At 40.1% G+C, this 1,153,433-nt stretch overlaps 6 protein-coding genes, 1 long non-coding RNA gene and 4 pseudogenes across 17 annotated transcripts in view; 8 read left to right on the forward strand and 3 right to left on the reverse strand.

Annotated features, from left to right (window-relative positions):
* Window positions 1-42,312: 42,312 nt before the first annotated feature.
* On the reverse strand, window positions 42,313-139,864 carry RALA (RAS like proto-oncogene A). Of its 2 annotated transcripts, none has more exons than XM_060686130.2 (5): window positions 139,776-139,864; window positions 47,514-47,656; window positions 46,149-46,357; window positions 45,534-45,708; window positions 42,313-44,049 (listed from the first exon to the last, which is right to left on the reverse strand). In XM_060686130.2, the coding sequence occupies exons 1-5, from the start codon at window positions 139,813-139,815 to the stop codon at window positions 43,927-43,929; spliced, it is 690 nt and encodes a 229-aa protein (XP_060542113.1). In that variant the 5' UTR covers window positions 139,816-139,864; the 3' UTR covers window positions 42,313-43,926. The 2 variants fall into 2 exon arrangements, with proteins under 2 accessions (XP_060542113.1, XP_034270796.1); XM_034414905.2 differs by lacking the exon at window positions 139,776-139,864 and adding an exon at window positions 49,578-49,875.
* Window positions 139,865-189,313: 49,449 nt separating this feature from the next.
* Window positions 189,314-282,631, forward strand: YAE1 (YAE1 maturation factor of ABCE1). Of its 5 annotated transcripts, XM_087892427.1 has the most exons (5): window positions 189,353-189,427; window positions 189,759-189,885; window positions 190,330-190,451; window positions 277,908-277,979; window positions 280,618-282,631. In XM_087892427.1, the coding sequence occupies exons 2-5, from the start codon at window positions 189,769-189,771 to the stop codon at window positions 280,655-280,657; spliced, it is 351 nt and encodes a 116-aa protein (XP_087748553.1). In that variant the 5' UTR covers window positions 189,353-189,427; window positions 189,759-189,768; the 3' UTR covers window positions 280,658-282,631. The 5 variants fall into 5 exon arrangements, with proteins under 5 accessions (XP_087748552.1, XP_034270253.1, XP_087748553.1 ...); XM_087892426.1 differs by lacking the exons at window positions 277,908-277,979; window positions 280,618-282,631 and adding an exon at window positions 190,791-194,061 and having other exon boundaries at window positions 189,314-189,367; XM_034414362.3 differs by lacking the exons at window positions 277,908-277,979; window positions 280,618-282,631 and adding an exon at window positions 190,791-194,061 and having other exon boundaries at window positions 189,351-189,427.
* Window positions 282,632-301,223: 18,592 nt separating this feature from the next.
* On the reverse strand, window positions 301,224-959,907 carry POU6F2 (POU class 6 homeobox 2). The gene is made up of 11 exons (XM_087892428.1): window positions 959,850-959,907; window positions 792,503-792,674; window positions 657,519-657,610; window positions 628,510-628,738; window positions 481,625-481,977; window positions 378,662-378,808; window positions 319,702-319,908; window positions 319,039-319,210; window positions 310,796-310,964; window positions 301,414-302,339; window positions 301,224-301,284 (listed from the first exon to the last, which is right to left on the reverse strand). Exons 2-10 carry the CDS (start codon window positions 792,666-792,668, stop codon window positions 301,835-301,837), a joined length of 2,040 nt encoding a protein of 679 aa, XP_087748554.1. The 5' UTR covers window positions 792,669-792,674; window positions 959,850-959,907; the 3' UTR covers window positions 301,224-301,284; window positions 301,414-301,834.
* LOC117663744 (uncharacterized) lies at window positions 310,128-350,648 on the forward strand. 2 transcript variants are annotated; one of them, XR_004590804.2, is made up of 7 exons: window positions 310,128-310,252; window positions 322,841-322,907; window positions 325,048-325,088; window positions 327,276-327,608; window positions 328,619-328,685; window positions 348,991-349,057; window positions 350,288-350,648. It is a non-coding gene; the product is annotated as an uncharacterized LOC117663744 (long non-coding RNA). The 2 variants fall into 2 exon arrangements; XR_015733907.1 differs by lacking the exon at window positions 310,128-310,252 and having other exon boundaries at window positions 319,975-322,907.
* Window positions 496,190-500,562, forward strand: LOC148114178 (E3 SUMO-protein ligase KIAA1586-like; annotated as a pseudogene).
* On the reverse strand, window positions 508,006-509,913 carry LOC148114179 (E3 SUMO-protein ligase KIAA1586-like; annotated as a pseudogene).
* LOC148114180 (uncharacterized) lies at window positions 712,261-713,940 on the forward strand. Its single transcript, XM_087891575.1, has 2 exons — window positions 712,261-712,295; window positions 713,202-713,940. The coding sequence occupies exons 1-2, from the start codon at window positions 712,261-712,263 to the stop codon at window positions 713,938-713,940; spliced, it is 774 nt and encodes a 257-aa protein (XP_087747701.1).
* Window positions 889,358-890,189, forward strand: LOC148114181 (uncharacterized; annotated as a pseudogene).
* A 32,288-nt stretch (window positions 959,908-992,195) lies between the features above and the next one.
* LOC148114182 (uncharacterized) lies at window positions 992,196-993,293 on the forward strand. The gene has a single exon (XM_087893668.1). It carries the CDS (start codon window positions 992,253-992,255, stop codon window positions 993,291-993,293), a length of 1,041 nt encoding a protein of 346 aa, XP_087749794.1. The 5' UTR covers window positions 992,196-992,252.
* Window positions 993,294-1,056,944: 63,651 nt separating this feature from the next.
* Window positions 1,056,945-1,059,864, forward strand: LOC148114183 (uncharacterized; annotated as a pseudogene).
* A 10,232-nt stretch (window positions 1,059,865-1,070,096) lies between these two features.
* The window catches only part of VPS41 (VPS41 subunit of HOPS complex), a 326,442-nt gene continuing 243,105 nt past the window's right edge, over window positions 1,070,097-1,153,433 (forward strand). For 2 of the 5 annotated variants that reach the window (XM_034413736.2, XM_087892430.1), the window contains exons 1-4: window positions 1,070,187-1,070,288; window positions 1,074,747-1,074,785; window positions 1,133,176-1,133,283; window positions 1,137,784-1,137,861. In XM_034413736.2, coding sequence (XP_034269627.1) covers window positions 1,070,214-1,070,288; window positions 1,074,747-1,074,785; window positions 1,133,176-1,133,283; window positions 1,137,784-1,137,861 — 300 coding nt within the window. In that variant the 5' untranslated portion in view covers window positions 1,070,187-1,070,213. Of the gene's footprint in view, window positions 1,070,289-1,074,746; window positions 1,074,786-1,133,175; window positions 1,133,284-1,137,783; window positions 1,137,862-1,153,433 lie in introns of all 5 variants that reach the window. The other 3 variants (XM_087892429.1, XM_087892431.1, XM_034413658.2) reach the window with 2 other exon arrangements.

Genomic DNA, 1,153,433 nt, shown 5'->3' on the forward strand with positions numbered 1-1,153,433 from the left:
ATACCTCAGATTCTACCTTAGTCCCTTCTAGCAAATGCCTCCACGTTTGCAAGGCCCATTTTATGGCATACGCCTCTTTTTCCCAAACCGTCCAATTTCGTTCTGTATCGGTTAGTTTTTGGGATGTGTAGGTGCATGGTTGAAGAACCCCATGTTCATTTCTTTGTAGGAGAACACCCCCTACTGCCACATCACTTGCATCCGCCTGTATTACAAAGGGTTTCGATGTGTTAGGATGTTTTAGTATGGGTTCATTAGCGAAGAGGGTTTTCAACGTATCAAATGCACGTTGACATGATATCGTCCAATTGATTTTTTTGTTGTGGGTTGCCTTTCCCGACTGCAATTTTTCTCGTCTTTAAGAGATCAGTCAACGGTAAAGCCACCTTAGCAAATGAGGGGATAAATCTCCTATAAAAATTTGCAAAGCCCAGAAAACTTTGTAACTGTTTTTGGGTCTTTGGAGCCTGCCATTCAACACTGTCTTAACCTTATTTGGGTCCATTTCAATCCCTTTTTCTGAAATCCTAAACCCCAAGTAATCTATCTCTGTCTTGTGAAATTCGCATTTCGATAGCTTTACATACAACTGAGCCTTCAATAACTTCAGTAATATTTGCCGTACCAGACGAACGTGTTCTTCTAGGGTATTGGAGTATATCAGAATATCATCTAGATATACGAGAACTCCGCGATACAGGTGGTCATAGAGTATACTATTGATAAACTGCATAAAAACTGCAGGGGCCCCCTGTATACCAAATGGCATGACCCGGAACTTATAGCTGCCCAAAGGGCAGTTAAATGTGGTCTTCCATTCATCACTTGCTTTTACCCGGACCCTGTAATACGCTTCTCGGAAGTCCAACTTAGTAAAGATCTTCCCTGTCATGAGAGTGGAAAGCAAATCCGTCATAAGGGGTAAGGGATAAAGGGGTTCCATACAGACAGATTCCATAATCCCCGAAAATCAACACACAATCTTAGCCCTCCATCTTTCTTCTCCTTAAACAGAACTGGCACTGCCATATGCGCACAACTGGGCGAGATAAAACCTCTGGCTAGGTTCTGATCTATATAATGCCGCAATTCCTCTAATTCAAGGGGAGTCATGGAATACATGCGGGGTTTAGGTAGACTAACACCTGGTTTCAACTCTATCGCACAGTCTATAGGATGGTGGGGTGGAAGGGCCTCACATTCCTTCTCGCTAAACACACGCCACAGAGCTCTGTATACGTGTGGGACTTTTTCTAGACAGGACATCTCCCTTCCAGTTGCTCCTACATCTCTACTGTCTTCAGGTGGATCAGGGCCTACTGCCAAGCGTAATTTGCGAAAAACCCCTTCCCACCAAATAGTAGGTTTCCACTTATCTAACCATGATAGGCCTAGAATGATGGGTTCAATCATTTTTTCTACAACCACAAATCATACTACTACCCGATGATTCCCGATCTCAAGTGTCACAGACTCTGTAACATGGGTAGCCGGTTGTCCTCCTAGCGTTGAACCATCCATTTGCTCAAAGTAAATAGGTTTCTGCAATCTCACTACACGGAGTCCAAGACTATCTGCTATCGCCCTTCGTAAAAGGCAACGGGTGCAACCGGTATCTACTAAGGCCCCTTGCTGTTCCAGTCTACCCGACCCAGGGTGTTTTAGTGTCACCTGGATAACGAAAGGTCGGACAGGATCACATACCATAGGTTCTGTGTGTTCCGTTTCCTCCTCAATGTTCCCCTCCTCCGTCGGCGTTCGGATGACGTCAGGAGAGCCACCATTGCCATCACGACCATTGGCCTCGCCATTCTTGTTTGAGCCGCGATACGAGAGCGCTCCGATAGTCTGGAACGGAAACCTGCCTGCCTACCAGAACCTGATGCCTGGATGTCTGGGGCCCGGAGAGGCGGGAGTGGGCAATCAAGCACTCTGTGGCCCTCCTGGTCACACCGGTAACATTGGAATGGTCTTTGTGAGGCAATACCACCTCTTACTCCTATAGGCATATATGTTCGAAAGTCAATCAATCAATAATCAAACAAGCAATAATAAATCAAACAATACAATATTCCACAGTACCCAATTTAAAGAGAATACCTGAAGCAGTCCAACAATTTTCTTTCTTATTCCCAGTTCTTGTTTTCAGACCTCAAGTCACTTCACTTTTTTGGCTGTTGTATTTCACAAAGCCATGATATCCATAGTCCAAAGTTTTCTTCAAAAAGATTGTTTTCTTTCTGATAAATTGTAATCCACAAAGACTCACCAAATCCCAAAATTGTTTCAAACAAGTTATAAATTACCAAAAAGGAGAGCTAAAAGATAAAAGTCTTCACTTGTTTATTAAACAACTTCTCTTATTTTCCAGTTTCAGATGCTCAGTTTATAAAATCCATATCCAGTCAGAGACCTACAGAGTTTAAAACTTACACTGTTTCCACTCTCTTTCTCTGCAGTTCCCTCTGTAAACAGTTCCCAGGTGCAGGCAGTTTATCTGAGTCTTGTAACAATGTTCTTTCAATAAACCAGCCAAGGTTAATTGTTAATCTCACTTTCTTTTCTTCACTTTCTCTATAACAGTTTTTTCCAGCCAGCAGGTGTCACAGCTGCTCATTTTCTCTCCTACTCCTCTCCTTTAACTTCCTTTAACATAAATCAAATCTTTTTTCTTTATGGGCTTCAGAGCCCACGTTTTATATTCCAAATAGTTAGTTCAATGAAATCCAATTAATATTATCCTTAGAATAACCAGTCTGAATTTCCTCTTTTAATACTTATTTCTCTCAAACAATTCAAATAATTCAAATTTCTTATCCAGATCTATTTCAGCCTTGTGCTTATTTGCCACTATTCGCAGGGGGTGGAAGATAGACAAATCCACCCCCTTCTTTTACAGTCCCACTGTCATTCAAGCCAGTTTTAAAAGGGGCAAATTCCTCAACAGAAGTTGGAAAATTCTCACCCAATTGCCACACTGTTCCTCCTTAATCTTCACTCATTCTTTTCCGGTTGTGCTGTCACAGCCTCGGTCAGTCACACAATGGCTATCTTTTTCTTCCTGTCAGATTGAGAAGTTTCCTCCAGATCAAATAAGGAGTGCAATTGCAATCTACGGAGTGTCCTCTCTTCTTCACCACCCCTCCAGGGTGGCTTAGGTCCCTGGGATCCTCTGGCAGAAGGAATTTGGCGAACTTCCATAAGAGCCCTATGGAAAGTACACCATATTGCCGCAATGTCAGCCCCGCCTCCTTGCTAACTAACATTTGTTGAAAGAGAATCTATCCTAAAAACAAGAGAAAATCTGGAGCAGGAAGGTTTTATATATCAATGGTTCACCTATGCTCAACTGTATGAAAGACAGTTATTTTACACATGAAAGAACTGATTTTGAAATGGATCTATGTACCAATGCTGAACATCTTATTGCTAAGATATATAAAACTCCTGACTGAAAATTAATACACATGAATATGTTAATGAATGTATAGTTAAAAGAGCAAAAAAATTGATGTAATAACTATGCTTGAAAAATGGAAAAATAAAAGTATAAATGGGACGACTTCCGGTTGGTGATTCGTGGCGATATGGCGTGGTAAGAGCGATTGCTTCTTCTACCACTTAACGCTGTGTTTTGGGGACCCTTCGTGGCGTGGAATCTTGGAGGGCTTTGCGGACAATACTGGGGCTCCGGTGAGTCGAGTGGTGGAGCGCAAACCCACCCAGCGGGACTGATATCCACTGTCAAACCAACGAGGCGCATCTGCCTGTTAATGGCGGACCCGAAGCCACGATAGCTAACGAGACGGGAAGCAAGAAATTCCGGTGAAAGAGTGACTGAGTGCACTCGCAACCACTTCTTCTGGAGCATGCTTGAGATCGGTACGAGTTTCGCCGGCTGGGTTGGATCGAAAGGTCTTATAGGAGGAAAAAGCGGCGATCGAAAGAAAGAGGAGGAATTGACATCTGAGAGGATCGCAGACAGGCCGGCAAGAAATAAGAAGGAGAGATTGGCAAGTGGAACAGCGGCGCTACCTGATATGGATGTAACTTGCTGTATGGATCGATCGAGAGAGCTCTGAGGACTTAGGGAAGAGACTTTGCTGATTGGAAAGGAGAACGACCGGAAATTAGGACCGGAAGTGCAACCATACTTGATACCAACTAGAAGAACAATGAAGAGCTAGAGAGGAAAGAAGGAGCACCAGGAAGAGATAAACGGAATAACTAAACTTATTTGCATAAGACTCTGAAGAAACGAGAAATAAAACTGGTGATATCAAATTATTATACTCTCTTGCATAGACTTTAATTAGTGTGGTTTCTGAAGGGACTAAGAAGAACTGAATAAAAATTTATACCTATATAGATTATTATTAGTCTAAATTTACAATATATTTATATTTATATTCTTTTCTTTATATATTTAAAGTATCAATATAACATAGTTAATTAACATATTTATAAAGTTGAATACAAATTTTATTGCATTAAATAATTAGTATATTATAAGGTTATATATTTGCATAATCATATTAGGATCTATTCTCTTTTCTTGTTTTTTTTCTTTTTGTATGTTATGTGCATAGATTGATTATATTGCCTAATATTTTTACGGATCAATATTTAAACAGTGATTTATCCTATAATATTAATTAATTAATTAATTACTGATTGGCTATTGAGCATTAACTTATTGGTTTCTTGCTGATTATATATATTTGTACTGAGAGTTTTTTTTATAAATTGAGAATTTAATTAATTGATAATTAGGATCTAAGCTAATTAAGAAATATTGTCTTTGAATACTGATTAGCCATCAAAAGCTAATTAGTTGGTAGCACGGTGGTGAAACTGATTGATTGTGCCATCTGATATTTGCCCTGCAAATTGGGAGTATTTCAAAATTATTTCTAGCCCTGTCAATCTAAGTAAAGGGAAAGATAATTAGTGGATGATTATTTGGAGGAACATAGAAAAGATAATCAGAGAACAGGCGAGAGTGCTGAGGGAGATGACAAGCCTTCTATCCAGTGTGGCAAAAACAGGAAAGAAAGTAACCTCTAACCTCTCAAACCCTACAATTACAATGTCGTCCCCTGCAACCCAAAAGTCGATAGAAGGGCTATCAAAAATTGAGAAATCATCAGTGATTCCAACCATGCAAGCGATGCAGTCATCATTAGCAACGATCCAAGAGACAATGCTCATGATGCAAGAGAAGATGTCTAGCAATCACCAAGAATTGAAAACAGACATTCAAGGCATTGACCAGAAAATGAGTGACATACAACAGGCTATACAAAAGAATGAACAGAAAATACAAAAAATGGAATCTAAAATTGAACAACAAGAGAAGAATCTGGAGACAGTAGATCAAAAATTAATGGCCCAGACTTCCGGTTTGCTGTTTGTCGCTGCCAGACGTTCCTTTGGGATCGTCAGCTTCCATCGCCTGTCAGAGCCGCCTTCACAACGGAATGGCGGCTCGAAAAAACTCCGTTTCCATGAGGAAACGGAGATAGAGCCGGCAGGGGTGGGTAGAACTCTCTGCGGAGTCCCAAAAGTTTTTCCTTTACTTTTGGGACGGAGCGGATGAGATGCCCCATATCCCCAGCTGCTGCTCCGGGCTTTGGGAGACCTCTGCTGATGCAGAGCCAGGCGTCAAAAGCAAGCCTGCAAATTTAACAGACTACCCAAAGAAAATGTGAGCTGGACCTGTAATACTGAACCGCAAGTATTTTACTGATTTTTTAAAAAATTACTTAAGAGAGAGGAGGAAAAGAAAGAGGAAAAAAAAGCCTTTTAAAATGGCGTCGGCTGGAGGAGAGGCTGAAAGGGAAAGTCCTTCCGTTTTCTATTACTACAATGTAGCGGAATAAATACCACTGGCTACATTTGTAGACAAAACTTCGCTCCTGTGTCTTTTTCTCTTTTTTTTCCCTTGGAGACTTGATATTGTTGTTGATTGGAAAGAAGTCTTTTTTTTTTCTTTCTTGCTTTTTTTTTTTAACAAAGCCTGCCTGGGCGGAAACATGGCACGGAGACTCATAAAGTCAGATAAATAAGAAGGGGGGGGGATTCCCCCACCAACAACTTAAAGGAACAAGTCTTAACTCTTCAGTCTCAGAAACCTGATTTTAATATAATAGAATTTTTTATAGATGAGATTGAAAGAAGGGAGGAGATTGTGAATCAGCAACTTGAAAAATTTAAGCAGGAAATTAAAGAATTGGTGAAATCTAAGTTTGATTTTTTGGAGAAAAAATTCTCAAAAGTGGCTAATGGTTTTACAGAATTTATGATACAGTTGGACACAAATACTAATGTACTAGAGTCTAAAATGGAAGAAATTCAAGATAAATTGGACAATAGAATTCAAAAAATTGAAAATGATTTGACAAACACTCAGGATAATAGCTTAGAAGAAAAACCTTAAATGGATGCTGATCAAAAGTATGGTAATGCAGAAAATCTGCAACAGAAGATTGAAAAAGAGATTTTAATGGTACAATATAATTTCACAGAATATGCGATAAGATTAAGAGGTTTGCAGGAAAATAATAGAGATGATTTAAGGAAAATATCTTCTGAATTTCTAGCTGGGATTCTAAAGGTTCAACCTGACGAAGTGTTTTGTAGGATTGACAGAGTTTATCGAATCAACTCCTGGATTGCCAAGCAAAGGCAATTGCCTAGAGATGTGGTGATTTATTTTACAGATAAAGAAATTAGGAATAATATCGTGCAAAATTCCTTCAATTCTAATTTGCAATTGTATGGAAGAAAGATTTGGATTTACAAGGAACTCCCACCTAAGATATTGATGGAAAGGAAGAAATTTGGTTTTCTGGTGAATGAGTTAAAAAAGAGAAATATCCCATTCAGGTGGGACGCCCCAGTTGGTATTATATTTAGATACCAAGGAGAAAGATATCAGCTAAATACTGTTGAAAGAGCGGAAGAATTTTATCAAAATAGGTTGAAAATGAACTTAACATCTTCAGGTATAATACAGGATAAGCAGAAGGAGCCGGAAATAAAGGTAAAATATCGAATTACAGAGACTGTACCAGATGAATTGCCTTTGGATTTATTGGATACCCCAGCTGGACTATCTACAAATTTGAGAGAAGTGGCATCTAACCTTAATGTGATGACTTATCAAGGCAAGGATAAGCATGGAAACCAATTAGGGGATATACAAGGGATAAAAAAGAAACATGAGATACAAAAACAAAACCAACAAGACCAATCTACAAAGCAGAATAAAAACCGACCAGATGATACACAATTTGTAGAAAGGAAACCAGGATGGAAACCAAACCCACAAAAAGAAAAGAACAAAAGAAATAGGTGGCATAAAAATAGAAATTTCTAAATCAGGCAACAGTGAAGCCAGTGACTTTAAAGTATGAATGATTATGTGTAAACACAGAAGAGGCGACGTATTGGTTAATATCATCCTGAGGATTGTGGCAGATCTCTGCATGGCCGTAATCTGGGGACGTGAAACGAGCCTTAAACTGATGGATTTGAATTATCCATTTTGGAATTTCTTTTTGTGTTGATAAACATATTATATTATCTTGAATCACAAGGCAAGAGAATTATGCTGGGGCATGCAGAAGATCGGGTTGTTACCCACTACGATGATGGGAATTAATAATCCTGATGAAACCCACAATTATTACTATATGGAATATAATTATAATGTCACTCGGGTGGTTGTTTTTACTTTTATACATATAAGAAGATATTTAGTACTGATGGGGGCAGATATGATTGAAGATCCTGAATAAACTGTTGCACCAGCAAGCTATGTTACTCGATTATGGATGTTGGTTCTACCAATCCAGTGGAAAGACCTCAAAGAAGATACTATATGGATTATAAATTTAAAGTCATTGTCTTTTCTTTTTTTTTATTTAGATATAATGGAAAATATAGACATATATTTTTAAGTAGTGTGGGCAGTGAATCAAAGATATTAAGAAATGTTGTGTATGGTAATTTTGCATGATAGTGGGTGAATAAGCTAGTTAGTAGATTGATTAGTCTAAGAAAAGGGATTTTTAAGTGATATATTTAGGGGAGTGGAGGAAATGGATAGAGTGGAATAAATGTTAAACTAGATTTTATGGGGAAGGCCGCTTTGAAATGTTATAGTAATATATATAGAAGATTAAATGTTAAAGTAGGACTTATCGTATAGTTTTAAAGTGGAGAAGTTATTCTATAATGTCATAGTATAATGTCTTTTTTTCCCCCTTTCTTTTCTCTTTTCTGAAATGTATGGATAAAGGGGGATGTTATAATATTAATAATATTTTTAGTAAGTAAAGGTCAATATCTAGAGGAGGGAGTAAGTAATCTGTTATGAATTAGGGTTTTTTTTTTGTTATGAAGAAGTCATAGGGGGGATGGGTGGGGAGGGGGGGTTAGGGAGGGGGAGGGAGAGGGGAAAAAAAGGGGGGGAAATTTGTATTTGAAAACTTTTTCAATAAAAAAAAAATTAATGGCCCAGAACAGGGAACTGGAAGATTTGATTACGCAGCTGGAAATGGATAGAGCTTCTTTCTATCTGCATTTCCAAAACATTGCAGAAGATAAGGACGAAAACTTAGGCCAAGTAATGGCAGAACTAATAGCGGAGGTTCTTCAACAAGATACAGACATAATAAAAGAATTGGACAAGGTGTACAGGGTACAGATGAACTACGCTAGACGGAACAAACTACCTAGAGAGGTCCACATAAGATTCGCGCGGAAGAAAGTTAAGGATATTTTTTATAAAATGGTAAAGGAAGAACCAATTAACTATAAGGGAAAAGAGGTGGTTGTCTTGAAGCAAGTGCCGAGGAGGGTGAGAGAACAACGAAGAGATTATAGATTCCTCGCTATCCAGCTGAATAAAAGGAACGTACTCTTCAGGTGGACCTTGCCAGAGGGTATGCTGGTTACATGGCAAGGGAGGAAAATTAAAATAAATAGCCTGGTAGAGGCTCAAGAATTCCTAGATCAACTGAGAGGGTTAGAAGATGAACAGAGCAGCAAGGAGGAATTGGAAACAGCTACCACAGAAGAGGAACTCACCCAAAGAAGATCCAAAGAAGGGACTCCGGAGGAGAAAGAGAGCCTAGAGGAGAAAGAGAAGGAAGAGAAGGAAAGTAGAGAAGCAGGGAAGAAACAAAGACCACAAAGAGCGGCCTGAACAATCACCAACCTTAAATTTAAGTAAAACAACACAAGGCAAAAAGGATGGATGATTGGAAAATTCTATCGATTAATGTAAATGGACTTAATGATTATAAAAAAAGAAAAATTTTCTTTAACAAATTAGTTACACAAAATGCAGACATAGTCTGCCTCCAGGAGGTACATATTAAACAAGAAGATAAAAAATACTTGGAATATAAAAAATTGGGAAATCTCCATACTTCCTTAGCCATGAAGAAGAAGAGAGGGGTGACATTATATATCAAAAAAGAAATAAAAACAGAATTGAAATATGCAGATCCAAAAGGCAGACTACTAGTAGTTGAAATTAAGAGAGGCAACTCTTCAATACTAATAGCAGTGATCTACGCTCCGAACAAAAATTTGAAAGACTTTTATAATAAAATGCGAGAAATAATAAGGAGAATGGATAATAATAACATTTGCATCATTGGGGACTTCAACGGAGTGGTAGACGTGAATAAGGATCATAAAAGACCCAGAGGCCAAAAGAAAAAAAGGAAAAACTTACCAAAAACCTTCTTCGACTTAGTGGATGAACTGAATCTCGTAGACATTTGGCGAACATTACACCCAAATAAAAGACAGTACACCTTCTATTCCAATCCTAATAAATCATGGTCCAGAATAGATATGATGTGGGTAAGCAGGAATATGGGAATGGACATTATATCAGCAGAGATCTTACCCAACATCTGGGCAGACCATAACCCACTGGAAATTAGATGGAAGAGTAGATACAAGAGAAAGAACACGAGATGGAGAATGAACACACAATTCCTGCGAGACAAAAAAAATATTGATAAAGTTAAAGAGGAGCTAACAAACTTTTTTGAAGAAAATGAAAAAGAACCAATGGACCGGGGAATAATCTGGGACACAATGAAGGCCTATTTAAGAGGCCTAATGATAGCATACGGAGCATATAGAAACAAAGAGAGGAGAGAAGCTCAAAGAACATTGCTAGAAGAACTGGCAAAGGCAGAGAAAGAGGCACAACAAAACCCTGATAATGAAATAATAAAAGAAAATTGGATGACCATTCGTCATAAATTAAACATAATTGACCAAGAAAAATTAGCGTATGAAATTAAGAGAACAAAACAATATTACTTCGAGAACGCTAATAAGCCAGGCAGATGGCTGTCCTATAGAATCAAAAAAGAGAAAGAGAAAGGAATTATTTTCCAATTAGAGGATCCGGAAGGCCGTATTGTAACTAAGGAGGAAGAAAAATTGGAAATAGTACGCGAATACTATGCGTCTTTATATAAAGAAGAAGATATTCCCAAAGAGAAAGTAAAACAATATTTATCGAAGGAGGGAATGCCACAGATTGGAGAGGAGGAAAAAGAGATGTTGAACAAAGAGATTACATTAACAGAGCTAAAGACAGCAATTGCCAAACTGAAAAAGAATAAATCTCCGGGCCCAGATGGATTCCCAGGGGAATTATATAAAAACTTAGAATTAGAAGACATTCTACTTCCAAGAATGCTAGAAATTTTTAATGAGGCCCTACTGAAAAATAAAATACCAGAATCCTTGAGAGAGGCTTATATTACACTCCTACCAAAAGAAGGAAGGGACGCCAAATTGATACAGAATTATAGGCCAATCTCTCTTCTCAATATTGACAACAAAATATACATGAGCATATTAGCGGAAAGACTGAAAAGAATCCTCAATAAGATAATACATAGTGACCAGAATGGATTCCTCCCAGGAAGGCAAATTAGGAATAACACGAGGACGATTCTGGATGTGATAGAATATTACGAGGAACACCCGGACAAAGAGGTGGCATTAATTTTTTTAGACGCCCAGAAGGCTTTTGACAATTTGAATTGGGAGTTTATAAAGCAACAAATTAATATAATGGGATTTGGACAAAATTTTGTAAACACAATAAATACGATTTACAAGAAGCAAAGGGCTAACATTCTAGTAAATGACGAACTTACTAAAACCTTTCAGATCAGTAAAGGAGTGAGACAGGGATGCCCAATGTCACCACTCTTATATATATTGGCACTAGAAGTCTTACTAAAGAAGATTAGAGAGAGTAACCAAATTAAAGGGTTGAAAATCAGAAAGGAAACATATAAAGTCCAAGCGTTCGCGGATGATGTTTTAATTATGGAAGAACCGGTGGAAACAGGTATACAAGCACTGGAAGTACTTGACAAGTATGGTGAAGTAGCGGGGCTCAAATTAAATAAATCTAAAACCAAAATGCTCACTAAAAATATGACGAAAGATCAGAAAGAAGCCCTGGAGGAATCCATGGGAATACAAATTGTGAAGCAAGTTAAATATCTGGGAGTGTGGATCTCAACAAAATATTCAGCCCTCAAAGAGGACAATTATGTCCCTTTGGTAAAAAGCATAAAACAAGACCTAGAGAAGTGGGAGAAGCTCCAGATATCCTTTTTAGGGAGGATAGCGACAATTAAAATGAGTGTTTTACCTAAATTGTTGTATCTGTTTCAAACGGCGCCAATTAAATTAGATAAAAAATTCTTCCGGGAATTTAATGCCATCATTAGGAAATTCATTTGGGGAGGGAAAAAGCCAAGAATAGCAATTAAGAGTTTACAAGATAAAAAAGACAGAGGAGGGCTTGGACTACCTATTTGGAAACCTATTATAAAGCAGCAATTCTAGTTTGGCTAAAAGATTGGGCGACTTTGGCGAACAAAAGAATTCTAATGTTAGAAGGGCACGATCTTCAGAAAGGTTGGCATGCCTTCCTCTGGGAAACGGAAAAAAACAAAAACCTACTTTAATAAACACAAATTAAGGGATATATTGAAGTCAACCTGGGAAGAAATAAGATGAAAACACTATACTAAAATCCCCAGTTGGCTCTCAACTATGGAGGCAATAATATACCCAAATGTTCTGGAACTCGGTAAAACGGTGAAATATAAAGAAATATTAGACGAGGCAGGAAATCTCAAAACAATAGAACAATTAAAAGAACAAGGCACTCACATAGAATGGTGGACATATGCACAAATTAAATCAAGGTATAAAAAAGACAAAGAACAATACGGCATAGAAACAGGTAGCAAAGATTTTGATAAGATTTGGATGGGCACAGACAATAAATTACTGGCTAAATTATACAACTATTTGGTAGAGTATGATTTGATGGAGGAGGTGGTTAAAGACCCAATGCTAGCATGGACTAAAAATATTGGGAAAAATATAAATTTGGAAGAATGGGACCAAATATGGAATAAGAACGTTAGATTCACCAAGGCAACCACCTACAAGGAGAACCAATATAAGATGATCTACAGGTGGCACCTAGCACCAGCTAGGATTGCCAAAATTTATCCCAATTTAAGCCCAAATTGCTGGAAGTGCGGGCAACAGCAAGGCACTTTCTACCACTGCTGGTGGACCTGCCCCCAAGCAAAAAAATATTGGAAGATGATTGGCAATTGGTTGTCAGAAATAATAGGTGAAACTTTTGAATTAGAACCTAAAATATTCCTCCTGGGGATCCTGAAGACGGAAATGACAAAAAAGAAGAAATACCTAGCAGTTCACGTAACAACAGCAGCAAGAATCTCTTTTGCTCAACAATGGAAAGAGAAAAAAATACCAACCAAGGAACAAGTGATTGGCAAAATAATGGAATGTGCCGAGATGAATAAATTAACGTTGGAAATCAATGACAGAGAAGATACTGATTATTACAGCGTGTGGGACAAGTGGTATGAGTGGTTAGATAAGAGGAAACTGAAATAAAAAATGAAAGAGACAAGATTGAGTATAAGAAACAGCTAAATGGTATAGTAAGATAAGATGCACTGCAGATTGTAGAAAGTAAAATGAAGTAAGGATAGGTTATATATGTAAATAAAGGATATGACTTATGTATCTACTGATTTACCTTTAAAGACTCATTATATATATATACATTAAGAATGATATAAGTAAATATTTATGTGTAGTATTTTTTAAATTAAGATAAATAGGACATGTAATTAAGTAGCAAAGATTATTTATATGTACATACATCTGTATTTTTTGTTTATTTTCTTTCTTACACCATGTAACCGGATGGACAAAAACTGTATTATTATAATTTCCTAACAATAAAAACTTTTTTAAAAAAAAGTATAAATGGATTGAAATTTTCATATTTAATCCCTGATAAACTGCCAGAAATGTATATTGGATGTTCAAACAAAAGTTGGAAATGTGGGGATACTTTTTATCATCTATAGTGAACTTATACAAGTGCTTAAAAAATACTTACCAACAAATACCAGATGTACAGTATTTGTTAATCCAGAAGATTCTTAAAGTTTGAAACCAGAAGTTTTCCTTTTAGGTTTGATGGATAAACAGACTGAAAGAAAGTAGGGGATTTTGTTTTTATCTATTATAACTGCCTTCAAGGCTTCTATATGCATGGATATGAAAGAATATTTGTTTATTTTATTTGTATCCCATGTTTGTTATTTTTTACAAATAACTCAAGGCAGAGAACATATCCAACACAACTTCCTCCTCCTATTTACCCCACAATAACAACTCTGTGAGATATTTTAGACCAACGGAATATACAAATTCCCATAATGGATGAATGGATTGTGAAGTTAATGTGATGCCAAAATTGACTGCCTTAATTAAAGATAATAGTTCAATTGCTTTTCTTTCTACTTAGAAATCACTTTTGGACTTTTTGCTTGGTTAAAAAATATTAAAATTTGCCCTTGGTTTTAATAATTAAATATGTTTTAATTTTAGAAATGTCCTGTACTATTGGAATTTAACAGGTATACATTTTTACCTTGGGTTTTTGTATAATTTGTTTAAATTTAAAATAGAAGATGTTATATTATGGATTTTGATTACAGAAATTAGAATTGGAATTGGAATTCTTTATTGGCGAAGTGTGATTAGACACACAAGGAATTTGTCTCTGGTACATAAGTTTTCAGTGTGCATGTAACAATAGTGATAGTTCATCATCATAGTCATTGTAAAAATACATTCATCATAAAACATAAGATAACAACACTTAGTGTTGCATCATGGATCATGGTGGTCATGGATGGTCATGGATACTAAATAAGCAATCAACAAAAATCATACTAGGATACTAAGTAAACAATATAAATGGTAAGATATAAGCAGCAAAGTTATAGTCATAAGAAGATGAGATAGGTAATAGGGAAGATGAGAATAATGATGGTAATACTGCCTTTCTAGATAGTTTGTCACTGCTATGGGAATTAGTTGTTTAGCAGAGTGATGGCATGGGGGGAAAACTGTCTTTGTGTCTAGTTATTCTGATGTGCAGTGCCCTATAGCATCATTTTGGGGGGAGAAGTTGAAACAGTTTATGTCCAGGATGTGAGGGGTCTGTAGATATTTTCACAGCCTTCTTTCTGGCTCATGCAATATACAGGTCCATGATGGAAGACAGATTGGAAGCAATTTTTTTTTTCTGCAGTTCTAATTAACCATTGAACTCTGTGTTTGTCTTGATTGGTTGCAGTGCCAGTTAATAGAGGTGGAGATGATAGACTCAATAATTTGTCTGTAGAACTGTATCTGCAACTCCTTGGGCAGCCTGAACTTTCTGAGTTGGCGCAGGTAGAACATTCTTTGTTGAACTTTTTTGATGATGTATTTAATGTTAGGTATCTATTTTAAGTCTTGAGATATTATAGAACCTAGAAACTTGAAGGTCTCTACTGTTCCTACTATGTTGTCTAGTATTGTAAGTGATGGTAGTATAGGAGGGCTTCTCCTAAAATCTACTACAATTTCTATAGTTTTAAGTGTGTTCAGTTCAAGACTGTACCGGCCACAACAGCCTCCCGTCTGTTGTATCATCTGCAAACTTTAGTACTTTAACAAAGGGATCCTTTGAGATGCAGTCATTGATATAGAGCAGGGGAATCAAAATCAAGGCCCAGGGGCTGGATCCAGCCCATGGCGTGCTTAGATCTGGCCCATGGGGCCACCCTGGAAACAGGAAAGAACCAGCCCGCAGTGCCTCTGCCAGCAAAAATGGACCATGTGCGGCCACCGAAGCTCTGTTTTCACTGGCAGAGAGCTGCAGGAGGCCATTGCAGCCAAAAACAGAACTCGGGAGCCTGTTTTTGCTGGCAGAGCACTCGGGCCACCACGAGCACCCCCGACATGAGTGACGTCAAGCTGACCATGCCCACCCTGACCATGCCCACTATGCCTCCCGAGGTCAAATACAACTCTGATGCACCCCTCAATGAAATCGAGTTTGACACCCCTGGTATATAGAGAGAAGTGAGGTGGAGACACACAGCCCTGGGGAGGTGGAGGGCTGTGCTAATTGTACAGGTAACTGATGATTTCTGGCTAGCTTCATCTGCTGCTTCCTATCTGTTAGAAAGCTTATGATCCACTTACAAGTGTGGTCAGGCACAGCTAACTGATTTAGTTTAGCCAGAAAAATACAGGTAATCCTTGAGTTATGAATGTAATAGAGACTACCCATTCCATTCGTAACCCAAGGATTCATGGGATTGAATCTCGTACCTTGAATGGGATCACTTCCTGCTTTTACCCATGCATTTGCCCACTCATTCTCCCTCCCCTGAGGTCCTCCACAATTGCTTCCCGCCCCCCCCCCATCTTGCCGTGCCAGGTGATTTACCTTATTGTTGTGGCTCCGTTGCCTGAGCCTGGGCTATCGACAGATGCAGACTCTGAGAGTGAGAGGGAGGAGTTGGCAAGGCCCCCCTCTCCAGGACCTTCCTCTCTGGCAATGTCTCCGGAGGACACCGAAGGCCAAACGATAGGCTCAGAGCCAAGCAAGTCCCCACAGCCACAGGTGGACAGCGACGAGGAAGATAAGTGCTGGCTGGACCCTCGACAGAGGCGCAGGGAGAAGCGTGCACAGCAGAGGGGAAGTCATGCCAGAGATTAGCTAAATCACTGGACCACACCCCACAGGGTATAAATGTGGGTGTGGTGGCCAGTTCAGTTTGTGACGAGCAAAAACTGGAAATACTCCATGATCTCTGGGTTACTGGACTTTGCCTGCTTTATCGGACTGCATTTGGACTAATCCTTGTATTATTGACACTCTGCCTGTTTTATCGGAATGCTGCAGTCTAATCTTTGTTTTGTGTGAGTAAAGTCTGAATTGGCAGCTAGCCACTGGGTTGCTGCCAGCTTTATCATCAAAGAGTTTTGTCGTGTGCCTTATTAACTCCGGGCTGTCTGTGGGGGTGTGTGCATGGTACGGGGACAGAACACTTATGAAGATCTGTCTCCTCTCCAGCCTGTTTCTTTGACAGCTTTCTCCTTTCTCATCAGCAAAGGGCTTGATAAGGCCTCCAGCGACGAAAAAGGAGGTCTGGAAAGCCACGGGCGGCCTTCCAGTCCTCCTTTCTCACTGGAGATCTGCTTGATGAGACCTCTAGTGACAAAAAAGGAGTCACGGAGGCCTGCACGTGGCCTTCTGGGCCTCCTTTCTCGCCAGAGATCTGCTTGATGAGGTCTTCAGCAACAAAAAAAGAAGCCCTGAGGCCCCCGCGCAGCCTTCCAGGCCTCCTTCCTCACTGGAGATCCACTTGATGAGGCCTCCAGCAATGAAAAGGAGGCCCATGCATGATCTTCCGATCTCTGGTGATAAGGGCGGCCCAGAAGGCCAGGCATGGGCCTCCAAGCCTTATTTCTTGTTAGCAAAGCACTTGAGGATTGCATCCTGTAGGCTTTAGCAGCCCTTTTCAAAAAGCCTCTGCCAATAGGAACAGAGCTTTGGAGGGAAGTGTCCACCCTCCCAAGCTCCACTGGTAACATGGCTTTTTGCAAAGGGCTACCAAAGGCTACAAGAACACAATCTCCCTGCAGGCTTCGGCAAGGAAATGGCAAATGGAGGGAAGGCCTGAAGGCCTGAAGCCTTCCCTCCATTTGCAAACGTCCAGGTCTCAATTCACAGAGAAGAGAGGCCTAAAGTGCAACATCACATGAGATCAGTAGCACAAGATCTTGCAGTACATTAGGCCTCTGTTCTCTGTGAATGCATTGAAAGCCTGAAGCAATGAAGCAGGCAAAGAAACCACGAAAGAGAGGAGATCTTCACAAGGTGAGTCTCCACAGGCAAAGTGCCTGTAAAGACCCAGCTGGGGGGGGGGGAAATGTTGCAGAGCCCTGTGGTCATTCATAAAAGGAAACAACTGCCATGATGCTACAATATTCATAATTTCAGGACTTGTTCGCAAATGCTAGGGGGAACTTATTGTGTAAGTTCGAACATTCGCTAAGGGAACATTTGTAATTTGATTACTGTATCTGGAATTATTGTATTGAATGCTGAGCTGAAGTCTACAGAAAGAACCCTTGCATAAGTCTTTAATATGTGTTAACATTTATTTAATAATATGTGTTCTAATGGAATTGATATTCCCGTATTTTTCCCAAAATAAGACCCAGCCTGAAAACAAGCCCTAGCCTGATTTTTTGGGGGTGGGCTTAATATAAACCCTATCCTGAAAATAAGCCCAGTGGGATGGGCATGACCAGCACAAGAGGCAGCGAGCTCGCGGGGGCCGACAGAGTCCAGCCACTGCCACAGCCTGCCAGCCCCTTGGCACAGCGCAAATACCAATAAGGCCGAGCATGGAGGCAGAGGGGAGAAGACAAGCAACCTGGATGTGCTGCGCAGCTGCCTGACTAACAGGAGGCTCATGGGAAGCTCTACCTGCTGGGAAGCTTTACCTTCCCAGCAGGTAGAGGCAGAGGCATGGGGGATGTGGGAGACAAGTGATTCTGATGCTCAACATGGGTGCTTGGCGCATCCACAGATAAGTCGAGAGACAGTGGGATGGAGTGGGCGGCGTGTTGGGATCGCCTCTGCCTCCGCCTGGTTCTGGTGCACAGGCGGAGGCAGAGGCGATCCCAACACGCCGCCCACTCCATCCCACTGTCTCTCGACTTATCTGTGGATGCCAAGAGGGAGACGTAGCTTTGTCTGCTTGCAAAGGAGAAGCTTTGAAACGGAGCTCCATTTCAAACTATCTCCTTTGCAAGCACACAAAGCTTTGAGTCTCTGTCATTTCTTCAGGCGAAAAGTGTTTGGTCGCCTATGGGGGTTTGGAGCAAATCGTTCCGTTCCCAAGTACTCCATAGGTGACCAAACACATTTTACCCAGATGGAGAAATGATGGAGACTCAGAGCTTGCAAAGGGGACGGTTTGAAATGGAGCGATTAGCTCCATTTTAAAGTGTCACCTTTGCAAGCAGACAAAGCTTTGTCTCCCTCTGGGCGAAAATAGTTTGGGAAGCTACCACTGGCACTGCCCTCTCCTTCCCACAGCCTCAATTAGGGCCAAACTCTCAGCACGCCCTGTCCCCACCCACCCTGCCAGGAGGGCAAAGAGCCCCTGTGAGGCTAGCATGAGCAGCACAGCACCCACAGTGGACAAGAAGTGTCTCAGCAGCAGCTGGGCCAGCAGGCAGGGCGGGTGGAGGCCAAGACATGCCAAGAGCTTTTGTCCGTTGCAGCCGCAGGCAAGCAGACAGTGGGGCAAGGGGGCAGGGCCAGTAGTAGCTATGCTCCCACTCCCATTGGCCCCTGCGCTCGCCACCTCCTGCACTTAAAAAAAATAAGTTTTCTCTGAAAGCCTGAGTGCCCAAAAGAAAATAAGACCAGGTCTTATTTTGGTGAAAACATGGTATGCATTTATAGTTTCAATGGTTTATTGTGATTAAGATATTGTGATATTATATATTTTTGCTCTTATCTGATTTTTTGATATGCATATCTTTATAACTTTAGTTTTGTATCTTTTTCCTTTTTTAAAATTAATACAATAGTTTATTTTGTTATATCTGTACTATCTGTATTGAAAGAGTTGGAAGTAATTTTAATATTATGTCACTTTGTAAATTTTCCCTAATGGTCCCCTTGCCCATCTTTCCCTTTTTGCTGTAATTTTGTATTTTAACTTTTTATTTTATTTTATTTCATTTTATGAAATTTAATAATTTTTTAAAAAAAATTAAATACCAAAGTACAATTTTATTTATTTATTAAGTGCATGGCAATGTTGCTATTCCAAGGCAGATTACAAATCTTAAGAACTAAAGGGGAAAAAAGGAAGCACATGATTAATAATGCTTGTTTATTCCATTTATATTAAAACATTAAAAACTTTCATTATAATTTATTTTTTTATTCCACACCCATTCTCTCTTTTCACCATTTGGCTGTTCATATAGTCACTGTTATATATATACATATATACATACATATATACATACATACATACATACATACATACATATATACCTATACCTATATTTCGTAAAACTCAAGGCAGCATACATAATGCCCCCATTTTCCAACAATAACAACCTTGTGAGCTGGTCAGGCCTGAGAAAGGAGATGAGAGCCAATTTGTTCTAATGGTTAAGGCAGCAGCTAGAAACTGGGAGATGGTAAATTTAAATCCTGCCTTAACGATGATAGGCACTGGGTGACCTTGAGCCAGTAACTCTCTCTCAGAGTGGTGGTTGTGGGTCAAATAGGAGGAAGGAGTATTAGATATGTTTGCCACTTTGAGTTATCTGTAAAAATAATAAAAGTGGAATAGAAATAAATAGATAATCCGAAGTTACCCATCCAGTTTTTACACTACATAATTTAGTTTCCACTCTAACATCTCATCCACTAAATCAAATAAGCTGTTGAGACATAAATCCCCCTCAGATTTTAAAAATGGTTGAAAATGCAAAAGATAATAGGCCTATTTCAGTTTTTGGGGACGGGACGTTATAAGCAGTTGCATACACATTTCTGAATTTTAATCATGGACACTTATTCAGTCTTTTCTGTTTATTAAGTTGTTTATTCTTTATTTCTCATACCCATCTAGTAACAAGCATTTTAATTTCAGTGAAAAATATATTCTATAGTTACTGCAAAATCTCTAGGTTACCTTGAGAGAATAGAATAACTTTTCCATTTGAAAAAGACTGAATACATACATCTTTCTCTTATTTAAATGTATTATTTTTGCCATTTTATTTGAATCAGTTTTTGAAAACAAATTCATTAATAATTTCCATATTTTCTATATAAGCTATTAACTTATTTGTCACACATGAACAGCTTCCATACAAATTGTTATCACAGATGTAATCACTCACCAATATCTAAATTTAATTATCTGTCTGGACAATTACAGTGGGGCACAGAATTATAGAGTTCAGTGAAACTTGCATGCTGTCAGATCCCTATCATGATACTGTCATTCAAGTGGGGAATGGACCCTGGATTCTTTTACTCACTTATTGCTCTCATCCTATTTTCCTATGCATTCTGTAATTCCTTAGTTTATAACTTTTACCTTTGCCAGGTGTCCACTATTTGAGCGGACAGTCCACTTTTTTCACATTATGTTCACTATTTTTTTTCACAAAATAGTGGACATTTTTTTATTCAAAAGCTTTATGATGAAATGGTACGTAATCTAAAGCTGTACAGTCTAAGAGAATAAGGATAGGAGAATCGCGTTTTGTCTTTTTTTTCATAAGTTAGAATGAGACAAAGATCGAATGCTCATTGCAATAATCACATTTTACACAATAGTGCAAAAAATGCATTAAAGCAGTTATCTTTTGATATCGAAAATGTAGTGCTGAAGGTTTTTGCCGAATTTTCGAATTCTGCGAAGAAACGAGAAGAGTTGAAATCATTTTTTGAGTTTTGCGAGTCAGAATTCCATGAAGTTTTGTGCCATGTTCCAACACCTTGGTTAAGTTTGTTTAAAGTGGTCAAAAGACTTCTTTTAAACTGGATACCTCTAAAATCGTATTTTATTTCTCTTGGATCTGATGAGTGCCATAAGGTTATCTGGAACCTTATTTCGGATCAGGAAAATGAACTCACAAAGGACAATGAACCAACAATTTCAGAATTGTATTTATATTTCACGCACTTCTTCATGTCAATAATGCAAGACACCCTACTGAAGCTGGAAAGCAAGAAAATTCTTGCATGTGATCTTCACATTATCATGTGTAAGCTGCGTGATTCTTTGCAAAAAAAATACGATGAGCAGTTTTTTGGAATGAAAGTTTTATTTGCCTTACGTAAAAAACATTTGCCTGAGAATGCCGTGCAAAAGTTCAAGAAAGAAGCCATCAACGTGTATCAAAGAGCCATTGCGTACCTAGAAAAGTGGTATAATTTCACCGATTCAGTATATGAGACGCTAAATTGTTTCAATCTAATTGATCGTAATAATCCTCCAACTTTAGAAGAAATGACGAACATCTGGTTATTATCACCATGGTGAGAAGAACTTCCACCCAACATTCTCTTCAATGAAATTTCTGCCTTAGAAGAAGTTTATGTTCATCTGCAGGGCGATTCATCCCTTGATAAGTGGACGTACTTTTTCAAGAAAGAGCCAGCTCCAAGTTTACTGAAACTGTTCCAGTATTGTGCATCAATTCCAGTATCAAATGCAAACGTTGAACAAATGTTCAGCATCATGGGAAATTTGTGGACTGACGAACGTAACCGACTGCTTGTACCATCAGTTCGAAGTGAACTTTGTATATTTTTTAATATTTCTCAAAGTTATACTGAAATTAAAGAATTATTCCTTAAACACAAAGAATTGATCAAAGCTGCGCAGTCAAATAAAAAATATACACGACAGCAAAGTAAAATGTAATTTAATATTTTACATATTATTATATTTGATGTTTTGAATTTTAAGTAAAGTTTTGAAGTGATTATTTTAATACGTGTTAAAATGTTTGTAAGAAAATATATAATTTAATTGTAATTTTTTTTAATTTTTTTACTATTTAACCTCCCCCCCCCCACTGCTTGTCCGCTATTTTTTGGAAGCAGACCTGGCAACCCTACCTGTCACCTATTCTGCTCTGTGCTTTGATTTATCTTGGGGGATGTACAAGGGGGTAGGGCCATCTGTTTTCTCTCAGTTTGGAAGCCTCAAAGAAGAAGTGCCTGGGAAGGACTCCTTATCTCATTCTCAGAATGACAGTTTCCACAACATCTTCAGACCTGTGGATTAGCTCATTCAAAATCAAACTGAGGGGTGGGATTTCTAACCACTTTATCCTAATGGAATTGCTTGGGGGGATCTCAGATCCTGCTTTGCATTGTCTTGCATTCGCTTCCTTCCTTTCTTTTTTTTTTTTTTTTTTTGTGAGTTAATTATTTTTTATTGGAAAACAAATATACAACTTGGAATGGATTTGAGGCAAGTTGTGCCATAAGCGGATTCTTTTTAAAATAAGTGGCTGAACAAACATTTTTAAAAGCATAGTATTTAAAAGCATTCACTTCCTTTCAGTAAAAGTTTCCTTTTGAAATGCTAAAGTTACATATGCATACATATGCAGAAATCTAGATAAATAGGCTCCTTTTAAACAATAGTTAATGCAAAATATGTTTGTCAAATCTATGCAGTTAGTTCAGCAAACCCATTTGCTTGATTAGCAACTATATGATCGCTAAATGTACTTTCATTTATAGAGATGCATAAATGTAATATATGAAGATTATTTGCATTATTGGAAAATGTTGAACAGTACTGTCCCTGCATAACATTGGAATCCATTTGTGTATCCTTATGTAGTAAAAGGGGATGTAATTATTGTTAACGTCTTGGAGTAATTATCTGAACCCTACCCAATAGTAGAAATTCCAGAATTAAGAATGTAACCTGGAGTGGAGGGATGGACTAACCGAGTGGAGGGATGGACTTAACTGTACATTGACCAATGTATGGGTGTTCTTCAATTTATGTCCTGTTGTTTTGACCATTCAGAATTTTGATGGCCTCACAACAAGTGCTTTATGACCAGTAAAGCAGTTCTGGCTGTTACAAAATGTTATAAATTGAGAACTATCAATGAACATTTCAATGAACATTTCATTGAACATTTCCTTTCTACCACTTTTAACCATCCCTTTTTTCCCCCAAGTTATCATCAAATATTTTTTAGAATTCTTCAGAAGTAAAATCTCTAAAAATAATCTCTTAAAGGAGTACAACAAATAGAATATTTTTTTATATGTTTTATATATATATAAAACAGTGACAATATGAGCAGCCAAATGGTGAAAACAGAGAATGGGTGTGGGATAAAAAATACACTATAATGAAGTTTTTTAATGTTTTTGTGGCAGATGGGCGGCTACTGGACACATACATTGCCTTCCTCCCAACTCCTGGGCATCTTGCTCTATTTAACATTTTCCATATCATATTAACTGTTTCTTAAGGTGTGGATAAGGAAAGCACTGTTGCCCAGCCTTTTTTCAGACATAACTTACACTCCCAAAAAGACAAGCTTAAAAACCTATATTATAGTGACAATGTACCGTATTTTTTGGACTATAAGATGCACCTTTTTCCCCAAAAAAAGAGGGTGGAAATCTGGGTGCATTTTATAATCCGAATGTAGCCCCCCCACCTGCCAGCCTCCACCCTTTGGACATTTTTGGCCTCCGTGCATCACATTTTTGGGCGGTTCCAGGCAGCGGGGATCTGGGTCGGGGCACAGCCTGAAGAATGAACCTCTTTGAGACAGTCTGGGTGGGGAATCTGCCCGGTGGCTTTGGTGAAAAAGGCAGGCCCCATGGTTCGCTCCTGCCCCCCCACCCTCTGGCCACCCAGCAGGCAGCTCAGGGCAGACAATGGCCATGATGACTTCACTCCCCAGAAATGTGAAGAGCTGCCATTGCCACCACTGCCTAAGCCCTCTCCATGCCCGGGAGCCCCTAAAGCAAAACATTCCTCCTTTCCAGCCACCGCCACCCATTGGCCTGATGCAATTCGCAGAGCTGCGTTTCAGGTGGCGGCCGGTTCCCCTGCAATGTGCTTCGGGGAGCCAGGGGGGGTTGATCGGTCGTTTGAAGGGGAGGGGGAAGATGCACACTCTTAACTCTGCATGCGCCATGGTCAGTGTAAGAGGAGCTGAGGGTGCTGATGCTCTGGCCCTCTGCCCCCCCTCAGGCTGCCCCTCCGACTTTCTCTCCCTGCAATGGCTGCTGCAGTAGCTGGATGAATCAACGCCCATCCCCAAAGCCATCAACAACACGACTTGTTTGTACTTCCACAGCAAGCTGCACCCAGATAAAATCTCCATAAAATCTCCACCGTCAAGCGGGTCTCGGAGGACATGGCTGACTACTTCTACTAGAGATACTGGGGAGGACCCAGACTGACAGATGGGGGTGAGGGGGGCTGGATGAGGCCAGCTTTGGCCCTGGCCTCCTTCTTGGTGTGATCCCCTCTGCTTTGGAGGGGGGGAAGGAGCAAGGAAGGAAAGGCAAAGGAATACCGGGCAGTTGGAACTGCTTACAGTATGATCTTGCAGAGAAGGGAAGGAGCCTTCCAGCTCTGCAGAAGGTGTGATCTCTCACACGGTTGCAAAGTTGGCATTGCATCTCACTGGTATGTTTGTCAGTTTGCCTCCATCCCCCCACCTCCACCCCGTCACACCTTCCCCAGCACTGTTTTCGGAGCTGCCTCTGGAGAGGTGAGGTGCGACCAAGGAATCCCCATTGGCAAAAGTGGCACCCACCCACAAAAGCTCAGGAAGATTGCTGGTGGTGGTGGTGGCTCCTCACATTCATTGCTGGGGAGTGAAGTCATCGTGGCCACTGTCTGCCCTGAGCTACCCGCTGGGCAGCCAAGGAGGGACCAGCTGCGAACCGTGGGGCCCACCTTGTTCGCCGAAGCCACCAGGCAGGTTCCCCACCCAGACCGTCCCGAAGAGGCTCATTCCTCAGGCTGTGCCCTGCCCTGCCCCCAAAGCATGTGAGGGCTCTCTTCGGAGAAAGCGAGTAGTTCCTGCGGATCGCAGGAGCACCCCAATAAGTTTTCCAGAAAAGAACTTCTCAGTAATCAACGCCCTCTTTCCCAGCCAAGTCTCTGAGGCACCTCTCGCTTGCAGGAGGAGGAGGACAGCGGCGTAAAGCAGTGCCACCTTAAATGCTGGTAGGCAGAGGCAGAATTCTTGTTTTCCTCCCCCAAAATTAAGGTGCGTCTTATACTCTGGTGCATCTTTTTTTTTTTATTAAAAAGTTTTATAAGAAATACAAACAAATTTTCTCCCCCCCACCCTTCCCCTTCCCCACATAAATTATACATTTTCTTATACATAAGAAATCCTCCATATATATGTTTCCCTTAAAGAAAGCATTAAAATAAAACATTTTAATTATATTCATATTCGGAGTTGCTCTTCTCCTTCTTCCCTCATTCCACAACAAACCTTCTTCTCCTCCTCCTTCCCTCCCTCCTCTTCCCTCCTACCTCTTCTCCCACCTCATCCTACTTCCTTTCCCTTTCCCCCACTTCTCTCTTCTTTTCCCCCTTCTCGCCTTCACTCCTACTCCTGTCCCCTTCCCTTCCCTTCCTCCTCTCCTCTCCCTCCCTCTCCTCTTCCTACCCCCTCCTCCTCTCTCCTTTCTAACTTCTTTGCTGTGAAATATTTTCCTCCTTTAGTATCTGAGCAACTCGTATATTCTAGAATACACTTTCTTCTGCTAAGACATTTCTCTAATCATCATTTCCCCCCACTCCCTTATCCCCCCCTCCCCACCCCACCCCTGACTTCCCAGAGCAAACACAGGGTATAGCATCTAACAAACATATGCTAAAATAAACTAACAAATTATAAAGTTCAAAGCTCCCACATGTTCTTTAACTCCCTTTGCTCCAATTCAACAACCTCCCTTTTATAAATTCTCAATACCAATTAAATTAAATTCATTCTTCCTACTTATATAGAAAAAAAAGAAAAAAAACCTTTTTCTTAATGCATAATCCGATACTTTAGCAGTCTTACAAACAATAAAAATCATGAATAAATTCCATTTCTATACCAGAAAAAAAATTTTCATCTTAAAATCTTGCACATTTTATCTCATATATCTTTTAAAATAATATAGTCTAATGTTAAGCATTTTAAAAATCTCTTAATACCTTTAAAACACTTATTTACCAAATATAAATTTCAGAATCTATAGGAGGGTATCTTTCAATTTTTTAATTAACCGTCTTAATACCTCTAACTTTTAAAAGAACAACCCTTAACTATCCAAAACTAATTATCAGTTTACAATAAAATTCTGAGTTTAACATTAATCCTCTTCGCTTCAAAGGGTTAGACATCCTAAAAGCTTATACAATTTATCTCATATATCTTGTAGAATAATATAACCTTATGTTAAACATTTTAAAAATCTTTTAATACCATTAAAACACATATTTGCCCGTTGCCAATTTCAAAATCCACAGGAGAATATCTCTCTTAATCTTCTGTTCTTCACTTCTTTTTGTATTTTTTCCAATCCTTTTTTTAAATAAATTCTTTCAACAATCCCCCCAGTTTTATTTTGGAAACTTTTAAAATAGTGATTTGAGGTTGATGTTTCTGAAATACTCGCTCTCTTCTTGAAGTCAGATTTTCTAACTTAAAATCCTCATCTCGTCTCTTCTGGTTTGTATAATCATTCAATCCATTTCTTTGTCCATATAGCCAAAATTTGTTGCCATAAAGATTGCCAGCTTGCAATAAAGAAACCATTTGTTGCTTTTCTGTCATTGGAATGGAAACGTCCACCAGATCCTTTGTTTCAGCTGTACCAGCCAATCTCTTAATCCTGTCCATCTCCTGATCTTCCAAAAACAAATTCTTCTGAATAATTTCCTGCTTATACTCCTTATCCTCCATTAGGAGGATAACGAGATAGCAAATACGGAAGAAGAGATATCCCAAGAGCAAATTACTAGGGAAGACATAGAAGAGGAGAAGAAAAAGGAGGATACTGAGGAAAGAGGGAAAAAATCAAGGCCAGTGAGAGCAGTAACTTTAAAAGGTAAATAAGAACAAGAGTCTAGAAACTAATTTCAGGAATGAACGATACCAAGATCATATCGGTAAATGTGAATGGATTAAACGATTACAAAAAAAAGAAGGATAATACTGTCGAAATTGGTGAAACAAAATCCCGATATTATCTGCATCCAAGAGGTCCATATAAAAAAAGATGAAGCCGAATATTTAAATTACTGTAAATTTGGTAAAGTATTTTCCTCACTAGCTGAGAAAAGGAAAAGGGGGGTTGCTATCTATGTTAAGAAAGGAATAACGGCAGAATGTAAATATAAAGATGAAAAAGGGAGAATACTCATAGTTGAAATAATGAGAGGTAACTCTAGACTGTTATTAGTAGGGGTTTATGCACCGAATAAAAAACAAGGGAAATTCTATAGGAAACTGCAGGAACAGTTGGCAAATTGGGCACATCTTGAAATATGTATGCTAGGGGATTTTAATGGAATTGTAGATCCAAAGCTTGATTATAAGTGCGATATAACCAAAAAGAATAAAAGACCTCCCTTACCAAAGATTTTCTTTGATTTGGTGGATGAGATAAATTTAATTGACATGTGGCGTACCTTACACCCCCAGGACAGACAATATACATTTTACTCCATCCCACAGAACTCCTGGTCCAGAATCGATATGGTTTGGGTTACTAGAAAATTGGCATTAGAAATCAAGAAAGTTAACATGGGCATCAATACTTGGGCAGATCATAAGCTCCTTGAAATCAGTTGGTCCCATGATACGAAGAAAATACAACAGAGATGGAGCTTAAGGACCAATCTCCTAAATGAAAAAGAGTTCACACTCAAATTGAATGAAGAAATCAAACGCTTCTTCTTAGAAAATGGAAATCGAGGGACAGCCAAAGAAATTGTGTGGGACACTATGAAGGCCTATGTCAGAGGAGTAGCCATCTCATATACTGCCTTTAAAAATAAGGAAAAAAGAAAGAATAGAGAAGAACTTACTCAAAAATTATTACAAACTGAGGCTGAATTACAGCAACGACCGGGAGATGAGGCAACGAAACAACAGTGGTTGATGATGAGACATAGACTGAATCTATTGGACCAGGAGGAGGTAGCTCAAAAAATAAGAAGATCTAAGCACTATTGTTTCGAGAACGCTAACAAGTCGGGGAGATGGCTGGCATATAAATTAAAAAAAGAGAAGGAAAAAAACCAAATACTAGCCTTAGAAGATCCACAGGGCATCCTGTTGACGAAGGAAGAAGACAAATTAGAAAGCATAAGAAAATTTTATGAATGTCTTTACAAAAATGAAGGAATTGAGTTAAACAAGGTAGAACAGTATTTGTTGGAAGCCAACCTTCCTCAAATTCCGGAAGAAGAAAAGGAAATGTTAAATGGGAAGATCACCATAGGGGAGTTAAAAATCGCCTTATCCAAAATAAAGAAGAATAAAACCCCAGGCCCTGATGGTCTCCCCGGAGAATTATATCAAAAATTTGATGACGCTCTGAAATTGGAATTGTTAGAAATTCTAAATGGTGTTATTGCTGGCATAACAATCCCAGACTCCTGGAGGGAAGCGTACCTGACGATCATTCTGAAAGAAGGTGCCGACCCGAAGCAGATTTCCAACTATAGACCTATCTCACTGCTTAACGCAGATTACAAATTATTTATGACTATAATAGCGGAGAGATTCAAGAAAATTTTAAATAGATGGATACATAAGGATCAAAATGGTTTTCTCCCAGGGAGACAGATTAGAGACAATTTGAGAACAGTTTTAAATACCATTGAATATTATGAACAATACCCTGGAAAACAGATGGCTTTAATGTTTGTTGATGCCCAAAAGGCATTCGACAATTTGAATTGGACCTTCATGATAAACCAAATAGATCTAATGGGATTCGGGACTAACTTTAGGAGGATGATAGAGAATATTTACCAAAACCAGAGGGCAAATATATTAGTTAACGGAGACAGAACCCAGACATTTCAGATCCAAAGAGGAGTCAGGCAGGGATGTCCCCTATCCCCCTTACTTTACATTCTAGCATTAGAGGTCTTACTTAGAAGGATTAGAACTAATGAAAATATCAAAGGCTTGAAGATTAGGAAGGAAATATTTAAAACACAGGCTTTTGCGGATGACGTTGCCTTCATATTAGAAGACCCATTAGACACCGGCCCAAAATTAATGCAGGAAGTTCAGAATTATGGAGAAGTCGCGGGCCTTAAACTTAATAAGAACAAAACCAAAATAATTGTGAAAAATATGACGAACCCACAAACGAAAGAATTAGAAGATTTATTAGGCCTCCAGGTAGTTAAGAAGATAAAATATCTGGGAATATGGATTACGGCGAGACTCTCTTCATTAAAAGATGATAACTATATCCCTTTATTGCAGAAAACTAATCAAGACCTTGATAGGTGGAGGAGGCTTAAATTGTCCCTGACTGGTAAAATTGCGGCGATCAAAATGAATATTTTACCGAAATTTCTATTTCTATTTCAAAATATACCGATATCACTAGATAAAAAAAAATTTTTGGATCTGAATAAACATATCAGGAATTTTTTGTGGGAGGGTAAGAAATCGAGGATTTCTTTCAAGACACTTCAAGGGAAAAGAAATTTGGGAGGGTTCGGGCTCCCTGACTGGGAATCATATCAAAAGGTGGCAAAAATAATTTGGATAAAGGAGTGGATCAAATTACAAGAAGGTAGAATCTTGACACTAGAAGGACACGATCTCCTTGAAGGATGGCACGCTTATCTCTGGGACATAAAGGATAGGAAGAAAACTCATTTCTATAAACATAAAATTAGAGAAACATTGATCCGTACGTGGCTGGAAATTAGACAGAAGATATATACCAAGGTTCCTAGCTGGTTGTCGATTATGGATGCTCTAGTGGCCCCAAATAGAAGAGAGAACTATAAAATGGGCACATATAAGGATATCTTGGATGAAGAAGGGAAGCTCAAGCCCTTGGAAGTGCTGAGGGACCAGGGGTTTATTCTGGATTGGTGGAAATATCTTCAGATCAAGTCTAGATTTCAAGAAGATAGAGATAAACGTGGTATTGAAATGAAATATGGATATTTTGACAAAATTATTTGGGGACCAGATAAGAAAATGCTATCGAAAATCTATAACTTTATATTAGATGAGGATAGAGCTGAGAAGATAGCTAAAAATCAGCTAAGCATTTGGGAGAAAAATTTAGGATATGGCCTTAATTTCAATGACTGGGAGATAGCTTGGAACAGAAATCTCAAAATAACGAAATCGGTAACATTCAGGGAAAATCACTACAAAATGCTGCATAGGTGGTACCTAGCCCCGGACAGGCTGGCCAAAATATTTCCAAATTCTTCTGCTTTATGTTGGAAATGTGGAAAGACGGTCGGCACCTTTTACCATCTGTGGTGGACTTGCCCTGAGACCAAAAAGTTTTGGTTAAAGATCCAACACTGGCTCTCAGAAATAATGGGACAAGAGATAGCCCTGGCCCCGGAATCCTTCCTCCTAGGTATGATTGAAGATGGCCTTGACAACAATAAAACCCAATTGGCAATTCAAATTATTACTGCGGCTAGATTAGCCTTTGCGAAACTCTGGAAATCCAACTCTACCCCCTCTGAAGAAGCATTAATAAATAAAATTCTAGAGTGCGCAGAGATGGCTAAATTGACGAGCGAGCTAAAAAATGAAGAGAACTTCAAGTACTATGAAATATGGGGAATTTGGTATAACTGGTTAAAGAATAGGATAAAAATATGATAATAGGCTATGATTTGTTAGACACCCGAAATGGACTTAATTGTATAGAAATGTAGAGAATTGTATAGAACTGTATATTGTATAGCTATGGATGAAATTCAGTTAATGTTTGATCTATGAAATGTGTAAACATTGCACCTCGGATCAAGATTGTGATTGTACATTGTCTTTTTAAAAAATTGGAAAATTCAATAAAGTATTTAAAAAAAAAAAAAATTCCTGCTTATAATTTCCCAAGCTATTTTTTGAAAAAGCCCTTTCGATTGTATTCAGCAGGGCTGAAGTAAAAAAGTCTAGAAGTTCTTGAAAAGCCTGGACAGTCACGGCTTGGGAATTTGCTGATTCACCAGCCCTGTTGTCAGCCATATTTCAGCTACTTTGTATTTATCCAGCTATCAGGACAACAATTCAACTTTTTTCCACACAGTATAAAGACCAGATTTTAGTTAAAATCAGAACCAAATTCTTTTCCTCAATACCAAATTCTTTCCATGGACGCTTCCCCTTTAAAACTTTCTCTTAGGGTGTAATCCAGTAGCTGTAAAGTGTTAACAAGCCTTAATGAGCGCTTCCCCTGGTAGTTTCTTCCTCCCGCCCTCAGGCGCCATTTTCTGCATATTAAAGCGGAGTTAAAGTGTTACTTGCAAATTTCCTTTTGTTTTCTCCTGATTTGCTCCGTCTGCGATTGAAGTAAAGATGTTAAAAATCCCCCCTGTTGATTTTTCTGCAGATTCTGGTTGCAGCTTCTAGCTCCGCTTCAGCGGAGTCGTTTCAGGTCCGGAGTGGCTTGACAGGCTTCAATAGGGAGCCCACACCCTTTGCGCCCCAGGATTTCTCCTAGCGCACTTGGGGGGGCTCTACCCCCGCCTGTCGACTCTTCTCTCTCCCCTTTGCCCGGGGAGAGGGTTCCAAACCTCCAGACAGCAGTTTTTCGGCTGTTCTGGGGCTTTTACGGAACCAGAGAACGGGCGCTCAAAAAAGAGCGTCTTCAAAGCTGCGGAGCCAGGCAGGAAGCCTACTCTGGTGCATCTTATACTCCAAAAAATACGGCATTTCTGAGAGTTGTCAGTTTGATTTCTGTCATTAATAAAGATCAAATCCGACTTCTGGTTTGGTTCCCGTCACCGCCAGACGGTCTTTTTTCGGACCGCCAGCCCCGTCGCCTGTAAAGAGCCGCTTTCAGAAAGGAGAAGCGGCTTGGATAACTCCGAATCCTTAAGGAATCGAGAGAAGAGCCGGCGAGACTAGGTAGAGCCCCTGCGAAGCCCCCAGACTGCTTTTTTTGCTTCTGGGGAGGAAACAGGTGAGGCTCCCTATCCAGCTCGCCGAGGCTCCAGACTTCGGAGGCAATTCTACACATCGTAGAACAAGACGGCGGGACCAGCCTTGCAAGCAAAAACAAAGAGTATTTTTCAAAAGAACAGGGTGAAATTGGGACTTGAACTTCAAAACAGCAAGTATTTGTGTTAGCCCTGTGATTAAATTTAAGTGAAAGATTGAAAGTTTCCTGAAAATGGCGCCCGGCTTCAGCTTTAGTGAAAGCTGAAAGCGAAAGTGGATTTGCATAGTCATTTTAATATGCTACAAAGTAATACTGTCTGCAACAAGTGAAGAGAAAGGGAAATTTTTTTTAAATAAGCCTGATTCTGACTTAACTTTATCTTCAACTTGACTAAACCTGGGGGAATTTTTTAGAGGATTCTGTGGAGGAAGAAAGGGAAAAAAGACTTCCTACTTTGAAAAAGTTAGACTACGTGGCAGAATGGCCTCAAAACAGACAAAGCAAGAAGTGAAGGCAGCAGGGGGGGGGAATCTCCCACGCACAAGCCGCAACAACAGCCTCCTAGTCAGCAGAGCCAGAGAAAGGAGATTGATCTTGAAAATTTAAAAGAGTTTATTGCTCAGGCTTTGATGAGGCAAGATGAAAATATGGATGAAAAATTTAAAAGATCTCAACAGGAAATTAAGCAGGAGATTAAAGAAATCAAAGGGATGGTTCAAGAAAAATATGATAAGGTGACTAAAAAGTTAATGACAGTGGTGACTGGCCTGTCAGATGCAGTTTTGCAAACTGATAAAAAAGTGGAGGAACTTAGATTGGAAGTAGATAGCAAAATGAAGGAGGCGGATCATAAAATCTTTAATGCTGATAATAAAATGCAAAGGATTGAAAATGAGATGACAATGATGCAATTTAGATCTATGGAATTTGCTATAAAACTTAGAGGCATAAGGGAGAATAGCAGAGAAGACCTGAGAAAGATCTGTGCTGATGCTTTAGCTGTGATGTTAAAGATCAGCCCTGAAGAGATTTTTTGCAAGATGGACAAAGTCTACAGAGTGAATTCTTGGGTGACTAAACAAAGACAATTGCCTAGAGATGTGGTGATATATTTTACAGATAGAAGAATAAGAAATGATATTTTGCAAAGGTCCTTTGTTTCTGCTGTGCAAGTGGATGGAAAGGAAATTGGAGTTTATAAAGAGTTGCCGCCTAAGATGTTAAAAGACAGAAAGGATTTTGGATTTTTGGTGACTGAGCTGAAGAAACAAAACATCCCATTCAGGTGGGATGCTCCAATTGGCATAATATTGAGGTTTGAAGGAGAAAGATATCGATTAAATACTGTTGAGAAAGCGGAAGAATTTTATTCTACAGTTTTTAAAACAGGTTCAACATCCCCACGTACATCTTCAGTGTTGGAGATAAAGGAGAGTGATAAGGAGAAGCAGTTTGAACAAGAGACTGAAGAGTAGTGTAAACAGATGGAGAGGGAGGCAATGGAATTGCAGGGAGCTACAGGGGGATTTCTTGATGAGCCCCTGTTAGATCTCCCTCTGGAAACTGTAACTGGACTACCCAAGAATACAAGAGAAGTGGCTTTGGACCTAGCCCGGATGTGTGAAGCTAAAGAGCAGTGTATAACTCGAGCAGCTTATAAGCAAATTAAAGAAAAACAACAACAGGGAAGGTCCAAGCCACAGCAAGACAAGAAGGGAGCTAAGGGCAATACACAAGCATGTGAAGCCATGGGAGGAGCTAAGCCGAAGACTATCAACCTGGAAGAAAGTCTTCAGCAGATGTTCTTATCGCTTCAAGAGGCTCCAGATGACAATTAAGTTTCTATCTTGGAATGTGAACGGATTAAATTCACCACAGAAAAGGAAGAAATTATTTAATTATTTGAGACAATTTAATAATGATATTATTTGTCTACAAGAAACTCATATTCGAATACAAGATCAAAAATACTTAGTAAACTCTAGATTAGGAACACAATTTATAGCTTCAAATTTGGAAAAAAAGAATGGCGTAGTGATTTACGTAAATAAAAGACTGTCAGCTAAAATTATAGAAGCAGATGATTGTGGGAGATTTATAGCAATTGAAATTTATACAGAAAATGGTCCAATTTTGGTGATTGGAATTTATGCTCCTAATCAACAAGAAAATTTTTATAAGACATTGCATTTTAAAATATTGCAATGGGATTATAGATCTATTCTAATCATGGGAGATTGTAATGGAGTAATTGATCCCAAAATAGATAAAAAGAGTTTGGCAAAGTCAAGGATCAGACTACCGCAGACTTTTTTTGATATGAAAGAAGATTTGGAATTAAAAGATATTTGGAGAATACATAACCCAAAAGATTTGGACTTTACTTTCTTTTCAGACAGGCACAGATCCTTCTCTAGGATTGATTTTATTTTATTATCATCTGATTTACTTGTTAAAAAAAAAAAAACAAAGATTTTTCCAAGGACTCTAACTGACCATAGCCCAGTATGGATAGAAATTGAAATGGGAAAGACTGAGAGAAGATCATGGAGAGTAAATGAAAACTTGTTTAGATATGAAAAGAATGTAAATGAACTTAAAAAGCAAATGAAAGAATTTTTTGAAATGAATTTGAATAAGGGTACCCCTATTGAAATTGTGTGGGATGCGAGTAAGGCATATATGAGAGGGGTACTCATTTATATGAACTCTAAACATAAATTAAATTGACAAAAGAAAAGACTTGAAATGGAAGCAGAGGTAAAGAAAAAAGAATAGTTACTTATAAAAAATCCAACAGATGAAAGAATACGAGGAGCTATAAAACTCTTGAAAGATCAATTTCATATGCTTATGGCGGAACAAACAGCAATTAACTTACAATTTGCAAAACATAATACATTTTGCAATGCTAATAAACCAGGCAGATGGTTGGCCTACACATTGAGGAAACAACAGAGTACACAGGTTATTGGTAGCATTGAGAGTGGAGGAAAGGAAATTTTTCAACAAAAATTAATTAAAGAAGCTTTCTTGGACTATTATACCAAATTATATGCTAAAGATGATATAAAAACTGGACTTATAGATAAATACTTAGAAGAAAGAAGAGTTATGAAAATATCTAGTGAACAAAAGGAAAGAATGAGTCAACCGATAACAGTTGAGGAGATTATTGCCGCAATTAAACAACTGAAAACAGCTAAAGCACCAGGGACGGATGGTTTAACTGCGGTGTATTATAAGACTTTACAAGCAGAAATGGTTGAATATCTCAAAGACTTATTTTGCAGTATACAACAAGGGGGTAAAATACCTCCCTCATGGAAAGCAGCTTATATTTCATTGATACCGAAAGAGCAAGCAGGTCCTAAAAAACCTGAGAATTTCAGACCAATATCTCTTCTGAATAATGACTACAAAATTTTTGCAAAAGTATTAGCCAACAGGTTAATGCCAGTTATTCAAGAGGTGATTCATCATGATCAAGCAGGATTTATAGAAGACAGATACATGAAGGATAATGTAAGGCAAATAATAGACTTATTGGAATATCTTGAGAAGAATAAACAGATCTCTGCAGTGCTGGTGTTTTTGGATGCGGAGAAGGCCTTTGATAGAGTGGATTGGAACTTTCTATTAAAGACTTTAAGAAAAATGGACTTGGGGATCAGTTTATACAGGCAGTTGCAGCAATTTATCAACAACAAATGGCACAAATTATTATTAATGGAAGTTTGACTACAAATTTTAGTATTGAAAAAGGAACAAGACAAGGTTGTCCGCTATCCCCATTGTTATTTATTTTAACACTAGAAGTCTTGTTGAATACAATACGGGACTCAAATTCTTTACACGGAATAGTTATTAGGCAAGAAGATTATAGGACTAGGGCATTTGCAGATGATCTGGTTGTTACCCTAACACAGCCGATGGAATCAATAATCCAGATGAAAGACATTATAGAAGAATATGGTATGGTATCAGGATTTAGACTGAATCAGAAAAAAACGAAGATGATAGTTAAAAATATGACACAAGTTCGAAAGCAGGAACTTGAAAGCAAGGCAGGCTTTGAAATAATATCAAAGGTTAAATATTTAGGAGTTCAAGTTGCAGATTCAAATTCAAAATTATTTCAAAATAATTATGAGGTGTTGTGGCGAGAAGTACAAAAGGATATGGAGACCTGGAAAAAACTGCAGCTGTCACTACTTGGAAGAATAGCAGCAGTTAAGATGAACGTTTTGCCTAGATTTCTTTTTTTGTTTCAAATGATTCCGGTGCTTAAAAGTGATAAACAACTGAGTGAATGGCAAAGAGGAGTGAATAAGTTTGTCTGGAATGAGAAAAAGCCGAGAGTTAAACTGAAAATTATGAAAGATGTCCCAGAAAGGGGAGGCCTTAAACTTCCAAACCTACAACTGTATTATGAAGCAGCGGCCTTGACGCAAGCAAGTGATTGGTTTGGAAGGATAAAGACTGGAATATTGAATATAGAAAGTCATGATCTTGAATTTGGTTGGCATGCATATTTATTCTACGAGAACAAAGTGGACAAAGTATTTAAAAGCCACATACTTAGGAACTCTTTGATGAGAGTCTGGAAGAAGCACCGACTCAAATGGGATTACAAAATACCGTTATGGCTCGATCTTGGTCATATTATGTGGAATACAAATATAATGTTACTCGGGGGGGTTTATACAAAGAAGTTCTTTTTATGGATGGGGGCAAATGGCAACTAAAGACATTAGAAACACTGTTGGAAGAAGGGATTAATTTAACTTGGCTACAGTATAATCAACTTCAATTGAGATGGAAAGAAGATCAAAAATTTGGTATAATGATGCATGAAGAAGAATTGGTTAGACATATAAAAGAGAAAGGTCTAATGCATATTAAGAGGGTTTATAATGTTTTGTTAGAAAGAGACTTGGAAAATGAACTGGTTAAAGATTGTATGATAAAGTTGGCACACAGTTTTGCAGAACCAGTGATGATGGAAACATGGGAAAAAATATGGGTCCAGAATGTTAAATTTACACAGTCGCAGAACTTGAAGGAAAATTTTTACAAAATGTTTTATAGGTAGCATTTAGATCCTAAGAAACTATTGTGTATGTATCCTAATGTTCAACCAAAATGCTGGAGATGTGATTGTTTAGATGCCACATATTATCATATATGGTGGACCTGTAAGAAAGCGAAGGCTTTTTGGATAAAAATTTGGTGGGTTATGCAAAATGTTTTGAAGAAAAAACTTCAGTTTTCTCCACAATTGTTTTTATTGGGTATAGTTAAGGGTTTTACATTGGGTGAAACAAAGCTGATATTGTATATGGTGACAGCAGCGAGATTATTGATAGGCCAATATTGGAAAAATGATGCCATGCCCACTATTGAAGAATGGACTTTGAAGATGGCCAGTTTTGCAGACATGACGAAGATTTCAGCATATTTAAAAGATCGAACTCAAGAGACTTATGTATGGGAGTGGAAAAAGTGGATAGATTATGTGCAGAATAAATATCAAACTAGGAAATATCAGATAGCTTTTAGCTGAATGTATTATGTAGGGATAGATTAACTGAGTTCTATGAAGATATAAATAGTTCACAGGGGGAGGAGGGGTTTAAGTTTCAAAAAATGTAATTTTGATTTGGATTTTATCTAGAGGAAGTCATGGGGGTGGGAAGGGTTAGGGAGGGTTTGTGGGGGGAATTGGGGAGAAAATGTATTTGTAAAACTTTTTAAATAAAAAATAAAATAAAAATAAAGATCAAATCCCATGATGACTGCATCTTTAAAAAGACAAACTGCTTGAACCAAATTGAAAAATTTTCCTCTTTATATTCATTACTCCCTCCCCCTAAAAAAGAAATACAAAAAGAATTTTGTTCTTCTCTGTTATTAGAAAAGTCATAGTGAGAAAAGGGCAGATTACTACTTTATATCACCTCAATTAACACATGACAAATTCATTTTTATTAAATTTAGATGTTTTGAGGTCATATATCACAATAAACTACAAACTGCAGTGACTAAGTTTATAAAACAAGTTAAGTCAAAATTAAGCAAACTAAATTACAGCTTTAATATATAATGTGCAAATTTTTTGTCTTTTATCTGACACAAGATTTAGTTTTCTTAATAACTAAATAAATAGCTATTTACAAATCTGGTTTTGAAAATAGTTCTTTATTAAATATTGTTTATTAATTTCAAAAATATCAAAGTTGTTTTCATCCTGATTACCAAAGTACAATAGTGTAAATAATAAATAACAATAATATTAAACTCAACAAAATTTAAGTTATTAAGAATGATAGAAACAATACTTGAAATGTTAGGACAAATCGACAGTGAAATCTGGCCAGATCTATCCGGCTCATGTGAACCAGTAGTGCTGGTAGCGGGAGGCTCTGCCCACCCACTGGAATGTCATTATGTCCCATTTTTTACCTTCTGCGCATGCGCAGAAGAAGCATGCGTAGTGTATGCTCGTTCCCACGTGCTCCCATTCCTGAACCAGTAGCAAAGGTAAGTGGATTTCACCACTGGGATAAATGCAATTTTATTTAGCATTGAAAACATTAAAATATTATTTTAATAATATTTAACCTTTATTATCTCTTATGCTTATGACTCTGAACAAATTGTAGATTATATGATTGCTAATGTTATATATATTTAACAATATATTCATGATTTCTTAGTTTTTAAACTATCATTCTAGATAACAATGGAGATGAGAGAGCACCAGGTGAGGTACATTCAAGAATTTAATAATAGCAATAGTAACTACCATAAAGTTACATAATTAATTCAGGCAATGAATATAAATTAATTCAGGCCATACCATATAGAATATGATTGGAGAAAAATATTTGTAGCTTTAATGTCAGGATAATAAAAACTCTACAGCATAGAGCATGACTAAAGAGGAAAACACCAGAATTATGAATAGCTTGACTCAGCTGCTAAGCATATAATTCAAGACTAAATTGAACATTGTGTTTATCCATAAATGTTTACAGCAATACAATTAAGCAACTGTTTTTTAAAAAAAACGATTAATTCATATTATTAATTAACTTGCTTTTTTCCTACTTAGATGCAATTTTTGCAAGGGCTATGAGGGATGAATGGACGAAGAAGTTAAGAGTTTGAAACATGATGTTGAAATAGGGCAGAGATGTCAAACTCCTAGGCTAGATGCTTCAACGCACTTGCCACGGCCATGCCCGGTTTAGTGAAGGGGGAAAAAGTCCCAATATGTCACGTGACACCGCCGTGACATGAGTTTGACGCCGGTGAAATAGGGAGTTAGGCACAGATTTATGTCAATGTTATTCATCAGAAATGTTACTAGCACATTTTCACACAAACATTACCTACATACATTGCAATTGAAAGCTTCTATTTGTAAGTTTCTGGCATTTCATCAGGTATTGTAAATAAGCATAAATAGTTTACTTATGGGGAAAATATTTTTTTTTCAGAATTAGATCATTTAGAACCTGAAATGAATAATTTCAAGTTGAGTACACAATAGCTCAGAAGATCTGAGCATCCATTTAAAATAACATTTTTGTTTCAGTATTAGATTCAGAACAATTTTATACTAATTCCATTTGTAAGTCTCCCTCAAGTTTCTCTAGAACAGCGGTTTTCAACCTGGGGGTCGCGACCCCTTTGGGGGTCAAACGGCCATTTCACGGGGGTCGCCAAAGCCCTCTCTCACCCCCCCCCATGCCTTCACTCACCCTCACCCTCTGCCTCTGCTGGATCACCCGGTCGCCGTTTGCTTACCCCGCCCACTCCCAATCTATTGCTGTCTCTGGAGTCCCAGCTAATGGCTAGAGGGGAAAAAAACTTTAAATTCTTGCCACCGGGCTTCAAAGACCCGCCCTACTCTCAGCTGTTTTGCGGAGGGCTCTGTTGCTAGCTAGCTGCAAAGAGGTAAATTCCTGGAGCAGATTTTTTTCCCCCTAGCTATGCTGAAAAAGCAAAGTTGAAAGTAAGCAGGGTCTTGGCTGCAACATGACAAAATGAGGCAGAGAGATTTCTTTTTCTTTTTCCTCACCAAAAAAGGTAGGTGCAAACTGCAAACAATGGGAAAATTAGGGCAAGAGGAGGTTCAAGATTTTAAAACACAGAAGAAAAAAAGCTCTATTTAACTAGGGAATTGTAATAATTGAGATACTATTAATTGCATATTGTGTTGAAAGCAGAAATGGTTAAGTTGTGGTTTGGAGGAATATATGGGGGAAATTATTTGGTTTATTATTATTGGTAAATATAATTAATTGATTTGTAAGAAATTGGATTGCATGGAAATAATTGGAATATTCATGTTCATATTGATTAATATACAAAAAAGGTAGTTATATAACTAATTGATTTATATTAAAATGTTGAATTTGTATTAAACAACTGTATTACATAATTAACCAATGTGAGGATGGATATAAAAATAGATGACAATGGGAAGGGGTATAATATAGAATAGAAGGGAAAAATTGAATTTGATTAAGATTAGAGATGAGGATGAAGGGTAATATTGTTCTTTTAAAAAAATAGATGAGGAATAAATATGGTAAAAAGGAAATATAAAAATTGTAAATTTAATTGAAATGACTAATACTGTGTTGGAAGAAATATCCTTCTGGGTTCTGCTCCAAGTGGGGAAAAAGACACTGGAAACATGGAGACTGCTTGGAAAGATGGTTTAATGGTGGACAGGATCACATGGCTTGATGGGGCCTATTGTGTTAGTTTCTGTTGCTATTGTGTTGCAAATGTCCTTTGACAAAGGATTGAGTTTCTGCCTCTGGCCCATTAACAAAGGGTGGGGGGCAGGAAGGTGGGAGTTGCTTTGTCTGTAAAATATGCTTCTCCATTTCTCATACAGGAAAATATAATATTCTGCCTTTTTAATATTTCCCAAAATATTTCATTCTTCTAGGAAAGGGGTGGGTGCTAACCTCCTACAACTGTTTAAATTTGTGAACCGGCCAAATACTCTGTTCAAAGAAAATACGTTGTATGTTTGTATGTGTGTTTCTAATTATTGCTATTTATTGCTATTTGTTCTCTTTTATTCTTTAAAGTTTAACAATTCATTCTTTATCTTAATATCTTAATATTTGTTTGGGGTTGGCTTTCTTCCCTTTCATCTTTTTTATTGTACAGCAATCTTTCTCCTCAAACCTACCACCTGTCTTTTCTTTCTTACTTACTTTCTCTTCCCCTTCTTCTTCTCCCTACTTCCTCTTTCTTTCTCCTTCTCCTCCTCTCTTCCTCCCTCTTACCTTCACTCCTACTCTAATTTCCCTTCCCTTCTTTATCCCTCTCTATTGCTGTATCCTTTTATGCATATGGACTACTCAGAGGGCTGAAAAAGTTATTTTTGACTGGTCCTCGCACTTTTGACCAGTCCTCGAACTTACGACTGTCCTCACATTTTACGTTTTTTGCCCTATCTTATACCATGTTGAAGAGAAGCAGTAGTGAAATGAGTGACATGGTTGTTAAGAATGCTGCACAGGCATAAATGTGAGGATGGTCATAAGTGTGAGGACCAGTCAAAAGTGCGAGGACCTGTCAGAAATGACTTTTTTCAGCCCTCTGAGTAGTCTCTATACACATAGCCATGGCCACCCAGTCACATGACCAGCTAGCCATGGCCACCCAGTCACATGACCTCCAAGCCACACCCACAAAATAAGCCACACCCACAGAACCGATAGTAAAAAAAATTAGAACCCACCCCTGGTTGGGGGTCACCACAACATGAGAAACTGTATTAAAGGGTCGTGGCATTAGGAAGGTTGAGAACCACTGCTCTAGAACATCCTTCTTGAGGATGGAAAGCTTTTAATTATCTTTACTAAATAATTGGGAACTAAAACCTTATTGTAAATTACTCGGAGATCTATTAGAAAAATCTTCGTACTGTCAGCGTTCCAGCGCTCCAACTCCCAGTAAAGACGCGGAAGCAGGCATTCTCCAAAGTTCTGACACGTACAATATCCCGTTTATAGACACGTTTATGGAAAATTTAATGATCATTATTCTGCAACGATGTTTTATAATCAACATTCTACAACAGGTTTTTTTTTTTTAAAAAAAAAACTTTATTCAATGGCTCAAATAGCAAATAAAAAGTTTGGTAAGGCATCCGCCTATGACAACTGTTATTATACATGTCCATTGGCATCAAAACACTTTGGTTCCCATTACACAAATAGAATGCTAGTGGTTGAACTCCCTTGGTTAGTCAGACTGAAAACAAATACACAATGAGGACCAAATCTGCTGTAGCAGCCACATCAAGAAGTAATTCTGCACATAACATCTACAGCAGGATGTACAAACAAAATTTCTTGATGAACAAATGTTCTCTAAACAGCAACATCAATAAAGCCGATTAGTTACCACATTATGTACATATGCTGTCTATTTTGTTCAGATGTAGGCTTACAGAGATATATTTAAAAAGCTTTTTGGAAGTCATATTTTATACTGAAACCCCAAATTCCTAAATGTCTCAGAGCTGGAGATTTATCTTTAGCTTAGTTATACATGTTAACAGTGTGGTAATATTCCTTACAATAAAGAATTGAAGACAATCTGTTTTTAATATTTTAATGACAATTTTGGAAAATTATCATCAGTATTTTGATATTGCAAAGGAAGACAGTTAGCCAACTGATATAAACCAGAAGAGTATGTTTCCATTAAAACAATATACAGTAGATGTTCTCAAACGTAGAAAAAAAAATAAACTAACAACTTACATATTTTTCAGAATGGAACCTTATTTGTGCTTTTGAAATCCATAGTGCTCCCCTACCTGAGGAAAATATCCTTCACAAATAGGAAAACAAAGTACTTACAAAAGTAAATGTCAGTATCTCTAAATTAAGGAGTAAGTAAACACTTCTAATTGAAATGCACTGCACCCACTTCATTTTTAAATTTAATATATCAGTTGACTTTTACTAAAGCAATTTTCACTAAAGCAAAGAAACACAGTATTCTGGATAATTCAAGATCCAGAGTATGGCACATTTTTCTGATCAACTGTACTGATCAACTGTTAGCTAGTAAAAATGCTCAAAAACTGCATTACAAGATATTATTTCACAATGATGCACACATACAATGTAGTGTGTTGCAAGGAAGATATAGTCTTAAATTAAGGCATATTCAAATATTGTCCTAAATTTATACCATTAATCTAGGTCCATGTATAAATGATTCCAATAGAAGCAGAGAAGATAGTCTCTCTTCTCTAATTTGCATAATTTTTAACAGCAAAAAGGAAAGCTTATTTACTATCTTTGTTTAGTTTTCATTACCACTGTAATTTTCAAGGCAGTAAGATATAAAGTAATCTGATTTAAAAGTATATGCTTTAAAGAAAAACAGAAAAAGTAATGCTTTTTCATTCACAGTTCAAGAAACTGCCCATGGAAGAAAAAAATCCTCTACATTCAGAAGAACCATGGCAAAAGAAAACAAGTTCTATGGATTAAATTCTGCTTTTCTTGAAACTATTTTTTTCCAATGAAGATTTTTAGTGTTGTCCCAACCATGCCTTAAGTGGTATATTAGAATTCCCCAACTATTAAGAGTGATTTCTGCCATAACAGCCTCCAAATAGCATGCTCTATGTTAATGGATTTTATTGTGGTTGAAATAGGAAAAGTTTGAAACTTTGATTATAAAATACAACATCTTTCTCTGATCCTCTTGGCTAGACTTTTCCTTTTCTTTTTTCCATTCTTTTCTTTGCTGTCTTCCATCTTTCTTGCTCTGATTTCTCTCATTAAGTCAAAAAATACCTAGGAGAAATACCAGTAACAATAAATTTGATTGAATGCTTAAATATAACCTGTACTTAATTTCATTTCATTTCATTTAGCTATTAATTAAGCCACGATGTATCTTTCATTCCAAATTATATGCCTAGAAAAATTTTTGCTATGTCTCAACGGCAAAAAAAAAAAAAAAAAAAATCTGTGTTAAAATTTAACACATGAAAAATACAACCAAAGACTACAGAACTAGTCTTTCAAGCTAACAGTCAATAAAGTTTCAAAAAACTCATTGGCCATCACATATACTTCAACCATTCTGTGGTGTACTTTATAGACTAAATTACATTTGCTGACTCAGACTCTAGTATCTGACTTTAACAGAATTCTTTGCTAGTCACGTTTTTATATAAGTCAGCACATTCTTGCTTGTAGAAACTATGCCCCTTTCTTCTTTTGTTCCTCCTTTTCCTAATTTTTTTCCTTGTATTAAAAAACTGCTAATGAGAAGAAAATCAGAAAATGGGCTACCACATCCTGCCAGAAAGAGAAAGGTCCATTCTTGACGATCTCCCACTTCTAATGTTCCCTTCTCTTTCATATGAGCATAGGACAGAAATTGTTTTGCAACTAACTGCAAAGGACAATGAAGAGCAGTGTGACTCAGAAAGTCAGATGTGGAAAAAAAAAAGAATGACCATCTGCACCATTGGTTTTATTCTCCTCCATGCCAAAGTTGCTGTTCTGACCCAGCTCCCCAAACATGACAAACCCTCTGATGTGAACTCAAAAGATTCTTTTATTAGGAATGCCAGCAGCCCCGGCAAAAAATTTATCTCGCAGGCTAACAAGTCTGGCTGTCCGGAAAATGAAGTTGTCTGCCACACCTATTCATCTCTGCCCCCTGCCTTTTATCCCCAGAGCTAGGTGGAGCCTCGTTAGCAGCGATGGCTCTTCCTTCCCCAGGATTGGCCCAGTTTTTCCACTGTTCTCCCCTTCTCTGCCCTCTGTGCAGCTATGCATCTGGCACTGGACCCAGCTGTTCTTCTTCTTCATCAACCATCTCCAGACCTGGGGGCTATTGACCCTCCATTTGAGGGATAACAGAGGGCGCAGGCTCCGCCCCTGTCTCTCTCTGCCAGCTCCATTCCCTCTTCCTCCTCGAAGCTCCCAGGTTGCCCTAATGCTGACCCTGACTCCCACATCTCCTCCTCAGATTTGATTGGAGAGGCTGGCGGCTGACAGGCCACAACAGGTGCTTTTTTATTTCCCAAACTCAGCTCTGGATGGAAACAATTGCAGCAGAAAAATAAAGCAAAATGTAATATTGAAAAGTGGAATTATAGATTTTCATTACTTCTACCCATTTTTTTTGACCCATCTTTCAGATTTAAAATTTTCTAAACTGTACTGGGATTTTTATAACTACTGTGGAAATACATTTACTAAAAATAATTATATTGGCAAATCTTATGTGAAGAGGATTACACAAAATGGGAAATAGCTTTTACCTTGTCAACATTAGCTCGTGTTTTAGCAGATGTTTCCACATAGTTAACATTCCACTGATCAGCTCTAGTTTTTGCTTCTTCTACAGAAACCTGTCTTCTATCTTCTAAATCAGATTTGTTGCCAACAAGCAAAAATGGCACATTTTCATCTTCCTTTACTCTTAAAATCTGCTCTCTGGAGAAGAAAAAATACCACATACTTTTGATCTATACACTCATGGAAAATACAATTATTTATCTGTGATATTTTGCACTGAATATACTGTTGTAAATGTAAATAAGCTGCCAAGGATGTAGATTATCAAAATGTGACCACAAGGGTGTGTATGCTACGTTTTGCCACAGCCAGAAAAGCTTTACATGTTGTAAAGCATCCTTTTTGAGGCTATCCTAATTCCAGATTGTTAAACAGTCATTTTTCCCCAGATCTGTGAAATGATATAGCATGTTACACATGGTTATCTGGAGCATTAATCAGACATTTCAGTTACATGCAGTTTTCTTGTACCATTTTATCAGTTGGTGGATGTTTATAGAATTACCATTATAAAAAGGCAAGGAACTTATAAAACAAAAATTACTATCATTCAAAATATTAAAACACTGATCCAATACCTGAAGTCAGCTGTAGCAGCAAAAGATTCAAGCTCTGTAATTGAAAATACACAGAGAAAACCTTCTCCGCTTCGAAAATAGTTATCACGAATTGCAGCATAATCTTCCTGTCCTGCTGTATCCAATATATCAATCTGAACTTCTTCTCCATCCAGGACCACTCTTTTTCTGTAGCTATCGGCTTTGGTAGGTTCATAATCTTCTACAAACTGTTAACAAAATAGTCAATTCCATTCTATACAACAAAATGTTAATAATGATTTCAAAAACTAATTTCTTGTTCAACCCTACACTAACACTGGTGGAAGTGGAAATATGGTATTTGTTTAATGAAGTGTATAAGGCCATTTATCTTATAGAAGTGACTCAGAAAGTATACAAGTATTAAAAAATTGTCAGCTGAAAATAACCCATCACATGAGAGGTAGTATGTTCCAGTTCTAATAATCCAAATCTCAACAGACCCAAACACCTAAGAAAGTAGCCAGTCTTATAAAAGACCAAAAGAGCCAAGGCAATCTGGGGGATGCTGTTCAACAAGGCAGGCAGTTACAGAAAAAGCAGGACTCCCAAGTCCAACAAAATGAGATTGTTTAATGGAAAAAAACCTGGAGCGTGCCTATTCTATAAGATCTGATAGGGCAAACAGAAACGATGGGAGAAAGGCATAAAAAACTTGGCCTACATGCAGGGCTTTAAGATAACAACCAGCACCTTGAATTTCATCCAGAAGCCTACAAGGAGCCAGTGCAGCCTGCAGAGCAGCTGTCTTATTAGGCTTAGTGAGAAGCAAAAAACTGCCTGCACCACTGTATTCTGGATCACTGGTAGCTTCCAAACACTCTTCAAAGGCAGCTCCAGAGTGCATTACAATAACCCAAATGGGAATTATGAGCCACAGTAGCAAGACCTCTCAGTCCAAAAACAGGCACAAGTAGTGCATAAGCTGGACTTGCAAAAAAGTTGTTAGCCACAGCTGCCACCTGTTCCTTAAGGGAAGAACTTAAAACCCTCAGCCAATCTTAAATCAAATCCTGTATACAATTGCCTTATGCAAAAAAAAAAAAAAGTTTTTAAAGTTTTTAAGTTTTAAAAGTTATTTTGTGTTTAAACCTGGCAGCCAGAAACAACAAAAATACCAGTTTTGTTTCAAATTTTGACTCTTCCAAATATAAGTAAAACACCCCCTCAGCTATTTTTAATTACTTAACAAGTAATTTTCTCAGATTGTATCTGAACTGCTTCAACCACTATGGGTGAAATGCAATAAGTACTGATTAATATACTATAATGTAATATTGTTTCAGTTGCTCTCATATTCCTTGAAAATACAGAAATTTAAAGAAAAACATTCTGAATTCTTACCTCATCATACATGAATTGTAAAGTCAATGCAGATTTTCCTACTCCTCCACTGCCTACCATAATTACTTTATGCAGAGCCAAAGAATTTTGATTTTTAGGTTTATTTGTTGCCATTTTTATCTGCAGATATTTCACACAAAGACCTAGAACAAAAGAAATTGTTTGCATTAATAGGATTTAAAATATTCAGGTTTTTTCTGTTCAACAACTCAGACTGACAGTCATAAAATAATTATATATGGACTTCCAAATTAGTAAATGATAAATGCTATATACACAAGCAAATTAAATATTTTCCTGAAGAATTGTTGCTTTTATTGGGTTTTAACTCCTAAATATAATGTATAAATAGTACAACTAAATAAACCTTAAAGGATTGAATAAGTAGAGAATATTTTTGTCACCCTTGTCACCTCACGGTTAGATTATTGCAACGCGCTCTACATGGGGCTACCCTTGAAGAGTGTTCAGAGACTACAGTTGGTCCAGAATGCAGCTGCGCGAGCTGTTGTGGGTGCACCTCGATACACCCAAATTACACCAATTCTCCGCGAGCTGCACTAGCTCCCTATTGGTCTCCAGGCACAATTCAAGGTGTTGGTTATTACCTTTAAAGCCCTACGTGGCTCAGGGCCAGGCTATCTTAGAGACCGTCTTCTACCACATAACTCCCAGCGACCGGTAAGATCCCACATAGTTGGTCGCCTCCGGGTCCTGTCAGCTAAACAATGCCAGCTGGTGGGCCCGCGGGGGAGGGCCTTCCCTGTGGCTGCCCCAGCTGTCTGGAACCAGTTACCTCCTGAGATCCGGACCACCCCCACCCTATTGGCCTTCCGGAAAGCGGTGAAGACCTGGCTTTTCCGGCAGGCCTGGGGCCGTTGATCTCGCTGTTGCAATCTTGAGAGATCTAGCCATAAATGGTGTGCATGGGCTTTTAATGTTTTTAAAAATGTTTTTTATAATGTTTTAAAATAATTTTTCTATGTTCATTGTTCACATTATTTTTGCTGTAAGCCGCCCAGAGTCCCTTGGGAGTGGGCGGCATAGAAATGCAATAAATTAAATTAAATTAATTTAATTAAATATTTGTGTGGATGTGTGCACTTTCAAGTAAATCATCTGGGTGAACACCTGAACAAGTCCCTACGATTTTCAGAAGTGATTTACCTTTGCTTTTTGACAAAGACTGACAGGGACTGGCTCAATCCCCAGCTGGCTTTGCATAAGACAGGAGTAACTCAGGGTCTCCCAGTTTCTAGCTTGGTGCCTTAGCAGCTATTCCACACTGGCTCTCAAGTGGTGAACAAGTCTGCCAGTGTGTATAAGCATCCATCATAACCAACAATAGAACCTTATTTAGAGGCAGCATATGTTACAGAAGAAAGCTGCTGACTTCAGAAATCTGGAGATAGTGTCCCAGAAGGATTTGCTTACTGCTTCACCTCAACAGAGGTGAGATAAGCTTTTTTTCTTTACTGGAATTGCTACCCCTTCCCAGCAAAAGTCAACCGCAGGTCTGTCTGGACTCAGGCAATATGAGGGAGTTCCAGGTAGGCCCAGCATATCTCGCTTTGAATAAGTTTAACACTGCAGGGGGGAAAAGAGCGCCTTACACGGAAAGACTTCCATCACTCTTTTCGGCGATACACTTACAGTATAATGAAGAGGAAAGCAGCCCTGACGCCGCCTTAACTAACCAACCAGCTACTCGCTCATACAAGCAGCGTGGCGTGCCCATTGCGTTCAAGACATGGGAAAAGGGAGCGCCACGGCGGCCCATTCAGGAGGGAAAAAGCGAGGACAAGCGATCAGGAAAGAAAGGCAAGAGCTCCGGAAAAGGGAAAGCTCTTCCTAAAGCAAGGGCTCCGCCGTCGGCCTCCAAAGGCACTCCACACCACACTTGCCTGCCCTAGGCAGGCCCCCTTCTTCCCCTAAAACTGCCCTGGGTTTAGAAGCGTCGTCCTCCCATTCCCTACACAGAAGCTGAAAGGCTCAGCAGGTCGCACCCGGCCAGTTCTAGGCAGCCTCCAACTGACCGAGGTGTGGAAGAGAGCACATACTTACCTGCAAGGGATGGGTCAGGCCCACCTAAGGTAGGAGAAGGGAGCACGGGGCTTGTAGAGGCTTGTCTCCGCTTCTCTCTTTAGCTCCAGACCCGCTAAGGGCGAGACCGGGACGGCTGGATTAAGGGCAACACTGACCACAACCGCTTGCTGGCAGACATCAGCCACTCGACTCCTCCTCCAGAGGAGAAAGATAAGGCGGAAGGGAGGTGGGCGGGGCCTGAAACGGGTTTCACGTGCTTCCCGAAGGGAGCGGAGGAGGATCAAGGGTGCGAATGTAGAAGGGCGTGGTGCTGCGCGAAGGCCACCAAGTGCTTTTTAAATTAAGAGGCCTCCATTGGTTATACATCCTGAGGACATGGTGATGTCATTCTTTCTCGCTCATCTCTATGGTGAATGCCTTATACTCAACAGCGCATGGGAAATTTCGGAACCGAGAATTCTTCGAAGTGATTGTTCTCACCTGGGAATGACCCTGAGACATTCAAAATAATTTCTAAATTAAGAAAGCGAGTAACCTCTCCCATTTTAAGAGAAAAACCACTAGCAGCTAGTTCTATTTAACATTCATAAAGATTTCACTATGCTCATTCTCGCAGCTAACCTCTTGTGCCCCTGGTGCGAAGACAACCAGTGCCAGAATGCACAGCCAAATGTCACTACTCATACCGTACAGCCACTCTCCCTGAACATTTTGCTGAGAGTTTCAGGAATACTATTTTACCAATTTTCTGTCACAGTTTGACTTCTGCTGAAATTATATCATGACTTTCCTGGACTACAAGGTACCAGTGGTGGTGCCTTTAATTGTTCTATCCCTGGGCTTTTAGATAACCTCCTTTCCCAATCCCAATCCATGCACTCATTCTAGTTTTATCTAGGAAAGAGCCAGGCTAAGGAATAATTTTTATAGAGGTCTAATTATTACTAGTATTTCTTTTTAAAAAAATTCAGCTTGACTTGTAGAAAACAAATTCCACAGAAACATAACTTTATTTCATTTCATTGATGCTGACAACTCATACTGCATTGCTTTTCCATAGAAAGTCAACCAGACAGTTACTATTCATTCCAGGACCATCTTTGTGCTACAGCATAGTTTAGAGCAGAGGTCAGCAATCTTATTCAAGTGTAGGGTTCACAGATATGCAGCTTCCATAGTGTTTTGAAAGGAAGAGAAAGGAAAATTCTCTTTGATGAATCAAAGTAAATCAGGAAGAAAGGAGGGATAATAGCTTCATGTGTTTTAGTTTTTAAAAGCTATATGGATTATAAGAAGAAATTTATAGGATTTAATTTGCCCCTCAACATGACACACAATGAATAAAATGGAAAAGAAAATAGAGCCTCCAAGGACTGGTATGGTCTATCTGAAAAAAAAAATCAAGCTATAGAAGCAGTTCAAGTATGGAATATGCATAGTTTTTCTTCTTCCCAGCTTTATAATTTTTAATTTTAGGAAGTTATTGGGGAATTTTTTGTAGTTGAATTATGTAATGTTGTCATTACTTAACCAGAGAATGCAATGAGGGCAATAATTCTAATGAGTTCAATGACCAGATACTGATTTTTAAAAATAGTTTAGGAGCCCTATGGTTAGGAAAAGCAGCTTTTACCTCACACCATGGTTTTTCAAGGTACAGCATTTTCCTTTGGTGGTGCAAAAGAAGGGGGTGGTATAAAACTGAAAAGATGTTTTCAGTGAAATAAAGGTTTCAGTGCAAAAAAAGGGTGGGGGTTTATACATTCTAAATTAAGGGAAACTTTTAGAACTAGCAACAGGAATCATACAGCATGAATATAAGTGGGATCTGTCATGGATTGACTCTAATAAAAAAAAGTGGCCTAAAGGATTTTGATCACAGCTGTTCAAAATATTGCTGATAGTTTACTATATATCACAACATACGGAAGAAATCAATGCAATCACAACTCCTCCAGTGGCTGCTGCTTAAGGATTAAAGTGTGCCATTAAGCAAGATAGCTATGTGTTTATCCTGCATTCACAGTTTAAGGAAACAGAGCAGGGCCATAATACACCAAGAAGTTGCTGGAGGAATTTAGTGTTTTCAGGATGGAGCATAACTATGATCACCATTTTAAACTTGGTATAGCATCCAATAGCTATAATGATGTCTATTTTAAATAAATATGTTAAAGTTAAATGATTGTAAATATACAATGTATTACTTGAAGACGTGAAATTCATGCAAGGAAAAATATAAAGGGATATTAAAATATGTCAGGGATAGAGTGTAGACCATGTTATTTTGAGGAATAACATATTTGATTTCTCCTTGATAAGAAAAGTCTAGAAGTTTACAAGTCATTTTGAGCTACTTCCTTGAGGGTTTTTTTTTTTTTTTACTCTTGCTTACTAAATAAAGGTGAGGGAATTCTCATGTAACTTCAAAGGTTTTCTTACTATGAAAGTCTCAGACTTTCGACTTCCGGCAGTGACGTCAGCGTGTTAGGGACGAAAGGAACGGATCTCCGTTCTCCAAGTCCCTAATATCTTCGATTTAGGAGCCGATTTAGGCACTATTGACCTCGGAGAGGTCAATAGAAAAAAGGGGAAACTCCGAGGACCTCGGGGAGGACAGCAATCCCCCTGAAGGTTCAGGAAACCCTCTTTAATCCTGATCGGGGAAGAACTAGCCACTCCGGCTGGCCAGAAACGTTGACAGCTGACTAAGAGGGAAGCGAAAATCAAATAAAGAAGACTTCGGTGGAAGGATCGGGAAGAAAAAGAGCTCAAAAGATATATTTACAATCCATAACGTGAGGATCGAAGACGGGAGAAGATAAAACTCCAACTAAGAAGCAAACCATAGCTAAACAAACGGCGACTGAGAAATAAGCGGAGACGGATTCCATCTTGACAGTGACAGCGCACAAATTAACAACCGGCGAAATCGGAGGAAATCCAGAGGAAACCCAGGAGGAGAAAGTGATCCCAGAGAAACTTGGACTTTGGATATTTCGCTACAGAGGAGAGACGGAATTTAAGGAGAGGAAGGGATAAATTTGACAGACTTTGCCCTTTGTAGAGGTTACAACGAGGCAATCAACAAGCAGCCGATACCGGAAGAGAGAGTGGCAGAAAAACTCCGTTTAAAGTGGAAGCTAGTGACTTTTGGAGCTAAATCAAACCAACCTAAGTGGAATATTTTCCTTTGGACTTTTGGAGATTTGGAGATTTGGACGAAATTTGGACAGCATTTAGATATTTGGACTTGGACTCTTTTTTTGAAAGGTGGACGCTTTGGAGTTTTGGTGGACACTGGACACTCAATTTAAAAGTATTGGGACATTAGACCTTGGAAGTAAATAGACAATAAATAAGAAGGATACAAATTTGGAAAAAAAAAAAGAAGAAGAAGAAGAGAGTGATCTAGAAGAAGAAGAATCAATTGTAAAGTATAATTAATTGTATTAAAAGCTGATAACAAATTAGTGATTAATAAGCATAAAAAGTATTAATATTAAATGTACTGTTCTTGAAATCTCATATATAACCTTATATACTACATATACAACTGTTAACTTAGTTTTATATTTATTTTAAATATATATATATACTTTAAATATATATTTATACTTATCTTAGTTTTATATTTTATCTTGGTAGTTAAATATCATATTGTTTTGCATGTTTAGTTTTGAAGAATTATATTAGACAGACTAAGTGAATCTAGGATTGTAATTAAGGGTAATTGATACCGATAAATAGTAATTAATAATAAATTTAAATAAAATAGTATGTAATTAATTATAAGGACAGTTAAACTGATGAATTGCTGAAGTATTAGACTTCTCCCTCACTCACTCCCTCTATATTTCATCCCCATGTTTAGAGAGTAATATAGGCTAAATAGCCATCAAGAATTGAAGAACTCTGTAAAACATTGAAAAGTGAAAGATAGAACTTATAGATAAATTTATATATAGATAGTGATTGTGTGACAAGGAAACTTATCCTACTTGTTTATCTCCCTGGGATTACTGAAAGCCATAAATTGAATATAAATACCAAAAGAAATATAACAGCCCAAATAGTAATCAGTATATGAAACTCTGGGAGAAGATAACAAAAAAATACTAATGGCAACTACAGGCTCAGCAACAATAACTAAGTCAAGTAAGAAAATACCATCAAACCAGATGATACTCACGGCCTCTCCAGCACAACAAAAACCAGTTGAAACTATGGAAAAAGATAAAGCAACCCCCACTCTTAGTATGCAAAACATTCACTGCGTATTAACGATGATCCAGGACGGAATGAATAGAATGCAAGAGACCATGGCCCACAATCATGAGGAGACAAGAAAAAATCACAAGGAACTTAGGACGGATGTGGGAGAAATAAAGGATAATATTAGGAACATGGATGAGAAGATAGGAAAGATACAACAGAAAATAGAGGAAAACGAACAGAGGATTCATAAGGTGGAGGAGAGAATAGAACATACGAATAAGAGAATGGAGAAGATGGAATATAACCAAGCAGCCACAAATAAGGACCTAGAGGACTCGTTATCATATCTCGAGATGGAGAAGGCATCCTTCTATTTAAGGTTTCAGAACATAGAAGAGCAAAAAGAGGAGGACTTAGGAGAAATCATGACTGAGATACTCTCAGAAGTGACCCAGAGGGACAAGGAAGAGATACGAAGTGGAATAGATGAAATCTATAGAGTTCACATGAACTACGCCCGGAGAAACAAGTTACCAAAAGAAATACACATTAGATTTACAAAAAAATCTTTAAAAGAAGATATCTACAGGAGGATGAGAGAGGATACAACTATGTATAGAGGAAAAGAAATTTTAACCCTCAAACAGTTACCAAAAAGGACAAGGGACCAAAGAAGGAACTACAACTTTCTAACGGCACAGTTGAATAAATTTAAAATAAAGTTCCGCTGGCTAATACCGGAGGGTCTACTAATCTCCTGGGAAGACAAAAAATATAGAATTGATAACTTAGAAAAAGCACAGGACTTTTTCGATCAACACTTAGTACTGGAGGAGGAGCAGGAGAGCAGAGAAGAAGAGGAACTTAAGAGGCAAGAGGAACAGCGGACAGAGAAAGAAGAAAGAGATCAAGAAGAGGGGAGAAGATTGGAAAGAGAATGGAGAGAGAGGGAGCGAGGGAAAAGACGCAAAGAATTACTAGAAACACAAAAAGACTGAAAACAATGAATAGATAAATAAAGAGAGATGGAAAGAGAGCTAAAACTTATTTCAATCAATATAAACGGACTTAATTCACCAGCCAAAAGAAAACAGACATTTACAAAACTTCAAAAGCTAGAAATAGATATCATAACACTCCAAGAAGTACATATCAAAAGACAGCATCAAAAATTATTGGACAATCAAAGATTAGGAAGACTATATGCATCTCTAGGAGACCAAAAAAAGAGAGGAGTCGTAATATATGTAAAGAAACATCTAAAAACAAAACAAATATATGCAGACACAGAAGGACGTTTCTTAATAATAGAAATACAAACAGGATCCAAAACAATATTATTAATATCTATATATGCACCCAACGGAAACCAAAATGACTTTTTAAAAAAGCTACATAATATAATCAAAGACCTGGAATACGAAACTATCTGCATGGTAGGAGACTTCAATGCAATCATGGACATAGAAAAAGACTATCGGAGTAACAAACAAAGTAAAACCAGAAAGAAAATTCTACCGGAACCTTTCAAAGACATGATCAACGAACTGCACCTACACGACGTATGGAGAGAGGCAAACACACAAACAAAACAGCGTACATATTACTTGAACCCACACCAGTCATGGTCTAGGATCGACATGGCCTGGATGACTTCGGACCTCAGAGAGGAAGTAAAAGATATCGAAATAGCAGCGAACACCTGGGCAGACCACAATCCCATTAAAATAGTATGGAAAGGACATCGAAAGCAAAGGAGGTGGATGATGGACACGGGAATAATAAAAGATAAGGAATACATACAGATGATTGAGAAAGAGGTTAAAATGTTCCTACAAATAAATACTAAAGAACAGACATCACTTCAAAACCTTTGGGACACAATTAAAGCATACATAAGAGGTCTTACAATTGCGTATATGGCAAAAAAAAATAAAGAGAAACAACAGTCAAGGAATAAGCTGTTAGAACAACTTAGAATATACGAACTAGAATTGCAGAAGGAACCCCACAACAAAACAATAAAAGAAAAATTAAATCTTACTAAACATAAAATCAATCTGATTACCCAGACAGAAATTGCACAGAAAATCAAGCTAGCAAAACAGAAACATTTTGAGCATGCAAACAAAACGGAGCGCTGGTTAGCGTATAAACTGAAAAAAGAAAAAGAAAAGAGAACAATATTTCAATTGCAGGATGAAACAGGACAAATATACCATACCAATCTAGACAAAAAACGTATAGTCAAAAGATTTTTTTCAAAGTCTCTACAAGAAAGAAGAGATCCGGGATGAAGACATTAAGGAGTACTTATGTAAAATAAACATTACAAAATTAGAGGAGTCCCATAGAGAAGCATTAAATAGACCAATTACGATGTTCGAGCTGGTGGAAGCAAGGAAAAAGCAGAAAAATAACAAGGTTCCAGGCCTGGACGGAATACCAACGGAGTTTTATAAAAACTGTCAAAATGCAATGGATGAACTGTTACTCCAAGTCCTCAATTATGCATTATTAGAAGCAGAAATTCCCAAATCCTGGACCGAAACCATTATTACACTCATCCCCAAAGAAGTTACGGATCCCACACAAGTTAAAAATTATAGGCCAATCTCATTGCTCAATGTAGACTACAAACTCTTCATGTTGGTTATAACGCAAAGACTGAAAATAATTATTTATAAATACATACATACAGATCAGAATGGTTTTGTCCCAAGAAGACAGATCAAAAACAACATAAGAACAATTATCAACATCCTGGAATATTATGAGAAAGAGTTGACAAACAAGTAGCCTTAATCTTTTTAGACGCACAAAAGGCATTTGACAATCTAAATTGGAATTTCCTCATATTGCAACTAGAAGCCATGGATTTCGGTGTCAAATGTTTACATATGATTAGAAAAGTATACTCCTTCCAAACGGCCAAAATTATGATTAATGGAGATATGACTGAAAATTTGGATATACAAAAGGGTGTGAGACAGGGTTGCCCTTTATCCCCACTACTGTTCATAATTTCATTGGAAATATTACTAAATGAAGTTAGGAAAGATGCGGAAATAAAAGGTTTGAGAACACGGAAAGAAGAGTACAAATTGCAAGCCTTTGCTGACGATGTGGTATTTATAATGGAGCAACCGGAAACAACAGGAACCAAACTTTTAGCGAAGATAGAGGAATATGGAAGAGTCGCAGGGCTTAAAATTAACAAACAAAAAACTAAAGCATTAACAAAGAATTTGACAAAGGTACAGGAGACAAAACTAGAAGACAAATTAGGAATACAAATTGTAAAGAGAATAAAATATTTAGGAATCTGGCTTACTGCTAAAGCAATAACAATTAGAGAAGACAATTATAACAAATTAATGAAACAAATTAGAAAAGATCTGGAAACATGGAACAAATTATAACTGTCATTTTTAGGGAAAATCGCATCCATAAAAATGAATATACTGCCTAGATTACTCTACCTCTTTCAAGTAACCCCAATCTGGCCAGGAAAGAACTTTTTTAAGGACCTTAATAAAATAATAACAAAATTTATTTGGAATGGGAAAAGGGCCAGAATCAAAATAAAGTGTATGCAAGATACTCGGGAAAAAGGAGGTTTAGGTCTACCGGACTGGGAGTTATATTACAAAGCAGCATTGCTAAACTGGATAAGGGATTGGATAGACCTCAAGAATAAAAGAATGCTACTACTAGAGGGCTTTGAATTACAACGCGGATGGCATGCCTTTTTGTGGGAGGGAAAGGACAAGCACCATGGATATTTCCAGCAACATATTATCAGAGAATCATTGTACAAAACATGGCAAGAGATTAGAAAGCACTATACCAAAATTCCACGATGGTTATTGACAATGGAAGCACTAATATATCCCAACGCCATGGATATAGAGAAAATGAGGAGTTATAAAGAACTACTGAACAGTGAAGGAGAATTACAAACAAGACAAGAATTACAAAATCAGGGTATAGACATTGATTGGTGGCCATACATGCAAATAGAATCAAGATACAAAACTGATCGGGCACAATTCGGATTCCAAAATGAACCAAATGAACTGGATAAAATATTAGAAAGTACAGATGAGAAAATGATTACCAAAATTTATAAGTACCTACTAAAATACAAATTAGAAGAGGAGGTTGTCAAAGAGAATATGATAACATGGGCCAAAAATATAGGATATACTATTGAATTGGATAAGTGGGAAAATTTGTGGAAGATAAATTATAAGATGACATTGTCTATACCCTATAAGGAAAACCTTTACAAAATGTTCTACCGATGGCACCTCCCACCAGCGCGCCTGGCCAAGATGTTCCCAAATACGTCTCCAATGTGCTGGAAATGTAAAGGGACATATTATCATCTCTGGTGGTCATGCTGAACGGCAAAACAATACTGGCAACAAATTAAAATAACGATTGAAGAAATCACAAAACAAAAACTGGAAATGAGTCCAGAAATCTTTTTATTGGGAATAATCACAGCACAATATACCAAAGAAATAAAATATCTGATCATCCATATCCTCACAGCAGCACGTATACTCTTTGCCCAACATTGGAAATCTGAACAGTTACCCACTGAGGACAAAATAATAGCTAAAATTACAGAATATGCAGAATTGGATAAGCTCACAAAAGAAATACAAGAGAAAGACGATACTGAGTACTATTTAGTATGGCAAAGATGGTACAGCTGGCTGGAGGCAAAAATAGGAATATAAAGATGATTTTCGACTATTCAATAGAAATGCACAGAAGTAAATAAGGAGTCAATTATATATATATACATATATAACCATGTAAATATGTGAATGTAGATATAGATACAAATAGAAATATGAAAATAACCCAGCATTGTAGTAACTTCTAAGAGTCAGTCATTGGACTGAATTGATGTTTGTCCGTTTTGTATGTTGTTTTAATGTATTTATGTTTGTTTGTTTTTTTATTATTAATAAAAATATTAAAAAAAAAAAAAGAACATCTCAGACTTTCAATTCCCTTACCAGAATTCTGTGCCACACAATCAGGATCAGATCTTGCAGTATCCTGATCACAATAGGGCCATGAAGTCATGGTGCCAGACCTTGATAAAGCTATTAGAATTGTTGTTTGTTGGGAGCTTCTGCATGGAACCTAGCAATGAGTACTGTGAGAACTGGCCACTCTTGTGGTCCCTCTACTGTCATTATGAAGAAGCTACTGGCAGCTTGAAAGAGATTATAGAAAGTTAGCACCCACACTTCTCCTAGAAGAATGAAATATACTAGGAAATATTAAAAAGGCAGAATATTATACCTCCTTGGATGAGAAAAGCATACATGCTCTTGGAAAGCAGCCCCCACCTTTCTTAATAGCTCCAGAAAGGCTGGGCCAACTTATCTACAACACAAAAGACCTCCACCCTTAGGACATAACAGGATTAGCCCTCTAATCCTTGTACCCAGCAAGATTCAACCAAGCCTGTGACTCAAGACAACCTACAAAATTACCCCTGCATGGCCCCATGGGAGTCTGACAGCCAATCAGAATACTTTTTTTTAATCCGAAAACTGCTGGTGCAGCGGTTGTCTCACTAGGAGACTCAGTTCGCCAGGACCCTGCAGAGCCAAATTGAATCCTGACATCAGAGGGGAAACATGGGATGCTCTAGCTCAAGGGTCATGGTAGGCTTCCCAATGAAAGATTTGCTTGACGCCTGGGGCGAAAAGAGGCAGTTGCCTGTCCAGGTGGGCATGACAAAGAAAAAAAGAAAAAGGTTGTGTAAGAAGTGGGCTTTGCTCAGGGATAAAGCTGGAAAACCAATTTGGCTAAATAAAAATACTTAAAAGAAAAGGGAAATATATAAATAGGAATGTTGGGTTTTTTGTTTGTTTGTTTCTCTCTCTTGCATGCAAGCACATGATATGTTTGTTAAAATCTGTGCCTTCCTTAATTTAAATGAAATTTATGGTGGGAATGACCTGTGTGTGTGTGTGTGTGTGTGTGTGTGTGTGTGTTGAACCTGAGAGTTCTGTTTTGCCTCTCATTTTCTCTTTGTTTTTGTTTATGTCTAAATCTTTGTGTGCCCTTGAGGTAAATGTAACTGTTAAATGTATCTGATCCCTAGGGACAAGAATTTTAAACTTTTTGACTTCCTGTCTGGCTTCTGTCGCCGCCAGACGGTCCTCCGTGACCGCCAGCCCCATTGCCTGTAAAGAGCCGCCTTTACATCTGAAAGGCGGCTCGAAAAACTCCATTTCCTGATGGAAATGTGAGTCAGAGCAGGCGAGGGTAGGTAGAGCCCTCTGCGAAGTCCCCAGAGTTTTTTTTTTGCTTTTGGGGACGAGCAGAGCGGGGCTCCCTATTTTCCCTCGCCGATGCTCCGGGCTTCGGGAGGACTCTGCTTTTTTTTGCAGAGCTAGGCGCCGGGACTGGATCAATTAATAAAATAACAGATGGTTTAATTGAAGAGAGCGAGATTTGTACCTGGGACCCTAATTGCAAGTATTTTTAATGATTCTACAAGTGTCTCTATTTGAATGGAAAAAATAAGTTTAAAATGGCGACTGCTGAGGATTGAGAAGAAAGCCGAAAGTAAAAGTCCTTCCGTAATAAGCTACACAGTAGCGAAATATACAGTGCCGGCTAGACTAGAAGGAAAATATCCATTTAAGTTTCTTTTTTCTTGGAGATCTGTATTTGATCTTGTTTGGGGAAAAGTTTTCTTTTTAAAAAAAGAGCTTTTTTGTGTGGCAGGATGGTGTTAAAGTTAATGAAGCCTGACAGACAAGCAGTGGGGGGGGGGTGCTCCCCCATCCACAATTATCTGAACAAGCTCTGAGCCTACAGACTTTGCAGAATGGTTTTAATTTAAAAGAATTTCTTCAGGAGGAAATGGCAAAATATCATGAGATTGTGAACCAGAAATTTGAAAAATTAAGGCAGGAAATTAAAGAAATGATACAACTAAAGTATGATAATCTGCAATGAAAGATTGTAACAGTGACTAATGCTTTTTCAGAAGTTGTTATAAAGATGGATACAAATATCAAATTATTAGAGTCTAAAATGGAGGAAGTTGATGATAAGATTTATAATTTGGACAATAAAATACAAAGAATTGAAAATGATTTAATAAATATTCAAGACAATAGTTTAGAAGTAAAGTCTAAAAAGGAAGCTGGTCACGAGACTTACAATGCAGAAGATATAAAGCAAGGGATTGAAAGAGAAGTTGTAATGATGCAATACAGGCTCACAGAATTTGCGGTCAGAATGAGAGGGTTACAGGAAAATAACAGAGATGATCTAAGGAAAATATCTGCTCAAGTTCTGGCTGGGATTTTAAAGGTTCATCCTGAGGAGGTATCTTGTAAAATTGACAAGGCCTATAGAGTAAATTCTTGGATTGCAAAGCAAAGGCAACTGCCTAGAGATGTGGTGATTTACTTTACAGATAAAGAAATAAGAAATGATATTGTGCAAAAATCCTTTAATTCTACTCCACAATTGTATGGGAGAAAAATCTGGATATATAAAGAACTGCCGCCTAAGATGTTAAAAGATAGAAAGAAATTTGGACTCTTGGTGACTGAACTAAAAAAACAAAATATTTTATTCAGGTGGGATGTTCCAGTGGGTATAATATTGAGATATCAAGGAGAAAGATATCAGTTAAATACTGTTGAAAAAGCGGAAGAATTTTACTACAAGGTCCTTAAAAAGCAAAATCAACAAGAGATAGAAATTCAAGAAAAGCAGAAGGAGATGGAAGTAATGAAGAAACAACAAGTTACAGAGGTCTCTACAGATGAGCCGCTTTTGGATTCTCTCTTAGAGGTCTCAGCTGGACTATTTAATACAAGAGAGGCGGTTCCGGATTCTAATGTAACGACTTATCAAGTCACAAACCAGCATGGAAATCAATCAGTTGATATACAATTTATAGAACCAGAAAGATTTAAGCCACAAAAGCAAAACCAACAAGATCAAGTTATAGATCAGCATGAAAACCAAATAGTCGATATACAATTTACAGAAAGGAATTCAGGATGGAGATCCAACCCACAAAAAGTCAAGAAAAGAAGAAGCAGGTCTCACAAAAACAAAAACTTTTAAACTAAACAACAGTGTAATGCCAGTTATTTAAGAGATGATTGAATATATGAAAAGATAATTGGCAAAGTATTGGTTTATTTTATCCTGAGGAGAGTGACAGACCTCTGCAGTGCTGTACTTTTGGGATGTGAAAAGGGCCTTAAATTGAATGGATTGGAACTATCTTTTTTTTTCCGGATTCTTTGATAAATATACTACGTTTATGCTGAGTTACAAGGCAAGAGAGTTATGGGATTGGGGCACGCCGAAGATCTGGTTGTTACCCTATTACGGTGGTTGGAATTAATAATTTGGATAAAAGACACCTCTACAGACACTATATGGAATACAAATATAAAGTCACTCGGGTGGGTTTTTTTTTTTTTTTTAATATGAAGATATTTGCTATTGATGGGGGCAGATGGTAATTGAAGATACCGAACATACTGTTGGAATTAGGATGTGATGTTACCCTAACATGGGTAATGGAGTTTACAATCCAGCTGAAAGACATTACAGAAGATATTATATGGATTACAAGCCTAAAGTCTTTTTAAGAGGATTTTATTTACATAAGGGAATAATTTTTTAGGGGAGTGGGCAGAAGAATAAAGATATTAAGATTTATTAAGTATGGTAGTCTTGTAGGAAAGTGGGTGGAGACAGGTTAGTTTATTGATTGTTTAGTTTAAGAAAAGGGATATTATGTTTAGATATGAATATATGTAAAAGATTTGAGTTAAGAGATATAACGATGAGGGTGAAGGAAATGGGTAGACTATGAACTGAATAAATGTTAAATTGGATTTATTATATAGTTTTATAGCAGAAGGTTGTTTTGAAATGTTAGATTAATATACATAAAAGATTTGATTTATTACTATGCTAAATTAGGAGTTATTATATAATGTTATAGTAGAATGTCATTTTGAAATGTATAGTATAAGGGGGATATGATAATTTTATTAGAAATAAAGGGTCAGTATATGGGGATGGAGTAAGGGGATGGTAAAGTATTATATAATCTGTTATGAATTTGGGTTTTATTATGAAGAAGTCACAGGGGGAGGGGAGGGGGGGGTTAGGGAGGAGGGGGGAAAAAGGGGAAAAATTTGTATTTGAAAAACTTTTTCAATAAAAAAAAGAATTTTAAATTTTTAGGGTGGTGGTGGTGGGAGAAGGTTGAAGCAAAAAGGGAGAGAGGGAGGGAAACGTTTTAAATTCATTTACAAGAAAATTTTCATTCTTGCATTTATAGTGTGTTTAAATGATTTCATCTGTCCATCCTTTTCCTGAAGCATGGGAATCCAGTTTTTCCCCCTCATCTGTGATGTCTCCATTTTGTTATAATTGCTTTATCTGTTTAATAACTGTAGTACTGATGTTTTTTTCCCCTCAAAGTCTACCCGCTAGCTATCTACCCCCCCTACACACACTCCATCCCGCCATCTCTAATCCTCTTACAATGCCTTTCCTGGGAGGAACACCCACAAAGGGGGGTGGGGAGGAGGTCTTGTTCTCATGTCTTTCAGCCCTGCACAATTACTCTGCAACCTGTGGAAGCTGACCCAGATGCTGCCTCCAGAGGAGACCTTCCATCCATTTGAGGAATTGGGTTTGGATCCAGCCCGCCACTAGAAAGTGACTGACCACCATTACCACCAAGCCAAGCTTAACAGACTTGAAAGAGATGACCCTGAGATGGATGAGTAGATACTAAAGACTCTTTTCAATCCCCAGAAGACAGCTGGAAAGACAATGTGGGAGGGTGGAAATTCATTGTAAGGTTTTCTTTCTTGTCTCATTTAAGTTGTAATCAGTTAAATGGATTCATGGAGAGATGGCATTTGGGAGTGGTTGACCTAACAAGTTCTGAACACCTCAGATTTCTATCTGGTGTGAGGGTTATTTGTCCAGAATGTCTGTATTGCCTGTATTTTAGAAGTAGCTGCATACACAAGCACATATACAGAAACACACCATTCAGAATTAGACTGAGTTTATCCCCTTCACCTACCTCCACACAAAACCTCTCCTAGGTTGATTTTTCCCCTGTGGTACTAAGGCCCAAGCAGTCATATCTCCCTGCTAATTCCATGGGGGAGGGGCATCCCCTCAGGCAATTCCCTCACTTGAAGAGATAGAGGAAAGGGATCTCCAAACCCCAAGCCCTGACTGTGACTCACAAATCATGCTGCCCCATTGCCCAGTAAAGCAGGATATGTTGCACTGGTGGTCTCATGAGTAGGTGTCCCAGGGCTCATTGTGTGTAATTTTAAAAATACTAATATACTAATGACCCTGGAAACTAAGAGCTAAGGCAGTTTAGTAACCATCCCTTGGTAATGGGCAGCCTGTAATATAAAGGAAAACCATGGCTGTGAAGAATTTTGGGACTTGTGCTTGCTTGAAACCTGACTGGAAACTCACAGAAAGTGATATCTGACCTCTGAAAATAATTGGCATAGAAAATTGGATACTGTAAATTTCTTTCTGGAACTTTTGCCCTGGCTGCCAGGCCTTAATGGTTGAAAGCACTCCTTTTGGGAGCCACTGAAGGAATCCTTTTCTGCTGCCTCTATCAATGCTTTCCCCTTTGCATCAGAAAAATTAATAGCACCCATCAAGTCTCCCTGATCTGATCAATTTTTAATCTTTTGCCAATAACATGTGTTCCACCCACATATTTTGGCAAAAATGTGGGATTGTAAAAAGTTAGCACCCACCCTTCTCCTAGAAGAATGAAATATTCTAGGAAATATTTAAAAAGCAGAATATTATACCTCTCTGAATGAGAGATACATGCTCTTGAAAAGCAGCCCCCACCTTTGTTAATAGACCCAGAAAAGCTGGGCCAGTTTATCTACAACACAAAATACCTTCACGCTCAGGACATAATAGGATTAGCCTTCTACCCATTTCACCACATGGCACCTGGGAAGATTACATCACCCAGCAAGATTCATTCAAGCCTGGGACTCAAGACAACCTACAAAGTTACCCCTGCATGACCCCATGGGAGTCTGACAACTAATCATAATACATTTCTTTCACAGGAACAGGAAGCTTTAAGGCAGGGCCCAAGAGAGGGTATAAATCAATCTCTCTCTCTCTCTCTCTCTCTCTCTCTCTCTCTCTCTCTCTCTCTCTCTCTTTCTCTCTCTCTCCCTCCCTCCCTCCCTCTCTCTCTCTCTCTCTCTCTCTCTCTCTCTCTCCCCCCCTCTCTTCTATGTGGTCAGCTACCCAGGAGTTCAAACCCATGTTCTGTTCTGTTCACCATTAAAACCATCTTTCCGAGCAGTCTCCATGTTTCCAGTGTCTTTCTCCCCACTTGGAACTGAACCCAGATGGACATTTCTTCCAACAAGATGTTGGGATATTATCTCGCTTGGTATATACAGTATGTTTTTTTTCTGTTATGCTTGAATTAATAATAAACCTTAATTCCTTTATTTAGTAGAGTGTTTCTGGATTCAAAGGAACCAATTGCTTCGGCATCTGATCATTGCCCTGACATTTGGCAGAACACACATTTATATAAATAGGAAAGGAATAATTCACTGTGATTAAATTTAGAGTTTCAGATATCCCTAACTATAAAGCATACCCCATAGCTCCTAACTCCGCAGTTGAATCACTGTCCATTCAAACCAGTCATAATCAACCTGTAGTGAACAGCTTGAACTACCGGGCACATGAAGAAGTGCTGATACTTTTGCCTAGCAAAGTAGACATACATTTCCATACCCCATAAAATTTGAAATATTACAGATGCTATCAAAGGTTAAGACTTATGAACTGATTTATCTTAAAAGCTCATTTTAAGTTTATGTACTTTGATTATTTCAGTGTTTGTTTTTTAAACTGTAGTCTTTTATAAGATATTAAAATGAAATTTCCATGGCAGAGAAACTAATATGTTCAGCATGCTACAATGTTCTTTTGTAGGATAAATCCCATTGACTTTCGTAAGGTTTATTTCTCAATAAACCGACAACCAGTGATTATGCTACTGGATTTTATAATTGATTTACATGATATATTTTGAATGTCTTTGTTTCCCATCTTACACCCCCACCTCTGCACAAACGTATGTGCAGACAGGAATAGGTGGGTTTTCAAACAGTGCAAAGAACACAAAGTGTACAATACTGGGAGTGTGTTGAGCTATCAGCCTGAATGGGTGTGCAAGCGAGCGGTCCGCGGAGCACAGCTGATTTCCAGCTGTCCGGTGGGCTTTTCGAAGCCGAAGCAACCTCAGAGGGGCAGCGGGAGAAGAAGGGGGATCTGTCGAGCGTATATGGGCAATGGTCCATGTCAGAAGATGGAGAAAGCCTTCATGAGAGCGGACAGGGAAGAAGACAGCTTGTAATGGCCGAACCATAGAGCTGACAGCTGGCTGATGTAAGCAGTGGCAAAGTGGAACAACGGTGGACCGGAACTGGACGAAATTCAGTTCTGAAAAGTGAGTGGAATGAAATGGAAGTGATTCTGAGTGAAGACTCTAGTGGATTTAAGAGAAGAAGAGGCTCCAGCCAGAAGGAGGGGTGGACGTTTCTCCCCCCCATTATAGAAGTGGCGAAGGAAATTGTGGAGTAACTTTAGGACCCATAAGGATAGAAGACCAAGGGAGAGACAAACTGACAAGGTGGATTTGGGCTGGAGATTTTTGTGGGACTGTATAAAAGAAGAACTGGATTGTGCTGGGGAAAACTAGACAAAACTAGAGACAAAACGTCTTTTTCCTTTCTCTTTGGACACTGACAGTGCACTTTTGGAGCTGAGACAAGACACTGGAGAGACATCTACTGGGCAAAGAGGAGATATATCTGTAAGACTAGAAGGCTGAAGAGAGAAAGTTCCTTTTTGTGATTTTAACTCTGTTTGCTGACTTCTGGATCTTTGGGATCTTTGATGGAGTGACAGCTCACAGCTTTGACCGGTGAATTGGGGTTATATACTGTAGCTGTACCTGATGAACTAAAAAGAGAGATTCTTTGTGGATAAACAAAACAGAACATTCAATGAAGCAGAGAGGCAAATTTGGAAAAGTTTTTGAACTAAATCACAACATACTCACAACATACTCGACACAAGATACTCGGCTGGTTGGAAGTCACTGGTGTCCCTATTAGTAGCTTTATTATTATTAGTACTAGAAGTATTGCCAATACTGTTATTGTATGATTGTGATTACTGTGACTATTATATCGTTATCATTGTTTATCATTGTTTAGATTAAGATTGTAATCTCAACACTGGTATCCCTCTTATTTTTACTATTATTATTGTTTTTTATCTTTATTGCTAACTTAACCAGTTAAGTATAGGTAGGTTAATATACATAACAAAAGAGGTGGTGTAAAGAGAAAGTTAAAACGAGATAAGCTTGACTTTTTGTGGTTACTATTGATAGCCTAAATTGTGTTTGAGTAGTGGAAGGTTATACTGGTATGAAAAGGAAGTGAGAGTGTTGGACAAAAAATAAGTTTGTGAAAAAAACTGTTAAATATGACAAGCATCACAAACTTAACAAAAATTGGGATAGGGGGGAGGCCAGCCACCCAGACATCATTGGCTACTTCCAGCCTGTCCAACCAGAGATCTATAGAAGATATGGTCCAAAGGAAAAGGTCAAACTCATTTAAAGATCTGCATGCTACAATTAATGCAGGAAGCTATGATGAGGAATCATGATGAAATGAAGAAAGAGATAGGAGAGGTAAGAAACGGCACGGGAGAACTTAAAGAAAAACTACAAAAGATGGACAAAAAATTGAAACTTTTCAACAACAGATTACTAAAAATGAACAGAAACTTCAGGAGATGGAAGAGAGAATGAAGAAAGAAGAAAAAATAGTGGAGGAAATAAGTGATAAATTAATTCAGGCAAATAAAGAATTAGAAACTACCGTTATCGACTTATGGCGATGATGCCATTGCAGAGCGGGCAAGGGAATGAAGCTTTGTACCTGAATCCTGAAAATTCTCCGCCAGGAGACCGTTAAGGGCAATACCAATCCCGGAGAGATTGGTAAACTAAAGTGGAAGCTCTGAAGATGCTGAGTGAAAAGCAATCACTTGAGCAGATAGGGACAATCCTCTTAAAGCTGGCAGAGAAGGAATCGGCCTTTAAGGCTGATCTGGAGCGATGACTGCTGCATGAGTAGGATGGAAAACGACAGCTTCGGTTGGCGGATGAGAAACCCCAGAATGAGGTGAGGATTACTTTGTGGAGTGAAGGCATGGAAAGAGTAAGGCTCTAAGGAGAAAGATGGAGCATCTCCGGAAAAGCGGCAATTATAATGGAGTAGAGCAGAGAGCGGAGTGACAGATTTGAGCGAGATTAGCACAAAGAAGTAAAGAGCCCAAACAGTGGATTTTACAAAACGCAAAGGATTAAAATTAATTTTGACAGGACTTAAAAGATTGCAAGAAGCGGGGATTGGAGAATACGAGGATTGACAGCTGGAGATAATGACTCTGAAAAATCTACTATAAGGATTAAAAATAGACTTGAGAAAAATGGAGAAATTTAATATAAGTTACTGAATCCTTTTCTAGCTGAATCCTTTGGAGACTGAACATTATTATAACTTTAACTGATATATATATGAACAGTATACTTCTGGAATACTACAAACGAGCATAGTAGAATATCGGAATATTGGACATATAGAGGTTAAAGAAAGAAAGAAGTTATCTTGTGGATTTGTGGTTTTGATTAAAGAACTGAGTGTAAAAAAAACAAATAAGACTGATGCAATATTGCAGCACATAGATAATACGCAGAGACTGAGGGTTAAGAAGAAGTGATCCGGGGGGAAAAAATGAGAACATTTATAAATATAAAATATAAAAATTGGAGAGATAGAAGGCAATGAATTAATATATCTGAATAATTATAATAATAAGGAATTGAATTGAGAAAGTAACTGTAGTAGAGTTGTGAAATATAGATGAAGTTGATTATTTAAATTTATTCATAAACGTATATATGGTCCGATATTGATTGAGATTTAGAGTGGTGATAAAACTTTGAGATCTAAGAATTGTATATTGTATATTGATATCTACTGTGGTCAGAATCAAAGTACTTTATATAAGATATCTTAAGAGCATTATTAATCATATTATATAACTTTAGAATAAGAAAAGATATAACTTTGTATACAGAATATATAGACTTGTAGGTGAATATTAGATATATAGAGAGCATATTTATAAAATAATTTTAGAGTGCATTGATTGAAAAATAATTTGAATTACAAAATATCTTGCTATTAATTGTTATATGTTATTGTGGAGGAATATTACCCATGCGATAAAAATGATGAGCACTGCAGCTATAACTAAAGCAGGGAAAAAATAGTTACAAATCCCACTCCCACAACAACGTCACCTTCAAATCAAAGAATGATAGAGACTATGCTGGGAAAAGGAAAATCAGAGTCAGAATTGAATTCTCAGAGTATGCAAGTTACGCTGCAAATGATCCAAGGAACAAGGATGAAGACGCAAGAGGCAATAGTGGGCAATCATGAAGAGAAGAAAACATATCATAGAGAAATTAAAAATGAAATTGGAGAAATGAAAGGTGATATTAAAAACATGAATGACAAAATAGGGATTATTCAACAAACAATAATAGAAAACATGCAGAAAATAAAAAAAGTGGAAACAAAAATGGACCAAGTTGACAGTAAAATGGAAATGATGGAACAAAAGACAATGCAAGTGAAAAGAGAGCTGGCCAAGTCAATCACATTCCTGGAGATGGAAAAAGCATTGTGTTATTTATGATTTCAAAATATTTTGGAAGAAAAAGAAGAGGACCCGGGACAAAAAATGGTGGAGATACTGAGGTATTGCAAAAGGATAAACAAGAAATAAGAAGATATATATTGAATGCATACAAATTATACATGAAGACACCGATTGACAAGAGAGGTCCACGTAAGGTTCACCAAACGGACAATAAGGGATGAAATATATAAAAGAGAAGAACCGATAATATATAAGGGTAAAGAAATTATAACACTGAAACAAATACCACACAGGATACAAAACCAGAGTTGACAGTATCAATTCTTAACAACCCAGTTAACAAGATATAAAGTTATGTTCAGGTAGTTGGTGCCGGAAGGCATACTAATAACTTGGCAGGAAAAATATATATAAGGTAGATATACTGGAGAAAGCGCAAGAGTTTTATGAACATCATTTTACAAAAGAAGAAGAACAAGAAAGCAGGGAAGAGTTGGAGAGTAGAAGTCAGGAAGAAAAAGAAGATAGAGAAAATAGAATGAGAAAGAGAAGCAAAAAAGACAAAAGAAAGAGAATGAGTAGAAAGAGAAGGCGCAAGAAGAAGGGTATTAGGAGAGACAAGAAACACAAAAAAGCAGCTTAAGTAAGAAATGGGAGAGGCAATCAAATTCTTTTCTGTAAATATAAATGCCCTAAATATACCAAGAAAAAGAACACAAACATTTGTTAAATTACAGAAATTGGAGGCAGATGTGATATACTTACAGGAAGTACATATTAAAAAGGAATACAGAAAACTGTTAGAGAATGCAAAAATAGGGACACTGTATACAACACTCACACAAAAAAAAAAAGAAAAGAAAAAAAAAGAAAAGAGGAATTGCTTTATATGTTAAAGAAAGAATAAAATCAAAATTAATATATTTGGATGAAGAGGATAGAATCTTAATGTTAGAATTAGAAGTGGAGCAAAAACAAACTTTACTTACAACAATATATGCATCAGAACTTAACCTTCAGGACGTATGACGAGAAACACATAGGGCAGATAACCAACACACATTTTACTTGCATCTGCATCAATCCTGGACCAGGATTGATATGGCCTGGATGACAGCAGAACTACGAAATGGGATAGATGAAGTAGAAATAGGAATCAATGTCTGGGCAAATCATAATCCAATCATAATCATAAAATGGAAAGGACAGAAACAGAAAAAGAGATGGACAATGAATCAAAATTGTGTAAAGATAAAGATAAACAATATAGACAGATGCTAGAAAAAGAATTGATACTATTTTTTATGGTAAATAAAAAAGAAGACACTTCAACACAAAATTTATGGGACACTACAAAAGCTTACATTCATGGATTGACGATAGCGTATAAAGCCAGGAAAAATAAGGAAAGGAAACATCAACAAGAAAGACTACAAGAACTTTAAAAAGTAGAATATGAACTACAGAAAGAGCCTTAAAATAATAAGATAAAAGAAAAATGGAATATTATAAAACATAAAATTAATTTGACAACACAAAAAGAAATGGCACAAAAAATTAAGATGGTGAAACAAAACTATTTTGAATACGTGAATAAAACTGGTTGATGGTTAGCATATAAACTAAAGAAGGAAAAAACAAAAAGAATAATACACCAACTACAAGATGATAGTGGGAGAGTACAATATAGAAGGGAAGAAAAAAAGAAAATGATACAAAAATTTTTCTCAAAGCTACATTCACAAGAGGATATAGCAGAAGATAAAGTCAAACAATATATAGAGGCAATATACGAGTAAAATTACTGAAGAGCAAAAGGAAATGTTAAATAAATCAATAACTTGCAACAGAATTTGAGGTTGCATTGAAAAAACAAAAAAAACAATAAATCACTAGGTCCAGATGGGCTCCCAGTTGAGCTATATAAAAACGCACAAGAGATATTGGAATGGATAATGCTGGAGATATTTAATGAGGCCCTTGAGGAGGCAAAGATACCGGTAACATGGACAGAAGCAATCATTACTCTTATTCTAAAAGAGGATATGGATCAGCAGCAAATTCAAAACTAGAAACCAATTTCATTATTAAATACAGATTATAAAATATTCGCATCAATAGTAGCAGAGAGAATTTAAAAAATTATGAATAAATATATCCATTCAGATCAAAGTGGATTTCTAACAAGACGACAGATAAAAAATAATATGAGGATTATAATGAACACTCTGGAATTCTATGAAGTACATCCTGACAAGCAAGCTACACTGGTTTTCCTTGATGCCCAAAAAGCATTCGATAATTTAAATTGGAAATTTATTACAATGCAATTGAAACTTATGGAATTTGGGACAAAATTTGAAAGGATGGTGGAGAAAATTTATACTAAACAAACAGCCAGGGTAATTATGAATGATGATATTACAGAAAAATTTGATATAACCAAAGGAGTAAGACAAGGGTGCCCACTCATTCCGCTTCTATTTATTCTAACGTTAGAAACAGTATTGATAAAAATTAGAGAAGATCAAGAAATAAAGGGTTTAAAAATCAAAAAAAAGAATATAAGGTCCAAGCATCTGTTGATGATTTGGTATTTATATTGGAAGACCCATTAGAAACTGGGCCTAAACTGATTCAAAAAATAGAAGAATTTGGTGAGGTAGCAGGACTTAAGATCAACAAAAATAAATCTAAATTAATAACCAAAAAACATTAACAAGAGACAAGAAATTGAACTGGAAGGGAAAATAAAAATACAAATAACTAAGAAAATAAAACATTTAGGAATTTGGCTTACAGCTAAGTGCTCCTCAATCAAGGAGGATAATTATGATAAAATATTACAGCAAATAAAAAAAGATCTAAAAAATTGGAAAACCTTACAGATTTCATACTTAGGGAGGATTGCTATGATCAAAATGAATATATTACCAAAAATATTATTTTTGTTTCAAGTTATTCCAATAAAATTAGGAGAAACATTTTTTGAAGCCTTAAACAAATTAATTACCAAATTTTATGGCAGGGGAAAAAATCCAGGATTAAATTAAAACTTTTACGACTTCCGGTTGGTGATCCGCGGCGACATGGCGTTGAGCGAGTGACTGCTGCTCCTCAATACCATCAGTCACCGTGTTTTGGGGACCCCTCGGGGACATGGAGCCCGGAGAGCCCCATGGACGAGAGAGCGAGCTGGGTGAGCGTAAAAGCGGAGCGCAAAACGCTGATCGCAAGACCGGGCGGCTCTGTCAACCCAGCACGCGTGAGTCGGCCGAATTAATGACCGATGTGAAGCCGCGATAACCAGCAACCAGATTGGAAGCAAGGGAGATCGGATGCTGCAGTGTTGACAGATACACACCTTCCCTGCGTAGAGGAAAGAGGACATCAGGAAGAGGGGTCAGTGAAGTCGGGTGGAAGAGTCTCACAGAGGAGAAAAGCGGCGATTGAAAGCTCCTGAGCAGTTTGACAGAGAGAGAGCCCGACAAGCCGGCATTGAAATAAGAAAGAAAGATTTGCATTGAAAGTGTGCGCGCAAAGAGAGGATCGGTGAGAAAATTTAAAAACAGTATTCCTTTTTGCTGTGTATAAAAGTAGATCCAGCGGAGGTTGAAATTGGGTGGATCAAGCTTGGCTTTTTTTTTAATGAACAGGAAGCTCAGCCATTAGAGTGACTTGACTGAGGAATAAACTGCATAGCTGGAAAGCCAATCTTGTGGACAGTCTAGCAGCAAGAAATACGATAGAATGCTGAACTTTGATGAATGGTCCTAAGCGCGCAGAAGAATAGGGACTGAGCAAAAAAGAACAGTGTATATCCCAAGAAGGAGGAAAAATTACAATAATTATCAACAACAGCATTTGAACTTCCAGACACTCTTCTCTCAGTATCCTGATTATCTAAACTATTACCACCAGCAAAAATTGTAAATCTCTCTATAAATTGATTTTTTTTTGATCTAGATATATATAATATATTTTCAAGCTATAGTATTTTAAACTTTTCTATATTTATTCCCTGTTTACAATAGTATTTATAGTATTTAAAATTATAATTGTATCTATAATCAAGTATTTAAAATTCCTATTTACAGTATTTATAGTATTTAAAGTATTTAAAAGTACACCTAGTTAAATTAATTGATATATTGATTGTTGATTGTTGATTAATTGATATATAGACTGTCTAGTACTGAACTGTCTAACCTATAACTGCTAAGCCAATTTAATACATATTAACTATACATTGAGTATAAGGTATTGTTGGGAAGAGACTTAGATTCCTGTACAGATATTGATATTGATTGTCTATTAGAAAATTAGTTTCATTTAAAGATTTAGAAGAAATAATTAGGCATAGGAATATATATATATATAAAATCAAGGAAAGATAACAGAGGCGCCAATTGGCGAATGAGAATTTGGAGCAATATCGAAAGAATAATTAGAGAGCAAAAAAAAATCTTGAAAGAAATGACAAGCATGTCATCAACAGTGGTGAAAACAGGAAAAAAGACTCCCTCTAATCCCACTATAGCAACAATTTCTCCGGCAACACAGAAATCAACAGAAGGTCTGGCAATGCAAACCCTGCAAGCATCACTAACCTTGATTCAAGAAACGATGATGGCAATGCAGGAAAAAATGTTAAATAACCATGTCGAATTAAAATCAGATATACATGCATTGGACCAGAAAATGAACGAAATCCAAACATCAATATTTAATAATGAGCAACGAATTCAAAAAGCCAAAACAAGAATCGACCAAACCAAAAAGAAACTGGATACTGTGGATCAAACATTGACAAGTCAAAATAAAGAGTTAGAGGATTCAATAACTCAATTAGAGATGGACCAGGCTTCCTTCTATTTGCGTTTTCAGAATGTTGTTGAGGATAAAGAGGAAGACCTAGGCGAGAAGATGGCGGAGTTGATAGCAGATGCACTTCAACAAGATAAACAGGCGATAATTAGAGAGCTGGACGACGTATATAGGGTCCAGACAAACTATGCAAGAAGGAACAAGCTGCCTAGGGAAGTACATGTCCGCTTTGTAAGGAAAATAGTAAAAGACATTCTATACAACATGGCAAGAGAGGAACAGATAACATATCGAGGAAAAGAAATAATAATCCTAAAACAGATACCAAGAAGAGTTCGGGAGATGAGAAAGGGATATAGATTTTTAGCCATACAGTTGAATAAAAGAAATATACTATTCAGGTGGCTTCTCCCAGAAGGGATGCTAATAACCTGGCAAGGAAGAAAAATTAAAATAGAGAGCCTGAGTACAGCACAAGATTTTCTTGACCAGTTGAGGGGTGTGGAAGAAGAGCAGGGTAGCAAGGAAGAATTAGAGACAGCAGCAGTGGAGGAGGAAGCCTTACACCAACAGAACATGAACGAAGCAAGTGCAGAGAAGAAGACAGAAGAAGAAGAAGAAGCCAAAGGGAAAAAAGTAAGACCAGTAAGGGCCGTACGAACAAACAAAAACCAATAACCAGACAAGGGTATAGAGATGAATGACTTGAAATTAATATCTGTAAATGTCAATGGCCTAAATGACTACAAAAAGAGAAAAAGAATATTAACAAAACTAGGTAAACAAAATGTTGATATAATGTGCCTACAAGACGTGCACATAAAAAAAGAAGAGGGAAAATGTCTAGAATATAAAAAAATTGGTCAAACATTTGTTTCGTTGGCAGAGAAAAAGAAGAGGGGGGTGGTAATCTATGTAAAAAAAGGAATTGAAGTAGAGCAAAAGTTTAAAGATACAAAGGGCAGAATTCTCATGATTGAAATTAAGAGAGGGAATTCCAAGGTATTATTAGTGGGCATATATGCTCCAAACAAAAAACGGAGAATTTTTCAAGAAACTTCATGAACAAATAGTAAAAATGGCATATAATGAAATCTGTATAATAGGGGATTTTAATGGCATTGTGGATTCGGAGAAGGACCACAAGAGTAATAAAGTAAAAAAAAAATAAAAGGACAAATTTACCGAGAGCTTTTTTTGATTTAGTTGATGAATTAGACCTAATCGATATTTGGTGTACCCTGCACCCAAACGATAGGCAATACACTTTCTTCTCAAATGCACAAAAGTCGTGGTCTAGAATTGACATGGCATGGGTCAACAGGAGTCTGGGGTTAGAAATTGGAACGGCTGTAATTAACCCGAATGACTGGGCAGACCACAACCCAATAGAAATTAGATGGAAGTCTGTACAGAGGAAGTACCAACGGAGGTGGAGGTTTAATGCTAAACTACTGGGCGATAGAGATTGTATACAAAAACTCAAAGAAGAAGTGAATTTCTTTTTCAAGGAAAATGAAAACAAGGGCACACCCCGCGCAATAGTATGGGAAACAATGAAGGCCTACTTGAGAGGAGTCGTGATTTCATATACCATACATAAAAATAAAGAAAAAAGGAAGACCTTGGAAGACTATTTAAATCATTTAGGAGAATCAGAAAGAAAACTCCAAGATAATCCAGAAGATGAAACAGCGAAAGAAAATTGGATGATGTGGAAGCACAAAGTAAATATCATGGAGCAAGAAGAGCTAGCGCAAAAAATGAAAAGGACGAAACAATATCTTTTTGAGAATACTAACAAATCGGGCAGGTGGTTGGCCTATAAATTAAAAAAGGAAAATGAAAAGGGGATAATTCACATCTTAGAAGACTCTAAGGGCAAGCCATTGACTAAAGAGGAAGAAAAATTGGATAGAGCGAGAGAATACTATGAATCTCTATATAAAGAAGAGGAGGTACCAGATGACAAAATAGAGCAATATATGACAAATGCAGAGCTCCCACAAATAACAGAAGAAGAGAGAGAAATGCTTAATAGGAAGATTACAATTGAAGAACTAAAAATAGCCCTCTCCAAACTGAAAAATAACAAAGCGCCAGGACCCGATGGATTCCCAGGGGAAATATATAAAAAATTAGAAGAAATACTACAACCGAAATTGGTAGAAATTTTTAATGATGCACTGACAGGCTATAAAATCCCAGAGTCATGGAAGGAAGCGCATGTCACACTTGTGCCGAAAGAAGGTGCCGACCTAAAACAAATTCAAAATTACAGACCAATTTCGCTCCTAAACACTGACTATAAGTTATTCATGGGCATAATGGCAGAAAGAATGAAAAAGATACTTAATAATTGGATATATAAAGATCAGAACGGATTCCTCCCGGGGAGGCAAATTAAAGACAATTTGAGAATTGTGCTAGACACCCTAGAGTACTATGAAGAACACCCCGGAAAACAGATGGCCCTAATCTTTGTTGATGCCCAAAAGGCATTCGACAATCTAAATTGGAAATTTATGACCAAACAAATTGAGATTATGAAATTTGGAACAAACTTTGAAATGATGATCAAATCTATTTATGATAATCAAAAGGTGAGTATTCTGGTGAATGGAGATAGGACTAAAACATTCCAAATTAGTAAGGGAGTAAGGCAAGGTTGCCCCCTATCTCCATTATTGTTTATTCTGGCCTTAGAAGTTCTTTTACGGAAAATTAGAATCAATGAAGAAATAAAAGGTCTGAAGATTAGGAAGGAGATTTACAAGACGCAAGCATTTGCAGACGATGTAGCCTTAATCCTTGAGGACCCCATAGAATCGGGACCAAAAGTGCTAGAGGAATTAAGCAAATACGGAGAGGTGGCAGGCTTCATACTGAACAAAACCAAAACCAAAGTATTGATTAAGAATACAACTGAGAGCCAGAAAAATGAGATAGAAGAAGTATTAGGACTACAGGTTGCCAAAAAAATTAAATACCTAGGAATTTGGATTACATCAAGATGTTCGACCTTAAAAGACGACAACTATACCCCCCTAATTAGAAAGATGAAACAAGACCTTGACAGATGGAAGAAAATAAGATTATCACTTTTGGGCAAGATAGCCGCAATTAAGATGAATATTCTTCCCAGAATATTATTCTTATTCCAAAACATACCGGTGAATTTAGATAAAAAGTTTTTTTTAGAATTAGATAAAATTATCAGAGAATTTATATGGGAGGGGAAGAAACCGAGGTTTTCTATTAAAATTTTAAGGGGCAAAAGAGATATAGGTGGATTTGGACTCCCCGATTGGGAAATATATTACAGGGCAGCTAAACTAATCTGGATAAGAGATTGGATTACCCTGGAAAACGAGAGAATCCTTACCCTAGAAGGCCACGATTTGCAAAAAGGGTGGCATGCCCACATTTGGGATGTAGAGAAGAAAAGGAAGACATATTTCCATAGACATAAAATTAGAGACTCATTGCCGATTAGGCAAAGATATTATAAAAAAATTCCAAGTTGGCTCTCAACGATGGAGGCCCTGATTCACCCCAATAGATGGGGAATGGAGAAAATGGGCAGGTACAAAGATATCTTAGACGAAGGAGGGAATCTTAAATCAAATGATACTTTACGAGAGCAAGGAATAACTCTAGATTGGTGGACCTATTCACAAATAAAATCTAGATATCAGAAAGACAAAGAACAATATGGTGTAGAATTTGGATCAAATGGATTGGATAAAGTCCTGACGGGAACAGGTAAAAAGATTCTGGCTAAACTATACAACTATTTATTAGGTGATGAGAGGTCCGAAGATATCACAAAGAATCAAATAAATGCATGGGAGAAAAATATTGGGCGAGATATAAATTTTGGGGAATGGGAGGAGGCATGAAATAGGAACCTTAAATTGACTAGAGCGGCGACATACAAGGAAAACCATTACAAAATGCTCCATAGATGGTATTTAGCCCCGGCCAGACTAGCAAAGATATACACTAATATACATCCCAACTGTTGGAAATGTGGCCACGGTCAAGGCACCTTCTTTCACATGTGGTGGACATGCCCGGAAGCGAAAGGATATTGGAATAAGATCAGGAGATGGTTATATGAAATAATTGGCGAAGATATTGAATTAACACCAGAGATATTTTTCCTGGGAATAGTAAAGAAGCCATATGGAAAGGAAAAGATTCATTTAATGATTCATATAATTACAGCCTCCAGATTGGCATACGCACAGTATTTGAAAGAGAAAACCCAACCACCAGAAGAGCTTACAATTAGGAAAATATTGGAGTGCGCAGAGATGACTAAATTAACTCATGAATTAAACGATGATGAGAAGTCAGATTATTATATTGTGTGGGAAAGGTGGTATAAGTGGATGTATGATAAAATGAAAGAAAGACCAAAAGGTCTTAAATAACGGTAAAAAGTGATTTGAAATATCACCAAGTATTATTTTTGTATATAGTTAAAACACTGCACATCCGATATTAATTGAAAATGTCAGTACATTTATGTTTTTTTTTCTTAAAAAATCTCAATAAAGTTTTTCTAAAAAAATAAATAAATTAAAACTTTTACAAGACACAAAAGACAAAGGAGGATTGGCACTTCCAGAGTGGGAAATATATTATCATGCATCTATCTTAACTTGGTTAAAAGACTGGATGGACTTAAGAAACAAAAGGATATTAACTATAGAGGGACATGATCTGTTAGTAGGATGGCACGCATTCCTATGGGATGAAAAGCATAAAATGCATAGCTATTTTCAAAGGCATACATTAAGGAATGCACTTTTAAAGATTTGGCAAAATAAAAAAAAAACAGCATTATATAAAAATTCCAACATGGTTATCCACAATGGAAGCATTGAAACATCCAAATTTAATCAATATAGATAAGGTAATTAGATATAATGATTTGTTAAATTAACAGGGAAATTTGAAAACAAAACAAGAATTAGAAATTAGGCAGGGAGATTGATTGGTGGACATATACACAAATTCAGTCTAAATACAAAGAGGACATAAAACTATATGAAATACAAACAGATCAGCAAGAATTGGACAAAATTATACAGGGAACAGTGGAAAAATTAATTAGTAAAATATATAAATACCTATTGAGATACAAGATAGAAGATGAGGTCATCAAGGAAACAATGATTAAATGGGCAGAAAAATTCAGATATAATATAGAATTGGAGAGATGGGGAAATGTGGCAAACAAATATAAAATTGGCTATGTCTGCAGCATTCAAGGAAAACCAGTTTAAGATGTTTTACATATGGCATCTCCCTCTGGCAAGGCTTGCCAAGATGTTTCTGAACAGTACACCAACATGTTGGAAATGTAAACAGGCTTAGGGAATGTATTACCATCTAGGGTGGACATGCCCTTCTGCAAAAAGTACTGGGCCAAAATCAGAAAATAGTTGGAAGAAATAATTGACCAACCCATAGATTGGAAACCGGAGACATTTCTCTTGGGAATATTTACTAGGAAATATATTAAAGAAATAATTTTACATATAATAATGGCTGCAAGAATATCATGCACAGAACTGGAAAAATGATAAGATACCAACTGAGGAAGAGCTGATAAGGAAAATTGTGGACTGTGCTGAGATGGACAAATTAATGAAGGGGATAAAAGAAAAAGAAGATACATTACTATGCAGTATGGAACAAATGGTATAATTGACTGGAGATTAGAAATAGTAAATAAGAATGAATGAGGAATGGTCACAAATGGATAAATGTTTGTAAAATAATTTATAATTATAGTATTATATGTGAAGGAATATATATAGAAATATGGGATAATGGAACAATAAGGAAAATATATTTAAAGAAGAGGTTTTTTTAAAAAAATTTAATTTATATGCCGCCCTTCTCCGAGACTCAGGGCGGCTTACAATTGGCTAAGCAATAGCCTTCATTCTTTTGTATATTTATACAAAGTCAGCTTATTGCCCCCACAACTGGGTCCTCAATTTACCTACCTTAGAAAGGATGGAAGGCTGAGTCAACCTTGAGCCTTGGCGAGATTCGAACCTGCAGTAATTGCAGGCAGCTGGTCTTAATAACCAGCTTAATAACAGGTGCCTTAGACCACTGTACTACCAAGGCTCTTGGTAGTACAGAGTAAGGGGAAAATATAAATAAGAGAAGACTACCGCTGCGAAATTGTTGTAAAAAGGGAATATATGTTTTGTGTTTGTGTATGTCATATCCTGTAGTTTAAAAAAAAGAAAAAGAAACTACCGTTATCTTTTTGGAATCTGAAAAAGCACATTATTTACAATTTCAGAAGATAAAAGAAGATAAAGGAGAAGATCTACCAGATATCATGGCAGAGTTCATAACAAAGGCATTAAGAACAGAGAAAGAGGAGATGCTGATAGAAATAAATGAGACCTACAGAAGTCACATGAATTATGCGAGGAGGCACAACCTTCCAAAGGAAGTACACGTCAGATTTGTGAAGAAATCGATCTGAGATGAATTGCTACATAGGACAAGAGACGAACCCATGGAATACAGAGTAAAGCAACTAGTAGTCCTCAAACAGGTCCCACAAAGAGTCAGGGAGCTGCAAAGGCCTTATCAATTTCTAACATCATTGTTGACCAAATATAACATCAACTTCAGATGGCTGACACTGGTCCAATATTGACATATTATGGATGTCAATGGAATTAAACTCTGAAGTGAATGAAGTAGAAATAGAAACAAATATCTGGGCAGACCATAACCCAATGAGCATCAGCTGGAAAGGACAAAAGAAAACTGCAAGATGGACACTAAATAGATTGATACTAAAGGAGGAAAAATTTAGACTGACAATGGAAAAACAAATGGGCTTTTTCTTCAAAGAAAACAAGAAAGAAGATACATCCTTGCAAAATCTATGGGATATTGTGAAAGCATACATGAGGGGAGTTGCTATAGCATACATGGCAAATAAAAACAAAAGGAAGAAACAAAGACAGAAATATCTAGTAGCGGAATATAGAAGACTGGAGGTAGAGTTACAAAAGGAACCTCAAAAAAGGAACCTAAAACAACAAATGGATTTAACTAAACATAAACTGAACATTCTTGAAAAGGAGGATTTGGCACAACACATAAAGAGAACTAACCAAAACTTCTTGAGAATGCAAATAAACCAGGGAGTTGGTTAGCTTATAAACTGAAGAAGCAAAAAGAGAAAAGGTGGATTAGTAAACTACAAAACAAAGATGGAAGTATATGTCATCAAAGTGAGGGGGAAAAGGACATAATCCAGGAATTCTATAAGAATCTTTATAGAGAGGAGGTGTGAACATAGTCGTGGAGGTACAACAGGTTCTTTGAGGTTCTTGAAGACCCATTGATAACTCTGCTGTCCTGTAGGGACAACAAACAAGAGGAGCACAAACTGGTCAGCACAGGGGGATTGCAAACTCCATGGCTGATCCAGAAGAAGCTCCTCAAACTGGACAGCAGAGAAAGCAACCATAGAAGTTGCTAGGAAGCTGGGGCAGCTGCAATGAAAGAGGAAGAAAGGAGACAACGTGTGACATCGAGGTGAGAGAGATTTTGATTTTTTACAAAAAGAGTTTCCCTTCAAATCCACCTGGGAAATAACTAAAGTGAAAAAGACTGGCTGAGAGTGAGGAGTGAGAGCAGGTATGTATTCGCTCTCACATCTGGTAATTTGGTGGCGAGAGAAGCGATAGTAAAAGCCTTTTTAAAAAAATTTTTTTGATTGAGAAAAGAAAAGTTGGGGAACCCTTTAAAAATAAGAATTTGGATTAATGAATTAATGAAACTATGAAGACTGAATCCCATTCTACTGAAATGTTGGAATGGTGGTAATTGATATGAGGAAACTTTGAATATTTTATTAAAGATTTCAAAGGATTGAAAGTACTGTGCTCTATTGAAAGTTAGTTTGCAGTGTGATCTAGGGGCAGAAGGGAAAAAATTTTTGACTTAGAAGAAATCTGATTATAGCTGACCTTGACATTCTGGCTGAGTGATAAAATAGATGTGCAAGAGAGAAGACTGGATTTTGAACTTTCTTTTTGGTTTTTTTTTTTTTTTTTAATTTGATTTATATGCCGCCCTTCTCCGGAGACTCAGGGCGGCTTACAATGCACTAAGCAATAGCCTTCATCCTTTTGTATATTTATACAAAGTCAGCTTATTGCCCCCACAAACTGGGTCCTCAATTTACCTACCTTAGAAAGGATGGAAGGCTGAGTCAACCTTGAGCCTGCTGAGATTTGAACTTGCAGTAATTGCAAGCAGCAGATGTTAATAACAGGGTGCTTTAGACCACTGTACTATCAAGGCTCCTTTTAATCTTTTATTATTATTATTATTATGGTTGTTAGTTTTTTTTATTTACCTACTTGTGAATGTTTTGAAGTACTTTGTTTTGAACTTTGCTGGTGGATAAGTGAAAGGCATTCTATTCTGTATTTTGTTTTTTCTATTTCTTTTATGGGGCTTTTTTTTAATATGCCTTTTTGTCACTTGACAAAAAGGAACTAGATTGACAAGAATTTGGATTAAGACTGGAAGATTCAAAAGAAATTTTTTTTTTGGCTGTTTGGATTCTTATTTTTCATTTTTTATCTTTTGCAGTTGAATTTTTTCTTTTTCTTCTTCTGTTGGGGTATTTGGCACTTTGATTTTTGAGGGAAGTGGTTGATTGGAATCTGTGTTCTTTAATTTTTATATCTTTTTTTTACTTTTTTTTTTTTTTGCTAATCCAACCATCAGGGAGGATTAGATACTTGGATTATAAATATACCATAAGTGGATTACAAATTTATTTTTTAAAAAAAGTGGAGATGAAGAAATTTACATCACATTTACATCCAACAGTAAATCCCTCATCGACAGAAACACAGAAAATCTTGGAGATGATGGAATTAAAAAATTTCATGCAATTGCTTCATGATGATTTGAAACAGGATTTAAAAGAAATGAAAGCTATGATTAGGAAAAATGAAGAGAGAATCCAGAAAGTAGAAGAAAAAGTGGAAATGACAGAAAAAAAAGTTGAGGAACTAGAAGAAAATCTTTTGTCAACTAATAAATTGCAAGAAAAAACAATTATCCTGTTGAAAATGGAGTGTTCTGATTTTTATCTAAGATTTCAAAATATAGAGGAAGAAAAAGGAGAAAATTTACCTGAGGTGATTGCTGAGATACTGACAGAAGTTTTGGAACAACCCAAGGAAAAGATCTTAAATGAGATTGACAAAGCCTTTAGAATATACACAAGATATGCAATGAGAAATAAATTACCAAGAGAAGTACATGTAAGATTTACAAAGAAGGCAGTGAAAACAGAGATACTGCAAGCAGCAAGAGATACAGCATTGAAACATAAAGATAAAGAAATTGTAGTATTGAGGCAAATACCCAGAAGAGTTAGAGATCTGAGGAGAGAATACCAGTTCCTAACAAAATTTTTAATATCCAAAGGAGTGCATTTCAGATGGTTAATACCTGAAGAAATTTTGATGACATGGCAAGAACAAAGACATAGACTTGACACTATTGAAAAAGCCAAACTATTTTATGAACGATTCTGTGGACCATTAGAAGAAGATTTAGGAGCAATAGGAGATGAAGAGAAAGATAAAGAAGAAAGAGCAGAAAAAGCATTAAGAGAAGGAGCAAGAGCAAAGGACCCAATGGAACAAAGAGAGACAAGGGCGATGAAATCAAAAACTAGTAACAAGTAAAACATGGAAGAAGAAATAAAAGCAATATCAATAAATGTAAATGGATTGAACTTGGTGATAAAAAGAAATAGAACTTTGAATAAATTAAATAGTTTGAAGATGGACATTATATGTTTACAAAAAGTACACATTAGAAAACAACATAAAATTATTAGAATACCCAAAATTAGGAGTTTTGTTTACCTAATTAATACAACAAAGCAAAAGAGGAATAGCTCTATATATTAATTAAAAATTAGAACCCAAACTACTCTTTGAGGATGAAGAAGGCAAGATTCTGATGGTGGAAATAAGAATGAATCGTAAACAAATACTTTTGATAGCGGTATATGCACCAAATGAAAAACAAGAAGAATTTTATGGGAGATTACACAGAAAAATTCTAGAATTGGACTATGAATACATTTGTATAATGGGTGATTTTAATGCTGTAATAGATGTGAATTTGGATTATAAAACAATGAAGATAAACAAAAAATCTAGAAAAATATTGCCAAAATCCTTTTTTACAATGATAGAAGAATTGAGTATTGAAGATATTTGAAGACAAAAACATTGAAAGAAAAACAATATACTTTTTATTCAAATAGACATTTATCATGGTCAATGATAGATATGATATAGATGTCAACAGAACTTATAGATAATATACAAGAAGTAAATTTTGGTTAAAACATTTGGATGGATCTTAACCCAATGACAATAATATGGAAAGGACAAAGAAAAAGACAAGATGGACTTTGAATGCCACAATACTAAATGAAAAGGACTTCCAACAGTTTATGGAAAAAGAATTAGAGTTTTTCTTCAAAATAAATAAAAATGGAGATACATCACTTCAGAATGTATGGGACACAATGAAAGCCTCTATTAGGGGTCTGGCAATAACATATTTGGGGAAAAAGAATAAAAGGAAAAGACAAAAACAGAAAGAATTGGAAGAGGACTATAAGAGTTTAGAGAAAGAGTTCCAAAAAGATATTCAAAATAAAACAATTAAGAAGCGAACGGAACTAAAAAAACATGAAATAAATTTAAATGAACAAGAAGGTTTAGCAAATAAATTAAGAGCATCTAAACAGAATTTCTTTGAAAATGCAAATAAACCGGGCAGATGATTAGCATATAAAATAAAAAAAAGAGAAGGAGAAGAAAATAATAAAACATTTACAAGATGAAGAAGGGAAATTACACTACAGAAATGAAGAAAAGAAGATAATAATTCAAAAATATTATGAAAAACTTCATTATCAAGAGGAAGTCTCAGAGGAAGAAATAACAAAATATCTAGAAAAATCAGATTTACTTAAAATAACTGAACAATGCAAATGAATTTTAGAAGAAAGAATAACAGTCATGGAATTAACTGAAGCGATCAAAGGACAAAAAATTGGGAAAGCACCAGGACCGGATGGCCTACTGGCGGAACTATACAAAACATTACAAGAAGTGATGAGTAATGTAATGCTGGAACTATTTAATGAACTTCTGAAGGCAAGAATGCCAGACTCATGGAGGGAGGCCTATGTAACACTCATACCTAAAGAAGATGTTGATTTACAATTGATAAAAAGTTATAGACCGATTTCGCTATTAAATGTGGACTATTAAGATTTTTGCTTCATTAATGGTGAATAGGCTAAAAAGGCTATTAAATGAATTTATCCATATGGACCAAAATGGTTTTTTACCTAAGAGACAAATCAGAGACAATATGAGGATAATTCTAAATACGTTGGAATTTTATGAGACACACTCAGAAAAACAAATGACGATGATGTTTTTAGACACCCAAATCACAACGTGAACTGGCAATTCATGATAGAACAATTGCAAATAATGGATTTTGGGGAGAGATTTGTAAATACTATAAAAACAATTTATGATAGACAATATGCTAAGATAATGATAAATGGAGAAATGACAGAAAACACCACTATTATGAAGGGTACAAGACAAGGATGTCCCTGGCTTCCGGTTTCCTCGTCTTCGGCGGCAGCGGTGCCTTTTGAAGCTCCGCCAGCCCCAAAAATCTTTAGGATTTTTGAAGAGAGATCGCAGGGCACAGGTTGAGCCCCTGCACCCCCCCAGGGAATAGTTTCTGGGGAGGGAACAGGAGCGGCTCCCATTCAACCTGCTGGAACTCCGGGCGGCGTGGGACAAGTCTGCTTCTGCAGAACAAGCCGGCTACAGGAAACTTTAAACTGAAAGAAAAGGAACCAGCCTTAATAAGCAGCATACTGTTACTTGAACCCTGAAACTCGGAATCGCAAGTATTAGAGTTTTCTTGGCTTTCTAATCTGAGTGAAAAAATGCGGATGAGTGAAAGTGAACTGTAAAAACATGGCGCTTAGCCTTAGAGTTAACGAGCTGGCGAGTGTGGATTGCTGAACTCATCTTGCTTTGTTACAAAGTTTCTAAACTGCTACGAAGTTGCTTCGCTTGCAACAAGAGAAATAAGAGAGAAATTTCTCCTTTTTCAATACTGGACTTTGCTTTACTTTGGTTCTTATTTGATTAAATCTGGGGGACTTTTTCAGAAGTCTTTGTGGAGGTGGGAGAGGAAGAAGAACTTCCCTTTTTAGTAAAACCAGCCTACGTGGCAGGATGGCCTCAAAGAAGCAGGAAGCGAAGGCAACAGGAGGTGGATCTCCCACACATAAAGCACAGCCTCCCCCAGCACAACAGATACAGACTCAGAAAAAAGATTTTGATGTGGGAGATTTAAAAGAATTTATTTCTAAAACTTTGGATGATAAATTTCAAAAATCTCAACAGGAGATAGATGATAAACTTCAAAAATCACATCAGGAATTTATGCAGGAAATTAATGAAGTTAAAGATATGGTGAAACAGAATCAAAACAAGGTGACCAAAAAAATATCAGAAGTGGCGTCTGGCCTGGCAGAATTTATTGTGAAAGTTGATTCTAAAGTTGAAGAACTTAAATCAGAAGTTAATGTTAAGATGAAAGACAATGATTATAAAATTGCTGATGTTGACAATAAAATGCAAAGAGTTGAAAATGAGATTGTGATGGTACAATTCAGGGCAATGGAGTTTGCTATACGGCTTCGAGGAATTTGAGAAGAGGAAAGACAGGATTTGAGACAGGTTTGTTCTGAGGCCCTGGCCAAGATTCTACAAGTTAATCCTGATGTGGTTTTTCACAAAATAGATAAAATTTACAGAGTGAATTCTTGGGTGGCCAGACAAAGACAATTGCCCAGAGATGTGGTCATATATTTTACAGATAGAGAAATAAGAAATGACATCCTGCAAAAATCCTTTTACACTTCTGTGCAAGTGGGGGGCTCACGAATTGGAATTTATAAAGAATTACCTCCTAAAATGCTGAAAACCAGAAAAGAATTTGGCTTTCTTGTTAAGGAATTGCAAAATCTACAGATACCATTTCGGTGGGACGCCCCAGTTGGTATAATTTTCAGATACAAGGGAGAAAGATATTGTTTGAATACCATGGAGAAGGCAGAGCACTTTTACACTACTATTCTTAAGGAAAGAACACCATCCCCACGTACATCTACAGTTTTGGAGATTAAGGAGAGTGATGAGAAGCAACCTCAACGAGAACTGCAAGAACAGTCTAAGCAGGAATTAGAGGAAATGCAAGGCGCAGAAGGAGGTTTTCTGGATGAGCCTTTGCTGGAATCTTCTCCAATCTTGGACCCGGTTCGGATGATCGAAGTTAAGGATCAACGTATAACTCGAGCTCAATCTAAGTTACTTAAACAAAAGCAACAACAACAACAGGAAAGACAAGACAAGAAGGCAGTTAAGAGTACTGCACAAGAGACTGGAGCCATGGGGGGAGCAAGATCGAAGCTTTCGGATGACATTCGATTATTCTGCTCTTTGCTCCAGAAAGATGAAGATGACGTTTAAGTGTTTATCTTGGAATGTTAATGGGTTGAATTCAGCACAGAAAAGGAAGAAATTATTTACATATTTGAAACAATTTAATAATGATATAATTTGTTTACAAGAAACGCATATCACAACTCAAGATCAAAAATATTTGATAAACTCCAAACTAGGAACACATTTTATATCTTCAACTTCACAAAAAAAGAATGGTGTGGTTATTTATGTAAATAAAAAGTTAACAGCTAAATATGTGTTCTGAACTATATGTTCAGAACAAATATCAAACTAGAAAGTATCAAATAGCTTTTATTTGAAAATAATGTATTAGAAATATTTTAACGTAATGAGGTAAAAAGAAAAATTATACAGGGGAGGGAGGGGTTCAAGTTTACACATAAGTGTCATATTAAGGGTTTTTTTGTGTGTGTTTTTTTTTACCAGTTATGAGTATATTATAGGGAAGTCTGGGGGGAGGGGAGGGTTAGGGAGGGTTAGGGAGGTTGGGAAGCTTGGGGGGGTGGGGGGGGGGAAAAGGGGTGAAAATGTAATTGTAAAACTTTTGCAATAAAAAAAAAAGACAAGGATGTCCCTTATTCCTGTTGTTTTGATTTATAAATCTTAAATAGAAATATTAGGCAAAATGAAGAGATAAAAGGGATGAATATTAAAAAAGAAGAGTACAAATTACAAGCTTTTGCTGATGATTTAGTATTCATTTTAGAAGAACCTCAAACAAGGCCCTAAATTATTAGAACAAATAGTGAATTGTGGGAATATCTCTGGTCTAAAAATAAAGAAAGAAAAAATGAAAATTTTGGTGAAAAATATTACAGAAAAACAAAAAAGAGAGATAAAAGACAAATTAGATATACAAGTTATGAAAAAAGTAAAATACTTGGGAGTATACTTAACGTCAAGATGTGCAACGATATAAGAGGATAATTATTATAAATTAAAAGAACAAATTGAGAAAGACTTGGAGAAATGGAAAAATCTTCAACTGTCATTTATGGGAAGAGTCGCAATAATAAAGATGAACATCTTACCAAGACGATTATTTATATTCCAGATAGTACCGATAAAAATTGAGAGACTTATTTTCAACATCTTAATAAAATAACAAGGACATTTATATGGCAAGGGAAAAAAGCAAGAATAAGTATAAAAATGTTACAGGATACAAGACTACGCGGAGGATTTGGACTACCGAATTGAGAATTATATTACCAGGCAGCAGCATTGACTTGGATGAAGGAATGGGTTGAATTAAGAAATATAAGACTATTAACATTGTAAGGTCACGATTTACAATTGGGATGGCATGCATTCCTGATACGATAGAAGCAAGATTCATATGTACGTTCATAGACATTATATAAGGAACGTGTTGTTATTGGCATGGGAGAAGGTTAGAGATAAATACTATGTGAAAATACATATGGTTATCAACAATGGAAGCTTTAATATACCCAAATATTTTTAATTTTAGAAATATTGTGAGATACAAAGAGTTATCTAACAATATCTTACCCAGCGACCAGTAAGATCCCACAGAGTCGGTCTCCTCCGGGTCCTGTCAGCTAACAGTGTTGGCTGGCGGGCCTGCGGGGGAGGGCCTTTTCTGTGGCTGCCCCGGCTCTCTGGAACCAATTACCTCCTGAGGTCCAGACTGCCCCCACCCTATCGGCCTTCCACAAAGAGGTGAAGACCTGGCTCTTCCGGCAGGCCTGGGGCCGTTGATCTTGTTATAATGATCTTGTGAGACCCGGCCACAAATTGGAGTGCATGTGTTTTAATATTTTTAAAGTTTTTAATGTTTTAATGTTTTTCTTTTTAACATTTTTTATGGGATTGTTCACATTGTTTTATTCTTTATTGTAAGCCGCCCAGAGTCCCTTGGGAATTGGGTGGCATAGAAATGCGACAAAATAAATAATAAATAAATAAATAAATTAACAGATAAGGGGAAATTGAAGGGGAAACGAGAACTGCAAGAACATGATATTGAGATGGATTGGTATATGTACATGCAAATACAAACAAGATATGAAAATGATGCTAAATTACATGGTTTTTACTTAGAAAAGATAGAGTTGGATAGGATACACAGGAACAGAGGACAAACTAATAAAAAATATATATTTATTTACTTGGTATTGAGTTAGAGGAAGAACAAGTAAAGGAAACAATGATAGCTTGGGCAAAGAATTTTTGATAGTCAATTGATTTAGACAAATGGCAACATTTATGAGAAAGGAATTACAAACTGACAATGTCCACTGCATATAAAGAAAATCAATATAAAATGTTTTACAGATGGCATATGCCTCCTGAGAAACTGGCAAAAATCTTTAAAGATATGTCAGATGTAAATGCCTTATTCTCCAATGTGTAAATAATGTATATATGGAACATCAGAGGTTAACTTATTCTTTGGACTTTAATGTATTCATAACTTACCACTCCCATTCCTAGCTCCACCCCTTGTATATATAAGGAGCCACCCTCACCATTCTCGTTGCTTCTACCTTGAATATTCAGTGAATATAGAATGCCTATCATAATTAAAAAGAAACATATTTAAAGCTTTAACTTCTATTATCTTTATTGAGTCTGATCCTGAAAATATTGCAACAAGCTGGTAGCAGAGGATGGTTAATTGACTCAATAAGTAATTAAAAATGTCCAAGAAAGATAGGCCCAACACCAGGGCCTACAGCAAAGAAATAGAAACTGATCAAGAGATGATCAACGAATCCACCAATGCGATTTCGAGAGAATCCGAAGAATACACCACTGAAGAAGAAGAACTAATGAGTGAAAATAATGACCAGAAAGAAATCGAAATAGAAAATAACGAACTCAGGTCAGAGATATTAAAGATACTAAAAAGCCAAAAGAATGATGAAAGTCTCATCGCGGACCTCCAGGAGATGCTGAAGAACAGCGGAGCAGCGAGAGAGAAAAACGTCATTAAAGAAAAACCCAAAGATCAAAAAATCGTAAGTGAGATGACTACTGAGAAAATAGTTGTTAAAAAGAAAAGATGTGATCCCGCGCGAAATTTTGAATGGCAGCCATCTTGGTTTCAACGAACTTCAAAAGAGAATGGAGCAGAGCCAATCAAAACGCTCAGTTCAAAATTTCTGGCGCGAAAAACACTATCAGACGAAGAAAGTGAGAAAGAAGTCTCAAACTCTTCAGATGATCCAAAATCAGAAAGTGAAGACGATTTAACAAAATATCAAGTAAAATCAGCAATGAAAACGCTTTTTGCTGCTTTTGGGCCAAGACTGAAAATTACCAAGACATCTACGAAGAAGCAAGAAATCAAACCGGCGACTCAAGACCTGCACGCTCCCATCCTGACTTCGAAAGCGACGACGCCCGAGCCCAGAGAGCCATGCCGATTTCGCCCTACACCACAGACAAAATCGAATACCAACGCACACAAAAAGAAGAAAAGAACCGTCACCACCACCAGAACCCCAAAAACCGAGCCAGAGACCGACTCATCTGAGGAGGAGCGGATCGAGAGAGCTGAAAGGGATAGAACCTTCCACGACGCCACCAAAGAAGAAATGAACAACGCGCATGTGCGAAACTACGTAGACGACCCAGAAGGACTTGAACTGGCCAGAGAACCGCGCAGACTCATTGCAAGCATCCCAATGCCGTTCTGTAATTTCCTGCACTTGAGAGATCACGGACTGCCCCAGGTTGTAAGTAATGGACAGAATAATGTAGGTAACTTACCCAGTGACTTCCCAAAACTTAGAATTGATGGCATTAATTTACAAGAGTGGTATCAACAGCTTCAGGTTATTTTCATGAAAGAAAATTTACTATTCTTTATAACTAGCCCTCCAAGAAGACCTTGGACTTTAAAAATAGATTGTTTACATCATAGAGCATTTTTCATAATAATATCTAGCGTGTCTCCTGCAATGTATCATAGCATCAAACCAAACCTAACTGTATCAGAAATAATTCAATGCATGTTTAATCTATTTCACAGCGATAGCGTAGCTACAACCACAAGAATGTCTAAGGATTTCTTTTCCTCTAGAGTAAAACCAGGGATTTCTATAAGTGAGCATTTGATAAATCTAAACAAAATAAGAGCTGAGCTACAATTGAGGGGGGAAGTGATTTCAGATCAAACAATGAAAAGTGTTATTATCAATTCACTTGATCCATCATGGGATAGCTTTATGTCACACTTAGATACCATTAATTTGGGATATTTATCCATAGAAAGTCTATCTAACAAATTGATAGCAGAAGACAATTCAAGAAAAAATCGATCCAGTAACCAAACAGACCACAAACCTTTTAGGAAAGTAGTCTTTCAAGATAAACATAATGAGGCCTTTAGATGCTACAATTGTGGATCCAGGGAACATAGTAGAAGAGACTGCCCCAAAGTCTCAAGAGAGAGACATAGACCAGAATATAGGAGCAAATATAATTACAGACAATCTTCCACAGATAGACACAAATATAGAAGCCCACCAAATTACAAAGAAGGTAGAGGGGGTAGAGAAAATTCAAAAGAGAGGAAATCTGGGTCACTGAATGGGCTAAATAAACAAGACAGCACCAGAACACAGCAGGATGAGAATAACAATTGGCTTATTGATTCTGGTGCAACAAATCACACCACCAACAACAAAAGTATATTATCTTCATTTATAGAAGATAAGTTTGTGATAAAGGTAGCTAATCAAGAAAAGGTTCAAGTACTAGGCAAAGGAAATGTGACCTTGCCTGGTCTAGGGAAAATAGAGGGGGTATTATTAATCCCAGAAATACCTCACAACATACTAAGTGCCATAAAATTAAGCAGAGAATCTGATATCAATATAGTTTTCTCAAAGGGGAAAGCAACTATAGAAAAGAACAAAACAAATGTAGGTACTGTAATGATAAAAGGAGGTCTACCCTATCTGATAACTAAAGAAAGATGTTTACATAACATTGATTCAAATATGGAAGATTGTATTGAAGCAGATGATGAAAATGTCAGTAACAGTGACAATGATGAGTGTAGAATAACTCATGATCACAAAAATACATACAAGGAAAAGAAACCAAAAATAGGTAAACCAATTCATGATGAGTGTGCTCACATCTTACACAGGAAGTTAGGACATGCAAGCTTTCCTGTAGTACAAAAAATGACTGAACACGCAGAAGGTGTCAAAATAAAAAATTGTGAAAATTATTTGGAATGCTCAGTATGTAAGTCCACCAAACTAAAAACCAGTCCCAGACCAAAAAAATCTAACAGATCAACTAACAATATTTTTGATTTGGTACATATGGACTTAGTTGGTCCATTAAGTCCCTCAATTACCTATAGAAAACGTTACTTCCTAACTATAGTGGATGACTACAGCCGATATGGTTTTGTTTACACATTAAAGCACAAGGATGAAACATTTCAGAAATTTAAGGAATTCTACAAACGTATAGAAACACAACATAATATCAGAATAAAGCAAATTATGACAGATAGGGGATGTGAGTTCATGTCTAAAGAATTCTCCCAATGGTTAAAGGATAGAGGAATGTTACATTTCACGTCCAATCCTTTTTCTGCATTTCAAAATGGAGTTGCAGAGAGGAAAAATTCCACACTACAAACCATGATTAGGTGCACATTAGAGGATGCTGGTTTAGGCAAACAATTTTGGTCAGAGGCATTACATTATTCGAATTACACTCAAAATAGAACCTGGTCCAGTATTGTGAATAAGACACCATATGAGGTGATGTACAATAGAAAACCCAAATTATCACACATGCACATATTTGGAGTCACTGCAGACGTACACATACCTAAACAATTGAGGAGAAAGGGAGAAAACGTATCCAGGAGATTAAGATTCATGGGATACGAAACTGGAACCAAAGGGTACAGATTTATTGATAGTAATAACAAATTTATAGTATCCAGAACAGCTGTGTTCCATGAACAGGCCAATTGGTCAAAATTGCACCTTAATGAAATATTTCCTAATAAATGTAAAGATACGATATCTTGCGAGGAAGGAACAACAGAAAATCAAAATATTAACAAAAGTAAGAACAAAACCAAAACTTGGACTAATAGTCAGCATAAAATAAAGACAGACACATTAACAAAAAAGGAAGCTAGATATTTGCATGATAACCATAGCAAGCCTGAAAGAACTATTAGAAACAATAGAAACCAAATACCAAATAAATACAAAGATTACATAATGCATATGAATGGAGAACAAATAACACCTAATACATATGAAGAAGTATTGAAACTTCCACATGAAGAAAGAGAAAAATGGGAACTAGCTATGGAAAAAGAGATGGAAAGTTTACAAGGATTAAATGTATTCACACCTGCGATCGCACCTAAGGATAAAACAATTATAGGTACCAGGTGGATTTATAAAATTAAGAACTTAGAAGGAGGCAATACCTTATACAAGGCTAGACTAGTTGCACAAGGCTATGCACAAAAATATCCAGAAGACTATACTGATACATATTCACCCACAGTGAGAACTGAGAGTGTCAAAACAGCCCTTGTAGTAGCATCTGCACTCAATCTGGACGTATTCCAATATGACATACAGACCGCATACTTACATGCAAAATTAGATAAGGAAATATATGTAAGAGCACCACACAGTCAATACACTAATAAGAACGAAATTTGGTTATTAAATAAGAGTCTGTACGGATTAAAGCAATCCGGCAAAAGATGGTACGATTGCTTGGTAAAAGTACTTAAGACCATGGATTTCAACGCCACCACTGCTGATAACTGTTTCTTTGTAAAAAAGAGTAATGATCATATTGAATTTGTATTAATTTACGTGGACGATATTTTATACATTGGAAAGCATAAAGAGAGCAGGGAAATCTTTGTAAATAAGTTAAATGAACACTTCTCACTGAAATCTCTGGGTAAAGTGAATAAATACCTTGGTGTGCAAATTAACAAAACTAAAAGGGGATTCAAACTTACACAGAAAGATAAAATCATCGAACTCCTAAACAAATGTAACTTAAATAATGCTAAAACCTGTGACACCCCTATGCAAACTGATTTTCTTAGAAACACTGATGAATCTTCCCCTGAGTTTAAAGACAACACATTTTACAGATCAGTTATAGGTTCACTCCTTTATATATCTAATTGGACTAGGCCAGATATTGCATTACCTCTCAATCTATTGTCAAGATATGTTAGTAAACCAACCTTGTATCATTGGGAAGCTGTCAAAAGAATTCTAAGATATCTGAAGGGTACATTAGATTTTTGTTTAATGTTGGAACCCAATAATGACAGAGAACCAAAAATTACTTGTTATGCTGATGCAGATTGGGCTGGTGATACATCATGCAGAAAGAGTACTTCTGGTTATGTTTTTCTATTGAATGATTGTCCAGTTTACTGGTATACTGGTAAACAAGAACTAGTAGCCACTTCTACTACAGAAGCGGAATATGTTTGTTTGTCCAAAGCTGCAAATAACCTTGTATGGTTCAATGATCTGATCACTGATGTTTGGAAGAAACCCACCTTACCATTTATTATGCATGAAGACAATAAAGCGGCCATTGAAATATCCAGATCCGATGCAATTGGACAAAGGTCCAGGCATATTGATATAAAGTTTAAGCATGTGAGACAACTGTCTCAAGACGGATTCATTAAAGCAATACATTGCGATACTTCTGAACAATTAGCTGACATATTAACAAAACCCTTACCTTCTAAACAACACAAATATTTAACTTCTAAATTATATGTATTATATTGTCCTGAATCAGAATGTAATTGGTGTTGTGTAACGAACCGGCATTTAGAGGGGGATTTGTCAGATGTAAATGCCTTATTCTCCAATGTGTAAATAATGTATATATGGAACATCAGAGGTTAACTTATTCTTTGGACTTTAATGTATTCATAACTTACCACTCCCATTCCTAGCTCCACCCCTTGTATATATAAGGAGCCACCCTCACCATTCTCGTTGCTTCTACCTTGAATATTCAGTGAATATAGAATGCCTATCATAATTAAAAAGAAACATATTTAAAGCTTTAACTTCTATTATCTTTATTGAGTCTGATCCTGAAAATATTGCAACAAGATAAATCAGCTAAATGTTGGAAATGCCACCAGCTACCAGGATCTTATTATTATATGTGGTGGACATGCCCAGAAGCTAAAACTATTGGAATAGAATTAAGACATGGTTGGAAGAAATGACACAACAATGTATTGATTTGAAACCAGAGCTGTTCTTACTGGGTATCCTTCCAGAGAAAATTAGTAAATAAAATACTTATTTGATTATACATGTAATAACAGCTGCAAGGATTGTTTTTGCACAAAATTGGAAAGCAGAGAAAATACCCATGGAAGGAGAAGTAATTAAAAAAATTTTAGACTGTGCAGAAATGAATAGATTAATTTTGATGATTAAAGAGAGGATTCAGAATACTTTAAGATATGGGATCAATTTTACCATTGGTTAGAAAAGAAATATAGACAAGCTAATAAATAGCTATGTAAGAAAATGGTATAATTAGAATAGTGTACTTTTAAAGAAATGTTGTAATAGATTTGATGAAAATGAAGACAGAAGAAACAACAAAAAAAGAAGTCATGGAGAAAACACTGAGATGTCATGCAGATGGGATGATTGATGTATTAAATGTTTGTTTGTGTATAAAATAAAATAAAAATTTACAAAAAAAAGAACCTATACAGTGACAATGATAGTTATATAGAAGAAAAAGCATTACAATGTTTTGAGAAAGCCGCCTTGCCCAAAGTTCCAGAAGAAATAAAAAGTACATTAAACAAAGAAATAAAGATGCCAGAATTAATAGAGGCAATAAAAAAACAAAAGAATAATAAAACACCAGGCCCTGATGGGTTACCAAGAGAAATATACAAAGAATTACAAGACACGCTAGGACAAATATTACTGGAGGTATATAAAGCAGTTTTAAGAGAAGCGAAGATACCAGCATCATGGGTGGAAGCTAATATCATGTTGAACCCGAAAGAGGACACTGATTTAACTTTAATTAAAAACTATAGACCTATTTCTTTGCTGAATATGGACTATAAAATATTTACATCAATAGCAGAATGATTGAAAAGGTTCCTGAATGAGTTTATACATGTGAATCAAAATGGTTTTCTGCCCAAAAGGCAAATAAGGAATAACATGAGAACAATATTAGATATACTAGAATATTATGAAAAACATAGTGAGAAGCAAGTGGTATTATTATTTCTAGATGCTCAAAAGGCATTTGATAATGTTAAATGGAAATTTATGTTACAACAATTAAGATATATGGATTTTGGCAATAAATTTATAAACAAGTTTATGGGCAATATATTCTAAGCAGGATGCTAGATTAATAGTGAAAGACAAAGTGACACAAAACTTTAGAATTCAGAAATGTACAAGACAAGGGTGTCCGCTATTGTTGTTATTGTTTATATTAACACTAGAAGTATTAACAAGGATTATTCGGAAGGATACACAAATCAAAGGACTGGAAATTAAAAGAGAAATTTATAAATTGCAAGCCTTCACAGAAGATTTAGTTTTCATCTTAGAGGAACCATTGCAATCGGGCCTGAGGCTTATGGAAGTATTAGAGCAATATGGAGAAGCAGCCGGATTAAAAGTGAATAAGGATAAAACTAAAATGATAGCTAAGAACATGACAAACAAACAGAAAGATGATTTGACTAAGGAAATAAGTATTTAGTTAGTGAAGAAAGTGAAATATCTACGCGTCTATTTAACTGCAAGATGCATAACGATTAAGGAGGATAACTATACCAAACTAACAAACCAAATAAAGGTAGACCTTGAGCAATGGAAGAACCTGCAATTTTCCTTTATGGGCAGAATAGCAGCAATAAAAATGAACATCCTGCCAAAGATACTTTTTTTATTTCAAAACATCCCTATAAAATTAGAGAAAGAATGTTTGGAAACATGAATAAGATAATGTCAAAATTTATATAGCAAGGAAAGAAACCAAGAATCAAAATGAAAATTACTGCAAGAATCAAAAGAAAGAGGAGGGTTTGGCTTGCTCGATTGGGTACTATACTATCAAGCTGCAATAATTACTTGGGTTAAAGGGTGGATAATATTACGGAATAAGAGATTATTAACACTAGAGGGCCATGATATTCAATTAGGGTGGTATGCATTTATATGGTATGGAAGACACATGGCACATCAATATTTCCAAAGGCACTATATACGACATGCTTTACTGATAGCATGGAACAAAATTAAAGAACAGAATTACATGGAAATACTGGTATAGCTCTCCACCTTAGAAGCGCTGGTACAAATCTCATCAATTTGGGAAAAATTGTCTCAAAGGATACACTAAACAAAAAAGGGGAACTGAAAACTAGACTAGAATTAAAAGGACAAGGGGTGGAATTGGAGTGGTGGTCATACCTACAAATTCAATCTTGTTATACGAAGGATGTGAACACATGGGGTATTAATAGAGAACTAATGACTCTAGATAAATTATTATTGGGGACGGATGAGAAATTGATAAAGGTAATTTACAAATATTTACTAGATTATAAAATGGAGGAAGAACAAGTCAAAGAGACAATGGTGGTATGGGTATAAAATTTTGGGGTATAGCATTGAATTGGAAAAGTGGCAAAAGAAATAGGAAATTAACACTGGCCACATCGTACAAGGAGAATTTATATAAAATGTTTTCTAGGTGGCACCTTCTGCCAGCAAGATTGGCTAAAATGTTTAGTAATGTATCCCCAAAATGCTGGAAATGCAATCAAGTACCAGGCACGTATTACCACATGTGGTGGACATGCAAAACAAAGAAAGAATTTTGCAGACAGATTCAGATGTGGTTAGAAAAACTGGTTGGATAAAGATTAGAATTTAAACCAGAATTATTTCTATTATAACAGAAGACTATAGTAAAAGGTCAACATATTTAATATTACACATCATAATAGCGAGAATGGTATACACCCAATAATGGAAAAATGAAAATATACCTTTAGAAAGGGAGATAATAAAGAAAATACTAGTTTGCGCACAAATGGATAAATTGACACTAGAATTAAAAAATAAAGGAGAGACAGAATATTATGATATATATGGAATAGATTTTACCAATAGTTGGAAATTAGAGGCTGGAGAAGAGAGAATAACCAGGATTTGTAGACCTAGAATGTGATGTAAAATATGTAAATATAAGTATATTGGGTAGAATAATTATATATAATTAGTAATGTATGAAGAGTATATATGTTATTTGTTTCATATTTTAGTGTGTATGGGGGAGATAATGCCAGAATGGTCACACTGTGTCCAATATTTTAATAAAAAATGAATAAATAAAATTTAAAAAAATATTGGGAGCATGTACAATACTTTGAGGACCAAGTTCCCATCACTGGAATGCACAAACAATTTCAAATCCCACCCTTGCCCCAGACAGGAAATGGCATGTGGTGTAATGGGTCATTCACTGCTAGGAAGAGCAGAGTCAGCAATCGGTAGTACAGATATGATATCTAGGAAAGTGTGTTGTCTCCAGGTGAAAAAATATGGCATACGATGCAAATGATGACCCATCTTATCAAACCTATCCCTTTCTTCTGCTCCATGTTGGAACAAATAATACTACCAAAGAAGTCTGGAAATATATTGAAAGACCATAGTGAGCAAAGCAGGAACACATTTCAGAGCATACGATAGTGCTTTTTTTCATACTTCCAACTGAAGGTTATATATGAGGGAGAAACAAAGGATTCTGGGGGTGAACTGTTGATTCAAATGGTGTTAAAAATGATTATAGGAAGAGTTCTACGGATAAAAATCCTAAAGGAAAAACAATTAAGAATATTGTTTTTATTTTATTTTATTTTATTTTATTTTTTTATTTTATTTTATTTTATTAAATTTCTATACCGCCCTTCTCCTGAAGGACTCAGGGCGGTGAACAGCCAGAAGATAAAACACAGAGATACAAAATTTAAAATAGATTAAAACAAATTAAATAATTTGGCTGAATTTTAAAATACCCCATAAATTAAAATTTGTATTTAAAAATTTAAAATTTAAATTTAAAAGAGGAGAAGATTTAGGTCAGGCCAGCTTGATGAAATAAAAACGTTTTAAGTGCGCGACGGAAGGTGCACATATCCGGGATCCTCCGTATCTCCGGGGGGAGCTCGTTCCAGATTGTAGGTGCCCCCACAGAGAAGGCTCTCCCCCTAGGGGCCGCCAGTCGACATTGTTTGGCTGACGGCACCCGGAGGAGCCCCTCTCTATGGGAGTGTACTGGCCGGTGGGAGGCTATTGGTGGTAGCAGACGGTCCTGTAGATAACCAGGTCCTAAGCCATGGAGCGCTTTAAAGGTGGTAACCAAAACCTTGAAGCGCACTCGGAAGACCACCGGGAGCCAGTGCAGCTCGCGCAGGAGAGGTGTTACATGGGAGCTCCATGTTGCTCCCATAACCACCTGTGCGGCCGCACTCTGCACCAGTTGGAGCCTCCAAGGGCACCTCAAGGGGAGCCCCATGTAGAGAGCGTTACAATAGTCCAGACAAGAGGTGACGAGGGCATAAGTGACTGTGTGTAGGGAGCCCCGATCTAGAAAGGGATGCAAAATCCTCCCGGTCACGGCCGTCAAGTGCTCTTCTAAAGACAGCCGTGAATCCAGGAGGACGCCCAAGTTGCGAGCCCTTTCCGTGGGGACCAATGATTCGCCCCCAATAGTCAGCGATGGCACCAGCTGACTATATTGGGACGTCGGAAACCACAGCCACTCAGTCTTGGATGGGTTGAGCCTGAGCCTGTTCCTCCCCATCCAGATCCGTACAGCCTCCAGGCACCGGGACATCACTTCAAGGGCATCGTTGGGGTGGTCTGGGGTGGAGATGTACAGCTGGGTGTTGTCAGCGTACTAATGGTACTTCACCCCGAAACCACGGATGATCTCGCCCATAAATGTTGAACAAAAGGGGCCTCGGGGTCGACCTCTGTCCCCCTGTCAACACAGACTGCGACTGGTCGGAGAGAAAGGAGGAGAACCACCGTGGTGCCTCCCACCCACAACTCTTCCAACCGGTGCAGCATGATACCATGGTCGATGGTATCAAAAGCCGCTGAGAGATCTAACAGGACCAAGACAGAGGAGCAACCCCTGTCCCGAGCCCTCCAGAGATCATTGACCAACGCGACCAATGCCGTTTCCGTGCTGTACCCAGGCCTGAAACCTGACTGGAACGGATCTAGATACGACGTTTCATCCAGGTACTGGGGAAGCTGTTGCACAACCACACTCTCAACAACCTTCGCAACAAAGCGAAGGTTGGAGACTGGACGATAATTAGCCAATACTGCCAGGTCCAGGGAAGGCTTCTTGAGGAGAGGCCTCACCACTGCCTCCTTCAAGGCGGCGGGGAAGGCACCCTCACCCAATGAAGCATTTATAATCCTCTGGAGCCAGCCTCGCGTCACCTCCCGGGAAGCCAGTACTAACCAGGAGGGACACGGGTCCAACAAACGTGGTCACGTTCAATCTACCCAGAATCCTGTCCATGTCATCTGGGGTCACAGGATCAAACTCATCCCAGATAACATTCTCAAGACCCGCCTCCATCACCCTCACTGGACCTACCCAGTCGGAGTCCAGACCTTCCCGAATCTGAGTGATTTTGTCATGCAGATATTGAACAAAGTCCTCGGCTCTTCCCTCCAAGGGGTCCTCCTGCGCTTCCTGGTGGAGCAGGGAGTGGGTCACCCTAAACAGGGCAGCCGGGCAATTATCTGATGACTCAATAAGAGCAGCAAAATGGGTACATTTTGCTGCTTTTATCGCCACTAGGTAATTCTTAATATGAGATCTTACCAGTGTCCGGTCCGATTCAGAAAGACTGGCCCTCCAACTACTCTCTAGGCGTCTTTTCTGGTGCTTCATCTCCCTCAGCTCCTCGGTAAACCAAGGAGCCAGGTGAGAACGGCGCCGGGTCAGAGGCCGCAAAGGCACGACTCAATCCAGAGCTCCAGCAGCCGCTCTATCCCAGGCAGCCACTAGGTCTCCAGTCGAGGCGTGTGCAAGATCCTCTGGGATTGGCCCAAGCTCCATCTGGAACCTATCAGGTTCCATCAGGCGCCTGAGGCGGTACCATCTTACCGGTTCCGCCTCCCTGCGGCGGGGTACCGCGGTTCGAAGGTCAAGGCGAAGGAGAGAGTGATCCGACCATGACAAGGGCTCAATGACTATGTCCCCTATCTCAAGATTACTCAACCACTGTCCAGAGACAAAAACCAGGTCCAGTGTGTTTCCCTCCCTGTGCGTAGGGCCATGAATTAGCTGGGTCAGGTCCATGGCCGTCCATGAACTCCTGAGCCACCTCAGATGCCTCACCTGCGGACGGCAGGTTAAAATCCCCCATGACCATAAGTCTGGGGGTATCAACCGCCACCGCGGCGATAACATTGAGTAGCTCAGGCAGGGCTGCAGCCATGTGGCAGGGAGCCAGGTACGTGATCAACAAGCCCATCTGAATCCCATGACCCCACTTCACAAGGAGGAACTCACAACCGGCCGTCTGAGGAACAGTGGTCTCCCTCGGCCTAAGGCCTTCTCTAATAATAACCGCTACTCCCCCGCCCCTCCCCTGAGGCCTCGGCTGATGGAATGCATGGAAGCCTGGTGGGCACATTTCTACCAGAGGGACCCTTCCCTCCGGGCCCAACCAGGTCTCCGTAATACCCGCCAGGTCCGCTCCTCCCTCCTGAATAAGATCACAAATGAGGGGGGCTTTATTTACTACAGACCTGGCATTGCACAACATCAGTCAAAGGCTCAGGCCCTGAGGGTCTGTGCAACCTGGAAAACGAGTAGAGCTTTGGGGGCCGACACTATAATAATGGCATGGGATCAGATTCAGAATAAGTTGAGACTTGCAACAAATGCCAAAAATAACACAAAATAGTTCTTCAGGTGTATGTGGAATAAGAAGAAAGTAAAGTAAAGAAAAGTTGGTAAAATGGTAACAGAAAATAGAAGACTAATTTTTTTATTTTCTATTTTTCAAAAATACACTAATAAAAAAAAGCAGGTCCAACCTGCCAGAAACTACACAGAAACAAATCCTGGAGAATTTGCAGAGATACATTACTACAATTGGGAAATAAAAGCTTACATCAGCATTGTTCACAGCATTAAAACTGTAATCTGCCAGATGACATCACAAACCCATTGAGCTATAAATCAGTACTATGTGCACTGTATAAGTGTAGATAGCTGCAGTTCAGTAGTCTGCTTAGCTTGATCAGTCAATAGTCATTTACATAATCTGTAACCTTCTCATGTTTTAAGGACCAGGAGGCCTATAGAAATTACCCTTGACCCTTGAACTACAAGCCAGGGTTTCAAAGAGGAAGCCTACAGAAAAGGTGATAGAATGCTGTACAATTAGGCCAGACAGCAAAAAGAATCTACTCTGAAAAGCTAAGGAATCAGTTCTCAACAAATGAACAAGCAAACATGAGGAAAACTCTTAAAAATATCACCAGTTACAGCAAACCTTCTTCCCAAGCTGAAAGAATCAGCAACTGGCAGATGTCCTGAATGTGTTTTACCGCAGATTTGAGAGAAAACTACTGCCACCCCCATCTCAGACACACCAACAACAGCTAAGCCTCCTACAACCTACCCTATCTCATTGGGCCCACCACCTCTGGTGATTACAGAGAATGAGGTGCAAAGCCTATTTCACAGACAAAAGCCAGGAAAAGCATCAGGTCCAGACAAGACAACTCCTTCTTGCTTAAAAACTTGTGCTGACCAACTGGCCCCCATCTTCACTCACATCTTTAATAAATCACTAGAGATGTGCTATGTTCCTTCTTGCTTCAAATGCTGTACTATCATTCCAGTGCCGAAGAAACCCTCCATTAAGGAACTGAATGACTTCAGACCAGTTGCTCTAACATCTGTAGTTAAGAAGACCTTTGAAAGACTAGTGCGCAGCCACCTGAGAACCATCACGGATCTGCTGTTAGACCCCTTGCAATTTGCCTACCAAGCAAATAGATCAACAGATGATGCTGTTAATATGACTCTGCACTACATCCTACAACATCTTGAATCTCCAAAGACCTATGCAAGGGTCCACTTTGTAGACTTCAGCTCAGCATTCAATACCATCATTCCAGATATTCTTCTAACTAAACTAAATCAGCTAGCTGTATCTGACCACACTTGTAAATGGATCATAAGCTTCCTAACAGACAGGAAGTAGCAGGTGAAGCTAGGCAAAATCGCATCAGATACCTGCACAATTAGCAAAGGAGCCCCCCAGGGCTGTGTGCTCTCTTCACTTTTCTCCTCTCTATACACACCAATGACTGCATCTCAAAAGATCCCTCTGTTAAAATACTGAAGTTTGCAGATGATACAACAGTGATTGGTCTCATTCAAGACAATGATGTATCTGCATATAGACGAGAGGTTGAACAACTAGCCTTGTGGTGCAACCAGAACAATCTTGAACTAAATACAAAATCATTGAAAAGGTGGTGGGTTTTAGAAGAAAACCTCCTCTACTACCACCTCTTACAATACTAGACAACACAGTATCAACAGTAGAGTCCTTCAAGTTTCTAGGCTCTATCATATCTCAAGACTTAAAATGGACACCTAACATCAAAAACGTCATCAAAAAAGCTCAACAAAGAATATTCTTTCTGCGCCAATTCAAAAAACTCAAACTGCTCAAAGAACTGCTGATCTAGTTCTACAGAGGAATTATTGAGTCTGTCATCTATACCTCCATAACTGTCTGGTTTGGCTCTGCAACCAAACAAGACAAACACAGACTTCAATGGATAATTAGAACTGTAGAAAAAACAATTGCTACCAATCTGCCTTCCATTGAGGAACTGTATATTGCCCAAGTCAAAAAGAGGGCTGTGAAAATATTTACAGACCCCTCACGTCCTGGACATAAATTGTTTCAACTTCTACCTTCAAAACGACGCTATAGGGCACTGCATATCAAAACAACTAGACACAAGGACAGTTTTTTCCCAAATGCCATCACTCTGCTTAACAACTAATTTCCACAACACTGTCAAATAATTTACTAAGACTGTATTACTATTATTCTTTTCTTCTTTACTAGTATCTATCTCTTCCCACTTATTACTATAACTATGTCGCTTATATCTTTCAATTTATATTGTTTTTATTTGTTTCTTACTATGATTTGATAGCTTATTAGTAACTTTGACTATCACTAAGTGTTGTATCTTTTTATTCTTGATGAATGTATTTTATTCTCCTTATGTACACTGAGAGCATATACAGTGAAGATAAATTCCTTGTGTGCCCAATCACACTTGGCCAATAAAGAATTCTATTCTATTCTATTCTATTCTATTCTATTCTATTCTATTCTATTCTATTCTATTCTATTCTATTCTATTCTATTCTATTCTTCTATTCTATTCTATTCTAATTAGCCCTTTGTTTCTAGGTCTCACAAAGCACAACAGCACACTGAGGAGGAAGCAAGGCAACTACTGTCCAACAGGGTTACCATGTGCCCCAACTGGAAAATAAACCACAACATCACTTTCACCTCATCAAATCACTGGCATACGTAAATCCTAGAAGTCATTTGGTGTATGAATTCCCAATCGCCAAAGCACCATTGGAGTGAATACTGTTACACTGACATGACTATGTTATGTGATAGAACACTTCATACAAAAGAGGCCACAGTGGTAAGTAATCATTAATTTTCTGAAAGGGACTCTCATACACTACAATGGACAGCACCTGGAAATCTGAAGTGAAGAATGGCATTTTGAGCAGAGATACTGAGCTAATAGTATAGTATAGCCTTTATTGCAGTGGTGGGATTCTGCCGGTTCTAGGCGGTTTGGCCGAACCGTTTGTTAAATTGCTGGCTCGCCCCACCCCTTGCCCCGCCCCTTCGCACCACTATTTATTGCCAATAAATAGTGGTGGGCAAGGGGTGGGCGAGCCAGCAATTTAACAAATGGTTTGGTGTTTTTTTGTAATTTTATTGGCCTGCGGAGCTTCAGCATAGGCTAATTAGCCCGTTGATTAGATCGGCCTCCCGACTCTCAGCTGATTTGCTCTCAGCTGTTTTGCGGAGGGCTCTGCTGCTTGCTTGCAAAGAATGCTGGAGCAATTTTTTCCCCCTAGCTAGGCTGAAAAACAAAACTGAAAGTAAAGCAGGCTGTTGGCTTTGCTGTTGCTGCAACGTTGGAAACTTAGGCAGGCAGATTTCTTTTCTTTTTCCTCACCAAAAAAGGTAGGTGCAAACAATGGGAAATTTAGAGAAAAAGAGGAGAGTTCAAGAATTTAAACACAAAAGAAAAAAATCTCTATTTAACTAGGGAATTGTAATAATTGAGATACTATTAATTGTATATTGTGTTGAAAGCAGAAATGGTTAAGTTGTGGTTTGGAGGAATATATGGGGGAAATTATTTGGTTTATTATTATTGGTAAATATAATTAATTGATTTGTAAGAAATTGGATTGCATGGAAATAATTGGAATATTCATGTTCAAATTGATTAATATACAAAAAAGATAGTTATATAACTAATTGATTTATATTAAAATGTTGAATTTATATTAAACAACTGTAATATTACATAATTAATCAATGTGAAGATGGATATAAAAATAAATGACAATGGGAAGGGGTATAATATAGAATAGAAGGGAAAAATTGAATTTGATTGTTATGGAAGAAGGAATTAAAGAGACATCCCTTCAGAGCAGACAAAAATCAGTTATTTATTATTGCAATAAGGATCAGATTGGTATTGTGACCACAAGATCTGAACAAAGTATAAAATGGAGACCTCAGTCTTTATACATCTTCTGCGCATGCCCCAAGATGGCGCTCTGGCGCTGAGTCTCGGCTTCTTGGGGGCGATGCCTCGGCTTGGGGGGGCTCAGGGGGGTCATTTCGAACATCTATGACCCCCCGCCCGGACGAAGCAGCATCTGAGGAGCCCGTTGGAAGCTTTGTCGGCTCCCCGGACCATCCCAGCGCTGAGGGGGATGATGTCAGGACGGCGGTGGGTGACGGCGGTCTGCGGCCTGCAGGGGAGCGGCACCGGCGGCGGCGGTCGCGGGCGGTCATGGCGGCGGCGGCGGCAGCTCCTGGACGACGTCGGCGTTGTGAGGCCCCTACGGAGGTTCCCCACGCCCCTGGATGCCTCGAGGTGGATCTTTGGAGGCAGGGGGCGGCTGGGGACGTCCGTGGGGGGGCCGATGGCGACGATGGCGATGGGGACTGCGGAGGCCGCGGCGGTGGTCGTGACGGGGGCGCCTAAGGTTGGGGCGGCTCCCAAGGGCCTAAAGACTTCCAAACAGACGGCCCAGGACTCTTCAGCAGCGGTTTTAGGTCTGATTTTGGGGTGACTGGAGAGTATATGACCCTTGAGGGAAGGGTTACCCCCAGGGAGACCCAGAGCCCCCCCCCCCAGGGTGAGCTGGATGGGGGGGGACGAAATTGGGGAGCTTTACCCTCGAGAATGGAAGGTTGAGGGTTATTGGGGCTGGAAAATGACTACAAACTTATGCGGTTTGAATCCCCCCCCTCCTTCCTTCAGACTGAGCTTTGGCCTATTGGCCTACTACGATCATAGCTTCCCATCCATCTTGGCCTGCTGAACTACTCCTAATTTTTTCCCATTTCCATCTGGCCTGTCTGGATTCCCTACCATGTAGAACTTTTCTGACGAACATTTACGAACTTAAACCTCCTTTGAGCTGGATATTGGATTCCCTGATGCTGCTAATCCCAGGAGGGATACTGGTTCTATGGACATGGGGCCGAGGAGGCGGAATATGGCTATCCTCACCCTTGAGCTTTCTATCAAAGTCCCCATGGATTGGCCTGGTGAGAGACGGCCACCCTGGAAACTTTCGGGGTCGAATGATATGCACCTCCTTAGCCACTGTCGTGAGAGGACAGTGGAGCTTGGCAGCCTGACCATGGACTGGAATTTTCCCTACGCTTATAACATCAGTGGTCCCCCACCCTTGGACTGTTTCCCCTTGATAGCTATATGTATTCGGTGTCGGAACTCCTCGCCCTGCGAGATTCTCCCCTCTCGCAGATTTGGCCCCCCACATTATCGAGGGCCTATCTCGATGACGGACTTTGGAGTCCGGAGAGATGGCATGGAGCAAGGAAGAATTTATGGGGCTTTTTAGGGAAATTTTTAAAGATTTTAAGGGGTTCTGGGGGAGGGGGTTGTAATTATTCTTTTAAAGATATTGGGAAGACAACTAAGGCGGATTGGGGGGGAAATCCACCAGGGTCAGAGCCGTGCCCGGCACAGGGTAACGATCCGGGGGGCACCGGACGAGGGATTGGGAAAGGGATGGGGGACGATATCTATGAGGGCTGTACCATCGGCACGGTGAATGGGAGGGGCAGATATGGCGGGAGCAGGGGACCACATCAGGTGCTGGGGGCTCGCACTTGCTGTCTGAGAGCAATTGCTTGCCCCGGTCCCCAAGGCTCTGCTCGGATACTAGGTGGCTTAGATACTCAGGAGCTGGGCCTTCGGCTGATGCTGTGCAATGCCAGGTCCGTGGTCAATAAGGCCCCCCTCATTCACGATCTTATACAAGAGGGAGGAGCGGACCTGGCGGGTATTACGGAGACCTGGTTGGGCCCGGAGGGTGGCGTCCCTCTGGTTGAAATGTGCCCACCAGGCTTCAGAGCATTCCATCAGCCGAGGGCTCAGGGGAGGGGCGGGGGGGTGGCGGTTATTATTAACGAGGATCTGGGTCCGAGGGAGACCACTGTGCCTCAGATAGCCGGATGTGAGTCCCTCCTTGTGAGGTGGGGCCGTGGGGTTCAGATGGGCTTGTTGCTTACGTACCTGGCTCCCTGCCGCGTGGCAACAGCCCTACCTGAGCTACTCGACGTGATAGCCACGGTGGCAGTAGATACACCCAGGCTTTTAGTCATGGGTGATTTCAACTTGCCATCCGTCGGTGAAACGTCTGAGGTGGCTCGGGAGTTCATGGCTTCCATGACGGCCATGGACCTGACCCAGTTAGTTCATGGCCCTACTCACAGGGGAGGTCACACTCTGGATCTGATTTTTGTCTCTGGCCAGTGGTTGAGTGGTCTTGTTATAGGGGATATAGACATGGAACCCTTGTCATGGTCTGACCACTCACTCCTTCGCCTAGATCTTCGAACCGCGACCCCTCGCCGCAGGGAGGTGGATCCAATTAGATGGATCCGCCCCAGGCGCCTGATGGATCCTGATAGGTTCCAGACGGAGCTTGGGCCATTTCCTGAGGATCTAGCACATGACTCGGCCGAGGACCTGGTAGCCGCCTGGGATCGGGCGGCTGGTGGGGCCTTGGACCGAGTTGTGCCTTTGCGGCCTCTGACCCGATGCCGATCCCGTGCGGCTCCTTGGTTTACTGAGGAGCTGAGGGAAATGAAGCGCCGGAAAAGACGCCTGGAGAGCGGTTGGAGGGCCAGTCTCGCTGAATCTGATCGAACACTGGTAAGGTCGCATATTAAGGCCTACCTAGTGGCGATAGAGACGGCAAAGTCTAACTACTCTTCCGCCTCTATTGCGTCATCAGGGAATCGTCCGGCTGCCCTGTTTAGGGTGACCCGCGCCCTGCTCCATCCAGGAGTGCGGGAGGATCCCTTAGAAGGCAGGGCGGAGGATTTCGGACAATACCTGTATGACAAAATCGCCCAGATCCGGGGGGATTTGGACTCTGACTGGGTAGATCAGGGCAGGGTGACGAGGAATAGTCTTGAGAATGTTATCTGGGAGGAGTTTGATGCTGTGACTCCTGATGATGTGGACAGGATTTTGGGGAGACTTAGTGCGGCCACATGTTTACTGGACCCGTGTCCCTCCTGGTTGGTACTGGCTTCCCGGGAGGTTACACGAGGCTGGCTCCAGGGTGTTATCAACGCTTCGTTGAGTGAGGGTTACTTCCCCACCGCCTTGAAAGAGGCGGTGGTGAGGCCTCTCCTCAAGAAGCCGTCCCTGGATCCGGCAATATTGGCCAACTATCGTCCTGTCTCCAACCTTCGCTTTATGGCGAAGGTTGTTGAGAGTGTGGTCGCACGACAGTTTCCGCAATTCCTGGAGGAAACATCTTATCTAGATCCGTTCCAGTCGGGTTTCAGGTCTGGGCACAGCACAGAAACGGCATTGGTCGCGTTGGTTGATGATCTCTGGAGGGCTCGGGACAGGGGTTGTTCCTCTGTTCTGGTCCTGTTAGACCTCTCAGCGGCTTTTGATACCATCGACCATGGTATCATGCTGCACCGGCTGGAAGAGTTGGGGGTGGGAGGCACCGTGTTGCGGTGGTTCTCCTCCTTTCTCTCCGACCGGTCGCAGTTTGTGTTGGCAGGGGGGCAGAGGTCGACCTCGAGGCCTCTCATTTGTGGAGTGCCGCAGGGATCGGTCCTCTCGCCCCTTCTGTTCAACATTTATGTGAAGCCGCTGGGTGAGATCATCCGTGGCTTTGGGGTGAGATACCACCAGTACGCTGATGACACCCAGCTGTACATCTCCACCCCAGGCCACCCCAACGATGCCCTTGAAGTGATGTCCCAGTGCCTGGAGGCTGTACGGGTCTGGATGGGGAGGAACAGGCTCAAGCTCAACCCTTCCAAGACTGAGTGGCTGTGGCTCCCGGCATCCCGATATAGTCAGTTGACTCCATCACTGACTATTGGGGGCGAGTCATTGGCCCCCACAGAGAGGGCTCGCAATCTGGGAGTCCTCCTGGATATGCAGCTGTCCTTGGAGGAACATCTGACGGCTGTAACCAGGGGGACCTTTTGTCAGGTTCGCCTGATTCGCCAGTTGCGGCCCTTTCTTGATCGGGATTCCCTGTGCACAGTCACTCATGCCCTCGTCACCTCTCGCCTTGACTACTGCAACGCTCTCTACATGGGGCTCCCCTTGAGGAGCACCCGGAGGCTCCAGCTGGTCCAGAACGCAGCAGCGCGGGTAGTGACGGGAGCAGCATGGCGCTCCCATGTAACACCGCTCCTGCGCGAGCTGCACTGGCTCCCAGTTGTCTTCCGGGTGCGCTTCAAGGTGTTGGTTATCACCTTTAAAGCGCTCCATGGCATAGGGCCTAGCTATCTGCGAGACCGCCTGCTGCTACCGACGACCTCCCAGCGACCCGTGCGCTCCCACAGAGAGGGCCTCCTCGGGGTGCCATCAGCCAAACAATGCAGGCTGGTGACCCCCAGGGGGAGGGCCTTCTCTGTGGGGGCACCTACCCTCTGGAATCAGCTCCCCCCAGAGATAAGGAGAATCCAAGACCTCAGTGCCTTCCGTCGCGCCCTTAAAACCCATTTATTTAAACAAGCCGGGCTGGCTTAAGATGAAATTTTTAACTGTTTTTAAATGTTTTAAACGTTTTTAATTGGTAAATGAGTTTTAATTGGGCCAAATTTATATATCTTTTAATTGTTTTTAATATTTGTTCTGCATGTTTTTTAATCTGGCTGTACACCGCCCTGAGTCCTTAGGGAGAAGGGCGGTATAGAAATCCAATATAAAATAAAATAAAATAAATAAATAAATTTTCAAACAAAGGATTCTGTTAACTCAGCAATTCATATGGTCATATACATTTGTTATTTTTAATTGACACTTTCATTTTATTCTTTGCCAACAGTCATAATTCTTTTAGCCAATTACTGAAGCATAGATTCAAATTATCTCTTGTTGATACAACAATATGGTCATCCTTTGACCTTCAAAGTGTAAATCACCAAAATGTCTTTATCTGTGACAACTGAGGGGCAACTGAGGGGCCTCTCCTCACTGGTTCTACATCAAAGAAGGAATGTGTCTGCCTTTTATTTCAACTGGATACATTTGCAAGCACAATTTCTCTTCTACAATACTATGAACAAAGAGGGCCCTTCAGTGATCATCTAGCTGGACCCACTTTTCCTACTTTATGATTAAGATTAGAGATGAGGATGAAGGGTAATATTGGTTTTTTAAAAAAATAGATAAGGAATAAATAGGGCAAAAAAGGAAATATAGAAATTGTAAATTTAATTGAAATGACTAAACACTGTTTAAATTTGTGAACCAGCCAAATATTCTGTTCAAAGAAAATACATTGTATGTTTGTATGTGTGTTTCTAATTATTGCTATTTATTCATATTTGTTCTCTTTTATTTTTTAAAGTTTAACAATTCATTCTTTATCTTAATATCTTTATATTTGTTTGGGGTTGCCTTTCTTCCATTTCATCTTTTTTACTGTACAGCAATCTTTCTCCTCAAACCTACCACCTCTCTCTTTTCTTTCCTTCTTACATTCTTTCCCCCTTCTTTTCCTCCCTACTTCCTCTTCCTTTCTCCTTCTCCTCCTCTCTTCCTTCCTCTCTTACCCTCACTCCTACTCTAATTTCCCTTCCTCCCTCCCTTTTCTTCCTTCCCTCTCTCTCCTTTTTTTTTTATTATTTGATTTATATGCCGCCCTTCTCCGGAGACTCAGGGCGGCTTACAATGCGTTAAGCAATAGCCTTCATACTTTTGTATATTTTTATACAAAGTCAGCTTATTGCCCCCACAAACTGGGTCCTTATTTAACCTACCTTAGAAAGGATGGAAGGCTGAGTCAACCTTGAGCCTGGTAAGATTCAAACCTGCAGTAATTGCAGGCAGCTGTGTTAATAACAGGGTGCTTTAAACCACTGTACTACCAAGGCTCTTTCTTCCATCTCTCTTCTCCTTCCTTCATCCCTCTCTATTGCTGTATCCTTTTGTGCATATGGGTTACTCAGACGGCTGAAAAAGTTATTTTTGACTGGTCCTCGCACTTTTGACCAATCCTCGCACTTACGACTGTACTCACATTTTACGTTTTTCGCCCTATCTTGTCACCATGGTGAAGAGAAGCAGTTGTGAAATGAGTGACACAATTGTTAAGAATGCTACAATGGGCATAAATGATGATCAGTCATAAGGGTGAGGACCGGTCAAAAGTGCGAAGACCTGTCAGAAATCACTTTTTTCAGCCCTCTGGGTAGTCCTTTTGGACTACTCAGAGGGTTGAAAAAGTTGTTTTTGACTGGTCCTCGCACTTTTGACCAGTCCTTGAACTTACGACTGTCCTCACATTTTACGTTTTACATTCTTGTCACCGTGGTGAAGAGAAGTAGTGGTGAAATGACTGATACGGTTGTTAAGAATGCTGCAACGGGCATAAATGTGAGGATGGTCATAAGTGCGAGGACCAGTCAGAAATGACTTTTTTCAGCCCTCTGAGTAGTCCCTATGCACATAGCCATGCCCACCCGGTCACATGACCAGCTAGCCATGCCCTCCCGGTCACATGACCACCAAACCACACCCCCAACTAAGCCACGCCCACAGAACTGGTTGTTAAAAAAATTGAATCCCACCACTGCTTTATTGTCATTGTACATTATATATGCAATGAAATTGGTTTAGCCTCTCTGGTGCAATCTATAACAGAAAATACAAAACAACATAAATAGTATAGAGAATAATCCCTATACAAGTAATTGGGGAAAAAAACTAGTCATATGTTTCCATATGTGTGTTGAGTGATTATGATTGTGTTTAAGAGTCTGACAGCCCATGGGTAGAAGCTGTTTTTAAACCTGTTTGTCTATGCTATGCTTCGATGTCTTCTGCCCGATGGCAAAATGAAAAGAGACACTGGCCAGGGTGTGAATCATCCCCAAGTATCTTCCTTACTCTGCTGAAACAGCGAGACCTGGCAATGTCACCTAGTGGTGTTAGAGGCAGTGGTGAAATCTAAAATTTGTTACTACCGGTTCTGTGGGCATGGTTTGGTGGTGGGGGGGGGTAATGTGACTGGGTGGGCATGGCCAATTTTTTTTTTAACTTTTAAAACCATTTAAGGCTCTGACAATCCCAGCTGAGTTGCCTGATCGTTAGAGGCATTTAAAAGAAAAAAAGTCTCTGCCGATCAGGCAACTCAGCTTGGATCGTCAGAGACATTTAAAAGAAAAAAGGGTTTTTTTCTTTTAAAAGCCTTTGATGATCCCAGCTGAGCCACGTGATCATCAAAGGCTTTTTTTTTTACTTTTAAAAGCATTTTTTCAGCCGAAGAGGTTGTAGAAAAAATGCTTTTAAAAGTTAAAAAAAAAGCCTCTGATGATTGTGCGCCTCAGCTGGGCATGGGGGTGGTGGGGCAGGGATTTTTTCTACTGGTTCTCCGAACCACCCGCCGCCATCGTTACCGGATCGGGCAATCCGGTCTGAACTGGGAGCATTTCACCCCTGGTTAGAGGGCAACCAATGGTTTCTTGTGCCAAATTGATCACTCTCTGTAGTGCCTTCCCTTTTTTTTTTAAACAAGTTTTATTGGTTCCCCCCCACACACACACATTTCCCCACATCTTTTTTGAACAGAGTATTGGCTGTTTCTTGTCTTATACAATTAATTAAATTCAAATATATTTTACTCAATTACAATTCTTGCCAAAATCTCCCCCCCCCTTTATCATATCTCACTATTTTTATGCTTACTTCCATACACAATATCTTCATTTGCCCTTAAATTCTAATTTTACTATTTATTCATATTTATTCCCTTTTATTCTTTAACAATTCATTCTTTATCTTAATATATTTGTGTTTATTCGGGTTGCCTTTCTTCCCTTTCATCTTTTTTATTGTACAGCAATCTTTCTTCTCCAACCTACCATCTCCCTCTTTTCTTTCTTTCCTACTTTCTCTTCCCCTCCTCTTCTTCTCTTATCTACTTCCCCTCCCCTTCTCCTTCTCCTCCTCTCTTCCCCCCTCTCTCCTATTCTAATTTTCCTTCCCTTCCTTCTTCCCTACTCTTCCTTCCCTCTCTCTCTTTCATCTTCCCTTCCACCTCTCTTCTCCTTCATCTCTCTCTATTGCTGTATTCATCTTCAATTTAATATTTTCCACTATGGAGTCCAGGCAACCCCAATCTTTCATTTATCAAGTATATTTCACAAAACTCCTCTTATCTTTTTAATTATAAACAGTATATTTCATCTTACTCCATTTTTCCCTTTAAATTTTTACCCAAACAATCTTCCAATCTTTTATCTTCTTTACTTTTAACAATATGTTTTTTTCTTTTTTACTTCTTGCAAGTATAACACTAAAATCGGTGGTGGGATTCAATATTTTTAACAACCGGTTCTGTGGGCATAGCTTAGTTGGGGGTGGGGGGTGGCTAGCTGGTCATGTGACCGGGTGGGCATGGCTAGCTGGTCATGTGACCGGGTGGGCGTGGCTATGTGCATAGGGACTACTCAGAGGGCTGAAAAAAGTCATTTCTGACTGGTCCTCGCACTTATGACCATCCTCACATTTATGCCCATTGCGGCATTCTTAACAACTGTGTCAGTCATTTCACCACTACTTGTCTTCACCACAGTGACAAGATAGGGTGCAAAACATAAAATGTGAGTACAGTTGTAAGTGCGAGGACTGGCCAAAAGTGCGAGGACCGGTCAAAAATAACTTTTTCAGCCTTCTGACTAGTCCATATGCACATAGGGACTATTCAGAGGGCTGAAAAAAGTCATTTCTGACTGGTCCTCACATTTTTGACCGGTCCTCGCACTTATGACCTTCCTCACATTTATGCCCATTGAGGCATTCTTAACAACTGTGTCAGTCATTTCACCACTACTTGTCTTCACCACAGTGACAAGATAGGGTGCAAAACATAAAATGTGAGTACAGTCGTAAGTGCGAGGACTGGCCAAAAGTGCGAGGACCGGTCAAAAATAACTTTTTCAGCCTTCTGACTAGTCCATATGCACATAGGGACTATTCAGAGGGCTGAAAAAAGTCATTTCTGACTGGTCCTCACATTTTTGACCGGTCCTCGCACTTATGACCTTCCTCACATTTATGCCCATTGAGGCATTCTTAACAACTGTGTCAGTCATTTCACCACTACTTGTCTTCACCACAGTGACAAGATAGGGTGCAAAACATAAAATGTGAGTACAGTCGTAAGTGCGAGGACTGGCCAAAAGTGCGAGGACCGGTCAAAAATAACTTTTTCAGCCTTCTGACTAGTCCATATGCACATAGGGACTATTCAGAGGGCTGAAAAAAGTCATTTCTGACTGGTCCTCACATTTTTGACCGGTCCTCGCACTTATGACCTTCCTCACATTTATGCCCATTGAGGCATTCTTAACAACTGTGTCAGTCATTTCACCACTACTTGTCTTCACCACAGTAACAAGATAGGGTGAAAAACATAAAATGTGAGTACAGTCGTAAGTGCGAGGATTGGTCAAAAGTGCGAGGACCGGTCAAAAATAACTTTTTCAGCCCTCTGAGTAATCCATATGCACAAAAGGATACAGCAATAGAGAGGGATAAAGGAAGGAGAAGAGAGATGGAAGAAAGAAGGAGAGACAGGGAAGGAAGAGAAGGGAGGAAGAGAAGGGAAATTAGAGTAGGAGAGAGGATAAGAGAGGGAGGAAGAGAGGAGGAGAAGAAGAGGGGGGGGGAAAGAGAAAGTAAGAAGGAAAGAAAAGAGAGAGGTGGTAGGTTTGAGGAGAAAGATTGCTGTACAGTAAAAAAGATGAAATGGAAGAAAGGCAACCCCAAACAAATATAAATATATTAAGATAAAGAATGAATTGTTAAACTTTAAAAGAGAATAAATATGAATAAATAGCAGTAATTAGAAACACATATACAAACATACAATGTATTTTCTTTGAACACAGTATTTGGCCAGTTCACATATTTAAACAGTGTTTAATCATTTCAATTAAATTTACAATTTCTATATTTCCTTTTTGCCATATTTATTCCTTATCTATTTTTTAAAAAAAGCCAATATTACCCTTCATTCTCATCTCTAATCTTAATCAAATTCAATTTTTCCCTTCTATTCTATATTATACCCCTTCTCATTGTCATTTATTTTTATATCCATCCTCACATTGGTTAATTATGTAATATTACAGTTGTTTAATATAAATTCAACATTTTAATATAAATCAATTAGTTATATAACTATCTTTTTTGTATATTAATCAATATGAATATGAATATTCCAATTATTTCTATGCAATCCAATTTCTTACAAATCAATTAATTATATTTACCAATAATAATAAACCAAATAATTTCCCCCATATATTCCTCCAAACCACAATTTAACCATTTCTGCTTTCAACACAATATACAATTAATAGAATCTCAATTATTACAATTCCCTATTTAAATAGAGCTTTTTTTCTTTTGTGTTTAAATTCTTGAACTCTCCTCTTTTTCCCTAAAGAGGAACTACCTTTTTAGGGAAAACTACCTTTCCACTAAAGGTAGTTTGCACCTACCTTTTTTGGTGAGGAAAAAGAATATAAATCTGCCTGCCTAATTTTCCAACATTGCAGGAACAGCAAAGCAGGCTTTTACTTTCAGTTTTGTTTTTCAGCATAGATAGGGGGGAAAAAATCTGCACTCTTTGCAAGCAAGCAGCAGAGCCCTGAGCAAAACAGCTGAGAGCAAATCAGCTGAGAGTCGGGAGGCCGATAGAATCAAGGGGCTAATTAGCCTATGCTGAAGCTCCGTGGGCCAATAAAATTACAAAAAAGCACCGAACCGTTTGTTAAATTGCTGGCTCGCCCGCCCCTTGCCCACCACTATTTCTTGGCAATAAATAGTGGTGCGGAGGGGCAGAGCAAGGGGCGGGGGGAGCCAGCAATTTAACAAAGGGTTCAGCTGAACCCCCTAGAACCGGCAGAATCCCACCACTGACTAAAATCATTTTTTAACATTTCAATTTCATTCAATTTTACATTCAGTTTTAAATTTCCATCATAATTTCAAATAATGCTTATGTTACTTATTTCTCTCAATTTAATGCTTTCTCCAAATTCAATCAATCTTTAACATTGCACCTACTGGTCTATTTCATTTTGTTATGGAATGAAGGGACGAAACAACATTCCTGGTCAGACAGAGACAGAATTTATTTGCAAAGGTTCAGTGCATTTTTGATTCTCGCAAAACTGAACAAAGGATGTTCTGATTCCATGGTTTTTATACATTTCTAAGACAAAGAATTCAGTGAGATCATACATTTTCCATATATGGTTAATCATGAGATCATACATCCGATTTTCCTTATATAGTTACATACACTAGATAATAAGTTCATCTAATTATTTAAAGCATTAATCTTAGTTTACAAAATTATCTTAGCCGCACAACTTTTCTTAAGTACTCGGAGTTGCTAATGGGAGAGTTACTACTGTCCTTGGGTAAGTTTATTGGATTAAGTAACTCTTTGTAACATACAGGTCTTTGTGTCATTCACAGTGAGGTCACTCAGATGTTTTTCCATATGGCAGTTCTTTCCATGACATCTAGGTCTCAGAAAATATATTACCACTTAAAGGGGTTTTACTGTTTGTTAATGTAATTTCCAACAAGCACTTTCCTCTCTTATAATAATGTGAATAGAGAGGGTCTCTCAGAGTTCATGTATCCAAGCACGTCTTCCCCTTATAATAATGTGAATAGAGAGGGTCCCCCAGAGCCCATATATCTGACTCCTATTTTGATATATATGATTCCTATTTTATTCACATTATTTCTTTTATCTACATTATTCTTTATTTGCTATATTTACCTCATTTCCCCCCTGTGGAAGTTTTTCTATGCATAAACTTCCATTTCTTCCTACACAACACTCTATGTCCCTTAATACACAAAGCCAACATATAATATCCCACAACATATGACTAATCTAGGCAAGAGATAGGTATTTCTTGATCTTCACCCTATTAATCCTTGGAGGTACTCCCTCCATTCTTTTCCCAGACCCTATTTTGACATATGTGTCTGTTTCAGAAATTTTTTTTTTCTTCAAGAAAGCGCTCTGTCAAAACTAATTCCTTCGCAGTCTGTATCTCTTTCATTGCTCTGATAGATAGCTGTTTCAGCACAGGGATTGCACATGGAATTAAAGCTAGGCCTGCAGAAGGAATAAAAGCTAGGCCTGCACAAGGAATAAAAGCTAGGCCTGCCACAGCCATATCAACAAGAATAACATTTGTTTAATCCAGCTGGATCCAGGCAACCAAGAAAACCACCTGTCAGTTGTTTGTAACCTCTGACTTATCTTGGATGCCCTATCCTGAAAATCCTTGGCAACTTCTCTGACCACACCTGATTTATTCATATAGAAACAACAATCTTCTCATACCTCCTCTCTCTGCGGCCAGGAGGTCTAAGGCACGTAGATTTTGTAGGACCACTGCTGCCAATGACTCTATCTGGTCTTGGACTTCCACCAGGGTTCCAGCAATTTGGTTCAGGCTTTCTTGGATTCCTCTGATAATTGCTGAAACTGTATTACTGAGTGTGTTACCCCACCTACACCTGTTCCACTGCAGTTCCTATCCCCATGATTACTAATAGTGGGACTAGGATTGGTACCCATTCTGAACATGTCCCATGAGAGGAACAGGGATGGTATGTTCTCCGCTGACAACATCTATTTTAGAAAAAAGGTGTACCAGTGTGCATGTTCCAGTCCAATTTGTTGGTAAACATAAATACGCATCTTTTCCACAGAAAAAGAAAACTCCCTTTTCCCCTACCCACATGCCTATGTTCATGGAGAAAGCATGGGTTCTATGGTTCTTTTCATTAGTCCAGACCCCCAACGTCCCTGCTACAAACATTCCAGCAAGCGGCTGTAATGGGACTTCTAGTGAAGGGTCCTTTTGCTTATCTCTGAGGATTGGACCCTCAAAAAGATACCGGGAGGTAGTATCCCAGGGGAAAGAAGACACATAAACCTGTGTTGGACCTAATGGAGAGCCAGATAGTGAAGTGAGGGGGCTGGAACAGACTAGTGCACCTTTCCTTGGATACCTTCCAGGACCTCTTCCATCCTCCCCATTTTGTGATGATGGCAGTTGGTGGTGATGAGAAAGTGAGTGGTGTGCAGAAGGAAAAAGATCTTTGGTTAGTTTTACATCCCTAAGGTTCATTCTAGGACCAAGGTACACTTCTGATGGACATTGTTTTTTTGTCAGGGATCCTATAGGCCTACCAGGTTTCTGATGTCTCTTTACACACAGGGAAGGTGACCCTATGATTTAACAAGGTTTCAACCCAATTCCAGTATCCCTGATATGCAATCTCCTCTTTTCAATTGTTGTAGGGGCCCTTTCTCCTTTTCTATTCCCCCCTGTACCGGGATTGTTAAACTCTTAACCTTAGGTCTAGGAGTTGGTTTAGGAATAAGGTACCCACTCCACCTTCTGATGCCATGTTGTTGGCGGGAGTGGACTTGACCCAAAGTGTCCCCATTCAGTGTCTTGATGCTGCTAGGTCCCCTGGGATTCTTGACATCTTCAAATCCTTCCGCAGAGACAAGGGGAATAACATCACCACAACATGGGGAACTACTGTTCAAGCTAGCATCACTCACTAGACCCTTGGTTAATAGTACCCAAAATCCCAAATAAATCATAGTGACTTTATTCCCACACCCACAAGGCCTTAAGAGCGAAAGACCCGTAGTTTACAAATTCACCATGTCAGGAAGAGGGTTAGGGATATGTGTAACTTGGGGGTAGGGCAATATCAATCGTATTAAAACAATACCAACAGAAGGGCTAAAGTAGCTGTTGCCCAGAGTCCCCACACCCAATCTTGCTCAACCATGAGAGTTTTTAATAATTGCTTGCTGGATATTATCACTGTTAATGGGTTTTACAATACAATTTACAATCGTGGAATGTTGTCTTTCTCCGTTTCAAGCTTCAGCCATGCGCAGGGAACCAGCTTCCGGGGTGGTTCGACAAGGCTGATGATCACCACCGTGCGTAGAGAGTCCATTGCCGGTAGAACTCAGCAGGGTGTATTCTTCTTGAACTTCAACACCAAGGGCCGGTCAGTTGTTGTCACCTGGTATGTGACTGGATCACTTTGGTCTGCGGGCTTCAGTCTCGTCCAGTGGATCCAGGACCGTCCTCCTAAGATCTTAAAAGCACAATTACAAAACCAATACATCTGGGAGAGCGCGCAAAGGAATCTGAGCAGTTGTAGTCCTCTTCAGTTGGGAAACAGCATAGGCAACCATTCAATCCTAAGAAAGAAAAAAATACAAAAATAGTCCCGATGATGAAGAACGCTATTCCCACTGGTTACTGCCCACCAGTCCCTTGGATCCTTTGGATCATCAACTTCAATGGATCTCCTTGGTGAGATTCCACCTTCCACTCCTTTGGGGCTGGCACGGGCCCTTTCACTTGGGGTTTAACTTCCTTCCAGCTCCGGATCAACATCCAATCATTGTGGTGGAATTTATGGACTGGAAACTTCAAAGGTGGTGTTTGGGCTAATAGTCCTTGTTTCCTAAAAACTTTAAAATATCTGGACAGTTTATACACATATTGTTTCAATACTTTGTCTCTGGTTTCCAGGGAATCAATGCATATGCTTCCTGTAGTGAAAACTACTCCAAACAACAGTTCATATGATGATAATCTTTCTAGGTTGGGTATAATAAAACTCTTGACACCACTCTTGACACCACTGTTGCTGTAGCATTACTGCAGAGAAAAGCTTCAACCCACCCTGTGAGGTGGTCCACTATGACCAATAAATAGTTTACTCTCCCCACTTTTGGTAATTCTGTAAAATCCACATGGATACATTGAAATGGTCTTAAAGCTAGTGGTCTCCCACCCATCTGTTGTTTCCTGACAGCTTGTTCATTCACCTTTTTACAAATCAAACATTTGTTTATAATTGATGTTACTAAAGGATATATCCCAATACAACCATAGCTTTTAAAAGTTCATCTACAATAGCTTGAATTCCCCAATGACTCCACCCATATTTTGCCAAATGAATGCACTATCCCAAATGCATACAGCATCCCCCCTTGTATGGCTCTCATTTACATGCCTTTACAAATATATTTTCATTTAACAAACTCAATAAGAACCTGGGTTCCCCAATGAGTTCCCTCATGCACACTCTCAATCACATTCCGCATAAATGTTTTATTAAACACTTGCACCTCTCCTTAATCATCCATTTACCATCCACTTTACGCACCCCATCATCTATCATTTGTCTTCATCATCCGTAAATACAGACTTTACCTCAAAGTCCAAAGCAGGGATCAAATCATTAATGCCTCTTCTGATTCAAAAAAATCTTTCAAAATCATTTCTTTTATATAGGTTGAATTAAGCATTTTAAACCTCAAAAATTTCCAGAAAAGAAAAAATAAAAATAAAATCAAACTTGTATTCAGAGCAGAAAAGAAAATTTATCTGCATAGCTTTACCAAAACAGTGAGAGGAAAAGCTGCATGATCAGGTCACCCAGTTCCCCCTCCTCTCTCAGGCAGGCTCAGCAGAAAGAGGAGGTAGGGTGGGGGGTGAGAAAGAGAGGAGAAAAAAATGGTTAAAAAGGGACAAAAGCCTGTGCCCCCCCTTTTCCTGTTTCTCTCCTCCAAGGGAGGGGGGTTACATTCTCACCTCCTTTCGCCTTTCAGCATCCTTAACACACAGGCATTCACAGATCTCAGTCCGGACATCTCACACACGCACATTCACATTTGTACTGCAATTTCTATAAACCAATCAACACATTTCCTCCTGCAGGTCTGGAAATGACTACACACACACACACACATGCACATACCATCAAACATTTCCAGACCTGTGGAGGTTGTTTATTTGTTTTGTTTTAATTTTTTTTCCTTGGGCAACCAATAGCTTATTCCTAAAGCAGCGGAAAAACTCAGGAAGCACTTTTAAATCACAAATGTGATTTTGGGCCCTAACCACTGCCCGTTTCCCACAGCTTCAAGCCCAAGCTTACTGAATTTGCTGGCCAGCCAAACATATCACAATCAATTCAATCCCATTCAATTCTGTTGGAAGAAAAAAAGAAGCCTTTCCCTTTAAGGATGGTGTTGAATGGCAGGGCTGGCTCCCCCTCCTCAATTCAAAAAAAACTCCAGGCGGGGAGATTACTTCAAAATGATTGGAGGTCAGCTGCTTAAGAGCAGAATCAGTTCATTGTTTATGGGAAGGCAGGCAAGAAAACAGATAGTGAGACGTTTTATTTTCTTTACAATAAATATGAGTCTAATTAGAAAATGCATCTTCGGGTTTATTTTTCAAAAATATACACAAGGAGAACACCAGGATCCGACATTAATTGAGGGCGATTACCCCAAGCAAGGTAACGGGTCTGATTGCTGCTCTGACATGTTCGTTCCCTATACTTATTCAGCTTGCTCTTTCTGTGTTTTCTCCTTGTTTCTCTTGTGTTAAAAGTTCAAATTACTTTAGTTTGATTTCTTTTCCTTCTTGGGTGTTTGTGTGTTTTTTTTTTCTGTGTCCCACATCTGTTTGGATGTTGTAGAACCCTGCAATTTTGTCCTTCCTTTGTTATGGAAAATAAGGTAGCTTCAGCGTCTTAATGGCTCGTTGGCAAAGGTGGGGGCTGAAACTCTGAGTTTCTGCTTATTTTCTTATTTCCCTGTTCTTTTAATATTAAGTTTCTCATATCTTCCAACAATTCTACCTACTATCATTATAGATGCACATCAAAAAAAATATTTTTTTTAACAGAAATCACATCAAGTTATTCAATTCAAATTATCTGCGTCTTCCCGTTTAGATAGGCTTTATGTTTTTATTACCTGCTAAACCCTAGGTGGGAAGAACAATAAACCACTTCTTCTTTCTTCTTTAGTTCTTTCAGAGTTCTCTGGTATTTTATTAGCTCCTTCTAGTTTCTGCAATTTTCTCCTGTTATCCATGGCACTTTGAGTGATAAACCATTCATTTAACGGGGATCTATTTGCTGGATCTTCAATGTTTATCCCAGTATGAACTTTGTAGGATTCTTATAGTGGCGGTTTTGGCATAATTAACAGGACCTTTTGCTGCCTCTCGTAAAACATTTATGCATAAGGGGCGGTAGGCATCAATTTCTGCAGCTGCGTCTGCTTTTTGCACTGCATTTCCATTTACTGAATAGATCCACTATTTCATTGGACTACTTGCTAAATGGGCCATATTGTAGTTTCCAATTCAGTAGATCTGTAGTTGTGAAATGATGATTATGGAACAAGGGACGAATGCTGGGCTGTCCCTGTTTAGATTCTTCTTTTGTTTCTTCTCCCCCTCACTCTTAACTTTCCGTTTGACTTGCAGTTGGCGTCTTCGATGTAGAATAGTTCTCGGCACCATACCCACTGGCAAGGGTGGATAGGGGTTTTGTTTTAGGGGTACGGGATGTGGTGCATATGGGGGAGGGCAACTAACTTCTTCCTCATCCTCCTGACTGAAAACTTTGTTTCTAACTGTCTTTCTGTTGGTTTTATTTTTTCTCTTTCATCAAACACACTCTCACACATTCCATCTGACATTTCTTAAGCCAAAGGGAAAAAGCCTTCTGATTGATCTGTCACTGATCTCACTAAAGGCACTCTTTTAACCTGAATTGTAACGGTGTCCTTAGGACACGATTATCTCCACCCATCCTAAAAAAACACTACGGCCGACTCAGGACACTGGAAAGTTCCAACAGCTATCTCTGAGAACTGCAACCGTTTAACCACCCGCACATTTCTACCAGGAGGCTTTAGGATGACACCTTGCCTCCCAGGAGGGTGATCAGCCCCCCTCTTTCACCGTAAAGTCGGTGAGCTACCCCTTTTACTTATTACTCACCTGCAGGCTTTCTTCCTTAATTCATGGCCACCTGTTGAGATTTCTGTGTCTGTTTGACCTTATGGATCCTTGACTGACCTGCTTCTCCAGCGGTTTTACGGCACCTCCTCACCGAAAGATTCTGTGGACTTCAATGGAGTCCTAATTGCCGGCCGGTGAACTTTCCTTGGGAAGGCGTCGATCCCCGCTGGGGCAGGCCGTCAGGCAGAACAATGGTCTCTGTTCTTTAGTCCCATCTGGGGTGCCATAAATGTTATGGAATGAAGGAATGAAACAACATTCCTGGTCAGACAGAGACAGAATTTATTTGCAAAGGTTCAGTGCATTTTTGATTCTCGCAAAACTGAACAAAGGATGTTCTGATTCCATGGTTTTTATACATTTCTAAGACAAAGGATTCAGTGAGATCATACATTTTCCATATATGGTTAATCATGAGATCATACATCCGATTTTCCTTATATGGTTACATACACTAGATAATAAGTTCATCTAATTATTTAAAGCATTAATCTTAGTTTACAAAATTATTTTAGCCGCACAACTTTTCTTAAGTACTCGGAGTTGCTAATGGGAGAGTTACTACTGTCCTTGGGTAAGTTTATTGGATTAAGTAACTCTTTGTAACATATAGGTCTTTGTGTCATTCACAGTGAGGTCACTCAGATGTTTTTCCATATGGCAGTTCTTTCCATGACATCTAGGTCTCAGAAGATATATTACCACTTAAAGGGGTTTTACTGTTTGTTAATGTAATTTCCAACAAGCACTTTCCTCACTTATAATAATGTGAATAGAGAGGGTCTCTCAGAGTTCATGTATCCAAGCACGTCTTCCCTTTATAATAATGTGAATAGAGAGGGTCCCCCAGAGCCCATATATCTGACTCTGTATGATTCCTATTTTATTCACATTATTTCTTTTATGTACATTATGCTTTATTTGCTATATTTACCACAATTTAACAACATTTTCACATATAATTTCTACCACTAACATCATTCTCTTTATTAACAAATTAACATTTTCACTGACTCTTTTTTTTTATTGCAAAAGTTTTACAATTACATTTTCACCCCTTTCCCCCCCCAAACTTCCCAACCTCCCTAACCCTCCCTAACCCTCCCCTCCCCCCAGACTTCCCTATAATGTACTCATAACTAGTAAAGAAAGATAAAAAAAAACACAAAAAAACCCCCTTAATATAACACTTATATAAAAACTTGAACCCCTCCCTCCCCTTTATAGTTTTTCTTTTTACCCTCATTACATTGAAATATTTCTAATACATTATTTTCAAATAAAAGCTATTTGATACTTTCTAGTTTGATATTTGTTCTGAACATATTCTATCCATCTTTTCCATTCCCATTCATAAGTCTCTTGTGAGCAATCTTTTAAGTATGCTGAAATCTTCGCCATCTCTGCAAAACTGGCCATCTTCAAAGTCCATTCCTCAATAGTGGGCAAAGCTTCATTTTTCCAATATTTACCTATCAACAATCTTGCTGCTGTTATCATATACAATATCAGTTTTGTTTCACCCAATGTAAAACCCTTAACTATACCCAATAAAAACAATTGTGGAGAGAATTGAATTTTTTTCTTCAAAACATTCTGCATGACCCACCAAATTTTTATCCAAAAAGCCTTAACTTTCCTACAGGTCCACCAAACATGATAATACGTAGCATCCAAACATTCACATCTCCAACATTTTGGCTGAACATTAGGGTACATACATGACAACTTTTTGGGATCTAAATGCCATCTATAAAACATTTTATAGAAATTTTCCCTCAGGTTCTGCGACTGTGTAAATTTAACATTCTGAACCCAATTTTTTTCCCATGTTTCCAACATCACTGGTTCTTCAAAATTTTGTGCCCACTTAATCATACAATCTTTAACTAATTCAGTTTCTGAATCCCTTTCTAGCAAAACATTATAAAGCCTTTTGATATGCATTGGACCTTTCTCTTTTATATGTCTAACCAATTCTTCCTCGTGCAACATAATACCAGTTTTTTGGTCCTCTTTCCATCTCAATTGTAATTGATTATATTGTAACCAAGTTAAATTAATCCCTTCGTCCAACAGTGTCTGCAATGTCTTCAGCTGCCATCTGTCCGCATCTGTAAAAAGAACCTCTTTGTATAAAACCCCCCTGAGTGACATTATATTTGTATTCCACAAAGTATGACCAAGATCCAGCCATAGCGGTATTTTATAATCCCATTTGAGTCGGTGCTTCTTCCAAACTCTCATCAAAGAGTCTCTAAGTATATGACTTTTAAATACTTTATCAACTTTGTCATCATAAAATAAGTAAGCATGCCATCCAAATTCGAGATCAAAACTTTCTGCATTCAATATTCCAGCCTTTTTCCTTCCAAACCAATCACTTGCCAAAGTTAAAGCTGCTGCATCATAATATAACTGTAGGTTTGGAAGTTTAAGGCCTCCTCTTTCTGGAACATCTTGCATAATTTTCAATTTCACTCTCGGCTTTTTCTCGTTCCAGACAAACTTATTGAGTCCAGTTTGCCAGACTTTCAGTTGTTTATCACTTTTAAGCACCGGGATCATTTGAAACAAAAAAAGAAATCTTGGCAAAATGTTCATCTTAACTGCTGCTATTCTTCCAAGTAGAGACAGCTGCAGTTTTTTCCAAGTCTCCATGTCTTTCTGCACCTCTCGCCACAACACCTCATAATTATTTTGAAACAATTTCATGTTTGATTCTGCAACCTGAACTCCTAGATATTTTACCTTAGGTACAGTCTCAAAACCTGCCCTCCTTTCAAGCTCATGTTTACGATCTTGTGTCATGTTTTTAGCTATCATTTTAGTCTTTTTTGGATTCAGTCTAAAACCTGAAACATTACCATAGTCTTGTATAATGTCCTTCATCAGGATTATTGATTCCATTGGTTGTGATAGGGTAACAACCAGATCATCTGCAAATGCCTTTATTCTGTAGTCCTCTTGCCTAATCATTATACCTTTCAAGATATTAGAATCCCGTATTGTATTTAGCAAGACTTCTAGTGTTAAAATAAATAAAAGTGGGGACAACGGACATCCCTGTCTTGTTCCTTTTTCAATTTTAAACTCTGTTGTCAAACTTCCATTAATAATGATCTGTGCCTTTTGCTCTTGGTAAATTGCTGAAATCGCCTGTATAAATTGATCCCCAAAATCCATCTTTTTTAAAGTCTTTAGTAGAAAATTCCAATCCACTCTATCAAAGGCCTTCTCTGCATCCAAAAAGACCAGCACTGCAGGAATCTGTTTATTCTTCTCAAGATATTCCAATAAATCTATTACTTGCCTTACATTATCCTTCATGTGTCTGCCCTCGATAAATCCCGCTTGATCATCATGAATCACCTTATGGATTACTGGCATCAACCTGTTGGCTAGTACTTTCGCATAGATTTTATAATCTGTATTCAAAAGAGATATTGGTCTGTAATTCTCTGGTTTTTTAGGACCAACTTGTTCTTTTGGTATCAAAGATATGTAAGCTGTTGTCCATGATGGGGGTATTTTACCCCCTTGTTGAATATTGCAAAATAAATCTCTGAGTTGTTCCACCATTTCAGCTTGCAAAGTTTTGTAATACACTGCGGTCAAACCATCCGTGCCAGGAGCTTTGGCTGTTTTTAGCTGTTTAATTGCTACTATTATCTCCTCCTCTGTTATAGGATAATTCATTCTTTCCTTTTGTTGATCAGTAATTTTTGTAACTCTTTTATCGTTTAAATATTTTTCTATAAGTCCATTCTGCACCTCCTCTTTGGCATATAGTTTGGTATAATAGTCCACAAAAGCTTCTTTAATTAATTTTTGTTGAAAAATTTCTTTTCCTCCAATATCAATACTATCAATAGTCCGTATACTTTGTTTTTTCCTCAATGTGTAAGCCAACCATCTGCCCGGTTTATTAGCATTACAAAATGTATTGTGCTTCACATATTGTAAGTTTGTTGCAACTTGTTCCGCCATAAGCATTTGGAATTGGTCTTTCAAAAGTTTTATAGCACCGCATATTCTTTCATCTGTTGGATTTTTAATAAGTAACTGTTCTTTATTCTTTATTTCTATTTCCAATTCAGATCTTTTCTTTTGTCGAAACAGTCTATGTTTAGAGTTCATGTAGATAAGTACCCCTCTCATATAAGCTTTGCTTGCGTCCCACACAATTTCTATTGGGGTACCTTTATTCAAATTTATTTCAAAAAATTCTTTAAAATGCTTTTTAAGTTCTGTTGTGTTTTTTTCATATCTAAACAAGTTCTCATTTAATCTCCAAGAACGTCTCTCAACCTTATCCATCTCAATTTCTATCCATACTGGGCTATGGTCAGTCAAAATTCTTGGAAAAATCTTTGTTCTTTTTGTCTTGACAAGTAAATCATCTGACAACAAAATAAAATCAATCCTAGAGAAGGATCTATGTCTATCTGAATAAAAAGTATAATCCAGTTCTTTTGGATTATGTATTCTCCAAATATCTTTTAGTTCCAAATCTTCTTTCATATCGAAAAAGGTCTGAGGTAACCTAATCCTAGATTTCGCTGAACTTCTTTTGTCTAATTTAGAGTCTATTACTCCATTCCAGTCTCCCATAATTAAAATAGATCTATAGTCCCATTGTAGTATTTTAGTATGTAACATTTTATAAAAATAATCCTGTTGTTGGTTGGGAGCATAAATTCCTATCAAAAGAATTTGGCCATATGTTGTAAGTAATTCAATTGCTACAAACCTACCATCTTCATCTGTTTCTATAACTTTAGCCGTAAATTTCTTATTTACATAGATAACCACACCATTCTTTTTTTGCAACATTGAAGATATAAAATGTATTCCTAATTTGGAGTTTATCAAGTATTTTTGATCTTGAACTGTAATATGCGTTTCTTGTAGACAAATTATATCATTATTAAATTGTTTCAAATATGTAAATAATTTCTTCCTTTTCTGTGCTGAATTCAACCCATTCACATTCCAAGATAAACACTTAAGCGTCATCTTCATCTTTCTGGAGCAAAGAGCAGAATAACCGAATATCATCCACGATCTTCGGAGTCGCTCCCCCCATGGCTCCAGTCTCTTGTGTAGTAGTCTTAGCTCCCTTCTTATCTTGTCTTTCCTGTTGTTGTTGTTGCTTTTGTTTAAGTAATTTAGATTGAGCTCGAGTTATACGTTGATCCTTAACTTCGATCATCCGAACCGGGTCCAAGATTGGAGAAGATTCCAGCAAAGGCTCATCCAAAAAACCTCCTTCTGCGCCTTGCATTTCCTCTGGTTCCTGCTTAGACTGTTCTTGCAATTCTCGTTGAGGTTGCTTCTCATCACTCTCCTTAATCTCCAAAACTGTAGATGTACGTGGGGATGGTGTTCTTTCCTTAAGAATAGTAGTGTAGAAGTGCTCTGCCTTCTCCACGGTGTTCAAACGATATCTTTCTCCCTTGTATCTCAAAATTATACCAACTAGGGCGTCCCACCAAAATGGTATCTGTTGATTTTGCAATTCTTTAACAAGAAAGCCGAATTCTTTTCTGGTTTTCAACATTTTAGGGGGTAGTTCTTTAAAAATTCCAATTCGTGAGCCCCCCACTTGCACAGAGGTGTAAAAGGAGTTTTGCAGGATGTCATTTCTTATTTCTCTGTCTGTAAAATATATGACCACATCTCTGGCCACCTTTGTCTGGCCATCCAAGAATTCACTCTATAAATTTTATCTATTTTGTGAAAAACCACATCGGGATTAACTTGTAAAATCTTGGCCAAAGCCTCAGAACAGACCTGTCTCAAATCCTGTCTATCCTCTTCTCGAATTCCTCGAAGCCGTATTGCAAACTCCATTGCCCTGAATTGTACCATCACAATTTCATTTTCAACTCTCTGCATTTTATTGTCAACATCAGCAATTTTATAATCATTGTCTTTCATCTTAACATTAACTTCTGATTTAAATTCTTCAACTTTAGAATTAACTTTAATAATAAATTCTGCCAGGCCAGACGCCACTTCTGATATTTTTTTGGTCACCTTATTTTGATTCTGTTTCACCATATCTTTAACTTCATTAATTTCCTGCATAAATTCCTGATGTGACTTTTGAAGTTTGTCATCTATCTCCCGTTGAGATTTTTGAAATTTATCATCCAGAATTTTAGAAATAAATTCTTTTAAATCTCCCACGTCAAAATCTTTTTTCTGAGTCTGTATCTGTTGTTCAGGGGGAGGCTGTGTTTTATGTGTGGGAGATCCACCTCCTGTTGCCTTCACTTCCTGCTTCTTTGAGGCCATCCTGTCACGTAAGCTAGTTTTACTAAAAAGGGAAGTTCTTCTTCCTCTTCTCCCACCTCCACAAAGACTTCTGAAAAAGTCCCCCAGATTTATTCAAATAAAAACTAAAGTAAAGCAAAGTCCAGTATTGAAAAGGGAGAAATTTCTCTCTTATTCTCTTGTTACAAGCGAAGCAACTTCGTAACAGTTTAGAAACTTTGTGACAAAGCAAGATGAGTTCAGCAATCCACACTCGCCAGCTCGTTAACTCTAAGGCTAAGCGCCATGTTTTTACAGTTCACTTTCACTCATCCGCATTTTTCGCTCAGATTAGAAAGCCAAGAAAACTCTAATACTTGCGATTCCGAGTTTCAGGGTTGAAGTAGAAATATGCTGCTTGTTAAGGCTAATTCCTTTCCTTTAAATTTGAAGTTTCCTGTAGCCGGCTTGTTCTGCAAAAGCAGACTTGTCCCACGCCGCCCGGAGTCCAGCAGGTTGAATGGGAGCCGCTCCTGTTCCCTCCCCTATTCCCTGGGGGGGTTGCAGGGGCTCAACCTGTGCCCTGCGATCTCTCTTCAAAGTTCCTAAGGATTTTGAAGTTTTCGAGCCGCTTCTTAGTTGCGAAGCGGCTCTACAAGCGGTGGGGCTGGCGGAGCTTCAAAAGGCACCGCCGCCGCCGAAGACGAGGAAACCAGAAGTGACATTTTCACTGACTCTTAACCATTTTCCCTTAATCTCTCCACAACTCCATTTCTTGGTATTTTCCTCCCTTTCTCCCATTCCCTTACCTTCCACTTTTTCCTTTTCTTGTATCTCCCCTTCAGCCTCTTTTCTTTAATTTTAACTCTATTAATTTTCTTTCTCAATCTTTCCCCATTTATTTCTCTTCTTTTCTTATTTGAGATGTATTTTCCCTTATCCATTCTTATTCTGTCACTGCTAAACCCAGTGTAATCATCTTTATCTTTACTTTCAATTATTTCTTCTCCAATATTATCTCTTTGTTTCTTTTGTTTCTCATTTTTCTGTTCTCTTTCTCTTTTTTTGCATTCTAACCAATCTTCTGCTTCTTTATTTCCCTTAAATGCTTCTCTTATTTTTTGAAACATCTCCCTCAATTCCTCCTCCCAATTCTCCATATTTTCAATTTCAAAGGCTGAGATTTTTAAATTTATTCTTTTCCTTTACATATATTTCAAATTTCCAAGTCCATATAGTGTTCTCCCCCCCTTTAAATAATGTCCAATTCAGATCTTCACTTGAGCCAGCACCGTTTCAGTCTTTGTCCTTTGTTCTCTTATCTTGGTAGAGCTGTATGAATTCTCTCACACCTCTTTCTCACGCTCTCCACCAACAGTTGTCTTTCTCTGATTCACAATCCTTTCCATAACAAAGTAGCCATCTTGTAATATACAAAAGCGTTCACTTTCTCTTTTCCACATTAAATTCTTCTGCTGTTTAAAATGTTTTTCTATCTTCTTTTCCTTGTCTTATTCTCCCCCCCCCCCAAATCCAGTTTTAAATCCGAATGGAAGATTTTTTCCAGGGCTTTAGGTTTGATTTTTAAAGTTCCGTTTTTTTTTCTTTCTCCACTTTAGTCCTTCTGTGCCAATTAGCCTCCAATCTTCCGCTACAATTTTTTCAAGCAGTCAAATATTTTTTTTCTTTTACCTGTGAGTTGGCCAATTACTCACCCGGTAACAATACTCTGTTCAATTACCGCTCCTACATTCCCTCTTTCTGATCGTGGCCATTCTGGCTTGTGACAGCTCCTTAATGGCTGCCTTCCTTCGCCGATGGGTCGAAGACTAATGCCATTTCAGAGAACTTGCTCATTCCCTATCCATGCCAGCCAGCGTCTTCTTTCTTCACTGTCTCCACAAGACAGCTATGATCCCTCGGGATCCCCAAAATCGGCTAGGATATCAGTGTTCTCCTGGAACTCCAGAATCCACACCGTATCGCCCGATGCCAGCCACGCCACCTCTCCTCTGTAGCGCCTTCCTGTCTGCAGCTGTTAGACCAGCATACCATACTGTTAAACAACAGTAGACCAATAGAAAGAAGTCATCAGCCATTGTTCCACCTGATTTTTCTGCAGGACTCTAAGGAAATGAAGTCTCTATTGAGCCTTACTAACCACCAGGGTCGTGTTGTTTTTCCAGGTGAGATCTTGACTAATGAACACTCCCAATAATTTAAAAGAGGAAACCCTCTAATATTCTATGTTGATACCAAGTGTCAAACATACTGTATAGATAAGTAAAAAATCAGATGCCTTCTACTCCATCAGGTACCAGCACCATATGACTATTGATATACGGTTGAGTGGATTTGACTTATGACTTTCTTCTCCACCCTGTTTTCTTTATATACACATAGAAAGAATAAAACAGAAATAACAAATGCCAGTTTTCTGCTAAAGCCTGGAGAAGAGTGCATTAAATTTGCTATTGCATATGTATTTATTTTCATATAATTCTATCTAGTTTAGTATCAGCATAAGATAGAGAAGTGATAAAAAAACTCAATGGCAATGTTAAATCATTATATAGCTACTATAAAAATACAAACTTTGATCATTATAAAAAGAACTACATAGACAAGAAAAAGCCCTGCAATATCATAAAGCTTTTATATAAATCTATAATTATCTGTACTTAAAATTTTTATATATGGTCAAATTACTACACATCAGAAATGATACTATGGATTTGAAAGAGGTGCATAAAAGGAAAGCTAAAATGATCTAAAGAATTGAGCAAATCACTCATTGGAAGAATTACCAAGATTCACATACTGTACTAAACCTTGGTGCCCAGTTAACATATTTGAATGACAAGACTATTTTAATCTTCTATTACCTGCAGACAATCTGCAGGATAACAAAAAATCCTGAAGATCCCAACCAATCCGCCAGGGTTATTGCAGGAAAAATGAGATTGGGAAGAATATATATGTCACTTAGAGATGGACAAAATAAAAGCAAGATATTAATTAACCAGTCATCTTGTTTAACATCCCAGCTACCTTTGTATTCAGATACCCTTTTTTCTAATGATGAAAAAAATACCCCAGGATTTGAAGAGAAGGAATATAAAAATGTAATTGTTACCAAAAGACAGATAGCAATACAGATGTTCTTAATTTGCTGCTAGGAAACAATAATCTATTGTTAAATAGATTCAGGGTTTTGGTTAGTTGTACTACCTTCTTGCTGGTGAAGGGAATAGGCCCATACATTGATACAAATACAACATGTTCAAGAGAACATTATTATTCCATTCTTCTATGCTAGCTGAATGTAGGAGAATTTTTTCATTTGTAAGCAAGAGGAAGCCATCTTAATGACAACACCAATTAATTAGTGATAGCAATAAATTTCTCCAGGCCTATTATGCAGTCATACTGATTTATAATAAGGAAGCTTACTGGATTTGGCATTTTTAATAAAACAAAACTAATCAAAACTTTATATTAATTTATAAATACAAATTAAGAAAGAAAAACAGAATTAATCCTTCATAAAGGACTGACTTCCAACAAATATTATGAATTAGACTGGGGTCCCTAACTCTCAGACCATGGCTCACTACTGGGCTGGGGTCCATTCAGAACTGGGCTGCAGAAATAGCAAGCGAGGTTGAGTGTGCGTGCAATAGGCGGGCAAGTGCACATGCAGCTCCATTTGTGTGAGCAGTGGGCACATGTGCCCACTGCTTGGACAAATGGAGCTGCATCTGTGTGCTCGCCCACCGTTCACTTAGAACTATCCCCTCTTCCCCCCTAGCCGGTTAAAGATCTCTGAATTAGACAGATAAAGTAGTATAATTTTACAAAGATCATTAGAGATACAGGACACTCATTTATAATAGTTTTACTATAGTCTTTGACTTACAACCATTTATTTAAAGATCAGTCAAAGTTACAACAGCATTGAAAAAAAGTGACATATCAGTTCTCACACTTAGGACCACTGCATATTACCACAGTGACATGATCAAATTTTGGGTGCTTGTCAGCCAATGAGTTTATGATGGCTGCAATGTTCTGGGGTCCTGGAATTGTAATTTGTAATCTTTCCAGGGAGCTTCTGAAAATCAATGGGGGAAGCTAGATTTGCTTAATGACCACGCTTAACTGAAGTGATCTATATGTCAAAAAGGTTGTAAAATGGGACACAACTCACTTAACCACTACCTTGCTTAGAGAAGGAAATTATGAGGTCAATTATGGTAATAAGCTGAGGACTACCAATATTCTGATCCACGGAGCTTATTTTCATGTAATTTTGGAGCATATAAGATTGCAGTCAAACATTGATGTGTAATCTTCTCCTCACACTTCTCATATTTTTACTAAAACTGTTTCCATTGAGTTTTTATATATATTGTTTCTATCATGTATTTGTTTGATTTGGCTTTTCCTAAAATGTTTGTACTTCACTTCCTATAGCCACAAACAGAAAGCTAGGTGTAAATAGCTGCTATTTTTCTTATTGCAGTGCACATAGTAAAGTTTAAGTAGCACATTCTAATTTTAAACCAATGATGAATTTTTAATGGCAACACTTTCACCTCCACAACAGAAGTGGTCCTTTAGGATTCTGAAGCAAGAATATAATTAACATTTTAATGAGGCTTGAACATAATACAATATTATATTCAGAAACAAATTTCACTAAGCCCAAAGGGACTTATTCTCAAATCAGTTTACATAAAATTGCATTCTAGATCACCTTAGAGTTCTGTTGCACTAATTAGATAGATACCTGACATTCAGAAAAAAATTGGGCTACAATATGAAGAAAATAAGTCCCATTTTTAAGTACTGGTACTGTTCTTTCACTCTAAGAAAATTAATACAAATTAATGAAAAGAGTTCAACAGTTATATCACATCTAGCAATACTTTTAATACTTTTTTGAGTTATCCACATTGCTGATGACTATGGCTCTGCTTTAGAAGGATCCCTAGTGTCACCATAAAATATAAATATATTGGCATTACACAGAATTTGAGGATTCTTTGATTCACATTTGGTCATATTTGTTTGTAGCTCTTTTTGTTGTTGTTGTTGCAAGTATTTGTGTTTTTGGTTTAAATCAAAATTCATTTATTTTAAATCATTTAAACCAGGACTCCCCAAAGATTTTCCTTCATTACTCAAAACCACTTATTAGAAAGTTCTTATTATCAAATCTGGATAAAACACTTAAGAAAATTGAAATGTCCCTGTTGTGGTTGGTAATGGCTTTGTATATTGTTACTCAAAGAAAAATCATCTTTACCCAATTACACAATTTTCCACATAAGACATGACTCTTAAACATCAAGTATTTGGTTAAAGCAGAAGAGCAGCCTACTGTAATATGTAGAAATGAAACAATATTTTTATATTTTCTGTTTATATTTTATAATTGCTGTTTTCACCCATCCTTTTGAATCCAAAGATATATAGCCATTCTCTTCATCACTGTGAAATGTAATGGTTTATCTTGCCTGGTAATTGTTGGTTCCTTCACCTGTTTCATTGGTTACATCTTCAATAATACAATTAAGTCATTCTTAATACCACGGAAAATTTGCTGCATAATAAATATATGCACACTCACACCCATATATCTTTATCCTAATTATCACCCACTCTGTTAATAACTCTATAAAATATATGTGATGCATTGGATTTGGATTCGAAGCAAGAAAGTTACTCTGAAATAGGCATAAGTATGATGGTCACATGTGTCATCACCTAATTGAAAAAGTTGCATCATTTCCTGGAATTGCACATCAATTACAATATCAGAAAATGCATCTTTTAAATAAAGAGAGGGCCACAGGATGCAACAAGCTGCTTCCAAAAGTGATGGGCACACTATTGTATTTTGCTTGTATTGGAACCCTCTATGTGTCAGCCCTCTATGTGATTCAAGCTAGGAACAAGAGTCCAGGGAAATCTAAAACTACTTTTATTAAAATGAACTATTGTAAAAGAATTTTGCAAATTTGATTATATCACACCTCCATTTTATATTCCTGTGAAACTAAAGATGTGTCTGTCTGAGTTAACAGATTAACAGAGTTGGAAAAGACCTTGGAGGTCTTCTAGTCCAATCCCTACTCAGGCAGGAGACTCTATTGTGGACAAATGGCTATCCAATCTCTTCTTAAAACAACAGTGATGGGGCACCCACAACTTCTGAAGGCAAGCAGTTCCACTGGTTAATTATTTCACTATCAGGAAATTTCTCTTTAGTTCTAGGTTGCTTCTCTCCTTGATTAGTTTCCATCTATTGTTTCTTGTTCTGCCTTCTGGTTCTTTGGTAAATAAATTGACCCCCTTCTTCTTTGTGGCAGCCCCTCAAATATTGAAGCACTGCTATCATATCACCCCAATCCTTTTTTTTCATTAGACTAGACATACCCAATTCCTGTAACCATTCTTTGTATGTCCACCCCCCCCCCTCAAATCATTTTTGTTACTCTTCTCTGCACTCTTTCCAGAGTCTCAACCAGAGGTGGGTTTCAGTTCTGGAGAACCAATAGTGGAAATTTTGAGTAGTTCAGAGAACCAGTAAATACCACCCCAGACTGCCCCACCCCCATCTATTCTCTGTCTACTGAGTCCCAGCTAATCAGGAGGAAATGGGGATTTTGCAGTAACCTTCCCCTGGAGTGGGGAGGGAATGGAGTTTTTACAGTATCCTTCCTCCCGCCACGCCCAGCAAGCCACGCCCAACAAGCCATGCCACACCCAAAAAGCCATACCCACAGAACCAGTAGTAAAAAATTTTGAAATCCACCACTGGTCTCAACAATATTTTTTATATTTTTTTTATATTGTGACAACCAAAACTGTATGCAATATTCGAAGAATGCATTATAAAGGCATATTGCCAAGGCATTATAAAACCATACTAACATATTAATGTGAACTTGATTCTATTCCTCTGTTAATGCAGCCTAGGATTGAATTGACTTTTTTTGGTGTTTTCAGCATACTGCTGGCTCATATTTAAATGACTGTCCACTAGGATTCCACCTATTCTATTCTTTTCTCACAATTCACTTTCTACCTATTCTATTCTTTTCTCACAATTCACTTTCATTTTGTTAGATAAGGCCCAGTGCTCAAGTCTGTCAAGATCCTTCTGGATCTTGAGCCTATCTTCTGGGGTGTTGGCTATTCGTGGCAGCTTTCTATTGTCTGCAAATTTGGTGAGTTCTCCTTCTATTCCCTCATCTAAATCATTTATGACAATATTGAAGAGTACTGGACCTAAGACAGAGCAGGGGGGTACCCCACTGCTTACTTCCCTCTAGGTAGATTAGATTACAGATTAACAGAGTTGGAAGGAACCTTGTAGGTCATCTAGTCCAACCCCCTGCCCAAGTTGAAGACCCTAGACCATTTCTGACAGATGGCAGTCCAGTCTCTTCTTGAAAGCTTCCAGTGATAAAGCTCTCACAACTTCTGGAGGCAAGCTGGTCCATTGGTTGATTGCTCTCTGTCAGAAAATTTCTCATTTCCAGGTTCAATCAGGTTCAGTTTCCATCTATTATTCCTTGTCTGGCCTTCAGGTGCTTTGGAAAATAGCTTGACCCCTCCTCTCTGTAGTATCACCTCACATATTGGAACACTGCTATCATGTGCCCCCTGGTTCTTCTCTTCATTAGACTAGCTATACCCAGTTCCTGCAACCGTTCATTGTATGTTTTAGCCTCCAATCTCTTAATATCTTCGTTGTTCTTTTCTGCACTCTTTCTAGAGTCCCAACATATTTTTTATACTGTGGTGACCAAAACTGGATGCAGTACTCTAGTTATGTTCTTACTCAGTGATGTGATTCCAGTAATTTAACAACTGGGTCTCCCTAATGACCAGCTGGGTAGGCGTGGCTGAGAGGGGTGTCATGTGACAGACATGTCATTTTTTGGCTGTTTTCAGGGCCATTTTTGGGGCATTTTTGGGCCATTTTCAGGCCATTTTCTGGGTAATTTTTGGGCCATTTTTGGCTAATTTCTGGGCTGTTTTTTGAGCATTTTCAGACCAGTTTTCAGGCTATTTGTTTGGCTGTTTTGGGGCCATTTTCGGCTGTTTTTGGGCCTGTTTCTGGGCCATTTTTTTAGCCATTTTCAGGCCACTTTTTAGGCTGTTTTCCAGGTCATTTTCCAGGCCATTTTGGGGGTATTTTCAGCCATTTTACGGGCCATTTTTTGGAGTGTTTTGGATGTTCAGTAATGATAAATAAATAGAGAGGGAAATTGTACCTTGTTGAGGTCTTTGACACAATTTCACTATTTATTTACTACTACTGAACATTCAAAATGGACCAAAAAACAGCCCAAAAATGGCTGAAAACAGGAAGGGTTGGGGCTAGCCAGTGGTGGGATTAGCCGGTTTGCTGAACTTGTCAGAATTTTAACAACTAGTTCGCCTGAACTGGTCTAGAAGCGCCCGTGTACTTGCCTTTGCACAGCAACAGCATTCCGCCTTCATTGGGATACATTTGAACTCAAGGCAGCCCGAGCCTCCCACCGCTTCAGGATTGGAGCTGTAAACCACGTCTGGGAAGCACTGCGGTGGAGAGAAGCGCCCAGGTCTGATTCTCTGGCGCCTCATATCTTGCTGGGTATTGCTGCCCCACAGTCAGGGTTTTTAAAAAGATTTCTGCATTTGCCGCCTCATGGCCTGCCTGCTGACCAAACCTGGCTGTGGCTGATGCCACTACTGTTGTCAGGGGTGAGTGGTGCAGGGTTGCATTGTGGCTCTGTGTCATAATGGGCTCCAGGAGGAGGGGACCCAGTCTCCCCCATTGTGAAGCACACTAAATTTCACTGTGCTGTGCAAGGCACTGAGGGAGCAATGGGCAGGCCACTTCAGCGATAAGGTAGCAACAGCAGCGGCAGCAACAGTGGTGCAGGTCGGGTCAGCAGGCAGGACATGAGTTGACGGCAGTGGCAAATGTGGTAGGCCAGTGTCTTAGGGCGGAGAGCAGGTCGCACATCTTCCCGAGTGACCGAGGCATGCCCAGCTGCACTAACAAAGGCCGGAAGTAGATGCCCGTTTCCTGCTGCAAAAATCTTTTTAAAAATCTAACTGTTGGGCAGCGAAACCCAGCAAGAGATGTGGTGCCAGAGAATCAGACTGGGCTGCTTCTCTCTGCCACAGTGCTTCCTGGATGTAGCTTACAGCTCCAAGTCCATAGTGGTGGGAGAAGAGGGCTGCCTTGAATGTAAATGTACTGTGACAAAGGCGGAATGCTGTTGCTGTGCAAAGTCAAGTACAGGGGCACTTCGCTCCTGCACTAAGGCTCTGGCCATCATCACTGCCACTTTGGCCTGTCTGCGCCACCCCACCTTGCCACAACAATGCGATTACCTCTCTCCAGCCGGCGAGGGCTACACTACTCCTTGCATTATTTCTTGTACCACCCTCTACAGTAGTGATTTCCAGCTCCACCTGGAGCGAGTTTTCCTCCCCTGCTGTTGCCCTTACCTTCTCAGGCCAGATAAGGAGTGACTGGGAGGGGAGAGGTGAGGGGTGGGGCCAGCCAGTGGCCAAACTGGTGCAAACCGGCTGGAAAGGCTTTATAGAGTGGTATTAGTACCTCACTTGATCTTGACTGTATCCCTCTGTTAATGCAATGATCTTTGAAAGGTATGATCATGTCTGCCAGCTCCTTTAGAACTCTGGGTGTGATCCATCCAGTGGTGAAATCCAATTTTTTACTACCAGTTTTGTGGGCATGGCTTGCTGGGTGTAGTGTGGCTTACTGGACATGGCAGGGGAGGGATACTGCACAATCCCCATTCCCACCCCACTCCAAGGGAAGGATATTGCAAAATCTCCATTCCCACCCCACTCTGGGGCCAGCCAGAGGTGGTATTCGCCGGTTCTCCGAACTATTCAAAATTTCTGCTACCAGTTCTCTGAACTGCTCAAAATTTCTGCTACTAGTTCTCCAGAACCTGTCACAACCTGCTGAATTTCACCCCTGGATCCATCTGGTCGTGGTGTTTGAACTTGTCTAGGGTGGACAGGTGTTCTTTTACTATTTTCTTGTCTATTTTAATTTGTATTTCTAGTCTGTCTTTTATGGTTCTGTTTTTGGTAGGTTGGGCTATTTTTTTCTTTTTGCATTAAGACTGATGCAAAGAATGAATTAAGCAGCTCTTCTTTCTCCTTGTTGCCCGTCACTTCCTTGCCTTCGTCTCTCATTGGTGGACCAATTGTTTCCTTGACTTTTTCCTTGTTTTTTACATTTGAAAGAATCTTTTTTTTATTATTATTTTTGACATTTGTTGCAAGTCTTAATTCATTCTGAGTCTTAGCTTTCCTGACTTCATCTTTGCAGATTCAGGCTATATGCTGGTATTCTGCCTTAATTATGTGTTCCTCTTTCCATTTTTTATACTTATCCTTTTTATCTTTCAGTTTATAAGAGAGTTTTTTATGTGACCATGTGTTTTTTTCTTGGAATTCTTATTTTTCTTTTTCAGTGGTATTCGGGTGGACTGGATTTTTTTATAATCACATTTTTCAGAGTTTCCCAAGCTTCTTGAGTTATTTTCTCCTTTAAGATTTTCATCTATGGAATCCTCCCCAAGCTCTTTCTAAGTTTGTCGAAATTAGCCCTTTTAAAGTATAAGACTCTGGTTGGATTATGGTGTATGGCTTATGTTTGCATTATATTGAATTCCAGTATGACTTGGTCACTCTCGCCCAAAATTCTGGTAACTTCAACTCCTTCTATCACTTCTTCTCTATTAGTAAGAATTAGATCCAGTCTTCCAAAAGTGCTTTTTTTATTTATTTAAAAAGTTTTAACAGTCATTACAACAATTTTCCCCAACACTTAGGTTGCGCACTTGGATACATACAAGCTAGCTTTTTAGGATCCAGATGCCATCTATAAAACATTTTATAAAAATTCTCTCTTAAATTTTGAGCTTGCGTGAATTTCACATTTCTAACCGATATTTTTTCCCATGTTTCCAAATTTTTTGCCCACTTTATCATACAGTCCTTAACTAATTCCGTTTCTGAATCTATTTCTAGCAACACATTATACAACCTTTTTATATGCATTTGACTTTGATCTCTAAACTGTTTTACCAAGTTCTCCTCATTTTGCAGAAAACCAATTTTCTGATCTCTCCATCTAGCTTGCAACTGTACATATTGAAACCATGTTCAAATTGTCCTTTTTTCTCTTAGTTGATTCAAAGATTTTAATTGTAGTATACCTCTTTCCTTGTTAAGAAGCTCTTTATATGTAATCACATCCTGCCTTTGCTCTACACTTATATTCTCTATTGCGTGTCTGGGTATTGCCCACAATGGTAACTTCTCGTTTAGTTTATACTTGTACTTTTTCCAGATACGCAATAGAGCATTCCTTAATATATGACTTTTAAAAGTCTTGTCCACTTTCTTATCGTATAATAAATAAGCATGCCACCCGTAAACCAAATCATATCCCTCAATATTCAAAATTCTTTCTTCTGTTAAATTCATCCAATCACTCATTGCTGATAGAACAGCTGCCTCATAATAAAGTCTTAAGTTAGGCATTTTGAGACCTCCTCTTTCACGTGTATCCTGCATTATTTTTTGTTTTATTCTTGGTCTCTTCCCTGCCCAAACAAAATTATTAATACCCTTCTGCCATATCTTCAAATTCTCATCTTTTTAAAGTATTGGTATCATTTGAAAAAGAAACAAAAACTTAGGCAAAACATTCATTTTTACTGCTGCTATTCTTCCTAGCAAGGATAATTGTAATTTTTTCCAGTTTTCCATCTCTTTTTGTATTTTTTGCCACAACGGATCATAATTATACTTAAATAATTTCGCATTTGATGTCATAATATAAACCCCTAAATACTTAACTTTTTTTACAATTTCAAATCCTGTTAGTCTTTCTAATTCTTCTTTTTGATTTATAGTCATATTTTTAGTTATTATCTTCGTTTTCCCTGCATTTATTTTAAATCCAGATACTTGTCCATATTGATTAATTATATCCATTAGACCTACAACCGACTGTAATGGTTGGGTTAAGGTAACAACCAAGTCATCTGCGAATGCTTGTAATCTATAGTCATACTGCCTAATCTTAATTCCACTAATTTTGTCCGACCCACGTATCTTATTATTTATTTTTTTATTTTATTTTATTGAATTTCTATACCGCCCTACTCCCGAAGGACTCAGGGCGGTGAACAGCCATAAAATAAAACACATACATATACAAAATTTAAAATAGAATAAAATGAATTAAATAAATTTGGCTGAATTAATACCCATAATTTAAAATACCCATATTTTAAAATACATTAAAATTTAAAATTTGCACTTAAAAGGGAGAAGATTTAGGCGAGGCCAGCTTGATGAAATAACAGAGTCTTCAGCCCGCGGCGGAAGGTGCGCAGATCCGGAATCCTCCGTATCTCTGGGGGGAGCTCGTTCCAGATCGTCAGTGCCCCCACAGAGAAGGCTCTTACTTAACAAAAATTCCAAAGTCAAAATGAACAATAATGGAGACAAAGAACATCCTTGTCTTGTTCCTTTTTCTATATTAAAAGTATCTGTTAAGCTACCATTAATTATTATTTGCACTGTTTGTTTCTGATATATTGCCTTAATAGATTTTGTGAAATGTTCCCCGAACTGCATCTTTTCTATTATTTTCAATAAAAATTGCCAATTCAATCGATCAAATGCTTTCTCTGCATCAAGAAATATCAGCACTGCAGGGATTTGGTTGTTCTTCCCCAAATACTCCAATAGGTTAACAACCTGCCTTACATTACTCTTCATTTGTCTGCCATTTATAAAACCAGTTTGATCATTATGAATCATTTGTTGCATGACTGTCATTAACCTATTTGCTAATATTTTAGCAAAAATCTTGTAATCTGTATTTAAAAGTGATATGGGCCTATAATGTTTTGGCTGGGTGTGGTCTTGTTCCTCCTTTGGAATCAAAGAAATATAAGCTGTCCTCCAAGATGGGGATACATCTCCTCCAGATTGTATATTAGTAAATAATTCTTTAAATGGACCCACCATTTCTAACTGCAAATGTTTATAATAAGCAGCTGTCAATCCATCCGTCCCAAGGAGCTTTACCCACTTTCAACTGCTTAATTGCAGACATAATCTCCTCAGTGGTTATTGGTTGATTTAAACCCTCCCTTTGCTCTTTTGTAATTGTAGGAATATTCTCTTTCTGTAGATATCTATCTATATCTGTACCTTGAATTTTATCACCAGTATATAACCTCGTATAAAATTCTAAAAATGCTTTTTTAATCATATTTTGCTGATAAATATTTTCTTTACCTTTATATTCTATTTTCTCTACGGTCCGTGACTTTTGTTTTTTCCTTAACAAATATGCTAACCACCTCCCTGGTTTATTAGCATTACAAAAAGTATTATGTTTAGCATATTGCAAATTAGTTGCAACCTGATCAACCATTAACGTTAAATTGCCCTCGCAATAAATTAATTGCCTCTTTTATTTTCTTATCTGCTGGATTCAATACCAAAGCTTGTTCTTTTTTTCTAATTTCCTCTTCTAAATCCTTCCTTTTTTTCCCCCCTGTTTGCGTCTATATTTATTATTCAAATATATCAAAATGCCTCTCATATATGCTTTGCTTGCATCCCAAACCATTTCCATAGATGTACCCTTATACATGTTTATAATAAAAAATTCTTTCATAAATTACATTCTTTTACATTTTCCTCATATTTAAACAGATTTTCATTTAACTTCCAAGACCTCTTAGATCCCCTTCCATACTCTAATTCCATCCAGACTGGACTACGGTCCGTTAAAACTCTTGGACAAATCTTCGTCTTCTTCACTCTGGAAAAGAAATCATTTGTAATTAGTATAAAATCAATCCTTGAGAAAGATTGATGTCTATCAGAAAAAAAGGTAAAGTCTTTTTCTTTGGGATATCTCTCGCCAGATATCTCTCAGTTCCATATCCTCCATCATTTCAAAAAACGATTTTGGCAATCTGGCATGCATTGAAATGTTCTGCAAGAGCCCCTTCTTATCTTTTTTAGTGTCCAAAACTCCATTCCAATCACCCAATAAAATACATGATTTATAATCCCATTGTAATAACTTGGAATATAAAAGCTTATAAAATTTTTCCTGTTGTTGGTTTGGTGCGTAGACTCCAATTAAAAGTATTTTTTCTCCTTTTATTAAAAGTTCAATTGCTATAAATCTTCCTTGATCATCTGCTTCAATTAATTTAGCAATTAAGTCTTTTTTTAGGTATATAACTATACCATTCTTCTTCTCAGGAGCAGATGCAACAAAATGTATACCTAACCTTGCATTTATTAAGTATTTTTGATCTTTACTTCTGATATGAGTGTCTTGTAAACAAATTATATCATTTTTAAACTGTTTCAAATAATGAAATATTTTTCTCCTCTTTTGTGGTGAATTTAGGCCATTGACATTCCAGGTCAAAAATCTAGTTGCCATTCTTGGCCCTCTGAAGCACTTGGAGCATCTGCTGGAAATCTCCATGCATTTTACTTTTTGGTCTTGCTCCTCCCACTGCTTCTGTTTTTGTAGTACCTTGAATCATTTGAAGGTGCTGCACTATTAATTCTTCTTGACGCTTGGCTGCTGCTCGGGTCTTTGATCCTTAGGTTCTTCTATCTCCAAAGCTTGAACAGTAGTCGAAAATTGTATTAATTCTTCTTGAATAATCAAATCACCCTTTTGGGACTGTGCCAACAATTCTTCTTTCTCCCCCTTTCTTGCCCCCTCTATTTCCGTCTTCCTTCTAGCTTCCTGGGGCCGAGGGCCTTTAATACATTGGTATAGAAATCTCTTGCCTTCCACACTGAATTGAGATGGTATCTTTTTCCTGAATAATTCACCACTAGACCAGCTGGAACTTTCCATCTATACTGTATCTGATGGTTTCTCAGTTCTTCCACCAGAAAGGCATAATCCTTTCTGGCTCTCAACATTTTGGGGGGAATTTCTTTCAGTGTTAAAACCTCCGGCCCTGCACTTGAAGTTTATTTTTAAAAGTGACTTGTAGGATTTCATTGCGTAATCTTCTTGTTGTAAAATAAACTACAATGTCTCTTGGTAGATGTTTCTGTCTGGCCACCCATGAATTGACATGACAAATTTTGTCAATTTGCCATTCAAAATTTGCTTTTTGATCTTCCATTATCTGTGCAAATGCTTCTGAAAAGATCTCTCTCAAATTCTCTTGCTTGTTTTCCTTGAGGCCTCTTATTCTCAAAGCAAATTCCATGTCTCTATATTGTATCATTATCACATCCGCCTCTGCTCTTTCCATCTTGTTCTGGACCTCCCCCATTTTATTTTCCAAGTTCTCATTAGACTGCTTAATTTCTTCCACTTTTTCATCTATTGCTTCAATGTGTCCTGCCAATCCTTGTACTGACATAATAATATCTTCTCTAATTTCTTGGTTTCATTTTTGAATAGTCTCTTTAACCTGAGCAATTTCATCAGCAACTTCTCGAGTTTGCTCCTGAAACATTGAAGCAATTTTTTTTTCTGTAACAGAGGCTTGTGTTCTGAGGGCTTCCTGCAACATTTCAAATGTTAATATTGTTGGTTCCGTTGAAACAGAGAGAGATTGCAATCTGGACGTTTGAGCTGGCGAAGTCCCAGCACTTTTGGGGACAATAGCCTTAATTTGTTTTGAAGCCATTTTTAGTTTCCAATTTAAATTTAATCAGCTGCCAGAACAATAAATCCACCAAATCCAGAAATCAGTCTTTAAATAATATCAATCCTTTTTTTAAAAAAAATCACTGCTGTTATCTTTAATCTTCTCCTTTTAAAAAAAAAAACACAAATCTCTAATTTTGAACAGGGGCTGCCAACACTAAAAGAAACTTTCCTTTTTAACTTTCACTTTCACGCCCCATTAAAGCTCAATCGCCATCTTGGTTTCACTTTCTCCCCTTAATAAGTTAGAAGGAAGTAATACACATTTGGAGTTAAAGTTCAGTACTTGCAGATCTAATCTCTCCTGAGTTTGCTCAGCCTGCTTCCAAATGATGTTTATTCAAGCATTGTTTGTAGGGGTGGTCGCGGCGTCTTCTTCTGCTTGAAGCAGAAACGTCCCGGATCTGGAGCTCTGTCGGGCTTCCAGGGAGCTCTTACCCTTCGAGCCCCAGAATTGTTCCTGAGGCTCCTTGGGGAGCTCTACCTACGCCCGTCTGCTCTCTTCCTCCCCTTTTCCCAGGAGAAAGTTTTCAAGCTGCTAGACGGCTGATTTGTGCTGTTCTAGTGGCTTTACGAGATCGCGGGGTGGTGCTCAAGAAAAGAGCGTCCTCGGCGCCTGCGGTGCCACCGGAAGTTCCCAAAAGTTCGTTTTCAAGAGGCAACTAGGCTTTCTGGTTTTTCTTTGAAGACATTCCACTTTTCATCCAAGAAGCTTCTTCAGTTTCTGGATGATTGAGAATTTCCATAGACAATTAGGTCAAGTGCAGCTTTTTATCTAGTTCCCTCTTGTACCTTTTGAATGACAAAGTTGTCAACTAGGCTTGTAAGGAACCTGTGTGATCTCCCACTTGATGCAGAGTTTGTTTTCCAGTTGATGTCAGGGTAATTAAAGTCCCCCATTACTACTGTGATGTTTCCTACATACATTAGTTAACTGATTAGCAAAAGGTTCAGTGGTGGGTTTCAATTTTTTTTACTACTAGTTCTGTGGGTGTGGCTTGTTTGGTGGGCATGGCTTGGTGGTCATGTGACTGGGTGGGCGGGGCCAAGTCAACATCACTGACTTCTTTGCCCTAATGCAGGGGTCAGCAACCTTAAATACTCAGAGCCATTTTTTTTAAGAAAAAAGTTTTTTATTTTATGAACAAACAAATATACAATATATAATCAATCATTCATTGTATCGTCTAAGTACATCTTTTCATTTCATTTAATGTAACATTTCCCTCACATTTACTTATCTGTTAATACATTTATTTGTCTCTCCGTTTATATCCTAACCCAACCTTCAACCCCCCTCCCCACCCCTCACCCCCGACTTCCCAGAGCAAAAACAGGGTATAACATTTAACAAACATATGCTAAAATATTCTAACTTACTGCAAGATTCAAAACTCCCTCACACACTTTAACTCCCTTTTTCCAAATTATTCATCAACCTTTCCTTTATAAATTCTGAAAATCAATTAAATTAAATTCTTTCTTCCTAAGTATAAAAGCCTTTTTCTTAGCATGTAATCCAATAACTTTTAGAGTTTTAGAAACATTAACAAACACTGATAAATTTCATTCAAACCCTCAAACACCATTCTATTTCAACATTTAAAATACTAAAATCTCATATTAAACGTTCTAAAAATCTCTTAATACATCAATAAAATATTCTTACTTCGTTTCTCAGAATATAAATTCACAACTTTCAGGAAACTATCCATTAAATTTTAATTAACCATTTTACTCTTCTTCCTTTCTTCCTCCTGCTTTTATTCTCAAGATTCAAACTTTTAAAATCTTAATACATCAATAAAACATTCTTCATTCCTTTCTTTCTATATTTTTTCCAGTCCTTCTTCTTCCCCTCTGCTTTTATTTTGGAGAGTTTTTGAATTTTAATTTGAGGTTGATGTATCTTTAAAATCTTTAAAACTCGTTCCCTTCTTAGATTTATTTCCTCTGGTTTGAAACCCCCATATCGACTCTTCTTGCTTGTATGGTCGATCAATCCATTCCTTTGTCTGTAGAACCAAAAATTATCACGATAAGATTTATCAGTTTGCAGTAAGGAGACTACTTGTTGCTTTTCAATTAGTTGTATGGAAACGTCTGCCAAGTCCTTTGTTTCGCCTATGTCAACCTCCATCTTAAGGTTCTTTGTCTTGACCACTTTTTTGTCATCCAAAATCACATTAGGCGGATAATTTCTGCCTCTTTCCCGACCAGCAAATCCCTGTTGTGCTGCAAATTATATTTTTGAAAGGTTCTATCAATTGATTCCAAAAGAGCAGAAGTAAAGAAGTTTAAAAGTTCTTGAAAGCCCTTTACAGTCACAGCTTGTGAGTTTGCTAACTCACCCAGCAGTAATCTTCCAGCCCTCGTCTCCATGCCCTCAGGCACCATTTCTTCTCCTTTTAAATGGAGTTTCAAAATACTTGCATTTTTTTGTTCTCCTGAGTTTGCTCTGCCAACATCCATGGTCAAAATTTTTGTAATCCTTAAAATTGCATTGCTGGTGTGGTCACGAATGCCTTGGACTGCATAAAGCAGACTTGTCCCGGATCCGGAGCAACTGAAGGGCTTTTAGGGAGCTCTCACCCTGTAAACTCTAGGCTTAAAAAGAAAAACCTGGGGGTCTAGGGGAGCTCTACTCAGACCCTTCTGCTCTTCTCTCTCCCTTCTTCCCCTGCTCGGGGGTCGGGTGAGTGCATTAATCTGGTGGGATTTCTGTCAATAGGCAAGTAGCAATAAGTATACAGTTCTTTAAAAAAAATTTTTTTTTATTAGATTACATTGTAATACAATACACAAAATATTGGTTTGACAGTGATAATATATATACAAATTGAATACATTCTTTTGTTATAGTGTCTCCTAACTTACTCACTTATTTTACTATTTATACTATCTCTTATCCCTTCTTTATTCGATCTTCCATCCATTTATACCAAAGTCCCCACACCGTATAGTATTCTGATTCCTCTTTTTTGTTAATCTCATATGTTAGTTTTCTCATCTCGACACATTCTAGGATTTTCCGAATTAAATGTTCTTCCAGTGGTATTCCCTTTTCTTTCCAATGCTGTGCATATGTTATTCTAGCTGCCGTAATGATATGTATAATTAAGTATCTTTTTTTTCTCTCGTACGTCCTCTTTAGTACTCCCAGGTGAAAGGTTTCAGGTGCCAAATTTATATTTTCCTCAATTATTTCTTGGATCCAATTTCGTATCCTTTTCCAATACTTCATCGCTTTGGGGCACTTCCACCACATATGAAAGAAGGTACCCTGGTGGTAGTTGCATTTCTAACAATTTGGGCTTGTGTTTGGGTAGATTTTGGCTAATCTTGTGGGGGCTAAGTGCCATCTATATAGCATTTTGTATTGATTTTCTTTAAATGCTACCGCTCTTGTCAATTTGTAGTTTCTATTCCAAATTATTTCCCAATCAGCCAAATTTATACTATACCCTATATTTTTTGCCCACACAATCATTTGTTCTTTTACCACCTCTTCTGCTCTGTCATATTCTAATAGGTAATTATATAATTTAGGTAGTATTTTTTCCCCGTGCCTATCAATAATTTATCAAATCTGTTTGGTCCCATCTCTATTCCGAATTCCTCCTTGTCTTTTTGGTGCCTAGATTTAATCTGCAGATGTGGCCACCAGTCAATGTGAATGCTCTGTTCTCTCAGTAATTCATTAGTTTTAAAGTTCCTGCAACTGTCTAAAATGTCCTTGTACATAAACATTTTATCAATTCCTAGCGCGTTAGGGTATATCATGGCTTCCATTGTTGAAAGCCAGTTTGGGACCTTCATATATTGTTTTTGCCCAATTTCCTTCCAGGTTTGTAATAAAGTGTCCCGTATCCTATGTCCGTGAAAGTATGTTTTTTTCTTCTTTTCCTTATCCCATAGATACGCGTGCCAACCTCTCTGTAGATCGTGCCCTTCCAGAGTTAAAATTCTTTATTTTTCTAGGGTAACCCATTCCCTTATCCACACTAAATTGGCCACTTTATGATAAATTTCCCATGCGGGGAGTCCAAAGCCTCCCCTACTTCTATTGTCCTGTAATGATCATAATGAGATTCTAGATTTTTTCCCTCCCCAAACAAATTTCCTTGTGATTTTGTTCAATTCTACAAAAAAATTTTTATCACGATTAACTGGCGTAGTTTGGAATAGATATAATAACATGGGCAGTGTGTTCATTTTTATTGCAGCTATCCGACCTAAAAGAGATAGTTGCAGGTTTCCCCATCTTTCTAAATCTTGTTTAATTTTTTTAATCAGGGGTATGTAATTATCCTCTTTCAGGGCTGAACATCTTGATGTTATCCAAATTCCTAGTTATTTAATTTTTTTTAACAATTTGTAGGTACATTGTCTTTTCTACTTCTTCCTTTTGCCTTTCTGTCAAATTCTTAACCAACATTTTAGTTTTGGCTTTGTTTAGTTTAAATCCGGACACTTCTCCATATCTACCTAATTCCTCCAAAATTCTTTGGCCCGATTCCAATGGTTCCTCCACAATCAACACTACATCATCGGCAAAGACCTGCATTTTATATTCCTCATTCCTAATCTTCAAATCTTTTATTTTGTTATTATTTCTAATCCTGTTTAACAATACTTCTAGGGCCATAATAAATAATAATGATGATAGGGGGCATCCTTGTCTTACCCCCTTCTTTATCTGAAATGATTTAGTCATATCTCCATTTAATATTATATTCGTCCTTTGTTTATTGTACATTGTCTTTATCATTGTCTCAAAGTTCGTTCCAAATTTCATCATTTTAATTTGTTCAATCATAAACTCCCAATTTAGGTTATTTAATGCTTTTTGGGCATCTAGAAAAACTAATGCCATTTGCTTTTCGGGGTGGGCCTTGTAATATTCTAGAGTATCAATGACTATTCTTATATTATTCCTTATTTGTCTGCTAGGGAGGAAGCCATTCTGGTCTGTATGTATCATAACATTTAATATTCTTTTCATTCTTTCAGCCATTATGCTCATAAAAATTTTATAATCCGGATTTAAAAGGGAAATTGGTCTATAATTTTTTTATTTGTTTTGGGTCGGTACCTTCTTTTGGTAGCAGTGTGATATATGCTTCTCTCCAGGAATCAGGAATTTTGGCATCCAATAGCACTTCATTGTAGATCTCCAATAATTTTGGTAATAATATATCCTCCAATTTTTTGTATAGTTGTCCTGGGAGACCGTCCGGACCTGGTGATTTATTATTCTTCAATCTGGAAATTGCCATCTTTAATTCCTCTATTGTAACTTCTCTATTCAACTCTTCCCTCTCATCTTCTCCTATCAATACAGGTTCATTTTCTGAAAGATACTGCACAATCCTTTCTCTAAGAACTTCTTACTCTTTGAAGAGTTCTATATAGTATTCCAGAGCAATTTCAAACTTATTTTCTTCTTTATTTTGTAGGTTTCCCTTCTTGCCTTCCAATTGATGAATACTCCGTTTTTCATTTTCTTTCTTTATTTTTTTTAAAAAAATTTATTGTTTAAAACAGAAAAACAGTAAGATGCAAACAAACATAGATACAATAAAACAATACGAAAAACAAACCAACATCAAAAAGAATATAAATTTGTTGCATCGGTGGGTTATTTTCCTGTTCCACCTGTTTTTCTCTATACATATCTATACATATCTATTTTATGTATTCGTTTATTTACATAGTTATACACAAATCAATTGTAATCTACGTCTTTCTTAGCTACCTGTGGCTCCTACTTAGACATTCAGGCTACATTATTTTCCTATATTTATCTTTCCCTCTAACCAGGAATACCATCTCTGCCAAACTAAATAGTATTCAGAATCATCTTTCTCTTGTAGTTGCTTTGTAAGTCTGTCCATTTCTGCACATTCTGTTATTTTGGCAACTAGTTTGTCTTCTGTTGGCAGTTCTTCAGATTTCCAATTTTGAGCATACAATATGTGTGCTGCTGTTACGATATGTATAGTGAGATATTTTATTTCCTTAGTAAATTGTGGGGTAATTATTCCAAGTAGAAAAAATTCCGGTCTCATTTCAACTGTTTCATTATTTCTTCAATCATTTTCTTGATTTCTTGCCAGTAGTGTTGCGCCTTTCTGCATGACCACCAGAGATGGTAGTATGATCCTTTCTGTGACTTGCATTTCCAACACATTGGTGACACATTTGGGAACATTTTAGCTAAACATGCCAGTGGTAGGTGCCATCTGTAGAACATCTTATAAAGGTTTTCTTTGTAAGGTATAGACATTGTCATTTTATAATTTTCTTTCCATAATTTATCCCACTTATCTAATTCAATAGTATATCCAATGTTTCTTGCCCAAGTTATCATATTCTCTTTCACAGTCTCCTCCTCTAATTTGTATTTTATCAGGTAATTGTAAATTTTGGTTATCATTTTCTCATCCGTACTTTTTAATATCTTGTCTAATTCATTGGTTCATTTTGAAATCCAAATTTTGCCCGATCTGCTTTGTATCTTGATTCTATTTGGAGATACGGCCATCAGTCAATGTCTATACCCCGGTTTTCAAGTTCCTGCCTCATATATAAATTCCCTTCTTTGCTCAGTAATTCTTGATAGCTCTTCATTTTTTCTATGTCCATTACATTTGGGTAGATCGATGCTTCCATGGTCAATAACCATCTTGGGATTTTAGTATAATGTTGCTTTCTAATTTCTTGCCAGGTTTTATACAGTGAGCCTCTAATAATATGCTGTTGGAAGTATCTTTGTTGCTTGTCAGCGCCCTCCCACAAAAAAGCGTGCCAGCCTCGGTTCAAATCAAATCCCTCCAGATATAGCATTCTCTTATTTTTTAATTCTATTCATTCTCTTATCCAATTAAGTGATGCTGCCTTATAGTATAGCTCCCAGTCTGGTAAACCAAGGCCTCCCTTTTCGCGGGTATCCTGTAAGCATTTTATTTTTATTCTGGCCTTCCTTCCTTGCCAAATATATTTTACTATTATTTTATTGAGCTCCTTAAAGAAGTTCTTTCCTGGGCCGACCGGTATCACTTGAAAGAGGTAAAGCAATCTAGGTAGTATATTCATTTTTGCTGATGCTATTTTACCTAAAAATGATAGTTGCAATTTATTCCATGTTTCCAGATCATTTTTAATTTGTTTCATCGATTTAATATAATTACCTTCTCTAGTCGTTGCTGCTTTTGCGGTAAGCCAGATTCCTAGGTATTTTACTTTCTTTACAATTTGTATTCCTAATTCTTCCTCTAATTGTGCCTCCTGTATCTTTGTCAAGTTTTTTGTTAAGACTTTAGTTTTTTGCCTATTAATTTTAAGCCCTGCCACTCTACCATATTCTTCTATCTTCGCTAATAGCTTAGTTCCTGTTATTTCCGGTTGTTCCACTATGAACATGATGTCGTCAGTGAAGGCTTGCAATTTATATTCCTCTTTTCATATCCTCAAGCCCTTTATTTCTTCTTCCTTCCGTATTTCGTTTAATAGGACTTTCAATGATATTATGAACAATAAAGGGGATAATGGACACCCTTGCCGTATGCCTTTTTGTATATCCAATTTTTCTGTCATGTCCCCATTAATTGTAATTCTTGCTATTTGGGATGAGTATACTTTCCTAATCATTTTTAGAAATTTATCGCCAAATTCCATGGCCTCTAATTGTAATACAAGAAAGTTCCAATTCAAATTGTCGAAGGCCTTCTGTGTGTCTAAAAAAAAAAATCAAAGCTACCTGTTTATCAATTCTTCGCTCATAGTATTCAAGGATATTTATGATTGTTCTCATATTGTTTTTAATCTGTCTCCTTGGGACAAAGCCGTTTTGATCAGAGTGTATGTACTTGTGAATGACTGCCTTCAATCTTTGTGCTATGATTGTCATGAACAGTTTGTAGTCCACATTTAGCAATGAGATCGGCCTGTATTTTTTAACTAGTGTTGGCTCAGTGTCTTCCTTATGAATGAGTGAAATAATAGTTTCCGTCCACGATTTAGGGGTTTCTGCTTCTAACAATGCATCATTAAAGACCTGGAGTAATAACTCGTCTATCGGACACTGGCAATTTATAAAATTCTGCTGGGATTCCATCTGGGCCTGGCACTTTGTTGTTCTTTTGCTTTTTCCGTGCTTCCATCAGCTCTCTGTGGGCTTCCTCTAATTTCGAGATATTTGTTTTGTTTAAGTATTCCTTAATATCTTGGTCCTGAATTTCCTCTTGAGTGTAAAGCTTTTCAAAGAAGTCCTTGACTATGCGTTTTTTATCTGAATTCACATGGTATGTTTGTCCTGTTTCGTCTTGTAATTGGTATATTGTTCTCCTCTCTTTTTCTTTTTTTAATCTATATGCTAACCAGCGTCCTGTTTTGTTTGCATGTTCAAAGTATTTCTGCTTTGCCAGTTTGATTTTGTGTACAATTTCTGCTTGCATAATTACATTCAGTTTATGTTTAGCCAAATTTAATTTTTGTTTTATTTCTTTATTATTGGGATATTTCTGCAACTGTAATTCATATGTTTTAAGTTCTTCCACTAGGTTGTTCCTTGTTTGTTGTTTGTGTCTATTTTTTTGGGCTGCATACGCTATGGTAAGTCCTCTTATGTAGGCTTTTGTTGTGTCCCACAGATTCTGTAACGATGTCTGTTCTTTTGTATTTATTTGAAGGAATATTTTTACTTCTTTCTCAATCATCTGTATATATTCTTTGTCCTTTATTATTCCTGTGTCCATCATCCATCTCTTTTGTTTTCTATACCCTTTCCATGTTATTTTTATGGGATTATGGTCGGCCCAAGTATTCGGTGTAATTTCAATCTCTTGTATTTCCTTCCTGAGATCTGGCGTCATCCAGGCCATGTCGATCCTAGACCATGACTGATGCGGGCTCGAGTAATATGTGTATTGTTTAACTTGTTTGTTTGCCTCCCTCCATACGTCATATAGGTGTAATTCCTCGACCATGTCCTTGAATGTATCTGGTAAAGTTTTCTTTCTGGTTTTGCTTCTTTTGTTACTTCGATAGTCATCTTGTATGTTTGTGATTGCGTTAAAATCCCCGACAATACAGATGTTTTCATACTCCAAATCTTTAATTGTATCATGCAATTTCTTAAAAAAGTCGCTTTGATTTCCATTGGGTGTGTATATGGATACTAGTAAGATTGTCTTCAATTCTGTTTGTATTTCTATTATTAAAATACGTCCTTCTGTATCTGTATATATTTGTTTCATTTTTGGATGTTTTTTAACATATATTGCAACTCCTCTCTTTTTATGGTCTCCTAGGGACATGTATAATCTTCCTAATTTTTGATTTTCCAACAATTTTTGTTGTTGTCTTTTGATATGAACTTCTTGTAGTGTTATAATGTCAATATCAAGTTTTTGCAGTTTTGTAAATATGTATTTTCTTTTGATTGGTGAATTGAGTCCGTTTATATTAATCAAAATGATTCTTAATTCTTCTTCCATCTCTATTGGTTTATCTGTTTGTTATTTTCAGTTTTGTTGTGTTTCTAATAACTCTTTGTGTCTTTTCCCTCGCTCCCTCTCTCTCCCTTTTTTCTCTCTCTGCTCTTCTTTTATCTTCTTGATCTTCTTCTTCTCTTTCTGTCCACTGTGCCTCATGTCTCCTGGATTCCGCTTTTTCTCCTCTTTCCTGCTCCTCTTCGCTGATGAAATGTTGTTCAAAAAAGTCTTGAGCTTTTTCTAAGCTATCAATCCTATACTTTCGTTCCTCCCAAGAGATAAGTAATCCTTCCAGTAGTAGCCAACGGAATTTTATTTTAAATTTGTTCAGCTGCGTAGTTAAGAAATTATAATTCCTTCTTTGGTCTCTTGTTCTTCTCAGTATTTGTTTGAGAGTTAGAATTTCTTTTCCTTTGTACATCGTTGTCTCTTCTCTCATTTTCCTGTAAATCTCTTCTTTTATCGATTTCTTCGTAAATCTAATATGTATTTCCTTTGGCAGTTTATTTCTTCTTACATAGATAGTGTGGACTCTATAAATTTTGTCTATTCTGTTTCTTAGCTCTTCCTTATCTCTTTGGGTTACCTTTGCCAATATCTCGATCATTATATCTCCTAGATCCTCATCCTTTTGTTCTTCCACATTTTGAAACCTTAAATAAAAGGATGCTTTTTCCATTTCAAGATAGGTTAATGAATCCTCCATTTCCTTATTAAATGCCCCTTGATCTTGTTCCATCCTCTCCATTCTCTTAGCCGTGTACTCAATTCTTTCTTCCGCTTTATGAATCCTCTGCTCATTTTCCATTATATTCTGTTGAATTTTTTTCTATTTTCTCATCCATATTCTTAATATTGTCTTTTATTTCACCCACATCCAACCTCAATTCTTCGTGATTTTTTCCTTCTCTCTTCATGATTGTGGGCCATCGTTTCTTGCATTCTGTTCATTCCTTCCTGGATCATTGCTAATGTGGCATGGATATTTTGCATGCTAAGAGCAGGGCTCGTCTTGTCCTTTTCCGTGGTTTCAGCTACCTTTTGTTGGGCCGGGGAAGCCATAAGTATCATCTGGCTTGTTTTCTTGCTTGTTTTAGTAGTTGTTACTGAGCTTGTAGTTGCCATTAGTATTCTTTGTTTTATTATTTCCCAAAGTTTCATATACTGATCACTGTTTCTAAATCTGTTTATCAAGTTTCCACCCAAATTTTCTCCTTCTTTTTTCAATATTCTTTCACTATTTTTCAGCAATATAGAATATCAATAAGGAAAATTAAAATGAGGGAGTGAGGGAAAAGTATAATATTCTAACAATTCATCAGTTAGTTATCGTTACTATTAAACATTTAATTACCTAATATATCTCCTATGTTATTAAATAAATATCAATTAGATAAATATCAAGTACTATTAATTTCTAATTCTTATAGTATAAATATATAGGTACAGTATATATAAATATAATAAATGTAGTGTAATTTAAATCCTTAAACTCTAAACATATGATAACAAGATAATAAACTAATAATTCACAGGATAAATATTAAATTAAACCATCCACTTTTAAGTAAAGGTTCAGGACAATATATATATTACTTCCTGATCACTGGTGTTAGACGATCTTGATTACTGATTTTTTACGCTATTGATTTTCCAATCAGCCAGTGTATTCTAGTTTAAGTGTCCTTCAGTCCAGTCCAGCTCTAAATATCCAAGTTTCCAATATTGAAGAATATTATTCAAGTATTCCAATGTCCAATCATTCAGAAAAACAAAATATTATAAGTCCAACGCTCGTCCTAATTCCAGATAAAGAAATCTTCTCCATCGCTCCTTCTTTGGGTATCCCGAATCCCAAAGTTCCTTACGTTAAATAGTCAATATCCAGTAAAGGTCCAATAAATATCCAGTCAATGTCCAAAGCAGTCTCCTCCCAAAGTAACAAAGTCTCCATATGTCCAAGTGTTATCCAAATGTTCCAAAATTCTTAGTCCAAATCTTCGAAAGAAAAATTAATTTTATAGGTCCAATGCTCACCCCGTTCGCTTAGTTCCAGCCAGATGAGGCTTCTCCATCATTCTTTCTTTATGCGTCCAATATACGTTAAACATCCACTACTGTTGCAATCTGAAAGCCGAGCTGTCAGAGAAACGAAAGTGTTTTAAATCCGATACTCACCGCGTTCACTCAGTTCCAGATAAGCTGGGTTTCTCTGTCTTTTCTTCTTTAAATATCCGATCCTCTGGATTTCTTCTGATTTCGCCTGCTGTCAAATTATGCGCTGTCACTTTCAAGATGGATTCTCCCTCCACTCACTTTCACTCGCCGCTTTTCACACTTGCTTGGAGATTCCTTCCGCCCGCTTTCTCCCCGCAGCTTGCAAATACAAATGTACCTTTTAAGACTCTACTTCTCTCTTTCGATCTCCACCAATGCTTTCTTTTATATGATTTTCGCTTCCCTCTAAACAGCTGTCACCTTTTCAGGCAAGCCGGAATGGCTGGTTCTTCCTCGATCCGAGTTAAGGGGGTTTTCCTGAACCTTCAGGGGGGTTGCTGCGCCCCGAGGTCCTCGGAAGTTCCCCTTTCTTCTATCGACCTCTCCAAGGTCGATAGTGCCTAAATCGGCTCCCAAATCCAGGATATTAGGGACTTCGAGAGTGGAGTGCCGTTCCCTTCGTCCCTAACCCGCTGACGTCACTGCTGGAAGTCCTTCATTTTCTTTCTTTAATTTGTAAGACAACCATCTACCTGGTTTGTTGGCGTTTTCAAAATAATATTGTTTCGATTGTTTTATTTTATAAGCCAATTCCTCCTGCTCTAGTATATTCAATTTATGTCTTAACATTGTCCAATTCTCTTTCGTCACCTTGTCTCCTGGATTTTGCTGCAACTTCTTTTCCACTTTCCCCAGTTCTTCCTTGAGGGCATTTTGCACCTTCCATTTTTTTTTGTTCTTATATGCATTGTATGATATTATTAACCCTCTTAAATATGCCTTCATTGTGTCCCATACATTTATTCGGGATGTTTCTTGATTCTCATTTTCTTTAAAGAATAGTTTTAGTTCTCCCCTAGTTTTTTCTATGTATACTTTATCTCTTAGGAGTTGTGTATTTAATCTCCATCTCCTCGTCTTTTTCCTCTGTGAGACCCTCCACTTAATTTCTAGGGGGGTTTGGTCTGCCCATATATTTGGTGTAATTTCTGCGGAATCGATTTCCAATCCCAATTTTTTGCTAACCCACATCATATCTATTCTAGACCATGATAGTTGAGGGTTCAAATAGAAAGTATATTGTCTCTCGTTTGGATGTAAGATCCTCCAGATATCTATTAAGTTCATTTACTCCGTTAGATCAAAAAAGGTTTTGGGTAGCTTATCTCTTCTTCTTTTTTTTTTGTCTTTGCCGCTCCTGTGATCTTTATCAGAGTCCGCTATCCCATTGAAATCGCCCACTATACAGATGTTGCTATATTCCATTTTACTTATTCGTTTGTGGAGTTTTTTATAGTATTTTCCCTGATTTTTGTTCGGGGTATATATAGCTACCAATAGCACTGATAAGTTCCCTCTTTTTATATCAATCATTAACGTCCTTCTTTTATTTATTTATTTTTTTAAAGGTTTTTATTAAGTTACATAATTATACAAGTCAACAAATTTTGTTTAAGCTGCGGTTTTTACATATACACAAATTTATATACATGGTGTCTCTTGAATTACTTGATTAATTTAATATTTACACTCTATCCTTTTACTTTTTGTGTCTACCTTCCAGTCACTTATACCACATTTCCCACACCATGTAAAATTCTGAATTCTCTTTCTCGTTTATCACATGGGTTAATTTACACATCTCTGCGCATTCAAATATTTTTCCAATTATATGCTCCTCCGCTGGCTGTCCTTTCTCTTTCCAGTACTTTGCATACATTCTTCTAGCTGCTGTGATAATGTGCATGATTAAATATTTCTTTTCCTTCTGATAGGTCCTTTTTGGTATTCCCAGGAGAAAAGTTTCTGGTTCCAAATCAACATTTTCTTCAATTATTTCTTGAGTCCATCTTCGTATCTTTCTCCAGTATTTCGTTACTTCAGGGCACGAAGCGGTAGAAGGAACCTTGGTAATGGCCACATTTCCATCACTTTGGACTCACATTTGGATAAATTTTTGCTATTCTGGTGGGGGCTAAATGCCATCTATATATCATCTTGTACTGATTCTCTTTATATGCTACCGCTTTTGTCAATTTAAGATTGTTTTTTGACTACCTCCTCTTCACTTTCATATTGGAGCAGATATGTGTATAGTTTGGCTAGTAATTTATTTTCTGTACCCATCCAAATCTTATCTAGTCCATTGGTTCCTAGTTCTATATCAAATTTCTTCTTATCTTTTTGGCATCTCGACTTAATTAGTAAATAAGGCCACCAATCGATATAAATACCTTGTTCCTTCAGGACTTCATTCATTTTAAGATTCCTGCCACTATCTAGGATGTCTTCATATCTAAACATTTTTTCCATTCCTAACATATTGGGATTGGCCATATCATGGCCTCCATTGTGGATTTCCATTTCGGGACTTTCGTGTAGTGCGCTTGTCTGATTTCCCTCCAGGTCTGCATTAGTGCATCTCTTATTTTATGCCTGTGGAAATATGTCCTTGTCCTTTGGCTTTTTTCCCATAGATGGGCATGCCAGCCTCTCTGCAGATCATATCCTTCTAGTCAGGATTCTTTTATTTTCTAAGATGGCCCATTCCCTTAACCACACCAAGTTTGCTGCTTTATGATATACTTCCCATGCTGGGAGTCCAAAGCTGCCCCTATTCCTTTTATCCTGTAATGTTCGTAAAGCAATCCTCGGTTTTTTCCCTCCCCAAATGAATTTCCTGGTGATGCTATTCAGTTCTAAGAAAAAAATTTTATCTAAGTAAACTGGTGTGGTTTGAAACAGATATAATAGCTTAGGCAGGACGCTCATCTTTATTGAGGCTATCCTGCCTAAGAGTGATAGTTGTAATTTCCTCCACCTTTCCAAGTCTTGTTTAATTTTTTTTATTAAGAACATGTAATTATCTTCTTTTAAAGATGAGCATCCAGACGCCTAGGTATTTTATTTTTTTTACTATTTGCAAGCCCAAGGTTTCTTCTAATATTTTCTTTTGGTCCTCTGACAAATTTTTGGTTAACATTTTAGTTTTGATTTTGTTCAATTTAAATCCAGATAACTCTCCATAACTATCCAATGTTTCCAAAATAATTTTCCCAGTCTCTAATGGTTCCTCCACAATTAAAGCGACATCATCGGTGAACGCCTGTATTTTGTAAGTCTCTTTCCTAATTTTTAATCCTTTTATTTCATTATTGTTCCTGATTCTTCTTAATAAACTTTCTAACGCCATTATAAACAATAACGGTGACAACGGGCAACCTTGCCTCACCCCCTTCCTAATTTGAAAGGTTTCTGTCATATCCCCGTTTAATAGGATATTTGCTCTTTGTTTATCATAGATTGTGGTTATTATTTTCTCAAAATTTTCTCCAAATTTCATCATTTTAATTCGCTGGATCATGAATTCCCAATTCAAATTGTCAAACGCTTTCTGAGCGTCCAAGAATACCAATGCCATTTGCTTCTCCAAGTGTGTTTCATAATATTCTAGGGCATTAATCACTATTCTTAAGTTATTCCTTATATGCCTTCCGGGAAGGAATCCATTTTGGTCTGTGTGTATTAAGTTGTTCAATATTTTTTTTAATCTTTCTGCTATTACACTCATAAAAATTTTGTAGTCCGTGTTTTTTATTTATTTATTTATTTGATTTATATGCCGCCCTTCTCCGGAGACTCAGGGTGGCTTACAATGTGCTAAGCAATAGCCTTCATCCTTTTGTATATTTATACAAAGTCAGCTTATTGCCCCCACAACTGGGTCCTCAATTTACCTACCTTAGAAAGGATGGAAGGCTGAGTCAACCTTGAGCCTGGCGAGATTCGAACCTGCAGTAATTGCAGGCAGCTGGTCTTAATAACAGGGTGCTTTAGATCACTGTACTACCAAGGCTCTAAGAGGGAAATTGGCCTATAGTTTTTTATTAATTTTACATCGGTACCTTCTTTCGGCAAAAGGGTGATATATGCTTCCCTCCACGAGTCTGGAATTCTGGATCCCATCAGAGCCTCATTACATATTTCTAGTAATTTTGGTAAAAGTATTTCCTCCAAATCCAAATTTTTGTACAGTTCTCCTAGGAAACCATCTGGGCCTGATGATTTATTATTTTTAAGTTTAGATATTGCTGTCTTTAATTCTCCTATTATAACTTCCCTGTTTAGCATTTCTTTCTCCTCCTCTCCTATCAGTGGGAGTTTTTCCTCTATCAGGTATTGTTCAATTTTCCCCTTCGAGGTTTCCTCTTCCTTGTACAATGTTGTGTAGTATTCCCAAGCTATTTCGCGTTTATCCTCCTCTTTGTTTAGTATGTTCCCGTTCTTATCTTCTAATAGGTAGATAATCCCTTTTTCATTCTCGTTTTTTAATTTATAAGATAGCCATCTGCCCGGTTTGTTTGTGTTTTCGAAATAATATTGTTTTGAGCGTTTTATCTTATAGGCCAATTCTTCTGAATGTTCAGTTTATGTCTGATTATCATCCAATTTTCTTTTGCTGCCTTGTCTCCTGGATTTTGCTGCAGAATCTTTTCTACTTCTCCCAGTCTCTCTACAAATTCTTTCTGTATCTTCCTTTTTTCCTTATTTTTATATATACTGTGAGATATTACCAGCCCTCTTAAATATGCCTTCATCGTATCCCATATAATTGTTTGGGGCATTTCTTGATTTTCATTTTCGTTGAAAAATAGTTTTAGATCTCCCTTTTTTTTGGTATATTTCTTATCCCTCAAAAATTGGGTGTTTAACCTCCATCTCTTCTGCTTTTTCCTCTGTAAATTTTTCCATCTTATCTCTAAAAGATTATGATCTGTCCATATATTCGGTGTTATTTCTACTGAGTTAATTTCCATCCCCAGGCTCCTACTGACCCACATCATATCTATTCTTGACCAAGATTTTTTGGGATTTGAATAGAAAGTATATTGTTTCTTATTCGGGTGTAGGGTCCGCCATATATCTACTAGATTTAGTTCATCCATTAGTTCAAAAAAGGTTCTTGGTAGTTTATCTCTCTTTTTCTTTTTGTCTTTGTTGCTCTTATAGTCTTTATCTGGATTCACAATTCCATTAAAGTCACCAATTATACAAATCTTGCTATGTTCCATTTTGCTTATTTTCTCACCCAATTTTTTATAGTATTGTCCCAGATTTTTGTTTGAGGCATAAATAGCTACTAATAGTATTGGTAAATTCCCCCTCTTAATCTCAACTGCTAGTGTTCTCCTCTTGGTGTCAGTATATTTTAACTTGGCTGCTATCGTTTTCTTAACATATAATACTACTCCCCTCTTTTATTTCCCTGCTAAGGATGTGAAGGTTTTTCCAAATTTATTGTAGTCTAAACATTTCCCATTCTCTTTTTTTATGTGGACCTCCTGAAGGCATATTATATCTGCATTTTGTTTTGTTAATTTTATAAACAGTTGTTTTCTCTATTATCGTTTAGTCCATTGACATTGACTGATAGTATTTTCCATCCCTCCATTTTTTAATTCTTATGCGCTACTTTAGTTCTTGTTTGCACGTGTAGTTCTTTGCGGTCTTTGTTTCTTCCCTTTTGTCTCTTTAAGATCCTTTTCTTCTGTCTCCTTTTCCTCCAGTGTTCCCTCTTTGGATATACATTGATATGTATTCTCTTCTTCTTGTACTATTACTTCCAACTCTTCCTTGCTACTTTGATCTTCCTCCGCTCCTCTCAATTGGTCCAGGAAGTCTTGTCCTGTAATAAGGCTATCTATTTTAATTTTTTTCCCTTGCCAGGTAATCAGCATACCTTTCGGCAAGATCAACCTAAAGAGGATGTTCCTCTTATTTAATTGTATCGCTAGGAACCTATAGTCCCTTCTCAGTTCCCTCACTCTCCTGGGAACCTGCTTTAAGATTATCACCTCCTTTCCTTTGTAGGTCACCGGTTCTTCTCTTACCATATTATAGAGTATATCCTTAACTTTCTTCCTCGCAAACCTAACGTGCACTTCTCTGGGTAATTTATTCCTCCTCGCATAGTTGATCTGGACTCTGTACACTTCATCTAGCTCTTTTATTATATCTTGTTTATCTTGTTGTAATATTTCTGCTATTAGCTCTGCCATCACTTGACCTAGATCTTCCTCCTTATCCTCCACTATATTCTGGAAGCGTAAATAAAAAGATGCTCTATCCATCTCCAACTGGATTATTGAATCTTCCAACTCTCTGTTTTGTGCCATCATCTTCTGGTTTATTGAATCTAGGTGTTTTTCATTTTGTTCCATCTGAGGCTCCACCTTTTTTATTTTTTGTTCATTGTTGTATATTGCCTCTTGAATCTCATTCATTTTTTGATCTATGGCTTGGATATCCATCTTCAGTTCTACATGATTGTTTGTCATCTTTTCTTGCATCCTTAGCTTGGTGTCTTGAATCACTGTTAGGGTCGATTGCATGGCTTGCATAGTCGGTCTCACAATAGATTTTTCTGTTTTCTTCCTTGCTGCTCTGTTCTTCCTCCATCCCTACCAGCTGATCAAGGAAGTCTTGTGCAGTTACTAGACTATCGATCTTGATTTTTTTCCCTAGCCATGTAATTAATATACCTTCCAGCAGGATCCATCTGAATAAAATATTTCTCTTATTTAATTGTATGACTAGGAAGCGATAGTCCCTTCTTAGTTCCCTTACCCTCCTGGGAACTTGCTTCAGCGTTGTCACTTCCTTCCCCTTGTATATCATCGGCTCCTCCCTCGTTATATTGTAGTATATCTCTGACTTTTTTCCTTGCGAACTTGACGTGGACCTCCCTTGGCAGCTTATTCCTTCTAGCGTAGTTGGTCTGTACCCAGTAAACTTCATCCAGCTCTTTTATTATTTGCTGTTTATCTTGTTGTAGGGCTTCCGCAATCAACTCTGCCATCACTTGCCCCAGATCTTCCTCTTTGCCTTCTGCTATATTTTGAAATCGCAAGTAAAAGGCCGCCCGGTCCATCTCTAACTGAATAATCTAATCCTCTGATTCTCTATTTTGCGCCATCCATATCTGGTCAACTGATTCGAGCTTTTTCTCATTTTGTTCCACCTTTGTTTCCACTTTCTTTATCTTTTGTTCATTATCATGGATCATTTCTTGTATTTTGTTCATCTTGCAGTCTAGAGCTTGGATATCAGTCTTCAACTCCTCGTGCTTGCTAGACATTTTCTACTGCATTTTCATCATTGTTTCTTGGATTAATGCCAGGGTGGATTGCATAGCCTGCATTGTTGGAATAACCACAGATTTTTCTGCTTTAGATAGTCTTTCCGTCGATCTTTGAGTTGCAGGCGAGGTCATAGTGATTGTGGGATTAGAGGTCATCTTCTTTCCTGTTTTTAATACCGTTGAGGCAAGGCTTGTCATTTCTTTCAAGATCTTCTTTTGGTCTCTCACTATCCTATCTATGTTCCTTCAAATTATCATCCGCTAGTATTACCTTTTCTACTTTTTCTTATTCTCCTTATCTATCATTGTTTTACTTCCTAATATTACTGGAGTTAGTCTTAGTCGTACCCAAAGAAAGTTTGTACCTATATTTTGTTTTCCCTACACAGAGATGAGCTCACTGTTGGAAGTCTGTCCAGTAGCCTTAAATTTCTATACAATAATGCCTTTTATCAATATATAATAAATATATAAGATATAAACCAGGGGTGAAATGCTCCTGGTTCGGACCAGCTCGGGCGAGTAGGTAGCGATGGCGGCAGGCAGTTCGGAGAACCGATAGCAAAAATCCCTGCCCCTGCCCCCATGTCCAGCTGAGCCGCGCGATCATCAGAGGCTTTTTTTTCTTTTAAATGCCTCTGACGAACCAAGCTCTGACGATCCAAACTCTGATGATCCCAGCTGAGTTGCCTGATCGGCAGAGGGTTTTTTAAAAACCCTCTGATGATCAGGCAATTTAGCTGGGATCGTCAGAGTCTTTTGAAAGCATTTTTTTACATGGTTGTACATGTAAAAAATGGTTTTAAAAGTAAAAAAAAATTGGCCACGCCCACCCAGTCACATTACCCTCCCCACCAAGCCATGCCCACAGAAGCGGTAGTAACAAATTTTAGATTTCACAACTGATATAAACTATATATTTTATCAAGAATATAATAAATCCACTAGTCAATCTATGTCAATTAATATCTAAATCTAAATATCCGATTTATCTGCTTAACTTATAATCAAGTTAATTGTAGTTATAATTATAATTAATTCATATAGTTAGTTAATTCAATTTGTTAAGATATACAATCGCTATTGATTTACTACTAATTAATTTCTAATTGGTTAATAATCAACTACTAATTTATATCACAGACATTTCCTATTTACTTGCTTAATACTAATTAATTAATACTCTATCAACAGATAGTAAAAAAGGAGGGAATGGGATCACAAACGATACAAAGGTAGAAGTAAGGTACTTTATCCTTAAGAGCTAGGTCCAATGTTCTTTTACAGTGCTTAATTAGCGGAAATCGCTGTTGTTTAAACTTTCAGAGCCCTCCTGCCCTCGGTCTTCTTTTCCGCTTTAAGAAGTCAATTTCTTCAGTTTATCAAAGTTAGTTAGATGTACACTAAATGCGACTTTTTCAGTTTTATTAATCTATTAGTCACGCTTCTGTTGCTACCACCGTCAGTTCCTTGTAATGGCTGCGCTTCCTGCCTCCTTCATCCTCGATCTCCACCTGGATCTCTGTCTGTCTAGCTCTCCATTAAGACTCCCTGTGACAGCAATGTGGTTTTTTTTTTTTGCTTTATTGTTACTTATGGCATCCCACCGATCTTTCTCTTTGCGCCGCAGCTCTGTTAAAACACTCCTCTTATTCTCCCGTGCCGACCTGTCAGTTCTCTCCACTTTTTCAATTGGTTCTCCTTTCTTCCAGTCACCGCTCGGTTCCCTTCTGCGAGTCCTTTCGCCCAACACAGTTGACTTCACTTCCCCTCCGATCTGAATCTCTACAGTCTCTATGGTGATCACTGAAAATAGCAATCTCCTTGTCTAGCATTGTCTACTCCAATCTTCTTCTTTGCTTTCCATCTCTTTGCTGGCTTATCATGGCCTCAGGTCCGCCATTGGGTGACAGATGCACTCATGTTGGGATCTACAGAGGCGTCCAGTCAAGCAAGGAGTGCTTGCCCTATGCTTTCCCACTCGCCTGACTCCCTCTTTTGTTTGCAAAGCTCTCCGGGCTTTGCGCCCCTCGGGGTCCCCAAAACACGGTGAAAAACGGGGTTGGGGAGCAGAGCTCACTCTCCTACCACCATGTCGCCACGAATCGCCAACTGGAAGTCAAATATACAGTTCTTATCAGCTCCTTCTGTTGTCCTGGTTTCTTGTGCCTGACAGAAAATCATTGACTGGTTAAGATTGTTTACTGGGAAAGCCTTAAGGTGAATACAGTTTGATCTCACTTAGCAACCATTGATTCAGTGATTATAAAAGTTATAATAGGTTTGAATATGGAGATTTATGACTAGCCCTCGAAATTGCTCTGCAGCACCTCCATAATCATGATTTTTGCAGCCTTCACTGCCAGCTTCTGATAAGCAAAGGCAATTGGCAGGAAATCTAAATTGTGATCATGTGACTTCATGCTTAACAACCATGAAGTTCACTTAATAACTGCAACCAGAACAAGGAAACTGCCTCGGTAAATCAGCATGGTCACAGGATTTTTTTGCTTTACAATCGTATTACCATACTTTTCGGAGTGTAAGACACACCTTTTTCCCCCTTAAAAGAGGGTGGAAATGTTGGTGCGTCTTATACATTTTTGACCTTCCAAAGCCCCGCACCATGCGTCCTGTTTTGCAAAAAATGGGCCCCGTTTTTCGCAAAAACGGGGTGCGCAGAGGTTTTGGGAGGCCTGCAGAGTACTCCTGTGGGCTGGGGAGGACAATAACTAATTCCTTGTGGGTCTAATCACACTTGGCCAATAAAGAATTATATTTTCTGTTAAGTGAGACAGTTATTAAGTGAGTTTTGCCTATTTTGTTACCTTTCTTGCCACAGCTATTAAGTGAATCACTGCAGTTATTAAGTTAGCCACATGGTTATTAAGTGAATCTGGCTTTCCCATTGACTTTTCTTGTCCGAAAGTGCAAAAGGTAATTACATGACCCAGGAGACTGCAGCCATCATAAAAATAAATTAGTTACCAAGTGTCTGAATTTTGATTGTGTGACAATGGGGATGCTGTGATAGTCATAAATGTGAAAATGAATCATAATTTGGGCTCAATTGTGGTTTTAAGTCAAGGACTATCTGTAAAGGCCAAAAAAAAAAAAAAAAAAATCTTCAGGAAGCCAAAATGTTTTCTACATTAAGAAAAAACAAAGTATATGCAACTTTATGTAAAAGTAATTATCCTGTTTGGTTTTTTTTAAAATGATATTTAATATGAACTATGTTGATTTTACTTACTGTAAAGTAAGCTCTGTTACTTTATAATTATAATACATTATAATATTAATGATGAAAGGTAACCCACTGCATGTTCGTTGGCTTACTTTATGAAATGAGTGAACCAAGCACCAAGCTTTCTTTGTACAACACTGAAAACAAGGGCCACAAAAGCCAGGTAAGGGTGGAAACATCTGGCCCATGATGCTGAAAACAAAAAAACAAACAAACAAACAAACCTAAGGAAAGTTACTAACTTGATGCTGACAAATTTACATTCCTACCTACGAGCGATTTTCATGAACCCCACCCACACCAAACTATAGTACTCCTGTTCAAGCCAAAATGTTCAATACAGTGGTGAAATGTAAAATTTGTTACTACCGGTTCTGTGGGCGTGGCTTGGGCATGGCTCAACTGAAGAGGTTGTAAAAAAATGCTTTTAAAAGCCTCTGATGATCAGGCAACTCAGCTGGGATTGTCAGAAGCTTTTAAAAGCATTTTTTTTCTACAACCTCTTCGGCTGAAGAGGTTGCAGGAAAAAATGCTTCTAAAAGCCTCTGACGATCAGGCAACTCAGCTGGGGCGTTAAATGCATTTTTTTTTCTACAACCTCTTCGGCCAAAGAGGTTGTAGAAAAAAAAATGCTTTTAAAAGCCTCTGATGATCCCAGCTGAGCCATGCAATCATCACAGGCTTTTTTTTTTTTTTTTACTTTTAAAAGCATTTTTTGGGCTGAAGAGGTTGTAGATAAAATGCTTTTAAAAGTAAAAAAAAACAGTCTCTGATGATCGGGCGGCTCAGCTGGGCATATTGTGTGTGTGTGTGTGTGTGTGTGTGTGCAGGGATATTTGCTACCGGTTCTCCGAACCACCCACCACCATCACTACCATATCTGGTGATCCGGTCTGAACCGGGAGCATTTCACCCCTGGTTCAATAGCACCATCTAATAGCAAACCCAATTTCCAATTCAAGATAAAAAAAGATTGAGTCAATGCACAGGCGCAACTTCCATGTCCCTGCCCTCCCGCCACAACTGCTCCAGAACTAAATCTTAAATTCCCTACTTCCACAATGTTCCTCCGCAATTGCTTTTTGGTCTGTCCGCCGAGAGAAAGAGCTTTGTAAAGATAACGGCGGGTTTGTGGTGGTATTGACAATGGTTGAGCAGGAGGAGATTAGCGACAGCGTTCATTCTTACTGAGAAGGCGGCTCCTTTTTTCTAAAAAAATAAAAATAAAATAAATACATACTAGACCTAGTCTCCTTGGCTCACAAGCGCCAGGAATTAATTTTTTGGAGCTTCCTTTCCCCACCTCCGATTTAGCAAACTTTTGGACATAATTTTTTTACAAAATATTTTCAATACATTTGTTCTTTCAAACTTCTTGAAGTTTATTTACTGAGGGTGAGTGGTGGATTTATTCCTTGTTCACTCCTAATCTTAGCAAAATAATAGGTTTTATGTGAGGTGGAAGATCCTAATATCATTTTGGGAGGTCAAGCAATTGCAAATTTTAAGAGCTGCTGAAACAAGGAACTGGAACACTGTGTACATGCTTATCAATAGAAAATTATTTGGGCATATATTTGTGACAATATTATTTCATGCCTATTGGACACTTATGCAATTTTTTAAGAAAAACGAATTGTCTTTTTAAAACTGTAATGCTCAAAAGACAGGTTGAGTGCAAGAGAGGAAACTTTTGCTACTGCGGCTCCTTCCAAAATTATTTTATACATTAAATTGTATAAAGGATACTGTAAAGGATATTGTATTGTATGATAGGATATTTGATCCTACAAGTTTGGAAAAATACATGTAATATTAATGATACAGTAATCTGAAATTCTATATTTCAGTAAATTTATTGCTGGGAATTCATAAAGGAAGACAGCTTAAACCAAATATCGGTTCATGAATTATATATATATATATATATATATATATATATATATATATATATATATATATATATATATATAATATTTCTGAATTATATATGATTTTTTGTACCCTTGAGTCTGTGTGGATTATTGGCAACTACCTGACTAGTCCCATTAGTTTAGTATTAGATTCTGACCTCTTCACATGACATGGCTCCAAACTGACTTATGTTCTGATCTGCTTATTATTGAATTATAAGATAAGAACATGATATACCAGTTGTGCTGGTTATGGCTTTTAAAGCTCATATCCAAGTGAATTGAATTACAATTCCCATAATTCTGAATCACCAGCCATGCTGGTGGGTTTTAATGGTGGTTTAAATCCAAACCACCTAATAAGCATATTTAAAAGTTTTTCACAGCAAGAATTATTAAATGGCTCTGCAGGGATTTATTTCATTCCAACTATTAAAAATCTGACTTCTAATCAGAGATGCTGCCCAAGACTGGTGGTTTTATTACTAACTTTTGGGAGATACTTTGAACTAAATCACATGGATATGGCCTATTCTTGTTTTATAGTATGAATTTATTAATACTGATCTAGCCAGATCTATAGTTATAGATCCATGCGCACATATGTAGATTTATTTATCAAATTTATATACCACCCATCTCACAAGAAATAACTCTGGAAGGCATACGGCAAAAAACGTAAAATGGATCAAAATGTTAAACACGGTCATATTTAAAAACAAAACAAAACACGAGGTTTTATTAGCAACACAGCGACCTCAAGATCTCACTGGCCCCTGAAACCTCCAGGCCTGATGACAAAGCCAGGGCTTGAGGGACTTCTGAAAAATAAAGGAGAGATGGAAGTGATACCACTTCAGGAAAGAGAATGTTCCAAAAGGTGGGTTCCATGGCAGAGAAGGCCTGCTTCCTTGGGCCTATTAAATCCCCATCCCTGAGGAATGGGATCCGTGGAATGCCTTTTTTTTTTTTTGCCAGATTTAATGAGACAAGCAGATGTAATTGGGAAGAGGTGGTCTCTGAAATAATCTGGCCCCATGCAATGAAGAGCTTTAAAGGTCAAAAACAGCAATTTGAACTGAATTCAGAAGCAGACTGGCAACCAGTGCAGTTCACATACTGGTAATTGAACCTCTGCATTTTGCAACAACTGAAGCTTTCAGATATCTTCAAGGGGAGCACATTATGATAATCCAGTCAGGGAGTGACTAGAGCATGAGTATGAAGGGAAACAATAATAAGGATATAATAAATAATGCTAGGATATGATATACTGGTATACTAGATTCTGTAACCATTAGGTTCTTGTAATACACATATGCCTTTGTATTTGTATCACATATATTATGCCTTTATATTTGTATCCCCTGTAACAAACATATTCTGTTATTAGGCCTGTAATGTATCTGGTATTTGTCAAACATATGTCCCTGCCATTTGACCTGAACCCATATTAATCTTCTCCCTGTTTTTTTCTTGTGCCATCTAAGAGCATGGTACTATCTCAGTCTTAATTTATGTTGATCTGGATAGACTCCTACTTTCCAGGGCCAGGGGGCCTAAGTGGCCAATTGAGTAAACAAAGAAATGCTCAAGATGACTAATTGGGAAGTTTCTATTCCCCCTTGCAGGGCAACAAGGAATGCACGGGCCTGGATTGGGAGCCCAGAGTTGGGTATTAAGCTGACGTCTCTGAGGGTATAAAAGGACGCCATACCTTCCCCAAGGTGTGGCTATCTCCTCGCATGCATTGTATCTGTATGTTCTGGATATAGTTCCACCCAGTTTTTTGTTTTTGGCCATAAATAAAATCTGTTTTTTTTGCAAGCCTCGTCTTGAGTCTCTCTCTTTGGCATTCTGGTGACTCAAGTGTATTTTGGGACCTTACATTTCTGGCACCCGAAGTGGGACTTGAAGGCAAAGTTTCTTCAAGGTGGCTGCATTCAGCTTCCCACAAACTGAGCCGCTTTGAGGCTTGGTGGCCTTCATTAAAGGCAGATGGAAGAAACCAGCTTGGACCAGTACCGAAGTCAAGAGCGCTCCTGGAAAAATTTATCCAATGATTTTGATCTGGTCATTTGCTGGCAGGCTCCGATCCTGCCTGTCCTGAACGCCTAACAAAGAGGCTTGCACTGTGGGGGGGGGGGGGTATGGAACTGAGCTCTTCTGGGTGAGTATATATATATTTTTTCTCTTGGGAAGGGGAGTATTGCTTTGTGAGTGTGTGAATGAGACGAGGGAAATTCCTCAGAGGTTTGCCCTCGAAGCGATGTGCGGAGACCCAATCTGCTTTTCTGATTATCCGAGAGGAGATCAGCCAGAGATGATCACTTTGAAAGGAGTGTGACTGTTGGAATAAGAATCTGTAGTGCAGGAGAGGGCTCTGACCAAACTTTGGACCCGCAGGGGAGGTCTGGGAAATCTCTTAGGGAAAAAGAGAGGGTTTGGTTAGGCTTCGCACCAACGGAAAGGTGTGGGAAATCTCCTCAGGAAGAAAGAGAGGCTAGTCAGGCTTCGAACTGACAGAAAGGAATCCCCTGGGAAAAATGGGCAACCATGCTGGTAGCCTGTTTGGAACAAATAACTAGTAACAAGAATTGGGCCATGTTCTCCATTTGGCTATGTTAGCCCACTGGAACACGTTACAAACAAGTTGTGAAAAAACAAAACAAAAAAAAAGAGTATAAAAAAATGAATGAAAAATGTTGTGGCAGTAAAAAAGAAAAATGAAGTTCAAACTTGCTCATTAGAGCCCTGGCTAAATGCAAACGATGTGTATACCTCTTATACATCTTGATCTTTAAAATGGGCCAGCGATTGCTGAGAGCTCCAGGTTAGAATGAGAACACACAGAACACCCCCAGGGCAGAGGCACGTAGTAACAATCTAGTGTCTAAAGAGAGATCTATGGGTGGCAAAGAAATATTGCAATGTTATAAAGATCTTGATAATTTACCATTCTCAAAAGAGCCAGAGAAGTCTGAAAGAACTAAGAATAAAGAAGAAATTGTTTATTGTTCTTCCCACCTGGGTTTTAGCAGGTAATAAAAATGTAAAACCTGCCTAAATGGGGAGACTCATATAATTTGACTTGATCAATCTAGTGTGATTTCTGTTACAAAATTCTTGGATATGCATCTATAATAATAGTATGTAGAATTGATTGTGATATGTCTGGCCAGCCTGCAAATTAAGTAAACATCTCGGCTTGGAGCTGTGGGAAATGGAAAGTAGTTAGGGCCCACAATCATATTTATGATTTAAACTGCTCTCTGAGTTTTCCTACTGCTTTAAGAATAAGCTATAGGTTGCCCAAGGAAATAAAATTAAAACAAAAAACAAAAAACAGCCTCCACAGGTCTGGAAATGTTTGATGGTATGTGTGTGTATGTGTATGTATGTAATCATTTCCAAACCTGCAGGAGACCCTCTAACAACAGTACACAAAAAGCTATTTAGAAAATGGAGCGCATTGGCTTGTGAAAAGCTCCCTGAAATAATTTGGTTTGCATGGAGGAAGCATTAAATGAAATTTTTGTATGTGAAATTGATGTATACAAAAAGTCTGATTGCAGTACAAATGTGAATGTGTGTGTTTGAGATGTCCCGAAGCTCATAAAGTAAAGTGATCCTGAGACCTGTGAATGCCTGTGTGTTGAGGTTACAGAGAAATGCAGAGGGTTGTTTTGTTGAAAGGATGCTGAGAGATGAAAGGAGGAGAGAAGCAGGAAAAAGGGGGGCTGCGGGCTGGTTCTCTGCTGAACCAGCCTGAAAAAGGCAGGATAAAGGGTGATATCTGATACCTGCCTTTGCAGTTTCACTGTTTTTGGCTCGGAATGCAATTTTGACAAGGTGCTCTATCCTATCCGTTTGTTTGTTTGTTTGTTTGCTTGCTTGCTTGTTTGTTTGTTAGCAGCACAAGTTGCTGCCATTTTAGGAATTGTTACAGAGATGAGTTAGAAATTACAATATGTAGTAAGAGAGAGTCAGTGGCATTTTTGTCTAAAATGTTAGATCCTGCCTGTTAAGGATTTCCAGTTTGTGTTCAAGCAGTGGCAGCTATGGCAGTGTTAATGAAGGAAAGCAGAAAGTTGACTTTTGGAAGAGCCCTAGTGCCCCTCCTCAAGTGAGGATGATCTTGATTGAGAATATGCTTGTTTTTGTTTGAATCCAGCTCAGTTTACAAGGAGATTTAGAAGGACGATCAGATATTGGTGCTGAGAAGGGGTTAATTTGTTTATAGATGGGAAGAGAAAGTGGTAGCAGGTAAGAGAAGACATTTAGGTAAGTTGGTTTGCACAGGCTTGTGAAATCAAGCTTTGAATTTCTTTGAAGCTTGAGGTGCTACTTGGAAGCCAGGATGGCAGCGGCAGAAAGAATTGAATGTTTAAGTGTTAGGTGAGAAGTACTAGTTAAAGAAAATGTGAGCAGTAGAAAGAGAAGGTAGGGCTACTTTAGTGTGAGACCATTTCAATGCATTTGAGTTGATTTCATTAGACTAACTTAAGTGGGGAGACTTAGATATTTATTGGTGATAGTGGGTCACTTGACTGGATGGGTTGAGGCTTATCCAGCCATGAGAGTCACTCAGCAGTAGTCACCAAAATTAACAGATAATACCTATATTATACCTATACCTATATATACCTATATAGTAGAAGTAGAAGCTATAGACAGCAACCAAGAGACTCATTTTATTGCAAAAGTGCTTCAATTAATAATGGAGGCAGTGGGAATGTCATGTTCCATGGAATGCAAAATCATCTCTGCTGTGAACCAAATCTTTACCCTTGCCTTGCCAAATGATGTTTGGATTACCACGTTTGGACAGAATGGGGGGAAATTCCACAATATGAAACTAAAGACATGTTTGTAAAGAACTGTATACGTGGCCTCTATTCTTCTTTATCTTACCTCAGAATCAAAGGACTCCTAGCTCAAACCCTACCTCTCGATTTTGCTGTTCATAAGTTCCAGCCTGGTGATTGGGTCCTGATAAAACCTGATGTGAGGACAAACTTAGCCAAGCCTGGGACAGGTCCTACCAAGTCCTGCTGACTACTGAAACAGCAGTCCAACCTAAAGACAAAGGGTGGACCGTGTAAAAGGACCAGTGGAAGAACTTAAAGAGTGGCAAGTGATTCCTGAAGAAGACCTGCTGAGAATAAACTTTTCCAAAAACTGGTGTGGTCATTGTGGTATGAATGGGTTTTGTTTGTGATTTTTCTTGTTGCAGGAGTAGCAACTTTTTGGACTTTCCAGCCTGAGTGGTGGCCTCTCTTATTCCGTCTGAAGATCCCAACAGCAGCTGTGCAACTTCACACTTTCCAGATTGTGTTGGTCCCATGATTGTAATTGTATCACTGAATGTTATTGTTACTCTTGTTATAATTGTGAACTTATACACACCTGTGGGGAATAATGGGACACTGTGCTTGTGTAAATGTGCAAGGGATTGCTCCCTATAGAAACTCTATTCCTATGTATATATCTATCCTACACTGGAGAATTGAGACATTGAATCAGGTCAATCTGACTTGAACACAGTAGTCCTAGGAGATAGTGATATCATGATCCCTGAAGATATAGATATCAATTCTATATTTGATTTAATGCAATGGTTCAATATTTGGGACTAATTTTCTTATGCATAGGACTAATATGAGGAGAATATAATGCAATGATCAGTGTGAAAAATCATTTTACACGTAAGGGTGTTTTCTTTGCTTATTGTTACTTTTCAGTCTGGAATTAACCTGACACAACCTAGTAACCCATTTGAAAATATACCTAGACTGAGTGGGTTATGGACGGATGTGATAACTCTTAATTGGCATGCTCCAGATGGCTTATATTGGATAAATGGAAAATTTGCCTATGTGCAATTGCCTAGCCAATGGTATGAAGCATGTGTATTAGGAACTGTGAAATCTATTTTTCTTCCTTTTTCTACTGACAATACAACAAGGTGAAAAACTGGGTATACCTATTTATGTGGATGTATGCCATAGAAAGATGAGTGGCCTCCAGAAATAATAGTTCAGGTATACAGACCAGCCATCTGGGCAAAAGATGGTACAGAACTCCCTTTATATGCTGAATAGAATTGTAAGGTTACAGCCAATAATTGCAATGATACCTAATACAACTGCTAGTGCTCTAAATTTCTTAGTTAAACAGCACTCTCTGTTTAAAACAACGCTCTCTGTTGAAAACAGCAATATCCCAGAATAGACTTGCTGTACACTATTTCTTAGCAAAAGTAGGTGTGTATGGAAAAATTATTTCCACAAATTTTGTTTGCAAAATTGATGATTGTTAACCCTTGGAGGTTTCCTTCTTCTCCCTTGTCTCATTCCTTTAATCCAAAGAATAGTCACATGATTCCCGCGATGGAAAGCATTCCATCATTTAAAAAGTGTGGAATGAAGGGAAACAATAATAAGGATATAATAAATAATGCTAGGATATGATATACTGGTATACTAGATTCTGTAACCATTAGGTTCTTGTAATACACATATGCCTTTGTATTTGTATCACATATATTATGCCTTTATATTTGTATCCCCTGTAACAAACATATTCTGTTATTAGGCCTGTAATGTATCTGGTATTTGTCAAACATATGTCCCTGCCATTTGACCTGAACCCATATTAATCTTCTCCCTGTTTTTTTCTTGTGCCATCTAAGAGCATGGTACGTATCTCCAAGGGATAATTTACACCTCAGTCTTAATTTATTTTGATCTGGATAGACTCCTACTTTCCAGGGCCAGGGGGCCAAAGTGGCCAATTGAGTAAACAAAGAAATGCTCAAGATGACTAATTGGGAAGTTTCTATTCCCCCTCGCAGGGCAACAAGGAATGCACGGGCCTGGATTGGGAGGCCAGAGTTGGGTATTAAGCTGACGTCTCTGAGGGTATAAAAGGACGCCATACCTTCCCCAAGGTGTGGCTATCTCCTCGCATGCATTGTATCTGTATGTTCTGGATATAGTTCCACCCAGTATTTTGTTTTTGGCCATAAATAAAATCTGTTTTTTTTGCAAGCCTTGTCTTGAGTCTCTCTCTTTGGCATTCTGGTGACTCAAGTGTATTTTGGGACCTACTCTGAGCAGATATAAAATTAAATATCTTGGATCCGCAGATTTTTATCTTGTTAACTTGCATTGTCATTTCATAATACATTTTCACAATATGGAAAATACTACAATGCCTAAGGAAACCTGATACGTTAATTAAATGATAAGTATTAATTAAAACCATGTTCTATAAATACTGTTTAAGATTTTGAAACAGAAAAAATATTTGTGCCAAATAATTTTGAATTATGCCTATTTAATAAGGTAACCAGATTTTAACATTGATAAAGAGGGACACCATTGTGGGCGTGGCTTATTTTGTGGGCGTGGCTTGGAGGTCATGTGACTGGGTGGGCGTGGCTAGCTGGTCATGTGACCAGGTGGCCATGGCTATGTGTGTAGGGACTACTCAGAGGCTGAAAAAAGTCATTTCTGACAGGTCCTCGCACTTTTGACTGGTCCTCACACTTATGACCATCCTCACATTTATGACCGTGCAGCATTTTTAACAACCATGTCACTCATTTCACAACTGCTTCTCTTCACCATGATGACAAGATTGGGCAAAAATGTAAAATGTGAGGACAGTCGTAAGTTCGAGGACAGGTCAAAAGTGTGAGGACCAGTCAAAAATAACTTTTTCAGCCCTCTGAGTAGTCCATATGCATAAAAGGATACAGCAATAGAGAGGGATGAAGGAAGGGAAGGGAAATTAGTGTAGGAGTGAGGGTAAGAGAGGGAGGAAGAGAGGAGGAGAAGGAGAAAGGAAGAGGAAGTAGGGAGGAGAAGAAGAGGGTGGCGGGAAGAGAAAGTAAGAAGGAAAGAAAAGAGAGAGGTGGTAGGTTTGAGAAGAAAGATTGCTGTACAATAAAAAAGATGAAAGGGAAGAAAGCCAACCCCAAACAAATATAAAGATATTAAGATAAAGAATGAATTGTTAAACTTTAAAGAATAAAAGAGAACAAATATGAATAAATAGCAAAAATTAGAAACACACATACAAACATACAATGTATTTTCTTTGAACAGAATATTTGGCTGGTTCACAAATTTAAACAGTGTTTAGTCATTTCAATTAAATTTACAATTTCTATATTTCCTTTTTCCCATATTTATTCCTCATCTATTTTTTTTAAAAAAACAATATTACCCTTTATCCTCATCTCTAATCTTAATCAAATTCAATTTTCCCGTTCTATTCTATATTATACCCCTTCCCATTGTCATCTATTTTTATATCCATCCTCACATTGGTTAATTATGTAATTATGTAATATAGTTGTTTAATACAAATTCAAATTTTAATATAAATCAATTAGTTATATAACTATCTTTTTTGTATATTAATCAATATGAACATGAATATTCCAATTATTTCCATGCAATCCAATTTCTTACAAATCAATTAATTATATTTACCAATAATAATAAACCAAATAATTTCCCCCATATATTCCTCCAAACCACAATTTAACCATTTCTGCTTTCAACACAATATACAATTAATAGTATCTCAATTATTACAATTCCCTAGTTAAATAGAGCTTTTTTTCTTTTGTGTTTTAAAATCTTGAACTCTCTTCTTTTGCCCTAAATTTCCCATTGTTTGCAGTTTTACACCTACTTTTTTTAGTGAGAAAAAAGGAAAAGAAATCTCTCTGCCTCATTTTATCACGTTGCAGCAAGGACCCTGCTTTCGCTTTCGCTTTTTCAGCATAGCTAGGGGAAAAAAAATCTGCTCCAGGAACTCTTTGCAAATAGCAACAGAACAAAGTCCTGCGCAAAACAGCTGAGAGCAAATCAGCTGAGGGTGGGGAAGCCGAGCTAATCAACTTGTGCTAATTAACCTATGCGGAAGCTGTAAGGGACTGTTTTTTCTATTTTTGCAGGCATCGGTCTACTCATTTGTTTTCTTTTAACACTGATCACCTGTAGGGCGGCCCTTTGGAGCCCCGCGGCAAGAGTTTAAACAGTTTTTTTCCCTCTAGCATCAGCTGGGGCTCAGGAGGCAGCCGGGACTCAGGAGTCAGAATGAAAAATCGGGACTTTTTAAAAACGCCGCGGGATGCAAGACAAATTGCTAAAAATTAGGACTGTCCCGCCAAAAGCGGGAAGTCTGGTCACCTTACTATTTAATCATATTTCAAGAATATCAAAATTAGAAATCCAAATTTAGAATATGAAAGTGATTGAAAACTGGAAAAAATTTTTTAAATGTTGTTGGCAAGTAAAGACTGTGACAGATTTGTAACAAATTGAATCCTGAAAACAATCCAATTCAAGGTTTGCTGCAAATTAATAAACTGTAAATGGTTTATGAGATATGTTTTTCAAAAGTATGATTTAATATTTAGTATATTTAGCAGAGGAATGTAAAAAGTAATACCTTCTGATTAATTTTAATTTTAACATCAGTTTTGGCAAAGGAATAGCTCAATGATTTAGCAAATTAATGGTCTACATCAGCAATTCTCAACCTGGGGGTCGCGACCCCTTTGGGGGTCGAACGGCCATTTCACAGGAGTTGCCAAAGCCCTCTCTCGCCCCCCCTGCCTTCACTCACCCTCATCCTCTGCCTCTGTTGGATCGCCGTTCGCCGTTCGCTTACCCCGCCCACTCCCAATCTATTGCTGCTTCCTGAGTCCCAGCTGATGACTAGAGGGAAACAAACCGTTTAAATTCTTGCTGCGGGGCTTCAAAGGGCCGCACTACAGCTGATCAGTGTTAAAAGAAAACAAATGAGAAGACCGGTGCCTGCAAAAATAGAAAAAAACAGCCCCTTTCAGCTTCAGCATAGGTTAATTATCATAAGTTGATTTGATCAGCCTCCGGACTCTCAGCTGATTTGCTCTCAGCTGTTTTGCGGAGGGCTCTGTCGCTAGCTGCAAAGAGAGGAGCAGATTTTTTTTTCTGAAAAAACGAACCTGAAAGTAAAGCAGGGTCTTTCCTGCAACGTGACAAAATGAGGCAGAGAGAGATTTCTTTTTCTTTTTCCTCACCAAAAAAGGTAGGTGCAAAACTGCAAACAATGGGAAATTTAGGACAAAAGAGGAGGTTCAAGATTTTAAAACACAAAAGAAATAAAGCTCTATTTAACTAGGGAATTATAATAATTGAGATACTATTAATTGTATATTGTGTTGAAAGCAGAAATGGTTAAGTTGTGGTTTGGAGGAATATATGGGGGAAATTATTTGGTTTATTATTATTGGTAAATATAATTAATTGATTTGTAAGAAATTGGATTGCATGGAAATTTATTTATTTTATTTTATTATTTTATTATTTTATTATTTTATTATTTTATTTTATTTTATTTTATTTTATTATTATTTTATTTTATTTTATTTTATTTTATTTTATTTTATTTTATTTTATTATTTTATTTTATTTTATTTTATTTTATTTTATTTTATTTTATTTTATTTTATTTTATTTGTATACCGCCCTTTTCCAACAGGACTCAGGGTGGTGAACAGCCATAGTAAAACAACATATCAAATTTAAAAGCAATTTAAAAACATTAAATAATTTGGCTATCCATTTAAAACAACCGGGCTTAAAACCTATTACAATATTGGTATATTGTAATTGCTATATTGGTAATTAGTATATTGGTATATTCCAATATTGAAATAATTGGAATATTCATGTTCATATTGATTGATATACAAAAAAGATAGTTATATAACTAATTGATTTATATTAAAATGTTGAATTTGTATTAAACAACTGTATTACATTGTAGGAAGTTAGCACCCACCCCTTTTCTAGAGGAATGAAATATTTTTAGGAAATATTAAAAAAGGCAGAATATTATGTTTCCCTGTATGAAAATGGAGAAGCATGTTTTACAGACACAGCAGCTCCCACCTTCCTGCCCCCCACCCTTTGTTAATGGGCCAGAGGCAGAAACCCAATCCTTTGTCAAAGGACATTTGCAACACAATAGCAACAGAAACTAACACAATGGGACCCATCTAGACAGAAACTCACCACATAGCACCTGGGAAGATTACATCAGCCAGCAAGGCTAGCTAAGACCCCCACCCCCTGGGAGTCTGACAACCAATCAGGATACTCTTTCTGGGCCCCAGGAAGTTCAAAACCAGAGAGAGCATAAAACCTGAAACACTCGCTCTTTCTGCCCTTTTCTGTTCAGGAACTCAAGTCATGTGATCCTGTCCACCATTAAACCATCTTTCCAAGCAGTCTCCATGTTTCCAGTGTCTTTTTCCCCACTTGGAGCAGAACCCAGAAGGATATTTCTTCCAACAACATAATTACATAACCAATGTGAGGATGGATATAAAAATAGATGACAATGGGAAGGGGTATAATATAGAATAGAAGGGAAAAATTGAATTTGATTAAGATTAGAGATGATGAAGGGTAATATTGGTTTTTTAAAAAAATAGATGAGGAATAAATATGGCAAAAAGAAAATATAGAAATTGTAAATTTTAATTGAAATGACTAAACACTGGTTAAATTTGTGAACCGGCCAAATACTCTGTTCAAAGAAAATACATTGTATGTTTGTATGTGTGTTTCTAATTTTTGCTATTTATTCATATTTGTTCTCTTTTATTCTTTAAAGTTTAACAATTCATTCTTTATCTTAATATCTTTATATTTGTTTGGGGTTGGTTTTCTTCCCTTTCATCTTTTTTATTGTACAGCAATCTTTCTCCTCAAACCTACCACCTCTGTCTTTTCTTTCCTTCTTACTTTCTCTTCCCCCACCTCTTCTTCTCCTTCCTACTTCCTCTTCCTTTCTCCTTCTCCTCCTCTCTTCCTCCCTCTCTTACCCTCACTCCTACTCTAATTTCCCTTCCCTTCCTTCATCCCTCTCTATTGCTGTATCCTTTTATGCATATGGACTACTCAGAGGGCTGAAAAAGTTATTTTTGACTGGTCCTCGCACTTTTGACCAGTCCTCGAACTTACGACTGTCCTCACATTTTACGTTTTTGCCCTATCTTGTCACCATGGTGAAGAGAAGCAGTTGTGAAATGAGTGACACGGTTTTTAAGAATGCTACAATGGGCATAATGACCAGTCATAAGTGCGAAGACCGGTCAAAAGTGCGAGGACCTGTCAGAAATCACTTTTTTCAGCCCTCTGGGTAGTCCTTTTGTGCACATGGACTACTCAGAGGGCTGAAAAGGTTATTTTTGACTGGTCCTCGCACTTTTGACCAGTCCTCGAATTTACAACTATCCTCACATTTTACCCTATCTTATCACCATGGTGAAGAGAAGCAGTTGTGAAATGAGTGACATGGTTTATTTTATTTATTTTATTTACTTTATTTTTAAATTTGTATACCGCCCTTCTTCCTGAGGACTCAGGGCGGTGAACAGCCAAGTAAAAGCATAAACTACAAACATTGAAATACAATTAAAAAGATATATATAAATTTGGCCGCATGATTAAAAACAATAACAAACAATTAAAAACATTTTAAAAAGTGTTAGGTCAGCCTGGCTTGCTGGAAAAAGAAGGTTTTAAGGGCACGGCGGAAGGCACCGAGGTCTTGATTCACCTTATCTCTGGGGGCAGCTGATTCCAGAGGGTAGGTGCCCCCACAGAGAAGGCCCTCCCCCTGGGGGTCACCAGCCTACATTGTTTGGCTGATGGCACCCCGAGGAGGCCCTCTCTGTGGGAGCACACAGGTCGATGGGAGGCCGTCAGTAGCAGTAGGCGGTCTTGAAGATAACTAGGTCCTATGCCATGGAGCGCTTTAAAGGTGATAACCAACACCTTGAAGCGCACCCAGAAGACCACTGGGAGCCAGTGCAGCTCACACAGGAGAGGTGTTATATGGGAGCGCCATGCGGCTCCCCTGACTACCCGCGCGGCCGCATTCTGAACCAGTTGGAGCCTCCGGGTGCTCTTCAAGGGGAGCCCCATGTAGAGAGCGTTGCAGTAGTCCAGGCAAGAGGTGACGAGGGCATGAGTGACTGTGCACAGGGAATCCCGATCAAGAAAGGGCCGCAACTGGCGAATCAGGCGAACCTGACAGAAGGTCCCCCTGGCTACAGCCGTCAGATGTTCCTCCAAGGACAGCTGCATATCCAGGAGGACTCCCAGATTGCGCGCTCTCTCCGCGGGGGCCAAAGACTCGCCCCCGATAGTCAGTGATGGAGTCAACTGACTATATCAAGATGCCGGGAACCACAGCCACTCAGTCTTGGAAGGGTTGAGCTTGAGCTGTTATTAAGAATGCTGCATGGGCATAAATGTGAGGATGGTCATAAGTGTGAGGACCAGTCAAAAGTGCAAGGATCTGTCAGAAATGACTTTTTTCAGCCCTCTGAATAGTCCCTATACACATAGCCATGGCCACCCGGTCACATGACCAGCTAGCCACGCCCACCCAGTCACATGACCTCCAAGCCACGCCCACAAAATAAGCCATGCCCACAGAACTGATAGTAAAAAAATTTAGAACCCACCCCTGGTTGGGGGTCACCACAACATGAGAAACTGTATTAATGGGTCGCGGCATTAGGAAGGTTGAGAACCACTGGTCTACATACTGCTGTACTATTTTTTTTAGAAATAAAACTTTTCCCTGCTCCAGTATCAACTATCATTTTATGATATCCCATATTAACTGGACCACAGAGAATACTGGATTTTGGAAATGGATTAAAAGTGTTATCATAAAAAGAAACTGGAATCAAAATATTTAAGAAAGCCACATTTCCATACTTCTTCCTATCAACAAGATCAACATGTTTTCACTTCTTTTTCCAAAAAGGAAAATTCAGCAATTGTGAGTAGCTTCTATGTATATGGATTTGTGCATGAGGACTTGTAACTGGCCTCCTCTTTGTATGGAGAAATTCTACTATAGGCAGTCCTTGCTTAATGACCGTTGGTGCTGAATGAAGGGATTTATAATTATAGCCTCTCCATAAAACATCAAAATTTGGGCACTTGACAGCCTGCCTCCACTTCCAATTTTCCACAGGGGCGTTATAACTCACTCCACCTCCAAGCATTGTTTAAGGCTGTGATGGCGAACCTATGGCACGTGTGCCACAGGTAGCACACGGAGCCATATCGGTGGGCCCGTGAGCATTGCTCTAGTTTAGCTCTGGCGCACCAGCTGCTTTTCGGGCCTTCCAGTCCCACCAGAAGTCGGCAAATGGACCGTTTCCAGCCTCCGGAGGACCTCCAGGAGTGTGGGGAAGGCCATTTTCGCCCTCCCGAAGCTACAGAGGTTTTCTTGGAGCCTGGGGAGGGCGAAAAACAGGCCTTCCGGGCCCACTGTGCTATTGTGTGCCAAAAGCGGAGGGGGGAGGGTATCGCGCGTGCATGTGTGGGAGGAGGGCACATTGAATTATGGGTGTGGGCAGCATGCGTGCAACCCCCTCATGCTCCCATGTTGTGGCCTGTACACGGCCTGTGCAGCTAGTAGCTGATTCAGATAGTTGACTCAGGCTTCCATCCTTTCGAGGTAGGTAAAATGAGGACCCGGATGTGGGGGCAATAAGCTGACTTTGTATAAAAAAGAACACTGCTTGGGGGGGCCGAAAGCCCTACTAAGCAGGTATATATAAAAGTTTGAAGGCTATTGCTTAACGCATTGTAAGCCGCCCTGAGTCTCCAGAGAAGGGCGGCATATAAATCGAACCAATAAATAATAAATAAATAGCGAGGAGGCTGGTGTCAGCCTGTGCAGCTGGCACTCGAGTTGGACAATGAGGAGACTGGAGAAGATGTGGTGCCAGAGGCGTGGATTCAGCAAGGACCTTCAGAACCTCCAGAAGTTCCCTTAAGAAGAGGACGAAGAGGAGAAGCCTCTTCTCGATGCACGGGCGCGCAGAGCTGCCAAAAGACAGGAGTGGCTCCTCAAGAGGAGGTCTACTTGAGAGTAAGGCTTGGGGCTCATTGGCCACTCCCTTAGCCTATTTAAGGAGGAACCCCGACTGAAGCAATTTGCAGGGAACAACTTCATTCACATACCTTCATGTCTTGTCTTGCTTATCTTATCAGCTTCCTGCAAATTGTTTCTGGGCATTCTGCCAACCACAGTAAGCTTTCAGTTATTATTCTTTGAATTCTTGGCGGCTGTTAATGCAGTTAATTAACAGCCGTTGTTGTAAAAGACTGATTTATTTAGTAAACCAAGGTTTGAACGGACTTTGTGTGTGCTGCGTTCTTTGGGGTCTGTAGCTGGGACAGAACACTCTACTTTTGGCACATGACAGCAAAAAGGTTAGCCATCACTGGTCTAAGGGCATTGTCTATACCCATTGGTGCTGGGGAAGTTCCAACGGCACAATGTGAATCAGCTACTAGCCCTTTCTATGAAGGGCTGAACAGCTAGGGGATTCCACAACAGCACAAAGTTGATGCCCTGTGAAAGTTCCACAAATCCAGGAAACTCCAAGGTCAACCACGCCAGCTGACCTTGATGTATGACCCTAACCAGTGGGTAGTAAAATCTGATGTATGACCTAGTGTAATATTTGAATTCAGTTATATATAAACACCAATAAGAAATCCTTAACCTTGTCAATATTATATGGCCATAAATTACTGGATGTTGGGCAAAGAACATGTCTCATTATCTAAACACTAGAATTTAAGTAGAGATGCCACTTGGGAATGAACATATCCGTCAATTTGGCCTACTGTGCTCTGGTTAGCAAACCAAAGATTTTTTAAAAATAATTTAGAACATAGCATATAAACCCCCTAAAAACCATTATTTTGGATTGACAACTATTTTATTTCTAAAGTCTTCTGATTTGGTCTGAAGTTCAGGATTAGCTGAAAAATAAGAATTCTAATCCTATTGATGGAATTCTAACTCAGTCCTATATTTTTATTAAAAAGTTACTTTTTCTAGATATATACTCACCAAGTCCATAAAATTTAGTAATTTACTAAACATCCATATGGTTGGACAGAAAGTCTTTGATTCCTAATTTTGAAATCAAAATTCTTTGTGAGAGATTTTGGATCACCAAATTTATTTTGCTCAAGTATTTGTAGATCTAGTTCAGGGATCTGCAGCCTTAAACACTCAAAGAGCCACTTGGACCTGTTTCCCACAGAAAACACCGGGAGCCAATAATTTAACCACCAGTGTGACTGTGGGGCATGGCCAACTCAATGTCACTCACTCCCACCCAGTCACATGACCCCCCCGCCACACCTACCCAGCTGGTCATTAGGGCAGAGAACTTGTTAAATTATTTGCCCCGCCTGTCCCTGCCTCACCCCTCCCTTCCCAGCCACCTCTTCCCACACTTGGCCTCCGGTGTGTTGTTCACCTTTCTCTCTCACTGTCTCTGTGTCACTATTGCTATCTGTTTCTCTCTTTCTCACTCTGTCTCTTTTTCTTTTTCTGTCTCTTTTTCTTTCTTTTCCTTTCTTTCTCTTTTTCTTTCTCTTTCTCTCTACCTCTCTGTGTCATTGTCTGTCTCTTTCTCTCTTTCTCTGTCCCTCTGGTTCTAATTCTCTGGTGCCTCACTTGCTGCCCAACAGACTGCAGCAGGAAATGGCGGTGGCTATTCTGGCCTTTGTTGGTGCCAGGAAGATGCACAACCTGCTCTCTGTCCCCGATGCTGCTGCTGTTGCCAGGGGCGAGTGAGGCAGGGTCGCATTGTGGTTCCACATCGTAATGGGCTCCAGGAGCAGGAGGAGATACTGTCTCCCCCATTGTGAAGAGCACTAAATTTCACTGCTGTGCAAGGGCTGGCTGAAGAGCAAGCACAAGCCGAAGTGGCTGCTTCCCCGAAGATGACTCTCCTCTTCCTCACATGACCCCCTGGCCGGCTGTGGTGGGGTGGGAGGGCGCGTACGAACAGGGAGACCCTCCTCAAGTGAACAGCTGGGTTCGGCCAAAGTGCAGTGAAGGCACATGGGGCGGGAGGGTTGACTAGCTGATGGGTGTCTTTCGTGAGGGCGCCCAGGCTTTTTCCAAGCCTGACTCCCGGAGTGGGCATGCGAGGTTTGGTGGGGCCAGCCCCCTTTTCTTGCTGCCCTGATCTTTACTCCTCCAGCAGAGTAGTCCTGCCAGCAGCATTGATTGAAAAGTATCCTCTGGGTGGTGAAAGGGTTAGGATTAGGTGCGGGTCCATCCCCATGAGACCCAGCAAGAGTATCAGTCCCAGCCACTTCTCTCCGCAGCAGAGGGATGAAAGAGCCATATGTGGCTCCGGAGCCACGGGTTGCCAAACCCTGGTCTACTTAATCTTTATATGTCACTTTTCATTCAGGAATTCAAGAAAGACAAGACAGCATTCTTGCCTGTCTTTCCTACAGCAATGCTTGGGTTTAAAAAGAATGACTGGAAATCACTGATATTTGTGACTGAATTTCTATTAAGCAACACCATTTCTAACCAAACATACATTCTTTCTCATACTCATCTAGACAACTTATCTCGATGAGTATGAGAAAGAAATAAAGGATAACTTTTAAAAATGTAAGTAAGTTGTTCCTCCGTAACTTTCTGAGCAATTTCAGAATACACACACACTGCAAGTGACACTTTTTTAGAGAATAACAATTTAATTGAAACATACGTTTTTCTGGAGAAGATAATAAATAAGATGCATTTACCCCACACAAGTGGAGTATACAGAGGAGAGACATAAACAATGTGATAAAAACAACAAATCTCATTAATTTGGGTCCATTCCCACTTCTACACGCCATCAACACACTTAACTATTTGTCGATTGAGAACGATACCACGTTCATTCTGCGAAAATCTTTACATGGTAGCTGGTCAAGGGTGGTATAACTATTGTCAACTTCAACTTTTGCAAATCCTGGAGAAAGGCAAACATCAAAGGGTTTCTCTGCTGTTTCCTAGAAAAGTACGTGGATATACTCATAATTAGCTGGCAACCCAGCTGGGAACCGAACTTGATCCCACAGAGTCTTTACGAGTACCATCGCATATTGATGGCAGTTGCGGCCTCCTCTTCAACATTTAACAGCTGAACGTTTGCTAGGCTGACACTGACAACTTCAGAGTTTTATCTACAGCTATTTCGGGAGTGGGCAATTTTCTTTTCCCCTGCTCACAACATCTATCAATCTGACAGCACCGTATTCCCGACCTTCGAACTCAAGGTGATGTAGTCAATGCGCAGGCGCAAACTTCCATTTCTGCTACGGATGTCTCTCTCGCGCCTCTCGCTGCTCCTTCTGTGACCCCGGAAGCAGTAAGGTCTTCGGGTTGTTGTCTGGCGAGAGGGCAAGGAGAGAGGAAGATTGATTAAGGGGTAGCGGTAGATTTGGCTCCGGGTCTGTCGGTGATTAAAGGGGAGGAGGGAAAAATGCGTTATATGTCATTTAGGGAGAAGTTCATCTTTTCTTTTCTTTTCTTTTTGTAGAACAAACACACCTCCGATTTGTTTTGCCTTCGTTCGCTTGTTGCTAGGAGAGAACTTAATATGGTTTTTTTTCTGATTCGACTTATTTTGTCGCAGAGTTTAATGTCTCCAATGCTTCTCAAATCATTCTTGATTCTTTTCAGGTTTAGTCCGTTCGCCCGGCTTTCCTACTGTGCTCGATTTCCTCTGCTTTGACTCTTAATCTCTTTTGGATCAGCAGCACAAGCAAAATGTCATGGATACAGTCTGCAGTTAATCAGTGCGGTGAAGATGTATTTGATGAAAATGCAGACGAGATGAACATAGCCCAGAAAGAATGGAAGAGTGCAATGGAGAAACGAGTCAAGGTAAAAGTAACCAGAGTACCTCTATAATATTGATTGATGTTATTACTTCTTCTCTGTCTCTTTTGTATTAACTTGAATGCAAATGGAATGCTGGCATAATTCTTGATAAGAATAAATCTTGTTCTCTGTTTAGAGGGATTCTTAAAAACTAGATGCCAGGTGGATAGAATTTACCTCAATTGAATTTTGGAAATGACCTTATAGAACAAAACTGATCTTTTAATTAGCAAGAATACTTATATGATACCACATGGTTGAGCCTTCTTTAAAATAAAGTGCTGTGAATCAGGCTCTGAAATTAAATTTCATTTGTTCTCTTCTTTTTGGTAATCATTTGGAAGGATACCTTTTTAAGCTTTTTTGTTTTACTTATTTTAGTTGGTGTTATATTTAAATATTACAGACAAATGCTAACAAATTGTACTTTATTTCTTTTGCTTAAAGGAAGGCTATAGGGAAGGTGTTGAAGCTGGGAAAGGGGTAACACTTCAACAAGGCTTCAATCAGGGTTACAAAGAAGCAATAAAGGTGATGTTTGAATGTAGCCAGCTCAAAGGAACCATAAGGTATGTTGTAAAAATAAAGATACCCCCCCTAGAGATCAATGGGTTTTATAAAATGTATAACTCATCTTTTTTATAGTCTGAATAACTTAGAACTAATCTTTGCCAACTCTGTAGTTTGCAAGGTAAGAGATGGAAAATATGATAAATTGGAACCACTGAATGACACGTAAGGATTTCCATGCCATAGTAAACACTTGGGCTTTTGTTCAAATCTCTCATTTTCTGGAAAGAATCCATTCTGAAATGTTTATTGATACAGTGGTGATTTCTAGATTCACAGTCTATTTTAGCATTTTAAAAGTAAACATTGTTTTGTTGTTTCAAATATTCACATTGTAGTGCTCTTCTGTCTTGGTATCATCACAATAAACACAGCCCTGTGACGCTGAATGAGATGACTGATCTGCTGAATCAATTAAGAATATACGAAGAAAATATGCTTAAGAATTTAAAATGTATAAACCCACAACTCAGTGTTGGAGATTTGTTACATACCCTTAATGACATGGATCTTGATCATGAATGCTGCGCTGTTGAACAACATAGTAGAACCTGTGCTGAGCTTACTAAAAACAGTTGCAGAAATAATGGAACAAATTCATTTCAAAATGAATATTGTGACAGGACAGAAGGTCACAAAGGTTCTAAAAGAGCAACCTTTTATTGGCTTAAAGAAAGAACTGCCAGTATCATGGAACAATTTGGTTTGTCTCCAGATACAGTTAAACATATTTAGCTCTTGGCGAAATAAATGTATTGCTTTAAATTATATTTATTTCTAATATTCTTTTTGACAATCACATGATCACAGGACACTGCAATGATCATAAATACAAGAATTGGACACAAAGTTGAGATTGTCTTAATACCAAGCTGTCACTGCACAATGCAGTTGGCAAGACTACTTGTATGGTTTCAACAGATGATGGTAATTATATTTCATCTTTATTATTTTTATAAATAATCCTGTGGCTGTCCTTCATGGTGCTAGAGACTGGGCACTGGATAGGGGACAACAGTCTTCAGCTGAACTCTGTTAAGGGGAGTGCCTGTGGAGTTTTATTTTTAGTTCTAGTTGGGGTTGCACTACTCCAGACAGACCCAATGCACAACTTGGGTGTTCTCTTAGATTTCAACTACAGCTCAAAGTGCAGGTGGCAGTCATGACTAGGAGAGCATTTTTGCAGCTTCATATTATACGCAAACTGTGATCTCTTCTGTATTATGAGGCCCTGCCCTCAGTCACTCATTCCCTGTCATCTCTTGTTTGGCTTATTGCATCACACTTGACATGGGGCTATTTTTGAAGAATATTTACAAGCTACAATTGGCCTAGAATGCATTGGCATGGGGAGGCCCCAGGGTGGCACATATAAAATCACTTATTAAAAATGCACTGGCTGCTAATCTGCTTCTGGGTCCAGTTCATGCTGTTGGTTATCATCTTTAAAGTTCCCAGGATATCTGAGGAGCTGCCTTGCTCCAATGGGACTGCCGTGCCCCATTTGCTCTGGCAGAAATGGCCTACTGCAGTCCCTGCTAGCCATAGGATTTTGCTGGTGGAGTCTAGGAAAAGAGCCTTTTCTGCCATGGCCCCTGCCATTGGAGCAACTTGCCACTGGAGGAGAGATCTGCCCCCACCCTACTGGAAACCAGACTCTGCTGGATGCCATGAAGCCCTGATGGAGAATCTGCAAGCTAAAGGCGGATGGTGCAGTGATAATGCACCATCCGCCTACTGTTATCTGAGCCAGTCTTTTAGTCTGTATTTAATCTTTCATAGTTTTAATTTGTTTTAAATTTAGAACTGTTTTGTATCCATATTTTTGTAAGCTGTCCAGAGTCACTTTGGACAGCAAGATGAGTGAAATACAAATTTAATAAATAAATTCAACAAATAACTCAAGGTAGTTGAGTTATATCTAATTGCCTTTCTCTTATTTACTTCCAACAACAATCCTGTGAGGTAAGTTGGGTCGAGAGACAGTGACTCTCAAGATCACCCAACTAACTTTCATGACTAAAGCATGACTGTAACTCACAATCTCCTAATTTCTAGCCTGGTGCCTTAAACACTAGATCAATTAGTGCTTTAACTACTAGACCAGTGATGGCTAACCTTTTCTCCATTGTGTGCCAGGAAGGTGGGGGAGGGGTTCTAGGAGTCTCTGAAGGCTGGGGACAGCAAAAAAGTCACTTCCTGTCCAACCGAAAGTTGGGAAACGGGCCATTTCTGGCCTCTGGAGGGCCTCCGAGGGGGTGGGAAAGGCTGTTTTTGCCCTCCCTAGACTCATAGAGAGGATCTGGAACCAGGTGAGAAAGAAAAATGGGCCTTCCCCCAAATGGCCCTCTGGAGGCAGGAAACAGCCTGTTTCCCTACTTCTGGTAGGCCCAGAAGGCCCGAAAATCAGCTGGCGCGCCGGAGCTGAGTTCACGTGCCCACTGATATGGCTAAGCGTGCCACCTGTGGCATGCGTCCCATAGGTTCACCATCATGGTAGTAGACTATTTAGAGCCCCCAACCCCCATATTTCTGATGTATCTCTTGAAAGGTTCAACAAATACAGCAATCGTGAAGACAGCATATTTATTTGTATCTATGGGAAGGAAAATGAAACAATAAATATAAAAAATACAGCATTAGCAGTTGTCTCAATATCATCCCATGTAGTGTCTTGATAGCTGAATTGGCAGGAAGTAGCAGTATACATTTCTCATATTTAATGAGTCCATGAGCATAATTCAGTTTTAAAATATATTAAATATTTTATCTGTATATAAGGCCTTATAATTCATATATCTACATATAAGGCCTTATAACTCATGAATTATTAAAATTTCTTCTTGAAATATTTGTCTAATTTACTTCTGTTTTGCTATGAATTCTTAATCTGTATGTCACTTTCAAGAGTTGTGGTTTGTAAAGAAGCTGTTGTATATTATAGATACAAGCTCAAAATTCTCTGTATCCTCTCAGGAGCTATGAAAGATCTTAGAAAGTCATTACTTTAAAAAAGCAAATCATTGCTGTTTTAGTCCATTGCTCCAATAAAAATGAACAGGTTTTCCCATGCATAAAAAACAATAAAAATAGAGTTAATTATTCTGAACTAGTTTATGTCTGCAATAACTGATTACCATAAGATTATAGTCTATACATCCTTGCAATAAGGACATATTATTTTCACTGTTACAAGAAATATATGCAGAAGCAATATCTAATTGTCATTTAAATTTCCTCCGATATGCATCCCATTGCTCTATATACATGTAATTTCTTTTGTGTCATCTAAATTTTAAGATTAGATACAGATTATTTTTTGACTTTTCTTCTAATAATATTTACAAGCAAATGAAAGATTGTTCTGCATTACTCAAGAGGTTTCTAACAAATCCTGCATATTTATAAAAATGATCATAATGTTATTCTCATCTTGTATGTCTTTAGCATTATTCAAAGAATATGTTTTCAATTGCTCCATTAACTTGTTTTGCTGCTTTTTTGCATATTGAAAATTGGCTGAGAGGGATAAGATATATAATTTACTAAAATGTACTTGTGATTTTGAGCATTTACTACCAATTTTAAATAAACTAAACTGATACTCAATGTGTCTGCATATGTGTATATATTCAAGCTATCCTCAAGATTCTGTGATGTGAAAGCAACATTTTGATTCCTATAACTTATAACACTTTCTTGTTTTACATTTTTTAGTGGAGAAAAGCGAAGATCAGCTTGTATGATGAAAATCCTACCCTAGTATGTTTCTTTCATTTTGCTTCGTAGTTCTTTCATTTTTTTTGCATCCCAGAGAAACATAAGAGAAAAATTATAGTGATTTGATTTCAGTGCCACCAGTGTCAGCATATGATTCTATAGTTGAATATAACTGAAACTTTAAAAATAGGTTTACTCTTTTGCATTTTGTTAAAGTGCAAAGTTTATCAAGTCCAGATATAAAAAGACATTTGGTAACAGTTTCATGCACAAACTTTTTCATTGTTCTAATATATTTATTGCAAGCAAGTCTGTGAAAAGATGTTCAGACTAAGAATATTTAGTTTTGAGAAAAAAAATATTGAGGGGATGAGGGAAAAACGATAGCATTCTTCAAATATCTGAAAGGATATGCAGTAAGAATCTTGTCTGTCATCCAGGAGTGCTTTATACGGTATCCCAGATTTACACTAGGAAAGCAGTTTCTAACTTAATGTTAAAAAAAAATTCCTAAAAGAAGGAGCAGTTTGACAGCAATTACTGTAATGAGCTTCCCTTTGCTAGATACCTTTTAGTGGATGCTTCAGCATCTGTCAGGGTTGTTTTAATTTTGATTTTGGCAAGGAGCAGTTCTTGAATTTGATACTCTTTCTAATACCTTTTCAAACTGTAACAACCAAAATCTATATATATAAAAGCGAAATACCACTCACGCATCATCACAAAATCTCCAGAACCGTAAAGCCTACAAACTTGAAATTTGCCACATATGTTATTCTTGGCTCCTAGGTGCTCACTAAGAAAGGATTTTTCGAAATGACCATCAGAACATTAGTATTTCCTATATTATTATTAACATGCTCTGATGCTAAGGAGTTCTACTCCCCCTCCCTACCTGAAAAGAAATCTGTTCCAAATGCAAAACACAAGCAGAGGAGGGGAGTTTCAGTTTCAGTTTTACTTTCATAGCAGCAAGCAGAGGATAGATTAGGGGAGGCTTCTATGAGGCAAGCCTGAGGGAGAGAAGGGGGATAGGATAGGGGAGGTTTCTGTTGGGCAAGGCTGAGGGAGAGAAGGGGGATAGGATAGGCTTCTGTGGGGCAAGGCTGAGGGAGAGACGGGGAGAGGAGAGGCCGATTGTAACTATTCATTAATTTTCAAGCTGTAAATTGATTTATATCAAGCCTGATCATATACCGTATTTTTCGGAGTACAAGAGACATCGGAGTATAAGATGCAGTTTAGTTTTTGGGGAGGAAAATAGGAAAAAAAATTCTGCCTACCAGGTATTCATAATGTCCTTAGTCTGGTCAGCTTCAGCACATTAGTTTGCTCGTTTTTATCCCCTGCTTGGGGATAAAAAACAGCTTTTAAACCAGAACTGATCTTTGGAGAGAGAAGCAATGGGAAAAGCAGGCAAACCTGCTGATGAATGATCGCTTCACTTGCTAGTGCCTCGTTAGGGCTGAAAAAAACCTTCACAGCTGAGAGTCGGAGGGAGCAGGCAAAGCGCTTCACTCGCTAATGCCTCGTTAGGATTGAAAAAAAGCTTCGAAAAAGCTACATTCGGAGTATAAGACGCACCCAAATTTTCAGCCTTTTTTAGGAGGGAAAAAAGTGTGTCTTATACTCCGAAAAATATGGTAGTTTTGTAGCAGAGCACACTAGCTAGTACACTAATATATTACAGTTGTGACTGAAATTTACAATATCAAGAAGATAGAAAGTAGAATAATTTCAATCTTCAGGCATGAAAAGGTCTAGGTTTGCTTGCAGAGTAATGTGAAAAGGTAGGTAATTGAAATATTTATCAGTTTCCAGAATAACATTATGTCTTTACAATCTATGGCAGTCAGGAGAGCTAAAGAATTGTTTGATATAATAACTTCATTTGCTTTAGAAGTTTATATTCCCTTTTCTTTCTAAGCAGTTCTGTAATTATCAATGGGGCTAATCTTTGCTCTCCTTGCGAAATTCCTATCCATTCAGTGTGTAGTTCTACATTCCATATCAAACTGGCTATATTATTGGTAAATTGAACTTAACTTACAGATGTCCTGCCATCATTCTGATTTTAAATATTTCAACTATTTATTGGCTCAGAGTAACTGGAGGAATTGGATCAGCATTAATTAAGTTGAATATGTGCCAGATGGTTTTAGAAAAATATTGCAGTGATTTTATCAGATAAATTAACAAACCATTTAATTCTTTTGGACCTGAAAGTTTTAGAATAGGAATGTGATCTTATATATTTGTAACATTCCACTATCTTCAAAGCCAATGGATTGGAACAGTCGTGGGTTCTAACCGGCTTTACTACCGGTTCTCTTTGTGCACGCGCTTTGCGCGCAATTGCCTCTTCGTGCATGCGCTTTGCGTGCGATCTCCGCGCAAGCACATTACGAATCTGCCCAGCTGAGGTGCGGCAATCCACTCTGCTGCACCAATTAGCTTGGCTAAAAAAGAAGAAATAAAAGGTAAGAATAACACGGTGGCGGGTGGGAGGGCCCAGATCTCAAACAAAGAGAACCAGTTCATATCGTCACCGCTACTGGCTCGGCCGAACTGGGCAGAACCAGGAGGAACCCACCACTGGATTGGAAAATAATAAACTGGTGATCACTATAGCCTCATGGAATAACCTCAATGTTTTCTTTTTTAATTTTTTTTAAAAAAATTATTTTAGTACAAATAATCCTTCTTCCATTAAACAGTGTGTTGTCTGGGTACCAATGTTTGTGCAATAAGAGTTAAAATTTACAATCATATTCATTATTTAATCTATTCTTAATATCAATATATTGAATATCTAATACTTTACATCCTCTTCTTTATTTGCTTAACTCTATTAACTATTTTCTATATTTTACTCATCTGCTTTTATTTCTAATTTTTATATTTGTCCTTTAACCAATAAAATGTTTCCCATATTGCATTATAACCAATTTGTCTCTTTAATTGCCAGTGTTAATCTATTCATTTCTGCACATTCTAATATTTTCCTTATCATATTCTCCTCTGTAGGAATCACTTTTCCATTTTTGTGCAAATACTGTACAATTCTAGCTGCAGTTATTGCATGAATAATCAAATATACATTTTCTTTACTATAAGTTTCTGGCAGTATCACCAACAAAAATATTTCAGGTTTCAAATCAATATGTTGTTGTATCATCTTTTCCAACCACGTACATATTTTTTGTCCAATATTTTTTAGCTTCTACACATGTCCACCACATATGACAATATGAGCCAGGTGTCTGATGACATTTCCAATGTTTAGCTGATTTATCTTTAAACATCTTCGCCAATCTTGCCAGTGGCAAATGCCATCTGTAAAACATCTTATACAAATTTCAAAGAAATGGTTGTCCAATCTTTTCTTAAAAACTTCCAATGCTGGAGCTCCTACAACTTCTGGAGGCAAGTCATTCCATTGATTAATTGTTTTAACTGTTTGGAAATTAGGTCTAGGTCGCTTCTCTCCTTGATTAGTTCCCATCTATTGCTTCTTATTCTGCCTTCAGGTGCTTTGGAAAATAGGTTGATTCCCTCTTTTTTGTAGCAACCCTCTTAGATATTAGGACACTGTTATCATGTTATTTCTAGTGGGTTTTTTTTTTTCTCATTAGGCTAGACCCAATTTCTGCAACTTTTCTTCATATTTTAGCCTGCAGCACCCTAATCATGTTAGTTACTGTTCTCTGTGCTGTTTCAAAAATCTCAACATCTTTTTTATATCGTGGCAACCAAAACTGAATGCAGTATTCCTAGTGTAGTCTTACCAAAGCATTATAAAATGGTATAACGCTATGTGGTCTTGATTCTATCCCTCTGTTAATGCAGCCTAGGATTGCATTGCTGGCTCATATTTAAATGATTGTCCACTAGTATTCCAAGGTCCCTCTCACAGTTACTACTATTGTGTCAGGTACCATACCTCTGTATTTTGTTTTTCTTGTCTAAATATAGAGTCTTATTTTTTTCACCATTGAATTTCATTTTGTTAGCTTGGGCCTAGGTTCAAATCTGTTAAGATCCTTCTGTATCTTCAGTCTATCTTCTGGGGTTTTGGCTATTCCTGACAGCTTGATGTTATCTGCAAATCTGATGAGTTCCCCTTCTATCTCCTAATCCAAATCATGATGATATTGAAGAGTCCTGGGCCCAAGACAGAGCATTGGGGTACCCCACTGAATACTTCTCTTTATGTAGATGCAGTTCCATTAAGGATAACTCATTGAGTGTGGTTGTTCAGCCAGTTACAAATCCATCTGGTAGTGATAGTGTGTTATCAAGTAGTAGGTTGTGGTCTACTTTATCAAATGCTTTACTGACATTCAAGTAAATTGTCTCTGGAGAATTTCTGCTTCTGCTTTTACCATAAAATAAATTTCTCATGGCAAATATTGGTGTACTAGAGAAATTGGGGGCCCAGTTGACTTTTAGCACTAAGGGGGAATGAGGAAGATCGTATTTTAAATTATTCACATGGTTATGATATTTATGACTTTACTTAATTGAGGCTAGTTATAGCAACTATCAATGAGACAACCTGCTGTTGAAAGAAACAAGAACAGCTAGCTGTATATCGCAGAGAGTGGTTAAAGTCAAGATTTCTTAGCTTTCTGTAGGGAAACAGAGTCACTGCTGGTGCTGCCTGCCTGCTTGTGCTGACAAAAGAGAAAAAGAGGAATGGATTATATGTAGAAAACATACAAAACATTTGCTAGACCAATTCTCGAATATAGCTCATCTATCTGGAACCCGCACTGCATATCAGACTTTAATACAATTGAATGTGTCCAGAAATATTTCACAAGAAGAGTCCTCCACTCCTCTGCTCGTAACAAAATATCTTATGCCACCAGACTTGAAATTCTGGGCTTAGAAAACTTAGAATTATGCTGCCTTCGGTATGACCTAAGCGTAGCTCATAAAATTATCTGCTACAGTGACTACTTCAGCTTCAACCACAACAATACACGAGCACACAACAGATACAAACTTAAAGTGAACCGCTCCAAACTTGATTGCAGAAAATATGACTTCAGCAACAGAGTGGTCAATGCCTGGAATGCACTACCTGACTGTGGTTTCATCCCCAAACCCCCAAAATTTTAATCTAAGACTGTCTACTGTTGACCTCACCCCATTCCTAAGAGGTCTGTAAGGGGTGTGCATAAGCACACCAGCATGCCTATCATCTCTGTCCTAATGTTTCCTCTATTTGTATCTATTTTATGTATCCAATCCATGCTTATACTTATATATATTGACAAATAAATGCAATAAATAAATAAACAAACTTTTCCAGTGTAGGTTTTGCTAAACAAAGCTTTCAGTGGCTGGATGCTTTTGAAATTTTGGTAGATCGGTGATTTTTAAAAAAATAGTATTACATGTTTTTAAAAACCCTAAATAATTTCCAATGGTTCCACTCACCGGTGAAATTCTTATATTGTACTAAGTCACTAAGCCATAAATTATAATTTATAAAATTACAGTACTTGGATTCACAGCCTTAATTCCAGGAATAAACACAGCTGCCTTTATATTGGGAGTTCCTGCTTTAATAATCCATGATAAACTTTTGTTAACATTGAGGAAGAGCTGAGTGGAATCAAGAGGTCTAAAGGTATTTTAGATTGCAACCAAGCAGAGATAGAAGGGTAGATACAGTACATGTTTGTATTTGGAATTTGGAATCCAATCTAAAAGATGTACATTAAACTAGACTGGTCATCTACAAAGCCAGAAAGGGATGGGAAACAGGAAGTAAGGCCTTCTACCAGATAGTTCTTCCTATCTGTTATCTTCCTACTGTATATATGGAAACTAACCAAGGAAAAACGCAATCTAGAACTAAGGAGAAATTTCCTAATGGTGAGAGCAATCAACCAATGGAACAACTTGCCTTCAGAAGTTGTGGGTGCTCCATTACGGGGGGCTTTCAGAAAGAGACTGGGCAATCATTTATCTGAAATAGTATAGAGTCAGATGTCTATATGTTGCAGGTAAAATCAAAAAACTTTCTTGCTGGCTTTTAACTTTCTAATAAGAAAAGATCTTGGTTGTGAACACCAGATGGTGCTGCAGGACCTTGACTATTTTACAGAGCTCATAATCCTATTAGCAAGTCCTTTCAATAACAGAAAATGAACAATCTTCATTTCAAGTACTGAAAAAAGTTTTGAATTTCTTGACCTGTTTCGCTCTATTTTAGTGAACTCCTATCCTCTATCAGAAACCAATTCTTTCAGTAATTCAGTTTATTTTGCAGACTATGCAGATAATCTTGGTTTGAACTCATGGTGCAAGTAGTATTTAAATTTCAAAGTGTATTATAACATTACGATTTGGGCAGTGACATCCACTGGGGGAGGGAGTCAAAATGGCAAGCACTATGTTACAATCAAAGCCCTTTTTTATGCACATGCAAAAAGGATGGGGCTTTGATTATACACTGTGCTTCCCATCTTGCAAAGGTTCACACCTACTGTGGATGCTACAATAAAGAACATGCTTATAATCGTTATTTGAAGAAGGCTTTTCTTCTAACGCCATTCTTGTGTTAGTGTGGTAGCTTAAATTAAGTTTTTTTTCTTTTGACAGCCTCTTATAACAGTGAATGTATGACTTTTTCATTTGTAAGAATTGGCAGGTAGTAATTGTTTTATGCAGTTCCCTGGGTGGGAGAAATATGGGATAATACTCCATGATTTTGAAGGCTTCAAGGTCTGTTTTGGTCCTGAAATTTCCTTTATCCCCACCACTGGATACCACAGGAGAAAAAAAGACCCTAAATCTATCCAAGACCTGGAGGGAAGGAAGTTGGAGGCAGGGCAGTGTTGATCTATTACGTTTGTGGAAGACATTGTCTTCCTGCTAAGATTAAGTACAGCTTTTGGATACCAAAAAGTTGGCAATCCTTGTAGTGGGTATTTTCATTAAATCATTCAATTTAATTTCAAATGCCATTAGAAAATCAGTGTTAGATTATGTTCTTGGATTCTGTCAATAACATCTTGACCATCATCACCAAGAGTAGCTTTTCATGTCTGTCATCTTAAACTGCTTTTTTTTTTGTCTGCAGACAATTTATAATAAATTGTCTATTATTCATTAATTATAATAAATTTACAATAACATGTTAAATCATTAAAAAAAAAACAAGAAAATGCCCCAAACAATTGCTTGTTCTCTTATTACAACGTAAGTTCCAATGAGAATGATATATGAGAGACAGGCTGGTTCCAGGGTTGGCCTTCTTCTTTATGTTTTGCTATTACTTGGCTTTGAGCTTGTAGGCGGCTTGGAAGTTGCCATCTTCAATTTCCTGTATAGTCTGGAGTTTAATAGTGCTCTCAGATATTTCCCCAAAATTAGTTCCCTAGCATGGTATTTTGCAATCTTGGCAACATTAAGATGTATGAACGTCAACTCCCAGAATTCCCCAGCCAACATTCTTATTTGAGGGTTGGAGGGTAGATGTTGAACAAATCCAATCATTTGGTCATTTTATGGTCCAATATATTATGTGAAGGCAACAAATTGATTAATTAATGATTAGACCTGCAATTAATATCCTATACAACTAATGATCCATCAAGAGGCCTAGTTATATATTGTGTTAATCAGATATTTTACAGTCACCTTGTTTTCCAAAGAAAAAAATCATGAACTTTATTAACATATGATTACTATCATTTGTCACAATTACTTTTCATATTGGAGAGGTTAATAGTGGGAAGCAATATAGTCAAGAGGCAACATCACCATAACTGTACTTTTTAAATTTAATTTGGAGGCAGGGTCAACAGTTATATACATAAATGCTTGAAAGAAGGGAGAAAAAATTATGTGTTGCTTTCCAGTTCCTCTTCATTTATTGCAACTTTAACATTCTTGCTGAAAGTTAAAGCTGCAGTAAAAACTTCAATGCCAAATATTAGGACTGGATAACTAACCCTTCCCTCCATCCCCCTCTCCATAGTCTTACATTTCAATTATTGGCAGTCTTCATTTTGCAATTGCCTCATTTAGTAACTATTTGCAGTTACAACTGTTATGTATGTATCTATTTTGTGCGGGAAATTCAAATGTACAGTGAATTCTGATTGGTTCTTGGTCGCCCCTGAAAAGTATATAAAGAGGGCTGTTGCCTGTGTTCCTTTGCTGAAGTCTCACCCTGAATTAAAGAGCTGTTGTTACTAGCCTGCTTGTGCCTCTCGTTATTCCCGCGCTACAACATTGGCGATGAAGGTGGGATAGAGGCCACAAGAGGCGATTCAAAAAAGAGCTTGGAGTTTCAGCCAGGGTGACTAGCGAACACGGAGACATGGCATGTCTGCCTACGTTCCGCCAAAACCCTTCGACCCGTCCCGAGAGAAGTGGGGATCGTATCTGACCAGGTTCGAGTGCTCCCTGGAAGCGAGCGAAATGCAAGGGCTCTCTGCGAACAGAAAAAGGGCTCTGTTCTTAAGCCACTGCGGGCCAGACGTATTCGAGATGGCCGAGTCCCTCTGCGAGCCAACCCAAGTTCAGACAGTTCCCTGGGACATCCTTCAGGCCAACCTGAGAGCCCACTACGGTCCAGTCCCGTCCAAATTTGTGCAGCGCTACGAACTCCGGCAACGAGTTCAAAAAGAAGGAGAGCCGGTCAGCGCTTATGTGGCCACACTTCGAAAAGCCACATCGCATTGTGACTACAGAGACTTAGATGACACGTTGCTTGAACAACTGATTTGCGGGGTTCGAGATACCCAGTTACAAAGGCGTCTTCTAGCCAAGCCAGACCTAACGCTAGCCAGCGTGCTAGACGAAGCCTGAGCACACGAGGCATCAACAAAAGCTTAGGAAGCTCTGCAGCGACCCAGCCCAAGCAAAGATGGGCCGAAAACAACCCCCGTCCACAGAGAAGAAGTGCGAACCAGCACAGAGGAAGAGTCGGATGAGGACGTCTTCCATACAGAAAAGAAATTGAGCGAACATAGCTGCCACCACGAGAACTGCCCTAGCTGTGGCGGGGATCACAAGAGACAATTGTGTAAATACAGAGAAGCCATTTGCAGGCGTTGCGACAGGAAAGGCCACCAGCACGAGTTTGCAGAGCTCAATTTCCGCGTAGTCGAAGGCCACGTGACTACCGCGACCAACCAGAATCGGCTCGTTCAAAACAGCCAATCAAAGATGATGGCGCGAGAAAACAGCGCGAACCTCAAAAGCGGGACACCTACAGCACGAGAATCGGCCAAGCCAGCACAACCGACGATGAGAAAGTCTACACAAAAGTAGAAATCGATGGCAAACCGTGCGAAATGGAAATCGACACCGGGTCTACGTTATCGATCATGTCCTGGTCAACACTCAAGACACTCCTGCCCAAGCTTCAGAAGAACCAGCTGTCCCGCCAGAAAATCCGCCTACTTGACTACCAGGGAAACCGAGTTCCCGTTGAAGGCGTGGGCACGTTCCGGGTCACCTACGGCGAGTTCCACAAAGAGCTGCCTCTGACCGTCGTTAGCAAGCCTCTACCAAGTTTACTGGGCATGAAATGGTTCCGGGCCCTCGGCATGGGCTTCACGGGCATTCACAGCATCAGCGGATCATCACTTAAAGAAACCCTGCTCCACGAGTTTTGGGACGTTTTCGAAGAAACTCTAGGCAAGTACGTGGGGACCCCTATATCATTTAATTTAGACCCCAACGTAGCACCAATCAGACTGAAAGCAAGACGAGTTCCTTTTGCTTTAAAGCCCAAAATTGATGCGGAGCTCGACAAGCTCATTAAGCAAGGGGTGTTAGTTCCCGTAGATCATGCTAAGTGGGAAACCCCAATAGTCATGCCAGTCAAATCGGATGGCTCAATCAGAATTTGCACCCACTATAAATGTTCGATTAACAAGGCATTGCAGCAGAGCACCTATCTGGTTCCGATAGTCCACCATCTACTACATTCCCTGGGGCCTGGCAAGCTATTTGCAAAACTAGACCTTGCGCAGGCGTACCAGCAACTGCCAGTAGATGATGCTACGGCAGAATCACAGACAATAGTAACTCACAGAGGTGCCTTTAAATGCACCAGGCTTCAGTTTGGGGCCAGCATCACCCCAGGACTCTTTCAAAGCACAATGGAGCGCCTCCTACAAGGCCTCCCAGGTGTCGTCCCGTATTTTGACGACGTTTTGATTAGTGGCCAAGACGAGACTCAGTTAGGCCAGAGGGTTAGACAAGTCCTAACGAGGTTCAGAGACGCGGGACTTAAACTCAAGCAAACAAAATGCAAGATAGCGGTTCCATCAGTAGAATTCTTAGGCTACAGAATCGGCGGCATGGGCATTCACCCCACAGAAAGCAAAGTTAGGGCCATCCAAAGCACGCCCACCCCCAAGTCAAAATCCGAACTGCAGGCTTTCCTGGGCCTTCTCAATTTCTATACGATGTTTTTGAAACACAAAGCCACCGTTGCGGAGCCTCTGCACAGGCTCCTTGGAAAAAACGTTCCATGGGTTTGGGGCAAGTGAGAAGCGGCCGCATTCAACACCGTAAAAAGACTTGACTGAGGACAGTTTCCTCATCCAATACAATTCCGAACTACCTCTAGTATTGGTCTATGACGCTTCCCCCTTTGGTGTAGGCGCGGTTTTAAGCCATAGATTGCCGAACGGGTTAGAGGTGCCCATCGCCTATTACTCTCGCACTTTGTCGAGTGCTGAAAGAAACTATAGCCAGTTAGATAGGGAGGCACTAGTGGCTGTAGCTGGGGTCAAAAAGTTTCACGAGTATTTGTTTGGCCGCACTTTTGAACTTATTATGGACCAGCAGTCTCTTTTGGGACTTTTGGCTGGAGATAAACTGACCCCAGCTGCTCTTTCCCCCCTGATGACCAGATGGTCCATTTTCTTAGCCGTGTACTCGTACAGACTGCTCCACCAGCCGGGCAAAACTTTAGGACATGCTGACGCCCTCAGCCGATGCCCCTTGCCCGAATTGTTGGACAATCCGACCCCGGAAGCCCCGGTTTTATTGCTTGACATTGTTTCCCCGGGCCCCATTTCTTCAAACGAGGTGGCGAGGGTTTCTGCCAGAGACTCTGTTTTGCGCACTGTAATGGGCTGGGTAACGAGGGGTTGGCCTACCAAGATGGACGGTGGTGACTTTCAATTGTACTTTAACAAAAAAATGAACTGTCAATGTTGGGGGGTTGCTTGTTGTGGGGAGACAGGGTGGTCATTCCTTCGCGGTTAAGGCACAGAGTTCTGGAAATGTTGCATGAGGGACACCCTGGTATTGTTCGCATGAAAGGCCTAGCTCGTAGTTATGTTTGGTGGCCACATCTCGACCAAGATGTCACTGAGTGGGTGGGGAAGTGCAGACCCTGCCAGGAGTCCCACCCAGATCCGCCCATAGCTCCTGTTCATGAATGGGAAAAACCAAAAGGGCCATGGGGGAGGATTCACATTGATTTCGCTGGCCCGTTTCACGGCCAGAACTTTCTTATTATTGTAGATGCATATTCGAAGTGGCTCGAAATTGCCCTAATGCCATCTACCACTTCTGAGGCCGTAATCAAAGTACTCAGAAAACTATTCGCAACACACGGGTTGCCGGACACCCTGGTATCTGACAATGGGCCCCAATTCATGGCAACTCAGTTTGAAGGCTACCTAGCCAGATTAGGCATAAGACATGCATTATTCGCTCCTTTTCATCCGGCTTCTAATGGCCTTGCAGAGAGATTTGTAAGAACGGCCAAAGAAGCTCTTTCCTGGCTTGATGCAGGGGACTGGCAGGCTAGAATAGATGAGTTCTTAGCGGTACAGCACGCCACCCCGTGCCCCACCTCGGGCCGTAGCCCAGCCCAGCTCTTAATGGGCCGAAAGCTAAGATGCGTTCTCGACCGACTGCATCCCAATTACTCCCCCGATAGCTTCAAGGGGGAAGGGGGAGGACTAAGACAGTTCCAAGTAGGAACACCAGTTTTTGCTAGAAGTTACACCAATGGGCCCTTATGGGTAGAGGGAACCATCGTAGGAATTACCGGCCCAAAGTCATATACAGTCGATATAGGGCATGGTAAAATCTGGAGGAGGCATATAGATCAATTGCGTAAACGTTTACAAAACGAAAACTCATGTCCTAACTTTCAAGGTCTTCCTGACACAGCTACCTCAAGCCCGAGTAAGCCGGAATACTTATCTGGCAACCCTGAGTTCCAGCGCCGCCCCAGCGAGCCGACACTCCCAGCCGGAGATAGCCACACCTCTGGAGAAATCCAGGAGGTTCCATTGGCGGAGCCGGGAGAGACGGGAGGTCCCTCCGACCGGCTTGACGCCTCGCCAACAACTGAACTGCGCAGGTCAACCAGCAATAAGACACGCCCTGGTCACCTGCGTGTATGTAAATATGTAAATAGATAGAATAAGTGCCTTCTGGGAGTGGAGGGGTGTTATGTATGTATCTATTTTGTGCGGGAAATTCAAATGTACAGTGAAGTCTGATTGGTTCTTGGTCGCCCCTGAAAAGTATATAAAGAGGGCTGTTGCCTGTGTTCCTTTGCTGAAGTCTCACCCTGAATTAAAGAGCTGTTGTTACTAGCCTGCTTGTGCCTCTCGTTATTCCTGCGCTACAACAACAACAGTGATGAAAAGTAGTTTTTTGACCAATCGTTGAATTTATGACCTTCACAGATCTGTAAAACAAAGGAAAGCTGAAATAAGATACCGTATTTTTTGGAGTATAAAACGCACTGGATTATAAAACGCACCTACCTTTTTTGGTGAGGAAAAGAAGAAAAAGAAATCTCCCTCTGCCTCTGAGCAATTTTGCCTCGTTGCAGCAAACAGCTTGCTTTACTTTCATTTTCGTTTTCAGCATAGTTTGATTAGCACAAGGGACAAAAAAAATCTGCTCCAGCAATTTTCTTCCTTGCAGCAAGCAGCAGAGACCTGCGCAAGACAGCTGAGAGCAAAACAGCTGAGAGTCGGGAGGCCGATCCAATCAACTTGTGCTAATTAGGTTGTGCTGAAGCTGAAAGGAGCTGTTCTTTCTTGCTGTTTGCTGCAAGGAGGTAACTTCTGGGAGGCAGAGGCCAAAGAGTGGGAGCCAGTGGGTGGGTGGGGCTACATTCAGTGTATAAGACGCACTTAAATTTTCACCCCCTTTTAGGGGGGAAAAAGGTGTGTCTTATACTCTGAAAAATACGGTAATAAGTAAAGCTTTTGTTTCACTTAGTTACTACTTTGCTTAACAATTAAGTTGCTGGTCCCAATTGGGGTTGCTAAATGAGAAATACCTATATATCTTCTATCAAGGATGATATACAGGTATTCTTCAACTTATAAATGCAATTGGGACCTGGTTTCTAGTGGTAAGATAGTTATACAACACTCATTTCACCAGACCTGATTTACAACAATTTTTGCAACAGTCATTGCAAACAGTCAGACTGTGCAAACAGTCACCATGATTTGCTTTAAGTGAATTCATGGTTGTTAAGCAAATGACATGATTGTAAATGTGAACCTATTTTTCTGAATGGGTGCTTTTTTCTGGAAATCAGTAAAAAAATGTTGGAAACTAGCAAAAAATGTTACACATTGCAGTCACATGACTATAAAGATGAGCTGGTTGCCAAATGCCTGAAATGTCATGTGACCATGGGGAGCACATTATTTTACAACTGCCAGAAGTGCTACAGGATCATACATCGAAAACTATCTGTATTTGTCATTTTTTAAAGCAAATTAAAGCATTCAGCCTAAACTTTCTAGCGAGCTTTATGACAAAACAAGGGTTTAAACCTAGTATAGGCCTCTAAGCCAGCGGTCCCCAATCGTTTGGGCACCAGGGACCAGCTTCCTGGGAAACAATTTTTCCATGGACTGGGGTGAGGTGTGGTTTTGCACACTACTTAGATCTTGCACATGCACAAATGAAGCTTCAGCTCACTTGTGTGGCCTAGTTCCTACTGGTCCATGGACTAATACTGCTCCATGGCCAGGGAATTGGGGACTCCTGCTCTAAGCAATGCTGCCCTCCAATTCTTCTCCAAGCATCTCTTTTTCTCTACTGTCTTTGCAGGAAACAATAGAACAACAGCTCACTTAGAAGCTATGGCTACTGCTGCCTGGTCTTTCTCTACCTGAGAAGCAATATTAGACATTTTCTGCCATAAGGTGGCAGTTCACCTTCTCAAACGTTGCTTCTCACCATCAAAGCTATTTGCTGACCAGAAACTTGTCTATTTTACATCTTGGTAACCCTCATTTTGTCACATGAAATCCAAAACAATTAAAATACAAAACTCTCATTATATGAATGAAACACTCATTTGGCAATGTGTTTATAATAGTACACTCTAAGCAAAAAATCCTAAGAAAGAGAATCAATATGATTTTTTTTCAAGTGATTAGGTCAAAATTGTCTGCCTCTTGTTCTTTTGCTGAGCTGTGAAGAGAACAACGAGATGGCTATTTTCCTAATCATCACTTCAGAATTGGTAAGTCATATTATTGGACAGATGAGAAGCCTGCAATCCTTTTTAGGCTAAACAGACTGCTTCATCTTCTTACTGACTAATTCAAAACTGCTGTCAAATTGGTATTGCAATAAATCTTTGTGTCTTCCTTTGTCCCAAGGACACATGCATAAATATTCTTAATAATATGTATACTCTGGTGCAGTCAGGTCTAGCCCTGCTTTTTCAAGTCATTTCTGCAAATGGCTGGAATAAATGGACATAAAATTTCTCTGCCTTCCTCTGAATCTTGCTTTCACAGGATAAGGCAAAAATTCTAGTTGCATAATCCTTTGACCAAGCAAAGGCACAAATCAATATCTATTTGTGCAACAGAATTTCTCTCTCAATTCCATTTTCACCTTTCCTTCTACTCTGGACTTAGTTATACCAGGATCTGTAACATTCAGAAGTCTGGGCCTGTAGCTAGCCTGGTCTTCTTTCAGCCAGCATATACTAGCACAAAATAGCTTTGGAAATTAATCAAATCTGGTAACATTGAAGGTTTTTTTCCCGAGACGTAAGATGTGAAGACAACCGTGGTAATATTATGTATATTATATATAAAGACTATTAATGCTGGGAATCAGTTGTCATTTAAGCTTCAGCCTCGGACTTCCGGCGGTGACGTCAGCGTGTTAGGGACGAAAGGAACGGACCTCCGTTCTCCAAGTCCCTAATATCTCCGATTTAGGAGCCGATTTAGGCACTATTGACCTCAGAGAGGTCAATAGAAAAAAGGGGAAACTCCGAGGACCTCGGGGAGGACAGCAATCCCCCCGAAGGTTCAGGAAATCCCCCTTAATCCTGATCGGGGAAAAACCAGCCACCCCGGCTAGCCAGAAACGTTGACAGCTGACTAAGAGGGAAGCGAAAATCAAATAAAGAAGACTTCGGTGGAAAGATCGGGAAGAAAAAGAGCTCAAAAGGTACATTTACAACCCACAACGTGAGAATCGAAGGCGGAAGAAGATAAAACTCCAACTAAGAAGCGAACCTTCGCTAGACAAGCGGCGACTGAGAAATAAGCGGAGACGGCTTCCATTTTGACAGTGACAGCGCATAAATTAGCAGCCGGCGAAAGCGGAGGAAATCCAGGGGAAACCCAGGAGGAGAAAGTGATCCCAGAGAAACTTGGATTTTGAATATTTTGCTACAGAGGAGAGACTGAACTTAAGGAGAGAAAGGGATTAATTTGATGGACTTTGCCCTTTGTGGAGGCGACAACGAGACAATTAACAAGCAGCTGATACCGGAAGAGAGAGCGGCAGAAAAACTCCGTTTAAAGTGGAAGTTAGTGACTTTTGGAGCTAAATCAAATCAACCTAAGCGGAATATTTTTCCTTGGACTCTTGGACTTTTGGATTTTGGGACTTTGGATATTTGGAGGTTTGGACTTAGACATTGGGACTTGGATTATTCTACCCTCTATTTTTGTTGTTGTTGTTGTTGTTGAAAGGTGGACACTCGGGAGTCTTGGAGCTTTGGTGGACATTGGACATTCAATCTAAAAGTATTGGGACACTAGACTCTGAACAATAAATAAGAAGGATACAAATTTGGAAAAAAAAAAAGAGAGAAGAGAGCGATCCAGACGAAGAAGAATCAACTGTAAAGTATAATTAATTGTATTAAAAGCTGATAACAAATTAGTGATTAAGAAGCATAAAAAGCATTAATATTAAATGTACTGTTTGTGAAATTTCATATATAATCCTATATACTATATATATAACTGTTAACTTAATTTCATATTTATTCTAAATATATATTTATACTTATCTTAGTGCTATATTTTACCTCGGTAGTTAAATATTATATTGTTTTGTATGTTTAGGTTTGAAAAATTATATTAGATAGATTAATTGAATCTAGGATAGAAATTAAGAGTAATTGATTTGATAAATAGTAATTAATAATAAATGCAAATTAGATAGTAAGTAATTAATTATAAGGATAGCTAACTGATGAACTGCTGAAGTATTAGACTTTTCCCTCACTCCCTCCCCTTATATTTCACCCCATGCTTAGAGAGTAATATAGGCCAGATAGCCATCATGAATTGAAAAACTCTGTAAAATATTGAAAAGTGAAAAATAGAATTTATAGATAAATTTATATATAGACAGTGATAGTGTGACAAAGGAACTCATTTTGGTTACTTATCTCCCTGGGATTACTGGGATTATTGGGATTACTGAAAGCCACCAATCAAACATAAATACTAAAAGAAATAGAACAGCCCAAATAGTAATCAGTATATGAAATTCTGGGAGAAGATAATAAAAGAAATACAAATGGCAACTACAAGTTCAACAACAATCTCTAAGTTAAGTAAGAAAATACCATCAAGCCAGATGATACTCATGGCCTCCCCAGCACAACAAAAAACAGTTGAAGCCACGGAAAAAGATAAAGCAACTCCCACCCTTAGTATGCAAAACATTCACTCCGTACTAACAATGATCCAGGAAGGAAGGAATAAAATGCAAGAGACCATGGTCTACAACCATGAGGAGACAAGGAAAAATCATGAGGAACTTAGGATGGATGTGGGAGAGATAAAGGATAATATTAGGAACATGGATGAGAAGATAGGAAAGATACAACATAAAATAGAGGAAAATGAACAGAGGATTTATAAGGTGGAGGAGAGAATAGAACATACAAATAAGAGAATGGAGAAGATGGAATACAACCAAGCGGCCACAAATAAGGATTTAGAGGACACGGTATCATATCTTGAGATGGAGAAGGCATCCTTCTACTTAAGGTTTCAGAACGTAGAAGAGCAAAAGGAGGAGGATCTAGGAGAAATCATGACCGAGATACTTTCAGAAGTGACCCAGAGGGACAAGGAAGAGATACGAAGTGGAATAGACGAAATCTATAGAGTTCACACGAACTACGCCCGGAGAAATAAGTTACCAAAAGAAATACACATCAGATTCACAAAAAAATCTTTAAAAGAAGAGATCTATAGGAAGATGAGAGAGGATACAGCTATGTATAAAGGAAAAGAAATCTTAACCCTCAAACAGATACCAAAAAGGACAAGGGACCAAAGAAGGAACTACAACTTTTTAACGGCACAGTTGAATAAATTTAAAATAAAGTTCCGCTGGCTAATACCGGAGGGTCTACTAATCTCCTGGGAAGACAAAAAATACAGAATCGATAGCGTAGGAAAAGCACAGGACTTCTTTGACCAACACTTGGTGCTGGAGGAGGAGCAGGAGAGCAGAAAAGAAGAGGAACTTAAGAGGCAAGAGGAACAGCGGACAGAGAAAGAAGAAAGAGACCAAGAAGAGGGGATAAGATTGGAAAGAGAAAGAATGGAGAGAGAGGGAGCGAGGGAAAAGACGCAAATGATCACTAGAAACACAAAAAGACTGCAAACAACGGATAGATAAATAAAGAGAGATGGAAAAAGAGCTAAAACTCATTTCAATCAATATAAACGGACTTAATTCACCAGCTAAAAGAAAACAGACATTTACAAAACTTCAAAAGCTAGAAACAGATATTATAACACTCCAAGAGGTACACATCAAAAGACAGCATCAAAAACTATTGGACAACCAAAGATTAGGAAGACTATATGCAGCTTTAGGAGACCAAAAAAAGAGAGGAGTCGTAATATATGTAAAGAAATACCTAAAAACAAAACAAATATATGGAGACACAGAAGGACGTTTCTTAATAATAGAAATACAAACAGGATCCAAAACAATATTATTAATATCCATATATGCACCCAACGGAAACCAAAATGATTTTTTTAAAAAGCTACATAATATAATTAAAGACCTGGAATACGAAACTATCTGTATGGTAGGAGATTTCAACGCAATCATGGACATAGAAAAAGACTATCGGAGTAATAAACAAAGTAAAACCAGAAAGAAAACTCTACCGGAACCTTTCAAAGATATGATCAACGAACTACACCTACATGATGTATGGAGAGAGGCAAACATGCAAACGAAACAGTATACATATTATTCGAACCCACACCAGTCATGGTCTAGGATCGACATGGCCTGGATGACTGCAGACCTCAGAGAGGAGGTAAAAAATATCGAAATAGCAGTGAATACCTGGGCAGACCATAACCCCATTGAAATAATATGGAAAGGACATCGAAAGCAAAGGAGGTGGATGATGGATACCGGAATAATAAAAGATAAGGAATATATACAGATGATTGAGAAAGAGGTTAAAATGTTCCTACAAATAAACACTAAAGAACAGACATCGCTTCAAAACCTTTGGGACACAATTAAAGCATATATAAGAGGTCTTACAATTGCGTATATGGCAAAAAAAAAATAAAGAAAAACGACAGTCAAGGAATAAGCTGTTAGAAGAACTTAGAATATATGAATTAGAATTGCAGAAGGAGCCCCATGACAAAACAATAAAAGAAAAATTAAACCTTACTAAACATAAAATCAATCTGATTACCCAGACAGAAATCGCACAGAAAATCAAATTAGCAAAACAGAAACATTTTGAGCATGCAAACAAAACGGGGCGCTGGTTAGCGTATAAATTGAAAAAAGAAAAAGAAAGGAGAACAATATTTCAATTGCAGGATGAAACAGGACAAATATACCATAACAACCTAGACAAAAAACGTATAGTCAAAGATTTTTTTCAAAACCTTTACAAGAAAGAAGAGATTCGGGATGAAGATATTAAGGAATACTTATGTAAAACAAACATTACAAAATTAGAGGAGTCCCACAGAGAAGCATTAAATAGACCAATTACGATGTCTGAGCTGGTGGAAGCAAGGAAAAAGCAAAAAAACAACAAGGTCCCAGGCCCGGATGGAATACCAACGGAGTTTTATAAAAACTGTCAAAACGCAATCGATGAACTGTTACTCCAAGTCCTCAATGATGCACTGTTAGAAGCAGAAATTCCCAAATCCTGGACTGAAACCATTATTACACTCATCCCTAAAGAAGACACAGACCCTACACAAGTTAAAAATTATAGGCCGATCTCACTGCTCAATGTAGATTATAAGCTCTTCATGTTGGTTATAACGCAAAGACTGAAAACAATTATTCATAAATACATACATACAGATCAGAACAGTTTTGTTCCAAGAAGACAGATCAAAAACAACATAAGAACAATTATCAACGTCTTGGAATATTACGAGAAAAGAATCGACAAACAAGTAGCCTTAATCTTCTTAGACGCACAAAAGGCCTTTGATAATCTAAATTGGAACTTCCTTATATTGCAACTAGAAACTATGGACTTTGGTGCTAAATTTTTACATATGATTAGAAGAGTATATTCCCTCCAAACGGCCAAAATTATGATTAATGGAGATATGACTGAAAATCTGGATATACAAAAGGGTGTGAGACAGGGCTGCCCTTTATCCCCACTATTGTTCATAATTTCATTGGAAATATTACTAAATGAAGTCAGGAAAGATGCTGAAATAAAAGGTTTGAGAACACAGAAAGAAGAGTACAAATTGCAAGCCTTCGCTGACGACGTGGTATTTATAATGGAGCAACCGGAAATAACAGGAACCAAACTTCTAGCGAAGATAGAGGAATATGGAAGAGTCGCAGGGCTTAAAATTAACAAACAAAAAACTAAAATATTAACAAAGAATTTGACAAAGGTACAAGAGACAATACTAGAAGACAAATTAGGAATACAAATTGTAAAGAGAATAAAATATCTAGGAATCTGGCTTACTGCTAAAGCAATAACAATTAGAGAAGACAATTATAATAAATTAATGAAACAAATTAGAAAAGACCTGGAAATGTGGAACAAATTACAACTGTCATTCCTAGGGAAAATTGCATCCATAAAAATGAATATACTGCCTAGATTACTCTACCTCTTTCAAGTAACCCCAATCTGGCCAGGAAAGAACTTTTTTAAGGACCTTAATAAAATAATAACAAAATTTATTTGGAATGGGAAAAGGGCTAGAATCAAAATAAAATGTATGCAAGATATTCGGGAAAAAGGAGGTTTAGGCCTACCGGACTGGGAGTTATACTATAAAGCAGCGTCGTTGAACTGGATAAGGGACTGGATAGACCTTAAGAATAAAAGAATGCTATCACTAGAGGGCTTTGAATTACAACGCGGATGGCACGCCTTTCTGTGGGAGGGAAAGGACAAGCATCACAGATACTTTCAGCAACACATTATCAGAGAATCATTGTACAAATCATGGCAAGAGATTAGGAAACATTATACTAAGATCCCACGATGGCTATCGACAATGGAAGCACTAATATATCCCAACGCCATGGATATAGAGAAAATGAGGACTTACAAAGAATTACTGAACAGTGAAGGAGAATTACAAACAAGACAAGAATTACAAAATCAGGGTATAGACATTGATTGGTGGCCATACATGCAAATAGAATCAAGATATAAAACTGATCGGGCACAATTCGGATTTCAAAATGAACCAAATGAATTGGATAAAATATTACAAAGTACAGATGAGAAAATGATTACCAAAATTTATAAGTACCTATTAAAATATAAATTAGAAGAGGAGGTTGTCAAAGAGAATATGATAATATGGGCCAAAAATATAGGACATACTATTGAATTGGATAAGTGGGAGAATCTGTGGAAGATAAATTACAAGATGACATTGTCTATACCCTACAAGGAAAACCTTTACAAAATGTTCTACCGATGGCACCTCCCACCGGCGCGCCTAGCCAAGATGTTCCCAAATACATCTCCGATGTGCTGGAAATGTAAATCACAGAAAGGGACATATTATCATCTCTGGTGGCTATGCTGAAGGGCAAAACAATACTGGCAACAAATTAAAACAATGATTGAAGAAATCACGAAACAAAAACTGGAAATGTGGCCGGAAACCTTTTTATTGGGAATAATCACAACACAATATACCAAAGAAGTAAAATATTTGATCATCCATATCCTCACAGCAGCACGTATACTCTTTGCCCAACATTGGAAATCTGAACAGTTACCCACAGAAGACAAAATAATAGCTAAAATTACAGAATGTGCAGAATTGGATAAGCTCACAAAAGAAATACAAGAGAAAGATGATACTGATTACTATTTAGTATGGCAAAGATGGTACAACTGGCTGGAGGCAAAAATAGGAATATAAAGATGATTTTCGAGTACTCAATAGAAATGCATAGAAGTAAATAAGGAGTCAATTATATATGTACATATATAACTAAGTAAATAGGTGACAGTAAATATTGATACAAATAGAAATATGAAAAATAACCCACCGTTGTAATATCTTCTAAGAGTCAGTCATTGGACTGAATTGATGTGTGTTCGTTTTGTATGTTGTTTCAATGTATCTATGTTGGTTTTGTTTTTTTCTTTTTATTATTAATAAAAACTATTAAAAAAAAAAAAAAAGCTTCAGCCTCTTCGGCAATAACCAAACAGAGATTCACACTATTTATTCTTGTTCTTTATTGCCATACCTTTTCTTTTGTTATGTATTATATTTGTATTTTGTTTGGATTTATTGTAAGCATTTTGGAATCAGGCAATATTCAAATTGAATAAATTAAATGTATTTATGGATTAATTTCTAATCAGAAATTAATGTTTCTAATGTGTTGGACTTCAATTACTATAATCTGTAATGATTAGAACAATGAAATTATGGAAACTGGAGTCCCAGAAATCTGAAAAGCAACTATTTGGGGCTCTTATGCAGACGTGGGTTGCTACTGGTTCGGACCAGTTTGGGAGAATCGTTAGTGGAAATTTGACATGGTTCCCCGAACCATTAGTAACCTTTGGCTGGCCACGCCCCTGAACCGGTCCCCGCTCGCTCACCCCACTCGCCCAATGCTTGCCTGCCCAACCCAGCCACTGCTTGCAGAATCTAGCCCCGTACTTCTGCTCACCGCTGCTGGCAAAAGTAAGGCCGAAGGGCATGGGCCGGCAGGTGGGCGGGGGAGGGAGAGCTGGTGGAGAGGTGATACCAGCAACAGGTGGTGGACCAATGCGCGTGGGGAGGGAGAGGAGCGCATGGGAGATCACAGCACCGTAGCTCTTTCCATGCATTTCCCCCAGCTGGCCTGGCCTGCGAGGGAAGCACACGGGAGATCCTAACTGCAGTGTACTCGTAAGCAACATTGGCCGGGAGAGGCAGGGAGAAAGGCCAATGGTGCTCACGAGTAAACTGAGGCTCCTAAGTAGGGGTCAAGCCTCCCCGCCCACAACATCTTCACCTGAGGGCATTGCTGGCAGCCACTTCCTGCACCTCCCATCCTGTGCTCTTCCCGCTGCTGCTCGGCCTCCTCAATGCACGGAGGCAGGAGGCGGTGGTTTCTTTTGCTGCCTGCGATCTGCTGCCTGCCTCTAATCTGCAGTTTACTCGTGAGCATGGTGCTCACAAGTAAACTGCAGTTTACAGGAAGCCAGCAGATCATTGGCTTACTCGTTCTGCTGCTCGCCTGGCAGAGCGCAGACTGGCAGCTCCAGGTTGTCTCTCAGCCATTGTGTGCAGGATAAAACCTTGCAAAGTAAAGAAAAACTTTTCCTGAGTGCAATAAGTTAGGTACCTTGCACTCCAACGGCTGAGAGATGACCCAGAGCTGCCACTTTCTGGTAAAATGTGCATCTTGCAGTAGGGCACAATTTGGGGTGGCAGGTGGGGCAGGGGATGGGGGGAGCTCGGCAAGCTTTACAGCTATGTGGCTTCAAAGGTTGCTGTGCCAGCTCCCTGCCAGCCAGCGCCTCCTGAAGTCACTGGCATTGCATGCATCTGCTGCACTGGGACTGATAGGGGCAGCAACAGCCCTCTCCTGTCTTTCTCCAGCTGGGTGGGAGACTTCACAAACAAAAGAGAATTCTCTCTTTTGGTACCAGAGCCAAAGCTAAAATAAACTGGTGGGGAGAAAAAAAGGGGGGGTGAGGAACAGGGGAAGGGCAATTTTTTCGTTGTTTTAACTCTGTAGCAACATCTTTCCCAGCTACTGCTTTCTCTGCTCAGCAGGAGAGCTTTTTTTTTTTTTTAAGGTTAGTCCCCTTCTTCCTGGGAGAGAAGAGCAGGGGCAGGGAGAGAAAAAGAAGGCGCCGTGGGATGGTGGGCGGTGGAAGTAGGGGGCATCTTAGTCCCGGCTGGTTGCTGCTTCCTTGGGTCCCCTCAACTTTTCAGTCCCAGAAAGCAGCTGAAAAATGTCCTCCTACATGCACCATTTTCTGTCCTTGCCTCCTTCCCATTTTTATTGGACTTTCCCTCCTACCCTGAAAGGAGTTTCAAGCAAAAGGAAGCGGAGTGGTGGTGGGGAGAAAGATCTGGGAGTGGGAAGGGATTGGGAAGAATGAGAATGAGGAGGGCTTCCCGGCTCAGGGAAGGCTCGGAGTCTGGAATCCAGGGCACGCTTTTCCCCTTTTCTCTTGCTGCGCTTTTATTTCCAAAGCCACCTCACTCCAGTCCACTCTCTTTCCCTAAAAATGGAGCTCTTGTTCCGAAGCGGGCATTGTGTAACGAAAACAAAATTTAAAGGAAAGTTGAGCTAGTTTGTAAGGAAAACAAGTACTGTCAAGGTTCAGTGCAAGCCATACTAGTATTCCAAACTAATGAGTCTTTTTTATTGAAAAAGTTTTACAAACATCAATTTCCCCCCATTTTTCCCCTCCCCTTCCCTCCCTTAACCCCCCAAACCCTCCCCACCCCCCATGACTTCCCCAAGGTTAAATCTATCCACATTTATTATATCAAAGTTTACCCCTCTATTCTCCCCCCGTGTACTATACAATTCTTCATGACAATAAGCTATTTTGCCCTCTATAAACTATACATTTCTACACAACATTTAGCTAAAGGCTATCTGGTACTTCCTAGTTTGGTATTTATTCTGCACGTAATCTATCCATTTCTTCCACTCCCATACATAGGTCTCTTGAGTCCGATCTTTTAAGTATGCTGATATCTTTGCCATTTCTGCAAAGCTGGCCATCTTCAAAGTCCATTCTTGAATTGTAGGCATATCATCCCTTTTCCAATATTGACCAATCAGTAACCTAGCTGCTGTCACCATATACAGTATCAATTTTGTTTCCCCCACTGAAAAACCCTCAACTATACCCAGTAAAAACAGTTGAGGAGAAAATTGAATTTTTTTCTTCAGAACATTTTGCATAACCCACCAATTTTTTATCCAAAAAGCCTTTGCCTTCTTGCATGTCTACCATATATGATAATATGTAGCATCTAAGCAATCACATCTCCAACATTTCGGTTGAACATTAGAGTACATGCATGACAGTTTCTTAGGATCTAAATGCCACCTATAAAACATTTTATAAAAATTTTCCCTCAAATTCTGCGACTGTGTAAATTTAACATTCTGAACCCATATTTTTTCCCAAGTTTCCATCATAACTGGTTCTCCGAAATTTTGTGCCCATTTTATCATACAATCTTTAACCAATTCATTTTCTGAATCTCTTTTTAACAAAACATTATAAACCCTCTTAATATGCATTGGGCCTTTCTCTTTTATCTGTCTAACCAATTCTTCTTCATGCAACATTAATCCAATTTTTTGATCTTCTCTCCATCTCAACAAGTCATATACCAGCAGTGGTGGGTTCCTCTCGGTTCTGCCCGGTTCTGCCGAGCCAGTAGCGATGATGATATGACATCATCGAACCGGTTCTAAATCCTAAAGAATTGTCACATGACCATCAAGCCATGCCCACAAAATAAGCCACGCCCACAGAAGCGGTAGTAAAATTTTTTAGACCCCACCCCTGTGTACGAGCTATACCAACCATGTACAGTACAGCAGTCCACTAAAGGCTCTGTCACCTTTCTGATTTTGATGTCTGTCTGGGACTGGAAAAATGATATTGTTGACTATTGTCTCCATTTTTCTTGTTTGGTTACCCTGCGCGTATCCAGCATAGATAAATAAGCAGAGTGCCACTGATTTCAGTAAGACTTAAATGCATTTAACTTCTAGATTACATTCCAGAGCTTTGGATAGTATAATTCTGTGACATTGCCTGAATTGCATTTATACAGTTATTGAACCTAATGAAGCTAAAAGAGGCTATTCGATGTTAAACATAAAATACCTTTCTTGATTTAGGATTCTACTAGGCAAAGGAAAGAACAATGATGTGGTAGTGAAATAAACTAGTTATCTTATGAAATAATTAGAATTACTGGGTCCTACCACTATCCACTGTGATTTTTAAAAATTACTTCTGCTTTGTGAGGTCAACAACAATATAATCAAAGTCATGCCAATACTGTCACAGTTTTACAAAGCAGTGAGTTAGTATTACAATATGCTGAGCTCTGTTAAGTGGGAATGTGCTGTGCATATGTTTATCAGTGGGCTCTACTCATTATATTTTTACCAAGAAAGAACAATAGAAGAACTCATATGATTGCAAATTGTTTCAAACCCATAATGGTCAGATCCACAGAGATCTTTTTGCACACACTGGAATAGTCAGTGCATCAGTTAATCTTGAGTTGTTTAACTTCACCTCTGGTGTCCGCTGCTCCCTCCTGTTATAATACAGGTAGACTGCTGTGACTCTATTAGTTGTTCTGCCTGGAATTTCACTACGAAATGATTGCTCAAACAAGGAATATGTGTTGTAGAAGATAAAGGGAGAATCCAATGTGAATGCTCATGCTGTGAAGATCTCATAAACTGCTCACAAAGAGCATTCTCAGAATTTATTTTTTCCTGTATTGCAACTATATAGTCTGGTTCAGATGTTCATAAATTCCAGACTGTAATGGTGAGAATAAAGCAAGAATTGAAAGATTCACAGAACAGGGGCAAGGTCTCAGAACTATTTCTATACTAAAAATTAATGGAAATCAAATTACCAGTAATCCTTATTATAGTGATAGACCAGCATAAGAAAATGGGATACAGTCATAAAAAAGAAGCATATAGTATCTCTAACTCTCTGTAGGTTATAAAAGTAAATGTCTAAATGGAGTTATAAAAAACTATAAAATACTAAAAATGTATATTTGTTGGAATTCAGGTATTAGCCACTGAGACTTGAATATTTCCAAAAACCGTATATTTTGTTCTCATATCCCAGTTACATTTTAATGTTCTATTTGTCAAGGAAAAATGTGTTTTCTCCATCCCCTGTATATATGATATTTTGTTATAGTTATGATTGCTGCATATATGGAGTTAGGAATTAAATAATTTCTCACAAAGCAGTTTGGCAGGTTTTTTTTTAATTCCTCATCCCTGCCTCAAATTCCTCTCTTCCTTTTGAGTCAGTTCTTATCTACGTTTTGATCTTTTGTGTGTCTACCATTACACTTTTACTGAATCACCAAAGAGTAAGGTGACCAGACGTCCCGCTTTTGGCGGGACAGTCCCACTTTTGAACAATTTGTCCCGCGTCCTGCGGCGTTTTAAAAAAGTCCCGATTTTTGGAAAGAATGCACGGCGCAGTAGTGGGTTGCTCCTGGCTGCCTCCTGAGTCCCTACAGCTGATCAGTGTTAAAAGAAAACAAATGAGTAGATCGATGCCTGCAAAAATAGAAAAAACAGCCCCTTAAAGCTTCAGCATAGGTTAATTAGCACAAGTTGATTACATCGGCTTCCCGACTCTCAGCTGATTTGCTCTCAGCTGTTTTGCTCAGGGCTCTGTAATTGCTAGCTGCAGAGTGCTGGAGATTTTTTTCCTCTAATTATGCTTTAAAAGCAAAACTGAACGTAAAGCAGGGTCTTTGCTCCAACGTGGCAAAATGAGGCAGAGAGAGATTTCTTTTTCTTTTTCCTCACCAAAAAAGGTAGGTGCAAAACTGCAAACAATGGGAAATTTAGGGCAAAAGAGGAGAGTTCAAGATTTTAAAACACAAAAGAAAAAAAGCTCTATTTAACTAGGGAATTGTAATAATTGAGATACTATTAATTGTATATTATGTTGAAAGCAGAAATGGTTAAGTTGGGGGAAACTTATTTGGTTTATTATTATTGGTAAATATAATTAATTGATTTGTAAGAAATTGGATTGCATGGAAATAATTGGAATATTCATGTTGATATTGATTAATATACAAAAAAAGATAGTTATATAACTAATTGATTTATATTAAAATGTTGAATTTGTATTAAACAACTGTATTACATAATTACATAATTAACCAATGTGAGGATGGATATAAAAATAGATGACAATGGGAAGGGGTATAATATAGAATAGAAGGGGAAAATTGAATTTGATTAAAATTAGAGATGAGGATGAAGGGTAATATTCGTTTTTTAAAAAAATAGATAAGGAATAAATATGGCAAAAAGGAAATATAGAAATTGTAAATTTAATTGAAATGACTAAACACTGTTTAAATTTGTGAACCAGCCAAATATTCTGTTCAAAGAAAATACATTGTATGTTTGTATGTGTGTTTCTAATTATTGCTATTTATTCATATTTGTTCTCTTCTATTCTTTAAAGTTTAACAATTCATTCTTTATCTTAATATTTTTATATTTGTTTGGGGTTGGCTTTCTTCCCTTTCATCTTTTTTTTTGTACAGCAATCTTTCTCCTCAAACCTACCACCTCTCTCTTTTCTTTCCTTCTTACTTTCTCTTCCCCCCCTCTTCTTCTCCTCTCTACTTCCTCTTACTTTCTCCTTCTCCTCCTCTCTTCCTCCCTCTCTTACCCTCCCTCCTACTCTAATTTCCCTTCCCTTCCTTCATCCCTCTCTATTGCTGTATCCTTTTATGCATATAGACTACTCAGAGGGCTGAAAAAGTTATTTTTCACTGGTCTGGTCCTCATACTTTTGACCAGTCCTCGAACTTATGACTGTCCTCACATTTTACATTTTTGCCCTATCTTGTCATCATGGTGAAGAGAAGCAGTTGTGAAATGAGTGACATGGTTGTTAAAAATGCTGCAGGGGCATAAATGTGAGGATGGTCATAAGTATGAGGACCAGTCAAAAGTGTGAGGACCTGTCAGAAATGACTTTTTTCAGCCCTCTGGTTAGTCCTTTTGTGCATATGGACTACTCAGAGGGCTGAAAAAGTTATTTTTGACTGGTCCTCGCACTTTTGACCAGTCCTCAAACTTACGACTGTCCTCACATTTTACGTTTTTTGCCCTATCTTATCACCATGGTGAAAAGAAGCAGTTGTGAAATGAGTGACATGGTTGTTAAGAATGCATAAATGTGAGGATGGTCATAAGTGTGAGGACCGAGACTTCCGGTTGGTGACTCGTGGTGTCATGGCGTGGTGAGAGTGATCGCTCTCTCCCACTGCCACTTAACGCAACGTTTTGGGGACCGTTCGAGGCGTGGAAGCCTGGAGGGCTTCGCGGACAATAGTGGGGCTTCGGTGAGTCGAGTGGTGGAGCGCAAACCCACCCGGCGTGACCGATTTCCACTGTCAAGCTAACGGGGCGCGTCTGCCTCTTAATGGCAGACCCGAAGCCACAATAGCCAACAAGAGGGGAAGCAAAGATTCCGGGAAAGAGAGGCGAGTGCACTCGTAACCATTCTCTTCAGAGCGCGCTTGAGATCGGCAAAAGCTTCGCTGGCTGGGTCGGAGTGGTAAGGCTCATAAGAGGAAAAAAGCGGCGATTGAAAGAGAGGAGGAGGATTGACAGCTAAAAAGATCGCAGACAGGCTGGCAAGAAAGGAGGAGGAAAGATCGGCAAGCGGAATAGCGGCACTACCTTTTTGGATTTAATTTGCTGTATAGATCGAGCTTTGAGGACGTGGGGAAGAGATTCTGCTGACTGGAGAGGAGAATGACCGGAAATTTAGGACCGGAAGTGCAACCATACTTGATACCAGCGAGAAGAACGAAGAGCTAGAGAGGAAGGAAGGAGCACCAGGAAGAGATCAATCAATCAATCAATCAAACTTATTTTTACAAGGTGCTGGAGATCTTGAAGAAACGAGAAGTAGAAGGGTGATAATAAATTAATGTACCTTTCTGCATAGACTCTAACAAGTGTGGTACCTGAAGGGACTAAGAAGAACTGAATTTAAATTTGTATTAATACATATTGTTATTAGTTTAAAAATAGTCTAAAATTATAATATATACATATCTATTCTTCTTTCTTTTTTATTTTTATACATTTAAAGTATTCAAAATATTTATATAAGTATTTAAAATATTTAAAGTACCTATATATTTAAAGTATTAAAAGTAGTAATACACCATAGCTAATTAATATATTTAAATATCTGTATAGACATATTAGAACCTACTCTCTTTTATTTATCTATCTATCTATCTATCTATCTATCTATTTATTTACATATCTACTTAACTATCTACCTATCTATATATCTATTACTTATTCATTAGATACTTTTTTGTCTTGTCTTTTCTTTTGTTTATTGCATAGAGTGGCTATTGACTGATTATTGTGTTTAATATTACTAAGGATTAATTTTTATAAAATAGTGATTTATTCTATAACACCAATTAATTAAGTGCTTATTGATTGGACATTGAGTATTAATTTACTGATTATATATACTTATATTGAAAGGATTTTTTTTTCTTTCTCCTTTTTAAGAATTGAGAATCTAATTAATTAATAATCAGGAGTTAAGCTAAATAAGAAACATAGTTTCCAAATATTGATTAGTCAACAAAGCTAAGTAGTGGGCAGCATAGTGGAGAAAAGGTTGACTGTACTATTACTACTTGTTTGGTAAATTGGGAATATTTCAAAAAAATTTCTTCCTCTTAATTCTGTTATAATAAGCAAGGGAAGTCAATTAGTGGATGACCGTTTGGAGAAACATAGAAAGGATAGTCAAAGAACAGGCGAAAGTGCTGAGGGAGATGACAAGTTTTGCATCTACTGTGGCAAAAACAGGAAAGAAAGTAACCCCCAGCGTATCAAGTCCCACAATTATAATGTCGTCCCCTGCAACCTAAAAATCGATAGAGGGGCTACCAAAAATCGAGAAATCATCAGTGATTCCAACAATGCAAGCGATGCAGTCGTCATTAGCAATGATTCAAGAGACAATGCTCTTAATGCAAGAGAAAATGTCTAATAACCATCAGGAAATGAAAACAGACATACAAGGCATTGACCAAAAAATGAGTGACATACAACAAGCCATACAAAAGAACGAACAGAGAATACAGAAAATAGAATCCAAGGTGGAACAACAAGAGAAAGATCTAGAGACAGTAGATCAAAAACTAATGGCCCAGAACAGAGATCTGGAGGATTCGATTACGCAGTTGGAAATGGATAGAGCCTCTTTCTATCTGCGTTTCCAAAACGTTACAGAAGACAAGGATGAAAATTTAGGCCAAGTAATGGCTGAATTAATAGCGGAGGTGCTCCAACAGGATATGGACGATATAATAAAAGAATTGGATGAGGTGTACAGAGTACAGACGAACTACGCTAGACGGAACAAACTACCCAGAGAGGTACATATAAGGTTCGCACGAAAGAAAGTTAAGGATATCTTTTATAAAATCGTAAAAGAAGAACCGATTAACTATAAGGAAAAGGAGGTGGTTGTCCTGAAGCAAGTGCCGAGGAGGGTGAGAGAACAACGAAGAGACTATAGATTCCTTGCAACACAGCTGAACAAAAGGAATATACTTTTCAGATGGACCTTGCCGGAGGGCATGCTGATCACCTGGCAAGGGAGGAGAATTAAAATAAATAGTTTGGTGGAGGCTCAAGAATTCCTTGACCAACTGAGAGGGTCAGAAGACGAACAAAGTAGCAAAGAGGAATTGGAAGCTGTTATCACAGAAGAAGAACTCACCCAAAGAAGATCCCAAGAAGAGGTCCCGACGGGGAAAGAGAGCTCAGAGGAGAAAGAAAAGGAAGAGAAAGAAAGTAGAGAAGCAGGGAAGAAACAGACCTCAAAGAGCAGTCCGAGCAAACACCAACCTCAAATTTAAGTAAATCAACACAAGGCAAAAAGGATGGACGATTGGAAAATCCTATCGATTAATGTTAATGGACTTAATGATCATAAAAAAAGAAAAACCTTCTTTAACAAATTAGTCACACAGAATGCAGACATAGTCTGTCTTCAGGAGGTACACATTAAACAAGAACACAAAAAATATTTGGAATACAAAAAATGGGGGAATCTTTACACCTCCCTAGCCATGAAGAAAAAGAGAGGGGTGGCACTATATATTAAAAAAGAAATGAAGACAGAACTGAAATATGTAGACCCCAAAGGTAGATTATTAATTGTTGAAATTGAGAGGGGCAACTCGGCAATATTAATAGCAGCGATCTATGCCCCAAATAAAAATCTGAAAGAGTTTTATAATAAAATACGAGAAATAATAAGAGGATTGGATAACAATAATATTTGCATCATTGGGGATTTCAACGGAGTGGTCGATGCGAACAAAGATCACAAAAGACCCAGAGGTCAGAAGAAAAAAAGGAAAAATTTACCAAAAACCTTCTTCGACTTAGTGGATGAACTAAACCTTGTAGATATTTGGCGAACACTACACCCTAACAAAAGACAATACACCTTTTATTCTAACCCCAATAAATCATGGTCTAGAATAGACATGATGTGGGTAAGCAGGAATTTGGGTATGGACATTGTTTTAGCAGAAATCTTACCCAATACCCGGGCAGACCACAATCCATTAGAAATCAGATGGAAAAGTAGATATAAGAGAAAGAACATAAGATGGAGAATGAATACACAATTTTTGAGAGACAAAAAAAATATTGACAAAGTCAGGGGGGAGTTAGCAATTTTTTTTGAAGAAAATGAAAAAGAACCAATGGACCGGGGAATAATCTGGGATACGATGAAGGCCTATTTAAGAGGTCTAATGATATCATATGGAGCATATAGAAATAAAGAGAGGAGAGAAGCTCAAAGAACACTGCTAGAAGAACTGGCAAAGGCAGAGAAAGAGGCGCAACAAAACCCTGACAATGAAATAACAAAAGAAAATTGGATGAACATCTGTCATAAATTAAATATAATAGATCAAGAAAAATTAGCATATAATATTAAGAGAACAAAACAATATTATTTCGAGAATGCCAATAAGCCAGGAAGGTGGTTATCCTACAGAATTAAAAAAGAGAGAGAGAAAGGAATTATTCTCCAATTAGAAGACACCGAAGGCCATATCACAACTAAGGAAGAAAAAAAACTGGAAATAGCACGCGAATTCTATGCGTCTTTATATAAAGAGGAAGATATACCCAAAGAGAAAGTAAAACAATATTTACTGGAGGAGGGAATGCCACAGATCGGAGAGGAGGAAAAACAGATGTTGAACAAAGAGATCACATTAACAGAGTTAAAGATTGCAATTGCCAAATTGAAAAAGAACAAATCTCCGGGCCCAGACGGATTCCCAGGGGAACTATACAAAAATTTAGAATTAGAAGACATTTTACTCCCAAGAATGCTTGAAATTTTTAATGAGGCCTTAATGAAAAACAAAATACCAGAATCTTGGAGAGAGGCCTATATCACACTCTTACCAAAAGAAGGATCGGATACCAAATTGATACAGAATTACAGGCCAATTTCCCTTCTCAATATTGACTATAAAATATACATGAACATATTAGCGGAAAGACTAAAAAGAATCCTTAATAAGATAATACATAGCGACCAGAATGGATTCCTCCCAGGGAGGCAAATTAGGAATAACACAAGGACGATTCTGGATGTGATAGAATATTATGAGGAACATCCGGGAAAAGAGGTGGCATTAGTTTTCTTAGACGCACAGAAGGCCTTCGACAATCTGAACTGGGAGTTTATAAAGCAACAACTGAATATAATGGGATTTGGACAAAATTTTACAAATACAATGAACACGATTTATGAGAAGCAAAGGGCCAATATTTTAGTAAACGGTGAACTTACCAAAACATTTCAGATCAGCAAAGGAGTAAGACAGGGATGCCCAATGTCACCACTTTTGTACATATTGGCGCTAGAAGTGCTTTTGAAGAAGATTAGAGAGAGTGACCAAATTAAAGGGCTTAAAATCAGGAAGGAAACATATAAAGTTCAAGCGTTCGCGGACGATGTCGTTTTAATTATGGAAGAACCGGTGGAAACAGGTATACAAATATTGGAAACACTTGATAAATATGGAGAAGTAGCGGGACTTAAATTAAATAAATCTAAAACCAAAATGCTCACCAAAAATATGACGAAAAATCAGAAAGAAGCCCTGGAGGAATCTATGGGAATCCAAATTGTGAAAAAAGTTAAATATTTATTTATTTATTTATTTATTTATTTATTTATTTATTTATTTATTTATTCATATTTATATACCGCCCTACTCCCGAAGGACTCAGGGCGGTGAACAGCCATAATAAATACAAATACATATAGAAGTTAAAAACTATTAAGAAGCAGATTAAGTAATTTAGGCTCAAAGATTAAAAACATCCAAATTTATCTAAAGAGGTTTAAAACCCAATTTAAAAGCCAGTTTAAAAGCCAATTAAAAAGGGAGAGTTAGGCCAGACCAGCTTGTTGGAATAGAAATGTTTTCAGGGCATGGCGGAATATGCGTAAGTCTTGGATGTTTCGTAACTCCACGGGAAGCCTGTTCCAGATGGTAGGTGCCCTCACAGAAAAGGCTCTCCCCCTGGGGGCCGTCAGTCGACATTGTTTGGCCGACGGCACCCTGAGGAGTCCCTCTCTATGGGAGCAAACTGGTCGGTGAGAGGCTATTGGTGGCAGGAGGCGGTCTTGTAAGTACCCTGGTCCTGAGCCATGGAGCGCTCTAAAGATAGTAACCAAAACCTTGAAGTGCACCCGGAAGACCACTGGGAGCCAGTGCAGCTCGCGCAGGAGGGGGGTACATGCGAGCACCACATTGCTCCCATTACCACCCGCGCGGCCGCATTCTGGACCAGTTGGAGCCTTCGGGTGCTTCTCAAGGGGAGCCCCATGTAGAGAGTATTACAATAATCCAGGCGTGAGGTGACAAGGGCGTGAGTGACCGTGCGTAACGAGTCCCGATCCAGAAAGGGATGCAACTGGCGAATCAGGCGAACCTGATAAAAAGTCCTCCTGGCTACGGCGTTCATATGCTCTTCAAAAGACAGCCGTGAGTCCAGGAGGATGCCCAAGTTGCGAACCCCATCTGTGGGGGCCAACGACTCGCCCCCAATAGTCAGAGATGGCGCCAACTGACTATATCGGGACGACAGAAACCACAGCCACTCGGTCTTGGATGGGTTGAGTCTGAGTTTGTTCCTCCCCATCCAGATCCGTACGGCCTCCAGGCACCGGGACATCACCTCGAGGGCATCATTGGGGTGGTCTGGGGTGGAGATGTACAGCTGGGTGTCATCAGCATACTGATGGTACTTCACTCCAAAACCACGGATGATCTCACCCAGCGGCTTTACATAAATGTTGAATAGAAGGGGTGAGAGGACCGATCCTTGTGGCACCCCACATATAAGGGGCCTCGGGGTCGACCTCTGCCCCCCTGTCAACACAGACTGCGACCGGTCAGAGAGAAAGGAGGAGAACCACTGTAGAACAGTGCCCCCCACCCCCAACCCTTCCAACTGGTGCAGCATGATATCATGATTGATGGTATCAAAAGCCACTGAGAGGTCTAGTAGGACCAGGACAGAGGAGCAACCCCTGTCCCGAGCCCTCCAGAGATCATCAACCAATGCGACCAATGCTGTCTCTGTGCTGTACCCGGGCCTGAAGCCCGACTGGAACGGATCTAGATAATTCGATTCATCCAGGTACTGAGGCAATTGTCGTGCAACCACACTCTCAACAACCTTTGCAACAAAGCGAAGGTTGGAGACAGGACGATAATTTGCTAATACAGCTGGATCCAGGGAGGGCTTCTTGAGGAGGGGCCTCACCACCGCCTCTTTCAAGATGGTGGGAAAGACACCCTCACTCAAAGAAGCATTTATAATCTCCTGGAGCCAGCCTCGTGTCACCTCCCGGGAGGCCAGTACCAACCAGGATGGACATGGGTCCAATAAACATGTGGTCGCATTTAGTCTGTTCAGTATCCTGTCCATGCGTTCGGGAGTCACAGGATCAAACTCTTCCCAAATAATATTCTCAGGACCTGCCCCTGTCATCTCCTCTGGATCAATACAGTCAGAGTCTAGCTGTTCACGAATCTGAGCAATTTTGTCATACAGATATTGTACAAAATCCTCAGCTCTACCCTCCAAGGGGTCTTCCCGCGTCTCTTGATGGAGCAGAGAGCGGGTCACCCTAAACAGGGTGGCTGGGCGATTATCTGATGATGCAATAAGAGTAGAAAAGTAGTTACTCTTCTCTACTCTTATCGCCATTAGGTAATTCTTAATATGAGATCTTACCAGTGTTCGGTTGGATTCAGAACGACTAGCCCTCCAACTGCTCTCTAGGTGTCTTTTCTGGTGCTTCATCTCCCTCAGCTCCTCAGTATACCAAGTAGCCAGGTGAGACCAGCGCCGGGTCAGAGGCCGCAAAGGCACGACTCGGTCTAAAGCATCAGCCGCCGCCCTATCCCAGGCGGCCACTAAGTCCTCAGCCGAGTCGTGTGCTAGAACCTCAGGAAATGGCTCAAGCTCCATCTGGAATCTCTCAGGATCCATCAGGCGCCTGGGGCGGAACCACCTGGTCGGTTCCGCCTCCCTGCGGCGGGGTGTGGCAGTTCGAAGGTCCAGGCGAAGGAGGGAGTGATCTGACCATGACAAGGGTTCAATCACTATATCCCCTATCTCGAGATCACTCAACCACTGTCCAGAGACAAAAACAAGGTCCAGTGTGTGTCCCCCCATGTGAGTAGAGCCATAAATTAACTGGGTCAGGTCCATAGCTGTCATGGAAGCCATGAACTCCCGAGCCACCTCAGATGTCTCGCCAACTGATGACAGGTTAAAATCCCCCATGACCATAAGCCTGAGGGTGTCAACAGCCACCGCGGCTATAACATCAAGCAGCTCAGGCAGGGCTGCTGCCACATGGCAGGGAGCCAGGTACGTGACTAGCAAGCCCAACTGCACCCTATGACCCCACTTCACAAGAAGGGACTCACATCCAGCCGTCTGAGGAACAGTGGCCTCCCTTGGTCCAAGACCTTCGTTAATAACAACCGCCACCCCTCCGCCCCTCCCCTGAGACCTTGGCTGATGGAAAGCACAGAAACCTAGTGGGCACATATCAACAAGGGGGGCTCCCCCTTCCTGGCCCAACCAGGTCTCCGTAATACCCGCCAGGTCCGCACCCCCCTCCTGAATAAGATCACAAATGAGGGGGGCTTTATTTACCACGGACCTGGCATTGCACAGCATCAGCCGAAGGCCTGGGGCCCGAGGTTCCGTACAACCTGGGGAACGAGAAGAGCTTTGAGGGTCGGAGCGCGCCACCACTTGTAAACAGCGAGGACGCACTCCCGTAGGATGATGTGGCCCCCTGCTCCCGCCATATCTGCCCCTCCCACCTACAGTATCGATGTTATGGGCATCTGTATCGTAAGATCTAATCATCTCCTTGACCCCAGAGTTCACACCTCCCATGCCACGCCCTACGGCTGGCCCAGATACCCTCCCCCGCGGGTCTTCCCCTGAACCCACGTAATCTACCCCCCTCCCAGAATCCCTTAAAATCTTATTAAGAAATTTCCCTAAAAAACCCCATAACCCTCTTTTTGCTGTATGCCATCTCTCCGGACTCCAAAGTCCGTCATCGAGATAGGCCCTCGATAAAGAAGAGGGCCAGACCTGCGAGAGGGGGGCATCTCGCAGTTTGAGGAGTTCTCCCAATGAGTACATTTTGTAGCTAGATAGTCTATAGCTGGTAGGCATGTCCTAGTTATCCAGGGTCCTGTGGAGAGAGTATCAATTAGAGGTACAAGTCATTTTAGTCCCGCTGAACTCTCATATCTGGGAGTATGGATCTCAACAAAGTACCTGGCCCTCAAAGAGGATAACTATGTCCCCTTGGTAAAAAGCATAAAACAAGATTTAGAGAAGTGGGGGAAGCTGCAAATTTCCTTCCTTGGGAGGATAGCGACAATTAAAATGAGCATCCTACCCAAATTGTTGTATTTGTTCCAAACAGCGCCAATTAAATTAGATAAATTTTTTTTTAGCGAATTGAATGCCACTATTAGGAAATTTATTTGGGGAGGAAAAAAACCAAGAATAGCAATTAGGAGTTTATAAGATAAAAAAAATAGAGGAGGGTTTGGATTACCTATATGGGAAACATATTATAAAGCAGCAATTCTTGTTTGACTAAAAGAATGGGCGACTTTAGCGAACAAAAGAATTCTAACGCTAGAAGGGCATGATCTCCAGATGGGTTGGCATGCCTACTTATGGGAAACGGGGAAAAAAACCAAAACACATTTCAATAAACATAAATTGAGGGATATATTGAAGTCAACGTGGGAAGAAATAAGGCGAAAACACTACACTAAAATTCCCAACTGGCTTTCAACCATGGAAGCGATAATTTACCCAAACGTTTTGGATCATGGTAAAACTGTAAAATATAAAGAAATTCTAGATGAGGCAGGGAATCTCAAAACAATAGAACAATTAAAAGAACAAGGCACTTTTGTTGAATGGTAGACATACGCACAGATAAAATCAAGATACAAAAAAGATAAAGAACAATATGGTATAGAAATGGGGAGCAAAGATTTTGACAAGATTTGGATGAATACAGATAATAAATTATTAGCTAAATTGTACAACTATTTAGTAGAATATGACCTGATGGAAGAAGTGGTTAAAGACCCAATGCTTGCATGGGCCAAAAATATTGGGAAAAATATAAATCTGGAAGAATGGGATCAAATATGGAACAACAATATAAGATTTACCAAGGCAACCACTTATAAGGAGAACCAGTACAAGATGATTTATAGGTGGCACCTAGCACCAGCTAGGATTGCCAAGATTTACCCCAACTCAAATCCAAAGTGCTGGAAGTGTGGACACCAGCAAGGTACTTTTTACCACTGCTGGTGGACCTGCTCTCAAGCAAAAAAATATTGGAAGATGATTTGCAATTGGCTTTCAGAAATAATAGGTGAAACCTTTGAATTAGATCCCAAAATACTTCTCCTGGGAATTCTCAAGACGGAAATGGCAAAAAAGAAGAAATACTTGGCGGTGCATATAATAACAGCAGCAAGAATCGCTTTTGCTCAACAATGGAAAGAGAAAAAAATACCAACTAAGGAACAAACAATTGGCAAAATAATGGAATGTGCCGAGATGAATAAATTAACATTAGAAATTAATGACAGAGAAGATTCTGATTATTACAGCGTATGGGACAAGTGGTACGGGTGGTTAGAGAAGAGGAAGTTGAAATAAAAAAAAAATAAAAAAGGAAAGAGACCAGAGCAAGTACAAGGAATAGTTAAATGAAATAGAAAGAGAAGACGTACTGTAGCTGGTAGGAAATTAATAAGGCAAGGAAAGGTTACATGGGTAAGCAAAAGACATGACTTATGTATTTACTAATTTATCGTTAAAGATTATTATATATATATACACTAAGAATGACATGAGAACACAATTTTTTATACCATGTAACTGGCCTGCAAAGATTATCTATATATGTACAACATGTAACTTGTATTTATTTCTTTTTCCATACTATGTAACCGGATGGACAAAAATTGTATTATTATAATTCCTTAATAATAAAACATTTAAAAAAAAAAAAAGTGTGAGGACCAGTCAAAAGTGCGAGGACCTGTCAGAAATGAGTTTTTTCTATACACATAGCCATGGCCACCCGGTCACATGACCAGCTAGCCACACCCACCCAGTCACATGACCTCCAAGCCACGCCCACAAAATGATGGGTGTCCCGCTTTACCAATGTTAAAATCTGGTCACCTTACCAAAGAGCCTCTTCTAACAAAATACCAAGTGCCTTTTGATCATTCCAGATACTTTCTCCATTGGCCATTCAGGCTTGTTAAACTGGGCCTTTACATGTCTGTCCTACTTCTGAATGTACTGTTCCTTAACATCTTTTAGCAGGAAGATCAGAATTCTATTTACCTGCAAATATTTCTGAGGAATGTGTTCTTGGACTGTTCTTGTAAACATTGATTTCCTGGGACTCCAGGTGTTCCTAGGATTTGCTTTCACAAGGAAAAGAAACAATTCCTGCTGTACTGTAAAAAGGATGTATACACCAATATTTCACCCAACCTAATATGATGTCTTTTTAAGTGAAATATTTTAAAATTGGGTCAAAAAAGCATATTTATATATCTTTTCTGATCCTGTTCCCCCTCAAACAGCTGATAACTGGCTCTGGCCAAGAAGCAGGTAGAGAGCCAAGGTAAAACAGACCTGTTGTAAAAAATGTAACATGGATGGATGGATTTCTGTCTAGATGTGCATTTTATGCCTAGATGTTATTCAAACATTTTTGAAGGAATACATATGTCTCTCTCATCTGGTCTAGCCAATCTGTACACCATATGTATAATTATACACCAATTATACACCATATGTATAATTATATTACTGAACAGGAATAGAAAATCTAAAAAACCCTGGAACATTAGGAATGAAACTATCATCAGAACACAGTAAGGCACAATATATCCCACTATTACTTGGTAATAGAAACATAAACCCAACCCATGTTGCAGTCAAAATGAAAGATAAAGGAAAATTTAATTTGCTTACACTAATATAATCAAACCCCCAAATCCCAAGACCGGGTCCATAATTATCCAAAATGAAGTCAAATATTTTTATATTGAATATAAAATTTAAGACTGCAAAGTTTCTTCTATGGAATGGGGGATTGGGAACAGCTGAAAATAAGTGTGAAAATTGAATGAAACTTCAATTATAAGAAATATATTTAATTAACTTTCCATGAACATTTTGCTCTCTTTCTGATAGTTATTTTTCATTATGAAGTAAGGTATCAGATAATGAGAGTAATGTGATTAGAATCATATTGAGGTAAATATAGCAAATAAAGAATAATGTAGATAAAAGAAATAATGTGAATAAAATAGGAATCATACAGAGTCAGTTATATGGGCTCTGGGGGACCCTATCTATTCATATTATTATAAGGGGAAGACGTGCTTGGATACATGAACTCTGAGAGACCCTCTCTATTCACATTATTATAAGAGAGGAAAGTGCTTGTTGGAAATTACATTAACAAACAGTTAAACCCCTTTAAATGGTAATATATCTTCTGAGACCTAGATGTCACGGAAAGGACTGCCATATGGAAAAACATCTGAGTGACCTCACTGTGAATGACACAAAGACCTATATGTTACAAAGAGTTACTTAATCCAATAAATTTACCCAAGGACAGTAGTAACTCTCCCATTAGCAACTCCGAGTACTTAAGAAAAGTTGTGTGGCTAAGATAATTTTGTAAACTAAGATTAATGCTTTAAGTAATTAGATGAACTTATTATCCAGTGTATGTAACCATATAAGGAAAATCGGATGTATGATCTCATGATTAACCATATATGGAAAATGTATGATCTCACTGAATCCTTTGTCTTAGAAATGTATAAAAACCATTGTATCAGAGTTCTTTGGTTGTTCAAAGCTTCAGGTAGAAATCTGGCTCTGAACCTTGCGCAATAAAGCTGTCTCTGACTGACCTGGGAATATTTTTTAGTCCTTCCATTCCACAACAATATAAAATGTTCAGAAAAATGAGTTACATTTTATGAGCTTTGGAGAAATAATTAGTATTTGGATATATCTTGCATTTCTGGAAGCATCTGAGAGCCCAATTCATGATTTTTCATCTAAATAGACAATTTAATAGATATAACTATTATGTTACAATTTTTCATTTTGCATATTTTTAAAACCTAGGCTTAAATAATTTAGCTATTATAGTGAGCAAGCAGAGATATTACCAGAATAATAAATTTTGTATTACAAATGGGGAAAAGTTGTTTAAAATAAGAATTCTGAGTATGAAATGTCCTGTGTCCTGCTTGAGATATATATATATATATATATATATATATATATATATATATATATATATATATAAAAGAAAATGAATGATCCAAGTATTTTTTTAAATAAAAACACCAGCTAATAATAGCACATTCTTCAAGACATCCCTAGAATTAAGTTTTTTTCCCAATTATTTAGTAAGTGCCTAATTTGCTACTGGAAAGAAAATGACATGGTTGCTTCTAAATTATTAAGCAATATTTTGAGGGCATTGACAGACTAAACAGAGAAGTATTGACCAGCGACATCACGCCATGGATAAATTCTTTGACCCTGTCCTTTTATGTGAAATTGGAGAAAAAAACAACTTATGAGCTAGCTACACACCATGGTTGAGAGATCCACAGAATATAAAAAGATAGAAATAAAAATGTCCCCATTTGTCCAAAGATATCAACACTTTACTTGAAAAACATGGGTGCAAAGACAGTTCGGATGAAAACAAATCCAGTAAATACATCATTTGTATTGGTGGATCTGTCCTTAAAATCCTGCAACAATTGTGCCATCATTCAGAAAAGCTGAAATACTTGTGTTTTCCCCTTAAAAGCATTTGGGAAGGATATACATCCACATTCACACTCACAGATTTGTAAGCCAAGGTATAGGCCAGCAGATATAGCATTACTTTAGATCATTAATATTGCAAGCCTTCTTTTATCCCTCCCCCCCCCGCCTCCCTGCAAATGCGTCCCTCTTTGGTTTTAAGATTTTTTTTTCCTGTATACTTTTTTCTGAGATTCAGAAAACACAAGAGAGTCAGGCCTTCCAGACAAATGCATTTACCTTGACTGAATGCATCTTAAGTTGTTTTATGACAATGGCCTAGAGAATACTTGCACTTCATATTGCAGTTATTTTTAATATATATTAATTATTGCTTGGGAAATTGACAAGCCTAATTTTTGATTACCACACCTATCTTTTCTATCTAGGGAGCAAGAGAATGAATGGGTCAATCACCTGACATATTTCCATCCAATTTCAAGAGTAAAATGTGTTCATTTTCTGACTAATGGCATGTCATTTTGCAAAAGCCTTTGCTTGCGAATTAATCCTGGAATCAAAACAGATTTTCCAGGGAGCAATCTTCCATCAAGTATTGATTTTTTTACACTCATAGAATCTGTACTCTCTAATTTAACTTGACAATGATTGTGCACAATGGTCTGGGAGCACCTTGGTAACTCACAGAAGGAACTTTTACCATCTGTTCTGTTTTTAACTTGGGAGGGAGGGGTAAAACAATAGGAAAAAACAGTATAGTTGCTCAGAGATGGGGGAAGCAGTTTTCAATTTCCTCCTACTGATGCTGATTAAAACTAGGGCTGTTCCATCAGTATAGTGAGTGGGAGGGGCAGATATGGCGGAAGCTGGGGACCACATCATGTTCAGAGAATGCGCACTCACTATCTTAGAGCGATTGCGCACTCCGGTCCCCAAGGCTTTTCTCGTTTCCCAGGCTGTCCAGATTCTCAGGGCCAGAGCCTTCAGCTGATGTTATGCAATGCCAGGTCCATTGTTAATAAAGCCCCCCTCATCCACGATCTTATTCAGGAGGGGGAAGTGGACCTAGCGGGCATTACAGAGACCTGGTTGGGCCAGGAGGGGGGAGTTCCCCTCGTGGATATATGCCCACCAGGCTTCCGTGCATTTCATCAGCCAAGGGCTCAGGGCAGGGGCGGGGGGTGGCGGTTATTATAAAGGAAGGTCTGGATCCAAGGGAGACTACTGTTCCACAGATAGCCGGAGGTGAGTCCCTTTTTGTGAAGTGGGGTCGTGGAGTACAGATGGGCTTGTTGATCACGTACCTGGCTCCCTGCCATGTGGCAACGGCCCTGCCTGAGCTGCTCAACGTCATAGCCGAGGTGGCTGTTGATACCCCCAGACTTGCTGTCATGGGGGATTTCAACCTGCCATCTATCGGTGAAACGTCTGAGATGGCTTGAGAGTTCATGGCTTCCATGACAGCCATGGACCTCAGTTAATTCATGACCCCACTCACACAGGTGGACACACTCTGGACTTAGTTTTTGTCTCTGGTCAGTGGTTGAATGGCCTTGATACAGGGGATATAGCCATCGAACCCTTGTCATGGTCTGACCACTCGCTCCTTTAACTGGACTTTCTAACCACTGCACCCCGCCGCAGGGAGGCGGGACTGACCAGGTGGTTCCACCCCAGGCGCCTGATGGATCCTGATAGGTTCCAGATGGAGCTTGGGCCATTCCCTGAGACTCTGGCTCATGACTCGGCTGAAGACCTAGTGGCCGCCTAGGATAGTGCGGCCGCTGGGGCCTTGGACCAGATTGTGTCTTTGCAGCCTCTGACCTGGCACCGAACTCACCTAGTTCCTTGGTTCTCTGAGGAGCTGAGGGAGATGAAGCACCGGAAAAGATGCCTGGAGAGTAGTTGGAGGACCAGCCGCTCCGAATCTGATCGAACACGGGTGAGGTCTCATATTAAGACCTACCTAGTGGCGATAAAAGCGGTGAAATCTAGCTATTTTGCCGCTCTTATCGCGTCATCAGATAATCGCCCAGGCGCCCTGTTTAGGGTGACCCGCTCCCTCCTCCATCTGGAAGTGCGGGATGACCCCTTGCAGGGTCAAGCTGAGGATTTTGTGCAGTATCTGTATGACAAAATCACTCAGATTCGGGAAGGGCTGGCCTCTGACTGGGTATGTCCGGACGGGATGACTGAGGCAGGTCTTGAGAGCGTTATCTGGGAGGAGTTCGATCCTGTGGCTCCTGAGGACATGGACAGGATCCTGGGACGGCTGAACACGATCACATGTTTATTGGACCCGTGTCCCTCCTGGTTGGTACTGGCTTCCCAGGAGGTTACACGAGGCTGGCTCCAGAGGATTGTTAACGCTTCTCTGAGTGAGGGGGTCCTGCTGGCCGCTTTGAAAGAAGTGGTGGTGAGGCCCCTCCTCAAGAAGCCCTCTCTGGATCTGGCTGTTTTGGCTAACTATCGTCCAGTTTCCAACCTTCACTTCGTTGCGAAGGTTGTTGAGAGTGTGGTGGCACAGCAGCTTCCCCAGTACCTGGATGAAGCTGTCTATCTAGACCCGCTCCAGTCCGGCTTCCGGCCTGGGCACAGCATGGAAATGGCATTGGTCGCATTGGTGGATGATCTCTGGAGGGCTCGGGATAGGGGTTGCTCCTCTATCCTGGTCCTGTTAGATCTCTCAGTGGCTTTTGATATCATCGACCATGGTATCATGTTGCACTGGTTGGAGGGGTTGGGGTGGGGGCCACCTTTCTATGGTGGTTCTCCTCCTACCTCTCTGACCGGTCGCAATCTGTGTTGACAGGGGGGCAGCGGTCGACCCCGAGGCACGTTGCTTGTGGGGTGTCACAAGGGTCGGTCCTCTCGCCCCTTCTGTTCAACATTTATGTAAAGCCGCTGGGTGAGATCATCCGTGGCTTCGGGGTGGAGTTCCATCAGTACGCTGACAACACCCAGCTGTACATCTCCACCCCAGGCCACCCTAACGATGCCCTTGAAGTGATGTCCCAGTGCCTGGAGGCCGTGTGGGCCTGGATGGGGAGAAACAGGCTCCGACTCAACCCTTCGAAGACCGAGTGGCTGTGGCTTCCGGCGTCCCGATATAGCCAGCTGGTGCCATCACTGGCTATTGGGGGCAAATCCCTCGCCCCCACAGAAAGGGCTCGCAACTTGGGCATCCTCCTGGATGCACGGCTGTCTTTAGAAGACCATTTGACGGCCGTGGCGAGGGGGGCTTTTTATCAGGTTCGTCTGATATGCCAGTTGCGCCCCTTTCTAGATCGGGACTCCCTACGCACGGTCATTCAGGCACTCGTCACCTCCTGCCTGGACTACTGCAACGCTCTCTACATGGGGCTCCCCCTGGGGTGCACCCGGAGGCTCCAGCTGGTCCAGAATGCGGCTGCGCGGGGGATTATGGGAGCGACGGGGCGCTCCCATGTGACACCTCTCCTGCGTGAGCTGCACTGGCTCCCGGTGGTCTTCCGGGTGCGCTTCAAGGTGTTGGTGACCATCTTTAAAGCGCTCCATGGCTTAGGGCCGGTGTATCTACGAGACCGCCTTCTGCCACCAATAGCCTCCCACCGGCCGGTACGCTCGCACAGAGTGGGCCTCCTCAGGGTGCTGTCCGCCAGACAGTGTCAGCTGGCGGCCCCCAGGGGGAGAGCCTTCTCTGTGGCGGCGCCTGTCCTCTGGAACAACCTCCCCCCAGAGATACGTATAATATCAGACCTCTGGATTTTTCGTCGGGCCCTGAAAACTTATTTATTTCAACTAGCCGGGCTGGCTTGATCCCACAGTTTTGGGTTAAATTTTAACTGATTTTAAATTGGGTTTGTTTTAAATTGCGGCCAAATATATTTAATTATTTTAAACTGTTTTTAAATTTTGTATGTTTTGTTTTTATTCTGGCTGTTCACCGCCCTGAGTCCTATTGGAGAAGGGCGGTATACAAATTGAAACAAACAAACAAATATATAAATAAATAAAACAGAGAGAAATAATAGATACCTGGTTTCATATATGTCTTTTCAGGGCTATTGTTTCAAATGGACGCCTAGCTTACTTGTGTGAATAAGCCAACAGAGTCCATTTGGATGTGTCTTTGTGCAAGGAATTGACACAATAGATAGAAAATAGATAGATGATAGATTAGATTAGATTAGATTAGATTAGATTAGATTAGATTAGATAGATAGATAGATAGATAGATAGATAGATAGATAGATAGATAATAGAGGATGGATGGATGGATGGATGGATGGATGGATGGATGGATGGATGGATGGATAGGCAGGCAGGCAGGCAGGCAGGCAGGCAGGCAGGCAGACAGACAGACAGACAGACAGACAGACAAATTTAGAAATTAGCTCTATTATATGAATTTCAGTTGATAGTGTTCTCTCCTTCATTTTATACTTTTGGCAAACATACTTATAATTGTATATAGAAGAGTGTTTGGATGACTCGGAGTAAACTTCAGTAAAACATGAGCTTAACCTGGGAAAACATGAAAGAATTAGAAAGATTTTTTTGGGGGGGGGCATATTGGAGAGACCCTTTGGACAGACAAGTTTTGCTGTTTTCATCTGGTGAGTTTACATCTCCTTAAAGATGATGGTGTAAATTTTATTTTAAAAGTTTACAAGATTTTTTTTGCACTATGCAGCAAAAGGATACTTAATATGGATATATTAATAATAACGTATATAATATGAATATAAAAATAAGAGATTAAGGGATGAAAAGAATGTGGAGTTACAGATCTGAATTATTTAGGAGATATTTTATCATGGGAAAATGGAGATTGCTTTTATTTTCTTTTATGATAAGGGAATTTTAAAGATTGGACACTAGAGCAAGAAGATAAAGGAAATGGAACAGAAATCCTTAGTGAAAATTTCTGAATATGTTTCAACCACGTCTATGGAAGTTCTCAGTCATCCGGTCACAGTTGCCTTTTGAAAAAGCACTTTTGGGATCTTTCAACCATGTTTGATCAAATATGGATCAAATGCTTGATAAAATTGAAAGAGCATGTTCTAATGAGGTTGTAAAACAAGAACGAACAGCAATGGATGTCTATGAAATTAATGTGAAGAGGGTTTTAAATGTAGCTACAAATAGATCTGATGGATATCTCATTCCCTAAGGAGATGAGCAGATATTAAACCAGGAAACTGATTTGGATGATTTTTTTCTTCTGGACAATAAAAGGAACTCTGCTAAGATTTGAAAAGTATTTTTAAACATGACAAATTGTGATAAATTTTAGCTATCAATACAAAAGAAACTGTTAAAGTTCTAAAGGATTTTTGCTTTGAAATATAGATGAATAGCAAACTACTCCTGAAACTTATTTGAAGGGATCAAAGAATAGTTTTTTAAAAAACAATCAGAGAAGGTAAGCTAAGATTGGCTTCTTTGAGCAGGGTTAAAAGAAGAAATTAGTTACATCGGTTTGCCCTTACTGGAGTTTGATTAATTGATTAGATTGATTGATGGATGTACCATTTGGATTTTCTGTTTCTTTTCTAAGAGATGAGCTCTGGAAGGGAGAATTTAATTTGTTTAGAAATTGTGATAAGATATTAAAATATTTTTACCTGTTTGAATGAAAGGGGAAATTACTTCTTTTTTCCTTCTCTTTCCTTTCTCTTTCCCTTCCTTCCTTCTTGGTAGTTTGTATTGATTTTTATTCTCTTTTTAATTCTTAATAAAATTATTTGAAAAAAACGAAGTGGGAGTAGTATCTGCATCATGTGCATCTGTATGTCTGAAAATGGTCAAGATGGCAATTGTGGCAGCAAAAATGAAACCCATCCTTTTAATATACGTGTCAACATTGCATGAACATACAAAATACAATGGTTTGCCATGATCTTTATCTTGATTGTTAGATTCTGCCTGAAGATGCTGCTGTTAAATAAAATTATTAACTTACCGGTAATTGTCCTTGGCAGTAGTCTGTTTTCCAAAAAGCTGCATGAGAAAACAGGAGCTGTTTTCATCATGACTACATTTACTTTGAGCCTGCTAAGAGCTTTGAAAGACCTTAGGAGCCTTCAAAAGAAAACTCAGCATTTCCAATATAGCCAAGCTGATTTCCCAGGATTTTTGCATGTGATTTCATATGAGGAATGCCTGACACAGGTATTAGAGTGTTAGAAGATTCCTGGTACATTACATAGATAAGAGAGTCATACAGATGATGGTAGGTAGCAACTGCAACAGATAGTATCTGCATTGTGTTTCTGACAACATAAGAGATACTTGGTTCAGCTACAGTCTTCTAGATGAACTGCCAGACATGTCAAAGTACACTAAAAAACATTCTACTCCATATAGTTTGGCTGTAATCCAACATGGAAGAAAGTATCAAAAATGCTTGACTAACTATACTAATAAGTAGAATGATGTCTCTTATTTTTCATAAGTAACCTCCAAGAAGGTACAAAAGGAAGGAAGGAGGGAGGGAGGGAGGGAGGGAGGGAGGGAGGGAAGGAAGGAAGGAAGGAAGGAAGGAAGGAATTGTGTGAGTACAAGTAACCAAGAATTAAAGAATTAAATGTACCTGTTGAGAAAGCATATACTGTAGTGTCCTGAAGTAGAATACTTTCCAGTTATGGTTTACATCCTACTATATTCCACCAGAACAGCCAAGAATAAATTAAATACAGCATATGCTCACAGAAATAAAGTAGTTATTATAAATGAAATAAAGGTTTAATTGAGATATTTCAATTGATGGAATTTAATATTCTTCTCTTTTATTTATTATTAGACATTGCACTCCATTGGGTCATAATTTCAGAAATATTTCTTTATCTAAACAGAGAATCAGAATGACTGGAAGTAGGGCAAAAAAGCAGTGGGAGCAGGGATGACTTCTGATTACCCCATTGAGTTTTCTTGTGGGAATTTGTTATGGAATAGTGGAAACCATCGTTCCCTTCTCTTCCCTTCCCTTCCCTTCCCTTCCCTTCCCTTCCCTTCCCAGCAGGCAGAGAATGTTGAAAATAAAGATCATATGACTGCAGTGGCCCCAACTTTCTCCAATTTCATTCCCTTGGGAATCATGGATCCTGAATTTTGAACTTGTTTTGTAAGTTAGCCCATTTGAATTAATTTGTTCAAAACCTGATGCCCTGTGATGTACTATTAGCCCATTTAAAGATCATAACAATGGCAGTTTTAGTAAGATATAAATACTTGATATTTAAATATTGTCTCAAACATCATATAACTTCAGTGATCCCAAAGGTGCTTTTTCAAGAGGCAACTGGACTTCCTTGTTTTTCTTTGAAGACGTTTTGCTTCTCATCCAAGAAGCTTCTTCAGTTCTGAGTGGATGAGTGGGGAAACAGCTGAAGAAGTTTCTTGCATGAGAAGATAAACATCTTCAAGCAAAAACAAAGTCCAGTTGCCTCTTGAAAAAGCACCTTGGGGGGGGGGGGGGTTCCGGAAGCGAGCGGCGCGACTGGTTGGGAAAATACCAGGCTCCAATGAGCCTGGCGAAACCCAGCCAGACGAACCATTGCCGGGGGGGTCTTCAGACCAGATCTGTCCTGTAGGGACAGTGAAGAAGGAGAGGCAGCTCAGTAGCTATAGAGGAATAGGCAAGTTCCTCGGAAAGCCTGAAAAAACTCTTCAATCCGGCAATGGGGGGTGGCGATCAGTGCGAATCGCCATGAAGCCGGACATCCGAAATAAGTGTTGTGCAGGAGTGAAGATTTGGACAGAGTACTGGTACTGGGTGAGTGATTGGCCAACTCACAGGTAATAAAAGAAAAATTGGAAAATTTTAGAATTATCCCAGTGTGGAAATAGCAGTTAAATAGTGACGGGGGGAGACAACTGATAGAGAAAAAATACGCAAGTGACAAGCGCTCTATAGGAGAGCCTGACTAAAGATTTAAAGTTGAATATGAATGAATGTTAAGTTGGAATTTAGACTTTTCAGATTTGGATTGGATTATAAACAGATTGGTTGGATATAAAAGTTAAAGAAGTGGGAAAACTTTCCTTTTCTCCTTTTTGAATTACAAACAAAATGGATATTTTTTAACTGGCTGAGTGGAATTGTGGATTGTAGAGAGACATCTCTAGGAGAAATGAGAGTATGACATTAAACTTTCTGTTTTGAGGGAAAACTTTGAAGCAGTGAGAGAATAAAAACCCTTGAACTTTTAAAATGATAAACTGTGAGAACTAAGGAGGATTTGTGTGTCTACAAGCAGTTAGACTTTGATGATTAAAAAAGGAGGATTATAATGTGGATTTAAATTGGAACAATATCAACCCAGAAAGAATAAAATGGCATAGGAATTTAAAGAAATGATAAAGATGATGTGCTTGGAAATAAAGGAAATGATTACAATCTTGCATGGAAAATCAAAACTTGATGAATCTAAGACTGAGCTAGAATACATGGAAGCTGAAAAGGAAATAACCAATGAAAAACAGGAAAGAGAGATTGACAATGAAGAAGAAGACAAATACAAAGAGACTGACTATAGAAAATTAAACAATGAAATAGGTTGTAATAATAAAAGGGGAAACCTTAAAGATTACAGTGGGACTAATAATGGGGAATATAGAAAAAAGAGAAAGAAATAAGGAAGGAAAAGAGGGTTGAATAGAAAAAATTTAAAAAGATTAAATGATTACACTGGGATTTACAGTGGAAGTACAAGAAAGAGGGAGAAGAGATGGAAAATAATGGGAAATAAAGTGCAAAACAAAAGATTTTATGATTTTAAAATACAAAACAAGTATACTGGGATTAATAATGGAAATATAAGAAAAAGGAAAGAGAGAGGAGAAATAATGGGAAATATAGGAAATTTCAGAATCTTAAAACACAAAAGAAAGGAAGAGAAAGGAAAAAAAATAGAAGGGGAGAAAGGGAGAAAGAAATGAAAGGAGGAATAAATTTAGAATTGTAAGATTTAACAGATAAGATGAATGTTAGAAAAAAAATAAAATAGTGATACCAATTAAGTGACTTAAAATGATGGGAAATTATAGAGATATATGAAGTAAATGAAATAAGATTTATGTTTGATGTTTTATGTTTTAAATATGCTCTATTGAAAATTTGAGAAATTGAAAGAATTGTCATATTTTTAAGTGCAGTGTTGGAGGTTTATAAAATGATAAATTGTAATAATATGAATAAATTTAATTGGGGAATTGTAATAAATTGGAATATTTTAAACTATATATTTGAAATGTAATCAGAAAAGGGAAAGAAGGCGAATTAAGATTAAAATAAGAACTAATTAGATTGTTCTTAGGCAATTAGAAATGATTAAGATGTGAATTATAAATATATATTGGTAACAATTAAAAAGATAAAAAGAATTTTGAGAAAGATATTTAATAAATGAAAGAAAGGTCGGGGTTGCCTGGACACCATAGTGAAACTATTAAATTGAAAATATATACAGCAATAGAGAGAAATGGAAGAAGAAGTAGAGAGATGGGAGAGAAGGGAAGGAGAGAGAGGGATAGAAGAGAGGGGAGGAAGGAAGAGGGGAAATCAGAGTAGGAGAGAGAATTAGTCAAGGAGGAAGAAAGGAGGAGAAGGAGAAAGGAAGGGGAAGTAGTAAGGAGCAGGAGAAGAGGGAAAGAAAGTAAGAAGGAAGGAAGAGAGGGAGAGGGAAGGGACTGAGAAGAAAGATTGCTGTATAACAAAAAAGAGGAAATGGAAGAAAGGCAACCCCGAACACACATATGAATATATGAAGATAAAGAAGAAATTGTTAAAAAATAAAAGAGAATAAATGTGAACAAACAGGAAAATTAGAATTTGAGAGTGAATGAAGATTTTATATAAAGATGTTTATATAAATAAATATAGAAATATTGAGATATGAATTAAAGAAAAATAGGGAAAAAAAGGAAGATTTTGGCAAAAATTGTAATTGAGTAAAATGTATTTGAACTTGAAAAGTTGTATAAGATAAGAAATGGCCAATACTCTGTTCAAAAAAAGATGTGGGTGAATGTGGGGGGAAAAATCAATAAAACTTGATTCAAAAAAGAAAAAAAGAAAAAGCACCTTTGGGAAACCATGACCTGGATGACTGAGAATCTCCATAGACATTTAACTTCAATGATATTCCATATCCTCCTGTGCTTTATTAACTCCAAAAATATTGTTTCTCATTTAACATTGATGAAATTAGTCTTCCAACCCGAATTCAGTAGGAGCTACTTGAACCTTGACACAGCACAGCTGGATGAGAATCATAATTGTGTAGAAGAATAAACTACTTAAAGCGAGTGCAGTTCCTTCTTTTATTGTAGATTAAATCCAGAGCTTTTTCTCTTCCAGTTTTCTCATGGTTTAACATACATTTTGCATTTATCAAACATGATAACAGCCCCAGTCCCAAACAGGAAATCAACTTCACAGGAAAACTAAAACTGTTTTTATTGAGAATGAAAATTATAATAGAATTTTGTAAACTGATTGTGGTCTCCCTCCTCTCCCTGCACTACCTCTCTCTCTGCACTACATCCTACAACATCTTGAATCTCCAAAGACCTACGCAAGGGTCCTTTTTGTAGACTTTAGTTCAGCATTCAATACCATCATTCCAGACATTCTTCTAACTAAGCTAAACCAGCTACTGGTACCTGAACAAACTTGTATGTGGATCATAAGCTTCCTAACAGACAGGAAGCAGCAGGTGAAGCTAAGCAGAATCACATCAGATACCTTACAATTAGCACAGGGACCGCTCAAGGCTGTGTGCTGTCTCCACTTCTCTCTATATAACAATGACTGCATCTCAAACGATCTATCTGTTAAACTACTGAAGTTCGCAGATGACACAACAGTGATTGGTTTCATTTGAGACAATGATGAATCCGCAGACAGATGGGAGGTTGAACAACTAACCTCGTGGTGCAAGCGGAACAATCTGGAACTAAATACACTCAAAACTGTAGAAATGGTGGTAGACTTTAGGAGAAACCCTCCCATACTACCACTTCTTACAACACAGTATCAACAGTAGAGACCTTCAAATTTCTAGGTTCTACTATATCTCAAAATCTAAAATGGACACCTAACATCAAAAACGTCATCAAAAAAAGCAGAACAAGGAATGTTCTTTCTGCATCAACTCAGAAATTTCAAACTGCCCAAGGAACTGCTGATCCAGTTCTACAGAGGAATTATTGAATCTGTCATCTGCACCTCTAACTGTCTGGTTTGGCTCTGCAACCCAACAAGACAAACACAGACTTCAGAAGATAATTAGAATTGCAGAAAAAAACATTACTACCAACCTGCCTTCCATTGAGGACCTGTATACTGCACAAGTCAAAAAGAGGGCTGTGAAAATATTTACAGACCCCTCATATCCTGGACATAAACTGTTTCAACTCCTATCCTCAAAACGACTCTATAGAGCACTGCACACCAGAACAACTAGAGCCAAGAACAGTTTTTTCCCCAACGCCATCACTCTGCTAATAATAATTCCCTCAACACTGTCAAACTATTTACTAAATCTGTACTACTATTAATCTTCTCATCGTTCCTATCACCCATCTCCTCCCACTTATGATTGTATGACTGTAATTTTGTTGCTTGTATCTTTACGATTTATATTGATATTGTTTCCTAATATTATTTGATTGCTTATTTGTATTCTATGACTATCATTAAGTGTTGTACCTTATGATTCTTGATGAATGTATCTTTTCTTTTATGTACACTGAGAGCAAATGCACCAAGACAAATTCCTTGTGTGTCCAGTCATACTTGGCCAATAAAGAATTCTATTCTATTCTATTCTATTCTATTCTATTCTATTCTATTCTATTCTATTCTATTCTATTCTATTCTATTCTATTCTATTCTATTCTATTCTATTCTATTCTATTCTTCTTATACTACTAAAAATAGTAATATATCTCCCTGAGGTTCATCTGTACATTTTCTCTCCATTATGCAGTTAGTATATTTCACTCTTTATCACTTTGGTAACAGATCTTACATATCTCCATCAAGGTAATCGTCCTTATTCTCTATGCAAGATGCTGAGTAGCAATTGGTTGGTCATGTAATCACCATTTCCATCCTAATAAATTCTACATGCAATTTTTATTTATTTATTTCACAACTTTATTATTTTTACAAATAACACAAGGTGGGGAACAAATCCAACACGCTTTCCTCCTCCTATTTTCCCACAACAACCACCCTGTGATATGAGTTGGACTGAGAGAGTGGCTGACCCAAGTTCATCTAAATGTATCTGTCACAGATGAAGGAAGTTCTTGCTAACAAAAGTCCATTCAATAATCAACATTTTGGTCTTTAAAATCTATCTTGGATTTTCAGAAGAGACAAATATGCTATATTATACCAACTGTTTACTGAAACTTCATTGTTTCAATGCCAAGGTAGCAGTAATGGAATAATCAAAAATACTGAAAAAATATAAAATCTAAATAGCAATAATACAGCCAACATATCAAAATTAAATCTAAGAAACAGAGAATCTGATGGACATTAACCACCCAGAAGCATGATTGAAAATAAATACTTCCTTGTGAACTAAAAAGAGATGAAGTTCAGCACTGTGACAGCATGCAGTAGCCCAGGGCTATCTGCCATCTTGTCATGTGAGCTTGCTAACATACTGGCTATTCGAAGTAGTTGATACCAGAATGGATATTAGGAAAGATGGCATACTTTTTCATAGACAGTAAGTTTCCCATAGGAGAAAAAAAAAAGTGTGTGTGTGTGTTATTTTTGCTGCACTGGCAAGAGAAGAAGAAAATTGGAGAGTGACTTCTGGAAAGAGGAAGAGGGAATGGTTGGTTGTCTGATAAATCAAAAATAGATTCTAGACAACATTAGCTGATGAAAATTTGTTGGTTCCAAGAGAAGCCTAAGGACAAAACTATTGCTGCAGAGCTGGTGGGGCCCAGAGGAGACCCACAGAAGAAAAGGAGGAACATGGGAAAATTCTACTTATCACAGATAACTTCAATGGGAAGCTAAAAAAAGAAGTTGGAGCACATATTATATCAGCCTAAGTGACAAAATGCCAGCCATACCTAATAATTGCATACACAAAATTTCCTTACTAAATCATACATTTTACAATAACATATAACACACATAAAAACAAAGAAAAACGGAAGGTACATTTTATATTTTTAATTGTACACCACTCCAAGTCACTTTATGGTCTTCAAATTGGATAAATAAATAAATAAATAAATAAATAAATAAATAAATAAATAAAATTAAATAAAAAAATAAAAATAAATAAAAATAAAGTAGGATCTGGAAATAAGAATATACACATTTAGACTTTGGATCATACATATCGAGTTGAGAGAGAGTTAAATTTAAAAATAACTTGACCAACTGTCCTTAAATCAAGCCTTTTGTTTACTGCTTTACTACTGCTTATCAAAAAGTCAGACGAAGAAGGCAGGAAAATAGAAGAAAATTAGGTATTCCTTACCTACTGTAATTAAATATGCCCAATATGCTTTCATATAGGAAAATTAAATTAAAAACTTGCCTTATTTTGCTAATAAAAAGGAAAAAAAAACATAAGAAGATATGCTGTTGCTGTGAATGGGTTCAAGTTCTATAAATCAATGTCACCCTTATGGCAAACATACTTCAAATGTTTTTATGACATTTTAAAGAATGTTTAAATTTATAGTTAAAAGAGAAAAAAACTACCTTGTTATAAGGGGAACAGCAATTCAGTAATGAATCAGATATAAGAGGTTATAGATCTCTACACAAAGGACTTCATATAATGGGGTCATTTTGAGTCCTTGAACAGCACCCATGAGGGATTTATTTCATGTACCAAAATGAATTTGGCTATAGTATATTTATCCTACTACAATTCTATATGATAGCTAGACCAAGGGTAGAGCTTCAAGACCAAAGAGAAGTTTTCAATAGATAGGGGGGAAAAGCAGTGAAGTAGAGAGCTCCTTTGCTCTGAAAATAAAGTTTATTTTTCAGAGGTAGAAAGATGTTGCGTATCCCTTTTTAATAGAGGACTTTAGTTGTCCTGCAAATATATGCCTTTTTAAATGAAATTTTGACTGCTTAATATTCAGGCATAGTCTATTTTCTTCAAGGCAGTCAAAAAGAAAAGGAAGATATCTAATGTTTTTAATCAAATGAACCTCCTCCTGGATTTAGCATAATGATACCTGAATAAATCCTTCGTTGGTGCAATTGTGCCCTGATAATATAAAGTCTTTGAACATGTATAAGCAATAGATTGCATACCATGATACAAGTGAAGATTCTCTGCCAGCAGATGAATTACAGGCATGAATGTCCTGAGGGTAGTGAAAATAGTTGTGAGAAAAAGATAAAAGAGGACAACTCATGTAGTAAGCATGCCTCTTATTTGAATACATGAATGCCCAAATACTTATATGCTAGAAATTGCTAGACTTCAACTCCAGATAAGTTGCTGCATTGATTGTTACAAAAACAATTAATAAAAAAGTAAAAATCCTGAATTGTCTTCAGGAGTAATGCTTCTATTGTAATAACAGACCATATAGCATAATATAGCATATAGCATACATAAAAAGTACAGATTTCTAAAGCAGAAAAACTCCATGTATTTTTTTCCTTTCAATGACAATGGTATGAATTATGGGAACAATTTGATTTATCTTCATAGTCCCTTTCCTGTGAGTTTACCTTCTGTAGAATATAGCACAATGAAAGTAAATGAATTCAATGGAATCTGGAAATAGTTCCTAATATATGTGTTTTCGGGAGGAAGGGGGATACCACCACCAGAAGAAGCTTTAAGATTTTGGAAGCAGGAATGATCCCGAGGGGTGGGGGAGCACCTGTTGATTGTTTGTATTGTGTATATTGTTATATATTATATATTATGATTTATGTATGTTAATAAAATCAATAAAAATATATATATATATATATATATATATATATATATATATATATATATATATATAAATAAAAGAATATAGCACACATTAAAGCTTATAACCAGGTAAGATCCATGAAAAATGGGATGCACCAGGATTAGATCTGTGGAGAAGCCCCACAGCTCTATGGCTCAAAGCTGGGAAAAGACAGTGTCTTGTTCCACCAAAGTTTATATCATAGTTTCAACATATCACCCAGAATTCTCCTAGTAGATCCTGTCTACCCAGTAGATCCTGTCTACCATAGAATTCCAGTTTCTGTGCAATTATTTTGTCAGTGTCAACACATTTAATTTGAAAGGGATGAGCAGGCAACAGATGTGTGATGCAATTTGTAACCCTCAATCTTCAAACCATAGCAGCTACCTGGGAACAAAAAACAATGTCATATTGCTATCTTTCTGATGGCACCATTGTTCTTCTGATAGAAAGCTCATGAAGGCTGCTGAGTAGGTTTATTCTTCTCTATCTTTCCTCTTCAGCTTCATCCAAAATGTTGCCACTAATAAGAAGAATCCTTGAGTGGGAAGTATAAAATAGTAGAGTATGCTTAAATTGTTACAAATTATTATAAAAATACTTCCAAGTATAAATGTTACAGCTTTAATCATGCATTGCCTGCAGCACTTCAAGACAGCTCTTCTTATTGTTAAATAACTGCTTTGTGTTATGTACGGATTGGCTAGAATCTACATAAGTTTTCATCCTCGCCACGGATTGGCTAGAATCTACATAAGGTTTCATGCTCACCGCTGATTGGCTGTCCGGACCATGGGAGATTTAACCTGCTGTCATTGTCCGGCTGGTCTGCCTGGAGCTCCTTAAAAAGGTGAGGTTCGGCAGCCCAGCCGGCAGAGCGCAGTCACATTTTGCTGGAAATAAAAAGGTGCTGAATTCACTAATGACTCTCGCCTGTTGCCTTGCGCCGATCTAACACTGATGACGAAGGACAAAAGGGAGCTGAGAACCTCCTTGTGAACCATGCAGCTGTCTTGAAACAAGGACCTCTGACCACCTGCACAAATGGCATCGCAAGTATCGCCGGCCCCAGCGATCTTCAACCTGCAGATGGAAGACTGGCACACATACATGGGCCGTTTCAGAATGTTCCTGGAGGCCAACGATTATCAGGACAGGCCGGACAACAGGAAGTGAGCATTATTCCTGACCTACTGCGACACCAAGATCTACAAAATGGCACAGATGCTGATCGCCCCAGCAGATGTGGAGACTGTCGCCTGGGCCACCCTGCAACGTGCCCTGGAAGACCACTACACACCATCCACCACCCCCATGGTCAGCTGAAATGAGTTTTACCACCGGCGCCAGCAGGAGGGAGAAACCGTCAATGATTTTGTGGCCAGCTTCTGGGAGATCACTACCAGGTGCGAGTTCATAAATCCCCAAAAAATGCTGAAGGACTGGATCATCCTGGGGATGAGGGACCTTGCTCTACAAAAGAAACTGTTGATAAGAGAGGAGTCTCAATCAAGGACGTTGTCGAGAAGGCCAAGGCTGCAGAATCATCAGGCAACTCGGCAAACGTAAGGAAGACCAGCAGGGTGCACCACACATACTGGGAGCCCAACTGGTCAACCGAAAGGTCTGAGTACGATGATGACTGGGATGACACAGACAACACCATCCATTGCGTGTACCCAGAAAAGCGGCAGAACCCCAGGGATGCAGAGAGCAGGCAGATACATTGTCCGGGCTGCATGGGTTTCCACACAAGGGCGGCTTGCTGTTTCCGGGACGCAACATGCCACTGATGCCAAAGAAAGAGCCACATTGCCAAAGTCTGCAAAGCGCCCCAACCCATTCCCTTTCAGCCAAAGCCTATAGCCCCGTCAGGAAGACCAGGGAACCCTAGAGCCGGCCAACAACAGAGCAGGTGAAGAGAGGACCAATACCAAGCTCCCAGAGAAATCCATCACACAACCGTGGGACACCCAGATGCATATGAGCAGGAGAAATACTATGCAGCCATGAACATTGAAGGGGAACCATGCAAAATGGAACTGGACACAGGGTCATATTTTACAATAGTATCCTGGCAAACAATCAAGAAGTTGAACCCAGCCACAAGCAGAAAGTTCCTGAAGCCACCAAATGTCCGCCTGAATGACTATCAAGGGAACCGGATAGAGGTACTAGGCAGAATGGAGGTCAAAGTAACGTTCCACGAGTTCCAGCACCGGCTGCCGCTCACGGTCGTTGGCAGCCACCAGCCATCACTGCTGGGAGTAGAATGGTTTGAACCCCTGGGCCTGGACATCACCGGATTGCACAGCTTAACCACCCATGAACTGGACCAGCTGTTAGCAGAGTTCGCGGATATCTTCGACAAGGGCCTAGAAGGCCACCATTGCTGAACCGCTCCAAAACCTCCTGGGGAAGATGACACCGTGGACCTGGGGATGGAGGGAAGACCAAGCTTTTGCAGCAGTGAAAGACCTCCTCTCGTCCGACAGCGTCCTGATCCAATATAACCACACGTTGCCAGTTCGGATCACCTGTGATGCCTTCCCTTTTGGAGTTGGGGTGGTCCTCAGCCACCGCCTACCAGACGGAATGGAAGCACCAATACATACTACTCCAAGACCCTGTCATCGGCCGAGCGCAACTACAGCCAAATTGATAAGGAGGCCTTGGCCGTGGTGACAGGGATCAAGCGGTTCCACGAGTATGTATACGGTAGGCATTTTGAGATTGTAACCGACCATAAGCCCCTATTAGGACTACTCACCAGTAACCAACAAACCCCACCATACATGTCCCCGAGGATGACCAGATGGGCCATTTTCTTCACGGCGTATGACTACGAGCTGATCCACCGCCCCAGCAAAGACATCAGCCACGCTGATGCTCTTAGCCACTGCCCACTGCCAGAATTGTGGAAGACCCTGCACCCACTACCCAAGTGCTGTTGATCGATATCGACCCGGCCAGCCCAGTGACCGCCAGAGACATCGCACACCCAAAAAGACAAAACGTTAAGAAAGTTCTGAACTGGGTGTTGAAGGGGTGGCCACAGGAGAACCTGGGGGAGGAGGGTCAAGAGTTACCACAGCAAGCAAACCGAACTGTCAACCATTAAGGGCTGTTTGCTGTGGGGAGAAAGGGTCATCATTCCCCAAAAGCTTCAGAGGCGCGCCATGGACGCCCTGCACGTGGGACACCCTGGGATCATGAGGATGAAGGCATTAGCCTGGAGCTACATCTGGTGGCTCCAGATGGACAAGAACATTACTGAGTGGGTGGCCACTGCAAACCCTGCCAGGGGACACGACCAGCACCACTACGGGCACCCATTCAGGAATGGGAAGTGGCCAAGGGGCCCTGGTCCCGCATACATATTGACTTTGCAGGGCCAGTAGAAGGACAGACGTTCCTGATTGTCGTGGACGCATACTCCAAGTGGCTAGAGGTGATCATCATGCAGACAACCACGACAAGCCACCATCCGAGCCCTCCGATGGCTGTTCGCCACCCACGGTTTACCCGATGTCCTAGTTTCCGATAACGGCCCACAACTGACAGCCAAGACCATGGAGACATTCCTTGCAGAGCAAGAGATCCGGCACATACTCATCTCTCCTTTCCACCCAGCAAGCAATGGGCAGGTCGAACGAATGGTGAGGCTAACCAAGGAAACCCTCACCGGAATGGGCCCAGGAAACTGGCAGTAAAAAGGCGACCAGTTCCTCCTCGCTCAACACATCACCCCCATGTGACCACCAACAAGAGCCCAGCGAAGTTGCTGATGGGAAGAAGGCTGAGGTCACAACTTGACTGATACCACCTGGACTACCTTCCTGAGACTCCCCTGGACTCTGCACGGCCCACGTGGGCATTCAATGTATAGGACCGGGTATTCGCACACAACTATGTGGGGTACCCGACCTGGCTGGCGGGCTGAGTCGTGGCTGTCACTGGCCCCAAGTCATACTGCCTTGAGCTGGAGGACGGGCGGATCTCGAGGAGGCATATTGACCAACTCAGACACTGCCTGGGGGACACGGAGCTGAGGAACCAGGGTGACTGGACCGCGACCGTAGGGCCAGAGCAGCAATCGCAGAACCTGAGGTCTCCACCCCGAGGAGCATGCTCAACTGCCAGCCAGGAAGCAGACGAGCAGGAACCAGGCCTACCCGGTGGCCCAACAGGGGGACTACTCACCAACCAGAGCTGCAACCATTCCTCTGGGATCGGGGGCGTCCAGCAGGAAGCGACGGTTTCAGCAGCTGAAGGAACCAGGCCGGAACTCGACTCGCGGGCTGAGGAATTCCAGAAGGTTCCTTCCCAGGCAGCAGGAGGAATACCAGACTCAACCACTGCAGCCAAGATCCTGGGGACAAGTGAACTGCGCAGGTCCAGTAGGAAGCCAGTGCGCCCCACCCACCTAGAGGACTAGGTCACATACATAGGCAGGGGATTGGACACTGTTCATTCTAGGAGGGGAGGGGTGTTATGTATGGATTGGCTAGAATCTACATAAGGTTTCATGCTCACCACTGATTGGCTGCCAGGACTGTGGGAGATTTAACCTGCTGTCATTGGCCAGCTGGTCTGCCTGGAACTCCTTAAAAAGGTGAGCTCTGGCAGCCCAGCCGGCAGAGCGAAGTCACATTTTGCTGGAAATAAAAAGGTGCTGAATTCACTAACGACTCTCGCCTGTTGCCTTGTGCCAATCTAACACTTTTCATCCTGAAATTCCCCCCCTTCCACCTCTCTTTCATTACATCTCCAAAAGATCTTTGAAAGGGGATTGCTACTATCTTTCCTCGTTTTATGCAAGAGCCTGGGAACATTAGCAAAGTGCTTTAATAACATACACCTTACAGAAGTCAAAAGTGCTCTATTATGTGTAAGTGCCACTGAAGTAAATAGTGCTTGTCTTAATAGTAAACTTCAAACTTTTGCAGCTGCCAGCATATCAAAGACAATACCAGGCATTTGTTGTCATGGAAGTGAAATGAGACAAGCTGCCCTGGCTCTTTGAAAATATTTCCAAATCAACTCTCTTTGATCTTAAAGGGTCTGTCAAATTATGAATGTTTTCCAAGGATTTCAAATGGTTAAAATACACACAATGGTAATGGAGCTGTGCATCAAAGAAATATCTGCCTGGTTCAACCAGTGAAACTATCAGAGGAGTCTTTGTTCCAAGCATCCATCAGCCAGGAACTGAGGACAGAAATCCCACAATTATTATTCCCCTTCCTAGAGATCATGAAGTTTTAGAACAAAAGAATACCGATTAACTGTGGGGGGGTCCCACAAGACATAGGGAGGCCAACACATCTGGTCAAGAGGTTATTGTATAAACACCACAAGGAACTTATTTGTTCAAGGTAGAGAAAGGAGTTTGAAAAGGTTTGTAAGCTGCCTTGAGTTGTCTCTCAATTAGATGAGTGGCATATAAATCTAATAAATGAATAGAATATTGTGTTTTTCTACCTTTTATGTAATCAGTTTGCTAAAGTGATCACGAGGAAGCTGGCACTTGAAGAATAAAAAATTACAGTAAATATTGCAGAAAAGAACATCAACAATCTTTGATATGCTGACAACATAATCAAACAAACCAAATGAGGCCTAAAACTCCTGGTTAAAAGGATTAAGGAAGAGAGCGAGAAATTTGGACTGTTCCTTAACATCAAAAAGACCAAGCTCATGACTACTGTAAGGAAATAAAAGATCAACATTACAGTTGTCAATGAAGAGATTAAAATGCATGCAAGAATTCATTTTCTTAAACTCACAGATTGATCAAAGCAGTGAATAAAATTTAGAAAAAAAAGTGTCAGATTGCACTGGATCACACAGCAATGATGAGCATGAATCAATTATGGAAAAGCAAGGTCCTCAGTCTGGCAACTAAATACAGTTTAGACTGCACTATTATAGTTGCCATTGTTATCCATGGTTGGAAAGCTGGACCATAAAAAAACAAGACAGGAGATTGACTCAACATTTGAGCTGTGGTATTGGAAAAGCATCCTGCAAATTCCTTGCATGGCAAACGTGACAAACCAGACATTTTACTACAAGGTAAAATTATAAAATCCCACTTTACATATTTTGGTCATATCATGAGACCAAACTCATTGGAAAAGGTGGCTATGCTTGAAGTGGTCAGCAAAAGAAATAGAGGTTGCCAAAAAAATCTGGTGGCTGAAGCAGGAGCAGAAAAGAAGCTGTACAAGATTGGAAAATGTGAAAAGAACTGTTTCATAGAATCATTAAGAATAGGACACAAATGAACAGATAGCATCATTATTACCAAATGCCAGCTGTATGGAAGGCCATTTTCCTGACAGAGAAAAAACTGTACTCAAGGTTATTTCTAACATTCCTTTATCTTGCCTTTTCTCCAAGGAATTGAAGGCAGCATGTAAGATCCCCCCCACTATTATCCATGAGAGCCTGAGAAGATGATTGCCAAAAACTGGGGTTATACAATATCATAGCTGAGAGGAGATTTGAACCCAGTTCTTTCATTCAATATGTCAACTGCTACACCATTCTGATGCTGATGGATCTCTAGGGTAAAGGAAAGCCACAACTATTACAGAGAAAGCAGACAATTGTTTGGAAAACATTAAACCTATGGGCACCCAAGGTACACAGGCATTACTTAAAAGGAGAAACATTTCCAATTGTTAATAATCTATGTGTCCTTAAAAATTACATACATTCATACATACATATTCAACATAGTAAAGTATATAGAACAGATTTTTAAAAGGTAATATTTTAAGAGGCTGTTAAAAAACTCTAAACAGATCTAAAAGTCTCTTAACTTTTCCTTATCAGAAGGATGGCAAGCAGTCTTTTTGATAATTTAGAATGGAATTCTTTATTGGCCAAGTGTGATTGGACACACAAGGAATTTGTCTCTGGTACATAAGCTCTTGTACATATAAGAAACAAAGTCCAGTAGAGTGGCGAGGTGAAGATTTACAGCTTCGTGAACACTATATAACAACATTTACATACTTATATTCATTCTTCCTCCTCCTCCTTTGAGCAATTGTGATTCTAACACTTGAACTTTGACTTTTAAAATTACTATTAATTACTATTACTACTAATAAGAACTGTCAAGAAATTGTTAAGAAATATAGAATATAGGAATATATAAATTAAGCATTGATTCTATCTAGTAGCTATTAGACATATTTACAAATAAGGACTTAGATTTGTATCTAACAAATTAATTTATTATATCTATATATATCTATCTAGTCATATTTATCTACTTTAGAATATTTATTCCTACGGGTAGTATTTATTAATCTACTTATATCAACGTTTCATATTAAGGCTTGAACTTAGATATATAAGAATTACAGAGAGAACTTATTAACTTATTAATTTACTTATATTAATATTTATATTAAGGTTGAACTTAGCTATATAAGAATCATATTATTTATAGGAGTATATAGGTATAAAAATCTTGCTTTGGTAATTATATGTGAGAATTAATTTGGAATTCCAAAACGTGATCTAACTCTTAAGTTTTAAATTATTAAGGAATTTTGAGAATCTTGGTGTGTTAGGAGGATCTGATTTAAGAAAGATATTTTGATAAATTGATTCCCTCCAGTTGAGACAGTAACCTAAGTAGTGGAACTAATAGAGGAACAGGGGCAAAGCCATTGAATGGTCATTTGGAAAAATATTGAGAAAATTATAAGAGAACAAAAGATAACCTTGAAAGAAATGGCAACGATGACATCGACAATCTTAAAATCTGGCAAAAAAGTCCCATCTAATCCTACACTAACAACACTATCTCCGGTAATCCAGAAACCCTTAGAAGGAATACAGAAGTTAGATAAGCCACCAACAACTCCAACTCTTCAAACAGTACAATCTTCTTTATTGCTGATCCAGGAGACCATGTTAGCAATGCAGGAGAAATTGTTAAACAGTCATTCTGAATTTAAAACAGACATCCACATTTTGGACGCAAAAATGACCGAGATTCAAGTCTCTATCGTGAATAATGAGAGAAGAATTCAAAATGTAGAACAAAGGATGGAACAAAGTGAGAAAAAACTAGATATGGTGGACCGGACATTCGCGATTCAGAACAAAGGAATCGAAGAGTCCCTGATACAATTGGAAATGGACAAGGCTTCATACTACCTTTGCCTTCAAAATATTTGCGAAGAGAAGGAAGAGGATTTAGGTGATAAAATAGCTGAGTTGATAGCAGATATCCTTCAACAGGATAAACAAGATATCATCAAAGAACTTGACGAGGTTTACAGGGTTCAAATGAACTATGTGAGAAGAAACAGACTCCCCAGGGAGGTCCATGTGAAGTTCGCCAGGAAGAAAGTGAGGGATATTCTAGTTAACATAGCGAGAGAAGAAAAGATTGTATTTAAAGGAAAGGAGGTGAATATCCTGAAACAGATACCTAGAAGGGTGAGGGAAGTGAGGAAAAACTACAGATTTCTGGCGAGCCAACTGAACAGAAGGAACATTATATTTCGATGGATCCTGCCAGAGGGGATGCTAGTATCATGGCAAGGAAGAAAAGTTAAAATTGATAGTTTAGCCGAAGCACAAGTTTTTTTAGATCAACTAAGAGGAGGGGAAGAAGAACAGATCAGCAAAGAAGAGATCGATACAGTAAACATGGAAGAAGAAACCTTACAGGAGCAAAGCACAAAGGAAGACATAGAGGAAGAGAAGAAAAAAGAAGAAGTGGAAGGACAAGGAAAGAAGGTTAGACCAGTAAGAGCAGTAACCCTAAAGACAAATAAGAACTAGAATTCGGACACAATATAAGAAATGGATGGCCTAAAAATTTTATCCTTAAACGTTAATGGCTTAAACGATCACAAAAAAAGAAAGATAATTTTATCAAAACTGGTAAAACAGAACCCAGACATAATTTGCTTACAGGAGGTTCATATAAAAAAAGATGAGGCAAATTGTTTAGAATTTATTAAATTTGGCAAATTATTCGTGTCACTAGCAGAGAAAAAGAAAAGGGGTGTGGCGATATATGTGAAAAAAGGAATCGAGGCAGAATTAAAGTACAAAGATACTAAAGGGAGAATTCTAATGGTAGAAATTAGGAGAGGTAATGCAAAAATGATGTTGGTGGGAGTATACGCCCCAAATGAGAAACAGGGACAATTTTACAAAAAATTACACGAATAATTAGGGAGTCGGGCCCATGCTGAAATATGTATGTTAGGCGATTTTAATGGAGTTGTTAACCCAGTGAAAGATTATAAAAGCGGGGAGAGAAAAAGAAATAAAAGATTACCTCTGCCAAAAAGCTTCTTTGATCTCGTGGACGAAATCAATCTAATTGATATATGGGGTACTTTACACCTGCACGATTCCCAATACACTTTTTTCTCAAATCCACAGAATTCTTGGTCCAGAATTGACATGGTATGGACTACTAGAAAATTAGGTCTAGAAATTAAGAAAGTGGATATAAGTATAAATACTTGGACAGATCATAAACTTCTCGAAGTAAATTGGCACTATATTAACAAGAGAAGACAACAAAGATGGAGTCTAAGGTCCAACCTCTTGAATGATAAAGAGTTTATAATAAAATTAAATGAAGAAATTAAGCGCTTCTTCATCGAGAATGGCAAGCAAGGTACGGTGAAGGAAATTGTATGGGATACCATGAAAGCGTATTTGAGAGGAGTAGCGATATCGTACACGGCATTCAAAAATAAGGAAGAAAGGAAAGTTAGAGAGGATTATAATAGGAAACTAGAAGAAGCGGATAGCAAGTTACAACAAAACCCGGGAGACGAGATGGCCAAACAAAAGTGGATGATGGCAAGGCATAATATTAACATTCTGGATCAGGAAGAGTTGGCGCGAAAAATCAAGAGAACAAAACACTACCACTTCGAGAACGCCAACAAGTCGGGAAGATGGCTGGCATACAGACTAAAAAAAGAACAGGAAAAAAATCAAATTCTTATACTAGAAGACTCCAACGGAGATATCTTGACAAAAGAAGTGGACAAGTTAGAAAGAGCGAGAGAATTTTACGAAGCTTTATATAAAGAGGAAGCGATTGATCCAGATAAAACTGTACAATACCTGGTGGTAGCTAACTTGCCACAGATAACGGAAGAAGAGAGAGAAATGCTAAATAACAAAATCACAGTGGAAGAACTCAAATTGGCTCTTGCCAAAATCAAGAAAAACAAAACACCAGGTCCAGATGGTCTCCCGGGGGAAATTTATGCAAAATTCGAGGAAGAAATACAATTAGAACTGTTAGATATATTTAATGAGGTATTAGTTGGTACAAGAATCCCAGACTCTTGGAAAGAAACTTATATTACACTCATATTGAAAGAAGGTGCTGATTCAAAACAGATAGCAAATTATAGGCCGATTTCTTTGTTAAATTCAGATTACAAATTATTCACAAGTATAATCGTGGAAAGATTAAAAAAAATTCTAAATGGCTGGATTCATAATGATCAGAAAGGATTCCTCCCAGGGAGGCAAATGAGGGATAACGTGAGGACGGTAATAAATGTCATAGAATATTATGAACAGCACCCGGAAAAACAGTTGGCGTTAGTGTTCCTGGACGCCCAAAAGCCGTTTGACAATTTAAATTGGAAATTCATGATCAACCAAATTGATTTAATGGGATTTGGGACAAATTTTAGAAAGATGATCGAAAATATTTATTATAAACAGAGGGCAAGCATTTTAATAAATGGGGACAAGTCACGGATATTTTGGATACAAAAGGGAGTTAGACAGGGATGCCCCCTGTCCCCTCTACTTTTTATAATGGCATTGGAAATCCTACTCAGAAAGATCAGAGATAACAAAGAAATCAAAGGACTACAAATTAAGAAAGAAATTTTTAAAACACAAGCCTTCGCAGATGACATGGCCCTAATAATGGAAGATCTCTTGAAATCTGGCCCCAAATTACTCCAGGAAGTACAACAGTATGGAGAAGTCGCTGGCTTTAAGCTTAATAAAACCAAAACTAAAATTTTAGTAAGAAATATGACAGAGACAAACAAGAAAGAGTTAGAAAAGTCCTTAGAACTTCAGATAGCAAAGAAAATAAAATATTTGGGAATATGGATTACTGCAAGATATTCCTCTTTAAAGAAGGATAACTACAGTCCACTACTACAAAAAATAAAGCAGGATATAGACAGATGGAAGAAGTTAAAACTGTCTTTTATAGGTAAGATCTCAGCAATTAAAATGAATACTCTCCCCAAGATTATATTTTTATTCCAAACTATCCCAGTGAATATTGATAAAAAATGCTTCCTAGATTTGGAAAAGAAGATGCGAGAATTTTTATGGGAAGGGAAGAAGGCAAGGATTGCATATTAAACACTGCAAGGGAAAAGAAGCATGGGTGGCTTCGGACTACCCGATTGGGAAGTATATCAGAAGGCGGCCAAATTAGTATGGCTCAAAGATTGGGTTTCACTACAGAACAAGAGAATTCTGACGTTAGAAGGCCACGATCTACAGGCAGGCTGGCACGCCTATTTATGGGGCCCAAAAACTAAAAAGAACTCACATTTCCACAAACACAAATTAAGGGAGACCCTGATTCAAACATGGGAAGAAATTAGACAAAGATTTTATATGAAAGTACCGATCTGGCTCTCAATTATGGAGGCTTTGACCTCTAATAAAAGGGATATCTTGAAATTCGGCATGTACAAAGATATATTAGATGAAAATGGTATTCTTAAATCATGAGAAATATTAAGTACTCAAGGTTTCAATTTAGATTGGTGGAGCTACCTGCAGATAAGCTCTAGATATCAAAAAGATAGGGATCAATTCGGCATAGAGACGAAGTATAACAATTTGGATAAAATTATGTTGCGGACTGAAAAGAAAATGCTAGCGAGATTCTATAACTTCTTATTAGGCGAGGAAAGAGCAGAAGGAATAGCTAGGAATCAGCTAAGCATTTGGGAAAAAAACATTGGCTATAGACTAAATTTAAGTGACTGAGAGGAGGCTTGGAACAGAAATTATAATCTTACCAAATCAGCAATTTACAGGAAGAATCATTATAAAATATTTCATAAATGGTATCTAGATCCAGCTAGACTAGCAAAAATATTCCCTAGTGCCTCAGCAATATGTTGGAAGTGTGGAAAGGAGGTTGGCACCTTCTTTCATATGTGGTGGTCCTGCCCGGAGACAAAAAAGTTTTGGACAAAAATACGAATTTGGCTACGAGAAATAGTGGAAGAAGACATAAAACTTTCCCCCGAAACCTTTTTATTAGGAATGATGGGAGATGGACTCTCTAAGGACAAGATACAATTAATTATACATGTTATAACAGCGGCCAGACTAACCTTTGCAAAATACTGGAAAGACAAACAAACCCCTCCAGAGATGACAATAATAAATAAAATCCTAGAATGCGCAGAAATGGCAAAATTAACAAGTGTTCTTAAAGACGATGAGAACTCAAAATTTAAGGCAGTATGGGAAAGGTGGTACAAATGGTGGAATAATAGAACGAGACTATAAGGATATGCCTATTTTTAATAATGATAGATTTGAAGATACTTGATATGTACATAATGTAAATATGTAATCGCATGACACCTCAGATGTTATTGGAGATTTGATGTTTTCTTTTTAAATTTTTTTTCTCTTTTTAAAATCAATAAAGTATTATATATATAAAAAAGAAACAAAGTGAGAAGTCATAGATCATAAATCACAAGATACTTTTCACATTTCTGCATCATTGTCTGGTGACGTTGCAGGAATATCAACCCACAAAATCTGGTTAGTGGGGACATGTGCACTGCCACTTTTTTTCCACCCCATTAACTAGGGCTCAGTTATCCTCTGAGCTTGATTAACATCATTCTACATTTCATAGTAACTGTAATTAGAAGCCTAGCCTTTTTTTACTGGGGGAAAAAGATGCCCTCTCATTAATCTTTGTGGCTTAACCTATTGTATCTCCAGTTAATGTTTCATGCTGAAGGCCTGGCCAGTATTTGGATACTATTCATAGTGAAAATGATCATGCTTTCTCAGTCATGCAATTAAAGCAAAGCTGTCATTATCTCATCAACAACTTGAATATCCTGAAAATGTTAACAAGCCAGGATGACACAAAAGGAAAGCATTTAAAATTTCAAATCACTCTGGAAAAAAATTCTTTCATCTAAAGTCCCTTAGTAAACTTGGTATTCAAAGGATAAGAGGATGTTTTCTTTAACCTTTTATCTTCTACAGTAAAAATATAGCCTTGAGATGACAACACACAGAAATCCGAGCCATCATGGCTAGCATTCTAGCATTTTTACTCTCAATACACATCTAGGGAGTACAGGCTTAATTAAGATATTCTTATCTTACTAATTGATGAAAGAACAAGAAACAGAGAGCAAAATAAATTGTGAATCATTATAAAGCAAATGAATAAAAGATTAGAATCTCAAATAGATCTGCTATGATTAAACAGAAGATTCAATATCTTCATAAATGACTTAGATGACTTAGAAGGGGCATTTACCAAATTTGCAGTTGATACTAAGCTGGCAGGAATAGCCAACACCCTAGATGATAGGCTCAAGATCCAGATGGTTCATGACAGGCTTCAACACTGGGCCCTATCTAACAAAATGAAATTCAATGCAGAGAAAAGTAAAGTCTTACACTTTGGTAAGAAAAACCTAAAATGCACATATAGATTGGGTGAAACCAGGCTTAATAGCAGTAACTGTGAGAGGGATCTTAGTGGACAACCAACTGAATATGAATCAACAATGTGTGGTGACAGCCAAAAAAGCCAATGCAATCCTAAATCACATTAACAAAGGGATTCAATCAAGATCAAGTGAGGTACTAATACTACTCTATAAAGCTTTAGTAAGACCACACCTAGAATACTGCATCCAGTTTTGGTCACCATACTATAAAAAAGATGTTGAGACTCTAGAAAAAGGGGAAAACCAGGGAAGACATGATAGCAGTATTCCAATATTTGAGGGACTGCCACAAAGAGGAAGGGGTCAAGCTATTTTCCAAAGCACCTGAAGGCCAGACAAGGAATAATGGATGGAAACTGATCAAGGAGAGATTCAACCTAGAAATAAGGAGAAATTTTCTGACAGTGAGAATAATCAAGCAGTGGAACAGCTTGCCTTCAGAGATTGTGAGAGCTTCATCACTGGAAGCTTTCAAGAAGAGACTGGACTGCCATTTATCAGAAATGGTGTAGGGTCTCCTACTTGGGCAGTGGGTTGGACTAGATGACCTACAAGGTCTCTTCCAACTCTGTTATTCTGTTATTCTGTTAAACTTTCTTATTGTAAGATAGAATGAATTCCTTCTTTTTTCTTATATTTATTGAGATCAGCTTGAAAATCAGAGCAATTACATATAAAATCATATAAAACTGAAAAGACTAATTACAATAATCCAGAGTTCTCAAAATTGGAAATCTTAGAAGAAGGATATCTGAAATGTCAACAGCATTTTAATATATTCAGACCTCATCCACATTGATGATAAGAATACAGGAGGAGGGAAAATATTGTGACAAATGTACTAGAAGTGGCAGCATTCTATTCCCTAAAACTACTTAAAACATTGTCTCCTTTGAGCTGACAATGGCAGTCAGAAAATAAAAGTTTTACTTAAATTTACTCTATACTTAACTCTGAAGTGGGATTTTGTTTGCTTTGTGTTCTTCTGAAGTTTTTGTTTCTGGAACCTGGAGGTGAAACTTGATTTGTATTAAGGATTTACTCTCCTAGTATTGGATGGATTGTTGTGAAAAGAGATAAAAGCCTTTAGGCTCTCATGAAGGATTCATTATTAGCTTACTGATGACAAAATGAGATGAATAACTTATGGGAAATATTACCCTCTTACTTATTTCTCATAGAATCCAGCAGAATCCAGCAGAAACCAATGGAAGTAAACTAGCCACATTGTGTGACTCTTTGGCACCTATCTAAAATGACTTCCAATCATGATTCTCATCAATTTTGTCAGAGATCGTTGCAAAAAATCAAATCCAGAAAGCACACACAGGTAACTGATGAAGTAGGATTCATTAACTTCTCTTTATATAAATAATAACACATACAATACCAACAGCGGATTCTTCCAACGTGAAGAGTTAGAGTTACATGCAAAACAACAACAACACAAGCAGAGGAGAGAACAGCAGAGATGAGTTTCAGTTTCAATTCTGCTGACAGACTAGACCAGACTTGTTTGCTAAGCCATGCCTGGGCTCCCTGCTGCCTCCAACAAATACTGTTTCAGTTTCCAAACAGTCCCCATTGGCTGACACAGTTGCTATGCCTATTCATTGGCTGACCTTGTTATCATGTCTCCATTCTGGTTCATGAATATTCTGACACTCTTCCCTTCATGACTGGAATAGACATAAATCCAATCAACTTAATATTCTTCCCATATCTGTATTTGAAGACCCAAATTCACAGTTCTCTTCAAATACCTAATAATTCCTTTTTATACCCATCCACCACAATTGGCTTAGTGAAGCAGTAAAGCGACTTAGAATGCTTACTGCACAAGCTATGTCTGGTCTGGACCACATTGTTGGGTAGTACTTTCCTTTTGTACATCCATTTGCATCTTATGGCTTTGCAACCCTGTGGCAAAATCATAAATGTGAACACTTTAAGTTCAGCCATGGATTTCATTTCCTTATCCATGGCTTCTTTCCACTTTATTTGTTCAAATTTAGGTAATGCCAATACTTCCTTATAGTTCCTTGGCTCATACCATACATCACACACTTTAACTTTACTAGCAGAATACCTGTCAGGTGAAATCCCCTTGTTCCATTGCTCTGACCTGCGTGTCATTGATTGCTCTTCTGTGTCAACCCTCTCTTGCTTCATATCTTTTTCAGCTTTTCCTCCCTGAATGCTGACACTATCACTAAGTGAGTTACCATCACTAAGTGGATCACCATCACTAACTGGATCATTCCATAAATTTGCATCAATTCTGTTCCAATTTTGCTCTGCAAAGCTAGCAGACCTGAAAATCACTTTTCTCTTGCTCCCATTGGTCCCAAAAGCAATAGGACCTTTATCTTTATGGACCTCATAGTCCATAAATCTGAGCTTTCTAGCTTTTGGTTGTCCTTTTCTTCTAATTGCTTTTGGAATATGCACCACACATTACTTCCAAACACCCTTAAATGTGCCAGAGATGGTTTTCTTCCATATAGCACTGCATATGGAGTATCATTAATGGATGAACTCCACACCCTATTGATTAAATAGTTAGCAGTCAACACAGCTTCACCCCAATATGACCTGCTCAGACCAGAGTCCTCTAGCAGTGAGTCCTTCATGGTTTGCAAGACTCCATTCTGCCTCTCAACTATACCATTCTCAGCTGCTGTGTATGGATTTGTGTGTCTATGTTTTATACCTAACTGTCCCAACCACTGTTGAAAACTTGCTGACATGAATTTTGAACCTCTGTCAGTTTCCAGCTGACATACCTGTTGTTTATATCTTCTTTCTACGAATCTTACCCATTGCTTAAATTTCTGTAGAACCTCTATTTTACTCTTTAGTAAATAGCAGAAACCAAACCTGCTGTAGTCATCTGCAATGACTATACATACTTTGCTCCTCCCAAACTGGCTTGCATTGGCCCAACCAAATCTGCATGTACCAGCTCTAGAGCTCTTGTTGTCTGCCTTGTGCTACTCTTGCTTACTGGGAATGCTTTGGACTTTGATGACTTACATACTGCACAGCCCAAGTAAAGCCTTACATCCCTTTAAATTTAATCCTTCTCCAAACTGTTGCATCTTTTGCAAAACTCTGAAGCTGGCATGGCCAATCTTCCTGTGCAAGAGATGAACACATGAATTGTGTTGTGACACATTTCCAAATGTTTGTGCACATTGAATCTTTTGTCCCTGCAACACATAAAGATTATCCTCTTTTGTGCCCTGTGCACATACATTCCCATTTCTCTTTATGAGATACCTCCCATTTGCAAATGTGGTCTCAAATCCTTGCTTGTCTAAACTAGAGACACTCAATAAATTGTGCTCCATTTCAGGCACACATAATATATCATTAAACCTCTTTTCCAGATATGGAATTTGCACACTGCCTCTTCCAATGACTTTAGCCTTCTGGCCATTTGCCAAGGGTACTGCATCTCCAGCAGCTGAATCCGTCGTTTAAAACAATTTAGAATTATTAACAATTATTTGACTTGCCCCACTGGCTATTAAGCATTTGTCTCTGCTAATCAATAGCTAACTTTTGCCACAGCAACCTATCCATCTGCTGATTTTCTTCCTTGCAAATAGGTTTTGTTTTGCAAATAATTTCTTCCTTGCAAACAGTTTTTCTTTGCAAACAGTGCCTCTTTAAATGTGTCTTTTCACCACAGATGAAGCACCACTTCTGTTGCTGGGCTGTAATCTGGTCTCTTCTGCTGCTACATTTCTCTTTGCAGACATCTTGTCTGTTGTTCTGCTCTCTGCAGATAGCCAGTCTGTTACATTTCTCTCTCTCCTCCTTGGGCCCCTACCTCAGGAATTTCTCCTTGTGGCTTTTTCTAAAATGGCACTTGTCCTCCTCAGCAATCAAACAAGCCTTTAAGGCCTCCAAACTCCTGCTCTGGTTTGCATTCAAATACTGTTGAAACTATATCCCATGTTTCATCCAGACTGTTTAACACCAACACATTTTTTGAGATTCAGGAAACTGCAATCCACGCTGTTCCAACTCAACAAATAAAGTTTGCATTTGAAAAAGATGCTGTTCCACAGATTCTCCTGGTTTCAAACGGGCTCTGTATAACTTTCTTGATAATTGCACAATATTGCATCCTGACACACTCACATGTACACTTTGTTTCAAGTAGGTTTAATCATAAGTAGAAGAAGATCCCCAACAAGCCATCATTACAGATATATACCTACGTATGACAGGAACCGGAAATACCTCACAGGCGCAGCTGAAGGCAGCTCCTTGAGAGTCAGGGAATACATCTCAAACTAATCATGCAGACATAACCCTTGTAACATCTTCCCTTTTTCATTAGGACAACTATTACATTTCAAAACATTAAAAAACCCCACTACTATAAGCATTACATATATACATTAAAACGATATAAAACACTGTATTACTAAAACACTATATTGTGAAACATACGAAGTTCTATGCAAGCGACTGTAACATCTTCCCTTCATATTAACACAATTATCACATATTAAAACATTATAAAACATTGTGAAATAGGCAGAGTTCTGATGCAAGCAACTGTATCATCTTCCCTTTTCATATTAATACAACTATCACATAATAAAACATTATAAAACATTGGAAAAGAGTTCAAATTGTAAAAGGGAACAATATCAACACTTTGTGTAAATTGAGTCTGTTAGATTGTAGAAAAAGAACAATATCAACACTTTCTACAAGTTGAGTCTGTCAGGTGGTCACGAACATCGGCCACTGCAAGTAACAACTGGCCCTCTTGCGCCAACTGGCTCTCTTTGCACTATGGACCTCATTGGAACCACTGGGCTCTTCTCGCCACTTATTGGAGTGGACACTGGACACTCCAGTGTCCGGCACTCAACTCGGGTATGCCCTCTTGCTCCGAGCTCTCATCAACATTAATCTGAGGCCCCATCCCTGTGCATTCCTCATTGTTCATGGGTAAATGCAGCGTGGTAACACCAGGTATGTCTGGCCTGTCCACAGGATATGTAAAGTCTGGCCACTCAGTTACATGCAAGTCTACCCGATTGTGACGATACAAAGTTCCTTCAATGTCCACTAAATAGGAACGTGTTGTAAGCAGCTACCCATTTTCCAGTGACCTGTTCGATCTCCAGGCAGCGGTCTCATCCGAATCCGTTCCCCGATCTTCAATTCTGACAAATCTCTAACTGAGTTGTCATATCTTGCCTTGACTGCTTGTCTCTTCAGCCGTAACTTTTCTGCAACCCCTTGTATCACCGAGGGCTCAAGCAGCCTGTCGGCCACTGGTAGTGATATCTTTAGTCTCCTTGCCATCAGTCTCTGTGCCAGACTACTGTCCATGCCCACAGATGGGGTATTTCTCCAATGTAGAATGGCTTTCCACGAGTCTTTACCTTCACTGTGAGCTTTCCTACATAGATTCTTAGCGATCTTCACAACTGATTCAGCTTTATGTTAGCTTGCGGATGACGCAGTGAAGAGGTCACATGCTCGAACTCCCACTCAGCGGCAAATTTCCTAAACTGTAAACTCGTAAACTGAGGACCATTATCTGAGATCACTTTATCTGGTTGGCCATAACGTGCAAACTGTGTCTTGCATCTTTAATGGTAGTCTCAGCTGAACAGTCCATAAGGAGTTCGATTTCCCAAAAGTCAGAATAATGATCAACTAATATTAGATATTCTTTTCCTGCATAGTTGAACAAATCCATACTAACCATCTGCCAAGGACGTGATGGTATCTTGTGTGACATCATGGTTTCTCTTTGTTGTGAATATGCATATTCATTGCAGGTAGAACAATTGCTAACAAAGACCTTGATTTCACCCTGCATATTGGGCCAGTAAAGCATGTCACAGGCTTGTCTATAGCATGCCTCTCCGCCAATATGGCTCAAGTGTATGCTATGACTCTTGGGCCCTTATACAAGATCCCAGTTTGTATGGCAATCTCATCTCTGAAAGACCAATATTCCCTCACTATTGCTGGAACTGCCTCCTTGTCATCTGGCCACCCACTCATAACGATAGCCTTCAGTGCCTGCAAAGCTACATCAGTACCTGTATGCTGCTTAAGCTGACATAGCCGGTGATTTGTGACATTTGTGACATTAAGATAGTCTGCTTGGTTAACTTCGGCAAAAAAAGTTTGTTCCTGTTTCAACCAGCAGACCGTCTGATGCTCATGTTCTCCTCCAAGTGTCACCTGATCTAATGTAGCCCTACTCAGGGTATCACTAAAATACATTTCACATCCTGGCTTGTAGACAACATTAAGGTTGTAATTCTGCATGCTCTGCAGAAGTTTGGGAGCATACAAAAGGGGCTTCTTAAATATGGCTATTAGTGGCTTGTGATCAGTTTCAGCTATGATTGTATCCTGGCCATAAAGATAATGATGGAAACGCTGGCAGGCAAATACAATACTTAAGCATTCCTTTTCAATTTGAGCATAGTTCAACTCGGCAGAAGAGAGGACTCTGGATGCGTATGTGATCGGCTGACCTTCTTGCATTAGGCAACATCCTAGGCCATTTTTGCTCAAGTCACTTTGGATGGTAGCAGTCTTTGTAATATCGTAATATTTTAACACTTGATCAATAGTGACCAAGTTTTATCTCCTGTACTGTCTGCTTGTGCTTGGGAAGCTAATGCCAAACTGCATCTTTGTCCAGAAGCCATCTCAATAGCTGCACCGATAGGTGCAGCAGAAATTTTGCTAAATAGATAACAAATCCGATAAATGTCTGCACTGATTTAACATCAGCAGGCAGTGGCATCTCCACAATGGCTCTAATCTTATCTGGATAAGCTTTTAAACCTCGTGAGGACAAAATATGCTCATGGAAGCGGACTTCGTGCACCTTAAATTGCAACTTCTTTACACTGAGTTTTAACCGCACCTGTCTATACCGATCTAATAGTGCTATTAACTCATCATGGTCATGCTCAGCTTCTTCGTCTGTTTCACCACAGCTAACTATAAGAATATAATCAGCTATTGGCTCAATTTCATCAAGCCTACTCAGTAATTCATGCTGCTTTCATTGATACACCTCTGGTGCTACCAAAACTCCAAAGGGTAATTTAAGCCATCTCTTTCTACCCCATGGGGTCCAGAATGTAGTCGTGTAGCTATTCATTTCATCCAGTTTGCACTGTAAGAAGGTGTCTCTAGCATCAACAAGTGTAAAAACCCATGCTTTGGGTAGCTTGTGCAAAACGTCATCAAGCGTTGGTATTAAATAATGTGACCGCTTCAGGGCCATATTCAGAAACTTGGGATCAATGTAAATTCTAATCTTCTCCAGCCTCCTAATAACAACCATGTTGCTTATCCAGTCAGTGAGCTCAGTTACTGACATAATATGTCCTTCCGCCTTGTATGTATCCAGTTGTGCTTTAACCTGCTGCTTAATAGTTATAGGCACATTGCGTGATGCACTTTGTACTGGGGAAAAAGCAGAGTCAAGTTCAAAATGAACCTCTCCTGGAACAAATACTATGTGGCCCTCAAACACTTCCTGGTATACGTGGAGGATTTGCTGTTTTGTCAATGGCCCCACCAGAGATTTAGGGGGGTAACTCACAACATTGTGTAACTTGGCCGGAATGGTAAACTGCATCAACCCCAAGCATTCACATGTTGATCCTGACAATAATGGTTTCTGATCAGCTTCCACAATCTCAAATTCAAGTTTATAAATATCCCCACCTATGCTGCATTCTGTTTGAAATAGGCCCAGTGAGTTCATTAATTCTCCTGAATATAACTTCAATTTAGTACTGCTAGGCTGAAGAAGTATCTCGGGTGCCAGTTTCATTTTGTCCTTTAAACTCATAACATCACAGGTTGCACTTGAGTCCAGCTGGTGCGGTTGAATTATGTTGTTATGAGATTCACAAACCATTTTTTGCCCTTGGAGTGTATTGTGCCGATACATTCTTTCCTATAAACTGCATCAGTGATAAACAAGGATGCATCCTCCTGAGATGCATTCTCTGAGTCTAACGTTTGCTCAATTGTATGCAGCTTCCTCACTTCCCTTTTCGGTGCCTGATACACTCCTGCAAAGTGATTTAGCCTCCCACATACTCTGCAGATCTTCCCATATGCTGGGCACTTCTCTCTCTCTTGTATAAGCATACTGCCGCAATATTTGCATGCTACTTGATTGTTTACAGATGAATTATAAAACTGCCTTTTATTCTGATATTTGTGTTGATAATTCATCATACTTGGCTGTTGTTTAGAGACTGTATTAACACAATCCTTACCCCACTCTAGGACTCTCAGCCATTTGTCAGTAAGTTCTATAATTTGAGACATCTCAATTACTGCTTGTAGGCTTAAATTATGCTCCCTCAAGAGACGGCGGCGTGTGCTTTCACTAGTAACTCCCAAAACTATTTTGTCCCGACTGAGTTCATCCCTTAAGGGGCCATAGTCACAACTAGCTGCTTTTTCCTTTAAGCATGTGACAAAATTATCTATTGTTTCACCTTCTTCTTGCTTGCAGCTGCCAAATATGTATCTTTCAAAAATAACATTTTTGAGAGGTCTGAAATGTCTCTAAAGCATCTAGAATAACATTGGTATCTCTTTCTTGCTCCACAGAAAGGGTTAAATTGTGTCTGTAGATATGGACACATTCACTGCCCATCAATCTCCTTAATGTGGCAGGTTAAACTGCTGCTGACTTATCTTCCAAGCCTGTAGCGAAGGCATAATCTTCGAACTCTGCCCTGAACTTATTCCAATTGCTGCCGCAGTCTCCACTCACCCTCATAGGCTCAGGTAGAGATATACTGTTAGCAGCTGCCATAATTCCACTGCTTAGCTTTCGGGAGTATGCTTCAAATGTATCCAGAAGACATGGATTCAGGCTTCTGACACCATGTTTCAAGTAGGTTTAATCATAAGTAGAAGAAGACCCCCCAACAAGCCATCATTACAGATATATATCTACATATGACAGGAACCAGAAATACCTCACAGACGCAGCTGAAGGCAGCTCCTCAAGAGTCAGGGAATACATCTCAAACTAATCCTGCCAAGACTGCAGACATAACCCTTGTAACACACTTCTCAACTTCAGCCAGACCTCCTTTGCAGTCTTTAAATCAGCTACATTGATAAATTGTTCATCTTGTAAACTCAAGATGATGTAGGCCATTGCTTTATCATGCTGCCTTTGCTCTGCAGCTGCTAATGGTGCTTGGGTTGGATTAACAACTATATCCCAGAGCTCCTTAACCTTCAGGAAATACTCTATCTTTGTAGCCCAAATTATATAGTTCTTCTGTCCCAATTGAGACAGAGAGGCAGCGGGCCACATAGGTCTCTATGTCCTTTTTTCAACGAGCACCACCAAAACTGCTGTTTAATCAGGTGTAAAGTTTTCATGAAGCCAAAGTGCCCAGCAGCTTTTGAATCATGGGCCTGTTGCAACACAGACCCCCTAAGACTGGTGAGAATGTGTAATTTAGCGCCAATCCATGCCAGACTACCCCACATGGTGCACTCATTTGAATGGGACAGGAAGCAGTCATCACTATTTAGCGTTCCTTTCAGCTCCTCACATAAATCACTAGGAAGGTCAAGGCTCTGGTAACCACCGGGACAGCTAGTTCCTTGGAAGGGATAACTGGACAGTTTACTTCTGACCGAGCACTATTGTATTAAGGCAATCTAGACAAAGCATCCACCATAAAGTTCTTTCCCCCAGGGATGTAGCACAAGGAAAAGTTAAAATAGTTTAAGTATTGCACCCAATGAATTTGCTTGGGTGACAGTTTTCAAGGAGTTTTAGGGCTTCCATGTTTTTATAGTCAGTCAACACTTCAAAAGGGTGCTTTGCCCCTTCTAGGAAATGCCTCCAAGTTAATAGGGCCCAATGGATAGCAAATGCTTCCTTCTCCCAAATTGCCCATCTCCTTACAGTTTCCGTTAATTTCCTGGAGGTATAAACTCAGGGTTGTAAGGCCCCAGTGGTGTTTGCCTGCAAGAGCACGGCCCCCACAGCCACATCACTGGTGTTAGCCTGGACTACAAAGGGGACATCTACGTTGGGATGTTTAAGGACAGGTTTGGCTGCAAATAGCTACTTAAGTTTCTCAAAGCTGCTTGGTATTCCATTATCCACTTAAATGGACAGCTAGATTTTGGTTTGGCGTCTCCCTTTGTCTTCAGATGGTTGGTAATGGGTAATGCAATTTTAGCAAACAAGGGAATGAATTGTCTGTAGAAGTTTGCAAAACCCAGGAAACTTTCCAACTGCTTGGAAAGCAGGAGGGGAACATCCACTCTATGACTGCATCTTCTCAGGGTCCATTTCTATCCCCTTATGTGATATACAGTAACCCAAATAGTCAATTTTATCCTGGTGAAATTTGCACTTTGACAATTTGGTATATAATTCAGCAGCTCTGAGTTTTTTCAAGACTGTGTGCACTAACTTCACATGTTTCTCCATAGTTTCGGTGTATATAAGGATGTCATCTAAGTTTCTCTACCACCTCGGGGCTAATTACAAATCTTGTGCACCTTGAGTCCCATCTTCCCCTGGGCGCCAGATGAAGGCACCCACAGCTCCACTGGAATGGTCATGGAGGCTACATCGTGACTTACCAGGGGGTCATCGTTGGAGTTGGTCTCACTCTCCTCCAGGGTGGTCAGAGTTCCCAGCTATTCCTAGCTAGGAGGGGCGAACTCAACGACCTCTTCCCCCTTCAGTGCTGTTTCTGTTGGTATATGAAAGTTCATGAATTCGAATGGTAACAGGTCTGCCAATGGGGACTGTTTGGTGACCCAGACGGCTCAGAGCCTGGGCATGACTTAGCTTGACTGATCTGTATATAAGAGTTGCTTTATATAACCTCTGCATTATATCTTGCTTCTGTGAATATTGCGTACAGAATCTATGATTCTGTACTTCTGTACTTCTGGATTCTGATTTCTGGTTCTGGCTTCTGCTGTATGGTATTGTATATATAGAAGTTTCTTATATAAATGAATCCTGCTGAATTATTTATATGTGTGCTGGTTGGATTGCTGCAAACTCTAACAGTTTCTTGGTGGTTTGCTGGCTGCTTCTCAGGCTTCCTGCCCCCAGCAGTTGTCGGCTTGGAGCTTGCCTTGGTGAGGAAATGAGCTGCTCAGTGCCCCTCCTTCCCACACTTGAAGCACACCGTGGACCTCGGTTGGCAGCTCTTGGGGCCTCTTTAGGGGCAGAGGGGGAAGGCTTGCTCCAGTTGTGGCTTCCATGATGCCGGTTTCTAGCCAGATCAATTTCCACCTTGGCTGCCAACACATACCAGCGCTAAAGGTCTCGAGCCCTCTCCCCCCCAGGAGATGCAGCTCTGATAGATTTCTTTGTTAAACCCATCTTTGTAGCACTCCATCAGGACTTCTGGGGGCCAGCCATGCATGTGGCAGGCCAACTCACGAAACTCCTGGGAATATTCTACTACTGACCTCCGCCCCTGGTTTTTGGTCTTCAACCTGGTCCTAGCATCCTAACTTGAATTGCTTCCCAGTCACACTTCTCCAGGTACAGACTGAACATCCTTGACTCCCATTAAAAGAATGTTGTTATGGCTATACATCTCACCCCCCTCCCATTTCCCACAGCATGCCCATCTACCAGGTGAAGATCTAAAGAAAAAGATTGCCTCCAGGGCTGACACCAGTGTGGCTGTGGGGAGGTTGACCCCAGGGCTCCGCAGTCTTCCTGGTCACTCCCATGGGTTGACATTATGTGCTCAGCCTCCTCTGTAAACAGGGTCTCTGGGTCTCTGGGTTGGCCAATAAAGCAGATTTTGCTTAATGTCAGGGCTGCCTCTGTTCAAAACCCAAGAAAGAAAACCTCTAATTCCAGATATCAAATATCAGGTACTACATGTTGTTTGTATAGGAATTTATTGGTGATATTTGTTTGAATCTTGTGCTTTGATATGGCCTATAGGCTAATCAATAATCTATCAGGTACTACATGTAAATAATAACTGAGATGCATTAGTGATTATATTTTTTAATAATGTAGCAAGGAAAAATGTGATCTGTTTATTTTATTTTCAGTGATGGTGACAGAGAAGCACATTTAAAAAATATCTAAACAAACTAGCTAATTTCTCTGGGATTCTGCAATTCTTTTATTTTATAGCTGGCTTTCCTATAGCCCAGTTTTTTTAGGAATGAAAATTTTATGAAGAAACAAAGTTCAAAATTCGAGTTTGAAATCAAAGTAAATAAAAGCCTATTATATAAGAATATAGCATGATAGAATATTAATTTGTCTATTTTGCACACACTGACATTTTTAATTTTTTTAAAAATAATATCCCCTATTTTACTTTAATTCTTACTTTTTCAGTACCAAAATTGTTTAGATCTGAGATAATGTAATATTATTTCAGATTGTCCAGCAGGTAGTCCCCCCACTTTTTTTATTGCTCTTTGATATATTTTTTTTCTAATCAAGAGAAACCTTTAAAAATCCTTTTTTTCAGGGTTACATTTTTTATAGGGCAACATATGTTTTGCAAGCACTGCATAATTTTGCTGCCTGGCAGCAGTTGCAGGTACATGTAAAGGTCCTGTGTCAGAAAGCATCTTGTGATGGACCACAGCAACATATCAAATCAAACAATTTTCTCATTACCCATACATACCTATCCTTAGGATTAACCAATATGAAACAGAGTACAGAAAAGAAATAATAGTAAGCCAAATAAATTAAAGGCATGTGTTATAAAATAAATGCAAACTGTCCTGGCATTTAAGAAAGTTGCTAAAACTTGGATGTTTTGGAAAGCTTTGGGGAGGGATTGGTATCATCATCATCATCATCATCATCATCATCATCATCATCATCATCATTTCTCATGCTGGATGATACTTTTTATGATACCACTTTTGCAGGTATGCTGGTAGCATTGTTAGCTGCTTGGACCTTTTTCTGGGGCTCATTGGCATATTGATTTCAGTAAATATGTAAGTAAATAAATCTCCATACTTTCTAATTTTGCAAATTATCTTTGCTTTAATTACATCCATATACATTACCCATCATCTCTTGTTCAAACATGTTTCTACTTTGCTCTTATTCCATGATTACAAAAAGACACTTTTCTATTATCCAAGTCAGTGGTGGGATGCTATCAGTTCTCCCTGGTTCTTGCAAACCGGTAGTGGAAATTTAGAGTAGTTTGGAGAACCAGTAAATACCACCTCTGCCTAGCCCCGCCCCCAATCTATTCGCTGCCTCCCGACTCCCAGCTAATCGGCTAGAACAGTGGTTCTCAACCTTCCTAATGCCGCGACCCATTAATACAGTTCCTCATGTTGTGGTGACCCCCAACCAGGGGTGGGTTCTAAATTTTTTTACTATCAGTTCTGTGGGCGTGGCTTATTTTGTGGGCGTGGCTTGGAGGTCATGTGACTGGGTGGGTGTGGCTAGCTGGTCATGTGACCGGGTGGCCATGGCTATGTGTATAGGGACTATTCAGAGGGCTGAAAAAAGTCATTTCTGACAGATCCTCGCACTTTTGACTGGTCCTCACACTTATGACCATCCTCACATTTATGCCCGTGCAGCATTCTTAACAACAGCTCAAGCTCAACCCTTCCAAGACTGAGTGGCTGTGGTTCCTGGCATCCCGATATAGTCAACTGACTCCATCACTGACTATCGGGGGCGAGTCTTTGGCCCCCGCGGAGAGGGCGCGTAATCTGGGAGTCCTCCTGGATACGCAGCTGTCCTTGGAGGAACATCTGACGGCTGTAGCCAGGGGGACCTTCTGTCAGGTTCCCCTGATTCGCCAGTTGTGGCCCTTTCTTGATCAGGATTCCCTGTGCACAGTCACTCATGCCCTCGTCACCTCTTGCCTGGACTACTGCAATGCTCTCTATATGGGGCTCCCCTTGAAGAGCACCCAGAGGCTCCAACTGGTCCAGAATGCGGCCACGCGGGTAGTCACAGGAGCCGCATGGCGCTCCCATATAACACCTCTCCTGTGTGAGCTACACTGGCTCCCAGTGGTCTTCCGGGTGCGCTTCAAGGTATTGGTTATCATCTTTAAAGCACTCCATGGCATAGGACCTAGTTATCTTCGAGACCGCCTGCTGCTACCGACGGCCTCCCATCGACCTGTGTGCTCCCACAGAGAGTGCCTCCTCGGGGTGCCATTAGCCAAACAATGGAGGCTGGTGACCCCCAAGGGGAGGGCCTTCTCTGTGAGGGCACCTACCCTCTGGAATCAGCTGCCCCCAGAGATAAGGAGAATCAAAACCTTGGTGCCTTCCGCCGTGCCCTTAAAACCTTCTTTTTCCAGCAAGCTGGGCTGGCCTAACACTTTTTAAAATGTTTTTAATTGTTTGTTATTGTTTTTAATCATGGGGCCAAATTTATATATATCTTTTTAATTGTATTTCAATGTTTGTAGTTTATGCTTTTACTTGGCTGTTCACCGCCCTGAGTCCTCAGGGAGAAGGGCGGTATACAAATTTAAAAATAAAATAAATAAAATAAATAAAATAAACCATGTCACTCATTTCACAACTGCTTCTCTTCACCATGGTGATAAGATAGGGTAAAATGTGAGGACAGTTGTAAATTCGAGGACTGGTCAAAAGTGCGAGGACCAGTCAAAAATAACTTTTTCAGCCCTCTGAGTAGTCCATATGCATAAAAGGATACAGCAATAGAGAGGGATGAAGGAAGGGAAGGGAAATTAGAGTAGGAGTGAGGGTAAGAGAGGGAGGAAGAGAGGAGGAGAAGGAGAAAGGAAGAGGAAGTAGGAAGGAGAAGAAGAGGTGGGGGAAGAGAAAGTAAGAAGGAAAGAAAAGAGAGAGGTGATAGGTTTGAGGAGAAAGATTGCTGTACAATAAAAAAGATGAAAGGGAAGAAAGCCAACCCCAAACAAATATAAAGATATTAAGATAAAGAATGAATTGTTAAACTTTAAAGAATAAAAGAGAACAAATATGAATAAATAGCAATAATTAGAAACACACTGTGAGAAAAATAGGAATTATTCCTGTAAAAGCATAACCTGAGTTACGCCATTTTGAAATCATGTTAAGGTTTTGTTTTACCTTGTATAACCTGATTATATAATTTAGTTGACATTTAAGAACATGAGAAAGGAAATGTGTAATTCCTGTTTTTGAGAAGATGTTTGTTTTGCAGGAAATACGTTCCTGGGTTAACTTGCCCTTATTAATTAAAGGAAGTACGCAATTGATGTTTTTGAGCGGTATTTCTGTTGGGAATTGGGGAATTTCCAGGGTGGAATTATGTACTGCATATGTTATATAAGATGTTATGTAAGATCTGGAACTGATTCCCAAGGTACTTTATTGACGTGTATTCTGAATGTCCTGAAGACTATAAAAACTTGTGTAAATTGTTTTATTTCCGTCTTTCTCTACTTTAGAGAGAAAGTCCCTTTGCAAAGAATAAACTCTGTTCCAGGATTATTTTGGTCTTTGTCTCTTTAAAATGATAATGGGATTTACCTGTCGACCACAATTGGCGCCCGAAGGGACTGAAAACATTCTGTCTGGAAGGGATTTCCCTGCGTGCGCACATAACACTGATTTCAGTGAGATGGGGTTATTTCCTTTCCAGCCGGACTTGCTTTTCTATGAACCTTGAGGCAGAGGCCTGAATGCCTGGACAGAGAGGAACGTTCCTGAAGACTTTGGTGCACCAGGAGTGAGTATATGTTTTCTTTTTGGTGGTTTGGATTTGTGTATGTTTGTGTGTGTGGCCTGTATGATTTGTGTGTATAATTAGTGTAATACAGGTTGGGGAAAGTATGGGGACTTTACCAGGGAAAAGTGCTGCTGAGACTGAAATATCCTCCATCCCCCATATCTCCATTAGTGGTTAGAGGATTGGTTGGAAGCTTGTACAAAGGTATTAGATAAGGTGACTATGATTAATTATTGTAAGGAGGTTTGGCTGACGTTTGTGTTGATACAGCCTAATTATAGGTGGAGTAAGTTTGGGGAGTCAGACCCATATTGGATCAATGCTTTGAAGAAAGTTTTGGTGAAAAAAGAAGTTGAAAGTTCAATTGTTATATGTTGAACCTCAGTTCCATGTTCAGTAGTTTAACTCCTCTTCCCCGAGAAGTTCTAGAGTTTTGTATGGGAAGGAAGAAGAAGAGGAAGGTTGGGATCCTTTAGCTTATGCTACATGCCCACCTCCCCCTCCTTCGTATAATCCAAGTTGTGGGTGAAATTGATGTTGTTGCTGGGAGCTGAAAGGAAGAGACTTCAGCAGGACAGTAATATAGGCAGCTGGAAAAGGAGTTGGGTGAATTGTTAGTAACTGTGAAACAGAATCCATCCACTTCTCCTCATGTTACATGTTCACAAACTAAAGGAATGTTTCCTTTAAGAGGAATGCTGAATGGTATTGCGGCTTTTGTGAATGAGTCTTTGACATCTTCTGATCTGGAAGATTATAAAAGAAATATGCCATCTTTCTAAGCGGATCTGATTAAGTTGTCTGAGTCATTGGATTTGTTCTTGAGACCCAATCTGTATACTTTTGCAGAGTTACAGTGTATATTGGGTTATTTGTTCTCCCCTGAGGAGAGGTCACAAATTCGAAAGGCAGCTATGGTTTTTTTTTTGGATTAAACCCAAGTGGGGGCTGTTCAGCCCGTTGCTGCAGATGTTAAGTCTCCATTAGTTGATCTTGGTTGGAATAATAATAATTTAGCTGATCGGGAACAAATGGAGGGAGTTAAGACAGCTGTACCTCAAGGAAGAAACAAAAGTTTTTGAGGTGGAACAGTTGTGGGAAGAAACACCGTCTGTGTTTCTGGAAAATATTAAGGACAATTTGAATAAGCACACTGGTCTTTCTCCTGAAACGCCGGCTTATGAGTCCTTAATGAAAATGAAATTTGTGACGAAATCATGGCCAGACATACAGAAGCTACTACTGATATTGCTGCTCTGTTGAAAGAAGCTTAAAAGGTCTATGTGAATTGGGATGAGGCCAAGACTAGAAGAGGAAAAGGTTTTGTGAAACTTTGGTTGCGATGTGGCGACAGTGTCCTGGAATTGGGAGAGGATTACACCAGTGGGAAAAAAGTCTAGTGTTGGTGGATTGGAAAGCAAAAAGTGTATTATACGTTTGGATGTGATATTTGTTCTAGAAGTAGGTCTTAATCTGCTTGGGAGAGATGCATTGTCTCTTCTGGGGTGTGAGCTTGGTATACAGATCTTTATTGTTCTTGGATGAGGCAGAAAACTCTGTAGGAATGTGATAAGGAAGGTTTATTGTTCTTCTTACCTGAGGTTGAATGCGAATATTTTGTCTTTGATTAATGTGATGTGATGGTGATATGTGTGTGCTGGCTAATTAAGTGACCTTCTTGGTTTAAGTCTGGAGCTGTGGAGGACAGGTGTGGTTAGGGCCCAAAATCAAGTTTTTGATTAAAAACCGCATCCTGAAGTTTTCCACTGCTTGAGGAATGGGCTACAAGATGTCAAGGATAAAACTGAAATGGGTATCTGAAGGGATGGAACCTTTCCAGGTTTTATTCCAGGTTTGCAAATGTTGTTAAATGGTATGTGTGTGTAATGAGAGTTGTTTAGGCAATAGAGCTCATTGTCTTGAAAAATAATAATAATGAGAATGATAATAAAGCTCCCTGAAGTATTTATGCTGACTAATTGGTAGGGAAAAGGCATGTGTGCGTTGGAATACACTAAAAGGTCTGATTGCAGAATAAATATGAGTGTATGTGGTAAGCCCTTAAATGGGGGTGGTAAAGTGATCCTGATATTTGTGAATGCCTGTGCGTTGAACCTCTGAGAAATTTCCTTTTGTATATTGAAATAGTGAGTGGCAAGAGTTTGTTGTTGTAGTTGTTGTTATGTTGTAATAGCAAGTGTGTGAATGAGCAAGTGAGAGATGAGAGAGATCCTATGGAGAAGTAGGATTAGGTAGAGGTATTTGCGATGTTAATTAGAGACAGGAGTAGTATTTTTCTTCTCTATATTTCCCCCGTCTTTTTGTTCTGAATAAGAGAAGTAAGAAAGGGGGGAGGGAAGGTGCGGTTTGTTTTCCCTTTTACACATTTTTTTTTCCTTTGTTGAGTTTGTCTGAGAGAAAGGAGGGGCGAATGGGTGATTTGATCCTGCATTGTTTCTGACTGCATTGGCAGCTATGCAGATGTATTTCCTGTTCTGCTTTAGAGAAGTGACATTGAAAGTTTGAAAAGTTTTTGGGAGTAGAGATCCGGAGTACCTCTATTAGGTGATTTTCTTTTGCTTTTTGAAGTTTTTTATTACCCTCTTTTATGTTTTTGTGTCTGTGTATTTTAAATGATTTTGAATGCTGAGAAGGAGATTTCTAGATACTAGATACTGGATAGTCTGGGGAATAGTTGATTATGTTATTTTAGCTTAGTGTTGTCTAGGTAAAGGATGTTTCCTTGAGGGAAAAATTACTGGTAAAAGGTAAAGATGACTTTTGGTCTGGTTAGCTAGGAAGTTACTTGTAAGTTAGTCTGTATAGACTTGTGAATTTAGATTAAGCTTTGCATTTCTTTGAAGCTTGTGGAAATAGTTTAGCTAATTTTTGATAGAAGTGTGGTGTGATTCCTCTGAAGTGGGGAGAGTTGAGTATTTATTGAGACTCTATTGATTTATTGATAGTTAATTCTAAACTAAGTTGTTTGGAAGAAAGGTTGAAGAGTTGAAGAAAGTAAAAATATAGTGTTGCTCCAGTGTTATGTTTGCCTGGTTTAAGGAAAAATTTCCACTTGTCTGTAGTAGTGGAAGATGGTATAGCCAAAGGAATGTTGGTTTGCATGTGAACTGGGAACTAAAAGGTGGTGCACAAATGCTAGGTTTTTAAAATTGTCTCAAGAGAGTTTGGTTCTCTTGACCAATAGGAGAGAGAGATGGGAAGATGTGGAATGTGATTGAATGAGTGCATGAGGGAACCTATTGGGGAACGCAAGCACTTATTGATTTTATTAAATGTATATGCATATATGTGTCTAGGGGTGTGTATACAATAGTTATACAAATGGTACGGAAATGAATACATTGTGTATGTAAAAAATATGTATGTAAAAATATGTAGAGATTTGACCATTTGGCCTTTTCAATGAATCTAAGTAGATTACATTGAAATGCTGGTGGTGTGACCATTGATATATGTAATAATAATAGTGGATTATTTTACTGGATAGGTTGAAGTCTTTCTTTGTGTAAAGATAGGTGCTCAGAAGATTGTTAAATCATATTAGAGCGAATAATACCCAAATATAGTGATAGGGGTATACATTTCATTGTCCAAGGTGATGAAGGTTATGGAACAATTAGGAATTGATTGGCAATTACATTTATTGTTTAAAAATTAATGTTAGAGTTTCAACTACTTTGAATGAAGTGTTTGCCTTTAGCTCTATTAAGAATAGGAACTAGTCCTAGGAAAGATCTGGGGATATCTATATATGAAATGATGTTTGGATGGCCATATGTGGGGAAAGTTGAGATGCCTAGGATAGAATTGAAGGATGTTTTTTCTGAAAATATATATACAGGGACTGTCCCAGTGTTTTTCTCATTTAAGGTAAAAAGGACAGAATCTACCTCTTGATTTCCAAGCACATGAATACAAAAGTGGAGACTGGGTCCGATAAAAGCCATTACTGAGAAGAAGTTGCAGCTGGTGTGGAAAGGACCGTTCCAAGTTTTGCTGACTACTGAATCGGCTGTAAGGACTAAGGAACAAATTTGGGTATGCTATTCCAGAGTCAAGGGATTGGTGGCTTTGCCTTATGGAAAGACAGTTGCTGCAAACCCTCTTAAATTGACTTTTTGATGACAAACCTTTAGATGATTGATGACCAATGGATGGAAGAAGAGTTTTATGAAGAGATTTGTATTTGGCTAGGAGTGGTAATAATTCTTGTTGTGTTTTTGATTGTATTGAGGAAAGATATTATTGATTGGTGTAAATCTATGTTTTGATATCCAGTGGATGTAAGTTCTCCTTGATTGATTGATGTTGGGGGAGCTAGTTCACTAGGAATAATGGGATTTTTTGTGGTAATGTTTGTTATTCTACAGGTGTGGATAGGAATGGGGATTTTGGCTGTGTTGCCTAGTTACCCTATAACATGGTAGCAGCTATGTTTCCATACTGAATTCGAGCACCGTTATTCTTTTATAGAAACACCACTAACCCTAATAGACACCACTGAGGAAGCTGAGATATGTATTAAGTCATCTTTTGAAGATGGTGTGTGCCAAGTGCAAATGTACATATGAGATAGTTCCTCAATACATTGGCCTTACAAATAGGATGGAATTTTTATATAAGCAATGCACTGAGCTATTTGGTAATTATATACCTTCATACAAGAAGTTTTGGATTTTGGAGGAAGGGTTACATTTTCTATGTCTAAGGATACAAGTTCCCTCCAAGTTAATGTTTTTATGTGGTAACATGGTATTGACCAAATTACCTATTGTATGGAGAGGAGTTTCTATACTGTTACAGGATATTCATAGTTTACAGAAATAAAAGATAATGAAGAGGAGAATTGGGGATTGTGAGAAAAATAGGAATTATTCCTGTAAAAGCATAACCTGAGTTACGCCATTTTGAAATCATGTTAAGGTTTTGTTTTACCTTGTATAACCTGATTATATAATTTAGTTGACATTTAAGAACATGAGAAAGGAAATGTGTAATTCCTGTTTTTGAGAAGATGTTTGTTTTGCAGGAAATACGTTCCTGGGTTAACTTGCCCTTATTAATTAAAGGAAGTACGCAATTGATGTTTTTGAGGGGTATTTCTGTTGGGAATTGGGGAATTTCCAGGGTGGAATTATGTACTGCATATGTTATATAAGATGTTATGTAAGATCTGGAACTGATTCCCAAGGTACTTTATTGACGTGTATTCTGAATGTCCTGAAGACTATAAAAACTTGTGTAAATTGTTTTATTTCCGTCTTTCTCTACTTTAGAGAGAAAGTCCCTTTGCAAAGAATAAACTCTGTTCCAGGATTATTTTGGTCTTTGTCTCTTTAAAACGATAATGGGATTTACCTGTCGACCACACACACATACAAACATACAATGTATTTTCTTTGAACAGAGTATTTGGCCGGTTCACAAATTTAACCAGTGTTTAATCATTTCAATTAAATTTACAATTTCTATATTTTCTTTTTGCCATATTTATTCCTCATCTATTTTTTAAAAAAACCAATATTACCCTTCATCATCTCTAATCTTAATCAAATTCAATTTTTCCCTTCTATTCTATATTATACCCCTTCCCATTGTCATCTATTTTTATATCCATCCTCACATTGGTTAATTATGTAATTATGTTGTTGGAAGAAATATCCTTCTGGGTTCTGCTCCAAGTGGGGAAAAAGACACTGGAAACATGGAGACTGCTTGGAAAGATGGTTTAATGGTGGACAGGATCACATGGCTTGAGTTCCTGAACAGAAAAGGGCAGATACAGCGAGTTTTTTGGGTTTTATGCTGTCTCTGGCTTTGAACTTCCTGGGGCCCAGAAAGAGTATCCTGATTGGTTGTCAGACTCCCAGGGGGTGGGGGTCTTAGCTAGCCTTGCTGGCTGATGTAATCTTCCCAGGTGCCATGTGGTGAGTTTCTGTCTAGATGGGTCCCATTGTGTTAGTTTCTGTTGCTATTGTGTTGCAAATGTCCTTTGACAAAGGATTGGGTTTCTGCCTCTGGCCCATTAACAAAGGGTGGGAGTTGCTGTGTCTGTAAAACATGCTTCTCCATTTTCATTCAGGGAAACATAATATTCTGCTTTTTAAATATTTCCTAAAAATATTTCATTCCTCTAGAAAAGGGGTGGGTGCTAACTTCCTACAATGTAATACAGTTGTTTAATACAAATTCAACATTTTAATATAAATCAATTAGTTATATAACTATCTTTTTTGTATATCAATCAATATGAACATGAATATTCCAATTATTTCAATATTGGAATATACCAATTACCAATATACCAATTACAATATACCAATATTGTAATTGGTTTTAACCCGGGTTGTTTAAAATGGATAGCCAAATTATTTAATGTTTTTAAATTGCTTTTAAATTTTATATGTTGTTTTACCATGGCTGTTCACCACCCTGAGTCCTGTTGGAGAAGGGTGGTATACAAATAAAATAAAATAAATAAATAAATAAATAAATTTCCATGCAATCCAATTTCTTACAAATCAATTAATTATATTTACCAATAATAATAAACCAAATAATTTCCCCCATATATTCCTCCAAACCACAACTTAACCATTTCTGCTTTCAACACAATATACAATTAATAGTATCTCAATTATTATTTATTTATTTATTTATTATATTTCTATACCGCCTTTCTCCCGTAGGACTCAAGGCGGTGTACAGTCAAGAAAAATATAGACACACAAACATCATAAAATTGCTAATTAAAATTGTTACTTAGTTTGGTCAATTAAATAAAACCCAGAATTAGATAACATTTAAAAAATCATTCGCATGTTTGTATGTTTAGCCCTGCCTGTTGGAACATCAGGGTCTTGAGGGCACGGCGGAAAGCACGGAGATCAGGGATATTCCGTATCTCCGGGGGCAGTTCATTCCAAAGGGTTGGAGCCCCCACAGAGAAGGCCCTCCCCCTGGGAGTCACCAGTCGACATAATTTGACTGACGGTACCCTGAGTAGTCCCTCCCTGTGAGAACGAACTGGTCGGTGGGAGGCTATTGGTGGCAAAAGACGGTCTCGTAGGTACCCAGGTCCTAAGCCATGGAGCGCTTTAAAGGTGATAACTAACACCTTGAATCGCACCCGGAAGACCACCGGGAGCCAGTGCAGCTCGCGTAGGAGAGGTGTTACATGGGCGTAACGAGCTGCGCCCATAATCACCCGCGCGGCTACGTTCTGGACCAGTTGGAGCCTCCGGGTGCTTTTCAAGGGGAGCCCCATGTAGAGAGCATTACAGTAGTCCATACGGGAGGTAACTAGGGCATGAGTGACCATGCGCAAGGCGTCCCGATCCAGAAAGGGACGCAACTGGCGGATCAGGCGAACCTGATAAAAGGCACCCCTGGCCACGGCCGTCAAATGATCTTCTAAAGATAACCGTGAATCCAGGAGGACACCCAAGTTGCGGGCCCTCTCGGTGGGGAGCAAGATCTCATTCCCTATTGTCAGTGATGGTACCAGCTGACTATACCGGGACGCCGGAAGCCACAGCCACTCGGTCTTGGAGGGGTTGAGTCTGAGCTTGTTTCTCCCCATCCAGATCCGCACGGCCTCCAGGCAACGGGACATCACAGCAAGGGCATCATTGGGGTGGTCTGGGGTGGAGATGTATAGCTGTGTGTCATCAGCATACTGATGAACACTCACCCCAAAACCACGGATGATCTCACCTAGCGGTTTTACATAAATGTTGAACAGAAGGGGTGAGAGGACTGACCCTTGCGGCACCCCACAAATAAGGTGCCTCGAGGTCGACCTCTGCCCCTCTGCCAACACAAACTGCGAGCGGTCAGAGAGGAAGGAGGAGAACCACCGAAGCACAGTGCCCCCTATTCCTAACCCCTCCAGCCGGTGCAGTAAGATACTATGGTCGATGGTATCAAAAGCCGCTGAGAGATCTAATAGGACCAGGATAGAGGAGCAACCTCTGTCCCGAGCCCTCCAGAGATCATCCACCAATGCGACCAATGCCGTTTCTGTGCTGTATCGTGACCTGAAGCCCGACTGGAACAGATCCAGATAGACAACTTCATCCAGGTATCGGGGTAGTTGTCGTGCCACCACACTCTCAACAACCTTCACAACAAAGTGAAGATTGGAGACTGGACGATAATTTGATAATACAGCCGGGTCCAGGGAAGGCTTCTTGAGGAGGGGCTTCACAACCGCCTCTTTCAAGGCGGCGGGAAAGACACCCTCACTCAGAGAAGCATTTATAATCCCCTGGAGCCAGCCTCGTGTAACCTCCCGGGAGACCAGTACCAACCAGGAGGGACACGGGTCCAATAAACATGTGGCAGCGTTAAGCTTGCCCAGAATCCTGTCCACCCTCCTCAGGAGCCACAGAGTCAAACTCTTCCCAGATAACGCTCTCAAGACCTGCCCCCGTCTCCTCCCCTGGATCTACCCAATCGGCGTCCAGGCCTTCCCAAATCTGAGCGACTTTATCATGCAGGAATTGTACAAAATCCTCATCTCGACCCTTTAAGCAATAGATTGGGAGTGGGCAGGGTAAGTGAACGGCGAACAGCGATCCAACAGAGGCAGAGGGTGAGGGTGAGGTGTGGGGGGGGGCGAGAGAGGGCTTTGGTGACCCCTGTGAAATGGCTGTTCGACCCCCAAAGGGGTCGTGACCCCCAGGTTGAGAACCGCTGGGCTAGAAGGAAAAAATCAGGGCTCACTTGACAAAGAAGAGAGAAAAAAACAAGACACCGTCGCTTTAAATTGAGAAGCCAACAAGCCTCCCAACTGATCGGCTAGAAGGAAAAAATCAGGACTTGCTTCTCAGCCAGGAAATCACTTGGCAAAGAAGAAGAAGAAGAAAAAAAAGACGCTGTCACTTTAAATTGACAAGCCAAGAAGCAGCTGCTGGAAGAAGGTTTTTGCTTGCAGAAGCGAAGTGACATTCAGCAGTTCGTTTCTGGGTCAGCTGAACAACAAACTGGATAAGAGGAGGGATTTTTATATGGTTCTATGTTTTTGAAGTTTTGAGGTTTGTGCAACATGGGCTTTGTGTTTCTAAAAAGGTTTGGGTGATTTCCATTGTGAAATATCCTGTCTTGAATGAGTTTTCTGCCTGCTTGTAAATGGAGCCAAACTTCCGGCTTCCACTTTCTATTATCTCTAAGCACTGGTAGCTTTTTTCTTCTTACAAAGTTTCCTTTATGCAGCTGGCAGGAATGTGGAATGAGTATCAGGCAGGTTCCTTGTTAGCAGCTGGATTTGTCATTGCTTTTCTGGGAGCCTTTTCTTATGAGTAATATTTTATTTGGGGAAATGAAGAGAGGGGAATTTGATTCCTTCCCAGAGCAGGTTAGTGGGGTGGGGATTTTGAAGTAACCTTCCCCTGGAGTGGGGAGGGAATGGGGATTTTGCAGTATCCCTCCCCTGTCATGCCCACCACGCCACGCCCACAGAGCCAGTAGTAAAAATTTTTGAAACCCACCACTGCATAAGTCCATCTTAATATGCTATTCCTGGTATGTGATGTTTTGTATATATACCAAGAAAGAAGCACTCTTGTAATCTTCGACTTTTAGGCTTGCTGTCAAACATCAGCCATAATACTAATGACTGTTTTGAACAATATGCAGGTTGTATTACACAAATGGCTATTTTATATGTGAAATTATGACTGAAATATTTCTGCATCTATATTGGTTCACTAAGTTTCTCCTTAGTTTTAGGTTGCTTCTCTCTTTGTTCAGTTTCCATCCATTGCTTCTTGTTTTGCCTTCTGGTGCTTTGGAAAATACATTGCCCCCACTTCTTTCTGGCAGCCCCTTAAAAACCTGTTGCTATCACACTCTTGGGCAAAGCATGTGAGCCATTTCCTCCTTTCAGTGGTCCATGAAAGTGCATCTATAGTATGTGGATAATAAAGTTGAAAAAAGGTGAGCAACATTTTTACAGAACTATAGATATGTTGAGGCTGGATGTGACAAGGAATGACTGGAAGGTGAGGGGCCAGGTGAGGCACCCCTTGATGTGAGTGATATTGAGTTGGCCACGCCTACCCAGTCACATGACCATCAAGCCATGCCCACAAAATAAGCCACGCCCACAGAATCAGTAGTAAAAAAATTTAGAACCCACCCCTGATCCAAGTTCATTTTTCTGATCATCAAAAGCAGGAAAATCCCTAGTGGTTATTCTTAAATTAATATGGTATCTCACAACAGTCAAACAAAGAAATCACTACAAAAATCAATAAAAGGTAAAAGGTAAAGATAAAAAGCATGTTGATACAAGGGAATCTCACTTACTCTTGTCAAAGTCCTGGGTGAAGATCTAAAACTTAATGGTTTTACTAAACTACAGCAGACTGCAGGTCATCCAGATGTTAGGGATAACCTATAGCGTGTATTGTAGGAACTTAATGGAGAGGTATACTTTATCTCCCACTTTGAAATCCTTTTGAGGGGTTCTCTTTTTATCAGCATATTTCTTGTATGCCTCCCTTGCCTCCTCTAGTATCTTACCAAAAACTGGCCAGGTGTTTGGCAAAGTTTTCACTGGCCAGCTAATGAGGCATGCTAGGGGTTATGTTGAGGGAGTTCTGGTTTAGGAACAAATTCCAGACTGGTAGCCACCTGGAATGGTGCAAACCCATGCTACTGTGGACTGAATTATTATATGCAACTTCTGCAAATGGCAAGAGATCCCCCCAGTCATTTTATTGGTAATTTATGTAGCAGTGGAGGTATTGCTCCTGCATACAATTCATACATTCACCAACTCCATTAGTTTGGGGTGATATAAGGAACGGAGCCCATGGGAGGTGCCCAACAGTTTTAGGAACTCCTGCAAGAATTTAGATGTAAACTGCACCTCCCAATTGGAAATTATTCACTCTGGGGCCCCAGGAAGCTTATACACGTGTTGCACAAAAAGCTTTGCCAGACTCCATGCAGACAAGCCACAGAGTGGGTTTGCTTGGAAAATGGGTCAGTTATAACCCAAATCACTGTAGTTTATGAACTTTTAGACAGTTCTATGATGAAGTCCATGGATATTTCTTTCATGGAGCAGTGGGACTAGCTACAGTTTGTAGCAACTCAGGGTTTTTTTAATATTTTTATATGAGCTGAACACATTTTTTGGAAATTTTGAGGCATCAAATATTACTGCTGTGAGGAAAACTGTGCCCCAACTTCATGAGCAAGTGTTTAGGTTTGATGTTAGCTCTGTCTGGAAGACATTGCAGAAAGTTAGCATTCAGAAAGCTGCAGGCCCAGATAATATCCCTGGGTGTATTCTTAGGGAGTGTGCAGATGAGTTGGCTTGTGTTCTTACAGACATTTTCAATCTTTCATTGTAGCAGGCACTGGTCCATCATGTTTTAAGACTGCCATTATTTTGCCACCACCAAAAATGTCTTTAATCATGAGTCTTAATAATTATTGTATGGTTACACTTACACCCAACATTATTAAATGTTTTGAAAGGCCGATAAAGGATTTTATTGTATCCAGTCTCCTTCCAGCATTTGACTCACTTCAGTTTGCTTATCATCCAAATCATTCCACAGAGGATGTTATTTCCTCTGTTCTCCATCTGAATTTGGTGCACTTAGAGGAAAGAAATATTTGTGTGTGAGTGTTTTTTGCTGACTTTAGTTCGGCATTTAATATAATAAATCCTCAGCATTTAGTAGAGAAAATGGGCATTTTAGGCTTCAACACTCCTTTGCATAGCTGGATTCTTGGTTTTCTTACTAATAGGCCTCAGTGTGTATCAGTTGAGACTAATATTTTTAACACCATTTTCTTGACTACAGGTTCTCCTCAGGGCTTTGTCTTAAGTTCGCTATTGTTCACTCTGTTGACCCATGACTGTTGTGCAAGGTTTATTGCCAACCATATTGTGAAGTATGCAGATGATACAACAGCAATGTGCTTTATTCAAGATGATAATGTGTGTGCAGCTGATGAGCAAGTTAACATGGTAGCTTAACCAGTGAGATACTGGTGAATTGGACACAACAGTGTCATTTTCTGCATCACATGAGAAGAGCACATCTTTCTTCCTCTGCCCTTACCACTTTCTATAGAAGGATGGTTAAAAGCATCCTGTCATATTATATTACTGTGTCAGTGGTGAAATTAAAAAAATTTTCCCTACCAGTTCTGTGGGCGTGGCTTGGTGGTCATGTGATTGGGTGGCTTGGTGGTCATGTGACTGGGATGGGTGTGGCTTGGTGGTCATGTGACTGGGAAAATCAACTATCACACGTTACACAAAAATAACACAACTGACTCACACACAATGCAAAAGGAGCTGAAATTCACACAAAATAGGCCCTGCAACAAGCAGAAACCTCAGAGTCACAGAGAGCTCAAAAACAAACTATCACACTTTACACAAAAATACCGGTTAGGGCAATAGGTAGTAAAAAAAATGCTTTAAAAAGTAAAAAACAAAAAAGTTCAGAGGATTGCACGGTACAGCTGATTGTCACAGCTGATTGTAGGAACTTTTTTTTACTTTTTAAAAGCATTTTTTTAACTACCTATTCACTGAACCAGTAGTAAAGAATAGTTTAAAAAAAGTTCCGAAGATCAGTTGTGCTGAGCGATTGTTGGAACTTTTTTTTTACTTTTTAAAGCATTTTTTTTACTACCAGTTCAGGTGAACCTGTAGCATTTAACCCCTGTACTGTGTGCTTTGGAAGTATTATTATTTTGGGCAGGAAGGCTATGCAGAGAATGATGAGGACAGCAGAAAAATTTATTGGATGTTCATTTCTTTCTATTCAGGACATGGCATATAAGTACTGCTTGGTCCAGGTATGTAGTATGTCAGGAATGCTACATATCCTTTCCATGACCTTTTTAAAAAATTAACTTCTGGGAGGAGGCTTCGTGATATCCAAAGCAGAACAACTAGATTCTATAATAGCTTTGTATCATATAGTATCAACCTTGTTAACTCTCAAGATTTTTCTTTTCTGCTATGTATTCAAAATGGACTGTCTATATATATATATATATATTGTATGTATATGTGTGTGTATATGTATACATATGTGTGTGTACGTATGTACTCTATCTATCTATCTATCTATCTATCTATCTATCTATCATCTATCTATCATCTACCTACCTACCTACCTACCTACCATCTATTTAATCTATATATCATATGTACCATACTTTTTGGTGTATAAGATGCACTCCCCCCTGGGAGTGGTGGAAATGTGTGTGTGTCTTATACAGTGAATGCTGCCGAAGCCCTGCCCATCTGCTGGCCCCCACCCGCCGGCCTCTGCCTCCCAGCAATTTGCCTCCTTGCAGCAAACAGCAAACAGCATGGTCAGCTTCAGCACAGCCTGATTTAGCACAAGCAGGTGATTGGCGGTTGGATCAGCCTTCCGGAATACCGCCTATCAGTTGTTTCAGGCTGCAGGGATTGCTGCCACCCATTGCCACTGTCGCCGCCTAATCGCGGTGCCGATTGCTGCCTCCGCGTGTCGTGTTTTTGACCTCCATATACACCGTTTTCAGCTTCCGAACATTGCATTTTCAGCCGATTCCCTGCCACCTGGAACTGGCTGATAATGCGATATGGAGAGGCCAAAAATGGGGCATGCAGAGGCCAAAAACGCGATGCACAGAAGCCAAAAATAAGATGCATGGAGGCGGCTAACAGCGGTGATGTGCTGCGATGATCCCTGCAACCTGGAACAGCTGATTTGTGGCATTCTGGGGGGCTGATACAACCACCAATCAGCTGCTCATGCTGAATCAGGTTGCAATAATATGCTGAGGCTGACCAGACTATTTACTGTTTGCTGCAAAGACACTAGTCAGATGAATACCGATGGATGCTGGAAGGCAGAATTTTTTTCTTGTTTTTCTCCCCAAAAAGTAATGTGTGTCTTATACTCTGGAGCGTCTTACACTCTGAAAAATATGGTATATGTGTGTGGTTGTATGTGTATATGTTTATTTTCTTTAGAGAGTAGGCATCAGAATTTCATTTTTAATGTATGCAAGTGTATTCACAGAAAAAAGTGACAATAAAGGCTATCCTAACTTATTTTATATGCCAAGAAATGACCACCCTTCAGAACTATTAGATTATACTGCTGTATTTGTATTATTGTTGTCTTTATTTGGCCAATTAGTTTTTACTGTTATTACTTTTTATATACTAATTTACACCACACTTTTTTTACTCTATAGCTTGTATAGATATAAGATAAACTTTAACTCTTGTGTTTCATAGAGATTTTAAGAAGTGTTTACAGTAATATACTGTATATTTTATAGTTTTGTGTTAGTAATTTTCATTATTTTTTCACAGCTTATAATATAACCTGTTCATACTGGAATAGTTGTACTTTTACAGTTCCAATGTTGCTTTTTGCTTAATTGATTGAAAGAAAGACTTGATTCCATCTGAGTATATACATTTTAGGATCATCCAAGTTCTGTCCAACCTCAGAAAGAGGAGGCCTGATGCATCCAAACAGAGAGAAATAACATTATTTAGGAGTGGTTCTACTCTTTTTTATGTTAATTATTTAAAACCTGAGGTAAATTCTGCAAATGTTTGGAGAACATTTAGAATAGTATAAATGCTAAATTCCATAGAAATAAGTTTTGAATGGTGTTGTACCTTTACAATGTGTTATTTTTAAAAGCACTCACTGGTTTAAGAGAGGATGTAATGAAATTCACAAGGAAAGTAAATCCTATAATGAATGAGGAGTATTTCAAGCAGATATACTGTTTTGATTGTTTTTTGTGCAAAAACGTATGGTAAGGATGATTATTATAACACCTTACAATTTCTGACACAGTGATTGCACTGTGATTTGAAGATAGATCTGTCAGTCATTGAATCAAATTCTGTTTCTTCTTACCATTAGTAAGGATCAAGGATAAGTCTGAATCTGCGTACATGTGTATATGTGCACATGCACACATGCATACACAAACAGATAAATAATTGAGTAATGATTCAAAATGCCTTCAAGAGTCAAGGCAGCCTTCAAGTCTGCCTAGACAAGTCCTTGTAGTTGTCTTGGCAAGATTCCAGAAGTGGTCCGTCATTGTCTAAGGCTGAGAGAATGACTGGTCCAAGGTCACCCAATTGGCTTAAGGAAGGAGTGAAACTCAGTCTCCCTGTTTCTAGCCTGGTGCCTTAACCAATACACCAAATTGGTTCTTCTTAATGTAACTATTTCCATTTCCAACAATGCAATTCCATTTCCAATCTTCAAAATAGATATAAAAAAATAAACATTCTTACAATAAAAGTAGCATCCAGTGGATGTATGGGAGTGATTTGAATATAATACAAAGATGCCCTAGTCTTTGGGAACATTTTGGTGACAACAATTGCTATTCAGCTTGTTATCTTGGAATGTTGCACAGAACATTAGACAGCCTATTAATGGTTGTCAATAAATGTATACTCAGTATTTGTCAATCACCCGCTTACGTAATGGTCCAATTGTCACTATTCAAGACTGCCAAATTTCATGAAATTTCCACACATTCAAACTAGATTCTTCTGAGATTGTAAACCCTGTACATATTTACAGGTAGTCCACACATTACAACAGTTCTTTTACTGACCATTCAAAAATACAACACTGAAAAAAATGACTTATGACCATTTTTCACACTTAGGACTGCTGCAGCATCCTCATGGTGACATGATCAAAATTCAGATGCTCGCAAATGACTCATGATGGTTGCAGTGTCCTGAAGTTATGTGATCTCCTTTACAATCATGTGATAAGCAAAATCAATGGGGAAGCCAGGTTTGCTTAACAACTGTGTTCCTATCTTAACAACAGAGGTTTCACTTAAGAATTCTGGCAAGAACTGGTCATAAAATGGAACAAAACGCACTTAACATCTATCTCACTTAACCACATAAATTTTTGGTTCAATTGTGGTTGTAAATCAAGGATTACTGCTACATATATATGTATGTTTATTTTAGGAAACTATCCCTGTACTATTCTTTAATTTTTTTAAAGCTACTGTCTCTTTTCATTCGATTTTTGCGTGTGGAAACCAGCTTTCAATTTCTTTCATACATTTTTAAAAGGTTTTTGTAGTGAACTGATGTAAAATAACATGAGGCTTTATTCTGTGAATAATTCAAGAGACTTAGGAACAAACTTATGATGGAATCTTATTTTTCATGTCAAACAATTCTTTATTTTTTTAATGGTATAAATTAAAAGTGACAGATCTGAAGCTATTAAGAAATACACAAAGTGCAGCTTTACTGACCATACAGATATTGCTCTAAAGTACAGTTTCTGTCAGTTCATTTTTTTTTTTTTAATGTTAAGCAATCTGTGCAGATAAATCAGCTTTGGTTTCAAAGTCAGAATAGATAAGGAGTTTGAAATAACCATTTGGCTTCTTGGTCACAAGTTCTCCATATTAATTTCTTTCTTTCTTTTTTCTTTAAAAACAAAAATGAAGAATCCAATACATTCCATCACAGTCTCTGCCATCTTTCCTGATGCATGTATTCTGAATGAAAAGCAGATCTCTTTTGCATGCTTCATAAGCGACCCTGGTGACCATCCAGTAGATTTTGGGAGCTATACTATATCATATTGCTACATGGCCTCCATTCTCTTCAAGGGAGCAGGCTCTGGAACCTTGCAGAAGTGCCATTAAAATTAAGGGAGGATATGCAGCAGTCATATTTCTGTACTGCACCCAGTAACATATAAGACCAATATATAAATATATAATATAAATTATAAGTTAATTTATACTATAGTTAAATGAAATTATTTCTTTTTTAACTTAAGGGAAGTAATTTGACAACAGTTTGGGATGCTTGTAAAGCTGTGGAACTTTAAATTAATTAAAGTTAAAAAAGAAACACTTTCTCAACAATAAATAAAACAATGTGCCCCATATAAGTTCAAACTGGAAACAAGCAAACTACATGACATAAAGCTTAATACAAAATGTTACTGAGACATTTTTTCTTACAGTTAAACATTTACATGGAAATTAGTTTCTATTTTTATTTTAAATTAATTCAGTGTTGCTCATGAACTGGGTACAAGTAGAGTGCTGAGGTAAAACATTGATGAACAGTTTTTTTTTTAAACAGTAACAGTTTAGTATTGCAAGATTGTCAGCAACATTTAGCCATATCTATACAATGTGCATATACCATACAATGGGCTTTGGTCCAGCTTTGAGAAGACGAGCAAAGGCATTATACATATTTCTTTTTGGTTATAGCTTGAGTACTTTGACATGCCTCTACTTATTCCTTCTTAGCTCCTTTTTCCTTTCTTTGTTTATTTACTTCTTTGTGTGATTATAAATTGCAAAGTTCTAAATGAATTTGATATTTTTCTGTTCATTTGAACCTGTACACTCAACATGTAAGCATTTTTGGCATGATACTGTCTCAAACACTGAAGCGATGCTGCTTATACAGTGATGCAATGCAGAAGTTTGTGACAAAGCTGTATATCTCGTTATGTAGTGCATCTCATGGATTTGCAGAGAAGGGAGAAAACTGTAGGATTAGACTTTTACTAGCAAAAGAGAAAATGACACATCCAGGAACAAAGCACAAAAATAATTTAACAACACGTGTTACAATTAATTAATTCCTGTTCATTATTCGAACTGAACTCAGAAAATTTATAATTGACAGATCACTAAGTATAATAGTAAAATCCAGATTAGTATTTTATGAATGAACTCCTCCCTGAATTCTTGACTGTTTAGCATAGTTATGAAAGAAGAGTTAAAAAACTTCAATTTCACTGTCATAACCACAGACTGCTGTGTCCATTTGAACTTGGGCAAATTATACAATAGTTTATTTTCACTCAATATTTTAGTAGAAACAAGTGAAGCTTAAATCAGAATTTTTGAAGCTGAAGCTTAATTGAATAATTAAGATTAATTGGAAAGCAGAAGTCAAACACTATGCTAAACTTGCTTTTTTAAAATGGAAGCTTCTGTTCTTCCTGTAGCTGTACCAGAGGAGGACAGGAAGAAGGATTGTACAAATATGAAGGAAGATTTATTTATACATTTATTTATACATACATACATATACATACATACATACATACATATATATATATATATATATATATATATATATATATATACACACACACACACATACATACACACACACACACACACATACATATACACACGCACATAGACGTAGATATATATTTATATGTATGTATATATATGTATGTATATACTGTATATATGTATATGTGTATATATATATGTGTGTATGTGTATATGTATGTATACACACACACAAACACCCTTTTAGCGCTACATAATTTTAATCAAACCCATCAATTATCTATAACTAAGGTACAACTTTGGGGAATATCTTTAACAAATTAATCAACAGCAACTGTTGCATTTATCTATTTTCATATCCAGGCATGGCTATCAAATCTGGAAATGGGATGGGCTTTTTGCTACTGAGGCTTTGTGTTTTATTAATTCCTGAAAATCTTTGATCTTGAAAAATGAGAAGAAACAGTATTACTGAATATGGAAGAACTGAAAACTTTGTCCTCTTTGTTTTATTAAGTTTGCTCAATACAGAAACGTTATAGTTCTTGCTAACTAAAGTATAATTTAAATAATTTAGATTGCATAAAAGAATGTTTTATTCTTTTTTTTTACTGAAGAGTCCTAAACATTTGCATTTTTTGTTTTCATGGCAGACTAAATTCATCTAAGTTTCAATAGGTCTAATCCCTAAGGAATAATCATTCCATTGAATCATAACTTTGAAAATAAGCAGAAATCTACTCTGACAAAGTGAATAAGCACAATCAATCTAAAACCTGATGAATGTAGACTTGCTATATTCCCACATTTAGTGATGCCTTGATGTTTATTTTATATACTGTATATTTAGGATGCTAAGGTAAATTAATCTGCTTCTGCTTATTGGGAATTCTTTCTCTTTTGTTCATGTAGTGTTATGTCCTTTACTACTATATGAAGAATAAGAGTGAATGGTTTTCATAAAGGTTCTACTTAACTATTTCTATTCCAACAATAGGATATTTATAAACACAATAATTTATTTGGCTCCTGTGAAATTTTAAGAAACACGAAGAATCTACCTTTTCCATTTCTATTAAATGCTTAGTGGTAAGTGGTCAACTGAAGCTCACATAGTGTCAGTATGTGATTATGGAGCTTATCCTTGGCACAAAACCAAACTTGATTGGAAGTGGTACATTAAGAGTTTCAAGTAATTTTAACATCTCAGGAATAATCTGTCAAAAGATTGTATTGTGCAAATTTATTTAAGCTGAAAAGTAGATTAGAACTCCAGTAAGAATATAAAATTAATTGCAATCAGAATAAATAAACTTCTAGAATGGAACAGTTTATCCTGCTGATTTGTGTAAGATTAGCTCTTCTTGTCTTCCAGGAAGACAGAAAAGAATTTGTGAAAATATGGAACCCTAAAAGGCTACAGTTTTTGTGGATGTTTTATACTCAGTTACAATGGAGTAGTTTTGCTAGAAGAGATAAAAGCTTTTGGATTTACATTAAGATCAACTAAGAATTATTTAGTTATATGGGCTCAAATTCAAATGTACTTAGAGAGTCTGGTATGGAATTAACATTAATGTATGAATGAGCAGAACTCTGACCCCGAGTTCCAACCACAAAGTTGGTTTGCATAGGATATCTCTGCTCCTTAATGCTTCTCCCCCCCCCAAATTAGGATAAATAAATCAATGCAAAATATTCATTTTGTACTAGTCATTTTGAGCAATCATAAAACCACTTCTGAGTTCATCCACAGTCTTGATGGTTGCAATAAATAAATAAATAAATAAATAAATAAATAAATAAATAAATAAATAAATAAAGCATTAACGACAAAAGAAATGCTTTAGTTAATAAAATCAAACCTAACTAATGTTCTACTTATTTTATCACTTTGCCAGTTGCTTATCTGTCATTAGAATCCCAAGAAATTTCTTTGGCTATCAGGCTTCAGAGAGAAATTGGTTGACATAGATTCATAAGCATTGATACTGTATTTTGGACCAAATGGTGTTGTTTATAATTATATTACAAAAGTAGCTTTGGTAACCTGTCCAATTTGTTGCCAAAGGACAGAGAAAGTAACAAATTGTTTACAGTAAATGAAAGTTCAAGTAACTTTATGTGTCCTTGAACTGAATATTACAACTTGTGTACTTTAAAAAAAAACCCACACCAATTGTATTTTAAATAAATTTCAGTGGTAGTAAGATGGAGGTGAGTTAAAATGAAAGATCACTCTAATTGCAAATAAAGTCTACAAATCCCAAAACCTATTGTTTAGGGAAACTGTCATTTTGGCACACAAACATTTGGAGATCACAAAACTGTATATGATCAACATGAGGGTTGAGCAATGTAGCTCAAACCAAGTGAAATTTACTCACGTGCTGGGTATGTGTGAGAAGGTGCAGGGGGAAAGAAAGTCCTTTAATTATTATTGTTTCCTTTCTGTAAACGACAAATGTAAAAATTGAAAACACAATGTAGCACTCCCAAAAGAGTTGACCAACAATCTAGTTTTAATGTCATATTTCTGACTTTGGTTAATAGTTTTCATTGTGAAGAAGCACTTGATACCTGAAAGACTACAATCACTCCTCCAGGTGGCAGGCGTGTACTCTCTTGCTTCCTAAGAACATTTAAATGTTTGCTGTCCTTGTCGTTGTTGTGTTCTTTTTCCACAAACAAAGTTCACATGTCCGTAATGTACAGAAAAGGTAATAGTTATTTGGTTTATTTCTAAGTCCATTAAGAAAAAAATTGGCTTATTGGAACTAGTTCTAACATACACACACACACGCACACACACCCTAAGTGCTGTGGGTTTTTTTTTCTCTAGGAAATCCCACAGATATTTATAAATCTTCAGTCCATCTTGTAGCTTTTTCAATCTTTTACTTACAAAGATGAGAAAAAGCATTTTTACAGATTTCCAATGTATATAATGATGTCCATTTTTTTTTTTGGTCTGGGGGTTTTCCCCTTTAAATCTATCCATTTAAGAGTCTTCTTTCAGAGAGTCTGTTAAGGGCTCCATTGGGGCTGCTGTCACAGGCTCATTCTGTTTTAGACGTTTAATTGTATTCTTCAGTGCTTGCCTTTTATTGCAGAACCATACCCTAACCACTTCCCGATCATAGTTCAGTTTCTGTGCAATTTCTGTCATTTCCTGCCCGGAGGGATGGGTGTTCTTCTCAAAATGGGCATTCAAGATTTCAAGAGCTTGTGGGGTGAAGGAAGTGCGCCTCTTGCGCTTTTTGGATGGTTCGCTTCCAATAAATTCAGTAAGGTTCTGCATACCTGCTCGATGGCGGGCCTCAGCCTCAGCCATCCATCGTTCAAGCACCGGCTTTATCTTCTGGGCACTTTTAGGGGTGATGTCCAGCTTTTCAAACCTGGCAGGATACAAAAGGCCAGGGTTCAGTTTGGCTGTCAGACTGCTAGCTATAGTGTTCTCTTGGGCTTCCTGTGGTAGGAAAAAGTGGCTTCTCAGGATGGTGTGTCTGAGGGGAAAATTGAAAAAGAAGAGTCTTTACACTGATGCTCTGCCAGGGTGGGACTTCCTGTCTGCCTGCCTAATTGACTGGCAGAGATAATTTACAATGGATTATGAAAAATTATCATGTCTACAATTATTGATATATTTCAGCAAGCAGACAGACAAATACAATCATACTGACAAAATGCTACTCCATCTAACTAGTTGCTTCAGTCTGGAGATTCATGTGAAATCAGAGGGTCATGTTTATCTTTGGTGCAAATGGACCTCTCAGTTCATTTCTGTGAAGCATATTGACCCCATGCCCTTCAGTCTATTTCTCTAGGTCAACCGGCTTCACTGAAATGGATGAAACTCCAGCCAGAAGAACTATGTGTTTGCATTGGAAGGGCACCGCTCTTCCTGGAAGGGACTGTTCTTAAAGATATACAGTATGTTTCAGATTTAAACATGTTCAAAACAATATATACTATGATCAAGCTGAACACAAATGGTAGAAATGGAAATGACAGCAATTGACTCTTTTTTTGTTTATTTTTTTCTGGGAATTACTTTCTTTCTAAAGTATACACTGCTATTTTAATTTTGCAGAGAGATTGTTATCCTCCTAAATTCAGGTTTTGTTTTCATTTTCATTTTTAAACAATTTTCACTGGTCAGAAGTTAACATCATGTCCCTTCAAAATCTCCAAAGCAGTTGCAATCTTCAGTTCAAACAGCTGGACACATTGTAATTATCATGAATATCCCCACAAGTAGTGTTATGAGAAACTCATGCCTTCCAGATAAAACCCAGCATAATAGTGAACTAATGTGCTTTGGCATCAAGCTGGGTTTATTGTGACATGTCTCCACACTGTGCCAAATGTTATCATTTCCTGTAAATGAGGTCCTCTAGGTCTCATTTTACCATCAAAACTCTTTTACTGGACCAGATTTTACAAGTCAGTTTGCAGTACCTGCAAAAACATTTCTAAACTAAGCTGAAGATTTTATTTCTCTTAAAATTAAGCCATTTTAAAGTCTTACATTATCCATTAGTTGTAACTTCAAAGATTATAACGTTTTACATTCATTCCCAGAAAAAGTCCAATTTAATCCTTGAGATGTCTTTGCAAAATGTGTAATGAGATTAAAAATAGGAATAGTCTATCAATCTCAAGTTCAACTGTCACAGAAAAGTGATTGCTCTCAGCTGGTGCTCCATCATTAATATACATATAAATAACAAAAAAAAATTGCTTGTAACTTTGTATCTCAATAATAATAACTTGAAAAAAACAGAATATCATCAAAAAGGACTTACTAAAATGGGATAAATTGCAATTATCATGAATGGGTAGAATTTTTGTAATTAAGACAAATGTTTTATTGCCAAAGATGCCTTTACTGTTTCAGACATTCCCAATATTTGCAACTGATACTGCATTTAAACAATAACAGATGGATATTTCTAAATGTATATGGTGAGTGAAAAAAACAAGAATTAGATACAAATTACTGCAAGATGCTGAGGAAAGAGGAAGTTTGGGTTTACCAGATTTAAAATCGTATTGTACTTTTTGTTCTGGCTAAAAGAGTAGGTTAATCTTCAGAATAAGAAGTTACTTGATTTAGAGTGCCATGAATTAAGATTTGAATGGCATGGCTATTTATGGTATGACAAGGTTAAAGTAAATGTCGAATTTAATAAGCATTTTGTTAGACATGCTATCCTAAGAGTTTGGAATAAATATATAGCAAGGTTTTCTGTGAAGATGCCTCTCTGGGTGTCTCCCCTGGAAGCTTTTTTCAGAAAAGAAATAGTGGCGAAACAAAACTGGTAGACTTATGGTCAAATAATATTTTTTAACTTTGGTGATCCTATCCTCAAATCTAAAGATGAATTAGACACAGAAGGACATGTCAGTCATTGGTTTACATATTTACTATTGAAAGAAAGATTTAAATAAAATAAAAGTAGTTATGGGTGATATTGTGAAAAATGAATTGGAAATCCTACTGCATGGTAGTGATGAACACATTATTGCTAAGGTCTATAAATAGTTATTGAATTTGAATTTGAATTTGGAGAATGAATATGTACAGCATTGCATAATTCAGTAGGAAAGAAATATATTTGAATGTAATATAATGCTTAAACAATGGGAAAATATATGGACAAACATTCTAAAATTTACACTAAATTATAATTTAAAAGAAAAATTTTATAAGATGATGGATCTTTGCTATTTAACATCAGATAAGTTGTCAAGAATGTATAAAGGCATTTCAAATGAATGTTGGAAATGTAAATGTAAAGAAGAGACCACATAGTGGACCTGTGATAAAGCAAAGAAATATTGGAATAGATTCACATCTTAATATAGAAGATTCTCAAAGTGAATATAAAGATAAAACCACAGAAATCTTTCTTCTGAGTTTAATGGAAAAAAGACTTGAAAAAAATTGGAACTTTGATATTATACAGTATATATTGATAATAGCAAGTTTACATAAGGTATAAATTAGAGGAGGAAACAGTGAAAGAAAACATGGTAAGCTGGGCAAGAAATATAGGTCACAATATAGAGTTGGACAGATGGGACAAGCTATGGGCAGAAAATTATAAGATGACACTGTCGATTCCATACAAAGAAAATTTATACAAGATATTTTATAGATGGCACCTCCCTCCGGCACGTTTGGCTAAAATGTTTCCAAACACATCACCAATGTGTTGGAAGTGCAAGACACAAATGGGGACATATTACCATCTCTGGTGGTCTTGCAGGAAGGCACAATGCTACTGGCAAGAGATTAAGAGAATAATTGAAGAAACAACGAGGCAAAGTGTAGAAATGAAACCAGAATTCTTTCTATTTGGAATGACTACACCACAGTGTACCAAGGAGATAAAATATCTTACCATCCACATATTGACAGCGGCACGTATAGTGTATGCTCAGAATTGGAAATCCGAGATAATACCAACAGAAGAAAAAATAATAACAAAAATAAATGAATGCGCAGAGATGGATAGGCTCACAAAAGAACTCCAAGATAAAGAGAACACTGACTTTTATTTAGTTTGGCAAAAATGGTACACATGGTTAGAAAGAAGGATAGGGCCAACAACATAGGACATTAGGAGAACATAACTCAAGAATTGTAGAAATAGATACATGAGATGAGCCGTAGGATTGTATAAATAAATGGTTAATACGTTTGTAGAAAGATACTGCTGAACTTCAATGAATATATTAAGGTATAAGCAAGTAAATTTGTAAATAGTATGATTAAGGAAAATTGGTTAAATGGACATTAACCACCGATGCGAAGGTTTTCTAGAAGTCAGTCGATTGACTCTTTGTTAATGTATAAGTGTTTACATGTATTTGTGTTTTACGTTTGTTTATGTTAATAAAATTTAATTAAAAAAAAAAGATAATAGCAAGTTTATTTTATGCACAAAAACGGAAGGACACTTTGATTCTTACAATGGATGAATGGTTGCAAAAGTTGATGAAGTTAGCAGAGATGGCCAAACTGACTGCTTTGGTCAAAGAAAATTACATTTGTTTCTACTTGGAAATCGCTTCTGGACTTCATGCTTGAGGTGGAAAAAAAATAAAACTTTGATTTTGGGTTTTGATTAAATAGGTTTGTTTTTATAGAAACGGCTAGTTTATATTATTATGTAAAAGTAAAAAATTGAAATTATTATTCTACTGCAACAAAGGGAATTGGAAGTCAACGCTTTTTCTTTCTTTTTCCCCTTTGCCCTATATTTTCCCCTTCCCTTTTCCTTCCATTATTTTCCTATTATTTGCTTTTGAATTTTTGTATTTTATATATATAAAGAAGCTAATGGTTTGGGAGTAAACCTCCTCCTAATGCTATGAAGTTCAAATAAGATCATCTCACATTCAATGCTAGGATAGTGGCGATACGGGCGGCAAAATGTTCGCATTTTTCCACACTTATTGCATCAGTGGATTCATGCCCAGCCACCCTATTCAGAGTGACTCGCTCCCTCCTTAATGTAGGGGGAGTGGAGGAGCCCTTGCAGGGTAGAGCTGAGGAGTTTGTGCAGTTTCTGTCGGATAAAGTTGCTCAGATTCAGATAGACCTGGACTCTGATTGGGCAATTCCGACCGAGATGATGGGGGCAGGTCTTAGTCCTATTGTGTGGGATGAGTTTGACCCTGTGACTCCTGAGGAAGTGGACAAGGTGGTAGGACCAATAAGTTCCTCCACTTGTTTGTTGGACCCGTGCCCCTCCTGGCTGGTTTTGGCCAGCAGGGAGGTGACATGAGGCTGACTCCAGGCTTTAGTTAATGCGTCCTTGAGGGAAGGGGCCTTCCTGCAACCATTAAAGGAGGCGGTTATAAGGCCCCTCCTCAAGAGGCCTTCCCTAGATCCAGCAGAATTAAAGAACTTTTGTCCAGTCTCCAACCTACCCTTTGTGGGAAAGGTTGTAGAGAAAGTGGTGGCACTTCAGTTCCTGCAGTCATTGGAGGAAACGGATTATCTAGATCCTTTTCAGTCTGGCTTTAGGTCTGGCTACAGCATGGAAACTGCTTTGGTCATGCTGATGGATGATTTCTGGCAAGCCCGAGATGAGGGTCATTCCTCCATCTTGATGCTACTTGACCTCTCAGCGGCTTTTGATACCATTGACCATGGTATCCTTCTGGGACGACTAAGGGAGCTGGGAGTGGGAGGCACCGTGTTACGGTGGTTCTCCTCCTATCTCTCTGGTTGATCACAGTCAGTGTTGGTAGGAGGACAGAGGTCGACCCCTAGGCCCCTCGTTTGTGGGGTGCCTCAGGGCTCGGTCCTCTCTCCCCTCCTATTTAACATCTACATGAAGCCACTGGGTGCGATTATCTGACGATACGAGGTGAGGTATCAGCAATACGCTGATGATACCCAGCTGTATATCTCTACCCCGCGTCAATTCAGTGATGCGGTGGATGTGATGTGCCAGTGCCTGGAGGCTGTGAGGGTCTGGATGGGAGTCAACAGGCTCAGACTTAACCCAGACAAGACCGAGTGGCTGTGGGTATTGCCTCCTAAAAACTATGTTGATTGTCTATCTTTGGTTCTGGGGGGAGGGGAGAAATTGTCCCCCTCAGAACAGGTTCACAATTTGGATATCCTCCTAGACTCACAGCTAAGATTGGAGCAACATCTGACAGCTGTGGCTAGGGGGACCTTTGCACAGGTTTGCCTGGTGCACCAATTGAGACCCTACTTGGACCCTACTCTCCTCACAGTCACTCATGCCCTTGTCTCCTCATGGTTAGATTATTGCAATGCGCTCTACATGGGGCTACCCTTGAAAAATGTTCAAAGACTATAGTTGGTCCAGAATGCAGCTGCGCGAGCTGTCGTGGGTGCACCTAGGTACACCCACATTACACCAATTCTCCGCAAGCTGCACTGGCTCCCTATTGGTCTCCGGTCACAATTCAAGGTGTTGGTTATTACCTTTAAAGCCCTACATGGCTCAGGGCCAGGGTATCTTCGAGACCGCCTTCTACCTCATAACTCCCAATGACTGGTAAGATCCCACAGAGTTGATCTCCTCTGGGTCCCATCAGCTAAACAATGCCGGCTGGTGGGCCCACGGGGGAGGCCCTTCTCTGTGGCTGCCCCAGCTCTCTGGAACCAGTTACCTCCTGAGGTCCGGACCATCCCTACCCTATTGGCCTTCCGAAAAGCGGTGAAGACCTGGCTTTTCCAGCAGGCCTGAGGCCGTTGATCTCGCTCTTGCGTTCTGACGAGATCCGGCCATGAATGGTGTGAATGAGTTTTAATATTTTTAATGTTTTTAATTTTAAAATGTTTTTATAATGATTTTAAAAGCATTGTGAGCCACCCTGAGTCTTCGGAGAGAGGTGGCATACAAATTGAATTAATAAATAATAATAAATAATAAATAAATAAAATGTGTCAGCTGAAATGTGTGTTGTAGAGTAAGAAGTAATGACTCTGTTATTTTGAGATGGAGACAGAGATGGAAAATGAAACTATGAATACAAAGACTACTTTCCTTTTTCAATAATAAATTATGTATTATGTTTGGACTGTTCAGGCTGTCACAAATATTTGAGAGAAAATTCACAATGTAGCTTTGAATCAAACCCAGGTCTCATTAACCCATCAATGACTGGTTTGAAATACAACGAAATAAATGATTTCCCTATTAAGGAAAACCTCTGAATCATAATTCTAGTGATGGCCTTAGAAGTTTTTTGCTTGGGCAAACATTAAATGTCAGTTTCATGTCTCTACTGGATTAAAAGATCTGGAGCTGAAAACACCATTAAGTTGATCCATTCAACTTAACTAATGCACTGATGATCCCCTCTTTCATGTTCCTCAGATCTGTCACACAACTTTGCCATGCTTATAGGTTCATAATGTTATGCCTTAGTCTTGATCTCAACCCTATTGGATTTTTTGCACAACTAATGAAAATTTTGCGCTTTGCATTAGGCTTGTCATTCTTCCTAAATAGCAGTAGCTCTTTTTTATAAGATGATTGAAGGACCCAAAGAGAGGAAAATCCTTTCTATCTGTAGTAGTTTTTGATTGCTTAATGATGGAGTGACTTCTGCCATTTTTCTCCATGTTGTTCTGAATACAGAAATCAGTTGTAAGTTGTTCATCTCTTTTACTATAGTTGCAACTTTCATAATAATTTTCTTACATGTTTCCTATCATATGTAACTGCAACCCTGTTATGGAATTGAATTAAGTGATATTTGCTGGTCATTAATAGTTTAAATTTAAATTACTATCAGCATCAGTAATAATTCAGGTTCACTGGACTTTAAACCACAGATTTCCAAGCTTCCTGAGTCTTTAGAAACTGCATTAGCCAGTAACCTTCCCCCCCCTCCTCCCAAAAAATCTCAGGTAAATCAAAATTAAAAAAACCTATGAAAGATTTGAAAATGTAATATTCTGTATTAAGATACAATATTATTATAAAGTAAGGCAATATAACAATACTGAACATATTGCTTTAAAAAACAAAACCTGCTAGTTCTCGTTTTATTTATCAACTAGCCATAGGAAAAATAAATTACATTACAATTAAATAATGACAAAACCAGATTCATATTAATGAAGTATCTTGTTATCATTTGTACTTCTGTATGTGATCTTTGGTATAACAATATCTAAGTCTTGAAACAAATTTCCTAGCAGTTGTATCCTTGTATATACTGGATAAAGGTTATTTTCTGCAGGGAGGTATCTTATAAGAAAAAACAGTAGGGGAGACCATAGAAGTGAGAGGGTCCTATGGAGCTTTTTGTATTTAACAACAATCAATGGGTTTTATGGAAAATCATTGAGCAAAATGTGAGCTGCAAGCTCACTACCCCATACTGATGTTATTTATAACCTTAGTCTTAAACTGCAGGAAAAGTACACTTCCATACTATGGGGAATACATTAGAAGTATAAAGAGCAGATAAAAAGAGCATTTCATGGATCACCAAGAACAAAATCCACTTAAATGAACTTAAGAGTTCATTTCTTGGCTCTCATTGATGGAGGAGAACTATAAGACTACATTGCCCAAGAGGAAAAATCTGTTACCTAAGTGGGTTTGTTACTTCATGCATAAACATAGGATTAGTAACATACATAGGTGCTTTGCTTTCAAGATACTTTTAACTCTATCAAGGCTACTGTATTTTCATGATTTTTCACTATGCTCTTGAATATTATTCTCCTTTTTCTAAATATATATTTTTCTTTTGAAATATTTTAGGAAGATACATAATTAATTCTAGAAATCCCAAGAAAAATATTTTCATTGGTTTGCCCTCTCCTCACCTCATCAGCATTATAAAAACCACCATGAACATCTTATGGGTAACATGGATTATGGCATTACAGGCTGAAATGTAGCAGGTAGGCATATGAAATAATTGTTCAGAATTCACACCAGTAAAAATGCACAGTTTGAAAGCATGCAAATACAGGTGATAAACAGGTACCACTTTGGTGGGAAGATAACAGTGTTCTGCGCGCTTTAGAGTATAGTCATGCCAGCCACATTGACCACAGAAATGTCTTTGGACAATACTGATTCCCTCAGCTAAGACACAGAGATGAGCACCGCCCCCTAAAATCGGACAGGGGAAACCTTTACCTTTAAGAAGCTTAACTGGTGTTTGATAGCAGCAGCCACAGGGTCTCCAACTCCATGCTGCCTTAAATTTTATGACCAGGAACATATTTAATGTTCCAAATTTGTTTTTGCATAAATAAATAAATTCTTGGGTGTGGGAAGATGAAAATTGTGTTAAAGCCAGGTGATAAAATATGTCAGTGTTTGTTCATATAAGGCTGCTCTGCTGGACATATAGATAAAATTATAATATAAAGGCAGTAAGCAATAAGCCTTAAGAGAACAAGATTGGAGAACTGAGCACAGACTATACATTTTGTTACCTGCAGATGGCAGACTGGCTGTAGGCTGGACCCTCTGTGGCACTTAGAGCTTGACCGACTTGTGTCTGAGTGAGACCAAGAGACAGGCGTCGGATTTTAAAAGCTTTGGCAAATTCTCGTATTTCTTCAAGATTCACCCCATCCACCTCACTAGAGGCTATTTGGGGATCTGTTGAAATAATAGAAAACAATTTGAATGTCTTCAGATCCTATACAATTAAATTAAGGGAATTATTTCCAATAAAGCAAGCTAAAGCTTCCTACATCCAAATAGTTTTGCAAGGCAAACAGCATACCTGAAAGGTAGAAAGGTAGATAAAGCGTGTTTTGGATTAATAACAAGTTTCCCATCTTCAGTTGAAAAAGAACAGAAAGAGGAACACTTTTAATAAAACAATGGATATTGTCAGGTTATTTTGCAACATATTGAGTTCTTGACTTGTAAACCTTCACTTTTTTCACAAACTGAATTTCAGGTAACATAAGCAGCTACTCAGAACTATAGATTGTTTTTCTAATAGCATTCAGTATGTCTTGTTTTGGAAAAAAGGAATTCCTAAATTTCAAATGGAAATTCTTTGTGTAGCATCTAAAGTACTTGCATTTTAAAGTTGTAAGGACATTTTAACTGAGAGATGTATGTATGTATGTTTGTTTGTATATTGGATTCAGTAAAATATTTTATTTCTATATCATCCCAGAGAATTTCCAGTTTGGGAACTAGGTATGTGCAAGTCCAGCCTTCCAATTGTAACACTGACCCCCATTTCATTTTTATTGGCCCCTCAGTAGATAATATTCATAGTGCTGAGAAAATAAATTGGACTTCTTTGACAACAGTTTTGTCCCAAAAGGGGATATAATAAAAGCTATCTACTAGAGGAAGACTCTTTTGATGCTAGAAGCATTATCAGTTTAGGATTTATTGAGGGAAATGATATAGCAGCTGGGAATGGCATCTCCTTCTCTTTCTGCAACTGATTCCTTGATAAATGAAGCATTCTCCAGACTGATAAAGGCAGCAGACAATAATCTGGTGGAAGATTTGAAAGTGTTATTCAGTTCTGCATGTACTGAAACTCTTGTTGTATATGATATATTTCATATCATTCTTAGAGATAGCAAAGATGCTCACATAATAACATATTTCTTTAAACGTATGTCATTAGGTGTTTATATTTAATCTGAATAAAGATCTCTACTCCAGGTGGGTGGTCTATAATTCTAATAAACAAACAAATAAACAAACACACACACACAAACAAACAAACAAACAAACAAACAAACAAACAAATACTGACTAATATTAGATGATGTCTACCAATGAGAATTTGGTCTTTGAATGTCTGTGATAGTCTGTGATAGACATCACTAGAGATATTGTAAAAATTCTACTCAACCTACCTGTCTCAATGGCATTATGAACAGATGAAACAAACAGAAATACATAAAATATCGTCTATCATATAATGAAACACATTTTATAGTTCTAGATAATTACCTTTCCTTTGTGGCTGATTCCCAAACAATTTCCCTGCTTTCACTAAATGCTACAGAATAGAATGAGTAGGTCAGAGACTCACAATTTGTTCAACCTAGACTAGTGATTGTAGAGAAGCTATTTTTGTTGACATATTATCAGCAATTATAAAAATCCATCTATAAATGCATTCTCATTTATACCAGCACTCATATCTGCTCTTGGTTCTGTCCCATCGTTTATGTTCATCAGCATGAATCTCTGCTATGCTGCTTTTAATAGTAAAAACAAATAAATAAAAATCTTACTAACCTATTCAGAACTTGTGAAGTACCAGTTGATCTTCCTTCCATTTAACAATTGTAGCAAAAGGGAAAAAATAATCTATTGGGCCTTCCTTATTTGTCAAGTCTACTTTCATGGTCATCTGTTGGAGTTTCCCTAGGGCATATAGGATATGCAGGGAGTATAGAGATTGCAGAATTTTATTATAATTTTATGTGTAGCATTCAGTATTACTGACTTTAGTGGTTTCTTACATTTTTGACAACAGTATGTATATGCTCATACAAAATAGCTCTTGGGAATCTTTTGTCCATTGTCAAAATGACTATTATGCCACACTTAGGTATCTGCTCTCCTTCCCTCCTCCTTATTCTTTAAGACCTTTTAATATTTAATTTAATTTAATTTAATTTCCAATTTATATACCGCCCTTCTCCCTGAGGACTCAGGGCGGTGTACAGCCAAGATAAAAAACATAGAATACAAATATTAAAACATTTAAAAATATATATAAATTTTGGCCCGAAAGTTAAGAATCACAGACTAATTAAAAGAATTTAAAAATTTTTAAAAATTTCTTCTTAAGCCAACCCGGCTTGCTGAAAAAGATAGGTTTTCAGGGAACGACGGAAGGCATTGAGGTCCTGGATTCTTCTTATCTCCGGGGGCAACTGATTCCAGAGGGTGGGAGCCCCCACAGAGAAGGCCCTCCCCCTGGGGGCCACCAGCCTACATTGTTTGGCTGATGGCACCCTGAGGAGGCCCTCTCTGTGGGAGCGCACGGGTCGATGGGAGGTCATCGGTAGCAGCAGGCGGTCTCGGAGATAGCTAGGCCCTATGCCATGGAGCGCTTTAAAGGTGATAACCAACACCTTGAAGCGCACCCGGAAGACCACCGGGAGCCAGTGCAGCTCACGCAGGAGCGGTGTTACATGGGAGCGCCATGTTGCTCCCATCACTACCCGCGCTGCTGCATTCTGGACCAGCTGGAGCCTCCGGGTGCTCTTCAAGGGGAGCCCCATGTAGAGAGCGTTGCAGTAGTCAAGGCGAGAGGTGACGAGGGCGTGAGTGACTGTGCACAAGGAATCCCGATCAAGAAAGGGCCGCAACTGGCGAATCAGGCGAACCTGATAAAAGGTCCCCCTGGTAACAGCTGTCAGATGTTCCTCCAAAGACAGCTGCCTATCCAGGAGGACTCCCAGATTGCAAGCCCTTTCAGTGGGGGCCAAAGACTCACCCCCAATAGTCAGTGATGGAGTCAACTGACTATATCGGGATGCCGGGAGCCACAGCCACTCAGTCTTGGAAGGGTTGAGCCTGAGCCTGTTCCTCCCCATCCAGATCCGCACAGCCTCCAGGCACTGGGACATCACTTCAAGGGCATCGTTGGGGTGGCCTGGGGTGGAGATGTACAGCTGGGTGTCATCAGCGTACTGGTGGTATCTCACCCCAAAGCCACGGATGATCTCGCCCAGCGGCTTCACATAAATGTTGAACAGAAGGGGCGAGAGGACCGATCCCTGCGGCACTCCACAAATGAGAGGCCTCGAGGTCGACCTCTGCCCCCCTGCCAACACGAACTGCGACCGGTCGGAGAGAAAGGAGGAGAACCACCGCAACACAGTGCCTCCCATCCCCAACTCTTCCAGCCGGTGCAGCATGATACCATGGTCGATGGTATCAAAAGCCGCTGAGAGATCTAATAGGACCAGAACAGAGGAATAACCCCTGTCCCGAGCCCTCCAGAGATCATCCACCAACGCGACCAATGCCGTTTCCGTGCTGTGCCCAGGCCTGAAACCCGACTGGAACGGATCTAGATAGGATGTTTCCTCCAGGAATTGTGGAAACTGTTGTGTGACCACACTCTCAACAACCTTCGCAATGAAGCGAAGGTTGGAGACAGGACGATAGTTAGCCAATATTGCTGGATCCACGGACGGCTTCTTGAGGAGAGGCCTCACCACCGCCTCTTTCAGGGCAGCGGGGAACTGACCCTCACTCAACGAAGCATTAATGACGCCCTGGAGCCAGCCTCATGTAACCTCCCGGGAAGCCAGTACCAACCAGGAGGGACACGGGTCCAGTAAACATGTGGCCGCACTAAGTCTCCCCAAAATCCTGTCCACATCATCGGGAGTCACAGCATCAAACTCCTCCCAGATAACATTCTCAAGACTTCCTCGTCACCCTGCCCTGATCTACCCAGTCAGAGTCCAAATCCCCCGGATCTGAGCGATTTTGTCATACAGGTATTGTCCGAAATCCTCCGCCCTGCCTTCTAAGGGATCCTCCCGCACTCCCAGATGGAGCAGGGCGCGGGTCACCCTAAACAGGGCGGCCGGATGATTCCCTGATGACGCAATAGAGGCGGAAAAGTAGTTAGACTTTGCCGTCTTTATCGCCACTAGGTAGGCCTTAATATGCGACCTTACCAGTGTTCGATCAGATTCAGCGAGACTGGCCCTCCAACCGCTCTCCAGGCGTCCAATATTCCTGCTTGCTTTTATTTTTTCTGAGCAGTAGGACTCACCTTTAAACTTATCACCAGGCTACTACAACTGGTCATCATTTTTATTTTTTGTGAGAGCTTATAGTCCCAAATGAGACAAGAGACACCATTGAAAATAAAGCTAAAGCTGAAGGCTGACACATGGCTTCACAGCATGGCACTTTCTCATCTTTATAGGTAAGAGATTAATTAGGGAAGAACCCTGATAAAGGAAAACTACCTCTGGACACACTGGTAGAGAAACACATATTTATATTAATAAGCAGCCACTAGCCAAGATTTCAGCAGAAGTCTTTTCTTGATCTAATTGCAGTAGCCAAATATTAAATATTTGCTGCATAAAAAGATTGATGACCTATACTGAGGTAGGCCTTTTTCCCCTCCGCTACAGGTATTTTTTTGCTTTGAAGATGAGGAAAAATGAATATATTCAGCCAGAATTTAGAATTAATATGTCTTTCAGTTGACCAACAAACTTTTTCATCAGTAAATATAATGAAATCTTTGCATTACTTGGATCAGTGGTGGGTTGTCCCCGGTTCTGTCCGGTTCTTGCGAACCAATAGTAAAAGCAGTGGGAGGTTCCGCCCATCCACCCAGATGTCATAATGGAGGATCTGCGCATGCGCAGAAGCTTCTGTGCTGCGCTCCCGTTGTGAACCAGTAGTAAAGGTAAATAGAACCCACCCCTGACTTGGATGTTATACTGCACAAAAGCACTTGAAGCAGTTTTTCCTGAAACTATAGATGTTGTGCCTGGCAGCACTTTTAATAAAAATTAGGCTGATAGTAACAAAAAATAGATCTAACCTTTTAGGTTCTTCTGGTGACTAAAAAGCCTCCAACAAGATAGATAAGCCTGACCTTGAGATACTGATACATTTGGTGTATCTTTTTCCAGCATGAAAACTTGGGATCCAAGCTATATTTTACATTTGTGTCTACAGTCCTCAAGGGCTGAAATCAGTGATGGAATTCAATTTTTTTTACTACCAGTTCTGTGGGCATGGCTTGGTGGGCATAGTTGGTGGGCGCAGCAGGGGAAGGATACTACAAAATCTCCATTCCCACCCCACTCCAGGGGAAGGATATTGCAAAATCTCCATTCCCACCCCACTCTGGGGCCAGCCAGAGGTGGTATTTGCCGGTTCTTTGAACTACTCAAAATTTCTGCTACTGGTTCTCCAAAACTTGTCAGAACCTGCTGATTAGCATCCCTGGCTGAAATCTCAGGAAGTTATTCAAAATCCTAAAACAGTGTTTGAGATCAGTGATGAACTACATGAAAGAAAGCAAATTGTATTTTAGTTTAGCTCAGATTAGACAATGGTATCCTCATTAATCAAATGATACATCAGAGAATTGCTGCAAACCAATGCAGCAATTTTGGGTATTGTTTTGAAGGGAATGTCAAAATCAAAAATAAAGACTCCTTTGTGTCGAACTTACGTTATATTTACCATACAGACTTATTGCCTTCTATTTTGGTTTATTTTTATTTTCCTGGGCTTGTTTAGTCTTCCCCAATTCAGGTTGAACCCTGTTTAGCTTTTTGAGATAATTTGCCACTGGCACTTGATGTGACAAATATTTAATAAAAAAATGCTTCCTCATTCAATGGCTTTTTACTCATTCAATGCCATTTGGTTCATCCTGCATTCTATTTCTCTAAGTAATACATAAGATACTGGTGCTTTAACAATGGAGTTCTTTACAACATCATAGAAAACACAGATTTCTTGGTTATCCCAAATCACCTCAGCACCCAGATGTAGTCTAAGAGAAAATAAGAGGTCCCATCTGGAAGAAAAGGGAAAAAATTATGCATTCTTGCTCAAATATATCAGAAACATGCATATACACTGAACAAAATTAACATAACAATACTGAATTTCTTTGCTGAACTGGCAAAAAATAACCCATATAATTTGCCACTTTTCAGCCACTATCCTGCTTTTTGCAATATTTATCTCAATACTGGACACTATATTTATGCTCAGGTTTCCCCCCTGCCCCTAAGAGTAAGAAGTAGTTTAAAAATATTTACAACCTCAATCTTTGTTCCTACTGATAGTGTTGGCATGGACATGGGGAAGGGGGAAGGGAAGGCAAGTTATGAAACATGCATTGTGGTGCAAACTCTTCCCCATATGTATTTGTGTGCCATGTTGCAGTGCACATATGAACAGACAGAACTTATGACATAATATCATGATACACATTTTGTCATTATTTTGTTTATTATTTCTGTAACCTATAAGGTTATAGGTAGGTAGGTAGACTTCTTTTTAAAATCTCTCTCAAAATTTTTTATTTCTTTTCCATGAGACAAGAATCACGTAAAAAGGAGGCATAAGAAGAAGAATCTTTTCCCATAAAATGTATGTGTTAATCATTGTTAATTATTAATATTCATTCCTTGACTAAAATCATTGAAAAGCAGGACTAGGACTTTAAGAAATCAAAGGGATAGAAAAGTGACTATAAATGTTTTTTAAATGTTATCTAATTCTGGGTTTTATTTAATTGACCAAACTAAGTAATAATTTTAATTAGCAATTTTATGATGTTTGTGTGTATATATTTTTCTTGACTGTACACTGCCTTGAGTCCTACGGGAGAAAGGCAGTATAGAAATATAATAAATAAATAAATAAATAAATAAATAAATAAATAAATAAATAAATAAATAAGTAAATAAATAAATAAATGTTTGCCTTAGCAGTTATAGTGTGGTTGATTGATTAATTCATCATGTGCTATGATGATATATTCTTAATCTGGTCTCTTTCCACAGGGTACCAATTACCACTATAATTGAGTCTATCCACCCTGCTGCAAGTTGTCCTCTTCTACATCTACATATACATTTATGTGTGACTGTGTGTACACACACACACACACACACACACACACAAACCCAATGGATCATTGAAATTAAAAATATGAATACACATTCGCACACACATACACCTACCTTCATATACATTTATGTATGTGTGTATGTGTATGTGTGTATTCATATTTTTTCATTTAATTTAAATCCAGGCATTATGGCTCTTATTTGTGTGGAGAACTACTACTTCCACATTCTCTTGCCTTGCATATGTCATGTTTGAAAAGTAAACAATAAAACAGTAGTTCAGTGTTTTTTTCACTCTCAGCAACTTTAAGATGCTTGGATTTCAACTCTTAGAATTGGAGAGTTAAGTCCACACATCTTAAAAATTGCTGAAGTTGAGAAACACTGCTTTAATTTTATACCACCTTTTTAAAAAAGCTGTTTTCTTGTCATGTGAGGCAAATTTGTAATGTGTGCTGGAAGTTGGGGAGGGTGTAGGATAGGGGAAGACTTGTAAGACTTCTTAATAAGTGGGAGCTCTTACAATAGGAATTCAGTTTGATATATTTCAGTTCCAAAATCAAAAATCTGCTGGATAGGAAAACAGTCCCTAAAAAATAAAAAGCAGTATTTCTTGATTCACTTATTTCTGATCACATACAGTATATAATATCATAAGAATTAATGCACACTGCATAAATATTTTCTAACTTGAATTTAGTCCAAAACATTTCATGCTTACACTTTCTCTGTGCCTCTTCTATTTGTATTACTTAGCAATTAATGATTGATTAGTTATTCTAATTATTTATTATAGAGATTTTTATGTTATTTCAATCTAGTCAATTTACAATAATCACATAACAACAATAAAATAACAAACCATGCTGCCCAATCAATATATCACCCCATTGCACTATATCTTACACAGAATAACGTAGTATTCTGATTGCATTCACTGTCCCAAAGGCTCTTTGAGACAGCATTTCATAAGTCATTGAAAAGTCATAGAGGATTGCCTCCCACAGATTCCCAATAATATAAAATCATATAAAAGCAAGACAAACAGTAAATCGAGAAACTAGTAGACAAATGAGAAAATAGGACAAGAGGGCAGTACTTACTGTTGACTAATTGGCCAACACTCAAAGCTGAAGAGGAGGAGGAAGAGGAGGAGGAGGAAGAGGAAGCCTGGCGCACTGGGCTTTGAGATATAGATGCTTGACTATGAGTCAGGTGTAGAAGACTGGTCTGTGAGGCTGCTTGCCCTACTTGTGCTTGAGAGGGCTGATGAAGCTACAGACAAAGACAAAGACATTTTCAGTAATAAAATGAAGATGTGACTAATACCCCTCACCTATCTCCACCATTCCCCCTCACTGGGTTCCTGCAGGCCTCCTCATCCTGTGTCACCTTTGTGACTTATCTTTCAAAGATCTCTGGAGTTTGAATTACGAATTGGGGGCAGGATGCTCCATTCCTTAGTGTGTGGCATGAACCAGAAGTATCCTCCACTTTTGGAGTGGCCACAATGCAATGCCATTCTGTAAATGGGATTGTTCCACACAGCCCAGGAACAAAGAGGCCACATTAGGGAAGCAGAGCAAACAACTTTGTCCTTAAACTTACTCCTGGAAGAGAACACCATTTTAGAGTGTGAATCCTGCATGCTCAGTGGGAAGCAGGCCCAAGCTAAGAAGTCTCAAGGGACGGGAATGGGATACTCTGCTTAATGACCCCTTTAATCTTTAATATTCAGCTTAATGGCTGCATTAATGCTCATTTACTTGTTGGCCTGGCTTGAGAGGTGACAATGTGATTCCTTGTGTGTTGATTACTGGCAATATCTGGTTTCCAATTACTGTTGCAATGATTTGACCTTGGGCATTGGTCAGTAACTGTGGTGTAATTGGCTGTACTTGAAGGCCCTGAGCTCCTCCTGCTGCTTGATTGGATGAGACTGGATTAGGCATTAGTGGAATGGTTCCAATAATCTGAAAGAAATAGAAAGCAGAAATTCTGTATATGATAAATATTTTGTTGTGAAAGTAATAAATCTAGGAACACAAGGTATTTTAACTGCCTTGAAACTCAGATTTTGTCCAACTAATTTATTAGTTATGACCATATATGGTAACTGATATACTATAAATTAGCAATATTTATCAAACTGTCTTCTTATATTCTAGTATATTTTGCTTGCCTTCTGCTATTCCTCCCTTGAAGTCTTGAATTCTAAAACAGCAAGAGACATGTTTTATAGCTAACAATTAGAGGAGATCAACTGATCAATTGGATATGCCTTTTCAACAAAGAAGTGGATAATTTTTTGGTGGCCCATAGCAATAGCTTGGGGAGACAAAGGCCACCGCGGGGGGGGGGGGGGGACAATGATGCAAGTAGATAGACTGATACCACAGAATAAACAGTTTTTTTCACATTTAACTGTTGTTGTTTTTTAAATTTCCACATTAACCGCATTTTTGAGATGATTGATTCCTTGTTAACCTGTGCTATGCCTGTTGAAGGGCCCCCTACACTGTAGTATGTTTTCCATCTAAAATAGCAAGAGTAATAGAACTTGGATTACCGCTTCATAGTGCTTTACAGCCCTATCTAAGTTAGCATATTGCCCCCAACAATCTGGGTCCACATTTTACTGATCTTGGAAAGATGGAAGGCTGAGTCAGCCTTGAGCTGGTGAGAATCAAACTTCTGGCAGTGGGCAGTGAGTTAGCCTGCAGTACTGTATTCTACCCCTTCATGGATTACTGCCTTGTCATGACGAAGGGTCTTCCATAGCTCAATGAAGTTATGAGCTATGCCATGCAGGGACATTCAAGATGGACAGGTCATAGCCGAGACCTCTGACAAAATGTGATCCACTGGAGAAGAAAATGGCAACCCACTCCAGTATCTTTGCCATGAAAACCTCATGGACAGTATCTAAAGGAAAAAAAATATGATGCCGGAAGATGAGCCCCTCAGGTCGGAAGGTGTCCAATATGCTACCCGGGAAGTAGCGCCAGAAAGAGTGAAGCGAATGGGCTAAAGCCAAAAGGACGCTCAGCTGTGGATGCATCTGGTGGTGAAAGGAAAGTCAGAAAGTCAATCTGTAAAGATCTATTCTCCATAGGAACCTGGAATGTAAGATCCATGAATCAAGGCAAGCTAGATGTGGTCAAACAAGAGATGACAAGACTGAACATCGACATTTTAGGAATCAGCGAACTAAAAAGGACAGGAATGGGTGAATTTAATTCAGATGATCATCAGGTATACTACTGTGGGCAAGAATCAGTCAGAAGAAATGGAGTAGCCTTTATAATCACTAAAAGAGTAGGAAAAGCAATACTGCGATACAATGCCCAAAATGACAGAATGATCTCAGTTTGAATCCAATGCAAACAGTAATACAAGTCTATGCCCCAATAACTGGTGCTGAAGAGGATGAAATTGAAGCCCTACAACACCTTATAGAATTAACACCAAAAAATGATGTCCTTATCATCATGGGGGTTTGGAATGCTAAAGTAGAAAGTCAAAAGATAACCAGAATAACAGGCAAGTTTGGCCTTGAAGTACAAAATGACGCAGGGCACAGGCTGATAGAATTTTGTCAAGAGAATACGATGGTCATAGCAAATACTCTTTTCCAACAACCCAAGAGATGACTCTACACATGGACATCACCAGACGGTCAACACAGAAATCAGATTGACTATGTGCTCTGCAGCCAAAGATAGAGAAGCTCTTTACAGTCAGTAAAAACAAGACCAGAAGCTGACTGTGATTCAGATCATGAGCTTCTCGTTGCAAAATTTAGACGTATATTGAAGAAAGTAGGGAAAAGCACTAGGCCACTCAGGAATGAACTAAATCATATCCCTGATGAATATAGAGTAGAGGTGACAAATAGATTTAAGGAATTAGATCTGATAGACAGATCTGCCTGAAGAACTATGGATGGAGGTTCACAACATTGTACAAGAGATAGCAACTAAAATCATCCCAAAGAAAAAGAAAGGCAAGAAAGCAAAATGGTTGTCTGAGGAAGCTTTACAAATAGCTGAAGAAAGAAGGGAAGCAAAAGGCACGGGAGAAAGAGAAAGATACACTAGAATTCCAGAGAATAGCTAGAAGAGATAAGAATGCCTTCTTAAATGAACAGTGCAAAGAAATAGAAGAAAACAATAGAATAGAGAGGACCAGAGATCTCTTCAAGAAAACTGGAGATATAAAGGGAACGTTTCATGCAAAGATGGGCATGATAAAGGACCAAAATGGCAGGGACCTAACAGAGGCAGAAGAGATTAAGAAGAGGTGGCAAAATTACACAGAAGAACGGTTATCCGGGATGCTTAACATCCCGGATAACCATGATGGGATGGTCACTGACCTCGAGCCAGACATCCTCGAATGTGAAGTCAAATGGGCCTTAGGAAATCTGAGCAACAACAAAGACGATGCAATAAAAGTACTACACTCAATTTGCCAGCAAATTTGGAAAACTCACAGGATTGGAAAAGGTCAGTTTACATTCCAATTCCAAAGAAAGGCAATGCCAAAGAATGTTCAAACTATCACACCATTGCACTCTTTTCACATGCTAGTAAGGTTATGCTTAAAATCCTACAGGCTAGTCTCCAGCAGTATGTGGATCGAGAATTACCAGAAGTACAGGCAGGATTTCAAAGAGGCAGAGGAACTAGATATCAAATTATCAACATACGCTGGATCATGGAGAAAGCTAGGGAATTCCAGAAAAACATCTACTTCTGCTTTATTGACTATGCTAAAGCCTTTGATTGTGTGTGTTAATGCTGGGTGGATCTAACCCAATAACTCACAGGAGACAATGGTATCTCTTCATTGATTCTTTATTCAATTCAGGGTAAAGGTCACTGACCTGTCTTGTCTTTGCAGGCACACATCTGGAACTGCTGGATGCCCACATGTAGGATCCTTTTATACACCAGGGGAGGAGTCTGAGGTAAGGGGATATGATGGGATATGGGGAGGTGCCAGCCCCTGCCTGGGAGAATTAGACATTTACCCTGACAAATCCCCCTCTAAATGTCTAATTAACGGCGGACATATGATATCTGTGAACATACATGTTAGGTACATAAAACACATGATCTACATATATACACATATTTTTGATGTGAGATATGCGTGTTGCTTTTGAGGTAGTGGCTTTGTAAGTATGTCTGCTGTTTGTTGTTCAGTGTCACAGTATATGGCTTTAATGAACTCCATTTCTGAGAATTGCCTAACGTGTTTATATTTTATGTCTATGTGCCTTTATGTCTATCTCTATCCCACAGCATCTGCTTTTGATATTTCTATAGCTGCCTTGTTGTCTTCATGTATGACTATGGGGTATGTTGGTTTGGCCCAGATGTCAGTAAGTAAATCATCAAACCACACTAGGTTATTTGCGGCTTTTGATAAGCAGACGAATTGGGCTTCGGTGGTAGAAGTGGCCACCAGCTTCTGTTTTCCCGTATACCAATGTATGGGGCAATTGTTTAAGAAGACTACGTACCCGGAAGTGCTTTTTCTGCTTTTGGTGTCCCTGGCCCAGTCAGCGTCTGCATAGCAGGTTAACTTGGGTTTCTCGGACAGGTCTGGTTCGAAGCACAGCTGGGCGTTGGCACTGTGTTTCAGGTACCTGAGCAGTCTTTTTATGGCATCCCAGTGCAGGACAATGGGCTTGCTCACATGTCTGGACAGTAGATTGACAGCCAGAGCGATGTCAGGCCTTGTCCAGTTGGTGATGTAGAGTAGCGAGCCTATTGTTGACTTGTATAGCTTGTTGTCAACGAAAGTTCAGCTTCATTGTACATGCTCCTTATGAAGTCCGGTTGCATGGGTGTCTCGCAGGGTTTTGCCCCTGACATGTTGCATTTGGATAACAGTTCCATGATTTTCTCTCTTTGTAAGATCCGGAAGCCCTTGTCAGTTTTAATCACTTGCACCCCTAGGTACTTGTTTATCTTCCCTAGTGACTTCAGAGAGAAATGATTTCCTAACTCGGTGGCAAATTTATCGCATTTGGCCCTTTGCTTCCCTATGTACAATATATCATCCACATACACAAGAACACCTTCAAATGCTCCTCCCTCTCTCTTTGTGAAAAAACATTTGTCTGCAGAGGTGGCTTTGAAGCCCATGGTGTTGAGAGCTTTGGCTAGACAGTCGTACCACCTCTTGCCAGACTGTTTGAGTCCATATAAACTTTTGTTCAGGAGCCATGTGTTGTCCTTTCCATCATTGTATCCTGGTGGGGCCTTAACATAGATCTCCTTATCCAATTCTGCGTGTAGATATGCGGTTTGCACGTTGAATTGGAATATTTCCAGCCCTAGGATGGTGGCAATCACTAGGGCGCTCTTGACACTCTCAGCCCTGATTGTGGGGGAGTAGGTATCCGTGTAATCTTCCAGGTACCTTTGGGCGAAGCCTTGTGCGACCAACCTCACTTTGTAGAGCATTTTGTTGTCTTCGAGTGTTTTGACTTTGAACACCCACTTGGTCCCAATTGGCTTTTTGTTCTCAGGTGCTTGAGCTGGCGAGTATACCTGTAGTTCTCGGAGGCTCTCAATCTCCTTTTCAATGGCTTGCTTCCACCTTTCCCTCTCTTCCTGGGGGAGGCTGAGTATCTCTTCATAGGAACTGCGTGTGAAATGCTCTGTGTGTATGGACATGACGTAGTCCTCTAGTCTCTTTGGTAACTTGTTCCTACTAGATCTAGTTGGTCTGTCTGGAGGCATATCTGCTTCATGCAGGCATTCGGCTTCTTTTTCGGTGAGGCTATCTAGGTTCAGTGTGGGGTGTCCTTCTTTCCATTCCTCGGCTTTCAGTTCTTGGTGTTTGGGTCTATCTGTTTCAGTTTCCTCTGGCCCCCTGGTGGACAGTTCTTTGTCACTTTAGTTATGTGGTTGCATGTCTCTGCCAAGGAAAATGTCATTGCAGTGGAGCTTTGACCAATTCGAGTGCTCATGGAATTCCGCAGACCTGGACACAATGAATTTGTTATTGCAGTCCACAAATCTGAACCCCTTTGTTCCAGGCTCATAGCCCATGAACCTTAGTCTTTTTGACACCTTTTCTCCCTTCTTCCTTAGCTGTCGGGGAATGTGGACGTCAGCTGGGGCACCAAATACGGGTAGGTCGGCTAGGTTGGGTTTTCTATTGTACATTAATTCGTATGGGGTTTTATTGATTGAGCTTGACCACAACCTGTTTAGTGTGTAATTTGAATAGTGTAATGCCTCTGGCCAGAATGATTGGCTCATTCCAGCGTCCTCCAAAACACACCTCATCATTGTTTGGAGCAATCCGTTTTTTCGTTCTGAGACCCTATTCTGGAAGGGGGAAAAAGGGGTGGAGCTAAAATGCAATATGCCCCTCTCCCTTAACCATTTTGCAAAGTCCTTGGGCATGAATTCTGTGCCCCGGTCAGTCATTATCTGTTTGATTTTCACCCCATGTTGTAGTTCCACCCTTTTATAAAAGTCTTTGAACCTTTGGAATGTCTCATTTTTATGCTTGAGAGAGTACACACAGCCATACCTGCTGTAGTTATCTACTATGGTTAAGAAAAACCTTTTCCTGTGTCCAATGGAAGGTCTCAGTGGTCCCACTAAATCCATGTGTGCTAGCTGAAATGGGTGGTCAGTTGTGCGCTCTGACCTTTTGGGCCTCGCTTTGACCTTAATTTTTGAAGATTTACACACTGAACACTCCAAATAATTTTTGCAGTCCTTTACTTTCAAACCCTCTGTACATCCTAGCATTTTTTCTACAACCGGGAAACTGATATGTCCTAGCCTTCTGTGAAGGAGGTGGGCACAATTGTCGTGGATGGGTCTTCCCACGGATACCTTGTTTTTGCCTGGTGACACAGTGTTTGTTTCCTCCTGGGGTCCCCCTCTAGTTTCAGTGTCTTCCCACTGGTCATGGGTGATGCTTGTGTTTATACTTCCCTCGCTGTTCTCACTGGGTGTAAAGTACAGTAATCCATCATGTGTGGTTACCTTGCCAACCCTTTTTCTTTGGTTGAGTATCTGTACCCTGCCTTCCTTGAATGTTACCTCTGTGTCTGTGTCTGTTGTGAGCTTTACGATGGCTAAGACATTGTGGGGTATTTCTGGCACGTACAGTACCCCCTCTATTTCCCCAGCCCCTGGTATATGTACATTCCCTCTCCCTATGACCTTGGCTGTGCTCTGGTTAGCCATTCTGATCTTGAAGTCTGTCTCTACAAGGGAGGTGAATAGATTGTGGTTGTGTGTTGTATGATTAATGGCTCCTGAATCCAGAAGCCACATGTTCTCATCTATCCCCTGCTTGGGGTCTGCTTTACCATGCCTGAACCTGTACATGATCCCTGGGTTGCTATCTCTGGAAACATCCCTGTGTTCACTGCTTTTTCTAGGGTTGGGTGACCACCCACATCCCCGTTCCATGAAATGTCTGCGGTCTGGTGACCGTCTCTCTCTATATCCCCTGTCCCTATCACCTCTGGGGCAATCCCTCCTTAAATGATTCCTGGACCCACAGGAAAAACACTCTGGGGCAACCTTTCCCCTGTCCTGGAACGCAACCCTTTTGGTGGGTCTGGGGTCCTTTCTTGACATGTGGCGGTCCCTCCTTAAATTATCCTCTGCAATAAGGTGGTTAGTGAGTGTGTCTAATGTTAAGTGTTCTAGACTGAGGCTGTCCAATTGCATCACAAAGTTGTACCAGCTACTGTCTAAAGAGTTTATGACTATACTCATCATACTCTCCTCAGTGATTGCTTCACCCCTATGCATTAATTCAGTCCTGGTTGTGTTAAGTTTTAACAGGTGTTCACTCATGGGGACCCCTGGTCTAAGTCTGGCAGAATGGAATTCTCTGGAAATCCTAGTTGTGGTTGCTCTACTTCTGCTGTAAAAAAGGTTATAAAGTTTTTGTGTCACTTCATGCACTGTCATGTGATTCCCTATGCTTGGGTACAAAGTTGGAGAAATACTGGTTAATAAAATACAAAAAGCCCTGTGGTGGTTACAGTCAATTTCAAAAGTCCAGGGTTTCTGGGGTGGATCTGATATTAGGAAAAGTAAGTTTTCTTTCATAAAAACTATCTGCAGCTGTTGACTCCACTCTAGAAGATTTTTTCCATCTATTTGCAGTTTGGGAAAGTTGACAGGTAAAGCCCCAGAATTGTTAGAATGGTTATTTACAGAGGGTAGCTGTCCATGGTTTTGTGAGTGAGGGAACTCACAATATGGCATGGGAATGGCTATTCTGTACTGACTTGTCTCTATGTTCTGACTTATCTCTGTGTTCCTCCCTTCTCTTCCTGCAGGTGGCATCTGAGTATGTGCTAGGCCCATTTCATGCTGGAGGCAGTCTGGAGGGGAGCTCATGGCTGCAGTTCTCAGGCCTAGGGCTAGGCCTGCTGGTGGAGCACTTGACTCACCCCTGGTGGGTCTGGATGCATCGTGGGACCCTGGAAGTCACTGCTGGGCTGTGTAGTCCCCAGCGAAGAATGGTTGGAGGCTCGGGATCGAAACGGTCGTAAGTCGAGGATTTTTGAGGATCAGTGGTGCGGCAGCAGCGGTGGTGGTGATGGCTGGTCCTGATCCGGATGTGCTGGCCCCTGGTCGGTTGGAGAAGCCTGGCAGAGGTCGCGGAGCAGGTAGGTAGCTGACGCGTCTTTCTTCTCTTGGATCCCTCGTAGTTAGTGAGGCGGGTGGTGAGTTCGAGTCCTGCCTTTGTTCTGCTCCATAGGCAGTCGGGGTTTCTTGTTCATCGTGGAAGCACGTTGCCCCCTTTTGTAGTGATAGAGTTGGTGTCTCGTAGCTGGTGGTCACTCTGGTGCCTTCTTGGCCCTCGAGATTTTCCTTGCGGCTTGCGGTTGGTGCGGGAGGCTTGAATGTGGAGCCAAAGGCTGCTGCTAGAGTCTCTATTGCTTTCTCTATCTCGAGCACGCTAGGCAAGTTCTGGTTTACTTGGACTTGTCTATTGCAGTTATTTTCGGGGTGCCCCTCATTCATTTCAGGGCCTTGGCTGGTTCCCACCATTGGATTCAAATCCTGGCTTCCCATTGGTTGCTGGCCATTCCAAGATGGCCACTGGGAAATTGGCGCAAAACTGAGCCCCTCTATGTCCAGGGCCTCTGCGAGGGAATCCCTTTCCCTTACCGGGCTGGCGTCTTCTTGGGCCTGTTCTTGGGTGCTCATCGCTGCTCCATGGGTTTCTAGGAGGCCTTGGATTTTTGTGATGAGCTCTCCATTGCTGATGGGCGCTTCCATCATTTTCAGCAGGGCCATTCTCAGTTCGTCTTCCTCTCGTGGCTCTTCTCTTTCATGGTCATCTGCTTCCTCCCGTGGTCTCTCTTTGTAGAGGAGTGGGCCCTGCTCGATGTCCTGTCCACTTCCAGTTGGGGTGGCTCTTGGCATGGCACTTTTGGGTGTCAGTTGAGCAGCCATCCTCTTGGTGAATGCCATGGTGTTTACTCTGCTCTTCTTATCAGAGTGAACGGCTTGTTCAGTCATTCTTTAGAGTTATGGGCAACCATCCTCTGCTGCCAATTTGTTAATGCTGGGTGGATCTAACCCAATAACTCACAGGAGACAATGGTATCTCTTCATTGATTCTTTATTCAATTCTGGGTAAAGGTCACTGACCTCTGTCTTGTCTTTGCAGACACACATCTGGAACTGCTGGATGCCCACGGGTAGGATCCTTTTATACACCAGGGGAGGAGTCTGAGGTAAGGGGGTATGATGGGATATGGGGAGGTGCCAGCCCCTGCCTGGGAGAATTAGACATTTACCCTGACAGTGTGGATCACAACAAATTGTGGCAAGTTCTTAAAGAGATGGGAGTACCAGACCATCTTATTTGTCTCTTGAGAAACGTATATGTGAGTCAAGAAGTAACAGTGAGAACTGGACACAGAACCACCGATTGGTTCAAAATTGGGAAAGGAGTCCGGCAAGTCTGTATACTGTTGCCCTGCCTATTTAATTTATTTGCAGAGCACATCATGAGAAAGGCGGGGCTAGATGAATCAAAAGTTGGAATTAAGATTGCTGGGAGAAATATCAACAACCTCAGATATGCAGATGATACCACTCTAATGGCAGAAAGTGAAGAGGAACTAAAGAGCCTCTTGGTGTGGGTGAAGAAGAAGAGTGCAAAAGTTGGCTTGAAACTCAACATTAAGAAAACTAAAATCATGGCATCTGGCCCTCTCAATTCCTGGCAAATAGATGCGGAAGAAATGGAGGTAGTGACAGATTTTATTTTCCTGGGCTCCAAGATCACCGCAGATGGGGACTGCAGTCAAGAAATTAAAAGACGCTTCATCCTGGGGAGGAAAGGTATGGCAAATCTAGACAGCGTACTAAAAAGCAGAGACATCACCCTGCCAACAAAAGTGTGTATAGTCAAGTGTGTACAGTTGCAATGTATGGCTGTGAAAATTGGACCATAAGGAAGGCTGAGCGCCAAAGAATTAAGGCATTTGAACTATAGTGCTGGAGAAGACTCCTACAAGTACCTTGGACTGCAAGGCGATCAAACCGGTCAGTCCTAGAGGAGATCAATCCTGACTGCTCTTTAGAAGGCCAGCTCCTGAAGATGAAACTCAAATACTTTGGCCACCTAATGAGAAGGAAGGAATCACTGGAGAAGAGCCTAATGCTGGGAAAGATTGAGGGCAAAAGAAGACAGCAGAGGGAACAGCAGAGAATGAGGTGGCTGAATGAAGTCACTGAAGCAGTAGGCGTGAGCTTACATGGACTCCAGAGGATGGTAGAGGACAGGAAGGCCTGGAGGAACGTTGTCTATGGGGTCATGATGGATTGGACACGACTTTGCAATTAACAACAACAACTGCATTCTAACAACTGCACCACCATGGGAAATTCTATCATCAACTTTCAGCAACCACTCAAACAAGCTTATGTGGGTCACATAAAGAGGTTCCAGAAGCTATCTGTAATCCTGAGGATACAGAGGATATAGTCCCAATTCCTCTTTTATCAAAAAAACTTCCATTCACTCTGAAGTTATTGTAGGTTGGAAAGCATTTCTTGAAAGTAGAGTTCTGAATAACTGCTGATCCAACTAATCATTTGGCCATTAAAAGCCAAATTGCCTGAATGAAAATCACAATTCTAATATCTCATACTCCTGTATCTATATCGAACTATATCAATCTTAGTAACATGTAGCATTTTAATTACAGATAATCCTAAAACCAATTTAGGATATTAAGAATATTTAATTTTCTTAAGTGAATAATAATTTTTCCAAACATATTTTTAATATTATTCATTAGTAGAGAATCCAGTATCACTGGATATTGGCAAGAACATATTTCAGCTTGCATTTTAAGATGTAAGATGTAAGATATGTGTTCAACTTTATAGTAAATGGGTAAAATATTTTAAAAGTTTTTTTAAAAAATAATTTTATTTTGCTCCACTGATATAGACAATTAAGCATTAAGAGTGTTGATGACATTTAAAAACTTATTTTTCTGTTTCCTTAATTTTCAACGTCAAATTTGCTTTGACACTATAAAGCTAATTAATTTTACAATGACTAGTTGGACTGTTACAGAAATATTTTAGTGTACATTCAGATTATGGGTTGCTTTATGATTTTGTAATAATGCCAAACTAAGCTACTGATTTCTATAATGGGTTGCAAAAAATGTTTCAAGTTTAAGGTAGCAGTGTACTGAGCTCAAAACAAAACTCATCTGTTATGTAAGCTTGGTTCAACACTTTCAGAGAGGGAGAAGGTTTTTTATACATATATAAACAGATATAAGGGATGCGGTGGCTCAGTGGCTAAGATGCTGAGCTTGTCAATCAGAAGTTCAGCAGTTTGAATCTCCAGCACCGCATAATGGAGTGAGCTCCTGTTACTTATCCCAGCTTCTGCCAACCTAGCAGTTTGAAAGCAAAATACAAGTAGAAGAATAGGAATCACTTTGGTGGGAAGGTAACAGCACTCAGTGTGCCTTCGGCGTTTAGTCATGCCAGCCACATGACCATGGAGACGTCTTCGGAGAGCACTGTCTCTTCGGCTTAGAAATGAAGATGAGCACCACCCCAGAGCTGGAAACGACTAGCACACATGTGCAGAGGACCTTCACCTTTACACAGATATTTGCAGTGTTTTAAAATATAAATAAAATCATGAAAACAATTAAGTGATATCCTGCATGTCAATATATTCTCAACCACATCTTCCAGATTAAATCCTTGTTAGGGGACTTACAATTGGAATAAATGAACAAGACTTTAGTTTTTAGAATTATTTTGGGTGGTTCTGCTGATGCAGAATTCAGGTCTGCAATGCTGTAAAATGTGGAATGAATATAGCCAGATGCATTCTATCTTTAAATGCTAACAAAGGAAAAGAATTATCATTCTTTTAATGGTATCAGCAGAAACCTTACCTCACAAAAGGGGTGTGTGTGTCACATATGACAAAGGACATAGTTTTGAACTGTCATTTTTGGGCCTATAACTAGGGTTGCCAGGTCTGCTTCCAAAAAATAGCGGACAAGTGGGAGGTGGGGGTGGGGGGTTAAGTAGTAAAAAATAAAAAAAATTACAATTAAATTATATATTTTCTTACAAACATTTTAACACGTTAAAATAATCACTTCAAAACTTTACTTAAAATTCAAAACATCAAATATATTATAATAATATGTAAAATATTAAATTACATTTTACTTTGCTGTTGTGTGTATTTTTTATTTGACTGCATAGCTTTGATCAATTCTTTGTGTTTAAGGAATAATTCTTTAATTTTAGTACAATGTTGAGAAATATTAAAAAATATACAAAGTTCACTTCGAACTGATGGTACAAGCAGTCGATTACGTTTGTCAGTCCACAAATTTCCCATGATGCTGAAAATTCGTTCAACGTTGCATTTGATACTGGAATTGATGTACAATACTGGAACAGTTTCAGTAAACTCGGAGCTGGCTCTTTCTTGAAAAAGTACGTCCACTTATCAAGGGATGAATCGCCTTGCAGATGAACATAAACTTCTTCTAAGGCAGAAATTTCATCGAAGAGAGTGTTGGGTGGAAGTTCTTCTCGCCATGGTGATAATAACCAGATGTTCGTCATTTCTTCTAAAGTTGGAGGATTATTGCGATCAATTAGATTGAAAAAACTTAGCATCTCATATATTGAATCGGTAAAATTATACCACTTTTCTAGGTATGCAATGGCTCTTTGATACACGTTGACAGCTTCTTTCTTGAACTTTTACACAGCATTCTCAGGCAAATGTTTTTTACGTAAGGCAAATAAAACTTTCATTCCAAAAAACTGTTCATCGTATTTTTTTTGCAGAGAATCACACAGCTTACACATGATAATGTGAAGATCACATGCAAGAATTTTCTTGCTTTCCAGATTCAGTAGGGTGTCTTGCATTATTGACATGAAGAAGTGCATGAAATATAAATACAATTCTGAAATTGTTGCTTCATCATCCTTTGCGAGTTCATTTTCTTGATCCGAAATAAGGTTCCAGATAACCTTATGGCACTCATCAGATCCAAGAGAAATAAAATATGATTTTAGAGATATCCAGTTTAAAAGAAGTCTTTCGACCTCTTTAAACAAACTTAACCAACATGTTGGAACATGGCGCAAAACTTCATGGAATTCTGACTCGCAAAACTCAAAAAATGATTTCAACTCTTCTCGTTTCTTCGCAGAATTCGAAAATTTGGCAAAAACCTTCAGCACTACATTTTCGATATCAAAAGATAACTGCTTTAATGCATTTTTTGCACTGTTGTGTAAAATGTGATTATTGCAATGAGCAGCTACAATATTGTCATTTTCCAGCAATAATTTTTGGTAAACAGATTTGTTCACTCCATAATTGACCGATGCATTATCTGCTGAGTAAAGCTTTTGAATAAAAAAAATGTCCACTATTTTGTGAAAAAAAATAGTGAACATAATGTGAAAAAAGTGGACTGTCCGCTCAAATAGTGGACACCTGGCAACCCTACTCAGAGAGCCTCCATTGCCCATAAGGCAAAATTTGCTGGGATAGTTTTATCGTGTAATACAAATATTTATTTGGATTTAAAATACTTTTCTTGGAGAACTCTTGGAGAATGATGCTGCTGAAGTGAACAATTTGCAAGGTCGGAAGAAGCAGGTGGCTTCTTCTTTCCAAGTGTGTTGCATTTTTCCGTGAATGAATTATTCTGTACATAATATACATGTTCAACAAAGCAATTCAGAGGGACCATAAGATGACAGCTTAAAAGTACCATGATGTATTTTTAACCAAATACCACTTCTCTCTCCTTCCTGTTTGATTGAAAGCAGTGAACAGTCTATCCCAACTTGGTGCCCATTAGATGCTTTGGATGTCAGTTCCCATAATAGAAGAGGACATCAGTTTAGGAAGACTGGCATAAATATTAATCCATCTTTTTGTCCATATGAAAATCCAATAACTAATTACTAATTCAAGGATAGTTGAAAATGAAATGTACAAATAGGTCTGTACTTGTATTTACACATACACACACAGATGCCCATCAGGCACATAAAGACTCCAAGAAACTACCTCCTGATGTGCTAGTTTTTATGGGTAGAAGAAAGAAGTCATAATATAGTTATTATAATCCTAACATATACATTTGATACATTTGTATCATACTCTACTAAACATTCAAATCTCAGCACTGAATCATAATATTGGTACAATGATAAATTTCTAATTGACAATGCAGGTGTGAAACTATCACCATGTGTTTTTCAACAGTGGAAGCATTTGTAATGCACATTTATTTTTTTGTTTGTATGGAAGCAACATGAAAAAGAAGCATTCTCATAACTAGAAGACACAGTTTTCTTAATTTAATTCAGTGTTTATTTAAAGCACAATAATTGAAATTTGCTTTACTTGAAATTTCTGAATGCACAAAGGAAGGATATATTTTATTATTAGTAAAGTTGCTTTTGGGCTCCTATTTGTTATTTCAATTATTTAAGCATATCTCAAAGGAAATACCGTTTGTACCTTGTTATTCCCTAAACTGTTTCTCAATGAAACTTTGAGCCGAGATTCTTATCTTTATATTTATCTCCTTAAAAATTCCCTTGATAGTGCGTGAAAAGTAAGGATAACATGGAAATGGGAACAGATCTGAGTAGAATATTGTTACACAGTTAACACTATATATAGATTTACAGCAACATTATAAAGCAAAATAATTAATAGTTTACACTAAGAGGTATTAACAACTACATTTCAAAATATTTTTCAACTGAGGTTCTTATATTTATAACATTTGAATATAACTTGAATGATTCTGTCCCATGGCCTATGAAATGATTATTTGCATTCTAGACATTCATAAATCCAAACTGTTATGTTTATAACAATAAGTCATTCTTTTAATACAATATGTTTTGTCAACACATTTCACCTAGCCAATTACAAATATGATATCACTGATGATTGATTTTTTTGTTCTTCAATTCATAGTTGCAGGAATTGAGAAATTTAAAAAAGAAGGACTTCGTAGGAATGAAATATACACTGTCTTGAATCACATATGATGGTTCCAAAATGGTTTGGGGAAAGACCATGCAATGTATTTGACAATGTAAAACAAACAAACAAAAACACACATAAACTGATAGTTGACTAAATAAGTATTATCTAATATAATTTTTACTTTGACTCTTGGTACTCATGGTAAATGGGAGGACAAGGTCACTACGTTGGACAAGATGACTATGTTTCTCTTGATTCTGATAGAAGTCTTGGCAATAGTTAGTATCTTTAGTTATGAAATTTTCCTACTTAATTTGAATTTGGACTGATCCTCTTTGACTGACATTATTATGATAATTGGCCGCACTGTCATCCAAGTGTTTAGACTGGGTTTGGCATTTTTGTCCATCTATGGAGTCGTATCCAAGATCAGATTGATACTGTTTAATAATATTAACAATATAAAAACTGAAGGTAATATTGTAAAGGTCAAGTGGCTGGATTGGGATTGTACCGAAGATACCTATTACTATTGATACTGTCTTTGCTTGGTTTTCTTATTTCTATATACTACCATATGTTGGTTAAAGATATTAATAGATGGAAATAAAAAATATAGACATTTATGCATCAATATTTGCTAAAAAGTTTTAAAGATCCTATCAAGGGACTACCAAGATAAGAGACCAAAATTGGTGTTTGCATTCTAATTAAAACACTGCAGTTTGACAGTACTTAAAACAAGACTGTTTTCAAATCACCAATCAAAATTTAAAGAACTAAAAGTATTAAACAGCTTGGATGGTTGAGATGGATAGTTTAAAAGGAGTTGTGATAACATTTGTTTACTGTATTCAACTCTTATGATTCAAAGCTAATTATTTTGTATTTTATCAAGAGACTATCCATTGTAGTGACAAAATTAAATGTATTTTGAGTCTTGCAGGTGATATTTATCTGCCTGCTCTATTAGAAAAACCGTGTCATATTCCATCTAACATATATTACTTTTTCAATTTCCTGTCTGTAATACTTTTTAAATATTTTTTTAGGCTGAGACTACAGTATATCTCCTTGCTCACAAGCTCTTAACTCATTATAATTATGCTAATGACCTTAACCCATAAAAATTATCACCTTTTCACAGATGAACAATAATTAATCAGTGACCATCGCTCTTGCTCCCCATCCCAGTGGATGTGTCTGTGTGTGTGTGTGTTATATAAAATGATGGGAGAAAACTGAAATTTAACACATCCTTTTCAATCATTCATGCTCTTCTGTTCTTTTTCTGCTAGTTCTTCAGTGGATAATGAAACACAAAAAAAAGCAGTTGCAAAGTAATAGCAATAGCAAAATAATTTATGTTTTGATTCTTACTTTTCGCAGCTGCAAAGATAAGAAAACAGCAAATCTATTGAAAGTGGTAATCTCCTGCTTCCTTTTGATGTTGGTTTCTTATTCTAATCTTTATCAAATTAAAAACTGAAAACAACTAGATTTTGCATACATATGCAAAATCTTGCTCCACCTAATCACGGTGTTTATTAATTTCAGTGAGAATTAAAGCCAATCATGTACTTAATTTGAACAAAATAGATTTAAACATGACCAAGATGAAAGAGATTTTTTTTTAATTTAAGAGATTTTTACTCCTTAAAAGAATAAAGAAGATTGATGCAGATTATTTTTTTTTTGCTGACTATGAAAAACTAATAATTAGGGCTTCCTGATAATCTATATAAGCCTCTTATATTGGCTCTTAACTTGAGTACAATTTCAGTAAAAGGGCAGCTATTTTCCCAGACTTCTAACATTGTAATGTGTTAAACTGACACTTAACATCATAAAATAAAGATGAAATAGCCTTAGGGATAACATTTTGTTTAGGTGTTTAATAAGACCTACTCTATTAATTTCAAAGGGCTTGACAAAGTTTGCTTTCCTTTTAGTTGATCAATTTTTAATTGGTTGATATTTGGGGTGCCATGATCCTGATAACAGTATATAGAAAATAACATCTGAAGAGGGTTATTTGATCCTGATAACAATATATAGAAAATAACATCTGAAGAGTGTTATTTTTTTCAAATGTCTTCTTGGTTACTGGAACACAGAATGTACGAAATGAAGAAATAATATCTATACTGAATCTTTATATTGAAGAGAAAAGAAATGAGGGGATCTGGTGCCAAATATCACATTTTCCTGGTAATCAAAAGTAATGCAATAGAGAATATGGAATGGACTAATGTGAATGAAGATTCCCAGAAAATAACTGGGAAATGACCTCAGACAGAAAACAGAATGATCAGTGTTGGTAGTGTAACAGAAAAGAATAAATGAGCATTGACAAGAAGTTGTCCTCACATGTTTCAGATTCCAGAGTTAGATTATGTGAATCCATTTCCATTGTTTTCTTATAATTTTTGGGCTATCTATCTATTCACTCTGACTTTATCACGATCTCTACTTCTATGTAGAACAGTGTTTCTTCAAACTTTAAGATGCGTGGGCTTCAACTCCCAGAATTGTCTACCCAGAAAATAAGAATTTTATTTGTTTGTTTGTTTGTTTAGTTATTTATTTCAATTTATAAGATGCCTAAAAGCTGTGGTAGCACAGTGGTTGGAATGCAGTGGAATTCTGTCAGCTTCCAGCACTTCGATTCTTACCAGATCAAGGCTGACTCAGCTTTCCATCCTTCCAAGGTTGGTAAAATGAGGACCCATATTGTTGGGGGCAATATTTAATATACTATAAACTGCTTAGAGAGTGCTGTAAAGCACTGTAATGTGGTATGTAAGTCTAAGGGCTATTGTTATTCAACCAACAATTCTAGGCAGGAGAACTTCTAGTTGATGTCGTGGCGAGAACAGTTTGGAAATTAGTGGGCTCCACTGAGCCTTGCAAAATCCAGCCAGTAACTGCTGTTGGGAGGCCCTACAGGGTTAAAGCCACCTTGTAGGGGTGGCAAAGAAAAGAGAGGCACTTTATGGACCTCTCCATAAAGGAGGCACTTTATGGAGCACTTTATGGAATTTGCAATTTCCTCATTAGGTCCGAAGCAAGCTCTCCCGAATGGCAGCAGGGATGACGGCCATTTCGGCAGTCACAAGCTGGGACAACCAGGACCATAAGGTTTATGCTGGAGTGGTCCGTGCACAGAACATTGAAGCTGGATGAGATATCTTCCAACTCTTACTCTAAAGATTTAATTTAAGTACAAGAATTTTAAAAGATAATCTCCAAGTTTAAGGAAGCGGCAATCAGACACACAGAGAAGATTAAAAACTAAAAATTAAGAAGCGAAAGAAATGCCCAAGGGAAGCTTTAAAATACAGAAAGCCTGGAAAAAAGCTTAAACAATTTGAAAGGTGATTTTTGGGAGAAACTGTCTTGCTTATTTGTATTTTTAAATCCCCTGGACTTATTGGATAATCAGCTGTTTTTGACATACTGTTTAATGTTGAATTTGGGAGCAGGAGAGCCATCTACTGGAAGAAGAGGAGCACTACAGCACTATAACATCAGTATTCTTAGTGAAAGTAAGGTCCAATACACATAAAGTCTAATACACAAAATAGAAGAAAGTAAATAACATCTGGAAGGCGGCCTGACCTTGATTTGGATATTTTGATTTGGATATTTTGAAATATACAATGAGTTGAATATTTTGGATATTTTGAAAATTCCTAATGAGTTTCTTTTTCCTCTTGAAGATTTCTAAGATGAATTAAATTGCAAATAACTAAACTTTATTGAATCTGGCTATTGGATTATGGATTTGAAAGATTGGAGGAACCTAATGGATTAATTTGGATTTGGATTATTAAGGCTATTTGACAGAGCATTTTACGAGGCAAAAGAAAGGTGATAGAAGAAAAGGGGAAAGAAGAAAAATTAAATAAAACTTTAAAATTTGGACAATTGGGAAGATATGTAATTGGAAAATCACAAGGCTGTAAATTACTAAAAAAGTTAAGATTATAAACATGGGATTTGGAGACATAACTACAGGATTGATTGAATTTTATTAAGTGGGAGTTTTTAAATATTGAGATGTTGGAACTAAAGAGGAATACTGAGTAATTTCTATTAAATTGTTACAAAATGGATTTACAGGGAAAAATAGAGGCAAATGAAGAAATAATTTTAATGCTCAAAACATCCATGAAACTATAAAGAACAATAAGCGGACAAGGGGATTGTCTAAAGATAAAGAAATGAGTGTAGAAGCTACTCAACAATTTGGGGGGGAAGACGAACATGATACTCAGGAAAGAGATGAGAAATTAGAAGAAGTGGAAGGGAAAAATCAAAATGATATGCAAGAAGATAAAGATAATAAAGAGAAAGGATTAATAAGTAGGAATCAATGAGATAATTCTTTAAAAACTTATAATAGAATAGAGAGAGAAAAAGAAAAATCAATTCAAAAAATTCTAGGCAGGTGATAATCGCTTTAAAAATCACTTTAAAATCAAGAATAAAGAGAAACAATTTAAAGTAATTCAGTGAGATATAACCAGGAATACTATGATGGGCAAACCCAAAATCCTTACTCAATGCCCAGGAAAAAAAGCAGTTTTGGTGTTTCAAAAAGCAGAAGGGTTAGGGCTATCCAAAATATCAGATTGTCATATGTTGTTTCATAGGGAAGGCACTGTAACAAAAAGGGCACACCCCTACATCTCTTTAGTTGCCATTGTTTCATTGAACATGTCAGAACTTTTAGGACAAACAGAAATGATTCGTAGAATATGGTCCCACAGAAAATCAAGCCCTGTGCCATGAAGAACTTTAATACTAAGACATTCCCATAACAGTTAGGAAATGATAAAAAAAGTGAATAGATATCCCTTTGAGAATTGGGTGCAATTGGTGTGCAAAACAGATCTGTGCAAAAGCATTTCTAACTATAGCTGCCATTTGTACCTGCATCCAGGAAATTATAAAATTTATAGTCCCTCATCCCCACTAGCGTTGAGCCAAAAAGGGATCTTAGAGGTCTTCTAGTCCAGGGATGTCAAACTCGATTTCATTGAGGGCCACATCAGGGTTGTGTTTGACCTTGGGGCTGGGATGGGCTGGGGTGTAGATGGGGGTGGGGATGGCCATAGTGGGCATGGCCATGATGGGCGTTTCACACAAAATGACTCAAGGTGCATTTTCCCCCTTTACATTCAAAACAGCTATTCCAGACAAAAGGAGATTTACTTTCTGGCACAAATAGTCTCAATTCTATAATGTAGAGATTAAAGACATGTAGTGTCCCCATCTGCTATGGAGCTTGACCCTTTTGTATAGGAGCAGAGCATAAATGAACTGACAATTTCTCCAGATGTCTTTAAAAACTGTGTCCAACTGTCTATCAATCTTTGTTACTCTGACACAGCCCTACAGGAGGACTTAATATTAGTAATAATTTACAAAATTGATATACTACCCAATTCCCAATGACCCTGGGTGGCTCACAACAATAAAAAAATTTACAATTAAATCAATCACAGGTAAAAGATTAAGATAAAAGATGACAAACTCAGTGATATGAGGGGGCTCACTCTCTCATCAAAGACCTGACTGAAGAGCCAGATGTTTTTGGCTCTTCTGAACAACAGATCTTGGAGGGTACCTAGTTTTAGTTGGCAGATGCTGCTAAAGAGAAGGTGAAGAAGATGCTGCCTCCTGCAGCACTCTCCCAGCCAAAATGGGCCATGGGGGATGGGGGCTCATGTGGGCCTGCCACATCCCATTTTTGGCCTGGACACACTCTGCTGGCCAAAATGGGTGATTCATCCAGCCTCGGTGATTTCCAAAACACCTTTGCAACATATTATTGGCTACTGATGGGGTATCAGATTGGGGGTTGAAGGGGAAAAGTTAGCCTAATGCTTTGTGCCTAAATTTCAGACTCTGCCTGACTTTTCTGCAATCACTATCTCTCAGTAAAAGTTTTGAAATGTAAACTGTTTCAAGAGTTTTACTTTTTTGGGAAGGTAGTTGAGGTAAGTCCTTACATTAGATGGAGCCTGCAAATTGGTTCACCCAGAGTGGCACCCACCCTACTGTGGGGACCGTGCAAATGATGTCAACTCAAGACAGCGATCAAGAAGAAACCAAATGCTGGGGTGAGGCTTTGGTCAAACTTCAGCTGGCCATAAGCTTCGATGGAGGGAGGAAGCTGTTAGCCTGGGAGACTCAGCCTAGATGGTCCATAGGCGTTGGGAAGAAGGACTGGGAAGGGAATACAAAAGGAGTCACCCTCACCAGAGGCAGTCATTGGAAAGGATGGAGAGAGGAGCTGGCAATGCTGGAGGACAAGGAGAATGAAGAGGATGAACCCAACTGTGCTGATCTCTTCAGGAGGCAAGCCATGCAATTCATGATGGATGCTTTTCAAAATCTGAAAGCAAGAGAGGCCCAGGCTCACATGTGAGAGAGCTTCATATGTTGGAACCAGCTGGAGGAACAGATAGAGAGCCCTCATCCCTGGATACCCTGGTGGCAGACACCCTGGCGGGGAGAGCAACAACAGCAGAGATCCCACAGATAGACACCGCAAGGGCAGAAAATGCCTTGAAGCTGGGAGATGCCATAGCTCCTCATGGAGAGAAGTCCCCTGCCCTTGGCATGAAATTCAACAGAGATTCCCAGCAGCTGGGATTTTTCCTAGCCCAAGTTCTAATCTATATGCAGGAATAAGGAAATAAAATCCCTACTGTGTGGGCTAAGGTCCAAATGATGACTTGTACAATGCATGCATTGCCAGCCCCCCCACCCCCATTTGTCTCTATGACTGGTGTGTGCTGGCTGAGGAGGTGGAGATTGATTAAAACCGAAACAAGTATCATGGTGTCAAGGCATGGAAAACATCCACCCTGCTTGAGAGAAAGAAAGAGATTGCTAGGAACCAAGCCCAGCCACAACATTCTTCAGTTTACTTCAAGTGTGGAAAAGAAGGCCATTGGGCAGCAGAGTGCCAAGCAAACTGTGCCATCAAGAAAGGGAAAGCAATTCAGAGAGGAAAAGCAGCAAGGACACAATCCCGGGCAAAGGAGAAGACTCTGAAAGGTTCAGAGGACATGGAGTTCATTGGCTCCCCCAACTGAGAGGAGAAAACTCTGACACCACCAGTGGCTGACTGACAGTGACTCAGATGATGACTCCTTGGTAAGTGGTCCCATTGCCCCTGTAACCATGCACATTGAATTAAAACTCTCTGGAACTGGACAGAAAGCCTCTCTAAAAGGCTTTCTGGAACTGGACAGAAAGCCTCTCTAAAAGGCTTTCTGGAACTGGACAGAAAGCCTCCCTTCTAGACTCTGGGTTCACTAGATGTCTTGTAAGTCTGGCTCTGGTAGAGAAACTGGGGATTCGCCTGAGGATGCTTAAAACTCCAATTGCATTTTGCCAGCTGGATGGCTCAGTTGTGTGGGGAATTCCTGCCACATTTGCTACTAAACCTTTGGAGTTGCAGATGGGGGCCCACTGAAAGACTCTAAGCTTTATAGTCACCCCAGGGATGGTTGTGAGACTGGCCTGGTTGAAATGATGGAAACCCCAAGTGGATTGAAGAAAGGACTGTTAAAATTCCCACCAGGCGAAAAATCCCAACGCAGCTGAAAACACCTAATTAAGGGACTTTTGCATCATGAGATGGGAGCCACAATGCAAGGGAGACCCCTACTGGCCATTCCAGAGGAGTATTGGGACCTGAGGGAAGTTTTCAGTGAAAAGAAGTTGGATGAGCTTTCCTCCCACCAAACCACAGACTGTGCCATTGAAATTATCCCAGGGGCTAAACTACCAAAACCAAAACTCTACTCAATGACTCCTAGAGAGCAAGATGAACTCCGCATGTCCATCGACAAGTACCTGGCTCAGGGTTTTATCCAACCAGCTAGATCTTGAGTGGCCACCCAGTTCTATTTAGATAAAAGAAAGATGGGTCTTTACATCTCTGCATAAATTACAGGTCTCTTAATACTATTTGCATGAAAAACATGTATTCCATTCCCCTCATGAAAGATATGCTAGCCCATCTGGTGAGGGGGAGGATTTTCACTAAGTTGGACTTTGGGAGTCTTACTATCATGTTATAGGATCCGAAAAGGAGATGAGCAAGGGGTGCCCACAATATTCATGCAACTGATCAATGAGGTCTTACATAAGCACCTATACAAAGGAGTTCTGGTGTATTTGGATGACATTTTAATCTACTCAGAAACAAAAACTGAAAATGTAAAACTTGTTAGAGTGGTCCTACAGAAGCTCTGTGCAGCTAATTTTATGCTAAACTGTCCAAATGTGAATTTCATCAGGACAAAATGGACTTTTGGGGCTACCAAATCTCCCATGAGGGAATTGAAATGGATCTAGAGAAAGTATGGGCTGTGTTAGAGTGGGCACCGCAGTTGCAGGGAATAACTGGAAATCCCATCATTATGATGATTTTTGAGAGGGCGTAAGTTGAGACAAAAGTCAATCATGCTGTGGTCACTGTTGGAGAATGGTTCTTTTATTTGTAGTCCATAAATTGAATTTAAACTATTGCAGAAGATGAGATCAAGGCAGTTGTTGAGTCTAGTGTTATTAGATACTAGTTGATCAAGTCCCAGATTAGTTACAGTATTGTACAGGGTTGCATATATAGGTTCAGTTGTACATTCATTTAGGGTCCAATTAATAAGTGGTAAGTTAAGATCATCAAGAAAGATTATTTGGTGTGGGCAGGAGGCTGCCCAGGTTAGTAGTGAAGTTAACTTGTTTGCATGTTCGATGTCATAATCTCTGTAACAAAATAAGAATCGAAATGTGGTATTTAAGGACAGGTCGCAGACGATGGTCTCAGGAAAAGCAAGTTCGCATGTAATTGTTGTGGCCCCGCCCTCTGAGCCTGTCCCATCGGAGGAAGAAAGCTCCGAGCATGAGGAAGAGGAGTCAGCCAGGCCTCCCTCTCCAGGCCCCTCCCCTCTGGCATTGTCTCAGGTGCCGGCCGAGGGAGAGGAGATTAGCAGGGAGACAGGTGGCTTGGATCAGAGTGACGGAGAAACATCATTCCTGGACGCACACCTCCGAAGGCGTGATAAACGATTGCAGCAGCTCAGGAGGCGTGCTATGGATTAGAACTGAGTCACTGGACCACACCCCAGAGACTATATAATAGAGGGTGGTGGTCAGTGATCCTTGTGACGAACAAAACTAACCTTGGATAGTCACTAAAGCCTCGTTCGGAACTGCTGAGAGAAATATTTGTTGTTGTTGGACATTTGGAAGCTGAGTATTTATCTTTCTGTTTTTCTGTGAAAATAAAGGCACTTGGCAGACGGTGTGTCTATTGCTGCCACGTTGGAGATAAAGAAACTGGGTGTGTTCCAAAGTGTTTCCTTAATCCTCGGCTGGCTGTGTTTGTGTGTGTGTGTGGACGGGGACAGATCAGTAACTTGAATATTTTTTAGATGTAGGGACTTTTTGTAGAAGATAGCAACACCACCTTCTCTACAGATTTCACGATTTAACTGATAAACATGATAGTCTCTTACTGTAGTAATAGAGTCAGGGAGGCATGTATTCAGTCAAGTTTCACAGACAAATATAATGTTGAATATAGCCATATTTAGTAAGAGGAGGAATTCAGGTATTTTATTTACAAAGCTTCTTGCATTAAGTAGCTTGCATTTAAGGTTGGTAGTAGTTGTTGTAGAGGAAGTTTGGGGCATGCATGCCTAGTTTTGGATGATGGGGGGTTGAATGGGGGAGGATTGGGTGTTAGGATGTGGGTTGTGGGACTTTCTTTTGATACAGTCAGCACGGTAGTCAATGTATAAGTCAGTATGTCCTTGGTCTTGACGTCTTTTAATTTCTGATCGGAGTTAATGGGAGCGGTTTCTTTGCAATATGGATAAGTCAGGATGTGAGCGAAGTTTGTTATGGCTTGTTGATTTTGGTGATTGAATTTATCGTTATGTATGAATATGCATTCGATGGACTCATTTTTGCAAATAACTCTGCAAAATCATGGAGCTACCGAGTCATCGGTATTTGAACTCAGGGCCATCTCTTGAAATTTTGATGATGTCATCAGGGGAGATGTTTATTGGAGTTTTTTATAATGTTGCGATCCTTTGTGATATCATGCTCCTCATTGTTTGGAATTGGAGATTTCTGGGCTTTGCTAGACTCTGCCACTATTGTCAAATTTAATTTTGATTCACTTTATTCATATCTGAACTTCTGTTAAAGGAGAATGTGAAGATTGCAGAGGAACTGAATAATCTTTTGTACTTGTCTTGGTAGTTCTGTACAGATAATATAGGCAGATCCCTGAGCTTTAAGTACATTGGATTTTGTTCTGTCCCCGTCTCACACACGCACACCAGATTTTTTATGAAGGAAAGAGGAAAAATTAAAGCTAATTAGAGTGACAATACAAACTATTCTTGGACATCTGAAAAGACAACACTAAAAAAACCTGAAGATCCTGACATCTTCTGAGTGGGCATGGGAATGTGGGCTCTGAATTCAATGGCATCTCTTTAAGAAGCTGCATTTTTTCCTGGGCTTATCTGGCAGCAAAGTGGTCTCAGAAAAAATCATGTTTGAGTTAGGGAGGAACCAACACTATACTAGTGGCTACTCCAAAGTATTTTGTTATGTACCACCAGTGCTTCTAAACTCACATATATTAATCTGAGGTTGCTCAGAAAAAAAAGAAGCTTCTTTAAAGATGCATCACCTCATGTAGGATATATGCTGTATCTGTTCCATAGCATGTTTTCAGTTTTCCAATGGCACAATACCTACTTATTAATATTGTACACATATTGTTGCAAATCATTTGGTAAAAATATGTTCTCTATAAATCTTCACTTATGCCAAAGGTAAACATTTAATATAAGAAAGCCAAATCAGTCATCATCATTATCTACTCTTCTGCTCTAACTATTTTGGGCAGATTACTGTGTAATCCTAACAATAAAAATCATGTAATCAATGAAAGAAAATGCAGCATAACATTCTTTTAGGAGCAATAAAATAATAAAGTAATCATCCAATACATAAAACAAATAACATTTATTTTTGTATTACCCAGTACATAAAAAATAACAATTATATCTACATAAATTTAAACTTGCTTATCTGCATCCACTCTTGAGATTAGTCCTTACATTATTGGCACTAGATGCCAGGAACAAATATCATTTATATATGTTGTTGTTGTTAGATGCGAAATCGTGTCTGACCCATCATGGCCCCATGGATAACCTTCCTCCAATAGTTACATTTTATCAGAATTTCAGTTAAATGAAAAACTAGTTCTTAGTAATTTAATAATGTATCAACAGTTAATAAAAAGGCATTTAGGGGAGCCTTAATTGAGCAATTACTTCTACCAAGACCAAAAGATTTTGCTTTTAAAATCAGATAGTGGCATAAATTTACATTAGTACAGTTAGAAAACAGAGATACAATCTAGATTTTATACTTCTGAGTAACCACTTGAATGGCAATTGGAAACACTGCTGAAAAATGTACGACATAAATAGTATTTGTGTGAAATTAATTTTAAAGAAGTACAAAAGCAATGCAAGCTGCATCATGCATATATTTTCTTTTGTACAAGCTCTTCTAAATTAACTTAAATCAGGAATCTCTTGAATTAGCCAGGATGTTCAGCGAGGAGGATTGCAACATGCTACCCCCCCCATTGCCCTACAGAATGCGTCATAGAAATTGTACCAGGAGCAAAACTACCAAAGCCCAAGATGTACTCCATGACCCCCAATGAGATGAGAGAACGGAGAGAGTACATCAACACCAATCTAGCCTGGGGATTTAGCTGACCAAGTCTAGAGTGGCCACTCCAGTCCTCTTTAAAGAGAAAAAGGGCAAGTCGATTAGGGTCTTTGATGATTTTAGGGGAATTAGCACTGTATGTTGGAGAACATGTACTCACTCCCCCTCATGAAAGACATGCCAGCACATCTAGCCAAGGGGAAGGTGTTCATCAAGCTATACCTACGAAAGACATACTACTGGGTGTGAATCAAGGAAGGAGATGAGTGGAAAACTGCTTTCAACTGTCCCTTAGGGAGCTTCCAATTCAAAGTAATACCCTTTGGGTTGCAGGGAGCCCCTGCAGTCTTCATGCAACGGATAAATGAAGTGCTACATGAGGACTCCTGCATAAAGGAGTCCTCATGTATCTGAATGACATTCTTATTTTCACAGAAACTCTAGAGGAGCATTTTAAATTGGTGCTCCAGGTGTTGAAAAACCTCCTCATGGCCAAACTATACCCGAAGCTGTCAAAATGCAAATTCCACAAGACTAGCTTAGACTATATGAGCTACGGAGTGTCAAGCGAGGGTACAGAAATGGATGCAGCTAAAGTTAAAGTGGTCTTAGATTGGCAATCCCCTCATAGTCCAAGCTGATATGATATGCTACCAGTGAGAGGAGTTGCTATCTGTAATCATCGTTTGATGGATCTGCTACCATCGTGGTTTGTGAACCAGAGTGAGTTTGTTATTCTAATCAACTACTGTTTGTTTGATAAGAAGATATCTGTAACTACTGGACTGATTTACTGGCAAAGACTTGGAATTTGTTTAGACTATGAGACTGTTTTTCTACTATAAAGTAAGCTTTTGATAAACCAGTTTGCATATCTCTTATTCATTGCTCTCAGCAACGTTTACTCTGCTGAAAGGAAATGCAGCATAACATTCTTTTAGGTGCAATAAAATAATAAAGTAATCATCCAATACATAAAACAAATAACATTTATTTTTGTATTACCCAGTACATAAAAAATAACAATTATATCTACATAAATTTAAGCTTGCTTATCTGAGATTAGTCCTTACATTATTGGCACTAGATGCCAGGAACAAATATCATTTATATATGTTGTTGTTGTTGTTAGATGCGAAATCATGTCTGACCCATCGCGGCCCCCATGGATAACCTTCCTCCAGGCCTTCCTCCAGGCCTTCCCAAGCTCACACCGACTGCTTCAATGACTCCATCCAGCCACCGCATTCTCTGTCATCCCGTTCTTCTTTTGCCCTCAATCTTTCCTAGCATTAGGCACTTCTCCAGTGAGTCCTTGCTTCTCATTAGGTGGCCAAAGTATTTAAGTTTCATCTTCAGGATCTGGCCTTCTAAAGAATAGTCAGGGTTGATCTCCTCTAGGACTGACCAGTTTGATTGCCTTGCAGTCCAAGGGACTTGCAGGAGTTTTCTTCACCACCTTTCCTCCCCAAGATCAAGCATCTTTTAATTTCTTGGCTGCAGTCCCCATCTCTGGTGATCTTGGAGCCCAGGAAAATAAAACCTGTCACCACCTCCATTTCTTCCCCATCTATTTGCCAGGAATTGAGGGGGGCGGATGCCATGATCTTAGTTTCCTTAATGTTGAGTTTCAAGCCAACTTTTGCATTCTCCTTCTTTACCCGCATCAAAAGGCTCTTTAGTTTCTCTTCACTTTCTGCCATTAGAGTGATATCATCTGCATATCTGAGGTTGTTGATATTTCTCCCAGCAATCTTAATTCCAAATTGTGATTCATCTAGCCCCGCCTTTCTCATGATGTGTTTTATTTAAGCTTTAAATTGAGTAATTTTTCATAACTCAATATAAAGTGTTAAGGATATTGCTGTTGTGGCCATCACAGCAGTTCTGCTACAGTGACTTGCAAACATGTGCATACACCTCCAAAAAATTGAAAAAGACTGAGAGGAGATGGGTGGTGTGGGAGAAGAAAGCCTATGTGGTCTGATGGACCTTACTGACCTGGAGACACTTTCTTGAGGGCAGCCTTGTGCTGTTCGAAGTGTGGACTGAACCCAAGAACCCAGAGGCACTCAAATGCTCATGAAAACTCTCCCCAAAGCAAGTTCATTGGGGGCAATATTTCAAATGGTTCAATTTTGAGCTAAAATACATCTTGGGGGGGGGACCTTCTGGTAGATGCTCTATCATGCAAGCCACAATACAATAGTAAATGTGAAGAGGTGATCCATGCTATGATCCCCCTCCCAACCTGCCTCGCAGGCCACAACTAGGTGACAGGTTAAATGAAGAAAAACCCCAGATGGGGGCGGGGGGAATGGCCCAAAAACTAAGGGACCAACTGCCAGCTGACCCATGGTACAGAGACAACAAATAAGCACTGACAAATTGTATGTGCCCAATAGCCTGCAACTCCAAGTACTCCAGAGAAGTCACAATTCCAAGCAAGCAGGGCACTTTGGCTATTTGAAAACCCTGCATCTGGCCAGAAGGCAATTTTGATGGCTGAAGATGAAAAAAGACATTGAGGATGATGTTAAAAGCTATGCCACTTGTGCAGCCATGAAGAAGATGTTAAATTGAGGGATCTAGCCCAATAACTCTCAATACAAAGTAATGGTTGTTGCAGCTTATTTATTTGTGAGCAAAAATATGGCATAGGCCTAAATATACATTTGTAACTGACCTTTGTCTTCTCTTCACAGGTATGTAGTTGGAACTGGCTTGGTCCCCATGTGGCCGGTCTTTTGTACCCAGGGGGAGGAGTTAAAGGTAAGGTGGGATTGTGGGAGTGATGGGTTGTGTAGTTGTGTTAACCCTTACTAGACCATAGAGAAATAGGAGCACATGTAAGTTAGACATTTTACGTGACAGAAGAGGCAAGGAAAACCACCAGGATTGCTTCAGCAACCTGGGAAGAAATTGCCATGGACTTTATTATCGAGCTCCCTGAGAGTGGGGAGAATATGGTCATTTGGACTGTGATAGATTTGTTCTCAAAGCAAGACCATTTCATAGCTTGCCCAGGGCTCCTGTCAGCAAAAAAGCTGGCCAAGTTATTTGTAAGACAGATTTATAGGATGCATGGCTATCCCAGCAGGATTATCTCTGATAGAGTGGTCCAATTCACTGCTAAATTCTGGAGGCTTAGCTCAGTGTTTCATCCAAGTACTAATAGGGCTGTGGAACACATGAACACCATGGTGGAGCAGTATTTTAGATGCTATGTCAACTATCAGCAGTCTAACTGGGTGGAGTTGCTGCCATTAGCTGAGGTGGCATACAATAATACGGTGCTCAGGCACTGGCATGAGCCCTTTTCAAGTCACCATGGCATGGAATTCATCCTGATGCCTGAGTTCCTCAGGGAGCCCCCCTCATCCATGTCACTAAATGAATGGATGGAGTCACTGAAAGACATGTGGGAAAATTCCAAACTGACTTTACACAAAGCAGCAAAAACCCATAAAACACAAGCCAGTATATGCCTCAGCTCCCAAGTGCCATTCCAAGTGGGGAGCAAAGTTTACTGCTCAACAAAGTACCTAAAGTTAAAACTCCCTTGCAAGAAAGTAGGATCATAATGGTCCTACAATGAAAGTAATCAACCCTGTTACAGTACAACTTAAACTTCCCTGCCTGTTAGGGAAACTGCATCCGGTCTTTCACAACAACTTGTTAAAGCTGTTGGTAGGCTCCCAGATCAGGCTGGTAGATCAGGCAGCCTCAAAACCAATAGTGGTGCAAGGGGAGATACATTACAAGGTAAATAAAATCCTAGATTCCAAATTGCACAGGGGGCGGTTGCAGTACCTAGTGCAATGGAAGGGGTACCCACTCTCTGAAGCTATTTGGGTCAAGAGCTGAGATGTGAAGGCAGATAGGTTGGTCAAACAGTTTCATGAGGAATACCCCCAGAAACCTAAGGGGGCCCCAGGGGGAGGAAGGGGAAGTTACCTCTTGCATAAGTAAGTAACCTCTTGCATTTTCTTTTCTTTGCAGGAAGTCATTTTCAGTTAAGGAGGATCACCTGTCAACCTTGAAGCTGATCTGACTGAGGCCATTTTGGGGTTTCAGTGTTGCCACACTGGAGCTTGGAGATAGGGAGGAGGAACAGAAATAGTTGGTGGTTGTAACCAAAACAAAATATTTTCTTCTGGGAACATTCCCACAGGTGGTTGGAGAAAGAGGAGTGATGTTACCAGGCAACCGGATGATACCTTGATTGAACCATGTGACTGATTGTTTGGGGAAGGGAGGAAACTTTTACTTTTAATTATGTGAAAGCCACGGGAACATTCAGAGTTGGTTTTCACCAGCCATACCAAAATGATATATCGAAATAAAATTATTCTTTGAGAAATCTACTTGCCTCAGAGTTATGTTTGCTAAGGCTGCATTACTTGGAATCCTGACACAATGCATCTTTCAGCACTTTCAGTACCAACCACCTATGAATGGAAATTGAAACTCATACATTTGAAGAGTCCTAGGACTATCTTAGAATTTATTTTTCAACCAGTATACTTTTGATCAATTGATATTTAAAAACCCCAAAGTCTGTAACTTACCCACAGGAAATATAATCCTATCATTGTTCACACCTGCTAGAATACCACAAAATGATGGTAGCCATGGTGAAAGCATGAAGTGAAATAAAGGGCTGAACACAGAGAGCCTAAGGCAGTAGGATGAAGTGGAACTAGGCTTCCTCAAAGGCTTCTCTGTGAGGCAATTTAGCCTCAGGTAAATATACTGACTGTAAGATTCTCTGAGGGGCACAAGAATTTGGACATATTTAAACTCCTCAGATTTACATAGCACACTTTTCATAGTCACAATATGTGATCCGGAAGATAGTAGAAAGTAAAGTAGGTTTAGGAAAATAAAGTAGGAAAATAAAGCACAGCTGCTGCTGCCTAGTTTGGGTATTGCAACTCTGCAAGAAAACAACCAAGTTCCAAGAGCACCAAGGACGCCTCAATAAACTACTTTTTTCCTACTTACATGACAACAAGTATGCTATAGTTTCAAAATTCACTACATTTGTGCTTTTGTTCATTCCTATAGTGAGTGAAAGAACCACATAATAAATATGCCTGTTAAACAGCACTACAAAAATACAAATAAATACAATCTATTAATCTGTCAGTGACTTTGGGTTGGCTGCTGTAACTATATTGATGCCAAAAATAATCTGTGTGATGATGTCATTTTGTGCATGTGGTAAGTTGCTAATTTTAGGTATTAGCATTACATAATTATGTATGTAAGTTCCATAATTTCCCTCTTTTTTTCCACCTCATGCTTGCCTGTGGCTAATAGTGCATTGACTTGCAAGGTAATCTCTAAATTAAAGAGCCTAACTTCATAGACATCATGAGCATGCCTGAGGTAAAATTTGCTTATGGCGTAAAATATGTCAAAATGGTTGGGTACTGTGTCCTTACCATTAACAGGCAATGCTGCATGGCTATGATAAAGATAATAATGAATAAGATTAAAAGCATGATGTGAAAGCTTCATTTAACCAAAGCTATGATAGGTAGTAGTCAACTATTGCTTACTCTCTCTCTTTTTTTTTATGATTTCCATAATGTTGCTCACAATGACAGGGAATAGTTGGATGGTATATAAGTATAAAGCCGATTTTTAACCACTGCCTTTTTCATTGTTATTCAGGAAAAAGCTGGAATAAGTAAAGCATTGTTTGCTGTCTGACTAAAAATAAACAGCAATAGAGTCATGCAAATTTCTCAGGAAGATATTCCAAATTCTGAGTGCCACCAAAAAAGGATATGTTGTAACCATCAGATCCCAGAGGAGAAGGATTTCAGAAATGGACACTGTGCTTGGAAAAGTTTATATGGGGGAAGCAGGATACAATGTACCCAAGCTTTGCAAGGGTTTAAATAGAAAAGTCTTAGTTTACATATACTGGTAGTTTGGAAATAAGCGGATAAACAATTGGGAGGTAGAAAGGAAGTCAGACCAATAAAATGCTTTAATTGCTCTGATTTTTCACTACAAATCAATCAATCAATCAATCAGAATAGAACTTGGATTATTTTGGATTATTTTAATATGTTTTAATTTTAGTATGTTTGGATTATTTTAATATGTTTTATTTTAATATAATTTGGATTATTTTAATATGTTTAATATGTATTTTAACATGTTTTATCTGGTTTGATTTTAATTGTTGTGAGCCGCCCTGAGTCCTATGGAGATAGGGCAGCATACAAATCAAATAAATAATAATAAAAATAAATAATAATAACTGGAAGGAACCTTGGAGGTCTTCTAGGCCAACCCCCTGCTCAAGCAGGAGACACTATACCATTCCAGGCAGGTGGCTCTTCAATCTTTTCTTAAAAACTCCAGTGATGAACCACCTACAACTTCTGAAGGCAAGCTGTTCCACTGATTAATTGTCATCACTGTTAGGAAGTTTCTCCTTAATTCCATGTTGCTTCTCTCTTTAGATTCCCATCTATTGTTTCCATCTATTGTTTCTTGTTTTGCCTTCTGGTGCTTTGGAAAATAAATTGACCCCCCTCTTTGTGGCAGCTTTGGAACACTGCTGTCATTCACCCCTAATTCTTCTTTTTCTCTAGACTGGCCACGCCCAATTCCTGCAACTGTTCTTATGTATTTGTCTCCAGGCCCTCCAGATTATCTTAGTTGTTCTTCTATGCACTTTTTCCCAAGTCTCAACATCTTTTTTGTAATGTGGTGAGCAAAACTGGATGCAGTATCCTGGTGTTGTCCTACTAAGGATTTATAAAGTGGTACTAATACTTCATGTGATTTTGATTCTATGCCTCTATTTATACAACTAAGAATTGTATTAGCTTTTTTGGCTGCTGCCGCACACTGCTGACTCATGTTTAAGTGATCGTCTATTGGGATTCAAAGGTCAATCTCACAGTTACTGTTTTTGAGCCAGGTTTCACCTAATCTGTACTTGTACCTTTGGTTTTTTCTGCTTAGGTGTAAAACCTTGCTTTTCTCCACATTAAATTTCATGTTGTTGGACCCATGATAGGACCCATTGTTCAAGTCTCTCAAGATTTATTATTATTTTTTTTTGAATCCTGTGCTTGTTTTCTGTGATGTTGGCTAATTTAAAAATTTCAAACAATTACTACCTATTTATTCAGCAGCAGTTTCTGTGACCTGAAGAGGAATTCATTGTTATTTTGTTTATTAATGGGACAAAATGAATGGGGTATTGAAGGAATGGGATATTTTGACTTAGTAAATTGTAATTTACGATAATATAATTTCCATTAGGAAATAATTTCAAACACCAAAATTTAAAAGTTGTGATTAAAATTATTAACAGTTTTTTAAACAGGAAACCTTACCTTCACAAAATGCCAGGCCAACTCTATCTATGAAGAAGCTGTCAATAAATTTTCTTTATCCTTTGGTGATAATCATCACAATGACAAAGTTCTGAGCTTTAATTGCTTTTTCTCATTATATGTATCAGTGTGAGAAAAATATTTTCTTCTATGATTTCTCTACCTTATTGCCACTTCTCACAAATTATGAATCTCTGTTATATCAATTATGCTAAGCTCTGGTTGTAATCAATGCGAAATCATGATTTCAAACAGCAATTTAGCATTTCAAAACTGATGATCCTGTCATCAAATTATGCTAAGCCAAAACCAGAAACCATATTATAATTTAACATTATATGTAAAGTCAATTAATTTATTTGACTGGTGGATTCAGCAAATAACTTCCCCTGGCATACTTTCCATTGATTATATGAGTTTCTTCTTTTGAACATCACTGTGCAACTTGTCCTTTTTCAGAAAAGTCCTTTTTCAGTTACAATGAAAATGATTTATGAGCAAATATTATCAGCATATTTCGGTTAAGTATTTAAGCAGAAAACATTTAAAATATTATAGTAGTTTGATCATTTATTGTGGTGTAGAATGTATAAATACTTTTATCCTGCTGCCATTCCTTTTTTCCATTTATCAGCTGGAATGAAACAAATTTTAGAACATAGGTCTGATATATAAATAGATAATATAAATATTAGATGAGTGCACACATAAAATACAAGCTCTACCTTTTGAAGTTTTCATTCAGTCTCATTGATTGTTCATTGAAGTTGCATTCTCCGTATTGCTTCACAGTACTTTCAAGAATTGGACATTCATTCATTCATTCATTCATTCATTCATTCATTCATTCATATTTTTTTGCATTTAGATACTGCCCATCTCACACACAAAATGATTCTGGCAGGTAAAAATACAAATACCTAAAATATATAAAAATACAAAAAAATTACAGATTAATTTTAATCTTTAATACAGATTAAAACCAAGAATAAAATAAATTAAGAGATGGGGGAAGGCCATCAACAAATCCCAGAGTTTCATGTTGCTAAGTCAGCCCCATGTGAGTTGGCAGAGCCAGTACTTCAGACTAGGGTTGCCAGGTCTGCTTCCAAAAAATAGCGGACAAGCGGGGGAGGGGGGGTGTTGAGTAGTAAAAAAATTAAAAATTTTTTTACAATTAAATTATATATTTTCTTACAAACATTTTAACACGTATTAAAATAATCACTTCAAAACTTTACTTAAAATTCAAAACATCAAATATATTATAATAATATGTAAAATATTAAATTACATTTTACTTTGCTGTCGTGTGTATTTTTTATTTGACTGCGCAGCTTTGATCAATTCTTTGTGTTTAAGGAATAATTCTTTAATTTCAGTACAACGTTGAGAAATATTAAAAAATATACAAAGTTCACTTCAAATTGATGGTACAAGCAGTCGGTTACGTTTGTCAGTCCACAAATTTCCCATGACACTGAAAATTCGTTCAATGTTTGCATTTGATACGGAATTGATGCACAGTACTGGAACAGTTTCAGTAAACTCAGAGCTGGCTCTTTCTTGAAAAAGTACGTCCACTTATCAAGGGATGAATCGCCCTGCAGATGAACATAAACTTCTTCTAAGGCAGAAATTTCATTGAAGAGAGTGTTGGGTGGAAGTTGTTCTCGCCATGGTGATAATAACCAGATGTTCGTCATTTCTTCTAAAGTTGGAGCATTATTGCAATCAATTAGATTGAAACAACTTAGCGTCTCATATACTGAATCGGTGAAATTATACCACTTTTCTAGGTATGCAATGGCTCTTTGATACACGTTGACAGCTTCTTTCTTGAACTTTGAGCAAATGTTTTTTACGTAAGGCAAATAAAACTTTCATTCCAAAAAACTGCTCATCGTATTTTTTTTTGCAAAGAATCATGCAGCTTACACATGATAATGTGAAGATCACATGCAAGAATTTTCTTGCTTTCCAGCTTCAGTAGGGTGTCTTGCATTATTGACATGAAGAAGTGCATGAAATATAAATACAATTCTGAAATTGTTGCTTCATCGTCCTTTGCGAGTTCATTTTCCTGATCTGAAATAAGGTTCCAGATAACCTTATGGCACTCATCAGATCCAAGAGAAATAAAATACGATGTTAGAGGTATCCAGTTTAAAAGAAGTCTTTCAACTGCTTTAAACAAACTTAACCAACGTGTTGGAACATGGTGCAAAACTTCATGGAATTCTGACTCGCAAAACTCAAAAAATGATTTCAACTCTTCTCGTTTCTTCGCAGAATTCAAAAATTCGGCAAAAACCTTCAGCACTACATTTTCGATATCAAAAGATAACTGCTTTAATGCATTTTTTGCGCTATTGTGTAAAATGTGATTATTGCAATGAGCAGCTACAATATTGTCATTTTCCAGCAATAATTTTTGGTAAACAGATTTGTTCACTCCATAATTGACCATTATCTGCTGAGTAAGCTGAAACATTATTTATTTCCAATTCTTTATTACTAAGAACTCGACACAGCTGATTTTTTATTGATGTATAATCTTTAAATGAATCCTCATAAAAGTCTAAAATTTTTACACACAGTCCTTCTTCACAAGTAAAATATTGTGCAACAATGGGATACATTTTGCGATTTTCCTTGTTTGATGCGTCAGTGGAGAGAGAAAATGGAATTCCAGTTTTAAGATCATTGAGAACCAACTCAATAGAAAAAAGATACAAAACCTTATTGACAACAGCTGATGATTTGGTTCTTCCACAAGATATCTTTTTTACAGTTTCTGAATCATCAAAAATTTGCTTCATTAACTTAATACCACAATCTTGAGCCAGGAAAGAAATATGGTGTTTGATCCCATGGTAAGTTTCAGCCATTTCAGCTACAGTCACTTTCTCACTGAAAGAGGAGTCTTTAATAATGAAAAACGAATTGATTTGCTTGTTGCTGGAAGCTATTTTCTCCTTATCTAAATAATTTTTTGTGCTTGCATGCTGTGTGACAGCTTTTATACCATTATATTCAATTGTGAACGATTTCTGACACAATTTACAGTAGGCCGTCGTATTTGTTCTGTCGGTTTCGTTGTTGGTAATCCATGCAAAAGTACCTTCCCAGTCTTTGGTGTATTTGCACACTCATCTCTTTCGTTTTAAAGAATTCAAAATCTCGCCGCTGTCACTCTCATCACTCGACGCCATTTTAGGTCAGTCGACACAAGCTACAATACATTTTAAAAATGTGAACTGTACATAATTTTATAATATATTTTTATTTTAATCTCATTAATTTTTTCGGAGAATCGAGTTCAATGGATATTCGATCTTTGTCTCATTCTAATTTATGAAAAAAAAGACAAAATGCGATTCTCCTATCCTTATTCTCTTAGACTGTACAGCTTTAGATTACGTACCATTTCATCATAAAGCTTTTGAATAAAAAAAATGTCCACTATTTTGTTAAAAAAAAATAGTGAACATAATGTGAAAAAAGCGGACTGTCTGCTCAAATAGTGGACACCTGGCAAGGGTACTTCAGACTCCTTTGAAAGGCCAGGACAATGGAGGCCCAGCTCACCTCTGGGGTAAGGATGTTTTCCAGAGTCAAACTTCTTAAACTGACAGGGTTTGTAAAATACCTTCTCTCCCTGCCCAGATGGGACAGGCTGGTTTTGTGGAAGCAGTACCCATATATTATTTGGGGTGAAGTATCATCAGTATGCTGATGATACTCAGCTATACATCTCCACCCCGGACCACCCCAATGATGCCCTTAAAGTGATGTCCCAGTGCCTGGAGGCTGTACAGATTTGGATGGGGAGGAACAGACTCAGGCTCAACCCATCCAAGACCGAGTGGCTGTGGTTTCCGACATCCCGATATAGTCAATTGGTGCCATCACTGATTATTGGGGATGAGTCATTGCCCCCCACGGAGAGGGTTCGCAACTTAGGCGTCCTCTTGGACTCACGGCTGTCTTTAGAAGAACACTTGACGGCTGTGGCCGGGAGGTCTTTTTATCAGGTTCGCCTGATTCGCCAGTTGCGTCCCTTTCTGGATCAGGACTCGTTAAAAACGGTCACTTACGCCCTCGTCACTTCACGCCTGGACTACTGTAATGCTCTCTACATGGGGCTCCCCTTGAGGAGCACCTGGAGGCTCCAGCTGGTCCAGAATGCGGCGCGCGGGTAGTTATGGGAGCAGCATGGTGCTCCCATGTGGCTCCCCTCCTGCGCGAGTTGCACTGGCTCCCTGTGGTCTTCCGGGTGCGCTTCAAGGTCTTAGTTACCACCTTTAGAGCACTCCATGGCTTAGGACCGGGGTACTTACGAGACCGCCTTCTGCCACCAATAGCCTCTCACCGCCCAGTACGCTCCCATAGAGAGGGGCTTCTCAGGGTGCCGTCAGCCAAACAATGTCGACTGGCGGCCCCCAGGGGGAGAGCCTTTTCTGTGAGGGCACCCACCATCTGGAACGAGCTCCCCCCAGAGATACAGAAGATTCCGGATCTGCGCACTTTCCGCCGTGCCCTCAAAACATTCCTGTTTCAGCAGGCCGGCCTGGCCTAACTTTCCCTTTATATTGCTTTTTGATTTTATTTTAAACTGGGATGTCTTGAATTATCTAGGACCAGAATGTTTAGTATATTTTAATTGGTTTTTTTATTATTAACGTTTGTATTACATGTATTTTTATCGTTCGCTGTTCACTGCCCTGAGTCCCTTAGGAATAGGGCGGTATATAAATTTAATAAATAAATAAATAAATAAATGAATAAATAAATAAATAAATATTAAAAAGTAGTCACTGGAGGCTTTTCAATGAGAATATACCTTTATAAATCTATCCATAAGGAAAGCCTTGTCTTATTTTGCAATTCTTTCCCATCATTTTAGTCCATGTGACATATCATTGCACAATGAAGTTTGTGACAAAATTTCCTTCATATTTAATTGTGATTCTTTCACTGGATTTAAAATGGGCTGGTTGATTTTATTTCCCTTAAAATATAAGAGTCTTTTGGCTGTTGAAGGATTTTGTTTAGCTAATTGAAAGTTGTTACTTACAAAAAATGATAAGGTGGAAGACAAATTTGCATATCACATGTATAGAAAATAAGAAAAATATTAGGAAGACCTGGGACAGAATAATACACGTTAATAAAGAGGGAGAGAACTGTAGTTTTTGCTGATGGTTGTGACTGGCTTGATGACCTGATTATGTCACTGAACGTCAGCAGCTGAGGCCCTACAAAAGGAAACTCATCCCATCAAATCTATCTCCATTGTAATCATTCTCCCTGCGGAGATGGCTTGTTAGAAAAGAGAATCCTCAGGCTTTATTAGCACCATTTACCATCAGGAGCCAATGGATGCCCTCCTATCAGAATAATGAGAACCCAAGAACATCCATTATCAAACTGCATCACCCACAGCACATTATCTGTTTAGTCTGTGAATTATTTGGGGATTAAACCTCTCTGAAGACTGTTAATTTTAATCAATTTATCGGGGCCATACTAGAGGCTGTCTCTTTTCCAAGTGCTACTTTCCCTCTCAATGAAGCAAGCATATGCTGGTTTACATATAAAGATCTTTGACATCTCTTGAGCTATATTCCTTCCTATTACTACACTCTAAAATTTAATTTTTGGACAAGATTCCAAGAACAGAATTTTCCTTCCCCCTTTCAATTGTAATATTTCTCAGAAGTTAGTGAAGTGAAACAATAAATGTTACTATTCTTTAGAAACTCTTATTAAATAAACAAGTTTCAGAACCTTGCCTGCAGCCTTTGGTTCAAACACATGAAATCAGTTTGATTGTTCAGGTGTAAGAAACGAAAGAATTGAGCTATATAATATAATGAAAATAGTTAGTGTGTCATTGTGACAATATTGCCAAGGAATTTTCATTATAGAGTTATAATAAAGAACTTCCCAACTTGTATTAGGAATATATATGTGATTGTCCCAAAATAATAGTTTTGTGATTATTCACACATAAACTGTATCATCCTATTTATGCAAACATTAGATATATAATTCAGCCCTAATGATATTTCTCAGAATGACTGTTGGTCTCTTATTTTTAAATCATTATGTTAGCAAAATTCAATGATTTATAGTATGCTGAAGCCAGCTTCCCATTTATTGTCAAAACAATTCATTAGCATAATTGTGATAAGGGCAATTCTGTTATTATTGAGAATGACCAACAATTAATTCTTTTGGAAGTCTCCCTTGTCCCAATATTAAATTAAGTCATAATTAATTGATGCAGTAGTTAGGCAAAACTTACTCATAAATGTGCAGCAGAAAGTATTGCTCATGCAGATTACTTATTCACATATTGCAGACTTTGGATTTGTCAGAATATTGCCTACATATGATGCACCAGAGACTAGAAGGGGTTAAGTCTTTACAGACATCACATGTGACTATATCAGCCAATGAACTCTTTTATTGGACTCTTACCCAGAAACCACTTGGACATCTTCCGTTTTTTCTCTCTCTCTCATCTATCTCTCAGCAAGACAACAAGTGAACTTATCTCTCTTCTCAATATCTGAGTCATACAGTTAGGGTAAAAGGTGCAACAGGACACCCTGTTCATTATTGTATGCATGTATATATTTTGTAAATAATAAAACAACTTTTTGAACCTGAAGCTGTATTGACCAAATAACTTCCTCATAGAACCAAATGAGCACGACCATCAATATATATCTGACAAATGGTAGCAGACGATGAAAAATTATTGCTCAGGTCTATGAATTTTTTTGTAAATTTTAAAATCATAGAATGATTTTTCCTAACATGGAATCCTTGAACCTGAACGAATTATCTTTACAAGAGATTGTTGCATTAACCGTATCCTTAACAAAACAGCACCAATCATTATCCAAAAGACTAAAAAAACTTTCTATTGAAGCTACGCAGCAAATACAAACCTCTTTACGAAAGGACCCAATTTTTTTTTCTCCTCTTCACCCGAACACCGAAAGAACAGAACCACGCTTACAACAACCTTGCTTCGATCTCAATTCTACTCCACCTCATGACTATCATCAAGGACTTCAACCTTCTGAATCCCTTGTCTGTTCCAACCCTGTAACTTCAGACCAACTTTTATTTTCTCAAGCTTCTCCAAAACAGCATTTATATAAAGCTTTACATGCGACAGGCCTGCTAAATGCAGGCTGGACTCCTCAAAGAACTCTTGAACTGTTGAACACTCTTTCAACCTCACCAGACCTGGTAAGCGACAATTTTTTGCTTCAACCCATAGATTCCCAGACTGACCTTTTAAACACCCATTTTATTAAAAATCCTCCCTCCCCACCTATTGACATTATTGCTCCCAATATGGCTTCCACCTTCCCCAAAAGCATGGCTTCAAAAATGGCTGACAAAATGGCCGCCCCCACACTCCACCATGCGGTCCACAAAATGGCCGACAATTTATATGACCACACTTTAAACAAAATGACACCTACCACTTCAGACCACAAGGTCTCATCCAACCCCTTTACCCCCATACATCCTACTACCCACCCCACATCTGGAGATATTCAGACTGATTCCCTACCTTCTTCATCCAGAGCACCGAGTTCGAATCCTCCCAATTTTTTTTAATTTTCAGAACTTTCTATTTTTGTCGCCGCTGCAGATCTCCCCATCTATACTGCTGCAGCTGCAGCAGCTGCACATATTTCTACTGATACCAATATTGTTTCCAATGTAAAAAGATCCTTTTCAGTCTTTGCAGCCACCGCCTCACTCCCCCCTTATCGCCGAAGATGCCGCTGCTGCTGCTGCCGCTGCCGCCTCCAACACTACAGTTGCCCCGTCCAAACAACAAATTCACATGATTTTTGCAGCCTTTGCATCAAAAGCCAATCTATCTTCTACAGCAGCTGACGCCGTTGCAGCAGTTCTTCCGAATCAAACTACAACCACCACCTCCATTATTCCTCCTATCGTTGAATCACCTGCAACATCTTCTCTCACACCAAACGACTCAAATCAATAATCCAACGTTCAATTACCTATCTCTGCTGACAGTAACTCATTTTAGCCTTCTATTACTGTAAACTGTAATGATTCAAATATTGAAACTAATCATTCTTTGTCTTTATCTACTAATGTAAATTTATCTTTAGAAATTGAAACTGTTTTGCAACATTTTAAACAACACGGCCCATTACCTTTATCACCAAACTTCAAAAAATTACAAACCTCAGGTAATAATTTCCCTACTTGGGAACAAGAAACTCATTTACATCTTTTAAGAGAAGGTACATTTCTTATAATTGAATCTCCCCCTACTAAACCTTGGTCATCTGACTTAATTTTTCTTCACAATAGTGTTTATGCCACTCTTATGTCAACTTTAGAAAGTGATATTGTTCATTCTATACCTACAGGTTTTACTGCACAAGAAGTATGGCAATACTTACAAAACCATTACAACAAACCCTCGCCTGTAACTATCGCTACTCTTGCCGGTGACTTTTACAGCACCATATATAAACCTGGCACATCTATGGCCAAACATCTTTTCCACCTTGAATCCATGTGAAAACAACTGATTCAACGCAATCATCCTGTACCTGAAATTGCCATGATTGGTATCATTTTCAATTCTATCAAACACATTCCTGGTTTGTCAGGATTCATTAATAGTCTCCACTCCTTACCCCCCCCCCCACATGTACACTGTCGTAGAAATCAAATCCAAATTAATAGACGAAGATAGAAGACTCTATCATACTGATACATACCCTACTTCTTTTGACCACCCTTTTTACCCTAAACATGATTCCCATCCTTCACATTCTTCACACAAACCATTCTACCAAAACTGGCAGAAACACCCCTCTCAATATCAAAATAATTTTAATTATTGTAACTATAGAGGACATCATCATACCTACAACTCTCATCCTCCACATGGTGACAACACCACCCACACTCATGATACAAGGGGATACACCCCTACAGACAAGACTAACAAAAGAAATCATACTATCAAAGGACATACTGAACCTAAAAGATCCATGGCCACTGAATTTTATATTAGAAAGGGTCCCACACACAAAAATTATAAAGACAGAAGGGGACAACATACTGAACAATCTATATATTCTAACTCCGATTCCCAAACATTCGGCATCTTTCCCAACACCCAACAATACCTGCGTGATACCACGCACCTATGGGTCATTGATTCTGGAAGTGTACACCATACCACCAATGACAAATCCATATTATATGATATTCACCCAACCAATATTTCAATTACAGCAGCAAATGGTACTTCCAATACAGTTAAATATGAAGGATCTATCTTTATACCCGGTATAGGGGAAATTAGTCAAGTGCTCTATACACCTACCTTTGGCCACAATATTTTGAGTACTTCAAAATTAGGTAAAATCGGTTTTAAAGTATCTCTTGATGATCAACACGGTTTTATAAAATCCAAACATGATAACACTATTATTGCTAATATTTCTGTCATTAATGATTTACCTTTTCTTATTCCAGATTCCTTTACATCATCCTCACCCACGATTCAACTACCTCAATCCTCATCGAGACCTGACCCTGACAATCATCCCGACCGTACCCCTGACACCCACCAAGAAGGTACCATACCTCACAATACCAATACACATGACACTTCCGAATCACATAACGACCAACACATCACACCACACCTCTCTCCAACTTCACCCACATCACAAAACCAACGAACCTCAAAAACAAAAATTCAAACTCATATAGGTGAACCTTTACACGATAATTGTGCCCATTTATTACACAGACATTTAGCACATGCCAATACTGTTGCTGTAGACAATACTCAATTTTTTTCCCAAGGCATATACACTAAGGATTGCCCTATCCAACTTGACTGTGAGATTTGTAAAGCTGCAAAATCAAAGGCAGCCCCAATTCCCCACACCAGCACCAGACGATCAAAACACATATACGAATTGGTACACGTTGACATTGTAGGCCCTTTTCCACTTTCTTTGGGCAAACACAAATATTTTTTGAACTTAGTCAATGATTTCAGTCATTTCGGACATATCTATACCCTTACTGAAAAATCTCAAGCATTCCAAAAAATAAAAAATTTTTACACTCTCATACAAAACCAACACAACATCAAATTAAAGAAAATTCAAACAGATTGTGGAGCCGAATTCACATCTCTACAATTTCAAAACTGGATTGACTCCAAAGGCATTATGCACTACAAAACATCTCCTTTTACCCCCCCAGCAGAATGGGATTTGTGAAAGAAAAAATGGAATATTACAGATCATGATGCGCAGCGTCATGTTAGATGCTGATGTAACTCCTAGCTATTGGGCAGAAGCCCTTGCATATGTCAATTACACTTTTAATCGCACATGGAATAAGGTTATTAACCAAACGCCCTACTTTCTTGTATATGGCATTCAACCACACCTCACACATCTTCGTGTTTTTGGCTGCTATGAATACGTCAATATCCCCAAACCACTCAGACGGAAGGGGAATGAGGTGTCCAAAAAATTACGTTTCGTAGGATATGCACCAGGTTCAAAAGCATATCGATTCATAAAAAACAACAACACAGTAATAATTTCCCATTCAGCCACATTCATAGAAAACCACAACTGGACCAAAATACACTCAAATGACTCATATGTATTAACCTAAGAAACAAATACATTAGATACACCACAGAGAATTCAACATGTACAAACAACAACACCAAAAGTTACACCACGAACAAACAACACAGATACATAACTATCAATCAGAAAATCCAAACGAATTACACAAGGCATCCCACCTAAAAGATTTGATGTGAACAATGTGACACAGACAAACCAAATACCCATCACTCCAAAAATTTTAAACACATGCTCCAATTACCGGAATCAGAACAATTAAAAGGGTGGGATGCTATGTCCAAAAAAATGGACTGTTTAATAAATTTAAAAGTATTCACAAAAACAACACCTCCACAGCACAAACACCCGATTGGCACTCGATGGGTTTACAAAATTAAAACACTCCCTGACAACACATATCTATACAAAGCACGCCTCGTAGCCCAAGGTTTTGCCCAACGCTTTCCTGAAGATTACGATGAAACTTATTCCCCCACAGTAAAACCAGAAAGCGTAAAAATGGCACTGACTTCAGCCATTGTCTCAAATCAAGAAGTCTACCAATTTGATGTCCAAATCGCATATCTCCATGCACCATTAGAGGAGGAAATTTATGTCAATGGGGCACCAGGATTCCAAGTTGAATTCGGCAAAACATTGAGGCTACACAAAGGATTATACGGCTTAAAACAATCAGGCAAACTCTGGTTTGACTGCCTTACCAAAATTTTAAAATCAATGGGATATAATCAAATTCAATCAGACCAGTGTGTAATGACAAAACCTTATGAAGGGGGAAAAGAAATTATTTTAATCTATGTTGATGATTTGATTTATATTGGGCCCAACATACAATCCAGCGAACAATTTGCAAACAAATTAAGAGAACATGTTAATTTAAAGACCTTAGGTCATATAGACCAATATCTGGGCGTACAGGTTTTTAAAACTGATAGAGGTTTTTGCTTCTCACAAAAGGATAAGATTGTAGACCTGTTACAAAGATGTGGCATGGAAGACTGCAATCCCACAGATACACCCATGCGCACTGACTATAATAAAATTGCTTATTTAGATGGTAACAAGCATCATGATAAAACTCAATATCAATCCATCATAGGATCACTCCTTTATATCAGCAGATGGAGTAGACCCGATATATCATTAAGTACAAATCTCTTCTCTAGACAAGTAGATGAGCCTAAAGAACAACATTGGGTTGCTATGAAAAGGTTACTCAGATATTTGCATAATAGAAAAGATATGGTCTTATTATTAGAACCTGATGAAGGAGTCACCCCAGAACTTATCTGTTATTCAGATGCAGGGGATGAAAAATCAAGAAAAAGCACATCAGGCTTTATATACTTCCTAAATGGTTGTCCCATAGACTGGCGCGTTTGTCGCCAAAACTTCATTGCTAATTCCACGGCCGAAGCTGAATATGCCAGTGCTTCTGACGCTTGCACATTTTTCACATGGATATACGAATTAGTTTCAGATATTTGGACACAACCTTCACTACCTATCACTCTCCATGAGGACAATGAGTCCGTCATAGCTTCTTTGGTCAGGGATGATGTCAGCTTCAGATCTCGCCATATTGATATACGTTATAAAAATGTGAGAGACCTAGTTAAAAAGGGTTTTGTTGAATTTGTTCATTGCGATACCAAGGACCAAATTGCCGATTTCTTAACTAAACCTGTACCTTGTGAAACACATTGGAACCACTGCAAATCAGTTGGACTGTACTTATAATTTATTTTTTCTTATACTTGTGTTTATTATTATATTTGAACACTGTTCCATCACAATTGGCAATAGAAGGGGTCTGTCAGAATATTGTCTACATATGATGCACCAGAGACTAGTAGGGGTTAAGTCTTTACAGACATCACATGTGACTATATCAGCCAATGAACTCTTTTATTGGACTCTTACCCAGAAACCACTTGGACATCTTCCCTGTTTTTTTTTCTCTCTCTCATCTATCTCTCAGCAAGACAACAAGTGAACTTATCTCTCCTCTCAACATCTGAGTCATACAGTTAGGGTAAAAGGTGCAAAAGGACACCCTGTTCATTATTGTATGCATGTATATATTTTGTAAATAATAAAACAACTTTTTGAACCTGAAGCTGTATTGACCAAATAACTTCCTCATAGAACCAAATGAGCATGACCATCAATATATATCTGACAGGATTTACTACATACTGATTGTTTTGGCATGTATAGCATTTATTTACTTAGATTTATTGATAACACAAAGGTTTCTTTTGCAGATTGTTTCAATCATCTTTTTTCTTATCTGAATATGTGATTTATTTTAATTTTTTACTTTGAAGAAATGTAATGCCAATATTATATTTCTAAAGAAATTCAGTTTACATTTTAATTCACTTTTACAGTAATTTCATTTTTTAAATATCTGTTTATGAACTTGCTCATGTTATTCTGATAAGAATTAATTGTAGAGTATCTAACAGACCTTTCCCCAGAAGGGAACTGTCTGTTGAAAAAAAACCCACCACTAATTCAACTCTTGCTTCTTGCTTCAATAAAGAGTAAAGTAGTGAACTGTGAATCTCACAATGGCTAAAAGATGTAGGATATTTTCTGGAATGCTCTGTACTGAGGAGCTCCCCAGAGAATATAGATACATTTCTTCTAGTAAACAAGTACAGATTGAGAAACACATATAAGTTTGAAATGCTATCACTCTGTATTTAATTTTCCTCAATAAAAGAGACAGAAGTAAGTTCTGTGTAAGCTCTTTGTGCAGAGATTATTGAACAAAGCTGGAGAAGGATCTTTTATATCTTTCCCATTATGGTTCCACTTCATCTTCCTTCTATAGACCACTTCCCAAGCAAATAACAGCAATGATGTAGGTCCTCTCTTCTCCAAGACATTTAGTTTAAATGTCCAGGTCCTCAGAATGACATAATTATAATGCGATAGAGGAATATAGAGAACCAATCATTTAAAACTCAACAGAACTGATAGATAGTAGGTCACGAATGCAATAAGTGGAAGCCTGACCACCATCCAACACTGCTACTTTATTTTGTGCATTTATATTAAAAAAGACAACCCTGAATGAAAGATGAAGGTAGAAAAATAATCCCCATTAAAATAAATTCTAGCTATCCTGGTCTACCGTATAAATATGTGTATGCACTCTCTCTCCCTCTCTCTCTCTCTGTAAGTAGGTAGGTACTATAGCCAGTAGTAACAATATTTATTGAATTCATAACTAATTAAAATTATTTAATTACAATTTAAAGTAGTCCCCTTGTCAAATTAGCCAATCCCCATCTGCATGTACCAATGTTTTCTCTGTCACACAGAAACCATTATCTCAAGCAAAACAAGTCCTCATTTATTCTCTCTTTTCATCTAGTCATTAGCAACAGTGGGTAAGAAGCATGGAAATGAGAAAAGGGGAAGCTATGATGAGAAGAAACAAAAGTAGATGGTGATGAGATGAGGAGAAGAGAAGAGATAACTGAGCAGGGAGGACCTGAAAAGTGTGTAAAGCCGTGCTTAGTCTGAGAATATGGTTTCTCCAGTCAAACAAGTCTCCCCAAGACACTGCCAATCTTCAAAAGTGTGCTCCCTATGGGGAATCTCTGCAGCTATTTGTGCCTCAAGATAATTCTTTTGTTTCAGTTGCTTCTTCTCCTAGGATAATATCATGTAAGTTCTCCCTTTCTCACAGAGAATTATGGAGAAAAGGATGTTTTCTACTGAGTAAATTCTGTATATAATTAAACTTATATTAATTGTAATGTCTATAAACATAAATAGGATAAGCAAAATCAGTTTTATGCATCTGTAAATTAGCTACAAATATTTTCAGGTATTAGAAGATAATGTCATTGTAGCTAGATGTAACCATAAAAACAACTTCTCTTTCAATATTTGTAGATGGTATAGATCAGTGGTCCCCAACCTTTTTATCGCCGCGGCCCGCTGAGCGCGCGCAGGGGTGGGGGTACGGCCCAGGAGCTTTTGCGCACGGCCCATTGCGCACGGCCCAGGAGCTTTTGCGCACGGCCCAGGAGCCTTTGCGCTGCAGCGTTCATGTCCCCCGGCCGCTGCGCAGCCCGGTGCCAGGTACTCCACGGCCCGGCACCGGTCCACGGACCGGGGGTTGGGGACCACTGGTATAGATAGATAGATGGATAGATGGATAGATGGATAGATGGTCGGTTGGTCGGATGGACGGAAGGACGGACAGACAAAGAGAAAGACTAACTGGATTTCAAGTATTTATGTTTGTTTGTGAATTCAAGTGGATTCAAATATATTCCACTGTTCTTGTTGGCAATCCGGATGGTCCTGGACTTACAATTCATTTAGTGACCATTTGAAGTTATAACGGCACTGAAAAAAGTGATTTATGACTGTTTTTCACACGTACGACCATTGCAGCAGGGTTCCAAGGTCATGTGATCACTTTTTGCAATCTTCTGACAAGCAAAGTCAAGGGAGAAGCTAGATTTAATTAACAACTGTGGCCAAAAAAGTCATAAAATGGGGCAAAACTCACTGAACAAATTTCTCACTTAGCAACATAAGTTCTGGGCTCAATTGTGGTTGTAAATCGAGGACTATCTGTAATACAAAAGTCCATGCTTATTTTCTTAACAGCCCCTCTAATCTTTTTAAATCAATTCCAAAATAATGTTTACTCCCTTCCCAATCCAAATCATTCTATATTTTCTCTTTTAATCTTAACTATTCTTTCTTGCAATATTCTTTGCAACTATCTTTATATGTACATCTATTTATATCCCAATCTTATTATTTTTATAAATAACTCAAGATGACAAACATATCTACTTAACTTTAGTTATGCATTTCTGCAGCCACTGCCTTTCACTATATCACTATCAACCACCTTTTTTTCATACTTTCCATTATCATAATTCCATACTCATGATTATATATATATATATATATACACACATATATAGTTCATTTTTTCATAGGTCTATATGTGCATTACTGTTTTAGCCAGGGTTCTTCTTACGTAAATCAAGATGTTCGTATAGCCATAGTTAAGTGACATCCCAAATCACTATTTTCTAGGCTTTATCAGACATTTAAGCAGCATTATGTTGTCTGCTGCAAGACTTAAGGGAGACTAGAATAGATCTATTTCTGCCTTATTTGGCTTCATCGGCTAGCCACACCCTCATTTTATGACTCCTCCCTGTAACGGTCAAATATTTGTTCATTTTTTCATAGGTCTATATGTGCATTACTGTTTTAGCCAGGGTTTTTCCTACGTAAATCAAGATGTTTGTATAGCCATAGTTAAGTGACTTAAGTTAACAACATAATGCTGCTTAAATGTCTGATAAAGCCTAGAAAATAGTGATTTGGGATGTCACTTAACTATGGCTATAGTTATATATATATATAAAGGTTGGATCCAGATTTAAAATTTCACATTATCCTGGTATTCTTTGTTAGTTCTATCGTTCATCATAAGCAGTTATATTCTTAGATTTATATCCATGTATTTAAACCAAGTATTCAAAACATTTTTTTCACAGATACTCACTGGTTATTATTCTATTTTGAATCTCTGCAGGCAGTGGTGAAATCCAATTTTTTTACTACTGGTTCTGTGGGCATGACATGGTGGGCATGGCAGGGGAAGGATACTGCAAAATGCCCATTCCCTCCCCACTCCAGGGGAAGGATACTGCAAAATGCCCATTCCCTCCCCACTCCAGGGGAAGGATACTGCAAAATCCCCATTGTCTCCCCACTCTTGGGGGAAGGATATTGCAAAATCTCCATTCCCATCCCACTCTGGGGCCAGCCAGAAGTGGTATTTGCCGGTTCTCCAAACTACTCAAATTTTCCGCTACCAGTTCTCCGAACTGCTCAAAATTTCCAGAACCTAACAGAACCTGCTGGATTTCACCCAGCAGGTCCACTTACTCTGTTTTATTGTCTCATCCCATTCCTACCAATTCATTCATGTCACGTAACAATATAGTCCTTTCTGTACATCATATTTGTTTAGAATGATGAACTTTTTTTCCAAACTCATATTTCGTTCTTCTTTATCATCATTCACTGGAATGTAAGATGCAACCATTACCGTTTAATGATTTCTACTTCCATATCCAGTCTAAATATACCTATTAGCTATTTCTGGACTTATCTATATGGACTTTACAGTTTTGCAAGAAAGAATCCTACCAACTCCTGCAAACTGTGGCAATACCAAATGTAGAGGGCAAAATACTGTAAACACACAACACAGCAAGCAGTGAAATCTTTTAAATTAAATATATATATATATATTGTTACTGCAAAAGACCCCTCACATAAGCCTGGCAGATGAGATTCTGTTGAAACGTCGCTTCTACCCTTTTAGGGATATGTTCACAATTACATGGGAAGAAACCCGAAATATTAATTAAACACACACACACACACACACATATATATACACAAGATCCTATAAATTTCCCAACAATTTATCAAAACATTCCAATTATTTGCCTTTCTCAGAGACTCTGAAAAGATTAGGGAACAAAGAGTGAGCATCCCCAACTGACAAACTATCATGGTTTTCTCTTGCAGAGCCTTTAAATATACATTTTGTGTTTCTGGTGACTCCAGTGAGAGTTGGGTTTTGCAATGTTTCTAAAACATAGATATAAACAAGCAAGCTTTCTAGATGGAACTGATCTGACTATGAATTATAGGCATTATAACCAACTTTTCTTCCATTCCAATACTCTTTCACTAAAAGAAAACTTAATAGGCTTTTGAGAGCCTCCATTTAAAGTCAGCTGTATAAAATGCTCCTTTGATGAAAAGAGATTGGAACAAAGGTTAAAGTAGACACTGAGAGGTTATTGTAGAGGGCACACTGGTCATGAAATCCTCCTTTAATATGTGTGGCATGCACCTGCAATAAGATGATTCATTAGATAAGGCTTCTCTTTGACAAGGTCCATCGTTCAACCGTCGGGGTAGTGATGGAACAATTCTGTACCCACCCAGCAAATATAACAAGGTCAGCATTTTTCCTTATGGGGTCTTACACAAGGCACATGGGCACCAGATGAATTTTTGTTTTATCTTAATCATGCTTAAATAACATTTGTTATTAATAAATATTTTTAGAAACATCAGGCAGAAGAAAATAAATTCCACTTTTAAGGAAAGTGGAATAATAACAATAGAATAGAAGAATTTGGTTTTTAATGATATGAAATGAATTGAATTGAGGGAACACCCATTTATAACCAATGGTTTCAAAAACAATACTATAATCTTGTCTTCATTGTATAGTTGTTCTTTTTTCCCAATATAAAATGTTTGGGAAGATCTTGAGACTCACCAAACATATTGAAATCTGGCTCTGGATCTACTCCTTTTTTTTTTTTTTTTTTATTGAAAAAGTTTTTCAAATACAAGTTTTTCCCCCTTTTCCTCCCTTCTTCCCCAACCCGCCCTCACCACCCATCCCCCCCTGTGACTTCTTCTTCACAACAATAAGCTAATTCATAATTAATTACATAATATTTTACCATGCCCTTACTCACTCCTCAAAGTACTGACCCTTAGCATAGTATTCTTATAACTCCGCTTTTCTCCGCTTTTCACAATCTACCCTTTTTCTCCTCCCCCAAACTTATAAAATATTATTATTATTACAACAACATAACTTTTACTTTTATATATATTAATTTAACATTTCAAAGCAGCCTTCTCCAAATTTATTCAGTTCTATCCAATTCTTCCACTCCCCAAGATATATGACTTAAAAATCCTTTTTCTTAAACTAATCAATCACTAAACTAGCCTATTTCAACCCAGTTTCCTGCAAGATTACCATGCACTACAATTCTAAATATAATCCACTGCCCACTCTGCTGAAATATACATATGTCTATATATACATTCCATTTTATAAAAAGAGAAAAGACAATAACTTTAAATTTATAATTCATTTAGTATCTTCTTTGATGTCTTTCCACTAGATTGTTAAATCCGTCATCCATAATAGGGTAACATAGCATCCTGGTGCAACAGTTTATTCAAAATCTTCAGTCATCTTCTGCCCCCATCAATAATGAATATCCTCATGTATATATAAAAGTAAAAACAACCACCCGAGTGACATTATAATTATATTCCATATAGTTGTAATTGTGGTTTTCATCAGGATTATAAATCCCCATCATCTTAGTGGGTAACAGCCAGATCTTCTGCATGCCCCAGCATGACTCTCTTGCCTTGTAACTCAAAATAGATATAATATATTTATCGGTAAAAGAAATCCAAAATAGATAGTTCAAATCCAACAATGTAAGGCTCTTTCCACATCCCAAAATCACGGCATTGCAGAGATCTGCCACTTTCCTCAAGATAGTATTAAATGATAATTCGCCTCCAATATCTTTTCACATATTCATTTATTTTTTTTAAAATCCCTGGCTTCACTGTTGCTTGGTTTAGAAACTACTATTTCTACGAGATCTGTTTCTTTTCTTTTTCTTTTGCAGGTTGCATTTCCATCCAGATTTCCTTCCTACAAGTTGTGTATCAGCTGATCGGTTGTCATTCTGCTTTGTAAATTGATCTTGTTGGTTTTGTTTTTTTATCTCATATGTCTTTTCCATCACTTGTATATCAACTGGGTGATTTACGCACTTGTCTGTAAGTTGATAGTTCATCACATTAGAATCAGATGACACTGCTCTCAAATTTATAGACAGTCCAGCTGGGGTATCCAAGGAGTCCAAAGACAGTTTATCTACCACAGCCTCTGTAATTTGATGTTTTCCCTTTATTTCCAACTCCTTTTGCTTGTCCTGTGTTATGCCTAAAGATGTTAGATTTATTTTTAAATTTTTTTGATAAAATTCTTCCGCTTTTTCGACAGTATTCAGTTGGTATCTTACTCCTTGGTGTCTCAATATTAAACCAACTGGGACGTCCCACCTAAATAGAATATTCCTTTTTTTTAACTCATTCACTAGAAAACCAAATTTCTTCCTCTCCATTAACATCTTGGGCGGGAGTTCCTTAAAAATCCAGATCTTCCTTCCACGAAATTGCAAAGCAGAATCATAAGAATTCTGGACAATATTATTTCTAATTTCTTTGTCTGTAAAATAAATCACCACATCTCTAGGCAATTGCCTTTGTTTTGCCAACCAGGAGTTTATTCTATAAATTCTGTCAATCCTGCAAAACACTTCATCAGGTTGAACCTTTAAAATCCCAGCCAGAATTTCAGAAGATATCTTCCTTAAATCTCTGTCATCTTCCTGCAAACCTCTCAGTCTAATTGCATATTCTGTAAAATTGTATTGGATCATTAAAACTTCTCTTTCAATCCTCTGTTGTACATTTTCTTCATTAACAGTCTTTTGATCAGCCTCCATTTTAAGTTTGTCTTCTGAACTATTATCCTGAATGTTTGCCAAATCCTTTTTAATTTTTTGGATCTTGTCATCCAAATTCTCCTCAGTTTCTTTCATTTTAGAGTTAGTATTTGCTTCCAACTGAGTCATAAAGTCTGCTAAGCCATTAGCTACTTTTAAAATCTTTCGATCCAAAAAGCCAAACTTAGATTTCACCAATTCACCAATTTCTTTGATTTCCAACTTAAATTTTTCAAGTTGCTGATTCACAATCTCATCCCTTCTTACAATCTCCTTAAGAAGAAATTCTATTATATTAAAGTCAGGTTTCTGAGACTGGAGAGTTAAAACTTGTTGATGTAATTTATTAATGGGGGAATCCCCCCCACTGCCTGTTTGTCTAATTTTATAAGTCTCAGTGCCATTTTTCCACGCAGACAAAATTTACTGGAAAAGAGAGAAAAAAAAAACTTTTTTTCCAACCAAGATCAATATCAGATCCTCAAAGAGAGAAAAAAAAAAAGAAAGAAAAAAAAAACAGAAGTGAGAGTGAGATTTTGCCTTCAGTTACAGCCAAAAGTATTCATTCCGCTACTTTGTAATTGAAAACGGAAGGAGTTTCCCTTTCAGCCTCTCTTCAAGCCGCAGCAGCAATCGCCATTTTAAAAAAAAAACTTTTTTCCCTTCACTTCACTTCTTAGGCAAAATAGAATAAAAAGAATACTTGCGCTTCAGGATCAGAGGTCCAGCTCATATCTTCTTTAATTAATTTATTTGACAGATTTACAGGCTTGCTTTTGCCCCCTAGCTCTGCGTGTAGCAGAGATTTCCCAGAGCCCGGAGCATCGGCTGGGGATACGGGGAGTCTCTTCCGCTCCCTCCCAAAAGTAAATAAAAAACCTTTGGGATTAGGCAGAGGACTCTACCCACCCCAGCCGGCTCTATCTCCGTTTCCTAATGGAAACGGAGTTTTTTCGAGCCGCCATTCCGCTGAAAAAGGCGGCTCTTACAGGCAGTGGGTTCGACGATCCCGGAGGAGCGTCCAGCGGGAACAAGCAGCAAACCGGAAGTGATCTACTCCTGACAATATTCATAAGCTGAGTTTATTATAGAAAGGACTCAAAATGTTTGGTCTAACTAAATGTGTTTCTTGAAAACAAGTAATCTACATATAATGAGAAACATAGTAGAATTGGTATCCAAGCATATGAATGGGACATCCTGTTTTATTTATCCTCTACATACAAATGCATATTAAATGCTATCTGCAATATCTATATACTAAAACTCTCAAGCTTGTTTATTTGTAATCTTCAGTTGGGTGAAATTGGAAGGTATAGGGGAACAGTTATTGAATCAAGTAACTCAAAAGACCTAATTTACAGAATGCCAGGACCTAGGAATTCCATGGGAATAAATTGGAAAGTTGTGGCTGCTTCAGTATTGCTTCTCTGTTACTGCTTAAATGCTGCTGCTGTGCTGCCATGGTCAGTTGTAGTCATATGATACTTATTTCCATGCTTGGGAAATAAAATTCCTGATAGCAATTCTGAAGTCAATGGGGAAGCTGACAAGAACTGTAAAATTGATTGTGATTGCCAATGCTCCCTGCCCCCTTCCTATTGGGGGAAGCTGCAGGGAGAAAGATGACGGGAAAACTGGCAGGGAACGTTTCAAGTTGCTCAGGTAAGTCTATCCCACCAGTTGCTCTGTACTCATGCTGCACAGGCCACTTGTGTACTTTTTCACTCCCTCCTGCACTCACCTGCCTCTGGGAAGGAGAGAGAAGAGGCAGCAGTCACTCACCTGCATCTGAGGGAGGGAGGGAGGGAGGGAGGGAGGGAGGGAAGGAAGGAAGGAAGGAAGGAAGGAAGGAAGGAAGGAAGGAAGGAAGGAAGGAAGGAAGGATAAAGGGATGAAGGCAGGGGAGGAGAAAGGAAGCGAGAGAGCAAGGGTGAGCAGGAAGCAAGCAATTAGGAGAAAGGAAGAGTTCAGATGCTGCCTGCCAGCTCACCACAAAGAGATTCAGTGGGAAAGCTAAGAGGTAGTCGGAAACAGACCCACTCCCACTGACTTTTTGGCTATCCATTGTCATTCTGTTTTTCTCTTTAGATAAGGAAAGATCTCTGAAATTATGAATTGTCTAGTAATTACTGTATTAGTATGCATTAAAATTTGGCACCATCATTATTTTTTTGATTCTGTGTTTCTGTAAGATAACAACCAAGTCTTTTATATATACAAATAGAAAATAGAAAATGGATTTCATTGAAAACAAAGCATCAGTAATGGATAAATGCTCTATAAATTTCCTTGGAACTAATCATGCTAAATCCAATTATGCTATGAATAACTGCAATTCAATATAAAATAAGCCATAGCAGAAAAGAGAAATATTTTATAACTGTATATGCATAGAAGTATTTATCTTACCTGGAAAATTTAGAACCTAACTCACTCCAACTCATGTCAGATAACAACAATTAAAATAACTAAAAATCTACAACACACACACTTTCAATTGCAATTATTTATCTAACACAAGTTACCTAATTAGAGCAAAGACAACAAATAGAATTCTTGCAAAAAAAAAAAAATCACTGTGGGGTGTACAATTACTAAGGAGGGTGCCAATATGGCTTCCTGTGATGAGGTGTTTAGGTGTGGCATTCAGTGAATATTGCAGGAATAGAATAGTATGAATATTTGTGCTGAATTCTGGAAAAGCTGCAGAAACAGTTTCAAAAAACGATTCAAAGGTACTTCCACATAGAGCAGTAATGGCTAACCTTTTCTGGACCAAGTGCCCAAAGCGCACACCCCAACCCCCAAAATGCAATGCGTGTGCAGCAGGGGTGGGTTCTACTTACCTTTACTATCGGTTTGCAATGGGGCCGCGCGTGTGCGCTCGCTTCACTCACACATGCACATGCTCTTCTGCGCAAGCACAGAACCATTTTCATGACATCAGGGTCAGTGGGTGGAGCCTCCCACCAGTTTTACTACCAATTCTATAGAACCGGTGCGAACCGAGGGCAACCCACCACTGGTGTGCAGCCCCTGTGTATGCGCCCCACCCTCTGTGCATGCAAGTACACTCCCCACCTGTGCCCTACTCCATGAGCATATGCCCGTACCCTCTGCCCATGACCCGCCCCCGTGTATGTGCATGCCCCCCCTGCAGTGTCCCCCCCCATGCATACATGGCAGAGACCTGACAACTAACTAGCTGGTGAGAGGTGCGTGCACATGCGTGGCAGAGCTGAACTGGGGCAACAGCTTGCGTGCCCACAGAGAGGACGCTGCGTGCCACCTGTGGCACATGTGCCAAAGGTTCACCATCATGGACATAGAGTATATTGCATTAATTTAAGCTAGACAAATGCACTTCTGATTGCAACTGTCATTTAACCTTCCAAGTGCAAAACTGAAACTAGAAACATTCCAGACTGTGAACCAATTTCTCCAGTGAATATTACCAGATCCAAAACAATTGAAATTCTACTCCTATCTACTTTTGCTTCTCAATTAGAAATATGTTAATTTATTACTCAGTCAACTTTTCTTATAGGTTCTGCAAGATACTGATTCAGAACATCAACAATTTTCCTGGTAGAAGATGCAAAAAAAAAATTGCAGCAGATGTCAACCATATATTAACAACAATGGGCCCAAACTTCCCTGATAAATCTTGCCAACCATATCCTTGACTTATGACCACAATTGAGGACAAAATTTATGTTGCTAAGTAAAACATTTTGTTAAGTGAATTTTGCTCCATTTTACAACATTTCTTGTAACAGTTGTTAAGTTAGTAACACAGTTGTTAAATGAATCTGGCTTCCCTATTGACTTTCTTGTCAGAAGGTCGTAAAAGATGATCTCATGATCTCGGGACACTGTAACCATCATAAATATGAATCAGTTGCTAAGTGCCTGAATTTTGATCATGTGACCAAGGAGATGCTACAATAGTCGTAAGTGTGAAAAACAGTCATAAGTCACTTTTTTCAATGCCATTATAATTTTGAATGGTTATTAAATGAACTGTTGTGAAGTCAAGCATTACCTGTAGTAACATTAAACTGTGAACATTGCTTTGATCATTTTCAATAGTATCACTCAGAGCTCATTATAAAAATGGAATTTAGTACAGTATGAAATATTAAACTTAAACATTGTTTTGTGGTAGCAATCTTTCCAACTGAATAAAGGAGACTGGTTAATTCTGTTGATATTAAATGATTAGTGTATAGAATAAGAACTGAACTGGAGAAATGCTCAAGATATAAGTTTGCAAACGTAGGTACAAGGCCAAAATCAAACAAATGGTCATTTTAATTATTATCATTTTAGAAATATTTATCTCATAGTTTTACGCTCTTAATGCTGTAAGTTGCCTGGAATCTCTTCAAAAGGAGATGGGCAGCAAATAAATTTAATAAATAAATAAAATAAAATAATTTTAAAATAATATTGGATTAGCACTAACACAGGGATTTAAATTCCAATGATTTTCAGGGTATAGCCCAGGCCGGGCTATCAACATAATAATTTTAAATTGGGGTATTTTAAATTTCTGGGATTTTAATTTGAGCCTAATCTATTTAATGATTTTAAATTTTAATCGTTGTTTTGTTTTGTGTTTTTAAATAAGCTGTACACCGCCCTGAGTCCTTCGAGAGAAGGGCGGTATAGAAATAAAAATATTATTATTATTTATTATTATTATATTTTAATATAACTTAGTCTCAATTCAAACCTTTATCTTATTGTTCTACTTCTTTAAAATTTTCTCTTGTATATCTATGCCCTTTCATATATGTACAGTCTCAGATTGTTAACATTGGAAATGCTCAATATGCCATGTGAATTCACTATTTCCATCCATCTTCCACTCACCTGTCCTTGTGAATTAGTGACTAGTTGACCTGTGACCCCCTGAAGACTGGAGAGTACATTGCCAAAAGCTTGTGAGTTAGCTATTGAGCCCATGGCGGCGGCTGCTGCTGCGGCTGTTGCTTGACTTGCCAGAGGATTATTAACCAGCTGAAAATGGGAATAAAAGAGGAAAGAATAAGGTTACTCACTGCAATTCAGTTCTATAGCTCGACATTATTAATAATCAGCTTGATGGGAAGGAACAGTTAATCTTAACATCTCAAAATGTGTTTGAGAGCTTTGATAATGTGAATATCAGGCAGTCCAATTCCAACACTTTATAAATTCTGTTGGAATAAGTGGAAATGATTTGACCTCAAGTGGATGGTAATGATAGTGAAATTTGGTGAAAGAGTCCTTTATATCAGTAGGGAGGTGTTTTTTTTTTAATACAAATGCAAGTTATTCAAATGGAATATGAGTTTTAAAAACATTATGTAAAACTATTTGATTAAAAGAGATTAATCAAAAGCAACTCTGAATTAGATACATATATTTGAGATGGGCAACTAAATAAATTTATTCAATAAATAAATACACTGTATATATCCTCCAATTATTCTCATTCAGCTGGGACAACCATAAGATGCAGAATTCCTCTCCCAGGAAAAATCTTGCAATCAAATTATCTATAATTTTATATAAATAGCCATATTTCATTCTTCTCTTTTTCTTCCGTCAAAACCTATATTAACTAAAATTAAAGGAAAATCCAGAAAATGTATATCTCACACAAATGTTTGAGTTACAGAATATAATGAAGTAAATTTATAGCAGTAATTAAGAAAACAATTTTTAAAATGGTAGGTGATGGGAAGAGAAGTCTTAAGTGTTCTATTAAATTTTTAAAATCCTATAAAAGGCAATTCAAAGTGTTTCAATTCACTATTAAAATTTCTGTTGTATTGTTCTAAAATAAAAAGTTAAAAGGAATATAGGAAATATTCTAAAAAATTGAATGTAGATGCTTAATTTACATTTGTGGCTGTCTCAATTATTATGGTCATTCACAGGTTATTTAATAGGGCTATAATTTTACGAATAATTTTTACGAAAATTATTCAGAACAAATGAAACCAAATGTGTAAGGACACAAGCAAAGCATATGTATAATTTCTCAGACTTCCTGTGAAATTAAAAAGATGTGATTAAATTAAAGTGCTGCATTAAAGAATAACTGTCTTAATAAGTTGACTTTTAAAACATCTTTTAGATTTTTTTTAAGGTGCAGGGAAGAGAAAAGGAATAAAGAGGAAAAAAAGGGGAAGTAGTAGCTCCTTAAAGAGGGGCTATATTTCTTTCAAGTGGCTCTTAGAGATCATTTTCAAAAGACACACTGTTCTATTATTTAATATATATTTTATATTGAAAGTAAATAAAATCTGAATGAATACTTGATTGTATTAAGATACCATGGTAGAAATATATATATGCCTGGTATAAAAACATATGAGCTTTCTGGGGACTTTAAAAAAGCTGATTTGCACCATTCATTATATAAATTTATTGTAGCTGAAAAATTTGCTGTCTAAATCTACTTAAAGTCAAACTTACTGTACTCAAGAATAACTACTGATAGGGATGTTGCTGATACAACCTGACTTGATTCAATATGAATTGACACAACCTAAGGTGACAGGAACAGCACACCACATCCTTCAACATACATCCTGCTTTCACTCATTACATGACATAAATTGTGGTATCTCAAGACATTTTTACTTCTAGCATGATTTGGTTGGAACAAATCCTAATTTTGTTTTCAATCCAAGATATTTAGCAGTAGTCTTAGCAACAACAACAACAACAACAAAATACATTTAAATAGCAAAAGTATTTTATTAAATCAGTCAGTTTGATTATACATATTCATCCACACTAGTATTTTGTGTTGTTAGGATAAAAAAATATTGGATAGAAATTAAGGAATACTGTTGGGACTCAGTTCAATCACATATTAAAAGGAAAGAGGGATATGATTGGGTTAGCTCAGGCTATATTTGCTAGCCAAATATATAAAATGATATATTATCAGAAAAATAAATCTGTAGGATCTGGATCAGTCACTGGGACCAGCGGTTTAGTCTTCCGAGCTTTTAGACTTATGCGGAAAAACATCCTCAGGGAACTTCTCTCTCCAGAATGTATGTTTTGGGCTAGGTGCCTGGTTGTGTGTGGCTTTTTATTTGTTGATTGGGATGTTGATGGTCAGCTATTAAGTTGTTGGCTGTTGTTTCGTTGTATTGCCAAATCCTCACTCCTAAGTACCTAGTCAGCTGGTGATAAATCAGCATTCCTGTTGACTTACAAAGGACCTGTTTCCCAGGCTTCAATCATTTCCCTGGCTATCTTTGTACCTGCTTGTCCAACAATCTTAGTTGCTGCAGAATTGAATGTATGTTCATTGCAATGTAAGGCGACCAATGAGTTTGGGTCTCCTTGTCTGACCACTCGCTTCTGTTCTTGCAATCTGGTGGTTAGTTTTTGCTGAACAAAAGTCCTTTGGTTGTTCAATCCTTAGCGCTTGTCAGAATTCTGTCATAAAATAAGTGCTTTTTTATGTGTCAGACTATAAGATAAGGAGAAGGCATCAGCTATGGAACAATTTATCTGTCTATTGGCTACATAATTCTATGCTTTGTAAAACCAATAGATTCTGATACAAACAACTGAATATTATTGGAATATGAATATGAATTCAGTAGCAATAAATGGATTCTCTAATTCAGGACTGCAGCTCACTACCAGTCTGCAGCCTGTTTGAAACCGGGCCACATGAGTGATGAGTTCAAGTACATGCACCACTCTGCTTGCACAAATGAAGTTGTGCAGTGTGTGTGCACCTGCTACTCACAGTCACACACACACACACACACACACACACACACATACACCAGTGACTGGCCAGGCCACCAAGGTGGAAAGGTTGGGTTGCTGCCCTAATTCCCTCCACTCCCACATGAATGTTGTTGAGAACTGGGTAATATACAAATATAATAAATAGATGTATTAATTAAACCTTGAGGGATTCTAGACAATGAACAGAATTAATATCATGATACAACATGATATAGCTAATCAAGTTATGCTGATAGAGGAAAAGAAAGAATATTAAGAAGTTTGAGAGTCTTGAAAAACTGGTTTTGGGAATAATAGTTATGGCATATTTTTAACATTGCAACAGCTGTAAAGAATAGCTTTCATAGAAACTTATCCTTTCCCTTCCTTTCTCCTACTCTTCCAGCACATATGATTCAGATTTTCAAGCTACTACTTAAAGTCTAATAACAGTTGTAGTTCTATTAAGGACCTATGAAAGATGTACACATAGTCTATGGATGCAATGGGGGGTTGAAGCAAATTCAATTTCAGTCCCTAATAAATAATTTTCATTGCCTGGAAATCTGCAGGATTTGATAGATGTATGACAGGAAGTTCAACATGATCAAGGAAACTAATTACAAATATCAGGAGATGCGGCTCTTATATAACAATACTGAATTATCATGATTGCTTGCTACAAGCATAAAAGCAAAGATTCTTGAATCAAATGTAGCCAGGAAGGTAGCCTAGCCTTTGTTAGAGAGGAAGTCGAGTGAATTGCAGGATTCAAAACTATGATATTTCTTCCCAATAACTGTGTGTGCATGTGCGCAGTGTTGATCTCTTTAAGTTTTCAATACTATTTCCTCCCCCCCCTAATCTCAGTTTTTCACTCTAAGCAACTTTTTTGTGATGACTTAATCTGGAACTATTTTGTTGCAAAATACATAATGTTGTTTTATATTTTGATCCCATGAATACATGACTTTCTTAATCTCACTTTTTTAGAACTTTTACCTTTTATGACATACAAAAAATAAATAAATTCTGGACTATGTAGTTGCTCTTGTGGTGTAGATTAGTCTAAAGTCAAAAGAGTGCTAAAGGAAGTGACTTATTCTCCATAATTTGATTTCTCCATCAGTGTTAGATGTAAGATACAGTTTTTTTAAAATTATAGATTGGTATTCCTACCTTTTAATGCCAAATGTAAAAAAAAAAAAGAGAGAGAGAGAGAGAGAGAGACGAAAATTCATGGAAAGACTTCAGTTATTCACAACTCTTAGTATTCTTATGATATTTAAAGTCAGGAAGAATAATTGTACTGAGTACAGCTTCAACAAGATCACAAACATGTCAAAATCATAAACATATAATTTGGAAAAAAGATAGATGACCACCCCAACAATGCCCTTGAAGTGATATCCCAGTGCCTGGAGGCCGTACGGATCTGGATGGGGAGAAACAGGCTCAGGCTCAACCCATCCAAGACCGAGTGGCTGTGGTTTCTGACATCCCAATATAGTCAGCTGGTGCCATCGCTGACTATTGGGGGCGAATAATTGGCCCCCACGGAAAGGGTTCGCAACTTGGGTGTCCTCCTGGATTCACAGCTGTCTTGAAGAGCACTTGACGGCCATGACCGAGAGGATTTTTCATCAGGTTCGCCTGATCCGCCAGTCTAGATCGGGACTCCCTACGCACGGTCACTCATGCCCTCATCACCTCCTGTCTAGACTATTGTAACGCTCTCTACATGGGGCTCCCCTTGAGGAGCACTCGGAGGCTCCAACTGGCGCAGAGTGCGGCTGCGCGGGTGGTAATGGGAGCGATGTGGCGCTCCCATGTAACACCTCTCCTGCGCGAGCTGCACTGGCTCCCGGTGGTCTTCCGGGTGCGCTTCAAGGTCTTGGTCATCACTTTTAGAGCGCTCCATGGCTTAGGACCTGGTTACTTACGGGACTGCCTGCTACCACCAATAGCCTCCCACCGACCAGTACACTCCCATAGAGAGGGGCTCCTCCGGGTGCCGTCGGCCAAACAATGTCGACTGGCCCCCAGGGGGAGAGCCTTCTCTGTGGGGGCACCTACTATCTGGAACGAGCTCTCCCCGGAGATACGGAGGATTCCGGATCTCTGTACCTTCCGTCGCACGCTCAAGATATTCTTATTTCATCAAGCTGGCCTGACCTAAGTTTTTCCCCTTTTTAAATGGAAATTTTAAATTTGGTTTTAAATTTTCAGCCAAATTATTTAATTCATTTTACTCTATTTTAAATTTTGTATTTATATGTTTTATTCTATAGCTGTTCACTGCCCTGAGTCCTTCAGGAGTAGGACGATATACAAATTAAATAAAATAAAAATAAAATAAATAAAATAAATAAAGATGGAAAATTTGATGGGAAGGGGACAACACAGCTTCCCTAATGGCAAGATGCCTAATGGTGAAGATGGCAATGTCTAATATTAGTGGCTCAATTTTGCAGGTCATACACATGTAAAGTTCTCAGTAAGAACTTCAGACAATTCTTTCCATGCATACATTTCTGAACTCTTTGTAGACAACAGCTTCTGATATAACAATAGCATAGATGTCATTGCAATGAAAAAAGTGGCTAAGTAAGAAGTATGACACCTAATGTAAGTATTCTGCCACTGGTACAGAAATCAAAATCACCAAATTAAAACTGTATACTGCCTTTTTCTCCAGTAAATTTGCTAACATATGAACAACCTGTAACTTTTTATTAAATCTCATATTGTCTATAGAATTGTATCATTCCAAAGGGCAATCTTGATAGATGAAACTCTTCATATAGCTGCCTCTCCTACTTTTCTCTATTGACTAACACAAAATATTTATGGATGCTATAGGCATGCTTAATGCCTATCAGTCAAAATCTGTGTGTGTCCGTGTGTATGGAGATAGCTAATAATATCACCATCATCTATTTTTTGTTCATGTATGATTATTATTTCTTGCAGGTGAGTGAAAACTCAAAGTAATAGCAAAATACCCAAAAATGTGTCTTTCAGTTATCAACCTTACTACAACAGACAATGTTTCCAGATACTGCCTAGCAGTGCTCACATGAGATGATGACTTGTGCTTAGAGCTCAGTTTTATAAAATGGATTCAATGTACATTTAGTTTGTCATGTTAGGATAGTTTTTACTTGATATAATTTTGTGCAGTAAGTTTTTTTTAACCTACACCCACCTAATACTCCCACCCTTATAATATTTAATGTTATGTCCTTATATGGGCACCCGCCGGGGATTGGCTAATCCTCCGGCGAGGAATTCAAATAGCTGTCACTGGGCGGCTGAGCCTGCCGGAGCGTATAAAAAGAGCCCTGGCAGCCCAGCCGCTCGTCTTTTTCTTGTGCTTTAGTAAAGTACTGAATTTGACCAGAGCTGGTCGCATCTTGCTTCCCTGCGCCAATCTAACACTGGCGACGAAGAACTAGAACCAAGCGACGAACCTCGTGGCGCGAAGCCAACCCCAAGAGCTAGTCACTAGCAGCTGAGTCACTTTTGTAGGAATTTCCAGAGGCATGGCATCAGCTGAAGTCACATTGCCAGCCCTTGCTCCTTTCCGCCCAGGGAAGGACAAGTGGAAATCCTACGTGATCAAATTCTGGCAATACCTGAGAGGCAACAACATCAGGGATGCCAACGATGACCACAAAAAGGGCATTTTTCTGGCCAACTGTGGCTCAGAGGTCCTCAACATGGCCATCGACCTGGTGGCTCCACGGGACATCGAGGAGGTGCCATGGACCGATCTGCTGCAGCTCCTGCAGGACCACTACGCCCCGACGGGAACACCAGTGGCAAACCGGTTCACCTTCCACCAGAGAGACCAGATGGAAGGGGAAACCATCAAGGAGTTCGTGGCCACCCTGCGCCAAATCGCAGCCAGCTGCGAGTTTGACCATGTGGACAACGCCATCGCTGACCGCGTGGTTTTCGGCATGAGGGACAGAGGCCTGCAGAAGAAGTTCCTGAGCCGAAAAAAGCTCGTGCTCAAGGATGTGGTGGAGGAAGCTACAGCAGCCGAAATTTTGGAGAAAGCAGCAGCCGCAGTGATCCGGGCCAAAGGAATCCATAAGATTCACAGAGCTGCCCAATCATCATCCGAGGGTTCCACAGCTGGATCGGAATCCGAGGAAGAGTCGGCCGTGCACAAGGTCTCCAGGCCTCCCAAGTGAGACACTGCTCGGAGAAGCGATCGGGGAGAGCGCTGCGCCAGCTGCAGAGGGGACCACACCAGAGCCAGCTGCAAATGAAGAGACACAACCTGCAGGCGTTGTAACAGAAGGGGGCACATCGCGGAGGCATGCAGAGCCGAGGAACCAGCCTCAGAGCCCTCCAGCCACCGCCCTTGCGAAAACCGGGAGGACAATGCGAGGGCATCCAAACGGTCCTCCTACCAATCCAGACGGGGCGAGAGCGATGGAAACCGGAGGAGAGCAGTGCACCAAACTACAATACACCTCTCCGACGACGACAACACCACCACCAAGTGCCACGTGACTGTGCTGCTGGAAGGAACCCCATGCTCCATGGAAGTAGATTCTGGCTCCATCTACTCCATCATGGACTGGAAAAACTTAAAGCGCATCAAGCCAGACGTCTGCAAGAAGGACCTGAAACCCCTGCGCTCCAGGCTGGTGGACTTCGGAGGGAACCACATTGGAGTCCTGGGAAGAGCCTCACTCCATGTGTCTTACCGAGAATTCCAAGGCGACCTCCCCATCACCATTGTTGAGCACAGCCGCCCGACCCTGCTAGGCATGGAGTGGTTCAAGCCACTAGGGCTCGGAATAGTAGGGGTTAACCAAATTCGTCAGGACGAACTCGACACCCTCCTCGAAGAGTTCAAGGAAGTCTTCGACGGTAAACTGGGGAAATTTGTGGGGAAGCCCATTTCCTTTAATCTTGATAAGACAATTACCCCCATTAGGCTTAAGCCCCGCAGAGTTCCGTTTGCCCTGAGGCCCAAAGTAGATGCTCAGCTAGATAAGCTGATAGCCCAGGGCGTGTTGGAACTGATCGATCATGCAGCATGGGAGACGCCCATTGTGACCCCCATGAAGCATGATGGATCTGTGCGCATCTGCGCCGACTATAAATGTTCGATCAATAAGGCCCTTTCGCAGAGCGCATACCCAGTTCCAGTGGTGCAACATCTGCTGCATTCACTTGGGAGTGGGGCAATATTTGCAAAACTGGACCTGGCCCAGGCTTACCAGCAATTGCCAGTGGATGAAAAAACTGCGGAGGCACAAACTATTGTCACCCATAGGGGCGCATTTAAGTGCAACCGCCTCCAATTTGGAGTCAGCGCAGCCCCAGGCATTTTTCAATCGATGATGGAACGCCTTCTCCAAGGCATTCCAGGGGTGGTGCCGTACTTTGATGATGTGTTGATCTCCGGGCACTCTAAAACCCAGCTGCTTGAGCGACTTAAACAAGTTTTGCAGCGCTTCAAGGAAAAGGGTTTGAGAGTTAGGAGGGACAAATGCATCATTGGGGTCCAGGAGGTCGAGTTCCTGGGCTATCTCATAGATGGCACCGGCATCCACCCCACCAAAGCTAAAGTCAGGGCAATCCACGAAGCTCCAGCCCCCAAAAACAAAGCCGAGCTTCAAGCATTTTTGGGATTGCTAAATTTTTATGCGGTGTTCCTTAAACAGAAGGCAACAGCCGCTGAGCCACTCCATCGATTGCTGGGGAAAGCGGTTCCGTGGAGATGGGGGACAGAAGAGGAAACCGCCTTCAAGACCATCAAGGGGCTCCTATCATCCGACAGCGTGCTGATCCAGTACCATGAGACGCTTCCCCTGCTGCTGACCTGCGACGCCTCACCATACGGGATTGGCGCAGTCCTCAGCCACCAGCTCCCCAACGGATCAGAGGCACCCATCGCCTACTTCTCTAAAACGATATCCAGCACCAAAAGGAATTACAGCCAGCTGGACAAGGAAGCCTTGGCCATTGTGGCTGGAGTCAAACGCTTCCATGAGTACCTATATGGCCGGAACTTCACGGTCATTACAGACCATAAGCCACTATTGGGACTGTTAGCGGGTGACAAGCCCACACCCGGTTATATGTCGCCCAGGATGACATGCTGGGCCATCTTCCTTGCCGGGTACTCGTACAGACTCATTCACAAGCCCGGCAAAACCATCGGGAACGCAGATGCCCTGAGCAGGTGCCCATGCAAGGAGCCAGTAGAAGACCCCGCACCCACCATAAGCCTCCTCCACATCGACGCCGACAGAGACTGCCCAGTGACGTCAGCAGATGTGGCCACCCATACCCAGAGGGACCCCATACTCAGGCAAGTGAGATCCTGGGTCCTGCGAGGCTGGCCAGCAGAGAAACCGGCAGAAAAATTCAGCCCTTTTGCACGGAAGCAGCAGGAGCTGTCCACCATGAAAGGCTGTATCCTATGGGGAGACCGGGTGCTGATTCCCAGCGCCTTACAGAAGAAGACGCTCGAAACGCTCCACAACGGACACCCTGGCATCGTAAGAATGAAAGGACTGGCACGGAGTTACGTCTGGTGGCCATCCCTGGACAAGGACATTGAAGAGTGGGTCGCCAGATGTGACCCATGCCAAGAGGTACGTCCCGCCCCCGCCCAAGCCCCAGTGTCAGAGTGGGAGACGCCCAGCAGCCCATGGGCACGGATCCACATTGACTTCGCGGGTCCGATGCAGGGGCACTACCTCTTAATTGTCGTGGACGCCTTCTCCAAGTGGCTAGAGGTCATCCCCATGGCATCTACCACTTCCGAAGCCACCATCAGGGCACTCAGGCGCCTATTCGCAACACACGGGCTGCCAGATGTCCTAGTCTCAGACAATGGCCCATGGCCATGGAAGAGTTCCTGGCGGGACAGGGCATCCGCCACGCCCTCACCACATTTTACAGGCCAGCCAGAAATGTCCAAGCGGAACGCATGGTGAGACTCACCAAGGAGACGCTCACCAAGATGGGTCCGGGCGACTGGCAAGAGAGGATCGACAACTTCCTCCTAACACAGCACATCACCCCGCATGCCACCACCAGGAAGAGTCCAGCTGAGCTACTGATGGGCAGACGCCTGAGGTCACCCCTGGACCGGCTGCACCCCCAGTACAACCCCGAGGTGACAGCAACGGCCAGCCTTTGCCATAGGAGACCCGGTGTTTGCACTGAACTTCAATGGCGCTCCGAAGTGGCTAAAGGGGAGAATAGAGAGCACAACCGGCCCGAAGTCCTACCGAGTCAAGCTGGAAGATGGACAGGTCTGTAGATGTCACATCGACCAGCTCCGGAAAAGGTGAAGGGGATCGGAAGGAAACCAGCCTGACGAGGTAGGCCTGCAACACCCCGACGAGGTAGGCCTGCAATACCCCGGCAAGGCAGGCCTACAACACTCCGGCGAGGTAGGCCTGTGACACCCCGACAAGGTGGGCCTACCACACCCAGGCGAAGCAGACCACCAACACCCCGACGAGGCCGGCCAAGCACATTACCATGCACTAACCCATTGGCGATCCAGAGCGGTAGACCGGGACCTGCAGCATGAGGGATGGCAACACCAACCTGGCGAGGTGGGCACCCGTCACCCCAGGGAGAGGGACCGCCACAACAGCCAAGGGATAGACCGGAACCTACCCAGGGAAGAAGAACTGCACCCCCCCAGCAAAGGCGACCAACGACAACCCTGCCAGGGAGACCTCCACTCCAGGCAAGTAGACCAGGGACAACCAAATGAGGGAGGCACACAACATGCAACCTGAGCCAGCCAGCGACCGACCGGCGAGGGAGACCCCAACCAGCATCCGGGCTGGGTCGACCAACACCCACCCTGCAAGGTCAGCCAGCACCACTCTGGCAGGGGAGGCGCGCACCACCCAGACCAGGTCGAACAGCACCACCCCGGCGAGGTCGGCCAGCACCAACCCTGCGAAGCCGACCGGCACCAACCCAGCCGCGGAGACGAACACCACCCCGGCGAGGTTGACCACACCAGACAGCGACAGCGACGGGAGCCACAGAAGCCCAAGGAAACACCAATGGACTTACCGGGTTTCGGACGGCACCCACCGGACAGCAGCGATGTCCAGCCGCGAGGTTCCAGAGATTCCGGGCAAGGGAAGGACCGGAGACTCCAGCACGAACTTCCAGACGTTGCGGCCGGAGGTGCTGGGACGGATCCCACACACTCGACGGCTGGGGCCCCGGCCACCCCTACCGGGGAGCCGGGAGAGACAGGAGCTTCGCCTGCACAGGCTGGCGGCGAAGCTCAGACTGAACTGCGCAGGTCATCCCAGGCAAGCAGGCTTCCTGCCTACTTGCGTGACTTCGTAATGTACATTAACTGTGATGGACATTTTTCGGACTAAGGGGGGAGGAGTGTTATGTCCTTATATGGGCACCCACCGGGGATTGGCTAATCCTCCGGCGGGGAATTCAAATAGCTGTCATTGGGCGGCTGAGCCTGCCGGAGCGTATAAAAAGAGCCCCGGCAGCCCAGCTGCTCGTCTTTTTCTTGTGCTTTAATAAAGTACTGAATTGGACCACAGCTGGTCGCGTCTTGCTTCCCTGCGCCAATCTAACATTTAATTTGTACATTTTTAGTATTTTCTGGATTTTTATAACTCCATTTAGATTTTTACTTTTGTAACCTATAGATAGTTAGAAATAGATACATTCTATGCTTTTTTTATGACTGTGCCCCACTTTCTTATGCTCGTCTACCACACAATTAGGATTAATTTGATTTGCATTATTTTATAGTATAGAAATAGTTCTGAGACCTTGCCCCTGTTCTGTGCCACACACTTTTTTATACCATTTAACTGATTCTAGAGCATATTTATTTGGGAATATGTCCCACTAACTTTTAGATATGCATAAAAGCCATTGTTAATTGCTATCACAAAGTCAGCATGGAACGGGTTTTCAATATCCATATTATTGTTTCACATGAAATGACTTTGATTTCCAAGATATTCTTTCATATTTGAAAAGAAATTTAAAAACTTTACATAATAATTGAGTTTAGGGAATTTTTTGGAGGGGAGAGGAAAAATCAAAATATATTGTTGGAAGAATGATAAGACCATGTTACAAAATCATGCATTCAGAGCAGATTCTATCCACAATTCTATCCACATATCGTATGTTCTCCCAGCCCCAACTGAATGCTGAAATGACATATATTTCAGAAAATACTTCATAATGGAACCAATTGCCCTTGGTTAAATAAAAAGCTATTCTAATTTGCTTCACCACAAAAGAACATAATCTAGCTCCACAAAACAAATTATTTTAAGAAAATGAAATGGTTGAAAATAGGATGCAGGTTTCTTTGATTTCTTTTCAGACGACATGGTATTAACTTTCTCTACCTTAATTTTGTCTGCTTTTAACTTTTGTTATTTCTGATTTAGAACTGGGTAGAAACTGTAAGAAAATATCAAAGTATTTCCTAGATTTATCATATTGTCATTTGCAGTAATTATAAGAAACTAGAAATGCTGAACATATGGAATTATTTCAGCTTCTGGAAGTTTTGATTTTAGATAGTCATTTCAAAAGCTGTGCAAATATATTTTCAAATACTATGCAAATATATAGTAAATAAACTAATTAATAAGACATGGCAAAATTATTTCAATGATTTCTCACAAAACAATTTTAAAAGAATTTGAAATACAGTACTCCAAATATTATCCAGTGCTTTTAAAACCCATTCACTTTTTCCTTTTCCTCACCTTTTCTTCTCCCTTCTTCTCTCTCTCATTCACTTGCAGTCATGTGCTTAATTTTGGGTGCTTCTAAGTGCTTAATATTGGTTTATTTGGATGCTTATAATTTGTTTCATGATATATTGGCTGGAAAAAATACATTGATTTTTTTTCTGTCATATTTTCTGTTTTCTGTCTGGTTCCATTATATTTTCTGTTTAGGAAAAAATGTATCCATCTTTCCCTTGTAAAGAATAGTAGAATGTTTATGTTATATTTCACACTGAGACCATTTGGTAATAATAACACTTCCCCTGAAATTTATAAAGATTTCTTCTAAAAAAATTATTCAAATCAAATGAATCTTAGGCTGATGAAGGAATCTGTTCCAATCACATGTTCCTACATTCCTGAAATTTTGTTTAATGTCTACATTCTGTCATTTTGGGGTGCTGCAAGGGTCGGTCCTCTCGCCTCTCCTGTTCAACATTTATGTGAAGCCACTGGGTGAGATCATCCGTGGATTTGGGGTGCGATGTCATCTGTACGCTGATGATACTCAGCTGTACATCTCCACCCCAAACCACCCCAACGATGCCCTTGAAGTGATGTCCCGGTGCCTGGAGGCTGTGGGGGTCTGGATGGGGAGGAACAGGCTTTGACTCAACCCTTCCAAGACCGAGTGGCTGTGGATGCCGGCATCCCGATATAGCCAGCTGGTGCCATCTCTGGCTATTGGGGGCGAGTCATTGGCCCCCATGGAGAGGGCTCGCAACTTGGGTGTCCTCCTGGATGCATGGCTGTCTTTAGAAGAGCATATGACGGCCATGGCCAGGGGGGCTTTCTATCAGGTTCGCCTGATACGCCTTTCTGGATCGGGACTCCCTATGCACGGTCACTCATGCCCTCGTCACCTCTCGCCTGGACTACTGCAATGCTCTCTACATGGGGCTCCCCTTGAGGAGCACTCGGAAGCTCCAGCTGGTCCAGAATGCGGCCGCGTGGGTAATTATGGGGGTGACATGGCGCTCCCATGTGACACCTTGCCTGCGCAAGCTGCACTGGCTTCCGGTGGTCTTCCGGGTGCGCTTCAAGGTATTGGTTCTCACCTTTAAAGTGCTCCATGGCTTAGGGCCCAGTTATTTACGAGACCACCTTCTGCCACCGATAACCTCCCACCGGCCAACTCGGTCCCACAGAGAGGGCCTCCTTAGGGTGCCGTCGATCAAGCAATGTTGACTGACGATCCCCAGGGGGAGAGCCTTCTCTGTGGGGGCACCCGCCCTCTGAAACGAGCTACCCCCAATAATACGACTAATCCCGGACCTCCGGACCTTCCATCGAGCTTTGAAGACGTTCCTATTTCAGCAAGCTGGGCTGGCTTAAAATTTTAATGGGTTATTTTAAGGGTAATGGTTTTTAATTTTTGGGAAGCCAATTCGATTTAATTCTGCTTTTAAATTATTTTAAATTTTATATTGTATGTATTTTAATTTTGGCTGTTCACCGCCCTGAGTCCTTCGGGAGAAGGGCGGTATACAAATTTAAATAATAAATAAATAAATAAATAAATAATTTTTCAAACTTCTATTCAACTAGCAATAAACCAAAATACCTGGTAAGCAGTTTTATTTCAATGTAGAAAAAAATCAGATGAAAGAAACATCTGAATAATTCTGATGGTTTTATTTCTCGGTTGTTGTTTTTTTTTTTGCTTTTCCTACAGGATTAAGGTCTGTAAACTCAATTTATTTTACTAAAAGTAAAATCAATAAAAGGTGGCCTGTGCTTTGTAGGATCAACCTTTTACCCAATATTAGACCTTTAAAATACCTCATTTAATGAATCACAAATTATCACTACCAGAAAGAAATAAAATCAACATTCAGTTAATCAAGTAAAAAGTTTGGTTTCATTATTATTTAGATCACTGGTTGAAGTATTGCACATTATAATAGGAACTGTTTATTGTGCGCTACTGAGAAGCCATTCATCAATATGAAAGGTAAGAAGATTACATCCTACTTTTGAAACATTTTAATATGAGAAATAATTAACAAATATAGCTTCAAGTAACATTTTATATGCCACATTTTTATTCTTTGAGTTTCATATCCAGATTTTCAAAAGATTTCCTATGTGACCTTGAAAAAAATAATCTTTTTTAAAAAAAAAAAATTATTTGAGTTCAGTTTAGATCCCCTACCTGGTAACTAAATGCTATAAACAGTAACCATTAAACACTTCGCCACATTGAAAATTATCAGTAGGGATTATGTATGAATCTCTTAAGTTTATATTGTCCGGTTTCATTCTAGTTACTTGAATATTCTATTGAATATTTAAATATTATAGTGAATGATTAAAGTGAATACTAAATGATTAAATAAAATGTCAATATTTTTAAAAAGCTACAATCAAAGGAAAACTGGCATTTCATCTGCTGAATATATTTAATTTTAAGGAACCTTTTATTGTTGAAGCCTGCATAACCTATAATACAACAGTTTAAGAGCAGACTATTAGTCATGCATTATGTTTGTATATACGTTATAACCATGTTGGACTGGTTATACAACTGATGCCAGAAACGTGTAATTTCATGTATCTGAAAAGAATGGTGGGTATACCACTGGGTGTTAAAACCACCCAAAACCTTACCCACCCAAAATTCTCAATGACTTAAGAAGGCTTCAGTTTCGTGAAGCACTTGCCTTAGAAATCCTTTCAAATGCAAAGAAATTTTGAAGAATTCTCTCAGAAAGAACATGTTTTGCTGTTTTGCTTTTGATTATTAGATGGCAAAATATATACAAGGGTGTTGTCTGTATTTCACTGTACTTGAGAAATATGCTGTCTTCCCTCACTGCCTTGTTTCTCATATTTCTATTCAAGACACTATGAAGAATCTTTTTCAATTAGTAGTCACACCTATAGAGGAGCCCTGCTTCTGTGAAACTATTGGTGAAATCCCCCCCGCCCCCCAGGAAAAGCCTACCCAATTTCTCTGCCCACAAAATTGATGGATTTGTGTTGTGCTTTAGTTTGAATAATATATCTTATTAATTTAGAGGTTTACATAATTTAGAGTATATTTAAACTGATTTCTAGCCCTACACTTTTTATTTTTAAGGAGGGGAATAGATGCTTTGAAATGCAAAATACCAGGCAACTGGCCAATCAGTGCCTATTATTTAATGCCAAAATGATTAACTTACTCTGTTTTCATAGAGCATAGTCCTGCCCATTAATAGGCATTAACAGGCATATTTCTCTGTCTTAAATATTAATTGAAGGAGCAAAACTGTACACTGTAATGCTGTGTGCTCCTGTGGTCACACACACCAGCATGATTGGGACGCTTATCTTTTAGCTAATTAGTATGCACATACAAATGACTATGAAACAAGTTTTTAAAAAATTCTCTCTGGCACTGAACTATACTAACCTCAGAATATGATCAATATTATTTGGAATTATGGAAAAGTAAATGAAGTATACCATCAATAACATTTCCTGGCTAAATACTGGCAAATACTATGTTAAGTGAGCAGAAAGAGCAGTTTATTACATATATATATGTAATATCCAGTTTATTATGTCTGGGACATAAGCATGGCTTGGGCTTGTGCACAATGAAATATTTATTTTATTTATTTAGAAAATTTATATTGCCACTTATTCACACATGGCGACTCAAGGCAGCTTACAAGTAATAAACCATTGGCTGTCAGGAAGCAAATATATTCCCTTGAAACCAAGTTAATTAATTAATGCTTTAATACCTAAACAGACACCCCAAAATATATTTTTGTTCCATTCTCTTTACTGTGAGGTAGAACAACTATCTTGAGGAAGGAGTGCATCATTTCAAGATAAGAAGATATTTCCACTGAAAGCATTCAATCCTTCTTTTCTTTCTACCAAGGATATTCTTAGCACTGAGGATGTTCCTTAGCGAGGTTGAAAATATTTTACTGGGTGTATAGATTATGTAATGATTTATCTGCCTGGTGTAAAGCTGCAAGATTCACTCTTGTCTAAATAAACTGCTAGATTATGCTAAGGAAGAATAGAGTAGAGCAGTAGAGTAGAGTAGGATAGAACAGAACAGAATAGGAATACTTTATTTGTCCAAGTATGATTAGCACATAAGGAATTTGTTTCCAGTGCAGAAGCTCTGAGTGTACATGCAAAACAACAGAGTAATCATCATCATGGGTAGTAAGGAAGATATTAATATTATTAATAAATAATTAATAATAATCCCCCAGTAAGGCACTACCTTCATGTGGTTGTGGGGCTTGTGTACTCTGAGGAAGATGAGAGCTATGCCAGAGGTTCAACCATACTGGACAGGTTTCATCAGAGGAGTCAGACAAAGAGTGTTTCTCCCATAAAGAAAATCACGAGACATAAATTTCAGAAAGCTGTACTGGCTTGGATGTCGCCCAGGTTAACAAGTCCACAACAAGTTAGATGTTGGAGTTTCTGGATATCTGATGAAAAATGGGATTTAGGATTGTTGGCTGAGCAACCAGGGCCAGCAGCTGCAAAACTACTGGAAGAAAAGGTGTTTAGCTATCACAAATATACAGTGATTGAAAACAAAGAAATAATGACATTTTATTACAAGTACAACAAAAAGAGGCTATTTGAAATGAATGCACCAGTTCTGGTAAAACAACACCTAGAATCGGAAATAATATAACAGAGGCTAGAAGATCAACATCAATTTATAATACAAAATAAAGTATTCACAATCACAGAATTGCCAGAAATAACTCAGAATGTAGAGTTATTTAGGAAGTTATTTAAACCAGGAAGAATTGGCAGAAAAGGAATCCAGCAGAGATATACAATTGTTTTCATTTAGAAATCAGGCATCCTATCCTCTGCCTCAAAAAGAACAAAGTCCTCTAACTAAAGAAGTAAAATAATTGAAATGTTGTGGCCTACCAGCGGCCAGCAGAGCTGGCAGCAGATTCAGACAGTGAGGAGTTTGGGGAGAAACGTGGGCCAGTCCTGGAGTCTGGGGAAGGCTCAGACGATGGCTCGGAGTCAGAGAAAGAGAGGGGGCTAAAGCCATCTGGTAGTTCTTTGCTGCCTCCGGAATCTCTGGAATCTGACATCAGTGAGGCAGAAGAACAGTGTGAGCCTGTTCCCAGTATGTGCATGCATAGAGCCCAGGAGACAGGAACAATTAAGGAAACAGGGTCAACTTGGGAGTAAGGCTTGGAGATGATTGGCCCCTCCCATAAGACATAAAAGAGAAGCGAATGGGATGTGAGCTTTTGCAGGAAGCAATTAGTTCATCTGGCTGATTCAAGATTTGAAATTTCTATTTGTGACTCTGTGCCATGTTTTAAATTCTGTGCCATGTTTTAAATTCTAAATTTTAAATTGGTTTTAAATTGGGTTGTTTTAATTTACGGCCAGAATATCTAATTATTTTAATACTGTTTTTTAAATTTTGTATGCTTTGTTTTTACTTAGGCTGTGCACCGCCCTGAGTCCTATTTGGAGAAGGGCAGTATAGAAATTTAAACAAATAAATAAATAAATAAATAAATAAATAAATAAATGTTTGGCCTTGCCCTGCATCTGGAAATTAGCTCTTTGGCAGCGTTCCACATGAGATAGGTGGGTGTTGATAACCTTCCTCGGAAAGACTGTTTATCAAGCCTTGTGGACTATAAATGAAAGTAATTTACAGCCGTATGAATTAAAGAGGTTTGCTGGGACTAAGTTTGTGCTGTTTAATTTCTAAGGAAGCGTAGTCAGAACATGAAACAAAGAATAACTGCAGATCTAGAACAGCACTGAAACATCAGAACAAGTTACATTGAAGCTTGTTCCAAAGGAAAAGCTAACAAAAGCGTTAAAAGATGAAAATACTGCAATATCAAATGTAAGCACCAACTCACTGCAAGAAACAAACCAACTAATGTACAGCATAGCTGCAGTTATAACTGAATATCTGGGATGCAAAATCAACAAAGAAAAAAAACCCCAAACAGTGCGCCACAAAAATGGAAGATTAGACTGGAAAATAAGATTGGCAAACTCAGATTGCCAGCAAGCTAGAACAGATGAAAGAAAGGAAGCTGAAGAGTAAAAAGACCAAAGAATACCTAATCAAGAAATACCACTTAAAAACAAGGAAGATCAAGGAAGCATTGCAAATAATAAAGCAGCAAATAACAGCTATAGCCAAGAATATCAGCAGATATGAATCTCGAATTGCAAATTATAAGCAGAACCTCCAATTTCAATCCAATCAGAAATGTTTCTACCAATCCAGAATCAATCCAAACCTCAATCAAGGTTGATTCAGCCTTCCATCCTTCCGAGATAGGTAAAATGAGGACCCAGTTTGTGGGGGCAATAAGCTGACTTTGTATAAAATAGAACACCGCTTAGGGGGGGCCAAAAGCCCTACTAAGCAGGTATATACAAAAAAAGTATGAAGGCTATTGCTTAAAAGCATTGTAAGCTGCCCTGAGTCTCCGGAGAAGGGCGGCATATAAAACAAACTAATAAATAAATAAATAAATAATCCATCAATGAAGAAACTGCAGTGAATCTGTCTGTAAAGTAAATAAAGTACCTGATAAGGAAGCAGTTCTGGGTGCAGATGTGGGATAACCCAAAGAAATACAAGAAGGATGCAGCTTGATTAAAAGAAGCTGAAACGAAAGAACTAGTAATAACAGCAAAAATGGTAGAGAAAAGAGCAAGGAAGATCAAGAATTGGTCAGCACTAGGTGAAGATGAACTGCATGGTTTTTGATTGAAATATCTAACTGGTCTCTACACACTCATTGCCAAGCAATTTAACAACATACTACAAGAAGGTGAAATTGAAGAGTGGCTAACATCTTGGGAGAAGCTATCTGATAATGAAAGATCCAGCAAAAGGAGGAAGCACCAGGCAGCTACAGGCCAATTACTTCCTTACTAACAACTTTTAAATTGCTAACTGATGTTGTAGCTGATGCAGTCCAACAGCATCTAATTGAAAACAATCTCTTTCCACCTGAGAAGAAAGGAAACCACCCCAATAGCAGAGGAACAAAAGATCAACTCCTAATTGACAAAATGATTTAGGAAAAGTGATAGAGAAGGAAAATTAACCTGAATATAGCATGGATTGACTACAAAAAAGGCATTTGATTTTCCGCCACATAATTGGATAACCAAGTGCCTAGAAATTACAGGGTATTTCCATTGTGTGCACAGAATCTAGTCAGCTAGGCTTTGCAGTGCACTGCTTGTGTAAGCCTGGGATTGTATATAAACCCCAACCAAGATGAAGGAGGAAAACTGTTGAGGAGCATAAAAGGGTCTGCAATTGATGAATAGTGTCTCTAATTCCACACTGCAAAATTATTTTAGTACTCTGACTTCCTTGTACCACCTGAAGCAATGTGCATGGTCCATGCTGACACTAATGGCATTGGGAAATATCCTTCATCTGTCCTGAAGATGATATCTAGGCTCTAAATCTAGACCTGCGCATGCGCAAGATGGCGATTCCCTGAAGTGTTGGCTGAGTTCGGGGGATGAAAGGATGAGCAACGGGAAACCGGGGGAGGCCGTTTTTCCATTCTTCGGCCCCCTGCCGAAGAGACGGCTCTCGGACGACCTGGGACTGGCGAGGAGAGGATTGCATCAGCTGGGCGCCGCTGGGAGGGTGGCATCGGCCTCTGCAATAGTGCCGCGGCCTTAAAGTTCCATCGGCCGGATCGGCGCTACCCAGACGCGGTTTGCTTTGCTCTCGGCGATCCTGATCGGGGGGTGGGGGCTGCTACAGGCGTTGTGGCTGCTGTAAAATCATCAGCCCCCCCCGGAGGATCTGCTGAGGCTAGAACAGCGGCATCATGGGCAGTATGGAGGCCTTGTCGATGGCGGAGAGTGCCATACTGAAGGTGCTGGGAATGACCCAGCAGACCATTCTGCTGGGATTACATCTAATTGCCCTTGAAGGGCATGAGGCCGGGAAGATCTGGGCTGTAATAGCCCTGTGAGGACAGGCTATGACTGCGGGGTGACTGGAGAAGATCTGGGGAGGTTGGGAGTTTGCCGGAGGGGAAGTGGTAATTTTACATCTTGCTCTTCCCTGTGGCCTCCCCCCCATTTTTGATGCCCCCCCTGGACTACTGCCTGGCTCGGTTTGGTCCACCCTGCCTATTCATCTTCAGCAGTTTGTTGGGACCTTTGTCATCCTCCTCCTTATTGATCTGCTATCTGATCCCTGGCTTTTCTCCCATTGCGATGTGTTACATCTCATACTTTTACTCCCTATTACTGCCTTTATTGGACTCGGCGTATTGGACAGAGATATGGAGCCTCAGGCTGAAGAGCCGTGAGTCCTGGTGGACTGCTGCTGCATTATGTTCCTAAGAATTGTTCTATGACTCCGCTGGCAGTTATTCTCCGCCTAGCTGCCATGAGAGGACGGTTGCGGCCGGTTCTGTTGGACCTTTTCATTGCAGCTTTTCGGACTCCTCCACCGCTGTGAGAGAGTGGTGGTTATACCAGCCTGGTTTACTCCTATCTTGGTATTATATCTGCCCCTCTTTTTACCATCTTGGTTCCCTGTCGCTGTCTTACACCCACCTCTTATGTTTATTCTGGCATACACTTCGGCGACCCTCCTCGCTCTGCGAGATGCCCCCCTCTCGCAGACATGGCCTTCGAATTTATCGAAGGCCTACCTCAAGGATGGGTTTTGGAACCCCGAGTGGTGGCATGCCTTGAAGCGTGGTCTGAGGGGTTTTTTAATTAAGGCTTTTAACCAAATTTTAAGGGGACCCGGGAGGCGGGTGGTGACCAAAGGGGATGGGGGGGGGAAAATCCATTAAGGTCGGAGCCGAGCCCGGCACAGGGTAACGGTTTGGAGGGTGTAGGACGAGGGATTGGGGAGGGGACGGAGGGCTATCCTAAAGAGGGATGTACCATCAGCACGGTCGATGGGAGGGGCAGATATGGCATGAGTAGGGGGCCATATCATGTGTCGGGGGTGCACACTCACTGTTTGAGAGCTATTGCACGCCCCGGTCCCCAAGGCTCCTCTCGGATGCTAGGTGGCACAGATACTCAGGATCTGGGCCTTCGGCTGATGCTATGCAATGCCAGGTCCATGGTAAATAAGGCCCCCCTCATCCACAATCTCATACATGAGAGGGGAGCGGACCTGGCGGGTATTACCGAGACCTGGTTAGGCCTGGAGGGAGGGGTCCCCCTGGTTGAGATGTGCCCACCAGGTTTCAGAGCGTTCCACCAACCGAGGGCCCAGGGGAGGGGAGGGGGGTTGGCAGTCATTATTAAAGAAGGTCTCGGTCCGAGGGAGACCACTGTGCCTCAGATTGCCGGATGTGAATCCCTCTTTGTGAGATGGGGTCATGGGTTTCAGATGGGCCTGTTGCTTACGTACCTGGCTCCCTGCCACATGGCAACGGCCCTACCCGAACTACTCGACGTGATAGCCATGGTGGCAGTTGATACACCCAGGTTTATGGTCATGGATGATTTCAACTTGCCGTCCGTTGGTGAAACGACTGAGTTGGCTCGGGAGTTCATGGCTTCCATGATGGCCATGGACCTAACCCAGTTAGTTCATGGCCCCACCCACAGGGGGGATCACACTCTGGACTTGATTTTTGTCTCTGGCCAGTGGTTGAGTGGTCTTGTTATAGGGGAATAGACATGGAACCCTTGTCATGGTCAGATCACTCGCTCCTTCGCCTGGACCTTCGAACCGCCATACCCTGCTGCAGGTAGGCGGAGCCAATAAGATGGGTCCACTCCAGGTGCCTTATGGATCCTGATAGGTTCCAGATGGAGCTTGGGCCACTTCCTGAGGATCTAGCGCTTGACTTGGCCGAGGACCTGGTGGCTGCCTGGGACCGGGCGGCTGGTGGAGCCTTGGATCGAGTTGTGCCTTTGCGGCCTCTGACCCGGTGCCGATCCCTCATGGCTCCTTGGTTCACCAAGGAGCTGAGGGAGATGAAATGCCAGAAAAGATGCCTAGAGAGCGGTTGGAGGGCCAGTCTCGCTGAATCTCATCGAACACTGGTAAGGTTGCATAATAAGACCTACCTAGTGGTGATAAAAGCGGCAAAGTTCAATTACTTTTCCGCTCTTATTGCATCATCAGAGAATTGTCTGGCTGCCCTGTTCAGGGTGACCCGCTCCCTTCTTCACCCGGGAGCACGGGAGGACCTCCTGGAGGGCAGGGCTGAGGATTTCGGATGATACCTGTATGACAAAATTGCTCAGATCCAGGGGGATTTGGACTCTGACTGGGTAGATTCGGGCAGGGTGATGAGGAACAGTCCTGAGAATGTTATCTGGGAAGAGTTTGACTCTGTGACTCCTGATAACATGGACAGGATTCTGGGGAGACTTAGTGCGGCCACATGTTTACTGGACCCGTGTCCCTCCTGGTTAGTACTGGCTTCCCGGAAGGTTACACGAGGCTGGCTCCAGGGAATTATCAACGCTTCGTTGAGTGAGGGTTACTTCCCCACTGCCTTGAAAGAGGCGGTGGTGAGGCCTCTCCTCAAGAAGCCTTCCCTGGACCCGGCAGTATTAGCTAACTACCGTCCTGTCTCCAACCTTCGCTTTATGGCGAAGGTTGTTGAGAGTGTGGTCACGCGACAGTTTCCACAATTCCTGGAGGAAACGTCTTATCTAGATCCGTTCCAGTTGGGTTTCAGGCCTGGGCACAGCACGGAAACGACATTGGTCGCGTTGGTAGATGATCTCTGAGGGCGCGGGACAAGGGTTGCTCCTCTCTCCTAGCCCTGTCAGATGTCTCAGCAGCTTTTGATACCATTGACCATGGTATCATGCTGCACCGGTTGGAAGAGTTGGGGATGGGGGCCTCCTCGGGGTGCTATCAGCCAAACAATGTAGGCTGGTGACCCCCAGGGGGAGGGCCTTCTCTGTGGGGGCACCTGCCCTCTGGAATCAGCTGCCCCCAGAGATAAGGAGAATCGAAGACCTCGGTGCCTTCCGCCGTGCCCTTAAAACTTTCTTTCTTCAGCAAGCCGGGCTGGCTTAACATATTTTTTAACATATTTTTTTTAAAATTTTTAATTGGTTTGTTATCTTAAATTGGGGCCAAATTAATATATATCCTTTTAATTGTTTTTAATGTTTGTATCGTATGTTTTTATATGGCTGTACACCGCCCTGAGTCCCTCGGGAGAAGGTGCGGTATATAAATTCAAAATAAGAAATAAATAAATAAATAAAATAAATCAGGGATCCTCAAACTTTTTAAACAGAGGGCCAATTCACAGTCCTTCAGACTGTTGAGGGGCTGAACCAGCTGGATGGTCATGGCTAGGTGGTCATGTGACTGGGTGGTCATGGCCAATTTAGCCAATTTAGCAGTCCATTAAACAATACACACAAATTAAACTTTAATTTGTTTTGCTCCTGGGGGTGTTTTATTTGCTTTTGTTTGCATGTTGCTCTTTTGGTTGACTTCTTTTTACCAGGTCGTTTTTAGGTAGTTTAGGAGTCTAGTGGTCCACTTCAGGAAACTCAGTTTTGCAGCAATTCTTCTCAGCCCCAAGAAACTTACAATCAAAAAGTCTCTCTCTCCCTCTCCTCTCCTTCTCCCTTCCTCCCTCCCTCCCTTCCTCTCTCTCCCCTTTCCACTATTTGAGCCCCTCTGAAGAAATTAAGATTTTAAGTACAACTAAAGTTGAAGAGCAAATGGGGATGGGAAAGAGAAACCAGGACATGGAATGCTTGATGGGTACAGAGATGAGACTGGCTCCTGGGGCATCTTCTGCAGGATCCCCTTAAATCCTGGCAGTGCCCTGGGATACCTGGTTGAATTCCATTCCATTCCATTCCATTCCATTCCATTCCATTCCATTCCATTCCCATTCCCATTCCTATTCCCATTCCCACTCCATCCTATTCCCATTCCCACTCCATCCTATTCCTATTTCATTTTCTCCTATTTCCATTCCATTCTATTCTATTCACATCGTGGCGGACTCAATCCACTTTTGGAATCTTGCTGGCTGCCCCAGAGCTTCCTCCACAGATGCCAAAGGCTTGCAACAGGCTCCAGCAAGGGCTCCGTGCGTCTGGCAGGCAGGATCAGACCGGGCAGGCATCTCCCAGAGCAGATCTGGCGAGGGAGCCCCATGGCAGAAGCCTTCTGCCATTTTTGGCCTCCTGGGGCCTCCGCGCGTCCCGTTTTTGTCCTTCCCAGCCCCCAGAAACCTTCTGCCGGCAAAAGACGGACCTGTTTTTGGTCTCCTCCCACTTCGAGTACCTCTTTGCCTTACCTTCCAGTTCCAGCTTGCGAAGGTAAGTCCTACGCTTGGCTGAAGGGTGGGGGCCAGCGGATGGCCAGAACAATGTGGGTGGGGAAGCCTCATGGTCCTGCACGGGCCAGATTAATGACTTCGGCAGGCTGTATCTGGCCCGCGGGCTGTAGTTTGAGGACCCGTGCTCTAAGTAGTAGATTAAGGTTTAGAACTGTCAAAGTGGTCTTAAAGGAGAAGAATTATTATATTAGACACTTTGGAATATTTGGGACAAGCCAAGGGTACAAGAGAAATGAAGTTCTCTAGAATGAAAACAAAATTTGGCAGCTAGCACATAACATCAGAATGGAGTATAGCTCCTAATACTGGGGGGAAAGTTGGAAAGTAGTGGGCAGTATCTAGTGTGAAAAGAATTAGATCTTTCACAATGCATTATAAGATATGGGTTCAGCATTGGAATTTGGTTAATAGATGGTCATTTAAGCAAGATACGGAAGCCTATGAAAAGTATGTATCTTGGACAAAGGTAGAAATCTCCAAGTCAAGATGAGGAGCACCAGACATGGCATTTGGCATTTTCCTGAGAGTCAAATGTAAAATTGATGATCTTGTATCAAAAGTATAACTCACATCAGCCTTAGTGCCAGAGGAATACAAAAGTCAACGTGAAATCAATTTTGGGAGATATCTGGGAAATTATAAACTAGTTAGTTTTAGGTCTGCTTTAGATCTGATTGAAATGATTATCAAAGAAAAAAACTAAATACAGCGGTTCTCAACCTGGGGGTCGTGACCCCTTTGGGGGTCGAACAGCCATTTCACAGGGGTCGCCAAAGCCCTCTCTTGCCCCCCCCACGCCTTCACTCACCCTCACCCTCTGCCTCTGTTGGATCGCCGGTCGCCGGTCGCTTATCCCGCCCACTCCCAATCTATTGCTGCCTCCTGAGTCCCAGCTGATGGCTAGAGGGAAACAAACCGTTTAAATTCTTGCCGTGGGGCTTCAAAGGGCCGCCCCACAGCTGATCAGTGTTAAAAGAAAACAAATGAGAAGACCGGTGCCTGCAAAAATAGAAAAAAAACAGCCCCTTTCAGCTTCAGCATAGGTTAATTACCATAAATTGATTTGATCAGCCTCCGGACTCTCAGCTGATTTGCTCTCAGCTGTTTTGCTCTGTCACTAGCTGCAAAGAGAGGAGCAGATTTTTTTTCCCCCTAGCTATGCTGAAAAAACAAACCTGAAAGTAAAGCAGGGTCTTTGTTGCAATGTGACAAAATGAGGCAGAGAGAGATTTCTTTTTCTTTTTCCTCACTAAAGAAGGTAGGTGCAAAACTGCAAACAATGGGAAATTTAGGGCAAAAGAAGAGAGTTCAAGATTTTAAAACACAAAAGAAAAAAAGCTCTATTTAACTAGGGAATTGTAATAATTGAGATACTATTAATTGTATATTGTGTTGAAAGCAGAAATGGTTAAGTTGTGGTTTGGAGGAATATATGGGGGAAATTATTTGGTTTATTATTATTGGTAAATATAATTAATTGATTTGTAAGAAATTGGATTGCATGGAAATAATTGGAATATTCATGTTCATTTTGATTGATGTACAAAAAAGATAGTTATATAACTAATTGATTTATATTAAAATGTTGAATTTGTATTAAACAACTGTATTACATAATTAAATAATTAACCAATGTGAGGATGGATATAAAAATAGATGACAATGGGAAGGGGTATAATATAGAATAGAAGGGAAAAATTGAATTTGATTAAGATTAGAGATGAGGATGAAGGGTAATATTGGTTTTTTAAAAAAATAGATGAGGAATAAATATGGCAAAAAGGAAATATAGAAATTGTAAATTTAATTGAAATGACTAAACATTGGTTAAATTTGTGAACCGGCAAAATACTCTGTTCAAAGAAAATACATTGTATGTTTGTATGTGTGTTTCTAATTATTGCTATTTATTCATATTTGTTCTCTTTTATTTTTTAAAGTTTAACAATTCATTCTTTATCTTAATATCTTTATATTTGTTTGGGGTTGGTTTTCTTCCCTTTCATCTTTTTTATTGTACAGCAATCTTTCCCCTCAAACCTACCACCTCTCTCTTTTCTTTCCTTCTTACTTTCTCTTCCCCCACCTCTTCTTCTCCTTCCTACTTCCTCTTCCTTTCTCCTTCTCCTCCTCTCTTCCTCCCTCTCTTACCCTCACTCCTACTCTAATTTCCCTTCCCTTCCTTCATCCCTCTCTATTGCTGTATCCTTTTATGCATATGGACTACTCAGAGGGATGAAACAGTTATTTTTGACCGGTCCTCGAACTTACGACTGTCCTCACATTTTACGTTTTTGCCCTATCTTGTCACCATGGTGAAGAAAAGCAATTGTGAAATGAGTGACATGGTTGTTAAGAATGCTGCACGGGAATAAATGTGAGGATGGTCGTAAGTGTGAGGACCAGTCAAAAGTGCGAGGATCTGTCAGAAATGACTTTTTTCAGCCCTCTGAGTAGTCCCTATACACATAGCCATGGCCACCCGGTCACATGACCAGCGAGCCACGCCCACCCGGTCACATGACCTCCAAGCCACGCCCACAAAATAAGCCATGCCCACAGAACTGATTGTAAAAAAATTTAGAACCCACCCCTGGTTGGGTGTCACCACAACATGAAGAACTGTATTAATGGGTTGCGGCATTAGGAAGGTTGAGAACCACTGACTAAATAGAAAGCAGAAAAGGTGTTGTTGAAAGAAAATCAGAATAGATTCTGCAAAGGAAAATGCTTTCTCTCAATTTTTAAGAATTTTTAAAGTTGGTAGCATGTACATAGATAGATGAGACCCTGTTATTATATTTTAGAATTTTTGAATAAACTTACTTATCAAAGATTTTTGAGTAAATTTAGTGGTTATGGAATTTGAGGATTTGAGTTTTTTTATGGACTGGTAACTAGTTAAGAAACAGAAAGCAAAGAATAGGAAAAAAATGGGCTAGGAGAGAAATATGAAATGGAATCTCTCAACAATTTGTGTTGGGACCTATACTTTTTATCTCATTCTGTCCATGATGGGCTAACATATGAATTTGTTGACAGTATAATAATAAAATTTGCATGGTTCCTGTTAAATTGGGTGAATGAGGACGCAGCAAGCCAGGCAGTGAGTGACAACAGCTCTTTATTGTAGGGTGAGAACCCAGCAACTGACCAGGCAAAACAGCTCCCTTTATATACCTTGCAGCTGTGGTGGTCAGCCAATCAGCTGACGGTCAGTTAATTCAAACTGCCTGCCCAAAATCTACATACATAACAGTTCCATTTAGATTCTTTGTGAGTGATGGGCAACTACCACTGAGTTTTATGTTATGGAGGTGAAAATGACATTTTATGTTACTATAAATCTTTTGAGTTCATTCAGTAACACAGCAATGCATAAAGCAATGTTTTTCATATCCAGTATTGTATACTAGAGCAATTGTACTGAAGCCTTTCTGTATACCACTATATACTGTATATTCCATATATACTGTTTGTTCTTGGTTTTCTCAAATTCGTAGAAACTCATTTTGGACAAAGCAAAAAAGTAACTGAAAATATTTATTCCCAGAAGTGAGTAATGGTATGTTCTTGTAATGGAAAAAACAAAATGCCATCTGTATGCTGCTGGTGGTAATTTGATAGTAAAAGGTTTAAATGGTAATACTTAATACTAAGGTTTAAATTAATATTATTTCCGAATGCACTTGCCAGGTTACAATAAGTGAGATACTACACACTCTATATAATCTTCTGAATGGAACAAAATTAGATTCACAGAGCCAAATTGATGCCTGCAACACAAGATGAAGTAATCAAACATATTCCTTCCCTCTGCCCCCACTCAAAGTCCAAATATTTGAGTTTTAAAGAGAAATCCCAGTCATTTCTTATTACTGTGAAGGTCAACCTAGCTAGGAAAATTGTTTCTGCTTTACAATTCCCCAAACTGTAGAAAGCAGTTCTGGACAAAAACTAATGTTGCATTCAAAAGGAAAAGTTGATATGGCATTGCTGAAGTAATAGGAGAATTTTTTTACACTTCCCACTTCCCAGTGAACCTAATCAACTGTGACATGAGAAAATACACTGGGCTCACTCAGCTATAGTCTGATTGCCATCTGAAAATATCCACAATGTTACACTGTTTGGAACTTTACAATGATCCTTCCGACATCAATTTTGTACATGTACATAAAAATGCCATTAGAAATGCTTACAAACACCTACTTACTCACAGGCCATACTCAATCGAAGCTCAGCTGTAAAATACTCCCCTGTGGTTGGTGAAAGGTTTCTTTCAATTACTCATGCAAAAGCATCTGGTTATGGAAAAGGCAACTTAAATGAACTTGAAAATGTAAGAATCTTTGCTTTGACTTCACTTGGTATCTCTCTTAAATGTCATTGGATGGAATAAATATTTAAAGAGCCTTGAAAATAAGACTTACACAATCTTAAATTGTTTTATTTTCATTGATACACAAATTATGTTAAAATTATGTTATATCCCCTAAATATAAATTCCCAATATACAATATATACCATAATATACTATACCAGCAATTCTCAACCTGTGGGTCATGACCCCTTTGGGGGTCGAATGACCCTTTCACAGGGGTCGCCTAAGACCATCGAAAAACACATATACCCGCCTTTTTGGGTGGCAGATCTAGCCAAGAAGAAAGAGAAAGTGAGTCTGCAGAGAAGGAGGAGAAGGGCATGCAGCTCTGCAATGTGCATTTCCAGGGAGAAAAGCATTTTGGGCGGCAGCACAGATTCGGGGAGAGGATCGCAGCGCTACCAGCCAAAAACGCTTGCCGAGATATAGGCAACAGTGTTTTTGTGTGGCAGTGCCTTGCCTTATGCCCCCCTGCGCAGCGCCCACTTCCCAACCTCCACACTTCCTCGGGTCGCTTCTGGAATCAGGCTCTGACTGAGACAGCAAAGCCGTAGGGGGCTTCCCGGGAAGCCCAGCACCCAGCAGGGAGGAGCCCAGGCAAGGGTTCGGGGTCGCAGCAGAACGAGCAGCCAAAGCCTGTCTCTGCTGGCGTGCCTGCCTCTCCCCCACTTTCTTGGAAGAACTGCTTGCCAGCCATGGGCGCCTGAGAGAAGCACCGGGGGGCTATTTTGAAAGAGGTGGGAGCGGTTTATGCAAGCCTGAGCCTCCTCGATCATGGTGCCTCCCTGGAAATCGCTGCCCAGCCTGGCCCGGGTGCTTGGAAAAACAGTACACTGCTGGAAGGGGAAGGGGAGAGGAGGAGGAGGAGGGGCATTACCCAGAGGCCAGCTGGCAGATAAAAGCTGCAAAGCTCTGCCGTAATTCTTTTGGGTGAGCTGTCCTTGCACGACTCTCAGCTCCCTACCCAAACTGGCCTGGAAGCGGTGTGTCATTCTCACACCTGCAAGTGAGGCAGTGGCTGCTCTCGCCAGTAACTGAGCCCTCTGCTCACATCAAGGAACTGGCGGCCGGTTGGGAGGAGGACAAGAACGGGCACAAGGTGATGTGCTGCTTTCAGACCAGTCCGGCCAGCGGGTGGGTGAGCAGGCAGCCCTCAGGGAAGAGCGCCACACTGGGTGACACATCTCCCAGTCATGGGCTGCATGCAGGGCCCTAGGTGGAGGGGAGAGCTTCCCCGGCTGGCACATGGCGTTGCCAAGATGGTGGGGCCGAGAGCGCTGCCGCCGGCTTGGGAACAGCTGTCTCCCATGGAGGCTGGCTCCAGGGGATTATAAATGCTTCGTTGGGTGAGGGTGACTTTCCCGCCTCTTGAAAGAGGCGGTGGTGAGGCCTCTCCTCAAGAAGCCTTCCATGGACCCAGCAATGTTGGTAAACTATCGTCTGGTCTCCAACCTTCGCTTTGTGGAGAAGGTTGTTGAGACTGTGGTTGCGCAACAGCTCCCCCAGCACCTGGATGAAGCAATGTATCTGGATCTGTTCCAGTCGGGCTTCAGGCCCGGGTACAGCACGGAAACGGCATTGGTCGCGTTGGTAGATGATCTCTGGAAGGCTCAGGACAGGGGGTGCTCCTCTGTCCTGGTCCTGGTAGATCTCTCAGCAGCTTTTGATACCATTGACCATAGTATCATGTTGCACCGGTTGGAAGAGTTAGGGGCGGGAGGCATTGTGTTGCAGTGGTTCTCCTCCTTTCCCTCTGACCGGTCGCAGTCTGTGTTGACGGGGGGGCAGAGGTTGACCCCAAGGCCCCTCATATGTGGGGTGCCGCAAGGGTCGGTCCTCTCGGCCCTCCTGTTCAACATTTATGTGAAGCCGCTGGGCGAGATCATCTGTGGTTTGGGGGTGAAGTACCACCAGTACGCTGATGACACCCAGCTGTACATCTCCACCCCAGACCACCCCAACGATGCCCTTGAAGTGATGTCCCAGTGCCTGGATGGGGAGGAATAGGCTCAGGCTCAACCCATCCAAGACCGAGTGGCTGTGGTTTCCGACATCCCGATATAGTCAGTTGGCGCCATCACTGACTATTGGGGGCGAATCATTGGCCCCCACGGAGAGGGTGCGCAACTTGGGCGTCCTCCTGGATTCACGGCTGTCTTTAGAAGAGCATTTGACGGCCGTGACCAGGAGGATTTTTCATCAGGTTCGCCTGATTCGCCAGTTGCGTCCCTTTCTGGATCGGGACTCCTTACGCACAGTTACTCATGCCCTCGTCACCTCCCACCTGGACTATTGTAACGCTCTCTACATGGGGCTCCCCTTGAGGTGCAGGCTCCAACGCGCAGAGTGCGGCTGCGCGGGTGGTAATGGGAGCGACATGGCGTTCCCATGTAACACCCCTCCTGCGCGAGCTGCACTGGCTCCCGGTGGTCTTCCGGGTGCGCTTCAAGGTTTTGGTTACCACCTTTAAAGCGCTCTATGGCTCAGGACTTGGGTACTTGTGGGACCGCCTACTACCACCAATAGCCTCCCACCGGCCGGTACGCTCTCATAGAGAGAGGCTCCTCTGGGTGCCGTCGGCCAAACAATGTCGACTGGTGGTGCCCAGGTGGAGAGCCTTCTTTGTGGGGGCACCTACTATCTGGAACAAGCTCCCCCTGGAGATATGGAGGATCCTGGATCTGCACACCTTCCGTCGCGCTTTAAAGACCTTTTTATTTCACCAGGCGGGCCTGGCCTAACTTTCTCCCTCTTTTTAAACATTTTTAATTTTTAATTTTTTAGTATTTTTAATATTCAAAGTTAAATTTGTTTTAAATTGATTGGGGTTTTAAATTTGTCTGGGTCAAATTATTTAATTCGATTTTATCTCTGCTTTTTAAATTTTGTATATATGTATTTTATTGTTGGCTGTTCACCGCCCTGAGTCCTTCGGGAGTAGGGTGGTATACAAATCAAATAAAATGAAAATGAAATGAAAAATGAAATATGGGCCAGTAACTGGTTGTCCCCTAGTAAGAGGTGCGCCAGCCCTCTTGGAAAAAGTGGGGGCGCATGCATAGAGAGTGCGCACATGTACAGTGCGGGTTGCATGTGCACATGCGCAGTGTGAGGCGCATGCATATTAGGAGCATGGGGGGTCATGCATGCATGCGCAAATGGGGGCGCCCATTGCATTATGGGTGCTGGCAAGCACGAGCACACAAGCGCTCGCACACTCGGACTTTTGGCATGCAACGCCAAAAAGGTTAACCATCACTGACATATACACACATAGCAACGAAAATAATTTTATGGTTGGGGTTCACCACAACATGAGGAACTGTATTAAAGGGTCGCGGCATTAGAAAGGTTGAGAACCACTGTACTATACAATAGACATGAGCAACTTCGTTGAGATACATGTATGGGTTATTGAAACACCTGCACAAAAAAAGAGCCTTGGTACTACAGTGGTTTAAAGCACCCTGTTATTAACACAGCTGCCTGCAATTTACTGCTGGTTCGAATCTCTCCAAGGCTCAAGGTTGACTCAGCCTTCCATCCTTTCTAAGGTAGGTTAAATGAGGACCCAGTTTGTGGGGGCAATAAGCTGACTTTGTATAAATATACAAAAGTATGAAGGCTATTGCTTAACGCACTGTAAGCCGCCCTGAGTCTCCGGAGAAGGGCGGCATATAAATCAAATTAAAAAAAAATAAAAATGTATTTTTAGCATTTAAAAGACACATGTATAAAGAAAACAGACTCTTTTGATAAATGTATGGCATTATAAATATAAATTATATTTTATATTATAAATTATAATTATATAATATATATATTATACATTATAAATTATAAATTATCTTAATAAAGCTTTTGATGACAGTTTTATTATGTTTTCAGTGATGAAAATGTGATCATTTCTAATGTAACTGCATATCATAATATTATGAACCACCTTGTGTTCTAATATTTACAGGAAATAGTACAAGTGTTTGACATATAAATGGGGTAATGGGCTGACTTTAATAACCATGTGATCAATATGAAGTGCTATTTTTATAGCTTACATTCAATATGTAAAAGGTCATAGAGGGAAAATCTTTAGCAAAGCAATAAAGCTAAAAAAATTTCAGTAGAATACCAGAATTTTTGAATGTTTAGTCGGAGGTCTAGAATTTTAGTAGTATTTAATTAAATGCATAACATAATATCATGAAGCATAATATCTAGATGTTTAAATAATTAATGATCTTTGTTCTGATGTTGGAGTTCTTCCTGTGTTTGCATCTCTATGCCGTGTCAATTTCCCTTGCAAGCAAAACAAGTGATGGATGTGTGTAAGAAAGTAATGGGAATCTTCGAATTCACAGTCCCTTTACCCCTTTTGCATTTTTTGTAATGTCAAGGTTTCCCCCCACCCCCATATTCAGAAAACTTTAGTAGAGATAGAGAAATATAGTATTGTACTCTCCCTGAAGCCAGAAACCTGAAGAATCTTATGGTCCTTGGAGTGTTTAGGTTCTGAAATGGTTTACCATATAGCAATGAAAGGAAGAAAAACATATGAAAGAATTGCAAATATAAAATTTGTAAATTGAATTCATTGTTCTTCATAGACTGTTCTTCATACATACACTGTTCTTCATACACTGTTAACATATTACATGCAACTTTTGCCTTAGTTGAGTTGCACTTTGCTATAGTAACTATTTTGATTAGATCTTTTGAATCCTCAAGGGGTATGACTGATGGCATAATGGAAAGAGTGAAGAATAAGATAAGATTTTGTTATTATAGTAAAAAAAGAATCCCAGTAATGAAAATAGCATGTTTACTAACTGATGTTGACCATATGATCTGCTAAAGGAAAGTGGTCTGGGTTTCCCAAATCAAAGATCAGGCAACTCATGGGCCTCAGTAATCCTCAGTAATCCTCCCTCCCTCCCTCCCTCCCTCCTTGCACACAGATTTCCAGAGACATTACTAAGATTCAGTGTAATTTATAACTGTGTTATGTATCCAATTCATTTAATTATGTGCCATATATTAAACTGCCATTTGTGATAGTTCTTCTGCAATGAAACTTCATTCATGAACTCATGAAGTGTTTGTTAGTTCATCTTGTGAATCAAAAGTAAATGGATTCATTGCTTTATAGAATAAATAAGAGCACCATGTTCAAAATAGTTTCATTTCCAGATATTACAGTTTTAGTTAGATTTAACATGCATATATAGACAGTAATGTGTAGCAACCTTGGTGAATATCATCCTACTCCCTCTACCCCAAGACTTAGTTCTTGGATGGAAGACTATCAGAAAAAATTGAGGAACAGCTAAACAAGCAATCAAAAACTTCAGCTTCTCAGAGAAGGATATTTTCTATTAATTATCCTGCTCCTAGAGGCCTTGGCCTTTTGCAAAGGGTCAAAACTTGGCTCTGCAGCCTTGCATGGGGGGCCCAAGGAACTTGCCTGTAATACCAAATGTTTTTGAAGTTTTGATGGTTATGTCATTATTATATAATTTTAATTTTTTTATTCTTAATTTAATGTTAATGTTAATTTTATAGTTCTTTCATTTATCAATTATATTATATTATATATTTCCCAGAGTTTCTCTTTAAGAGAGATGAGCAGTTTAGATATATGAAATATAAATAAATATTCATTCCTATGTTAATAGAAGATAGGTGATGATGCTGAAAATTCCAGATTTACTTTGTGATTTAAGCAAAGGTTCCTTTCATGTTCTTTAATTTTGTATTTTATGGAGAATTCAATTTCCTTCACATAATTTGATAACTGCAAAATTGTTACATGATTTTTGCCCTTCTTTGGTTCTTAGTATTGGATGTTCATCCTGATAAGATTTAGTAGTTGTTGTATATTGTCCTCCACCCTGAATCTTACACTTATAATTTTACTTCCATACTGTTGCCAAGCAAAGTAGATGCATCCAAGTAGTGGATACAAAATAAGAGTTTATATCAACATGTTATGTTTATAAAGGTAAAAGGTAAAGATTTATCTTGTTCAGTTATTTCCAACTCTGGAAGGCAGTGTTCGTATCAGTTTTAGCCAGAATTGTCCGAAGACATTTCCATGGTCATATGGCCAGCATAACTATAAACTGAGGGGCATGGAATGCTATTATCCTTTATGTTTATAGAATGCAACAATTATTTACATATATGGAAATAATTATTATTAAACTATTAAATAGTTATTTAAAAATAACTTTGCTTCAAAAATTAATTCTGAAATTATTTATTTAGAATTTTTTAAAAACCAACCTTGGCAGATTATGCATTCAATAGTACCCAATTCTCTTTCATTTCTCTTGTTCCATTATGAATCCATCAGTTATGGTATAGAAAATCAAGTGTTTTTAATTTCCACTCTTAGTGTATGAGGACATCCCTGAGTTTCTTGGGGGGCATTTACATTTTTGATGATTGCCATCTATGTCAATGCTGATCTTCTCTAACTGGTACCCAAAAATATATTAAAGAGCTGTCAGAATGATTGATGGTCATAATTAGAAATTATAATTGCCATATTTATGAAGGTCTATACACATAACATGAAGGGATGTTGTGGCTCAGTGGCTAAGACACTGAGCTTGTCGATAGAAAGGTTGGTAGTTCAGTGGTTCGACTCCCGCATAATGGGACGAACTCCAGTTACTTGTCCCAGCTTCTGCCAACCTAGCAGTTCGAAAGCATGTAAAAAATGCAAGTAGAAAAATAGGGACCACCTTTGGTGGAAATGTAACAGCATTCTGTGCGCCTTTGGCATTTAGTCATGCCGGCCACATGACCACAGAGACATCTTTGGACAGCGCTGGTTCTTCAGCTTTGAAGCAGAGATAAGCACCGCCCCCTAGAGTTGGGAATGACTAGCACGTATGTGCATGGGAAACCTTTACCTTATACATATAACATATGTTACTAATAAAGTAAATTGTTGTTCAAAGTTCATCATCAAGCTTGTTAACACTTGTAGGCTCTAATTTTCCTTGTTGTTAATTTGGTTTAGAAACTTTGGGAAGAAACTGAAAAACAGCACTAGATAACACACTGCCCACATATGGTACAGCCTAAGGGGGAAAATATAAACTAGATATATAGAAAACTATATTTTATTTTATGTAGTTTTCATATTTTCCCCCTTAGGCTGTACCGTACGTGGGCATTGTGTTATCCAGTGCTGTTTTTTAGCTTCTTCCCAAAGTCCAGTTACCAATGGTCCAGTTACCAATATGCTGCTCTAACAATACATACTTGGATAGTGCAAAATCTTGTAGTCAGAAAATAGATAAACCCATAGCTTTTTCCACACTTTTAAAAATAAAGCTGTTAACAGGCCTTGAAAAAGTACTGAACAGTTCAGTGCAAATATATCTTGCATGTAAAATATCATGTTGCATTTGAAATCTGATAAATATTTTTTATCAATGCTGTTTGCTTTTAATCTCTTCAGGATATCATTCCTCCAGCTTTTGACTCCTTAAACAAAAATGGCATTTACATTGCAATATTGCTTGCCAACAATCTCATTTTCTGGTTTAGTCAGCAGCCTTCATGCTTGATTAGTCTTTAATTATACAAATACCTACATATTAAAAAAAAAGTTTTATTTTTTCCCCATACTTTGAGCATGTAATTATTTCTTCTTGCATGCAATAACCTTTAATTTTAGGATTAAGCAACTGATATTTTTTTTAGTACGGATGGATTTTTTCAAGTGTTAAAGTAGATTTGTTTATTGTATTACAAGTGGAAAAATTAACTTTAGGATAGTCTTTCATTAGCACATTTGATAGCACAGTGAGTGATCAGTTCTGAGAAAATCTTCAAAAAAACAATGTCTGTAAAAACAAATTAGCATCTGATCTGTTTCCTTAGGGTAGCTTTCAGAGTTAAAATATTTCTAGGCTCCAACTGAAAATAACTCAAAAAGAGGTGTATAGAAACTACTAGATCCTAGAGTGTCTGGAATAGTTCAGTAGAGGCTGGGGTAATCTAGTATCTGAATCTAATCTGACCTTGTTCCTGGAAAAAGAGAGCTCTGGCTTCCTATCATTAGTACCAGAAAACCGGAATCGGCTGTAATTGTGTTTTTCATCATAAATCAATTAAATAAGGAAAGCAGATTTTGTGTCAACATAAGAACAGTTTGTGAGGAATAGTGACTACCCTTTCTGAAGATGGTAGAGTTAACAATTGTACAGGAGAATAGGCAAACATACAAGCGAAGCAAAGCAAAGCAAAGCAAAGCAAAGCAAACTCTTAAACTCTTGACAAAGTTAGCTGGCTCCTGCACCATAACACAAATGTGCAGTACTAGGGAATTGGAGTGGTAGAACTAAAGATTCTTTCTATGTTCAAATATTATGACTAAGATGATCAATAGTAGCCTGAAAGCAAGGATGAATCTGGTTTAAAAATAAACTCTACTCACACTGTTGCGCATATAATCCATTGTCCTTGGATTCAATCAGTAAGAAATATAAGAGAAAGTACTATCAAGTCCTTGTCCAAATACTCTACTAGCTCATGTTTCCATATGTTGAAACAAAAGTATTTTGTATTACACATACAAAATGTAACTGATTCATAGACTACACATGAAAGTATGGGGAAAAATCTAAAACATGGTTACTTGCAAATAATTTTTCAGACATTTGGCCCTGCTGAGCTCGGAAAAAACTTTCATGGATTAAACCTGATGAAAAATAAAGACATTTTCATGTAAATGAACTTGGTATTATGCTTCCAAAGCTACTAAGGAGTAGTGTAATTATTATCCCATGATCTAGTATTACTGTGATTAGTCATGGAAGCACAAAAAATTCTGTGTGGATTGTAGTGGGTTGGGCACATCAAATATAAAACAAATCTATCTGCTCATGAAACACCATGTTTCTCGTCAGTGTTCACCTGGCAAGATGCAAAGTTAAGTTAGTAGCAACTAGAGTTGTTTTTGTGCTTCCATGACTAATGAATAAATAATACTAAACTGATGATTTCACTAGTCAGCTTTTTTGGTAAATGCAAAAGCTCTTTGACTGAATTCAGTCACATTCTTATCCCATGGAACATTATTAGTGTTTTTGTCATCATTTGACTGTGCTGTAGATTGGACCTTTTCAGTGCCTCATACAATAGATCTCTGCTTACATGCACATATTGCTTCATTGAAGCAGTTGCCAGCCACATCATTAGTGATGAGTGACAGAGAGCTTCTGTTCCCACAGGTCTTCAGTGTTTCATAGATTGTAAAATGTTTTTGATTTTGGTCTGTGCTTTTCCAGAGTTTGAGAGCTTTCTCCTCCTATACTTCTCAAATGTGATGAAAACTGGCAAGAGGAACTCTGGTGTTTCATGAGCAGATAGATCTGTTTTATAGTTGATGTGCCAACTCACTACGATCCACACAGAATTGCATCAGTTCCCTAGGGCTTCAAAATATGCTTACTTCCCTTGGATTCCTCACCCCATATGTTTTAATGGTATATTCTTTTTAAAAGTTCTCTTTTCCCCAGTGCAATATTGCACATATTCTCTTGTTCCAATCCCTATTTTGTTTTGAAACAAAATGCAAAGACAACACCCACTCTCTTGCTGTAACAATTCTACACTAGTACCCAGAATCTTCTATTCATTAATACATTGTTACTATTTATATCATGCCTTCTTCTATTGTGTTTATTTATATGGAGGCAAGATGAAACAGGGCCTTTTTTCAAGCTCTTTGTCACTCCATCTGACCCAAAGGTAGTTAACTAGTCTTAGAATTTTGATCAAACGTCTTTTTAGTTTGTCACTTATCAGCTAACTCATTCATTTCTTTAGTTACTTGCTTAAGAAAATGGTTTAAAAAAGAAAAGAAAAGACAATGAAGGATAGTATATATGATGGAAAGAAGCTTTCTTTGGGTTTGGTGATGTTTGAGCAGGTAGAGTAGAACAGGTACCCAAACTGTGGCTATATTAGAAATACCTCTCATATTTATTCTGAATTTATGCTGAGCTCAAATACTTTCATAAACATCATAAACTCTTACACAGTTGAATGTAACAGAAATATGTTACAGAACAGAAATACCTTTGTGTTAGAAAAGTTCATTCATTCATTCATGTTTTTTTTCTCTACATTAAAAAAGGTGATGTAGCTTAAAAGGTCAAACTTTGATTTCAAATCTAATTTTAGCCTTGCAGGCATTATACGTCAACTTGGAAAAGTTGTACTTGCTTAGTGTGTAATATGGGGATAAAACTGTAAAGATGTTTTATGCATTAAGTGTAGAATATTAAAAAGTATAATTATTCATATAATGATAGAATATAATTATTCACATAATGATAGAATATAAATATAAACATGTAGAATATAAAAACAGAACATAATGCTACTGTTAAATATTCCATGTCTACAACATGGCTTTGAAACTGCTGTCTTATTTGTTTATTTTTGTATCCTGAAAAGGTAAGAACATATTCTTGAATTATCCTAATGCAATACAGAGTAATAATACATGAATATATTGCTCTCTGAATGTCCACAAATAGATAACAATATATGCATGGCAAATCTCTCTCTCTCTGTCTCTCCCTCTCTGTCTCTCCCTCCCCGCTCCCTCCCCCTCTCTGTGTGTTTGTGTGTCTGAGTGTGTTTGCAGCAAGGAGCAAACTATATGCTTCTCTACTGGCCTGCAAAGGTGCTGAATCAAATAATATTAAAAATAGTAGTAATGCTTATTATTATTTTAGTTTTCACTAGAATAAATAATTCCAGTTATTTTCTCATTTGGGCATTCAGTGGAATAGATAAACAAGATTTCTGACATATAGAATTTGGGTTGGACTTGCTGCATATCTAGGGTCATCTTAGGCTGTAACTTTGCAATCCTGAGAAAGATTCAGAAAAATCTAAAACTATGCTGCAAATTCGTATTTCTTCCATGATTGAGACATACATTGTTTCTCTCCCATGACAAGAAAAGTGCTCCAGAGCTGTTGCATTGCAAAGGGTTGGAAAAAGTTACCCCTAGAGATTTGCATCTGCCTGGTGCATGAGGCCTCCTGAAATATTGCAATGTGTGCCTAGAACAGCAACAATTCACCAACTGGGGTGGAACAGAGGTAACTCACTTAAATATCTTGAGTGATTCTCCACTTGCTGTACATCAATATTTACATTAATTTAATGAAAAAATTCAGACTGTCTCCTAGATTATTCATAGTCTTAATGATTTCCCTGGAGCTCTTCCATGTTCTTTCTAGCTATTTTATTCTAGGATAAAGTATATTCAATTGCTATGATTTCTAAATGAATCTTGAAGTCAACTCATCCAACTAGATTAGATGTCAGATCTAATTATTTACCTATTATCTGGCAGAGGATTCCTGGTTCCCATGTGTTCTTACTCACATGGGAACCAGGAATCCTCTGCCAGATAATAGGTAAATAATTAAAAAGAAAAAAGTAAAGAGTAACAGCCTTTTCAGAAATAATTAAAAGCGTTGTTTCCAAAATAAGTTTCTGAAAAGGCTGTTACTCTTTACTTTTTTCTTTATGTGACTGCTTTAGGAGTTCTGTCTATGTGTGGGTCTGGGTGTGCGTGGTATATAAGATCTTTGGAGAACATACAGTGCACGAGAAAAAAAGGAACAAATCCATACATTTCATAAGCACTGTGTGATCCCTGTGACAGAGGATATTTTCTTTATTTCATATTATTTTATTTATTTTGGCCTTATGTGTTTCTAGAGGCTGCACTGAGGTCAAACTAAGCCAAGAGAACGAATGGAATAAGAGTCCTGATGGGCTGCCTGAAGCTGGCTGGTGTTATGGATCAGCGTAACACCAGCTCTTTTTCCTATGCCTTGGCTGATGTAAGTCACTGGAGTGGCAAATTACATCAGACCTACAGCTGTAACCCGGCATTATGATTAATTTGATCAGTAATTTCTCCTGTTTTTCATTTTAATCGGTGTGACTATTCTGCTGTGGCAGGTCTTTCAGATCTAATTAAGATAAATTTTAGAGTAAAAGACTTGGCAGAATTTTCAAGTCAAATCCGAGCGTCAAGTATGAAAGACCTCAGCACTAGTCAATCAATCCCTAGTGAAAAGATGACAAGCTTTAACTCAGCAATCAACCCATTAATACTTAAACAAATTTCATAAACTCTAGGAGTCCTTAGTCATTCTCAAAACATTCTGGTTTAGAAAAAAAACCCCATTGTTATTTGTTTCTTTCCTTGCATCCATTAATCAAATCATTTCACAAGTGGTCAATATACAGTATATATAATACTGTGGTACAAAAATATGTTTTCAGCTTCATCATATTTGTGTGAAGAAATTTGGCATCTGAGAATTTCAAATTTAGGTGTATGATTCCTGCTGATATAGTCAAGGCTTAATCCCCAGCAGTTCAAGAAAAGTATGGGTATGAGCCTGTCTACACCCAAATATTAGTGAATGGCATCAATCGTATCTTTGACATTATGGCCATAGCAAATTGTTTCCTTATATGGATCAAGTACTGTTGAGAGTAGGTGGAGGGAATGAAGACAAATGGTCACTCACAACTACCTGATAAACATGGTTTGAGTTAATTCAGACAATGGTGAGACTCATTCAAAGGTCTTAGATTGTTAGCTCCTAATTTCCAAGGATTACCTGATTTAGTGGGAAACTGATAATTCATTGGATAGGATGACAACACAATTTATAATATTTCTCTTTTTTAAAGTGAAAATTACATTGGAAAATATGGAGCAACATTTGGCACAGGAACAGTGCTTGCAAAGTATTTCTTTAAAGAACAGAATTTAATAGGTACAAAAGACAAGAAGACAGAAAAAGATATACTGGATAAAGAATAAAGTATCAGAAATTGCTGATTCATAATTATCAACATTTGAAATTCAGCATTTCACCGACTCATTCATTCATTCAATATATGGTAGCAGTAGCAATATATAGTAGTTATAAAATAACTAAAGGCCTCTATTAAATTCTAAATAAGATATTCATAGATATCACCACTAATTACCATTGTTAATGCACATAATCATGTAAAGAAAGGTAAAAAATAAAAAGAGAAACATCAGTAAAATTACATTAATAAAGTACATAGTTCTAAATTCCCTCCCACTGTACTCAACTGATAACTGCTGTATATTCATAATCATTGAAATCGCCTCTATTTACTGTGTATCAATTTTGGTGAGTGGGCTTTCAGTCACTGTTACAAGATTTTGAAGATGGTTTGCCCTTGCCTTCTTCCTAGGGTTGAGAGTGAGTGACTGGCACAAGATTACCCAACTGGCTTTGTCTCCAATGTAGGATTAGAATTCATGGTCTCCCAGTTTCTAGTCTGGTTTCTTAACCATTACATCAAACTGGCTGTCCTATATAATTATTTCTCCCATAAAAACTGTACTGTTAACTGTAAACTGAGTTTGGCTTGTTGTGTGACATATATATATATATATATATATAATAAGCCATTCTTGCTTAAATTTAATCAAGCTTATGTTCTGGATGTATATTATTAATTTTGTTGTGGCTGCATATTCCCCAAATTTGGTTTCCTAGTCTATTATTGGCAAAATTTCCCTTTTCCACTGCTGAGCCAGATTTGTCCTTGTGACTGTAAGCATAAATCTGTTTTTTAATCTTTTACTCTGGAACAATTCAAAGTAGAAAAAAACCTAAGGTTTTAATTCAAATTTTGTTTTTACAATTATTTTTTGATAATGCTTTGCATTTCTTTTCAATACTTTGGCAATGCCAATGGTTTTGCTACAAAATTAATTTCTTCAACTTTAAACTTAATTCCAACTAATTCTCACTGAGCTTCTTCAAAAACAAATGCAATGAGAATATGTTTGGATAGATCAGGCAGACTGTCTTGGCACAGACCTTCTTTATAGAAAGAGAAAAGTCTCATATACCTTCCCTTCCTTAGACATCACTTTATTTTGTTAAATATATCTCTTGAAATCTTGCAGAAAGGTGATCAAACATTAATCAATCCGAATAGGAGAACTGGGAGAAACAGCTGTAAAATTAGTTAGTTTATTTATAAATTTAATTTATTTCTGGTTCTTATATGGAAGAAAGTCCATAATTCTGGTGCATAGGATAGCACTTTTGACTTTTCACTATTAAGAGTTTACATCTCAGGAATGTCAAAACAAGAATAGATATACACTATTAGTATAATTATCTTAGGAAAATAGGAGTATTATGTTCACAATGAATATTTTATTTCCTTTTATTGTTGCCTTTTGCCAATGAATTTTGTGTTGATCAAACCCACTGGCTAAATCTCAATTCAGTGTGCATCTAGACCTTAAAACATACACACACATACACACACCCAACTTGGTGGTTGACTCAGGAGAAAGTATGCTGCTAGATGTCAGCAATACTGTAAACTTTTTTTCATTGACCATCATTCACTGAGGTCGTTGTGAAAAGAAGCCTTAAAATTGATTGATTGATTTATCGATCAGTCAAACAATCTGCTGCTGAGTTAAAGTGCATAGTGAGTACAGTACTTCCTTTTCTAGTTACCCATATAGTTGACAACTGATTAATTCCCAATTTGATGGCTTTATCCTCGCTTCCAGCACAGATCCAAAGATCCACTGCTGACTGTGTTTCCATCCATCAAGAGAGACAGAATGAATAGGAAGGATTCCTTTTATATACAACAGCCAATTACTGTACAGGCTGCAAGTCAGAACATATTTAACAGAGCTGAAATTCTCCTGAAATTCTTTTTAGTATATTATGTTGCTCCCCTCTGGGAGAAGGTTTTGAAGTATTTCTAGCAGGACTACCAGGTTCTGTAACAGCTTTGTTCCCTATGCCATCTGTCTGGTAAACTCGCAAGATTCATTTTTCTCACCATGTACATCAGTGGTTCTCAACCTGTGGGTCGAGACCCCTTTGGGGGTCGAATGACCCTTTCACAGGGGTGGCCTAAGACCATTGGAAAACACATATTTTCAATGTTTTTAGGAATAATTTTATGGTTGGGGGTCACCACAACAGGAGGAACTGTATTAAAGGGTCGCAGCATTAGGAAGGTTGAGAACCACTGATGTACATGTATACATTCGGACTATGTTTATGTTTATGTTTATTAGATTTCTATACCGCCCTTCTCCCAAAGGACTCAGGGTGGTGTACAGCCATATTAAAACACATATAAATTTACAAAATTTAAAACAATTTAAAATTGAATATATAAAAATTTGGCCCATAGATTAAAACAAACATACACCCATTCTAAAATTCGTATTAGGCCAGGCCGGCTTGTTGGAACAAAAGGGTCTTCAAAGTGCGGCGAAAGGTGCGCAGGTCGGGGATGAGATGAATCTCAAGGGGCAGCTCATTCCAGAGGGCTGGTGCCCCCGCAGAGAAGGCTCTCCCTCTGTGTGTCGCCAGTCGGCATTGTTTGGCCGACGGCACCCTGAAGAGCCTCTCTCTGTGGGAGCGTATTGGCCGGTGGGAGGCTGTTGCTGGCAGAAGGTGGTCTCGTATATACCCCGGTCTTAAGCCATGGATTGCTTTAAAGGGGGCAACCAACACCTTGAATCGCACTCGGACTAGATTGTGTTGTTTCTCTGTGTCATATATTATATGTAGGTATATGCATATTTATTTATTTATTTATTTATTATTTTAGTCATGTTTATGTAGTGTACATTGGAGGTGATGACCTTTTGAAGCTGTATGCAATAATTTTAATGTATGCCGATTAGTGTATATTCAAAGTAACAATAAAGCTATTCTATTCTATTCTATTCTATTCTATTCTATTCTATTCTATTCTATTCTATTCTATTCTATTCTATTCTATTCTATTCTATTTTAAAGGCAATACTGATAAATCTAGTTGAAGGTTTTGCTTTCAAAGTAGGTAAGGCAATAGTCAAGGTAAGGCAAGATTTCCTACTAAATCTTCCAAAACACAGAAATGAACATGGGAAAGGGAAATGAAGTGATTCCAGTGACACTGCTTTCCCACCATATATCTAAGTTATTGTGGACTCTGGTTTTGTCAAGCAGAAAGATAATAAATGCTTTATCTACAATCTATCAGTGGCTCTATGGCTTTAGGTAACAGTATAACTGAGCTATGGCCGTCTTCCAAACAGGCAGCTTCTCAGCTAGCTGGAGAGCTCTATGTATGTAATTTTTTTAAAAGAGGGCGACAACTGCTGCATATGTTCGTAGTTGGTGCTTCAAAGTATTGTGCTGAGAAGGTTTTTGAAAATTTGGAATGTAGAGATTGGTATGTGGAAATGGAGGAGTGTGTAGAGAGAAAGGCAAGAAAGAGACAAGCTTGATAAACTAACTCAGAGGCTGGTATTTGTTGAAGAAATGGAGATGTGAAAAAACAGAAAGGCCGAGAGCTGAAAAAGTGGAGAGGTCGGAAAGTGGCAGTTGGAAGGTGAGATGAAGAGATGGAGCAGAAGAGGTAGATGATTTACGATTGTGTGACTTCCCTGATCTCCCGATGGACTCCCCCTGGATTTCCCTGATTGAAACTAAATCCTGGTCTGAGAACCCAAGAGTCAGCATCTGATGGACGCAGAGCTGACAGAAGAGACAAGCTTCACCGGCCTTTGTCAGCAGCTGGGCCTACTCGTGGTTAATAATGCTGTGGAGAATGGCAGGCTGTCGTTGGGATTTCCTGAGGTTAACTGGTGAGTGGGAGCTTGGAACTGTGAAGTTCATGAGACATTATAGGACTATACTGCTACTAAATTTCGAGTGCAGCATAGCACTGGCTATTTTTCTGGCTACTTTCTGCAATCTTGCTTTTGCGATCCTCTGACTGTTCTGTAACCAGGCCTGGGAAGGCTGCTTGGGGAATCCTGGAGCTGGAAGGGAAAGTTAAGTGAGAGGTGAGTGTATTGGTCCTTTTCCCCTGGGTGAGAGCTAGGGGCGGGGGGAGTGGCTCCCTGTTTGGTGGGTGAGAGTGACCGGGCAGGGTGCCGCTTGTGCATTGAGTGGATATATTCTGAATATGTTGGGAGATAAGGGGGCTGGATGTGACCCCTCTGTGGCAATGAGAAAGGAGTGGTGTGAGCTGAGAGCAAGTGCTATAGTGTCTGTAAGGCTCACCTTGCCCCGACAATGTGTCAGTGGGAGGAAGTTTTTCCCCTTTTTAAAGGAGGAGTGTTGGAATGAGGGATGGAATGGTTCTCAGGGAAGGCAGAGGAAGGCAACCTATTTCAGTGGTGTTGGATAATGGGAGATACAGGAGACGGGGGGAGCAGGCAGAGGGAACGCGACCTCGGTGTTTAGTACTGGTCTCATGTTCTGCCCCCTTGTACTCATCTCATTTACCTGGTCAGCAGATCTGTGGTAGCTGGTCATAGGCTGCTGCTTTTAAATGTCAGATCAGCTTGCAATAAGACTAACCTTATTGCCGATTTGAGCCTCAAAGAGAAGGCTGATTTGGCTTGTATAACCAAGAGCTGGCTGGGCCCAGAGGCGTTCCCCTCATAGAACTGTGCCCAGTGGATTATCAAGCACGGCACCAGTCTAGACCTCAGGGCCGGGCAGGAGGTGTGGCTGTTATTATCAGAGAATCTCTAGTAGCCTCCAGAGGTACTGCTCCACAAGTGCCCGACTGTGAGACCCTTTTTCTTAGGTTAGGATCAAGGGATCAGATGGTATTTCTGCTGCTGTACCAGTCTGCCTGCTTCATGGCACCTTTCCTACCTGGGGTCTGGACATCGCTGTGGGGCTGGTGGTGGATGTCCCCAGGCTTATAGTTCTGGGGGATTTCAACCTCCCATTCCTGGGGGGCGGGGTTGGAGGTAGCCCAAGATTTCATGAAAACTATGACTTCCATGAGCCTGACTAGTAATAATGGTCACACACCTGATTTTGTATTCTTGTCGGAACAGTGCCTATGTGACCTGGAATTGGTGGACCTGTCCTTGGTCCCCTTGTCATGGTCGGATGACAGTTTGGTGGCAATGAGTTTCTCAAGAGCTGTACCCCCCCACCCCCCCAAGCCCCCTGCAGGGAGGCAGGACCTATTAGATTGATCTGTCCCCATCAACTAATGGACCTGGATGGGTTCCAGAAGGAGCTCTGCAGATCTACTGTGCAGTCCAGCTGAGGTCTTAGTCACTGTTTGGAATAGGAAGGTGACTGAGGCTCTGGTTAGGATTGCACCCATGCAACCTCTCTTCACCCATAGACCTCTCTGTGCCCCATGGTATACAGAGGAACTGAGAGGGATGAAATGCATGAGGAGACTTCTAGAGCACCGCTGGCAGAAGACAGTAGATGAACTCGATCGAATACAGGTAAGAGCTGCTGTCAGGTACTAAGGCCTACTTTGTGGTGATTTGTGCAGCGAAGTGTAAATACTTCTCCACACTAATTGCGTCTGCAGATAATCACCCAGCAACCCTCTTTAAGGTGAGCCTACTCCTCTTGGGGGAGAAGATGATTGAGGTCCACCTGAAGGGGCGCGCTGAGGAATTTGCAGATTTTCTGGAAGACAAAATCGCTTGACTTTGTTCCCAGTTAGATGCTGGCATGGTTGCTAGTCCAGTGGAAGCCCCTGAGGCGGATTCTCACCCTGTTATCTGGGAGCAGTTTGACCCTGTTGCTCCCGAGGAAGTGGACAGGATCCTAGGGAGTATATTTGCTCCCCAGCACTTTAAGGAGGCTGTGGTCCTCCCTCTTCTTAAGAACCCATCGCTGGACTCCATCCAGTTGGATAATTTCCAACCTGACTCCAATTTTCCCTTTTTGGGGAAAGTTGTTGAGAAGGTGGTTGTGCGGCAGCTCCAGAGGTTTCTGGATTAAACAGATTATCTCGACCCCTACCAATCAGGATTCAGACCTGGATTTGGGATAGAAATGGCATTGGTCACCCTTTTGGATGATCTCTGACAGGAGCGGGATAGAGGTAGTGCATCCATTCTTGCTCTACTTGACCTCTCGGTGGCTTTCGATACCATAGACCATGGTATTCTCCTGGGGCGGCTTCAGGGGATGGGAATGGGAGACCTTGTGCTATCTTAGTTCACTTCCTTCCTCTGCAGCCTCTCTCAGTCAATGTTGATAGGAGGGGTGAGATCCAGCCCTCGCCACTGCTTTACGGGGTTCCACAGGGTTCGGTACTCTCTCTGCTCCTGTTCAACATTTATATGAAGCCACTGGGTGAGATCATCCATCACCATGAACTGAGGTATCAGCAATAAGCTGATGATACTCAGCTGTATGTCTCGGCCTGTGGTGGGTTAAGTGATGCCGTGTCCTCCCTCTCACAGTGCCTAGAGGCTGGCACTGGATAGGGACCAATGAGTTGAAACTAAACCCTTGCAAGACCGAGTGGCTCTGGGTTTGGGGTTCATTGGCTCAGGGAGAATTTGGTTCTTGGATGGGGTGGCACTATCCAAACAGACCCTGTGCGTAATCTAGAGTTTTTCCTGGACTCATGACTCCTGCTCAAAGAGCAAGTGGTGTTCATGGCCAGGAGGGCCTTTGTAAAACTGCGGGATGTGCACCAGTTATGCCCTTTCCTGGACCAACAATCCCTACTCACAGTCACTCATGCCCTAGTAACTTCCCGTCTTGACTATTGCAACCTGCTCTACATAGGGCTGTCTTGAGGAACATCCGGAAGCTCCAGTTGGTGCAAAATGCATTGACCCACATGGTTTTGTACAGACCCCCGGTGTGTACATGTATCACCTTTCCTGCAGGAGCTGCATTGATTGATGATTTGCTTCTGGGTGCAATTCAAGGTGCTGGTTGTCACCTTTAAAGCCCTTCATGGCTTGGGACCAGATTATCTGAGTGACCATCTCTTGCCGGTCATATCTACCTGACCATCAGAGCGGGGAGGCAGGGAATGTTGCAGGTCCCATCCCCTAAGGAGATACACCTGATGGCACCCAGAAGAAGGGCCTTCTCCGTGGTGGCTCCCTCTCTCTGGAACATCATTCCCCTAGATGTTAGAATGGCACCCACTCTAGCACTCTTCTGGAAGGTGCTGAAGACCTGGTTCTGTTAGTGGGTCTGGGGAACCCAAAGCAGGATGGAGCCTATTAAATGGCTCATGTGATCTGCTGTCGCTGGGGTGGGGGGTGGGAGGTGGGGGTGATTTTGTTATAGTGTACTATATTAATTTATTTTATTCTTTTTGTTAGTTTTTATTGTTTTAAATGTGGTTTTATATTCTGTAAGCCAATGTGTTGCCATGGGCGAATAAGCGGCAATATAAATTCAATAAATAAATGAATTAAAAAAATAAAAAAATAATTAATTAAAAAAAGTGAAAACCCTATTAATATTGCGGATATATACAGGTAGTCTTAGACTTACAATGGGCCCTCCCAAAAGCTACTTATGACACAGTTTTGAAGTTCTGATTGTCTGTGCCCCCCTCCCCCCTTGCATTTTGGGCACTGAACAAATGGCCAGATATACAGTGCCCCATGGTCAGGTGATTGTGATTTAGAACACAGTCAATTACTTGTGGTTTCTGGCAAAAATCACCCTATGGTGAACAATTGGTTCAATTAACTGTGCCATCTGCTTGTTTGCTTAACAACCACCACAAACAGGTTGTAAAATTGGGTGTAGTCATGTGGTAAGGCTCTTTACAACTGTCCTGACTGACAGCTGGACATTGTGGATTCATTTATGGTTGTAAGTCAAGGAGTACCTGTATTTCTCAATTGCAACTTTTGCTTTCACTCACTGTTTTTGTATTTATCTTGGTTTTATCTTGTACGTTAGAAAATGTCTTATTGCATATTTTCATTTATTGACTCTAATTGCACTTTTAATTGTAAAACATACCTCTCAATGAGAAGTGGTGTCAAAATATCTTAAATACTACAATTAAAAAGAGAAGGTATTAACTAAAGACTCTCTATAAATAAATTTAACCTATCTTTTTAAAGATTTATATCAATTTTTTTGCTTCTTCCATATCTAGATTTGTAATAAATTCCTGAAAGTGTCAATACATTGAGCATTATTTTTGTTTTTCAGTAAACGTATTGACTATAGTGCTTGCTGGCTATTATATTTTTACCTTAGTGGAACTGCATTGGGGTTCATACAGGTGTTCTTCCTCATTTAAGACTGTACTTTCTTATCTAACTTTTATTTTTAAAAAAATATCTAGCAGCCAAATATATTATTTAAGATTAGCATGAAAATTTAATCAAAAGGAAAATCTGTTTTGGCTATCTATGCTTTAATTTATTTATTTTGTTATTGTAGCTCTTGTTCTAATGTCTTTCATTTCTCTGTTTTTCCATCCAAACATACTTCTTTTTTATTCACCCATCACATTCCTGTATTGGTTTTATTTTGTGTCAGTTTCAACAACAAAAAGGTACTTTATAACTGAGTTCTAAGAATGTTCAGAATAATTCTACAGTCAAGGCATCCCTGGGGGAATCTCTTATTTTTCTTATGGGTTTTGCAGGTAACTGTTGGGTGTTTTTTCCCTCATATAACTATGGCACTTTCTTTTTGTTATTTTTTTCCAGATCTGTCTGATTCAGATATATGAATAGAACTCCATGGAATCAAACTGGGCATTGCACAAAAGCAAACATCTAACCATGTTTTTGGTTCACAAGTTTATTTATTTTGCTTTGTTAGTTTTCTAATGCATTATTGCATTTTTGGTGATTAACACTACATAGTAAAATTATATTGATGATATATTGGGCTATTGAATTTACTCCATAATTATCATGATTTTTTATGAAGGATCCTAGAAATGGAAGCATGAATTCAATGGCATTGAGTCTTCAGGACCTTTAGATGTACTAACCACTAGGGGGCAGTGAGCGTTAATAGAAAATTAAAACGAGGTAAAGAAGAAACAAAGTAAATCTTAATCCCCACTGCTTGCAGTTTGTCTAAGAGATTGCTAATCTCAAATAACTTTCTTTATTCCCAGCCAGAAAACTACAGATTTATGATTATTTCACTTCTTCCTGGTAGAATGTACTTAGCTGCTAGGCCTCCTCTATTTCTATAATGAATTTCTTACAGATAATTCCTTTCTGTCATAGTTACAAAAACGATTTCACTAATCACTGATCAATGCTTAGGTCAAATTCTCTCTCTCAAAAATGTTCACAGAGAACATTTTTACTTCAACTTCCAACAAGCTTTTCAGTTTCTAGTCATATAGATTTAATGGTGTTGTAGAAAATGAGGGAGATAATCCTGAGGGAATTTGACAAAAATGATTATATAAGCAAAGGGAGCTGAAATGTTCCTAAAACCCTGTAAAACAAGATAATATTCAGAAGAGACTCAGGCAGGTTCCTCCCTGATTCACTGAGATATTAAAGAGAGGGGAGGTAAAGTACAATCAGGCTTGTTAGATTCTGTTATTTTAGAATGAATAGAATGAATATAATTCATTTTAGAATGAATTATATTGTAGTTGTAGTATTTATGGAGCCTGTTTCTTGATCTGGTCCACCTCAAAATGATTGATAGGTGCCCAGGAGGAAGTCAGAATGATACAACAATTACAAAAGAACACAGTGGTATCACCACACAAATCTCACTTCTATGTACCTACAGTATATCTGACATCTGCAAGTAAGTTAGTCATCCAGGGGTGGGTTCCACTTACCTTTACTACTGGTTTGCAGCAGGAGCTCGAGCCTTCGGGAAGGCAAAAACGATCTCTCCTGGGTCCAGAGGCCCTCCAGAGACTGGAAAGGGACCCATTTCCAGACTTCCAGTACTTCCCGTAGGCCTATTTTTCGCCCTCCCCAAGCTCCGGAGGCTTTCCTCGAGCCTCTGGAAAGGCGAAAATGGCCTCCCACGGGCTCCGGAGGCCCATTTCTGGACTTATGGGAGGCCCATTTCCCCCTCCCCAGAGCCTCCGTGCGGGTGCTACCCTTACCTGGCATCCAAAACGGGCTGCATGGAGACTCCTGGGAGGGGCAAGGCGGGATGGGCAGGGTCAGCCAGTCCTTGCAACTACTGGTTTAGCGAACCAGATTAAAATTAACATCCGGTTCCCCCAAACCGGTCCTAACTGGCTGAATCCCACCCCTGCTTCTAGTGCCTCTATTCAAGTGATTGTTTACAGAATAACCATGTGCAGTAAATAAAGATTCTAAGGATATCACATTCAGCATTCTGGAAAAATTTGAAACAAAACCTCCCTTTAGATATTGCAAGCCCCTACCCAATGGCCTTCAAAAAACTTGTAAAGACATTTTCCTGCAATCCTTGGGTGATGTTGAGGCTTGAGCCCAGTGAAGTGCTACACTTGTGTATGTCTGTATTTGGGGCACTGGGTACATTTAATTATTGTTAGTTTTTGTGATGTATGTATGTATGTATGTATGTATGTATGTATGTTTTCTTTTCTTTTCTTTTCGTAGGCCTTTATGTGTATTTCTCTTTAGCCAGGTTCTTCCTACGTAAACCAAGATTTTTATGCAGCCCTAGTTCAATGAAATCACAATCCACTAGTTTCTAGGCTTTTTTCAGGCAGCCAGCAAGCACCCTGCTGCCCATTGGGAGACTAAAGAGTCTCCTTAGTCTCCCAATGGGCAGCAGGGTGCTTGCTGGTTGCCTGAAAAAAGCCTAGAAACTAGTGGATTGTAAGATTGAGAGTATCTTGGTGACGTTTTGACAAGGTCCCACTCGTCATCTTCAGGCTGGTGCCATCGGCTTCATGCCTGTGCGAGCAAAGCATGATCAGAGCTGCTGTCTCTCTATAAATACTGGTGGGGAGGTATGGGGTGCTGGCTTTGTTGCTGTGAGCGGGTTAGTTGCCTGTGTTGTTACATCTTGATTAGTTGATGGAGTTGATGCTTGCAGATTAGTCGGCTGTTTCGTAACATCCTGTGTGGGTGAGGTCCTTGATATGTGCCCATTAGTCTTTTGTGTTTTAACGACCTGGGTAATGGGCTGTATGTTAACATCCTGAGTTCTAGTGTTGTAATATCCTGAGTTTTTTGATGTAATGTCCTGAGCAGATGGCTGTGATGCCACATCCCGGGCTTTGGTTTGGCTCCGAGTTTGAGGTATTGCCATGTGTTCATGGAGTGTGTAAGTTTGCTTTGTGCGGGGATCGGAGGGCGGTACAGAAACTGGTGATGCCGCCGTGGTCTGGTTTCTGGATGGTGGTTGTATTTAGTGGCTGGGACTCTTCTGTTGACTAGGGCTAGTTTCCAGATGTCTGGTAGGCGGGAGGTATTGTCGTGTTTATTCATATTATGGGGGTGTTTCTCTATTTCGATGGCTTCCATGATTATTCTCTTGTTGAAGTGTTCAGTTTTGGAGATTAATTTGGTTCCTTCAAAATCAATTTCATGTCCTGTTGTTTTAAGGTGCTCGTTCGGCTCGCTCGGCTCCTGGGCGCAGAAGGCTTAGGTGGCAGCTCCTACATTGCAGGGAGTGAAGTCATTGCAGCTATTGCCTGCCCTAAGCTACCAGCTGCAAATCGTGGCACCCGCCTTGTTCCCCGAAGTTGCTGGGCAGATTCCCCCCCCGACTGTCCCGAAGAAGGTTGTTCCTCAGGCTGTGCCGCCCAGACCCAGATCCCTGCCACCTGGAACTGCCCGAAAATGGCCGAAGGGTGGGGGCCGGCAGGTGGGTGGGGCTATATTCAGCGTATAAGACGCAGCCAGATTTTCACCCCTGTTTTGGGGGTAAAAAGGTGCATCTTATACACCGAAAAATATGGTATATCACAAAAAAATATTATTGTTGTGAGCTGCCCAGGGATATGTTACACAAGATGGATAGCTATATGAATCTTTTAAATCAATAAATAAAGAAAATAAATAAATGTAAGAAACAGAAAAAAAGTAGAAGAAAAAATATTTTATCATGTTGGTGGATATGTAAAAAAAGTTAGAAATATTTGGATTCCAGTACACATAATGATTCAGAAGATTTTAATGATTAATACACAATTGAGACCAGATGTTTTTCCTTTTAGGATTGTGGACAAGAATAAGATAGTTGAAAAAAAGTTGTGGAATTTTATTACTGGACATGGATTAATGTATCCACAAAAATGGAAAGTTTGGGCATTACCCACAATAGTGGAATGACTGGTGAAGATCATGGTACTTGCTCAGGTGGCTAAATTGGCTTCTTTGATTAGAGAAATTATTCATTTTAGAATGAAACAAATCTTAACATTTGAATTCCTATTGTAACCTGCAATATTCTTATTGAACCATAACTGCCTTCAAAGAATGACAAAATATGCAAAGACATTTGAACTACAGGAAATAATTCATAGTTTAAAGGGCAAAGTTTATGCTTCAACTGTCAGGCACAAAGAGAAAACAAACTTGTACAAAGAAATAACCTAACAAAAGCAAATTAACTGCCATGAAGTCATGAAAGACTACATTATTCAGGAATTATGAAAATGAATTATGGAGGAGTTGATGAAGTAGATTATACAAGCTGATTGCCATTTTTCATAATAATGACTCTTATAGCTGCAAAAACACAAATCCTCCAGAAATGACAGGCAGGTGAATGTTTGGAATGGCCATTTGTTCATTATGAGAAAGTTTCTTGAACTGATAGCCAAGAAAAAGCTGAAGAAGGAAATCTAGCCATTCATAATTGTAAGGCATTTGTATTGCATCCCTGGTTGGCTGGATTTCTTTTTAGTACTTTCTTTCCATGAATAAAGAAAACTAAATATACAAAAGTATGAAGGCTATTGCTTAATGCATTGTAAGCCGCCCTGAGTCTCCGGAGAAGGGCGGCATATAAATCAAATTTTAAAAAAAATACCATTCACATATGAATGCATTACATATCACTCATGCTCTATAAAAAAAAGTTTCATGAAACATCATTATACATTTCACTGGGTGCATAGGTTGAATCTATTTTCTATCTGGAGATATCACAGCAGCTTTATATTTTAGATTTATATACTACTTTTCATTCAGAACAAGCATATTTTGTCCATAACTCTACATTTAAAAAACAAAACATGAAATTTCATCTAAAAATGGCTAAGACAGTGATTAACTAGTTAGTGTTTCTACATTCCTCATTTAAGAAGAAAATTGAATTAAACTCATGTGTTAACTAGTTTATAAGAAACTGCAAAATACATTTCTAAAAAGCTATAGCATTTCCGTCTTGAATATTTTTTTTCATGTAACTTTAGTATTTTTTTTGTCACCTGAAATTAGATGTTCATATTGATATATGACATTGCCTTTTTGGATATTTTATGCATTTTAGTTAGGGAAGAATTTATATCTGTAATACACCAAAGCATTAAAAAAAATCGGTACTTTGTTGCACTCTCTTGGATACACATCATTACAAGAATGTTATCTAGGTGGTTCAATCCAATTAAATGATAAGGGACGTTGGTCTTACCGTGATACATTCCTTCTTGTAGTGTAAAATGGGAGGTGCCAGGCTGGGTTCTCTATGCTTTAGCTCTAGATCTAGATCTGAGTTGAAAACTTCTGAAGATCCACCTCCCTGGTGACATTACTTCAGTTTTGCCAACTAAGATGAAGAGAATAGTAAGCCGTCTGAAAGACAGAAAGAGACATGCCCCACCAACGGGAGCCGGCCTAGACAGCCAAAGACAGGGTGGGGCTGGCACCTCCCATTTTACAAGAAAGAACGTATCACGGTAAGACCAACATCCCTTCTCCATAGTGTAGAAATGGGAGGTGCCAGGCTGGGACATACCAAAGAACGGTCAGCACTATGGGCGGGAGCTGTCCTGGGCTGATGACCCCGGATCTTCGTGGACCCTCTGCAACACTCTTCTCCCAAACGCCGCCTCCGCCAAAGTGAAGGAATCAAGTTTATAGTGACGGATGAAGGGAGAGGGAGAAGTCCACGTGGCTGCCCTATAGATGTCTTTGATGGAAGCCTGAGTAGCCCAGGCTGCCGTTGTGGCCGCGCTTCGGGTAGAGTGAGCCATTATCCCCTGAGGCACCAGGAGAGCCTGAAGCTCAGATGCAATACATGTCCTAAGCCAATGCCCTACCGTGGAAGAGGTCACTCTATGGCCAAGAGTTGATGGCTGAAAGGAGATAAAGAGCGTCTCCATCTTCCGGAAAGAAGAGGTCCGAGATATGTAAATACGGAGGGCCCTCCTAACATCCAACGTATGCCAGGTCTGCTCCAAGGCGTGCCGAGGCCTTGGACAGACGTCCAGCAGGACCAACTCCTGCGCTTCGTGAAACAAGGAGTTGACCTTAGGAAGGAAGGTAGGGTCCAACCATAGGACCACCCTGTTAGAGTGAAAAATACACAGGTCTTTCTGCACCGATAATGCTGCCAACTCCGATATCCATTGGACAGACGTGACGGCCACAAGAAAAGCAACCTTACATGATAGGAGACGAAGACTAGCCTCCCTCAATGGTTCAAAAGGTGCCTTGGTCAATGCCTATAAAACCTTAAATAGGTCCCAAGTGGGATAACGATGAAGCGGAGAAGGTCTTAAATTAGCCGCTCCACACAGAAAGGTCTTCACCCTCGGGTGGTTAGCGAGGGAGCCCCACTCCCCAAATGTCAAAACGGAGCCCAGCGCAGCCACCTGTCATCTCAGAGTATTAGTGGAAAGCCCCATTTCCAAGCCTTCCTGTAAAAACTCCAGCACCTCCATCACCGATGCTGAAGTAGGGCCCAATTGTCTCGAGGCACACCAACCAGCAAACTTGTTCCACGTAGCCTTGTATATGCACATGGTGGAAGGCTGCCTGGCCACCTGCATTGTCCAGATGACCCTGGCAGGGAAGTTCTCCCGACTCAAGAGCCCCCGCTCAACCTCCAAATGGCTAACTGCAGTCTCTGTGGGTCGGGATGCTGCACTGGCCCCTGGCTGAGGGAGACTCTGTCCGGGGGAATCCACCAGGGTCTGGCGACCGACAGATCGACCAGATCGGTGAACCATGTCCTCCTGGGCCAGTGCAGGGCCACCAATACTATCTCTGCCCCCTCCAACAACACCTTCTGGATGACAGCTGGGATGAAGGGTAGGGGAGGGAAGGCATATAGGCCACGGGATCCTCAGAGCGTCCACCCCCTCTGCTCCCAGGGCAGGAAACTGGGACAGGAAATGGGGAAGGTGGGTGTTCGTTGGAGAGGCAAAGCGGTCCATCACCGGGTGACTGAACCGGTCGACTATGTCCCAAACAGACTGGGATGGAGCCTTCACTCTGATGGATCCATGGTGGCCCGACTCAGCCAGTCGGCCTCGACGTTGTCCATCCCTATGATGGGGTCCGCTGTCAGGGACAAAAGGTGAGTCTCTGCCAGTGGCAAAGGGCCTCTGCCTCTAGCATTAGAGACCGTGAATGAGTTCCCCCTTGCCTGTTTATATGGGCCTTCGTAGTCATGTTGTCTGTGAGAAGGAGCACATGCTTCCCTCTCATCTATGGAAGAAATGCCTGAAGAGACAGACGGGCAGCTCGCAGCTCCAACTAATTGATCTGCTGGGAGAGTTCCCGCCGAGACCAGTGTCCTTGGGCCACCTGAGACCCGCAATGCCCCCCCCAGCCCAGCAAACTGGCATCTGATGTTACTACCATCCTGCAGGGCTCTCTGAAGTAACAACCCCTTTGGATGGCCTCTAAAGTCCACCAAGCCAGGGAGCGAAGCATCCGCGGCGGCACCTGAACCCTGATACTGGACAAGCTTGTGTCCACACTCTGGAACCGGAGCAAGAACCACTGTAGTGGCCTTGCATGATACTTGGCCCAGGGGACTATGTTCAGACAAGATATCATTTTCCCCAACAATTGGGACAATTGGGCCACTTGTGCCGTCTGGCACTCTCGAAGCAACTGAATCAATGCCCGTATACTCTCCTGCCAGTTGAGGGACAAGAATACCTGACCTGCCTGAGTATCTATCAGGGCCCCTAGGTGGACTAGTCTCATTGAAGGTAAAAGCTGGCAGTTGTCCAGATTCACAGATAATCCATGGTCCCTCAGCGCACCTCTTGTCGTAGCCAAATCCTGTTCCATCCACCGCTGTGATGACGCCTGTAGGAGCAGATCGTCCAGGTAGTACTGGATTCTGATGGGGATCAACCTGAGATATGCCACCAGGACAGAAAGGATTTTGGTAAATGTTCGGTGGGTGGAGGCCAGCCCGAACGGCAGGGCGAGATATTGGTAGTGGCGGCCTGAGTAACAAAACCTCAGGTACTGGCAATGCTCCGGCCAAATAGCGACATGGAGGTATGCTTCAGTCAAATCTATGGACGCTAAGAAGTCGCCCTCCCTGATTCCCGCTAAGATGGAATGCAGGGAGTGCATTTTGAACCTCCTGTAAAGGATGTAATAGTTGAGTCCCTTCAAATTTAGAATTGCCCTCCACCCCCACCCCCCCGAGGCCTTTGGGATGACAAAAAGGACGGAATAGAACCGCGCCCCTGTTGCCCCAGTGGAACCGGCTGAATGGCCCGAATATCCAGCAAATGCTGGATAGCCGCCTCCATGAGTCCCCACCTGGTCGGGTCTCCAGAAATGGGGCAATGGAGGAAACGCCTTGGAGGAGGGGAAAGGAATTCAAGGGAGAGCTACTGTCTACTGAATTACTGTCTCTCTCACCCAATGATCTGATGTCAGGTCGTCCCAGTGGTCTGCAAACAGGGCGAGCCTGCCCCCAATAGGTGCCTGAGGTGGGCTGTCACTTGGATCTCCTAGCCCTTGTGCCACCAGTGCCCCTGAAGGGCTTGCCGGGAGGCTGCTGCCGACCCCTGCCGATGATAGACCCCTGCCGACGGTAGACCTATCGGCTTGGAAACTTGGTCGAGTGTAATGGAAGGGCTGCTGCTGACGGGGAAAGCCTGCCCCAGCTCCTCCCTGGTGGCAGGAGGGCCGTCTGTAGTAGGATGAGGGATGGAAATCTGAACACCTATCCTGGGAAGGGAGTACCTTTCGCTTATCCCTCATCTTTATAAGCAAAGGGTCTAAGGCCTGGCCAAACAGGTGACCCCCTTCAAATGGAGCTGAAGCCAGCTTCCATTTGTTCTTCCCATCCATGCGCCAATGGCGCAGCCAAAGCATACATCTAGCAGATACGGACGAGGCCCTGGCCCTGGCTGAGAACCTGGCAGTCGCCAAGGTCGTATCTGTCATGTACTCTGCAGCTGCCAGAATTTTAGATAGATCCTGATGGGCCCAAACATCATCAGGGGCTAAGTGGCCTTGAAGATGGCGTAACCATTAAACTGATGCCCTGGTGCGGAAGGATGCTGCTGCTGATGCCCTCACAGCCCAAGCATCGGCCTGGTGAGCCCGACGAAGTGCCGTTTCCTCCTTCCTATCCTCCGCTGTTTACTACTGTAAACAGTTGATTGTCCAGACCAGAGGCCCTGGAAGCTACTGCTGGGGCAGCCCACTGTCTATGTATCATGTCCAGGAACATTTCCGGGATGGGAATGGTATCTGCCTCCACTGCCTGCTCCGTGAATAGGTAATCATCCTGGTCTCCACTACCCAAGTTGGCACCTGAGAGTGATGGGTCCAGACCCAAATGTGCCATAGCCCTAGCCTTGGTCAGCAATGGTTTCAGGAGGGCCAGATTGAACTTCCTTAAAGGAAGGCCTAGGGAGCAGTTCCTGGTCCAAATCAGGGAACCCCCCCTTCCCCCTGATAGTCCTCAGTGTAATAACTCAACTCTGATGGGATAGGGGACTCTGGGTCCTGGTACTCCGCAGGAACCGCCACACATCTCTGAGGCTCCACCTCCTGATGGAAGGTATACATTTGGGCATAAGTCTGGGACTGCAGATGCATACCCTCCGCAATGCCCTGTCTGATTGCCTGATCAATCCAGGACTTCATAAAGTTCGGGACATCCTGTTCCCCCACCTCTTGGTGGCGGAGCCCCGCCACAGTGCGGGTGAACGTGGCCTCAGGCACTCTACTTGGCGCTCCTGAAGGCCCTGGGAGAGGCTGAACCTGTGCATGAGGGACCATGGGATCTGGGGACCATGATCTGGAAGACCCTGCCATGGCAGGGGCGGGCAGGATCTGATGAGCAGCTACCTCAGCGTTCGGAACAGAAAGCTGTTGGTCAGACAGAGGGACAGGAGGAGGATCCAGAGACATAGCCCCAGCCGAGGCCTTTGCAAATTCTCTGTCCAGAACCCGCTGCCTACTTTTGGCCATCTTCTCCTCTGCCTTGGTGAGCCCTGAACAAGCCCTAGCTTTGGCTTTAATCTTAGAGGCTGCCACAATGCTGGCAGTTCGAGGCCTGACTGATGCCCTACTCTTGTCAGGCTGGGGCGACCAAGAGCCCTCAGCCGAAAAAGATGCTTGCCCCGTAGCATCCTCCATGTCTCAGGCAAAATCAGTCTCCCAGGGCAAGAAAAAGGAAATAAATGTTCCCTGAAGGGAAGGCAAAGTTCCAAAAACAGACCCAGAAGGGAGGAAAACAAATATACTGGCCTGAGGGAGAAGACAAAATGGCCTCCGAAGTCACAAATGGCTGCCGCAATCGTCCAAGTTCAAAGTTAAGGCACCTCTCAGGGCCACAGGTACAGGCAGGTCAGGCCGCCAAGCAAGCCCGCAGACTGTCCATGCTGGTTCACTAGTCCTGGGCTCCCATCCGCTCCTGCAGAGAGCCCCACCAGCTCTGTGCCAAAGGAAATGCTGGGGGAGCAAAGCCGCCCGGACTGATGGCCGCCACAAATTGCGCGGGAAGCAAGGCCGCCGTGACTTACAGTACTGACGATGGGCCCGCTCTGTAACAACCATATTGTAGCATGGCCCGGCGGCTGGCATGACTGCTGCAATCCTCAGAAATTGCCTCCTGACAATCAGGAACAAAGAGCTGGCGCCCAGGCTGCACGAGGCTGGTGCAGCCTCAGCGGTCCAAAAATGCGGCAAAAAAAAGAAGAAAAAAGCCGCCCCGCTGCACAGCTGACTGGCGGGGATCAAAGAAATGCCGCGCCAAAGCAATGAAGTGCAGGCGCGGCTTCGGTGGCTGCAAATGAGTCTCTCAGCTGCTTCCTGACTTTTCAAGGGGTGAAAGCCAGCTGACTAGCAGCCCAGAAGCATCCCCAAAGGGAAGGGGAATTGGGGGGGGGAAGGAGCCAAAAAGGCCATCCCCACAGCTCAATCCGCAAGCGGAGAGCCCTCCCCAGCAAAATGCCTGCAAGCACTCAGTAATACAGAACGAAAAAATAGAAGGAAAAATACACAGAACACCTCACACAAAAAATAAAAAAGGAAATAATCAAATAAAATAAACTAAAATCAAGGAAATTAAAAGCTAGCTCAACTCACAGCTCAGGAGCTGAAAAAGTTGCCTCCATGAGCATAGGCTGAGTTGAAAAAAACTGAAGGAACGTCACCAGGGAGGCGGATCTTCAGAAGTTTTCAACTCAGAGCATAGAGCTAGAGCATAGAGAACCCAGCCTGGCACCTCCCATTTCTACACTATGGAGAATATGTCAGTCAGTTGTCACCAAAAAATATTGTCCCTTTACTTGAAGGGACTGAAGCCTGAAGAAACTGGCTTAGCCAGATAGAGTAAAAAAAAAATGCAGAGAATGGCTTGCCTTGCTGCACAGAGAAAATCAGAGCCCTCACAATATGGCATTCCAGACTTTGAAGGCAGATAGCTTGACTGGGCAGAGCAGGAGAAAATGATGAGTTAATATTTTAATTCTGGGACTGAGGTTTAAATACCTAATTCAAAGCTGAATCTGGTTCTTTTGTAGCAAAACTTTATGTGCATTATTTGGGATAAACTTTTCTTCCATTTTTATATGTACATATACAATTTAGTTCAGCAGGTTTCTGAACAAAAAAACTGTATCATGTCAACAAGTTCAAAGAAGAAGTGTATGGAGTTTAGAATTTAAATCGATGCTTTGTAAATAGTAAAATCTTTTTTTTTTAATGAATTATTTGATAATCCATCATAAACAGCAATGTTAAAAAAAGAGGGCAGTTTTCATAAGGAAAATACATTCTTTCTAAGCACTCATATGTTTACCATCCACCTTCAACAAGGTTATCTTCTTATGTCTTCAGTTTTCAGAATAAACAATATAAATTTTCTAACCTTTGTCAAGAAATGCCAACCAACTCAAAGGGAATTCTTTATATGGAAGATGCTTTATGTCAGTCTTCTATTCCAAAGCCACTACATTATTCAAGGGTTTCAATTTAGCTTCAATTATATTGCATCATTTGGAGTAGATTCTTGATATTAAGGCAGTGGTGGGATTCAAGTAATTTAACAACCGGTTCTCTGCCCTAATGATTTCTTCCAAGAACCAGTTTGCCAAACTGCTCAGAAAGTTAACAACTGGTTCTCCTGAAGTGGTGCGAACTGGCTGAATCCCACCACTGTATTAAGGTGATGAACAAGGTCAATCAATCCTATTTGAAATTTAAGTGAAAAACCTTTTCTTATTGCCATTGTGGTGAAATAAGTGCTGTCTTACAAATAAGATAGCATTTTTTAAAGAAAGACTGATACATTTCTCTTATTAACTACTTTGTTATTTCATATTTTACAAGGTGGATAGATTATTGATAAGGCTAATTGATGCTAATTTAAAAATCATTGTGCTTTGTTACATGTCTGCGTAACATAGTAGGAACACACCAATTTTTTCATATCAACTTTTCATAGTAGGGAGTTCTGGTTTCAGATTGTATCATGTTTATGGAAGCTGTTGTGTGGGAAAATGGGAATGAACTATTGGCCTTAATGTCACAAGACATAAACCTGATGAACAGGGCGTTAGTATATTCTCCAAACATCCTGTCCAGGTGAACAAATCCAGAGGATTAGCTTTAACTCAAAGTAGTCCTGGAGCTGTGCAACATTAAATTAATTAACCCTGTCAGCTAAACTAATCCCCCTAGATTCCAGAGGTAATCTCCAGGTTATTAGGGAAGATATTGGGTGCCCCCTTCCCTTCAAAATGTTTCTACCATGTTTCCCCAAAATAAGATCCGGTCTTATTTTCTTTTGGGTCCCAAAATAAGCACCAGGTCTTATTTTCAGGAGATGTCTTACTGGCTTACCTTAGGACCACTGCAGCTAGGCCTCCCACACTCCAACACCTTTCGTGCCACTGCCCAACTTCTTCTGAGGCCACTTGTGCCAAGAGACTGTGTGGTTGTGCTATTGCTCACACAAGTGGTGGCACTGGTGCAACAAGCTGTGCAACATTTATTTATTTGTCAGATTTATATGCCACCCTTCTCCCGTAGGACTCGGGGCGGCTCACAACAATAAAACAAACCGACAATAGATAAAAATTAAATAATATTAAAAACCAATTAAAATCCCCAAATCCCAAATTAAAATCCATGGCAGATCAGGGAAGTTGCTGAAAGAGCCATGTCTTTAGGTCGGCGTGGAAGGTGCGGAGATCGGGGGTCATCTGGAGCCTGGTGGGCAACCCATTCCAGAGGGTCGGTGCAACCACAGAGAGCGCCCTCATCCTGGGGACCCTCATCCTGGGGACACTGTCTGGCCAAGGGGACCCGGAGGAGGGCAGCCCTATGTGAGCGCACTGGGCGGTGGGAGGCCGGTAGGAGGTGATCCTGCAAATACCCCGGGCCCATGCCACAACATTCTGCTGTGAGTAGTGGCACCACTACGATGCCTCATGTGGCTTCCTGCTGCAAGTGGCAGCACTGGCATGATGAGCCATGCATGGCAGCATGACAGATGTTGGGGGTGGGTGGAAGGCCTGGCTGTGGTAGTAAGCAGGTGCAGGGTGTATGGGGCAGCTCCACTCCTGCCCTAGCTTGACTTTTATGTCTGTGCCTAGCCTTGCCTCATACAGACGGTGGGCAGGGCTTAAATAGGGCTTATTTTTGGGGTAGGTTGTATTTTCGGAGAAACACAGTAGAAGCAGTCTCTATTTTCTTTTTATCTCCACCATGGCCGCATAGAAGTTTGAAAAAGAGGTAAAAAGATCTGCAAATTGGTAAAAATCTGATTCATGTAGTGGGGCATCCAGGGTCACTTACATGGAAAATCAAATATCAACATGGCAGTCATGATAAATGATTGAAATCCTGCCTATTTTTATGCACATGTGATCTATGCAATTGGGTTAGCTCTGCAAAGGCTGGGGAGACTTAAAAAATAATTGCTTCCCGGTTATTTTCACAGTGTAGTCATCTTCACAACATCACACTGCTAGATTTAGAATTCATTGCTTTCCAACTTTGCCTTGGAGTTTAAATTTGAACTACTTTGAAATTCCTTCATTCTTTTATGTTTTTATTTCTTTTTACCAAAGGTAAAGTAGGAAAAATAAACTCTTTCATCTCATGGATTATGAATCCCTGTTTAAATAATTTCAGAGCCCAAGAGTTGATCAAATTCTTTGGTGATTTTAAAGACACATGGATCATGGAGAATAAGCATCAAACTGTTTTAATTACTGCATTTATCAGCATTCTCAGCATAGCTGATACTCCAAAAGGAAGTCACTAGATTAGTATGCTGATGTTAACAGGGTCCACAAAAGGGAGAAATAATCAGAGCAGGCTGTTGGTAATTGTGGCAATGTCACACATGTAAAAAGGCAGATTCTACTGACCGATCTTTCAACAATTAGGGTACAATCTATTCTTTCAACACACTATTTGAAAACTATCCAGTTACACTAAATGCTTATATCCATTGAAACACAAATCCATTGATTAACATAATATTCTAAGGATATGCACAAAATTGAATTACATTTTTTTCTTATCAAGGGCTATTATCATTTGTATTTGTATGGAAAACCACATTGAGAACTGGAATAATAAATAATTTTCTGTTCAAGCCTGTGTTTTAAAAAGGATAGCTAGAATTATGGGGTTGTATTCCAGCAAAGAGTGCAACTTGGGGAAAGGTAGCGAAATAAATACATAAATTCAATCATTCACATACACACACACACATACACACACAAAACACATTAAAACTTCAGTTTGATAAATGTAGACATATAGTTAACAAGTAGCTTCAGAAAATGTAATTTATCTAATGTAATTTACCTGGCCACATGTTTCTATCACATGCATGTTGTATTCTTTTGGAATGACCTTTCAATATATGTTGCACATTAATTTTGCTGACCTAAAATCATCAATTATTTTCATAATCAGTGAGAAAAGTAACAACCAATTAGGCCAAAAAAGAAGAAAAATCTCCAGATCAATAATACTCTAATTATTCTGTGAGATACACATACTTGGCATAATAATAATAATAGTTATAATAACAACTAACTATCTGGAGAAGTAGCTGCCCCTGCTGAATTGTGTACATAGTCCTAATAAAATCACAATATGATTAATTATTGAGAAATCTGATAATCATTCTGAGAATTTTGTACCTTAGCTTTTAGTTCAACACAAATATTCATTCTAATCATCCAAAAAAGTTCAGATGCCTTATTCAGTGTAATATAACAATTCACTTTCATTATCATGGAAATATGATAGCACTGTATATTTTTAATTATAATTGTTGCTATATTTCGGACTCTCTTGAAATAAATGTAATCATCCTTTCATAATATTGGCATTTACAATTATCTTTCTCAGTAGCATTGTTCTAAGCCAATATCTCTTGGCTATCCCTCAATAATATAAGAAGTTAAACCCACATGAAAAATCAGGAATTCAGAAATGAAATTTAACCTGTCCAATTTTAACTTAGTTTATTTTTATTCCCTTAATATTCTTCAAGGCAATCATATTTGTTCCAGTTCATAAAGATTATTCACCTTGGAGGGTATTATTATCTAGAATTTAATTCCAAATCAATATTTAAGTTAAAGCAATGGGAAAAAACAATTCAAAAGGCAACATCGCTTAGAAATCATATAATAGAATGTAAAACGTTGCCAGGTATCTGCTGTATACTACTGTAAGAATCACATAATGTGTTGATTGGCAACATCTGGTGGATGAGGAATTCTGAGTTGTCAATCCAATACCAGTAATTTGGGGCTATAGTTTGGTTAACCATCCTTTAACCCACGGATGTCAAACTCAATTTCATGGAGGAGTGGATCAGCATTGTGGTTGTTCTCTGGAGGCTGGGAGGGAGGAGGGGCTTAGCCAGGGTGGTTGGAGAGTTATACCAGGGCTGGCAGCAGTACCAGTGGTGGGTTGCCCCCGGTTCACACCGGTTCTGTAGAACCGGTAGTAAAACCAGCAGGAGGCTCCGCCCACTGACCCTGACATCATGAAAATGCTTCTGCGCAGAAGAGTGCATGTGCGAGCGAAGCAAGCACACATGCGCGGCCCCATTGCAAACTGGTAGTAAAGATAAGTAGAACCCACCCCTAAGCAGTACGCTTCTCATTCAGCCACTTTCCCTCTTTCTTCTCCCTGCTCCTCCTCCTTCAGACAAAAGCTGCACTTTGTCTGTCCATTGCAGCGCAGAGCCTAGGATTTACTTTGACAGTAACAGGACTTGGGGGATGGTCAATCCCCATTCATGGTACGGTGGAGAAGGTGGAAGGCAATCCCCCCACCATATCATCAGCTTGGTGGTTGTGGGATGGGAAACCGAGTGGCATTGAAAGCAGCTCTCTCTCTTTCTCACACACACACACATAAGTTTGATCAGATCATTCTCTCGCTCTCTCACCCCACCTCATGGCAGCAGCCATGGTCTCTATGGTGGGTTGCACTGCTTCATCCTCCAGCCTTCCCACCGCCTTGCTTTGTTCATCTTCATTCTTCACCACTTCTTTTTTAAAAAAAATTATTTATAACACAACATAATATAACAAACACAAAACACATAATATAAATTCCTTTTTTTACAACTGTTTAGTAATGGTCTTCTTCTAGTATTTACATCTTCCCCTATTTCCCCTTATACTGTATTTTTCCTTCTTGTCCCTTTTTCTCTTATTTACATTATAATTCCTAACAATCATGATATTAGTTTTATACATTTTATACAGTGTCCTATAAACCTTTTACATTTATGATTTCTCCCCTTTCATTATTGTTCACTATTTCTAATCTCCAGCCAGTTTACCCTTGCCAGGTGTCCACTATTTGAGCGGACAGTCCGCTTTTTTCACATTATGTTCACTATTTTTTTTCACAAAATAGTGGACATTTTTTTTATTCAAAAGCTTTATGATGAAATGGTACGTAATCTAAAGCTGTACAGTCTAAGAGAATAAGGATAGGAGAATCGTGTTTTGTCTGTTTTTTTCATAAGTTAGAATGAGACAAAGATCGAATATCCATTGAACTCAATTCTCCAAAAAAATTAATGAGATTAAAATAAAAATATATTATAAAATTATGTACAGTTCACATTTTTAAAATGTATTGTAGCTTGTGTCAACTGACCTAAAATGGCGTCGAGTGATGAGAGTGACAGCGGCGAGATTTTGAATTCTTTAAAACGAAAGAGAGGAGTGTGCAAATACACCAAAGACTGGGAAGCTACTTTTACATGGATTACCAACAACGAAACCGACAGAACAAATACGACGGTCTACTGTAAATTGTGTCAGAAATCGTTCACAATTGAATATAATGGTATAAAAGCTGTCACACAGCATGCAAACACAAAAAATCATTTAGATAAGGAGAAAATAGCTTCCAGCAACAAGCGAATCAATTCATTTTTCATTGTTAAAGACTCCTCTTTCAGTGAGAAAGTGACTGTAGCTGAAATGGCTGAAACTTACCATGGGATCACACTTCCGGTTTGCTTCTCGTCGCCGCCAGACGATCCCTCAGGACCGCCAGCCCCATTGCCTGTAAAGAGCCGCCTTTACAATGGAAAGGCGGCTCGAAAAAACTCCATTTCCATGAGGAAATGGAGATAGAGCCAGCGAGGGCAGGTAGAGCTCTCTGCGTAGCCCCAAAAGTTTTTTTTTTACTTTTGGGGACGAGGCAGATGAGGCTCCCTATTTCCCCCGCCACTGCTCTGGGCTTTGGGAGACCTCTGCTTATGCAGAACTAGGCAACAAGAACAAGCCTACAAAATTAACAGATTAATTAAAGAGGATGTGAGCTGGACCTGTGACCCTGAATCGCAAGTATTTCATTTATTTTATAAAAGTTATTGAAGAAGGAAAAAAAGAATTTTTTAAAATGGTGACTGCCGAGGCTTGAGAAGGGGCTGAAAGGGAAAGTCCTTCCGCTTTCTATTAAGCTACAAAGTAGCGGAATAAATACTTCTGGCTACAATTGAAGATAAAGCTCCACTTTTTTGTTTTCTTTTTCCTGGAGATTTGATATTGATCTTGGTTGGAAAGAAGCTTTTTTTTTCTTTTCTTTTCTTTTCTTTTCTAAAAAAGTTTGTCTGCGTGGAAACATGGCATTAAAACTTACAAAGCTGGACAAACAAGCAGTGGGGGGGGGGGATTCCCCCATTAATAAATTACATGAACAAGTTCTAAATCTCCAGTCTCAGAAAACTGATTTTAACATAATTGAATTTCTCTTGGAGGAGATTGTAAGAAGGGATGAGATTGTGAATCAGAACTTTGAAAAATTTAAGCAGGAAATTAAAGAATTGGTGCAATGAAAGTTTGATACTTTGCAACGAAAGATTACAAAAATGGCTAATGGTTTTACAGAATTTATGATCAAGTTGGATGCAAATACTAATTTATTAGAGTCTAAAATGGAAGAAATTGAGGACAATTTGGACAATAGAATACAAAAAATTGAAAATGATTTGACAAACACTCAAGACAATAGCTTAGAAGAAAAACCTAAAATGGAGGCTGATCAAAAGACTTGTAATGCAGAAAACATACAACAACGGATTGAAAGAGAAGTTTTAATGATGCAATATAATTTTACTGAATATGCGATTAGACTGAGAGGATTGCAGGAAAATAACAGAGATGATTTAAGGAAAATATCTTCTGAAATTCTGGCTGGGATCTTAAAGGTTCAACCTGAGGAAGTATTTTGTAGGATCGATAGAATTTATAGAATAAATTCCTGGACTGCAAAGCAAAGGCAATTGCCTAGAGATGTGGTGATTTATTTTACAGATAAAGAAATAAGAAATAATATTGTGCAAAATTCTTTCAACTCTACTTTGCAATTGTTTGGAAGAAAGATTTGGATATACAAAGAGCTCCCGCCCAAGATGTTATTGGAAAGAAAGAAATTTGTTTTTTTGGTGACTGAGCTTAAAAATAGAAATATTCTATTCAGGTGGGATGCTCCAGTTGGTATAATATTGAGATATCAAGGAGAAAGATACCAATTAAATACCGTTGAAAAAGCGGAAGAATTTTATCAAAAAATTTTGAAAATGAACTCAACATCTTTATGCACAACACAGGATAAGCAGAAGGAGTTGGAAATAAAGGGAAAACATCGAATTATAGAGGCCTCCATAGACAAATTGCCTTTGGATTCTTTAGACACCTCAGCTGGATTATCTACAAATAAGAGAGAAGTGGCATCGGATTCTAACGTGATGATTCATCAAGTCACAGACAAGCATGGAAATCAATTAGCTGATACACAAGTGATAGAAAAGAAATATGAGTCACAAAAGCAAAGCCAACAAGATCAAGTCATAAAGCAGAATGAAAACCGATCAGTTGATATACAACTTGTAGAAAGGAAATTAGGATGGAGATCAAACCCACAAAAAGAAAAGAAAAAAAAGAAATAGGTCTCACAAAAATAAAAATTTCTAAATTAAGCAACAGTGAAGCCAGTTATTTTAAAAAAAATGAATGAATATATGAAAAGATAGTTGAGGCGAAGTATTGGTTAACATTATCCTGAGGAGAGTGACAGACTTCTGCAATGCCGTAATTTTGGGATGTGAAAAGAGCCTTAAATTGTTGGACTGGAATTATCTATTTCGGATTTCTTTTTTTATTGATAAATGTATTATATTTATGTTGAGCTATAAGGCAAGAGAGCTACACTGGGGCGCGCAGAAGATCTGGTTGTCACCCATTATGATGACGGGAATTAATAATCCTGAAGAAAGCCACAATTACAGATATTATATGGAATATAATTATAATGTCACTCGGGTGGTTGTTTTCCTTTTTTATATATATATGAGGATATTCATTACTGATGGGGGCAGATGATAACTGAGGATTTTGAATAATCTGTTGCAACCAGGATGCTATGTTACCCTAATATGGATGATGGACTCAACAATCCAGTGGAAAGACATCAAAGAAGACATTATATGGATTATAAATTTAAAGTCATTGATTTTTTTCTATATAACGGAATATTTTTTTTTAGTAGGGCGGGCAGTAGATTAAAGATATTAAGAATTGTTGTGTATGGCAATTTTGTAGGAAAGTGGGTGGAGATAGGTTAGTTTATTGATTGTTTAGTTTAAGAAAAGGGATGTTTAAGTGATATATTTAGGGGAGTGGAGGAAATGGATAGAGTTGAATAAATGTTAAATTAGGATTTATGGGGAAGGCTGCTTTGAAATGTTATATTAATATACACAAAAGATCAAATGTTAAAGTAGGATTTATTATATAGTTTTAAAGTGGAAGGTTGTTTTGAAATGTTGTATTAATATACAGATATAACTATGGGGGAGGAGAAAAAGGGCAGATTATTGCTATAATAAGTTATAATAATATTATTATGCTAAATTAGAAGTTATTATACAATGTTATAGTAGAATGTTATTTTGAAATGTATGGTAAAAGGGGGAAGTAATAATATTAATAATATTATTAGCAAGTAAGGGTCAGTATTTAGAGGAGGGAGTAAGGGGATGGTAAAATATTATATAATCTGTTATGAATTAGGTTTTTGTTGTGAAGAAGTCACAGGGGGGGATGGGTGGTGAGGGGGGTTAGGGAGGAGGGGGGGAGAAAAATGGGGGAAAAATTTGTATTTGAAAACTTTTTTTGAATTCTACGAAGAAACGAGAAGAGTTGAAATCATTTTTTGAGTTTTGCGAGTCAGAATTCCATAAAGTTTTGCGCCATGTTCCAACACGTTGGTTAAGTTTGTTTAAAGCGGTTGAAAGACTTCTTTTAAACTGGATACCTCTAAAATCGTATTTCTCTTGGATCTGATGAGTGCCATAAGGTTATCTGGAACCTTATTTCGGATCAGGAAAATGAACTCGCAAATGACGATGAAGCAACAATTTCAGAATTGTATTTATATTTCACGCACTTCTTCATGTCAATAATGCAAGAAACCCTACTGAAGCTGGAAAGCAAGAAAATTCTTGCATGTGATCTTCACATTATCATGTGTAAGCTGTGTGACTCTTTGCAAAAAAAATACGATGAGTTTTTTGGAATGAAAGTTTTATTTGCTTTACATAAAAAACATTTGCCTGAGAATGCCGTGCAAAAGTTCAAGAAAGAAGCCATCAACGTGTATCAAAGAGCCATTGCGTACCTAGAAAAGTGGTATAATTTCACCGATTCAGTATATGAGATGCTAAGTTGTTTCAATCTAATTGATTGCAATAATCTTTAGAAGAAATGATGAACATCTGGTCATTATCACCATGGCGAGAAGAACTTCCACCTAACACTCTCTTCGATGAAATTTCTGCCTTAGAAGAAGTTTATGTTCATCTGCAAGGCGGGATTCATCCCTTGATAAATGGATGCACTTTTTCAAGAAAGAGCCAGCTCCGAGTTTACTGAAACTGTTCCAGTATTGTGCATCAATTCCGGTATCAAATGCAAACGTTGAACGAATTTTCAGCGTCATGGGAAATTTGTGGACTGACGAACGTAACCGACTGCTTGTACCATCAGTTCAAAGTGAACTTTGTATATTTTTTAATATTTCTCAACGTTGTACTGAAATTAAAGAATTATTCCTTAAACACAAAGAATTGATCAAAGCTGCGCAGTTAAATAAAAAATACACATGACAGCAAAGTAAAATGTAATTTAATATTTTACATATTATTATAATATATTTGATGTTTTGAATTTTAAATAAAGTTTTGAAGTGATTATTTTAATACGTGTTAAAATGTTTGTAAGAAAATATATAATTTAATTGTAATTTTTAAAAATTTTTTTTACTACTTAACCCACCCACCCACCCCTGCTTGTCCGCTATTTTTTGGAAGCAGACCTGGCAACCCTAAGCCAGTTGTACCATTTGTTCCATATTACATAGTATTCCGTATCTTTTTCTTTAAGTTCTTTTGTTAATTTGTCCATCTCGGCACACTCTAAGATCTTTTTTTTAAATTCTTCCTCTGTTGGTGTATTTTAATTTTCCAATTTTGTGCAAATGATATTCGTGCGGCCGTTATAATATGCAAAATCAAGTATTTTATTTCTTTGGTATATTTTCTAGTGAATATTCCTAATAACAATGTCTCTGGTTTCCTATCAATTGCTTGATCTGTTATTTTTTCTAGCCATTTCTTGATTTTAGCCCAAAACCTTTTTGCAGCCGGGCAAGTACACCAAAGATGATAATATGTTCCATAGATCTTGTTGCATTTCAACATATTGGCGAGCTGTTCGGGAACATCTTAGCAAGCCTTGCGAGTGGGAGGTGCCATCTGTAGAACATCTTCAACTGGTTCTCCTTGAATGCCGCAGACAGAGTTAATTTTATATTTATTTGCCACATTTTCTCCCATCTCTCCAGTTCTATATTATAATTAAAATTTTTGGCCCATTTAATCATTGTTTCTTTAACTACCTCGTCTTCCATCTTGTACCACAGTAAAAATTTATAAATCCTATTAATTAATTTCTCCTCTGTCCCTTGTATAATTTTGTCTAGTTCATGTTGCTCATTTTGTATTTCATATAATTTTGTATCTTCTCAATGTTTAGACTGAATCTGCATATATGTCCATCAATCAATTTCCCTATTTAAATCCTGTTCTAATTCCTGTTTTGATTTCAAATTTTCTTGTTCTTTTAGCACATCCCTATATCTTATAATCTTATCCATCTCAATTAAATTTGGGTGTTTTAATGCTTCCATTGGTGAAATCCAGAATGGTATTTTTGTATAATGATGTTTTTTAAATTTTTATCCAGATTTGTAGCAATGCATTCCTTAACATGTGTCTTCTGAAATAACTATATGTTTTGTGTTTTTCATCCCAAAGGAATGCCATCCTACTTGTAAACCGTGTCCCTCTATTGCTAAGATTCTTTTATCTCTTAATTCTATTCACTCTTTTAGCCAGGTTAGGATAGAAGCTTGGTAATATAATTCCCATTCTGGAAGTGCTAATCCCTCTTTATCTTTTGTATTTTGTAAAAATTTGAGTCTAATTCTCGGTTTTTTCCCCTGCCATATGAATTTAGAAACTATTTTATTTAAAGCTTCAAAAAAATTTCTCTAATTTTTTTTATAAAATAGTTTTTATTGAATATAAATATTAAAAAAGACATACATAACATATACACAACAAACATTTATACAACATATACACAAAAAGAGTGTAATTTCTTCTTAAGCATTTTTTCAGAGTGACGTTCTACAATTCTACTTATAATATATTCCTTCACCTCTCTTTAATCTAATAATATTTTTTATTACATATATATGTATCAATCGGTAATATATCCCCTATATTTTTTGTATATTTCTATTTTTTACCCAATTATACCAATTATTCCATATTTTATAGTAGTCTGATTCTTCTTTTTCTTGTAATTCTTTGGTTAACCTATCCATTTCAGCGCATTCTAAAATTTTCCCTATTACTTCTGTTTCACTTGGTATTTTTTCTTGTTTCCAATTTCTTGCATAGGTTATTCTTGCAGCAGTTAATATATGGATTGTAAGATATTTGATATCCTTAGGGTATGATTTGTTAAATATTCCTAATAAAAATGTTTCTGGTTCTTTTTCAATCTGTGTTTTTGTTATTTGTTCCAACCATTTTTTGATGTTAGACCAAAATTTCTTTGCTGCCGGGCACGTCCACCATAAATGATAGAAAGTCCCTTGTGCCTTTTTGCACTTCCAACAAATTGGGCTATTTTTAAATTGTATTTTTGCCAATCTGGTTGGAGACATATGCCACCGATAAAACATTTTCAGTTGGTTTTCCTTGTACGCTGTTGCTTTCGTTAACTTTAGATTTACCTGCCAGAACTTTTCCCATTTTTCCAAAGGTATTGTGTGTTTGATATTTTGAGCCCACTTGATCATCGTTTCTTTGACTGTCTCTTCTTCCAATTTATAGGAGAAATTTATAAATTCTACTAATTAATTTATTTTCTGAATCTAATATAATTTTATCTATTTCTTGTTTTTGATTATAAATTTCATATGTTTTTATATGTTCTCTATATTTGGATTGTATTTGAGTGTAAGTCCACCAGTCTATTCCTCTGTGTAAATCTATCTCCAATTGTTGTTTTGTCTTTAGTTTGCCTTGATAGTCAATTATATCTTTATATCTAATTATTTTTGTCTTATCTGTTAAGTTTGGGTGCCTAATTGATTCAGCCGGTGCTAGCCAATTTGGTATCTTCATATAATGTTGTTTTTTAATTTTAAGCTAAATTTGTAATAGTGAGTTCCTTATTGTATGTGTTTTAAAATATGAATGTGTTTTGTATTTCTCATCCCACATAAAGGAGTGCCAGCCAGTTTGAAGTTCGTGTCCCTCAATTGTTAAAATTCTAGAGTCCTTTAATTCTATCCAATCTTTGACCCACGATAGTACTGCTGCTTGGTAGTATATCTCCCAGTCAGGGAGTGCAGCTCCTCCTCTATCTTTTGTATCCTGAAGCAGTTTAAATTTTATTCGTGGCCTTTTCCCTTGCCATATAAATTTAGATGTTATTTTATTCAGCTTTTCAAAAAACGGTTTATCTATTTTAATTGGGGTGACCTGAAACAAATATAAAAATTTAGGTAATATAGTCATTTTGATGGCCGAAATTCTTCCTAGTAATGAAATATGTAAATTTTCCCATTTTTCTAAGTCTTTCTTTGTTTGTTCTAGTAATTTATCATAATTGTTTTCTTTAATTGCTGATGTTCTTGTAGATAAGCAGATTCCTAGATATTTTATTTTTGTTGTTGTTTGAATTTGTATATTATCTGTCAAATCTTTTGTTTGGATTTCCGTAAGGTTTTTAACAATTAGCTTTGATTTACTTTTATTGATTTTTAGTCCAGCCACTTCTCCAAATTCTTCTATTTTTTGGAATAAATTAGATATAGATTCCATAGGATTTTCTGTCAAAAACACTAAGTCATCAGCAAAGGCTTGAACTTGGTATTCTTCTCTATTGATCCTTAAACCTTCAATTCCTTGGTCTTCTCTAATTTTTTTCAACAGGATTTCCAACGATGGAATATATAGTAAGCGGGAAAGTGGACAGCCTTGTCTGACTCCTTTTGTTATATTAAATTTGTCTGTTATGTCATCATTCATAATAATCCTTGCTGATTGCTTGGTATAGATTTCTGCTATAATTTTCCCAAATTTTTCCCCAGTTTGCATATTTTGTAGTTGTTCAATCATAAATTTCCAATTTTGGTTATCGAAGGCCTTTTGGGCGTCAAGAAAAACCAACACTGCCTGCTTCTCCGGGTGTGATTCATAATATTCTAAAGCATTAAGTATTATTCTCATGTTGTTCTTTATTTGGCGTCCCGGCAGAAATCCATTTTGGTCTGGGTGTATATATGTATTTAATACTAATTTAATCCTTTCTGCCAAGATTGCTGCAAATATTTTGTAGTCGGCATTCAATAATGAAATAGGTCTATAGTTTTGTATTAACTGGAGATCTGTGTCTTCTTTTGGAATGATTGTTATTATGGCTTCTGTCCATGAGTTTGGTATTTTGGCTTTCTCCATAGCTTCATTATATAATCGCAACATATTCTCTCCCAATACTTCTTGCATTGTTTTATATATTTCTACCGGTAGCCTGTCGGGTCCCGCTGTTTTATTGTTTTTTTGCTTTTTCAGTACTTCATCTAGTTCTAGTTTGGTTATTGGCCTATTGAGAGTGATTCTTTGTTCTTCTGTGATTTTTGGCATTCCTGATTTCCCTATGTACTGTTTTATTTTGTCTTCCTCTATTTTCCCCTGATTATATAGGTTCGCATAAAATTTCTTAATAATTTCTTTTTTGGCCTCTTTACTATGTTGAATTTCTCCTTTATCATCTTTCAATTGGTATATCATTCTTTTTTTCTGTTCTTTTTTCAGTTTATAGGCTAGCCATCTGCCCGTTTTATTTGCGTATTCGAAATAGTTTTGTTTCGCCATTTTTATTTTTTGGGCTAGTTCTATTTGGTTTATCAAATTCAATTTATGCTTAATCATTTCCCATTCTTCTCTTATTGTTTTGTTCTGGGGCTTTTCCTGGAGTTTTTGTTCTATTTGTTTTAGGTCTTTCTCTAAATTATCTAATTGTTTTTTCTTCTCTTTATTCTTTTTCCTCGTATATGCTATTACTAGGCCCCTTATATATGCTTTTAAAGTATCCCATGTGTTTTGTAAAGAGGTTTCCTCTATTTTATTTATCGGGAAGAATATTTTTACTTCCTTTTCTAACATCAAATTAAATTCTTTTTCTTTACATAATCTTTGGTTCATTGTCCATCTCTTACGTCTTCTTTCCCCTTTCCAATTTATAAATAGTGGATTGTGGTCTGCCCATTGGTTTGTGCCTATCTCAATTTTTTCTACTTCTATTTTGATATTTGGGGTCATCCATGCCATGTCCAGTCTTGACCAGGAGTTATGCGGATGGGAGTAAAAGGTGTATTGGGCCTCTTCTTCATGTGTTTCCCTCCATACGTCTGCCAAGTTTAGTTCTTCAGCCATAGTAAAGAATTCTTTTGGAAGTATTTTTTTTCTTTTGTTTTTTTCCCCCAGTTTTGTAGTCTTTCTTTGCATTTACTATTGCATTATAATCCCCTATTACACAAATATCGTCATATTCTAATTCTGCTAATTTTATATGTAGGTCTTTAAAAAAAACCTGTAGTTTTTGGTTAGGTGCATAAATCCCTACAATTAACACTTTCCTCTTTCCTCTTTCTAATTCAACCATCACCACTCTACCTTGCTCATCGGTATAGACTAGTTTAGATTGTATTTTTTCTTTTACGTAAATCACTACTCCTTTTTTCTTTTTTTGGGCCAGAGATAAATATAGTTTTCCTAATTTGGGGTTTTCTAGGATTTTTTGATAATCTTTTTGAATGTGTACTTCTTGCAGACATATCACATCTGCTTCTAATTTTCGTAATTTTGTGAAAATTTGATTCCTTTTCTTTGGGGCATTTAAGCCATTAATGTTTACCGAAAAGAGTTTGATCTGTTCATCCATTGCCTATTGTATCTGTTTTTTTGTGTTTCTTGTTTCCATCCGTTCCCTAGGTTTTGCACCTTCTCTCTGTTCTCTCTCTTTTTCTTGCCTCTGTCTTATTTCTTTTTCTTCATTTGTTTCTATTGGTTCTTCTTCTTGACTTTTACTATCTGTTTCCTCCTTGCTTTCCTGTTCTACTTCTAGTCTAAAATGTGTGTTATGAAATTCTCTTGCCTTTTCTAGAGTATCTATTTTATATTTTTTGTCTTCCCACGTAATTAAGATCCCCTCTATTGGCAGCCATCTATACATTATCTTATATTTGATCAATAGTTGTGTTAAAAACTGATATTGTTGTCGTAGATTTCTTACTCTTCGGGGTATCTGTTTTAAAATTATAATTTCTTTTTCATTATAGATCACCGTTTCTTCTCTAGATTTCGTATAGGCTTCATCTCGGATTGATTTTTTTAAAAATTTAACATGGACTTCTCTCGCCAATCTGTGTCTTCTTATATAATTTCTTTGTACACGATAAGTTTCTTCCAATTGTCCTTTTATTTCTTCTGGCTCTTTTTGTATCATTCCTGCAATAATCTCCACCATCTTTCCTTCTAAATCCTCATTTTTTTCTTCTGGAACATTTTGAAAACGCAAGAAGTATGAGGCCTTTTCCATTTTGAGCATGGCCAAGGAGTCTGACATTTCTTTGTTTAGTTGTAGGGTTTTTTGTTCCATTGCTTCTACTTTTAATTCCACGTGATCTATTTTTGTTTCCGTTTTCCTAATTCTCTGTTCATTTTCTGCTATAGAATTTTGAATGCCCCCAATTTTATCCTTCATAGTCTTGATATCTTCCTTGACTTCTCCTAATTCATTTCTAATCTCTGCATGGAACGTTCTCATTTCTTCCTGATTTTCAGCTATTTTTTCTTGTGTTTGGAGCAGTGTTTCCTGGATCTTTTGAAACATATCTTGTATTACATTAGGTGCCATTTCCAGTTTTTCTTTTTCTTTTTCTTTCCCCATCATGCTATCTATTGTTTTTTGTTGTGAGGAGGAAGGAGTCATTACTAACGTATTGGTTGTAGGTTTTTTTCCCTGTCTTTGTTATGGTGGATGTTGTAGACATTTTTAATATTCGTGTAAAGCTTTCCAACCTTAACATCAATTATTAAATTATTCCTTAATATCTCTTTTCCCCTCCAAATACTACTTATACACCGCACAACTTATATATAGTTATATTATATTATATTGCCAGTTATCCCAATTGAGCAATTAATTCTTATTCACAGTATAAATCTATTTACTTATCAATCAAGATTTTAATTTAATTTTCTTAATTTTCTAATTAGCAATCTTTCCAATTACCCCCTTTATCAATCAGTCTATCTCAGAGATACAGTCAACTCATCTGTTATTTTGTATAAAAATCAGTCTTTCACTTTAACAATAATTCCTTGTCTAACTACAATTTCACAATACAATTTATAGCTATAAAAATAATGTCAACTTATATATTTCTTTCAAATATTAAACTTATTAATTAATTAAACAGTTCAAAATTAATAATTCACTTAATTTTTATTTTCTTTAGTCCTTATTGTCTTCTTGCTTTACCTCTCTCAATCTGTTCTTTCACAGTCAAAGAAAAACGTGATCTGTGTCCATCTCAGTCAGTTTTTTTTTTAATTCTTCTCCCAGTAATCGGATCTCTGCATTCAGTTTTCAAATCTTTTTTCTTTTTTAAACTTAAGTTCTTATTGTCCAAAGTTATTTGTAAATCCAAAGTTCAAAATCCAGACAGGTCTTCTGTATCCGTGAAATTCACTACTTAGTCCTGTATTTCAGTCTCTGCCCTCAGTTTTCGATGTTTGGGTTTTGAATCAGTTATAATTCCCAGGTTCAAACGGCTTGTCTATATCCACAGAGTCCACAGGCTGCTCCCTTTGCTCAGCTGTAAAAGTCCGCACTCACACCTCTTCGAGCGCTATTTCTCCTTTTCTTATGTTTGCTTAGTCATTCTATGGGATTCTCTCTTCCACGCTGTAGTTGTTTCCCCTTTTTTCCTTCTCCTCTTGTATCGCCGCTGTTGTAACTCACTTGGCTTCTTCTGATTCGATCGCGCGTCCTGTTTGCCGCCTCTATTGTAGGTGATCTATCTGACAGTCACTCGGATTTGCTTCCACTTTTTGCTTCGATCTAGGCGGGCGCCATCACTCCTGTCCGCCGATAAGGCCGACTTCTTCTCCACCAATTTAAGAGGTTGATCGCTCGACCTCCCTGATGATAGTGCAACACCAGGGGGCTTCGCGAACTCCTCTTTCGTTTCCCGATCCCTCCAAGTTCGGGAATGCCCTTAAAGAGCAATTAATGAGGAAATTTGGGTTTCAGAGACGGAGTCTCCGTTTCCTCACCCATTCATGATGACGTCACCGCCGGAAGTCAATTTTCTCTAATTTTATTGGAATAATCTGAAATAAAAATTGTATTTTTGGCAATATGTTCATTTTGATTGTAGTGATCCTCCCCAATAATGAGATCTGTAAGTTTTTCCAGTTTTCTAAGTCTTTTTTAATTTGCTGTAGAATTTTATCATAATTGTCTTCTTTGACTGAGGAACATTTAACTGTAAGCCAAATCCCTAAATACTTTATTTTCTTGGTTGTTTGTATTTTTATACTACGTTCCAATTCTTTTTCTTGATTTTTATAAGATGTTTAGTTATTAATTTGGATTTATTTTTATTAACCTTGAGTCCCGCTACTTCACCAAATTCTTCTATTTTTTGTATCAATTTTGGTCCTGATTCTAATGGTTCCTCAAGTATAAACACCAAATCATCGGCAAAAGCCTGTACCTTATATTCGTCTTTCTTTATTCTTAGACCTTTTATTTCTTGGTTTTCCCTAATTTTCATCAAAAGCATTTCTAGGGTTAATATAAATAGAAGTGGAGAGAGTGGGCACCCTTGTCTCACCCCTTTTGTTATATCGAATTGTTCTGTAGTGTCCTCATTCATAATAACCCTTGCCGTTTGTTTGGTGTAAATTTTTTCAATCATCTTCTCAAATTTTGTCCCAAATTCCATAAATTCCAATTGCCTTATTATAGATTTCCAATTCAAATTATCAAATGCCTTTTGGGCATCAAGGAAAACCAGTGAAGCTTGTTTTTCAGGGTGTGTTTCATAAAATTCTAGAGTATTTATTATTGTTCTCATGTTATTTTTGGTTTGTCTTTCTGTCAAAAATTCATTTTGGTCCGGGTGTATATATTTGTTCAATATTTTTTTAATTCTTTTGGCTACTATACCTGGCTTTGTGGTGGCGGTTCCAGAAACTCTGTTCAGGACCCCGCATGGCCTACTTTTCCTTGTTCACCACCGCAACAGAGCAAGAGGTTGAGTGACGTATGTGGGGTCCTAGTAAGGGCTGCTAGAGCCATTGCAAGATGAGGCTGTTGTCAGCCTGTTGTCAGGCTGGCTGCAGGATGCTCAGGTAAGCCAGTACAGGGTGTGAGGGCAGCTCTTCACCCTTCACCTTGCTCTGTCCTCCACACCCCATCACCTCGCTTTGTGGCCACTGCACCAGTACGTTGCTCAGCTTCCTGCTCCATTACAGCATCAAGCAAGGAGAAGAAGTGATGAAGAATGAAGAAGAATGAAGTGAGATGGTGGGGGGCTGAAGGATGAAGCAAGGCAGGGTGTGTGGATCTGTCCCACTTGCCCCACACTGGCTTACCTGAGGGCCCTTCAGCCAGGCCACTCATGCCAAACCCTCACCCCCTTATCCAGGGTAGCCATATCCCTTCACTAACCTGCTTTCCAGCTCCGTTCACTGCCACTGTGTGCAGGGCAACCTAAGTAGTTTGTGAGAGTACGGTAAAAAGAATAGTTCAGATGTTCCAACTTCTCACATACACACACACAAAAATCTCACGAAGTTAGAAGGACTGAACTATTTTTTTTATCATAGTCCCACAGACTACTTTTGTTGCCTTCCACTCGGTGGTGGCAAACTTGGTCTATATGCGCATGCACATATGTCTCCTCCTGTGCATGCCTATGCCTGCTGTCTTGTGTGTGCACACGTCCGACAGGATGGTGTGGACTGGGCCGAAGCAACGTGGGCTGGCCCTTTACAGTTTCCAGGATGGCCACACAGGCTGGATCTGACCTCATTGTGGACTGGATTCGGCCCACAGGCCTTGAGTTTGACACCCCTGCTTTAACCCTTCAAAACTTTTATTTTCAAAAATTGTTGACTTACCCAATCCTATTTCATTTATTTGTTATGTTTATCCCAACATGGGATCTTCCTTCATTTTCCCTACATAGTAACTGTTTTGATTACTGAAAGAGACTAGGTGTCCTTATTCCTAGTCCAGCATCTGAACTGCTATAGCATATTGGCTTAGAGTCATTAGTCTTAGCAGTTGGCAAACCTGAGAAGCTAACCTGAGTTGAGTTCAGATATTCTTCAGTAGGAACTCTCTGACTACCAGAGCTGTCATCTGGACTGAGAAGTTGAAACAACATCATAGAAGCGTGTCTGTGTTGCTGCCAGGAAATCTAAATATGTCAATGAAATCTTCAGGAGTCAATATTGACTCGGAAGAGACTTTACCTATTAGAAGAACCCATGAACAAATTTCATCCTGGTTTTATAAAGGAGGTCCTGACAAGAATAACTATATAATGCTATATTTCAATAATATATTTAATTTTTAAAAAATGGATAATTAACAAAAATCTTAGCACTTATCTTTACAGTATATACTCAGCTTTCCAAGGGTACCAAGGGGATAAAATGTGACAGCAACATTTTTGGATCTATTTTTCATTAATAATCTGCCTATTAGAGTCTCTAAGCTACTTCTAATGCAAAGCTACTTCTAGTGAGTCATTTATCTTAACATTACATATTATTACTTCTAAAAAAAATGCTATTGAGATAAAAAGGATTGCAATTAAAGCCCTGCATGTTGTGTGAAAGTACATTAATAAGATATAAATTTTCTATGAAAAGTGGAAACAATCAGGGTTCCAGTATTGTTTGTGAAATTCCTAGACATTTTTCTTCAATTTGGCTATTATAATTAGCCTACATATTATAATTAACCTGAATTATGGTATGAACCAACATTGTTACCTAAATACTGGATTTGTCTAATTAAAACAATTGTGTTTCTTAGTTCCATTTCTTTATTGTCTTAAACTATAGATATTTACTAATATTATAAATGCAAAAATGTGAAATCTCTGATGCCAGTTTTTTAGCTGGTGTTGTCCTTTATATACTTTGAGTTCTTGGGAAGAACGTAGGAGGTCAAAATTTATCCATCTAGTATATATGCAGATCCAAACATTGTGTTCTTTTGCAATTATAATGGTTTGTCGCAGTCAGGTAGATGTTCAGACTGGATTTGGAACTTTTATCAACCTATTGACTCCTTCCCAAGGACCTGGGATAGACAGATCAATATGTTGTTTTATAGTCTTAGAGGTGTTGTTGCAGGATGTAAGCTTTCAAATAAAGCTGCCTTTTGCAATTGACTGATGGTGAATTTGTCAATGCTGATGGTGTTCAAGTGGTGCCCCAGTTATTTTGGGATTGCATCTAAGGGGCCTATTACTATTGGTACTACTTTTGCTTTCTTTTGCCACAATCGTTCTATTTCTATTTGCAGGTCTTTGTATTTTGTTATCTTCCTTAATTCTTTCTCCCCTGTTCTGCTGTCACCAGGTACTACCATGTCTACTATCCAGACTTTTTTGCCTTATTGACAATTGTTAAGTTTGGCATGTTATGTAGCAAAGGGCCTGTCTGTTTGAATTCAACATCCCAGAGGACTTTAGATTCTTCATTTTCTATTACTTTTTTTTAATTTAATGATCCACCAGTTCTTGATTGCAGGCAAATGATATTTCTTGCAGATCTTCCAAGCTGTCATTGCTATTACTTTGTCATACTGTTGTTTGTCTTCTTCTTGCAGCAGCTAACCCAGTGGTATAATGTTTCTTCAGCTTCTTTGCAGAGGTGGTCCTGGCTATCTGTTGCTATCTTCTCAATTCTGACTTGGTACATATTTGTTCTTAAAGCTTGATCTTGTGCAGTCAGAATTATCTCCTCTGTCTTTTTTGTCAACTTTCCTGCTCTTAGTCATATCCAGGACTTTTGTTATCTCCTTTGCGTGTTTTTTTTAATGTACTGGCCATTTAACACTTGATCTTGCCATCTCTATCGTCTATTCATTTGGTCTTTTTTATATATAAGTTTGGTCTACAAGTAAGCCTTTATATCAGCATATTAGCTTCAGTGTACCTTCTTCACTGTCCTTTGAATAGTCTCCCAATGTCATCCCCCCCCCGCCTTATTACTTTCTTTGTTGGTCTATTTCCAACATTCCACAACCACTTTCTTTGATAAGTAAAATCTGTCAACATCACTGTTTGGATGAAGGCATAATTAGGGCCGCAGTGGCACAGTGGTTAGAATACAGTACTGCAGGCTACAATCTGCTGACTGCCGGCTGCCTGCAATTTGGCAGATCGAGTCTCACCAGGCTCAAGATTGATTTAGTCTTCCATCCTTCTGAGGTGGGTAAAATGAGGACCCAGATTGTTGGGGGCAATATACTGACTCTCTAAACCACTTAGAGAGAGCTGTAAAAGCACACTGAAGCAGTATATAAGTCTAAGTGCTATTTGTCAGAGTATGAATATTCATAGCTGGAATAGACACGGCAACAGGTCAGCCAATGGGGACTCTTTGGAAACTGAAACATAGTATTTGTTTGTATGGGGCCATAAGAGACAGTTTGGAGTCTGGGCTTAGACTTGCTGAACTGTATATAAGAGTTGGTTTGGCTTCTGTAATGGGAGCCTCTGGACAATATATTAACCTCTGTATCTCTCTATTCTGCAATGACTTGCTTCTATTAATATTGCTTCTGTGTTCCTGATATTGTATGCTGAATTCTGCTGTTTGGTATTGTATATAACTTGAACCCTACTGAAGTTCATTTAATTGTGTGCTGCAACAAACTCTGACACTATTGCTATTAATTGTCATTATTTTTGTGGTCTTCTATTTTTAGTTCTTCCTGATTACAGTCCACACTTCAGCTATGTATCTAATTCTTTTATTTTAATTACTGTATTTTTCGGACTATGAGACACACTTCCCCTCCATAAAAGAGGATGAAAATTTGGATGTGTCTTATACACTGAATGTAGGCCCTCCCACCCACCAGCCCCCTGGAAAATGGGGCACGCGGAGGCAGCAATAAGCTATGGCAATCCCTGCAGCTTGAAACAGCTGATCTTCAGGAGGCTGATCCAACCAACAATCAGATGCTTGTGCTAATCAGGTTGTGCTGAAGCTGAAATTAAAACAGTCTGTTTGCTGCAAGGACGAAAATTCCTGGGAGGCAGAGGCAGATTTTTTTTCTTGTGCTAATCAGGCTATGCTGAAACTGAAACTGAAACAGGCTGTTTGCTGTTTGCTGCAAAGTGGCAAATTGCTGGGAAGCAGAGGCAGATTTCTTTTTCTTGTTTTCCTCCCCAAAAAAGGTAGGTGCGTCTTATAGTCCGAAGAGTTTTATAATCCAAAAAGTACGGTATTATTCTAATTTTATGTTATTCAGGGGAAATAGTCCATCTTATAGGAGAAATAGTCAGCATAACAATTGAATAAATAAATAAAATAAAAATAAATAAAAATAAAAATAAAAATAAAAATCTAATGACTGGAACTACCCAAGTGTTAATTGCCTTGATGATATTTCTTCCAATGAGTTTGGATTGTAAGATCTTCTTTAATCTCATAATGTATTCATTACTAATCTTGTTCTTGCCTTCAGTTTTTATTATTATGGTTTTAAGGGCATGTTAAATTTTTCAGCTTTCAATTTCCAAACATTACAAATGTTCAAATGTTGTGACATGCCTTGAGGATTGTAAGGATATTTTGGCTACTTTAATATAATTTAGATGTGCTTGGTAAATAACTACATAAACATCTTAACTTTTTAACATTTTGTTTGTTTCATTGGTTCATCACACAGTCAGCCAGATATTTAAACTTGATTTGGAATTTTTGTCCACCTATCAAATCCTTCCCAAATGTCTGGAATCAGAAAATGTTGTTTGAGGATGGTAAAGGTATTGTCATAGGATGTAATCTGTTCCAAGTAGAACTGTCTTTTGCAAAGAGGAACATATAACTAAGGCTGATTATCAGTAGATATGCAGAAGACGATTATCAGCAGATTATCCAGAACAAAGACAAAGTCAGGAAAGCAAAGGCTCAAAATAAACTAAGACTTGCTACAAAAGTCAAAGATAATAAAACAAGTATCTTCCAACATATTAATAACAAGAAAAAAGTCAAGGATACAGTAGGTCCATTAAAGAGAGAAGATGGCAAGGAAGTAACAAGAGGTAGGGAGAAAGTAGAGTTGCTTAACTTATTCTATGCATCAGTCTTCACGCAAAAAGAAATTATAGCCAATGTACCCAAAAAGCTACTCTAAAAGACAAACCAGAAACAAAAATTAAAACAAGCAAGGAAATGGTAAGAGAACACCTATCTGACCTTGATGAATATAAATCACCAGGATCTGACAGATTATATCCCAGAGTTCTGAAGGAGCTGGCAGATGTTATCTCAGAACCACTGTATCAAATCTTTCAAAAATTCTGGAGCACAGGGGAAGTACTTGAGAATTGGAAAAGGGTTGATGTGGTTCCCATCTTCAAGAAAGGAAAAAAAAAACCCGATCCAGGAAACTATAGACCAATCAGTCTAATATCAATACTTGGGAAGATCCTGTAAAAGATAATAAAAAATAGATCTGCGAACAACTAGAAGTAAATAAAGGTATAACCAGTACCCGACCCACGGGTTGGTTAAAAACAGATCATGCCAAACCAAGCTTATTTCATTTCAAAAGTCATTTCATAAAGTCATTAAATTAGTAGACCAGCGAAATGCTGTGGACATAGTATACTTAGATTTCAGTAAGGCATTTGACACAGTAGACCACAATCTACTTTTTGGTAAGCTAGAAAAATGTGGAATAGACAACATCACCACCTGGTGTTGTAACTGGCTGACAAACCATACTCAATAAGTAGTCCTTATACCCACATGGAAAGAAGTAAGTGGTGGGGTACCACAAGGCTCCATCTAGGGCCCAGTGCTCTTCAATTATAAATGACTTAGATGAGGGAATACAAGGGAACTCATCAAATTTTCAGATGATACTAAACTGGCAGGAATAGCCAACACCCCAGAAGACAAACTCAGGATCCAAAAAGATATTGACAAACTTGAACAATGGGCCCTATCCAACAAGATGAATTTTAATGTGTAGAAAAGGTTTAGCTTTAGGCAGAAAAAATATTTTTCAAAGCACCAGAGGGTAGGACAAGAAATAATGGTTGGAAACTGATCAAAGAGAGAAGCAACCTGGAAATAAGGAGAAACTTCCTAACAGTAGGGACAATTAACCAGTGGAACAGCTTGCCTGCAGAAATCGTGGGCGCTCCATCACTGGAGGTTTTTAAGAAGAGACTGGACAATCACTTGTCTGAGATTGTATAGGTTCTCCTGCTTGAACTGTGGGCTGGACTAGAAGACCTCCAAGGTCCCTTCCAGCTCCTGTCCTGTCCTGTCCTGTCCTGTCCTACCCTACCCTACCCTACCCTACTCCATTTTGTTAATGCTGATGGTTTCAAATAGTGCTCCAGTTGTTTTGGGATTGCACCCAAGGTGTCTGTTAGTATTAGTATTACTTTTGTTTTCTTTTGCCTCAGTAATTCTATTTCTGTTTTCAAGTCTTTATTATTTGTGAAATATCTGCAATTAGGTCAAAGTAAGACCAGTTGAAACCTAAAATCCAAGTCCTAATCAAAGAAGCATCTAAGAATATAGGAAAGTAGAGTGGTGAGTTTTTTTGTTTTTCTTTTGTAAAATTTGTGTTCTGGTCCAATAAATTTAAATATTTCCAGAGTTAATATTGTTTTGTTATTGTTATACTTTCAAGATAACGTTGAGACCTAGTGACTGCCAAGACTAATTTCTGTTTTCTCAGCAAGATTTTGGAAGTGGTTTGCCATTGGCTTCTTAATAGGATTTAGAGTGGCTGGGCCAAGGTTACCTTGTTGGCTTTATGCCTAAATCAGGGCTAAAACCCACAGTCTCCAGCAGGGGTGAAATGCTACCAGTTCAGGGCAGTTCACCCAAACCGGTAGTGAAAATGCTACTGTTTCACCTGAACCAGTAGTAAAAAAATGCTTTAAAAAGTTAAAAAAAAATTTCCAACGATTGTGTGGCACAGCTGATCGTAGGAACGTTTTTTTCCTTTTTCCTTTTTTACTTTTTAAAGCAATTTTTTTACTACCAGTTCAGGCAAATAGTAGTAAAAAAAATGCTTTAAAAAAGTAAAAAAAAAAAAGGTTCCGAAGATCAGCTGTGCCGCGCGATCGTCAGAACTTTCTTTTTACTTCTTAAAGCATTTTTTAACTACCTATTGCCCGGACCAGTATTTTTATGTAAAGTATGATAGTTTGTTTTTGAGATCTCTGTGACTCTGTGAGGTTCCTGCTTGTTGCAGGAGCCATTTTGTGTGAAGTCCAGCTGCTTTTGTATTGTGTGTGAGTCAGCTGTGTAGCTTTTGTGTTCTTTTTGTGATAGTTGATTTTCCCGGACATATGACACCAAGCCACACCCATTCAGTCACATGACCACCAAGCCACGCCCACCCAGTCACATGACCATCAAGCAATGCCCACCAAGCCATGCCACCAAGCCACACTCACAGAACCAGTAGGGAAAAAATTTGAATTTCACAACTGGTCTCCAGGTTATATTCTGATACCTTAAGCATACACTGGCTGTCATTACAAACACACACATACACACCTTTAATATATATGCTAGTCATTCGAGTTTGAATAAGACATACTTTTGTGTAGTTCATCTGCAGACAAAAAATATGTCTGCAGTTTCAGTCTAGAGATAGAGAATCTAGCACAACAAAGATACTGAAAGTCCATTAATGTAGTAACTGTGGATGTTGTTCTGCAGCATTGGTCACAAGTCTCCAGGTTACATCGTGGTGCCTTAAGTACTACAGCAAATTGGCTGTCATTATATACAAACAGACATGCTTGCATGCATATGATAAAGATAACATACAGCTAGGTGAACCCCAGCTATTGATGTTCTGCAAGAACAATTTTATGAGCAATTAAAAATAGTCTGCAGTAATGTTATCTGCATTATTGGGGGCAGTGGCAAGAAGAGCAATTTCATTAAGAGGATGATGGAACATTTTGTGATTTCTGTAATAATTATTCAGATCTAAATATACTACCATGCAAAAGGAAAGTGATTAATTCATAAAAAGTAGTCTTAGGAGTCCAAGGTCTAAAACTTTTCTCATCTAATGAGAAAATTATTGTTTTCTTTGGAAACAATTTTCCTTTCAAGCATAATAGGAGTTTACTTCTGCTAAAAACATCTGGAACCTATAGATTAATCAAAGTATTTACTTAGTGCCAAAGAATAATCAGTGAAATGATTAACACGTACACTAAATTCACAATACATACCACTAAACTAACTTTATATGCAGTTTAAACAATATATTTAATGAATGAGAGGCATCTGTGAGTATTTAATGCCCTGCAATCCAATAGTTTGGAATTCAGGAAATTGTAATCAAACATTTTTTGGAAGGTAAAAGCTATCCAGTCACAATTTCCCTTTTAGGTGTCCCTGTTTGGCTTTTTGAATATCATTCATTATATTGGATTTATTTGTTGAAAATATAAAAGAGATATTTGGGGTAGGATTTACTTAACTCATTTTTTGCGTCTGTCTTTACACAAAAGGAAAAAACAGTCCAACCTATCAAAAACAGCACCACAAAAAACAGATTAGGAACACAAGTTAAAATAGGAAGAAAATGGTAAGTGAACACCTGTTTACCCTAGACAAGTTCAAATCATCAGGACCAGATGGATTATACCCCAAGGTTCTGAATGAACTGGCACACGAGATCTCAGAACCACTGAACTATATCTTTCAAAGATCCTGGAGCACAGGGGAACTGCCAGAGGACTGGAAAAGAGCTGATGTAGTTCCTATCTTCAAAAAAGGAAGAAAAAAAAAAACAGATCCAGGAAATTACAGACCTATCGGCCTGACCTCAATACCAGGGAAGATTCTGGAAAAGATAATCAAGCAACGAATCACCGAATACCTAGAAGCAAACAAAGTAATAACCAAAAGCCAACATGGGTTTATCAAAAACAGATCATGCCAGACTAATCTTATTGCATTCTTTGACAAAATGACAAAATTAGTGGACCAGAGGAATACTGTCGATATAATTTACTTGGACTTTAGTAAAGCATTTGATAAAGTAGACCATAACCTACTACTAGGTAAAATAGAAAAATGTGGGTTAGACAGCATCACCACCAGATAGATTCGTAACTGGCTGACCAACCACACTCAACATGTAGTCTTCAATGGAACTGCATCTAAACGGAGGGAAGCAGTGATGGGATTCAGCCAGTTTGCACCACTTTAGGAGAACCGGTTGTTAACTTTCTGAACAGTTGGCCAACTGGTTGTTGGAAGAAATCATTAGGCCAGAGAGCTGGTTATTAAATTACCTGAATCCCACCACTGGAGGGAAGTATGCAGTGGAGTACCCCAAGGCTCTGTTTTAGGCCCAGTACTCTTCAACATCTTCATCAATGACTTGGACCAGGGGATAGATGGGAAACTCATCAAATTTGCAGATGACACCAAGCTGGCAGGAATAGCCAACACTTCAGAAGATAGGGTCAAGATACAGAAGGATCTTTTTTTTTTATTGAAAAGTTTTATAGGAAATACAAACATTTTCTCCCCCCCATCCTTCCCCCCTCAACCCCTCCCACCCCCTCCCTCCCATCCCCCCTTCCCCTCCTTCCCCCCCACCCCCCTCCCTAAACTTCCCAGAACAAGCACAGGGTATAGCATTCACAAACATAAAGCAAAAATTTGCTAACAAATTATAACATTCATATTCTCCCTGTCTTTAACTCCTTATAACCCAACAAACTATAAACATGAACTACTTAAAAATAATTCATTCATAAGCTATATGTATCTTCTTGTTCAGATACTTTTTTTGTATATAGTCAATCCATCTTCTCCATTCCGATATGTATCTTTCATTTGAATGGTCTTTAAGGTATGATGAAATTTTTGCCATCTCTGCCAAATGCACAACTTTTAGTGTCCATTCCTCAATAGTGGGTGGATCTTCCTTCTTCCAGTACTGTGCCACCAGTAACCTGGCAGCTGTTATTAAGTTCAAAACCAACTTAGTCTCTATTACAGTACAATCCGTAACTATTCCCAGCAGAAAAAACTGTGATGTAAATTTAATTTTTTTCCTTAAAATATTTTGAATAATCCACCATATTTTTATCCAAAACGCCTTAATTTTTTTACATGTCCACCATATATGAAAATATGTGGCATCTTCACACTCACATCACCAACACTTAGGTTGTAAATTTGGGTACATACAGGCTAGTTTTTTTGGGTCTAAATGCCATCTGTAAAACATTTTATAAAAGTTCTCTCTTAAATTTTGAGCTTGTGTAAATCTTACATTTCTAACCCATATCTTTTCCCATGTTTCCATCATTATTGGTTCACCTATGTTTTGTGCCCATTTTATCATACAATCCTTGACTAGCTCTGTTTCTGAATCTATTTCCACTAATACATTATACAACCTTTTTATATGCATTTGACCTTTATCTCTTATTTGCTTTATCAAATTCTCATCCTGCTGCAAAATACCAGTTTTTTGATCTTCATCTTGTCTGCAGCTGACCATACTGAAACCAAGTCTTAATAATTCCTTCTTCTCTTAATTGCTCCATAGATTTTAATTGTAGTCTGACTCCTTCCTTATAAAGGAGTTCCTTATATGTAATCTTATCTTGTTTTTGCTCCAAATTTATATTCTGTATCACATGTCTGGGTACTGTCCATATTGGTAACTTATCATTTAATTTATATTTATACTTTTTCCAGACATGCAATAGAGCATTTCTTAATATATGGCTTTTAAAAGTCTTATCTACTTTCTTGTCATACAATAGATAAGCATGCCAGCCATAGACCAGACCATATCCTTCAATATTCAATATCTTTTCCTCCGTTAAATTTATCCAATCTGTAATTGCTGAGAGGGCAGCGGCTTCATAATACAATCTTAAGTTAGGCATTTTAAGACCACCTCTGTCTCGGGTGTCTTGCATTATCTTTTGATTAACTCGTGGTTTCTCCCCTGCCCACACAAACTTGTTTATGCCCTTCTGCCATTCCTTCAAATTTTCATCTTTTTTAAGTATAGGTATCATTTGAAAAAGAAATAAAAATGTTGGTAAGATATTCATTTTTACAGCAGCTATCCTACCCAGCAAAGACAATTGTAATTTTTTCCAAGTTTCCATCTCTTTCTGTATTTTTTGCCATAACGGTTCATAATTATACTGATATAATTTCATATCTGCAGTCATAATATAAACCCCTAAATATTTAACCTTCTTAACTATTTCAAATCCTGTTAATCTTTCTATCTCTTCTTTCTGGCTTCTAACCATATTTTTAGCGATTATCTTTGTTTTAGCTGTATTTATTTTAAAACCAGATACTTGTCCATATGAACAGATTATATCCATCAAGGCTGTAATTGATTGTACCGGTTTGGCTAAGGTAACCACCAGGTCATCCGCAAATGCTCGTAGCTTATACTCATGCTGTCTAATTCTAATTCCCTTTATTATATCCGTCCCATGTATTTTACTTAATAAAATTTCCAGCGTCAAAATAAACAATAATGGAGACAAGGGACAACCTTGCCTTGTTCCTTTTTCTATATTAAAATTGTCTGTTAAACCACCATTGATTATTATTTGCGCTGTTTGTTTTTGATATATTGCCTTAATAGATTGTATAAAATGTTCTCCAAGTTGCATCCTTTCTATTAATTTTAATAAAAATTGCCAATTCAATCTATCAAAGGCTTTTTCGGCATCCAAAAAAACTAGCACCACGGGGACCTGGTTGTTCCTTCCCAAATACTCTAATAAATTAACAATTTGCCTTACATTACTTTTCATTTGTCTACCATTTATAAAACCAGTTTGATCATGATGAATCATTTGCTGCATAACTGTCATTAATCTATTTGCTAAAATTTTAGCAAAAATCTTATAGTCTGTATTTAAAAGTGAAATCGGCCTATAGTTTTTAGGATCTGTATGGTCTTGTCCATCTTTTGGGATCAGCGAAATAAATGCTGTCTTCCAAGTTGGAGGTACGTCTCCTCCCTGTTGTATATTGTTGAATAATTCCTTCAATGGTTCCATCATTTCGTCCTGTAAACTTTTATAATAAATAGCTGTCAAGCCATCCGTTCCAGGAGCTTTACCCATTTTCAACTGCTTAATTGCAAACAAAATTTCCTCGGAAGTTATCAATTGATTTAAGCTATCCCTCTGCTCTTTTGAAGTTATATAAATATTCTCTTTCTGCAGATATCTATCTATATCTGTATCTTGAATTTTATCACCAGAATATAGCCTTGAGTAAAACTCTAAAAAAGATTTTTTAATCAATTCTTGCTCATAAACCTCCTTACCTTTGTATTTTATTTTCTCTATTGTCCTTGCTTTCTGCTTTTTCCTTAACAAATATGCCAACCACCTACCTGGTTTATTAGCATTACAAAAAGTATTATGTTTTGCATATTGTAAGTTGGTTGCCACTTGATCTGCTATTAACATATTAAACTGACCCTTCAATAAATTGATTGCCTCTTTAATATTCTTATCTGTTGGGTTGGCTATTAAAGCCTGTTCCTGTTTATTAATCTCATCTTCTAATTCTTTTCTTTCCCCCCCCTGTTTCTTTCTATATTTATTATTCAAATATATCAAAATTCCTCGCATGTACGCTTTACTTGCATCCCATACCATTTCCATAGATGTACCCTTTTGCATATTCATAGCAAAAAATTCTTTCATAAATTTTTTTTACTCTTTTACATTTTCTTCATATCTAAACAAGTTATCATTTAACCTCCAGGACCTCCTAGGCCCTTTTCCATACTCCAATTCCAGCCAGACTGGACTATGGTCTGTCAATGTTCTTGAACAAATCTTCGTGTTCTTCACCCTAGATAAGAGATCATTAGTAATTAATATAAAATCAATCCTTGAAAAAGATTGGTGTCTATCCAAGAAAAAAGTAAAATCTTTTTCTTCTGGGTTTCTTTTACACCAAATATCCCTCAACTCCCAGTCATCCATCATCTCCCAAAACGGTTTGGGCAATTTTGCTCTTGTCAAAACACTTTGTTTGGGTCCCTTCTTGTCTTTTTTTACGTCCAAAACACCATTCCAATCCCCCAATAGGATACAAGTCTTATACCCCATTGTGTCAACTTTGAATGTAGTAAATTATAAAATTTTTCTTGTTGTTGGTTCGGGGCATATACTCCAATTACAAGTGTTTTTTCTCCTTTTATTAAAAGTTCAAACGCTAAAAATCTTCCTTGATCATCCGCTTCAACTAATTTTGCAATTAAGTCTCTTTTCAAATATATAACTATACCATTTTTCTTCTCTGATGCTGCTGCTACATAATGTGTACCTAATCTTGCATTTGTTAAATATTTTTGATCTTGTATCCTAATATGAGTCTCTTGTAAACAAATTACTTCGTTCTTAAATTGTTTAAGATAGTGAAATATTTTCCTTCTCTTCTGTGGAGAATTCAAAACATTGACATTCCAAGTCAGAAATCTAGTTCCCATCTCTGGGCCTCTGAAGCGTCTGGAGCAATTTCTGATGATCTTGCCACATTTGACTTTTAGGTCTTGCTCCTCCCACAGCTTCTATTTTGGTAGTTTCTTGGGTTGCCATCTTAAGTTGTTGTTGTTGTTGTTGCTGTCTTAATTCTTCCTTGTGCTTAGTTGTTGCTGCTCTGGTCTGTCTTTGATCCTTTGGTTCTTCAAATATATCAATTAAATCCACATCTTGAACAGCCATCTGAATTTGTAGAGGTTCTTCTTGACCAGTCAAAGCTCCCCCCTGAACTACTGTCAGTAGCTCTTCTCTCTCTCCTTCCATTACTTCCTTCTTTCTTTTTCCTTCTGGTGATTTGGGTGTCCCAGCCTTTAATACGTTGATGTAAAAATCTCTTGCTTTCCATATTGTGTTAAACCGATATCTCTCTCCCAAATAAGTCACGACAAGGCCGGCTGGCACCTCCCATCTATACTGTAATTGGTGTTTTTTCAGCTCATCCACCAGAAAAGCATACTCCCTTCTGGCTCTCAACATCTTAGGGGGGATTTCTTTCATTGTCATCACCTCCTGGCCTTCAACCTGAAGCTTGTTTTTAAAGGTAGCCTGTAAAATTTCGTTACGTAATCTCCTTGTAGTAAAATATATTACAATGTCTCTTGGTAAGTGTTTCTGTCTGGCAACCCAAGAGTTAACACGATATGCCTTGTCAATCTGCCAGCCCAGCTCAGTTTTCATCTCCCTCAGCAACTGTGCCAATGCCTCTGATATCATTTCTTTCAAGTTCTCTTGTTTATTCTCCTTCATCCCTCTGAATCTTAAAGCAAATTCCATATCTCTATATTGTAACATCGTTACATCAACTTCAGCCCTTTCAAGTCTGTTCTGAGTCTCTGCTAATTTATTATCCAAAATTTCCGTAGATTGCTTAATATCTTCAATTTTATCATCCATGATTTCAATATCACCTGCCAAACATTTAAATGCCAATAATATGTCTTCTTTAATTTGTCGATTCTGAGTTAAAATCTCCTCTAAAACAGCTTGTATTTTTTCATTAGTTTCATTAATTTTTTCATTAGTTTCATTAATTTTTTCATTAATCACAGTAGTAATTTTATTTTGTGTGGCTTGTAGGGCTTCTTGTATCATCTCAAACGTTAAAGTCTGTGGGTCTGTTGGGGGGGGGCAGAGGCTTGCAATCTAGGAGTATGAGCTGGGGAGCTTCCAGCGCTCCCAGTTCCTTTAATAGGAACGGTCTTTATAGATTTTGAGGCCATTTATAGTTTAAATTGGTCGTTGTATTTTAATCAGAAGCCAAAAGGAAAAGTTCCAAAATCAAAGGATTTCCCCAATCATAAATTAACGTTTAAAATCCTCCTTCTCTCAACACAAAAGTTCTTTCCAGGCAAGAGGCTACCAGCGAAATGAAACTTTCTGTAACTTTCACTTTCCCCACCCTTTCAAGCTTCAATCGCCATTTTGTTGCAAATTGCTAAATTGTTACTTCCGAAGGAGGCTATAAACCTTGGAGTTAAGTGTAAATACTTGCAGTCTGACTTCTCTTGGCTTGTTCTGCCTGCAGCAATTGAAGATGTTAAGAATCCCCTGACTTGTCAGCAGAATTGGACGCGGCTTCTAGCTCCGCTAAATAGCGGAGTTGTCTCAGGTCCGGAGCAGATTGACAGGCTTCTAGGGAGCTCTCACCCTTTGCGCCCCAAGATTATTCCTAGGGCGCTTGGGGGGCTCTACCTCCGCCTGTCAGCTCTTCTCTCTCCCCTTTGCCCATGGAGAAGGTTTTCAAGCCCCAGACAGCTATTTTTCGGCTGTTCTGGCGGCTTTTACGGTGCCGAGGATCAGGTGCCCACGGAGGAGCATCAACAAGGCTTGCGGAGCCAACCGGAAGTCCCGCGGAGCCAACTGGAAGTCCAAGATACAGAAGGATCTTGACAGACTTGAACATTGGGCACTATCTAACAAAATGAAATTCAACAGTGAAAAAAGTAAGGTTCTACATTTAGGCAAGAAAAACAAAATGCACAGGTACAGTATATAAAACTATAAAATAGTTCCTGCGCATGCCCCAAGATGGCGACGCCCGTCTAGATCGCGTCTAGAGATGGGCGGCTCGTGGACTGGCAGGGGTCTTCTGGGGCTGCCATGAACATCGGCAACCCCGTTTCCAGTTTGAGGACTTTCTCCCCAGCCTGATGAGGGCTTTTTCGCCCTCCGGAACCTCGTGGCTGGGGAGAAGTGAGCGGAAGACGGCGCGGGTGTAAGAACGCCGAGGCTGAACGCTGACAGCCCGGCTGCATTGGCTCCGCCGTTTCTCTCCCTGTTTGACCGAGGCGGCGGCTGCTAGAGCGGTGGTGGCGGCGGCGACGGTGGTGGTGCCCAGCGAGCTCCCCCCTGACCCTGGATGCCCCTGGGGGTTTCTTTTGGATGTTCCGGGGGCGCTGGGGAACGCTGGGAGCTCGGGTGTGGCCAACGCCAAGGACGACGCTGTGGTAATGGCGGCTGCTGCGTGGCAACCAGGTCGAGGGCGGAGGTGGTGCTGGAGAGCTGGAGAGTTGTTGGCGTTGGAGGAGAGGAGAGGAACATCAAGCCTCGACATTGAAATGGGGGAGTTGAACCCCATTGTGCTCAGGGGTTGAAGGATACATGGCTGACATTAAGGGTTTGTGTGGAAAGACCTGGGGTTGGAGAGGCTGGTGGACGGCTCAAGTATTGGGTCGCTATGGATGGCCTCCCCCCTCCCTTTTTAGGCCCTGTTATCGGCCTATCGGCCAATGTGGACTTTCTTCCCCAGAGCTTGGGACCTGGCTCTGTCTTTCGTCCTGTCTCCTGGCTGTATGGAGGACAAGGCAGTTACGGGAGGATGGATGGAGCCAGCTCCAGACTACGTTCGCCGTGGACGGGACTCATCTTTTCAGGGCCAGGAACGCCAAACCACCGTGAGAGGGTGGTTTTGGACTTTTTCTGACTTTTTCCATCTTGCCTGATTAGGATGGCCAACCACCGTGAGAGGGTGGTTGGATAGTTCCCCTCAGCTGGACTGAACGTGAGGACTCCTACCCATTACCGTGAGAGGGTAATGGTGACTCTTCCGATTATCTTAGTCTTGCTTCCTGGACATTTGAAACCATCATTATAGACCCCTAGGCCATGTCTAGGCCAAACTTGTACTATCACTCTAGTGTTAAAATGTATTCTAGGGCAAAGCTTCTTGTGCTGCGAGATTCCCCCCTCTCGCAGGCCTGGCCCTCTATGTTATCGAGGGCCCACCTTAATGACGGATCTTGGGACCCCGAGAGGTGGCATGTCGCAAAAAGGGGATTGAGGGTTTTTTTAAAGACTTTTTTAATTAGACTTTTAAGGGGTTCTGAGGGTGGGGGAGGTTATGTGGGTTTGGGGGAAAACCCACGGGGGTTGGAGACCAGTCCGGCTGCTACTAATGGTGCCGTAGGGGGTACGGACTCTGGGGGAAAGGGGACTGTTAGAATGCCCTCTAGTGAGGGCTTCTCTATTAGCATGCTGAGTGGGAGGGGCAGGTATGGCGGGAGCAGGGGGCCATATCATGTGGTGGGGGCACGTGCTCGCTATCTCCGAGCGATTGCGTGCCCCGGTCCCTTTAGTTCTTCCCGTTCCCCAGGCTGCTTAGAGTCTCAGCGCCCGAGTCTCCGACTGATGTTATGTAATGCCAGGTCCGTAGTAAATAAAGCCCCCCTCATTTGTGATCTTATTCAAGAGGGGGGAGCGGACCTGGCAGGTATCACGGAGACCTGGTTGGGCCATGAGGGGGGAGTTCCCCTCGTGGAGATGTGCCCATCAGGCTTCCGTGCATTTCATCAGCCGAGAGCTCAGGGCAGGGGTGGGGGGGTGGCGGTCATTTTAAAAGAAGGTCTTGATCCGAGGGAGACCACTGTACCTCAGATAGCCGGATGTGAGTCCCTTTTTGTGAAGTGGGGTCGTGGGGTGCAGATGGGTCTGTTGATCACGTACCTGGCTCCCTGCCACGTGGCAACGACCCTGCCCGAACTCCTCAATGTTATAGCCGAGGTGGCGGCTGATACCCCCAGACTTGTGGTCATGGGGGATTTCAACCTGCCATCCATCGGTGAGACATCTGAGGTAGCTCGGGAGTTCATGGCTTCCATGACGGCCATGGACCTGACCCAAGTAATTCACGGCCCTACTCATATGGGGGGACACACTCTGGACTTAGTTTTTATCTCTGGTCAGTGGTTGAGTGGCCTTGATATAGGGGATGTAGCTATTGAACCCTTGTCATGGTCTGACCACTCGCTCCTTCGACTTGACTTTCTGACCGCCGTACCCCGTCGCAGGGAGGCGGAACCGACCAGGTGGTTCCGCCCCAGGCGCCTGATGGACCCTGATAGGTTCCAGATGGAGCTTGGGCCATTTCCTGAGACTCTAGCTCATGACTCGGCTGACGACCTGGTGGCCGCCTGGGATAGGGCGGCTGCCGGGGCTTTGGACCGGGTCGTGCCTTTGCGGCCTCTGACCCGGCACCGAACTCACTTAGCTCCTTGGTTTTCCGAGGAGCTGAGGGTGATGAAGCGCCGGAAAAGACGCCTAGAGAGCGGTTGGAGGGCCAGTCGTTCCGAGTCTGACTTGACACTGGTAAGGTCTCATATTAAGACCTACCTAGTGGCGATAAAAGCGGCGAAATCTAGCTATTTTGCCGCTCTTATTGCGTCATCAGATAACCGCCCAGCCGCCCTGTTTAGGGTGACCCGCTCCCTCCTCCATCTGGGAGCGCGGGAGGACCCCTTGCAGGGCCGAGCTGAGGATTTTGTACAGTATCTGGATGATAAAATAACTCAGATTCGGGAAGACTTGGCCGCCGACTGGGTTAGTTCAGACGAGACGACTGAGGCAGGCCTTGAGAGTGTTATCTGGGAGGAGTTCGATCCTGTGGCTCCCGAGGACATGGACAGGATCTTGGGGCGGCTGAACGCAACCACATGTTTATTGGACCCGTGTCCCTCCTGGTTGGTGCTGGCTTCCCGGGAGGTTACACGAGGCTGGCTCCAGGGGATTATTAACGCTTCTTTGAGCGGGGGTGTCCTGCCGGCCGCCTTGAAAGAGGCGGTGGTGAGGCCTCTCCTCAAGAAGCCATCCCTGGACCCGGCTGTTTTGGCTAACTATCGTCCAGTCTCCAACCTTCGCTTTATTGCGAAGGTTGTTGAGAGTGTGGTGGCACGACAGCTTCCCCAGTACCTGGATGAAGCTGTCTATCTGGATCCGCTCCAGTCCGGCTTCAGACCTGGGTACAGCACGGAAACGGCATTGGTCGCGTTGGTGGATGATCTCTGGAGAGCCCGGGATAGGGGTTCTTCCTCTATCCTGGTCCTATTAGACCTCTCAGCGGCTTTTGATACCATCGACCATGGTATCATGTTGCGCCGGCTGGAGGGACTGGGAGTGGGGGGCACCGTTTTGCGGTGGTTCTCCTCCTATCTCTCCGACCGGTCGCAATCCGTGTTGACAGGGGGGCAGCGGTCGACCCCAAGGCGCCTTGTTTGTGGGGTGCCGCAAGGGTCGGTCCTCTCGCCCCTCCTGTTCAACATTTATGTGAAGCCGCTGGGTGAGATCATCCGTGGTTTTGGGGTGGAGTTCCATCAGTACGCTGATGATACTCAGCTGTACATTTCCACCCCAGACCATCCCAATGATGCCTTGGAAGTGATGTCCCAGTGCCTGGAGGCCGTGCAGGTCTGGATGGGGAGAAACAGGCTTCGACTCAACCCTTCCAAGACCGAGTGGCTGTGGCTGCCGGCGTCCCGGTATAGCCAGCTGACGCCATCGCTGGTTATTGGGGGCGAATCATTGGCCCCCCCGGAGAGGGCCCGCAACTTGGGTGTCCTCCTGGATGCGCGGCTGTCTTTAGAAGGGCATATGACAGCCGTGGCCAGGGGGGCTTTTTGTCAGGTTCGCCTGATACGCCAGTTGCGCCCCTTTCTGGACCGGGACTCCCTACGCACGGTCACTCAAGCACTCGTCACTTCTCGTCTGGACTATTGTAACGCTCTCTACATGGGGCTCCCCTTGGGGTACACCCGGAGGCTCCAACTGGTGCAGAATGCGGCTGCGCGGGGGATTATGGGAGCGACGGGGCGCTCCCATGTGACTCCTCTCCTGCGCGAGCTGCATTGGCTTCCGGTGGACTTCCGGGTGCGCTTCAAGGTGTTGGTGATCACCTTTAAAGCGCTCCATGGCTTAGGGCCAGGGTACTTATGGGACCGCCTTCTGCCACCAATAGCCTCCCACCGGCCGGTTCGCTCCCACAGAGAGGGCCTCCTCAGGGTGCCGTCGGCCAGACAATGCCGGCTGACGACCCCCAGGAGGAGAGCCTTCTCTGTGGTGGCACCTACCCTATGGAACAATCTACCCCCAGAGATACGAGTGATCTCCGACCTTCGGATTTTTCGTCGGGCCCTAAAAACTTATTTTTTCCAGTTAGCCGGTCTGTCTTGATTTTAGGGTTAGTTTTAAAATTTTAATATTGATTTTAAATTGACAAGTTTTAAATTATGGGCCAAATTTATAAATTATTTTAACTTTATTTTTTAACTGTGATGTTTTGTATAGATGTTTTTATCTTGGCTGTTCACCGCCCTGAGTCCGAAAGGAGAAGGGCGGTATAGAAATTTGAATAAAGTAAAGTAAAGTAAAGTAATATGTGGTACCTTGCTCAATAGTAGTAACTGTGAGAGGGATCTTGGAGTCCTAGTGGACAACCATTTAGATATGAGCCAGCAGTGTGCAGAAGCTGCCAAAAAAGCCAATACAGTTCTGGTCTGCATAAACAGAGGGATAGAATCAAGATCACGTGAAGTGTTAATACCACTTTATAATGCCTTGGTAAGGTCATATTTGGAATACTGCATTCAGTTTTGGTCACCACAATGTAAAAAAGATGTGGAGACTCTAGAAAGAGTGCAGAGAAGAGCAACGAAGATGATTAGGGGACTGGAGGTTAAAACATATGAAGAACAGTTGCAGGAACCAGGTATGCCTAGTTTAATGAAAAGAAGGACTAGGGGATACATGATAGCACTGTTCCAATATCTCAGGGGCTGCCACAAAGAAGAGGAAGTCAAACTAATCTCCAAAGCCCTTGAGGGTAGAACAAGAAGCAATAGGTAAAAACTAATCAAGGAGAGAAGCAACTTAGAACTAAGGAGAAATTTCCTGACAGTTAGAACAATTAATAAGTGGAACAACTTGCCTGCAGAAGTTGTGAATGCTCCTACACTTAAAACTCCAACAAGTTTTAAGAAGATGTTGGATAACCATTTGTCTGAAGTGGTGTAGGGTTTCCTGCCTGGGCAGGGTTGGACTAGAAGACCTCCAAGGTCCCTTCCAACTCTGTTATTCTATATTTTCCAGATGTTATTTACCCTCCTCATCTCCAGATAATGTTTCTGTTTTAAAAATATCAAAACTGCTAACTGTTACTGTTGTTTATGTTTAATCTGGAATACTTCTGTAGTTCTGAATGCTGATGCAATTGTTTTCTCCTTTAGTATGTTACTTCATTTTTCAAGCAAATATAAATAAGAATGTAGCACTTAAACCTCTGGAACAAATAAGAGATGAAGCAATTAATATAACTGATAAAGACCAATTTGTTGGAGAAAGAAAGGGTCTTCTTCCCTCCAATTTGCATTTGACCTCAAGGAAAATATAAATTCTTTAGATGGTGATGGGCACCAGAGTTTCTTAAAATTAAATAGAGCAAACTTGAAGAAAAATGATATTCATTAAGTTTTTATCAAACCTATTTCTACTATGTGCTTTTTAATTTATCACTTTATTTATTATAAAGTCCACATTAAGTCCATTATAAAGATAAAATTAGAATGGGAGGTGAAAGAAATTTCTACTCATGGCCCTCTGAAGGAAGGACAGTTTAACATGAAACAGATGAATGAAAACTAGTAGTTCCTAGGCTATTTCTTTCTCCAGTTCCACATTCTATCTGCAAGAGAGAAACAGTATCACCATCCCTACTTCAAATGTGAAATATACTGGGATGAAATATCAGAGTCCAAAGACCATTGTGAAGTCAAAATATAAGTGTATATATGTGTGCATGGGGGAGCATATAAACATCTTAAAAATATGGAAATGCTAAAGATGATAAAATAAGAGTCATGCCAGTTATTTAAGAAAAAAACAAGTGATCCAGAATTTTGGGCATAATATGCTGACCACAATACTTACATTATGCAAAAGAAAATCAGGCCACGCTGAAAAATGGTAGAAATTATTCACTACCACCATTGAAAAGTGGTAGAAACCATTCAAATAAAAGACAGATGAGATAAACAACGGTGAATAAAGTAAGAGATAACAAGCAGATCATCTAACACTTACCTGGAGGGGGTTTGAGGATGTGAGTGAAGAGGGAAGACCATGACCTGGAGGTAGGTTGGTCTTTATGGGGGAGCTTGAAGTTTGGTGAGCTGGAGCTGGTGGATTTTGATTCTGAGGCTGTTGCTGTGATAGTGGTAGTGGAGGTGGAGGATGCTGTTGCTGTTGAGGCAGTTGTGGCTGTGTTGGTTGCTGCTGGGATTGACTAGCTTGTCCCTGTGCTTGCTGGCTAATTTGGCTCTGCTGCTGCTGCTGTTGCTGCTGTTGTTGTTGTTGCTGCTGCTGCTGCTGCTGCTGCTGCTGGAATTGTTGAAGATGCTGGAGCTGCTGGAGTTGGGAATTCAGGGATGAGGTAGCTATAAGTGATTTTAAAAAAAATCAAGCTGGAGTTACAAATGATTCTTCACAAAGTTATAAATGACAATAGCTATTTATGGAACCTCTACAAATAAAATCTGAAATGGTCAAGGACAGGAAACACTGAAGTAAAGTGGAACAAAGATGAATGGATACTGGTTGAGACCAGATTCAAGAAAATGGTACAGTACTGCTTCAATTCTCAAATCTTCTAGTCAATGCAGCCAATGGTTTTGCTAGGACCTGAATAAGTGGTGGGATTCAAATAATTTAACAACCGGTTCTCTGCCCTAATGACTGGGTTGGTAGGCATGGCTGGGTGACTGGGTAGACATGGCCAACTCAACGTCACTCACGTCGAGGGGCGCCTCGCTTCATCTGGCCTCTCCTCACCATGCCTGCCCTCTCCACTCCCAGCCACTCCTTTTCATGCCCAGCCTCTCCTCTCCTTGCCCAGCCTTTCCTCACTAAGCGGCTCACCTCGCCTGGCCCCTCACCTTGCCTCTCAGCCGCTCGCCTCATCTAGGCAAGCCTCACTTGCTTGGAAACAAAACTCCTCCTTCCCCTTGTGGTAGAGTCAGTGTTAACATTATAAGGGCATTGTAAGTATCTCAAACCATTGCTTACTGACATTCTCCACTTCACATGTGGATGGTAGCAACAAGTTCAACCCCAACTTGCAGAGGATTGTGCAGAAACCATTACAGCCTTTATGACAGATGACCATACAATCTATATTCAAAAATTTCCAGTGAAGAAAAACTAGCACAATCTGTAACAGTTTATTCCACTAACCAACAGCTTGTAAATTGAGTCATCTGTAGCCTGAATATACTTCCTTATATCATTGATTCTGGTTCAGTCCACTGGGTCAATAGAAAATAAATCCTATGATGTCTTCCAAATGACAGTCCTTTACAGAGCTGAAAACTATTATCATATCTTTCTTTGGTATCTCTTCTATATGTTAAACATATCTATAAACTCCTTTTTATATTGCTTGGTTTTCAGATCAATCACCATTGTGATACTCCTCTTCTAAATTTGTTCCCATTTATAATTGCCCTTTTTATTTTTATTTATATCCCACCTTTATTATTTTTCCTAACACAAGGCAGTGTACATATCAAAAACACCCTTCTCTTCCTGTTTTCCCTACAACAACATCCCTATGAGGTGAGATGGGCTGAGAGAGAGTGACTGGCCCAAAGTCATCCAGCTGGCCTTCATGGCTAAGGCAAGACTTGAATTCACAGTGTCTTGTTTTTAACCTGGTGCCTTAACCACTAGACCGAACTGATTTGTAACCAGAACAGGACACCAAGTATTCCAAGTAGGATTTAATCAAGGAAGAGCAGAGTTGGGACAGTTACTCCCCATGATGTGGATATTAGGTCTTGCAAGTGTATTTTAAAGTGTCATTTGCCTTTGTAGCATCTATTTCACCCTAGTGGTACATATTGAATTTGTGATAAACAAGAATCAGATTCCTTTCACATGAATTGCTGCAAAGTCTCCCCATTTTATACTTCTGCCTATCCAGATGCAGAAGTTTATGTTTCTCAACTAACTTCCATCTTATTTTTTCAGCACACTCAAGATTGTCTAGGTTTTTTTGTTTTTAATTCCTTCTCTCCTCTTAAGTATTAACCATCTACCTTTTAGGTCTCCTAAGCATTGATTTATTTTCCTCATACAAATCACTGATAAAAATGTAAGCACAAGACAGAGCTCTGTGGAACCTCACAACTAAGTGGAACCATTACAATAATTCTTAGAGTGTGGTCATTTAGCCAACTGTAATTCTTTTAGCAATCGTGTCATCTAGCTCTTATTTTACTATTTTATGAAAGAGAGACAGACTGTTTGAAAGTCTTGCAACATACCAATCATCTATTGCACTAACAACTTTCTCAAAGGAAGAGATAAATTTAGTTTGAATGACATCAAAAAGAGAGTATTCTGGTTGAGTTCACAAAATACAGTGAACCACAGACAATTATTTTTTTAGCCTACTATAAGGTGGGAACCCAACCATAACCTTGTAACAGGTATTTTTTACATTCATGATCCCCCTCCCCCATGTTGGAGGTGATGAATGGCTTAGTTAAATACCTGCTCATCACTTGATGATTCAAAGTAGAGTTGATCTTTCCCGTATCTACTGTACTTCTAAACTTTTAACCCTAGCCCTAACCTTCTGCTATATAAATTCCATAATCTCCAATCAATGAACCAAAAAATGAATCAACTCACCAACCAACCCATCAACCAGTTCTGGCTTTGTGTGATGAATGATGCAGTTTAGCCAACTCAGTTAATTTAATGTAATATGATTTAGCTTAAAATGTATTTAGCAAATACTGCCATGGGTTAAATTATGCCTTGCAGTTCTCCTAGGCTAGTTGTCTACAGAGATTCTCAGTCATCCAGGTTGTCCCAAAGGTGCTTTTTCAAAAGGCAAATGGCCTTTGTTTCTCCTTGATGATGTTTTGCTTCTCATCCAAAAGCTTCTTCAGTTCTGACAAATGGTGGAGGATGGAAGGATTTATATTCCTTGCAGTCCTCTAGTTTAATAGGCGTTCCATACAGTGCTGCAGCCTCAGTATAACCTCCGTCACACCTAAAAGGCCCTATATTTTTACATACAAACTAAAACCCCTCGGAGTTCAGTTTCAAGGGAAACCTGTTCTTTAAAGATTAAAGTCTTTAAAAGCAATCCTGCACTGCTTTGCTAGAGGGATTGCCTTTCCTATGCTGAGGATCTGAATGAGCCCTGAAAGCCAAAGGGCGTTTCGGTCTCTTTTTAGGAGAAAAAGGACCAAAGGACGAGAGAGAGGAGCTGCTTTTAAGTGGCACGGCTTCTCTAGACCCTCCTTTGTATTTCAGAGTTTCCCCTACCCCCCGACAAAACCCAGCCTGGTGCTCACCTGACCCAGAGCCTAGCCACAACTGGAGTACCAGGCAGCAAGGACAGTTGCTTTAGTAGCTGAAAGCGGCGGGGGAAGCTCCAGGGGCTGCCTGCCATGGATTTTTATACCTGAAGGTCTTCGGGTGAGATGGATCACTTCCTCCAACAGCAGATAGTCCACTCCTTTGTTGATGCTGTGCTCTCCTGCACTCTCGCTCCTCCAGGTGAATGCTTGAAGGTGAACCCAGACAAGCCAAAGTCAAGGAAGATGGGGAGGGAACTATAGTGGTGGTGGGTTGGCCGTGACACTTTCACTTTCATCAGCTTCGCAACTGGAAGAACGAAGGCGGCAGCTAAGAGATCTGGGGCTTGTGGTCTTCCCCGTGCAGATGTGGCTAGCCCAGTCAGCTTTGCTGGGGGTGGGAGTGGGGTGGCAAAAACCTTCCTTATTTCTGGTGAAGAGACAATACTTGGTTGCTGTGGAGTAATATAGAGCTCTATCTATAGTTCCCCATGTGTATTGTCAATGAGACAGCTTATGTAGAAGGGATGGATGGTCACTTATTCTTCCTTCTCAGTGTGGATTCCCTTCCTTCCGACTACCAGAACAGAATTCCAGAAAATGTGGCATTGCTCAGGCGAGATTTGAATTGTGATCACTTGGAAAGTATCTCTCTTGACTGTTTTGCATGTTAACTCAAACCTAGAGCCCAGTCTAGTTTTTATATAGTAGCTGTTTGTGTTTTGCAACCTCATTAAAAATTAAAACAGGCAGGACAAATAGGACTATTTGCTTTTAAGTGAGGCATGTTATTCAGCCGGTTCGCTGAACTCCATAAAAAAAAAGCTACTGGTTCTATTGAACCCGTACGAACTGGCTGAATCCCACCATGTGCCATATGTTCAGTTTAGAAATAGACTATTGGTGTACAAAGGGACCCTAACTTTTACAGGAGGGGAGGGGTTGATGGTCACATTGAATGGTTTAAAATATTTTTGAGTGTAATTAGAATCTCTTTTAATCTAAATAGAATGGACTTTACCAAATTATTAACTATTGAATTCAGTCAGCTTATTCAAGAACAGTCTGCCAACAGTGTGAAATTGTGCTGTTTCTTAAATAACTTCAGATTGGTCCATAGTTCCAAACTGCTTGTTACTACATAATCTAAAATACAGTATTTTTTGGAATATAAGACACACCTTAGTTTTTGTGGAAGAAAATAGGGGAAAAAAATTCTGCCTCTGCCTACGAGGTATTCATCTGGCTAGCATCCTTAGCCTGGTCAGCTTCAGCACATTAATTTGCTGGTTGTGAGCACGCGCTCATTGGGGCTGATAAGCAGCTTCAAAAGCACAACTGATCGTCCGAGGGAGCTCCAGTGAATAAAGCAGGTGAAGTACGGAAGTGGTAAGACAAGCAGCAGCTGTTCCAGGTTGCCATTGTGGGCTCCATGCCTCGAGTTTTCAGCCTCCAAACACTCCATTTGAGAGCCGTTGAAAGCGGTGGGGATCACCAAAGCACATCACCACCAATCACCGCCTGAAAATGTGATGCACAGAGGCCAAAAAGGGGCGTGTGAAGTCCTATAACCGAATGCGCGGAGGCGGTGATCGGTGGTGATGTGCTTTGGCAATCCCCGCAGCCTTGAACAGCTCTCAAACAGAGCATTTGGACGCAAAAACGCAAAGTGCAGAGCTCACTAATGCAAGTCATTGTCTGTGGCAATCGCTGCAGCCAGGAAGAAGATGCGCAGAGGCCAAAGGGTGGGGGCCAGTGGGTGGGCGGGGCTACATTTGGAATATAAAATGCACCCAAATTTTCAGCCTATTTTAGGGGGGGAAAGTGCATCTTATACTCTGAAAAATACGGTACTTTGTGAGTATCTAAAAACTCTGTTTTACTTGTGTTACTTTGTTTTACATTTCATAACTAAAAATCATACATGAATACTATTAATATTGGACTGACTTTGGTGTAGACTTTATATCCCAGGATTTGGTGACAATTTGTTTTTCACTATTTCCCATTTTTACTTCCTTCAATAGAGGGTATTTTTTCAAATTGAAACATGCAGCTAATTTAAACTTCTAGCCCTATACTGGGATGAACACAGCCTGTTCCTCATATCTTTTTTTTAAAATATAAAAATATAAAAATTTTTTTTACATATAAATATATTGAATATAGTGAATACAGTGTAATTATCCTGGCATTCCACTTACCATGAAACAAAGGTAAAAACAAAATAACATATATACTATTTTAAACAGTGCTAGTGTTGTACAGTTATTTCTGACCATCATATTCTAGAATGTCAACTTATCTATCATTCTAATACGTACATTCTAATACATACATAGGATCTCTTTCCATGTCCACCTAACCTGATTCTTTCGCATTCCAACTTCTACCTCTTCTTTCTAACCATTGATAGAATCTATTCCATGTAGCATAGTATTCTGTATCTCCTTTATCTTTTATTTTTAGCGTTAGTTTGTCCGTTTCCGCACAGACTAATATCTTCCTTATTGTCTCCTCCTCTGAAGGGGTGTTTTCGCTCTTCCATTGCTGCGCATACACAATTCTTGCTGCGGTCAAGATGTATAATATTAGGTATATTGTTCCTTTATCATAACCATCTGATATAATGCCTAATAAAAATAATTCTGGCTTAAACTCTATATGTTGTTTGGTCTTTTTTAAAACCACATATAAATTTGTATCCAAAATTTCCTTGCCTTTATACAGGTCCACCACATGTGGTAATATGTGCCATGTATTAGTTTACATTTCCAACAGTTTGGGAACATATTGCTAAACATTTTGGCCAATCTTGGCAGGGGCAGATGCCATCTATAGAACATTTTATAGAGATTTTCCCTGTATGATGTCAGTTTCTGATTTCTCTTCCAAAGCTTTTGCCATTTATCCAAATCTATATTATATCCAAAAATTTTAGCCCATACTATCATCATCTCTTTAACTTGTTCTTCTTCTATTATAATTTAATAAATAATTGTATAGTATCCTTATCAATTTGTCATCAGTCCCCACTAATATCTTGTCCAATGTTGTTAGTTCTCTATAAAAAGCCCTATGTTTTCACATCTTTCACATAACACAATTGTATCTGCAGGTGTGACCACCACTCTAATTCCACCCCTTGGTCTTTTAGTTCTAATCTGGTTTTCAATTCACCATTCTCATTTAATATATCCTTATAAGAAACAATTTTTTCCCAAATTTATAAGATTTGGGGGTATCAATGCTTCTAAGGTGGAAAACCAGACTGGTATTTCCCTATAATTTTGTTGTTTAATTTTGTCCCACACTGATAACAATGTGTTTCTTACATAATCTTTGGAAATATCAATGTGCCATATTTCTCCCATACCAGAGAAACTCATGCCACCCTAGGTTAAGGTTGTGACCCTCCAATAATAATAGTCTTCCATGCCTCAAAATGAACTAATTGGGAGAATAAACATCCAGATAGCAAAAAAAAAAAGTGAGATATTTAGGGATTCAATTAACGGCAAGATGCGTCACACTCAAAGTGGATAATTATAATAAATTAGTCGATCAAATTAAGGTAGATTTAGACAGGTGGAAAAATTTGCAACTCTCCTTTATAGGAAGAATTGCAATAGTTAAGATGAACATATTACCAAAAATACTTTTTTTTATTCCAAAATATACTGATAAAATTAGAAAAGGAGTTCTTTGGAAATTTAAATAAAATTATATCTAAATTCATTTAGCAAGGGAAGAAACTGAGAATTAAGTTAAAATTATTACAAGATTCTAAGGAAAGAGGGGGATTTGGCCTTCCTGATTGGGAAAAATACTACCAAGCGGCAGCACTCACATGGGTAAGGGATTGGATAAATTTTAAAAATAGGAGGCTATTAACACGGGAAGGACACGACATGCAAATAGGGTGGCATGCTATCCTTTGGGATGGAAGACACAGGGCCCATCAGTATTTCCAGAAGCATCTCATCAGACAGGCTCTATTGGATGTTTGGTTAAAAATCAAACAACAAAATTACATGGAAATCCCAAACTGGTTATCAACATTGGAGAAGTTTGTACATCCAAATTTTATGAAATCAGGAAGTATAGTTACTTACAAGGATATACTAAACGAAAAAGGAGAATTAAAATCTAGGCAAGATCTATATGAGGAAGGAATAGAACTGGAATGATGGGCATATCTACAGTTTCAATCACAGTACACGAAAGACAAAAAAGAATGAGGTATAAAGACAGAACCCATGGAACTAGATAAAATCCTATTAGGAAGAGATGAGAAAATGATAAGGAAAATATACCAATACCTACTAGAATATACTATGGCGGAAGAACAGGTGAAAGAAACCATGCTAGCTTGGGGAAAAAAACTTCGGTTATAGTATTGATTTAGATAAATGGCAGGAATTATGGGAGAGGAATAGAAAATTAACTCTAGCCACTATATACAAAGAAAACTTATACAGGATGTTTTATAGGTGGTATCTACCACCCCCAGGATTAGCCAAAATTAACCTCTCACCAATGTGCTGAAAATGTAAGGTAGCACCAGGAACCTTCTACCATATGTGGTGGGTCTGCCCGAAAGCCAGGAACTTTTGGCACCAGATAAACAATGGCTAGAAGAGATGTTAAACCAAAACATAGATCCAAAGCCAGAACTGTTTCTGTTGGGTATTACTTAAATATAAATAAAGGAACAATATAAAGGATAAATATAATAAAGGAACAATTTACTTAATATTGCATATATTAATGGCAGCGAGATTGGTCTTCGCACAAAACTGGAAACATAAAGAAAACCCATCTGAAGAAGAGACAATAAATAAGATACTGACTTGTGCAGAAATGGACAGGCTGACTCTGGAACTCAAAGACAAGGGTGAAACGGAATATCATGAAATCTGGAATAAAATGTATCATTGGCTGGAGAGGAGGAGAAATGTCGGGATAGAGAAATATGGATAAATTGAAAGTTGGAAAATTATTTTGTTACTATTAGGGATACTGTAGGTAGAAATTATATTGGTATTTAATGTAATTACTACAAATGAGGAGATTCACGTAGCTGAATTTTGGTAGATGGTATAAAGGTATATATGCAAGATGAATTGTAGTTGTTATAAGGAAAATGTGATGGAAATTTTGGAACCAGAAAAGTCGCACTATGTCCAATGTTTTTAATTGTATATTTAATAAAAAACTTTTTATATAAAAAAATTAGTCTTCTATGCCTCAACATTATCCACTCTTTCACCCATGTGAGTGCAGCTGTTTGGTGGTACAATTCCCAGTCAGGCAGACCAAAACTTCCTTTCCCTTTTGATTCTTGTAGTAGTTTCAGTTTTATTCTCGGGTTTTTTCCTTGCCAAATGAATTTCAACATTATTTTATTCAATTCCTCAAAATATTTTTTCTCTAATTTTATTGGTATTGTTTGGAATAAAAAAAAGTATCTTTGGCAATATGTTCATCTTTATTGTGGCTATTCTACCCATCATGGAAAGTTGCAAGCTTTTCCATCTCTCCATATCCAGTTTAAATTAAAAAATTTAATTTTATCCTCTTTGATTGTTATACACCTTACTGTTAGATAGATTCCTAAGTATTTCACTTTTTCACTATCTGGATATTCATTTTCTTTATTAATTCATCCTGCTGTTTATTTGTAACATTTTTAACTAACATTTTGGTTCTTTCTTTCTTTCTTTCTTTCTTTCTTTCTTTCTTTCTTTCTTTCTTTTTTTCTTTCTTTCTTTCTTTCTTTCTTCTTTCTTTCTTTTTCAAAATTTATATGCCGCCCTTCTCCCGTAGGACTCGGAGCGGCTCACAAGATAAAAACAATACAACAATGCAATACTAAAATTAATCAATTTAAAATCCCCAAACAATTAAAAAGTCTCGCAATTTATTTTTACTCCATATTCCTCTAATTTCTCTGAGTCCTGGGCCTGATTCTAATGGTTCCTCTAAGATGAAAACTAAATTGTCTGCAAATGCTTGTAATTTGTACTTTTCTCTTTTGAATTCCATTCCTTTGATTTGCTCATCTTGCCTGGTTAGTACTTCCAGTGTTAAGATAAATAACAATGGAAATAATGGACAACCTTGCCTTGAATCTTTTTGAATTGAAAAATTTTCAGTCACCTCACCATTCATAATCACTTTGGCTTTCTGCTTTGTGTATATTGCCTTGAACATATTTATAAATTTATCTCCAAAATCCATATGTCTTAATTGTTGTAACATGAATTGCCAGTTCACATTATCAAACGCCTTTTGGGTGTCTAAAAACAACAATGCCAATTGCTTTTCACTATGCATTTCGTAGTATTCCAATGTATCTAATATTGTTCTCATATTATTTCTTATCTGCCTTTTGGGTAGGAAGCCATTTTGGTCAGAGTGTATGAACTCCTTGAAAAACTCTTCAGTCTTTCTGTTACTATTGAGGTGAATATTTTATAGTAGGGATATGGGTCTATAGTTTTTAATTTGCATTAAGTCCGAATCCTCTTTTGGTATCAAAGTAATGTTAGCTTCCACCCATGAAGCTATCTTCGCTTCAGATAGGACTGCATTGTATACCTCTAATAATGATTGGCCCAGAGTATCTTGTAGCTCTTTATATATTTCTGCCAGTAGCCCATCTGGGCCAGGTGTTTTGTTATATTTTTGTTTTTTAATCGCCTCTGCTAGTTCTGTCATTGTTATCCTCTCATTTAGCATAGATTTCATTGCTTCTGGAACTTTAGGCAAGTTAGGTTTTTCCAGGTATTGTAATATTTTTTCTTCCGGGTGTTGCTCATCATAATCATATAGTTTCCTGTAGAAGTCCTGAATAAAATTCTTCTTTTCCTCAATTTGATAACGTAAAGTTCCATTTTTGTCTTGCAATTTATTTATCCATTTTTTCTCTTTCTCCTTTTTCAATTTGTAAGCTAGCCATCTCCCTGGTTTGTTTGCATTCTCAAAAAAGTTTTGTTTCATTCTTTTTATATGTTGCGCCAAGTCTTCTTTTTCAAGGATATTCAATTTGTGTTTAGTTAGCTCCATTTGCCATTTTAAATTTAATTTTGTGGTTCCTTTTGTAACTCTGCTTCGAGTCTTCTATATTCTTCTTCTAACGTTCTTTGTTGTTGCTTCTTCCTTTTATTTTTCTTTGTTATAAATGTTATAGCAACTCCTCTCTTATATGCTTTTGCTGTGTCACATAGGTTTTGTAATGACGTATCTCCTATTTTATTTAAAGAAGAATCCCATTTGTTTTTCCAACATCTGCCTAAATTCTATATTATTTAATATCGATTGATTCAAAGTCCATTTGTACTTTTCTTTCGTCCTTTCCAGCTGATTCTTATTGAATTGTGATCTGCTCCAAGATTTGTATCTATTTCTACCTCAAATACATTAGTATTTAATTACATTGACATCCATACCATATCTATTCTGAACCAGGATTGCTGTCTGTTAGAATAAAATGTGTATTGGTTTTCCCCCTCTGGTTTCTCTCTCTCCATACATTTTGTATGTTTAACTCTTCTGTCATTTTAAAGAAGGTTCTAAGGAATCCTTCTTACTCCTTTCCTTGTTCTATTACTTTTATAGACAATTTTTTGTCTATTATTGCATTGGAGTCTCCTAGGAGATGAAGATTATCACACTCCTTATCACGTATAGTATTGTGTAGATTTTTATAAAATTGTTCTTGACCATTATTTGGTGCGTAGATTGCAAGTAGGAGTACCCTCTTTTGATTTAGTTTTACTTCCAGAATCAGGATCCTTCCCTCTTCATCATTATATATTTGAATTGTTTCTTTAACAAATAACACCACTCCCCTCTTCTTTTGTTGTGATAACGACACAAATAGTTTCCCCAATTTAGAATATTCCAGAGTTGTTTATGTTTTTCTTTTATATAGTTTTCTTGTAGTGATATTATGTTTAGATTCAAGCTTTGTAATTTATTGAAGGTTTGCTTCCTTTTCATGGATGAGTTCAATTGTTGATGTTTAATAATAGTAATTTAAGATCTTCTTGCATTGTTCTATCTATATCTGGGTCTTATATTCCTTATTGTTCATATTTCTCTCAGTTCCTTGGGTCTTACTCCATTGCTCTCTGTTCTGTCCCTTTTATCTTTTTCACTTTCCTTTTGCTGCGGTTTCTTTTCTTCTGTAGTAGGCATCCCTTGATCTCTATCTTCTATTGCTTCCCTCAATGGTGGGATTCAATTTTTTTAACAACCGGTTCTGTGGGCGTGGCTTAGTTGAGGGTGTGGCTTGGTGGTCATGTGACCGGGTGGGCGTGGCTAGCTGGTCATGTGACCGGGTGGGCGTGGCTAGCTGGTCATGTGACTGGTGGGCGTGGCTATCTGCATAGGGACTACAGAGGGCTGAAAAAAGTCATTTCTGACTGGTCCTTGCACTTTTGACCGGTCCACACACTTATGACCATCCTCACATTTCTGCCCGTTGCGGCATTCTTAACAACCATGTCACTCATTTCACAACTGCTTCTCTTCACCATGGTGAGTAAGAAGGAAAGAAAAGAGAGAGGTGGTAGGTTTGAGGAGAAAGATTGCTGTACAATAAAAAAGATGAAAGGGAAGAAAGCCAACCCCAAACAAATATAAAGATATTAAGATAAAGAATGAATTGTTAAACTTTAAAGAATAAAAGAGAACAAATATGAATAAATAACAATAATTAGAAACACACATACAAACATACAATGTATTTTCTTTGAACAGAGTATTTGGCCGGTTCATAAATTTAAACAGTGTTTAGTCATTTCAATTAAATTTACAATTTCTATATTTCCTTTTTGCCATATTTATTCCTCCTCTATTTTTGTAAAAAATCAATATTACCCTTCATCTTCATCTCTAATCTTAATTAAATTCAATTTTTCCCTTCTATTCTATATTATACCCCTTCCCATTGTCATATATTTTTATATCCATCCTCACATTGGTTAATTATGTAATATTACAGTTGTTTAATATAAATTCAACATTTTAATATAACTCAATTAGTTATATAACTACCTTTTTTATATATTAATCAATATGAACATGAATATTCCAATTATTTCCATGCAATCCAATTTCTTACAAATCAATTAATTATATTTACCAATAATAATAAACCAAATAATTTCCCCCATATATTCCTCCAAACCACAACTTAACCATTTCTGCTTTCAACACAATATACAATTAATAGTATCTCAATTATTACAATTCCCTAGTTAAATAGAGCTTTTCTTTTGTGTTTTAAAATCTTGAACTCTCCTCTTTTGCCCTAAATTTCCCATTGTTTGCACCTACCTTTTTTGGTGAGGAAAAAGAAAAGAAATCTGCCTGCCTAATTCTCCAACGTTGCAACAACGGCAAAGCCAACAGCCTGCTTTACTTTCTGTTTCGTTTTTCAGCATAGCTAGGGGGGGAAAAATCAGCACTCTTTGCAAGCAAGCAGCAGAGCCCTGAGCAAAACAGCTGAGAGTAAATCAGCTGAGAGTCGGGAGCCGATCTAAGCAAGGGCTAATTAGCCTATGCTGAAGCTCCGCGGGCCAATAAAATTACAAAAAAACACTGAACCCTTTGTTAAATTGCTGGCTCGCCCGCCCCTCGCCCACCACTATTTATTGGCAATAAATAGTGGTGTGGAGGGGCGGGGCAAGGGGCGGGGCAACCCAGCAATTTAACAAAGGGTTCGGCCGAACCCCCTAGAACCGGCAGAATCCCCCCACTGGCTTCCCTCTCCTCCAGTTTCTCTTTGGTACCGAAATGCTAATTGTAAAACTCCATCACTTTATCCAGCGAATCCACTCTATGTCTCTTTTCATGCCATGTGACCAGTATTCTTTCTGGAGTCAACCATCTGAAATTAATGTTATACTTAATCAACAACATATTTAAAAATTGGTATGGCTTCTGCAACTCTCTAACTGTTTTTGGGACCTGTTTTAGAACTACTAATTGTTTCTCTTTATACTGTATTGGCTCGTCTCTCATCTTAAGCACTTTGTCTCTCATCGATTTCTTCTCGAATGCACGTGAAGATGCACGAATCTTACGTGCACCTCCTTTGGTGGATTGTGCCTCCTTGCATAGTTCGTATGTATGCTATATGTTTCATCAATTTCTATCAGCATCTCTTCTTTCTCTGTCCCTAATACCTTGGCTAGTAACTCTGCCATAGCATCCGGTAGGTCTTCCCCTTTCTCCTCTTCCATATTCTGGAATCTCAGCTAATGTGCTGTTTTTTCTGACTCTAGCAGTATTACTGTGGTTTCTAACTCTTTAATTGCCTGGGTTGAATCCCACTTCAGTCCTCCCTTTAGACCATTCTTTTTGTAATCCACAATGTCTTATATGCAATTAGAAGATAATAATAATAATAATAATAATAATAATAATAATAATAATAATAAGTAGTAGTAGTAGTAGTAGTAGTAGTAGTAGTAGTAGTAGTAGTAGTAATGGGCCCAGAATAGGAAAAAGAAATTTGTAATCCAAAAGGGACCACTCTGCTTCTCTTTAGCATTCTGCTTTATCTGTCCAATAGTATTATGAGTTCATCAAGAGTATTTATAATCCACAGAGCCTGATAAATCACTTCAATGTCTCAGTATACCAAAGAAATGGAGCCAGGCAACATTTAGCCTGAATCCACGTTATTTGTAATCCACCACCAGTCAGCCAAAGTTATAGGTTATAAGATATCCAGGAACAGAGAGAGAGAAACAAAGATGGGGTATTCATTCACTTCCACCGTCCTTCAGTTATATATCTTTTTTGCCCATACTCCTCCTTGTTCCATACTTCTCTGCTTAGAGTGGTTTATATGTCAATGCAAGAAGGGAAAGCCATTTTATTTTCCCTATTTTAACCCACAGTCCAGGAAAGTGACTCAAATTATCTCTATCCAAATTAACTCTGTCCAAATCTTCCTTTCTAAACTCCAGTCCAGTTCAGTCTCTCTGCTTTTTTTTTTTACCACAACAACTCTCCCTTTACTCCTTCCTTATTATTATGGATCTCCATGTTTTTTCCTCACCGTCTAAGGTGGGGGGAGGGAGAAGAAAATCCCTTCCTTCCTTCTCACTGAAGTTCCCCTTTCTTAAACCAGCATAGGGAAATTCATTCACTTTGATGGAAATTAGAAAGAAACTTCATCCAGGTCCAATCCATTGCTTTCTTCCGCTTTCTCACAACTTGCTCCAACCAGCTGTCACCACTTTTGGTTCAGCCATTAATGGCTGAACCAAACTCCACCTTCTTCCAGGAAGGATTATTCCTGACCAGCAAAATGGACCCCTGCCCGTTTGTGATTGACGGAGAACACTTCTTCTCCCATCATCCCTATGGGGCATCTTTGGCTCCAAGGAGCCCCTCAATGGATAGAAATCTGCTGTGCTTCATGGGTAACCTGCTCACACACCCGTTTGCAATGACTCCAACTGACTCCTCCCCTCTTCCTTATATCTTGATTATATTGTAATGAGTTGGACTTCTTTTCTTTGAAGTACTGTTCTAGGGTCTCCTGAGTGCACAGAATATGTAAGTCTGCATTTTACATGCTTTCCATATTAGATAATAATTGTGTGGTCTACTAGCAAATACTAGTGTCTTACCTTCTCCAACCCCTACTCATTCAAATTTTGGGTGGCTGGTGGCTCAGCAGACTAAAAGCATTGTGATTAACACCAGCTGTCTGCAATTACTGTAAGTTCAAATCTCACAAGGCTCAAGGTTGACTCAGCCTTCCATCCTTTCTAAGGTAGGTAAAATGAGGACCCAGTTTGTGGGGGCAATAAGCTGACTTTGTATAAATATACAAAAGTATGAAGGCTATTGCTTAACACATTGTAAGCCACTCTGAGTCTCCGGAGAAGAGCGGCATATAAATCAAATTAAAAAAAAAATTGTGCTGAGAAATGAAAATTGCTCTTCATCTTTATAGGATGGAAGATAAAAGGGGATAGACAGACATGAAAATAGAATGGGACTTGACAGATCACTGGATTTATAAGAAGATACCACATGAAATTTATGTATGTCATTTGCAGGGTAAAAAGAGCACTAGTGACCCTGTCCCAGAGGTGGGATTCAGCCGGTTTGCACCGGTTCAGATGAACTAGTTGTTAACATTTTGCAAAGTTCAGAGAACTGGCTGATCCCACCACTGGCTGGCCCCGCCCCACCCTGCCCTGCCCCTCCCAGCCATTCCTTATCTTGTCTTGCCTGCCTTGGCTGGTGCCCAGAGTCACACCCGCAGCATAGCTGCTGCTGCTCTCTCGCTCCCTTTCTCGCTCCCTTGCCTCAACCACACGGTCCCCGCACATGGCCTACCTTTCTGCATCAGGTACCTGCATTTCCCGATCTCTGCACCTCGCCCAGCTACCTCCGACATACCCCGGTCTACCTTTCTGCTCATCTGCCTTCCTTCGCCTTCACCACTCACCTAATTTTTGGAAAATTGCTGTGACCTACTCATAATCTTAATTTATTTGGCATAGGTACCTTTTATAAGTGAACTTTTTTTTTAGTTCCCTTAACCTCTTTTTTTTTTTTTTGCTGATATCTATCTCTATTTTTAAAATATGTCTTAAGTTTGTATTCAACCCTTATAAAAGTTGGTCTAGTGATGGGCTCAGTGGATTGGGGTTCTTTCCTCTGCACGAACTGTTCCTGCATCTGAAAAGAAAAGGAATAAATAAAGCCATCCTATGGAATCATTACTTGTTTTTCAGAAAATATGCTACTTGTCTTGAGTATAAGCTGAGCCCAATATTGAACCCAATTCATATATTCCATTTTTTAAAACTTAGGAATAAATTTCAGAAAAAGAATTCAGTATTGCTTTGTGAATGTACCTATGAATTTCATTCTTCTTGATCTAACTTCTTAGATGATTTTGGACTATATCTTTTTTGTTTGTCCCCATTTTGTTGGACCCCAATCCCCCACAGTCTTAAAAAAATTACCACTCTAGTGAGGCCATTCTAGTTGCAAAGCAACCACTAAAGCATGCATTCATAAAGATAAAATAATGTGAATCCTAAGAAAATAAGCAGTTGCTGAAATAAAATGAACAGTGCCGCCTGGCAGGAATGCAAGGCTGTAAAAAGCTTCAGTACATTTTCAAGATGAAAAGTCTAAAAAGCTTAGGTGACTAAACATGGCTTCCCCTGGCTTCTCCCTCTCTGCTATAGAGAGACCACTCCATTAGGGACTGTTGGTCCTGGTAAGACCTGGGCTAATGTAAGGTAGTCTTAGTTAGGAAAGATTTTTGTGCCAATACTGGCACAAAATAACAAACTTCCTTGGTTTGTTAATTGTATTTCCATTTTAAGTGTTTATTTTTAATTATTAATTGTAATTATGAAAATATCAGCCATTCTTTAATATATATACAGTGTAACATCTTTTGCATGTCATTCTTTATAGACTGTCATTTTTAAATTCACTTTCAGCTCAGTCTCAGTCTTGTCTGGTGAAACTTGTTCCTCTTCCATAACAACTTTAAAACACTATCTATAGTGTCAGACACTCTTAAAAGTAACTAAATATCACTGATCTCCACTCCTTGCCCACTTTCCTTGCTCAGCAGCCTTCACTGCTCACCTAGTTTTTGGTAAGTTGCTCTATGTCACATGTATAGGGACTGCGTGACTCACCTTCCCACCCCATTGCATTGCCCATAGAAAAATATGCTCCAAACTAAATCGAGTCTAAACTAATTTTTAAAAAACTTTTTGCAGTAGCCCTTAACAGGATGAAAAGGCAACAGAGTTTGACAGTTTTTTTCAGTAAGAAACCAAAATTGGAATCAATTGTATCAGAATTGGCCTTGGATGATCCAATACAGTCACAAGCACAATCACCCTAACTTGGAGAAAGCAGCATGTCAATTACTGAGCTAAAAACCGATAACTCAATAATTGAAAATAATCTTCCTGACTGCTGGACAGTGCAACAATATAACAACTTTAAAGAAAAATATGAGGGACTGGTAATTTCTAACAAAAAGTTAAGTTGTGAATATTGTGAAAAATATGACTTCATAAAAGAGAAAAGTGTTCGTGTGTCAAAAGAATGGAAATATTTTCAGATTGAGGCATCGGGAAAAAATAAAGAGATACAACAAGCTTCTCTCTAAGGAAAAAAATGAAAGAACATTTTTCATCAAAAGCTGATAACATTTGTAAAGAGAACTTAAAACAATGTGAGCAGGATTCAATAACAAAAGGAATAGATAAAATGACTGAAAAATATGTAAGTACTACTTGTAGAGTATTTAATACAGTTTAAAGCCTGGCACAAGATGCAAACCATTTTTAGACATAGAAGATGAGATAGACATGCAAATTAAAAATGGATTAGCTATGGGAATAGGATTATATTTACATAAAACTGCAGTGGAAATAGTTGATTTCATTGCAAAAGAAATTTTAAAAAACCTATTTACTAAAATTATTGAAAATAATCTGAAAATATGTTTGATTATTGACAAAACCTAAATAATATCTTGCAAACCAATTGGTATGCTTTTCTTAAAAGCTGAGGATTCAGTTACCTCACCAACAATTTTCGTTGAGCTAATTGAATTGGAAAACAAGATGCAGAGACAATATATTCTTCAGTTATGGAAAGTTTAAATAATGTTGGGCTTACTAAGAATTACCTAGAAAAAAAATTTAATAGGATTTTGCTCCGATGGTGCCAGCATTATGCTTGGGAGAAAATCTGGAGTGAGCACTAGTATAGCAAATAATAATTTAATTGTAATTTTTTTTTTTACTACTTAACCCCCCCCCCCACTTGTCCGCTATTTTTTGGAAGCAGACCTGGCAACCCTACTTACATAACAGTTTTATTATTTTTTTGTCAGGTATTATCTAATAGTTTTTCATTAATATTTTAAAACTCTTTCTTGTAACAAAATTTAGTTTGATGTACCTCTTTTATTGTTCTTATATAAGTATTAAATGCATGAAATAATAAACTACCTTTTGGCATATCTTTTTTTATACTTAAAACAGACATTAGGGCAAAGAAGTGACATGCCCACCCAGGGCCGGATTTAGATGAAAAGAGGCCCTAGGCTATTCCACTTATGAGGCCCTTTCACCTATAGTGAAAGTGTAATTTTAATTTTGCTAACAATTTGAATGTAGGCCCCTCTTGATCTTGAGGCCCTAGGCTGAAGCCTAGTTAGCCTATAGGAAAATCCGGCCCTGTGCCCACCCACCCAAACCAACCCACCCATGCCCACTGAGCCAGTCATTAGGTGCATTTGTGTTCCCATCTTAATTACAAACAGTAATGAAAAATGTTGCATTTCCACAGAGGTTTTTATCCAAAATTTCAAATCCAGATTTTAACAGGATTTAATAGCATGGAATATCATCAAGCTCTTTGGCACCTGTTTAAAAATGAAAGTGATTCCTTTACAAACAACATATTCAGAGTTCTTTTCAGTTGATATTTTAAGATGAAAGGAATGGGCGGGGTGGGTGGGTGGGTTTACAAGGATTCCAGCCACTGAATTACTTTCCATTTAGGACACAATTTGGGCAAGAATTAGGGCTTTCCCCCTTATAGCTATTTGTCTCATGAAGGTAAATCAGCTGGAAATGAAGCTGCTTAGACTGCACTTAAGATTCTCTTGCTTGTTTCCCCTCCCAGTCTCATTCTCTCTCTCTTTCTCTCTCTCTCAAAAAAAAACCAAAACCATATTAGAATGACACTTTCGTACTTTTTAAAACAGGCTTCCTATTATCTGAAAATCTAATATTTTATCTCTACAATTGTGTCCAAATAGATTGCATGTTTAGATAACAAAACCTTTATCAATCTGATGATTCATACATATGGGTTATACAAGTGATTCTGCTTGCTATAGGTGGTTGCCCTTTATACATGGGTGGTGGGGTAGGAGGAGAAAAAGTACATTTATCTCCAATCCCCGTCTTTATATGTTAGGATTGCATATATTTATAGTCCTGAAGAGGGCAATGGTCATCTACACAAAATCAAACCATCATCAGAAGACAAGGAAGAATAAAAGCTTATTTATCTCACAATGTTCTTGTCATAGTAGATATATTGATTCTATCCTTAATTCAAGCATCCTGTTCTTTATTTGACAAAGCTGTAGCACTTTTGAAAAACTTGTCTTCATTTATGAGATACACACAACAGCTGCTTCTTATATAGCTCTTGCATCAATTTTCCAGATTGTATTAGTGCTTTTGTTTAAACCACTGTTTACCAAGTTCTGGAATGGTCATATCTTTCAAAGGTTATCTGCCTTCTGGCCTATTTCTAGGATTTGCTGCCAAAACTTATGACTCCTCTGATAGCAAGCATGATCCAACATTTTTATATGAATTAGCCTCAGAGCCAAAGTCTTCTCTCTGCTCTAATCACAATTAGATTATTTTGTTTGTGTAGACTATATGACTTAAATATTGAAGGTAATAAAGCAAAGTGATAAAGAAGAAACTATAATAATTTATCAGAATGAATCCATCAGGAATTCTTCTGTAGCATCCTAATATTGTGACACATGGGGCTATTTACTGGAGAAATGATTTGTTTCACTGTTCAGATTTTCATTGTACTTATTACAGTTTGTAATGTAGAAAACTAATAATTTTAAAATGTTCTAGTTAAGAAAACCAACACAAAAGCAGCAGCTACTCCCACCTCAAACTTATTTTTTTTCTTTTCTTTTTAGCTTATGACAGTGCTTTTGATTCAAGTTCCCTTTGTGCATCATAAAAACTATACTAACTTATTTTAAAACCTCCATATATAAGGAAACTGTTGAAGAAATTAGATTTTAAATACTGTTTGCTTCCTCTGTGAAAATGGGAATTAAAGGAGCATATTGCATAGAAGGCTGTAACATCATTCTCTATATTGGTTTGGTTCATAAAAAAAACCCTTTGATTTCTTTCTTTAAAGTTTAAAAACATCTCCATGTTATTTATTTTAGTGTATTCAAATGTATGAATCAATGCATTCAATGCATTGCATTCAATGCATTCAATGCAAAGAATATGTAATGGTTGTAATCTTCACTCTGACTTAATTTTAGCAAAGCTGCTGACAAATGGATCATTTTCTTCATGAATGAGTATACATATTAAGCTTTTCTGATGTAGTTCTTTGCCAGGAAGAGATGACCCATACAGTTAAGAAAGACAATCAATAGTGAAGTGGTGTATATCTAGGCTGATTCATTAATAAACTATAGTCCAGCTGTAGTCCACCTGTTTGTCCCATTACTGATTCTGGTTTCTTGCCCTATTTTGACATCTTGTGACCTATGTCACAAAATCAGTATGTTTAAATCTGCCAAGCCTTCATATATCAATTTTACTTATCCAGGGTCAGTGGTGGGATTCAAATAATTTAACAACCAGTTCTCTGCCCTAATGACTGGCTGGGTAGGCGTGGCCGGGTAGTCATGTGACTGAGTGGGCATGGCCAACTTGATGACACTCATCACACCCAGCCCTGCCTCCCAGCCACTCGCCTCAAAGGCAGAGGTGGGATTCAGCCAGTTCACATCGGTTTGGGCTAATCCCACCACTGGCTGGCCCTGCCCCACCCATTTTTCAGCCCACAAGTCCACAAGTTGCCAAGGTTGGATACCTCTGAGCTAGATGTTCTGATAGATCAGGGTTTTTCAAATTTGGCAACTTTTAAGATGTGTAGACTTCAACTTCCAGAATGCTGTCTGGGCAATTCTGGAAGTCCACACATTTTAGGATTGCAAGTTTGAAAAACTGTCAAAAATGGGCAAATTAAGATCCCTTTTAGGGATCTTTACTTTGGTTTCCTTTTTTTAAAAACACCCAACATATTACAGATTATTCTGAGCAGCATATTTATGAAGGAAGACTCTAATAGAAACATGCTTTATGCATAAAAATATAGAAAGGAATATAAGGATCACTAATCTCCCCACCTTCATGGACCATAATTTATGAGAAGAAGTTCGCAATGATCTCAACAGAAGTTTTCCTCAGCTCTGCTTTGCCTGAATATGCAATATCTATCCTCTGTCACTGAGCTGTGATCCTTCTGGCCCTAAAAATAGTTCTCTCAATCACAAGAGTTGTCCTCCATTCCCTTTATTTTATAGTATGGGACCCTAAAAATAGACACAAAGTTCTCCCAATCATAAAACTGTCCTCTTCTGTCTTTATTTATATTATGGAATAGTCAGATAATGAAGAAAAGCTGAGCAGGAGAGATACATGGACAGACATTATTATTGATCTGATTTATCCTAGAACTGTTATTATTGGAAAAAAGGGACTTTTACACTGATACTTAAGATTCCTTCTCTACCCCACCCCATTACTTTTTTGGGGGGGGGTTCTCTTGGTTTCCCTCCCTCCTTTCCTTGATTTCTTTCCAAAGAGTGCTTGTTGTCCAACTAAATATGCTACAGACAGATGTGTGTTTTAAAGCATAACCTGTTTTGCAAAGAGATGTACAGATATGAAGAAAAAGTCCAAGTGGGTAGCAGGATTTTTGACCCTCTTTCAAGCTTATTTTCTCAGAATTGGTTCTAAAACTGGACGTAGAGTTTATTAGTACAGAAATTGTAATTGGAGCAAAGAAGGAAGCAGGAGGCTTTAGGAAGACAACATTATGGCAATTCAAGTTTTTGATGAAGTTTTCTTGGGTAGGGGCGGGGCCAGCAGTGATGGTTTGCTGAGTGGTGGGCAGTATTTTAACAACCGGTTCGCCTGCACCAGTCCAAACCAGCAGAAGACCACCTCTGTCCATGGTAAAAATCACCAGCCAGCCTAACAATCTACCATTTCTGTTGTGTTCGGCGGCCCCGGCAACTGGGGACGCCACCCCGTGATTGGCCAAGAGGCGTGGCCTCCCTAAAGCGGGAGTATCTGTGGTTGCTGATTGGTTATCGTTTGACAAGCTAAGGAGTATAAATAGGCTGTCAGTTCTCCTCAGCCTTGTTCGTGTTTTCTCAATGCATGTTGCTGTTTAATAAAGTGTTCTGTTTAAACGCAACCTCGGCCTAATTCATGCCTGAACAAACTATTTAACAATTTCTAAATTCATTCCATTGCCAAATAAACTTTTTCATACATAGCATTACAAAAAGAGAGCTGTTTTACTTTTTTCTTCTATAAAACGATATATTTATACTTTGATTGTCTTAACTATTCTCTTTCTGCTATTCTGATGTTTTGTTTCTATATTATATACACATATACTTCATCCACAAGTATAAAATAAGGTGTATAAATATAAAGCAAACAAACTCTTGACTGATAAAATTATTCATCTCATCTTTCTTTTTGACTACTCCTTACATCTCTTTAGTGGATTCCTGTCCATTTCTGGATCAGGTTCTAGTTCATAGGGCTAAACGGGAGCTTGGAAGTCTTATACTAATTTTTCCTTTATTTCTCTTCTTACAGGAGATATTTCAAAGAGTTTTTACGGTTATTCTCCATATTCCCTGTTGAGCTATCTGGTCCATTTAGTGCATTTTAATAGTAACATTACTTCAGCATCTCACTTATTTCTGGGGAAAATGCATGACTAGTGATGTGTATTTGTATGTGCAGTGTAGAAAAATTTATGTGAGAGTAACAAATATTTGGTTCTTGAATATCAGTCATCATTACAAGTATTTTCATAAAAACACTTTGAAATAAATCATTATTCCCTTAACTAAAAATAAAATTAATGCAAGTGGGGTGCTAGATAAAAAATGATGAGAGAGAATGTTTAAAAGATTATCTCCAAACTCATCCCATCCCACAATCACCATTCCCAATACAAAACAAATTATCATAGTCCATCTTCTACCTACCCCTCTTTCAGGAAGGAGTGTAGCACAGTACATGACTATTTAGGTTGGTGAAACGTGTTTATTTCAGTGTCCTTGTTAGTTTGTGTATTTATCTTTTCTTAATATCATCCTGGTAAGTAATTGAATAAACTCAAGAGCCCGTTTATTTAAACATGTGGTGAGCATTTTTATTATAGTCTTTCCCCCTTTCATCTTGTGTGTTTTAAAATGACTTTGAAATAAGCGAAAAGCTCTTCAAACCAGGAAACATCTTATACCATTAGTTTGTAGAGAAAATAACACAATGGGAACCCTCACACCAGTGCCATATAAATTCCTAGCAGCAATAATATCTTAGGACTGAATCTCACACAATAGGCTGCCTAACATGACTAAAATCAAACTGTCAGACATAATGCCAACATATTGACATTGTTTTCGCCCTTCCCTTTGTTTCCTTTGAGAATGTATGAATATCTACAGTTGTGCCTGAATGTTGGGTGTTGGAAAGAGCTTGAGTGTTTGTCTATGCAGTCAGCAAAGTATCTAATTAAACACATCAGGGTACCACTTGTCTGACAAGTTATTTTCTGACACCTGCAGTTTGGGACCTTACCAAGGAATTCTGCAGCATTCGCAGATGAAACTCCTGACAGGTTAATCTAAAAGAGACTAGGACAAGAAACACATTAGTTTGCATAGACTATGAATCCCATTGCACACACTTAGGTTTTTATTTTTTAAGTGATGAATTTATGAACTGCCTGGGGATTAAAAATATTAATTTCTGTAGAACATTGGTACATCTTGCCAATGTTGTTCTTGATTATCACTGGACAGAACACCCTCTGACTTTTAAAGAGCTAATTTCAGCTAGATTGACAGCCTTAGTATACTATTACCAATATTTTCATTCTCTAGAGCTTTTGTGGGTTCTATATTTTATAGAAATAGGAAGAACAATAATGATAAAAAAGACAAGGTTAAAACTTCAAAACTCCCTGTTAACAAACTGTTATTGTGATCACCTCAGAGAAAATTTTCCATGGCATTTTAACATCCCCAAAATTAACAATAATTCCTCCTGAACCAAATTTTCTCTTTGTTTTTAGTTACATTTCTTATCAATTGTTCTGATTAAATATAATAAGTTCTCCAAAACAGAAAAATACTTTTTCTGACCCCATTGTCAAAGAAGGGAAAGAAAGGAAGAGGTGGTAGCAGTGGTGGGATTCTGGGGGTTCGGCCGAACCCTTTGTTAAATTGCTGGCTCGCCCCGCCTCTTGCCCCGCCCCTCCGCACTACTATTTATTCCCAATAAATGGGGTGAGTGAGCCAGCAATTTAACAAACGGTTTGGTGTTTTTTTGTAATTTATTGGCTCCGCAGCACACCGAACCATTTGTTAAATTGCTAGCTCGCCCGCCCCTCACCCTGCCCCGCCTCCCACCCGCGCGGCGCCAGCCTACTGTAGCCAGGGGTAGGCAATTGTGGCTCTTTTACAACCTGTGGACTTCAACTTCCAGAATTCCTGAGACAGCTTGGCTGTCTCAGGAATTCTGGGAGTTGAAGGCCACAGGTTGTAAAGAGCCACAATTGCCCACCCCTTCCCTAGCCTGAGTTCCGCTGCCTGGGATCCACATGGGCTGCCACGTGGTTCCCCACCGGCTCCGGACACAAGAGAGCAGGATGGAGAAAGCAGCTTCCATGCCTTCACTCACCCTCACTCTCTGCTCTGTTGGATCGCCGGCCGTTCGCTTACCCCGCCCACTCCCAATCTATTGCTGCCTCTGGAGTCCCAGCTGATGGCTAGAGGAAAAAAAAACTTCAAATTCTTGCCGCGGGGCTTCAAAGGGCCGCCCTATAGCCAGTGGTGCAGCCGAACCGTTTGTTAAATTGCTGGCTTGCCCCGCCCCTCCGCACCACTATTTATTGCCAATAAATAGTGCTGGGTGAGGGGCGGGCGAGCCAGCAATTTAACAAACGGTTCGGTGTTTTTTTGTAATTTTATTGGCCCATGGAGCTTCAGCATAGGCTAATTAGCCCCTTGATTCTATCGGCCTCCCGGCTCTCAGCTGATTTGTCTCAGCTGTTTTGCTCAGGGCTCTGCTGCTTCCTTGCAAAGAGTCCTGGAGCAGATTTTTTTCCCCCTTAGCTCTGCTGAAACACGAAACTGAAACTGCTTCAAAAAATGTCACTAAATACAAGTAATTGTTCTTCAGCTGCTTTCCATGGAACTACTACTTCTTCAATATTCCAGTAATCTGGCTCCAAAAAATTGAAAAATTGTAATTTATTCATGTCTTGAAATTGGCTGCAGCCTATTTTTAAATGTTCACAATCCATTAGTCTTTTATTCAAATTCATTACGATGCTTCCTAAAAAGCATCCCAAGGAAGCCCAACAAATCAATGATTTTCTACAAATTTTATATTTTCGAAGGTTTCTGAAATAATTAATTCATCAACTTTTTTTTACATGCATCCTTTTCCTTTCCAAGCATTTCAAATGCTTTAATAGATCTTATCACAAGTTTTTGAGCCTTTATTATGTCTACATTCTTGCTTGCAGTAGATTTGAAAGAAATTTTGTTTAGAATATTGATCACAATGTCAAATCAGTCAAGATTTTCAAGACAGGCAGCCATACCTAAGTATTTTTCATTTGGATGAAAATAGTGATGTAGCACTGGATAAGCACCCCACAGAGCTACGGCTGACTTTAAACTATAGGCAGCCCATCTTGATCCCAAAACTCTACCAATCTCTATAATTTCAATTCCAAGTTATTCGGATGTTGTGGTAAACTCAGTTTGGTTCTTATTGGATTGATGAAAAATAGTATATATCTTATCAATAAATATTTTAAAATTATTTACTTGCTTTATTTCCTTTATTGAATCATCTAAAACAAGTTGGAGGTGATAGTCCCATATTATTATGTTTGGAAACTCTTTTGCTATACTAGTGCTCACTCCAGATTTTCTCCCAAGCATAATGCTGGCACCATCGGAGCAAAATCCTATTAAATTTTTTTTCTAGGTAATTCTTAGTAAGCCCAACATTATTTAAACTTTCCATAACTGAAGAATATATTGTCTCTGCATCTTGTTTTCCAATTCAATTAGCTCAACGAAAATTGTTGGTGAGGTAACTGAATCCTCAGCTTTTAAGAAAAGCATACCAATTGGTTTGCAAGATATTATTTAGGTTTTGTCAATAATCAAACAGTTTTATGTAAATATAATCCTATTCCCATAGCTAATCCATTTTTAATTTGCATGTCTATCTCATCTTCTATGTCTAAAAATGGTTTGCATCTTGTGCCAGGCTTTAAACTGTATTAAATACTCTACAAGTAGTACTTACATATTTTTCAGTCATTTTATCTATTCCTTTTGTTATTGAATCCTGCTCACATTGTTTTAAGTTCTCTTTACAAATGTTATGAGCTTTTGATGAAAAATGTTCTTTCATTTTTTTCCTTAGAGAAGCTTGTTGTATCTCTTTATTTTTTCCCGATGCCTCAATCTGAAAATATTTCCATTCTTTTGACACACGAACACTTTTCTCTTTTGTGAAGTCATATTTTTCACAATATTCACAACTTAACTTTTTGTTAGAAATTACCAGTCCCACATATTTTTCTTTAAAGTTGTTATATTGTTGCACTGTCCAGCAGTCAGGAAGATTATTTTCAATTATTGAGTTATCGGTTTTTAGCTCAGTAATTGACATGCTGCTTTCTCCAAGTTAGGGTGATTGTGCTTGTGACTGTATTGGATCATCCAAGGCCAATTCTGATACAATTGATTCCAATTTTGGTTTCTTACTGAAAAAAACTGTCAAACTTTGTTGCCTTTTCATCCTGTTAAGGGCTACTGCAAAAAGTTTTTTAAAAATTAGTTTAGACTCGATTTAGTTTGGAGCATATTTTTCTATGGGCAATGCAATGGGGTGGGAAGGTGAGTCACGCAGTCCCTATACATGTGACATAGAGCAACTTACCAAAAACTAGGTGAGCAGTGAAGGCTGCTGAGCAAGGAAAGTGGGCAAGGAGTGGAGATCAGTGATATTTAGTTACTTTTAAGAGTATCTGACACTATAGATAGTGTTTTAAAGTTGTTATGGAAGAGGAACAAGTTTCACCAGACAAGACTGAGACTGAGCTGAAAGTGAATTTAAAAATGACAGTTTATAAAGAATGACATGCAAAAGATGTTACACTGTATATATATATAAAAGAATGGCTGATATTTTCATAATTACAATTAATAATTAAAAATAAACACTTAAAATGGAAATACAATTAACAAACCAAGGAAGTTTGTTATTTTGTGCCAGTATTGGCACAAAAATCTTTCCTAACTAAGACTACCTTACATTAGCCCAGGTCTTACCAGGACCAACAGTCCCTAATGGAGTGGTCTCTCTATAGCAGAGAGGGAGAAGCCAGGGGAAGCCATGTTTAGTCACCTAAGCTTTTTAGACTTTTCATCTTGAAAATGTACTGAAGCTTTTTACAGCCTTGCATTCCTGCCAGGCGGCACTGTTCATTTTATTTCAGCAACTGCTTATTTTCTTAGGATTCACATTATTTTATCTTTATGAATGCATGCTTTAGTGGTTGCTTTGCAACTAGAAGGGGCGTTGGTCCTACCTGATACACTCCTTCTCATTGGGTGGAGACAGCAGCCAGTATGGGTAATCCTCATTCAATCAGCCTGAAGGACTGGGTCTATCCAAAGCTTAAATCCCGCCCTTGTTGCCGGGTAGACCAGCTTTTGGCGAAGACTAAGGAAAGACTCGGTGTGTGATCCAGATAAGAGAAAGTTAGAGAAAGAAACACAAGACCAGCCTGACACAAAAAAACAGGAGGGCCTGGCTGCTGTCTCCACCCAACGAGAAGGAGCGTATCAGGTAGGACCAACGCCCCTTCTCCATTGTGGGTGGAGACAGCAGCCAGTATGGGACATACCCAAGTTCACTGTCCTGAGACCTGGGAGGGCCCAGGCTGGTCTGAAATAGCCTCCCCAACCCTCTGCAATACCTGCCGACCAAAAGCCGCCTCCACAGAGGCGAATGAGTCAATTTTATAGTGCTTAATAAAGGGGGCCGGTGAGGTCCACATGGCTGCACGACAAATCTTTAGCAATGGAGCCTGAGTAGCCCAGGCCGCCGACGTTGCTGCACTGTGCGTAGAATGAGCAGTCACATGCGAAGGTCATGGCAGAGAGTGGAAGTCGTAGGCTGAAGCAATGGTCTGTCGGATCCAGCGCCCGATAGTAGAAGAAGACACCTTACGACCCAAGGAGACAGGGAAGAAGTAAACAAACAAAGCCTCTGATTGTCTAAATGACGCTGTGCATTTGATATAGATGCGGAGGGCACGTCTGACATCCAAGGTGTGCCAACGGCGTTCGTGAGGATGAGAAGGACGTGGGCAGAAGTTCGGGAGAATGAGTTCTTGAGAGCGATGAAACACTGAGTTTATCTTCGGCACGAAGGTTGGATCCAGGCGGAGGATGACACAATCAGCGTGAAACACGCAAAGGTCCGCCCTGGTGGAAAGGGCCGCTACTTCCGAGATGCGCCGCGCCGAAGTGATAGCCACCAGGAAGGCGACTTTACATGACAACAAACGCAGAGAAGCTGTTTGTAGGGGTTCGTAGGGAGGCCCCATGGGAGACTCCAAAACTAAAGGTAGGTCCCAGGTGGGGTAACGGTGCAAAACGGGAGGGGACAGGTTAGTGGCCCCGCGTAGGAAGCGTCGAATTAGAGGATGCTGCGCCAACGATGAGAGGGATCCGCAGGTAAGGACCAAAAATATGGCCGCAACTTGGCGACGCAACGTATTTGGCAAAAGTCTGTCAGTGAATCCACGTTGTAGGAACACCAGGATGTCCACTATCGAAGGCTGTAGGATGGGCACGCCATTCCTGTCACACCAAGAACAGAAAGACCGCCAAGTGGCAGAATTAATCCTGTTAGTAGAAGGATGACGGGAGGCCTGGATTATATGAATAACATCGTCCGGAATATGAGCCGTGCTCAAAGAGAGCCGCTCAACCGCCAAACGGTCAGATTGAGCCACAGGAGGTCCAGGTGGTTCAAAGCCCCTTGAGTCAGAGTGTCCAGTGTAATCAGGATGCACCGGGGGGGCGACAGAAAGGGAAACCAAGTCCGCAAACTAAGCTCTGCGAGGCCAGTGAGGAGCCAGGAGAATCACCTCCGCATGTTCGTCCAAGAGCTTGCAGATCACTCTGGGGAGTAGCGACGTTGGTGGAAAGGCGTATAGCAGACCTCGTGGCCAAGGAACTCGGAGGGCGTCAACAGCCTCCGCCTGAGGTGATGGAAACCGGGCGAAAAAGTGGGACAGCTGAGCGTTTGCTGGAGTCGCGAAGAGGTCCACGACTGGAGTCCCGAACCGAAGGGCCAGGCTCTTGAAGATTTGGGGGTGGAGTCACCACTCCGCATTGTCCACCTGTTGTCGGCTCAGCCAATCTGCCTGAACGTTGTCGATGCCCGAGATGTGTTCTGCCCGAAGAGATCCGAGATGACGTTCTGCCCAGAGGCCGACTTTCAGAGCCACAGACAATAGGGCCCGTGACCTGGTGCCCCCCAATTTGTTCAAATGCGCCTTGGCTGTTATATTGTCCGTCAGGACAAGAACGTGGGCTCCAGCTAGTAGTTGACGGAACGCTCTGAGAGCCAGGAAGATGGCTTGTAACTCTAGCCAGTTGATCGGACGGCGCGCATCCATCTCGTTCCACACACCTTGGGCGAACTGGTCCTGACAATGAGCCCCCCAGCCGCGGAGGCTGGCATCCGTGGTTACCACCACTTTCTGGGGCTCGAGAAAGAGGGAACCTGCTGAAAGGGCCGGGGACCGCCACCACCGAAGGGATCTGCGAACAGCAGGAGGAAGCAGGATCTGACTGGATGATGTGCCTTTGCCCGCCTTCTGTAGAGGTAAAAGAAACCATTGGAGCTCCCGAGCGTGGAGCTGTGCCCAAGGGACAATGGCTATGGCTGAAATCATCTTCCCCAAGAGTTGGGAGAGAACATAAGGGGAGACCTTCCGAGATCCTTCAACTCTAACCACCAAATCTCGCAGGCTAACCTGACGTCTGGGGAAAGAAAAACTTTACCCTGTAGCAAATCAATCAGAGCCCCTAAATGAACTAGGGAAGTAGAAGGGACCAGATGGCTCTTTTCCAGATTAATGGAAAAACCATGGGCAGCTAATGTTCTAAGAGTGAATTGAATATCCCAGGTAGCTTGGAAAGTGGAAGACGACAATATTAAAATGTCATCTAAATAACAAAGGAGCCTGACTGACGAGAGTCTGAGGTAAGCGGCCAGTGCCGCCAACACCTTAGTAAAGGTGCGGGGGTGGACGAAAGTCCGAAGGGCAAAGCCCGATATTGATAATGAACTCCCCCATAACAGAACCGTAAATAGCATCTGTGAGAAGGTAGAATTGGGATGTGTAAATAGGCCTCCGTAAGGTCGATGGAAGAAAGGAGATCGCCCCTCCTAACGCCGTCAAGAATGGATTTAAGAGTCTGCATCTTAAATTTCCGGTACACCACGTACCGATTCAAACGTTTTAGGTCCAGAATGGGTCTCCACCCCCCCGAGGATTTAGGCACCAGAAAAACACAAGAATAGAACCCCGTACCAATTTTGTCCGCAGGGACCAGTTGGATAGCCTTGATCGAGAGGAGATGCTGAACAGCAGAGTCCATAAGGGCCCTCCTCTCGACGTTACGAGAAATCAGACAACAGACAAAGGTGCTCAGGGTGGGGGAAAAGAAATTCAATGGCCAACCCTGATCGTAAGGTGGCCAGGACCCATTTATCCAAAATAGACTTCTCCCAAATGGCAGCGAAGAGGGCCAATCTGCCGCCAATGGGAGGGTCAGAGATGCGACTAGTGACGGCGCCGGTAGGAATGACCCCCGCCCCCCCCGAAAGGGCCATTTGGATGCAAGGGGTTTACCCCGGGACAACCTATCTTGGGATCCCCGAGGCCGCCCGAAATTATTGAAGGGCTGTGACGGAGGGGAAAAGGAGGAGGAAGAGGAAGGACCCCCACCATCAGTAGCCCGGGAGTGAGGCCGAGTAGTGTAAGGTACATAACAGATTCCCCCCTGCGGAAAACAGGGGCCAAAATTTTCTTTTTGTCTCGAGTCTCGGTCAAAAAAGGTTTCAAGGCATCCCCAAACAACCGGTCTCCTCCAAATGGAATAGCAGCCAACCGCCACTTATGTCTAGCATCCGCCTGCCAGTGGCGAAGCCAGACCAGATGACGTGCAGCCACCGAAGACGTCAGCGATTTTGCCGCAAAACGAGCGGCGCTCAGAGTCGAGTCCGCTGAAAATTGAACCGCTGCAATAATCTTATTGAGGTCCTGCTTAATCCGCGCATCGTCCGGGGACAGCTTCTCCTGAAGTTGACGGAGCCACAGCAGGGTGGTGCGATTGAAAAAGGAAGCCGTCGAGGACGCCTTGATAGCCCATGCTGCCCCCTGATGAGCCCTCTGGAGAACCAGATCAGAACGACGCTCCTCAGGCCGCAATCCCTCATCTGGATCCCTGGGAGCATTAGCATTCGGTAGAAGAGAAGCCACAGGGGCATCCACTGACGGAAGTTTAAGTAGTAAGTCCAGGTCAGACGCAACATTAAAGTTCTTTCTGTCAATAGATGAGGGCAGGGGGGCAGAGCCTGGAGAAGCCCATTGTCGTTTAACTGCATCCAGGAACAGAGGTGGGGCAGGTATAGCAGTGACTTGTTTGGCCGGCTCCGTAAACATTGGGTCCAGGGCCCCAGGAGGAACTGGAGTAGAAGGCTGGTCAACTGGAGAAGACAGTTGGGCCGTGTTAATGGCCTTAAAAAGTAAGGATTTAAACAGAGCTTGTGGGAACAGGCCGGATACGACAGGTTGGTCCGGAGGCAAATCATCGTCATCAGATAAGCCAGAACCCTCAGCATCCTCCACATCAGACAAAGCAGAAGACTGGGCAACCTGCGAGACAGAGGGAGAAGAGGGTCGTCCAATGACATCCTGCTCTGTAGTATGATGACGCACAGGAGAGACCGATCTCATCGAAGTAGCCCTGCTAGGATGAAGGGACCTAGCGGCCAAGGATTTCTGCACCGCAGTTTCAATGAGCAGTTGTAAATGGTCATAGGTCAACAGGTCTGGAAAGGCCAGAGGAACAGGCCCTGTTGAGGGAGCAGGGATGGACGCTTCCTGCGCCATAACTGAAGTTGGAGCAACGGCTGGGGTAGATGGTCCAGGGCCCCACAGGTCAGAAGTGGAAATTGCCACAGGGCAATCTTGAAGAGACAGCTGGTCAGGAGTTGCAGGTCGAATATCCTGAGAAACCCCCACATCAGTCGCCGCCATTGGTGTCACACTTGCAGAAGGGTTCCGCTCAGTGCATGCCTTGTCGCAGAGCTTTGTAAGCACTTTATCATGGCGCTTTTCCACTTTCGAGGAAGTACCACCATGTTTGCTATGCCCCTTATGGTGCGAGTGCGGCCTTTGGGGCTGAGCTGGGGCCTCGCTAGGAGCCTGGGCAGAAATTGGAGGGATAGTAGACGGACCCTCTGAGTGGGCAACAGAAGAAGCTACGGCCTTGCTGCCGTGCTTTGTCTTAGCGACTGCTTTGGGCATGAGGACACTAAGCGAGGCAGACAGAGATGTGATCAAGGGGCAAAGGGGGAGCGCAGAAACTCCACAAGGACCCTCAAATGTCAATATCTTAGTTCAGCAATTAGAGGGGGGAGCGCGGAAACTCCACAAAATGGCTGCCGTATCCATCAGTAAGTGAAACAAAATGGCGGCCGTCAGTAACACGTGAATTAAAACAGTCCTATTAAAGCAGCCTGTCCAGTCACAGCAATTGGTGCTTCGAAGATCAAAGGCACTTGAAAGGAAGTTGAGGAGAGCAAATAGAAGTCCGTTTGAAGAAACTTGACTCCCAGATGAAAGGCAGCCAAATGAGGTCAGCCATGCAGCCGCACGATCGTGCAGGCTATGGGGGCAATCCAAGGGTCCCACTGGGAGCAGGCAGTTCCCTCCTCAGAAATCCAATGGCCAGGAGCAAGGGGAGAATGAAATCCAAGCCACAGTGAAGCAAACGGGCCTGAAATTAAAGCTGCACTGCAGTCCCGACAAAACAAAATGGCCACCACTCAAACGGCGCGAAAACGGCCGAAATGAAGGAATCAGGAGGCTGGGGCTATTTGGAACAGGCACAGGTCTGAGAAGTCCCCAACGATCTCCCCTCCAGACTAGAAATCGCCCCAGGCAGTAAGGCAGAAGAAATTGCCACAGGCAGCAAGGCAGAAGAAATCCTCCCTTTGCCTTCCCAAGGAAAACGCTGTTAGGCTAGGGGCAGCCCCAAGCAACCAAAGGGAAACTCACAGCACAGTCCAGAATCACCAAATCCGAAGGAAAATCCAGCAAGCGAAGTCCATACAACAGTCCAGAGTAAAATCACACTGAAGGAATCAAATAGGAAGCAGAATTTAGACAAATTAGAGACAGCTAAAGACCACACGCCAATCCTGACTGAAGGACTGAGTCAAAAGCTGGTCTACCCGGCAACAAGGGCGGGATTTAAGCTTTGGATAGACCCAGTCCTTCAGGCTGATTGGATGAAGATTACCCATACTGGCTGCTGTCTCCACCCACAATGGAGAATGGCCTCACTAGAGTGGTAATTTTTTTAAGACTGTGGGGGATTGGGGTCCAACAAAATGGGGACAAACAAAAAAGATATAGTCCAAAATCATCTAAGAAGTTAGATCAAGAAGAATGAAATTCATAGGTACATTCACAAAGCAATACTGAATTCTTTTTCTGAAATTTATTCCTAAGTTTTAAAAAATGGAATATATGAATTAGGTTCAATATTGGGCTCAGCTTATACTCAAGACAAGTAGCATATTTTCTGAAAAACAAGTAATGATTCCATAGGATGGCTTTATTTATTCCTTTTCTTTTCAGATGCAGGAACAGATCGTGCAGAGGAAAGAACCCCAATCCACTGAGCCCATCACTAGACCAACTTTTATAAGGGTTGAATACAAACTTAAGATATATTTTAAAAATAGAGATAGATATCAGCAAAAAAAAAAAAAAAAGAGGTTAAGGGAACTAAAAAAAAAGTTCATTTATAAAAGGTACCTATGCCAAATAAATTAAGATTATGAGTAGGTCACAGCAATTTTCCAAAAATTAGGTGAGTGGTGAAGGCGAAGGAAGGCAGATGAGCAGAAAGGTAGACCGGGGCATGTGGGAGGTAGCTGGGCGAGGTGCAGAGATCGGGAAATGCAGGTACCTGATGCAGAAAGGTAGGCCATGTGCGGGGACCGTGTGGTTGAGGCAAGGGAGCGAGCAAGGGAGCGAGAGAGCAGCAGCAGCTATGCTGCGGGTGTGACTCTGGGCACCAGCCAAGGCAGGCAAGACAAGATAAGGAATGGCTGGGAGGGGCAGGGCAGGGTGGGGCAGGGCCAGCCAGTGGTGGGATCAGCCAATTCTCTGAACTTTGCAAAACGTTAACAACTAGTTCATCTGAACCGGTGCAAACCAGCTGAATCCCACCTCTGGGACAGGGTCACTAGTGCTCTTTTTACCCTGCAAATGACACACATAAATTTCATGTAGTATCTTCTTATAAATCCAGTGATCTGTCAAGTCCCATTCTATTTTCATGTCTGTCTATCCCCTTTTATCTTCCATCCTATAAAGATGAAGAGCAATTTTCATTTCTCAGCACAATTTTTTTTTAAATTTGATTTATATGCCGCCCTTCTCCGGAGACTCAGGGTGGTTTACAATGTGTTAAGCAATAGCCTTCATACTTTTATATATTTATACAAAGTCAGCTTATTGCCCCCACAAACTGGGTCCTCATTTTACCTACCTTAGAAAGGATGGAAGGCTGAGTCAACCTTGAACCTTGTGAGATTTGAACTTACAGTAATTGCAGACAGCTGGTGTTAATCACAATGCTTTTAGTCTGCTGAGCCACCAGCCACCCAAAATTTGAATGAGTAGGGGTTGGAGAAGGTAAGACACTAGTATTTGCTAGTAGACCACACAATTATTATCTAATATGGAAAGCATGTAAAATGCAGACTTACATATTCTGTGCACTCAGGAGACCCTAGAACAGTACTTCAAAGAAAAGAAGTCCAACTCATTACAATATAATCAAGATATAAGGAAGAGGGGAGGAGTCAGCTGGAGTCATTGCAAACGGGTGTGTGAGCAGGTTACCCATGAAGCACAGCAGATTTCTATCCATTGAGGGGCTCCTTGGAGCCAAAGGTGCCCCGTAGGGATGATGGGAGAAGAAGTGTTCCCCGTCAATCACAAACGGGCAGGGGTCCATTTTGCTGGTCAGGAATAATCCTTCCTGGAAGAAGGTGGAGTTTGGTTCAGCCATTAATGGCTGAACCAAAAGTGGTGACAGCTGGTTGGAGCAAGTTGTGAGAAAGCGGAAGAAAGCAATGGATTGGACCTGGATGAAGTTTCTTTCTAATTTCCATCAAAGTGAATGAATTTCCCTATGCTGGTTTAAGAAAGGGGAAATCCAGTGAGAAGGAAGGAAGGGATTTTCTTCTCCCTCCCCCCATCTTAGACGGTGAGGAAAAAACATAGAGATCCATAATAATAAGGAAGGAGTAAAGGGAGAATTGTTGTGGTAAAAAAAAAAAAAGCAGAGAGACTGAACTGGACTGGAGTTTACAAAGGAAGATTTGGACAGAGTTAATTTGGGTAGAGATAATTTGAGTCACTTACCTGGACTGTGGGTTAAAATAGGGAAAATAAAATGGCTTTCCCTTCTTGCATTGACATATAAACCACTCTGAGCAGAGAAGTATGGAACAAGGAGGAGTATGGGCAAAAAAGATATATAACTGAAGGACGGTGGAAGTGATGAATACCCCATCTTTGTTTCTCTCTCTCTGTTCCTGGATATCTTATAACCTATAACTTTGGCTGACTGGTGGTGGATTACAAATAACGTGGATTCAGGCTAAATGTTGCCTGGCTCCATTTCTTTGGTATACTGAGACACTGAAGTGATTTATCAGGCTCTGTGGATTATAAATACTCTTGATGAACTCATAATACTATTGGACAGATAAAGCAGAATGCTAAAGAGAAGCAGAGTGGTCCCTTTTGGATTACAAATTTCTTTTTCCTATTCTGGGCCCATTACTGCTGCTGCTACTACTACTACTACTACTACTACTACTACTACTACTACTACTACTACTACTACTTATTATTATTATTATTATTATTATTATTATTATTATTATTATTATTATCTTCTAATTGCATATAAGACATTGTGGACTACAAAAAGAATTGTCTAAAGGGAGGACTGAAGTGGGATTCAACCCAGGCAATTAAAGAGTTAGAAACCACAGTAATACTGCTAGAGTCAGAAAAAGCAGCACATTAGCCGAGATTCCAGAATATGGAAGAGGAGAAAGGGGAAGACCTACCGGATGCTATGGCAGAGTTACTAGCCAAGGTATTAGGGACAGAGAAAGAAGAGATGCTGATAGAAATTGATGAAACATATAGCATACATACGAACTATGCAAGGAGGCACAATCCACCAAAGGAGGTGCACGTAAGATTCGTGCATCTTCACGTGCATTCGAGAAGAAATCGATGAGAGACAAAGTGCTTAAGATGAGAGACGAGCCAATACAGTATAAAGAGAAACAATCAGTAGTTCTAAAACAGGTCCCAAAAACAGTTAGAGAGTTGCAGAAGCCATACCAATTTTTAAATATGTTGTTGATTAAGTATAACATTAATTTCAGATGGTTGACTCCAGAAAGAATACTGGTCACATGGCATGAAAAGAGACATAGAGTGGATTCGCTGGATAAAGTGATGGAGTTTTACAATTAGCATTTCGGTACCAAAGAGAAACTGGAGGAGAGGGAAGCCAGTGGGGGGATTTTGCCGGTTCTAGGGGGTTCGGCCGAACCCTTTGTTAAATTGCTGGGTTGCCCCGCCCCTTGCCCCGCCCCTCCACACCACTATTTATTGCCAATAAATAGTGGTGGGCGAGGGGCGGGCGAGCCAGCAATTTAACAAAGGGTTCAGTGTTTTTTTGTAATTTTATTGGCCCGCGGAGCTTCAGCATAGGCTAATTAGCCCTTGCTTAGATTGGCTCCCGACTCTCAGCTGAATTACTCTCAGCTGTTTTGCTCAGGGCTCTGCTGCTTGCTTGCAAAGAGTGCTGATTTTTTTCCCCCCTAGCTATGCTGAAAAACGAAACAGAAAGTAAAGCAGGCTGTTGGCTTTGCTGTTGTTGCAACGTTGGAGAATTAGGCAGGCAGATTTCTTTTCTTTTTCCTCACCAAAAAAGGTAGGTGCAAACAATGGGAAATTTAGGGCAAAAGAGGAGAGTTCAAGATTTTAAAACACAAAAGAAAAAAAGCTCTATTTAACTAGGGAATTGTAATAATTGAGATACTATTAATTGTATATTGTGTTGAAAGCAGAAATGGTTAAGTTGTGGTTTGGAGGAATATATGGGGGAAATTATTTGGTTTATTATTATTGGTAAATATAATTAATTGATTTGTAAGAAATTGGATTGCATGGAAATAATTGGAATATTCATGTTCATATTGATTAATATACAAAAAAGGTAGTTATATAACTAACTGAGTTATATTAAAATGTTGAATTTATATTAAACAACTAATATTACATAATTAACCAATGTGAGGATGGATATAAAAATATATGACAATGGGAAGGGGTATAATATAGAATAGAAGGGAAAAATTGAATTTGATTAAGATTAGAGATGAGGATGAAGGGTAATATTGGTTTTTTACAAAAATAGATGAGGAATAAATATGGCAAAAAGGAAATATAGAAATTGTAAATTTAATTGAAATGACTAAACACTGTTTAAATTTGTGAACCGGCCAAATACTCTGTTCAAAGAAAATACATTGTATGTTTCTTTGTGTGTTTCTAATTATTGTTATTTATTCATATTTGTTCTCTTTTATTCTTTAAAGTTTAACAATTCATTCTTTTATCTTAATATCTTTATATTTGTTTGGGGTTGGCTTTCTTCCCTTTCATCTTTTTTATTGTACAGCAATCTTTCTCCTCAAACCTACCACCTCTCTCTTTTCTTTCCTTCTTACTTTCTCTTCCTCCCCCTCTTCTTCTCCTCCCTACTTCCTCTTCCTTTCTCCTTCTCCTCCTCTCTTCCTCCCTCTCTTACCCTCCCTCCTACTCTAATTTCCCTTCCCTTCCTTCATCCCTCTCTATTGCTGTATCCTTTTATGCATATGGTCTACTCAGAGGGCTGAAAAAGTTATTTCTGACTGGTCCTCGCACTTTTGACCAGTCCTCGAACTTACGACTGTCCTCACATTTTACATTTTTGCCCTATCTTGTCACCATGGTGAAGAGAAGCAGTTGTGAAATGAGTGACATGGTTGTTAAGAATGCTACAATGGGAAAAAAAAAAAGAATGCTACAATGGGCATAAATGATGACCAGTCATAAGTGCGAAGACCGGTCAAAAGTGCCAGGACCAGTCAGAAATCACTTTTTTCAGCCCTCTGGGTAGTCCTTTTGTGCATATGGACTACTCAGAGGGCTGAAAAAGTTATTTTTGACTGATCCTCGCACTTTTGACCAGTCCTCGAACTTACGACTGTCCTCACATTTTACGTTTTTGCCCTATCTTGTCACCATGGTGAAGAGAAGCAGTTGTGAAATGAGTGACATGGTTGTTAAGAAAGCTGCACGGGCATAAATGTGAGGATGGTCATAAGTGTGAGGACCGGTCAAAAGTGCGAGGCCCAGTCAGAAATGACTTTTTTCAGCCCTCTGAGTAGTCCCTATGCACATAGCCACGTCCACCTGGTCACATGACGAGCTAGCCATGCCTACACACTCTTGTCTGTGGGAGAACTTTTTCAATCTACGGCCCCGTGGGGTTCCGCTGTGAGAGGGCGGGCCGGAGGTCGCCCCCATTGGAGGAGATAATTTAGGACCCTCCTGCTGTTGTGGGAGGACAGTTGAGATACCAACAGCACATCGATGAACAATTGGCTGTGTTACATCTTTTGTGAAGTCCCCTGTCTGAGCTTTGGGCCTTCATCGCTGCATTTTGGAGATGTATACGACTGCAGATCTTCTTGCGCTGCGAGATTCCCCCTTCTCGCAGATGTGGCCCTCCTCGCTATCGAGGGCCCACCTCAAGGAAGGGTTTTGGGACCCAGAGAGGTGGCATGTGAAAACGAGGGGATTGAGGGGTTTTCTAACAAAATTTTTAGTCAAATTTTTAAGGGGTCCTAGGGAGGGGGAGGGTCAGATTGGAATTCGGGCTGTGGGTATGGGGGATAACCCACAAGGGGGAGGGTCGGGTCTGGCAGTGAAGCGTGGCATGTGGGATGGGGGACCCAGGATCGAGGGGGGGGTTAGAGCTTGTCCGGATAGTTTTTTGAACATCAGTACTGTAGGTGGGAGGGGTAGATATGGCGGGAGCAGGGGGCCATATCGTGTTAGGGGAGTGCACACTCGCTGTCTATGAGCGGTGGCGTGCTCCGGTCCCCAAGGCTCTACTCGCTCCTCAGGTTGCATAGACCCTCAGGACCCAGGCCTTCGGCTGATGCTGTGCAATGCCAGGTCCGTAGTAAATAAAGCCCCCCTCATCTGTGATCTTGTTCAGGAGGGGGGTGCGGACCTGGCAGGTATTACGGAGACCTGGTTGGGCCAGGACGGGGGGGTTCCCCTTGTTGAAATGTGCCCGCCAGGTTTCCAAGCATTCCATCAGCCGAGGTCACAGGGGAGGGGCGGGGGGTAGCGGTTATCATTAAAGAAGGTCTGAGACCGAGGGAGGCCACTGTTCCTCAGACGGCCGGCTGTGAATCCCTTTTTGTGAAATGGGGTCATGGGGTTCAGATGGGTTTGCTGATCACGTACCTGGCTCCCTGCCACGTGGCAACAGCCCTGCCCGAGCTACTCAACGTCATCGCCGCGGTGGTGGTTGATACCCCTAAGCTTATGGTCATGGGGGATTTCAACCTGCCGTCCATGGGCGAGACGTCAGAGATGGCTCAGGAGTTCATGGCTTCCATGACAGCTATGGACCTGACCCAGTTAATTCATGGCCCTACCCACACAGGGGGAAACACGCTGGATCTGGTTTTTGTCTCTGGACAGTGGTTGAGGGATCTTGATATAGGGGATATAGTTACTGAACCCTTGTCATGGTCAGATCACTCTCTCCTTCGTCTCGACTTTCGAACCGCTGCACCCCGCCGCAGGGAGGCGGAGCCGGTAAGATGGTTCCGCCCCAGGCGCCTGATGGAACCTGACAGATTCCAGACAGAGCTTGGGCCATTTCCTGAGGTTCTGGCACATGCCTCGACTGGAGACCTGGTGGCCGCCTGGGATAGGGCGGCTGCTGGTGCTCTGGATTGGGTCGTGCCTTTGCGGCCTCTGACCCGGCGCCGATCTCAATTGGCTCCGTGGTTTACCGAGGAGCTGAGGGAGTTGAAGCGCCAGAAAAGACGCCTAGAGAGTAGTTGGAGGGCCAGTCTTCTTGAATCTGACCGGACACTAGTAAGATCCCACATTAGGAATTACTTAGTGGCGATAAAAGCAGCGAAATGTAGTTATTTTGCTGCTCTTATTGCGTCATCAGATAATCGCCCGGCCGCCCTCTTTAGGGTGACCCGCTCCCTGCTCCACCAGGAAGCGCGGGAGGACCCCTTGGAGGGTAGAGCCGAGGATTTTGTTCAGTATCTGTATGACAAAATCACTCAGATTCGGGAAGATTTGGACTCCGACTGGGTAGTCTCAGGGGGAGAGACAGGGGCAGGTCTTGAGAATGTTATCTGGGATGAGTTTGATCCTGTGACCCCTGAGGATGTGGACAGGATTCTGGGTAGACTGAACGCGACCACTTGTTTATTGGACCCGTGTCCTTCCTGGTTAGTACTGGCTTCCCGGGAAGTGACACGAGGCTGGTTCCAGGGGATTATAAATGCTTCGTGGGGTGAGGGTGTCTTTCCTGCTGCCTTGAAAGAGGCGGTGGTGAGGCCTCTCCTCAAGAAGCCTCCCTGGACCCGGCAATGTTGGTAAATTATCGTCTGGTCTCCAATCTTCGCTTTGTTGCGAAGGTTGTTGAGAGTGTGGTCGCGCAACAGCTCCCCCAGCACCTGGATGAAACGACGTATCTGGATCCGTTCCAGTCGGGCTTCAGGCCCGGGTACAGCACGGAAACGGCATTGGTTGCGTTGGTTGATGATCTCTGGAGGACTCGGGACAGGGGGTGCTCCTCTGTCCTGGTCCTGTTAGATCTCTCAGCGGCTTTTGATACCATCGACCATGGTATCATGCTGCACCGGTTGGAAGAGTTGGGGGTGGGAGGCACTGTGTTGCGGTGGTTCTCCTCCTTTCTCTCTGACCGGTCGCAGTCTGTGTTGACAGGGGGACAGAGGTCGACCCTAAGGCCCCTCATATGTGGGGTGCCGCAAGGGTCGGTCCTCTCGCCTCTCCTGTTCAACATTTATGTGAAGCCGCTGGGTGAGATCATCCGTGGTTTCGGGGTGGAGTACCATCAGTACGCTGACGACACCCAGCTGTACATCTCCACCCCGGATCACCCCAACGATGCCCTTGAAGTGATGTCCCGGTGCCTGGAGGCCGTACGGATCTGGATGGGGAGGAACAGGCTCAGGCTCAACCCATCCAAGACTGAGTGGCTGTGGTTTCCGACGTCCCAATATAGTCAGTTGACGCCATTACTGACTATTGGGGGCGAATCATTGGCCCCCACGGAGAGGGCTCGCAACTTGGGCGTCCTCCTGGATTCACGGCTGTCTTTAGAAGAGCACTTGACGGCCGTGACCGGGAGGATTTTTCATCAGGTTCGCCTGATTCGCCAGTTGCGTCCCTTTCTGGATCGGGACTCTTTACGCATGGTCACTCATGCCCTTGTCACCTCCCGCCTGGACTATTGCAACACTCTCTACATGGGGCTCCCCTTGAGGAGCACCCGGAGGCTCCAACTGGCGCAGAGTGCGGCCGCGCGGGTGGTAACAGGAGCGACATGGCGTTCCCATGTAACACCTCTCCTGCGCGAGCTGCACTGGCTCCCGGTGGTCTTCCGGGTGTGCTTCAAGGTTTTGGTTACCACCTTTAAAGCGCTCCATGCTTAGGACCCGGGTACTTGCGGGACCACCTACTGCCACCAATAGCCTCCCACCGGCCGGTACGCTCCCATAGAGAGGAGCTCCTCCGGGTGCCGTCAGCCAAACAATGCCGACTGGCGGCCCCCAGTAGGAGAGCCTTCTCTGTGGGGGCACCTACTATCTGGAACGAGCTCCCCCCAGAGATACGGAGGATCCCGGATCTGCGCACCTTCCACCGCGCCTTAAAGACCTTACTATTTCACCAGGCCGGCCTGGCCTAATTTCCCCCCTCTTTTATAAAAGATTTTTACAATTTTAAATATCTTTTAGTATTTATATATTCAATTTTAAATTGGTTTTAAAAGTTTGGGGTTTTAAATTTGTCGGGGCCAAAATTATTTAATTTGATTTTATTCTATTTTTTAAATTTTGTATTGTATGTGTTTTTATTGTTTGGCTGTGCACCGCCCTGAGTCCTTCGGGAGTAGGGCGGTATAGAAATCTAATAAATAAATAAATAAATAAAATGTGACCAGCTAGCTATGCCCACCCAGTCACATGATTGCCAAGCCACACCCCCAACTAAGCCACACCCACAGAACCTGTTGTTAAAAAAATTGAATCCCACCACTGGGTGGTAGGTATCAAAAGACGTACCAAATAGTATACTGAGTCCAATGATCTGATAGCTAATGTACACATTACATCAAAAACTTTTCATAACAAAATGTAGAGGGCCTAGGCCTTGTATTTGAGACAATAGCAGTCAAATTTGCAAGCACATAATATTTTCAATTCTCACATCATGAAAATGGTAGATATTCATTGTTACCCAAAGCCAAGGTGAAAGGATTTATGGAGAAAATAAACACCTACTCTGCTTTGACTAATTTTAATAAATGTTGGAGTTATGCAGCATCTCTCAAACCATGGAAACCATGATGGTAATGTAGTCAGGGACAATTACAGTATGAATGCACTAAGGAATTTGAAACCACTAAAATTGGTTTCATTAAATAAATGAAAAACAATTTTCTTTAGGGTACACTGCCAAGCAATTTTTCTTTACTCTGTTGCTCTTTATGACCCGCTTGGACGCTTTGAAATAAACATTTCCTCATCAATTTTAAATCGCTTCCATTTAGCAATCATGGATTCCCCTTCCCCCACCCCAATTTACATGTTCCCAAGGAAGCTGAAATTAATTCAGCTTTTCTTGATATTTTTTTTTAAGATGATGGGGCTATTATTGTCTGAATAGTGTAAAATATAATTTCTTAATTAATCCTTTTTTAACATTTGGGAAAAAAATTCAAAGTATGTTTTACTATTTTTTAAAAATATAATTAAATGCAAAATGTTTTTATACAGGAATAATTGAAGAGCACTGAAATTTGGGCTTCCAATTCTACATATATACTTGTCATTGCAAACACAGAGGTTGTAGTATACTTGTCATATACTAATATAATCCACTCGTACTTGCAAAATGTTTGAGTCACTCAGCATTGCTGAGTTTCTTGAGATGAGTATTCATGAAGTGACAATTACCTATTGTGAAGTGGGAAGCCAAAACTCCAGTATCCTGAATTATAGTTACATTTAAAAAAATAAACAATTTTTTAATGGAAAACACACAATTACAGCATACTTTCTAAAATATATTAATATAATAGTAGGAAAATTTTGCTACGGTCTTGTTGTGCTGATTCTCTTGCACCAGGACAATATCTGGGAATAAAACTTCAACTGAGGAATTAATTTTGTTTTCCTTTAGAGGAGAACTCTGAAGTGCCCTGAGGGGTAGAGTGAAAGCTCAGTTCCTACTCAATTCTCCTGTGATGATTTTTAAAAACAGCAGAAAATGGATATTCTTTGATGATGTTCTGAAATATTTTCTACTAATTCTGATATATAAAAAAATCATTTGATGCTTCCCTTTCCCTTCAACCACTTAATGGTTTGCTGAGAATGTTTGTTGTTTGTTTTTTTTGTTTCCCATTCCCCACCTTTCAGCTATTGTGCATCAAGTTTCATGTAAGTGATCTGCTATTGTGAGGACATAGTAACACAAAGTATTCACTAATGCTGTGCAGAAGATTCTAACATTTATTTCTTTATCAGTTTTTGTTTAAAGCATAAATCCCTACACACAGTCACTCATGCCCTCGTCACTTCCCGCCTGGACTACTGCAATGGTCTCTACATGGGGCTCCCCTTGAGGAGCACCCGGAGGCTCCAACTGGCGCAGAGTGCGGCCACGCGGGTGGTTATGGGAGCAACATGGCGCTCCCGTGTAACACCTCTCCTGCGTGAGCTGCACTGGCTCCCGGTGGTCTTCCGGGTGTGCTTCAAGGTTCTGGTTGCCACCTTTAGAGTGCTCCATGGCTTAGGACCTGGTTATTTATGGGACCGCCTACTACCACAAGCAGCCTCCCACCGGCCGGTACGCTCTCATAGAGAGGGGCTCCTCCGGGTGCCGTCAGCTAAACAATGTCGACTGGTGGCCCCCGGGAGAGGGCCTTCTCTGTGGGGGCACCCACTATCTGGAACGAGCTCCCCCCAGAGATACGGAGGATCCCGGATCTACACTCTTTCCACCGTGCTCTTAAGATTCTTCTATTCCAGCAAGCCGGCCTGGCCTAATTTTCTCCCCTGTTTTAAAATTCTTTTACATCGAAATTTTAATTTGTTTTAAATTATTGGGATTTTTTAATTGTCTTGGGCTAAATTATTTAATCTGGTTTTAATTATATCTTTTAACTTTTGTATTTATGTATTTTATTTTGTGTCTGTTCACCGCCCTGAGTCCTTCGGGAGTAGGGCAGTTATAAATCTAATAAAAGAAAGAAAAGAAAAGAAATCCAATACTGATAGTCTTTCGCAGGAAAAGAAAATTTCTCATGAATAGAGGATTGAGTGTTTGCCCTAGTAAAGAGATGGTTCAAGAAGTATCTGTGAATCTCCTGCCTAATATAATGAATAGGAATAAGAATAGGAATAGGAATAGGAATAGGAATAGGAATAGGAATAGGAATAGGAATAGGATAGAACATATAATGCATAGAACCAGTTTGGTCTAGTGGTTAAGACACCAGGATAAAAAGCAGGAGACCCTGAGTTCAAGTCCTGCCTTAGCCATAAAAACTAGCTAGGTTACCTTGGACCAGTTACCCTCTCTTGGCCTAACCCACTTTAGAGGGTTATTGTTCTGGGGAAAATAGGAAGAGGAAGGTGCATTGGATATATTCACCATCTTGAGTTATTTGTAAAAATAATAAAGGCGGGACACAAAGAAATAAGTATTTTTTCAGTAGCCTGCAACCTCCGTTTTGTCACGTTTCAATTTAATCCCAAAGAACACAGGATTGGGGAGTTCTTTTCTTGGGGCTTTTCCAATAGCAGCAAACCAATAGCAGCAAACTGATAAAGGATATTCTAGCCCTTGGAGAAATGTTCTCATTGGAGAAATGTTTCTGCCCTTTGTCCTGAGAAATTTATGGAAACTGTTCACGATCTAAGCTCTGTTCTACTATTAAAACCTCAGCCTCCTAATTCAGCCTAAATATTACACAAAACTTAGGTTCTCAAGCAAACCTCAAAAAAACTTCTAAAGAATGTTTACAAAAGGTTTTATATTTAGAATATGTAATCACTTCAAAAATGTTCCATGTCAAAGCTGCACTATTATATATATATCCATATATATATCCAATATCTATTATATTTTAAGATTTAAAAAAAAGCTGATGGAAAATCCATTGCATAGTTCACACCTGTTTTGTATGTAACTTTCTCTTACATCCAAGTTTCACTTGTAACGATCTCTAATGTAAACTTTTAAAAAGATATAAATTCCTTTAATGCATGCTTTTTAGAAACACTTCCAATATACAATTTTTGTACATAATTTTCCTAAATAAGTACTCTTATTTTGAACATTGCTTTTTCAAATATACACTTTTTGCCAACACTTTTGAGCCGGTAACAACCAGGACTAGCAGGCTACATTCATTGCTGCTAGTCTATAGCACAACAGAGTCTGCTTTAGTGGATCATGACAATTTGCTCCCATGGAAACCAGTGCTAGAATTCTTTAACACTTTTATATTATAGAATAGAATTCATGTATGTGACTACAAAGATAATAACTTGAACACTCTCAATCATTACAAACCAATCTGATTTCCTCCATAAATGGAATATCTCAGAAGCAGCATATTTGTATGCTTTTTCTCCCATGGAAAACCAAGAGGGCCATTAAACATAACAATATATACTTCTGACAAAATATGCTTAAATAGTCATAAACCTACACTCCACAAATCCAAATTAAGACCTAGCAACAGAAATTTAATTCCAAAACTAATTGTGGCTCTTCTGTGCGATTCAGGTTAATTTAGGAAGATAATCTTAAAAGTTTTATAATATATGAATAAAAAATAAGCATATCCTCTTGAACAGGAATAAAATTTCAACTCTAATTCCACAATTTATAGGTAAATTCCAACATTGATCAAGGCAGACTTGTTCATCAATAGGTGAAAAATTACTTTACAGCTGACTCAATTATACATCTGTCACAATCAATAATACATTGGAAATAAATTTTGAAAAGCATAAAATTTCTCAGAATTTCATTAGGTATAAATAAAATATGGAAATGAGAGTGACAGTACAGGTTTATGAATATATGTCAGAAATATTATCTAGTTTACTTTACTTTACCTAACAATCTGGTCAATTGTTAACCAATATATAAAAAAGAACCATTTGGTTTCCAGATATTATGAATTAATATTATTTATATCATAGCTATCTAAGACAAAAGGGCTACATTATTATTAGAAAGAATGAAAGGTTGTTGAAGATTACTAAAAATCCTAATGTCTCCTATACTATATGTGTGCTTTGTACCATATCTCTTATACAACTGCCATTTTGTATGAAAAAAGTAAAACCAATGTACAACTGATCTACACCCTTTTCTATTGAGATACAGAATAATGTTTTCAGTGGATCATTTAGTATCTTCTGGTGATTCTAAATCTGCATCATGGGGTTGTGGCTCTAAGAAGTCTGGTCCAAATATGATTTTTTCATTTCTGCATTCAAAGGTGTATGCCTTCATTTCATGTAAACAGAACCAGGGATGGGTTCTAAAATTTTTTACTACTGGTTCTGTGGGCGTGGCTTATTTTGTGGGCGTGGCTTCGAGGTCATGTGACTGGGTGGGCGTGGCTAGCTGGTCATGTGACCGGGTGGCCATGGCTATGTGTATAGGGACTACTCGGAGGGCTGAAAAAAGTCATTTCTGACAGGTCCTCGCACTTTTGACTGGTCCTCTCACTTATGACCATCCTCACATTTATGCCCGTGCAGCATTCTTAGCAACCATGTCACTCATTTCACAACTGCTTCTCTTCACCATGGTGACAAGATAGGGCAAAAAACATAAAATGTGAGGACAGTCATAAGTTCGAGGAGTGGTCAAAAGTGTGAGGACCAGTCAAAAATAACTTTTTCAGTCCTCTGACTAGTCCATACGCACAAAAGGATACAGCAATAGAGAGGAATGAAGGAAGGAGAAGAGAGATGGAAGAAGGAAGGAGAGAGAGGGAAGGAAGAGAAAGAGGAAGGAAGGGAAGGGAAATTAAGAGTAGGAGTGAGGGTAAGAGAGGGAAGAAGAGGGGAGGAGAAGGAGAAAGGAAGAGGAAGTAGGGAGGAGAAGAAGAAGGGGGAGATAAAGTAAAAAGGAAAGAAAAGAGAGAGGTGGTACGTTTGAGGAGAAATATTGCTGTACAATAAAAAAGATGAAAGGGAAGAACGGCAACTACAAACAAATATAAAGATATTAAGATAAAAAATGAATTGTTAAACTTTAAAGAATAAAAGAGAACAAATATTAATAAATAGCAATAATTAGAAACACACAAACAAACATACAATGTATTTTCTTTGAACAGAGTATTTGGCCGGTTCACAAATTTAAACAGTGTTTAGTCATTTCAATTAAATTTACAATTTCTATATTTCCTTTTTGCCATATTTATTCCTCATCTATTTTTTTAAAAAACCAATATTACCCTTCATCCTCATCTCTAATCTTAATCAAATTCAATTTTTCCCTTCTATTCTATATTATACCCCTTCCCATTGTCATCTATTTTTATATCCATCCCCACATTGGTTAATTATGTAATATTACAGTTGTTTAATACAAATTCAACATTTTAATATAAATCAATTAGTTATATAACTATCTTTTTTGTATATTTTGTATATTAATCAATATGAATATTCCAATTATTTCCATGAAATCCAATTTCTTACAAATCAATTAATTATATTTACCAATAATAATAAACCAAATAACTTCCCCCATATATTCCTCCAAACCACAATTAACCATTTCTGCTTTCAACACAATATACAATTAATAGCATCTCAATTATTACAATTCCCTAGTTAAATAGAGCTTTTTTTCTTTTGTGTTTTAAAATCTTGAACTCTCCTCTTTTGCCCTAAATTTCCCATTGTTTGCACCTACCTTTTTTGGTGAGGAAAAAGAAAAGAAATCTGTCTCTGCCTAATTTTCCAAGGTAACAGCCAACACTCTGCTTTACTTTCAGTTTCGTTTTCAGCTTGATTTGCATAAGGAGAAAAAAAAAATCTGCTCCAGCAATATACAGGTGAAACTCGAAAAATTAGAATATTGTGCAAAAGTTCATTTATTTCAGTAATGCAACTTAAAAGGTGAAACTAATATATGAGATAGACTCATTACATGCAAAGCAAGATACTTCAAGCCTTGATTTGTCATACTTTTGATGATTATGGCTTACAGCTCATGAAAACTCCAAATTCACAATATCAGAAAATTAGAATATTACATGAAATCAATAAAATAAGGATTGTATATAGAACAACATTGGACTTCTGAAAAGTATAAGCATGCATATGTACCCAGTACTTGGTTTGGGCCCTTTTTGCATCAGTTACTGCCTCAGTGCGGCGTGGCATGGATGCTATCAGCCTGTGGCACTGCTGAGGTGTTATGGAAGACCAGGATGCTTCAATAGCGGCCTTCAGCTCTTCTGCATTGTTCAGTCTCATGTCTCTCATCTTTCTCTTGGCAATGCCGCATAGATTCTCTATGGGGTTCAGGTCAGGCGAGTTTGCTGGCCAATCAAGCACAGTAATCCCATGTTCATTGAACCAGGTTTTGGTACTTTTGGCAGTGTGGGCAGGTGCCAAGTCCTGCTGGAAAATGAAGTCAGCATCCCCATAAAGCTCGTCTGCAGAAGGAAGCATGAAGTGCTCCAAAATCTCCTGGTAGATGGCTGCATTGACCCTGGACTTAATGAAGCACAGTGGACCAACACCAGCAGATGACATGGCTCCCCAAATCAACACAGATTGTGGAAACTTCACATTGGACTTCAAGCATCTTGCAGTGTGTGCCTCTTCATTCTTCCTCCAGACTCTGGGCCCTTGGTTTCCAAATGAGATGCAAAAGTTGCTCTCATCAGAAAAGAGGACTTTGGACCACTGAGCAACAGACAAGTTCTTTTTTTCTTTAGCCCAGGTAAGATGCTTCTGACGTTGTTTGTTGTTCAGGGGCAGCTTGACGAAGAATATGACATTTGAAGCCCATGTCCAGGATCCGTCTGTGTGTGGTGGCTCTTGATACACTGACTCCAGCCTCAGTCCACTCCTTGTGAAAGTCCCCAACACTTTTGAATGGCCTTTTCCTGACAATTCTCTCCAGGCTGCAGTCATCCCTGCTGCTTGTGCACCTTTTTCTTCCACACTTTTCACTTCCACATAACTTTCTATTAATGTGCTTTGATACAGCACTTTGGGAACATCTAACTTCTTTTGCAATTACCTTTTGAGGCTTTCCCTCCTTATGAAGGGTGTCAATGATGGTTTTCTGCACAACTGTCAGGTCAGCAGTCTTTCCCATGATTGTGATTCCTACTGAACCAGACTGAGAGACTATTTAAAGGCTCAGGAACCCTTTGCAGGTGTTATGGCTTAATTAGCTGTTTAGAGTAGGATACTTTGAGCCTAGAATATTGAACCTTTTCACAATATTCTAATTTTCTGAGATTGTGAATTTGGGGTTTTCATGAACTCTAAGCCATAATCAACAAAAGTATGACAAATCAAGGCTTGAACTATCTCACTTTGCATGTAATGAGTCTATCTCATATATTAGTTTCACCTTTTAAATTGCATTACTGAAATAAATGAACTTTTGCACGATATTCTAATTTTTCGAGTTTCACCTGTAGCTCTTTTCAGCAAGCAGCCGAGCCCTGCACAAAACAGCTGAGAGCAAATCAGCTAAGAATTGGGAGGCAGATCTAATCAACGGGCTAATTAGGCTATGCTGAAGCTGAAAGGAGTTGTTTTTTCTTGCTGTTTGCTTGCAAGGAGGTAACTGCTGCGAGGCACAGGCCAAAGGGTGGGGGCCACCCTCCTTGCCACTTAGCACCCCGCTGTTGCCCCCTTTTTCCTCTAGCACCCCCCTGCCACTCCCCTTGCCTCTTACCACCCCCCTAAGGCATGGTACCGCCCACTTTGGGAACCACTGGCTTAACTACTTAACAACCGGTTCTACCAAAGTAGAATCCCACCACTGGGTCTACCCATTTATTTTTGCAGGCACTGGTCTACTCATTTGTTTTCTTTTAACACTGATCAGCTGTAGGGCGGCCCTTTGAAGCCCAGTGGCAAGAGTTTAAACAGTTTTTTCCCTCTAGCCATCAGCTGGGACTCAGGAGGCAGCAATAGATTGGGGGTGGGGCCAAATAAAAGATAAGAATAACGCGGGCGAGGGGTGGGGGGAGGGGAGGGGCAGGGGGCAGAACCGGTTCGGTGATGTTATCGTCACCATTACCGGCTTGGCCGAACCCGGCTGAACCGGAAGGAACCCATCACTGAACAATAATACAGAAATATATCATTTTCCTTTCTTCAACATTTGAAAGATGTTCATTAAATGTCTATGGAGATTCTCAGTCATCCAGGTCATGGTTGTTCCAAAGGTGCTTTTTCAAGAGGCAACTGGACTTTCTGTTTTTTCTTTAAAGATATTTCACTTCTCACCCAAGAAGCTTTTCAGCTCTGAGCTGAAAAAGCTTCTTGGATGAGAAGCAAAACATCTTCAAAAAAAAAAAAAGCAGAAAATCCAGTTGCCTCTTGAAAAATCACCTTTGGGATGTGTGCACTAAGTTTATAGGTCAAACTAGGAAGGGGGCAGCATAGACTCAAAACAAAACTCAAGACAAAACTCTACTCAAGACAAAAAAATCCTTAAAGATCTTAGTTTCTCTCATGCTATCCTACTTCAAAGGGTTAATAGATGGATTTAAACAAGATGGGTGACTACATTGTCTTATACTTTTCTAAAGAAAAGTAGGATATAAATGTCTGCTAATTGAGGGGCAGTCATCAAGATGAGAAAGTTGATTTATTCCTCAAAGCACCTAAGGGCAGGAGAAGAAATAATGGGTGCAAGTTTGTTAAAGAGAGATCCTACCTGGATACCATGTTAATGGCAGATACCACGTTAATGGCAGAAAGTGAAGAGGAACTAAAGAGCCTCTTGATGCAGGTGAAGAAGGAGAGTGCAAAAGTTGGCTTGAATCTCAACATTAAGAAAACTAAGATCATGACATTCGGCCCTCTCAATTCCTGGCAAATAGATGGGGAAAAAATGGAGGTAGTGACAGATTTTATTTTCCTGGGTTCCAAGATCACCGCAGATGGGGACTGCAGCCAAGAAATTGAAAGACGCTTGCTCCTGGGGAGGAAAGCTATGGCAAATCTAGACAGCATACTAAAAAGCAGAGACATCACCCTGCTAACAAAAGTGCGTATAGTCAAGGCTATGGTTTTCCCAGTTGCAATGTATGGCTGTGAAAGTTGGACCATAAGGAAGTCTGAGCACCAAAGAATTGAGGCCTTTGAACTATGGTGCTGGAGAAGACACCTGCGAGTCCCTTGGATTGCAAGGCGATCCAACCAGTCAGTTCTAGAGGAGATCAACCCTGAGTGCTCTTTAGAAGGCCAGCTCCTGAAGATGAAACTCAAATACTTTGGCCACCTAATGAGAAGGAAGGACTCATTGAAGAAGTGCCTAATGCTGGGAAAGATTGAGGGCAAAAAAAGAAGGGGTGACAGAGAACAAGGTGGCTGGATGGAGTCACTGAAGAAGTAGGCGTAAGCAGTAAGTTTACTACTTACTCCAGAGGATGGTAGAGGACAGGAAGGCCTGGAGGAACATTGTCCACAAGGTCGCGATAGGTCGGACATGACTTCGCAACTAACAACAACAACACCTGGAACTAAGGAGAAATTATCTGACACTGAGAATGATTAATCAATGGGACAGCTTGCCTCCAGGAGTTGTGGGTGTTCCAATGGTGGAGGCTTTCAAGAAAGGATTGGACATTCATTTGTCTGGATTGGTATAAGGATTCCAGCCTTGGGCAGGGGATTGGACTAGAAGATCTCCAAGGTCCTATGATTATGTGATCCTGTAATAATTCAACCCATTCTCTGAAACCAGGAACTCAAAGTTTGTCAAATATTTACAACGCAGACTTTGAATTATTTGTTGTTGTTTTTTGGTGTACTATTGTTGACTTTTTTCTGAATTGTTTGTTATAATCTTGCTAAATCATATTAAATTTAAAAACTATTGGCTTGAAGTAAACAGAAGTTGAAATCAATGTCAAATACTGAACTCAGCTCTATTATGCCCTGCTATTACAATCTCATAGAATACTTCAATTTCAGAAACTATCATGTTTTCCCGAAAATATGACCTATTCAGAAAGTAAGGCCTAGCCCAATTTTTTTGGAGTGGGACTAATATACGTTCTACCCCCCCAAAAAAAGCCCTAGTGAAGGGTGTGGGCATGGCCAGCATAGGAGGCAGTCCTTTTCTTCCCCAGTCACCTCATGGCAGCCCATTAACTGCAGCCCACAGATCAACTGATCCAGCAAGGCTGGAAGTTCTGTCTCTCCAGGTGCCTGGAGATATCCAATACATTCTTGCTAGACCCAGCCCTGCCCAGGCAACCTTGCAGCCAAGGGCCCCTCTGTTCTGCAGCTCACCTTGTGGCTATGGAGCAGGCAGCAACCACGGTTTGTGCTTCCCCAGGCCTGGAGCTCCGGTGTTGCTTAGGCTGCTGCTATGATGCAGCCCATCGGAATCGGCTCTACCCCCCAACTTCTATCTCACTGCTGCTGCTTGAGAAAAGGACATGCAATTGTGGAAGATTGTGGAAAGCACATGCTTATGATAGAAGGAAAGCCCAGCCTGTCCCTTTCAAGCAATCAAATGTCTGTGAGTGTGTGAAAGAGAATGAGAGAGAGAAAGAGAAATGACGGAGGGGAGTAACAAAAATTGCAGGCAATACTGTTTGAAAGGTTTCCTCTGCACCATTTCTCTTCTCTGCTCCACCCGCCTGTACCATCAGCCCCAAACCAAGTGGCGGGGAGGCTTCGGGATAGCGCCCTTCTAGCACCTGCTGCCCTGGCAAAGGTGAAGCTGAAGGAGGTGGCGGCTGCCTGGGACTCCTCTGATGGCCTCCCCACCCCTGCCCCACTCAGGGCAGCCCATACACAAGGTATGAGTACAGGTTGAATTTGGCATTTCACCTTCCTGCCTTTTGCAAACTTTTGTCTGCACACAAGGAAAATAGCAGAAGCAGTAGAAGTCTTTCTTTCTCTCCCCCAAATTCTGCCAGAAATGAGACTTTGTGAGACTCAACCTCTTGGAGCAGCACTCTGCAAGGCTTGTTGTGCAGTTGCATGCATGAACGGCAGCACCACCACGAGGTTCAACATACCGGCACAGCCACGAGTGGCAGGAGGCCAGCTGTGCCGGTGTGATGAGCAACACCAGAGCTCTAGGCCTGGCGGAGCTCAAATCATGCTCCCCACCTGCTCCATAGCCACAAGGTGAGCTGTAGAACAGAGGGGTCCTCGCTACAAGGTTGCCTGGCGCTGTGGGCTTGGCTGGGGCTAGCAAGAGTGGAAATATCTCCAGGCACCCGGAGAGACAGAACTCCTGGCCCTCGCTGAATCAGCTGATCCATGGTCTGTGGTTAAGGGGCCCAGCAGCCATGAGGTGACCATGCTGCCTCCTGCACCTCAAAAAAAATAAGACTTCCCTGAAAATAAGGCCAAACTTATTTTGAAGCCTAAAAGAAAATAAGACCAGGTCTTATTTTTGGGGAAACATGGTAGTAAACATTGCTATCTCAACCAAACTATTGAATATCTTTGACTCTGTTTCCCTCTCCTACACATACAGAAACATGCCCCACAAAGAAACAAAGAAATATTGTTTGTGCTATAGCAACCAGGACAAAATATCTAAAGATGACAACAGATAACAAAGAGGCAAAAACAAATTCAAGGCAGATAAGTATGAGCCCCTGGTGGGCTTATTATATCAACCAGCTGAAGGTAAGTAGATGCTTTTTGTGATGTGGTTCATAAATTTTATCATCTTGATAAGATTGTAAAGACCTCTGACCTCACTTCCTTCATTCATAAGGCTTTCCTGCTTAACTCTTCCCAAAGTTTTGTTGTTGATGTTGTTTTGAAAAATATATGCTTTATAAATGTCATATTCATAGCCATGAAATTCCACAAAATCAGATCACAAAAAATGAATTTTTTACTTCCTTTGGCATTTCCACATGTCCAAATATCACTGATGCCCAAGGCATATATCCCACCAAGATGACTTTTAGATTGCAACCTAAAGCAAAATTACCTGAAATAAGGATTTATAGTCACCTTGTAAATTGCTGGAGGACATCTTTTATAAAATGCCAATTTATGTGCATGATATGCTGATTTTCCACCCCTTGTCACTTCTATCCTATCCTATCCTACCCTACCCTACCCTACCCTATCCTATCATTATTCCCTTGCTTTTTTATATCAAAGAATTGCAAAGTTTGCATGATTTTCTGATAGTGATCTAGTATTTTAAATGTTTGTGCCAGTTATGTTTCACATTTATGGCTTCAATGCACCCAGAAAAAAGACTGAAATAGGCAGATGAAGCCCTGGCCTGCAGTTCTAATAGTGTTAAATGCAATTTCCATAATCTGCAGCCAGCAGGGTCAAAATGAGAAGATCATGGCCATCAGCACAAAGTCTGTGCAACGTACATCTTACAAGTTATCTTCCACTTCAAGAGTACTCTAAACCTTGCTTTTATCTAGCTTGTTAACACACAAGATTCATTCACCTTAATCTCAGCATGCAACAACCATTCAAATCTCCCATTTTTCTTTTATGGGGTGGGGATCACATCTCCTCTCCAGTGATCTGAGTTTTTTCACATAAGCTCAAACACACTCCTCTCTACAAAACACTGGTTTTGTAGAAACATTTCTAAACCTTTCCATTCAGCTGTTCTCCATGCCTTCCTTGATTTCTCTCCAATCCTTTTTGGTTGTTTTTAGCCTCTCACAGTGTTCTCTACAGCTTTGCCACTTCATTTCACTTTTTGCTTTTCCTTTTCTCTGTCCTTTGGGGTAACTTCTTTCAGGGTGAAGCTGAATTTTGTTTGTTTTATTTTTATTTATTTATTAAATTTATATGCTGTCCATGTCATCTAGAGTAGGTAACTACCTTTGCAATCCTTTTTCAAATTATTTTCATACTACCTATACCACCTCTGCCTTATTACAGCCACACCTGGACTGCAATAATTCAGATGACTACTAGATGGTTGCCCTGGATTAAATTACTATCATAAAATATTGTAGTTTATTTGGATTTGCAGTCCATACATAATAGCCCTGGCTTAATCCTGATTCCCAATTTTCTTTTTCTACTACAACAAGCAGGCCCACAAATACAGTAGTTGCATAGAATTTTGGTAGCCAGAGTTGATGATGATGATGATGATGATGATGATGATGATGATGATTTTTCATTACAGCTTTACATTTAAATTATGTAACTTCTCCAATTTTTCTGATTTAAATTTCAATATCCTCCTTTATAGGATCAGTTCTATTCTTTTCCAAGTGACCAGAAGTGTTTCAAAATGTTAGCTCCTAGATGTCCATCATTTATATTTCCACAGAGTATTTTTAGGTGAATATGATCCCTATAAGCATTTTGCAAAGAAAACAATGAAAGGGCACTTTTTATTTAGAAAAATTTACAGTCACATTAAAATTAGCAGACTTGTTTTGTTACAGTATGCTTTGATAGCACAAAAGCTACTTATGATTTTTATCTCCATATTTGTTAAATTTGCAAAGTGTGGTAAATTATCCAAAATAATTTATATTAAATCTTTCTGGCTCCAATATCATTTGGTCTAATAATTTTTTAAAGAGAAACAACAATTTGGTATTAATAGTAGGGCATTTTATACATACAAGGGAAAGTATTTATAACAGAAGTGGTATTTAGGAAAGTTTTCCAGTTTGATAATTTTGTGGTAAGAACACAGAAACCTTTCCTCATAGTGGTAGAAAAGACCATTGCCAGAAATCAATAAAAGTCAGAGTAAATAAATAATGTTGATATATGGGTGCCCTTGTTGTTTCTCAAACAACTAATCATTTGCTTTGTTCCTGGTGATAACTGGGAGTGTTTGGAGTTGCAAAGACTTAGTAGAAACAGCTTCTTACTAGAGAATATAAGAAATCTCTGGGCTAGACTATTTCCTCTCTTGATACAGTAGATTAATGTGGTCTTTCCCCTTTCTCTGGTTTCTTTTCCTCTTTGATTACAGAAAACACTCTACAATTGTATCATTAATAGCAAGAGATATGTCTTTACCCTTGTGAAATATGAAGGTTACTTGTACTTGGTGTGAAATATTTTTTCCTTTCCCTGATTATATGATGGTTACATTTCATAGGTGCATAAATTACTCTAAGGGGTGGCTGTAAAAACTCAAGGAATGCATACTGAAGGCAGTGATTTCTTTCTATCACTATCTAGATTCTATCCTTCTATCCATCATTTAATCTTAAAATTGCATAAAAGGTTTCTCTTTGTGCCCTAGTCAGTACATGAATGGTTGCAGATACTCAGGAAATATGCAAGTTGCTTACTCTGATATATTTCCCATCATTTTTGAATTGTACCTATAGTTATTTTATTATTGTTTTTCTATCATCTACTAAACACCTTTGCTCTGTGTCTTCCCTTGCCTAAGAGCCTCCTATCTTTTTTTTTTTTTGCTTACAATACTTAAAGCTCACATTTATCTTCTGGGCTATGAATTCACAAAGGAAAAAGATTTTTTTTAAAGGAATAGTAAAAATCTGGAGTCAAATGTGAGTGTCACAGCTATAATTCTTTATGAAGCAGCAGGTAAGATTGATTGTCAAGGGTCAAAAGGCTAGGTCAAACTCCACTCATTCGTCAGCTGAATGTCATTTTTGTTTTCCCTGTCACCAGATAGCTTAAAAAAATTGCAACTCCTTCCTCATTATCTGGGACTGGGCTCCTTCCCTGCCATCCAATATTAATGAAACTGTGTTTCAACCTGGACATCATTTCTGTGGCTCTCTTTCATGTAATTTCCTTCCCTTGGTATAAATACTTCAGAGAAAGGACTGTTTTATTTAGAATATAGTTTATTAAATAGTGAAATGGGAAAACTGCCGCTCTCCTGAGAACAATATAAATTTATACATGCATTAGAATCATTTAAATGAGCAAATATATAATTAAATCATAATTATTCCAAAACAACGTAAAGCAGAATCCACACATCTTAAACAATAAAATATCCCACCTCTACAAATTTGGAGATATGAAGGGAACTTTTCATGCAAAGATGGGCATAATAAAGGACCAAAATGGCAGGCAGCTAACAGAGACAGAAGATATTAAGAAGAGGTGGCAAAATTACAAAGAAGAACTATACAAGAAGGATCTTAACGTCCCTGATAACCACGATGGGATGGTCACTGACCTTGAGCCAGGCATCCTGGAATGTGAAGTCAAATGGGCCTTAGGAAGTCTGAGCAACAACAAAGCTAGTGGAGGTGACAGTATTCTAGCTGAGCTATTCAAAATCTTAAAAGACGATGCAGTAAAAGTACTACACTCAATTTGCCAGCAAATTTGGAAAACTCAGCAGTGGCCACAGGATTGAAAAAGGTCAGTTTACATTCCAATTCCAAAGAAGGGCAATGCCAAAGAACTACTGTACCACTGCACTAATTTCACATGCTAGCAAAGTTATGCTCAAAATCCTACAGCTAGGTTCCAGCAGTATATGGACCAAGAGCTATCAGAAGTACAGACAGGATTTTGAAGAGGCAGAGGAACTAGAGATCAAATTGCCAACATATGCTGGATCATGCAGAAAGCTAGGGAGTTCCAGAAAAACATCTACTTCTGCTTCATTGACTATGCTAAAGCCTTTGATTGTGTGGATCACAACAAATTGTGGCAAGTTCTTAAAAAGATGGGAGTACCAGACCATCTTATTTGTCTCTTGAGAAATCTATATATGGGTCAAGAAGCAACAGTGAGAACTGGACACAGAACCACTGATTGGTTCAAAATTGAGAAAGGAGTTAAGAAAGGCTGTATACTGTTGCCCTGCCTATTTAACTTATATGCAGAGCACATCATGAGAAAGGCAGAGCTAGATGAATCACAAGTTGGAATTAAGATTGCCAGGAGAAATATCAACAACCCCAGATATACAAATGATACCACTCTAATGGCAGACAGTGAAGAGGAACTAAAGAGCCTCTTGATGTGGGTGAAGGAGAGTGCAAAAGTTGGCTTGAAACTCAACATTAAGAAAACTAACATAATGGCATCTAGCCCTCTCAATTCCTGGCAAATAGATGGGGAAGAAATGGAGGCAGTAAAAGATTTTATTTTCCTGGGCTTCAAGATCACCACAGATGGGGACCACAGTCAAGAAATTAAAAGAGATTTACTCCTGGGGAGGAAAGCTATGGCAAATTCAGACAGCATACTAAAAAGCAAAGACATCACCCTGCCAGCAAAAGCATATAGTCAAGGCTATGGTTTTCCTAGTTGCTATGGTTGTGAAAGTTGGACCATAAGGAAGGCTGAGTGCCAAAGAATTGAGGCTTTGAACTATGGACTGCAAGGCGATCAAACTGGTCAGTCCTAGAGGAGATCAACCCTGACTGCTCTTTAGAAAGCCAGATACTGAAGATAAAATTCAAATACTTAGAAGGGACCCTCCTTAGTTTTCAGTAGAGTAAAGGCAAAAAAAGCAGGGGTGAAATCCAGCAGGTTCTGACAGGTTCTGGAGAACTGGTAGTGGAAATTTTGAGTAATTTGGAGAACTGGCAAGTACCACCTCTGGCTGGCCCCAGAGTGGGGTGGGAATGAAGATTTTGCAATATCATTCCCCCAGGGGTGGGGAGAGAATGGGGATTTTGCAGTATCCTTCCCCTGCCACGCCCACCAAGCCACGCCCACAGAACCGGTAGTAAAAAAAAATGGATTTCGCCACTGAAAAAAAGGGAGGGGTACTTTCAGAATTGCAAGATTCTGTTAATGAAACTTTACAATAAAGGACTATCTAGACTACTTCACAAACCTGACATCAATCTTGCATGTATCCCTCCCTTCCTTCATTCTTATGCTTCCCAAAACTAGGGAGAATTTCTTCTGAAACGCTTTCACCACATCTTCTCCTTCAGGTTTAAATTTTGTTTATTGTCTAGGCTGTGGCTCTTTTCCCTATCCTGTATGTCATTCCTACATACCAACAGTTAGCCACAAGAGTTTTGATAAGGTGTCCTTTGTTCCTTTGCTCCTTATCCCATTAAGTGGGAAATGATTAAAATATTTTCCTGAGAAAAACCATGAAAACTTTAGAAGGCTATAACCAGAGATTGTCCCAAGCAAATGTTGACTATCGTGGAAAAACAGAATTTATGTTTCTGGCAAACATGAAGGAGCTTACTGTTTTGGGATCGTGGCATTTATTTGACAATCTGAACTTGAACAAAGCATTTAGGAAAAATATTTTAAATTCTGAGTGATCTTTCAAATAACAAGGAATATGTGTGGGCCTCATTCTTCTTGGAAGGATAGGAAGATACTGCTTCTGCTAATAAAAAAGTAAATATTAGAAAAATAATATCAAACTATCTCAGTGGGGATGATGCCTAGGAAATGTATATGAGATTGTGGCTTTATATTTCAATGCATATGTTTCTAAATTTGAGTACCATAAATTTAGAACATTTTGAATGAAGTAATTACTCCAAATCTTATCTACTAGAAGGCACAAAAACTGAAAGGCACAAAATAGAGAAAAAGGTGTCATACCAAAAGGACATACCGGAGTATAAGACGGATTTCCCCCACCCCAAAAAGTGGGTGGAAATGTCTGTGCGCCTTATACAGTGAATATTGTGGCAGGGGGACTGGTGCAGCGCCGATCAGCTGTTCTAGAATGGGCCACGGCAGCAGTGGCAAATGGGCTGTGGCAAATGGGTGGCGGCGGCCAACAGGCGACAGCAAACGGCCAGATGACTATCAGATGGATGCTGGGAGGCAGAGGCAGGTTTTTTCCCCTTGTTTTCCTCTCCAAAAGCTAGATGCGTCTTATAGTCTTGAGTGTCTGATAGTCCGAAAAATATGGTAAATAAAACAAGCTAATTTGCTTATGCTACAGTTGCACTTAAACAGATTTACTTGAAATCAATATATCCATAATGTTTTTTCAGTGCTGCTACAATAAAAAGTACCTTTCTGAATATATTATATCTATATAGATTTATTTATTTGTATCCTGTCTTTATTATTTTTAATTTATATTTTATTTATTTCAAGGCAGCAAAAATATTCAACACATCTTCCTCCTCCTATTTTCCCCACATTACCTGTGTGGTGGGGTAGGATCAGAGTCACCCTAACCCTAACCCTAATCCAGTAGCTTTTATGGCTTTTTATATTTGCCATAGATGAAGCAACATATTCATTCGGCTTGATTGAGGTCCACTCAAACCTCCATGCTAAAAATATAGTTTGAGTGCATGGGGGAACAGTACATGCTTTTACAACAAGGTAAGACAAATTGCCACAATCTTCCTTAATATGATCCCATACCAGATGAGCTGAACAATGTGCAATGGGGAGAGGCAATGGTAAACTTGACTCTTTTCTGCCAAATAAGTGAGGTGGAAATGGAGGTCGGTGATTTTCTTGGTGATAGCGTTCTTCTTGTCAGAACAGAAGTGAAAAGGAGTTGAGCATTGCTCATAGCAAATGTACTGGGTAATTTTGTTAAGTATACGTTATTCACTGTAGTTTATAATATACAAAGAGAGAAGAAATAGAAAAAAATATCTTATTTGTTCCTCAAGAACTGGAAAAAATGAGAAAGATTTTAGAAGCAAAGCACAAACTTTTAAAATTTGTATCAAATTGAAGGGAAAATGTAAGGGTTCTTCTTGATCCATAAAGAACAAGCATTCACACTAAAACATTCTCAACTCAGTCTGTTTCAAATATCCCATCTCTGGAGATTCAGCTTTTATATAATCAAAATAAAGTGTTCTCAATCAACACAAAGTAGAGACAGACACCTTGATCAATTTAGAAGTCAAATACATAAAAAAGCAGACTTCAATTAATATAAGCATAACTTGATGGGGAAACATTTAACAAATGATACTTGCAGGTTTCAATCAGATATCTCAGAATGTTGCAATCTATGCAATTCAATTATCAGTTGTGAGCAGAAACTATAAAATGCTAGATTAATTAATCTGACTTCAAATCATTTTACTGCAGTTAATTTTATCACTCTTCTAATAAGTAATTCTGAAGGCAGAATTTTCCAAGAACAATTAAGGTTCATATTCCATGTATTCACAAATAATTTATGCATAATGGTCCTTATAGGCAAAATCTGTTACTATGCATATTCTTAACTAATTACTAATTCATGACTAAAACTGATTTAGTCTATTAAGTGGAATTATCTTAATTACTTATCAAATATACATACAATTTAAACAATTTTTTCTTCTGAACTATTTAAAGTGGATTATATAATGTTCAGTCTTCTGCCATCTAAACAAATGTGTCTTTGACACTAACACTATTTCTGCCAAGATAGATGTTGGGATCTAACCCAAATATAGGCAGTAATTAAGTATCTTTCTATTAGATACCTGATCAATCAGGGCCAAATCCCTTGAAGGTTACCTGCTATGCAACCATTCATTCTCATCTAAAGATGCTGATAAATCCTTAGGACCTGATCAAATGATAAAAAAAGAAAAAGTTAGGGCAATGTCTTTTTAAAATTGTCTCCTTTGAAGGATTGCTAGGATAGGCAATAACATTGGGCAAGGAAAGATAAAGGTAAGTTGCTTGCCTTCTAAGAACTTTGAACATGATGCATTTGACAGCTCTTTAAATACATTGTAATTATGAATTAATTATTCTTTTGTTGGTATTTACTAGTACAGCTCAATGTGATTTTTCTCAACTAAGGATTCAAGTTTGGTCTTCTACAAATTCCTACCATTATATTTTCTATTAATATGATTTATTGCTGGTGTCTTCAAGTAAGGGTTGATTCCTTGAGACTGTTTAGACTAGGTACTGTACTTTTATTCTGAATTAATGTGATAGATTCCTGCCAATCAACGAATTGTCTCAATGTTGCATTAATTTGGTCTTCTGAGCTGCTTCAAGGGTACACCAGAGTTTCATTTCTGTTCAGAATAGAAAGACTGCAGTTGACTTATTGATCAAATAAGCTTTCCCGATTCTGCTAGTGAAGAATGGAAGTTGGATTCATGCCCATGTCACTGCCTGATTTGCTTCACAGCCTGGATCCCCTGATCCAGAATAACTTCTATATCTCTTTAACTTTAAGATAGTCCATCTCAACTTGTTTCCAGGTCCGAAGCATGATTTAGATAAATCCAAATTCATTTGGAACTTGAAAAAAAAGCTTGGCTTTTTTCCCCAACATACATTAGGAATGTATTTCTTTCATCTTTCTCTTAACTATCTAAATGCCAGGGATTATCCACTATCATGCAACCAGCCTTCTTTCCCTTCCTCCTCAAGCATCCATCAATCAAAATTTCTCAACAGAAACTTGTACAGATAGATTTAGACTAAGATTATTAAAGTGTGTCCAGTACATCATACCATAGACCTAATAGCTTCAATTCTAAAGAGAAATTAGGCACACTAGTTGTTACCAAAATGAGTAATAGGACATTTAGATTTATAAACTAAGATTAATATTATTAATTTCACAGCCAGGTAATAAGTGTAGTAATTTCTTAAAAAGATTGGAAATCTTACTCTGAATCTGGTGTTAACATCATTATCTTATACTATACTGTTTTTGTTTTACATTCTGCCCATCACATCCCTTGATTAGACTACTTCCATCCTATTTCTACATTCCAATGGTCCTTTATGAGAGGAGTTTGATTGAGAATGGATTGAGAATCAACAATGCAGCAGGCTGTCTTGGTATTTCCAACTAAACATTCCTTATACTATTGGAGAGCACTGGTTCTATTCTATTATAATACACTGGTTCTATATTTCCAGCATGTCAATTGTCCCACTAGAGGCAAGAATAGTTTAGACCAGTGGTCCCCAACCTTTTTATCGCCGCGGCCCGCTGAGCGCGCGCAGGGGTGGGGGCACGGCCCAGGAGCTTTTGCGCACGGCCCATTGCGCACGGCCCAGGAGCTTTTGCGCACGGCCCAGGAGCCTTTGCGCTGCAGCGTTCATGTCCCCCGGCCGCTGCGCGGCCCGGTGCCAGGTACTCCACGGCCCGGCACCGGTCCGCGGACCGGGGGTTGGGGACCACTGGTTTAGACCATTGCTACACAACACTAAAAGATGCTTATCAGTCTTTACCACGAGCAGTTGTGGGGCACTCTGATCATTGCATGATTCACCTTGTATCTGCTTACAGACAAAGACTGTAACCCCTGGTGATCACAGAAAAGGAAGTGCAAGATTTATTTCACAGACAAAAGCCAGGAAAAGCACCAGGTTCAGACAAGATAACTCCTTTTTGCTTAAAAGTTTGTGCTGACCAATTGGTCCCCATCTTCACCTGAATCTTCAATAAATCACTAGAGATGTGCTATGTTCCTTTTTGTTTCAAATGCTCTACTATCATCTCATTGCCAAAGAAGCCCTCCATCAAGTAACTGAATGACTGCAGACCAGTTGCTCTAACATCTGTAGTTATGAAAACCTTTGAAAGGCTAGTGATGTCCCACCTGAAAACCATCATGGATCCGCTGTTAGTACACTGTGCAATTTGCACACTGAACCAATAGATCCACAGATGATGCTCTTAATATGGCTCTGCACTACATCCTACAACATCTTGAATGTCCAAAGACCTATGCAAGAGTCCTCTTTGTATGCTTTAATTCAGCATTCAATACAATCGTTCCAGACATTCTTCTAAACTAAACCAGCTAGTGGTAACTGAACACACTTGTAAATGGATCATAAGCTTCCTAACAGACAGGAAACAGCAGGTGAAGCTAAACAGAATCATATCAGATACCTGTACAATTAGCACAGCCCCCCCCCAAGGATGTGTGCTCTCTCTAATTGTCTTCTCTCTATATACCAATGACTGCATCTCAAATGATCCATCTGTTAAACTACTGAAGTTTGCAGATGATACAACAGTGATTGGTCTCATTCGAGACAACGATGAATCCGCAGATGGGAGGTTGAACAACTAGCCTCGTGGTGCGACCAGAACAATCTGGAAATGAACACACTCAAAACCGTAGAAGTGGTGGTAGACTTTAGGAGAAACCCTTCCATACTTCCACCTCTTACAATACTAGACAACACTGTATCAGCAGTAGAGACCTTCAGATTTCTAGGTTCTATCATATCTTAAGACCTAAAATGGACACCTAACATCAAAAACGTCCTCAAAAAAGCACAACAAAGAATGTTCTTTCTGTGCCAACTCAGGAAGCTCAAACTGCCCAAGGAGCTGCTGATACAGTTCTACAGAGGAATTATTGAGTCTGTCATCTGCACCTCTATAACAGTCCGGTTTGGTCTAGTATCCATTCAAAACCAAAGAATATACTAACTTCTTTCTTTAAGTGTGAACTATGCTGCTCTTAAATTGGACATCTATATTATTTCCTGAAAACCTACGTATCCTTTCTGAGGGACATAAATTTCTGTTTTACGACTATGACAATACAAAGCAATTTTAAATGCCTGGAGGACAGAACAAGAAATGAAAAATGGAAAGCAATTGGATGATTCATTAGTTTCTGAGTATGAGTGTAGAAGAATTCTATAATTTTGTACTGAGTATAGAAGAATTCTATAATTTTGTACTCCAGTGTAATTTAGATGGTTGTTCCTTTAATTATCTTTCTCTTTTCCTTCATGCTGCTTGCATAAAATATAGTTTCTGAGGATCATTCACATTAAAAAAATACAGTGTTATACTGTGAAGAATACATTTAGCTATACAATATTCTAGATATGATCATTCTATAGCCTCTGGCAGATTAGATAATTTCATTGAAGGCTTCAGATCACATGTCTGTAAAATTTGCAGCCCTTTTCTAGAAAATGGAAATAAAGTTCATCCTTTTTATATACTATTGTGGAATTAGAGTTCTTTGTGCTTAAATTTCTACTGAATGCATACCAATACAGTAAAAACGTGCAAATTTTAGTCAAGATCAGAAGTCCTGCCCAATTAAGGTTGCACTCTAAAGCCCAAAGATAGGTAAGTTATAACCAAAGGCCAAGTTTAAATCTTCACAGTCTCTAATATCACACACTTAGAAACTCTTCCTTATTTGCTACCAAAATGCAGCACCATAAATTGGATTAGAAATAAAAAAGCTAGAGAAAATGGCATGCTTTGTCCTCTGTAGGAAGAACAAAAAAATTAAAATAATGTATTTGATAACTTTCATACCTTTCTTCCAGACAAAGTATCTGCCTGTTATTGAAAGGAGAATATTTTAGTCATTCAAGTATGTAAAATATTAAACATTCAGTCATTCATATCCACACTTTTCCTGTCTTCCTATTTTTCCCTTCCAACCCTGTTCACTTTTCCTTGTTTTTGGTAGAATTCTCAGCAATCTATGAAAGTCTGAATGTACTTTTGGCCTAGAAAAAGATTGCCTACCCTGCAGATTTACCTAGCAGCAAACACTAGTGAATTAAATAGAACTTATTTCTGAGTAGATATACTTAGGTTTACTTTTTAAAATTACTGAAATGCATAATTCATGCTTGGAAAGCCAATATTACCAACCCAATTGGCTCTATTTTAGTTCCAAGAATACATATGAATTCAACATATACCCCAGAGATATTATTAGAAAATAAAGTCAGTGGCTGGAACGTAGAATTTTTTTGGAAATTATATCCATGCCTCACCCCCCCCATACATGTGCTAATGAACATGGGAGTAAAAAGAATTGCAGAAACAATTTGACCAATTTGTCGTTCTGTAAATGTGTGTAATGGTGATCACACCCTCCAAAGTAACATATTCTTACTATGCCCATACAGTGATTACAGTATTACAAATGTTTCTTCAAGCCTGTAAAGTTTAGACACCCCTCTTCTGTGTAACTAGGAAAATGTTTACATTAAAGGAAACCAAAAGCATCCTATAACCCTAGTCACATCTATTTAAATGGGAGTCCTACTACAGAATTCTGTTGCATACAATGTCATCAGAATTAAATTATTTTAACCTATTGCTTTCATTGCATAATTTTGGTAATTGTTAAGACTCACTCTTTAGAATCGGCCAGATGTGCAACATATCCTTCAGTATTAGATGGAAAAAGTGTTTCTCTTTCAAATAGAGTTACTCCTTACAAAGTAGATTTGAAGATTGCAGCATATTTATTTGTTTGTTTGTTTGTTTGTTTGTTTGTTTATTTATTTTTGCTGTTGGGCTTGCCTAGGGGTCAGATAAATTTATTTATATGTAATATTTGTTACAGCTTACAGATTTATTTTATTAAATTTATATTAAATCTTTCTATCTATCAGTAAATCAAGACAGTTCCCTCATAAATTATGACATCCAACAAACTTAGAAAGGGTCACAATTTATACACTTGAACAGAAATCATCATAGCCATGGTGGCACAGTGGTTAGAATGTAGTACTGCAGGCTACTTCTGCTGATTGCTGGCTGCCAGCAGTTTGGCAGTTCGATTCTCAACTGCTCAAAGTTGACTCAGCCTTCCATCCTTCTGAGGTTGGTAAAATGAGGATCCAGATTGTTGGGGGCAATATGTTGACTGTAAACCACTTAGAGAGGGCTGTAAAGCACTGTGAAATGGTATATAAGTCTAAGTGCTATTGCTATAGCTAGCATTGCAAATCTAGTGATAACTACAGGTCAAGAAGCAACATTAACTTGATCGTACTAGATCAGACCAACTCCATCCAAACAGATTTCCAACGATTATTGACTTTGTTAAACACCTATTTCAATCCATAAAAGACTATAGAATCGAATCACAATTTACAAGTTAAACCAATTAAGTCCCGTTTATTTCAGTGATGAACTCTGAATTCAGCCTATTTTGTTGTTTTGATAACCAGCTTACAATTTATTATTTATTCATTTATTTATTAGTTTGATTTATATGCCGCCCTTCTCCGGAGACTCAGGGCGGCTTACAATGCTTTTAAGCAATAGCCTTCATACTTTTGTATATAACTGCTTAGTAGGGCTTTTGACTCCCCCTAAGTAGTGTTCTATTTTATACAAAGTCAGCTTATTGCCCCCACAATCTGGGTCCTCATTTTACCTACCTCGGAAGGATGGAAGACTGAGTCAACCTTGAGCCTGGTGAGAATTGAATTCGCAGTAATTGCAGGCAGCTGGCAGCTAAATACTACTTTAACAGTAGTTTAGTCCACTGCACCACCAGGCTCCTTGACAAATATCAACATTTTCTTGATGCTAATCTGTAAGTTAGCAACTCTTCTTCCTCTTGTTGTAGTTCCTTGATAATATAGACTCACATACAGCCTCTCTAAACCTCTGTCTCACAAATGTTACTGTGCTTATTGTTCTTCTGGAAAAAGCTCATTTTCGGAACATAGTATTCCCTGAAACAGCTTTGCTTTTAAATAGAGATTTTTTGTGCTATGCTTTGAACTTGAAATAATAATAATAATAATAATTATAATAATTATAATAATAACAACAACAACAACTTCAGCCAAGTACATTCGGCGAATTCGTAAGATATTAATGTCCAAATTGAGTGGAGGAAACATCATAAAAGCCATAAATACCTGGGCTATACCTGTGATTAGATACTCTGCAGGAATAAGTGACTGGACCCAGATGGAGTTAGACAATTTGGACAGAAAAACAAGGAAGCTTATGACAATGAATCATGCCTTGCACCCTAAAAGTGATGTTGACCGATTATATTTACCAAGAGCAGAGGGTGGTCGAGGACTCCTACAAGTAAAGCAGACTGTGGAAGAAGAAAAATGCAGCTTGAATGATTACATCCAGAAAAGTGAAGAACCAATGATTAAGGAAGTAAATAAAGGAGGCCTTTTAAAGACAACTAAAACAAAAGCAGAATATAAGAAAGAAGTAATTGAGCAGCGAGCTGAAAATTGGAAACACAAACCTCTGCATGGCCAATACTTGAAAAGTATTGAAGGCAAAGCTGACCAGAAACTAACTTGGAACTGGTTAAGATCAGGAGTACTGAAAAAAGAAACTGAAAGCTTTATTTTGGCAGCTCAAGAACAAGCCCTAGCCACAAACTGTATGAAGGCAAAAATTCAACATGTTACCACCAACAGCAAATGCCGCCTCTGCAATGAGAAAGATGAGACAGTTGACCAACTGATCAGTGGGTGCAGCAAAATTTCACAAACTGACTACCTACAACGCCATGACCGTGTTGCTAAAATCATTCACTGGAAATTGTGCCAGAAGTTTGGATTTGAGTACAGCAAAAACCACTGGGAACATCAGGCTGAGAAAGTTTTAGAGAATGAGAAACTCAAGACCTTGTGGGACTTTAGGATTCAGACTGACAGGCACTTGGTCCACAACACACCTGACATAACAATAGTTGAAAAGAAAAAAGTATGGTTCATTGACATTGCAATACCTGGTGATGCACGAATTGAAGATAAGCAGCAAGAAAAAATCACAAAGTACCGGGACTTACAAATTGAAGTTGAGCGACTGTGGAAAAAGAAATCGTGTATTGTCCCGATTGTAATTGGAGCCCTCGGAGCAATACCCAAAGGGTTACCCCGCTATTTAGAAATTCTAAATTTGCCGGACTTGAACATTTTGACTCTACAAAAAACCACCTTACTCGGAACAGCTTACATCCTCCGACGATACCTTAACAGTTCCTAGGTCCTTGGTTAGGACTCGAGCTGCTGAGCTATTAACCAGCCTCAAAGGCTGTGAATCTCACTAAAGATTAACCAATAAATAATAATAATAATAATAATCTACTTGGAACATCATACATCTTAAGAAGGTACTTGGTTGATACCTAGGATGTTGGCAGCAACCCGTATCAACCATTAGCACCAGTCAAGGGTATTTGTGATGCATTTTTGAATGTTCAGTTGACTGAGTTTCATATTTAATGAATAAAGATAATAATAATAATAATAATAATAATAATAATAATAATAAGAAGAAGAAGAAGAAGAAGAAGAAGAAGAAGAAGAAGAAGAAGAAGAAGAAGAAAGCTTTATTTTGGCAGCTCAAGAACAAGCCCTAGCCGCAAACTGCATGAAGGCAAAAATTCAACATGTTACCACCAACAGCAAATGCCGCCTCTGCAATGAGAAAGATGAGACAGTCGACCACCTGATCAGTGGGTGCAGCAAAATTTCACAAACTGACTATCTCCAATGCCATGACCGCGTTGCTAAGATCATTCACTGGAAATTGTGCCAGAAGTTTGGATTTGAGTACAGCAAAAACCACTGGGAACATCAGGTTGAGAAAGTTCTAGAGAATGAGAAACTCAAGACCTTGTGGGACTTCAGGATTCAGACTGACAGGCACTTGGTCCACAACACACCTGGCTTAACAATAGTTGAAAAGAAAAAAGTATGGTTCATTGACATTGCAATACCTGGTGATGCACGGATTGAAGATAAGCAGCAAGAAAAAATCACAAAGTACCGGGACTTGCAAATTGAAGTTGAGCGACTGTGGAAAAAGAAATCGTGTGTTGTCCCGATTATAATTGGAGCCCTTGGAGCAATACCCAAAGGACTACCCCGCTATTTAGAAATTCTAAATTTACCAGACTTGAATATTTTGACGCTACAAAAAACCACCTTACTCGGAACAGCTTACATCCTCCAATGATACCTTAACAATTCCTAGGTCCTTGGTTAGGATTCAAGCTGCTGAACTATTAACCAGCCTCAAAGGCTATGAATCTCACCAAAGATTAAATAATAATAATAATAATAATAATAATAATAATAATAATAATATTTCACAAGTGTTTTCAATAAAGAAAAGCAATATCTAAAAAGTAACCATGCTGTGATCATATAGTGTAATTGTAGTAAAATAAAGGAAAATAAAAGAAATAAGCACACAGACATGCAATTTACCACTTTAGAACATGTACATGTGGAGCACACCCATAATCTCTGATTCACGTGGAATTAATATTCATTATTTACCCGTTATATTTACCTACATATGAAGATTGCTACAATATGGTTTAGGATATCTTTGCCTATTTGAAATATGTCTTCAGCTACAGTAGATGGTGATTATGATAGAAAAATATGTTTAGCAAAATGAAAAATAAATTCATGTAATTATTCATTCTAGTGGTTTTTTCTTCTTCTGATTATTATTTAAAGCAAAATGGCTTTCACCTTTTTACTGACTAAAACTGAATTAATGGGCATGGGTTTACTTACAATATATGTTCTTTCAAGTGAATTCAATTTAATTTGAAAAAGTTTCAGTCCATGATATTACAAACAGCAGTAATTAATGTTCTTGAAACAGTTGTTAGTGCACTGGTGCAATTCTTACTGGAAACTATGGTGTTTGTATTACTTAGACTCCTTTCTTGATCCAGTGACATGATCTTAAAATCGGATGAGTGGATTCTGAAATGGAATACTTAAACAATGAATTCAAGGAATGAAAGTCAAGGAATATTAACAAGAAGAGAAAATCACTAAGGATCAAAAATGGAATGAACAGGACATTGCTTTTAGGATGTGATTTCACTTCTCTTGCCTGTCTATCATGGGGCAGAATAAGGATTTAAAAAGAAAAGAGGAAAAGAAAAGAAAGCAAAAAGCACAGATACTAGAAATTATCAAACCCACAGTGCACTACTTACAGTAGTCTCCAGGGTTGACTTAAACGATATGGCAATAGGCCAAAAAGCAGAGCAGCACATGCACATAAACTGGAAAAAATAATAAAATAAGAAATAGAGAAAGAGTTGTGGCTTTGATACATCTTGGGTAGCAAAATCTTGCCTGTGCAATAAACAGATTTTCATCTGCAGTGGATTCTGACATGTATGTGAGGCGGGGAAGGTGGGATAAATACTCCCTCCCTCACCACAATAATACATACAATTTCACAATATACATTCATATATTTTCCCTTGAAAGGGGGCTAGAGAGATAGATGGAAACTCTACATGAGTGCCTGCTGCCAAGATGGAAATATCTGTTTTCTATCATGCCAGAGAGGCACAACCTCAGCTTTTGTCCTTCAAAGCTGCAAACGCTCATGCTTTAATGCCTGCAGGTTGATCGTGCATTGTTATTATCCAGTCTTCGTGTTCACATCATGTGTCATCTGACCAAAGGAGAGACTACAAAGTGAAAGCCTCATGCAAAATTTATGCTTATATGGCTGCTTCAGTCAGTGGAAAAATCAATACTGCAGGCTTGATGCACTGAAATGACGGAGTGCTCTCTGACTGACACTAAAAGCACTGGGAGATTGAGGGGCTGCATTTCCCATTCCAAGGAATTGAGTGTATTAAAGCTCTCATAATAGTCTGCTCACCTTATATTAGCCTTTCCTTGGGATTATTTTTTGATAACAATTATGATTGTGGGGTTTAAGGCAATTACACCATTACAAAGAAAAAGCTGCTTCTTCTGCCCTGTAAAGCTGTCATATATTTCACACTACAACTGCCTTCCAATTATTTTTGCTGCAGAGCACTTCAGAAGCAAACTCCTAACTGATATATATTAGTCCTTTATGTTTTATAAATAAAAATCAAAGTCATAATGTAAGCCCTCAAAAGAAGCATCTCACTTGCTCGGATGTGATTTTTAAAAGAGTAAAAACAACCCATTCTACCATTCAAAAAAAGTGTATATCTGTGACTCCTCCGTGTGCTAGTAGCATATAGAAAGGAGACTTAAAATTTGATGACAGCATAACAGTGAAACCTGCATTTTAAAAAAAATTAAGAAATTTAATTAAAAAGAAATAATAAAGTATAATTAATTTAAATAATTTAGAGCCTTGGTAGTACAGTGGTTTAATGCACCCTGTAATTAACACAGCTGCCTGCAATTTCTGCAGGTTCGAATCTTACCAGGCTCAAGGTTGACTCAGCCTTCCATCCTTTCTAAGGTAGGTTAAATGAGGACCCAGTTTGTGGGGGCAATAAGCTGACTTTGTATAAATATACAAAAGTATGAAGGCTATTGCTTAACGCATTGTAAGCCGCCCTGAGTCTCCGGAGAAGGGCGGCATATAAATCTGTTACGAGGATTGATGGATCAGGCCCAATGAAGAGACTTGAGTCATCAGGTTAATTATATCTCTTTTATTTACAGGTTCTGCACATCATCACTGGTTACATCTGGAACTGAACAACATGGAGGATTGTGCCCACCTTTTATACCTGTGGGCGGGGATTCAGGTAAGGAGGGGTCTATGGGAGGAGCTGACCAGGTGGGTGTCTGGGTTAACCCCTGCACTACTGAACTGTAGCTGACCGTAGGCACGGGTAGGGCATTTATACCTGACAAATCCCCCTCTAAATGCCTGACCTGTGTCTGTAATCCTGACTGACTGTGTGGTACCTTGAGGCGAATGTTGAGCTTGGAAACTAAGTGTGAGTGTTGTTTGCCTTGTAGAGGTTTTGTGAGTATGTCTGCGGTCTGTTCTTCTGTGTCGCAGTGTATGGCCTTTATGAAACCGATTCTGGAGAGCTGTCTCACATGTTTATACTTTATGTCTATGTGCCTTGACCTTTGCCCTACAGCGTCGGACATTGATATTTCTATGGCGGCCTTGTTATCCTCATAGATATTTATTGGGTAAGCTGGTTCTCTCCACACGCTGGCGAGTAGGTCGTCGAACCAGATGAGATTGTTGGCGGCTTTGGAGAGGCATATGTACTCGGCTTCAGTGGTCGAGGTTGCCACCAAGATCTGTTTACCTGTGTACCAATGCACCGGACTGTTATTTAAGTAGAATATGTACCCAGACGTGCTTTTCCGGCCTTTGGCGTCTCCGGCCCAGTCAGCATCAGCGTAACATGAGAGGATGGGTTCGTCGGAGTTTTCAGGCTCTAGGGTCAAGCATGCATTGGCACTTTGTTTCAGGTATCTTAGCACCCTTTTCACCGCATCCCAGTGGTATGTGGTGGGTTTGCTCACGTGCCTGGAGAGTAAATTAATGGATAGAGCAATGTCTGGCCTTGTCCAGTTAGCGATATACAGGAGGGAGCCTATGACTGACCTGTACAGCGTGTTGTCTCCAAATTCGGGTGATTCATCATGCATGTTTTTTAGGAAGTCCGTCTGCATGGGTGAATCACACCCCTTGGCGTCTGCCATGTTGCACTTGTGGAGTAACTCTTCTATTTTCTCTTTCTGTGACAGTTGGAAACCTTTTGGTGTTTGGTTGACTTGCACCCCCAGGTACCGGTTTATCCTTCCAAGGTATTTTAGGGTGAAATGCTCGCTCAGCCTGCTGGCGAAGGTGTTGCGGTTTCCTTCGTGCTTGCTGATGTATAGAATGTCATCCACGTAAACTAGGATGTATTCTGGCGAGTTCCCCTCTTTCCTGGTGAAGAAACAGTTGTCGGCTATGGTCGCTGTGAATCCCATAGACTTCAAGGCCTCTACCAGGCATTCGTACCAGCGTTTGCCTGATTGCTTTAGCCCGTACAGGCTCTTGTGAAGTAACCAGGTGTCCCCTCTGTTGGTTTCTTTGCTGTGGGGAGCTCTGATGTATATCTCTTTGTCTAGTTTGGCGTGCAGGTAGGCGGTCTGCACGTCGAATTGGTGCACCTCCAGCCCTAGCAGGGATGCGATGACCAAGGCGCTTTTGACGCTCTCTGTTCTTACGGTGGGTGAATAGGTGTCTGTGTAGTCCTCCGGAAACCTTTGAGCAAACCCCTGGGCAACTAATCTTGCTTTGTATAGGCTTTGGCCACCCTCTAAGTTCTTGACCTTGAAGATCCATCGGGTGCCTAATGTGTTCTTGCCCTCTGGGACTTTGGTGGGGGTGTATACCTCTAGCTTCCTCAGGCTGTCCAGTTCTTTGGCCATGGCTAACTCCCACTTCGCCCTCTCTCCCTGGGGTAGTCTCAGTACCTCTTCGTAGGAGTTTGGCGTAATGTGGTTCGTGTGCACGTGCATCACATAATCATTTAACCTTCTTGGCAGTTGGTTTCTGGTTGACCTGACCGGTCTGGTTACTGTCTGCTCAGTGTCATGCAGATGTCTGGCCTCTCTTTGTGTCAGTGATTCGACACTTATCTTGGGATGGTTCTCTTTCCATCCCTCAACCTTGATGCCTTGGAGATTGGGCTTGGGCCTGCCCCCTTCCTGTTTACCCACTGTCTCATTTTTGTTTTGAGCCTGCTCGATTGGACTATCCTCTCGCTTGGTGGGTACCTCGTTTAAGTGTATTCTGGACCAGTTGGCTTGTTCATGGAATGCTGCTGTCCTAGATACCACGAATCTATTATTGCTGTCCACAAACCTGAAGCCCTTGGTTCCTGGCTCGTATCCCATAAACCTCAGTCTTCTGGATACCTTATCCCCTTTTTTGCGCAACTGTTTGGGTATGTGTACATCTGCAGTTACGCCGAATACATGTAAGTGTGCTATCTGAGGCTTCTTGCCATACATGAGTTCGTATGGTGTTTTGTCTATCACACTGGACCATGTTCTGTTAAGTGTGTAGTTGGAGTAGACCAGGGCTTCAGACCAGAAGTGTCGGCCAATGCCCGCGTCCTCTAATGTACACCTGACCATTGTTTGGAGCGTGGAGTTCCGTCGTTCTGCGACCCCGTTCTGAAAGGCAGAAAACGGGGATGACGTAAAGTGAATCACGCCTTTGGACCTGAGCCAATGGGAGAAGTCCTTAGATAGAAACTCAGATCCTCTGTCGGTCGTGATTTGTTTGATCCGGGTGTTGTTTTGAGTTTCTACTCTTTTGTAAAACTCCTGAAATTTTTGGAAGGCCTCATCCTTTTTTCTTAAGGTATAGACGAAGCCATATCGGCTGTAGTCATCCACTATAGTGAGGAAGTACCTTTTCTTATAATTTACGGATGGCCTTAGGGGCCCTACCAGGTCCATGTGTACTAAGTTGAATATTTGTTTGGCAGCACGTAACGACTTCTTGGGTCTGGGTTTTACCTTTAATTTAGAACACTTGCACACTGAGCACTCAAGGTAATTTTCACAGTTTTTTATTTTGGTACCCTCGGTACAGTTGGCCATTTTCTGGACCACGGGAAAACTGGCGTGCCCTAGCTTCCGGTGTAGCAGGTGAGCACAGTCATCATGTATGGGTTTGCCTATTGATGGGCCCCTCTGTGTGTGTCTGTTGTGTTGTGTTCCTTGTGTCGTGTTACTATCGTTATCTACCTCTCTCCTGTCTACCTGTTCCCCCTCAGTCCTGTCCTGGTCAGTGTCTTCTGTGATCTCTGAGCTGTTATATACGCTGTGGGTGTCTTTCTTGTAGAAAGTTATGTAAGGTAATCCTTGGTTGACGGTTACTCTCCCTATATCTTCCCCTTCCTTGCTAACTTTGACATTACCTTTGGTAAAAGTCACCTCAACCCCTGATTCCTTGCTGAGCTTTACTGCGGCTAGGATGTTGTGGGGTATCTCCGGGACTAGCAGTACCCCCTCTACTTCCCCTATGCCTGGCAAAGTGACTGTCCCCTTGCCCGTCACTCTAACCTGGTTTTGGTCCACAACTTTGATTGAAAAATCCTCCCTCTTAAATGATGAGAGTAGTTTCTGATTGTAGGTGGTGTGGTTGGAGGCTCCAGAGTCTAGGAGCCATGAGCTGGTGTCTATGCCTTGATGTGTGGTGTGTGCGTGCTCCCCTATCCCGTATAAGGATCCTGTCCTACTGTCGCACGAGCTATCTCTGTTCCCTCTCCTGTCCCTGGGATTGGGTGAGTCCCTGCGCCTATATCTTTCTTCAGATGTGTGTCTTTCCGTTTGTCTGTACCTATGCTCTGGCCTGCCCCTCTCCCTATAGTTCTTGGGGCAGTCCCTTTTGATGTGCCCCATTGACCCGCAGATGTAGCATTCTGGCGTGTTGTGCTGTTTCTCTTGAAAGGCTACTCTCTTCTCACTCTTATGTTCTCTGGGAGGGCCGGGGCGGCTTCTCCTCAGGTTATCCTCCGCGATCAGCTTGTTGGATAGCTTCTCCACGGATAGCATTCCCAGACTAACGGTGTCTAAGTGTGTTAGAAAGTTATTCCATGAGTGATCTAAAGAGTTAATTATTACGCTCTTCATGATCTGGTCGGAAATAACTTCTCCCCTAAGGTGTAGTTCTGCTCTGGTACCGCTTAAGGACACTAGGTGCTCACTCATGGGGGTCCCTGGCTTAAGTCTGGCGGAGAAGAAGTCTTTGGAAATTTGTGTGGTGGTGGACACACTCTCACTATAGAACAACCCAAACATTTTCCCTATAATTTCTGATACAGTGAGGTTATGGCCAATACAGTGGTAAATTGTGGGGGATATGCTGGCAATTAAAAGATAGAATGCCTTATGGTGCATGCAATCCAGCTCTAAAGTCCATGGTTTCTCTGGGGGGTCATTAATAAAATGAGACATGTTTTCTTTCAGGAACACCACCTGGAGCTGCTGTGACCACTCTAGGATATTGCCCCCATCCATCCTCAACTTGGGAACGTCTACTGGTAAGTTCCCAGCACTATTTGTAAAGTTACTTACTGCTGGCTGCTGTCCATGGTTCCTTATGTGCCTATAGCAGCAGTAAGGCATGGGAACGCTTGCCGGTAGTTTAAAAGTCCCGCTTTGTAATTTTTTTCTCTTTTCTTCTTCTAGGCGGAAGAGCGCATGCGCGAAGTCCATTTCAGCTCCGCCGTCGCCGAGGAAGGACCTGTTCATTGCGGCTCCGCTGTAGAGGCCTCTATCGGTCGGGTAGGCCTCGGCTTCGGTCTTGGGGGTCCAGGTGTGCTCCGGGAGGCGTCGTCCAGCAGCTGCTTCTCCGGAATGAAGATCCAGGCGGCGTTGAGGCTCCGGCGATGGCTGTAAGTAGCTGCCCCAGTCCATGCAGTCCGGGGTGTGCGGCCTGGGCGATCGGAGGCGCGGTGTCCCTGGGGTGCGTAGGTGGGCTGGCGGGCTGGCACGGGTGTCGGTGGCTCTCGGGTGGGTGCTTCGTTGTCCCTCTCCTCGCCTTCCTTTCTGTTTTGGCCTCTCCGGTTTCTCTTTTGTGATTTTGAGGCCTGGGCCGAAGGCGGCGGCAAGGGTCTTCATGGCCCTATCGACTTGCCGCTCGCTGGGGGTGTACCAGGGGTCCGAGTCTGATTCTGTCCCCTCCCCCCAGTCACTTTCTTCATGGTTTATGGTCCGGCATTTTTCGCGCGCCGGCCATTTTGAATTCTGGCTGCTGATTGGTTGGGGGTCGGCCATCTTGTCCAACCACGTGGACAAAGATGGCCGCCGTTTCAAATTTTGAGCGGGGCTTCGGGGCTCGGTGGCCGTTGGGGGTGCCCTTTTGGGCGATCCACTCACCGAGTCCAGCTCCTTGAGTTCGGAGTCCGATTCTCCTTCGCTCCTTGCCACCTCATGGTCGATTATGAAGCTCCGCAGGTCAGCAAGGAGGTTCTTGTCGCCAGCTCGCTCCTCCAACAGCTGCAGGACGTCGAGTCTCAGCTTTTCTTCTTCTTGGTCGTCGTGGTGAGTCCTTTTCCCTTTCTTGATCTCCCCCTTTTCTTCCATCGCGGTGGTTTTGGGGGTGGTTGGGGTTCCTGCCTTCCCTGGCGAGTCCGATGGGTTGCTTTCCTGTTGCTTCGGAGGTGTCGCCATTCCGCAGGTAGGTATGGGTCCTTGTCTTGTGGTTTGGTGTCTCTGGGTCTTACCAACCATCCTCTGCTACCATTTTGTTACGAGGATTGATGGATCAGGCCCAATGAAGAGACTTGAGTCATCAGGTTAATTATATCTCTTTTATTTACAGGTTCTGCACATCATCACTGGTTACATCTGGAACTGAACAACCTGGAGGATTGTGCCCACCTTTTATACCTGTGGGCGGGGATTCAGGTAAGGAGGGGTCTATGGGAGGAGCTGACCAGGTGGGTGTCTGGGTTAACCCCTGCACTACTGAACTGTAGCTGACCCTAGGCACGGGTAGGGCATTTATACCTGACAAAATCAAATTAAAAATAAATAAATAAATATAAATTATGATTGGTATCCAACATTGTAAATAAAGCAAGAGTAAATCTGTACACTTTCAATAAGTATCTTAAATGATTTCTTGATCAGTGTCAAATTTGGTCTTGCAAATATGTGGTGCTAATGCTTGAAAGCTAACATAGATACACTAAGATTTAGAAAATAGTTCTGCATTAAAGCAATAAGACTATGATAGCTATTCAGTGATTAATATTTTTACTTTAATAGTAAACATTTTAATAGGACATCAAAAATATGCCTTACAATCTGCTCTTCTCAGGCTCTTGTTATTTCACTTATTATATTAAAAAAAAAAAACTTTCTACCCAATCCCACATTTTCAAGGCGCTATCACACATTATTTGCCAGCAGACCCAACTATGTTATTGATAGTTCACCTGAATCCTGACTTGGTATATCTCTTCTTTGGAAAATATTGATTTAATAAAAGACCACAACTTTGTTGAAACATATTGAAATCTGCTATGACAAATAAATTTTATCGTACCACCTGAATTCCACTTTAATAGTACAGTTTTCTTAATGCTCATCCATGTTTTCTTTTTGCGTGCCTATTTTAAAGGTTTTTGACAGTTCCTCTTGCTCTCAATTTGATTGCTAGCTTTGTTTCTTCAAGATCTTAACCCTTACTACTAATGTATGGAATTGGGAACAAATAATAACCAAATTTCTGTACCCAGGATCACATGTATGCTGCTGAGTCTGGCAATGTGATTACCTATCATATGGATCAGTTTAAGTTGCCTATGTTGCTCTATTCCATCTACAGAAATCAAAAAGATTGAGACCTGATTTTATTTTGACTTTGATCATGAGACATCATTCTAGAAAAAACAAGCTCTGCCCTTTAATCTTCTTTATTGAATAGGATCTGTTGGTGCTTTCTTAACACACAATATGGCATCTGTGCTTGATTCAACTTCCCAATGTTATATTCTAATCTAGTCCTCTGAGGCACTGAATAATCTATCCATACATCTATCCATCCATCCATCTATCCATCTACCCATCCATCCAGGGGTGGGTTCTACTTACCTTTACTACCGGTTTGCAACAGGGCCGCATGTGCTCGCTTCGCTCGTGTACACACATGCTCTTCTGCGCATGCACAGAAGCTTCTGCACATGCACAGAAGCATTTTGATGACGTTGGGGTCAGTGGGCGGAGCCTCCCACCAGTTTTACTACCGGTTCTATAGAACCAGTGTGAACTGGGGGCAAACCACCACTGCAACCACCCATCCATCATCAAATGTCCCAAAAGAATTATACAAGAAAACTTAAAAAGAAAAGGAAAAAAACATAACACACATACAAACATAAATGTAGAAATATTTAAAGATCTAGACAGATCCTTTAAAAATCAGCTACTGGTACTGTAAAAGGCACTTTGTTCCTTACCAACAGCATAGGCTAATTAGCCCTTGCTTAGATCAGCTCCCGAGTCTCAGCTGATTTGTCTCAGCTGTTTTGCTCAGGGCTCTGCTGCTTGCTGAAGCAATTTTTTTTCCCCTGGCTATCCTGAAAAACGAAACTGAAACTGCTTTGCTGTTGCTGCAACGTTGGATAATTAGGCAGGCAGATTTCTTTTCTTTTTCCTCACCAAAAAAGGTAGGTGCAAACAATGGGAAATTTAGGGAAAAAGAGGAGAGTTCAAGATTTTAAAACACAAAAGAAAAAAAGCTCTATTTAACTAGGGAATTGTAATAATTGAGATACTATTAATTGTATATTTCTGAAAGCAGAAATGGTTAAGTTGTGGTTTGGAGGAATATATGGGGGAAATTATTTGGTTTATTATTATTGGTAAATATAATTAATTGATTTGTAAGAAATTGGATTGCATGGAAATAATTGGAATATTCATGTTCATATTGATTAATATACAAAAAAGGTAGTTATATAACTAATTGATTTATATTAAAATGTTGAATTTATATTAAACAACCAATGTGAGGATGGATATAAAAATATATGACAATGGGAAGGGGTATAATATAGAATAGAAGGGAAAAATTGAATTTGATTAAGATTAGAGATGAGGATGAAGGGTAATATTGGTTTTTTACAAAAATAGATGAGGAATAAATATGGCAAAAAGGAAATATAGAAATTGTAAATTTAATTGAAATGACTAAACACTGTTTAAATTTGTGAACCGGCCAAATACTCTGTTCAAAGAAAATACATTGTATGTTTGTATGTGTGTTTCTAATTATTGTTATTTATTCATATTTGTTCTCTTTTATTCTTTAAAGTTTAACAATTCATTCTTTTATCTTAATATCTTTATATTTGTTTGGGGTTGGCTTTCTTCCCTTTCATCTTTTTTATTGTACAGCAATCTTTCTCCTCAAACCTACCACCTCTCTCTTTTCTTTCCTTCTTACTTTCTCTTCCTCCCCCTCTTCTTCTCCTCCCTACTTCCTCTTCCTTTCTCCTTCTCCTCCTCTCTTCCTCCCTCTCTTACCCTCCCTCCTACTCTAATTTCCCTTCCCTTCCTTCATCCCTCTCTATTGCTGTATCCTTTTATGCATATGGACTACTCAGAGGGCTGAAAAAGTTATTTCTGACTGGTCCTCGCACTTTTGACCAGTCCTTGAACTTTGACTGTCCTCACATTTTACGTTTTTGCCCTATCTTGTCACCATGGTGAAGAGAAGCAGTTGTGAAATGAGTGACATGGTTGTTAAGAATGCTACAATGGGCATAAATGATGACCAGTCATAAGTGCGAAGACCGGTCAAAAGTGCGAGGACCTGTCAGAAATCACTTTTTTCAGCCCTTTGGGTAGTCCTTTTGTGCATATGGACTACTCAGAGGGCTGAAAAAGTTATTTTTGACTGGTCCTCACACTTTTGACCAGTCCTCGAACTTACGACTATCCTCACATTTTACGTTTTTGCCTTATTTTGTCACCATGGTGAAGAGAAGCAGTTGTGAAATGAGTGACATGGTTGTTAAGAATGCTGCACGGGCATAAATGTGAGGATGGTCATAAGTGTGAGGACCAGTCAAAAGTATGAGGCCCAGTCAGAAATGACTTTTTTTCAGCCCTCTGAGTAGTCCCTATGCACATAGCCATGCCCACCCGGTCACATGACCAGCTAGCCATGCCTACACAGTCACGTGACCAGCTAGCCATGCCCACCCAGTCACATGATTGCCAATGATTCAACTTCCCAATGTTATATTCTAATCTAGTCCTCTGAGGCACTGAATAATCTATCCATACATCTATCCATCCATCCATCTACCCATCCATCCAGGGGTGGGTTCTACTTACCTTTACTACCGGTTTGCAACAGGGCCGCGTGTGCTCGCTTCGCTTGTGTACACACATGCTCTTCTGCGCATGCACAGAAGCTTCTGCACATGCACAGAAGCTTCTGCACATGCACAGAAGCATTTTGATGACGTTGGGGTCAGTGGGCGGAGTCTCCCACCAGTTTTACTACTGGTTCTATAGAACCAGTGTGAACTGGGGGCAAACCACCACTGCATCCACCCATCCATCATCAAATGTCCCAAAAGAATTATACAAGAAAACTTAAAAAGAAAAGGAAAAAAACATAACACAGATACAAACATAAATGTAGAAATATTTAAAGATCTAGACAGATCCTTTCAAAATCAGCTACTGGTACTGTAAAAGGCACTTTGTTCCTTACCAACAGGCATTCTTACTGCAAGAGATGAAAATTGCATAAAGGGAACTGGAGGAGTAATATCCATTAGTTCCATCTTCAATTGATTCCCAGCCATCCTATTTAGTTAGAGAAGCCCAAATCAGATTGCAAACTTTCATTTGAGTCTGCACAAATATTGGTTTATGCAGTAGTAGTTCAACAAAAATACCATATTAATATATTTGTATTTTTCACACAATTAATATATTGTGTTTTAATTCTAGCAATTACTTATTCAGACCATTTATGCAACGTTCCGAAAGTTGTTAGACTGAAAGAGTACATTCCAGAGCAAAGTAAATTCTCTCAACTTCTGAAAAATAAAGGCATTTTAAGAGGGCCTTTGCTGCTGATTTCAGTGCCAAGACAGATTTATAATAATTGTAGTTTATAACAATTGCAAATTCTCAAACTATATAGTGCTTTAAAATTTAAAACTAATATTTTGTACATGAAAAATAATTGGTGATCATTTAAGTCTTTCAGCCCAGCTATAATACGTTTCTGTTATGATATATCCATTAGCAGTCTGAGTGCAATATTTTCTACCAAAGGGTAGCTTTCAGATTCTCCTTCAAAGATTACCTACCATGTAAGGTACTGTGTACCTACCAAAAATAAGACCATGTCTTATTTTATTTTATTTTTTTGCCACCAAAAAAGGAACCAGGTCTTAAATTTTTTGGGGGGGAATGTCATCCACTGACTCACCTCACTTGCGCGCATGGCCCCCAGCCTCTTTTTCACTATCAGAGGCCTTTAGGAACTTCTTCATCCAGCAAGGCTTTCCTGAAGGCCTCTATAGCCGATAACAGCTCTGGATCGATCTGGAGCTCTATTAGCAGCTAGAGAGGCCTTCAGGAAAGCCTTGTCAGCAGCAAAAGAAATGGGCTGAGGTGTGCGAGGCCTGGCTGCAATTATCTGAAGATAAGTAGTAGGGCAGCTCCACCCCCACCATCCCAACCCTAGCTTAATTTTTATCTGTGCACCCTGGAGTAGGTGGGGTCTTAATTAGGGATTTTTTGTGGGGTAGGGCTTATTATGGGTGATATTGGTATATACTGAATATACCGATAGAAGAAAATATATATTTTCAGGATTGAACTATGGGGTGCTCTCTGAGGTTGTTTTCTTGGAGATATTTGTTTACCAAATTATTGTAGCTAACAGCATAAGTGCTAGAAGAGAGTAGGATACAAACACATTAGAAACAATTTTTCAAATTATATAAATGTATATACGTTTATAAATTATATTATATTTATTATCATTATACTATATATGATAATTATATAAAATTATATATAAAATAGCCTGACATCAATACCTGAGAACATCCTGGAAAAGATAATCAAGCAACAGATTTGCAAACACCTAGAAGCAAGCAAAGTTATAACCAGAAACCAATGTGGATTTGTCAAAAACAGATCATTGCAAACAAATCTTATTGAATTTTTTGAAAAAAATGACTTAATTAGTGGACAAGTGAACTACTGTGGATATAGTATACTTGGACTTCAATAATGCATTTGACAAAGTAGACCACAATCTGCTTCTTGGTTAAGATAAAAAAAAATGGAATAGGCAGCATCACCATCATATGGATTTGTAACTAGCTGACAAACTACACTCAGATTACTGAAGTAGTCTTCAATAAAACTACTTTCCCACCAGTGGTGAAATTCAGCTGGCTCTATCTGGATTGCACGATCCAGTAGCGCCAGCAGCAGGAGGCACCGACCACCCACCAGGACATCATCATGTTCCATTTTTGACTCTCTGAGCATGAGCAGAAGGCTCTGCACATGCGTGGAGGAGGCATACATGCTCACATTTGTGAACCAGTAAGTAAATACCACTCCTGTTTCCCACCTATTGCTAATTATTGTAACATAGATGGTTAGGGAGCTGGTGGCTAAATCATATGAAGAATGGTTGGGTATGTGTAATCTATTGAAAAGAAGTATTGGAATGACATGATAGCAGTGTTCCAATATTTGAGGGGCTGCCAAAATGAAGAGGGGTCAACCTATTCTACAAAACACTGAAGGCAGGACAAGAAGCAATGAATGGAAATTAATCAAGGAGAGAATCAACTCAGAACTAAGGAGAAATTCCTGATAGCAAGAACAATTAACCAGTGGAACAGCTTGCCTCTAGAAGTAGAGGGTGCTGGAGATTTTTAATAAGAGACTGGACAGCCATTTGTCTGAAATAGTATAGGGTTTCCTGCTTGAGCAGAAGGTTGAACTTTAAGACCTTCAAGGCAGTGGTGGGATTCTGCCGGTTCTAGGGGGTTCGGCCGAACCCTTTGTTAAATTGCTGGCTTGCCCCGCCCCTTGCCCCGCCCCTCCGCACTACTATTTATTGCCAATAAATGGAGCGAGCGAGCCAGCAATTTAACAAACGGTTCAGTGTTTTTTTGTAATTTATTGGCCCCACAACACACCGAACCGTTTGTTAAATTGCTGGCTCGCCCGCCCCTTGCCCCGCCCCGCCTCCCACCCGCGCGGCGCCAGCCTACTGTAGCCAGGGGTAGGCAATTGTGGCTCTTTTACAACCTGTGGACTTCAACTTCCAGAATTCCTGAGACAGCTTGGCTATCTCAGGAATTCTGGGAGTTGAAGGCCACAGGTTGTAAAAGAGCCACAATTGCCCACCCCTTCCCTAGCCTGAGTTCCGCTGCCTGGGATCCACGTGGGCTGCCACGTGGTTCCCCACCGGCTCCGGACGCAAGAGAGCAGGATGGAGAAAGCAGCTTCCATGCCTTCACTCACCCTCACTCTCTGCTCTGTTGGATCGTCGGCCGTTCGCTTACCCCGCCCACTCCCAATCTATTGCTGCCTCCTGAGTCCCAACTGATGGCTAGAGGTAAAAAAACTGTTCAAATTCTTGCCGCGGGGCTTCAAAGGGCCGCACTATAGCCAGTGGTGGGATTCTGCTGGTTCTAGGAGCCGAACCGTTTGTTAAATTGCTGGCTTGCCCCGCCCCTCTGCACCACTATTTATTGCCAATAAATAGTGGTGGGCGAGGGGTGGGCGAGCCAGCAATTTAACAAATGGTTCGGTGTTTTTTTGTAATTTTATTGGCCCACGGAGCTTCAGCATAGGCTAATTAGCCCTTGCTTAGATCAGCTCCCGAGTCTCAGCTGATTTGTCTCAGCTGTTTTGCTCAGGGCTCTGCTGCTTGCTGAAGCAATTTTTTTCCCCCTAGCTATCCTGAAAAATGAAACTGAAACTGCTTTGCTGTTGCTGCAACGTTGGATAATTAGGCAGGCAGATTTCTTTTCTTTTTCCTCACCAAAAAAGGTAGGTGCAAACAATGGGAAATTTAGGGAAAAAGAGGAGAGTTCAAGATTTTAAAACACAAAAGAAAAAAAGCTCTATTTAACTAGGGAATTGTAATAATTGAGATACTATTAATTGTATATTTCTGAAAGCAGAAATGGTTAAGTTGTGGTTTGGAGGAATATATGGGGGAAATTATTTGGTTTATTATTATTGGTAAATATAATTAATTGATTTGTAAGAAATTGGATTGCATGGAAATAATTGGAATATTCATGTTCATATTGATTAATATACAAAAAAGGTAGTTATATAACTAATTGATTTATATTAAAATGTTGAATTTATATTAAACAACCAATGTGAGGATGGATATAAAAATATATGACAATGGGAAGGGGTATAATATAGAATAGAAGGGAAAAATTGAATTTGATTAAGATTAGAGATGAGGATGAAGGGTAATATTGGTTTTTTACAAAAATAGATGAGGAATAAATATGGCAAAAAGGAAATATAGAAATTGTAAATTTAATTGAAATGACTAAACACTGTTTAAATTTGTGAACCGGCCAAATACTCTGTTCAAAGAAAATACATTGTATGTTTGTATGTGTGTTTCTAATTATTGTTATTTATTCATATTTGTTCTCTTTTATTCTTTAAAGTTTAACAATTCATTCTTTTATCTTAATATCTTTATGTTTGTTTGGGGTTGGCTTTCTTCCCTTTCATCTTTTTTATTGTACAGCAATCTTTCTCCTCAAACCTACCACCTCTCTCTTTTCTTTCCTTCTTACTTTCTCTTCCTCCCCCTCTTCTTCTCCTCCCTACTTCCTCTTCCTTTCTCCTTCTCCTCCTCTCTTCCTCCCTCTCTTACCCTCCCTCCTACTCTAATTTCCCTTCCCTTCCTTCATCCCTCTCTATTGCTGTATCCTTTTATGCATATGGACTACTCAGAGGGCTGAAAAAGTTATTTCTGACTGGTCCTCCCACTTTTGACCAGTCCTTGAACTTTGACTGTCCTCACATTTTACGTTTTTGCCCTATCTTGTCACCATGGTGAAGAGAAGCAGTTGTGAAATGAGTGACATGGTTGTTAAGAATGCTACAATGGGCATAAATGATGACCAGTCATAAGTGCGAAGACCGGTCAAAAGTGCGAGGACCTGTCAGAAATCACTTTTTTCAGCCCTCTGGGTAGTCCTTTTGTGCATATGGACTACTCAGAGGGCTGAAAAAGTTATTTTTGACTGGTCCTCACACTTTTGACCAGTCCTCGAACTTACGACTGTCCTCACATTTTACGTTTTTGCCCTATCTTGTCACCATGGTGAAGAGAAGCAGTTGTGAAATGAGTGACATGGTTGTTAAGAATGCTGCACGGGCATAAATGTGAGGATGGTCATAAGTGTGAGGACCAGTCAAAAGTGCGAGGCCCAGTCAGAAATGACTTTTTTTCAGCCCTCTGAGTAGTCCCTATGCACATAGCCACGCCCACCCGGTCACATGACCAGCTAGCCATGCCTACACAGTCACGTGACCAGCTAGCCATGCCCACCCAGTCACATGATTGCCAAGCCACACCCCCAACTAAGCCACGCCCACAGAACCTGTTGTTTAAAAAATTGAATCCCACCACTGCTTCAAGGTGCCCTCCACCTCTGTTATTATTTTATTCTATTAAATATATTCTTTTTTTCTTTTTTTTTATTGAAAAAGTTTTTCAAATACAGATTTCCCCCCCACTTTTTCCCCCCTCCCTAACCCTCCCTCCCCCTCCCCTCCCCCTGTGGCTTCTCCAGAATAAAACCCAAATTAATAACAGATTATATAATACTTTACCATCCTTTTTGCTCCACCCCCCCATATACTGACCCTTTCTTTCTAACAATATTATTATATCCCCCTTATACTATACATTCCAAAGCAACATTCAGGTGTAAAATTATATAACAAATCCTAATTTGGCAATTTCAGCTCATACTCTCTCCATTTCCTCCTCCCCTATGCATATATCTCTTAATTCAAATCTTTTATGTATATTAATATAGCATAACATCCCTTTTCGTAAACTAAACAATCAGTAAACTAACCTATCTCCACCCTTCTAACAATATCATTATATCCCCCTTATACTATACATTTCAAAGCAACATTCAGCTGTAAAATTATATAATAAATCCTAATTTAACAATTTCAACTCATAATCTATCCATTTCCTCCTCCCCCATGCATATATCTCTTGATTCAAATCTTTTACGTATATTAATATAACATAAAATCCCTTTACCTAAACTAAACAATCAGTAAGCTAACCTATCTCCACCCACTTTCCTACAGGTCTACCATACATAATATTTTCGATATCTTTGTTCTTCTGCCCACACCACTAAAAAAATATTTCCATATATAAATAAAATTCTCAAATGACTTTAAGCTTGTAATCCATATAATATCTTCTGTGATGTTTCTCAACTGGATTGTTAATTTCATCACCCATGTTAGGGTAACATCAAATTCTAGTTCCAACAGTATGTTCAGTATCTTCAATTACCATCTGCCCCCATCAATAGTAAGTATTTTCGTATAACAAACAACCACCCGAGTGACTTTATATTTGTATTCCATATAGTGTCTTTTGTAATATCTTTCATCTAGATTATTCATTCCAACCACCATGTTAGGGAAACAACCAGATCTTCTGCATGCCCCAATCCCATAATTCTCTTGCCTTGTAGCTCAGCATAAACGTAATCCATTTGTCAAAAAGTCCAAAATAGAAAGTTCCAATCCACTCAATTTAAGGCCATCTTCCACATCCCAAAAGTACAGCACTGCAGAGATCTGTCCCTCTCCTCAAGATAATATAAACCAATACTTTGCCTCAACTATATTTTCATATATTCAATCGTCTCTTAAGTAACTGGCATTACACTGTTGTTTAGTCTAAAAAATTTTATTTTTGTAGGACCTGCTTCTTCTTTTCTTAACTTTTTGTGGCTTAGATCTCCATCCTAGTTTCCTTTCTATGAGTTGTATATCAACTGTTTGATTTCCATGTTGGTCTGTAGCTTGATAAGTCATCACATTAGAATCCAAAGCCGCCTCTCTTGTATTTATAGGTAATCCAGCTATAACCTCTGAAGGAGAATCCAGAAGCAGCTCATCCACAAAGGCCTCTGTAGCTTGTTGTTTTTCCATTACCTCCACCACCATCTACTTAGCCTGAATTTCAATCTCTTGTTGATTTTGCTTTTCTTTATTCCCCTCGTGTGTTATACATGGAGATGTTGAACCCATTTTAAAAACCTTATAGTAAAATTCTTCTGCTTTTTCAACAGTATTTAGTTGATATCTTTCTCCTTGATATCTCAATATTATACCAACTGGAACATCCCACCTAAATGGGATGTTTTGTTTCTTTAGCTCAGTCACCAAAAATCCAAAATCCTTTCTATCTTTTAACATCTTGGGCGGTAGCTCTTTAAATATCCAAATCTTCCTTTCATGCATTTCAAGGGTGGAGTTAAACTATTAAATATATTCTTAGCCACCATTACTAACTGTGATTCCTGAAGGCTCAGAAGACAAACCTCTTTTGCAGGAAGAGTACAAACCCAACCAATAAAAGCTGAGCCATAACTCAACAGCTAAAAGTTGAAGAATATCTCTCAGTGTCACTTGCTGACAAGAAAGGCAAAAATGACTGTAAAACAGGCTCCAAAAGATATGGTGACCAGTCATCAAGAGGTCCATGAAAACATGATCTCTTTATCCATTTCTCAATATAGAACACTCATAAAGTGAAGAACCTGTCTATATACCAACTGAAAACCCAGTTGAAAAGAGTTTCAAATAATAATCTTTCTTTCTTTCTTTCTTTTTCTTTCTTTCTTTCTTTCTTTCTTTCTTTCTTTCTTTCTTTCTGTCTCTATCTCTTTCTCTATCTATCTCTCTCACACACATACACACACACACAAGCACACACACACACACACACTAGCACACACACAAGCACACACATTTATATTTATTTATTTATTGGTATGGCTTTTCAGAAATACTTTGCCATTGCCTCCTTCCTAGTGTTGAGAGAAAGTGATAGGTCCAGGGTCATCCATCTGGTTTTGTGCTCTTGGGCCTAGAATTTATGGTTCTAGCCTGATACTTTAATGACTACACCAAACTGGCTCTCAACCTATATAAGGCCTGTATTAAATGTTTCAAGAGTGGCTTCACACTTTATTGTGAAGGAATAAAAATTAATTCAATTGTGACATTTTCAAATAGAACAATCCAAACCATATCCCTCTTTTGAAATATGGCATGTGATACATTTCATCAACCACAACTATAAAAAATAAGTGCCTGCTTGTTACATATATATAGGTATAAAAAATAAATGTTACAGACACAAAATACTGTAAAGTTAGAATATAATATTTATAAATCAGATTTTCACATGGATGAAATTAAAATGTTTGAATGTTATCCTGTTTTTATAGATTCATAAAATATGTTTTATATACAAACTAATTTCTCCTGTTGTGATTATTCCTTTGTATCCTACTCTTATGAGAAGTTATTTTCAGATTATTATGAACAATTCAATGTATAAAATTAAATTATTCTGAGTAATATTGTCTGAATATATGCAGAAATGTGACAGGTCAACAATGAAATTTTTCTCATGTTTTAATTTTAAAAACAGAATGAAATTGAGGACAAAATATGTGTGAGTTTGTGCAACAGAGTAAGTTTTTTAAAAAGTAACAGAATTTTTACATAGCCAGATGTAGTCTTTTGTAAAAAAAAAATAAAAAGATAGATATACATAAAAATACAAGAATGTGGACAATTACAAAAAGTGATATTGTTGATTATAACAAAAATTAAAATAGTTGAAGATTAAATGCATTTCCTTTCTTTCCACCAACATAAGTACAAAAATTTATGAATTATTTTAGTTTCAATTGAATTAGGCATTTTGTTGTCAGTTTGTATAAAAAATAATATTTTAATCTATAATAATCTGTACTATATCATATAACCAATATTGAATGCACAAAGAATGTAATCTGCCATTGTAGGATATATCACATTTGTGCTTTATTTCAAAATCTAATTTATCTATTTATAAACCTAGTATTTTTACATCACACAATTCTGTTTTATCCTCAGTCACAAAACCAACATAATTTTCATTTGTGTTTAATAGCATGCAGTTACCAAAGCTATAAAATAAAATAAAATAATAAACCGTGAGTAATTTTTATTACAATGATATTCTTATTTATTATAAATGGATACTGTATTTGTAGAACCCTTCCTATTCCAAGCTGATTTCTACAATGCAGAATGCAGAATTATATATAAGATATTTGAGTGTCTAAAATGATGTATGATAAATGAAGTACCATGCCACTTATATGCTTATCATATCCCTGACTAGCAACAGGTTCAGCAAAGGGCACAGCCAGTAAATGAAATTTTCCACCAGGATAATATATCATCACAAGAATGTACGCACTGGAAACTTACAAGCTTGCTCGAGATGTGGACAAGGTGTGAAATGGTATAAAATGAAAAGAAGAAACACCATGCACTAAATTTCAAATTCAGTTGAATTTCCATATTGGCTGAAGCTGTCTTTTTAACTATTTAAAGTCATGTTTCTATGCAAATGTAAACTATAGGTGCATTGAACATGCATATAGTGTTTAACCTCTTAGCTGAAGTGATCTTAAATTTAGATGGAATAATATAGTGTATATGGTGTGTGCCTGTGTGTGTGTGTGTATAGATATACAACATATACCAATTGTTACTGATCCAGAACACTTAATGAAGCAGACTATACTGTACATATAAATAATCAAACAAACGAATCAATAAATCATAGTAATAGTAAACCATAGTGGTTGAAAAGTACCTTAAAAACTTACATGCAAAAAAATTCAGATGACTGAAAAGAATTTTTCTCAAATCTTTTACTTTTAATTCAATTTTTATTCAGAGGTCAGCTGCAGATTGATTCTGCAAAAGTATTAACGAGCAGTCCAATTATTTTCTCACATTCAAAATATCTTTCATTAAATATACCCAACATATAATATCAAAATATAACTATAAAGTTTATATAACTATAAACTATAGCTAAAAATGATATATTAAAAAAAAACCTTTTCCTTAAAATTGGTGACATGAAGGAGGAAAAGAAATAAAATTTCTGGGTATAATGGCAGAATAAAATGATCACTAGATCATTTTGCCATACAGTGTTTCTGAAATTTCATAATAAATATTCATATTTATACTTACATTAATATTTTTAAATGTCCTATAACCATAGCTTTTTCTCAGTGTTGGAAGCTTGATGTTATTCCATAAAATTAATAATACAAATAAGATTTAAGTTGTTTTGAAGTTAAATCAGTGCAATGTTCATATTAAGTAATCCCTTAAGTAAACCTCCACAAATATATGTACACACATACTGGATGTATCTTTATAATTCTTTATGAATCTTCATGTGGTATTTGTACATTATATTTGTACAAATGTGTACATTATATCAATGTGAAGAAGGGTAGATTGGCAGCTTTGCTTATCTGTATAAATATGGATCACTATAAATTCATCTTTTTATTACTAGATTAAGCCTCTTTCCAAGGAAGCAATTTCTTTTTAAGTTTTAGAAGGAGTGATTGTGGTCTTCCAGGTGCTAAGGTAATAGAATTTCCAGCATCTATTAGTTCAAGCTCTGGGTTGTAGTTCAGCACATCTGCAATGTAGAGGTTCTTCACTCTGTTAGATGACATGTCATCCAATCCTGAGTAAAGTAAGGGAGGAAGAGAGGAGAAGGAGAAAGGAAGAGGAAGTAGGAAGGAGAAGAAGAGGGGGGGAAGAGAAAGTAAGAAGGAAAGAAAAGAGAGAGGTGGTAGGTTTGAGGAGAAAGATTGCTGTACAATAAAAAAGATGAAAGGGAAGAAAGCCAACCCCAAACAAATATAAAGATATTAAGATAAAAGAATGAATTGTTAAACTTTAAAGAATAAAAGAGAACAAATATGAATAAATAACAATAATTAGAAACACACATACAAACATACAATGTATTTTCTTTGAACAGAGTATTTGGCCGGTTCACAAATTTAAACAGTGTTTAGTCATTTCAATTAAATTTACAATTTCTATATTTCCTTTTTGCCATATTTATTCCTCATCTATTTTTGTAAAAAACCAATATTACTCTTCATCCTCATCTCTAATCTTAATCAAATTCAATTTTTCCCTTCTATTCTATATTATACCCCTTCCCATTGTTACCTATTTTATATCCATCCTCACATTGGTTAATTATGTAATTATGTAATACAGTTGTTTAATACAAATTCAACATTTTAATATAAATCAATTAGTTATATAACTATTTTTTTTGTATATCAATCAATATGAACATGAATATTCCAATTATTTCCACGCAATCCAATTTCTTACAAATCAATTAATTATATTTACCAATAATAATAAACCAAATAATTTCCCCCATATATTCCTCCAAAGCACAACTTAACCATTTCTGCTTTCAACCAATATACTATTAATAGTATCTCAATTATTACAATTCCCTAGTTAAATAGAGCTTTTTTTCTTTTGTGTTTTAAAATCTTGAACTCTCCTCTTTTGCCCTAAATTTCCCATTGTTTGCACCTACCTTTTTTGGTGAGGAAAAAGAAAAGAAATCTCTCTCTGCCTCATTTTGCCACGTTGCAGCAAAGACCCTGATTTACTTTCAGTTTCGTTTTTTCAGCATAGCTAGGAGAAAAAAAAATCTGTTCCTCTCTTTGCAGCTAGCAAGAGCCCTCCGCAAAACAGCTGAGAGTAAATCAGCTAAGAATCCAGAGGCTGATCAAATCAACTTATGGTAATTAACCTATGCTGAAGCTGAAAGGGGCTGTTTTTTTTCTATTTTTGCAGGCACTGTCTTCTCATTTGTTTTCTTTTAACACTGATCAGCTGTAGGGCGGCCTTTGAAGCCCCGCGGCAAGAATTTAAACCATTTGTTTCCCTCTAGCCATCAGCCGGGACTCAGGAGACAGCAATAGATTGGGAGTGGGTGGGGTAAACGAACGGCGAACAGTGATCCAACAGAGGCAGAGGGTGAGGGTGAGTGAAGGCGTGGGGGGGGGCAAGAGAAGGCTTTGGCGACCCCTGTGAAATGGCCATTCAACCCCCAAAGGGGTCGCGACCCCCAGGTTGAGAACCGCTGGTCTAATCCAAAACTCTATTTGATGAGGAAGAGAATGGGGAGAAGGAAAAGGAGAAGGAGAAATAAATTTGTATCATGACAAAAAAAAGTTGGTGTATGTAAAGTATTGAGCTTTTAAGTGAAGCTGTTCTTTCCAGTCAATGTGAGACAGATGTAATAGATCTTTTCACTCAGTATCACCTAACCATGATCCACAATTTTGTGGTCTATAAATTATCTGATCCCAGAGTGCTGTTCCTGTGGCTTAGTGAAAGTAGGCTTTAAATCTTTAAATATGGCCCCTAAGGACCTTTTATCTTTTTGACATATTTGGCAATGCTACTAAAAACACACACAACAGAACACTAGTCATTAACTCACACATGAGCACAGGTCAAAGTCTGGACTACACAGCTATTAATTAGGATAATTATTCCCCAGACTACAATTACAAACCACGAGATCCACTTAGCAGCTACTCTCAGATTTTCCCTTCCTGCTCTTCTAATACTTTTGAAAGGTTCATTTACCACCATTTACCAAATGCATTCACTATAGTCTGCTGTTTCAGATGAACAGGATGGAAAACCAATACTTAATACTGACCTTTACAATATAGGGTAATTAAAAAGATTGCTCCCCCATCATTAGCTATATATGTTTACTGAAAAAATCACATGTGATATTTCCTTCTTTTAGATCTGTAAATCTGTAGACAAAGTAAAACATGATAAGAAAAACTCAAATAGGTTTAAGGACATTATTAAATTACAAGCCTGCAGGAATTATTTTATTTTCAAATTATGTACAATGATCACTACTTCTTAAGATTTCCAGAAGGAGGAAATGCCATTTCAATTCCCCAAATTATTAATACTATGATGAATCTGTTCTATGTTTTACAGAATTCAAGTCCAATCTAAAAATGAGATATTTCCCTCAATTCAAGCCTGTTACTTAATTCAAACCCTTGTTATTTGTCATTGCCATCATCTCACTTTCAGTGAAGAAAACAAATCTTGGGTATCAAACAAAAAATGGCAATACAATCTTACATTTGCATTATATGGATGATCTGATGCTTTAAGGGAAACCATAAAGTATCAAGATATGAAATGGTATAATAGAGTAGCAACAATGGTGCATTGGAATATCTTCCAGAAATATTATTTGCCTGCAAGCAAGAACTGGTATCATCACAAATTAGACAAAGTAATAGAAGCTAAAATGCTCTCAGATTTTAGAATTCAAACAGATATAAACACCTGCCACATAATATCCTAGACTTAATGATTGGATAACAAAGACAAAAAAGTTTGGATAGTGCACATTGCAATACCTGGAGAAAGCACAATAGAAGAGAAAGAATAGGAGAAAATAGCAAAATATGAAAACTTGCAAAACAAAGTAGAATGACTGTGGCAACTCCCCCCCCAAAAAAATAGTACCAATAGCACTAGGCACCTTGGGTGTAACCCAGGTTTTTGGGAAGGACTCAATAGTCCCAAAATGCTAAATCCAGTCTGAATATCTGACTCTGTAAGCAATCATATTATTTAAAAAATTACATTTATATGTTGCCCGACTTCCAGCAACTTTGGATGGTTTACAATTATTAAAACATCTAAAAAAAAACACCAACTTCAGTTGCAGCCCAATTCATGTCTTGAAATGCTTTGCTCATGATACTGGAGCAACATCCCTAAAGGGAATGGATTCCCTCACATAACTGGACAGGTTAAGTGATACCTATTCATGTAGCGATGGAAGCAGGTTAAAAAAAGGCTTATTACCATATAGCACAACATCAGCAATTGATTTATATGTCTTGCTTGCTGTTTCTTGGGAAGAAGGCTCAACTAGACATATAGAAGCTGAATTGAGTTGAACAAGCTGGGCCAAGACAGAATTAAAGTGATAAGGCAGATATTTGCTTCTTCCATATACAGTATACTGTATCCATACTGTTTATTATGGACAGTCTTATGCAGACTCCTGCCTAATGAATTCATGCCAAGGTGTATATTAATACCAGACAAATACACAGGAGAGAAGACATTTGAACAATTATCCAAAAATATAGCTATAGATGTGGTAGCAAGTATGTTGAACATATCTCAGTAGCAAATAAGAAGCCAGTTCAGCTCCTACAAAACAAGCTAAAGTAATCCTTGGTAATCTGCTTGTTTAGCTGCAACTCAGCTGTTATGTTTTGTAGAAGCCAGTGGCAGAGTATAAAGTTGGAAATGTTCACAAAGCAAGAGGAACATTCTGCTTGGAACTAACACCACTATGTAGGTTAGTTCCAATTTTGTATTTTCTGTCTCTCTCTTTGGGATACTGTCAGCTCTCCCACGTAAACCAGACAGGAAAGACTAGATAAGTTAATTCTGTTTTATTGTCAGGGCCATCTTAACAGAATATGAAGTCTAAAGGTACAAATTTCTATTTTTAAGGGTCTGGCCAATTAGGACAGATCCTTTGTGATTTTTTTCTCTCTGATTATTAAGTTATTGGGTCTCTCTTATCTGATTGTTTCCTAGCAACATCTCTTGTCATTCCATAAGGCCATTCACTCATTCCATTACAGATGTGGGCATTTGACACATATGGATGTTTCATGTAAGCCAATTCTTTTCCTTCTAATATTGTTGTAATGGAAAAATATAAGAATGCTTTTAATTCATTTAACTATGAATGCTAATTTTTGCCCTGGTAAGTAGGATACCAGTCTTACAATTCTGTAAATGTCTATTTAGAACTGAGTTCTAGACCGCAATGGGTTATGTTTTCAATAAATGGTCACTAATTTGTGTATCATTCTCCTCTCATAATTCTTAGTCAAATATCAAATTATGGGAATTAAAAACCACATTGGAAGAGAGCTGGAGTGAGAAATTGTGAACTATAGATTGGCAATTATGACAGTTGAAGAGTTTCCAAACCATCCCAAACACTGTACTTCTTGTCCAACCAATTCCATTGCAAGTCACTTGTGGCTGCTGTTATTACTATTACAAATAATATGTATGAGGTTTACAGAGAATAAAAAAATAGGTCACTTCCCTAAAAAAATTACATTTTGAAAAATGGCAGAGGAGACATGGCAACTGAAAGAAGAAAAAAGCAGCTGCAGGAATCAACAGCCTGAGAAGCAATATGTAAATTATGCTGCATATATGAATTGGGCATTACATATAATGCACAATTTTTTTTTTCTTATGGAAACATTTCATTCTGTCCTCTTTTCTATTTATCATTCATCATTTCTTAAGGTACTGAGAGAGTTTTCTGAAGAGTAGCCTACTTATTCTGTCCTGGGTTAAGTTAATGAGCAACATATTTGAAAGCAGAGAAAAATTCACAGACAGAGGAATGGTTTTCTTATGGTTATTTTCTGTATCAATCTAGGAACATACAATATAAGATGGTTATTGTTCTTGCTTGCAATGAAACTCATTTATCCCAATCAACACTTTTAGAACAGCCATAACAATTACAAAGATAGCCACACATATCCTATTGCAATGTACATATTGGTTAACAAAAATGTTTCTTCCCATGAGCTTGACCCAACCATTGTTCCATGCACTATGAAAGTGACCATATCAGACAGAGTAACTTCATAAGCAAATTGGTCCATGGGAGTTAAATCCTTTATGCTTATTGAGGCACACACTCTAGAGATGGCCTTTACTAAGTGTTCCTCAAAGCTCATGCAGATGATTTTTTTTAAAAAAAGCACATTAAATTGTATTTGTGAGCATTTTATGTTCTTCAATAATTTCAGGAATAAGGATGAATCATTTCAACAAAATAGCTAAAAATGTGATGACTCATATTATAAGAAAATGAAGAGAAAGATACAGGACTCTCCACTGAACACAATCCTATACTGTAGGCAATCTTTGATAACACCCTTTCATTTCAGCTCAGCCCCATAAAATTACCATGAGCATTACAACTCATGCAGAACATAGATAAATGTAAAAATGTCACCAAATTCTTCCAGATGGGACTTTTAGTTCCACTAGATCACCATCTACTTTTTTACTTGTCTAATATTTCATTACAACCTTCCATAAGTTAATTTTCTTTCCACTGACCATGTAAATCACAAATCAATTCTCATTTAAAATGCCTGACTACAGATTGCTCCTGAAAGCTCAAGGCATATGCTTCACTGAACTCCCCAACATTCTTAATGCATATTAGGAAAAAAATGTTGTAGGAGCTTTTTGGTTAAAAAAAGTCTTTTTAAGGGAATTAATTTTACATTAAAAACATGAGATTTTGAGGGCCTTGTTCCTTGTTCAATCTTCTTTTCCATTAAATGCAATTGCTCTTGAAAATATAACAACACACACACACAATTTTATGCAACAAAATCAGAATCATAGGAATAAATTATTGTTCTGATTATGCTATAATTATATATGTACAGTATATAGTCATTATCAGACATAACTGCAGATACGTTGGATCTCAACTCCTATAATTTCTATTCCAGATAGATGCATATTCACAGATTCTGTAATTGAAACAAATAGAGGACACAAGGCTGGGAAAGAAGTGCTCTATGATAATTTCTGCAGTTGCTTTAATATATATATACAAACACCCATGAAAACCTCATAAAACATATATATATATTTGCTCCTGGAAGCACGAAGCCGAGAACACCAGCCTGAAGATGACGAATGAGACTTCGTCGAAACGTCGCCAAGACACTTCCAATTTTACGTGGGAGAAGACCCGAATAACCAAAGACATATATATATGTCTTCGGCTTCGTGCTTCTAGGAGCAATGTGTGATCGCAGCTGTTTCTTCCTTTTAACTGCCAGTGGAGGTGTGAACTGATTGGGTGGGAGCTTGGCTGTGTTCTGATTGAGTGAAAGTGTGCTCTGATTGGTTGGGGGCTTGGCTGTGCTCTGATTGGATGGGGGGCTGTGCTTTGATTGGATGGGGTTGTGGCCAAGTTGTCGAGACCAAAGAGTTATACCAACATGTTTTATAGTTAAATTCCACCCTATGTCTGCTTCTATTAAACATATTTTACGAAGAACAGAAATGGCATTATTGAGAAATGAACTCCATAACAAAAGGTTCTTATTAGATAAAACAAACAAGGATTTATTAACTCTGCATTTGAAAATAAGTAATACGGTTCACCCTATTCTGTGGGACAAAATAAAACTTCTGGCCATTTGGAGGACTGAAACTGAGACCTTTTACAAAAGTAATAGACATCAAAAGAAATTTGAAAACTTAAAAAATCAAGGGAGACCCCCTAGAGTAGCACAGCACCATCTGAAAAAGGTAGTTTACAATGTTTCTAACAGAGAGCTGTCTACAGTAGAAACAAGCGTCTTAATAAAAGGCTTTAATTTTGCAGTAACACCCAAGAGAATTCCTATAGAAAAATAATATGTGAAGTGGAAGCCAGCTTAACAAAACTTAATGTTGAGGATGCTGATAAAATTAGGCATGAGGTTACTAACATTATCTGCACTAGTAAACCCCCAAAAAGTAATCTGCCCAGAGAAGAATGTAGAGCATTGCAGGAAGTAAGAAAGGATGACAGCATAATCATGGTAATCCACCGACAAAAAGTTGCTCGAGCTCCTCCAAGATGTTACATATAAACCCTTAAGTACTGACCCAACCACATATTTAGTAAAAACTACCAAAACCAAGATAAAGGCCAGTCCCATAGATAAAGAAGTTCAACAAACAATCATCCCTAGAGAGAAGTCATCGAAAACTCCAAAACTATATGGCCTCCCAAAAATACATAAAGAGGGCATACCTCTCAGACCCATAGTTAGCTCTATAGACTCTCCGCTACAAAACTTGGCTAAGTATTTAGCCAAACAACTACAACCGTTTGCGGAATCGATTACTTCTTATGTGCAGAACTCATATCATCTCATAGAAATTCTGAGAAACCAACGCATAGAGCAGGGTGACCTACTTGTAAGCTTTGATGTGGTCTCATTATTCACCCAAGTACCCATTATAGAAGCTCTAGCAACGATCAAAAATAAATACCACCCACCAAACCACATCATAAAATTGGCAGAGCATTGCCTATCTAACACCTATTTCATGTACAAAGGGCAAAGATATAAACAAATGCAAGGGGCACCAATGGGATCACCGCTCTCCCCAGTTATTGCCAATCTGTTCATGGAGGGATTAGAAATTAAGGCGCTGGAAGAAACTACTTATAAACTAAAATTATGGCTCAGATATGTAGATGATACATTTGTGATCTGGCCCCATGGAAAAGACAAGCTATACAATTTTCTAGCACATTTGAATGACATGCATCCAAAGATACAGTTCACTATGGAAATGGAGATTGAAAATCAACTCCCATTCTTAGATGTGTTAATATATAAGAGAGCTGATGGCACCCTAGGACATAGTGTCTACCAAAAGAAGACACACACAAATAGATACCTAAACGCACACTCACACCATCATCCCTCACAAATAAATTCAGTAGCAAAAACTTTAATCACTAGAACTAAACGTCTAGCAGATGAGGCACATGTACAAACAGAGCTTCAGACTCTCACAAAGGTATTAATAGCAAATGGGTTCCATGAAAATAAAATTAAAAGTATAATTCGACAAGGGACATCAGGACAGAGAGAAACCCAAGAAGAAGAACAAAAGATGGGAAAAGCCATCCTGCCCTATATAAAAGGAACCACCAATAAAATTAGCAAGATACTACAGAAACAAAAAATAAAAACAGTGATCCGCACAGATAGAAAAATATCAATGATGTTGAGAAACCCCAAGGATAAAATTGAGCTGGAAAATCAAGGAATATACGAAATACCATGTACCTCCTGTCAGTCATCTTATATTGGACAGACGAATAGACGAATAAGTGTGCATTTAGAAGAACATAAAAATGCAGTGAAAAAGGAAGTGCAAACTTCTTCTTTGGTACACATGAAGGCCACGGGACATAATATAGATTTCAATAAGGCTAGAACAGTGGTAAAAGAGGAACATCTTAATAAGAAAATAATTAGGGAGGCTATCGAAATTGAAAAGAGACCGCACAATATGAATAGACGAGATGACGCCTCTCGGTTATCAAGTATTTGGAAACCTGCACTGACGGAAACTCAAATTTTAACATCAAAGGATAGGCAGAGATCTCAACAGGCAACCAGTGGTGTTGTAATGCATACAAGAACCCTTTCCTCTTTGCAGTTGATAGCTAGCAATAGGGAGAGAGAGAGAACCAAGCCAGAAGATATGCTAAGATCTCAACAGGCAACCAGTGGTGCTGTGATGCCTACTAGAATTCTTACCTCTTGGACCTCCGGTGGCTCCGCGATCCCCGATGGACGCTCCTTTAGGAACTCCATCCCCGCGATTCCGTTTGCCGCTAGAACAGCGAAAATCAGCTGTCTAATGGCTCGAAACTCTCCCCCAGGAAAAAGGGGGAAAGAAGAGCAGAAGGATCTGGGTAGAGCTCCCCTAGACCCCCAGGTGTTTTTTTTTTAGCCTGGGGTTTGCAGGGTGAGAGCTCCCTGAAAGCCCTTCAGTGCTCCGGATCCGGGACGAGTCTGCTTTATGCAGAACAAGGGGTCGCGACCACACCAGCAATGCAATTTTAAGGATTATGAGAAATTTTGACCCTGGATGCTGGCAGAGCAAAATCAGGAGAACAAAAAATGCAAGTACTGAACTTTAATTCCGTTTAAAAGGGAAAAAAAAGATGGTGCTTAAGGGCATGAAAAACGAAACTTATTGTTAGTGAAAGTGCTTGTTAACACTGCAACATTGTTAAAGCTACTGGATTACGCAGCAAGAAAAAGATTTAAAGTGCTAGTGGAATGGAAAAGACTATGGTATTGACCTCAACTAATTTATACTTCTAAATTGTGTGGAAAATAATTGGACTTATTGACCTGATAGCTGAATAAATTTAAAGTGAAAAATATGGCTGACACCAAGGATGGAGGATCATTATTATATGAGCCAGCAAATTCACAAGTTGTGACTAAAGGTTTTACAAGAAGTCTTAAATTTTCATACTTCTGTTATATTAGAATCAATTAAAAGGACTGTTCAAAATTATAATCTGAAGAACAACAATGATTTGCTGGCTGGAAAAGAGGAAGAAATTAACCAAGCTAATGTGACTTTGGAGGAGGGAAAAGAGGCTGTCAGGATTAAGAAGGAAGTTAGCACACTGGAAACAGAGGTTTTGGCAGAGGCTTCTATGCAATTAATTGAAAAGCAGCAAATAGACTCTTTCCTGCAGACTGATAAACTTTACTGTGACAAACTTTGGCTTTACACACAGAATCAATCTTTAAGGAATGAAGTGACTGATTATACAAGCAGGAAGAGTCGAAATGGAGGTTTCAAATTAAAGGAGATAATTCTAAGAAGAGAACGAATTCCAAAGATACATCAGCCTCAAATCCATATTCAAAATTTTTTGAAAATAAAAGCAGGGGGAGGAGCAATGTTGAAGAAGAAAGTATTATTGAAGAAGAAGGACTGGAAAAAATATAGAAAGAAAGGAAGAATGGAACATTAATCTCTTTTGGGGAGAATCTTAATAATAAATCTGAAAAGCTTACTGAAATTAGTATTTTATAAGTTTAAGTAGAAATGTTTAACTAAAAATGGATAGCTTTTTAGAAGTTATTGAGGTACTAAAATGGTTAACTTTAAAGCTAATGGATAGCTTCCTGAAAGTTTTGAAATTGATATTTTGAAGAATGAATTCAAGAGTTAGATATAATTTAACCCAATGGATTAATAGAATTTTTAAGGTTATACTCAGAAGAATGTTTTATTGAAGTCTTTTTTAAAAAACTTACTGAAGTATTAAAATGGTCAATTTAAAATTGAATGGATAGCCTTTTGAAAAAAAAAAGAAAAAGAAACTTATATATTGAAGAATGTTTTATTGAGATATTAAGAGATTTTAAAAGGTTTAATTTAAAATAATATTTTTTTTAAAAAAAGATATGTTTTAAAGAAAGTTTTAAAATGTTTAATTTAGAATTTTAAAAGGGGAGGATGATGAATAACTTTTAAAAGAGGAGTTAAAGAATGTGAGGGAATTTTGAATCTTGTAGTAAGTTAGTATATTTTAGCTTATGCTTGTTTAATGTTATACCCTGTTTTTGCTCTGGGAAGTCGGGGTGGTGGTCAGGAGGGGAGGGTTGAAGGTTGTGTGGGGATAAAATTGTTGTCTAATTTTTAATAAAATTAAAAGATAGATAAATGTATTAATAGAGAAGTAAGAAATGTGGGAGAAATGTTATAATAAAGGAAATGATAATATTAAGATATGATAAATATTGGAGGAGTAAAAAGAAGACACAAAAGATGTATTCAGGAGATATACTGAATGATTGATTATGTATTGTTTGTTTGTTTATAAAAAATAAAAACTTTTTGAATAGAATTCTTACCTCTTTGCAGTTGACAGTTGGTAATAGGGAGCCAGAGAAAACTGGACCATTAACACGCATTCAGGCTGCAGCTAATATAATGAAGCATGACCCACAGCTTCTAAACTGATAATAAAGGCCCGAAGATGACAAGGTAGAGAGCTTGTCGAAACATTGCCTAACCTTAAAGTGTTGGTTAGGATTTCAGCCAGAGTTTTTGAAAGACTTTAAAAAGGGTTTTGTTTGGGAATTTAGAGGATTCTGAGCTGGGATCTTAGCCAGGATTTTAAACATTTTAAGTAACAAACTTATAATGACGTGGGAAAACACCCGAGATTTTAACTTTTTACATATGTATATATGTATGTATGTATGTATGTATGTATGTATGTATGTATGTATGTTTTGGTAGATTTTCATGGGTACAGGTATGCAAGTCTTGGCATATTCGGGTCTTTTCCCATGTAAGATTGAGCGTATCTTGGAGACGTTTCGATGAGGTCCCACTCGTCATCTTCAGGCTGGTGCCTTCGGCTTCGTGCCTGTGCAAGCAAAGCATGATCGGAGCTGCCGTCTGTCTATAAATACTCTCTATAAATACTGGTGGGGAGGTGTTGGGTGCTGGCTTTGTTGCTGTGAGTGGGTTGGTTGCCTGTGTTTTTACATCTTGATTAGTTGATGGAGTTGATGTTTGCAGATTAGTTGGCTGTTTCGTAACATCCTGTGTGGGTGAGGTCCTTGATGTGTGCCCATTATTTATTTATTTATTTATTACATGTATTTATATGCCGCCATTCTCCCGAAGGACTCAGGGCAGCGAACACAAGTTAAGAAACAAGTACAATAAAATCATAATTTAATCCAAATAATTAAATAATAGTAAATAATAAAGCCCGGAATCAGTTTCAGCCTATTTGTTTGAAAAGCCAAGTCTTCAAGTCCCGATGGAAGGAGCGGAGATCAGGAGCTGTCCAGAGCTCAGTAGGTAATTCATTCCAGAGGGTGGGAGCACCCACAGAGAACGCCCTACCCCTAGGATAGTCTTTTGTGTTTTAACAATCTGGGTAATGGGCTGTGCATTAACATTCTGAGTTCTAGTGTTGTGATATCCTGAGTTTTTTGATGTAATGTCCTGAGAAGATGGCTGTGATGCCACATCCCGGGCTTTGGTTTGGCTCCGAGTTTGTGGTCTTGCCATGTGTTCATGGCGTGTGTCAGTTTGCTTTGTGTGGGGATCGGAGAGGTGTGCAGCAGCTGGTGATGCCGCCATGGTCTGACTTCTGGATGGTGGTTGTATTTCATCTATGGGATGTGTTTGGGTTTGAATCTGGTAAGGATGATTGGTGGTGGTGTCATGTGTTATCTTGGGTCAGGTGTTAATCTTCGTGACTGGGACTCTTCTGTTGACTAGGACTAGTTTCCACATGTCCAGTAGGCGGGAGGTATTATATATTATATAATATATATATAATATATATTATATATTACAGCTTTGTTGCTGTAAGTGGGTTGGTTGGCTGTGTTGTTACATATTGATTAGTTGATGGAGTTGATGTTTGCAGATTAGTCGGCTGTTTCGTAATATCCTGTATGGGTGAGGTCCTAGCTGTGTGCCCATTAGGCTTTTGTGTTGTAACAACCTGGGTAATGGGCCGTGTGGCAGCATCCTGAGCGCCAGTGTTGTGACATCCTGAGTCCTGAGCTGCAACATCCTGGGCAGCCGGCTGTGTTATAACATCCTGAGCCTCAGTGTTGCAACATCCTGAGTTCTGTGATGCATCGTCTTGAGCAGATGGCTGTGATGCAACCTCCCAGGCTTTGGTTTGGCTCCGAGTCTGGGGTCTTGTCATGGCGTGTGTTAGTTTGCTTTGTGTGGGGATCAGAGGGGGGCGCAGCAGCAGTCCTGCCCCTGGACGGTAGCTGCATTTCGTCTATGGGATGGGATTGGGTTTGAATCTGGTGAGGATGATTGGTGGTGGCATCATGTGTCATCTTGGATCTGGTGTCAATGTTTGTGGCTGGGGCTCATTTGTTGACTAGGGCTAGTTTCCAGATGTCTGGCAGGCAGGAGGTATCATCATGTTTATTCATGTTATGGGGGTGTTTCTCTATTTCGATGACTTCCATAATTATTTTCTTGTTGAAGTGTTCAGTTTTGGAAATTAATTTGGTTCCTTCAAAATCAATTTCATGTCCTGTTGTTTTAAGGTGCTGGAAAAGGGAGGAAGTTTTTTCTTCTTTTCTGACTGTGTTCTTGTGTTCTGTGATGCGTGCATTTATTCTCCTATTGGTTTGTCCAATGTATGTGGCTGGGCAGATTTTGCATGTTATTTCATAGACTCCTTGGTTTTCTTGGTGGATCTTGTCTTTGGGGTTTAAGATGTTGGCTATCTTTTGGTCAGGTCAGATGTTGTGTTTGTGGAGAATTTTGCTGATTTTATCTGTGGTGCCTTTGATGTAAGGGAGGAGGACGATGCCGTTGTCCTGTTCTGTGTCTCGGTTCTTGGGGGATGTCTCCCTTTGGATTAGGTTGGTAATTGTGTTTCTTTGGAATCCATGGGAGAGTGTGTAATTCAGTTTTCAGGTGGTCTTTGTTGGCTAGCCGTTTGGTTCTGGAAATGAGAGTCTTGGCTACGGAGTTGATCTGTGCAGAGTGGTGATGTGATTAAGCATTTAAGTAGCAGTTTGTGTGTGTGTTTTTTCCAGTAGATGGTGTGTCCTAGGGAGCTGTTGGGTTTTCTGTAGACTAGGATGTCCAGAAAGGGAAGTTGATTGTTAGCTTCTATTTCCATAGTAAATTGTATTTTGGGGTGTAGGTTGTTGAGATGTGTGAGGAAGTTGTCAAATTTTTTCTTTCCGTGTGGCCAAATTATGAAAGTGTCATCTACATATCTGAGCCAGAGTTTGGGTTTGTGTTCAGATTTATCTAAAGTGTTGGTTTCAAAGTGAGAGGGGTGATTCCATAGGTGCTCCTTCTATCTGTTTGTATCTTTGTCCATTGTGGATGAAGTATGTATTGGTTAGGCAGTGGTTGGTCAGATCTAGGATGTGCTTAGGGGGGTTGTATTTGTTTTGGATAGCTGTCAAGTCTTCTTTAATAGGTATTTGGGTGAAGATATTTGTCTCTGGTCAGTGGATGAATGGCTTTGAGATAGGGGATATAGCAATTGAGCCCTTGTCATGGTCAGATCATTCCCTTCTTGGGCTTGACTTTCTAACCGCCACACCCCACCGCAGGGAGGAGGAACAGACTAGGTGGTTCCGCCCCAGGCACCTGATGGATCCTGATAGGTTCCAGACGGAGCTTGGGCCATTTCCTGAGGCTCTGACTCACGGCTCGGCTGAAGAGCTGGTGGCCGCCTGGGACAGGGTGGCCGCCGGCACTTTGGACCGAGTTGTGCCTTTGCGGCCTCTGACCCATCGCCGAGTTTACTTGGCTCGTTGGTTTTCCAAGGAGTTGAGGGAGATGAAGCGCCGGAAAAGATGCCTGGAGAGCGGTTGGAGGACCAGCCGTTCCGAATCTGACCGAACACTGGTGAGGTCTCACATTAAGACCTACCTAGTGGCAATAAAAGCGGCAAAATGTAATTATTTTTCTGCCCTTATCGCATCCGCCCAGCTGCCCTGTTTAGGGTGACCCACTCCCTTCTCCATCTGGGAGTGTGGGAGGATACCTTGCAGGGTTGGGCTGAGGATTTTGTGCAGTATCTGCACGATAAAATCGCCCAAATTCATGAAGGCTTAGTCTCTGACTGGGTAGGTTCAGGTGGGATGATGGAGGCAGGTCTTGAGAATGTTATTTGGGAGGAGTTTGACCCTGTGGCTGCCAAAGATGTGGACAGGATTCTGGGATGGCTGAATGCAACCACATGTTTATTGGACCCGTGTCCCTCCTGGTTGGTGCTGGCCTCTCGGGAGGTTACGCGAGGCTGGCTCCAGGGGATTATTAACGCTTCTTTGAGTGAACGCTTCTGCCTTGAAAGAGGCAGTGGTGAGGCCCCTCCTCAAGAAGCCCTCTCTGGATCCGGCTGTTTTGGCTAACTACCGTCCAGTCTCCAACCTTCGCTTTGTGGTGAAGGTTGTTGAGAGTGTGGTGACATGACAGCTTCCTCAGTACCTGGATGAAGCTGTCTATCTGGATCCGTTCCAGTCCAGCTTCAGGCCTGGGCACAGCATGGAAACTGTGGTGTGCCCATTGGTCGCATTGGTGGATGATCTCTGGAGGGCTCGGGATAAGGGTTGTTCCTCTATCCTAGTCCTGTTAGATGACTCAGCGGCTTTTGATACTATCGACCATAGTATCATGCTGCGCTGGTTGGAGGGGTTGGGGGTGGGGGGCACTGTTTTACGGTGGTTCTCCTCCTATCTTTCTGACTGGTCGCAGTCAGTGTTGGCAGAGGGGCAGAGGTCGACTCCGAGGTGCCTTGTTTGTGGGGTGCCTCAGGGGTTGGTCCTCTTACCCCTCCTGTTCAATATTTATGTGAAGTCGCTGGGCGAGATCATCTGTGGTTTTGGGGTGGAGTTCCATCAGTACGCTGATGATACTCAGCTATACATCTCCACCCCAGGACATCCCAATGATGCCCTTGAAGTGATGTCCCGGTGTCTAGAGGCCGTGCGGGGTCTGGATGGGGAGAAACAGGCTCCGACTCAACCCTTTCAAGACCGAGTGGCTGTGGTTTCCGGCGTCCCAATATAGCCAGCTGGTGCCATTGCTGGCTATTGGGGGCGAGTTACTGGCCCCCATGGAGAGGGCTTGCAACTTGGGCATCCTCCTGGCTTTCTTTAGAAGAGCATATGACTGCCGTGGCCAGGGGGGCTTTTTATTAGGTCCGCCTGATTCGCCAGTTGTGTCCCTTTCTGGATTGGGACTCCTTACCCACAGTCACTCAGGCACTCGTCACCTCCCACCTGGACTACTGTAATGCTCTCTACATGGGGCTCCCCTTGAGGAGCACCCAGAGGCTCCAACTGGTACAGAATGTGGCCGCATGGGGGATTATGGGAGTGATGGGGCGCTCCCATGTGACACCCCTTCTGCGCGAGCTGCACTGGCTCCCAGTGGTCTTCTGGGTGCGCTTCAAGGTGTTGGTTACCACCTTTAAAGCGCTCCATGGCTTAGGGCCTGGGTACTTACGGGACCGTCTTCTGCCACCGAGAGCCTCCCACTGGCCAGTATGCTCCCACAGAGAGGGACTGCTCAGGGTGCCGTCGTCCAGACAATGTCAGCTGGTGACCCCCAGGGGGAGGGCCTTCTCTGTGGCAGCACCTGTCCTCTGGAACGACCTGCCCCCGGAGATACGTAGGATCCCAGATCTCCGTGCTTTTCGCCGTGCCCTTAAAACTTTTTTATTTCATCAAGCCAGGCTGGCTTAACCCCTCCCCCACCCTTAGATATTTTTAATTGTTAATTGATTTTAGTTGGGGTGTTTTAAATTTATTGGGCCAAAATTTGTTTAATTCTTTTAAAAAAAAATATTAAATTTTGTATGTGATGTTTTTATTCTTAGCTTTTCACCACCCTGAGTCCAGTGGGAGAAGGGTGGTATAAAAATCTAAATAAATAAATAAATAAATAAAAATAAGAGGAATATGACATCGAAGCTCATGAGTAGGTCACTGGGTTGTAGGTTTTATTTCTTTATTGTTTCAAAGGCACCACAGATAAAATCAGCAAAATTCTCCAAAAACACAATATCATGACAGCCCTATCTGCTTGCTGGCTGCCTGAAAAAAGCCTAGAAACTAGTGGATTGTGATTTCACTGAACTAGGGCTGCATAAAAATCTTGGTTTATGTAGGAAGAACCTGGCTAAAGAGAAATACACATAAAGGCCTACGAAAAGAAAACAAAACAAATACTGTACCTTTACAGCAGCGGTTCTCAACCTGGGGGTCGCGACCCCTTTGGGGGTCGAAGGGCCATTTCACAGGGGTCGCCAAAGCCCTCTCTTGCCCCACCCCCACCCCTTCACTCACCCTCACCCTCTGCCTCTGTTGGATCGCTGGTCGCCGTTCGCTTACCCCACCCACTCCCAATCTATTGCTGCCTCCAGAGTCCCAGCTGATGGCTAGAGGGAAACAAACCGTTTAAATTCTTGCCGCAGGGCTTCAAAGGGCCACCCCACAGCTGATCAGTGTTAAAAGAAAACAAATGAATAGACTGGCGCCTGCAAAAATAGAAAAAACAGCCCCTTTCAGCTTCAGCATAGGTTAATTACCATAAATTGATTTGATCAGCCTCCGGACTCTCAGCTGATTTGCTCTCAGCTGTTTTGCGGAGGGCTCTGTTGCTAGCTAGCTGCAAAGAGGTAAATTCCTGGAGCAGATTTTTTTTCCCCTAGCTATGCTGAAAAAGCGAAATTGAAAGTAAAGCAGGGTCTTTGCTGCAACGTGACAAAATGAGGCAGAGAGAGATTTCTTTTCCTTTTTCCTCACCAAAAAAGGTAGGTGCAAAACTGCAAACAATGGGAAATTTAGGGCAAAAGAGGAGGTTCAAGATTTTAAAACACAAAAGAAAAAAAGCTCTATTTAACTAGGGAATTGTAATAATTGAGATTAATTATTATTAATTAATCTCAATTATTAATCTTAATTATTATTGGTATATTGTGTTGAAAGCAGAAATGGTTAAGTTGTGGTTTGGAGGAATATATGGGGGAAATTATTTGGTTTATTATTATTGGTAAATATAATTGATTTGTAAGAAATTGGATTGCATGGAAATAATTGGAATATTTATGTTCATATTGATTAATATACAAAAAAGATAGTTATATAACTAACGTATATTAAAATGTTGAATTTGTATTAAACAACTGTATTACATAATTACATAATTAACCAATGTGAGGATGGATATAAAAATAGATGACAATGCAAAGGGGTATAATATAGAATAGAAGGGAAAAATTGAATTTGATTAAGATTAGAGATGAGGATGAAGGGTAATATTGGTTTTTTACAAAAATAGATGAGGAATAAATATGGTAAAAAGGAAATATAGAAATTGTAAATTTAATTGAAATTGAGAAGCAACTTGCGCATGCCAAAGATGGCGGCGCCCGCTGGGACCGCGATTTGAGGATGGGGCGCCGACCTACCTTTTGGGTCCTTTGGGGTCGTTTGGAAGAGCTATGACCCCCAGGACTGGCCGGGGGAGCTCTCTGCCAGCACGGAGAGGGTTTTTTCTCCTCCGTGGCTGAGCAGAGCAGAGAGGACGGCGCGATGTCGGGAGCCGATGCCGGGCCGATCAGCTGGGCGTCGGCGGCGTTTTCCGAGGCCGGAGGCCGTCCAGGCGCCGGGGCGCCGCTGCGCAGTGGGTTTTTAAGCCTGGGGGGGTTGCCCGAAGAGTTACAAGACGTGCCGGGCACCCCCGAAGATCTCTGGGATGCCGCCAGACTTTTTAGTCTGGCGACGATGACGCAGCGGCGATGGCGATGGCGGTGGAGGCAGCCGGCGGTCGGAGGGCGTTGGCGACCTCCCCCCCCTTGGAGCTGGAGTCGGAGTTTAGGAGTTGGGGGGTCAACGAACCAACGAGAATTAAATAAGACCGGGAGACCTGCAACCATGGCTGGGGCGAAAAGGACCTGGTCTGACTTTTTTTCCCAGGCCTTAGGCGGCCTCAAACTGTGGTTGTGCGGGGGGTTGGGGACTTGAAACAACTGCCCCACTTCCGCCTCATTTGTTTCTCCCCAGCTCTCCCTTTTAAGACCGGGCCCACTGGGACCAACTTTAGCCTGTGGGACTCACTTCCGCTATGTTCTCACTACCAGCTGAACCCCCTGACTGTGGAGAGGGTTATGGAAAATTGGAGGTCGGTTCATAGCTGCATCCCTTCGGCTAAGGGGGCTGGACACCAGCTGGCCACCGTGAGAGGGTGGCCTGGTGTTGGGGCCTCCTGAGGGCTGAATCGGGATGTATTCACACATAAGCACTTTACCAGCGGTGGGGACCCGACCATCGGACCAACTGCCGTGAGAGGGCGGTTTTTTGGACCTGATCCCTGGACACTGGATGTACTGACTCTATTGCTGCCACTTCACCACAAATGGGGGCGGACCAGCTGACCTAATCACCGTGAGAGGATGGTTGGATCGATTTTCCCCCTTGGATTGTGGTCGTTCTGGATTGTGACTGTGTCCTCTGTTGTGAGGGGACAGTGGACTTGGTCCTGTGAATTATGTGTGAGATTCCCCACTTCCCTACCTTCTTCCCTGTCCTTTTAGGACCCTTAGGATATGGTCATGGCGAGCCACTATGACTAAACTGTACTCAGCAGCGGAGCTTCTTGGTCTGCGAGACTCCCCCCTCTCGCAGGCTTGGCCCTCCACTCTATCGAGGGCCTACCTCGATGACGGGCTTTGGAACCCCGAGAGGTGGCATGTCGCAAAGAGGGGGTTGCGGGGTTTTTTAAAATTGTCTATGTCTAACCTTTTAAGGGGTTTGGGGAGGGGGGAGGGGGGTGGTATTGGAATTAGGGGCGTGGGTTTGGGGGATAACCCACCAAGGGGAGGGTCGGGCCCGGCCACGACGCGCGGTGGGGCGGGTGGGGGACCCGGGGGCAATGGAGGGGGTCGAGCTTGTTCGGACTGTGTTTTTACCATCAGTACTGTGAGTGGGAGGGGTAGATATGGCGGGAGCAGGGGGCCATATCATGTTAAGGGAGCATGCACCCGCTGTCTCCAAGCGGTAGGGTGCTCCGGCCCCCAAGGCTCTACCCGTTTGCCAGGTTGCACAGATCCTCACGGCCCGGGCCTTCGTCTGATGTTGTGCAACGCCAGGTCTGTAGTAAATAAAGCCCCCCTCATCTGTGATCTTGTTCAGGAGGGGGGAGCGGACCTGGCGGGTATTACGGAGACCTGGTTGGGCCCGGAGGGAGGGGTCCCTCTGGTAGAAATGTGCCCACCAGGCTTCCGCGCATTCCATCAGCCGAGGTCACAAGGGAGGGGCGGGGGAGTAGCAGTTATTATTAGAGAAGGCCTTAGGCCCAGGGAGACCACTGTACCTCAGACAGCTGGTTGTGAGTCCCTCCTTGTGAAGTGGGGCCATGGGGTTCAGATGGGTTTGCTGATCACGTACCTGGCTCCCTGCCGCGTGGCAGCAACCCTGCCTGAGCTACTCAACGTTATTGCTGCGGTGGCGGTTGATACCCCCAGACTTATGGTCATGGGGGATTTCAACCTGCCGTCTGTGGGTGAGACGTCTGAGGTGGCTCGGGAGTTCATGGCTTCCATGACGGCCATGGATCTGACCCAACTAATTCATGGCCCTACGCACACTGGGGGAAACACACTGGACTTGCTTTTTGTCTCTGGACAGTGGTTGAGTGATCTTGAGATAGGGGATGTAGTCATCGAGCCCTTGTCATGGTCAGATCACTCTCTCCTTCGCCTTGACCTTCGTACCGCGGCACCCCGCTGCAGGGAGGCGGAACCGATAAGATGGTACCGCCCCAGGCGCCTGATGGAACCCGATAGGTTCCAGACGGAGCTTGGGCCAATTCCTGAGGTTCTGGCTCACGCCTCGACTGGAGACCTAGTGGCTGCCTGGGATAGGGCGGCCGCTGGGGCCCTGGATCGAGTCGTGCCTTTGCGGCCTCTGACCCGGTGCGGATCTCGCCTGGCTCCTTGGTTTACCGAGGAGCTGAGGGAGATGAAGTGCTGGAAAAGACGCCTAGAGAGTAGTTGGGGAGCTAGTCTTTCTGAATCGGACCGGACACTGGTTAGATCCCATATTAGGACTTACCTAGTGGCGATAAAAGCAGCAAAATGCATACATTTTGCTGCTCTTATTGCGTCATCAGATAATCGCCCGGCCGCCCTGTTTAGGGTGACCCGCTCCCTGCTCCACCAGGAAGCATGGGAGGACCCCTTGGAGGGAAGAGCCGAGGACTTTGTTCAGTATCTGTATGACAAAATCACTCAGATTCGGGAAGGTCTGGACTCTGACTGGGTAGATCCAGCGAGAGTGACGGAGGCAGGTCTTGAGACTGTTATCTGGGATGAGTTTGATCCTGTGACCCCAGATGACGTGGACAGGATTCTGGGTAGATTGAACGCGACCACATGTTTGTTGGACCCGTGTCCCTCCTGGTTAGTGCTGGCTTCCCGGGAGGTGACGCGAGGCTGGCTCCAGGGGATTATAAATGCTTCATTGGGTGAGGGTGTCTTCCCCGCCGCCCTTAAGGAGGCGGTGGTGAGGCCCCTCCTCAAGAAGCCTTCCCTGGACCCGGCAATATTGGCTAATTATCGTCCAGTCTCCAACCTTCGTTTTGTGGCGAAGGTTGTTGAGAGTGTGGTTGCGGGACAGCTTCCCCAGTACCTGGATGAAGCGTCGTATCTGGATCCGTTCCAGTCGGGTTTCAGGCCTGGATACAGCATGGAAACGGCATTGGTCGCGTTGGTTGATGATCTCTGGAGGGCTCGGGACAGGGGCTGCTCCTCTGTCCTGGTCCTGTTAGATCTCTCAGCGGCTTTTGATACCATCGACCATGGTATCATGCTGCACCGGTTGGAAGAGTTGGGGGTGGGAGGCACCGTACTAAGGTGGTTCTCCTCCTTTCTCTCCGACCGGTCGCAGTCTGTGTTGACAGGGGGGCAGAGGTCGACCCCGAGGCCCCTCATATGTGGGGTGCCGCAGGGATCGATCCTCTTGCCCCTTTTGTTCAACATTTATGTAAAGCCGCTGGGCGAGATCATCCGTGGTTTTGGGGTGAAGTACCATCAGTACGCGGATGACACCCAGCTGTACATCTCCATCCCGGACCACCCCAACGATGCCCTTGAAGTGATGTCCCAGTGCCTGGAGGCCGTACGGATCTGGATGGGGAGGAACAGGCTCAGGCTCAACCCATCCAAGACCGAGTGGCTGTGGTTTCCGATGTCCCGATATAGTCAGCTAATGCCATCGCTGACTATTGGGGGCGAATCATTGGCCCCCACGGATAGGGCTCGCAACTTGGGTGTCCTCCTGGATTCACGGCTGTCGTTAGAAGAGCATGTGACGGCCGTGTCCGGGAGGATTTTTCATCAGGTTCGCCTGATCCACCAGTTGCGTCCCTATCTAGATCGGGACTCCCTACACACAGTCACTCATGCCCTCGTTACTTCTCGTCTGGATTACTGCAACGCTCTCTACATGGGGCTCCCCTTGAGGTGCACTCGGAGGCTCCAACTGGCGCAGAGTGCGGCCGCGTGGGTGGTGATGGGAGCGACATGGAGTTCCCATGTGACACCTCTCCTGCGCGAGCTGCACTGGCTCCTGGTGGTCTTCCGAGTGTGCTTCAAGGTTCTGGTTATCACCTTCAAAGCGCTCCATGGCTTAGGACCTGGTTATTTACGGGACCGCCTGCTACCACCAATAGCCTCCCACCGGCCAGTACGCTCCCATAGAGAGGGGCTCCTCTGGGTGCCGTCGGCCAAACAATGTCGGCTGTCGGCCCCTAGGGGGAGAGCCTTCTCTGTGGGGGCACCTACGATTTGGAACGAGCTCCCCCCGGAGATACGTAGGATCCCGGATCTGCGCACCTTCCGCCGCGCGCTTAAGACTTTTCTATTTTATCAAGCTGGCCTGGCCTAAATCTTCCCCCTTTTTAAATGTGGAAATTTTAAATTTTTAAATTTTAAATTCGTCTTTTTATAGGGGTATGGGTAAGGCATTTTAAATTGGGGAGCCATTTTAGATTTAATTCTGTTTTAAAGGTATTTTAATTGTTTATATTGTATGTTTTTAACTTTGGCTGTTCACCGCCCCGAGTCCTTCGGGAGAGGGGGCGGTATAAAAATCTAATAAATAAATAAATAAAATAAATAAATAAATAAATGACTAAACACTGTGTTGGAAGCAATATCCTTCTGGGTTCTGCTCCCAGTGGGGAAAAAGACACTGGAAACATGGAGACTGCTTGGAAAGATGGTTTAATGGTGGACAGGATCACATGGCTTGAGTTCCTGAACAGAAAAGGGACAGATACAGTAAATCCTCGGGTTTTTATGTTCTCTCTGGCTTTGCATTTCTTGGGGCCCCGGAAGAGTATCCAGGATTGGTTGTCCCAGGGGTGGGGGTCTTAGCTAGCCTTGCTGGCTGATGGTCACATGTGCTTCCCAGGTCACATGCTTCCCAGGTCACGTGTGGTGAGTTTCGATTGCTAGATGGGGCCCATTGTGTTAGTTTCAGTTGCTATTGTGTTGCAAATGTCCTTTGACAAAGGATTGACTTTCTGCCTCTGGCCCATTAACAAAGGGTGGGGGGCAGGAAGGTGGGAGCTGCTTTGTCTGTAAAATATTCTTCTCCAATTCTCATCTAGGGAAATATAATATTCTGCCTTTTTAATATTTCCCAAAATATTTCATTCTTCTAGGAAAGGGGTGGGTGCTAACCTCCTACAACTGTTTAAATTTGTGAACCGGCCAAATACTCTGTTCAAAGAAAATACATTGTATGTTTGTATGTGTGTTTCTAATTATTGCTATTTATTCATATTTGTTCTCTTTTATTCTTTAAAGTTTAACAATTCATTCTTTATCTTAATATCTTTATATTTGTTTGGGGTTGGCTTTCTTCCCTTTCATCTTTTTTATTGTACAGCAATCTTTCTCCTCAAACCTACCACCTCTCTCTTTTCTTTCCTTCTTCCCCCTCTTCTTCTCCTCCCTACTTCCTCTTCCTTTCTCCTTCTCCTCCTCTCTTCCTCCCTCTCTTACCCTCACTCCTACTCTAACTTCCCTTCCCTTCCTTCATCCCTCTCTATTGCTGTATCCTTTTATGCATATGGACTATTCAGAGGGCTGAAAAAGTTAGTTTTGACTGGTTCTCGCACTTTTGACCAGTCCTCGAACTTACGACTGTCCTCACAATTTACATTTTTGCCCTATCTTGTCACCATGGTGAAGAGAAGCAGTTGTGAAATGAGTGACACAGTTGTTAAGAATGCTACAATGGGCAAATGATGACCAGTCATAACTGCGAAGACCGGTGAAAAGTGTGAGGACCTGTCAGAAATCACTTTTTTCAGCCCTCTGGGTAGTCCTTTTGTGCACAGGGACTACTCAGAGGGCTGAAAAAGTTATTTTTGACTGGTCCTCGCACTTTTGACCAGTTCTTGAATTTACGACTGTCCTCACATTTTACGTTTTTTGCCCTATCTTATCACCATGTTGAAGAGAAGCAGTTGTGAAATGAGTGACATGGTTGTTAAGAATGCTGCACAGGCATAAATGTGAGGATGGTCATAAGTGTGAGGACCAATCAAAAGTGTGAGGACCTGTCAGAAATGACTTTTTTCTATACACATAGCCATGGCCACCCGGTCACATGACCAGTTAGCCACGCCCACCCAGTTACATGACCTCCAAGCCACGCCCACAAAATAAGCCATGCCCACAGAACCAGTAGTAAAAAAATTTAGAACCCACCCCTGGTTGGGGGTCACCACAACATGAGGAACTGTATTAAAGGGTCGCGGCATTAGGAAGGTTGAGAACCACTGCTTTACAGGGAGGATACATGGGATGAGGGTGTGGCTAACTGATGAGGACTAATAAGTCTAAAATAGATCTTTCTTAGTCTCCTTAGTCTCCCAATGGGCAGCAGGGTGCTTGCTGCCTGCCTGAAAAAAGCCTAGAAACTAGTGGATTATGATTTCACTGAACTAGGGCTGCATAAAAATCTTGGTTAATGTAGGAAGAATCTGGCTAAAGAGAAATACACATAAAGGCCTACGAAAAGAAAAGAAAACAAATATCTATCTATCTATCTATCTATCTATCTATCTATCTATCTATCTATCTATCTATCTATCTATTTCTCTTTAGCCAGGTTCTTCCTACGTAAACCAAGATTTTAAAGGCCTACGAAAAGAAAAGAATATATATGTATATGTATATGTATACGTATATGTATATGTATATGTATATGTATATGTATACAGTAGATTAAAAAGTTGGCTCAGTCAACCAAGTATTTCTGTGAAACAGTAATCAATTATTTTTTTTTATTAAAAAGTTTTACAAAAAAAAAAAGGATTCCCCCCCCCAATATTTTCCTTCCCCTCATCCCCTCTCCCCCACAGACTTCCCAGAGCAAAATACAAGGTATTTCAGTTAATAATCATAAATTAACCTATCTATCCTCAGACTACTAAATCCCCCCCTGAAACCTTAACTCCACTATAGATAACATAATACTTCTAATACTTAACCATTCATAAGCTATTTGATATTTTCTTGTCTGATACTTATTTTGAATATAATCAATCCATCTTTTCCATTCCAATACGTATCTTTCTTGTGTATAGTCCTTCAAATACGCTGAGATTTTCGCCATTTCTGCTAAGTTCGTTACTTTCAGTATCCACTCTTCAATAGTAGGCAAAAAGTCCTTCTTCCAGTATTGCGCTACCAACAGCCTAGCTGCTGATATTAAGTTCAAAATCAATTTAGTCTCTAATACTGTACAATCCGTCATTATACCCAGTAGAAACAATTGAGGAGTAAATTTCAACCTTTTTTTCAGAATGTTCTGCATCACCCACCAAATTTTTATCCAAAATGCCTTGATTTTCTTACAGGTCCACCATATATGATAATAGGTTGCATCATCACATTCACATCTCCAACATTTAGCTTGCAAATTCGAGTATATACATGATAATTTTTTAGTATCTAAGTGCCATCTATAAAACATTTTGTAAAAATTCTCTCTCAAATTTTGTGCTTGCGTAAATTTAACATTTCTGACCCAAATCTTTTCCCATGTTTCCATCATAACTGGTTCCTGAAAGTTTTGTGCCCATTTTATCACACAATCCTTAACCAATTCCGTTTCTGAATTTATTTCCAATAGAGCATTATACAACCTTTTAATATGCATCTGACTTTGATCTCTAATCTGTTTCACCAGATTTTCCTCATTTTGCATAACACCAATTTTTTGATCTTCCCTCCATCTAGCTTGAAGCTGACCGTACTGAAACCAAGTATAAATTATTCCTTCTTCTTTTAATACATCTAAAGATTTCAATTGCAGCTTACCCCTTTCCAAAGGAAGAAGCTCTTTATAAGTAATCACCTCTGTTTTTGCTCTATACTTATATTTTCTATTGCATGTCTAGGATTTGCCCATATGGGTATTTTATAATTTAACTTATACTGATACTTTTTCCAAACCCTCAACAACGCATTTCTAAGTATATGACCCTTAAACACTTTATCCACTTTTTTTTCATATAACAGATAAGCATGCCATCCATATAACAAATCATAGCCTTCTATGTTTAACATTCTTTCTTCAGTTAAGTTAAACCAGTCGCTAATTTGTGATAAAACAGCTGCTTCATAGTACAATCTTAAGTTAGGCATTTTAAGACCTCCTCTCTCACGTACATCCTGTATAATTTTCAGTTTCACTCTTGGTTTCTTCCCACCCCAGATAAAAATATTAACCCCTTTCTGCCATTCCATCAAATTTCCATCTTTCTTAAGCACTGGTATCATTTGAAACAAAAATAAAAACCTAGGTAATACATTCATTTTTATTGCTGCTATCCTTCCCAGTAACGATAGTTGTAGCTTTTTCCAGTTTTCCATTTCTTTCTGTACTTTTTGCCAAAGAACTTCATAATTGTTTTTAAACAATTTCATGTCTGAGGCTGCAATATATACTCCTAAATACTTAATCTTTTTAACTATTTCAAACCCCGTTATTCTCCCTAAATCTTCTCTTTGAGATATGGACATATTTTTAATTATCATCTTTGTCTTATGTTGATTTACTTTAAATCCAGATACCTTACGGTATTGACCTATTATGTCCAACATATATGGAACCACTTCTATAGGTTGAGATAAAGTAACAACCAGGTCATCTGCAAGTGCTCTTAATCTATAATCCTGCTGTCTAATTACAATTCCTTTTATTCTATCAGAGTCACGTAACTTATTCAACAAAACTTCTAAAATTAAAATAAACAACAATGGCGACAAGGGACAACCCTGCCTTGTACCTTTCTCAATTTTAAAAACTTCTGTTAGACCTCCATTAACTATTATTTGTGCTGTTTGTTCCTGATATATTACTCTAATTGAGTATATAAAATACTCCCCAAAATGCATTTTTTCTATTATCTTAAACAAAAATTGCCAATTCAATCGATCAAATGCTTTCTCTGCATCCAAAAATTTGAACGCTGCAGGGACCTGGTTGTTTTTTTCCAAATATTCCAATAAATTTATAATTTGTCTAACATTATATTTCATTTGCCTCCCTTTTATAAAACCTGATTGATCATTATGAATTGTTTGTTGCTAACTGGCATTAATCTGTTCGCTAATATCTTAGCAAAAACTTTATAATCAGTGTTCAAAAGTGAAATTGGCCTAAAATTTTCAGGTTTGGTACAATTTTGATCTTCCTTCGGGATTAGTGAAACAAAAGCTGTTCTCCAAGAGGGTGGAACTCCTCCCCCTAATTGAATTTTACAAAATAAAGCTCTAAGCGGTTCTACCATTTCAAACTGTAAATTCTTATAATAAACAGCTGTTAATCCATCTGTTCCCGGAGCTTTCCCTGTTTTTAACTGCTTAATTGCAGCAATGATCTCTTCAGAAGTTATTGGTTGATTCAATCCTTCCCTCTGTTCCAACATTAATTCAGGAATATTCCCTTCCTTTAAGTATCTATCTATATCTATACCTTGTATTGAGTCACTAGCATATAACTTTGTATAAAATTCTAAAAAAGCCTTTTTGATCATATTCTGTTGGTAAACTTCCTTACCTTTAAATTCTATCTTACTAATGACTCGTGATATCTGTTTTTTCCTTAACATGTAGGCCAACCACCTACCTGGTTTATTGGCATTACAAAATGTATTATGTTTAGCATATTGTAAGCTAGTTGCCACCTGATCATCCATTAACATATTAAATTGCCCTTGTAATATATTTATTGTTTCTTTTACCTTCTTATCTCCTGGATTAAGTATAAGTAATTGTTCTTTCTTTTTTATTTCTTCCTCTATCTCTTTCCGCTTCTTTTGTTGTTTTAGTCTATGTTTATTATTCATATGTATTAACGTACCCCTCATATAAGCCTTACTAGCATCCCAGACCATTTCCATAGAGGTATCTTTGTTCATATTGATAGCAAAAAATTCTTTCATTTGTTTTTTAAGCTCTTTTACATTTTCTTCATATCTAAATAAATTTTCATTTAACCTCCAAGACCTCCTTTCTCCCCTCTCCTGTTCAAATTCCACCCAAACCGGACTATGATCCGTTAAAATTCTTCGACATATCTTCGTCTTCTTCACCCTGGAAATAAAATCATTTGTGGTTAGTATAAAATCAATCCTGGAGAAGGATTGATGTCTATCAGAAAAAAAAGTGAAGTCTCTTTCCTCCACATTGCGTTCTCTCCAAATATCTCTCAGTTCTATATCTTCCATCATATCAAAAAAAGATTTAGGTAATTTTGCATGTGTTGAAATCTTTGATAAGCTTTTTTTAATCTTTCTGTGTGTCTATTACTCCATTCCAGTCACCCATTAATATAAAAGATTTATAATCCCATTGTATTATTTTAGTATGTAAAAATTTATAAAACTTGTTTTGTTGCTGATTAGGGGCATATATTCCAATTAAAAGCATTTTTCCAGTCTGTGTTAATAATTCAATTGCAATATATCTTCCTTGATCATCTGCCTCAATTAAATTAGCTGATAATCCTTTCTTTACATATATAACCAACCCATTTTTCTTCTCTGGCGCTGATGCCACAAAGTGTATACCTAATCTTGAATTTATCAAATATTTTTGGTCTAATAACCTAATATGTGTTTCTTGCAGACAAATAACATCATTGTTAAATTGTTTCAAGTAATGAAATACTTTCTTTCTTTTTTGTGGTGAATTTAGGCCATTAACATTCCAAGATAGAAATTTAGTTGCCATCTTTAGTCTTTTGAAGCCGCATGAGCATCAGCTGAAGATCCTCCTCCACCTTACTCTTCGGCCTAGCCCCCCCCCACTGCTTCTGTTTTTTGAACTTCTTGAGATAGTTCTTGAGATTGTTGCATTTTTAACTGTTGTTCTTGAAGTTTATAAGTTGATCGGGTCAGTCGTTGTACTTTTGGTTCTCCCTTCTTAGATGGGTCCAGAGTTGGGGGTAAGCCCCCAAGATCCAAATCTTCTTCCATGATGATTCCTCCAGCTGCAACTTCAGCATAAGTTTGTATCTGCTTTCCATCTTTTTCTTGTTGTATCATCTCCATTTTCTTTCTACCCCCCCCCCCCCGGTGAGGGTGGGTATCCAGCCTTTAAAACATTGACATAGAAATCTTTTGCCTTCCAGACTGTGTTTAACCGGTATCTTTCTGCACCATAAGTCACTATTAGACCAGTTGGAACGTCCCATCTGTATGCCACTTGTTGATTTCTCAGCTCATTTACCAAAAAGCCAAAGTCCTTTCTACTTCTCAACCTCTTTGGAGGGATCTCTTTCAAAACCACCACTTCTTGCCCAGCCACCTGAACCTTATTCTTGTAGGAAGCTTGTAAAATATCATTTCTGATCCTCCTGGTTGTAAAATAAATCACCACATCTCTTGGCAGCTGTCTTTGTCTTGCCAGCCAGGAGTTAACCCTATAGATTTTATCAATTGGGCTTGCCACATCTTCTGGTCTTTCTTTAATTATCTCTGCAATAGCATCAGCACAAATATCCTTTAAATTTTCTTTGCTGTTTTCTTTCAGGCCTCTCAATCTCAAAGCAAATTCCGTGGACCTGTATTGTAACATTACCAATTCATCATTCACTCTCTCTGTTTTGGTCATGACATCTCCCATTTTGCTTTCCAAATTTAAATTGGCTTCATTCATTTCCTCCACTTTCTCATCCAGCTGGATAACAAGTTTTCACAATCCTGATACTGCATAAACAATATCATCTCTTATTTCATCCTGCTTTGTTGCAACTACTTCTTTAATTGACTTTATATCTTCCTCAACTTTCTTTAATTTCCCTTCAACAAGTACTGTTAAGTTATTCATTGCTGTAGCTTGATTATTCATGGCTTCTTTTATTGATGTAGCTTGATTATTCATGGCTTCTTTCATAAATTCTTTGAAATCATTAAGAGCAGCCTCCTGACTCTGTGAATCAGCCGGAAGTTGTGCTTTCTGTGTCACCACTGACACAACTGGAGAACCTCCCCCTCCTTTAACAACTCCTGGCTTAACTTGTTTAGAAGCCATTTTTTTAAAAAAAAGATCTTTTTTCCTTTCAAAGCCACAGAGTTCCTTGAACAATTTTAAAAAGTTTGTAATTTATAGTCTCTAATTTATCAGACAAAATAGTCTTTTCTCCACAAGCTCTCAATTCCAGCAGCTTTAATCCACTTTCACAGGAAGTTCTCAATAAGCACTTTCGCTACTGACTTTCACTCTCACACCCATGACAAAGGCGCCATCTTCAGCCTCCAGCTCAAAGAAATTCAATTTGAAACAATGTAAGTCCGGAGTTAAGCTTTGTTACTTTACAGCTTGTTCTCCTGTTTCCGCTCTGCCTGCGCTTGTAATCAATCAAACTCACGGTGACAGAGGATTGGTCACAGCTTCTAGCTCTGTTTGCACAGAGTTGTCCCAGATTCGGAGCTTCTTGGCGGGCTGACTGGGGAGCTCTCACCCTCCAAGCCTCTGGAATTATTCCAGAGGACTTTTGGGGAGCTCTACTCTCGCCCACCGGCTCTCCTCTCTTTCTTCTCCCGAAGGGGAGGTTTTTCAGCCACCAGACAGCCGATTTGCGCTGTCAAAGTGGCTTTTACGAAGTCACGGGGCTGGCGATCTAAGGAGACCGTCCACAAAGCCTGCGATGCCAACCGGAAGTCAGTAATCAATTATTTAAATGCATAGTAACTGTAAGAAAGGGAAATTCTTAGCATTAATGTCACCTAGAACTCTCCAGAGACAAATACTGTCCAGAAACTTTTAGAGCTAAATTACATGGAGAGACCTCCTTCCCATATCTATGCTATAGAAGCAATGATAATTAGTTCTGTGCTGAAATTCATTTGCATTTTTCATAACTGTTTTCCTTGTATTTGATAGAGGGAGGCTGATTTTAATTTTTTCTCAAAGACGGAGAGAGACAGAGACAAAGAAAGAGAGATCCATACACTCTCATAGGTGACACTTATTTTAATTATAAAGTGGATAAGGATAGTATATGGATATTCTCTCATTTACTGTACTATCGTTTCACTAGCCTCTCATGACTCAGCTTCTGATCCTTCAATTACATCATGAGGAAACCTTTCTTCTGTGCATTTTTAGTCAAAAATGTTGAGCAACAAGGAAAGTATAGAATGAAAATCTATAACCACAAGCTCTTTCTGCTGCAATGAAATAAATCTAATGAAATTACCCAAAGAAATTAAATGATTAAATTTTAAAAAAATAATCATCATCCCCATGATATGCAATATTCTAACTCCTTTATTAAACTAAAAATAGCAAAAACTCGGTATTGAGAAACAAGCTATTGGCAGATTCAGAGAACCAAAAACATGCAGATGTAGGAAGAGCTTATGCAGGAAAATAACATAAGAATGACATCTCTTCTCCCCACCAATGAAAGCCAGGATTGGTGGATTGGAAAGTTTAAAGAATGCTGAATGACGGTTGTAAGGAACACAGAAAAATGCCATCCATGATAGTTACAATACAAAACAGAAATGATTTACACAATGAAAATATGTGGTTAAAAGAATTGAAATTTGTATTTTGTTATGATCTCAAAGAGAATTCTTATAACATGATGTATCTTTGGTACATGATTCAAGAGAAATTATCTAGTGTATAAAGGCATTTCAAATGTATGTTGGAAATGTGAATACTGGTAATATAAATTTTATCATGCTTATCAAGTGGACATATAAAAAGCTAAAAATTGGATTCAAATACATGCTTTGATACATAGGATTTTAAAGATTAATATTCAATTGAAATCATAACTTTTCCTTTTGGGATTAATGGACAAGCAGTTAGAAAAAAATCATAGAATATTATTTCAGTATATGATTACAGCAGTGAGATTATTGTATGTACAGAGATGGAAAGATTGAAGATTGACATGGAGGAATGGTTGGTGAAGTTGACAGATTTTGCTAAATTCTAAAATAAATTCACTTCTTTGATTAGAAAAATCCCTATCTAGATTTATTATCGACTGGATGTCCCTTATGGACTTTTTGTGTAAAAATAAAGAAAGAACTTGTGACTTATGACAATTAGACAGGATATATTATAGAATGAAGAGTAATATAATGTAACTTTAGAGACAGAGACATTTGTAATTATAATTGCTGTGAAGAATATCAGAAACCACTTTATATTTTTTCTTTTCCATTTTTTAAACTTTTCTTTTCTTACATTTTTTGTTTTTCCTTTGATTTATTTTTCTTGTACCATGCTTATTACCTATTAGTTTGTGTTTAGTTTTATCTACCTGTTTAAAAGTATTAATAAAAGTTATTAATAAAAGTTATTAAAAAGAACAATTTAACTGCAATATTTGATAGTATTTGAATGAAAAGATATAGGTCAGTTGGGAATATATTGATTCACCAACTTCTCAATTTTAAATTTCATGTGCCTGAAAAGGAACGAAGACACCAAGTCAAAAAATCTTTACAGATATTTTTGCAGTAGGAAAATCAAGGTTTCCTCTCACATTTGGATTGTGTAGTGAAAAATTTTTTAGAGGCAAAGCTACATTTAAAAAGCCAGTAGTTGTAGTGTCAGAGAAAAGATTTACAGCAGACTGCAGTGTACCCTAAAGGCTTGGAATCAGAAGGTACATAAAAACAAGGTGATGTTATTTTTAAGCCTGTTATACTGTAGGAATGGTTGACTTATGATGTCTGAACACTTGTGGTTGGCAATTGCATGCATTCCTATTCCTGCTTTGGAACCCATGGCATGAGAAATGCCAGTCAGGAAAAAAAAAGACTATGATACTTCACAAGAATAGCCATCAATTACTGGGCTAAAAAAATATACAAGTGCCCTTTGAGATGATATTATAGCTCCGATTTTCATCTGCCACCCTACCTGAAGTGAGCAAGAACTATAGGGTCAAGGGACTCATCTCCACCCACTGGCATACTTCCACATAAAATCAGTCATAAGCAAAGGATTTATTATGCACTTCAGGCCTCTAAATGCTGACAAAGGCCTATTTAATCCTTGTTGTCCCTGATGAAGCATCACTCACTGGTCATCACTCCTGGGTGTAAGCCAATTCAGATTCTGTTCCTATCATTGCTAATGCTACAGGGGAGATGTTTTGAAAAGCCTTGGCTTATGTTTCTGCTTCCCCAGAGGAAAACATCTGAATTATATATTGGTGGGGAAAGCATAGTTGGGTTCAAATCTATGCTAGAAGCCTTTAAAACCTGTCTTTAAACCTGTGGTTATCAATTGCTCAACAATGGCACACATTTCTCACTTCCTTCTCACCTTTCTTGTAAATTTATTTGGAATTCTACAACACGAAAGTCAATATATCATCCAAAGTAGTGCAATCCAAAGAATTTAGGATATCATAGGAAGTGCTGCAATTTATAGCTGGTTCTACACCAACTCATTCATCCCAGTGGGTTCCAGATACCAATGTGCAAACCCAACTTATCTGAGGACTGTTAGAGATGAGATGGCTTCAGGCAAAATGAGAAGTGTCCTTTTTCCACCTTTGTCAAATTTCCTCTTCCAAAAGTGCTAGTCCCTAAACTGCTGCACACCAGAGTAGATCAGAAGCAGCCATTTATTTTAATTAAATAAATTTACTGCCAGAATGCATGTATAAAATCTTTCATAGGACCCAACAACTTCTTCAAAAGAGATGCTATGAAGATTTTTATTTTCCTCTCTTTATTAAACTCAAAAATATCCCTGCAAGTATAAGTTTCAATGTATTTCTGATACTACATAGGTATATCACTAAATTAAGAACATAATAGCTAGCACTTACACTTATATACTGCTCTATAGTGTTTTACAGCACTCAGCAGTTTACAATGTAGCATATTGCCCCCAACAATCTGAATCCTCAATTTACTGACCTTAAAAGGGTGGAAGGCTGAGTCAATCTCGAGTCTGTCTGAATCAAATTCCAAGCTGTGGACAGAGTTTACCTGCAATACTGCATTCCAATCACTGCTCCACTCATCTCTGTGACAGCATGATTCAGAAGTTTATTGCTTAAAGATGCTAATTACTTATCCATTTTTAGGCTATCTGCAGAACATAGTACTTTAAAAAAACAACAATGATAGAAATGAGATTCATATGCATGACCGTGCATAGAAAGAATTTTCCAAAATTGGAGTGTTACATTTAGAAGGCTTTCAAGAAAAAAAGGGTATGTTAACAATGCTATTAATATAGCAGCAAAATAAAAGTTCAGTATTCAGTAATATTGTAGTATGATGCTGTGGCAGTACAGAAGATGTTAGAATATGAACACAAAAGAATATTTTCAAGCTTGAAATCCTGTTATAGGTTTCCCTTAAAGTTTTTTTCCTCCTTTTTTGAGTCATTCCTGGACAAATCCCTACAATTTTCATGACAAGATTTTGGGAGTGGTTTGCGTCCTCCTATGGCTAAGAGAACTCACTTTGTGCCTAAAGGGGAACTAGAAGTCATTATTTCCCAGTTTATAGCCTAATGCCAGACTATTAGACCAATCACTGGCTCTTTCCTAAAATTATCACCGACTTTTAGAAACACAGAATTGGGTTAAAATGGAAGCTTTTGGACTAGAACTAGGTTTTCCACACAGTCTTTTATAACATTTTCCCTTGTTTCAATAGCTATGAGTCAAATTCAGTATTTTGTTCTGATTTTTTTTTCTGTACTCAAATTATATGTATCATAGATTTAAATGTGAATCTACAAAAGAAAATCTAAGCCATGCAAGTTTAACCCAGTAATTTTGAATGGACAGATTTGTTCAATCTTGCAATATCAAGCTTCAATTTTCTGGATCTACTATGTCCAATTTCTTGACTGCTGTTTATCTTTTAGGTAACCGTCATGTCTCCCTACTGCTGTGCTGTAGAAAATGTTGTATCTGCTCAAAGTCTAATCCAAACAAAGGACTATGTTGAAGCAGTAAACTCCTAGTAAACTATTCATAGAATGGCACAAATGGGTATTCCAGAGGGATTCACTCACCCTCTAAACTAGAAATAAGTACTTGATAAGCAGCAGTCTGTAAAAGGGGATTTTTAAAAAAGAGAAAGAGAAAGCCAGGGGGAAAGATTAAGATAATTTTGCTTTTGACAGTATATCTGTCATAAATTCAATGTCAAACTATACTCCATTGTTCAAGTATCTGATATAAACTTCTATTTTGCTCTTCTCCATGCAAGCACTTCTTTTATTTGAAAAGTTGCCTATCTTTCATAGTTTTATATTAAACTGCAAGTGAGTAACAGTACAATATCAAAGGAAATAAAACTCCAGTTGCAATTGCTGCTGGGGTTGCCTTCTGAATGTAACTTCTACAATATTTCATATGTTCTGACACCTTTCACTCTCAATTATTTGGCTGCTGTCAAAATGAATCAATCAAATTACAGCACAGTATGTCTTCATGTTACCAGTCTATTATATGTTGGTTGCATTATCTTTGAAATATATGGGAGTATACATTTTTATTTCTTATTATTTATTTAATACAACTTCCCACCCCACTTTTGGATATAAGTTCACAAGCACAGAAAACTTAAATTAGCTCAGATCAGGTCAGATGCTTAATACACATATCTATGTAAGAGGTATACAAATGAAGGACTGTTGAGATACTTTAAAATATTAATAAAATATCATTATTGCTCTGAAAACAACAGATAAGTTGATGTGCCTAAATTACCTACAAGCAGATAAATAATGCAATACAATATTACATAAACTAATAAGAAAGAGACTAAGTAAATATAATTAGAAATTGCTGATAACTATCATTTAGATTTCAGAGATCAAAAACAAAGTAAATAGTGCCATTTTTATTAATAATAAGTACAAATGTAAAAAAGAATAATTCAAAGCTTTACTATCAGTAATGCTAACAGATCATTTTGGTAAACTGGTATCAGAAAACAGAATTCCTAAAGGCATTCTAACTGCTATAATAGACATAATTTAGTACTCCGCCACTACAAATTCATATTTATGTATGTATCTGTGTTTTATTCCAGTTTAGCTAGTATGGTTTCTCTTTAATGATCTATCCATGGGAATGCAGCTTTGTGATGATACTGGCGCTTTTCATTCAAATATTGCCTAGATAAGGAAATTGGCCTAAAAGCAGTTGTTTATCAATTGTCAGAACAGTATGCATACTTTAGTACCCTTAATTAAACAGTATCATCTTATGGGTCCCAGGAACCTATTGAGGCAATTTCCTTATGAAACAACATAGCTTCTGAAATTGTGATGGCTCTTGGTTCTTCCCCTAGGAACAGGAAATTAATCTCGGTACTTTTAATCTGGTGTATTTTGTATTTTGATTTGTTTTTAATAACCTACTCACAGATGAAGATGAGTGCAAAGCATATAAAATGAATGAATGAATGTGACATATATTTAAAACACCATATTATCTATCTATCTATCTATCTATCTATCTATCTATCTATCTATCATCTATCTATCTATCTATCTATCTATCTATCTATCTATCTATCATCTATCTATCTTTCTGTTATTATCATCTTGGACTTCCTTTCTATCTTGCAGTTGATTATCCACTAACTTGACAATTAAGGAATACAGAATGTATGATCAATATCTGTATATTTTTGCGATAAAGTCTCATATTCTAAACTTGATTTTGCTTGTGTACCAACTCTGAAAATTTATTCACCCAGTTTTATTCCATTTATCCATTAGGCTTTAAATTCTACATACGTTTACTTAAAATATGTAAGCAAGGCTATATGTAGCAAAAAGTGATTTTCATGTTTTATTCAATATCTCTTTTCATTTTGTAACTTTAAAATAGTGCAAAAAGTGGAAATTCAAGGATCTTGTACCATTTTTTGATTCTCTATAGGAGTGCACTGTTTGGATTTAAAAGTACATCTCATCAAAAAGAGGAAACATTGTTTATGTTCAATGCCAAATATAACTATTATTATTTTTAGACTGATCTCAAACATTTTATGCCATAATCTTGTAGGACAGAAAGAGCTGTAATTTAAATACATCCTTATTTTTAAAGACAAGTGCTGATGAATGGATGAGTTTTGGATATATTTTTATTGGGTTTATAAGCATTCCTTTGAGTCAAGTTTATCTTTTCTCAACTAGGGAGTCTGATTAGATGAGTTATCTCCAGAGCAGATTGCCTATATATTTTTCCTCTAAAACTATAGGAAGAGCATAGCCTAAACTTTATATTAGCTAGTATAGCTTTAATAAAGTTTGCACGTGCATTTTATTGTGTGTGTCAACATTCCACAAATGTTTATAGGATTCATACATAATTCTTAAGCTTTCTAAGCAGGGGTGAAATTCACTTACTTCGCTACTGGTTCGCAAATGTGAATGCATGCGCCTCCTTCACGCATGTGCAGAGCCTTCTGCGCATGTGCAGAGGGTAAAAAATTGGACGTGATGACGTCCGGGTGAGTGGACAGAGTCTCCCACCACCGGTGCTACCAGTTTGCCCGAGCCGGATAGAACTGGCTGAATTTCACCACAGTTTCTAAGTGTCTAAGCACATATTGTTCCTCAGCATATGTTCTTGGATCCTAAACTATAGTCTTCCTGTTCAAGTCTGTATTTGTATTTGATGGACGTTAGGAAAACCTGTTTAAATTAATGTTTACAATAAATTTTCTTATTATAGAGAATACTTTTATATTATCAAAATAATATACAAACTGTTCCCAAAGCCCATAGGTGACTTAGGAATATTAAATATTATACAACATCCTGATAAAAGAAATAAGTTAAGAAATCCAATTTGAGAGGTCCAGTTGAATTAAATTAATTCTATGAGCATAAAGAGCTTTTGATATTTTTTTCCTGAGCCGTATCCTTTAATATCAGTCCTGATGGATAGTATATAAATTTCTAAGAATTGCATTATACAGCATAGAGTTCAGCTTTTCAAAGAAAAATGTTATGTGAACTAATAAAGTACCATCCCATCTTAGTAGACTTTGGATCTCTAATTAAATATGTCAAGGTCTGGAATGTCATGGCAATTCAGTAGGCTGGAGCCTTACTGAAGGCAGAATACAAATGTTTAAATAAATAAAATATTTGGTTTAATACAGATATTGACACTTAATATTGTGATAATTAAATGTAAGCATTTTTTAACTTCTAAACATATACAGACAAAATGGTGTGTATCATGTCTTGATGGATAAAATGTAAAAACATTTTTCTGTGACAGACTTCACCCTATGCAACAGTTCTCACCCCAAGATTTGGCTGGAACCTCTCATGACACATTTTCAGAAGGTTGTCAAAGCATATTTTTTGTTTTTTGTATAGCTTTGTATAATTGTTATTAAAATTCAACTTAGTACCAACGTTTGACTATTTTTAATTGCTTTAAAATTTATATTTTTGGGTATTTATTTTTATTGCAATCCACTGCATGTTGAATCTTGGTTATGATACTGGGAATATAATTTAATCAATTAAACTCCTCCAACAAAGAGAAATGTTAACATTGTAGTTTCTTAGAGCAAATTTACCTTTTAACATTTAATTTCCATATCTAATATCCTGAACCTGCCACTTAAGACTTATGTCATATAGTGCTATCAGAATATTTTAGTGGGAAAATATACTATTTTTCGCTAAAATATAATCATCTTCCCATTGCTTTCATCTATGATATCAATGTGGTATAGAGACCAAGCTATTGAGATAGGAGAAGGGAAGGGTGCAGCGGTGAAATGCACTTACCTTTGCTACCAGTTCAGGAGTGTGAGCATGCGTGCCTCTTCTGCACATGCTCAGAGGGTCAAAAACGGGACATAATGACATCTTGGCAGGTGGGTGGAGCCTCCCACTGCCGGTGCTCCCAGTTTGTGCGAGCCAGATAGAACTGGGCAGATTTCACTGCTGGAAGGGTGCAATTCAAATCAAGCCATTGAAGTTTACTAAGGATTCTCTGTCTTTCAACCTTTACTGAGATCTTATTCAAGAAGGGTTTATATACTGCTTTGAGCTCCTGAGCAAATAATGGGATACAGGGTATAAAATGCATGTATATATTTATATGTGTAAGTATATGAAATGAAGTAAAGTAACTTGTTAGATTAAATCTTTTTATTTTTCTGGTCCAAATTCTAAATGTTTGAATAATCTGTATTGGGCTACTTCTAGCTATTGACTTTATATTACATTTTTAGTTATATAATTAAATGCATGAAAAGTGATGCAGTATTTAGTTATATCCATAGAAATCTAAATCAGAAACATTACTGAGTAGCCTATTGTCTACAGACAATTTACTATTGTCATTATTGTTCTTGTTCCTGTTTGATAATACTAGTACATGCAAAAGTACCTGAAAATAAACTATTCCTTTAAGTAAAATATCATTTTGATTATTACTGACATTGGTGCTCATTAAAAAACAGTTTTTCTGTAGGGCCTGAAAGCTACTTCATGTAAATGGACAGTAAATATAAATGAATAGGACTGCATAACTTTAGTTAAAAAGTGGGTTTCGAGGGGAGAACTCTGGGTTTTAGATCAGTAAGCCATTGTGGTAGAACTTGTTTTATTATTTTCTCTTTTTACATATCAAGTCTACAAAAAGAATGAAAGCATCTCATATAGCTTTTAGGTATCTTTTCCAATTAGGATTGCATGAGGTTTATCAATTGCATTAAATTTATTTTGTTTTGCTTATTTATAAAGAGGCCAATTATATGGATAAGTATCAGTCTGAAGATTATAATACTCATCTTCCAGCTCCTATTTCTCATAACAGTAAATGCATTACATTAATTCACACAGACACATATAGGCATAAAACAAACATCTTTTCAGGAAAATAAACTTCAAATTTTTCTTCCAGCACTGTGCATTTCTCTAATGATGAGAAAAGATATCTGATTCCTACTGACTTCAGGAACCAAAGATACATAAATGTATTGGTGTCAAAAAACATTCAGTGTTGGAATAGGGACCCCCCACTTCTCATATTTAAACTTTTAGATGATAGAAAATTTCTCCTAAAACTTACTACTTTAGAAGTAGAAATATCACTTAAGCTGTTTTACATCTCTAGTAATGCCTCAAAATTTGCTGGCTTAAGTCTGACATAATAGACTTCAAATATCTTAATAATATAAAATTATTATCAATTCCTTTTCTTCCATTCAATTAATCAATTAAACCAGAGAATAAGCATGCAGATGCTATATGGAAGGCTTTCTATGATATGTCTTATATATCTGCCATAGTAGTGAGACCCAATCTGGTATAGTAGTTAGGGTGCTAGTCTAGGAACCAGGAGACTCTGAGTTCCAATCTCCCAGATAGGCATGCAAGCTGGCTGGGTGACTTTGGGCCAATCAACTTTCTCAGCCCAACCCATCTAACAGGGTTGTTTTTGTGGGAAAAATAGAAGAAGGAAGGAATATTAGATATGATCACTGCCTTGAGTTACTTATAAAATAACAAAGGCAGGATAAAAATCTAAAAAATAAAATAAAATCGTAGTGGCTTGATTGTTGATGTGCAACTTCTCACCATCCTGTTTTCCAGTGCAAACTAGTTTTATTTGGCAGGAGTATAAATAATTTAACATGGGAGAAACACTGAAAAGCCCATTTCCATGGATACAGCAAAACTGTACATGTGTGAATCCCTCCAGTGAGCTGGAACCTGTACCCTATAAATATAATGCTTAAATAGACCTTGTTTATGGTGACATTTAGAATATGGGGGGAGGGGTCCGGCCCAGCTGTTAGTGGGGCCACGGAGGGTGTGGATTCCGGGGGTAAGGGGGACATTAGAGTCCATTCTGTCGAGGGCTTTTCTATCAATGTGTTGAGTGGGAGGGGCAGATATGGCGGGAGCAGGGGGCCGCATCATGTGGTGGGGGTGCGCACTTGCTATCATCGAGCGGTGGTGCGCCCCGGTCCCCATAGCCCTTCTCGTATCCCAGGCTGTTCAGACTCTCAGGGCCCAAGCCTTCGGCTGCTGTTGTGCAATGCCAGGTCCGTGGTAAATAAAGCTCCCCTCATTTGCGATCTTATTCAGGAGGGGGGAGTGGACCTGGCAGGTATTACGGAGACCTGGTTGGGCCATGGGGGGGGTTCCCCTCGTGGATATGTGCCCACCAGGTTTCCGAGCATTCCATCAACCGAGAGCTCAGGGCAGGGGTGGGGGGGGGGGTGGCGGTTATTATAAAGGAAAGTCTTGATCCGAGGGAGACCACTGTTCCACAGATAGCCGGATGTGAGTCCCTTTTTGTGAGGTGGGGTCGTGGAGTACAGATGGGCTTGTTGATCACATACCTGGCTCCCTGCCACGTGGCAACGGCCCTGCTTGAGCTGCTCAACGTCATAGCTGAAGTGGCAGTTGGCACCCCCAGACTTCTAGTCATGGGGGATTTCAACCTGCCATCTGTCGGCGAAATCTCTGAGGTGGCTCGGGAGTTCATGGCTTCCATGACGGCCATGGACCTTACTCAGTTAATTCATGACCCCACTCACACGGGTGGACACACTCTGGACTTAGTTTTTGTCTCTGGTCAGTGGTCGAGTAGCCTTGATACAGGGGATATAGTCATCGAACCCTTGTCATGGTCTGACCACTCGCTCCTTCGACTGGACTTTCTAACCGCTGCACCCCGCTGCAGGGAGGCGGGACCGACCAGGTGGTTCCGCCCCAGGCGCCTGATGGACCCTGATAGGTTCCAGATGGAGCATGGGCCATTTCCTGAGACTCTGGCTCATGACTCGGCTGAGGACCTGGTGGCCGCCTGGGATAGTGCGGCTGCCGGGGCCTTGGACTGTGTCGTGCCTTTGCGGCCTCTGACCCGGCACCGAACTCACCTAGCTCCTTGGTTCTCCGAGGAGCTTAGGGAGATGAAGCGCCGGAAAAGACGCCTGGAGAGTAGTTGGAGGACCAGCCGCTCCGAATCCGACCGAACACTGGTGAGGTCTCATATTAAGACCTACCTAGTGGCGATAAAAGCGGCGAAATCTAGCTATTTTGCCGCTCTTATCGCGTCATCAGATAATCACCCAGCCGCCCTGTTTAGGGTGACCCGCTCCCTCCTCCATCTGGAAGCGCGGGATGACCCCTTGCAGGGCCGAGCTGAGGACTTTGTGCAGTATCTGTATGACAAAATCGCTCAGATTCGGGAAGGGCTGGCCTCTGACTGGGTATGTCCGGACGGGATGACTGAGGCAGGTCTTGAGAGTGTTATCTGGGAGGAGTTCGATCCTGTGGCTCCCGAGGACATGGACAGGGTCCTGGGATGGCTGAACGCGACCACATGTTTATTGGACCCGTGTCCCTCCTGGTTGGTACTGGCTTCCCGGGAGGTGACAGGAGGCTGGTCCAGAAGATTGTTAACGCTTCTTTGAGTGAGGGGGTCCTGCCGGCCGCTTTGAAAGAAGCGGTTGTGAGGCCCCTCCTCAAGAAGCCCTCTCTGGATCCGGCTGTTTTGGCTAACTATCGTCCAGTCTCCAACCTTCGCTTCGTTGCAAAGGTTGTTGAGAGTGTGGTAGCGCAACAGCTTCCACGGTACCTGGATGAAACTGTCTATCTAGACCTGCTCCAGTCCGGCTTCCGGCCTGGGCACAGCACGGAAACGGCATTGGTCGTGTTGGTGGACGATCTCTGGAGGGCTCGGGATAGGAGTTGCTCCTCTATCCTGGTCCTGTTAGACCTCTCAGCGGCTTTTGATACCGTCGACCATGGTATCATGTTGCACCGGTTGGCGGGGTTGGGGGTGGGGGGCACCGTTCTGCGGTGGTTCTCCTCCTACCTCTCTGACCGGTCGCAATCTGTGTTGATGGGGGGGCAGCGGTCGACCCCGAGGCACCTTGCTTGTGGGGTGCCACAAGGGTTGGTCCTCTCGCCCCTTCTGTTCAACATTTATGTAAAGCCGCTGGGTGAGATCATCCGTGGCTTCGGGGTGGAGTTCCATCAGTACGCTGATGACACCCAGCTGTACATCTCCACCCCAGGCCACCCCAACGATGCCCTTGAAGTGATGTCCCAGTGCCTGGAGGCCGTGCGGGCCTGGATGGGGAGAAACAGGCTCCGACTCAACCCCTCCAAGACCGAGTGGCTGTGGCTTCCAGCGTCCCGATATAGCCAGCTGACACCATCGCTGGCTATTGGGGGTGAATCACTCGCCCCCACGGAGAGGGCTCGCAACTTGGACGTCCTCCTGGACGCACGGCTGTCTCTAGAAGATCATTTGACGGCCGTGGCCAGGGGGGCTTTTTATCAGGTTCGCCTGATACGCCAGTTGCACCCCTTTCTAGATCGGGACTCCCTACGCACAGTCACTCAGGCACTCGTCACTTCCCGCCTGGACTACTGCAACGCTCTCTACATGGGGCTCCCCTGGGGTGCACCCGGAGGCTCCAGCTGGTCCAGAATGCGGCCGCGTGGGGGATTATGGGGGCAACGAGGCGCTCCCATGTGACACCTCTCCTGCGCGAGCTGCACTGGCTCCTGGTGGTCTTCCGGGTGCGCTTCAAGGTGTTGGTGACCACCTTTAAAGCGCTCCATGGCTTAGGGCCGGGTACTTACGAGACCGCCTTCTGCCACCAATAGCCTCCCACCGGCCAGTACGCTCACACAGAGTGGGCCTCCTCAGGGTGCTGTCCGCCAGACAATGTCGGCTGGCGACCCCCAGGGGGAGAGCCTTCTCTGTGACGGCGCCCACCCTCTGGAACAACCTTCCCCCAGAGTTACGTATAATAACAGACCTCCGGATTTTTCGTCGGGCCCTGAAAACCTATTTATTTCAACTAGCTGGGCCGGCTTGAGCTAAATTTTAAATTGATTTTAAATTGGGTTGTTTTAAATTACGGCCAAAATATTTAATTATTTTAATACTGTTTTTTAAATTTTGTATGCTTTGTTTTTACTTAGGCTGTGCACCGCCCTGAGGGCGGTATAGAAATTTAATTAATAAATAAATAATAAATAAATAAATATATTACTCAGTGATTTATGAAGATTCTAATCTTTGTTTCTTTGATATATTTCATGTAAGATGCAGATTTAATGGCACGTTTCTGGTCCGGACAATGGATGGCAATAAAAGGAAAATCAAGATAGGGTTCACTTTGTCCCTATAATTAAAAAAATGTGATTTGGAGGGAGGTCACAGAGTTGTGGACTTGACAGGAGCTCTTTTATAACACATTTTTAAAAATAGGAGAGGAGAGGAGAGGAGAGGAGAGGAGAGGAGAGGAGAGGAGAGGAGAGAAGAGAAGAGAAGAGAAGAGAAGAGAAGAGAAGAGAAGAGAAGAGAAGAGAAGAGAAGAGAAGAGAAGAGAAGCGAAGCGAAGCTGGAAGGTACCTTGGAGTTCTTCTAGTGTAGCCCCCTGCTCAAGCCATTTCAAATAAGTGACTGTCTAGTCTCTTCTTAAAAGCCTCCAGTGATGGAGCGCCCACGATTTTTGAAGGCTACTGTTAGGAGGTTTCTCCTTAATTCCAGGTTGCTTCTCTCTTTGATTAGTTTCCAACCATTGTTTCTTGTCCTGCCCTTTGGTGCTTTGGAAAATAATTTGAACTTCTCTTCTTTGGTAGAGAGGCAGCCTCTCAAATACTGGAATATTGCTATCATGTCACCCCTTATTCTTCTTTTCTTTAGAATAGCCAGACCCAAAACCTGTAGCCATTCTTCATATGGTTTAGTCTCCAGGCCTTTGATCATCTTAGTTTTTCTTCTCTGAACTTTTTCCAAAGTCTCATCATCTTTTCGTAGTATGGTGACCAATATTGGTATTCCAGGTATGTTCTTCTCTGATCAGTGGTTGAATGATCTTGGTAGAGGGGACCTAGACATTAAACCCTTGTCATGGACAGATCATTCGCTCCTTCACTTGGACTTTCCAGCTGCTTCCCCCCACCACAGGGAGACAGAACCGACCAGATGGTTCCATCCCAGGCACTTGATGGACCCTGAAAGGTTCCTGACAGAGCTTGGGCCATTTCCTGAGACTCTGACACACAACTCGACCAAAGAACTGGTGGCCGCCTGGGAGAGTGTGGCTGCTGGGGCTTTGGACCGCGTCGTGCCTTTGCGGCCTCTAACCCGATGCCGATCTCAATTGGCTCCTCGGTTCTCCGAGGAGCTGAGAGAGATGACGCGTCGGAAAAGATGCCTAGAGAGCATTTGGAGGACTAGTCAATCCGATTCTGACCGGACACAGGTGAGGTCTTATATCAAGACCTACATAGTGGCGATAAAAGTGGCAAAATCTAACCATTTTTCCAGTCTTATCGCATCTGCAGAGAACTGCCCAGCCACTCTGTTTAGGGTGACCCACTCCCTTCTTGGGGGGGGGGTGCGGGAAGATCCCTTGCAGGGTTGATCTGAGGATTTTATGCAATTCCTGCATGATAAAGTCACTCAGATTCGGGAAGGCTTGGACTCCGACTGGATGAGTCCGGGGGAGGAGATGAGGGTAGGTCTTGAGAATGCTATCTGGGAGGAGTTTGATCCTGTGGATCCCAAGGATGTGGACAGGGTTCTGGGTAAGATTAGTGCTGCCACGTGTTTATTGGACCCGTGTCCCTCCTGGTTGGTACTGGCCTCCTGGGAGGTTACACGAGGCTGGCTCCAGGGGATTATAAGTGCTTCCTTGAGTGAGGGTGGCTTTCCCGCCACCTTGAAAGAGGCGGTGGTGAGGCCTCTCCTCAAGAAGCCTTCCCTGGACCCGGCTGAATTAGCTAACTACCATCCAGTCTCCAACCTTCGTTTTGTGGCAAAGGTTGTTGAGAGTGTGGTGGCACGACAGCTTCCCCGGCACCTGGATGAAGCTATCTATCTGGACCCATACCAGTCGGGTTTCAGGCAGGGGTACAGCACAGAAACGGCATTGGTCGTGTTGGTGGATGATCTCTGGAGGGCTCGGGACAGGGGTTGCTCCTCTGTCCTGGTCCTATTAGGTTTCTCAGCGGCTTTTGATACCATCGACTATGGTATCATGCTGCAACGGTTAAGGGGGTTAGGAATAGGGGGCACCGTACTACGGTGGTTCTCCTCCTTCCTCTCCGACCGTTCACAGTTTGTGTTGGCAGGGGGGCAGAAGTCGACCTCGAGGCGCCTCGCATGGGGAGTGCCGCAAGGGTCCATTCTCTCGCCCCTTCTGTTCAACATTTATGTGAAGCCACTGGGTGAGATCATCCATGGTTTTGGGGTGAGAGTCCATCAGTACACTGATGACACTCAGCTGTACATCTCTACCCCAGACTACCCCAACGATGCCCTTGATGTGATGTCTTGCTGCCTGGAGGCCGTGCGGGTCTAGATGGGGAGAAATAGGCTCAGACTCAACCCTTCCAAGACCGAGTGGCTGTGGCTGCCGGCGTCCCGATATAGTCAGCTGGTGCCATCGCTGACTATTGGGGGTGAATCTTTGCCCCCCACAGAGAGGACTCGCAATCTGGATGTCCCCCTGGATGCACGGCTGTCTTTAGAAGAGCATATGATGGCCGTGGTCAGGGGGGCTTTTTATCACGTTCGTCTGATTCGTCAGTTGCAGCCCTTTCTGGACCGGGATGCCTTGCGCACGGTCACTCACGCCCTTGTCACCTCCCGGCTGGACTATTGTAATGCTCTCTACATGGGGCTCCCCTTGAAGAGCACTCGGAGGCTCCAGCTGGTCCAGAATGCAGCTGCGCGGGTGGTTATGGGCACAACCCGTTGTGCCCACGTGACACCCCTCCTGCGCAAGCTGCACTGGCTCCCAGTGGTTTTCTGGGTGCGATTCAAGGTGTTGGTCATCACCTTTAAAGTGCTCCATGGCATAGGACCCGGGTACCTTCGAGACCGACTTCTGCCACAAACAGCCTCCCACCAGCCAGTTCGTTCCCACAGAGAGAACTCAGGGTCCATCTGCCAAGTTACGTTGGCTGGCGACACTCAGGGGGAGGGCCTTCTCTGTGGGAGCCCCTGCCCTGTGGAATGAACTGCCCCCGGAAATGCGTAGGATCTCCGACCTCCGTGTATTTCGCTGTGCCCTCAAGACCCTGCTGTTCTGCCAAGCCAAGCTATCAATTGAATGATTTTTAAATTGAGTTTTAAATTTTGGGGGTTTTAAATTTCAGCCGAATTATGTAATAATTTTAATTATTTTTAACTGATGTTTGTCTTTGTGTTTTTTAATAGGCTGTACACCACCCTGAGTCCTTCGGGAGAAGGGCGGTATAGAAATAAAATTATTTATTTATTTTATTTATTCTTATTAGGATTTTGTAAAGCAACACTAATACTTCACATGATCTTGATTATATACCTCTGTTTATGCAACCCAGGATTGTATTAGCTTTTTTGGTTGCTGCTACACACTACTGGCTCATATTCAAGTGATCATCCACTACGACTCCAAGGTTCCTCTCACAGTTACTGTTTTTGAGCCAGGTTTCACCTAATCTGTACTTATACAGTTGATTTTTCTTGCCTAAACATAAAGCTTTGCTTTTCTCCACATTAAATTTCATTTTGTTGGATGGGGCCCATTGTTTAAGTTTGTCAAGATCTTTTTGGATCCTGAGTTTGTCTTTGGGGTGTTGGCTATTCCTGCCAGTTTAGTATCATCTGCAAATTTGATGAGTTCTCCTTCTATTCCTTCATCTAAGTCATTTATAAAGATATTGAAGAGTGCTGGGCCTAAAGCAGAGCCTTGTGGTACCCCACTCTTCTCTCCATATGGACTCCATGCGGACTACATTAAGTACTATTCATTGTATATTGTTTGTCAACCAGCTACAAATCCATCTGGTGGTGATATTGTCTATTCCATATTTTTCTAGCTTACCAAGAAATAGATTGTGGTCTATTTTGTCAAATGCCTTACTGAAATCTAAGTATATCATGTCCACAGCATTTCAACTGGAAATACGGCAGTGTTTTTATCTTCCAGGATGAAAACCATGCTTCAAAAAATATTCCCAGAGGAAACAACAGAAAAGAAGCTATGGGAAGGGGGAAAATACCTTTTGGAATCAGATGGTGAGAAACAGGGGCTTACTACTGGGTCTGAGAGACTGTTGACCTTCTAAAATGAGTGTTGCCAAACTTTTTTGATTATTTCCATATGTATCTCAAGTATATCTTGCCTTTCTATTCTAGTGACTACTGAAGAAATTATCGTAGATAATCTGCCTTCATCGATTATTCTCCATTTGTAATTATTATTTATTTTATTTGTCAAACACATATAAGATAACAGATATAAGTATAAACATGATTATAAATATAGGATAAGGATACGAATAAATCGGGACAGTAGGACAGGGACAGTAGGCACACTGGTGCACTTATGCACGCCCCTTACAGACCTATTAGCAATGGGGTGAGGTCAACAGTAGACAGTCTAAGGTTAAAGTTATGGGGGTTTGGGGAAGTAACCACAGAATCAGGTAGTGCATTCTGGGCATTGACCACTCTGTTGCTGAAGTTGTATTTTCTGCAATCGAGTTTGGAGCGGTTTACCTTAAGTTTGTATCTATTGTGTGCTCATGTATTATTGTGGTTGAAGCTGAAGTAGTCATTGACCGTTAGAACATTGTAGCAGATAATTTTATATACTACGCTTAGGTCAGGCCGAAGGTGGCATAGTTCTAAATTGTCTAATCCCAAAATTTCAAGCCTGGTGGCATAAGGTATTCTGTTGTGAGCAGAGGAGTGGAGTATTCTTCTCGTGAAATACCTCTGGACTCACTCAGTTGTATTAATGTCCGATATACAGTGCAAGTTTCAGGCAGATGAGCTGTATTCAAGAATTGGTCTAGCAAAGGTTTTGTATGTCCTAGTTTGCAGTACAATATTTCCAGAGAAAAAGCTTCACAAGATTAGGTTAACAACTCTTAATGCCTTTTTGGCAATGTTGTTGCAGTGAGCTCTGGCACTTAGATCATTTGAGATGAGTACTCCAAGTTTCTTGACAGAATGAGGGTCATCTACGAGGTCATATCTGTCCAGCTTGTATTTGATGTTCTGTTTTTGTTTTTTGCCAATGTGTAAGACAGAGCATTTTTTGGTTGATATTTGGAGTTTCCAATTGTTTGACCATTCTGATGCATAGTCAAGGTCTCTTTGTAGAGTAGCAGCATTGCGGTGGTGTTGAATAGTTTTACATCATCAGTGAACAGAACGCACTTGCTTATAATATGATTGCAAAGGTCATTTATGTAAAGTATAAAGAGTGTTGGTCCTATAACACTGCCTTGGGGAACACCGCTGTTAAGAGGTACAGGGTTTGATAGGGCGCTCGCTATTTTGACTACTTGTTGCCTGTTTGAAAGGAATGCAGCTATCCACTTATGCAGGGATCTGGAAATGCCACAAGATTTGAATTTTAAAAGTAGTTTGTTGTGTACCACTAAATCAAAGGCTTTGGTCTATGTAAAGTCTATGTAAAGTCTATGTAAATTGCGTCTATTGCTTTACCCTGGTTGAGTTGTGTAGTCCATATGTTTTTGCAATGTAAGAATTGCAGATTACAGGACAAATTTTTCCTAAAACCAAATTGCTTGTTAGAGAGTAGGTTGTTTGTCTCTAAGTGGAGGGTAATTAAATGGAAGATGATGATCCCTCCACCCAAACATAACATGAACTTCACTTCCTTATTAGTTATAGTAGATGAAAAGATTTTAAAAGACTGCTCCATTTTTATTTCCCCCATCAACCAAAGTAGGCAGGCAGTGTTCATACCTCCTGACTTGGAACATACACCAGCACTTAGAGAATATTTTGCCATGTTCCTGCTTTATCATTCCCTTGATACAAAGAGATATTTCAACTTTCTAGAAAAAGTATAAGATCATAGTGTATATTGTAGAGTCAATGTAATTTGGAGAAAAATTCTTATTCTTACTATGAATACATTTGAAATGGTTTTCCATTATGGACATTTCCATTAATCATAGTATTTGACATTCAGGAATTTATTCCATTGATTCCTAAATTACCATGGAGTGGCTGAACAAATCTTACTTACTTCATTGTTAATAATAATAACATGGGCCTCCCCTGCAACACTTCCCTAAATGAAGATTGCCCAGAAGCACCATTTGGTTCCAAATACTTTTTTTTTAGCCAAAATGTTGCACAGGCAAAGAATCCAATTAAGTAAAGTAGAATGAATTCATGATGAAAATATATATAATCTTATGTATATTTATAATATAATACCTGCAGTAAATACAAGCTGGAACATAAAGAAATCAAGAGTTGTACTTTTAAAATGCCTATGTGCTCATTAAGATTTCATCATCCACCTACACTAAAAAGCCTCTTCCATTTTCTTTCATCATGACCCTTTTCCTCCATTCTTTTTTTAATCTGCAATTCCCTACTTTACATGCACTCTCAAATTTTAAACAAGCAAAATTTGTGCATTAGTATGTCTTTTTCATTTATGATTTATGAATGACAGGTTTTTCTGTGCAGCGTAATGGTATGAGAGGAAGACATTATTTTAAACATTAAACATTTGCAACTATGATAAGAAAGGTCTATTGACATTAAAGTTTAAAATCTGCCCAAGGTAGAGGCGAACTAACAGGTGAGGGCATCATGCATGCAATTGGTAGACAGTTCAGAACATTACTTGTCTTCCTTTCTCAATCTTTGGCAACCGTTTAGTTTTGATGCATCAAACAATCCATCAAATTATCAAAGCAACTGCAATTTAATGAGTTAAAAAGTATTTAGATTGCTAGTCAGAGCAGTCACTTAATAAAAGTCCCACTTGATTTGTGAGAAAGTTTTGCCTGTTTTTAAGTCAGCAAAATATGCAAATACAAAAAATACAAAATGGAAAGTTTCAAGGTGGATCTAATTCTTTCACACATGCTTCAACATTTTTCCATTACATATTCTTCTAGATTGTGTTTTGGAATACATAGCTATAGAGCATGCATTAGGAAATAGAAAATATGAAGTTGAATAATAACTGAAAATGTGTCAAAATGAATCTTATGTCCTGTATTATAGTATAGATTGGTAATTACAATTCCTGTTCTTATTTCCTCAGTGGTAAAAAGAATATGCCAAGAAAGAAGACTAAGGAGGAAAGTTTCCTCTTAATGACTTTTATGCCAAAAATAATACAATAATCAACATCTGTTTTTTCTTTATAAGAGTCATTTTTTAAATACTGAATTTTCACATTTCAATGATGCATCATTGAAAGGACTTGTTATAACAGTTTTATATTTATGGTGTAATATCTATCACCTGTCTATTACATTTATAAGCAGCTCAACTCAGGGTACAAAATTAAAAGCAGAATACCTAAAAGATAGAACAACAAGGAGGCAGTAAACTGGTATGTAAGAAGTTTGAGAGTAAAAAAATCCTCCAAGGCTTATATTTTTAACCCAGTCAGAATTAATTGGCCCATTTGGAAGATGGAGGGATAGTATTCAATATATTCAAGAGAATACTATTTTTAGTAAAAACAAAGAAAACAAGAGAAGGAAGAGGAAGAGAAAGGAAAAGAATGAACACAAGAAATTTATCTGGGAATGACATAAAACATGTTTGTTGCAGCTTCTAACCAAGGCTTTATTTTTCCAATGCAAGAAACCTTCATGGTAAAGAGAAAGGCAAACTGACTTGAAGAAAAGAGGTAATTTAAAGTCAAAATTCAGAGTTTCATGCTCTGCAGATTATCCCCACAGTATCCTGGATGGTTACTAATTCTAACTGTAGAATTCTTATCATATTTGGTTTCATTATATTACTGTCACTATCCTCAATATCTAACCCAACATTGTTTCCAGGAATAGCTTACAGATATTGATGGGAGCTCATAGACAGGAGAACATGAAGATGTTGCCTTCCCATTATCTCTATCTTTTGATACCTAAGAAATATAATTTCTCTAACAAATGCTTCTCTGTTGGAAGTATCTTCTATGTTTTTAAATTCTACTTAAAATTCTGCTATAAGATTACTTAAACCAGTAGACATTATATGGCAATTCATTATAATTATATAAATCAATTGCATATTATTCCTATTGTCTTTTATCAGCCTTAATCAATTTCAGTGGAAGGCTAATGAAATCTTAAGTGTCACTTGATGACCCATTGGTGGTCCTGACTGCAACAATTACATTGTTTATGGGTGTAATGACAGAAAAGCGACTGGGGATTGCTTTTCTAACAAAAATATTTTGATCTAAACTCTGCCTGTACTTTACACAACAGTTATAATAAGCATTACCATTTTATAAATTTTTAACAGACTCTTATTTTCAAATTCATCTGTTTGAAGACAGATCATTTCTTGCATTATTAACATGACAGAATCATTATGGATTTAGAAATAGAGTATAAATGCATATTGTACTATATGAGCCATACATAATAATATTGAATCATCACTGAATATTCCTGCTGTATGTTATACTTCTTCATTAAGTGTAATATGCATTAGAAGAAATTTGCATGTCTAAATTAACCAATCATAGTGCCTTGATACCAATCATTGTATTATATTTATTAACTTTTAAAAATCTGCACCACAATTTCCTTGCATCATCATCTGATTATAAAATAAATTTATAACAAATAACATCATTCCACAGATTAATGCAGTATCTCTTCAATCTACCCTGAACATTTTCACCAATGTCAGCCTTCGTTGGTGTGCTTCCAGTTGCAACTACCAGTATCCATATCTATAACGATGCTATATTTGACCCTAACCCTAATCCAGGGGTGGGTTCTACTTACCTTTACTACCAGTTTGTAATGGGATCGCGCGTGAGCGATCGGTTCGCTCACACAAGCACCTTGCTTCTGCGCATGCACAGAAACTTCTGTGCATGCGCAGATCGCTGATGATGACATCTGGGGAGGTGGGCGGGGCCTCCCGCTGGTTTTACTACCGGTTCTTGCGAACCGGTCCGAACCGGGGGCAACTCATCACTGCCCTAACCTCAATATCAGGTTGAGAAGTCTGTACTATTACAAGTATTACATGTATCTTCAAACACAGAAAAAATGAAACCATGGATAGAGGAAAATACGAGAGAAGGAATCAGAAAACTGAAAGTGCTGGCAATTTTCTTTGTAATAACCCTCGTTGTGGAATATTGTCTCTCCTTGCTGTAATTCCATAAAGAAATCAAAGTTTTTTCCCCCCAAATATACTTCAGATTTGAGACTAGGCCATAAACCTAGCTTGTTGGCAGAACTAGAAAATTATAGCTATAGGCAGATAGCATAATGATGCTGGCTGTCTAGAAGGAGAAAGGAAATCTGGCAAGGGCATATCATCCACAGGAGATAGAATTGCTGCCATAATGGGCAAACAATCAGACAAAAGCCTATTCCTGGCTTAGTTCTTGCATGACACATTCCTTGAATCTACACAATGAAATATTAAACTTTCCTAATAAAATAAAAAGCATTTGGAAGAAAGCCTGATTGTGGATATTTCTACATAAGTAGACAAGGGAATCTACTGAGAACTTGCACAGGTTAGCACATTATGTAGCACATGCTTTCTTCAAACTAGATTTCATATTTCCATAATTCTGGCTATTTCAGTCATTGCAAAAGATGACAAAGGTTGAAGTTCATACATAAGTATATACAGAAGAACCAAATCAGGCATGAATTTTACCATCAAGGTTTTTAAAAGTATAAACTATATCAAAGAGATAACCATTAAGGAACAAGCATGTGAATCTGCATCAAGGAATGTAACTTTTCAAAATATGGTTTTGCATTTACAGATGTTGTTATATAGTAATAAATCAATATGATGAAGATCCAATAATTTTTTACCTTGTAGATTTTGCAGTGGCAATGTCATGATGCCTCCTGCTGCAGCTGCTGCTACAAGCCCTTGAATGTTGGTGAGGTTAGCAGTAGGTAAAGTCAGGACAAGACCTTGCTGACCACCCAACTGTCCAGCCATGTTGAAGGGTATCAGAATAGGTTGATTCAGTGCTGGAGGGGCTCCTGGCATCACTCCAGTTACAGCTGAGGCTAACTGCTGAGCTGTCAACAATGGCTGCAACAAAACATAGTGGTCACAGATTATCATATAACAAAATAGACATATAGCAAGTGGGAAGCAATTATTTCACTGGACTCACAGATTCTTCCAATGCGTTTGATCTTGTGACTCATTTAAGATACCCTGTCCAAAGATGAGACATAACATTAAACTAATCAATATTTTTAAAAGTGTAACTGTTTCAAAAATTGTCCCCAATTAACCAGGCTGGTTATCAAGACTGCTGAAATACAAATGGAAAAAGGCATCTTAAAGGGTTAAATTCTATTCATTATGTTAAAAAAAATTAAATATACTTCTTGATTAATTAATTATGCAACTTGGTGGAAATGTAACTGATAAAACATAATTTAAAAGTTTAAAATGTATAAAAATATAAATTATTATTTAATTATGTTGCAACCTTAGTTGGAGCCATGGCAGCACAGTGGTTAGAATGCAGTATTGCAGGCTAATTCTGCTTACTGTCAGGAATTCAATACTGATTGGCTCAAGTTTGACTCAGCCTTCATCCTTCCAAGGTTGGTAAAATGAGAACCCAGATTGTTGGAAGAAATGTGCTGACTCTGTAAACCACTTAGAGAGAGCTGAAAATCACTGTGAAGCAGTATATAGGTCTTAAGTGCTATTGTAAGGTGACCAGATTTTAACATTGGTAAAGCGGGACACCCACCATTTTGTGGGCGTGGCTTGGAGGTCATGTGACCGGGTGGCCATGGCTATGTGTATAGAAAAAAGTCATTTCTGACAGGTCCTCGCACTTTTGACTGGTCCTCACACTTATGACCATCCTCACATTTATGCCCGTGCAGCATTCTTAACAACCATGTCACTCATTTCACAACTGCTTCTCTTCACCATGGTGATAAGATAGGGCAAAAAATGTAAAATGTGAGGACAGTCGTAAGTTTGAGGACTGGTCAAAAGTGCGAGGACCAGTCAAAAATAACTTTTTCAGCCCTCTGAGTAGTCCATATGCATAAAAGGATACAGCAATAGAGAGGGATGAAGGAAGGGAAGGGAAATTAGAGTAGGAGTGAGGGTAAGAGAGGGAGGAAGAGAGGAGGAGAAGGAGAAAGGAAGAGGAAGAGAGGGAGGAGAAGAAGGGGGGAAGAGAAAGTAAGAAGGAAAGAAAAGAGAGAGGTGGTAGGTTTGAGGAGAAAGATTGCTGTACAAAAAAAAAAAGATGAAAGGGAAGAAAGCCAACCCCAAACAAATATAAAGATATTAAGATAAAGAATGAATTGTTAAACTTTAAAGAATAAAAGAGAACAAATATGAATAAATAACAATAATTAGAAACACACATACAAACATACAATGTATTTTCTTTGAACAGAATATTTGGCTGGTTCACAAATTTAAACAGTGTTTAGTTATTTCAATTAAATTTACAATTTCTATATTTCCTTTTTGCCATATTTATTCCTCATCTATTTTTTTTTAAAAAAAACAATATTACCCTTCATCCTCATCTCTAATCTTAATCAAATTCAATTTTTCCCTTCTATTCTATATTATACCCCTTCGCATTGTCATCTATTTTTATATCCATCCTCACATTGGTTAATTATGTAATTATGTAATACAGTTGTTTAAAGAAATTCAACATTTTAATATAAATCAATTAGTTATATAACTATCTTTTTTGTATATTAATCAATATGAACATGAATATTCCAATTATTTCCATGCAATCCAATTTCTTACAAATCAATTAATTATATTTACCAATAATAATAAACCAAATAACTTCCCCCATATATTCCTCCAAACCACAACTTAACCATTCCTGCTTTCAACACAATATACAATTAATAGTATCTCAATTATTACAATTCCCTAGTTAAATAGAGCTTTTTTTCTTTTGTGTTTTAAAATCTTGAACTCTCCTCTTTTGCCCTAAATTTCCCATTGTTTGCAGTTTTGTACCTACCTTTTTTGGTGAGGAAAAAGAAAAAGAAATCTCTCTCTGCCTCATTTTGCCATGTTGCAGCAAAGACCCTTCTTTACTTTCAGTTTCGCTTTTTCAGCATAGTTAGGGGGAAAAAAATCTCCAGCACTCTGCAGCTAGCAACTACAGAGCCCTGAGCAAAACAGCTGAGAGCAAATCAGCTGAGAGTGGGGAAGCCGATCTAATCAACTTGTGCTAATTAACCTATGCTGAAGCTTTAAGGGGCTGTTTTTTCTATTTTTGCAGGCATCAGTCTACTCATTTGTTTTCTTTTAACACTGATCAGTTGTAGGGTGGCCCTTTGAAGCCCCGTGGCAAGAGTTTAAACAGTTTTTTTCCCTCTAGCCATCAGCTGGGACTCAGGAGGCAGCCGGGAGCAACCCACCACTGCGGCGTGCATTCTTTCCAAAAATCGGGACTTTTTTAAAACGCCGCGGGACGCGGGACAAATTGTTCAAAAGCAGGACTGTCCCACCAAAAGCGGGACATCTGGTCACTTTATGCTATTGCAATTGCTATTAAATTCAGCAATGTTTATAGGAGCACCCATCACCCCTCCAAGCAATCAGATTTATCCAGTGGTGAGATTCAGCTGGTTCGGGAGAACCGGTAGTTAAATTGCTGGCTGGCTCCAACCCTCCCCGCCCTGCCCCTTTCAGGAGTCCCCACGCGCCCCATTTTGGCTCCCAGGTAAGTGCAGGGAGGCCTCCTAGGCCCAAAATGGGGCACGAGGAGAATATGGTGTGTCCCCGGTGGCCCGTTTTCACTCCCAGTAGGTTTCAAGGAGGCCTCTTAGGCCCCAAATGAGGTGCCGGGAATGCAGCGTACCCCCTATTGCCCATTTTCGTTCCTAGTAGGCTTCAGGGAGGCCTACTAAACCCAAAATGGGGCACTGGGGGTGCAGTGTGCCCCCTCGCGGCCTGTTTTCATTTCAGGAGGCTGCAGGGAGGGCTAATAGGCCCAAAACGGGGCGCTGGAGGCAGCATATCCCCCCATGGCCCATTTTTGCTCGGGGGTATGTGTGCAGGAGGCTGAGTGCTGCCTGTCACATCCCCTGTCCACGCCCACCATGTCCACGGCCACCCAGCCGGTCATTAGGGCAGATAACCGGTTGTTAAATTATATGAATCCCACCACTGAATTTTTCCATACAATGTATATTTATGTGTAGTTATGTTAGGGCTAGCTGGATGCAAGGACAGTAATTGTACCAAAGGGTTTAAATAGAATTAAATGCAAAAATTGGAAACTCTTAAACACATTCTTCACTTTCTGGAATGCTTTTCCAATTCACTACCTTTCCAGAAACCCCACGTGAAAGAAGAAAAATAAAATCCTCTGTTAATACAGTTAGTCCTCAACTTACATTTGTGTTGCTAAGCAAGGTAGTTGTTAAGTGAGTTTTATCCCATTTTACAACCTTTCTGTTCAGTGAATCATTGCACTTGTTAAATTAGTAACACAGTTGTTAAGTTGATTGTTTCCCCACTGACTTTGCTTATTAAAAAGTCACAAAAGCTGATCACATGACCCTGGGACACTGCAACCATCAAAAATATGAGTCAGTTGCCAAGCATCTGAATGTTGATCAACTGACCATGGGGATGTTCTACGGCTCTGAAAAACAATCATAAGTCACTTTTTTCAGGCTGTTGTAACTTTGAATGGTCACTAAATGAACTGTTGTAAGTTGAGGAATACCTTGTATTTGCAAATGCAACCATTGTTAAGCTTACAGCTAACAGTGCATTAAACAACTCTCCTTTTGATTACAAAATACCAAATCAATTAGGAAAAATGAAACACTGGCATATTTATTCATTAATAGAAGAAACAAACCAAAAGCTAATCTGGAAAATTCTGTCTTATTCATAGATCAATACTGGTGTTAAAGACTGGGAATGTAATTGCTGGATAATCTTTTTCAATTGGGTGTAGCATAACTATGCATTCCATCAAAAATTAACAGCTACTTTTCATACATAACTCCTTAGTTTTTCTACATTTATTTCATTTTTATTTGTATACATTTATTTCATTTAAGTATTTTTCATATGAACGACACAACATAAAATATATTGACTTTTTGAACATGATGGTTAACTAAGCACAAATGTTAATTGCAATGTTTGTTCACAGGAAAAACATGATAACTTCTGTTTGGAAACACTAATGCAAACACTTTCCCCTAATTGATAGCAGGGAAAGAAATTAAAAATCATAATTAAGCAGATGAAACCAATTTCTACTTTGGCTTTAAAAGCTGCACTCAACTTTTCTTTGAGATGAATAATTTACAGCAGACAATGTATTTTCTAAATTCAAAATAATGCTTTATTGTTGTTTTCTGAAATCTTACCATCTTCTACCATATCTTATTATGATTATACCAACTCAAACTGACCCAATAAACTGATCACAATATTCCCAATATTTCCTGAACAGTGTTTGTCTCCCCATTTTTTTCTTGAGATAAAACTAGGTGACATACAATATCTAATTATTTTCTTAAAAATAAAGTTGAGTCCCCAACCAATAAACATTTCTACACTATAAAGATTTAACTTCCCAGTCTACAAAAAATCCTATTACTAACTATTCAATTGATTAAAAAAAAGAATAATACAAACATCAGTAATTGAATATGGATTTTTTTCTATGTATAGTATACATCAGGGATGTCAAACTTGATTTCATTGAGGGTCACATAAGGGTTGTGGTTGACCTCGGTGGGCCGGGTGAGCATGGGTGGGGTGGGGTGGCCAGTTTGAAGTCTCTTGGAACTGGGGGCACCTATGATGGCCCAGGTGGGGATGGGGTGATCCATTGTCTCCAGTGGAAGATAATGAGACCAGGACAAATGCCAAATCCTTGTCTATCAAGCCACGCAGAGCCCCACACCCCAGATGACAGCTCAGGCTCCCTGGGCAGTAGAGGGCAAGTGCCCAGCCCAGCCCAGGTTTCTCCAAGGGGCTGCCCAGCTTCTCTGACCTCTTACTCAAGCTGTGCTCACTCTACTTGGCCACTTACTGCCGCTGTGTTCACTCTACTTGGCCAGTTGCTCATGGTGTATGCAAGAGGGCAAAGTGTGTGGATAACCCATTCTCCATTGTTGGTGGAGACAGCAGCCAGTGTGGGTAGCACTCGCCCAATCAGCTGAAGGACTGAGTCAGCCAATAATGTTAAAGCCCGCCCTTGTTGCCGGGCAGGTCCAGCTTTTGACTCAGTCCCTTCAGTTGATCGGGCGTGTGGGTTATTGGCTCTGTCTTTCTATATCTGTTTCTATTGCCTAAATTCGGATTTGTTTACTGGTTTTGAACTCGGACTGCTTGACTACATTTTCTCTTTGGTGTGCCGGCCTTTGTTAGACGTTGGATCGATTGACTACGTTTTTTTTTCTCTTGCCCCTTTCTGGACTGACTGAAATGGCCCATTTTGGATGTTGTGAGTGGTTTCTGCTCTGTTGCTGGACTCTGTTTGGTGAAGGATCGTTCCGGTTCCTGGCTATCCCCTCGGGGGGGGGGGTTTCCCCTGCGATCGGCTCATGGGGAGGCTGCTAAAACGATCCCTCTCTGCCATTTTGTCCTTCAGCTTAAAAGCTTCCCTCGGCGTGGCTGTGGCGGTCTTTTGGGTCAGTTTTTTGCCGCTCCCATCTCTGCATTAATTAAAGGCTTCCCCTTTTTCGCCGATTGCTGCCCTTTGCCTCCTGCTGTTAAATCACCAGCCGAGGGTGTCGTTTGGGGCTAGGAGGCTCCTTTCTCCGCATTGAGCTCTCCCTCCTGTCAGCGGTGGTCATTTGTTCCTTGACCGGGAAACAGCTGCACTTGCCTGCCTGCTCGCCCAGCTTCTGTCCATCAGCCTCATCGCCTTTGTTCTTGCAGTGTGTGGAGGCTCCTGTCACCTGGAATTTGCTCTCCTGACAGACCAACCTCTCACTATCTGAAGCGGCTTGCCTGGAACATTGGTAGGAGTGATTGGACCGCCATTTTGCCACCTGATTGTTGCGGTGGCGGCCATTTTGTCTGATTATTTATTGGCCCTCAAGTTTCAATCTGTGGAGTTGCCTTTTGAAAACTGACTTTCTGGACAATATTGTGGAGCGTTTGCGCCCCCTCTCCTCTACCTCTACAGTATCCTGGTGGAGTTTACGCTCCCTGGTTGTTTTTCTACTTCCAGTTTAGAGGGGCCTCTTGCGCCCCCACTGACTATTCCAACTTGATAACCACATTGCTGTGCTGCCAAGGGCTAATTGGTGGAGTTCTCACGCCCCCCCTTGTGCATAATTAAGGCCTTTTTTTCATCGCAGCTATGCCTAAAGCCCTGGCAAAATCTAAACATGGCTGTTCGGCCAGTACTGCTGCTCATGCCAGGTCTCATTCTGGCTCTCATGATAGGCCTGAGGAAACAGTGGCTGCCGCAGACTCATTACCATCGGCTGATTCTTCGGGGCCTCGCCAAAAAAGCCACAAGCACAGCGTGACTTCGAAATCTGAGAAGCGAAGAGACAAAGTCTTAACAAAGCTCTGCAAAAAGCGAGCGCTGATAGGGCTTCAAAGAGTGTGGTATCCACTCCTGTGGCTGACAACCCGCCTCTGGAGTCTCTTCCCAGACCAGATATGCTGGATCAGTTGTCCTTACGGGATTGTCCGATGACTATTTCGGCTTCTGCTTTATGGGGTTCTTCTGATCCTCCTCCTCCACCTGAGGCTTTGGTGCCGGAAGTTCTGCAACCAACCGTTTCAGTTCCTGCCACAGCGTCTCCTGCAGCGGCTGTCTCTTGTCAATTGCTCCCTGAGCAAGTTCAACTCCTTATTGAGAACGCAGTGCAGAAGTCCTTGGCCGCGCGGGAGCATTCCTGTAGCCGCCCTGAATCAGTACAGTCGGTTTCTTCTGTTTCCCCTGAACGAAGGGCTGTTGAGGATCCCCAGTCCAGGGCTCCGGATTCTCCTACGTGTTCTCACTCGAGTCAACCTTCCGTTTTGACGGATGTGGACTATGCTGACTCAGCTTTATCCGACAATGAGAACTTGCCTCTGGAACAACCGGCCTTCACTGGACTCTTTCCACAAGCCTTGTTCAAGTCTTTATTATTTAAGGCCATGAACGCTGCTTGCTTGTCTTCTCCTGCTGTAGAGCCACTCCCTGATTCCGGTACATTGGATCCCATGTTCGCCGAGCCTGCTAGGCCTATCACTTCTATCCTGACTCCTCCTCTATTTGTTGATGTGGTGAAACGGCAGTGGTCTTCCCCTGGTATGGCTCCTTCTCCATCGACGAATGATCGTAAGAACTTCCATGTTGCTGATGAACTGGATTCCCTTATTCAGGTGACATCGATCAACGCCCCTATTGCTCCCCTTTTACCCAACGCTAACGTTCCAGGTGATCCTGATGAGGGCCTTCGCCCGGATGAGCGTCATTTGGACTTGGTTCTCCAGCGGGCACATCAAAGTTCCGCCTGGGCCATCAAGGCGGTGACTACGGCATCGTTTTTTAATTGCACCACCTTGCTTTGGCTGTGCCAGCTCCAGGAGAAACTTCGTCCGGAAGACACCCGAGTCAGGCAGGACTTGAGCAAAATTGTCACAGCCTTGCAATTTTCGGCGGACTCCACTCTGAATGCCACTCACTTTGCTTCCAAGGTGCTTGCTTCCACGGTTGCTGCCCGCCGCCTAGTCTGGCTCCGCCACTGGCAGGCTGACGCTCACCATAAGTGGCGCCTGGCCTCGGTCCCTTTCGGGGGGGTCCCATCTCTTCGGTGAAGCCCTGGAGCCATTTCTCACCGAAACCAGAGACAAGAAGAAGATCCTGGCTCCTGTATATTGTAGGGGAGACTCCCGATTTGCTCCGTATTCCTCTCGTTCTCATTTCCAAGGTGCTGATGGCGCAGGGTCGGCTTCCTTCTCTTCCCCAGGCCATACAGTAGGTTCAACAGGCAGCGGGGCTCACAAGATAGGTCCTTGCAAGGAAAACCCTTTGTGTCTAGGTGGCCCTTTCGAGGGGGAGAAGGTCGTTCCTACCAGCGCCATCACTGATTGCATTGCGACTCCTCCCGTTGGTGGCAGATTAGCTCTCTTTGTCGCCGCTTGGGAGAAGTCTACTTCTGATAAGTGGGTCCTGGCTACATTAAGATCAGGGTTGGCCATTGAATTTCTTTCCCCTCCCCCGAGCACCTTTGTTTGTTGTCCAATTTCTCGTAATCCTGAGAAGAGAGCATGTATAGACGCAGCGGTACAGCATCTTCTTTACATCAGGGCTATCCAACCTGTTCTGCCCGAACAAATTGGGTTGGGTTTCTATTCCCGGGTTTTTCTAGTCCCTAAGTCCTCGGGCAGGTGGAGACCCATTCTGGACCTAAAACGGTTAAATTGGTATGTTGTATACCGTAAATTTAAGATGCAATCGTTGAAATCCATCCTTGACGGTGTTAGGAGGGGCGATCTCCTGTCTTCTATTGATCTAACTGAGGCTTACTTGCATATCCCCATTCTCCCTTCCCATAGAAGGTATCTGAGGTTTTGTTATGGGGGGGTTCATTATCAGTATAGGGTGTTACCCTTTGGGCTCTCGTCCGCCCCTCGTACCTTTACCAAGGTGTTGGCGGCTTTGGCTGCTTCCTTTAGGGTTCAGTCAATTAGACTTCTTTGTTACTTGGACGACATTCTGGTGTTGTCCTCTTCTAGTCACCAAGCTATTTTAGATATTAGACTCACTCTGGAGACGTTAGCTTCCCATGGTTTTTCGGTGAATCTGGAGAAGAGCAATCTCATTCCCTCCACCTCCCTGGTTCATTTAGGGGCCCTAATTGATTCTGTCCAGGGTAGAGTGTTCCTTTCTCCTGACCGCCAAGATAGTCTGCAGGAATTGGTGTCACGGATTGAGGGGTGTCGGTCCAGTTCTCCTTATATTCTTTCTCAGTTATTGGGGAAGATGATTTCGGCCATTGCCATTGTTCCCTGGGCTCAGCTCCACGCCCGGGAGCTTCAATGGTTTCTCTTACCTTTACAGAAGTCGGGCAGAGGCACGTCAACCAGGCTGATCCCTGTTCCCTTCTCAGATCCCTACGGTGGTGGCGGTCCCTGGCGATATCAGCGGGCTGTCTTTTCCTAGAACCCTGGCAGGTGGTGGTAACTTCTGACGCCAGCCTCTGAGGGTGGGGTGCCCATTGCCAAGGTCAACTGGCCCAGGGGACGTGGAGCGCAGCGGACTCTCTTCGTCCAATCAACTGGCTGGAGTTGCAAGCCGTCTTCCTAGCTCTCAGAGCCTTTCGCCATCTGGTCTCCAGGACTCATGTCCTTGTGCTGACGGACAATGTGACGGCCAAGGCGCATCTCAACAAGTTAGACGGCACCAGGTCCAAGTCCCTGTTGTCCCTGGCCATAAAACTCTGGCTCTGGGCAGAACGTCATCTCGAATCTCTCCGGGCGGAGCACATTTCCGGAGTCGCCAATGCCCAAGCAGATTGGCTGAGCCGTCAAGCGGTGGACAATGCGGAGTGGCGTCTTCATCCCAAGATTTTCAGAGACCTGGTCCATCGGTTTGGCACTCCGATTGTGGACCTGTTTGCAACGCAGATCAATGCCCAACTGCCCCGCTTCTTTGCCAGATTCCCAGATCCTCAGGCAGAAGCCATCGACGCACTTTGGGTTCCATGGCCGGAGGGTCTGTTGTACGCCTTCCCCCCGACATCCCTGCTGCCCAGGGTCATCCACAAGATTCTGGATGAATGGGCAGAGGTGATCCTCGTGGCGCCTCATTAGCCACGCAGAGCATGGTTTGCGGACTTGGTCTCCCTCTCTGTCGCTCCCTCCTGGCGCATTCCTCTCGATGCGGATGTGCTGATGCAGGGGACACTGAGCCATCTGGACCTTTCTTGGCTCAGTCTGACCGCCTGGAGATTGAGCGGCTCACCCTGATGAGTGCTCATGTCCCGAGGGATGTGATTAAAACGATCCAGGCATCGAGGCATCCCTCCATGGACCGGATCTACTCTGCAACTTGGCAGTCCTTCTACTCATGGTGTGACCGGGTGGGTGTGAATGTTTTCCAACCTTCTATTGTGGACATACTTGTCTTTCTGCAGAGGGGTCTCGCCGACGGTCTTGCACCCAACACGTTGCATTGCCAGGTGGCCACCATTTCCTCTGTCTTCTCTGGCTCAACATCCTCTGATTAGACGCTTTCTTCGGGGCGCCACGAACCTGTCACCTCCGGTTCTGCATCGTTACCCTACCTGGGACCTGCCGTTGGTTCTCGAATCCCTCACGGGCCCTCCGTATGAACCACTAAGGATGACCTCTCTTCGGTTGCTGTTGTGTAAGGTCACCTTTTTGGTGGCTGTGACCTCGGCTCACCGCATTTCGGAGGTGACGGCCTTGTCCATCCGAGCCGATCTCTGTGTGTTTCACCCAGACCGTGTTGTCCTCCGCTTGGATCCTACCTTCGTGCCGAAGGTCAACTCTGTTTTCCATCGGTCACAGGAACTTATTCTACCAAATTTCTGTCCGCGCCCATCTCATCCTCGTGAGCACCGTTGGCACACTCTGGACGTCAGGCGAGCGTTACGGATTTACATCAGGCGGACAGCGGATATCCGTAGGTCGGAAGCGTTATTTGTCTCCTTCCTTCCTGTCTCATTGGGTCTAAAGATGTCTTCTTTTACTATCGGCTGCTGGATTCGACAGACCATCGCTTCAGCTTATGACTTCCATTCTCTGCCGCGACCTTCCCACGTGACAGGCCATTCCACACGCAGCGCGGCCACGTCGGCGGCCTGGGCTACTCAAGCTCCCTTGTTGGAGATTTGCAGAGCGGCTACCTGGACCTCGCCTGCGCCGTTCATCCGGCACTATAAACTGGACAAGTTTGCTTCGGCTGAAGCCGCGTTTGGTCGTCAAGTGTTACAACGGGTTGTGGCCAATGAAGTGGTTTTGGACCAGCCTGGCCCCTCCCAGACTTTGGGACAGTGAACTGGGGTATGTCCCACACTGGCTGCTGTCTCCACACAATGAGAAGGAGCATCTCAGGTAGGACCAACGCCCCTTCCCTCTCCATTTGAGGAGACCTGGTTTTGTAACTAAAGCATCCTCAGAGATAGGTTAGAAGATCATCAGGAGAGGTCAAGAGGAGGGGACAATGGGATGGCGAAAGGGCAGCAGGCTGCTGATAGCCAAGTGCTAAGGCAGGATTTTCCTCAGACCCCCCACCTTCTCATTATAATCTCCCTCCTTCCTTCTGAAATGTAGTGGGTTCCAATGAGCCAGGCAACTCCAAGTGACTTCAGCATCTCTTTATTACATGATAAAAGCAAGTAGTAAAAGGCTAGAACAAGCTTGCTTAACCAGAAACAGACCAAGAATATATACTGTTAAGGCTGCTGCTACAGGCTGGCCACTGGGTGGAGTAATTGACCAGCAAAGCTGATTGGACCTAAAACCCCGGCCAGCTGTTGGTAGAACAAATAACCACAGGGCGGGGCCGTTGCAACCCGGAAGCACAGGCAAGCCAATCCCAAGACACAACACTCCTCCCCTCTAAGTGCTAATTGCCCCGCAGACATAGTTCTTAAGGTGTGTGGGCAACCGCCGTTCTCGGCACGACCTACGTGGCAAGATCTTTTCTGGTTGGAAAACCCAATCCAATCAATAAGTTCTTGGCCGCCCGGAACGCTGCTTCCTGCTGCGGGCCCCAAGTCCACTTGGCCTGCTTGTCCAGGAGTCTATGGAGGGGTTCCGCGACCGCCGCCTTGTGAGGTAGAAAAGCATGATAAAAGTTTAAAAGGCCAAGGAATGCTTGCAATTCTGCCTTACTCGTGGGGGCAGGTGCGTCGCAGATTGCCCGTACCTTCTCCGGTGCCGGGTGGATACCACTGGCATCAACTGTAAACCCCAGAAAGTCCACTCGCTCCACCCCCAAAAGGCATTTTTCTCGTTTAACTTTCAGCCCTGCCGCCTGAAACCTTTGCAACACAGCTCGTAGTCGGGCGACGAATTCTGACGACGTCAGGGCGGAGATTAGCACATTGTCGAAAAAGGGCATTACTCCCAGCAACCCTTTCAAAAGTGAGTCCATTAAGTTCTGAAAAATCCCTCCAGAGGAGGAGACGGAAGTGTTGGAGCATCCGCATCTCCCAGAGCCACAGCGGGAACTTACCCTACCCAGCCCTGTAGGGCTGGAGCAAGAACCAGCAAGGTTGGAGATCCCCGCTAATTGGGAGGCCAGTCGATCTCAGCCGGAGACGGGGCCGGTGGATGTGATCGTGGAACCCCTAGTGGCTAAAACTCCAACTCCTACTGGGGAGGGGGCCGCCTCCCCAGAAAAGATCTTGCCACATAGGTTGTGCCGAGAACGGTGGTTGCCCACACACCTTAAAGACTATGTCTGCGGGGCAATTCGCACTTAGAGGGGAGGAGTGTTGTGTCTTGGGATCGGCTTGCCTGTGCTTCCGGGTTGCAACGGCCCCGCCCTGTGGTTATTTGTTCTACCAACAGCTGGCCGGGGTTTTAGGTCCAATCAGCTTTGCTGGTCAATTACTCCACCCAGTGGCCAGCCTGTAGCAGCAGCCTTAACAGTATATATTCTTGGTCTGTTTCTGGTTAAGCAAGCTTGTTCTAGCCTTTTACTACTTGCTTTTATCATGTAATAAAGAGATGCTGAAGTCACTTGGAGTTGCCTGGCTCATTAGTGAAATGTGACTACATTTCACTGGTGACGAGGATGGGATGTTGAAGGAAGCGGCTTCTTCAGCGTTGCACGGCATCGCAGCTCGGCATGAGACCACGCTGCACCAGCCCACGCATCCAGCAATTCAGAGCCGGTGGTTGCTCCAGGCTGAAGGCTGAGTGTCGGAGGCCATTGGACATCAGTATGGCAGCTGTGGTGGGGATCATCTATGGAGGACGTGCCGGTTCCGGGACACTAAGTGTTGGTGATGCGGGAAGTTGGGACACATCGCCCGCACATGTCAAGCTAAGTGGGGTCGAGAGGAGCCGGAGCCCACGACGGAGACAGACGGCGAACGTCGAAGTGGACGCGGCCCGGCCTCAGTATGATCTCTTGCAAGTTTACAGCCTTAGCTCAGAAGCCCTGAGTTCCATCAGGGTAATAGTTAACATTGAGGGCACAGCGTGTCCCATGTTCTTGGACACGGGATCCCCCGTGTCCATTATTTTGGCTAAAACACTCCGGAGTATCTGCCCCCCCATTCAAGTTAAGAGACTTCCAGAAACATCCCATCCTCATCGCCAGTGAAATGTAGTGGGTTCCAATGAGCCAGGCAACTCCAAGTGACTTCAGCATCTCTTTATTACATGATAAAAGCAAGTAGTAAAAGGCTAGAACAAGCTTGCTTAACCAGAAACAGACCAAGAATATATACTGTTAAGGCTGCTGCTACAGGCTGGCCACTGGATGGAGTAATTGACCAGCAAAGCTGATCGGACCTAAAACCCCGGCCAGCTGTTGGTAGAACAAATAACCACAGGGTGGGGCCGTTGCAACCCGGAAGCACAGGCAAGCCGATCCCAAGACACAATACCTTCCTTCCTTCCTTCCTTCCTTCCTTCCTTCCTTCCTTCCTTCCTTCCTTCCTTCCTTCCTGTCTTCTTTTTCCTTCTATCTTCCTTCTCCTTTCTTTCTTCTTCCCCTCTTTCCTTCTATTTCCTTCTTTGCTCTCTTCCCCTTGTTCCTTTTCCGCTTTCCTCTTTCTCCTTTCTGTCCCTTCTTGGATACTCAAATGCAAAAGGGAAAAAAATACCTTGATGCCTCCTCACCTTGTAATCAAATGCCACTATTGTTAGTAGTTTGAGGGCACTTAAAAGACTGAGAACAAGCCAGACTCAGTTTATCCCATGCTTGAATTTTGTGGGGATATCCACAGACAACAGTACAGCAAAACTGTCAAAATGGTGGTTGTGATAGTTGATAAAAGCTCCTCTGTTTTTTATGTGCAACAGCTTTAGCATTTAGGAACAAAGCTAAGTTAGTTACTTTTCTATTAATACATAATCCTTAAAAAGCTCTCTTATAGGGACCATGCATGGACTAATTCAGACTGGAAATATAGCAAGGAAAATATTCTTCCCCACTCTGCTTTGTCTTGTTTTTCCCACTGGAAATGGCTGTTTGCAATACACAAGGAAGGGATACTTTCCTAGGAGCTCACAATTCAAGAATATCAATGTTAACTTGGATAGCCAACAAAGTCCTGTCTGACAAAACAGAACATAAAATTTACTTTGTTGTGGGACAGATGGTCGGACAAACAGACGAGGCAGAGATTTGGTAACCAGCTAACATTTATTCGCTAAAAACATCTAACCAGACCAGCGGTAGAATGGCAACAACAACCTTCTGCCTGACAGCTCCTTTTATACCGAGCTGTCAGACGGTCCAACCAATCAGCTTTTTCCCACTCGAACTGCACAGACTGGCAGGTAGCCTGAAGACACTACTCCTTCTCACCTAGATGGCACATGCATAATTGGCAAGGTAGGCTGGATGGTGCTGGCTACGCCCTGATCTACACAATTCGGCAGGGGCTGCTGGAAGAGTTCCTGGAACTCCTGGAGACGCTACGGCTATTTCGGTTGGAGGTTCCTGAGGAGGAATCAGATCCGGCTCCACAGGTATGTCAGTCTCTCGGTCGGAGCTAGCTGGAAACTCGTTGCTTGGTTGGTTTTCCTCCAGGTCGCCCACCGGGGTCATGTTTGACTGTGTTGCTTGCATGGCCTCATTGGTTACCGAAAGGGCGGTGTCAAATAGTCTCCCTCTTAATTGATCAATGTGATGACTCCATATTATTCTGTCATCGTCTAACTCCACTACATATGATTTTGGACCAGTTACCCCTACTACCCTTCCTGGCTACCTGGGGTTGCCCCTGTAATTTTGGGCATAGACTTCATCCCTGTTCTTAAACTCCCTAGTTTTCCCAGTGAAATCTAATGGCTTCTTGGGGGAGTAGCTAGGATGCAACCTATCCAGAGTGGTTTGTAAGTGGAGTCTCATCAACAGTTCAGCCGGGCTTCTATTTGTACTCAGGCATGGGGTGGTATGCTGGATTAACAGGTATTTAGCTACCTTAGCCTGCCAGTTCCCTGGTTCCATTTTTCCCAAGGCCTCCTTAACCAAACACACTGTCCTTTTGGCCTGTCCATTACTGGACGGATGGAAAGGAGCCACCAGAGCATGGCGGATTCCCTGTCTCACCAGGAATACTCTGAAGGGGGCTGAGGTTGGCTGAGAACCATTATCAGACACTAAGAGATCCGGCAACCCATGGGTGGCAAAAATCTTTTATAAAGCCCTAATGATGGCCTTGGTGGTCGTGGATGCCATTAATACCAACTCTACCCATTTTGAGTAGGCATCTACCACAATCATAAAGGTCTGCCCCATGAAAGGTCCAGCAAAATCGATGTGTAGCCTGGACCATGGGGCCCTTGGGGTTTCCCATTCCCAAACCGGTGTGGCAGGTGGCGCTGGTCTGGACTGCTGGCAACTTGGGCACCTGGTGACCCAGTTAGCAGTGGCCTGGTCAAACTTAGGCCACCAAATGTAACTCTGGCCCAGGGCTTTCATCCGGACAACGCCTCGGTACCCTTCATGTAAAGTCTGCAAGATTCGTGTTTGTAATTCTGTGGGAAATACCACTCTATTTCCCCATAGGAGACACCCCCTCTGGACAGACAATTCGTGTTGCCTAGTCCTGTAGGGCTGGAACTCATCAGCTCCCTGATCCTGAGGCCACTCCCTGTGCACCCAGTCCAACACCTGATTGAGTACCTTATCTTTAGCAGTTAGTCTAGCAATGTCAGATGTGGTCAAGGGAAGTTGGAGGGTCTCTATCAGGAGAACGGAGGTCGCCGGGGCAGGGTCTTCAACCATCCGTGGAAGTAGGCAGTGGCTGAGGCATCCATATGCCCAATGGTCTTTCCCGGCGGGTAGGTTAGCGTGTAATTGTATGCTGCAAGGAAGACAGCCAACCTTGCAGGGCCCTGTTTAGTGTGCACTTAAAGTCGGTGCAATCCTGACAGAGCCATTGGATTTAAGGGGAACACGATGGGGGTTTCCCATTTTGAATGATCCACAGGCTCGAGCACCCCTTGTGCCAGTAGTTTGTCCAGTTCAAGGTCCACCTTGGGTTGGAGAGTGAAAGGCACTCTTCTCAGTTTCAGTCGTATTGGGGGTCTTGGGGGTTCAAATTGAAGTTTATTGGTATGCCCATGTATTTGTCAAGTGTGCCATCAAAAATGTCAGCAAATTCAGTGATTAGCACCTCCCAGTCACCACAGATATTTGCATGGATGCCGCTGATGCCCAGCCCTAACAACTGGAACCAGTCAAGACCCAGTAAACTGGGGAGCACCCCTTGTGCCAGTAGTTTGTCCAGTTCAAGGTCCACCTTGGGTTGGGGAGGGAGCCCTTGACTACAACTAAATTTAGTGAGCCAGAGAATTGTTTGCACGCAAACTGGAACCGACCACTTCCTAAGATCAGAATTTGGTTCCCTTGATAGTTACGTAGTTGTAGAAAACATGGGTTCAGACATGATCTAGTCTTCGTTGGCAGCAATTTTTTGAGGTTTTGCCAGGACACAAGGGACATGAGGGACATGGAGGAACCCATGTCGATTTCCATGAAGAAAGTAACTCCCTCGATCAAAACAGTCAAATAGATCTTTTCCTTCAAACTGAGGCTGGTTTGGTCAATGGCTGTTTCTGCAGGTTATTGCTTGCGTGAGATGGCGAAACAGTCTTCCCTGCTGTCAGATCTCTTCTGAGGTGTTCTTCTATTAAAACACTGAAATCCTGGCCTCCCTTGGTGATCTTTTGATGGTTGGGGTGCTTGGCAGACCTGAGCCAAATGCCCTTTCTTTGCACAAAGATGACAATCTGTATTCTTGAACTTGCAAACGGCATGGAGGTGATTTCCCCCACAGCCTTTGCAAATCAATGGGGAGGTTTTCCTGTCAGATGGCCAGCTCTTTCCTTTCGCCTCTTTAAAGCAGTTAACCTCCTCCTCTTCTGTATCTGTCTCATCATCTGGATCAATGTCATCGTGATGGACAATGGGGTTCTTTGGGACCCCGATGGGCTTTTGGTCTTTTGAATTTGGTTGGCTGACTGCGTTGACATTTCCACAACGTGGGCCTCATCAAGTGCCATCTGGAGGGTCAAATCTGATTTGGCTAAGAGGCACCTCTGTAAATGGATATTCCTCACTCTGCTAACTAGGCGGTCGAGCAGCACATCATCCAAATCCCTGAAGTGGCAATACAGAGCAGCTATCCTCAAGGCTGCCATGTAATCATTCACCATCTCACCTTCTGCCTGGTTCCTACAGTGGAAAGCATGGCACCTGGCACTTCGGGAAGGCATGGGTGTGTAATGGCTCTTTAAGGTGGATAATAGAGCCTCTGAGGGCACTTCTGCAAGTCGTAGGGGGGACAAAAGAGCCCATGCTATCTCAAACATTGCAGTTCCACACAAATTCAGGAAACACACCCATTTCCGATTGTTGGAGAGCCCCATGAAATCAGTTGCTTCTAGGTAGCATTCAAAATGCTCTATATATGAGTCCCAGGTCTCAGTTGCCGAGTTGAATGGAGTGAAAGCTTTTATAGCTGTCATCCTGTCAGATCTTGAGATCTTGTTATTGAGTATGGGGAATGGTCAATGTCTCATCAGCCATGACATAGCCCTTAATTAGTGACCATCCCAGATGGTGCTTCAGCTGAGGCTACCATACTCGCTCTACCTTGCCATCTCAGTCACCATCCTATCTTTGTCACCAATATTTTGTCATGGGACAGACGATTGGACAAACTGAGATGAGGCAGAGACTTGGTAACCGGCTAACATTTATTTGCTAACAACAACATCTAACCAGAACAGCTGTAGAACGGCAACATCAACTTCCACCTGACAGCTCCTTTTATACCGAGCTGTCAGATGGTTCAACCAATTGGCTTTTTCCCGCTCGAACTGCACTGGCTGGCGTGTAGCCTGAAGATGCTACAAAATTGTTTTCCCCTTTGAGCTTGAGTCTCAATGGATCCAGGATTGATGCAGAACTTCCTTCCTTCCTTCCTTCCTTCCTTCCTTCCTTCCTTCCTTCCATCCATCCATCCATCCATCCATCCATCCATCCATCCGGACATTTCTCCTTAGTTCTATGTTGGTTCTCTCCTTGATTACTTGCTATATATTGCTTCTTGTCCTACCTTCAGATGGTTTGGGGAATAGGTTGACCCCCTCTTCTTTGGGGCAGCCCCTCAAATATTGGAAGATCAACATCTTTATTATATCATGGTGACCTTAACAAGATACAATATTCCAAGTGTGGTTTGGAATATAGTGGCACTATAAACACCCTAGCATTTATTTATTTTTTTTGCTCCAAGAAGGCAGACACAATACATGCCAGCCACTCTGTCCTCATGTTGCAAGAGCAGGCAAGGGTATCTTTTTGGAGAGGAGGGAAATGATCTCTGCCTTGGTTCCCTCGAGCACCACCACAAACGACAGATTGTAGACAGAGGTGGGTTGCTACCGGTTCGTACCAGTTCTCCCGAACCAGATGTTAATTTTCTGAGCAGTTCAGAGAACCAGTGGTTGGAAAAAAAATATTTTCCCACTTTACAGGGCTAATCCTGCAAGGGAGGCAGGAAGGAAACATTCTGGTATTCCTATAAGTAAAGGTAAAGGTTCCCCTCACACATATGTGCTAGTCGTTCCCGACTCTAGGGAGCAGTGCTCATCTCCGTTTCAAAGCCGAAGAGCCAGTGCTGTCCAAAGACATCTCCATGGTCATGTTGCTGGCATAACTAAATGCCAAAGGCACATGGAACGCTGTTACCTTCCCACCAAAGATGATCCCTATTTTTCTACTTGCATTTTTTATGTGCTTTCGAACTGCTAGGTTGGCAGAAGCTGGGAAAAGTAACAGGAGCTCACCCCGTTATGCAGCCATAGGGATTCAAACTGCTGATCAGCTGACCTCTCGATCAACAAGCTCAGTGTCTTAGCCACTGAGCCAACACGTCCCTGCCTATATTTCTAGCCTAATCTTTATCTTAATTGCCCTGCTGCTTTAAGTGTTTTCAGAAACTGCCTCTGGGTTCAGCTTGTTACATAGTAAGCCTTAACAGGAAGCCCAGACTTTCTGTCTGTAGACTGAGCTTCTCTGGAGTCCCCTGTCCCCGGAGTTTTTTGTGGTAACCAAAGGTGTAGCCCAGTTTCTTCAGTCAACATTACTAAAAACGTCCCAGTTTGCATTTCCACTATTCTGCCCATCCTGCAACCCCGGACTTGACAAATTTATTGTTTTGCTTGAACTAGTGGACACTTTGGAAGCGCGTCTAGCATCCCTTGAAGAAAAGGACAAAATCTGAAAGTGAAGCACCAGTATCCAAGAATCACAACACAGCTCAACAACCCAAGCCACAGGAGATCACTAATCTTGCTAATAACATCTCCATCCTTGTCAAAGACTCAACTGAACTGAACAGAAGCGTCCCAACGCTATCTTATTTGGACTTGATGACACTAACAAATTCTACGACATCACAAAGGTTCACACCATCATCAACAACTTCCAGGCATCAACCATCACTCCCGATTAAATTATCGATGTTTCCCATGATGGCCCCAAGTTCAAGAACAATGATGGCTCAGTGGCCCCATGCTTCTTCAAAGTCTTTTGCAAGAGTGAAACTAGCAAACGTAAATTCATTTCCACAATAAATTCACTCGCCAAAAGCTGCACAAACCATAGGAAACTTCATTCACGGCCCGACCTGTCCATACTGCAATGTGCCCATGCCCATGAGCTCTGCTCGGAGCTTAAAAGATGCCAGGACCAAGGAGAGACTGACTGTACATAGACTACCGTGCTGACTGTATGAAACACAAGATCAGTGGCCCATGTCCCAACAACCGCTGCTCCCCCTTCAAACAAAACTAGGCATGCACACCCCCAACTTCCTCCAGGTCCACCCCTACCAGCCCAAAATGCAAACTACTTAATGCAAGAAGCCTCACAAACAAAATGCCTGAATTCCTCTTGCTTCTAAGTGTGCCCCTATTCAACCTTATTTTTGTCTGCGAGACATGGTTGAATGTATCCTTTTCAGACTCCATTATTACAGTAAGTGATTATCATGTTTTCCGGTCTGAACATGATAATCGTAGAAGGGGTGATGTTGCTATCTTCTATAAAAAGTCCCTAGGTCTGAAAAAGACAAATGTTACACAGGAGCTTGCTCTTCCTGAGACCATTGTCTGCGAACTGTCCCTAAATACAGGTTGGTCCCTGTTCCAACCTAGACTTCCTTAGAAATTAAACAGCACAAACTTAGTCCTGGCAAACCTCTTTAATTCATATGGCTGTAAATTACTTTCATTTATAGTCCACAAGGCTTGACAAACAGTCTTTCAGAGAAAGATTATCAACATCCATTTATCTCACGTGGAATGCTGCTAAAGAGCTAATTTCCAGATGCAGAGCAAGGCCAAACATGGCACAGAATCACAAACAGAATTTTCAAATCTTGAATCAGCCAGATGAACTAATTGCTTCCTGCAAAAGCTCACGTCCCGTTCATTTCTCTTTTATGTCTTATGGGAGGGGCCAATCATCTCCAAGACTTACTCCCATGTCAACCCTTTTTCCTTAATTGTTCCTGTCTCCTGGCAGATCTGCGCACACTGGGAACAGGCTCATGCTGTTCTTCTGCCTCGCTGATGCCAGACTCCGGAGACTTCATCCAGAGCCATCGTCCAAGCCTTCCCCAGCCTCCAGGACTGGCCCACGTTCCTCCCCAAAGTCCTCACTGTCCGAATCTTCTGCCAGCTCTGTTGGTCACTGGCAGGCCACAATACCACAGTTTGTTTCTTACTATGTTATAGAGCCCCCGATTACGACCTTGGTCATGCGAATAAGCTAACTGCACTACTAACATAGGCAGCTTCCTGCCCGCATCACCTATCTTTCTTGGTGATCTCAATTTGCTGCTTATTAATTGGACTCTAAATGAACACACAACTGAACCTGTACAATGCTGTTATGACTCTGGGGCTGGAGCAGTTAGTAACGAACAACACTAGGCTCAACAATTGCTTAGATCTCATCTTCTGCAATAGCTTAAATTCAATTCATGGCCTACAAGTTAAAGAACCTTTTTCCAACAGTGATCACAGCATGATTGATTTTTGTCTCAATTTGTATTCTTGCAAAGAGGATCATAATGATGGGACTCCAATTATAACTTTTAAAAAGCCAACTATTATCTCATAACTATGATCTCTTGATTGGCACCTTCTGTTCACAGGTTGTATAACTGCAGAAGACTATTATAACACCTTTTTTCTCCAAATCAATTGAGCCATTAATCTATATGTACCTAAAATAACCTCCAAAGCCAAAAAAAAAAAATATATCCATAACAATAAGAAAGTTATAATCCGAGAAAAAATCTCTTTGGCAAGAAAACAAAACTGGCTACCTAGCCAACTTTAAAAACCACTACAAAGCCTTATGCAGCCAGATAAAGGCCGAATCACCATTGCAAACAGGAGGAAGATCTGCTAAACTCGAACTCCTCCTGAGCCTTCTATAATTTTGTAAATGCCAAACTTAAAAAGACTTGAAAACTATCCCACCCCTAATGGGGAAGACTGTAACGATGAAGCTACTAAGGCCAACCTCTTCAATACGTTCTTCAGTTCAGTCTTTGTTGACAGCAATGGCTGCTGCCCCCCATTTCCTAGTTGTACCATAACAAATTTTAAATTGTATTATAGTAGATAATATTGAAATGGCACTATGTAACCTAAAGCCATCTCTATCTACTGGCCCTGATGGATTATGTGCCTACTGAACCTCTATGCACTGCCCTAGCTGAACCTCTATGCACAATCTATGAGGTATCCTTGTCCAACCTATGGTCATTAGCCACGATTACACCTATCTTTAAAAGGGGAGACCCTAGTCTAGTAGATAATTACAGACCAAACTCATTGTGTTGCATCATCTGTAAAATTATGGAATCAATTATAAGCCAATCCATCACCCTCCACCTAAAGACAAACAACCTACTATCTAACAAGCAGTTTGGTTTTAGAAAAAAAATTTCCTGTAATCTGCAACTCCTACATTGTACAAACATTTGGACCACACATCTTAACCAGGGTAAAGCAATAGATGCAATTTACATAGACCTTTGTAAAGCGTTTGACTCACTGGTGCACAACAAACTACTGTTGAAACTATGTTCAGGGATCTGGCATCTCCAGATCCCTGCACAAGTGGATAGCCACGTTCCTGTCTAATTGGCAACAAATAGTCAAAATAGGGTGGGCCCAATCGAATCCGGCACCTGTTAACAGCGGTGTCCCCCAAGGCAGTGTTTTAGGACCAATGGTGAAATTCAGCCAGTTCTATCTGGCTCGAATGAACCGGTAGCGCTGGCAGCAGGAGGCTTTGCCCACCCACCCAGACATCATCACGTCCTGTTTTTGACCCTCTGCGCATGTGCAGAAGGCTCTGCACATGCATGGAGGAGGCACACGCGTTCACATTTACGAACCGGTAGCAAAGATAAGTGAATTTTACCCCTGTTTAGGACCCACACTCTTTCTGCTTTACATCAATGACCTGTGTGATCATATTAAAAGCAGCTGTGTCCTCTTTGCTGATGATGTAAAATTATTTAACATCATTGAGAATGCTGCTGCTCACATTGACTATGTGTCAGAATGGTCGCACATTTGGCAACTCCAAATCTCAACTAATAAATGCTCTGTCCTGCACATTGGCAAAAAAAAAAAAAAAAAAAGCAGAACAAATACAAATACAAATTGGGTGGAAATGATCTCATAGACCAGCGGTTCTCAACCTGGGGGTCGCGACCCCTTTGGGGGTCGAAGGGCCATTTCACAGGGGTCACCAAAGCCCTCTCTTGCCCCACCCCCACCCCTTCACTCACCCTCACCCTCTGCCTCTGTTGGATCGCTGGTCGCCGTTCGCTTACCCCGCCCACTCCCAATCTATTGCTGCCTCCGGAGTCCCAGATGATGGCTAGAGGGAAACAAACCATTTAAATTCTTGCCGCAGGGCTTCAAAGGGCCGCCCCACAGCTGATCAGTGTTAAAAGAAAACAAATGAATAGACTGGCGCCTGCAAAAATAGAAAAAACAGCCCCTTTCAGCTTCAGCATAGGTTAATTACCATAAATTGATTTGATCAGCCTCCGGACTCTCAGCTGATTTGCTCTCAGCTGTTTTGCGGAGGGCTCTGTTGCTAGCTAGCTGCAAAGAGGTAAATTCCTGGAGCAGATTTTTTTTCCCCTAGCTATGCTGAAAAAGCGAAATTGAAAGTAAAGCAGGGTCTTTGCTGCAACGTGACAAAATGAGGCAGAGAGAGATTTCTTTTCCTTTTTCCTCACCAAAAAAGGTAGGTGCAAAACTGCAAACAATGGGAAATTTAGGGCAAAAGAGGAGGTTCAAGATTTTAAAACACAAAAGAAAAAAAGCTCTATTTAACTAGGGAATTGTAATAATTGAGATTAATTATTATTAATTAATCTCAATTATTAATCTTAATTATTATTGGTATATTGTGTTGAAAGCAGAAATGGTTAAGTTGTGGTTTGGAGGAATATATGGGGGAAATTATTTGGTTTATTATTATTGGTAAATATAATTGATTTGTAAGAAATTGGATTGCATGGAAATAATTGGAATATTTATGTTCATATTGATTAATATACAAAAAAGATAGTTATATAACTAACGTATATTAAAATGTTGAATTTGTATTAAACAACTGTATTACATAATTACATAATTAACCAATGTGAGGATGGATATAAAAATAGATGACAATGCAAAGGGGTATAATATAGAATAGAAGGGAAAAATTGAATTTGATTAAGATTAGAGATGAGGATGAAGGGTAATATTGGTTTTTTACAAAAATAGATGAGGAATAAATATGGTAAAAAGGAAATATAGAAATTGTAAATTTAATTGAAATTGAGAAGCAACTTGCGCATGCCAAAGATGGCGGCGCCCGCTGGGACCGCGATTTGAGGATGGGGCGCCGACCTACCTTTTGGGTCCTTTGGGGTCGTTTGGAAGAGCTATGACCCCCAGGACTGGCCGGGGGAGCTCTCTGCCAGCACGGAGAGGGTTTTTTCTCCTCCGTGGCTGAGCAGAGCAGAGAGGACGGCGCGATGTCGGGAGCCGATGCCGGGCCGATCAGCTGGGCGTCGGCGGCGTTTTCCGAGGCCGGAGGCCGTCCAGGCGCCGGGGCGCCGCTGCGCAGTGGGTTTTTAAGCCTGGGGGGGTTGCCCGAAGAGTTACAAGACGTGCCGGGCACCCCCGAAGATCTCTGGGATGCCGCCAGACTTTTTAGTCTGGCGACGATGACGCAGCGGCGATGGCGATGGCGGTGGAGGCAGCCGGCGGTCGGAGGGCGTTGGCGACCTCCCCCCCCTTGGAGCTGGAGTCGGAGTTTAGGAGTTGGGGGGTCAACGAACCAACGAGAATTAAATAAGACCGGGAGACCTGCAACCATGGCTGGGGCGAAAAGGACCTGGTCTGACTTTTTTTCCCAGGCCTTAGGCGGCCTCAAACTGTGGTTGTGCGGGGGGTTGGGGACTTGAAACAACTGCCCCACTTCCGCCTCATTTGTTTCTCCCCAGCTCTCCCTTTTAAGACCGGGCCCACTGGGACCAACTTTAGCCTGTGGGACTCACTTCCGCTATGTTCTCACTACCAGCTGAACCCCCTGACTGTGGAGAGGGTTATGGAAAATTGGAGGTCGGTTCATAGCTGCATCCCTTCGGCTAAGGGGGCTGGACACCAGCTGGCCACCGTGAGAGGGTGGCCTGGTGTTGGGGCCTCCTGAGGGCTGAATCGGGATGTATTCACACATAAGCACTTTACCAGCGGTGGGGACCCGACCATCGGACCAACTGCCGTGAGAGGGCGGTTTTTTGGACCTGATCCCTGGACACTGGATGTACTGACTCTATTGCTGCCACTTCACCACAAATGGGGGCGGACCAGCTGACCTAATCACCGTGAGAGGGTGGTTGGATCGATTTTCCCCCTTGGATTGTGGTCGTTCTGGATTGTGACTGTGTCCTCTGTTGTGAGGGGACAGTGGACTTGGTCCTGTGAATTATGTGTGAGATTCCCCACTTCCCTACCTTCTTCCCTGTCCTTTTAGGACCCTTAGGATATGGTCATGGCGAGCCACTATGACTAAACTGTACTCAGCAGCGGAGCTTCTTGGTCTGCGAGACTCCCCCCTCTCGCAGGCTTGGCCCTCCACTCTATCGAGGGCCTACCTCGATGACGGGCTTTGGAACCCCGAGAGGTGGCATGTCGCAAAGAGGGGGTTGCGGGGTTTTTTAAAATTGTCTATGTCTAACCTTTTAAGGGGTTTGGGGAGGGGGGAGGGGGGTGGTATTGGAATTAGGGGCGTGGGTTTGGGGGATAACCCACCAAGGGGAGGGTCGGGCCCGGCCACGACGCGCGGTGGGGCGGGTGGGGGACCCGGGGGCAATGGAGGGGGTCGAGCTTGTTCGGACTGTGTTTTTACCATCAGTACTGTGAGTGGGAGGGGTAGATATGGCGGGAGCAGGGGGCCATATCATGTTAAGGGAGCATGCACCCGCTGTCTCCAAGCGGTAGGGTGCTCCGGCCCCCAAGGCTCTACCCGTTTGCCAGGTTGCACAGATCCTCACGGCCCGGGCCTTCATCTGATGTTGTGCAATGCCAGGTCCGTAGTAAATAAAAAAAGTTATTTTTGACTGGTCCTCGCACTTTTGACCAGTTCTCGAATTTACGACTGTCCTCACATTTTACGTTTTTTGCCCTATCTTATCACCATGTTGAAGAGAAGCAGTTGTGAAATGAGTGACATGGTTGTTAAGAATGCTGCACAGGCATAAATGTGAGGATGGTCATAAGTGTGAGGACCAGTCAAAAGTGCGAGGATCTGTCAGAAATGACTTTTTTCTATACACATAGCCATGGCCACCTGGTCACATGACCAGCTAGCCATGCCCACCCAGTCACATGACCTCCAAGCCACGCCCACAGAACCGGTAGTAAAAAAATTTAGAACCCACCCCTGGTTGGGGGTCACCACAGCATGAGGAACTATATTAAAGGGTCGCGGCATTAGGAAGGTTGAGAACCACTGTCATAGACGATCCTCACTTTGTCAAAGATCTAGGAGTACTCATCTCAAACGATCTAAGCCCCAGAGCTCACTGTAACAGCATTGTCAAAAAGGCATTAAGAATTATTAACCTAATCTTGCGAAGCTTCTTCTCCGGTAACATTGTATTGCTAACTAGGGCATACAAAACCTTTGCCAGACCACTTCTTGAATACAGCTCATCTGCCTGGAATCCACACTGTATATTGGACATTAACACGATTGAGTGGATACAAAGGTATTTCACGAGAAGAGTACTCCACTCCTCTACTCACAATAGAATCCCTTATGCCACTAGTCTTAAAATTCTGGGTTTGGACTATCTGGAACTGCACCGCCTGCAGTCCGATCTAAGCATAGTACAAAAAATTGTCTGCTACAACGTCTTACCTCAACGACTTCTTCAGCTTCAACCACAATAATACATGGACAAACAATTGATACAAACTCAAGGTAAATCACTCCAAACTCGATTGCAGAAAATACGACTTCAGCAACAGAGTAGTCAACGCCTGGAATGCTCTACCTGACTCTGTTTTTACAGCCTCAAACCCTCACAGCTTCAACCTCAAGCTGTCTACCGTGGACCTCACCCCATTCCTATAAGGTCCATAAAGGGGGCGTGCATAAGCATGCCTACCATCCCTGTCATACTTCCTTTGTTTATGTTTATGTTTATACCTATGTCTGCTATCTTGTACATGTTTGACAAATAAATAAATAAATACTTTTATTCCTGAGGTTTGACTCTCTTAAACATTGTTAAAGGGTTGTTTTAAGCTTTTTGAAGTATACTTCCAACATGGCTGGAACAGCTATTTACTGAAGGGTTGGCATAGCCATGAAAGAAATGGCTGAGAGGCAGGATGCAAGCTTGGCATTCTGTCTGATTTTTTTACTGCCTTTCTGGGGGGCATGTGATCTTTCCTTAAATCTGGATGATTACCTAAGGATTACCTAAGGACCAACTGGTATCTTTAAGTGGTGCAAATGGATCTAATGATTACTTCTCCTGGGTGGAAAACTCTGCTTTGTCAGCTCGCTGAGCACAGAAGTCTCTTGTCTATGGGGATTCTTCAGTCATTCAGGTCATGATTGTCCCAAAGTTTCTTTTTCAAGAGGCAACTGGACTTTCTGGAAACCAAGAGTCTCTTGCATTGCTTCGGAGTGGGAAAGGCACATGATTGCTCACTGATAATAAGTGAATCCTCTTTCCAATTTGTTTTAGTTTTCTCTCATGATAACATGGCACCAATTGTAGAAAGTTAGCACCATCCCTCTCCTAGAAGAATGAAATATTTTGAGAAATATTAAAAAGGAAGAATATATTTCCCTGAATTAGAAATGGAGAAACATGTTTTCTTAGAGGGAGAAAGCAGCCCCCACCTTCCTCAATAGCCACAGAAGATGTCAGCACTTAAAAGATAAAGAGATAGGTAGCTACAGTATATTCATAGGCAAAAATTTCCTGCAGCAAAGTCTGAACAAAGGTAGAATGTGATTAGCCATCACTCAAGATGTTGATTTGTTAATTTGTTTCTTTAGCTCAGCATTTTGTAGCCCAAATATACCCACCCACTTTCTGGAGAGATTAAATGATCTCTCTGCTAAAGGATTTCACTTTATGAGCTAGAGTAACTTGGCTGCTAATAGTTATCCTTGTATTTTAACTATTTTAATTCATCAATGTGCTCTGGCACCCTGCCTGATTTGTAACTCTGGGTTGCAGGTATTGCTGAAGAAAAGGAAAGTATTCAGACAGAATGGCTTAGGTTTCCATGATGGCTGTGACTTATTGATCTTCAGTGTGTATTCCCTCATTTCTAATCTAATGATTGGTATTTAGGGCAGTTTTTTGCAAGCAAAAAAACTTTTTGTATTTTTGTACAGGTAATCCTTAACTTACAACAGTTCATTTAGTGACCATTCAAAATGCACTGAAAGTGACAAAGTGACATTCAATGGCACTGAAAAAAGTGACTTTTGACTGTTTTTCATTTTAAGACCGTTGCAGCATCCCCACAGTCATGAGAGGGCAGGCAAGGCAAAGCGCCCCTCGACATAAGTGACATCGAGTTGGCTATGCCCACCCAGCTCACCCATCTAGTCATTAGGGCAGAGAACCGGTTGTTAAAAAAATTGCAGCCCACCATTGATTGTAGATCAGCACCCTGCAGGCTTGGGCCAGGCCAAGATGCTATGGGCCAGTCCTTCGCTATTTCCAGGGCAGCTCCACAGGTCACATCTAACCACATCGCAATCCAGATCTGGCCTTCAGGCCTTGAGTTTGACACAAAATTTAACAGGCAAAATTATTTAACCCAAAGTGAAGCAAAAATTTAAATTTTCCTTGAAAAGTACAGAAATTCATACCTTATTTTTGTAAAAGAATGAGAAACTTCCCCCCATACATACACAAGCCTGTATTCTTGTAGTAAAACAAACAAACAAAACCCCTGAATTGTTGTGTATTAAACTTCTACAAACCTTTGGAACTGAAGCATGCAAACATTTTTATATGGTTCTTGTTGTTGGTATGAAAACTGCCTTAAGAAAAGCTTAGATTCAATGAGAGAAACATACCTGGGATACAACAGGGAATGTTGTATGGGATTTACTGGATTGGTGCTGGTCAGAAATATTTGTATCGCACAGCACTGTATTTCTTCTGGCTCCTGGAATTCAAATAAAAAATTCTATCTTAATTTCTAGCTCGAGGACCAGCATATTACATTTTATTGTGATGTCACATAGTATCATACTAAAAATAATATGTCAAAGCAGTTTATCAATTCACTTATCAGATGCATAAATTATCCAACATTCATTCTGTCAAGGCCCATAGAGATTTAGATTTAGATTTATTGAACTTCTATACCACCCTTCTCCCAAAGGACTCAGGGCGGTGTACAGCCATATTAAAATACATATAAACCACAAAATTTTAGAACAATTTAAAAACAAATATATAAAATTTGGCCCACGAAATTAAAAACTAACAAACACCTAATTTAAAAATTCCTATTAGGCCAGCCCGGCTTGGTGGAATAAAAGAGTCTTCAGGGCGCGGCGAAAGGTACGCAAGTCGGGGATCATACGAACCTCTAGGGGCAGCTCATTCCAGAGGGCTGGTGCCCCCACAGAGAAGGCTCTCCCCCCTGGGTGTCGTCAGTTGACATTGTTTGGCCGACGGCATCCTGAGGAACCCCTCTCTGTGCGAGCGTATTGGCCAGTGGGAGGCTATCGGTCCTAAGCCATGGAGCACTTTAAAGGTGGTAACCAACACCTTGAATCGCACCCAGAAGACCACCAGGAACCAGTGCAGCTCCCACAGGAGAGGTATTACATGAATTTAATAGAGAAATCTCAAAACAGTGAAACTGCAGCTATCATCACTATTAATGTGGCTTGTACAACCAGTTAGAGCTGGTTTGTACAACCACTTATAGGAAAGCTTTCTTCATAAGAGGAAATTTTTCCAGAATCTTAAAAAGCAAGTAAAAGCTATGTTAATTTCACTGAAGAAAAGAGTCTGTGCCAAAGTCAAGTCATATCTATTTACCTTCCTAGTAATAAAACACATTAGATATACAATATGAGTCCTCCTGTAATATATGGTTGCAATTTCCCATAGACACAAAGGGTATGATTGCATAAAAGTGCTACCAGGTGCATAGAATAAGAAATGAATGTGTCAATATTTTAGACTGTATCCTTTCAAACCAAAGGAGGAGCGTCATAATTTTGCATGGTCCTCCATAAAACACAAAAAGTGGACATTACAGATATGAAAGCAAATATGTTGGACCTTTTTTTTCTGTTGTGCTATTTGATTGTATTTCAAATTAGATGCTCAAGATGACGCAATGTCATCCAAAATCCCATCACCTCAAACTGACCAAAGAAAGGAATATAGGTAGTCCTCAAATTATGATCATAATGGAATCTGCTCATCACAGTTGTAACATCTGACAGTCATAAACGACTTATGATCAACCTGATTTTATAATTTTTGTGATAGTTAATAAGAAAATGCTGTGGTCATTAAGCAAATCAATGGTTCACAATGGACTGGTTTTGCTGAAAACTGGCATTAAATGCCAGTTTTCAGCAAAAATATCATAAAAGATGTCACGTGGACAATTCAGTTGCATGATAATACAAACAGACATAAATGTGGTCCAGTTGCCGAACTCCCAAAGTGTAGTTATGTGACTGTGAGAGTTATTGGAACTTAAAATATGAATTGTAATTGTCTTCAGGGAAGTCAGTTGTAATTTTGTAAGTTAACGAGTCTGCACAGGCCAAATGGGGCATATGAATGCTAGGGTGGATCATAAATAAGGCATGGGTCTTGTAGGAGTATGTGAGAGGAGCTGCGCTGATTGGAGATGGCCTGTGGGAAGAGTGGGCATGAATCGGGAAGGGCACCTGGGGGTGAGTAAGAGATGCTGTACAGGTCAGGAATGGCATGGGGGGGAGGCAGGCTAGGAAGGATGTGTGAGTATGCCCAAGAGGTGTTGCATGGATTGAGGAAGATGTATGGAACATGGGTGCTGGCTTTTGAACACAGTGTGTAAATTAGCTCATTTCAGGTAACTTGGTTCAAAAATTGTCCCTATGATTTCACCACTTAAAGGTCATAAAAATGAGTTTTAGTAGTGTATAAATTAAGTAAAAACTTTGCTGTTTCATTTCCTTCATTGAACAAACTTGTAAGGAATAAGAACAAGCAGTAACTATTTGATAGCCTTACTATCAGGGGTGAAATCCAGCAGGTTCTGGAGAACCGGTATTGGAAGTTTTGAGTAGTTCGGAGAACCGGTAGCGGAAATTTTGAGTAGTTAGAGAACCGGCAAATATCACCTCTGGCTGGCCCCAGAGTGGGGTGGGAATGGAGATTTTGCAATATCCTTCCCCAAGGAGTGGGGAGGGAATGGGGATTTTGCAGTATCCTTCCCCTGGAGTGGGATGGGAATGGAGATTTTGCAGTATCCTTCCCCTGCCATGCCCACCAAACCATGCCCACCAAGCCACACCATGCCCACCAAGCCACACCCACAGAACCGATAGTAAAAAAAATTGAATTTCACCACTGCTTACTATCGCATTTCTACTTCACTAGAATTAAGTGTTTTTATGTTCACTATCTTTATGGATATCTTTAAATCTAAACTGCAGGTCCACCTGTGTTTAACCTTTTATGATCAGTTAGGTGCTGCCATCTAGCTGGGCATGCAGTTATATAGGTTATTCTAAGCACAGAAAGATAGTGATTATGAAAACACTGGATGACAGCTTCTCATAGTATCCCACAGAACATTTGACAACCCTGGCCAGGCCACTAAGTATCAAAACAGAATGCAGTGTTTCTTTTTACTGATTTTCAATGGGATGCATAGCATGAAAATAAGATATAAACTAAATTTAGACTAAGAAGAAAGAAGGCTGAGAAAATCAAAATGGAAAGAGTTATCCATCCCTAGTGGCTGATTATAAAACAGCATTACCATCTCCCTCTGAGAAAGATTTTGTTATATTGTACTATATTAATTTATTTGATTCTTTTTGTTAGTTTTTATTGTTTTCAATGTGGTTTTATATTCTGTAACCTGCCTTGAGTCACCATGGGACAATAGGCGGAAATAAATAAATAAATAAATAAATAAATAAATAAATAAATAAATAAATAAATAAATAAGCATAGTGAACGTCTACACGTCTGCTTTCACTTCTGTATGTTTATTAGGTAGATTAAAGTGCCTGAGTTATTCTTTCAAGCAGGATATTGGTAATAAATAAAGCTGCAGCAAGATTGTATCCATTTCCTGCTTCTGTATAAGAATGAAAGTCAATCTCAAATAAGCAAAAGGCATATGTATGGCTGAAGAATGACATAACAGTGACATTTTTTAGAATTTTTCCCAGATGGTTTAATTGAGAAGTATAGAAATGAATGTCTAACACATTTTCACAAAAGTCTTTTCTCCTTAATGTGTGTCCTTTGAATAAGAAGCATATTTTTATTGCCACATCATAACCACCCAGAAAAAAGTGATTCTGATTCTGCCATACTTATAAATTTTAAAGAAGGTATTATCTGCTCATTTAAAACAAATTCTTCTATATATTCTCCAAGGGGACATACTTCTAAATAATGGAAATGTGAATAAAAACCCTCACCATATTAAGGTACAAATAAAATAAATTACTACTGTACATATTATTCAATTGACTTTTATCTCTATAGTGATGTGTCAATCTTAACAATATTTTACGAAGAGATTAAACAGTACATGGGAAGAATCATTGAGCAGAAACTACTGCATCTGACTAATTTGTAATTAAAAGAAAAAAAAGAAAATAAGAGATGTACCTTGTATTGGGACTACCATAAGTTTCCCTGAAATTTCTACCCTGACTTGATTCAAATTCACTGCTTTTCTTATAAAATTAATTATTCCAGGTGCGCTTCAAGGTATTGGTTCTCATCTTTAAAGCACTCCATGGCTTAGGGCCTGGGTATCTACGAGACCACCTTCTGCCATCGATAACTTCCCACCGGCCAATATGCTCCCACAGAGAGGGTCTCCTCAGGGTGCCGTCGGTCAAACAATGTCAACCGGCGGCCCCCAGGGGGAGAGCCTTCTCTGTGGGGGCACCTGCCCTTTGGAAATGAGCTATCCCCAGGGATACGACTGATCCCAGATCTCTGTACTTTCCGCCGGGCCCTGAAGACTTTTCTATTTCAGCAAGCCAGGCTGGCTTAAAATTTTTAACTGGTTAATTTTATGGGTAAAGGGTTTTAAATTGGGGAAGCCAAATTGATTTAATTATGTTTTAACTTATTTTAATTTTCATATTGTATGTATTTTAATCTTGGCTGTTCACCACCCTGAGTCCTTCGGGAGGAGGGTGGTATAAAAATTTAATTAATTAATTAATTAATAATAATAATAATAACAACTACTGAGCCAAGTGCAGCAAAAACAAAATTATATAATTTGTAAGTTTATGTATTTATTAATTCAATAAAATTCTATGTCAATTGCTTTCAAATCAATTCTGAAATGTGGTTTCTAACAAAATATTGTAATAATAATAATTAAAATACTGTAATAAAAATTAGAAAATTGAAGGAAGGAGAGACAAAACAAAAAACAATTCCTCCAACATTCATACAAAGAAAGCCAGGGTGAAGAGAGTAGTCTTCAACTGATACCTAAGAGATATTGTAATAGGCATCATATTTGCAGCACATGCAAATAAGATGTGTGTCTTGGTATACACAGAAGGACCTTCTCTGATAATATTAGCAAAAATCTAAATAAAGACGCTGTGCTAGAAATCTGTGGTGGAATCTGTAGCTAGAGTTGGGGGAGGAGTGAAAAGATTGGCAAGTGGGAGTCCTTGCAGGGAAGGAAGCAACAGAATTTCCACAGACCATTCATGAAATTCTTTTGCATTTAGCATTCTTTCTGTCACCTATTGCCTACTAATATTTGAAGCATTTGATCAACTAATTTTCAAAAAATAAAACCAGGTTGTGTCTGACACAGCTTTCAGACAGGGAATTAGATATTAATACATAGTTTATTTATGATATGATAATTAAAGGAACTTATCCAATTTACTAATCTACCAGAATAAACGCTAATGTAACTCAGTGCCTAAGAAACTTAAGTTACAAGATATTTTATGGATGAATTTACCTCTGATAAGAACTTCTTCTAATACTTTTCATGCAATCTGCATATGAAAATGCAAAGGGATGGGGAACAGAACTTTTGTGGTTTAATACTACCATATTTAGCCACATCATTATTTGAAACCAGATGCTATTCCTGGGGGATTTAAAGAAGCTTTAAGGAGAATTGTAATGGAGTGGAGCTGGTATCATCTCTCACTGTTCCTGTCACAAACTTAATGGCACTCCCACAACATGATATGGCCTCCTGCTCCCGCCATATCTGCCCCTCCCACCCACAGTACTGATGTAATGCCCATCATCGGCACAAGCTCTAACCCGCTCCTTGACCCCAAGTCCCACACCTCCCATGCCGTGCCCCTCAGCCGGACCAGTCCCTCTCCTCAGTGGGTTGTCCCCCATATCCACAACCCTAGTTCTAATCCAACCCTCCTCCCCCCGCAGGTTATTCCCCGAACCCATACAACCCACCCCCCTCCCAGAACCCTTTAAAATCTTATCTAAAAACTTCCCCCAAAAACCCCACAACCCCCTCCTCATAGCATACCACCTCTCGGGATTCCAAAATCCGTCATCAAGGTAGGCTCTCGATAATGAAGAGGGCTAAGCCTGCAAGAGGGGGGAGTCTCGCAGCGCAAGAAGGTTAGCAGCCGTAAACATCACAAAAAACAGAGGTGGAAGGTAAACAGGTCAGGGCTTCACCAGATAGTCCAATAGTACTGGGTCAAGAGTAGATCTTCATACCAGGAGCTGGGCTTCACAGCAGTGGGAGGGGCCAGTGTCATCCCACTGCATTAGGAGGGTAATTATCCCAGTCACCCTCTCACAGTGACTGGCCCAGATGACACTGACAATAAAGTCAGAATAGTCCATCCTTTCATTCAGTGGATGACAACAGCCCCCTCAGCACCTGCATACCAATTTGCCCAGTTCTCTTCCAGTTAGGGGTCCGATAAAAGGCCAGCAGTTCATAGAGATGTTAATAGCAATGGTAATAGTCCCACGGGCACAAGATCTTCCCCGAGGCGAGAGTAGGAATAGCGAAACAGTGGAACCCAATCCAAGGGTGGATGGCCATCAAAGGCCAACACCCACCCATACCTGGGGGAAGGGGGGAAGGAGAGGCCACCCGAGGCGACCAACAAAGCCAAACCATGATCAGCCTCCCGCCTCTCTAACCCCGAGATCTCCACATACCCCCAGTCACCGCTCTAATCTCCAACCCCCTATTACAGTAGGGTTCTCAGTCATTAAAGGCCAGATGGTAGTCCTAAAGGTGAAGGCTGTCCGCCTCTCCCCCATCAAGCTGCTGTCAGGCCATTTCCCTGGCCAGCCGGTCTGGTCCGTGGCAGCCGTTGCCTCCGCCGCCATCACCGCCGTCATCGCCAGCCCGCAACCAGGCACCCTAGGCTCCCCAGGCACCCCAGGGCCCCCCGAAATCACCCGGAAAGAGCGTCCCAGAGTTCCCAGAGGGGCGAGGGGGCGAGGGGCCACATCCAAGCTGCCGCCGCCACACAACCACCGACCGCTACCGGACGCTTTGGCGCCCACTTCCTCTGATGCTGGAAAAAGCCAGAAACAGCTACCGCAGTCAGGCCGTCACCCCATCTCCCACGGTGCCATCAAACAACGGGTCCAGCCCTAACCAGACATTCCGGAGGGCGAAAAAGCCCTCAACAGGCAGGGCGGACGTTCCCCTCACTGGGGTTGGAGTCAGAGGTGGTCAAAGCGGCTCCTGAAGACCCCGGCGACCAGCAATTATCCCATCCCTGAAACGGAGCTCATTCGGTCACCACCATCTTGGGGCATGCACAATTTGCAGTTCTGTGGGCGTGGCTTATTTTGTGGGCATGGCTTGATGGTCATGTGACAATTCTTTAGGATTTAGCAGAGGTACTGGTCTACCAGGCTTTTAACTGCTTGCAGAGCTGTACCGGTCTACTCATTTGTTTTTGGAGGCACCGATCTACCCATTTATTTTTGCAAGCACTGGTCTACTCATTTATTTTTGCAGGCACTGGTCTACTCATTTGTTTTTGCAGGCACGGGTCTACTCATTTGTTTTTGGAGGCACTGATCTACCCATTTATTTTTGCAGGCACCAGTCTACTCATTTGTTTTTGGAGGCACCGGTCTATCACCAGACTGCCTTTTAACACCGATCAGCTGTAGGGCTGCCCTTTGAAGCCCTGCGGCAAGAATTTTAACAGTTTTTTTCTTTCTAGCCGATCAGCTGGGACTCAGGAGGCAGCAATAGATTGGGGGTGGGGCCAAATAAAAGGTAAGAATAATGCAGGGGCGGGTGGGGTGGGTGGGGATGGGCTGGGGTGGGGGCAGAACCAGTTCAGTGACATCATATCATCACTGCTACCGGCTCAGCAGAACCGGGCCGAATCAGGAGGAACTCACCACTGATTTGGATTGTCTAAGCATAATGTCCTTTGTTTGACAAAGATTTATCAAAGTTTATATTCATCTTCACATGATCCCATCCTCTCAGTTTTAATTGAATTCGGTTTTAATTGGGTTGTTTTAAATCTTGGGCCGAAATTATTTAATTGTTTTTTAAACTGTTTTTAAATTTTATATGCAATGTTTTATCTCGGCTGTACACCGCCCTGAGTCCCGCAGGAGAAGGGCGGTATAGAAATAAAATAAAATAAAATAAATAAAATAAATAAATAAATAAATATGCTTTATATCTGCTTGTTTGTAAGTATGCATTTAAAAACTCAACATCTGAAAGTTAAAATAGAATAAGTAATAAATTTCCAATGTTACTTTCAAATTGCTAACCTTCCTGTGGAATAAATACATGATTACATAAACTATTCTTGCTGAGAAACAAAGCAGGGTTTCCAGTAAAAGTACCACATTCTTTTACAGTTGTCTGAAATCTTTCTTAGAAGCTGAGTTTGCTAAACTTGTGCTCATGCAAGACAACAAAATTTTTCTATTTCCTACATAACTTGGATTTAAAAGGCATCAGCAATATTCCCATAATCTACTTTATATATCAAACTGATGATTTACATGTTATGGTTGGCAGCAAAGTCAGCCAAATAAATTAGACTGGATTTGGCATTTTTTCCCCATCTACTGAATTTTCCCCAAAGACCTGGGATAAGGTAGATGTTTGATAGTGTTAAAGATTTTGCGGGATATAGGCTGTTCCAAGTAAGCTGTCTTTTGCAATTGACTGATGGTGATTTTCATTTTCATTATTATTAACTCTTTTATTCATTAAACATGAAACTCAGTCAACTGAATATTTAAAAATGTGCCACAAATATGATTGATGGTACTAACGGTTGATACGGGTTGCTGCCAGCGTCCTAGGTGGCTAACCAACTATCTTCTTAAAATAAATGTTGTTCTAAGTAGCGCAGCTTTTTGCAGTTCCACTGGTGTTATTGCAGGAAGCTGCAATTTCTTGATGTGTTTTGTAAAATTCTTGGACATGATATCAAATGCTCTGGTAACAATGGGTATCACTGTTACATGTTTCATCCATAACCGTATAGTTTCGATGGCCAGGTCGTGATATTTCATGATTTTTTTCCAGTTCGTTTTCTTTGATTGGTGTCTCCTGGTACAGTGATGTCAATAAATTGTACACTTTGGCCCTCGACAACCGTGGTATCTGACATGTTATGTTTCAAATGACAATCCGTCTGAATTCAAAAGTCCCACAAGATCTTCACTGTCTCATTTTTGATAACTTTTTCCACTTTGTGCTCCCATGACTTTTCGGATACAGCAACTCAATCATGTCTAGCTTTGTAATCAGTTTGCACAAATTTGCTGCCCTCACATATTAAGTGTAAAACGGTTTTAACTTTGTCGTTGCAAAACCAGCAGTTTGGATGGGTTCACATAGTCATTCAAACTTCATTTTTCTTCTTCTACAGTTTGATGGATTTGCAATAGCCCTCTTCCCCCTATTCTTCTTGGCAGGAAAACCTGTCGATGTCATTTCATGGGTGTAAAGCATGGTACATATCAATAGTTTACATGTTTTCCGGTCCAAGCTTTCCAGTTCAGCCACAGTCCAGATGAAGATTTCAGCTGAGTAGCATATAACTGGAACTGCCCATGTATGACTTTAATTATGTTTCCAGCATTCAGTTTTGATTTTAATATTTTGCAGACCCTCCTGATGTATTCCTTTTGTGTTGACTTTTTGACTTTTCCATTCAAGATGTTATCTGCTTCCAATATGCCTAGGTATTTGTAACCGTCATCCTTTGCTAATGCTTTCACAATGCTTCCATTTCCCAGTTCTATTCTTTCTATTTTTTCCATTTTTTCTTGCTGCACGGATAATATAGCACATTTTTAAAGTCCAAAATTCATTCTGATGTCATTGCTGAACAATTAAACTGTGTTGAGTATTGACTTAAGTTCAGTGGGGCTTTTTGCATCCAGTTTTAAGTCGTCCATGTACACTAGATGGTTTATCTTGTCATGCTAGCTTGAGATTTGGTATCCTAGTTTTGTGTTTCATAGGATTATTAGTGGAATTAATGTGATGTTATTAATAATAATAATAATAATAATAATTTAATATCATCCATGTGTTTATAATTTGGTAAGGTATTGCTTAATGAAGAAATCCGAAAATCCCAAAACTTTAACATATATATTATAGTCTTATACATTGAAGGCCTAAAATTGGGAAATGTTCTTTCTTCCTATTCTTTTTCCTCCTGTAAAGTAGATTTTTTGCAACACGATGAAGAGAATTCTGAAAGTATGATAGTAGCAGCAATGAGTGCACCATTGGGAGACTTGAAATAATAGGCTAGAGATTGATCATCATGGAGAAAATATAGGTGGATGTTCCTCCAAAATCAATGAAAAAACAAGAAGAAAACTGGCTGGAGAGGCTGCCAAGAAGACTAAATCAACATTAAAGGAGCTGCAGGAATTTCTGACAAATACTGGTTGTGTATTACATATGACAACAATCTCTTGAATTGTTCATATGTCTGGGCTGTGGGATAGGGTAGCAAGATGGAAGCCTTTAAAAAAATCCAAGTCCAGCTACATTTACAAAAATCTACATCAGGTCTAACAAAATCATTTGGGAAAATACTCTGATGAGACTAAGACTGATCTTTTTGACCATAGTTCCAAAAAATGTGTTTGGCACACTGTGCATCACAAAAAGTATACCATACCCATGTTGGTGGCAGCATTATGGCTTGGGGCTGCTTTTCTTTAGCTGGAAGTGGTCTTGGTTAATGCAGAGGGAATTATGAACAATTCCAAATATCAGTCAATTTGGACACATAACCTTCACCTCTGCTAAAATGATGAAGATGAGGAGCATTTCCACACAACAAGGACCCAAAGTATACCTCCAAAAGAAAAAAAGAATGGCTTCACCGGAAGAAAATCAAAGTTTTGGACTGGCCCATCCAGAGCCCAGATCAGAATCCAATAAAAAATCGGTAGGATGACTTGAAGGCTTTACACAGGAGATGCCCTGGCATGCTGACAGATTTGGAACACTTTTGCTAGGAAGAGTGGACAAAGTTTTCCAAGGCAAGATGTGCCATGCTGATAGGTTGCTACTCCAAAAGACTGAATGCTACGACAAAATCAAAATATGGTTCAATAAAATATTAGTTTAAGGGTGAACTTATGCAATCATTCTATTGTAAGTTTTTTTATTTTAATTTCCCTCCTAAACGATTTAAGTTTGTTTTTCAATTGAATTGTACAACTTATATTAAAGGTGAAAAAAATTCTGAATTGATTTATCTTGATCTGATTTTTTTACATCTAAAAAATCTGGCATTTTAGCAGGGGTGCATTTACTTTTTAAATCCATTGTACATAGCTTTGTTTCAGTATTAGAAGATGTCTTTTTTTCATAGGCTATTCATTGTTACATCCAAATGTTTGTCTTTTGCAAACATTTTAAGTAATTCAGGATTAAATGTCTAATTTATAAGTAGCACCTAACTTGTCCATATTTTTTCAATTGTTTATCAATGCTTGTGAAATGACACACAATTTTATGTGTATGAATACTGTGGCTTTATACCATCTTTATATGTGATTATTCATGTTGTTTTTTTCAGGATTAAAGAGGAATGTATCATTTATTTCCCTCTTGTCCTTTCTGTAGCCTTGTAGCTTTTTTCTCAATCTAGCTACTGTATAGGGATTGCTCCAGGAAAAAAATAGATAAAGGGGAGTGAGTTGAAAGCCAGAAAGGAAACTGGTAGATTGTAAACTAAAAACGAAATAAAGCAGCAATTTCAAGCTGGTTCAACCATTGCACTCCACAGTCCAGTTGAATTTATTCTTTGATTTCTAGTACTGTCACTGAAAGCATAGGTGAAAATAGTACATTCAGAAAACATTCAAAGGAAAACATTTGTTGTTCCTTTACAATGTTTTTAACAAACTAATGGATGCAATGGGGTGTAGGGAAACAATAATATAGAATATAAAATACTGATATACTAGATTTAGTAAAAGCTTGTTATTCTGTAATCATTAGGTTCCTGTAACATATATATTGTGCTTTTGTATCACATATATTATTCCTTTCTATTTGTATCTCCTGTTACAAACATATTGTCATTAGGCCTCTGAAATGTATCTGGTATTTGTCAAACATATGTCCCTGCCATTTGACCTGCTCATATCAATCTCTTTCTGTGCCACCTAAAAACATGGTACGTATCTGTTGGAACTCCAGCCATCAACAAAGGGGTAATTTACATCTCAATCCTAATTTATGTCTGATCTGGGTAAGATCTGGTCTTCAGGAGCCAGGCGCTAAGTGGCCAATTAAGTAAACAAAGATAAGACTAATTGGAAGTTTAGATTCCTTTGCAAGGCAACAAAGAATACACAAACATAAATTAAGGGGCCAGAATTGGGGATCTAACTGATGCTTTAAAGGTATAAAACGTGGTTACATCTTCTCTGAAGATGTGAACCCTCCCATATACATATCTCTTTGTATGTGTTTGGAATGGTTTTACCCAGCCTTTTGTCTTTGATCAAAGATTAAATGTTGATTCTTATTCAAGCCTCCGTTTAAGTCTTTCTTTTTGGTTCACTGAGAGCTTAAGCGTATAGCCGGACCTTACAGGGGCTATTCTGGTTACAACAGTAGTAATAATTTTAAATATTATTTTTAAGGTCCCTAAATAACACAGCAATTAAAGGTAAAGTTTTCCCCTGTCTAGTCGTGTCTGAGTTTAGGGGGCAGTGCTCATCTGTTTCTTAACTGAAGGAGCCAATGTTGACATATCTGTGGTCATATGACTTCATGCTGAGGTGCAGGGTATGCTGTTATCTTCCCACCAAAGTGATACTTACTTATCTACTCGCATTTTCATGCCTTTGAACTGACTGGTGGCCAGGAACTGCAGCAAGTAATGGAAGCTCACCCATTGTGCAATGCTTCAGTCTCAAACCTGGACTATTAGATTTCCAGCTGACAAATTCAGCTTCTTTAATCTCTGAGACATCAATCCCCAGTAACATAGCAATTAATTAACAATAAAAATTACTATAGAAATTGGGAGGAATCTTAGGCCTCAACACACCCACCTATGTTTGTACTGTACCATATTTAAATTTAAAAATGTGTTATTGAGTGTGTTGAGGACAGCTTTTTAAATGAGTACCGTATTTTTCGGAGTATAAGACACTCTGGAATATAAGATGCACATTAGCTTTTTGGGGGGAAAACAAGAAAAAAAATTCTGCCACCTGGAACCAGCCACCTGGAACTGGCCAAAAATGTGATGCGCAGAGGCCAAAAACAGGGCATGTGGAGGCAAAAAACGTGATGCACAGAGGCCAAAATGTGATGCACGGAGGCAGTGATCGCCGGCAATGTACTGTGGCAATCCCCGCAGCCTGGAATGGGTCTAAAACGGAGTTTGCAAAGGCCAAAAATGGCTGAAGGGTGGGGGCCAGCAGGTGGCTGGGGCTTTGGCAACATTTGGTGTATAAGACGCACCACAATTCTCACCCACTTTTGGGTGTGTATCTTATATTCTGAAAAGTATGGTGATCCTATTTTAAAGGAGCCACTTGTTTACAATTTCCCTTGAGGCCCTTCATTTTGATTATAGAAAAAGTTAACAATTTACATAATTATATAACTTCCATATTGTAACATTCACAAAACCCTTAACAATGTATAAACTCTCAAGCAGCTTGGGTTGGCTGAATTTTTTCCAACCCAAGCTGCTTGAGAGTTTATATACATGTAATCCCCAAATTTTATACCTCAGTATACTCTAATGGGTTAGTACCATTAATCTCTACTGCACTCAAGATATGGCTATTAAGTTTGGATCCAGACTAGTTTTTTTATTTATTTATTTTATTTATTTATTTAAATTTCTATACCGCCCTACTCCCGAAGGACTCAGGGCGGTGAACAGCCACAGAATAAAACACATAAATACAAAAATTTAAAATAGAATAAAAACGAATTAAATAATTTGGCTGAACAAATTTAAAATACCCCATAATTTAAAAATGAATTAAAATTTGCATTTAAAAAGGGGAGAAGATTTAGGCCAGGCCAGCTTGATTAAATTAAAAAGTCTTAAACGCGTGACGGAAGGTGCGCAGATCCGGGATCCTCTGTATCTCCGAGGGGAGCTCGTTCCAGATTGTAGGTGCCCCCACAGAGAAGGCTCTCCCCCTAGGGGCCACCAGTCGACATTGTTTGGCCGACGGCACCCAGAGGAGCCCCTCTCTATGGGAGCGTACTGGCCGGTGGGAGGCTATTGGTGGTAGCAGGCGGTCCCGTAGATAACCAGGTCCTAAGCCATGGAGCGCTTTAAAGGTGATAACCAGAACCTTGAAAGGCACTCGGAAGACCACCGGGAGCCAGTGCAGCTTGCGCAGGAGAGGTGTTACATGGGAACTCCACGTCACTCCCATAACCACCCGCGCGGCCGCACTCTGTGCCAGTTGGAGCCTCCAAGTGCACCTCAAGGGGAGCCCCATGTAGAGAGTGTTACAATAGTCCAGACGAGAGGTGACAAGGGCATCAGTGAACCTGATGAAAAATCCTCCTGGTCACGGCCATCAAGTGCTCTTCTAAAGACAGACGTGAATCCAGGAGGACGCCCAAGTTGCGAGCCCTTTCCGTGGGGGCCAATGATTCACCCCCAATGGTCAGCGATGGCACCAGCTGACTATATTGGGACGTCGGAAACCACAGCCACTCGGTCTTGGATGGGTTGAGCCTGAGCCTGTTTCTCCCCATCCAGATCCATACGGCCTCCAAGCACCGGGACATCACTTCAAGGGCATCGTTGGGGTGGTCCGGGGTGGAGATGTACAGCTGGATGTCGTCAGCGTACTGATGGTACTTCACCCTGAAACCACGGATGATCTAGCCCAGCGGCTTTACATAAATGTTGAACAAAAGGGGCGAGAGGACCGATCCCTGCAGCACCCCACATATGAGGGGCCTTGGGGTCGACCTCTGCCCCCCTGTCAACACAGAGTGCCACCGGTTGGAGAGAAAGGAAGAGAGCCACCATAGTACGGTGCCTCCCACCCCCAACTCTTCCAACCGGTGCAGCATGATACCATGGTCAATGGTATCAAAAGCCGCTGAGAGATCTAACAGGACCAGGACAGAGGAGCAACCCCTGTCCCGAGCCCTCCAGAGATCATCAGCCAACGCGACCAATGCCGTTTCCGTGCTGTACCCAGGCCTGAAACCCGACTGGAACAGATCCAGATACGACGATTCATCCAGGTACTGGGGAAGCTGTCGCGCAATCACACTCTCAACAAAGCGAAGGTTGGAGACTGGACGATAATTAGCCAATACTGTCTGATCCAGGGAGGGCTTCTTGAGGAGAGGCCTCACCACCACCTCCTTCAAGGCAGTGGGGAAGGCACCCTCACCCAATGAAGCATTTATAATCCCCTGGAGCCAGCCTCGCGTCACCTCCCGGGAAGCCAGCACTAACCAGGAGGGACACGGGTCCAACAAACGTGGTCATGTTCAATCTACCCAGAATCCTGTCCACGTCATCTGGGGTCACAGGATCAAACTCATCCCAGATAACATTCTCAAGACCTGCCTCCGTCATCTTCGCTGGACCTACCCAGTCAGAGTCCAGACCTTCCTAAATCTGAGTGATTTTGTCATGCAGATACTGAACAAAATCCTCGGCTCTTCCCTCCAAGGGGTCCTCCCATGCTTCCTGGTGGAGCAGGGAGCGGGTCACCCTAAACAGGGCGGCCGGGTGATTATCTGATGATGCAATAAGAGCAGCAAAATGAGTACATTTTGCTGCTTTTATCACCACTAGGTAATTCTTAATATGAGATCTTACCAGTGTCCGGTCCGATTCAGAAAGACTAGCCCTCCAACTACTCTCTAGGTGTCTTTTCTGGGGCTTCATCTCCCTCAGCTCCTCGGTGAACCAAGGAGCCAGGTGAGATCAGCGCCGGGTCAGAGGCCGCAAAGGCACGACTTGATCCAGAGCTCTAGTGGCTGCCTATCCCAGGCGGCCACTAGGTCTCCAGTTGAGGTGTGAGCCAGAACCTCGGGGATTGGCCCAAGCTCCATCTGGAACCTATCAGGTTCCATCAGGCGCCTGGGGTGGTACCATTTTATCGGTTCCGCCTCCCTGGGGCAGGGTACCACGGTTTGAAGGTCAAGGCGAAGGAGAGAGTGATCCGACCATGACAAGGGCTTGATGACTATGTCCCCTATCTCGAGATCACTCAACCACTGTCCAGAGACAAAAACCAAGTCCAGTGTGTTTCCCCCCATGTGCGTAGGGTCATGAATTAGCTGGGTCAGGTCCATGGCCGTCATGGAAGCCATGAACTCCCGAGCCACCTCAGACGCCTCACCCACGGACGGCAGGTTAAAATCCCCCATGACCATAAGTCTGGGGGTATCAACCGCCACCGCGGCAATAACGTTGAGTAGCTTGGGCAGGGCTGCAACCACATGGCAGGGAGCCAGGTACATGATCAGCAAACCCATCTGAACCCCATGTCCCCACTTCACAAGGAGGGACTCACATCCGGCCATCTGAGGAACAGTGGTCTCCCTCAGCCTAAGGCCTTCTCTAATAATAACCGCTACTCCCGCTCCCCTCCCCTGTGGCCTCAGCTGATAGAATGCGTGGAAACCTGGTGGGCACATTTCTACCAGAGGGACCCCTCTCTCCTGGCCCAACCAGGTCTCCGTAATACCCGCCAGGTCTGCTCCCCCTTCCTGAACAAGATCAGAAATGAGGGGGGCTTTATTTACTACAGAGCTGGCGTTGCACAACATCAGTCAAAGGCCCAGGCCCTGAGGGTCTGTGCAACCTGGAAAACGAGTGGAGCTTTGGGGACCGGAGCGCCCTACCACTCGAAGACAGCGGGTGCATGCTCCCTTAACATGATATGGCCCCCTGCTCCCGCCATATCTACTCCTCCCACTCACAGTACCGATGGTGAAAACACAGTCTGGACAAGCTCAACCCCCCCATTACCTCCGGTTCCCCCCCACCCCCCACCGCACATCATAGCCAGGCCCGACCCTCCCCTTGGTGGGTTATCCCCCAAACCCACAACCCTAGTTCCCATCCAACCCCCCTCCCCCCTCCCCAGACCCCTTAAAAGATTAAACAAAGACAATTTTAAAAAACCCCGCAGCCCCCTCTTTGCAGCATGCCACCTCTCGAGGTTCCAAAACCCATCATTGAGGTAGGCCCTCGATAGAGTGGAGGGCCAAGCCTGCAAGAGGGGGGAGTCTCACAGACCAAGAAGCTCCGCTACTGAGTACATCTTGACCATAACGGGTAAACATGACCATATCCTAAGGGTCCATAGAAAAGGGACCAGGGGAGAAGACAAGAAATGGGGGGTCTCAAAGACATGTTCACAGGACCAAGTCCACTGTCCCCTCACAACAGGGGACCAGGTCTGGATCCAAGATGACCACAATCCAAGGGGGGCAATAGATCCCACCAACCTCTCACGGTGGTTAGGTCAGCTGGTCAGCCCCCTTTAGTGGTGAGATGGCAGCAATGAACCGATGCAAACAGACAGCATCCGGGGGTCAGGTCCAAAAACCGCTCTCTCACGGCAGTTGGTCCGATGGTCAAATCCCCTCCGCTGACAAAGTGCATATATGTAAAACCATCCCGGTTCAGCCCCCAGGGGCCCCGACATCCAGGCCACCCTTTCACGTTGGTCAAACTAATGTCCAGCCCCCCTCAGCCGATGGGATGCAGCAATGTACCAACCTCCAATTCAGGTGGAAATAGCCCTCTCCACAGTCAGGGGGGTTCAGATAGCAATAAGCATAGCGACATGTGAATCCTACAGGCTAACAGCTGGTACAAATGGGCCTGGTCTTAAAGGGGAATTTTTGCTTCTTTCTCTTTTAGATTTGAATTAGTTATAATTCTTCTATCATTTTAGAAAACAGATACATGTAGGCATATTGGAGCTGTGGTGTGCCATTATTTTATTTCTTGTCTTTTCCAACTAAATGAGGGTTGAGTAGCAAAGCCATTACATGAAAAAGTTTCATGTAAAAACATGCTTTTTATTAAAAACAACCTACCCCCACTTGTCCCTTCCAAGTAGTGCACAGATACCTCTAGTAATGGAGCATGCATCTTTTATGAACTGGGCCCTTCTCATTGTAAGTTCTGGTTTCTTTTCTGCTGAATGCATTAGCACACATATAATCACATTGAGGTCACAAAGACCTTATCAATTTTCTGTGAGTTCATACAATATTTCATTTGCTGTTAGCATAGCTGAATGAAGTGGTGATAAAGGTTGCCTGTTAGAAGATGGGCAGTTGAATGCATTATTATTTTATGTTGGGCAACTGATCCTCACTAAACAGACCAGATGATTCTCTAAATTAGACTTCCTTTCCTTCTATTTTGCAAGCTTGCTAAATGCCAAAGGCAGAGCATACTAAAAGAATTTCTATTATTTTGAACCATTGCTACTGTTTGATTTTTCTTTAAAAAGAAAAACTATTTATTGCAGTAGTATCTTGTGATATTTTTTTCACTTTATTTATATATGGTGAGTTTTCTCTATTTGGAAAATGAAACAATTTTATCTGCAACACAGCATCCAAAATTTTGACTATTCCCAAGAAACTGATGTTGATTTATGACCATAACAGAGATTTTGATTTGACACATGTACTTGATAGACATAATTGTGTTACTTGGTTTAATCTGCACTTGAATTTAATTATTAGAGAATATGTAGAAAAATTATTAGAAAATTAATGTGATGACTCTAATTGGCAAACACCATCTATAAAATTACACCACTGCTAATTAGAAACCAAAAGAATCTGTACTTAGAATATTTTTTTATTTAAAAAAAATTACGGTATTTTATATTGCTGTAAAATATAACAAATTATTTTCTGCTAAAAATCTGCAAGAAATGTAAAAATAAATAAAAGGTTTATGTGGAGAGCGAGGTTAAAAAAAAAAGAATATTTTTTCCTAACATATGGAGGGAGGTTGGAAGTTCCCAAAGAAAAAGCTGCAAACAAATCAAGCTTAACAGCCATATTATTAGAGCAAAAAGATATTCTGTTGTCCTCTAGATATTAAAGTAATATAATTCTTATCTTTTCTCCCCACTGGCCTTATTGGCTAGGTAAAACATGAACTAAGAGCTCAATAATATTTTTTAAAAAGTAGCTTGGAAACATAGTGAATCTCTTGAACTGTTCAGCATCTTATTTTCAGGGCTTAATTGTAGTTGGGAAATGAAAAACTACAGTACTATTTATTCATTTCATTCACTTTTCATCCTTAAAAGTTATTGCCAGAGCAGGTAACAATTTGGGTATTTGCTGATTTTGCTCTTTCTTTTTTTTCTCCCCTACTTTCTCATTTTTAAAATTTTTATTTGTATTTTATATTTTCATAAACTAATAAAATTGATAAAGATGAAGAGATAATATAGTTAATACGTTAATATAACCTTCTTTGGGATTAAGTAGAAGTATTAAAAACAGGAGTATCTTTTCTTTCTTTTTTATTTGTATCCAACCAGAATTTTATCCAGCCAGAAAGTACAGGATAATGGAGAGCCAGTTTGATTTAGTAGTTAAGGTGCTGGCCAAGAAACTAGGCGAATGTAACCCTGCCTTTAGGCAGGAAAGCCACATGCGTGACTTTGAGCCAGTCACCTTTTCAGCCCAATCCACCTTACAGGATTGTTTTTTTATTTTTTAAACAAAAACAACATAAAACCATCATTCTTCCAAACAATTACAGACAGTGTTTCGATCGGTTAGAATCATTTCGTGCTCTTAAAAATTTTTCACAATCTCATTATATGACAAATGTTCTTTCCTCTAAAAAAACAAATATTTAAACATTTTATCCAAATTTCATTTCATATATAATATTTCATCTCCATGCTTTATTATCTATCCATTGATAAAATAGCTCCCATATCAAATAATATTTTTTATCTTCCTGTTCTCTTATTTCAAATGTCAGTCTACTCATTTCAGCACAATCCAACATTTTCTTAATAATTTCTTCATCAGTAATTATCTTCTCTCCTTTCCAATTTTTTTGCAAATACAATTCTAGCCGCTGTTAAAATATTCACAATTAAGTATTGCAATTCTTTATTAAATGTCTCTGGTAAGATCCCTAATAAAAATATCTCTGGTTTAAAGTCAATATGTCATTTTTTCCAACTGTGTGTGTATCTTAGTCCAAAATCTCCTTATGTCTACGCATGTCCACCACATATGGTAATAAGATCCTGGGGTCTGATGACACTTCCAACACTTCTCCAGATTGTGTTGTGGATTGTTGTTGTGGTGATAATAGGAGGAGAAAGCTGTATGTTTCTCACCTTCAGTTATTTATAAAAATAATAATGGCAGGATAAAAAAAATAATTAAGTGAATTTTTAAATTGTTCTGGAGTACTGAAAAATATGAAACTTCTTAAAACAAGGAACCAAAATATGACAGGCACTGATGATTTGGATCACAAAATGTAAAATATACATTCTGGGCAGTATGTAAATGGGCAATACATAAAACTAATAATTACATGCATTTCTAGGATAATTTCCTAAAAATGCTTTGTTATCAAATCTGAGATGTTTTGAGATTACATCCAAAATGGCTATTACTATTGGTACTATCATTGTTTTCTTTTGCCTTAGTAATTCTATTTTTATTTGCACATCTTTGTATTTTGTGATTTTTCTCCAATTCTTTTTGTTCTGTTGTGGTGTCTCCAGGCACTACAATTCTTTTATCCAAACTTTTTTGGCATTCTTATGCACAATTATTAAGTCTGGGGTATTATGTGGTATTATTTTGCATAATCTTTTAAACAAGCCATTTTAAAACATTAATCAGAACTGTTGCCTTGAAAACTAATTACTGAAATAAGGTTTATTATTTAATCTCACAATAGGCTGCATTTATTGCATAATATTTTCAACAAATGCATTCATCAACCTGTGATCACAACTGAAGGGGATTTTATGTATGTAGTAATCAGGGGTGAAATTCACTTACTTTCCCTACCGGTTCGCAAATGTGTGTGCGCCGCACATGCGCAAAGCCTTCTACGCATGCGCAGAGGCTGAAATCATCACAAAAAAGGGATGTCATGATGTCCGCATGAGTGGGCGGAGCCTCCTGTAGCTGCTGCTACCAGTTCGGCCAAGCCGGATAGAACTGGCTGAATTTCACCCCTGGTAATATATAGACCAGTGATGGCTAACCTTTTTGCCTTCGCGTGCCAAAAGCGGGGGGAGTGTGGGGGGTCATGCACGCGCATGCCCACACCCCTAATTCAATTCCTCCCCGTGCCCCGCCCCCCCTGCGCATGCACGCGTGACCCACTCCCCCCACTTTTGGCACATGACAGCAAAAAGGTTACCGGTGGGCCCGGTAGGCCTGTTTTTCACCCTCCCCAGGCTCCAGAGGCTTTCTTGGAGCCTGGGGAGGGCGAAAATGGCCTTCCCCACCCCACCGGAGGCCGGAAACAGCCCGTTTCCTGACTTCTGGTGGGCCTGGAAGTCCCAAAAACCAGCTGGCTGGCGCACGCACGCGTGCTGGAGCTGAGCTAGGGCAACGCTCGTGTGCCCACAGATATGGCTCCGCGTGCCACCTGTGGCACCCGTGCCATAGGTTTGCCATCACGGATATAGACTCTAGAATAAATCCTGTATATATAGACACTTGGAAAAATCCTGAATAATATTAACTCGTTATACATGGAATACATAATCACCATAGAACAACTTTTTCAAAATCATATATTTTGATGCACTGTATTATAATATCCATCATCTCAAGCAGCAAAATGATTAGTCATTATGCTAAGTAATAATTCTTATACACCTGGCTCTTATTTATCATGCAGTTCTACAGGGTGGAGGTAAGTAAGGACCAGTTCTTCTTAAAGATTGGCAGGATGAAGCCAGCTGAATTTTGAGAGAGTAGGAGGTTGTTCCATAGGATAGAAACTGAAAGGGTAAAGGGAAGGTGTCTGGCTTCCATCAGATGACCCTATTTAAATCATAGGACCTAAAGCATACCAACTCTGTTGTAAATTCTTTAATTGCTGTGATGCGAGCTGCATTGGCTGCCGAATTGAGCCCTGCTTCTGGGTTCAATTCAAAGTATTGGTCATTACCTTTAAAGCCCTCTAAGGCACAGATTCAGGATATTTGAGGAGCATCCTTCCCCAGTGGGTGTAAGGTCCTGCCTCTCCCTCCTGGTCAAGAAAGCATGAACTCTTGAAACTACCATTTCAAAAAGAAACTTTTATTGAAAGGAAGTGAATGCAAAACAATGCAAAGCAGGGTCTGAGTTCTCCCCAGGCAATTCCGTTAGGATAAGTGGTTAGAAACCCCTTCTCTCAGTTTGATGTTGAATGAACCAATCCACAGGTGTGAAGACGTTGTGGAAACGGTCGCCCTGAGAAAGAGATAAGGAGTCATTCCCATGCATTTCTTCTGTGAGGCTTCCAAACTGAGAGAAAACAGATGGCTCTCCCCCCTTGTACATCCCCCCAAGATAAATCAAAGCATAGGGCAGAATAGGTGACAGGGTAAAAGTTAGAAACTAGGGAAATACAGGATACATAGGAAAACAGGATGAGAGCAATAAGTGAGTAAAGAATCCAGAGGTCTCCCCCCCCACCTCACTTGAATGGCAGTATCACAATAGGGATCTGACAGTGGGATTGGCTTGCTGTATTCATGATGGCAGAAGCGACCTACTGTGGACTCTATCAGCCAAGGAACTGCAGTTGGTGCGCTCTAGGAGAAGACACCTTTTCTGCCCTTGCTCTTTGGAACATCATGCTGCAGGTAAGATCTAACCCATTTTCTGGTCTTTAAGAAATGCCTTAAAACTTGGCTATGTTGGCATGAGGTCTGAAAGAGAAGCTGTTGGCTGATGGTGGCTAGTGTAATAACAGAGAAACTCCCACTACTTCTTCAGTCAAACTGTGATTTTTTAAAATTTGTTTCAATCTTTTGTAATTTTAATGTTTCTTATATGTATAATTGTTTTATATGTTTTATTGTAAGCTGTTCAGAGTCACTTCGAACTGCAAGATAAGGAGCGTATAAGTTTAAATAATAAATAAATAACAAAATAAATAAATAACAAAATAAGTAGAGATAATTGGAGACAGATGGTCCCTCAAATATCTAGGGCCTGTGCAGATATAGGACTTTGTAGATGACCACTCATAATTTGAATTGATAACTCACAACCAATACACTTCAGCAGTGGTATTTTATAGATACACCTACTTCAGAGCCATTGTTAAGGGATTATATGGGTGTTGATTATAGTAGCCAATGCAAGTAACTTTTGGGTGGAAAAATATCAGACATCAGTCCTATCACATGATCAACAAGTGCTTTTCCATAAAGCAGCCCCTAGTACATTCAATACATTGTGCAACTAGTCTAGTTTAATTTGTTTGATGATTTTCTATTGAAAGGGGTGGGTTGCGGGGAAGGAATATGAAATAGGGCAAAATAGAGATCCTTTTGCCAAGGATTTATACCATGTTTCCCCAAAAATAAGACAGGATTTTATTTTCTTTTGAACCTCGAAATAAGGGCTTGGCCTTATTATTGGGGGGTCTGGCAGAAAGAGGCTCCCTCTGTGCACCATCAAGCCTTGCCCCTCCTGCGGGGTGAGAATGCGAGCAGCCTGAAGGCACCAAGCCACAGGAGTGCCTGTTCCCTCCCCTGCTTGCATGCTTCCCAGGCCTCACCATGTTGATGTGGGTGAAGCCAGTGAGCACCTGGCTGGAAGCCGCTGGAAACAGAGAAGATGCCGGTCAGGCCAGCCGCCTGCTGCCAAGTCTTCCGGGAGCCAGGGCAGAGAGTCTTCCAGCAGCCGGGGCAAAGAGGCAGCAAAGGGCGAAGAGAGCTTCAGTCCCGCATGGGGAGACCGTGCTGCTGCCACCACCATCCAAGCACTAAGGATGGCTTCCTCTGCGGCTTCCAAACCCTGGTTGGAAGCCACTGGAAGTGGAGAAGAAACTGATCGGGCCAGCCTGCTGTTGAGTCTTCCGGGAGCCAGGGCAGCTACATGGAGTTGGAACCATAGAGCAGGAAGTGCATTCCCAGAGCGACTGCAAGACTGCATTTTCAAAAAAATTTTGCTCTGATGATTTTATTTTCCTTGCCAGGTCTTCATTTTCTATTAAGTTCAATTTATGTTTTTTTCAAGTCTTTCAGGTTTTTGATTTTTTTTTGTCTTGTGGATTTTTTTGCAATTCTTTCTCTAATTTCTTATATTCCTCCTCCAACTTCTTTTGTGTTTGTCTGTTCTGTTTCTTTCTTTTCCCTGCATAGGTCATTGCCAAGTCCCTTATATATGCTTTACTAGTGTTCCATACGTTTTGCAATGATATATCTTTTTTTCTATTTTCTTTAAAGAAAAAAAGTCAATTCTTTTTCCATATATTGTATAAAGTCTTTCTCATTTAATAAGCTTTGATTTAATGTCCATCTCATTCTTTTCCTTTGTCCTTTCCATATCATCATTATTGGATTGTGATCCGCCCATATGTTTGCTTCTATATCAATCTTATCTATCTTGGATATTAAATCTGTTGACATCCACATCATATCTATTCTTGACCATGACATATGCCTATTTGAATAAAATGTGTATTGTTTTTCCTTTAGATTACTTTTTTTCCAAGCATCTTGTAAACTTAGTTCATCTACTGTGTGAAATATTTTTGGAAGTGTCTTTCTTGGTTTTTTATTCACTTTTGTAGATTTATAGTCTAGCTCATTATCAACAATCTCCTATTATGCAAATATCTTCATATTCATATTCTAATATTTTCCTTTGTAATTTTGCATAAAATTCTTCTCAAAGTAATATTTTTTTGTAGTTCATTACAATTTCTACCATTAATACTCTTCCTTCCTCATCCTCAAATATTTGTTTGGATTGAATTGTCTGTTTGATGTCTGTTTGACAAGCCAGTGTTTTATATAATGTCCCCAGTTTTATTTGCTCCAAAAGTTTTTATGTTGCTTTCTAATATGAACTTCTTGTAAGCATATAATTTCTAATTTTAACTTCTCTAATTTATTAAATATTTTCCTTCTTTTTATTGCCGAGTTTAGTCCATATATGTTCAAAGATATTATTTTAATTTCTTCTTCCATTTCTTATTTATTTACTTGCTTTGTCGATCTAGTCATTCTTATCTCCTTTTGTTCTTTAACTTCTTTTGCTCTTGCTCCTTCTCTTAACACTCTCTCTTCTTGTTCTCTCGTTGTCTCTCTTGGCTGTTCTTTCTTCTCCTCCTGTTGTCCATCCCACTTTTCATTTCTCAATCTTTCTTCCTCTTGAACATCTATGTGTTGTTTATAAAATAACTTTGCTTTCTCTATTGAGTCTAATCTGTATCTTTGCTCTTGCCAGTTCACCAATATTCCTTCTGCAATCAACCATCTAAAATTTATTCCTCTCTTTATCAAACATTTCATGAGAAATTGATATTCTTTTCTCAGGTCTCTCACTCTTCTTGGAATATGTTACAGTGCCACTACTACTCTCCCTTTGTGCTTTTTCGTCGTGTTTCTCATCAATTGCAATATCTCTGTTCTCAGTGTTTTCTTGGTAAATCTGATGTAAATTTCTCTAGGCAGATTATTTCTCATCATGCTATGCAATACTTGTAGTCTTCCAAATAGAACCAAGGAGATCCATGATACGGTATCACTCTATCGCATAGTTCATTGGCAAAGCCACTATCTACTTTTAATTAGACATTTATTTTTATTCACAAAACATTCTTGTTTGCCTGTTTTATCTCAAAATGATCTTTCATTTTGGCAGTTTTCTGTTGTATAAATCTTAGTGACAGATCATTTTGGATGGATAGCAAATGTTAGTTTTAATATTTTTTTCAGTAGAAGGCAAACTTTATTGACTTACATATTGTTTTCACAACTAGAAAAGAGTTAAACAATATTTACCAAATTCATTTTAGAAAACAGAAACATGCCACAGCATGTAATACAGGCAGAGAATGTATTTGAAATATTATTTAAATAAAGAGGGTTAACATTGCATTCTATACACCCCTGTTCAAAAATAAACTCTACTGAGTTCATCATGAATGGCAATAATTTAACAGTTGCAGTCACTGTTCTTCAACTATCATTCTTTACCCTTTTAACTGGAAATAATTTTCATTGAACTTAAAGGAAATCAGCTTATATGGATGCATAGGACTGCACTAACCACACATACTTAAGAGCATGTGATAAAATATCCCTTACAGGATTTACGGCCATTTCTTTGGCTGCTACCAAACAATCTACAACGGGAAGACCTAAGGGTGGCTTAGCTTGCTTGGTCTCTACCTCTTTAAAAGTGGAGACACTGGAGCTGCCCCCCTGTGGCTCCTTAGCTATGGCACTCCTAATTAAGAGTGGTTGCAGCAAAATGTTAGTGTTCCATGTCTACCTTCCCCCAACGGTGAGGCAAGCCGACACTAAGGCTCAATGGGGCGAACTGGAGAGTTATATTACTTGTATTGAAACCAAATTTCCAGCACTACACATCTTTATAGGGGGTGACTTTAATGCCCAATTGGGAGGCCAAGTTCCCCCATCGATTGAGGCACTCTACTCCCAGGAAATCTGCCAGGACATAGGACACCAGATTTCAGCCAGGCATTCTAAGGATGAATTAACAAATTTTGCCAGCGTTCAGCTAGCCCTTTTAGCATCCCAACATAATAAGATAATCCTTAATGGGAGTATCCCAGGTGATCTAGTGGGTGAATTTACTTTCAGTTCCTCATGGGGGAGTAGTGTTATCGATTTTGTGCTGGTTTCCCAGCTACTAAGACAGGCAGTCCATGTCTTTTTTGTGGACTGCCTCATGGAGAGCAACCACTACCCCCTGGTACAATCATTGGGCTCTTTTCAAATATACATCTGCCTAGGGGCTCCCAAATATTGGATCCCTATGTGGCCTCGTATGCGAGGAGGATCAAATGGTCTTCCAAGACTGAAAGAAAGTTCCATTCTCTATTATCATCTCCGGAGTGTCTTAGCCTAAACAATCAGACCCTAACATGCAGTGACTCAGAGGCAATCTCGTCCTTCGAAACACTAATTAATAGTGTCCAAAGGGAGCTAGGAGCTGACCGTAGGCCAAGTGGCCCATATCATCCAAGAAGAAATCCCTGGTTTGATGAAGAATGTCTGCTGCTTAGGAATAAGATTAGGCAGGTTTACCTGCTTTATCGTAATCGAAGGGATAAACGCCCACCTGAGGACTATTATCGCCTGAAGCAGGAGTATAAAGGATTAATTGTTAAGAAAAAGAGGGCTAAAAAAATGAGAAGTGGGATCTACTTCTCCTCTCCATCCAACAGAAGAACACTCGACTATTTTGGCAAATTGTTGCCAGCTCATTGCCTGATCATCAAGAACTCCCTCTCTGTTGTATCTCCAACAAAGATTGGGGAAAGCATTTTGGGTAAATCTTCCAGGCTTCAATAGTCATGAATGGACTTGGACCACAACTGCCCCCTGCAATTCCGGACTGGCATCCCGTGATTCACGCTGAGATTAATGAGTTTATCTCTGAACTCAACTCAGGCAAAGCCCCTGGCCCTGATACTATACCCCCTGATTTGTTAAAATCTAATCCCAAGTGATGGATTCCTCTTTTAGCAACACTCTTCACCTATATTAATACCTCTGGCAGGATCCCTACCTCCTGGAGTCTAGCAATCATTGTTCCTGCTTTTAAATGAGGAAATAGGAACAACCCAACCGATTATCATCCTATAAGTCTGCTCTCCACCATTGGAAAATTGTATGCTAAATATCTCCAACGCAGACTCCTCACCTGGGTCGAGGAATCCAACACAATTGGTGCTGAACAGATTGGGTTTAAAGCAGGCTGTGCCACATTGGACCACTGCTTTGTCCTAGCGCACCTGGTTGATAAATACGCCATCATACCAGGTGGTAAACTTTTTACTGCTTTTATTGATCTAAAGGCAGCGTTTGATTCAATCTCAAGGGAATTGTTGTGGTCAAAATTGCTCAAAAGTTCCATTGATAGACGTCTTCTATTCTTAATTAGATCCCTACATAATCAGACTTTTAGTCAGGTCAGGTGCAGTTTGCAGGGAGAACTCTCAAATCCTATCCCGATAAAGAGCGAAATAAGGCAGGGCTGTGTCCTGGCTCCTCTTCTGTTTAACTTATTCTTATCTGACTTGGCCTCTTACATTGGACATATTGAGTCCCATGCCCCAAAGTTGTCAACTACGAAGATCCCGCTTCTCCTTTATGCTGACGATGTGGTCCTCCTATCACTGTCAAGGCTTGGTCTGAAAAAGCTACTTTCTGCATTTGGGTCCTACTTCGCTGAGAACCACTTGTCCATTAATTATGACAAATCAAAAGTATTGGTGTTCTCTAGAGCCCGGAAGCTATACAACTGGGCTGTTAAGCAGGTTTTCCATTTTAAGTATTTAGGTATCCATTTTCAGAACATCGGTACTTGGACTAGACATTGAACTCAGGTGCTGAATTTAGCCTCCTGTAGCCATCAGCAGATTCTAAGATTTTTCTATACCCAAGGAGGCTGGTTTATTCCTTCTGCTCTGCGTATTTACAAAGCCAAAACCCTGGCCCAAACCCTTTATGGAATTCCTATATGTATATGGGTCTTCAAGGAGTGTATTGAAAGAACTCAGGCTGTTTTTTTAAGGAAACTTTTGGGTCTCCCTCCCTGTGTTGGCTTTGCTTCAATGTACCTGGAATTGGGCATTCAATCAGTTGAAAGCACGGCATGGATTAACATCTTTAAATGGTGGTTTCGGTTGCTCTTTTTGGCAGTCCCTGGTAGCTACCTCTCCCTGGTGTTAGCTGACTCCTATACTTCTCAATGGGAGAGGGAGCTGACAAAGAAACGCCACCTGCTAGGTTTTTTGGGGGATGCCTTGGGAGACTATGGCCTGAAGGATGCCCAATCCAGAGTAGTCCAACGGCTTGTGGACATAGACCTGCAATATAGCTAGAGCTAATAAAACCTGCTCCCCTCTGATCTTCAGCCAATTTAACAATTATGGACTGAGGATGGCCTCATATTTTTACACTTTAACCATCCCTAAGTATAGAAGAGTCTTCTCCCTTGCTCGTTTCAACGTCTTGCCCTCAGCATTGCTGGACGGACGATTTAAGAGGCTCCCGATAAGTGAGCAGTTATGCCCCTGTGATAGAGCTGAGGTTGAAACTGTGGAGCATATTCTTTTATACTGCTCTATGTATAACGCAGGCAGGACTAAATTACTGTCTCTCCTAGAAACAGATCTAATTTTAAAAAAATTAAAAAAACAGTTTAAAAGAGAGGTTAGGCCAGGCCAGCCTGCTGAAAAAGAAATGTTTTGATGGCACGTCGGAAAGCGTGCAGGTCCGTGATCCTCCGGGGGGGAGCTCATTCCAGATGGCGGGTGCCCCCACAGAGAAGGCTCTCCCCCTGGGGGCCGCTAGTTGACATTGTTTGGCCGACAGCACTCTGAGGAGCCCCTCTCTATGGGAGCGTACTGGTCGGTGAGAGGCTACTGGTGGCAGAAGGCGGTCTCGTAGATACCCCGGTCCTAAGCCATGAGCGCTCTAAAGGTGGTAACCAAAACCTTGAAGCGCACCCAGAAGACCACCGGGAGCCAGTGCAGCTCGTGCAGGAGGGGGGTCACATGGAAGCGCCCCATCGCTCCTATAACCACCCACGCGGCCGCATTCAGGACCACTTGGAGCCTCCGGGTGCTCCTCAAGGGGAGCCCCATGTAGAGAGCATTGCAGTAGTCCAGGCGGGAAGTGACGAGGGCATGAGTGACCGTATTTAACGAGTCCCGATCCAGAAAGGGATGCAACTGGCGAATCAGGCGAACCTGATAAAACGCCCTCCTGGCCACAGCCGTCAAGTGCTCTTCTAAAGACAGCTGTGAGTGCAGGAGGACCCCCAGGTTGCGAGCCCTCTCCGTGGGGGCCAACGACTCGCCCCCAATAGTCAGTGATGGCACCAACTGACTATATCAGGATGTTGGAAACCACAGCCACTCGGTCTTGGATGGGTTGAGCCTGAGCCTCCAGGCACCAGGACATCACTTCAAGGGCATCATTGGGGTGGTCCAGGGTGGAGATGTACAGCTGCGTGTCATCAGCGTACTGGTGGTACTTCACCCCGAAACCACGGATGATCTCACCCAGCTTCACATAAATGTTGAACAGAAGGGGAAAGAGGACCGACCCTTGTGGCACCCCACATACAAGGGGCCTCGGGGTCGACCTCTGCCCCCCTGCCAACACTGACTGCAACGGTCGGAGAGGAAGGAGGAGAACCACCACAACATGGTGCCTCCCACCCCTAACTCTTCCAGCCGGTGCAGCATGATACCATGGTTGGTGGTATCAAAAGCCACTGAGAGGTCTAATAGGACCAGGACAGAGGAGCAACCCCTGTCCTGAGCCCTCCAGAGATCATCAACCAATGCGACCAATGCCGTTTCCGTGCTGTACCCAGGCCTGAAACCCGACTGGACTGGATCCAGATAAGCCGATTCATCCAGGTACTGAGGGAGCTGTCATGCTACCTCACTCTCAACAACCTTCGCCACAAAGTGAAGGTTGGAGACTGGATGGTAATTTGCCAATACTGCTGGGTCCAGGGAAGGTTTCTTGAGGAGAGGTCTCACCACCGCCTCTTTCAAGGCGGCGGAAAAGACACCCTCACTCAGAGAAGCATTTATAATCCCCTGGAGCCAGCCTCGTGTAACCTCCTGAGAGGCCAGCACCAACCAGGAGGGACACGGGTCCAATAAACATGTGGCAGCATTCAGTCTACTCAGTATCCTGTCCACGTCTTTGGGAGTCACAGAATCAAACTCTTCCCAGATAATATTCTCAAGACCTGCCTCCATCCTCCCCCCTGAATCTACCCCATCAGAGTCCAGATGTTCCCGAATCTGAGTGATTTTATCATACAGATACTGTACAAAGTCCTCAGCTCTACTCTCCAAGGGTTCCTCCTGCGCTTCCTGAAGGAGCAGGGAGCAGGTCACCCTAAACAGGGCGGCCGGGCGGTTATCTGATGATGCAATAAGAGCGGAAAAATAGTTACATTTTGCAGCTTTTATCGCAACAAGGTAAGTCTTAATATGAGACCTTACCAGTGTTCCGTCAGATTCAGACAGGCTGGCCCTCCAACCGCTCTCCAGGCATCTTTTCCGGCGCTTCATCTCCCTCAGCTCCTCGGTGAACCAAAGAGCCAAGCGAGATCGGCGCCGAGTCAGAGGCCGCAAAGGCACGACCCAATCCAAAGCTCCAGCGGCCGCCCTATCCCAAACGGCCACCAGGTCTTCGGTCGAGCCGTGAGCCAGAGCCTCAGAAAACGGCCCAAACTCCGTCTGGAACTGATCCAGGTCCATCAGGCACCTGGGGCGGAACCACCTCATCGGTTCCGCCTCCCTGCGGCGGGGTGTAGCGGTTCGAAGGTCAAGGCGAAGGAGGGCATAATCCGACCATGACAAGGGATCAGTCACTATATCCCCAATATTGAGATCATTCAACCACTGACCAGAGACAAAAACCAAGTCCAGAGTGTTTCCCCCCATGTGAGTAGGGCCATGCACTAATTGGGTCAGGTCCATAGCTGTCATGGAAGCCATGAACTCCCGCGCTGCCTCAGATGCTTCACCGATGGATGGCAGGTTAAAATCCTCCATGACCATAAGCCTCGGGGTATCAACTGCCACCCTGGCTATAATGTTGAGCAGTTCGGGCAGGGCTCCTGCCACGTGATCAGCAAGCCCACCTGTACCCTATGACCCCACTTCACCAGGAGGGGCTCACAACTGGCAATCTGAGGAACAGTGGCCTCCCTCGGACCAAGACCTTCTTTTATAACAACTGCCACTCTCCTGCCCCTACCCTGTGACCTCGGTTGATGAAATGCGTGGAAACCAGGAGGGCACATTTCAATGAGGGGGACCCACCCCCTTGGCCCAATCAGGTCTCCATGATTCCTGCCAGATCCGCTCCCCCCTCCTGAACTAGATCACAAATGAGGGGGGCTTTATTTACCATGGACCTGGCATTGCATAGCATCAGCCAAAGGCCCAGGGCCTGAGGGTCTGTGCAACCTGGGGAACGAGAGGAGCATTGGAGGCCGGAGCATGCCACCGCTCGAAGACAGCGAGCGCGCACTCCCATAATATGATATGGCCTCCTGCTCCCGCCATATCTGCCCCTCCCACCCACAGTACTGATATAATATCCATCAACAGCACAAGCTCTAACCCCCTCCTTGACCCCGAGTCCCGCACCTCCCATACTGCGCTCTTCAGCCAGACCAGGCCTCCTCCCCCACGGGTTCTCCCCCAAACCCACACAACCCACCCCCCTCCCAGAGCCCTTTAAAATCCTATCTAAAAACTTCCCCAAAAAACCCCACAACCCCCTCTTCGCACCATGCCACCTCTCGGGATTCCAAAATCTGTCATCAAGGTAGGGCCTCGATAGTGAGGAGGGCCAAACCTGCGAGAGGGGGGAGTCTCACAGCGCAAGAAGGTCAGCAGCCGTAAACATCACAAAAAACAGAGGTGGAAAGTAAACTGGTCAGGGCTTCACCAGATAGTCCAATAGTACTGGGTCAAGAGTAGATCTTCGTACCAGGAGCTGGGCTTCACTGCTCCCTCACAGCAATGGAAGAGGCCAGTGTCATCCCACCGCATTCGGAGGATAATTATCCCAGTCACCCTCTCACAGTGACCAGGCCAGATGACACCGACAATAAAGTCAGAATAGTCCATCCTTTCGTTCAGTGGATAACAACAGCCCCCTCAGCACCTGCATACCATTTTGCCCAGTTCTCTTCCAGTTAGTCGAATAAAAGGCCAGCAGTTCGTAAAGATGTTAATAGCGATGGTAATAGTCCCACGGGCACAAGATCTTCCCTGAGGTGAGAGTAGGAATAACAAGGAATAACAAAACAGCAAGACCCAATCCAAGGGTGGATGGCTATCAAAGGCCAACACCCACCCATACCTGGGGGAAAGGGGGGGAAGGGGCCACCCAAGGCGACCAAACCAAACCATGGTCAGCCTCCCACCTCTCCTACCCCCAAATCTCCACAAACCCCCAGTCACAGCTCTGATCTCACAACCCCCGATCACAGTAGGGGTCTCAGTCAATAGAGACCAGATGGTAATCCTGAGGGTAAAGGCTGTCCGTGTCTCCCCCATCTACCTACTGCAGGCTGTTTCCCTGGCCAGCCGGTCCGTGGCCGGCATTGCCTCCACAGCTGCCACCGCCATCATCGCCAGCCTGCAACCAGCACCCTAGGCTCTCCAAGCACCCCAGGGCCCCCTGAAAACGTCCAAAAAGAGCATCCAGAGGTCCCAGAGGGGCGAGGGGGCGAGGGGCCTCTTCCAAGCCGCCGCCGCTGCACAACCGCCAAGTGCTACTGAGTGCTTCAGCCTCCACTTCCTCTGGTGCTGAAAAAGCCGGAAACAGCTGGCGCAGCAAGGCCATCACCCCATCTCCCGTGGCGCCGCCAAACAACGAGTCCAGTCCTACCCTGGTGTTCTGGAGGGCGAAAAAGCCCTCAACCGGCAGGGCAGACATTCCCCTCACTGGGGCTGGAACCGGAGGTGGTCAAAACAGCTCCCGAAGACCCCAACGCCAGCAACTACTCCATCCCCCTAAACAGAGCTCAATCAGCCACCGCCATCTTGAGGCATGCGCAGAATATTGTTTAGGGGATGGTTCCTCATACATTACTTTTCAGCTCTTTCTTTTTAAGAGCTGTAACTATAAGGAGACTGCTGTAATTCCTCTCAGCCAAAGCTCCTGGTAGCCAACTGTTTATGATGTTGCTTTTCCCACGTTCTTTTGCAATTATGCTTGTGTTTTGGTTTGTGACTGCAAATAAAAGTTATTATTATTATACATACTTAAGAGAGAATTAAGGTTTGAATAAACATTTATTTATTTATTTATTTATTTATTTATTTTAAATTTATATACCGCCCTTCTCCCTGAGGACTCAGGGCAGTGTACAGCCAGAATTAAAAAACATAAAATACAAATATTAAAAAACAATTAAAATATATATAAATTTGGCCCAAAATTAAAAATACAAACCAATTAAAACATTTAAAATTTCTTCTTAAGCCAGCCTGGCTTGCTGGAAAAAGTGGGTTTTAAGGGCACGGCGGAAGGCACTAAGGTCTTGGATTCTCCTTATCTCTGGGGGCAACATGCAGAAAGATATGTTATCATGAAGGATAACATATCAGTACAATTACAATATATAATTGTAGAACAGCTTGATAACCAAAAGTACCATTGCTTTTTTATTGCATATTCTATAAGCACCCGGCTTTTTATATATAATTTTATTTCCCAAGAACGTAGGATATCTCAATATATCAAAATAGCATGTGTGACAATTCAAGCAATGTGAAGTTTTGTAATTGATGGATGAAAATTTTGTCAATGCACAAAATTTCTAAGTGCCAATCAAGTTTTCTTATATGGCACCCATTATGTATTGTATTGTATTTGTTTATTGAATAGCCCGAAGGCCTTTTCAAACAAAACAGAAAAGAAAAAGGGAAAAAGACAAAACAGTTACAAAAATAACAATCTAAAAATATATGATATATAACATTAAAATTTTACAATATCAGATTTCAATAGCTAAGTTGCCAAGACTAGATAACCCAAATAAGATAGCTCCTCTCTAACTCAGCTCATCTTTCTTATAATCAATGAAATTTTTTTCGATATAACTGGCTTGTATTGCTGTCATCCTTTTAAGATAGCGAGTGATAGCTCTTACCAGGGGAGGAGAGTCAGCCTTCAACAGAAATGCTAATTTATGCCTTATATTCCAGTGGGGAAATTTATTTATAATTGGGGACAGATATTGTTTTCTTACTTCCTCATACAGCCTACATTCGAATATTATATGCGCCGTGTCCTCCACGACGTTTACCCCACATATGCATGTTCTTTTGTCATACGGGGTTTTCCGGTAACGGCCGAATCTAACGTTGGGATCTAGAAGTTCGAATCTAAACTTAACAAATAACTGTCTCTCCACTGATGGCATTTCTAGATGTAAATACTTTTCCAGGGTGAAAGTTGTTTTAACTGCTGTCAGCAGTTTAAGGAAATGATTAGTTGAAAGGGTTGCCATGTCCATTTGCCCATGTATATCTTTAATCCGTTGTTTAACTTGCTTCAGTGTGTCACACAACGGGAACCCTACGCCATATCGGTTCAATATTTCTGACAGCCGGGTTAGCCAGGAATACCTTTGAGGATTTGAAATCTGCTGTTCCTCTAGGCAGATTTTGGGGAGTCTGCTGGCTTCCATCTGAGTCATTTTCAGCCAGTAGGCTACCGCCCTAGTGATTGTATAGGTGTACAGTGAGAAATGTCCCAATTCAGCTCTGATGGCTGCAGCTGAATAAATAAATAAATAAATAAATAATTTTATTTCTATACCGCCCTTCTCCCGAAGGACTCAGGGCGGTGTACAGCCAATTTAAAAACACAACACACAGCAATAATTAAAAATTAAAATAATTACATAGATTTGGCCGATTTAAAACCCCAAACATCTAAAATACCCCAATTAAAATTATTAAGTTGATAGCCCTGCCTGAAGTGGAATTGTTTACCCTGAGCATCCTCCTTAACAAATTATTTTGAGTTCTCTCCAATATGGGGGCCTCTGTAAGACCCCAAATTTCAGCACCATAGAGCATGATCGGAACAAGTTTAGCCTGAAAGACTTTATGAAGAGGTAAAATGGAGGTTGGTTGGATACATTTACTTAATTTGGATACAAGGCTTGCTCCTGCTCTGACCTTTTGAGAAAGGTATTGATGGTGCGGAGTCCAACCTCCTGCACTGGAAAAAACAATTCCAAGTTAAGTATATTGGGTAACTTGCTCAATCTTTGTGTCATTAATCTGCCAATTGTGCTTTTTATTCTTATTGCCAAAGACTAAAACTTTTGATTTAGCTACATTTATAGTCAAGTGGTTTATAATACAATAATATGTGAGCTTGTCAAGAAGTCTCCTCATTCCTATTTGGGTTCTAGAAAACAGCACTAAGTCATTGGCGTACATTAATATGTTAATAAATCTAGAGCCTATTTGGGGGCTGTGCGTCAGAAGATCTTCCAGCTGCGCTGGAATATCATTTATATAAAGGTTAAAAAGAGTAGGGCCCAGCAGGCAGCCCTGCCTCACTCCTCTAGTTGTCGGTATGCTGTTTGTTGAGGCCCCATTTGCTGCATATCTAACTCTAATTGCTGTATTAGTATAGAGAGTCCTGATCAACAAAATAAGCCTGGGGTCCATCCCCATAACTTGTAGTTTCCTCCACAAATGGTTCCTATCTATAGAATCAAAAGCAGCAGTAAGGTCAATAAAGGCGGTATACAGCTTTTTCCCCTGGGTCTTGTATTTATTAATTAAGTGGGAAAGGACAAAACAATTGTCAATGGTAGAACTACCCGATCTAAAACCTGCCTGCTCATTTGCTAGAATTTCCTTATCCAAGCACCAGTCCTCTATTTTATTTAGCAGATGTTTCGTATACATTTTTGAAATTATATTAAGAAGACTGATGGGTCCGTAGTTGGATGGGGCGGCTCTGTCACCTTTCTTGAAAATTGGAAAAACTATAGCTAACCTCCACCCTTCAGGGATTATCCCTACTTTATCGATATAAGTAAACAGTGCTACCAGCACCGGTACCCAAAAGTCAATGTTGGACCTAAAGAGTTCAGGAGGCAGCAAGTCCTCTCCAGGGGCCTTCCTGGCCTTTAAGGATTGAATTATATGTTTAACTTCGGTAGGGGTAACTGGTGTCCATTTCGGACATTTCCTTAATTTCTGCTGGAGAATATCCAGTTGCAAGACATTTGTTGTATTATTACCATCAAATAAAGCAAGATAGTGCTTCTCCCATTTTACTGCTGGTATATCAGTGTCCATAAATGGAGAACGTTGTTTTAATATACTGGCTATCTTATGCCAAAAGATCGTAGGGAATTGGGATTTCGCTGCCATTTCTACCTCTTTCCACATCCTGGTATTATAGCTACTTTTCTTGTTTTTCAGGAGGGATTTGTATGCTCTCCTGAGTTGAGCCATATTTGAATAATCACCATCCTATCTGGATCAGTTAACTTTCCTAACTGCGGCTCTTAGATTTGACCTCAAGCTATGGCAATCGTCATCAAACCACTTTCTAGAGATCCCATCTACTTTTCTATCATTCTGGATCATTAAGTTCTTAAGAATAGAAGTTAGCTCTATATAAGCTGGCATTGGGGTGTTGTCTCCGGACTTAGATTGGGAGATTTCCCTTGCTAGGTGTCTGGCTTCGTCTGAGCCCAAATAAGTGGTCACAGATTTGACATCAAGTCTGTGCCAATATAACCTTTTGTAGTTATAAACCCGGGCGTTTACTAAGGTGTCAATTTCCTCTCTTGAATGAGGCCTAACTTCTGAAGAGAGTGAAACCAGAGCCGTGATGGGAAAGTGGTCACTTTCCTCTCTAAATATAGCTCTTACATCTGAAAAATGGTGTACTAAACTAGAGGAAGTGCAGATATAATCGATAGAGGTTGATGTTTTGTTGGACGAGAAAGTATAGGGATATATATACCCATCACTCAAGCCACTAAGTACTTGCATATCATTCATAAACAGCAGGGAAATTAACCTCTGGGCATATTTATTGGTCCTCTTATCCATTGAGGACCAGGTGAACTCATTATAAAAGTATCCAGTTGGTACCAGGCCTCGGTTAGCATAGCTCTTCATTGAGGGGCCTAGTCTTGCATTAGTATCTCCAGCTAATATAATTTTTGCTTGGGGAAAGTGTCCCTTTAAGGTAGCTAATACTGAATCTAATTCGTCCCACAAATCCCTTCCTAGAAGGTGGAATAAAAAAGGAGTGATATATACATTAATTAAGATTAAGTCCATCCCCCTGAACGAAAATCTAATAGGCAGAATATATTGGAATTGAGGGTCTAAAGAAATTTCTTCACCCTTCCATCCCGTATCCCTTTTGACCATCGTGGTTAAGCCCCCAATTGCCCTCCCTCTTAAATTGACTTTGCCTGCCGGTTTATGCCATGAGGCAAAGCCCGGTAAGCTGATCTGTGGATCATTAGTAGTCAGCCAGGTTTCTCGAAGGAGGATGAGATGATGTGTTGAGATCAGTTTTATAAAATCTGTCTGGTTTGCAATGCCTTTCCAGCCCGCTATATTCCAGGACAGGAGGGAAAGGCTAGGGATATAAGATACCCTAGTTATTGGCCATTTGTTGTCTAGTCAATCACCCCGAGGCACTACTCCTTGTGTCTCTTCCTCCACCCTTCTGGTGGAGGGGTCCAGAATTACTACCACCGCCTTCTCTGGAGTGCCAAAGGAGTCAAAAGTGGCCTCTGATTGTTGCGGAAGTGCCTCCCCCGTTCTTAAGGGAGATGAGACAGGTGAGGGCAGTTGCACAGTTGGGGGAGGGTGAACTTCTGCCGCTACATTCATGGTCTTTGTTTCTTTGAAAAGTCTTTTGCCTTCCTTTCTATCCTGCTGGACGGACTTAACAACTTTAGGCCTTGTCTGAGCATGCTTTCCCCGTTCTTCCAACTTGGATAGCCTTCTCGTTGAACTGCAGGCTTCTGCTAGCGAAGATCTTAATAAGTCAAATTCAATTAACATCGACCTTTGCTCCTTTGGAGACAAGGAGACAAATTCGCTGAATATAACATCCTCTGGCTTGTCGGTGCTTGCCTTCATATGTGGGACCTCCCTGGTCTGGCCTGCCTCCATAGCTTCTCCGGATTCTAGAGGAAAGACCCTGGAGGTAGCAGAGTGGTTCCTAGGTACCATTTTTGATGTTTGGTTAAGTCCTTGTAAAAGCGGTTTAATAGGCCCACTCGAGAAGACTCTTGTAGGAATGACTTCAAATCTGAGCAGGGATCCTTTTCTTTTCATTACAGCATTCGGAATAGTATTGCTGTCAAAATGCAGTATTAGTCGAACACAATTGCTATGCTGGGGAAGTTTTTCATATCTGAGTAGATCTATTAATAAAGGATCAGATTTCAATAGCTGTGCAAGTGAGAGGATTATTCTTTCCTTTGAAGTCCATCGTCCTCTATTGCATGGGATTTTCCTTATCCTTAAAGCAATTTGTTTCTTTAACAACCTTCTTCCTTGATGAGGGTTAGCATCAGTACTTGCAATGCGAGTTTAAATCTGAAATCCGGGAAGAAAGCTCCCTTTCTGTATCTCCCTCTCCCAATGATAGTCGACAGAGACAAAATTCGAAGTTCAGATTGGGGTTCTGGATTACACCTCTCCATAAAATCATCCAATTTAAGCTGTTTAAGAGGCTTGGAGTAATTAAGTTCTGTCATAGATTTTGGGGAGAGAGAGTAAGCTCTCTGCCTCTTACTTTTCTTTACCATTCTGGTAGATAGTTGATCCAGTATCTCCCAGCGAAATTAAATATCGCAACAATTTATTCTCCCTCGGCAATTATAGTTAAGGTAGGCTTAATGATGGTCTCAGCCGAGGCACCACAGAGGTAAAAAACAATCTCCTTTCCAGACAACGGCTTGTCTTTTACTCCCACTTCTTTGCTATCATCTATTTTCAGAATTGTTTAAATTGTTTAAATTATTTCACAGGGGAAATATGTGGGAGAAAGAGACTAAAAAGCTGATAGAGTTTCATTAAAAGCAGGCCTACCGGGAGCGTCTGCAGCCAGCCAGTTCCTTACTGTACTCGTTCCAAAAACAAACAGCTCAAAATCCCCTCCGAGGTTAGGGGCCTCCACTGAGGTTTGTCAACAAGTCCGGTAATCCGAATTTCAGGCCTTGCAAGGAGAAGTCACAGGAGTAGCCTAAGCCAGGAATGCAGATTGTAGTATTGTTAAAATATATCTAAAACAAACAGTAGCCACACTATATGTGCTTTGTAAAAGTCCAGTATAAATTAAAAATGGATTAAAAATGAATTAAAAATATAAAAATACTTTAAAAACGTTAAAAAAGGAAAACCTAATTTGCTTTTGGGAGAGCTCCTTACAGCCGTTGCTCACCTCCAACTAGCTCCTCCCACCCATTATGTGGATAGCCACTGAGACCACCAAAGCTGCCATAATCTTTCAATTTCAGTTTTCAGATCTTAATATTTTGCAGTATTCTCCAAGTTATTAACACTACTTATTATTAATAATTATATTAATAAATTACATAGTTATATTATGCTTTGAAGAGGATCTGTTGACATAACTCACCAAATAATAGCAATGAATAAATATCAGCTTGAGAAATGCAAGTCTACATTACTTATGAAGCTACTCTTACTTATAAAGCTGCAATTTTCCTGTATATAACCCAGTTGTTAAAATGATATATACTGCTCAAAAAAATAAAGGGAACACAAGCAGAAGACATCCGAGATCTGAATGAATGAAATAGCCTTATTAAATACTTTGTTCATTACATACAGTAGTTTATACACTGCTCAAACAACTAAAGGGAACACAAAACTACTGTATGTAACGAACAAAGTATTTAATAAGGCTATTTCATTCATTCAGATCTCGGATGTCTTCTGCTTGTGTTCCCTTTATTTTTTTGAGCAGTATATATTGATGTAATTGAATCTTCCTTATGCAAATAAATAAGACTTTATTGCAATGTCAGAAGCTGGCAGACAATAAAATCAACAACTCACTTTTTCTTGCCTACATATCTACCTTTAATTTTTTTATATCTTCTATTTTTGTTACACATTAGCAAAGTGCATGTAGTGTTTATATTCACATTTATTAAATTGCACTAAAAGACAAGTTTAAAAAGAACTTCCTCATCAATTCAATAGATGCTTTATTTATTATGTTATTTTATCCAAATGTTTAATATGAATGTCTACATGAAGCTCTAACTAAATTAGAACCTTGTTGATATTTTTAATTAAAAGTGCTCTGGGCTTATGTTACATTGTCCCATAATACCTGACAAAAGAACATTTTCATATTGTAAGATAGTGTTTTTATTCCTACATAGTATTGACATTTCTTATTGTAAAATACATTTTTTTAATGTTCTATTAATTTTTTTGCGATTCTTAAAAAGTCTTGAAAGGTAAGTAGTTTGTCTTCATTCAAGTGTTCTGTTACTAGAACTATCAATTGTTGTTGAACTACCAATTATTGTAAATTGTTGTTTTTAATTTATAAATCATATTTATATAGCAATCCTTCTTGTAGAACATTTTACAAAATTTACATACACTAGTATGTACATACACCAGATCTTTAGTAGCCCCGGATTCCAGCTTTTGGATGCCAGATCTTTTTGTAGAAAGGCTGCCTCATCTATATCATGGGTGAAGGACTGACCTGGCATCTCTTACCAAAATCCAGTTGGGATGGTAGTGAGAATTCCCCACTTGAAAATGTGCCCAGCTACGTTTTGGATTTTGCATCAGTTGAAAGCCCATGGAAAAGGAAGTGGCTGTTTTCATCCATGAATTATTATAGGCTTTCAGGTTCTCTGGTTGAAGTTGGCCCAAGAGAACTGTTAAGGTTACAGTTAGGGTTGCTGATGGACTGTCCTTCCTGCTATGGAGTGGCATCCCTATGTAGGTATTGGATTTCTTTTTTGCATTCACAATAGAGTACCTAAGGCTATTGATGCTTGGGGGTATGTATTTGCCACCTGGTGATGTTTAATCTGGGGCAACTCAGAAGATTGTGTGGTCTTTATGGCAATGATGACCTGCCCAGTTGTTTACAGAATACTAGCAGCCATGTTGAATCTGTTTTTGACTTGGGGTAGTTGAGGTGTAACGTCATGCCATGGATTGACCACTCTGTGGTGACCTTCTGACCCCTGCATTACCTCTCCCTCTAGGAAGACATACCTATTTGATTGGTCTGAGCCAAATGATTGATGGACCCAATGGAGTTCCATTTAGACTTTGGGGTTTTTCTTGAGGATCTAGTGGGCAATTTGACTGAAGCATAGTCACTGCCCAGAAGAAACAGGTAGCTGGGGCCATGGATTTTATTGCTACTAATTCTGGTACACTTTGGTAGCAAAAAAGATGCCTGGAATGTCTTTGAAGAAAAATTCAAAGCGAACATAATTAGACATGGGTAAAATTATTTATTTATTTATTTATTTTAATTTGATTTATATGCTGCCCTTCTCCGGAGACTCAGGGCGGCTTACAATGCGTTAAGCAATAGCCTTCATTCTTTTGTATATTTTTTATACAAAGTCAGCTTATTGCCCCCACAAACTGGGTCCTCATTTCACCTATCTTAGAAAGGATGGAAGGCTGAGTTAACCTTGAGCCTTGGAGAGATTTGAACCAGCAGAAATTGCAGGCAGCTGTGTTAATAACAGGGTGCACTAAACCACTGTACTATCAAGGCTCAAAATTATGCATTATCTTGTGGTAATAAAGATAGAGAAACATCAACATATTCTTTATTATGTGTTTGTATAGCTGCCCAGACAGGAAATGACTGGATGACCTACTTTATTATAAAGCTATTCTTAATAGAAGCTTGCAGGTCTGATAATACAAATCTCCCATCATTTCTTTTACAGCCTGAGAAGTTAGGGAGGGTTCCTTCTGAATCTCTTTCTGTGTCCATTATACAACTTTGGGCTTGGCTGGCTCTCATATCATACCCATTACATATCATTACATCTTATTTAAGATGCCCAACTGCAGCTGTGAGGATTACTCAAGTTATTTGGCAGATAAAATTGCTCAGATTCACTATGACCTAGATTCTTGATTGGTCAGGGAAGACCAAGATGATTAGGTCACAGTTTCATGACATATAAAGTAGTCCTCATAAAGGAGATAAGGGAAAAAATAGACTTGCAACATTGCTATTGGCCTGCAGAACAAACTAGATAGGCAACACAACCAGATTAGCTAACTGCATTTAATGGTAAAACAATATTGCCACAATCTTGAAAGTCTGAAAGTACATTTCTTCCCTAACTCCTTTTGAGCCTCTTGCCCTGCCCACAATCCGGCTGTCTCTTACCTGACCATTTAGAAGCACCACTTTGCCCAGTCTCCCAAAGTCATTCTTACACATCATTGCAAGCTAGGTGTTCTGGCCCCGTCCCACACACACACACCCACAGACGGCCCAGAGTTAATAAGCCACACGACAAAGTCTTTGAAGATAAAGCTGGCAGCAACCCAGTGGCTAGCTGCCAATTCAGACTTTACTCACACAAAACAAAGATTAGACTGCAAGCATTCCGATAAAGCAGGCAAAGTTTCAGCAATACAAGGATTAGTCCAAATGCAGTCCGACAAGGCAGGCAGAAGTCCAGTAATGCAGAGATCATGGATTATTTCTAGTTTTTACTCGTCATAAACTGAACCGGCCACCACACCCACATTTATACCCTGTGGGGTGTGGTCCAGTGACTCAGCTAATCTCTGGCATGCCTTCCCCTCTGCTGTGCACGCTCCTCCCTGCGCCGCTGTCGAGGATCCAGCCAGCACTTATCTCCTTCGTCGCTATCCACCTGTGGCTGCGGGGACGTGCTTGGCTCTGGGCCTATCTCTTGGCCTTTGGTGTCCTCTGGAGGCATTGCCAGAGAGGAGGGTCCTGGAGAGGGAGGCCTTGCCAACTCCTCTCCCTCACTCTCAGAGTCTGCATCTGTCGATAGCCCAGGCTCAGGCAATGGAGTCACAACACTAGGTAGTGGTCTGAGAAGAGAAATTTGAGTCTGACAGGAATGGATGAATACAGTATCTCAGAATGTAAAGAGAGTAGAGGGGGAAAAGCACTACCAGATTTGTAAAATTATGTTACTGTAACCTTATAATAAAGATACGATTAGTATTTTTGGTTTTGGTTTACTGGCACAGACAATCTTGAAGGGCTGACAAATCGGCAGCAGTAGCTAGGAAGGTCTTGGCATGAGTCCATCCACTGCACCTGTTGTGCCCTTTCTTAGAGCAGGGGATCCTAGAGAGAGGTCACTTTGTAGCTTAACTACTGTAATGTCCTATAGTGTGGCTGCCCTTGAAAACCATCCTGAAGCTTCAACTGGTCTAGGATACAGCTACTGGAATATCGGTATGCCCATGTAACAACTCTGCTTTATAAGCTGCACTGGTTGCTATTTTATTTGCAGATGCAATTAATTTAATCGGTCTGTTTTCAGTTGTATGATTTTTTACATTGGACTAGAATAGATTTGATGTTATATAATATATAATATAATATAATATATAATATAAGAAATAATATAAATTATTTCTATAATTTATAGAAAATATGTCAGCTATAAAGATAGTCCTTGCCTATCAACTGATCATTCTGTGAAAACTGGAAGTTACAATGATGCTGGAAAAGGAAATTTATAACCAGCCCTCAAACCTGCAGCTGTCAACACTTGTCATCCAGTGCACCTTTATGAGGATCAAGCATCTTGGAGTTACATGATCACTTGTGATTTTTACAGCTGCTTTCAATAGGCAAAGACAATGTGGAAGCTGGTAAGAAATTGAAAGTTGTGGTCATATGATATCACACTTATGGTTGAGTCACTTCATATCTGGATCTAGAAGTGACATTTTTAAGTTGAATGTGATCAAATGTTTCACTTTGTGATTGCAATGCCTACCCTATTTTCCCCAAAATAAGATACCCCTGATAATAAGCCCAATCGGGCCTTTGAGTGCATGGCAATAAGGCCAAGGGCTTATTTCAGGGTTCAAAAAAATATAAGACAGGGTCTTTTTTTCAGGGAAACACGGTAGCAACAGAGAAGCTGGTTCCAACTATGGTCAATAATTGAGGACTACCTGTATTATTGGGACTGTTAATATGATCATTTGTTTATCTATGTTGGCACAACTGCTTCTTTTTTAGTATTAATAATTTTAAGTTTTGCACATTTGAGTGGTTGATGCACTATAAGAACTGTCACTTACATGAACATGTTCACATGTCACTCTTGGAGATCTTTTTCACATATGCACTCACACATTCCCCTAGCAGAAGTGAGCAAGGTTGGTAATGAGGACTGTCTTGCTTAAAATTGGAAGTATTAGATTTTGGCATAGCCATTGTAAAACATAATCATGTCACCATGGAACACTGCAAAAAGCTGTAAATGCAGCAATGTTGCTGAGCACCCAAAATTCAGTCACATGACTGCAAAGGAGTCCCAACCATCAGAATGTCAAATCTGGGTCATGAGTCTCCTTTTTTGGGTCAGTCATAAGTTTGAATGGTCACTAAGCAACTAATGGTACATCAAGAGCCTCTTGTAAATAATCTGAGTCACTTGAACAACTTGTACATTTTTAAAAAATAAACATACTTTCATACTCCATTTTTTCAAAAGCAAGGCATTACATATCTATTCTATGGACAAGCAATAGGAATGATTGTTTATCACATGTGATGCAGTCCAGATAGCCTACCTCAAGATTCTTTTATAGATAGCATTAAGCATGTACTGCCAATCTTTAGAAAAGTCTTTTTTTCTAAAGATTTTTCTTTAAAAAAACTTTTTTCCCTGTTTACTGAAGTATAGAACTATTTTTAAAAGAATTAAATTTCTATAGATGAAAAGATACATTTAATTTTTTTAACCCCAAATGACAAATGTAATTCCCATGGATAAACCCAAGCATATTTTGCATACTTTCCCAAATATGAAAGACAACCAAAGTCTACTGAGAGTAATGGGATGGAATATGAAACTCAACACACCTAACTTTAATGGAACTTTACTACCTGGTAAATATGTATAAGGCTGTATTCATAGTTACATATAATGTAGCCCTCAAGATGATTTTAGTGACACATATATGTTTGTATGATTGTAGCCTATGTTACACATAGGTTTTGGCATGATTTTGGTCCTCTCCTTTTTTCTTTGTTCTTCTGCAATATCTCTCTATTGTCATGGGTACAGCAATTTCTTTTGAATATCTATTGCTTTTCCTTGGGTATGGCATGTGGAATTCCAGACATTTGAAAGAATAATTCAGCAGTCATTCAAGTGATTTGCCAGGGGATTAAAATGCATTGTTTGGCAACAAAAGAACAAAGTTGTGAAAACTTTTCATCTACAAATTAATTGTACCTTTAAATTAATTTCTGTAATCACTGGTCATTAATATTTAATATATTCTTATCAAGGAATATATTGCTTCAATTCCCCAAGCATCCAACATTTAATAATGTGAAAATAGTTCATTGTCTTACCATCCCTAGGACTGGATTTGCAATAACAAGTAATGTTAAATGTTATTTTTTTATTTTAAAAAATCAATAATAAATAAATACATAAGCACTTCCCAGCAGATTGCTTCTGATGCTATTTACAAAATTAAAAAACAACAAGGGAGCAACTGGGGATTTTATAACCATTTCATTACTACCTCTTTAATTGTATATGGTGGAACTGCATAATCTGTTTATTGAAAATGAAATCTTTGAAACTGATTCTCCCTATAGGCATTTGCTATAAGCATCCGGTGCAATAGCACAGCATGTAACGTAATATTAACATTATATGCATCAAGCTCTAAACATCCCTGTGGCTTCCCTGCTGGAACCAAACATTTACTAAACCTCTTGTGTTCAGCTACTGCATTAAATTCCATATCTAATTTACAGACTGTAAAATACAATATTCACAGATAACAATAAATAAAGGAAGAGACTTTCTGAAAACACAAACACAATTGGTACTAGAACAAGCAAGACAATACCTAATAAAATGGAAATAAATCAGACTCTTTCAGGAAATATGAATGAATATGAGGCTTCGCTGGATAGAGAATTGGTTATTTTCTGCTCAACTTTACAAGCCTTAGTCAACAAACAGAAGTTATATACTAACCAAAGTTACCAAACTATAGTGCTGAATATTTTATAATTGTTATATTATTTGGTAAAACCCAGGTGCTTTATATCTGTGGCGAATAAATTAAACAGAATTAAATAAATTCTACTTCTTATAAAATATACTGGAATCTTGAGAAAAACTATTAAAGGAGGTTGGATTTCTTCTGGGAACACTATCTAAGTAAAAGTATTGATGTGTTTGCTTGTAGAATCTATCTCAATAAGTTTAATCAAAAGTAAGAAAAGCTCACTTGAAGAACCGTTAACTAATTCTTACTGACTTTAAACATAACCCATAAACAAACAAACAAACAAACAAACAAACAAACAAACAAATAAATACCAGTTCATTTAAAGTAGATCAGTAGTGTCTGTTCTTTTGTTGTAGTGCCATTACCACAATAAAGTTTTTAAAACCTCTTAGAACCTGCCATACACAGACAGTAAGACGAGTTGATAATTTTGTTCCATCAAATATTGCTTCCAAACCAAAGGCTTCAATATGGTCTATAATGCAGGATGTTGTCTGTTAATATTGTACTGAGTCTAATCTGTATTTCATTTTGATTTTGTTTTGTTTTCTGTTCCCTTGGTTGCCTTTACTCTTCTACCCTTCCTTGCAGCATCATTTTTAGATTAGAAGTTAACATTACTACCTAAATAAAGATTTTTGATATTCTTGGAGCTATCTTGTAATACATTCAAGATTTTAGCGTAAGGCGGCACAGTACTGGAAGAAGGAAGATTTACTTACTATTCAAGAATGGACATTAAAAGTAGTAAATTTAGCAGAAATGGCGAAAATTTCAGCATATCTAAAGGACCATTCAAATGAAAAATATATGTTAGAATGGAAAAGATGGATTGATTATATTCAAGGCAAATATCGGACTAAAATTTTTTAAATAGCTTATGAATGACTAGAGAGATTTTATAAAGTACTTAAATTTAGTTTAGTAAAAGGGAAGTTAAAAGTTCAAGAGGATAGGAGGCTATAGATAATTAGCTTATGTTAGTTTATGATTGTCAAATGTTATACCCTGTATTTTGCTTTGGGAAGTGGGGGGGGGGAGGGGAGGAGGGAGGGAGAAGGGGAAATATCTGTAAAACTTTTTAAAACTTTTCAATAAAAAAAAAAGATTTTAGCGTAAGGCTTTTACACAATGCCAGGTTGCTTATCACGAGGATGGCCTGGCAACTATTACCAGATAACAGGAGTGGATTTCACTTGTACTCATTCTTCATCTATTGCAAAGTATCCTCTAGGCCCACTTTTTTTACTCTGCTTTCCAATGTCATCTTCCTGCTCCTGGCCTTAAATTCCATTTAATTTGTAAAGGTAAATGGGAATGACCTTGGGAAATAGGATTACACATTGGTCAGATCAGAGACAGCTGGCCTTGCAGAAGCAATGGTGGTGTGACAAAAATCTCAGAATGGACCCTCCCTAGTTTGGACTATAAAGCCAAGGGGGAAGAGTTGTACCTTTAGACTTGCAAGAATTTGTTAATATAACCTTACAATAAGCTAAAGCTAATATTCCTAAGTGTGATTCTTGTCTGGATTACCTCAAAAGGGTGATATTAACTGTGATATTAGTTTTTTAAAAAACCAATGCCTAGATTTTGACTGCCTACTTTGCAGAGTAGCAATGCCTCAACAATTAAGCCAGCAATTTCCATAATCTCTAATATTTTCTACTTTCTTTAATTCTTCAGTATATCTAGAATTTTTTTGGTCTGAAACCTTAAAAATGGCTTTACTCTTTTATTCAAGAAAAGGGTAACTTTAATTTACTTTATGACATAGTTGAAGCAATGGAGCATTGGGCTTCTTTTTAAAAAAGTAGAAATATCAAAAGCTCAAGGAAAAAACAACAACAAAAAAACCAATAAAAAAGCTTCTGCCCACCTCTGAACTAAGAATATTCTGTATGTTAAAACAGTGTTATATTCACCTTGCTATTGCAGGACTATTGGCAACGGTAGTTTTAGAAGACTTTAGAGAGTGGTAAGAAATCAAATTCATTTTAAAGCTTCTTGTTGAACCTGCAAGTTTTGACATTTAAAGGTTTAACTCTGTAAAATATATAAAATTAATTTGACTTTGTAAATTTGTTACACACACACACACACACGTGCGCGCGCGCACACACACACACACACCTGTCTACAAAAAAAAGTGTATGGCAACTGCTTTTTGGGCAGGGGCAGGATGGGGGGGAGAGATCAGCCATTGTCCCCAGTGGAAGGATTTGGTAGTTACAGTCGGACCGAATAGCCTGCAATCTGTTACCAAAGCATCACAGTCCAAACAGGATTTTTTTCAGCTATCTTAAAATCAAATGATATGAATGGATTACAGGAGCAGTTTAAGTATGCAGTTCAGATATGCTTATATGGTATTTGTCTTCGAACGACTATGTTTTTTTTTCTAAAGATGTATTACAAAGAATTTCTTTGAATTTTGAGAATGAAACTTGGAATAATTTATGTGAAAGTTCCTTTAAATGAGTATTGTAAAAAATCAATCCGGCATTCTTGCAATCTTCTAAAAATGTCCTCTATCAGAGAATCATCTAAGAAAAGAAAAAAGGTAGCTAAGGAATCCCCAAATGGAGAAAAGCCAAAATTAGATTTTATTTCATGACCACATTGCATTGAAAGAGACTTCAAAACTACAATCCTAAACAAAAACCTATAAACAATGGATAAATTCATGACATTTTCTGATAAAGTTTCACTGATAAGTACTACAGTGCCTGGAAACTTATGACACATTTAATTGCTTTCCAACTGTGTTCTTTATAAATCAATTGCCAAGGGGGTTAAAATCAATTTATACAGCTTTAATCACCACCATATATTTAACACTGTCTAATAAAACTGTCTGAATCCAACTGAATTCCAACTATCATATATAAACTAAAATATGAAATAATTAACTAGTGACTTTCCCCTTATTTTTTGTCAATTTTAGGGGAGGGGAAAACTATCTTTTTCCATACTTTTGTCCAGAAATATTTCAATAGTGTGGGCATAATAATATTTATCCCATCTTTCAAAATATTTATTTAGCAAGCATTAATTTGCATTTTTACCATTCATTTTAAAAAACCCATTTCATATACACTCATGGATAAGGTGACTATATCTAGACAAATCTGTTTGTTTCCAATCTCCATGCTCTACGCAAATTTAACAAAATCAAAGTGTAAATATTTGTTCATCACCTTTTCTGTATTCCTAGCAGTCTGATCTGCTAAACATATTTAAGACTTTCTTACTTAATCAAAAACCAAACTAAGAAATAATATTTACTTCTTATTTGATTTATAAATTGATTTCTAAACTGCCTTTTTACAATTTAAAACCCTCTATTGGTGATAAAAAATATGAACAATGGCAATTTCTCTTTTTGCCTTACCACATAATAGTATAACAAAATGAAATTGCTGATTGTTTCAGAATTTTAGTTCTTTATACCAGCGGTCACCAACTGGTGGTCCACGGACCACTGGTGGTCCATGAGAAAATTTTGGTGGTCCGCAGAGAAATTGTTGCATTTCTCTCAGGGAGCCCAGCCAAGGTTTCCTGTACTGCTCGTGCTTCAGCGCTTTGACTCCCAGAGACAGGATGGGATCCTTCAGGCAGTTAGCTTGGCGACCTGTTAGCAGAGAGAAGCAGCCTGAGTCAACCCTGGCTTTGCTGTCCATTGCAGATGCTAGATCAGCCCCTGCAAACTCTTGTCTCTCAAGGAGCACTCGCTGAAAAGGCACGGGAAACTTCAGCCGGGCTCCTCGAGAGATGAGAGTTTGAAAGGGGATGATCTAGCGCAGTGGTTCTCAACCTTCCTAATGCCGCGACCCTTTAATACAGTTCCTCATGTTGTGGTGACCCCCAACCAGGGGTGGGTTCTAAATTTTTTTACTACCGGTTCTGTGGGCGTGGCTAGCTGATCATGTGTGGCTTGTTTTGTGGGCATGGCTTGGAGGTCATGTGACTGGGTGGGCGTGGCTAGCTGGTCATGTGACCAGGTGGCCATGGCTATGTGTATAGGGACTACCCAGAGGGCTGAAAAAAGTCATTTCTGACTGGTCCTCGCACTTTTGACCGGTCTTCGCACCTATGACTGGTCATCATTTATGCCCATTGTAGCATTCTTAACAACCATGTCACTCATTTCACAACTGCTTCTCTTTTCCATGGTGACAAGATAGGACAAAAACGTAAAATGTGAGTACAGTCGTAAGTTCGAGGACTGGTCAAAAGTGCGAGGCCCTGTCAAAAATAACTTTTTCAGCCCTCTGAGTAGTCCATATGCATAAAGGGATATAGCAATAGGATGAAGGAAGAGAAGGGAAATTAGAGTAGGAGTGAGGGTAAGAGAGGGAGGAAAAGAGGAGGAGAAGGAGAAAGGAAGAGGAAGTAGGGAGGAGAAGAAGAGGGGGAGGAAGAGAAAGTAAGAAGGAAAGAAAAGAGAGAGGTGGTAGGTTTGAGGAGAAAGATTGCTGTACAATAAAAAAGATGAATGGGAAGAAAGCCAACCCCAAACAAATATAAAGATATTAAGATAAAGAATGAATTGTTAAACTTTAAAGAATAAAAGAGAACAAATATGAATAAATAACAATAGTTAGAAACACACATACAAACATACAATGTATTTTCTTTAAACAGTGTTTAGTCATTTCAATTAAATTTACAATTTCTATATTTCCTTTTTGCCATATTTATTCCTCATCTATTTTTTTAAAAAACCAATATTACCCTTCATCGTCATCTCTAATCTTAATCAAATTCAATTTTTCCCTTCTATTCTATGTTATACCCCTTCCCATTGTCATCTATTTTTATATCCATCCTCACATTGTTTAATTATGTAATTATGTAATACAGTTGTTTAATACAAATTCAACATTTTAATATAGATCAATTAGTTACATAACTATCTTTTTTGTATATTAATCAATATGAACTGAATATTCCAATTATTTCCATGCAATCCAATTAATTATATTTACCAATAATAATAAACCAAATAATTTCCCCCATATATTCCTCCAAACCACAACTTAACCATTTCTGCTTTCAACACAATATACAATTAATAGTATCTCAATTATTACAATTCCCTAGTTAAATAGAGCTTTTTTTCTTTTGTGTTTTAAAATCTTGAACTCTCCTCTTTTGCCCTAAATTTCCCATTGTTTGCACATACCTTTTTTGGTGAGGAGAAAGAAAAAGAAAAAGAAATCTCTCTCCCTGCCTCATTTTGTCATGTTGCAGCACAGCCTGCTTTACTTTCAGTTTCCTTTTAGCTAGGGAAAAAAAAAATCTGCTCCAGCACTCTTTGCAGCAAGCAAAGAGCTTGCAAAACAAGAGCTTGCAAACGAGCCTGCAAAACAGCTGAGAGTGAATCAGCTGGGAGTCGGAGGCCGATCTAATCATGCTAATTAACCTATGCTGAAGCTGAAAGAGGCTGTTTTTTTCTTGCTGTTTGCTTGCAAGAAGGTAAGTGCTGCGAGGCACAGGTCAAAGGGGGGGGGCACCGTCCTTGCCACTTAGCCCCCCTGTCGCCCCCCTTTGCCTCTAGCGTCCCTCTGCCACCCCCCTTGCCACTTACCGCCCCCCTAAGGCATCCCACCGCCCCCCAGGAGGTGGTACTGCCCACTTTGGCAACCACTGGCTTAACTATTTAACAACCGGTTCTACCAAAGTAGAATCCCACCACTGGGTCTACCCATTTATATTTGCAGGCACCGATCTACTCATTTGTTTTCTTTTAACACTGATCAGCTGTAGGACAGCCCTTTGAAGCCCTGCGGCAAGAATTTAATCAGTTTTTTTCCCTTTAGCCATCAGAGGGACTCCGGAGGCAGCAATAGATTGGGAGTGGGCGGGGTAAGCGAACGGCTGGCAATCCAACAGAGCAGAGAGTGAGGGTGAGTGAAGGCATGGGGGGGCAAGAGAGGGCTCTGACGACCCCTGTGAAATGGCCGTTCGACCCCCCAAAGGGGTCGCGACCCCCAGGTTGAGAACCGCTGATCTAGCGTCTGCAATGGACAGCAAAGCCAGGGTTGACTCTGGCTGCTTCCCTCTGCTTAGTGCTTCCTGGACTGCTCTGAGCCTCAAATGCCCCCTCATCAGTCCCACACAGCAGCTCCCCTCCAGCCGGCAGGTCGAGCCCAGTGCCGGCTCTCGTATGCCAAGCCGAGCCCTTGGTCTACTTCAAGCAATCCCCCATCAGGGGGCCCTCACAAAGCCCTCATCACCCCTTCCATCCTTCTGCCCCCAGCCTTTTGGATTAGGTGGAAATCCTGGATCTTCAGAGGTTGGCTACGGCCGGGAAGAAAAAGAAGAAAAGCAGCAGCGGTTCCAGGAGGAGGAGGAGGAACCCTCCCCCTCCCCCTCCTCCTGGAGATATCTTTGAGGTATCTTTGCCTGACTTTTCTGTACAAAGCCAACTGGCTCTTTCCCCTTCTTTCCCTGTTGCTCTTTATTGAAAAAAAAAAAGACCCTTCCTCTTTTTGTATTCAGCTGGTACTTTCCAAAGCTGGCTTTTCCAGTGTTAGCTGCCCAAATCCCCTTTGATTGTGATTTTTAAAAATTATTATTTACATTGGCCATCCCTTTCCGGACATCACCGGGCTTTAAAGACTACTCTTTGTATTAGATTGGTGGATAAATCCCAGGCATGAATATGCCTATGTATTTAAAATGGGAATGAGCAGAAATTCTTAAAAGAAATTTAGCATGAAGCAGGGGAACTGAGATTTGTTAGCTTTGCTTTCTTTGCTGCATTGCCTTGATTATGTTGTACAAAAAATAATAATGGTGCACCGGTTAAGATTCTAAGTTGATGCTGATTAAATTTAAAATAGGACAGTTATGAACAGTGTACTGTAATGTAGGAAAGAAATGATAAAATGGAAAAAAGCTGTAGTGCTTCCTGGATGCGGTTTACCATTCTGAGCCCCAAACGGCAGGAGACAAGGGCTGCCTTGGTGCCACCAGCTGGCACAAATATACCATTGTGAAGGCGGAATGCTGATGTCATGCAAATGCAAGTAGCACTTCACTCCTGCACTTCACTCCTGCACCTTCCAGCCATCGCCACCACTACTTCAGCCCACTTGGGCCACCCCCCCCTCTGTAACAGCACAATTATTTCATTCAGGCCAGCAAGGGCTGTGCTCCTTTTCGCATGTTGCACCACATACAAAATTACACATTGCACATGCCACCCCCTATGGCAGAGATTTCCAGCCCCACGATGGCCTGGTCCCATATTCCAGAGCTGTGGTAGTCACAGGACTGGCCCTTTGGTCATCCTGGAGCAGCTCCTCCACCCGGGTGCATTGGCCTGCCAGGGAGCAGGCAGTTCCTCTGCAGGCCGGTGCACCCGGGTGGAGGAGCTGCTCTGGGATGACCAAAGGGCCAGTCCTGTGACTACCACAGCTCTGGAATATGGGATTGACTTTCCCACCAATGTCAGCAAGCCACCGTCAGTCTGCCTGTCTTCGTTTTCCTTCACTCAGATTGACCAAGCTTCTTGAGAGAAGGAACACAAAAGAGGTTTCCAGGCTGTGTGCCAGGACCAGGTAGTTTCTCTCGGGCCTCCCACCTGAAGGCCTCGCAGAAGCAGACCAGTAGGCCCGAAAGGCGGCTGAACCTCCCCCCGCCAGTGGTCCACGAGATTTAAAATTATGAGTTTGGTGGTCCCTGAGGTCCAAAAGGTTGAAGACCCTGCTTTATACAATACCCAATGTAATGACTGCTACCTCAAAACTGATGGCTGCTTAATCTATGCACCTGTCTTCTATGTTAACTAAATGTTATTTCTATGTTATATTTCAGGCTGCTGATTTAAGAATCAAAGAATAGGGTTATTCATCAGATTCTTATCTGTATTCTGAGCCCACTGATGTAAACAAAGTATTGAAAGGGGCAGACAACTGGCAGAATCTATAAGAAGTTTAGTGAATATTATCAATGGTGCCTGAACAGTTGTCTGTTGTCACAATAGACCACAAGTTTTGATTTTGATAAAGTACACCATAACCTGCTTCTTGGCTAGATGGTAAAATGTGGGATAGAGAGCACCACCACTAGGTGGGTTTGTAACTGGATGATAAATTCTACTCAACAGAAATACATCCACATGGAGGGAAGTAAGCAGTGGGGTACCCCAAGGTTCTGTTTTAAGCACACTACTATTCAAAATTTTCATAAATGATCTAGACCAGGGAATTGAAGGGAACCTCATAAAATTTGCAGATGATACTAAGCTGTCAGGAATAGCCAACACTCCAGAAGAAAGGCTCAAAATACAAAAGGATCAAGACAGATTTGAACACTGGGCCCCATCTAACAAATTCTATGGTGAGAAAAGTAAGGTTCTACATTTAGGCAAGAAAATTCAACTGTAAAGGTATAGAATGGATGATACCTGGGGATCTTGGACTCCTAGTGGACAATCACTTAAATATGAGTCAGCAGTGTGCTGCTCCTGTCAAAAAAGCCAACGCAGTTGTGGGCTGCACTAACACAGAGATAGAATCAAGATCATGTGAAGTGTTATTACCACTTTATAATGCCTTGATAAAACTGCACTTGGAATACTGTATCTAGTTTTGGTCATCATGATATAAAAGAGATGTTGAGATTCTAGAAAGAGTACAGAGAAGAACAACAAAGATTATTAGGGGACTGGAGGCTAAAACATACGACAAACGATTGCAGGAATTGGGTATGTCTAGTGTAATGTATCCAATTTTGGAGGGAATTTTAGGAGGGAAAACATATGATGTTGATTGGCTAGCCCCCTGGCCAAGACACTATATAAAGGCAGCTGTCTTGTTGCACTTTTGCTGGATTTGTCACTGTGAAATAAAGAGCTGTTGTTTACATAGACCTGGCTCCTGGCTCCTCACTCGCCCAACTTAACACTGGTGATGAGGATGGGATCAAGGTAGACAGGTAGCACCAGAAAGAACTGACAACCCAAAATCCAGCCAGGTGGAAAGTCTGCCGCATCGAGCACGACAACCACAATGTCTGCCTTTGCTCTGCCACCCCCTTCGATCCAGCGAAGGAGAAGTGGGAATCATACATGACCAGATTCGAGTGTTTCCTTGACCTACAAGGGCTTTCCGATAATCGGAAGAGAGCCCTCTTCCTGAGCCATTGTGGGCCAGAAGTCTTCGATATGGCAGAGTTGCTTTCTGAAACGACCCCGGTTCAATCGGTACCATGGCAGGTCTTACAGACCACGCTGAAGTCACATTATGCCCCAGTACCATTTAAATTTGTGCAACGGTATGAGTTCCGGCAGAGACTACAACGAGAGGGAGAGCCAATCAGTGCTTACATGGCTGCCCTGTGGAATGCCACAATGCACTGCGAATACCGAGACCTCGATGATGCGCTCCTAGAGCAACTCATCTGCGGCATTAGAGATATTCGCCTACAGAGACAACTGCTAGCCAAAACCAATCTGACCCTGCACATTGCATTAGACGAGGCTAAAGTTCACGAGTCGTCCAATAAAGCCGCCGAGACCCTGCAGCGGCCAGCACAGCCCAAGGCAACCACAAAATTGTTCCCGGTGCACCGAGAGGCGGCCCAGACTGACAGTGAAGATGAGATAGACAAAGACGTCTTCAAAACCGAGAAACAGAAGCGCGATGAGGGTGACCAAAAAGACACTTGCGCTAGTTGTGGGGGACCCCACCAGCAACAAACATTTCATTTCTGAGAAACTATTTGCCGGCACTGCGGCCACAAAGGACATTTGGCATGGGTGTGCAGGGCAACCCAACCATCCAGCCAAAAAAGAGCTGTCATTAACCCTGCCAACCACCAGCAGCCTTCAGAAGAGACCAGAGCAGCCAGCCCAAGAAAGGCGCGTATTTCAAAACTCTGGAGGCTTTTCAAACACGCATTAGCCAAGAATCACCTCACCAGAAAAGAAGCTGCACATCACCATCAAGATCGAGGGCATTCCATGCAAGATGGAGAGTGACACAGGCTCGTCCATAATGATCATGTCATGGGCCGAACTCTACACAGCCCTTCCCAACTTTAAACAACACCAATTGAAGCACCAGTGCCTGAAACTACAAGACTATCAGGGAAATCGCATCCCTGTAGAAGGCTATGGCATATTCCAGGTCAAGTTCGGCCAGTATGATAAAAGACTGCCTCTCACAGTAGTCAGCAGAAGCCTCCCAAGCCTCCTCGGCCTAGATTGGTTTAAGGCTTTGGGAATGGGGGTCACCGGAATCAATGCTACCCAAAGCAACCTACAGGACGGCCTGCTACAAGAATTCCAGGACGTGTTCTCCGATCATCTGGGCAAGTATGTGGGGACCCCTATCTCCTTTAACCTGGACCCAAATGTAGCCCCCATCAGGCTTAAGGTTAGGAGAGTGCCCTTTGCGCTGAAACCAAAAATTGATCAAGAGCTAGACAAGCTCATAAAACAGGGGGTTTTAATTCCTGTAGACCATGCGAAATGGGAGACCCCAATAGTCACCCCAATTAAATCTGATGAATCAGTGCGCATCTGTGCTGATTATAAATGCACAATCAATAAGGCTCTCCAACAAAGTGCCTCTCCGGGCCCCATTGCTCCATTCCCTAGGCCCAGGAAAGATTTTTACTAAACTCGATCTTGCGTACCAGCAACTGCTGGTAGATGGTGCTTCCGCTGAGGCACAGACTATTGTAACTCATAGAGGTGCCTTCAAGTGTACAAGATTGCAGTTCGGAGTCAGCGTAGCCCCCGGACTATTTCAGAGCGTGATGGAGCATCTGCTGCAAGGACTACCAGGGGTAGTCCCCTATTTTGATGATGTCTTTGTTATTGCAACAGACGAACAACAACTCGGGGACCAGTTACGTGGGGTGCTAGAAAGGTTTAGAAATACAGGACTGCGAGTAAAGCAAAACAAATGTAAGATAGCAGTGCCTGCTGTTGAATTATTGGGGTACAAAGTAAATGGAACTGGCATACACCCCACCGAAAGCAAGATATTAAGAATGTGCCAACCCTTAAAAACAAGGCAAAACTACAAGCATTTCTAGGACTTTTGAACTTTTACTCAATTTTCCTGAGAGACAAAGCGATGGTAGCTGAGCCCCTCCACCAATTGCTTGTCAAGAAATCCCTGTGAGTCTGGGGCAAGGCTGAGGCTGAAGCATTTGCTGCTGTGAAAAAACTTCTGTCTGCTGATAGCCTTCTAATTCAGTACAACGGAACACTTCCCCTTGTGTTAGTCTGTGACGCGTCCCCCTTTGGTGTCAGGGCCGTCTTGAGCCACAGACTACTGAATGGGCTAGAGGCGCCCATTGCTTACTTTTCCCACACCCTGTCCAGCACTGAGCGGAACTACAGCCAACTGGACAGGGAGGCCCTGGCAGCCATATCGGGAGTAAAAAAGTTTCACGAATACTTGTTTTGGTGGACATTCAAACTAGTTATGGACCATTGACCTCTCCTGAGTCTCTTGGCAGTGGATCGGGCCACCCCTACAGCCTTGTACCCTCGCATGACTAGATGGGCTATTTTCCTGGCTACCTACTCCTACCGCCTTGCCCACCACCCCGGCCGGAACCTCGGGCATACCGATGCCCTCAGCAGATGCTCGCTACCAGAACTTTTAGAAGATCCAACCCCAGGAGTTCCTGTCTTGCTCATCGATGTGTTGGACTCAGGGCCTCTCACTTCCACTGAAGTGGCGAGAGCCTCTGCTAAAGACAAAGTGTTGAGAACTGTGATTGGTTGGGTGAACAGGGGGTGGCCAGGTGAATCTGTAAGCGGGGAATTTAAACCTTTTGTAACCTAACAAACTGAATTGACTATGGAAGGGTGTTGCCTATTGTGATCGAATCGTTGTACCTCTATGCTTACGGAAAAAAGTATTGAATGTCTTGCATGTGGGGCACCCAGGGATCATGAAGATGAAGGGGTTGGCAAGGAGCTATGTGTGGTGGCCTAAAATGGATGATGATATCATTAAGTGGGTAGGCAAGTGTCACCCCTGCAAGGAGTCAAAGCCTGCTCCCCCCACAGCCCCTGTCAGGGAATGGGAACGACCCCAGGGCCCCTGGTCACGAATTCATATTGACTTCGCAGGCCCATTTCATGGGCAAACCTTTCTGATAATTGTCAATGCCTATTCAAAATGGCTAGAAATTGTATTAATGCGTTCAATCACTGCAGAAGCTGTAATCAAGACACTGAGGAAAGTCTTTGCCATGCATGGGCTACCGGACACACTGGTGTCTGACAATGGGCCTCAGTTCACGGCCACACAGTTCGAAGGATACTTAGCAGAAATAGGGGTCAGACATGCACTCACCACACTTTTTCATTCAGCTGGTAATGGACAAGCTGAGAGATTTGTAAGAACTGCCAAAGAGGCATTATCAAGACTAGGCCCGGGGGATTGACAGGCCAGAATTGATACATTCCTAGCTGCCCAACATATCACCCCATGCATGGCCACAGGGTGAAGTCCAGCCGGTCTGTTAATGGACTGAAAACTTCGCTGTATTTTGGATCGCTTACACCCCAAATAGTCTCCTGATGGGTACAGGGAGATCGATAGGAAAACGAGGAAGTTCTTAATAGGGTTGCCGGTGTTCAAAAGAAACTATGCAAATGGGCCCCTATGGTTAGCTGGGAAAATCTCTGAAGTCACTGGTCCCAAATCATATACCGTAGATATGGGAGACGGAAAAATCTGGCACAGACACATAGGCCAACTTAGAAAATGAATAACAGACGAGCCAGAATACCAATCCACAATAGCAGTCCCTGACTCACAAAACCTTCCCTCGACAGCTAACTCAACCCCGAAGTGGCTGGAGGACTTATCTGAAGACTTCTCGAGAAGCCAGTCCCAACCAAAGAAAACAACGCCCTGAAAATAATCCAGGAAGTTCCATTGGCTGGGCTGGGAGAAACAAAGAGTCCCTCCGACTAGCCCAACTCCCTGCCTCAGACTGAACTGTGCACGTCAACTAGGATCAGGGAACGCCCTAGTCACCTCCGTGATTATATATGTAAATAGTTACCTAAGTGTCTTCTGGGGATGGAAGGGTGTAATGTATCCAATTTTGGAGGGAATTTTAGGAGGGAAAACACACGATGTTGATTGGCTAGCCCCTGGCCAAGACACTATATAAAGGGAGCTGTCTTGTTGCACTTTTGCTGGATTTGTCACTGTGAAATAAAGACCTGTTGTTTACACAGACCTGTCTCCTGTCTCCTCACTTGCCCAATTTAACATCTAGTTTAAATGAAAAGAAGGATTTAGGGGTGACATGATAACAGAGTTCCAATATTCGAGGGACTGCCACAAGAAAGAAGGGGGTCAATCTATTCTCCAAAGTACCTGAAGGCAAGACAAGAAGCAATGGAGGGAAACTAATAAAGGAAAGAACTAATCTAAATCTAAGGAGAAATTTATTGACAGAACAATTAATCAGTGCAACAATTAGCCTCCAGAAGTTGTGAATGCTCCAACACTGGAGATTTTAAAGAACAGATTGGATAACCATTTGATTGAAATGGTATAGGGAAGTGATGGCAAACCTTTTAGAGACCAAGTGCCCAAACTGCAACCCAAAACCCACTTATTTATCGCAAAGTGCCAACATGGCAATTTAACCTGAATACTGATGTTTTACTACCTAAAATAATGATAAACAAGGCAGATTGTTCTAAGAAAAATGTGATAAATGCACTTTTATGCCCTTCATTTTTTTTCTGCTTTTGAAATATTATGTTTAGCACCAATAAAAAAGAAAAACTTTTGTAATGTAATTTCTTAGTTTTTCTCTTCATGTTCTTATCTCAATATTCTCTGTATATTTTTTACTTTTTTCTATTATTGAAAAAGACATCACCTTCCTCATAATCAAATACCCATCAATTATTTATCTGGAAGAAAACTGTACCACCATAAAATGTCCTGTCTAGGTCAGAAGAAGGGACAGTCTGAGCCTAGATGCCTTTGGTTACAAGCCAAAAAATGCAATTACCTTTGGACAGGAAATTCAAAACAAGAAAGGGGAGAGAGCAAAGCTATTGGTACATGGTCTGTATCTTGCAGGAAAAGACAAGGTTAGAGATGCTTTGAATCCACTGTATGGAGACCAGATAGCTTTTTTTGTTCTGCTTCTTTGTCTGAGGAGTGGTTCCAATAAAGAAATGTGTTTATTCCACCATCCACTCCCGCAAAACCTTTCTCTCAAGGATTCTGCAAATACTATAATTATCTAGGGCTGAAAAGTACAACATGGGTAGTTACCAATTTATACTCTTCGCTTCTCCGCCCTATGCTCCGCCGCCACCACCACCATGGCTGCTGCTTGTTTAGCAGGGGTAGCCTTGGCTATAGCGGGTGGCTTCATTGTTTTCTTGTCCCCTGCGATCCATGAGGGAAAGAAAGGCAGAGGAAAGGCCATGTATGGCTGGGTGCACTTGGTGGTAGGAGGAGGCATGGCAGGACGGGGCTGTTTTCCTTGCCATTGATGGAGCCACTGACTGACTGACCAACCCAATCAAAGCTGAGTCCAATGTAGGGGAGACTGTGGGACTAGCCAGGCAAATTACCACCCCACTATCAAAGTGGATCCTGGGCGCTGCGCTGCAATGTAGAACAGGAAATGAAGTGGCCAGCATGAGGGGGGAGGAGGAGGAGCAGGGAGAAAAGAGGGAAAGCAGCCTCCTCCTTACCTCATATTAGCTGCTCCGTTGCCCATTTCACCATTGCAGCCGCAGAGCTTGCCCCACCCACCACCACCACCCAGATGCCCTTGCTTTGCCCAATCATTTCTTTGCTTACCTGATTTCCAGCTCCATTGAGTTTCTCTGTCACGTTTCTCTCCATCGTGTGCAGGGAAACAAAAGTTGTGGGACTAAAAAAAAAGTTCAATCAATTCCAACTTCACAAGATGTTTTTCTTTTGCGAGAAGTTGGAATTGATTGAGTGATTTTTTTTTTAGTCCCACAAACTTTTGTTTCCCTGCAAACAACAGTGAGAAATGCGACGGAGAAACGCAAAGGAGCTGGGCTGGGAAAATGGTGCGCATGCCCACAGAGAGGGCTCTGAGTGCCACCTCTGGCATGAGTGCCATAGGTTTGCCAGCACTGGTATAGGGTTTCAGGTCTGAGAAGAGGGTTGGACTTGAAGACCTCCAAGACCCGTTCCAACTTTGTTATTCTGTTATTCTATTTTAAGTTCATATTATTCTACGAGATTTCTGGTCAATGACTGAGGTAAAATTATCCTATGTTAATCCTATGTTAATCATTATTTAATGATTTTAAATTTTAAATTGTTGTCGTGTTTTTTGTGTTTTTAAATAGGCTGTACACCGCCCTGAGTCCTTCGGGAGAAGGGCGGTATAGAAATAAAATTATTATTATTATTATTATTATTATTATTATTATTATTATTATTATTATTATTATTATTATTATTATTATTATTATTATTATTATTATGTCCAACAGACATAACCACAGCAATGTACAATTTAAAGAGATGACCATGGTTTTCCTGCCACTAAGGTAATATGTATATATCAGACTTCATTGGGCTATTACAATGAAGTCTGTATATCAACATGGAAAGAAGGCCAATAATGGCTAAAATATAAATTTTCAGTTTTACTCCTTTTTTTCTGCTTCAGGGCTGCATTGATGTAGTTCCATTAAAATCCAATCCTGATCACTGGGATGTTAAAATGTATCTGCCAGTCCATTCAGCAGAACAGTAGATATATTCTATACTGAACCACGTCTGCAATTTTCTACCTAAGTTTTTATTTGATATTTATCATGCATGTTAGTGTTCAGCAGCAGCAAGGAGACAGACCATAACAAAAATGTTACTTTAAAAATAGTTTTAATTTAATGCATCAAAGGAAAGCTAGCATTTGTAACACCTAACACAGAAATGAAAGTATGGAAGGAGGAATACCTCACACATTCAGGCTGAGGAATTATTTTCAACAAAGATTTCTTTCACCTCCTACACAGAAGAAAATTACCATAATATATGGCAATAAAAATGATAAATATAACATCGCACGTAAAGTTAATTTTTACCAGTTTGAAAGATCTAAAAGTGTGTCATAGTTCTAATACCCAATAATATTAAAATTATGCTGTTATTTTTAATGGTTAATGCTTAACAATGTGATAGGGTTCTTTCAAAAGTTAAACTCTTTTAACATAAAAATCTAATGCTGAACATTTAAAATTATTTAAACTAATTACAGTGTTAGAACTTTTTTTTTTTAGAGAGAAAAAGGGATTTGGATATTAAACATTTGGACATTAAAAAAAATTGGATTTAGCCAAATATTACACCTATTCCTCTGATACCTAAATGCTGATTTCTAGCACATTATTTCATAAAGTTCTAAAAGAGTTAGAACATGCATGTATATGTATCAGTTAGGTAATCATGCATGTATATGTATCAGTAGCTTTGCTACTCTGCAGCGGAATACTGTGCACCTGTATGGATAAACAGCTCATATACAGGACTTATTGATGTTCAACTTAACCATACGATGAGGCTAATTACTGGGTGCATAAAACCTACACCTAGTTACTGGTTACCAGTTCTTAGTCACATACTCCCCCCGCACTTACGACGACAAGAAGCTCTCATTCAGGAGTATAGTAAGATCCTATTAAATTCCTCTCTACCCATACATGGATACATTCCTGATCTCTTAAGATGCCGATTAAAGTCAAGAAATCCACCAATCTTGACAGAGCGTAAATTGATGGCCGATCATCAGAACACCACACAAAAGTGGATGGAGGCGTGGAATAGCTGTTCCCCCCAAGATGTCTCCGAGCATATCAGTCCTAGTAGTATACCTCCAGGATTTAGCCTACCCCGACACATATGGGTGACATATAATAGAATTAGAACAACTCATGGGGTGTGTGCTGACTCCCTGTATAAATGAGGAAAGACATCTTCAGCACAATGTGATTGCGGGGCCCCTCGACAGACTATCCAGCATATAGTGAGGGAATGCCCTAACAGAAGGTATCCAGGAGATTCTAGGGACTTCCTCTGCATAACAACGGCAGCTACTGACTGGATCTCCAAACTCGACATTAAACTTTGAAATGTTATTTCTGTTTTCTTTTTAGGTTTTCTTACTGTTTTTTTATTGTTTTAATTGTTTTTAACCTGTAAAAATGAAGTGTTTTAATACTGTGTGTGACCAACCATACGCTAAATAAATAGTTAGGTAATGTTATTCTTCCTTCAACAACTGCCAACATAATAAATCTGCCTTTTCTAATAAATGGAAATTAGGCACAGTATTAATGTATCAATGATATTTTAAAGTGTTCTATGGAAACATGCAAACTATATTTTTCTTCTAACACTAATCCTAACCCATATCTGTCAGCTACAGCCAAATTAAATTCAGCAGCACAATATTTTGCACTGTACTGTATCTTACTTTAAAATGTGCCATGCTTTACATTGGTTTCTCTTATGCTAGTGAGCAAATTGGGCATGTAGACAGACAAAAATCTGTGGGATGCTGATGCAAATTATATTGACATGGAATAATATACAAAATTTTTCTCAGTTTACAAATTACAGTATTTCATGGCAGTTGCTGCTCACAATGATGAGCCTAAAGATAAGGTGACCAGATTTTAACATTGGTAAAGAGGGACATTGTGGGCGTGGCTTATTTTGTGGGCGTGGCTAGCTGGTCATGTGACCGGGTGGCCATGGCTATGTGTATAGGGTAAGGTGAACAGATTTTAACATTGGTAAGAAGGACACCATTGTGGGCGTGACTTATTGTGTGGGCGTGGCTTGGAGGCCATGTGACTGGGTGGGCGTGGCTAGCTGGTCATGTGACCGGGTGGCCATGGCTATGTGTATAGGGACTACTCAGAGGGCTGAAAAGTCATTTCTGACAGGTCCTCACACTTTTGACTGGTCCTCACACTTACGACCATCCTCACATTTATGCCCGTGCAGTATTCTTAACAACCATGTCACTCATTTCACAACTGCTTCTCTTCACCATGGTGACAAGATAGGGCAAAAACGTAAAATGTGAGGACAGTCGTAAGTTCGAGGACTGGTCAAAAGTGTGAGGACCAGTCAAAAATAACTTTTTCAGCCCTCTGAGTAGTCCATATGCACAAAAGGACTAACCAGAGGGCTGAAAAAATCATTTCTGACAGGTCCTCGCACTTTTGACTGGTCCTCACACTTATGACCATCCTCACATTTATGCCCGTGCAGCATTCTTAACAACCATGTCACTCATTTCACAACTGCTTCTCTTCACCATGATGACAAGATAGGGCAAAAATGTATAATGTGAGGACAGTCGTAAGTTTGAGGACTGGACAAAAGTGCGAGGATCAATCAAAAATAACTTTTTCAGCCCTCTGAGTAGTCCATATGCACAAAAGGACTAACCAGAGGGCTGAAAAAAGTCATTTCTGACAGGTCCTCGCACTTTTGACTGGTCCTCAAACTTATGACCATCCTCACATTTATGCCCATGCAGCATCCTTAACAACCATGTCACTCATTTCACAACTGCTTCTCTTCACCATGGTGATAAGATAGGGCAAAAAACATAAAATGTGAAGACAGTCGTAAGTTCGATGACTGGTCAAAAGTGCGAGGACCAGTCAAAAATAACTTTTTCAGCCCTCTGAGTAGTCCATATGCATAAAAGGATACAGCAATAGAGAGGGATGAAGGAAGGGAAGGGAAATTAGAGTAGGAGTGAGGGTAAGAGGGGGAGGAAGAGAGGAGAAGGAGAAAGGAAGAGGAAGTAGGGAGGAGAAGAAGAGGGGGGGAAGAGAAAGTAAGAAGGAAAGAAAAGAGAGAGGTGGTAGGTTTGAGGAGAAAGATTGCTGTACAATAAAAAAGATGAAAGGGAAGAAAGCCAACCCCAAACAAATATAAAGATATTAAGATAAAGAATGAATGGTTAAACTTTAAAGAATAAAAGAGAACAAATATGAATAAATAGCAGTAATTAGAAACACACATACAAACATACAATTTATTTTCTTTGAACAGAGTATTTGGCCGGTTCACAAATTTAAACAGTGTTTAGTCACTTCAATTAAATTTACAATTTCTATATTTCCTTTTTGCCATATTTATTCCTCATCTATTTTTTTTAAAAAACCAATATTACCCTTCATCCTCATCTCTAATCTTAATCAAATTCAATTTTTCCCTTCTATTCTATATTATACCCCTTTCCATTGTCATCTATTTTTATATCCATCTCACATTGTTTAATTATGTAATTATGTAATACAGTTGTTTAATACAAATTCAACATTTTAATATAAATCAATTAGTTATAAAACTATCTTTTTTGTATATTAATCAATATGAACATGAATATTCCAATTATTTCCATGCAATCCAATTTCTTACAAATCAATTAATTATATTTACCAATAATAATAAACCAAATAATTTCCCCCATATATTCCTCTGAACCACAACTTAAACATTTCTGCTTTCAACACAATATACAATTAATAGTATCTCAATTCAATTATTACAATTCCCTAGTTAAATAGAGCTTTTTTTCTTTTGTGTTTTAAAATCTTGAACTCTCCTCCTAAATTTCCCATTGTTTGCAGTTTTTCACCTACCTTTTTTGGGGAGGAAAAATAAAAATAAAAATAAATCTCTCTCTGCCTCATTTTGTCACGTTCCACCAAAGATCCTGGTTTCGGTTTCGTTTCTGCAGCTTAGCTAGGGGAAAAAAAAACTGCTTCAGGAACTCTTTACACTGATTGCCTGTAGGGTGGCCCTTTGAAGCCCCGGGCAAGAGTTTAAACAGTTTTTTTTTCTTCTAGCCATCAGCTGGGGCTCAAGAGGCAGCGGGACTGAGGAGGCAGAATGAAAAATCGGGACTTTTTTGAAACGCCGCAGGACGCGGGACAAATTGCTAAAAAGCGGGACTGTCCCGCCAAAAGCGGGACGTCTGGTCACCTTACCTAAGGATATATTTCTAATTTTGATTGCACAGTTTTTTAAAAAAATGTTTTAAAAGCTATTGTTGTTGTTGTTGTTGTTGTTGTTGTTGTTATTATTATTTAATCTTTAGTAAGATTCACAGCCTTTGAGGCTGGTTAATAGCTCAGCAGCTCAAGTCCTAACCAAGGATCTAGGAACTGTTAAGGTATCATTGGAGGATGTAAGCTGTTCCGAGTAAGGTGGTTTTTTGTAGAGTCAAAATGTTCAAGTCCTGCAAATTTAGAATTTCTAAATAGCAGGGTAGCCCTTTGGGTATTGCTCCAAGGGCTCCAATTACAATCGGGACAACACACGATTTCTTTTTCCACAGTCGCTCAACTTCAATTTGCAAGTCCCGGTACTTTGTGATTTTTTCTTGCTGCTTATCTTCAATCCGTGCATCACCAGGTATTGCAATGTCAATGAACCATACTTTTTTCTTTTCAACTATTGTTATGTCAGATGTGTTGTGGACCAAGTGCCTGTCGGTCTGAATCCTAAAGTCCCACAAGATCTTCAGTTTTTCATTTTCTAAAATTTTCTCAACCTGATGTTCCCAGTGGTTTTTGTTGTACTCAAATCCGAACTTCTGGCACAATTTCCAGTGAATGATCTTAGCAACACTGTCATGGCGTTGTAAGTAGTCAGTTTGTGAAATTTTGTTGCACCCACTGATCAGGTGGTCAACTGTCTCATCTTTCTCATTGCAGAGGCGGCATTTGCTGTTGGTGGTAACATGTTGAATTTTTGCCTTCATGCGGTTTGTGGCTAGGGATTGTTCTTGAGCTGCCAAAATAAAGCTTTCTGTTTCTTTTTTCAGGACTCCTGATCTTAATCAATTCCAAGTTAGTTTCTGGTCAGCTTTGCCTTCAATACTTTTCAAGTATTGGCCATGCAGAGGCCAAATTGCTTTTCCAATTTTCAGCTCGCTGCTCAATTACTTCTTTCTTATATTCTGCTTTTGTTTTAGTTGTCTTTAAAAGGCCTCCTTTATTTACTTCCTTAATCATTGGTTCTTCACTTTTCTGGATGTAATCATTCAAACTGCGTTTTTCTTCTTCCACAGTCTGCTTTACTTGTAGGAGTCCTCGACCACCCTCTGCTCTGCTCTTGGTAAATATAATCGGTTTTATTATTTATTATAACCGATTATTATTATTATTATTATTATTATTATTATTATTATTATTATTGTTATTATTTAGACTTCTATACTGCTTCATAGTGCTTTACAGCCCTCTCTAAGCAGTTTACAAAGTTAGCATATAGCATATTGCATATTAGCATATTGCATTAGCATTAGTATATTGCCCCCTAACAATCTGGGTCCTCATTTTACCCACCTCGGAAGGATGGAAGGCTGAGTCAACCTTGAGCAGGTGAGATTTGATCTGCTGATCTGCTGAAGTAGCTGCAGTACTGCACTCTAACCACTGCGCCATCTCGGCTCTTAAATGCACTTAATCAAAACAGAGTTCAGAAAACACACCTCAAAAGATACATATCCTAATCCTGCAGAGTAAAAGCTGAATTTCTTTTTTTAATTCTTTTATTTTATGAGTGTTTGTGCATATGTGAGAGAGAACCCCACCAAAAAAATCTTACACAAAATTAGTTTTACATACATGATTGTGTTATATGATATTAATCTTTTAAATAGGCTCATCTAACAATTAGAGGGGGGGGGGACAAAGACCAAATTTTTAAACAAATCATCATACTGCAATTCTTCAATATAAAAGAATAGATGTAGTTCAAGATTGAACAGTGAGGACCTTAGTGCTCTCTCATGCTTATCTTTTTTATTGTCTGTATTGAATGGTACATAAATACAGTTTTTTAAAAACATGTCTATTAATGTACCCAGGAAGGAAACAAAAAGATCAGAATATATCTTCTCCAACAGCCAAAACCCAAGATAATCAGGGATTAATATCAGGCAGTCAAGCAGAAAAACAATATCCTAATCAAGGAACTACCAAAGAGAAAACCATACCCCCACTAACATCTGTAGGGTAACTGTTGTCTATAATGGAGCACCCCACATTCGCTCACACTGATGAAATTATCTAATTGGGAAATGAAACACTTGCAAGCAAACAACCAAACTCAGAGAGCATCAAGGAATCAGTCAGATTTCTTATGGTAACAAACTTATTTAGCTTATTTAGCAGAAGGAGAGGGCTATTGTAGCATCAGAAGGGAATGGATATTTTCTAGTCTTATCATAATATGCTTTTTATTTTTGTAACCTCCCAAAACATACAATTTCCTTTTTTCATTGTTCTCCTAATATATTCTTATGATTTGGAAACTGATTCAAAATAATAACATTAATATATAACTTGCATCCAAAAAAAAAAGGACAAGTCTAGCATTTAATATTACCGTACTATATGAACTCATGCTGCCTTATAAGCACTATGTTTCCAACAATATGCTAACTAACTCATATCTTCTTCATAAGCATTACTTGTTCTAAACTGGGATCAAACATCCCTTCTGGCATGAAGCTAGTAAGATAGCAGACTAATCACAATCTATAACCATCTCAAGACTGTTTTACAAGGCTTTTTTAAAAAAAATAATGAACTGAGAAAGGCCATATATAATATTTTCAGTTCCTTAGAAGCCAAAATAACAAAAAAAGAATTTCCATATTTTAAAATTATCTTTGTAAAGCAACTACAAGATCAATACAGGGATCAGTTCTCACAAAATCAAAAGAAAACAGACTGAAATCAGACTACTCCATTACAATTACAAGAGAGCTGGATCGAAAAGAGAATAATTTCAAGGCGTTTTAAATTGGGGAGCCATTTTAGATTTAATTCTGTTTTAAACGTATTTTAATTGTTTATATTGTATGTTTTTTAATTTTGGCTGTTCACCGCCCCGAGTCCTTCGGGAGAGGGGGCGGTATAAAAATCTAATAAATAAATAAATAAATAAGTCCCTTACATCACACCGACAGGAGAATTTATACAAGAATTTAGAGCCTGATTTCACTATAAATAGAGCTTGAATGTGATATCTAGCACTTGCTGGAATTTTTATAATAGTTTAATTAGTATCTCTACAACAGGCCTAATTAGTGAAGTATCATTGAATATTTGCCTTGCCTCCTCTAGTGTTGCTAGTGTTGCTGACAGAAGCCTAAGAGTCGGAATAGTTGGTAAGAAGTTGTAAAGGATATAATATGTCTGTCCGAACTGTAATGGAATGGGAAACGAAGTAACGGACAGTAGAGATAAAACAGAATTCTTAATTCATTCTTTGCATTGGAAAAATGTCTGTCTGGAAAAAAAACATTACTCAAGTTACCAAAAACAGAACCATATATGACAGGTGAGGAATGCAAATTAAATTATGCAAAAATAAGGTAAGGGAACACCTGTCAGATATAGATGGATTGAAATTACTGGTTTGTGGTGGACTATATCCCAGAGTTCTGAAACAACCAGCAGATGTAATTTTAGAACCATTGAAACATATATTTCAAAGTTCTTGGAGCACTGGGGAACTCAGTCATCCAGGTCATGGTTATCCCAAAGGTGCTTTTTTCAATTTATACTCTTTACAGACAGCTGGTCTGATTATCAGGTTCGCCTGATACGCTTTTTATCAGGTTCGCCTGATACGCCAGTTGCGCCCCTTTCTGAGTCGGGATTCCTTATGCACAGTCACTCATGCTCTCGTCACTTCTCGCCTGGACTACGCCAACGCTCTCTACATGGGGCTCCCCTTGAGGAGCACCCAGGGGCTCCAACTGGTCCAGAATGCGGCCGCACGGGTGATTACAGGAGCGACATGGCGCTCCCATATAACACCTCTCCTGCGCGAGCTGCACTGGCTCCCGGTGGTCTTCCGGGTGCGCTTCAAGGTGTTGGTTCTCACCTTTAAAGCGCTCCATGGCTTAGGGCCAGGGTATTTATGAGACCACCTTCTGCTACCGATAACCTCCCACCAGTGAATACGCTCTCACAGAGAGGGCCTCCTCAGGGTGCCGTCGGTCAAGCAATGTCGGCTGGTGGCCCCCAGGGGGAGAGCCTTCTCTGTGGGAGCACCAGCCCTCTGGAACGAGCTATCTCCCGGAATATGGCTGATTCTGGATCTCCGCACTTTCCGTAAGGCCCTGAAGACGTTTTTATTTCAGCAAGCCGGCCTGGCCTGAATAGGTTTTATGGGTTAGTTTTTTAATTATATAGCTAGAGGTTTTAAATTGGGGAGGCCATTTAATTTAATTTATTTTTAATTATCTTAACTTTTATATTGTATGTTATTTTAATTCTCAGCTGTTCACCGCCCTGAGTCCCTTCGGGGAGAAGGGTGGGATATAAATTTAATAATAAATAAATAAAATAAATTTACTAAAAGAATGCAAATGACCAGCTGTCTGCAAGGAGTATAAATCCTTCCATTCCCCACCATCCAGTCAGAGTTGAAGAAGCTTCTTGGATGAGATGAGAAGTAAAACATCTTCAAAGAAAAACAAGAAAGTCCAGTTTCCTCTTGAAAAAACATACCTTTGGGATTACCTAAAGACTGGAAAAGAGCTATTATGATCCCCATCTTCAGAAGAAGGAAAAAACAGATCCAGGAAATCACAAACCCAACTGCCTGACATCAGTATCTGGAAAGATCTTGGAAAAACTACTCAAGCAACAAATCTGTGAACATCTAGAAGCAAACAAGGTTATACTCAGAAGCCAACATGGTTTCATCAAAAACTGATCATGCCAAACAAATCTTTTTTCCCATTCTTCAACAAAGTAATCAAATTAGTAGTTCAGCAAAATGCTGTGGAAATAGTATATTTAGATTTCAGTAAAGCCTGTGATAAAATAGACCATAACCTATTTCTTGGCAAGCTACTGTGTTTCTCTAAAAATATGACCTAACCTGAAAATAAGCCATAGCCTGATTTTTGGGGGTGGCCTAATAAAAGCCCTACCCGAAAAATAAGCCCTAGTGAAGGGGTGGGCATGGCCAGCACAAGAGGCAGCTCTTCCCTTCTCCAGTCACCTCATGGAGGCTCGGCCCCTTCATTGCGGCCTGTGGATCAGCTGAGCCAGCGAACCACCAGCCTGCCAGGGCCCCTTCGCCAGTAGTCACACTGCCCTGCATGAGCTCCATGGCAGCCCTGCAGCTGGAGGGAGTGGGACATCACCCCGCCTCCTTTGTAACCCAAACCCCATCTACCATGGCCACCGAGCCCCCTGCCTGCACTCCTCTCACTGGAGCAAGATGTGCAATTCAATACCAGTATTACCTGTGGAGGTCTCCCAGTGAAACGCTCTGCCGTAGCTTAGGAGCAAACCTCCTCCTTCCCTGCATAGGATTGCAGAGGAAAATTCCCCCCCTCTTTTCCTACTAATCATTCTTTATTTGGGATTGCAGGACTCTCTCTCTCTCTCCCACCCTCCTCTCTCTCATACACACACACAAACACACACACACACACAAACAGAGGTCACACACAACCCCACCTCCCCAAGGCAGCCACATCCCTTCACTAACCTGCTCTCCACTCTGTTCTCCACTGAGCCTGCAGGGCAAGAAGTCTGTAGACTATGGTAACTAACTATGGTTAGTTGAGACCTTTGCAAGATTTTTTTTTCCCATGAGAAATTGGAAAGTCTGAACTATGGTATTTTTTTTACTGTAGTTCCACAGACATCTTGCCCTGCATGCACAGCAGAGAATGGAGCTAGAAAACAGGTTAGTGAAGGGATGTTGCTGCCTTGGAGGGGGTGGTGGTGTGTGAGGGACCTCTGTTTGTGTGTGTGTTTGTATGTGTGCGTGTGCGTGTGAGAGAGCGAGAGAGAGAGAGATCCAATCCAACCTCGGAGGGCTGGCAGCAATGTGCTCTCTCTCTCCTGAATGTTGACCATGTGACACCCTGGCAATGTTTCCATGAGCATCTGGGTGAAAAACGGGCATACGTCACTTTTGTTTCAGTGGGATATTTGGAAAGAGGAGGTTGTAAATATCCCAGCCAAAAGCACGGAATCCAAAACCTCCTGCAATGAGGGACCTTGTCTGCAAAGAAAAGGCAGCTCTTCTTTGCTGCACCAGGCCACATAGGTTGGGACAAAATAAACACCATTTAAAAAATTGTGGATGGCTTGTACGAACATTGGTTCAGGCAGCATGAAGCGTGTGGGGCGGGTCACTCAACCTTCCACTCTTTGCAGCCACAAAAGAAGCTTGACTTAATGCCAATAACTCTGAGAGAGATCTTGGAATCCTGGTGGACAATCACTTAAATATGAATCAATAGTGTGTGGCAGCAGCCAAAAAAGTCAATGCAATCCTAGGCTGCATGAATAGAGGGGCAGAATCAAGATCACATAAAGTTCTACCTCTTTACAAAGCCTTAGTAAGACCACACTTGGAATACTGCATCCAATTCTGGGCACCACAAAATAAAAAAGATGTTGAGTCACTGGAAAGAGCAACAAAAATTATTAGGGATGGAGGCTAAAATTTACAAAGAACAATTGCTGGAATCAGATACAGAGAGCCTAGAGAAAAGAAGAACTAGGGATGGGACATAATAGCAATATTCCAATATTTATTTATCTATCTATCTATCTAGCTATCTATCTAGCTATCTAGCTATCTATTATATTTCTATACCGCCTTTCTCCCGTAGGACTCAAGGTGGTGTACAGTCAAGAAAAATATAGACACACAAACATCATAAAATTGCTAATTAAAATTATTACTTAGTTTGGTCAATTAAATAAAACCCAGAATTAGATAACATTTAAAAAATCATTCACATGTTCGTATGTTTAGCCCTGCCTGTTCGAACATCAGGGTCTTGAGGGCATGGCGGAAAGCACGGAGATCAGGGATATTCCGTATCTCCGGGGGCAGTTCATTCCAAAGGGTTGGAGCCCCCACAGAGAAGGCCCTTCCCCTGGGAGTCGCCAGTCGACATAATTTGACTGACAGTACCCTGAGTAGTCCCTCCCTGTGAGAACGAACTGGTCGGTGGGAGGCTATTGGTGGCAAAAGACGGCCTCGTAGGTACCCAGGTCCTAAGCCATGGAGCGCTTTAAAGGTGATAACTAACACCTTGAATTGCACCCGGAAGATCACTGGGAGCCAGTGCAGCTCGCGTAGGAGAGGTGTTACATGGGCGTAACGAGGGGCTGCCACAAAGAAGAGGAGCACCAGAAGCCCAAAGAAGAAACAATGGCTAGAAACTAAACAAGGAGAGACGCAATCTAGAACTAAAAATTTTCCCAACAGTGAGAACAATTAAACAGTGGAACAACTTGTCTCCAGAAGTTGTGAGTGCTCCATCACTGGATATTTTTAAGAAGAGATTGGATAACCATTAGTCTGAAATGATATAGGATCTCCTGCTTGAGCAGGAGGTTGGTCTAGAAGACCTCCGATAAGTTTCTTCCAACTTATTATTCTACATTCTATGTGAAATGGATGAGGGTCATGTTCCACATGTGAGCAGGGCTGTGATTATCTACTGAGGAGGAAGAGGAGGACAAGGAGGACAAGAGGAGGAGGATGACCACTGCAGCCAAAGTGACTTCTGGGGCCATAAGAAAGGGGGATGGAGGCTGGCCTCTGATTGTTATATCATTATTGTGTCAGTTACATATCAGTTAATCAGATGTTCTAGATTGAAATTGGTGGAGCTGGAGAATCCATATGCCAATTTAACAAAGCTTGGGAGTTTTTGAAACACATCCATGCCATGTTATAGATAGGAATATTAGATCTCATTGAGAACTACAAGATTCCTTTAAAATATATGTAAGCATGTACATGGGTTTGTGTGATGATAGTTTGATAGCTAGAGAAACTAAGATACAGACAAAGAAACAGAGACAGCAAAACTGAATTATAAATCCCAGCCAATATTGGGTATGCTGAAGTTGCTGGGAGTTGCAGCCTTTCAGCCACTTCTTCTTTAACAAAACATTCTCTGCCAATATCTTCAATGTTAAATTAGATTATCAAAGTATTGCCCTGTATATTGTAATTGACAATGAAAATAACTTTTTATTCTGGAATAATCATATTGTATTTTTCCTCATTCATTTTGCTGTTTTTTCCTGTTTCATTTACTTATTTGTTATTCAATATATATGTATTCCACTGCAATAAAATAATTAATAATATGAAACATATGGTGCTGGTGATGAAATTATGTTGTATTATTCTTGAAAATGTATTTATAATTTACATTATATTATGTTATCATTTTACTAAAACTTACGGTCACAAAAAATTAGCCACAGGATGTAGATTTCTTCTAATGTTCTGACCTTTAGATAAAATTAAATGTTCCTGAGCCATACTGACTCTGACACAGAGGATAAACTTCTGCCTTTTTTCCAGAAAAAATATATTCTTTCTACTATTTATTTATGTTTAATATATGTTCACTTCAGGTGGAAGTCATAACTTTAGCAGCATTTCTTGCATAAATGCAGAGACTAAAAGCTTCAGGCAATTCTTACCCCCAGACTTGGCTTTTGTCAAATCAATGACATGTCACGTTAACAACGGTGTTTAATTCTATCAATATGTGACCAATTGTGTTAGATTGTTTGGTTATTGATTTTACTTAGTGCTGTCTTTGAGCTCTGAAATCACCCCTCACCTGGTGATAGGTGCTTGAACAAGCTTTTATTGCACAAGCACATGTGATATGCACTTTTTTAGGTAATAATTTGTATATCTGATAGATGCAACTCAAAGTTAATGCATTTCTGAAGTCATCAGGTTGTTGCATGCCATTATCATCTGAATCTTAAAGAAAAAAAAATCCTAACTATGGCACTTGAGTTTTTTCTAATCACAGATGCAATATTTAATATGAGTTGGTATTTTGAGTCAATTATCTAAAAGGGAGCTAAATATAGCTAACCCGGGGCTTAGCTTTGAAGTTGTAATGAGGATTGATGCTATTTACAATAGTTTTCTGGCTGGCTTCCAACAAGTAGTACATTATGAGAATTTGTCCATGTGTGGCCATATTACTTTTTTTTTTAAAGAAAAGACTAAATTGATCAGATAGAATGTACAAATGAATTCAGCTTGAATATTTACAGTAGATTATATTCATATAATCTTAAAGCTAAGTCTTAGAGGTTATAAATTAAAAATGCTAATTGTAAAGGAAATACAATAATCAACAACAATATATTTATTAAAGCTCCAGCAGCTTAAAATAAAATATCTAGAACATATTAAAAATACTCACTAGTATAAATTGAGGTGTTTGGGTCTTTCTCTTTTCTTTCTGATATTTTGATTAGCTGGGGAATGATATATACAGTATTTTAGTTAGGCTGGAGTTCAATTTTGTATTGTGTACTCGGTTACAAATATTTAAATTCAAATTCCATTAACTTCTTAGACAGAAAAAATAATTTATTTTGATTTTTTTGTGACATGAATTTAGCATTCAGATTGCCTATATTGCTTGTGACAAATGTGAAATGTTTTCACAGACTTCAGTAAAACTACATTTTGATTACAGACTAGAAGATTAAAAATTTAAATGTGAGTTTGTTTGTAACTTTAAACAGTTTTTTTTTTTTTTTGGTAGGATAAGCATGTAATTCATTTAAGTTACTTTTTTTCCTTTAGGAAATATTTTATATCTGTTTAATGTTGTATAATAATGTCATGCTATTTCAAGTGTAATGTTTTTTCAAGGGCCCAAGCTTGTTTCCAATATGTTCAAACAATAATTATGAATTTGTCAGTAAAAAACAAATGTTGGCACTGAGTTCAATAGGGCTTGTTGCTCTGCAATTCTGTCTATATTCAACCTACTGTTCTTCTGAAGTTTCTTTTATGAACACACATTTTACAGCTAACTGGTTTGGATTTCCCAGTTATTAGGCCAAGTGAATTCTTCCCTCTTTCCGTCTTATTTGAATAACACTTTTGTCTCTCTTGATAGTCTTGAAAGTAGACATTGATGCATAGATAACTATTTTTTAGTCAGTCAAATGCATCTACATTGTTTCTTTCCCTAAGACATTGGTAAGTAAACTCTTGAGGAAAATAGGCAAATTTGGAATGTTTTGAGCATGCTTTCTAACAGGTCTTGTAGCTCACATTTGGTAGGCCCAGCCAATCACAAAAGACTCGTTTACAAAATAGTTTCTAATCCAAAATGATAATGCCATATTGAAAGTTATATAAGTACACAGAATCATCAGTGACTTATATACTGCTGAATCCAGATTTACTTATACTTAATGTCACCCAGATGCTTAAAATGGGTGGCCTATACATCTTTTAAATAAATAAATAATCCAATTGGGATGAGTGGAACCATATGTTAGCAGGATTAACAATTGTTTTCACTAGGGTCTAGCTTAACTTTGGCTATATTATCACACTATACTGTTTTTCACAGTGTAACAACACTTTGTTGTAAGGATCCTCTATGCTGTGGTTTCTTTATTTGCAATTGAGAGGCTATTTGTTTTCCAGAGTTGCCTAGTATAATTCTTGACAAGAAAGTTATTGTTATTCCTCTGTTTTCCAATCTTTGTGGAACATTATATTATAAATCAGGGAATGACAATCTTTTCTAGAGAAAGGGTCATTGTGCAGTTTCAGATGGTGATAATTTAAGACTATTGTGAAATTATTTGGGGTTTCCTTTCAAATAAACAAAGTTCATTTGCACACAACAAACAGAATTTGCTTCTCTCATGTACTTATTCATTAGACAACTAAATAGAAACATATATAGTACATTGCCTTCCAGCATCTAAAACACCAGTGGGATTAGTAGGTAAATTCAGTTATAAAAGATATGCAACATAATCTTGTCAAATATGTACATATTTAATTCAGGCACAAAAAAAATCAAATCTACACGTGAAGGTTCAATTTAACCAATTAATTGCTAATCTTTTCAGATAATAGTCAGCACTTGATTAGAGTTAGATAAGGGTCAATAGCAATCTACAGGGATTGGACTTAGTTTGTTTATGGCTATATAATGATTCTAAGTTAATTCCCCTTTTCACCCCTCGCTCTGACTCTGATAGTCTTTCTACAATAGTTGTCATTGTTAAAAATGTATCATTATGTGAAGATCTCCTGACTACTTCCTGCTCACTTCCAAAAAGTCAATAGGGAAGCCAGCAGGAAGTTGCAAGTTCTAGATGGATTGTAAGCAGCCTATGGGCAGGTAGGCAGTTACTGAAGCACCATGTGAGCATCGCTGAACCAGGGATATCAACTGCAGAGTATGGGAGATTCTGCTGGCTGCTACTGGTTGGCAGGTACGTGCTACATACAGAGCTTCATACTTTATGTATTCCATAGCTTGGCTCCTTGAGAAAAATGCAGTGGGATTGGAGTAATTTACTGAAGTGAACTGCAATCTTCTCTAGCAGCTTTCCACATTGACTTTGATTGTGGGAAGCCAGCAAGTAAGTTTGCAAATGGCAATCATGTGACTGCAGGGATATTGAGAGAGCCAGAACTTCAGGGATCAGGAAAGACCACTCATTTAATGCCATCACAACTCTAAATAGTTGCCACACAAGTGGTCATTAATTGAGGACTATCTATATATAATTCATTTTGGGGCCATTACCCTGTATTTTTAGTTATAATGAATATTATGGTCAATGGACAGTCCATAATACATGTTACATAGATGACAATAATTTAGTTATGTGGTTTTTTTTGCTTACTATTATTTTTGCTGACCATCAACTACTCCCCCAGATTTAATCAAGCGCTTTTGAACCCCATGAAGATGAACCCACAGCGGACTTAGAAGAAGCTATTCTGCTTATGTCACAGAGTAGGCAATATGAAAAGAACACTAGCAGGAATTTATTGGGTAGCAATTCAAAAGGTCAAGTATTTGAATAATAAGCAAGAAAGATCAAAGTAAAAGAGGGAAAGCAATGAATTCAGTTGGCATATGAAAACAATAGTTTTCAGTCTATTCAAATCTACACAGTTGTGGATTCAGTTGAAACAAACTTCTATGCCAAGATCGGCATTTCTTTTACAAATTTCAAGAAACATGAAGTTCAAAAAAGTATATAAAATGTATACATACCCCACATTACACTTACTTTTAATGAAAAGCTAATTTGATTTTTAAATAAATCCATATAAATCTTTGACATAATTTTAAAGAATAGCAACATGTAATTAAAAATAAATAATAGCAAGTTTTTTTAAAAGAAACTCAGAAGAAGAAAGTGAACTTCAGAAAGAGTTGTAGTGAATACAGAGAATATCCTTGAAGGACGGAGGGATGATTCATTACTTAAACAATAATCAGATAAAAGAAGCTTGAACTTTGGCAAAGAAAGTGATTTACAAAAACATTCTAGATACCATCATTACCACAGCAATTCTCCTGAAGATAAAAAGAGAAAGTGGGAAGCACATTCAGACTTACATGATTTTCTTATTGAGCTTCCAGTAAGGAAAGCTTCTTCTCTGGTAACATTATACTGCAAACCAGGACATACAAAACTTTTGCCAGACCAATTCTCGAATACAGCTCATCTGCCTGGAATCCATACTATGTAACGGACATTAATACAATTGAGCGAGCCCAGAGGTATTTCACAAGAAGAGTACTCCATTCCTCTGCTCACATAGAATACCTTATGCCACCAGGCTTGAAATTTTGGACCTGGACAACCTAGAACTACATGGTCTATGGTCTGACCTAAGCTTAGTACATAAAATTGTCTGCTACAACATCCTACCTGTCAATGACTACTTCAGCTTCAACTGCAATAATATACGGGCAAACAATAGATACAAACTCAAAGTAAACCGCTCCAAACTCGATTGCAGAAAATACGACTTCAGCAACAGAGTGGTCAATGCTTGGAATGCACTACCTAATTCTGTTGTTACATCTTCAAACCTCCTAAAACTTTAACCTTAAACTGTCTACCGTGGACCTCACCCCATTCCTAAGAGGTCCCTAAAGGGGCGTGCATAAGCACACCAGTGTGCCTACTGTCTCTGTCCTACTGTTCCCATTTATTCATACTCATTTCTTATGTATATACTTATACCTGTTTATACTTATATGTTTATATGTTATGTTCATACTTATATTTGTTTTCTCATACATGCTTGACAAACTAAACAAACAAACAAACAAACAAACAAACAAATAAATAAAATTGGCAGACTGATGCTCTTTAGGCATAGAGAGCCACAGCGGTTGAGTAAATGCCAGCTGAGGAGTGAGGGTGCATTTTGGACAGCACAATCTTCTGAATGAAAATAAGATCTAAAAAGAAATCACATGTGCTCTAGACAGTGTCCTTATAAACTAGTTGAAGAAACTGAAAGGTGTTTTTAAGCTGGCTCAGGAGTTTAACTGCTGAAAGATCTAGACTTTCTTCTATGCGCTTAACTGTGGTGGAACCAAATGGGCAATATAGTCTTGCTTCCCCCACCCCCCGTTCTTAATCATTTTGGGAAGTAATTAATTAAAGATGAAGAAAGATTTCTTGTGTAACAATGACTCCTTGCATTTCATTATGCCTTCTCTTGAGAATATAAAAATAACACATGAGAGACTTTGAACTAAAGATTTAAGAATTACCAGTATTTGCAAACTATCTTCTCAACTAGAAAGGATACACTAAAAAAGCAGACAAAGAGGAAAATCTCCTCCCCCCCATTTTTGTATTTCTATTTTTGTTTTACTTTTGGCAAAAGTCCTTTGCTATGATTTTTTTTTAATTAATCCAGAGAAGCCTGGCATGGGAATGTTACTTGAAGAGTCTATGATTGGTGGAATTTGTATCATAAAAGATGCAACCGGAATTGAAGGATGATACTAAATTAGGAGCTGTATGTATGGATTTTCTATATTCAAGACCTGAGTTTGGGACTTCTGGTTGACGTCGCGGCAAGACAGTCAGGGAAATAGTGGGCTCTGATGAGTCCTGCGAAAACCCTGGCTGCAGAACCGCCGCCGATGGGTCTTCGGACCGAACCTGTCCTGTAGGGATGGGGGAAGAAGAGGGGTGCCTCGGAAGACCAAGAGGAACAGGCATGTTCCTCACAGGTCAGAGGGAACCCTCTGTGAGTCGGTGGTGGGGGGTGGCAACCATGGCGGCTGCCACGAAGCTGTGACAACTGGGCAAGAAAAGCGCTGGAGGAAAGCGAAGTAAAACAGAGTCTTTTGAAGCCGGGTGAGTGACAACAGCCCAGGCTTGCAACAACATTTGGAGCTACATTAGTAACTAGAATTAGTAACTAATTCTAATTAGTAATTAGATTAGTAACTAGAAGACCCCTAGCCTAAAACAGCGGCTAAGTAACAAAGGGGCTTTGGATTTTTTTTTAAACTGTAACTTTAAAGAACAAAGACCCAAGAAACAACTAATTTTGGAACAAGAACTAAGAGACTTAATTTAGAGTTATGGTAAAAGGACTAAACACTTTAAAAATCTGAATTGGACTAAGGGGAAAAAAAGATGATTTGATACTTTTTTAACTAAAAGAAGAAAATAAAGTGAATGGTTATATAATAAGAAATAAAATGGAGTCTTGCATGACTAATGGGAAATGTGGATTGCAGAGAAACACCATCTGGCGTAAAGAGGAACTTTGTAACCTCCCTTTGTTATGAGAACTTTGAGCTCTACCAAAAAAAAAATAAAAAAAAAATTGCTGAACTGTGGAGGAGGATTTTTCTTTCCTGACTGCAAACAGCTGGACTTTGGTGAAGAAAAGGAATTTACAATGGAATTCCTACAGTTGAACAAATAATAATTTGAATGTTGGCGCAGGAATAGAAGTCAAGAAATAGAAATGATTGGTTTAACATCAAAGATAATAAAAAGAGGTGGGATAACTAAAATGAGGAGGTGTATGTTGAAAGTGATAGTTAAGATAAAACGCATAAGTTAGGTTTAATAATAATTAAATAGTTAATGAATGTTTAATTTGTCTAATATAATTGTAACACTTATAGTTAAAATATCCAACTAAACAAATGAAAGAGAAAAATGAATTGATAACTGGTTAGGATTTAAGATTTAAGTAACGGGTTTTTTGGGGATAATGGCATAGTTATATAGATAGATATGAGGGAAATATTTGTTTAAAATATTGAGTTGTGTTAATTGAAAATAAGATTTGTTAATGATTTGTTTTAATTTGTGACCAGAGCAAAAGCTTCGTTTTGAAAAGATGTGGGGTTTTTTTGTTTTAAAAAAATAAATAAAAATAATTTATCCAAGAAAAGGACCTGAGTTTGAATTACAAATGTTTAACATGGAATATAAATGGAGCAAATGCTCCTCAGAAGAGGACAAAGGTATTTCATTGTTTGAAAAAAATAAATAAAGCAATATATTATTTGCCTACAACAGATTATTATCATGAAACAAAATGTAAAACATTTGATTTATGAAACTTTGGGTGAAGAATACTGAGCAGATACTATGTAAAGAAATAGGGGTTAATATATTAACATTAATTAATTAATATGTTACATTAATCCTCAACTAAACCCAGAACTTGTTTAAACTGATGAACATGGTATGTTTGTTGAAGTAGGAGTTATACTATATGGTCTTAAAATATGGTTTTGGGAGTTTATGCCCCAAATTAAATTAAAATAATGTTTTATAAACAATTTACAGACAGGGACTAATGGTTTTTTTTCTTCTAGTGTTTGGTGGTAGATAGGAATGCACTTGTTTTATCCTAAATGGAGAAGACTTCTAAGAAAAATACTTAACATATTCAAGGCAAATTACCAAACTTTTTTTAATTCGACAAACAGTTTAAATTTAAGTGATATATGGAGGGAGGAGTATGGTAATTTAAGAGAATATACTTATTCTTATATATTTTCAAATATATATAAGATCTGGACTTTGCTACTAAAATTTCAAAGAAAATGATTTTACCAAAAATTTGTAATCCTATGATTTTGGTTTTAGATGGAGATTAAATGAAATGCTGTTAAAGAAAGATGAAACTCTTGAAGATTTTTAAAGGAATAAGTTTTTAATTCAAATAAAAGGCCTGTCATGAGACTAGTTTGGGATGAAGCAAAGACTTTGTTAAAGAGTACTTGATACAATACAAGAAGATGATCAAGAGAAAATACAAAATATTCTGGGTGAGATTAAAAGAAAAGAAGAGGAATTAAAGATATTATCAGGGAATATAAATATATATATTAAGAAATTAAAATTTTACAATAAGAGTTATCCATATTATCAGTAAGAGAAATGGAAATAAAATTGAATTATCTATGGTAAAGAAATTTTGACTTTGCAAATAAACCAGGGAAATTATTTGCAGATAAACTACAAAAGAAAAAGAAAAGACAATGATATAGAAACTAGAAGAGACAGATATTGTATTAACAAATCTTCAGTGAAGTGTTGCATTTCATGGTCTTGCTTACTGTAAGAAGTTTCAACCAACTGAATGTAGTTTGGTGTTCTGTATTTGTCAAGAAACTTCTTAATGACATCCTTAAACATTTTTCAGGCAATTTTCTCTGGCCCCACTAACAGATCTTTAAACTTGTCACGGATGATTTGTCTGATCTGTAGTCCAACAAAAATGCCATCTTTAATCTTGGCATCAGATCTGTCTCAAATAATAAATCCCTTTATCTTCCTTGTTCATTGCTTTCACAATTTTTTTAATCAGTCCAAATTTTATGTTAAGTGGATGCCATAATATATTATCAGGTCATGTGCTATGTTTTTCTGTGCTGGAACCAAACTCTTTGAGTGGCCATTTCTTTTTAATGTAATGTGCAGCTCTTGCATGGCTGTCCAATTTGCAATATGTAACAATAATATGGCATATCTGAGCTGCATTTCAAGATCTCCACAGATACCTCAGTTATACTTGGTGTAGTGGATGTGCCTCAACACCAGTTCTCTGTTTTCATATGTTTTTTTCATGTGTGCAGCATCGCCAACAGATATTGAAGGAATAAGTCGATTGTACTGGCAGACTGATATTGGTAAGCATTACTTGATATATCCTGAGTCTAGAAGCCTAACTGCCAACAGTTTGGACTAGAGAAAATAAAGTCAGAATGCTCACTGGAAGCACATGAAAGAGACGTTCTATTTTGGACACATTGTGAAAGCTATGCATCTACAAAAAAGGCAATAGTGCTGGGCAAGATGGATGGAAATAGGAGAGATCAACATAAATGGGTTGGTTAGAAGTCATAGTTGGTACTGGAAGTCATAGAAATATACTTGCAAAAATTCATAAAGCAGCTTGAAACAAAACAGTTTGGACAGCGCTATGGAATAACTAGGAACTAGCTATAACTTGGTGTGTAGCACAACAGTGTTGTAGCATAGGGGAAAAGGAGCCATTAGCATCATATGCAACTGGAATCATACGTGTTTGAGACATGGTTCCTTGTATCTCCAGTTAGACTCCTCCAATCAGGCTGCAAAAATTGTCTCTCTTAAGATCTGGACAGGCCCTGTCAATTGGAGTAGAAAATAATGAGGTAGATTAATCTGCCTCATTATAAAGGAGTTTCACATTATGATTTGAATGCTGAGCTTCAGTCAATTTCAGTTAGTAATTCTTTTTAATATTTTTTCCTGTACAGTTGTCCTTCACAATAAATAAATAACTGAGTCTGACACATTTTGTCTCCACTGACATTAGTAGCAACAGTTAGTATAATTTAATCTACTTAATTCTACTTACAAGAGTGAAAAGCATATCAAAAAGCCAGAAAAAAGATGGAATCCATTGCTTCTTTCAAGGAAGGCACCATAAAATTCATTGCCATCATAAAATGCATTGCTTTGCTATGCTTGATTTACAGTTCTATTCCCTTAGGCAACTTGTAAGACAACAAGAGGTGGCTGCATGCCACTCTTAGTTAAGATGGTCAGAGGTGTGCATACATTAGGAGATCTTACTCACTAGCTGCTGCAGGCAGTTGCCTAAACTCTCTAGTCCACTATAGAAACCTGTTTATAACACTTGGTTTATCAATTTACTTGCAAATGGCTCTCTGAAGTATTAACTCAGGTTAATTATTCGTCAAATATGATTATGCAGTGGTAATGTAAAAAAATCAGAAATGTAGGATGGAATTTTTCACTCCAGCAGTTTGGCAATTGTGGCAGCTGGTGGAGTCTCTGTAGTAATTACTAGCCCATTCCAGCCAGTGGATCGGCCTGGTTCAGAAAGGAAGGGGAGGGAGTGGTGGGGAGAGAGCAAAAGGAGAGAGAAGGAAAAAGCAATAAACTAAGGAAGCAAGAATATGAGCTGTGCCAATTGACGTGGGGAAAAAATCCACAGCTGCTGGTAGTGATAAATGAGAGACGGTGGCCCTACTTCTAATCAATACATGTAAATGCTACTCATTACAGCTTTTATACACACTTCTCAATTAGCCTTTCCTCCCACTGGTAACAAGGAATGTCATGCTTTCTGGACTGTGAAAGTGGTTGAGCACTAAGTTCACCTGCATCTGTAAAGACAAAGTAACAATGCTCCAGGCTCAGCTTGGCAGCAGGTGGTAGCAGTAGAAGTCTAAATTCCTTCTGTAATGCAAACGAAATAAAATCCCCAAAGCTTCATTTAATTAAATGGGATATTTTGTGTTTTTAAATAGTGCTTGCTTTCTATGTCTTTCTCACAGTGGATCAAGATAGAAGCAGGATCGATTGTTCACTTTTCATTGAGAAAACACACACATACAAAGAAAGGATAGAAACTCAAGCCATTTTGGACCCTATCTACCAATCTACCAGTACAAGAAAGCCTCATAAATAAAACTAAGCAAAAATAGACATTGCATCTAAAAATCTTATTTGTTTTAATGCAGAGACCAAAGACTTTCTACTTCTGCACTATAAAAATATTATTTTAAATCAAGGTTTAGAGGGCAGAGTTTCCATAACTATCTCTATGTATTTGATCTAAAATGTTTTAATATGCACACTGCAACAACAACTAAAGAAGATAAATTTTTCAATTTATCTATGAAATTGAAAAGGTGTTGAATGCATAGTTTTTTCTTCCCTCCTTCCTTTCTTTTTTATGATGATGATGGCTCTCTACACGAAAGAGAAATTCATACAGGCATCAAGGGACAGATTGTGACCTTCTAAGGAACAAAGGAAGAGAGCTGATCACCTGAGACAATGAGATTGCAAGTCTGGTGAGTAATTGCTCAATAGTGGGAGAAATAGGCTGGTGATCCAGACTTAAAAGAGCTGTGTAACCTGGGCTTGCTGAAAACCAGTCTTTCCTGAACAATAGACTCTCCAAACTCCCATTGAGAAGTATATTTTTTTCCATCAGCAGAAAAAAATGGCCTTATTCTCTCAGGTCACTTCTCTCTTTTCTAATCTGACATACTCTATTTTGCTCAATTAGGGAACCATTCTTCATTAACTCCTTTATTACATTTTAAAAATATAATATTTTACTATTATTATAATAATAATATATTATATTATAATAATATTTTATTATTATAATATAATAAAAATTTACTTTTATTTTAGGATTACATACAAAAACATAGCTCCTTGCCAAAAATAGTACCCTTATAACTTTTCTGCACTTTATTTCAACTAATAATTTAGTATCTTTTTGTAAACAGGAATTGCTATTGCATGCACAGCATATCCACATGTATATATCTAAGTATAACATTTTTAAAATTAAGCTTCATAAAATCTAATTCAGAAAGCACATTGTGAATATTTAAACTAATTTGCTTTAAATATAAATGGAAATCCTTTCATCTGTGATAGAGTCTTACCTGATTTTGTGAGTGATGTCCTGTGTCATATGCACGGCACACTGAGAAACTACGAGGGCAAATGTTTCTCTGGAATTTAGTTATAATCTGCTATAAGTGGTCTATATCATCTATAAACAGCATCCCTGAGGTGAAACTACAGAGCACTCCCAATATGTCAATCATAATGTCTCAACCTGCAGATCTGCTGTGTGGGGCACACATACTGTACTTGGCTCTTTCTCAGTCTTTTGTTTTACAGCACTAATTCATGTTGTTTAATAAAACACACACGTTGCATTCTATTAACATTTTTGTCAGCAAAAAAAAAAGATTTAGTAAAAATAATATTACACGTGGAAGAACAACTTGTAAGACAACTGCAGATTGGCAGCCTTTCTTAATAGGAGAGGGGAAATATTTTAGGCTTTAGTTATAAACTATTCCATTCCAAAGTGTGACTAACAGTGTTAATACAACTCCACTTAGACATAAAAAATGACCAACAAAAATAGAAAACTGAAAAACACAAACAGCACGAACCCATAAATTCCATGTTTAGTTATAGCAATCCTTCTCTGCCAGATAAAACAGGTAGGTGTTCATTGTTTCCTTAAAGCTAAAGAAGAATGAAACTGACTGAATTTATGCTAGAAGACAGTTACAAAGGGTGTGGGAGAGGTATTGAAAATACTAACTTCTACTTACAAAAAAGTGTCAAAGTGGAGGACAGTCTAATTTAGGAAGGGATGATATTCCAAAGGGAGGCAACCACCACCAATGCAGTTCCTGCAGGAGAGGTAGTACATATGCACATTGAAATCTGAACAAAACCAGTGGACCACTGCATTATGAACCAACTCCAGATGCTTTTTAAAGGCAGCCCTATGTAGAACACATTATAATAGTCAAGACAGGAGGTGACTAGGGCATAAGTGACGCACAACCCACAGTTGCACAAAGGAATCATGAGTCCAGGAGAATCCCCAGATTACATACTGAATCTGTTTGGGGCAGTGCCATCCAAGACCAAAAGTGGCAATTCTCCATGGACAAAAGAACCTAGAGCCACTCCCAAACCTAGAGCCACTCAGTCTTGCCAGGGTTCGGTTTCAGCCCCTGAGTGGTGGGTTGCCCCTGGTTTGCACTGGTTCTATAGAACCGGTAGTAAAACCGGCGGGAGGCTCCGCTCACTGATCCCAACGTCATCAAAATGTTTCTGTGCATGCGCAGAAGAGCACGCGAGCGAGCGAGCGGAGCGAGAGAGAGCACATGGCCCCATTGCAAACTGGTAGTAAAGGTAAGTAAAACCCACCCCTGGTTTCAGCCCATTGCTCCCCATCCACCCCTAAGAGCCTCCAGGTACTGCAAGAGGGAGGTCATGGCATTACTTAACTCACCATGGGATAAGACATACAGCTGAGTATCATCAGTATATTGATGATATTTCAGTTCATGGTGATGGATGATCTCACCCATCCAATTTATAAATAATTTGGTCCTTAAAAGGACTGCACTGAGCTTTTTAATTTATTTTTTTACAGTCTAGAAGAATTGGAAGTGAGCGAAGATATGGTCATGTTTTCTGCTAATGCAAAGTTATTTGAAATGTTTTGAACTGGCGTGTCCAACCTTTTGGTTTACCTGAGCCGCATTAAGTGCAGAAAAAATGGCTTGGGCTGCATATAGAATAAATAATATACCGTAGTTAATGTATATAAATGCACATAATAATGGCAAAAGTTTAAAATCTTGTGGGCCTGCATTACTAGCTGTCTAGACCCACATTTGACTCTTGGCCAAACCTGCTTTAAAACAAAATATAAATAATATTAATAATAATATTAATAATAACAACAACAACATCTGCAAACTGGGAGTAGAGACATTAAAATGAAAAGATGATTTCCACAGATAGGGGTCTGAAGTTAAAGGTTTCCTCCCCAATTATGATGAAATGGTGGACATTTCCAATGATTCTGGGAGACCACTGTTCCTCAGATAGCCGGATGTGAGTCCCTCTTTGTGAAGTGGGGCCGTGGGGTGCAGATGGGTTTGCTGACTGCGTACCTGGCTCCCTGCCACGTGGCAGCGACCCTGCCCGAGCTACTCAACGTCATTGCCGGGGTGGCAGTTGACACCCCCAGACTTATTGTCATGGGGGATTTCAACCTTCCGTCTGCGGTGAGGCGTCAGAGGCAGCTCAGGAGTTCATGGCTTCCATGACGGCCATGGACCTGACCCAGTTAGTTCAAGGCCCAACTCACATAGGGGGACACACTCTGGACCTGATTTTTGTCTCTGGTCAGTGGTTGAATGATCTTGGTAGAGGGGACCTAGACATCAAACCCTTGTCATGGACAGATCATTCGCTCCTTCACTTAGACTTTCCTACCACTTTCCCCCACCGCAGGGAGACGGACCCGACCAAATGGTTCCATCCCAGGCGCCTGATGGACCCCGAAAGGTTCCTGACGGAGCTTGGGCCGTTTCCTGAGACTCTGGCATATGACTTGACTGAAGAGCTGGTGGCCGCCTGGGAGAGTGCGGCCGCCGGAGCTTTGGACCGCGTCGTGCCTTTGCGGCCTCTGACCCGATGCCGATCTCAATTGGCTCCTTGGTTCTCTGAGGAGCTGAGAGAGATGAAGCGTCGGAAAAGATGCCTAGAGAGCATTTGGAGGACTAGTCAATCCGATTCCGACCGGACACAGGTGAGGTCTTATATCAAGACCTACCTAGTGGCGATAAAAGCGGCGAAATCTAACCATTTCTCCACTCTTATCGCATCTGCAGGGAACCGCCCAGCCGCCCTGTTTAGGGTGACCCACTCCCTTCTTCGGGGGGGGGGGAGTGCGGGAAGATCCCTTGCAGGGCCGCACTGAGGATTTTGTGCAATTCCTGCATGATAAAGTCGCTCGGATTCGGGATGGCTTGGACTCCGATTGGATGAGTCCAGGGGAGGAGACAGGGGCAGGTCTTGAGAATATTATCTGGGAGGAGTTTGATCCTGTGGCTCCCGAGGATGTGGACAGGGTTCTGGGTAGGGTTAGTGCCGCCACATGTTTATTGGACCCGTGTCCCTCCTGGTTGGTACTGGCCTCCCGGGAGGTTACACGAGGCTCCAGGGGATTATAACTGCTTCTCTGAGTGAGGGTGCCTTTCCCGCCGCCTTGAAAGAGGCGGTGGTGAGGCCCCTCCTCAAGAAGCCTTCCCTGGACCCGGCTGAATTAGCTAACTACCGTCCGGTCTCCAACCTTCGTTTTGTGGCGAAGGTTGTTGAGAGTGTGGTGGCACAACAACTGCCCGGGCACCTGGATGAAGCTATCTATCTAGACCCGTGCCAGTCGGGCTTCAGGCAGGGGCGCAGCACAGAAACGGCATTGGTCGCATTGGTGGATGATCTCTGGAGGGCTCGGGACAGGGGTTGCTCCTCTGTCCTAGTTCTATTAGATCTCTCAGCGGCTTTTGATACCATCGACCATGGTATCATGCTGCGGCGGTTGAGAGGGTTAGGAATAGGGGGCACCGTTCTGCAGTGGTTCTTTTCCTTCCTCTCCGACCGCTCGCAGTTCGTGTTGGCAGGGGGGCAGAGGTCGACCTCGAGGCATCTCGCATGGGGAGTGCCACAAGGGTCAGTCCTCTCGCCCCTTCTGTTCAACATTTATGTGAAGCCGCTGGGTGAGATCATCCATGGTTTTGGGGTGAAGTGTCATCTGTACGCTGATGATACTCAGCTGTACATCTCCACCACAGACCACCCCAACGATGCCCTTGATGTGATGTCTCGCTGCCTGGAGGCCGTGCGGGTCTGGATGGGGAGGAACAGGCTCAGACTCAACCCGTCCAAGACCGAGTGGCTGTGGCTGCCGGCGTCCCGATATAGTCAGCAGGTGCCATCGCTGACTATTGGGGGTGAATCTTTGCCCCCCACAGAGAGGGCTCACAATCTGGGTGTCCTCCTGGACGCACGGCTGTGTTTAGAAGAGCATATGATGGCCGTGGCCAAGGGGGCCTTTTATCAGGTTCGCCTGATCCGCCAGTTGCAGCCCTTTCTGGACTGGGACGCCTTGCGCATAGTCACTCATGCCCTTGTCACCTCCCGGCTGGACTATTGTAATGCTCTCTACATGGGGCTCCCCTTGAAGAGCACTCGGAGGCTCCAACTGGTCCAGAATGCGGCCGCGCGGGTGGTTATGGGCGCAACTTGTTGTGCCCACGTGACACCCCTCCTGCGCGAGCTGCATTGGCTCCCAGTGGTCTTCCGGGTGCGATTCAAGGTGTTGGTTACCACCTTTAAAGCGCTCCATGGCATAGGACCCGGGTACCTTCGAGACCGTCTTCTGCCACCAATAGCCTCCCACCGACCAGTCTGCTCACACAGAGAGGGTCTCCTCAGGGTGCTATCAGCCAAGTTATGTTGGCTGGCGACACCCAGGCGGTGGGCCTTCTCTGTGGGAGCCCCAGCCCTGTGGAGTGAACTGCCCCTGGAAATACGTAAGATCTCCGACCTCCGGGTGTTTCGCTGCGCATTGAAGACCCTGTTGTTCTGCCAGGCCGGGCTATCAACATAATAATTTTAAATTGGGGTATTTTAAATTTTTGGGGTTTTAAATCGGCCAAATCTATTTAATTATTTTAATTTTTAATCATTGTTGTGTCTTGTGTTTTTAAATTGGCTGTACACCGCCCTGAGTCCTTCGGGAGAAGGGCGGTATAGAAATAAAATTATTATTATTATTATTATTATTATTATTATTATTATTATTATTATTATTATTATTATTAGCAATGCTTGATTTAACACAAATGAAAAAGTGTTTTTCTTTGTGAAGTTCATAATTAGAGGAAGGAATTCATCATGACATCTAGCAATAAACATCTTTAAAAAGTAATCAAATGGATTTGACAAATTGAGTGTCAATGTCCAATGATCCAGCTGCTGTAAACTGCCATCCAACAGATGGGCTATTAATCTGAATCAGCATATTATTATAGTTTTAATAATAAATTATGTAGAATACATTTATTCAAGAAATTTAGAGATGGTGTTTTGTTTATTCATTACTTGAAATAATTTTAATCAAAGAATTCTTGGGGAAATGCATAATGAATATTATGACACGATACCTATAAGCATGAAATCTTGTTAGAGTTGACAATCTGTCTTTTATTATTTTCCTTCTCTTTAAAACAGTAATTTCTGAAACTAAAAATAATTATCTTTAGAAAAATAATTAATACATGGGAAAGAACACAGTAGTATAGTATAAGTTTGGAAGAAAGACAATTCCAGATTCAGTTTTTGATATCTCTAGTTACAGAAGTCAAATATTAAGAATCCTTAAATTCCCAGAAAAATGGTTCAATCTATGAAGAGTAAGTAGTCTGATGTAGAATAAAAGAACTTCCTATAGGCAAGTAGTAGGAGTAATAAAAAGTTAAAAAAGAATCCCTCTCTCTCCATATTCTCCTAGATATGAACATTCATGTACATTTAGAGAATATGAAACTGTAAATTAAATCTAATATAATACTTTTCTAGGAATAATACTAGCAATATCTACCACTGAGCTGACCATTGCTAGGTTATCTTAATATATCAACTTGCTTGAGATTTATAGAAAATCTCTCTCGCTCTCTAATTCCCTTAAATCTTCCCATCTTGCCTTATCTAGTCCATCCACAAAATTAGGTCTTACAACTTCTTACATTTGTGCCTCCAATTTTTTTTTTTTTGTTCATTACTAAAAACCACTTATCAGCAAGTTCTTTTTATCCTGTGTAACAAAACACTTTGTTATTTTAAATATTTTTCTTGTGCTTGGGTAATTGGTTCATGTATCAATACACAAAGAAGAAACACATCTACATTATTTTGGGTAATTTATCCAGGTTGGGAAGTACTGTCTTAAACTGCAAATAAAAACAGTCTGCTGGCCCAAAGTTTCTCCTATTATATTTTAGAAGGTTTGGGATAATGGTTATGTTTCCCAAGAGGCATTAAGAAATAAAACAAGTCTAGATCTTATCTAGGTAACTTATCAGCTGCATTAATTATGCATGAAGTTATATTATTTTGTACCTTATCCAAAGGAAGAATGCCACCAATCTCTATAGATGAATTATGGAAATTAAAGCATAAAAGAGAGAACTAGTAGCTGTTATTTTTGACTAAAAGCTGTTAATGAGAGGTAATGAAATAGTAGGGGTCAAGTTGCATCATATCACGTTGGACAATCTATACACAACAGCTTGCAGTGGCAATCGGCCCCATTTCAGTTATTCAGTGCTAGAGAATGACAGACCATTCAGTGGGTCAGCCTTGTTTGAGCATTGATCCATCTATATGCATTATGCATTTAAAGCAAGCAATAAATAAATGAATTAATGAGGTAATGTACAAAAGTGTTTATGCTGTTCCAGATTGTTTTAAAGAATCCTTGACTGAGAATCCTTAAGAAAGGAGAAGCTTTCCCTCCCTCCCTCTCCCTTCCCTTCCCCCTCTCCCCTCTCCCTCCAATAGGTTTCTGAATATTTACTTAAATTTTTCTTTTTTCAAAAGTGAATAAATCAGATATAAGGACATAGGGTTACAGATTAGTCCTGGTCATTACTGGATTAAAAAAAGGATAGAAGGGAATATAACTTGGAATTCAGAACATAATTACAATAGTATACAAATCTAATTTTCAGCTTTCAAAAACAAAACATCTTTAGAAAACACAAGCTTTCTAAAGATTTACACATATCTACCCAATAATGATAGAAATTGAAAATCACACCCAAATGACCTATTCTCTATCACAAAAGATGTAAAAGATATAGACAGGCATCTTATTACATGATCAATATATAAAAAACTAGCAGATAAGGCAGATAACAATAAAACCTAGGGATGAAAGTTGAAGAAAGAGACAGAGGAGCTATTTCTGGCCGCACAAGATCAAGCCCTAAAAATAAACGCATATATCCAGAATTGAGAAGAAAGCAAATGTCATCTCTGCAAAGAAGCTGAAAAAATAATGAACCACTTTGTTAGCTGCTACAAGATTACCCAGATCCACCATAGACAATGACATGACAAAGTAGCAACAATGGTGTGTTGAAATATCTGCAAGAAATATTATTTTTCTACAAGCAAGAACTAGTGGGGCCACTAAATAGACAAAGTAATAGAAAATGAAGAAGCTAAGACACTCTGGAACTTTAGAATTCAGACAAGCATCTGCCACAAAATTTATAGGGAATTCAAAGAAATTATATTGAATCCACTTTTTTAATGAGACACATGCAAAATCTGGGAGCAGCCTATTAAAGGTATTAGATTAGTTTTGAGTGTCAGGCCAATTATAAAGGATACACACAACTGTCCTGTGCTTTCCATCCAAGAACATCCATAGCAGTGGTGGGTTCCTCCCAGTTCGGTTCGGTTCGGCCAAGCTGGTAGCCGTGACGATATGATGTCACCAAACCGGTTCTCCCCCCCGCCCTCCCACCCCCCACCCCCCACGTTATTCTTACCTTTTATTTGGTCCCACCCCCAATCTATTGCTGCCTCCTGAGTCCCAGCTGATGACTAGAGGGAAAAAAACTGTTTTAACTCTTGCCACGGGGCTTCAAAGGGCCATCCTACAGCTGATCAGTGTTAAAAGCAAACAAATGAGTCAGGTCGTAAGTGCGAGGACCTTCCAGAAATGACTCTGACCAGCTAGCCACGCCCACCTAGTCACATGACCTCCAAGCCACACCCACAAAATAAGCCATGCCCACCAAACCGGTAGTAAAAAAATTTAGAACCCACCCCTGATCCATAGTCATTCTTGCTATTGATTGTTGAATCAAACCTCCATTTTGTTTGGTGTTAAGCCATAAAAGTTCAGAAGTAAATATTCCTTGGTGGGGGGAAGCTTTTTATACAGAGAAAGTTATAAAAATGTTTAAGGATGCATGCATAATTAGATTTATTTTTCATTTTTGTATGCTCTCTTTCCTCCCATTTGTCACAATAGAAACCATATGAAGTTGCCTAGTGAGCTTCCATGTCTGAAGACTTAGATCTTTCCATTCCTAGTCTATACTTTTTGGACCATAACATTAGAAAACTTTTAAAATACAGTTGGAGTTTGTTTGGCAGTGATAATGACATTTTTGATCAGTTAAATCAAAAGTTCTCTATCTGACTTCCAATGTGTTTTTTTTATGGGCCAATGTAAGAAACATATGAAAGAGCATTAGTTGTTAGTTAAAACAGAAGCTATTCTCTTCTTCTAAGAAGAGGTATATTAGATAAACCATGCCAGAGGCTCAATTCCAGATGTTACTTTCAACCACTGTTTCAATTGACAAGAGTTTCATATATTTTTTTTGAACAAGTTTTATTAAATTTTTCTTTTACATACCTATTTTATGAACAGAGTATTGACCGGGTCACATCTTATACAACTTATAATATAATTATATATTAATTTTTATAATCTATTCCAATCTTCCTTTTTGTTTTTTCCAAATACAATTTACATTATTTCAATTTCTGCCATGATATTCTTTTCCCCTACTTTTTTATCTTATCTTAATCTCTTCTTAATAAACAATATCACTAGCCGCCCTTCAAATCCTAATTTCTTAGTATTACTTCAATTAATTATCTTATTTCTCCATTATAAAGTATATTTCTCAAAATCCCCATCACATTTTTAACTATAAACAATGTACTTTATCTTATTCAATTTTTACATTGAAACCCTTTAATTTAATTGACCTTCCACATCTTATCTTAATCTCTTCTAAGTACATAATAAGCAATATCACTATCTGCCCTTAATTCCTAATTTCTTATTATAGCATCAATTAATTATTTTATTTCATCATTTACAACACATTATTTCAAAGTCCCTATCACACTTTTTTACATTTCAATTTTATCTCTTGATTTCAGTTATTTTCATAATTGAACCAAATTACTATTTCATATTTCATCTGCTGTTCATTTTACAATACACAATATACATCATCATATTTACTTTTTACATTCACAATTACTAATGTTAATACAGTTCCCTTAGATCTACTAATATATACCTTATTTTCCTTCCTCCTTTCCACTATTCTTTCCCTTTTAACCATTTTCTCTTGGTCTCTCCAGAATTCCACTTCTTAATAATTTTTTCCCTTCATGCCATTCTCTGGTCTTCTTCTTTTTATTTTATTTTTATATTTATTATATCTTTTCTCCTGAATCCTTTCTCTAACTTTTGAATCTATTACTCACATAATTCACTTCCAGCTTTTACCTAATATTTTCCTATTTCCTTCTCTTCCCTTTGATTGATTCTTTTTTGGAAAATATTCCCCCCATCCATTTTTTTTTTGCCACTGTAAATCCCAGTGTAATCATCTAATATCTTACCTTCAATTCCTTTACCTTCAATATTATTTTCTTGCTTCTCATTTATATTCTTTTTTCTGTTTAGTGTGTTCTAATGAAGTTTCTAACTTTTTATTGCCCTTTATTGATTCACACACATTTTTAAGCATCTCAATTAATTCCTCACATATCCAAGACTCCATATTGTCAATTTAAAAAAATATTGATATTTTAACTTATGTTTAATTTATTTTAATTTATTCTTTAAAGAAAATAAAAAAGAGGATACATCATTACAAAATGTGTGGGATAGGAGCAAGCATATATTAGAGGACTGACAATGACTTATTTAGGAAAACAGAACAAACAGAATAGACAAATACAAAAGAAACTGGAGGAAGAGTATAAGAAGTTAGAGATGGAACTACAGAAAAATCCACATGATTAAGAATTTGATGGACTTGCAAAAACATAAAATGAATTTAATGGAAAATGAAGATTTGGCGAATAAAATAAAATCAACAAAGCAAAACTTTTTTGAAAATGCAAATAAACCAGGGTGATGGTTGACATATAAAATGAAAAAAGAGAAAGAAAAGAAGTTAATAAACCAATTAGTAGATCAAGATGGGAATATATGCTACCAAAATGAGGAAAATAAAAAAGTAATTGAGAAATATTACAAACAACTATACCAGCAAGAGACAGTTGCAGAGGGAAATATAGAACAATATCTAGGAAAAGCTGGAATACCAAAGATTTCAGAAAAATTTTGAAGAAAGAATATAAATGATGAAATTAAGAGAGGGAATTAAGAGACAAAAGAATGGGAAAACACCAGGACCGGATGGATCACCAGCAGAGTTATACAAAATGTTGCAAGATGTATTAAGTAACGTAATGTTGCAGGTATTTAATGACTTATTACTAGAAGCTAAGATCGTGAACTCATGGATGGAGGCATACATAACTCTTATACCGAAAAAAGAAACAGATCTTCAACAAATAAAGAATTATAGACCAATTTCCCTATTAAATGCGGATTACAAAATTTTTGCATCAATCATGGCTGAAAGACTGAAGAGAGTTACTGGAACAAATAGAGGAATATGGAGCAGTAGTGGGACTGAAAATTAATAAAGGTAAGACAAAAATTTTAGTTAAAAATATGATAGAAAAACAAAAAAGGAAATAATGGAGAAACTAAACATTCAAATAGTGAAGAAGGTGAAATATTTGGGCACTCAGCTAACTTCAAGATGTGTAACCATCAAAGAAGATAACTATTATAAATTGAGAAATTAAATTGAAAAGACTTGGAGAAATGGAGAAATTTGCAGTTATCATTAATGGGAAGGATAGTGTTAATTAATATAAACATATTACCAAGAATCTTATTTCTCTTTCAAACAATACCAATAAAGATTGAGAAAAAGTACTTTGAGAATTTGAATAGTACAATGTGGAAATATATATGGCAAGGGGAAAAAGCAAAAATTAATATAAAAATGTTACATACAAGATTCTAGAATTAGAGGCGGGTTTGTACTTCCAAACTGGGAACTGTATTACCAAGTGACAGTGCTAACGTGGATTAAAGAATGGATCTTATTGAGAAATACAAGACTATTGACTTTGCAGGGACATGAAAGGTTGGCATGCTTTCTTATGGTATGGGAAAAACAGGATACATGGATACTTCCAGAGATATTTTGTAAGAAATGGTTTATTAACAGTGTGGGAGCGAGTGGAAGAAAAACATTACATGGAAATACCAATGTGGCTTTTGACAATGGAAGCTTTGACACATCCAAATATCATTAATATGAAAAATATTGTTAAATATAAAGATATTTTAACAGAAAAGGGAGAACTAAAACAAAAACAAGAGTTGGAAAAGCAAGGAATTCAGACAGATTGATTTACACGATTGCAAATGCAATCAAGATACGAAAAAGATCTTAACCAGTATGGTTTTAATATGGGGAAATCAGAATTGGATGAGATATTGATGGGAACAGATGAAAAAATGATTAAGAAATTATATAATTATCTACTGCAAATTGGATTAGAAGATGAAGAAATAAAAGAAATAATGATAGTGTGGGCAAAAAAAAATTGGCTATACGATTGAATTAGAGAAATGGCAACAACTATGGGAAAGGAATTATAAATTAACAATGGCAACAGCATATAAATTTTTTTTATATAAAATGTTTTATAGATGGCATATGCTACCAGAAAGGTTAGCAAAAATGTTTAAAGACAAATCAGCTAAATGTTGGAAATGTCATCAGTCGCCGGGATCGTATTATCATATGTGATGGTCATGTGGATTCCGTTGACAGTTGCAAAACAAAATGGCAGCTCAGAGCTGAAACTCCAAGGCTAGGAGGGAGATGTTTCAACATTTTCAAGAGTGTGGGGGTCAATTAACCATCCACAGACCCCCCTCCCAGCAAGCTGAGGTATTTTCGGCTCAATAGAGCTGTGGATGGAGCCCAAAGATAAAATCCAAGCTGAACCCGAAGATCAGCTGTTTGTCAGTAAAAAGACTGAGGGCGGTGGGGAGGATGTCAACATCAAAACTTGGCTGTCATGACCGGGTCAACCACTGAGTCTAATACAGCTGATGAAATGGTTGGCGAGACGGTGGCAACAGCGACTCCGGATAGGGTGTTGATAATGATGCCTGGGCTAATAGGCACTGCATGTAGCAACACAGCGGCGATGATGTCTATGGCAAGGAGGGTTACCACAATGGCGAGGGGAATGGCACTAATGGCAGCGACGGCGACGGCAACACCAGGAGGCTGCAAGGAAGCCCTCGTTGTTAATAGAGGAGAGGGCAATGCTGCAAAGGCTATAAATGTTAGGATCCCTTCAACCTCTAGGGATCTGTTGCACTCCTCTTTCTTGAAACTCTGAGGACTTATTAAACTAATTGAACTAAGTAGCCTGAGCAAGGTGATGGATAGGGACTGAGGATTACAAACTGGAGATGACGACTTACTCTCCCCCCTCAACTATCCCTCTCTCCTTTATCAGATCTAGATCTATTACGACCACTCAGCATTAACTTACAATCTTAAATCGATCTGCAGCTTTATTTACCACCTATTCCCCCAAGATTACCCTGATTATTTAACCCTAAATACTTTGTCCAGTGGCTCTGCCTTACTTTTTTGATCTAATCCTCGGCCATCGCTGGTATCAGGACTGGAGATACAGACATCGAGAGTCTTGGATTATGGGGAGATAGACCACCTTCTCTTTGTTTGTTTCAAATGGTTTGGTTGCTGTGAGAGGACGACCCTTTGAGACCTCTACCCCCACCTCCTTTGGATGGACTTACTACAACCACAAGACTTCCCATTGTCATGAGAGGGCGATGATGTTCCGATGTATTGACATTTGTAACATACTGGTCTCCCTTTTACATCTATTTCCTCCCTTATTTTAAATTACCTGTCTTAACCATCTCTAACACTCTTAGAAGAAAATGATTCTTCATCTCCTTCAACTCGCTCCTATCTTTGATGTATTCAACTGCGGAGCTCCTTGCACTGCGAGATTCCCCCCTCTCGCATGTCTGGCCCTCTCAGTTATCAAGGGCCGCCCTTGAGGACGGGTTTTGGAACTCTGAGAGGTGGTTTGCCAAAAAACGACGGCTTTGGGGGTTTTTAGATAAATCTTTAAGTTCTATTTTAAGGGGTTCTGGGAGGGATTGTGGGAATGGATCTGGGGGGATCCATAAATCCACTGAAAGGGGTAATAGGTCTGATAATCATGGTGGGGAGGATGGGGACAGAAATCTGACAAGGATGCAGGGGGATGAAGCGATGGGCATTAGTATAGTAAGTGGGAGGGGCAAATATGACGGCTGCAAGGGGCCATATTATGTTTCGGGAGTGCGCACTTGATGTTTACGAGCGATTGCCCACTCCGACCCCCAAAGCACTGCTCGTTTCCCGGGTTGTTCAGAGTCTCAGACCCTGGGTCTACGGCTGATGTTATGTAATGCCAGGTCAGTGGTAAATAAAGCCCCCCTCATTCATGATCTTATTTCAGAGGGGGGTGCTGACCTGGCAGGGATTACGGAGACCTGGTTAGGCCAGGAGGGAGGAGTTCCCCTTGTGGAAATGTGCCCGCCAGGTTTCCGTGCATTCCATCAGCCAAGGGCTCAGGGAAGGGGTGGGGGAGTGGCAGCAATCATTAGAGAAAGTCTTTGCCCGAGGGAGGCCACTGTTCCTCAGATAGCCGGATGTGAGTCCCTCCTTGTGAAGTGGGGTCAGGGGATTCAGATGGGCCTACTGATTGCGTACTTGGCTCCCTGCCACGTAACAGTGGTCCTGCCTGAGCTGCTCGACATTATAGCCGGGGTGGCGGTGGAAACCCCCAGACTTATTGTTATGGGGGATTTTAACCTGCCATCTGCTGGTGAGATGTCGGAGATGGCTCGGGAGTTCATGGCTTCCATGACGGCCATGGGCCTGACCCAGGTAGTTCAAGGCCCCACCCACTTGGGGAATCACACTCTGGACTTGATTTTTGTCTCTGATCAGTGGCTGAATGATCTAAGAATAGGGGATATAGACATCAAGCCCTTGTCATGGTCTGATCATTCTCTCCTTCACATAGACTTTCAAGTCACTTCCACCCACCGCAGGGAGACGGAACCAACCAAATGGTTCTGTCCCAGGCGCCTGATGGACCCCGAAAGGTTCCTGATGGAGCTTGGGCCATTTCCTGAGACTCTGACTCACGACTCGACTGAGGACCTGGTGGTCGCCTGGGACAGGGCGGCTACTGGGGCCTTGGACCGCGTCGTGCCTTTGCGGCCTCTGACCCGATGCCGATCTCGTCTAGCTCCTTGGTTTTCCGAGGAGCTGAGAGAGATGAAGCGTCGGAAAAGACACCTGGAGAGTGATTGGAGGACAAGCCGATCTGAATCTGACCGAACACAGGTGAGATCTTATATTAAGACCTACCTAGTGGCGATAATAGCGGCGAAGTCTAGCTACTTCTCCGCTCTTATTGCATCTGCAGAGAACCGCCCAGCTGCACTGTTTAGGGTGACCCGCTCCCTACTTCAGGTGGGGGTACGGGAATATCCCTTAAAGGGTCGAGCTGAGGATTTTGTACAATTCCTGCATGATAAAGTCGCTCAGATTCGGGAAGGCCTGGACTCTGATTGGGTAGATCCAGGGGAGGAGACGGGGGCAGGTCTTGAGAGCGTTATCTGGGAAGAGTTTGACTCTGTGGCTCCTGAGGATGTGGACAGGATTCTGGGCAAGCTTAACGCTGCCACATGTTTATTGGACCCGTGTCCCTCCTGGTTGGTACTGGCCTCCCGGGAGGTTACACGAGGCTGGCTCCAGGGGATTATAAATGCTTCTCTGAGTGAGGGTGTCTTTCCTGCCGCCTTGAAAGAGGCGGTTGTGAAGCCCCTCCTCAAGAAGCCTTCCCTGGACCTGGCTATATTATCAAATTATCGTCCAGTCTCCAATCTTCGCTTTGTTGTGAAGGTTGTTGAGAGTGTGGTGGCACGACAACTACCCCGATACCTGGATGAAGTTGTCTATCTGGATCCATTCCAGTCGGGCTTCAGGTCACGATACAGCACAGAAACGGCATTGGTCGCATTGGTCTGGAGGGCTCGGGACAGAGGTTGCTCCTCTATCCTGGTCCTATTAGATCTCTCAGCGGCTTTTGATACCATCGACCATGGTATCTTACTGCACCGGCTGGAGGGGTTAGGAATAGGGGGCACCGTGCTTCGGTGGTTCTCCTCCTTCCTCTCTGACCATTTGCAGTTTGTGTTGGCAGGGGGGCAGAGGTCGACCTCGAGGCACCTTATATGTGGGGTGCCACAAGGGTCAGTCCTCTCACCCCTTCTATTCAACATTTATGTAAAACCGCTAGGTGAGATCATCTGTGGTTTTGGGGTGAGTGTTCATCAGTATGCTGATGACACACAGCTATACATCTCCACCCCAGACCACCCCAATGATGCCCTTGCTGTGATGTCCCGTTGCCTGGAGGCCGTGCGGATCTGGATGGGGAGAAACAAGCTCAGACTCAACCCCTCCAAGACCAAGTGGCTGTGGCTCCCGGCGTCCCGGTATAGTCAGCTGGTACCATCACTGACAATAGGGGATGAGATCTTGCTCCCCACAGAGAGGGCCCGCAACTTGGGTGTCCTCCTGGATTCACGGTTATCTTTAGAAGATCATTTGACGGCCGTGGCCAGGGGTGCCTTTTATCAGGTTCGCCTGATCCACCAGTTGCATCCCTTTCTGGATCGGGACGCCTTGCGCACGGTCACTCATGCCCTAGTTACCTCCCGTATGGACTACTGTAATGCTCTCTACATGGGGCTCCCCTTGAAAAGCACCCGGAGGCTCCAACTGGTCCAGAACATAGCCGCGCAGGTGATTATGGGCGCAGCTCATTACGCCCATGTAACACCTCTCCTACGCGAGCTGCACTGGCTCCCAGTGGTCTTCCGGGTGCGATTCAAGGTGTTAGTTATCACTTTTAAAGCGCTCCATGGCTTAGGACCTGGGTACCTACGAGACCGTCTTTTGCCACCAATAGCCTCCCACCGACCAGTTCATTCTCACAGGGAGGGACTACTCAGGGTACCGTCAGTCAAATTATGTTGACTGGCGACTCCCAGGGGGAGGGCCTTCTCTGTGGGGGCTCCAACCCTTTGGAATGAACTTCCCCCGGAGATACGGAATATCCCTGATCTCCGTGCTTTCCGCCGTGCCCTCAAGACCCTGATGTTCCAACAGGCAGGGCTAAGCATACAAACATGCAAATGATTTTTTAAATGTTATCTAATTCTAGGTTTTATTTAATTGATCAAACTAAGTAACAATTTTAATTAGCAATTTTATGATGTTTGTGTGTCTATATTTTTCTTGACTGTACACCGCCTTGAGTCCTACGGGAGAAAGGCGGTATAGAAATATAATAAATAAATAAATAAATAAATAAATAAATAAATAAATAAATAAATAAATAAATGTAAGGAAGCAAAGAATTATTGGGTTAAAATACAAACATGATTAGAAGGAATGCTACACCAGGATATAGAGTTAAGACCAGAGACATTTTTATTGGGAGTTTTACCAGAGAAATATGGTAAAGAAGATACGTATTTGATTATACATATAATAACAGCAGTATTTGCATAAAACTGGAAAGCAGAAAAAATCCCATTAGAAGGCGAGGTAATAAAGAAAATTTTAGAATGTGCATAAATGAACAGATTAACATTAAGAATAAAAGATAAAGAGGAATCGGTGTATTTCAAGACATGGAGACGTTTTTATGATTGGCTAGAAAAGGAATATGAATAAGAATAAATGAGAGAAAAGACCAAAAAAATAGAAATCCAGATGACACCTGAGTAAATGAAAAAGGGTGAAGGAGGGGGGAAATGAAAAAAGGTACTATATAAATGTACATTAAGGATGATATATGTATAACTAGCAAAATAGAAAAGAAATTGAAAGGAAAATGTGGGTAAACATAAGATCAGGGTTGCTCGAATACCATCTTGATAAAATATTGAATTGAAAATGGACACAACAACAGAGAGGGAAGGGAGAGAGGAGTAGAGGGACAGAGAGAAGAGAGGAAAAGAGAGAGAGAGAGAAGAAAGGAAGGGGAAATAAGAGTAGGAGAGAGAGTTAGAAAGAGAGGAAGAGGGGAGGAATGGGGGAAAGGAAGGGGAAGGAGAGAAGGGGAAGGAGAGGAGGAAAGAAGAAAGTTGAAAAGAATAGAAGAAGGGTAAAAGGGGAGAAGGAGAGGAAGTTGTGGAAGAAGCGAGATATAGAATGGTAGAAGAGCAACCCCGAATGTATTTTAAAGTTTTAGGATGAAGAATGAACCAATATGAAAACCAAAAGATAATATGTATGATAAGAATGGTTAAAGAGATTGTACATTTATATATGTTTTATGAGAATTAAAAAATATTTTTAAAAATATTTTAAAAAAGAAAATTAAAAAAAAGAAAATACTTTCAAATTTCTTTTCCTTTTATTGTTTTTAATTTCTCCAAATTCAGTTTTAAATCCAGTTGCAAAATTTCCTTTCTTGGGCTTTAATATTTTAACTCCTCTTTGTTCTTCCTTCAAATTTCAAAACTATCAAAATTATTTCAAATCCTCATTAAAAAAATACTTTCCCTCAGGTTTCTTTTTCTTGTATTAGTTTTAATTTCTCCACATCCAATTTTAAATCCAAATATAAAGTTTTCTTTTCTGGACTTTAGAACTTTCACTTCCTCTTTGTTCTTCTCCCTCCATTAAAATTCCAAGTGCCAATTAGTCACTCATTTCCTTGCCAGGGCACCTTTTAAAGTTTTTTTTATTTCCCTTTTTTACCTGTGAGTTGGCCAATCACTCACCCAGTACCAGTACTCTGTTCAAATACTGCTCCTGCACAAAACCTTATTCTGGTTGCCCCAGCTTCAAAGCAGTCATTTTTAATGGTCTCTACCTCCACCGCCAATTCGAAGAGCTGGCTCCGACCTTCGAGGAATTTGCCTGTTCCTCTTGGTCATCCGAGGCGCCTCTCCTTCTTCACCGTCCTTACAGGATGGTTCTGGTCCGAAGACCGCCCCAAAAGTGGTTTATCTGGCTGGATTTTCATGAAGCTCGTCAGAGCCAGCTATTTTCCAGCCAGACTCGCTACAACACTTCCGGTTTCCTCACCAATTGACAGAGTTTCATATGGGCATATACAGATGTAGTTGGGTTATGATATGAGAAATGCCTTTGCAACCGAATGGAGAATACTGAACATAAGAATTTAGACTGGATTCTAAACTATTTACAATTTATTCTTATAAATGCAAAATTATTATACATAGTTTTCCTATGTAGCTATATGTAAGTGAATAAATATTCATGTATGCAAAACAATTACCTTGTTTATTCATTTGGTCATTTAAAGAAATGATACAGATTAAAATATATGAGAAAGGCAGGCTAGGGACAAAGACCTGGTATTCATATTCATACAAGCACTCAAGAAGAACAGACCAGGGAACAAGTAAAGAAGGAATCAATGTTATGAAACATATAAAGAAATCCAAAAACATATGTAACCGTAATGAACTGTTAAATCAATCTATAAAGAAATATATATTTGTAACCATCTATTTCACAGGATTTAACATTTTATTTATAACATCATCCTACACCTTATTTACTCTTCCAATACAATATTCAAATCAGAGTATAAGATGATTAATTTCTTAATACATGTTTTTTATGTCAAAATATCTGACAATTGAATAAGATTAAAATGCATCATAACAAGAAATAATATTATTTGAAATATTTTAATCTAGCATTGGATGTGCAATTTATCAGATAAAAGAAATCATATTCAACAGAAGATTTCATTCTTTGAACATATCCAACAGAAGATTTCATTCTTTGAACATATCCAACAGAAGATTTCATTCTTTGACAGCAGCATGTTGCTAAAATACACCATTAAATATTATTATAGATATAGATGTATTATGTACTGTATATACTTATTTAAAATTTGAAATTGTTTGAAATTCTTATTTCTTATTTTAATTCTTTCTTATTTCAAAATTTGACTTTGACAAGAACTTAGCAGGTAGTCCTCCCTACACACTAGGGGTGAAATTCAGCCAGTTCTATCTGGATTGCGTGATACAGTAGGGCTGACTGCGTGAAGCCCTGCCCACCTGCAAGGACATCATGACTTCCCTTTTTTGTGACGATTTTCAGCCTCTGTGCATGCGGCGCATATATTTGTGAACCAGTAGAGAAGATAAGTGAATTTCACCCCTGCTACACACACCATTACTTCTTAGACCTTCATCATGGAAAGGATAATTATGGCTTTACAAGACTATTAAAAATATGAATAGGAGCATACATTTAAAACCAATCACTTTTGGTTGTAGCAAAGAAATATAAGGAAATTAATTCACTTACCAGAAATGGATGGGAATTAGTTCAGCAGTAGTAGCATTCCTGCTGTCAGGTTAACAAATTATACAGATCACATAATAAGCTATTATTATTAGTTTTCAGAAACCAGCAATGGCAGGAAGGAGCTGTATCAGTCAATCAAAATATATTAAGTTACAGAACTAAACAACATGAATATTAGTTTGATCTATTGGTGCTATCAGTACAAAAGGCAGTTTTGGGTTGGAAAAAAGCTAAAAGGTTATATAATTTCAAGAACAGTTTTGGACTTCTCCTTGAAATTTATTACAATTTCTGTAGAATGCCACTATTTTTCTCTCTTTCTAACTGAAAACATTGAAAGATACCACTAGAGTAATACACTTAGATTAATTCAGATCAGAGTGGCTGAACCACTTCTTAATTGATCAAGGCATCTTAGAAGTATGAAAAAGAAAATAACTTTATATGTGTTCCAGCTTCTCATTTTTCTCAGTGCAAAGGTTATCTGCATCTAAAATGTATTTTTCACTTTCTCATATTTGCTCAATGACTTTCAAAGCACAATATAAATTCCATTGTCAAGATGAACAATTATTTTTACTAATCTGCTGAGAATGCCACAGGCCAGAAACATTTTAACACTATGTCCCAAAAGTGCTTTTTTTCAAGAGACAACTGGACTATCTGGTTTTTCTTTGAAGTCGTTTTGCTTCTCATCCAAGAAGCTTCCTCAGTTCTGACTGGATGGTGGAGAATGGAAGGATTTATAATCCTTGCAGACAGCTGGTCATTTGCATTCTTTTAGTGAGTCACTAAGGTCACCTTGAGGTTTTTCATATCATCAGGGTCACCTGAGTGGTGCAAATGGGTGTGGAGCCTTCTTGGAACTGTTGAAAGGACTGCATTGTAGATTAGAGATAAATGATGTTGTATCAGTGGTGGGCTGCTTCCAGTTTGCCCCGGATCGGGCGAACTGGTAGCAGAGGTGGGAGGTTCCACCCACCCACCTGGATGCTCCTGTGTGCATGTGCAGAAGCATCATGCACAGAAGCGTCATATGCAGAAGTGTCACGCGCACGCACGAGCATGCACAAGCAAACCAATAGCAAACTAAATTGAAACCCACTACTGTGTTGTATCCCTCCCTCTCTGTTGAAAGAAGACTGTTCAGTTTTGGCATAGATGGCCTCTTTAACCCCTCTTTCAAACCAGCGGTCCTCTCTGTCCAAAATGTGGACTTTGCTGTCTTTAAAAGAGTGCCCTGTGTCTTTTAAATGCAGATGGACTGCTGAATCTAGTCCTGATATGTTTGTTCTGCTATCTTGTGCCATGTGCTTAACAAGTGGTTGTTTTGTTTCCCCAATGTACAGATCTGCACATGGCTCACTGCATTGTACTGCATATACCACGTTGCTCAGTTTATGTCTGGTGTTTTATCCTTTGGGTGGACAAGCTTCTGCCTTAGTGTATTCTTGGGTTTGAAGTGTGCACATATGTTATGTTGGCTGAAGGTCCTTCTGAGTTTTTCTGATATTTCTGAATGACAACTTGCTTCATTTATTGTTCTCATCATTGTCCGCTACGGAGGACCTCCTGTAGGGTCTTTTTTGAGATTTGATGAAGGCCGACTTGGGATAATCACATATTCTGAGGGCTTCCTTGATGTGTTGTTGTTCTTTTTCTTTTCCATCTTTGCTGGTAGGCAGGTCTTCAATTCAGTGATGTAGGGTTCTGATGATTCCCATTTTGTGCTCCAATGGCTGGTAGGAATCAAAATGTAAATATTGATTTGTGTGAGTACGTTTTCTATAAACTTCATAGCCAGGAAGACTATTTTCCTTAACATCTTCTGGTGTGAATTTGATGTATCTGTCCACAAGAGTTGATACGTTTGATGAATGCTTCCAATTCTTGTCTTTTGATCTTGACTCAAGTTTCATCCACATACCTATACGGTGGATGGAATTCCTGTGAAGGAGTTTAGGACTTTGGTTTCTACCTCTTCCATGTAGAGATGGGCTACAATAGGGACACAGGTTTACCCATGGCAACATGGCACAGCCGTGTTTTTGTCTGTAGAAACCTTTCGTTATATTTAAAATAGGTAATGATCAAGCAGAGGTCCAGCATGGCACATATGTAGTCTGAGCTGAGGTTGGTTCTGTCACCTAAGGTAGGTTACAGAATGCAGGTGAAGAAAGAGGTCACATTATAGGAAACCCTGGTCTCATCTGCGTCTGGTTTTAATTTCCAAACTTTGCTGGTGAACTCCTGTGAATTCTTGATGTGATGGGTGGTGATGGCAACTAGTGGAGCTAATACAGTAGTGGCCAAAATTGTAGAAACCTTTTGGGAAAAGTGTATTTTTGAGGTTTGATGACTAATAATACCACTTTATTGATCTTGGTCTCATCACTCCAAGTAACACTGTCCCATTGTTCCTCTATCTAGGTAACATGGGTTTTAGCCCAGTTTAGTCTTTTCAACCTTAGTTTGAGAGATAAAATTGGCTTTTTCATGGAATTCTAGATTTAGGCCAAATTCCTGCAGTCTGCTCTGAACAGTCCTTGCTCTCAACTTCATATTGCATTGTGCCATTTCATCATGTATACACTCAGTTGATTTTCTTCTGTCATGTAGGCACAGTCTCTTAATTCTTCTAGCATCATTTGCTGTTGTGCACCTTTTCCTGCCTTTACTAGTGTGGTTTTGTAGTGACTGAGTCGCCTTATACTTCTTCAAAAACTTAGAAATGCCATCTTTGGTTAAGTTTCCACTAATTTTTCTTTTAATTTCTTTATAACTGTAGCCTTGTTCACTTAATAATATTATTTTACATCACTTTCTGAGCGACCAGTCAATTCTTTGCACCATTACTTTAATTTTATTACATTTTACAAGCTAACTAAATGAAAGAACATAAAAAACCCCAATCAACTTGATAGTGATCACATAACAGACTGACAAATATCCTCCTCTCAGCTTCAATACATGACATCAATAATTGAATCCTACTGTGATCTGATTGGCTCATTGCCAAAACAAGATGACACTTGATTGGCTTTCTAAACACTCATGCTCATTGGTTACAATCAGATGAAGGAAAGCTACCTGATATCAACCTAACCAAGTTGTGCTTCCTTTTTCTGGTTATTTGGCTATTACTTTTCATAAAATACAGATAATTGAACAAACTTTGTTGCATTACATTCTTGATTAAATTATCTTTCCATTGATATATAATTTTATAGTAGTACTCCAAAAAAAGATGATGTTATTAGTCATCAAACCTCAAAGATACACTTTTCCCAAAAGGTTTCCACAATTTTGGCCACTACTGTAAGGTGGTTAGATGTTTTGCAATGTTGTAGGTGACAGAGTTGATGTTGCTGACAATTGGTCTAAGTGGAGCTCCCTCTTTGTGGATTTTGGGGAATCCATATATGCATGAGGTAGCTTCCCCAGGGTAAAGATGGTAATTCCCTAAACCATTGTAGCCAATCTCTACATGGGAAGATATTAAGGAAAATAATCTAGCCTTCATGAACTGTGCAGAAAAGCCACACACACAGATCAATATTTACATTTTGATTCCCACCACCCACTGGAGCACAAAACCAGCTCATAGTTCTATTAGGGTAGGATCAACTTAAAAACTAGAAATGGGATGTAGGTTATTGACCATTCTGCTTTAAAAAGCAGTAATCCTAATATTCATTTGCAAAATAAGTAATACAAAGCAAAACAACAACAGTTGATAAGCTAAAATTTCTAATATCTTCCTATATGTAGCTATATATTGATATTCCTGTTGAGTATCAAAGAGAAGAGTTCACAAAACTTTAATATTTGTGCAGTTTAGGGTAGAAATACCACAATAAACATATTGCCAAGTTCAATTTATATCAAAATGAATTAGAAGGGTTTTCTAACCTTTGTTTATTCATTTTTACTTTATTTCTTTATCCCTTTTTCTTATTTTTCTATATGTTCTTTAAAACGGCAAAAGCAAACAGCAGTGGCGATCCCTGCCACCTAGAACAGCTGATTGGTGGTATTCTGGGAGGCCGATCCAACCACCAATCAGCTGCTTGGCAGCGAAGGCTCCAGTGTTCCCTGGCAATGGTGAACGGTGGCAGCAGTGACAGGTGATGGAGATCCAACTGGCACCAACCCCCCTCCCACCACTACAATATTCACTCTATAAGACGCATAGACAGTTCCACCCATTTTTGGGGGGTGCATCTTATAGTGCAAAAAATATGGTACACAAAGAAAGATACAAGTTACCAGAAATCAGTATGGATTATGCCAGAAAGACTAAATCACAAAGTGAATTAAGACTTGTGAGAAATGTCCAACAAAAAGGTGTAAGTGATATGTCAGAAAGCAAATTAAAAACGTAACAAATGGATAAAATTATAATAAGTGATGGCAAAAAGAGACTATACATTCACTCATTTTTATATCTGTTTTCTAGTAGAAGTGATACCATTGGCAAAAGGTTTGGACTGCAGCTAAAAAATGCTAATGAGAGAATAAAATTACATTTAGTTTATTTAAACAAAGTTAAACTCCATGGCCAGATGCACTACTGTATTGAATTATTTAAGATTTTGAAGGAACTAGCAAAGGTGTAATTTTCTCTTTAAGCATTCTTAGAGATATGGAAGTCTGGTGAGGTTCCAAAAGGCTGGCAAATTTCATTTCTGTATACAAAAAAAAAAACAAAAAAATAAAAAAAATAAAGATAAAGAAGACCTGAAAAATTACAATCTTGTCACCTTAAAAATTAACAAGTAATGCCAAGCTAATCTCATTTTTGTCTTCAATAGAATGACTAGCTTAATAGAGCAGAGAAATGTGTAGACACAGCATATCTTGACTTCAGCAAAGCATTCAGTGAAATCTATCATGCTATCTTCATTAATAAAATGGATAAAAATAGACCAGATTATAAATACGTTAGATTTATAATTGGTTGAATGATCACAGGTAATGAGTGCTTGTTAATGTCTCCACATCTGCAAGAGTACTGCAAAGTGGAATGCCACATAATTCAGTTCTGTCACCAGTATTATTTAACAAATTTTTAATGGCCTGGATGAGGACATTAAGGGGATGATTTTCAAATTGACATATAACACAAATTTGTAAGACATGATTAAAACTTTAGAAAATTTAGATTGGTTTGAGCATGGACCCAAAACAAGCAGGATGATACTTAATAAGAAGAAATATAACATCCTCCATCTAGTGAGAGAAAAAGAAGAAATATAGGATAGCAGAGATCTTGTTTCATCATAATTCATGTGGAAAGGGTTAAAGTATTGCAGCAGATAACAAGCTAAACATTAAGCAACAGCAGCTAAAATTTTTAGATGATACTTTGGGATATATTAAAAGAAACGCCCAAATAAGGACAAATAATTTCTTTCTCTATATTTTTTTCTTAGTTTACTTGAACTCTATTTTGGCATCACAGTCTATGAAAAAAAAAAAAGAATTGACAAACCAGAGTGAGCTCAGAAGAAAATTACCAAGATGTGGAGGGGAGAGGAAACAAATATTTAAATATCTCAAAGTTGCTCTTTCAAAGGGTAGCTGGACTGTTTTTTCCTTGAGGAAGAAGAACAAAATATTTAACTTCTCATTCAAGAAGCTTCTTCAGTTGTGATGGCGGGGGAGGGAGGGAATGAAAGGATAAGTACTGACAGTTGAGACTGGGTGGTGGAGATAAATCATAAAAGAAGCCATTTATGTTAACATTGAGCAGCCCTCTCTCAACAGGAGGGATAAGATACCACCTATCTCCAGTCTAAAATGCAGTTATTGCACAGTTGCAAGAAGATTCCACAACCAATTGCATACAGATTTAGGTGAGGGCAAAGATAAACCACAAGTGGTCTCAAGAGCTCTCAGGGAGAGTGCTAACAACCAAATGACTGCAAAGTCTTTTTTTTTTAAATTTGATTTATATGCCGCCCTTCTCCGGAGACTCAGGGTGGCTTACAATGTGCTCAGCACATTGCTCCAACCGCCACTATCTAGTCAGAATCTATCCTTCCATTCCCTGACCATCCAGTCTCAACTGCCAGTACCTATCATTCCATTCCCCACCACCACCACATCACAACTGGTGAAGTTTCTTGAATGAGAAGTGAAACACATTGTTCTTCTTCCACAAGGAAAAAACAGTCCAGTTGCCTTTTGAAAAAGGTCTTATCAGTTCCATATTAAAATGAGGACACTTTTGTATTTTTGATATTTGTACAGAATGATATCATTTCTTCTCTATGAAAATTACATCCAACCTTCAAGCAAACACAGTTCTGGGGATCCTTTCCAGGACCATGACAGTGGTAGTTGCATAGCCAATAATATCCAAATCCATCATGATGCTGTCATTGGTGATACTGCATTGCACTTGGTAGGATGCTTAAAGCAGCAGTTTTCCAATTTCTACCCTTACTCCAAGATGTTATAATCTTCCTGCCCAAACATAATAGATCTAAGTAAACCTTCAGAGTTCTGTGTAGAATCTGTAGTATTTAACTATGTTTGCCAATTTACATGACACATATAATGGCTGCAATCATCTACACAGTGAACTCCCATATTAACTATCTCTTTTATTCCACAAAATGTTGCCCATAATAGCAGAACTGTTTTGATTTTTCTAATATCCTGCCAAATCCTTTGAGTTTTATGAATTAACATCTCAAACAATTTATGTAATTCAAGAATTGACTTTGGAGTTATTGCCTTTCAGACAAACACAAGAAAGATGCAGAAATCATATGCATATCTAATATGCTTTGTCCTTTGGAAATAGAAATTTCCTAGGTGAAATATCTTACTTTCTAGTTTCTCTAACAGAGAGATGGTATGGGTCTGGTTGAGTAGGTGGATAGCAAACGGAGTCTCTTTATTATAGGCAGACTTAGTTTCTATTTATATAATATCAACCCATTAGGTAGGGTCAAAGCCAAGTTCAAAAGAGTGTCCTGCAACAAATACAAATACTTATAAGTTTTACAAATATTTTTCATACATTAGGTAAAGGTAAAGGTTCTCCTCGCACATATGTGCTAGTCGTTCCTGACTCTAGGGGGCAGTGCTCATCTCCGTTTCAAAGCCGAAGAGCCAGCACTGTCCGAAGACGTCTCGGTGGTCATGTGGCCAGCATAACTAAACACCAAAGGTGCACGGAACGCTGTTACTTTCCCATCAAAGGTGGTCCCTATTTTTCTACTTGCATTTTTATGTGTTTTTGAACGCCAGGTTGGCAGAAGTTGGGACAAGTAAAGGGAGCTCACCCTGTTATGCAGCACTAGGGATCCAAACTGCTGAACTGCCGACCTTTCGATCGACAAGCTCAGTGTCTTAACCACTGAGCCACCGCATCCCAAATGCTTAGCCACTTAGCCACCGTATCCCAAGTTTCATACATTACATTAATATAAATGACACTAGAGACATTACATTGCATTAATACATGTCTTCTTCACATTTCCAAATCTTTGCTCAAAGCTAAATTTTCTATACGTCTTGCATGATGACCAACACATGATGTTAGGCTAACTTAAATGCATGACTCATCACCATAATATAATATTGTGCAAAATCTAAAGCAAGAACAAACAAATCAAGGCTAGATATGGGACTTGGACTTATTAAAAAAAATAGTAACTGGGAAGAGGATTGCTAAGATTTTTATATTTTCTATTAAAGAATAAAGTCTACATTAATATTTGTAGCACAAATGAAGTAAGATTCAGACTTAAATTGTGAATCAACATTAAGAAATGTGATTTTTTAAAAATCAAGAATATATTTCCAAAGCAAATTATATTATAAATGCTTTCTCCTTCCAAGGCTTTCACTAATCAATTATAATCCCAATTTAATTAATTAGCTTTTAACTAGCATTAACAAATTGCTCAATCACATTTGTATGTTTCTGTGATATATGATGTGACATTACAATATAATCAACATTTAAACATTTAATTTGTTTAATTATTGTGATAAAAGTGATATAAGGTTATGATAATTCAGATTGTGAATGTAAAGTTAATGAAAAAGTAAATGAGCATAATATTGGATACTTCTTTCTCTTATTTAAATATAGTTTGGGGATTGCTTCATACACTACAGATAATCCAGAGACATAAATAATGCTTAAACCCAGTTGAAATAATTAGTATTAATATTGATTAATCTCTCTGAACTGATACTTTAGACTCTAAATTTAGTATGTACCCAGACAATATCACATAGCATCAGCTCATGGAAGTTATTGGTAAATCTTACTTTACTATTTGCTAAGCGTCAATCCACTTTTTCCCATGAAAGAAGTGGTACAATTGGTGCATAAGATGTGCAAAGTCCTTTCTGGCCACAGCTGCCATGTGCTCTTTTGAGCAATAGCAGTGAATCCAGGAAGATGGCCTACTGTTTCCAGAGGGTCTGCATGCCATAGCTGTACTTCATTGTCCAGCTGCATGAGATAGTTCTAATGGTAACTATTCTGCCCTGGAAATTGTATTTTCCTTGTTAAACTGTATGTTGAAGAAAGGACACACTGATATGCATGGAGAAATAGCCTGAATTGACTTGGTTTGTATCAGCAAACGTGTGGCTTCAGTCAGTTCTGCTGATTTGCTGTAGGAACATCCTTTTCCACATGGTCCCTAACCTACTTTCTTGCTTCCCCTCTCCCTTTTGGACTGATCAACCAGTTGACCAAATAAAATTGCCTTGCCTGGATTAATCCACAAAATTGGATATCATTGAAAAAACTTACCTCTTGTACTTTTGTAGCCTGGCAAGAAATTCCCTTCTTCGTGCCTCTCATATAATGTTCTTAGGGTAGTTTACAGCTCCCATGTCTATCCCTACAGCTTAAATCTTTTTTCAAATTCCTGCTCTTTAATACTTACCTAAGGGCTGCACAAATTCAAACCACCACTGAATAACTACCAAGACACTAAACATAAATGTGTTTATAATATAATCATACATGTATGCCTTAGCCTATATACAAAACATTTAATGAAGTGTTTCTATATTTTTTCAGCACTAGTTTATTTAAGACCTAATCTGGAAAAGAGGGCACTATAATCAAAAGTCTAATTGGGTATTTTTCTGAATGATCCATTTTTATCTAATTAAATAATAAGATACTTTTATGAAATTACACCTTTATCTTATTTAAAGAGACAAATATACATTTGCAAAGGAATGAGTCACATCAACTTTAATAGCAGTATTGCTAGGGTAACAAAGAGACAAATGTTATTAACATAATATATACATTTGCCCTCTTCCTGCTCTATTTGACGAACTGTATAGCGAATTGTATGCATGAATTCTTCTTGTTGGAGCAGGTCAATAACTGTGTTTTAAATTCCTAACTCTAGAAGAAAGAGGTAATGGCCTTGAAGGATAAGAGGTAGAGCAACTACCAAGTCAATCAGAAAAAAGAGGTTTAAGCCTAGGCCAAGAAAACAATGTGAGAACACAACTCAGACAGGATTGTATCTAGTTCATTTGTACAAAGATAAAGTGAAGGATATGAAGCACATTCACACTTGAAAGATTATGTTTTTATTTATTTGTATCCTGCTTTCATTATTTCACAAATAACTCAAGGCAGTGAACATATTCAACACACCTTTCTCCTTCTCTTTTACCCACAACAGCAACCCTGTGAGATAAGTTTGTCTAAGAGAATGGCTGGCTCAAAGTTACCCAGCTGGTTTTCATAGCTAAGACGGGACTTGAATTCAAGTCTCCTACTTTCTAGCCTGGTAGCTTAATCACTAGACCAAACTAACTCTCTAAAAAAGAAAAACAAACAAACAAAAGTTACCATAGATGTTACAATAAAAGCATTCCTAACCTATGTGAATTTGATTTCTTAGTCTGGTCTACCTTAGCGGACTGATACTAAATTAAACTATTCTGTCATGACATGTGAGTTATGCACTCACTACATAAAGTACATTCAGACAAGGGCGCTGCTGTAAAAAATTACACATATAGAACTGAAGCCATTTTTAAAATATAATTCAACCCAAATTCCTTTAGATTTTGGGACATTAATTCTTATATATTATTTCTTTTTGGTCCTAATGGTTATTTAATCATTTATTATAATAAATATTGCTTCACAGCTTTTTTAATATATTTAAAATGGTTTATTTCTGTTCTATATAAATCAGTGCTAGTTTTGCAGTTCTATTTAGTCATGGCTGATCTGCATATTAAATTAAGGTTTTAGAAGAAATATACTTTGCCTATGTGACACTTTTAGGCTAAGCATTATAATGTTGCATTAGTAATACCAGAGTATTAATTGAGTCTGTACACAGAGTAAATATTTGTGTTAAGGTTGTAGAACGCTTTTTCTTATGAAACTTTTACAGTCTGTAATACCTTCAATTTCTGGGCATTTGCCTCTTCAAAGAAACAAATTCCTTTTTTAATTTTAAACAACACATTACTTGCTAGAGGAAAAAATCCCAATTAGTTGGCAAAATTTCTTTGAAAAGGAACAGAGAGATGTCATTTTAATGTTTTCTAATCATACAAATCGATACCCAAGATTTTTGTACTTGCACATGACCTTCCTCAAATTATTCCTCTGTTTTGGCTGTTTCAGAATGAGTACTGGCTATTTGATAAAAAAAAATACTAAGTGTATGGAATGAGGGGCCCTCATCACTTCTGCCAGACTCCTCTTGACAGCGTGATGATAGAAGCATCACAGCCCTGGAAGAGTAAATGCAAACTGACAAGAGATGAGCCTTTAGATGTTGAATATAATCTTGAATTGTGCTTGAAGTGTCTTATTATCTTGTCTTTTGATGTCTGAAGGGTGTCTCATTGTTAGAAAAAGGAAAAACCCTTGCACATCTTTTGCCATCTTTAAAAATTGTTTGGCCTTTAACAACTGCTTTTCCAACTAATGTCCATTTTTCTTGACAATAAATATGGCAGGTCGTCAGCAAAGTGACAAACAATTTACTTTACACGCTAGGCTTTTATGGGTTTTGAGAGCTCATGTGGAAGCATATTTTAAAAAGCACTTGGAAATTAGCACCATTACAAATGTTAAGACAACTGAGATTTCAGTATGTGTATATATTGTGACTAAGGGTTATGTGATCATTCTTTACTCCCATATTTCCTGCTGTTTCCCCTACATCACCATCAACTTACTACTCAAGTTCTTTATTTCTACTCTTTTTAATATAAGAAAGAAAACAGCAACAAAATGTTCCTCTCTTTAAAAAGGTCATTTGCTGGAATACATATTGTATGCATAAAATTCCTATTATTAATCATAACAAATCAATATTTGTGTTAATGGGCATTGGGGCATAGTCCTATGTGCATTCCAAGCCTCAATCATGTATACTTTTCCAACAACGTGCTTAATGTCCCTCCACCTTTAATTTAAGTTTAATGATAAATCAGATCAATATGTTTTCTTAGCAATGCAGTCATAGGCAGGCTAGTTCTGTCACGGAATCCATTTTGCTACACAGTCAACTACTGTTTCCCAGGTTCCTGTGACTCTGAGGATCTATAAGAATACTCAAATGAATCATAAATTGTTACAAGGTTCAGGTTATTGTATCATTATAAAGAAACATATTGATGCACTGCAGATCACAAGATATCCCAGGTTCTGCAATTGTTTATTACAACTACCAAATGAATGTATATAAAAAAATCAAAGATAAACATAATATAAAACAGCAGGAAGCTGTCTTTTAAAGAAGATTCTTTTATATCAACCTCAAACCTGCTTTGAACAGGACCAACAAAAAAGCCTGTAAGATGAATAAAAGCTGGAATGAAGGAAATATTACATATACAAATATCAGTTAAGCAGCATTATATTGGATTAATGTATATTGCTGTATTTTGTTCACTTTTTAAATCAAAACACAGTGTTTGATTCTGTTCAAATTTGTCATTCAATGCAATTTTAAAAAGAAAGTTTCATGTTCTACAAAAGGAATGTAGTTAAATCCTAGAGTTAAGGATATATTTACTCAGTTTCACTGTATTTAAAGCATAATCCCATAAATCCCAGAAACTGAATTCATTTCAATTGTATTTTGTATGTCCTAAAATACAATTGCATTAAATTTGAAAACTAAGATGTGTAGAAAGTTAGCACCCACCCTTCTCCTAGAAAAATGAAATATTCTAGGAAACATTAAAAAGGCAGAATATTATATTTCCCTGGATGAGAAACAGAGAAATGTGGTTTTTTTAAAAGGCAGGAAGCAGACCCACTCTTAATAGCCCTCATCCTCCTCAATAGCCACAGCTCCAACCGGCGCAACAGGATACCATGGTCGATGGTATCAAAAGCCGCTGAGAGATCTAACAGAACCAGGATAGAGGAGCAACCCCTATCCCGAGCCCCCCAGAGATCATCCACCAATGCGACCAATGCCGTTTCCGTGCTGTGTCCAGGCCTGAAGCCAGACTGGAGCGGATCCAGATAAACAGCTTCATCCAGGTACCCAGGAAGCTGTTGCGCCATCACACTCTCAACAAACTTCGCCAAGAAGGGAAGGTTGGAGACCAGGCGGTAGTTAGCCAAAACAGCTGGATCCAGAGCAGGCTTCTTGAGGAGGGGCCTCACCACCACCTCTTTCAAAGCGGATGGCAAGACACCCTCACTCAAGGAAGTGTTGATAATCCCCTGGAGCCAGCCTCGCATAACCTCCCAGGAGGCCAGCACCAACCAGGAGGGACACGGGTCCAATAAACATGTGGTCACGTTCAGCTGCCCCAGTATCCTGTCCACGTGATTTACATTCCAATACTTGACAACTGGTTCATTTTCATGATAACTGCAGTGCTCCAGGGTCATGTGATCACCTTTTGTGATCTTCTGACAAGCAAAGTCAATGAGGAAACCAGATTCAGTTAACAACCATGTTCCTAATTTAACAAATGTTTTTTGCCCCAGTTGTTAAATGAATCATTGTGGTTGTTAAATTAGGGTTTAGCACTGTTAAGTAAATCTAGCCTAGGTTGATAATAGTTACCTCTTAAATTCAAGTTAATAGTAATTAGTTTGGGAATATCAACAGTACTCTGCATGTTATTTGGCATAAATAACAGCCAGGGGCAGGGGTGAAATGTAAAAATGTTTGCTACCAGTTCTGTGGGCGTGGCTTGATGGTCATGTGACCAGGTGGGCATGGGCAACTTGACATCACTCACTGTTAGAACCAGGAGCTGTACATTTTGAAGCACATTCTGCCCCTTCTGAAGCCCCCAACACTTTGAGTTTCTTTCCGCCACCCAAGCGAACATCGGAGGCTTCTCTTGCCCTGCCTTCCATCCCGGAGGGCCGCACATTCCCCCCCCCCAATCCTCCATACAAACCCAGTGGTGAAATCCAAAAATTCTTTCCTCTTTCTTTCTTTCTCTTTCTCTCTTTATTTCTCTCTCTCTCTCTCTTCCTCCCTCCCTCTCCCTCACTCCCCACCCCCCACACCCAGGGAATAACTGTAAGGAAATTCGACCACGTTCTTTCTGTCTCTGGAAAGATATTAAAATAAACCTTGCATTACAAAAAGAGTGACTGTCAGGCTGTTTCAGCACAGAGCCACGAGGTTGCCTCAAGGAGAGCAGATGAAACTGAATCTCTCTCTCACTCACACACACAATCTCTCTCTCGCTGCCTGACTGCAGCAGGAAAAGGCAGGCAGCCATCTCTGTCTCTCATCTCTCTCTTTCTTCCTCTCTCGTTCGTGTGTGTGTGTGTGTGTGCGTGCGTACCTGTGTGTGTGTTCCCTCTTGAACCATTTCCAAAAACAGGCAAGGGTTGAGTTTGTTTGGGTTTTTTTTTTGCTGATATTGTTTTTTCTTCTTTGGGTGTTTTTTACCATATGATTTAAATCAAGAGTCATTTCAGGTTCCCAGATAAATGAAGCTCTTTCATCCCCCTGCTGTGGTCCCCTGTTGGCTGGCTGCCCCCCTCGCCCTTCCCTCCCCCTCACTTCTCACCTGTTCTGAAAAGAGAATGGTGATGATGGCAGATGGAGACTCACTCCATATTCCAGAGTGGAAGCGAAGCACCCCTCTACTTGCCTCTTTTTCCAGCCCTTGTTGGGAGATGCGCACCTTTTCTCTGTGCCTAAACACTGGCTGGGCTGCCCGGCTGCAGCCAATGCTCTGCATTGTCATGGGCTCCAGGAGGAGGAGGGGATGCCATCTCCCCCATTGTGCAGTGTGCTAGGTTTAAGTGCAAAAGCAGCAAGCAGCCACGGAGGCGGCGAGAGGAATATGGGGAGACGCGCCCCAGCCAGTGTCTCAGGATGGAGAAAATCCCTGAGAAAAATGCTTTTAAAAGGTTAAAAAAAGGCTCTGACCGACAGCTGTGACGGGTGATCGTCAGAGCCTTTTTTTTTTAACTTTTAAAAGCATTTTTTTATAACCTATTTGGGCGAATAGGTTGTAAAAATGCTTTTAAAAAGTTAAAAAAGGCTCTGACCAACAGCTGTGGCACGCGATCGTCAGAGCCTTTTTTACCTTTTAAAAGCAGGAAGTAACAAAACCCGGGTGGGTGGATGGAGTCTCATGTCACCATTGCTATCAGTTCTCTGAACCACCTGCCACAATCGCTATCAGATCACCTGATCCGGTCCAAATCGGGATCATTTCACCCCTGGCCAGGGGGGAAACATTCTGCTGGTTATCATTATTGCATTTTCTATCAACATTAATTGCAGCACATAGTATGGATATAACTTGTCCATACTTTTTACATCTTATTGAACAATTTCTTGTTTGTAATGAGATAAATGATGCAAGAATTGCAATTGGCATTGGACTCCTGTTAGGTATTCTCATTCTCTCTTCCACCCCCTCTCTCCTTCTCCCTCTCTCCCTCCCCCCCCTCTCTCACACACACAAAACACACATACAGTATGTATATACTATTAAAACTCTATGTTTATTTGATTGTTTGTAACAGTGGTGGGTTGCTACCGGTTTGCCCTGGATCGGGTGAACTGGTAGCAGTGGCGGCAGGAGGCTCTGCCCACCCACCCGGACGCTTCTGTGCATGCAGAAGTGTCACATGTGTCTGCAAGCGCTCATGTGCCCATGAGCAAACTGGTAGCGACAGGTTTTGAAACCCATCCCTGGTTTGTAACCTTCAATTTGGCAAAATGGTGCATCATAGGGCAACAATTGTTGAATCAATTTACTTTAGATTATAGAATGTGTCCAAAATCTGCGACCCGTGACTCCCATGGAAGTGAAATTTTGCAAACATCATTACCAATGTTCCCTGCCAGTTTCCTACAAGGAAAATCAGGGAAGCTTGCAGGAAGTTGGAGATTGTTTTCATTCCTATTGCCTTTTTGCCATGATCATTCTGTTCTGTTTAGGTAATATTTGTGAAATGATGACCATGGATCATGGCTTGTCTAGTAGTAAGATAAAACTCACAGGGCCATTTAGAAATCCATATTGGACAAGGAAAGTAGCAATTAGCTAAGCATAAGTTTATTTCAAAGTCATGCTTTAAATATCAGTCTAATCATCAATCTCTATGGGAAATAAACAGATTATTTATGATGAAGGATTGAGAAAATCAGTAAAGGACATAAAGATGATGAGAGTTTCCAATGAGGCACAGAGCATTTTTGGCAATGTCAAAAATTGATCTCGACAAAAATGAACCTGAAATGAAAAGTAAAAGAAGTAAAAGAAACAAGAATGAAAGTAAAACAGCTGCAGAAAGAGAAAGTATAAATATTCAAAGATAAATAATTTTCTCAATCAAAGAAAACTAAAGTGGATATAAGGATATAAGATGGAATAGAATGCAAATAGTTATGTTAAAGAGAGCCACAGAATTTATACTGATTGGCAGTATGAAAAAAGTTGTAATATTATCATCATATGGAATGATGGTAAATGAAAGTTAGAAAAAATCGATATAACAAAACAATTGCTTCAAAGTGAGGCAATGAAGGCACTGTTAATATGTAACACATATGTAAAGAAAAAACAAGTCTAATAAAATGTAGACAAAAAGAGAAAAATATTGCTAAGATTGAAGGAAGAGAAAGTGTAGTAGAGCTATTTCGATTGAAATAAAATATTTTTTTTGAAAATGGTGTAGCAACAGCCAGCAGAGTGAAAGTGAAAGTAAATTTCAGGCATATAAATATGCATATTAGTCGGAAAATTAATTTTATTATGGTTTATTACTGTCATATATACTTAGAGTGGCATGGTGGCATAGTGGTGAAGATACTTACATCCCACTTGGAAGGTTGAGACTTCAGTCCTAGGTAGTACAGATGTTTCTCTCTTAACGAGAGAAAAAATATCTGTTTCAAAATCATATAGGCATCAGGAAGGGCATCCAGCCAGTAAATGCTCAACTCCATCTAGTCACCCCGACTCTATCATGAATTAAGGGACTATAGGATCATAAAAAGGGAAAATACTGTCGTTGGGGAATCCTCACTAACTTATCATCAAGTAGGAGTAGCTGTATGGAAAAGTGGCAATCGTGAATACAAAAAGTACAGGAAAATTAGTTTAATTAGTGTACCGTCATCTTTCAGTTCAAGAGCAATAGTCATCTCTTGTATTCTTTTACATTTGAAAAATTCAGTGTGCTTTACAGCAGATCAGATTTTGGCTTTTCAACAGAGCATTTAAAAATGTACAAAATTAAGAAATTTATGCTTATGTCTTATTGTGAACAATTTTAGATAGATTGTCTGATTCTTAAATTAATAATTATATAGTGGTAGTTAACAGCAAATATTTGTTTGATTTATATCCTCACTTTTCATTTAGAAGCTCAGGGTAACATTCCCTCGCCTTATTTTCCGTTATAACAAGAAGGATCCTGTGAGATAAATCTATTTATTATTGGTTTATTAAGAAAATTTGGCAAGTCAAACAGCATAAAAAAAAACAATAAAAGAAATCCACCACAAGCCATATAACATTTAAACATATAAATTATAAAAATACAAAATACAAAATGATGACTAAGAACTGTAATAGAACTCTATTTTGATTCAGATGCTCTAAATCTGCAACTCTGAAAGAGGAGGAATAATTATATGGTAATGGAGGTATTTTTCCACATAATGAACAATTAACAAAATCTCAATTGCTAATGGCATCAGATTATTAATAAAGAATAAAGTAGATAACTCAATTTAATACTGTAAATCAGACTATATTCCATAGAGATTTGCTCATATGAATGAGTTACTCGATTATTACTGAATTCAAATGCTGGATAAAATTCTTCTACAAAAGATCACCTGCATTAACAGTGTGATAATGTCCACAAAATGTCAGAATCATAAAATAAATGTTGTTTATTTAATACCAATACTTTAACTTCAAAATGAGATACTTGACTGAATTACATACTTACATTCTGTAGTGCATTTTGCACATTATATGATGTGAACTAATATTTATACCAGGCTAGGTGAAAGAAAAAGAATATTGTTTCCACTACATAACAGTTCATTTGATTCTAGCATGTTGTATTAAGTTACATATACTGATTTAGTTACTACAAGCAGTAGTTCCATTAGGTGGAGGGAAGCAATCATTTTAGGCAACAGTGTTTAGGTATTCAAAAAGGTTGATGTTGTGCATAAAATAAAATGCATTATGACCAGAATTGATAATATCTTCTACACAACCTGAGCATGGTTGACCCCAACGGCTGGATATCAGTGTGGAATTATATTCCAAAGCCCTTTATGGCATGGGTCCAGGGTATCTGAGGAGTCATCTCGCTCCAATAGAATTAGTTCAGCCCACTCTCTTCATCAGAAAAGTCAGCCACCCAGTGAAGTAGTTATGCAGTCCTTCCATAGTTGTAAGGGTAAACACACACCTAGCATCTGAATTTTGATCACGTGGCCATACTGGCATTGCAGCAGTTGGCACTTTGAGCAGGAATAATATGTCCCTTCATTCAGCACCATCTTAATTTCAAAAGGTCACTGAATGAACAATTGTAAGACAGTGACTATCTGTAGTTTCCTAAATGGTAGCTAATGGTTACAGAGTAGTGATTTTTTAGGATGAGAACCTAAAATCATTTATCTCTTATACTGCACTTCTAGTTCACACTAATATTGTTTTTAAAAATCTGAATATTTCCTAATGGGTTTTCCCCCGCCAGGGCAAATATTAAATAATATTGACAGATCTTAGCCATCTGTCTTTTCTACATAAACAACTAATTTCAGTATAATAAAGTAGGCAGAAGCCCACTCTTATATGTATCCTTTTTCAATTTTGACTACTCTTTCCTTGCTACAGATCACATACTATCTACTACTTTTTTACCAGCATTTGTACTGTTAGTAATTTCCATGTTCATTTTCCTATTTTTAATATTTTTTTTACTAAAGTACATTAATTCATTTATTTCTTATAAACTTCTTGTCATGCATATAAAACTTGCAACTCAAGCCTATTTATCTTATTATATACTTATCCTAAATCTTTAGCACTAAGCAACCATTTCAATTCCACTACTCATTTTAATTCCACCACTCATCATAAAATGTTCATACAAATCTCTAAAATATTTTTTCCATCATTGCTCCTTTTTAGCTTCACCAAAATCATTTTATAACATTTATTTTAATTCCAGTCATTCTGCTGGAGGGTTTTGCTTAATTCTACTTACCAAAGAATTACCAAAGTTATTACCAAGTTACTGTATTACCAAAACTCGTTTCTTATTCTTCCACTGTCACTGTTTACTGAAAAACAACTAACAGTTGCCACTAGTTCATGAAATTCTTTTTTTTTCATATATAGCTGCAGGAACGAAGATGATATTCAAAGATTTTCACCCTACCATTCAAAATTAAATTTACACCTTTACTTCATAGCACATATTCATCAAAATCACTCCAGAGCATCAGATCACTTTAATCCTCAATTAGGACATTTTCCTTTATCTTAATTTCATAAGTATGTATTATTTACCACTATTTTCCTTTGCTAATTCATGCTCTTCATTATTTACTCCTCTTACATTTTAATTCCCAACCTTTCTTATCAGATGGTTCTGACCAGACACATTAATTGATATTGACATCTTATTCTTCTTATCCATATATTAATCAATGTAATAATGTTTTTCTTACTAAGATAAAGAAGATTTAGATTAGTTTATCAATGATAGTGGCACACACAGATGCACTTGGAGCATTTTCTTCTAACAGTAAGGCCATGAATGGCCAATTCTGATGCATTTTTGCCAATATGCTACAATATAATAAAACCCAATTTTAATCTAAGTATGCACCACATCCAGTGCAAGTTACCATGTTTCAATAGTAGTTTTCTGAATAACCTAGAGACTATATGAATCAGAAGGTATAATGCAGGATGAAATAACTTCAATAGTTATGGTTCGTCACATAGTCAGCCAGATGTTCAGACTAGATTTGGCATTTTTGTCTGTCTATCAAGTCCTTCCCCAGGACTTGGAACAGACAGATATCGATGCTTGATAGTGTTGCATATCTTGTCATTGAATGTAAGCTATCTTGAGTAAATATTTTGCAAGTGATGGTGAATTTGCCAATGCAAAGGTGTTCAAGTGGAGTTCCAGTTATTTTGAGATTGCATCCAAAGATGCTTATTACTGTTGGTACTACTTTTGTATAATTTACATAATTATATTACTATTATAATCATTAAAATAAAATAATGTAAATGTTATTTTAATAGAAGATAACATATGTAACTCAGGGTTTAATGGTGAATTACTTGATGTTCTCTGAGTTTGGTTGGTTGTTTGCAGAAATTTCATTATCAATTGTAATTTCTGTTGTCATTCCTACTTAAAATTATTTTTCAGATCTGGAATAGATTTAACAAGTTGACAAACATAACATTCAGTTTTATTGTTTAATTAATTGTTGCTTTAATTGATTGATATAACTAAACTAATAAATGGCACAATCCTAGCTATATTTATTTATCAGAAAATCCCATGGAACTTAATTGGATTCATTAATATGTTATATATGTGCAACTTAAAACTGGCAACCTAATAAAAATATTAAAGCTTACAACAACTAAAGGCAATAGAAATTCTTCCAACATGCTTCATGAGAGAAAAGACTCATGGTACAAAACATTTTTATCAATTTCAAAATAAAAACTGTCAATAAACTAGGAGCTAATAGCTTTATATTCAAGAAATAAGATAACATTTTAAGGCTACTATTAGATTAAATTTCTAACATGCTTGAAAAGCAAATATATTTTCATCTTAAGAGCTTTAAGGATGGGCTCTGGACTTCATTGGAATACAGTGTTATTCTTCTTTTTATGATCTTTGCTTTCAGACTAAATGTGTTTTGTCCCAGGTCTAGCAGTGTCAAAACTATAAAAACATAACAAAGCAGATGTCAAATTGTCATAACACAAATATGTTTTTGTTACCTAAAGTTTTACAGTTTGATTTTTTTCAGTAAAATACAAATTCAGATAGGAGCATTTTAAAAACAATCTTTTAAACTAAGTTTTCAAGATTAGTACTTACAGCACGTTATATTTGAAATATGTTTTTTTTTAAAGGAATTATTCTACTAATGAAAACACAATAAAAAAGAAAATGCATGTAGCATAATAGGGAGGGGGAGAGAAACGTAGGCAGTTTGCCTTAATCTGTTATTTATATCAGGCTGTACATTTACATATTAAACTGATACTATTATGACCCCTCTAAAGCAGCCTTAGTATTCTTCTCAGATAGTTTCAATTAAATAGGTCTTAATTATTTCAGAGGAATTATGTATACATTAAGATAATTTTTTTTATACCTAAGTTCCTTGAAAGCAATAAATCTTATTGCAAAAGTTTTTTTAAAAAAGAGGTGAGGAATTGCTTGGAAATGCTAGTTTTCTATTAGTATAGAAAATGTTCATTTCTGTAGATTGCAAGACCTGACTGATCCAGCCTGGCCTTGTACAGTCAGTCCTAACTAATTGGGCTGGTCTAGATGGTAGATCTCTAGCGAATGCTAACTATAAATAGAGTGGGAAGTGAAAAGAAAATCCCAAAAGGCAATAGTAGACCACTCCTATATTGTTGCCCAAAAAAACCCCACTTTTCACAAAATAATCAGGAGCCTAGTTCAACTTCAAGACCTAATCCAGATAGAAGGTATTTAAGTGATTTTTTTTAAAATAAAAGGACCTCCAAGTATTCCTAAATGTTTTTAATAGGAAACTTCTCATAAGAAAGATTTTAAATACTAAAATGACAATGGTGTCGTAAAAGAACAAAACTTAATAATGAAAAAAAAAGAGTTGTACAGGAAAGAATAAAAATGTTATATGAGAGAAGATACCAAGTGATGCAAAATAAGGTCTTTTGTCTGATCTCTGTATACTCAGGAAAAGTCTGAATAAATATCACAATCTCTACTCCTTCACAGCCATATCCTTTTAACGTTTGATGTATTATTAATTTTAAATATACTCCTATTTTTCCATTTTAAAAAAATCTCAAAGATTTTTTGCTATTTGTGTGCAAATAGAGCAATCTGTGCAAAGATTGTGTGCTATTTGCTAAAACTAAGAAAATGTATGCTCTAATTTTGAAGGACTAGATATATTGAAGGTAAATATTTTTCCCCCCTCAACAAAAGGTAAATTTAAAAGATGGTCTTAATTAATCCACTAAAACAGTAGGGAAAAAAATTACATTTGGTTTGGTATCATCTCAATTAATAAAAATGATTCATTCATTTTAAAGTTTAAAATATTTACGGCAAGATTTGTTAGAGAATGCGTATATGACTTTTCTCATATTTAATTAAGCTACTCAAAGAGAGTAACTTAGTTTAAAAATATGCTTTAAAGGGAAGCAAATAAAACATGAAGTTTCACTTTTCCCTGAAATTTGTAATTGCTTGGTTAACTATACATATGTATAATGCATAACAAAATCTAACATTTTATGACTTTGATAGTAGATTAATTTATGATAGATGGTCTAATTGCATTAATTGCAAGATCTAATTGCATTAATTAGAATATCAATATAGTCAAACCTGGTCCAACGTAATTTGTTGGTCCAAATAATTCGCCATCTGTTGATTATAACATTGCCATCATTGTTTTTGGCAGCAATCATTATATGTGCTGTAGCATCTAAGAAAGGTTGATATCAAAAGGTGTAATCTAAGTACCAAACTATCTTTCAATACAAGTTTTCTCTGAAAATTGTCTTCACAAACTATTTATTTAGGTCAGTCTCCCACATTGCTATGTTTGAAGATGATTGTAAATTTATATCTGAGAATTAAAAACTGTAATAATTCTGATAATTGTTTAACATAAAATTTTATGTATTGTTTATTTATTTGTTCTGCATTCTCTTAAGAACTTAGAATATCTGTTTCGACATTAATGTGGCTTGGCATACAAAAAAGAAGAAGATAGAAATTAGTGTCTGATTTATACCTATAAACAAAATAATGAGGTTGTAATTTTCCACTTGGATACACTCATTGACATTATGTGGATATCAGTGAGATATAAGAGCACATAACTGCTGCCTGAAATGTCACAGACTTGCATCTGATAGGAGCAAAAGCAGGTGTCACCTTATAATGAAATATAAATACAAAGATATAGATATTTCATAATGTTTTCATACAATTTTTTTAGTCAAAGAACAAATATGCTAAATGCTTGAGCTCAGAAAAACTATGTATAGACTAAGAGATTTCTCATAAGTTTTCATCTAAGTTGTTTTTTTGATCAGAGTAGCAAACAGCAGCTTAATTCTCAGATGGTTAGAGAACATTGTACATATTTGTAGGTAATTATATATTCTGTATTGTTTTTGGTGTTTATTTGTTTATTGCTGAATTAATGTAGCAGCCTTCTAGCAAGTGTTCTTTTTAAAGTTTGTTTCACTGTACATTTCAGTGCCCTATATCTTGCAATATTTTCTCACTGAAAGTCAAACATTCATATGCAGATACTGAATTTATTAGATAATTATACACATAAAGATTCAGACATCAAAAGCTACAGTATTTCACTCAAAATAACAAGTACACATCAGGAAATTCAAGAAACTTTATTTCACAAATGGGATATACAGGAGTAATTATAAACAGAATTTTCTTTCTCAGAGCAACCCTACACAAATGTTGCTTCTGATTCATTTTTATTTTAAAAAGAAAGTGTCCATTCAATCTTGGGTCCTCATAGTTCCATATCTATTTATGATTCTATCAAACTAATTTTGATAACAGTAAAACAATTGCTTAGTTTAACTAAAAACAATTGGACTGTTTTTGTTGTTGTTGATGATGATGATGATTTACTTATATCATAATCACGATAAGGTCAGTAAAATAATATAATTAGTTTTTCATTTATTTATTATTAAATAATACAAAATTGCCAAAGAAAACTACATACCGATACTAATTTATTTTTTTAAAAAAATTAAGTCATTGAAAACAAACTAATTGGTAGGAATTACACAATTCCTCACTTCTAGAGTGTAAATACTATTTATACAATATTATAAAATATTGTTTGCCCCCAACATCCTTGTGTGTTCTAGCCATATTTATAACATTTAGTCATGTGTCCAGTGAAAGAGGTAACATTTAAAAATTATAATCTATATCAAGCCAGGTAAATATATTAATTCCCATTTATTGTAGTGGAAGCTAATTTTCTGTTTTAGATTCTTCTAGTAAATAAATAAGTGTAACAGTTGAGTGCATCATTCTCCTGCTCAGTTACACGATTACAATCTAAACAAGATATTAAGAGATTCATGGTCATATTGCTGATTTTGATTCATTGTTACTTCATTTATTGCGAAGGGTCTGCATTTATGAAATTATTTATTTCATTATGAAACATTTAATTTTTTTTTTCCCACTGTGTTATTTTCCAAACCAAATTCATTTCCCACAGCTGTTCTGCATGGTGAAACTTAGAGCTCCTTCAGGGAAAGGTGATTTATATTGAACATACTTTAAAGGTTCCTTCAGTACCAGTCACCTATTATAAGCTGCTGATTGGCAGAAAAAGAACTAAAACATCCTACAAGAGGCACCTTTTGCCTAATTTCTTTAGATCGAAATTCATCAGAAGGGATTTAATTTTATATTTACATGGAATCATTTTACTAGTTCATGTTCTGTTTCAAAAAATAAACACTGGATTTGGTTGATCAATTTTTTCCATTTTAACTCAGCAAACTTATTTGCTATTGTTGAGAACTCTACTGCTCTGAGAAATATAATGGCCATTCGGAGCCTTTTAACAACTCAGAAATGAGAAAAGATAACTGCAAGGGTATTTTTTCCCTTCTTCCTTAGTTTTCATATTTTTTAAATTAATTATTTCTCCTTCATTAAAAGCCATAGAAATAAAGAAATATGCTGTATTTCCAAGGTGGGACAAGATTAAATACTAATTTGGAACCATTTGGAACTTGGATCCAAAGCATGTACCTTTCTCAGCATGTACCTAGTCAGCTTCCACCAAGCTCTTGGCCAGCTTTCAGCATACTTCTTTCATTTCCTTTTATTTTTTCCCCCCTCTTTTTTGATATTGGGATTCTGTTTTCTCACAAGGCGATAAAGGTTTCTTAGAATATACAATAAGAGATAATACACTTGTACACTATGCCTGGAAAAATACACATTCTCCATATAGGTCCAAGTGGGATTGAGTCACAGCAAATATATTTACCATAACTATTTCTGCCTCAGTTACAGTTAAAAACATTAATTGTGAACACAGATTAAAAGTTACAAACTAATTTTATTTACGGAAATACGTAAGATCTCCGACCTCCGGGTGTTCCGCTGCGCACTGAAGACCCTGTTGTTCCGCCAGGCAGGGCTGTCAATATAATAATTTTAAATTGGGGTATTTTAATTTTTAGGGTTTTAAATCGGCCAAATCTATTTAATTATTTTAATTTTTAATTATTGTTGTGTCTTGTGTTTTTAAATTGGCTGTACACCGCCCTGAGTCCTTCGGGAGAAGGGCGGTATAGAAATAAAATTATTATTATTATTATTATTATTATTATTATTATTATTATTATTATTATTATTTCATTTTAATAGATATGGTACAGTAATATGCTGTAATTGGAAAGTGTGAATTAAGTGAATCAGCCTTAAACTATGAATAAATTCCTTTGCCATCTCTAATCAATATTATCAATACAAAGATAAAAGACTTGTAATAACTAAAAGAAACATTCTAGAAACAGGAGGAACAAAAATGTCCCTGGCACCAAATGCCAAACCTAAAATTCGACTCCTCTTAATTTCGTGGTAACTTTAATTTAGCATGTAAGTATGCAACCCACCCCCAAAGATTAAACGAAGAGCTACACATCTTGAAACTTAATTATTTTTCATATAAAACATTCTAGTATGTAAATGTCTAAAGCATTAATAATTCTTTATTAACTTAGTTTAAATCATATGTCTTCTCTGTTCACCAAATTCAGTCTAACGGATTACAGTTTGGATCAGTGTCATAAATTGGAACCATGCTATTGCAATGAACTTGCTCTCTCTTTCCAAATAGGAGCAAGTCCATAAATTCATTATATAGCAAACTTCTGAAGTGGTTGTTAATTGGAGACAACTTTCTGCTAGTGTTAGAATAAAATAAATAAATAAAAATTACTTTAATAAAACACTGTAAGAAAAATTGCATGGCTGACATAATGCATTAGAGAACATAAAAATCCTTTAGAAGCAATACTCACTGTCCCATTTTTCCAATTTCAAATGGGAATTAGTAATCACACAAAGTTTTGTTATTTAAACATGAAAGAAGGAACTTTGAAAATGTAATATGGTATATGTGACCAGGACACTAAAATATGGGAAATATAAATAGCTTAAAACTATTTAATTATAGTTATACTATAGTATATAGTTATACTATAGTTATAATTTAGTTATACTTTAATTAAGGATATCTAACAAAGTTCCTCACATATTTGAAAGCTGAATAAACTCAGACATTAGATATTATTGAAACTCAAGAGTCCTCTGGAATTGGTGGTAAAATAAACATTTTGGTGGCTTAATAAAACTGTGCAGTAATACTTTCGAAAGTCCCCCAAAGGATGAGGTGGTAGAGGAGGAAATTACTCTGAGGACAAAAAATGTTGCCAATTAAGAGACTTTAAATATAATATACACACATGTGTGAAATGGTATCTAAACAGTCCTAATCAAATCAGTTGGAGTTGTCAATTCAATCCAGTGATTAAAAAAGAAAAAAATACTGTTTTAGTGCAAAAAACTAATTCAGTTCAGAGAATCATTGTAGAGAATTTTATTCCTGAATATCTGTCCTTTAGAACCAGTGCTATTGGAAAAAAACAAAGGACTTTACTTATGTTCTGTCCATGAAACATTACAGCTATGGGGAAAAGTGAGATATTCTAACAGTAGATATTTTTTTATTGGCTGTTGATAGCCTCTGTCATAACTCTATTTCCTTATCTTTCCTATCAAGACTGATTAACATTTAGACCTCAATTTAATAACAAAAATGATTCATGACAAAACTACAAAGTATTTTAATACCAAAAAAAAGCTATCAAATATTTTAAAAGCAATTAACAAAATATTCACATATTTAACACTAAGAACTGTATTAAATTCTTAAACAATAGTTAACGCTACTTTCAAAGAAGGGAACAGTTACTTTAGAGAATAAAAATTAAATCAGAATATGTTTAATTAAACACATAAAAGGTAACTTATATTGCATATATGTTTCCAACAATTTTCTTTCCCTTCTATAGCTGTCCTTTTTTCTTTACAACTTCTTTCCTTAAAGCCTAACTTCTGTGAAATATTCAATACGTATAAATGGGCTACGACCTCATACTGAAATTCACAGGAGTAAATAGGCCCTTTCCATGAAATCAATGGAATGAGTCTCCATTAAAAGTACTTGCTAGACATGTTTATCAAAATCATCCCAATGCCCTTCATGACATTTTTGAGTACATGTCATTATTGAGTCAAATAAAGTACTCTCCAGCCAAAATTAATATTTTGTTTCCATTTAATAGAAACTGTAGAGAATTAAGCTTTACCTGAGAATGACATTTGATTGAGTTATTCTTTTTGAAGTCAATGTGGCTTATTACTAACATTCATTGGATTATACTGTTAAGGACATGCTAGCCATTGAAATCATGTATAAATATGTTGTAAGGTCTTGCAGTTGTTAATACTAAATATAACATTTTTATTAAAAGTACATTCTTTTATCTTTACATCATAAATTTACCTAATTCTAGGAATACTTTAAATAATTAAAAAAACAGTTCTCTATCATTTTAATACTTATACAGAAATTTTCTATTAAAATAAGTAGCAGCCAAATGATAATCAGGAAAACATTTTTCTTTTGGGAAGAAAAGTATGAATAAATATATTCTGAAGCAGAAAAATACTTTTATTTATCTCTTCCCTTCCAAACATATGTACATTTTTTAAAAAATTACATATTTATATATGTTTATGTTTATACATGTTTATACATTTGAAATATTACTTTGTAATCTTTAGAAGAATCAAAATGTATTTTCTGCATTAAAATGTTGGACATTCTTATGTGAAAGAAAATTATTTTTTAAACCTCTTTTTATACAAAAACAGAAATGATGGCTTATACAAAGAATTATATATTTCAGCTGCAATGATGTAATTTTCTTGTTATAGATAATTACCTGATTCTTGTGCCTATCTGTCTTTCTGAGAAAAACATAATACGGCATATATTCTTATAAATATTGCATGGACTTTTTTCTTGCAAAAATTATTTTGTAGTTTCATGCTCTCATAAAATTACAGACTTTGTATCCTCAGTTTTATTGGAGATAAAGAAACAACATAATTTTGATTGTTGTCTAAAGGTATATTCCTCCCTCAAACCTGACACTTTTATAAGATGCAAACTATACATGCTTTAGCATGCTCTTCTTGAAATTTTGTACATGGTAATCATTAAAAAGAACTCCCTGAGAAGCAATGGCTATAGAATTGAAATGACACATTGGCTCCAGCTCAGACATGTATCAACATCTATCACTCAAGCACACCCCCGAACATGCTTTATTCCCTTTTCTGATTAGCGATTACAGTTGCTTGAGTTGTCTTACAGAGTGTCATTGGTTTGAATGACAGATGCCCAGGCTAGACTGCTACCCTTCTTATTTTCATTTAGATATCAAACCAATATTGCTGAAAAGCTATTATGTCACAAGCTATTTGTCCAGTTGTTTAAAACATACTTATATTCATGCATCCTCAGAAACAGGGATAATTTTCAGCTGAAATGAAAATACCTTCTAAGAAGCCATAAAAAGTATTCTTGATTTCCTTCCTCATTAAAATATGTAAGATTGATTTCTTAGATTACCCCAAATTATCTAAACCACTTTTCCAGAATGTGATAATAATATCTAAGAAAGAAGCATTATATCTATTCCCATTTAAAAAGAGATTCCTATAAAAAGGAGAAAAACCTCTTGGAAATACTTAAGAAAAGTTTACTACACCCACAGCTTCCTGACAGGTCATTTTCATGGCATAATACAAAGAAAACATAATCCTTTGGTTACATATTTGTACATTTCAATTGTTTCCCAATTTCTTAACAAAATTGATACATGATTGGTCAATTCTAAAAAAAAAAACCAAGCAGTTATATCTGTATCTCAAAGCAAAAGATAGTATTCAACAAACCATTTGCATGGAGAACAGTCTTGCTGCTGTCCCACCGATTTCTATGGGAATTTCAGCAAAAATCAATGAGGGCATGCTATTCCTCAGGCCAAACTCTTATCAGTTAGCAGGCACATACTCTCAAGCAGGGCAGAGAAAGCTTGTGCCCACTCTCCTTTCCCCAGAAGTTAGTTCTTCCAATTATGAAAGCTTTATCTGCTTTCTCTCCTCTTCTAGCATCGAGGCAGAGGCAACTACAGCAACCAAACACGAAATACCTAGGCAGACTTACCGAAGAGCTTGCTGGGAGTGTCCTCGTTGTCATTTGATTCCACAGGCTCAAGCAGGGACTTATCCAGCTCGTCGTCTGAAGCAGCTGCCTTGTCCTCACCTCTCAACTCTGCATTCATTTCACTCTGCACTGACAACAAGAGCTTACTGACTTGTCCAGTTATCATTGGATCCTAGAATGGGGGAAAAAGAGGGGGAAAAAAGTGGTAGCTTTGATGTGCGGATTCTCTCTCTCTCTCTCTCTCTCTCTCTCTCTCTCTCTCTCTCTTATCTCTTGCTGCTCCTGCTGTTATTGCTGGCTGCAGTCAAGTGAAGAGCTATTACAGATCCAATGAGTTTTCCATTACTCCCCACCCTATTAAAGCTCAACTAGCATGTGAAAGATTCCGGATGCTTTGGAGAAAAACTTCAGTGAAAGCTACATAGCCAACACAGCTTTAATTGTGAGATGCACTTCTGAATGTTTTTTTACACTTCACTCTTTAATGTAATGTGGTAAGAGAGGGGGAAAATGCAAGCACTATGGTCGAGCAGTGCAATAAAAAAAAAATGGTAATACAGAAATGTCCTAGAACTCTTTCTCAAAAAATTCACTTCTATAACATTAATCAAATCAGAAGAAAAAACTACACAGTATAAATAACATTTCCAGAACATCCCATACCAACATTTTTTTAAAAAACCAGAAATCTTTCATTTTATCACATATAACAAAGCAAGAAGAAACATCCATGCATTATGTTTTGGGATTATTAGGCTTCAAAAGTCCCTAATCACACACATATGGAACAGATATATATAAATAAAACAAGTACATTCACATTCTTAAAAAAGAAAAACACTTGCAATGGATACTTACTAAAGATTTGTAATCATTCTTGTTTAGGACATTATAATTACATCAAGCCTACACACACACACACACACACACACACACACACACACACACACACACACACCCCTGAGAGAGAGAGAAAGAGAGAGGGAGGGAGGGAGAGAGAGAGATACACAGTGTGGCAATACATGTATGTCGTCTTTAGATATTTCTTGATTATCAGGATATATAGAATCCTCTCAGAAGAATGAGGAGAGGGGAGGAGCAATTTTAAGTTCCCTAACATTTATCATTGGTTTTGCAATTAAATCAACCTGGGTGGGCAAGTAACTATCTCATGCAATTTCCCAACTATTTATTTTTAAATTCATGCCTAACTGGTTCTTATACACAGAACAGGTGACCAGCATGCAAGTAGGTTGGTTAGTAGGTTTCATCTGTCCATTCGCACATTGGTCAGTGGTTGCCTGTGGGTTTTTAATGTATTCATGTTTGAAAAGTAAATTTGATATGACACATGATAATCTATGAAAATGTTAATCAATACAAATAGTTTAAGATGTCATCAAATGCACTTCTTTGGTCAATACTCATATTGCCAAAAACAATGTCACTGTCACTAGGGTTTAATTTGCACAGCCTTAAGTATTGGACTCTGTGCATCAATGCACTCTTCTTCAAATATTGTAGGTAAACACATTTTCTCCCTATTTAAAGCTAAAGCACTCAATGTGCATTTAGTTCAAGCTGAATCCTCCCTTTTGAATACGTTGATAGGTCCACTGGAGGGCAAAATTAATACTTAATTGAATCTCACAGTCATCAAAATAATCAATACTTTTTTATTATTTATTCTTTACAGTCTGTTGACTGTTTCAAATCTCAAAGGAAATGGGGTGGTAGGGAAGGATTCATAGCTTTGAAACACTGTCATTTAACAAGGTAATTTTCAGTGGGACATTAGGAGTTGTGAAACATATAATAAAAAAAATGGTGGCTTATAATAGAAAGAAAGAAAAGAATTATATTTCTGCCATCTAACAAAACAGGATAAATAAAAAAGAAGCAAGTGCTTGGAGAGAGAAAGGGAGGAGGGGAGGGAGGAGAGAGACTGGCTTTTGAAGGGTTTTATCATATCAAGAGCAGAGCTGAGCTTTCATAATGCTGACATTTCTCATCCTGACAATCCTAAACAAGTGGAAAGGATGAGATCGGAGATATCATCTTTCATCACATTCCCCAGCTTAAGAACCAACATGACAGCTCCTCTCCCCTTTACACTGTTAATTACTAAATAAAATACTACTCTCTGTCAGCATTAGATTATTGCAGATAGAAACCACTAACATTACTCCATGTTTGTTTTTCATATGACTATTGTTTGGGGCTTGCTTATTTGTTTTTCTTTTAACTCCAATGATACTTACCCTCAATTTTCCAGGAAATAAATTAATCTACTTTTGACTTAAAATGTACTTAAATGTAACTTGTTCAATCATGGGAAAATCTGCAACATTTCTGGTTGAAACGGCTAACTCATCCAGATGCATAAATTAGTTTGAATTTGGCAGATATTTTAAGGAAACTTGGATGAGTGTATAACTGGGCTTAACTTATTTTTTAGTAACAGTATCTGCTACATTGAATACATATATAGCTTATTATTCAAATAATTTATATTTTAGCGTTCCTCTATGAAAATTGACATTTGTGTTTCTTTTACCCTGCTTCGGTTTATTACCGTCAAAGACCAGTATAAGCAATTAACAAATCACCAACAATTTAAGACAGGGATAAAGTACATTTATAGAATGAGCTACCTGACATCTAATGAATAAGATATAGGATACAGTCTATATTAGATCATAATATACACACAGTATAATTACATTAAAAATTACAGCAAAATATCTAAAACTATTAATATCAATGAAGTTATATCTAAAATATAGATAAATTATAATTACAAGAAATGTATTATGGGATTCTGGCCCATCAGGGTTTGATGGATCCTGTTCTGCTGCACAAAACCTAGTTATATGTGCTGTAATAAGACATATATGACCAACATCTGGGCATAAACTGAATCTAGATGAACAGGATATCAGCTATTCAGAGAAACTTTGAATCTAGTTCTGATGCCTCTCAAGGACAGAATAATAAAATTGAAAGGAACCTTGGAGGTCTTCTATTCCAGCTCCATTCTCAAGCAGAAGAGCCCATACTATTTCAGACAATGTCCAATCTTTTCTTAAAAACCTCCAATGATGGAGCACCCACAACTTCTGAGAGCAAGCCATTCCACTGATTAATTGTTCTGTCAGGAAATTTCTCCTTATTGCTAAGTTATTTCTTTGATTAGTTTCCATCCATTGCTTCTTGTTGTGCTTTAGGTACTTTGGAGAATGGATTGGCTCCCTCTTCTTTATGGCAGCCTCTTAGATATTGAAAGTCACTCATAGTCCTTCTTTTCGTTAAATTGGACATATCCAATTCCTGTAATCATGCTTCACATATTTTAGCCTTTAGCCCCTAATCATTTTTATTGCTCTTCTCTGCACTCTGCACTCTTCTAGAATCTTTTTATATTGTAGTGACCAAATCTGGATGCAATCTTCCAAGTTGCATACCAAGGCAATATCAAGAGGTACTAACACTAAAATTTCATGCCATCTTGATCTATCCCTCTGTTAATGCCCCCTAGAACTGTGTTAGCTTTTTTGGCAGCTGCTGCACACTGCTGGCTCATATTTAAGTGATTGTCCACTAGGATTGTCCACTAAGATCCCACTCACAATTACTACTATTGAGCCATGGTCTGTAGTTTCTACCTCTTCGGAATCACAGGGGCAAAGCCTTTCAGCCAATGAAACTGCAGAGGGGAGCACATGGCATCAGGCAAAACAGAAACCTTTCTGATGACTGTTTCTAGTTATATAAAGATAGCTGACAGCAGTGATGATACATCTGCTATGTACTGGTGACAAGAAGGTTGGGACTTTCTCTAGATCTGCTACCGGTATTCTTTTTTTTTTTTAATTGAAAAAGTTTTTCAAATACAAATTCCCCCCCTCCCCCCCCCTCCCTAACCCCCCCTCACCGTCCCCTCCCCCCTGTGGCTTCTTCATAATAAAACCCAAATTCATAACAGATTATATAATACTTTACCATCCCCTTACTCCATCCCCATATACTGACCCTTTCTTTCTAATATTATTATATCCCCCTTATACTATACATTTCAAAATGACATTCTACTATAACATTATATAATAACTCCTAATTTAGCATAATAATATTATTATATCTCCCAGTTTAGCGATTTCTGCTCATAATCTACCCTTTTTCTACCTCCCATACATATATCTCTTAAATCAAATCTTTTATGTATATTAATATAACATTTCAAAGCAACCTTCTGCTATAAAATTATATAATAAATCCTAATTTAACATTTATTCAATTCATAGTCTACCCATTTCCTTCACCCCCATTGATATATCTCTTAACTCAAATCTTTTACATATATTCATATCTAAACATAATATCCCTTTTCTTAAACTAAACAATCAATAAACTAACCTGTCTCCACCCACTTTCCTACAAGACTACCATACTTGATAATTTGTAATATCTTTATTCTTCTGCCCACACCACTAAAAAAATATTCCCTTATGTAAATAAAATCCTCTTAAAAAAGACTTTAAGCTTGTAATCCATATGATATCTTCTGTAATGTCTTTCAACTGGATTGTTAACTCCATCACCGATGTTAGGGTAACATCACATCCTAATTCCAACAATATGTTCGGTATCTTCAATTACCATCTGCCCCCATCAATAGCGAATATCTTCAAAAAAAAAAAAAAAACCCAACAACCACCCGAGTGACTTTATATTTGTATTCCATATAATGTCTATAGAGGTGTCTTTTATCCAAATAATTAATTCCAACCACTGTAATAGGGTAACAGCCAGATCATCTGCGTGCCCCAATTCCATAGCTCTCTCGCCTTGTAGCTCAGCATAAACGTAGTATATTTATCCAAAAAGAAAAAAAAAGAAAGATAGTTCCAATCATTTCAGTTTAAGGCCCTTTTCACATCCCAAAAGTACAGCACTGCAGAAGTCTGTCACTCTCCTCAGGATAATATAAACCAATACTTTGCCTCAGCTATCTTTTCATGTATTCAATCATCTCTTAAATAACTGGCATTACACTGTTGTTTAGTTTAAAAAATTTTGTTTTTGTGTGACCTGCTTCTTCTTTTCTTGACTTTTTGTGGGTTAGATCTCCATCCTGATTTCCTTTCTATAAATTATATATCAACTGTTTGATTTTCATACTGATCTATAACTTGATCTTGTTGGTTTTGCTTTTGTGGCTTAAATCTCCATTCTGGTTCTGTGAGTTTTATATCAACTGATTGATTTCCGTGCTGGTCTGTAACTTGATAAGTCATCACTTTAGAATCCAGAGCCGCCTCTCTTGTATTTATAAATGGTCCAGCTGAGACCTCTAAAGGAGAATCCAGAAGTGGCTCATCTACAAGAACCTCTGTAACTTGTTGTTTTTCCATTACTTCCACCTCCTTTTGCTTATCTTGAGTTTCTATCTCTTGTTGGTTTTGCTTTTGGAGAACCTTGTAGTAAAATTCTTCCGCTTTTTCAACAGTATTTAGCTGATATGTTTCTCCTTGATATCTCAATATTATACCAACTGGAACGTCCCACCTGAATGAGATATTTTGTTTCTTTAGCTCAGTCACCAAAAGTCCAAATTTCTTTCTATCTTTTAGAATCTTAGGCGGCAACTCTTTATATATCCAGATCTTTCTTCCATACAGTTGTAGAGTAGAATTAAAAGATTTTTGCACAATATCATTTCTTATTTCTTTATCTGTGAAATAAATCACCACATCTCTAGGCAATTGCCTTTGCTTTGCAATTCAAGAATTTACTCTATAAGCCTTGTCAATCTTACAAGATACCTCCTCAGGATGAACCTTTAAAATCCCGGCCAGAACTTGAGCAGATATTTTTCTTAAATCATCTCTATTATTTTCCTGTAACCCTCTCATTCTGACCGCAAATTCCGTGAGCCTGTATTGCATCATTGTAATTTCTTTTTCAATTCCTTGCTTTATATCTTCTGCATTGTAAGTCTCGTGACCAGCTTCCTTTTTAGACTTTACTTCTAAACTATTGTCTTGAATATTTATCAAATCATTTTCAATTATTTGTATTTTATTGTCCAAATTATAAATCTTATTATCAACTTCCTCCATTTTAGACTCTAATAACTTGATATTTGTATCCATCTTTATAACAATTTCTGAAAAAGCATTAGTCACTGTTACAATCTTTCATTGCAAATTATCATACTTTAGTTGTATCATTTCTTTAATTTCTTGCCTAAATTTTTCAAGTTTCTGGTTCACAGTCTCGTGATATCTTGCCATTTCCTCCTGGAGAAATTCTTTTAAATTAAAGCCATCCTGCTGAGTCTGTAAGCTCAGAGCTTGTTCACATAATTTCAAATGGGGGAACACCCCCCCCCCGCTGCTTGTTTGTCAGGCTTTATTAGTTTTAACGCCATCCTGCCTCACGAACTCTTTTTAAAGAAAGAAAACTTTTCCCCAAACAAGATCAAGTACAAATCTCCAAGAAAAAAGAAACTTAAAATAGATATTTTTCTTCCAGATTCTAACCAGCACTGTTTATTCCGCTACTTTGTAGCTTGTTATGGAAGGACTCTCACTTTCGGCTTTCTTCTTCTTCCCAAGCCTCAGCAGTCGCCATTTTAAAGTTTTTTTTTCCTTCACTCTAAAATGCTTGTAAAATCATTAAAAATACTTGCGATTTAGGGTCCCAAGTCCAAATCTCATCTTTTTTAATTAATCCATCTGTTAGTTTCATTAATTGGTCCAGTTCCAGCGCCTAGCTCTGCAAAAAGGCAGAGTTCTCCCGAAGCCTGGAGCAGCGGCGAACGGGAATAGGGAGCCACAACCTGCTCGTCCCCAAGAGTAAAAAAAAAACTCTGGGGACTTCGCAGAGGGCTCTACCTGCCCTCGCCTGCTCTGACTCACATTTCCTTCAGGAAATGGAGTTTTTCAAGCCGCCTTTCAGGTGTAAAGGTGGCTCTTTACAGGCATAGGGGCTGGCGGTCTCAGAGGACTGTATGGCGGCGGCGGAAACCAGACCGGAAGCCCTGCTCCCGGTATTCTTTATTCTTTGCTTTAGGGTTTGTTTCACCTGATCATGTTCCATCTTAAGAACTGGAGGAAAGAAAGAGAGTAGCCTATCTATAAAAAATTGAATTCAACAGCCTTGATCCATGTGGATTGAAATTTGTCCTGAATGATTAATAATTAATAATTTTGAGGGAAAATATTGAGCTTTTACCAAAGATTTATAGAAACTAGACACACTCTTGACTAGACATGCCTGACTAGGTGGTTCAGTGACTAAGACATTGAGCTTGTCGATCAGAAAGGTCGGCAGTTCAGCAGTTTGAATACCTAGTACAGATCTCCTACATGAGCAGGAGGTTGGACCTCCAAGGTCCAGCGGTGAAATCCAGCAGGTTCTGACAGGTTCTGGAGAACTGGAATTTTGAGCAGTTCGGAGAACAGGTAGCGGAAATTTTGAGTAGTTCAGAGAACCGGCAAATACCATCTCTGGCTGGCCCCAGGAGTGGGGAGGGAATGGGGATTTTGCAGTATCCTTCCCCTGCCATGCCCACCAAGCCATGCCCACAGAACCGGTAGTAAAAAAAATTTAGATTTCAACACTGCCAAGATCCCTTCCAACTCTGTTACTGTTACTTCAACTTTTATTATACTATAACTGTGTAATCATAGATATGAGTTAAAACACAGCATGGAATCTGGAAAACTGCTCTGCTAAATTTGGCCAGTAACCTTTCCAAATGAGTGAAACACAAAGCTGGCGATTAAGCAAACTCTCACTAAGAACCTGGGCCAATGACTAAGCCTGAAAGAGTTTAAATGAGGCTAGAACATAATTGTCCCCCCCTTGGACTGGAAAAATCTAAGGATGGCATTGAGAAATCTTTGTCCATTAGCAGCAGCATATTCACAGTGGACTTTACTTGAGTCAGTGGTAAAAACATGAAGCTACACACTTCTTCCATTTTATGTCATTTATGTTCCACGAACAGAGTTTCAGCCTTTTGGTAAAAGCCATAATCTTGGTTTATTTTCAGGTTATCCATGTTGCAGTATTGGATCAAAGTTCTCAGAGCTCTTTTGAAACCTATTGGTGTTCTGGAGAGAACTATAGCATTGTCAGCATAGGTCAACAGGGCAATCCTGTGATACCTTAATTTAGGAGTATGGAAGTGTTGATTGTTTAGACATCTCACCTTATCACTGATATAAAGATTGAAAAGCATCCCTATTTTACCTCCTTTTGGATTGTAACTTACTTTGAGAGAAACTCTTGCATATTGCACCTGACCTTAAGAGTACCATTAGTGTGTGGGGTACAAAATAAATAGAGAAGCTTTTGATGGATTGATGCAGCTCCCAGCTTCTCCCATAATTTGGCTGTGGATTCAAAATCAAAAGTTGTCTTAAGATCTGTGAAGACAGCATACAATATTGTTGGTTGAATATCTGATCAATTGATCAATAGTCAACTTCATTAAAACCAGCCTGCTCTTCCACAATCAAATTTCCCTGATCCAGTCAGTACTTAAGTTTATTGTGGAGGTGCTTAACATAAATTTGCTAAACAGGCTAATTGGCCTGAGGTTAGCAGGGTCATATGTCTTGTCCTTCTTAAAGATTGGGGCTATGGTTGCCAGGCCACAGTTATCAGGAACAATTTTTATTCTATTTTACTTTTACTACCAACTTCTAATGTAGTTTAGACTGAAAAATAGCAAACCACATGACTAGGGGATCTAAATACAAATTTTCCTGGACCATGGAATACACTTATGCCCTAACTTCATTAATTTCAGTTTTTTTAGCAATTATTTCTGTCTCAAAACTGCCTATTATATGAATACTTTAGACACAAATTCATAGGGGCATTCCCTGTACCTTGAAGGGATGAGAAAGACCTGTTCCAATCAATCAGAAACTAAGATCACAAATCTAGTTTTCATGAATTGCAAATACTATGGTAATCAGTCACTATCTGGATCAGTGAGCAAAGGAATTTGGCATGTTAGGGTGTTCATGTGCAAAGCTCCATTCATATGAATGGATCTTCGCACATGAGTACTTTCCACTTGCACAAGGGGAGCTTGCAAGTATGTGTCCTCCACTCAAGTACCCTCCACGTGCATGAGTGGAGCTTCATGCACGAGTGTAAGTGCCCTCCATTCACACACAAAGCTCCATTCACATGAGTGGGGATGCGTGCTCCGGCCGCTCACACTAATGGAATTGTGCACACATGCACCTGCCACTCACATGGCCCCCCTGCACCGGGCTGGGCTGCCAAGATGGAAAGATTGGGGGCCACTGATTTAATCCACATGTTCTTAATATGTAGAATAGGGAATAAAAAATAAATTGAGATAAAATTCTCTTAATAATTGATAGTTAGAAGAAAAAGAAAAAGACTCTTTTTCTAAAAATGGAGAGATTGGAGGCCAAGTGTAGCATTTCTTGGCCTGGTAGTGATAGTACTAAAATAAAGCCCTCTCCTATATGCCAAATAAATGAGCCTCTGAAATTTAGGGCATCTTCAAAAAGGCCGGTCCTGCAGATCTGTAGGGCCAAACAGATTCATAACACGACCCCTAATCATCCCTCAGCAATTGTCAAGACAAAAGACATTAAGGAATTTAAAGGTTAATATAATTTACTTAACTATGTTTGGTAAGTATAGATGGTACAGTTTATCTTTCTTACCTTAAATCAGGGGTGTCAAACTCAAAGCCCACAGACCGGATATGGCTCATAGGGTGCTTAGATCTGGCCCGCAGAGCCACCCTGGAAATATCAAAGGACTGGTCCATGGTGCCTCTGCTGGCCAAAATGGGGCATGGGGGTGCATGTGGCTCTCCCAGAGCCCATTTTTTTGCCTCCATGGTCTCCTGCAGCACTCTGCTGACTTAAAATGGGCTGTGGGGTGGCCTCGGGCAGCAGAGTGCTGCAGGAGGCCCATTTTTGGGTGGCAGAGTGCTGCAGGAGGCCCATTTTTGGGTGGCAGAGTGCTGCAGGAGGCCATGGAGGCCAAAAATGGGCCGAGGGGGGGTGTGAGGCACCCCATGGCCCATTTTGGCCAGCAGAGCCACCACAGGCCCATGCTTTGATATTTCCAGGCCAGCCCTGTGAGCAGAAGGCAGAATGCTGCAGGAGGCAGAGGCACCCCACAACTTGTTTTGGTCAGCAGAGTGCTGCAGGAGGTCGTCCAGGCAAAAAATGAGGTGTGGGGGGCCATGTGAGGCATCCCCACACCCTGTTTTTGCTGGGAGAGTGCTGCAGGAGCAGCACCTTCTTCACTTTCTCTTTAGCAGCATCTGCCAATTAGAACTAGGTACCCTCCAAGATCTGGATGGCTGTTGTTCAAAAGAGCCAAAAACATCTAGCTCTTCACCCAGATCTTTGATGAGAGAGAGTGAGCCTCCTCATATCACTGAGTTTGTCATCTTTTATCTTAATCTTTTACCTATGATTGATATAATTGTAATTTTTTTATTGTTGTGAGCCACCCAAGGTCACTGAGAATTTGGTAGTATATCAATTATTACTAATATTAAGTCCTCCTCTAGGGCTGTGTCAGAGGTAATAACAAAGATTGATAGACTGTTGGACAGACAGTTTTTAGAGACATCTGGAGAAATTGTCAGTTAATTTATGCTCTGCTCCTATACAAAAGAGTCAAGCCTCATAGCAGCTGGGGTCTCTACATGTTTTTAATCTCTACATTATGGAATTGAGACTATTTGTGCCAGAAAGTAAATCTCCCTTTGTCTGGAATAGCTGTTTTGAATGCAAAAGAGAAAAAATGCATCTTGACCCTATGTCAAACGCCCACCATGGCCCTGGCCACCCCCAGCCATGCCCACTCCTGGCCCTCCAAGGTTAAACACAATTCTGATGTGGCCCTCAATGAAATCGAGTTTGACACCCCTGACTTAAATGAACTCCTAAAGTAAGTAGGACATAGTCTGTTTACTACTGAATAGAACCCCTGACAGGCAATTCCTGTCAGTAAGGTAGACTCAAAAGAAAAAGAACAGATAATGAAAGATCACCTTCATGTTGTTATTAAGAAAATTACATGAATGTGTTCATGAAGTTACCAAGAGTCAATCTTGACTGAAAAACACTTATTCTAAGCACATAGCAAATGAAGATCTCTCAATACAGGCTTCCTATGAGCCCTCTATTACATTGAGCAGCATTTACCAGCTTACCTGGCACTTGCATGTTGCACTAATTGCAACTTCTGCACAATGTATCCTTTAGAAAGTATATTCCAATATTAACAATATGTAACCAAGCCTTGGATAACTATTGCCAAAACAGGAATTGGCACAGCTGGCATGCTAACTGTAACTCTGAAAATCTGCTTCTCAACCAAGTGTCACCCAAATCCAGTGGCATTTGCTGATCAAAATATACCCACACCTGCAGACCATATCTTTAAAGAGCCCAAGCAAATCTGGAAAAGACTGAACTTCAATTCCTGAGATAACTTTTCTTTTAATCACCAAGATGTCCCTTTTCTGGATTTAATTCCAGCTTGATTTCTCTCATATCCAATAAATTTTCAAGCACCATTCAAGGATAATAATTAGAATTAGAAGTAAAGCCGGGTGTCATACTTTCATTAATGGTACTTTAATCCAAAGATTTGAAAGATCTGAACACCATCAAGGAAAGATGGAAAGCCATATTATATAATAGATTATTGGTTGAACTGTCAAACAGTAGTTCCCAGAAGAAAACAAAACTACTGTAAAACTCTCTCTGTCATCTAATTCAGATGTCATCTAATTAACATACTATTAAGAGTATTCTTTTATTAAACAATAACAAAACTTTTCTTTGTTACGGAAAGTATCTGTAATCATTAAGAGATTCATTGGATGTACTAGTACTAGGCTTTTGAACTAGAACTAAATTTCAGAAAATATTCATTAATCACTATTTTAATTGAGCATTATCAGAATCTAAGTGAAAAAGATATTAACTTCATGCTGAAGCACACGGAGAAAACAAAACCTCAAATTTAAGAATCTTTCCTAAGGTACTATTTCTTCTCTCAACAACAGTCTATAGAATGTTGCCTCTTCACTCACTTTCATGGCACCTGATGACTTTTATTCTGGTGTTTCTCTGGTATAAAACCGCTGATGTTTGGTTTTTTTAAAAAAAACCTTCACTTGAACTAATCTCTATCAATCTGCCATATTCTCCTTCAGTAGATCTTATGCCAGGATCTGGTGTCTCCAACATTTTTCTTTTTCCAAACAGCCCCTTGATAGTTTTGCTGAACGATTTATTTCATCATAGTTTCGTAACTATGAATTAGCATTTGTCACTTATTGTCTAGAGAAATTTGTTCATAATTCTGCTACACTTATATTGAAAACAGATCCAAACTTAAAAAAATGTATTTGTCATGATTTTTGGAGTGTATATGGAATTTTGCACAGGCATATTTTCTTAATTTCAAGCCACTGAATAGTAACTCCCTAACTGATCCTAAACAAATATTTAAAACAACTTCAGATGACACATTAAGAACTCAAGTTGAACAGAAATAAATCATAATTCCTATAGAAGAAGGTATGCTAGAGCAGTGATTCAATGTACTGTAACTAACATAACGTTGATCTACATAACTATTTATGTAACTAACTAGGGTTCCAGGCTTTTTCTACCTTGATTTGATACGGCAATGAATCAGTTCAATAGTAAATAACCTCATGTTCAACTTTTGGCCAATACAAATCCCTAACCCTGTCTTTTGAGGTTCAAACTCTCTTAAGTATCATTCCATTCATGCATGATGGTAGCTGCTTCTTTTTAAGAACTGTTTGGGTATTAATAAACTAACGTATTTCTCCATGTTGCTATGATTAATTAATTGATAATATGATGTATGATATAATTAATTGGGGTGTATGGGGTGTTCAGGGAGGGGTAGCACCTCTGGTGTAGGGGCTTGTCCTGTCCTTTCAGGGCAGCTCATCCACCTTTGGTCCCCACCTGTCACTGGGCTCTCACCTGTGGCTCCTATTAGCTGTAGCATGCGCAGTGGCCACACCCCAGGCAACAGCTTTGATAGGTTAGCCAAACCAGGTTGAGAGTAGCCATCGGGTCATAGACCTTCGGTGAGATAGGAATTTGTCTATCCCAAGCATATGAAGACAGACTCCAGTGGATTGAGTGGGTGAGACCTACCAGAATAGGACAACAGTCATGAAGGCAGTCTCTGCAAGTCACATGGTATGCTAAGAGCATGGCAAGGCACGAAAGATGCCCATGTCAACCACTGTGCCCAGCCCATCTCTAACTGTCTCTACTCTTGTCCTGCCATTGGAGCAAATGGAATCTGGGAAGGAGGAGCACCTCTCCCTCACTTTAATCCAAATCAAACACAAGCCTTGACATCCCCCAACTCCCGTAAAACATCAAAGTCCTGTGTTGATGGGCAAGCGATGAAGCAGCAGGTATGGATACACTGGGAGCTGCACCCAGGTGGCTTAAGTCTAATGGTTATCTTCTTGCTGCCTGAAGCAACAGCTAGATTCGGCATCTACCTGAGTGACTGAGCAGCCCTCTTTAGGGCTGCACTGCTCACCTCCGTAGTAAGAGGAAGGGGCTAGAAAAGGGGATCCCATTTCATGCGGTTGAACAACAATGCTTCAAACAAAATGCAAGGTGACACCACTCATTATTGGCACATGGAACGTATGCAAGCTTCAAGACAACCCCTCAGCAGATAGACCAGAAAGAAGAACAGCCCTGGTTACCAGAGAGCTTGCAAGATTTAACATCGATATTGCAACCCTGTGTGTAACTAATGAAGCCAATGAAGGCCAGCTCACAGAAACAGGAGGTGGTTACACATTTTTTGGTTGTGGACGCAGCAGCGATGAACATTGTGAATCTGGAGTTGGTTTTGTGGTTAAGAACCATCTTGTCCACAAACTTGCCAGTCTTCCCAAGGGCATGAATGACCAACTCATGACACTGCATTTCCCACTACCAAGAGGAAAGCAAGCCACACTAATCAGTGCCTACACACCCACAATGACAAATCCATACAAAGTAAAGGACAAGTTCTATGAAGATCTTGATGCCCTACTCTCATCCATGAAGTGCACTGACAGGCTGATTCTACGTGGCGATTTCAACGCAAGAGTAGAATTTGATCACTCTGCCTGGGATGGTGTCATTGGAAAAAATGGATTCAGCAAATGTAACAGCAATGGACTATTACTACTGAAGACATATGAAGCTCATGATCTGATCATCACCAATACCATCTTCCATCTGCCCACTTGCAAAAAGATGTCTTGGATGCACCCATGCTCCAAACACTGGGATCTTATTATGTCATCATGCAGAGGAAAGACAGACAGGATGTAAGGGTGACCAAGGCCATGCTGAATGCTGGCTGTTGGACTGACCACAGACTCATCATCTCTAAATTAAGCTTTCACATTAAGCCAAAGAGACGTCTGCAGGGGAAAAAAGCTGTGATGAAAAAGATCAACATCAGTAAACTGAGGAACCCCAACATAGCAACTTCACTAGCAGAAGATCTTGCCAATCAACTCTCAGAGCTGCAATTAGAGGGAAATGCTGAGAAGGACTGGGAATGTTTCCAGGATATTGTGCACTCTTCTGCATTAAAGGTTCTTGGACCCTCACACAGGAAACAGCACAATTGGTTTGACAAAAATGATGAAGAGATCAAGACCCTACTTGCTGAAAAGCACTGCTTTCACCATGTTCACCAACAGCTAAGAAAAATGCCTTTAATAACACTTGCGGGACTGTACAGAGCAAGCTTTGCAAGACTCTTGGTTGAGTGCCAAAGCAGATGAAATTCAGAGGTTAATAATAAATGATGCTAAACAGTTCTACTAAGCCCTCAGATCCTTGTACAGACCTCAGACCTCAGGGAGTTCCCTTTTACTGAACTCAGATGGTGTAACTCTCATTACTGAGAAGACTCTGATTCTACAGCATTGGGCTGAACATTTCCAATCCATACTGAACCACCCATCTTCCATCAATAACAAGGCGATTGACAGAATGCCTCAGGCAGATATTAACCACAGTCTGGATGTCCCACCATCAAAGACTGAAACTCTACAGGCCATCAGCCAGTTGTCCAGTGGCAAGGCCCCAGAGCTGATGCGATCCCAATGGAAGTATTCAAGGATGGTGGTGCAGTGCTTGTTGATAAATTCACTCAGCTGTTCCAATCCATCTGGAATCAAGGATACATTCCTCAGGAACTTAAAGACATGTCCATCATACAGCTCTACAAGTGGAAAGGGAATCAACAAATCTGCGATAATCACAGAGGAATATCACTGCTCTCCTTCACAGGCAAGTTCCTTGCACAAATGTTGCTGAACTGCCTGATTGACCACTAAACAGGGTTTATTACCCAAGACACAGTGCAGTTTCCACAAAGAGTGTGGCACTGTGGACATGATCTTTGCAGCCTGACAACTCCAGAGACGGGTCAAGAGCAGAATCGCAAATTGTACACCACCTTTGTGGATCTCACCAAGGCTTTTGACACTGTCAATCATGAAGGTCTGTGGCGCATCATGTCGAAGTTTGGGTGCCCTGATAGATTTATCCTGATGGTACATCAGTTCCAGTGGTGGGTTTCAAAATTTTTTACTACTGGTTCTGTGGGTGTGGCTTTGTGAGCATGGCATGGGTTTGTGGGCGTGGCTTGGTGGGTGTGGCAGGGGAAGGATACTGTAAAATCTCCATTCCCTCCCCAATCCAGGGGAAGGTTACTGCAAAATCCCCATTTCCTCCCGATCAGCTGGGACTTGGGAGCAGAGAATAGATGGGGGTGGGGCCAATCAGAATTTTTACTACCGGTTCTCTGAACTATTCAAAATTTCCACTCCAGTTCTCCAGAACTGGTCAGAACCTGCTGAAACCTGTGGCATGTTTCCAAGGATCTTACCCAATAGCTCCAACATGAAATCTTCTTGAATCAGAGTCCTTTATTAATCAGTTATTTCTATTACAGGTGAATGTCTGGAAGTGGATCTAGATCCCTGGACCACACCTTATATACCTGGGAGGCGGAGCTAAGGTAAGGAGGGATCAGGGGAAGGGCCAGGTGGGTGAATGGGGTTAACCCTTACTCTGCCATGGGGAAGTAATGTTAGGCATTTATATGTAACAAAACCCACCTCTGATCAGTTCCATGATGACATGACAGCTCATGTTCTGGATGACAAAGAAGCTTCAGATGCCTTTCCTGTCACAATGGTGTCAAGCAAGGGTGTGTGTTGGTACAGACCCTGTTCAATATAATGTTTTCAGCCATGCTGTCAGATGCCTTCCAGAATAGTTCCTTGGGATTTAGCCTGAGATACATGACCAATAAGAAACTGTTTAACTTGCAAAGACTCCAGGCTGTCACTAAGATAAAGGAGACTGTGCTATGAGACCTTCTTTTTGCTGATGACTGTGACCTGAGTGCTGGATCAGAGCAGGAAATGCAAGCAAGTGTGGTCAAATTTGCAGCAGCATGTGACAACTTCGGCTTCCTCATCAACACAAAGAAAACCAAAGTGATACACCAACCAGCTCCAAAAACCCAACACCAAGAGCCCACCATCACAGTGAAGGGACAAAAGCTGCAAGTAGTGAACCAATTTACATATCTTGGCATCACCCTCTCCTGCACAGTGACATTTGACATCGAGGTCAACTTCAGAATTGCCAAGGCAAGCTCTGCATTCGGTGGACTACTGACCAATGTGTGGGACCACCATGGAATAAGCCTTGCTACAAAGTTTAAAGTCTACCGAGCAGTAGTGCTAATTACCCTGATGTTTGCCAATGAGACTTGGACTGTATACAGGAGGCACGCCAGGCAACTGAACCACTTTCACATGACCTGCCTCTGCAGACTTCTGAGGATCCTGTGGCAGGACAAGGTGCCAGACACAGAAGTCCTCTCCAGAGCAGGCCCACCATTAGTCTACACCCTGCTGATGAAAGCCCAGACATGCTGGGCAGGCCATGTTGTAAGCATGCCAGACCATAGCATCCCCAAACAGCTCCTCTATGGCGAGATGTCTCAAGGAAAATGATTGCATGGGGGCCAAAGGAAGCAATATAAAGACACGCCGAAAGCCTCTCTCAAATCCTTGAATATTGACACCACCTCCTGGGTAATCCTGGCACAAGATCGATCAACATGGCACACATTGATCCATCAAGGCTGCCAGACATTTGAAGACAGAAGGACAACCATAGCACAAGAAAAGCGCACACTTCGCAAAGCCAGAGCTGCAAATCCCCACACGTCTGCCCGACATGCGGCAAAACATTCCGTTTATTGGCCTTACCAGCCACTTGCAGACACACCATGGACAGTCCTTTACCGGCTAGATGTCAAGGTCCTCTTCAAAAATGATGGACAAACATCATCATTATTAATTATTATTTCTTATCTAAGAAATTTAAGATATACAGTATATATCACATATAATTAAAAATATCTCTTCTTTGCACAAGTTCTTCTTCGTTTGTTCAGGTCTCTAAGGCTGGTACTTTTAATATTTTCTTTTAAAATAATCTTAACAATCTGTTTCTAAAGAAAAAAGTCTGGGCAATTTAAATCTTAATGCACATTCCCCAATACGGTAGTATATAATAGGCAAAACAAATGATTTCAATTCTTTGGATTTGCTGTTCTCCTACTTGTACCAGATGGCAGAAAAAACACTATTGCACCTGGAAGGGAATAGGCTTCTTCCTCTGCCTCTCCTCTTATACCCCATTCTGTCACAAGCCAACTACACTAAATTTTAAAAATGTATAGCAGTGTTTACAAAAGAATTGAGTCTCATTATCGTCATGACATCATCATCCAAATCAATCCAGAATTCTCTTTATTATTATTATTTTTTATTATACATTCTTTTATTATACATCACATTTCCATTTCTGCAATGATAATGTACTGTCCATATCAAATCTCTATTGAATATACGTAATATTATACATCTTAATTATAGCCATTGTTTTCATTGTATATACAATATGATCTTCACTCCTGGTCATTTCATACAATTTAATCTGTAATCAAATACAATCCAATAATAATAATAGTAATAATAATAATATTGCTTATAATGTTATGCTTATATATGTTTATATATATACATTTAACTCGATTCCATTAATCATTCTTAATTATAAATTTATTAACTGTCGAGCGTCAAGAAGCACTCGACATCGTGTCCATGCACCAGCAGAACATGGATACCTGGCTGGAAGGGGGGGGGCTGAGCCACATGGGTGATGGTGGTGGAATAGGCTTCCGAGTAGGTGTTTATGTGCACGGGTGCCTTAAGGGATCGCGTGGGATTAGTTTACCACTCTGAGAACGCTCTAGAAAAATGACGACATCCCAGTAAGCCCGGAGGAAATGAGGACGTATGAGACCTCCCAGCTGAGTGTAATCGGGAAGGCGCTATATAAGAACTCGATTGCAAGGGCGTGACAGCTGCGTCTTTGTTTTGCTATGTTTTGCATTCTGGTTTCTGTAAGAGCTGTTTGCCACGATTAAACGAAGATATACCAGCTTGGCTTTAAGCGTATTCTTTGGATGTGGACACAGTCCTAGGGGAGCTGAGAGGAAGATGCAGCTCTCCCTTTTCCCAAGCCGTTTGGAGCCGCCCTGTGAGGGAACGGGATGGCGGAGGGAGTAGCAGGCGACGCGCTGCCGGAGGATACAGCAGAAACCGTGGGCGAGGCAGAGGAGGAGGTCGACGCCGGGATGGATGGGGCGGGCAGCCCGCCGGTGGTGCGGCCGAAACAGCATGAGCCCGGGGTCGACGGCACCCCCAGTGAATGGAAGGAACGCGAACGCAACGCCCAGGAGATGCCCGGCCCAGAGATAGGTGGGATGCGTCTTCAAACCCCGCCCTATGCCGGTTCCCAGTTCCAGAACTGGAGAGAACGGCGGTGGCTGGAAGACGAGGAAGGGGACTGGAGCCACTTCACTGGCCTGGGGGCTTCCACCCTAGAGATCCTGCGTGACCGTTTTGGCAAGGTGAGCTTCCGCGACGTGCCCTCCTGGCAGCCATGGGCGCCTATCATGGAGGCAGCCACCTCCTGGTCAGGAGGCAGTACGGCGGGTGGGAGTTCTGACAGCAAATTCCGCCTTGCCAGCCCAAAGCTGAAGTTGGAGGGGCATGAACAATGCTGGGTGAGTGGAGAGCGGAGACAGGCTGTACATTCATACGGTGGGGGCGAGGGCAGCCGTGTGAATCCCGGTGCCGCTACGCAACCCGGGAGAGAGAGGAGAGAAGACCCCGTGAGAGACGCCCCTCGACAGCTACCCGGCACAGAGAGTAGGCCATCGCAACAGCGTTACGGAGACCCGCTGCCGGCATGGGCCACAGTCCCTGGGCACCCCCCTCCAGCAACATCCCTGGGGATTACCGCCTGTGCAGGCTGCATTCGATGGAACTGCAGGAAAGGTGGCACTGTTCTTGAGTCAGGTAATAAGCCATATGGACCTTTATGGCAGATTATATCCTTCGCAGTGGTCCATGGTCGTTGCGGTCACAGCAGTGCTAACGGGGGAGGCAGCCAAATAGGTCGCCGATTTACATAGTGAACACGCCCACGAGTTAACGGATCTGGGCCTGTTCCTTGAAGCGTTACGCAATAGGTTTGAGGATGAAACTCGGACCCAGGTCATCGAAGGTGAATTAGTCAACCTACGACAGCGTGGTCGCCCTGCCAAGGATTATGTCAAGGAGTTCCGTAACCTGGCAGGGAAACTCCATTCGTGGCCAGAGCGCTTACTTATCCACCAATTCCAGGCAGGGTTGGATAGAGAAATAAAGCAGGCCTGTGTCTACCGGGGTCTAGGCCCACGATTGTCCGAATGGTACAAGGCAGAGGTTAGCCTAGACGTTGGCTTACGGGAATTCAGGCCTTGGAACACACCACAGCTCCAGTCCCGTCATGGTCCAGGTGGCAGATCTAGTGACCGCGGGGTGTTTAGAGGAACCCCGGCATTCGAGCCGGCCGCTACTGAAGTGAACAGACGCCCGTTCCGGTGCTTTTGGTGCAACCAGGAGGGTCATAGAGCTGCGGACTGCCCCGTCGCAGCCCCGCGACTGTCAACTCCCCGGCCACCCATCCCGACTACCACACCACGTGACCGAACCCTACGAACACCAGAACACTCCAGGGTGGCCACGCAGATGCCCTTGTTAGAACTGACAACCAGTTCCAGAAATAGCAGGCCAGGTACGGCTCGTGTCCCCAATGCATCTGAAGAAAGCGACAATGGAGACGAGCTATAGGATCCTATGGTAAGTGACCCTGTACACCCCTTCCTGATACCGGTGACCCTTAGACATCCTGTCACTAAGAAGGAGTGTGAACAAAAAGCCTTAATTGACACAGGCTGTACTCAGTGCCTTATACGGCGCTCGGTAGCTGAGGGCTTGGGCCTTCGGATCCTGACTCTTCGTACCCCCATTAAATTCGAGCAGATGGATGGGTCCATCCTGGGAGGCACACCTACCGCCAGTGTTACAGAACCCGTTTTCCTGCAAATAGGAGCCCATCAGGAAATGATCCGGTTCATAGTAGTAACCCAGATGATCGAACCCATCATTCTTGGGCTTGTGGGATTAGACAGGTGGGAACCACACATTTGGTGGGAGGGGGGTTATCGTAGGCTCAGACTTCCATGTACAAAAGAGAGGGTGGCTCTCCAGCAAGAGGCAACAAGGCAAGGCACATACCCCCAAGCCTATAACGACCTCGCCCGAGTATTCAGCGAAGAAGAATGTGACATCCTGCCCCCCCATTGGGACACGGATTGTGGTATCGAAATACTCCCCGGAGCCCAGTTGCCAAAACCCTGTATGTACTCGATGACACCACAGGAACTGAAGGAATTGAGAACGTATATAGATAAAAACCTGGCCCGGGGATTTATTCATCCCAGTTGTTCGCATTTAGCGGCACCCGTCCTCTTTCGGGGTAAGAAGGATGGGGGCTTATGTTTATGTGTTGACTACTGGGGATTGAATGCTGTCTGCGTAAAACCGTTGTACCCCCTGCCGCTGATGACTGATTTGTTGGCTACCCTGGCGTCAGGGAAAATCTTCATGAAATTGGACCTCCGTGAAGCCTATTATCGGGTACGGATACGTCAGGGAGACGAGTGGAAAACCACATTTAACACTCCCCTCGGCAGCTACCAGTTCCTGGTGATGCCCTTCGGTCTACAAGGGGCACCAGCGGTGTTTATGCAGCTTATAAACGGTATTTTACATGAACACCTATATCGGGGCATACTAGTCTATCTGGACGACATTTTGATTTACTCTGATACAATGGACGAACACGTCCAGCTGGTTAGACAAGTCCTGACCAAGTTGCTGGACGCACATCTTTTTGTAAAACTCTCAAAATGTGAGTTCCACCGGGAGGAGATCGATTATCTAGGTTTTCGAATTAGTTGTACTGGTATCCAGATGGACCCAAAGAAAGTAGCAGCAGTTTTAGAGTGGAAAGCTCCGCAAACCCGTAGACAATTGCAGAGTTTTTTGGGTTTTGCAAACTTTTATCGACATTTTATTCCGTCCTTTGCAACAACAGCATTACCATTAACGGAGCTATTACGAACAAAAGGTGTGGTGGCCCCTGGGAAAAAACCTAGGCCGGGATACAAACTACAATGGTCATCTGAATGCCAACGAGCCTTTGAAAACCTTAAACGGGCTTTTGCCACTGAACCCGTATTGATACACCTTAACACGTCACAACCGTTCGTAATACAAGCAGATGCTAGTGACATGGCAGTAGGAGCTATTCTAATGCAGAAAGATGGAAACGGTATGCTAAGGCCTTGTGCATACACCTCCCGAAAGTTTACAACCACAGAAAGGAACTGGGCAGTGTGGGAGAAAGAGGCCTATGCCGTAAGATGGGCGTTACAAACATGGCAGCACCTACTGGAGGGTAATCCCATGCCGTTCGAGGTTTGGACGGATCACAAGAATCTACAGGCCCTCCAAACGCCTCGAAAACTATCCCCAAAACAGGTGAGGTGGGCACAATATTTCCAGCGGTTCCATTTTGCCCTTGTATATAAGCCAGCTAGAGGAATGTTTTTAGCGAATGCGTTGTCAAGGATGCCGCAATATCATAGTAAACGAGATGAGGGTTTACAAGCAGTGATCTCACCCCTGAAAGCGTACGTATTGACAGCCCCGCAGACCGAGGATTGGCTGACGATCTTACAGAAAGCCATTCGGATGGATGCATGGGCACAAAACAATGCGGCGTCCCTAACCCATCGTGATGGCCTAGCATGGTGGGGAGATAAACTGTATATTCCAGCAACATTGAAACAGCGAGTGTTACTCCAGTGCCATGATAGAAAAACCGCCAGACACTTCGGGTTCCTCAAAACCCTACATCTGACGCACAGACAATTCTGTTGGCCTAAAATGAGGAAAGACATCGACCAATACGTCTGGGGATGCCACACGTGCGCGGTATCCAAACCACAACCAGGGAAGCCACTGGGCTTATTACAAACCGTAGCCGAACCAAACAGACCATGGGAGGAAATAGCCATGGATTTCATTGTAGACCTTCCCAGTAGCAGAGGTTATACCGTTATTTGGACAGTAGTCGATCTTTTCTCAAAGCAAGCCCACTTTATTCCATGTAAAGGTTTACCTTCTGCCCGACACCTGGTACGTTTATTCCTACAACATATTTACCATTTGCATGGAGTGCCTAAAAGGATAATATCAGACAGAGGGGTACAGTTCACCGCCCGATTCTGGAGAGGTTTCCTTCGTGATATAGGGTCAACCCAGGGCCTTAGTTCAGCTTATCACCCTAGTACGAATGGTGTTGCTGAACGCACGAATGCCATGGTAGAACGATACTTACGTTCCTACGTTACCTACCAACAAAACGATTGGGTTGATTACCTTCGATTTGCTGAAACGGCATACAATAACGCAGTACATCGGAGTACGGGATTTACGCCGTTCCGGGTAGTCATGGGGAGGGAATTCCCTGCTATCCGGAATTAGACCTTTCCCTCCCAAAACCTATGACTCCCAATGACTGGTCTACTAACGTGAATGCTGTGTGGCCTCATGTGAAAACTGCTTTGACACAGGCAGCCGATGAATACAAGCTCCAGGCAGACAAAAGGAGGGCTACATGTCCACCTTTTCAGATCGGAGACCTGGTTTATTTGTCGACAAAATACTTAAAGCTACGATTACCAAGTAAAAAGCTAGGACCCAAATATATAGGCCCATTTCCTATCATTAGAGTAATTAACCCCGTAACATTCATGCTAAAACTACCCCCCTTATTGGGAAAGACCCATCCGGTATTCCACTCTAGTTTGTTAAAACCGGCCACTACACCCATTACAACACCAAAACCACCTCCTGGCCCGGTAACCGGTGCCCACTATGAAATACAAGACATCATCGATTCCAAACTACGTAGAGGCCAGTTATACTATTTAGTTCGCTGGACAGGGTATCCTGATAGTGAAGCATCCTAGGTACCTGTAAAAGATATAAACGCCCCAAGATTACTGAGAAAGTTCCACAAAGCAAACCCCCAGAAACCACATCCAGTACCTGACCATTAATATTATCCCTTTTTGTCTCCTCCTCTTAGACGGACGCCTGGTAGGGGGAGCCGCCTGTCGAGCATCAAGAAGCACTCGACATCGTGTCCATGCACCAGCAGAACATGGATACCCGGCTGGAAGGGGGGGCTGAGCCACATGGGTGATGGTGGTGGAATAGGCTTCCGAGTAGGCGTTTATGTGCACGGGTGCCTTAAGGGATCGCGTGGGATTAGTTTACCACTCTAGAAGAATGACGACATCCCAGTAAGCCCGGAGGAAATGAGGACGTACGAGACCTCCCAGCTGAGTGTAATCGGGAAGGCGCTATATAAGAACTCGATTGCAAGGCGTGACAGCTGCGCCTTTGTTTTGCTATGTTTTGCATTCCGGTTTCTGTAAGAGCTGTTTGCCACGATTAAACGAAGATACACCAGCTTGGCTTTAAGTGTATTCTTTGGACGTGGACACAGTCCTAGGGGAGCCGAGATTAACTTCTGCTCCTACTGTATTTTCTAGCCATTTATAAAATAGCCATGTTAAATAATACTCTGATTCCTTAATTCTCATTGTTAACCTGTCCATTTTGGCGCAATCTAGTATTTTATTACATTTTCATCTATAGGTACGTTTTCGCTATTCCAGTTTTGTGCATACATAATTCTTGCTGCTCTTATTACATGTAATATTAAATATATGCTTCTTTTGTTGTATTTCCCCAGTAATATACCTAGTAGGAACAATTCTGGTTTTAAATCTATTTGTTGTGTTATCATTTCTTTAACCACCTTTTTATCTTTAACCAATATTTTTTTGCCATTGGACAAGTCCACTATATGTTGTAATAGGACTCCAGTACCTGCTTACATTTCCAGCACTCTGGCAATATGTTTTGGAACATTTTTGCCATTCTTGCTGGTGTCAAATGCCATCTGTAGAATATTTTATAAAGATTTTCTTTGTATGATGTTGACATCATTAATTTGTAATTTCTTTCCCAAAGATTTTGCCAATTGTCTAATTCTATATTGTATCCAAAGTTTTTGGCCCATAGTATCATAGTTTCTTTTACATGTTCTTCTTCCATTTTAAAGTTCAATAAATAATTTTAAATTTTGTTTATTAATTTATCATCTGTCCCTAGGAATATCTGAACTAATTCTAGGGGTTCTTTGTAAAATCCATATATTTCTGCATCTTTCTTGTGTCTTGTTTGTATTTGAATATGTGGCCACCAGTCCAGATCAATTCCTTGTTTTTTTTAGTTCCTGTTTTGATTTTAAATCCCCTTGTTCATTTAAGATGTCTTTGTACTTTACAATTTTTTCCAGTTCTAGAACATTAGGATGTATTAGCACTTCCATCGTAGATAGCCAGACCGGTATTTTGATATAATTTCATTTTTTTTTCATTTTTTTCATTTTATTAAATTTGTATACCGCCCTACTCCCGAAGGACTCAGGGCGGTGAACAGGCACAAAATAAAACACATAAATACAAAAGTTAAAACATGATTAAAACCCAATTAAATAATTTTTACCCGAGACAATTTAAAACTCCCAATAATTTAAAACGAATTAAAATTTCAGTTTAAAAATTTAAAAGAAGGGGAGAAAATTAGGCCAGGCCGGCCTGCTGGAATAGGAGTGTCTTCAAAGCACGGTGGAAAGTGCGCAGATCTGGGATCCTCCGTATCTCCGGGGGGAGCTCGTTCCAGATAGTAGGTGCCCCCACAGAGAAGGCCCTCCCCCTAGGGGCCGCCAGTCGACATTGTTTGGCTGACAACACCTGGAGGAGCCCATCTCTATGAGAGCGTACCGGCCAGTGGGAGGCTGTTTGTGGTAGTAGGTGGTCCCGTAAGTAGCCAGGTCCTAAGCCATGGAGCGCTCTAAAGGTGGTAACCAAAACCTTGAAGCGCACCCGGAAGACCACCGGGAGCCAGTGCAGCTCGCGCAGGAGAGGTGTCACACGGGAGCGCCATGTTGCTCCCATAACCACCAGTGTGGCCTCACTCTGCACCAGTTGGAGCCGCCGGGTGCTCCTCAAGGGGAGTCCCATGTAGAGAGCGTTACAATAGTCCAGGCAGGAGGTACTGAGGGCATGAGTGACTGTGTGTAGGGAGTCCCGATCCAGAAAGGGACGCAACTGGCGAATCAGGCGAACCTGATGAAAGATCCTCCCAGTCACGGCCATCAAGTGCCCTTCTAAAGACAGCTGTGAGTCCAGGAGGATGCCCAAGTTGCGAGCCCTCTCCGTGGGGGCCAGCGATTTGCCCCCAATAGTCAGCGATGGCATCAACTGACTATATCAGGACGTCGGAAACCACAGCCACTCGGTCTTGGATGGGTTGAGCCTGAGCCTGTTCCTCCCCATCCAGATCCGCATGGCCTCCAGACACCGAGACATCACTTCAAGGGCATCGTTGGGGTGGTCCGGGGTGGAGATGTACAGCTGGGTGTCATCAGCGTACTGGTGGTACTTTACCCCAAAACCACGGATGATCTCGCCCAGCGGCTTTACATAAATGTTGAACAAAAGGGGCGAGACGACCGACCCTTGTGGCACCCCACATATGAGGGGCCTCGGGGTTGACCTCTGCTCCCCTGCCAACACAGATTGCAACCGGCCGGAGAGAAAGGAGGAGAACCACTGTAGTACAGTGCCTCCCACCCCTAACTCTTCCAACCGGTGCAGCATGATACCATGGTTGATGGTATCAAAAGCCACTGAGAGGTCTAACAGGACCAGGACAGAGGAGCACCCCGTGTCCCGAGCTCTCCAGAGATCATCAACCAACGCGACCAATGCCGTTTCCGTGCTGTACCCAGTCTGAAACCCGACTGGAACGGATCCAGATACGTCGTCTCATCCAGGTGCTGGGGAAGATGTTGCACAACCACACTCTCGACAACCTTCGCCACAAAATGAAGGTTGGAGACTGGACGATAATTAACCAACATTGCCGGTCCAGGGAAGGCTTCTTGAGGAGAGGCCTCACCACCGCCTCTTTCAAGGCGGCGGGGAAGTCACCCTCACCCAATGAAGCATTTATAATCCCCTGGAGCCAGCCTCGCGTCACCTCCCGGGAAGCCAGCACTAACCAGGAGGGACACGGATCCAATAAACAAGTGGTCGCCCAGAATCCTGTCCATGTCCTCAGGGGTCACAGGATCAAACTCATCCCAGATAACATTCTCAAGACCTGCCCCAGTCCCTCCCCCGGAGACTACCCAGTCAGAGTCCAGATCTTCCCGGATCTGAGTGATTTTGTCATACAGATACTGCACAAAATCCTCGGCTCTACCCTCCAAGGGGTCCTCCCGCGCTTCCTGATGGAGCAGGGAGCGGGTCACCCTAAACAGGGTGGCCGGGCGGTTATCTGATGACACAATAAGAGCAGCAAAATAACTACATTTCGCTGCTTTTATCACCACTAGGTAATTCCTAATATGGGATCTTACCAGTGTCCGGTCTGATTCAGAAAGACTGGCCCTCCAACTACTCTCTAGGTGTCTTTTCCGGCGCTTCAACTCCCTCAGCTCCTCAGTGAACCAAGGAGCCAAATGAGATCGGCGCCGGGTCAGAGGCCGCAAAGGCACGACCCGATCCAGAGCTCCAGCGGCCGCCCTATCCCAGGCGGCCACTAGGTCTCCAGTCGAGGCGTGTGCCAGAGCCTCGGGAAATGGCCCAAGCTCCATCTGGAATCTATCAGGTTCCATCAGGTGCCTGGGGTGGAACCATCTTACCGGCTCCGGCTCCCTGTGGTGGGGTGCAGCGGTTTGAAGGTCGAGATGAAGGAGAGAGTGATCTGACCATGACAAGGGCTCGGTAACTATATCCCCTATCTCAAGATCACTCAGCCACTGTCCAGAGACAAAAACCAGATCCAGCGTGTTTCCCCCTGTGTGGGTAGGGCCATGAATTAACTGGGTCAGGTCCATGGCTGTCATGGAAGCCATGAACTCCCGAGCCACCTCAGACGCCTCACCCACGGATGGCAGGTTGAAATCCCCCATGACCATAAACCTGGGGGTATCAACTGCCACCGCGGCGATGACGTTGAGTAGCTCGGGCAGGGCTGTTGCCACGTGGCAGGGAGCCAGGTACATGATTAGCAAACCCATCTGAACCCCATGACCCCACTTCACAAGGAGGGACTCACAGCCGGCCGTCTGAGGAACCGTGGCCTCCCTCGGTCTCAGACCTTCTTTAATAATAACCGCTACTCCCCCACCCCTGCCCTGTAACCTCGGCCAATGGAATGCGAGGAAACCTGGTGGGTACATCTCAACGAGGGGGACCCCCCCTCCTGGCCCAACCAGGTCTCCGTAATACCCGCCAGGTCTGCTCTCCCCTCACAAATAAGATCACAAATGATATAATGATATAATGATTCTTTTTGACTTTTTCTCATACTGAAATCAGCGCATTCCTGATATAATGCCTTTGGAAGTATCTGTGTATTTTACTTTTTCCATACCATACAAATGCATGCCACCCCAATTTTAAGATGTGTCCTTCTAACGTCAATATTCTTTTCTTCCTCAGATTTATCCACTCCTTCACCCAAGTGAGCACAAAGGCCTTGTAGTACAGCTCTCAGTCCAGTAGCCCAATCCTCCCTTATTTTTGGTGTCTTGTAGCATTTTCAATTTGATTCTTGGTTTTTTTGTTTTTTGTTTTTTGCCTTGCCAGATGAACTTTAGAATCAATTTGTTTAAATCCTCAAAGAACTTTTTCCCTAGTTTTTTCAGGGTGGCTTGGAATAAAAATAAGTTTCGGTAGGATATTCGTTTTTGTTGTGGCTATCCTTCTGACTAATGACAACTGTAAATTTCTCTATTTTTCCAAATCTATCTTTATTTGTTGTAATAATTTAATGTAGTTGTCTTCTTTGATCATTATGAATCTTGCTGTTAACCAGATTCCCAAGTATTTATCTTTTTTAGTTATCTGCATTAGTTGTATCATGGCATCCTGTAAGATGATCATTTGTGCATCTACTTGCTGTTGGTGTTGTAACAATGTGGCTGTCAGATGCTCAGTGGTTAGAAGTGTTTCCTGTTTGGTTTACCCAGGAGTGCTGACATCAATCTTGTAAGTATGCTACTCTCTTCCAAAAAGAGGGATGAAGGGATACTTTTCGGTTTAAATTTCAACAGAAAACATAATTATATGAATTAGTTATACTTTATTGATGAGCCATAGTGGCACAGTGGTTAGAGTGTAGTACTACAGGCTACCTCTGCTGATTGCCAACTGCCTGCAATTTGGCAGTTCAAATCTCACTAGGCTCAAGACTGAGCCTTCCATCCTTCCAAGGTGGGCAAAATGAGGACCCAAATTGTTGGAGGCAATATGTTGACTCTGAAAACTGCTTAGAGAGGGCTGTGTTATAAAGTATTATATAAGTCTAAGTGCTATTGCTATTGCTATTTATTGTATGGCTAAATTAACAGAATCTTGGAAGTCCAAACGCACAAACTTCCCACCATTTTCAACTGTTTGAACTATTAGCTCTAAGTATTAAACCACTAAGGGTTTCTGCTGTCTTGTCTGATTGTTTCCTAGTCAGCTCTTTCCTCCCTTTCCTCAAGGTCATTCATATATTCCACTACAGTACCTCAGTCTTTTCAGAAATAGCTTCAAACTTGTTCCTCAGTCACCAAACATCATAAAGAAACAGATATAAGACCATCAAAATAATGATTTCTATATTTTTGTCAGAATTTGAAAGCTGTTAGGCTGAAATCTTTTGTTCTCTATAACCACTATTCAACCATTTACCTGATTATTCATATTCCCAGAACATTATTTCCAAGATAACAATTTCTGAGAATACTGTCATAACTAAATTAGATTAATTATTTTGAATCTACTTTAATTTTTTTTAATGTATGTATTTTTACATGCCATGCTTTGGGGTGAAAATCCAAAAAATGGTTGAAGAAATCAAAGAACTATGTACAAGGAATGAAAAGACAACACTGTTATGAATATACATTAGGTTGTTCTATATGTAGCACGTATCATATTATTGGTAATTCTTGGACATTCAATTAATGATTATTTTAGTGTTAATTACATGTTAATATTTTTAATTAAATAGAAGTGATTATCTTATTCGGAAAGCAAAAGGGTAGGAAGGACAAGCTCTAGTTTTCCATCTTTAAATCATTTTTACTGTTTTATAAAAATATGTATATACAATATTTTGATGAGAAAATAATTTGGTGAATTAATCAAAACAAAAACATGTAACTTCCTTTTTCCCCACTGTTGTTTCATTCTGCAAAAAACTGCAGTTGCATAAACTGTTCAACTTTATGATTCAGAAATAACAAGGGCAACTTTCTTGGATGACACAAGAAAAGGACTTCTTTGGTTTTCATTAAAAAAGTAAACAATACTGTCAATTAATGTGGATTGTTTTGATAATGTCATATTTTGATTTTAAAAGGGTGAAGAGAAGCACTCTCATATTTGTTTTCACAAATCAATCATTTACCTATCAATGTCAACTAAGCAGATCTGACCTATGTCTAGGCATTTAATTTATCTACAGTGCAGAAAAACCATTTGGAAGAATGATTCTAATCTTCCTGCTACTAAAGCATGTAACAGCATTGTTTCTGTGTAAAAAGTGCAGAGTTATTACCAGCATTGAGCACTGTTTTTGTTGTTTTAATATAGGTTTCCATCAAATTCCATAAAAGCAAACATCCGATATACAGAGATCTAAGCATCCCATCATTACCAAATATACAATATGCAACTTGCACTATACCCAGTAATAGCCTTTCATTCAAAGAAGGAAAGTTCCATCAAGCACTTTTATCAAAAGAACAGAAGTCACTTTTCTTTTGTTGTTCATTGGTTCACCCACTAATTGGCTGCTAGGCACTACTCATATCATTTACATTGTATACAGGACTCAAGCATCTGCAAAATGGGTTGTAGAAGATATGTATAATTTGATTTTAAAAAACAAAAAATGGAACCTTCCCTTAAAATTCCTGCAAAAACCAGAAAGCATCATTCAGGATCACATTTGACACTGGATAACTTCTACTGTATTCTTTCTTACACAGGACATTCCCCATTTTACAAAAAAGAAAAGAAAAGAAATCCAGCATTAAACCATCAATTAGATTTTTAGATTGCAATCCTGAATACATTAACTTTGGGGGAATATTTTGTTGATCTCAGTGAAGTATAGTTTTGGAAGATCTATAATGATAATGCTCAAGTTTACATTTCCATACCTGGTGACCTGAGTTATGCTGTTGCTATCCTCTCATGGTGCCTGGAAACTATTGGAGCCTGGATGGAGGAGAACAGGCTATGATTGAACCCTAGCAGGACTGAGTAAGTTTTGGGTACATGGAGCTTCAAAATTTGGGTCTCTGACATTTTTAATTCTGGATGGGGGTTGCACTATCCTGTTTAAACCCAGTTCACAACTTAGGGGTTCTTTGAACTCATGACTCCTGCTCAAAGAGCAGGTGGCAGGCAGGGATTAAATTCAGCAGGTTCTGGAGAACTGGTAATGGAAATTTTGAGTAGTTCAGAGAACTGGTAGCGGAAATTTTGAGTAGTTCAGAGAACTGGCAAATATCATCTCTGGCTGGCCCCAGAGTGGGGTGGGAATGGGGATTTTGCAGTATTCTTCCCCTGCCACACTTACCAAGCCACACCCACCAAGCCACACCACACCCACCAAGCCATGCCCACAGAACCGGTGGTAAAAAAAATTGGATTTCACCACTGGTGGCAAGTGGTGCCTTTGCACAACTTAGATTTGTGCACCAGTTGCAGCCTTTTCTGGAACAGGACTCTCTGTGTTCAGTCACTCAAGCACTAGTCATCTGGATTACTGCAACATACTCTATACCAGGCTACCTCTAGAATGCATTTGGAAGCTTCAGCTAGTGCAGGGTGCAGCAGCATGAACAGTCTTTGGGGCCACTAGGATGGGCCATGTTACACTTCTACTCTGCAAGTTACCAATTTGTTTCTGGGTGCAGTTCAAATGGTTGGTGAATCAGCAGCAATGGTAGAGTTATTGCCTACAATAAATATAAATCAGTAATTGGTAAATTAAATGCTGCATAGGTTGTCTCCTTAAACTCCAATATTAATAGCCCTAGTGATATAGGCAGTCCTCACTTGCTGACCACAATAGGAAGCAGCAACCCCTTGACTAAGCTGTACAGTCATTAAGGGCACATCTCACAACTACTAACTTTCCCATTGACTTTGCTCATCTGAAGTCAATTGTAACTATCACAAATGATGATCACACAACTATGGTATACTTCAACCATTATAATTGGAAGCCAGTTGCCAAATATCCAAATTGGAATCATGCAATTACAGGGACACTGCAACAGTTACAGTGAGGGCTAGTTGTAAGTCTTGTTTTTCAGAATTGTCAACCAATTTCAAACGATTAGTAAAGAAGTGGTCAGTAAGCAAAGACTACCTGTAGTTTGAATGTCCTGAAAACATTTTGGATGATATGATAAATTGGGTGCCAGATATGTACTGGGTCAGAGGGATGTACATGTAATTTACTCTTAAAAAAGGATGGACTCTAAGCCTTCCCATAATGGATTTATGATTTTTTTTCAGTAATTCCTCAAGCACTGAAGATAGGGAAAAGACATTCAAAACAGATTAATTTTTAATAACCCTATGATTAACTGGTCATCAGCTGCATATGGAACTGCTAATCATATTTTGTTATTGCAGTCAGCATTTGCAGTTCCAACTTTTACAGTAAACACAGACACATTTGACAATCACTGAGTAGTTTAAAATTTATTATATACATTTTTTTTCTCTCTCTAAAATATAAACACCATTGTGTTTTTTGTTTTTCCATTTGGAATTTACAAATGTTGCAAACATTTTTATTTATTTATTTATTTATTAGATTTATATAGTCATCCATCTTATGTGACATGACCTGTGTGGCTCATGAAAAAAATTAAATACAATTTAAAAAATTAAAAGAAATTAAAAGAACAAACACTGATATTTCTGTATAACAAGCACACCATATTTAAAGCTCTTTAAGATTGTCCAAAAGATGCACATAAAATAGCTATTATACACATTTTTCCAAACCTATGATTCATGGGTCATTAGTTTGCCCTCATATGATTGGTCCTGAACACTAGGTTACAGGCCTAGCAATGCAAAAAATGTCATATAGGCTGAGTTCCACTACAGTGCTGCAATATCATGAGTACTGGCCAGGCAAATCCTTCAAAATAAATGCTTCAGAATCTCCAAAGTCCAACACATTAGGAAATACCTAGTCTGCATGTCATTATTATGGTTTGTCGCACAGTCAGTCAGATGTTTAGATTGGATTTTGAACTTTTTTTTAAATCAGGTTCTTCTCAAGGACCTGGGATGATGATGATGATGATGATGATGATGATGATGATGTTTTGTTGTTGACAAGTACTTTTATTAGCAAATACTGTATCTTTCTAAAATTTTCTACAAATAGAATATATTGGGTGCTCAATTGGGATTCTGGTTTCTCAGAATCCTTCATTTTCTATATAAACTTTTCCATCATAACTAACTACAGGTTGCTACTAGAGCCAGAAAATACTCTAGAGAGATGGAAGAAGACACATTTTGGATGAGAATTATCAATCAAAATCTTCTATTGCATTAGAACTACTCTTGGAACAGATCAATAAATGTTACTTGTTGATCTATAGCAATGGGGATGGGGGGCACCATGTTACGGTGGTTCTCCCCCTTTCTCTCAGACCGGTTCCAGTTCGTGTTGGCAGGGGGGCAGAGGTCGACCTCGAGGCCTCTCATTTGTGGAGTGCCTCAGGGGTTGATCCTTTCGCCACTTTTGTTCAACATTTATGTGAAGCCGCTGGGTGAGATCATCTGTGGCTTTGGGGTGAAGTACCACCAGTACGCTGATGACACCCAGCTGTACATCTCCACCCCAAGCCACCCCAACGATGCCCTTGAAGTGATGTCCCAGTGCCTGGTGGCTGTGCGGGTCTAGATGGGGAGGAACAGGCTCAAGCTCAACTCTTCCAAGACTGAGTGGCTGTCCCGGCATCCCGATATAGTCAGTTGACTCTATCACTGACTATTGGGGGCGAGTCTTTGGCCCCCGCGGAGAGTCCTCCTGGATACGCAGCTGTCCTTGGAGGAACATCTGATGGCTGTAGCCAGGGGGACCTCTTGTCAGGTTCGCCTGATCCACTAGTTGTGGCCCTTTCTTGATCGGGATTCCCTGTGCACAGTCACTCACGCCCTCGTCACCTCTTGCCTGGACTAATGTAATGCTCTCTAAATGGGGCTCCCCTTGAAGAGCACCTGGAGGCTCCAACTGGTCCAGAATGCGGCCACGCAGGTAGTTACGGGAGCAACATGGCGCTCCCACATAACACCTCTCCTGCGTGAGCTGCACTGGCTCCCAGTGGTCTTCCGGGTGCACTTCAAGGTTTTGGTTACCACCTTTAAAGCGCTCCATGGCACAGGACCTAGTCATCTTCGAGACCGCCTGCTGCTATCGATGACCTCCCAACGACCTGTGCGCTCCCACAGAGAGGGCCTCCTTGGGGTGTCATCAGCCAAACAATGTAGGCTGGTGACCCCCAGGGAGAGGGACTTCTCTGTGGGGGCACCTACCCTCTGGAATCAGCTGTCCCCAGAGATAAGGAGAATCCAAGACCTCGGTGCCTTCCGCCATGCCCTTAAAACTTTCCTTTTTCAGCAAGTCGGGCTGGCTTAAAAATTTTTTAAATGTTTTTAATTGGTTTGTCACTTTTTAAATTATGGGGCCAAATAGATATATATTCTTTTAATTGTTTTTAATGTTTATATTTTATGTTTCTTATTTGTGGCTGTACACCGCCCTGAGTCCTCCGGGAGAAGGGCGGTATATAAATTTGAAATAAATAAATAAATAAATAATAAATGGACACACACACTCACACACACATACACACACACACACACACACTACAAAGAAAAGCCAGTGTATTGTTATCTTTAGCTAACAAAAAAAAAATGGAAAACCAGAGTAAATTCCAAACTGATATAAATTACAATAAATTATAATTTATGACATAAATTATAGCAACTATATAATCTTATTCTTACTTACCTTTTCATTAAGGATAAATATCTATTAATGCAAAATACTTATGAATGAATAGCAAGATCATGCTATAACAAATCGCTGTTATCTCTATTTATATGCTTAAAAGATTCTGAAAGGGTGCTAGTTAAAAAGGATGAGAAGACATCTCACGGTCTGACAAACATATTGACTGCGAACATAAACAGTAGAGAAAATGAAAGAAAATGGAAACAGGAAGGCACAAGAGTATTATTTGTATGTTAAAAAGAACTTTCGAGATGGACAATAATTTATTCTAAAATTCAACAAATAAGAAAGCTTTCAGAATCCTGAAAGGACATGGAAATAGGGAAAAATAAGGAATGCTGAATATTCTGTTCTGGGAACAGAGGGTGGAAAAACTGAGGCGAGACAGAATTAATGTAAAGCTAACAGTTTATTAGTTCAAGATAGCTAACAAGTGGACTGCTCAGTTTACAGCAATGGCTGATTCTCTGTCTGACAGCTCCTTTTATACTCAGCTATCAGATGGGCAGCCAATCAGATTGAAGCTTAGCATCCTCTAGGGAAGCAGACTGGAGTGAAGACTTCAGACACAACATTCCTTCCCACCTAGAGAGCGCATGTGTAATCCTGCAAGTAAGCAGGGCAGCGCCTGGTCTGCCCTGATTGGTGCAGTTCAGTTTTGGTGGCTGGACCAGGTGAATGGCTTGCTGTACCTCTCAGAATGACTGGAGACTGTATCACAACTTCAGCTGGAGTCGACTCCGATGGAAGCAGGCCCGGTTCCAAAGGTGAGTCCGCTTCTCAGTCGGTGCCATTTAGTTCAAAGTCTGTTGGTGGGTTTGAGTTTGTGTCCTATGTTGGCATCATGGTTGGAGGTGTTGGTGAAGCATGGTGCTCCTGCATTCCCGCAACTGGTCAATGTGGTGCGTCCACATTCTGCCATTCTCCAATTTCACCCTATAGGAACAGGGTCCGGTTATTTTGACTACTTTGCCAGGCAGCCACAGGGGGTTTCCCGCGTAATTCCTTGCATAGACTAAGTCTCCCTTTTTAAATGACCATATTTTTCCAGTCAAGTCCAGGGACTTCTCTGGAGAATAGCTGGGGTGTAGCCTGTCGAGGTTGGTCCTCAACCGTCAGCCCATTAAGAGCTTGGCTGGACTGTGATTTTGAGCTATCTTCACTTGCCAGTCCCCTCGGCCCATTTTAGCTAGTGCCTCTTTAGTGGAGCGCACCATTCACTCTACCTGCCCATTGCTAGAGGGGTGGAATGGAGCTATCAGGGCATGATGGATCCCAGGCTCAGCCAGGAACATTTCGAATGGTGTTGACATTAACTGTGGCCCATTGTCGGACACCACAATGTCTGGCAGCCCATGGGTAGCCAATAAATTCCAAAGGGCCCTAATTATAGCCTCAGAGGTGATAGACACCATAAACACTATTTCAAGCCATTTTGAATACATGTCTGCAACCACCAGGAAGGTTTGCCCCTGGAATGGGCCAGCGAAATCTGGGACCAGGGCACCTTGGGAGTTTCCCACTTGCGTGCTGAGGCCATGGGTGCCTTGACTCTTGGCACTGTTTGCACCTAGAGACTCATTTAATTATGGCTTGGTCCATATTGGGCCACCACACATAGCTGCGGCCTAATGCTTTCATCCTAACAATGCCTAGGTGCTCTTCATGTAAGTCTCCCAGGACTGGCTGCTGCAGTGGAGGGTCTACTACTCTGTTGCCCCATAGTAAACAGCCCTGCTGAGCAGATAGCTCATGCTGCCAGGCTTTAAATGGCCAGAACTCTGAGTTAAGTGGCCCCTGTGGCCACCCCTTCATATCCAGTCAAGTACTTGGGCTATTACCTTGTCCTTTTTGGAATGTTTGGCAATGTCGGCAGCTGTTATGGGGAACTGGAGGTCTTTGATCAGGAGAACTGAGTTTGCTGGGTCTGGGTCTTTGATGCTGGTTGGAAGCGGGCAGCGGCTCAGGGCATCAGCATGGTTCCGTTTTTTTCTGGGGCAGTGTGACAGTAAGTAGGTATAGGCCACTAGAAAGACTGTCCATTGAGACATGTGGGAAGGTAGTACTTGAGGCGTTTGGTGATCATCAGCAAGTAGTCCCAAAAGAGGTTTATGGTCTGTTACTAGTTCGAAATGACAGCCGTAGATGTATTCTTGGAAGCGTTTGATGCCGGCCACAACTGCCAAGGCTTCCTTATCTATTTGGCTGTAGTTGCGCTCTGCTGACGATAGAGTTCTGGAGAAGAATGCAATTGGGGCTTCAGAGCCATTTGGCATTTTGTGGCTTAGGACAGCTCCGACCCCATATGGGGACATGTCACAGGCTAGCACCAATGGAAGGTGTTCGCTGTATTGGAAAAAACATGCTGTTGGATGTTAGTAGGCTTTTGACAGCTCTAAACACGGTAGCTTCTTTATTACCCCATGGTCATGGTATTTTCTTGTCCAGGAGTTGATACAGGGGTTTGGCTGCTGATGCTATGTGGGGTAGGAAAATACTATAGAAGTTCAAAAGTCCCCCAAAGGCTTGCAGCTTCGTTTTGTTGGTAGGGTTTGGCGCCTTTTGGATGGCCTGGACTTTGGCTGTGGTTGGGCATATCCTGGAAACATCTACTAGGTAGCCCAGGAACTCTACGTGTGGTACTGCAAGCTGGCATTTTTCTTTCTTTAATTTAAGTCCTACTTTTTGGAAATGGTGCAGCACTGTTTGTAGGTGATTCAGGAGGTCAGCGTGGTTGGCCACTGAGATGAGGACATCATCAAAATATGGGACAATGCCTGGGACGCCCTGTAACAGTCATTCAATCAAGCTCTGGAAGATGCCAGATGCCATGCTGACCCCAAACTGTAGGGAGTGATACTTGAATGCTTCCCAGTGTGTCACTATCATCTGTGCCTCTGCAGTGGCATCATCTATGGGGAGCTGCTGGTATGCCTGGGCCAGGTCCAGCTTGGCAAAGACCTTTCCTTCACCCAAGGAGTGCAGAAAGTGCTGCACCAGTGGTACCGGGTAGGTGCTTTCTTGTAGGGCCTGGTTCAGGGTGCATTTGTAATCTGCACAAATGTGAATGGATCTGCCAAGCTTGATGGGGGTGACGATCGGTGTCTCCCACTTCACATGATCTACTGGTTCAAGGATCCCCTGCACTAGGAGCTTGTCCAGTTCAGCATCTACCTTCAGGCAAAGTGCGAATGGCACCCGTCACAGCTTCAGGCGTCTGGGGATCTGGGTTGAACAAGATTGGCATTTCGATGTATTTGCCTAAGCCTCCTTCGAATACGCTGGTGAACTCTTTGGACAAGGTCTCTATTTTGGGGAAGTTGATGGTGTTAGTTGTAACTGCCCAACGAATTGCTTGAATTCTACCTGGAATTTGTCGCTACCTAGGATCAGGATGTTCTTCCCCTGGTAGTCTCTGAGTTTCAGGTAGAAGCTACGTCTTCATGATTTTGGGCACCAGCCTCTTGATAGTGCTCCAAGAGACCAGGGACATGGACGACCTGGTGTCCACTTCCATGCAGCAGGGGGGGGCCCTTCTAGCTTGACTGTGAGGTGAATTTTCTTCTTAAGGGCAAGGCTGGCCTGTCCGATGACCGTCTCTGCTTGGCGGCTGTTCTTATTATGGAAAAACAGTCTTCTCCCTGCCTTGGCTGTTTGTGTGGAGGTCTTGGCATATGGTTGTCCTGCCGGCAGGACTGCTGCTGGCTGGGCTGCCCGGCAAACTCTAGCCAAGTGTCTCTTTTTTCCACAACATTGGCAATTGACATTTTTGAATCTGCAGGTTGCTTGTGGGTGATTCCCATCACAGCCCACACAAACTGCTTGTGGTGGTTTCTTCTCACTGGCCCAGCCTTTCCCTTGTGCAGCCTTGAGGCAGTGGATGTCATTGTCATCGTCCATCAAATCTTTGGGGTCTATTTCGTCGTGATAGACAGTGGCAGATTTTCTCACTGTGATCGGACTATTTGCCCTCTGAATCTCTGCTGTCAACTGATTTGATATCTTAGCAGTGCAGGCTTTGTCTAGCACAGTTTGAAGGGTTAGATCAGTCTTGGCCAGTAGTCAGTGCTGCAGCCTGAGGTCTCTCACTCCACCTACCACTCAATTGAGGAGGACATCGTCCACGTCCCTGAACTCACAGTATAGGGCCACCATCCTCAGGGCTGCCATAAATTGATTAATGGACTCACCCTCTGCTTGGTTCCAGTGGTGAAATGCATGATGGTGGGTGATTTCTGAGGGCCTGGGCGCATAATGGTTCCTCAGTTTGGCTAGCAATGTCTCCCAGGGCACCGATTGTACCGTCTAGGGGGTGAGGAGCCCTCATGGTTTCAAACATTTTGGCCCCACAGAAGCTTAAGAAGTAGGCTCTTTTCCAGTTGCTGGAGAGTCCTATGTAGTCGTTTGCTTCAAGAAAACACTTGAAGCTCACGATATAGGAATCCTACATTTCTGAGGCTGAATTGAAGGACGTGAAAGTGGTTCACATAGCCATTCCTGTCAGACCATGGTGACTTGGTGAATGTGTCTGTGGAATTCAGCTTGTAGCACAATCTCTCGTCATCTGTGCTTTCAGCTCAGGCAGTTAGTAAGCAGCTCTTATAGTGCCTTCAGTTCTCAATTTTTTGTGACTAGCTCCCTCTGTTGCTTCAGTCTTGTAATCCCATCCTCATCACCAGTATTCTGTTCTGGGAACAGAGGGTGGAAAAAATGAGGTGAGACAGAATTAACATAAAGCTAACAGTTTATTAGTTCAAGATAGCTAACTAATGACTGCTCAGCTAACAGCAACAGCTGATTCTCTTCTGACAGCTCCTTTTATACTCAGCTATCAGATGGGTAGCCAATTAGGTTGAAGCTTAGCGCCCTCTAGGGAAGCAGACTGGAGTGAAGACTTCGGACACAACACTGAAAATTACAAAAATTCAAACACTTGTTTAAAGAGAAGGTGGAAACTGCAAACTGAGTTTGCAGTACAAAATAAGGACAATGGCACACAGATACAATTTCTGAATGTCTTTTACTTAACTTAAATTCGTAAGTTCCTACCAGGCAGAGAGCAAACTGTTAGGAAAGCTGAAGATTAATTTTTGAAGCTATACTAGCTATTGCCCAACAATGGATTACTTTAAGTTTTTTTATCTTGGTTATTTGGTTTGATCATACCAGGGCATAACAATTGTGTCCCTTTACTTTTTGTTCTTAGCTTCTTTCCTTGCATGCCTTACCACCCAGTTTATAAGTCCCAACTACCACAAACACACACACATTGCAGTCTCATGATTGTATTCTGGTGCTTACAACTGGCTTGCATTTATGGCCATTTGCAGCATTCTGCATCATATGACTACAATTTCGGGTGTTTTGGCCAGTTTTTGGCATTTATTACTGGTTTGTGACAAAAGATACTCATTGGATTCACTTAATAACCAGACATTTGCTTAACAACTGCCTCCCAAAAGGCTGTAAATTGGCAGAGTTACATGGTGACTGCTTAACTAGCACCACAAACTTACAACCACAATTCTAGGCTCAATTTGGATCTTAAGTCAAAGATTATCTATATGTTGCATCCATTGCAATTGAATTATTTCTGCACTGGATATTATTAGGGCTGGAAGAAATTGTGGAGGAGAGATTTGTAGAAAGTGCAAGAACTCACTACTTTATCTTCAGGGCCCTAATGAGGTTCTCAAAAATGAAATGTTACATAAGTAAAATGTTATCTTTCAGGAAAGTGTCTATGTAATTAAGCTAATGAAGATCCATGCTACTTAAAATTGTTTCCTTGTTTACAAATACTGCACAAAAAACTCTAATTTCATGTAGATTTTTCAAGATTTCATATTAGGAAAAAAGCAGAAACCACCATTAAGAACTGACATACAGACTAATTAAGGTAAAGGTAACGGTTCCCCTTGCTCATATGTGCTAGTCGTTCCCGACTCTAGGGGGCGGTGCTCATCTCCATTTGAAAGCTGAAGAGCCAGCACTGTCCAAAGACATCTCCATGGTCATGTGACCGGCATGACTAAATGCCAAAGGCGCACGGAACACTGTTACCATCCCACCAAAGGTGGTCCCTATTTTTCTACTTGCATTTTTTACGTGGTTTCGAACTGCTAGGTTGGCAGAAGCTGGGAGCTCACCCCGTTATGAGGCACTAGGGATTTGAATCACTGAACTGCCAACCTTTCAATCGACAAGCTCAGCATCTTAGCCACTGAGCGACCACATCCCTTACATGGAAAAAATTATTAAATCAACTTGTAATTAAAAAACAGACTAATTACAAGTTGATTTAATAATTTTTTTCCATGAAGAATGTTTGAAAAGGTCATCCATATGTCAATCTAATTTTTATAGTTTGAGTTCTGGTCTATACTAAGAAAAGGTATTATGTAGATGGGTGGGAAATCAAGAGCATTTGATTCCATCTCCCTTTTTCCTTAACACCTACATAAAACTGGAAAACCTCATCCTACAGTTTGGAATATAATGACATTACTAAGGGAATCATACTATATATTCTACTAGTGACTGAATAGAAGATATGCTAAAAGTTTTAACCCATAACTTAGAGACTGGAAGGATATTAATGGAGAAAAACCAACTGAGACCCAAGCAAAAGTTAGAAAAATGTGTTATTTCAAAGAATATTTGGTGACTGAAATATATCTGATTTATTTAGGATGACTGAAAGCTTCAGTTATGTTGTGATTACTGGATTTGGTATATTATGAGTGTTTAATATTGTAAAAACACTGTATCTGGTTTATTATTATATCATTATGTAGTATTATTGTATTTTTGTAGTGAGTCCTTTTGACTTATGATTGAAGCAGCATAAAACTGTAATAAATAAAATGCATCTTTAGTTGTGCATGTTATTTAGTCATTATTATACAATACAGATTTTCCATAGAGTCATAAATTAAGTTGTCATAATATACTATATGCGGCAGGGGTGGGTTTCACTTACCTTTGCTACTGGTTCACGCGTGCACCACTTCTGCGCATGCACAGATTGTATTTGATGATGTCCAGGCAGGTGGGCGGAGCCTCCCACCGCTGCTACCGGTACACCCGAACTGGGGCAAACTAGTAGCAACCCACCACTGATGTGTGGAAACATTACCATATATAACTTTTATCAGCAAAATCTGAACGTATTTTTGTGCAGAAAGGTAAAAATTACTTCACATAAGAGCCACACATTCTAATAGAATGTAATGTTACCCACTAAAACAATTAATTATCTAATTACACGATATTTAGGATAAAGCTTAAGGTTTCAGAAAAAGGAATACTCATTTTTTTAAAAAAGCTCTCATAAGGTTTGTTAACCGATACCCACATATCCCAACAAAATTTTCTCCTAGGATGGTCAGATGCTTTAAATTATATCAGTCAGTCCAGATTGGTTATAATTTACCCTCTATTTACTTTCATATTTTGACAGACTTATCTTCAGCCATATTTGGGTTGGTGGAGGGTTGATTTGCTTTTGTTCTCTTCTCTTACTTTCTCATGGAAAGGGATTTATATGTTATGAGTATCATATCTAAATGCAGAACTTCAGATATTCTTTTACTAAAAGCACAGAACTGCAGAAGTTTCAGTAGCCATGAGACTTATGCTGCGCAATGGTAACCTCTGTAAAAATGGGGGAGGGGGGAATCACACATTTATTTATGTTATGGTAGGAAGGGTAATAGATTTATGTATATGTTAGAATATTGTGTTTGGAGGGGAAAAATCTGTGCCTGTCAGAAAAAGTATAGTATTTACTTCAATTGTCCATAAAAGGAAGAGACATTACAGCATTTTGTTAAGGAAATGGACAGCCGTTTTCCTAGTGACTGCACTGATTAGTTAGCTTAAATACAATCCCAAAATATCCATTTAATTCAAAATGGTCAAAAGAATACACATTCATAAGCACATCACTGTAATATGAATTTTACCAGCAAAGCAAAAGAATGCCATATGGATTGCTCAAAGCGTATGATTGGCCCAAGGTCACCCCAACGGGTTTCATGTTGAGGTAGGACTAGAACTCATAGTCTCCTGGTTTCTAAACTGGTGCCTTAAACCACTAGATCAATGTATGAGATATTTGCAAATAATCTAGTCAGCAACAAAAAGAATAAAAGCTTGGGCTTAAAAGAAGTGTAAAATATGCAGAGCAATTTTTATAGAAATGAAGAATTACCTTGAAAATGGGTGAAGAAGCTAAATAAGAAGTCTACAGTAGAATGTACATACTTAAAAATAAAAATGATCAAATAATTTGGGATGACACTGAAGTCAGGGAATACTGTAAGGAGTGTTTAAAAGGTTTGTCCACAGCAGTATTTATAGTGACCTGCCAAAAACTGGAATTGAAATAGATGCTATTAATATTAGTGTCATTATAAAAGAAAGAAAATTATAAATTCTGCAAGAGTGTTGAAAAATAATTAGATTCAAATGGTATAACTGGAGAATTGTTAGAATGTGAATGTGGATGTGCTTGTTTCTGGACTGATTGTGACTTCTATAATATGGTTATGAAGACTGCATCTATACCTCACAAATGGAAAAAAAATGTGGTTATGTTGCTCTCTACAAGCAAGTTCCCTTTCTAGCTTGAGTGAAAAACTAAATGGAAATTAATTTGTTAAATGTGCCCGGGTACATGTGATGGCAGAATTCTGATCAAAATGATACAAGAGCAAAATTTGAGATGCATGAAATAGCTTTGTGCTATGCAGGAATGCAAAACCAGATTTTTGTTATTTAATTGGGGAAATGTTGATTAACACTTCAAACATTTCACACTCAAAAATGGTTTATAACTTACTGAGTTAGGCAATCCATTTATAATTCACATTCTACTCTTATTCTTCAAGAACAGATAAAAATATTAAATTAAACTTAATTCTCTCTCCAGATGTTTTAGCTGCAAAACTGCAAAATCAGCCATACAGTATATGTTAAGGTAAGTGCATAACTTTTAGGAAAACTCAAGTGTACTTTTAAATTGTAGTACTATAAAGTGAAGTCTTCCTTACATAAGTAAAAATACAAATAAATAATTTGAAATGCTCTAGTAACAATAATTATGTTGGTATAATTTACTGCTTCTCAATCATGGTTAAGAATATTTTTTATAGTTTTATATAAACTATGTTGTTTGAAATACATTGCCTTCTAGTTTATTTTTAGTTATATTTCTATAGGCTACTGCTGTATCCAACCAATGTTTTCCAGTAGTGGAACAGGTCATATTTTTTTTCATATATTTCAACTGCCACATATTTAGTCCTCTTAAATTTAGAAGCCATGACTTTCCATTGTTGCCTGCAACTTGCAAAAGGGAAGAGTGTTAATATTTTTGAGTATATATGCAATGCCTGTCTTTATTACTATTATAATTCATAGAGATTTAATAAATAATACACAAACATGTTAAATTCCACTTGCTAGAAACAAATTCTATTTTTTTTAAAAAATAATTCTAAGTTTAATCATCCCATAAATCATAAAAACTTAACGTTTTTGGTGGATTCATTTGTCTTCCAGCATTATGATCAAGCAACTCAGTTTAAGCAAGTGATTCTCAAATTTTGCAGTACTCCTACCTCTGCATGATTTGCCCATGAGTTCATTCATGAATTTATGATTCAAATGATTTCATTGCTAACAGAGATCAGTGACAAATAAAAATGCCACTCAGTTTAAAATTTAGTTACTTTTAATAATTACTTTTCAATCCATATATCTGAAAATTTTTCAGACTTTGTAGCAAGCTTTTAGGCAAAGCAGGTACCAAAGCCCAACAGCAAATTTTGACAGGCTTTCTCTTTGCCTGCACAAACATTTACAAGTTTTACAGTCCCTCTATGAGATGGGAAGTTAAGAGGTTTGCTCGCGCTCTCTCTCTCTCTCTCTCTCTCTCTCTCTCTCTCTCTCTCTCTCTCTCTCTCTCTCTATATATATATATATATATATATATATATATATATATATATATATATATATATATGTAGGTCTTTGGTTATTCGGGTCTTCTCCCACGTAAAATTGGAAGTGTCTTGGCGACGTTTCGATGAAGTCTCATTCGTCATCTTCAGGCTGGTGTTCTCGGCTTCGTGCTTCCAGGAGCAATGTATATATTTTTCTTCTAGCCAGGTTTTCCCTACGTAGCCAAGGTTTTTTTGTAGCTCCAGCTCAGTAGAATCACATCTACTCGGTTCTGGGCTTTTTTCCTTTCTAACACCTAGCAAGCTCTAAGGAAAAAAGCCCAGAACCGAGTAGATGTGATTCTACTGAGCTGGAGCTACAAAAAAACCTTGGCTACGTAGGGAAAACCTGGCTAGAAGAAAAACAGTAAGTAAGAATATATATATATATATATATATTGCAACAAGTTTAAGACCTCTGTTTAAGATCGTTCAAAGAACTGGCAATGCTCTGTGTGGTGAACAAGGCTGCAATTTTTGCATAAGGAGATTCAGCCTAACCTTATGGCCTTTTTTTTTTATTATCAGAAATAAGCCCTGCTGAATTCAGTGGCCCTCCTCAGAATGACTGGTTTCATCTATCATGCCAGGCCATAATATGAGTTGTTTGACTTTGCTTTGTCTGATGTGTTCAAGAACCTAAGGCATGAATAGATTTGAAGCCCAACTCTTATATTTCAGTGGTTGCCACAGAGCATAGCATGATAATTCCGATTGCATTCATTCTGGTCGGCACCGCAGGCTCCGTGGATGGTCTTTTAAGACCACCAGCCCTGTGTCTTCGTAAAAGCCATTTTGACAGCGCAAACCAGCTGTCTGGCGGCTGAAAAACCTCCCCTTCGGGAAAAGAAGGAGAGGAGAGCCGGTGGGCGAGAGTAGAGCTCCCCGAAAGCCCTCTGGAATATTTCCAGAGGCTTGGAGGGTGAGAGCTCCCCAGCTAGCCCGCCAAGAAGCTCCGAAGCCAGGACAACTCTGTGAAAGCAGAGCGAGAAGCCGCGATCCGATCCTGCTTTTAAAAGTGAGTTTGATTACAAGCGCAGGCAGAGCGGAAAACAGGAGAACAAGCCTTAAAAGTACAGAGCTTAACTCCGAAGTTACTTTGTTTCAAACTGAATCTCATTGAGCTGGAGGCTGAAGATGATGTCTTTGTTATGGTTTTGAAAGTGAAAGCCAGAAATGAAAGTGCTTGAGAACTTTGCGCTGGGAGAGTGGATTAGCTGCTTATTAACTGCTGGGAAGTGAGAGCTTGTGGGGGAAAAAATTATCCTGCCTGATAAATTAGAGACTATAAATTACAAACATTTTAAAGTTGTTTAAAAGACTTTGTGGCTTTGGGAAAAAAAAGAAGAAGATCTCTTTAAAAGAGGGGGGGGAATGGCTTCTAGACAAGTGAAACCAGGAGTTGTTAAAGGAGGGGGAGGTTCTCCAGTTGTGTCAGTGGTGACACAGAAAGCACAACTTCTGGCTGATTCACAGAGTCAGAGTCAGAGTCAGGATGTAGCACTTAATGATTTTAAAGAATTTATGAAAGAAGCCATGAATAATCAAGCAACAGCAATGAAAGAAGCTATGAATAACTTAACATTACTTGTGGAAGGGAAATTAAAGAAAGTTCAGGAGGATATAAGTTCAATTAAGGAAGTGGTTGCAGAGAAACACGATGAGATAAGAGAGGATATTGTTTATGCTGTATCAGGATTGTCAAACCTTGTTATCCAGCTTGATGGGAAAGTTGAAGAAATTAATCAAGCCAATTTAAATTTGGAAAGCAAAATGGGAGATGTTATGACCAGAACAGAGAAAGTGGATGATGAATTGGTAATGTTACAATACAGGTCCATAGAGTTTGCTCTGAGATTGAGAGGCCTGAAAGAAAATAGTAAAGAAAATCTAAAAGATATTTGTGCTGATGCTATTGCAGAGATAAAGAAAAAGAAAACATTTTTAATAGGAGTATTGAACACACATAGGACTTTTCAACATCCAAACATTTCAAATGTATGCATTTGGCTGTAATCATTAAAATAGTCCTGGGGTGTCTACACTTCATTTAAAATGCTGTTTTAAACATAATACCTGATTTTTATTTGGTTCCATATCAACCTTCATCAGTGAAAGCAAAACAACAACAACCCATAATTCTAATCTCAATTAAAAACTCAATTTGCAATTGGGATGGATCATAATACTATTTTTAATTCTGATTATTTCCCATTTATATTAGTAAGTTTATATTAGTAGTAAATTTAAATGAGTCATTTGACTGGGTCAAACTGAATTTCATGCAGTGAAATTTCTTTATATGGTAGATATTGAAATTGTTCTAAAGTGTTCTTTAATTCTTCATTCGTTCAATACATTTTAATAAATCCAGATAGAATAGAATAGAATAGAATAGAATAGAATAGAATAGAATAGAATAGAATAGAATAGAATAGAATAGAATAGAATAGAATAGAATTTTTTATTGGCCAAGTGCGTTTGGACACACAAGGAATTTGTCTTTGGTGCATTTGCAAGGTTATGTACACTTTGGTGTACATAAAAAGAAAAAAATACATTCATCAAGAATCATAAGATTCAACATTTAGTGATAGTCATAGGTTACTAATAAGCAATCAAAACATACTAGGAAACAAATAAAACAATAGAAATTGTAAACACACAAGCAACATGGTTATAGTCATAAGTGGGAGGAGATAGGTAATAGGAAGGATGAGAAGAATAATAGTAATACAGTCTTAGTAAATAGTTTGACAGTGTTGTGGGAATTAGTTGTTTTAGTAGAGTGATGGCATTCGGGGAAAAAACTATCCTTATGTCTAGTTGTTCTGGTATGCAGTGCCCTATAGCATCGTTTTAAGGCAGAAGTTGAAACAACTTATGTCCAGGATGTGAGGGGTCTGTAGATATTTTTACAGCCCATTTTTTGACTCGTGCAGTATACAGGTTCTCCATGGATGGCAGGTTGGTAGCAATTGCTTTTTCTGCAGTTCTAATTATCCGTTGAAGTCTGTGTCTGTCTTGCTTAGTTGCAGAGCCAAACCAGACAGTTATAGAGCTTCTATGTAGTATCCATAATGCTATGTAGTATTGTCAAAAAGATCATGTGTTATGTATGCAAATACGCAGTTGGGAGTTTTTACTCCGGTCCACGATTTAAGTGGGAAAATAACTTAAACTGATTGATCAACAGCTGACAGCTCTCTATAAAAGGAGCGTTGCCAGCCAGCATCTTTTGCTATGTTCCAGGCTATGAGATGAATAAAGATAACTGATTCATTCCTGGGTCTTCGGACCCCGAGAGGTGGCACAAGGATTCTAAGGATTTTAAAGATTTTAAGGGACATAGATTGAGAGGTTTTTTAACAAATTTTTTAACAAAAATTTTAAGGGGACCCGGGAGGGGGGGAGGGGATTGTAGAGGTGGACCTGGGTGGGCCCATATAGCCACTGAAGGGGTTGATGGGTCGGATGGGCGCAGCGGAGGGGACGGGGATGGGGTGCCAGGGTGGTGAGATGAAGGGCAGCTCAATTGAAATGGTGAGTGGGAGGGGCAGGTATGGCGGACACAGGGGGCCATATCATGTTTGGGGGGTACGCATGCGCTGTTTGTGAGCGATTGCGTACTCTGGCCCCCAATGCGTGTCTCGTTTCCCGGGTTGCACAGAATCTCAGGCCCTGGGTCCTCGGCTGATGTTGTGTAATGCCAGGTTGGTGGTTAATAAAGCCCCCCTCATTTGTGACCTTTTATTGGAGGGGGCTGCAGACCTGGAAGGGATTACAGAGACCTGGTTGGGCTAGGAGGGGGGGAGTCCTCGTAGAAATGTGTCCACCGTATTTCCATGCATTTCATCAGCCGAGGGCCCAGGGGAGGGGCAGGGGTGTGGCGGCGATTATTAGGGAAAGTCTTTGCCTGAGGGAGGCCACTGTTCCTCAGATAGCCGGATGTGAGTCCCTCTTTGTGAAGTGGGGTCGTGGGGTGCAGATGGGTTTACTGACTATGTACCTAGATCCCTGCCACATGGCAGCAGCCCTACCTGAGCTGCTCGACATTATTGCCGGGGTGGTGGTGGATACCCCCAGACTTGTTGTCATGGGGGATTTCAACCTGCCATCTGTCGGTGAGACATCTGAGGCAGCTAGGGAGTTCATGGCTTCCATGACAGCCATGGATCTGACCCAGTTAGTTCAAGGCCCCACTCACACAGGAGGACACACTCTGGATTTGATTTTTGTCTCTGGTCAGTGGTTGATAACACTCAACTGTACATCTCTACCCCAGGCCACCCCAATGATGCCCTTGACGTGATGTCCCGCTGCCTGGAGACCGTACGGGTCTGGATGGTGAGAAATAGGCTCAGACTCAACCCTTCCAAGACCGAATGGCTGTGGCTACCCGTGTCCCGGTATACTCAGCTGATGCCATCGCTGTCTATAGGGGGTGAATCTCTATCCCCCACAGAGAGGGCTCACAATCTGGGCATCCTCCTGGATGCACGGCTGTCTTTAGAAGAGCATATGACGGCCGTGGCCAGGGGGGCTTTTTATCAGGTCTGCCTGATTCGCCAGTTGCAGCCCTTTCTGGATCGGGACACCTTGCGCACAGTCACTCACGCCCTTGTTACCTCCCGGTTGGACTACTGTAATGGTCTCTACATGGGGCTCCCCTTGAAGAGCACTCAGAGGCTCCAACTGGTCCAGAATGCGGCCGCGCGGGTAATTATGGGTGCAACTCATTGCGCCCATGTAACACCTTTCCTGCGCAAGCTGCACTGGCTCCCAGTGGTCTTCCGGGTGCGATTCAAGGTGTTGGTTACCACCTTTAAAGCGCTCCATGGCTCAGGACCTGGGTACCTACGAGACCGCCCTCTGTCACCGATAGCGTCCCACCGACCAGTTTGCTCCCACAGAGGGGAACTCCTCAGGGTGCCGTTGGTCAAATTATGTCGGCTGGCGACACCCAGGGGGAGAGCCTTCTCTGTGGGAGCCCCTGCCCTTTGGAATGAACTGCCCCCAGACATAAGCAAGATCTCTGACCTCCGAGTTTTCCGCTGTGCTCTTAAGACCCTGTTCTTCCGACAGGCAGGCCTTATGGAGTGTCATTCCGTATTTTGATGATGTGTTGGTGTCAGCGGCCAATAAATCAGAACTTCTCAACCAACTGTGAACAGTACTACAAAGATTTCAGGAAGTGGGGTTGAAGGTGAAGAAAGAGAAGTGCAGGATCACAATCACCCAGGTCGAGTTCCTCAGATACCTCATTGATGCGTTGGGATTACACCCCACAAAAGCAAAGATTCAAGCAATCCAAGAAGCCCCAACACCTAGAAACAAGATGGAGCTCCAGGCATTCCTGGGACTTCTCAATTTCTACAGTATATTCTTGCAGCACAAAGCATCAGTCACAGAACCACTGCACCATTAGATAAGAAAGTGGCGTGGTCCTGGGGCCAGAAGGAAGCCACAGCATTCAACGGGGTGAAGAACTTGATTTCCTCAGACAACATCTTAGTACAATATAACGCTGGTCCTTACCTGCAACATGTCACCATTTGGGGTCAGAGCCGTTTTAAGCCACCACTTCCCAGACAAACAAGGGGCTCCAACTGCCTTTTTCTCAAGGACACTATTCTCAGTGGAGTGGAACTATGGCCAACTGGATAAGGAAGTGTTGGTTGCAGTCGCAGGGATCAAGAGGTTCCATGAATACGTATATGGGAGGTCATTCAATTTGGTGACAGATCACAAGCCACTTCTGGGCTTGGTCACCGGGGATCAGCAAATGCTGCAGGTACTGTCACCCCAAATGATGCGCTGGACCATCTTCCCTACAGCAAACAACTATCAACTCATACAAGGCCGGGCAACTATCAACTCATACATGGCCAGGCAAGTCGCTGAGCCACGCTGACACTCTCAGTGGATGCCCACTCCCACTCACAGTAGAAGACCCGGCCCCCACATCATCAGTATTACTGATTGAAACTTTACCTGCTGGGCCCATCACAGAGGATGAAATCGCCAAGCACACTCACAAAGTCCAAATACTCACACAGGTACTCGACTGGGTATGGAGGGGGTGGCTTAAGAAACCAGTTGATACAGAATTCAGGCCATTTTACACACGGCAACATGAACTAGCTGCACAACAGGGCTGTTTACTGTGGGGAAACTGAATAGTAGTTCCCCAGAAGCTAAGCAACCAATCCTGGAAGTACTACATGAAGGCCATCCCAGAATTGTAAGGATGAAGGTGCTGGCCTGCAGCTATGTATGGTGGCCCAACCTGGACAGCACCATTACAGAATGGGACACATCTTGCCAGTCTTGCGAAGAATCAAGGCCAGCACCACCATCAGCACTAGCATGGGAGTGGGAAACATCCAAGACACTGTGATCAAGGGTACACATTGATTTTGCAGGACCATTCCACAGACAGACATTGCTAATCGTGGTCGATGCATACTCAAAGTGATTCGAGCTGGTGCTGATGAAGTCAACCACATCAGACACCATAATCAGAAAGCTACAAAAGATGTTTGAGACCCACAGCCTACCCGATGTCTTAGTATCAGACAACGGACCACAGTTCACAGCAACCCAGTTCAAACTGTTTCTGGCAAGCCATGGGATCCACCATGCACTAATTGCACCATTCCACCCCGCTAGCAATGGCCAAGCAGAGAGGATGGTGCAAACAACAAAAGAGGCACTGGCATGAATGGGACCAGGGGACTGGCAGATACAAATAACAAAATTACTGTTAGTTCAACACATCACACACAGTGCCATGACAGACTGGAGCCCAGCAGAACTACTAATGGGCCACTGACTAAGGACTAATCTGGACAGATTGCATTCTGACTACTCAGCAGAGGTCCCCACAGATTCAACTATGTCTGAGCATTTGTCAGGGACAACAGAGTATATGCCCACAACTACAAGGGCTGGCCCATTTGAATGCCAACCCAAGTCATGGAAACAACTGGGCCACAGTCCTACCAAGTAGAGTTAGAAGATGGCAAGGTGTGGCGCTACCACACTGATCAGTTACGGAGCTGTTTTGAGCCCTCTGCCCACTGACAATCAGAAGGGACAATCATAAACGGAAACCAAAGGGTTGGGACAGCCCAACCACCCAGCAGAATGGAACAGCCGATGGTGGACGAAGTACCTGTGGAACTGACTTCACCCGCACTCGAAGCACCTGCCGCTGAGGCTCCACCACCGCCACAAACAATTCCAGAGGAGGACTCTGCTCAACAACCAGACACAGCTGCCAACTCTTCAGAGAGGATGGGAGAACCAAGCAGGCCAGGTCGGACCTGCCACAAACCTGCGTATGAAAAGACCCCACAGTCGCCGCAAGTGAGTCCTGGGGAAGACTCCATTCAGCCAACTGCTCCACACACCGACTCTTCAGGAATGAGAGGAAAACCACACAGAATACACAGAAAACAACAAAGCACAGTAGAAAGATTCTTTCAAAATCTTTCTTTAAAATGATAGAGGAAATAAATTTAAAAGATGCATGGAAAGAAAGAAATGCAAAAAATAGACAATATACTTTTTATTCATATAGACACTCATCATGGTCTAGAATAGACATGATATGGACGACAATGGAATTGACTTCTAACATAGAAGAAATTGACATAGAAGCAAACATCTGGCCAGATCATAACCCAATGACAATGAAATGGAAAGGACAAAGGAGAAGATTTAGATGGACCTTAAATAATACAGTACTAAAAGAAAAGGAATTTGTACAGAAAATGGAGAAAAAATTGGCTTTCTTCTTTAAAAAAAATAGAAAAGAGGACACATCAATGCAAAATCTTTGGGATACAATGAAGTCCTATGCTAGAGGTTTGATAATAGACTATACAAGGAAAAGAAATACCAAGAAAAGACAAGCTTATAAAACATTAGAGGATGACTACAAGAAACTCAAGAATTACAGAAATTTCCACAAAAAAAAAAATACACTAAAATAAAAATGGACACAATTAAACATAAAATGGGATTAATAGAAAAAGAGGATTTAGCACAAAAAATTAGAAGTGCCAAACTGAACTATTTTGAAGACACAAATAAACCAGGTAGATGGTTAGCATACAAACTGAAAAAGAGAGAATCAAGAAAAATAATACAACTAGTAGATGATCAAGGGTAAATTAGATATGGGAATAAAGAGAAGAAAAAAATTCTACAAGATTATTATAGAAAACTGTATGAGCAAAAGAATATTGAAGAGGAAAGTGTTAAACAATACCTGCAGAAAGCAAATCTACCCCAGATTTCTAAAGACACTGAAATGATGTTAGAAGGAAATATAACAATGATGGAATTAACTGAAGCACTTAAAAAACAAAAGAATGGGAAGGCACCAGGCCCGGATGGACTGGCAGCGGAATATTACAAGACACTATAGGAATTGTTGAACCTCCCATTGTTAGAAGTCATGAATGAAGTCATGTCAAAGATGAAACTACCCAAGTCATGGTCAGAAGCATATATTACACTTGTTCCAAAGGAGGATACTGACCCACAACAAATCAAGAATTATAGGCCGATATCCCTGCTAAATTCAGACTATTAAATTTTCGCTTCAATACTGGCAAAAAGACTTAAAATATATCTAAATAATTTCATACATTCTGATCAAAATGGGTTTCTTCCAAAAAGACAGATTAAAGATAATGTGAGGATAATTCTGGACACTGGAATATTATGAGGCACATCCTGAAAAACAAATGGCTTTGATATTTTTAGATGCACAGAAAGCCTTCGATAATGTAATTGTTATTACAGCTGGAGCAGATGGGCTTTGGTAGAAAATTTATTCAAGCCATAGAAGCCATATATCACAAACAAACAGCAAAAGTAATGATAAATGAAGAATTGACAGAGTTTATTGAAATAAAAAAGGAACAAGTTGTCCACTGTCACCTTTGTTGTTTGTGTTAACATTAGAATGCTAAACAGAAATATTAGAGAAGTTAAAGATATAAAGGGAATGAAGATTCAAAAGGAAGAATACAAACTGCAAGCATTTGCAGATGACCTTTTATTCTTGAAGATCCATTAGAAACAGCAATTAAATAGGAGAATATGGAAAAGTAGCAGTTTGAAAATAAATAAAGACAAAACGAAGATTTTGACAAAAAATATGTTATCAAAACCAAAAGAAAAACTGGCGGAAGTATTGAAGATACAGGTCACAAATAAGGTTCAGTACTTGGGGATATACATGACAGCAAGATATAGTACACTCAAAGAGAATAATTATAATAAACTCAAACAACAGATAGTGACAGACTTGGCAAAGTGGGAAAATTTACAATTATCATTAATAGGGAGAATATCAACAATTAAAATGAATATGCTACCTAGAATTTTATACTTGTTCCAGACAATCTCAATTAGGTTGGGGAAAGATTATTTTAAAGATTTAGATAAAATTGTGTTGAAATATATTTGGCAGGGGAAAAAAGCGAGGATAAAACTAAAATTGTTGCAAGATGCTAGAATAAGAGGAGGATTTGGCTTGCCTAATTGGGAATTATACTATCAAGCGACAAATTTGATGTGGATCAAGGAATGGATAATGTTAAGAAATACTAGATTATTGACTCTAGAAGGACATGACTTCTTGTTGGGCTGGCACGCTTTTTTATGGAATAAGGGAACAAAACACAAGGGTATTTTAGAAGACATTTTATACGAGAGGCTTTGCTATTAAACTGGGAGAAGATTAAAAGACAACCTTATTTAAAAATTCCAGTCTGGTTGACTATTGAAGCATTCTCATATTCTATAACATTTAGAAAAGAACAAATTGTTAGATATAGTGAATTATTGAATGAAAAGGGTGAACTGAAATCTATGCAAGAATTAGAAGAACAAGTTATAAAGATGAATTGGTTTTCCTATTTGCAAATACATTCTAGATACGATAAAGATTTTAAGACAGAAGGTTTTTATGATAATTTGACTAATTTAGATAAAATTTTAACAGGTACTGATGAAAACATAATTAAAAAAATATACGGATATTTATTAGAAGTTAAATTGGAAGAAGAATAAGTTAAAGAAACAATGATTGCTTGGGGGAAAAATTTTGGACATGGGATTGATTTAGAGAAATGGCAAAAATTGTGGTTGCTAAATTATAAAATGACAATGTCAACTGCATATAAAGAAAATTTTTATAAGATGATTTACATACAGGTGGCATTTACCCCCAACGAGAATAGCCAGAATGTTCAAGAATAAATCTGAAAAATGTTGGAAATGTCATCAGATACTGGGTTCATATTACCATATGTGGTGGACGTGTGCAGAAGCCAAAAGATACTGAACTAAAATCCACACATGGTTGGAAAAAATGACAAAAAACCACATAGATTTTAAACCAGAGATTTTTTTATTGGGGATTGTACCTGAAATATATAATAGAGAATTGAGATATCTGATTGTGAATGTATTAATAGCGGCTAGAATTGTGTTTGGTAAAAATTGGAAAAATGAGAAAATACCAATGCAAGATGAAGTTATTAAGAAAATAATGGAATGACTTCTGGTCCGGCACTGCAGTGCTACAGTCGGGGAAATAGTGGGCCCTAACGAGCCCGCGAAAACCCCGACTGACAAACCACTGTCTGATCAGTCTTTGGACTGACCCTGTCTTGTAGGGATGGGGGGGAGAAGAGGAACTCGGTGGGCCAAGAGGAACAGGCAAGTTCCTCAGAGGCCAGAGGGAATCGTCAAAGCCGCTGCGGACCGGGAAAAAGATCACGCAGGAGGGAAGAAGAAAGAGCGAGTTTCTCAAAGCCGGGTGAGTGACACCAACCCAGGCAAGAAACAACACAATTATATGGATTTTAACAAATAAGACCCCAAACTTTAAGTAGCGGCTACAGATTCTTGGGGCTTGAAGATTAGGAAAAAAAACCAGTAATTGGAAATAAAGACCCATGACAGATCTTGTCTTAGTAAATTTGACTTGGAAGAATTGGCTTTTAACAACTTAGAAAATTGAATTTCTCTTTTAATTGGAATGGATTGGAGAAATGTCTCTTTGGGAGTTTACACTTTTGAAAAGTTAATGAAGCTAATGAAGAAAGACAGATGGATGGTTACATAATTGCCATGGAGTCTGTGGTGACTAAGCAGGAGAGTGGATTGAAGAGTTCTTCCTTTTGTTTGGAAAAGAAACATTTTAAATGGCTTTTTACCTTGAATTACTTTGAAATTAACATTAGATCTATGGATTTTGGAGATTTCTATTCTGTCCTTGGGTGATTTTATAAAGAAAAAAGGAACAGTTTGGACATTTTACAATGGAAACTAACAAGCCTAGCAAAAAAAAGGTGTGGCGTAGGAACAAAAGAGAGGAAGTTGATACATTATACATGGAACAGACATTATAAAAGCATTAAAGTGACATACAGAATTTTTTAATTTGAACAGATGGACTTTGAAGTGGAACATTTATGGACAGATAGGAAAAGGAAGAAAGAAAGCAGATAAAATTAAATGTAACTAAATTAAAATGTAATGTAATGTTTAAAAGCCTAAAGGTATAAATGATTTTTGGATAAAAACAGGAAGGTTTTTGGAGTAATAAAGATAGAAAATAAGAGATGGTAATTAAAATAGAGGACTGATGTATAGGTGGTTAAGAATAATAAAGAAGAGTATATACTAATGTGAGACAACTTTTAAAAAAATTATTGCTTGATGTAATATGTCTTAATTTTAATTTGTAAACAAATGTTAGATTGGTGAATATGATTGATTAACGTTTTATTGAATGAAACCATAAGATACACAGACTTTAGCAACAAACTGTGATTTAATTTAATATATGCTGGAAATGATGATTATTATGAAATATATTGAGAATCAATTTGAAAGAGTATGTTGGGAAAGTGACATGAAATAGATAATTATATTGCAAGGGAAAGTTAAAATAAGAGGTGATGGGCACCAACTAGATAAGAGTTTGAAACTCGGAGGAAATATGTTGGAAACTAATTAAAATGCTGGAAATCAGCCAAACAAGAGTGGGAGCTTTGGAGGAGATTATGCTGGAAATCAGCCAAATATAATATGCTGGAAATCAGCCAATAAAATGCTGGAAATCAGCCAAGTAATAGGAGGAGAGTTGGAGGAGATTATGCTGGAAATCAGCCAAACAATGGTGGGAGTTTTGGAGGAGATTATGCTGGAAATCAGCCAAACATAATATGCCGGAAATCAGCCAATAACGGTGGGAGGTTCGGAGGAGATTATGCTGGAAATTAGCCTAAATAAAGCATGTTTTTGTGATAAACCTGTGTAACATGAAATGTGTAATAGATGATAAGCGGGACAAAATCAAAGACAAATTGATAAAGTTTAAGATATTAAGATTTGAGGAAAAGGGTCAAGAGACTAAGAAATATAGATAGAATTTTGCTTTATAAAGAGTAATAAAAATGGAGTTGTATTGAATTTGAAATTAAGATTTGTGGTGATAAAATTGTAAGGTAAATAAGTAGAATAAGAGGTTAGAATATTGTTAAAAATTATTTTGACACTGATGGTAAAAGATATAATAAAGACAATGTGGAGAAGAACCAGATATAATCAGGATTGATACATAGATATAAAAATGAGCTAAATTTAAAACTAAAATTGTATTGATATAATGGACTTGTTTAGATGAAGATGCTAGAATCTATGTTAAAATTTGTTCTTTTTATGTTTTGAATTTTTACTTTTAAAAGATGTAATGGGAAATTGTGAATGTAGCTTGTTAAAGGAATGTAAGCATGGTAACCATCTATGACCGGATCGAGACTCTGTTCTTGAAAGTTATATTTTATGTTTATGTTTGAAAAAAATAAAAAAAAATATTTACAAAAAGAAAGAAAGAAAGAAAATAATGGAATGTGCTGAAATGAGCAAACTGACATTTGAAATTAGAGAACAAGAAGATAAACAATATTATAAGATATGGGACTTATTTTATCAATGGTTAGATAAAAAAATATGGAAATGAACATATTGTAAGAGACAATTTGCTTAAAATATGGAATGAAATCAGAAAACATCACTATGATAGGATTCCTAGATGGACTTCCATAATGGAAGCACATATTTATCCAACTACAATAGATACAAATAAATTAAAAACATATAAGGACATCTTAAATGAAGAAGGAAAACTAAAAACAAGAGAAGAATTGAGAATGCAAAATGTGGAAATAGAGTGGTGGTCATATTTGCAATTATAATCCAGATATAAATCTGATAAGGAAAAAACTGGAATTCAAATGGAACCAAATCAGTTGGATAAAATTTTATTAGGCCCCACTGAGAAATTAATAACCAAAATTTATAATTTTCTATTGGAATATAAACTAGCAGAGGAAGTAGTTAAAGAGAATATGATCACATGGGCGACAAATTTTGGGTATGCAATAGAATTAAATAAGTGGGGAAAATTGTGGAAAAGTATTAATAAATTAACATTATCTGTACCATACAAAGAAAATGCTTATAAATTGTTCTATAGGTGGCATCTACCACCGGCGCGAATTTCTAAAATGTTTCCCAGTACATCTCCACTCTGTTGGAAATGTAAAGCGCATAAAGGGACATACTATCATATATGGTGGTCATGTCCCAAAGCTAAAAAATTCTGGAACAATATAAAAATGCAACTGGAACAAATAATAACTCAAAAGGTACCATTAAAACCAGAAACTTACTTATTAGGAATACCTACAAGCAAATATGAAAAAGAAATAATATATTTAATAACACACATTTTGACTGCAGCAAGAATCATATACGCACAAAATTGGAAACAAGAAGAGGTCCCGACTCAAGAGAAATTAATATCCAAAATTATGGAATGCGCTGAGATGGATAGACTCACCAAGGAGATCCAAGGAAAGGAAGAATCTGAATATTATCTGGTCTGGCAAAAGTGGTATAAATGGTTAGAGGGAAGTGAAAAAAAAAGAGAAAAAGAAAGAAAGAAAAATTAAGTAAAAGAAAAGATATCAATAGAGTAAAATAAATTTTTACATCAAATGAAATTTAAGAAAGAGACACCAGATATCAATAAAATAATATCATTATATAAGATGAGAGAAATAATGTATATTGAAGAATATAGGATATTGATATCGTAACAATTCAGATATTATAGGTAGATATCATTGGGATGATGCTTGTTGTAAATTGTTTTACTTGCATTTATAAATGTATTATGTGGTTTCTTAAATTAATAAAAGTTTAAAAATTAAAAAAAAATTCAGTTTATAAATTTAGCATTGGCTATTTGGCATTTTTCTCATATGCCTTTTAATGTCAGAGCTAAAATAACACCTTGAAAATAAAGGAATTGTTTTTTAAAAAATATGGAAATGAAAGAAGATAGATTTTTATAATACAAGAATTGTAGTATTATATAAAATATAACATAAAGATGTATTATTATTGGATTGATTTAGTGATGAAATGAATGTTATAATATAAATTAACTCAAATCTTAGAATATTTTGTACAAAATGAGGGAAGAATAGCTATAGTCAAATAAATGATCAATGAGGACAATAATACATAGATATATATTAGATCGATAAAATAAGAATTTAGGTAAACTGTAAACTATGAATATGATGAAGATGCACAAAAGACTTGTAACCAACCGACACACAGTGTATAATTGAAGATGTTTTTATGTATGTTTGTTTAAAATAAAAAAAAAATCTTCAAAAAAAAAAGGAATGAGAGGAGAACCACGCAGGTCAGAATGAATGCACTGCAGACCTGCGTACTTACAGAACAATGCTTGTAGCATAAGGACTGTAGACAGAAGGCTCTAGCTAGGTGGGGAGGGGTATGCAAATATGCAGTTGGGAGTTTTCAGTCCAGTCCACAATTTAAGCGGGAAAATACCTTAAGCTGATTGATCAACGGCTGACAGCTCTCTATAAAAGGAGCGCTACCAGCCAGCATCTTTTGCTATGTTCCAGCCTGAATAAAGGTAACTGATTCATTCCTGTGGCTTTTCCTCCATTCTTGCCCACAATCTAACATCAAGTTATTTTCAAATTAATTATTTATTTTTAAGAAGTGATAGTACGACAAGCAAGACATTCTAGAGATGCAAGTTATTAAAAACTTTATTTTAAAATATTATTTTTAATACTGAAGTTTGTTCTAAACTCTACTACGGCCCTATTTTAACTATACCTATAATAATAAGCATGCTAAAGAAATTCAAAAGGAAATAACTTGTGAAGCTATAGGAGATTGAGAAATCATGAAGAACACTATTTCCCCCCCAAAAAATTATACTCTCTCAGTAGTATTTTGAAATGTTATCTCTTTGTCCAGCCATTTAGCAAATGATTATGGTAATGAATATCCAGGATAGCTGTGTGGATTATCATTTACTTTGTTTTAGCTGCTCAGCTCAGCTTCAAACTATACAAAGTTGTGTGGTACAGCTATATCACCAGTATAATGAGTCCTAGTTATTAAGAGGAAAAAGAACATGTACACCAGTGATGGGTTCCTCCTGGTTCCTCCCGGTTCCGCTGAGCTGGTAGCGGTAACAATATGATGTCACCGAACCGGTTCTGCCCCCCCACCCCCCCTGCATTATTCTTACCTTTTATTTGGCCCCATCCCCAATCTATTGCTGCTTCCTGAGTCCCAGCTGATCAGCTAGAGGGGAAAAACTGTTTAAACTCCTGCCGAGGGCTTCAAAGGGCCACCCTACAACTGATCAGTATTAAAAGAAAACAGATGAGTAGACCGGTGCCTGCAAAAATAAATGAGTAGACTGGTGCCTCCAAAAACAAATGAGTAGACCGGTACAGCTCTGCAAGCAGTTAAAAGCCTGGTAGACCAGTACCTCTGCTAAATCCTAAAGAATTGTCACATGACCATCAAGCCATGCCCACAAAATAAGCCACGCCCACAGAACCAGTAGTAAAAAATTTTAGAACCCACCCCTGATGTACACAGTGCCTTCTGTGCTTAGCCTACTTGAACTGTGAAAATCTGGACTTGAAGCACTGAGACTCACACCCATTTAATTTTTTTTAAAAATCTCACTGATATAGAGGATACTTTGCTTCTTTCTTCTTTTGGTCCTTCGTGACCTTTGCAACAAACCCAATCTTGTATATGGGTCGGTGAATGTATATGTGTACACACACACACAAAGATAGAGAGAGAACAGGAGACTGATGGGCAGAGGGGAGATACTTACAAGCCTATTGTATCTGAAGGTATGTAATAAAGTATTCTGGAACAACTCCTGCATAAAGTGCTTCATATCCTTAGTATTTCCTTTTGCTTAGAATATTTCTCTTCCCCACAAGACGTAAAATTCTTCCCTTAACTGTTTATGGATCCCACCCCCAATTTTCTCTCCCTTTCTTTCCCTCCCTCTGTCCATTTCTGTCTTTGTATGGTGGACAGCTCAAATGAGCAACTTCAGACTTTGACTAATATTCACATAAGTCTTGGTAAACAACATTCTTCACACAGATCTATAACTAATAATAATGCCCTTTATTAAGCTTTCCTGTGAAACAATATGTCTAATAAAAGCTGCTCTCTGTGCTGTTTTAATTATAATAAATCACCTTCATTATGATGCATACTTCAATATCATATGCCTCATGTTTTAGCTAGCTAGGATATAACTATAATGAGGACAGAGATCAGATACATCACAAAGTTATTTATACACACTCATTTGGACAAGTGTGTACACAGAAAAATGCTGCCATCCTCTCCTGCTTTGCAACATGAATTTCAATAACTTTTATCTTATCTTTCTGTTCATAATATTACTGCTGAAAAAAGGGAGCAGGGATCCCTAAAAATATTGAATATAATAATAATTGTGCCTTGAGTGCCGTTTGATAGCATAGAAAAATAAGTCCTTGCAGTGCAATTATTTCTCGATAACCAGAAAAAAGTACCACCCTGTACAACGAATCAGTCAGGAGACTATAGGCTGTTGTGCATCAGTACCTGGGGATTTCTTGTCAAAGTCAACTTTCTTGGTATTCCCATTAGAACTGCATTGTGCAAAGGTGTGAAAATCTGATTTTCTAAAATGGATCAGTAATTCTCTATGAAAGGGGAAAGGATCAATAAATCTTTGCTAAGTAGATTGTAAAGGAAAAATTATTCTTTCAGTGACAATACATTAGGATTTTCCAGTCCCAATAAACTAAAGACACAGCATTTCTCCACCAGCTATTTTTGACTTCTGATATATTTTTGTAATTTTGGATCATTCTGCAATGCACATATATTTATATTTCCTAAGCAATGTTCCATGTTGAGGTTGATTTATGAGGAGATGCCATTGTAATGCTAAAGTAGAAAAAAGAAAACTCTTAGCAGTTTCTAAGCTGATAGATGCAATACAAATAAATGGCATTAAAGCCTTGCATATTTATATGTTTTCTACCATTCCACTCTTCCTTTATAACTATTCTGTATGTATCCTGCAGTTTGGATCTATTCAAAGATAAAAATATCTGTTAAGCATTTTAGGCATAAAGTATAATAAGAAACGTTCAAAGATTCCCAGATTGGTAAATTAAAAGGAATCCCTAACAATGTTTTTTTTTAAATAAAGTGATACAACAAATATAAGGATTCAACTTATATCAAAATGTTTGATTTATATTAATAGGTCCAAGATATCGTACTACACCATTGTTTACTGAGTGAAAAATAAATCTCAGTAAGCTTTAGTCTTAATATGTATTTTCTTCCCACCCGCACTGGACATAATGAACACTTTGTTTTCTTGAAAAAGATATTTAAGAATGTTACCTCTCAGTTTGTCTAGGATAATTTAAAACAAAAGAAAACACTTCTAAATTTATTCTACATGCTTGGAATTTCCTAGACGTCTCCTATCCCAGTGCTAACAGATTTAACCTTTTGCATCAACAAGGTAGTGCTGCCATATACTGAAGCCAATGACCATTGCATTCTAAATCAACTGCATCAGGAAAGGCAGATATGCTACATGTTAATCAAATGAGATGCTAATGAGATGGGATGTTAATGAGATGACAGAGGCAACCTCAAAAGGGATACAAAAATCTGAAGAAAATCAGGTAGTGTGGTTTGTACCTATAGGGGTTTATCACAACTATAATGAAAATGTTTTAAGCATTTGCTTTCTAATTGGTATTTCTATACTAACATTACATCTCATATTACATTCTAGTCAGTGGTGGGATTCATCCAGTTCTCACCGGTTCGGTAGAACCTAATTTTTTGCTGAGTTAGAAAATCTGTGTTTTCTGGAACACGTCTGGTTTACGTTCAACTTCCTTCCAGGCAGGGGAAAAAAACCCTCCCAAAAGTCCAAGGGAGGAGTGACAGAAACCTTCAATCACGTCACTCAGGCAAAAATTGTCTCAGGCCTGCTCATAAAGCGGCAGCCCAGGGCCAAAGGGGGCCGGGGAGGGTGCTGAAGTGAGCAGGTATCCTGCCTGCAGTGCCCATGCTGGCTGCCCCTTCCCAGCCAGAGCTGGAATGCTGCCGCATTTAAGTGCCAGTAGATGCCAACTTTCCTCTGGTGGCCTGGGCAACTGCTGGAGAGAGATAGGTCCATTTCAGCACCTGGCACCCAGTTGCCCTCACTTCCCTCAAGCATTTCTTTGCCTACCTCATTTCCAGCTCTGTCGCGTTTCTCTGTTGCATTTCTTGCCATCATGTGCAGGGAAACAAGTTTGTGGGACTAAAAAAAAAGTTCAATTAATCAATTCCAACTTTTCATGAAAAAGAAAGATCTCGTAAGTTGGAACTGATTGATTGAACTTTTTTTTTAGTCCCACAAACTTATTTCCCTGTACATAATGGCGAGAAACATGATAGAGAAATGCAACAGAGCTGGAAATGAGGCAGGCAAAGAAATGCTTGGGGGAAGCTAGGGCATCTGGGTGGTGGTGGGTGGAGCAAGCTGCAATGGAGAAATGGGCAACTAAGCAGCCAGCGCAAGGGAAGGAGGAAGCCACTTTCCCTCTTTCTTCTCCATGCTCCTCCTCCTTCCCTTGCCCATGAAGATCCAGAACTGATGGAGAAGGGGCTCCTGGCTCAGTCAAGGCAGTGAGTGACCCTTTCCGGCTTTTCTCATTGTTTCTGTCTTTCGCCAAGCGGAGAGAAAGAGCAGATAGCGCCACACTGGAGAGGCTGTGGTGGACAAAGAGCAGTGGGGAGCTCGGAGGGAACAGCTGTCTGTAGATCTCACTGAGCAGGTAGGAATCTTTTTGATCCTCCCTCCCTCCATCCTGTCCTCACAACTCTTTTCCTTGCTTTTACCTGCTATTCCACTTCCTCCTGCTTGGATGGATTAGCTCCTTCCTCTCACCTCCTGATAACTTTTCCTTCCCATCTTGCTTTGCCTCTCTCGGGTCTCTGTTGTCCCCCACTTTTTAAAGAAACTTGTCTAACTCCAATAATTGTGCCTCCTCTAATAAAGCACATTACTTCTTTTCCCCCCCTTTTATCGCTACCTTCCCTTTCTCACCTGCACTTCCTTATCTGTTTCAGTCCCTCTCATGGTTGCTGTTTTAGGTTTTTTTTTTACTCCCCTTTTTATTCCTTCTTTATATAGTAGTGTATCCTCTCAGTATCTTTTTCCTTCTGCGTTAAAAGGACACAGTTGATCCACTTTTGATAGCGGGGGGAATAATTTAACAACTGGTTTGCCCAGGGTCAGATTGGCCATCGCAGGAGGCTCGTCCCACATTGTGGCAGAGCTGGAGGACGGGGATGGGCCACACCTCCCATGATGGCCAACCTGGCCCTGGACAAACCAGTTGTTAAATTATTTGAACCCTACCACTGATTCTACTCCACTTCCTTACCACCAATGTATTGGTCTTCTTTCAAATATTTCAATCACATTTATATCATATTTACTGTTTCTGTTAATGAAAGACTATCGTGAACTACACTATATGATATTAGATCTGTTTAAATATGCAAATGTTGGTCCTTCTCCAGTTCTGTGGGAGGATATTGCAGATTTGGGGCACATGAGAAGGAGGGAAAAAAGGGTGGGGGGGAGATATAGGGTTGGTAAAAGTGGATTTTTCTTAGAAATGAGTCAACCATAATTCCATGCTCCCCCTGTTCCTGCAGAAATTGCTACTTCTGAACCAATCTGATGTAACTTGGAAAGGATGTTAATATATAAAAGATGAAAGCAAATGGAAGAAAAAGAAAAAAGAAAGAAAAAGAAAAAAGAAAAAGTAAAGTGACAACACATATTTTTACAGAAGGCTGCAAAATTATAACAGAATGTATAGGGAAAATGTCTACCACTTACCTTCCTCTAAATGTAACCTTATGTATGTCGGGCTTTTTCTGCTTGCTTAGAAATGGAGGCAGAAAAATATTTTAAGTGTTATTTCTTAAGAGATATAGACCCTGAGGAATCAATCAGAATAAAATAGTAAACCTACCATATTTTTCGGAGTATAAGATGCACCGGAGTATAAAATGCAACTTAGTTTTGGGCGAGGAAAATAAGAATTAAAAAATCTGCCTACCAGGTATTCACCTGACTAGCGTCCTTAGTCTGGTCAGCTTCAGCATATTAGTTTGCTGGTTTTGAGAGCATGCATGTGCTTGGGGATGAAAAACAGCTTCTAAAGCACAGTTGAGAGGGAGCAGCAATGAGAAAAGCAGGCAAAGCATGGAGATCGCTTCACTCACTAGCACTTGTTAGAGCTGAAAAAAAGCTTCTAAAGCACACCTGAGAGTTGGAGGGAGTAGGCAAAGCACAGAGATCACTTCATTTGCTAGTGCCTTGTTAGGGCTGAATAAAAGCTTCTAAAGCACAGCTGAGAGTCGGAGGGAGCAGGCAAAGCACGGAGATCGCTTCACTCACTAGTGCCTTGTTAGGGCTGAATAAAAGCTTCTAAAGCACAGCTGGGAGTCGGAGAGGGCAGGCAAAGCATGGAGATCGCTTCACTCACTAGTACCTTGTTAGGGCTGAAAAAAAGCTTTGAAAAAGATACATTCGGTGTCAGGGTGGCAATTAATCCCATTCTGCTTTTGGGTAATTGCACTTTGATTAGAGAATGGATCGTGACCTTTCCTTGAAGTATACTTTAAGAAAATAAAAGCGAGATATATTCTAATAAACACATTTTATTATAAAGAAGTAAAAACATCTTACTAGCTAATTAATTACATCTTGGCAGTGTTCCTGCCGGCCCTGTCTTGGCCGGAGAACAAAGAAAGATAGAAGAAAGAAGTGAAAGAATGTAGACATGCGCAGTAGTTACTGATAAGAACTTGGCAAGCTACGGTCAGTCTGAAAGTTCAAAAATAAGAGCTCATCTGGTAAATACAAAAACGCAGTGACATTCGGAGTATAAAATGCACCCAAATTTTCAGCCTCTTTTAGGGGGGAGGTGTCTTATACTCCAAAAAATACAGTAAATTATATTAAATGCTTATTTAATATTATAACAGTACTGATATACAGGGAATGTAATATTTTCCTTTAGCAAAAAGTCATGACTGCTTTTATTTTTCTGGTCATGCATTAGATTGAATGTATATCTGAAGACTACTAAAGGTTATATTAAAAATATTTTAGGTAGCAATGAAACAACACATGGTTCTATTTTTAAAAAAAACTGGAACAAAAGATTCATATGAAGAGCATCCATGACAAAGGACATAGCATCATAATGATATATATTATGCAAGAGGTCGTGACTGCATGGCATAGCTTTAAAAGTGTTGTTTGGGCTAAGATTGCATGCTGTTCTTCTATTAACATTAATGGATCTTTTATACAAAGAACAAGAATGATATACACTGTTCAATACTTTTGCTAAGTTTTGTCTTGCTTTTGTTTTTTACAAGGGAAAGATTTCAGTAAATTTATTTAACCCATCAGCCAAGCAGACTCCATCATTAGCTGCATAATACTGCTTGGTCAAGCTTGGTCAAGCCTAAAACCTTTAAGCTTAAGTAAGCCTTGAACAGTGCAGGTAAGGAAGCTGAAAACTGTCAACAACATAAAGAATATAAACTGGAAATTGCCTTGACAAATAGAAGATCAGTACATCCCCTCCTAAGAATTTTGAGCACAGAAGCACAATTAAGAGTTTTGAACATGTAGAGTACAAATATCATTTACTGAATATCATGATGCTTCATTACATACTCCAAATTTTACAGAAAACAAGCTGACAAGCCTAAAAGAACTTGTCTACATATCAAAAGATAAAGAGGGTTTTTGAGTTGTAAATAAAAAAACCACTTGAATACATAGTTTTCTCCAATATTTCACACAAGTAAGAGGGAGACAATTTGGATACAGGAAAATGGGATGGCAGAGGATGAGCTGTTGCAGGATCCAATCTGGGTCCGTCACCAGGACCAGAGGTTGTGTCTTCTGAGCTTTCGGACTCATGCTGGAACCCATTTACAGGTAACTTCTCTCTAGCTAGACTAGATGGGCTGCAGCATGAGTCTGAAAGTTCGGACGACAAAATCTCTGGTCCTGGTGATCAAACAGACTGGATCCTGCAACATTATCCTGGGACATGTATATTCTCCTTCATTCATGAGGATGACATGGTTAGTGTCATTGATGCAATAAATGTGAATCTGGGCAAACTCTGGGACTGTGGAAGACAGGGGTCATGAAGACACAACTTAGTTGTTGAATAATAGCAATAATAAAAGTCCAGAGTGTACCAATGGTGTAAATGCTAATGATGGACAATGTACAGCTAGAAATGGCTAGCTGTACAGCTAGAAATGTACATAACTAGAAATAGTTTTTCTATTTACAAATAGAAAAAAATAATTTAAAAAATAAGTAAGAACATAAAATTGTGGGACACAATATAGCTAATATTAGCACTAAATGTATGAGAGGGGGTTCTGTAAGTAATAAGCACTAAGAAGAATCTAGTTTGAAAATAGAGGTTAATATTTATAACTTAAAATTTAAAGTCAAAAAATTGGAGAACTGGAGTAGCTGTTTCAAATTATCCTACAGTACTTAAAATATTCATAAACCGGGACATGGACATACAAGTCTAATGTCAGCACTCCAAGCTGCATTTACTCTAGTGCTGACATAAGAAGGAGAGGCGGAGGTGTCTGGAAAGGGAGGGTTTTGGGTCTGTAAGTCAGCGTTGGCTTCGATGGAGTCAGGTTTAAAAATGTCATGCTTAATAAATAGGAGCAAATAAATAGAAGTCTTTTCCTTCAAAGACTTTGTTTGAAATGCAATTTATTTGAGATGACCTCGAAGTCTGACAGAAAGCCAACACTCCTTTCCAAGCCAAACTGGCTGACCTCCAGATCTCCAGCTCCCTGCCAGATGTATAGAGTGAGTGGAGAAGAAGTCCGGACATCATGGTGGAAAGCAAACTGTCCGAAGAGAGTTTAATTCAGGCCATCCTGGAAAAATGAAGGGAGAGGGGCCGGATGTCAGCACTTCAAGCTGCATTTACTCTAGTGCTGACATAAGAAGGAGAGGCGGAGGCGTCTGGAAAGGGAGGGTTTTGGGTCTGGAAGTCAGTGTTGGCTTCAATGGAGTCGGGTTTAGAAATGTCATGCTCAATAAATAGGAGATTTCCTTCAAAGACCTTGTTTGAAATGCAATTTATCTGAGACGACCTCGAAGCCTGACAGCTAACACCAGAAGGGTAGTTATGTATGCATACATGCACATAGAACATTCAATCTAGGCCCTGATTAGGTACAGTATGTGAAGCTGTTAAGCCTAGATTCTCTCAGTAACCTGAAATTAGCACAGACTTGCTATCGTCTTCATATATGCAGATAACGGTGTATTTGAGAGACAGTCTATCATTGTTTTCTTCAGTTCACAGCAATTTATTAACATTTTGCAGCAAATACAAACCTCTCCAAAGCCAATTTTGGGAATTGATCAGAATATAAAGGTTAATTTGCTAGAAAAATGATATATTTCTCAATTCAGGAAAGACTTCACCATAATGAGAGAACTACAGTTTAAGACTGACAACTGTAATTTCTAGCCACAATAATAGTTTATCAGGGCTCTCTAATCCCTAATGTAATGTGGAGGGGTCTGGAGGTCAAGGTAAACTTCTGGTGTATTCTGGAGTTCATGTTGCTTCTTTTCAGGGAGAAAAATGTTAGGGAAATTTTACTGCTGTCTATAGTATCTAAAAAATTTGTGCATGTTACTAGTGTCCATCCTGCATCCTATTATCTTGAACTATTAATGTAATTGACCATATAATGAAATCAATGAGATAACTCAGGTAACTCAGATTATATAAACCCAATCAGATATTAGCAAAAAGTTTTTGCATCTCTCCCTCAATCTGATGCCATGCAAATATGATGAAATTACAGCTCTGAAGGTTGCTTTTGACCTTGGTTTATTTGATATCTATCTTGTGAAATTTGGATTCCAGTCCCTCATAAAAGTTTGAGTATACCCTGTTTGTTTTTCTCCTTTGTCAGGGCTTCATATGTATAAATTCTGCAGAAATGGAATTCTTGATTAGAGGAAGCAAGCATAAGTAGCCTTTCACCTGGAGACTCAGACAATTCTTATAAGTGAGTTCAATGTTGATTGAATATGTACATTAATTAATTCTCCTTTTTTAAAAAATACCAAAGGACAAAAATTTCACTTACTCTAAATACATGTTTTATCTATAAAAACAAGAAAAGCATTTCTCCCACATCCTGTATATCTTTGGGCTTGTTTCAAGAATATACCTAAAGTCGAGTATTTGTTTCGCTATTTCCAGCTGGAACAACACAAGAAACTTCTCTGTATGAAATAATAGAAGAAAGGACAGTGACTGCACCCAAGAGAGTTAATTTCTTCAGAGACTGAGTTTTTCAAATTAAAAGCCTGACAAAACTCCAACTAACAATAGAGGGCAAGAAATTATTCATATCCAAAGAAGATTCAGAAGGAATTGAACATATAATAGGAGAAAGAAAATCCATGACAGTTTTCTTGTTCATTCAATCTTTTATTGTATCCAACAAACACTGTGTCCTCATGTCTGACTTTTTATAAAGCAATATCTTAAAAAAGTAGCTTTGCTAGTATTACATTTCTCTCACAGTCCTCAAGATATGGTGCCTGCCCATTACAGTCGCATGTTGTGATGGTCATTAAACAAAACAGTCTTACTTAATGACCTCATCCCTGGTTTTCCTGATGCAGCCATTAATGACCAGCCACTGGTCGTTAAGCAGAGCATAAGGTACCTCAGGGTTGGGGAAGCTCAGGACTGGTCCAGGTCTTCCTGGCCCAGCTTTCTAAGGCCTCTCCCATATCCTGAGATAACCGATGCTCTACTTCCCACCCTTGAGTCCCCACTGGCATTTCCCCCTCCCCTGCATCAGATTACCAATGGTTTCCCACTGGAGTTAGGCCTGATTCCCACCCCACCAGGCCCCATACTTGTCCTCACTTCCATAGTATTGAAATGTCACTCAGCCACATGATGCAATTCTAGGGTTGCCAGAATTGAGCGGACAGACCACTTTTTTCACATTATGTTCACTATTTTTTTTCACAAAATAGTGGACATTTTTTTTATTCAAAAGCTTTATGATGAAATGGTAAAGCTGTACAGTCTAAGAGAATAAGGATAGGAGAATCGTGTTTTGTCTTTTTTTTTCATAAGTTAGAATGAGACAAAGATTGAATGCTCATTGCAATAATCACATTTTACACAACAGTGCAAAAAATGCATTAAAGCATTATCTTTTGATATCGAAAATGTAGTGCTGAAGGTTTTTGCCGAATTTTCGAATTCTGTGAAGAAACGAGAAGAGTTTAAATCATTTTTTGAGTTTTGCGAGTCAGAATTCCATGAAGTTTTGCGCCATGTTCCAACACGTTGGTTAAGTTTGTTTAAAGTGGTCGAAAGACTTCTTTTAAACTGGATACCTCTAAAATCTCTTTTTATTTCTCTTGGATCTGATGAGTGCCATAAGGTTATCTGGAACCTTATTTCAGATTAGGAAAATGAACTCGCAAAGGACGATGAAGCAACAATTTCAGAATTGTATTTATATTTCACGCACTTCTTCATGTCAATAATGCAAGACACCCTACTGAAGCTGGAAAGCAAGAAAATTCTTGCATGTGATCTTCACATTATCATGTGTAAACTGCGTGATTCTTTGCAAAAAAAATACGATGAGCAGTTTTTTGGAATGAAAGTTTTATTTGCCTTACGTAAAAAACATTTGCCTGAGAATGCCGTGCAAAAGTTCAAGAAAGAAGCCATCAACGTGTATCAAGGAGCCATTGCGTACCTAGAAAAGTGGTATAATTTCACCGATTCAGTATATGAGACGCTAAGTTGTTTCAATCTAATTGATTGCAATAATCCTCCAACTTTAGAAGAAATGATGAACATCTGGTTATTATCACCATGGCGAGAACTTCCACCCAACACTCTCTTCGATGAAATTTCTGCCTTAGAAGAAGTTTATGTTCATCTGCAGGGCGATTCATCCCTTGATAAGTGGACGTACTTTTCAAGAAAGAGCCAGCTCTGAGTTTACTGAAACTGTTCCAGTATTGTGCATCAATTCCGGTATCAAATGCAAACGTTGAACGAATTTTCAGCGTCATGGGAAATTTGTGGACTGACAAACGTAACCGATTGCTTGTATCAGTTCGAAGTGAACTTTGTATATTTTTTAATATTTCTCAACGTTGTACTGAAATTAAAGAATTATTCCTTAAACACAAAGAATTGATCAAAGCTGCGCAGTCAAATAAAAAATACACATGACAGCAAAGTAAAATGTAATTTAATATTTTACATATTATTATAATATATTTGATGTTTTGAATTTTAAGTAAATGATGATTGAAGTGATTATTTTAATACGTGTTAAAATGTTTGTAAGAAAATATATAATTTAATTGTAAATTTTTAAAAAAATTTTTTACTACTTAACCCCCTCCCCCCCCCCCCCGCTTGTCCGTTATTTTTTGGAAGCAGACCTGGCAACCCTATGCAATTCCAAAATTACACCATGCAGGTGAGGAATAAAAAACTTCATTTTACTGCCTTAATTCAGTCTCCATGGCACTGCAGAAAGCTCCAGGCCTTTGGAAAGATGTTTAGATCCTGTTCAGAAAGCAAAATGTATGAGTTTGTCCCAGATCAGTATGGCAGCCTTGTGGAAGTAGTCATCCTTTTGGATGGTGCTCCCAGGTAACTGCCACATAGGCAATGGACAATCCACTCCATCTTATTGCCTTAACATAGTCCCCACAGCATTGCAGAAAAAGCCAAATCTTCAGAAAGCTGTGCATTAGCTATCTGTGGAAACTGCATTAGGCACCTAGTGAGGTGAATGGGGAGAAGTTAGGCAGGAGGCACTGCAGCATCCCTTCAATTGGTCAAAGAGCAAAGAAAAGCAGGGCCACTGCAACATTAAATTATTACTATTTTTAGTTGACATTATCAATTTTACACTTACCCTCCTCATTCTTGAAGTTCTGCAGTTTCTCAAGACTTAACAGGACAGAGGATCACCTTTGAATTATTAATCTGATGATTTTTTAAAAAATTATTTATCTAATTTATCCTGTTCCATGATCTCAATTCTGAGAATTGAGTTTCTGGTTGCTAATACTAATGTATAGCACATATGAAAAATGTAATACACAAACATTAATAAATTCACCTAATATATATTGTGGTGAGATACAGTCCCATAAATCTTACAATAGCCATAAATGATTGTACTGTCATGCTGTATATACACCAACCCTTCCAAAAAGCCAGGTTTCAATGAGTTTCAAAAAGCCATGGGGAAAGAGGGTATTCTTTTTAAGCTATTTGTCAGCCTAGCAAGGTAATGTAGACAAAAAGCATGTACAGATGAAGTAATTGCAGTTTACTGTAAGATTACATTAGCAGACTCTTGCAAAAAAAGTAATCCCCCCCCCCATCATCTTTATAGCCCAAGAAACATGACAGGTCTTCTGAGACATTTGCCACATCCACATGCCTACTGTGGGCTAAACTGCCTCTTATCTGACAGTTCCCCTGTCTGCAGCTCTTCTCCCTGTCTCCCAAGTCATTCCCTCATGCTATTATACTATTCCACAGTACAGAAGTTTCCTCAGAGAATTTCTGCTTGCACGCCCCATATCAGACATCCCCAAAATTGGAGACCTTCACCAGTGGTGGGTTGCTACCAGTTTGCCCCACATTGGGCGAACTGGTAGCGGCAGCGGCGAGAGGCTCCACCCACCCGGCTGGACACTTCTGCGCATGCGCAGAAGCATCGCATGCAAGCACCCACGAGCGATCCGATAGCAACGGGTTTTGAAAGCCACTCCTGACCTTCACTGGGCATTGTCTCTTAATGCATTTTGGGCATGCAAGTGCTAATAGAAATAAGTGGTTTCTAAAATACCCAGCCCCGAACCATATGTGCCTTTATTGGTAACCATTATCTTATACTGTTTTCAGAAACAACCCTGTAGCCAATGCAGCTCCCTTAGCAGCAATGTAACATACCAATAATGGAACACAGGAGCAGATACATCTCATTCCTGGATGAAGCTATCTATCTAGACCCGTACCAGTCGGGCTTCAGGCAGGGGTACAGCACTGAAACGGCATTGGTCGCGTTGGTGGATGATCTCTGGAGGGCTCGGGACAGGGGTTGCTCCTCTGTCCTAGTCCTATTAGACCTCTCGGCGGCTTTTGATACCATCGACCATGGTATCATGCTGCAGCGGTTGAGGGGGTTAGGAATAGGGGGCACCGCTTTGCGGTGGTTCTCCTCCTTCCTCTCCGACCGCTCGCAGTTTGTGTTGGCAGGGGGACAGAGGTCGACCTCGAGGCATCTCGCATGGGGAGTGCCGCAAGGGTCGGTCCTCTCGCCTCTCCTGTTCAACATTTATGTGAAGCCGCTGGGTGAGATCATCCGTGGTTTTGGGGTGAAGTGTCATCTGTACGCTGATGATACTCAGCTGTACATCTCCACCCCAGACCACCCCAACGATGCCCTTGATGTGATGTCCCGCTGCCTGGAGGCCGTGCGGGCCTGGATGGGGAGGAACAGGCTCAGACTCAACCCCTCCAAGACCGAGTGGCTGTGGCTTCCGGCGCCCCGATATAGTCAGCAGGTGCCATCGCTGACTATTGGGGGTGAATCTTTGCCCCCCACAGAGAGGGCTCGCAATCTGGGTGTCCTCCTGGACGCACGGCTGTCTTTAGAAGAGCACATGACGGCCGTGGCCAGGGGGGCCTTTTATCAGGTTCGCCTGATTCGCCAGTTGCAGCCCTTTCTGGATCGGGACGCCTTGCGCACGGTCACTCACGCCCTTGTCACCTCCCGGTTGGACTATTGTAATGCTCTCTACATGGGGCTCCCCTTGAAGAGCACTCGGAGGCTCCAACTGGTCCAGAATGCGGCCGCGCGGGTGGTTATGGGTGCAACCCGTTGCGCCCACGTGACACCCCTCCTGCGCGAGCTGCACTGGCTCCCAGTGGTCTTCCGGGTGCGATTCAAGGTGTTGGTTACCACCTTTAAAGCGCTCCATGGCATAGGACCCGGGTACCTTCGAGACCGTCTTCTGCCACCAATAGCCTCCCACCGACCAGTCCGCTCCCACAGAGAGGGTCTCCTCCGGGTGCCATCAGCCAAGTTATGTCGGCTGGCGACATCCAGGGGGAGGGCCTTCTCTGTGGGAGCTCCAGCCCTGTGGAATGAACTGCCCCCCGAAATACGAAAGATTTCCGACCTCCGGGTGTTTCGCTGCGCTCTGAAGACCCTGTTGTTCCGCCAGGCAGGGTTACTAACATAACGTTTTAAATTGGGGTATTTTAAATTTCTGGGATTTTAATTGGAGCCTAATTATTTAATGATTTTAAATTTTAAATTGTTGTTGTGTTTTTTGTGTTTTTAAATAGGCTGTACACCGCCCTGAGTCCTTCGGGAGAAGGGCGGTATAGAAATAAAATTATTATTATTATTATTATTATTATTATTATTATTATTATTATTATTATTATTATTATTATTATTATTATTCCATCTTAAATTTCCAAACTACCTTCCAGATGAGCTCCATTTACAGTGAATTACAGCTATCCAATTTACAGGTGGCAGTGACTCCAGTTAATCCTATTCTAGGAATGGTCTGATTGGCTAACCAGATGGGCAACTGAAAGATTGATTTCCCACTCAGAGAGTCTTCTTTATATAGCCAGCATCTTTATAATGTTTGTTGATAAATAAGTAATGCTATTTGATTGCTGTTACTCTTCTTGCATTATTTCTTTACCTTAAATGTTTATAGTATATATTTATATTATGTCAGACACATTCCTTTAGGTTTATAATGTGACTTTTGTGTAAATATTATTTTTTGTGTAAATATTATCTTGTCCTTAATTGAATTAGTAGTATCCATCTATTTCTTCTATGGCATAACATAATTATGTTGCAGTCCCAATATATAAATTAATCAACCATCTGTAGATTAATTAATCAAACAAGAAAAGTCAGTACTGGTTGATGGAAATGACACTAAATAATAACTGCACATATGCTTTATGAACTCGTCCAGCGATGTTTCTAAACAAAACCAAGCCAAAACCTCATGTTCATTTTGCCTCGACCATGTTTTTATAATAACTTCAGTGCAAATGCCATCTAAATGATTATACTGTAACCTTGGCCCAACTCATCCCAGATATTAGAGAAACCTTAGATGTTCAAAGAAAGCAAGATGGGTTGCAGCTGGTGTTTTCTCTCTGCAGTTTAAAAGATAATTGTGATACTGACTGCTGGCAGTGAAAAAGCCTCCTAGGGGTCTGCCATTCTTATAGAATGAATAAATATTAATTTGGATATAGGTAGCTATTTGGCTATGCCTTCTTTTCTACTTGAACTCAAACTGTGGGAGAATCAAGCCAATTATTTCCAGATAATGCAACAAAAGCAAGGAAGAAATGACCTTCAACAAAATTAACTCTTCATCATTTTTTGCTGATGATCATTTCCCTTAATAAAAAAAAAAAAAAAAACCAACAAAATATAGTGGGAGACGGGTGAAATAAAGCTTCTGGGTTTTTATTCACACCCAGGGGAAAATAACTATTACTACTTTGTTTCTTCTACTCAAAATGAAACAGTTCTGGACTAGTCAATACAAACTGGCTCAGGCTGACAAAATGCTTCACCTCAGAATCAACAGCTCAGAAAAATATATTTCTTTACTCCAAACAAAACTTTGGAGTCCAAAGCTTCGAAGGAAGCTTTCTCTTATAGAAAGAAAACCTTGTGTATTACATAAATGTAAAATAACAATCTCAGCTCTCCAGAGACATGCTGAAATATTTCAGAAATCAAACTCAGAAAATTTTTAAATGTTTTCAACACATCAGCATGAAGCATCGACCTAGTCGGAATCACTTAGATCTAAAGCAAATGCACTGATTGTTTTCACAGCATGGTTTTCTTCTTCAAGCTGCAACAGGCAGGCTGGCAACTGCTGTTCAGAAAGGTTTTCCGCCCCCTGCCTTGGACTGCTGTAGCCCGTGACACAATCAATAGTGGGGTTAGAAGGCAGAGAAAGCTAAGGAAAGATTATGAAGATGAGGTGAGTGACAGAATTACCTTACAGGATTTGTTCTCTCTCACTCACCTTGAATTTCATCTATCTCAGACAAAGACAGGAAATCATCTGAGCACAAAACCACACATAAAAGAAATCAGCTTTGTGGAACGTTGTTCATACTTTGAAACAGCATAGTAAAATAGGCATTTACAGAAGAGAAGTCATCATATTCAAAAACATATTATTGCTTGGCCGAATGGCTGTTGCCCAATTGTTTGTTAATTAATCCTGCATTAAACTGACTTTCAGGAAAGATAATGGTTTTGTGGATGGGACTTTCTTTGCTTTCAGCTAACACAGATACTTGTCACAATAGATGGTCTCTTTGAGGAGGCACTTCTGGGTAACCCAAATACACTTTTTCTGCTTTTAGAAATGATTATATTTAGGCGAAACATACTGGCCCAGACTGAATTAAGTAATAACTTAAAAATAAATGGAAGCAACAATAAGGCATTATCTCATCTTGCATATAAAAAGCCTCAAATGCAATAATTAGATATGTTCGCCATAAAAACAGCAATTTTATCATGGTGGCAGTTGTTAGAGCTAACATAAACTCTCTTTATTCTGTAGTACACAGTTCTGTTCCTATAAAGATATAAAATCCCTAGGGGAAAAAATCTAGGGATTACACAAAGTATTCTTCAGGCCTTCAATTTCTCCATAAAGCTTTATTGTGACTTGAATTAAAATCTCATTTGAATTGCAGGTAAACTGGCCACCTGACATAATTTATTCCACAGTTAAACTTAGTTGTACCCACTCAGTTCAAGTACACATAGCAATAGACTAGAGAAAAGGTGTCTTTGCCTGCAGGAATGATGAAGAATCATTCATCTGCCATAAGATCCAACTATTTGGGAATATATGATATTTCTTAATAGACACAAAACCATTATCTTAGTAGACACAGCAAAGGGTTTGTGTTTCAATACCACAATGCTGATTTCATCAATCTGACTCCCCTTGCATCTTCCTTCAATAGGTATTAGCCACTACAGAGATAAAGCAATGTTTTTAATCTTGATTTATAAGCTGATGAATGTTGCATTCATCCTGGCGGGCTTCCCATGAGAGGTCCAGATTAGAGATGACACAGGGCAAGTGTTTCTCGGGATGAGAGAGCAGCGAACAAAAGCCTGCCATCTCTTTTATTAGTTATCAAAATACAGCGTCATCAGAAGGCATTATTATGGCTACATATCTCATATTACATACATGAAAAAAGGAAAGCATCCATATAGGTTTCACATTCTACAATTTACAGTAAATCACGTGAATTCTAGGAAAGCAAAAGTTAAGGAAAAACGAAACTCAATTCTCCCAGCATCTTCTTCTACTAGCTGAGAGGCCCACCTCTCCGTTATCAGAGATTACCTCAATCCTCAGGAATGTTATACAAGGAGATGTCTCTGCCTTGCAAGTCTCTGCCTTGCAAACACAGCCTATGTTATGAACAAAGAGAGAGTGAATAGGGCCCTTCAGAGATAATCTAGCTGAACCCACTTTTCATAGTCACCTGATTCCCACATCTCCTCTGTTTTTGTTTTTTGCAACAGGATTCAGCTGTGTTGTTATTATGATGTTCTCTTTACATTTGGCAAATATGTTTGTCATCATAGCAAACAAAGCAGGAATACATTGGATACTACAACATACAGAAATAAGCAAAGCAATGATCATGAGTACAGTAGACAATATGTTCTTCAGCCATCCGGTTTCTGCAAATGTTTGTAGCTCACCCATCCTTTTATTACAGTGAACAAAGTTAGTGGAAAAGTGGCCAGGAGATGTCAAGCGAGGTAGGCCATCAAGTTTCTGAGTTGTATTCCAGTTATATATTTCCACAAACCGCTCACACAAATTGTAAATTCATTCGGATCTAGGCACCCAAAAAAACCACATGTCAGGAGTTTATTCTGGAAGCCCTGTCTTGCAAGTCCCGAGCACCTTCTCTGACCACACCTGATTTGTTCCTCCAGTTCCAGAAGGGCTTTGGTTTCACTTATCAGTACGTCCTTCCTATTGGAGGGAATAAAACCTTTGCACATTTGCAGAAGGGAGGGGAGACATTGGATACAGCAACAAAGCAAAACAAGCAGTACGATTATAGATATAATATACATAGGTACAACAATGTAATAATAATAATAATAATAATTTTATTTCTATACCACCCTTCTCCCGAAGGACTCAGGGTGGTGTACAGCCTATTTAAAAACACAGAACAAAACAACGATTAAAATTTAAAATCATTAAATAATTAGGCTCCAATTAAAATCCCAAAAATTTAAAATACCCCAATTTAAAATCGTTATGTTGATAGCCCGGCCTGGTGGAACAACAGGGTCTTCAGTGTGCAGCGAAACACCCAGAAGTCGGAGATCTTACGTATTTCCGGGGGCAGTTCATTCCACAGGGCTGGGGGTCCCACAGAGAAGGCCTTCCCCCTGGGTGTCGCCAGCTGACGTAACTTGGCCGATGGCACCCTGAGGAGACCCTCTCTGTGGGAGCGGACTGGTCAGTGGGAGGCTATTGGTGGCAGAAGTCGGTCTCGAAGGTACCCGGGTCCTATGCCATGGAGCGCTTTAAAGGTGGTAACCAACACCTTGAATCGCACCCAGAGCCAGTGCAGCTCGCACAGGAGGGGTGTCACGTGGGCGCAATGAGTTGCACCCATAACCACCCGCGTGGCCGCATTCTGGACCAGTTGGAGCCTCCGAGTGCTCTTCAAGGGGAGCCCCATGTAGAGAGCATTACAATAGTCCAGCCGGGAGGTGACAAGGGCATGAGTGACCGTGCGCAGGGCGTCCCGATCCAGAAAGGGCTGCAACTGGCGGATCAGGCGAACCTGATAAAAGGCCCCCCTGGCCACGGCCGTCATATGCTCTTCTAAAGACAGCCGTGTGTCCAGGAGGACACCCAGATTGCGAGCCCTCTCTGTGGGGGGGCAAAGATTCACCCCCAGTAGTCAGCGATGGCACCTGCTGACTATATCGGGGCACCGGAAGCCACAGCCACTCAGTCTTAGAGGGGTTGAGTCTGAACCTGTTCCTCCCCATCCAGGCCCGCACGGCCTCCAGGCAGCGGGACATCACATCAAGGACATCGTTGGGGTGGTCTGGGGTGGAGATGTACAGCTGAGTATCATCAGCGTACAGATGACACTTCACCCCAAAACCACGGATGATCTCACCCAGCGGCTTCACATAAATGTTGAACAGGAGGGGTGAGAGGACCGACCCTTGCGGCACTCCCCATGCGAGATGCCTCAAGGTTGACCTCTGTCCCCCTGCCAACACAAACTGCGAGCGGTTGGAGAGGAAGGAGGAGAACCACCGCAGAACGGTGCCCCCTATTCCTAACCCCCTCAACCGTTGCAGCATGATACCATGGTCGATGGTATCAAAAGCCACTGAGAGGTCTAATAGGACTAGGACAGAGGAGCAACCCCTGCCCCGAGCCCTCCAGAGATCATCCACCAATGCGACCAATGCCGTTTCTGTGCTGTACCCCTGCCTGAAGCCCGACTGGCACGGGTCTAGATAGATAGCTTCATCCAGGTGCCGGGGAAGCTGTCGTGCCACCACGCTCTCAACAACCTTCGCCACAAAACGGAGGTTGGAGACTGGACGATAGTTGGCTAATTCAGCCGGGTCCAGGGAAGGCTTCTTGAGGAGGGGCCTCACTACCGCCTCTTTCAAGGTGGCAGGAAAGGCACCCTCACTCAGAGAAGCACTTATAATCCCCTGGAGCCAGCCTCGTGTAACCTCCCGGGAGGCCAGCACCAACCAGGAGCGACACGGGTCCAATAAACATGTGGCGGCACTAATCTTACCCAGAACCCTGTCCACATCCTCGGGAGTCACAGGATCAAACTCCTCCCAGATAACATTCTCAAGACCTGCCCTCGTCTCCTCCCGTGGACTCATCCAGTCGGAGTCCAAGCCATCCCGAATCTGAGCGACTTTATCATGCAGGAATTGCACAAAATCCTCAGCACGACCCTGCAAGGGATCTTCCCGCACTCCCCCCCAAAGAAGGGAGTGGGTCACCCTAAACAAGGCGGCTGGGCGGTTCTCTGCAGATGCGATAAGAGCAGAAAAATGGTTAGATTTTGCTGCTTTTATCGCCACTAGGTAGGTCTTGATATAAGACCTCACCTGTGTCCGGTCGGAATCGGATTGACTAGTCCTCCAAATGCTCTCTAGGCGTCTTTTCCGACGCTTCATCTCTCTCAGCTCCTCAGAGAACCAAGGAGCCAATTGAGATCAGCATCGGGTCAGAGGCCGCAAAGGCACGATGCGGTCCAAAGCTCCAGTGGCTGCCCTTTCCCAGGCGGCCACCAGCTCTTCAGTCGAGTCATGTGTTAGAGTCTCAGGGAACGGCCCAAGCTCCGTCAGGAACCTTTCGGGGTCCATCAGGCACCTGGGACGGAACCATCTGGTCGGTTCCGTCTCCCTGCGGCGGGGGAAGGCGGTAGGAAAGTCTAATTGGAGGAGCGAATGATCTGTCCATGACAAGGGTTTAATATCTAGGTCCCCTCTACCAAGATCATTCAACCACTGACCAGAGACAAAAATCAAGTCCAGAGTGTGTCCCCCTATGTGAGTGGGGCCTTGAATTAACTGGGTCAGGTCCATGGCCGTCATGGAAGCCATGAACTCCCGAGCCACCTCTGACGCCTCACCCGTGGATGGAAGGTTGAAATCCCCCATGACAATAAGTCTGGGGGTATCAACCACCACCCTGGCAATGACGTCGAGTAGCTCGGGCAGGATCGCTGCCATGTGGCAGGGAGCCAGGTACATAGTCAGCAAACCCATCTGCACCCCACGGCCCCACTTCACACAAAGGGACTCACATCCGGCTATCTGAGGAACAGTGGTCTCCCTCGGACAAAGACTTTCCCTAATAATCACCGCCACTCCCCCACCCCTCCCCTGGGCCCTTGGCTGATGAAATGCACGGAAACCTGGCGGACACATCTCGACAAGGGGGACCCCCCCCTCCTGGCCCAACCAGGTCTCCATAATACCTGCCAGGTCCGCACCCCCCTCCAAAATAAGATCACAAATGAGGGGGGCGCTATTAACCACCGACCTGGCATTACACAACATCAGCCGCGGACCCTGGGTGAGTGTATGAGGGCACAAACGCCTCCTTTAGCTACTAGCATAATATCTAAGGCATATCGGTTTTGTAAGACCACCTCCCTGATTTCAGCCAGTTCTTTGTTCATCAGCTTCAGCACCTTGATAATCTCGTTGAACATATGTACTGTCCAGTTATTTAATAAATGAAGATCCCGATAGTTCATTGCCACCCAAGATTGGGCAAGATGCCTCTGGATATCTGAGTTTTTAATGAGCCACCTGGTGTCAGTGGTGGGTGTGGTTTGGGAAATAGGAGTAGTGGAGTTTGTCTGATTAGCAGTTATTTGAATGTCTTTTATTACTGTCCCATCATGATTAAATGTAGAGGCTGCTGACATGAAGGATCATGAGATGTAGGGGCAATAGATGCAAGATCGTGACTTAATTCCAGAATCTGTGATATATAGTCTCCTCTATGCAATTGTTGCAGAGGCCCATTGTCCTTATTCATTCCCCCCTCAACTGGAAATGTCAATATGGGAATCTTAGGTGGTGGAGTAGACTTAGGTAGAAAGTAAGGACCTTGTGCATAGACAATGTGTTTGTGGCGGGAGCCTACTTGACTTAAAGTGTATGTATGTGGGGATTTGATATTACTTACATGGGCACTTGAGAGTCCCAAAGCTAACAATGTCCAAGGCCATAAACAAATCATAGTCACTTATACGTGTGAAACAAAATTACTAGCAAAATTAGAAAAACAATTACCCACTAAACTCACTCCCAAACTTCTACTAACATTAGTATGTGTAAGAAAGTGTTATATTAAGGCTAATAAAATGTATATGTACAATGTGAAGGTAGTTTCCTCCTGATGAATCTTCCGCTGTGCGCAGGGGACTAGCTTCCGGTGTAGTCCTGCAAAGCTGATGGTCACCACCGTGCGTTAAGAGTCTGTTGCCGGGAGGACTCAGCAAGGTGTTTTCTTCTTAAATCTCAGCACAAGGGGTTTCTCCTTTTTGTTGTAAGTGAAATGGTCTTATGTGTCTTCCAGGGATCCAAATGATGCGATCATTATACTGGACAGCAGCGTATCCACGGCCCCAGGTAATAAAGTCAGCGGACCCTCTCCATGCAGGATCAGGTAGTTGGCGGAAATAGATCTTCAGTTTTGGGGTAGCTGATGGAGAAGCAGAAAAATGACGGGTCACAGCCGATGTGGGAGGCTGTCCAGTCAGGTTAAGGAAGTTCGAAGTATATAAGCAAAGATTGAGTTTGTTTTGCATGGCTGGGAGGCCGAGGCATTTTTCCTCTTTCAATTTATAAGCCAAATTTGTGTGTGATGGACCACTTGTTACAAAAGTCTGCAAAGGCAGTACTGGTGTACGCAGGTCCATTGTCAGTTTTAAGTTCAATTGGGTGTCCCATCAATGCAGAAGTCAGAATACAATGATTTATAACATGTTTGGTTGCTTCTCCCCTTTGTGGGTATGCTTTGATGAATCCTGAATAAGTATCCATGGAAACATGCAAATATTTCCATGGGGCAAAGGATGGATATTGAGTCACATCCATTTGCCAGATTTCACAAGCTTTGAGTCCTCTAGGGTTTACACCCATAGGGATAGAATGAGCCTGTTGACTACAGGTAGGACATTGTTGTATGATGGCAGTCGCTTCGGCTGCTGTGAGACCAAATTGTTTCGCTAATGCTTTTTTATTTTGATAGAAATCTCTGTCTCCGCCACCCACAATATCTATAACCTTCCAATAAACAAATCTCCTTATAACACTAAAGATTCAAGTCCTTCTCCCATTGCCATTCTGACTTCCAAGCCAGCTCAAGTCTGTGCAAACCAACGTACCTAAATGTCCTTATATGTGTACTACTTTCTCTTCCCATCTATAAACAATTCAACCCCTTCTCAGCACCAATATCTGATACTTCCAAAAGTCAACTTTCTGCTTTCCTTCACTAACTCTCTCTTCCCTCCCCACTTCTGGGTTAAAACCCTCAAAGCCATTCCCTGTAACACTGGGTTCTTTGCATACCAGTCTTCATTCAAAATAGCACAATTATCTATTCACAGCCTATGATATCCAGTCAATCCTAAAAATTTCCTCAACTCTTCAGGTGTTATCTTCTTTCATTAATTAAATATCCTAAGTATTTTATCTCTCTGTCTACATATTGTAATTTCTAACTCATCTCTGTGACAATTCCTAAAAAGGCAGCAGCTTATGCTGCTGACAAACAAACAAACAAATAAACAACAAACAAACATACAAACGAACAAACGTGCCATCTGTTAAGTATGCAGAATGCACGCAGACATAAAAACTTTAAGGAGTAAGAAAAACAGCTTCAAAAATAAAACAAACAATCTAAATGAGGTATTTTGAGTCAATACTCTAAAATATAATTGGGTATGAAAGTATTTGAAATGTCAAAAATTTCCAGAAGGAAAAAGAAAGTCAAGATTGCATTCTGAGCCAAGACAGTGCTGTGCAAAGGCAGGTATCAGATATCACCCTTTACCCCGCCTTTCTCAGGCTGGTTCAGTAGAGAGAAAAAAATGGTGCCCATAGCCCCCCTCTTCGTGCCTCTCACCTCCCAAGGAAAAAAGGAGGGGGGAAGAGAAGGGAGAAAAAAAAGTTAAAAGGAACTGTTTCTCTCCAAAGGAAAAAAGGAGGGGGGAAGAGGGAAAATATGTTTTACAGCACGCAACCAAGCCTCGCTTCCCTCCTCCATTCAGCATACTTACAACAAAGCAACACGTTCAGTATTTCTCTAATTTCTCACCTTATCAACACACAGGCATTCACATTTGTACTGCAATCAGACCTTTCGTATAAACCACTTTCACATAAAAAATTTCATTTAATGCGTCCTCCATGCAAATCAGTCATTAAAATTATTTCAAGGAACTAGCTTATTCCCAATAAATACTCAAGATGTTATTAATTTTCTCAACTGTAGCAAACACTAGAGATGAACTATAATTAAATCTCCTGGCTTTTTTCCTTTAGTCAATAACTCAAATAATGGACTAAGTAAATGCGTAGGTAAAGAAAAATATGAGCGGACCCAATTAATAGTACCCAGTAATTGTTGCAAATTTACTAATGAAATAACTTTTGGTAACTTTATACAAGGAATAGCCGGAGCAGAAAGAAATTGCAATAGTTTATGCCCTAAATACAGATAAGAAGCGTACAGCTGTATTTTTTCTGGGGCAATGTGCAATTCATTTACACATAAATCATTTTGTATTTCAAAAAGCCAATTAGGTTGTATTTTTTGTGCTCCAATTAAAATGTCATCTATACGATGATTTACCAGGGTTTTGAGGGCGAGATGTTACAGACATGCCCCCACTTTTTTGGATTTTTACACTTTCTTTTAAAATAACCAGGTTTTTTGCTGCCTGGTGATAAAGCAGTGCTAACAAATTGGTTTTGTACGATGTTCCTATATCCTGACACACTTTAAACATATCTGCCAAATTAAGATCTTTTCCCAGCCCAACAATTGCTTTTAAGTGGTGTTTTCTTTAGCTTTTTTTTCTTATGTTAGAGAAGGCTTGTTGACGCCTGCCAGAAACAGGCACCGGTAGACAGACAGGAAGCATTTCAGGAATTTCTTCTATATTCCACCCCTTTTTTTTGTCTAACTGTTTCTTTAAATTCTGCTTAATGGGGGTGTTACCAGCTCGTTCAGAAGGAACTGATGATTCAATTAAAGATGGTTTTGAGGTAACAATTTTAACTTTATAATCGGAGGGCTTGTCGTTAATTGTTGCCCTCCCAAAGCATTAGAGCTATATTTTTTATTCCTTGATGACATTAATACCATTGATGTAATATTTACACTGAAACCTTAGGTTCAAGATGTTAAGCTTTCCCTATCTTTATTATATCTCTCAAACAAGGCATCCCCTGTTCCGGATAAAAGGGACAATGTTTTCCTGTCTCAGCTATCAGTTTCCTTTTACTGACATTGAGACAGATTGCAGCCCATCACTTATCACTAGGGATCCCGAAGGATGAAAGGCCAGGGGTCTATTCCAGACGATGATAAGGATGTTAAGGATGCTGCTTCCCACGAAGGGTGTCCCTGCTTCGGGTGCCAGATGTATTTTAGAAGGTAAATCATTTTTTTTTTTAAATAGTAATATTAGTCTTGGATATCTCACCAAGCTCTTCAGATGCTCCATCTGCTGCTTGGAAAGACCTCCCCCCATTCTCACGAAAGATTGTCGTCGTGTTTCAGGCGAAATCGGGTGCGCAGCCTCATTCCAGGTGGTGAGAACAGGGGTTCCAAGAGACGTATAGCCTCAAGGGTTATCACGTCGAGACGTATCCATTTCACGAGATCACGTCGGGGTCACCAGATGTTGCATTCATCCTGGCGGGCTTCCCATGAGAGGTCCAGATTAGAGATGACACAGGCAAGTGTTTCTCGGGATGAGAGAGCAGCGAACAAAAGCCTGCCATCTCTTTTATTAGTTATCAAAATACAGCGTCATCAGAAGGCGTTATTATGGCTACATATCTCATATTACATACATGAAAAAAGGAAAGCATCCATATAGGTTTCACATTCTACAATTTACAGTAAATCACGTGAATTCTAGGAAAGCAAAAGTTAAGGAAAAACGAAACTCAATTCTCCCAGCATCTTCTTCTACTAGCTGAGAGGCCCACCTCTCCGTTATCAGAGATTACCTCGACCCTCAGGAATGTTATACAAGGAGATGTCTCTGCCTTGCAAGTCTCTGCTTTGCAAACACAGCCTATGTTATGAACAAAGAGAGAGCAAATAGGGCCCTTCAGAGATAATCTAGCTGAACCCGCTTTTCATAGTCACCTGATTCCCACAGATGAATCCAGATTGATTATTTATCATAACTTTTTTTGCTACTCCCAAACTTTTTTTAAAAAGGTACTTTCCTCATTTCACAGAATCAATACATGTCTAATACATACTAGCAAAACTTCATATTGTACTTTAAATCAGGGGTCCTCAACCTCAGATTGCAGCCCACTACCAGGCCTTGGGTGGTGGACACTTGCACACATGCAGCTCAAATTGCAAGTCAAACTGCAGTGCATATGCATGTGCACCAGCCCACCACTCGCACAGCCCGGTTCCCCTCTTCCCCCCTCCCCTCCACCAAGCCACCAAGCCACAAAGGTTGGGAACTACTGCATTAAAAGCTTCTGAAATGCTAGTTTAATAATTTTCCCTATTTAGACAAACTATTTATATACTTGGAAGTACTTCTTCTGTTGCCCTGCCCACTATATCAGGATTGGTGACCTGATTATAACTTTTCTTGCTGCGAGCAGAGCATTCTATAATTCTTGTTAGGAAAGGCTTCCACTGAAATCCCTATAAAAGTTACAAAATTATACTCCATTGCAACAGCAGTCATGAACTAATGGGATTAAACTTGTTTAGACTTGAAGCATCCAGTTGTTTAGGGTTTAGAAAGTTGGCTACATAAGATTATTTACTGTTTTACTTTTGGTATTTATATATAAAACAATTCATTTGACCTTATTTGATTGTAATCTATTTTTAAAATCTATTTATTTCTTCTGCTACTCGTAATCCATTTTATCAACTCCACAAATACATATTTTACTTGGTTTTAGAATATAAATTCAAGAAAATAAACCTAATCTTGATCTGACCAATTCATTCTGGAACTATTATAATACTGAAGATCCAAACTAGTTTATTCAGGAATGAAGTTTGGTTCTGATATTGGCCTGTAATTGAGTAAAACTCTGCTTAGTCTTGCCTCACCAAACATTATTTGCATCTGGGTATCACTGGGCTGTGTGTGCAGAAGCTTCTATATCAAAACTAGTATGTAAGAACATTTTGGGTTACTATGCCATTTGTTTTGACAATTTCGACAATTGTTCTGACAGCTAAGAATTTTTCTGCCTTATTTAATACATTATTTATTGGTTATAAAGGCTTACATGTCTCGTGAATCATAGAACTGTAAACTGTTTCCAATACTATAGTACTGCAAAATAAATGTTGTAAATGTGCAATTCTCATTCAGCTCAATATATTAATACATGAAAAAATATCCATAACATATCAGATAGAAAGTATAGGCACCTATATAATGTTTATATATCACCCTTTTTTCAGTTCCAGAAATACAAATCAGTGTACTCCATTATTCAGTCCATGAAGGGTCTATGGACAAGCAATGATTAAACAGCTTTTTAAATGTCACCAGGAAAGAGGATGTCTTCATTTTATGGAGCAAGCTGCTCCCAAAGCAAGGAATGATAGCAGAGAATTATAATTTTTCAGACCCCAACACTAATCCCGGGAGTTCACAGCATGTCTCCTCTGCTAAATGAAACTGAGATGTCTGATTCTAAATGGAGTAGACATTCCCAGCCATATAGGATTTTATATATAAGCAATAATCAGCAGCTGCCACAGTAGAAGTGTTACATGACTGTAACAGCTCTTTCCCATTATCTAGCAAACTGCTGCATTCTGCACCAATTCTAACTTCAAATAGTCTCTAGGGGCAATCCCACTAACAGAAAATTATAGCATTATAATTGTGAAGTGCCAAAGCATGAGGGACCATTGCCAGCTACTTCCATTCAAGGAACTAGGCTGTAACTGGAACACCAGTTCTGTGTAAAGTCAGAACTTTCACCTGGTCTTCAACTTTAGTCAAACAAAGCCTTGAAATTCCTGTTCCTTCAGGATAAGAACAATTGTGCCTGAAGCTAAGGACAGAATTGGTAGAGAAGCAGATGGCTTCCAAATCAGCTATCCTTATATTTTGATGAGATTACTCATAGGTATATTTCTCCTAATCCAGGCACTTTCAGGACTTCCAATACAGCTCCTACTTGGGCCAGGGTGAAGGTATAGTCTAAGTATCACTAGCATTCTAATGATGCCTAATCCCATGCTACTGGATAACATATTTTAGCAGTTTCATGCAAATGTTGAACAATATTTATTTATTTATTTTAAATGAGGGAGAGTACCAAGTTCTGTGGGACCACATCTTAACAATTGCCCACATAAAAAATAAAACAATTTTTCTGAACCTTTTCAGAAAACCTAGATGAATACCATGATCAATGGCATCAAATGTGACCAAAAGATGCAGTTGTACAGTGGTGGGCTTCAAATAATTTAACAAATGGTTCTCTGGCCTAATGATTGGCTGGAGTATGTGGGGCTGGATGGTCATGTGACTGAGTGGGTGTGGCCAACTTGATGTCACTCACATCGAGGGCACTTAGTCTTGCCTGGCCTCTCATAACCATGGGGATGCTGGGGTCGTAAGTGTGAAAAATAGTCATGCATCACTTTTTTTCAGTGCCATTGTAACTTTGAATATTCACTAAATGAACTGTTGTAAATCAAGGATTACCTGTACAAAAATACAAAAAGCTTCTTTGCTTGCAAAAAGCTGCCCTAAATACCAATCATTAGATTAGAAATGGGGGAATACACACTGAAGATCAATGAGTCACAGCTGTCATGGAAAGCTAAACCATTCTGTTTGAATACCTTCCTTTTCCTCAGCAATACCTGCAACTCAGAGTTACAAATCAGGCAGGGTGCCAGAGCACATTGAGGAATTAAAATAGTTAAAATACAGCCAACTCTTGCTCATAAAGTGAAGCCCTTTAGCAGAGAGGTCATTTAAGCTCTCCAGAAAGTGGATGGGCATACTTGGGCTACAAAATGCTGAACTAAAGAGACAAATCAATAAATTAACATCTTGAGTGAGGGCTAATCCCATTCTGTTTTTGTTCAGATCTTGCTGCAGGGAATTTTTGCCTATGAATATAGCTATCTATTCCTTTATCTCTTAAGTACTGACATCTGCTGTGGGCTATTAAGAAAGGTGGGGCTGCTTTCTCCCTCTAAGAAAACATGTTTCTCCATTTCTCATCCAGGGAAATATATTCTTCCTTTTTAATATTTCTCAAAATATTTCATTCTTCTGGGAGAGGGGTGGGTGCTAACTTTCTACAATTGGTGCCATGTTACTATGCTATATTATCATGAGAGCAAACTATAACGAATTGGAAGGAGGAGACTTATTATCAGTGAACAATCATGTAATTTGGCCACTCTGAGGCAATGCAAGAGACTCCTGTCCCAAAGGTGCTTTTTCAAGAGGCAACTGGACTTTCTGGAAACCAAGAAAGCTCAGTTGCCTCTTGAAAAAAGCACCTTTGGTGCAACCATGACTTGTATGACTGAAGAATCCCCATAGACAAGAGACTCCTGTGCTCAGTGAACTGACAAAGCACCCAGGAGAAGCAATCATTAGATTTGCACCACTTAAAGATACCAGTTGGTTTCACTCACCTCACAAGATATCCTAAGGTAATCATCCAGAGTTAAGGAAAAATCACATGCCCTCAGAAAGGCACTAAAAAAATCAAACCGAATGCCAAGCTTGCATCCTGCCTCTCAGCCATTTCTTCTTTGGCTATGCCAACTATTTTGTAAATAACTGTTCAAACTCCAGGAATAAAAGTATCACAAAAAACTCTGGGGCAGGGGGACTCTGGAGAAGCTCAGCTACAGACAGAAAGTCTGGGCGTACTGCCAAGAACCTTTAAGGCTGTTACAATGTAACAAAGTTTAACCCAGAGGCAGTTTCTGAAAACACTTAAAGCAGCAGGGGCGGCAATTAAGATAAGGTTAGGCTAGAAATACAGGTACACTAGAATCTTTCCTTCCTGCGTTCCTTGCAGGATTAGCCCTGTAAAGTGGAAAAAGATTTCTTCCAAAACCAGTTCTCCAAACTGCTCAGAAAATTAACATACAGTTCGGACGAACCAGTGCGAACCAGTAGGAGCCCACCACTGAGCTGTACCAAGAGAGTTGAACCCACTCTATTGAAATCCTGCCACAAGTCATACTGAAGAACAACCTGTGTGATTGCCATCTATTCCATTCCAGTGAATTCTGACTGAAAGGCATCCAGATAATCCATTTCATCCAGAGCCCCCCCATAGCTTTTCAATAATTTTTCCCAGATACATAAAGTTGGAAACAGAACAATTGTAATAGTCAAGAGATAGCCTTTGAAAACAGGACAAAAAAAAAAGAAGAAGTAATGGCATCTTACAATGCAGATGGCATCTCCCCTACTTATTCCAAGATGAGTTCACTACAGTCTGAATCCTCCATGCCAATATACCAGTCTCCATGGAAATTCACAAGATCAGCTGAAGCAAGGATCTAGCCCATAGAACACAGAGAATCTTGTCTACTTTCTTATTTATTTTAGTTAAAATACATATATATCCATCTGTACTATAACCAACTCAGGGTTTCCACTTCCTTGGAATCCAGATACTGAAATGAGATTTATTTATATTTTATATTTATTTAGAATTTAGACTTCCATCTCATTACAAATTCTGGACAGCATACAGTTAGAAAAACCTAATACAATATAGTAAACAGTCAAAAATAAAATATAATTTTAATAGGAGTCACAATTTTTTATGTAAATATACAGTATAAAAATCATGCCACATTAGACACCTAGTTCCTAACATAAGATATTTGGATTTGGCTCTGAGAGGCAAACCTTGTTCTTACAAGTAAATTGTTGAAACCCTTCTTTCATTATTTTAGTTTTTATATATTCTTTTAAGTTTGTAGTATGTTTTACTGATAATAGATTTAGAATAAATTTGTCACTTTGAATGTACACTAATCGGTATACATTAAAATGAAATTTTGTTGCATTCAGCTCTCAAAGAGTCACCATCTCAAATGTACACTACATAAACATGACTAAATAAATAAATAAGCATATATACACATATATTATATGACACAGAAAACAACACAGTCTAGTTCGGATGTATACATGTACATAATGAGAAAAACGAATCTTGCGAGTTTACCAGATGGATGGCATAGGGAACAAAGGTGTTATATCTGGTAATCCTGCTACAAATATTTCGAAACCTCTTCCCAGAGGGGAGCAACAGAAACAGACCATAAGATGGGTATGTGCGGTCTTTAACAACGTTTTGAAGTCTAAGCACATAGCACTTCTAAACAGTATCCTGAATGACAGGAAGCAAGTTTCCTATAATCTTCTCTGCTGTTCTTACCATTCTCTGTATGGACTTTCTATCTGAGGCACTGCTGCCACCAAATCAAACAGTGATGCAATTTGTTAAATGCTCTCAATTGTGCCTCTGTAAAAAGTGTCCAGAACAGAAGGGGAAAGACATGTTTTCCTCATCTGACACAGGAAATGCAGATGCTGGTTTGCCTGCTTCACTAAGGATGATGTGTGGAAAGACCAGCACAGATTGTTAGTTATCTACACACCCAGATTCATAATATCATTAACCACTTCTAAGCCACATCCTTGATATTGAATGGAGTATGACTATGCCGGCTCTTTCTGAAACTTATAATAATCTCCTTTGTTTTATTAACATTTAGGTTATTTATTTCATTAATCCACCAAAGCCTTCACCTCTTCCCTATAAGCCCAGATAGGACCTAATGTACAAAGCACTCAGTGGTGGGTTTTGACCGGTATTACCACCAGTTTATTTCATGCACACACTTCCAATAACTTGTTCTTCCAGTTCTTGTTTCCCTTTCAGTTCCCCCTTATCTGTAAGTAAATCTTTATATCTAAAAATCTTTCCAAAATTAAACACGTTTGGCTGTATCAATGCTTCTATTGTTGATAACCATATAGGAATTTTCAAATAGCATTTATCTCTAACTTTCTCCCACACTAATAACAATGCATTTCTTACATAATGTCTATGAAAATATGTATGTATTGTACTTCTGCCATACCATAAAAATGCATGCAATTCCAATTGTAAATCATGTCCTTCCAAACTTAGTAATCTTGTATTTCTTAATTCAATCCACTCCTTCATCCGAGTCAATGCTGCTGCCTGATAATATAATTCCCAGTTCGGCAGTCCAAAACCTCCTCTTATTCTTGCATCTTGTAAAATCTTTATATTAATTCTCGCCTTTTTCCCCTGCCAGATAAACTTCCTCATTATTATTTATTTGTTGAGGTTTTGAAAATAGATCTTTTCAATTTTTATTGGAATTGTCTGGAATAAAAATAAAAACTTATATAAAAAAACAAAAAAACCACTCCCCGAGGAAAAGAAATTGCACTGAGAAGCCAAGAGGCCATGGAGTTCCATTCCCCTCCAAAATCAGAGGAAGGAACTCCGGTGCCCCGAGAGGATGTGAGCCAGTCTGAAAGTGATCTGGAAGATGATTCACTGGTAAGCAACCAAATCGAACCACTCACCCTACCACTAAGACTTTTTATCACCAGCCAAGGGAAAGGGGAGGAAGTAGTAGCATTGCTGGACTTGGGGTGCACCCGATGCCTAATCAGCCCAACCCTGGTAGGAAGATTGGGAATTCACCTAAGGAAAATGAAAACCCCCATCGCTTTTTGCCAGATAGATGAGACTGTAGCGGAGGGCAAGCCAGCCATTTTTGCCACAGAACCATTGCAAATGAAGCTGGGGGATCATAGAGAGACCGTCATGTTCATAGTAGCCCCAGGTATGGAATGGCCAGTAGTCCTAGGGCTCACGTGGCTTCATAAGTGGAACCCTAAATAAACTGGAAGAGAGGAACCGTAAAATTCCAGGGGCATGTAACCTTTGCGAACATCCCAGAGGGAAAAGAGGAAGGAAAGGAAAACAGGAAAATGGCAATGACTGGCCACCCTGCTGAGCCCACTAGCATCCCCAAATGGCTGAGGTATTTAGCAAGAAAACATCTGATTAACTTCCACCGCGCCACAGATTGTGCCATTGAGATCCTACCAGGAGCTAAACTTCCAAAACTGAAAATGTATTGAATGTCCCCCAGAGAACTAGATGAACTCAGAGCATTTATTGACAAAAACCTAAAAAGGGGTTTCATCAAACCCAACTGACCAAAAATAGCAGCCCCAGTGTTATTATGTGAAAAGAAAGATGGCACCTTACGTGAGTGCATGGACTACTGGAACCTGAACACAGGCAACATGGAAAATATGTACCCACCCCCCTTATGAAGGACATGCTGGCACACTTTTCTAAAGGAAAAATCTTTTCAAAGTTGGACTTATGAGAGGCATACTTCCACATCAGAATTAGGAAAGGGGATGAGTGGAAGACTGCTTTTAACACCCCACTGAGGTGCTACCAATTTAAAGTACTCCCTTTTGGATTACATGGAGCCCCTGCCATGTTTATGCAACTAATTAACAAAGTGCTCCATGAACATTTATACAAAGGGGTCCTAGTTTACTTTGATGACATTTTAATTTACACTGAAACAAAAGCAGAGCACATAAGACTAGTCCGAGCAGTCCTCACAAAACTCCAAGCCGCCAAAGTCTATGCAAAACTCTTTAAGTATGAATTCCACCAACAAAAAATTGATTATCTGGGCTATAAAATATCCCACGAGGGAGTAGAAATGGATCCACAAAAGGTAAAAGCAGTCATTGATTGGGAGCTGCCCCAAAACCACAAATAACTACAAAGCTTCCTGGGTTTCGCAAACTTCTATCGTCAGTTCATTCTAGCTTTTGTGAAAATTGCCCTCCCCATTACTAACTTGTTAAAAACAAAAAGAGTGGGGGGACCTAAACCAAGGCAACCCCTTAACTGGACTGTGGAATGCCAAACAGCATTCAAAAAACTTAAACAGCTATTCTCAACTGAACCAAGAAATTGACAGAAACTGAGCAAAGTTGGGCTATATGGGAGAAGGAGCATATGCCGTACAATGGAGAAATTTCCTATAAGGGAACAAAATCCCCTTCAAAGTTTGGACTGATCATAAAAATCTAGAGGCTTTAAAAACCCCATGAAAACTCTCCCCTAAACAAGTACACTGGGTGCAATATTTTAAATATTTTAATTTTATTCTCAAGTATCTCCCAGGGGGAAAAACTTCCTAACTGATGCCCTATCCAGAAAACCCCAATACAACAGCAAAAAGAATGAATTTGTTAAACCTATGATCCAAGCACCCCAGCTAGCCGCCAAAGTAATCACCCTAGCACAAACCAAAAAAGAACCACTTGCTGACAATGAATTGGTTGCCAAACTTTAAGGAGGCACTAATTAAGGATGACTGGTTCCAAGCTCACAAAAATATTTGCTTAATTAAAGACAGCTTAGCCTGGGTTAAGAACAAATTTTACATACAGCAAGCTGAAGACTGGACCTCATGAAATGATGCCATGACTCCAAGTTAGCTGTAGGATTTGTAAAACCCTACATCTCATCAAAATACAATTCTGGTGGCCATCCCTTTAAAAAGACATTGAGAGCTACGTTACTAGCTGCCCCACCTGTGCAGCTGCAAAACGACGACAAAGAAAATCCCCAGGACTTTTACAAACTGTAGCAGACCCTTCAGCACCCTGGAGAGAGATTTCTATGGATTTTATAGTGGAGCTACCTGAAATCATGGGAAACAAAGTTATTTGGGTTGTGATGGACCTCTTTTCAAAACAGGTCCATTTTATACCCTTCCAGAAGATCCCAACAGCCAAGGCTTTAGCAAAAATGTTTCTAGTGCACATTTACCACCTCCATGGAGCTTCCCAATGGGTTACCTCAGAGAGGGGTGTTCAGTTCACTTCCAAATTTTGGCAGGCTTTTTTAAACCTGTTAAAAGGTTAAAAGTCTCTGCCCAGGGGTTGTCCTCTTCGCATCACCCCTAGATGAATGGTGTGTATGTGTGGAGAGGACCAATGGCATTTTAGAACAATATTTAAGATGTTTTATTAACTACCAACAGAACAACTGGACTGACCTTCTGCCATTTGCTGAAATAGGTTACAATAACTCTGTACACAGTAGTGCTGGTTTCACCCTATTCCAGGTAGCCACAGGACAAGAATTCAACCCCATGCCAGGAGTGGATAAATAACTTACAAACCATATGGCCAGTGGTCAGACTATTTCTACAAGATGCTAGAGCAGCTTTTAAAACTCAAGCAGATAAAAAACACAGTGAACCTAAACCTTTCAAGGTTGGAGACCACGTATATATACAGTATCCATAAAGTTCCTACAATCATTACAACTCTCTAAGAAACTGGGACCAAAATCCATTGGCCCATTTCCCATAACCAGAATAATTAACCCTGTTATGGTAGAACTCCTCCTTCCTAAAACTCTTCGACAGGTTCATCCAGTGTTTCACTGCAGCCTACTCAAACCAGAAATCACTTCAAAGATCAGACCCCATGTACCCAGATCTCCGACCCCCATTATGGTGGAAGGAGAACAACATTTTGAAATTAAAGATATCCTTGATTCATGCACTCACCTGTTACAAGGGTTATGTCTGCAGTCTTGGCAGGATTAGTTTGAGATGTATTCCCTGACTCTCAAGGAGCTGCCTTCAGCTGCGTCTGTGAGGTATTTCCAGTTCCTGTCATATGTAGATATATACCTGTAATGATGGCTTGTTGGGGGTTCTTCTTTGACTTATGATTAAACCTACTTGAAACATGGTGTCAGAAGTCTGAATCCATGTCTTCCAGATACATTTGAAGCATACTCCCGAAAGCTAAGCAGTGGAAATATGGCAACTGCTAACAGTATACCTCTGCCTGAGCCTATGAGGGTGAGTGGAGATTGTGGCAGCAATTGGAATAAGTTCAGGGCAGAGTTTGAATATTATGCCTTAGCTACAGGCTTGGAAGAGAAGTCGGCAGCAGTTCAAGCTGCCACATTAAGGAGATTGATGGGCAGTGAATGCCTCCATATCTACAAATACAACTTGACCCTTTTTGTGGAGCAAGAAAGAGATACCAAAGTTATCTAGATGCTTTAGAGACTTATTTTAGACCACTCAAAAATGTAATTTCTGAAAGATACATATTTGGCAGCTGCAAGCAAGAAGAAGGTGAAACGATAGATAATTTTGTCACACGCTTAAAGGAAAAAGCAGCCAGTTGTGACTATGGCTCCTTAAAGGATGAGCTAATTTGGGACAAAATAGTTTTGGGTGTTACTAATTAAAGCACACGCTGCCGTCTCTTGAAGGAGCATAATTTAAGCCTACAAGCAGCAAATGAGATGTGTCGGACTATAGAACTTACTGACAAACGATTGAGAGTCCTAGAGTGGGGTAAGGATTGTGTTAATACAGTCTCTAAACAACAGCCAGGTATGATGAATTATCAATACAAATATCAGAATAAAAGGCAGTTTTATAATTCTGGGTTGCATCAGGTGCAACCTGTGATGTTATGAGTTTAAAGGAAAAAATGAAACTGGCACCCGAGATACTTCTTCAGCCTAGCAATACTAAATTGAAGTTATATTCAGGAGAATTAATGAACTCACTGGGCCTATTTCAAACAGAATGCAGCATACGTGGGAATATTTATAAACTTGAATTTGAGATTGTGGAAGCTGATCAGAAACCATTATTGTCAGGATCAACATGTGAGCACTTGGGGTTGATGCAGTTTACCATTCTGGCCGAGTTACACAATGTTGTGAGTTACCCTCCTAAATCTCTGGTGGGGCCATTGACAAAACAGCAAATCCTCCAAGTATACCAGGAAGTGTTTGAGAGCCACATAGTATCTGTTCCAGAAGAGGTTCATTTTGAACTTCACCTTGCTATTTCCCCAGTACAAAGTGCACCACGCAATGTGCCTATATAGCTATTAAGCAGCAGGTTAAAGCACAACTGTATTAGTACAAGGTGGAAGGACATATTACATCAGTAACTGAGCCCACTGACTGGATAAGCAACACAGTTGTTATTAGGAGGCTGGAGAAGGTTAGAATTTTCATTGATCCCAAGTTTCTGAATATGGCCCTGAAGCGGTCACATTATTTAATGCCAACGCTTGATGACATTTTGCACAAAGCACGGGTTTTACGCTTGTTGACGCTAGAGACGCCTTCTTACAGTGCAAACTGGATGAAATGAGTAGCTACATGACTATGTTCTGGACTCCATGGGGTAGAAAGAGATGGCTTAAATTACCCTTTGGAGTTTCGGTAGCACCAGAGGTGTATCAACGAAAGCAGCATGAACTGAGTGGGCTCGATGGAATTGAGCCAATAGCTGATGATATTCTTATAGTTGGCTGTGGTGAAATAGACGAAGAAGCTGAGCATGACCATGATGAGAAGTTAATAGTACTATTAGATCGGTGTAGGCAGATGGGGTTAAGGCTCAGGGCAAAGAAGCTGCAATTTAAGGTGCATGAAGTCCGCTTCCATGGGCATATTTTGTCCTCACGAGGTTTAAAAGCTGATCCAGATAAGATTAGAGCCATTGTGGAGATGCCACTGCCTGCTGATGTTAAATCAGTGCAGAGATTTATCGGATTTGTTACCTATTTAGCAAAATTTCTGCCGCACCTATTGGAGGTGTGTCAGCCATTGAGATGCCTTCTGGACAAAGATGCAGTTTGGCATTGGCTCCCCAAGCATGAGCAAGCAGTACAGGAGATAAAACGCTTGGTCACTATTGATCCAGTGTTAAAATATTATGATTTTACAAAGACTGTTACTATCCAAAGTGACTTGAGCAAAAATGGCCTAGGATGTTGCCTAATGCAAGAAGGTCAGCCGATCGCATATGCGTCCAGAATGCTCTCTTCTGCTGAGTTGAATTATGCTCAAATTGAAAAGGAATGCTTAAGTATTATATTTGCCTGCCAGCATTTCCATCATTATCTTTATGGCCGGGATACAATCATAGCTGAAACTGATCACAAGTCGCTAATAACCATATTCAAGAAGCCCCTTTTGTGTGCTCCCAAATGTCTGCAGAGCATGATGCTTAGTTTGCAGAATTACAACCTTAATGTTGTCTATAAGCCAGGAAGTTAAATGTATATTAGTGATACCCTGAGAAGAGCTACGTTAGATCAGGTGGCACTTGGAGGAGAACATGAGCATCAGACGGTCTGTTGGTTGCAACAGGAAGAAACTTTTTTTGCTGAAGTTAACCAAGCAGACTATCTTAATGTCACAAATCACCAGCTATGTCAGCTTAGGCAGCACATGTAGCTTTACAGGCACTGAAGGCTATCGTTATGAGTGGGTGGCCGGATGAGAAGGAGGCAGTTCCGGCAATAGTGAGGGAATATTGATCTTTCAGAGATGAGATCGCCGTACAAACTGGGATCTTGTATAAGGGCCCAAGAGTCATAATACCTAAGTCAATGAGAGCAGAGATGATATTGTGCATACACTCAAGCCATATTGGCAGAGAGGCATGCTATAGACAAGCCCGTGACACACTTTACTGGCCCAATATGCAGGGCGAAATCAAGGACTTTGTTAGCAATTGTTCCACCTGCGATGAATATGCATATTCGCCACAAAGAGAAACCATGATGTCACACGAGATACCATCATGTTCTTGGCAGATTGTTAGTATGGATTTGTTCAACTATGCAGAAAAAGTGTATCTAATATTAGTTGATCATTAGTCTGACTTTTGGGAAATCGAACCCCTTACAGACTGTTCGGCTGAGACTACCATTAAGAGATGCAAGATGCAGTTTGCATGTTATGGCCAACCAGATAAAGTGATCTCAGATAATGGCCCTCAATTTATGAGTTTACAATTTAGGAACTTTGCTGCTGAGTGGGAGTTCGAGCATGTGACCTCTTCACCGCGTCATCTGCAAGCTAACGGCAAAGCTGAATCAGTTGTGAAGATCGCTAAGAATCTATGTAGGAAAGCTCACAGTGAAGGTAAAGACCCATGGAAAGCCATTCTACATTGGAGAAATACCCCATCTGTGGGCATGGACAGTAGCCTGGCACAGAGACTGATGGCAAGGAGATTAAAGGTATCACTACTGGTGGCCGATAGACTGCTTGAGCCCTCGGTGATACAAGGGGTTCCAGAAAAGTTATGGCTGAAGAGACAAATGGTCAAGGCAAGATATGATAACTCAGCTAGAGATTTGCCAGAATTGAAGATCGGGGAACGGATTCGGATGAGACCACTGCCTGGAGATCGAACAAGTTGCTGGAAAATGGGTAGCTGCTTATAACAAGTGGCTCCATGTTCCTATTTAGTGGACGTTGAAGGAACTTTGCATTGTCACAATCAGGTAGACTTGCGTGTAGCTGAACGGCCAGACTTTACATATCCTGTGGACAGGCCAGATGTATCTGGTATTACCACACCGCATTTACCCATGGACAATGAGGAATGCACAGGGATGGGGCCTCAGATTAATGTTGATGAGAGTTCGGAGCAAACGGTATACCCAATAGCAGTCGAGTGCCAGATACGCCAGTAAGCAGCGAGAAGAGCTCAGTGGTTCCAGTGAGCACGGAGAAGCCCATAGTGCAAAAAGAGCCAGTTAGCACAAGAGGGTCAGTTGTTACTCGCAGTGGCCGATGTTCACCTGACAGAACTCAACTTGCAGAAAGTGTTGATATTATTTTTTTCCTACAATCTAACAGACTCAATTTGTACGTGTTGATATTGTTCCCTTTTACAATTTGAACTCTTTTCCAATGTTTTATAATGTTTTATTATGTGATAGTTGTGTTACTATGAAAAGGGAAGATGTTACAGTTGCTTGCATCGGAACTTTGCATGTTTCACAATGTAGTGTTTGTAGTGTTTTAGTAATACAGTGTTTTATATCGTTTTAATGTATATATGTAATGCTTAAAGGGTTAGTGGGTTTTTTAATGTTTTAAAATGTGATAGTTATATTATCACATTGTTATCACCCTGTTACAAGGGTTATGTCTGCAGTCTTGGCAGGATTAGTTTGAGATGTATTCCCTGACTCTCGAGGAGCTGCCTTCAACTGCGTCTGTGAGGTATTTCCGGTTCCTGTAGTGGTGGGTGCCTCTGATTTGCACTGGTTCTGTAGAACCAGTAGTAAAACTGGCGGGAGGCCCCGCCCACTGTCCCTGACATCATGAAAATGCTTCTGCGCATGCACATGGCCCCGTTGCGAACCGGTAGTAAAAGTATGTAGAACCCACCCCTGGGTTCCTGTCATATGTAGATATATACCTGTAATGATCGCTTGTTGGGGGTTCTTCTTCTACTTATGATTAAGTCTACTTGAAACAACCATGGCTCCACACAATATCTAGTAGCATGAAAACACCTACCCTCTTCCCAAAATGAATGGGTAGCCAAAAAACATGTAAAAACTCCCACTCTGTTAAGGAAATTTCACCTGAAATACCCTCACAAACCATCCTAATTCTTAATGTATTATATGTTTATGTCTTTCCAGGTGGATTTTCCATTTTTCTGAGGAGGGCAATATGTCAGATCCATGTATCTGCCATTCTTCGGTGGAAGGGAGGGGGGTTGTTTGGATTTGTCACACTTAGTTCTCTTTCCTATGTATCCTAAGAATCCTATTTCTTGCCTAATCTTTTTGTATAACCTTTAGCCTGATTTATAACCATTTCCTGGTGCCTAAAATGCCTGGAGAATTATCACCTCTTGGGGAATGAGAGGGGAGGGAGGGCCATGTGGATTGCAATTCTGGAAGATGGCCCTGAGAAACTCTCTTTATCTGTTTCTCAGAGAGGCCAGTACAATAATATCTTCACACCTGCGGATTGGTGGGAATCCACATTGGATGGTGGGGAGAGGTTTCTCTCCCCACCATCCAATGTGGATTCCCACCAATCCCAATTGGTGATTCCCAATTTCTAATTTCCTTTATGCTAGATTGTATGCCCTGAGGGAGCTCAGAGTCTGCTTTGAATTTTGACTTGTTTTCATCCTTTTTCAATAAAAGGTTCTTTTTGAAATACAAAATTTTCAAGAGTCTATACTTTCTTGAAGGGGGGAAGAGGCTGGTCCTTAACATTGCCTTTTAATTTATTTTAATAGTATTTAATCTCTCTTGCCTCTTCCTAAATATTTTTACCATTTTCTTTGAATTAGACGGAAAGTCCAAAAATATGATTGATCGATTGATTGATTGATTGATTGATCGATTGAATGATAAAACAAACAAACAAACAAACAAACAAACAAACAAACAAACAAACAAACATTACTATTCTAAAGAGCCAGTTTGATGTAGTGGTTAAATTGCTGGCCTACAAAGCGGAGACTGTGGTTTTATCTTAGAAGTTACAGTTACTGGTCTAAAATGCAGCAACATGTGTGTTTCTTCATGGAAAGAAATAAAGGCTTAGTATATGAAGTAACCAAAAGCTTCTACCTATAGTAAATAATACATGGTAGCTTTAGAGATGTTTATTAAGAAACTGTATTTAGATTTGCAATAATAATGAACATATAAGCACAAATTTGTCTACCCTCATTTGCAATCATATTTAGGAAACTGTAAATTACATATTTATGACCTGAATTGACAATGGGAGAATTTGCCTTCCCTTCTTAGAAAAGGCATAGTCGTATTTGAATTTATTTAAATTCTATGTATTTGAACATGTGCAATGGCCTATCAGGAGTTGAATAAATTTCTACAGTTATACACTTTCTTGGACTGGGTTGCTTTTGCCATTATTGCTGTTGACATACTGCATTATAAAAGCACCAACATGACAACTGAAGGATGGTTTACAGTGCTTAGACCTCTCTTGGCTCCAAAGTAATTCTCCAGCTAGAGAACCAAACCATTTGTCTCTTGTCCGGCATTTATTATGTTCATGACAGAATGCCCTTAATCATAAAGAATCTAATCTGAAAAACTAAAGCCAACTGATACTTCCGTCTATGCATTCTTATGTTTTCTTCCCCAGTTCCCTTCTGGCAATTTTGATTGTTTATGATATTTGTTAAAGGAATTCTAGTATATCTCACAATTATTGCTAACAGAAGCACTGAACTAAAAAGATGAGATTACCAACTTGATTCTAAATAAACTGTCTTGGAAACTAAGTCATACTGCAGGCTAGGTTTCATCACTTAGTAAAAATAGTGCATATCAGGTATCTGTTGAAAATGACTTAAAATGTTAAACAACTAGAGATTTTGCTCTGTTCATCTCTGTATGTTCTTCAGTGTGCCAAAATTCTTGTTGATACAACATGGTAGAATGTGGGAAGGACACAGTCAGAACTGTCCAGAAGACTTAGCTGCTTTGTATACATTTCAGGAACAGTTTTACAAGTATTTAAATTATCTTTGGATAAGGTATATTTCCAGATTGCAATCACACATTCTAAAAATAAATGCTAAGTAATCTGCATTTTCCAGCACATGTAATCTTTGGGCCAAACAATCTAAGAGTCTTTGTTGTTTACCATGTTATTCATATTATTGTATATTTTCCCACTTAAAAAACTATAGATGTGAGTTTGTTTTGTGGACTTTTAACCTGATACCACAACATCCTAGTGTTATGGCAATAATACTTGGTTCACTTTTCTGCACATTTCTGGATCCAATAGCTAATTCTATAATTTCCTCTTTGCTTTCTCCTACTTAATTTTAAAAGTAAATCCATCAGCAAGTACATGAAAGATACACAATTAATAAACAGAAATGTTTTCTAAATTAATCAACATGTTCCTGGCCAATAATCATTCCTCTATGGTTGGAAGGGCAAAAGCACTCAGAAATAGAAACAAGAGAGTTGTTCCTCTTCCTCTCTGCTTTCCTGATGATGCTTAGTCCCCATTGATTTTAGACTAGCAATGTCAAGAGGATTTAGTATGGCTGTATCTCTCTAAATGTGTAACCCACTGTATTCCATTTAATTTCTTGTCCAAGAAATAAATTTAAACTTGCTACTGCCAAATCACACAATTGTTTATGCAGTTAGCTATTAAGAAGTACCAATGCTCAGAACAGAAAATCCCTTGTTTTTTACATCTCTGGGTGTCTTAATACATGATATTATTAATAAGAATTATTTAATCTGTTAACCAGAACTCATTTTAGTGACATCGAAAGTATACAGTCCATCAAATATTAATAGCATGGAAATATCGGTACAATGACTATGATATTGTATGTATGATCTATAGAACAGGGAATCCTCAAGTAAAAATAGTAAATTATACCACATGAATTACCACAAATTCAAATCCAAGTATCTGGATCTAGAAAGTTGCTGGAGTTACATATTAGTTTTTCAGTTTAAATGAAACTGGGATTAAACAATTGGTGCAACATAGTGTGGTATGTAGATTAAAGTCATTATTTCTATCCTTCCATGTCCTCATCAGCAGTATGGTGCTATATTTATGCTTGTTTAGAATCAACCCTCCTCAAACCCTTTTTGCAGTATGAAATGTCTGTTGCGTATGCTGCTGTTAACTACTGAAGATAAAGAGGAACACAGTTGGACAATGTGATTAATGTGCAGTTTCTACAAACAGCAGGTCACAACAAAGCAGAGATTATGGACTGTATCATTTCAAAGGGGTATGTTCTTTTTCAGATAATATTTCCTACCTCTAGATGTATTAAAGCCACTATGTCATAATGGGTCAGGTTACACCAGCAAACACCCTTAGACAGGTGACTCCCAGCAAATACAAAGGGACTTACTTCTGAGAAAGTAAAGACAAAATCAAGCCATAAGTCACTACATTTTCAGTCTAGTCATCTGTGCAAAGTTGTTAAATTGAGGGGCCCATAAAGGTTGTTCGAATATTATTTTAAAGATAATTTATATGCTAAAGAAAAGATCACTCTGAAATACTTTCTGCAAACTTCTAATTTTGCATGCAGTGAATATTGCAGAACTTGTAAAGTTCTAGCCCTCAAAAAAAGTATAGAAAAAGTTTTATATTGATCTGCTAAGATATTCCAAAAGTGGAAGCTGAACAATTATGTATTGCTATGATTTTTTCCCAAATGTTGTACATACCGAGCAAACCCCAGCACTTAATCAAGGTGTTGCTATTCTGGCCCTATACAAACATACTCAAAAATGCCTGGGACTATCTTTACTAACCAAACAGATTTAAATAGTTTTCAGACATTTTCTTATTCTTTGAGTTATCCTTTTCAAAGATCTTGATCCCAAACAATACATAGGGCATAACTATAAAATAGTAAAAATAAAATATGTCATATTTATGATTTATCTGCAGATCACTTAAATTGTTTTATAACAGAAATGCTGGTTGAAAAATAGGAATCTTCCTTAAAAATATGCATGGAGGTCACAAACTGAATTAGTTTCTTGTTAAGGAAGAAATTTGAGGAACACCTTCATTCACTAGAGGAACTTAAAATTTTCACTTGCCCAACCAAATTTTAGCATTGTGCTTAATTGATAAATTAAAAACAATGCTAGACTTAAGGGTATTTCTTTTCAAACTGTAGAACTCGGAAGAGTGTGCATATGGTGGAAGAAGAAACTTATTTTGTCCATTTAACTTTTTTATTAGTTTATCAAAGTATAAAATACAGTTATAAAACAACTTACTGTAGTTAAATCTATCTTTTTATTTATACTTTGCATATATAGAAGCGTGAAGTCTGATGAAATTACATTTAATTAATTAAATTATTAATGAGATCCGTGAGGCTGATGCTGCGAAACTAAATACTGGATATCTGGCTCAATTTTTGTAAGGAACAAACGAAGGTCTCCTCTTTCGGAAATATTTAGGCAGTTTCTTTCTTTGGTCATAATATGATTAACAGCACTAAAGCCTGATTCCACAAGATATGAGGTAGGGAAAGGTATAAATAAACTGAATATCATTTTCACATATTTGGATATAAGACAGGCATTTTTTTATTTTGCCATAGGTTTTCATATCCACCACTATCGAATTTATGTTTACTTTCTTCATCATATTTAATTTCTAACAGTTCTTCTTGGCAAGTTGTATCAGCCTCTTCAATATTTGCGGTAAAAGGGTTTTTCATCCAGTCATACACTTTCAATTTCAAAATATCGTCAAATCATTTTTCCATGTCCAATTTAAATTCGTTGAGGTGGCTACTGAATCTGTCAATATCCTCTGGAGTTACATCATCTTTAATAGATGATAATTCAGGAAACTGATGAAATTCTTATACGATTATAATGAAATAGTTCAAGTTTGTCAATAAATAATGACATAATACTTTGGCAACCTATAAGAATTTATTAGCTCCTTGAAGCTGCAAATTGACATCATTAAATCTCTTGAAAATATCTGCCAAATAAAAGGCATCATTCTTTACTATTTTTAACTGTTGACACAGATTGGTCTCATTATTACTTTCAAAAAATTGTATGACACTATCATATAATGTTACAAAATGAGCCAAAGATGTACCCTTTGACAGCCACTGAACTTCTGTATGCAAAAGTAACGTAATAAAATCTTCATTATTGTCCTGGCAAAGCTGTCAAAACACTCTATCATTTTTTGCATTGGATTTGATCTTGTTTATGGCTCGAATTATTATAGTTAATGATGAATGGAGACTTGTACTTAGATGTTTTCCTACAAGATGTTGTTTGTGCACCACACAATGAATACATAAAACATTTCGCACTTCTTCCTTCAAATAAGCAACAAATCCACGATAGCGACCTACAATTGATGGTGCTCCATCAGTAGCGCATGCAACAATATTATTCAAAAGAATATTATTTTTTGTAAAGTATGATTTCACAGTATTAAATATAGATAATCCTCTTGTATCTGTAATGAGATTTACTGCGAATAGCATTTCTTCTCGTCAAAATAACGTACATATGCCATCAATAAAGCATTATTATTTGCAATGGTAGACTCGTCCAATTGCATGGAAAATGAAGAGTTTTGGAGAATACTTATAAGTTTTTTTTCAACATTAACTGCCATTTTTTCAATTCATCACTTTACTGTGCTATCGCTTAGGGGCAATGTTTTTAAAATTTCAGGTATATCCTGATGCATTACTGTTGAGATAAATTCTTTTATAGAGGGTATTATTACAGTTTCTCCAATATTTTAGCTTTTACCACTTTTTGCAATTAATTGTGAAATGTGATAAGCAGCAATTAATCCAGTTTAGGACCCGGGTACTTGCGGGACCGCCTACTACCACCAATAGCCTCCCACCGGCCGGTACGCTCCCACAGAGAGGGGGTCCTCCGGGTGCCGTCAGCCAAACAATGCCGAATTGCGGCCCCCAGGGGGAGAGCCTTCTCTGTGGGGGCACCTACTATCTGGAACGAGCTCCCCCCAGAGATACGGAGGATCCCGGATTTGCACACCTTCCGCCGCGCCTTAAAGACCTTACTATTTCACCAGGCCGGCCTGGCCTAATTTTCCCCCTCTTTTATAAAAGATTTTTAAAATTTTAAATATCTTTTAGTATTTTATATATTCAATTTTAAATTGGTTTTAAAAGTTTGGGGTTTTAAATTTGTTGGGGCCAAAATTATTTAATTTGATTTTATTCTATTTTTTAAATTTTGTATTGTATGTGTTTTTATTGTTTGGCTGTGCACTGCCCTGAGTCCTTCGGGAGTAGGGTGGTATAGAAATCTAATAAAATGAAATGAAATGAAATGAAATGAATCCATCTTTGTTCGCAGCATGTTGTTTCTTAAATGATGCAACGATTGTTGAACAATTTTGAAATTTTTTATACATTTCTTGAAAATATTCAATGGGCTTGTCCTTATCATTTGGATGCTTTGTAGAAAGATGTTCTCGCAATCGACTTGGCTTCATTGCCTCATTGGATAATGTTTTATGACACAATAAACACATTGGATGTTGTTTATTTACAACAGATTCTATGAAACTCATCTTCAGATACTCTGGCAAATAGCCACAAGCGTATTTCTTTTTTTGAGACATGGGCTCACAATATTTCACAATATTTTGTTTGAAGCTATAGGCACGTGCTCACTCTCACAAATCTAACTGCGTACTGACCAGTGCGACCGCAAACAAAAGAGCCTGCGCCGTGTATCATCATCTGCGCATGCCTCTCGCACATCATGGATTGGATTTGGGGGGGGCGCCGGCTACCAGCTCTGCTTGTCTGTTACAGCTGGGTGGTGTGGGGGGAGATGTGCGAGCTATTCTGGGATGAGGCTCTTTTGTTTGCAGTCGCACTATAGCGCCATTTAGTTTCACTTACATAACGTGAACTAAACTTATGCGCGGGCAATACAAATAGTATATTTTCAGAAATTTAAATTGTCACAGGGAATTTTATGAAAACCTAATGAAAATGTTTTTAAATAATGCTATGAAAATTTTTTAAAAAGTCAATTTTACTCTATATGGGGCTACCCTTGAAAAGTGTTCGGAGACTATAGTTGGTCCAGAATGCAGCCGCACGAGCTGTTGTGTGTGCATCTAGGTACATCCACATTACATCCAATTCTCCATGAGCTGCACTGGCTCCCTATTGGTCTCCGGTCACAATTCAAGATGTTGGTTATTACCTTTAAAGCCCTATATGCTCAGGGCCAGGTTATCTTCGAGACCGCCTTCTACCACATAGCTCCCAGTGACCGGTAAGATCCCACAGAGTTGGTCTCCTCCAGGTTCTGTCAGCTAAACAATGCCGGCTGGCGGGCCTGCATGGGAGAGCCTTCTCTATGGCTGCCCCGGCTCTCTGGAACCAGTTACCTCCTGAGGTCCGGACCATCCCCACCCTATTGGCCTTCTGAAAAGTGGTGAAGACCTGGCTTTTCCGGCAGGTCTGGGACTGTTGATCTCACTTTGTGATCTGATGAGATCCGGCCATGAATGGTATGAATGGGTTTTAATGTCTTTAAGGTTTTTAATTTTTAAGTGTTTTTATAGTGATTTTTTGAGTGTATTGTGAGCCGTCCCGAGTCTTCAGAGAGTTGCGGCATATAAATTGAATAAATAAAAACAAATAAATTGAATAAATAAATTAAATTTTAAAAAAGGAAAGTGCTTCAGTATCGGACAAAACCCCTACCGCCCACCATGAAAGCTGGAATGCCCACTAGTGGGCGGTAGGGACCAGGTTGACTACCACTGGTATAAAGGAACTAAAATACAGGGGTACTTTAGAAGACATCAGATATGTGAAGCTTTATGGTTGAATTGGGAGAAGGTTAAAAAACATCATTATTTGAAGATTCCAGTCTGGGTATCTACAATTGAAGCTTTTTTATATCCAGTAATATTTAAAAGGGAACAAATTGTTAGATATAGTGAATTATTGGATGAAAAGGGTGAACTTTATTTATTTATTTGTTTGTTTGTTTGTTTCAATTTCTATACCGCCCTTCTCCAAATAGGACTCAGGGCGGTGAACAGCCAAAGTAAAAAACAGGACATACAAAATTTAAAAACAGTTTAAAATAATTAAATATTTTGGCCATAAATTAAAACAACCCAATTTAAAATCAATTTAAAATTTAACTCAAGCCAGCCCAGCTAGTTGAAATAAATAGGTTTTCAGGGCCCGATGAAAAATCCGGAGGTCTGTTATTGTACGTATCTCTTAAATTAAAGCAGGAACTAGAAGATCAGGGATATAAGATGGACTGGTTTTCATATATGCAAATATTTTCTAGATATCGAGAAGATCTCAAACAAGAAGGTTTTTATAATGTTTTGACTAATATAGATAAGATTTTAATGGGTTCTGATCACCATGTAATTAAAAAGTTATATGGATATTTGTTAGAGGTAAAATTGGAAGAATAACAAGTTAAAGAATCAATGATAGTGTGGGGGAAAAATTTTGGTTATGGTATTGATTTAGAGAAATGGCAAAAATTGTGGTCGCATAATTATAAAATGACAATGTCTACAGCATATAAGGAGAATTTGTATAAGATGTTTTACAGGTGGCACTTACCCCCGATGAGGATAGCCAGAATGTTCAAGAATAAATCGGAGAAGTGTTGGAAGTGTTATCAGACCCCAGGATCATATTACCATATGTGGTGGACATGCATAGAAGCACGGAGATATTGGACTAATATATACACATGGTTGGAAAAAATGATAAAGAGACATATTGATTTTAAACCAGAGACATTTTTATTAGGGATCTTACCAGAGACATTCAATAAAGAATTGCAATATTTAATTGTGAATGTTTTAACAGCAGCTAGAATTGTATTTGCTAAAAACTGGAAAGGAGAGAAGATATCTATGATGAAGAAACTATTAAGAAAATGTTGGACTGTGCTGAAATGAGTAAATTGACATTTGAAATAAGAGAACAGGAACATAAACAATATTATTTGATATGGGATTTATTTTATCCATGGATAGATAATAAAACATGGAGATGAAATATGATATATGAAATGAAATTAAGATAAAATGTGTAAAAACTTGTTTTTTTTTAGGGGAAAAGAAACATGTGTCATATATTGATATTTTGAAGATTTTGGGAGCATGAAAGGATTTTAACTGGCCGAAATACTGTCTGTAATTGTTTGAAAGGATGATGCTTTTATGTTGTTTTGTTTGAAAAATTTTTTTTAAAAAAAGATATAAATTATAAATTAATAAATAGAATTAATTTAATTAATTGCTCTACTACCAAAGCAATAAGCCAATCTCCCACAAAAGAAGCTGCACAAAAACTTTATTTAGATGAGCACAAACACACTGCATCATACCTGGACTAGCAGAAAAAGGAAACAGCATCTCCAACAAAATAGATATCCATGTAACTTTATCAAAAAGTGCCTGATCACTCAAGCCAATATAGGACAACCAATTTAAGCTGTAAAAAGGATAATACTGCCATACATCAAGAATATCTCAGAAACCGACTTCCAGTTGGCACTGCCAGTGTTGTGGACGGTCTCTCCAGACCGCCGGCTCCACGATCTCATAAAAGCCGCTTTGACAGCGTTAAGCAGCTGTCTGGCGGCTTGAAAACCTCTCCATCGGGAGAAGAAGGAGAGGAGAGCTGGTGGGTGTGGGTAGAGCTTCCCGTAAGCCTCCTGGATTAATTCCAGAGGCTTGGAGGGTGAGAGCTCCCCGGTCAGCCCACTGAAGCTCCGGATCCAGGATGACTCTGTTTTAAACAGAACCTGACATCGTGACCAACTCTGCAGGCAAAAGTGAGTTTGATTGAATACAAGCGCAGACAGAGCAGAAACAGGAGAACAAGCATTTACAAGTAACAGCAATAACTCCGGGTTTACATTGTTTCTAATTGAATCTCTTTGAGCTGGAGGCTGGAAGATGGCGCCTTTGTTGTGGGCATGAGAGTGAAAGTTAGAAACAAAAGTGCTTATTGAGAACTTTGCGCTCTGAGAGTGGATTAAAGCTGCTGGGAATTGAGAGCTTGTAGAGAAAAGACTATTTTGTTTGACAAACTATAAACTATAAACTTTTGAAAATTGTTCAAGGGATTTTGTGGCTGTGAAAGGGAAAAAGACTTTTAAAATAAAGATGGCTTCTAAACAAGCTAAGCCAGGAGTTTCTAAAAGTGGAGGAGGTTCTCCAGTAGTGTCAGTAGTGACATAGAAAGCACAACTTCCGTCTGATTCACAGAACCAGGAGGCTTCTTTTAATGAACTTGAAGAATTTATAAAAGAAGCCATGAATAATCAAACTGCAGCTATGAATAACCAAACAGTAATTATGGAAGGGAAATTAAAAAAAATTGAGGAGGATATAAAGGCAATTAAAGATGTTGTTGAAGAAAAGCATAATGAAATAAGAGATGACATTGTTCTAGCAGTTTCAGGATTGGCAAAACACCTTGTTCAGCTGGATGAGAGAGTAGAAGAAATCAACGAAGCCAATCTGAACTTGGAAAATAAAGTAGGAGACATTATGACTAAAACAGAGAAGGTGGATCTATTGGAATATTTGGAAAAAAACAACCAAGTCCCTGCAGCGTTCATACAGATTAAGAGCGTTTGCAGATGACTTGGTTGTTACTTTATCTCAACCTATAGAATCGGCTCCACATATTTTGGACATAATAGATCAATATAGTAAGGTATCTGGATTTAAAGTAAATCAACATAAGACAAACTAAAAATATGTCTCTATCTCAAAGAGAAGACTTAGGAAGAATAACGGGGTTTGAAATAGTTAAAAAGGTTAAATATCTAGGAGTATATATTGCAGCCTCAAATACAAAATTATTTAAAAACAATTATGAAGTTCTTTGGCAAAAAGTGCAGAAAGAAATGGAAAATTGGAAAAAGTTACAACTATCTCTACTGGAAAGGATAGCAGTAATAAAAATGAATATACTACACAGGTTCCTATTTTTGTTTCAAATGATATCAGTGCTTAAGAAAGATGGAAATTTGAGGGAGTGGCAGAAAGGGGTTAATACTTTTATTTGGGGTGGGAAGAAACCAAGAGTGAAATTGAAAATTATACAGGATGTACGTGAGAGAGGAGGTCTTAAAATGCCTAATTTAAGATTGTACTATGAAGCAGCTGTTTTATCACAAATTAGCGATTGGTTTAATTTAACTGAAGAGAGAATGTTAAATATAGAAAGTTATGATCTGTTATATGGATGGCATGCTTATTTGTTATATGAAAAAAAGTGGATAAGGTGTTTAAGGGTCACATACTTAGAAATGCGTTATTGAGGGTTTGGAAAAAGTATCAATATAAGCTAAACTACAAGATACCTATATGGGCAAATCCCAGACATGCAATAGAAAATATAAGTATAGAACAAAAACAGGAGGTGATTACTTATAAAGAGCTTCTTTTTATGGAAAGGGGTAAATTGCAATTGAAACCTTTAAATGTATTGAAAGAAGAAGGGATAATTTATACTTGGTTTCAATATGGTCAGCTTCAAGCTAGATGGAGGGAAGATCAAAAAATTGGTGTCATGCAAAATGAGGAAAACCTGGTAAAACAGATTAGAGATCAAAGTCAAATGCATATTAAAAGGTTGTATAATGCATTACTGGAAATAGATTCAGAAATGGAATTGGTTAAGGATTGTATGATAAAATGGGCACAAAATTTTCAGGAACCAGTGATGATAGAAACATGGGAAAAGATTTGGGTTAGAAATGTTAAATTTACGCAAGCACAAAACCTGAGAGAAAATTTTTATAAAATGTTTTATAGATGGCATTTAGATCCTAAAAAATTATCATGTATGTACCCAAATTTGCAAGCTAAATGTTGGAGATGTGAATGTGATGATGCAACTTATTATCATATACGGTGGACTTGTAAGAAAATCAAGGCATTTTGGATAAAAATTTGGTGGGTGATGCAGAACATCCTGAAAAAAAGGTTGAAATTTACTCCGCAATTGTTTTTATTGGGTATAACTACGGATTGTACAGCATTAGACACTAAACTGATTTTAAACTTAATATCAGCAGCTAGGCTGTTGGTAGCGCAATACTGGAAGAAGGACTCTTTGCCTACTATTGAAGAATGGACATTGAAAGTAGCGAATTTAGCGGAAATGGCAAAAATTTCAGCGTATTTGAAGGACTATACACAAGAAAGATATATATCGGAATGGAGAAGATGGATTGATTATATTCAAAATAAGTATCAGACAAGAAAATATCAAATAGCTTATGAATGAATGTTAAACTTTAGAAGTATTATGTTATCTATAGTGGAGTTAAGGTTTCAGGGGGGGGGATTTGGTAGTTTAAGAATAGATAGGTTAATTTAGCTTATGATTGTTAATTGAAATACCCTGTATTTTGCTCTGGGAAGTCTGGGGGGGAGGATGGGATGGGATGGGGGGAAGGGGTGCAGGGTGGTGGGTGGTGGGGAGGGGAAAAGGATGGGGGGAATATTGGGGGGGAAATTTTCTTTGTAAAACTTTTTAATTAAAAAAAAAGAATATGGCTTCCTGTCTGGCTTCCGTCGCCGTCAGATGGTCCTCTGAGACCGCCAGCCCCATTGCCTGTAAAGAGCCACCTTTACATCTGAAAGGCAGCTCAAAAAACTCCATTTCCTGAAGGAAATGTGAGACAGAGCAGGCGAGGGCAGGTAGAGCCCTCTGCGAAGTCCCCAGAGTTTGTTTTTTTACTCTTGGGGACGAGCAGGTTGTGGCTCCCTATTTCTGCTCGCCGCTGCTCCGGGCTTCAGGAGAACTCTGCCTTTTTGCAGAGCCAGGCGCTGGGACCGGACTAATCAATGAAACTAACAGATCATCTGAATAAGCAGGATGAAATTCGGATCGGGGATCCTAAACTGCAAGTATTCTAACCCCAAGACTGATTTTAAAGTTAAAGAAGAGTGAAAGGAGGAAAAAGGAGAGTTTAAAATGGCGACTGGCTGAGGCTTGAGAAAAGCTGAAAGTGAAACTCCTTCCGTTTGAATAGCTTATAACGTTACAAAGTTACAAAGTTACAAAGTATCTAGCAAAAGTGCTGGTTAGAAGTGAGAGGAAAAATTCTTATTTCATGTTTCTTCCTTCTTAGAGACTTGTTATTGATATTGTTTGGAGAGAAGTCTTTTTCTTTAAAAGGAAAAAAAATCTTTTGTGTGGCAGGATGGCGCTAAAACTGACAAAGCCAGATAACCAAGCCATGGGGGGGGGGAGGTTCTCCCATTTATAAATCGCATGAACAAGTTGAGAGTTTGCAGATGCAGAAGAATGGCCTTATAGACCTAAAGAAATTTTTACTGGAGGAGATGGCAAGACATGATAAGACTGTGAATCTGAATCTTGAAAATTTGAGACAGGAAATTAAAGAGTTGATTCAACAAAAGTATGATATTCTGAAGCAACATATGAAAAGTTTTATAGAAATAATTCTGAAGATGGATGAAATTATAAATTCAAAAATAGACACTAAGGAAGTTGATGATAAGATTTATAATTTGGATAATAAAATACAAAGAATTGAAAATGATTTAATAAGGATTCAAGAAAAAAGCTCAGAAGTAGAGTTTAAAAAAATAAAGGAAGCTGACTATAAGACTTACAATGTGGATAATATAAAACAAAGGATTGAAAATGAAACCACAATAATGCAATTCAGACTCATGGAATTTGCGGTTAGAATTAGGGGAATACAGAAAGATAAAAGACAAGATTTGAGAAAGATGTCTGCTGAAATTCTGGCTGGGATTTTAAAGGTTAGCCCTGAAGATGTATCCTGCAAGATTGATAAGGCCTACAGAGTTAATTCTTGGGTGGCAAAGCAAAGGCAGTTGCCTAGAGATGTGGTGATTTACTTTACTGATAAAGAAATAAGAAATGATATTGTGCAAAAGTCTTTCAACTCCACTCTTGAAATGCATGGAAGGAAGATCTGGATATTTAAAGAACTACTGCCTAAGATGTTAAAAGGTAGAAAAGATTTTGGATTTTTGGTGACTGAACTAAAGAAACAAAACATCCCATTCAGGTGGGATGTCCCAGTTGGTATAATATTGAGATATCGAGGAGAACGATATCAATTAAATACTGTTGAAAAAGCGGAAGAATTTTACTATAAGGTTTTCAAAATGGGTTTAACATCTCCACGTATAATACACGAGGGGAATAAAGAAAGGCAAAATCAACAAGAGATTGAAATTCAGGCTAAGCAGATGGAGGTGGAGGTAACGGAAAAACAACAAGTTACAGAGGCTTTTGTGGATGAGCCGCTTCTGGATTCTCCTTTGGAGGCTATAGTTGGATTACCTATAAATACAAGAGAGGCGCCTTCGGATTCTAATGTGATGACTTATCAAGCTACAGACCAGCATGGAAACCAAACAGTTGATATACAACTCATAGAAAGAAAACCAGGATGGAGATCTAAGCCACAAAAAGTTAAGAAAAGAAGAAGCAGGTCCTACAAAAATAAAAACTTTTAGACCAAACAACAGTGTAATGCCAGTTACTCAAGAGATGATTGAATATTTAGAAATTTAGTTGAGGCAAAGTATTGGTTTATATTATCCTGAGGAGAGTGACAGATCTCTGTAGTGCTGTACTCTTGGGATGTGAAGATGGCCATAAATTGAGTGGATTGGAATTTTCTATTTTGGATTCTTTGACAAATGGATTATGTTTATGCTGAGCTATAAGGCAAGAGAACTATGGGATTGGGGCAGGCAGAAGATCTGGCTGTTACCCCAACATGAAGGTTGGAATTAATAATCTAGATGGATGACATTATAGATCACACTATATGGAATATAAATATAAAGTCACTCGGGTGGTTTTTTTTATATATGAAAATATTTACTATTGATGGGGGCAGATGGTAATTGAAGATACCGAACATACTGTTGGAATTAGGATGTGATGTTACCCTAACATGGGTAATGGAATTAACAATCCAGCCGTGAGACATTACAGAAGATATCATACGGATTACAAACTTAAAGTCAATTGAGGATTTTATATATATATGTAAATAATTTTTTATTTTAGTGGAACGGGTAGAAGAATAAAGATATTGAAAATATTATGTATGTAGACCTGTAGGAAAGTGGGTGGAGATAGGTTAGTTTACTGATTGTTTAGTTTAGGAGAAGGGATGCTATGTTATATTAATATACGTAAAAGATTTGAATTAAGAGATATATGTATGGGGGAGGAGGAAATTGATAGATTATGAGTTGAAATTGCTAAATTAGGATTTATTATATAGTTTCACAGCTGAAAGTTGCTTTGAATGTTGCTTTGAAATGTATAGTATAAGGGGGATATAATGATATTGTTAGAAGGATAGATTATGAGTTGAATAGATGAAATTGCTAAATTAGAATTTATTATATAATTTTACAGTTGAATGTTGTTTTTGAAATGTATAGTATAAGGGGGATATAATAATATTGTTAGAAAGAAAGGGTTAGTATATGGGGGTGGTACAAAAGGATGGTAAAGTATTATATAATCTGTTATTAATTTGGGTTTTATTTTGGAGAAGCCACAGGGGGAGGGGAGGGGGAGGGGGGGTTAGGGTGGAGGGGGGGAAAGGGGGAAAAATTTGTATTTGAAAAACTTTTTCAATAAAAAAAAAAGAATATCTCAGAAACCACCAATTACAACCAATTACAACACAAACCAACTAAAGGCCAACTAAAACATCCTAAATAAACCAAAAAATCCAGCAGCCTAAGAAGAAAAAGAAAGAGTCATCTGTAACCAGAAACCTGTGAATATACAGTAACAAAAAAGCTTGGTTCACAGCTAAACTTAAGTAGCTACATCGTTACAAAGAAGAAGCCTTTAAAAGAAGCAATAGAATGCTGTACAATCAGGCCAGAAACGTATTAACAAGGGAGATCAGAGCAGCAAAAAGAAGCTACTCTGAAAAGCTAAGGAATCAATTCTCAACAAATGAACCAGCAAACATGTGGAAAACTCTTTAAAATATCACTGGTTACAGCAAACCTTCTTCCCAAGTTGAAGGAAATCAACAACTTGCAGATGATTTGAATGTATTTTACTGCAGGTTTGAGAGAAAACTACTGCCACCCATCTCCACAATCCCCATCTCAGACACACCAACAACAGCTAAGCCTCCTACAACCTACCCTATCTCATTGGGCCCACCACCTCTGGTGATTACAGAGAATGAGGTGCAAAGCCTATTTCACAGACAAAAGCCAGGAAAAGCATCAGGTCCAGACAAGACAACTCCTTCTTGCTTAAAAACTTGTGCTGACCAACTGGCCCCCATCTTCACTCACATCTTTAATAAATCACTAGAGATGTGCTATGTTCCTTCTTGCTTCAAATGCTGTACTATCATTCCAGTGCCGAAGAAACCCTCCATTAAGGAACTGAATGACTTCAGACCAGTTGCTCTAACATCTGTAGTTATGAAGACCTTTGAAAGACTAATGCTCAGCTACCTGAGAACCATCACAGATCTGCTGTTAGACCCCTTGCAATTTGCCTACCAAGCAAATAGATCAGCAGATGATGCTGTTAATATGACTCTGCACTACATCCTACAACTTCTTGAATCTCCAAAGACCTATGCAAGGGTCCTCTTTGTAGACTTCAGTTCAGCATTCAATACCATCATTCCAGATATTCTTCTAACTAAACTAAATCAGCTAGCTGTATCTGACCACACTTGTAAATGGATCATAAGCTTCCTAACAGACAGGAAGTAGCAGGTGAAGCTAGGCAAAATCGCATCAGATACCTGCACAATTAGCAAAGGAGCCCCCCAGAGCTCTGTGCACTCTCCACTTCTCTTTTCTCTATACACCAATGACTGCATCTCAAAAGATCTCTCTGTTAAAATACTGAAGTTTGCAGATGATACAACAGTGATTGGTCTCATTCAAGACAATGATGAATCTGCATACAGATTGGAGGTTGAACAACTAGCCTTGTGGTGCAACCAAAACAATCTTGAACTAAATACACTCAAAATCATTGAAAAGGTGGTGGGTTTTAGAAGAAAACCTCTTCTACTATCACCTCTTACAATACTAGACAACACAGTATCAACAGTAGAGTCCTTCAAGTTTATAGGTTCTATCATATCTCAAGACTTAAAATGGACACCTAACATCAAAAACGTCATCAAAAAAGCACAACAAAGAATGTTTTTTCTGCACCAGCTCAGAAAGCTCAAACTTCCCAAAGAGCTGCTGATTCACTTCTACAGAGGAATTATTGAGTCTGTCATCTGCACCTCCATAACAGTCTGGTTTGGCTCTGCAACCAAACAAAAGACTTCAACTGATAATTAGAACTGCAGAAAAAACAATTGCTACCAACCTGCCTTCCATTGAGGATCTGTATACTGCACGAGACGCTATAGGGCACACCAAAACTGCACACCAAAACAACTAGACACAAAGTCAGTTTTTTCCCAAATGTCATCACTCTGCTTAACAATTAATTCCCACAACACTGTCAAATAATTTACTAAGAATATATTACTATTATTCTTCTCTTCCTTACTAGTATCTATCTCTTCCCACTTATTACTATAACCATGTTGCTTGTATCTTTCAATTTATATTGTTTTTATTTGTTTCCTAGTATGATTTGATAACTTACCTTGACTATCACTAAGTGTTATATCTTTTTATTCTTGATGAATGTATTTTATTCTCCTTATGTACACTGAGAGCATATACACCAAAGGCAAATTCCTTGTGTGTCCAATCACACTTGGCCAATAAAGAAGTCTATTCTATTCTATACAGATGTTACAGAACATAATGTAGGACACACAGGCAGAAGATTGGCAAAATGCATCCATGAACATCAGTTAGCAGCCAGAAGACATAATGATGAAAACTCTTTAATTTTACAACATATGAAAAGATTTAACCATAATTTCAACAGGGAAACTGTGACCATCCAAGACAAGTCCAAGAACACTATGGAATTTCTAGAAGCCTGGCACTCTGATAAATTGGCCATCAGTAAACATATAAACAGTATCTACATTATGCAAAAGAGATAATCAACAAACCAAAAAGGGAACACAAAGACTAAAACACCTCCCTGTCACAAGCAGCACCCAGATGATCATAGTTTAACTCCTAGATTAACATCAGACCAGAATCAATAAGTAAACAATATCCAATCAAGGAACTTCCAAACATGCTAACAGTAAACAGCTTAGCCAAAGTACTTCTAAGACCATCCCCACTAACATTAACAGGACAAGCCACTAGAATATAAATTGGGAGCAAACTCCACTCCTTACTAGCACTGATATCTATTTTAGTTAATGAAACATCTGCAAGAAAAAACTAAGTTCAGAGAACACCAATGGCTCTCATTTCAAGCCTAAAATAAAATATTCTCCTTTATTAGTAAAAACAAAATTTCAGTTTACCACCCCACCTATATCTGGTTGCAAATTAAGTTCTGAATTCAGTATGACAATCATATGGACATAGAAAACCAATCTAGTATATTTTATGTTTTGGAAGTACTTTTTTGGCTATTAGAAAGCATACATTCATCTGAACTCTTTTAGAGATATGTACTATGCAAACATTCAAACAGCTCTCATAATCTGAAGAAAATTCAGAAAATATTCAGGTTAAGGAGAGTAAATGGTAAAACAAGACATTGAAGCACAAAAGCAGAATAATGAAAAACAATTAGATATCATCAGTATTATATGAACAAAAGTCCTCCATTTGAGGACTTTTGAAACCTCTGGTTAAATTATACTTGGAAGCTTCTTGATTTGCATATTATTACAATGCTTCCAAAATATTACTGATGAGGTTACTATATCATAACATCTTGACTTTCTTGACATTGTTACTTTCTTTTTTTTATTAATTTTATTTATTTAAAGATACAAACAAAACAAGTAATAACAAGACATACAAAACATGTACACACACACAAAAAAAGAAATCAGGTATAATCTTATCAAAGTTATCGCAACTGTAGTCTGTTATATGGTTCTCATTTGTATGTTTGACTCCTCCCTCATTGGGTCTTTTATGTTGTGTTTAAACTTTTTAAAGTCCCTATTGGCCTTTGGTAAATAATTTGTGTTTCTATGTCTATCTTAGATTCCACTGGCTACCTCCTAGTCCTGTTTTTTCCTTTTCCCATCTTCCAACCAAGTGTACCACTTAACCCATACTAAATAGTAATCATGTTCTTCCTTATCTTGAAGTTCCTTTGTGAGTCTGTCCATTTCTGCACATTCCATGATTTTGCTAATCACTCTCTCTTCACTTGGTATGCCGTTACTCTTCCAATTTTGTGCAAAAATTATACGTGCTGCCGTTGTTATGTGGATTATTAGGTATTTTATTTCCTTTTCATATTGTCCAGCCTAAAAGGAAGGTTTCTGGCTTCATTTCTATTCTATGCTGTGTAATTTGTTCTATTTGTGTTTTGATCATTCGCCAGTATTGTTTTGCCTTTGGGCAGGTCCACCATGTATGGTAGTAGGTTCCTTTGTGTAGCTTATATTTCCAGCATGTTGGAGATGTGTTGAGAAACATTCTTGCCAGCCTGGCCGGGGGGAAATGCCACCTATAAAACATTTTAAGCAGGTTTTCCTTATAGGGTACAGACATTGTCAATTTGTAGTTTATTGTCCATAGTTTTTCCCATTTATCTAGTTCAATGTTATGGCCGAAGTTCTTTGCCCAGCTTAAGTTTAGTTTAGTTTAGTTTATTTGATTTGTATACCGCCCTACTCCCGAAGGACTCAGGGCGGTGAACAGCCAACAATAAAATACATAAATACACAAAATTTAAAAACCCGATAAAATCAAATTAAATTATTTAGCCCAGACAAATTAAAATACCCCAATAATTTAAAAACAGATTAAAATTTACATATTTAAAAAGGGAAGAGATTAGGCCAAGCCCGCTTGATGGAATAAAAAGGTCTTCACAGCACGGCGGAAGGAGCGCAGATCCGGGATCCTCTGTATCTCCGGGGGGAGCTCATTCCAGATGGTAGGTGCCCCCACAAAGAAGGCTCTCCCCCTAGGGGCCGCCAGTCGGCACTGTTTGGCTGACGGCACCCGGAGGAGTCCCTCTCTATGAGAGCGTACTGGCCGGTGGGAGGCTATTGGTGGTAGTAGGCGGTCCTGTAAACAACCAGGCCCTAAGCCATGGAGCACTTTAAAGGTGGTAACCAAAACCTTGAAGCACACCCGGAAGACCACCGGGAGCCAGTGCAGCTCGCGCAGGAGAGGTGTTACATGGGAGCGCCATGTCGCTCCCATTACCACCCGCGCGGCCACACTCTGCACCAGTTGGAGCCTCCGGGTGCTCCTCAAGGGGAGCCCCATGTAGAGAGCATTACAATAGTCCAGGCGGGAGGTGACGAGGGCATGAGTGACCGTGCGTAACGAGTCCCGATCCAGAAAGGGACGCAACTGGCGAATCAGGCGGACCTGATAAAAAATCCTCCCGGTCACGGCCGTCAAGTGCTCTTCTAAAGACAGCCGTGAATCCAGGAGGACGCCCAAGTTGCGAGCCCTCTCCGTGGGGGCCAATGATTCGCCCCCAATAGTCAGTGATGGCGTCAACTGACTATATCGGGACGTCGGAAACCACAGCCACTCGGTCTTGGATGGGTTGAGCCTGAGCCTGTTCCTCCCCATCCAGATCCGTACGGCCTCCAGGCACCGGGACATCACTTCAAGGGCATCGTTGGGGTGATCCGGGGTGGAGATGTACAGCTGGGTGTCATCAGCATACTGATGGTACTCCACCCCGAAACCACGGATGATCTCGCCCAGCGGCTTCACATAAATGTTGAACAGGAGAGGCGAGAGGACCGACCATTGCGGCACCCCACATATGAGGGGCCTCGGGGTCGACCTCTGTCCCCCTGTCAACACAGACTGCGACTGGTCAGAGAGAAAGGAGGAGAACCACCGCAACACAGTGCCTCCCACCCCTAACTCTTCCAACCGGTGCAGCATGATACCATGGTCGATGGTATCAAAAGCCGCTGAGAGATCTAACAGAACCAGGACAGAGGAGCACCCCCTGTCCCGAGCCCTCCAGAGATCATCAACCAACGCGACCAATGCCGTTTCCATGCTGTACCCGGGCCTGAAGCCCGACTGGAACGGATCCAGATACGTTGTTTCATCCAGGTGCTGGGGGAGCTGTTGCGCAACCACACTCTCAACAACCTTCACCACAAAACGAAGGTTGGAGACCGGACAATAATTTACCAACATTGCCGGGTCCAGGGAAGGCTTCTTGAGAAGAGGCCTCACCACCGCCTCTTTCAAGGCGGCAGGAAAGACACCCTCACCCAGCGAAGCATTTATAATCCCCTGGAACCAGCCTCGTGTCACCTCCCGAGAAGCCAGCACTAAGCAGGAGGGACACGGGTCCAATAAACAAGTGGTCGCGTTCAGTCTACCCAGAATCCTGTCCACGTCCTCAGGGGTCACAGGATCAACTCATCCCAGATAACATTCTCAAGATCTGCCCCAGTCCCTCCCCCTGAGACTATCCAGTCAGAGTCCAGATCTTCCCGAATCTGAGCGATTTTGTCATACAGATATTGAACAAAATCCTCGGCTCTACCCTCCAAGGGGTCCTCCCGTGCTTCCTGGTGGAGCAGGGAGCGGGTCACCCTAAACAGGGCAGCCGGGCGATTATCTGATGATGCAATAAGAGCAGCAAAATAGCTACATTTCGCTGCTTTTATCGCCACTAGGTAATTCCTAATATGAGCTCTTACCAGTGTCTGGTCATATTCAGAAAGACTGGCCCTCCAACTACTCTCTAGGTGTCTTTTCCAGCGCTTCAACTCCCTCAGCTCCTCAGTGAACCAAGGAGCTAAATGAGATCGGCGCCGGGTCAGAGGCCGCAAAGGCACGACCCGATCCAGAGCTCCAGCGGCTGCCCTATCCCAGGCGGCCACTAGGTCTCCAGTCGAGGCGTGTGCCAGAGCCTCAGGGAAAGGCCCAAGCTCCATCTGGAACCTATCAGGTTCCATCAGGCGCCTGGGGCGGAACCATCTTACCGGCTCTGCCTCCCTGCAGCGGGGTGTAGCGGTTCGAAGGTCGAGATGAAGGAGAGAGTGATCAGACCATGACAAGGGTTCAGTAACTGTATCCCCTATATCAAGATCCCTCAACCACTGTCCAGAGACAAAAACCAGATCCAGCGTGTTTCCCCCTGTGTGGGTAGGGCCATGAATTAACTGGGTCAGGTCCATGGCTGTCATGGAAGCCATGAACTCCCGAGCCACCTCAGATGCCTCACCAACGGACGGCAAGTTGAAATCCCCCATGACCATAAGCCTAGGGGTCTCAACCGCCACCGTGGCGATGACACTGAGTAGCTCGGGCAGGGCTGCTGCCACATGGCAGGGAGCCAGGTACGTGATCAGCAAACCCATCTGAACCCCGTGGCCCCATTTCACAAGGAGGGATTCACAGCCGGTTAACATGTTGTCCTTGACTACCTCCTCTTCTAATTTGTATGCTCGTAAATAATTGTAAACTTTTAAAATCAATTTGTCCTGTGGTCCTTGTAAGATTTTGTCAAACTCGTTTTGGCCTTTTTGGAATTCAAATTGGGTCAAATCCTTCTGATATCTTGATTTTATTTGTAGGTAGGGCCACCAGTTGATGTCTGTACCCATCTCCTGCAGTTCTTGTCTTGTTCTTAGCTCTCCTTGGTTGTTTAGTAAGTCCTTATAAGTTGTCATTTTAGTGCTGTCCATGGCATTTGGGTAAATCTGGGCCTCCATGATTGTTAACCATTCTGGGATTTTATAATAATGTGCTTTTTTAATACCCTGCCATGTGTGGTATAATGCCTGCCTGACAGTATGTCTCTGGAAGTATCCATGTTGTTTATCAAGAATGCATGCCATCCTCGCTGTAGATCATATCCTTCTAGGTTTAGCAATCTTTTGTTTTTTAGCTCCATCCATTCCTTGGTCCAAATCAATGTTGATGCTTTATAATATGTTTCCCAGTCCGGTAACGCAAGTCCTCCTCTTTTTCTTGAATCTTGTAGGTGTTTGATTTTAATTCTTGCTTTCTTGCCTTGCCAGATGTAATCCGCTATTAATTTATTAAGGTCTTTGAAAAAATTCTTTCCCAGCTTTATTGGAATCACTTGGAATAGGTATAATATTCTGGGAAGGACGTTCATTTTAATTGAAGCAATTTTTCCCAACAGAAATAATTGTAATTTTTTCCAGGTTTCTAGGTCCTTTTTGATTTGTCCTATAAGTTTATCATAATTGTCTTCTCTAATTGATGTACTTTTGTTGGTGAGCCATATTCCTAGATATTTTATCTTCTTTGTAGTTAGTATACCTAATTTGTCCTCTAATTCTTTTTCTTGCTGGTTAGTAAGGTTTTTCGATAGTATCTTTGTCTTTTGTTTATTTATTTTAAGTCCCGCTACTCTCCCATATTTCTCTATTTTGTCTAATATTTTAGTGCCCGTTATTATTGGTTGTTCTGCGATAAGTACAATATCGTCTGCGAAGGCTTGGAATTTGTATTCCTCCCTCTTGATCTTCAGACCTTGTATTTCCTTATCACTTCGAATTTCCCTTAACAGAATTTCCAATGTTAATATGAATAGCAGGGGAGATAGGGGACATCCTTGTCTTACTCCTTTTGTTATTTGGAATTGTTCTGTCAAGTCACCATTTATTGTTATTTTTGCTGTTTGTGAAGAATAGATTTTCTTTATCATATTAATAAATTTATTGCCGAATTTCATAGCTTCTAATTGTAGTGTGAGGAATTTCCAATTTAGGTTATCGAAGGCCTTCTGCACATCTAAAAAAATTAAGGCCATTTGTTTGTCTGAATTTGTTTCATAGTATTCTAATATGTCCATTATTTGTCTCAGGTTGTTCTTTATCTGTCTCTTTGGGATAAAACCGTTTTGGTCCGGATGGATATATTTGTTGATTATTTTCTTGATTCTTTCTGTAATTATTGATGTGAATAGTTTGTAGTCCACATTTAAGAGCGATATCGATTTATAGTTTTTGATATGGGTATGATCTGTCTCTTCCTTCGGTATCAATGTTATGATGGCCTCTGTCCAAGAATCAGGAATCGTGGCTTCCGGAAGTGCGTCATTGAATACTCCGAGTAAAATTTCATCTATTGGATGCTGGCAAGACTTATAGAACTCTGCGGGTATGCCATCTGGTCCTGGGGTTTTGTTTACTTTCAATTTCTTCCTCGCCTCTATTAATTCTGTCATCGTAATCTGCCTGTCCAGAAGGTCTCTGTGTGGTTCTTCTAGTTCTTGGATATCGACTTCATTAAGGTATTGTTTGATATCCTCTTCTGGAGACTCTTCCTGTTCGTATAGTTTCTGGAAAAAAGTTCTTGCTGTTTCTTTTTTGTCCTTGTTCCTATTGTGTATTTCTCCTGCATCATCCTGTAGTTCATGGATTGTCCTTCTCTCTTTTTCTTGCTTCAATTTGTATGCCAGCCATCGCCCTGTCTTATTTGCGTATTCAAAATGGTTTTGCTTTACAAATTTGATTTTCCTCGCAATTTCGGTTTGTGTAATCAAATTTATTTTATATTTGGCCTAATTTATTTTTTCTTTGATCCTCTTATTTAGAGGTTCACTCTGTAGCTCGAATTCATACTTTTTAAGTTCCTTCAATAAGTTGTCTTTTTCCTGTTGTTTTGCTTTGTTGTTGTTGTTTTTTTTGCCAGATACGATATCGTTAAGCTTCTTATGTAGGCTTTCGCCGTGTCCCATAAATTTTGGAGGGAAATTTGCTCTTTGGTGTTAATCTCAAAAAATATTCCCATTTCTTTTTCCATCATTTGTATGTATTCTTTACTTTTTAGAATTTCGGTGTTCATCATCCATCTCTTTTTCTTCCGATATCCTTTCCAGATTACTTTTATTGGATTGTGGTCTGCCCATGTGTTCGTCCTTATTTCTATTCCTTCTAAGTCTTTCCTGATATCTGTTGACATCCAGGCCATGTCTATCCTGGACCAACATAGGTGTGGGTTGGAGTAGAAAGTATACTGTTTTTTATCTTTATTTATTTCCCTCCATGCATCTTGGAGGCAGAGTTCCTGCGCCATGTCCTTGAAAGTGTCCGGCAGGGGGTTTTTTTTGGTTTTATTTTTCCTGGTACTACAATAGTCTTTTTCTGTATCTGAAATTGCATTGAAGTCACCTATAATGCAGATGTTCTCATAGTCTAGATCTTTTACTCTGTCATGTATGTTTGGGAAGAAAGTACATTGATTCTCATTTGGTGCGTAAATTGAGATTAGCAGTATTGTCTTGGATTCCGTTTGTATCTCAACCATTAAAACTCTTCCCTCTCCGTCTGTGTATATCTGTTTTGTTTTTAGATGTTTCCTAATGTAGACTACAATGCCTCTTTTTTTCTGGTCTGCCAGTGAGGTGTAAAGGTTCCCTAGTCTTCTATTTTCTAGTATCTGTTGGTGTTGTTTTTTAATGTGGACCTCTTGTAGATTTATGATATCCATTCCTAATTTTTGTAGTTTAGTAAGTATCCGGGTTCTTTTAGCAGGGGCGTTTAATCCATTAATGTTGATCGAAATCATCTTTATTTCCTGTTCCATTTTTCTTCCTATCTACTTGTTGTCTTTACTTTCCTGGTGTTTCTTGTTATTCTTTGTGTTTTCCCTCTTGCTCCTTCCCTCTCTTCTCTTTCTCTTTCCAATCTTCTCTTCTCTTCCTGTTCATCTTTCACTTCCTCTATTGATTGCTCCTCTTGGCTCTTATTTTCCACTTCGATTCTGGATTCTTGCTCTTCTTCAGGGACAAAATGTTGATCAAAAAATTATTGAGCTCCTTCCAGACTATCTATTTTAAATTTCTTGTCCTGCCACGAAATTAAGATACCCTCTGGTAATAGCCAGCAGAACATCACCTTGTGTTTATTTAGTTGTGTTGTGAGGAAATTATAATTTTTCCTCTGGTCTCTGACACGTCTTGGGATTTGTTTCAGTGTTATTATTTCTTTTCCTTTGTAAAAGATTGTGTCCTCTCTCATTTTTCTGTATATCTCTTCTTTTGTCGTTTTCTTCATGAATTGAATATGGACTTCTTTTGGGAGTTTGTTCCTGCATGCATAATTGGTATACACTCTGTACACCTCGTCTATGTCCCTTCGTATATCGTCTTTATCTCTCTGTGTTGTTTCAGCGAGGATCTCTGTCATTGTCTCTCCCAGGTCTTCTTCCTTGGTTTCTACTATATTCTGGAACCTTAAGTAAAATGATGCCTTTTCCATTTCCAGATTAGGTGAGTGAGTCTTCGAGCTCCCAATTAGTTGCCATCTGTTGTTCCAGCATTTCTACTTTCTTAACTGTCTGTTTATTTTTATTTTTATTTTATTTTTGAATTTGTATACCGCCCTTCTCCCTGAGGACTCAGGGCGGTGAACAGCCAAGTAAAAACATCAAATACAAATATTAAAATACAGTTAAAATATACATATATAAATTTGGCCCCATTAATTAAAAACAATAAACAAAACACTTAAAAACACTTAAAAAAAATTAGGCCAGCCCGGCTTGCTGGAAAAGGAAGGTTTTAAGGGCACGGCGGAAGGCACCGAGGTCTTGGATTCTCCTTATCTCTGGAGGCAATTGATTCCAGAGGGTAGGTGCCCCCACAGAGAAGGCCCTCCTCCTGGGGGTCACCAGCCTGCACTGTTTGGCTGATGGCACCCGAGGAGGCCCTCTCTGTGGGAGCGCATGGGTCGATGGGAGATCGTTGATGGCAGCAGGCGGTCTCGAAGATAGCTAGGCCCTATGCCATGGAGCGCTTTAAAGGTGATAACCAACACCTTGAAGCGCACCCGGAAGACCACTGGGAGCCAGTGCAGCTCGCACAGGAGCGGTGTTACATGGGAGCGCCAGGCTGCTCCCGTCACTACCCGCGCTACTGCATTCTGGACCAGTTGGAGCCTCCGGGTGCTCCTCAAGGGGAGCCCCATGTAGAGAGCGTTGCAGTAGTCAAGGCGAGAGGTGACGAGGGCATGAGTGACTGTGCACAGGGAATCCCGATCAAGAAAGGGCCGCAACTGGCGGATCAGGCGAACCTGACAAAAGGACCCGCTGGTTACAGCCGTCAGATGTTCCTCCAAGGACAGCTGCCTATCCAGGAGGACTCCCAGATTGCGAGCCCTCTCTGTGGGGGCCAACGACTCGCCCCCAATAGTCAGTGATGGAATCAACTGACTATATCGGGATGCCGGGAGCCACAGCCACTCAATCTTGGAAGGGTTGAGCCTGAGCCTGTTCCTCCCCATCCAGATCCGCACAGCCTCCAGGCACTGGGACATCACTTCAAGGGCATCGTTGGGGTGGCCTGGGGTGGAGATGTACAGCTGGGTGTCATCAGCGTACTGGTGGTATCTCACCCCAAAGCCACGGATGATCTCGCCCAGCGGCTTCACATAAATGTTGAACAGGAGGGGCGAGAGGACCGACCCCTGAGGCACTCCACATATAAGAGGCCTTGAGGTCGACCTCTGCCCCCCTGCCAACACGAACTGCGACCGATCGGAGAGAAAGGAGGAGAACCACCGTAATACGGTGCCCCCCATCCCCAACTCTTCCAACCGGTGCAGCATGATATCATGGTCGATGGTATCAAAAGCCGCTGAGAGGTCTAACAGGACCAGAACAGAGGAACAACCCCTGTCCCGAGCCTTCCAGAGATCATCAACCAACGCGACCAATGCCGTTTCCATGCTGTGTCCAGGCCTGAAACCCGACTGGAACGGATCTAGATAGGATGTTTCCTCCAAGAATTGTGGAAACTGTCACGCGACCACACTCTCAACAACCTTCGCCAGGAAGCGAAGGTTGGAGACAGGACGATAGTTGGCCAATATTGCCGGATCCAGGGATGGCTTCTTGAGGAGAGGCCTCACCACCGCTTCTTTCAAGGCGGCCATCTTCAGTTCTGTTCCATCTTCAGTTCTGTCTTTTCAATTCTTTGTTCGTTTTGGGCAATGTTCTGTTGGATTTTTTCAATCTTGTCATCCATTTTCTTTATATTGCCATTTATCTCTCCCACATCAGCTCTCAGGTCGTCATGATGTCTTTTGGTCTCCTCATGATTGTTGGCAATCGTTTCTTGGGTCTTACTCATGGCTTCCTGTATCATTGCCAATACTGACTGGATATTTTGCATGCTGGAAATGGAGGCTGATTTTTCTTTTTCCATTCGAAGCATGGTTTCTATGGTTCTTTATTGTGCTGGGGATGCTGTTTGGGAGGCCTGATTTGGAATTATTTTCTTGCTTGTTTTGGTTATGGTAGTTGTGCCGGTGCTTGTCATCTTAATTCATTTTTGCAGGGTCTCCCAAATTCTCATGCACTAAGATATTCTTATTTTGTTTCAACCTTGTTGTCTATAAAAGTGTTAGTCTCAGTAATAGTGTCTAGCTTCTATGTTGTATAGGTCTTTATACACTGATTGATCTTATCTAGTTGTAGGTTACTTCTATACGTGTCTTCAGAGCTCTGACAATCAATTGAATAGTTAATTAGGCAGTTAGATATACACTCAAAAGGGGGGGAAGGAATATATAGGATGAAGGAGGTCGAGGGAAAATTTAGGATTCTAGCACTTCATTAAATTTTACTATAACAATCAATTAATAATTAATTAATAATTAATAGTTTAAATATCAAAACAATGTAATAGTTAATAGTTTATGTATAAATACAATATAATGGTCCAACTATCAGATCTAAATCTACCAGGATCTATTCCCTAGATATCACTAATGTAAGTATGTGATTAAATATTTATTATTTTTTCCAATTAGTATTTACTTAAAGTTATTTAATTAATCAATTAATCAATTAATCATTCAGTTAATCATTCATATAAATGGTTAGTTGTCAATTTATCAAGTATCTCACCAATAAAAAGTGTTAATAAATATTTATATTTTAACAAGTCTTAATCAGATATAAGTATAAAATTAAGTTTGCTCTTAAAGTACAATTCTCTTTCAGTCTTACGTGTAAAGGTTCTTGTACCTAAAGTTTTTGTTTATTCAAAGTCTTAGTTTTGATGTCTCTCTCTTTCAAATGTCCAAATAGCCAAAAAGTCCAATTGTCCAAGATTCAAGGCTTCAGTATTGACTATCCACAGCTATCAAACAATTAGATCCAGTTTGGTATCTCTCTCTTTCAAATGTCTGAAGATCCAGTTTGGTAGTCTCTGATATTTAGTCCAAACACTGCTTCTTCACTATCAATCTGGTGTGCCGCTCTCACTTGTTCGCATTTTCACTTTCAGCTATTAATGGCTTCCGACTTTCTCAGCGATCCTTTGCCCTTCTGTTAGTTCGTCTCTGATTCTGCTGTGTAACTTGCTTTTTCAGCCTAAAAAAAGTCCTTATTCACTGTTAAGTCCAAATTTGGGATCTGGTCCAGAATCACCTCGTGTAAATCCTTAGGGATCTCTCGTTCCAAGCAGTCTCTCTTTTTGTGCACAGTCACCGCCTGTCAGCTCTTCTTCCGCCCTGTTGTCTTTCTTTTGCCGCTTTTCCTGGCTGCTGTTCAGCCATCTCTTCGGGGTCTCAACTTAGCTGTCTGCCAATTTCAGCTTTCACTCTATCACTGTGCTTCCCATGTTCTGTTTCAATCTGCTTTCAAGTCAATTTGGATACAGTTGTGATCTTTTCGGTTTGATCTTCGCCCTCCTGCTGTGCGGTTGCAACACTTGGGGCCAGTCGAGATGGCTGGTTTTTTCCCTCCTGGAATTAGGAGGTTTTTCCTGAACCTTCAGGTTGGTTGCTTCCTCCCCCCCCCCCGCGAGGTCCTTGGAAGTTCCCCCTTTTTCTATCAATCTCTACAAGATCAATAGTGCCTACAGCGGCTTCCCAGATGGGAATTTTGGAGTTTCAAGAGCGGAGCTCCGTTCTCTAACCCCATATACGTTGACGTCACTGCCAGAAGTTGACATTGTTACTTTCTTTGCAACCATACATAAGTTATCTATGTATGTAAACCTTGTTTTCTTCCAGGAAGCACAGAAACGTTTAGACTGATCATGCTTCCATAGAGAATGGCAGAATATTTTATTAGCTTTCCAGAGTAGGGGACAACATTACAACAGCTAGTTAGGAAAAAACAATTTGCTGGGTTAGTTCTTTTACCAAAAAAATGACTTCTGTTGATTTTGTTGAGTGATTTGTTAAATGGTACATATTCTGTAAGTCATATATTGAGTGGTTCAAAAATCAATGATGGTTATTTAAGGAGTCCTATTTTCAAATTATCTAAATTCTGAAAGGAACATCTGTGTCTTAATTTAGATGAGATTTTGTTTTTTTCCAAAGTCACTACAAATTTTATCCTGAAACTACTCAGATAAACACTTACATTGGATTTGGTATCAGTGTGGTTAATTATAGAATAAACTTGAACTGCTATTTCAAAATTGTGCCAAATAAGTTGGAATGGATGCTGTTCAATATACTTGAGAGCCATGGTGAAGAACATATGGCCTTCAGATGCTGCTATCTACAATTTGTAGTAAATATGGCCGTAATGAGGTCTTGGGAATTGTAATTGTTAAGCAACATTTGGTGCATTACAAGTATCCCACTGGAAGTATAGAAAAAACAATATTGCCTAATAACACGTTTGTCCAAGTACAAATACATCAGGCCTTTCAAAATTACAGCAATGTTTTAGTCCAAGTACAAATACATCAGGCCTTTTTAGATGGCTCTTGTTTAAAAGACCTGCTGCCTTAGCAAGAACTATCTAAGGAGCATGTCTAAATTCTACCAAAGAATGCCAGAAATACAGTTGCATCCTGTTAAAAAATCAAAGTGGTCTCGTTGTGTAGGGAATAAGAGAAAGGAATGAATCACTTCTAAATAGTTCAGTGGCACATTTCTACATAGATTTATGTGTGTGTGTTGAAATCATTAATTTTAATGTAAAAGTGCAGTGGTATATCATGGTTCTATGTTTTGTAAGTATAAAATACATCCTAAGGCAAGATGCTAGTAATTAAGTGTACAAATTTTAGTACACAAAAACATTGGCATTACCAAAAAGCTTTAGTTTGGTTTAATTAGTTTTATTTCTCCTCATTCCTTTCTTTGTATAAGTTAGAACATGAGTTTACTGACTTCATCTCCCTGTAAGGTAGGCCATCCAGAGTGCAGGGATTTCGTATTTACATTTTCCATATCTAATCTCCACACTAGCTGTTAAATATAAAATTTATTTTAAGAGAAATGATAACTGCTGCATGCATGAATGAATGGAGAATGAATACTACAGGAATAACTAACACATATTTTTCTATCTAATCAAGAGCTAACTAAGCAATATTGTTGGAACTTACTGTACGTTGTTTGCAATCTATATAAAGCTGGAAAAAACCAACTTTGTTTTCTGAGTTTTGGTGAGTTACAAGGATGTTGAGAACAACTACAATTGATTTCTGCCAAATTACATGATGTAGCCACACCTGAAGTCAATTAAGAAGTTGAGCATCTAGGATATACCCTTTGAGTGCTGAAGGAAACTACGAGAAAAGGTAAAGTCACCTAGAGTAATTGACTGAGATGGGCAGCCATAGAAAATGAATGAATGAAAAAGTTTAGAAAAAAAGCAAACAAATATGAACAAGTATCAGTGTTGTTAAACAATCAGCACTGAACCCCCACTTCACATGATGATGTCCAAGCAAAGAGATGCTTCCCATTTAAATCATTTCATGAGGTTTACAGACTTTATGGAATAACTCCATTTAACAGTTCATTGTACTTATTTTGTTTCACATTTCCAGCTGTTCCCATTTTTTCTCATACTGAATACATTTATTCCAGGGGTTAAATCTAATTTTTTTTGCTACTGGTTCTGTGGGCGTGGCTTGATGGGCATGGCTTGGTGGGCATGTGACTGGGTGGGCGTGGCCAGTTTGACATCATTCACGTCCTCACCGTTAGAGCCAGGAGCTCCACATTCTGACACAGAACAGAAGCACATTCTGTCTTTCACAGAATGTCACAGAAGCCAGGAGCTGCACAAAAGCACATTCTGCCTTTCTGAAGCCCCAACGCTTTGAGTTTCCCTCTGGCTTGACTGCCCAGGCGAACCTCGGAGCCTTCTCTTGCCCTGCTCTTCATCCTAGAATGCCGTGCCCCAATCCTCCATACAAACAGTCCACCCTGTTTCTGCAAAGGCAGAGCCTCCCCCTTGCAGGACGATCCAAAGAGGGGAGGGGGATGCTGCTGAAAAAGCTACCTTCTACCTGGGCCTCCTCCTGCAGCCAAATGTGCCCAGCCTTGCTTGCCCTTTCCTCAAATGGGCTGTGCATGGGGCGCTTGGAGAGAGAGTGAGCAAGACAGCTCTCCAACTTCTGTTTTTGTATGTGTGAGGGAGGGAGAGAGCAATCTGAAGCCGAGGCACCCAAAGTTCTGGCAGCAGCGGGGACAGCTTCTGACCAGCCCTGAGTCAGCCACCTGATCTACTCCCTGAGTCTCGTCGTTCTCCTTGCCCCCACCCCCATCCCACTCAAGCAGCATTGATCTACAACCTGGTGGTGGCTGGCAGCATACTGTAGGAGGCCGTCACAGCCAAAAATGGAACTCGGGAGGGCTGCCAGCAACTCCACCAAGCTCCATTTTTGCTGGCAGAATGCTAGCAAAACAAAGTACTAGTAAAAGTGCCATTTGATCATAAGGCAAGGAGGCATCAAGAAATGTTTCCCCTTTTGCATTTGAGCATCCAAGAAGGGACAGGAAAGGAGAAAGGGAAAGACAAAGAAGGGAAGATGGGAAGAGAGCAAAGAAGGAAAAAGAAGGAAAGGGGACGGAAGAAGGAAGGAAGGAAGGAAGGAAGGAAGGAAGGAAGGAAGGAAGGAAGGAAGGAAGGAAGGAAGGAAGGAAGGAAGAATGGGAGGAAGATAAAGGAGGGAGGATCTGAGGGAAGTTCTGCCTTAGCATCTGGCCACCAGCAGCCCTGCTGCCCTTTCACCATCCCATCCTATTGCTGAGAATGCTTTGGTTACAAAGCTGGGTCTCCTTGCATGGAGAGGGAGTGGGTCTCCCTCTGACTCACACACTTTGTTCTCCTGCACACACCATGAGCAACCTGGCCAAGGAGAGAGAGAACAGCAGCAGCAGCCTCAAGGAGGAAGTAAGCGCAGTTGGGCACCCCTTTGGGGAAATGGGGCTGGTCTGAGCTAAGCTTTGGGGTTCCGGTGCCCTGGGAGCTTGGGGGCTGGTCTGGGCACTTGCCCTCCCCTGCCTAATGCTCTGAACAGCCTGCACTGCCATCCAGGGTCATCTGCATGGCCTGAGAGGGAGGGCAAGGCTCCTTTGGAGGACAAGGGTTTGGCCCTCTCCCTGATCTCCCTGTCGTCCTCTGGAGATAATGTATTCCCCCAGCCCCCCAGCCCCACAGGCACTGCTGACACGAGTGATGTTGAGCTGGCCATGCCCACCCTGGTCATTACCCCCTGGTTGTGGTCAAACACAACCCTGATGAAGCTCTCAATGAAATTGAGTTTGACACCCCTGCACTAGACCAAACTGGTTTATTTAATGCCTATTCAGTCAATGTAGTGAAATCAAAAGCAGAAAGATGCAATCATGTGGTGGATGATACAGAGCATCATATTAAGGATGTAATAAACAAAGAGACTGGTAATATTTACTTTTTCAGAAGGTATATTTTTAGAGGCATTTTTTTGTTTTTTTTCCTTTAGTGAGGAATAATATTAGAATCATGGCTGTGAAACAGATTATAGCTGTTTCTTTTAAATTAGTGGTTGTAAATGTACACTGTTCATTGTAACTTTGCTTGATTTTGCAAAATATCTTGCTTTTGGGTTTTAAAAACATTCCAGAACTGTATATAGCAATACTAACAGAGTTACTGTATGGCAAAATAACTTACAACTTGGACTAATCTATATATAAATAAAGCAAAAATACAAAATGTACATTGTATGATGGGAAATGGACAGAAAACATTTTTTTATGATATAGAATGCTAGTTTACTTACGTATCTGATAAAAAAAACCCAAATTGTTGATACTGGCTATCTTTTCTACACCTTTAGAACTTTCTTTAAATCGTTGCAAGAACAATTAGAGAAAACTCTCCTACTCTCCTATTATCAGTCAAATAAAAACTGTCAAATATCAATAGATAATCTATCACTTTTTTATGAATTAATCATTTTATTTAGCTATCTGGCTCACAGTTTTGTAAAATGCTTATAGCTATATATCAGTTATAGATAAACAGAATATCAGACATTATGTTCTTTAATCCGCCCATTTTAATAAAAGAGTCATTACAGTCTATCACAATGGAAAGTATCACATATAAAATGAAAATGTTACACATCCAATTTTCACAATTAATACATTTAATGACAGTGGAATTGCATCATTTTAGGACTTTGAAACATCTGGCTAAATTATAATTGGAATCCTGGATTTGCATATTATTACAATGTTTTCAAAATATTACTGATGAGGTTACTATATGGTAATATCTTGACTTTCTTGACATTAATATGTTATTGTAAGGTCCTGCCTCTACTCCACAATCAAGAAAGTACAGACTCTTGAGACAGCAGCATTTCAAAAGGAACCTTTTATTGAAAGGGAGTGACTACAAGACAAAAGCAAAGCAGGGTCTGAGTTCCTCCCAGGCAATTCCATTAGGATAAAGTGGTTAGAAACCCCTCCTCTCATTTTGATGTTGAATGAGCCAATCCATAGGTGTAAAGATGTTGTGGAAACAGTGGTCCTGATAAAGAGATAAAGATTCGTTCCCATGTGTTTCTTCTGTGAGGCTTCCAAACTGAAAGAAAACAAATGGCTCTCCCCCCTTGTACATCCCCCAAGGTAAATCAAAGCACAGGGCAGAATAGGTGACAGGGCAAAAGTTATAAACTAGGGAATTACAGGATACATAGGAAAACAAGATGAGAGCAATAAATGAGTAAAAGGATCCAGGGTCCCCTCTCCATTTGAATGGCAGTATCACGATAGGGATCTGACATGCTGCCCCACTTCAAAAAAATGAGGGGATTGCCTGTAAGACAGAACAGAAAGATGGATATCATAGAGAGTTAGTTCAGTTTGTTAGGATACTTCAAGTGAAACCCTAACATGTTTCTTAGTTACCCACTCATTTTGTGAGGGAGGTAAATGTCTCCAGGAGACTAGGTATTGAGTTGAACCCCAGTGGGTTCGGGAATCAAGGATCTCTTTGATTTCAAATTGTTGTTCCCCTTCCCCCATAATAGGGGTCGGAGGTGTGTTTTCTTGGGGCCTTAAAGGGAATATAATTTCAGGTTTCAATAGGCTGCAGTGAAAATGTGGGTGGACCTGTCTAAGTGTCTTGGGAAGTAGTAATTTTACCGTTACTGGGTTGATGATTCTAGTGATTGGGAAAGGCCCTATGAATTTTGGTCCCAATTTCTTTGAGGGTTGTAAGGATTGTAGGAATTTTGTGGACAGGTAAACCTTATCACCTATTTTAAATAGGTTTGGTTCTGTCCTTTTGTCAGCTTGGGCTTTAAAAATGGCTCTAGCTCATTCAGGGCTAGTCTCACTACTGGCCAGATGTTTTGTAGCTGTTGTACCCACTCTTTAAGTGAGGGTATGGTTGGTTCCTCTACTGGTAATTCTGGCATTGAAATGAAGTCCTGGCCAGTGGCAACTCAAAATGGGGTGACTGTGCTAGACTGCATAGAGTTATTATAGGCAACTTCTGTAAAAGGCAGGAGGTCAGTCCAGTTATCCTGTTGATAGTTAATAAAGCATCTTAAATATTGTTCCAGAACTGAATTCAATCTCTCTGCGATCCATTAGTCTGAGGATGATGACTAGAATTTAGGCTCTGGCTGGTTCCAAGAAGGTCCAAAAAGGCCTTCCAGAATTTTGAAGTTAATTGGACACCCCCCCAATCAGATACTATCTTTTCTGGGGGCCCATGTAGTCAACAGATATGCTGCAGGAACAGTTTGGCGAGTGCCTTAGCAGTGGGGATTTTCTGGTAGGGAACGAAGTAAGCCTGCTTGGAGAAAAGGTCTGTTACAACCCAGATAACAGTATCCCCCCCCCACTTTCAGGTAACTCCACAATAAAATCCATAGAGATCTCTCTCTAGGGTGCTGAAGGCTCAGCTACTGTCTGTAAAAGAACAGAGGGGTTCCCTTGTCTCCTCTTTGCTGCTGCAAGATAGGGCAACTGGCAACATAGCTTTCAATGTGTTTCTTAAGAGATGGCCACCAGAATTGCCTTTTTATAAGGTGTAGAATTTTCACAAAGCCAAAGTGACCAGCCAGTTTGGAGTCATGGTATGTTTGCACGAGAGGAATTTTCTGACTAGCTGGGATGAATAATTTTCTTCCCACCCAAGCTAAATCATTTTTAATTAAACATGTGTTTTTATGGGCTAGGAACCTCCTCCTCCTTCTCCCAGATAGCCCATTTCTGTTCAGTGTCAGTATTTTAGACGTGTATGCACAGGGCTGCAGTTGGCCCTGCTCATTTTCTTACAGTAGGATGGCTCCGATTCTACATCACTGGCATCTGCCTTTATGATGAATGGCTGTTCTGGACCTGGGTGTTTCAGGATTGGTTCAGCTGAGAACAATTGTTTCAGTCTATCAAATGCTGCCTGGCATTCCATGGTCCAGTTTATGGACTGCTTTGGTTTCAGTTTGTGTACCCCCCCCCCCACTCCCCCATTTTCAGTAGGTTAGTGATTGGGAGCACAATTTGTGCAAATGCTGGGATAAATTGCTGGTAAAAATTTGCAAACCCCAGAAAGCTTTGTAGTTGTTTGTGGGTGTGGAGAAGAGCCCAATCAATCACTGCTAGCACTTTCCCTGGGTCCATTTCCATGCACTCATGGGAAATCCTATATCCCAGATAGTCAATTCTATCTTTGTGGAATTCATATATGGAAAGTTTTGCATAAAGTTTCGCAGTGCGGAGTTTGTTTAGGACTGCTCAGACAAGCTTTACATGGTCAGCTTTTGTCTCAGAGTATATTAAAATGTCATTTAAGTAGACCAGAACTCCTTTGTACAGGTGCTCATGGAGCACCTCATTTATCAGTTGCATAAACACGGCAGGGGTGCCTTGTAATCCAAATGGGAGCAATTTTGAATTGGTAACACCTCAAAAGAGTGTTAAAAGATGTTTTTCATTCATCCCCTTCCCTAATCCTGATTCAATAGTAAGCCTCTCTTAAGTCCAGTTTTGAAAAAAAAAATTCCTTTGGAGAGGTGGGCTAACATGTCTTTCATGAGGGGGAGAGGGTACACATTCCATACTCACAGTGTTCAAATTTCTATAATTTACACAAAGGTGCAAAGACCCATCTTTCTTCTCTCGGAATAGCATCGAGGCAGCAATTTTTGGTCGCATGGGTTCGATGAAACCTCTCTCCAGGTTTTTATCTATGAAGGCTCTCAATTCCTCGAGTTCCCTGGGGGAACATGCTATACATTTTTTGTTTTGGTAGTTTCGCCCCTGAAAGTATCTCAATAGCGCATCAGAGGGGGAGCTCATCAGAGCTTTCTTTGCTGAACATCTCAGCATGGTCCTTGTACTTCCTGGGGTTACCCTGATCTGGCGCGGCTTTACCCACCATCGCTGCTTCTTTGTTTGGGTCTCCCCCCATTTCCTCCCTTCAACCATTGGGTCCAGTCACTCCCTATTGAAATCTTAGAGTCCTCTGCTTCTAGTTCACTCTGGGGTTCCACTTCCTCAACCAGGTGAGCCCTAGAACTAGCGGCCATTCCATTCTGGGTGCCACAATGAAAGTGAGTCTCTTCATGAATCCCCATTGCTATCTCCAGGGGTTCTGTGGCAAAAATGGCCGGTTCCCCCCCCTGCAACTGACCCATCTAACTGGCAGAATGTGTGGGGGGGGGGTTAGCTTCCGCAAGTGTATGTCCAATTTTCCCACCAGGGATGGGCTAATCAAACACCGGGTGCACCCTGAGTCCAAGAGGGCTGAGATTTTCACACTTTTCCCCCAACTGGGGACCAGTAGTCATAGGGGCAGGTTGAGTGGCTCAATTGGTTTGCTTACCAGTGGGTCATCTTCACAGTCGCTCTCAGATGGACCCAATTTTTCCCCAGGTGATGCCAGATTTCCTTCCCCCAATTTTGCAAGGGAGCGAAACTCAGCAGCCTCTCCACTTCTCAGTGTGGTGTCTTTTCCTCAGGGATTGTTTTTGTGGGCTTTCCTCCAGACAGGTGTTCTGGCTTTTGGGCGGGAGTTTTTGAATGACACTCAGCTGCACGGTTCCCCTCTTTCCCACATTTGAAGCAGGCAGATCATCTCGATGCCAGGGGGGTTTGCAGCTTGAATGGCTCTCACTTCCCCTGTGGTGGGGATCTCTTCCAGGCTCTTCCCCCTCAGTACTGGTTTCTGGTCATGTCAATCGCCACTTATTCAGCTAGGATGTACCAGTCATGCAGGCGGTCTAGCGCCCCTCAATCCAGGCAGGCATGGTAGAGGTCGTCATTCAGATCATCTTTGAACCAGCTCACTAAGATGTCTTCTGGCCAGTCCACTCTGTAGGCAAGGTCTCAGAACTCTTCAGTGTATTCAACTACTGGTCGATGGTTCATAGTTCTGATGCAATTGTGAGTTTTGCAATCTGTCGAGGGGTCTTCAAATTGGCAGTGGAGAGCCATCATTGATCGAAGTTCCACAGTTCAGGGGCGTCTGCGTTGTGGAGGGTCACCATCCAATCGGCAGCTGCCTCTTCCAGGGCCAAGGTGAAGACTCAGACCCAAGCACTCTGGGTCTGGAAATCCCTCCTGTACTCCTGCATGTACATGAGGTCATGTGCCAAGAAAAACCCCAGTCGCTGCAGGTCTCTATTGTACTTCACTCCAAAGGGGGGGGGGACTTCCTCTCCAGTTGTGGTGCTCTGGGCTGGCCATGAATGATTGCAAGGACTGGTGCTGCATGGGGTGGGTTCATCTAGATGGCTGCTGCCCCTCTGCTGTGTCTGCTGGGCCTGCTGCTGCTGGATCTGGAGCAGTGGCCTGGCTTCATTGGCTGCTGCTGCTACCTTGCATTCTCTCCGGTGTTGATCTAATTCTCCCCTGGTTCTGAGGTTTTCAAGAGTCTCCGTCATGAACTGTATAACATTTCTCTTGAGGCAGCCATCACCGCCATTATTCAATCGACAGGGCTTCCAGCTCATGTTTCCAGCCTGGTTGTCAACTGCCCCGAGTGAGGGTGACTCCTTGGGTTCTTCCATCCCAGTTATCTTTCCTCCCCACTCCGATCGACCACCTGGGCTTTGTGGGGGCCTCCAAACTGGCTTCCATGTCTTTGATGGGGCAGAAGGTTCTGGTTTCTGCTGGGGCAGAAGGAGCTGGGTGATGGTGGAGGTTTCACCCCAGCATTCTCCCTCTCCTTACTCACCACTTTGCTCGGACATTGTGTGCAGGGTCCCCTTGGTAGAGCAAGTTTGCTTCTCGGGATTGACCACTTTTGCAGACTCTGCTTTCTACAAGGCCCTGCCTCTACTCCCCAATCAAGAAAGTACAGACTCTTGAGACAGCAGCATTTCAAAAGGAACTTTTTATTGAAAGGGAGTGATTGCAAGACAAAAGCAAAGCAGGAACTGAGTTCCCACCAGGCAATTCTGTTAGGATAAAGTAGTTAGAAACCACTCCTCTCAGTTTGATGTTGAATGAGCCAGTCCACAGGTGCGAAGATGTTGTGGAAACAGTCATCCTGAGAAAGATAAAGGATTTGTTCCCATGCATTTCTTCTGTGAGGCTTCCAAACTGAAAGAAAACAGATGGCCCTCCCCCCTTGTACATCCCCCAAGGTAAATCAAAGCACAGGGCAGAATAGGGTAAAAGTTATGTCAGACTTGGAAGCCATCTTTTTTATTGGGCCTTCAGGCCTGCCACATTTAATGCTGTGGGAAATTGGGAGTGGGGGTTGTATGGAGCATGGGTGATATATAGTCATACTAACATTCCTTTCTCAGAAAGTCAAGGCCATCTTGCCCTGCACCTGGGAGGCTGGACCTGGGAGGCATCTCCAGTTGGAACAATGCTTTGATTGAATCAAGTGATGGACTTGTGGGTGTTGGGCAGGGACTTGAACTTTTCTTTGAGTGGGGAAAACCTGGAAATTTTCAGATGCAGCTTTTCCCAAATGTACCAATATGACATCTCTAATAAAATGTAGCTTTGAGGAATTTCAAGCCTCAGAGTTTTCTTTCATTGGGGTTGTTACTTGGAACTCTGATATTAACCTGAATCTCCTTTAAAACAATTTACCAGCTCCCTGGAACTTGGGGTGCTGTCCAGAGTCCTGAGACCCAAATGCCAACCTGAAACTGGGTGGCATGAAGACTCAGGGAAGACAGAGCATGAAAAAAGGCCAGACTATGGGGCTAGCTAGCTATGGGGGCAGCCTGAATGAGCAACAGGGGCCCTCGAATGCCTGGCAGTGGGCTAGATCAGTGATAAAGGGTGCCTGGCTGAGACCTGTGCAGCCGGCACCCAGTGATCTGGGCTCAGCCGGGGAAGCCCAGGCTGAGCAGAGGGAGAAGTCCAATTCTGCGGTTCGTCCTGGAGATTGCTGGAAGATCCACCAATGGCTGCTGCCAATCAAGGAACAGGGTGGTGGAGCGAGCTACAGTCACCCTTACCTACTGCAGCTGCTTGGGCCGATGCAGCCTGGAAGGAGCTACGAAGTTGACTGTGGAAGGTTTGACTCGCCATGGTCCTTTCTCCCTCACCCGCTGCAGTGGTGGCAGCTGATGCAGCCCACAGGAAGTTAGAACGTGGGCTGCGGCTGCCTTGGTCTACTGTGGGCCTTCGTTCCCCAGACGCCGCAGTCACCAGGTGCTATGCAGCCTGGGGGGAGCTGCAACGCAGGCTGCAGCTGGTTCGGTTCACCGTGGACCTTCGGCCCACAGCCACCGAAGCCACTGGAGCCAACCCAGCCTCCCTACTTGCAGGCCTCTCCCACAACAATCCAAGAAATCCCACGGCCAAGGTGCCGGCTCGGCCTGTGCTTTCTCATGTGTCCAGGAGACGCTCCCCCACCCCTGCCCATGAGGTGAGCCAGCAGAGGCCGTGAGAGCCCTGACTGGCCGAGCTCACACAAAATGGATCACGGGGAGCAGGAAGTTGAGAGTGGGGCTTTTCCCCCCTCACTTGCTGCTCTTCCCCACCAGCCAGCCACATTGCCACAAGTCAGGTGCCAGCCGCCAAAATGCAGCTCCGCAAACCCCTGCAGAATGAAGCGGAGGAAGCACTAGAGGAATCCATCAAAGGGGAAGCCCCCCCCCCTCAAAAGATGCCTACTGGATTGATGATCGGTCACCAGAGGCAGTGCAGGGGGAGGTGCTGAAGGGAAAGCCCCTCTGGCCAACCCAGTTACCTGACAGACCTGCAGAGCTGCCTGAAACCCTTGTAGATGGACCCAGACTGGAGGCTCCTGATCCAAGCTGACGCCAGCAGAAACTCCATCCCAGTGGAGGTTGGATCCAGACAGGAGGGGCCACATCTCAACTGGTCCCTCCGCCTGCACAGGAATGCATGGAGAGCCAGCGAAAGAAATGCCAGCTTGGCCAACGGCCCACCAACAAGCCCACCACAGAGGAGTGGTCACAGCTTCCACATGATGCTGAGGAATGACTGGAAAACCCCTTACCTGCAGAGGTAAAACTTCCCAACACGACCATGCAAGGCCAAAAATTGCATAAAAGGACGGAAAGAGGGAAGCCCCCTGAAAAAAGGGAAATTGCCAAGCAGGGCATTAAAGGTTCTACTCCTTTCTCCAGAAGTTGAGGGAATTCCAACTGAAGAAAACATACCAACCCTAGTTGAGGGAAACAGCAGGGAGGACGACCCAATGATAAGTGAAGCCATCCATCCCTTTACAATGAAAACCCAGATAGTAGTGCCGTAAACAGGGCCCCAAGGAGAAGTAGAAGCAGTCATAGACACTGGCTGCACCAGATGCCTAATTAGCCTCCCTATATTCGAGCAGCTAGGCATATGTACGAGGCCCCTAGCACGACCCATCCACTTTGAGCACACTAATTGCCAGAGCCCTGCCACATCAGTCACAGAACTGGTCAGATTAGAAATGGGCCAACATCGTGATTTTAATTCAAGTTGTTTATATTCTTCTTCCAAGGCTTTTTGATTTTGTTTCTTTTTCTTATTTTTCTGTGCCATATAGTTTATAGCTAATTCTCTTATAACTGCTTTGGCAGTATCCCACACATTCTGCAACAGTCTCTTCCTTTCTATACAAAGAATAGATTTAAGAAATAGAATGGAGCTGATTAAACACAAATTAAATCCTATAGAAAAGGAGGAATTGGCACAACAAATAAAAAGAACAAAAGAATTTTTTTTTGAAAATGCCAATAAACCGGGAAGGTGGTAAGCCTATAGATTGAAGAAAAAAAAAAAGAAGAATTGGATAATAAAACTACAGGATGAGGAAGGCATATTACATAACCAATTTGAAAAGAAAAAGAGCTATAGTTCATTATATTTATGAGAAATTATACAAAGCTGATAAAAGAGCCTGGATAGCTCAACAGACAGAAGCACTGTAATTTAACACCAGCTGTCTGCAATTAAAGTAAGATCGAATCTCGCCAGGCTCAAGGTTGACTCAGCCTTCCATCCTTTCTAAGGTAGGTAAATTGAGGACCCAGTTTGTGGGGGCAATAAGCTGACTTTGTATAAATATACAAAAGAATGAAGGCTATTGCTTAACGCACTGTAAACCGCCCTGAGTCTCCGGAGAAGGGCGGCATATAAATCAAATTTAAAAAAAAAATAGAAGAGGAGAGATTAATACAGTATCTGGAAAAAGCCAATTTACCTAAAATTTCAAAAACGGTTAAGAATAGGCTGGAGGAAAGAATAACAATGGCAGAGTTGATGAATGCAATCAAACAACAATAAAACAATAAAACCCCGGGACCAGATGGTCTACCAGTAGAAATATATAAAAAATTAGAAGACACTTTGGGTCTGTCAATGCTAGAAGTATACAATGAAGTGTTAACAGAAGCTAAAATTCCGAACACATAGAAAGAGGCTTATTACCCTGATCCCCAAAGAAGGTTCAGACATAACTCAAATTAAAAACTATAGACCGATTTTGTTACTAAATGCAGATTATAAAATCTTCACATCAATAATTGCGGAAAGATTAAAAAGCTTTTTAAATGAATTCATTCATCCAGATCAAAACGGATTTTTACCAAAAAGACAATCAAAAATAATGTTAGAATAATCATGGATGTACTAGAATATTACAAAATACATTATGAAAAACAACTAGTGTTAATATTCCTGGATGCGCAGAAAGTGTGCAATTTATGTTGCAACAATTAAATTTTATGGAATTTGGTGGAAAATTTAGGAATACAATTAAAGCAATTTACATTCAACAGAATGGAAAAGTATTGGTTAATGGAGATGTAACAGAAAGTTTTAGTATACAAAAAGGAACAAGGTAAGGTTGTCCCCTCTCCCCATTATTATTCATTTTAACATTAGAGGTATTGACGAGGAACATAAGACAAGATACAGAGATAAAAGGAATGAAAATTAGAAATGAAAAGTACAAACTCCAAGCTTTCACTGATGACTTAGTGTTTATATTAGAAGAATCCATAGAAACTGGCCCTAAATTGATAAAGAAAATTGAGGAATATCGAGAGGTGGCAGGGATGAAAATAAATAAAGATAAAACCAAGATATTAGTTAAAAATCTCACCAACAAATAGAAAAAGGAATTGACAGAGAAAATAGACCTACAGATAGAAAAAAAGGTTAAAAACCTTAGTATTTTCTTAACAGCTAGGTGTGGGACAATCAAAGAGGATAACTATACAAAGCTGATACAACAAATCAGATTTCCAATATATTTGGAAAGGTGGAAGAATGTACAGTTATCGATAATAGGGAGAATTGCAGTGGTGAAAATGAACGTACTGTCAAAACTAATCTTTCTATTTCAAACCATACCAGTAAAATTAGAAAAGAAATTTTTTTATGAACTAAATAAAATGACTCTGCAATATATTTGGCAAAAAATCGAGAATAAAATTAAAAGTATTACAGGATTCTAGAAATAATGGTGGTTTTGAGCTCCCAGACTGGGAATTATATTACCAGGCTGCAGCTCTCACCTGGCTAAAAGATTGGGTAAACTTGAATAACAGAAGACTATTATTACTAGAAGGGCACGACTTACAATTAGGCTGGCATGCCTTTCTCTGGTATGGCAGAAATATGGCGCACAAATATTTCCAGAGGCATTATGTGCGGAACACGTTACCTAACATTTGGGCAAAAAACTAAACTACAACACTATAGGGAAGTACCAGTCTGTCTCTCTCCAATGGAGGCAATAATACACCCAAATCTTATAAATTGGGGAAAAATTGTATGTTACAAGGACATGTATGTTACAAGTCTATCTCAGTGAAGATCTCACCTGGAAAATCAACATGACCCAGGTGGCCACAAAGGCCCAACAGAAACTCCACTTCCTTAGGGTCTTGCAAAAAAATTAAGTGGAACAAAAACTGATGGCCTCTTCTTACCAGTCCACAATAGAAAACATCCTCACTCATTGCATTATGGTGTGGTATGCTGGCTTGACAGCTGTGGATAGAAAGGCATTAGAGAGGGTGGTGAGCACAGCACAAAAGATCATGGGCTGTCCCCTGATACCACTATATGACATCATAGGGCTCACTGCCTTAGAAGAGTGAGGAAAATCCTCAGGGATGACTCACACCCTGGTCAGCCCTTCTTTATTCTCCTACCATCTGGAAGGAGATATAGAAGCATAGGCAGCCACACAAACAGGCTGAAGAACAGTTTTTATCTGTGGGCTGTCAGACTTCTGAATGAAAAATAACTCTACAACAACATAGTACGATTGACTTACGGGGCTGGTGCAACATGCAAAAAGTTCACAAGGTGCAATAGGTGCACATGGTTCACATGTTTGTTAGTAGGATTCACTGGGCTAGGGTTGTTTTTTTTTTTTTTTGTCTTTCACTATGAGTTGTATTGTGTTGGGGGGGGTGCATGAAGGGAGGCTCAGCCAATCTCATTGTACACATGTTGTACTCTGACAATAAGAGTTTGAATTGAATTGAATCCCTGCAACCGAGGTGCCGCCTGGCTACCCGCAAATTCCAAGGGAATACCGAGACCTAGTGGGCGTCTTTAGCAAAGAAGATTGCAACTTCCTCCCACCCACCCCCACTGCCTGACCAATTGTGCAATCAAATTTGTGCCGGGAGCCAAGCTGCCCAAACCAAAGATTTACTCCATGACTCCCAAGGAAATGGAGGAGCTAAGAAAGTACATAGATGCCAATCTAGCACAGGGTTTTATCCAACCCACAAAGCCCAGGGTGATTGCCCCAGTACTGTTTAAAGAAAAAAAAAGATGTTTTTAAATTGAAAAAGAAAAAAGAGAAGTCAAGTAAGATCATGATGTAATGGAAACAAAATGAATACTTATTAAGCAATTGGAAATTGTGGATTGCAGGGAGACACCATCTGGAGTAAAAAGGAACATTGCAACTTGGTTTTTTGTTTTGGAAAATTGTGAACTTTGCCAGATAATAACTGTGAGAACTTGTGGAGGAGGATTTTCTTGTCTACAAGAGGCTTGACTTTTGGAGGAATAAAAAAAAAAATAGAAGGGAATACAATGGAACTTTTATAATTGGAGCAACTATTTGATTTGGAGAATGGAAATAAAAGAAATATGTTGCACAGAGGACAAAATTTGAGGATATAAAAATTGAAATGGAGTATACATGTGTGGACAAGAAAATGAAGATGGAGAAATAAGACATAGAATTGGAAAATAAAGAAGATAAAGATATTGTGATTAAATATGAACAAATAATTGAACATGTGAATACTAATAATAAAAAGGAGGTCTCTAGCGATTATATTGAGATTATCAATAGCACAATGATGATTATATTGAGATTAATAATGATATAATGATGATTATATGAAGATTAATACTGAATGATAAAAGAATAAAAGGTTGGAAAATATTAAGAAATTTAAAGAAGTCCAGGACCTGGATTTATAAAATGACTATATTGAGATAAACAAATATGAGAAGAATTATGTTACAGATATTTAGAAATGAGATAGGGATTGAAACTAAAATATATGGAAAATAGATTACATTAAAAGAAATATAGCAATGGATATAATGAACCAATTTTTTATTAAGATGTTAAAAGGTACTACTTGAGGAAATTGATGGTTATAATAACTGGGATATTGTTTAAATACCTATAACAATTGTTATAATTTGAATAGTTTTAATAATATAACTACAAAAGTAAAAAATGATTATGTTGGGAGTAACAGTGAGAAAAATAAAGATAATTATACTGGGATTAACAGTAAATAAAATGATTACACTGGGATTAACAGTGAGAAAAATAAAGATGATTACACTGGGATTAACAATGAATAAAGATTATTACATTGAGATTAACAGTGAGAAAAATAAAGATATTATACTGGGATTAACAATGGAATAAAAATGATTACACTGGGATGAACAGTGAGAAAAATAGATGGTAAGATTTAGAAATAAGTGCTATGGCAAAATAGTATGGATAAAATTTTGTTAAAGATTTTGTTAAAAATTGAACAAAGTGATGACTGGATCAAAGCTTTGTTCTGAAAGGATGTAATATGTATGTTTGGAAAAAAATAAAAAACTTTTTGCAAAAAAAAAAAAAAAAAGAAAGAAAGAAAGAAAAAGAAAAAAAAAGATGGAGGGTTGAGGCTTTGTGGGGATTTTCGTAAAGTTAATGCATGTTCGTGGAAAACACCTATTCCCTTCCACTCATGAAGGACATGCTAAGCCATTTAGCGAAGGGGAAGGTGTTCACCAAACTGGACTTGAGGGAGGCCTATTATCGTATCAGAATCAAAGAGGGAAACGAATGGAAAACAGCCTTTAACTGACCGCTTGGCAGCTTCCAATTCAAAGTCATGACATTCGGTCTGCAAGGGGCCCCAGCAGTCTTCATGCAATTAATCAATGAAGTGCTGCATGAACGTTTATACAAGGGGGTCCTGAACAACATTCTCATATTCAGCAAAATCATCAAGGAGCACATAAAAGTGCTGTGGGAAGTGCTGAAAAAACTCCGTGCAGCTAAGCTCTATGCAAAGCTGTCAAAATGTGAATTCCACCAAACCTCCCTTGATTATCTAGGCTACTGCATATCCAATGAAAGAGTGGAAATGGACCCAGGAAAAGTAAAAGCAGTATTAGACGGGCAACCCCATGCATCCGCAAACAGCTTCAAAGCTTCCTGGGATTTGCAAACTTTTACAAACAGTTTGTATCAGCATTTGCAGAAGTAACCTTGCCCCTAACAGAACTGTTAAAAATGGAGCCAATCCCTGTGAAGCCATGACCAAACCAACTATTCCCCTGGTCAATGGACTGTCAAAAATCCTTTGAAAAATTAAAATGACTCTTCACTGAAGAGCCGATTCTCCAGCACCCAGACCCAGAGTGGCAATTCATTATCCAGGCAGATGGCAGCGATGTGGCCATGGCAGATGTACAAGGCCCACAAGGGCAACTTCTACCCTGTGCTTATGTATCCAAGAAACTCACCAACACTGAAAGGAGGTGGGCATCTGGAGAAAGAAGCCTGTGCAATCCACTGGGCTCTCCTCTCCTGGATGAATTTCCTAGAAGGGGTAAAGTGCCCTTTGAGGTATGGACTAATCACAAAAACCTCAAAGCTCTAAAAACCCCTAGGAAACTATCTCCCAAACAAATCCGCTGGGCACAATACTTCAGGTGGTTTAAATTCGAGTTGAAGTACATCCCAGTGGGAAAAAATCTACTAGCAGATGCCCTATCGAGAAAGTGCCAATTTGATAGCCACAGGGCAGAAGTCATCCACACCATCATTCCTCCCTCGCAATCAGCCACACAAGTCACCACCAGGGTCAAACCAGACAACAACCAGACCCAACCGGGACAAGCTGACAGCGGCCCTGAAGGCAGCACTCCCAGCCGACCCATGAGGACATCTTGACCATGAGAGATGGACTGGCTTGGAAGGACTCAAAACTATAAGTCTCCGCCATCTTGAAGCTGGAAATATTACAGCACAGCCATGATTCCAAACTGGGCAAGCCATTTCAGATTCTTGAAAACCCTGCATTTGGGCTACCAAAACCCCAGGAGAGTTTTGGTAGCCCAAAATGAAGGCAGATGTAGAGGACTATGTGAAATACTGTGCCACCTGTGCAGCCATGAAAATGCCTCCTGGACTCCTCCAACAAGTGGCAAGCCCCAGCAGACCTTGGGAAGAAATTGCAATGGATTTTATAGTTAAGCTTCCAGAGAGTGGAGGTAGCATAGTCATTTGGACAGTGATTGACCTGTTTTCAAAACAAGCCCACTTCACAGGTTGCTTGGGATTACCATCCGCTAAAAAACTGGTGAAGATGTTCATCAAACAAATCTACTGACTGCATGGAATTCCGTGTCGAGTCATCTCGGATCGAGAGGTCCAATTTACAGCAAAACTTTAGAGAGAATTCCTAAAATCGGTTGGATCCACACAAGGACTTAGCTCGGCTTTTCATCCGAGTACAAACAGAGTGGTGGAATGAGCAAACGCAATGGTGGAACAATATATTAGATGCTATGTGGATTACCAACAGAAAAAAATGGGCCGACCTATTGCCTTTTGCAGAAGTGGCTTACAACGCTGTGCACAATAGTACCAGATTGACCTCCTTCCAGGTAACCAGTGGCATAGACTTCGTACCCATGCCTGAACTGCCCAGGGAGCCTCCCTCCTCTATGACCCTAAACGAGTGGATGGAGTCATCGAGGAAAGGCTGGGAGAACACCAAAAAGGTAATAGCAGAGGCTGCCGAGGCATTCAAAAAACAAGCCAATAAACATCGATCACTTCAACCTCCCTTCCATGTAAGATCTGTCAACCAAATACATCAAGCTGAGACTATCTAGCAAGAAGCTAGGACCTAAATTTTTAGGTCCATTCCCAATAGTGAAAGTCATTAACCTAGTGACAGTTCAGCTTAACCTCCCTTGCATTTTAGGAAAAATAAATCCTGTTTTCCACTGTAGTTTCCTGTAGCCAGCTACAAGTTCCAGATTAAGGCCACAAGCTCAAGCACACACCCCCTCCCACAAGCCTATTGTAGTACAAAGGGAAACCCATTACAAAGTAAAAAAAGATTTTAGACTGTAGGCTGTATAGAGGTCGATTGCAATATTTAGTACACTGGAAAGGGTACCCTTTGTCTGAAGTCACCTGAGTTAAGAGCTGGAATGTTAAGGCAGACAGGCTAGTGAAACAATTTCATGATAAGTTCCCTGACAACCCAAAGGATCCCCCTGGGGGAAGGGGAGGTGGTTACTATATTGGATGCTTAAACACTATGCTATTCTCATTTCAGGACACATTTTTCTGACGGTGGGGGAGCGGCCTGTCAGACCTGGAAGCCATTTTTTATATTGGGCCTTCAGGCCTGCCACATTTAATGCTGTGGGAAATTGGGAGGGGGGTTGTATGGAGCATGGGTGATATATAGTCATAATAATATGCCTTTCTCAGAAAGTCAAGGCCATCTTGCCCTGCACCTGGGAGGCTGGACCTGGGAGGCATCTCCAGTTGGAACAATGCTTTGATTGAATCATGTGATGGACTTGTGAGTGTTGGGCAGGGACTTGAACTTTTCTTTGGGTGGGAGCCAAATCTGAAAGCCTTGAAACTTTCAGATTCGGCTTTTCCCATATGTGCCAATATGACATCTCTAATAAAACGTAGCTTTGAGGCATTTCAAGCCTCGGTGTTTTCTTTTATTGGGGGTGTTACTTGGAACCCTGACAAGTTATAAACTAGGGAATTACAGGATACATAGGAAAACAGGATGATGGCAATAAGTGAGTAAAAGGATCCAGGATCCCCTCCCCACTTGAATGGAAGTATCACGATAGGGATCTGACAGTTATTTTCTTTGCAACCATATACCGTACTTTTTGGAATATAAGACACACTTTTTCTCCCCCTAAAAGAGGGTGCAAATGTTGGTGCATCTTATACACCGAATATAGCCATTTTTGGCTTCTTTAAACCCTGCCCTGTGCATCTCATTTTCACTAAAAACAGAGCTCATTTTTTGCAAAAACAGGATACGCAGAGTATTTGGGAGGCCTGCAGAGTGCTCCTGAGGGCTGGGGAGGGCAAAAACATGATGCAAAAATGGGCTCAGTTTTTGCAAAAATGGGGGCGTTTTTGCCCTCCCCAGTCCCCAAGAGCATTCTGCAGGCCTCCCAAATCCTCTTCAGGCCCTGTTTTGCTAAAAACATTTTTGCGAAAAATGGGATGTGCAGAGGGTTTGGGAGGCCTGCAGAGTATTCCTGGGGGGCAGGGAGGGCAAAGCCTTTTGTTTGTTTGTTTGTTTTGTTTACCTCCTCAAAATCTTGGTCTGTCTTATACTCTGGTGCATCTTATAGTCTGAAAAATACGGTGTAAGTTATCTATTATTGCCTCTTCCAGGAAGCTGCTTTATTTCCCAATCCTATAATCCTAGTAATTTCCTATCTGTAGATTAAATAACCTCCAAAATAAATGTCCCAATCCCATAATAAACATGTTTTATTTTATTTTTTATTTATTTTATTAAATTTCTATACCGCCCTTCTCCCGAAGGACTCAGGGCTGTGAACAGCCACAAGATAAAACACATAAATACAAAAATTTAAAATAAGTTAAAAACGAATTAAATAATTTGGCTGAATTTAAAATACCCCATAATTTAAAACAAATTAAAATTTACATTTAAAAAGGGGAGAAGATTTAGGCCAGGCCAGCTTGATGAAATAAAAAATTCTTAAGCACGCGACGGAAGGTGCGCAGATCCGTATCTCCGGGGGGAGCTTGTTCCAGATCGTAGGTGCCCCCACAGAGAAGGCTCTTCCCCTAGGGGCCACCGGTCGACATTGTTTGGCCAACGGCACCCGGAGGAGCCCCTCTCTATGGGAGCGTACTGGCTAGTGGGAGGCTATTAGTGGTAGCAGGCGGTCCCGTAGATAACCAGGTCCTAAGCCATGGAGCGCTTTAAAGGTGATAACCAAAACCTTGAAGCGCACTCGGAAGACCACTGGGAGCCAGTGCAGCTCGCACAGGAGAGGTGTTACATGGGAATTCCACATTGCTCCCATAACCACCCGCGCAGCCGCACTCTGCGCCAGTTGGAGCCTCCGAGTGCACCTCAAGGGGAGCCCCATGTAGAGAGTGTTACAATAGTCCAGACGAGAGGTGACAAGGGCATCAGTGACTGTGTGTAGAGAGTCCCAATCTAGAAAGGGAGGCAACTGGCGGATCAGGCGCACCTGATGAAAAATCCTCCCGGTCACGGCCGTCAAGTGCTCTTCTAAAGACAGCCGTGAATCCAGGAGGATGCCCAAGTTGCGAGCCCTTTCCGTGGGGGCCAATGATTCGTCCCCAATAGTCAGCGATGGTGCCAGCTGACTATATCGGGACGTCGGAAACCACAGCCACTGAGTCTTGGATGGGTTGAGCCTGAGCCTGTTTCTCCCCATCCAGATCCGTACGGCCTCCAGGCACCGGGACATCACTTCAAGGGCATCGTTGAGGTGGTCCGGGGTGGAGCTGTACAGCTGGGTGTTGTCAGCGTATTGATGGTACTTCACCCCGAAACCACGGATGATCTCGCCCAGTGGCTTTACATAAATGTTGAACAAAAGGGGCGACAGGACCGATCCCTGCGGCACCCCACATATGAGGGGCCTTGGGGTCGACCTCTTCCCCCCTGTCAACACAGACTGCGAACAGTCAGACAGAAAGGAGGAGAACCACCATAGTACGGTGCCTCCCACCCACAACTCTTCCAACCGGTGCAGCATGATACCATGGTCGATGGTATCAAAAGCCGCTGAGAGATCTAACAGAACCAGGACAGAGGAGCAACCCCTGTCCCGAGCCCGCCAGAGATCATCAACCAACGCGACCAATGCCATTTCCGTGCTGTACCCAGGCCTGAAACCCGACTGGATCGGATCTAGATACGACGTTTCATCCAGTTACTGCGCAACCACACTCTCAACAACCTTCGCAACAAAGCGAAGGTTGGAGACTGGATGATAATTAGCCAATACTGCCGGGTCCAGGGAAGGCTTCTTGAGGAGAGGCCTCACCACCGCATCCTTAAAGGCGGTGGGGAAAGCACCCTCACCCAATGAAGCATTTATAATCCCCTGGAGCCAGCCTCGCATCACCTCCCGGGAAGCCAGCACTAACCAAGAGGAACACGGGTCCAACAAACATGTGGTCACGTTCAATCTACCCGGAATCCTGTCCACATCATCTGGGGTCACAGGATCAAACTCATCCCAAATAACATTCTCAAGACCTGCCTCCATCACCCTCGCTGGACCTACCAAGTCGGAGTCCAGACCTTCCCAAATCTGAGTGATTTTGTCATACAGATATTGAACAAAATCCTCGGCTCTTCCCTCCAAGGGGTCCTCCCGCACTTCCTGGTGGAGCAGGGAGCGGGTCACCCTAAACAGGGCGGTCAGGCGATTATCTGATGATGCAATAAGAGCAGCAAAATGGGTACATTTTGCTGCTTTTATCGCCACTAGGTAATTCTTAATATGAGATCTTACCAGTGTCCAGTCCAATTCAGAAAGACTAGCCTTCCAACTACTCACTAGGCGTCTTTTCCAGTGCTTCATCTCCCTCAGCTCCTCAGTGAACCAAGGAGCCAGGTGAGATCAGCGCCGGGTCAGAGGCCACAAAGGCACGACTTGATCCAGAGCTCCAGCGGCCGCCCTATCCCAGGCGGCCACTAGGTCTCCAGTCGAGGCGGGAGCAAGATCCTCGGGGATTGGCCCAAGCTCCATCTGGAACCTATCAGGTTCCATCAGGCGCCTGAGGCGGTACCATCTTACCAGTTCCGCCTCCCTACGGCGGGGTACCGTGGTTCGAAGGTCAAGACGAAGGAGAGAGTGATCCAACCATAATAAGGGTTCAATGACTATGTCCCCTATCTCAAGATCACTCAACCACTGTCCAGAGACAAAAACCAGGTCCAGTGTGTTTCCCCCCATGTGTGTAGGGCCATGAATTACCTGGGTCAGGTCCATGGCCGTCATGGAAGCCATGAACTCCTGAGCCACCTCAGATGCCTCACCCACAGATGGCAGGTTAAAATCCCCCATGACCATAAGTCTGGGAGCATCAACCGCCACCGCGGCGATAACATTGAGTAGCTCGGGCAGGGCTGCAGCCACGTGGCAGGGAGCCAGGTACGTGATCAGCAAACCCATCTGAACCCCATGGCCCCACTTCACAAGGAGTGAACAGTGAAACAGTGGTCTCCCTCGGCCTAAGGCCTTCTCTAATAATAACCACTACTCCCCCGCCCCTACCCTGTGGCCTCAGCTGATGGAATGCGTGGAAGCCTGGTGGGCACATTTCTACCGGAGGCACCCCTCCCTCCGGGCCCAACCAGGTCTCCGTAATACCCGCCAGGTCTGCTCCCCCCTCCTGAACAAGATCACAAATGAGGGGGGCTTTATTTACTACAGACCTGGCATTGCACAACATCAGTCGAAGATCCAGGCCCTGAGGGGCTGTGCAACCTGGAAAACGAGTAGAGCTTTGGGGGCCGGAGCGCCCTACTGCTTGAAGACAGCGGGTGCATGCTCCCTTAACATGATATGGCCCCCTGCTCCCGCCATATCTACCCCTCCCACTCACAGTACCAATGGTGGAAACACAGTCTGGACAAGCTTGACCCCCCCATTACCCCCAGATCCCCCCCACCCCCGCCACGCGTCCTGGTCTGGCCCAACCCTCCCCTTGGTGGGTTATCCCCCAAATGCACAACCCTAGTTCCTATCCAACCCCCCTCCCCCCTCCCCAAACCCCTTAAAAGTTTAAACAGAGACAATTTTAAAAAAACCCCGCAGCCCCCTCTTTGCGGCATGCCACCTCTCGGGGTTCCAAAGCCCGTCATCGAGGTAGGCCTTCGATAGAGTGGAAGGCCAAGCCTGCGAGAGTGGGGAGTCTCGCAGACCAAGAAGCTCTGCTGCTGAGTACATCTTGACCATAATGGGTAAGCATGACTATATCCTAAGGGTCTATAAAAAAGGACCAGGGGAGAAGACAAAGAAATGGGGGATCTCAAAAACATATTTACAGGACCAAGTCCACTATCCCCTCACAACAGGGGACAAAGTCTGGAACCAAGACGACCACAATCCAAGGAGGGCAATAGATCCTACCACCCTCTCATGGTGGTTAGGTCAGCTGGTCAGCTCCCTCTTGTGGTGAGATGGCAGCGATGAACCAATGCAAACAGACAGCGTCCAGGGGTCAGGTCCAAAAACCACCCTCTCATGGCGGTTGGTCCGATAGTCAAATGAATCCAGTTTAACATTTTTTAAAAATTTCAATATTATTAGGACATAAATTAATTGGGAGAACATGGAAAGCATTATTCTATTATTGGCATTTTACTCTGCAGTCATTAAAATGGTACTAGACCTTTCTTTTAAAAAATAAGTACCTACACTATTTAAGTTATACATATCAGATATGTCGGCAACAAGGGGATGCAAATTTGGATACATTGATAAGAAAAACACATTGAAGTGGCAGACATCCTCCTGTAAATCTTAAAATCTTGGGGAAATTCTTCATTCTTCATTGTCTGTCGGTTATAAAAATATTATATCCTTTGGGTCTGTTCTCAAGATTAACCAGTGCTTACTAGTTTCAGTATGGCATGAGTTGACTATATGAAGATCAGTGTCAACTTAAAGCTAATAAATGATAAGGAATAAATAAATAAATAAAAAACTTTCTTAACAACTTTCTCAAGCACAGCCCCTCTCCCCCCCTACGTAATTTTAATGTGAACAAATTTTAATTTGGTATACATGAAACAGAATGTTATAATAAAACCTTGATGGGCTAAAGTAAGTTGTTTTGACTTTCCAATTTAGCTTACAGCCTTATTCTTCCAAGCTCAGACAAAATTGCCTAGATCCTACTACTTACAAAGAAATCTCTATAACAAAGATGACCCAATCAACTCATCAAGTCATGTTAGCAAGAGTCAGAAACCCAGTCTTTTTTTTTTATTGCAAAAGTTTTACAATTACATTTTCACCCCTTTTCCCCCCCCACCTCCCCCCCCAAACTTCCCAACCTCCCTAACCCTCCCTAACCCTCCCCTCCCCCCAGACTTCCCTATAATATACTCATAACTGGTAAAAAAAAAAACACACACACACACAAAAAAAAAACCCTTAGAATAACACTTATGTGTAAACTTGAACCCCTCCCTCCCCTGTATAATTTTTCTTTTTACCTCATTTCATTAAAATATTTCTAATATATTATTTTCAAATAAAAGCTATTTGATACTTTCTAGTTTGATATTTGTTCTGAACATATTCTATCCACCTTTTCCATTCCCATTCATAAGTCTCTTGTGAACAATCTTTTAAGTATGCTGAAATCTTCGCCATCTCTGCGAAACTGGCCATCTTCAAAGTCCATTCTTCAGTAGTGGGCAAAGCTTCATTTTTCCAATATTTACCTATCAACAATCTTGCTGCTGTTATCATATACAATATCAATTTTGTTTCACCCGATGTAAAACCCTTAACTATACCCAATAAAAACAATTGTGGAGAAAATTGAATTTTTTTCTTCAAAACATTCTGCATGACCCACCAAATTTTTATCCAAAAAGCCTTAACTTTCCTACAGGTCCACCAAACATGATAATACGTAGCATCCAAACATTCGCATCTCCAACATTTTGGCTGAACATTAGGGTACATACATGACAACTTTTTGGGATCTAAATGCCATCTATAAAACATTTTATAAATTTTATAAAAAATTTCCCTCAGATTCTGCGACTGTGTAAATTTTTTCCCATGTTTCCAACATCACTGGTTCTTCAAAATTTTGTGCCCACTTAATCATACAATCTTTAACTAATTCAGTTTCTGAGTCCCTTTCTAGCAAAACATTATAAAGCCTTTTGATATGCATTGGACCTTTCTCTTTTATATGTCTAACCAATTCTTCCTCATGCAACATAATACCAGTTTTTTGGTCCTGTTTCCATCTCAATTGTAATTGATTATATTGTAACCAAGTTAGATTAATCCCTTCGTCCAACAGTGTCTGCAATGTCTTCAACTGCCATCTGCCCGCATCTGTAAAAAGAACCTCTTTGTATAAAAACCCCCCGAGTGACATTATATTTGTATTCCACAAAGTATGACCAAGATCCAGCCATAGCGGTATTTTATAATCCCATTTGAGTCGGTGCTTCTTCCAAACTCTCATCAACGAGTCTCTAAGTATATGACTTTTAAATACTTTATCAACTTTGTCATCATAAAATAAGTAAGCATGCCATCCAAATTCAAGATCAAAACTTTCTACATTCAATATTCCAGCCTTTTTACTTCCAAACCAATCACTTGTTAAAGTTAAAGCTGCTGCATCGTAATATAACTGTAGGTTTGGAAGTTTAAGACCTCCTCTTTCTGGAACATCTTGCATAATTTTCAATTTCACTCTCGGCTTTTTCTCATTCCAGACAAACTTATTGAGTCCAGTTTGCCAGACTTTCAATTGTTTATCACTTTTAAGCACCGGAATCATTTGAAACAAAAAAAGAAATCTTGGCAAAATGTTCATCTTAACTGCTGCTATTCTTCCAAGTAGAGACAGCTGCAGTTTTTTCCAAGTCTCCATGTCTTTCTGCACCTCTCGCCACAACACCTCATAGTTATTTTGAAACAATTTCATATTTGATTCTGCAACCTGAACTCCTAGATATTTTACCTTAGGTACAGTCTCAAAACCTGCCCTCCTTTCAAGCTCATGTTTGCGATCTTGTGTCATGTTTTTAGCTATCATTTTAGTCTTTTTTGGATTCAGTCTAAAACCTGAAACTTTACCATAGTCTTGTATAATGTCCTTCATCAAGATTATTGATTCCATTGGTTGTGATAGGGTAACAACCAGATCATCTGCAAATGCCTTTATTCTGTCATCCTCTTGCCTAATCATTATACCTTTCAAAATATTAGAGTCCCGTATTGTATTTAGCAAGACTTCTAATGTTAGAATAAATAAAAGTGGGGACAACGGACATCCCTGTCTTGTTCCTTTTTCAATTTTAAACTCTGTTGTCAAACTTCCATTAATAATGATCTGTGCCTTTTGCTCTTGGTAAATTGCTGAAATCACCTGTATAAATTGATCCCCAAAATCCATCTTTTTTAAAGTCTTTAGTAGAAAATTCCAATCCACTCTATCAAAGGCCTTCTCTGCATCCAGAAAGACCAGCACTGCAGGAATCTGTTTATTCTTCTCAAGATATTCCAATAAATCTATTACTTGCCTTACGTTATCCTTCATATGTCTGCCCTCAATAAATCCCGCTTGATCATCATGAATCACCTTTTGGATTACTGGCATCAACCTGTTGGCTAATACTTTCGCATAGATTTTATAATCTGTATTCAAAAGAGATATTGGTCTATAATTCTCTGGTTTTTTAGGACCGACTTGTTCTTTTGGTATCAAAGATATATAAGCAGTTGTCCATGATGGGGGTATTTTACCCCCTTGTTGAATATTGCAAAATAAATCTCTGAGTTGTCCCACCATTTCAGCTTGCAAAGTTTTATAATACACTGCGGTCAAACCATCCGTACCAGGAGCTTTGGCTGTTTTTAACTGTTTAATTGCTACTATTATCTCCTCCTCTGTTATAGGATAATTCATTCTTTCCTTTTGTTGATCAGTAATTTTTGTAGCTCTTTTATCATTTAAATATTTTTCTATAAGTCCATTCTGCACCTCCTCTTTGGCATATAGTTTGGTATAATAGTCCACAAAAGCTTCTTTAATTAATTTTTGTTGAAAGATTTCTTTCCCTCCAATATCAATACTATCAATAGTCCGTATACTTTGTTTTTTCCTCAGTGTGTAAGCCAACCATCTGCCCGGTTTATTAGCGTTACAAAATGTGTTATGCTTCGCATATTGTAAGTTTGTTGCAACTTGTTCCGCCATAAGCATTTGAAATTGGTCTTTCAAAAGTTTTATAGCACTGCGTATTCTTTCATCTGTTGGATTTTTAATGAGTAACTGTTCTTTATTCTTTATTTCTATTTCCAGTTCAGATCTTTTCTTTTGTCGAAACGGTCTATGTTTAGAGTTCATGTAGATAAGTACCCCTCTCATATAAGCTTTACTTGCGTCCCACACAATTTCAATTGGGGTACCTTTATTCAAATTTATTTCAAAAAATTCTTTCAAATGCTTTTTAAGTTCTGTTGTATTTTTTTCATATCTAAACAAATTCTCATTTAATCTCCAAGAACGTCTCTCAACCTTATCCATCTCAATTTCTATCCATACTGGGCTATGGTCAGTCAAAGTTCTTGGAAAAATCTTTGTTCTTTTTGTCTTAACAAGTAAGTCATCTGTCAACAAAATGAAGTCAATCCTAGAGAAGGATCTGTGTCTGTCAGAAAAAAAAGTGTAGTCCAATTCTTTTGGATTATGTATTCTCCAAACATCTTTTAGTTCCATATCTTCTTTCATGTCAAAAAAGGTCTGTGGTAATCTGATCCTAGACTTTGCCAAACTCTTTTTATCTAATTTAGAATCAATTACTCCATTCCAGTCTCCCATAATTAAAATAGATCTGTAATCCCATTGCAGTATTTTAGTATGTAACATCTTATAGAAATGGTCCTGTTGTTGATTGGGAGCATAAATTCCAATCAGAAGAATTTGGCCATTTCCTGTAAGCAATTCAATTGCTACAAACCTACCATCTTCATCTGCTTCTATAACTTTAGCTGTTAACTTTTTATTTACATAAATAACCACACCATTCTTTTTTTGCGAAGTTGAAGATATAAAATGTGTTCCTAGTTTGGAGTTTATCAAATATTTTTGATCTTGAGTTGTGATATGCGTTTCTTGTAAACAAATTATATCATTATTAAATTGTTTCAAATATGTAAATAATTTCTTCCTTTTCTGTGCTGAATTCAACCCATTAACATTCCAAGATAAACACTTAAACGTCATCTCCCTCTTTCTGGAGCAAAGAGCAGAATAATCGAAGGATATCCAAAAGCTTCGATCTCACTCCCCCCATGGCTCCAGTCTCTTGTGCAGTACTCTTAACTGCCTCCTTGTCTTGCCTTTCCTGTTGTTGTTGTTGCTTTTGTTTAAGTAACTTAGATTGAGCTCGAGTTATACGTTGATCCTTAACTTCAATCATCCGAACCGGGTCCAAGATTGGAGAAGATTCCAGCAAAGGCTCATCCAGAAAACATCCTTCTGCGCCTTGCGTTTCCTCTAATTCCTGCTTAGACTGTTCTTGCAGTTCTCGTTGAGGTTGCTTCTCTTCACTCTCCTTAATCTCCAAAACTGTAGATGTACGTGGAGATGGTGTTCTTTCCTTAAGAATAGTAGTGTAGAAGTGCTGTGCCTTCTCCACGTTATTCAAACGATATCTTTCTCCCTTATATCTGAAAATTATACCAACTGGGGCGTCCCACCAGAAAGGTATCTGTAAATTTTGCAATTCCTTAACAAGAAAGCCAAATTCTTTTCTAGCTTTCAGCATTTTAGGAGGTAATTCTTTATAAATTCCAATTCGTGAGCCCCCCACTTGCACAGAAGTGTAAAAGGATTTTTGCAGGATATCGTTTCTTATTTCTCTATCTGTAAAATATATGACCACATCTCTAGGTAATTGTCTTTGTCTGGCCACCCAGGAATTCACTCTGTAAATTTTGTCTATTTTGTGAAAAACCACATCAGGATTAACTTGTATAATCTTGGCCAGGGCCTCAGAACAAACTTGTCTCAAATCCTGTCTTTCCTCCTCTCGAATTCCTCGAAGCCGTATGGCAAACTCCATTGCCCTGAATTGTACCATGACAATCTCGTTTTCAACTCTTTGCATTTTATTATCAACATCAGCAATTTTATAATCATTGTCTTTCATCTTAACATTAACTTCTGATTTAAGTTCTTCAACTTTAAAATCAACTTTCCCAATAAATTCTGCCAGGCCAGATGCCACTTCTGATATTTTTTTGGTCACCTTGTTTTGGTTCTGTTTCACCATATCTTTAACTTCATTAATTTCCTGCATAAATTCCTGATGTGATTTTTGAAGTTTATCATCTATCTCCTGTTGAGATTTTTGAAATTTATCATCCAAAGTTTTAGAAATAAATTCTTTTAAATCTCCCACATCAAAATCTTTTTTCTGAGTCTGTATCTGTTGTGCTGGGGGAGGCTGTGCTTTATGTGTGGGAGATCCACCTCCTGTTGCCTTCGCTTCCTGCTTCTTTGAGGCCATCCTGCCACGTAGGCTGGTTTTACTAAAAAGGGAAGTTCTTCTTCCTCTCCCACCTCCACAAAGACCTCTGAAAAAGTCCCCCAGATTTAATCAAATAAGAACCAAAGTAAAGCAAAGTCCAGTATTAAAAAGGGAGAAATTTCTCTGTTATTCTCTTGTTACAAGCGAAGCAACTTTGTAGCAACTTAATAACTTTGTAACAAAGCAAGATAACTTCACCAATCCACACTTACTGGCTCGTTAACTCTAATGCTGGGCGCCATATTTTTTCAAGTCACTTTCACTCATTCACATTTTTTCTTAAATTGAAAAGTCAACAAAACGCTAATACTTGCAGTTCCAAGTTTCAGGGTTCAAGTGTATATCCGCTGCTTGTTAAAATTAGTTCCTTTCGCTTTAAATGTTTACTGCAGCCGGCTTGTTCTGCAGAAGCAGAATCGTCCCACGCCGCCCGGAGTCTCAGCAGGTTGGAAGGGAGCCGCGCCTGTTTCCTCCCCAGAAACGATTCCCTGGGGGGTTACAGGGGCTTGACCTGTGCCCTGCTATCTCTCCTCCAACAATCCTCCGGATTTTGAAGTTTTCGAGCCGCTTCTCGATCGCGAAGCGGCTCTACAGGCGGTGGGGCTGGCGGAGCTTCAAAAGGCACCGCCGCCGCCGAAGGCTAGCAAACCGGAAGTCCAGAAACCCAGTCTTATTCACCACATTCAGTAACCATGGACTCAGCTCAAGATTTTAAAAAAACATTGATTAATAGTTTAAACACCTAATCCTGATTTCTCAGGAGAATTGTTTGGGGATATAAAACTGCTCAAGATCTTTCTTCATCTTTAGTAAGTTTTTTTTTTTCAGTATACTGATATTTTGTCAGATCAAAATTGAGTTTTATTTTGTTTATTGAAGTCTTAAAAGATTAAGAAATATTTCTTCTATGCAATGTACATAGGAAGGAAATTAAATGTACATTGTTGATGGATAAATATATTCACCAATAAAGGGCCATGGCCAACAATTAAATACCATATACCAAGCATTTTTTAATGAATTAAAACAATGAAAACTGCTTTTCAAATCCCAACTTGAATCTCCAAATTGGTTTCAATTACCGGTTGCGTTATTTTGAACACACTATTAACAATCAAGCTGAGTAAATCTAAGTAATTATTTCAAAATCCAATTCAAGTCTTGAAACAGAAAATAAAATTAAAAAATCTTTCTGAAAAAGAAAAAGAACAAAAGTGAAATACATTATTTAGCTGGAATCTGGAACAAATATAAAAGAATTAGATTACATTATCTAGGTAAAACTTTCTTTCTCCACAAATTTATTCTACAAATAGTGTTACAACATTCTAGCATATTGCAATAATAATTTTAAAAGAAGATATCCTCTTTTTTTAAAAAAGCCCACAAAAAGTATTTTTACAAATGCTTCTGTTTCAAAGTACAACCATACCCATAAATATAAAAACATGCCCTATAGGTACTGTTCATTTACACTGTATTTAATTTCACTTAAACATTATATAATATATGACAGCTAAGTTATAATAATGCAGAAATATTAAAGATTTAATTAAAGCAAGGGTTTTCAAGGGAGAGTATCAAAGTATCAAGGGAGATTCACGAATAGCCTTATTGTGAAGCAGAATGGAAAGATGCTGCGAGCAACAAGCTATCAATTAAGTTACTAGAGATTTCAGTTATTATATTTGTAATGTTTGGCAAGCAGTACACCGTACAATTTTCCAACTCTAGTTCTGAAAAGTTTTGACTCAGAAACTCTAAAGAACAATAAAACACCCTTTTCATAATCAACTCCAAAACTAATTTTCTAAGACAGTTTTTATATCTGTAGAAAATAGAGAAGAGTTGCTGCAATGAGTGCATTAAATTCTCAAACAAGACCCATTAACATATACGTTTAATACAATATTAAACAGAGGGATATTGCTATTGTTATGATATTGTTTCAATTTGCAGTTGCTTGTTGAAATTTGAATAATTCTGTATGTAGTTAGCCTCATTAGGAATACAATATAATCCATGCTTTGGTTAACAACTATGTTTTTATATAAAGAATATAGAATCTTAATTCAAAAATATTGAATATTGTCATTGTTAACTTAAGATACTAAGCAATATTTCCTTATAGTATCAAGTTCAAAATATCCTATGTGTGTGAAAAAATGTAAGTGAATGTGTTATATGCAATATAGGAATACTATTGAACCTGGTTTATTTTCCAAAAAAGAAGAGGTATACCAGATTTCTGGAACACTATATAATCAGATGGTCATTCATTATATCATAAACATGAAGAAACACACCTACACTGACAGTTCATCAAACAGACAAGATAAATATTTTGTTTGATAAGAACCAGCCCTTTAACAAAGCATTTGGTGCATTGCAAATAGTAAGATTACTTCTAACCAGCAGAAAATGAGAAGCATTTTCCAAGGGAATACAGATGGAATTAGATTTGAAATCTAGGGTAATTTGTGGATAGAGTAGGAGACTGAACATACTTCTGCCTCTAAGATACTTCTGACTCTAACATGAGTTTACAGACTTCCTCTCCCTATAAAGTTACCCTAATAATGAATTATATCACAGCTTAATGATTGACACAGATTGAAAAAAAAATTCTATCACTAAACTAAACCAGATTCAAATAACAGAAATATGAGCATTTTTCTCTAAAGACAACTGCTTAAACTGAGCCACCTTTTTTTATTTCACAGAGTTTCACAGATCAGAACATTACCTCATGAAAATTTGGAATTACATAGGTGATGCATATAGTTATGAATTACCAATTCTTCTAATGTGGATCTTCGAAGATATATTATTAAGTCACAGACAGTAAGAATGTAATTAATACTTACATTGGATAATTAAGCAGAGCTAGAAATAGCAATATCAACTTCCAACAATACTGTAATGTTATTTTGCTTCACACTTACTAACATACAAAGCCTTAAGGCAAAATACTATCTATAGTCATTGAAATATTCTCCTGCATATTTGAATTTCAGTAAAACAGCAGACATTTCATATAAAAATAGTCATAAAATCAGCAGATGTCCTTAAAACTGTAAATATTTTTTCTTAACAAGTGTAATAGAATATATTATTCCATCTATTTGCTAGCACATAATATCTAAATAAATAAATGTACATTTATCCCTACAACTGACAATAGATGGAGGGACAGCCAAATCATGGGAATCATTAACCCTTTTATCTAATCCATGTCATCTTTTTTTTTTTTACCAGATCTCCTGTTCTATTATATTTGCAAAAATCAGCAAATGTAAAAATGAGCAACTCAGGTTCGACCCTAAGGCCTGAAGATCAAGATGTTAGGCTGACTTTGGTTTTCCAAGGGACAATAGAGCCAGAATGGACATAGTTGCAGAATGGACCTGCCTACGTGAAATGAGACAAAAACAAGAGAACTGTAATACTGATTAACTAACCTGTCACTCACAAACTTAGGGGGGGGATTATAGCCAGTACCTCAGCAAGTGATATGGGAGAATAATTAAAATGATTTAGATGGCACTCAAACTAAGGGAAAAGGATGGAAGAATGTCTCTAAAAGAGATAACAGGAATAGAAGAATCTATTATCAAAGTTCTATTTCTGAGGTATTATTTGCCATGTATCTGAATTTCATTTCAAACGTTTCAGTTAAGAATCAACTGAGCACCAAACTTCTAAATTCTCAAATAGCAAACATTTCAGTGTTTAATAGCTTGCTGATGGATGAAGGAAATTACGCAAGTGTTATTCCTCCCCTCCAGTTAGCTCAGCTACCTACAAACTCTTTCAGTGGGACCTAGTTTGGAAAAGATATCAAAAAGAAAATTCAGGAAATCCTTTTAATTTAATTGAGGAACCATCTTGAGTTGTTTATCATTTTGATATTTGTATTTTTGTTTATACTGAAATTGGCACTTGAGTTGTAAATACTGTTTTCTATTTCTGAAATCAGTTCATGTGTTACATACAGTTACATACAGTAACGGCACTATACAGAACATGTTATGTACAAATTTCTCAGACCTGATTTTGTCTGTTCAAATCTAGTTAAGTGGCAATAACTCAAGCAGCTGTTCATAAAGAAGCTATCTAATAATTGTAGCTCAGAAATATTGATCACTAATGCTTTAAATAAGGAACTTGTGAATGAAAATGAAGTTTTTTTCCCTCAGATCCCTGAAATGTTGCTGATTAAGCTAGTTTTTGAGGAAAAAATGATTTATATGAAGACTTTTGGTGACTTTTTATACTATGTGTGTGGAGGTACATATAAAATTTTCAGATACGAATTTTACTGTTTCAAATTCTATTTCAAGAAATTGAAATACCCAGAGAAAATAATGATATTGTTTTAAAACACAGCAGGTGCTTTTTATATATTTGACACATTTAAGTTTCAACAACCGTTCATGCCAATGTAAAAATAAATCTGAACATTAAAATATAACTTTAGTAACTGTATGGTTTTCATTGGTAACTTATCCCTCCAAAGATTCAAATAACTAAAGTATTACAAGGAATCTCTTGCACCTATATATTGTGTGAATGTTAGATGTTTAAAACACATTTATCCATTTATGCACAGAAATATTTTATGTGCATATATAAAAAAATAATTTTAATGGGAACATCAATTAAATATTTAGTCTAATCAATAATACTAATACATCACTACTATTTTACATTTTGGTGCAATACATTTCTACTGTATATGGCTCAAATTGTTTCTTTTAACTACTTGCTTTTAATAAACAAAGATAGCAGTGGTGTAAAGTAATCCAAGTAATTTAAATTCATTAAACAGAGAGTGAAATAGTATCCCTTTTTTCCATTTTCAAATCATATGTAAAACTTTCTTGTATGCTAAAGAAAAAGTTTTCTTAAAGATAATGTCACAAATGATACCATTGTTTGAATCTTCTCTTGCTGTTTCTTAGAAAATTGTTATATATAAAAAGTGTAATTGATAGTGAAATATTTGTTTTCTACCCAGAAAATGAGGGCATGACTCTCTGAATTATAAAATCTTTATTATGAAACATTTCTCTATATTTTCATGCTGCTTTAATGTACATATCTTTGGATAACAAGGTATGATTAGCAGGGGTCTAATATAAATCCATATAGGAACAATTTAATTAAAATGGGAAAATCTCTCTAGATAAATAATGATGAAATAATTTAGGATTTTGGTAAATATGACACTACATATTGTTTATCTCAGCAGCATTACTGAAGAAGCTGGTATTAACAAACCAGGTGCACTGTAAGATTTTTCCCTCGCATACTAACTTGTTTTAAAAATGATCTTAAAGATCCCTATTCCCTTTCAATGATGCTTCTCTATTTAGAAAACACAAAAATTTTACCATCACTTTAGCAGGCTCCATTGCAACACTTTTAAGACACAACATGCAAAGTTTTAAAAATTCAGAAGCACTGTTTAGCTTGCACTGACGTATGAGTCAGTCGTTAACAAGGCACGCTTGAGTTCTTTAAAAAAATGTTAGCATTTATAAATGATGCCCTAGTCTCTCTCCCTATCGCCTTCTCCCCTCTGCAGCAAGTCTCTCCTATTACATGAGGTTCTAATTTGGAGCCAAACAAAAATATAGCAATGGTTTTTATTATCATTTGATCTGATAAAGCAACACTAGAACAAGACCATGTAGAAAACAGTGAAACACAGACCCTAAGCAGACTTCTCAGGAAAGCATAAAAGCTGAATGAAACATCAAGAGAAGGACTCACACTGACCCATTCGGAAGACAAAGACGGCAAAACGGAAAAGCTCTAAAAAGCAGCTGCTTGTGAGGCCTCTGGGAGATGTCCTTCTGGCATTTCAGCACAGCAGCCCCACACTAGCTTCACCTCCTTGGATACAGTGAAGGGAGAACTAAACAAAGCTGTTTATTAAAGCTGTTGTGCAGGATTACATTAGGAAATTTGAGCAGACCACCTGGACCTTTCGGGTTGTGGCAGTGTGTTTAATTTGCAAGCTGCCCCTTTGCTATTGCATTAGCAGCAGCAGCAGCAGCAGCAAGGGGGCTTTTATATTTATCCATCTGAAAATATACAGTGGTTGGCTGAGGTGGAAAGAAAAATAAACACAAATGTATAAGCTAAAAGGCTGCAGAGCCAAAGCCAACAGCTGATCCACAAAGAACAGAGAAAGGGGAAACTATCACTCTCCCAGTTTAAGATTACAAGCACTTTTTCACACTTCACTTTTCTCACTTGCATGTTTCTTCAACCAAAATACAAAGATGACTAAGTAAATAAATTTAGCTCAGGATGTTCCACGTGGGTGTTCTTTAAAGAGTAAGACTTTTTAAAACTGCTTATGCCATATGCCTTTTATTGCCTCCCTTGCTCTCTACCTTTCCCTCTCCTTCCCTTCAACACACTATGTTTCAGCTTTGCTGGTAGCTAAGCGATAGACAGAAAAATGGTCCTGTGAATATGAATTACGTGAATATGATTTTACTCAGGTAGGGTGGGCTGGGGCAGGAATGAAAAGAGAATTGAGAAATGGCTGACTCCATACCTGACCAATTGCAACTTGCAAAATCCTCATGTCCTGCTAAACTGCAAGATAACAATCCATCATATGTAATCTTTGAAAAAGTGAATGGGGATTTCGGGCATGCATCTATCAATCAACTTCTGGATTCCCAACCATTGCAAAGCAAAAGGGAAAAGAAAAAGAAAGTCAAGCTGCTCCACCAAATAGGATGAAATCATTATATGACTTTCAGCATTCTCCAGTACACATTCATATATATTTTTTATTTATTTATTTATTTTATAAAATTTGTATGCCACCCTATCTCCAAGGACTCAGGGTGGCTCATAACGACAGTCGACCAAGCGACTGTTAAAAACAATTAATATACATAAAAATCAAGAAAGTTTTTTTTAAGATTTTTTTTTTTAAATTAAAATATACTACCCCATCAGTCCAGGCCGGGGGACATAAATAGCCAGGTTTTCAATTCATGGCAGAAGGTGTGTAGGTCAGGGGCCAACTGGAGCCCCAAGGGAAGTTGATTCCAAAGGGTGGGGGCGCTCACAGAGAAGGCTCTACCCCTGGGAGTCGCCAGCCGACATTGTCTAACCGATGGCACCCTGAGTAGGCCCTCTCTGTGAGAGCGCACCAGGCGATGGGAAGTTGATGCTGGCTGCAGGTGGTCTGACAAATTACCTGGGCCTAAGCCATGAAAGGCTTTATAGGTTAACACTAGCACCTTGAATCTCACCCGGAGGACAACCGGCAACCAATGCAAGCCGCGCAGGAGTGGTGTAATATGGGAGTATCAGGTCCCTCCCGCAACAACCCACGCGGCCGCATTCTGTGCCAGCTGAAGCACAAATGCTTTTACATGGCATTTGAATTTTCTACAATTATAACATTGACAAATACTTAATAGCATGTAAATAAGGTTGGATCTCTACCCATTTAAGACAAAACACTTGCTGTAATTTACAGCCTCATGATCCTATACATCTTTTAAGTTTCTTAAGAAGTCAAACTTTGGAATTATTCCTATATTTATATATAAGATTATCAGAAATGTAAATTCCTTTACTTCCTATTGCTTTCTCTTCAGTTAAGAATCTCACAAAAATCCTAGCATTTATGCATCCAAAAACTTAAAATATAAGAGTTCAAAATGTAGAGATCTTTTCTAGTAATCATTATGGATAATGAATTTAATGAACTATGTGAGAAATTATATACAGTCAATCTGAAGCATGGGTACATGGAAATGCAACAGCATACTAGTCTAAAAGAATGTTGTGATAAAGATCAGAAGAAAATCAAAATATGACTGATGGATAAAAGTATCAAGAGTCATGAAACAAGAACTTCTATGACCAAGAATTATGTAGAATATAACAGCTTATCTATTGTATAGCTTGTTATTTTATGTTATTGCTTTTTCTTACTACTTTACTTTACTATCTTTTTCCACACTTGGAAATCCTCTGCAATCAAGGAGCTATAAGAGAACATTTGGTATCTGATTATTAATTTTGATCTCCTCTGCTTATGTTAAATGAGAATATATTATTGAACAGCACTGTATATCACACATGAATAGTGCTGGAACTGAGAAGTATATTAAAAAGACAAAATTATCCAAACTTGATTCATTAAACCAATGCAATTGTACTATATTTTGTTATGTTCTGCAGTGATTGTGCTTGTCAGGAAGAAAGACTTGGGGGGGCGGGTGGAATAAGTTCCCTATGTATTCTCCTTCCCAAAATTCCCATTTTTTCCACAACAACAAACTTGAGGAGTAGATTTAAGAGAGTATGAGCTAATCTAAAGTCATCAATGAGCTTCCACCTTAACTATTACACTTCATTGGCTGTCACTGTAGTACTGAGGAGATTAGTGATTTATATTTTTACATTAATATAGGCACACATATACAATCACACACCCACAAACACACACAATGCTATTAGTAGCTCAATAGCTAATCAGTTCTCTCCATCTGTTTTTTTTCTAATGAAAAAAATATAGAACTTATGGATATACACATTTCTTTATGGTATCTAGGCATTTGCCCTGAGTTAATATTGATTTGAAGGCAGCCATTCCAAAAAATCCAAAAAATGAGACCAAAAGTTGAGTGAAAAGAGGTGCTGGTCTAAAAGGTGAGAGAAAGTAAACTAAAATATGGAAGCCTATCAATGAATTTCCTAGTTCTTATTTTAAACATTGCCTATTTGCAAAATTAAAATTTATTCACGTATAGAATTTTTTAAATGCATCATACTTGTTTTTAAACAAATAATATATTCAAAAAATGGGAGAGGACCAGTTAGAATTGATAAATAGAGACTATATTATTTTTTTTTTATTGCAAAAGTTTTACAATTACATTTTCACCCCTTTTTTCACCCCCCCACCACCCTCCCCAAACTTCCCGTCCTCCCTAACCCTCCCTAACCCTCCCCCCCAGACTTCCCTATTATGTACTCATAACTAATAATACTGATATATATACCTGAACCCATCCCTCCCCCTATATAATTTTCCCTCTTTATCTCTTTACATTAAAATATTTCTAATACATTGTTTTCAAATAAAAGCTATTTGGTACTTTCTAGTTTGGTATTTGTTCTGAACATATTCTATCCACCTTTTCCATTCCCATTCATAAGTCTCTTGTGAACAATCTTTTAAATAAGCTGAAATCTTCGCCATCTCTGCAAAACTGGCCATCTTCAAAGTCCATTCTTCAGTAGTGGGCAAAGCTTCATTTTTCCAATATTTACCTATCAACAATCTTGCTGCTGTTATCATATACAATATTAATTTTATTTCACCCCGTGTAAAACCCTTAACTATACCCAATAAAAACAATTGTGGAGAAAATTGAATTTTTTTCTTCAAAACATTCTGCATGACCCACCATATTTTTATCCAAAAAGCCTTAACTTTCCTACAGGTCCACCAAACATGATAATACGTAGCATCCAAACATTCGCATCTCCAACATTTTGGCTGAACATTAGGGTACATACATGACAACTTTTTAGGATCTAAATGCCATCTATAAAACATTTTATAAAAATTTTCCCTCAAATTCTGCGACTGTGTAAATTTAACATTCTGAACCCAAATTTTTTCCCATGTTTCCAACATCACTGGTTCTTCAAAATTTTGTGCCCACTTAATCATACAATCTTTAACTAATTCCGTTTCTGAATCCCTTTCTAGCAAAACATTATAAAGCCTTTTAATATGCATTGGACCTTTCTCTCTTATATGTCTAACCAATTCTTCCTCATGCAACATAATACCAGTTTTTTGGTCCTCTTTCCATCTCAATTGTAATTGATTATATTGTAACCAGGTTAAATTAATCCCTTCGTCCAACAGTGTCTGCAATGTCTTCAGCTGCCATCTGCCCGCATCTGTAAAAAGAACCTCTTTGTATAAACCCCCCCCGAGTGACATTATATTTGTATTCCACAAGGTATGACCAAGATCCAGCCATAGCGGTATTTTATAATCCCATTTGAATCGGTGCTTCTTCCAAACTCTCATCAAAGAGTCTCTAAGTATATGACTTTTAAATACTTTATCAACTTTGTCATCATAAAATAGGTAAGCATGCCATCCAAATTCAAGATCAAAACTTTCTGCATTCAATATTCCAGCCTTTTTACTTCCAAACCAATCACTTGTTAAAGTTAAAGCTGCTGCATCATAATATAACTGTAGGTTTGGAAGTTTAAGGCCTCCTCTTTCTGGAACATCTTGCATAATTTTCAATTTCACTCTCGGCTTTTTCTCGTTCCAGACAAACTTATTAAGTCCAGTTTGCCAAACTTTCAGTTGTTTATCACTTTTAAGCACTGGATTCATTTGAAACAAAAACAGAAATCTTGGCAAAATGTTCATCTTAACTGCTGCTATTCTTCCAAGTAAAGACAGTTGCAGCTTTTTCCAAGTCTCCATGTCTTTCTGAACCTCTCGCCACAACACCTCATAGTTATTTTGAAACAATTTCATGTTTGATTCTGCAACCTGAACTCCAAGATATTTTACCTTAGGTACAATTTCAAAACCTGCCCTCCTTTCAAGCTCATGTTTACGATCTTGTGTCATATTTTTGACTATCATTTTAGTCTTTTTTGAATTCACTCTAAAACCTGAAACTCTACCATAGTCTTGTATAATGTCGTTCATCAGGATTGTTGATTCCATTGGTTGTGATAGGGTAACCACCAGATCATCTGCAAATGCCTTTATTCTATAATCCTCTTGCCTTATCATTATGCCTTTCAAAATTTTTGAGTCCCGTATTGTATTTAGCAAGACTTCCAATGTTAAAATAAATAAAAGTGGGGACAACGGACATCCCTGTCTTGTTCCTTTTTCAATTTTAAACTCTGTCGTCAAACTTCCATTAATAATAATCTGTGCTTTTTGCTCTTGATAAATTGCTGAGATCGCCTGTATAAATTGGTCCCCAAAGCCCATCTTTTTTAAAGTCTTTAGTAGAAAATTCCAATCCACTCTATCAAAGGCCTTCTCCGCATCCAAAAAAACCAGCACTGCAGAAATCTGTTTGTTCTTGTCAAGATATTCCAATAAGTCTATTACTTGCCTTACATTGTCCTTCATATATCTGCCCTCAATAAATCCTGCTTGGTCCGCATGAATCACCTTTTGGATTACTGGCATCAACCTGTTGGCTAATACCTTCGCATAAATTTTATAGTCTGTGTTCAAAAGAGATATTGGTCTGTAGTTCTCTGGTTTTTTAGGACCAACTTGTTTTTTTGGTATCAAAGATATATAAGCAGTTGTCCAAGATGGGGGTATTTTACCCCCTTGTTGAATATTGCAAAATAAATCTCTAAGTTGTCCCACCATTTCAGCTTGTAAAGTTTTGTAATACACTGCGGTCAAACCATCCGTGCCAGGAGCTTTGGCTGTTTTTAGCTGTTTAATTGCTGCTGTTATCTCCTCCTCTGTTATAGGATAATTCATTCTTTCCTTTTGTTGATCAGTAATTTTTGTAACTCTCTTATCCTTTAAATATTTTTCTATAAGTCCATTCTGCACCTCTTCTTTGGCATATAGTTTAGTATAATAATCCACAAAAGCTTCTTTAATTAGTTTTTGTTGAAAGATTTCTTTCCCTCCAATATCAATACTATCAATAGTCCGTATACTTTGTTTTTTCCTCAATGTGTAAGCCAACCATCTGCCCGGTTTGTTAGCGTTGCAAAATGTATTATGCTTCGCGTATTGTAAACTTGTTGCAACTTGTTCCGCCATAAGCATTTGAAATTGGTCTTTCAAAAGTTTTATAGCACTTCGTATTCTTTCATCTGTTGGGTTTTTAATAAGTAACTGCTCTTTATTCTTTATTTCCGTTTCCAACTCTAATCTTTTCTTTTGTCGGAACAGTCTATGTTTAGAATTCATGTAGATGAGTACCCCTCTCATATAAGCTTTACTTGCGTCCCAAACAATTTCAATTGGGGTACCTTTATTCAAATTTATTTCAAAAAATTCTTTCAAGTGCTTTTTAAGTTCTATTGTATTTTTTTCATATCTAAACAAGTTCTCATTTAATCTCCAAGAACGTCTCTCAACCTTATCCATCTCAATTTCTATCCATACAGGGCTATGGTCAGTCAGAGTTCTTGGAAAAATCTTTGTTCTTTTTGTCTTAACAAGTAGGTCATTTGACAACAGGATAAAATCAATCCTAGAAAAAGATCTATGTCTATCCGAAAAAAAAGTGTAGTCCAATTCATTTGGATTATGTATTCTCCAAACATCTTTTAATTCCATATCTTCTTTCATATCAAAAAAAGTCTGTGGTAGTCTAATTCTAGACTTTGCCAAGCTCTTTTTATCTAGTTTAGAATCAATTACTCCATTCCAGTCTCCCATAATTAAAATAGATCTATAGTCCCATTGCAATATTTTAGTATGTAACATCTTATAAAAATAATCCTGTTGTTGGTTGGGAGCATAAATTCCAATCAAAAGAATTTGACCATTTGCTGTGAACAATTCAATTGCTACAAACCTACCATCTTGATCTGCTTCTATAACTTTCGCTGTTAATTTTTTATTTACATAAATAACCACACCATTCTTTTTCTGCGAAGTTGAAGATATATAATGTGCTCCTAGTTTTGAATTTATCAAATATTTTTGATCTTGAGTTGTGATATGCGTTTCTTGTAAACATATTATATCATTATTAAATTGTTTCAAATATGTAAATAATTTCTTCCTTTTCTGTGCTGAATTCAACCCATTGACATTCCAAGATAGACACTTAAAGGTCATCAGCCTCTTTCTGGAGCACAGAGCAAAATATTTGAAGTTCATCCGAGAGCTTCGATCTCGCTCCTCCCATAGCTCCACTCTCTTGTACGGTACTCTTAACTGCCTTCTTGTCTTGTCTTTCCTATTGTTGTTGTTGCTTTTGTTTAAGTAGCTTGGATTGGGCTCTAGTTATACGTTGATCTTTAACTTCTGTCAACTGAATCAAATCCAAAATTGGAGAAGAATCCAACAAGGGCTCACTCAGAAAACCTCCTTCTGCACCTTGCACTACTTCTAATTCCTGCTTAGACTGTTCTTGCAATTGCCTCTCTTCACTCTCTTTAATCTCCAAAACTGTGGATGTACGTGGAGATGGTGTTCTTTCCTTAAGAATAGTAGTATAAAAATGTTGTGCCTTCTCCACGGTATTCAACCGATACCCTTCTCCCTTGTATCTAAAAATTATCCCAGCTGGTGCGTCCCACCGGAAGGGTATCTGTAAATTTCTCAGTTCCTTAACAAGAAAACCAAATTCTTTTCTGGCTTTCAGCATTTTAGGAGGTAATTCTTTAAAGATTTCAAGTCGTGAACCCCCCACTTGTACAGAAGTATGAAAAGATTTTTGCAGGATATCATTTCTAATTCCTCTATCTGTAAAGTATATGACCACATCTCTAGGCAATTGTCTTTGCCTGGCCACCCAAGAGTTCACTCTATAGATTTTATCTATTTTGTGAAATACCACATCAGGATTAGCTTGTAGAATCTTGGCCAAGGCTTCAGAACAAACTTGTCTCAAATCCTGTCTCTCCTCCTCTCGAATTCCCCGAAGCCGTATGGCGAATTCCATCGCCCAGAATTGTATCATAACAATCTCATCATCAATTCTCTGCATTTTATTATCAACTTCATCAATTTTATAATCATTGTCTTTCATCTTGACATTAACTTCTGATTTGAATTCTTCAATTTTATAATCAACTTTCCCAATAAATTCTGCCAGGCCAGACGCCACTTCTGATATTTTTTTGGTCACCTTATTTTGATTCTGTTTCACCATGTCTTTAACTTCATTAATTTCCTGCATAAATTCCTGATGTGATTTTTGAAGTTTATCATCTATCTCCTGTTGACATTTTTGAAATTTGTCATCCAGAGTTTTAGAAATAAATTCTTTTAAATCTCCCACATCAAATTCTTTTTTCTGAGTTTGTGGCTGTTGAGCAGGGGGAAGTTGCGTTTGATGTTTGTGTGTGGGGGATCCCCCCCCTAATGCCTTCCCTTCCTGCTTCTTTGAAGCCATCCTGGCTCGTGATCTAGTTTTTCTAAAGAGGGAAGTTCCTTTTCCTTTCCCTCCTGCACAAAGACTTCTAAAAAAGTCCCCCAGATTTGATCAAACAAGGGTTAAAATAAAGCAAAGTCCAATATTGAAAAGGGAAAAAATTTCGCAGTTATTTCTCTTATAACAAGCAAGGCAGCTTAGTAGCAACTTGGAAACTTTGTAGCAAAACAAAATAACTTCACCAATCCACACTCACTGGCTCGTTAACTCTGAGTCTAGGCGCCATGTTTTTTCAAAGCACTTTCACTCATTCGCATTGTCTCAGATTGAAAAGTCAACAAAGTGCTAATACTTGCGTTTCCAAATTTCAGGATTCAGGTAGTTTCGCTGTTTATTAAAGCTGGTTCTTTCGCTTTAAGTTTCCTGCAGCCGGCTTGTTCTGCAAAAGCAGAATCGTCCCACGTCGCCCGGAGTTCCAGCAGGTTGGGAGGGAGCCACGCCTGTTCTCTCCCCAGAAACTTCCCTGGGGGGTGACAGGGGCTCAACCTGTGCCCTGCGATCTCTCCTTCTTCAATCCTGTGGATTTAGAAGTTTTCGAGCCGCTTCTTCGTCTCGAAGCGGCTCTACAGGCGGCGGGGCTGGCGGAGCTTCAAAGAGCGCCGCCGTCGCCGAAGACAAGGAAACCGGAAGTCGAGACTATATTATTTTTTTTATGATAATTTCCTTAACTTGGTTGGTTTGTTTGGGCTCACAAATTATGTATCATTTATTACTCATTTATTTCCTGTGCAAAAGAGCAGGATTAAAATGCAGGTTTCAAGACACTGTTGTAAAAGAGTGCAAGAGCCTTGGTAGTACAGTGGTCTAAGGCACCCTGTTATTAAGCTGGTTATTAAGACCAGATGCCTGCAATTACTGCAGGTTCGAATCTCACCAAGGCTCAAGGTTGACTCAGCCTTCCATCCTTTCTAAGGTAGGTAAATTGAGGACCCAGTTGTGGGGGCAATAAACTGGCTTTGTATAAATATACAATAGAATGAAGGCTATTGCTTAGCGCATTGCTTAGCGCATTGTAAGCCGCCCTGAGTCTCCGGAGAAGGGTGGCATATAAATCAAATTTTTTTAAAAAAATATGGCTATTTATTTTTCTACTCAATTTGACCTTTTTTAAAAAACAGAGAATTAAATCTATATACTTTATTTTCACACTTTAACAGCATATGAATGAGTAGCAACTACAGCTAACACCACTGTTTTTCAAACCTGGCAACTTTAATGGGTATATATTTCAATTCCCAGAATTCCCTGGCCAGTATGCTGAAGTTCTCAGATCTTAAAGTTGTCAAGTTTGAAAAATATTGGCTTAGACAAACTGGCTTTCTTTTCCAGGATCAGCCTTCAAATTAGCTGTGCTCTGGTTTATTATAGCAACAATACACTAGGGGGACTACTCCACTTTCTTTAGAAAGGGAAACATAAGGATGTTGGAACAAGCTGTCCTCTTCTCAGAACGGCAGCTGTTTTCTCCCAGTTCAAGTAAGTTACATGCATACGGCATAAACAGCCTTGACTGTGTGTGCCAAGATGGTTACATTTGGGTTTATTTTCACAATTATATAGAAAAGATTACTGGGAGACCAGTAAAGAAAGAGCTAGTCAATTTACAGGCTATTATATTTTATTACTTTTTAATTCACTTTAGTTCATGTCTAAATACATATTTTCAGTTGCTTTCTTTCTGAATTTTTTCTTTCTTTCTAAAGGAACTGATAAGATTTTGATAGGTACCTGATAAGGCAGAAATTCAGCAAGTCAAGTATATAGACAGATGCTTCACTTGGTGATTTTTTGCCTGCCACCAACCTATTAAGAATAGCATTCCCCAAGGTATAATTTGCCCATTTTAGTACATGTTTTGCCCTCTAACTAGGATAGTTTTTAAAATACTGTTACAGAGACATAGCAATATAATTCAGGATGCAGTAAGAACTTCTTTGTAAATAACACAGTATTTTAATCATCTATATATTACTAAAACTATTCTATCCGTCTGTTTCCTTCAAGTAGCCAAAAAAGTGCATCATAGGGCAACAATTTTTGAATCAAGATACCTCAAATGTGCTAACTTGAAGAATGCATACAAATCTGGGACTCATTGCTCCTATGAAATTGATATATTAGGGATCTTCAGATTGCTTGTGTTTACAAACTTCTGGTCATTGTAGCATTACCACATTAAGCTGCAATGACATAATCAAGACTTAAAATGCTTCACTTCCTGTTTGCTGCTGGCCGCCGCCAGACGTCCCTTTGGGATCGTCAGCTTCCACTGCCTGTCAGAGCCGCCTTCACAACGGAACGGCGGCTCGAAAAAACTCCGTTCCCATGAGGAAACGGAGATAGAGCCGGCAGGGGTGGGTAGAACTCTCTGCAGAGTCCCAAAAGTTTTTCTTTTACTTTTGGGATGGAGCGGATGAGATGCCCCATATCCCCAGCCGCTGCTCCGGGCTTTGGGAGACCTCTGCTAATGCAGAGCCAGGCGTCAAAAGCAAGCCTGCGAATTTGACAGATTACTCAAAGAAAATGTGAGCTGGACCTGTAATACTGAAGCGCAAGTATTTTACTTATCTTTTAAAAATTACTTAAGAGAATAGAGGAAGAGAAAGAGGAAAAAAGTTTCTTTTTAAAATGGCGTCTGCCGCGGCTGGAGAAGAGTTTGAGAGGGAAAGTTCTTCCGTTTTTTATTATTACAATGTAGCGGAATAAATACCACTGGCTACATTTGTAGACAAAACTCCGCTCCTGTTTTTGTTTTTCTCTTTTTTCCCTGGAGGCTTGAGTGTTGCTGGCTGGAAGTCTTTTGTCTTGTTTTTTTTTTTTTTCTTCTTCTAACAAAGCCTGCTTAGGCGGAAACATGGCACTGAGGCTTGTGAAGTCAGACAAACAAATAGGTGGGGGGGATTCCCCCACTAAGAATTTAAAGGAACAAGTTTTAACTCTTCAGTCCCAGAAACCTGATTTTAATATAATAGAATTTCTCTTAGAGGAGATTGAAAGAAGGGATGAGATTGTGAATCAGCAACTTGAAAAATTTAAGCAGGAAACTAAGGAATTGGTGAAATCCAAGTTTGACTTTTTGCAGCAAAAAATTTTAAAATTGTCAGAATTCATGATTCGGTTGGATACAAATACTAATTTACTAGAGTCAAAAATGGATGAAATTCAAGATAAATTGGACAATAGAATTCAAAAAATTGAAAATGATTTGTTAAATATTCAGGATTATAGTTCAGAAGAAAAATTTAAAATGGATGCTGACCAAAAGTCTGGTAATGTAGAATATCTGCAACAGAGGATTCAAAAAGAGGTTCTAAAGATACAATATAATTTCACAGAATATGCAATAAGACTTAGAGGTTTGCAGGAAAATAACAGAGATGACTTAAGGAAAATATCTTCTGAATTTCTAGCTGGGATTTTAAAGATTCAACCTGAGGAAGTGTTTTGTAGGATTGACAGAGCTTATCGAATAAACTCCTGGACTGCCAAGCAAAGGCAATTGCCTAGAGATGTGGTAATCTATTTTTCAGATAAAGAAATTAGGAATAAAATTGTGCAAAATTCCTTCAATTCTAATTTGCAATTGTATGGAAGAAAGATTTGGATTTACAAGGAACTCCCACCTAAGATATTAATGGAAAGGAAGAAATTTGGCTTTCTGGTGTCTGAGTTAAAAAGGAGAAATATTCAATTCCGGTGGGACGTCCCAGTTGGTATTATATTGAGATATCAAGGAGAAAGATACCAGTTAAATACTGTTGAAAGAGCGGAAGAATTTTATCAAAATAGGTTGAAAATGAATTTAACGTCTTCAGATATAATACAGGATAAGCAGAAGGAGCTGGAACTAAAGACAGAGACTGTACCAGATAAATTGCCTTTGGATTTATCGGATACCCCAGCTGGATTATCTACAAATTTGAGAGAAGTGCCATCTGATTTTAATGTGATGACTTATCAAGGCAAGGACAAGCATGGAAACCAATTAGAGGATATACAAGGGATAAAAAAGAAATGCGAGACACAAAAAATTAGGATGGAGGTCAAACCCACAAAAAGAAAACAAAAAAAGAAATAGGTTGTACAAAAATAGAAATTTCTAACCCAAGCAACAGTGAAGCCAGTGATTTTAAAATATGAATGATTATGTGAAAACATAGAGGAGGCGACATATTGGTCAATATCATCCTGAGGATAGTGGTAGATCTCTGCATTGCCGTAATTTTGGGACATGGAAAGAGCCTCAAATTGATGGTTTTGAATTATCTACTTTGAAACTTCTTTTTGTGTTGATAAATATATTATAATTATCTTGAATTATAAGGCAAGAGAATCACATTGGGACATGCAGAAGATCGGGTTGTTACCCAATACGATGATGGAAATTAATAATCCTGATGAAACCCACAATTATTATTATATGGAATACAATTATAATGTCACTCGGGTGGTTGTTTTTACTTTTATATATATAAGAAGATGTTTACTACTGATGGGGGCAGATATGATTGGAGATCTTGAATAAACTGTTGCATCCGCAAGCTATGTCACCCTATTATGGATGTTGGTTTTAACAATCCAGTGGAAAGACTTCAAGAAGATATTATATGGACTATAAATTTAAAGTTATTGTCTTTTCTTTTTTTATTTAGATATAATGGAATATATATATATATATATTTTTAAGTAGTGTGGGCAGTGAATTAAAGATATCAAGAATTGTTGTGTATGGTAAATTTGTAAGACAGTGGGTGAATAAGCTAGCTACAGACTGATTAGTTTAAGAAAAGGGATTTTTAAGTGATACATTTAGGGGAGTGGAGGAAATGGATAGAGTGGAATAAATGTTAAATTAGATTTTATGGGGAGCCCGCTTTGAAATGTTATTAAAGTAGGACTTATTGTATAGTTTTAAAGTGGAAGGTGGTTTTGAATTGTTGCAATAATGCATAGATATAAAACACTATTATGCTAAATTAGAAGTTATTTTATAATAGTTATAGTATAATGTGTTTGTTTTTTTTTGTTTTTTTTTTTCTCTTCTTCTTTTCTGAAATGTATGGATAAAGGGGGATTTATAATACTTTTAGTAAGTAAAGGTCAGTATTTTGAGGAGGGAGTAAGTAATCTGTTATGAATTAGGGTTTTTTTTTGTTACGAAGAAGTCACAGGGGGGGAAGGGTGGGGAGGGGGGGTTAGGGAGGGGGGGGAGGGGGGGGAAAAGGGGGAAAAATTTGTATTTGAAAACCTTTTCAATAAAAAAAAAAAAGACTTAAAATGCTTCCTGCTAGCTTCCCGATAAAAGTAAATGGGGAAGAAGGCATGATATTGGAAATCATTCCCTCTGTCCAGTGGTGGGCTTCAAATAATTTAACAACCAGTTCTCTGTCCTAATGATGGCTGGGTAGGTATGGCTGGGTGGTCATATGACTGAGTGGGTGTGGCCAATTTGATGTCATTCACGTTGAGGGGCACTTAGCCTTATCCGGCCTCTCAAGACTATGGGGATGCTGCAATGGTCGTAAGTGTGAAAAACAGTCATAGGTCACTTTTTTCAGTGCCATTGTAATTTTGAATGGTCACTAAATGAACTGTTGTAAATCAAGGATTACCTGTACAAAAATACAAAAAGCTTCTTTGCTTGCAAAAAGCTGCCCTAAATACCAATCATTAGATTAGAAATGGGGGAATACACACTGAAGATCAATGAGTCACAGCTGTCATAGAAAGCTAAACCATTCTGTCTGAATACCTTTCTTTTCCTCAGCAATACCTGCAGCCCAGAGTTACAAATCAGGCAGGGTGCCAGAGCACACTGAGGAATTAAAATAGTTAAAATACAGCCAACTCTTGCTCATAAAGTGAAACCCTTTAGCAGAGAGGTCATTTAAGCTCTCCAGAAAGTGGATGGGCATATTTGGGCTACAAAATGCTGAGAGACAAATTAATAAATTAACATTTTGAGTGAGGGCTAATCCCATTCTGTCTTTGTTCAGACCTTGCTGCAGGGAATTTTTGCCTATGAATATAGCTATCTATCTCTTTATCTGTTAAGTGTTGACATCTGCTGTGAGCTATTAAGGAAGGTGGGGGCTGTTTTCTCCCTCTAAGAAAACATGTTTTTCTATTTCTCATCCAGGGAAATATATTCTTCCTTTTTAATATTTCTCAAAATATTTCATTCTTCTAGGAGAGGGAGGTGCTAACTTTCTACAATTGGTGCCATGTCACTATGCCATATTATCATGAGAGCAAACTATAACAAATTGGAAGAAGAATCCACTTATTATCAGTGAGCAATCATGTAGCTTGGCCACTTTGAAGCAATGCAAGAGACTCCTGTCTCAAAGGTGCTTTTTCAAGAAACCAAAACTTGGTTTTTCTGGAAACCAAGAAAGTCAAGTTGCCTCTTGAAAAAAGCACTTTTGGGACAACCATGACCTGGATGACTGAAGAATCCCAATAGACAAGAGACTCCTTTGTTCAGTGAACTGACAAAGCATCCAGGAGAAGCAATCATTAGATCCATTTACACCACTTAAAGATACCAGCTGGTCTCACTCACCTCACAAGATATCCTAAGGTTAAGAGTTAAGGAAAAATCACATGCCCTCAGAAAGGCAGTAAAAAAATCAGACAGAATGCCAAGCTTGCATCCTGCCTGAGCCATTTCTTCTATGGCTATGCCAACCATTATGTAAATAGCTGTTCAAACCCCAGGAATAAAAGTACCACAAAAAATTCAGGGGGGGGGGCCCTCCGGAGAAGCTCAGTTACAGACAGAACATCTGGGCGTACTGCCAAGAACCTTTAAGGTTGTTACAATGTAACAAAGCTTAACCCAGAGGCAGTTTCTGAAAACACTTAAAGCAGCAGGGGTGGCAATTAAGATAAGGATTAGGCTAGAAATACAGGTACATTAGAATTTTTCCTTCCCGCATTTCTTGCAGGATTAACCCTGTAAAGTGGAAAAAGATTTCTTCCAAAACCAGTTCTCCAAACTACTCAGAAAATTAACATATAGTTCGGGAGAACCAGTGTGAACCAGCAGGAGCCCACCACTGCCTCTGTCACTGCTTTTGTTTACCTACCATGTTATTCTGTTTAGGTAAGGAAACATCTCCGATATGACAACCCAATGAGTCTTGGGTCATCTACTTGCAACTAATTATATATCTTATTTTTGCAGGTGTTTTAACTTTTTACAAAATTAAATCAGAACCAATTCATTACTATCTTAAGGAGATATGGACAATATTAGATGGGGATCTATAACCTTTGTATACAGTACACAGTGCTTTAAAATTGGCTGAGAAATACATTTCAAAATTCTAAAATAGTTTAATTTAGATTTTTTTTTACAGTAATTAATACTAGGTTTGTATGTGTGCTCAAGTAATTATTTATCATACAGTTTTCTTGGCAAGAAAAATAGGCAAGAAAACATGGCAAGATTTTCATAAATTGCTTGCCATTGCCTTTTTCCCATGTTTGAAAAAAAGTGGCTGGTCCAAAGTCACTGAGCTGCTTTTGAACCAGAGTGGTATTCACATACCTTCACTACTGGTGGCAAATGTGAGCGTGCACACCTCCATACATGCACAAGGACTTCAACGCATGTGCAGATCATCATAAACGGGGTGTGATGACATCTGGGCAGGTGGGCGGAATCTCCCGCAGCCACTGCTACTGGTTTGATCGAGATGGATAGAACTGGCTAAATACCACCACTGTTTTGAATATGTACACCAAACTGGCTCTCAGTGATAATATAGGAAATAATAACTGAACCAGGACAAAAGAAGTTTTTACCTGCCACTTAGTAGATGCAGTACTTTATTTTGTATTCTACAAATGGAGTGGGAAAAGAAAATGTTATCTTTGAGCTGCAAAAATAGCTTTCAGAAATATTTTTAAAAAGTAAGTTAAGATAAAAAAATCTAAGAAAAGACCCATAAAATTAACCATCAATCTTTGCAGGAAGGAGGGCATCAGCTGGATCCATAAGGTTTGCAGGTAAGTGTTTGGGGAGTTGTTTATCAAATGTCTTGTCAAACTCTGAAGAAAAAGAGGCAAGAAGAGCTCTAGACAAGATTACTTTTGACTAAGCTCTCCCCATCCACCTATCCTAGACTACTCCAGAAGCTCTAGGAATTGAAGTAAGTAAAGAGATGCCTGGAGTAATACTGACATAGTAAGCATAACCAAACACATGAAATTTCAAATCTATTCAGTTATGATAAAGGGGCAAAATAAACCTATGTCGAGGTGTCTAGAGAAAATAAACCTGGAGGTAGTGATTCTAGCAATGTTAAAATCAATAACTCCACTCTGGCTGAGACAGATCCAGCAAAGATAAAAAGTTCTTTGTATGTCACAAAGAATGCTATAGAAGTAATGTAAATGATATGTTACAGAGCTATTAGTGCTGCTCCAAGATATGCAACCAACACCACTTTCAGACTTGATGTAGGGATTTCTAAACAAAGTTTATGGCTTGGAGCTATCTTATTTATTAGCTAAGGATCCAGTTTTTACACACTGTCCTATTACTCCTTATAGACAGACAAATACTCTCCAAGCTGGAGGGATACAGAAACCAAACTAGCACCTCTTTTTTTTTTTTTTTTTAGCCAGATTCTTTTATGCTCCAGATCAGGAGTGTCAAACTGGCAACCTGCAGGCTGGATGCATCATACACAGTCCACATCTACTCCAGCTCTGTGAAGGGAAAAAACATCGCGAAACAACAAGGGATGGCAACGTGACACCGTGAGTTTAACACCCATGCTCCAGATTATAAAAAGGCGACACACATACTTTTTTGAAGACAGGTGATAAGGAATTAACTGGAGGTTAATAGGATATCACATAAATGTAGTACTTAAATTTCAAGATACATTTATGCCAGACAAATAATTAATCTCTCTCCCCTAACCAAGGCTGAAAAGGATTCATTTCAGTGATGGTTTGCCCTTTCCTCCTGAGATTTGTTCTAGATACCTGATATTGAACTATTGCCCTATCCCCAACTTCTCCAAGTGACATGGAAAAAGAATATGATTCCTGAAGATGTACAAAATGGAAATCATTAGGCTACAAATGTCTTACTTATCAAAAGCATGTGAACTAACACCAGAACACAGACTATAACAGACACTCTATAAGTCTGATTCTGATAATGAAGAAATGACTGTTGAAAAGCAATCTCTTATTTTCTATTTGTTGGATATGAATGGCAGAACTTTCTAGATACAGTGCAATTTATTGTATTCAGTGTGAGAGATCAAGAGCCCTGCCATATGCAAGGAGTGTGGTATTTACTAATCCAGGATCCTACCCTATGATATCATTGGGGTTCTGTAATTCTTTGGTTAGTTGCTGTTCTTGGGCTACCACAATGATGATGGATTGCTGCACTTTCACTGCCAGGTGGATGGTTCCTCATAGACCAGAAGTCCCACTTTGTCATCCTTGCCAGCTCTCAGGAGTTTCCATCCTCTTCTGAAGTAAGACAGCATACTACCTTGGTACTATTACCTCAGTGCTTTTTGGTTGCTGATTGCAGTTGTATTGTTCATTTTATAATGACAACTTTTTCTCTGCAAAAAGCAAATATAGCAAAGAACAAACAAATTATATTGCTATTTTAGCAGGGTTAAATGTTTCCTGCTAAAATAGCAATATAATTTGTTTATTCTATATCTGTACTCATATATGGAATGCAATACAATAAAGCATGAAAATACTATTGATGGTTTGCAGGGTGAAGCCAGTTATGTGAAAGAAATCTTAAGGCTGCACTTCTATAAAAGATACTTTCCAAGTAGATAAGCAAAGGCTCAAGCCTCATTCAAATTAATGGTACTTAAAATCAATTACGTTTTGTTATATATAATCACATTCAGATAATTTTAGGCAAGTGCCTATCATTATGATTGGTAAGATGAGTGTAATAAAGGCATATTTATTGACAAATCCCTTTGAGCGAGTACTAAACTGTCCATTGTCAAATGATTACAGAATGTCAGATTATATGATGATTTTTACTAAGTGTATCACTTTACTTTCCCCCATATATGAATACAGGAGCCAGGCCAGAGTGGCCTAGTGTTTAGTATTTGATTCAAGACTGAGAAAACCTTGGTTCTAGTTCTGGTTTTTTGGATGATTTTGACCCAATCATTCAATCTCAGTCCCACATATTTTCTTACTAGATTTATATCCTGCCTCTTCATGAGCTCAAGATGGTACACATAATATTTCTCCTCCAGTTTTTCTCAAAAGCATCCCTTTGAGGTAGGTTATGCTAAGAGAAAAAAATAGGCACAAAATCCACAGTGAGCATCCATAGCATTGTGGGAGAACCGCTAGGGGAAGAAACATATAAACACTGCCTTGAGTTTAAGTGCAATAAAAAATAGATAAATACGGATAGATGTCAATGAGCTATATCCGTTCTGTCTAAATGACACATTATATGGGATTCAAGTGTCTCAAAACAATTGCAGACACATTTTGTATCTAGCAAAGTATTCTTCCAAACATCTGAATTGGTAAAATTAAGACAATCTGTCCCAGCTGTTTGAAATATAAAGTGTAGAATCTACTTTGGGCCTCTGATTCTCAACAGATGTGGAAAAAACTATTTAAAATAACTGGAATACAGAAGTTTCAAAATTCTATTCTACATACATTTTCTATTCCATGAAATTATTTAATCACCTTATTTTCTTCTCTCCTTTCTACTCCAATATCTTGATTGAGATTAGCATGGGTTATCTTTGAACTGTGATCTAGATTGGTTCACAATTAGACTGAACTAGGTGCCAAAACAGCAGTTTTCTGATACTTGGAAACCTATTTTTTTCAAACTCAGTTCTGAATCTCTTTTAGAATTAAATTTATTAGACGACATAAGAAAATAGGAAAATATGTTAGGGGTGTATTCAAAACTCCAAATATAAAGAGGCAAGAGAAATGTTTCAGACTATATAATGCACCAGTATATAAGACACACCAAGATTTTGAAAAGGTAAGAAAGATAAAAAGTTGTTGCCCTTCCTGGCCCCCAGGAGCACTCTGCAGGCCTCCCAAACCCTCTGCGCATCCTGTTTTTTTGCAAAAATGGAGCATGTCAATGGTTTGGAATGCCTGCAGAGTGCTGCTGGGGGCTGGGGAGGGCAAAAACATGACATGTGAGGGGGGTTGGGGAGGGCAAAAATGGGCCTGTTTTTCACAAAAGCGGGAGCATTTTTGCCCTCCCCAGCCCATAGGAGCACAGTGCAGTGGGGGGCAGGTTCCAAATCCTTTTGCTATCGGTTTGCACACGTGCACGGCACTTCTGCACATGCATAGAAGTATCTGGGCAGGTGGGCAGAACTTTCCGCCACCGCCACTATCATTTCCCCCTATCCGGTGTGAACCGGTAACAACCCACCACTGTTCTGCAGGCCTCCCAAAGCCTCTGCACGCCCTGTTTTTCACCCATTTTTTGCAAAAACAGGGGCAGTTTTGTCCTCCCCAGCCCACAAGAACACTCTACAGGCTTCCCAAAGCCTCTGCGCACCCCGTTTTTCTGAAAAATGGGCCCATTTTTTGCAAAAATGGGACGCGCGGGGCAGGGCTTTGAAAGGCAAAAAATTGCTATATTTGGTGTACAGGACGCACCAATATTTCCACCCTCTTGGGGGGGGGAAGTGCATCTTATACTCCGAAAAGTACGGTAATTAAGTTACTCTAGAACATGGACCATAATCAAATCATTTCATCCTTTGTTTTATTATAAGCTCAATTTTAGTCTTCCATAGTCTCATTGTTCTTTATTAACTCTATCTAGCATTCTGCTAAACTATTTGCTTCTTTGAACAGTTTGCCTTCACAAAGTAGTTTCCTCAAATTCATAACTTTGTCATCCTGTTCCTTTCTGCATACTATTAAAATTTGGTCTACTCCATTTATTCTTTCATAAACAAAATAAACAAAATCCAATATAAACAAAATCCTGCCTGTGACTTTTGTTCTGTTTGAAGATCTTCAGTGCAATCAAACAAGCGTGTCCTCTCTGTCTTGCCACATGGAACTGAATATCAGGACAGTTTTATGACTCCACTTCCTTTCTACATTTTTTTAATGCTCTAGCACCATGATGGCGAACCTATGGCACGTGTGCCAGAGGTGGCATAGAGAGCCCTCTCTGTGGACACGCATGCTGTCACCAGCTACTCTTCTGGTTTCCGGCATGCGCATGTGTGCTCACCAGCTGGTCTTCGCATGCACCAGAGCACTGGAAACCCAAAGACCAGCTGGTCAATGCACGCATGCTCACCACCAGCTGGTCTTTAGGTTTCTGATGCATGCGCGTGCGCATTCAGGTTTGGGCACTTGGGCACTTTTGGTGCCGAAAAGGTTTGCCATCACTGCTCTAGCATAACCTTGGTTATACTCTAGCATAACCAAGACCTGGAAAACCGCCTGGACTCCTTCAGCAAGTGGTGAGCTCCAGAGGACCTTGTGAAGAGATTGCCATGGACTTCATAGTCGAACTCCCAGAAGGTCCGGGGGAGCACAGTAATATGGACAGTTATTGATCTATTCTCAAAACAAGACCATTTCACTGCTTGCTCTGGACTACCATCTGCAAAGAAACTTGCAAAACTATTCATCAAACACATCTACCATCTGCATGAAATACCCCGCCGCATCATCTCAGACCAAAGAGTCCAGTTTACAGCTAAATTCTGGAGAGAATTTTTGAAGTCCATCGGATCCACACAAGGGCTCAGCTCGGCTTTTCATCCGAGCATGAAAGAAGTGGCAGAATGCACGAACGCAATGGTGGAGCAGTAGATCACCTGCTATATGGATTACCAACAAGGGAACTGGGCAGATCTGTTACCATTTGTGGAGGTGGCTTACAACTATGCAGTGCACAGCAGCACTGGACTGACCCCTTTCCAGATCACCAGCGGCATGGAGTTTGTCTCCATGCCTGAACTGCCCAGAGAGCCCTCTTCTTCCATGTCTTTGACAGAATGGATGGAGTCTCTGAAAAAGAGGTGGGAAAATATGAAAAAAGTGCTGTCAGAAGCAGCAGAAGAATATAAAAAACAGGCAGACAAGCACCGTTCTTTCCAATCCCCTTTCTGGGTGGGAGACAAAGTTTTCCTATCAACCAAATACATACGATTGAGGCTGCCTAGCAAGAAGTTAGGGCCAAAATTCCTAGGTCCTTTCCCAGTAATAAAAATAATTAACCCAATGACAGGTCAGCTTAGCCTTCCCCGCATCCTAGGGAAAATACCCTGTATTTGCTGTAGTTTACTGAAACTGGCAGTTGGGTCCAGTTTAAGACCTCAAGCCCAACCACCTCCTTTTCCTATAGTTGTACAAGCAGAAACCCATTATGAAGTCAAGAAAATTAAAATTTTTCAATAGTTACAATACTTACTACACTGGAAAGGGTACCCTTTGTCTGAAGCTACATGGGTCAAGAGTTGGAATATAAAAGCAGATAGGCTAGTCAAACAATTCCATGATAAATACCCTGATAAGCCAAAGGGTCCCCCCGGGGAGGGGACAGGAGGTTAGGAGCATGATTAACCCCCTGTATTATTCTCTTTTCAGGACACGTATCTTATCTGAGGGGGGGGGCAGCCTGTCAGACCTGGAAGCTATCTTTGAGTCTTCAGGCCTGCCACAAATTTTACTGTGGGAAAATGGGAGGGGGGATTGTATGGGGTGAAGATGATATGTAGTCAAAATAACATTATTTCTAGAAAGGCAAGGCAGTGGGGCCCTGCAGCTGTGCTGAGAAGAATGAGGAGGTATCTTCTGTTCCGGAGGATACCTGATTGGTTCATGTGATGGACATGTGAATGAAGGGCAAGGACTTGAACTTTCTTTTGGGTGAGGAAAAGCTCTCAGATTTGGGTTTTCCCAGATGTGCCAATATGACATTTCTAATAAAAGTTAGCTTTGAGGAAATTCAAGCCTTGGAGTTTAATTTTGTTGGTGATGTTACTTGGAACCCTGACAGAGATAATATGTATTTTAATGAATTAACCATAGTCTTTTTCAGAGTTTAAAAAAATATTTTTCTTACTCCTATTGAGATAGGTGATAGACAATCTAAAAGAAGTAATTGTGATTTGCCATTTATTAAGAAGACTTGCTTTTAGCTTGGTAATCAAGTAGCAGAGATATTTGTGGGATGACTTTTTTCCCACAGTACCAGCAATTTCAAATAGTATCCATCATTTTCGACTGCTCAGAACACTAGAAATAATAAAACAGCAACAACTCTATCTTGATGTAGTTTCCACATTGTGAGAGGAGGTAGAAGGGAAAGAATGATCAAAATAGAAGATGAAGTCGAGGGTGATTGCTGAAGCCAGTAGATTTGCCTTCCAGTGGCTGAAATTTTGAGAATTTCGTTGAAAAATATTAAAGGGATGCTATTTTACAAGTATGGCAGCTGAAGGAATAAATTATTCATGATATTGATACGGATAGGAAAAAACAGTATGCAAAAAATACATGGGTAGAAAACTTAGTTTTTCTGTTCATTAAATTCCTTGCAGGTAGGGGTGAAATGTTCCCGGTTCGCACCGGCTCAGGCAAATAGGTAGCGATGGTGGTGGGCAGTTTGGAGAACCGGTAGCAAAAATCCCTCCCCCACCCAGCCTCCACCTTGCTTACCTTCACACACCTGCCTTGCTTCACTTGCTGTAATCCCTGCAATCCATTGCATCAGCAAGCAACTGAATCTCCCTGCCTGCAATCAAACTCATCGGTGAGCAGCTCTATCTGCCTGCCTGCCTGTAAGTTTTTTTCCCCTTTGGGAGCTTTAAAAAAAATAGTTAATTGGGGGTTTTTTTTAGTCGTTCTTTTTTTAGACCTAGCCATTTAAAGTTTAGGAAGTTTTAAATTTAGCTGCTTTTATATAAAAATAAAAATAAAATAAAATAATATTTGTGCAGCTTTCTGAGATTTTGTGTGTTTCTGTAGTGTTTCACTCTAACTACACAAACACACAAAATCTCACAAAGCTATATGTGGAATTTTGTGTGTGTAAAGTGTGAAAGTTGGTTTTTTGGACTTTTTGTGGCTGTGTGAGGTTCCTGCTTGTTGCAAGGGCCATTTTGGGTCTAGCACAGCTGCTTTTACATTGTGGGTGAGCCAGTTGTGTTGTGTTGTGTTGTGTGTGTGTAAAGTGTGAAAGTTGGTTTTTTGGGCTTTTTGTAGCTGTGTGAGGTTCCTGCTTGTTGCAGGGGCCATTTTGGGTCTAGCACAGCTGCTTTTACATTGTGGGTGAGCCAATTGTGTTGTGTTGTGTTTTGTAGGTTAAAAAAGAGTAAAGAAGTGATGTCGACTTGGCCATGCCCACCTGACCAACAAGCCATGCCCACCCAGTCACCTGACCACCAAGCCCCACCCACTAATTAAGCCATGCCCACAGAACTGGTAGTGAAAATTTTTAGATTTCACCCCTGCTTGCAGGTGATCTGTCTGTAATATCAATTACTCCACTGATCACCAAGGTTGATTCAGCTGATCTGATTAATTACTGGGTATCCTCTTCCTTTATTTTGACTCCATGTGCATCCCTTCTAAAATAGCATATTCAGAGAAAGAGGATAGGACCGCAGATAAAAGGAGTGATTCTATATAAATCATTTTGACTGTGTTGGTTTATATCCAGTCTGTGATGTAATGTGAACTTTGTATCTAGGTGCTTCACTGACTAGGTGCAGTGACTTAATGACTCAAACATGCATGCAATCAGATTTTCACCCAATTTTGTGTGAAAAGAATACAGTACATTATTGACAAAGAGTGCCAAAGAAAACTATGCCTATACATGGTCCTTAAACAGTATATGAAATGCTAAGGCCAGATATAAATTATTCACATAGTTGAGTAGACCTTGCCATGTTCTTAGCCACTTTGATAAGCTTTTTTATTTTAAATTATCTTAAATTAATGAAGTGAGTACTTGCTTTATTAGAATTACTATAGCATGTCAAAAGTGATTCCCTTTTGTTTTAATGATTCGGATTCCCTCTTCTTCCAGTTATATGAAAATGCCTATTCAAGGACCACAATATATCATTGTAAAGAGAGCTGCAAGAAGACATACATTGTTTCTACTATAGAAGACACGTGAAAGATTTAATGTAAGCATTAGTATACCCTGCAGTGTTCATAATATTACAAAGGACAATTTAACAGCAAGTGAAAAGGAGTATTGGGAGAGAAGCGATAAAAGGGAACCCTTTAAGAAGTAATAAACCCAGAGGTTTAAAAATATTGATCAGAGAAATATCATAATCAAAAAGTATGTGTTTTAGCAAAGGAATAAAAAAAAATGAAGTGGATCCTGAAGATGTATGTTTAATTTGTTGTGATGTTTTCTGAATATTAAGTTGCACTGTTTAGTCCCACCACATCTCCAGTAATAAAAAAAACTTAATGCTTATACCCTGACTATCAATTAACAGTTACCACCAACTCTTTTTTAGTCACTGTCAACAATCAATCTGATACCACATGCTAAAGTTGATCATAGATGCTACTGTATGCCATTTTAAATAAAGTTTCCAGGTCATGGGCTGGACAGATCAATTGCTGGCTTTGAAGATATAATGAAGGCACTGAAATGGCCAGAGCATACTTATTCCAAGGCCCCAAAGAGTATCTGCTGGTTCAGCACATGATTATATGCTTCCAAAGGGTATCTGACTGGCTCAGCACAAGACAGACAAAGTGACCAATGGGTGTGTTTGGTCCATTGCTTATATTTGTGTATTTTATTTAATGTTGTTTCTTGTATATTTGTATTTTTTTTTTATTTAGAACAAGCAATGGTAGATTCCATTTATTGAGATAGAAAGATAGGATACAGGAATTTCAAATAAAAAAATAATGTTCTCTCCAGAATCAGAAACATTCTGTGGCTGTAAACTTGTTTAGGTACTGAGATTTATGCAGATAGAAATACCAGAAAGGAAAATTTTAAAAAAACCTGTCAACTAATTACTACACCATCATAAGGACCCGAGACATTGATAAATACTTGTGTCTCAGATCCTTATGATAGGTAGTCTTCAATTTACAACAGATCATTTAGTGACAATTTGAAGTTACAACACTGAAACAAGTGATTTATGACCATTTTTCACAATTACGACCACTGCAGCATTCCCACTGATCACATGATCAAAATGAGATGCTTGCAACTGATTCATATTTATGATGGCTACTGTGTCCTGGGGGTTCAGGTGACTATGTTTTGCAATCTTCTTACCAGCAAAGTCAAAGGGGGAGATTAACACTTATCATGTAACAAATGTATTACTAATTTATTACTAACTTAACAACTGCAGTGATTCACTTAACAATTGTGGCAAGAAAAGTCGTAAAATGGGGCTAAATTCACAACAACTGTCATGCTTAGCAACAGAAATTTTGGGCTCAATTTTTATCATAAATTGAGGATTATTATAGTTCTAGCTCCTAATATTGGTTCTGGTATGCACTGAAGATAATAATAATATAATTTAACATTTTCATAACATTTATTAACATTCTCAACTTGTTTTTCATACTACAGTTCTCTAAAGTAGTTTGGTTCATGGCACAGTGACATTTTAACAAATATTTTCATTTGTTTGATGTACAGCTATCTTTTCATACAGAAGCTTGAGATGGCATACTATATATACCTCTTCCAAATCTCTCCGCAATAGCAGCTCAGTAAATAAATTGGGTTATAAATTAATGATTGGGCCAAGTCTGGCCCTAGTTTAATGTAGGTAGGTAAATGCGAGTCCAGCTGGATGATCACTGAAGGGCCCTCTTTAAGAAAGGAAATGTGCTTGTTTGAGGGAAGCCAATTATCTCCAGTTGAAAGGAGAGAATTCCTTTGAAGTAGAAACATTCAGAAGAAGGGGCCCCTCAGTTGTCAGAGATAAGAGACATTTGGTGATATACAGTATGAAGGTTAAAGAGATCAAGTATGACCACATGTAATATCAAGAGATAATTTGAATCTATGCTTCAGTAATTGGCAAAAAGAATTATGACTGTTGACAAAGAATAAAATGAAACGGTGATTGGGAAGTGTCAATTAAATATGACAAATGTATATGATCACATAAACTGCTGAGTTAACAGAATCCTTTGTCTAGAAGGGTATAAAACCATTGTAGCTAATTTCTGTCTTTGTTCAACACTTCATGTACAGGGCTTTGAACCTGTTGTGCAATATACATTGTCTCTGATTAACCCAGAAAAGTTGTGTTGGTCTTATTAAATCCACAACATTTATGGCACCCTGGCAGATGGGACTAAGGAACAAAGAACTTTTGTTCTACCAGACAGCCTGCCTCAGCGGGAATCGACGCCTCTCCAAGGAAAATCCACTGGCTGGCCATTAGGACTCCTTTGAAGTCCACGGAAATTCAGTGAGGAGGTGCCGTAAACCCGCTGGCGAAAACAGGCTAGTCAAGAATCCTTGAAGGTTAATCAGACACAGAGACTCAACATAAATACATAAAAAAAGAAAGAAAGAAAAAGGAAAAGAAAACAGGTAAGTATAAATCAGAGAGTTAAAGTCTCTCTGTTTAGAGGTACCCACCCATTAAGGGGTGGCAGAGAGGGGCTGATCACCCCCCTAGGAGACCAGGTGGCGTCCTGAAGTCTCTGGAATTAAGTATTTAAGTATTGGAATTAAGGAACTAAGTATTGTGTGTAATCTTATGTGTGGTAAGAGAAAAGAACTAATTGCAGTGTTATAAACTGACATTCTTAAACAGCCAGAGAACTCTGAAAGAACTAAGAATAAATAAGAAATTGTTTACTGTTCTTCCCACCCGGGGTTTAGCAGGCAGTAAAAAGGTAAAGCCTGTCTAAATGGGAAAACACAAATAATTTGACTTGATCAATTTGGTGTGATTTCTGATATATATATATATATATATATATATATATATATATATATATATATATATATATGTATATATATCTGTGTGTCTGTGTGTGTCTGTGTGTGTCTGTGTGTGTCTGTGTGTGTGTCTGTGTGTGTCTGTGTGTGTGTGTGTAGTTAATATTTCGGGTTTCTTCCCGTGTAATTGTGGATATATCCCTAAAAGGGTAGAAGCGACGTTTCGACAGAATCCCATCTGCCATCATCAGGCTTATGTCAGCAGTCACTAATGATGATGTGTGTTCTGTCCAATGTATGTTGATGGGCAGGAAGCACATACATTGGACAGACCAACAGAAGAATGAGTGTGCGCATCGAGGAACACAAAAACTCAATACAAAAGCAAGAACACACATCATCATTAGTTCAACATATAAATACAACAGGACACAACATTAATTTTAATAAAACAAAAACAGTTGCAAAAATAGAACATCTCAATGGCAGGATAATCAGAGAAGCAATAGAAATAGAAAAAAGACCATATTGCATGAATAAACGGGATGACACTTCACGTCTGCCTACTATTTGGAAACCTGCTCTCATAGATAGACGAATCTTAACACCATATATAAAACATAGACCAAACAATCAAAAAAATCCCAACCAAATCATATTCAAACCAGCCACAAAGATGAAGCCCTGCCACCTAGTGGAGAAAAACCGACCATACACCCGAAGCCAAGCCAATAAACACATACTGGGACTCCCAACCAATCAGAATGAAAAGGTGGAGCCATCCCAGAATACCAGCACCAGATTTGAAATACCAACGGCAGTTAGTGCAAAATGACTGCTGACATAAGCCTGATGATGGCAGATGGGATTCTGTTGAAACGTCGCTTCTACCCTTTTAGGGATATATCCACAATTACACGGGAAGAAACCCGAAATATTAACTATACACACATACATACCCGTGAAAACTTACATAAAGATAGATAGATAGATAGATAGATAGATAGATAGATAGATAGTGTGTAAAAATTGAATGGAATTGAATTGATTGTGATACGTGTGGCTGGCCAGCAAAGTGAGTAGATTTGTGCTTGAGGCTGTGGGAGATGTTTGAGATGATTGTAATGGTTGGTTTGCATGAAGTGGGATTTTTTGTATGTGAAATTGGTTTATACAAGAAGTCTGATTGCAGTACAAATGTGAATGCCTGTGTGTTGATAATGTGAGAAATTAGAAAGAAATGCAGTGGGTTGTGTTGTTGAAAGGAGAGGCGAAAGGAAGATGAGAATTCTATGTACTTTTTTTTCTCCCTGTATTTCCTTTCCCCCCCTTCCTTTGGAGGAGAGAAGCAGGGATTTTTCAGCGGACATCTCTCTCTCTCTGCTGAATGAGGAGAGAAAGGAGGGGGAGTGGGTGATCGGCTAATGCAGTTTTGCTGCTGGTCTCTTTAATTTGCATATGAAAGCTTTTCTGCTCTGAATACAATTTTGATTTTATTTTTTTCTGGAAATTTTTGAGGTTTAAAACACTTAATTAAATGTATATAAAAGAAATGATTTTGAAAGATTTTTTTAATCTGACTTTCATTTTACTAAAGGCAGAGACTTGAAGCTAAAGTTTGATCCAAATATATTTCAGAGCATTGATCTAAAGTACCTCATTTAGATGTTTGTTTTATTTTTAATGTCCTTATGTCTAAGCATTTTGAATGCTTAGGTGCTCCATCATATAGCATTGTTGTTTGCTTGTTTGTTTGCTAGCAGCACAAGTTACTGCCCTTTTAGGAATTGTTACAGAGATGAGTTAGAAATTACAATATGTAGTAAGAGAGAGTCAGTGGCATTTTTGTCTAAAATGTTAGATTCTGCCTTGGGAGTATGCTTGTTTTTGTTTGAATCCAGTTCAGTTTACAAGGAGATTTAAAAGGACAATCAGATATTGATGCTGAGAAGGAGCTAATTTGTTTATAGAGGGATATACAATAGTTGAAGGAAGAGAGGAAGTTTTAGTGGGAGCCAGAAGTTTGTCTACACAGACTTGTGCTGTCAGGTAGGAGAATTGAATATTTTGTAAGAAGAAGGAGTTAGGGAAAGTAGAACTGATGGAAGGGACACGGTATGTGATGTGTTTTTGGTAGGTTATGGAACCTTTGGACAGGGAAGGAAGAAAGAAATGTGGAAGTGGTAAGAAGTAGAAGAGAAGTGGTGTTTTTAGTTGACAGAGATCAGATTAAGTGAACAAAGCATTTGAATACACTTAATCAGTGAAGGGAGTGTTGGAAGATTTGAGAAGCTCAATATTAAAAGAGCAGGGAAATTCCCCTAAAGAAAATAAGCAGAAACTCAGGCAGAGTTCAGCCCCCACCTTTACCAATGGGCCATTAAGAAGCTGAGACGGCCACCTTATTTTCCACAACAAAGAAACTGCCTTTCAACAATCCTTAAAGGGAAAGACTTTTTTTCCCGACAGGAGTAGTAAAAAAAAAAAAATCACTCCTGATAGAAAGGAGGGGTGGCGTCTCCGCCTCCATCTATAAACAAGCAAGAATTAGGATAATTCTATGCAAAATTAATTGAATCTGGACCTTGGAGTTTGAAATGGGAGGGACATGAAAGAGGAAGCCTTGAAAATTTGAAACAAGCTTTAACCAAGGCTCCTGTATTAAGTTTACCAAATTTGGAAAAGCCATTCAATCTCTTTGTAAACACAGGAAATTGAATTGCACAAGGGGTGTTGGCTCAGAAAGTAGGAAATTGACCTTTGGGGGAGCCCTTATTGTAAGCACCCCACATCAAGTCAGAACCATCCTTCAGTGGTGGTTACCTGATTCAAGATTCTAAACAAAAATGAAACAATTTTAATGCAGCAGACAGATTTGATTTTAACTACAGATCACAATTTGAATCAAGCACAGTTCTTAACCAACACCAGATCAATGGATCACCTTGGATTAGAACATTATGGTGTTGAAGTAATTGGTTTACATACAAAAATAAGACCTGATTTGGAGGGACACCCCCTGGAGACAAATTGCCTCAAAATTGATCTGCTCAAACCTTTGAATTGTATTCATTAAATTAAGCTCTATGGACAGGGAGCCTGGATAGCTCAGTAGACAAATGCATTGTAATTTAACACCAGCTGTCTGCAATTACTGTAAATTTGAATCTCACCAGGCTCAAGGTTGACTCAGCCTTCCATCCTTTCTAAGGTAGGTGAATTGAGGACCCAATTTGTGGGGGCAATAAGCTGACTTTATGAAGGCTATTGCTTAACGCATTGTAACCCTTAGTCTCTGGAGATCATTTGGCAAAATATGGGTGGAGTCATTGGGGAATTCAAGCTATTGTAGATGAACTTTTAAAAAGCTATGGTTGTATTGGGATATATCCTTTAGTAACATCAATTATAAACAAATGTTTGATTTGTAAAAAGGTGAATGAACATACTGTCAGAAAACAACAGATGGGTAGGAGACCACCAGCTTTAAGACCATTTCAATGTATTCATGTGGATTTTACAGAATTACCAAAAGTAGGGAGAGTAAAATATTTATTGGTCATAGTGGACCACCTCACAGGGTGGGTTGCAGCTTTTCTCTGCAGTAATGCTACAGCAACAGCGGTGTCAAGAGTTTTACCCAACCTAGAAAAATTATCATCATATGAACTGTTGTTTGGAGTAGTTTTCACTACAGGAAGCATGTGCATTAATTCCCTGGAAACCAGAGACAAAGTATTGAAACAATATGTGTATAAACTGTCCAGATACTTTAAAGTTTTTAGGAAACAAGGACTATTAGCCAAAACACCACCTTTGAAGTTTCCAGTCCACAAATTCCACCACAATGATTGGATGTTGATCCGGAGCTGGACGGAAGTTAAACCCCAAGTGACCGGGCCCGTGCCAGCCCCAAAGGAGTGGAAGGTGGAATCTCACCAAGGAGATCCATTGAAGTTGATGATCCAAAGGATCCAAGGGACTAGTGGGCAGCAACCAGTGGGAATAGCGTTCTTCATCATCTGGACTATTTTTGTATTTTTTCTTTCTTAGGATTGAGTGGTTGCCTATGCTGTTTCCCAACTGATGAGAACTACAACTGCTCAGATTCCTTTGCGCACTCTCCCAGATGTATTGGTTTTGTAATTGGGCTTTTAAGATCTTAGGAGGACGATCCTGGATCCACTGGATGAGACTGATACCAGGTAACAAAAAAAAAAACCTGACAGGCCATTGGCATGGAAGTTCAAGAAGAATACACCCTGCTGAGTCCTACCGGCAACGGACTCTCAACGCACGGTGGTGATCGTCAGCCTTGCTGAACCACCCCGGAAGCTGGTTCCCAGCGCACGGCCGAAGCTTGGAATGGAGGAAGACAACATTCCATGACTATAGTTTGTAGGGGCGTAGTTATGGCCGTGGTGGTGTGAGGACGTTTTCTCCACTTCGCAGGACATTTTACAGAAGATAAATGTGGATTAAAGTGTTTGAAATGCACCGATAAGGACCAAAATTTTATAAATTGTATCGGAAGAGCTACTGGCCCAGCAGACTGACTTTGGAAATGGTAGGTCACCCTGAACGACTCGAATTTTGAAGCTTTTCATAGCGTGGGAAAGTGGAAGGAGTGAGGAGTGACCAGATAGGCAGTCGCGATTGTGTATTTGGAACAAATAGCTGCCTTTGTACTCATTATTACCGCGATCTGTGTTTGTTTTTGCTGTGGGATAAAGGCACAGAACATCAAAAGACAGTTGGAAAGGGTTTTTTTTCCTAGAAGAATGTGAATTTTAAGTTGATCTTTTGTTTGTGAAAGTGCCTGAATCGAAGTGGCAAAACGCATTTCTGGACAGTGCCTTCCAACGGATGTTAGCTTTTTCTTTTTCTTTTTTTAAAGAAAAATTACGTAAATTGAATTGAGAACTATAAACTTTATTGTTGGTCCTTTTGAGTGCAATAATAAGCTGTCTCAGCTGCAATTGTGGATTGCTGTCCCTTAATCTTCATTACAGACCCTCTTGGCAAAAGTGGATAATTAAAACTTATTAAAAAATGGCAACCCAACAATCTTTAGAAATGCAACAAGTTGCTGTGGCCTTAACTAAAATTGGTGAAAAGATATCAGGACTGTCAGATAGTATGGATAATATGATATTGGAAATTAAAAGAATGAAGCAAGAAATGAATGAAAATTTTGCAAAGCAAACAGTAGAAATGACAATAATTAAAGATGAAATTGAGCAGATTCATACACATGATGCAAAGATAGATCGGCAAATTGGACAAATCTTTTTTAAAAATGAACAACAAGATAAAAAAATTTGTCTTTTGGAAGAAGAAGCGAGGAAATATAATCTGGTTATTCGAGGAATTCAAGAAGAAAAAGTGGACAATTTGAAACAACGAGTTTTAAAATGGCTCAATGATCTGGATACACAAATCACATTTACAGCAACAAATCTGGCAAGTGTTTTTAGAATTGGGTTTAAAAGACAAAACGGCTTAAATAGAAATGTACTTGTCAGATTTGCAAATCTTAGTGACAAACTGGAAGTGATGGTGAAAGTGAGAGAGATGGGTGAAGCTTTGAAATTTGAGGAGAAAATTATTCAAGTCTTTCCGGATATATCAAGAGAAGAAAGAGCGTGGAGATTTTTTTTGAAGCCAATTACAAAAGTTCTGAGAGACAATGGAATTAAATATAACTGGAGGCCACCACAGCAACTAAAATTTTTTTACAAAGGAAGAATGCAAATAATTACTTTGGAAACAGATGCAGTGTTATACTTACATGAACTTGGATTGATTGTAAAGTATGAGGACATAACAGAGATAAAAGATCAAATGCTCAAGATGGGTGGAACATATGCAAAAACATCAACACCAGAAGAAAAAGGGGCTGCTGGAAGACAAGACCCTAAAGGATTAAAGCGGAAGGAAATCTCACCTGCGATGGTTGAACAAAAGAAAAGTCATGATGATATAATGGGAGATGGAGCGGATAAGAAATTGAAGGATCTTGAAAAAGAATTGCAGGAAGCTGACTGCGGGGAGAAGTTACCACCCTTTTCTCTGAGAGATGAATTTAAGTAGGCTACCCAAAAGAAGTGACCCGACCATTAGCACGTCCCCTCTCCCCCACTCTCTTTATAGAGGCGGAAACCAATTGAGGATGTGGGGGATGAAGATTGTTTGTTATTTAATGTTTGATGTGTCCTTTGTCCCTTTTTATTTATTTATTTTTTCTTCTATGTTGAATGTTGTTTGGAATGTGGGAGATTGGTGCTGGGATCTGGGCACAGAAAGGAAGAGGAGGGGAAAGGATTAAAAAAGTTACAGTTTAAATGGGTTTAATAAAAATAATGACATGGAATGTGAAGGGTACAGGGAATCAGATCAAGAGAAGACGATTGGAACTTAAAATTAAAAGAGATCTACCAGATATATTATTTTTGCAAGAAACCCATCAGAAATCTGAAGACTCAAATAAAATGTATATAAAGGGTATGCAAATTTATGAAAAATCTTTTGGAACTTCAAAAGCTAGAGGAGTTGCAACATTGATATCAGATAGGGTATATTTTGTTATTAAAATATATGTTATTTATCACCTTTAAAGCGCTCCATGGCTTAGGACCTGGGTACCTACGAGACCGTCTTTTGCCACCAATAGCCTCCCACCGACCAGTTCGTTCTCACAGGGAGGGACTACTCAGGGTACCGTCAGTCAAATTATGTCGACTGGTGACTCCCAGGGGGAGGGCCTTCTCTGTGAGGGCTCCAACCCTTTGGAATGAACTGCCCCCGGAGATACGGAATATCCCTGATCTCCGTGCTTTCCGCCGTGCCCTCAAGACCCTGATGTTCGAACAGGCGGGGCTAAACATATGAACATGTGAATGATTTTTTAAATGTGATCTAATTCTGGGTTTTATTTAATTGAACAAACTAAGTAATAATTTTAATTAGCAATTTTATGATGTTTGTGTGTCTATATTTTTCTTTTTTTTTTTTATTGCAAAAGTTTTACAATTACATTTTCACCCCTTTTCCCCCCCCCCACCTCCCCCCCAAACTTCCCAACCTCCCTACCCCTCCCTAACCCTCCCCTCCCCCAGACTTCCCTATAATATACTCATAATCATGAAGAACCCTAATATAACACTTATATATAAACTTGAGCCCCTCCCTCCCCTGTATAATTTTTCTCTTTATCTCATTACTTTAAAAAATTTCTAGTACATTATTTTCAAGTAAAAGCTATTTGATACTTTCTAGTTTGATATTTGTTCTGAACATATTCTATCCACCTTTTCCATTCCCACTCATAAGTCTCTTGTGAACGGTCTTTTAAATATGCTGAAATCTTCGCCATCTCTACAAAACTGGCCATCTTCAAAGTCCATTCCTCAATAGTGGGCAAAGCTTCATTCTTCCAATATTTACCTATCAACAATCTTGCTGCTGTTATCATATACAATATCAATTTTGTTTCACCCAATGTAAAACCCTTAACTATGCCCAATAAAAACAGTTGTGGAGAAAATTGAATTTTTTTCTTCAAAACATTCTGCATCACCCACCAAATTTTTATCCAAAAAGCCTTAACTTTCCTACAGGTCCACCAAACATGATAATACGTAGCATCCAAACATTCACATCTCCAACATTTTGGCTGAACATTAGGGTACATACATGACAACTTTTTGGGATCTAAATGCCATCTATAAAACATTTTGTAAAAATTTTCCCTCAGGTTCTGCGACTGTGTAAATTTAACATTCTGAACCCAAATTTTTTCCCATGTTTCCAGCATCACTGGTTCTTCAAAGTTCTGTGCCCACTTAATCATACAGTCTTTAACTAATTCAGTTTCTGAATCTCTTTCTAGCAAAACATTATAAAGCCTTTTGATATGCATTGGACCTTTCTCTCTTATATGTCTAACCAATTCTTCCTCATGCAACATAATACCAATTTTTTGGTCCTCTTTCCATCTCAGTTGTAATTGATTATATTGTAACCAAGTTAAATTAATCCCTTCGTCCAACAGTGTCTGCAATGTCTTCAACTGCCATCTGCCCGCATCTGTAAAAAGAACCTCTTTATATAAAAACCCCCCGAGTGACATTATATTTGTATTCCACAAAGTATGACCAAGATCCAGCCATAGCGGTATTTTATAATCCCATTTGAGTCGGTGCTTCTTCCAAACTCTCATCAAAGAATCTCTAAGTATATGACTTTTAAATACTTTATCTACTTTGTCGTCGTAAAATAAGTAAGCATGCCATCCAAATTCAAGATCAAAACTTTCTGCATTCAATATTCCAGTCTTTTTCCTTCCAAACCAATCACTTGTTAAAGTTAAAGCTGCCGCATCATAATATAGCTGTAGGTTTGGTAGTTTAAGACCTTCTCTTTCTGGAACATCTTGCATAATTTTCAATTTCACTCTCGGCTTCTTCTCGTTCCAGACAAACTTATTCACTCCAGATTGCCAAACTTTCAATTGTTTATCACTTTTAAGCACCGGAATCATTTGAAACAAAAAAAGAAATCTTGGCAAAATGTTCATCTTAACTGCTGCTATTCTTCCAAGTAAAGACAGCTGCAGTTTTTTCCAAGTCTCCATGTCTTTCTGCACCTCTCGCCACAACACCTCATAGTTATTTTGAAACAATTTCATGTTTGATACTGCAACCTGAACTCCTAGATATTTTACCTTAGGTACAGTCTCAAAACCTGCCCTCCTTTCAAGCTCATGTTTGCGATCTTGTGTCATGTTTTTAACTATCATTTTAGTCTTTTTTGGATTCAGTCTAAAACCTGAAACTTTACCATAGTCTTGTATAATGTCCTTCATCAGGATTATTGATTCCATTGGTTGTGATAGGGTAACAACCAGATCATCTGCAAATGCCTTTATTCTGTAATCCTCTTGCCTAATCCTTATTCCTTTCAAGGTATTAGAGTCCCGTATTGTATTTAACAAGACTTCTAGTGTTAGAATAAATAAAAGTGGGGACAACGGACATCCCTGTCTTGTTCCTTTTTCAATTTTAAACTCTGTTGTCAAACTTCCATTAATGATGATCTGTGCCTTTTGCTCTTGGTAAATTGCTGAAATCGCCTGTATAAATTGATCCCCAAAATCCATCTTTTTTAAAGTCTTTAGTAGAAAATTCCAATCAACTCTATCAAAGGCCTTCTCTGCGTCCAAAAAGACCAGCACTGCAGGAATCTGTTTATTCTTCTCAAGATATTCCAATAAATCTATTACTTGCCTTACATTGTCCTTCATGTGTCTGCCCTCGATAAATCCCGCTTGGTCCTCATGAATCACCTTTTGAATTACTGGCATTAACCTGTTGGCTAATACTTTCGCATAGATTTTATAATCTGTATTCAGAAGAGATATTGGTCTATAATTCTCTGGTTTTTTAGGACCGACTTGTTCTTTTGGTATCAAAGATATGTAAGCTGTTGTCCATGATGGGGGTATTCTCCTCCCTGGTTGGGAACGGCAGGCAGCGCGGGTAAACTCAGTCAGTAGACCAATCAGGACCGGGTCTGCAATGACGTTTAGCCCCGCCCTTCCTGCTGCTCTCTTCAGTTTATCGACTCGGTCGACCTGGATGGTTTAGTCTCCTGCTGTTCTTCACAAAAAAAAAAAAAAAGAGTAAAACAAACAAACAGCTCTTTTAAGAGCTATCTGGGCGATCGAGAGGCCTTTCGGCTTGGAATCTCCTCCTGTTCCCTGGACGGCTCCTAGCGTCAATCAGGTTGCCGGCTGGCTCCTTATCAGGCTGGGCCCACGAGTTCGCTCCGGAGCCCTGACCTGCAACGCGCTCGCCCCCTCTCGCCCTTGCTGACGTTTTCGCTGCTATTTATCAAGCCTTTGCTTAGCAGCTTTTGGCGAGCCTCCTGGCACTTCGAATTTTCGCTGATTTGTCGTGTGTGGTGCGCAGTGAGTACTGGGGCCTTCCCTCCATTTTCTCCTTCGCGCCAAAACTTGATTTGCAAGATGGCGGACTCCCGTTCATCCAGAGCTGGCCGTGGGACTGTCCCTAGTAATTCAAGGAAGCGCCATAACAGCGATCCTGGGGAGGGCACTTCAGGGCTTCAGAAGAGCCATAAAAAGCCCCATAAATCATCTCAGCTTAAGAAGGATGAACAGCGTAGGCACAGGGCGTTGGAACGGGCCGTTCAGAAAGCGCAGCTGCAGGCCGCCAAGGAGATTGTTGTTCAACCCCCTCAGGCCTCTACTCTGGATGCTAATTCCCAGGCTGCCCTTATTCATGTTCAACCCCAGGCCACGCACAGATCTTCCCTTTCACCGGATCGCCTTGAAATGGGGGCTTCCCCCTCTTCCAGTGCAGCGGCCATTCTGTTTGCCACCCTACCCCAGGAGGGTCTCTCTCATGAGTCCACCATTCAAGCTCCATTACCTGCTGTTTCTTCTGTCTGCCAGCCCCCCCTCCTCCCCCCCCTCCCCCCCATCTTCTGTCCCTCCACCACCTCCCCTCCCTGCTACCTTGGAATCCTTGCCTTCTTCTATTTCTCCTGCCCTGGCTTCTCTTATATCATCAGCTATACGCCAGGGGATCTCTGAGGGCCTCAACCAGCGTGCGGAATCGGAGGTGGCAGACTACGCCAGTCAAGTCAGTGGTTTTTCCCACAGGGGAGCAGCTTCTCCCCACCTGGACAGACCTTGCTCTCCAGCTTCTGCTAGCCAGGCCTCTCTGTCCGCTGAGGACCTTGCCCTGGACCAAGAATGGTCTGATGATGAGGGTCTGGAGCCCGAGCAACCAGCTTTCGTTGGCCTTTTCAAACCCCACCTATTCCGCTCCTTGCTCTTTAAGGCCCTATCTGTCACCAAAATGTTGCCTGCTCCCACTTCCCAGGGAGCGGCTTCCTCCTCTGATGACCCATCTGCTTCTCTCTTTTCAGAACAACCTAGCAGAGTGGATACCTTGCCTGCACCGAAATTATTCACGGATGTGGTAAAGAGACAATGGGCCTCTCCGGGCACTGGCCCCTTGCCCAATTCTCAGGACAAAAAGCTCTATGCTATTCCTACTGACTTTTCTGACTTGTTGCAGGTGCCGGTTGTGGATGCTCCTGTTGTGGCCTTAGCCTCCTCTTCCCATCTTGCTGGTCCTCCTGAGGAGTCATTGCGTCCTGAGGATAAACGTGCCGAGCGGACTCTGATCAAAAATCATCAAGCTTCTGCATGGGCGGTAAGAACCGCTTCGGCGGCATCATTCTTCAACAGGGCATCCATTTTGTGGTTGAAGCAGCTGCAGGACCGCCTCCCGGCCTCTGACACACGCTCCCACCAAGACATTAATAAAATTCTGGCCGCAATGGAATTTTCGGCTGACGCCACCCTCAACACGGCTCGCTTTTCAGCCAAGGCCATGGGGTCTTCCGTCTCCTCCAGGAGGCTCCTCTGGCTCCGCCATTGGCAGGCTGATGCCAGGAGTAAATGGCGTCTGGCAGCTTCTCCTTACGAGGGTAGGTCCCTCTTTGGCTCCGCCCTCGACCCTATTTTGGTGGAAACCAGGGATCACAAGAAAATTTTTCCAGTTGTTTCCCGTAGATCGGATTTTCGTCAACAGCCTTATTATCGGGCCCAGTCCTTTCGTCCATCTGACAGCGGCACCTCCTACAACCGCTCCTCTCGCAGCTTCCCCTCCAGAGGGATGCAGAACCAGGACTTTCAGGTCAGATCCCATCCCAGATTCCCCCCGAGACGGTTTCCCCGCGGCGGCAGAGGCCGCCCCTTCCGCAAATCTCGTTAAAGGAATTCCAGACTACTTGGTAGGGGGCCGTCTTTCCTTTTTTTCCAGTTCCTGGGACGCCACTACCTCTGATCTTTGGGTTTGTTCTACTGTTCGGGAGGGTCTTCGTTTGGAGTTTAGTTCACCTCCTCCTCGGGTTTTCGTCCCCTGTTCTCTCTCTCGCGATCCTCCTTCCCGTGCCCGTATGGAGGCTGCTGTTGCTCACCTTCTTAAAATTAAAGCCATCGAGCCCGTTCCTCCATCAGAACGCAGGTCCGGTTTTTACTCTCGCCTCTTTCTTGTCCCCAAATCCTCGGGGGGCTGGCGGGCCATACTGGACCTGAAATCTTTGAACCGGTTCATAAAATACCGCCGGTTCAAAATGCACTCCCTTCACACCATCTTGGAGTGCATTCGTGAAGGTGATTTCCTTGCCTCGGTCGACCTGACCGAGGCCTATTTGCATGTCCCCATTTTTCCACCCCACCGTAAATTTCTCCGTTTTTACTTTAGGGGCTCTCACTATCAATATAGGGCTCTCCCTTTCGGCCTTTCCTCTGCGCCCAGAGTCTTCACTAAATTGATGGCGGCCCTCGTCGCTCATATTCGGTCACTTCCCATTCGTATTTTATTTTACTTGGATGACATTCTCATCCTTTCCTCCTCCCTTCCCGGGGCTCAGCAGGATGTCTCTACTTCTATCCATTTATTTCAAGCTCATGGTTTCCTAATCAATTGGGCCAAGAGTTCTCTAACGCCTTCGACCCGTCTCCAGCATTTAGGGGCTGTCATCGACACGGTGTCATCCATGGTGTTTCTTTCCCCGTCGCGTCAGGTCAGCTTATCTGACCTGGCTTCTCAATGTCTGGACGGCCGGCCCATGTCTGTTCTTGCTCTCTCCCGTCTTCTGGGAAAAATGGTGTCCTCCTTCGACATCGTCCCCTGGTCCCGCTTACATAGCAGGCGCCTCCAATGGTTCCTTCTTCCCTTTCAGCGTTCTCTATCTGTTTCCTCGTTGCGCAAAGTCTCCCTTCCTTCGAAGGTTTTGGACTCTCTAAAATGGTGGTCTTCTTCGGCTATTGCCAATGGCACCCTGTTTCGAGAACCTCATCGGTCTATTCTTATGACTGATGCGAGCCTTTCCGGCTGGGGGGCGCACTTAGATTCCCATATGGTTCAGGGCCTTTGGACCGAAGCGGAGAAGGACTCCTCTATTAATTTTCTGGAATTACGGGCGATTTTTCTCGCCTTACGTCATTTCCTTCCCCTTCTTCAGGGCAAGCACGTTCTTGTGTTAACCGATAATGTTTCCGCCAAGGCCCACGTTAACAGGCAGGGTGGCACCCGCTCTAGATCCCTCTTTCACGAATCCTTACAACTCGGCCTCTGGGCCGAGACTCACTTGGCCTCTCTGACGACTTCTCACATTTCTGGCAAATCTAACGTTCAGGCTGATTCTCTTAGCCGCAATTGGGTGGACCATTCTGAATGGCAGCTTCACCCTGACCTCTTTCTGGACCTTTCTCACCGCTTTGGCCTTCCCGAGGTTGACTTGTTCGCTTCCCACTCCAACCATCAGGTCCCTCGTTTCCTTTCCAGATTCCCGTCACCAGGAGCAGAGGCGGTGGATGCCCTTCGCTCTCCCTGGCCCCGGGGGGTGCTTCTTTATGCCTTCCCCCCTGCCTCTCATCGCACGGGTCCTCAGGAAGCTCCTACAGGAGAAGTCGGAGCTGATCCTCATAGCTCCTCATTGGCCTCGCCGGCCCTGGTTTTCGGACCTGGTCTCCCTGTCCACGGCCAGTCCATGGCGAATACCGGACGAGCGAATTTGCCTTCTGCAGGGGGCTCTGGTCCACCCAGAGCCCCAATGGCTACAGTTAACCGCCTGGAGACTGAGCGGGGATTCTTGACGAGGGCCAACATCCCCCCTGCCGCCATCAAAACCATCCAGGCGGCGCGGCGCCCCTCCACAGCTCGTATCTACGAGTCTACCTGGCGCTCCTTTTCATCATGGTGCTCGGCCCGCCAGGTTTGTCCGACTTCGCCCTCGGTTGAGCACGTCATCGGTTTTCTCCAGGAAGGCTTCGACTCTGGCCTTGCCCCTTCTACCCTGAGGCGGCAGGTAGCGGCCTTGGCTTCCATCTCCGCATGTGCTTCTCTGACAACTGTTACCATGGATCCTCTGATCTGCCAATTTCTGCTGGGCGCTTCCAACTTGAGCCCCCCGGTCATTCACCGTTTCCCTACCTGGGATCTCTCAAAGGTCTTGTCCTCTCTCACTCAATCGCCCTTCGAACCTCTCCGGACGACTTCCCTGAAATTTCTCTCCTTTAAAGTTTCGTTTTTGGTGGCGATTACATCCGCTCGTCGCATTTCCGAACTGGCCGCCTTGTCGATCCGACAAGACTTATGTGTTTTCCATCACGACAAGGTGGTCCTCCGTTTGGACCCCACGTTCCTTCCCAAAGTGAATTCTGTATACCATCGATCACAGGAGGTCGCCTTGCCCAATTTTTGCCCTCGCCCGTCTCACCGGCTCGAGGAACAGTGGCACAAGCTCGACGTCCGTAGGGCTTTGCGGATATACCTTTCTCGTTCTGCCTCCTTTCGCAAAACCGAGGCTTTATTCGTCTCGTTCCAACCTACCACGATGGGGATCAAGGTGTCTGCTCCGACCTTGGGCCGATGGATCCGGGCCACAATTGCCTTCTCTTATGAGTCACAGTCGCTTGCGGTCCCCAACAGGGTGACTGCACATTCCACCAGGAGTGCAGCCACCTCCGCGGCTTGGGCTACTCAAGCGTCCTTGGAAGAAGTCTGCAAAGCGGCGACTTGGTCTACCCCGACACCTTTTATTAGACACTACCGTCTGGATGCCTACGCGTCGGCTGATGCGGCGTTCGGCAGACGGGTCCTACAACGGGTCCATGTTTCCTGATCTGCGGCTCGCCCGAGTACTGCCCTCCCGTTGGACATCAAGCTTTGGTATGTCCCGCGCTGCCTGCCGTTCCCAACCAGGGAGGAGAAAGGGCGTTGGTCCTACCTGATACGCCCGTTCTCTCCCGCGGGAGGGAACGGCAGGCAGCCCCCTCCCTATTGGGGCTGCGCCTTCGGGTGTCGGGGTGGGGTGGGTCGTACTCACCTTTCCTTTCTATCAGCAGGAGACACGCAACAGTCTGCAGTGATTACCTCGCCGATAAACTGAAGAGAGCAGCAGGAAGGGCGGGGCTAAACGTCATTGCAGACCCGGTCCTGATTGGTCTACTGACTGAGTTTACCCGCGCTGCCTGCCGTTCCCTCCCGCGGGAGAGAACGGGCGTATCAGGTAGGACCAACGCCCTTTTTACCCCCTTGTTGAATATTGCAAAATAAATCTCTAAATTGTTCCACCATTTCAGCTTGCAATGTTTTGTAATACACTGCAGTCAAACCATCCATACCAGGAGCTTTGGCTGTTTTTAACTGTTTAATTGCTACTATTATCTCCTCCTCTGTTATCGGATAATTCATTCTTTCCTTTTGTTGGTCAGTAATTTTTGTAACTCTTTTATCGTTTAAATATTTTTCTATAAGTCCATTCTGCATCTCCTCCTTGGCATATAATTTAGTATAATAGTCCACAAAAGCTTCTTTAATTAATTTTTGTTGAAAAATTTCTTTCCCTCCAATATCAATACTATCTATAATCCGTATACTTTGTTTTTTCCTCAATGTGTAAGCCAACCATCTGCCCGGTTTATTAGCGTTGCAAAATGTATTATGCTTCGCATATTGTAAGTTTGTTGCAACTTGTTCCGCCATAAGCATTTGAAATTGGTCTTTCAAAAGTTTTATAGCACTGCTTATTCTTTCATCTGTTGGATTTTTAATAAGTAACTGTTCTTTATTCTTTATTTCTATTTCCAATTCAGATCTTTTCTTTTGTCGAAACAGTCTATGTTTAGAGTTCATGTAGATAAGTACCCCTCTCATATAAGCTTTACTTGCGTCCCAGACAATTTCAATTGGGGTACCTTTATTCAGATTTATTTCAAAAAATTCTTTCAGATGCTTTTTAAGTTCTGTTGTATTTTTTTCATATCTAAACAAATTCTCATTTAATCTCCAGGAACGTCTCTCAACCTTATCCATCTCAATTTCTATCCATATTGGGCTGTGGTCAGTCAAAGTTCTTGGAAAAATCTTTGTTCTTTTTGTCTTGACAAGTAAATCATCTGACAACAAGATAAAGTCAATCCTAGAGAAGGATCTGTGTCTATCAGAAAAGAAAGTGTAGTCCAGTTCTTTTGGATTATGTATTCTCCAAACATCTTTTAGTTCCATATCTTCTTTCATGTCAAAAAAGGTCTGTGGTAGTCTGATTCTAGACTTTGCCAAACTCTTTTTATCTAATTTAGAATCAATTACTCCATTCCAGTCTCCCATAATTAAAATAGATCTGTAATCCCATTGCAGTATTTTGGTATGTAGCATCTTGTAGAAATAGTCCTGTTGTTGATTGGGAGCATAAATTCCAATCAAAAGAATTTGGCCCTTTGCCGTAAACAATTCAATTGCTACAAACCTACCATCTTCATCTGTTTCTATAACTTTAGCTGTTAATTTTTTATTTACATAGATAACCACACCATTCTTTTTTTGCGAAGTTGAAGATATAAAATGTGTTCCTACTTTGGAGTTTATCAGATATTTTTGATCTAGAGTTGTGATATGTGTTTCTTGTAAACAAATTATATCATTATTAAATTGTTTCAAATATGTAAATAATTTCTTCCTTTTCTGTGCTGAATTCAACCCATTAACATTCCAAGATAAACACTTAAAGGTCATCAGCCTCTTTTCGGAGCACAGAGCAGAATACTTGAAGGTCATCCGAAAGCTTCGATTTCGCTCCTCCCATAGCTCCAATCTCTTGTGCAGTACTCTTAACTGCCTCCTTGTCTTGTCTTTCCTGTTGTTGTTGTTGCTTTTGTTTAAGTAACTTAGATTGAGCTCTAGTTATACGTTGATCCTTAAATTCAATCATCCGAACCGAGTCCAAAATTGGAGAAGATTCCAGCAAGGGCTCATCCAAAAAACCTCCTTCTGCACCTTGCACTCCTTCTAATTCCTGCTTGGACTGTTCTTGCAAATCTCGTTGAGGTTGCTTCTCTTCACTCTCTTTAATCTCCAAAACTGTAGATGTACGTGGAGATGGTGTTCTTTCCTTAAGAATAGTAGTATAAAAGTGTTGTGCCTTCTCCACGGTGTTCAAACGGCATCTTTCTCCCTTGTATCTGAAAATTATCCCAGCTGGTGCGTCCCACCGGAAGGGTATCTGTAAATTTTGTAATTCCTTAACAAGAAAGCCAAATTCTTTTCTAGCTTTCAACATTTTGGGAGGCAATTCTTTATAAATTCCAATTCGTGAGCCCCCGACTTGTACAGAAGTGTAAAAGGATTTTTGCAGGATATCATTTCTTATTTCTCTTTCTGTAAAATATATGACCACATCTCTAGGTAATTGTCTTTGTCTGGCCACCCAAGAGTTCACTCTGTAAATTTTGTCTATTTTATGAAAAACCACATCAGGATTAACTTGTAGAATCTTAGCCAAGGCCTCAGAACAGACTTGTCTCAAATCCTGTCTTTCCTCCTCTCGGATTCCCCGAAGCCGTATAGCAAACTCCATTGCCCTGAATTGTATCATAACAATCTCGTCTTCAACTCTGTGCATTTTATTGTCAACATCAGCAATTTTATAATCATTGTCTTTCATCTTTACATTAACTTCTGATTTAAGTTCTTCAACTTTAAAATCAACTTTCCCAATAAATTCTGCCAGGCCAGACGCCACTTCTGATATTTTTTTGGTCACCTTGTTTTGATTCTGTTTCACCATATCTTTAACTTCATTAATTTCCTGCATAAATTCCTGGTGTGATTTTTGAAGTTTATCATCTATCTCCTGTTGAGATTTTTGAAATTTATCATCCAGAGTTTTAGAAATAAATTCTTTTAAATCTCCCACATCAAATTCTCTTTTTTGAGTCTGTAACTGTTGAGCAGGGGGAAGCTGCGTTTCATGTTTGTGTGTGGGGGATCCCCCCCCTGTTGCCTTCCCTTCCTGCTTCTTTGAAGCCATCGTGCCTCGTGATCTAGTTTTGCTGAAGAGGGAAATTCCTTTTCCTTTCCCTCTTCCACAGAAACTTCTAAAAAAGTCCCCCAGATTTAATCAAGTGAAACTGAAGTAAAGCAAAGTCAAATTTTAGAAAAAGAAATTTTTCCTTTAGATAGAGCAACTTTGTAGCAGCTTTATAACTTTGTAACAAAGCAGGAAGGCTTCACAAATCCACTTTCACTAGCTCGTTAACTCAAATGCTGGGCGCCATATTTTTTCAAATCACTTTCCCTCACTCGCTTTCTCTTTTGAATTAAAAAGTCAACAAAGCACTAATACTTGCAATTTTCAAGTTTCTGGATTCAGGTTGATATTTCCGCTGTTTGTTAAGGTTAGTTCCTTTCACTTTAAAAGTTTGCTGCTGCCGGCTTGTTCTGCTAATTAGCAGAAACGTCCCACGCCGCCCGGAGTTTCAGCAGGTTGGAAGGGAGCCACGCCTGTTTCCTCCCCAGAAACAATTCCCTGGGGGGTTACAGGGGCTCAACCTGTACCCTGCTATCTCTTCTCCTTCAATCTTCAAGATTTTGGAGTTTTCGAGCCGCTCCTCGATCGCGGGGCGGCTCTACAGGCGGCGGGGCTGGCGGTCTTTAAAGAAACACCGCCGTCTCCGAGGCTCGCAAACCGGAAGTCTATATTTTTCTTGACTGAACACCGCCTTGAGTCCTACGGGAGAAAGGCGGTATAGAAATATAATAAATAAATAAATAAATAAATAAATAAATAAATAAATAAATAAATAAATAAATAAATAAATAAATATTTTGAAAAAGAACAAGTAATTGTGGATGAAGAAGGAAGATATGTAATAATTGTGGGAAATATTAATGAGGAAAAAGTGACACTGGTTAATTTATATCTACCGAATGAGAAGCAAAAAGAATTTCTTGAAAAAATAACTAAAATTTTGGAAATTGAAAGTGTAGGGAAAGTAATTGTGGCTGGGGATTTTAATTTAATTAGAGATAAAATAGATAGTACTAACCCCACTCGTTGTGGAGGAGCAAATAAAACGGGGACCTTAAATAAATGAATGTTTCAAAATGGCGTGGTGGATGCTTGGAGAGAAGTGAAAGGAACTGAAAGAGTGTACACTTTTTACTCTAAGATACATAATACATATTCAAGAATAGACTATATCTTAGTTTCTAAAGATTTGTTGAATAATGTGGATAAGATAGATGTGGGAATTTTTAAGGATTCTGATCATGCAGAAGTTACGATGGAAATAGATTTTAATTTTGAGAAAAAAGGAAGCTGTTGGAGATACAATGAAAAACTGTATAAAAATGAGGAGGATAAAAAATGGATATTTAAAAAATGGGAAGAATGTTGGAGATTGAATGATAATGGAGAGGTTAAATTTGAAATTGTTTGGGATGCAATGAAAGCAGTGTTTAGAGGGGAAAGTATCAAGTTATCAAGCAGAAAATATAAAAATTATAAAAATAAAATTGAAAAAGATAAAAGCCAGATTAAGGAATTGGAGAATCAATTTTTGCTTACTAAAGAAAAATTTTTTTTGGAGGAACTAAATTTGCTAAAAAATAAATTGATAGAAGAAGATATAGAATTGGTAAAAAAGAATATGAGATGTTTAAATAGGAATTTTTTTGAATTTAGCAATAAAAACTCTAAGCTATTGGCAAAGATGGCGAAAAATAAAAGAGAGAAGAGAGAAATTGAAGCCTTGATAGATGATAAGGGTATAAGATGTTATAAAAAATTAGAAAAATGTGAAGTGGTCAGGAACTTTTTTCAAAATTTATATTCGAAAAAATTAATTGATCGGGAAAAACTGAAAAGTTATTTAGAAAAACATGTTGTGAAAATTGACCAAACATATAAAGACTTGATGGAAGAAGATATAACACAAGATGAGATTAATGGAGTAATACAAAAAATAAAATTAGGGAATGCTCCAGGTGAAGATGGATTACCTGCTGAGTTTTATAAAGAATTTAAGGAAATAATAATACCAAAATTGCAAAAACTATTTAACGGAATTTTACATGGTGGAGAAGTTCCGTTGTCATGGAACAGAACCGTGATATCTATAATCCCTAAACCAGATAAAGACTTAGAAAGGATTGAGTCCTATCGGCCCATCTCCTTAATTAATCAAGATGCAAAGATATTTACCGCCATTATAAGTAATAGATTAAATAGATTTATAGATAGATATATAACTTATAACTAAGTAGGCTTTGTGAAGGGTAGATACATGAGTGATATTGTCAGAAGAGTATTAAATATTATAGATGTTGCTGAATATAATGCTGATAAAATAGGTATAGTATCATTAGATATTTTTAAAGCTTTTGACTCTGTACAATGGGAAACTATTAAAACAATTGTTGAGGTACTAGGTTTTGGTAATAAGTTTATACATGTTATTTCAAAACTGTATCAAAAAAGTAGTGCAAGAGTGAAGGTGAACGGAAGGCTGACAGAAGAGATAAGATTGGAAGCGGGTATGAGACAAGGATGTCCCCTGTCTCCAACATTATTTTTATTAGTTATGGAAATTTTGACTAAAATGATAGAAAAAGATGAAGAATTGGAAGGGTATAAGGGATATAAGATAAATCTGTATGCGGATGATACTTTGATTATTTTGAAAGATATAGAGAAAGATTTGAAAAAGATACATAAGCATTTGGAAGAATTTGAGGAAATGACAGGTTTGAAAATAAATTGGTCAAAATCTGAACTATTAATGAATAATAATGTAAGGAGTGGGAGAATATGCAAGAACAATTTGGGATAAGGATTAAAAAAACATTGAAATATTTGGGCATAACACTTTCACTCAAAGTTAAAGAAATGAAAAAACTAAATTATGATGTGGTGATGAATGAAATTGAGAAAAAGATAGATAAATATAAAATGATAAAGTTGTCTTGGTTTGGTAGAATTGCAATGTGTAAGATGATGTTGTTGCCAAAGTTTAATTTTTTATTTGAGATGTTACCGTTAAACTTGACAGAGAAAGATATTGAAGGATATCAGAAGAAATTGGATAAATTTTGCAATGGTGGGAAAAGACCTAGATTAGTGAAGAAAATGTGGTATCAAAATCAAAAGGAAGGTGGATTAGGAAGGTGGACTACTCAATTATTATTGGGCTTATGCTATTCGGACTGTGGTAAAAATATTTAAAGGTGAAGATAGTCATTGGAGAGATTTAGAATTAAAAGACATCAAGAGATTTGGCTCAACTTGGTTTTTAGATAAAGCAAAATCAAAATGTGTAATTAATAGCTATTGGTTAAAGGGACTGAGTAAAATTTGGAATAAATTTGTTAAAATTTTAATTCCAGATATAATTTTCTTAGGGAAGACAATTGAAAATTGGCCGATTAAAACTAATATAAGTCATGATAGGGTAATGGAAGATGAAAATATACAAACTATAATAGATTGGTTAAAAACTTCAGAAAATGAAAGGAGGAAAAAAGAAATCATTGAAAAATTGGGTTTAGGCTGGTTTGAAAAAATACAGATAGAAAAATGGACTAAGAAGGTAAGGGACAATTGTTCGATAAGTAGAAGTAAAACTGAATTTGAACATTTAGTATTCCAAATTATGAAAGATGAAATTGGGCTAAAGAGACTCGTTAGTAAGATATATAAGATTATAAATTTTGATGGAAAACCACAAAGGGTGATGAAGATGAATTGGGAAAAAGAACTTAATATTAAAATATCAGATTTAGATTGGAATGTGAATTGGAAGAGTAGAATTATGAAGACTTTATCTGTAAGGATTAAAGAGCATAATTATAAGGTTGTTTGGAAATGGTATTTGACTCCATTAAGATTGTCATTGATGGATAACAAAATTAGTAAACAATGTTGGAGATGTGATATGGAATTAGGGACTTATGAACATATGTGGTACAAATGTGATAAAGTTAAAAAGTTTTGGCAACAATTGGAGGAAATGATATTTGAAATGATGGGGAAAGCAATAATATTGAGACCAGAAACTATATTACTGTTGATAATTAAGTAAATAGAACCAACAAAATATGAGAAAGAATTGATTAGAATTATGATTATAATGGGTAGAATTATAATAGCCAGATATTGGAAATTAGATGTGAATTTTAGAATAGAAGAATGGTATTGTGAAATGTGGAAATTAGCTTTAAATGATAAAATGATATGTGATATTAAAATTAGAAATGGTGACTATAAAGAAGATATTTTCTGGAAAATTTGGAAACCATTCGTGGACTATGCGCTGGGAAAATTGGATGCTTCGGTACCTGTACCCCGAGAACGTGGATTTTGGCGATCATGAGGATATATCCGAAGAACCAAATCTTCCTTTCTTATGTATAGCACAGGGTGAAATATTGTATATGTTGTTTGTAATGTTAGTAATTAAAAAAATTAAAAAATAAATAAATAATTTAAAAAAAGACTATAGTTTGTAATGTAAAATCCATTAACTGTAATAGAATCCAGTGTCCACTACTTAAAGACACTCATGCTAGAGGGAGATTGGGTGTGGGGACTCTGGGCAACACCTATTTTAGCCCTTCTGTTGGTATTGTTTTAATATGATTGATATTGCCCTACCCCAAGTTACGCATATCCCTCACCCTCTTCTTGACGTCATGAATTTGTAAACTATGGGTCTTGCGCTCTTAAGGCCTTGTGGGTGTTCAAGAAATTCCCCTTGTCCCTGTAGAAGGAATCCCGGGGGAACTAACAGCATCAGGACACTGAATGGGGACATTTTGGGTCAAGTCCACTCCCGCCAACAACATGGTATCAGAAGGTGGAGGGAAGCCTTAGACCTAAACCAACTCCTAGACCTGGGATCAAGAGTTTAACAATCCCAGTAGAGGGGGGAATAGAAAAAGAGAACGGACCCCTACAACAATTGAAAAGAGGAAATTGCATATCAGGGATACTGGAATTGGGTCGAAACCTTGTTAAATCATAGGGTCACCTTCCCTGTGTGTAAAGAAACATCAGAAACCTGGTAGGCCTATAGGATCCCTGACAAAAGAACAATGTCCATCAGAAGTGTACCTTGGTCCTAGAATGAACCTTAGGGATGTAAAACTAACCAAAGATCTTTTTCCTTCTGCACACACCACTCACTTTCTCATCACCACCAACTGCCATCATCTATATGAATAAATCAGGGATGGTCAGAGAAATTGCCAAGGAATTGCAGGATAGGGCATCCAAGATAAGTCAGAGGTTACAAACTACTGACATGTGGTTTTCTTGGTTGCCTGGATCTGGGTGGATTAATATGGCTGTGGCAGGCCTAGCTTTTATTCCTTGTGCAATCCCTATGCTGAAACATCTATCAATAAGAGCAGTAAAGGAAATTCAAGTTGAGAAGGAACTAGGTTTGACAGAACATTTTCTTAATCAACTTGATCCCTATCCTGTGGAAGAACATAAAGATTCTGCAGACCTTGAGGGGCACCCGGAGGCTCCAGCTGGTCCAGAACGCAGCAGCGCAGGTAGTGATGGGAGCAGCATGGCGCTCCCATGTAACACCGCTCTGCGTGAGCTGCACTGGCTCCCGGTGGTCTTCCGGGTGCGCTTCAAGGTGTTGGTTATCACCTTTAAAGCGCTCCATGGCATAGGGCCTAGCTATCTTCGAGACTGCCTGCTGCTACCGACGACCTCCCAGCGACCCGTGCGCTCCCACAGAGAGGGCCTCCTCAGGGTGCCATCAGCCAAACAATGTAGGCTGGTGACCCCCAGGGGAAGAGCCTTCTCTGTGGGGGCACCTACCCTCTGGAATCAGCTGCCCCCAGAGATAAGGAGAATCCAAGACCTCAGTGCCTTCCGCCGTGCCCTTAAAACCCACTTTTTCCAGCAAGCCGGGCTGGCTTAGGAAGAAATTTTTTTTAAATTTTTAAATGTTTAATTGGTTTGTGGTTTTTTAAATTTTGGGCCAAATTTATATAGATTTTAATTGTTTTTAATATTTGTATTTCATGTTTTTAATTCTGGCTGTGCACCGCCCTGAGTCCTCAGGGAGAAGGGCGGTATATAAATTGAAAAATAAAATAAATAAATAAATAAATGAATATGGGGAAATGGAACCTGTAGAAAGAAGGAGAGAATCTCCCTAAGAATCAAGAGAGTAGACACAATCATGTATAACTTGTTATTTGCCTTTATTACTTATATTTTGTTAGAACTTATATATTGTAGATTTGTTTATTGGAACTTTGTATACTTTGTAAACTTTGATCACTGAAGGGCCCTCTTTAAGAAAGGAAATGTGCTTGTTTGAGGGAAGCCAATTATCTCCAGTTGAAAGGAGAGAATTCCTTTGAAGTAGAAACATTCAGAAGAAGGGGCCCCTCAGTTGTCAGAGATAAGAGACATTTGGTGATATACAGTATGAAGGTTAAAGAGATCAAGTATGACCACATGTAATATCAACAAGAGATAATTTGAATCTATGCTTCAGTAATTGGCAAAAAGAATTATGACTGTTGACAAAGAATAAAATGAAACGGTGATTGGGAAGTGTCAATTAAATATGACAAATGTATATGATCACATAAACTGCTGAGTTAACAGAATCCTTTGTCTAGAAGGGTATAAAACCATTGTAGCTAATTTCTGTCTTTGTTCAACGCTTCATGTACAGAGCTTTGAACCTATTGCACAAAATACATTGTCTCTGATTAACCCAGAAAAGTTGTGTTGGTCTTATTAAATCCACAACAAGTTAGTTTCTATAAGTGAGTGTACAGTACAGTAGAACCTAGATTTTTCTAGTGCATGCCTAATAGTATACTTACTCTGCCACACAAATGTGTTATTGCACAAATATTATGATTATATATTTGCACCATGACAGCCGACATTCTATGCAATAGCATAATTTCTGAATTATTGTTCTGAAGAAAACAGAAACATCTTTAAAGTAAGATTTGAACTCTGGACTTCCTAGAACTTATTTACACTTATAATATTTAAAATTTGAAAGTTTTAAACTGTAACTTGACAGCAATATAGTTTTGATCCAATCAATTCAAAAACCAGGAAAAAATATTTATGGCTCCTATGTTGCCCAATGAAGCTTTAATTTCAGAAAGTGATTATATCCTGCTTGTTCTAAATCATCCAGAAGGAGCAGCTGTGACTCCATTTCACCAGGCCTTCAACAAGCATTTATTTATAGCTTAAGTAGTGCGTCTATATCTTAAAGGTAAATTTTGTTGCTCACCCCTGAAAGTCTTACCTCTGAGAGCCATAATAAAATGAAGAGTAATAAACATGCATAAAATTTCTTACTCACAATTATCATGCTTATGAAGGGAATTGTCATGGAAAGGGGCAGAATGTGTGCTTGTTGTTCAAAAATTTAAAGAGAAAAGGCTTTTGTTTCAAGTAACTTTTATACAGGTATAAAATGGTCTATGTGGAGTTCCTTATTGGCTAAACAAACAGTTAACTAATAAATGATATTCCCAGATGGTTTACAAACAATGAAGTAACAAAAAAGGACCATATTAATTTCTATTCCATTTTCAAGGAAAGAGGGGAAAAATCAATATTTGTTTAATGAGGAAAAAGCAATATTGGAAGCAGGAAATAAAGAAAATAGAAAAGAAGAAAAGAGGTGAGGAAAGAAAATAAAGTTATCTAATTGTTATAGTATTTGTTAAATGTAATAACTAGTATCTGTTAAATATTGTGAATCTTCTTTTGGCAAGGAAAAACAGTGTAGCATTCTCAAAGAGCAAATAAGGATGTTAGACTACAACCAGTGGTGGGTTGCTCCTGGTTCTGTCCGGTTCTTGTGAACCGGTAGTAAAAGCAGCGGGAGGCTCCACCCCCCACCTGGACGTCATCATGGATGATCTGCGCATGCGCTCCTGTTGCGAACCAGTAGTAAAGGTAAGTAGAACCCACTCCTGACTACAACATTTTTGCTTGTTAGAAGAGGACCATTTATAGCAGGATCAGGCCCATGGGGTGCTTAGATCTGGCCTGCAGGGCTGCCCTGGAAACAACAAAGGACTGGCCCACAGTGCCTCTGCCACTGAAAACAGAGCTCAGGAGGGCCACGGGCGGCCCTCCCGAGCTCCATTTTCGCTGGCAGAGAGTTGCAGGAAGCCGTTGCAGCTGAAAACAGAGCTCAGGAGCCCGTTTTTGCTGGCGGAGCACTTGGGCCCCATAGGCGCCTACATGAGTGACAAGTTGACCATGCCCCCCCCAAAGTCAAACACAACCCTGATGTGTCCCTCAATGAAATTGAGTTTGACACCCCTGATTTATAGTTTTAAATAAGATCTCTATTAAATTTACTGTAAGGAAATAAAAATAAAACAAATATATTCTATAGTAATTTTTTCCCATTTGTCCTTCTTAGTTTTTGAAGTATGGACCTTAATTTGTAGCTCTTAGTTAAAGTGTTCTTTTGATATAAAAAATAATTTAAAATATCTGACATAAAATCTCTCTCTTAAAAAACCTAGGTTCCTCATCTATATTTAGTCATATCTTTATAAAGTGGGGGCATCTTAATTATTTTCATGCATTTGTGTAGTATCATTTGCACTTGTCAATGCACCTTGATATCTGGAGTGCTATGATTTAAAACCTGCTCATTCTGGAAAATAGGAGAATCTCAAAAAAGATAAGAATTGGCATTTTGTTTCAATATAATAGTGGTTTATAATTAATTGCTACTTTATCTCTTTGCTGCCAGCTAGTTGCCAACCAGATTGGTTTTTTTCCAACACCAATACAGTAATCATGCTATAATAGCAATAGCACTTAGACTGATACACTTACAGCCCTCTCTAAGCAGTTTACAAAGTCAGCATATGCAAGAACTATGTTAATCCCAATAAAATTCTGGCATTGCAGTATTAAATATACCTATCTGAAATTAAATCTTATTGTAGTATTTGCTGCCCAGCAACCATACAGCTAGTTCTCATTTACCAACCATGTGCTCAGTGACCATTCAAAGTTACAACAATACTGAATAATGAGACTCAATGATAGGTCCATGAAGTTGAGGTTATTGCAACACCCTCACAATCATGTGATTGTAACTCATATCTGGCAACTACATGCATTTAAAACAGTCACACAAACCCATGGTCATATTATCATCATTTGTGACCTTCACAGCCAGATTCCAACAAGCAAAGTCAATTGACAAGCTACCAGGAAGTAGCAAGTTATGGTCACATGACATCTCATTTAACAATTCACAATGATTTGCTTAGTGACCACAGCAAAAAATTACCAACTTTTGGTCACATAATCATGTTTTATTCTATGATAATGTTGCTTAGGAACAGAATTCTCAGTACCAACTACAATTGATAAATAAGGACTACCTATAGTTATAACCAGGCGATAAGACCATAATCATATAGAAATTTACCTGAAAGAATAAGCTTAACTAAAAACTTACAGAGCTTTTCTGAAAGTTTGACAGGTTTACCAAATTGCTCAATTAATATTCTGTTCCCTTCCCTAATTCTGAGTTCTCTTTATACACACAATCTCAACTTACAGTTGGTCATTTAACAACATTCACTGTCACAATCATTTTGGAATAGGTGCTTTATGGCCTATAAAGCACTTCTAGCCATCATAAAATATTGCATCAGCCCATCTGTTTTTCTTTACACTCTTTCTAGGGTTTCAGCATCTTTTTGGTATTGTGATGACCAGAACTGCAGTAGTCCAAGCACAACTTCAGTAGTGCAGTATAAAGTAATACAATCACTTCTTTTGATCTTGATACTATCCTTCTGTTGATGCAGCATTGGCTTTTTTGGCAGCTGCAACACACTACTGGCTCATACGTAAGTGATGGTTCACTAGGAAGCCTAGGTTCCTTTCACAGGTACTATTGTTGAGGCAGGTATTGCCTATTCCTGCCTAAGTGCAGAACTTTACTTTCTCACCACTAAACTGCATCTTCTAGATACAGATTAACAGAGTTGGAAAGGACCTTGTAGATTATCTAGTCCAATCCCGTGGCCAGAAGACCCTACACCATTTTTGACAGATGGCAGTCCAACCTCTTCTTGAAAGCTTCCAGTGATGAAGCTCCCACAACTTCATATATATATATATATATATATATATATATATATATATATATATATATATATCCGGTGACATCTGCCATCTATAAAACATTTTATACAAATTCTCTATATATGCTGTAGCCATTGTTAATTTGTAATTTCTTTCCCATAATTGCTGCCATTTACCGTATTTTCCGGCGTATAAGATGGCTGGGTGTATAAGACGACCCCCGAATTTTCCTGTTAAAATATAGGGTTTGGGCTATACTCGCCGTATAAGACTACCCCTCTTCCAACGCACACCAAATAAAAATTAAAAAAACATCAACTGGCTCACCCACAATGTAAAAACAGCTGTGCTAGACCCAAAATGGCCCCTGAAACAAGCAGGAACCTCACACAGCCACAAAAAGCCCAAAAAAACAACTTTCACACTTTACACACACACAACACAACACAACACAACTGGCTCATCCACAATATAAAAGCAGCTGTGCTAGACCCAAAATGGCCCCTGCAACAAGCAGGAACCTCACACAGCCACAAAAAGCCCAAAAACCCAACTTTCACACTTTACACACACAAAATTCCACATACAGCTTTGTGAGATTTTGTGTGTAGTTAGAGTGAAACACTACAGAAACACACTAAATCTCAGAAAGCTGCACAAATATTATTTTATTTTATTTTATTTTTATTTTTATATGAAAGCTAAATTTAAAACTTCCTAAACTTTAAATGGCTAGGTCTAAAAAAGAACAACTAAAAAAAAACCCAATTAACTATTTTTTTTTAAAGATCCCAAAGGGGGGAAAAACTTACCCAATAGAACAGGGGTCTCCAACCTTGGCAACTTTAAGACTTGTAGACTTCAACTCCCAGAATTCCTCAGCCAGCTTTGTTTTGCTGGCTAAGGAATTCTGGGAGTTGAAGTCCACAAGTCCCTGCTTGATTGCAGGCAGGGAGTTGCTTGCCGATGGAATGGATTCAGGCAAGCGAAGCAAGGCAAGCAGCTAAGATGGTGGTTCTCAACCTTCCTAATGCCGCGACCCTTTAATACAGTTCCTCATGTTGTGGTGACCCCCAACGATAAAGGTTTTCCTAAAACCATCAAAAATATATGTTTTCTGATGGTCTTAGGCCAGGGGTCCCCAACCTTTTGGACCTCAGGGACCACCAACTTCATAATTTTAAATTTCGCGGACCACTAATACGAATCCAATGCAGCGCTCCCTGAAGTGACACTGGAAACTTTGGTCAGGCTCCTCGAGAGACGAGATCTTGCAGGGGGCTGATCTGGCATCCGCAATGGAGAGAAAAATCCAGCTGCTCCCCGGACCAGTCACCATTTACCGCTCCGAGTCCCAAGCATCAGGAGATGAGGGCTGCCTTGTGCTGCAAATATACCAAGGCGGAATCCTGATGCCGCTCTTACAGTGGAGAGAAAAAGCCGGATTTTGCTCTCCATTGCAGATACCAGATCGCCCCCCCTGCAAGCTCTCCTCTCTCAAGCAGCCCAACCAAAGTTTCCAGCCCCGCTTCAGGGAGCGCTCCTCGAGAGACAAGAGTTTGCAGGGGGCCGATCTGGCATCCGGATTAGAGAGCAAAATCCAGTTGATCTCCGGATCAGACACCATTTACCACTCTGAGTCCCAGGCAGCAGAAGAGAAGGGCTGCCTTGCGCCACTGGCTGGCACAAATATACCAAAGCAGAATGCTGTTGCCGTACAAATGAAAGTAGTGCTTCACTCCCACAGCTTCCAGCCATCACAAACACTGCTTCTTCCCGCTTCTGCCACCCCCTCCCCGACCGCCACAACAGCACCATTCATTCCAGATGGTGAGGGCTGCGCTCGTTTTTCTGTATTGCACCACCTGCAAAACCCATGTGAAAGGGTTGTTTGACCCCCAACCACTGAGCTAAGGTAAGCAAGCTGGAGGGGGAAAAGTTTTTCCCTTCTCCATGGCTCTGGTGATCCCAGCTGAGTTGCCTGATTAGCAGATCATCAGAGCTTGGATCGCCAGAGCCATTTAAGGCTTGTCAGAGCCTTTCGGGCTGGTCTGCCAGGTTACAGGAGAACGACACCCGGTGTATAAGACGACCCCCGACTTTTGAGAAGATTTTCATGTGTTAAAAAGTTGTCTTATACACCGGAAAATACGGTATCTACTTCTATTGTATATCAAAAAAAAAAATTGCCCATGAAATCATTGTCTTTTTTTACTTGTTCTTCTAATTTAACTCCAAGTCAATAACTATAGAATTTTAAATCATTTTCTCATCTGTTCCTCTGAGTATCTCATCCAATTCTGTCATCTCCAAGTAAAAACCATATAATTTTGCATCTTTTTCATATCTCGATTGTATTTGCAGTTGTATATACCACTCCATAACAATCCCTTGTTCTACTAGTTCTTGTTTCATTTTCAATTCCCCCTTTTCTGATGAAATATCTTTATATCTAATAATATTCCCCTATTAATAATATTTGGATATACTAATGCCTCCATTGTCGAAAGCCATGTTGGTATTTTTAAATAATGTTTTTCTCTAATCTTCTCCCATACTAATAATAAAACATTCCTTACATAGTGTCTTTGAAAATAGCTATGCATCTTATTTTTCCCATACCATAAAAAAGCATGCCAACCTAATTATAAATCATGCCCCTCCAAAGTCAATAACCTTGTATTTCTTAATACAATCCATTCCTTCATCCATGATAATGCTGCTACTTGATAGTATAATTCCTAGTTTGGTAGTCCAAATCCTCCCCTTTGTCTTGCATCTTGTAACATTTTCATATTGATTCTCGCTTTTTTCCCCTGCCATATAAATTTCAATATCATTCTATTCAGGTCTTCAAAATATTTTTTCCCCAGTTTTATTGGTATTGTTTGAAATAAAAACAACAATCTAGGTAATATATTAATCTTAATTACAGCTATTTTTCCCATTAATGATAATTGCAATTTTTTTCCACCTCTCTAAATCCGTCTCACTCCCACAACTTCTGAAGGCAAGCTGTTCTATTAGTTGATTTTTCTCACTGTCAGAAAATTTCTCCTTATTTCTAGGTTGAATCTCTCCTTGGTCAGTTTCCATTCATTATTCCTTGTCTGGCCTTTAGGTGTTTGGAAAATAGCTTGACCCCCTCCTCTCTGTGGTAGCCCCACAAATATTGGAAAACTATTATTATGTCTCCTCGGGTCCTTCTCTTCACTAGTCTATCCATGCCCAGTTCCTGCAACCGTTCATCATATGTTTTAGTCTCCAATCCCCTAATCATTTTGGTTGCTCTTCTCTGCACTCTTTCTAGAGTCTCAACATCTTTTTTATAGTGTGGTGACCAAAACTGGATGCAGTACTCTAGGTGTGGTCTTACTAAGGCTTTATAGAGTGGTATTAGTTCCTCCCTTGATCTTGATTGTATCCCTCTGTTAATGCAATTTAGGATTGCATTGGCTTTTTTGGCTGCTGAAGCACACTGTTGGCTCATATTTAATTGGTTGTCCACTAAAACTCCAAGATCCCTCTCACAGTTACTGCTATTAATCCTGGTTTTCCCCAGGCTATATGTGTATCTTGCCTAAATGTAAGACTTTACTTTTCTCTACATTGAATTTCATTTTGTTAGATAGGGCCCAGTGTTCAAGTCTGTCAAGATCCATCTAGGGTGTTGGCTATTCCTGCCAGTTTAATATCATCTGAAAATTTAGTAAGTTCCCCTTCTATTCCCTCACCTAAGTCATTTATGAAGATATTGAAGAGTACTGAGTCTAGGACAGAACCTTGTGGTTCCCCCACTGCTTACTTCCCTCCATGTAGATGTAGATTGTCAGCCAGTTACGAATCCATCTGATGGTGATGCTATCTATCCCACTTTTTTCTAGTTTACCAAGGAATAGGTTGTGGTCTACTTTGTAAAATGCCTTGCTGAAGTCTAAGTATATTATGTCCACAGTATTTCACTGGTCTACTAATTTAGTCACTGTGTTGAAGAATGAAATAAGATTGGCTTGGCATGATCTGTTTTTATCAAACCCATGCTGACTTCTAGTTATTACTTTATTTGTTTCTAGATGTTGGCAGATCTGTTTTTTCATTTATCTTTTCCAGTATTGTCTCAGATGTTGATGTTAGGCTGATTGGTCTGTAGTTTTCTGGGTCTGTTCCCCCCCTCTTTTTTGAAGATGGGAACCACATCAACTTTTTTCCAGTCCTCTGGTAGTTCCCCGATCCTCCAGGATTTTTGGAAGATGTGGTATGGTGGTTCTGAGATGACATTAGTGATGGGTTCCTCCCGGTTCTGCCGAGCCAGTAGCAGTGACGATATAATGTCACCGAACTGGTTCTGACCCCCTGACCCCCACGGCCCTCCCCGTGTTATTCTTACCTTTTATTTGGCCCCACCCCCAATCTATTGCTGCCTCCTGAGTCCCAGCTGATCGGCTAGAAGGAAAAAAACTGTTTAAACTCTTGCCACGGGGCTTCAAAGGGCCGCCCTACAGCTGATCAGTGTTAAAAGACAGTGTGGTGGTAGACCATTGCCTCCAAAAACAAATGAGTAGACCGGTGCCTGCAAAAATAAATGGGTAGACCAGTGCCTCCAAAAACAAATGAGTAGACCAGTGCTTCCAAAAACAAATGGGTAGACCGGTGCCTCCAAAAATAAATGAGTAGACAGGTACAGCTCTGCAAGCAGTTAAAAGTCTGGTAAACCAGTACCTCTGCTAAATCCTAAAGAATTGGTCACATGACCATCAAGCCATACCCACAAAATAAGCCACGCCCACAGAACTGGTAGTAAAAAAATTTAGAACCCACCCCTGGATGACATCTGCCAGCTCCTTTAGAACTCTGGGATGTAATCCATCAGGTCCTGGTGATTTGTATTCATCAAGATCAGACAGGTGTTCTCTTACCAATTTTTGGCTTATTTTAACTTTTATTTCGAGTCTGTCTTTTGCAGTTATGTTTTTGGTAGGTTGGACTATTGTTTCTTTTTGAGTGAAGACCGATGGAAAGAATGAGTTAAGCAGCTCTGCTTTCTCTCTGCTACCTGTTACTTCTTTGCCATCTTCTCTCTTTAATGGACCATTTCCTTGATTTTTTTTTTATTTTGATCTTTTTGAATTGGACCCAATGCGTAAGTCTGTAAAAATCCTTCTGAATCTTGAGTTTTCCAAAGTACAGGTAAGTCCTTAACTTACAATCACAATTGAGCCCAAAGTTAATGTTGCTAAGTGAGACATTTGTTAAGTGAGTTTTCCCCCATTTTATGGTCTTTCTTGCCACAGTTGTTAAGTGAATCACTGCAGTTGTTAAGTTAACAACTTGTTAACAACTTTGCCTGTCAGAAGATTGCAAAATGTGATTATATGACCCTGGGACATTACAACTGTCATAAAAATGAACTGGTTGCCAAGTATCCGAATTATAATCACATGACCATGAGGATGCTGCAATGATGTAAATGTGAAAAATGGTCATAAATCACTTTTTTTGTGGTGTTGTTACTTTGAATGGTCACTAAATGAATGGTTGTAAGTTGAGGTTTTTTTCCCCTAGCTTTTCTTTTTTTTTAAATTAACTTTCAATAAAGAAGTTTTGGATTTTTAATGTAGGAAAGCTAAGAGAGTGAAGTGCTGCCATCTGCTGGGGAAAAGAAAAGAAGAGAAGAAATTTTGTTGCAAGGTGTATCCAGGCAGAAAGATGAAGGATACATTGTAGCCAAAACAATAACAAAGTGGCTCTGAGCTTCAATTTGTTTAGCATAAGTGAAAAGAACATCTGAGACAGTATTTATCTGAATTGTTGATTCAGGTGTTCTTGGTGGCTTTGAAGTAGGAGCCTTAGAAAAGTTTATGCTTTTGGGTAGCCATTGTTATTCTCTCTTTTTGAGGCTTGTATGAGAGAGAACTCTCTCTGTATGCTTTCTGGATATAAACATAAGTGAAAGATCTTCTTTGTTCTGAGACTTTTTAAGAATTGAATTGGATTAAGGCATTCAAGAGCCTGAAGCTTTTTTTTTTTTTCCCTATCTTCTCAGGGGTTTTTTTTTTCTTTCCCTATATTGTTCCCTATTGTGGATTCCCTATATTGTTCCCTATTGTGCTATTTATCTTGACTTTGGAAGTGTTGAATAGAAATGTCAGAGAAGAAAAAGAAATAAAAGGAATGAAAATCGGAAAGGAAGAATATAAATTACAAGCTTTTGCTGATGACCTGGTCTTTATTATTGAAGAACCATTAACATCAATAAATAAATTGACAGAAAAAATAGGTGAATTTGGGGAGGTTGCTGGTTTGAAAATTAATAAAGAAAAGACGAAGATAATGACTAAAAATATGTTAAAAAAACAAAAAGAAGAACCGAGGGAGATTTCAAAGATGCAGGTCACAAATAAGGTAAAGTACTTGGGGATTCAACTAACAACAAGATGTAGTTCTCTTAAAGAAAATAATTATAATAAGCTTAAGCAACAGACAGGACAAGATTTGGCGAAATGGGGAAATTTGCAGTTATCTTTGATTGGTAGAATTGCAACTATTAAGATGAATATCTTACCTAGAATCTTATACCTTTTTCAGACAATTCCTATAAAGCTGGGTAAGGAATTTTTTGCAGATTTAAATAAAATGGTTTTGAAATATGTTTGGCAGGGAAAGAAGGCAAGGATAAAACTCAAACTGTTACAAGATGCTAAGATGGGGTGGTGGTTTTGGTTTACCAAATTTTGAATTATATTATCAAGCGGTTTGTTTAATGTGGATTAAAGAATGGGTAACATTGAAAAACACTAGATTATTAAATTTGGAGGGACATGATTTGTTGATGGGATGGCACGCTTTATTATGGTATAAAGGAACTAAAATTCAGGGGTATTTTAGAAGACATCAGATACTGAAGCTCTGTTTTTGACGTGGGAGAGGATTAAAAAATATCATAATTTAAAGATTCCAGTCTGCATCTACAATTGAAACTTTTTCTTATCCAGTGGTATTTAGAGGGTATTTAGATATAGTGAATTATTGGATGAAAAGGGTGAACTTAAATTAAAGCAAGATTTAGAAGATCAGGGAATTAAGATGGATTGGTTCTCATACATGCAAATATTTTCCAGATATCGAGAAGACTTCAAACAAGAAGGTATCTATAGTGTTTTGACTGGTTTAGACAAGATATTAATGGGTTCTGATGACTATGTAATTAAAAAGCTATATGGATATTTATTTGAAGTAAAATTGGAAGAAGAACAAGTTAAAGAATCAATGATAGCATGGGGGAAAAAATTTGGTTATAGTATTGATTTAGAGAAATGGCAAAAATTGTGGTCACATAACTAAAAAAATGACAATGTTGACAGCATATAAAGAGAATTTGTATAAGATGTTTTACAGGTAGCATTTACCCCCGATGAGGATAGCCAGAATGTTTAAGAATAAATCGGAGAAATGTTGGAAGTGTCATCAAATTCCAGGATCTTATTACCATATGTGGTGAACATGCGTGGAAGCAAGGAGATTTTGAACTAAGATACATACGTGGTTAGAAAAAATGACAAAGAGACATATTGACTTTAAACCAGAGATATTTTTATTAGGGATTTTACCAGAGATATTTAATAAAGAATTACAATATTTAATTGTGAATATTTTAACAGCGGCTAGAATTGTATTTGCCAAAAACTGGAAAGGAGAGAAGATAATTACTGATGAAGAAATTATTAAGAAAATGTTGGATTGTGCTGAAATGAGTAGATTGACATTTGAAATAAGAGAACAGGAAGATAAACAATATTATTTGATATGGGAGATATTTTATCAATGGTTTGACAAAAAAGTATGGAGATGAGATAGCATATATGAAATGAAACTTTGATGAAATGTTTAAATATTTACCTTCTGTTCAAGTAAAGAATAATAGTTATAAGATGAGATTTGGAAAACTATAAGCACAATTTCGATTGAGATGCTGTCTATAATTGTTTGTAAGGATGATATTTTTAAGTTGTTTTTTATTTTAATTTAAAATAAAACTTTTTTTAAAAAAAACATACCATCATCATCGTTGTTGTTGTTGTTGTTGTTGTTGTTGTTGTTGTTGTTATCTCTTTTATTCATTAAACATGAAACTCAGGCAACTGGACATTTAAAATGTATCACAAATACAATTTTTTAAATAAAAGTTTTTTATTTTTTTTAAACAAACAAACATACACACAAACAGTAGCTTTTTTCTGAATAGAATATTGACCGAGTCAAAATTTATACAGCTTATTTTCCCCAAATTTGATTTATATGTTTCAATTTCTGCCATACTATCCCTTTTCTACTTTTTAATTTTTCATCTCTATTTAATATTTAATATATAATCAATGTTGCCATCCGCCCTGATCTCCTAATCTTAATCTATTATTTCTCCCTTTATCACGTATATTTCTCAATGTTGCCTTTTTTCTGTTGAAACCCTTTAATTTAAAAACCATCTTTTCCATCCTTAATTTCTAATTTTAGGCTTGATATTTCACAATTATTTCTTAATATCAATTATTTTCTAGGGTGGACTAATTTATCATGTCTTACTTCCTTATTAATCATTTTACCATTTTACCAAAAACAATATAGTTTTTCAAATTTAATTTTAACACCGCCTTTTTTAAATAGTAATATCTTATTCCATTTCAATTTCATTTCAATTTCCATTTCTTAACCCCTTCTAAATAGAACAGTTTATATTGTGATTTTATAAATTGGGTGTTTTAATCTGTGTTTCGGCCAAAATATTTAATAATTTTAAGGGATTTTTTTAATATTTGTATTATCTGTATTTTATCTTGGCTGTTCACCACCCTGAGTCCTTCGGGAGTAGGGCGGTATAGAAATTTGATTAATAAATAAATAAATAATAAATAAATAATAAATACTGGTATTTAAATAATTTCAATCATCATTTTGCCTTACCTTGAATTCGGTTTTTACTATACTAATATTAATCATTAATCATTTTCCTTCATTCTGCCATTCATATTAAACAATATGTTTCATCTTATTCAAATATTACAATCACCAAAATGAATAATAATACAATTCACTTATTACCATGAGTATATATCATATTACCCTTTCTCCTTTCCATAAATTATTCATTTTAACCATTTTCTTTTGGTCTATCCAACAAACCACCTGTTAAAATTCCCTTCCTTTTATCTCATTTTTTTAAAAAAAATTAGTTGTATAGTTGTTATGTCTTTTCTCCTGTATCCTTCCTTTGACTTTTAAATCCATTACTCACTTATTTTGCCCTACATCTGATCTATTCCCCTTTTCTCCTCTCACCTTTCTTATTTCCCCACTGTTAATCTCAGTGTAATCAACTAATTTTTTATCGCTAATCTCTTCCCCTTTTCTTGTCTCTCCTGCTTCTTCCTACCCTCTCTATTTTTGCCACTGTTAATCCCAGCATAATCATTGAAAATCTTTTTCTCTAATCTTTTCCCCTTTCCTTTCCTTCCCTTAATTTCCTTCTTTTTTTATTAGTTGTTTCCCTTCTCTTTTTTCACTATTACTCCCAATATAATCATTTGATTTTTCATCAGTGTCTTTATCTTCTGTGCTGTTTTCTTGTTTCTTGTTCATAGCCTGTTTATTCAGTTGAATATGTTCTGACAAAATTCTTGGGTTTTTTTCTATCCAAATTGAATGATACATGCATCATTTTAACCATCTCAATTAGTTCCTGCCACATTTTGACGTTCTGGTTTATTTTTAAACCTGTTTTAAAATTTTATTATTTTCCACCTCTTTTGGTTATCAAAGTCAAACAGCTAAAGAGAAAACAAATCCTCCTTAAAACTTCTCACAACTCTTGTAGATCAAGGTCACTGTAATTTTTTCCAGATTTCAAAACATTCAATGTAGTGCTTTTTTCCACCAGTAGATTTCTCTCTCCAATCCACAAGTTTCAAATCAACAATTTAACAAAATATCCAATTTGTGTATTAATCCATTTATCAAATGTTTTTCAAATTTCTTCTTTCTCTTCTTAATTTTTATATATCCCAAATTCAAATTTACACTCCAATTTCAAATCCAATTAAAATATCCTTTACACGGCTTTTTTATTTTAATTTTTCTTTATTCTTCCTTCAAAGTTCAGAATTTTCTTTGACAATTATGTCCAATCCTATTCAGAAACTATTTTCTTTTGGGTTTCTTTTTCTTGTAATACCTTTAATATCTCCAAATCCAATTTCAAATTTCAAATATCAAACTCCATTCTGGGCTTTAGTGCTTTAATTTCCACTTTGTTCTTCTCCCTCCATTAACATTCCCCAATGCTAATTAGCTGCTTTTTCCATGCTGGGACTCCTTTTAAAAAATTTAAAGTTTTTTTTTTAACTTGGTGAGTTGGCCAATCACTCACCAATACTTCATCCAAAACACTGCTCCTGCACAAATCTTATTCTGGTTGCCCCAGCTTCATGACGGTTGCAATGGCCGTCACCCCTGCCCCAGATTGAAGAGTTTCCTCCGACCTCTGAAAAACATGCCTGTTCTTCTTGGTCATCTGATGTGCCCCTCCTTCTTCACCATCCCTACAAAATCTGGTCTGAAGACCCCCCAACAGCGGTTTCTCTGGCTGGATTTTTGCCAGGCTCATCAGAGCCCACTATTTTCCAGCCAGTCTCACTGTGATGCTTCCGGTTCCTCCACAAATACCATTGACTGGTACTAATGGTTGATACAGGTTGCTGCCAGTGTCCTAGTTATCAACCAAGTATCTTTTTAAAATATAGATGTTCTGAGTAGCGCAGTTTTTTGCAGTTCCACTGGTGTTATTACAGGAAGCTGGAATAACTGTCTTTTATCCCCAGAGCTAGAGTAGGACATTACTAGCAGCAGTGGCTCTTCCATCCCAAGGACCGGCCCATAGATTTCCACTACCTTCTTCAGGCACTGGACCCAGCTTTTTCTCCTCTTATTCATTAGCCACCTCTAGATCTGGGAGCTGTTGACTCTCCATCTGAGGGCTGATGGACAGTCCAGGCTCCACCTCTTTCTCTATCTCTGACAGTTCCATTCCCTCCTCCCCCTCAGAGGTCTCAGTGTCGAACTCAAAACTGATATATGTGTAGCCATTTTAGTTAGCTTTATATTATACTCATTTATTCCTTCCTTTCTATCTGTTTTGTAAGGTGGGGATTTCGGGCTTGCCACATTCTTAAGGTGGGAGGAGGGAATGGATAATGAATATTGTTTTGGCTAGGTGATCTTCTTTCTCGTGGGAACGGAGGCTGTTCTTGCTGAGAGTTGAAGGTGGAGTTTGATGACATCGGGCAATGTTGATTTTGCTTTTACTGGGGTATGTGAGTTTTGTGGGAGGTTTCTAATTTTCAATATTATGTGATGTAATTCCAGTTTATGTCAGATCCTGAATTACAAGAGTCTTTGCCAATTTGATGCCTACCTAAATAAAATAAATTTGTTTTGGAAGATGGACTTTGCCTATTTCTTTTTTTGAATGGGTTTCATTACTTGGAAACCTGACATTATTCTGGATCTCTCAAAACTGATCCTGAGCAGGGATCGCTATTCAGGATCCTGAGCTCTGGCTGTTTACCTGGAGCATTTCCACTGGGTAACAGCAAAGACTCAGGGAAGATGACAGAAGGACAACAACCAGATGTGCCAGAACCCGAGTGTAAATTATGTGGAAGCTCCTGTCTGGGCTTACCGGTCCAGCTGCCGGATCCCCAGCAGATTCCCCAGAAAACGATCCAAGTGACTGCGGACGTGGAGGACATCGCGCGCCAGATGGGAGCCTGCCCAAAATCCCCAGTCGAATGGTCTGCAAGTGCAGGGATCCAGTGGTTGGAGAAGGACCTGCTTGGTCAAGTAAACCTTATGGACCCACTCATCGATCACCCATTAGTGGCGGCCCAGGAATCCTGAGTTACGATCTTGGAGTGGAGAGCAGCCAGCCCATGGTAAATCTCAATGAACCAGATGAATGGCAATACCAAACAACGATGTGCAGCCAGACTTTTGAAGAACTACCTGACCAGCTGGAGCAGCTCATCATTGGACGTGAAGACAGAGGTCTGCAAGGAAAGCAAGTGCCCCCTAGGAGAGGCCCAAACAACAGACCCGATCCCGATCCCTTTCTGGATCGAGACTCTGTACGCACAGTCACTCATTTATTTTAATTTATTTTATTTTATTTCGAATTTATATACCGCACCTTCTTCCGAGGGACTCAGGACGGTGTACAGCCAGCTAAAAACATACAATACAAACATTAAAAACAATTAAAAGTATATATATTAATTTGGCCCCAATTTAAAATGACAAACCAGTTAAAAAGGTTTTTAAAAAATGTTATGTTAAGCCACCCCGGCTTGCTGGAAAAAGAAAGTTTTAAGGGCACGGCGGAAGGCAGCAAGGTCTTGAATTCTCCTTATCTCTGAGGGCAGCTGATTCCAGAGGGTAGGTGCCCCCACAGAAAAGCGCCCCCCCTGGGGGTCACCAGCCTACATTGTTTGGCTGATGGCACCCCAAGGAGGCCCTCTCTGTGGGAGCGCACAGTCGGTGGGAGGTCATCGGTAGCAGCAGGCGGTCTCGAAGATAACTAGGTCCTATGCCATGGAGTGCTTTAAAGGTGGTGACCAACACCTTGAAGCACACCCGGAAGACCACTGGAGCCCGTGCAGCTCACGCAGGAGCGGTGTTATGTGGGAGCGCTAGGCAGCTCCCGTAATTACCCGCGCGGCCACATTCTGGACCAGTTGGAGCCTCCGGGTGCTCCTCAAGGGGAGGAGTCATGCCCTTGTCACTTCCCGCCTGGACTACTGTAATGCTCTCTACATGGGGCTCCCCTTGAGGAGCACCTGGAGGCTCCAGCTGGTTCAAAGTGCGGCCGCGTGAGTGGTTATGGGAGTGACGTGGCATTCCCATGTGACAAGGGGAGCTCCCTGCGCGAGCTGCACTGGCTCCCGGTGGTCTTCTGGGTGTGCTTCACCCAGTTACCATCTTTAGAGCGCTCCATGGCTTAGGACCAGGGTACTTACGGGACTGCCTTCTGCCACCAGTAGCCTCTCACTGGCCAGTACACTCACATAGAGAGGAGCTCCTCAGGGTGCCATCGGCCGAACAGTGTCGACTGGCGACCCCCAGGGGGAGAGCCTTCTCTGTGGGGGCACCTGATATCTGGAATGAGCTCCCCCCGGAGATACGGAGGATCCCGGATTTACGCACCTTCCGCCATGCCCTCAAGACCTATTTATTTCAACAGGCTGGCCTGGCCTAACTTCCCTTTTAATTGTAATTTTTAAAATTGGTTTTAAAACATTAGGGGTGTTTTAAATTGTTTTGGGCCAAATTATTTAATGGGTTTTTATATTGTCTTTTAAATTTTGTAGTTTGTGTGTTTTATCTTTCTGGCTGTTCACCGCCCTAAGTCCTTTGGGAGTAGGGCGGTATATAAATTTAATAAAATGAAAATGAAAATGAAAAAACGTGCTTCCAGCTGGTCAACATTCAGTGTCACCCAGTTGGGAGACCTATCTCCCCCAAGAAGAGGGCAATCTACTGCCACTGGAGATCTACCACCCTTGCACCATTTGCCCCCAAGAGGAGAATGCAAGGGGAAGCCCACAAAGAACCCATGGAGGAACCAGTCCTTCCCCGCTCCCACACCTTCCTCTGGTGAACCAGATCCCTTCAGGATGGGCGTTCTATCTGGGCAGGGGATGGATTCAAGACCAGACTCAACTAATGCCAGCCCAAGCTGCAGCCCCACCACTGCCGCTGCAGGCAGCTCCACATGCAAATGCCCCAATGCCTTTCAAAACCATGTTTGATGGGGCCACAGGAAAAATCACATTTTTCCTGAATTGAGCATGGTCCTATATCAACCAGCATGGAAATGAATTCCATGATGACACACAGCTTGTCCAAGTCCTGGGGGACAATCTGGAGGTTGAGGCATCAGAATGGTTCACTCAGCTCCATGATGAAGATGCACTTGAACTAAACAACGTGGATGACTTCCTGAGAGAGCTCACGGCCCATTTTGAGGATTCTTCCCAAGCACAAGAGGCAGAAGCAGAGATCAAAAGCATCAGGTAGGAAAATTTCTGGTTTGGCATCACAGCGAGACAGCCGGGGAAATAGCGGGCTCTGAGTAGCACAGCGAAAACCCTGACTGCCAAACCGCTGCCGATGGGTCTCCGGACCATCCCCACCCTATTGGCCTTCTGAAAAGCGGTGAAGACCTGGCTTTTCCAGCAGGCCTGGGGCCGTTGATCTCGCTCTTGCGATCCGGCCATGAATGGTGTAAATGTGTTCTAAGGTTTTTAATGTTTTTAATTTTTAAATGTTTTTTATAATGATTTTAAATGCATTGTGAGCTGCCCTGAGTCTTCAGAGAGGGGCGGCATACAAATTGAATTAATAAATAAATAAATAATAAATAAATTGAACACAGCAGGGGAAGGAGAGAGTATGTAACACTGCCATCCAGTGGATTGGAAATTTTGTGTCTCTTTGTTGGTTTAAGAAGTAACAACTGAGCTATATTCTGTTGCATTTTAAGGACTTGGAGCCCTCTTATAGATAAGATAGGTGAAAGAACATCAAAAGAACACTTAAAATTATCTGTAGAATTGTTTATTCAGGTGTTCTTTGGGGAACTATCAGAGGCAGGAGTCCGTTGAACGAAAAGGAATTTCCATTGACTTTGAAAAAGAATAGTACATAATATTTGGAACCCAAATTAAAAAGTATTTGAATTTTATATAGAAGTGATTTTTATTTGAACATCTTTTCCTTGATACTAGACTGGATGAAGTTGAACGAGACAAGAGTGGATTAGTCAGATGGGAGATGGATAGAGCAGAATTTTCTCTCAAATTTCAAAATATAGAAGAAGAAAAGGGAGAAAATCTGGCAGAAGTGATGATAGAAATTCTAGCAGAAGCACTAGAAATTACCAAAAAAAAAAGATGATGGATGGCATAGATGAGATATTTCGAGTCTACACAAGGTATGCAATGCGAAATAAATTAACACGAGAAGTCCATATAAGGTTTACCAAGAAATTGATTAAAGCTCAGATTTTGCAGATTGCAAGAGAAAAAACACTGAAGTATAAGGAGAAAGAAATTGTGGTCCTGAAGCAAATACTGAGAAGAATGAGGGAGATGAGGAGAGAATATCAATTTCTGAAGTAGTAAAATACTACTTCAAAAAGGTGTGAACTACAGATGGCTGATACCAGAAAGATTAGTGTTTATGTGGCAGCAGCAAAGATATAGAATAGATTCAATGGATAAAGCTAAAGCATTTTATGCAGAATTTCTCAGAGAGAAAGAAATGGAAATTAGAAAGACAGAACCACTGATTCAAATCCAAGAAGAAGACATAGCTATGATTGAAAAAGCTGAAGGAGCAGTAGGGGGTATTGTGGAACACAAAGAAAATAACGTGAACCGAGATCAACTAGAGCCGCAAATATAAAGTATAAAGTTCACATAAAGTATGAACATGGAAGAAAAAAATTGATTACAATAAATATAAATGGACTGAATTCAGCCATTAAAAGAAGAAAGGTTTTCATAAATTAGAGAAATTAAAGTTTGATATAATTTGCTTACAAGAAGTGCACATTAAAAAGCAATATTAACAGGTACTGGTACAGCCAAAACAAGGGAAAATTTTTACTTCACTAACACAATGTAAGAAAAGGGGAGTTGTCTTATACATTAGAAACACAATTCCAGCAGAGCAAATATATGTAGATGATGAGGGAAGAATTTTGATGGTGGAAATAATAGACAGTAGTAGGAAAATATTCTTAATAGCAATATATGCTCCAAATAACAATCAACACGACTTCTATAGAAAGCTACATAAGAAAATAATTGAATTGGACTATGATAATATTTGTATGATGGGGGACTTTAATGGTTTAGTAGATGAGAAACGAGATTATAATACACATAAGGTAATAAAGCATACTAAAAAGATACTTCCGAAATCTTTTTTTAAAATGATAGAGGAAACAAATTTAAAAGATGCATGGAGAGAAAGAAATGCAAATAGTAGGCAATATACCTTTTATTCTGACAGACATTCATCATGGTCTAGATTAGACATGATATGAACGACAATGGAATTTACTTCTAATATAGAAGAAATTGAAATAGAAGCAAATACCTGGGGAGACAATAACCCAGTGACTGTGAGGTGGAAAGGACAACGGATAATATCTAGTTGGACTCTAAATACAATATTAAAAGAAAAAGAATTTGTGCAGAAAATGGAGAAAGAATTGCTTTCTTTTTTAAAGAAAACAGAAAAGAGGACACATCAATGCAAAATCTTTGGGACACAATGAAAGCTTATGCAAGAGGTCTGATAATAGACTATACAAGGAAAAGAAATATTAAGAAAAGACAAGTTTATAAAACACTAGAGGATGACTATAAGAAACTTGAAAAGGAGCTTCAGAAATTTCCACAAAAGAAGGATATTAAAATAAAAATGGATACAGCTAAACATAAAATGGGATTAATAGAAAAAGAAGACCTAGCACAAAAAATTAGAAGTGCCAAACAGAACTATTTTGAAGATGCCAATAAACCAGGTAGATGGTTAGCATACAAACTGAAAAAAGAGAATCAAGTAAAATAACACAACTAATGGATGATCAAGGACAAATTAGATTCGGGAATAAAAAGAAGAAAGAGATTATACAAAATTACTATAGAAAATTGTATGAACAAGAAAATATACAGGAGGAAAATGTCAACCAATACTTGCAAAAGGTGAATTTACCTCAGATTCCTAAAGATGTGGAAATGATGTTAGAAGGAAATATAACAATGATGGAATTAACTGAAGCACTTAAAAAAACAAAAGATTGGGAAGGCACCAGGCCCAGATGGACTGCCAGCGGAATATTATAAGACATTACAGGAATCGTTGAGTCTCCCATTGTTAGAAGTTATGAATGAAGTTATGTTAAAGAGAAAAATACCCAAGTCATGGACAGAAGCATATATTACACTTGTTCCAAAAGAGGACACAGACCTACAACAAATAAAAAATTATAGGCCTATTTCCCTGCTAAATTCTGATTACAAAATTTTTGCTTCAATTTTGGCAGAAAGACTTAAAAGATAGTTAAACAATTTTATACACTCTGATCAAAATGGGTTTCTGCCAAAAAGACAATATGAGGATAATTCTGGATAATGAGGCCCATCCTGAAAAGAAAATGGCTTTGATATTTTTAGATGCTCAGAAAGCTTTTGACAATGTCAACTGGTGATTTATGTTACTTCAATTGGAGCAGATGGGCTTTGGTAGAAAATTTATTCAAGCAATAGAAGCCATATACTATAAACAAACAGCAAAAGTAATGATAAATGGAGAACTGACAGAGTTTATCGAGATAAAAAAAGGAACAAGACAAGGCTGCCCACTGTCTCCTCTATTGTTTGTATTAACATTAGAAGTGCTAAATAGAAATATTAGAGAAGAAAAAGAGATAAAAGGAATGAAAATTCAAAAGGAAGAATATAAATTGCAAGCATTTGCAGATGACCTGTTTTTTATTCTTGAAGATCCTTTTGATTCAATAATTGCATTGATAGACAAAATAGGAGAATTTGGGAAAGGTTTGAAAATTAATAAAGACAAAATGAAGATCTTGACAAAAAATATGTTAATAAAACAAAAGAGGAATTTGCGGAAATATCAAAGATGCAGGTCATAAATAAGGTTAAATATTTGGGGATTTATTTGACAGCAAGATGTAGCACACTTAAAGAGAACAATTATAATAAACTCAAACAACAGATTGGGACAGACTTGCCAAAATGGGAAAATTTACAATTATCATTGATTGGGAGAATATTGACAATTAAAATGAATATATTACCTAGAATTCTATATTTGTTCCAGACAATTCCAATTAGATTGGGTAAAGTTTATGTTGAAGACTTGAATAAAATAATTTTAAAATATATTTGGCAGGGTAAAAAGGCAAGGATAAAATTGAAATTGTTGCAAGATGCTAGAATAAGAGGAGGTTTTGATTTGCCTAATTGAGAACTTTATTATCAAGTGACAAGTTTGATGTGGATTAAAGAATGGATAACATTATGAAATATTAGATTATTGACTTTAGAAGGACATGACTTGTTGTTGGGATAGCATGCTTTTCTATGGTATAAAGGAACAAAAACACAGGGGTACTTCAGAAGACATTATATACATGAAGCTTTGTTATTAAACTGGGAGAAGATTAAAAAACAATTCTATGTAAAAATTCCAGTCTGGTTATCGACGATTGAAGCATTCTCATACTCAATAATATTCAGAAGGGAACAAATTGTTAGATATAGTGAACTATTGAATGAAAAGGGTGAACTCAAATCAAAGCAAGAATTAGAGGAACAAGGTTTAAAGATGAATTGGTTTTCTTACATGCAAATACATTCTAGATATGATACAGATTGTAAGGAAGAACGTATTTATAACAATTTGACTAACTTAGATAAAATTTTAATAGGTTCTGATGACTATGTAATTAAAAAATTGTATGGGTATTTATTAGAGATAAAGTTGGAAGAAGAACAAGTTAAAGAAACAATGATTGCATGAGGGAAAAAAATTGGTTATGGAATTGGTTTAGAGAAATGGGAAAAACTGTGGCTGCAAAATTATAAAATGACAACGTCAACAGCATATAACGAAAATTTGTATAAGATGTTTTACAGGTGGCACCTACCCCCAGCAAGAATAGCCAGATTGTTCAAGAACAAATTGGAAAAGTGCTGGAAATGTCATCAGACTCCGGGTTCATATGACCATATGTGGTGGACATGTATAGAAGCTAAAAAATACTGGACTATAATCCACACATGGTTGGAAAAAAAATGATAAAAAAACACATAGACTTTAAGCCAAAGATTTTTGTTATTAGAAATCGTGCCAGAAATATACAATAGAGAATTGAGATATTTGATTGTGAATGTTTTAACAGCGGCTAGAATTATGTTTACGAAAAACTGGAAAAATGAGAAAATACCAACGCAAGATGAAGTTATTAAGAAAATTATGGAATGTGCTGAAATGAGTAAATTGACATTTGAAGTTAGAAAACAAGAAGATAAACAATATTATAAGATATGGGATTTATTTTACCAATGGCTAGAAAAGAAAGCATGGAAATGAAATATGAAACATGAAATGAATGTTATAAATGTAATACTTGAAAATAATTTTTATGAAGCAATAAAGCCATTGTTAAATAAATGATAAATGAGGATGTTTATTTGTTTGAAAATATGAGAAACTAAATAACTAGTAAATCTTGATTATGGAGATGAAGCGCAAAGGATTTGTAACCGACTGACACACTGCTTGAAATTGTAATGGAAGATGGATTTATGTTTTATGTTTTGTTTAAAAAATAGATGTATGGAGAGAAATAAATCCTAAAAGAAATCAATACTCATTTTACTCAAATAGTCACATGTCCTGGTCAAGAATAGATATGATATGGATGTCACTGGAGTTAAAGTCAAATGTGCAAGAAATAGAAATAGAAGCAAGCACTTGGACAGATCATAATCCAATTGGAGTTAAGTGGAAAGGACAAAAGAGAAAATGGAGATGGACATTGAATCAATCAATACTAAAAGACAAAGAATTTATACAAAGTATGGAAAAAGAAATGGAGTTTTTTTCAAAGAGAATAGAAAAGAAGAAACTTCATTACAAAATATATAGGACACTGCTAAGACATACATTTGGGGACTAGCTATAACATATACAGGGGAAAAAACAAGAAAAAGAAACAAAACCAAAAGACATTAGCAGAAGAACACAAAAGAATGGAATTAGAATTACAGAAAGAACGAAATAAGAAGATTTAAAAAAATCAAATGGAATTAATAAAACATAAAATAAATCTACTAGATAAAGAAGAATTGGCACAAAAAATATAAAAACTGCTAAACAGAACTTTTTTGAAAAGGCAAACAAGACAGGAAGATGGTTTGCATATAAACTGGAAACAGAAAGAGAAGAAATGGATACATAGGTTGGTAGATGAGAAAGGAACTTTATACTACCAAAATGAGGATAAAAAAATAATAATTCAAGATTATTATGAAAAACTGTATGAGCATGAGAAAATTTCAGAAGAGAAAATTAAAGAATATTTGGAAAAAGTGGAACTATCTAAAGTACCAGAAACAGTGAAAACTACATTAAATTAACGAATATCCATGATGGAATTGTCAGAAGCAATTAAGAGACAAAAGAGCAACAAAACACCAGGACCAGGTGGGCTACCGGCAGAATTTTACAAATGTTTACAAGATACCCTAGGTCAGTGATGATGAACCTTTTTCTTGTTGTGTGCCAAAAGTGTGTGTGTGCGCGCGTGCAACAGCGTGCATGAGTGCCAGCACCCATAATGCAATGCGAATTCCCCACCTGCACATGCACGCACGCCCCACTCCTGCGCATGTGCCCTGCATTGCGCATGTGCATGCCCCCCGCACTGCACATCCACCCCTGCATTGTGCATGTGTGTGCCCTGCACATGCGCTTCACATACCCCTTCCCCATTTGGGGCCTGGAAAGCCTCCTGCAGTAAACTTTGCCGGTGCGAATGGCTTACCAGCCTTGCACTCCAGGCAGCATCCAGCCATGCTGGACATTGCCTGGAGTGAGGCGGGCAGGCCGGTCATGCTGGCAAAGGTTGGTGCAACCCTCTCCCGCCAGGGAGCATGACCGCTTACTGGTCGGCACGCCTCTTGCCGCTTACTGCGACTGCTTCCTGGCCAGTGGGTCTTCATGAGTGAGGAGCTGTGCTCTCTTCCAGTTCTCCTGGGGCAGCTCGCCTCCCTGCCAATGGCTTCTCCCCCTGGCTGCTCCAGGAGCAGCCCCTGTCTCTTAGCCAGTGCGAATGGCCTGCCACCGCCCTCTCTGCCCTGCCGGCTGCTCTGGGAAGTGGCAGTACAAGAACTGCCATTGCCGGAGGCGAAGGGGTGGCGGTGGTAGGAGCAGCGGGAGGGGGGAAGAGGGCCAGCTGGTTGCCCGACTGGCGGCTTCCCTCCTAAGGAGAGTGATTACAGGTCTAAAAGGTGGCCAGGAGTGCTGCGAAGAACAATCTTGGTCGATTCATGTTGCAGCCAAGAAAAGCACCTTCCTCCAGTTGCTGGAAGTAAAAGGCAGCTCTGTGCAGCTTCCCAAAAAACTTTTCTCTTGACGGCTGTTCCCTTTTGCACGCTCAGAGCCCCATGCCACCGAAACGTAAGGGGTTGCCTTGCTCTCTTGCCCACCCTCCCCCCGGCCAGACTGCCTGCCTGGAATTCCCTGCGGCTTTCCCCAGTCTGGTAACTAATCCTATCTGAGCCAACTAAACAACCCCTCTTGCAGTCGTTTCTCGAGCAGAGGTGTTATGTATTGATACTTTTGAGCGGGAGTTTCAAACCTGCCTATGCTTCTGATTGGCTGACAGTCCCTCCAGGATTGTATATAAGGAGGGCTGCAGCCTCTGAGTTTTTGCTGAAGTCTCACTGTAAATTAAAGAGCTGTTGTCACTTGCTTGGTTGTGCCTCTCGTTATTCCCGAACCACTTCATTGGCGACGAAGGTGGGATAGAGGTCACAACAAGCGAACCAGTGAGACCACGAGCTTCAGCTAGGCGACGAGGCGAACTACAGGAGGCATACCGAACATGTCTGCCTACGTTCCGCCCAAGCCTTTTGATCCGACCCGCGAAAAATGGGTCTCGTACCTGATGAGGTTCGAATGCTCGCTCGAAGCCAGCGACATGCAAGGGCTCTCCGCTAATCGGAAGAGAGCCCTCTTCCTAAGCCACTGCGGACCGGACGTGTTCGAGATGACAGAGTCACTGTGCGAGCCAACGCCGGTCCAGACCGTTTCCTGGGACACCCTGATGGCCACGCTCCGGGCTCACTACGCTCCCGTGCCCTCCAACTTCATGCAACGATACCAACTCAGACAGCGCGTACAGCGAGAGGGAGAACCGGTCAGCGCATACATGGCCAGCCTGAGAAAAGCCGCAACCCATTGCGACTATAGAGACTTGGACGATGCGTTGCTTGAGCAACTCATCTGTGGTGTCCGGGACATTAGGCTGCAACGGCGCCTGCTCGCCAAGCCTGATTTAACACTTGCTGGAGCCCTAGACGAGGCCAGGGCTCATGAAGCCTCCACAAAAGCCGCAGAAACGCTGCAGCGTCCGCTGACCAGCAAAGACAACCCCAAGTCTGCCCCGGTGCACAGAGAAGACGCCGGATCCAGCTCGGAGTCCGAGTCGGATGAAGACGTCTTCCGAACGGAGCACCAGAGAAAGGACACTGGCAGCCCCCGGCGAAGCTGTCCCAGCTGTGGAGGGCACCATGACAGACTGTCCTGCAAATATAGGGAGGCTATTTGCAGGCGTTGCGAGAAAAAAGGGCACTTGGCGCGAGTCTGTAGAGCCATTCTGCCCAGGAAACACCAACCACGTGAGTGCCGCAGCCAACCAGAATCAACGCGCCAGAAACAACCAACGAGAGAAGGTGGCGCAAAAAAACGGCACGAATTTGAACCTCAAGATGGCCGCAGCATTCACATAGACCAGGCCAGCGCGGAAATCGAGGACAAAGTCAGCACGGTGGTCGAAATCAACGGCAAGCCATGCTCAATGGAGATCGACACAGGATCGGCCCTCTCCATAATGTCTTGGGCGACCCTAAAGACCCTCCTGCCGTCGTTCCGGAAGGACCAGCTCTCCAAACAGAGACTACGCATCCTAGACTACCAGGGGAACCGAGTCCCCCTCGAAGGCGTGGGCACGTTCCGAGTCACCTACGGAGACTATGAAAGAGACCTGCCACTGACCATCGTCACGAAGCAGCTTCCCAGCCTTCTCGGCATGGGGTGGTTCCGAGCCCTCGGCATGGGTTTCACCAGATGCTCAAGTCATCGTTAAAAGACAGTCTCCTGACCGAGTTCCAGGACGTTTTCGGGGACACGTTGGGCAAGTATGTGGGGACCCCTATCTCCCTTAATTTAGACCCCAACGTAGCCCAAATAAGACTCAAGGCCAGACGGGTGCCTTTCGCATTGAAACCAAAGATCGATGCGGAACTGGACAAACTGATTAAACAAGGGGTGTTGGTTCCCGTTGACCATGCAAAGTGGGAAACCCCTATAGTGACCCCAGTTAAGTCTGATGGCTCAATTAGAATCTGCGCCGACTACAAGTGCACGATCAACAAGGCTTTGCAGCCGAGCGCCTATCCGGTGCCGATCGTGCATCATCTACTACACTCCCTGGGGCCCGGAAAATTTTTTGCCAAATTAGACCTGGCTCAGGCCTATCAACAATTACCAGTTGATGATGCCACGGCAGAGGCACAAATGATTGTTACTCATAGGGGTGCATTCAAATGCACCAGGCTCCAGTTTGGGGTGAGCGTCGCACCCGGCCTGTTTCAAAGCACCATGGAGCGCCTTCAGCGCTCAGGACGAACGTCAGTTAGGGGATAGAGTAAGGAACGTCCTTTCTAGATTTAGGGAAGCGGGACTAAGGTTAAAGAAAAATAAATGTATGATCGCTGTCCCCTCCGTTGAATTTTTGGGGTACAGGGTGGACAGCACAGGCATCCACCCTACCGAAAGCAAGGTGAGAGCAATTAAGAGCGCACCTGCCCCCAAGACCAAAGCTGAGCTCCAAGCCTTCCTTGGACTGCTCAATTTTTACTCAATGTTCCTGAAAGACAAAGCTACCGTCGCAGATCCCCTACACAAACTATTGGGGAAGAATGTACCATGGGTCTGGGGGAAACCACAAGCAGCCGCTTTTGAGGCAGTTAAGAGACTTCTATCGGAAGACAGTTTCCTAATCCAATACAACGCAGCGCTACCGCTTGTATTGGTTTGTGACGCCTCCCCCGTAGGAGTTGGTGCCGTCCTGGGCCATAGACTTCCGAACGGCCTAGAGGCGCCCATTGCATTTTACTCTTGCACCCTGTCAAGCGCAGAGCGAAACTATAGCCAATTGGACAGAGAGGCTCTGGCTGCAATTGCGGGGGTTAAAAAGTTCCACGAATATCTCTTTGGCCAGCAATTCGAACTTGTGACTGATCACCGGCCCTTGCTAGGACTTTTGGCAGGCGACAGGCCCACCCCCGCTGTTCTGTCCCCACGCTTGACTAGATGGGCTATTTTTCTTTCGGCCTATTCATACCAGCTTGTACATCGACCTGGACGGACCCTGGGTCACGCGGATGCCCTCAGCCGCTGTCCCCTACCTGACTTACTGACCAATCCAACACCTGAGGCCTCCGTCCTTCTACTAGACACATTAACTTTGGGACCTATTTCCTCTGCCGAAGTGGCTAAAGCCTCAGCCAGGGACCCGATCATTCGTACTGTGATGGGGTGGGTGCTAAAAGGGTGGCCGGTCAAGGTGGACGGGGGGGACTATCAAGGTTTTGTAAACAAATGAAACGAACTGTTCACGCAAGGGGGTTGTTTGTTGTGGGGTGATCGGGTGGTAGTGCCAACAAAACTACGAACGAGGGTCTTAGAATTGTTGCACGAAGGGCATCCGGACATTGTCAGAATGAAAAGTTTAGCCCGCAGTTACGTTTGGTGGCCCAACATGGACCAAGTTATCTCTGAGTGGGTGGGAAAGTGCAGACCCTGCCAGGAGTCTCGCCCCGATCCCCCGCTAGCGCCCATCCGAGAGTGGGAGAAACCAAAAGGGCCATGTGGGAGGATCCATATTGATTTTGCTGGCCCCTTCCACAGGCAAACGTTTTTAATTGTAGTAGATGCCTTTTCGAAATGGCTCGAAATCATTTTAATGCCCTCTACCACAGCCGAGGCTGTTATTAAGGCCCTTCGCAAGCTGTTCGCCACACATGGCCTACCGGATACCCTAGTATCTGACAACGGCCCTCAGTTCACAGCAACCCTGTTCGAGGGATACTTGGCCGGACTGGGCATCCGCCATGCCCTATCGGCCCCGTTCCACCCGGCTTCTAACGGATTGGCCGAACGTTTTGTAAGAACGGCCAAAGAGGCCCTATCCAGACTAGATAACGGGGACTGGCAGGCCAGGATAGATCAATTCCTAGTTGTCCAGCATGCCACACCATGCACAGCCACAGGGAGAAGTCCAGCAGAGCTCCTCATGGGCAGGAAGCTCCGATGCGTGCTAGATAGGCTTCACCCCAACTATTCGCACAAAAATTTCAAGGGAGAGACCTCCGGACTAAGACAGTTTCAGGTTGGGTCCCCGGTGTTCGCTCGCAACTATGCCAGCGGACCTCTATGGGTTGCAGGAACCATAGTGGGCATAACGGGCCCAAAATCTTATACGGTAGACGTTGGGGTAGACAGACTCTGGAAGCGCCACATAGACCAGCTGAGAAAAAGGGTAGTCGGCGAAGCAAACATAAATTTAGACATATCCGAACCTAACTATAACAACTTTCCCAAAACAGCTAACTCAAGCCCGGGTTCGCGAGAATACTTAGCTGACAAGCCCTGGTTCCAGCGCCGCCTCAGCGAGTCACCACTCCCAACCGGGGATAACCACGCCCCGGACAAAATCCAGGAGGTTCCATTGGCGGAGCCAGGAGAGACAGAAAGTCCCTCCGACCAGCTCGACGCCCCACCAAACACTGAACTGCGCAGGTCAACTAGGACGAGAACTCGCCCTGGGCACCTGCAAAATTTTGTGTGTAGTTATGTAAATTTTTGAATGACAGTGCCTTCTGGGAAGGGAGAGGTGTTATGTATTGATACTTTTGAGCGGGAGTTTCAAACCTGCCTATGCTTCTGATTGGCTGACAGTCCCTCCAGGATTGTATATAAGGAGGGCTGCAGCCTCTGAGTTTTTGCTGAAGTCTCACTGTAAATTAAAGAGCTGTTGTCACTTGCTTGGTTGTGCCTCTCGTTATTCCCGAACCACTTCAAGAGGAAAAGACGGGAGGGCTGGAGGGGGGCAGGAAACCAATCCAAACTCTCTTTCTTCTCCCTTCTTTCTCCCAACCCAGCCAGCCACTCTTAGTTTTTCCAAACTCGAAAGCAGGCTTCGAAAATCTTTTCAAAATCATCTCAAGTGTTCACAGGCAGCCCACTCTAAGAGAGCGACCAAGCTTTCCAGGGAGCGTGATGTTCGCACCAGAAGTGCATCCTCCTTAAATAAGCAAACTTTATCCCTTCTTCCAGATCCCCCTCCATACTCTTCATTTGAGAAGACAGCGAAAGGATCGAGGGAAGAAAGCCAGAGCTCTGGCAGCCTCTGGGAAAATGTTTAACAGAGTAACAGACTGCCAGAGCTCTGGCTTTCTTCCCTCGATCCTTTCCCCTTCTCCTCAAGTGAAGTAGCTGCTCTGAGCCATTGGTTGAAACTGGGTTGTGTGAACCGATCCAGCTCTGATGTTAACCTGCCTTACTAGGGGTAAACTAAGAGTGGTTGGTGGGGTTGAGAGAAAGAAGGGGGAAGGGAGAGAGTTTGGATCAATTTCCTGCCTCCCCTCCAGCCCTCCTGTCTTTTCCCTTGGAAAAACATTTGGCTCGTCGATTCCCCCACCGCAAGAGTGGGGAAGTGCATACTCCCAACCCTCTCAGCATCCTTGTGAGAGGAGAAGAGCTCCCCGATCGCTCACACACATGGCTTTGGCTGCTGCCCATCTCTCGTCTGGAACCCACAGCGAGACAACTGGGAAGATGCCTATATGTTTCATAGCAGCAGCGGTGATGGTAAAGACGCCCTAGGACTGCTGCTTCCAACTTTCTCCTCTCAGCTTTGGTGCCTTTACCTTACATGGCAGCGGCAGTGCCTCTTCTTGGCCGCACCTTGCAAGCCAAAAGTGCAACCCAGCAACACCCAAGTGGGGGCTGCATGCTTTTGCCCTGGCAACACCAGTGGAGCCACAATCTGCCAGCCACCATGCGAGCACCAATGTGTGGGCTTGCCGTCCAGTCCATACAGCCCATCCTTCTCAGGGACTGCAAGCTGGTTTTCCCCGGTCGGCCTGAGTCCCAACCCTGCCAGCCACTCTTACATTACACGGTGGCAGTGCCTCCTCCTCCTCCTCCTGGCCACGCCTTGCAGACCAAAGTGCAGCCCTACTCCCCTGAGTGCCCAATCCAGCCAGTCGCTCTTGTCTTTCCCTTTGTAGTTGCTGCTGCTGCTGCTCTTCTGGGGCAGCAGAGCTGCACAGGAGGAACGCCGGAGACAGCACGCCGGGCATTGCCGGTCTTTGCACGCACACAGACACGAGAAACCAGGAGACCAAGTGGCCGATGCGCATGCGCATTCCTGAAACAGGAAGGTCATCTTCCTGGGCCGCGCATGCGCAATGGGCAGCTGCTCTTCCGGTTTCGGGTGCTCAGGTGCACATGAATACCAGCTGGCTGGCATGCCAGAACCCGGAAGAGCAACAGGCGATGGCTCCGCATGCCCAGAAAGATGTCTCTGCATGCCCCTTCCAGCACGCGTGCCATAGGTTCGCCATCACGGCCCTAGGCCCATCAATGTCAGAAGTCTATAGCAAAGTATTGATGTAAAGGTACCAAATTTGTGGATGGAAGCAAATATTACTCTGATTCCGAAAGAAGACTCAGATTTAATGCAGATAAAAAAACTATAGGCACATACCTTTACTGAATGCTGACTATAAAATATATGTTTCAATAATGGCAGAGAGACTAAAAATGTTTCTAAATAGATTTATACATCCAGACCAAAATGGCTTCTTGCCTAAGAGACAGATTAAAAACAATATGAGAGTGTTTTTAAATACATTGGAATATTATGAAGCACAACCTGGAAAACAAATGGCGTTTATCTTCTTAGATGTGCAGAAAGCATCTAAAGTAAATTGGCAATTTATGCTGTTACAACTAAAATCTATGGTCTTTGGTGAGAGATTTATTAACATGATAAAGGCAATATATCATAAACAAACAGCAAAGGTGATGGTAAATGGAGATACGACAGAGAATTTTAATATTAAAAAAGGCACAAGACAAGGATGTCCACTATCTCCTTTACTATTGTTCTGTCCCCAACTACACGCGCACACACCAACAGACGTTCAAGAGTTAAAGACCAAACCAGCCGACAAAATCCTTTTCCTTATGATAACGGAACTTGGCAACAACCTAGTGGCTGCCTGCCAAGAGTTTATTATTTACAAAGAGGAGAGATAACTTCTCCCCACTTCTGATACATCAAAAGAAACAGCTCAATAATTATGGAGTCAATCAAGTCCAGACATAATCCATCAAAGTCTATAGCCAAAAGTCCGGCAATGCAGAATGGCGTGGAAGCTTTCAGCTTTGTTCGTCACAAGGTTTGACTGGCCACCACGCTCCCTTTTATATCCTGTGGGGTGTGGTCCAGTGACTCAGCCTAATCTTGGGCACGCCTTTTCTTCTGTTGCATGCGCTTATCTCTGCGACACTAGCATGGATCCAGCCAAGACTCATTACCCTCATCACTGTCCATCTGTGGCTGCGTGGACGTGCTTGGCCCCGGCCCTATCTCTTGCCCTTCGGCGGACACCAAGGCATTGCCAAAGAGGAGGGTCCTGGAGAGGGAGGCCTTGCCAACTCCTCTCCTTCACTCTCGGAGTCCTCTCCTGCCAATGACACAGGCTCAGATAACGGAGCCACAACAACTATTTATATTGATTTTGGAAGTACTAAATAGAAATATTAAACAAGATATAGAAATTAAAGGTATGGAAATAAAAAAGGAACAATATAAACTACAGGTATTCGGAGATGATTTGGTCTTTATCTTGGAAGATAAAGAAAATGGACTTAAATTAATTAAGAAAATAGAAGAATATGGTGAAGTTGCGGGACTGAAAATAAGCAAAGAAAAAACCAAAATAATAGTTTAAAATGTTACAGACACACAGAAAAAAGAACTAATGAGGAAAATAGGTATACAGATAGTCAAGAAAATTAAATATTCAGAAATTCAACTAATGACAAGGTGTGTAATGATTAAAGAAGATAATTATTATAAATTGACGCAACAAATTAAAATGGACTTGGAGAAAGCTGTGTGAGTTGCACAGCAATGAAAGAGAGACTGGGGAAGCCCCCTGGGTTGCTGCAACAAGTAGCTGAGCCGACCTGACCCTGGGATGAAATCGTGATGGACTTCATAGAAGAACTCCTTGAAAATGGTGGAAATACAGTTATTTGGACAATAATTGATCTATTTTTGAAACAGGCTCACTTTATAGCCTGTCCCAGACTACCCTCAGCCCAGAAACCTACAAAGCTGTTCCTGAAGCACATCTACCAACTGTATGGAGTACTAAGGAGAATCATGTCAGATCGGGTAGTTCAATTTACGGCCATGTTTTGGAGGGAATTCTTATGGTCGATTGATTCCTCCCAAGGTCTTAGCTTGGCTTTTCATCTGAGTACCAATGGTGCAGCGGAACAGACTAACGCAATGGTGGAACAATACTTGAGATGTTATGTTAACTACCAACAAGCCAACTGGGCAGAGCTTCTGCCATTTACTGAAGTTGCAGTAACAACACAGTGCATAGTAGCACTGGACTCTTTCCCTTTAAGGTAATGAATGGAGTGGAATTTGTCCCAATGCCTAAGTACCCTCGGGAACCCCCCACCTCAATCAATGTGACAGAGTGGATCGATTTGTTACAGAGTGCTTGGGGAAATGTAAAATGAACACTAACTAAAGCAGTAGAGGCTCAAAAGGACCAAGCAGATAAGAGGCGGTCCCCTCAGAGACCATTTCACGTTGGGGAAAAGGTTTACCTCTTCACTAAATACTTAAAATTAAAACTACCTTGCAAGAAGCTAGATCCTAAGTTCGTAGGGCCGTTCCCAATAATAAAAGTCATCAACCTGATCACAATGGAGCTAAAACTTCCCTGCCTACTGGGGAAAGTAAATCCTGTCTTCTGCAACAGCTTATTGAAGCCAATAATAGGTCTGCAGCAAAGACCAGTAACTTGGGTAGTTCCCGGTCCCATAGTAGAAGAGGAAACCTATTACAAAGTAAAACAAATCCTAGATTCTAGGCTATATAAGGGGAAGCTACAGTATCTAGTTCAGTGGAAGGGTTATCCCCTGTCAGAGGCTATCTGGGTCGGTGGTGGGTTCCTCCCGGTTCCGCCAAGCCGGTAATGGTGACGATATGATGATAAAGCTTGGTAGACCAGTACCTCTGCTAAATCCTAAAGAATTGTCACATGACCATCAAGCCACGCCCACAAAATAAGCCACACCCACAGAACTGGTAGTAAAAAATTTTAGAACCCACCCCTGATCTGGGTAAAGAGTAAGGATGTAAGGGCAGAGAGCTGGTTAGGAAATTTCATGGACAGGTCGCGATATTTTATGATTTTTTTCCAGTTCTTTTTCTCTGACTCTGGCGTCTCCTGGTACCAATAAATTGTATGCTTTGGTTTTCAACAACTGTGGTATCTGGCATGTTGTGTTCCAAATGATGATCTGTCTGTGTTCAAAAGTCCTACAAGATCTTCACCTTCTCATTTTCAACAACTTTTTTTATTTTATGTTCCCATGACTTTTTGGATACAGGTAAGTCGTATTTTTTACATAATGACCAGTGGATTAATTTAGCAACTTGATCACCTCTAACTTTTGTAAACAGTTTGCACAATTATGCTGCACTCACATATTAAATGTGAAACAGTTTCATCTTTGTCATTGCAAAGTCGGCAGTTTGGATTGTGAGTGAATTTTTGTATCTTCGTGTTCGTGGCATTAGTGCTTGTTCTTGAGCAGCAGTATTAAACCTTCCATTTCTTTTTTGATGGTTCCCATTTTAACAATCTGTCATCCAATTGTTTTTCCTTATATTCTGCCTTTGTTTCTGTTGTTTTTATATTGTTCTCCATCCAGGTTTTCCAGTTCAGCCAAAGTCCAGTTGATGATTCCAGCTGGGTAGTGTATCACTTGAACTGCCCATGTATTAATGGCTTTAATTATGTTTCCAATGATGTTTGATTTTAATATTTTGCAGACCCTCCTGATGTATTCCTTTTGCATTGACTCTTTGACTTTTCCATTCAAGATGTTATCTGCTTCCAATATGCCTACATATTTGTAACTATCATCCTTTGCTAATGCTTTCATTATGCTTCCATTTCGCAGTTATATTCCTTCTGTTTTTTGCATTTTTCCTTGCTGCATGGATAATATAGCACATTGTTCAAGTCTGAAGTTCATTCTGATGTTGCTGCTGAGCAGTTGAACTGTGTTGAATATTGATTCAAGTTCAGTGGGGCTTTTCACATACATTTTTAAGTCATTCATGTATAGTAGATGGTTTATCTTGCCATGCTGGCTTGAGATTTGGTATCCCAGTTTTTTGTTTCGTAGGATTATTATTTTTTTTTTATTAAAAAGTTTTACAAAACAAAAAACATTTTTACAAATCCCCCCCACTCCCTCTACCCCCTCCCCTCCCCCTCCCCCCGGACTTTCCAGAGCAAAATACAGGGTATAACATTTATCAATCATAAGCTAAACTAAACTAACAATCTATAAGTTCCTCCCCCCCCGAAGCTTAACTCCCCTTGTACTAACAAAATATAGATACATTTCTAACATTCTAATCACTCATAAGCTATTTGGTATTTCCTAGTCTGCTATTTATTTTTAATATAGTCAATCCATCTTCTCCACTCCAATATATATCTTTCTTGTGTATGGTCCTTCAAGTACGTCGAGATCTTCGCCATCTCTGCAAAATTTGCCACTTTTAATGTCCATTCTTCTATCGGTGAAACGTCTGAAGTGGCTCGAGAGTTCATGGCTTCCATGACGGCCATGGACCTTACTCAGTTAATTCATGACCCCACTCACACAGGGGGACACACTCTGGACTTAGTTTTTGTCTCTGGTCAGCGGTTGAGTGGCCTTGATATAGGGGATATAGCCATCGAACCCTTGTCATGGACTGACCACTCGCTCCTTCGACTAGACTTTCTAACCGCTGCACCCCGCCACAGGGAGGCGGGACCGACCAGGTGGCTCCGCTCCAGGCGCCTGATGGACCCTGATAGGTTCCAGATGGAGCTTGGGCCATTTCCTGAGATTCTGGCTCATGACTCGGCTGAGGACCTGGTGGCCGCCTGGGATAGTGCGGCTGCCGGGGCCTTGGACCGAGTCGTGCCTTTGTGGCCTCTGACCCGGCACCGAACTCACCTAGCTCCTTGGTTCACCGAGGAGCTTAGGGAGATGAAGCACCGGAAAAGACGCCTGGAGAGTAGTTGGAGGACCAGCCGCTCCGAATCTGACCGAACACTGGTGAGGTCTCATATTAAGACTTACCTAGTGGCGATAAAAGCGGCAAAAACTAGCTATTTTGCCGCTCTTATCGCGTCATCAGATAATCGCCCGGCTGCCCTGTTTAGGGTGACCCGCTCCCTCCTCCATCTGGAGGTGCAGGATGACCCCTTGCAGGGTCAAGCTGAGGATTTTGTGCAGTATCTGTATGACAAAATCGCTCAGATTCGGGAAGGGCTGGCCTCTGACTGGGTATGTCCGGATGGGATGACTGAGGCAGGTCTTGAGAGCATTATCTGGGGGGAGTTCGATCCTGTGGCTCCCGAGGACATGGACAGGGTCCTGGGACGGCTGAATGCGACCACATGTTTATTGGACCCGTGTCCCTCCTGGTTGGTACTGGCTTCCCGGGAGGTGACAGGAGGCTGGCTCCAGAAGATTGTTAACGCTTCTTTGAGTGAGGGGGTCCTGCCGGCCGCTTTGAAAGAAGCGGTTGTGAGGCCCCTCCTCAAGAAGCCCTCTCTGGATCCGGCTGTTTTGGCTAACTATCGTCCAGTCTCCAATCTTCGTTTCGTTGCGAAGGTTGTTGAGAGTGTGGTGGCGCAACAGCTTCCCCGGTACCTGGATGAAGCTGTCTATCTAGACCTACTCCAGTCCGGCTTCCGGCCTGGGCACAGCATGGAAATGGCATTGGTCGCATTGGTGGATGATCTCTGGAGGGCCTGGGATAGGGGTTGCTCCTCTATCCTGGTCCTGTTAGACCTCTCAGCGGCTTTTGATACCATCGACCATGGTATCATGTTGCACCGGTTGGCGGGGTTGGGGGTGGGAGGCACCGTTCTGCGGTGGTTCTCCTCCTACCTCTCTGACCGGTCGCAATCTGTGTTGACAGGGGGGCAGCGGTCGACCCCGAGGCACCTTGCTTGTGGGGTGCCACAAGGGTCGGTCCTCTCGCCCCTTCTGTTCAACATTTATGTAAAGCCGCTGGGTGAGATCATCCGTGGCTTCGGGGTGGAGTTCCATCAGTACGCTGATGACACCCAGCTGTACATCTCCACCCCAGGCCACCCCAATGATGCCCTTGAAGTGATGTCCCAGTGCCTGGAGGCCGTGCGGGCCTGGATGGGGAGAAACAGGCTCTGACTCAACCCCTCCAAGACTGAGTGGCTGTGGCTTCCGGCGTCCCGATATAGCCAGCTGATGCCATCGCTGGCTATTGGGGGTGAATCACTCGCCCCCACGGAGAGGGCTCGTAACTTGGGCATCCTCCTGGATGCACGGCTGTCTTTGGAAGATCATTTGACGGCCGTGGCCAGGGGGGCTTTCTATCAGGTTCGCCTGATACGCCAGTTGGGCCCCTTTCTAGATCGGGACTCCCTACGCAGAGTCACTCAGGCACTTGTCACTTCCCACCTGGACTACTGCAACGCTCTCTACATGGGGCTCCCCCTGGGGTGCACCCAGAGGCTCCAGCTGGTCCAGAACGCGGCCGCGCGGGGGATTATGGGGGCGACGAGGCGCTCCCATGTGACACCTCTCCTGCGCGAGCTGCACTGGCTCCCGGTGGTCTTCCGGGTGCACTTCAAGGTGTTGGTGACCACCTTTAAAGCGCTCCATGGTTTAGGGCCGGGGTACTTACGAGACCGCCTTCTGCCACCAATAGCCTCCCACCGGCCAGTGCACTCACACAGAGTGGGCCTCCTCAGGGTGCCGTCTGCCAGACAATGTCGGCTGGCGACCCCCAGGGGGAGAGCCTTCTCTGTGGTGGCGCCCACCCTCTGGAACAACCTCCCCCCAGAGTTACCTACAATAACAGACCTCCGGATTTTTCATCGGGCCCTGAAAACCCATTTATTTCAACTAGCTGGGCTGGCTTGAGTCAAATTTTAAACTGATTTTAAATTGGAATTGTTTTAATTACGGCCAAAAGATTTAATTATTTTAATCAGTTTTTAGATTTTGTATGTTTTGTATGTATGTCTTGTTTTTATTTTGGCTGTTCACCGCCCTGAGTCCTATATTGGAGAAGGACGGTATAGAAATTTAAACAAAATAAATAAATAAAAATAAATAATAGGTAAACATTTCTTCTTCCAATATTGTGCTACCAAAAGCCTAGCTGCTGTTATCAAGTTTAAAATCAATTTAGTCTCTATAGCTGTACAATCTGTAATTATGACCAGCAAAAACAATTGTGGAGTAAATTTTAACCTTTTTTTCATAATATTTTGCATAATCCACCAATTTTTTATCCAAAATGCCTTAACTTTTTTACAAGTCCACCATATATGCAAATACGTTGCATCCTCCGACTCACATCTCCAACACTGAGCTTGCATATCTGGGTACATATTCACTAGTATTTTTGGGTCTAAATGCCATCTATAAAACATTTTGTAAAAATTTTCTCTTAAGTTTTGTGCTTGTGTAAATTTAACATTTCTGACCCAATTTTTTTCCCAAGTTTCCAACATTATAGGTTCCTGAATATTCTGTGCCCATTTAATCATGCAATTTTTAACCAGTTCCGTTTCCGAATCTATTTCTATCAAAACGTTATATAACCCTTTAATATGCGAATGCCCTTGATCTCTAATTTGTTTTATCAAGTTTTCTTCATTTTGCATGATACCAAATTTCTGATGTTCCTTCCATCTAGCTTGCAGTTGCCCATACTGAAACCATGTAAAGGTTCTCCCTTCTTCTCTTAATATATTTAATGATTTCAATTGTAATTTTCCCCTCTCCATAAAAAGGAGTTCTTTATAAGTGATAATCTCTTGTTTTGGTTCTAAGTTTATATTCTCTATCGCATGTCTAGGAATTGCCCATACAGGTATTTTATAATTCAACTTATACTGATACTTTTTCCAGACACACAACAAAGCATTTCTAAATATATGACTTTTAAAGGTCGTGTCCACTTTCTTATCATATAATAAATAAGCATGCCATCCGTATAACAAATCATGCCCTTCTATATTCAATATTCTTTCTTCAGTTAAATTAAACCAATCACTAATTATTGAAAGAACAATTGCCTCATAATATAATCTTAAATTAGGCATTTTAAGACCCCCCCTTTCACGTATATCCAGTATTATTTTTAACTTTACCCTGGGTCTTTTACCCGCCCATACAAAATTATTAATACCTTTCTGCCATTCCTTGAGATTTACATCTTTTATAAATATTGGTATCATTTGAAACAAAAATAAAAATCTTGGCAAAACATTCATCTTTATTGCTGCTATTCTTCCCAATAAAGATTATTGTAACTTTTTCCAATTTTCCATTTCTTTCTGTACTTTGTGCCATAACACTTCATAATTATTTTTATATAATTTCACATTTGTAGCTGTAATAAACACTCCCAGATATCTCACCTTTTTTACAATTTCAAAGCCCGTTATTCTTTCTAACTCTTCTTTTTGCTGTATAGTCATATTTTTTGTTATTATCTTTGTCTTTCGTTGATTTACTTTAAATCCCGATACTTTTCCATATTGATCAAGTATATCCCTCAGATAGATCACTGAATGTGTTGGTTGTGATAGAGTAACAACCAGGTCATCTGCAAATGCTCTTAATCTATAATCTTGCTGTCTTATTTTAATTCCCTTAATTTCTCTTGAACTACGTATTTTATTCAATAATAGTTCTAAAGTTAAAATAAACAATAATGGAGATAATGGACACCCCTGCCTTGTCCCTTTTTCAATTTTAAAAATTTCTGTTAAACTACCATTAACTATTATTTGGGCTGTTTGTTGTTGATATATTGCCTTAATTGATTGTGTAAAATATCCCCCAAATTGCATCCTTTCTATTACTTTAAGTAAAAATTTCCAATTCAGTCGATCAAATGCTTTCTCAGCATCCAAGAAAAAAAGTGCTGCAGGGATCTGGTTGTTTCTCTCCAAATATTCCAATAAATCAACAATTTGTCTAACGTTACATCTAATTTGTCTCCCTTTAATAAATCCTGACTGATCATTATGAATCATTTGCTGCATAACTATCATTAATCTATTTGCTAATATTTTAGCAAAAATCTTATAGTCAATGTTTAAAAGCAATATTGGCCTATAATTTTCTGGTTTGTTACAATCTTGATCTTCCTTTGGTATCAATGAAATAAAAGTTGTTCTCCATGAAGGAGGCACTTCCCCTCCAGACAAAATTTTATTAAATAAATCCCTAAGCGATTCCACCATTTCTGCTTGTAGATTTTTATAATAAACAGCTGTCAAACCATCTGTCCCTGGGGCTTTGCCCGTTTTAACTCTTTAATTACTGAGAAAATTTCCTCAGAGGTTATAAATTGATTCAATCCTTCCTGTTGTTCCGATGTAAGTGCAACGATATTCTGCTCCTGTATATATCTCTCTATATCTATATTTTGAATTGAATCACTAGTGTATAGCTTTGTATAAAACTCTAAAAAAGCTTTCTTAATCAAATTCTGTTGATATACATCTTTACCTCTATATTCAATCTTAGCAATTAATCGTGATTTCTGTTTTTTCCTTATTAGATAAGCCAACCATCTACCTGGCTTATTAGCATTGCAAAACATATTATAATTAGCATATTGTAGGTTAATAGCCACCTAGTCTGCTATCAACATTTTAAACTGCCCTCGTAATATACTTATTGCTTCTTTGAGTCTCTTGTCTTGTGGATTTAGAACAAGTAATTGCTCTTTCTTTTTTATTTCTTCCTCTAAATCTTTCTGCTTTTTCTGCTGTCTAAGTCTATGTCTACTATTCATATGTATTAAAATTCCCCTCATATATGCTTTGCTTGCATCCCATACCATCTCCATACATGTGCCCTTATGCATATTCATAACAAAAAATTCTTTCATATATCTTTTGCACTCCTTCACATTTTCTTCATATCTAAACAAATTCTCATTTAACCTCCATGTCGCCTATCTCTCTTTTCCTGATCTAATTCCACCCAAACCGGGCTATGATCAGATAATATTCTTTTTTTTTATCGGAAACGTTTTACAAACAACAAATTTTTCCCCCATTTTCCCCCCCCCATCCCTCCCCAACCCCCCCAACCCCTCCCTTCCCATGACTTCCCCAAGGTGAAATCCATCCATATTATATTATGTCATACTTTACCACCCCTCTATTCCTCTCCCTGTGGACTATAAATTTTTACATCACAATAAACTATTTCGCCCCTTATAAACTATACATTTCTACACAACATTTAGCTAAAAACTATCTGGTACTTCCTGGTTTGGTATTTATTCTGCACATAATCTATCCAATTCTTCCACTCCCATACATAACTCTCTTGGGTCCGGTCTTTTAAGTATGCTGATATCTTCGCCATTTCTGCGAAACTGGCCATCTTCAAGGTCCATTCTTGAATTGTAGGCACATCAACCCTTTTCCAATATTGACCAATCAATAACCTGGCTGCTGTCACCATATACAATATCAGTTTTGTTTCACCCACTGAAAAACCCTTGACTATACCCAATAAGAACAAATGAGAAGAAAATTGAATTTTTTTCTTTAAAACATTTTGCATAATCCACCAAATTTTTATCCAAAAAGCCTTAACTTTCTTGCATGTCCACCATATATGATAATATGTAGCATCTAAACAATTGCATCTCCAACACTTCGGTTGAACATTAGGATACATACATGACAGTTTCTTAGGATCTAAATGCCACCTATAAAACATTTTATAAAAATTTTCCCTTAAATTCTGCGACTGTGTAAACTTAACATTCTGAACCCATATTTTTTCCCATGTTTCCATCATAACTGGTTCTCCAAAATTTTGCGCCCATTTTATCATACAATCTTTAACCAATTCATTTTCTGAATCTCTCTCTAACAAAACATTATAAATCCTCTTAATATGCATTGGGCCTTTCTCTTTTATCTGTCTAACCAATTCTTCTTCATGCAGCATTAAACCAGTTTTTTTATCTTCTCTCCATCTCAATTGAAGTTGATTATACTGTAACCAAGTTAAATTAATCCCTTCTTCCAACAGTGTCTTCAATGTGTTTAGTTGCCATCTGCCCCCATCATTAAAAAGTACTTCTTTATATGAAACCCCCCCGAGTGACTTTATATTTATATTCTGTATAATATGACCAAGATCCAACCACAATGGTATTTTATAATCCCATTTGAATCGGTGCTTCTTCCATACTCTCATCAAGGAGCTTCTAAGTATATGACTATTAAATACTTTATCAACCTTGTTTTCATAAAATAAATATGCGTGCCAACCAAATTCAAAATCGTGGCTTTCTATATTCAATATTCCAGTCTTTGTCCTTCCAAACCAATCACTTGCTTGTGTAAACGCTGCAGCCTCATAATGTAAACTCAGGTTTGGAAGTTTAAGACCACCCCTTTCACGAACATCTTGCATAATTTTCAGTTTAACTCTTGGCTTTTTCTCATTCCAAACAAACTTGTTCACTCCTTTTTGCCATTCAGTCAAATATTTATCACTTTTAAGTATCGGAATCATTTGGAACAAAAATAAAAATCTAGGTAGAACATTCATTTTAACTGCTGCTATTCTTCCAAGTAAAGACAGCTGCAGTTTTTTCCAGGTTTCCATATCCTTTTGTACCTTTCGCCACAACACCTCGTAATTATTTTGAAACAGTTTTATATTTGAATCTGCAACTTGAACTCCTAGATATCTCACTTTTGATACTATTTCAAAGCCTTCCTTCCTTTCGAGTTCCTTCTTTTGATCAACTGTCATATTTTTAACTATCATCTTGGTTTTTTTCTGATTCAGTCTAAATCCTGATACCATACCATATTCTTCTATAATGTCTTTCATCTGAATTATTGATTCCATCGGCTGTGTTAGGGTAACAACCAGATCATCTGCAAATGCCTTTTTTCTGTAGTCCTCTTGCCTTATCACTATTCCCTTCAGAGTGCTAGAGTCCCGAATTGTACTCAGCAAGACTTCTAAAGTTAAAATAAACAACAACGGGGATAACGGACAACTTTGTCTTGTACCTTTTTCTATACTAAAATTTATAGTTAAGCTTCCATTAATAATAATTTGTGCTGTTTGTTCTTGATAAATTGCTGCAACCACGTGTACAAACTGGTCCCCAAAGTCCATCTTTTTTAAAGTCTTTAATAGAAAGTTCCAATTCACTCGATCAAAGGCCTTCTCCGCATCCAAAAACGCCAACACTGCAGAAGTCTGTTTATTCTTCTCAAGATATTCCAATAAGTTTATAATTTGCCTCACATTATCCTTCATGTATCTGCCTTCTATAAATCCAGCTTGATCATGATGAATCACCTCTTGAATAACTGACATTAATCTGTTGGCTAATACTTTTGCAAAAATTTTATAATCCGTATTCAGGAGAGATATTGGTCTAAAATTTTCCGGTTTTGTAGAACCTGCCTCCTCTTTCGATATCAAAGAAACAAAAGCTGCTTTCCATGAAGGGGGTACTTTTCCCCCTTGTATGCTACAAAATAAGTCTTTAAGATGTTCAATCATTTCTGCTTGTAAATTTTTATAGTAGACTGCAGTTAAACCATCTGGTCCTGGAGCTTTAGCTGTTTTCAGTTGTTTAATAGCAATAATAATCTCCTCTACTGTTATTGGTAAACTCGTTCTTTCCTTTTGAACATTAGAAATTTTTATAACTCTCTTTTCTTCTAGATATTTATTTATAAGTTCATTCTGTATATCATCTTTAGCATATAATTTGGTATAATAATCTAGAAAGGCTTCTTTAATTAGCCTTTGTTGAAATACTTCCTTCCCTTTATACTCAATATTCCCAATAGTCCGAGTACTCTGCTGTTTCCTCAATGTGTAAGCCAACCACCTGCCCGGTTTATTGGCATTACAAAAAGTATTGTGTTTTGCAAATTGTAAATTAGTTGCTGCTTGTTCCGCTGTAAGCATATGGAATTGATCTTTCAGAAGTTTTATAACTCCTTGTAATTTTTCATCTGTTGGATTTTTTATAAGTAACTGCTCTTTTTTCTTTATCTCCCCTTCCAATTCTAAGCTTTTTCTTTGTCGGTTTGATTTATGTTTAGAGTTCATGTAAATCAGTACCACCCCCCCCCCCCGCATATAAGCCTTGCTCGCATCCCAAACAGTTTCAATAGGGGTACCCTTATTCAAATTCAGTTCAAAAAATTCCTTCATTTGTTTTTTAAGTTCATTTACATTTTTTTCATATCTAAATAAATTTTCATTTACTCTCCAAGATCTTCTCTCTTTCTTTCCCATTTCTATTTCTATCCATACTGGGCTGTGGTCAGATAAAGCCCTCGGAAATATCTTTGTTTTCTTAGTTTTTGAAAGCAAATCAACTGAAAGTAAAATAAAATCAATCCTAGAAAAGGATCTATGTCTGTCTGAGAAAAAAGTAAAGTCCAGTTCTTTTGGGTTATGCACTCTCCATATATCTTTCAATTCCAAATCTTCTTTCAAATCGAAAAAAGACTGTGGTAGTTTAATACATGATTTTGCCAAGCTCTTCTTGTCTATTTTAGGATCTATTACTCCATTCCAATCTCCCATAAGCAAAATAGATCTGTAATCCCATTGTAATATTTTAGAATGCAATAATTTATAAAAATTTTCTTGTTGTTGATTAGGAGCATAAATTCCAATCACCAAAATTGGACCATTATCTGCAAGAAGTTCTATTGCTATATATCTTCCACAATCATCTGCTTCTATAATTTTTGTTGGCAATCTTTTATTTGTATAAATCACTACACCATTCTTTTTTTCTGAATTTGAAGCTATAAATTGTGTTCCTAATCTAGAATTTATCAAATATTTTTGATCTTGTGTTCTAATATGAGTTTCCTGTAAGCAAATAACATCATTATTAAATTGTCTCAAATAATGAAATATCTTCCTCCTTTTCTGTGGTGAGTTTAATCCGTTCACATTCCAAGATAAAAACTTAATTGTCATCTGTGGGCCCTTGAAGCGATAAGAGCATTTGCTGAAGTTTCTGTTCCACACTAATAGTCTTCAGCTTGGCTCCTCCCATAGTTTCGGATTTTTGTGCTTTACCATTGGCTCCCTGTTCATCTTGTGATAACTTAGAGCTCTGGTGTTGTTGTTTCTCTAAAAGTTGTTTGTAAGCTGCTCGACTAATACGCTGATCTTTAGCAGTATGCAACATCAAATCGAGCTCTGCTGCCACCTCTCTTGTATTTTTAGGGGGTTCAACTGGAAGCTCTAAAGGAGAATCCAACAGGGGTAAACCCTTTGCCGCTCCTTGAGACTAGTGCCTTCCTCTCCGTCTGTTTCCTCTGCTCTTCAAGCTCTTGTTCAAATTGCATATCCTTCTCACCCTCTACTATGGCTAACACCGAGGAAGTACGTGGAGATGCTGCACCAGGTTTAAAAACACTGAAGTAAAATTCTTCTGCTTTTTGAAGAGTATTTAACCGATATCTTTCTCCTTGATACCTCAATATTATACCCATTGGGGTATCCCATCTGAATGGAATTTGTTGTTTCTTTAATTCAGTCACCAAGAATCCAAAATCTTTTCTATCTCTCAACATCTTAGGTGGCAGTTCTTTGTAGATCCCAATTTCTCTTCCATCCACTTGAATAGTAGAAACAAAAGATTTTTGCAAAATATCATTTCTTATTCTTCTATCTGTGAAGTAGATCACCACATCTCTAGGCAATTGCCTTTGTCTTGCCACCCAAGAATTCACTCTATAGACCTTGTCAATTTTGCAGAAAATTTCCTCAGGACCAACCTTTAACATAACAGCCAGAGCATCAGCACAAACCCTTCTCAAATCTTCTCTGTTGTTCTCTTTTATACCTCTGAGTCTCACAGCAAACTCCATAAATCTAAATTGCATCATTGTGACTTCATTTTCAAGCCTTTGTGTTTTATTATCAACAAAATTAGAAATTTTTTGATCAGCTTCCTTCATTTTAGACTCCATTTCTGATCCAAGATGTTCCACTTTCTTATCAACTTGGAGCACTACTTCTGACAAACCAGTTACAGCTGCCTGTATTTCCCATTTCATCTTATCATATTTTTCTAATATTCTTGAACATATCTTTGTCTTCTTTACTCTAGAAAGAAAATCATTAGTAATTAGTATAAAATCAATCCTAGAAAAGGATTGGTGTCTGTCAGAGAAAACAGTAAAATCTTTTTCTTCATTATTCCGCTCATGCCAAATGTCTCTCAACTCCAAATCTTCCATCATATCAAAAAAAGCTTTAGGGAGTTTGGCACGACTTGAAATATTTTGAGAAAGATTTTTCTTGTCTTTTCGAATGTCCAGAACTCCATTCCAATCTCCCATTAATATAGATGATTTATAATCCCACTGTAACATTTTGGCATGTAAAAGTTTATAAAATTTTTCTTGTTGCTGGTTCGGAGCATATATTCCTACCACAAGTGTTTTCTTTCCTTCCGCTAAGAGTTCAATTGCTATATATCTTCCTTGAACATCCGCTTCAATTAATTTAGAGGACTTCCTGTGGCACTGCCGATGTTGCTGGACACTCTCTCTCGGAGCACCAGCCCTGTGATCTTGTAAAGCCGCCTTGACAGCACAAATCAGCTGTCCGGCGGCTGAAAAACCTTTCCCCTGGGAGAAGAAGGAAAGGAGAGTTATCGGATCGGGGTAGAGTTCCCTGAAAGCCCCTGAAATAGTTTTGGGGGCTTGGAGGGTGAGAGCTCCCCAGGGAATCCGGTAAAACTCCGAGATCCAGGGCGCTTCTGCTTTAAGCAGAAAAAAACATTGCGACCGCTTCTGCAATCTTAACAGAGATTCAAGTTGATTATTCATGCAGACAGAGTGAAGACAGGGGAGCAGACAATCGTAGACAATTGCAAGTAACAAACCTCTAATTCCACGTTTAAATAGCCACCTTTTGAAGCTGATTAAAGTACTGAAGAAAATGGTGCTTGTGCTGAATAGGGTGAGAAAATGAAACTTAACTCTCGTTAAGGCTCGTTAAAGCTCTTATCACCCAGCTTTGTTCAAGGTGCTTGGATTTTAAAGACTTTATTGCTAATTGAGAAAGATAAAGAATTGATTTGCCAAATTAAATTATAAGAAAAAATTAAAACTGCTGAGCTTTCTTCTCTGCTGTAAAAAGAAAGAAAGAAAGAAAGAAAGAAAGAAAGAAAGAAAGAAAGAAATGGCTTCTAAACAAATTAAATCTGGTGTTCTGGCTGAGCCACAAATACAAACCCAAGCACAAACATTTAATTTGGAACTGTTGCAAAATCATTGAAGGAATCCATCACAGAAACTTTGAAAGAATCCTTAAAAGTACAAACCTCTGTTATGGAAGAAAAATTTGAGGAAGTTACAGAACTTATTGAGGCTCGTAACAAGGGGATAAGAGAGGATATTGTGTTTGCGTTTCAAGGCTTAGCAAAAAATACGGTTCAGCTGGATGAGAAGGTGGAGGAAATAAGTCAAGCTAATTTGAGCTTGGAAAATAAAGTGGAAGAAATTCAGAACAAATCAGAAAGGGCAGATGAAGAAATGACTCTTTTACAATACAGAATGATGGAATTTGCAGTGACAGTGAGAGGATTGAAAGAAAGTAATTTAGAGAATTTGAGAGAGATTATTCCAGAAGCCTTGGCACCCTTGATTGGACCAGCCAGAAGATCTTGCAGTTCAGATTGATAAAATATATCGGGTCAATTCCTGGATTGCTAGACAGAAATAGTTGCCAAGAAATATGGTGATTTACTTCACAACTAGAAGTGTCAGAAATGCAATCTTACAAGCAGCTTACAAGAACAAAGTGGAAGTTGCAGGCCAAAAGCTTATTATACTGAAAGAAATTCCTCCCAAAATGTTAAGAAACAGAAAGGACTTTGCTTTTTTGGTGGATGAATTAAAAAAATCGGCAGATGCAGTTCAGATGGGATGTTCCAACAGGATTAATTTTGAATCTTTCAGGACAAAGATATCGCCTTAATACAGTTTGGAAGGCGAAAGATTTCTATATTAATGTACTGAAGGTGGGATGTCCACCATCACCAGAAATGAGGAGGAGAAAGGAGGAAGGGATGGCCAAGAAACGGGAGATAGAAGAGAAACAATTGCAAGCTGAAGCTGGGGCAGCAATTAAGGATGGACAATCTTTGGAGGCTGTTCAGGTTTGCGAATCTCTGATACATTTGGAGGAAGTAAAGGAGCAAAGACAGACCCGAGCAACCACGAAACGTAAAGAATTGGAATTAAAAAGGCAACAAATTCAGGTGACAATCTAAGAAATTATTAAAACAGAAGCCGTGGGAGAAGCTAGGCCAAAGAGGCAGATGAAGGAAGACCTCCAGCTGATGCTCAAAAAGCTTCAAGGAGCTAAGAATGGCGACTAAATTTCTGACCTGGAATGTAAATGGATTAAATTCACCACAAAAAAGAAAGAAGATATTTCATTATCTCAAACAATTTAAAAATGATGTAATATGCTTGCAGGAAACACACATTAGAATATCAGACCAAAAATATTTAATAAATTCAAGATTAGGTATACATTTTGTTGCATTGGCTCCGGAAAAGAAAAATGGCATAGTTATCTACTTAAAGAAAGATTTATCTGTTTCGTAGGATTATTGTCAGTGGAATTAATATGATGTTGAACAGTAGAGGCAAAAGTGAGTTCCCTTGGAAGATTCCTCATCTGATGTTGACTTCACCAATGTTCTCCCATTTACTGTTAGAACTGTTTTCCATTTTTCCATATTTGCTTTAAAAAATGTACAAATATTTTTGCTGATTCCAAAGTTTTCCAGAAAGGCGTTAATCCAGCTGTGGGGTAATGAATCAAATACCTTCTTGTAATCTATCCACACAATATTTAAATTTGTTCTTCTTCATTTTGCATTTTTTAGTACCATTTTGTCAATGAGCAGCTGAGCTTTTGTTCCTCTTGATTTTTTATAATTTCCTTTTTGTTCTACTGGATACAAACTGTTTTCCATCAGATGAATGAATACTAAATTTGCCAGTATTCTTGTAAAACATTTGAACGTTGTTGGCAGACAAGTGATTGGGTGGTAGTTGCTTGGTTCTGTGCTCTTTTCTGGATCTTTCATTATCAAGTATGTTCAACCATCTGTTAACCATTCTTTACTTATTGCATTTTGAAGCATTTCATCAAATTGGATGGCCATACAGTGATGGAGACTGGTCAGGTGTTTTAGCCAGTATTCATGCAGTTCATCCAGGTCAGTAACATTTGATGATTTCTCAATTTTCTTTGGTTGTCCAATTTTCTGCTTTTATTCCAGTCACTTTTCAGTTGCACGCCCTGGTTCCCCAGCAGTAACAACTGATTCCTGTAGCCCATATTTTGACAGATGTCCAGGAGCCATAGCATCTGACGTGGCCCTTGTTGACCCGAGCAATGACTGATGTGGAATTTTGCTGATTTCTTGTCATCATTGGTGATGGTAGGCACCTTGGTTGGTTCATGGCGGCTGAAGAGGTTGTAGAAAAAAATGCTTTTAAAAGCCTCTGACGATCCCAGCAGAGCCGCGTGATCATCAGAGGCTTTTTTTTAACTTTTAAAAGCATTTTTTTGGCCGAAAAGGTTGTAGAAAAAATGCTTTTAAAAATTAAAAAAAATCCTCTGATGATTGCGCGGCTCAGCTGGGCATGGGGGGGGCAGTTCTCTGAATCACTCACCGCCATCGCTACCGGATCAGGCAATCCGGTCTGAACCGGGAGCATTTCATCCCTGGACCACACCTGAAAGCTGTCTAGGTCCAGCCATGGGATTGTTGTTGCTGCTATTATTACTATTATCTCTTTTATTCATTAAACATGAAACTCAGTCAACTGAACATTTAAAAATGTGTCACAAATACAATTAACTGGTGCTAATGGTTGATACGGGTTGCTGCCAGCCAGCATCCTAGATATCAACCAAGTATCTTTGTAAAATATATGATGTTCCGAGTAGTGCAGATTTTTGTAGTTCCGCTGGTGTTATTGCAAGAAGCTGCAATTATTATTATTGGTTAATCTTTAGTGAGATTCACAGCCTTTGAGGCTGGTTAATAGCTCAGCAGCTCGAGTCCTAACCAAGGACCTAGGAACTGTTAAGGTATCGTCGGAGGATGTAAGCTGTTCCAAGTAAGGTGGTTTTTTGTAGAGTCAAAATATTCAAGTCCGGCAAATTTAGAATTTCTAAATAGCGGGGTAGCCCTTTGGGTATTGCCCCAAGGATTCCAATTACAATCAGGACAACACACAATTTCTTTTTCCACAGTCGCTCAACTTCAATTTGCAAGTCCTGGTACTTTGTGATTTTTTTCTTGCTGCTTATCTTCAATCCGTGCATCACCAGGTATTGCAATGTCAATGAACCATACTTTTTTCTTTTCAACTATTGTTATGTCAGGTGTGTTGTGGACCAAGTGCCTGTCAGTCTGAATCCTGAAGTCCCACAAGATCTTGAGTTTCTCATTCTCTAAAACTTTCTCAACCTGATGTTCCCAGTGGTTTTTGCTATACTCAAATCCAAACTTCTGGCACAATTTCCAGGGAATGATCTTAACAACGCAGTCACAGTGTTGTAGGTAGTCAGTTTGTGAAATTTTGCTGCATCCGCTGATCAGGTGGTCAACTGTCTCATCTTTCTCATTACAGAGGCGGCATTTTCTGTTGGTGGTAACATGTTGAATTTTTGCCTTCATGCAGTTTGTGGCTAGGGCTTGTTCTTGAGCTGCCAAAATAAAGCTTTCTGTTTCTTTTTTTCAGGACTCCTGATCTTAACCAATTCCAAGTTAGTTTCTGGTCAGCTTTGCCTTCAATATTTTTCAAGTATTGGCCATGCAGAGCTTTGCTTTCCAATTTTCAGCTCACTGCTCAATTACTTCTTTCTTATATTCTGCTTTTGTTTTAGTTGTTTTTAAAAGGCCTCCTTTATTTACTTCCTTAATCATTGGTTCTTCACTTTTCTGGATGTAATAATAATAATTATTAATAATTATAAAAACGACTTTATCCTTTTCCTTATGTTATTTGCCCTTGAAAATTCTTGATGGCATTGTTATTCATGTTAAATAGATCATGGTCAAAACAGATTCATATTTTAGTCAGTAAAACATTGATTTAGCCTTTTGGTAGATATGTAAGGGGAAATATTTAACTTTCCATCTAATAAAGAGGTGTTGGGATAGAGAAATGTTTGATGTAGATTGTCAAAGTGTACTTCCAGAATGAAAATTATTTCATGTAGAATACTAGTGTAAACAAAGTGAAGAACATAATTAGCATTTTATTTATTTATTTAGCATATGGCATATCATATATGGAGTAGAAATATAAATTAACATTTCAACTAGATTAGCAGAACTTAATAAAATATAAATGTCAAGAAGATCTATGTTCAAATATCAAAGTCTAGGCGATCTAACCACTGAAGTACAGCATTGTTTTAATTTTAAAAATCAGATATTGGAGCATATATGCCCTTCAACTTACAGCCAGTCATGATGTGAACTACAGTTTGACATGGGACCACGCAGTCACTCTGAGGGGAGGATACTGTGTCCCATTTATACACAGAGTCCCAGCAAATGCTGTGTGAGGTGCAAATCCTATTCAGGATTGTTCATTGCTGACATGGTGGTTCAAAGTCTGGCACCTTTTTTTGTGGGGACATCATTATGGAAACATACAGATAAGTAAGACAAACAGTTTTTATTTTACAAAGTTGCAGATATTATTTGTGCTAATATTTTTTATGACATATACAGTATGTGCTTACTGATATTGTAGAAATGAATTTACATAGTGTGTCCACAGTGCATATGTTGGAAAGACATAATAGGAACTGTAAAAATTGCATGATACAATTCTTTTTCAGATTATATTAGAATATATCCTGTATCTCATGGAAAAATAAAAAATATAGGAAGTTGTCAAAGACAAAGTTGTCTGATCACTAAAAACAGTGAGTGGGTACAACAGTATTCTTCAAATACCAGAAAAGATATCACTTCAGGCAAGGGCAAAGGTAGTTTTCATTTGGCCAAGAGTACAGAATCCCAGAATAAGGGATTTAAGTTGCAGAAGGCAGATTCTGGCTGTACTTAAAAAAAATAATAATTCTAAACCGTGTTAGAAGAAATATCCAGGTCCAGTTCCAAGCTTGGAGAAAGGCACTGGAGACAAAATGGAGGCTGGAGTCTGATTGGAAAGAGGATCCATTTATTGATGAAGTAGAACCACCAAGCATATGTGATTCTGGGTAGCATTTTCGGATCAGGAAAATGAACTTGCAAAGGACGATGAACCAACAATTTCAGAATTGTATTTATATTTCACGCACTTCTTCATGTCAATAATGCAAGACACCCTACTAAAGCTGGAAAGCAAGAAAATTCTTGCATGTGATCTTTACATTATCATGTGTAAGCTGCGTGATTCTTTGCAAAAAAAAAATACTATGAGCAGGTTTTTGGAATGAAAGTTTTATTTGCCATACGTAAAAAACATTTGCCTGAGAATACCATACAAAAGTTCAAGAAAGAAGCCATCAACGTGTATCAAAGAGCCATTGCGTACCTAGAAAAGTGGTATAATTTCACCGATTCAGTATATGAGATGCTAAGTTGTTTCAATCTAATTGATCGCAATAATCCTCCAATTTTAGAAGAAATGACGAACATCTGGTTATTATCACCATGGCGAGAAGAACTTCCACCCAACACTCTCTTCGATGAAATTTTTGCCTTAGAAGAAATTTATGTTCCTCTGCAGGGCGATTCATCCCTTGATAAGTGGATGTACTTTTTCAAGAAAGAGCCAGCTCCGAGTTTACTGAAACTGTTCCAGTATTGTGCATCAAATGCAAATGTTGAACAAATTTTCAGCGTCATGGGAAATTTGTGGACTGACGAACGTAACCGACTGCTTGTACCATCAGTTCGAAATGAAATTTGTATATTTTTTAATATTTCTCAATGTTGTACTGAAATTAAAGAATTATTCCTTAAACACAAAGAATTGATCAAAGCTGCGCAGTCAAGTAAAAAATACACACGACAACAAAGTAAAATGTAATTTAATATTTTACATATTATTATAATATATTTGATGTTTTGAATTTTAAGTAAAGTTTTGAAGTGATTATTATTAAAAAAAATTACTACTTAATCCCCCCCCCCGCACTTGTCTGCTATTTTTTGGAAGCAGACCTGGCAACCCTATTTAATATTTCTCAAAATATTTCATTCTTCTAGGAGAGGGGTGGGTGTTAACTTTCTACAACAGTAACAGAGGTTCCACAAAGAAAGTAGTTCCCAAGAAAAGCAAAGGTCTCCCTTTTACTGAATGTATATTTGTTGGAAGCTGAAAATATCCTTTGAGAAAAATGGACTAGTTAGGTTATTAGTACAAAATATTTCCTACTGAACAGTTAAACTTGTTATTATATATATAGAACAACTTTTCTTTCTATCAACAGGATTGGAATGAATGGATGTGTTGGAAGAAACATCCTTCTAGGTTCTGCTCCAAGTGGGGAAAAAGACACTGGAGACATGGAGACTGCTTGGAAAGATGGTTTAATGGTGGACAGGATCACATGGCTTGAGTTCCTGAACAGAAAAGGGCAGATAAAGTAAATCCTCGGGTTTTTATGCTCTCTCTGGCTCTGCATTTCTTGGGGCCCCGAAAGAGTATCCCGATTGGTTGTCAGACTCCCAGGGGGTGGGGGCCTTGCTGGCTAATGGCCACCTGTGCTTCCCAGGTCACATGTGGTGAGTTTCTGCTGCTATTGTGTAGAGGGCTAATCCTATCTTTGTTGGATCTTTGGCAATTCCTACTATGGCTCTGCCTGAAGAAGGCAGATCTTTGTTATGTAGAATAGACTGGCCCAAGCCTTAATGGCCCATTGACAAAGGGTGGGGGCAGGAAGATGGCAGCTGCTTTGTCTTTAAAATATGCTTCTCCATTTCTCATCCAGGGAAATATAATATTCTGCCTTTTTCATATTTCCTAAAATATTTCACTCTTCCAGGAAAGGGGTGGGTGCTAACTTCCTACAATCCCTACTTTTTTTTTTCAAAACGTGAGTTTTGAAACAAGTTCTTGGCAAAAGATTAAAATTGATCCGGTCAAGGAGACTTGATGGGTGCTTTTAATTGTTCTGATGCAAAGGGGAAGGCATTGATAGGGGCAACAGAAAAGGATTCCTTCAGTGGCTCCTGAAAGCTTTCAACCATGAAGGTCTAGCAGCCAGGAGAAAAATTCTTTCAGGAGAAAAGAATTTTACAGTATCCAATTTCTATGCCAATTAATTTCAGATTTCAAATTCTATGCCAATTAATTTCAGATTTCAGATATTACTTTCTGTGAGCTTCCAGTCAGGTTTCAAGCAAGCACATGTCCCAACATTTTTCACAGCCATGGTTTTCCTTTAAATTACAGGCTGCCCATTTCATGGGTTGGTTACTAAACCTGCCCTAGCTCTTACTTTGGTGCATCCAAGATTTGTGAGTCCAAATTGAGGTTAGCCAGTGTACAATATCCATTTCTTTTCTTTCTTTCTTTCTTTCTTTTTTTTGGTGTTACACATAATGAGCCCTGGGATTTCTACTCATGAGACCACCAGTGCAATATATCTTCCTTTACTGGGCAACTGGGCAGCATCATTTGTGAGTCACAGTCAGGGCTTGGGTTTTGGAGATCACTTTTTCTGCTATCTCTTCAAGTGAGGGAATTGCCTGAGGGGGATTGCTTCCTTCCCCATGGAATTAGCAGGGAGATAAGACTACTTGGGCTTTTAGTGCTACAGAGCAAAAATCAACCTAGGAGAAGCTTTGTATGGAGGTAAGTGAAGGAAATAGTTTCAATCTAATTCTGAATAGTCTGTCTCTCTGTGTGTGCATGTGTATGCAGCTATAATACAGGCAATACAAACATTTTGGACATATTTCTCCTCGCCACGAGACAGAAATCTAAGGTGTACATAACTTGCTGTGGCAATCGCTCCCAAATACAATTCTTACAATAAACTGATTACAATATAAATGAGACAAGAAAGAAAACCTTACAGTGAATTTCCACCCTCCCCCATAGTCTTTCCAGCTGTCTTCTGAGGATTGAAAAGAGTCTTTTGGTCTTTACTTGTACATCTCAGGGTCTTTTCTTTCAGGTCTGCTGGGTAGCATGCTTGGTGGTAAGGCTGGTCATCAGGCTTGGGAAGATCTGCTCCACTCTGGTTGCTGTGATGACTTTCAGTGGAGGCTGGATTCAAACCCAATTCCTGGTTCAAACAGATGGAAGGTCTCCTCTGGAGGCAGCATCTGGATCCATGTGCTCTGCTTCCACAGTTGCAGAGTCATCTGTGCAGGGCTGAAAGACATTAGAACAGGGTCCTCTCCCCCCTTTGTGGGTAATCTTCCCAGGAAAGGCATTGTAACAGGATTAGAGATGGGTGGTGGTGGTGGTGGTAGATAGCTTACAGGCATAGTTTGAAAAGAAACAACACAACAGTATTGTAGTTACTAAACAGATAATGCAGTTCCAACAAAATGGAGACACAACAGATAAGAAAAAAAACTGGATTCACATGCTTCAGGGAAGAGATGAACAGGTAAAACCCATTTAAACACATACAGTAAATGCAAGACTGAATTTTTTTCTTGTAAATGAACTTAAAACGTTTCCTCATAAACTTGAGTTGTTACTTTAAGATACAGAGAGGGAAGGAGAGAAAAAAACCAGAAACAGAATGAAAAGTTCTCTTTACTCTATTCTTGTTGGCCAGACAAGTACAGGGCAAAGGCTCTTTCTTTCTTTTTCTCTCTCTCTCTCCCACATTTTTCATTGTTTCAACTTTTTTTCTTTTCTTTTCTAACAATTTAAAATTCTTGTCTCTAGAGATCAGATACATTTTACAGTTACAATTACCTCGAGGGCGCACAAAGACTTAGACACACACACATAAAAGAAGAAGGACAAAGAGAAGAAAGCAGAACTCTGAGATTTCACACATACTGATCATTCCCACATAAATCTCAGTTAAATTAGGGAAGGCACAAATCTTAAACATACCACGTGGTTGCATAGAAGACATAGAAACAAACAATCAAACAAGACAAATAAACAAAACAAACAAAAACCCCAACATTCCTATTTATATATTTCCCTTTTCTTTTAAGTACCTTTATTTAGCCAAATTTGTCTCCCGGTGTTATCTCTTAGCAAAGCCCATTTTTGACACAATTTTCCCGCTCGTTTCCAATCCATGCCATTTAAAATGGGCATCCGCCTGGCGTCCCAGGCCTCGAGCACTTCTTCCAATCGGGGTTCCTGCCACCCGCGAACTACCGCTACCCATGACCCTGTCTTTTCACCTGAAGGATCACTTCGGTTTAGCCGGGTGGCCCGCCTCAAGTTTGCAGAGAAAAAGCTCTGGGAAGGATTTCGATTCCCTTACGAAGTACGAGCCCCTTCCGTAGGGAACTCGCCAAAATTTTCAGATCCAAAAAGGGGATCCGGGAGGACCTGCTGACCCCAGCAGTGAGTACTGGCCCCTCCTCACACTCTCCATGTCTGGGCTGGACACACCGGGATTCCCTTTTACAGTTTTATTATCCCCCTTTCACACGCTTGGCTTTCGCTCGGCTTCCATTCCTTTTAAACACAAAGTTCCATGTTTGGCAACCCCCCCTTGCTTTCTCTATCCTACTGGTCATGGCTCGCTGGAGCTAGCAGTAGGCAGAGGTGCGGCTAGAGGTCGCTCAAAGAGGTGAAATCAGACTGTTTTCTGGATGGAATCCTACACACACACTTCCTCCTTCCCTAACAGAAGGTCCTGTGCTCTGGCAAAACCCCCATGCTCTCCAGACTGTTAGTCTTTCTGCGGTTAGGAAATGCACAGAGGAAGCAAGATCCAACTGTTCTTGGGAGAAGGGCCTTCACTCACACACATGCAGGCATACACACATTTCTCATGCTTTTTTCCCATGCTTTAAATTAAAATTTAGAGGTACTCACCTTCTTTCCAAGCAGCCTTTGAGCTCAAACTCAAAACCCCTTTAAAACCTAGTTCCAAATGGCCAAGGTCCACGAAAACATGCCCACAGACTCAATGGGTCTGCTGCTAGCAAGGGAGGCTTACCTGGGCCTGGTCCATTGGTTAGGTTAGCTTGGAGTCCCACTGGCTCGCCAATTGTTGGAAGAAACATTCTTCTAGGTTCTGCTCCAAGTGGGGAAAAAGATACTGGAGACATGGAGACTGCTTGGAAAGATGGTTTAATGGTGGACAGGATCACATGGCTTGAGTTCCTGAACAGAAAAGGGCAGATACAGTAAATCCTCGGGTTTTTATGCTCTCTCTGGCTCTGCATTTCTTGGGGCCCCGAAAGAGTATCCCGATTGGTTGTCAGACTCCCAGGGGGTGGGGGCCTTGCTGGCTGATGGCCACATGTGCTTCCCAGGTCACATGTGGTGAGTTTCTGCTGCTATTGTGTAGAGGGCTAATCCTATCTTTGTTGGATCTTTGGCAATTCCTACTATGGCTCTGCCTGAAGAAGGCAGATCTTTGTTATGTAGAATAGACTGGCCCAAGCCTTAATGGCCCATTGACAAAGGGTGGGGGCAGGAAGATGGCAGCTGCTTTGTCTGTAAAATATGCTTCTCCATTTCTCATCCAGGGAAATATAATATTCTGCCTTTTTCATATTTCCTAAAATATTTCACTCTTCCAGGAAAGGGGTGGGTGCTAACTTCCTACAGATGCTTACAATCTGTATTGCAGAATTAAAGAGGAAGCAGCACTAATCCTTTCTATTATGATTCCTCGAGAAACATTAGCAAAAGAAGAGATCAAAGCCTGTATTGAATCCTCTTCCTTTTCTCACATTGTAAAAATATTTTAAGAATTCACCCCAATCCTCTTGGTGGATCAAAATATACAGAAAGGTGCAATTCAAATAGTAAATAATAGCAGTGAGAAAAACAAGATTCAAGCTAGGTTCTCATTCCAGAAACTAGCCAGACATTTTTTGGTTTAGTATGTAATGCAAATACCACGAAATCAAATTGATTCATTGATGATTGAATGTATAGTTGGTTAATTATCTGAACGTACATAGCAGTTTGGTTCTTATTAACAAACAGTATAGAAAGTAAAAATTTTTAAAGGGAGGCCAAATGCTCTCGTGTGAAATCTTCCTTCCGTGCTCTGCTGTTCATATATGTTGGGGTTGCAATTCCCAGATTAATGTGTTAATTTAGACATTTGGGGAGTTTCAGTTCAATACATCCGAAAAGCTCCAGGCTTGGAAACGCAATTCTAAGCGTTTAGCAGGCAAGGAGCAAGAAAAGCGATTGGTTTTTATTGAGTGGTGAATCCACTGTTTTGTTTCATTTCTTTCGACATAAAAATATAGTTTTAAACGCTTTGTTTTTTAAAATACATGTATGATGTCATTGTAGTTACGTTTCGACTTATATTTTATACTTAATATTTATTATTTTCACAGCCCTAAACGCACAAAAGAAAATTCGAAAAACACATCTGTAGAAATTCACGTGGAAATTTCTTGGGGAAACTGGAGATAGAAAAGCGGAGAAAGGAACTACTTTACCCAGTATGCCAAATGACACTTACTTCCGGCGTTCTCACGTGATGGTCTCACGTATCGGTATGGCGGAAACTGCGGAAAAGGTAAAAGATTCATACAGCAAGCTGCTTATTATAAATTGGAGAATCCTGAAGAGTTTCGAAAAATTATTATAAAACGGAAACTTTGGAGCTGTGGGCTTTTGTATGTTCCTGACGTTGGTAAAATAAAGTAGAAATCCAGCGGGATCGCTAAATGAACAAACGATAAAGGAATGGGTAGAGGAAAATGCTATTACTCTATACATCAGAAAGACTCTAATAATGGGAAAAAATAAAAACGGGGAACTTGAAGAAGATAAAATATTCGTTTGTTTATATGATGGGCAAGAGTTTAAAGAAAGTATTAAGTAAAAATCATGCGCGTTTTCATTTCGGATTACAGAATACCGCAGTAATACGGTATTAACTTAATTAACTTGACTGTGATTCCTTGTTATAGATTGAACTATAGAAGTATTAAGGTTTTTGGACAACAGTTTCCTCAACTTTTAGCGGACTGCTTTTATGAACTTTATTTGCGTCGATCTTAAATTATGGGCTGTGCAGTCTTCAGATTCAATCTCCAAAGGCTTTTGAAAGGAATTTGAATATAGTGCTGCCTGCAACACCTTAAAGCAAGTGCATGCACTTCTAGGAAAATATACAATTGCTTTAAGAAATTTAGATAGGTTTTGTGCTCACATCTCCATGTGTTTAAAGCACCTTTTAGAATATTGCATAATCCTACTAAATAGTAAATGTCCAGGTTTAGTCTTTGTATTAAACCAAATCTTGTTTAACCATTTGTTGAATTGAGTTGTAAGTAACAGATCAAGATGATGTGCCAACCTATAAACTATAGCTTAAAACTACAATGCCTGGTTTTGCACATCATACTTAATTATGTTAAGTAAGGAATGGTCGTAATTTTAATCAAATGTTCATAAATTTGCAATGGGTCAATAAAGTTATAAACTGAAAGTTAACTTACTCTCTTTTACTTTATGTGGAGGAGCAAGAATGTTTCAGAGCTCATTTGGTTGACTGACTGCTGAACTGGATTTTATATTTGTTACATTTGTACAGACAATAAATTATAAAAAAGAAACCTAAACAGAATCAAGAAATCCAAAAAGGCAAAAAGTGCCCTCCAAATTTAAAAAACAAATAAAGTATAAAAATATCCCAAGCATGAAATCTATTGAACATAGTATAAATCATGATGTTTATAAAGAATCTATGAAATTGAAAGAATCTGTAATTGTGATTCCTTCACCATCTTGTCCCTGTTAAGTTGAGCTTTAAATTTACTCATCTTATTGTCGAAAGGTTACCTCATAAGGTTTCTAAAGCTTTCTCTTCTCATGAAGTCTTTATTTCTATAGTGTGCTGCTGTTAAAATGCTTAAATTCAGTGTCAGCATATTAGATGTAACCTTTTATTGCTATTCATAACTGTAAATAAGTTAAGTAAATCTTCATTTTGCTGACCTCTTGAAGAAAGTGTGATATCAGCAGATTTTGTTACTGGACAGGTGAGAGATTTTCAAGAGTAGACTCAATTTCTTTTGTGTGTTTGATTGCCATAGTAAGATACATTACTTTCTGAGAGAGATATTTTAAAAGTAAACCTTTTGTTGATGATTTGAGCAATGTAAGACCAAGAATAATGTTGGTTTTCATCTTACTTGCTTTCTGAGTTCCTTTTGAGTAACTTTAAATTCCTTAAGCTTTGAAAGACATCCTGTAGAATCTACATTCTACTGTAAAGAAAAAAGACTTCCTTACGTAAACCATAAAAGGAAAACATTTTAAGAGATTTTTATAATGAATGGCAGAAATAGAGCCAATTGAATAATGAATGGGATATATTTTTATTTTTATTATTTTTATTATTATTTTTATTTAAAATTTGGTTGTAAGAAACATGCTAATTTTTTGAGATTATAGTTCCAAATTATATATATATTAATTGGCTTCTTTTGATACTTGTTTTAGCTTTTATATCTACATTGTGATTCTATATTGAACACTGCATGGGTAGTACACTAAAGTATAAATAGAGGAGGGGTTACTTACTGTATTACTCTATTGGTTATTTAAATTATCCCTTTCTGTTGACCAGCATAAAATATTCAAAGCTGCCAAATGTAGAAAGTATGATTCTACTCCTTGGAAAGTCTGTCCATTTTTTTCTTAGACTGTAGTGTTTGCTTGACCTTTGTGCTAATTGATTGTCTACAGGACATTTGTCGAGATGCTGTAAATAGAAAAGATGATATGAATAGAAAACATTTTGATAGAAAAAGCAATCCTCTCAGTTTGACTTTTATTGTGAAATTATACTTTGATACCCTGTTTCCCCCCCAAAATAAGACATCCCCTGATAATAAATCCAGTTGGGTTTTTGAGTGCATGGCAATAACGCTAAGTGCTTATTTCAGGGTTCAAAAAAATATAAAACAGGTTCTTATTTTCAGGGAAAACACGGTATGTGAATCAAAAGAAATTAAATATTTCAAGACGTTGGTGTTAATATGTCATATATTACCAATATCTGTAGTGATTTAATGAATATATTTTAATTAAAAGTCAGAGGAGCAAGAGTTTCCTTTGCAAAACTTGGATAATTGCCCAATGCTTCTATGTGTCTAAAAACAGCAAAAAGATTGTATGCTATCTGAATTAGGCAAATAAGCAGCAATGTTGTAATTCTTTGGTGCTGCTCTATATATTCTAGGTAACATATACACTCTGTGCACAATTATTAGGCAAGTTGTATTTTGGAGGATTGATTTCATTATTGAACAACTACAGTGTTCTTGGTCAATCCAAAATGTTAACAAACCTCAAACCTCAACATTTAAGAAAGTAAAAGTGAGGTTTTGGCTTTCTTAGGAGAATATCTGTATGTGCACAATTATTGGGCAACTATTAGTATGCAGAATTATTATGCAACTAAATGAAAATTTGCCTATCTCACTCGTTTATTTGCATCTGTTAAAGTGAGAATAATAAATAAACAATTCAAAATGTACAAATAAACATTTCTGACATTTCACACACAAAAAAATCAGCAATCAATATTAGCCACCCTTCTTTTCAGTAACAGTCATAAGCCTTCCATTCATGGAGTCTGTCAGTTTCTTGATCTGTTGATGATCAACTTTCTGTGCAGCAGCAACCACAGTCTCCCAGACACTGTTCAGAGCGGTATGGTGTTTTCCTTCACTGTAAATCTCTTATTTAAAAAGGGCTCACAAGTTCTCAATAGGGTTTAGGTCAGGTGAGCAAGCGGGTCATTATTCTTTCATCTTTAAGGCCTTTACTGGCTAGCCACACGGGGGAGTATTTGATGCATGTGATGGAGCATTGTCCTGCATAAAAATCATAAATCTTGTTGAAAGATGCAGAAAGATGCAGACACTTGAATAAAGTGTCTTCTGGCAGTAGGTTTGGGAGTTGATTTTGAGTCCATCTTTAACCCGAAAAGGTCCAACTAGCTCATCTTTAATAATACCAGATACCATACTGGTATCCCACCTACACTTTGCTGGCGTCTGAGTCGAAGTGCAGCTCTGTGCCTGTTACTGATCCAGCCACAGTTCCATCCATGTGGTCCGTCAAGATTCACTCTCATTTTATCAGTCCATAAAACCTTTGAAAAAATCTGTCTTCAGATATTTCTTGCCCAGTCTTGCTGTTTCAACTTATATGTCTTGTTCAGTGGTGGTTGGGTGTCAGCCTTCCTTACCTTGGCCATGTCTCTGAGCCCTGAACACCTTGTACTTCTGGTCACTCTAGATAGTTCTGGAATATGACAGCACTGGAGAATACTGGATTCCTGGTAACTTCACGTTTGATTCTTCTCAAATCTTTGGCAGTTAATGTGCGTCTTCTTTTCTCAACACAATTTTTGTGACCCTGTTGACTATTTGCAACAAAACGTTTGATGGTTCTGTGATCACACCCCAATATCTTAGCAATTTCAAGAGTGTTGCATCCCTCTGAAAGACTTTTTACAATTTTTGACTTTTCAGAGTCAGTTAAGTCTCTCTTTTTCTCTTATTTTGTCTGAGGAAAAGAAGCACATCTTGATATAGGGTGTTGATGTCCTTAGGCCACATCCTCCCTCATTACACAAAAACATTTGATATGCTTATATCCATTAAGCATTCAAGTTTATACAGCTTGGAGATGGAAAATATGCATAAAAATAGTGATATGGTCAAAATACACAATGCCTAATAATTGTGCCCACTGTGTAAGGATGCAGAAAACATTGTCCTTTGGCTAGAATATCATTGCAATTTTAAAGATCTAAGATAGGTATTTATGTTTTATTTTAAACAACTCTCTTTCCTACTCCTGCTCCTCAAAGAAAAGACATACTTTAAGACAGAAGTCTGATATTTATTGAGGAATGAATTCCATTAAATAGAGTGAAGTTTTGGATTGTACTGTGAATTTATTAACTTTTTTCACATTAGAATTTCTTTCTCCTCTTATATATGGTTTTCAGGAGCCTGTGACTGATGAAGAAACAACAGATGAGTCTGAGGTAAGATTACTTTGAAGGGCTTTTACTTTCGCACATTGCAAAATACTTTTGCACATTGCAGTTTCATTAAACGTACAGTCTTTGTTAATAAGTAAGTATACATGCCTTTTTTTTCCCCCCATTCCTGAATTTTCTGTTTCATTGTAAATATGGAAGCTTTTTATTCACAGAGGATTTATAGTTTTATGGCAAGGGTTGGCAAGGGACTTCTTAAGCTTCTGTTAAAAATGGGATCTATACTGCTACTGAAGATGCAACACAAGTGATAATAAATATGGATAAAGTTTTTCTGCTAAAAGAATATATCTTAACTAATGATGAGAGGAATTGAAGCCTATATGCTGTTGTTTTTGTTTTTGTATAAAATGAGATTGATAGAAAAAGGATTGGTATTTATTTTAATGCTATAATTTGTTTCATTTATTTTGTCAAATTGGGCCTTTGAACCATATGATTGTCCGTAATGCACACATTGTTTTATTAATTTTTTAAAAATGTATTTAGATGGAATGATAATTGTTTCTGAAATGACTTTGGGATCTTTATAAGCACACATTTGTACAAGGAGCTATTTACAAAATTGCAATTCACTGTCACATGGTACTATTAGTAAAGACTGGTGAAACTTGAGTTATATGAATGTGTGTTTTATAATGTTATATAAGAAGACAATGATAATGGATCAGCTCTAGTTTCCAACTTTCTTTTTGTAGGCAAGGTTATTAAAAAAAAGGTAGCCTTGCCCTTGACAAAAGGGATGATCTGGAATTTTTCAGTTAGGTCGCAGGCCAGATTATGGCACCGATATGGCATTGATCATGCTTGTGGATTATCTTTGATCAGTTCAGGGCAGGAGCAATTTAGAGGAGTGACTTGTGACCTTTCTTGCTGGCTTCCCTGATCACTTTGCCTATGGGAACCCATTAGCAAAGGTTACAAATGGTGAAAATTTGATGGGGGGACACTCTGGCAAATGAAACTTCAAATATCAGTCATAGGTCCCCACATTCAGCACCTTTGTAACTTCAAACTGTCAGTGAATCAGTGGTTGTACCTTGAAGAATACTTGTAACTGCCAAAAACTTATTTGCTGTTTTGATTTGGGTTTCTTGTCAAGCTAAAGAGACATGATCCAGTCCCTTTAGATACATGATTTTCTTTTTCCCCCCTACTTTATAAATGTCTTAAAGTTTACTCCATTAAAATACTTTTTGGAATTTGTCTTGGTTTGAGTCCATTGTTCTCATTCTCAGGTCTGCTAGTTAACCAATGCTACCAATACAAATATATACAAAAATTGTAAAACAAATAGAATAGCAATAGCAATAGCACTTAGACTTATATACCACTTCACAGTGCTTTACAGCCCTCTCTAAGTGGTTTACAGTGTCAGTATATTGCCCCCAACAATCTGGGTCCTCATTTTACTGACTTTGGAAGGATGGAAGGCTGCGTCAATCTTGAGCCGGTGAGACTCGAACTGTCGGCAGTCAGTAGAAGTAGCCTGCAGTACTGCATTCTAACCACTGCGCCACCATGGCTCTTGCACCATAATGGTTGGAATTGATAGGAATATTTTATTGTACAAATAGATCTTGGCCATACATAACAAATTATATATGCTGTCTTGTTCCAGAAGTATATAGTTTTTTATTTGTGAGATTCCTGTTTTTTATATAGGTAAACCTATACACATTCCTGAACAAGCCCCACTACTATCATCAGGGATATTTCAAATAATATTGTATAGGAAAAGAGTAGTATAATTACTTTTAAAGCCTTGTCTATTTCTAGAGCATAGTAAAATCTTTTGGTACAAATGTATAATTACTATATATAAAAAATAATGCAAAAGTGCAAGATCAGTATGTATGACACAAATGCATATCACTACTGCATGTGTAATATTTGTTATAGGTTAACACTTTTAGATCTTAATTTTGTCTGTCAAGCAAACCTTTTTATAGAGACAGCTTTCTATCAACCCAATTGTAATACATCCTTTTCTTAAATGGTTGCAGTGTTCATCTTTTCAATTTACTTTCGTAACCCTATAAGTGATTTGAAGCATTATAAGACTCTTGTTTTAATCTAGTCTATAGACTAAATTCATTCCTCCTTGAAATTATGAGCAAAAAATATTAATAGTATTCTAATACTCAGGGCAAAAAAAAAAGTTGTTTTAACTTGAAAAGAAGAGAGGGTCAAACTATTCTCCAAAGCACCTGAATGTAGAACAAGAAGCAATGGATGGAAACTAATCAAGGAGAGAATCAACCTAGAACTAAGGAGAAATTGCCTGACAGTTAGAACAATTAATCAGTGGAATGATTTGCCTCCAGAGGTTGTGAGTGCTCCAACACTGGAGGTTTTTAAGAAGAGATTGTACAATCATTTGTCTGAAATAGTATAGAGTCTTCTGCTCGAGCAGGGGATTGGACTAGAAGACCTCTAAGAAACCTTTCAATTTTGTTATTCTGTTAAGTATATTCTCTGCAATCTTGAAGTACTGTCTTTTCTTTAATTTCATTTTGTATAATTTTTGAAATTGCATGTAGATTAAACATACATTTCTTTTTTTCTTTCTATGCAAAAAATCAGTTGGACCTCTTTTTATGTCCAGCTGTGCTTTACAAAAATCCACATATATATTCTAATCATAAATTTGGGAGACATAAAAATATGCTGGTAATAAATCACGAGTATTGTTATTTATTTATTTATTTGTTTGTTTATTTGTTTATTTATTTACTTACTTACTTATTTAAATTATTTGCTGCCCTTTTCTTAATGAATGCCTCTAAGTGGCTTTCAGCATTAAAAAGCCTAACAAATAAATATATTTAAAAGAATAAAAAGAGAAATCTCAATTAAGATAAAATACAATTAAAGGATGGGGAGAGAAAAAACAGTATGCCCCGGGGAGGTGGTATTGACTCTTAATTCAACAGCCACCTCCAATGTTCCCACGTTGGGATCCCAAGCCATCTAGCAGAGCCAGGTCTTCAGAAGAGTGGGAACAAATCTCACCTCAGGGGGTAAGTTGCTTCAAAGGGCAGGAGGAGCCATGGAAGAGAAAGTTCTTCCCCTAGACAGTGCCGGCCAGTTATATTCATTTTGTTTTGTAAGAGCATATCATTGCCAGCCACAATGGGTTTGGTGAACCTTTTGAACATAGAAATTCAGATAACATATTTTTTGTCCGATATGGGACTCATCAGCTGCTACTATATAAACAGTACTCATTGCTTTCTATCTCAAACACAACATTGAGGTGTGTTTGCTGCTCCCATTTTACGAGTTAATTTATGAGACTTGGATTATATAACATAGCTTTTAAATGTGTAGAAGAATGGTGAAGAATTTAATGAGAACATAGTAATTATTCACCATTTTGAATCAGTGGTTGGTTTAAATAATATATTGAGGCTTAATACATCAATTTTAAAAACATATTCATGGTGGTGTGAAACAAAAATTTTAATATACATATTAAGACTGATTTCTAGAAAATTATTTATTCTTTGATTTTTGGTGTTCAAGGGTAAAAATTATATAGTTAATTTAATGAGCTATTAATATTAACTAGAAATATCAATTTGAAGATTATGGAATTTGTGCAGTACATACTGTACAAATGTAATGCAGTTTGAGTCCTGCTGTATCAACAAAGTGTGCAGCTTGAGTGTCTTCAAAGTATTAGTCTGGTGGAATAAACTTTTTTTCCTTGACTTCAGTTTCTGGATAAAGGCAACATTGCTTACTATTAGTTTCTGAAAGACAGGATTTTTTAGTATTGTTACTGGTTTGTATACATTATCATATAAGCTGCCTGCATCTAAGTATCAGGTTGAGATCAGGCGTCTTCTGAAGAAAGACTAGCCTGGGCCAAAACAATGGAAGAAAATCAAGAGGGACATCAATGCATAGAAAGCAATGAAGTGTTATGTCTGTGTTTCTCATCCTTGGAAACGTTCAGATGTGTGGATTTCGTCTTCCAGAATTCCTGAAATATTGTGGCTGTGGAGTTCTAGGAGTTGAAGTCCACATATTTTAAAGTTATCAAGGTTAAGAAATATTGTGATGTGTAGGCTGAAAAAAACAGCTTCTATCCCAGGGCAATAATTATATTGAATTCTACGATATAGTGCAATATTGGGTTTTCAATTTCAGGTATATAGAATGTAAAGGATTTATGTTTGTGTTTTTATTTTTATAGTTATAATGTACACTGAAGACGGCATTTAATTTCATTGTACCATGTGCAATAACAATAAACTAAACTAAACTAAAAGAGCAGAGGGAATGAAAATTTAAAGGACTTGTAGAAGTTCTTCATATTTTAGAGATAGCAGTGACTTAAAAAAGTTCAGGTGTTCTGAGATAATTGCATATATATTAGTAATTATCTAAAAACTACAGTAAGCATTTCTATAATAATTTGTTGATAGTTAGGATTATAGTTAATGTTTAAGCAATTTGGAAGTCATGGAAAATGTGTTGTCAAATCAGAAGTCTTCTGTGCACATGGAAGAAAGTAATGGGAATGCTTGAGTTTGTTTTTCCTTACTTCACTATATCTGTGTGTTGGAACAGCAAAATTATATAAGAACTCTGCATGCTTCTTCCTTCTTCCTAGTTTCTGATTCGCATTCAGACTTAGTTGCAATGATATCACAAATTTATAGGAAGGGCTAGACCATGTAACTTAAATTGTGATAAAGCATATTATTGCAGGCTTCAGAATATTGCTCTTATGATTCCCAAGCTATAGTTCTGAAAGTTTCTTGAATTCCATTGGTGACATCCAAGAAACATAATTTAGACTGGAAAATACTAGCAACCTCCTTGCATTGCATATGCAGTCCTGCAATAGAATCTCAATATAATGGATTGAATTTAATATAATTTCAATAATAATATTAATTAAAATTTAAAAATACAAATATACAAACAAACAAGTGCAAATTAAGAAAAATTTTTAAAATAAAAAGTGTAAAGAAACATATGTAAAAGGAAAAAATATAAAAACTAACATATTTTTCAGAGTATAAGACGCTCCGGAGTATAAGACGCGCATTAGTTTTTGGGGAGGAAAACGAAAAAAAAAAAAATTCTGCCTCTGCCAACCAGCATCCATCGGTATTCATCTGGCTAGCATCCTTGCAGCAAATAGCAAACAGCTTGGTCAGCTTCAGCACATTATCGCAGCTTGATTCAGCACGAGCAGTTGATTGGCGGGTGAATCAGCCTCCTGGAATACCCCCAGTCAGCTGTTCCAGGCTGCAGGGATTGCCACAGACCACAGTGTCTCACATTTTTGGCCTCCGAATGCTCCATTTTAGATCCATTCCAGGCTGCGGGGATTGGCACAGCACATCGCCACTGATCGCTGCCTCGGCACATTGTGTATTCGGCCTCTGCGCATTTTCCATGGTGATGCTATGCAATTCATTGTTGGGATTATATCATTCTTGCTTGTTAGGGGCTGAGAGTGTACTGTGCCTTTAAATCTTTCCTCTGGCCACTCCTCCCTGCTCTGTGGCTCGTCAGTTATTTCTCTCAGTCTTAATATAGGGACATGAGTATAGTTCTCTCACATTTGTGAGATTTTGCCTTGTAGTTTTGCATGTATTGTGAATAGCTTTGTACATTTTTGTATATATTTGTATATAGTGTAGTTAGAAAGTTTAATATTAGGATTGGGAGCATAAACATGTGGGAGGCTACTGCGCAGGCAGCTAGCCTTTAGCTGCTGACATGGGCGTCACTGGGAAGCCGGCTTGACTGCCCGTCCTAAATTGCAGCTATTGGAGTTTTTTCTTTTGAAGCTCCGAACAGCTTGACAGCTGTATTTCTTGGCCGCCGGCGTGCATTTCGGGATTGCTGGTCTGTTGGTTGTCCCTTTGCCGCCATTTTGCTCCCTCTTTAGTTGGCTGCAGAGTTCCTGCTCGGGGACCCGAGTTCAAACTCTGCTTTGGACTTTGCCTCGCGGCGCTTAGGGGACTGCTGTCTCTCGCACCTTGCTTGCCAAGCCTTAAAGAGCCATTTCAGGGCTGGCTGTATAGAGAAACGGAGCAGTTGGATTTTCGCGCGCTTTTTCCAAGTGCCAATTTCTCTGCTGAAGTTGCTGAGCCGTTTGAAAATTTGGCGCCATTTTGAGGACTCCTTAAAGCGAGGCTGTGCTTTCAGGGACTGTCTGCCCCTGGCGTTTTTGCTCCAGTCTTACCAAGAGTGACTTCTTTGTCATGAGTACGGACTTTAATATTGGGACCTGGTGGATTCTCAGAGGAAAATTTTATTCCCAGTTAAACTGCTGTGACTGGAGGCTGCGAATTTAAAAGACCTTGGTAGTTTTTTCTGCAAAGCTTAGCTACCCTTTCGCACCTGGTTTTCCGCCTTGGGTAATTACCATGGCTGACCAGGAATTTTCATCAGACCCTGAACAGGTTCCAGTTACCCCTAAGCCTAAAAAGACTTCCAAGAAGAAATCTAGGGGTCATTCCACCAATACAGGACAACCTTCCAGTGGTTCTTCTACCACGGGCAGGGAAGAGCAAAGGAGGCACAAAGCTCTGGAAAAGCAATTTACCAGAGCTCAGAAACAAGCTCAGCTGAGGGGGGAGATAGTTGAGGAGACTTCCCAGCAGATAGTTGGGGGTCAGGAATTGGATTTGCCCCCCCAAACATCCCAAGTGGCAACTTCTGATCCCAGGGGCTCCTTCCCTGTTCCATCTCAAGAAGCCATGCCAGACTGTAGACCAGGACCTTCGGCTACCTTTACGCCAACTGCAGCTGGCCTCTGTCCCCCTGAGGGCCTGGGTTGGCCCCCTCAATTAGACTTTCAAGCCTTTTTTACGGATGCTTTGGCCAAGGCCATTACTTCTGGCCTTCAGCAAGGGAGGCTTCCTCAGGCGGGTCTGCCTGCCTGGCAGATGCAATTACCTCCTCCTCCCGTCTCAGCTCCTTTGCCCCATCCTCCCATGCCTCCCCCTCCTCCTCCCATTCCACCTCCTCCTCCAGTACTAGCTCAGGTATCTCAAGCTCCAGTTGAATCACCTAGTGAGGATTCTTGTACTACAGAAGGAGATCAGGTTGAACCTGAATTTTCCGATGATGATGAGGCTCCCCCGGAGAGACCGGCGTTCACCACTTTGTTCAGGCCGGCTGTATTTAAAACATTGCTTAGGAAGGCTAAGGCTGCAACGAACATGGGCACAATTGTTAATCCGACCACCCAAGCGTCAGCAGAACCACACCCTCATGGCGAACTGTTTGCCGTACCCTCTCCTGATCAGGACTTTATTCCATGTCCTGATCTGTTTAAGGAAGTGATTAAGAGGCAATGGGATTCACCAGGGGTCCTATCCACCCCTAGCGGACATGACAAAAAGCTCTACTGTACTGATCCATCTCTGGAAGATCTTCTTAGTTTGCCTTCTGTAGATCCACCTGTTGTTAACCTCTCTTCCTCTGCTGTTCTGTCATTGGATGCTGTGGAGGTCTTGAAGTCTGACAAACGAAAGACTGAAATTTCCTTCCGAAAAACGCACCAGGCTGCAGCTTGGGCGGTGAAAGCTGCAACCTCCACATCTTTCTTTAACAGAGCTACGTTGATTTGGCTCCGGCAATTACAGGAAAGTTGCCCCGGAGGACACCAGGCTTAATCAAGATCTGAATAAATTAGTGGCTGCCACAGAATATTCTGCGGACGCATCCTTGGATGCGGCCAGATTTGCGGCCAGAGCAATGGCGTCATCCGTCACCTCACGCAGACTCCTGTGGCTCAAGCCCTGGAAGGCTGATTCCAAATCAAAATGGAAGCTGGCATCTGCCCCTTACCAAGGGTCAGCTCTAGAGCCCCAAAGACAAAAAGAAGGTGTTACCTGTAACATTTAATAGACAGGAGCGTAGGTTTACCCCCTATAACCAGAGGCAGCCCTTTCGTGCATCTCAGGACCCAGGGGGTCCTATTACAACAGATCATCTTCACAAGGGTATGACAGTTTTGGCAATAGACAGGGCAGTAGTGACAGAGGAAGATTCCTGCCCAACTCCAGAAGACCTTTTAGGGGCTCTGGCTCCTGCTCCGCTAGAAGGGGCAAATGACTCCCTCCCTCTCACTCCCATTGGGGGGCGGTTCCTTCATTTTCTGCCCCAGTGGGAGACCTCCATGTCCAATCCCTGGGTTCATCGGACTGTGGGAATAGGACTAACCCTGGAATTTCATACGGTGCCCAGGAACTTTTTCGTTCGTTCCCCAGTGTCCAGACACAAGTTCAGACAGGACAATCTCAGGGCAGAGATTCAACACTTGCTGGAAATAGGGGCAATAGAGAAGGTTCCGCCTTCACAAGAAGGGAAAGGAGTCTATTCTATCCTCTTCTTAGTACCAAAGTCCTCTGGGGGGTGGAGGGCCATCTTGAATCTCAGACATCTCAACAAATTCATCAGATACAAGAAATTCAAGATTCAGTCCCTCAAAACCATCTTGGGTTGTATTCGGAAAGGGGACGTAATGACTTCGATCAATTTGCAGGAAGCGTATCTCTATGTCCCGATACACCCTCATCATCACAAGTACCTCAGATTTGTGTACACCGGCCAGCATTACCAATACCGAGCGATGCCGTTCGGTCTCTCGTCTGCCCCGAGGGTTTTCACCAAACCGTTGGCAGCAGTGGTGGCCACCATTCGGCAGATTTCTATCCGCATATTATGTTACCTAGACGACATTTTAATTTTGTCCAATTCCCTTTTCCAAGCGCAGCAGGACATGATGACCGTTTGTCGGATCCTGGAACTCCATGGCTTTTCCATAAATCGCAGGAAGAGTCACCTCCTTCCTTCCAGGTCCATCGTCCATCTGGGTGCTCAGATCGACTCAGAGGCGCTTCAAGTTTTTCTTTCGGCGGAGCGACAGCAGAACATCAAGGACTTGGTCGGGCATACACTAGCCTTGAGGCGAGTGGCTTTGATAAACTTATCTCGGTTGCTTGGCAAGTTTATTTCTTGTTTAGAGATCGTGCCATGGGCTCATCGTCACTCGAGACCACTCCAGTGGTTCCTTCTGCCATTTCAGAGACTGGGCCAGAGTTCCTCCAGGACTACAGTGTCGCTTTCAACTCAGGTACGTGTGTCCCTCCGGTGGTGGGCGTCGGCCCTGGCAAAAGGTTGTCAATTTCACGTTCCCACCAGAATAGTTCTCACCACAGACGCGAGCCTCTCCGGCTGGGGGGGTCACTTGGAAAACCAGGTGGTCCAAGGAACCTGGACACAGACGGACTCTCGGGACAATATCAATGTTCTAGAGTTGAGAGCTGTGCGTCTGGCGCTACTCCATTTTCAGCAGTCCCTGTGTCACCGTCATATCCTTGTCCTCACGGACAATATGTCAGCAAAGGCCCACATAAGCCAGGAGGGGGGCACCCAATCACTCTCTCTTATACAGGAGGCAGAGGCACTATTGGACTGGGCGGAGCTTCATCTGTTGTCTCTGAGGGCGGAGCATATTTCGGGGAAGGCGAATATCAGAGCAGACTGGCTCAGCAGACAACGTCTGGATCCATCGGAGTGGAAGTTACATCCAGAGTTGTTTCGGGAGATGACCCACCGCTTCAGCCATCCTCTAGTGGACCTCTTCGCCCATCAGGACAACGCTCAGCTGCCCAGGTTTGTCACACGATTCCCTTACCAGGGAGCCAAGGCCTACGATGCTCTGTGGTGCCCATGGCCACCGGGCCTGCTTTATGCGTTTCCCCCCATTCCACTCATCCCGGGGGTGATTCGCAAACTGCTGCTGGAGAAGGCGGAGCTGCTTCTGGTCGCACCTTACTGGGCTCGGCGCCCCTGGTTCGCCGACCTGGTGAATCTCTCCGCGGAACCACCATGGCGCATTCCTCAGGCCCGGATATTGCTCAGCCAGGGGGCTGTACTCCATCCAAACCCCCAGTGGCTACATATGGCTATATGGTGCTTGAGCGGATCCGCCTGAGAAAGGATAACATCTCAGGGGATGCCATTCGCACTATCCAGGCAGCTAAACGCCCGTCAACTACCCGGATCTACAATGCCTCATGGAAGGCTTTCTGCCTTTGGTGTAGCTTTCGCCATATTGACCCTACGTCAGCAGAGGTTCCCGACGTTATAGACTTCTTACAGGCAGGTTTGACTAAGGGTCTGGCCTCATCCACACTCAAAAGACAAGTGGCTGCTTTAGCAACAGTCCTGGGTCCAGGGGACTTGCGATCTCTCACCCATGACCCCAGGATCAGGAGTTTTTTGCGGGGAGCCACGAATCTTCGTCCTCCGCCCATTCACAGATATCCCTCCTGGGACTTATCTCTTGTTTTGAGGGCCCTCACTGTTTCTCCATTCAAGCCCCTGGCATCGGTTAGCCTTCAGTTTTTGACACTGAAATTGGCCTTCCTCCTTGCCATTACATCAGCAAGGAGGGTTTCGGAACTGGCTGCCCTATCTATTCGCAGTGACCTATGTATATTTAAGCCCAATATGGTTATCCTCAGACTGGACCCTTCCTTGTTCCCAAAGTAAATTCCGTTTTTCATAGACAACAGGAAATTATCCTCCCTGATTTTTGTCCCCATCCTTGTCATCCATTAGAGACTCAGTGGCATACGCTAGATGTACGAAGAGCTTTACGCTGTTATCTTGCCAGGACTGCCTCCTTCCGTAAGTCGGAGGCGCTCTTGGTTTCCTTCCATCCGGCATCCATGGGCCAAAAGGCGTGCATCTCCTCGGTTTATGGGACTCAGGGCAGGCAGTTACCTGGCCGAATTTGGGCACATTCAACCCACAGCGCTGCCATGTCGGCTGCTTGGTCCACGCAAGCTTCCATCCTCGACATCTGTCGGGCGGCTACATGGACCTCGCTCTCTCCATTCGTCCGACATTACAAGCTCGACGCCTTTGCTTCGGCAGAAGCCTCATTTGGCCGGAGGGTATTGCAGTCTGTCCATTCCCCTGGGCCCCGAGGGCCCAGCCAGCCTCCCTCCCAGTAAATGGATGCTTGGGCATATCCCAACAATGAATTGCGTAGCATCGCTATGGAAAATGGACGTTGACTCACCTGAACGTTCCTTTTCTTGGCGATGCGAAACAATTCATCCCACCTCTCAGGTTGTCTGGGATGGGGAGAGGGTTTCTTCTGTTTTTTGTATTTAGATCACGACTTCTGTTGACCACCTTCGAGAAATAACTGATGAGCCACAGAGCAGGGAGGAGTGGCCAGAGGAAAGATTTAAAGGCACAGTACACTCTCAGCCCCTAACAAGCAAGAATGATATAATCCCAACAATGAATTGCTTCGCATCGCCAAGAAAAGGAACGTTCAGGTGAGTCAACGTCCATTCTGTTTTTGGACAGTTCCAGACGGCGGAGATCATGATGATCGGATCGCCTAGAACCACCAGAAAATGCAACATGTGGAGGGCAAAAACACAATGCGCTGAGGCAGTGATCGGTGGCAATGTGCTGTGCCCATCCCCGCAGCCTGGAACAGGTCTAAAACGTAGCGTTCGGAGATGAAAATGCGACGCATGGAGGCAGTGATGTGCTGTGGAGATCCCACAACCTGGAACAGGTTTAAAACAGTGTGTGAAGGCCGAAAACGCGACTGAAGAGCAACATATTAGTTAACCTAATCTAATGTATTTACTGTTCAGTCTTGTCAGGAGTAGTGCCTAGACTATACTAAGACACAACACTCTGTAGTACTACTGAGTACTACTGAGAAGATCTGTGTTAGAGCACTGTGTTAGAGCACTTGTGTTAGAGCACTTGGATTGTTTATTATGTTCTCTATGATTTTATAACCCAGTGTAGCATTCAGCAAAAAACATTGTTTTTCAAATCCCAACTCATCTTTGGTGCCAGCAGGTTCTCCCAAAAAAAAAAAAAGAAAAAAAGAAAAAGAAAAACACTGAAGTTGGCATTTTATACTGATAGCATGACTATAATTTAGTCATTTAGTGTATAATTTAGTACAACATAGAATAACAAAATCTTGTTGGCTTTCTCTTCACCTTGCATTCTATGTGCTTAAATACAGCTTGGTCTTGCCTTTCCAATCTTCCCCAGAAAGCAGGACTCTTGAAACTGCAGTTGTTCCAAAAGGAGCTTTTATTGAAAGGCTTGTGATAGCAAGAAGTCTTAGCAGGAACTAAATTTTTCGACTTAAAAAGCTGCAATTTAAAGCAATGCAAACAAAAGCCCTCTCACAGTACAGCAATGCATGAAACAGAAACTTCATATAGAGATCTCTCCAAGCAGGAAATAGAAGCAGAAACTTCACATAGAGATCTCTCCAATCCTTCCCCCTCCCACCAGAATGTCAGCATCCCAATAGAAATATATGGGACCTGGCATGCCCCCCCCCCTAGAAAAATGGGAAGTCCACCTGAAAAACAAAGAGGGAAGGGGAGACAAAGAAAACAAAATCAGCGAGATTTGTCAGGATACAATTGATGAAATATCCATATTAATTTAGGGGCATGGGCATGTTTTTTGTGAACCCATTCATTGTGTGAAAAGGGGAGGTGTTTCCAAGCCACCAGGTACTGAGTGGCTCAGTGGAATTTCCTAGAGTCTATAATTTTTTGAACTTCAAAATGTTGTTCGTCCTCTAGCATAATAGGGAATGGAACAGAGGTAGTAACTAGATGAGGACCAGAGGTGACTTCAGGCTATAGTTAGTAAAACAACGTAGGTAGTATTCTAGAACTGAGTTTGTTTGTTCTGTGGCCCCATTTGTTTGCGGATGATGACTAGAACTAAATCCCTGTTCGGATCCGAGTAGGTCCAAAAAGGCTTTCCAGAACTTGAATGTGAATTGGACCTCTCGGTCTGAAATAATATGTCGTGGGGCCCCAGGCAAGTGGTATATATGAACCAAAAAACAACTTAACCAAGGCTTTGACGGTAGGGATCTTTTGGCATGGGATGAAGTGAACCCACTTTGAGAAAAGGTCTGTAACAACCCAGATCATTGTGTTTCCAGAACTCTTGGGCAATTCTACAATAAAATCCATGGAGATCTGTCTCCATTGTGCTGAAGAGTCAGCCACTGGCTGCGGTAGACCGGGGTTTTCCCCCTGCCTGTGTTTGGCGACGCAAATGGGGCAGCTTGCTACATAGCTTTCTATGTCTTTTAAATGAGGGCCACCAGAATTGCCATTTCAGTAAACTTCAAAGTGAAATTAAAGTATTGGAAGTACGGTGCCCATCGGACCAGTTCTGGGGACATTTTGGGGTTTTGAGTGCTTCCAAGTTCTTGTGGTCAGTCCATACTTGGAAAGGTATTTTGCTTCCTTCTAAGAAATGTCTGCAAGTTAGGCCTGCTCACCTGACTGCAAAAGCCTCTTTTTCCCATATTGCCCTTCTCTGTTCAGTTTCAGTTAATTTCCTAGAGGTGTATGCACATGGTTGTAATTTGCCTTCTTCATTCTCTTGGAGTAAAACTGCACTGACTGCCACATCACTGGCATCAGCCTGGATTAAAAATAGTTTCTCTGGGTCTGGGTGTTTTAACACAGGTTCAGCTGAAAAGAGTCTTTTCAGTTTCTCAAATGCCGCTTGGCAATCCATAATCCACTTCAGTGGTTGGCTAGGTTTTGGTTTATCTAACCCCTTCGTTTTTAGCAGATTTGTAATTGGCAACACTATTTGGGCAAAATGGGGGATAAACTGCTGATAAAAGTTAGCGAACCCCAGGAAAGCTCTGTAATTGCTTGCGAGTGCGGGAGGTTTCCCACTCGAGGACTGCTCTGATTTTTGCGGGGTCCATTTCCACGCCTTGGTGACAGATTCAGTACCTTAGGTAATCTATTTTATCTTGGTGAAATTCACATTTGGAGAGTTTGGCAAACAACTTAGCTGCCCTTAGTTTCTTCAAGACCTCCCGCACCAATTTAACATGTTGAGTCTTAGTTTCAGTATCAATCAATATATCATCAAGATAAACTAAAACTTCCTTATACAACTGCTCATGCAGCACCTCATTAATCACCTGCATGAAAATGGCGGGAGCCCCTTGGAGCCTGAATGGTAAAATCCTCAACTGAAAACATCCCAACGGACAATTAAATGCTGTTTGTTAAGGATATTGTTGTTGTGTTACCAACCAGCAGAGTAAATGCACAAGGAAACGTTGCTGAGAGCAATGAATAAGAGTTATGCAAACTGGTTTATAAAAAGCTTACTTTATAGTAGAAAAAACAGTTTCATAGTCTTTAAACAAATTCCAAGTCTTTGCCAGTAAATCAGTCCAGTAGTTACAGATATCTTCTTACCAAACAAACATTAGTTGGTTAGAATAACAAACTCACTCTGGTTCACAAACCACGATGGTAGCAGATCCATCAAACGATGATTAGCAGATATCAACTCCTCTCAATGGCAGCATATCATATCAGCTTCTTCATCAAACTGAATACGTTACAATACCTTGCTTAAATACTCTCACAACCAATCATTACCTAATTACAGCATGACTCAACATTACAATGAATACCTTTAAAGTAACATAATACATTTACAGATTAAAGTTACAGTACACATATATTGCCTGGACAACATGTTAGGTTCAAACCATATCCTAACACTGTTTTACATTCATCTCCCTCCCGGATCCAGATCTGGTAATAACTCTCCCTTAAGTTTAGTTTGGAAAAAATTATCCCCTTCACCAGATGGGCCAGCATGTCCTTCATTAGGGGCAGGAGATAGAGATTTTCTTTGCAAATAGCGTTTAAATTTCTATAATCCACACATAAGTTTAACGCTGCCCCAGCCTTCCTTCTTCCCAAATGCTGATGGACCACTTCAGCTTGGCAGTGGTGCTTGAGGCAATTTTCTCCTTGATCCAGGTATTGAGGGCCTCCTCTGCTTAGATTTTGGGGGGAATTCTCCCACAGCATTCAGCCTCTTCGTGGTCACTGCCCTGGGCAGACATGGTGTATACGGTCCCACGGTAGAGTTGTTACCTCTCTAGTTTTTATTTATTATTTTTTTTATTTTTTATTTTATTGAATTTCTATACCGCCCTACTCCCGAAGGACTCAGGGCGGTGCACAGCCATGAAATAAAACACATAAATATACAAAATTTAAGATCCAATAAAAATGAATTAAATAAATTTGGCTGAATTAATACTAATTAAAAACCCATAATTTTAAAATACATTTAAAAATTTAAAATTTACAGTTTAAAGGGAGAAGAATTAGGCGAGGCCGGCTTGATGAAATAAAAGCGTCTTCAACTCGCGGCGGAAGGTGCGCAGATCCGGAATCCTCCGTATCTCTGGGGGGAGCTCATTCCAGATCGTCGGGGCCCCCACAGAGAAGGCTCTCCCCCTGGGGGCCGACAGCCGACATTGTTTGGCCGACGGCACCTGGAGGAGCCCCTCTCTGTGGGAGCGTACTGGTCGGTGGGAGGCTGTTGATGGTAGTAGGCGGTCCCGTAAGTAACCAGGTCCTAAGCCATGGAGCGCTTTAAAGGTGGTAACCAGCACCTTGAAGCGCACCCGGAAGACCACCGGGAGCCAGTGCAGCTCGCGCAGGAGAGGTGTTACATGGGAGCTCCATGTTGCTCCCATAACCACCCGCGCGGCCGCACTCTGCGCCAGTTGGAGCCTCCGGGTGCACCTCAAGGGGAGCCCCATGTAGAGAGCGTTACAATAGTCCAGACGAGAGGTGACGAGGGCATGAGTGACTGTGTGTAACGAGTCCCGATCTAGAAAGGGACGCAACTGGCGAATCAGGCGAACCTGATGAAAAATCCTCCCGGTCACGGCCGTCAGGTGTTCTTCTAAAGACAGCCGTGAATCCAGGAGGACGCCCAAGTTGCGAACCCTTTCCGTGGGGGCCAGTGATTCGCCCCCAATAGCCAGCGATGGCGTCAGCTGACTATATCGGGACGTCGGAAACCACAGCCACTCGGTCTTGGATGGGTTGAGTCTGAGCCCGTTTCTCCCCATCCAGATCCGTACGGCCTCCAGGCACTGGGACATCACTTCAAGGGCATCGTTGGGGTGGTCCGGGGTGGAGATGTACAGCTGGGTGTCGTCAGCGTACAGATGGTACTTCACCCCGAAACCACGGATGATCTCGCCCAGCGGCTTTACATAAATGTTGAACAGGAGGGGCGAGAGAACCGATCCCTGCGGCACCCCGCATATAAGGGGCCTCGGGGTCGATCTCTGCCCCCCTGTCAACACAGACTGCGACCGGTCAGAGAGAAAGGAGGAGAACCACCGTAAAACGGTGCCTCCCACCCCCAACCCCTCCAACCGGTGCAGCATGATACCATGGTCGATGGTATCAAAAGCCGCTGAGAGGTCTAACAGGACCAGGACAGAGGAACAACCCCTGTCCCGAGCCCTCCAGAGATCATCAACCAACGCGACCAATGCCGTTTCCGTGCTGTACCCAGGCCTGAAGCCCGACTGGAACGGATCTAGGTACGCCGCTTCATCCAGGTACTGGGGTAGCTGTCGTGCAACCACACTCTCAACAACCTTCGCAACAAAGCAAAGGTTGGAGACTGGACGATAATTAGCCAATATTGCCGGGTCCAGGGATGGCTTCTTGAGGAGAGGCCTTACCACCGCCTCTTTCAGGGCGGCGGGAAAGACACCCTCACCCAACGAAGCATTTATAATCCCCTGGAGCCAGCCTCGCGTCACCTCCCGGAAGCCAGCACTAACCAGGAGGGACACGGGTCCAACAAACGTGGTCGCGTTCAATCTACCCAGAATCCTGTCCACGTCATCTGGGGTCACAGGATCAAACTCATCCCAGATAACAGTCTCAAGACCTGTCTCCGTCACCCTCGCTGGATCTATCCCGTCAGAGTCCAGACTTGCCCGAATCTGAGTGATTTTGTCATACAGATACTGAACAAAATCCTCGGCTTTTCCCTCCAAGGGGTCCTCCCGCGCTTCCTGATGGAGCAGGGAGCGGGTCACCCTAAACAGGGTGGCCGGGCGATTATCTGATGACGCAATAAGAGCAGCAAAATGAGTACATTTTGCTGCTTTTATCGCCACTAGGTAACTCCTAATATGGGATCTTACCAGTGTTCGGTCAGATTCAGAAAGACTAGCCTTCCAACAGCTCTCTAGGCGTCTTTTCCGGCGCTTCATCTCCCTCAGCTCCTCGGTGAACCAAGGAGCCAGGCGAGATCGGCGCCGGGTCAGAGGCCGCAAAGGCACGACTCGATCAAGGGCTCCAGCAGCCGCCCTATCCCAGGCGGCCACTAGGTCCCCAGATGAGGCGTGAGCCAGAACCTCCGGGATTGGCCCAAGCTCCCTCTGGAACCTATCAGGTTCCATCAGGCGCCTGGGGCGGTACCATCTTACCGGTTCCGCCTCCCTGCAGCGGGGTGCCGCGGTTCGAAGGTCAAGGCAAAGGAGCGAGTGATCTGACCATGACAAGGGCTCGATGACTATATCCCCTATCTCAAGATCACTCAACCACTGTCCAGAGACAAAAACCAAGTCCAGTGTGTTTCCCCCAATGTGCGTAGGGCCATGAATTAGTTGGGTCAGGTCCATGGCCGTCATGGAAGCCATGAACTCTCGAGCCACCTCAGACGCCTCACCCACGGATGGCAGGTTGAAATCCCCCATGACCATAAGTCTGGGGGTATCAACCGCCACCGCGGCAATAACGTTGAGTAGCTCGGGCAGGGCTGCCGCCACGTGGCAGGGAGCCAGGTACGTGATCAGCAAACCCCTCTGAACCCCATGGCCCCACTTCACAAAGAGGGACTCACAGCCAGCTGTCTGAGGTACAGTGGTCTCCCTCGGCCTAAGGCCTTCTCTAATAATAACCGCTACTCCCCCGCCCCTCCCCTGTGGCCTTGGCTGATGGAATGCGTGGAAACCTGGTGGGCACATTTCTACCAGAGGGACCCCTCCCTCTGGGCCCAACCAGGTCTCCGTAATACCCGCCAGGTCCGCTCCCCCCTCGTAAACAAGATCACAGATGAGGGGGGCTTTATTTACTACAGACCTGGCATTGCACAACATCAGGCGAAGGCCCGGGCCCTGAAGGTCTGTACTACCTGGAGCACGGGTGGAGCTTTGGGGGCCGGAGCACTCTACCGCTTGAAGACAGCGGGCGCGTGCTCCCTTAACATGATATGGCCCCCTGCTCCCGCCATATCTACCTCTCCCACACACAGTACCGATGGTAGAAACACAATCTGGACCAGCTCGACCCCCTCCGGATTCCCCACCACCCCCGCCGGACGTCCTGGCCAAGCCCGACTCTCCCCCTAGTGGGTTATCCCCCAAACCCACAACCCTAATTTCAATCCCACCCCCCTCCCCCCTCCCCGAACCCCTTAAAAGTTTAGACAAGGACAATTTTAAAAAACCCCGCAGCCCCCTCTTCGCGGCATGCCACCTCTCGGGACTCCAGAGCCCGTCATCGAGGTAGGCCCTCGATAGAATGGAGGGCCAAGCCTGCGAGAGGGGGGAGTCTCGCAGACCAAGAAGCTCCGCTGCTGAGTACATTGATCATCATACTGGGTAATAAGACCATATCCTGAGGGTATATATAAAGGACTGGGGAGAAGACAGAGGAATGGGGAGTCTCAGAGACATGTTTACAGGACCAAGTCCCTTGTCCCCTCACAACAGAGGACATGGTCCAAGCCACGACGACCACAGTTCCAAGGGGGAAAATAGATCCAACCACCCTCTCACGGTGGTTAGGTCAGCTGGACAGCCCCCTCATGTGGTGAGATGGTAGCAATGAACCGATGCATAAAGACAGCGTCCAGGGGTCAGGTCCAAAATCGCCCTCTCACGGCGGTTTGTCCGGAGGTAAAGACCTATGGTAAAGTCTCCTCGCTGGTAAAATCCCCTCGCTGATAAAGTGCATTCATGTAAAAGCCTCCCGGTTCAGCCCTCAGGGGCTCTAGCACCTGGCCACCCTCTCACGGTGGCCAGGCAAATGTCCAGCCCCCTCAGCTGACGGGATGCAGTCTTGTACCGGTCTCCCATTCAGATGGAAATAGCCCTCTCCAGAGTCAGGGGGTTCAGAATAGTAACAATAATAGGGCATTGCGCCAATGAGTCACACAGGCTGATAGTTGGTCCGGTGGGCCCAGGTTTAACGAGGAACGCTGGGGAAGAGAGAAATGGGGCAGAAATGGGGCAGTTTTCCCCAGCCCCCCATACAACCACAAATTGAGGCTTCCCAAGGCCCAGCAAATCGCTCCGGGTCTTTTCCGCCCCAACCATTGTTGCAGGTCTCCCAGGCCTGTTGGATTGTTGGTTTGTTGCCCCCCCGCTCCTATTCCGAGGGGGGGGTCCCCAGCGCCGTCTGACCACCAGCTAGCCTTCACAGCAACCGCCATCGCTGCCGCCACCGCGCCATCGTCGCCAGCCCCCGAAAGAGCCTGGCGACGTCCCAGAGGTCTTCGGGGGGTGCCCGACACATCTTACAACCCTTCGGGCAACCCCCCCGGGCTTAGAAGCTTGCCGCGCGGCGGCGCCCCCGGCACAACACCGCTCCCTCTGATTGATGGCCGCCGGCTGTGAAAAAAAACGCCGCCGACGCTGCCGACGCCCAGCTGATCAGCCTGGCGCTCCACGCATCGCCCCTTCCTCTCTACCCAGTCACGGAGGGAAAGAAAACCCTCTCCGTGCTGGCGAGGAGCTCCCCTGACTGGTCCTGGGGTCAGAGATCTTCAGCATGACCCCCAAAGGACCCAAAGGGTAGGTCGGCGCCCCATCATCAGATCGTAGTTCCAGCGGGCGCCGCCATCTTGGACATGCGCTGGAGAATTTGCAGTTTGCAGTTTGCAGTTCCTGCCTAATGTAAGGTCTTGCCTCTCCAGTCTTCTCAAGAAAGCAGGACTCTTGGAATTGCACTTGTCCCAAAAAGCGCTTTTATTGAAAGGCTTGTGGTAGCAAGAGGTCTAGATAAATGGGTAGATCAGTACAGTTCTGCAAGCAGTTAAAAGCCTGGTAGACCAGTACGTCTGCTAAATCCTAAAGAATTGTCACATGACCATCAAGCCATGCCCACAAAATAAGCCACGCCCACAGAACAGGTAGTAAAAATTTTTAGAACCCACCTCTGATGTATATCCAATTATAATGGATAGGTAATTGTTTTTAAATTACAGAAGGAGTAAGGATTTTCCAATTTTCTTATAAGTAAAAATCCTGGGACTTACATGGTTCTGAGAGTCCAGTCTTAAATGAATAACATATGCCTATCAATCAGTCTTCTGATCTTGTTAGTTAACTGCTTTACAGTAGTAAAGTAGTAAAGCATAGGGTTTGTTTTTTTTTTTAGCAGGAGAGGTCCATGGATAGTTAAGAGCTTTTCGTTGAATAATTTTGCTGTGTGTTGAAATGCATATAGTAAGGAACCACAAAACAAAATGAGCAAATGGAAAGTTTTTAATTGCTATGACAAATGGCCAGTTAGTTATGCAAAGCATATTTAATGTTTCTTTAAAATCATGATGAAGTTTATATTTTTCTGCAAGTGTATTGAAAACAATCTTTCAACTTTTGAACTAGACATGTATGTAGGTTTTAACATTCATACAAGGTTGCAATATAGATTTGGCTTCAATTCTGCTATATTGCACATAGCAACATGCACAAAATAAGACTTCTTAACATAGGATGCCACTGCTTATAGCAGACCTCTCTGTTTATTTTTTATTTCATTACTCTTCTGAACTGCCTCTGAACATTGAAATGACTGTTATTGTCTATAATATCCAGGATCCAAAGAATTGTGCAGCCTAAAATATGGATTTTAAAAACCATTATATCAGAGATAATCATGTGTATATAAAAAACAACAAATAATTCTACAAAAAAAACCAATGTTTTAGTTTTGCTTGATATAACACTATGAAATTATTCTCTTTGAACTTAATAAAAGACTGGGTCAATAGTTTAAGGACAAAATTGTTTTGATAATGAATTATTTATAACTGAGTATATAACATAGTAAAATGTTTTTTTAACGAAGTTTGAAAATACATTAGAAATGTATGGTGCATTTGCTGTCAATTAAAACTGCCGCATATTTAGTTAAAGAGAAAGTGTGTGTCTGTGTCTGTTTATGTTTATATATGTAAGTGTGTGTACACTTACATATGTAAGTGTAAGTGTGTGTATTTTTATGTGGGTATATATGATTATGTGTGTGCGCACTGTGAATTTTCCTGTATGGAGTAAATGTCACTCTGTTTAAATCTTAAGCTTTGATGCAAGTCAAGATTTATACTATTAAACTAGGTTGTCATAGAAACGTTGCTAACTGTCATCTTAACTCAGGCTACTGATGGTTTTATTTGTAGGTTTGTGGGATTATGAAAATGGAACAAAAATATTGATTTACTTTTTATTTACACTGCCTTGTGTTTATTTTTGGAATCTACATAAAAGCTTGTAAGAAATAAAAACACAAAAGTCAGATTCATCAAATGCTGTTTATGCTTTATCTCCTTTTATTCAGGAGGTGATATATATTTTGTGACAACAGAATAATCTTATATTTTAAATATAGTTTTTTTCCTCATTTTGTTTGCTTATAGTGAAGAAAAGCCTCAAATTCACTTTTAGCTTGACCTTCATTTAACATAAAAGGTACCTGTCAAAAAAAAAAAATCATGGAGTGGGTATATCAGCATGCCTAATATTGAAAGTTTCTCACTTTAGTCATATTGTCTTGAAAAATCACAGAATGCTTCAGTGAACTGAGCTCTTGAAAACATATGTTGTTTGAACACTATGTGTGTGTAGAAGCAAAATTACTTAATTTTCACTCATAAATAAAACAGGCAAAACTTTCAGTAACTTTATCTAATGGTCCGTGGATCAATGCTTTTATGCAAATATTTGCAAGACTGCAATTAACTTTTCATTTTGGTTGCACATTTGATGTCCAACTTCCCATTGAATCTTATTATAAAGATGTGATGCCTAGAATTCAATTCCAACTTATATATTTCCCTCCAAAGTGCACAGATAATATGTGCATTGCAGGAGTAATTCACAATAAAGATGTACAAAAATGCAATTATACGTTAATGGCCACCCAACCCACAAGCTGTAGGCTGTGTTAAGTTTGTGAATGTAATTGTTTTCCATCTGTCAAGAATGAAGGAGCACAAATAATTTGTCTGATTTATGCTTTGCACTCTAATTTGACATTGAGTCTTTCTGACTGGTTATAACTTTGTTCAGTGTTAGATTTACGTATTAAAATTGCTTCTTGCTGGACACTTTGACACATTTTTAGACAACTGTTGATTGTTGATATTTCTGTATTAATTTCATCTCTTTAAAAAAATTAACTTAAAGCCCTCTTAACTCAAAAATCTTATGGTGTAAAAAAAAAAGGAGGCCTTTTTTTTACTACAGCTTCAGTATCTCAGGTTTGTTTAATTTTAGTTTATTTTGGATTTATATACTGCCCTTCTCCTGAAGGACTCAGGGCAGTGAACAGCCAAAGATAAAACACATACAATATAAAATTAAAAGAAAAAAACAATTTAAAACATATTAAACAAATTTGGCCCATACTAATTAAAACCCCCCTTTTTAAAAAGCAAATTAAAATTGAACAATTAAAAAGAGTTAGGCCAGCCCAGCTTGTTGGAATAAAAAAGTTTTGAGGGCACGGCGGAAAGTGTGTAAATCCGGGATCCTCCGTATCTCCGGGGGGGAGCTCGTTCCAAAGGACAGGTGCCCCCATAGAAAAGGGTCTCCCCCTGGGGGCCACCAGTCGACACTGTTTGACCGACAGCACCCTGAGGAGCCCCTCTCTGTGGGAGCGTACTGGCCGGTGAGAGGCTACCGGTGGCAGAAGGCGGTCTCTGTCAGGGCATTTATTAATCCCATGTTTGGCTCTGGGACTAATTACCCTGGTTTTGGAGGAGATGGATCGTGGCTTATTCCAAGTTGCAATAATCTGAAAAGAAACGCGAGGAAGGTTTCTAATGAAACTCATTTATTTGTTATAAAGAAAATAAAACACCTCACTAACTAAGAAAAGTTAATTGTTACATTTTTGAAAGTAATTCTTGCCGGCTATGTCAGCCGGACCTTGCTGGAAAGAGAACAAAGGAAAGAGTGTGAGAGCAAGGAATGTGGGTGGATACGGAAACACGTAGCTTACTGATAAGAAGTTGGCAAAGCTACGGAGAGTCTGACAGTCCAGAAATAATGAGCTCAGCTGGTAAATAAAATAACGCAGTGACATTCCCCTTCTTTGCCAGTTGAGCGAATATCAGTTCATCATCAAATAAGGCACATCTTCTCACGCAGATACTCGTGTTGAACTGCTGGAAGTGGTTTGTTGAGCATATCAGCAATTTGATCATGTGTAGATACATATTGCATTTTGACAAAATCTTTTTTCACTAAATGCTTTATGTTTTGGTAATGAATGTCAATGTGTCTGGACCTAGAACCTGTGAAATGAGATTCAGAAATATAAACCACCGATTCATTGTCTTCCATCACGGTGATCGGTCGGATCGGGTGTGTCCAGATATCTGTGACTAAAGCATCAAACCAAGTTAGAGAATTACATGCATCTGAAACACAAGCATATTCAGCTTCAGTAGATGAACAAGAAACAAAATTCTGTTTACGTACTTGCCAATAAACAGGACATCCATTTAAGAACATCATATAACCTGAAGTACTTTTACGTGATTTCTTATCACTCGCCCAATCAGAATCTGCATAACAACATAATTCTGCATAATCAGTATGTGTTGGTTCTAACAATAACTTCAAATGTTTAGTGTATTTTAGGTATCTCAGTAATTTCTTAATACATGTCCAATGAAACTGTTTTGCTTTACGTACGTGTCGAGATAAGAGATTAACACTAAGTGCAATGTCGGGTCTGGTCCAACTACTAATGTACAATAGTGACCCTATGACTGAACGATAAAGTGTTTGATCCTCGAACTCAGGACTTTCTTCTTGTGTCAAGTTGTGAAAATCTGTTTGCATGGGTGTCTTTGTTGTGTTAGCATCTTTCATGTTGCAATGATGCAAAATTTGTTCAATTTTATCTTCTTGTGAAAGACTAAACCCCTTCTGTGTTTTTTCAATCTGAACACCTAAATAAGTGCTAATATGACCTAATGATTTCAATGTGAAGTATCTCTGCAAAGCTTTGGCAAAAATCTCACTCATTTGCTTATTTGGACCAATATAAACAATATCATCAACATAAACAAGAACTATCTCATATGCATTGTTAGATCTTTTTGTGAACACGCACTCATCAGTTTCGGACTTAATAAAGCCCATTGAATTTAGTTTGTCAGTAAGACATAAGTACCACATTAAACCAGATTGTTTCAGACCATAGAGACCTTTGTTTAGGAACCAGGTATCCCCTTCTTGCTGTCGGAATCCTGGAGGACTTCTCACGTAGATCTCTTCATCTAGGTCTGCATGTAGATAAGCCATGTCAACATCAAACTGGAAAACTTCTAAACCAAGGATAGTTGCAGTTGCTAAAGCAATTTTTACACTCTCAGTTCTGACTGTCGGTGAGTAGGTATTTGTGTAGTCCTCAGGATAACGTTGAGCGAAACCCTGAGCTACAAGTCTGGCTTTGTACAATGACTCACCATTTGGTTTCTTTTTGATTCTGTAGACCCATCGAGTGCCAATGACCTTTTTGTTTTCTGGAGGTTTTGCCGATGTAAATACTTTAAGTTTCTTTAGACTGTCCATTTCAACCTGCATTGCTTCATACCATTTGTCTTGCTCTGAATCAGGGAGCTGCTTGATTTGTGTGAAATTATCAGGTGGAAGTGTGACATTGCAAATCAAAGGCAAGGGTGCTTTTGTCAGTTGCCAAGAATATCGTTGTGGAGGGATTCCTTTTGTGGCCCTCTTAGAACGTCTCAGAACAACTGTCCAGTCTTCTTCTGCTTCGTCCTCGTCCTCACTTTCGTCGCTTGCATCAGCATCCGCAGCTTGCGAAGACGGAACATTGGGTTGAGAAGAATCAGTGGAATCTTGATCATCAATCTGCATAGCATCAGCAGTGTCATCTCTAGGAAAATAGACTCCAGGATCATTGGAATGAATCCTGGACCAGTCAATATCTTCTTCAAAATTAGCAGATTGGGAAATCACAATTACATGTTTAGAGTCAATAAATTTGCTCCATTTTGAATTATCATCAATACCCATAAATCTCAGTCTCTTTGCTGCTGGACTTCCTTTTCTTCTTTGAGCTAAGGGAATGTTCACCATAGCATATGAACCAAAAATATGGATGTTTTTAAGATCGGGCTTGTAGCCATACAACATGAAGAAAGGAGTCTGATTTGTTACACTGCTCCAAGTACGGTTGACAATGTAATTTGCATACTTGATAGCTTCACCCCAGTATATCATATCAAGGTTGGCGTCTTCTAGGAGACAACGCATCATGGTTTGCAGTACCTCTCCATTGTGAGCCGGTATGTCAGGGGGTGAAGTCTGATGAATAATTCTATTCTTACGCATCCAGTCCTGGAAACGTTGAGACATGAATTCGGCACCACGATCACTCTGGATTCTGGCGATGCGAACTTGGTGTTGGGTAGAAACAAGGGTTGCAAAGTCTTTAAAGATCTGAAAAGTCTCTGATTTTTCTTTCATAGGATACACATATCCATATCTAGAGTAATTATCAACAATTGTTAGAAAATATTTTCTACCACCAAATGATGGCGGGAATGGACCAACTATGTCAATGTGAACCAAATCAAAAATGCGTGTTGACAGGCGTGTAGCGCGTTTGGGAATGGCTGCTGCTTTGGATTTGGCCTTTTTGCATACAGCACAATCCAAAAACACCGTACACCCCTTTAGATCCAAACCTTTTGCGAACTCCAGCATCTTCCTAAGAACACGGAAACTGGCATGCCCCAATCTTCTATGCCATTTGTGGATACACCTGGAATGCAAAGGTTTACCTGTTAGTGAATTCTCAACATTAACATTTTTATGCGGAACCTCAGGTTTGCTCTGAGCAACCTGTTTACCAACTCTATTTTTGTTGGCTTTAGGAGCCTTAGGAATAGCAACAGGATCTCTCACTGGAGCATCTCTCTCTGGGCCTGTGCTCTGCCTTTTTGGAGTTTGCATACTTGCCTGTGTTTGTGGTTTAGGCTTTGGCTTTAAGTAATAAACACCACCAATTAATATAGTTTCAGCAACAATATCTCCATCTTTAACTATGTAACTTGCTTTTTCAAGGTGGTGAACTTGGAACTTTAACATTCTAGACAAGTGAAACTGACTAAGCAAATTACTGGTTGCTGTTGGTATGTAATAAACATCAGGAATGAATGCATCGAGCTCTTCAACATAAACAGGTCCTTTTCCTTTGACCTGACAAGGATGATTTGAAAAAGAATAAAGTTCACGTAGTTCTGGTTCAGGCTCGTGCATTTCTGTGAAAAGTTCCTTTCTGTAAGTAACATGCAATCCTGCACCACTGTCCAAAGTCCACAGGAGTCGTCTGTCGTACTCTGGTTGAGGTTGTGGATCATTGGTTAAAGCCAATGTGGCGAGTGGAGTTTGCGGATCACGCCGGGGACCACGACGACTTTGTCTTCCGCCTCTGCCTCTGCCACTGGAATCTGTTCCTCTGGGCTGGTGCGTGACAGGAGCTGGAACTCGTTGGGGACAATCCCGGTTGGCATGTCCCACACTATTGCAGGTGTTGCATCTTGGCATCCTTGGAGCGTAGGTCCTTCCTTGGAAGGGGCGCCTAGCTGGAGCTCTTGATGCGGGTGGTCCTCTCAAGTGTGGCGTGGCCAACATGAATGCCTCTTCTTCAATTAAAAGTCTACAGACATTGTCCACTGTGCGTTGAGCAATTGGGACTTGGTTAATTTTTGTAACAGCATCTTTCCATTCATAATTCAAAGAGTTAATGATGATGCTGATCATTTGGATATCTTCAATGTTATGGCCTCTTTCTCTCAATTCTGTCCTCAGTCCTTTCAGTTTGGTCAAGTGTCCTCCAATTTGTTCACCAGGTTTCAATCTCGAACCGTGGAGTTCAGACATGAGTAAACATGAAGATTCAATTGAGATAGGCCTGTAGCAATTTTCCAATTCAGCCCAAATTTGTCGGGCTGTTGTATTTGGTGGAAAAGTGACCTGCAGTTCAGTATCCATGGACATCAATAATGTTGTGCGAGCCCTTATCTCTAAATCTCTTATTGCAAAGTCCCATGGTTGAGCAGGTGGGTTAAATACCATACAGTGACTGCCTTCTCTAAGAAGCAATAGTGTAATCTCACTGACCCAGGCTTTGTAATTGTGTCCTGACATTTTTAGTTTTGACTCACCAGTTAGTGGAGAGACAGAAAATGCCTGGTAAGGAGCCTGCACTTGGTATGCTGGCTGTGCTGGCAGAAATGCCTGTGGTATTTGCTGTGCCTGTTGTGGACCTAAAAATGGTCTTGGTTGTGCCATTGGAGGTGGGCCAGGAGGTGGCCCTATTTGCACTTGTGGCTGGGGCACATATGCAGGCATTTGTAGCTGCTGTGGCTGATGTACTGGAATCTGCTGTATTCCAGTTGCCATTTGTGCTTGAGCTGCAATATTGGCATGACCTGCTGGAGATGCAGTCATTTGCCTTTGCTGTGTTCCATCTAAAAGGGCACCATCACCACCAGGGGGTGTTGGAGTTTGAGCCCGTGGAGACACTTGTGGCGTTTCAGCTTGAATCTCTGAGTGAGTTAGAGACAGGTTTGCCAGGGTCTGCTGTAGTAATTTAAAATGTTCATCTAAGCTCCTTTCTCTTTCAGCTTCCTGTAGTAAATTACTTTCGCCAGCAGATGGTGCTGCACCTTCGGGTAGCTCAGTTTCAAGAAATGATTGCGTGGCAGGTTTATATGTAACTTGATCAGGGAGACTTTCATGTGACGTATGCAGTGCTCTTTGCCTTAATTGGCCTGACACAGAATCCACCAGGGGGAGTGTCTTTGGCTCTGAGCAAGAAGACAAGATGGCCTCTTTTGAAAATCTTAAGTCACGGGATTCTTCCTTATCATGCTCAAGCATAAACAAATCTCTCTTAAATCGAGACAGTTCATTTTCATAATATTTTACATGCTCACGATAGGATTTGATGGCCATCTCACGCTGGGTGAGCTCAGGGCTTTGAGAAGAATAATGAATTACTTCTCTCTCTGCGTGGGGGTGAAAAAGCTTTGCCGTTTGTGGAAACTTTCTTGGCCTGGCACCAAGCACATCGTAATCTGTGGGCTCTGGTAGAATAGATTCATAGCATGCAAATTGAGAAGAAAAAGCTATCGACCTCAGTCGCAGTTCATTATCTTCAAAAGCAGCTGTTCTGATATCTGTCCTTTGATGTGTTTCCGAAAGCATTTTCAGATCTTCTTCACCCATGGCACCTTCTTGTTCCAATTGCGTAGCCGTAGCAAGAGGCTGGAATCTTGAGGGCGTTACTATCTCCTGTTCTTCTTCCAAAGAGGATAAAGCTCTATGCTTCATTTTTCCTTTTTTCTTCTTCTGTTTCGGCATCTCAGCAATATAATTAGTGTACCTCAGTAGCTAAAAACTAATTGCCTATGCGCTCTTATCAGAAGTAACAAAAACAAGGAAAAAGCCATAAATCAAACCATCCTCTGCTACCAGAATGTCAGGGCATTTATTAATCCCATGTTTGGCTCTGGGACTAATTACCCTGGTTTTGGAGGAGATGGATCGTGGCTTATTCCAAGTTGCAATAATCTGAAAAGAAACGCGAGGAAGGTTTCTAATGAAACTCATTTATTTGTTATAAAGAAAATAAAACACCTCACTAACTAAGAAAAGTTAATTGTTACATTTTTGAAAGTAATTCTTGCCGGCTATGTCAGCCGGACCTTGCTGGAAAGAGAACAAAGGAAAGAGTGTGAGAGCAAGGAATGTGGGTGGATACGGAAACACGTAGCTTACTGATAAGAAGTTGGCAAAGCTACGGAGAGTCTGACAGTCCAGAAATAATGAGCTCAGCTGGTAAATAAAATAACGCAGTGACAGTCTCGTAGGTACCCAGGTCCTAAGCCATGGAGCGCTCTAAAGGTGGTAACCAATACCTTGAAGCGCACGGTGCTTCAAGACTACGGGGAGCCAGTGCAGCTTGCGCAGGAGAGGTGTTACATGGGAGCGCCATGCTGCTCCCATAACCAACCGCGCGGCCGCATTCTGGACCAGTTGGAGCCTCCGGGTGCTCCTCAAGAGGAGCCCCATGTAGAGAGCATTACAGTAGTCCAGGCGGGAAGTGACGAGGGCATGAGTGACCATGCATAAGGAGTCCCGATCCAGAAAGGGACGCAACTGGCGAATCAGGCGAACCTGATAGAAAGTCCTCCTGGCCACAGCCATCAGTGTCACTGCGTTATTTGTGTTTGCCATCTGTGCTTGAATTGTAAGACTTATGGTAGATGCTGAGCACCTTATCTCTAAACTACTGCGCATGTCCACATTCTTTCTTCTATCTTTTTTGTTTGCCTGCCAAGAGGTAAGGCAGAAACACTGCCAAGATGTAATTGATAGCTAGTAAGATTGTTTTTTTACTTCTTTATAATAAAATGTTTCTTAGAATAATGTATTTCAGGTTTATTTTTCTTAAAAGTATACTTCAAGGAAAAGCCACGGTCCGTCTCTAATTAAGTGCAATTAACCCAAAGGGGAATGGGATTAATTGCCACCCTGACACGTGGTAGCAGTGTTTGGCTTGATTTATTTTGTTTTCCTTGGATGTTACTCAACTGATAAGCGTCTAGGCTAATTAGACAGATGATTAATTTAGAAATTGCGGAACACTGATTAATTGACTGCTAAGATGCCAAAAAAGAAGAAAAAAGGGAAAATGAAACTCAGAGCATTCTCTACAAGTGATTTGAATCTCTCCGACGAAGAGGAGATAGAAAGAAGGCTTTCAAATTTCCAGCCCCTTGCTTCAGCCACCCGGCTGGAAGAAGGAGCCGTGGGAGGTGAAACTGATGAAATGCTCTTAAAGAGGCTTCAGGAGGAAGGGGACAGAAAAGCTGCTCTTGAAGGCGACGTGCTGCAACTGAGGTTAGTGACCTCCCCTTCTGATTATGCAAGCTCTCAAACAGTTCTCCGAGAACCCTTTGAATTTGAAACGCTTGGTGCAAGGCCAAAGTTTTCACAAACGGCTGAGCATTTTTCCTCCCACACAGAGAAGTAATCTACTATTTTTCTCGAAGCTCTAAGCTCACTCAGCAAGCTATGAAAAGCTATCATGATCAAATAGAATTTTTTGAACGTGAGGTATACCAAGCAAAAACGGCTTTATGCTTGAGCCAGATGAGAGTCTCATGTTTTTCAAACCCCTAAAACCTCCATCTTGCCTTCTTCTCCGAAGCCTAAGACAAACCCCCTAGAAGGTATTGTGTCAGGCAAATCAGAACAGAGAGCTGTGTACACGTCACAATTGTCACATGATGTTCTCTCTTCTCAAATTACACATCATGCCACGAAGGCAGAAAAGTTAACTGAGCAGCCTAAAACTAAAGTTGCAGCACCATCTGCTGGCAAAAGTAATTTACAAGATGAAGCTGAAATGCATCGCAGTTTGCAAGAACAATTACAAGTATTACATTAGACTTTATCACACATGTCCCTAATTCACTCAGATATTCAGACTGCAATGCCACAAGTGTCTCCACAGGCCCAATCTTCAGCACCCCCTGGTGGTGCTGGTGTCCTTTTAGATAGAGCACAACAACGCTTAATGCAGCAAAGACAAATGACTGCATCTCCAGCGGGTCACATTAATATTGCAGCTCAAATGCAACAGCTCCAAGCTCAAACACAAGTGGCAGCTGGAGCACAGCAAATTCCAATAGAGCAGCCACATTTTCAATGTGCATGTACAAGTGCCTCCAGGCGTAAAACCAGGACCGCTCCTGGTCCACCTCCAGCGGCACAACCAGGGCCATTTTTTGGTCCACAACAAGCACAACAAGTATTTTTACCGGCACAGCCAGCATACCAAATGCATTTCCTCAACTAACATCTTCTGTTGTTCCACTGGCTGGTGAGTCAAAATTAAAAATGTCAGGACAGAATTATAAGGCCTGGCTCAGTGAAATTGGATTGTTACTTCGTAGAGAAGGCACCCACTGAATGGTCTTTAATCCTCCTGCTCAGCCATAGACTCCTGCAAAAAGAGACTTAGAGACTAAAGCTTGCACAACATTATTGATGTCCATGGATACTGAACTGCAGGTTACTTTTCCACCTGATGCAACAGCCCAACAAATTTGGGTCCAATTGGAAAATTGCTACAGGCCTGTTTCAATTGAATCTTCATGTTTGCTCATGTCTGAGTTCCATGGTTCGAGATTGAAACCTGGTGAACAAATTGGAGGACATTTAACCAAACTGAAAGGAATGAAAAAAGAATTGAGAGAAAGAGGCTATCTTATTGATGATATTCAAATGATCAGCATTATTATTAACTCATTGAATTATGAATGGAAAGATGCCATTACAAAGATTAATCAAGTGCCTATTGCTCAACGCACAGTGGACCATATATGCAGACTTTTAACTGAAGAAGAGGTACTCATGTTAGCCATGCCACATTTATGAGGACCATTCGCATCAAGAGTTCCAGCAAGGCGTCCCTTCAGAGGAAGAGCCTACGTTCCAAGGATGCCAAATGCTACATCTGTAATCGTGTGGGACATGCCACCCGGGATTGTCCCCAACGAGTTCCAGCTCCCGTCTCATATCAGTCCCGAGGAACAGACTCCAGAGGAGGCAGAGACAAGGTCTTCGTGGTCCCAGGCATGATCCACAAGCTCCACTTGCCACATTGGCATTAACCAACGATCCACAACCTCATCCAGAGTACGACAGACGACTCCTGTGGACTTTGGACAGTGGCGCAGCATTGCATGTTACCTACAGAAAGGAACTTTTCACAGATGCACGAGCCTGAACCTGACCTACGTGAACTTTATTCTTTCTCCAATCATCCTTGTCAGGTCAAAGGAAAAGGAACTGTTTATGTTGAAGAGCTCGATGCATTCATTCCTGATGTTTATTATATACCAACAGCAAATAGTAGTTTGCTTAGTCAGAGTCACTTGTCTAGAGTTTTAAAGTTCCAGGGTCACCACCTTGAAAAAGCAAGTTACATAGTTAAAAATGGAGATATTGTTGCTGAAACCATGTTAATTGGTGGTGTTTATTACTTAAAGCCAAAGTCTAAACCGCAAACACAAGCAAGTATACAAAGTCCAAAAGAGGAGAGCACAGGCCCAGAGAGAGATGTTCAGAGAGAGATCCTGTTGTTACTCCAAAGGCTCCTAAAGCCAACAAAAAGAAAATAAGAAAACAGGTTGCTCCGAGCAAGCCTGGGGTTCCTGATAAAAATGTTAATGTTGAAAACTTACTAACTGGTAAACCTTTGCATTCCAGGTGTATCCATAAGTGGCATAGAAGATTGGGGCATGCCAGTTTCCGTGTTCTTAGGAAGATGCTGGAGTTCGCAAAAGGTTTGGATCTAAAGGGGTGTAAGGTGTTTTTGGATTGTGCTGTCTACAAGAAAGCCAAATCCAAAGCAGCAGCCATTCCCAAACGTGCTACACGCCTGTCAACACACATTTTTGATTTGGTTCACATTGACATAGTTGGTCCTTTTAAGCCAATACTTGGTGGTAAAAAATATTTTCTAACAATTGTTGATAATTACTCTAGATACGGATATATATATCCTATGAGAAAAATCTGAGACCTTTCAGATCTTTAAAGACTTTGCTGCTCTTGTTTTATCCAACACCAAGTTCGCAATGCCAGAATCCAGAGTGATCATGGTGCTGAATTCATGTCTCAGCGTTTCCAGGACTGGATGCGTAAGAATGGAATTTTTCATCAGACCTTGGCCCCCTTGACACTGGTTCATAACGGAGTCGTATAAAGACGACAAGGGGTACTGCAAACCATGATGCATTGTCTCCTAGAAGACGCCAACCTTAGTATGCCATACTGGGGTGAAGCTATCAAATATGCAAATTACATTGTCAACTGTACTTGGAGCAGTGTAATAAATCAGACTCCTTTCTTCATGTTGTATGGGTACAAGCCCGATCTCAAAAACATCCATATTTTTGGTTCATATGCTATGGTGAATATTCCCTTAGCTCAAAGAAGAAAAGGAGGTCCATCAGCAAAGAGACTGAGATTTATGGGCATTGATGATAATTCAAAGTGAAGCAAATTTATTGACTCCAGACATGTAATTGTGATTTCCCAATCCGCTAATTTTGATGAAGATGTTGTCCAGGATGTCCAGGATTCATTCCAATGATCTTGGAGTTTATTTTCCTAGAGATGATGCTACTAATGCCACACAGCCTGATGATCAAGATTCATGGGCAGATGTTCCATCCACTAGTTCTTCTCAACCTGATATTCCGTCTTCACAAGCCGCTGTTGCTGACGCTAGCGACGAATGTGAGGACGAGGATGAAGCAGAAGAAGAATGGACTGTTGTTCCGAGACGTTCCAAGAGGGCCACAAAGGGAATCCCTCCACAGCGATATTTGTGGCACCTGACAAAAACACCCTTGCCTTTGATTTGCAATGTTACACTTCCACCTGATAATTTCACACAAATCAAGCAGCTTCCTGATTCAGAGCAAGACAAATGGGATGATGCAATGCAGGTTGAAATGGACAGTCTAAAGAAACTTATAAGTGTTTACACCTGCAAAACCTCCAACAAACAAAAAGGTCATTGGCACTCGATGGGTCTACAGAATCAAAAAGAAGCCAAATGGTGAGTCACTGTACAAGGCCAGACTTGTAGCTCAGGGTTTCGTTCAATGTTTTCCTGAGGACTACACAAATACCTTCTCACCGACAGTCCGGACTGAGAGTGTAAAAATTGCTTTAGCAACTGCAACTGTCCTTGGTTTAGAAGTTTTCCAGTTCGATGTTGACACAGCTTATCTACATGCTTACCTAGATGAAGAGATTTACGTGAGAGGTCCTCCAGGATTCCCACAGCAAGAAGGGGATACCTGGTTTCTACAAAAAAGTCTTTATGGTCTGAAACAGTCTGGTTTAATGTGGTACTTATGTCTTACTGACAAACTAAATTCAATGGGCTTTATTAAGTCCGAAACTGATGAGTGCGTGTTCACAAAAAGATCTAACAATACATATGAGATAGTTCTTGTTTATGTTGATGATATTGTTTACATTGGTCCAAATAAGCAGTTGAGTGAAATTTTTGCCAAAGCTTTGCAGAGATATTTTACTTTGAAATCTTTAGGTTATGTTAAGACTTATTTAGGTGTTCAGATTGACAAAACACAGAAGGGATTTAGTCTTTCACAAGAAGATAAAATTGAACAAATTTTGCATCATTACAACATGAAGGATGCTAACACAACAAAGACACCCATGCAAACATTTTCACAACTTGACACATGAACCAAGTCCTGAGTTCGAGGATCAAACACTTTATCGTTCAGTTATTTTTATTTATTTATTTATTTATTTATTAGATTTCTATACCGCCCTACTCCCGAAGGACTCAGGGCGGTGCACAGCCAAACAATAAAAACACATACAATACAAAATTTAAAAAATAGAATAAAATCAAATTAAATAATTTTGGCCCCGACAAATTTAAAACCCCAAACTTTTAAAACCAATTTAAAATTGAATATATAAATACTAAAAAATATTTAAAATTTTAAAAATCATTTATAAAAGAGGGGGAAAATTAGGCCAGGCCGGCCTGGTGAAATAGTAAGGTCTTTAAGGCGCGGCGGAAGGTGCGCAGATCCGGGATCCTCCGTATCTCTGGTGGGAGCTCGTTCGAGATAGTAGGTGCCCCCACAGAGAAGGCTCTCCCCCTGGGGGCCACCAGTCGGCATTGTTTGGCTGACGGCACCCGGAGGAGCCCCTCTCTATGGGAGCGTACCGGCCGGTGGGAGGCTATTGGTGGTAGTAGGCGGTCCCGCAAGTACCCGGGTCCTAAGCCATGGAGCGCTTTAAAGGTGGTAACCAAAACCTTGAAGCGCACCCGGAAGACCACCGGGAGCCAGTGCAGCTCGCGCAGGAGAGGTGTTACATGGGAACGCCATGTCGCTCCCATTACCACCCGCGCGGCCGCACTCTGCGCCAGTTGGAGCCTCCGGGTGCTCCTCAAGGGGAGCCCCATGTAGAGAGCGTTGCAATAGTCCAGGCGGGAGGTGACAAGGGCATGAGTGACCGTGCGTAAAGAGTCCCGATCCAGAAAGGGACGCAACTGGCGAATCAGGCGAACCTGATGAAAAATCCTCCCGGTCATGGCCGTCAAGTGCTCTTCTAAAGACAGCCGTGAATCCAGGAGGACGCCCAAGTTGCGAGCCCTCTCCGTGGGGGCCAATGATTCGCCCCCAATAGTCAGTGATGGCGTCAACTGACTATATCGGGACGTCGGAAACCACAGCCACTCAGTCTTGGATGGGTTGAGCCTGAGCCTGTTCCTCCCCATCCAGATCCGTACGGCCTCCAGGCACCGGGACATCACTTCAAGGGCATCGTTGGGGTGATCCGGGGTGGAGATGTACAGCTGGGTGTCGTCAGCGTACTGATGGTACTCCACCCCGAAACCACGGATGATCTCGCCCAGCGGCTTCACATAAATGTTGAACAGGAGAGGCGAGAGGACCGACCCTTGCGGCACCCCACATATGAGGGGCCTCGGGGTCGACCTCTGTCCCCCTGTCAACACAGACTGCGACCGGTCAGAGAGAAAGGAGGAGAACCACCGCAACACAGTGCCTCCCACCCCCAACTCTTCCAACCGGTGCAGCATGATACCATGGTCGATGGTATCAAAAGCCGCTGAGAGATCTAACAGGACCAGGACAGAGGAGCACCCCCTGTCCCGAGCCCTCCAGAGATCATCAACCAACGCGACCAATGCCGTTTCCGTGCTGTACCCGGGCCTGAAGCCCGACTGGAACGGATCCAGATACGTCGTTTCATCCAGGTGCTGGGGGAGCTGTTGCGCGACCACACTCTCAACAACCTTCGCAACAAAGCGAAGATTGGAGACCGGACGATAATTTACCAACATTGCCGGGTCCAGGGAAGGCTTCTTGAGGAGAGGCCTCACCACCGCCTCTTTCAAGGCGGCGGGAAAGTCACCCTCACTCAGTGAAGCGTTTATAATCCCCTGGAGCCAGCCTCGTGTCACTTCCCGGGAAGCCAGTACTAACCAGGAAGGACACGGGTCCAATAAACAAGTGGTCGCGTTCAGTCTACCCAGAATCCTGTCCACGTCCTCAGGGGTCACAGGATCAAACTCATCCCAGATAACATTCTCAAGACCTGCCCCTGTCTCTCCCCCTGAGACTACCCAGTCGGAGTCCAAATCTTCCCGAATCTGAGTGATTTTGTCATACAGATACTGAACAAAATCCTCGGCTCTACCCTCCAAGGGGTCCTCCCGCGCTTCCTGGTGGAGCAGGGAGCGGGTCACCCTAAAGAGGGCGGCCGGGCGATTATCTGATGACGCAATAAGAGCAGCAAAATAACTACATTTCGCTGCTTTTATCGCCACTAAGTAATTCCTAATGTGGGATCTTACTAGTGTCCGGTCAGATTCAAGAAGACTGGCCCTCCAACTACTCTCTAGGCATCTTTTCCGGCGCTTCAACTCCCTCAGCTCCTCGGTAAACCAAGGAGCCAATTGAGATCGGCGCCGGGTCAGAGGCCGCAAAGGCACGACCCGATCCAGAGCACCAGCAGCCGCCCTATCCCAGGCGGCCACCAGGTCTCCAGTCGAGGCGTGTGCCAGAACCTCAGGAAATGGCCCAAGCTCCGTCTGGAATCTGTCAGGTTCCATCAGGCGCCTGGGGCGGAACCATCTGACCGGCTCCGCCTCCCTGCGGCGGGGTGCAGCGGTTTGAAAGTCGAGACGAAGGAGAGAGTGATCTGACCATGACAAGGGTTCAGTAACTATATCCCCTATATCAAGATCCCTCAACCACTGTCCAGAGACAAAAACCAGATCCAGCGTGTTTCCCCCTGTGTGGGTAGGGCCATGAATTAACTGGGTCAGGTCCATAGCTGTCATGGAAGCCATGAACTCCCGAGCCATCTCTGACGTCTCACCCACGGACGGCAGGTTGAAATCCCCCATAACCATAAGCTTAGGGGTATCAACCGCCACCGCGGCGATGACGTTGAGTAGCTCGGGCAGGGCTGTTGCCACGTGGCAGGGAGCCAGGTACGTGATCAGCAAACCCATCTGAACCCCATGACCCCATTTCACAAAAAGGGATTCACAGCCGGCCGTCTGAGGAACAGTGGCCTCCCTCGGTCTCAGACCTTCTTTAATGATAACCGCTACCCCCCCGCCCCTCCCCTGTGACCTCGGCTGATGGAATGCTTGGAAACCTGGCGGGCACATTTCAACGAGGGGAACCCCCCCCTCCTGGCCCAACCAGGTCTCCGTAATACCTGCCAGGTCCGCACCCCCCTCCTGAACAAGATCACAGATGAGGGGGGCTTTATTTACTACGGACCTGGCATTGCACAGCATCAGCCGAAGGCCTGGGTCCTGAGGGTCTATGCAACCTGAGGAGCGAGTAGAGCCTGGGGGGCCGGAGCACTCCACCGCTCGTAGACAGCGAGTGCGCACTCCCCTAACACGATATGGCCCCCTGCTCCCGCCATGTCTACCCCTCCCACCTACAGTACTGATGTTCAAAAAACTATCCGGACAAGCTCTAACCCCCCCCTCGATCCCGGGCCCTCCATCCCCCACACCACGCTTCACTGCCAGACCCGACCCTCCCCCTTGTGGGTTATCCCCCATACCCACAGCCCGAATTCCAATCTGACCCTCCCCCTCCCTAGGACCCCTTAAAAATTTGACTAAAAATTTTGTTAAAAAACCCCTCAATCCCCTCGTTTTCACATGCCACCTCTCTGGGTCCCAAAACCCTTCCTTGAGGTGGGCCCTCGATAGTGAGGAGGGCCACATCTGCGAGAAGGGGGAATCTCGCAGCGCAAGAAGATCTGCAGTCGTATACATCTCCAAAATGCAGCGATGGAGGCCCAAAGCTCAGACAGGGGACTTCACAAAAGATGTAACACAGCCAATTGTTCATCGATGTGCTGTTGGTGTCTCAACTGTCCTCTCACAACAGCAGGAGGGTCCTAAATTATCTCCTCCAATGGGGGCGACCTCCGGCCCGCCCTCTCACAGCGGAACCCCACGGGGCCGTAGATTGAAAAAGTTCTCCCACAGACAAGAGCCATGATGTAATAGAGGACCCCTCAACAGTTGCATCAATTTGGCTGACCATGGTCGGAAGAAAGATTTATCAGTCTATCAGTCAGTCTATGAGTCACGCCAGGGGTGAAGATGGAAAATCCTTGGCAAAGTCTTATACTCAAGATCATATTCGAGTAAGTCCCGATGAAAAAAAGGGAAGAAGGGAAGGGGAAGAAGGAAGAGGGGAAGAAAAGGGGGGGGGAGAAAGAAGATTCCCTCAATTAGGGCGAATAATAAGCCCATTTAGGCAGACACAGTACCTGGGAGGGGGAGGAGAAAAGGGCTGGTATCTATGTGACGGAAAACTCCTCCGTCGCCCCCCAGCCCTACATTCCTCAGATAGTTCAGTTCTTCCGGGATAACAAATCCAAACCCCAGCCTCCATTGGATGTCACAGGGGGCCTCCAGGTCCTCTACAGCTGCCAAGATATCCCGGGAGGGGGTCTTTCTTCTCCAGTCCGTTATGCTCCTCTCAGTTTTCACCCTCTAGCAAGGCCCCTTCTCCGGCAATAGGGCCTGAGAACAGCTCCAGTACTTCCATGGGGTGTGCCATGGCCCAGTTTAATGTTGGGGCCGGCCTCACCACCCCCGCTGATATCCACGCCACCATTCCCGGTTTCCAGGGGCCGCTGAGTTATTGGGTCACTGTTGTACATTAGTAGTTGGACCAGACCCGACATTGCACTTAATGTTAATCTTTTGTCTCGACACGTATGTAAGGCAAAACAGTTTCATTGGACATGCGTTAAGAAATTATTGAAATACCTAAAACACACTAAACATATGAAGTTATTGTTAGAACCAATACATACTGATTATGCAGAATTAAGTTGTTATGCAGATTCTGATTGGGCGAGTGATAAGAAATCACGTAAAAGTACTTCAGGTTATATGATGTTCTTAAATGAATGTCCTGTTTACTGGCAAGTGTGTAAACAGAATTTTGTTTCTTGTTCATCTACTGAAGCTGAATATGCTTGTGTTTCAGATGCATGTAATTCTCTAACATGGTTTGATGCTTTGGTCACAGATATCTGGATACGTCCGATCCGACCGATCACCGTGATGGAAGACAATGAATCGGTGGTTTATATTTCTGAATCACATTTCACAGGTTCTAGATCCAGACACATTGACATCCGTTATCAAAACATAAAACATTTAGTGAAAAAAGGTTTTGTTAAATTGCAGTATGTGTCTACACATGATCAAATTGCTGATATGCTCAACAAACCACTTCCAGCAACTCAGCACGAGTATCTGCGTAAGAAGATGTGCCTTGCCTGATGTGACTTGACTGATGTCCGCTCAACTGGCAAAGAAGGGGTTGTCACTGTGTTATTTGTGTTTGCCAGCTGTGTTTGAATTCTATGACTTATGGTAGATGCTGAGCACCTTATCTCTAAACTACTGCGCATGTCCACATTCTTTCTTCTATCTTTTTTGTTCGCCTGCCAAGAGGTAAGGCAGAAACGCTGCCAAGATGTAATTAATAGCTAGTAGGATTGTTTTTATACTTCTTTATAATAAAATGTTTCTTAGAATATGTATTTTGGGTTTATTTTTCTTAAAAGTATACTTCAAGGAAAAGCCACGGTCCGTCTCTAATTAAGTGCAATTAACCCAAAGGGGAACGGGATTAATTGCCACCCTGACAGTCAGATATTCTTCTAAAGACAGCCGTGTATCCAGGAGGACACCCAAGTTGCGTGCCCTCTCCGTGGGGGCCAATGACTCGCCCCCAATAGTCAGTGATGGCACCAACTGGCTATATTGGGACGCCGGAAACCACAGCCACTCGGTCTTGGACAGGTTGCGCCTGAGTCTGTTTCTCCCCATCCAGATCCGCACAGCCTCCAGGCACCGGGACATCACTTCAAGGGCATCATTGGGGTGGCCCGGAGTGGAGATGTACAGCTGAGTGTCATCAGCGTACTGGTGGTACTTCACCCCGAAACCATGGATGATCTCGCACAGCAGCTTCACATAAATGTTGAACGGAAGGGGTGAGAGGACCGACTCTTGTGGCACCCCACACACAAGGCACCTCGGGGTCGACCTCTGCCCCCTTGCCAACACAGACTGTGACCGGTCAGAGAGAAAGGAGGAGAACCACTGCAACACGGTGCCCCCCACCCCCAACTCTTCCAACCAGCACAGCATGATACCATGGTCGATGGTATCAAAAGCCGCTGAGAGATCTAATAGGACCAGGACAGAGGAACAACCCCTGTCCTGAGCCTTCCAGAGATCATCTACCAACGCGACCAATGCTGTTTTTGTGCTGGAGCCCGATCTGAAACCCCACTGGAACAGATCTAGATAAACCGTTTCATCCAGGTACTGGGGAAGCTGTCGCACCACCACACTCTCAACAACCTTCGCCACAAAGCGGAGGTTGGAGACTGGACGATAATTTACTAATGCTGCCGTGTCCAGGGAAGGCTTCCTAAGAAGAGGCCTCACCACCGCCTCTTTCAAGGTGGCGGGAAAGTCACCCTCACTCAATGAAGCATTAATAATCCCCTGGAGCCAGCCTCGTGTAACCTCCTGAGAAGCCAGCACCAATCAGGAGGGACACGGGTCCAATAAACATGTGGCTGTGCTAAGTCTACCCAGAATCCTGTCCATGTCTTTGGGAGTCACAGGGTCAAACTCCTCCCATATAACATTCTCAAGACCTGCCTCCATCTGCCCTCCCGAATCTACCCAGTCAGAGTCCAAGTCTTCTTGAATTTGAGCGATTTTGTCATACAGATACTGCAGAAAGTCCTCGGCTCTACCCTCCAAGGGGTCTTCCCGCGCTCCCAAATGGAGCAGGGAGTGGGTCACCCTAAACAGGGTGGCCGGGCCGTTATCTGATGATGCAATAAGAGCAGAAAAATAGTTAAATTTTGCCACTTTTATCGCCACTAGGTAGGTCTTAATATGAGACCTCACCAGTGTTCGATTGGATTCGGAAAGGCTGGCCTTCCAACCACTCTCCAGGCATCTTTTCTGGCGCTTCATCTCCCTCAGCTCGGTAAACCAGGGAGCCAAGTGGGATCGGTGCCGAGTCAGAGGCCGCAAAGGCACAACCCGATCCAAAGCTCCAGCGGCTGCCCTATCCCAGTCGGGTCTTCAGTCGAGTCGTGAGCCAGACCCTCAGGGAATGGCCCAAGCTCCATCTGGAACCTATCCAGATCCATCAGGCGCCTGGGGCAGAACCACCTAATCAGTTCTACCTCCCTGCGGTGGAGTGTAGCGGTTCGAAGGGCAAAGCAAAGGAGAGAGTGATCTGACCATGACAAGGGCTCAATCACTATATCCCCTATATCAAGATCACTCAGCCACTGACCAGAAACAAAAACCAAGTCCAGAGTGTTTCCACCCGTGTGAGTAGGGCCTTGAACTAACTGGGTCAGGTCCATAGCCGTCATGGAAGCCATGAACTCTCGAGCTGTCTCAGACGTTTTATCGATGGATGGCAGCTTAAAATCCTCCATGACCATAAGCCTGGAGGTATCAACCGCCACCCCGGCTATAACGAGCAGTTCAGGCAGGGCGGCCGCCACGTGGCAGGGAGCCAGGTACGTAATCAGCAAGCCCATCAGTACCCCATGATCCCACTTCACAAGGAGGGACTCACATCCGGCAATCTGAGGAACAGTGGCCTCCCTCGGACCAAGACCTTCTTTTATGACAACCGCCATCCCCCCACCCCTACCCTGTGACCTCGGCTGATGAAATGTGCGGAAACCAGGTGGGCACATTTCAACGAGGGGGAACCCCCCCTCCTGGCCCAACCAGGTCTCCCTGATACCCGCCAGGTCAGCTCCCCCCTCCTGAACAAGATCACAAATGAGGGGGGCTTTATTTACCACAGACCTGGTGTTGCATAACATCAGCCAAAGGTTAGGTCCCTGAGGATCTGTGCAACCAAGGAAACGAGAAGAGCATTGGGGGCCGGAGCGCGCCACTGCTCGAAGACAGCAAGTGTGCACTTCCGCAACAAAATATGGTTCCTTGCTCCCACCATATCTGCCCCTCCCACCCACAGTACTGATGGAATGGCCCTCATCGGTACAAACTCTAACCCCCTCCTTGGCCCCGAGCCCCGCACCTCCCATGCCATGACCCCAATCCTAGTTCCAATCCAACCCTCCCCCCTCGGAAACCCTTAAAAATTGAGCTAAAAATTTAGATAAAAAACCCCTCAACCTCCTCTTCGCTGCATGCCACCTCTTGGGGTTCCAAAACCCGTCATCAAGAGGCCCTCAATAGTGTGGAGGGCCAGACCTGCGAGAGGGGGGAGTCTTGCAGCACAAGGAGCTCGGCCGCTGAATACATTCAATAGCCAGGGGTGGTGATAACATAACTTATGGCCATAGGATCAATGATGGTAATCCGAAATCAGAGAAAGGTCCCGGAGAGAAGTGCAGAAACTTCAGGTGCAGGTTAACTGGACTCCACTGTCCTCTCAGCAATGGGAGGAGTCTCATGCCATTTTGCCACAGCGGGAGAAAATAACCAAAAACCACCCTCTCACAGTGGCTGGCCAGAACTGGAAATGGCAATGGATATAAATGGTCCGTCATGTCCGGTAGTAAAACAGCAGCAGAGGTCCGACTCTCTCAGTACCTGCGTCCATAAGCAACAACTCTCTTTACAGCAAAGAGACACATGCTGGAATATAAAGCCGGGTACAGCTCAGAATATGGCAATATTAGGAGAGAATAAGATGGATAAGATGGATACTAAGGAGATATCCCAAGGAGGATGGAATCAGTTTTGATGTTAAAGGGCCATAATGAGGCCAAATCAGTTTTGATGTTAAAGGGCCATAATGAGGCCAAAAAAGCCAGGCCAGAGGGGGAGGGAGGACGGAAAGCAGCATAAGGGCGACAAAATTGCCATTCCTCGGCGGCCTTCCCATCTCTCTCCCAACCTCCTTCAGATCTTCCAGGTCCCAGAGTTCAGTCTCCCATCTCCCCCAGGTCTCAGTGGGGTTTTTTCAATCAGTACGAGGGCTGGACCCCTAAGATTGGGCCAAGCACCCTATGACAGCCAAACAATTCAACATAAGCTGTGATGAGTATCTCCCACCGCCAACTTCTAAGGGTCGCCAGGGCGCCAGGGCGCTGCCGCTCCCATCGGCGCCATCCCAGCGGTCGCCATTGCAGCTGCCGCCGCCGCCACCATCACTGCCATCAGCGTCCATGTCATCCCCGGGTCCTCCATCGGCTCCCGGGCCCTGATGAGGGTCACTGCATTGTCGTCACCGCCGTACTGCTGCTGCCGCTCCGGACGCCACCGCCAACACCTGCTGAACAGGCTGTCTGTCGCCCAGGCTGCTGAGGCCATCCTCCCGGCGTCCTCCCGGCAACGCCACCGTCCTCTCCACAGCACCCATACACACCGGCTCCAACTCGCTGGCTGCAATGTACCGGAGAGCAAAAAGCTCTCAGCAAGCCAGTGGAAAGCTCAATCTGCCGGGCCAGGGCCAGAAAGATCGAAAGTGGCCCATAAAGACCCCAAACAGCCAAAAAATCACCCCTGCAGCATCGGCAGCTTCAGGTACGGGCCACCATCTTGAGCATGCGCCTCAAATAGACGCTGTGAGGATACTAATCTATTGAAGCATTCTAATATCTTACTGTACTGTAACTGTCTCTTATCCTATATGAGTGTAGATCAATAATGCTTCTAGCATGCTCCTAGAAGCACGAAGCCGAGAACACCAGCCTGAAGATGACGAATGAGACTTCGTCGAAACGTTGCCAAGAAACCTCCAATTTTACGCGGGAGAAAACCCGAATAACCAAAGACCTACATATATATATATATATATATACCTACCGTATATGCTCAAGTATAAGACCTGAATATAAGACGTGGCACCTAAATTTTATCACAAAAAACTGGGAAAACTTATTGACTCGAGTATAAGCCTAGGGTGGGAAATGCAGCAGCTACTGGTAAATTTCAAAAATAAAAATAGATACCAATAAAATTACATTAATTGAGGCATCAGTAGATTAAATGTTTTTGAATATTTATTTAAAAGAAAAACAGTAAACTAGCTCTGTAAGTGGAAAAGAGGGTAAACAAAAACAATATGATATCAAAGCATCTTCTGAAGCCACATCTAGTGCCAGGGTTTGTGTTCTTTCCTTCCTTCCTTCCTTCCTTCCTTCCTTCCTTCCTTCCTTCCTTCCTTCCTTCCTTCCTTCATTCCTTCCTTCCTTCCTTCCTTCCTTCTTCCTCCCTCCCTCCCTCCCTCCTCCCTCCCTCCCTCTTCCTTCTTTCTTTCTCTCTTTCTTGTCTCTCCCTTTCTTTCTTTCTCTTTCTCTTTTTCTTTCTTTCTTTCTTTTCTTGCCCTTTTAGCATTTCTCTTGACACTTCTCCAAAATGCACCCCCAAGAAGCCACATCTCTCTCCCTCTCTCACACACAGAGGTTGGATTGGATATCTCTCTCCCACCCTCCTTCCCTCTCTGTTTTAGCCTTAGAAAGTCTACCAGTGCTACTTCTCATTTGGCAATGCCACCCCCCCCATTCCCCCACTGCCTTCCCCAAACACCTTCCCCCATTGCAAATGCGGTGTGCTGTTCAGGTGGGAAATGCCTGGAATGCAATAAAGCCCACCAATTCACCTCCTGCTGGCAGGCTGGCTAATGGGGTGAGAGGAGAGGCTCGCCCTTTGCCTGGCTTCCCTCCTCTCGTGGTCTCCTCAGTACTCGCTCATGTTCCCCCTCCCCAGTCTAGCATGATTGCAGGCGGAGCCAGATTGTCTTTTGCAAGCCCACTGTTGGAGAAGCCGGTGAGGGCTATCTTTTTGCATAGTTTTGTCCAGCTGTCGGGGGAGCATGGCTTCCTCCCCAGGCCCCCGTCCGTTTCCTCCCCCCAACAGCCAGACAAAGCTAGGCAAAAAGCCAGCCCTCACCGGTGCCCAGCTTCTCCGACAGCGGCCTTGGAAAGGGAAATATGAGCTTCTGCCTGCATCAACCTAGACTAAGGGAGAGAGCACGAGTGAGCCAGAGGCCCTTCCGTCCAGCCTTTGCCCAAAGCCACGCGCTGCACCGGAAGGCTGAAGTTGGAATTTCTTCCCCCCTCCACCGAAAGGAAAGAGGCACTCTTTCTGAGTAATATGTGTGATTGCACGTATGAACGAGCCCGTTTCCTTCATGAATACACTTAATACACGGCCGTGACCGGGAGGATTTTTCATCAGGTTCGCCTGATTCGCCAGTTGCGTCCCTTTCTGGATCGGGACTCGTTACGCACGGTCACTCATGCCCTCGTCACCTCCTGTCTGGACTATTGTAACGCTCTCTACATGGGGCTCCCCTTGAGGAGCACTCGGAGGCTCCAACTGGCGCAGAGTGCGGCCGCGCGGGTGGTGATGGGAGCAACGTGGCGCTCCCATGTAACGCCTCTCCTGCGCGAGCTGCACTGGCTCCCGGTGGTCTTCCGAGTGCACTTCAAGGTCTTGGTTATCACCTTCAAAGCGCTCCATGGCTTAGGACCTGGCTATTTACGGGACCGCCTGCTGCCACCAATAGCCTCCCACCGACCAGTACGCCCCCTTAGAGAGGGGCTCCTCCGGGTGCCGTCGGCCAAACAATGTCGACTGGCGGCCCCCAGGGGGAGAGCCTTCTCTGTGGGGGCACCTACGATCTGGAACGAGCTCCCCCCGGAGATACGGAGGATTCCGGATCTGCGTACCTTCCGTCGCGCACTTAAGACGTTTTTATTCCATCAAGCTGGCCTGACCTAAACTTTTCCTCTTTTAAATGGAATTTTAAATTTGGTTTTAATTTATTGGGGTTTTAAAATGTCTCAGCCAAATTTATTTAATTAGTTTTATCTTTATTTTAAATTTTGTATCTACATGTTTTATTTTATGGCTGTTCACCGCCCTGAGTCCTTAGGGAGTAGGGCGGTATACAAATTTAATAAAATAAAATAAAATAAAATAAATAAAATGCATAGTAAGGCTACAAAGCCTCCCCACCAAGGGTGCGAGAGGTAGGGGCAAGTTTTGAGGTGGGGGAGAAGAAGCCTTTGAAGGCTATGTCGCCATCCCGCCCTCGCCAGTCCGGCGGACTTTTCTGCTCCGCAACTGCGTTTTTCCACGAGGCTGCGCAGGGTGACAAATTGAGGGCGAGCAGTCAAAGCAGTTTGTTCCTCTGCCCTTATCCCCTGGCGGTTCAGAGGCGGAGCTATAATAGTGTTTTTTTTATTTCTTCCCTGAGAACTGGCAGCCAATTTCTAGCAGCGCCTTTGGTCTTGACGCATAAGCTGTTGGTTCTCTTCCCCCCCCACCCCTGCCTGCATCTTTCTCTCTCTCTGCTGGCTCCCTGAGCGGAATGGCCATGGCTGTCTGGAGCGGGTCCAGTGCCGTCCTGGCAACCTCACTCGAGTATAAGCCGAGGGGGGCTTTTTCAGCATAAAAAATGTGCTGAAAAACTTGGCTTATACACATATATGGTACATAGAGAGAGAGATTATAGCTTTTCAAAGGTTACCCAGCAAGAATCACAATTTGAAGCATGATCTTTTTCTTCTAATTCTAACTTTGCACATATTGACTCTCCATTTCTGTGAATATATGCTTTCATAACAGTTTAGTTTTGTAATTTAACTTTAGTTTTTCCAGTTTTGAATAAGATACCTCTTTTTTTCTTCTAATAAGCTAAGAAAATTTGTACCAATACCAATATGAAAAGCTGTTCGTATTTCATAAAATATACAGCATTTTTTTTTAAAAAAAAGTTTGTTATCTCATTTGTTGGGAGGCAGGGTAAAAGTTGAACTAAACAACACTGCAAACCAGAAGACAATATATTTCATAATTAATTTGATTACTGTTCTAATAAAAGCACAGAAATTGTCAGTTTTAAGATGTGCCATAAAAGATATCAATTTAAATCAATTAAAACCTTGAATTGAAGAGTAGGTGATAAATTGCAAATATCCTTCTGTTCTGTGTCATGTCTGAAGTTGATTCATGTTTAACTCTATTCAAAGAGGTTTCAGCAAAATAATTATGTTTAAACATGGACTTTTAACATGCATACATACATACATACATACATACATACATACATACATATGTAGGTCTTTGGTTATTCGGGTTTTCTCCCGTGTAAAATTGGAGGTGTCTTGGCGACGTTTCGATGAAGTCTCATTCGTCATCTTCAGGCTGGTGTTTTCGGCTTTGTGCTTCTAGGAGCAATGTGTGATCGCAGCTGTTTCTTCCTTTTAACTGCCAGTGGGGGTGTGAACTGATTGGGTGTTCAGTTTTGGCGATAGTTCTGGTCTTTTTAAAGTCAATATCATGTCCTGTGGCTTTAAGGTGTTGGACCAGGGAAGAAGTTGGTTCCTCTTTTCTGACTGAGTTCTTGTGTTCTTCAATGCGTGCACTTATTCTTCTGTTGATTTGTCCGATGTATGTGGTGGGGCAGGCGGTGCAGGCGGTGCATGGGATTTCATATACTCCTTGGTTTTCTAACTCAATTTTGTCTTTGGGGTTTCTTAGGATGGTGGATATTTTTCGGTTTGTGCACAAGCACAAATCCCCTTAAAGCCACAGGACACGATATTGACTTTAAAAAGACCAGAACTGTCGCCAAAACTGAACACTTTAACAACAAAATAATCAGAGAAGCCATCGAGATAGAAAAACGCCCACACAGCATGAATAAACGAGATGATACCTCCCGCCTACCAGCCATTTGGAAACCCGCCCTCATTGACAAACGAGTCCCTAACATACATATATATAGACATGACACAGCAGAAGCACATCTGCAATTACTCTCCAATTCAAATTTTTAATTGATTTTTATTGATGCCTTTTGTAGCACATCTTAAAATTGACAATTTCAGTATCTTATCTATCTATCCATCCATCCATACACACACACACACACACACACACAAACACACACACACACACACACACACACACACCCCTCTCTATGGCAGTAAGTATGTGCTGTTCTGTGTGGTATTTATAGTGCCTGTTGTAAGTGGCTTTTTTAAATGTTAATTGGGGTGTGTTGATGGCTGGCTTTTAAGTCATTGTTTACTTGTGCTGTCCAGCCCTCCCCTTATAAGTACTTTATGGGCTGGTGGTAAATCAGCACTCCTATTGAGTGATGAGCAACCTGTTTTCCAGGCTTCAATCTTTTTCCTGGCTGAGGAAGACAAAACCTTTGGTCCTGGTGACTGACCCAGATGAGATCTTAAACATTATCCTGGGACCCGCAAATTCACCTTCATTCATAAATGAATTTGTCTGTCATACAGTTTTAAAGAAAATTTGAAAAGTTCTCCATTTTAAAAAATAGGATTCTCATAGCTTAGCATTAAAAATGTATCCTTTTTGAATACCCATTTTTTCTTTCAAGAAATAACTAAGTACCACAGGATTTATACTACATTGGTAATTGATGTAATTTATTTTGGTATTTATGAATGGTATAGTGAAGTAGAGATAGCTGGCTTTTTGTTTCATATATTTCTGTTAAGAAAGGTGAACAGAAGAGTCTTCAACCTCATGCTTTAGGACCCTGATATGGTTAAAACTACTAGTATTGCCAAATAAAATAAGAGAACAGAGAACTTTCAGTGGTGGTTGCTCTCTAGTTTTCTGCAGGGTGGATAAAAATCAATGATTTTTAAAAAAAAATCAAAAAAGATTTTTTTGATTTAAATTGGATTTTTTTTATTTAAATCGGATTTTTTTGATTTAAATCGGATTTTTTTAAATAAAATGCTTTTTGAGGAAAATGTATTATCATCCAAAGGTTATTCCATCATGAAATAAAGATTAGTTTTTTAATTATGTAGAATAAGGCTGTATATGTTTAATTTTTTTGGTAAATAAATTCCATTAATCCATTCACAATGTCATGCTCTTCCAGAGGTTTTTGTAAGATTATTGGGCAGTTTCTCTGCCTACAAGATATTATCACAGATGCTTGGTTTACTTTTGCAGTTCTCAAAACTGAATTTGACTCAGCAGAGATCACATGCCTCTTCTTCACAGCAAAAATGTTATAACATGAACAGAGTTGAGAAAAAGACCTTAATCCTATTGTTCTACAAACCTATGAATACAGAATCAACCCCTTCAGTGCTAAGTTTCAAGAAGTTCAGTGAATAGAATAGAAACAATATTTTTCTGATTGTTTGGAGTGGAATAGATCTGCACAAGAAGAACGTGAAACTAAGTGTGAGGAGGAAGGGGCAAGCAGACAAGCAGTACAAAATGAAAGTGAAACTTTCTGAGCACAATACTGCACAGCCACAGACAAGTCTTTGGATCTTTTTGTGTGTATGCCCTGAGGTTTATCACATTCTTTCCTTGGAGGAAAAAACCTATAATGGCAGCAGGCCGTAAAAGAGACCCAGTTTGGCAATATTTTAATGAAGTTCCTTTACCTATCGGTAAGGCAGGTATGCGTGCAAACTGCAAACACTGCAACAAAGAAATGCAAGGCCTGGTGGCCCGAATGAGGCAACATCATGAGAAGTGCTGTGATGAAGATGATCAAAGAAACACATTTGAACAGGCAGGATCTTCAGATTGGTAAACATTTTTATTGAATCATATTTCTAAAGACTGCCTTGAACTATCATGTTGAGCAAAATTATATTTCTTATTATTACTGCATGTTACTGTCATTTGGTACAGTTATGAAGAAAAGCAAATATTCCTTTTGGGGCAGTGCTGTGTACAATAAGCAGAAATTGTATAAACAATAAAATAACAGCATTGACTTTTTTGTTTAGGGGAATTCATGGATTCTGGAAGCTATCCATCTTCAAGATCACCATCCTCCTGTTCTACAGTTTCAGAGTTATCCATCCAGGATAGTGCTTCATTAGCATCATCATCATCAGACACCCACAGCCACATATCACTATCACCTAAAAGAAAGAAAAAACTCTTCCCTCCTGGAACCACCATAGATAAGTTTGTGATAAAAACTAGCAGATTAGAAAAAGAGTTAATTGATGAAAAAATTGCCCAGTTTGTTTATGCAATGACCTCTTCTTTCCGTCTGACTGAGAACCCACATTTCATTAATATGGTTCAGTCACGGAGACCAGGATACAGTCCACCCAGCAGAGCAGATGTTGCAGGGAAACTGCTGGATAAAGTGTATGATAGAGAAATGGAGCAATGTGCAACAGCTCTGGAGGGTAGAATTGTTAACCTAAATATTGATGGGTGGAGTAATGTCCACAATGATCCTATTGTATGTGCTTGTATAACAACAGAAGAAGGGAAAGTCTTCCTTGCACAAACAATTGATACGTCAGGAAATGCACACACAGCAGAATACTTACAAGAAGTGGCAGTAAAAGCTATAATAACATGTGAACAAAAATTCAAATGTCTAGTACGCAGTTTGGTCACAGACAATGCTGCAAATGTATCCAAGATGAGAAGAAATTTAGAAGAGCAGGAAGGGAATACAAAGGTAATAACATATGGTTGCAGTGCTCATTTGCTGCACCTCTTAGCCAAAGACTTAAGTGTTCCAGAAATAAAGACTAATGTTGTTGAAATTGCTAAATACTTCCGTAACAATCATTTTGCTGCAGCAGCTCTAAAAAGGATGGGTGGAACCAAGCTAACGCTCCCACAAGATGTTAGATGGAACTCTGTGGTGGACTGTTTTGAGCAGTATATCAAGAACTGGCCTATTCTGATGACAGTTTGTGAAGAAAATTGAGATAAAATAGATGGCACTGTCACGGCCAAAATCCTCAACATTGGGTTTAAGAGAAATGTTGAATATATGCTGAGCATCCTGAAACCCATCTCTGAAGCTTTAAACAAAATACAGAAAAATAGCTGTTTTATTGCTGATGCTGTTGAAATTTGGAAGGAACTGAGTGAACACTTAAAAACAAAACTACATATGCACAGAATTAAATTACAAGCATTAAAAAAACGAATGGAACAAGTACTGTCTCCAGCTCATTTTTTGGCAAATATTGTCAATATCTAGTATCAGGGTCAAAACTTAAATGCTGAGGAAGAGGAGTTAGCTATGACATGGGTATCCAGCAATCATCCATCTGTAATGCCAACTTTAATAAACTTCAAAGCTAAGGGGGAACCATTCAAGAAATATGTGTTTGCTGAAGATATTTTAAAGAAAATCACACCAGTGAACTGGTGGAAGTCACTTAAGCACTTTGATTTAGAGACTGTTCAAGTAATGATTTCACTTTTAACAGCAGTAGCTTCTTCTGCAGGCGTTGAAAGAATATTCTCTTCCTTTGGACTCATTCATTCTAAATTGAGAAATCGTTTGGGACATGATAAAGCAGGAAAGCTTGTTTTTCTTTTCCAGATTATGAACAAAGAAGAAGATGAAGATGATGAGTGAGCTACAGAGGACAGTATTTAAGTTTTTCATGTGTAGGCTGGGCTGACAGTCTAAGTTTCTTAATATATATATATATATATTGTTTAGCCAAATTAGTTAACAAACATGGATGTTTGTTTAAACAAATAACATATGCTGTAATGTTATTGTTTCAGTTGAATAAATCTATTTAAATTGTTATTATTAAGGTAATGATTATTTTTCTCCTTCCTAAGTACAACAGAAAAATTGTCCAAATATAATAATAATAATAATAATAATAATAATAATAATAATAATAATAATAATAATAATATTGAAAATTGGAAACACAAAGCTCTGCATGGCCAATACTTGAAAAGTATTGAAGGCAAAGCTGACCAGAAACTAACTTGGAACTGGTTAAGATCAGGAGTACTGAAAAAAGAAACTGAAAGCTTTATTTTGGCAGCTCAAGAACAAGCCCTAGCCACAAACTGTATGAAGGCAAAAATTCAACATGTTACCACCAACAGCAAATGCCGCCTCTGCAATGAGAAAGATGAGACAGTCGACCACCTGATCAGTGGGTGCAGCAAAATTTCACAAACTGACTACCTACAACGCCATGACCGTGTTGCTAAAATCATTCACTGGAAATTGTGCCAGAAGTTTGGATTTGAGTACAGCAAAAACCACTGGGAACATCAGGTTGAGAAAGTTTTAGAGAATGAGAAACTCAAGATCTTGTGGGACTTTAGGATTCAGACTGACAGGCACTTGGTCCACAACACACCTGACATAACAATAGTTGAAAAGAAAAAAGTATGGTTCATTGACATTGCAATACCTGGTGATGCACGAATTGAAGATAAGCAGCAAGAAAAAACCACAAAGTACCGGGACTTCCAAATTGAAGTTGAGCGACTGTGGAAAAAGAAATCGTGTATTGTCCCGATTGTAATTGGAGCCCTCGGAGCAATACCCAAAGGGCTACCCCACTATTTAGAAATTCTAAATTTGCCGGACTTGAACATTTTGACTCTACAAAAAACCACCTTACTCGGAACAGCTTACATCCTCCGACGATACCTTAACAGTTCCTAGGTCCTTGGTTAGGACTCGAGCTGCTGAACTATTAACCAGCCTCAAAGGCTGTGAATCTCACTAAAGATTAACTAATAATAATAATAATAATAATAATAATAATAATAATAATAATAATAATAATAATAATAATTTTATTTCTATACCGCCCTTCTCCCGAAGGACTCAGGGCGGTGTACAGCCTATTTAAAAACACAGAACAAAACAACGATTAAAATTTAAAATCATTAAATAATTAGGCTCCAATTAAAATCCCAAAAATTTAAAATACCCCAATTTAAAATCGTTATGTTGATAGCCCGGCCTGGCGGAACAACAGGGTCTTCAGTGCGCAGCGAAACACCCGGAGGTCGGAGATCTTACGTATTTCCGGGGGCAGTTCATTCCACAGGGCTGAGGCTCCCACAGAGAAGGCCCTCCCCCTGGGTGTCGCCAGACATAACTTGGCCGATGGCACCCTGAGGAGACCCTCTCTGTGGGAACGGACTGGTCGGTGAGAGGCTATTGGTGGCAGAAGTCGGTCTCGAAGGTACCCGGGTCCTATGCCATGGAGAGCTTTAAAGGTGGTAACTGTGGTCGACAGGTAAATCCCATTATCGTTTTAAAGAGAGACAGAGACTAAAATAATCCTGGGACAGAGTTTATTTACTTATTCACTTTGCAAAGGGCCTTTCTCTCTGGAGTAGAGAAAGACGGAAATAAAACAATTTACACAAGTTTTTATAGTCTTCAGGAACATCAGAATACACGTCAATAACGTACCTTGGGAATCAGTTTCAGATCTTACATAACATCTTATATAACATATGTAGTACATGATTCCACCCTGGAAATTCCCTAATTCCCAACAGAAATACCCCTCAAAAACATCAATTGCGTACTTCCTTTAATTAATGAGGGCAAGTTGACCCAAGAACATATTTCCTGCAAGATAAACATCCTCTAAAAAACACAGGAATTACACACTTCCTTTCTCATGTTCTTAAATGTCAGCTAAATTATATAATCAGGTTATACAAGGTAAAACAAAGCCTTAACATGATTTTAAAATGGCGTAACTCAGGTTATGCTTTTACAGGAATAATTCTTATTTTTCTCACAGTAACCAACACCTTGAATCGCACCCGGAAGACCACTGGGAGCCAGTGCAGCTCGCGCAGGAGGGGTGTCACATGGGCGCAACAAGTTGCACCCATAACCACCCGCGCGGCCGCATTCTGGACCAGTTGGAGCCTCCGAGTGCTCTTCAAGGGGAGCCCCATGTAGAGAGCATTACAATAGTCCAGCCGGGAGGTGACAAGGGCATGAGTGACCGTGCGCAGGGCGTCCCGATCCAGAAAGGGCTGCAACTGGTGAATCAGGCGAACCTGATAAAAGGCCCCCCTGGCCACGGCCGTCATATGCTCTTCTAAAGACAGCCGTGCGTCCAGGAGGACACCCAGATTGCGGGTCCTCTCTGTGGGGGGCAAAGATTCATCCCCAATAGTCAGCGATGGCACCTGCTGACTATATCGGGGCGCCGGAAGCCACAGCCACTCGGTCTTGGAGGGGTTGAGTCTGAGCCTGTTCCTCCCCATCCAGGCCCGCACGGCCTCCAGGCAGCGGGACATCACATCAAGGGCATCGTTGGGGTGGTCTGGGGTGGAGATGTACAGCTGAGTATCATCAGCGTACAGATGACACTTCACCCCAAAACCACGGATAATCTCACCCAGCGGCTTCACATAAATGTTGAACAGGAGGGGCGAGAGGACCTACCCTTGCGGCACTCCCCATGCGAGATGCCTCGAGGTCGACCTCTGTCCCCCTGCCAACACAAACTGCGAGCGGTCGGAGAGGAAGGAGGAGAACCACCGCAGAACGGTGCCCCCTATTCCTAACCCCCTCAACCCCTGCAGCATGATACCATGGTCGATGGTATCAAAAGCCGCTGAGAGGTCTAATAGGACTAGGACAGAGGAGCAACCCCTGTCCCGAGCCCTCCAGAGATCATCCACCAACGCGACCAATGCCGTTTCTGTGCTGTACCCCTGCCTGAAGCCCGACTGGTACGGGTCCAGATAGATAGCTTCATCCAGATGCCGGGGAAGCTGTCGTGCCACCATGCTCTCAACAACCTTCGCCACAAAACGGAGGTTGGAGACTGGACGATAGTTGGCTAATTCAGCCGGGTCCAGGGAAGGCTTCTTGAGGAGGGGCCTCACTACCGCCTCTTTCAAGGTGGCAGGAAAGGCACCCTCACTCAGAGAAGCTCTTATAATCCCCTGGAGCCAGCCTCGTGTAACCTCCCGGGAGGCCAGCACCAACCAGGAGCGACACGGGTCCAATAAACACGTGGCGGCACTAATCTTACCCAGAACCCTCGGGAGTCACAGGATCAAACTCCTCCCAGATAACATTCTCAAGACCTGCCCTCGTCTCCACCCGTGGACTCATCCAGTCGGAGTCCAAGCCATCCCGAATCCGAGTGACTTTATCGTGCAGGAATTGCACAAAATCCTCAGCACGACCCTGCAAGGACTCCGAAGAAGGGAGTGGGTCACCCTAAACAAGGCGGCTGGGCGGTTCTCTGCAGATGCGATAAGAGCGGAAAAATGGTTAGATTTTGCCGCTTTTATCGCTACTAGGTAGGTCTTGATATAAGACCTCACCTGTGTCCGGTCGGAATCGGATTGACTAGTCCTCCAAATGCTCTCTAGGCGTCTTTTCCGACGCTTCATCTCTCTCAGCTCCTCAGAGAACCAAGGAGCCAATTGAGATCGGCATCGGGTCAGAGGCCGCAAAGGCACGACGCGGTCCAAAGCTCCAGCGGCCGCCCTTTCCCAGGCGGCCACCAGCTCTTCAGTCGAGTCGTGTGTTAGAGTCTCAGGGAACGGCCCAAGCTCCGTCAGTAACCTTTCGGGGTCCATCAGGCGCCTGGGACGGAACCATCTGGTCGGTTCCGTCTCCCTGCGGCGGGGGAAGGCGGTAGGAAAGTCTAATTGGAGGAGCGAATGATCTGTCCATGACATGGATTTAATATCTAGGTCCCCTCTACCAAGATCATTCAACCACTGACCAGAGACAAAAATCAAGTCCAGAGTGTGTCCCCCTATGTGAGTGGGGCCTTGAACTAACTGCGTCAGGTCCATGGCCGTCATGGAAGCCATGAACTCCCAAGCCGCCTCTGATGCCTCACCCGCGGATGGAAGAATGATTAACCTATTAAACTGGGGATAAAAAAACTAATATGAAAAGTTGTTATTCTAAAAATCTTCATCTACTTGCATATTAAAGTTATACCAGCAAGAATTAGTCTTTATGTAGAAAACTATGATTTAAATCAAGCCTTACTGACTAGTGATTTAAATCGTGATTTAAATCAGTTTGATTTAAATCAAATACACCCTGGTTTTCTGTGACTAGTACATAAGAATTATGAAGAACTAATTCCTTCAAGACTTAGTTGTGCTATCAGGATTGAAGGTCCCAAGAATCAGAGACTTTTTTAGATGGCTCCAGTATACTTTCTGTCTCTCTATGCTTGGAGTTTATATGTATTTTTAGTTTTAGTCATCTTTATTTTAGTGCTGATTTTTTAATTTTTAAAATGTCTATTTTTATATATTTTATAATATATAAAATGTCTATATGTCTATATAAGTCTGTAGTCTATAGTCTATATGTTTATATATGTCTATAATATATAAAAATGTCTATTTTTAAATATTTTATAATATATTTTATAATTATATAAAATATAATATATGTATATTTGTATGTGTATGTGTACGTACATATATATATACATATATATACTTATATATACATATATATACACACACACACATATATATACATATATATATATATACATATATATACTTATATATACATATATACACACACACACATATATACATATATATATATACATATATATATACATATACATATATACACACACACACACACACACACACACACACACACACACACACACACATATTTCTTTTATTCATAGGTTTATATGTGCATTACTGTTCTAGCCAGGGTTTTTCCTACGTAAATCAAGATATTTGTATTGCCATAGTTGGGTGACATCTCAAATCACCACTTTCCAGGCTTTATCAGACATTTTGTGTTGTCTGCTGTGAGATTTAAGGGAGACTAAGATAGATCTATTTCGGCCTTATAAGGCGTCTTCAGTTAGCCACACCCTTATTTTATGACTCCTCCCTGTAAAGGTCAAATATTTATTTTGTTCTTTTATTAGTAGGTTTATATGTGTGTTACTATTCTAGCCAGGGTTTTTCCTAAGTAAATCAAGATGTTTGTATTGCCATAGTTGGGTGACATCTCAAATCACCATTTTCCATGCTTTATCAGACATTTTGTGTTGTCTGCTGTGAGACTTAAGACTCTATCTTAGTCTCCCTTAAGTCATAAAATAAGGGTGTGGCTAACTGAAGAGGCTTTATAAGGCCGAAATAGATCTATCTTAGTCTCCCTTAAGTCTCACAGCAGACAACACAAAATGTCTGATAAAGCCTGGAAAGTGGTGATTTGAGATGTCACCCAACTATGGCAATACAAACATCTTGATTTACGTAGGAAAAACCCTGGCTAGAACAGTAATGCATACACACACACACACACACACACACACACACACACACACAGTAAATGATTACTGTGTGTGTGTTTGCGTTTGTGTGTGTGTATATATACAATGTTTCTCCAAAAAGAAGGCCAGGTCTTATTTTCTTTTGACCCCTGAAAAAACAGCTAGGCCTTCTTTTTGGAGGGTTCTAATTATTGACTCATTTTGTGGCGGTGGCACCGACAGCCTCGCCCAGCAGGACCCCGCTGCTGCCCCACTTCTTCTGCGGCTGCTGCCACCACTCGCATGCATCGCCTCGGCCTCCGTTTCACCTCCAGATGCCTGTCGGAAGGCATCTGCAGCCAATAACAGAGATCCGGATAGATTTGACTCTGTTATCAGCTGCAGATACTTTCTGGAATGCCCTCTGCAGCCGATAATAGAGCTCCAGATCGATCTGGAGCTCTGTTATTGACTGCAGATGCCTTCCGAAAAGCCCTCTGCAGCCAATAATAGAGCTCTGGACAGATTTGGAGCTCTGTTATCAGTTGTAGATGACAGGTGCCGGCAGGCATCTAAAGGCGGAACAGAGGCTAGGATGATGCATACGAATGGCGGCAAGCAGCTGCAGAAGAAGGCGAGGTAGGTGTTGGGGTGTGTGAGGCCTGGTAAGTAGGGCAGCTCCACCCTCCCATCCCCACCCTAGCTTATTTTTTACCTGTGTGCCTCGCCCCACCCCCTTACCCCGGGGTGGGTGGGGTCTTAATTAGGGCTAATTTTGTAGGTGGGGCTTAATATGATCGCATGTGTTCAAAAACATGATAGGGCTTCTTTTCAAAGTAGGTCATCTTTTTGGAGAAACACAGTGTGTGTGTGTGTGTGTATCTATATCTATATCTGATGAGAAGAATGGCTATATATATATTATTAATAACATAAAGTAAAAAAATGAATTCTTAAGCTTAATTCTTAATACAGGAAGATATCAGTGAAGAAGAGCCCAAATTGAAGTATGAAAGGCTTTCTAATGGAGTTGGAGAAATTATTCAAAAGGATATAACCAGTTGCATGACAATCCATGAGAAAGTAAGTTATTAATTTTGAAAAATATGTACAAATGTGTTATATCTTCCTTATATTTCTATTTGTTATGTTGAGCCAAGCAATAAGAATTTGGGAGCGTGTAATTAATGCCAGTAGTTCCAAATGAAGAACGAAATTTGCAAGCTTATTTTGTAGGGTTCCAACAGGAAATGGCAAGGTGAGCATAAGGGTGTTATACTTTGCTCAGAAACAATTTGTTCTGGGAAAGTAGTTTTTCTTTATCTAAATATCTAAATAGACTTTTGGCATTATTCATTGCCACTATGTTGAGGAAATATAGGGTTGGGATTTAAATTTTACTGAGTAATTTCCCATATCAATTTACTAGCCAATAGTTTTGCCGATACTTTTATTAAAGAGTTTAGATTTGCATCAGACCCTAAATGCAATGAGTTATTTACATTAATCTTAGGTTCTATTGCTTGAACAAAGTATTTTAAGTTTTTTTCTTATTCTCTTTAACTGAAGTTTCATGAATCTTACATAAGTTATATAATTATGTTGTAATTGTAATTATTCATGTAGGTAGTACATAATCAAAATATAATTAATAGATGGCAATAGTGAGGATTTTTTCAACTCTTCACAGAATGAAAAGTTACCTTGGAAGTAATTTTTACTTGTAGATCTCTCAGACAATTTATGTGAAGGTTTCTAAATCTAATAATGATTGAGCCAGAGTGCTGTATATTTCTATTCTATCAAAGTACTACATATTTCTATATTTTCTGTTTTTTCAAATATTCATACTGTCAAGGTATAATTACAGGCATTCCAAAGAATTATTCCAGAAGCTCTAAAAAATTGGACTGTTCAAGCTTTGTGCTACTCTATGGGCCCATTCATCTGTCCCCTTGTATTAACAGGACCATGCTGCTGAGATTTAATAGCAAAATGCAATTTTTGGTGATGCAGTGTTTTTTTTAAAATTCAAGTTGCAAAATCAATGTTGTGAGAGAAATAGCATAAAAATATTTTGTAAAAAAGATGAACAAAATCCTTAAATAAAATCATACAAAGTTATATGCCATCAAAACCCTCCCTCTGCCTTCATTAATCAATTTTAATAAAGTTAATTGCCTTTTTGGAATTTGTTTTGTCTTTTGAATTTGCTATATTTTTATAATCTTGTAATTTTAATTTTTTTAATCCTAAAATAACATTTTAATTTTAAAATGTACTGTTTTATATGTTTATATTATATTGTACACCACCCCGAGTCCCTTCTTGAAGGAGATTTCCAGTCTAGAAATCTATATATAGAAAAGTGAAATCCACTCACTCATCATGAAATCTCCAGAACGGTAAAGCCTACAGACTTGAAATTTGGCATGTACATTCCTCTTGACTTCTAGGTGCTCGGTAACAAAGGATTTTTCGAAATGACCATCAGGTCATTAGTATTTCATATATAATATATTCATATACAGTATATTAACATGCTCTGATGCTAAGGAGTTAGACGCTCTACTCCCCCTTCCCACCTGAAAACTTCCAACTGCCACTTGCCTTACATTCCGTTACCTCAGGTCAAGCTGGCAGAAGTTCCACTCCTTCATTCAGGAAGTACTCCTTACAGTACTAAACGTCACTACCTCACCAAAATGTCTACGCCTTCCACCTATGGAACTGCTTCCAGACTCAAGGTGGTGGGTGAGATGTATTATGTGTTATGTGTTTCAATTACTGACCACCACTGAGCCAACGGATTGTTAACTGAATTTCTCCTGCATAGTGTCCCAGCCCCAACTCACTTCATACGCTGACCTTCTCAGTTCAGATGAATCTGTTCCTTCTACTGTAACACCAGTTAAAGGGAAAATACTGTATTTCTGCTGCCCGGAAGTACAATGGATGTTTCAAAATGACATCTTTTGGAGCCAGAGAGGTGAAGGAGGGAAATTTTATGCCAACATTCAAAGTGGAGGGGCAGGTCTACCACAGGATAGGGAGTATCATGGCGTGGCCTCAACAGCAGCCTTCATTTCTCCTGATATACTTTGTTGGTGATGATGACAATGAGAGTCTGTCAAGACCATGGGGATGCTACAGTGGTCGTAAGTGTGAAAAATGGTAATAAGTATAGGTATCCAACTAGTACAATATAAATTTCAATAATATTGAATAATTATTCAATTATTATATTACATATATATTACTAAATATCCATGGATGCTTATCAAGTATACAATTTTGTACTGTACTTTAACAAAGGAAATGCTCTTTTCTACCTCCCTTTATATAAACATAGCATGCACGTGCTGATTATGATGGGAGATGCTCAGACTTATTGTACTTGTTAATTATCATTAGTTCTGCAAAGGTTTTTTCAGCTTTGATGATTTGACAGCTTTCATTTTTAATCTGGAAGTATGGGGTTTACTTTTTTAAAGAAGCAAATGTCTTAGACAATATAAATAGTTTCTATCTTTGGAAGTCTCCTAATTATAGTGTCACAAGCAACAACATAATAACAAAGTTGTTTCTAATAACTGAGCACTTTTATAAACTGGACCATTTATGAGACGATCAATAATGTTAGAAGCTGATACAAAGAGTTTTAGGAATTGGTCTCGCATAATACTGAGGCTAAAAATTGAAGATGGAATGTGTATCTTTCCCACATCTTTCTCTATGAGTAAATAAAAAGAAATAACACTGTAGCATCTACAATAGATGTGTTTTATGATTAGAACACTTTACTTTGTTCAGACTATAAAATCTGGTTTATATTTAGACTATTTTCCCTCCAGAGGTATTTTTTTTTCCGATTATAAAACATATTTTCACTGGACCTTCTGTCTGCATTGGAAGACTAATCGTCCTGGCACCCAGTGCATTCAAGCAGGCCTGTGCAGTGGAATAGTCATACCTAGTTATGTCTGCACACCTGATGTTTTATTAACTAGTATTGATTTTTTTTTTACCCAGGGGACTTTTTTCTTTCTGTAAAAAGGCAACCTTGCAGGAGTGAAAGGCATTGCGGGGGATGAATTTCTAATGAACCCCTTCTCTCTTTGCCTCTCTTTCTCCCTTTTTTGACTTCTCTTTAATGTGGCTTCATATTTTAAGTGCCTGAACTGAAATTTCATTTTAAGCAATTCCATTTTGATAAATCCTTTTAAACCTTGACTTTCTGTAAGGTTATTAAAAAAAAAGATTGTGCTGCTTGACTGACATGCTTAGTAGTGCCTGTAAATTTGAGCATTTCATTATAGGTTGCAGTGAAGCATGATCACATGCAATGAAATACAGAGAATTTAGCAGCCTGACTACTTGAGTAATGCCAAAGGAAGGAAAGGCACTCTATTTTATACCAAGCAGTAGCAAACTTTTTGATATATTTTAAATCTGGTTTTTAATCTTTGTGATGGAATAACACCTAAGTCCCTTCTGCATTATTTTGAATATTTTGTGCGTTCATGCAGCTCATATCTTTTGTGCACCTTTCAGTCAGATTGGTCTTTCCCCTAGGCTGGCTCCTAACTATCTGCATCTAAAAGTTGTGCCTGTAAAACCAGAGCGGACTTTGTAATTTGCAGTGCAAAACTCTCTTCTGTTGACCGGTGGGTGGTTTGCTAAACGAGAGATCTGACATTTTCAAAAAAGTAGGGCTTAGATATTTTTCTAGATTTGTAGAAATAATGTAGGTGCTTGTTGGGAACAGTAATTAACTTAGCTTTACTATATAAATGAAGTCATGGAAAGAAAAATATCTTTTTTTAAAAAAATCTGGTCTTTATTACTTTATAAGTAACTTGAGGCAAACAAACATACCACTCCTTCCTCCTCCTATTTTCCTCACAAGAACCCCATGAGGTAGGCTGGACTAAGAAAGATTGACTTGCCCAACACCACCGATACAATATTGTATGTAGCTTTATAACACATACAAACATTGTTTGGTAAAAAAGCCAAAATCTCATAAGATCTTATCTGCAAGCAGAAATGTCACAAAATTCCAATTATTTTTACTATTGTGTTATGCTTATTTTTATTATTATTCTGCTGCTGCTTTCTCTCCTACTTCTTTACAAAAATGAAGTATAGGGTATACACTCTAGTATCGTCACAACTATTATGGTGCTGTACTATCAGTCCATCTGGTTATTTGAATATTTCTCTGAAAGTTAAAGATCAAATATGGCAAGGGTCAGAAGAAGAACTGGCTTTTCTATTGCCAAAATAGCAATATTTCATTTTTGTCTAGTTTTTAAGAGGTCAAGAATGCATTAAGTGACAGTTTTACATTTTTACAATTTTCTTTTACAATTTTAAAGTGTTTGCTTTATATTAACCCTTGTTTAGATGTCATTTGTATTTTGCTGTTATACTCTTTGAATAGGTTTCAGGAATGTTACGGTATGATTCACGCTTGATGTACATTATCACAGTAATATTTAGCACAAAGAAATGGTATGTTGTACTCTCCCTATTATAATTTCTCTGGATAATGTCTTTCTCCCACTTTTTTCTATTTAGTTTTTGGCACTTGGAACACATTATGGCAAAGTTTATTTGTTAGATGTCCAGGGGAACATCACACAAAAGTTTGACATTGTAAGTACAAATTATTTTACCATATGACTATTGCAACCTAAAATACTGTGTTTAAAATAATATAACATTTATACTCGATTTATTCTTCTGTATGCACTTCATAGAGCAGTTTTTTTTGCCATGCCATTGGAACTCAGCATTATGATTAAGATAAGAATGAATGATTGAAGAGTTGATAATTGAAATATAGTCCACATTAATGGCTATAGGCAGTTTATAAAAAAACCTAAACTTTCAGCTAAAACAATTGGGTAAAAAGAGGATTTTTTAAAAAAAAAATGATTTATATGCCGTCCTTCTCCGGAGACTCAGGGCAGCTTACAATGCGTTAAGCAATAGCCTTCATACTTTTGTATATTTTATACAAAGTCAGCTTATTGCCCCCACAATCTGGGTCCTCATTTTACCTACCTTAGAAATTAGATTTAAGCTCTTTCCTAAAGTCCAATAAAGAGCAGAGAGACTGATTTTACTCCAGTGACAATTTAGAATGTTAAATATCAGAAAAATCAGAATTTGCTGTTCATACTAAAGTCTATTATTTCTGCATGGTTGGAGTCTCCTGATTCTCACTCCAAAATCTAAAAATGTCTGTACATGGTAAGGAGGTCCTATGAATGCCTAAGCTATACAAGACTTTATATACCAGAGTGAGCACCTAAAATGAACTTAAATCCTTATATGATAAACCAGACTAAGAAGTAGTCCCATTTAAACCAGGACAACTTTTATTGTCATAGATATAGTAGCAGAATCTTTAGAATAACAGAGTTGGAAGGGATCTTGGAGGTCTTCTAATCCACCCCCTGCTTAGGCAGGAAACCCTACACCACTTCAGACAAATGGTTAATCAACATCTTCTTTAAAACTTCCAGTATTGGAGCATTCACAACTTCTGGAGGCAAGTTGTTCCACTGATTAATTATTCTAACTGTTAGGAAATTTCTCCTTAGTTCTAAGTTGCTTCTTTCCTTGATTAGTTTCCACCCATTGCTTCCTGTCCTACCTTCAGGTGCTTTGGAGATTAGCTTGACTCCTTCTTCATTGTGGTAGCCCCTGAGATATTGGAACACTGTTATCGTGTCAACCCTAGTTCTTCTTTTCATCAGACTAGACATACCTAGTTCCAGCAACCGTTCTTTATATGTTTTAGCCTCCAGTTCCCTAATCATCTTTGTTGCTGTTCCCTGCACTCTTTCTAGAGTCTCCACATCCTTTTTACATTGTGGCGACCAAAACTGAATGCAGTATTCCAAGTACGGCCTTATTAAGGCATTATAAAGCGGTATTAACATTTCACGTCATCTTGATTCTATCCCTCTGTTTATGCAGCCTAGAATTTTCTTGGCTTTTTTGGCAGCTGCTGCACACTGCAGCATACAGCAACTATATTTTAATGGTTGTCCACTAGGACTCCAAGATCCCTCTCACAGTTACTACTATTGAGCAAGGTACCACATATACTGTACCTGTGCATTTTGTTTTTCTTGCCTAAATGTAGAACCTTACTTTTTTCACCACTGAATTTCATTTTGTTAGATAGCACCCAATGTTCAAGTCTGTCAAGATTATTCTGTATCTTAAGCCTATTTTCTGGATTGTTGGCTATTCCTGCCAGCTTGGTGTCATTTGCAAATTTGATGAGTTCCCTATCTATCCCCTCATCCATGTCATTGATGAAGATGTTGAAGAGTACTGGGCCTAAAACAGAGCCTTGGGGTACTCCACTGCATATTTCTCTCCATGTAGATGCAGTTCCATTGAGGAATACATGGTGAGTGTGTATGGTCAGCCAGTTACAAATCCATCTGGTGGTGATGCTGTCTAACCCACATTTTCCATTGCGCTGCTCCTCCAATCCATGGACGGGTAGTATCTCCTAGTTGCTGGGCAGAACTGAGTGCTAAACCTTCCCATTGTCAGGCCACGCCCACCTCAACCAATCAGCTTCAGTCTTTCTCACTCAGTTGCTGTGAGAACTTGGCAATTTGAGTGCTCTCTAATTGTAATTACCTTCCCTTCTTATTACTTTGTTATTTTAATTTCTTATTTTGTTTTTATCATTTTTAAAATTTACTGAGGAGCTGCCACGTGGGAGATTCCTTATTGCTGCGTGCCTTGGGCGAGCTTGGGGCTCCAAGCCACCTGGCCTATCTCCCCACCGATCGGGGCTGCAGCACGCCGGATTCCGACCCGGCTGGGCGGATCCGTGCTTCTCTGGCCGCTGGTGACGGGCTAGCCTACCGCTGAGGCGTTAGAGCTGCCCTCGCCTCAGCTCCATCCATCGAGCGGCTCCGGAGTGCCTGCCTTGTCCTCGGGCGGCAGATCAGCTGTAGAGCGCTGAGAGTGTGCGGCGCTAAAGGAGGCGAGTGGAGGCGCCCAACGACCAGACAGCTTCGGTTTGTCTTCGGAGGTGCTGTTTCTTTAAAAAACAAGCTCCATGCCTCAGGAGGTAATCTGCTGAGTGACGGCCACCATTTTGTTTCAGGACTTTGCCAGCGTGGCGGCCGCCATTTTGGAGGATAAATAAATAAAAAAAAGAGGAGTGAGAGACAGTGGCCTGCTAGCGGTGGGGTGGAATTTGGACCTTATTTACCACCCTTATTGACTTGTGTCCCTGACTTCTGACCAGGGCATTTCATCTTTATCCCTCCTTTGCCTGATTGGGTTGGCTGTAGTTACATTGGGAGTTTGAGCTCAGCAGCTTCTGAGCCTATTTGCCCCTGCTCAACTGAATCTTCACTGTGGGCATTTTCCTTGGGAGGAGCCTCGGTGCTGATCTCTGGTGGTCTTGGCCTACCACTTGCTCTGTACTGCCTTCATTCAGCATGGCAGACATTGCCTTATCTTCTGATTCAGAGGGCGCCTGTGATTACCCTGCCACCCAACACAAGTCAGGCAGTAAGAAATCAAATTCCAAGTCTCGCAAGTCCAAATTAGCCTCTAAATCTTCCACTACGAATAAGGCAGAGCAGAGGTGCCACGAAGCCTTAGAAAAACAATTTGAGAGGGCCCAACAACAACAGGCGACTCTGTCAAGACAGTTTTCTGCTTCTGAGGACTGGGCTGATCCTTCTGGGAATTTGCAAGCCGGATCCTCATCTGTATCATCAACCAGACTCGCTGTTTCCAACTTACAACGCTCCAAAGGAGTTTCAATGTCATTGCCTGATGTTTCCAGCTAATCGGACGCTTCATTGGGCCGTAGACGTCTGCCTGAGGCTACATTTATACCTACTGTGGCGGGGCTCCGCCCAGAGGTTCCTGACACACCTGTGAGTTTTCAATCTATGTTGTCAGATGCTCTGGCGAAGATCTTGGCAGCCGGCATACAGCAGGTTGTAGCTCGGCCAGTTAACACCTGTCAGCCTTCTCCGACTCCGGTCCCCGTTAATGAAGCAGTTCCGAGTACCAGTCGGCAGCATCCTGTTGAATCTTCTTCAGAGGAGTCTGAAGAAGGGGAAATGTGTCCGGAGGATGTCGACTTCTCGGAGGATGAGGATCTTCCTCCCGAGAAGCCCACCTTCACAAATTTGTTCCGGCCTTCTGTCTTCAAATCTTTACTTCATAAAGCCAAGGTCGCTACTAAGTTTGGTATTGCAGAAGGGACCGCTGAGAGATCTTCTGACTCTCAACACCTGCACGATGCTCTATTCCACGTTTCTAAACAAGATCAGGACGTGATTCCTTGCCCTCCCTTGTTTTCCAATGTCATTACATCTGCTTTTGGCCAACCAGGTTCCCTGACTGCTCTGAGTGGCCTGGACAAACGTCTTTATTCTGCTGAGTCGCAGCTGGAGGAGCTTCTTGCCGTACCCTCAGTTGACCCCCGGTCGCTGCCTTGTCTACTTCTTCGATGCTGACTTCAGACGTTGTGGATGGCTTCAAGGCGGAGGACCGCAAGATGGAAATGGGGTTCCATAAAGTGCACCAAGCAGTGGCCTGGGCTATCAAGGCAGCCACTGCTACGTCGTTTTTCAATTGGGCTTCTCTGATCTGGCTACGCCAGCTTCAGGAGAGGTTGCCCCCCACTGATACCAGGCTGCACCAGGACATTAATAAACTCGTGGCAGCAACGGAATACTCCACAGATGCCTCTTTGACGGCGACAAAATTTGCTTCACGAGCTATGGCAGCAACGGTGACCAACAGACGCCTCTTCTGGCTATGAAATTGGCGCGCAGACAACAAAGCTAAGTGGAAATTGGCATCAGCACCATTTACTGCCCCATCACTATTTGGTCCCTGTCTGGAGCCTATCTTGATATTAGATAAAGACAAGCGCAAAGTGCTGCTGTCCTCCTTCCGCCGCTCTGAGCGGAGATATACCCCTTATACATAGCGCCAGTCCTTTCGATCCTCCTCGGGGTCGAGCGGCCCATACTACCAGCGCTCTTATTCCCAGATGTCTGACCGAACATCAGACAGACAGCCATTTCGTGACAGAACCAGGAACCAATCCCAAGCGAAGCGTCCCTTCAGAGGCTCATCTTACCGACCTCCACGCAGAGGGAAGTGACTCGTTGATCCCAGGTCCTATCGGAGGTTGACTCCAGCAATTCTACCTTCAGTGGGGCCTCTCGACAACCGACACTTGGATCCGCATGACCATCCAACAGGGGCTTTGCCTCGAGTTCCACACTCTACCACCCAACACCTTTCGTCGTTGCCCCATCTCTCGGTGCAGGGTCCAGAGGGAGCTCATGGAAGCAGAGATCTCACACCTCCTCTCCATCAACGCCATGGAGCCGGTGCCCCAGGGCCAGGAGAGAACTGGATTCTACGCTACCTTATTTCTGGTGCCCAAGTCATCGGGGGGCCACAGGGGCATCTTGAACCTGAAACGCTTCAATCAGTACATTCTGTATCGCAGGTTCAAGATGCACTCCCTCAGGACAATTCTGGCATCCATCAGGCAAGGGGACTATCTTCAATCTGTAGATCTGCACGAAGCATACCTGCATGTTCCCATCCACCCATTGCATCGTCGCTACCTTCACTTCGAATACAACAACATGCATTTTCAATATCGTGCGATGCCTTTTGGTCTGTCCTCGGCTCCCAGGACCTTCACGAAATTAGTGATGGTGGTCGCGGCTTCCATTCGATCTCGCTCCATACGTCTCAGCTGTTACCTCGACGATTTGCTGGTGATGTCAACGTCCCCGTCGCAGGCGCGGAAAGACATGGAGGTGGTCCTCCAGGCGTTCCAGAACCACGGTTTCTCCATCAACTGGCAGAAGAGCCATCTGACACCTACGACGCAACTCCAACACCTGGGTGCAGTGATCGATTCTCAGTTGGGTCAAGTGTTTCTCTCCCCAGATTGCATTCGCGACATCGAAACTATGGTGCGGCACGTTCAGTCCATGAAGAAGGTGCCTCTGCTCCAGTTGAATCAATTGTTGGGGAAGTTAATATCCTGCATCCACGTCGTTCCGTGGGCACGCAGACATTCCCGTCCGCTTCAGTGGCTGTTGCTTCCCTTCCAGAGAGCGAAACGCAGCTTGTCAACCCATCCGATTGTCTTACCTCCACAAACTCGACTGTCACTCACGTGGTGGAGGTCCCCCGCACTACAAAGAGGTTGTGTTTTTCTCGAACCAGACCGGGTCGTTCTGGTTACCGACGCCAGTCTCTCGGGCTGGGGAGCCCATCTGCAGAATGCAGTGATTCAAGGTCAGTGGTCTCCGGTGGAGCGGACGAACAGCATCAATTTGCTGGAGTTGAGGGCTGTTTGGCTTGCCTTGCGCCATTTTGTCCACGCCTTGGAGGGACAACATGTGTTGGTCCGGATGGACAACGTCACCACCAAGGCGCACATAAATCAGGAGGGAGGCACACGCTCCAGGTCCCTGATGTTGGAGTCGGAGAGCTTGTTGGCTTGGGCGGAACGGCACACTGCATCTCTGGTGGCGGACCACATCTCGGGGCAGGACAACATCATGGCGGATTGGCTCAGCAGGGAGCACTTGGACCCTGCAGAGTGGTCTCTCAAGCCTGCCCTCTTCAATCAGATAGTGAACCATTTTGGCCGCCCTCAGGTGGACCTCTTCGCCACGTCCCAGAACGCCCAACTACCGAGGTTCTACACGCGTTACCCGACCATCGGAGCAGAAGGCTACGACGCTCTACGCTGTCAGTGGCCTCCAGGGCTTCTCTATGCCTTCCCTCCCTTTCCGCTGATTCCAAGACTGATTCAGAAGATGTTGTTGGAGGGAGCCGAGTTGATTCTGATTGCACCTCAGTGGGCTCGCCGGCCCTGGTATGCAGACCTAGTGGGATTGTCCACCTCTCCTCTGTGGGCAGTACCACTGGAGGAGGAGATGCTCAGCCAGGGGGTCATCTTCCACCCCGATCCAGGGTGGCCCCGATTGGCTGCTTGGCGCTTGAGCGGCTTCAGCTGCAGAAGGACAGGCTGTCTTCTGATGTCATAAAGGTGATTCAAGCTGCCAGATGCCCTTCCACCACGAGAATTTATGAAGCTACTTGGCGAGCATTTTCTTCCTGGTGTGTGGCTCATCACGTGGACCCGACCTCTGCGGATATCCCGGACGTACTGGATTTCTTACATGATGTTTTAGCCAAAGGTCTTGCTCCTGCCACGCTTCGGCGCCAGGTGGCCACCTTATCCACAGTCGTCAAGTGCGAGGAACACCGAATTCTTTCGCATAATCCTAGGATTAAGAGTTTCCTGCATGAGGCCTCCAACATCTCGCCTCCAGTGATCCCATCCTGGGATCTTCCATTAGTCCTTCAAGCGCTTACGATCTCGCCATTTGAGCCTTTGGCTTCAGTGTATCTAAAATTTCTGACGCTTAAAGTCACCTTTCTCCTGGCCATTACATCAGCTAGACGCGTATCGGAACTCACCGCGTTATCCGTCCACAAGGACCTTTGTATTTTTCATAGTGACAGAGTGGTCCTGCGCTTTGACCCCTCCTTCTTACCAAAGATAAACTCACGATTTCACCGCGCTCAAGAGTTGGTTCTGCCTAACTTTTGTCTGAATCCTCGTCATCAGACTGAGTCCTTATGGCATACCTTGGACGTCAGGCGTGCGCTCCGGCGTTATATCAAACGTACTGAGTCTTTTCGACAGACTGAATCCTTGCTTGTGTCTTTCACCCCTTCCTTGATGGGGAAGAAGGTATCATCTACTACAATTGCCAGGTGGATTAAGGCTTGCATCACGACGGCCTATGATATGCGAACACGCCCTCGTCTGGCTAAGATCTACGCACATTCAACATGCAGTGCGGCTGCGTCAGCTGCTTGGTCTACGAATGCCTCTGTGTCCGAAATCTGTAGTGCAGCCTCTTGGGCTTCTGACACTTCCTTTATCTGGCACTACAATATTGATCAGTATGCCTCCTCCGATGCAGCATTTGGGCGTAGAGTTTTACCACAAGTGGCCACGTCTCGGAGTGAGGGTTCCAGTCAGCCTCCCACCCTGAGCTCTTGAACTTGGGTATATCCCGTCCATGGATTGGAGGAGCAGCGCAATGGAAAACGGACGTTGTGTTCCTGAACGTCCATTTTCGGGGCGCTGCGACTCCAATCCATACCCACCCATTCGGCTTCCTGTTCTGTTTTGTTCCTTGGTTAATGTTTGTTGGGGTTTTATGGTTGGCCATGTTCCTGCTCCTTTGTGAGGAAAGACTGAAGCTGATTGGTTGAGGTGGGCGTGGCCTGACAATGGGAAGGTTTAGCACTCAGTTCTGCCCAGCAACTAGGAGATACTACCCGTCCATGGATTGGAGGAGCAGCGCCCCGAAAATGGACGTTCAGGAACACAACGTCTGTTTTTCTACTTTATCTAGTAGTAGGTTATGGTCTACTTTATCAAATGCCTTACTGAAATCCAAGTAAATTATATTGACAGTATTCCTCTGGTCCACAATTTTGTCACTTTGTCAAAGAATGCAGTAAGATTAGTCTGGCATGATCTGTTTTTGACAAACTCATGTTGGCTTTTGGTTATTACTTTGTTTGCTTCTAGGTGTTTCTGAGATATTTTCTCAAGTTATTTTCCTGGCCTAGGCTCAAGCTCTGCTTTTCTGACCATTGCCTTGATAGCATCAGAAAGCACATATCTGTCAAGGCCTTTTACAGAGAAGAAAAGAAATTGGTTGTCAATATAGCTATTTAAACCAGAGGTGGGCTTCAACCGGGCAAACCAGTTGTTAAAATACTGCCCAGTTCGGCAAACTGGCTAATCTTTTATTTAATATTAATATTTTTAGAGCCTTGGTGGTGCAGCAGATTAAAGTGCTGTTAAGTAGCACCAGCTGCCTGCAATTGCTGCAAGTTCAAATCTCACCAGGCTCAAGGTTGACTCAGCCTTCCATCTTTTCGAGGTAGGTAAAATGAGGATCCGGATTGTGGGGGCAATAAGATGACTTTGTATAAAAAAGAATACCGCTTAGGGGGGGCCGAAAGCCCTACTAACCAGGTATATACAAAAGTATGAAGGCTATTGCTTAACGTATTATAAGCCACCCTGAGTCTCTGGAGAAGGGCTGCATATAAATCGAACCAATAAATAAATAAATAATCCCATCATTGGCTGACCCAGTTCACGCCCATTTTTCTGGCCGTTTTCGGCTGGTTTTTGGGCTGGTTTTTGGCCATTTTCATGCTGTTTTTTGGGCCCCAAAAACAGCCTGAAAATGGCCAATAAATGGGCTGGAAAATGGGCAAAAATGACCCAAAACTGGCCCAAAACCAGCTGAAAAACGGCGTGGAAAACAGCTTGAAAAATAAAGATTTCAAATCTTCAATTACCTCTCTTGAAGCTGTACTCTTGAAGCTAGATTTGAAAGGGGAAGAAGAATTTGTAGCTTGTGTGGGCACACACTTCAGACCTCTTAATACCTCACATCCATTGTGCTTTTTCCTGTCCTGCTGCACAAATCTTTTAAACATTTGCTGGCAAACACAAAGTGAGCCTTCACTCCAAAGCATATTCCCCCTTCTGAATTTGGATTATTACACAACCATATGAAAAAGTATAAAATTACATTACTATAGCAAAACTTTATGAAGAAAATTGATATAAGTTCCCATAGATTATGTTGAACAAATGTAATGTCTTTGGGTTGATTTAAAGCCAAGATATGAAAATAAGGAAAACAAGAAAACTTCATCAAAATGGTGAATCAAAACTTAATGACATAATGTTGTCTTCCTAAAGCCCCCCGCTTTCTTCTTTGCTCCAGTTATAATTTCTGTACTAATAAACTCTACATCCAATTTTAGAACCAATTCTGAGAAAATAAGCTTGAAAGAGGGTCAAAAATCCTGCCACCCACTTGCACCTTTTCTTCATATCTGTACATCTCTTTGCAAAACATGTTGTGCTTTAAAACACACATCTGTATGTAGCACATTTAGTTTGACAACAAGCAGACTCTTTGGAAAGAAATCAAGGAAAGGAGGGAGGAAAACCAAGAGACCCCCCCCCAAAGTAATTGGGTGGGGTAGGGAAGGGAAGGAATATTAAGTAAAAGTCCCTTTTTTCCAGTGATTTTATTTATTTATTTATTTATTTATTTTGAATTTGTATACCGCCCTTCTCCCTGAGGACTCAGGGCGGTGAACAGCCAAATAAAAACATCAAATACAAATATTAAAATACAGTTAAAAAAATATATATAAATTTGGCCCCATTAATTAAAACAATAAACCAAACAATTAAAAACACTTAAAAAGAATTAGGCCAGCCCGGCTTGTTGGAAAAGGAAGGTTTTAAGGGCACGGCGGAAGGCACTGAGGTCATGGATTCTCCCAGATTGCGAGCCCTCTCTGTGGGGGCCAAAGACTCGCCCCCAATAATCAGTGATGGAGTCAACTGACTATATCGGGATGCCGGGAACCACAGCCACTCAGTCTTGGAAGGGTTGAGCCTGAGCCTGTTCCTCCCCATCCAGATCCGTACAGCCTCCAGGCACTGGGACATCACTTCAAGGGCATCATTGGGGTGGCCTGGGGTGGAGATGTACAGCTGAGTATCATCAGCGTACTGATGGTATCTCACCCCAAAGCCACGGATGATCTCGCCCAGCGGCTTCACATAAATGTTGAACAGGAGGGGCGAGAGGACCGACCCCTGAGGCACTCCACATATAAGAGGCCTCGAGGTCGACCTCTGCCCCCCTGTCAACACGAACTGCGACCAGTCGGAGAGAAAGGAGGAGAACCACCGTAACACGGTGCCCCCCATCCCCAACTCTTCCAACTGGTGCAGCATGATACCATGGTCGATGGTATCAAAAGCCGCTGAGAGGTCTAACAGGACCAGAACAGAGGAGCAACCCCTGTCCCGAGCCCTCCAGAGATCATCAACCAACGCGACCAATGCCGTTTCCGTGCTGTGCCCAGGCCTGAAACCAGACTGGAACGGATCCAGATAGGATGTTTCCTCCAGGAATTGCGGAAACTGTCGCGCAACCACACTCTCAACAACCTTCGCCAGAAAGCGAAGGTTGGAGACAGGACGATAGTTGGCCAATATTGCCGGATCCAGGGACGGCTTCTTGAGGAGAGGCCTCACCACCGCCTCTTTCAAGGCCGCGGGGAAGTAACCCTCACTCAATGAAGCGTTGATAACACCCTGGAGCCAGCCTCGTGTAACCTCCCGGGAGGCCAGTACCAACCAGGAGGGACACGGGTCCAGTAAACATGTGGCCGCACTAAGTCTCCCCAAAATCCTGTCCACATCATCGGGAGTCACAGCATCAAACTCCTCCCAGATAACATTCTCAAGACTATTCCTCGTCACCCTGCCCTGATCTACCCAGTCAGAGTCCAAGTCCCCCTGGATCTGAGCGATTTTGTCATACAGGTATTGTCCGAAATCCTCCGCCCTGCCTTCCAAGGGATCCTCCCGCGCTCCCAGATGGAGCAGGGAGCGGGTTACCCTGAACAGGGCTGCCGGACGATTCCCTGATGACGCAATAGAGGTGGAAAAGTAATTACACTTTGCCGTCTTCATCACCACTAGGTAGGTCTTAATATGCGACCTTACCAGTGTTCGGTCAGATTCAGCGTGACTGGCCCTCCAACCGCTCTCTAGGCGTCTTTTCCGGCGTTTCATCTCCCTCAGCTCCTCGGTGAACCAAGGAGCCGCGAGGGATCGACAGCGGGTCAGAGGCCCGATCCCAGGCAGCTACCAGGTCCTCGGCCGAGTTGTGTGCCAGATCATCAGGAATTGGCCCAAGCTCCGTCTGGAACCTATCAGGATCCATCAGGCGCCTGGGGCGGACCCATCTAATTGGGACCGCCTCCCTGCGGCGGGGTGTAGCGGTACGAAGGTCCAGACGAAGGAGTGAGTGATCTGACCATGACAAGGGTTCCATGTCTATATCCCCTATAACAAGATCACTCAACCACTGGCCAGAGACAAAAATCAAGTCTAGAGTGTGTCCCCCCCGTGAGTGGGGCCATGAACTAACTGGGTCAGGTCCATGGCCGTCATGGAAGCCATGAACTCCCGAGCCATCCCAGACGTTTCACCAACGGATGGCAAGTTGAAATCACCCATGACCATAAGCCTGGGTGTATCAACTGCCACCGTGGCTATCACGTCGAGTAGCTCAGGCAGGGCTGCTGCCACGCAGCAGGGAGCCAGGTACGCAAGCAGCAAACCCATCTGAACCCCATGACCCCATCTCACGAAGAGGGACTCACATCCGGCAGTCTGAGGCACAGTGGTCTCCCTCGGACCAAGACCTTCTTTAATAATAACCGCCACCCCCCGCCCCTCCCCTGGGCTCTCGGCTGATGGAATGCTCTGAAACCTGGTGGGCACATCTCGACCAGAGGGACTCCTCCCTCCGGTCCCAACCAGGTCTCCGTAATACCAGCCAGGTCCGCTCCCCCCTCCTGGATAAGATCGTGTATGAGGGGGGCCTTATTTACCACAGACCTAGCATTGCACAACATCAGCCGCAGGCCCAGGTCCTGAGTATCCAAGCCACCTAGTATCCGAGGGGAGCTTTGAGGGCCGAGGCGCGCAATTGCTCTCAAACAGCAAGTGCGCGTCCCCAACACATGATGTGGCCCCCTGCTCCCGCCATATCTGCCCCTCCCAACCACCGTGCTGATGGTATTTCCCTCATTGGGATAGCCCTCCGCCCCCTCCCCATTCCCTCGTCCAGTGTCCTCCAAACCGTTACCCCGTGCCGGGCTCGGCTCTGACCTTGGTGGATTACCCCCCCATCCCCTTTGGTCGTCCTCCCGGTTCCCCTTAAAAAATTATTAAAAACCCTAATTAAAAAACCCCTTAATCCCCGCTTTGAAACATGCCACCTCTCAGGGCTCCAAAACCCGTCCTTAAGGTAGGCCTTTGATAACATGGAAGGCCATCGCCGCGAGAGGGGGGCATCTCGCAGCACAAGCAGGTCTGCTGAGGTATAAGCCATACATAGATGAGAGGTAGAAAGTCTGGTCAGGAGTTTGATGAATAGTCTAAGGTATTGGAGCAAGATGGACCTCAGAGTCGGTGGGCTGGACTCCACTGCTCTCTCACTGCAGTGGGAGGAGTCCCGTGTCAGTTCATCAGAATTGGAGGTAAGGATCCAAGCCACCCTCTCACGGTGGCTAGCCCAGATGGAAAGGGCTTGGGAAAGTTAGATGGTCTATTCCTCCGTTGGTGAAAGGCAACAACTCCCTCAGCTCCCGCATGACAATTGCCCAAACACCCTCCAGCTTGGGGCACAAGATGGAAAAGGAGCCAAACCATAGAGGCATGATGATATTGAACCCGCGGGAGAGAAGATATTCAAAAGGGAGGGATAACATACAGCTGGATACAGTCTGGAGGCGGGGAGCCAAAGACCAAGTCAAAGGCATGAGGGGGGGAGGAGAGATCAATCGAGGCGACCAGATGACCAGTTTTTTTTGGCCGCACTCCAGCCTCTCCAACCCCCAGAACCTCATAAATCCCCCTGATTGAATCTCCCGCTTCCAGACTCCAGCCCCCAGGTCAGATGGTCTAATCCATGTATAGGTGGTAAGGCCAGAAACAAAGCGGTCATATCTCCCCCCCCTTCTTCAGTACTAAGCACCAGGCCGCCGCCATCGTCTTGCCATTGAGCCACAGCTGCCATTGCCGCCTCAGCTGCCATCGTCGACGCCGTCCGGAAACCGGACCCTCAGCACATCCCAGGACCACCGGAACAACATCCAGGGCCTGGGAGGGAAGGGCCCGCTCCATGCCGCCGCCGCCGCGCCCACAGCCGCCGCCGCTCCGACCTCCGCGGCCTCCGGCGCAGAAGAGGCTGCCATCCTCTCGCGGCGCCTCCCGCGTCAGCTCCGCCCAGCCGCAATATTCCGGGGGCGAAAAAGCCCTCAACAGGCTGGGCAGAGGCTCCCACAGCTGGGGGCAGGGCCGCCCCGGCCTCCGGGGCCCTCCGCGGCCTCCGTCGCAGAAGAAGACTGCCGCACCCAAGGCCGCCGTCCTCCCGCAGCGCCTCTCACGTCGGCTCCGCCCAGCTGCAATGCTCCGGAGGGCGAAAAAGCCCTCAACAGGCTGGGCAGAGGCTCCCACAGCTGGGGGCAGGGCCGCCCCGGCCTCCGCGGCCTCCGCGGCCTCCGTCGCAGAAGAAGACTGCCGCACCCAAGGCCGCCGTCCTCCCGCAGCGCCTCTCACGTCGGCTCCGCCCAGCTGCAATGCTCCGGAGGGCGAAAAAGCCCTCAACAGGCTGGGCAGAGGCTCCCACAGCTGGGGCTGGGGCTGCAGGTGGTCAAGTCAGCTCCCCAGACCCCCAAATGACCAGAAATTGTCCCATCATCAGACGGGTCTTACACGAACAGCGCCATCTTGGGGCATGCGCAGAAGACCAATCTGAACTGATAACAGTTCTAAGATAAAGCAGATCAATAATAATGTCTGTCCATGTATCTCTCTGCTCATCTTTTACTCATTATCTGATTATTCCAGAATATAAATTTATTTATTTATTTATTTATTTATTTATTTATTTATTTATTTATTTATTTATTTATTTATTTATTAATTACATGTATTTATATGCCACCATTCTCCCGAAAGACTCAGGGCGGTGAACACAAGTTAAGAAACAAGTACAATAAAATCATAATTTAATCCAAATAATTAATTAATAGTAAATAATAAACCCCGGAATCAGTCTCAGCCAGTTTTGAAAAGCCAAGTCTTCAAGTCCCGATGGAAGGAACGGAGATCAGGAGCCATCCGGAGCTCAGTAGGTAATTCATTCCAGAGGGTGGGAGCACCCACAGAGAACGCCCTACCCCTGGGCACAGCAAGGCGACATTGGCTCGCTGTTGGAACCTTGAGGAGAGCGGCCTTATGTGAGTGAACAGGAAGGTGAGAGGCAGACAGGAGAAGGTCATGCAAATATCCCGGACCCAAGTCATCAAGGGCCTTATAGGTGAGGACTAGCACCTTGAAGCAGACGCGGAGAACCACTGGTAACCAGTGCAGCTCACGCAGGAGGGATGTTATATGGGAGTAACGAGGGGCTCCCATAACAACCCGTGCAGCTGCATTCTGGATCAGCTGGAGTCTCCGGGTGCATCTCAGGGGCAGGCCCATGTAGAGGGAATTGCAGTAGTCCAAGCGGGAAGTAACCAGGGCATGAGTTACTGTGCGAAGGTCATCTCGGTCCAAGAAAGGGCGCAACTGGTGCACCAGGCGAACCTGTGCAAAGACCCCTCTGGTCACGGCCGTTAGATGGTCTTCGAGGGACAGCCAAGCATCCAGGAGGACACCCAAGTTGCGAGCCCTATCAACGGTTTCCCCATCTATCAAAAGTGATGGAGCCTCTGAAAGCCGAGATGCCAGCATCCACAGCCACTCAGTCTTAGAGGGATTGAGTTTGAGTCTGTTTCTGCCCATCCAGGCCCGTACCTCCTCCAGGCAACAGGACATCACGGAAAGGGCATGTCTGGGGTGGTCTGGGGTGGAGATGTATAATTGGGTATCATCAGCATATTGATGATATCTCACCCCAAAGCCACGAATGATCTCACCCAGTGGCTTCATATAGATGTTAAAGAGCAGGGAGGAGAGAACCGACCCCTGAGGCACCCCACAATTAAGGGGTCTCGGGGTGGATCTCTGCCCTCCCGCCCATACAAACTGAAAGCGACCCGAGAAGTAGGAGGAAAACCACCGTAAGACAGGGCCTCCCACCTCTAACCCCACAAGTCGCTGCAGTAGGATACCATGGTTGATGGTATCAAAAGCCGCTGATAGGTCAAGTAGGACCAGGATGGAGGAACAACCCTCATCCCGAGCCCACCGGAGATCATTCACCAGAGCGACCAATGCTGTTTCTGTGCTGTGACCATGTCCGAAGCCTGAGTGGTACGGGTCAAGGTATTCCGTTTATTCCAGGAATTGTGGGAGCTGTTGAGCCACTACAGTCTCAACAACCTTCGCGATGAAGCGAAGGTTGGAGATGGGACGATAGTTATTAAGTGAGTCTGGATCCAGGGAAGGCTTCTTGAGGAGAGGTCGAACCACTGCCTCCTTAAGAGAGGCGGGGAAGTTCCCCTCTCTCAACGAAGCATTGACAATTGCC

The sequence above is a fragment of the Pantherophis guttatus genome, chromosome 4 (assembly GCF_059756535.1).
Source record: "Pantherophis guttatus breed Tessera chromosome 4, ASM5975653v1, whole genome shotgun sequence".
Lineage (NCBI taxonomy): Eukaryota > Metazoa > Chordata > Lepidosauria > Squamata > Colubridae > Pantherophis > Pantherophis guttatus.

What these genes read in the sequence shown, in the direction of transcription:
- RALA (XM_060686130.2), bottom strand. Translation starts at nt 139,815, where the DNA reads ATGTATCCCAATGAAGGCGGAATGCTGTTGCTGTGCAAAG. An exon ending in TACAATTCATGTATGATGAG is followed by an intron (nt 46,358 to 47,513) that starts GTAAGAATTCAG and finishes TTTTGTTAACAG; the next exon opens with TTTGTAGAAGATTATGAACC. An exon ending in CACGAGCTAATGTTGACAAG is followed by an intron (nt 44,050 to 45,533) that starts GTAAAAGCTATT and finishes TATTTCTCCTAG; the next exon opens with GTATTTTTTGACTTAATGAG.
- YAE1 (XM_087892426.1), top strand. Translation starts at nt 189,769, where the DNA reads ATGTCATGGATACAGTCTGCAGTTAATCAGTGCGGTGAAGATGTATTT. An exon ending in CAATGGAGAAACGAGTCAAG is followed by an intron (nt 189,886 to 190,329) that starts GTAAAAGTAACC and finishes TTTTGCTTAAAG; the next exon opens with GAAGGCTATAGGGAAGGTGT. An exon ending in CAGCTCAAAGGAACCATAAG is followed by an intron (nt 190,452 to 190,790) that starts GTATGTTGTAAA and finishes TTCACATTGTAG; the next exon opens with TGCTCTTCTGTCTTGGTATC.
- LOC148114182 (XM_087893668.1), top strand. Translation starts at nt 992,253, where the DNA reads ATGGCAACCCAACAATCTTTAGAAATGCAACAAGTTGCTGTGGCCTTA.
- LOC148114180 (XM_087891575.1), top strand. Translation starts at nt 712,261, where the DNA reads ATGGTAAAATGTGGGATAGAGAGCACCACCACTAG. An exon ending in ATAGAGAGCACCACCACTAG is followed by an intron (nt 712,296 to 713,201) that starts GTGGGTTTGTAA and finishes AAATCCAGCCAG; the next exon opens with GTGGAAAGTCTGCCGCATCG.
- POU6F2 (XM_087892428.1), bottom strand. Translation starts at nt 792,668, where the DNA reads ATGATAACTGGACAAGTCAGTAAGCTCTTGTTGTCAGTGCAGAGTGAA. An exon ending in CATTCCCTGTTGTATCCCAG is followed by an intron (nt 628,739 to 657,518) that starts GTATGTTTCTCT and finishes GTTTTGTTGCAG; the next exon opens with CCATTGTTGACAGCTCAGCA. An exon ending in GCCACTGCAAAATCTACAAG is followed by an intron (nt 481,978 to 628,509) that starts GTAAAAAATTAT and finishes AATCACTTATAG; the next exon opens with CTACCTCATCCCTGAATTCC.